This window comes from Heterodontus francisci, chromosome 32, assembly GCF_036365525.1.
Source record: "Heterodontus francisci isolate sHetFra1 chromosome 32, sHetFra1.hap1, whole genome shotgun sequence".
NCBI lineage: Eukaryota > Metazoa > Chordata > Chondrichthyes > Heterodontiformes > Heterodontidae > Heterodontus > Heterodontus francisci.
In genome coordinates this window covers 39,480,586-40,634,018 of record NC_090402.1, presented here as the reverse complement: position 1 = coordinate 40,634,018, position 1,153,433 = coordinate 39,480,586, and the positions used below count along the sequence as shown (strand labels likewise).

At 42.7% G+C, this 1,153,433-nt stretch overlaps 1 pseudogene; it reads left to right on the top strand.

Moving 5' to 3' along the window:
- Positions 1 to 269,117: 269,117 nt before the first annotated feature.
- On the top strand, positions 269,118 to 269,369 carry LOC137347447 (short coiled-coil protein B pseudogene; annotated as a pseudogene).
- Positions 269,370 to 1,153,433: the final 884,064 nt, after the last annotated feature.

Genomic DNA, 1,153,433 nt, shown 5'->3' with positions numbered 1-1,153,433 from the left:
ATGTTTTCTCAATGGACACTATCTGATCTGCTGGATGTCTCTCGTATTTTCTGTTTTTCCTTCTGATTTCCAGCATTGGCAGTATTTTGCTTTTTCTTTCTATGTTCTCTGGCTCTTAATCCCAATAATATGATAACAGGAGGTATTGAGAGGTTACTATTGATGTCTCATTTATTTCTGGTGAATTGTGCAGAAAGAGTGAGGAATTAAATAATTGAAAGTGAGATTTTGATAAACTAAATTAATATTTGCAGCTCTGGTTTCTCGGATACTTCTATCTTGTGTGTCAATTTTCAGGCTGATGTATGCAACTTGATTGATCAGGATACCTAGAATGGGATTCTTTGCAGTGCTGTGAGGTATATTTATGGTCAGACATGATGCATCTAAATCAGACAGTTTTCAAAAAAATTTAGACAGCCTAAGAATATAAAGAAAAGCTTTTGGATGCTATAAAGAAACTTTCAGAAAAATTTAATTCCATAGAATGAAATCGCAAGTGTATTACAATAGGGATATGGAAGCATGATGCTAATGTTACTAGACTAGTACTCCAGAGGCCTGGACTAATGATCTAGATACAGGCGTTCAAGTCACACCTGAGGTATTTAAATTCTGTTTATTAATTAACAATCTGGAGCTAACATCATTAATGGTGACCATAAAACTATCAGATTGTCGTATAAGCCCATCTGGTTCATTAATGTTCTTTAGGGAAGGAAATCTGCCTTCCTTACCCAGTCTGGCTTATATATGATTCTTAGCTGCCTTCTGAAAAGGACTAGCAAGCCACTCAGTTGTGTTCAAGATGGCAGCTCAGCACCTCCTTTTCAAGGGCAACTAAGGATGGGCAATAAATGCTGGCCTTACCAGCAGCACCCACATCCTGTGAATGAATTAACAATTAATTTAGTGGTGCAAGTTTTCAAGTAACATAGGAATTGCTAGATGAACAAAGATTAAGGTCGATCTAGTTTGCCTTTTACCATCCTGCTTCTCACATAATAAATAAAATGATGAGGGAGTTTTTGACTAATCATAGCAATCTATTTTGAACAATTAGTCTGCAACAGACTCAGACTTGACATAAATTGGTGGTGGAAAGTTTTGGGAACCATGGCTCCAAAATCAGCTGTTCCTCCCAAACATATACTACATCTCATGTGTCAAATTACTCACATAGTTGGAGGAGAAGAAGACAGTGACCTTGGATGGTGTAAGGGTGAGGGCTTGTTCCAGTACCCAAAAACACCTCAAGAGTTGGATGTCTTGTACAAACAAGTGATCTTTATTACGAGCATGCAAGGAGAAGTCCTACTCTCACAAATGATTGTAGGGGTTCTGCTAGTACATTGTTCCAGTAGTCATTTTATACAGTTTTACAGGAGGTTTACTTGATAAAATGTTTCTTATTTACATCATCTCCTATCTATTGCCTTCCCTGATCTCATCCTGCCTTGGTTATGTTATTCACCTCATCAACCTCTTGATGACCTTATTCATAGGATTATTAGGCTATTCATAGGATTTGGGTGTCTCCCTCCTGAGCTCGTTACCTTCCGATTAGGTATTCATATAATTCATGTGTCTGGCAGGCAAGCTTTCTCAAGTTACAGAGACCTAAGTTACGCCAAGTATCCCATGGTTCCCTCTGCCAATCTCCCCTGCAGGCATCCCTTTTGGCACTTGGCGGACATCTGGCCCATGGTAGCTATTACCCTAGGATCCTCTGCCCATCGAATAATCCAGGGATCCTACCGGTTTTGATGAGCTTCGGATCCTTCCCTAGCATCCTTTTACAACCTCACCTATGTCCTAGTCACCAGGCGTAGTCTGGGATTGATACTTGGTATTATTCTACATAAATTACAGCAATTTTAGTCAAGCCTGCAGTACTCCTGGGGTACACCACTTCACTCTTCCCTTTTGGCCCTAGGCTACTAGCAAGATGACCAACTACACTAAGTGCTCCTTGCTCCATCACTGTTGGCCAGACTAGTGATTAGATTTGCATGGTTACATTTTCTAAATTATGTCTAACATCTCAATTTAGGTGCCAGGGGACAACATTCAACCATAAGTCCGATAGCAATTAGCAACTGCACCGCTACCAGTACATGGGAATCAATTCTAATCCAGGGGTGAACGTCCACCCTAATACCCCACTCTCAAACCGTCTCCCACTGTGATGCATCCTCCAGTTCGGCTTCCACATCCTCTCCCAGCTGCTTGACCTCCTGTTGGATTCGGTGATACTGCTATATTGCTTTCTGGGCCACTTCCCTCACCTTCAGTAGATGTTCCAGCAGTTTAGGGATTCATTTCCCCTCGGGAAGCAGGTATCTCAACAATTCCTCCGGTAGATCATCGGTCATGCTCATCCACTCCCTACTGGGAGACCGGATGTGAGTTATCGGCAAATGTCTGATTGTTGTTAGGGCCCGGGGGTGGAAGCAGAAACTCGAATTGATCACTGGGCAGAGGATGTTACCGTATTGATATTAAGGTTCACTGGTGGCCACACAGTATTCCCTTTCTCCAATGTGCCACCTATGTCAGTTCATGGCAGGTGCTGGAAATTTCAAGGGTACAGTTTAGGGTGGTATTAAAACCATACGCGGCTCTCGTCCCTATCCCTATGGGATGTGGACAGACAACAATATTCGCTATACACAGAGGCAGCGAGATCCCGTAAGGAGGGATCTCTCTGGGTTGCATATTTCGGTAGGAGGTAGTACTTTGGCCAATTGCTGCCTCCAGACTTATATTTATATTTGGAAAACAAACTGGAGCTTCATCCCCAGCTGCCAATAGTTTGTGCCTGTATTTTTCAGTTTTAAAATTGCACGGAAAATCACAAATTCAAGTACACAAACATCATGTGCCCAAATAAAATAAATAAATCCACACACACCCACAGAAAAGAGTAGCACGTGCGTTTAAAGGAAGGGAAACAGAAATAATCAATTACGCCAATGATCCCAATTCTTTTATCTTCAAATGTCTTGCACCAACTATAATTGGAAACTAAAGGAAAAAGATAAACTCTCTCAAAGCAGACACAGACTCCAAGAGGTTATGCAGCAGCCTTTCACAGTCATTCTTTGATGAGTATTCTGAACTAGCTGATATGCATCGCCTTTTCTGAGGCCCATAGTCCTAGTTACCCAAGTCTTCATTTCGTCCCAGGTGCCTTGAGCCATTCTCCCTTCCTCTGGTTGGGCTGAGTAAATCCCTGAGCTTAATGTATGGTCTATCCTGGTCCCGCACTCTGACTGTAAAACCCGGTAGGTGGCCTTAACATCGTCTTGCTCCTGCTCAGCTTCATGACACCTCTGCTTCAACAATCTCTCGTCTACCTCCCTCTTTTCCCTTTCACTTGATACATCCGCACAATATGCCTTTGGGAACTCCATTTTTCCAGTCCACCAACCTGTCTCTTATATATGTCTGGGTTGTTCCTCCTCTCATTTACCCCTTTCTTTCTGTAATTGACTCTTTCTCCTGTCAACTATTGCACACCTATCTTCCTTCTTTTTCCTTAATTTAACTCTGACTGTTTACACTTTTCCTCTTGCTGCTTACACTTAGCCTGATACACCAACAGCCAGACTGCTTTAATTTATCTGTCTTTACATATGGACCCCTGCATCTACTGTTCTGCCTCACCGACAGGGTCGTCCGAAATCTGTACAACCCAGACCCACCCTATAAATTTCAAATTAGAAAGCAATGCTTTCTAATAACTTAAACACTCATCTATCGTAGCTTCTTCTAACACCAATTTAATACAACTTCGCTCAGAAGCTTCACACACATTCACATTTATCATTCAACAATTTCTGAACACATAAAGAGACAAAACACCAACATAGACTTACACACGCACACACACGCACAGAGACACACACAGACACACGCACAACTTCAGATGAAGGGTCACTGACCTGAAATGTTAACTCTGCTTCTTTCTTCACAGATGCTGACAGACCTGTTGAGTATTTCCAGCATTTCTTGTTTTTATTTCAGATTTCCAACATCTGCAGTATTTTGCTTTTATTTTACACAAGTTTTTTTTCTTTGGTTCTTTCAACAGCATTTCAGACTACTGTGGTACTTCCAATGTAATTTCAACCAATCATTTCCTGAAACTTGTTTCTATCTCTGTACTTGTTTCTGGACTGGCTGTTAATTTGTTTCTGCTTTTGGTAATGTTTGTGGACTCGCCGGCAGAGTCCCATGTAAGAATTGATTTTGATCCGAATTGCTTTATCCTTTGGACCTTTCTTTTGGCCCTTCCACCAAGTTCTTTGTACTTCTGGAGGGTCATTAGATTTCCACCCATCTTTATTTCACTTTACTGATCAAATTCTCATATTTATCTGCTATAAACTTGGTAAGGGGCCCCTCCGGTCCCCAATCTAGATCTTGTGCGCTATTGGTCATTCTGTCAGGGTGTGGTCTACTGAGTGGTATTGACCTGCAGGATGCCCTTTAAATCACCTATGCGGTATATGGACCTAAGGGATACCCTTTAAATCCCCTGCGCAGCTTGACCTCTTGTGAAGGTCTGCTTTGTCTCTCAGCACGGTCTCCTGCATGGTAATGGCCTTCAGGATACCTTTAAATCCCCTGCGTGGCTTCACTTACTATGTGGCTCTGCGTTGCGGCTTTCTCAGCGCGGCTGTCTGCCTGGGTTCTCTCAACTCACGACCTACTACCACGGCGTGTGCTTTGATTGCTCGGCACTCAACTCTCCAGGCTTTGGTTCTATGATACCCACTTAAAATACCAGTCCAGTGACTGTGAGGTAGACCTTTCCTAACTACGGGTGGTAAAATAAAAGGTACTCACCCGTTGATTGGTCTCCTCACTGTCGCTGTCCCGATGTGGTGTAGCCTGCCGGCTATGCCAAATGTAATGGTGAGGGCTTGCCGTGGTACCCAAAAATGCCTCGAGAGTTGGATATCTTGTACAAACGAGCTATTTTTATTTACAAGCATGCAAGGAGAAGTCCTACTCTCACAAATGATTATCGGGGTTCTGCTAGTACATTGTTCCAGTAGTCCAGTAGTTATTTATACAGTTTTACAGGAGGTTTACTTGATGAAATGTTTCTTAATTTCATCACCTCCCATTGCTTTCCCTGATCTCAACCTGCCTTGGTTATATTATTCACCTCGTCAACCTCTTGATTACCCTATTCATAGGATTTTTAGGCTATTCATAGAATTTGGGTGTCCCCATCTTGAGCTTGTTTCCTTCAAATTAGGCTATTCATAGGATTCGAGTGTCTCCCTCCTGAGCTCGTTACCTTCTGATTAGGTATTCATATAATTTGTGCGTCTAGCAGGCAAGCTTTCTCAAGTTACAGAGACCTAAGTTACGCCAAGTATCCCACGGTCGCCTGTGCCAGTCTCCCCTACAATGGTGATGACTCAAAGCTGACATACCCCAGAGGTGAAGCCACAGCAGCACTGAGGAAGGTTGCTCAAGGTAACAGGTTTATGATTTTATGCTCAAGCCACCTGATAAACAGTCTTTAAACTAAAAGCCTAAAGCCTACCATTGATGTGCTAAATGTAGACTGTGAACTTAAATTCAAAATACAAAATTTGGACATCGAATATAAATTCATTACACTTTATTAAGCAAATCCCAGGCAATGCTGACAAACTGTGATACTTATAGCTGAGTCACTGTTGTGCTTCTTATGGCTTAGAATTACTCGATTTAAAGTCAAGTTTCAGTTTAGTATTGTAATCAATGATACTGAACTTTGTGATGGTACAAATAGTGTTATTAGAGATTTGTTCAATAATGGTGCAGCTGCATTTCTGTGCCTGACACAGACCTTGATGCCTTTCAGCAGCAAGAGTTTATGTGCACTTCAATCAATCATGAACTATCGTCTTGCTGTTGACAGGTCTAGCTGAGTTAATCAATATTTGGGACCTGGTGATGTAGAATGATTTCGAGAGAGCTAAATTCAGCATCACATATGCAATCCTAATAAAAAAGGATAAATCCTAATCACATATACAGGTTTGCGGTCAATCTCCCACAGCATTTCACTTTGGAAGTCTATTCCAAGGGCGGTATTTAATGGAGGCGATAGGGGTCTTGCCCACTAGCTGAAGAGCTGGCGAGTGTGCCATGTCATGTGTTTTAGGGAAGGCCTGCCATATTATGTGCCAATCAGGCACTTAACTGGGCAGCAGCGGACCTTACCTGGGATTAAGGACTCTGGGGACAGAGGACCCGCCAGCTGAGAGCTGCCAGCCAGAGTCTGGCAGCTCCTTTCCTCAGCAGCGCCACCACAGAGGTGGTGGCTGCTGCTGGTAATGCACCCACTTGAGGCCCAGGATCGTTGATGGACCCAGGTCACAGGTGGTGGGTGGGGGCCACAGGGGAGGGGATTGGCAGCACGGCAAAGGGGTGGTTTTCAGTGGGCCACCCCTTCCCAATGCTGGGTTCTTCAATCAGACTAAGTGCCTTTGAGCGAGGGACACTGCCCCGTTTCCCCCTATCCCCCGGAAGCCAGCAAGCGTCCCACAGGGTTTTGCTTATCATGCTCCCCACGTGGAGACAGGTCCACCTGCCACTGGGCTAATACCAGTGGTGGCAGGAAGAAGCCCTTAATTGGGCTTTAATTACCCACTTGGCCTCAATTGGCCCGTGGACGGCCTTCCCGTCTTGGACTTAATTGGAATGGAGGTGGGAAGCTGGCGGGCTCCCCACCCACCACCCTCCTGCGCAAATAAATGTTCTTCCCACCTTTAAACCTGCCATGGGGGAGAGCATAAAGTCCAACCCCAAGTGTCTTCTTCAGGTGAAGCGAGGTAGAGGTTGGGATGCTTAGACCAGGATGCACAGATATGAGTTTTAAAAAAGATATAGCAAGATGTATAACATAAAATACATATTCAGCCTCATTTTAAAGTCACAAAGCTGGTTTTCAAGGAGGGGGAGAATCAAAATGTGGCAGGTGGGGGAGAGACGTTGGAGATCGGTGATTGCAGTGTGAGAAGTCTAATCGTGGGGCAAATGTTCAATTATGGAGTTGGTTTTGATTGCAGTGGGAGGAGGCGCATCCATCGCAGGGAGGGAAGCAGATTAGATTGGTCCTGGACTGCTCCTCCTCGAAGTACAGGTAGTGATGAAAAAGCACTTATCTCTTCCACACAATGGTCCTTGCCTCCTTTTAGCTGCCACGTTAAAGTTAAAATGAAGATATAATCTGAAGCATGCAGCATCATTAAAATATTTAGATGACTATGCCCCTCGTGGCAGCAGGTCAGTTGCCCAACCCATCTCCTGTCTCCAGTAAAATTGAAAGTGAACGAGTTTGAGGTGGGTTGTGTTTAGGCTTGAGATTTTAAAATGTTTTACATCCCACCAAACCCAAAACTACCCTTTTTTTTGGAGGGGGGGGGGAGGTGTTGGCAGTGGTGTGGTTAATAATGTCCTCATAGTGCTACTTGAAGAACAGGGGTTTCTATTCATGAGAGCCTGAGGAGTTGGGGGATGCAAAACTGGGTTGTTTTTGCACCACAACTAGTAGGACGGTGTCATTACAGAAGTCGTGCTGATTAAATTGGCTGAATCTGATTGAAACTGTTGTTCTGTTTGTTCACACTACAGTGAAATAAATGAAACAATACTGATTCATATTTAGCTTCTTCTCACCAAGTATTTGCTTGGTCCATTTTCATTCAGATTTTAAAAGTGCACATGGAAGGTAGTAAGGGGATACTAATGTATGCCTCCAGGCTGTATTATCACACAAGTCAATATAGGGTGATATGAGCCAACTCCCACAAAAGGAGAATACTGCGCCCACAGAAGGACTGACACTATTGAATCTGAGAGAGTATCTGCAGGAGGCAGAGTGGCAGTCTAGCTGGGTAGCCATCTTCTTTTGCCTTTTATTTTAATTTTATCTAGTCCGTCTGATGATCTGTGGGGGTTGTCGGAAAAGTTTCTTTTTCCAACAACAGCTTGCATTTCTAAAGTGCCTTTAACATAATAAAACATCCCAAGGTGCTTCACAGGAGTGTAATAATGCAACATGTAACATCAAATCACATAAGAGGTTATTTGGGCAGATGACCAAATGCTTGGCCAAAGAGGTCAGTTTTAAGGAGTGTTTTTTAAAGGAGGAAAGAAAGGTAGAAAGGTGGAGAGGTTTAGGGAGGAAATTCCCTCCATTTCTAAAATAAAAATAGTGATTATTAACATGAAGAATGCTTTCTTGCTCATGAAGTGCACTAAAATTGAAATAAAATGAGGCAGGTGTAACACACCATTTCCTGAGTGTTTCCAGCTTGTAACAACACACTGTTGTAGTGAAAACAAGTTGACTCTAACAGAAGCTTTTGAAATAATCTGACATTTAATTAATTTAATTTTATCAATATGAAGTTTTGTGTTTGAGATGGAATAACTGCCAATAAGCCGGATTTAAATTTTGATAATTAATCTACGTTTTGTAATGTTCAATTGACTTACTTAATCAATTAAGCATTGAAGGTCCTGCAGACTATTGATGCATTTGCCACCTATGGTTAATCCATGATGCAATTACTGAATCGCATTTGCTAATTCAATGTAAACAGGCAACAAAGAGAATACGAGAATGCAGGGAGCACTTTGATTTTCAAGAACAAGACAACTAAGTGAGGAGGTGAAGCCCCTGATGACTGCTTTAATTCCAAATTGGAAGAGGAGAAGCCACCAAAATAGAACAGGAAACTTTCAGCAATCAACCTTCGCTGAGGATTAGAGAGACAAATAAAGCAAAGTACCGTCAATTGTTGCCAAGTAAGCCACAAAAGAAAGATGCAAGCCAGACTGACATCCATTGCAGAAGGAAAAGTCAAGTTAAGAAATGTAAATCTCAAAGAAGTTAGAAGTTCAAAATCCTTAGTAACACTGTTGCAGGCTACATTGGTAACTAATTTGAAAGATATCTGACTTTTCTGAAGCCCTTATTCAGATGAGAGACAATACAAAGCAAATAAAATAAAGGTGATGTCAGACAGTTTTAATGAAAAATTGATACAGCACCTTTCATGACCACAGGACATCCTAAAGCACTTAACTTACTTTTGAAGTGTAGTCACTGTTGTAATGTAGGAAATGCAGCAACCAATTTATGCACAGCAAGCTCCCACAAACAGCGATGTGATAATGACCAGGTAATGTTTTTGGGATGTAGATTGAGGGATAATTATTGATCAGCACACCAGGGATAACTTTGCAGCTCTTCTCTGCAATAGTGCCATGGGATCTTTTACACCTGAGAGGACATTCGGTCCCTAGGTTTAACACCTCATTCAAAAAAAGCCAGACTTGAACCTCCAACCTTCTAATTCAGAGGTGAGAGTGCTATATTCATATGGTTTTCAACTTCCTTCAACAGGAAGGAAAAGATTCTCTGGCACTTCAAAACAGGATGGCCAGGCATAAAGATAAAATTCAAATTGATTCCCAGGGACTATCCTAAATTGGCATGCCATCTATCAGATTATGTTGTTTGCCATTTGATTTCTCTCCCTGTAAAGGTGTACTATGATCCATCTGTCCTGCATCAAGATGTGAAACTATGCATCTTGTGATGCAACAGGCAAAGGACAATCTTGACCCTTTCACAATTCCTGCTGAATGGAATGAAACTCCATATCTAGGAAATATTTACTTAGAGGAAAATTGAATCCTCTGTATCCAAAATAACTTGCCTTCAAAGGATATCAGAACAAGAAGATATCTTCATGGTTTTTACCTAGCAAGTGCTGTAAGTGGATAAATAGTCACCCCAACTCACAGATTGGAGAGATGTGGGGAGTTGGTCACTTGAAAGAAGTTGTGGCTAACTTAAAACTGGAGGATAAAGTTTCATGATAGGATTGTCCCACAGATTAGCATGTTGCCGTGGTATTTCTTTTTTAAATTGTTTGGTGAGACTTATTAAATATTTATCAAAATGGACTGCACGAATCAGGAAATACCTGCCCAGTCTCCTCTCGCCCCTTGTGGTTATGAGGACATTGAGGTCTTTCTGAGTGCTCCTTTCTCAAAGAACCTCTGTGGATGAACCCTGTTATCTGATCAAATTGAGATGGAATAAATTACTTTCACAGCATTTAGCATGATGAATAATGTACTGAATTAGCTGTTGGAAGCAAGCCAAAAGATTAATAGTGACTGTGCCCTAAATGAAAATAGTTCTTGTATCTATTTGGGTATGAAAATTGCAAACATTTCCTGGAGGGGTGACCTGCACTTTGCAGGTGAAATGGAAATCTTATGCTTTCTCAGTGAAATTCATTACCTCAATTGGAGTTCAAATCGTTTTCAACAGTGTGACTTTTGTCATGAAGACTCTTACCGATCAAGAATGAGGCATATTAATTTTGTCATATGAACATTAATTTTAAACTGTTGCTGGAATGAGGAGATGACTTGTGTAAAGAAATCAGCAGTGGCTGGAAAAACATTTGTATACTAAGAGACAGTTGCCTAGGAAAGGACAATGGGAACTGCTCACTGATTCAGTTAACAGAGATTGGTCTGGGCAATGGTGATCCACATCTTGTCAGTGTAAGAGACAACACTACACCACCCCCCCCCCCCCCCCCCACCACCACCACCAAGAGCTTTGAAATCCACAAAAACAGGAGTTTGTTCAAACAGTGAGTCATATGACTAACCTGCTGGCCCAGGTCTAATTTGAACTGCTCATAGGACAGCTTGGGTCAGACGGCAGATTGCAACTGAACTGGGAAGAGGAGAGCCTCTCTCTTTGCTAGCTCTCTCTCTTTCACTAATCTCCGGATCCAATGAAGTCACTCAAACCTCGAGAGAAAAGACTCCTACATCGAAACAAGGTTTCAACTATGCACTGGGCCCTGACAAAACAGCAAGACTTACGGGCAACCAAAGACTCTACATCGAACTCAAAGGACCTGTTACGACCAGGTGGGAAAGGTGTCTAGGGGTCCCTTTTAGCCTTTAGCTGGTCTTGTTGTAACACAATTTAATTTTTAAACACATTGTTTTTTAAGCTCCCCCTTGGTGAATCCTTGTTCACCGCTTTCCAATTATAAGTCAAAGAAATGAGCGCAAACAGCCCTTCTTAGGTTTAAAGAAGAAAATTGAAATTTATTAAAACTTAAACTCTAATTTGGTTAACACCTACGGGTACATGCCACACCCCACGCTAGCATGCATACGCGATACACACATGCAAATAGAGACAGAAAAGAGCAGAAGAAAAAAAAAGAGGTTTGAGGCAATATCAGAAGAGTTTTTTGTTACTGTGCTTCGAGTTCACTGTAGTCCTTTTGTAGGTAGTCTTGCTTTTCATTGGGGCACAGTATTCTTCTTAAACCTTGTTCACTGTAGGAGCCTTTTCTCCCTTGTGGTCCATGTGTCTTCAATGGGTCTTCAGTTTCGTGAGAAAAAGATGGGAGCAGACAGGAAAGAGATGTTCTCAGTTCAGGAGCAAAGAGTTTTCTAAGTTCAAATTATCTGTGGCAAGTTCAAATTCAACAAACTCCAACAGCCAATTAATCATGTGACTAAACTGGTCTGACCACGTCGGTTTGTGTATTCAGCCATCTTAGCAGTTAACTTGGAATGCTAGCCTCTCCACCTTCAACGTCTGGTAATCAAAAGTCCACTGTGGATTAAATTGGAGCAGGGAGTGGCCCCTTTGTCCTTTCCAAGTACTGTCTGTTGCTTTGCAAATGTCTTTTCAGTCAAGGGTCTGATTTTTAAAAAAAAGTTCTTTCTTCACTCCAGTAACAGTTTAAAATTCAATGTTCATGTGGTGAAATTAAGGTCTCTCATTCTTGGCAGGTGGGGGCCTGCATGACACCCGTAAATGGAAACCCAGCTATTGCCTCAAACTTTTCCCCTTTATTTTTTCTACTTTTCCTGTCTCTTTCTGCGTGTGTGTTTATCATGTATGCAAGCCAGCGTGGTTGTGCTGCATATTCATGGTCATTAACCAAATTAGAGTTTAAGATTAATAAACTTCCACCTTTTTTGCTTAAACCTAAGAAAACCTGTCTGATTTCTTTGCCTTGCAATTGGAAAGCAGTGAACAAGAATTCACTGAGGAGGAGCTAAAAACACGGTGTTTTAAAAATTAAACCCTGTTACGGTTAAACCGGGCAAAGGCTGAGAGGGAACCCCTAGACTCCTTTCTCACCTGGTTGTAACACTTTGGACAGGAAAATTCAAGAGACTTTACACTGCAGTGGAAGTTGGTGATGTTGTTGGGCGTGGGGAAGCTTAAAGAAGCCACATACTTGCAATACAAAAATGGAGATGATTAAATAGAATTTTTCACCACTTGCTGTGGCTCAGTTGGTAGCATTCTTGCCTTTGAGCCACAAGGCTGTAAGTTTAAGTCACACTCCAGAGATTTCTGTTCAGAAATCTAGGCTGATACTGCAGTGCTGTTGATCAGATGTTAAAGTTAGGCCCTGTCTGCTTTCTTAAGTGGATGTAAGAGATGGCACTATTTCAAAGAAGAAAATGGTGTTACCTCTGGTGCCCTAGCCAATGTTTACCCCTCAACCAACATCACTATCACATTGCTGTCTTGGGAAGTTTGCTGTATTCAAATTGGCTGCTGCATTTCCCACATCATAACAGTGCCCATACTTCAAATGTATTTCACTGGACTCCAATTTGTGAAAGGAACTGTATAAATGCAAGTTTTCTGCTTCAAAAAAAGAGCACACAGCTTCAAATTCTGTTCTGAAGGGATTTCTTTATGCTTAGTAAGTTAAGAATTATCACCTGGTTCAAGTAGCTCCAGAGATGCTATGTAAAGCTTGTCAGATGATTTACAGTAATTAAATTTTGCAGTTTTAAGTGCTTCAGAATGGTGCATCTAATTTACAGCAGGGTTCAGCTATGGCTGAGCAAAGAGACCTCACATGCTCAGCTGAATTATGCTTTGTTAGCCTGGTGCAGCTATCAATTGAGGATGGTACAGCTGAATGTTTGCTGGTAACCAAGGGTGTGGGCCCTGTTAAGTTGCCGTGTTCCCGGTGGCACTGCTGGGACTGAGGAGCTACCAGCTCTCTGATTGGCCAGCAGCTCTTGGAGGTGGGACTTTCTGCCTCAGAGGGCCAGAAGCCCCAAATGCAGCTAATTAAGGGCCTGACCCACACAAAAGAGCAACATGGCTTCCAGGCCCAGTGGAGGCTTTCCAGCCAGTAGGCAGGGCCACCACCTCCACGTAACATTCCGGCCAAGGTCACCATGTACTGGGACACATTCTGCAATAAAAATTGATTTCAACTATATTACTTCAAGAAATATAATCAAGCAAGGTTGAATGATCTGATTCAGCTGCTGACATAAGAGTGCATTTTAACTGTTCACCAATTATATTCAGTACTCATCAAAATAATCCTGAACAACTGAACCATAACAGCCAGTCTCTAGATGTTATCTGAGGGGAAGACAAAGCTGCTTGTGACTTACACATGACATCAATCAACCATACTTATACTTGTCTTCTCCATTTAGTACCAGAAAGATAAGGAGCTCATATTTCAAACCTAACTACTTAAAGTCAACAACTTTTTCCCCACTAATATACTTTATTCATAAAAAAAATTGTTAAAAATGCATTACAAAACCATTCAAAATGGACATTTCAGAAAGTGCAATAAGGATCAGTTTCTGTTAATATAGTTCATGAGGTGCCTCACTGCTCTCGCCGTTCCAGGTAATATTTACACTGTACATTTGCATTACCTACCAAAAAATATTCTCTGGTATATACAGCCCGAGGGGTTTTATACAGTTTCCAGGTCCTCAGTATACTATGGTGGGAGCACTTTATACAGTGGCCTTTTCCCATTGAGCCTTTGCAGTGGCTGGCCCAAGCTTTAGTGCATCCCTCAGCACATAGCCCTGAATCTTGAAATGTGCCAGTCTGCAACACTTGATCATGAACAGCTCTTTGCACTGGAAGACCAGCACGTTTTAGGCAGTCAAAAATGTACTGAGTTTCACCAAGTTGATGGTTCTCCAGCAGCAGTTGATGTTTATCTCGGTGTGCGTCCCTGGGAACAGCCCGTAGAGCACAGAGTCCTGCGTTATGGAGCTGCTCAGGATGAACTGTACAAGACTCTGGTGAGACCGCAGCTGGAGTATTGCGTGCAGTTCTGGTCACCGCATTATAGAAAGGATGTGGAAGCTATGGAAAGGGTGCAGAGGAGATTTACTAGGATGTTGCCTGGTATGGAGGGAAGGTCTTACGAGGAAAGGCTGAGGGACTTGAGGTTGTTTTCGTTGGAGAGAAGGAGGAGGAGAGGTGACTTAATAGAGACATATAAGATAATCAGAGGGTTAGATAGGGTGGATAGTGAGCGTCTTTTTCCTCGGATGGTGATGGCAAACACGAGGGGACATAGCTTCAAGTTGAGGGGTGATAGATATAGGACAGATGTGAGAGGTAGTTTCTTTACTCAGAGAGTAGTAAGGGCGTGGAATGCCCTGCCTGCAGCAGTAGTAGATTCGCCAACTTTAAGGGCATTTAAGTGGACATTGGATAGACACATGGATGAAAATGGAATCGTGTAGGTCAGATGGTTTCACAGCTCGGCGCAACATCGAGGGCCGAAGGGCCTGTACTGCGCTGTAATATTCTAATTCTAATTCTAATTCTAACTTGGACAAAACCACTGCATCTCTTTCCAGACCTGCTTTGCAAAGACACATTCCAGAAGGAGGTGGACCAATGATCTCTTCCCAACCGCAGCCACCTCGAGGGCAGTGTGCAGAGGCGGTGAGACTCCGGGCATGTAGAAAGGATCTGTTGGGGAAGGCCCTTCTCACCGCCAGCCAAGCTACGTCTTGGTGTTGTTGCCCGCCCATTGTAAAGTGCCTATGCCCAAGGGAAACAGAATTTTGAGGAATCAAATAGGAGTACATTTTTAAGTTGCTGTTGCTACTTTGGAAATGCAATGGCTTTGGCTTTGGCTTTGCTCATTGTTGCTCGACGACAGCAGAATCATTGATGAAAGGATTACTATGCCATGATGTGAAGGGAATATATGTTTGGTGTACATGCTCTACCTAATTAAATTGAATAGAATCACTTTTTAAGGACTTGAATAATTTCCAATTCTACATTAGTTGATTGAAGCTGCATTGGAACCTTTGGATCATTTCCAAGCTATTTGTTATGCAACAATCTTAATCAGCATTTGTGATGTTAAACAAACAGATTTACTCAATTTGATTTAGTAACTGATATGCTCCAATACATTTTTGGTGCATATGCGGTATTTTTCAAGCAACAGATTGAGAAGACTTTTATCTTAAGCGTGCAAGATTTGTGCATTTATTAGACAAGTGCATCGTACTTAAAATAACTGCATGGTAAATATTTGTTTGCACCTACTCGGTGCTAATCTGACGGAATGGATTGCCTACTCCTTATAGACACACCTGATGTGCATTCCACTGATTTCATGTGAGTTCTATGAAGGACAAACAGTACATTCTGTCAAATTGTTACTTCACTCGTGAAGACAAAAATTATACTGGCAAACTGTTGAATAGAGTTCATGACAGTGATGAAGGTAGTTCTTGCCTATATATTCCCCTGACTCGAGGAGATGTGGTTGTAAGCAGCATGAAGTACAAGACATAACCTTTACATGTCTTTTAAGATAATTGGCAAAAAAAAAGGCAGCAGGGAGATGACGTATTGTTTTACTCTGTGAGTTATGATGATCTGGAATGCACTGCCTGAAAAGATGGTGGAAGCAAATTCAGCAGCAACTTTCAAATGGGAAGTGGATATATAAACACCCAAACAATAACTTATATTTATTGTTATGACCAAGTGAGCAATGTGTCTAGGGGGTCTCTTGCTGTCTTCACCTGGTCTTATTGTAACAGGGTTTAATTTTTAAACACTGTGTTTTGAGCTCCCCTTTTTGTGAATCCATGTTCACAGTTTCCAATATCAGGCAAATAACTGAGCACAAACAGGCTTTCTTTGGTTTAAAGCAGAAAGATGAAATTTATTAAACCTTAAACTTAATTCTAATATGGTTCACGCCTGCGGATATACAATGCATTCACGCTAGCATGCACACGCGATACAAACATGCAAGATAGGGACAGAAGAAAAGGTAAGTAGAACAGTTTGAGGCAATATCTTGTTACTGTTTCTCGAGCTCGCTGTAGTCCTTGAGTGAAGTTATATTCTTGCATTTCGTTGGGGCTCAGTAATCTTCTCAAAACTTTGTTCATGTGACAAATCTTTCTCTCTTTGCCTTTCACGCGTCTTCAATGGTTTCAGTTCCCTGAGAGATAGACAGGCGGCAGGCAGGAGGTGTTCTGAGTTCGAGGACAGCACATGGCATTCTGCCTCAAAACTGGGAGTTCAAATTCAAAAAGCTCCCAGGGTGCTCAGCAGGTTAGTCATGTGACTAGTTCCTTACATGTAACAGTCTCTTCACATCCCTTGTTGGAGGCTCAAATTTCTGTGCCTCAGCCAGCTAGCCATGTGACTAAAACTAGTCTGACCACTTCTGTGTATTGGAGAGCAACTGCAGAGTCTCCATTGTTTCAACATGGTCTGTTGCCATGGAAATGTCTTTCCAGTCAGAGATTGCAATTTTTAAAGTTTTGATGTTCATGTGGCGAAATAATATGTGCCTCAGTCTTGGCAGGCGGTGGTTTGCCTGACATTATATAGCACCTTTTAACATAATAAAATGTCCCAAGGCACTTCACAGGAGCTTTATGACACCAAGCCACATAAGGAGATATTAGGTCAGGTGATCAAAAGCTTGGTCAAAGAGGTAGGTGTTAAGTCGTGTCTTGAAGGAGGAAAGCAATGTGGTGAGGCAGAGAGGTGCAGGGAGGGAATTCCAGAGCTTGGGGCCTTGATAACTGATGGTATGTCCACCAATGGTAGAATGAATAAAATCGGGGATACTCAAGAGGCCAGAATTAGATGAGCGCATATATCTCAGAGGTTTGTGGGGCTGGAGGAGATTACAGAGAAAAAGTGGGTTGAGGCCATGAAGGGATTTAAAAACAAGGATGACAATGTTGAAATCAAGATATTGTTTGACCGAGAGCCAATGTAGGTCAGCAAGGACAGCGGTGATAGGTGAATGGGACTTGGTGCGAGTTAGGACACAGGCAGCAGAGTTTTGGATAACCTCAAGTTTACAGATTGTAGATTGTGGGAGACCAGCCAGGAGTGTGTTGGAAAGTCAAATCTAGAGGTGACAAAGGCATGAATGAGGGTTTCAGCAGTAGATGAGCCAAGGCAGGGGCGAAGTCCGACGATATTACTGAGGTGGAAAAAGGCGGTCTTAGTGATGGGGCGGATATGTCCTCAGAAGTTCATCTGGGGGTCAAGTATGACACCCAGATTGCGAACAGCCTGGTTTAGTCTCAGGCAGGGGCCAGGGAGTGGAATGGAGTTCAGCGTGGAGACCAAAAACAATAGCTCCAGTTTTCCCGATATTTAGTTGGAGGAGATTTCTTCTCATCCAGTTCCAGATGTCAGATAAGTGGTCTGATAATTTAGCAACAGTGGAGGAGTTGAGAGAAATGGTAGTGAGGCAGAACTGGGTGTCATCAGCGTACATGTGAAAACTGACTAATATACTTAAAAAGGAAAAAAGTGAAGTGGTATGGGGAAAGTGCAGAGGAGTGGGGCTAATTGGATAGCTCTTTCAAAGAGCCAGCACAGGGACGATGGGGCAAATGGTCTCCTTCTATGCTATATGATTCCATGTTGTCGCAAGTTTAGTTTAGTTTAGTTTTAGTTTAGAGATACAGCACTGAAACAGGCCCTTCAGCCCACCGAGTCCGTGCCGACCATCAACCACCCATTTATACTAATCCTACACTAATTCCATATTCCTACCACATAAATCATAACAACAGTTTGTTATATCTAGCTGATAAGTTTCAGACATCATTATTGTTAATTATTGATGCAAAATGATCATAATTTTTGAACTGCTGCATCCAGCAATTGTATAGAGAGGACTGGAGGACCACCTTACTTTATCTTTTAATTGGAACCCAATGGTAAAACTAAGTCAAATTAAACATCTTGAACAAAATCTCAAGATTGTAGTACGCCTAAGAATGAAATTACTTAATTAATATTTATCATGCATGCATGCCTATTTAATAATTATATATCTGTTAAAAATGTTGTAGATGGATAAATATTATCATTCAGTTGTTTTATGGAGCATTTCATTTCAATCTGCAGTTCCCTGGAATGAAAACATGGCCATTTACTGGTCATGATAATGGACTATTCTCTGGAATAAATTTGTGCTTCAACCCCTCGTGCACACTTAAATAACAATCCAGGGCCTCATCTCGAAGGAGAGGAAAGAGTTCTCATTTATGTAACTAGGAACTTATTGAAATACAATTCGATTGAAAATTGATTGAAATGTAACTTGTCAACAAAGACGATACATGTTTGAGTTCACACTGTCACATACGAAGATCATTAACAAAATAGATACTTCAATAATATTTTGTATTAATCACCAAATAGAGAATCAAATCAGCTATTTATTAAAAGAAGTTGCTTCAGAGGCATTTTCAACCTCACTGGACTGGGATTGAGTTTAGCCAACCACTTTTCATTCCGATATAAATAAAATGGCATTTAAAAAAAAAATGATTTTCCGAGGGTTTCTCTTAGCAACCAGACTTTGCTGGTGATTCTCCAGTCAGATCAGTTAATAATTGCGCTGAACTTTGTGAATGACCATAGAACTGTGTTGTCATTATACAGTGTAATACTTTCAAGTACAAAATATAGACTGGACATAATGATACACAGCAGGAACTAACAGTCCTAGGAATGAACCTTGCAGTGCACGAGAAACAACACTGAATTTTACAGACCACCTCCCTCCGACATTGGGCGACTAGGCGGGGAGACCAGAAACTGCCTCCAGGAGAGGTCCGCCATGCACCCTGATGCCGGGAGGGCCCTGCCCGATATTGCTGGCAGTGGCAAGGCCTCGTGGCAGCCCCACGTTGCTCAGCGACGGGAGCCCCATTTAAATATTTACGTTAATTAAAATAAACAAATTAATTACCCTTGCGCTCCCACCGTCTGTCCCGGTGCAATCTTCGTGCCACTGGCCAGCACTCCCGCGCCTTTGGATCCCTGTCCTGGGAACTGAGGCAGAACACTGGTGGGGAGGGGGGAGGAGGTAGGTTTCTCAGTGCGGGGTGAGGGGAGTGGGGTCAAAGTAATATCATTGGTGTAGGGGATGGTGGGAAGGGTTATAGATTAAAGTTTATGTACTTTGGCGGTGGAGGGAGGGGTAGAAAGGTCAGGTGGACAAGGTAAGTGCTTTGAGTGGGGGGAGGGCAAATAATTAATTCTATGGTTATTGGGGGAGTGGGAGAAGGGCAAATTAAATGGATTTTATTTTTTTATTACCTGTTGCTTTAAATATTTAAATTGATCGGTAAGGCTCAAAGTCTTTTAAAAATGGCATCAGCTCCTGCACACAGGCAGCTGACACCATTGGTAGGGACAGATGTCATCGGTGGGGGTGGGTGGCGGTCCGCCCCGGCTATTTAAATGAGCCACCACACTTAATATCGCGATGGCTCCGCGAAGTGATGACCGAGTGGGTAGGCCGCCATTGTAAATTTCAGCCCGACGTCTTCAAGTTCTGAACCAGCTTTTCAATTTTTTTTTGCAATTCATTTAACAGTTGACAACTTTTAAGAACTTGGCAAGACCAATACTTATTGGTAATCTGGTACAAACTGATGGATGACTCACAGTTTCATATTCATGCCTCACATCAAGTAGAACTGCAGATTGTGATCGATCAATATCTATCTTTTTCCTGTGACATGCACAATGATGTTGATGAAATGTTTACAGTGAAAGTCAGACTATCAGCACTTCCTCAAATGTTCTGGAATTGACTGGTTACATATCAAGCCAATCCTTCTTTTGATGAGGTCAGGGAAGTGTGACAGAAAGGGAAGAAAATTGACTTGCTATGACCTAACAGGCCCAAAAAAAAAACTCTTAAAGAATGATTTAACAATTTGAAGACAGAATAAACCTGATCCAGAGTCTTAACATTTTCTCTTAGAAGATTATTAGAACATGAAGCAGATTACATTTGCGATTGAGGCACTCTATAATATAATCTAAAAGCAAATTAAATAATATTTGATAAGGAATAATACAAATAGATGCAGGGAAATGAGATTGGAGTAGTTAGTTTCTGTTGAAAGACTTGAACTGGAACGATTATGAAGGGTGGATTGGCCTACTGTGAAATCCAAACTGTCTTAACTATTTTAAAAGACAAGTTCAACGCTTTTGGTTCATTATTATCTACCTTTTTGACTGTTTCAGTCAGATCAAGCCTTGGTTGAATAGTAGCATTGTCATCTGAATCTAAAGGTTGTGGATTCAAGCCCCACTCCAGAGAATTAAATTTATAATCCAGGCTGACACTTCAGTGTAGCTCTGAGGGAGTGTGGCAATGTCAGAGGTGGCATTGTTTGGATGAGATGGTAAACTAAAGGTCTGTCTACCCTCTCAGGTGGATGCAAAGGATCCCATGGCACCCTTTGATGAAGAGCAGAGAGTTCACCAAATGTCCCGTACAACATTTATTTCTCAACCAACGCCATTAAAAGCAAATTATTTATTTATTTATCTTGTTCATAGCATTTTGCTGTGTGCAAATTGGCGGCCACATTTAACTGCATTACAACGTGACTGCACTTCAAAAGCAATTAATTGACTGTGAACCACTTTGGTCATCCTGAGGATTTAAAAGGTACTATGTAAATGCAAGTTCTTTCACTCAGTCATTTCTCATCAATATGGTATCACAGTACCTTTTGTTTTAAAATAGTTCCAATCTTCTTCAACATTGTTAATTAAAGAAATCAGAAGTGAGATTTGATGCTGTGATCAACAAAAGCATTTCCTGTGTCCCTAGTGTCAACCTCAAACCTCACACCAAAAGGACACCTTCTTCACCACTATTTTTTTGTTGTTGTTGCAGATTTCGATACCTGATGCACTTTTTATGATGAGTTAGCCTTGACTGATTGCTTTACACAAGAGATATTCCCATGACTGTGGCGCCATGACATTCAATATTTTCTGCAGAATATTTGATCATCTTTATCTATGCTTACCCAAATGATATTCATTCCCCTTCTTATCCAACTCTTCATAATTTAATTTTAATGATGCTTTAGTCAATGTTCTGCTCATATTGAGGAATTCTGGATGATAGTTGTTAATTGCATCCTGAAGTACTGGAGTTGTGCAATGATATCCCAAGTTGAACAGCCTCGGTTACATTCCATCACCTATAACTGTCATCATTGAATCCCCACCATCAACTTCCTGAGGATCACCATTGACCAAAAACATAACTGGATCGGTCACATCAATACAGTGATTGTAAAAACGGTCAGAAGCTGGGTATTCTGTGGCAAGTGACACACATCCTGACTCCCCAAAGCCTTCCTACCATCTGCAAGGCACAAATCAGTAATGAGATGGAATAGTCCTCACTTGCCCGGACGAGTGCAATTCCAACAGCACACAAGAAGCTCAACATCAACCAGGACAAAGTAGCACACTTGATTGCTACCCCATCCACCATCTTAAACATTCATTTCACCACCAGCACACCCTGGCTGCAATGTGTCCAATCTACAAGATGCATTGCAGTAACTCACCAGGGCTTCAACGGCACCTTCCAAACCTGCAACCTCTACCACCTAAAAGGGCAACGGCATCAGACATATGGGAACACCACCACCTGAAAATTCCCCTCTAAGTCACACAGCATCCTGACTTTGAAATCTATTGGCAATCCTTCACTGTCACTGGGCCAAAATCCTGGAACTCCCTAACTAATAGCACTGTGGATGTACCTTCACCACATAGATTGCAGTGATTCAAGAAGGTAGCTCACCACCACCTTCTCAAGGGTAATTAGGGATGGGCTATAAATGATGGATTCACCAACATTGCCCAAATTCCTTGAATGAATAGTAAAAAAAAATTGAACCCCTACCAATGAATCATCTTCCTTTTGAAGATGTCCAAAACTATACATAATGGGCCAGATCTTGTTGAAGCTGGGCATCTCACAGCATCCACCATTAGACTGTTTCTGGGAACCTTCAGCTCTAAAAGTCTTTACGCTGTAACTTGATGGAAGTGCAAGCTGATAATGGTACAGAGAGGACAATGGGGCAACTGGGAGCTGGGTGAATGATGGAATCAACAGTGTATATTTTTGGTCAATAAGGTTTAAGAATTAAGAAACAAAACAGAGCAACAATGGAGAAAGAAGGTGAATTAAAGTCAAAAGGTTCTTGGAAAGAGAAATAAAAAGAGAAAGAAAGATTGGATTAATAAAGAAAAATAAAAGCAGACAGAAAGGAAAAGTGACAACTTTTTTGAACAATGTTAATTTAATATTTTTTAAATTTCTAAAAATTCTCTTGTAGGAATGAGATGCCATGGTGGCAAATATTCACTTCCTGAGCCAGAAAGGTTGATACCTGGTTATTTTTCCAGCAATAGTCAACCAAATATTCAAAATATGGACTCACTAGTGATCTATATAAGGTTAGGATAACTTATTTTTCCTTGCAATTAAAAGCCCTTGAGATGCGATCTTATATTTGAGTGACTTTTTTTACAGCTTGGTGAGAAAAGAATCTAGGGGTTCCCTATCAGCCTTTTCCTGGTTTGACCGTAACAGGGTTTAATTTTTGAAACACCGTGTTTTTAACTTCCCCTCAGTGAATCCTTGTTCACTGCTATCCAATTGTAATGGCAAAGAAATCAACCAAACAGGTTTTCTTAGATTTAAACAAGAAAGGTGTAAGTTTATTCACCTTAAAACTTTAATTCAGTTAAAACTACTAAAAATACGCAACATGACCATGCTTGCATGCATACGCGATAAACACACACAGATGGAGACAGAAAAAGGGAAAGAACCAAGGAGAAAGGTTTGAAGCAATAGCTGGAGTTCATTTACTGTCTTTTGAGTTCAATGTAAAGTCTTTGTTTGCTGTTAAATCTTGCTGTCTCTTTGGGGCCCAGTACACACTTCCAAACTTGTTTTGATGGTTTTCTGTCTTCTTGAAATCCAATTGCTCTCTCTTCTTTTCATGAGAGAGAGAGCGAGACAGGGAGATGCTGTTTTCCTTCAAGTTCAGTTGCAGTCTGGCTTCAAACTGCTCTGTGAACACAATTCAAACCAAACCTGGGACAGCAGGCCGATAATGTGTCTAGCTCTTTTTTCAGGACAACCTGCCAGTTGAGGTTTTGTGGATTCTTTCAATCTTAGTAGACATCTTCAGTAGGGTGCTGGAATGCTGACTTTCACACATTCAATGTCTGATGATCAAAATCTATTTTGTTAATTGTATCAGAGAGCAGTTCCATTGTCTTCTTCAGGCAGCTGTCTCTTAGAATACCAATGTTTCCAGCCACTGTCCTGTCAGAATGCAGGTGCAGCCATGTTTTCAGTCCAGTAAGAGTTTAAACTTAATGTTCCATAAGATGAAATTAATCTGCCTCAGTCTTGGTAGGTGTGGTTTTCATCACACCTCCACATCCGGTGGAATGAAATGTGATTATATAAGAGCAGAAGAGAGAAGAGTAAGAACAGGAAAACACACATGCATTTCTCTCATTCATTGTTATTCATTCAGAAATCCTAAAAATTATTACCGCCTGTCTTTCATTTATAGCAGTGCTGCTTTAAACTGCTCCTTTTCCCTTGAGGTGTGTCTAGCTATGTGTTGCCCCAAAGGAGTTTGAAGTTTCTTCACTAACAGCCTGCAATGATTTGGGAATGGGCATCCCAGTAAACATGTGATTTCTGAGGAGGTTTGCAGTTTTCACATTTCCATGACTGTCTAGGGTGCCTTTGTTGCTGCTGAGGTCTGCAAGGGGAGGGTTAGATTTAACTAGCCCTAGGTTGGAATTCTGCTCATGAGAGTGAGTAGTGGGTGGATCCATTCTGAACTCTCTTTCAATGCTTTGATGAGTCATGCTAGGGCTTTTCGCCTTACGGGATGGTTGGTTCCCTTTTCTCCTGACTGTGGGGAAGGAGTCTTTGCTAATCTTCCCTTTGTCCTCTGGGATACTCCTCCTTGCAGGTGTTTGACGAGATTCTACTGCACTCCCCTCGCGGTTTCTCTGTCCTCTTGAGGACTTTCTTTTTCTCTGCAGGTTTCTGTAAATGCTGTTAGCAACTCTGGTGTGGTGCTTCTGGTGTCTGTATTTACATAAGAGGATGTGGGGTCTAGGTTTTCCAACATTTCGGGGTTGGCTGACTGGACAGTAGGGGTTTTCATCTGGGATTCTTCCCCGACTTCCTTTTACCTGCCCTCGTTGTCCCTTTTTCCCTGTTCCTCTCTAACCTTTTGCCAGCCCTGTGCCGTTCTTTCCCCTTTTGTTCTCAGCAGGGGTTACTTACAGTCCACCAGCCCTCTGCTGCAGGGTCCTCCAAACACAGATACAGGACTTAGGGGTGCTGATTTCACTGTAGGTTGGGGTTTCCCTTCAACCTGGCACATGTAGCAACTCCTACAGTACTCCACCACATCTTTGTGGAGTTTTGGCCAGTCAAACTACTGTCTTTTGCAGGCTTGGGTTTTTCGTATACCGACATGTACAGCCACTGTAATCTCATGGGCCATTCTTAATATTTCTTGCCGGTACCTCTGCGCCACCACTAACTGGTGAACTACTGTCCAGTCCTTGCTCTCAGGTCTGCAAGGAGAACTCCACTTCCTCATCAGTACCTCATTCTTTAAATAGTAGCACTCAGGGACTCCCTTTGCTTCAATTTCGGACTGGGCAACCTGTGCTAACTCTCTCGGTACTGCGTTGGCTCGCTGAGCTTCAGCTAAGGAAGTTTCATTTAATTCATTCCCTGGATCTTCTAACTTTCCAAGGAAAGTCTCAGACAGACAGATCTCATGGTCAATTGCCTGCAGTGCCAATGGAGTCTCCTCTGGGGGAGCTGTTTTGATCATGGCCCCATTCACTACACACTCAGGGAAACTGCAGGGGACCGTCATCTGCCACTGTCCTGTCTCTCTGACCTCCTGCGGTCTTTCTTTCACTACTGGGGAAGCTACCAGCTTCGTCCCGCCAGATCATTATCTAGGAGCAGGTCAACCCTGTCCACAGGCAAACTAGGGACAATCCCCACGGTCACTGGTCCCGAGACTAGGTTGCATTCCAAGGTAAAGGTATAGGCGTACACTGCCCTCCATTCACCACCATTCTGGTGTTTACTGCCCTTACGGGGGAACAGGTCAGGCCTTTTCCTAGTAAAATGGATCTAGTGGCCCCTGCGTCCCTGAGGATTACTATGGGCTTGCTTGCCCCACTTGAGGGGTGTGTGGTTACTCTCCCTTCAGACACAAAATCCTGATAGCCTTCAGGAATCCTATTAAATTTTCCTGCACTCACAACAGTATGCTTTCTGGGTCTTACTATTGCTGCAGTTAAAGTCACAGCTTGTTCAGCTATGCTTTCCATCAGGGCCCTTTCTCCTTCACTGAGTGAGTGTGCCCCAATTAACCCTACAGGTTTTCCCTGTAGTTTCCAGCAGTCAGCTCTTCGATGACCTGCTTTATTACAATGGAAGCACACAGGTCTCCGGGTCTCACTCCTACTTAGAACACCTTCCTTTTTGGTTGGAGGAGGGTCCCCTGTGTCTCCTCCTTTTCTTTCTCTCCCAGGATTGCTTGGGCTTCCATCACCTTCCCACCCTGGGTTTTCCCTGGGGAACCGACATAGATGAGAGCAAATTCATCAGCCAGAACTGTGGCTTGCCTGGCTCTATGAACTTTTTGTTCCTCTACATGTGTCTTTATGAAGAGTGGGAGAGAGTTTTTAAATTCCTCAAGCAAAATTACCTCTCTGAGATTTTCATAGCTGGGCTTCACTTTCAGAGCCCTCAACCACTGGTCAAAAGCCAGCTGCTTACTTCTCTCAAACTCCAGGTAAGTTTGATCAGCTTGCTTCTTGAGGGTTCTGAACTTTTGGCAATAGGCTTCCGGGTATTAACTCATATGCCCCGAGGATAGCATTTTTTGTCAGTTCATAATTGGAAGGACTCTCATCTGGCAACAGGGAACAAAGCTCATGGGCTTTTCCTGTTAACTTGCTTTGTAACAGAAGAGTCCAAGTCTCAGCTGACTACTTTAACTGCCTTGTAAGTTTTTTAAAAAATGCTTTCATGTCTCCCTCATTGAATTTTGGGATCAGTTGAGTAAACTTTAACAATTCAGTACCCAGCCCTGAATTACAATCCTCCATATTGACCATGCTTTCACTGGGGTTACTCTGTTGCCCCCAAGTTAATTCAAGCCACCCCAGCTCTCTCTCCTCGCACTCCTTGTTGAAGGTTCTTTCTCTTTCTTTCTCTTTCTCTCTCTTTCTCTTTTTCCTGTCTCTGTTTTTCTCTTTCCCTGTCTTCTAATTCAAGTTTCCTCTGTTCCAATTGTATCTGCTAACAATATCCTCTCGGAGTCTATTTCTAACCCTGTTTCTGCTTCTTCAGATTCAAGGGAAAACTAGCTGGCCACTAGTCTTAGGAGTTCAGACTTACTAGCCTTGCAAGGACAGTGATCCCACACTGCTCAGTCATTTTCCTCAACTCTTCCATAGTCTTCCATATTCCAAGTTACTTCACCCTGGCTTTTGGAGCTACTGGCTTCAGTCACAGACATGTTAGTATTCTCGCACACATAACCACAATAAAACCGGTATTGAAATCTTTTCTCTTTTTGATTGGGATCAATTTGACTTACCACTTCCAATTTCTCATTTGTCTGTGGACCGAATCTGGACGCAAGCCCCCAAATTTCTGTTACGACCAGGCGAGAAAGGGAACTAGGGGTTCCCTATCAGCCTTTTCCTGCTTTGATCATAATAAGGTTCAATTTTTAAAAGACCGTGTTTTTAGCTTCCCCTCAGTGATTCCTTGTTCACTGCTATCCAATTGTAAGGGCAAAAAAATCAACCAAACAGGTTTTCTTAGATTTAAACAAGAAAGTTGTAAGTTTATTCACCTTAAAACTCTAATTCGGTTAAAACTACTAAAAATACGTGATGCGACCATGTTAGCATGCACACACGATAAACATACACAGATAGAGACAGAAAGAATCAAGGGGAAAGGTTTGAAGTAATAGCTGGAGTTCATTTACTGTCTTTTGAGTTCGATGTAAAGTCTTTGGTTGCAGTTAAATCTTGCTGTCTCATTGGGGCCCAGTACACACTTTCAAATTTGTTTTGATGGTTTTCTGTCTTCTTGAAATCCAATTGCAGTCTCTTCCTTTTGCAAAAGAGAGCGCACGAGACAGTGAAATGCTATTTTCCTTCAAGTTCAGTTGCAGTCTGACTTCAAACTGTTCTGTGAAGACAATTCAAACCAAACCTGGGCCAGCAAGCCAATAATGTGACTATCTCTTTTTTTCAGGACAACCTGCCTGGCGAGGTTTTGTGGATTCTTTCAATCTTAGTAGACATCCTCAGTATGGGGCAGGAATGCTGACTTTCACACATTCAATGTCTGATGATCAAAATCCATTTAGTTAATTGAATCTGGGAGCAGTTTCAATGTCTTCTCCAGGCAACTGTCTCTTGGAATGCAAATATTTCCAGCTACTGTCCTGTTAGAATGCAGGTACAGCCATGTTTTCAGTCCAGTAAGAGTTTAAAATTAATGGTCCATCTGATGAAATTAATACGCCTCATTCTTGGCAGTTGTGGTTTTCATCACACTTTGTTGGCGTCAGTTTCACTTTAATAGGACTGATCAGTCATGCCACCCAAGTCCTTTTGCTTCTCCATCTTTACAAAGGCACTAGCTTATTTTACTCCCTACTGATGGCTTAAATTTTCATTTTACATTTGCTTTTGGGAAGTGAATGATGCCAACAAAATTGCATTATTTGCCCTGAGATTATGTTGATGAGCCTTCTCAAGCCACTGTAGCCTTTGCGGTGATGGAGCTCCTCTGGGGGTTTAGGTGTGGAATTCCAGGATATTGACCCAGTGCCAATGAAGGAATGTTGTATTTCCAACTAGAGCTGTAATTTATCCTTACCTGGTCCTCGCTACTGATTGCTACCCAGACTGTTGTCCCCCTTAGTTGAACCAGAGTAGGATCTATTTGTGTTTTGTATGGAGGTTTAAATGTGGTGCAGTTAACAGTTGCATTTTGCTTCTCACCACAATAAGCTTATAAATTGTTCTCTCCCTTTTTTCAAATTTGCATTTGAAACCAATATTCTTTCAGAAGCAAGATTTTTATTTTGATTTAGTTAATTGATTTTGTCAACTAATATTTAGGAAAGCTGTGATTTTTTACTCCATAGCAAACTGTATTTTAATTATAAAGTAATTTAAGGATTTGTAATAATTAAACGATCATGTTTTAAAAAGAAATTGGTAGACTTATTTGTTTTGAAAAATTGTGTAAAACCACCCTAATTATTTAGAATTTAATGAAATATTAAAATTCTCCAGCTATATAATCTTCCAATCATTTCCTAATTCCCTCAAAGAAGACATTCAGTTTTAAACACTACATTATTTACCTGAATTAATGAATTCACATCCATTTTAAGCAGTTCAAGTGCAGTCTAATTCAATCATAAATCTAGATACTATGCTATTCCCAGCTACCCTGCTATCCCTATGGAATGGCAACTGTGCCATTAGATGTAGTGCCACCAGTCAAATAAAGAAAAAGACTTGCATTTTTATAGCACCTCTCATAACCTCAGGATGTCCCAAAACAATTTTCAGCCCATCTTTGACTGAACACTGGTGTAATGTAAGAAATGTGGCAACCGTTTTGTGCATAGTAAGGTTTCCCAAACAACAATGTGATAATAACCATATACTTTGTTTCCGTGATTTATCTTGATCAGGATGTCATAGAGGCACCATCATTGTTCACAGCCTCCGGAAAAGGGAAATATTGGGCACTGCTCTACTCCTGATCATTCTGTGGTGCCATTTGCTGGAAATATACAGTTGAGAACATTTGGTTCAGGTATGTTACCTTTGTACAGGCCCCCCGACAAGCCAATGCTGCTCCTCGCCTCTCCTAGTGAAAAAAGACTGGAAACAGAATGAGAAACCCAATCACATTTTTGTGAAGGATGCAAGTAAATTCCTACTGTAGTGGATATGGATGGGTTGTTACTGGTTAGATGAAGTAAATAGACTGTGTGCATCATCACAGGAAGTGATGTAATGTAATCTGTACAGAACCTTGTGGAGAGTTGTAGATGAAACCTTTGATGCAAGATGTGTAGAATAAACTCCCATTATTTTACCCATCAGACTCTGATATATTTTGTATTAATCCTTTATAGTTATTGGAATATTATATGGTGGCAGTGGTAAACTAAAGAGAAAATGGAGAAACCTTTGCCTCTACCGGCGAACTTTGCAAACGTCGCTGGAGTGAACCAAGCCGAGGTGTGGCCAAGATGGTTCCAGAGGTTTGCAAGGTCCTTTACTGCGTCGGGTCTTGCACAGAAGCTAGACAAGGAGTAGTGCAGTACACTATTGTAAGCAATGGGGGAGTGTACAGGTAACATCCTTATTACTGAAGGCATAGATGAAGAGAAGGCTATATATGAAGTTATTAAGGCACTCGAGACTTACTTTAATGTAAGAAAAAATCTCATCAAGGAATGCACCAAATTTAATAAGCTTACCCAGCAGAAAGGGGAGAGCATTGATTCATTTATCAATGACTTGCACAAACCCACGAAGGATTGTGAATACGGTAGCTTAAGGGAAGAGCTGATTAGAGACAGGATTGTGGCCGGGGTATTAGAAGACGCCCTTTCAGATCATCTACAGTTGAGGATGATTTCATGTTAAGGAAAGCGATTCGTTGAGCAGACAAGCAGAGATTAGAAGGTTTAACTGATCTATTGGGAGAGTCCGATCTCAAGAGTAGCAGATTCAATTGAATTTGTTAAGCTAACGAAAGGAATAAAATGGCGGTAAAAGACAAGAAAGACAGGAAGAGCATCTCGTGGTGGCTGCAACCAATTGCAGTAGGTGTGGCTGAGAGAGGCACCAAATAAGCTGAGAGTTTCTCATGCAGATAGATGGGACACTTTCAGTCAGTGTGTCGCAGTAAAAAAAAACACTGAATACAATTAAAGGGAAATCCTGAGAGAGCAAGAAAGTTAATGAATTACATGACATTCAAAGTGTGGAATTACCTTTTTTTTAGGTGAAATCAAGGGAACAAAGTGAGAGTTGCTGGATGGCAGAAATTCTTGTGGAAGGAAACAGGACTAATTTTAAAATGGACACAGGAGCAGCAGTTTCAGTTCGATCAGAGACAGAACCGTGATTGAAAAAGAAAACTCTCAAACTAACAGGTAAAACATCATATGGACCTGGCGGCATCGAGTTGAAGGTAATGGCAGAGTTAAAGATGAAACTGAGTTACCGGGGAAAGGAAATTTCTGAGACCTTGTACATAATTAAAAATCAAGTTGTTCCCTCCTAAGTAGGAAGGCTTGCATAGACTTACAATTTATATACAGAGCTGAAGAGCTCAAATGTAAGGAAGACCAGTTTAGAAATATTAGAGCCAATTTTTTATAATTATTTGGAGGACTGAGGAAGTTAAAAATGGCATACCATATCACTCTAAGGTAGGAAGCAGAACCAGTGTGCTTGTATACACCGAGGAAAATTCCTCTTCCATTTCTAGAAAAGGTGAAAAAGGAGATTGAGTTAATGGCAAAACAAGGAGTCATTTCACCTGTCTCAAAATCTACAGAATGATGCTCAGGTATGGTCCCTGTGAAGAAACCTAATGTTTCAATTAGAATTTATGTTAACCTCATATAACTGAAGAAGGCAGTGGAAAGAGAAATACATCTAATGTCGTCAATAGATGAGAATTTGGCAAAATTAGGGAGGAACCTAATCTTTACCAAACTGGATTCAAACAGTGGGTTTTGGCAATTAACCTTAGACAAGGAAATTTAAGCTTCCAACAACATTTAAACACCATTTGGAAGATTCTGCTATAACAGATTATCATTTGAATAACATCAGTGCCTGAGATCTTTCAAAGGATGATCCTGACGATTCTGGAAGAATTGGGAAGAATTATTTGTCATATGGATGATGTCCTAATTCATAGAGCCAATCAAAGAACACAATGCTAGAGTGCGAGGAGTACTATGAAGATTGGAAGAAGCAGGTCTCACACTGAATGAAAAATGTGTTTTTTCGCAGCCAATGGTAAAGTTCATTTGACATAGATGGATGCATTAGAGCAGGTCCACAAAACACAAAGGCGATCAAGGAATTCCCAGTGCCGAAAAATGGCTTAGAGCTTCAGAGAATTATGGGAATGGTGAATCAAGTAGGAACATTTTTACCCAACTTAGCCATGATCAATGAGCCGTTATGAAACATGATGGTGTTTGGTGTTGGAAAGAAGCCCAACAGGAATTATTCGAGTAAATCAAGGAACTGTTAAGATCAATGGATGTGTTAGCTCATTATGACCCAGAGCTATTCACCATCATCACTGCAGATGCTTCATCTACAGGATTGGGAGCAGTCCTATTTTAAGTGCAGACAGATGGAAGACGCAGACAAGTATATTACGCTTCTTGTTCGCTAACTGAGACAGAACAGTGATACGCAGTAATAGAAAAAGAAGTTTTAGCAGCTACGTGGGCTTGTAAAAGATTCACAGATTACGTCCATAACCCACTGGTTACTCTTTTTTTTAATTCATTCATGGGATGTGGGCCTCGCTGGCTATGCCAGCATTTATTGCCCATCCATAATTGCCCTTGAGAAGGTAGTGGTGAGCTGTCCATGTGAGGTAGGTACACCCTCAGTGCTGTTAGGAAGGGAGTTCCAGGAATTTGACCCAGCGACAGTGAAGGAACGGCAATATAGTTCCAAGTCAGGATAGTGTGTGACTTGGACGGGAACTTGCAGATGGTGATATTCCCATGCATCTGCTGCTCTTGTCCTTTGAGGTGGTCGAGCTCGCGGGTTTGGAAGGTGCTGTCTAAGGAGCCTTGGTGCATTGCTGCAATGCATCTTGTAGATGGTACACACTGCTGCCACTGTGCGTTGGTGGTGGAGGGAGTGAATGTTTGTTTGTACATGGGGTGCCAATCAAGCGGGCTGCTTTGTCCTGGATGGTGTTGAGCTTCTTGAGTGTTGTTGGAGCTGCACCCATCCAGGCAAGTGGAGTGTATTCCATCACACTCCTGACTTGTGCCTTGTAGATGGTGGACAGGCTTTGGGCAGTCAGGAGGTGAGTTACTCACCCAAGGATTCCTAGCCTCTGACCTGCTCTTGTAACCACGGTATTTACATGGCTGCTCCAGATCAGTTTCTGGTCAATGGTAGCCCCCTAGGATGTTGATAGTGGGGGATTCAGCGATCGTAATGTCATTGAATGTCAAGGGGAGATGGTTAGATTCTCTCTTGTTGGAGATGGTCATTGCCTGGCTCTTGCGCGGCACAAATGTTACTTGCCACTTATCAGTCCAAGCCTGGATATTGTCCAGGTCTTGTTGCATTTCTACATGGACTGCTCCAGTATTTGAGGAGTCACGAATGGTGCTAAACATTGTGCAATCATTAGCGAACATCCCCACTTCTGACCTTACGATTGAAGGAAGGTCATTGATGAAGCAGCTGAAGATGGTTGGGCCTTGAACACTACCCTGAGGAACTCCTGCAGTGATGTCCTGGAGTTAGATGATTGACCTCCAATAACCACAGCCATCTTCCTTTTGTGCTAGGTATGATTCCAACCAGCAGAGAGTTTTCCCCCTGATTCCCATTGACTCCAGTTTTGCTAGGGCTCCTTGATGCCATACTTGATCAAATGCTGTCTTGATGTCAAGGGCAGTCACTCTCACCTCACCTCTTCAGTTCAGCTCTTTTGTCCATGTTTGAACCAAGGCTGTAATGAGGTCAGGTGCTGAGTGGCCCTGTCGGAACCCAAACTGAGTGTCACTGAGCAGGTTATTGCAAAGCAAGTGTTGCTTGATGGCACTGTTGATGACACCTTCCATCACTTTTCTGATGATTGAGAGTAGGCTGATGGGGTGGTACCTGACCGGGTTGGATTTGTCCTGCTTTTTGTGTACAGGACATACCTGGGCAATTTTCCACATTGCCGGGTAGATGCCAGTGTTGTAGCTATACTGGAACAGCTTGGCTAGGGGTCTGGCAAGTTCTGGAGCACAGGTCTTCAGTACTATTGCCGGAATATTGTCAGGACCCATAGCCTTTGCAGTATCCAGTGCCTTCAGTCGATTCTTGATATCACGGGGAGTGAATCGAATTGGCTGAAGTCTGGCATCTGTAATGCTGCGGACTTCAGGAGGGGGCTGAGATGAATCATGAACTCGGCACTTCTGGCTGAATATTGTTGCAAATGCTTCTGCCTTATCTTTCGCACTGATGTGCTAGGCTCCCCCATCATTGAGGATGGGGATATTTGTGGAGCCACCTCCTCCAGTTAGTTGTTTAATTGTCCACCACCATGCATGGCTGGTTGTGGCGGGCCTGCAGAGCTTAGATCTGATCTGTTGGTTATGGCATCGCTTAGCTCTGTCTATCGTATGTTACTTACGCAGTTTGGCACGCAAGTAGTCCTGGGTTGTAGCTTCACCAGATTGACCCCTCATTTTGAGATATGCCTGGTGCTGCTCCTGGCATGCCCTCCTGCACTCTTCATTGAACCAAGATTGATCCCCTGGCTTGATGGTAATGGTAGAGTGGGGGATATGCCTGGCCATGAGGTTACAGATTGTGGTTGAGTACAATTCTGCTGCTGCTGATGGCCCACAGCGCCTCATGGATGCCCAGTTTTGCATTGCTAGATCTGTTCGAAATCTATCCCATTTTGCACGGTGATAGTGTCACACAACACGCTGGACGGTATCCTCAATGTGAAGGCAGGACGTCGTCTCCACATGGACTCTGCGGTGGTCACTCCTACCAATACAGTCATGGACAGAAGCATCTGCGGCAGGCAGATTGGTGAGGACAAGGTCAAGTATGTTTTTCCCTCGTGTTGGTTCCCTCACCACCTGCCGCAGACCCAGTCTAGCAGCTATGTGCTTTAGTACTCGGCCAGCTCGGTCATTAACCTCAAAGGAGCTAATAAAAATGCCCCCATGAGTACAGAGGTTTAGGCTAATAATGTTGAGATTTGATGCGAAGACTGAGTACGTTCCAGGAAAACTACAGATCACAACCGACACTTTATCAAGTATTTCAGCAATAAGACCAGGAAGAAGAGATATTTTGTTTTTCGAAGAAGAAGAAATTTTTAATTCAACACAACCCTACGTGCAATGGCTCTGGAACTGAGCATGATCAGGAATGCACAGCCAACAGATGAATTATGTGCAAAAATCAGGGAATATTGCTTGAATGGATGGCCAGGGTACATGCCACAGTTCTATGACAGTGGCCAGAATTTTACCGCTCTTGGCGGTTCAGATGCCGATGAGGTGGAAGAGGTTGAAGAACTCAGTCGCGCTCCGCACCTCGTTGTTGACGGTATCACATGCGCGGCAGTCAATTAGCAGCCCCGCGGTGTATTCCTGAGTGAGAAGGGCACGCGCGTGCAGGAGGCTAAGCGTGGCAGGGACGGAGCGAGAGCCGGAAGTGTTTGCTGAAAGCCATTTAAAAGGACTTAAAGCAATCTCTGTGGCTCTGAGAGGCTTACCTGAAGCAAGGAGGACGTTGAGAGGGAAAAACAAGAGACTGAGGGTGAAAGCACCAAAGGAGGGCTGAAAATGCCCACCAAGGCAACACTTTGAGAAAAAACAGAAGCCCACCAGAACCTGCTTGCAGCAATAGAAGGGAGAAGTAGCCACAAGCACCCTCCCACCACCACCTCCCCCACCCCCCGCCTCTCAGAAGACTCCTTACATATCCTCCAGGCGGCTGAGGCAAGGCGGGAGGTCCTCTTCCCATCCAACAGAAGAAGAAGGCCTTCCCAAGTCACAAAGAAGGCGTGGCCTGAGGTAGCGGAAGAGTTTAGCAGCCACAGAGTAGTTCAGAGGACATGGCTCCAGTGCCGCAAGCGAGTGACTGACCTTCTGCGCTCTGCCAGGGTAAGGGGCATTCCGCAGTCAATGTCGATACTGGATGCAATGCATAACCTCACAGAGAGTGTGGCATCCATGGACCAGAGCATTAGCGATCAGACTCCAATGCTCAGGCGACAGTTTGAAGCTGCTCATCCCTCTGAGGTTAGCAGAGAGGACCAATTGAGCCTCAGGAGTGCACAGAGGCAGCAGCAGATTTCCTATGGGAGCTCTTCTCAGGCCGGGCCTGATGCATCCTGCAGCTCCTTGTCCGCTCTGCCAGTGACATCAGCGCTGCATACTCCCAAGGTGTCAGAGGGTGTTCCTGAGACTCCTCAGGGTCAACTTGAGAAGCAACGGCCCACACGGCCTTGGGCAGGCAGAGGGCACCCATCAAAGTCATCCAGAGCAACGTGACATCCTGATCAAATACCTGCCTCTGACGTGGATGGTGGCGAGGGGTCATCCACACACGTGAGCACTCACAACCGTTTCAAATATTCACACTAACAGCACTCTGATGTCACTGGTGCAATTTGTAAATATTTATTTGATATATAAACGCATCAACAGTTATTACATTTTTCACTTGGCATTTTTACATGTTGTAGGCAATATGGTTGCTCTGCATGAGAAGGATTATTTGAGTTGTGACACATTTGGGCTGGGTGGTGTTTGATGGAAAGGTGGCCCAGTTCAGATCTGAGTGCCCCCTGAAGGTGAGTGCCTTTGCCCTTCCAGCTCCTGTTAATGCCTCATCTATGACTGCCATGTCAGTTTATGGTTGATGAGACTCTGTTCAGGAGAAACATCTGAGTATTAGAGCCTCCCAGGTCTCCCTTTCACTCAACTTCACCAGACCTTCAGCTCCCTCTCCCGGCCACTCAGGTGGCTGCGGCACTCTTCCTCATCTGTATCACGATCCTCTGCTGAGGAAGCCTTGCGCTTACCTTGATCATCCTCCAGGGCCTCTTCCCTCTCCACCGCCAGGTTATGTAAGGTGCAGCAGATGACAATAATTCTAGAGACCCTTGATGGTGAGTACTGGAGGACTCCACCTCAGTGATTGAGACATCTAAATCTAATTTTGGGAAGACCTATGGTCTGTTTTGTGGTCACTCTGGTGGCCCCAAGTCTCTCACTTTAATGTTCCTCTGCAGCATTCCTTTGGTTCCTCACCGGTTTAATCAGCCATGTCTTCAGTGGATAACCCCTGTCACCAAGTATCCATCCTTGCAGGCGTTCAGGAGGGCTGAATAGTGCTTGCACCTGCAAAGTTCCAGAGAATGAAAGCATCATGGCTGCTCGCAGGATATTGTGCACACATGGGCGGCACAGTGGCACAGTGGTCAGCACCGCAGCCTCACAGCTCCAACGACCTGGGTTCAGTTATGGGTACTGCCTGTGTGGAGTTTGCAAGTTCTCCCTGTGTCTGCATGGGTTTTCGCCGGGTATTCTGGTTTCCTCCCACCACCAAAAGACTTGCAGGTTGATAGGTAAATTGGCCATTATAAATTGCCCCTAGTATAGGTAGGTGGTAGGGGAATAGAGGGACAGGTGGGGATGTGGTAGGAATATGGGATTAGTGTAGGTTAGTATAAATGGGTGGTTGATGGTCGGCACAGACTCGGTGGGCTGAAGGGCCTGTTTCAGTGCTGTATCTCTAAATAAAAAAAGAATCTGCATGATTCCCATACAATGGTCACAGACGAGCTGAATATTCATTTAGTGGAACCCTTTGCAATTAATGAAGGCCCCTGACTGACCTGCAAATGATCTAATGGCCACATGAGTACAGTCTATTATGCTGTGGACCATGGGGACCCAGCAATGGTGCTGAAGCCTCAGGCTCTCTCGGCCTGCTCGGCAGTGTCTGTCCTGAAGTTGATGAAATGGTCGGCATGCCTGAAAGTGGCATCGGTCACAACCTTTATGCAGTGATGCGCTGATGCTTGGGAGACTCCGCTTATGTCTGCTGATGAAGCCTGGAATGAGCCAGATGCATAGAAATTCAGTGCTACTGTGCGACCAGCATTGGATGGCCACCCACGCAGTTTGAAGCAACCTCCACTGCCAGCATCTCACACAGAGATGTGACAGTCTCCCGCGACAGCCGCAGTCTTCTTCGGCACTGGCGTTCTGACAGTTGCAGGAAGTTTAAACATGGGCGGTAGACCCTGCCTGCTGGGTAGGCTCGTCTCCTGACAGGTGTTTGCACCGTGGCCACTCTGCCACCTTTTCCTCCTTGCCACCTTCTCCCCGTCCCCCATTACGAGGCTGCACTGGACCAGCAGGTTGCGTGTTCCCTTGGCCAGTTGTCCTCCTGTCCCTCCTTGGGGCGTAGTCCTGCACATTAGATGATCCACCTCCAAAGTGCACAATTCCCATTGCTACTGTGTCCCACAGATACAATTCGTTCAGGTATACCAGCCTGCTATAAGGAAAGGCACACACAACCCCCTCCTTTCACCCAAGAAATCAGTAGTTCTGGGGCCCAATTAGGAGTAACACTCAGATGAACCCTGCTGAACAAGCTGAAACTACCACAAACTGTAAAGTCACACAAATAAATAACAATGAATAAAGAACCACCAAAACATTACCTCTAACTCCCACACAAATACATTGCCTGTCGCTCTATTAAACCTGCTGGGTTCCCGACAAGCCCCTTGACGCATTTTACGGCTGTAAAATCTGACAGCCAATGTAAAATGGCGCCCCAACCCGACGTCATCGTCTGCCATTTTATGTCCCGGAAGCCTCGTTGCAGTCCTGTTTTTCACAGGTGAAATTCTGGCTAGTGTTACGAACATTGGGGTTTTCTAAGCATACTTGATGATTTACTGATCCACAATGAGAGATTACTTATCCCTAGGGTCTTGAGATTAGACATCTTGGAGAGATTGCACCAAGGTCATCTGGGTATTATGTAATTTTGTGCCAGAGTATTTTGAAAGAAATTGAAGAGATGATATTGAGATGCATCACGCATGCTATCAATTGTCAGGAGACAAAAGAACCACCCATCATCTTCTTTTCCATCTAGACCATGGGAGCCTCTAGGAATGGATATTTTGAACATAGAAGTAAAATGTTTCTAATAGTCATCGATTATTATTCAAGGTGGATTGAAATTAAACAGCTACAAAGTCAAAGTTCAGAAGTTGTAATCACATCCTTGAGAGAAATTTTTGCAACGCACGGAATTCCAGATATTGTAATAGCTGACAATGGGCCGCAATTTGCAAATGAATGTTTCAGAGAGTTAACAAAAGTGTACAGATTTATCTATACTATTACTTCGCCAAAGTACCCTCAAGCTAATGGTGAAGCAGAGAGAGGAGTGCATTCTGTGACGGCATTGTTGAAAAAAAATGAAGATCTTCAACGAGCACTTCCAAATTATCGATCGACACCACTTCAGAATGGTTAATTCCCCTGCAAATTGTTAATAGGAAGAAGGTTGAAGACTCAACTTCCTATACTTACAAGTACACTCAAGGCAGAAGTATGAGCAGAAGGCTTGGGAAAAGTAAGGGAGAGGATAGAGATCAGTCAAATCAATCAGATAATTATGACAGATGTCGTAGAACAAGAAACTTATCACGTATTGAACCAGGGGAATCAGTTTGGGTTCGAGACCAAAATCAGTATGGAGAAGTGGTCAGACAATCATCACACCCATGATCATACATGGTCCAAACTGACCATTGGATGATCAGAAGAACCAGAAGGTGATGATAGCAAAGAAGCAGCAAATACAAGAGAACCAATCATCACATGGCTGACTGTTGGACAAAACTAGTGCAAAATAATCACTGTGTTTGGCTGCATAATAGCAGTCACTGTACTTTAAAAGTCAATTATTGTGTGAATTGGCTTCAATGTGATGCGATACTACATAAATGCAAGTATTATTTATTTCTATGAATCCATATTTCCGCAGCTACAAACAAAAATCTCAGAACTCTGAGATTCAAATACAATCCTCACAAATTAATGCATGATTTGGCTGCAATGTATTTTGCAATATGCTTTCAGTGAAAAAAAGTAAGAAGTTGGAATGTGTAAATGCTTTTGCTGATTCATTACAGATATTGCTAACATTCACAGTCAGGATAATAAAATGGAAGCACTGTTTGCTCACTCGATGACAGCATGTTCCTCCATGATGACAAGTTAGAAGCTACTGCTGTACAAAACCCCAAAATAACTTGCCATCTGCCATTGTGAATTTTTTCTATTAAAATGTTACTTTGCAAGTTAGCATGACAATACAAATGAGCAAAGCCTGTAGCAATACAGTATATCTTTCAATAATAGCATTCTTCATTGCTCCAGTATTCAAAATGAAAAAAAACACAAGCACAACCTGCCCCTGGGAAACAAAAGTAGGTGTCCGTGGCATTGCCAGAAGCAATTTCTTGCGCAATGTCTTTAAGGACTGAATTACTCAAAGCAAATTTACTTTGGAGTGAGGAGTTTGTGAGCATTTTTCCTCCAACAGAAAATAAGGACGGATAACTTGCTGTGGACATGTGGATGGTTGGCTGTGCTTACACAGGGGACTGCTTTCAGTTTTATGGATGTCAGGCTGTGGTTACACAGGTACATGGTTGAGCTGTAAATCCCCACAGTAACTGTTAACAGTTCCTCCTAATCCAAAAAGGACACTGGGTTGAGGATGCATCATTTGTTGACTCCACTTTCATCTTAGTGTCCATGTGACGGAGTGGGTACACCCCACCACCAGCATTGGCTTTCCTCCCAGGTTCCTTGCAGTGGTGTGGGGACATTATTTTTTAATTCCCATAGATTCCAGGATAATCCAGGATGGTTAGCAATTCTACTTTACAATATAATATGGAATTTTGAAAGCCAAATACTTCATTGCCTCAATTGATTCACATTCTATGATTTTTTTCCCCCAAGCAAAGCAGCTCTTGAGCTTAGCAAAGTTAGCTTGCTTTCTGCTCGGGAGATAAGTCTCATTGGTACTCATTGACAATGTCAGAATTTCATTTCAATATACCCATCTTACGATGCACAAGAATGCACAAACATCATGACAGAGGTTGAATGTAAGGCAAATGTTAACACCCAGTTGATTTTGATCACATATGAACAAAACAGAGTCAAGTGTAACACTTGACCCCCAGACCTCAGCAAGACAGGATTTTGCAAGTTTATTACATAGGTACAAAACCTTTACAGCACAGAAACAGGCCATTTGGCCCAAATGGTCTATTGTTTATGTTCCACACGAGCCTTCTCCCACCCCACTTCATCTAACCCTATCAGCAAATCCTGCTCTATCTTTCTTCCTCATGTGCTTATCGAGCTTCCCCTTAACAGTCATCTATGTTGTTTGCCTCAATAACTGGGTGTGGTACCAAGTTCCATATTTTTACCATTGTTCGGTTAAAGAAGTTTCTCCAGAATTCCCTATTGAATCTATTGGCCCCTAGTTTTGGTCTCTTCTGTATGTTTATCCTATTGAACCCCTTCATAGTTTTAAAGACCTTGATAATGCCCCTCTTCAGCTTTCTATTTTCTGGAGAAAAGAGCCCCTGACTGTTCAGCCTTTCCTAATAAGTATATCCCCTAATTCTTTTTTCCAAAAATATACTTTATTCACAAAAATCTGAACGATAGGTGGTATGGCATGGTACATCTGAATGGAGTGTTCCGTGGCAATGTGGCCAGACCCATCCTTTGTAACACTGGGGACAGATAAAACCTCAGCATGTAGTGACACTTGGTGTTTGCGTACTGGGGTTCTACGTACAGCTTGATGCAGCCACACATAAAAGTGGCCATCAGGATGTGGGCGACGTTGGGTACGTTTTTTCTGCCTTTATCTAGAGGTTTGAACATTGTGTTTCTGCAGACACGGTCCATTTTGGATCTCCTGATAAAGTGGAAGATGGCTTGCGCGACCGCTATAGCAGAGGACTGGAGTATGGTCCAGACCTGTGCCACTTACAGTAACAATGTGAGCGCTTTGCACCTGATGACCAGGTTCTTACCCACAACGGAGAGAAAATGCTGCTCCCACATGCCCAGTCCCATAAATATCAACAGGGGAAAGGTAACCCTCTCAGAACTGACCTTGATTCTTATGCATGTTGGCAGAGTACACTGCCGTCTGCTTCTGGGAACTGTTCCAAGTGGCAATACAAAAATCATCTGCAGAATAATTAATAAATTGAGTACAAACATATTTTAGGAAAGCACCTCACGATTCCATAAACCTTGTTCCCCAACATGCAGAGTTTGATATCCTGCACTACAAATACATAATCCATATTTGCATTGTGAATTACCATTTGGATTGGGTTTAAATGACTCCCATTAAATGCAACATTTGTAAACTGCTTTGCAAATAGTATTGGCTCAAAATGATGAATTGAGCACACCCAACATAAAGAATATTATCTATGTGGTTAAATTGAAACTTTCTGGCATGGCCTGTGTTACCGGTAAAGGAATACCATCTGCCTTTGGGCCACTTTCGCTTCACTGTCGTGCTTGATTGTGCATGTCTGAATTACACAATGACATCCAGATCTCAATGCCAGATTTACAACCTGATAGGAGACAGCTGTTTCAACGTCAAGTGGAGGAAGTCTTAATCCATAAGGGCTATTTCTGGCCGGTGTATGGTGATGAATTTACCTTAGAGATATCAGAACTGCCAAAAAGTATTTTTTTGTAGGAACCAGTCCTTTTGAAGCAAAAATTTGTTTCCACTCAGATGCAAACACTTTCTCCATCTTGGCCCAGGTTTCTGCCATGTGTTTGACACTAGGGTTCGAATACAATTCCAAGCTTAGAAACCTAAACAAATTCCTCAAGAATGAAACATTCAAAATAGATACCCTACTCATTATCATGCGGGTAACATATTTGACAGCCATTCATTCCAAGGTTATTGCTTGCATTTAGCCAACAGTGACTGCAACAGATATTATCCTGTTGTAAAGTAGAGTGCAGCTGTGAAGCAGAGGAAAATGCTAAGTCATATAGACAGCAGCCACTAAATATAAGTGAAGACCCTGTGTTGAAGCAGTTGCATTGGTGAACCTATTTATGGGTAGCATCGAGAGTAGATTAGTGTTACTAAGTCTCACATAGTGCAGACATTCACTCACCAATTCTGGGACAGCAATAAATCACAGTCACAATTTGCGACTCTTATTGGAACTAGGTTTCGAACAGAACAAGGAAATATCTAATTTCCAGAAAATGGAACCAATAAAATTGAAGCTCAGCTTGGAATATTAGGATCTGGCCACAGTAAACTATGTATGAATTCTGTGATTTAAGGGCATTTTTGAAACCTTGCTTACTTTTGGTTAACATACTGTTATTAGAAATTTCCTGGGTCACCTGTAGCTACTCTCTGATGTTTGGTGATATCATTTGCTCCCATAAGTGGACCTCAAGTTGCCCGTGATCTGGTGTGTTCTTTTAGTGCACAATACCTAATTAAATGATGGTGTGATCTGTGGCTTGTAACAATAGACTCCTTGTTTTGTGTACTGGATACCAGGATCCTGCATGTGCCACCTTCCAATCTTCCTCTTCTGCCAAGCTGCCAAGTGAGACAAAATCAATTATAAACCAACAAACTGGTTTATTTTACATGACATATATGAATGAACAGCATACAGTTTTTCAGTGAAATATATTTCCTACCATGTTTTGTGCTAATTAAAAGTATTAACACATTGTCACTCTCTAACAATACCCACTGTTCCTAAACTAGTTAGCTCCTGACTTCTTTTATTGCAGGCCATCCATGTTCATAACTCAGCCTAGAGTCAGTCTTTCCCTCCGTTCCTCATTCTCTCTCACTCCTTTCTCCCTTCTCCTCTCTCTATCTTCCTCCATCTCCCACTCTCTCTCCCTTCATCCACTCACAACTTCTCTCTCTCTACCTTACAAAGATGGGAAAGAGAGACTTACTGAAACCTTTGTCCTTCAGTGCATCAGATTGCAACTCCAGCAGAAGAGGGTGAAAAGGAACAGTCCTCTGAGCCTTCCCTCCATCTGTATGTTGAAGATTGGCTAGCTGAGCCGTCAATGAAATGTCACCATCCTGTTGTTGAACCTCAAATCACTTGCACTTTCTGTTTGGCTCCTTTGACTATCAGGGTGCGATCTACTATGAAATATACCCAATGACATGCCATTGTTTCACAAATAACATAACATGCAAAGCACACATGCTCTGTATCATTTCAATTACCATTCTGAGTAGCTTGTCTATCTGTGGGAGTTGACCCTTGTAAGTGGAACCTGGCCTTGTATGGGGAACATAACATAAATTAAAGCAAATTACCTTCCAGACTAATAGATGGAAGTCTCAAACAGCTACTTACAATTGTACACATTAGACATTAGTACTTTTGATGCAATGGTTTTTGAAAACAGTCCCCACTTCACTGGTGTGCACAGGGTTTGGCAGATGGTTCTGGAATAATTGCTACATTTTCCGTGACCACAATTCCCTCTAATTTCCCGGCATGGAAGTCATGTGGTATTCTCTGCATCCTTCAGTCTTAGATAGGTCAGCTGATTTTTCAAGGAGGCAGTACTGCTGTGGTACATTTGCAATGTATTGAAAAGAGAAACATAGATTCTTTGAAAATATATCCCACAAAAGCTCTGCACGGGTTCTATTAGCCATAAAGCAGGGAAATGTGAATGTTGCATGATGCTGTCATTCTACATCTAGGCTTCCTACATTACACCTAAGATGGCAGTTTAAAAGTACTTCATTGGCTGTAAAATGCTTTGGGACATCTTGAAGTCATAAAAGATGCTATGTAAATGCAAGTCTTTCTTTTTATGCAGATTCTTAATTCCAAGTTGTGGTTTATCTGTACCATATAAATGGCCTCTTTGAAGCAATAGTGTTATTTTTGGAGCTGTCATGCAGGTCCCCACCTGCCAAGAATGAGGCATATTAATTTTGTCATATGAACATTGATTTTAAACTGTTACTGGAGTGAAGAAAGGACTTGTTAAAAAAAATCACCAGACACTTGGCTGGAAAAAACATTTTTGCATACTAACAGCCAATGCTTGGAGGGACCAAAGGGCTATTCCCTGCTCCAATTTAACCCACAATGGACTTTGATCACCAGGTATTATGTGTAGAAGAGACATTCCAGGGTCGGCAAAGACAAGAGAATCCACAAACAGATGTGGTCAGACTAGCTAGTCGCATAACTAACCTACATGGCAACTTGGTTTTTTCTGAATTGTACAAAGAGTTTGAACTGAGAAAAGACTGTTTGCTCTTGGAGTGAGAAGACCTCTCCTGTCTGCTCCCATTTCTTTCTCAGAAACCTCTGGACCCACTGAGGACACATCAACTTCAAGAACGAAAAGTCTCCTACCTCGAAGAAAGTTTAAGAAGAATACTGGGCCCCAATGAAAAGCAAGACCTACCTACAATCAAGGACTTTACAGCAAGCTCGAAGGACAGTAACCAAAACTATCTTCAGATATTGCCTCAAACTTTTCCACTTTATTTCTTCTGCTCTTTCCTGCCTTTATCTGCATGTGTGTAACGCATATGCATGCTAGCGTGGGCGTGCCGCATATCCGTAGGCGTTAACCGAATTAGAGTTTAAGTTTAATAAAGTTCAACCTTTTTTCTTTAAACCTAAGGAAATCTGTTTGGCTACTTTATTTGCCTTATTATTGGAAGTTAGTTAACAAGGATTCACCAAGGGGGAGCTAGAAACATGGTGTGCTTAAAATTAAAATCTGTTGCAGTAAGATCAGGTGAAGGCTGAGAGGGAACCCTAGACCTCTTTCTTACCTGGTCATAACAGAATCACATAATTAGGTCAGGCTAAAAGATACATAATCTTTGTTTCCAGAAGCATTCAAGCATTTGTCTAGTTTTTGTATATGGAGGTGCCTTGCCAGGTGGGTCAAATAAGGTACTGCCTCACCTCGAACTTAATAAGGGTGAGAGCAGAAAGGCTGAGTCGCTGTTGGTGGCAGCTTGTGCCCTTGGTTTTCACAGAATGGAGATGACTGGTGGAGCCATGATGGTGATATTGAGCAAAAGGCCAACTTGGAGCCAGGTGTGGGGGTGTTAGAGAGAGATAGAGACTTGGGCTGTGATATTAGAGAGAGGGATGGAGGTTTACAATGCGCATAGCCGGAAGAATGAATTCAAGAAAAAGAGATGGTTTTACCACAGTGATTATTGACTTCTTTTCCTTCCATGCGCCCACCCCATCTGATTACTGGTTTCCCTCCTGTCGCTTTCTTTATTCTTATAATGAAAAATAGCTATGGACAAGAAAATAAATGGCACCGCAAGGCGGCAGCACCACAATTAGCATATGGTGAGGAATACTTACCTATGCTGATTATACCTCTCCACTGACACTGCTGGATTTTTCGTTGAATGGGCGGCCGTCATGTGTCGTCCCATTCACGATCTGAAAAGCCGGCGGGTCCACACTCTGGATTACGGAAGGGGGGGCGGATACACAGGAGTCTAACTCTGTATTTCTAAAGGGAGGAGGGAGGCGGGATATGCAGGGGTCTAACTCTGCATTCTTAAAGGGAGGGGGTCTGGGATTACTGGAGGGAAAGCTGTGCTGGCATGAAGGGAGGTAGCGTGTACCACCCCTCCATTAACAGTGTGCGCTATGTGTTTGTAAGGGGGCAATGGCACACAGGCACCCTGGTGTGTGGGGAGGGTGCCAGAAAGGGCAGGAGCATTAAGGATACATGGATGATGGGGGGGCAATCAATTCAGCTGATACGATCTTTATGTGGTCATGTTGTGCTACTCTGAGTGTTGGCCAAGATGGGCAATGCCATGGCACGCCACAGAGTTGATCCAGGAAAGCAGCTGATGTACCTGTCAACACCAATCCATGCCCTGTTAGGAACCTTCGACTACATGCAGGGTTCAACTTTATTTATCACATGGAAATAGGTATGGCTCACCCTACATTGTGTGATCCTCTGCACAAGAGGATCCGTATGCGCCAGAGGCAAAATCAACAGGTAGGTGTGATCCATGTAGAGGCCCCCGGTTGTGAGCAGCAGCCTCCAAGGGGAGCCCACCATTATGGTTGCCGTGCATCTACAGGCCCCACATGACATGCCATTGGATGTCAGAGCACCAGTGTCAGAGGAGATTGCGCATATAGAGTGGTCTCTGTGCCCTGCTCAAGGATGACCTGCAGCCCATGGACTCTGGTGGACATCCCATGCCTTTGTTCCTCATAGTGACAGTGGTTCTCAAGCCTGATGCCTCTGCACCTTTTTAGGGGCCCACCAGAGACCTTTGTGGGGTCACACAGTCAGCAGTGCACCGCTGCATCAGGGAGGTCACCAATGCTCTGCACCGGAGGGCCAGTGAGGATGTCCGCTTCAGGACGGACTCTCACAGCCAGGCCCAGAGGGCCATTGGTTCTGTGATGTTCATATTCTGCAGTCATGTGGCCATCAGGCCTACTGCCAGACTACCAACTGCAGACGCCACCATTAAGGGAGCCCTCTCAATCTAGGTGAAGCTGGTATGTGAACATCACAGATGCTTGCAGCGAATCTGTGACCGCTTCTCAGGCAGCTGCCATGACACTGAGCCTTGCGCCAGTCCCGGCTGCCACAACTGTTCACTGAACTAGCTCAGATGGAGGGGGGCTTCTTGGAGATTAGGGCTATCCTTTGCAGACATGGCTCCTGACACCAGTGAGAGACTCCACTACTGCTGCTCCATAGGAACCGACATGAGCTCTGCAAGCCACACATCACCCTCGCTCACCTGCTGTGCACTAGTCGACATCTGCAGCATCCCTGTGTAAACCATCAGAGGCAGCAGCTGACTGAGTCAATGTCCATGTCACTGCATCTGTGGAGACACTCATGTGTAATGGTGGCATGTCAATGACGTTATTGCATGCATTGGCTCTTCTGAAGGGCCAATGGTGCAAAGGGATGTGACATTGGCACAACATGCTGGTACACATCATTCGCACAGAGAAAAGGACACACATGTTGGTGAGGAACATTTAGTGAAAGACGTATTTACATTGCTGTGATACCCGTGCTTTCCCATTTGTGTCAGTGTGTTCTCTGTAAATCTCTGTAATACCTTTTATGGTGTATTTAAATCTGACGTCCTGGAATATGCAAAATTAAGATTATTCACCCAGGTGCAGCACGCCGACACGAAGCAATGTTACACTTGGGTGGAAGGAGAGGATCGCAACTTCACAGGACACTGGGATACAGCAGGGTAAGTATGTGGCAACAAAGCAGAAAGTGCTGGGGTAACTCAGCAAGTTCAGGCAGCATCTGTGGAGAGAGAAGCAGAGTTAACTTTCAGGTCTGTGAACTTGGACAAGTTAACTCTGCTTCTCTCTCCACAGATGCTGCCTGACCTGCTGGATTTCTGCAGCACCTTCTGTTTTAGAACATAGAACATAGAACATAGAAAATACAGCACAGAACAGGCCCTTCGGCCCACGATGTTGTGCCGATCCTTTGTCCTCTGTCAAGGACAATTTAATCTATACCCCATCATTCTCCTTTATCCATATACCTATCTAAAAGCCGTTTTGCTGTCAGATTGACAGCAGCCCCACTCTTCAGCGGTCAGGTAAGTATTCTTTGACAGCTGTCAGGAAGCAGGTGCTGGAGCGCTTAAAATAGGGCTCCAGCACCTGCTGCACAGCTGTCAAATGGTTCCTCACTACACCGGATGTCCTGCCTCTGCCTAAGTAATATCGGGAGTGGGGGGGAGGCTCGGCGCAGTGATGCTAAAGAGCCAGGTACCGTGCTGAGTGCAAAGGGTGCCGCCGTCTGAGGCGGCGCCCCAACAAAATTCAGCCCCACATTTGTGAAAGGCCCATTGCCATGGTAACAAGCTAGTTTGGTCAGCCATGTCCATCTGTACCTCACTGGCCGCCACTCTTTGCATCTTATGAAAAGCTTAGTACAGTTCAATCTGCCATTCTGCCTCTTGACAAATCCATATGGATTCACTCTGTTTCAGTTCCTCTTGTTTACCAGAGATTGTGCATAAAAGGCTTGTGGGCACAGTTTTGTGGTCAATTCAGCTGGATATTTCTGAATATGGGGGGGTAAAAGACATTTTATCTTCATGGCAGATCACTATGTAAAAAGTTATAATAAAAGCAAAATAATGCAGATGCTGGAAATCTGAAATAAATACAGGAAATGCTGGAAATACTCAGCAGGTCTGGCAGCATCTGTGGAGAGAGAAGCAGAGTTAACGTTTCAGGTCAGCGACCCTTCATCATATATTGTATATATGTAAAAGGTTGTTCTCTACGAGAACATTTGATACCAATTATTTAGCTTCCCACCTGCATGGAAATGGTTAAATTGTGTCAATGATGACTATTATTAACTCGTTTGCTGAGGTCTTATATTCACTGGTGCCAAATCTTGATGAAGTCAAAAGTAACTTGGCAAAAAATGTCCTTACATCAGGATTTTTTTAATAAACTAGGGATAAAAATAACTAATTTGTACCTCAAGCCATTTATCATTATTTTAACAATTTAAACTGAACAAAATGCATTTTCCTATGGGGCTGCTGGTAAAAACCCTGGTCAGGTATGCCCTAGGTTTGACCCCCATTCTGCTGATCTCAGCTGTGCAGCTTTAGGTGTTGGCACAATTAACCTCAGCGTGTGTGAGTTAGGGCAGAAATTATTAAAGGCAGGGCTCCTGATTTCCATTAGTACCCAATGACCTGTATTGAATGACAGCTATAGACAGGAGTCAGACTCAGCTGTCTTACACACCATTCCCACCCCAATCCCCACCCTAGGTTGAATAGGATGTCAGTATCAATCTTGCACATTGAGTACACCTCAGCACCCATAGAATTCTTACCGAGCAAATGTCAAGTTTGATTTAATGGTAGCAGCGTTGCCTCTGAGTCTGAAGAGTGTGTGCTTAAACCTCACTCAGCAACTTGAACACATAATCTTGGCTGACATTTCAGTGCAGTACTGAGTGAGTGTTCACTGTTGGAGGAGCTGTCTTTCAGATGAGATGTTAAACCAAGGCCCTTTCTACCCTCTCAGGTGGATGTAAAAGATCCCATGACACTATTCAAAGAGGAATGATAGAGTTCTCCCCAGTGTTCTGGCCTATATCCATCCCTCAACCATCCCTACTAAAAACAGATTGGTCATTATCACCATTGCTGTTTGTGGGAATTTGCTGTGCACACGTTGGCTATTATGTTTCCTACAACACAACAGTGATTACACGTCAGAAGTACTTTTTGGAGCGCTTGGGAATGCCCTGAGGCTGTGAAAGGTGCTGTATAAATCCAAATGTGTCCCTTCTTTCGAAGCAAAAGAGAAGGGTGAAGAAACAAATGAACAGGCACCCACACAAATAAAAACACAATTTTGCCTTTTTTCACTTGGATGTGTATGGTTTCTTGTGACCTTGAATAATTCCTCAGTGCCGAGAGTAAATTCTGTGTGAGCCACAAAGTGGTGTCTTCAGCACCAATTTTGTGTTGTTGATTGAGTGCAAGACCTACTTTCTGATTGAAACTGCCAAAAGCTGTGGGTTGGTCTCAAAATATAATGGACTTGAACTGATACTGTGCTTCCCATCACTTCAGAACACTCACTGCCCCGCATCCCAATCGTTCTGTTGCATCAACATGACAGAAAATCTATTTATTTTTCAAATGCTTAGGAAGCACTCCATCACCATCTTGGGTGTCTGACCCATTCAATCTCCTGCACTGAGAGAATGCACTGCTATCTGGTTACATCTCAGAGTGCTCTTAGTCTCTCATTTTGTGGCTGGACTTGAATCATCTTTCAGCAAAAAGAAAATTGGTATGGACTCTTAATTCACAGTTTTTGTAGTCTCCAACCATGATTTGAAACATTTCCTTGTACAGGAACTCTACCTCTTAAATGTGATGATATAGGTCGGTAAATGGTGAGAATATAATGAGCCTGTTATTTTGTAGTCTCTGTATTTATGCATTGTACGTTTCACATCACAGTGATGTAACGATTTACTGTGCTGATTTGAGGGTGCCTTCAACAATCCAAGACTACCTGGTCTTAAATTGCTTGGGCTTCACAATTGTTGATGAATTTACACCAGTCAACCTTTGTAAACTTCAAATATAATAACATTTCAAAAGATATCAGGAGGTCTGCTGACTCAAAGACATGTTAAACATCAGTGAAGAATGTACCGAACATGTTGACTTTTCAGCAATGTGAAAAATTTCTTCAGCATCTCGAGCAGAGAACTGTGAGTTAGTACCGATGGAGTTATGCTTTGCTCTATTGCAAAGTAGTACCAAACCAGCAGTGTCACTAGAACAGTCCTCAGTTCCAAACCCAGTACCTGTTGGTCTGAAGGGGTCATCAGTACAAAGTCCTTTTACACTCCCTCATGGATTCAAGCTGAAAAAAAATGTTGGGTCATTAACCGGTCAAGTTTCTGTTGAAGTGGAACTTTGACCTCTCCTTGAAAAAAGCCAGTGATAATTAATTTGTTTACTTCAAGACACTTCTAAGGTCGAATTAATATGCGATTTAATTTGTGCTAAGGCCACCAGTAAATGCAGTCGCTTAGATTGGGTAGGAGAGTGAATGAGTTTACATCTGCTGTAGCCAACATTTGTCTGATCTAATACTCAAAAAGTGCCAGGCTGGGAGATAGAATCATTGCATGAATCCGATGTTTGCTTTGCTTATGATGAGAATTTATTGAAAATCTTAATAACTGATGCCTTCATATTGCAGGACAGTGAGACAGAGGGAATAAAAGAACTGAAATATTTTTTAAAAATCAGAATTTTTGCTGTTCAGTGGAACTGTTCACTTACAAACCCGACTCACTGATCCAAAACTGCACATGTGGCAACCTTATTCACATCACTGAATAAACAGTTATGGAGCAATTGAAAATGTATTTTGTTATGGTTTCACTTCAGTTGTACTGGAATTCTGTCAGGGTACTGCTGAATAATGACCTCATTTGGAGTCAGAAAATCTAACAGCCCATTGCCTCGTTGGCTGTGCAACAAAACAAAAGCAAAGCATTTCTGCAAATTGGTACGGATACCAGATCAGAAGAACAATGGACTGGCCTCACTCACTTGCCGTACCTTAACAGTTGAGTCGTTTGCAGATGGCCTGCTGTTGAGGCAAACTGATAAAATATAGCCACGTGGGCAAGACATGGGAGGGACTGCTGCAATACATGTGTTAGGAATAAAGTAGGGGTGGGGTCCTAGGAAAAAAGATGTAGATTTGTAGGCCTCATTGCCTATCGTTTTGTATAGCAAGAGTGCAAGAGCAATAACTTATAATTCAGATCTCATGTTTGACTAATGAATAATAAGCAAGTTTGCCAATGTATAGTTGACTCAGTCACGTTTTGTCCTTAGTACATGTTTAAGAGATTCCCTCCATCAGTAATTGGGTCCTCGGTTTATTGGACCAATGATAATTTTCTTATGAGATGATGGGATTTAACAGGATTATATTCTGGGTCTCTATTTATCAATTAAAAACCACAAAATAGTGGTCTTGTGTGTAAAATAACATCTGCAGGAAGATTTTCATTTAAAGGAATTCGATCTGAGGTTTCTGTTCTTCTCACAGAGGGGGTCTTGTGTTTACAGTTCCCCACTTATACAACAAGGCTATTTAACATTCAGAATCTTGGACTGCGTTAGGAATTTGTGTCTTTATTAACAGCAGTTGTGAAACTATTATCCCAGTACCATTGGGAAACAGTTGGGACTGCCATCTGTCCATTATTCAACTCGACAGTCCTAAACATAAATTGGATTCCTGAAGTGTATTCTATAAGCCAATTTTTTTTTGCTGCAAAGCTTCTGTATCTTAAGATTTGCAAGCATAAATTATTTGGGTTTTCAAGAATTTTCCTATGAGACTAAATGAACACCAGCACTCCAACCATGACTCCATCTCCTCCATGTCTTTTCTGCCCTTTTTTTCAGATTTGAACTTGGGGAAAAAGTGGAAGCCCTGTCTATCATGTATTAAAATTGCAATGTTTACCCTTATTTGGAATTCACCATTTGGTGATCTGCAGTCACACCTGTAGCTGCACACTTCCACCAATAGATGGAGCTTCAGTAGTTACAGATCCCCGTACCTAGACCTGCAGCTAAAGGCCTGCTCGGGTCTGAGAAAGAAACCCGACCTGAACCCGAAAGAACCACATTGGATCCGAGCCCCACCCAGCACGAGTCCTTCTATTTTTTTCTGCGCCCGACCCAATCCAAGCCCGATCTGACCCGAGCCCGACCCGACCACCGGAATGTTCACTTTCTCCAGTTAACAGCATTCCTTTTACATCCATAGTGCACTCACTGTACTTCCCACTTTTGGATGGATGGAATGGAAGGAAGCTACAGCATGAGCGCGATGACGTCATAGAGACCCTCACTTGCTCACTGAGCAGACTCAGAGTCTGTGGAGTCCGAATGCACATTTCCCTCCTTGATGTCCCAGACTCCAAGCTCAGGCAGGCTTTTCAAATTTTGACGCTTACTTACTCAACTTCCCTTTTCCTCTCAGTAGAGCAAAAAGTAGTATTGTGTGTGTCCGACCCGGACCCAGCCCGACCCGACCCGAGCCCGAAAGTCGGACCCGGAAGAGCGACCCAACCCGAACCCGACACATATCGTCGGGTCCCGTCAGGTTCGGGTCAGGTAGCAGGCCTTTACCTAGAGCCTCACGAATGTATAGTGCCAGAAATTGGAAACGAAAACAGAAAATGCTGAAAATACTCAATAGATCAGGCAGTATCTGTGGAGAGAAAAACAGAGTTAACATTTCAGGTCTGTGTGACCTATCATCAGTTCTGATGTTTCAGATTTCTAGCAACTGCAGTATTTTGCATTTGTGCAAGAAATTGGCTCTGATCTGATCTTCCATGGGCAAGAGTCAAAGGAAATCACTCTTCTTCTCAATTCTTTCATAGGACCATGCGTTCCCCAAGGCCGTGACTCCCTCAGCAGCCTGCCAGTTAAATATAAAACTGCCCTGGACTTGCTGAGTGGCCTGCAGGATGGCCTGAAATAGGGGTCTTTCCAGCAGTTTTATATTTAACTTGCAGCTGGCTGTACAAGGCCTGAGATAAGGAAACCCAGCAACAACAGAACCGTTCTTGTATGAGACATGATTGCTTTTTGCTGGGTACTAATGCCTTTTTGTAATGATGCTACTCTGTCATTTCAACTGCTTTCCCACCTCCTTCTTCTCTCACATATTGAACAGGTTCACAAAATGGTGAGTTTACAAATGAGGCAGTTTGCCTTCATATTAAGTACTGATTGTTATTTGATAGCTTTCACAGAACCTGGTGAGAGAGAAATATGGTGGCGTGTTCTTCTGACTGTATGCATCTTTAACAATGCAAGGAAGGAATACACCATTAACTGGAACAATTTGATAATTGTTACATTCGGCTGCTGCAAGCCCAGATGATGGGTTCTACTCTATCAACATTAACAATTCTGATGGTTTAATTGCCGCTGGAATCTATTCAAATTTACAGTGCCTTACGCAAATTCCAGAAAGACAGCAGAGAGGAATCCAATTACTTGACATTTAAACCAATTTCATGTATAAACCTGTTTCTGATCCTTTGTTAATTTCCCAGGACAGAATGATTAAGTTAGCGATGGCTTCAGGTGCAAATTACAAGATACACTTGTATTTGTACCAGTTCTGGGCAGTGATGACAAAATTACTTCTACACTGTGCTCTTTCTGCATTGTGCTTTGTCCCTCATATCCTGCAATTCAATTGGAAGCTGATTCAAAAAATTGAAGTATTTCCCTCCATATTTCTCAATTGATCTCATACAGTCTTACAGAGAGCAGAGGCACAGGGCAGTGTAAAATATTCTTCTCGTAACTAAAAAAAAGATTGGAGCCATGGCCCTAGGGAAAACACTGATTCAGCTTAGTTCTCCCACCTTGAAAGTAATTCTTTATTACAATGAAAATATGTTGATGTACTGATCCAGTTTAGTGCATTTAGCAGCATAAATGATGGTCATTTCTTCTGACAGCATGAAGTAACCACTGGTCTACATTGCTGCCAAGTATTGGACAGTCGCCATGAGTCCTGTCAACTGTGGGAGACCTGTTCATAAGCAATCAAAGGCACTTATGAAGTAGCAATGTTTTTAGATACAGAGGAGGAAGACCATTCAGCTAATCTAACCTAATTGTACCAGCTTTGAGTGTAGGGCATTGGACACTGACCTCCCACCTTTGAAATTTGGGTTCATATCCAGCTCAGACTGATGGAATGGAAGTCTCTGCTATCTGCTGGCTGTAAGGGTTCCTTCAGGCCAAGTATTTGAGTTGCATTTTAAACAAACCACACCCGCTATAAGCAATGTATCCTTAGAAGGCAAGATTGATATTTTTGCCAAGCGCAATAAAAATGCAAGTTCACGTCTCACTGTGCAGTTGACAAGAGGTGGCTAATCCTTGAACCCTCATCCCACCGGTCTCCACAGATGACTAATGTACTCACCTGACTCACTTCTCCCAAGCGCTGATCAATATGCTCCCAATCATCTGATCCATTCCCACAGAAATCCTTGAAGATAAATTAGAACTTGCAAAGCGGAGTAAGAAAAAAGAAACGCTTGTGTTTATATAACGCTTTTCACCAGCTCAGGATGTCCAAAGTTTCACACCCAAAGAAGTACTTCTGAACTGTTGTAACTGCTGTTGTGTAGGAAACATGGCATTAATTTGCGCACAGCAAGCTTCCACAAATAACAATAAGATAGTCTGGGTTTAGTGATGTTGCCTCAAGGGATAAATGTTGGCCTGGGTATGAGGAGAACTCCCCTGATCATCTTCAAATATTGCCATCGGATCTTTTATGTTCACCTGCAGATGGAGCCTCTGTTTAATGTTTCATGTGAAAGGCATCTCTGACAGTGCAGCACTCCTTCTGAGGCAGCCAAGATCTTGAGCTCAAGTTTTTGGAGTGGGAATTAAACCCACAACTTTCTGACTCAGAGGTGAACATGCCACAGATGACACTATCATCAAGAATCATCAAAGTTGTACTTCATCAGACTACACTCCCATAGTCAGAACTAGATTTTATCTCATATGTGAGGAGGTCTCTGGTGGTAATGTTTCTGGTGAGTCACTGTTTTGCACAGACAGGTGCATTCTGTCATGTGATGCACCATGTGTGTCCCTTTAAGGCCAACCACAGGTGCATCATGTGGCTGGTTAAAGGCAAGGGGCTTGGTCCTGTGGTCAGTTGGTAGGTTTCGTTTTATGTTGCGGGAGAACCTTTATGAAACCTGCACAAAATGAATTATTTCTTTTTTATATATTTTTTCTGTAAAGTGATGTAGAAATGTGCAGATGTGACAGCTGAAATATATTGGACATATTTAAAAGGAAATTGTCTTTTATTTAGCTTGCGCTTGAGCTATAAGTAGGATAATAATATAGCACTTACCTGATGGCATTAAACTAATTTTTGGCCGAACTGCTGCAGTTTAATACAGTAATATTTTGAAGCTCATTACAGACAAATTATAGTCCTTAATACAGCACATGTCATGTCTGAATGTGCCCTAGAGAAATAAAATGGGACCTTTTTGCAATAAAATTGCATAAGGCATGATTGCAATCAACTGAAATATTTTTCAAATTATAAGAAGATTTTCAGTAATCAACAGAAAAAATATTTGAAGATAATTTTCTAATCAGAAGAACCGAGGATGTAGCCCCAGCCTCTGTGACATTCAGTTGGGAAGAGGGTTTAGCGTGCCGTGCAGGGCACTCATTTAATTCAAGTAGTACTCAGATTCTCATTTCTGTTAATCAGGACTTTAGGCTAAATGAAGACTGCATCTTTATGTACTTTATAATCAGAATCTAATTTCTATACCATTTACACTGTTTCTATCTTTTCCTGCAAATATTTATGAATCTCACTTCAACATTTACATTTCTCATTTTCCAGGGTTTTTCTTATTCTGTTCGCAAGTGTTCCTGTCCCCCGAGCAGTAAATCATCATTACCTGACTGAGTATTGGAACTCTCTGACAGCTTACCCGAGAAAGAAAGAACTTGCATTTATACAGGACCTTACACAACCTCAGAACACTTCGCAGCCAATGAAGTACTTTTGAAGTGTAGTCACTGTCGTATTGTGGGAACAATGGCAGCCAACTTGCACACAGCAAGCTCCCAAAAACAGCAATGAGATAATGACCAGATAATCTGATTTAGTGATGTTGGCCGAGGGATAAATATCGGCCAAAACACTGGGGAGAGTTCCCTTGCTTTTATTCAAAATGGTGCCAAGGGATCATTTGTATCCACCTGAGAGGGGAGTCAGGCCTTAATTACGCTGGTGCTGCTTTGTATTAGCTAGTGAAATGTTCCTGTGAGTGCCTCGGGGAAATTCAATCACTCTCCTTGTGAGTAAATGTCTCCCCCCGAGAGTTGCCCCATTCTGCCAAGATCAAGTTCAAATAGGGTCATCATGGCTTGAGGCGCTAATGGTTTAATTGCTGTTGATGAAATGTTGCAGAAAACTTTCAATACTTTTTAATGGATGGGAACACCATTATCTCCAATCTCCCCTCAAAGTCACACATCTGTACAACCTGGACATTTATCGCCATACCTTCATCATTGCTGGGTCAAGATAGTGGAATGCTCTTACTCAACAACGTTGTGAGCACCTTCACCACTTGGATTGCAGTGGGTCAAGAAGCCTGTCCACTACCTTCTCATGGGCAACCAGGGATGGGTAATAAATGCTGTTTTGCTCGTGACATCTATATCCCTAGAATGAATTTTTAACAACCCATTCTGAGAACAAATTAAAAGAATGCAAGTTCTGATGAAGGATCATTGACCTGAAATGTTAACTCTGTTTCTCGCTCCACAAATGCTGCCAGAACTGCTGAGTATGCCCAGCATGTTTGGTTTTTATTTCATATTTCCAGCATCCTCAGTATTCTGCTTTTCTGTCATCAGAAAAAAAAACTGTTTTTCAGAGGATTAAAAATTATCACAATGTTAGAAAATACACAGAATATTGAAGAAGGGAAAATGTAATTGTTATTTTCTGCGGGTGTAAAGTTCCAGAATTTATTTTCTCAAATGTACTGCTCTTAAAATGAATGTATTCCACATTCTATCTCAAAATTATATTTGTCACTTTGAATCAAGAGATGGTTTGACAGTTTTGACAAGGTAATTGAAAGTAAATTACTTTGTGCCCTGAAAAGCATGCCTCCAAGTCACAGCATGCAAAATGAAATTTTCTCCTCGAATTTTTATTAAAACTGATTATTCCTGTGCGTAAAGTTCAAGCATTAATCAAGAGGGGTAAGAAAATTAAGTGCTTGTGTTTCGTGGGGTTGCTAAGAAGCCCAATCATTCCACCTGAGCTGTGGTCCTTCCAGTTGCTAGCTGGTCTATGTTTTCATGAGCATAGTTACCCTGGTCCCTAATACCTCAATTCAAGTGGTCATTTATGTACTATACTGGTCAGTATGCTTTAATATTAAATGAGGATAGTAGACTTTGGGTCAAAGTAATAGAAGTTTATTTACAGGGCTCTTATCTATAAGATATCTTCATGAACACTGAGCAACATGAGGTTCAGACTTGTGACATCACATCCTGTGATGATGCTTAAGGTCTATATCCATAATCTACCCAGCAACAGCTTATCTACATTCTACTACATCTCCCTCCAAGTCTCTGACTTCATTCATCAGGTCTATAAAGCTGTGGGGTTCTCACGATTCTGCCATAGCATGTTCGTTTTTCATTTGTTTGGGGTATTGGGTCTTTCATTCTTCTTCCTCACTTTCCTGAGGGTGAGTGGAACTACTGGATAGCTCAGGTTTGCTATTTTCACTGTCGTCTGGGTGATTTGTTGTTGGCTGTATCACCAGTTCATCAGCTCTCTCTGCTGGCTGATTCTCTTGATTTTTCCCCATTTGTTTTTTCTGAGATGTCAGTACCAAAGATCTCCTATTTCTCCTTATCCCTCCCTGGTCTGTCTGGACTATGCAGGATCAAGAATATGGAGATTTCTCCATCACTTTCCCATATCGACTCTGATCTTTAATCCAAACCAAGTCTCCATGTCGTAGGTTTGTTTGATTTGTTGCTCTGTAACATCGATCATGATTCTCTGTTTGGATTGATTTCTCTTTCTCTTCTCTCACCCTTACTCTTTCCCGGTCTTCTGCACAGATTCATGGCCGAAGGGTTCTTGGGAATGTGGATAGTTGTGCCTTCAATCTCCTACCCATTAGCAACACACATGGGGCCAACCCATTTGGGAGTGGCGTTGATCGATAGTTTAATAGTGCCAGCAGAAAATCCTCATTCTTTTTCAGTAGCATTTTCATGGTTCGAATGCCTCACTCCACTTCTCCATTGTCCTGGGGGTACCTCGGTGAACTTGTGGACAAACCTATACATTTCTTTGAATCTTTGAATTGTGGACCATTATCGGAGATCACTAGGTCTAGATTGTCATGTGTGGCAAAGATTTCTTTTAGTGATTTGATTACAGCTTCCGAACTCTGGCCATGTATTGGTTTGACTTCAACCCATCTGGTGTATTAATCAACAACAATAAGGAAAATCTTCCCTTTATGTTCAAACAGGTCCATTCCTAGCTGCTCCCATGGCCTGGATGAAAACATAGATGACATCAGTGGCCCTCTAGAGTCTTGTCTGGTAGTAGTGCATGTGATGCACCTGGAAATCATGTCTTCAATCTTCTTGGAAACCCTCGGCCACCATTATTTGCTCTTTCTCTACACTTGGTGCTTCCTAAGTGCCCTTGGTTGAGTTCCTCTATGAGGTCTAACCTTAAAGCCCTTGGAATAACTAATCTTTCATCATAGACTAGTAAGGCATCCACAATTGCGTGCAATTCTGGTCGCCACACTACCAGAAGGACGTGGAGGCTTTGGAGAGGGTACAGAAGAGGTTTACCAGGATGTTGCATGGTCTGGAGGGCATTAGCTATGAGGAGAGGTTGGATAAACTCGGATTGTTTTCACTGGAATGACGGAGGTGGAGGGGTGACATGATAGAGGTTTACAAAGTTATGAGCGGCATGGACAGAGTGGATAGTCAGAAGCTTTTTCCCAGGGTGGAAGAGTCAGTTACTAGGGGGCATAGGTTTAAGGTGAGAGGGGCAAAGTTTAGAGGGGATGTGCGAGGCAAGTTCTTTACACAGAGGGTGGTGAGTGCCTGGAACTTGCTGCCAGGGGAGGTGATGGAAGCAGGTACGATAGCAACGTTTAAGAGGCATCTTGACAAATACATGAATAGGAAGGGAATAGAGGGATACGGTCCCCGTAAGTGCAGAAGGTTTTAGTTTAGGCAGGCATCAAGATCGGCGCAGGCTTGGAGGGCCGAATGGCCTGTTCCTGTGGTGTACTGTTCTTTGTTCTTTGTTCTTTGTTCTAATAGTAAGATGGCTTCGTTGCTCATGATACTTTCTTAAAACCAGGTTATTATAGGCATTTATTCTGGCCAGCCTTCTAGGCAAAACCTTTTTCACAGACTTCGTTCACTTTCTGTAAGTTTCTAATTTGACATAATATTTGAGCAGTTGCCGGCAAATCTTTGGTTACAACTAAAGCAAAGATTTCCACTTCCTCCAGAAATGAGACATCTCCCACTTCGGGTACAGCAATTGATACTCTTGATAATGTGTCAGCTGTCACTTGATGTTTCCCTGGGACATATTCAGTTGTTGTAGTCAAAGTCTCTGTACCCTTGGGGGTCACTAATGGCTTGTGGTCAGTTTCGATCTTGACCTTGAGGCCCAATAAGTAGTCCTAAATTTTTTGCATGCCCATGTTGCTGCTAATGCTTCCTTTTCAAGCACTGTAAACCTTCCTTCTGTATCTGACAATAAATGAGAGGTAAAATATATAGGTCTGCATCGTCCATCTTTTTGAATCGGGAACAGGACTGCACCTAATCCTGTTGACGATACATCTGCTGCAATAATGGTCACTAGCTCCAGTTCATAATGCACCAATATTTCTGATGAAGTTAACCTTTCCTTGATCTTCTCGAAATAATTTTTCTGACAGCCCCCCCAGCACCAGGCATTGCTGCTCTTTAGCAGTTGGCTTAAAGGCTCATTTGGTAGGAATTTCCCTACCTGGTTAATCTGTTATGTTCTTTGGATCTGGGAAATCCTTTATTGCCTTCATCTTCTGTAGATCTGTCTTGATGTCAGATCCATCAATTATGTGGCCAAGGAACCGCACTGTCGACCATGAGAATAAACACTCACTTAATGTACGATTGGCCTCTTGTAATCTTTGTAAAACAGCTCTTATCCTTGCTTCATGTTTTTAGTTTGCTCCATGAATCATAAATTAATCCATGTTGCATATAATTCCCTCTAAGCCTTGCAGGATTGTTGGCATCATCCGCTGGAATATCTCTGGTGTTGACGCAATATTGAACGGCAATCTGTTGAAGCAGAATCCACCTTACCTCCAAGGTATCTACATGAACACTGAGAAACTTGAGGTTCAGACCCGTGCCATTACATCCTGTGATGAATCTTAAGATCTATGTACGTAATCTACCTAGCAACAGCTTATGTACATTATATTGCAACACATCACGGGTGCTTCTTCAGTGTATGTGTCGGATGTCCACCAAAGCTACTAAGTATCATCACCTCATTCCATGACAATATGAAAGGCACAATTCAACATGGTGGCTCCTCATCAGAGCCCTTTCCTATCCTGAGTGGTGTGAAACAGGGCTGTGTTCTCGCACCCACACTTTTTGGGATTTTCTTCTCCCTGCTGCTTTCACATGCGTTCAAATCCTCTGAAGAAGGAATTTTCCTCCACACAAGATCAGGGGGCAGGTTGTTCAACCTTGCCCGTCTAAGAGCGAAGTCCAAAGTACGGAAAGTCCTCATCAGAGAACTCCTCTTTGCTGACGATGCTGCTTTAACATCTCACACTGAAGAATGCCTGCAGAGTCTCATCGACAGGTTTGCGTCTGCCTGCAATGAATTTGGCCTAACCATCAGCCTCAAGAAAACGAACATCATGGGGCAGGATGTCAGAAATGCTCCATCCATCAATATTGGCGACCACGCTCTGGAAGTGGTTCAAGAGTTCACCTACCTAGGCTCAACTATCACCAGTAACCTGTCTCTAGATGCAGAAATCAACAAGCGCATGGGTAAGGCTTCCACTGCTATGTTCAGACTGGCCAAGAGAGTGTGGGAAAATGGCGCACTGACACGGAACACAAAAGTCCGAGTGTATCAGGCCTGTGTCCTCAGTACCTTGCTCTACGGCAGCGAGGCCTGGACAACGTATGCCAGCCAAGAGCGACGTCTCAATTCATTCCATCTTCGCTGCCTTCGGAGAATACTTGGCATCAGGTGGCAGGACTATATCTCCAACACAGAAGTCCTTGAAGCGGCCAACATCCCCAGCTTATACACACTACTGAGTCAGCGGCGCTTGAGATGGCTTGGCCATGTGAGCCGCATGGAAGATGGCAGGATCCCCAAAGACACATTGTACAGCGAGCTCGCCACTGGTATCAGACCCACCGGCCGTCCATGTCTCCGTTATAAAGACGTCTGCAAACGCGACATGAAATCGTGTGACATTGATCACAAGTCGTGGGAGTCAGTTGCCAGCATTCGCCAGAGCTGGCGGGCAGCCATAAAGACAGGGCTAAATTGTGGCGAGTCGAAGAGACTTAGTAGTTGGCAGGAAAAAAGACAGAGGCGCAAGGGGAGAGCCAACTGTGCAACAGCCCCAACAAACAAATTTCTCTGCAGCACCTGTGGAAGAGCCTGTCACTCCAGAATTGGCCTTTATAGCCACTCCAGGCGCTGCTTCACAAACCACTGACCACCTCCAGGCGCGTATCCATTGTCTCTCGAGATAAGGAGGCCCAAAAGAAATGTACGTAATCTACCTAGCAACAGCTTATGTACATTATATTGCAACACATCACGGGTGCTTCTTCAGTGTATGTGTCCGCAGGCTGTGTGCATGTAAAAGGCATCACATATGTACCACACTGGCCTGCACAATTGCCCAAAATGCCACCGGGAGAGATCGCTGTTTGGGCGATCTTAAGAGCCAGTCAAAGGGAAAACTAAATTTCTTCATATTGTGTGGCCAGGTCTGTGCTCTGAGATATTTTGCCTTGTTTTGGTTGCGGCATGTGATGTATTGATTCTAACAGCTACTTTTTGGCTTTACTCGGAAATCCTGAGATTTGACACTTGGTGAGCTGTGTTTGTTGGCCAATCTATCAAGAGGCGATGCCAGTGCTAGGGCAGTCACTGTGCCAGCAGAAAGTCGGAGGAAGCCCTATTTGGACCATTGTTGTGAACGCCTTGCATCTGACCTGAAAACCAGCAGTGGAAGAGGCCTGGGGAGCAGACTGAAGGGGATGAGAGTGTTAACATATGAGGACAAGATACATAAACTTGGGTTGTTTTCCCATGAGCATGGAAGATTGAGGGACCACCTGGTCGAGGTTTTTAAAACGTTAAAAGGGTTTGTTAGGGTAGATAAAGGGAAAAACTATTTCCACTGGAGGAAGCATCAGGAACAAGGGGCATCATTTTAAAACTAAAGCGAAGTGCTGCGATCCTCTGGGAGGTGGCCAATTAAGAGGCCGCCTCTGTGCTGGCCATCCCATTAAGGATGGTGGGTGGGCTCCCAAGATGAGCGGTCCAGTCAGAGGGCCCAAACCTCTGGACGACTGGAACCCCACGGGGACAGGTTGATGCTGCTGATGCAGGTAGGGGACCGCGAGGACGCCTCAAAATAGAGGTGCTGTCTGATGCCTTCTGAAAATTTACAAATAAAGAATTGCCACAGCTGTCGAGCCTTCATTGTGGAAGGGGATGCCCTCTTCAGGATTGCTAGTAGCCACGGCTGTGACTTATTCATCCTAGCAGCTCTGTACTAGCGGGATTGTGAGGAGGCATTGATGGTCACTCCCCCCTGCTGCTGGGAGGCCGTCTCCAGGTACCTACCGAGCTTCAGCCTCGGGGGCGCCCGCCCAATGTCAGGAAGATCCTGGTACGGTCAGCAACTTGCCCCCACTTGGTCTCTTAGTTCGACTGATTGGCTACCCGTTGTTGCTGGGATGAGTAGCCGCTGCCTGAATGACTCTGCCTCCAACAAGATCAAGATCACTCATAGGCCGGAACATGTTGGAATTCGGACCCGACATGCTACTTTCACATTTTGCTCCAACCACACCTCCGCGGGGCTGATAAGATTCCTCCCTTTGAATGTGACGTGAAGTGATGACATCATTGAATTGTCTAAGAATTTGGCTTGGGAAATGACAGTGGTTGTGAGATAACTTTTCTGTCTTTTCAGTAATTTCAGTTCAGTCAGGTGACAGTTAGTTGGTTGAGCGAGGCAGCTTTTACTGCTGAATCCAAATGGGAATTACCTGGCAGTTGTCCGTGATTCTGAGCATCACTGTGCTTTAAGTTCATGACTCCTTCACTGGAGTGTCAGAACTTTCCTATTACCCAAAGAAACAACACAGAAGGACCAGACTTCTGTGTTTTCAGCTGTATGTAATTTCCTTAGTTAATAAAGAGTGTTTCAGTTCTCCTGGGCACAGTTTTTATTGGATGAGAGCCCATCGTCTCGATTAAAGATGTGTCGAGTAAATTGGTACATTGTTGTTCAGTGACTTCAAAAAGAAAACAGAAGGACTTGCAACACTGAGGCGTAGCTAGAGAATAAGTGGACAGTTTCACAGTTGGGTTGACTAGTATCTGTCTTGTGCAGTGAGGTGAGTTACACTGCTGGCTGCACATTTCTTTCTGCCCAGGGATAACTGAGATCTGTATGTGTTTAGGTGTGTTTTTACATCTAAAACTTCTGCTTTTGATTTAGATTTTCTAATCATTTCTTTAAATGAAGTCAGAAGCATTCTTAGATCCTTGCACCTTACGGGCCTTGCAATGTAGGATACAGTGTTACAAATTAAGTGGCCATCCTAAGCTGCCAGCAAAGTCATCCTTCATCTATTCTCTTAAATTTCTTCAAAAAATATAAATTCAGATCTCCAGTCAGTAGATTACAGAAAATTATTACTCAACGAAGCAAGTTGGCGTGGCACTATGAAGATAGCTTATGTGGGAGATGGAAATGTCACTCAACAGCAGGAGAGAATGTATTTGAGGCTTATTGTCGACACAGTTTTATTTTGTATCTAACTTGCCCTGTTCATCATATGGATATGGCTGATGCTGACTCTTGGTGGAAAAATAAAGTCCATTCTATGGTAGTGACCTCTGACAGCACGGAATCCATCACAAATGAATAAAATGCCAGACTGATTGTATTTGGCGTTTTTATTCAAGGGCAGTGAGAAGATTGCACGAAATGGAGATTGGTATGTTCGGCCTGGAGCGGCTTATGTTTATAAGTGAGGGTTCTGTGAACCTTAGGTTCACTAACACTCCTGTAACTGAAACAGTAAGAAAATAGTATAGTGTGGCTATTGTTGCTGCATTTTGGGGAAGAAATACCAAGATGAAAACGCTCCCTCTCAATTCGAAGTCTTGATGTTCCATCTTAAACTTAGGGCTTCAATGTCGGCTAAGGAAAAGCAATGCCATTGTTATTTAGGTAGATTTTAGAAATTCATTGGTAATCTAAACACAATAAATTGATTGAAAGAAGCATGGTCAGAAGCCGGGGAAGACTCAAGGTAGTCCTGTAAACACATAGAATGTTCCAGAGTTTATCAACCAATATTTCACATTGGGATGCCTTTTTTTGACAAGGTTGTAAACCAAGCATTGTATTTCAACTTTTGCATCTTCTTAAACAGTCCCTCAGGATTAAGGGTGACTTACTTAGTTCGATGGGTTCTGATATGGCTAATAAGTCCAATATGTGATCTGCAGACTCTGCCACATGGCAGGTGGTGCGTGAAGAGTCAGGTAGATGAGCAGTTTGGACGTTTGTGCGCTTCCTCTGACACCTCAAGTTAACGTCTGCATGTTCCTGATAAGGTCGCTTGAGGTGTACGATGCCTTCCTGAATGAGCTTTCTCCATCTAGGACAGTCACAAGCCAGGGACTCCCATCAGCCGCTGGAGATGTTTGATCACTTCAGAGATGCTTTGAGGATATCACTAAAGCATTTCCGTTGTCCTCCTGGGAGTTTCCTGCCGCGACTAGCTTCTGAGTAGAACAGCAGCTTTGGGAGATTGGTATGTTCTGCCTGGAGCGGCTTATGTTTATAAGTGAGGGTTCTGTGAACCTTAGGTTCACTAACACTCCCTGTAACTGAAACAGCAAGAAAACAGTAAGAAACCACTACCAAACGCATCTTCCCCCCATTCCCCTGTCAGCATTGCGAAGGGATCGTTCCCTCCGCGACACCCTGGTCCACTCCTCCATTACCCCCACCACCTCGTCCCCATCCCAAGGCACCTTCCCCTGCAATCGCAGGAGGTGTAATACCTGCCTATTTACCTCCTCTCTCCTCACTATCACAGGCCCCAAACACTCCTTTCAGGTGAAGCAGTGATTTACTTGTACTTCTTTCAATGTAGTATACTGTATTCGCTGCTCACAATGTGGTCTCCTCTATATTGAGGAGACCAAGCGCAGACTGGGTGACCGTTTTGCGGAACACCTCCGCTCGGTCCGCAAGCAGGACCCTGAGCTTCCGGTTGCTTGCCATTTCAACACTCCCTCCTGCTCTCATGCTCACATCTCTGTCCTGGGATTGCTGCAGTGTTCCATTGAACATCAATGCAAGCTCGAGGAACAGCATCTCATCTACCGATTAGGCATACTACAGCCTGCCGACTGAACATTGAGTTCAATAATTTCAGAGCATGACAGCCCCCCATTTTACTTTCATTTTTAGTTGTTTTTTCTTTTTTCTTCTTTTTTTCTTTTTTACATTTTTTACAACCTTTTTTTTTTGCATTTATTTCATGTCATCTTAGTTTGTTCAGTTTGCTTACCCATTGTTTTTTTTCATGTTTGCACTTGCTGCTGTTCAATATTCAGTCCGTTAACACCTATTCTGCACTAATGCTTTGTCTTTCAACACTCCATTAACATATTGTTTGCCTTTGCTCCATGACCTTTTGGTCAGCTATGTGGCCTTGTCCAATCTGCACCTTCTCCTTTGTTATCTCTTGCCCCACCCCCACCTCACTTGCTTATAACCTGTGACAATTTTAATATTTGTCAGTTCCGAAGAAGGGTCACTGACCCGAAACGTTAACTCTGCTTCTCTTTCCACAGATGCTGCCAGACCTGCTGAGTGGTTCCAGCATTTCTTGTTTTTATTTGGGAGTCTGGTGTCAGATATGTGAATGACATGTCACGCCCAATGGAGTTGGTTTTGAGTGATTATCACCTCAATGCAGGGCAGGTTGGCTTGAGAGAGGACACTACTGCCAGACTGCCTTTCTTGCCAGTGGATTTGGAGGATCTTGTGGAGGCATCTTGAAGTGATTTACGACTTTAACCCCTTCTAGAAATGTTGCAACCAGGTGAGAAAGGTGTCTAGGGGTCCCTCTCAGCCTTCACCTGGTCTTACCATAACAGAGTTTAATTTTAAACACACAGTGTTTTTAGCTCCCCTTGGTGAATCCTTGTTCATCGCTTTCCAATTATAGAGCAAAAAAACTAGCACAAACTAGCTTTCTTAGGTTTAAAGAAGAAAGGTGAAATTTATTAAACTTAAACTCTAATTCGGTTAACGCCTACGGATACATGACGCGCCCACGCTAACATGAATACACAATACAAACATGCAAATAGAGACAGAAAAGAGCAGAAGAAAAATAAAGTGGAAACGTTCGAGGCAATATCTGAAGAGCTGTTGTTACGGTTCTTCAAGCTCACTGTAGAGTCATTGATTATAGGTAGATCTTGTTTTTCTTTGGGGCCCAGTATTCTCCTTAAACCTTGTTCGCTGTAGGAGACTTTTCTCTCTTGGGGTTCGTGTGTCTTCAGTGGATTCGGAGGCTTGTGAGAAAGAGATTGGAGCACACAGGAGAGATCTTCTCAGTCCAGGAGCAAACAGATACTCTGCCTTCAAACTCTCTGTGGCCAATTCAAAAGAAAACCCTGGAACAGCCAGGTAGTCATGTAAACAGCTGGTCTAATCAATCCTGGCCATTGTGGATTCTATCCTCCTTAGCAGGTCCTGGAATGTGCTTCCTCACCTTCAATGTCGGTTAGTATGTAAATGTTATTTTCCAGCCATGGCTGATCTGTTTAACAAGTCATTTAACTAGTAGGGAGGTGGTGGCATAGTGGTATTGTCACTGGACTAGTAACCCAGAGACCCAGGGTATTGCTCTGGGGACATGGGTTCAAATCCCACCACAGCAGAAGGTGGAATTTGAATTCAATTAATAAATCTGGAATTAAAAAGCTAGTCTAATGATGGCCATGAAACCATTGTCAATTGTTGTAAAAACCCATCTGGTTCACGAATATCCTTTAGGGAAGGAAATCTGCTTTCCTTACCTGGTTTGGCCTACATGTGACTCCAGACCCACAGCAATGTGGTTGACTCTTACATGCCCTCTCAAATGGCCTAGCAAGCCACTCAGTTGTATCTAACAGCTACAAAGTCAATAAAAATGAATGAAACTGGACGGACCACCTGGCATCGACCTAGGCACCGGAAACGACAACGGAAAACCAAGCCCTGTCGACCCTGCAAAGTCCTCCTTACTAACATCTGGGGGCTTGTGCCCAAGTTGGGAGAGCTGTCCCACAGACTAGTCAAGCAACAGACTGACATAGTCATACTCACGGAATCATACCTTACAGACAATGTCCCAGACACTGCCATCACCATCCCCTGGTATGTCCCGTCCCACCGGTAGACCCACCAGAGGTGGCGGCACAGTAGTATACAGTAGGGAGGGAGTTGCCCTGGGAATCCTCAACATCGACTCTGGACCCCATGAAGTCACATGGACAAGGAAACCTCCTGCTGATTACCACCTACCACCCTTCCTCAGTTGATGAGTCAGTACTTGGAGGCAGCACTGAGGGTGGCGAGGGCACAGAATGTACTCTGGGTGGGGGACTTCAATGTCCATCACCAAGAGTGGCTCGATAGCACCACTACTGACCGAGCTGGCCGAGTCCTAAAGGACATAGACTGGGTATGTGGCAGGTGGTGAGGGAACCAACAAGAGGGGAAAACATATTTGACCACGTCCTCACCAATCTGCCTGCCGCAGATGCAATGACCACCGCACAGTCATTGTGGAGACAAAGTCCCGCCTTCACATTGAGGATACCCTCCATTGTGTTGTGTGTAACTACCACCGTGCTATATGGGATAGATTTTGAACAGATCTAGCAATGCAAAACTGGGCATCCATGAGGCGCTGTGGGCCATCAGCAGCAGCAGAATTGTACTCAACCACAATCTGTAACCTCATGGCCCAGCATATCCCCCACTCTACCATTACCATCAAGCCAGGAGACCAACCCTGGTTCAATGAAGAGTGCAGGAGGGCATGCCAGGAGCAGCACCAGGCATAACTCAAAATGAGTTGTCAATCTGGTGAAGCTACAACACAGGACGATCTGTGTGCCAAACTGCATAAGCAGCATGCGATAGACAGAGCTAAGCGATCCCATAACCAATGGATCAGATCTAAGCTCTGCAGTCCTGCCACATCCAGCCATTAATGGTGGTGGACAATTAAACAACTAACTGGAGGAGGTGGCTCCACAAATATCCCCATCCTCAATGATGGGGGAGCCCAGCACGTCAGTGCGAAAGATAAGGCTGAAGCATTTGCAACAATCTTCAGCCAGAAGTGCCAAGTTGAGGATCCATCTCGGCCTCCTCCTGAAGTCCCCAGCATCACAGATGCCAGACTTCAGCCAATTCGATTAACTTCGCGTGATATCAAGAAACGCCTGAAGGCACTGCATACTGCAAAAGATATGGGCCCTGACAATATTCCGGCAATAGTACTGAAAACCTGTGCTCTAGAACTTGCCGCGCCCCTAGCCAAGCTGTTCCAGTACAGCTACAACACTGGCATCTACCCTGCAATGTGGAAAATTTGCCAGGTATGTCCTGTACACAAAAATCAGGACAAATCCAACCCGGCCAATTACCGCCCCATCAGCCTACTCTCAATCATCAGTAAAGTGATGGAAGGTGTCATCAACAGTGTCATCAAGCAGCACTTGCTTCGCAAAAAACCTGCTCAGTGATGCTCAGTTTGGGTTTCGCCAGGGCCACTCAGCTCCTGCCCTCATTACAGCCTTGGTTCAAACATGGACAAAAGAGCTGAACTCAAGAGGTGAGGTGAGAGTGACTGCCCTTGACATCAAGGCAGCATTTGACCGAGTATGGCATCAAGGAGCCCGAGCAAAACTAAGGTCAATGGGAATCAGGGGGAAAACCCTCTGCTGGCTGGAGTCATACCTAGCACAAAGGAAGATGGTTGTGGAGGTCAATCATCTGAGCTCCAAGACATCACTGCAGGCGTTCCTCAGGGTAGTGTCCTCGGCCCAACCATCTTCAGCTGCTTCATCAATGACCTTCCTTCAATCATAAGATCAGAAGTGGGGATGTTTGCTGATGATTCCACAATGTTCAGCACCATTCGTGACTCCTCAGATACTGAAGCAGTCCGTATAGAAATGCAGCAAGACCTGGACAATATCCAGGCTTGGGCTGATAAGTGGCAAGTAACATTCGCGCCACACAAGTGCCAAGCAATAACCATCTCCAACAAGAGTGAATCTAACCCTCTCCCCTTGACATTCAATGGCATTACCATTGCTGAATCCCCCACTATCAACATCCTAGGGGCTACCATTTACCAGAAACTGAACTGGAGTAGCCATATAAATACTGTGGCTACAAGAGCAGGTCAGAGGCTAGGAATCCTGAGGCGAGTAACTCACCTCCTGACTCCCCAAAGCCTGTCCACCATCTACAAGGCACAAGTCAGGAGTGTGATGGAATACTCTCCACTTGCCTGGATGGGTGCAGCTCCAACAACACTCAAGCAGCTCGACATCCAGGACAAAGCAGCCCCCTTGATTGGCACCCCATCTACAAACATTCACTCCCTCCACCACCGACGCGCTGTGGCAGCAATGTGTACCATCTATAAGATGCACTGCAGCAATGCACTAAGGCTCCTTAGACAGCACCTTCCAAACCCGCGACCTCTACCAACTAGAAGGACAAGGGCAGCAAATTCATGGGAACACCACCACCTGGAAGTTCCCCTCCAAACCACACACCATCCTGACTTGGAACTATATTGCTGTTCCTTCACTGTCACTATGCCAAAATCCTGGAACTCCCTTCCTAACAGCACTGTGGGTGTACCTACCTCACATGGACTGCAGTGGTTCAAGAAAGCAGCTCACCACCACCTTCTCAAGGGCAATTAGGGATGGGCAATAAAATGCTGGCCTGGCCAGCGACGCCCACATCCCATGAATGAATAAAAAAAAAATTTCCTTACTCCAACAACAGTTAAAAATCAATGTTCATGAATAATGTGCCTTATCCTTGGGAGGTGGGGGCCTAGCATGACATGGACTAAACCAAAGCAAGCATACATCCCTATGAATCTCCTTTAATTAAGTTCCAACCAGACAAATTCTGATAAACATTTATTTTGGACTAAAGAACTGAATTACTCTTCCCTCAAAGAAGGAAAACTAACACAGAACATTACCATTTTTTGGATAGCCTTTTTAAAAATAATTATGGCTAAGTCATAAATATCCCAGATATTATAAGGGTCTGGGAAACACTCTTCAATATATATCTTCCCACTTAAGAAGACACAGTGAGGGGGTTCTTGTAGTTGTGTATAGAATGCTACATGAGATGATTTATTAATCTTTATATATTTATTAAAGAATTGAGCAGGCAATACACTTTGAGTGACTACGTATACCACAAATCAAAGATTACTAAGAGATGTAAAAATAATCTTATTTCTAAAATAGAATCCAAAAGTTTAACCTTGATAATGTTACAGCAAAATATCTTAGAATATCCATCAAAATTCAAAGTAAACTTTTACCTTAAATTCCCCGAGTAAACCATAGGTTGAGAAGCATTGATGAGGAATTCAATACTTATTGTTTCTTATTTCAAAACTCTCATGTTTATACTGTTTCTAAGCTATCATCTGACCTTTTAGCATGTAGGTGTTACTTTTTTGTGTGTGTTTGTTTTGCTTTTAAGATCCATATATGGTAATAGCATTTGCTACCATCCCCACTTAACTTATTTTCTGGAAATCCCCTTCCCTTGAAGTTGTGAGCATTTATCTGGTCAAATTATTTATAATTGGGTTTACTTGGCATATGTTTTTATAAGTACCATCTCATTTTATTATTTTATAATATGTAATTGTTTTTAAGGTACCTTGAATGCTTCTTTTGAGTCAATCTGTCTGCATCACCAACACTATCAACTGATTACATTTTTACGCTACCGCTTACTGACGTCATACAGGATGTTTCAATGTGTGTCATGTTCTAATTCCATTGCAGCAGAAACCTTGAAAGATCTTGGAATTTTTACCTCTATCTTCTTAAAGGGGAATTTCCATGAGTCTTGAAAACTGACCATTCATTCAATCTTTAATTCTAAAAGGTATAATATATAATAAATCATATCTAAATTCGACCTAATTAAGCCTATTATATCTATGTTTCATCACACCCCCAGCAAAGATAGGTTGTTTTAACTAAGTAATGTCTAAAATGTAAACATTCAATATAGTATTATTACCTATTTTTAAAACAGTGCAATAATACAAAAAGCTACATCGACAACAATCACAGCTCGTGTTCTTACATGGATAATCTACATTTTCAAAAATGAATCTTGTAATTTTATCTCAAAGTTCAGAATAATGCCATGCGAAGTGTTGATGATCTGTGGTTGCAAATAGTTTAATGAGATGATTGTATCTCAACATGTCAAACATCAATGATCAATCGATAAACCCATGTGATGAGGTAGAGAAGTCTGATGAAGCAAGGTGGACACGTCTTCGATGAGATGGAGAATAAGGCCGCTCAGCGCTGGTCCAAGATTCTATTTGCAGAGCTAAAAGAAAACTTACAGCAGTAAAAGTTAACCCCAGCATTGCCTCTACAACCACTTGACAATAGCCTGTAGCCAATCCAAAGCTTGCCATATATTAGTCAATTTAACTTGCGACAGCAAGCATTGTACCCTTTTAACAGTTTCCTTAACTAAATAATCTGTATAGGTAAAAGTCAAATCTATGTCCTGTCACTGGCTAAGTACAGTACTAAGCTTATTAAGTTTAACAGACATATAAATAACACAAGGAGCATAAGAATTTCTAGATCCAGAGGATATAACGTGTAAGAAAGTGTGAGCACAGCAAGTAACATCCTCAGAAGGTGTGTTCGCAGAGAAGGAAGGTTCAATAGCTGATGCTCGATCTTGAATCGATAAAATCTTGCTGGGATAAACTAAAATGTGCTTTACTCTACTTTTAACCACATTCCAGCCAACGTCCTCACACCAGGAATAAAATGAATGGAGCTTAACATGAGGGAATTCTGATGTTGCCTGGATAGAAGTGTTATTCAGAACTTGATTATCTTTATACTAGGTGTACATTCCATCAGAAGGTAACTTGGCAATACAAAAAAGAGCCTTTCCACCATGTTTTCCTTTGTACCATGGCACTCTTACAATGTTATAGTGAATGGGAACATCACATGCATTACCTCCCCTCCAAATGTCACGCAGGGCAAACGCAGTAAAATGTTTTATTTCTGCTTCTCTGCAGGAAATCACGTAGTGTGAGGTGTTCAGGCAGTAAGACATTTCTGGTGTGTCACATGCACTGCTTGCATACACAGAAGACCTTTAACAAAGAATTTACCAGTACCTTAATTCTTGCTTTATGCAAGAGTAAGTCCCATCACTAAGAGTCTTCGATGCTTTGTTCCTTTCCTGCAGTGCGTCCTTCTTCTGTTGTTCTGACTTGACCATCGCTTGTTGCGTCGGGTGTGGTTCCCTGTGAAACCAACCTTTGAGGTGCTGCCAGGGCCTACGTGGGGAGGAACAGTTATTGACACAGTTGATGGCAGTACGATTAGCGTCGTTTCTGATGCCATCCTCCAGGCTGGGTCCTGAAAGACAGTGTACGATTGCATCTTGTACTGTTCCTCCATTCCTGTACCCTTCAGGACACCTCTTCAGGTTGTCTCCAGACAATATTTTTAGAGATTGCTTGCCATACGGCTGGTTAGCAAATATTTTGACAGTTCTTTCATTAAGAACTGAATGTATTTGAACAGGTTTCTTCCACGTAGGGCTCAAACCAGGTTTCTGTTCAAATTGTCTTTCCTGAATCCACTCCCCATTTACAGGTTGCCAAGTTTTGTCAGTTACCTGTTTTCGACTATTCTTCTCTCTGATCCTCTGATCAATTTCGTGAATTTGATCTGTTATTTCTTGTTTCAAATCTAGTTGTTGCTGTCGGGTCAAGGAGTCAGAAAGCGTTGAGGCAATAAAAGAACTGCGAGTAAGTGGTGTCTGCATTTCAACACCATACATTAAATAATACGGTGTTCTATGTCCCTGATGCACAAGTGGGCACATTATTTAGTGATAACTGTACCTCCGGAATTATGGCGGCCCACTTATTCCCTATGATTCTCAACAGTTTGGTCAATAGCTTTTTTACTTCCTGGTTTTTCCGTTCCACCAGTCCCGCTGACTGCGGATGACGTGATGTGCTGTGCTCTAACCCAATCCCCCTTTGCATACAATAGTCTTTGAAAACCTTGAAACAAAGGCTCCGCTTTGATCAGAGTGTAGGATTTTGGGTGCACCAGCTACAATAATGATGTCAGCAGTAGCATTGACAAGTGGGGTTTCTGAAATAGTTTCTGTGGGGACCAGCCAGCAAAAAGATGTGCTGCCATCAACACAAACAAGAACATGTTTATACCCCTTTGATGGGGGAAGTGTCCAATGAAATCAACAAAAATTTCTCCATTGATTTATTGGGCTTCACAGGAGCCAACAGTAGCAGTTTAATAAGTGATGATTTGTTGATCAAGTTACATGGCTCACAATTTGCCACATATGTTTTCCAGGCTTTAAGCATGCCTGGCCACCAAATATAAAGGAGTCAATTTGCAGAATCTTGTTCGGGCACCACTATGTGCCTGACCTATACCCTCGTGAGCTTCTTTTACAAGCTGCTCTTGTTTGTGACTCGGGGCTAGTTCCCGGACATCCTTGGGCAACTTAACCAGTACAATACCAATCAGTGTCTCTGAATAGAAGTACTTTGATGGATATTCTTTTGGATTCCCTTTCATCAGGTCTAATAGCTGAATCAGTTCCTCATCCTGATTAGCTGCTCGTTCTGCCCTAGTGATTACATTAACTATGGCAGTCCCCTCTAGAGGGGGTGTCAGGTAGACTGAATGCTTTGCCTGTCCATCTGCAAGGCTGTTGCCCTTTGAGTATACTGAACCAGTGGTATTCCCGGGTACATGAATTACGTGACAATTACGTTTCTCCTTTCGTAAATGGAGAATATCTTCCCACAATGATTTGTGTTTTATGGGTTTCTCTTTGTGATTGGTAAAGCCTGTTTGCTCCCAGAACACAAGGTCTTGGTTGTAAGCCCGTTTACAATAGTCACTATCTGTACAAATTAATGTGGGCTTAACAGGGTCTACCTTTTCTGAAGCATACCATAATGCTGCAGTTACAGCATACTGTGCTGTCCATTGGCCAAGGGGTATGGACAGCAATTTTTCTGGATAGAAAGAATTAGAATCCTGAAAGATACATATTACTATCCCCATCCCAGCTGAGGAATGTTGGGATGTCCCTTTTTTAATCATCATTGATAACCCATCACAGTAAATAACCTGATGATAATCTGTAAGTGGTTTCAGAGATACTCGTTTAACTCTTTCCTTGTTATCATCATCTTCCCTAACAGGGAGGTGTTCTAAGTCCATGTCTGAGGATAGAAATTTAAAAATGAGTGTAGGATCATTCAAAAAGGAGGCCCATTTGTCGTATTGGATTTGAGTGGCTCTTCTCTCATCAGAGGACATTCGCAAACCTGATCTCAAGTCTGGTATTTCAGTATAAATTGTAAGGGGGTGTATCCCTTGAAGGGGTTGTGCTTTAATGAGACACTGAACTATCATCGTCATAACTCTTTCCTTTTTAATTGTCTGGTCTTTCCACAATGGAAAAATTCTAAGAATGAAACTGAACCGGCACAATTCGATTTTCATTGTAAAAACCTACAACTGTTACTTTAGGAGATGTTTTAACATGAAGATTAAATGGGATCTGCAAGTCCCTATGCTCCAGATCTCTAGCCTTCTATACATCACAGCACAGTTGTTGCAATTTCAAATAATCATCTGGGGAAAAGATGAATGGGCCTTTTATTATCTTGCTTACTCTAGCACACAGAGGTGCTGAGAACTGAGCAAAGGTCGGTGTAAAAGATTTAGCAAAGTTCAAGAGTTCTGAACTTGCCTGCAGATTTTTCAAATTTCGGGGAACTTGAATTGTGTCTAGTTTCTCTTAATAGGACTGAGTTAATCCCCTACCATTCCCAGTTATATGGAGGCCTAAGAAATCTACTTCCTCTTGAATGAACTGACTCTTTTTAATGTTGATCAGGTATCCAACAGTAGTGAGCCGGGTAAAATCTTATCAACAGCCTCCAAATGTTCCTGGTGATCATAATGTGAAACATAAATATCATACGTGTAAGAGTTAACATTAGGCAGGTCATGGAGTCATAGAATCATAGAGTTATACAGCACAGAAGCAGGCCCTTTGGCCCATCATGTCCATGCCAGCCATCAAGCACCGAACTATTCTAATCCCATTTTTCAGCACTTGGCCCATAGCCTTGTATGCTATGACATTTCAAGTGCTCATTTAAATACTTCTGAAATGTTGTGAGGGTTCCTGTCTCTACCACCTCTTCAGGCAGTGCGTTCCAGATTCCAACCACCTTCTGAGTGAAAAAAGTTTTCCTCAAATCCCCTCTAAACCTCCTGCCCCTTAACTTACATCTATGTCCCCTGGTTATTGACCCCTCTGCAAAGGGAAAAAAGTTTCTTCCTATCTAACCTATCAATGCCTCTCATAATTTTGTATACCTCAATGATGTCCCCCCTCAGCCTTCTCTGCTCCAAAGAAAACAACCCTAGCCTTTTCAGTCTCCATAGCTGAAATGCTCCAGCCCAGGCAACATCCTGGTGAATCTCCACTGCACCCTGTCCATTGCAATCACATCCTTCCTATAGTGTGGTGTCCAGAACTGTACACAGTCCAGCTGTGGCCTAACTAGCATTTTATACAGCTCCATCATAACCTCCCTGCTCTTACATTCTATGCCTCGGCTGATAAAGGCAAGTATCCCATATGTCTTCCTAACCACCTTATCTACCTGTGCTGCTGCCTTCAGTAATCAATGGACAAGGACACCAAGGTCCCTCTGACCCTCTGTACTTCCTAGGGTCCTACCATCAATTGTATATTCCCTTGCCTTGTTAGTCCTCCCAAAATGCATCACCTCACACTTCTCAGGATTAAATTCCATTTGCCACTGCTCTGCCCATGTTACCAGCCCATCTATGTTGTCCTGTAATCTAAGGCTTTCCTCCTCACTATTTACGACACCACCAATTTTCGTGTCATTTGCAAACTTACTGATCATACCTCCTATATACACATCTAAATCATTAATGTACACTACAAACAGCAAGGGTCCCAGCACCAATCCCTGTGGTACACCATTGGTAACAGGCTTCCACTCGCAAAAACAACCCTTGACCATCACCCGCTGCCTGCTGCCACTAAGCCAATTTTGCATCCAATTTGCCAAATTACCCTGGATCCCATGGGTTCTTACCTTCTTAACCAATCTCCCATGCGGGACCTTATCAAAAGCCTTACTGAAGTCCATGTAGACTACATCAACTGCTTTACCCTCATCTACATATCTAGTTACCGCCTCGAAAAATTCAATCAAGTTTGTTAGACACGATCTCCCCCTGACAAAGCCATGCTGACTACCCCTGATTAATTCCTGCCTCTCCAAGTGGAGATTAATCCTATCCCTCAGAGTTTTTTCCAATAGTTTCCCAACCACTGATGTTAGACTCACCGGCCTGTAATTACCTGGTTTATCCCTACTACCCTTCTTGAATAATGGTACCACATTCGCTGTCCTCCAATCCTCTGGTGCCTCTCCTGTGGCCAGAGACGATTTGAAAATTTGTGTCAGAGCCCTGGTTATCTCCTCCCTTGCCTCACATAACAGCCTGGGATACATCGCATCTGGACCTAGGGATTTATCCACTTTTAAGCCCGCTAAAGTAGCTAATATTTCCTCCACTTCCTCCCTTTCAATGCTGATATGTTCAAGTGTATCACAATCTCCCTCCTTGATCTCTACACCTACATCGCTCTTCTCCATAGTGAACACAGATTACCACTTTGGTCCCTAATGGGCCCTATTCTTTCCCTGCTTATCCTCTTTCCCTTAATATTCTTATAAAATGCCATAGGATTTTCCTTTATCTCGCCCGCCAGTGTTTTTTCATGTCCTCTCTTCGCTCTCCTAATTATTTTCTTAGGTACCCCCCTACCTTTTCTATACTCCTCTAGTGCCTCCGCTGTTTTCAGTGCTCCGAATCTGCCATAAATCTCCTTTTTTTTCCTGATCCACTCCTCTATATCCCTTGACATCCAGGGTTCCCTGGACTTGTTGGTCCTACCCTTCATCTTAATGGGTACAGGTTGGCTCTGAACTCTCACTATTTCCTCTTTGAATGACTCCCACTGGTCTGATGTAGACTTTCCTACAAGTAGCGCTCCCAGTCCACTTTGGCCAGATCCTGTTTTATCATATTGAAATCGGCCTTCCCCCAATTCAGTACTTTTATTTCCTGTCCCTCTTTGTCCTTTTCCATAACTACCTTAAATCTTAGAGAGTTATGGTCACTATCCCCGAAATGTAGCCCCACTGACACTTCTACCACTTGTCTCGCCTCATTCCATAGGATTAAGTCCAGTACTGCCCCTTCTCTTGTATGACTTTCTACGTGCTGGCTCAAAAAACTCTCCTGTATGCATTTTAAGAATTCCTCCCCCTTTAAGCCTTTTTCACTAAGACTATCCCAGTTGATATTGGGAAGTTGAAATCCCCTACTATTATTACCCCATTATTTTTACACCTCTCTGAGATTTGCCTACATATCTGCTCCTCTATCTCTCCCTGACTGTTTGGAGGCATGTAGTACACTCCCAGCCAAGTGATTGCCCCCTTTTTGTGTTTAAGTTCTACTCATATGGCTTCATTTGAGGAACCTTCGAAGATATCAGATGCTGTCAGAGACACAGATGCTGCCAGACCTGCTGAGTGGTTCCAGCATTTCTCGTTTTTATTTCAGATTTCCAGCATCCGCAGTATTTTGCTTTTATTCTTCTAAGATATCATCTCTCCTTACTGCAGTAATTGACTCCTTGAGTCAATGCCACCTCCTCTTTTACCCCCTCCCCTGTCTCGCCTGAAGATTCTATACCCTGGAATATTGAGCTGCCGGTCCTGCCCTTCCCTCAACCATGTCTCTGTGATAGCAATAATATCATAGTTCAATGTGCTGATTAACGCCCTCAGTTCATTTCCCTTACTAGTAAGACTCCTTGCATTAAAATAGATGCAATCCAACCTTGCATTTTTCACTTGTGCCTTAACAGGGCTATATTTGCTCTGCCTTCCAGACTGACTCAGTTTCTCTTCTATATTTGACTGTGCATCACCCCCTACTGTACAACCACTCTGTATCCCATCCCCCTCCCAAATTAGTTTCAACTTCCCCTAACAGCACTAGCAAACCTCCCAGCAAGGATGTTGGTCCCGTTCTCGTTCGGTTGCAACCCATCTAACTTGTACAGGTCCCACCTTTTCCAGAAACAGACCCAGTGATCCAGGAAACTAAAGCCCTCCCTCCTGCACCATCTCCTCAGCCACGCATTCATCTGCTCTATCTTCCTATTCCTACACTCACTGGCACGTGGCACCGGGCGTGATCCAGAGATTACAACCTTTGAGGTCCTGCTTTTTAATCTGCTACCTAGCTCCCTAAATTCTTGTTGCAGGACCTCATCCCTCTTTCTACCTATGTCATTGGTACCAATGTGCACCATGACCTCTGACTGTTCACCCTCCCCCTGCAGAATGTCCTGCAGCCGCTCCGTGACATCCTTGACCCTAGCACCAGGGAGGCAACATACCATCCTGGAGTCACGTTTGTGGCCACAGAAATGCCTATCTGTACCCCTTATGATCAAATCCCCTATCACTAAAGCTCTTCCACTCCTTTTCCTCCCCTGCTGTGCAGCTGAACCACCCGTGGTGCATTCCCCTGAGAAGCTATCTCCCCCAACAGTATCCAAAGTGGAAAATCTGTTAGATAGGGAGATGGACCAAGGGGACTCCTGCACAGCCTGCCTAGTTCTTCTACTCTGCCTGGCGGTCACCTATTCCCTTTCTGCCTGAGCAGTCTTTACCTGCACGTGCTATCCACGATGATCTCATCCTCGCGGATGCTCCACAGTGTCTCCAGCCGTCGCTCCAGATCCGAAACGTGGATTTCGAGTAGCTGCACCTGGAGACACTTCCTGCACATGTGTTCGCCCTGGACACTGGAAGTGTGCCTGACTTTCAAAAGATTGATAACATGTGCAGCATTCCAGCCTTGACAACAAGTGTCAAGTCTATCAAGGTTGTTTAAAATCCATCATCTTTTATCTTGGGTTGCTGAGACCAAGCTTGCCACACATGACATAAATAGAGTTAAGATTCACATTGTCTAAGGGTGTAATTTGAGACTGCACTGGCTGTCCCAAAAGCAGAGGAAAGCTGGCAGCACCATCATTTGCAAATGCCTGAAGAAGTGCCTGTTTAATTTGAAGGTGATATATCAGTAGCTGTTTATAATCCTCCCGCAAATTCTGATCATGAACCTCATTGTGAGGAAGCCATTTAATGTGAAACCCATGGCCACCTCGCACATCGGGAGACCAAGGACCTACAATTTTACCATGGATACCCCCACCCTGTCGTGCACCAGTCATTAGGCCACCCAATTGTGCAGGCATGCACTTTATCATTAAGGAATGTTGTGTGTTTGGGCTATCAATCTGATTAACCCATTGGAGACATGAATTTCCTTCCACCTGGGGGTCAGCCACAATAGTACCATGAGCTCTAACTGAACCATCGGGATCAAAATTATCTCTCTTAAAGACTACTACTCGATCTGCCTGAGGCAGCAGAATGGGACTCTGTAATCTACTAAAATAAGTAGATGGATGACCCAATGAGAAAATTAAGCCAATTCCTTCATCATTAGCCATTGTATCTGCATGGAACCTGAACGAGGAGTTAAAATGCATCAGGACCTAATCACAACTAGGAGTTAAAGTGAACTTTAAAGGAAATTTCCAAATCTCGAGTAAAATGAGGAAGTTCTGATTTAAGATCCACAAACCGTGATCAAGAGTTTGCCATCTCTAGAAACTTAAATTTGGGTCTTAGTACCACTGGCAGTAAAACACTCCTTCCGTACTTACAAATCTAAAATAAACATTAAAGGCTAATATATAGTACAGGATTCTGTTAATAACAAGACATGTTTTTGGGTGCCAACTGAAGTGATTTATGACTTTAACCCCTTATAGGGACTAAACCTAATCAAGCATAAATCCCTATGCATCTCCTTTAAGTTCAAACCAGAAAAATTCTTATAGACACTTATTTGGGTCTGAAGAACTGAACTTGTCTTCCCTCAAAGAAAGAAAACCAATCGAGAATATGCCCATCTTTCGGGTAGCATATTTTAAAATAATTATGGCTAAGTCATAAATATCCCAGATATTATAAGGGTCTGGGAAACCCTCTTCAATATATATCTTCCCACTTAAGGAGACACAGAAAGGGGGTTCTTGTAGTTGTATACAGAATGCTACATGAGACAATTTATTAACCTTTATATATTTGTTAAAGAATTGAACATGCAATACATTTTAAGTGGCTAAATATACCACAATATCAAAGATTACTAAGAGATGTAAAACATAATCTCATTTCTAAAATAGAATCCAAAAGTTTAACCTTGATAATGTTACAACAAAATATCTTAGAATATCCCATCAATATTCAAAGTAAACTTTTACCTTAAATTCCCCAAGTAAGCCAGAGGTTGAGAAGCATTGATGAGGAATTCAATACTTCTGGTTTCTTGTTACAAAACTCTCATGTTTATACTGTTTCTAAGCTATCATTTGACCTTTTAGCATGTAGGTGTCACCTTTCTGTGTGCACTTTTCCTACTTTTAAGATCCATATGTGTTGATATCATTAGCTACCATCCCCTCTTAACTTATTTGCTGGAAATTCCCTTCTCTTGAAGTTGTGAGCATTATCTGGTCAAAATGTTTATAATTGGGTTTATTTGACATCTGTTTTTATAAGTACCATTTCTTTTATTATTTTATTATCTGTAATTGTTTTTTATGGTACCTTAAATGCTTTTTTGAGTCAGTCTGTCTACATCACCAACACTATCAACTAATTAAGTTTATAGCTACCTCTTACTGATGTCACACAGGAAATTTCAATGTGTGTCATGTTCTAATTCCATTGTAGCAGAAACATTGAAAGACCTTGGAATTTTTAACTCTACCTTTTTAAAGGAGAATTTCAGTGAGTCTTGAAAATTGCCCATTTATTCAATCTTTAATTCTAAAAGGTATAATATAAAATAAATTATATCTAAATTCAACCTAATTAAGCCTGTTATACCTATGTTTCATTACAATCGCTTGTAGTGCTTTGAGGGGCCTGCTGTAGTTTGTCCAAGTCTCTGAAGCGTATGGGAGTGCAGGGATCACTTCTGCCTGGTAAACCATGCTCTTGGTCTTGGATTTGAGATCCTGATCCTCAAATACTCTCTTCCTCAGTCGGCCGAAGGCTGAGCTGGCACATTGGAGGCAATGATGAACCTCATCGTCTATGTCTGCCTTCGCTGAGGGGAGGCTCCCAAGACATGGAAAATGGTTCACATTTTCCAGGATCTCGCCATTGATGTTGATTGATGGAGGAGGTGTTGTGCTGGTTGGGGAGATGGTTGGAAGAGGACCTTCGTTTTCCATGTGTTAAGTGAAAGGTCCATTTTCTCATATACTTTGGAGAAGGAGTCAACGATGATCTGGAGCTTAGTTTCAAGGTGGGTTTCAAGTGTCATCTGCATACTGAAGCTTGACAACTGAGATTGGAGTGATTTTGGTTTTGGATTGAAGGCAGCGTAGGTTGAACAGTTTCCCGTGTGTTCCGTAGATTATCTCCATGCCTGTGGCTAGTTTGCTGGAGGTGAGGTGTAACATTACAGAGAGGAAAATGTAGAAGAGGGTTGGTGCAATGACACAGCCTTTCTTGACCCAGGTCTTGACTGAGAAAGGGTCTGTGGTGTTTCCTTTGGTGAGAATCACAGCTTACATGTCATTGTGGAGTAGATGGAGGATAGTGACAAACTTCTGAGGGGAGCCAAATTTGAGCAAGATGCTCCATCAGCCTACACAGCTGACAGTCAAAGACTTTCGTGAGATTGAAAAAGGCCATGTACAGCGGTTGGCATTGTTCCCTGCATTTCTCTTGGATTTGCCATACAGTGAAGGTCATGTCTGTGGTGCCTCTCGATGGGCGAAAGCCACACTGCAACTCCAGAAGGAGCTCTTCAGCCACAGGGAAGAGATGATTGAGGAGGATACTTGCAATGATCTAGCAATGATTTTCACATAAATACAAAGAAGTGCATCGACGTAAAAATGGCACTGATCCTATTCCAGAATGTATTAACATCACTGAAGTCCAGAAGACTGTGTCATATTGCTTGGGTTTGGCATTGTGTTAAGTGCAACCCTCACCTGCTCGAGAGTGGGGCTGTATTCTAAAAGTACTCAGGTGATCTATTGGATCTCTTGGGCACTTGATAAATTCAGTACTCGGTCTTGTTATGAGAAAGCACACACAGACATTGCTCTCCTACTATTTAGTAGCAATCTCTTTATCTATGTTGACCCATTGTTGAATTGTCACTGTCACAGCTCATCTGTGTAAACAATAAACAAAATTAAAAATCACCATGAAAAATTAAAGCATCAATAGATAACCCCCAATAAATAATTAACACAATAAATAGGATATAGAGAGTTCCAAATGATTGTCCCTGGAAACAGAATTTTCACACTTATCCAGGATGGTTAATGAGTTGATCATTTGAAATAAAATGATTGGAAAAGTCTTACTTTTACCATGTAGGAAGGAGGGATCCTGCATTCAAATGCACCTGAGCAATCACTTTTTTCAAATCATCAAAGCTTTTACATCTAGTTGAGACTTCTTGATGTAATTTTAGAAGAATGAGAGGTGATCTCATTGAAACGTACAAGATTCTGAAAGGGCTTGACAGGGTAGACTCTGAGAAGTTGTTTTCCTTGGCTGGGGAATCTAGACCATAGGGACACAGTCTCAGGATAAGGGGTCAATCAATTAGGACTGAGATGAAGAGAAATTTCTTCACTCAGAAGGTTGTGAATCTTTAGAATTCTCTACCCCAGAGGGTTGTGGATACTCGATCGTTGAGTATATTCAAGGCTGAGATAAACAGATTTTTGGTCTGTCAGGAAATCAAGGGATATGGAGAGTGGGCGGGAAAGTGGAGATGAGGCAGAAGATCAGCCATGATCGTCTTGAATGGTGGAGCAGGATCGAGGGGCTATATGGTCTACTCCTGCTCCTCTTTCTTATGTTCTTATGTAACCAGATCCTTACCTGCTCAAGTAACTCTCAAACTAAAGTAATTTAAAGTAAAGTAAGTATTTTTTTAATTTCAGGACAGTCTGAGCAAATTGTTCAAACATTAAGCATATTAGAGGAACATTTACTGCATTGATTTTAATGAGGCCAAGTATGCTTTGATGTCTGATGCACATTAACTTCCTCAAAATAAATCTACGTGAGGCTTTAACTACTGCAGTTCAAACTCCTGCTTCTGCAGTATCATTTTGACAGTGATTGAGATATTGTCCCAGAGCAGTTTGTGAACAGCACTGTGTGACACCAGCTACCATTTACAGTTCTAATAACAGTGGCTGAAGTATCTTGGGTTGATGGATCCCTGATGTTGCTGCAGTGTCTCTTAGAAGACTCAGGAAATCCACTAAATCAATTTCCCTCTTTAAAAAAAAATGCTGCTGTGCCATTAGAATGATTGAACAAGCTGGGGCTTTTTTCTACAGAACAGTAAAGGCTGAGTCCAAGACTCCATATCATAAGACAGTTATTATTAAATCCAATAAGTAATTCAGGCGAAACTTCTTTACCCAGGGAATGGTTACAGTGTGAAACTTTCTGCTACATGGAGTCTTTGAAGCAAATACCATAGATGCATTTAAAGTGAAGCTAGATAGTACACAAGGGAGAAAGGAATAGAAGAATATGTTGATAGAGTGAGATGAAGCAAGGTGAGAGGAGGCTCATATAAAGCAGAAATACTATCATGGACCAGTTTAGCTGAATGGCCTGTTCCTCTGCTGTAAATTCTATGTTAGAAAAAAAAATCCTACATTGTCCAGAGATTCACCAGTTTCAACACATAAATGTAGGAAATGACAAAAGGCTGTTTAGCCTCTTGTGGCCCTCCATTTAGTCAGCTTCGACATTTTTTTAAAATTCGTTCATGGGATGTCAGCATTGCTGGCAAGGCCAGCATTTATTGCCCATCCCTAATTTCTCTTGAGCAGGTAGTGGTGAGCAGCCTCCTTGAACACTGCAGTCCATGTGGTGTAGGTACACCCACAGTGCTGTTAGGGAGGGAGTTCCAGAATTTTGATCCAGCTATAGTGAAGGATGATGTGTGATTTGGAGGGGAACTTGCAGATGGTGTTCCCATGCGTCTACTGCCCTTGTTCTTCAAGGTGATAGAGGTTTGGAAGCTGCTGTCAAAGGAATCTTGGCAATTTGTTGCAGTGCATCTTGTAAATGATACATACTGCAGCCACTGAGCATTGGTGGTGGAGGGAGTGAATGTTTAAGGTGGTGGATGGGGTGCTGATCAAGTGGGCTGCTTTATCCTGGATGGTGTAGAGCTTCTTAAATGTTGCTGGAGCTGTACTAATCTAGGTAAGTGGGGACTATTCCATCACACTCTTGACTTGTGCCTTGTAGATGGTGGAAAGGCTTTGGGAAGTCAGGTTACTCGCCACAGAATTGCCAGCTTCTGACCTGCTCTTGTGGCCACAGTACATATATGGCTGGTCCAGTTAAGTTCCTGGTCAATGATCAGCCCTAGGATGTCGATGGCGAGTGCTTCAGCGATGGTAATGCTGTTGAAGGGGAGATGGTTAGATTCTCTCTTTTTGGAACTAGTCATTGCCCAGCGCTTGACTGCTGCATATGTTACTTGCTGCTAATCAGCCCAAGCCTGAATGTTGTCCAGTTCTTGCTGCAGGCGGACATGGACTGCTACAGTATCAAAAAACTGAACACTGTGCAATCAGAGAACATTCCCAATATTTAGTTGGAGAAAATTTCTGCTCATCTAGTTTTGGATGCTGGAGAAGCAGTGTGACAAATAGACACAGTAAATCAATTGAGAAAGTTGGTGGTGAGATAGAGCTGGGTCTTGTCAGGGTCCATGTGAAACCTGACGTGTTTTCGGATGATGTTACCAAGGGGCGGCAGGTAGATAAGAATTAGAAGGGGTCCAAGGAAAAATCCTTGGGGAACATCAGAGTTAATGGTCCGGGAGCTGGAAGAGAATCCATTGCAGGTGATTCTCTGGCTGTATCAGGATAGATAAGAATTGTACCAGTCGTGTGCAGGCCACCCAGCTTGACAACAGTGCAGAGGTGTTCGAGGAGGATGGTGGGTCAACTGTCTCAAAGGCCAGAGACAAGCTGAGAAGGACGAGGACTCAGCTCTGACATGTGACATGATGAGGGGTCAACATGGGAAGTTGACAGGAATGTGGGGCTGGAAAAGAGGGATAATCTAGGTAATACGGAGATATTCCCAGTACATCCAGATTCAGATGCGAATTCAGATCTAGATTTGGGCCTGGGTGTAATACCAACTGAAAAATAATGATGTTGGCAATGGCCAGAGCTATCACAAGAAGAAAAGGCTGGAATCTGTACTTAGCAGGCTCTTTTTCATTACTTTCTTTTACAGGATGTGATGATTTTGATTTTGCAACAATGTGAATGCTAAGGGCAATTTACTGCAGCGCGTTTAAAAATTAATCTTAAACACTGGAAATTGAAGATTTGAAGAGTCATGCAACAATGTAAACCAATTTCCTGGGCATTTGACAGCACTGTCAACCTCTTCCCACAGGAGAGGAAGAGCCACTGGGCCTATGCATCAAAATTGTATTGCAAATAACCTAAATTGAAAGGAAAATAACATGACAAAGGGCATGTTAAACATTTACTGAGACTTACATTTGTTTATCTCCATCCCTGAAGCTTTCTTCTATTCTTTTTCTCCAATTTTTCCCTTCGCTCTGCTGAAAACACTGGGTTATTTCCGCAAGCAATTTTTTAAGTAATTTGTTCTCATGATGGGTGTCACTGGCAATGTCTGTTTCTAATGAGAATTTAATGTTGGGTTGCCTTATTGAACTGTTGCAGTTCATATGGTGATGGTGTTGACATATTGGTGTTGGATAGGGACTGCCAGGATTTTGACCTAGTCATGATGCAGGAAAGTGGAAAAAGTCCAAGTCAGAAAGAGGTCGGATTTCCGGGGGTGAGAGAGCGGGAAATTGGAAGTGATATTTTGCACATGAGGTTGCAGCTTTTGTTTTTCTCAGTGGTGGAGGCCACGGGCTGGGAGTTGCTGTGGCAGTAAGCTGGGAGCATTGCTGTACTGTGTCCTATAGATAGTGCATATTTTCAGTTACACTGTTCCTGTGGTGAGTAGTTAATATTTGAGTCCAAAGGTAGGAGTACCAGTCGAGTGAACTGCCTTGTCCCAGATCCTGCTGAGCTTATTGAGTGTTGAGGAAACAGAAAGAAAAAAAGATTTCACAGAATCACAGAATTGTCACAGCACAGAAGGAGGCCATTCAGCCCATCATGTCTGCACTAGCTCTCCAAATGAGCAATTCACTTAGTGCCATTCCCCAGCCTTCTCCCCATAACCCTGCACATTCTTCCCTTTCAGATAACTATCTAATTTCTTTTTGAATGCCTTGACTGAACCTACCTCCACCACACTGTCTGGCAGTGCATTCCCGATCCTAACTCCTCACTGTGTGAAAAAAATTTTCCTCATGTCGCCATGGTTTCTTTTGCCAATTATCTTAAATCCAGGCCCTCTCATTCTCCATCCTTTCACAAGTGGGAAGAGTTTCACCCTAGCTATTCTGTCCATACCCTTGTGATGAAACTTAGGCTTAATTAGGTAGAAATTAGATATAATTAATATATTATGCCTTTTAGAATTAACAACTGAATAAATGGTCAGTTTGCAAGACACAATGAAATTCTGCTTTAAAGACAGAGTTAAAAAAATCCATTCCAAGGTCGCTGCTACAATGGAATTAGAAGATGAAATATAATGGGACATCTTATGTGAGATCAGTACTGATAACTATAAAGTTAATTAGTTGATAGGATTAGTGATATAGACAGACTGACTCAAGAGGATGCTACAAGGTACCATAAAACAACAATTACAGATGATAAATTACAAAATGAAATGGTACTTACAAAAACAGATGCCAAGTAAACCCAAATACAAACATTTTGACCAGATAAAAGCTCACAACTTCAAGAGAAGGGAATTTCCAGCAAATACATTAAGTGGGGATGGTAGCTAATGATATTACCATATATGGATATCAAAAGCAGGAAAAAACATACACAGAAAGGTAACACCTACATTCTAAAAGATGAGATGAAAGATTAGAAACTATATAAACATGAAAGGTTTGAATCAAAAAACCAGAAGTATTGAATTACTCATTGATGCTTCTCAACCTATGGCTGACTGCACAACAGAGAATTCTGCACTTAACTGAGAATGTTTTGTCTTGTTGAGCAGGAAGGCTTACTCGGGGAATTTAAGGTAAAAATTTACTTTAAATTTTGATGGATATTCTAAGATATTTTGCTGTAACATTGTCAAGGTTAAACTTTTGGATTCTATTTTAGAAATAAGATTATATTTTACATCTCTTGGTAATCTTTGATGTTGTAATATATTAAGCAACTTAAAGTGTTCAATTCTTTAATAAATATATAAAAATTAATAAACCGTCCCATGTAGCATTCTGTATACAACTCCAAGAACCCCCTCTCAGTCTCCTTAAGTGGGGAGATATGCATTGAAGAGAGTTTCCCAGACCCTTATAATATCTGGGATATTTATGACCGAGCTATAATTTTTTTTTAAATAGGCTATCCGAAAGATAGCAATATTCTCTGTTAGTTTTCTTTCTTTGAGGGAAGACTAGTTCAGTTCTTCAGACCCAAACAAGTGTTTGTAAGAATCTGTCTCATATGAAATTAATTAAAGGAGACTTATAGGGATTTACGCTTGATTTGGCTTAGTCCCTATAAGAGGTTAAAGTCATAAATTACTTCACCCTCATGGCTTTGAATACCTCTATCAAATATCCTCTCAGTCTTCTCTTCTTCAAGGAAAACAATACCAACTTTCCCAATCTATCTTCCTAAACGCAGTTCCTCATCCCTGGAACCATTCTCATGAATCTTTTCTGCATTCTCTCCATTGCCTTCACATCTAACACTTTTCACAACCTCAGGACAGCCCAAAGCACTTTACAGCTATTGAAATACTTTTGATGTTTAGTTACTGTTATAATATAGGAAACCTGGCCGTCAGTTTGTGTATAGAAACAATGAAGCAAAAATACAGCAAAATATTAATGCAATGCAATGATCATAAGCTGGGTAGCTGATTGAAATGCTTGAAAACTACAGGGTATAAAATCTTACAATATTAGTGAAAAGCCAGCCTTTGGTAAATTATATGGGATCATTCTGTTGTTGGCATCCAAAGGCAAATTAAGCAGTTGACTGAAGATTAGTAAAGGGTCTTCAGTTACAGGTGTGTCATTTCTTTGATGCATTGAAGATTTATACTTAACATGCACAGATCACAGCAAACCTTATGTTAGTGTTTCCAGAGTTGGTACACAGGTTCTTGACATTCGATAAAGAAAAAAAAAATGCAGCATTTTTCTGCTCCATCATGAGTATTTCTTGACATATCTGGCTGAATTTTATCAACCCATTGCAGGTCCCGGCCACGGCATCGGAAGCGGGTGCCATTGCTGCATGTCACATGTGTGGTCGGTGGACGGCAATCAAGCGGCAGCCGGCCAAGTAACATAACCGAGGTGCAGGGCCCATCCTATTGCAGGACGGGTGCAAGCTATGAGGCTTTGATAGTGACGTCAGCTAATGATAGCTGTTTTTCTTTCATTCTTCCATGGGATGTGGGCATTGCTGGCAAGACCAGCATTTGTCACCCATTCCTAATTGCTCTTGACAACTGGGTGGATTGCTAGGCCCGTTCAGAGGGCAGTTAAGAATTAACCATATTGCTGTGGGTCTGGAGTCACATGTTGGCTAGACCAGGTAAGGATAGCAGATTTTCTTCCCTGAAGGACATTAGTGAACCAGATGGGTTTTTATGACAATCGATGATAGCTTCATGGTACCATTACTGAGACTGACCAGCTTTCAATTCCACATTTTTATTGATAAATTGAATTCAGTTTCTACCAACTGTCATGATAGGATTTGAACCCATGTTCCCTAGGGCATTTGCCTCGGCCTCTGGATTCTAGTCCAGTGATTTTACCACGATGCAATCGTCTCCCCTTACTGGCACCATCTTTAAAGTGCTGCTAGCCCTCCTTGTATTACTGCCTTTCTCTGATGCAGTGAATCTGGAGTGCTGCTGGACCCTTCTACTGCTGTTGTTACTGCTGGACCTCCCTGTGCCCCTGCACCAGGACTGCAAGCTGAACAGATGTAGCAGGAGCCAATTGGAACCATGTCGGAGGCAAGTTTAGCGATGCCTTCCTGGAGATTCTCCTCCAGGCTGCAAGTGAAAGGCAGGAGGTCCTCTTTCCAAAAGATAGCAAAGGCTGTGGCCTGGATGTGAGGCATCAGCACAAGCTGTCAGATGCATGGCTGCATCTTGGCAACAGGCCATTGTCTTTCAGAGCTCACCCCCCACTATGCCCCCTGAGAGCGGACGTGAGAAGCAGATATTTGGGAGACCCCATCAGGGGATGAGGGCCTGCCACTAACAGAAGTGCCATTTATTTTTATTTATTTAGAGAAACAGCACTGAAACAGGCCCTTTGGCCCACCGTGTCTGTGCCGACCATCAACCACCCATTTATAATAATCCTACAATAATCCCATTACCCTCTCACATCCCCACCTTCCCTCAATTCCCCTACCACCTACCTATACTAGGGGCAATTTATAATGGCCAATTTACCTATAAACCTGCAAGTCTTTGGCTGTGGGAGGAAACCGGAGCACCCGGCGAAAACCCACTCGGTCACAGGGAGAACTTGCAAACTCCGCACAAGCAGTACCCAGAATTGAACCCGGGTCGCTGGAGATGTGAGGCTGCGGTGCTAACCACTGCACCACTGTGTCGCCATGTGTGAGGTCCAACTGTGTCCCTCTTTCCGCTTACAGGAGAAACTGGCCCATAACACGAGGCAGACATCGAGGACTGGCAGTGGGATCCTGATGTGCATCCTCTGTTGTCGGCAGAGGAGGAGGCTCTAGAGCTGGCGGGTACCCAGGGAGGCCATGTAATCACAGACAGCAAGACTGGAGTGTCTGCAGAAGAGTGTGTGGAGACAGTGTATTCCTATGTCCTCCTCCACACTTCTGGAGATCCAAATCACACATGGTTGGCATGAGGTGACCTGAACAACCTAATCCACAAATATCTGAGTTCACTTTGAGAGGCCATCATCGTGGCAGGAATCAAGGATGTATGAGATTGAGTCATGCCTCCCTTGCACTTCTCTCAATGGCCCTTGCCTCCGATGCAAGGGAGTCAATATCCAGTGGTGCTTGCTCAGTTGCGTCTTCCACATCTTCCTCACTGGCTGAGGACTGGCAATTAATCATGTCCACTTCATGCAAGGCCTCCCCCCTCTGCAGTGTTCGATTGTGCGGAGCACAGCAGACCACCACGATACTCAAGACTCTCACTGGGGCATACTGCAGGGCTCCACCAGATCAATCGAGGCACCAGAATTACATCTTCAACAGCCTGTTTGATTGTCGCTTAAGTGGAACTGTGGCAGGTGTTGTATATCTCCTCTGCTGCTGTATGAGGGTTCTCCAAATTTTGGCACAAGCCCCCAGATATTAGGAAGGAGGACTTTGCAGGGTCGACATTGTTATTTCCAGTGTCTAGATCCATGCCGGGTGGTCTGTCCGGTTTCAATCCTTTTCTTACACTTTGTTGTACTTTAATACAACTGAGTGGCTTGCTAGGCCATTTCAGCGTCAACCACATTGCTGTGGGACCTGGAGTCACATGTAGGCCAGACCAGGTAAGGGCGGCAGATGTCATTCCCTAAAGGGCATTAGTGAACCAAATGGGTTTTACAACAATTGACAATGGTTTTTATTAATTGAATTCAATTTCACCATCTACTGCGGTGGGGTTCGAACACATGTCCCCAGAGCATTAGTCTAGGCATCTGGATTTCTAGTCCCGTGCCATTGCCACGATGCCATTGCTTCCCTTGAGAATCCATCCCTGAAGACAAGTCGGGTCCTGAAAAGCTTTGGCACCTGGGACTGCCCAAGCATCTAAGCATTGTGGCTACTTCCTGAGAAGCGGGCACACACCGCCAGGATGCACTTCTGATGGTTGCAGACCAGTTGAATGTTGATGGAATGGAAGGTCTTCCTGTTGGTGAAGGCCACTGGCTGCTCTGTAAGATCTTTGATGGCCACATGCATGCAGTGGATAAGACCTTGCCCCTGGGGGAATCCAGTGGTGGTCCAGAAGCTGATAGCCCACTCTGCCTGAATGCCAGGGTTAGTTCACTATCGCACAGTCGCCGGCCCTCTTGAACATGCATTGGTCACCTCCTTGGTGCAGTGGTGGGCTGCTGCCTGGGTGACCCCATACATGTCCCTGGTGGATTCCTGGATAGAGCCAGACGTGTAGAGTTTGAGTGCCGTGGTGATCTTCTGGGCCAGGTGTATTGGGTGTCCACCGAAGCCCATGGGTCCCAGCTCATCCTGTAGCATAGTACATACGTCAGTGACTGACTCCCTGGGGTGCCATAGTATTCACTGATACCGCCGCTCGGACATTTGGAGGTAGCTGAGGCAAGTCCAATACACTCTGTAGTGCGGATAGACCATTCTTGGCGTGGCCGTCTGCTGCCACTCTCCTATTAGACCTTCATGGGCATGTCCGGCCGCATCCTGACCCTGACCCTCTGCTGCGTGGCATGAGGGTCCACAACGACTGGGTGTATGAAACCCATGCCAGCTGGTCTCTGCCCCTGCCATGCGCTGTCCTTAGAGAGATGATCTTGCCTTGGGATCTTACCATTGCTACTCCCCTCTGAAGATGCACTAAAATTCAGTCAACTATTTGCAGATAACACTTTTGCCTGTGTCGCTCACCTTGGAGTTGAAAAATACCCCTTCTCCTTAACTTAATTGATAACCTGATTAATTCTGAATTATGCTCAACAAAGATTTGAAACAGACTCCCGATGAAGCACCTGAACTATTTTCAGGCTATCACATTGAAACTGAAATATAAAATGTTAGTGGTTATCCAGAGGGCTACATTAATGATCCAGAGACAGAATGGTAGCTGGGGAATTTAAATTCAATTTAATGAAATACATCTGGAATACAAAAAGCTTCAGTAATAGTGACCATGAAACTACTGAATTTTCATGAAAAACCAATCTGGTTCACTAATGTGCTTTAGTGAAGGAAATCTGCTGTCCTTACCTGGTCTGGCCTACATGTAAATCCAGACATTCAGCAATGGGGTTGACTCTTAACTGGCCTCTGAAATGGCCTAGCAAGACTTTCAATTGAATTTGAGAAAGGCAGCTTATCATGACCTTCTCAAAGACAATTAGGGATGGGCAATAAATGCTGGCCATGCCAGTGACACCCACACCCTGTAAATGAATAAATATAATTCTCAGGACAAAACTGCTTTTTTCTCATGCTCATGCCCTCTGTTAGCTTGCCCAGGTGATAGTTAATGTTGCAGGCAGCAGATGGAGGTCAATACAGAGAAGCCTGATTCTCATTTTATATGGCATCCATGCAGGTGTCACTGGATGTCAATCAGGAGTGAAAAAGAAAGGAAAACTTACAGTTATATAGCAGCTTTCATGACCATAGGACATCCTAAAATGCTTTACAGCCAATTCAGTACTATTGAAGTGTAGTCACTGTTGTAGTGTAGGAAACACAATAGCCGATTTTCACACAGCAAGTTGCCACAAACAACAATGCGATAATGACCAGACAATCTCTTTTAGTTATGTTAGTTGACGGATAAGTATTGGCCAGGAACTCATACGAATGTACGAACTTATGAATTAGGAGTAGGCCACTTGACCCCTCAAGCCTGCTCCGCCATTCAATAAACTCATGACTGAACTGATTATTCCACATTTCCACCTACCCCGATAACCTTCTCACCCCCTGCTTATCAAGAATCTATCTACCTCTGCCTTAAAAATATTCAAAGACTCTGCTTCCACTGTCTTTTGAGGATGAGAATTCCAAAGACTCACGACCCTCTGAGAGAAAGAATTTCCCCTCATCTCTGTCATAAATGGGTGACCCCTTATTTTTAAACAGTGACCCCTAGTTTGAGATTCTCCCACAAGTGACCCCTAATTTGAGATTCTTCCATCCTTTCCATATCCACCCTGTCAAGACCCCTCAGGATCTTATATGTTTCAGTCAAGTTGTCTCTTACTCTTCTACATTCCAATGGATACAAGCTTAGCCTGTCCAATCTTTCCTCGTAAGACAGCCCACCCATTCCAGGTATTAGTCTAGTAAACCTTATCTGTACTGCCTCCAACGTATTTACATCCTTCCTTAAATAAGAAGACCAATACTGTACACAGTACTCCTGATGTGGTCTTACCAATGCTCTGTATAGCTGAAGCATACCTCCCTACTTTTGTATTCAATTCCCCTCATGATAAACAATAACATTTTAGTTTAGTTTAGAGATACAGCACTGAAACAGGCCCTTCGGCCCACCGAGTCTGTACCGACCATCAACCACCCATTTTATACTAATCCTACACTAATCCCATATTCCTACCACATCCCCACCTGTCCCTATATTTCCCTACCACCTACCTATACTAGGGGCAATTTATAATGGTCGATTAACCTATCAACCTGCAAGTCTTTGGCATGTGGGAGGAAACCGGAGCACCCGGAGGAAACCCACGCAGACACAGGGAGAACTTCCAAACTCCACACAGGCGGTACCCAGAATTGAACCCGGGTCGCTGGAGCTGTGAGGCTGCGGTGCTAACCACTGCGCCACAGTGCCGCCCCCATTCTATTAGCTTTCCTAATTATGAGCTGTGTCTGCATACTAACCTTTTGCAATTCATGCACTGGGACACCCAGATCCCTCTGCATGTCAGAGCTCTGCAATCTCTCACCATTTTGATAATATGCTTCTTTTTTATTCTTTCATTTGCCAGGCCTTTGCCCACTCACTTAACCTATTTATATCTCTTTGTAGCCTCCTTATGTCCTCTTCACTGGTTGCTTTCCTACATATCTTTGTATCATCAGCAAATTTAGCAATCATACCTTCGGTCCCTTAATCTAAGTCATTTATATAAATTGTAAAAAGTTGAGGCCCCAGCACGGATCCCTGTGGCACACCACTCGTTACGTCTTGCCAAACAGAAATTGACCCATTTATGCCTACTCTCTGTTTCCTGTTAGCCAGCTAATCTTCTATCCATGCCAAAATGTTACACCCTACACCATGAGTTTTTATTTTCTGCAATAACCTTTGATGTGGCCCCTTATCAAATGCCTTCCAGAAATCTAAGTGCAATACATCCTTTATCCTTTATCCACAGCACATGAAAGGGCAGACAGGCCTCTATTTAATGTCTCATCTGAAAGATGTCATCTCAGAAAGTGCAGCACTCCCTTGTTCCCCAGTCTATAAATGATGAAGCCTAATGCAGAACCCTTATTGGCATCCTGGATGTGATGGCCTAAATCAGCATAGTTCAATGATTGACACTGGAACCTTTTGGCTCTCTTGTACTCAGTTCCACATTAGACAGGGCACTTACCAACTGAGGCACTGGAGTCCTAAAATAACTTCATGGTCAACTTGCTCATTGCAGAAATGAGGCAGTGGGTACAAATTATAAATCATCAATTAACATTATCATGGTCGACCATGGTACTTACCTCTGGACTTTTTTATATACATACACCTGAAAGGAAAAATTTGCAGGATTAGGGAGAAAAAGCAGGATAGTAGGACTAATTCGACAGTTTTCAAAGAGCCAGCACAGGCATGATGGGCCAAATGACCTCCTTCTGTGCTGTAAGAGTAAAGGGTTATAAAAATAAGTTGTTGTTGTTGTACTGCAGCAGTATTCTGCAAGCTAAAATCTCGCCCTTAATAACCATTAGATTACTGAACCTGACAGTTAAAACAGTAATTGTTGGATTTTCATTCATATATTGCCGTTTGACTAAATAGAAGCAGTTGAAGTCTGATAGTTTCTCTCAGGTTGCAATGTTTTAAAAAGAAAATTCGAAAATTTGCATGTATAAGTCTTCTAAGCAGGTTCTAATGAAAGTTATTCTTAATGCTCTCCTGCAAAGTCTCAGGAGCTCTGAGATAGGTACTTTCAAACTGGCAATCATCCTGGAATTTGACGTAATTATAATTTGCAACATGAAATTCTAGCTGATTCTAACCAATAGCACAGGGTCAAGCAAGTTAATTGCGTAATGTTGATGATACAAAGTGTTCTTAAGAGGTTTGAAGAACACGATGGTGGCTATGAATGGTAGATTAGTGTAAATCCTACAGTTGATGGCTTCTTCTAAATGTTCTGGCTGCTGCACATTTGACTTTGATGAAATCTGTGTGCATGAAACATTTCTACCAAAGCACCATGCAGTGCCATTATGCTGCTCCATGTTATGGAGTGACGTGAGCTGGATGAGAAGTTGGGCCAGGGCCCGATTCTGCTTCTTCCGATGGTTTAAGTTGATGTTAACTAGCCCCTGGCATTAGCATTGCTGTTTCACAGTCCCACTAATTAGGGCTTGACAGCAAGTGGTTGTGGAAGAAAAACGTGAGGGGAGTAAATGCGGGGATTTTTTTTTTCTTGTAATGTTTGTCATGTATAAATTCCTGCTATGTGTCGGTAGTCCACAGTTGGTCAATTTAGAGCTGTCTGTCACATACACAAAAACAAGCAGTTGGCAATCCAAAACCAGGACTATAGTTTGAACTCTCAGGATTCTTTGCTGATTATGCAAACTCATGGAAAACCTGAATCTCTTATCTCCCTCGATTGCCACCTGATGTAATACTAGGCTGCACAGAGCGTAACATCACAAGTTTGAGAATGTATCCCTGCTAGGATAACTGATCTCAGCTAAGTTTGAGCAGAACTCCCTTAGTGGTCCTTGGCTGGAAAGCGGAATAAAAAAATAATTCAGGATTCCCATTTCTGATTGCCACTCTTCTTTCCTGCCAGAAAGTACATGTGTGTGGACTTGTGATGAGGGCATTTTTGGGCTATATTGTGATAATGCTCATAGTAGAATAGCCAGCCAATATGTCATTTTCAGGCTCACACACCAAGAATGGCCAAAGTTATGGAAAGCTACCAGTAGCTGTGGAACTGTACCTTGGCAAGAATTGGGGCCGTCAGTGGAGAAAGGGGAAGAAAATTAGGGGTGTGGTGTATTAACACATCATAACCTTAACCATCACCCTCAGCATGCTGGCTAAACAGGCAGGAATCTAAATGCGCAGAATGGAATGGCAAGGATTTCAAGGGTATATTTTTGGAAGACATTTAACCATGTGCAGAGCAGCCATTAATTTAATGTTTCCACACAGGCTTCACAGTGCGGTAGTCAATTATTAAGAAAGATCATTTTTTTAAATAAAAATTCAATCTCTCCTTAATGCTTTATGTGAGAGATTGTCAGGTAATGAGCTTTCTTTTTATGAGCTATCATCAGTGATTCAGCTTCTTGATTAGTTATTTTATATTAATTTCAGAGCTTGTATTAAATCTGTTTGTTCTAATTCCCTAGCCAGCTCACTCTTGTGTGTCATTTGACCTGTCCCAAAAAAAAACATTTTCATTACTGTGTTCTGTTGGAAAAAGTTTATAGAATATCAGCTCATCAAAACTGAGTAACTGCAAGTGAAATGGAATTTGAGCAGCCACTGAAGGAAATGAATGGTGATAAAACATATCATTAGCAATTGAATCTGGTACATTTTATTTCCACTGCTCACCAGTCAGAATTTAGTATCCATAAATGTTTAAAATATAATGGCCCTTGACTCTATGGTACAATGCTAGAGGGCTGGATAGGAACTCGAGTTGGAAGCCCAGTCACCACTGGTATGAAAGTTGATCTGCTGTCTGATGGGCTTGCTAAGCCGGCTGGAAGAGGAGAGGAATGGAACTTCCATCCTCTTCTGAATTTTCACCTAAGCGATACCAGAGAGTGTTTGATTGGAGTAGAGCAGATTAAGGAGAAATCACCAACAGTGGTTTTCACAATTCCAAAAGACTTTCAGAGGGTAAGTTTTGAAAAGTTGTTTCCATTGGTTGGCATATTCTCAGCAAAGGGACCTTGACACAGGATTATCACTGGAAGAATGAAGAGTGAAGTCATAAACATTTTCTTACCATTAGAGGAGTATTAGAACATATATTATAGTTACATAAAATATACAGCACAGAAACAGACACCTGGGATGCTTTGCCCAAGTGTCTATTGAAGCAGGTAATTATGTAATTTTAGGAGGTACGTATTTGCAAAGAATGAATAACGATAGGGGAAAGGGAATGGTTTCCTTCTGTGCTGTAAATTCCATGATTTTTATGAATAATTAAGGCTCCTCGCGGACTGAGAGTTGTAAAGATGACCATGTGATAACTCCCAATTTGGAAGGAAAGTTGATGGCTACAATCAGGGACATAGCAGTAGTTCGGTTTGACACCAATATGGTTACCGTGAGTTTTATTTATTTACGATCCAAAGATTTAGCACACTTAGGGCTGAAATTTATTCTGGCACTGCCCTGCACGCGGTGCCCCTTACACTCAGCGGGGAGCCCGCATTCAACAGCCGCCGAGGAGCCCCCATGATATTTCGTGCGGGGGCTTATTTAAATCATGGGGGCGGAGTGCCCACCCCAATGACATGTAGGGGCAGCCTCCGCGTCCCCGGCAATTGCGTCCGACACCACCACACTGGCGCTGGATGCCATTTTTAAAGGGCTTTAAGCCCTTACAATTCATTTTAATTTTTAAAGGTAAAACATAATTGATTTTTATTAAATATAAAATGAAATGAAGGAGGCCCTTCCCCAAACCCCACCATCGTCATTTCATTGCCTGAAATGACCATCCATTGATTTCCCATATACCTAAACTTTCCCCCCAACCTTCAATCTTTTGCCTTTCAACCCATTCCCACCATCCCCACATGCAATAAAAATTGATTTCCCTGCTCCTCCACCCCTCCCACGTGGAGTTCTGAAGGCGTGTGAAGGCCGAACGGAGACTGTAAAATCGGCGTGGGACAGCAGGTAAGTTATTTTGAATATATTTATTGGCAATCTGCATATGGAGATGAAGGGCCCACCGCCAGGCGGTGGGGGTGGGGCCGCATCGAGGTCTCCCCGCTGCTGGTAATATGCAGCCGACCTTTCTCGATGTCGCGGAGCGAGGCGGGCCTACCCCCGCAGAATGTTACCGGCCCCCGTGCCGCGACCTGCAGCGTTGAGGGGCCGATAAAATTCAGCCCTTAATGTCTGAGCAAGAGTATAAATGGAGACCTGAACCACATTAATTGTTCTGGTCCCAGGCAGAGCGGCTAACGTTCCTTTCCTCACTTCAATGTCCTTCACTGGTGCCTGTGCACTAAATGGCTCCTTGTGTCCATTTTTATACCCCTTCCATTCACACACGCCACGAGCTATCAAAGTGTTCATGGTCAGCACCTTACCAGTTTCTGCATTAGGCAGTGTGCATGCCACCTGCTTTCTGACTTGGCTGTTCACCAAGTGATGTGGTTGAGTTTTGAATAGTTTGCAAGTTCCAATGGTCTTTTTGACACCAGCAGTTTTTTTTAGGTTTAAACTAGGTCAATGTGAATGCACAAGGCACGATGGCAAAGTAAGCAGTAAAGATGCCAACTTCTAAATGCTTACAGTAGATACAATGTTCATCTACACTGTCCAGGTCATGGCAGGGAGGATCCATTGTGTATTTGCAGTATAACACCCAGGCATGTGGGTATTTGTACTTCAGGGCAGATCATTGGACAGCAGCCTAGAGCAAAACTCTCTGAAATTTGCTTTAAGTCACATGTCCTTCAGTCTCCATGTGAACACAATGGTGAAGTGTGCTCTCAGGAAAATTGCATGTTGAGAGCCTGTGATAAAATGGCCACCGTGAATGTGCAACATTGTGAAATTGTCAACCAGTGACTTTGTGATATTCAAAACAATGCAGGGTGGGTGTGTTTACATGATAACATAACATCGTCACGGGTGGGGTTTTCTTTACACAGCTGAGATCGATGTGCCACTTGTGCAGTGATTACCTTGGACACAATTCAGCTGCCTATTAAAAGCTTGCAACATCTTTACCTTCAACTGACCACTGCCACAGCTGGCAATTTCAGGACAATATAAAAAGAGCTTAAGACTGCCTCTTTTTGGGAAATTCAAAAACATTCAAAGAGCAAAAAAGGGGCAAGAGAAGAGTTTGAATCATGGCATGAGTTCCAAAGTTTCAAGACAATCCAAAAGCCAGTAGCTCCAATCCAAAACCAGTTGTGTATGAACTCTAAGTGCTTCCTACTGGGAGGATATTTCACTCCCTGCATTCAGCAGCTTCATACCAGTGCAGCAATAGACATAGCAGATCCTGCATAGCAACTCATGAAAACATTGAATGTTCCAGCTATCTGGAGAAAAGAAGCTCCCAATATCATGACTTTATGGTACCATACTGATGTAATCATTCCATGCTTGTGTGATTTATGTAAAAAGTTGATCTATGGCCTGTATTGGGATTGGGGTTATTCACAGTAACAGTCCTAAACTTCTGGATTATCATGCTGCGCACCCTTCCTCGTCCCTTTACCTTCACTATTGAAATCAAAGCTCCAGGCCTCCAACTCCAACTCACTCTCTCCCAGGAGTGTGATAGTGTTCCTACAAACTGTAGGGTTTCAAAGGCCAAGCTTGATGATGCCTAATCACGATTATTTAACTTGTCATCTTTCCTTATTAGTTTTGGTTATGAAATGATTGCCTTTCACCTTTTTAATAGCAACTCCAAGCTACAGGCCAAGGCCCATAGTGCAGCACCATGGTTGAAATGAGAAGCAGAAAAAAAGATAGAAAGATTTATATGACACCTTTCATAACCTCAGGAATTACCAAAATGTTCTATAGCCAACGAAGTGCTGTTTAAAGTGTTGTAATGTTCTAGCTGAGGTAATTCAAGATGTAAATTGATTTACCTGACGGAAGGGGTAAATTTCACTTTCACCATCTGGACAGTGATGTGTTGGGCTTCACGTTTTATCCCAAATCATGAGGATCCTACAATGCAAGAATGATGTGCTCTTGTCAGATTGCATCACCCGAACCTCTCCCCACCCCCGATAATGGCAGGCTTGGTTTATGAACGTCAGTGGAAGATAAGGAGCTCCAAATTTTTGGGTCTGGAACAAGGTTGAAACAAGACACAGTGCCCAGTTTACAAATGAGAAAAACATGTTAGAAACACCCTGAGGAGCTATTGGAGCTAATGTTTCACAAATGTAAAAGCAGAACTGAACCTGCGATTGCAGGTCTAATACCTGTTAATTATCTTCTGGTTTTGCATCATAATTTGGCTGTTTGCCATTCATTTCATTACCGTAAACTATATCTCATGTTATGCTTTTATAAATATATGAATTAACCAAGAATAGACACTTCAACCTTCCATTGCTAGCCTGCGTTTAATCTGCAAAAAACATAAACCTCGTAAAATTAGATGAGGTGCAATTCATCCTATTATTCCACGCCATGAATGTATTAGCTTGTGAATAGCACTAATCCACTAACTAATTGTTTAATCTCTTCATACTAATTTACAGTAATTCTATTGCTGAATTCATACCATTGGAGCAATCCTTTGATGCAAATAAGGTGTCGTTGTGACATTGGGAAGGTCAATGGCCAGAAATGTTAGAACCATTAAAGCAACCACACATGTGATATCTGTGTACCTTCAGTTGCTCAAAAATCATGATTGCATGTGCAATGAATTCAGAATACATTTACACTTCAAGATTAGCATCAGCGCAGCTAAACTTGGGGACTCTAAATCAGGAGTTAATGCCAAAACTGACTTTCAAGTGGAATAAGACTCTCTCCTCGAAGAAGACTCACTCCATTTCATTCAGCATCTAGTTGGACCCCTGACTCCAGATTCAGGCTGCATTCGTACTATAGCTGCAGCAAAAATGCAAAAGCAAGCCGGCGTGAGACTTAATATTCTAAATGTACTGTCAGTGTCGCTAGTGTTTTCACTCTAAGTGATGCATAGTGATGCAACTGTGACATGGAATGCTGTGTTTCAAGTAGTCCCAATAGGACACAACAAGCCTGAAGTTGTGTCGGTGTGGTAGGGCAGGACTGCTGGCTGCTCTGGTTGAGATATTCGTTAGTATACAGAGTGGAAGGAGCTTTCCTGAGCATCTTATTGTGCTTCATCTGATCTGGTCATTCTGATAGCAGGTGCCTGAAATGGGAATAAGTTCCATTCCCAAGCACGAGCATCTCTCGCCTGGAAGAGAAAAATAAAAACTCTGCACAACTGTGCCTCTTTCATCATTCTACAAATGCATGGTCATATTGCAAATAAACCTTAGACATTTGAGTAGAAATTCATCTTGGGGGACAGTAGCATAGTGGTTTGATTACTGGACGAGAAATCCAGAGGACTGCACTGATGATGTGATGACATGAGTTTAAATCCCACAGTGCCACTTGCAAAATTGAGATTCAGCTAATTTAATAAATCTGGAATAAAAAGCAAATATCAGTAATGGGGTCCATGTAACTCCTGGATTGTTGTAAAAACCCAACTGATTCATTAAAGTTCTTTAGGGAAGGATATCTGCTGAACTTCCTGGCCTATATGTGAATCCAGACCCACAGCAATGTGGTTAACTCTTAACTGCCCTCTGAAATGGCCTAGCAAGCCACTCAGTTGTCAAGAAAGCAGCTCACCACCACCTTCTCAAGACCAATTAGGGATTGACAATAAATGCTGGCCTTGACGGTCATGTCTGCATCCCATGAATGAACAAAAAGTCTCCAATTGGCAATCTGTTACTCACCCCACCTGATATTTAGTTCAGTTGATTTCAGTCACTTTTGAATATTCTCCCTTGGTTAATTGGTTATGTCTCTCTTTGTCTGCGACTTCTCATTCTGTCTTTTCTCTGTAGGTCTCTCATTCCCTTAAGTGGGCTTAATGGGTAAAGGAGCTGATTAAGAGCATTCAGGGCTGGTCTGTAAGTTGCATTGTATGAAATGTAACTGCATCCATTCAAGGTTTGCAGTTGAAATAAATATGATATAATCTAATGCATAAAATATGACAAATTTAACTTTGGCAGTTTAGGTCCAATTAGTGCTCAATACATAACTATTTGTCATGTTTCTAATAGAACTTTATAGCACTTTTAACAACCTCAAGATATTTCAAAGAGCTTCACAACTAATGAAATCTGTTTGAAGTGTTGTAAAAAAATGTTGATGTAAGGTGGAAATATTAATTTACTCAATGCTTAATTCAGAGGTGTTATATATGCAATATACAACTGAACCAGGGGATGCAAATATATTTACACACATAAGCACACACACCTACACATACACATATCAGTGTTTTGAACTGAGTGTTCCCTAGCTCAATTGTAAACATTATCTCTCCACACAGTCAGAAGGTTCAAACCCCACTTCAGGATTTCAGCATATAATCTACACCGACACCAATGCCACAACGATGGAGTGTTAAACCAAGGCCTTGTCTGATGGTTCAGGTGAATGCATTTGAAGAAGAGATGATGGTTCTCCTGGTATCTTTGCCAATATTCCTACTCAGCTAACATCAATGAAAGCAGATTATCTGGTCTTTTATATATTTACTGTTTTTCTGCATAACAATAATGATTGTACTTCAAAAGGAATCCATTAGCTCTGAAGTGCTTTAGGACATCTTATATATAGAATTAAATATTTTAATAATGGGATTGTTCTCCTATGAGCAGAGAGATAAAGAGATTTAATGAAGGTTTTCAAATTGAAGGGTTTTTATAGAGCAGATGGGGAGAAACTGGTTCCACTGGCAAGAGGGTTGGTGACCAAAAGACAGATTTAAGGGAATTGGCAAAACAACCGGAGAAGAAATAAGGAGAATGCATGACCTGAGAGGGTGGTGGCAGTCGATTTAATAGGAACTCTCAGAAAAGAATTGCATATGCTCTTGAAAAGGAGAAATTTGCTGGGCGATGGGGAAAGAACAGGGGAGCAGGACTAATATGATAGCTCTTTCAAAGAACTGCCACAAATACAATAAGCTAAATAGCCTCTTTCTGTATTGCATGTTTCTCTGAATCTGTAAGTATTTCTTTACAAGCTTATTCATGTTTTAAGTTGATCGCCTGTGTGGACAGAAATGAAGATGTCGCCCATGCTCTCTGAAGTCCAGTCCACTGTGAGGACCAAGATTTGGCTGAGCTGGTTAAATATGCATTGAAAGCAGTTGATGTACAGCAAAACCTGTACAAACGAACACCCCCAAAAATGGACGCTTGCAAAAATACATTAACTGACGGTCCCAAATTACTGACATTGTAATAGATACAGGCTACACCTTGAAACCATGGATACTTGCTAATTACAAACTGCAGACATGCTGCAATACACCAAGTCTATTTACAAGTTAAAACATTGGACACACAGGTAAGTGTGAGGTGGCCACTGATGAGAAAAAATTTCTATTGTGTAATGGATATTTCTTTACATAAGATGCATAGAGGTACAGAAACCATTCTATCTCTGGACCTGCATGGCTGCATCCCAGGGGGAGAGGGGTTTCTCAGCCACTATAGATACTGAGGGGTAGTAGCATTTCCAAAACACAAAAGCCAGGAACTACCAGTTGGGGGCGGCGGTGAGTTGGGAATCATGGGCCCGGAAATTGCGGGACTGAGGGTCTGAAGTTGCAGGTGACCTGAAATTGTCGGCGGGGGGGGGGGCAGGGTCAAGAGTAGGGGAGGAGAGAAACTGGGGAATGGGGGAAAGGGGGAAGACGGAGACAGGAGAGTGGGGAAGAGGGAGTCTGAGGAATGGGGAGAGGGAGACTGGGAAATGGGGGCTGTGGGGAAGAGATGGAAATTGGAGCCCTGGAGGAGAGAAATGTTTCCACTTTTCCCCGCCTTCAGTACTGCCACTTTACCTGTTCATGGGTGCTTTTGGGTTCTTTGAGCTTCTGACACAACAGTTGCTAACCTGAAATCACAAATAAAGATTCTCAGCTACGCGGACCCAATTTTTATAAGGCAAATCCAATGATCTTTGTGGAAGCCATGTGATTAACTGTCATGTGATCTAATGGCATGCACTCTCACATCATGTGATCTGATGTCAGATGGTCAAATAGCATGTGGTCAGAACATCACGTGATCAAATCTCAAGACATGCCTCCAACCAAAGTTGGCAACAATACTCCACAGTACATTAGGTATTGATGAGCTGCTGACATCTTCCTATCCATCCCCTAACATTTCAAACACTGCAACACATGGAGCGAGAGGGTTCCTGATAGGGGTCTGCTAGCATTATTCATCGCCCCTCAATTTGGCTGCAGTCTCGCAGGCACTCAGGCTCTACAGCAGCCAGCTTGCCCAGTGCAGGCTGCCAATGTAGCTGATCCCAGGATCCTCAATGGAAAAGGACCCTCAATGGCAATGAACTGGGAAACCAAACAAACAGAAAATGAACTCAAATTACATCCTGCTGGCAATCCACCAGAATTGGGCATGATTCCAGGTGAGGGTGATTAAAAAGAAGGAATGCTGCAGGAAATGTAGCAAATCCAAGGAAATTTGGATCATCTGGTTTACTGTACATACAATGACCAGTTTGAAAATAAGGGCACCTGCAAATAAAGGACATGTTCCTTCGGTTTCTCTAATGTACAGGTTTCATTTTATTCTTTTTTATGTTAAAGTCCCTTCGTTAAGATGAATTAAGCATTTGTTTCCTCAAACGAACTGGGAAAGTGATTTTATTTGTATTCATTCATGGGATGTGGGCGTCACTGGCTATGCCAGCATTTATTGCCCATCCCTAATTGCCCTTGAGAAGGTGGTGGTGAGCTGCCTTATTGAACCGCTGCAGTTCATGTGGGGTAGGTACACCCACAGTGCTATTAGGAAGGGAGTTCCAGGATTTTGACCCAGCGACAGTGAAGGAACGGCAATATAGTTCCAAGTCAGGATGGTGTGTGACTTGGAGGGGAACTTGCAGGTGGTGGTGTTCCCATGTATTTGCTGCCCTTGTCCTTCCAGTTGGTAGAGTTTGCGGGTTTAGAAGGTGTTGTCTAAGGAGCCTTGGTGCATTGCTGCAGTGCATCTTGTAGATGGTACACTCTGCTGCTACTGTGCGTCGGTGGTGGAGCGAGTGAATGTTTGTAGATCGGGTGCCACTCAAGGGGGCTGCTTTGTCCTGAATGGTGTCGAGCTTCTTGAGTGTTGTTGGAGCTGCACCCATCCAGGCAAGTGGAGAGTATTCCATCACACTCCTGTTTTGTGCCTTGTAGATGGTGAATAGGCTTTGGGGAGTCAGGAGGTGAGTTACTCGTCGCAGGATTCCTAGCCTCTGACCTGCTCTTGTAGTCACGGTATTTATATGGCTACTCCAGTTCAGTTTCTGGTCAATGGTAGCCCCTAGGATGTTGATGGTGGGGGATTCAGCGATGGTAATGCCGTTGAATGTCAAGGGGAGATGGTTAGATTCTCTCTTGTTGGAGATGGTCATTGCCTGGCACTTGTGTGGCGCGAATGTTACTTGCCACTTCTCAGCCCAAGCCTGGATATTGTCCAGGTCTTGCTGCATCTCTACACGGACTGCTTCAGTATCTGAGGAGTCACGAATGGTGCTGAACATTGTGCAATGATCAGCGAACATCCCCACTTCTGACCTTATGATTGAAGGAAGGTCATTGATGAAGCAGCTGAAGATGGTTGGGCCGAGGACACTACCCTGAGGTACTCCTGCAGTGATGTCCTGGAGCTCAGATGATTGACCTCCAACAACCACAACCATCTTCCTTTGCGCTAGGTATGACTCCAGCCAGCGGAGGGTTTTCCCCCTGATTCCCATTGACCTCAGTTTTGCTAGGGCTCCTTGATGCCATACTCGGTCAAATGCTGCCTTGATGTCAAGAGCAGTCACTCTCACCTCACCTCTTGAGTTCAGCTCTTTTGTCCATGTTTGAACCAAGGCTGTGATGAGGTCAGGAGCTGAGTGGCCCTGGCGGAACCCAAACTGAGCGTCACTGAGCAGGTTATTGCTAAGCAAGTGCCGCTTGATGGCACTGTTGATGACACTTTCCATCACTTTACTGATGATTGAGAGTAGGCTGATGGGGCAGTAATTGGCCAGGTTGGACCTGTCCTGCTTTTTGTGTACAGGACATACCTGGGCAATTTTCCACATTGCAGGGTAGATGCCAGTGTTGTAGCTGTACTGGAACAGCTTGGCTAGGGGCGCGGCTAGTACTGGAGCACAGGTCTTCAGTACTGTTGCTGAAATATTGTCAGGACCCATAGCTTTTGCAGTATCCAGTGCCTTCAATCGTTTCTTGATATCACGCGGAGTGAATCGAATTGGCTGAATTCTGGCATCTGTGATGCTGGGGACTTCAGGAGGAGGCCGAGATGGATCATCAACTCGGCACTTCTGGCTAAAGATTGTTGCAAATGCTTCAGCCTTATCTTTCGCACTGATGTGCTGGGCTCCCCCATCATGTTGAACAAGAAACTGACATCTCCTTTATATGTAAATGATGCAGCACTGCTAGTGCTTTTTAAATTAATTTGTGGGATGTTGGCATCGCTGGCAAGGCTAGCATTTATTGCCCATCCCTAATTGCCTTTGAGAAAGTGGTGGTGAGCTGTATTCTTAAACGCTGCAGTCTGTTATGTCTTCTTAAATAATTACACTTCAGGCACAGATACTGGAACTTGCATCATATTTCCTCATAACACTCCATGTGACAGAATGATACAATGTGTGTATGGTACACAGGTTATAGTGCAGTAGTGAGTGATGTGACATTGTGGATATATTTGTACATACGCTTGAACAGAGTAGTTTCTAAGTCATTTTGGTAGTATAACAATATAACACAGTCCATGTAGTGTAGGTACTCACACAGTGCTGTTAGGAAGAGAGTTCTAGGTTTTTGACCCAGTGATAGTGCAGGAATGGCGATATAGTTCCAAGTCAGGATGGTAAGTTACTTGGAGGGGAAATTGTTAGGTGGTGGTGTTCCCTTGTGTCTACTGCTCTTGTTCTTCTAGGTGGTGGAAGTTGCGGGTTTGGAAAGTGCTGTTGAAGGAGTCTTGGTGAGTTCCTGCAGTGCATCTTGTATATGGTACACACAGCTGCCACTGTGCGCCCGTGGTGGAGGAAGCAAATGTTTCAGGTGGTAGATGAGATGCAGATCAAGTGGGCTGCTTTCTCCTTGATTGTGTCGAGCTTCTTGAGTGTTGTTGGAGTTGCACTCATTGAGGCCAGTGGGGAGTATTCCATCACACTCCTGACTTGTGCCTTGTGGTGGAAAGGCTTTGGGGAGTCAGGAGGTGAGTTATGTGCTGCAGGAATCCCAGCATCAGACCTGCTTTTGTAGCCACAGTATTTAAGTTTCTAATTAATGGTGACCCCCGGGATGTTGATGGTTGGGCAGACAGCTATGGCAATGCTGTTGAACATCAAGGGGAGATGGTTAGATTCTCTCTTGTTGGAGTTCGTCATTGCCTGGCACTTGTGTGACACAAATGCTATTTGCTACTTATCAGCCGAAGCCTGAATGTTGCCCAGATTTTACTGCACATGGGCATGGACTGCTTTAGTATCTGAGGATAAAAGCAAAGTACTGCAGATGCTGGAAATCTAAAATAAAAACAAAAAGTGCTGGAAATACTCAGCAGGTCTGGCAGTATCTGTGGAGAGAGAAGCAGAGTTAACGTTTCAGGTCAGTGACCTTTCATCAAGACTCAGTTCTCACAAACCTGAAACGTTAACTCTGCTTCTCTCTCCACAGATACTGCCAGACCTGCTGAGTATTTCCAGCACTTTTTGTTTTTATTTCAGTATCTAAGGAGTTGCGAATGGTGCGGAACATTGTGAATCATCAGCAAACAACCCCACTTCTGGCCTTATGTTGGATGGAAGGGCATTGATGAAGCAACTGACGATAGTTGGGCCTGGGACACTATCCTGAGGAACTCCTGCACCGATGTCCTGGAGCTGAGATGATTGGCCTCCAACAACCACAATCATTTTCCTTCGTGTTAGCTATGAATTTTCCCCCAGATTCCCATTGACATCAGTTTTACTCAGGCTCTTTGATGCCACACATGGTCAAATGCTGTCTTGATGTCAATGGCAGTCACTCTCACCTCACCGCGGGAATTCAGCTCTTTTGTCCATGTTTGGACTAAGGTTGTAATGAGGTCAGGAGCTGAGTGGCCCTGGTAGAACTCAAACTGAGCACCAGTGAGTGCGTTGTTGCTGAGTAAGTGGCACTTGATAGCACTGCTAATGACGTCTTCCATCACTTTGCTGATGATCTAGAGTGGGCCAACGGGGCAGGAATTGGCCAGATTTGATTTATCCTGTTTTTTGTGGGAAATTTTCCATAATATCAGGTGCTGTAGCTGTACTGGAATGGTTTGGCTAAAGGCATAGCTAGTTCTGGAGCACAGGTCTTCAGTACTATAGCTGGGATGCTGTCAGGGCCCATACATAGCCTTTGCTGTATCCAGTGCCTTCAGCCTATCTTGATATCAGGTGGAGTGAGTCGAGTTGTCTGAAGACTGGAAACTATAATGGTGGGGACCACAGGAGGAGGCCAAGATGGGTCAGCCACTTGGCACTTCAGGCTGAAGATGGTTGCAAATGCTTCAGCCTTGTCTTTTGCACTGACATGCTGGGTTCTGCCATCATTGAGGATGGGGATGCTTTTGGAGGCTCTTCCTTTGGTTAGTTGTTTAATTGTCCACCACCATTCATGTCTGGATGTGGCATGACCACAGAGCTTTGATCTGATCTATTGGTTGTGGGATCATTTGCTCTGTCTAGCATGCTGCTTCTGCTGTTTAGCATGCATGTAGTCCTGTATTATAGCATCACCAGGTTGGCACTTCATTTTTTGATACACCTGTTGCTGTTCCTGGCATGCTCTCCTGCAATCTTCATTGAACCAGGGTTGGCCCTTAGCTTGATGGTAATGGTAGAATGAGGAATATGCTGGGCTATGAGATTACAGATTGTAGTTGAATACAATTCTGCTGCTTCAGATGGCTCACAATGCCTCATGGATGCCCAGTTTTGAGCTGCTAGATCTGCTCTGAGTCTATGTTATTTAGCGCAGTGTTAGTGCCACACAACATGATGGAGGGTGTCGTCAATGTGAAGACAGGATTTCATCTCCACAAGGATCATGTGGTCGTCACGCCTAACAATACTGTAATGGACAGATGCATCTGCGACAGGTAGATTGGTGATGACAAGGTTAAGCAGGTTTTTCCCTTGCGTTGGTTTCCTCACCACCTGCTGCAGGCTCAGGCTGGCAGAGATATCCTTCAGAATGCAGCCAGCTCAGTCAGTGGTGCTGCTACTGAGCCACTCTTGATGATGGACATTGAAGTCCCCCACCCAGAATACATTCTGTGCCCTTGCTACCCTCAGTCATTCTTCCAAGTAGTGCTGAATGTGGAGGAGCAGTGTTTCATCAGCTGGGTGTGTGCGGTAGGTGATAATCAGCAGGAGATTTCCTTGCCCATGCTTGACCTGTTGCCATGATACTTCATCAGGTCCAGAGTCAATGTTGAGGACTCCCAGGGCCACTCCTTCCTGACTGTATACTGCTGTGCCGTCACCTCTGGTGCGTTTGTCCTGCCGGTGGAACAGGACAAATCCAGGGATAGTGATGGAGGAGTCTGGGACATTGAGTGTAAGTATGATTTGGTAAGTATGACTATGTCAGGTTGTTGCTTGTCTAATCTATGGAACAGCTCTTCCAATTTTGGCACATGTTCCCAGAAGTTAGTGATGAGGACTTTGCAGGGTTCACTGGACAGTGTGTGCCTTTGTTGTTTCCGGTGCCGAGGTCGATGCCGGGTGGTCTGTCAGTTTTATTCTCGTTGGACTCCTCTGCAGCAGTTTCGTACAACTAAATGGCTTTCTATGTCATTTCAGAGGGCAGTTAAGAGTCAAGCACATGGCTGTGGGTCTGGAGTCACATGTAGGCCAGACGGGGTAAGAAAGGCAGATTTCCTCCCCTGAAGAGCATTAGTGAACCAGCTGGGTTTTTATGACAATCCAGTAGTTTCATGATCATTTTTAATGAGACTAGCATTTCTTTTCCAGATTTATTAAATAATTGAATTTAAATTCTTTCGGCTGCCCTGGTGGGATTTGTACGCATGTCTCCGGAGCCTTCGTCCAGGCCTTTGGATTACTAGTCCAGTTACATTACCACTATGATACCGGCCCCTCTTGCTATTGCAAATGGAGCAAAGATCCAACTTTAGGGGAGTTGCTTGTCTACTCCTTTGGTGGAAGAAATGTTGTCAACAGCAAATGTAAATTTCTGTAGCAGCTGGTAGTTTATAGCAGGTGCATTGGTGTTAACGTGATTAGCCTGCAGTAAGTATTGGATGGTAAGCCGAAAATAGATTGGTGGAAAGTACTGTATTACCAAGAACAGTTGTTGCTGCCTCCTCACTATATATAAAAGAGCTCCCGAGCAGATATAACAGTATTCCCTGTGTCTGGGTCTCTCTATCACATGGCTGATCCAAACTTTTAGAGACACTAAGAGAACAGGAATCGAGGAAACAGCTCATTGGATTCTAATTCCGCCTTCCTGTTTACTCCTTGATCAACTAAACAATTGAAGCAATCATAGTGCATCTTCTCTAAACTAGGGGGGTTTTGAGCAGACATAGAATGAACCAGGACTGTTGGCACGCTCCGTTTGCAGCACAGGAGAGGAGGCCACTCATGTGGTTCTCCTGCTTCTCAATATAAACAAACTGTCTCATAGGTGTCCATGGCATTATTGTCCCGCAAAAGTGTGGCTCTATGAATTTTCTATTGGATTCTTTTCTCCAGATGCAGAAAGTTAAGTGAGTTGAACAAGGTGCCATACGCTTGCATTCCTCTGATAGCCAGATTTCATACTTCACATCAGGAACTCAGCAGGTCTTAAAGGAATGACATCTGATGACAAAATGATATTTCGGACATTGGGAGAATTCCCCGCTCTTAGAATGGTACTGTGGGAGGGATTGTTTACCTCCACCTGAACTGTTGCATTGTTGCATTTGTATTAGTAGCATTGTTGGGCATTATGGAAAAAGTCTTAGATTCTGGTAAATGTTAACTAACAACTCTATTATTTACAGTTACTATATGCACTCTCAGCAAGCCACCTAAGCTAGTATCCTTTGTGCTGCTATACCTTTGTCTTCTCAAGCCTATCTCATGCGACTGTTACATCATCGCTTGTACAGTGGGAGGGCTCTCTCTCATTGTCTTCAGTATTAACCCTTTACATCTTTCTGCTACATGAATATGAATATAGTGCTCCTGCAGCAAGGAACTGAAGTGCCAGCCGAGATTATGTGCTCAAATCCTGGAGTGAGGCTTAAACCCACAAACGTTATGAATCAGAGGCAAGTGCTAGCAGCTGCGCTGTGCTGATCCACAGCATGAAGCATCTCATTTTATTTGCATTCATGTGTGTTTCATTGATCTTTACACCACTGCATTGAATGCTTATAAAAAACATTTTTTAAAGGTTTGCCAAACATGAAGATAGTATCCCTTTAATTTCAAATCATCTATTCGAAATCCCGAACATAACTGATAGCAATGTAGGTAGCTACTGGTGTAAAGTGCTGTTTCTCTGAAAAGGTTAATTTTAAGCATGAGTTTAACATTCACGTAGGGTTGCATAATCTTCAAGGCTAAAAAGAAATTTGCTATCTTTCCAACCCACAAAATGTTCAGTGAATCTTGCTAATGGCCCTGCAATTATCTTCTCATGGCCAAGATGAGTGAATAGAAAAGCTCTTGAGGTAGTTTTCAAATATTCATTCTCTTGAAATCTGCATAGTTGAAGCTTGTCAAAATCATACAAAAATACCCTCAGGGAAATCACTGACCATTATTTAGGGAACTCTGCGTATGCAGCCTTGCACACTCTGTGCTCAATTCTTTATTTTTAGCAACAAACAGAAGCTGTATGACTGTTATTTGACTTCCTACTGCTGCTAACGATGGCACAAATGACAGAAAGCTAGCTTTTTGGAAACCGATCTTTTTAGCTGGTTTCCAAAAGTCAGAATCACCAGAGAGGCTATGATATCCCTTTCCAAGAACAGAAACACGGTGAAAATTAAGTTAGTGGTGAGAAAGATGCGTAGTCAATGGGATTCCTTCTCCCAGCACTTTTTTCATTCTTGGTTGTCACAGCTTTCCCCAATATTTTGTGGGATTCTGCTTTTTCCATAATTGTCTTTCAACTTTTGGAATGAAAGGAACTACAATGAAAAAAAAATGCATGCATACATTGTTGGTGCTGCGTTATGGTATAGAAAAGTTTCTGAGAGCAGTACTTTGCTACAGATGTGTCAGGTAACATAAGAGGCCATATTTTTTGGCTTGCTGTTCTCACCCTTCTGCTGAAACTGTTCACATCACAAATGAAACAGTTATATCATGAAGAGGGCAAAATTCCAAAAGTACGCGTCTTTGTCTGCCTTGATGTACATAGAAATTGTTTCAAAGAGAGCAGCAGAAGACCTCACAGATCTATCAAGCAGCTGACTAACTGCATTCCTTCTCACAGGTGCACCAGAAGATTTAGTTTTTAAAAGTGACACATTAATAAAAGTTGTCATGTTGACAAATGAGTAAAATTCCTTATTATGAGAAAAGTTTATTTGCAGATCAAGAGTTATTCATCTACCTTTCTTTCTTCTTTCATCCTCTGAGAGTAATGACACTCTGCTTTTTTAAGATCTCATTTGTGCTGGCAGTTCCCTCCTAGCTCGACCAAGTGAATATTCTTCATGTACAGGGGTTATCGACCTAAAACTTTAACTCTGCTTTTGTCTCCACAGATGCTGCCTGACCTTCTGTTTTTATTCTCACTGCACAGCAATTAGGCTGATAATTTTCCTTCCTAGCCTCAGCACATTGAAGTCAATTGGAATGATAGTCTTGTCACCCGGGATGAGATCAACTAACTCAAAAAACAGTTTTTTATTATTCCTTCTTCTCAGGATGTGGAAAATGCTGGGAAAGCTGCATTTTTATTGCCCACCCTCAGTTGCCCAGAGATGGTGATGGTGTAACCTTGTCTTTGAACTGCTGTAGTCCTTGCACCGAAAATCTTCCAACAATGGGGTTAGGTAGGGAATTGCAGAAATCTGGCCCAGCGACGATGAAGGAATTCAAGTCAGGATGTAATGCAACTTGGAGGTGATGAGATGAAACTTGAAATCTTCCCAGTACTGCATTAGGTATTAGCATTTCATGGGGTGTTTACCCGCTGGGACATTAGTGAGCTGCGAGCACAGTTTGAATCCTTTGCAATCCTTCATTCTATATAAACATGCCTCACTTCAAATGTTAATATAATTCTTGTGGAAAATTCCCTGAAGATGAAGTATCAAATTCAATTGCATTTTAACTTACCTGAGACTAAAAATTAAATAGCATTTCGCAGCTGTCAATCTTAAGTTGGTCTTTATTGTTTGTGTGGAGTGGGCATTGGTCTTCATCTTTGAGATGTATCGTGGCAACGTATGGTGCCTGAGGTAAAATGTGTTCTATTTCATTTTTATTCTGAAGGGGCGGTTATTCTGAGGTGCAATTTATAAAGAAATCTGGCAAAGAAAATAGGAAACAGCTGGTGGCGAAGAAACAACATGTCTGAGTCACCCAACACAGTGTTGCCATCACTTCACCTGCAAAGCTATAATCGACAAGCATCTGGTTTTAGCATTGTAGCTCACAAGCAGATGCGAGCTGCAGGCAGATCATGTATAAAGCAGAAGCATTGTCTATAGTTTTAATGCTGTCTGAAATCACCGCAGGTTAATAATTAAAGCAGCTTGGCATTCTGTTTTCAAATACCGTTTACAATTTATCCCTTCCTGTTCAAGTCTTGGATTCAGCTCCAGCACTCAGAAACCTTTGAACATGACTGTTGGTGCTGCTATGGGTTTATCAGTGGCCTTCCTGGGGAAACCACTGACCATACTTCCCACTTGTATTTCACTTCATCTGACATGGAATGTGCTTTTATTTTCCTGGTTTTTCCTCCTCTTCTCCTGAAGATTTTGACTCTTTGCCGGGATGTAGTTCCATGGAACCAAGATCACCCTTTGGTAACCTATTATATGGTCATTATTAAACATGTGAGCTTCGGCACCAAGTGCTGGCAGGTGAATCTATCATGGGAGGTATCATAAACAAACCAAATGACACCCTTACGTGAGCAGTTGCAGCAAGGAACCTGGATCTTTGGATGACAACCAGGAATGGGAAAGTTAACCATTATTTTCCTAATCTTGCCTTTCCCACCCCCTCCCCCAGTCCCTCCCTCACCCCCAGGTGATGCTGTACTCTATACTCTCTGGCTAGGTAATTGTACCTAGGTAATTGTAACTGAGGCTTCAGGTAATTGTAGTGACTTTTAGGATGATGCCATGTGGCACATTCTGAGCCTTTGATGTTAATGTTGCATTAAACTAAGCAACTGCTAACAGAAATGGAGAAAAAATGGTTAAAAAGATCCAAATTTGAAAAATAAGAACATTTATTCACACTCAGAGCATAGAACAATTGCAACTTTAGAAATGGACAACAAAAGGTGACCTTTAGCATAAAATGTTACATAATATAAATCTATTGTAACTTTTCTTGATAAAGACAAATGTAGCACTTTGTTCTGTTTTTCTTCTTTCCATTCTGTGTCCCGAGAGAACATTAGGAAACGTTTTCTTGTGTGTTATTAAAATGCAAACCATTCAGAATTGTTTAAGCTATTCTTCAATTAGCATTTCATAGCTCAGGTGCCCTCCAATTGTGTCTGTGATGTTCTGGTCTCACCGATGAACTTTCGAGCCTGGTAAAGACTTCTTGGCAAAGGCACGTTCCCATGTACCTGCTGCCCTTGTCCTTCGAGCTGGTGGAAATTGAAGGTTTGGGAAGTGCTGTGGAAGAAGCCTTGGTGACTTACTGTAGTGCGTGCTGCAACAATGGTATATTGGTGGTGGAGGGAGAGGATGTTTAAGTTGATGGATGGGATGCCGATCAAGTGAGTTGCTTTGTCCTAGATGGAGAGAATTCCATCTACTGCTGACTTGTGCCTTGTAAGTGATGGAGAGGCTTTGGGGAGTAGGAAGTGAGTCACTTGCCACTCAATACCCAACGTCTTGTAGCTACAGTATTTATGTGGCTGGTCCAGTTGAATTTCTGGCCAATGGTGATCCCCAGTGTTATGATTCTTGTGGAGATCACAAACCAAAAGAATCTAATTCATTGACTAACTCCAATTTAGAAAAAGAAACACAAACAGACAAGATTTCACTTTTGTAAATTTTACTTCAACACTCAAAACAAAATCAACATAAATTAAACATGAAATAACAGTTAAATCACACTTATGCGTTAATTATCATATGCAACAAAAATAGATCTCACAACTCTTCTGGGCAGTCCTTTCAGCAAAGATAGCGCTGAACAATCACAAAGTTCCGCAAAACCAGGAACTTCTTCAGGTAGATGTCCAACTCCTATCCTCCAAGATGCAGAAATGGAAGTAATGTCTTCTCATCAATGGCAAGCATTGCAGTCTTCCTTTAAACGTTTTCATCTTCTTGCCTTTCAAATGACCCCCGTCCTGCTCACGACAGTTTTGATGGAATGGTTTCACCTGAAACTCTTTAGGTCACCAAAAACAGCTGTGACAAGCCATATTTGCCAATGGCCAGCTCCCAGAATCAAATCTTTGTTTTTAAAACCAACAGCTCCCAGCTGCCCTGTAAACTGAAACCTGAGCTTCAGTCACATGTCTCTGGTCACACCTCTGATCATATGACTGTTTGTTTTAACTGGTCCTAACCAGTTCTGTCTTCTCCAGAACTCTGAAGCTTTCAAGTTCCTTTTGCAGTAAATGACGTCTCAAAAAAATACAAATTTTGAATCCAAAGTCAGTGCACATAGCAGTACATTCAAAAGGGGTTCAGATTGCAGTCTGCACATGATTGCTCCATCACACCAGGATGTTGATGGTGAGGCATTCGGCAAAGGTAATGCCGTTGAATATCAAAGGGAGTGGTTGACTCTCACTTATTGAAGACAGTCCTTACCCAACACTTGTGTGTTGCAAATGTTATTTGCCCCTTATCAGCACAGTCTGGATGTTACCTAGATCTTGTTGCATGCAGTCATGGACTACTTCATTATCTGAGAAATTACAAATGTAGCTGAATACTTTTGACTTCATGATGGAGGGAAGGTCATGATAAAGCAGCTGAGGACTATTGGGCCTAGGGCACTGCGCTGGGGAACTTCTGAAGTGATCCTTGGGCCTGAAATGATTGGCCACCAATAACTACAACCACCTTCTTTTATACCAGGTATGATCCTAGCCAGTGGAGATTTGTCCCCCGATTCCCATTGACTTCAGGTTTTCTAAGGATTCTTGGTGCCACACTCAGTCAAGTGCTGCCTTGATGTCAAGGGCAGTCACTGTCACCTCTAGAATTCACCTCTTATGTCCATGTTTAAACCAAGGCTGTAATGTCTGCCATAGAGTGGTCCTGACGGAACCCAAATTGAGTGAGCGTGTTCGTGGTGAGTCAGTGCTCTTTGATAGACTGTCGATAACTTCTTCCATCACATTGCTAATGATTGAGAGTAGACTTATAGGCAGTATTTGGCTGGGTTGGATTTGTCCTGCTTATTGTTAACATTTTGTGGGCAATTGTCCATTTTGCTGGATAGTCTCTCGTGTTGTAGTTTTGCTGGAACTGCAAGGCTAGATGCATGACTAAGTCTGAAAATTGGACCTTCAGCACTACAGTTAGGATGTTGTCATGACCTGTAACCTTTACTGCATATAGTGCACTCAGTGGTTTCTTGATATCACATTGTGTGAATCAAATTGGCTGAAGACTGGCATCAGTGATGGTCAAGATCTCAGGAGGAGGCTGAAAAACCCATTGACTTAGAGGGTCAGATCAGGTCAAATCTTAGACATACCCCAACACATAGGATGCAAGTTGTGAGTGGAGGCTCAGAAAGCTGAACTTATTTTCACTGGAGAGAAGAAAATTGAGATATGAGATGGTGAATATGATTAAAAGGCTGTGAGGCAGAAGTGATGTGGATGAACATGAATAAGTTAGACTTAAACTGCAATTGCAGAACTAGAAGACACAGGTTTTAAATATGAACAGATCTCAAATGAGATTCAAACATTTTCAGAGCTGTAGATACGTGAAATTGAATTCCAGCAAAACCAGTTGATGAGATGCAGTAGAAAATTAAGTACTTACAATTTACAGGATGCAAAATACTTTAAGAATAATTTCAAGCACTCCCTTCTCTTATAATCACCTGCATTTTGTAGAAATAAATCAGGAATACCCAGTACTTCTGATCTCTGTGTTAAATGTTTGTCTCTTAGATGCTTTCAGTTGTGTTCATGTGAATCTCCTGGTGTAGTTAGTTCAATACAGAAGAACATAAAGGACAAGAAAAGGCCACTTGATCCACCAAAATTCATTTGTCTGGGACCCTAAATCTTCCATAATGGCATCTAGCTGCACTTTGATGGTCCCCAATCTTATTGCCTGGCAGGTCATTAGAAAACATTTATCACTTGTTGAGTAAAGTAGTTCTTCCTAATCTCTTTTATATTCATTTTTCATTTTATGCACTCTACCCTACTTTTCTTGCTTAATCCTAAAGGGTCATTCTCAGTTTACTTCAGTTGTACCATTTAATATTTTATATACCATAACAACTGTCTTTTTTTCTCTCCTTATGGCGCATTCCTTTTACATTTGGAATTAACCTTGTTGCTCTCTGACCTTCTCCCATGTTCACATTCCCAATATGCTAGAATTCATATTTTATACATTTTTACACTTCTTAAATATTTCATTTTGAGTTCCATTCATAGCAACAGATATAATATCACCTTGTCACCTTCTGCTCAGTTGCTTTTTACAAATCTTCAATTCTACGTTCCAGAGGACGCATAATCAACATTTTGGAGAGCTGGAAGGCTTTTTTTTATTTTCAAAATATACTTTATTCATAAAAAACTGTAAAAAAATACATTACCAAACAGTTCCAAAAAGCACAAAGTCAAAAAATACAAGGAGTGCAAAAGAGATCAGTTTTCTTCAATACAGGAGTGAGTTGCCTCACAACCCTTCCATTTCATTTTACATGCTATGCACATTTTACATCAAACCAAATATTTTCTGGATACAGTTGAGGGGTTTTTCATTGGTCCAGCCCCTCAGTTCACCTTGGTGAGGGGTACCTTACACAGTGGTCTTTCCCCATTGAGCCTTTGCCGCAGCTGCCCCAAGCTGTAATGCGTCCCTCAGAACGTAGTCTTGGACCTTGGAATGTGCCAGTCCGCAACATTCGGTCATGGACAACTCTTTGCGCTGGAAGACCAGCAAGTTTCGGGCAGACCAAAGGGCGTCTTTCACCGAGTTGATAGTCCTCCAGCAGCAGTTGATGTTTGTCTCGGTGTGTGTCCCTGGGAACAGCCCGTAGAGCACAGACTCCTGTGTTACAGAGCTACTTAGGATGAACCTCGGCAAAAACCATTGCATCTCTCCACAGTTGGAGAGCTGGAAGGCGAACTGCTGTGGTATGTGTTTAAATGAATTAAAAAGAGACCCACTTAGAATGACAAAAATGACCAAAGCAATGACACCCCCTTTATGGTGTAACCTTTGCAAATATTCTTGATTTGCATACTGTATGTTTAGCAAAACCCAAGGGTCACATAAACAGAATAAATGCATTTAGTTTTGGAATAAAAACATTTGCCTTAAGTTCTTGATCTTAATGTTAACAGAGACAGGTAAACAATCTTCCCTGAAAGATCATTAATCATCATCATGAGTAATGAGGGAAGGAAGAAGATGGTCTGGACTAAAAGTTAAAACAATTTTAATTGCGTTTTAGTGAGTGATAAATAGATGAACAGGTTGCTGGAGATGGGGCATTTCATTCTTATTTGGAAGTCCCTGTTTCAAATGCTATTCTTCACTGTCATTTGTGCTTGGTGGCACATTTGGCTTTCTCTGAATGGAAAGGCTTTACTAACCTTCTGAAGCAGTTACCTTGTAATTCAATTTAAGTTAGCTTGACAGATGCTTTGATATAAGAAATAACTGAGGAGTGAAACAGCATGAAGAGGTGATATGCTGCTACTTCTGAGGTTGTTTTTCACAGCTGTTATATTATGGAGTTACAAATAGGAAACACATAGAACAGGCCATTCAGCCCAACTAGTCAATGCTGGTGTTTATGCTCCACATGAGCTTCCTTCCAGCCTTTTCATCTAAACCTATTAGAATATCCTCCTATTCCTTTCTGCTTATCCAGCTTCTCCTTAAATACATCTTTAATATCTGCTTCAACTACTCCTTGTGGTTGCATGTTCCACATTCTTACCAGTCGTTGGTTAAAGAGGTTTTTCCTAACTTTCTTATTGGATTTATTGGTGAATATTTCATATTCATATGTCTAGTTTTTTTTCTACAAATGGAAAGCCTTCTTTACATCTACCCTATCAAACCCTTTCATTATCTTCGAGACTTCTATCAGGTCACCCCTCAGCCTTCTCTTTACTACAGAAAAGTGCCCCTGCCTTATCTTGCGACTGTAACTCCGTGTTCTTGGTTCCTCAGTCGGGGAAGCATTTTCTTAGCATCTCCCCTGTTAATCCCCTTAAGAATTTTATATGTTTCAATTAGGACACCTCTCATCCTTCTAAACTCCAGAGAATAGAGGCCTAGTCTATTCAATCTCTCCTCATAAGACAATCCCCGCATCCCAGGAAGCAGTCCAGTGAGCCTGTTTTGCACTCCGTCCAGGGCAAGTATGTTCTTTCTTAGGTAAGGAGACAAAAGCTGCATGCAGTACTCCAGGTATGTACTGAAAATCCAGGAATACAGTTTGAACTCATCAACAAATCAAGTTTTCATCCTTTTTTCTTTAAGAAAGGATCAAGTCACTTGCTTTAAGTCACCATCCAATTCCACCACTCTCCCTGCTCAGACTGAGCCTCATGGTGAGCAGCCTTGGCCTTCTCTTTGACCTTGCACTCACCTTTCAACCTCACATCCAGCCAATTTGCTATGACCGGCTTCTTCCATATTCAACACCCTACTTTAACAGGGTGCTTCTGAAACTCTTAGCCATGCTTTTATCAGCTTAAGGATTGGTTTATTAGATTTTCTCAACATCAGCATCCCTTTGCACACTTCGACCTAATCCAGAAATCTATGACATGAGCCCTCTCGCACACAACCATCACCCCAGCCTCACCAAGTCCCACTGGTTCCTTGTGTCCAAGCAAACTGATTTCAATATCCTTGTTCTTATTTTCAATTACCTCCACCCTCCATTCCACCCACTCTTGGAAAGCTTCTCCAGTGGTGCAACTCAGCTCACACTCATTGTTCCTTGGACTATAAATTACTATTTCCTTCACCATATGATTTATTCAGATTAAAGAACACCTTTTTAGGGCCTCGTTTAATGATATCCCTGCACAATGCTAATTATTTTTCTTGCCTTTTTTTCCTTCAAGTGGTCAGTGAAATCAGCAGCTCAGCAATCCCTCAGATCACACCATGAGTCCCAGTTGTTTTGGCCTGCCGCATACAGAAGGTGGATTAGCCTTGATGCTTAATCAATCTTGGAGATGGCACTACCTTCAGACTTCAATACTAAATCTATCTTATTGTACTTTGATTTTAAAATACAGTGGAAGGTGGTCATTTTTTCTATTGTGGCTGCAATCCAGATAATTAATGACAGATTCAGTCAGAACTTCACAATCACCTAAGGTTATGACTACTGTGCATTACCTACTGAATAATGCTGATTGAATATATTTGTTTTATAAGAGAATATCTTCAAAAGCAATCCTTAAATCTGACATCTTTTAGCTTTGAAGATTTGACCTTTGTCTTTGTCAGACAGTTTGAATACACAAAAGACCAACTCCCTTTTCTCCAGTGGTCATTTTGGACCATTGTTAACTCTTTAAAATAAAGGTTCATTTTTTAAAGACAAGGTCCTAACTCTTCAAAGTTACTCCTTGATTGTTGTATCATTACCTTTCCAGTGTGTGTGACACTGACTACTGAAAGAATATGCACAGAAGTAATAACCTGATGTCGAAAGACGCATTAGATTAATACTAGCTGTTTATGTTCCCAGTGTTTGCTTACTTACAGTTGCAGCTCCAGTAGTGCAGTGGTTACAAAGCTAGGTTACCAATGCAGTGATTATGAGTTCAAGTCCCACCAAAGAAAGTAGTCAAAGCACCTCAATAAATCTCATACATTCATGCTGGAGTCGGAAAAAAGATTAATGGGTGGAATTTTACCAGCCCTTGGGTGGCAAGAAGGGGCATTAGTAAAATGCTGGGGAGCCTCATCAGGACAGCTCCCCAATGCAGTTCTGCCACTGGGGAAGTTTCCCAATTCTTCTGTTCAGCGGGCAGCCAATTTGAATGATTAATGGCCCGACTAACGGCCACATTCCCATACCACTGCATGGAGAGGCTGCCAGCTGCATAGAGGCAGACTCTCAGAGGCTTCCTGGGGGGCCATTGGAGCTGGAGGCTCCATGGCACAGGGAGGGAGCTGCTAGCAGCAAATGATGCCCCTCTGGCCCGAATGCTGCTGTTGGAGGGATTTCCCCTTCATTCTTTGGGCCCTGCCAGCTTGGCCCACATAAAAATGCATTTAATGCTAACCCTTCCAAGGGCATCTCAAAGTGGAGGGTCCTTGCTGTCTCAGCAGTGGTCACCTCTCTCAGTGGCACTTCTGAGGCTTCAGAGCTGCTGGTTGTCTGATTGAGCTGGCAGTGTGGAAGGCTCGCCTGCTGTTCTTAATTGGTTGCCTCCCCTGCCTGCTGGCTCTTAATTGCCTCCTCCTGGCAATATTGACTCCATCCCAAGCGTGCCGGAAACCACCCCAATGACGGACTTCCACCTTAAGAGTAAAATCTCGCTCATCATCTCGGAAAAAAATATAATTGATTCACTGATGTCCTTCAAGGAGGGCAACTACCACCCCTACCTAATCTAGCAAACAAGTGTCTTCGAACATGCATGGTTGACTCTTATTTCCTCTGACTATCACTCCATTAGCTGGTCAAATCCATTTGTCTTGCTATGATTCTGTTCAACAGGATTGCTCAAGTATATGTGTAAAACAATAGATGGCCAGTTGTATTGTTGATTTTTACTGAAATTTTGAATTGCTTTCAGGTAAGGAACTTGTTGTGGCTGGAATACATTCTTTGTATTGTCTGATGCAACATAAATGAGATGCGTGGTGTCCAGTTATGCTGAAAATATCAAACAGGTTTATCACAGTTAAACTATTGTATACACTACAGAGCAAACTATTTACAGAACCTTCCTCTAGGTGTTACAATTACAGAGTGATGCCGGCTGTAGTCACATGACTGTATCCTGATATGTAGCTCATTGGTATACTAAGATGTTAAAGGGACATCACACTTAAAGGCAATCATACAACATCCCCTTTCTTTCCAAAGATAAGTCTCCCATGCTACAAGTAAAAACACATGTAATTATATGACATCAAAATTTGGTAGTACAGAACTTGAGTATTGCTGAAAATAGAGACATTTAGGAAGGACAGGAAGCTAGGAGAAGGTGGAGGGTGGCTCTGTTAATTAATGATGGTATTAGCGCACTAGAGAGGGATGACCCAAGTTTGGGAAACCAGGATGTAGCAGCAGTTTGGGTAGAGATGAGAAATCATAAAGGAAAGAAGTCACTTGTGGGAGTGGTGTGAAGGCTACCTAATGTTAACCACACTGTAGGACGGGGTATAAAGGAAGAAAAAATGGAAGCTTGCCAGAAAGGTACGGCGATAATCATGGGGGATTTTAGCCAACATTTAGACTGGAAAAATCAGATGGGCGGAGGTAGCCTAGATGAGGAGTACATAGAATGTTTTCGGGATAATTTCTTGGAACAGTACATTCTGGAGCCGACCAGAGAGCAGGCTATATGAGACTTGGTATTGTGCAACGAGATAGGATTAATTAATGACCTCATAGTTAAGGCACCCCTAGGTAGCAGCGATCATAATATGATTGAATTTTACTTTAGTTTGAGGGAGAGAAGAGTGAGTCCAAGACCAGTATTTTAAACTTAAATAAGGGCAATTATGAGGGCATGGAAGCAGAGCTAACTAAAGTGAACTGACAAATTAGCTTAAGGGATAGGTCAATAGAAATGCAGTGGCAGACATTTAAGAGGATATTTCAAAATACACAGAATAGATACATTTCAACGAGAAAGAAAAATTCCAAGGGGGCCTATCATCCGTGGTTACCTAAAACAGTTAATGACAGTATCAAACTTAAAGAAAAAGCATATAATTGTGCACAATGGGTGGCAGGTCAGAAGATTGGACAGAATATAAAAAGCAGCAAAGGTTGACTAAAAGATTGATAAGGAAGGAATAATTAGAGTATGAGAGAAAGCTAGTAGTCAGAAATAACAGGAAAATAATTTGTCTGCAATTTTCAGGTAGGAGAGAAACAAATGTTGTGTTACTGGATAAAGCTGCACAAAGGTGTAGAAAGGGGATTAATGGACAGTGAGCATATTAATGGAAGAATGCCCCAAAATGTTGTTTCCACTTTCTTTGAATTTGCTGAGCATTACACTTGGAAATTCTATACTGTCAGACTACAGAACATTGCCATGGTATCATTCAGTTAACAGCTGAACAAACCTCAGTTGCCTTTAATGACAGCTGTAACTCTGATTATCTATCTTCCATTCAACAAAATCACATCTGCTTTGCAATGAGCTAACAAGCAGTTAAAAGCCAGAGACCATGCAGATGATTTGAAGAAAATCTCAGTTGGGAATATAGGTTTGTGGCAGGTCTTTTGATGGATTAAGCTGCACAGATATGAACTGGACTTTGTTCGAAGCTGTTTCAACCTTGTTTCAAGATGTATTCAATGGCACAAGGAATCGAGAAAGCAGTTCTGTTTGCTGCATAAACACTTGAACAGAGTCTCAATAAAACTTTTCTTGTCAAGTTCACTGCAGTGATTAATTCTGCTTGTTTAACTACTGTCGAGCTCCCAATCTTGTGTATTTGAAGATGCTGCCATTGTTGAAACTCCTGTTTAACTGTCGGTTAAAAGATTACATTTAACCAGCCAGGGCCTTCGATTGATCTCAGCTGCTCCACTTAGTAATATCCTTCCCTTGTTGCATCTTTGTGGGTGGAGCAGTTGCTTCTTTAGCAGTTTAATGCTGTAACAACGGATCCAATGAGATTAGAAGTAAGCTGGCTTGTACAACAAAAAAAAAACAGGAAATTGAAGCATTTACACACTGACTCAGACACATTGAGTTGCATTTCACCACAAAAACAATTTATCTGCATGATTTAAAGGGGAAGATCTTGTCCTTCATGTTTATGTGCATTAAAAATTATATGATTAACAAGAATTATTATTAGAACATTTAGTCCATCTCTTATACAATCCCATTCCCATCAATATTGCCAGTTGTATTATAAATTCACCATGTATTGATACGACAGAAATAACTTAGTTAAGGAACCGCACAACTTTACTTTTCCAATGATCAGGTTGATAAAGGCACTACATAATGTAGTACTAAGCAAAACAAACCATGACATTTAAGATTCAGTTACCAATATGGACTGGAAGGATGAACAAGATGGGCCAAATTGCTTCCCTGTCTACACTTATCTATATGATCTTACCTTTGTGATCAGACGTCATTATTATCCACTGGGTCAACATCTGGGGTACTACATCATTGTCGCTGAGCTAGGGAGCAACAAAACAGCTTGGGGTTCCACTCCTGACAGCTGTCTGTTGGCCATGTGATTTAAGTGGACATTTGTTGAGAATAGGATTGAGCTGTAATGCTTTCCATTGTTAAGTTACTGCTGATACTCACCGTCTTGACACACGCATGAAGAGTGAGCATTTGGGGGGGTTGCCCATATTTATGAGAACATTTCCCCCCAAGATCTTGAGTGGGGAGATTTGTGTTCTTGGCATGAAAAATAATAAAACAGCTTTTCTAAAGTAAAGAGAGTTGAATCCTTTCAACTGAATTTAAACTCAGAGATAAAAGTATACTGTTCTGACCCACCCCTGAAAACAAGCTGAATTTAATTACTTGCAGTAGTTATTACTGTTTTGAAGGTGTCAGACACCTTGTCAGAGAAATGAATGTGCCTGTCAAGTAGATCGTTGGAGTTGTGTTATTTCATATTATGAAAATGATTAATTGCTAGAAACAGGAAAATCTGCAATAATTCCATGCCTGCCCTGGACAGTTGTGAGATAGCAAACATTGATGGCCATTAACTGCTTAGGTATAGATATTGACTGAGCCATCTGAATGGCCGTATACCCGTCAAGTTCCAGATGAACTAATTTAGGGAAAGTGAGCATAAATTCAATTTTCTATCTTTTAGGAATATAAACAATATAAGGTTATTCCTCATGGGGTACAGAATGACATCAGTGGTGAAGTGACCTGATTGGAAGTGTTCACTGGTCTGTAAGTCTTAGGGGAGGAGGAGACTGTCCCTTCCAGGCACGTAGCAAATGCACACAAGGCTCAGGGGAGTGGTGGATCCTATGTTGGATGAAGTTCTGCTGGAAACAGCAGATATTAAATCACCTCTAATGACACAACCAATAAAAATGGAATGCACAATACCTCAGTGAATTAAACAGAGGATAATAAATGGTTGGCATTGAATTACAAGGTAGTAATTAAATCCGGCACTTTGGATGTCATGAACTGTGAAGGAGATTTATGAATGTCGTCAAAGGCCCATGACTGAATTACTATCTTGAACTTGTCTCCAGACATTTATTATTGTTTACAGTATGTAGGCTGTGATTTATTTTTTAAGCTTTTTCCCCATAGATGACTTTTTCTATATTTTAAAACTGTTACTTGGTGCAGATGCTATTCCAGTGCTCTTTTGGCCAGCTTCCCAACTTCCACAACTTAATTAATGTAAGAACATCCAGAACAATGCTGCACTTTTCGTAGCTCGCACCAAGTTCCATCCACCCATGCACCACGTGCTCACTGACCTATATTGGCTTCCATTCCCCAATAGCTCAATTAAAAAAATGTCATCCTCATATACAAATATCTCCATGACCACACCACTCCCTCTCACTGTAACCTCCACAGCCCTAGATACCTCCAATGGCTCTGGGTTCCTTCAACTCTGGCCTTTTGTGCACTCCCACTTACTTTGGTCCACCATTGGTGGCAGTGCCTTTGCTGTTCAAGCCCTAATTACTGGAAGTCCCTCCTTAAACTTCCCCAACTCGCTCTCCCCCTCTTTTAAGATCCTCCTTAAAACCTACCTCTTTGAGAAAGCATTTGATCACCTGTCCAAATGCCCTTTGGCTCGGTGACAATTTTTGTACGATTACACTCCTGCGAAGTGTCTTGGGAAGGTTTACTACATTACAGATGCTGTATAAATGCAAATTGTTGTTGTTGGGGTGTGATAGAGGTGCTATAATATTTGTGAAAGGGGGAAGAGATTTATAGCAATTTGACAGCTGCAAGCACACAGTGTCATATAATTGGTATATTAATAATTCAAGTTTTCTATGTCATAAAATTCATAAAATAATACAATATGGTACTTATCATCGAACAATGGAAGTGTTCACACATTTTTTGTTGAAGTGTAAAATATTACTAGAAGAGCTTGTATATCCAATATAAATGTGACAAGTTTCTGGAATTGAGAGGCCAAAGTCCATTTTTGTTAAAATTCCCTCCACACAAGGGAATTAAACTAATCCCTAGGCTCACTGGTATCTCTTTTCTTTGGTACATAGTAAGCGTGTAACTCACTGGGCCTTGTTTTCTTCTATTACTTTGATGAGGATGGACCTGTAGTGTGATAATACAAGCCTGCAGTCTGTGAACTTGAATGCGTGTAGCATTAGTTGTGCTTGCCAATTGTTAATGCATATTCAGGGGAGGCGGTGACGTAGTAGTAATGTCACTTGACTAATAGTCCAAGGTCCAGACTAGTGCTCTGGGAGCATGGCAGATGGTGAAATTTGAATTTAATTAATAAATCTGGAATTATAAATCTAGTCTAATGGTAATCATGAAACCATTTTCGATTGTTGTGAAAACCCATCTAGTTCACTAATGCCCTTTAGGGAAGGAAATCTGCCATCCTTACCTGGTCTGGCCTACATGTGACTCCAGAGCCACAGAAATGTGGTTGACTCTTAAATGCCCTCTGCAATGGTATAACAAGCCACTCAGTTCAAGGGCAATTAGGGATGGGCAATAAATGCTGGCTTAGCCAACGACACCCACATCCCATGAGCGAATAAAAATGGGGCAGTGATAGTACCTCAGTGATGTATATTATCAAAAACAAAGTGCATTTTCTAGGATTATCAGCTTCACTATATTACGAAGATTGCTGTCAGAGAGTTGGGCATTGACTACAGGAAACAGTCTTATATTTTAGGCTGCCAAGTGCACCTAAGATGAAAGGGATTTTACTATATTTGCTCAACAATCTGGGAATGCACCTTTAAATCCTTCTGTTCTGAGACAGCTTTTCTGGGCTGTTACCACTATTATTGTCTGATTGCAAAATCCACCAACAAGCAGACTTTTATAATTGGCATTCGTTAGTCTGGTCACTGGATCCCACCTGATTTTCTTTGAGGTGATGTTGTTGACCCTGATTGATCCTCCAAGTAAAAGCCCTCAAGGAAAAAGGCAATTTATTTTCAATAGATGTGAAAAGAAACTATATATGAACATGCTATTCCTTTTAACATTGATCCTAGTAGCTGCTGAGAGCAAGCATTCCCTGGGAAATATTTACTGAAGTCTTGCAAAGCAGCCAGATTAATATACGCACAAATAACCTGGTGCAGCAAGTGATGATTGATGTGCTATTTGATAAAAATTTGTAGGCAAGGACACTGGAGAAAGTTCATAAGGTATGAGCAGCTGCTGCAACTTCAGCATCTCAGATATAAGATCTCAGATCACAAACCTGAAACGTTAACTCTGCTTCTCTCTCTCCACAGATGCTGCCAGACCTGCTGAGTATTTCCATCACTTTTTGTTTCTATCTCAGATATAAGTATGGCCGTGTTTGGCTTAAGGACCATTTATTGCGTGTTGCCTTCCCACAAATTTCCTCAGAGGTTTCACCAGACCCCTGCTGTAACTCCAGTGGGAGTAGAAACATAGGAACAACAGTAGGCCATTCAGACCTGTTCTGCCATTCAATTAGACCATGTCTGATATGTACCTTAACTCCATATAGTTTATAGTTTTGTAACCCTTAATACCCTTGCCTAACGAAAGCGTTTCAGTCTTAATTTTGAAATCTTTGATCGAATCTCAACAGCTTTTTTGGGGGAAGATATCTAGATTTTCCTTACAGTTTATGTGAAGAAATGCTTTCTGACATCACCCCTGAACATCCTAACTGTAATTTTCAGGTTATACACCCTCATTCTGAACTCCCTGGCCAAAGGAAATAATTTCTCGGTACCTACCCTGTAATATCACCTTAAACACCTCAATTACACCCCTTAATCTTCTTTACTCAAGGGAATACAAGCCTAGTCTATGGAGTCTGTCCTCATAAGTTAACCCTTTTTATCCCTGGCATCATTCTGTTAAATCTGTGCCTTATATCCTTATAAGGTGTAGTATCCAGAATTAAATATAATACTTTAAATGGGGTCTAACCAGAGCTTTATTTAACTGTAACATAACTTCTCCCCTGTTTTGTATTCCAGCCCGCTTGAGATAAAAACCAACATTCCATGAGCCATTTTCATTATATTTTGTTCCAAGCTTTTAGTGTTTTCTGTACTTCAACCCCTAAATTTCACTGTTCATCCACAGTTCTTAGTTTCTCACCATTAAGGGCAGCACAGTGGCACAGTGGTTAGCACTGCAGCCTCACAGCTCCAGCGACCCGGGTTTGGTTCTGGGTACTGCCTGTGCCGAGTTTGCAAGTTTTCCCTATGACTGTGTGGGTTTCTGTCAGGTACTCCAGTTTCCTCCCACAGCCAAAGACTTGCAGGTTGATAAGTAAATTGGCCATTGTAAATTGCCCCTAGTGTAGATAGGTGGTAGGAGAATGGTGAGGATGTGCTAGGGAATATAGGATTAGTATAAATGTGTGGTTGTTGGTCAGCACAGACTCAGTGGGCTGAAGGGCCTGTTTCAGTGCTGTATCTCTCTATGACTCTATTTACAAAATACTCTGGTCTATCTTCATTAGGTCCAAAGTGGATTACCTCTCACTTCCATCTGCCATTGTTTTGCCCATTCACTTAATCTATGAGTGTCCCTTTGCAACATTCTGCTCTCATCTACACTATTTACTCTGCCACTTAACTTGGTGTCATCAGCAAACTTGAATATACAGATCTCTGTTCCTTTATCTAATTCATTTATAAATATAGTGAAACACTGAGGGGCTTGTACCAATCCCTGGGGAAGAATAAAGATCACATCCTGCAAATCGGAGTACGCACACATTGTCCATACTCCCTGTCTCCTACCTCCTAACCAATTTCCTACCCAAGCCAAAATCTTGCCTCCAAATCTAGGTGCTCCGATTTTTATTAACAGTCTCTGATGTGAAACCCTAATAAAAGCCTTCTGGAACTCCATATAAATAACATCCATAGATACTCCTTTATCTACCAGTTAGTTAGCTCCTCAAAAAATTCAACTAAGTTTATTCGACATGACTAACTTTACAAATCCATGCTGACTCTCTCAGATCAATTCATGTTTCTCCAAGGGCTCAGTCACTCTTTCCCTAATATTAGATTCTAGCTACTTACCCACAAAGAACCGTTAAACTAATAGGCCTATAATTTCCTAGTTTATCTCTCTTACCCTACTTAAATAGTGGATTTAGTCCAATGAAACCCATTATAACTGCCTGGCTTAAGGGCCATTAATTCCCACATTAGTCCAATGGAACCCACCAGAATACGACAAGGACCTGGTTGTGCCGGAACCCTGCCATTTCTAAGATTTGCCGCTCACCTCTGTAAGGGGTGGGAACCTCCAGCCCTCAAAATCAATGACGTCAGGAAATGGAAACTTCCTTTCTAGGAGTTCCAGTCGGGACCTGACATTGGACTGTAGGCTGGTACGATGAGTGAGATGGGTTGAATTGGGACCCACTGGGACTGTCAAAACAAGGAGATGGCTCCTGAAGAAATGGTCAGAGGTTTAAAATAAGTATTGATTCCATGAATCCTCTTGAACAGGCTGGCAACAAGCAGGGGTTGGTGGTGCTGGTGGTAGACCTGGCAGGCCCTCCTCAGAGGAGGCAAGTGCCAGTTTTTCCCGCTGTATGGGTAGTCTGGTGCCAAAGATGCTCACTATCTCATGTAAATGAGATGATTTCCTGCTGATCCCACAAACTCCAGCAGGGTCATCACTGGAGAGTGCCAATGAGAGCAAAAGCAGCATAATTGCCAGAGTCATGAGCTACATATTTTCAAGGCCCATGTCTCTTAGATATGTCAAATTAATGAGATGACAGTGATCAGGCTCTGCATGTTGTGTTTTCTTCTTCTTATCCAGCTGATAGTCAGGAAAGTTTTGGATGATAGAGCCTAAAGACGAATAGACAAGTTGACCCTGAAGTCCATAAAGCATGGCTCCTTACCTGTGTGGATACTGGCTTCAGAGGACACTGGTGTCGCTTTCCACAGATGTTGCCTGACCTGCTGAATGTTTCTCGCATTTTTTGTTTTTGTCACTGAGTGTAATGTTGACCTTTTCTGAAATATTTTCTTCTTACTTTGTTGGGAACTTCTGCATCCACTATGCAATCAACCAAAATATATAGAAAATGTGGTGTTCATCTGTGTTAGCCAGTAAAAGCAATCCCATTGCACATTCAGACCAAATCATGAGCAGCAATTGCACTTCACATCTACTTTGTATGTAAAATTAATCCAACCACTTATTGTATCTGCATGATGGTCTGATCACAAATTATGTAAGAAATGAAAATCTATATATTTATACATGATACAGAATACATGCTAGAATATGTCCTGAAAACACTGCACCTTGGAACTGAATGACATTTGTTGAACTGCTCAAAAGTTGTTTTTATTGCACCATTTGTGCCAACAAACTTGCAATTATATAACATTTTTAACTTAGAAAAACATCAAAAGACACTTTACAGATGCATAATCAGACAAAAAATGGATGCTGAGAAGGTGGGATGAGGACTTGTGACCAACATATTTGTCAGAAATGCAGGTGTTAAGGAAAGCCTTGTAAGCAGGAGAAGAATGTGGAAAGGCAGAGGGGTTTAGGGAGGGTATTCCAGATCATGGAGCTGAGAAGGCTGAAGGCACAGCTGCCAATGTTGGGACAAAGTGTGGGGGTGGGGAAAAAGTGAGAAGGAAAGAGAGGAATGGAGAGTTCAGGGAGAGACGTGTTGGGGTTGAAGGAGGTTGCAGAGATGGAGGGGAGTTTTATCCTGGTGGCGAAAGTCTCGACGTCCGGAGAAACCGACGCCGAGATCGCCGCGCCGCCTCTTCTCCGGAAGTCCTGCTGAATTTAGTGCCAATCAGACACTTAAGTGGACAACGGTGGGCCTTCCACAGGATCAATGAACCTGTCGCCAGAAGTCCCGCCCTTGCAGAGCTGCCAGTCAATCAACGGAGGCTGCAGGTACACCTACCAGAAGCCGAAGACCGTCGCTGGAACCAGACCTTAGGTAGGTCAGGATGAGAAGGGTTTCGCGGGGTGGGGGTCGCAGGCGAGTGGAGGGGGTGGTGGTAGGGTTGTCAGCAATAAAGGCAGGGGGTTGGCCCTCAGTGGCCTCCCTCCTCCTCCCCCCACCCTGATGTCAGGTGCTTGGTTCAGGCACGCTGGAGTCAGGAAGCAACCTGCATGGTTTCACGTGCCATGCTTCCCATGCGGTGACAAGGCCACCCACCGCATGGCTAATTGCGGCTGTGGCAGGAAGAGGCCCTTAATTGGGGGTTAACTGCTCAGTCAAGGGCCTCAATTGGCAGCGGGGCGGGCAGGCCATTCACAGACCTTCCCACCCTGGACTAAATTTTGGTGGAGATGGGAAGGTGGTGGGAACCTCTGCCCCACCAGCCACCATCCCACTTGATTTTATGCTCTCCCGACCTCCAAACCCGCTGTGTAGGAGAGCATAAAATTCTCCCGAGAAGAGGCAAGACCATGAAGGAAGTAAAACATGAGGATGACATTTTGAACTTTGAGACCTTGGAGGACTGGGAGCCAGTTTAGGTCAGCAAAGACAGGGTGATGGATGAGCAGGAGTTGGTGCGGGAAAGGATGTGAGCAGCAGACAGAAGTAGACGGAAGGCCAGCCAGGGAAGCATTGGAATAGTGGAGTCTGGAAGTTAAAAATGCGTTAATAAAGGTTTTGGTGGCTTTCCTCAAACCTACGCTTCTGACAAATCTTTTGGTCACCTGTCCTAATATTGCCTTCTTAGCATCCATTTTTGTCTGATTATGCCTCTCTAAAGTGTCTTCTGATGTTTGTCTAAATTTAAAAAATGTTGTACAAATGCAAGCTTGTTGGCACAAATGGTGCAATAAAGTGGAAAAGAAACTTTTGAGCAGTTCAACAAATGTCATTCAGTTCCAAGGTGCAGTGTTCTCAGGACATATTATAGCATTCTGTATCTTGTATAAAAATACAGCTTGTCATTTCTTGTTTGTGACTCTTGTGTTATTCTATATTTATTGAGTTCTTGTGCGTGTTTCAGTTCAGCCATACATTTCTCGCATTATGTCTGCAAACTGAGAAAAACAAGAGGACTTCACAAGGTTCCAATGCTTTGTCTATGCTTCTATTGTAAGGATCGTGAGCCATGCTTGCTCTTGCAGTTCCAGCTCAAAGGAAACCTCTGCTGCACGCTTACTTGTTCCCTTTGTACTGACAACTCTCAATAGGCAAGATAAACATGGGTTTTGCCATTTCAGACAAGTGCTTTTATTGAAAAAGAGAGAGGATGTTGCATATTTTGTAAAAGCACTATGGGGGTCATGTTGCCATGTTGTTGCCTAGCAACAAACAAAGGAGGCAATGTGAAAAGAGAAGAGGCCTGTGTTGAAATGTATAGAGCATGATGAAAAGAGAAAATTGGATCACCTATGTTCAGTAAACCATGGAAAGCACATATTTTGTGATGGGATTGGCAGTTTTTTCCGCTCAACATTAAAACCAACAAATACCTTTTGAAGCTAAGGCAGTGCTATAGTGGCAACTGTGCTGAAGTAGATATTTTAAGATTACTAACACTCCAGGATTGTCCTGGATTTGCCAGAAATTAATAATTAATCTCCAAGACACTGCTGTGAGCAACCCAGGATAAAAATCACCAGAGCACTAAAAAAAAATTAACTGTTTATTTTTTCATTTCCTTTGATCACTTTCATTTATTAGTTAAATAAAGTATTGGAGGTAGGAAACATGGCTGTTTGACCAATAGTCAAGAGCCTACCAATCAGATAACAGAGTCTGTTCGCTTTCCAATTGACGTGGGAAGGCGGTGCACCAAAAGGATGGATGTGTCAAATGATCAAAAGCAGGAGTGTGGGGGTGGAGTGGTTGGAGGCAGTTGGTCATGTGATGAAATTTCCAGGAAAATGCCCAATCAGATTTGGTAACCCTAATTGTGAGGAACAGAGAACCATAGAACCATAGACAAATTACGACACAGAAGGAGGCCATTCAGCCCGTCGTGTCCGTGCCAGCTGAAAAATCTAGCCGCCCAATCTAATCCCACCTTCTAGCACCTGGTCCATAGCCTTGTTGGTTACAGCACTTCAGGTGCAGGTCCAGGCACCTTTGAAAAGAATTGAGGGTTTCTGCTTCCAGCACCATTTCTGGCAGTGAATTCCAGACACCCATCACCCTCTGGGTGAAAAAGTTTTTTCTCATGTCCCCTCTAATCCTTCTACCAGTCACCTTAAATCCGTGCCTCCTGGTAATTGACCTCTCTGCCAGGGGAAACAGGTCCTTCCTGTCTACTCTATCTAGGCCCCTCATAATTTTGTACACCCCTATGAAGTCACCCCTCAGCCTCCTCTCTTCTGAGGAAAACAACCCTAGCCTATCCAATCTTTCCTCATAGCTGCAACTTTCAAGCCCTGGCAACATTCTTGTAAATCTCCTCTGTACTGTCTCCAGAGCGATTATGTCCTTTCTGTAATGCGGTGACCAGAACTGTACGCAATACTCCAGCTATGGCCTAACCAGCGTTTTATACAGTTCCAGCATTACATCCCTGCTTTTGAATTCTATACCTCGGCCAATAAAAGAAAACGTTCCATATGCCTTCTTCACCTCTCTATCCACCTGTTCTACCACCTTCAGGAACCTGTGGACATGCACTCCAAGGTCTCTCACTTCTTCTACCCCTCTCAATATCCTTCCATTTATTGTGTATTCCCTCGCTTTATTTGCCCTCCCCAACTGCATTACCTCACACTTATCTAGATTGAATTCCATTTGCCACTTTTCCGTCCATTCAACCAAACCGTTGATATCTTTCTGCAGTCTATGGTTATTCTCTTCACTATCAACAACACGGCCAATTTTTGTGTCATCAGCAAATTTTCCAATCATGCCTCCCACATTTAAGTCCAAATTAATATATGCCACAAACAACAAGGGATCCAACACTGAGCTCTGTGGAATGTCACTAGAAACAGCTTTCCATTCACAAAAACATTCTACTACTATGCTTTGTTTCCTGGCCCTGAGCCAATTCTGGATCCAAGCTGCCACATTCCCCTATATCCCATGGGCTTTCATTTTACTGATCAGCCTGCCATGTGGAACCTTGTCAAATGTCTTACTAAAATCCATGTAGACCACATCCACTGCACTAGCCTCATCAATCCTTCTTGTTACTTCATCAAAAAACTCAATTAAGTTAGTAAGACATGACCTTCCCTTAACAAACTGCTGAATTCCAAACACGGCAGAGTGTGGTTCAATTTGTAATGCTTTTTCACTTATGTTTGATTTTGTTTTCACTATTTTGAACTTCTCACCCTCAACTTCCAACATTCCAGCTATCAATCCACAACTGAGAGGCTTGCTGTGCACATGGTAATTAGGCCTCTGCCAATGCCGTAGTTATGCTGTCCACTGGGAGCTAATTTGTTAAAACACACAAATGTTTTAATATATTTATAGAGTTCTTTTCAGTCATTTTAAATGCTAATGTGGCAACAGAGAAGTTCTTTAGTTCCATTGTTTGCACGACTGGCCACCCTCAGGGGTTTGGATAATATAAACTGTGACAGTATCCTGAGAGAGGATTACACAATAAGCAATTTCCCCCAGGAATGTTTCTTACACTCACTTCAGTTCAATTTATCTTTTTGCTGTTTTGCAGCTGCAGTTTTTTTATACTGTTTGCCTTCTTGCCTCACTAACCTCCCTTTGGTATTATGGAGTACTTCTTTTTGAGAGCTCTGTGTCATGCAAAAATAGAGAGGACACCTTAAAACACTATGGCACAAAAGGAGGGCATAAGGGATGGTTTCACCAAGATTTAGATTAGTCACGCTTTGGGATTTTTAACTTATTTTCCTCCACTGAAATGATTTCAGATTGAGTTATGGTTGGGGTTTTTGGTTTAAAACAAAGTGACCCTCACAAGGGTTTAAAAAAGCCATAGGTTTCAGGCTTTGGTGATGTATATTAAAGTTGGATGAGCCAGTTTGTAGACTGCCACAGCTTATAGTCTATTTCACACAGAGACAATCAAACTAGATTGTCTCATCCCGGGCACATTAAGCCAGGCATCTGTTCATTATGGAAATGCCAGGAGATGTTTTCTTTAATTCTGCATCCCAAGAGTGAGAATTGGTATCTGGTTTTATTGACAGGCTGATTGGCAAATCGTAGAATGGGAAAGAAGTCAGAAGGACCGCTCTCGCATTGGCTGTGGACAGAGACAGAAAAGGTTAAGGAGACTCAAGGGCAATCAGTCAGCCATTTAGTTATCAAGAGAAAGTCTGGCCTAGTGAAGGGAAATATGTCCATCTCAAGCACAGCAACAGTTAGAATCAGAAAAGGCTGACCAGAAAAAGCCAAGCAGGCCAGCTAATAGGAATAATGTCATGTGTCTCCTGTTTTTGAGAAGAGTTCTATAGTTATTTGAATGAGGATGGAATTTGTTTACAACTGTTACTCTGTATATTCACTTGCTAGCTGCAAGATAAAACAATTCATATCCGACCGCACCTCATTTAAATGTTTAGCCCACTTTCGAAAGGATTGGAGATGTGCATGTATAAAAGTGGTAATATCAAGTTCAGATTGCAAGAAGGTTCTATTGTTACACTAGTGTATGATAAGATATTGAGCAATGTGGATACATCCCTGAACGTAAGATATTTTCACTACTTTCACGTGACCAGCATCGCTATAGTCTGGATAATATCTGAGGCAGACCTGAAATTGGTAACAGTAATCTAATAAAAAGAGAATGGCAAGTAGATCATGGATAGCTGGGAGTTATTACAAGACAGTAAATCAGTCAAAGAGTTCCAATGATATCTTAACCACGAGAAGAAAGAATGGAGTACTTTACCTAAATCGTCTGAACTCAAAGATCAGATTATCGTTCTGAAGTAGCTACTGTAGTATCTGTTACACTTTGAGGCTTTCAGTTATGCGTGTGTTTATCTATTCTGAGGCCATTTTTGGTGTTTATTATAATAGACATTTGGCTGCCAATTTCTTTAATGAAGAATACTTCATACACAGGAAGATTCATGATAATTTCAGGCTTATTGATGAATATTTACTGGTTGATTGCCAGGAAATTCTACTCTGCATTCCATGGAGAAATACAGAAAAGATTACAGTTGCAGTATTGGGTAGTATTCCCGCATTCTGTCAGGCATAAATTAGACATTAAATATGTTTGCGGACTGAACAGAAATAAGAAATAAGAAATAAGCACTGCAGCCTCACAGCTCCAGGGACCCGGGTTCGATTCTGGGTACTGCCTGTGTGGAGTTTGCAAGTTCTCCCTGTGTCTGCATGGGTTTTCTCCGGGTGCTCCGGTTTCCACCCACAAGCCAAAAGACTTGCAGGTTGATAGGTAAATTGGCCATTATAAATTGTCACTAGTATAGGTAGGTGGTAGGGAAATATAGGAACAGGTGGGGATGTTTGGTAGGAATATGGGGTTAGTATAAATGGGTGGTTGATGTTCGGCACAGACTCGGTGGGCCGAAGGGCCTGTTTCAGTGCTGTATCTCTAATCTAAAGTGTGAAAACTATGGTTACTGATGTGACCGCTCATTGCTTTTAATACAAGCCATTAACAGAAGTAATGAAGGAAGTGATGGACCTTCCACTGGCCTGTTCACCATGGCCAGTTCAATTATGTTGCACAAAGCAACATAAAGCTTAAGCAGATTTTCTAGTGACATTTACCATTGGCTAGTTTTACATTTATTATTAATAAAAATTGCTGTTGCTTGTAACAGTTCAAATATGAACAACAGCTTTCCCTAAAGTTAATGTGTAATAGTATTGTACTGAAATTCCAGTTCTCAGTTGTCATCATCCATTTTTATTCTAGAATTTTTGAGGATTCTCAAGTTAACATGAAGAAATAGGTTAGAATTGTCGCTGCATGCATACATAATTGGATACATGTCACATTGCCAATGAGGAATCTCTGCTGATCACAACTAAATTAATGTGAGTTACCAGTAAATTATTGTAATGTACCACTATACAATGATGAAATTGTCACACAGTGCATGCATGTTAAATACCCATAAAGCACACACATGTTATAAAGTCGCACAGCACATACAAGCTAAATAGTTACATGTTGGACACAGTCGCACAATAGCACAGATATTAAATAAAAGAGTCACACAGCATTGGCACATTGAATAGTCACACAGCACAATATACGTTGTTAAAATAAGACAATCACATAGCCCAGTACACTTGTTAAATGCAATCACACAGTATAATAATTCATGTTAACTAAAATAGACATAGGTGTTAAGTAGTCACAGAACAGTGCACTTGTCAAACACTGGCACACAACACATTGTACTTGTTAAATAAATCAACAGCACAGTACACTTGTTAACTAAGCATCTAGTACAGTACATTTGCTAAGTATAGTCGCATAGCACACTTGTTAAACAAATGCCATTGTCAGGCAAACCCCCCACCTGCCAAGACTGAGGCACACATTATTTCGCCACATGAACAAAAATTTAAAATTGCAATCTCTGACTGGAAGGACATTTGCATAGTACCAGACAATGTTCAAACAAAGGGGTCCCAGCAGTTGCTTCTGCAATACACAGAAGTGGTCAGACCAGTTTTAGTCACATGACTAAGTGGTTGTTGCAGAGAATTTGAACTCCCAACAAAGGAATTGAAGCAGAGAACGCCATGTGCTCATAGACTGAGAACATCTCCTCTCCTGTCTACCTGCCTCCATCGCTTCCCATGGAATTGAATCTTGTGAAAACATGTGAAACTCAGAGAGAGAAAGGTTTCCTATGTGGACAAGGTTTTAAAAAGACTACTGGGCCCCAACAAAATGCAAGACCAAATCTTCAATCAAGGACTACAGCGAGCTCGAGAAACAGTAATAAGATATTGCCTCAAACAGTTCTACTTATCTTTTCCTTCTGCTCTTTTCTGTCCCTATCTGCATGTTTATATCATGTGTGCATGCTAGTGTGGGTGCGTCGCATATCCGTAGGCATGAACTGTATTCAAGTTTATGTTTAAGGTTTAATAAATTTCATCTTGCTTCTTTAAACCAAAGGAAGCCTGTTTGTGCTCATCTCTTTGCCTTATAATTGGAAAGTTGTGAACAAGGATTCACAAAAAGGGAGCTCAAAACACAGTTTGTTTAAAATAAAGCCCTGTTACAAGAAGACCAGGTAAAGACAGCAAAAGACCCTAGGCACCTTTCGCACCTGGTCATAACACCGTGCAGACCATACATGTATTGAATAGAGTTATGTAGCACAGTATACATGTTTAACATGGTCACACAGGACCGTTGTCATGGTCCTGTAGTTTTTTTTCTGGGAATATGCAGTTTGCCTTTAAGGCTTGCAAGGGATCAGTATTGCTTTAAGAACCAGCAAGCCTCAGGAGTTATAGGAAGGTGCATTTTCATTGCCTTAGAAACAGCCATTTGGAGACTGTGATTCAAAGGGTGCATTCTCGTTACCTTAGGTATAACCACTGAGAGTGAGTTTCATGTGATGCATTTGTTACAATTCAATTTTGAACTGGCTTTGAGTTGTTCTAACAGAACACACAGATACAGAGGACACAGCTGTGATGAGCACACCTGAAAAAGAACTTCTCAACCATTTAAACTGAAGGAAGAGGATTTTGGTCTGTGTAATTATTATCTCTCAAAATTCTGAAAAAAAGTCAAGCCAAAACAGAGATCTCTGGTAATTTAAATTGAAGAAAGGGAAGTTAGACTGTGACAATCTTTTATCCCTCAAAAACTTTAAAGTCAGATTGCTTTTGTTGAAAGTGTTTGAAAGTTGTTAATTGTTGAAATTCACTGGAGAAGGAAAGCAACATTCTGTGAGGACTTCGAGCAACATCCTGTGAGCATTTCAAGCAACATTGGACTGCAAATTTGCAAGGACTTTAATTTTTTCTATTTTAAATGTTGTTTATATCTTCATAGTGTTTAAGAATTTAGTTCTTCCAATTAAAGAGTTAATTTATTGATTTAAAAGCACATGGTTTGGTTAGCCTCATTCGGGGGTTAATAGATGGTACAATTTGGCTGGGTCTTTCTTTAATTTGGAAAGTTTAAATGATATGTTAGCCAATCTGTGGAGCGACAGGATTTAATTAACAGTGCGTTGGTCCCACCACAATCAGAATTGTATATTTTGATTGGGGGCTTTGACAGGAGGGGTTGGTCATAACACAATAAACATGGTAATATAGACTGTTCATGTGTCAAATATCACACTATTGCAAAAGTGCTCAGCTTGGCATCTTCCTTTTGTGGATTATCATTGACATTGCAAAATATTTTTTCTATATGGCGGTAGACTGCTGCACTTGTAGCTAAATGTCTGTCTGTTTCTGATTCTATTGGACACATGATTGCAGTTTACCTCATTTATAATTTTCAAGAGTAATTAACAGGCGTAGGAATTGGTAGGGTGCCATTTTACCCAAATAACCTCTTTTATGTGTAACAGAGTGTGAAAGGGGTTCTTTATAAACTATAGGCTTTGGAGACCTTAGTATCCATGATAGGAGTACCTAAGAAGTTATATAAAAGAACAGAATAACCTAGGCAAGGTGTATCACTTTAAGAAATTTTGACCTTAATTGCCTTTAATCAGGAGTGAGGCCCAGTTTGTAAAGATAAAAGCCAGGGAAATAGAAGCGTTTTGTAGTCAAGGAATTGGGAGTAAGAATTAAGCTCTGGTCTTGATGTTTTAATTGAGTGTTGGGTGCTGGGCTTGCTTCAATTTCATATATGTAAAAGGATGTGTTATCAGTGGCTCCCTCGTAAAGTCAAACCCATTTCAAAGAATTAGTGAAGCAGAAGAGCCATGCTTCAGGCTGTTCAGGTGCACTGACCAGTGGCTGGTTAGGGAGAGGTACTTGTTGAAGCCTATAATTGAACAACCTGTTTGCCAACTTGCCGACTTCCTTAACTGGGGTGGATATGTGACATTGGTGATAATGGGTAACTGTTAGGAGTGGCCTTTATGATTAATGACAGTGAGATTTGTTGCAAAACTATTTAAATACACAAAACCACATTTCCTTTTATGAGTGAGCTGCATTAAAATCAGTCTCACTTTCAAATCAAAATGACTTGAGTCTTGCTCCAAATTAATGCAACTTGCTGAATTGGGTAGTGCAAAATGCAAGAAGAACAGATTTTTTTTTTTTACATTTTCATCAGTCTTTTCTTTGCCTGTGAGGCTGTAACTGACCCCTCCATAGATCAAGAGCTACTTTGGACAAATCTTGCAAGCATTCACAGGACTATATGTTTGCAAGAAAATTCAACTTGTCTACCATCAAATGATTTAATGGTTTCCATTTGAATAACTAGAATGGGAATAAATATCAAAGATGTATTAGGGGATTAGCTCAGAGGAATGAAGAACAAATAACTTGGCTTGTTACAGGCCATCTATAATAATAGTCGGGCTCTTATCTGTCTAGGCTTTTTTTTGTCAGTTTAAGCAGTGTCTGGTGAGTTTAGTTGGTGAGTGGGGCCTAATGGATGTAAAGTGTGTGGTGAAAGTGTGGCTGCCAATGGTTGGTGGCAGTGCTGGGTTGGTGGAGAACAAAAACAGTGGAATGGATGAAGAGCCCAACAACAAAGATATCGTGCCTGGAAAGAATGTGTTTGTGAGAGATGGCATGGGAAGGAGGGAAGTAATGGAATGGGGATGACAAAGGAGGGGTGGATGAGATGATGGAATTGGTTAAGTATGGCAAAATGGTGGGGACAGTTCTTTGATACAACTTATTATTCAAAAGCTATTCTTTGTGCTTAAAAATTAGATTCATTAGATTTGAATGAAAATTTTTTAGAAAATGTGTCAGGTGAATTAAAATCAGTGATTCTATAGCCAAAGAAGGTAACAGTCTATGCCGTCCAGAGTTTCTGCACAGTCTAACTCCAATGGGCATGCTACTGCCCAAACTTGGACTCAAGGAAGGAGCCAGCATAATTGCTGCAAAACTTTAATCTGAAGTAAGGACTTTTTCTAGGAAGAAGATTGGTAATTAGGAAGCTGTTTTCTTTGATAGATGCTGAAATTATAACAGGCAGATTTCAAGGAAATGGACTGTTTATTTCTCTAATAATATTGCACGCACATCAGATGTAAACCTGCCTTTTCAAATCAGGAGAAAGCAGTGCCCAATTTGACTTCCATATTCTATGACTATAAAAAGTCACAAGGCCAGACACTTAATAAAATTTTGGGGTATATTTCTAGGCCTATTTTTACAGATGGACAGCTTTTTCCAGAGTGAGAAGTCTTGATTCTGTTAAAGCCTTTTGGTGAAAGAATAACTAGAAATTCTGTATTTCAAGTATTGTTGCAAGAAAGATAGTAACTTGACTGCAAATGTTTTATGAGTCTCTGCTATGTTAAAAAATTATTGATAAATATTTGTGGCGGGGTGGCTACTCATTTGCTACTTTTGTGAAAGAATTATGATAGTTTAATATCAAAAAGGAAACAGAAGCAACATGTACAAGCCCTTTCTCAGCATCAATATTTGTGTATTGAAGGCACAATGTTAGCTCTACTGATGAGCATCCTACTTCTGGCGATCCATGTTTGTTGTTTGAAACCCTGCCCAATTGCAAAGAGGTTTTCTTGATGATAAATCTCTATCAATGAGGGACACGGTCCAAGAACTCCTCCTTTCCACTTTACAGACTGACATAAAGATGATGATTTTAATCCTAGCTTACTGGCAGAAACTAGGTGGGCGGAGAGTGAAAAATTTGACCATTTTACACAATTCCCTATTTTTAACCTGAAGGGTGAAGCAGATGCTTAAGGTGTCTGCCCAATGCAGGTGGGGATGGGAGGGGTGCTCGGGGGACTGAGGGTGGGGGGTGAATCTGCAGTTCACTGCCAGCCTGAAGAAGGTCTGCAGACAATAGTTTTCTAACCTTTGCCAGTTCTGATGAAAGGTCACAGACCTGAAACATTAACTTTGCTTCTCTCTCTCCACAGATGCTGCCAGACCTGAGTATTTCCAGCAATTTTTGTTTTTTGAATCTGAACTTAATTTTGCGTTAAATAATGATATTTTGTGGTACACTATTTTGAGATGTGAAATCAAATGTAGTTGCTTATGTTATAAAAAGAAATCTTGCATCTGGCGTCAGATGACTGCTTTTGTACAATGTATGACTCATATCTTGCCACTGGTGTCAGCTTTGGTTCAATAATAGCACTCTTGCCTTTAAACCAGAAGATTATGGCTTCAAGCTTCACTCCAGAGAATAAAGGAAATAATCTAGGCTGACATTTCAGTGTAGAATTCTGGGACTTAGATGATATTTTAAAGCAAGGTCCCATTTGCCCTCTTGGTGGATGTATTTTTAATAAAATCTCATTGTACTATTTAAATAGCAGCAAGGGAGTTATTCCAGTGTCCCGGACAATATTTATCCCTTAATCAACATCACTGAAGAACAGATTACCTAGTCGTTATATTCTTGCTGTTTGTTGGATCTTGCAAATTGGCTGTCATTTTTTTTTAACATTACAACAGTGGACTTAAAAAAACATCATAATGTTCTTCATTGGGTTGGAAATGTTTTGGGGAACTGAGATTCTGAAAGCTGCTATTTAAATGCACATTATTCATTCTTCACGCCTCTCACTTGTCCAATACCTATTAAGAAAAATTTGCACCATTGCTTCTGCGATTTGAACATAAATTGAGCAGTTAAAAAATGTGAAATTGTGACCTTTAATTGTGTATTCATAACCTTCAATTTAAAAAAACTGGAACCAAAAGAAATAGAGGTAAAAAGAACACATTAGGGGGAATTTTATGCTGGCGGTGGGGTCTCGAGGTTGGGGGAAGCCGACGCCACAATCTCCATGTTGTGTCTTGAATGGAGGTCTACCGAATTTAGTGTCAAATCAGGCACTTAAATGGATAGCGTACAGACCTTCTGTACGATTTAGGACCCTATTGCCGTAAGTGTTGGCCTTGCAGAGCTTTTGGCCAATCAGAGGCTGCCAGCTGCAGCACCAACACTGAGGCGCTGGCTGTTGCTGTAGCTGCAGCCACCAGACACCAAAGAGGTGCTGGAACCAGGCTTAAGGTAGGTCAGGGCAGGAGCAGTCTCGTGGGGGTGGCGGGGGTGGGTGGGGTGTGAGGTGGGTTGGCAGCAAGGGCCCTCCCTTCCCAATGTTGGGTCCTTGGTCAGACACTATGTGCCTTTGAACGAGGGACTTCCCTCGCTCCCAACCCCCCAGGGATGGAAAGCAGGTTTTTGGTGCTGTGCTTCCCATATGGCGGCAGGACCACCTGCCACATGGGTAATTGTGGTTGCTGTAGGAAGAAGTCCTTAATGAGGAATTAATTGCCCAGTTAAGAGCCTCCAACTGGTGGCAGGGTGGGAAGACCACTGATGATCCCCTTTTTTCCACCACACCCCCCCTCCCCCCAGATCCCTCCACCCCCAGACTAAATTTCAGTAGATGTGAGATGGTGGCAGGTTTCCCCCTCCATCTCGCCACCACCATTCCATCCACTTTTATGCTCTCCCCACCTCCTAACCTGCTGTAGGGGTGAGTATTAAATTCCACCCATGGTGTAACATGATTGCCAATGTGACGAATTCTCAATTTCAACTATAAAGGGAGAATCAGAAGGTTGATTTCAGACTGGTGCTAGGCAGCATTGGCACAAACCTAGGAAACAGCCATCACCCAACGTTCTGGAAAGATCTAGACAACCCATTGGAGAGAATTTAAAGGCAGAAGAGTGGAGAGACGGGAATCATTGACTTAAAGGGCAAGATTTGATGACATGATGCATTGGGAATGGTGTGATCCAATGGCATGCAAGAAACCGAGAAGTAAGTGCAGCGCATGCCATTGGGTTTTAAAGCACCCCCTATATTATCACATAATTTCCATGTTTCAGGACCAATGAGCCTGAGCAGATATGGTGGCAACCCACTGGAGGCAATTTCAGCTCCAGTATTAAAGGGACACTTCAAATGTAAAATGCAATGGAGAGCACAGCAGAAGAAATTGGCAGAATGGAGTCCAGGCTGCACCATCATTTTGGTGATGCCTCCCTGGATAATCTGCGAGGGAATGATCCTACTGATGAGGGAAAGAAGTGTGGCTGGAGATTGCTCATGAGGTCATCAGCAGGAGTGTAGTGCCACGCTCATGGATTCAATGCTGAAAACAGTTTAATGATCTAATCAGGGCAAGAGAGGTACCTGCACACTTCTCCACAGGTCACAACAAATATTTAAATATTTACCCAGTTCTCAATACAATCAATTATCTACTCTACTCTTTATCCCTGAATAAAATAGACCAACCAAGTTTCTTTAATAAACAACAAAATTATCATTTTATTATAAAACAAGATATAACCAGTAACAAAGCAAAGCGTTAATACAGAGTCAAATAGGAAAGCTCCCTTTTAACCTTAGCCCCCCCTACACATACACATGTTAACCGAAAAAGGGATTTTCTTTTTAGCAATCTGTTACAAAAAAAGGAGGACAAAGCATACTTTGCACAAATACTTGCTAATTCTTGAAGAGAAAAAGAAGATATGGAAAGATGTCAGTTGTCCCTTTTTGAGTTTGGCATCCCAAATACGCATCGATGGCTGTCACTGGGATTAAAGGCCTGCTCCCCGGACCCGACGACATGTGTCGGGTTCGCGTTGGGCCCCTCTTCCGGGTCCGGCTTTCGGGCTCGGGTCAGGCCAAGTCTGGGTCGGGCCAAGTTCGGAGCAGGATGGGTCGGGCTGGACACACGCGGTAAGTGCTCTGATGGTAAGTATTGAAATTAAAACACTTACCTGAGCTGGGAGTCCGGTACAAAACTGTGTCTCTGTAGTGAACGTGTGACATCACTATGATGTCATCACACATGCGCTGCAGCTTCCTGGAGGTTCCAAGTCGGAAGGTAAGCAAAGGGATGGTTGGGTCGGGGTCGAGTGGGGGTCGGGTCGGGGTCGGGCTCGGCACAAAATCGGAGGGACTCGGGTCAGGTCAGGCTCGGGTCTGCTCTGGTTCGATTGGGTTCGGGTCGGGTTCTTTTTCCCAACCTGAGCAGGCCTTTAACTGGGATCTTTCTGGAACAGTTTTCAGGCGATATTGAAGATCTGTTTGGCAGGTATTCCAGGGGGAATGCAGCATCATTTTCTCTTTCTTACATTCTCTTCAAAGAGCTTCTCAGATGGAGAAGCTGGCAGTCTTTTCAAAGAGATGGAAAAGGTTGAGCTGGGGTGACTGTTTTCTTGGTTGGTTTTTTAAACTCCAACTGATTGTTTTTTGTTTCACTTTGGACAATCTCGAGTCAAGCCTTCTGACCCCTATAAATCTTGACAAGTCATTTCTCTGTAAACATCTCCCCTCAGTCCAAAAAGCCCCTGCTGGGTATTTATCTGAAGGCAGGTGACTTACAGTAAGGGTTGTTTACAAATCAAGTCCCTTCAGTGTCTTTTCAATCACCTCAGTGGAAAAAAAATCCATGGAATCCTTTTCTGTTTTATTTGGGAAAATTGAAAAGGATCCCAATGTTCATAATTCTAAAATACATGAGTCCTCAAAAAAAGTACTTAACAAAAAATATCGAAGCACTGTCGAAACAATTTATTCAAATCATGCCATTATTCTCTCTCATTGGGATCTTTCTTTTTCCCCTACTGGCAGAAGAGAGCAAAGAACACCAGCCATCTTGCATCTGGAAGTTGCAAAAGAGAAGGTGAACATCAGTAGAGTCTCGGTGTGCCTGGCCATGGGAGATGGAGGCTTGTCCGCGACCTGGTGTCAGAATTGAATATCAGACAGCCACCTGGACTCACTCATTGACTTGATGTCAGCAGCAAGAGAAATGTGATCATGTAAATGATGATCATTTAATACATTCTTGCCTCAGTAATTCCAATTCATACCTTTAATCCCCCACAGGGCCTTCAGGCATCCCACAGGAGGTGGTATAGGAGGACGATAATGACCCCTGAGAGGAGGTCACTCCCTCTGAGTGTGCACTGGTACAGGACTCCTGAAGATTATGCACCAGCTCGGTGCTCCCATTTTTGTGTGATGGGTAAAGCACATCATTGTTTCTCCTAATAACTCCTGCATCACTAGTGACCATGAACAGATGATGAAGATAGAGACAGCAGTGGGGAGGCTGCAGGATGCCCTATGTTCTACTCAGCAATACGTCGACACACCGGATACCTTTGAAGAAGCAGAGTGTGCATACTGGCAGCTGTCTCAGTTGCACTGTGCAAGCTTGCAGGGAGATTAGCGTAGTCCATTTCCAGGTTAACTGGCATGTTGCAGGCCTTTGCACTGATGTCTTCATCCATGAAAAGAGTGGCCACCTGCATGGAACATCAAACGTGCATTCAAACGGATGCATGCAGGCCTTCAATGGCTTTCACACTATGAATGATACCTTGAATAGGTTGACTGATACCCTCGCCTTGGTTATTCAGTACCCACTGATCTGCAGCAAAATGCTCTCCAGCTCACTGTTCGCAGGGAAGTATGGGTGGGCTATGAGAGGGCTGATGGTGAAAGGGGACATGAAAGTGGGGATTCTGCTCAAAGCACTTCCACTGCTATCCCATTACCCACTGCGCTCCGACACTCCTGTCAGTAGCCCACATGCTGTCAATGGCCAAGTCTGCCCCTGAACAGGTAAAGGTGGAGTAATTTCATGGGCTCCAAAACTTAGAGGACATTAGCTAAGAGCATCTCAGCATCAGAGCAGAGATCTGAGCAGCCTACCTCTACCTGTGTTGAAGCCATAAAGGTTGCACTACATAGAAGTGCTAGGATGAATAATGATCTGTAGTCACCACAGGAGAATGTATATTGGCGAGTCACACAATGCTGCATTGGTACGTTTCTGCTTTTTTTTGAGCCACATAAATATTATTACCACCACTTTCCCATTTTAGTTGCTGCCTGACAAGTGACATTTTCACTTGTTGGGAGCAGTAAGACATGAATTGACTTTGAGCAATGGGAACTGTGAAAGGGATGCTTGGTTGTTTGCAGGACTGCTTAGGATTAGTGTGATTGGTGAGTGGGAAAATGGCTTTTGCATGTGGTTGCCAGCTGGGTGGAACCCGTAGAGCCCCAGTAGGCAAACACCAAGTGCTACTATGTGCCGAGGTTTAATCAGTCCCCAGTGTTGCGAAGGATGGGTCTGGCCACATTGCCGCGGAATGCTGCATCCAGACCATGCCGTACCACCTATCCTTCGTGAAAATGTTTGTGCAGCAAAACAACTTTGACCACCAATCCATCAGACAGTGGTCTGCAAGGAATGTCCTCAAGGCCCTATGGGAAAAGGAGATGGTGGATATTGTCATATGGTTCCCCAAGCAGACTGCCAAAGTAGCTTGGCTGGTGGTGAGAAGGGCCCTCCCCGTCAGATCCTTCCTGTACGCCCAGAATCTCACCGCCTCCGGATGCTGCCCTCAAGGTGGCTGTGGTGGGGAACAGACTGTTGCCCACCTCCTTCTGGAATGTGCCTTTGCAAAGCAGGTGTGGAAAGAGATGCAGTGGTTTTTGTCGCGGTTCATCCCGAGCAGCTCTAACACAGGAATCTGTGCTCTATGGACTATTCCCAGGAACGCACACCGAGATAAGCATCAACTGCTGATGGAGGACTATCAATTCGGTGAAAGACACTCTTTGGTCTGCCCGAAACTTGCTGATCTTCCAGTGCAAAGTGTTTTGTCCATGACCACGTGTTGCAGACTGGCACATTCCAAGGTCCAAGACTATGTGCTGAGGGACGCACTAAAGCTTGGGGCAGCCTCTGCAAAGGCTCAATGGGGAAAGACCACTGTAAGGTCATCCTACCATAGTGAACTGAGGGGCTGGAACCCATGGAAAACCCCTCGGGCTGTATGCACCAAAATATGGTTTTGCTGTAAAATGTACATTGCATGTAAAATGGAAGGCTTATGAGGCAACTCACTCCTCTATTGAAGAAAACTGATTTCCTTTGCACTTTCTGGAATGTCAACGTGGAGCTGTTTTGAACTGTTTTGCAATTTTTTTTTTACAGATTTTTATGAATAAAGTACATTTTTGGGAAAAAAAAGTCAGAATGGTGGAATCTGAGTGAACTGCACAATAATTAGGGCAATGAGCCAATGAGTGCCACTGTTAGTGCATTGCCTGTATCATGTTCCACCACTTCCTCCTCGAATCATCTGAAGAGACTCTGCATCTTGTTCTTCCTTCAGATCCAAGCCACGTTACTGTGCAATGTCTGCCTATTGCATTTGTGGGCGGCCGACTGCGAGATCCTGCAAATGTCTCCAGCAGAGCCCTGGGAGGATCCAGAAGCAAAGAGGTTGAAGGCAGTGGTGACTTTGACAGCCACTGGTAGTTTGATCACCATTTCCAGTTGGCAGCAGGTTTGGTTTCCAGCATATAAAAACAAGAAATGCTGGAACCACTCAGCAGGTCTGGCAGCATCTGTGGAAAGAGAAGCAGAGTTAACGTTTCGGGTCAGTGACCCTTCTTCAGAACCCAGTTCCGAAGAAGGGTCACTGACCCGAAACGTTAACTCTGCTTCTCTTCCCACAGATGCTGCCAGACCTGCTGAGTGGTTCCAGCATTTCTTGTTTTTATTTTAGATTTCCAGCATCCGCAGTATTTTGCTTTTATTTTGGTTTCCAGCAGCCTGCAAACATCTGACGTAACACACTGAACTTCCTGTGACTCCAGTGTTCTGATATGCCGAGGGCAGCCTATCCTCTGTAAACCTCATGTGCTGGGTACGCCCTCCTGTGATCTTCACCTTTTTGCTGATTTCCCGCCCCCCTCCCCTCTCCTGTAGAACTGCAGGTCTGTGAGGAGTAGACTGCTGATGCTGGTCATCTTGGTCCTCAGCTGAGGTCCAAAGTAAAACTGCATAAATGGCACCAATTCTGATCTGAGCTTCAAAGTTCAGATCAGGCAAACAAACCAAAGTTGTAAAAGTAAGCTCTCAGCACAAGTACTGTGAACAAAGCCTTTCAAACAAGCAGGCAAGAATGCAGCTATGACGGTTGAGTACTTATTGGCATATTTCTCTGTCATATCTACAGCTGCCTCAATTGCCTCTGTTCTCATCTTGCTTTCACTGGAGAGTTCCAGGAACCCTGGGAAATCTGTGAATCCACAGTTAAATTGCTAAAAGTCACGTTAATATCGCTATAATTGACCGATTTAACATGTTGAAATTGACAACCCGCCTCTCCTGAGGACGTCGCACTAACCTCAGCCAATGCACTGGAGTTAAATGCAGAAGTTGGTGGTTTACAGCTGACTTCCCGACCGCGTTCACATTTTTCCATGACTTCACCCCCAGCCCACACTCACCCATGTTAAAATTCTCCCCAATTAATTGAAAATGTACAGTTCCTCAATGATACACAGCCCAGCTGAAGATTTGCCCCAGTTTTGTGCATCAGCACCCAGCTGAGCTGATATATTGACTGAAATTTTGTGCAACAGAAGTTTAATTACAAATTGGAAGCTGCTGTGCCTTCTAGCTGCGATTGATTTTGCTTTGGGTGAGCATCTTCATCCTCATTGCTCTTGTCACTTCCATATTACCCTCAACAGGAAGGAATAACTTCAGCTGTGGCTGAGGTTAGGCAGCACCCTGAGAGCTGCAATTCCAATTAGATCACTGCTGCTTTTATTTCTCAAATGTGCAGCGTAAGCTCTTAAATCTCTGATTCTCAACATGAAAACCTTTGCTGTAGCACTCCTCATATGTTTCCTGATGGAGCTGGCTACAATATACATCTCTCAGACTTTGAAGGATCTGAAATGAGCATCACCCAACATCTCTGCTCCACCAAACCTCAAATATTGATTTGAGGTTAAATATAACCTGGACTTTGACATTTGGATTCGTGCAAAGAGATCATCAGACAACCAAGAGAAAATTTCCACGTGAGGCAAAATCAGTTCCACCAACAATTAGATGATGAGCAGCACAATTAACCTTTTCCTTCACTATCTCCTGTTATTTGAAAGCATAGGCATTTCTTGGCTGCTGTGACTGAATTGGGGAATGACACAGTAGCTTAGATAGGTTGTCTCGGTGACTATACATGCAACGCAATAAAGTTTTGCCTATTCAGAACTGGACTCGTTTAGATGCTCTGTTCCAGAACAATGAATTACTTGGGGGATGAGCTATGATGAAGATAAGTGCACCATCCAATTGGCCTCATTTCCACTGACAGCAGCACAAAGTATCAAAGTGGGCATGTTGTACAGCTGATCCAACAACTTGTTGACTGGCTCAATTCCCTTCGCTGCTAACAAATTCTTGTGTTTTGGAGAGGAAGAAAAAGGTGGGTAGCCAGCCAAATTTAGTGTCACCATCAGCAGACAATTACTCTGTAGCTAAGTGTCGAGTTGGCAGGAGCAATTAGTAATGAGTGTAGCTTTCAAACTCATTGTATTTTCAGTTCTTTCCAGCGGTTTCCCGGAGGGTAACGACAATAATTGTTGCAAGAGCTCCACAAGTCAGCTTGAGATGGGCATTTCAATTTTGAGGGTGAAACACTGTTCAAACTCATTTCTGCTCCTGTTAGTGTGGGAAATGAGGCACGTGTCTGTCTTACATTATGACAAGTTTGGGTCAGTTCAATTGTCCTTAGTTTCCCATTCCCCTATTTATCTTCCCTGATATTCTATTTGCAATGTTCTCTGTTCCCATCATCCACCCACACCATTTATAACAGAGCTATTGATGTTACAGAGTATGTCTTTAAAGTACATGTTTGACACGTCATCCCATCAAATTGACTTCAATTTTATATTTTCAAAGAACAAAGAACAGTACAGCACAGGAACAGGCTATTCGGCCCTCCAAGCCTGAGCCGATCTTGATGCCTGCCTAAACTAAAACCTTCTGCACTTCCGGGGACCGTATCGCTCTATTCCCATCCTATTCATGTATTTGTCAAGATGCCTCTTAAAAGTCACTATCGTACCTGCTTCCACCACCTCCCCTGGCAGCAAGTTCCAGGCACTCACCACCCTCTGTGTAAAGAACTTGTCTCGCACATCCCCTCTAAACTTTGCCCCCTCACCTTAAACTTATGTCCCCTAGTAACTGACTCTTCCACCCTGGGAAAAAGCTTCTGACTATCCACTCTGTCCATGCCGCTAATAACTTTGTAAACCTCTATCATGTCGCCCCTCCACCTCCGTCGTTCCAGTGAAAACAATCCGAGTTTATCCAACCTCTCCTCATAGCTAATGCCCTCCAGACCAGGCAACATCCTGGTAAACCTCTTCTGTACCCTCTCCAAAGCCTCCACGTCCTTCTGGTAGTGTGCACGCAATATTCTAAGTGTGGCCTAACTAACGTTCTGCACAGCTGCAGCATGACTTGCCAATTTTTATACTCTATGCCCCGACCGATGAAGGCCAGCATGCCGTATGCCTTCTTGACTACCTTATCCACCTGCGTTGCCACTTTCAGTGATCTGTGGACCTGTACACCCAGATCTCTCTGCCTGTCAATACTCCTAAGGGTTCTGCCATTTACTGTATACTTCCCACCTGCATTAGACCTTCCAAAATGCATTACCTCACATTTGTCCGGATTAAACTCCATCTGTCATTTCTCCGCCCACGTCTCCAACCGATCTATATTCTGCTGTATCCTCTGACAATCCTCAACAGTATCCGCAACTCCACCAACCTTTGTGTCGTCCGCAAACTTACTAATCAGACCAGCTACAATTTCCTCCAAATCATTTATATATACTACAAACAGCAAAGGTCCCAGCACTGATCCCTGCGGAACACCACTAGTCACATCCCTCCATTCAGAAAAGCACCCTTCCACTGCTACCCTCTGTTTTCTATGACTGAGCCAGTTCTGTATCCATCTTGCCAGCTCACCTCTGATCCTGTGTGACTTCACCTTTTGTATCAGTCTGCCATGAGGGATCTTGTCAAAGGCTTTACTGAAGTCCATATAGATAACATCCACTGCCCTTCCTTCATCAATCATCTTTGTCACTTCCTCAAAAAACTCAATCAAATTAGTGAGACATGACCTCCCCTTCACAAAACCATGCTGCCTCTCGCTAATAAGTTTGTTTGTTTCCAAATGGGAGTAAATCCTGTCCCGAAGAATCCTCTCTAATAATTTCCCTACCACTGACATAAGGCTGACCGGCCTATAATTTCCTCCCCTGTTCAACTTGTAATCTTTATATCTGTATCTGCATGTTGCAATTTATAACAGCCTTTATTTGCGAGCCATTTGTATGAGCTGACAGATTTGCTGTTAACTGGTGCACTGACCAGATTTCTTCTTCTAATAACTCACCTCTAAATTAACATAGTCAACAAGACACAAGCCCCAGGATCACAGATGCACTTGATTGCTTCTGTATTGTGTGACATTCTTTGAACTGCTACTAAAACATTTAACCCCATTGCTCTATTGATGTTTCACATGGTTAATTAAAAAGATATAAAACTAATCAATACTTTGGGCGAGCACCAAACTAACTGAGCGTTTAAATTCAATAGTCTCTGAAAACAGGCATGGGGATCGGCATGTGCTATTAACCCACATTTTCAGTGTAACATAGGCAGCACACTAACTTCGTGTTGCCTGCTCATTTGAATGGGAGTGGTGTGCAGCCAACGTTAACCGGTTTATTGGATGCACAGAACAGCAAGGGTCCCAAAGTCATAACTTGCTTGCACCACTTAAAGCTAGCCTGCACTGCTTAAATCTAGCCTTCATCCCTTAAAGGGGAGGTGCATTGTGACTGGAGCCAGCAGTTGTGCAAGAAGTGAATCTGACCTCGGAAACATTGAAGTATAGCACAAAAGGAAAGAGCGAGTGGGCTCCAAGGTTTTCAGAAACTATACTGGTGGCCTTGGTGGAGAAGGTAAAAATGAGCGGAGATATCCTATATCTGCAGGAGGCCTCCAGATATATGCTCAAAAGGCAACAGGAGCAGATAAGTGCCGAGGACTTGAGTTGTGGAAATTTGATTTGAACTGGATGTAACTTGCCATTTTCCTTTAACTTCCAGAAAGATACTTTTGAAGCAAGAATTATTTCTGTAATGTCACAACCAATATTGCCTTCATTCACCGGACTATATGTCATTTTCTTGCACTTTGGTGTCTTATTTTTGTTCTGTTTCTGCCTATGATATTTGTTGCTCAAACCTTTCTTTTTTTATGTATTATACAAGTAGGTCATTGCCAAATACTACAAAGAACACAACAACTAATACATACTCTTAATTTTTATTTATGCACTAGCTGATCTCCTATAGTGTTGCTCTGAAACAAATGAAACAAATTCTCTCTCTCACACACTCTCTTATGCTTTCCATTTCCTGCCTATCTTCCTGCTTATATTCTACTCTTTCTATCTGCTATGTCTCTTTATGTATGCCTCTCATGCATTTTCTTTTGTCTCCTGTATCTCCCACTTTCTGCCTTTATGTAAGCCTCTCCTTGTTTCTATCTGTTCTTTTCGTGGCCTGAATGATTGCAGTAGTAGTGACGCCGAAACTGTCAGCATTTGCCATGATTATTTCTCTGAAATTGACAGCAACTTCTGGAGTCTGTACATGCGCAATTAAATGCAGAAATCTAGAAGCTGTTGTCAGTGATTCTACGCTTCTCCATGAAGTATGCTGTTGAGCTTCTCCAGAATGAAATCAATTAGAAATCATTGAACTGACAAGAACTTCTACTTTTACACTGCAATTTTCACAGTCAAAACCCTTGAAAACCATTGAATGAGGTGTAACTGGGATTTAAATGGCATAGTAAGTTCATAATTAGTGCTAAACACCCTCACTGGCCCTGAAAGAGTAACATTATATTTGAATGTTAAACTTCTCTGCACTGAGGAATTTCATTTTTTTTATTTTTTCATAAAGTTTGTTTGATATTTTAGCTTCTACTTTAATTCCATGTTTATGTCCCAATTATTTATTGCACTGTCTGTAAAATTTAAAACTGAAAAGTGAAAGGATTCAGTGGATTTTACTTCTTGATTTGCTGTCTGAGAATACTTCAATGTGATTATCCGCTTATCCTGCTTGCTGACAGCACTATTCTAGGACATAGAGAAATCCCCTTGACTTGGTGCCAGACTCAAACTGAGGTTGAGAATGGGGCAATCTACACCACAGATTCTTTGTAGACAGCTTTCTTCAAGGTCTGTGGTGAGTGCTGTCACTTTGCCATTGACTGCAAATTCAAGCCCATTGTCTCCATTCTTCACTTTGTCTTCCTCTATGTATTTCTTTCTCTTTATTCCTCTTTGCATGTTCCATGTCTGACACTCAAGTTCTCTCACACACTTTCATTTTATATTCACATAAATTACACGCTTTCCTTTTCCTCTTGCCTTTTGGGAATTGGAGACAAGCTTAGGGATCTGAACCTGTGGTATGATCCGTCTCCCTCAGGGAAGTGGAGGTGGTGGTGGAGGGGAGAGTGGGCTCAGAACATAGGTCCTCTTACCGTCTTCAAATGAAGATGTGGGTGCCTCGCCAAGGGTTGCAAGAGAACAGGTCTCATTGGTTTAACTGTGGCGAAACAGGGAATGGGAGACTTAGGTCTGAGTGTCATCACTGAGAAATGCTATTAGAGATCTGGTAGTGAGATAAAGGAGGTGTGTGTGTATATATAGACGTAGATATGAAATATATATAAAAATATAGACACATGAACACCAGGGATTCAATGGTATTTCTAGTCCAATGTTGCTATGGCCCAAATGATGGAAATGCATTGTAATATGTATTGTCATTTGTATGTGACATTATGTCTGCTCGTATTTCCAATGAGCCCAATTCAGTTGTCACCCAGTGTCCACAGATGTGTATTTACCAGCAGGAATCACTGGACAGCAATCGGATATAGAGAGTCTGTTTGGCTCTTTTTATAAGGAGCATTGAGTGCTGAGGGCAACTGAGATCAAATAACTCAACACAGACTGAGTTTAAAAGAAAATTCCTCCAATGTGGGAAATGTTGGTGGGACTATGTTTATTGCCAACCTTGACTTGCCCTAAGAAAATGGTGATGGGTCAACTTCTTGAACTGGTGGTACACAATGGTGTTAGGTAGCGAATTTCAGGACATCAATGGTGCTGAAGGAATCATGATATTGCCAAATCAACATATTGTGTCTTGGAACAGAACCTTGAAGGTAATGCTGTTCCCATGGTGGTGTCGGTTTTGTCCTCCTTTTGTAGTAGAGATTTCAGGGAAAAGAGATACTGCAGAAGCAACCTTGGTTAATCATTGTAATGCATCGTGCAGATAGGACATACTCAGTCACAGTGCTCTGTATTTGGCAGGGTAGATACTGAGTGCACTGGCAAACCACTCTGTCTAGATGGTTTTAAACCTCTTGAGAGTATTCTATTATGCTCCTGATTTTCAAGCCTTAATGATGGTGGAAAATATTTGAGGGGTCAGGGGCTGAATGGCTCAATGCAGATAGTGCCTAATCATTGCTCTAATTTAGGTGTTGATATGCCTGGTCCGTTAAGCTTCTGTTTATTGGTGGACCTCCAAATATTAATGGTTATGGGCTTGGAATGGTGGTTACCCCAAGATATTGAAGAGACTGCTGGGCTTTCTCTTGTTCATGAGAGCCATTACCTGGCATGATTGTTTATTTGTTTCCTGTCATTTGCCAGCCCAAGTCTAGATATTGTCCATTCCTTTCTAGGTTGACAAGGGTAGCTTCATAAATGGGAGGAATTGTAAATGGATTTGTACTCTGAATCAGTAGCTATTGTTGATTTTTAAGTGAGCAGCTCTGAACGCTGGGGAAAATGGCACAGTAAATGAAGACCCAAATTTGCCTGAGATTCAGCTGATAAGTTGTTGTTCAGCCAGTGAAGTGCTTATGGGCTTTAGTTCTTGTGTTGAAATCCTAACTAACAATAGTCAGATAAAATGACTGACAACCTTGAGGAAGCCAAGCTTTTGTTGTGTAAATTTCTATGCTTAACTACTGGTCACTTCAGAAGGTTACCCAAAAGCTTTGCATCATGTAAGTTAGACAATTTTTTTTACAGCTGGATCTGCACAAGAAACAAAGTGTCAATTCAGCAATTCTGATCCTAATTAAAATGTGAATTATAATAATGCTGTCTCTCCCTGTCTTTTCCTGACAGCTGTATCAGTGTCTCTCCATCACCGCACATATAAACAATCACTGTCTACATTGATGGTAACAAAAAATGAACAACCTTGTTTGATGTGATGTTTTGCATCTGAATTCATGTCACCATAAAAGTTGGTTGTGTTTCCTTTCACTGTTACCACACTCTCACTAAACAGGTCCAGTTGTTTATGTGGATTTTCACTCCTCACCGCTTCCCCACACCAGCATTTCTCCTATTGGGAAGGCATTTACTGAAATGTCAGTCACCTTTCAGTACTTCATTCAACAACCGTCTGAATGTGTGAGGTTAGACAGTGAGGGAAGGTTGTTTCAGAGCTGAGCCCAAACTACACATGCACATTATATAGGGACCTGGAGCAGGAACCCTGGCTGATTTACCTATCCCCCACCCGACCCCTACCACCATATTGAGAACAATGAGGCCATACTGTTCCCTTTAGCCGAGATTAGCTCATGCAGCTTAAACTGTAGTTGCAACCTGTGACCCCCTTGGTTTGTGTGGCTCTGTTCTATGCTGTACAATGCATTTATCAGCTACAGTGTTTAGGGGGTTCTTGCTTGTTTGTTTGAAAATGGTTGTGCTTGTCTTCCTTGGGTCTTTTTAAAATCTACCACTGCTTCCGCTCTCATGATACTCATTATTTCCTGTAACATGTTTGGCAGTGCTTTCTAAATTGTGGTATTAGAGTAATTATGAAGGATTTTTCAATGACTCATCACAATTTGTTATTGATGCTTTAATTGTAAAAGAGAAATAAAAACTTTGGAATTTTATAAGGACGCTTTTTTTCTATTTCTCAAAAGTATTCATAAAATGAAAATAAATGGTAATTTACTGTTCTGGGCTGAGATATTTTGCTGGCTAATAGTTCTACACAAGTTTTTTTGGCTTGGTCAATGTTACTGCAGCAAGGATCTGTTATTGCCAGCTTCATTTTGGAATGGCGATGTTTTTAAGTGATCAATAGAAGTTTGTTTGAAAGGAATTTTTATTTCATTTTTGTCAACAAAAAGATTAGGAAAATTAACCTAAAATTCCCAAGTACAAAACAAACTCATTTACCATTGAAAAGGTTGTATGTGGGTGTTTTACTATAATTTACTCACACACACTCTACTCCATACATTACTCTTCGTTTATTCCAGTGCAGATGATTGACATTGGCCTTAATTTTGAGCCAGACTTAATTTATCACCTCAGATAGGTAAGGGCAGGTAAAGGAACAAACCAAATGTGAAAGTTTCTAATTCGGGGAAATATTTTTCAATGTTTGTTCATTTTTGTGAAAAAGTAGCCATGCTTAAACAGTGACATAGGATCTACTGAATGATATCGAATGGGCAAATGGACTATCAATTGAGGATAGTTGATGTTTAAGAATAGGTTCAGCAAATGTGGGGGGAAAAAATTTGAAGGGTGATTTTAACCACCCACCCTTGGCCAAATGACAGTAGGGGGTTGGCGGTGGAGTTAAAATGGGGGCAGCATCCTAAATTTTGGGTTGGTGCCATACTAATACTATACTTGCATGTTTTAGGTAGGATGTGAGGCCCTCCCTGCAGACATAAATAAGCAACAATTGGAATCCAAATACATCAATAGGATGAACACAATTTCAATGTGTGGCAGTGAGACCAGTGCTAGGCTTGCCAGAGAAAGTTAAGTCAGAGCAGGTCAGAAGAGGGCCAAGAGGTTTTTTTTTTCAGTTGCCCCTTCCATGTGGGCTAGAAGAAGCAGAGGTACTCTCCCAGGCCCCGCGCTAGAATTTTGAGCCTCCCCTGCTGCAGATTTCCCCTTCACCTTCTGCTGACCACAATCACCTCCAAACATCGATCAATGCACTTCAGTTGACTGCCAGGGACAGTAAGATCCATGCCCATACGAACATATATAGGAGCAGGGCTAGGCCATTTGGCCCCTCCAGCCTGCTTCACCATTCAATAAGATCATAGCTGATCTGATCATAGTCTCAACATTACTTCCCTGCCTGTCCCCCAAAACCCTGGACTCCCTTGTAGATCCAAAATCTGTCTAACTCAGTCTTTAGTATATTCAATGACCCGGCCTCCACCACTTCTGGTGTACAGAATTCCAAAGACTAACAGCCCTCAGAAGAAATTCCTCCTCATTTCCATCTTAAATGGGAGACCCCTTATTCTGAAACCAACTCCCAATTCTAGATTTCCCCCACAAGGGGAACCATCCTCTCAACATCTACCCTTTCAATCCCCCTCAAAATCTTATTGAAGCATAAGATCACCTCTCGTTCTTCTAAACTCCAATGAGTATAGGCCCAATCTCCTCAACCTTTCCTCATAAGACAATCCTTTCATTCCAGGAATCAACCTTGTGAACCTTCTCTGAATTGCCTCGAATGCAATTATATCCCTCCTTAAATAAGGTTGCCAAAACTATACGCAATACTCTAGGCATGATCTTGACAACGCCCTGTACAATTGTAGGAAGACTTCCCTACATTTTGCTCCATGCCCCTTGCAATAACTGCCGACATTCCATTTGCCTTCCCTATTACTTGCTAGACCTGCATGCTTGATCTTGATTTTCAGTATGAATACAGACTGTGAAAGCGGGGCCTCACGATCCTTCTGACCTTTTGGGTTTTAAGCAGGAGAAGACACCCAGATCCTTCTGTACTGCAGTATCCTGCAATCTCTTTTAAACAATATTTTACTTTTCTACTCTTGCTACCAAAGTGGATAACTCACATTTTTCCACATTATACTCCGTCTGCCAAATTTTTGCCCATTCCTATCCTATCCATAGCCCTTTGCAGACTGTGTCCTCTTCACAACTTGCATTCCCACCTATCTTTGTATCATCAGCAAATCTGGCTACAATACACTGTCTCTTCACCCAAGTCATGAATGTAGATTGTAATTAATTGAGGCCCCACCATTGATCCCTGTGGCACCTCACTAGTTACAGTTTGCCAACCTGAAAATACCCATTTATCCCGACTGTTTCCTTAGGTTAGCCAATCCTCTATGCATGCCAATACATTACCCCCAATACCACGAGTTCTTATCTTGTGTCATAACCTTTTGATGTGGCACCTTTATTGAATGCCTTTTGGAAATCCAAATGCACTACATGAAGCGATTTATGACTTTAATGCCTTTAAAGGGACGAAACCAAATCAAGTGCACATCCTTATGAATCTCCTTTTAATTAAGTTCAAACTAGACAGATTCTTGTTTGGGTCCGAAGAACTGATACATCCATACAGGGAAGGCTGAGGTGGAGTTGGGAGAAGTACTTCCTGAATATCCATGTTGGTTAGGACCTTCTGTGGAGAGGCTCATGCTCCTCCGTCTGCATAGAGCTTCCCCTGTCTGCAGCCTCTGCTCCATTTGCTCATGCTGGAGACCAAAGGCACTGCAACTACAGCCCACATACCTGTTGCAGACTTGGTGTGGACTGGTGATAGTAACTAGTGATGTGCCACAGAGATCAATGGTGTGGCCTCAATTAATTACAATCTACATTAATGACTTGGGTGAAGAGACAGAGTGCATTGCCAAATTTGCTGATGATACAAAGAAAGAAAATTAACAGAGAATATTACTATCTTTTGGATAGCCTATTTTAAAATAACTATAGCTAAGTCATAAATATCCTAGATATTATAAAGGTCTGGGAAACTCTTTTCAATAAGTATTTCCCAACTTAAGGAGACAGAGGGGGTTTGTGTAGTTGCATACAGAATGCTACATGAAACGATTTATTACCTTTTATATATTTATTAAAGAGTTGAGCATGCGATACACTTTAAGTGACTAAGTATACTACAATATCAAAGATAACTAAGATATAAAACATAATCTTATTTCTAAAATAGAATCCAAAAGTTCAACTTTGACAATATTACAGCAAAATATCTTCAAATGTCCATCAAAATTTAAAGTAAGCTTTTACCTTAAATTCCCCAAGTAAGTCTTCTGCTTAACAAGACAAAACATTCTCAGATAAGAGCAGAATTCTCTTGTCATGCAGTCAGCCGTAGGTTGAGAAGAAATGATAAGGAATTCAATATTTCTGTTTTTTTTATTCAAAACTCATGTTTATACTGTTTCTAATCTATCATCTCATCTTTTAGAATATAGGTGTTACCTTTCTGTGTGTCTTTCCTGCTTTTGATATCCATATATGGTAATATCATTAGCCACCATCCCCACTTAATGTATTTGCTGGAAATTCCCATCTCTTGAAGTTGTGAGCTTTTATCTGTTCAAGATGTTTGTAATTGGGTTGACTTGGCATCTTTTTTTGTGAGTATCATTTCATTTTGTAATTTATCATCTGTAATTGTCTTTTTTATGGTACCTTGTACCATCCTCTTGAGCCAGTCTGTCCATATCACTAACACTATCAACTAATTAAGTTTATAGTTATGAGTACTGACCTCACATAGGATGTCTCAGTGTGTTTCATCTTCTAATTCCATTGTAGCAGAGACCTTGGAATGGATTTTTTTTAACTTAAAAGGTGTTTCTGGTTCACATTCTATTGTAACAGGGATGTTTATGGATTTTCAACTCTGCCCTTAAAAGGGAATTTCAGTGAGTCGTGAAAACTGACCATTTATTCACTCTTTAATTTTACAAGGTATAATGTATTAATTATATCTAAATTCTACCTATTTAAGCCTATTATACCTATGTTTCATCACATACATCTACTGGTTCCCCTTTATCCATGCTACTTGTTACATCCTCAAAGAATTATAATAAATTGGTTCAAAAACACAATTTCCTTTTCATAATACCGTGTTGACTCTGCTGACTCTAATGATTTCTAAATGTCCTGCTTCTACTTCCTTAATAATGGATTCCAACATTTTCCCAATGACATGCAAGTTATCCTACCTCTATAGTTTCCTACTTTCTGTCTCCCTCCTTTCTTGAATAGGGGTGTTACATTTGTGGTTTTCTAATCCGCTGGGACGTTTCCAGAATCTACGGAATTTTGGAATATTGCAACCAATGCATTTACTATCTCTGCAGCCACTTCATTTAAGATCCTAGAATGCAGGCCATCAGGTCGAGGGGGCTTGTCAGCCTTTAATCCCATTAGTCTTCCTTATACTTTTTCTCTTGTCATAGTGATAATTGTTTTAAGTTCCTCCCTCCTTTTTCCCCTTGATTTTCTACTATTCTTGGGATTTTTTTTTGTCTTCCATAAATACAGAAACAATATGCTTGTTCAAAGTCTCTGCCATCCCATTGTTTCCCATTATTAATTCCCTAGGCTCATCCTCTAAGGGACCAATACTTACTTGAACTACTATCTGCCTTTTTTGCAAACTTGGAGAAGATCTTGCTGTTTTTATATTTCTTGCTAATTTACCTATATTCTAATTTCTCCCTTTTTTATTTTAGTAATTTGCTGGCTTCTACAATTTCCCCAATCTTCTGGCCTACCCCTAATCTTCACAGCATTGAACACCTTTTCTTTCAATTTGATATCATCCTTAACTTCCTTATTTAGCCACAGATGGTTCGTCCTTCTTGGGAAGCCTTTCATTCTCAATGGAATATATCTTTTTTGAGAGTTATGAAATATCTCCTTAAGTATCTGCCACTGCCTATCTACCATCTTGCCTTTTATTTTTCCAGTCCAATTGGGCAATTCTGTCTTCATACCCTTTGTAGTTGTCATTATTTAGGTTTAAGACACTTGTTTCAGGTCTAAGTTTCTCATCTTAAAACTGAACAGGCTATAGGGATGGAGTGGGACTGAATGGATTGCTCTGTGGAGAGCTAGCATGGACTCAGTAGGCCAAATGACCTCTGTTGGTGCTGTAAACATCTCTGCTTTTATGAATTTGAAATTCATAATGTTATGATCACACTTCCCTAGAAGATCCTTTTATTATGAGATTGTCTCATTTCACATTACCATATCTGAAATAGCTTGTTCCCTGATTGGTTCCACAGCATATTGTTCCGAGAAACTGTCCTGAATACACTTAATGAACTCTTCCTCAAGGCTATCTCTGACAATTTGATTTGTTAATTTATAAGGATTAAAATTGCTCACAATTATTGCAGGACCTTTTTTTTACAAGCCCCCATTGTTTCTTGATTGATACTCTGTCCTACAGTGCAGCTACTGTTCGGGGCCTACAAACTACTCCCACCAGTGTGTTCTTTCCCTTGTTCATTTATGTTTCCACCCAAACTGGTTCTACATCCTGATCTTCTGAGCCAATATCATTTCTCATGACTGTACTGATGTCATCCTTTGTTAACAGAGCTCTCCACCTCATTTTCCTTTCTTCCTATTCTTTCAAAAGTCAAATACCCTTGCATATTCAGTTCCCAGCCTTGGACATTTTTCAACCATATCTCTGTAATGGCTATTGTATCACACCCGTTTATTTCTATTTGTGCCATAAATCCATCTATCTTGTTATGAATGCTATGTGCATTCAGATAAAGAGCCTTCAATTCTGATTTTTTACCATTTTTCCCTACTCTGACCCTATTCTTATGTTTGTATACTCTGTCCCTTCCTGTCACACTTCGGCCATCATTACCCATATTACTGCCCTGCACTATTGCCTTGTCCTTTCTCTTTAAATTTCTAAATTTCCCCTCACTTGAACCCTCCCTCCACTATTTAGTTTAAAGCTCTCTCTACAGCCCGAGTTATTCAATCTTCCAGGACACTGGTCTCAACACTGTTGAAGTGAAGCCTTTCCCAAGGAGCAGCTCCCTCTTTCCCCAGTACTGCTGCAAGTGCACCATGAATTGGAGCCCATTTTTCAAACACCAATCTTTGAGCTATACATTCATCTCTCTCTGATCTCATTTACCCTATATCAATTTGCTCATGGCTCAGGTAGTAATCGAGAACATATTACTTTTGTGGCTCTGCTTCTTAAATTTAGCCCATTGCTGCTCATAATCCCTGAGCAGAACCTCTTTCTTGGTACCAATGATATAGGTAGGACTTGGGTGGACCACAAGAATTGGATCCTTCCCCTCCCACTCCCCTCCAGCCCTGAGAAGACATACTTAACCCTGACACTGGGCAGGCAACACAACTCTTGGGATTCTCACTCTCGACTATCTATCCCCCTCATTATACTGTCCCCTATGATGACAACTACTACATTCCTTTTTACTTCCCAAACTTGAATGGCCCCTGTACCACGGTGCTGTGATCAGTTTGCTCATCCTCCCTGCAGCCCTCGCTCTCATCCACACAGGCTGATGCAACCTTATACCTGTTGGACAAGTGCAAGGGCTGAGGCTCCTTCAGTTCTATCTTCTGGAACCCCATTGTTGCCTCACTTGTTTTTGCACCATCCTGTCCCCGACCATGGACCAAATCTGAAATACTTAACTTAGGGAGTGTGACTGCTTCCTGGTGCAAAATGTCCAGGTAACTTCCTCCCTCCCTGATGCACTGCAGTGTCTGAAGCTCAGACTCCAGTTCATTAACTGAGTCGAATTTCCTTGAGCTGCAGAAACTTACTGCAGATGTGGTTGCTGTGGATCAAACTGGTGTCCACCAGCTCCCACATGCTACAGCTGCAACATATCACCTGCCCCGCCATCTTTATTGTATTTTATTCAACTAATTAAGTTCTGAAATGTCACTCAATGATATTAGTCATGTTTAAGTAGTTTAACTAGTAAAGCTGTAAATTTCATTCAGTAATTATATCTCCCCAATCCTAGAGTAAACTGTTGCCTTTTTAGAGGAAAAAAAATACAAAACCTACCAAGGAATCGCCTACCTGCTCACCTAATTAATGCCTCTAGCTCTCAGCTCTCAGCTCTCTTGCTCTCACACTGCTCTGTTTTTTAAAATAACAGAACACCTCTTCCCTCATGAGCTGAATTCCCAAGTACTCTGTAGTAGCAGTACTCTGTTGAAGTGGACTCTGTGACTTCACTCTATTCTTTTGGGCCTCCTTATCTCGAGAGACAATGGATACGCGCCTGGAGGTGGTCAGTGGTTTGTGAAGCAGCGCCTGGAGTGGCTATAAAGGCCAATTCTGGAGTGACAGGCTCTTCCACAGGTGCTGCAGAGAAATTTGTTTGTTGGGGCTGTTGCACAGTTGGCTCTCCCCTTGCGCCTCTGTCTTTTTTCCTGCCAACTACTAAGTCTCTTCGACTCGCCACAATTTAGCCCTGTCTTTATGGCTGCCCGCCAGCTCTGGCGAATGCTGGCAACTGACTCCCACGACTTGTGATCAATGTCACACGATTTCATGTCGCGTTTGCAGACGTCTTTATAACGGAGACATGGACGGCCGGTGGGTCTGATACCAGTGGCGAGCTCGCTGTACAATGTGTCTTTGGGGATCCTGCCATCTTCCATGCGGCTCACATGGCCAAGCCATCTCAAGCGCCGCTGACTCAGTAGTGTGTATAAGCTGGGGATGTTGGCCGCTTCAAGGACTTCTGTGTTGGAGATATAGTCCTGCCACCTGATGCCAAGTATTCTCCGAAGGCAGCGAAGATGGAATGAATTGAGACGTCGCTCTTGGCTGGCATACGTTGTCCAGGCCTCGCTGCCGTAGAGCAAGGTACTGAGGACACAGGCCTGATACACTCGGACTTTTGTGTTCCGTGTCAGTGCGCCATTTTCCCACACTCTCTTGGCCAGTCTGAACATAGCAGTGGAAGCCTTACCCATGCGCTTGTTGATTTCTGCATCTAGAGACAGGTTACTGGTGATAGTTGAGCCTAGGTAGGTGAACTCTTGAACCACTTCCAGAGCGTGGTCGCCAATATTGATGGATATACAAACATACAAATTAGGAGCAGGGGGAGGCCACTTGACACCTTGAGCCTGCTCCACCATTCAAGAAGATCATGGTTAGGAACATTGGAACATAGGAAGATAGGAACAGGAGTAGGCCATTCAGCCCCTCGAGCCTGTCCCACCATTCAATGAGATCATGGCTGATTCGTGGCCTAACTCCAAAAACCTGCCTTGGGCCCATATCCCTTAATATTGCTTAACGAAAATCTATCTATCTCAGATTCAAAATTAACAACTGTTTTAGCCTCAACTGCTCTTTGTGGGAGAGAGTTCCAAACCTCTACCATCCTTTGCGTGAAGAAATGTTTCCTAACATCTCTCCTGAACGGTCTGGTCCTAATTTTTAGACTATGCCCCCTAGTTTTAGAATCTCCAACTAGTGGAAATTGTTTATCTTTATCTAGCCTGTTAATATCTTGAAGACTTCGATCAGATCACCCCTTAACCTTCTAAATTCTAGCGAAAACAGGCCTAATTTGTGTAATCTCGCCTCATAACTTAACCCCTGTAGTCCAGGTGTCATTCTTGTAAACCTACGTTGCACTCCCTCCAAGGCCAATATATCCTTCCCAAGGTGTGGTGCCCGGAACTGCTCACAGTACACCAAGTAGGGTCTAACCAGGGTTTTGTACAGCTGCAGCATAACCTCTGTGTCTTTATACTCCAATCCTCTAGATATAAAGGTTAGCATTCCATTAGCCTTTTTGATTATTTTCTGCATTTGCTCATGGCATTTTAAAGATCTATGCACCTGAACCCCCAAGTCTCTCTGGACATCCACTGTACTTAACCTCTTCCCATTTAGAAAGTACCCTGCTCTATCCTTTTTCGGTCCAAAATGGATAATCTCACACTTGCCTGCATTGAAATCCATCTGCCACAGTTTTGCCCACTCACCTAATCTGTCAATATCTCTTTGCAATTTTATGCTATCATCTAGACTGTCTACAATGCCGCCTAACTTTGTATCATCAGCAAATTTGGATATATGACTTATTATGCCATCATCCAAGTCGTTAATGAATAAGGTGAATAATTGAGGCCCCGACACTGCGGGACACTCTAGTTACATCCTGCCAATCGGAGTACTTACCCATTATTCCCACTCTCTGTCGCCTACCACTCAACCAACTTCCTAACCATGTCACTAATTTGTCCTCAACTCCATGAGCTTCTACCTTAATTAACAGTCTCTTATGTGGGACTTTATCAAATGCCTTCTGGAAGTCCATATAAATAACATCCATAGACATTCCCCTGTCCACTACCTTAGTCACCTCTTCAAAAAATTCAATGAGATTTGTCAGGCATGAACTTCCCATGATGAATCCATGCTGGCTGTCCCTGATTAACTGAAATTTTTTGAGGTGTTCAGTCACCCTATCCTTGATTATAGACTCCAGCAACTTGCTCACCACAGATGTCAGGCTAACTGGTCTGTACTTTCTTTGGTTCCCCTTTCACCCTTCTTAAAAAGTGGAATGACATGTGCAACTTTCCAATCCAGAGGGACCACTCCTGAATCTAGGGAACTCTGAAAGACTATAGTTAGGGCATCTACAATGTGCTCCCCTACTTCCTTTAACATCCTCGGATGGAAACCGTCAGGTGCTGGGGATTTCTCACTCTTTAGTTCCATTAATTTCCTTGTTACTGATGTTTTACTTACATTAATTGTATTAAGTCCCTGTCCCCTATCCCTTATTGGCTATTAATTTTTTCGGGAATTCTGGCAAGTTATCCTCCTTTTCAACTGTAAATACTGAGGCAAAGTAATTGTTCAACATGTCTGCCATTTCCCCATTATCAATGACAGTATCTCCAGTTTCAGCTTTTAGTGGGCCTACATTGCTCTTGAACACCCACTTTCCCTTTATGCAACTATAAAATTTCTGCTTATTGATTTCGATGTCCCTTGCAAGTTTCCTTTCATAATCTCTTTTAGTAGCTCTTATAACCTGCATTGTGACCCTTTGCTGGCCTTTGTATCGATCCCATTCAGCCGGATCTGTGCTGCGTTTTGCATTTTTGTAAGCCCTTTCTTTTTGTTTTATGCTATCCCTAATCTCTTTAGTTGTCTATGGCTGTTTTTTCTGTGAAGTGGAGCTTTTTCCTCTCAGGGGTATATACTCGCTCTGTATTTTGGTAAATGTTTCTTCAAATATTCTCCACTCTTGTTCAGTTGTTTGACCCATTAACAGACCTACCCAGTTTACCGTGGACAGTCTCTGTCTCATCCCGGTAAAGTCAGCCTTCCCCAAGTCTAAAATTCTAGTAGCTGATTCATGCTTTTCACTTTCAAACGCTACTTTGAATTTGATCATGTTGTGATCACTATTTGATAAATGTTCATGCACAGTTAGGCTACTAATTAAATTTGGCTCATTACTCATAACTAAATCTAATATTGCCTGTCCCCTTGTTGCATCTAGGACATATTGCTGTAGGAAACTATCCCGGACACATTCCAGAAATTCACTACCTTTCTGACAGGTGCTAGTCTGCCTCTCCCAATCTATGTGTAAGTTAAAATCCCCCATTAATATTACTCTGCCTTTGTCACACACTTGCCTAATTTGTGCATTTATACAATCTAACACCTCAGAACTGCTACCAGGGGGTCTATACACAACACCTATTACAGTTTTAGATCCTTTTCTGTTCCTCAATTCCACCCATAAGGTCTCCACTGGATGCTTTCTCCTCATTATATCCTCCCTCACCAATGAGGTGATATTATTTCCAATCAAGAAGGCTACTCCACCCCCTCTGACATTTTCCCTGTCCCTCCTGTAAACTTTATAACCAGGTATATTTAGTTCCCAGTCCTGACCATCCTGCAGCCACGTCTCTGCAATGGCCACCACATCGTAATCTTCCATTTGAATTTGCGCTGCAGCTCATCTAGTTTATTCCTTACACTCTGTGCATTTATATATAGAACTGTTATTTGGGCTTTACCCCCTAACCTGTCCCTCATCACTGATGCTTTATTCGCCTGTTTATTATTTCTCTCTTCTGTTTTAACCAGTATACTTCTTGCAGTTTGGTAACCATCAGCCTCACCACTAACCTGCACTCCTACCTTCTCCTTTAACTTCCTGTATTTCCGTGCAACTGAACCCCACCCCCCCCCACCCCACTATTTAGTTTAAAACCCTATCTACAGCCCTAGTTATGCAATTCGCCAAGACTCTGGTCCCAGCATGATTCAGGTGGAGCCCGTCCCATCGGAACAGCTCCCTCCTTCCCCAGTACTGGTCCCCATGTCCCACGAATTCAAACCCATTTCTCCCACACCAATCTTTGAGCCATGCATTTACCTCTTTAATCTTATTGACCCTTTGCCAATTTGCTCGTGGCTCAGGTAGTAATCTGGAGATTATTACCTTTTTGGTTCTGCTTTTTAATTTAGCCCCTAGCTGCTTATATTCCCTCAGCAGAACCTCTAACCTCGTTCTACCTATATCGTTGGTACCTACATGGACCATGACAACAGGATCTTTCCCCTCCCACTCCATGTTCCTCTGCGGCCCAGATGAGATAACCCGAACCCTGCCACCAGGTAGGCAACAGAGCCTTCAGGACTGTGTCTATGCCCTGAACTATGCTAGCCCCGATTACGACTACATTTCTCTTTTCACCCCCCACTTGAATGGCTCCCTGTACCACGGTGCTGTGGTCAGTTTGCTCATCCTCCCTACAGTCCCTGCTCTCGTCCACACAGGGAGCAAGAATCTTGAACCTGTTGGACAAGGACAATGGCTGAGGCTCCTGCAACACTATCTCCTGGATCTCTCTACCTGCCTCACTCATAGTCACACCTTCCTGTCCCTGACCACTGGCTGAATTCAGGGCAGTTAATCTAAGGGGTATGACTGCCTCCTGAAACACAGCATCCAGGTAACTCTCCCCCTCCCTGATGTGTCGCAGTGTCCGAAGCTCAGACTCCAGCTCATCAACTCTGAGCCAGAGTTTCTCAAGCAGCCAACACTTGCTACAGATGTGTTTACCAGGAACCACAATGGGGTCAACCAGCTCCCACATCATGCAGGTACAACACATCGCCCGGCCCTGCATCTCTATTTTATTTAATTAGATTTTAATTTGTTTTTTAAATTTCCAACTGATCTTTAGTTTTTAATCTGTAAAATATTTCTCCTATTCACCTTTAATCTGAAATCAATTTAGAATAAGTAATTCAAATTAGCAGTTACTTACCAACCAATGAACTTACAGTTTTCCTGTGATGTCACTCTTTGTTTATTTTCACTCTGTTTTTACTCCCTTAAATTACCCAAAAATCATATTATTTACACCAGGAACCTTAATCTAATTGTAACCTTAACTCCACATTCCCGCCTACCCTGATAACCTTTCACCCCCTTGCTTATCAAGAATCTGTCTATCTCTGCCTTAAAAATATTCAAAGACTCTACTTCTGCAGTCTTTTGAGGAAGAGAGTTCCAAAGACTCACGATCTTCTGAGATAAAAAATGTTTTCCTCATCTCTGTCTTAAATGGGTGACTCCTTACTTTTAAACAGTGACCCCTAGTTCTAGATTCTCCCACAAGCGGAAACATCCTTTCAACCTCCACCCTGCCAAGACCCCTCAGGATCTTGTATGTTTCAATCATGTCATCTCTTGCTCTTCTAAATTCCAGTGGATACAAGTCTAGCCTATCCAACCTTTCCTCATAAGACAACCCACCATTCCAAGTATTAGTCTAGTAAATCTTCTCTGAACTGCTTCCAATGCACTTACATGCTTCCTTAAATAAGGAGATTAACACTGCACACAGTGCTCCAGATGTGGTCTCACCAATGCTCTCTAACTGAAGCATGACCTCCCTACTTTTGCATTCAATTCCCCTCGCAATAAACAATAACATTCTATTAGTTTTCCTAATTACTTGCTGTACCTGCATACTACCCTTTTGTGATTCATGCACTAGGCCACCCAGATCCCTCTGCATCGCGGAGCTCTGCAATCTCTCACCTTTTGGATAATATGCTGCTTTTTTATTCTTCCTGGCAAAATGAACAATTTCACATTTTCCCACATTATACTCCATTTGCCTGATCTTTGCCCAGTCACTTAACCTATCCAAATTCCTTTGTAGCCTGCTTATGTCCTCTTCATAAGTTACTTTCCTACCTATCTTTGTGCCATCAGCAAATTTAGCAACCATACCTTCAGTCCCTTCATCTAAGATATTTATGCAAGTTGTAAAAAGTTGAGGCCCCACACTGATCTCTGTGGCACACCACTCGTTACATTTTGCCAAACAAAATGGCGCATTTATGCCTTCTCTGTTTCCTGTTCTATCCATGCAAATCTGTTACCCCCTACACCATGAGCTTTTATTTTCTGCAATGACCTTTGACGAGGCATCTTATCAAATGCCTTCTGGAAATCAAAGTACATTACATCCACTGGTTTCCCTTTATCCACAGGATATATTACTTCTTCAAAGAACTCCAATAAAATTGGTTAAACATGATTTCCTTCACAAAGCCATTTTGACTCTGCCTGACTGCCTTGACTTTTTTTCTAAGTGCTCTGCTATAACATCTTTAATTGCTCCTAACATTTTCCCTCATACAGATGTGAAGCCAATTGGCCTGTAGTTTCCTCCCTCTGTCTCCCTCCCTTTTTGAATAAAGGAGTTTGTCACAATTTTCCAATCTAATGGAACGTTCCCCGAATCTATGGAATTTTGGAAAATCAAAACCAATGCATCAACTATCTCACTAGTCACCTACTTTTAAGACCCTAGGATGAAGTCTATTAGGACCCAGGGACTTGTCAGCCCCCGGCTCCAACAATTTGCTCAGTACCACTCCCTGGTGATTGTAATTTTCTTGAGTTCCTCCCTCTCTTCCATTTTCTGATTTACAGCTATTTCTGGGATGTTACTTGTGTCCTCTACAGTGAAGACTGATGCAAAATACCAGTTCAATTCATCTGCTATCTCCTTACTTTCCATTATTAATTCCCCAGACTCACTTTCTATGGGACCAACACTCACTTTGTCAACTCTTTCCTTTTTTAAATATATGTAGAAACTCTTACTATCAGTTTTTATACTTATTGCTGGCTTTCTGTCGTACTCTAATTTTTCTCTCCTTATTAATCTTTTAGTCATTCTTTGGACAGAATATTTTAAAAAAAGCAATCTTCTGGCCTACCACCCATCTTTGTGCAATTATATGCTTTTTCTTTAAGTTTGATACTATTATTAACTTTTTAATGTAACTACAGATGGTGGGTCCTCCTCCTGGAATTTTTCTTTCTTGTTGGAATGTATCTATTCTGTGTATTCTGAAATAACCCCTTGAATGTCTGCCACTGCATCACTATTTTATTACAACATGCATGTTGTGGAGGGTTCATTTATCAGAGATGAATTTCAGTGTTTTTCAAGGGTTGAGCCTCAAACTTCCTGGTCTGAGTACATATCAGCCCAGAACAGCCGATTTATCATATACTGACCACTTAATTTTTACCAATTTTTCTGTGCTATTTTTCTTTATTTCTCGTCCTCTCCGTAAGCAAATTTTGACAATGAATCTTTGCAGATTATTCAACTGTTGAGGTAGTTGCAGCTCAGCCCAGTCTTCTCCTTGCCTAGTATCCATGCATGCATACAGGATTGAGAACACAGGCCAATTTCTTCTTGTAGTATGATCTCCTGTTGGGCAATGCTAATGGATTAGTATTGTTTTGAAGTTATTAGGGGACAAACTGAGCCAAACCAATCCAAAGTCAATTCAATTGGCTGCAGTGGATACTGATGGTGTTGTGACACAAGGGCAGGACCTTCACCTATCTGAACTAGGTTTGGGACCAGATGATCGACTGGAATAACTGCAGGAATGGATGAGGTATGCACAGAGCCAGTGAGTAACCATTTACGGTTGTCCAAGGAAGTTGGGCAGTGTGAAGTATATGGGACTGGTGGAAGGTCAACACCTTGACCTTGCATGAGATAAAACAAGCCAACGGCAAGAAGTCTGGAATTGATTCCAAGCCCTTGTAGTCATACAATTGGAACGACTCACACTCTCCAGTGTGGGTAGGAACCTGGTCATCAGGTGCAAGGCGCTTTGTGTTGCTTTACAACATAAGTCTGGCCCATTCCCCACTCCTGTGCCATCGTAGTCACCCAAGCCATCTTCCACTTTATCTGGAGATCACAAATGGACAGTGTCCATAGAGACATGATGTACAAATCACTAAAAGGGGATAAAAATGTACTCAATGTCACCCTCATCCTGATGGCCAGTTTTTTGTGCGGCTGCATTAAGCTGTGCATAAAGCCTTGGTACACAAACATCAAAGTGTCACTTGTGTGCTGAGGTTCTATCTGTCCCTGATGTTGCGAAGGATGGGTCTAGTCACATTGACACAGAACAGTCCATGCAATTGGAGCATGCCGTACCACCTGTCCCTCTTGGAAAAGTTTGTGTAGAAAAACACCTTTGACCACGAGACCATCAGGCAGTGGTCCAGGTGGCCTGTGGCTGAGATACATTCATGCATTTGCCAGGATGTGATGATGCCTAACCTATTTTGCCAGCATCTTCATGTTGCCTCCTGGGGTAATCATGCTGCCTGCCACATACCCACCTGCAAGCCCCAAAAAGAGAAAGGTATGGGACACTCACCTTGGCAGACCAAAGGAGGTTGTTGACTCTCTTCCTGCATTGGACCCATGTGCGGGGTGAACCCACAGCTGCTGACCTCCTCTGTGATCTCCATCCAGGCTTGCTTGGTCAGGCGGGAGGGTCTCATTGTGCCATCCCTGGGTAAGAGGACCTCCACTTTTCCCTTGCAGCCTGGAGGAAAATCTGCAGGGAGACATTGCTAAATCATGGGGGCATCTGGTGTCTTGCCTTGGACATGGTCCCAGTTCTATCAGGTTCTGTTCCAATGGTCAAAAGTCCTGGTACAGCAGGATCCAGGAATTGCAGTCACAGGAACCAGCAGTTACAGTAGTGTTGCAAGGGGCGTCCAAAAACCAGCAGCTACAGTGGTGTTGCAGGGGGTCCAGCAGTTCAAAGTACCATCCAAGGGCTCCAAAACACTCCAAATTCATTGCCTCACTGAAAGGTAGCAATGCAAGCAGGGCTGGCAGCACTTTAAATACAGCACCAGCTATTGTTGAGGTGTCAGTTGACAATGTAATCTGTGTCTTGGAGCCCACCTCCACCATTCAATTGGAAAGACCCCACACCTTCATTATTGTTGTTGGATGTTTGCCACGTGATTGCAGTGGGCCTGCCACACATGTGACTAACTGAAATGGCACACAATTCCGGGTCCACTGCAGGGACCCGCAACAGGGTCACTAAATTCAACCCAAGCAGGAATCGGGGTGGGGTCATGCAATTGGTGCATTCCTTGATGATAGAAATTCCTACATTTAAACATTGGCTATAGAAGCTTCAGGAGAATTGGACAGCTTTCATCCACTGTTGTGCAGCAGTGTTGAGTGTGTGAAGCAATATGCCTTGAAAGCAGATACAGACAATGCAATGCCACCAAAGTAATCTCCTCATTTTATATGGTGTATGGGACCAAATAGAAGGAAATGCAGGCAGTGATACTTGCAGGAGGAACAAATCAATAAAGGAACCACCACATGTCACATAGCATCATATAGCACAGAAGGAGGCTATTCTGTCTATCATGTATATGAAAGTGATATCCAATTATTCCCACTTTAACCACTGGAAACAATTTCTCCCTGTTTACTCCACCATTTTTAATTTTAAACACCTCTATTGAACATCCTGCGGAACATTTTTAAATAGGAAGACTTGTCGGCATTGTTTGGAACATATTATTTGTGTGAGATAATGGACAGTTTCTTGCCTTTGCCAGGCAAACAAATTGAAGCTTGCAAAATCACCAGCAGAGCTCTCATAGCAGCTACCAGTGGTGAGTCAGATTATGCTGTTGCAAGGGTGTGGAAGTGGAGCTGTGCAAGCCCCCACAGAATTTGGATAAAAGTTTGTAATAAATGGAATACATGAACTGGGGTGTTTGCCTAGAGGAATTATTGAGGACGAGGGAATAAGGGACAAATGGGTAAAAGGATCATGACATTTGAAGGGGGAAGGGTGTGGAACTGTTGGGTTGCAGCCTGAGACATGGCACATTTTAGGGAAATGTTCGTACTTTTGTGAAGGGGATGAAGGAGAAAGAGGTAGTGAGCTCCTGTCACCCAGAAGTTTTATATAGTGCTTTCCTAAACTGAGCTCTTTAAATTATTTGAAGCGCTGAGTGCGTGTATGTGGTAGTTGATGACTCTTTGTTGACATTGACAGTACACATAGGGTTAGTTAGAATATACAGCACAGAAAGAGACCATTTGGTACAACCAATCCATGCCCCATTTATGTTCCACTCGAGCCTCATCCCGTCTTTCCTCATCAAACTGTATCACCATTCTCTTCTTCCTCATATGCTTGTCTAGCTTCCCCCTTATATGCAGCTGTACTAATCACTTCAAGCACTCCCTGTGGTGGCGAGTTCCACATTCTCACCACTCTCTGGGTAAAGCAGTTTCTTCTGAATTCCCTATTTGATTTCTTAGTCACTATTTTATATTGATAGTCTCCAATTTTGCTCTGCTCCACAAGTGGAAACATTCTGTTTATGTCTACTCTCAAAACTTTTCATAATTTTAAAGACCTCAGCTTTCCCTTTTTAAGAGAAAAGAGACCCAGCGTGTTCATCCTCTCCTGATAGGCATATCCCTGCATTTCCAATATTATTCTTGTAACTCTTTTGCACCCTCTCCAGTGCCTCTATTTTTTATAATATGGAAATCCGAATTGTGCGAGGTACTCCAGGTGTGGTCTGATTAACGTTCGATAGAAGTTCAGCATAACTTTTTTTTACTTTTCTAGAAATAAACTCTAGTACTTGGTTTATTTTTTTTTTCAGGGCTTGTTAACCTGCGTCGCTACTTTTAGTGATTTATGTAGCTGTATTCCCTGCTTCCTGTGCTCATTTATCCTTTTTATATTCTTATTTTCTAAGTAGTATGCAACCTCCTTATTTTTATTGACATAACATAATACCTCACATTTATCTATGCTGAAATTCATTTGTGAACTAAATGCCCATTCTGCAAGTTTGTTAATACATTCTTGTAATTTGTTGCAGACTTCCTCAGTATTGACTATCTTTCCAATTTGTTGTCCTCTGCAAATTTAGACATCGTGGGCTGGATTCTGTAGAGCCCTCGACGTCAGGATCCGTGGCAGGGGGAGGGGGCATGAAGGTGGCCCCGAATGAGGTCTGCCAGGGACCTCTACGCTGGCAGGGCCGGCCCAATATTGCCGGCGATGGCAAGGTCTCATGGCGCCCACCTGACGCCCCCCCCCCACCCCCGCCACTCAGTGAAGGGACCACCATTTAAATATTTAAATAAATTAAATCAGCTGAATTAATGAGTCTCCCATCGCCTCTTGATGTCCCGCCGTGATCTTCACCCCGGCAGCCAGCACTGCGCGCCTTCGAATCCCTGTCCGGGAAAATGAGGCGCAACACTGATGGGGAAGGAGGTAAATTTATCAGTGCGGTGGGTGGTGGATGGGGTCAAATGAACATAATGGGTGTAGGGGATGGTGGGAAGGATAATAGTTTAAAGTTTGTGCAATTTGGGGAGGTAGGGGGAGTCAGATTATGAAGGTCAGTTTTTTTGGGGGGGGGGGAAGGGCCAATAATTTAATTGATATTGGGAGGTGGTGTGTGAGAGAGGGGCAAAAGAAATATTTATTTTACTTGAATTTCACTTTAAATGCTTAAATGTTCTGGTAGGGCTGACAGCCCTTTAAAAATGATGTCAGGGCTTTCGCACGGGCAGCTGACACCATTGTCGGGGACGGACAGCCTGCCCACTCCATGTGATCGGTGGGGGGGTGGGTGGCGCACGCCCCAGCTATTTAAATGAGCTGCCAAGCTTGGAATCATGGCAGCTCTATGGCGTGTGCAGGCAGCCATTTTTTCACTGCCACTGAAATCGGTGGCAGGCTTACAGAATTCAGCCCTGTGTTTTTGATTGTGAAGTCTAGATTGTTAATATAAATTGTGAACAGCAGTGGTCCCAACACTGAGCCTTGTGGAACACTATTTCCACTCTGAATAACTACTACTTTACCCCTACTCTCTGCTTTCTGTCTTGAAGCTATCCTTTCAGCTATTTTCTGCCTGACGCTGCATTCTCTGGTCTTATGATCCACGTGAAGATCAACAAACCAAAAGAACCAAATTTACCGAATGACCACAATAAAAAAAACAAATAGACAAGATTTCACTTTTCAACTTTTATTTTAACAATCAAACCAAAATTAACATAAATTAAACATGAATTCACTGACAGATCACAGTCAATTTGTATATGAGAAATTACACATTAACTATCAGATATAACAAAAATAGATCTCACGGATTTACTGGGCAGTCCACTCAGCATGTATGTTACTTACAGCCACAAAGTTCTTCAAAGCTCTGAACTTTCTTGGGTAGATCTCCAGCTCCTGTCTTCTAAGATGCATCCACAGATTCTTATCCAAAAGTAGTTCCCATTCAACCTGAACGCTACGGATACGGTCTTCACCAAAACAGCACACTTCTCTAGAACCTCCTCAACTCTGCTCACGACAGTCTTGATGGCGTGAATCTTCCAGTATTACCTTTATCCAAGCCCTTCAGTTTCTTCAGCCTGCCTGCAGTCCACCCCTGTATAACCTAAGCTCGGATGGCTCTGTTTGCTTTTTTTTATCTCGTTCCGACCAGAATCTTTTTCCCTAGAAACCTGAAGCTTTCGTTTCCCTCTCGGGTAGGGTATGTCTTAAAAAAAAGTTTTGAAACCAGGGTCATTGCACCTTACAGAACATTCAACAAGTCATCTGTTCTGATAACAGCTCACACACATTCCCTCACTATTCATTAGTCTATTATGTAGTACCTTACCGAAGGCCTTTTGAAAATCTAGATAAATTACGTCTACTACATTACTCTTGACTACCCTGTCTGTTAACTCTTCAAAAAATTCAATGAGGTTGTTCAAGCTAGGCTTTCCCTTTTGAAATCCATACTGGCTATTCATTATTATATTTTTGGTTTATTGATGTTTTTCTATTCTCCTCCTTAGTAGGGATTCCATTATTTTTCCTACCACCGATGTTCAGCTGACTGGTCCATAGTTCCTGACATTGTTCTATCTTGTATTAAATATAGATATAACTTTAGCTATCTGCCAGTCTTCTGGCACTACACCTTTTCTAACAAGTTATTAAATATGTGTAATGCCTATGCTATCTCTTCCCTAGATTCTTTTCAAATGCATGGATGCAATCCATCTAGACCAGGGGTCTTATCCTCCATAGGTTTGCTTAACTAATTTACTATTGCACCCTTTTTTTACTTTAAATGCAGCTATCTCATTTCTTATCTCATCATTTAGTGTCATGGCCACCTGTCCTGTTTCCCTGAAAGAAAGTAATTATTTAATATTTCTACCATTTTTCTATTGTTGCCTGTGATATTATCCTGTCCATCATTAAGTGGCCCTATTCCCATTGTGACTTTCCTTTTTTATACTTAAGTGCCTGTAAAATATTTTACTATTTCGTTTTATGCTCCTTGACAAATGTGCACACACGCACACACAAAGTTAACATGCGTTTACATCTGGTTTTAAAAAAACTTCACTGTAAAAACTCAGAAGGTTCAGAAGGACGGATGTGTTGCTGCAGACTTTTCTTATTATATCTCAGTCACAGTTCAATGGCGAAAGCCTTGTTCAATTTTTCTCAGATAGGGAGTTTAAGACCAACTCCAGTCTCTGCCTACATGTAGTTTAAAGATGGTGATCTTGGGCAGGATCCTTCCTCCTCACTGGAATAGAATGGAATGCTCACTTTTGAACTAATAACTGAATTAAAACCAACCCTAATTCTGCTCCAATTGTTCCAGAATATGAAATTCCTTGGAATTTATTTTTGGTAAGGAAAAGTAAGAACACACTATAGCACACATCTACACTCATTTATTCACATGCGTTCCTCAGGGTCACTGTCGCTAAACCTTCCATAGTTTACTAGTGGCACATTGGTTAAATTCTGGACAGAGCGTCCGCAATGACAGCGGTTTTCCTAGCTATGTGTGTGCTTTTTAAGTTAAATGGCTGAAGGAGTAAGCTCCACAGGACCAGCCTGACATTGTTAACTTTGAATTTCTCTAGGAAACTTAGTAGGTTGTGGTGAGTATATATTAAAAATTCCCCGTCTCCAATATTAACATATAAATGTTGAGGGGCTAACAAAAGTTCCAAAGCCTCCTTTTCTATGGTGGAATATTTCCACTGATGTTTGTCTTTTTTTGGGGGGGCGGGGGGAGGCGGAAGAGCCAATTGGTGTCTCAATACATGAGTCATCTTCCTGGAGTAAGACAGCTCCTACTCTCACATCACTCACATCAATAGCCACCTTAAAGGATCTGTTAGTTTGTTGCTGCTAAGACGGGTTCACTTGTTAGAATAGCTTTCAATTTCTCGAAAGCCATCTGGACCAGTTCTGTCCACACTATTTTAACATTTTTCTTTAATAGATCAGTCAATGGTGCAGCTAGGGTGCTGAAATTAGGGACAAATTTTCGACAGAAACTGCACATCCCCAGGAATCGCATTACCTCTCTCTTGGTCTTGGGAATGGGGAAATCTAGCAGGGTTTGTACTTTTGCTGCCCTTGGCAATACCCAACCTTGGCTTACAATGTGTCCCAGATAGGTCACTTTTGCCTCAACGAACTCGCTTTTAACTAAATTTGCCACCAGGTTAGCTTTTTGTAGACCTTTGAATAAAGCCCTTTTAGGTGGTCTTCCCAGGTGTCACTTGTGTGTGCGTGTGTGTGAATAAAGTTAATCCCGTTCTTAACTCATGAAAAGCTGTCCGAATGTTCTTGTTATGATCATAGCACGTAAGTAACCAAACACCTACTGAATTGTCCAGTACATTTACTTTAAGAAAGAATTAAACTTGTTGTGATCAAACAAGGCAAGGGAAGCCCTTCGACCCCTCCTCACGTGGCTGTAACACTAAACTTTCTCCTACTTTTGCTGCTTTTGTCTGCTCTGGCGCATTCCCCATTACTCGATCCAGTAGCAAATCCTTCCTTTTTGGCATTCTTACATATTGGGTTAGAAAGAATTCTTGTACGCATTGTAGGAGCTCCTTTACCTACCTCTTCTGGCAAATTGATATCAGGGTAGTTGAACTCCCCCATGATTATTATTGTATGTTTTTTACTCTTTTCCCTAATTTGCATATTTCTTCCTTCACCCCCGCCCCCTTCCATTATTAGGTGGACTGTACACTACACCTGTCAATGCATTTGGATTCTATTTTTCTCTGATAGCTGCACCATTTTTTTTCTATGGCCATTGTTTTTTCTGATAAGTACAGCTACTTCACCTCCCTTTGTTCCTTCTCTATCTTTTCTAAATAAGTTATACTCTGCAATGTTTAATTCCCAGTTCTGATTTTTCTGTAGCCATGTCTCAGTATTCCCTACTATGTCTAATTCCTCACAATGCATTATTGCCTCTGGTTCCTCTGTTTAGTTACAGACACTGTGTATATTGCTGTACAGACAGTTTAATTCATTTTTAATAGCAGTTCCTCTTTATTTTTAACCATCTTTTTACACTCTTGTTCCATCATTCTATTTATCACCTGGCCATCAAAGTCCTCACATAGTTTAGACTGTCCCGTGCTCTACTTTACTGTTTCCATTTATATTTCATGTATTTTCACTTCCTGTAGATCTCTGCCCACCCTGCCCACCCCATCTTACTAGTTTAAAGCCTTTGTCACCTCCTTGTTTACCCTCTCCACTAGGACATACATACCATTTTGGTTCAGATGGATCTCTTGGTACAGTTGCTTCCTGTCTCAGTACTGGTGCCAGTGTCCCATGCAAAGAAATCTCTTTCCCACAGCAGCTCTTTAACCATGTGTTAATTCTTCTGATCTGTTTGTATGCCAATTTGCACATGGCTCAAGCAATAATCCAGAGATTATTACCCTCCAGGTCCTGCTTTTTAATTTAGCTGCTAATTCCTGATATCGCCTCAGCAGGATCTCCTCCCTGTTTCTACTTATGTCATTTCTTCCAAAATGAATCACAACAACTGGATTATCCCCCACCCTTTCCAAATTCCCCTCGAGCTACCATGCCCTGGCACCTGGTAAACAACACACTCTACGGAATTCAGGATTGCAGAGAATGTTATCTATCCCACTAATTATAGAAACCCCATTAGTAACTCATTTTGATTCTACTCTCCCCTCCCTGTTGGACAGCCTTCTGAGCCATGGTGCCTTGTTCTGCATTGTAGCTTTCTTCTCTAGTCTTTCTCCTTGTCCTCGTAGGCAGCCAGTATATCACACCAGTTGGGCATGACCAGTGGCTGAGGGACCTTCTCCTAAATCCCCACTACCCAGATCCCTAACAGTCACACACTACTTTTCCTGCAACTGTGCTTTCCTCTGGGGTGTGATTATAATCTGGTTAAAACTATCCAGAAATTTCTTCCCCTCCCTTATGTTTTCAAGTGTTTCTAACTCACACTCCAGCTCAATGACTCTGAGCCAGAATGACTGAAGGCAGGGACGTTTCCTGCAGATGTGGGGATCCAGGACACTATCCACAGAATCCCACACAGTGCAAACCCAACCCATTGCCTGCCTCGCCATCTTCAGACTTTTTCATTTATTTGCTTAATAGTCTGAATAAATTTTAATTAGTTTCTTTAAATGATTGCAGATATAGTAATTAGCTATCTAGTCAAGTTATAACATAAATCTAGTTATAATATAAATACACCAGGCTCTTTTCAAATGGGAAGAAATTTCTCAACTCAATGACTTAAAAACCCTTTTTTGGAATCCCATTCACATCCTTCAAAACAGCAGTAAGGTGTTAGCAATTTACCAAGTTGCTTTATGAGTCATGCCTTTTCTTAGAGTGGGGAAGGCATAGGCACCAAGAGAGGAAGCATTGAGAGATATCAACAGGGAGTGGGAATGGCTGTCTTTGGGTCTCGGCAGTGGGAGATATAGTGTCATCACCCACAAACAAACAATGGGGAAAGACCACAGTGTAAGGTCCCCCCACCAAGCTGAACTGAGGGGCTGGATCCATGGGAAATCCCTCGAACTGTATCGTTAATATTTACATTTGCTGTAAATGTAAAACTGTAATTGGCATGACAATTGTGAAATGGAAGGGTTGTGAAGAAACTCATGATAGTATTGAAGGAAACGGATCTCCCTTGCAATGTTTGTATTTTCTGGTGCTGTTTGAAACTGTTTGGCAATGTAATTTTTACAGATTTTTATGAATAAAGTATATTTTGGAAATAAAAAAAAACAAACAAACAAGATGGAGCTGGAGGACTCAGTTAAGGTAAATATAGCAAATAAGTCAGTTTAAGTCCGGCAGAAACAGCTGACAGAAAATAAAGATAATACAGGAAGTAAGCTTTACACTTCTTTCTATATTACAGGTGCTTTATAACTTCAAGTTGTTGTAATTGGCACGTGCCTCATTAGATCTTCTAATGATCAATCTCTTACAGTTGATGCAAAGTTGCTACTTGACCCGCTGGGGCTCGGAAAAATAGTTTGATTTCCAACTCTTCCATTTTAAACAATTCCTTCTTATCTCTACTACACTTTTTTTCATTGGAGGAAAGAGTAACATTTCAGAAATCCAGTGTAAAACTAAGAACCAGGTCTGGCCAGTAAATGTCAGCTTGCTTAGGAGCCATCAGCAATCATGCAGAATGTAAAAGTCAATCTTCAGAAGCAATTGGAGACACTCCTAATTATTTTACAGAAGTTTAATTTCCACTGAAAATATTTGCAGGAAATGGATTAAACTGATCTTTAATCCTTTAAAAAAAAAGAGCCCAAAGGACTCGATTGTAATCGATTTCTTGCTGTTCAGAGTTGACATCTCATTTTAGTTTAATTGTGTTAAACGTATTTCACACAGCTTCACATCTATTAGTGAGCCATGAATTGTAATGTTAAATGTGTTTTGTTAAATGGAAATGTGAAAGACTGATTGGATTTCAGTCAAGAATGTGAGAGACTGATGGTTCTGATGACATTACATTCAAGCAATGTAAATGTGCTGATCCTTTCATTGTCATTGACTTCATTGTGATAGGAATCATCACCAGGAATTTCCTTGCGGCCACCCCTGCTCCATTCTGGAACTTTAATGGAATTCCCATTGAAATGGAGCTTCTGCCAAAGTTAGGATGACGGAATAAGCCCTGGGGAAATTCCAGTCATATGCTGAGTGTGAATGCTGTTAGGAATATATTTTCTTTATGGTTTCACAAGAACATCAATGGCCTTTTTGAACTGGACTTCCGGAAATTTCACCTTTGTACTCTGCTCACAATCTCATCTGTCTTCCAAGAATTATTTCTACCATCTTAGGCAGCAATGGGGAGTGGGAGTGGCTGTCTTTTGGTCATGGCAGTGGGAGATATAGCCTTATCACCTACAAACCAGATGGAGCTGGAGGACTAAGTTTAGGCAAATATAACAAATATCTTGGGTGTTAAGGAGGCAGTTTAGTGTTTGTTGCAGAACTGTAAACAACTGTATAAAGAATGCATTTCCTTTATTTATGACCAGTTGATAGAGGAGATCATGTCTGCTAATGTGTTGATGGTGGAACATGAGTGGCATGAAGAAGATATCATCCATAATGTCTGCGTGTTCAAACCCCTATCTTTAGCACATTCAGTTGCCTGGTTTAATTTTTAATTCCACCTCATTCTTGTCCATTTTCTCCCCATAGAACACCTTAAGATAATTTGCAACATTCTGAGTGATTTATAAGGGCAGGTTGTTGTTATAACGGTTAAAATGCAAATCTGAAATATACATCAGAGTGATTTGTTGAAAGTGATTAAATTCAGTTGAACTACTGAGGGTAGGACAGGAGGGCAGAATTCAGGCACTGTCCCACTGGGAAGAAGGGAAAATCACCTCAGTCCACTCTTGAATTACTCTGAGTGGCCAGTTAAAAGTTTACTCCAAGTATGATTGCATTTGAAATATCCTGATTTCATCATTCAATTGGGCGTTTTTTCTAAAATGTAACAGTGTTTGGTGCTGTAGTGGTTATGCTACTAGACTCAAAACTGAACTAATCAAGGAAACGTGAATTAAAATCCTAGCATAACAGTTTGAGAATTTGAATTCAGTTTTTCAAAAATTGGAAATAAAAAGGTAGTATCTGTAAACATGACTGTGAAGCTGTCAGATTATCATTAAAAACTCAACTGGTTCATGAATGTCCTTTAGGGAAGGAAAGCTACAGTCCTTACCTGGTCAGGTTTATATGTGACTCCAGTCCCACACCAGTTTGATTGACTCGTCATTATCCTGTGAAGTGACTTATCAAGCCTGCCAATTGTATCAAATCGCTACCAGCATTTGAAGAAACAGGCCCACCACTAACTTCTTAGGGCAACTAGTGATGAGCAATAAATGCCTGTCTTACCAGGGATGCCCAAAATATACAATCATTGGAGGTGTCTTGTCCATATTTTGAGATATTGTGGCTTGAGTCTCACTAAATTTTGCCATCTGAGCTTTATTACCAATCACAAATAAGCTATGGGCAAAGGAGGAGACTATACAAAAAGCTTTGTCTGCTCTAAATTTTCCCTGGTGTTCAGGGAAAATCTGGCTCTTAAAGAGCTGTGGCCTGCCATAAGAGGGGAAGTTGTGATGGTGGCAGAAATTGGGACTAACTAGCCACCTGTCAGGAAAAGCACAGCCATCAGTTCCAAGAAGTCAATGCAGTCACTAAGCTCCTTCTGACTTAAGCTGACTTAATGGGCTGAATTTTATTAGTGTGCCGCCATGTAAGTACTGACACTGAACCCCTGCAATATTTCTCGTGGTGCCATAGCACCGGCGTCATTTTTAAAGTACTTCAAGCCCTTCAGGTTCATTAAAAATTTTAAACCTCAGTCCACTCTTGAATTACTCTGAGTGGCCAGTTAAAAGTTTACTCCAAGTATGATTGCATTTGAAATATCCTGATTTCATCATTCAATTGGGCGTTTTTTCTAAAATGTAACAGTGTTTGGTGCTGTAGTGGTTATGCTACTAGACTCAAAACTGAACTAATCAAGGAAACGTGAATTAAAATCCTAGCATAACAGTTTGAGAATTTGAATTCAGTTTTTCAAAAATTGGAAATAAAAAGGTAGTATCTGTAAACATGACTGTGAAGCTGTCAGATTATCATTAAAAACTCAACTGGTTCATGAATGTCCTTTAGGGAAGGAAAGCTACAGTCCTTACCTGGTCAGGTTTATATGTGACTCCAGTCCCACACCAGTTTGATTGACTCGTCATTATCCTGTGAAGTGACTTATCAAGCCTGCCAATTGTATCAAATCGCTACCAGCATTTGAAGAAACAGGCCCACCACTAACTTCTTAGGGCAACTAGTGATGAGCAATAAATGCCTGTCTTACCAGGGATGCCCAAAATATACAATCATTGGAGGTGTCTTGTCCATATTTTGAGATATTGTGGCTTGAGTCTCACTAAATTTTGCCATCTGAGCTTTATTACCAATCACAAATAAGCTATGGGCAAAGGAGGAGACTATACAAAAAGCTTTGTCTGCTCTAAATTTTCCCTGGTGTTCAGGGAAAATCTGGCTCTTAAAGAGCTGTGGCCTGCCATAAGAGGGGAAGTTGTGATGGTGGCAGAAATTGGGACTAACTAGCCACCTGTCAGGAAAAGCACAGCCATCAGTTCCAAGAAGTCAATGCAGTCACTAAGCTCCTTCTGACTTAAGCTGACTTAATGGGCTGAATTTTATTAGTGTGCCGCCATGTAAGTACTGACACTGAACCCCTGCAATATTTCTCGTGGTGCCATAGCACCGGCGTCATTTTTAAAGTACTTCAAGCCCTTCAGGTTCATTAAAAATTTTAGGGTGCCGGTGCCCAGATGTAACAAACAAAATGTCAAACACTGTTAATCACCTTTCCACCCACCACCCCCCGCCCTTGACTGAGTTATCAATTAATAAAAATAACCAACTCCCTCCGAAAAAGCAATTTGTAATATAATGAACTTTAAACCCCATCTTCAGAATATTTGACCCTCAACCCCTTGCCAACATCCCCAAACAATAGAAAAGTTTTTCCCACACCCCCCCCCAACCACGCCCCCGCCCTGATAATTTCACTCCTCCCCACCGCCCCCAGTTCCGAAGGCGCGCAAGTTGGGCCAGCGGCCATGAAATCAGCATGGGACAGCTGCTGGGACCAGTTAAGTGAATTAGCATTTGTTTTTAATTAATTTTAATATTTAAGTGAAGGCCCCACTGCCAAGTGGAGGGAGGGCCGCACTGATACCTCGCTGTCGCCAGTAAAATGTGGGGGGAGCCTTCTTGGCGTTGGGAGTCACAGCAGGCCGCTCCCGTAAGTATTTTATGGGCCGCCCAGCCGCGAACTCCCGATGTTGAGGGGCTGGTAAAATTCAGCCCAATATGTTAGGTATAGCCACAGAGAAACAAATGTTTAAAAATACACTGAAATGAAGGACGAAAAAAAAATTGTTAGAAGTTTGCAGCTCTTCAGTGGGAAAATGTTGGTAAAGGAAGAAGATGGCATGGTGCCAGCTGCAGATGGGGCTCCTGTTTAGTTAAGGTTCAGTTCTTGAATTTAACCTGGTACATGGCCTGTACTGTCTGTGTAAAATGAACACTGATACAAACAGGGCTTGCCAGTGAACATAATTTGTCAAAGGCGTCAGCGATGTTATAGTACCTTGCTTTCATCCAACATGTTTACAATAACTGTTATTTATCAATGAGTTTCAGAACCGTGCAGCATCCTGATGGAACTGATTACATTGTTTGCCTGTGTCTTTCATAGCTCTGCAGCATTTTATTTCGCTGTGAAATGAAGTGATGAATTTCTCAGCCAGGCTTGTTGTTTGTTTGAAATTCATCAAGTTTAATTTCACTGTTGCATTTCATGAATATGTGAACAGGGAAATTTCACCCCTTGCCAAATAAAAGTGACAAGGTTAGTGTTTTCAGCTAATTCTCAAAACACCTCAAAGTCAGTGCATTTTACTTGTTTTTTGCCTCCAATTTTCTCTCTTCTACTGAAGGTGTCGACTGATGCCACTGTACAATTCCACTGGCACCATTTTCTCTAAAGTACCTCAACCAACTTTGAGAGTCTGAATGGTGAATGTGAGAAGACTATCTGATCATAGTGGTTAACATAGCGAAGTCCCCTTTTGTCCTCAATTCGCTCTTCGTGCATTTGTAATTATAGTGGGAAATGTGGATGATTCTTTTTCCTTTCCTAGCCCAGGGCACTGAGGTCTTTAATACTGCCATGCCTACAATTAGCTCAACAAGCACAGGCCAAAGTCAAACGTGAGATTTTCTGAGTCTGTGGTTGCATGTTTCTTTGATCCAGCACTCCAAATGAGGAGTGCACACCCAGGGAGCACAGCTTAGAAAATCATAGTCTGCAAACCCAGAGTTTCCTGATCTGAGCTCCCTTTAGCATTGTTTCTCACTGGGAATGACAGATTGCAGAACCAACCCTTACATCTGGCTTCCACAGTGGTTAACATCCTCATCAATTGAAGCACTGTGGAGCACAAATCAGTGCTGAAGTGTAGACTTTTCATTTGTCTGTGTCAAAAAAAATCATACTTTACACAACTGATACAGCACCTCAAGGTAGAATTGTCCCATGTATGCTGATTTTCCATATTTTCTTCACTTCTTGGGATTTAATAGGAGTTTTTTGTGTAGCTACAAGATCTCTGATTTCTAGACACTCAATAAACTAAACCACTGGATAAAAGTCACACCCCTACATGTCATAAGGAAACCATACAAGTAAACTATTCAGCCACACTTGGCTAATCAGACCAAAAAGTAAAATCTTTATTTCCGCATCATGCCATCCAATTAACTCTTCAACGGGTTTCTAAGTTATTTGCCTCCTCTGCTGAGTCCTGATAGTTTAATCCAATTGTTGATTACTTTTGCATGAGTTAATTCTTCCTGATGTCAGTCCTAAGTTTGCCTTTCACCAAACCTATAGCTCCCTAGCCTCCTGTTGTAATTGATGTTAAAGTCGCACAGAGGGTTGTGGCTTCAAAGATATTCTATGTTAAGAGTTGCAAAATCCCTCAAGTCCTACAGAACTTGAATTTGTGATGATTCTGATCAAAGAACAGGCAGGATCTCTTCTTTCAGACTGCCACAATAAGACATATTTATAGCGACATTTAAATTTGGAGCTTTTCACAGTTGAGTTTTACCAATACTTTTCTCAGAAGTGTTATATGCATCAATTATGTGGAAGGAATTATTAGACAATGTGAAAGTCATCTTGGAGTTCTAATTGTCATGAAAACGTGCTTTGCTTTTTAATTTACAGTTGGAAACCTAAACTTTTAAAAAGAAAACAGCTAAGGTGGCCACCACAACTTGCAATAAAATACCTCACATTCCAAGTTATCGAGGTAGAGACGCATGTCTGAATAACTCTCATCCAGAACAATGGCTAGAGCAATTGAATGAGCTACTTGGTATTGCTTTCATTAGCAAGACATTCAAAGCCATCTTGGAACATTAACACTAGTGGATATGAAACTCAAGGGGTAATCATTGTAACAAAAAGACATGAGAGAATTTGGAATTCTTGGACTTGGTTCTCATTAAACTGCAAAAGAGAATAATGCTGGGGCAATCATGTGTCAGTCTGTTTGAAAACTTGGAGTTTCTTTTGACACATCAGACAAGCATCTGAGCTAATCAGTGCAGGGCCCTTGTGGGTCTCTCTCGCTCGTACTCTGTCTCTCATGCGCTCTCTCTGTCTCACATGCTCCACTCGCACCAACTTAAATAATACAGGCATGGTAAGTATCCGGTTATGGGAATGGCTGCTGTGGGAACACTGAGTAGGGAATACGGGAGACACGGTGGGGAGTAGAGACAAAGTCGGGGGGAGAGAGACAGAGAGGGGAGAGAAACGGGGGAGAGAGTGACAGACAGAGAGGGGAGAGAGCGGGGGGAGAAAGAGTCATAGCCATTTACATACGGCACGGAAGGAGGCCATTCGGCCCATCGAATCCATGCCAACTCTTAACGGAGCTATGCAGTCAGTCCCACTCCCTGGTTCAATCCCCGTAGCCTTGCAAGGCTGTTTCTCTCTCTGGTGACCATCCATCTTACTCTTGCAATCATTGATTGTCTCCACTTTCACCACCCTTGTGGGCAGCGAGTTCCAGGTCATTAACACCCATTGTGTATAAGAAGTGCTTCCTCATTTTCCAACTGCATCTTTTGCCCAAAATTTTCAATCTGTGTCTCCTAGTCCTAGGGGTGGGGGGTGGAAAGAGAGACAGAAGCACACAGAGCACGGGGAGAGGGGGGGTGGGGGGGTGCGAAATCAAGGTCTCTCCTGTTGGATGGATATCTATCCAGAATACTCTGCATCGTTACATCAAGTGTGCGTGCAGAGATTGACTACTTATGCAAGCAAAAACAATGCCAGGTATGTCACTAAATCAGTTTTCAATATAGTGACGTGAAAGTAAGTCAATAAATTAGTCTTCTCATTTAAAGCTTCTTCCCAAAAATGCACATTTGTTGCTTTTATTAGTAAAATAAATTTTTAATGCCTTTTATCTTTTGAAATTGCTCACTGGGCCCCTCAGGCTGAGCAAAAATCGTAATGCGGCACTCCACCTGAACAGGTTGGACAACCCTGTTATAACCTAATTGATAGCAGGTGAGAGATACTATCAAAGGATGTGTAAACAGCCTGGCAGTCACATAGTGCCTGTGAGAAGAATTTGATAAGGACTCACGGTTGTCAGACTCTTGTTTGAGAAAGTCTGATAGAGGCCTCGGAAAGTTGGAATAGAGTCATGGAGTGTTGGTGATGTCTTGATAAAGTATTCCAGAAAGTTTCCTGATGTGTTTCAGAAGTCCTCTTCACAGATACAGCAGCAATGATCGTGTAATGGTGAGTATCCCTCAACACCAATGCCATGTTTACTCCTGTGCAGCTGGTCACTGTTATGAGGGGTCATTAAATGAAGTATTACTCACCAAAATACTGTGCAGCCTCTCTAATGAGCACTAGCAGGCATTTTAAGTGGCAATCAGCCCCTTAACAATCCAACAGCCATTCCTCGCACTGGCTTCAATATGACCTCTTGCTCTAAATGTGGGCTAAACCAGCTTTTCATCTTAAGACGCCATGTTGACCACTGTAGGCCTGAGGCTACTACTTTTTGTACTTATGTTTTGCATTTTACTTCTGCCTTACTTTTGCTTTGCCTTTGATTTAAAAAAAAAAGCTGTACTAAAACTGTAGTGAATTTTAAAGGTTACTTTGTAGACATTGATTTTAAACTAAGTGTGATTGTACTCTGATTAAGTCAAGTAATTAATCAATTATGTAATCAATGGCAATCAGTATTAACTATTACAACAAAAACAAGAAATGCTGGATTCACTCAGCAGGTCTGGCAGCATCTGTGGAAAGAGAAGCAGAGTTAACGTTTCGGGTCAGTGACCCTTCTTAACTATTAACTTGTTTTTCCCAAGAACTCTTCCCTTTTGTTTTCATTCTGGGTCCGGGCAAGCCATGCACATCTGTTTTGTCTGAACTACTGTTCTTTTGAAAATAACGGTTGTTTTCCCATTATTTAAACAGAAGCTAGTTCTTACGGTATTCGATGACCCTTGAACGACAAGCCAGGACAATGGATAACCTTTCACATGGAGTGGTCCACTATGGTGTAAAGTCAGAAGTTGGAGTTGAACTGATGGACAGTATAATCTAATTGATGGCAGGTGAGAGATGCCATCAAAGGATTTGTAAACAGCCTGGGGACCTCGTAGTGCCTGCGAGAAGAATTTGATAAGGACTCATGGTTGTTAGACTATTGTTTGTGAGAAAGTCTGAATGGAAACCTCGGAAAGCAGGAATGGAGCCAGAAATTGGACTTAAAGGGGTACAGCATCCAATGTTTGGGGCTGCAACCGGAGTGGACTAGTCAACTAGTCATCCATTGAAGGCAACAGAGAAGGCACGTCGACGGAGTGACTGACCGAAGAGTCCACCCCTGTGCAAAGTTCTCCGGCGACTTGGTGATGTATGTACCAAGGGTGAGCAGTACCATTTTAGGGAGCTGTCATGAACAGACTAATTTGGGGTCATAGCAGTGTGCTATAAGTCTTTTTTTTTGTCTTTCTATACTCTTTTCCTTCCTTTCTTTTTAATAAAGTTATCTTTCTTTCCTTTTTATCATTAATAATTGTTTAATAATTACTTAATTACTCAATTCCTGTTTTTACACATTATTTGGTGGCGTCACTAATTCCTGTTGCATCTAGAGTACGGCTCCGAGCCCAAGTGAGACTCTGCGGGGGTCTCACGTTTTACACCAGGCAGCAGCCCATTGCAGCCTCAAAGTGGTAACAAATGCCCTGTATAAGAGGGCCGTCGACTATGTACACCCACAGACTGACAATGATAGGCAGAGTGGGCCATCAGTTTCGGGCCCATCAGTGGATTTCCCCGGGCGCAAAGTGTGATAGATTGCATGCATGTGACCATCAACGCTCCAATTGACCAGCCAGTCACCTTCAACAGGAAGGGCTTCCATTCCATCAATGTACAATTGGTCTGCAACCACCGAAAGCTTTTCCTGCAGGTGTGTGCCCGCTTCTTGGGAAACAACCACAATGTCTGCATACTTCGGCAGTCCCAAGTGCCACAGCTTTTCAGGCCTCCCCACTCACCATCAGGGATGGACTCTTGAGGACAAGGGATACCCATTGAAGGCATGGCTACTGACGCCTGTGAAGAACCCTCATACTGCAGCAGAGGAGAGGTACAACACTTGCCACAGCTCCACCCAAGCAGCCATCAAGCAGGCCATTGCGCTGCTGCAGATAAGATTTCCGTCGAGCCTTGCAGTATGCCCCAGTGAGGGTCTCGCATATTGTGGTGGTCTGCTGTGTTCTGCACAATCTAGCAGTGCAGAGGAGGGAGGCCTTGCATGAAGAGGTCATGACTGATCGCTAGTCCTCATCCGATGAGAACATGGAGGAAGCTAATGAACAGGCAGCACTGGATATTGAACTCCTTGCAACAGAGGCCAGGCACATTGAGAGATTGGCAAAAGATATACTCATACTTACCCACTTCCAGCCACCATGATGGTCTCTCAAAGTGAACTCAATAAAGACTCACCTCAATGTATTCAATCTGTCGCCTCCTTTTCTATCTTGAGTCCGTGCCTAGCGCCCAGCTGAACCACACGTTCTGGCAATTTGAGATGCTTAACAAACATGTCCTGTGCTTACAATGGCAGCCTAATGCGACAGCAAATGTGAAGGCAGCAGCTCACAATTTGGGCATGAAAAGATGAGCATTGCACAACAATTAATGTGAACTGTATTCTTTTTCTTCTTTTGGGCCTCCTTATCTCGAGAGACAATGGATACGCGCCTGGAGGTGGTCAGTGGTTTGTGAAGCAGCGCCTGGAGTGGCTATAAAGGCCAATTCTGGAGTGACAGGCTCTTCCACAGATGCTGCAGAGAAATTTGTTTGTTGGGGCTGTTGCACAGTTGGCTCTCCCCTTGCGCCTCTGTCTTTTTTTTTTTGATTAATGATGGTTAATTAAACAATATCAATGTCAACTGAAAGCACCGTGAATCCTGAAGGGTGTCTAGGTACTTTTCTGAATACGTTTGAGTTCTTCTATGAGGTGTGACCCCAGCGCTAGCAGCTGGGCTGGAGGCAGGCTGCCCCTTGGCTTGGGATGACTTTGGAGGGCGTCCTCTGGCTGACTGAGGTCTGGAGGGCTGAGGGGTTGCTACACAGGTGCAAGACCCAGATAAATTGGAATCAAAGGTTGGCAGGCAAAACAGTAACTGAACAACCGGCTGTTTTTAAAGAAGAGATAGTTTGTGTACAGTCAAGGTATATTCCCACGAAGGGGAAAGGTAGGGCAAACACATCCAGAGCTCTTTGGATGTCAAAAGAGATAGAGATTAAGATGAAGATATCAGGTGGATAACACAACCGAGAACCAGGCGGAATACAAAAGGTTCAGAGTGAAAAAACAAACAAGAGAAGCAAAGAAAGTGCATGAAGAGACAGGTAGCTGATATAAAAGGGAATCCAAAAGTCTTCTATAGGCATATTAACAATAAATGGGTAGGAAAAGAAGGAGTAGGGCCAATTAGGGACAAAAAAGGGGATTAACGCATGGAGGCAGGGGGCATGGCTGAGGTATGAAAAGAACTCTTTGCATCTGTCTTTACCAAGGAAGAAGATGCTGTGCAGGTCATAGTGAAAGAGAAGGTAATTCAGATGCTTGAAGAGTTTAAAATTGATAAGGAGGGGGTATTGGATAGGACCGGACGAGATGCATCCAAGGATGTTGAGGAAAGTGAGAGTGAAAATTGTGGGGGGCCTGACCATAATTTTCCAGTTTCCTTAGATTCAGGGATGGTACCAGGGCATTGGAGAATTGAAAACATTACACCTTTGTTCAAAAAAGGGTGTGAAGATAAGCCCAGTAACTACAGGCCAGTCAGTTTAACCTCAGTAGTAGGGAAGCTTCCCGAAACAATAATTCGGGACAAAATTAATAGTCACTTGGACAAATATGGGTTAATTGGGGAAAGCCAGCACAGATTTGTGGAGGGCAAGTCATGTTTAACTAATTTGCTGGAGATATTTGTTGAGGTAGCAGAGAAGGTTGATCAGAGCAATGATGTTGATGTGGTGAAAGTACATAGACTTCCAAAAATCATTCGATAAAGTGCCACACAGAAGACTTGTGAGCAAAGTTATAGCTCATGGAATAAAAGGCACAGTAGCAACATGGATATGAAATTGGCTGAGTGACAGGAAACAGAGTGTAATGGTTAATGGATGTTTTTTGGACTGGGGGAAGGTCTGTAGTGGCATTCCCCAAGGGTCAGTGTTAGGACCCTTGCTGTTCCTGATATTTATTGATGACCTAGACCTTGGTGTACAGGGCACAGTTTCAAAATTTGTGGATGATACAAAACTTGGAAACATTGTGAGCTGGAGGAGGATACAGTAGAACTTCAGAAGGACATAGACAGATTGGTGAAATGGGCGGAAAAATGGCAGATGGAATTTAATACAGAGAAGTTTAAAGTCATTCATTTTAATAGGAAGAACATGGAGAGACAATATAAAATAAAGGAGGTGCAGGAGCAGAGGAACCTGAGTGTATATGTGAATAAATCATTGAAGGTGGCGGGACAGGTTGAGAGAATGGTTAATAGAGCATACAGCATTCAAGGCTTCATTAACAGGGGCATAGAGTACAAAAGCAAGGAAGTTATGTTAAACTTGTATAGACACTGGCTTGGCCTAAACTGGAGAATTGTGTCCATTTCTGGGCGCCACACATTAGGAAAGATGTGAAGGCATTGGAGAGAGTGCAGAAAAGGTTTACGAGAATGGTTCCAGGGATGAGGAACCTCAGTTACGTGAATAGGTTGGAAAAGTTGGGACTGTTTTGTTTGGAGAAGCGAGGGTTAAGAAGAGATTTGATAGAGGTGTTCAAAATCATGAGGGATCTGGACAGGGTAGATAGGGAAAAACTATTCCCATTGGTGGAGGAATTGAACAAGAGGGCATAGATTTAAGGTAATTGGCAAAAGAAGCAATAGCAATATGAGGAATGCACTGCCTGAGAGTGTGGTGGAGGCAGGTTCGATTGAGCTATTCCAGAGAGAATTGGATGTTAAGTGAAAAGGAAGAATGTGTGGGAGAATATGGGGAAAAGGTGGGGGAGTGGTACGAGGTAAATTCCTCTTTTGGAAAGCCAGCGCAGATACGATAGGCCGAATGGCCTCCTTCTGTGCTGTAACAGTTCTGTGATTCTGTGATTTATATAGCTCCTTTACTGTAGTAAAATGTCCCAAGGTGCTTCACAGGAGCATTATAAAACAAAGTATGACACCGAGCCATAAAAGGAGATTAGGTCAGATGACCAAAGGTTTGGTCAAAGAGGTAGGTTTTAAGGTGTGTTTTAAAGGAGGAAAGTGAGGTAGAGAGGCAGAGAGGTGTAGAGAGGGTATTCCGAAGCTCATGACCTATGTAACTGAAGGCACAGCCACCAATGGTGGAGCAATTAAAATCAGGGATGCACAAGAGGCCCAAATTAGAGGAGCGCAGATATCTTGGAGGGTTGTGGGGATGGAGGAGATTACAGAGATAGGGAGGGGTGAGGCCATGGAGGGATTTGAAAACAAGGCTGAGAATTTTAAAAGCAAGACTTTGCTTGACCAGGAACCAATGTAGGTCAGCGAGCACAGGGTGGTAGGAGAACAGCACTTGCTGAGAGTTAAGACACGAGCAGAAACCTTTTGGATGACCTCCAGTTTACAGAGAATAGAATATGGAAGACCAGCCAGGAGTGTGTTGGAGTAGTCAAGCTTAGAGATAACAAAGGCAGGAATGACGGTTTCAGCAGCAGATGAGCTGAGACAGGGAAAAGTCGGACAATATTAGAGATGGAAATAGGCGGTCTTAGTGATGGCGGTCTTATGTGGTTGGAAGCTCATCTTGGGGTCAAATGTGACACCAAGGTCACGAACAGCCTGGCTTAATCTCAGACTGTTGCCAGGGAGAGGAATGGAGTCGGTAGCTAGGGAACAGAATTTGGAGTGGGGCCCGTAAACAATGTCTTCAGTCTTCCTGATTATTTAAGTGGAGGAAATTTCTGCTCATCCAGTACTGGATGTCAGTTAGGCAGTCTGATAATTTAGCAATAGTGGAGGAGTCAAGAGAAGTGGTGGTGAGGTAGAGCTGAGTGTTGTCAGCATTCATGTGAAAAACTAATTCCATGCTTTCAGATGATGTTGCTGAGGGGCAGCTTGTAGATGAGAATTAGGAGGGGAGGGGGGCAAGGATAAATCCTTGGGGGACACCAGAGGTAACGGTGAGGGAGCAGGAAGAGAAGACATTGCAAGTGATTCTCTGGCTACGATTAGATAGATAAAAATGGAACCAGGTGAGAACAGTTCTAACCAGCTAGACGACAGTGGCTTTGGAGGAAGATGGTACTGTCAAATGTGTTGAAGGCTGCAGACAGGTCGAGAAGGATGAGGAGGGAAAGTTTACCTTTGTCACAGTCACATAGGATGTCGCATAAGCATATTGACTGATGTGAACGTCTCTGCACTGGTGGAAGGTGCAGGAGAAATATGTGACGGTGCATCCTCTAACTGTTCCTTCTCCTCAGAGGTTGACGGCTGTTCCCTTTCTGCTGGAGCTTCCTGCAGACGAGAAACCGCATGAGAGAACACAAACATCAGTGTGTTAGGCTGAGCAGATCTTGTCATGCCAATCGTGCGTGATGCAGATCTCCAGAAATGTGTTGAATGTCGAATGAAGACAATCCTCGCTCTCTTGTGCAGAGACTTCTGTCTCACCATCTGCTATTGAGCAGCCAACTTGAGACCCCACCAGCTCCAGTGCCGCCTCCTCAGCCATGGAAAGAGGCCTGAGATCTGATACGCCTCTGTCAGACTGCAAGGTCTCCCTGGTGTTATGGCCCATTTGTCCTGGAAAGAGGGACATAGTAAGACGTTGCAGGAAGAGCAACAGAACAGTTGTGCCAGTGACAGTCCCTCATCCCCTGCTGTGGTTTCCTACAGGGCTTCTTCCCACGTCCACTCTCAGGGGATGTAACAGAGCTGAGCTGTGAAAGAATGTGGCCTGCCACCGAGATACAGTCATGCATCTGCCAGGATGTGGTGATGCCAAACAGACTTGCCACCACCTTTGTGGTCACTCCCTCCCCATCCAGCACTCCCTTCCGCATAGCCGCATGCAAGCCCCAAAGAGGGTAGAGATATGGAGGAGTCACCTTGGCAGAGCACAGCATGTCATTGACCCTCTTGTGACACTGGACCCAGTTCAGGTGGGGGAGGGGGTGGGGCAGGGGCTGTGGCTGGGGTTGACCTCACTGCTGCTGACCTCCTCTGCGATCTCCATCCAGGCTTGCTTGGTCAGGCCGGGGGGGGTGTCTCTTCTTGGAAAGAGGACCTCCTGCCTTTCCCTTGCAGCCTGGAGGAGGACCTCCAGTGAGGCATCGCTAAACTGTGGGCCATCCGGTGTCTTCACTCACACATAGTGCCCAGTCACTCCTGTGCTGTTCCAAGGGTGGTATATTCTTCTCTGGGGTTGGGGGAGGTCCAGGAGTTGCAACAGCTGTTCACTGGGTATAGCAGCACTCTAGAATCAGTGGCTCACTGAGGCAGCAATACAAGCAGGGCTGGCTAAATATGGCACCTGCATTGGAGCCATCTGAGACCGCAATGACTGCCTCGGAACCCTCCCCTCCTGCATGATTCGATGGGCCCTGTGCCTCCATGTGATCACAGGCAGTGTGTGCACAATGATTGGTCACAGGCTATCATCAGTGCCTGTTGTAATTCTCTGGCAAAAGACCATTAAGATGTAATTCTCTCCTTTGAATTTCTCTGCCCCTTAATGGGATCCTCCAATTGATACTCTGAGCAGGACTCAATTCAGAATCCGATCAGAGCAGGACTTGAACCCTGCTCATCGGCACTTATTTAGTATCAACTGTATGCCCCTTATGTATAATTCATTTTCACCTAAACAAACTAAGCTTAAGAAATAAAAATGCAAATAGCAAAAGAGAAAATCATGAAAAGTGGACAAATACTGTGGTAGAGGCGTTAATGCAAATGGAAGGCTCCTGAGCACCTGACAAAAAGATGTTTAATAGCAGATGACATTTGTTGACTATTTTAAATTATTTTTGCTCTGTGTTACTTTGTATTTTATGTCAATGTTTTGAAATAGGGAAACCATGGTCCTAACAGGCGCCTCCCAAAATGACTGCAATAATAACATAAATTCTAGCGTCTGAAGACCATGGCCGGAATTTTTCGTTGGGCAGGAGGCCCTGTCCACCGGGCTTGGGGAGCCAGACTGGGACTTTTTGCTCCCCAGGCCTTTAATTGGTCTTGGGTGGGACCTCCACCTCCTTGAGGCAGGACGTCCCACCTAATGGAGCTGCCGGCAGCTGTAAGTCCCAGCAGCGCCACTGAGAGTGCTGGCCACTGCTGGCCCTACAAACACCGATTGGAACCAACAGGAAGGATGTCCCTGGAAAAAAGGTAAGTTTTTATGGCCTTGCTGGGGACAATCAGTCAGGCCCCAACAAGGCTAGGGAGGTGGGGATGTGTTGTGCATTGGAGGCAGTTGGGGCTTCGGGGGCAGCCCTCTGTGGGGCACGGGGTGCCCAATCAGAAGAGCCCTCACTAGTACGCAAAAAGGCCACCTGGTTTCACCAGGCGGGCTTTTTGAGGTCTCAGCCGCACGCCAGCCAAGGGTAAAATACCCACAGCAGTGGGTGGAGGCCCTTAAGTGCCAGTTAATTGGCCACCGAAGGGCCTTGATTGGCCAGGGGCAGGCGAGCCATTTCTCGCCACCGCCGCCCCAATCGCAAGGGGCGGGAAGGGGTTGGGGAATGGTCCCCCCACCTCCCACTCAATTCTCGCCCCCCCCCCCACCACCAGCCCACTTGTTTGGAGTGTGGAAAAGTCTGGCCCATAATTATCAGTTTGTCAGAACTTATAGTGCTGGCCTTTCACTCATTCGTAAAGTTACAAACAGTTTGATCACTGTTTTTTTAATGAATTTGTCTATATTTCACTGATCAAATGTGCTACTTGTCCTTTCACCAGAGGAAGTTAGTTATTGAAAGAACCAAAATTCACCTCAGATACAGTCAGCAAGTTTATTACCGAGATAGGAAAAGGCTGAAAAATGCTACAAAGGGTCAGATTCAGCAAGATCGTAAATTAAGAAGTAATAAATTGATGAATCTTATAGTGGAAAACAAATTGTCAACTTCTGTTTCCCTACCCAAGAAAGCTGTAGAGTTATGTTCTTCAGATCAGTTGTGGAATTTTCGATCACAAAGTGCACTCATGTCTGTAACTAGTGTTGACTGGTGGATTAACGCACACCTATCAATAGGGTCTGACAAATTTCATGGGACTTTGGAGAGCTTCACTATTATGTAGGCCAATGGCTGTATCAGGTCAGTAATGTGTGCCCTCCCAGTCACATTGTTATTCATCAAACCAATCTGCAAGGACATTACATGGGTACTCTTCAAACTGGAAAGGAATAGTAAGAAAATATTTTGTTGTGAGTGTTATGTGCAATTTGTTGAATAAACTATGCTGTTTTTGGCTGGAGGGCCATGGAACCCATTTGCACAAAGCGCTTTTTGCTCTTGAATGAAATATAGCAAATGCTAAAGGAGGAAGTTTCTGGGTCAACAGCAGTCAATTTGAGTAATGAGTATCATTGGTGGTATGTGCACATTGATTTATTGATCTGAATCTTGTTTTAACTATGTAGCTGTCAGTTTATTTCAGCCTATTAAAAATATATATTCTGCCAATTCAGCCACCACAAACCTGTATATGGACATAATATCAGATGGATCACCAAGCTCAGGTTACGGTTAGTATTGCCTGTACTGGAAACAGCTCTAAAGTTTAAGATGACCAAGTCAGTAAATTTGGAACAGAACTAAAAACATGTCTTTATTTTCTGTTTTCCACTTCAACATTGAAGAAAGTGGCCTCTGAAGAAATAGGGAGATAATGGAATTGAGATAACAGTGTCAATACAGAAAATCTGAAATAAAAACAGTGTGATGGAATTCATGCTTGTAAAGCTTGTTTTTTTTTAGACAGACCCTAACTGAAAAGGAAGCTAGAATTGAAACTGAAAAAGAACCTAAAAACTGAAACAGATGTTGAAAAAAAACCTCACGTTTCTAGGGAAACGGACAAAGGAGACACAGTCCTCTCGAGATCAGGCAAACCAGGCAGCTCAGATAGGAGTAGAGCGTCAGCAAGCAGAAGAAAGTAAAGACTGAATCTAGGAGCTGTTTCTGTTACTTAGCGTAGCCATTTAACCAGACCTGGCCATACAGTGTACAGGTTGTCACTGAAGCACTCGGATAAAGGAAAGACGAGTAAATCTATGCTATCAAGACTGTTGTGAGCAGATCTGAGGCAGTTCTGGAGAAGTGCATCTTGTGGTGAAGACTGCAACCATGGAGTTTGGATTGAGAGGGAACTGCTGTTGGCAGAACAGCGGCTAGATCCTTGAAGAAAGGAGCTAAAAATCTACCTGAAGAGCTTTAGAGTTGGGAAGAACTGTGTGACTGAAATTTGGTGCAATATATGCTGGGTGGATTGTTCAGTGAAACTGTGAGACCCATCTCTGTTGTATCTGATAGTTAAGGTGTAATTTATAGTATATGTGGAGCCTGACATGTTTTTAAATGATGTCGCTATGTGAAGGAGCGCGTATATATGAAAATTGGGAGGAGGTCAATTGGAGGGAGGGGGTGGAGGGACTCCAGATGTAATGGAGTAGGGGCAGGAAGAGAAGCCATTGCAGGAGATTTTCTGGTAATGACTGGATAGGTAAGAGTGGAACCAGGTGGGGTCAGTCATGCTTACCTGAACAATGAGGAGAAGGTGTTGGAGAAGGATGGTGTGGTTAACCATGTCAATGGCTGCAGACAGGTTGAAAGGGGTGAGTGATGGTGGACCATGGCACAGTCACATGTCTTTTTGTGAATTTGATTTCGGGCTGTGAAAAAGGAAAATTATAAGAATAAGCTAAAAGGATAAATGACACAAAGAATTAGCTGAAAGATACATGAAACAAAGAACAAACTTTAAAAAAAACCTTGGATGTATGAAATTGCTGAGGCAGACAGGAACAGACAAGCAGGGGAGAGGTGTGGTTTTCTGATAACAAACTGGTACTCAGGAGATGTGCCTAGGTCAATTGCTAATTGGAGCTTTGTTATCAGCATATAGGTGCAGCCCCTCGGATAGGCTGACAGGATGGCCATCGAGGGGCCTCACTATCGACTAACTACTTAATTACTTTTTTCTGACCGTGTCAAATGTGGTGCGGGGATGTATGAGAAGTGATTGGCTCTTCTAAATCACTCTGTATAATCTGATTGGTGTATGTAAATGATGTCTGATAAACAATCCTATAAACATGTACGTCCATTGTATTTCGGAGAGCTTGCACGTTTCAACTTGATTCGTGTGGGCTCCCCTGCATGCTTGAATAAACTGGTGTTCAAACAAAGAAACTTGAGTCTTGAGTCTCTCCTGGTACCACTTGCACGTGGAGAGGGAGAACAAACTCTCACGGGTAGCAGAACAAGGGAGGGTGATTGAACTCCCAGAAGGGGCTACGGGAAGGTAACTGAACTCCCGCAAGTGCCAGGGATAAGGAAGGGTAATTGAACTACCGCACGGGTTGGAAATAAGGGAGGGTGATTGAACTCCCGAAAGGCAGGGAAGGGTGGTTGAACTCCCCGTAACAAGCTGTTTCAGTGCTGTGGCAGGGATGGAAACCTGATTGGAATGAAAATATTAACCAAATTGGTATTATGAGATAAACTGCAGCAGCAGGTATCTCAACGGTATCAATATTGGTATAACTACGTACATTTAAGTACAAGAAGTTCTCTGTCTATTCCCTTTTTCTGACCTGGAACTGTTTGTATGATTGACAACTTCAGTCTGGAGTACTAATCTTGATAACAAATACAAGCCACGTGTTTTGAAGCCGAGCAAACATTTCCAGGTTGTGATGAACTGAACGCATTATCAGATGCAAATTTTTCTCTGCTGTATTTCATTCATTTTGTAGTAACATTGTTACTTTTTGTGCCTCCTGAGATTGATTTAAGTTCACCTAACCCTCATTTCCTAATCCTACCGATTTTACCTCACTTGCTCTGCTGATGAGTCTCATATGCTACCTGCATCAGGGAATCGATCCCCAAGGGCTCAGTGTAGCATTTATTATATGTTATGGCCAGGCCAGAACTTCCTTGATATACATCAGATGAAGCTAACTTCAATTCTTTGTGAAATCAAAATGTTATGCAGACTGTCACACTATTTAAACTGTTCTGTGACATTGTCTGTGGAAATCTTAAACAAACTGTTTCCTGTTGAAAATCTAAACAGTGTGCGATGATACAACTGCCATGAAATAGTAAAGAATTAATCCTGTTGGAGGAGTCCTCCATGAAATGGCTTTGAGATGGTCTTATCTGGCACATTCCTTATAAAAACATACCCCTTAGCTCATTGTTTTGCATATTGTTACGACCAGGTGATAAAGGGGTTTCAGGCTCCCCTCTCGCCCCTTTACTGGTTTGGCCGTAACAGGGTTTAACTTTTAAGTGTTTTTAGCTTCACCTCAGTGTGTCCTTGCTCACTGCTCTCTGCTCTCTTATTGTAATTGTAAAGGAACCAATCAGACAGGCTTTCTCAGGTCAAAACAGGAAAAGTGTAAGTTTATTAACCTTAACACTCTACTTCAGTTAAAACTACTAAAAATACACGATGCAACCACGCTAACATGCATACACAATAAACACACACATAAATAGATACAAAGGAGGAGAAAGAATTAAAGGGGGAAGGTATGAAGTAGTGGATGGAATTCAGTTACTGGTTTTACTTTTGCTGTGAAGTCTTTGATTGAAGTTAAGTCTTGCAGTTCTTGTTGGGGTCCAGTGCACACTTTCAAACTTGTTTCACTGGTACCAGAATGCTGCAGTGGTCTTCAGTCTTGAGACTTAAGTTGCTTCCGTGGGTCCCTGGAACTTTGCATGAGAGAGTGAGGCAGAGAGAGAGACCTTGCTTCTCTTTGGTCTTCAGAATTGCAGTCTGTCCCAAAACTTTTCTGTGATGCACAATTCGATCAATTCCCAGGTTGGCCAGCAGGTTAGTCATGTGACTAGCTCTTTGTTTGAAACAGCATTGCATGCAAGGATTGTGGATTCGTCAAAGCTTACTAGACACACTCAGTGTGGTGCGGTGAGGAGTGGGGGTGGGGGTGGGGGGGTGGTTGGTGGTGGGTAGTGTGTAGAGTGCTGTCTCTTACACAGACAATGACTCTCAATGTCTTTTGACCATCACTATTGACAAAACCCATCTGGCTAATTGAATCAGGGAGCACTCCCATTGCTCTCTATGCAATTGGCTCTCAGAATGCAAATGTGCAGCCATGTTTTCAGCCACTGCTCTTTGGTCCTTTTAAACAAGTTATGTTCGATGTCCAGTAAATGTTCAAATAGTATTCCATATACCAAAATTAATATGTTTCCATTTGGCAGGTGTGATTTCCATCTCAATATTATTATTCTACATTTAATGCCATTTAAAATGTTTCACTGATTTCAAAGCATTTTTATACGCAAAAATACTCTCTTAGACAGAGACATTTAGTGCATCCTTTAATTGGCATCCAGATTCCAGATGGATTAGGATACTTCCCCGTCCTCCACACTCTACTGCTCCTGTACCGTATTCGTTTTCAACTTTATGCTAAAATGGTGTAAACTTAATATGAGGAGCATTAAGAATAAACTATTGAAAATTAAGCAGTATTTGAAAATGTTGACATCCTTAGCATAATAATGGTTAAACAGTCGCTGGGCAAAAGGTTAAATGAATAGAAAACAAAACATTTTGTCAAGAGTTAATTGGTCATTAGCTAAGTGTTTCTGCTACTAAGGGAACACAGAGCAGAATTTCAAAGGGTGGAAATAACAGAAGAAAGTCAGAAGCAATTTAGGGTGAGGCATTTTAATAATGATACAGTCCACACATTAGGAAATCAACCAACTTGAAAGGAACAGTACCTGTCAGTCATACAAATGTGTCTGGGAATTAAATATATTTTTTGAAGAGCTTGTGTAAAGTAGAAAGAGGAATTAAAACTTTGTTTGAGGTTCTTCCTTGATGAACTTGAGGTCATCCTAAAGTCTGCTGTTCTTACTTTCATTAAGTCCTGTTCACCAATTACCCCTGCGCATGTTGACCTACACTGGCTCTCGGTTAAGCAATGCCTTTTTTTTCCTTTTAAATTAAATTCTCATCCTTGTTTTCAAATCCCTTGTCATTGCTTATCCCTGTACCGCCGTCCATCCCCACAACTCTGCTAGATATTTGCATTTCTCTAATTCTGGCCTCGTGATTTTAATTGCACCCTCCCCCCATTGATGGTTGTGCCTTCAGCTGTCAAGGCCCTAGCTCTGCAATTCCCTCGCTAAAGCTCTCCACCTTTTTACCTCACTTTCCTCCTTTAAGGCTCTCCTTAAAACTTACCTCTTTGGCCAAGCTTTTGGCCAACTACCGTAATGTTGCCTTTCGTGGCTTGGTGTCAAATTTTGCTTTACAATGTTCCTGTGAAGTGCCTCGGGATGTTTTATTATGTTAAAGGTGCCATAGAAATATAAGTTGTTTAACTGTAAAACATCACACACTTTGAGCTGAACTTGTGATTTCATCGCGGGTCCCGGCAACGGCCTTGGAAGTGGGTGCTGTTGCTACAAGTGATGTGTGCGTCAGGCTGACTGCGACCATGTGGCAGCTGGCCACTTAACGTATTGGAGGCACGGGGATTGTCCTATTGCAGATGGGGGAGGGCTCCAGGGTGCTGATGGCGGTGACATATCACTGCAACCCAGGTGCTGATGCCATTATTAAAGTGCTGCCAGCCCTGTTTGTACTGCTACCTTCCATTGAGGCAGCGAACTGGGGGTGCTGCTGGATCCCTCTGATGTTCTTTCTAACTGCTGGACCCCCCCGCACAGCTACTGTTGCTGTTGCTGGAACTCCTTGCGCCACTGCACCAGGACTGTGGACTGTCCAGACAGAGCAGGAGCGAACTGAGACCACACCCGAGGCAAGACACCAGGTGACACCCACAGTTTAGTGATAGCTCCTGGAGATTCTCCTCCAGACAACAAGGGAAAGGTGGGGTGGGGGGTGGGGGTCCTTTTTCCAAGGGATGGCAAGTAGAGTTCCTCCCGTCTGACTAAGCGAGCCTGGAATGAGATTGCAGAGGTGGTCAGCAGCCATGGGATTCCCTGCCCCCAATGAACTGGGTCCAGTTCCACAAGTGAGTCAATGACATCCTTTGCTCCGCCAAGGTCAGTCCTCCATACCTCTCTTCGATTTGGGGTTTGCATGTGGCTGCACATGAGGGAGTGCTACGTGGGAGGGAGTGACCATAAAGATGGTGGCAAGGGGGTTAGGTCACCATATCCTGTCAGATGCATGGCTGCATCTTGGTGACAGGCCACCTTCTTTCACAGCCCAACCCCTTTACATCCCCTGAGAGTAGGCATGGGGCGAAGTCATGTAGGAAACCTCAGTGGGGGGGGGGGGGGTCTGGTGAGAGGCTGCTGCTACAATAACTGTTCTATTGCTCTTCCTGCAAAATCTTACTATGTCCCTCTTTCCATTTGCAGGAGGAACGGGCCTATAGCACCAGGGACACCTCGAGGACTGGTGGAGAGATTCATGATGTGCGTGCTCTGACACCGGCAGAAGAGGAGGCCCAGGAGTTAGCGGGGGCCCAGGGTGGCTGTGCAATTGTGGATTGTGAGGCTGGAGTGTCCACGCAGACAGTGAGGAAACATTGTGTTCATGCGTCCTCCAACACATTTGTGAAGATTTACATAATGCATGGTTGGCATGACGAGATCTGACCAAGCTATTTGTGTTCTCTAATGCAGGTCATACAAACATATGAATTAGGAGCAGGAGTAGGCCTCTTGGCCCCTCGTGCCTGCTAAGCCATTCAACAAAATTCTGATCTGATTGTAATCTCAACTCCACATTCCCGCCTTTCACCCCCTTGTTTATCAAGAATCTGGCTACCTCTGCCTTAAAAATATTCAAAGACTCTGATTCCACTGCCTTTTGAGGAAGAGAGTTCCAAAGACTCACAACCCTCTGAGAAAAAATTTCTCCTCATCACTGGCCTGAATTTAACGCCCTCCAAACAAGCAGGCTGGTGGTGGCGATAGGGGGAGGGTGTGCCGTTCCTGACCCCCTCCCACCCCCATTGCAATTTTACGTGGGGTGGTGGCAAGAAACAGCCCACCTGCCCCAGGCTAATCAAAGCCCTTAAATGCTGGCACAGATGGGCCTGTGCCCAGCGCTGCGGGTATTTTACCCTTGGCTGGTGGGCGGCTGCAGCCTGAAAAAGCTCACCTGGTGAAACCAAGCGGCCTTCTTGCAGGCTGGTGTAGGCCCTCCTGAGTGGGCACCCTGTGCCTCACAGAGGGCCACCCTGAAGCCCCAACCGGCCTCAACGCACAACACTTCCCCCTAACTGACCCCCATTGCCTCACTGGGGCCCGACTGATTGTCCCTGGCGAGGTCCTAAAAACTTACCTTTTTTCTGGGGCCATCCTTCCTGTTGCCTCTGATGGCTGGGTGTAGTCCCAGCAGTGGCCACCACTCCCAATGGCGCTGCTGGGGTTAAGAGCTGCTGGTTCGTTGATCGGCTGGCAGCTCCAGCAGGCGCGACTTCCTGCCTCAAAGTGTAATTAAAGGCCTGGGGAGCGAAAGATCCTGGTCTGGCTCCCCAGGCCTGGCATAGACGGGCTCGCCACCGACATTTTGGCAGATGGACGGGGCCTCCCGCCCAATGAAAAATTCCAGCCTGTGTCTTAAATTGGCAACTTCTTATTTTTAAATAAGATTCTCCCACAAGGGGAAACATCCTTTCCACATCCACCCTGTCAAGACCCCTCAGGATCTTATATGTTTCAATCACCTCTTCTAAACTCCAGCGGCTACAATCCTAGCCTGTTCAGCCTTGCCTCATAAGCCAACTTACCCATTCCAGGCATTAGTCTAGTAAACTTTCTCTGAACTGCCTCCAACACGTTTGCATCCTTCTTTAAACAAGCAGACCAATATTGTACACAGTACTCCAGATGTGGTCTTAGCAAAGCTCTGTATAGCTGAAGCATAACCTCTCTACTTTCATATTCAATTTCCTTCACAATAAACGATAACATTCTATGAGCTTTCCTAATTACTTGCTGTACCTATATACTAATCTTTTGCGATTCATGCATGAGGACACCCAGATCCCTCTGCATCTCAAAGCTCTGCAATCTCTCACCATTTAGATAATATGCTTCTTCTTTATTCTTCCTGCCAAAATAGACAATTTCACATTTTCCCACATTATACTCCATTTGCCAGATCCCAGATCTTTGCCCACTCATTTAACCTAATTTAACCTCATTTAGCCTCTTTATATCCTCTTCACAACTTACTTTCCTACCTAGTCTTGTGCCATCAGCAAAATTAGCAACCATATCTTCGGTCCCTTCATCCAAGTGATTTATATAAATTGTAAAAAGTTGAGGCCCCAGCACTGATCCCTGTGGCACATCACTCATTACATCATGCCAACCAGAAAATGACCCATTTATGCCTACTCTCTGTCTCCTGTTAGCTAGCCAATCTTCTATCAATGTCAATATGTTACCCCCCAATACCATGAGCTTTTCCTTTCCATGGTAACCTTTGATTTGGCACCTTATCAAATACCTTCTGGAAATCTAAGTACAGTACATCCACCTGTTCCCCTTTATCCACTCCAATAAATTGATTAAACATGATTTCCCTTTCACAAAACCATGTTGACTCTGTCTGATTACTTTGATTTTTCCAACTGTCCTGCTCTAACATCTTTAATAATAGCTTCTAACATTTTCCCTAAGACAGATGTTAAGCTAACTGGCCTGTAGTTTCCTGCTTTCTGTCTCCCTCCCTTTTTGAATAACGGAGTTACATTCGCTATTTTCCAATTTAATGGAGCCTTCCCCGAATCTAGGGAAATATGAAAAATTAAAACCAATTCATCCACCATCTCACTAACCATTTCTTTTAAGACCCTAAGATGAAGTCCATCAGGACCCGGGGACTTGTCAGCTCACAGCTCCAACTATTTGCTCAGTACTACTCCCCTGGTGACTGTAATTTTCTTGAGTTCCTCCCTCCCTTCCATTTTCTGATTTACAGCTATTCTGGGATATTACTTGTATCTTCTAACGTGAAGACCGATGCAAAATACCTGTTCAATTCATCTGCCATCTCCTTATTTTCCATTATTAATTTCCCAGACTCACTTTCTCTGAGACCAACACTCACTATGTTAACTCTTTTATTTTTTAAATAACTACAGAAAATCTTACTATCTAGTTTTATATTTCTAGCTAGCTGTCTCTCATATACTCTAATTTTTCCCTCCTTATTAATATTTTAGTCATTCTTAGCTGTTTTTTTATATTCTGTCCAATCTTCTGAACTGCCATCCATCTTTGCGTAATGATATGCTCTTTCTTTAAGTTTGATACTACCCTTAACTATTTTAGTTAACCATGGATGGTGGGTCCTCCTCATGGAATTTTTCTTTCTCTTTGGAATGTTTTATTCTGTGTATTCTGAAATATCCCCTTAAATGTCTGCCATTTCATCTCTATTGACCAATCCCTTAACCTAATTTGAACATTGGAGGCATGCGCAGCCGTTGCGACAGGGAGCCTGCCGTCGACCTCTGAGGAGGAAGAGGAGGAACAGTCAGAGGATACAAAGTCATACCAATCTCTTGCATCTTCCACCAGCGCAGATACGTACACCTCAGTGGGTATAAGCTAGGGCATAGATTCAAGGGCACAAGCTGCTGAGAACAGCACACACATACCTGAGCAGCTGACAGAGGCTGTGACAGCCGAGGTCACTGACAGTCGGACGATTCTGGGTGGCCAGGCCCATGCTGAGCCTCCTACGCATGACAAGTTTCTGGTGTCAACAGCACAGAACATGCTGGAGTTGAAAAGAGGTAAGGCAACATCTGGTGGAGCTCCAGAGGCAGTGCGTGGCCATGAACGGATAATGGAAGAGTCCTTCTGTGCCATGAGTGCTGCCATGTGAGCATATGGCTTCCTCCAGCGAGAGGTTGGTGACCCTGATGAAAAGCCAGATCCCACAGATGCATGCAGACCTGCATACCATCGCCTTGGCCATGAGCTCTATGCAGCAGTGACAGGTGAGAGGACAAGGCACCTGGAGTCTTCTCCCATTCCTTGTCCTTCTCTGGTCAGCAGGGATGGTCAAGTGAGCCATGAAAGGACAGAGGAGAGGCTGACCTCCACATCTGGGGGCTCCCCTCAGGACACTTTTAGTATGGGCAGCGGCTCCTCTGCCCCTCTGCCAGTGACCTCAGCTCCAGAAGCTGTGATGACTGAGGAGGCTCCTGTAATTCTGCAGGAATCCCTTAGCTAGCTGGGGTCCTCCAGGCCTCAGGCCCCCAGAGGATGCCTGCCAAATGCACCCCAGGTCAAGGGACAGTCTGATCAGCAGCCTACCTCCACCTCAGCTGCCAGTGCAGGGGAAATGCCACATATGTAGCCAGCAAGTGTAAATTCAAAGTCATGGATGAAAGGTTGGTAGATCAGCCTTTGAAGCTCTGCACACCTTGATGTACTAAAAGCTCTAATTGGAAAGAACAACCTTACAATATTGCAGGCTGTAGACACTGCCAGAGCATGTGAAGCCATGAGTAGACTGATAAAGATGCTGATTGCACAAATAGCTAGCCTTCAGTTAAGTAAAGAGAAAGGAAACAGGGTTGGTGCAGTGAAACAGCAACAAAGGAATGCACACCAGAGAGAGAAAGAAAGTTGTACAAGAGATGTGGACGACTACATGAGTTCACAGACAAAGAAATGTCCTGCATATGGATCAAACTGCTGAGCTTGTGGAAAGCTCAATAATCTGGGAAATGATGTGCAGGACAAGGAAAGTGGTTGGTAAAGGAATTTCCAAAGGCAGAGCAACAGGGCAAATGAGAAATAAAGAAACAAAAACATTTTTAGCCTGGAAGATGACAGGGAGTTTGAGGACAAAATAGACATAGGAACCACAGACCTACATGAAATGTCTAAATGCGAAAGTTCCCAGAGGAAAGACATTTTCACAACCATATGGATCAGGAAGAAGGTGAGAGGTAAGCCCACAACCATAACCTGAAGCTGAAGCTTGATACTGGAGCACAGAGTAACATCATCCCGCTCAGACCATGCTGGAAGATCTTTCCTGAAAATTTGAAAGAGAATGGTTACCCAAATAAAGATGCTCTGAAACTGAGCAACATCATGCTGACGGCATATGTTGGAACTGAGAGTCGACAGCTGGCAATGACCCAAGTCAGAGGGACGAACGAAGGAAAAGACTTATAACTGTTTATTCTACGTCACTGAAACAGATGTTCCAGCTATCCTGGGGTTGAGCAGTTGCGAAGAGCTGCAGCTGACATCAATAAACCATGAGATGAAGGAGGTATCAATGAAGGTTGAAGGTAGCACATGCATTTAAAGGCGCTGTCCAATCAGAAGCAAGGACGATCTGGTCTAAATGTATCCAGAGTGTTTTGATGAGACTGTTGGATGTTCTGAAGATTGAGTATCAATCACCACTGATTCAGAGAAGAAACCAATGATTCATCCCCATGTAAAATACCAATAGAGCTAAAAGGAAAGCTTAAAAGAGAACACAAAGAGATGGAAGAAAATGAAGTGATTACCAGGGTCACAGAGCCTACAGATTAGGTAAATTCCATCAAAAGAACACAAGAAATAGGAGCAGAAGTAGACCATATGGTCCATAGAACCTGCTCTGCCATTCAATATGATCATGGCTGACCTTGTGCTTCAATTCCACTTTCCTGTCCACTCCCCATATCCCTTGATTCCCTGCAAGACCAAAAATCTATCTATCCCAGCCTTAAATGTATTCAATGATGGAGCATCCACAACTCTCTGGGGTAGAGAATTCCAAAGGGTCACAACCCATTGAGTGTAGTAATTTCTCCTCATTTCAGTCCTGAATGATTGGCCCCTTATCCTGAGACTGTATCCTTGTGTTCTAGATTCCCTGACCAGTGGGAACAATCTCTTAGCTTCTATCGTGCTGAGAGAGAAGCCAAATGGATGGATAGGAATTAATCAAGCCATGAAGAGGAATCACTACGCTACTCCAATACTGGAAATGATCATGCCAGCACTGACAGGGGAAACGTTTTCCACAAGCTTGATGCCAGAAGCAGCTACTGGAACATGAAGCTTGATGAGGAATTTTCGCTGTTGACCACATTCAACACACCCACTGTATGGTACAAATTCCTGCGTCTACCTTTTGGCCTTAAAGTGAGCCAGGATGTTTTCCAGCAGAAAATAGATAAGATATACAGGGGATGCAAAGGAGCAATTGGCATAGCTGATGATATCCAGATCTATGGTATAGATGAGAAAGACCATAACTGCCACCTACACAAGTCCATGGAGAGAACCAAAAAGCTGGGATCAACCTAAACACAGACAATGTATTGTAAAGGTGATAGAATGCCAGTTCTTTGCAATGGTATATGAAACTGATGGAGTCAAGCCTAGTCCTGAAAAAGTCACAGCTATCTCAGAGATAGAATCTCTGACAGATAAGAAAGAGCTGAGAAGATTTCTTGGCTTGATCCAGTACATGAGTTCTTTCATACCTCAAATCAGAGCACACAGCAAACCTATGAGAGCTGATGAGAGAACATGTTGAGTACCAGTGGTCAGAGTCACATGAAAAGAGTTTCAGTAAACTCGAAATAATATGCAAGGAGCCAAGTCTGTCCTGCTACAACAGAGCAAAACCTATCACTCTGCAAGTAGATGCTTCTATGAAAGGACTGGGACTGGCCCTGGTACAAGAAGGAAAGCCAATAGCATTCGCATCCAAAGTTCTAACATCAGCAGAGACCAGAGATGCCAACATAGAGAGAGAGAGAGCGTTTGGCAGTGGTTTATGGCAAACTGTGGGAGCCGACATTCACGCACAACTACGAATGGTATCTTACAGTAGCAGACTATCATTCAAAGTTCCCAGTCACCAGAAAGGTAAAAGATTTGAGAACTACATCAAGCACCACAGCAATATGAGCTGAGCAAGGGATTCACCCCCAGAGAATTTAAGGACTTTGCTGAACAGTATGGATTCAACATCATAACCTCATTACCACAATACCCAAAGGGACATGGTTTTATAGAAAGACACGTCCAGACAGTCAAGAGGTCCTCATAAAATGCCCAGAGACAAAGGAAGACCCAAACCTTGCCTTATTGCCACTCCAAGCTACATCTCTCAAGATCAACATGATATCGCCTGCACAGCTATTGAGTGACAGAAAATGCAAGACAACTTTACCAAGCAAGATACACCCTCCAAATAACCATGAGGAAGTAAGACAACAAATCACTGATGCACAGGTAGAAGGAAGTCAACATTTCAAAAAGTGTGCCAAATCATTGACTGAGTTGTTGAGAGGACAAATTGTACATGTCCAGGAGCCAATCCAGAACACCTGGAAGACGGCAAAAGTTCTTGGTGAAGCTGAGACTCCAAGTTCATACAATATCGAGACTGAAACTGGCAAGCAGAAGAGAAGGAATATATTCGGCCTACGCCACAACTGGTAAAGCAGAGAAGGTCATCAGCAACATCACCAACCAGCGACACAACATCATCAACACCACCAGCAAGAGGAGCAACATGAGCAACATCATCAACATCAGGCAAAATTTCTACACCAGGTGCAACACGTACAACACCACCAGTACATTGTGCTAACTCATCACAGACAGGGATAACGAAAATCAAATCTATGAGATGGAGGGACAACATCTTACCACCAGAATGATATCATGAATAAAGTGTTCAAAATTACAAGTTTAATGGTAAAAGTTGATTGTAATGTTTCTTTAGTTTAGACAAAAGAAAAGGAAAAATTAATATTTGGAAAAGTCTTGTTGAAAAGAAGGCATTGCAAATTATCTTTAAAGAAAGAAGGATGTTATATTGTTAATTATCCAAAATGACTTGGGAATTACATTGTTCAAACACATGTGTGTACATATAGTACCACAATGCCACATCAGCCACTACTGCAGTACCATGTGAGAAAATATGATGCAAGCTTTAGTATGATTAGTTAAGAAGCTCTGGGAACCACAAGACATAACAGAAGGAAATAGAAAGCCAGAATTGTCACTCATGCAATGTGGAGGGAGCTGTCACTGACTGCTAACACTCTCACTCCCAGAACTACAAAGCCGTGCTACAAAATACAGATGTCGAGAGCAATGGCATGATAGTACAGTTCCCGTTCCATTGCAAGAGTGTAACTTATAACACATTTCCTGCCATGGATATTAACCTCAGGTTCATTGAGCAGGGCTTGTAGGTTAGACACATTGAAATTGTGTCATCTTCTTCCCTGCCTCTGGCTCAGGCCTTACTCCTTTGTTTGGCAACATGTGGGAGACGTTCCTGAACAACCGCACAAAGACATTCATGAGACATGCATTGACACTGTCTAATTGAACTGAACACTGTTCCTTATTTACATGCTAATTCAATCTTCAGCCCGTACTGTCTTTCTGAGGGCTGCCCTCCAATTTCCAACAGTTTATGCCTATTTTATGTGATTCACTTTTCCAATGGCGATACAATGTGCTGACCCAGGAAATTGTTGTGCATGTATCTCTCTGGACGTGCAACACTTTGTCCATTGTGTAAAAGTGGTGAAACTCTGTGTGAAAATTCATGGTGGATTTTGGGAAGGACCCAAAGCACAAGGGAATTTGGGGAGACCAGTTTTGGATCAGAAAACTTGTAAATGTCTTCTGCTCAAATTTCCTGCGACTAAAGTTACTTGCACCATTTCTGCACTGAAATTACGTCTAAAAAGACATGGAATTTCTCTCCCAGTTCCTTTATTTGTTATTCTTCCTCCTTTGCAGAATGTGCTGAACCCTTGTTTGAGTACAGTTATGTTGGCACCACAGACCCTCTGATACTTTTCTGAAGTGACCATTCTCCGTGCAGAAGCCTGAGTCAGCATCAGCATACTCATCAACTTATCTCATCCAAATCTGTCCCCATCATCGTTCAGCATTAACATGCACACAGTCTCCAGGAAGAGTCACCTGAGTCATTGTCAGAAGCTCTGAAATATTCCCTTTTTTTTCCTCTTCCATAGTCTAGGAGTTTTGAGGACAATTAGCACCCCACTACTGCCCTTTCTGAGATTTATTAACTCTTCTTAAATTCTCAATCAAATCACGAATCTTCCGGCCTGTATAGCACTCATTCTTTCCAATAAATGTTGCTTCATCCAAATCCAATTGCATAAAAATCTATTCATAAAATTGCATAGAGTTTACAGTTAAAAAACACAGGTAATTTGGTCGAGCTAGTCTATGTCAGTCTCCGCACGAGCTTACTCCCACCCTACTTCATCTAACCTTGTTCAGATAACTACACGCTAAATAGCCATGACTCAGTTGGTCGCACTCTTGCCACTGAGTCAGAAGGTTCCAGGTTCAAGTCCTACTCCAGGACTTGAGTGCAAAAATCAAAGCTGACACTCCAGTCCAGGTCTGAGGGAGTTCTGTACTATGAGAGTTCAGATGAGATGTTAAACTGAGGATCAGGTTGCCCTCTCAGGCAGATGTAAAAGATCCCATGGCACTATTTTGAAGAAGAGCAGGCGAGTTATCCCCAGTGTCCTGGCCAATTTCTTTGTGGACGACGATTTTAGGAAGGTTGTGCTCATTGGCTGCAGGCTGGTAGCTAGTCAGGCCTACCCGTGACCGGCGGATTCTCCCACAGCGGGTGCAAATGGATCTATCTTTCTCCTTTTCTCTTTCATGCTGGTTCTTCACTTAGTCTCAAAGGTGTTTGTAGCACTCCCAATGTAGCATTTCCAGGCATCACGATATTTGGCCTGTGCTTCCCACTGGTGATGGTCGACGTGGCACACAGAGAGGGACTTATTGGCCAATATTTCTCCCGCAATGAACATCACAAAAATAGCTTATCTGGTCATTATCACATTGCTGCTTGTGGGCGCTTGATGTGCAAATTGAGTGCCGATGGTTGTAAAAGGTGCGATATAAATGCAAGTCTTTCTATCACGTTCAAACTCCAACTGCTCGAAGATCATTAAAGAAGAAGTTGGAAAGTCAGATAACAGGGTTACATTTGTGTCAGATCCCTCTAAAATTAAATTTCTGACAGCAAATGCAATACTCCTTGGACTATTTATTTTATCAATTTAATCATTTTCTCTACTACATCATAGAGAAGATTTATGACTTCACTTTCTGAGGATTCAGTGAGAATTTTGGGCCTAATAATCAGGCAGCTATTTCTCTCCTTCCTGCTGTATCTAAAACGATTGAAATCTTCACAGTAAGTATGGTAACTTTCAGGAGGTTCTTTCCCAGGCCATTTATGCTCTAGTTTTAAGCATTTAATCAAAACTGTACTTATGATGGATGTGACAGCTATCTATCATGATGTATCAAGAAAGCAAGCTGCGTGCATCAGCTCTAAGGGAAAATTAACTGGATTGTAGCAAATAGACACTACTTCAATAAGTAATTTTGAACATTGCAAACAGAAGCATGTTAGATGGTGTAGCTCTTTTTAATTTGATATTTGAGTGGCATCTTTTATACAGAAAACTGATTGTTTTAATACAAAAACAAGAAATGCTGGATTCACTCAGCAGGTCTGGCAGCATCTGTGGAAAGAGAAGCAGAGTTAACGTTTCGGGTCAGTGACCCTTCTTCGGAACTGACCCGAAACGTTAACTCTGCTTCTCTTTCCACAGATGCTGCCAGACCTGCTGAGTGAATCCAGCATTTCTTGTTTTTGTTTCCGATTTCCAGCATCCGCAGTATTTTGCTTTTATTATATGATTGTTTTAATAGCTTTTTAAACATTTATTTCAGAGAGCCGGCATGGACTCGATGGGCCGAATGGCCTCCTTCTGTGACGTAATGACTCTATGGGTGAGATTTTGCCGAAGTGGTGGAGGTGCCATCATCAGGGTGGTTTTTGGGTGCCCAGCATGCTCGGGCGGAATGCGGACAACCCCACGATATTGCCAGGAGGAGGCATTTAAGAGTCGGCAGGCTAGGGAGGTGGCCAATTAAGGACAGTGAGCAGGCCTTCCTTGCTGCCGGCTCAATCAGAGGGCCGGCAGCTCTGGAGCCTCGGCACTGTCACTGAGAGATGTGGCCGCTGCTGAGGCAGCAAGGAGAAAGCAAGGGCACCTTCATTTTGAAGCTTTCTCGGAAGGGCAGGCATTAAATACATTTTTATGTGGACAAAGCAGGAAGGGCCCAGAGAGGGGAGGGAAAACCCCTACAGCAGCAGTATTGGGGGCATGGGGGCATCATTTTCTGCCAGCGGGCCCCATCCTGTGCCATCGAGCTGTCGGTCTTGTGCTTCTTTCTTCAGGGAAAAAATGCTGGCTTGTAGCAAAATAAATACCACAATTAGTGTAATTTTTTTTTTTATTCATTCATTCATGGGATGTGGGCATCGCTGGCCAGGCCAGCATTTATTGCCCATCCCTAATTGCCATTGAGAAGGTGTGGTTTAAAGATGTTTCTTATATTAAGAATTTGGGAATGCAGCTGGATAAATGCATGACTTTCAGATATCATCTCACTGTGTGACAGATGACGTGACAATGGAGAATTCAAATTGCTGGCTGAGGATTTGTTCTATGTTCACCTGTGGGCTGTCAGTTAGGGGATAAACATGAATATTTTGTATTCATGCCATCAAAAGAATTGTGGCCCAGATTATGCAGTCAGCAGTGAAACGGCGGTATTCACCACTGACTGCACTGAGGGATACGAAATGACCTGGTTCATTGGCTGCAGCAAGAATTTTCACTTCTTGCTTCAACATGGCCCGCAGGTGAAACGAGCTGCGAAGACATGCCCATGAGGTCAGTCTTCAGCTCAAAGGCAGGTGAGCGTTTTATTATGATTTAAAATATTTTAGACACTTAAATTATTTTTAAACTGTTGTAAACTTTTAAATATTGAGACAGAGGGAGAAGGGGAGAGAGACTGAAAGAGGGAGGGAGACATAGAGAGGCACGAAGGGAGACACCGAGACTGATGGAGAGGAAAGACACCGAGTAAGATACAGAAAAACTGGGGAAGAGACCCGAGACACTGACAGAAGGAGACAGACAGACACTGAGAGACAGACACCAGACCCAGTGTGAAGAAATGTTACTTTTCTCATTTGATTGATAAATATGCTAAACTTAATCCCAGAACATGCTTTTTGAAGGGCAACTCTCCTGAAAATACCCCCATGGGGCATTTGGGTTTCATATCTGGAAGAGAACTTTGAAGAATGAGAGCTGCAGTATATTAACTTGAGCAATTATTTAATTGTCACTAACTTATCCATGTTTAATGCCTGGCAGATAAAAAAGATGTGGAACACCGAAAATACTCAACTTGTGACATGATTGTCTAATTGTATGTAGAATTGTGACATGTCTTCTGTTTGGCTTGTTTTGAATGAAATTCAGGCATTCTTTTTAAAACATGTTTTTGTCAGAACAAATATTTAAAGAAAATTAATCTTTTACAGGCAGTGAGTCCTTAAAGGTATTATACACTAAAAATTACTGATAACAGGATTAGCAGACACAATTAACACTTTTGAATGGCATTCCTCTGTCTGCTGTCTTAAAATCACAGTTAGTACCTCGTGTTAAAAAGGGAACAAAAGAAATTCATAAATCTTGATAAATACTCTTTTGCCAATATCCCCAATACTCGCATTGTATTGCACGTGATTCATGCAGAGTATGTTCAGCAACTGACAGGAACAAATCTAACTATTTTCTTTTCTAAATACTAAGCTGGTATCACCCAGAAAAAAAAAACTCATAGACTGGATGGCTATTGAACCTATTGTTCTTATCTTACAAGACATATAAGTTGTCAGAGACAAAATGATTTTGGATTTTTTTTTTCGAATTTTAAGTGTTGAATTAAATTTAATTCTCTGAAAAATCTGAAGCATTGGGTACTTAAGCCGAAAGCATGCAAACCACTGAACTGTAGTCTGAGTTTTGACATGGACATATTATTAACATCTGTGCCTCTATTTCCAGAAACTTCTTTGGGGCGTGTGGGTGAGGAAGGGGGAGAGGAGATGAAAGAGTGAGATGAGGGGAAGAGAATGCATGAACACTGTGAATTAAGTTCGGCTGGGAGTTTATGTGGTCCCCTGAGCTGGAGTCAGAGGCAGTGGCCAGGGGCACACGGAGTATTGTGACATGTGACGGGGGGGGGGGCAGCGCCGAGGGCCATTCGTATCCCCGTCGCCAAGCAATCTTCCTGGAGGCAGAAAAGGCCGTCAATGTCCTTCCCGCCCAAAGGCCAATTAAGGGACTCTTCCTGCAGATGCTGGGTTCTTACCAGCGGAGGGGGTTCCTCCACCACATGGGGAGGATGCCTTGTAACACAAAGTGCCCTCCCGGCAAGCTTGGGGGGCTGCTGGGAGTCCCTCCTCCATGGGCCACAGGTTTCCCACGGAGGACCGCCTTCAGAAACTAGTTTCCCCCCTGAGACACCCCCTCCCCCTGGACTGCACGACCAGGCCCGCACCCCCACCCCCCACCCCTCACCAAGGCCGTCCAGGCTGGCCCCAGTGACTCTGCCTCACCTACCTCTGGTCTGGGGTTTCAGCGCTGGGCCTGAGTCCGAGGCCTCTGCAGTACTCTTCCGGTGGCGCTGCTGATACTGCTGAGCTGCCAGCCCTCTGATTGGCCGGCAGCTCATGGAGGCGGGATCCTATCTTTAAAGGGACGGGGCTCCAGAAACTTAGATTTAAAAAGACCAGAGGATCGCTTGGCTGCGGGGTTGTAGGGGCACGAAATGGCAGAGGCGGGGTTCCCCCGGCCTTTTCGTCCTGGCGCCGAAAGCCCTGCCTCCTAAACAAAATCCAGCCCTTTATTTCTGCCACATAAACAAATTCCAGTTAGATTTTCAATGAGTGTTACTTATTTTACTTTTTCTCAGTCACATTCTCCTAGGATTTGCTGAGATCCTACTGCTCATTGTAAAGTTAATTTGCCGATCTGCTCCCCAGCAGGCTTTATGCCTGTTAATATCAACTCTAACATAAGGCACAGTGAAAATCTGTGTTAGTTGTGGGCAATTAGTCCAAATTCATGCAGTACTGGTCCATGCCATTTTACAGAGCAGCCTGGCAGGAGCCCATGGTGGTTTTTGGCAGTTTCAGCTCTTAATGGCGGCAAACATCTCAGCGCTCGCCACCATTAGGATGGCAAAATCTGGCCTATTGAATGGAACATTAGAATTTACTCCAGCTATATTGATAGAGGTCTTTAAGATTATGAAATGGTTTGACAGGGCTGGCACAGAGAAGATGTTTCCACTTGCGACTGAGACCAGAACTAGGGCCAGAAAAATAATAATGTCACTCATAACCCCAATAGTCAATTCAACAGAAATTTATTTCCCAAGAGAGTGGTTAGAATGTGGAATTCACTACCATGAGGAACATTTGTGGTGAATACCACAGATGCATTTAAGGAAAGTTGAAAAAGCACATGAGGGAAACAGGGTATATTGATGGGGTCAAAGGAAAAAGGCTGGAAGGAGGCTTGTGTGGAGCATAAACACTAGCATGAATCAATTGGGTCAAATGGCCTGTTTATGTGCTGTAGGTACATTTGTTGGAATTGAATTTTTATAGATTATAATCCATCAGTGTAGGGTTACACAAGGTCTTGTCGTTTGCATATATGCAGAAGAATTTAATGCAACCGTATATATTTTTTTATTCATTCATGGGATGTGGGCATCGCTGGCTAGGACAGCATTTATTGCCCATCCCTAATTGCCCTTGAGAAGGTGGTGGTTAGCTGTCTTCATGAACCGCTGCAGTTATTGTGGGGTAGGTATACCCACAGTGCTGTTAGGAAGGGCATTTCAGGATTTTGAACCAGCGACAGTGAAGGAATGGCGATATAGATCCAAGTCAGGATGGTGTGTAGCTTGGAGGGGAACCTGCAGGTGGTGATATTCCTATGCATCTGCTGCCCTTGTCCTTCTAGGTGGTAGTGGTTGTGGGTTTGGAAGGTGCTGTCGAAGGAACCTTGCTGCAGTGCATCTTGTAGATGGTACACACTGCTGCCACTGTGCGTCAGTGGTGGAGGGAGTGAATGTTTGTGAATGGGGTGCCAATCAAGAGGGCTGCTTTTTCCTGGATGGTGTTGAGCCTCTTGAGTGTTGTTGGAGCTGCACTCATCCAGGCAAGTGGAGAGTATTCCATCACACTCCTGACTTGTGCCATGCAGATGGTAGACAGGCTTTGGGCAATCAGGAGGTGAGTTACTCACCACAGGATTCCTAACCTCTGACCTGGTCTTGTAGCCATGGTATTTATATGGCTACTCCAGATCAGTTTCCAGTCAATGGTGACCCCCCCAGGATGTTGCTAGCGGGGGATTCAGCAATCATAATGTCATTGAGTGTTAGATTCTCTCTTGTTTGAGATACTCATTGCCTGGCACTTGTGTAGCGCGAATGTTACTTGCCACTTATCAGCCCAAGCCTGGATATTGTCCAGGTCTTGCTGGATTTTTACATGGACTGCTTCAGTATCTGAGGAGTCATGAATGGTACTGATTATTGTGCAATCATCAGCAAACATCCCCACATCTGAACTTATGATGGAGTGAAGGTCATTGATGAAGCAGCTGAAGATGATTGGGCCTAAAACACAACCTTGAGGAACTCCTGCAGTGATGTCCTGGAGCTCAGATGATTGACCTCCAACAACGAAAACTTTGCATTAGGTAAGACTCCAACCAGCGGAGAGTTTTCCTCCTGATTTCCATTGACTTCAGTTTTGCTAGGGCTCCTTGATGCCATACTCGGTCAAATGCTGCCTTGATGTCAAGGGTAGTCACTCTCACCTCACCTCTTGAGTTCAGCTCTTTGTCCATGTTTGAACCAAGGTTGTAATGAAGTCAGGAGCTGTGTGACCCTGGCTGAACCCAAACTGAGCGTCACTGAGCAGGTTATTGCTAAGCAAGTGCTGCTTGATAGCACTATCGACGACACCTTCCATCACTTTACTGATGATCGAGAGTAGACTGATAGGGCGGTCATTGTTTGATTTGGTTGATTTGTCCTGCTTTTTGTGTACAGGACGTACCTGGGCAATTTTCCACATTGCAGGGTAGATGCCAGTGTTGTAGTTGTACTGGAACAGCTTGGCTAGAGGCGCAGCAAGTTCTGGAGCACAGGTCTTCAATACTATTGCAGGATTGTTGTCAGGGCCCGTAGATATTGCAGTATCCAGTGCTTTCAGTCGTTTCTTGATATCACGTGGAGTGAATTGAATTGGCTGAAGACTGGCATCTGTCATTCGGGGACTTCAGGAGGAGGCCGAGATGGATCATCAACTTGGCACTTCAAGCTGAAGATTGTTGCAAATGCTTCAGCCGTATCTTTTGCACTGATGTGCTGGGCTCCCCCATCATTGAGGATGGGGATATTTGTGGAGCCTCTTTCTCCTCTTAGTTGTTTAATTGTCCACCACCATTCACGACTGAATGTGGCAGGACTGCAGAGCTTAGATCTGATACGTTGGTTGTGGGATCGCTTCACTCTGTCTATTGCATGTTGCTTACGCTGTTTGGCATACAAGTAGTCCTGTGTTGTAGTTTCACCAGGTTGACACCTTATTTTGAGGTATGCCTGGTGCTGCTCCTGGCATGCCCTCTTGCACTTTTCATTGAACCAGGCTTGATGGTAATGGTAGAGTGGGGGATATGCTGGGCCATGAGGTTACAGATTTTGGTTGATTACAATTGTGCTGCTGCTGATGGCCCATAGCACCTCATGGATGCCCAGTTTTGCATTGCTGGATCTGTTCGGTCTGTCCCATTTAGCACGGTGGTAGTGCTACACAATGTGGTGGAGAGTATCCTCAATGTGAAGACTGGACTTTGTCTCGACAAAGCCTGTGCGGTGGTCACTCCTACCAATGCTATCAGGGACAGATGCATCTGTGACAGGCATATTGATGAGGTTGAGGTCAAGTATGTTTTTCCCTCTTGTTGGTTCCCTCACCACCTGCCAGAGCTCCAGTCTAGCAGCTATGTCCTTTAGGACTCGGCCAGCTCGGTCAGTGGTGGTGCTACCGAGCCACTATTGATGATGGACATTGAAGTCCCCCACCCAGAGTATATTCTGCGCCCTTGCCACCCTTAGTGCTTCCTCCAAGTGGTGTTCAACATGGAGGAGTACTGACTCGTCAGCTGAGGGGTGGGTTGGGGGATGGACAGTATGTGGTAATCAGCAAGAAGTCCTTGCCCATGTTTGACCCGATGCCATGAGGTCCAGAGTCGATGTTGAGAACTCCCAGGGCAACTCCCTCCCGACTGTATACCACTGTGCCACACCTCTGCTGGGTCTGTCCTGCCTGTGGGACAGGATGTACCCGGTGATGGTGATAGTGGTGTCTGGGACATTGTCTGTAAGGTATGATTCTATGAGTATGACTATGTCAGGCTGCCTCTTGACTAGTCTGTGGGACAGCTCTGCCAACTTTGGCATAAGCCCCCAGATGTCAGTAAGGAGGTCTTTGCAGGATTGACAGGGTCATTTCCAGTGCCTAGGTCGATGCCGGTTGTTCCATCCGGTTTCATTCCTTGATGACCCTCTAGCAGTTAGATACAATTGAGTAGTTGCTAGGCCATTTAAGAGTCAACCACATTGCTCTGAGTCTGGAGTCACATGCAGGCTAGACCAGGTAAGGACAGCAGATTTCCTTCCCTAAAGGACATTAGTGAATCAGATGGGTTTTTGCGACAATCGACAATGGCCATCATTAGACTAGCTTTTTTTAAAATTCCCAAATTATTAATTGAATTCAAATTCCACCTTCTGCCATGGTGGGATTTGAACCCATGTCCCCAGAGCAATACCCTGGGTCTCTGGGTTACTAGTCCAGTGACAATACCACTTATACCCATATAAGGCGGGTATGGGAGGGGACGGTGAATCCCGTCTGAAGCGTCTGCCCGGAAATCCTGCATCGTGATGTTAGTTTTGGATTTTGTCAGTGACAGGAAAGCACCTTGGCGATATTGATGCCCTGATGCGACGGGAAGTTATTTTAAAATTGCTGAACTGCTTTTGAAAGTTAAATATTTAAACGTAATTAATTAAAATTTAATGACAGGCCCTCGATTTTGTGAATGGCATTCGGCACTCATGAGTCTTCAGGCTCACAACCGTTAAAACTTGGTAACAAACCACATTGCCATAATGAGGAGGCAACCAGAGCATTGTTGCATAGGGGAAGGGGAGGAGTTCAGAGGCCATTGTCACACTGTGTTGCTGTGGGCCCTGCAAGGGGGTTCGGAGTCTCTGGGGATCTGCAAGTGGGTATTGGGGTCTCGGGGGCTTTACAAGGGTTTAGTGTGGATGTGGGGTGTGGGGTGCTGTATTGGGTTAACAAAATGCTGTGTGATGTGTTTGGACGCTCACACTGCTGGAGCAGAAGGTGGGTCATCTTCAAGGTTGGGTTCTGAGGTCCATCAGGGTCTGCGCCAAGAGAACTGTCAAAAGCTCAGTTGCCAAGAAGGGGACTCGGATCAGCTACCTCCAAATGTCCAAGTGCCATTGTCAGCAAAGACGACGGCTCGCCAGAGAGGCTGTCACTGACTTACGCTATGCTGCAGGATGTGTTACAATCTATGGGATTTGGAGTCGCCCTATGCCAGTGGCATTAAACTTCTTCGCATCTGGATCTTTCCAGGGATCCACTGGGAACATGTGTGGGGTCTTCCAGGCCGCAGCCCACTGCTGCATCAAGGAGGTGACCAATGCCCTGTTCAAGAGGACTGGCGACTATGTGCGCTATCGGACCGACCCTGACAGTCAGGCCAAACAGGCCCTTGGGTTCGGGGCCATCGTTGGCTTTCCCTGGGTGCAAATTGTGATAGATTGTACGCATGTGGCCATCAAGGCTCCCTCGGACCAGACAGCCGCCTTCATCAACAGGAAGGGCTTCCATTCAATCAACATTCAACTTGTCTGTGACCACCAAAAGCGTTTCCTGCAGATGTGTGTCCGCTTCCTAGGAAGCATTCATGATGCCTACGTACTTCGACAGTCCCAGGTGTCACTGCTTTTCAGACTCTCACATGCGTTCAGGGATTCTCAGGGACAAGAACTACCCATTGAAGATTTAGTTTCTTACGCTTGTGAGGAACCTTCGCAATGTAGTGGAGGAGAGAGACAACAATTGCCATGGCTTCACTCAAGCTGCCATCGAGCAAGCAATTGGGCAATTCCGCTGCCTAGATCAATCTGGTGGAGCCCTGCAGTATGTCCCAGTTAGGGTCTCGCGCATCATGGTTGTCTGCTGTGCTCTGCACAATCTAACACTGCAGAGGAGGGATAATAATGATACATCATGATGAGATGCCTGAGTAACACTCCTCCACTGATGAGGAGGATGCAAAGGAAGTAGAAGGACCAGCAGCAATGGATGGTGAAGACACAGCACTGGAGGCCAGACAGGTTGGGTGACTCACAAAGGAGGCAAGAGACAACCTCATAATTACCGATTTCCAGCCACCCTGATGTCCACTCACTGAGAATGTAGTAAAAACTGACCTTCATGCATGTAGTCGGTCGCCTCCTTTCCATTTGTGTTCCCTGACTAATGACTAGCTGCAATGCGTGCTGATCCCACGGGAAAACACATGATAATGAGGGCTGTGGTCACACTGGCATTGCACGAAAAGGGAAGGGGGAAGTCAGCAGCTCACAATTAATGCATAATAGAACATAGCCTTCAGTCAATGATGGATAATGATAGGCACAAAAGAACTTTTAATTAATCACATCACAACATATTTCCTAGACCTATGAGTCCCAAAGTGTGGCTAGGTGGTCTTCTTAGTATGTTTACCTACAAGGTGTGATCCCTGTGACAGCAGCTAGGCTGGAGTCAGGCTTCTGATCAGGCTGCCCCTTGGCCTGTGATGACTTTGGCAGGCCTAGAAGGTCCCGGCTGCCTGACGGTTTCCTGCACTGGTCCAGGACTCGTCTCAGGTGTTGTGGCTGCTGGAGATGGGTTTACTGATGGAAGGGCTAAGGAGCCGGTATCCATACTGGGAGGGCCCTGAGGGGAGCCCCCAGCTGTGGAGGGCAGCCTCTTCTCCTCCCTTTGAAGGGTCCCTTGAACCTCCCTGCTCACTAGAGAAGGATGAGGAGCCCAGGAGAAGTCTCCAGGCTCCTTCTTTCCTTCACTGCTGCGTTGAGCTCATGGCCAAGGTGATGGTGTGCACACATCTGTGGAATCTGGCTCTCAATGAGGGTTGCCAATCTGTGCTCACATGCCTGAGATAGGGAAGCATTCATGTCATAGATGGAGTCCTCCATTGTCTGCTCATGGCTGCACATGGCCTCTGACATCTCCGCCAGATGTTGCCTTACCTCTCTCTGCAACTCCAGAATGCCCTGTGCTGTCGACACCAGAGGTCCGTCATCAGCCTAGGGCTCAGCATGGGCATGGCAACCCACAGTCCTCTGACTGTCAGAGGCCTCGGCTGTCTCAGCCTCAGCCAGCTTCTTCCTTGGCGGTGGTAAGAGGATGCAGATCAGGGACTCCTCTGCCAGTCCGGGCCGTCTCCCTCCTGTTGTGGGCCCTCTTGGCCTGCAAGAAGAAGAATGGGGGTCGTAAAAATTAGGAGACAGCTCAACATGAGGGTTCTGATAATGTCAGCCCCTTGTCACCTACAGGTTGAATCTGATCTATCACATGCTGTCAGGGGAGCTAATGGGGGTGAGCAGCTATGAAGGAAGGTGGCCTGTGATTGAGATGCAGCCATGCATCTGTCTAGATGAGGTAATACCCTAGCCCCTCTGCCATCACTGTGGCAGTACCACCCTCCCAATATCGCACAACCTCCCACGTAATCACATACAATCCCCAAAAAGGAGAGTTATGGAGCACTCGCCTTGGCCAAACACAGGAGGTCGTTGCTCCTCTTTTGACACAGAACCCAGTTCTGTTGGGTGACTGCATAGTTGCTAACCTCCTCTGTGATCTGCACCCAGGCTTGGTTGGTCAGGCGGGCAGATCTCTCCTTTTCATCGCTGGGGAAGAGAACCTCCCATTTTTTCCTTGCAGCCTGGAGGAGAATCTGCAGGGAGGCATCACTAATCCATGGGGCTACCCAGTGTCTGGCCTCGGGCAACCTTTGATGTCCTCCTCGGGTTGCTGGTGGTTCCATGAATCAGCTCAGCAATGTTTTCCCCAGTCAAATATAAGCTGCCAGTGACTCTACGACAGTAGTAAATGTAAAGTTGGCAGGCCTTTAAATATGAAGCATCTGCTTCAACATCATCTGATACTGTAATGAGCAACTTACCTCCTGCCTCCTGCCCTGTGTCACAAGAGATTATTTTTAAACTAAGAGGTTTGTGTGCCTTTAAGACTGAGAATAAAGGACATTCTGTGAACACTGACACTTGGGGCTGGATTTTACCTTAGGCGGACGGGATTTCACCACCGACATAAAAGTTGGTGGTGAACCCGCTTCTGCCTAGCCTGGGGATCCGTCCTGCATTTTATGGGTCCCCATGCTTTACTTGTACCGAGGCAGAGCTTCCACCCGCTTGAGGGAGGAAGTCCCGCCTCATTGAGCTGCCGGCCAATCAGCGAGCTGGCAGCTCTTAGTCCTAGCAGCGCCACCGGGAGCAGTGGCCACTGTTGGAATGCAACCCAGCCGACGCCATGGATCCGGGAGGGAAGGTAAAGTTGGGCTTGCCTCACCAGGCAGATCGGTCCTTCCCCGGTGAGGCTAGAGTGGTTGTTTGGGGGGCCGTCTTGGGTCCCAGGGGTGGGCTGGGAGGCAGGAGCGGCCCTCTATTGGGCACCCAGTGCCCGACTGCCATGCCCTCCCGCCATGGCGCGCAGAAAGGCTGGCAGCTATCGCTGGGCAGCCTTTCACATCCCCAGCACCCCCGTTTGCCATGGGTAAAATACCCGTGGCCACTTAAGGGCCTTGATTGGCCTTGGGTGGGTGGGCTGTTCCCCCCTCACCCACCCCGCCCAACCACTGTAAAGTTGACCGGAGGCGGGAGCAGGTCAGGTAGGACTCCTGGAGCCTCCCGCTCAATTTTACGCCGCCCCCATGCCACCATCCGACCCACTGGGATGATGTAAAATTCAGCCCGTGGTGTTTGAAGTGCAGGCTGTAAATCTTGTATCCAAGTAACCGGAAAGATTTATGACTGTCTTGTGACTTGGTTGTTGAAAGTTTAGTTTCACTTTTTGGTGAAAAGCCAGTTGCTGCTGGAGACCTGTGTTTGCAGACCAGAAAAAGATCTCTTCTTGAAAGGAAGGCTTGTCTCTCTTGTAAAAAAGGAAACTTATATTTGAGTTGGGGCTGTGTTCTGCCTGGAGAGAGAAAAAAAAACGTGGAGAGGGAAAGACCCAGAAAAAGAGGAGTTGCTGCTCTCTCTGGAGAAAGGCTCCTTTGCAGAGAGGAAGCCCTGTATTGTTAAAGATAACAAAATTCCTATTGTCTCCAGTCTCTGGAAGATCTCAAGATTCCTCACGCCTTTTGTGTTTTTGGGAGATACTGAAATCTCAAGAAAGCTTCTACTGTTAGACTGCTACTTAAAAAACAAGTAGACTTGTTGCTAAACTTTTGCTGAAAGATCTGTGTGACATCTGCTGCAGACAAATTGCCTTGAACACCTACCCATCACAGACTGTTCATCAATCTCACCTGGAGAGACTTATAGTGGCATCTGGCTATTTGACTCTGGGACACCTCACTAATCCAGAAATATCCTCCCAGACTGACAACTAATTATTATTCCTCAGAAACCGTTGCAACTTAAAACAACCTTTTAAAACCGGTTAACCAATTTTTAAAATCTATGTCTGTGTGCATGAGGGTTAGGAAGAAGAAGTTATAAAATCTTTTCATACATATAGATTTATCTCATTACCACTTAAAACTTGGTTTATTAATAAATAGTTAATTTAGTTGCTTAAAGAAAACTGGTTTGGCTTGCTTTATTCTGGGAGATAAATAAAGCGTTAATTTGGCTATTTTTCGGTAGGTGGGAAATTTTACTAATATGTTGTGACCTGTGGAGTAGTGGGACTGAATTAACAGTGCATTACTCTCACCTTGGTCGTAGCACCTGCCACATGATTGGGGTGGGCCCGTGCCTCCACAGTACAAAATGGCCACCTGCCATGTGATCAGGGTGGGGTGGCTGCTCACTTGACGGAGAGGAAAGTTGCTCATTTCTGCATTTGCCGCCGGGACTGGTGTCGGTGTCATTAAATTCAGTCCATGAGGAGTCTTCATAACTTGCCTATGTTCTTTCATGTCTTTATAATCTTGTATAACAACAACAATAATTTATATTTATATCGCAATGTTAATTTTATCAAATGTCCCAAGGCACTTCATAGGAGCATTACAAAACAAAATATGACACCGAGCTACATAAGATGATATTAGGTGAGATCACCAAAACCTTGGCCAAAGAGGTAGGTTTTAAGGAATGCCTTAAAGAAGGAAAGTGAGGTAGCGAGGTGGAGAGGTATAGTGAGGAAATTCCAGAGCTTAGGGCTTATAAATATGTTGATTAAAACTTATTAAAGTCTGAAATTAGTATGCACATCAGATGACAATCCAAATTTAAATTGGCGTCTGTCTCCAGCTGAGTCATGACATTCTATGTTGCATTTACCCACAGAATAGATAATACATTTGAGTATGTAGCTCTGAGGGCTTTGAACATGCTGTGTTGATCAGAATGCTTGAAATTATAAAAGCCGTTAATAATTGGGCTTGTCCCAGAATGTTGCAGTTTTAATTGGCTCCTGTCAATTTCTAAGTGCCCATATTGATGTGGAACATCATTTTCAACCTTTAGTTCAATCTTTAATTTAGTATTTTATATTCTTGTCACGTGACGTGTGAACATACTTGAGCGTGATTAGTATTGGTTCTTCTTGTTTTGCTCTTACTGTGAATTGCTGGCTAAAGTAATAAAGGAAGAAATGAACACTCTGATCTAAACCTTTAAACTTGATCAGCCAGATGAATTGTTGTTTAGCAAGGTCTGTTAATCTTGGCCCTGTATTCCTGCTTCCCTTTCCTTCCTGTAACATTTTTTGTCATGATGTGTATGGAATGCAAGGTATTTTCTCAGTGATGGTAGAAGGAAAACTTTTTGGGAGTCACTGTTCCCAGCTTCTCCTTGGGTGTAGATTCCAATGAAGCTACCATATGTTCCATTGGTGCCTTCAACAAAGAAAAAGATTTCAACAATTGAGATGTGCTCTGACATCCCTTGGAGCAGTCACTGACAAGTCCGCTGAAAGTAAAAGGCACAGCAATCCATAAATATTTATTTGTACTCTGCAATCTGGAGAATGGTAAGAAAAGTATGACTTGCATTTCTATAGCGACTTTTATGACCTCAGGACATCCCAAAGTTCTTTACAGCCAATGAAATGCTTTTGAATTGTAGTCACTGTTGTAATATAAGAAACACACAGTCAATTTCACCACAACAACATGATAATGACCAGATCATCTGTTTTTTTTTTGAAGTGTTGGTTGAGGGATAAATATTGGCCAGAACTCTGGAGAGAGTTCACTTGCTCTTGTTCGAAAAGTACCATGGGATCTCTTACGTCCACCTGAGAGGGCAAAGGTAGCTTCAGTTTAAAGACTCACGTGAAAGACAGCATCTCCGACAGTGTAGCACTCCCTCAGTACTGCACTGGAGTGTCAGCCTAAATTAGGTGCTCAAGTGTCTGGACTGGAACTGCAACTTTCTGATCCGGAAGCGAGACTACTACCACTGAGCTACAGCTGACTAGAGAATTTCTCAAATCCGCCACCCCATCTCTTGTGAAAATAATATCAACACTGAAGAATTTCCTCCCTCCTTGTGATGGACCACTTTCGTTCTGCATCTTCGTACAATAGTGTGGATAAGGTCTTTAAGGTAGTGTAGAGAGAGATGAAATCTACGCGACATTGTTCCATAGATTCAATATATCCTACCAACATCTTGGACCAATCTGTCAAGGCATATGCTTTACTGTAGTTCTCCTCTCCTGCTATTTCAGTTACTCCAATTGGGAACAGGGGGTAGATTTTGTTGCACACAAGCTGATGTGATTTTTGTCCTTGAAGCGGTCAGGGAGGACTGAATTTCAAAGAGTGACTGCATCGTGACAACTTTTAATGTGTGGGCAGTCCTCTGCATGTTGTTCCACCCAATCTGTACACACAGTGAATGGAAACACTTTCTGTTGAGGGAACACTGTGTGGGAGCTTGCGAAGTAATGCAAGCACCATTGATTGCACCTGGGCCTTGAGTTGCCATCGACTGTGTAAAACTGAATAACCCTATCTCACTGCTGCCTTGCTGTGATTCCAAAGGTGGTGAATTTGCCAGCTCTTCTCTAAAGTGCATCAGTCATCTGTGGACTGCATGCTCAAACTACAGCCAGGATGATACTGCAGAGATCACTTAGCTGCCTGAAATGAGTCACTGACACAATAATAGGTGAGTGTGGTGGTTGCCTTGATATCCACAGAGAGTTCAATGTGGGCAGAGAAACGTGGCTTCAGATCATCATGTAGTGGGTAACAGAGCTGCCCTGTAGCCTCTTTGGTGAAGTGCACTGTCTTATACACGTCTCCTCAGTGTGCATTTGACCATGATTTAACTGATCTAAAGATGCTTGATTCTGACATTTTGCAGTCAAAAGTGGGGTAAGTGCACTATTATCCAGTGCTGTCACCTTTCTCCTCGCATTAAGTGCAAACATTCACTGAAAAAAATAGCATCTTGCTGTCTCGCCCTTACCTGAGTAATCTCATTAGAAAGAATGAACCTACTCTCTTTTCATAATGTTGACAGGCTAAGCATTTTAGCATCAGGACTTCAAGTGCATTGTTATTCCATCATGCAGTAAGCACAACACAGTGGAACTAACATATTATTTAAAGAACAGGGGAAATGGTGTTGGTTAAAATCAAAGGGAAGTTAAGTCAAAAACTTTTTCAATCAAAACAGCTTTAGGCCACATTTATAATGAGGTGCTATTTTGAAGGCATTGCTTTCCCAAATAGTTAACTACTGCCGATGATAATGAATGACTACCTTTCAAGTTTAAAAAGTAGAAATATAAAATGCTCTTTTTTATCTCTATATTATATTTCAGAAAGAAAATGTAGAAATGTATTAATTCTTTTTGTATTTCCTTTGCATGCAAGTGGACTTGAGGTTTATTTTTTGAGCTGTGTAATTTCCCACAGGACTCAGTGTTAGCAATCTTTGTCCAACATGTTGTTAGGATATATTGAAGCCATCGAGCGACAAGACACAAGCTGAATCTCCCTTGCCGCTAAATTAATGATTTTATCCACAGGTGTTCAATGAAGGCACTTCTTCAAAACAAGGGAGAAAAGTCCAAGGGTTTGTATCATTCTTTGCAGTAGCGTTCCCTAATTTTCCAACAGCTCCATTCCTTGCTGTCAGTGTATAAACACTTCATCAAACGCTGGTCATATATTTTCCAGATGCTGTTAATTAATTCTGTTTGAGATTTTTAGGATGTCTCCCACAGATCCTTCAAGCACTGTCTTATAACTACCATTGCATTATAGAGTAGAACCTGATTATAGTGATCGATTAGGCCAGTAGTACATTTTTTATTTTAACCAGCTGATTATAACCAATCCCCACTGTATAATGGCGCTCAGCACAGAGTGATGCTTTAAAGAGCTGGTCAATCAGCTACTGACCTTCTCCTCTTAAAATCAGACTTGATTTAAACCCAAACCGACATTCTTGAGTGGAATGCGGTTGTTATTGGACAACCAAGTAACACTGACTCCCAGTTTAAGCAGATGATCAGTAAATTATAAAACTGCATCATTGCCCATTTAAGAATGTTTGCTTACTATCCAGGATGAGGGCATTTTATAGTTTATCTGGTAGTGCTGCACTCCAGCTGCCCATTTGGGACTAAACCAAGGTAATCTAAACGCTAATTTTCAAAAGAGAGGCTGAGACAGCAGGTTGAGCCATTGGTTAAACCATTGTGCAAAATGCAGCTCAGCGCAATACAAATGAGAAATCGGGTTTGTGTCAAAATAAACCTTTTCACATCACTACACGTGTTTTGGAAAGCAGTTTGGGCATTTAAAGAAATGACATCCACTTGATGGCAATGAGCAAATCATGTTGCAAATTCAACACACACACAAAGGGGCATTTCTGCACAGGGAATGTGCATTTTCCTTCAGATGCCTGTTAACCCGGGGCATAACAGCACCAGGCCCAGTTGTGCGACAGGTTGGCAACAACAACTACAACTTATATTTACATTGCGCCATTAATGTAGGAAAACATCCCAAACACTTCAGAGAAGTGTAATCAGACAAAAAATTGACACCAAACCAAAGAAAGAAATACTTGGATGGGCGCATAAAAACTTGGTTAAAGAGGTAATTATTAAGGAGTGCATTAAAGGAGGAGAAAGAGGTGGTGAGCCAGAGAGATTTAGTGAGGGAATTCCTGATCTTAGGGCCTAAACAGCTGAAGGCAAAATCACCAATGGTGAGGCAAAGGAAGTGGGGGATGCAGAAGAGGCCAGAGGAACATCAAGTTATCTGAGAGTTGTAGAGCTGGTGGAGTTCACAGAGATAGGGAGGGGACGAGGCCATGGAGGGATTTTAACATGAGGATGAAAATTCGAAAACTAAGGTGTTGGTGGACTTTGTAGGTCAGCGAGCACAGGGGTAGTGGGTGATCAGGACTTGGAGTGGGTTAAGATATCGGCAGCAAACTTATGGATGAGCTCAAGTTATGGAAGGTGGAAGTTATGGGAAGCAGACCAGGAGAATATTGAACAAGTCGAGTCTGGAGGTACCAATAGTGTGGATGAGAACATTATCAGCAGGTGAACGATGGCAGGGGTTATTTATTTATTTAGTGAATGCAGATCCCTGAAGCCAAGCGATAGCCTCCTCATTTTCTGAGTTTAAGATGATTAGTTCGTCTGTAGAGGGGACACTCCTCGGTAATGTGTAGCATTGTTTGTATCTCTCCACAAATGCATAAGGGGTTTGTACTGAGGCTGCAGCAGTGGAGGTTAGCTGCGCAGGGGCCCTGGCTTGTCCTGAACCTGTTTAGCAAGGACCACTCTCGCTGTGGTAGTTCAAAGCCTGCCATTTGACAGATGGGGTTTGTCACAAGGAACTTGTTAGTTACTCCCATGTTTCCCATTCCTTGATCCAAAGGATGTCTGCTGATAGATCTTGCTCAGGAAGGTTGCTTCATTTGGGCACCGAGATGGAAGGCGGGCAGTAGATGGATTGAACATGTCATTATGGAGTGGTAAATGAGGTGCAGCACGGATGGTTTCAACCAGCTTGTGGGTTTTCGTCAGTCAGTGAATGTGTGGGGGAGTGATGTTTGTGAGAAAGGGAAGCCAGGGGAGGGCTGTTGAGCAGAGTTCCAGTTATGATGCGCATTGTTGCATTCAACTGAGTATCAACAAGATATGTGTGTGTGATGACCTCTGCCAGACTGGTGCACAGTACTCTGCTGCTGAGTATGATAGGGCAAGTGCTGAGGTCTGGATTGTTGTGGCAGTAGAGCCTCACGTACATCCAGCAAGTTTTGGTTAATAGCTTGCATCTGGTTTTGACCTTTGCTGCTGTTTTCTTCAGTTTCTCCTGGACAAAGTCCCATCCAGAGTCACTCCCAAGTATCTTGGGTTGGGATCATGCTTTAGTCTCTGAGCATCCATGTAGATACCCAATCCTTTTTTAGCACTGGCAGGGGTGGAGATGGGCAATGGAGAGGGTATGGGGTGGGAAGCTCACCTCAAGGTCAAATAGGATGACAAGATTGCAAACTATCCAGTACAGTTTCAGATCACTGATCAGGGAGGAGGAATTAAATTGGGATGGAATTTACAGCTTTTTGAACAACTTGAAGCCTACAGGTTTGTATACCAAGTCCCAGAGTTAGTAAAAATATTGATTTCTAAGCGGTTCTGGCCAACAATAACTCACTTGCCCTAACTACACTTACTGATTTAGATTGATGCAGAGCCAACAGCCTTGAATTATTCAACTGGTGCGAAGTAACTGTCTGGCTTGGGAATGCAGAGCTTTGCTCGTGGTTTAAGTACTTTCTCCACATGCCAGGCATTTAAATGCTAATGTTTCCAAAAAAGCTAGACCAGACACTGAGCTCTCTGATAATATTTGAAAAAAATTCAAAATAGAGTTTAAAAAGGTTCCCAGGTGCTTGAGTGGAATGCCTGGGAAGCTGTTAAATTTGGCTTCACAGCAGACTGCTCTTTTACTGCAGTCAGCATGAAGCTCAGACGGAGCGAGACTAACTCCAGGAGGTGGTCTTGTACCTCCTGCCTAAATCGATTCAGGTGGTTGCTTGCCGGGATTTCACTGCAGAGTTAGTGACAATGCAAAGCTGGAAAGTGATTCACATCAACATGAACTGTGAAGTCTGACTGGGCAATAACTGACTTTCCACGGTTCTTAGGTAGTCAAATGCTTGTACAAACACTCATTTCTTTCTAAAGGTTCTATTTCAGGCAGCACTTCTATTGCAGCTGCAGCACCAGTGCAAAGCATTTGTCTTTCTATGGATGTTGTAGATACAGCCAATCATATAATGTTAGCCCTTGACCTGATACCACAGTCATCCTGAAGGAGAGCAGGTAGTTTCACTCCATTTAGCATTTGAGTTCCTTTAGGCCTTGACCCTGGATTAGCACTCAAAGCTTATTGTCAGTGCACTAACAGTGAACTTGTGGAGTGTGAATGCACCTCTGTCACTAACAAGCCAAAGAACAGTTTGAGCTAGTTAAGGTGCTGTGCTTGCATTGGTTAAGCTTCAGTGAACCACTGCAAAATTTATGAATTGACATCTACAACAGCATGTGTAGTGGAATGGTACAAATAGGTGCTAAAGGGAAATCAGTCTTATATAAAAGGAAAATACTGCAGATGCTGAAAATCTGAAAGAAAAACATAAAGTGCTGGAAATACTCAGCAGGTCAGGCAGCATCTGTGGAGAGAGAAGGTCTGAACATTTCAGGTCTGTGACCTTTCATCAGAACTGGCAAAGTTTATAAAAGAATTAGGTTTTAAGCAAGTGAAGGGGTTGGGGCGGGGAGGGGGGGCGTGTGGGTGTGGGGGGATAGTGGGGAAGTAGAACAAAAGGGAAGGCGTGTGATCAGGCAGAGGGCAATAGAGATTAAATAACAAAGCTGTCCTGGAACAAAGGCAAAGAGTGTGTTAATGCTTGTGGTGAAAGTTAAAGCATTAGTCCAGAGAGAGTGTTAATAGTGGAAAAATGAGTAGCTCTGTCTTCCTGAAAAAACAGGCACATAGTTAAAAAATGAAATAAAGTAAACTAAAATGAAAATATAAAAAAGGACAGTCATGCTCTGAAGTTATTGAACTCAATGTTTAGTCCGCAAGGCTGTTCGAGTGCCTAATCGAAAGATCAGGTGCTGCCCCTTGAGTTTGCATTGATGTTCACTGAAACACTGGAGCAGGCCAAAGACAGAAATGTTGGCATGAAAGCAGGGGTGGGGTGGGGGAGTGGGGGGTGGTGTTGAAATGGCAAGCGACCGGAAGCTTGGTGTCATGCTTTCGGATTGAGCAGAGGTGTTCCGCAAAGCAGTCACCCAATCTGTGTTTGGGCTCCCCAATATAGAGGAGACCATATTGTAAACAGCAAATACAGTATACTAAGTTGAAGGAAGTACAAGTAAATTGCTGCTTCACCCAGAAGGAGTGTTTGGGGCCTTGGAGGTAAAAGGGCAGGTATTATACCTCCTGTGATTGCATGGGAAGGTCCCTTGGGAAGGGGACGAGGTATGATGGAGGAGTGGACCAGGGTGTTGTGGAAGGAACAATCCCTTCGGAATGCTAATGGGAGGGGATGGGAAGATGTTTGGTGGTGGTGGTGTGGTGGAAATAACTTGTCTCAAATCCACGGGATTAAAGTAAATAAAGGTTTATTTTAACACTGTACAGTGGGAGAAACCCTCTGATCAGTCAAACAGTCTCTCCCTGAAATCAAGTTTAAAATGTACATTTATAGAACACAATTACCATTACTCCTTTGTCCAGACTTCCCCCCCACCCTGACACATTCCAAAGCTGTAGCTTGATCAACAAACTGAAGTGTATTGTCTCACTAATCATCTCCCCGTGTCATCTCCTCCCCATTCCTGAGGCTTGGTGTTTTATCAGTTTATAATATCCTGTGCCTCCTGCAATAATGGTCTTATCTCAAGGACAACATGTTTACACAGATGTAGACTTCTGAGTTGCACAGCTTCCCATAACCATTGCCACGCATCCCATCATGCCCTGGTCTCCCACAACTACAGTGCTTCCGTCTTTCTGTTCAGACTGTTAACATATCCTAATGCTAAATAATCTACTAATGTTACCCTATTGGTCCCACTTCAGTGGCATCACGCTGGAGGTGGCAGAAATGGCGGAGGATGATCCTTTGGATGTGGAGGCCGGTGGGGTGGAAAGTGAGGACAAGGGGAACCGTGTCGCGGTTCTGGGAGGGAGGGGAAGGGGTGAGGGCAGAGTGCGGGAAATGGGTCGGACACGGTTGAGGACCCTGTCAACCACAGTTGGGGGGGAATAATTGGTTGAAAAAAAAGGAAGACATGTCAGAAGCGCTCTTGTGGATGGTTGCAAATCATTCTTAATTTGTCTATTATAAAGCTACACACTTTCAAGCTTTGTAGTGTGGTTAAACACATCTTAAAGTTATGAAACTTTTCACCTGTAATTTGTACCAAACAATCAATTTGAAGGTCTAACCAATTTAAAAAAAATCTCGTATCCAATGTACTACAAAATTTCTCGCTTCAAATTTAAAAGATACATCCATTCTTATTAGACTCAATATTCTTGCCCTTACCCAACAGATACAAGATGCTGAGTGAATATAGATGCTACATTTGACTCCAGTGTGATGATCATTATTTAGGGTCAGAGGCACAAGCTTATTAATTAATAGTTGGTAGGCTTGAAAATACAAGAAGATTATGTTGGAATCTTCCTTTCAAAAAAAACCAAGCAATTGTAAAGTGCCAAATGGGAGTCCAAACAATAAATTACAGTCAGCCTGGGTTGCTAAATGGCAGATTATCAACAGTATTAGCTCCAAGAAAACTGCAGTGACCAGAAGAGTCCCACTGGGAACCAGTACTGGGATCCATGCTGCTTTGAATATTGATGATTTTGATGAGGGTATTGTAAGTAGAACAGAGTTTCTGGAGAAAAGAATGTTATTCAACGAGATTAAAGTGATTAGTGACGTTCCTCTGTGTGATGTACTTAGTACCAGATAAGAGTCTTCCATACATTCCTGTCTCTGCTATTTTAACCTTTTGATATCAAGGAGCAGATATGGATTGGTAGATAAATGCAATGTTAATGTTCATATGACTGTAAAACCTCACAGGGTTTACTCTTGAGCCCATAATTTCCTGCAAGTGTCTTTATCTTTGACTTATATCTCCTAATGTGTACAACCTGGGGGGAGTGTCAATGCTGGGTAACCAAAAACCTCTGTCCACAAGTGTGAGGGTTTTTTAATCCGTTTCATGGGTTGTGGGCATCTCTGGCAAGGCCAACATTTGTTTCCCATCCCTAATTGCCCTTGAGAAGGTGGTGGTGAGCTGCCTTCTTGAACTGCTGCAGTCCATCTGGTGCAGGTACACCCATAGTGCTGTTAGGGAGGGAATTCCAGGATTTTGATCCAGCAGCAGTGAAGGAACGGCGATATATTTCCAAGTCAAAATGGTGTCTGTCTTGGAGATGAGTTGCTGCAATGTGTCTTGCAACACAAATGCCTTCCATGGGTGAATATTATGCCAATAAACACTGTCCAGCCTGATATAATAGGCATGTCTGTGCAGTCAGTGCCTGTGGAATAATACCCTACCAAATGTCAACATAAGAGGAAAAATGGACAAAGTCAAGTGGAACTCACCTTATCAGCTGAATTAGCATGAATGTGGAATTTAAATAATCAAGGTTTCATGTTTGGGAATTTTTGACCAATTTTTTCTGCAGAAAGGATTTGGAGTTAACAAGTAAGTTAAAGGGTGTTCTTTTTAAAAAAAATGCAAACTGCATTCACACATTTTATTTAAAAAGGGGGCTGAGGTGAGAGATTGGTTTAAGTGCTAAAGAGCTAGGCTTTGAAGCTGATTCCCCAAAGACTGTAAACAATAAGAAACACTTTAACCTGCCTCGGTAATTAAGGCTGGGAATCCTGTGGTGAGTAACCCACCTTCTGACTCCCCGAAGCCTGTCCACCATCTACAAGGCAAATGTCAGGAGTGTGAAGGAATACTCTCCACTTGCCTGGATGAGTGCGGCTCCAACAACACTCAGGAAGCTCGACACCATCCAGGACAAAGCAGCCTGCTTGATTGGCACCCCATTTACAACCTTAAACATTCACTCCCTGCACCACTGATACACAGTGGCAGCAGTGTGTACCTTTGTGTTGACCCTGATTTTGTCCGCACCAGATTTACAAACATACACCTCTCAGCAAGAGTTGCTAAGAAGCAACCTTGGCTAATTATTTCTGACTCTAGCACAGGGGGACTGAGGCCAATTACATCTCTTCAGCTGCTGGCCTGGCTGAAGTGAGTTAGATCGGTACAGACCAAGACTGAACCTGGACCATTCTGGGCTGCATAGCTCAATACCTCATTGAATGGTGTTTTCACCGACCAGCCCATCGGGGAGCTGTAAAAAATAATTAATAAGATAACTTAAGTAATGAAGCTACTTTTTCTACATGCTTTGTGATGCTCAAAAGGAATCCCTTTAAAATCAATTAGTGACATAACTACAAAAGGTACAAAAAAGACAAAATAATCTTTACATGTATGCCTACTATTTTGAAATTGGACACCACAGTGATATTCCCTTGAATGAACAAGCACTGTAAATAATATTGATGTATTCTTAATATTTCCACATTATAGTGAATGGATAATTACTCTTGGAAATTGGTTATTTTTCTGTGGGGAGCAAAAGGCTACTTTACAAAATTACTGAATAAGAAAGCTGATTAACTGTATGCCTTATTCTGTAGACTTCAATGTGTTTTGCTCTCATTCTTATTCAAAGAGAAGTATGCCTGATGCTGCATGAAGGAAAACGTATAGACTGAGGATATAAATCAAAAGCATATGATTTGGCGCAATCATACTTGATTGGGAGGCAGTTAGAAAGTCATTAAAAGGAGTTCTTCCTAATGTCCAACTCCCATTGGGAGACTGCACATGTGCAAATGAAGCTTGAATAATCAAAAATTGCTGGCTCGATTTCGAGCTAATGAATTAGAAAATATTGCAGTTCTGACAACTGCCGTACAATTTGGCAAAACAAATGCCAGAGAAACTAGCACATAATTAGAGTAACAAATGTCATGGTGGTAGAACCAAAGAAGTGATGAGGTTCCTCCTTTAATATCAGGTGGCCAGTGGCAGATTTTTGAGAGATCTCTGAAGTTGTAAGAATTTAAATGCTTCTAAAAAGTGTTGTTGTTATTTCTGCAGCTGGGAAAATCTGGATTCCATCTGCCAGAGATTCGCAACTGCATTCAGTGATGCTTACCATTCAACACTGAGTTGCACAATCTATTTTCTAACAGCCATCTGCTCAAAAGAAAATGAATATATTATTTTGGATGAGAGTAGAAAAATTATTGCAGAATGACAGATGTAGGATGAGAAATAAGGCATGTTCATGTTAACACCCCTTTTTTGGCAGCTATGGGTGCCCTTAGACTTTCAAAATGGCAACTGTGGCAAGTGTGCACACTTTGTGGGACGAATCATGCTGGACACCATATTGGTGAGGGCATTAGTGCGTGTGCAGTGAATGTGTGCAGAGCGAGCAGAACAAGATGGATTTGACACCAGCGGTGCTATTTTGGAGCTCAATGTGCCAGTTGCAGCAGCAGAAGGAACCCCATCCACCCACCCACTGCACCCCCCTCCCTCCCACCAGCTCTATTAATCGGGATCATCAACTACCTAGAGTTTAGTAAGTTAATAGTGCTTCTATACAGTGCTACCCCTGTGGCTGATACATAGCTGGTGAAAAGCTGCTGACTGCAGATGGCCTTAGAGGATGACCTCAAGCAGCTCTGAGTCTAGATGCCATTTGGGCATGGCTCCATGAAGCCATTGCCAATCCCCTGGAGTGGCATCTCAGCAATCCTAGCAATGTGCTGGAGGACAGATTGCTGGCCTGATGTGACCCTTTGAACACTATAATCCATGGCTAAGATGGCAGCAGTCTGAGCTTCCACTGCTTGTGCTGCAATAGAAGCTGAGACGTTGGATATCAGACGCTGCATCATGGTTGAGTCCACAAATGTGCAAACATAGTTGGCCACCATTTCCACACTGGAGAGGATGGGCTCCAAGTTCTGTGCAAAGCCCTGTACCAGCTTGGTGCTGGATTCCTCCATGTGCTTTGACATTGACTACAGGCTTTCTGGCAGACTTCTCTATGTACCAAACATTTTATTGTGCATAAACATTAGTGTTCTTCTGTAAGCTGCCCTATCGAATTGCTCATCTGAATCCTCTGCAGTGGAACTCCTGTGCGACCTCGCCCTCTGAGGAGCTGGGCCTGCTCAATTCATGTCTCCTGCCCTAGCTGCAAGCCAGTCACACCCAGTGTCTCACCATGCAGATCCCACCTCTAATCAGTCCTCTCAGAGATGCATAGTGCCACTTTCTGAGCTGGTGGCTCTGAGTGTGGAATCAAGTTACAGTGTTGTGTCTTCATCATCACTCTCTTCTTGATGTTCCTCTACTGCTTGGTGAAGTTGCACCTCTAGGATATCTGAAAGGAGAAAGGGTAAGGTTGTGGTGTGCTGGGAGGAGGGTGGAGAGGGGTTGATGGGGTAAAGTAAAATGAGAATGCTTACACCACATGCAACTTGTAAATCAGAAGAGAGTGTGGGATGAGGGGGAAGTGGGATGTGAGAAGGAGGATTAAGTGTTCCAGTCATCTTCTATCATTTCAGCACCACTACTGGCCACTGCCTCAGCAATGGGTGTCCCAATAATAGCTAGCACAGTCTTATCCACCATGGTTAGGGGATGCAGGCATGTCTGTCCCCCTCTGGTTAATGCCTGCTGCCTCCTGTTATGCACCACCTTGTTCCACAAGAAAGAGGCAGTTGTGTCATTGAGTGTGGTACAATCTGTTTGGCTGATGTGGCTATCAAAGTTGACTAGATGGGATTGTGTGCAAGCTGTGAAATGTAAGTGTGAGACTTGCAGCAGTGCTAAATGTGTGAGGGTGCTGTGAAGCATATGAGTGTTAGGTGTGAGGCCTGATTGATGGAGATTGTTGGTAGGTGAGTGATGGGGCTGTGGTGCATTGAGCAGTGTCTGAGGCTAGTGGTGCAGTTTTTGGATATAACGTTTGAAGTTGCATTCACTGACTTTGACCACTCATGTGAAGTCATTGAACCTTTTGTGGCACTGCATTCAGGTCCTTGAGCCTGACTCCTTGCATTGATCCCCATGGCTATCTGCTCCCGATGCCTTTAGACTGTGAATCTGGAGGGTCTCCTGGCCCCATGGGGGATACAGAGCATCGCTTCTGCTTTCTATCTCCTCCACCATAACCTCAAGTGCAGCGTCCAAGATCCTTGGAGCCCGCCCTCTCCCACATTGTGCCATTCCTCACTGTTTCCTAGGTCAGATTCACTTCTTGAATGACTGCTAGCACCTCCAGCCACAATGCAGCTCCCCTTTAAGCACTGCAGGCTAGATTTAAGCAGGACAGATTAATTTTAAGTGGTGTGAGCAAGTTAGGATTTTGAGCCCCCTGCTGATAGGTGCATCCCATGATCTGCGCAGTTAGCGCTGGCTGCACACAGCAATTATTCAAATAAGTAGACAGCATGAAGTTTGCGCACAGCCTGCATTACATTGAATGAGGTGGGGGTTAATCGTGCATCCCAATCCCTGCATCCATTTTCAAGTGCCGTCCAATTTAGCCCCAAACACACTCCGATATTTTGGCGCTCACCCAAAGTATTGATTAGTTTGATATCCTTTTAATTAACCACGTGGAACATCAATTGGGTAATGGGGTTAAACGTTTTAGTTGCAGCTCCAAGAATAGTGGCACAGTGGCGCAGTGGTTAGCGCCTCACAGCTCCAGCGACCCGGGTTCAGTCTGGGTACTGCCTGTGCGGAGTTTGCAAGTTCTCCCGGTGACCGTGTGGGTTTTTGCCAGGTGCTCTGGTTTCCTCCCACAGCCAAAAACTTGCAGGTTGATAGGTAAATTGGCCATTGTAAATTGCCTCTAGTGTAGGTAGGTGGTACGAGAATAGTAGGGAATATGGGACTAATGTAGGATTAGTATAAATGGGTGGTTGTTGGTCAGCACAGACTCGGTGGGCCGAAGGGCCTGTTTCAGTGCTGTATTTCTAAATATAAAATAAATATCATACAGTACAGAATAAATCAAGTGCATTTGTGATCCTGGGCCTTGTGTCTTGTTGACTGTATGTTAATTTAGAAGTGAATTACAAAAACGAGAAATTTGATCAGTTCTCTCGTCAACAGCAAATCTGTCAGCTCACAACAACCATGTGCAAATAGAGCCTTTGTTACAAATTGCAACATGCAGATACAGATATAAAGATTACAAGTTGAACAGGGGAGGAAAATGTAAAATTGACGTTAATTTGATGGGATGACTTGTCAGACATGTACTATAAAGACATACTCTGTAACATCAAGAGCTCTATGTTACAAATGGTGTGGGTGGATGATGAGAACAGAGAACATTGCGAATGGAGTATCAGGGAAGATAAATAGGGAAATGGGAAACTAAGGATAATTAACTGACCCAAACTTGGAGAAATGTAAGTTAGACGTGCACTTCATTTCTTCATGACAGGCTAGCTCTTTTGTTTTGCTCCTCATTGTAACTGAAATAATTGGTAGCTAATAAGCTGAACAAGATTTTCGCCCGATTGAGTATGTTCGAAAATTTAGACCATAATGACCATTTTGTAAGAAACGCACAACACCATTTAAGTTTGCTGGTTGGAATCAAGGGAAAGTGACAGAGCAGGAATTTATAAATAACTCTGATCACAGCTAATATATTAAGTTTGATATATATGTGGCATAGCCTACTTTTTATCATCACACTTCCTGTGTCATGCCACTTGATAATAAAGACATTTATTCCAACCAAAGCACTTGAAGCTGATCAGTTCTTCTACAAATTTGGTGCATCTTCTTGGTTCATGAACAAACATTGCTTCTATATTTTGAGCTAGCGAGGAAAATACAGAAGCTGTGCAATTGCTATAAAGATGAGCGCAATTTTTAACAGCATCCTTTTTTATATTGAACATCAAAGCACAGAGAAAAACTGTACATCAGATCCACAGTGTAAATAAAAACTGGATCACCTGACTGATATCTATTAACCTTGTGGCAGTTGCAGGATCTTGAGTCTATGTTTATCTGAATACTCACCCTGCCCCATTCCACAGGAATTCTCTCAGCCCAATGTTGCATAAAATGTACAGCACAGAAGGAGGCCATTCGGCTCGATGAGTCTGTGCCGGCTTGCTCCAAGATCAATTCAGATAGTTTCACTCCCCCACCCTTTACCCCATAGCCCTGCAATTTTTTTCCCTTTAGGTACTTATCCAATTCCCTCTTGAAAGCCACGATTGAATCTGCTTCCACCACTCACTCAGGCAGTGCATTCCAGATCCTAATCACTTGTAGCTTAAAAAATGTTCTCTTGGTTCTTTTGCCAATCACCTTAAATCTGTGTCCTCTGGTACTCGACCCTTCCGTCAATGGGAACAATTTATCTCCATTTACTCTGCCTAGACCCTTCTTGATCCTAAATACCTCTATCAAATCCCCTCTCACACTTTTCAGGCTGCTTTTTTATAGCCTACATTTTTAAAGTGAAATGGAGGGAACAGTAGCATTTATAAATTTAATAAAACATCGAAGCCCCTATCCCACCGCCCACCCCCCCATGACCAAACACTTCATTTATTGTCTTGTCAACACCAAAAAAAATTCTCTTCCCATCCCAAACTTTTCTCCCCGAACTTTCTTACCTTTGCCCTTTAACTCCTTCCCACCATCACCTCAGCCAATAGTAGGAGTTTTCCCTGCATCCACCCCACCCCGAAAATTTAACTCCTCCCCCCCAGTGGATCTCCGAACAGTGATCCGAAGGTACGGGACTTCCGGAAACCGGCCGGAATATGGGCATGCCATCGTGATGAGGTAATTATTAGTCTTTAATTATCATTTATTTGCATATGTTAATAACTTTTTTCACTGAGCGGTGGGAGGGCTGCCATGAGGCCTTGCCGCCGCTACTAAAATGGGGTGGGGCCTTCCCGGCGTCAAGACCCGTGGCGGGCCTCTCCTGGAAGTATTTTCCAGGCCTCACCGCCACGACCCCCAACGTCAGGGGGTTCGTAAAATTCAGCCCATCTTCTCAAAGGAGAACCACCCCAGCTTCTCCAATCTATCCATGTAATTGAAGTTCCTTATCCCTGGAACCATTCCCATAAATCTTTTCTGTACTGTCTCTAAAGCCTTCACAGCCTTCCTAGAGTGTGGTGCCTGGAATTGGACACAATTCTCCAGTTGAGGCCGAACCATTGTTTCATAAAGGTTCATCATAACTTCCTTGCTTTTGTACTCTTTGCCCCTATTTATTAACTCCAAGATCCTGTATGCCTTCTTGACCATTTTCTCAACCTCCCCTGCCACCTTCAACAATTTGTGCACATATACCACCTGGTCTCTCTGTTCCTGCAGCTCCTTTAGAATTGTACCATTTAGTTTATATTGTGTCTCCTCGTTCTTCCTACCAAAATGTATCGCTTCACATTTCACTGCATTTAATTTTATTTGCCATGTGCCCATCCGTTCCATCAGCCTTTGTATGTCCTCTTGAAGTCTATCACTATCCTCTTCACAGTTCATAATACTTCCAAGTTTTGTGTCATCTGCAAATTTTTAAATTGTGCCCTGTACACCCAAGTCTAAGTCATTAATATACATCAAGAAAAGCAGTCATTATACGAACATACGTAGGATCATATGTATGAACATACAAACATATGAATTAGGAGCAGGAGTGGGAACTTGGCCCTTCAGCCTGCTCCGCCATTCAATAAGATTATGGCTGATCTGATAGTAACCTTGACTCCACATTCTCGCCTACCCCCGATAACCTTTCACTCCCTTGCTTATCAAGAATCTGTCTACCTCTGCTTTAAAAATATTCAAAGACTCTGCTTCCACTGCCTTTTCAGGAAAAGAGTTCCAAAGAGTCATGACCATCCGAGAGAAAAAAAATCTCCTCATCTCTGTCTTAAATGGGTGACCCCCATATTGTTAAATTGTGACCCCTAGTTCTAGTTTCTCCCACAAGGGGAAACATCCTTTCCACATCCACCCTGTCAAGAACCCTCAGAATCTTTTATGTTTCAATCAAGTCACCTCTTAATCTTCTAAACTCCAGCAGATACAAGCATAGCCTGTCCAACCTTTCCTCATAAGACAACCCACCCATTCCAGGCATTAGTCTAGTAAATCTTCTTTGAACTGGTTCCAACGCATTTCTGTCCTTCCTTAAACAAGGAGACCAATACTGTACACAAATACTCCAGATGTGGTCTCACCAATGCCCCATATAACTGAAGCATAACCTCCCTAATTATTTATTCAATTCCTCTTGTAATAAACAAAAACATTCTATTAGTTTTCCTAATTACGTGTTGTACCTGAATACTAACCTTTTGTGATTCATGCACTAGGACACCCAGATCCCTCTGCATCTCAGAGATCTGCAATCTCTCACCATTTAGATAATGTGCTTCATTTTTATTCTTCCTGCAAAAATGGACATTTCACATTTTCCAATATTATACTCCATTTGCCAGATCTTGCCCACTCACTTAACCTATCTATATCCCTTTATAGCCTTCTTTTATCATCTTCACAACATAGTGGGTCCTCGTACCAACCCCTGGGGAACCCAGCTTTATACCTTCCTCTAGTCTGATTAACAACCGTTCATCATTATTTTCTGGGCTGAATTTTACGCCACCCTGATGAGCGGGATAGTGCCGGGGGTGGCGTGAGATGGAGCAGGAGGCTACGGGAGACCTTCCCGACCTGCTCCCGCCTCCGACTCCACTTTACGTAGGTGAGAAACTGCCCACCCGCCCCAGGCCAATCAAAGCCCTTAAGTGGCCACTTAACGGCCTCTTAAGTGCCTTCGCCCACCTCCACGCAGATTTTACACATGGCAAGCAGGTGTTCTGGACCCGAGAGAAGCTGCCTGACAAAACTAGGTGGCTCTTGAACATCCCAGGGGGTGCCCTCATGATCGGGTACCCTGTGCCCGATGGAGGGCCGCTCTCACTACCCCAACCACCCCCAACACACCCACCCCACCCCCCAACCGACCTTGCCTCGCCGGGGGCCGACGGTTACCTCCAGCGAGGCAACCAAAACTTACCTGCCGTCCAGTCTCCACGGCATCTTGACTTATAGCTGGGCTGTAGTCCCAGCAGTGGCCACTGCTCCCAGTGGTACTGCTGGGTCTCGGAGCTGCTGGCCCACTGATTGGCCAGCAGCTCCACTAAGTGGGACTTCCTACCTCAAGCGGGTGGAAGTCCTGCCTCAGAACAATTGAAGCCTGGCGACCCGCAAAATATGGGTCGGATCCCCAGGCGAGGAGGAAACAGGTTCGCCACTGACTTTTCAGTCCGTGGCCAGCTCCCGTCCGCATAGGGTAAAATACTGGCTTCTGTTTTCTGTCACTCAGGCAACTTCATATCCATACTGCCACTGTCCCTTTTATTCCATGGGCTTCAACTTTGCTGTTGTGACACTTTATCAAATGACTTTTGGAACTGCATGTACATGAGGAGGTGGTGGCATAGTGGAAATGTCACTGGACTAGTAATCCAGAGCCTAGATTAATGCTCTGGGAACATGGGTCACATCCCACCACAGCAGGTGATGAAATTTGAATTTAATTAATACATTTGGAATTTAAACAGCTAATCTAATGGTGACCATGAAACTACTGTTGATTGTTGTGAAAACCCATCTGGTTCACTAATGTCCTTGAGGAAAAGAAATCTGCCATCCTTACCTAGTCTGGCCTACATGTGACTCCAGACCCACAGCAATGTGGTTGACTCTTAAATGCACTCTGAAATAGTCAAGCAAGCCATTCAGTTCAAGGGCAATTAGGGATGGGCAACAAATGCTGTCCTAGCCAGTGACACCCACATCCCACAAACAAATATAAAAAAAAATCAACCACATTACCCTCATCAATCCTCTCTGTTAGCTTCAAAAACATTGTACTGGAAGTCAGCTCCATGCACAAAAACCAGTTCCATCCCCAGATCAGATTAATTAGCATTGTGAGTTTCTTCTAATTGCACCCATTTGTGAGTCTTTGAGGACACTTAAAATTAAGCCTTTTTTTAAGTGCAAGGGCTTTATTAGGCATTTTTTAAAAAGTTTTTGAATATAACTCTAGCTAAGAAACTGGAAATTAAAAAAAAAAATAGGTTACTCACAGGTGGTGGATTAATGAAATTTGTTTTTGAGATAACCCAATTATCAGCTGTAGTAACCAAACTGCACCAAATTACCAGACTTAAATGTGTCAAGGAATATTTTGAAAGCATTTTTTTTGTTTAAATTAGATTCTAAAACACTGCTGGTACATGGCAGCTTTTACATTTGGCAATATGCAAATTAGTTTGAGTGAAAACGTAAAGGAATTCTCAAAACAAATTTTGGGCATAATTTGTGGCTGGATTGCCAATTGTGCCTAAAGTGGAAACTCCAGGCTAACATATCCTTCTATTCCTTTCTCCTTTATGCTTTAGTTTAATGTACAGAACTCCTTCCCCATACCTTTTCCCTCTATCTTCTTCCCCGCTGCACTTTTAACAATCTTCATCCATTTTCTCCATGCATTCAGCCCTGCTTTCCAACAGCATATTGTCTATCTCTCAATCAGTAATGCCGCAGTGACTTTAAATGAAGGCTAATTGAGAGGGAGAATGACAGATGCAGATGATTATGATGCATGGTTTAGATCCTTTATATTGTGAATTTGGAAACATTGATTGTTTCGAGGAAGTTTAAACTATCCATCTGCATTGGCTACTTACTTATCCAGTTGAAGTGGGCAAGGTAAAAAGTAGAAAAAAATAAAAAACAAGATGAACAATTACTTTTTACACAGAAACCAATCAAAATACTCTGTCTGTGGCGACATTGCTTTCCAAATTGTTTCATTCGAGAGTCACATTCGTCACGTATTTTCACATCCCAGAACCCCTCTTTGCAGTAGTATAACCATCAACTCATCACTGGCAATGTTATGGAAGGTTCATATGTCTGTTGATTGACCTTTCCAATCACATTTTGAATAAAGCCGTGGTTCTGAACTGCAGCCTGAATAGCAACTAAATGCTGCTCAGCCAGTTTTTATGTAACAGCAATTAGGTTTTGTAGACTTGAAGAAAGACAGCGTCATTTGAGCAGTGGAATTATATCAAAAACAAAATACTACGGATTCTGGAAATCTGAAATAAAAACAGAAAGTTCTGGTCAAACAACAAATTGAAGAGAGAAACAACTAACATTTCAGGTCAATCACCTATTGTAATTGGAAGAAGTTAGAGATGTACAGTTTTTCAGCAAGTAAAGGGGTAGGGAAACAAGGGGAGTGGGAAAAGAACAAAAGGAAGGCCTTTGATAGGGTGAAAGGCAGGAGAGATTAAATGACAAAAGGGATGATGCTGCAAGGCAAAAGGATGTGGTAATGCGACATGTAAAGAAATAAGAGATGGGTGTGAAGAAGCTGTAAATGACAACAGCAGAGCCATTACAGCACATGCTCTTTGAAAAAATGGGAGCAGTGGTTATGATCTGAAATTGCTGAACAAAGTGTTGGGTCCAGAAAGTTGTAAAGTATGAATTTATATGTTGTACATTACATGGAAAAATGCTCTTGTCCTAAGATATACAATTTTGTATATTCACTGCTGCTCGATCACCTTCTGTTCAGTTCTGATGAAGGGTCACTGACCTGAAATGTTAACTCTGCTTCTGTCTCCACAGATGCTGCCAGACCTGCTGAGTATTTCCAGCATTTCTTGTTTTTACTACAAGATCACCTGTAGTGCTGCTCATGGGTGGGTCTGGAACATAAATCTGATGTTCAGCTGCTAAACTTAGCTGTGCAGGTTAGTTGCTACTATATGTAAAAGTCTTGTGTCTAGTGTATACCCATCACTTACTAGACATCATGCTTAATCTAACCAGTCATTGAACTGAAGCCTGAAACCTGTAAGCAGTTACAACTGTCCTATGATAACTTAGCAACTTCTGGGTCACCATAATGATTTGGGTTTCCTTGTTTAAACCTTATTGCCTTAGAAACATAGGCAATGTTAGCAGCCAAACTTTGGGTTTCTGTTCCAGACTACCCATGTGCAGAGCTATTGATGATTTACCAGTATCTGTGTAAAAGCTTGGAGCCTGATGACTTTGTTAGCAGCTTAAGATGATCACCTAATTTGCAACACTGTATCTTACATTGCAAGGCCTGTGAGGTGGAGATGACATGTCTGCTCAACCCAGCAAGAACCAAGATCCAGGAAGTTTAAGGGAATTGCCTGTTTGTTTTAGCAAGAAGAAATACACTGCTAACTATCATGTTTGAATCACTGATTGACTATCATGTGACAAGCCCCCCCCCCCATTCCCCCCAAATCTGTGGTTTTAAGCTGGTGTTTCTCTGTAGCACCTAGGAGAAGCAGAGAAGCATCTGGACTCGGACATGTGCATACCCAAGTGGAGGTCCCTCCTCTCTCTCTGTCTCCCTCTCTCTCCATTCCAGCTTGCAAGCTTCGAATTCTGCCTGCTGACTGGCCATCTCTGCATATTCTGGCTACAATCAGAAACCCCGTTGGAGGAAATCATCCGCATCGCTGTCTCCAAGAGACTCACCAAATCAGTCATCTATCAATTCAAATTAAAAGCCTCAGGACCACCGAATTCAGCTACAAGCCAGCCAAATCACCAAACTCCACAGACTGTATACTCTTTTTTTTTTCTATGTACTTTAACACGGCCAATCTATCCTTTCTCACTCTGTAACCTATTTGTGAGTTTGTGAACCTCTAATGTGTGTCTGTGTGTGTGTGAAAGTTGGCGCATATTTTATTATTTTTACTTAAGAAAACCTGTCAGATCGGTTCTTGTTATGATCAGAGCAAATAAGTAATCAAACACCTACTGAATTGGCCAGTACATCCACTTTGAAAAAGAATTAAACTTGCTGTGGTCAAGCAAGGAGAGGGAAAAGAGGGAAGCCCTTTGACCCTCCTGACCTGACTGTAACATGTTACAAATATGGACTGTTCAATGTATGTTTGAAGAAATTGCAGTCCACTCCTACTTAAATCTACTGTCAGACTAGTCTTGCATCTGAGTCAGAAGGATGTGGGTTCAGGCCCCACTACAGAGAAGAGCATATAATCTAGGCTGAGATTCCAGTGCAGTACTGAGGAAGCACTGCACCGTCGGAGATGCTATCTTTTGGATGAAATGTTCAGCCAAGATCCCATCTCCCTTCTCTGGTGGATGTAAAAGATTCCATGGTATTATTTGAAGAAGAGCAAATGAGTTCTCCCCTGGTGTCCTAATACCACTTACAAACAGATGATCTGGTCATTTATCTCATTACTGTTTGTGGGAGTTTGCTGTAGGAAAACTGACTGCTGTATTTCTCCATTACAGGAATGATTATGTCTCAAAAGTACTTCATTGGTTGTAAAATGCCAATGGGATGTCCTGAGCTCGAAAAAGGTAGTAGCCCAAAAATTAGTGTCAAAAGAACAGTGAGGCTAATAGCACTCCTTGTTATTTTTGTGCAAAACTATAGCAACTTTAGGCAAGGGCAGATGAACAATTAAATACAGAAATCCAGAAGTTACTCTCAAAGTTGTTTCACAAAAAACAGCATCTTTCTGTCTGACTCACCACTGAAATGCATGGAGTGGCCTGCAGTTTGCTATATTTGTGCAGTAGATACAAACTAAACTTGCCATTGTTATATATTTGCTTCTTTATGCTGCCAACGTATAGAGCTTAGACAGAGAGGTTCTTAGACTGTACTGTTTAAACATTAATCATTATGGCATAGTAACTGTTGTGTGATTGCCCTTAAGAGTATTGTACCTTTAAGATCTTAGTATGTTAATGAGCCAAGTTCCCAGGATGTAGTAATATGACTACATGCCAGTCCGACTCTGTAACTGTAACGCCAAGAGGCAAGACCCCGCAAATAGATAGCTCTGTCCTGTGTATAGTTTTTTGCTGTTTAATAAACCTGTTTGAGCTCTTCAATCAACCTGTACTCCACGTATCTCATTTATGTTGCATCAGACAACAGAAAGAAACTTCTCATTTCATGGTGGCAGTGGTGGTTGGAAAAGAATCTAAGTCTGAAGACCACAGGAAAACAGCTTTAAAAATCCCTACAGCTGGAAGAGAGAAAGTTAAAAGAAAGACTGGCCCGAACATTGTAAAGAAAAAAAACTTACCTCGAGCTGCAGAACAAAGACCGCGGAACGACAGGCTGCAGATCAATCACTGAGATCGGATGAGTCAGTAGAGGAATCTCCTTATTAAAAAAAAGAGAAGCTTTGAAGTCCTTAAAAGATTGATTTATTTTTCTCTCAAAGGCTCCTTGGAAGAGTAAAATATACAGAGAAGACCCAGTCCCTTTCTTAGGCTGATTAAGTCCGCTCCATTACAGGAGGTGTCCGACATTGAAAAGTATGGGAATCCTCTATTCATGCAGCTTGGCTGAAAGCTATAAAAAGAAGCCATTAAATCATCTGAATGCTGCAGAGCCTTCCATCACTCAGCCAGAGTTTTAAAAAAAACTCATAAAACCACTCCACTGTGAAAAATTGCCTCTTGAAAGGCTGTATAAGCAAACGAGCAGAGAAAAAAAAAAGCACTTGAAACACCTATTGGACATCTACGTAAACAGAACAGGCTTAGTCCTGGAAGCTACACAAACAGACAAGATGCTGCTGTCAATTAAATCAGCCAAGAGAGGTTCTTAAAAGGGAAACCTGTACAGAGTCACAGAACCAGATCTTAAAGCAAGGTCTTAAAGTTCTTAAGCTCAAAACAGCAGAAAAATGGATACCAAACTTCCCAGCATGAGCTAGAAATCCATTGATATCCTATCCGAGTTCAAATTGTTCCAATAGAGAATGCAATTATGCTTTACATACCAAGTAATTACAGAACCAGAAAAGCAAGTTGTAAAAATAATGATTGCAATTGGAAATGACAGATTGTACAGAATCAATACCTCTGGATTATCTGAACAGGACCAAAAAGATCCCGCTAAGATATGGAAAGTGCTGGAAGATCAGCTTCCATTACGAGTGAATTTCAGAATTCACCACCTAGAATTGATGTTCTACAGGCAACAGCCACAGGAATCAATAGACCAGTTCATCACCAGATTCCACAGTAAGGGCAATGAATGTGTTTTCTCAGAAGCTGAGCTGTTAGACCGAATAATGAAGTTGGTGATTTTATCGACACCTATTGAAGCATTCCAGTAAGACCTCTTCGGGAAAAAGAAAGGTCACAGCATTGATGCACTGCTGGAAAATGGCAGGAACTACAAAGTCATTGTAGCTGGACAACAGCAGCTGCAAGCACTAGATGCAACCATAAGTATTGGCACCATAATCAGGTCGAAAAGAGCAAGCAAGCTGTGTGGTAAGTGCGGTCTCTCCCACTCATGGCGAAATTGCTCTGCATTTCGAGACCTGTGCAAGGCATGCAGTGTAAAAGGTCACTGGACCCACCTATGCAGGAATTCTGGCTCCAAAGAAGCAGCCAGAAGTAACGGTCAGGCAGGAGCTAACAGAAGATAGGTTCAGCCACACTGCAACAGCAGCAAGGAAAGCGCCAGAGACCTGCATAAATGAATGCCGATACATGGAGTCCACAGCAAAACAGACCTGAGGCAAGACTCAGAGAGAAGTAATTCTCAGCAAGAGGACAAGCAAGCATTTCACATTGTGAACCTGACACATGTTGGTGAAGTCCAACAACTTGAAGCTTCCATCACTATCAACATGACATGCCCAAAGAAAGGTGGCAAACACACACTCAAGATCAAGATTGACAGCGGCACTAGTACAAATATCCTACCAGTCCGAATCCTCAAAGATATGTACCGGAGTCATTGCAGATCGATGATACAACTGACAACACACAAACTATCCGCATACAACGGTCACCCATCCCGTGCAGTAGCACATTAACAATGCAATGCAGATATGGCAAGTTGCCATGGAAACCACAAATGTTCTACCAAATAAACATGGGTGGACCAGCAGTGACAGGACTGCCTGTGTGTAAGGATCTCAGCATCATACCTATTCTTGAGAGCATTGCCAAGGGAAAATCTCCAAGAACCGAACCTGTTCGCAGACTTCGACCAGCATCAAACTGGAAACCCAGTAACAGCACAATTATGCCATGCCTTCACTTCTGCTATCCAGAGAACTGCCAGCCCCACAATGAGCCATAATGGATAGGTATCTCCATGACACCAAGTACTCTTCCCCTAACATAACGGATAGGTATCTCCATGACACCAAGTCCTCAACCTTGAGCCCCAAGCCATCAGCCATGGAGGATGAGGAGTGGCGAAGGACACGCAATGATCTGAAGAGTCAGAAACAGGGGAATTTATTATGAGGAACAAAGAAATGGCTGACCAACTAAACGCATACTTTGGTTCTGTCTTCACAAAGGAGGACACAAATATCATACCAGAAGTGTTGGAGAACACAGGGTTTAGTGAGAGAGAGGAACTGAAGGAAATCAGTATGAGTGGTGAAATGGTGTTGGGGAAATTGATGGGATTGAAAGCCGATAAATCCCCAGGGCCTGATGGTATGCATCCCAGAGTACGTAAGGAAGTGGCCCTAGAAATAGTGGGTGCATTGATGGCCATCTTCCAAGATTCTATAGACTTTGGAACAGTTCCTACAGATTGGAGGGTAGCTAATGTAACCCCACTATTTAAAAAGGGAGGTAGAGAGAAAGCAGGTAATTATAGACCAGTCAGCCTGACGTCGGTAGTGGGGAAAATTCTAGAGTCCATTATCATAGAGCAGAGCACTTGGAGAACAGTGGTAGAATCAGACAGAGTCAGTATGGAAATCATGCTTGACAAATCTACTAGAATTCTTCGAGGATGTAACTAGTAGAGTTGATGAGGAGGAGCCAGTGGATGTGATTTATTTGGACTTTCAGAAGGCTTTCGACAAAGTTCCAATTAAGAGATTAGCATGTTAAATTAAAGCACATGGGATTGGGGGTAGTGTATTGCGATGGATAGAAAATTGGTTGGCAGACAGGAAACAAAGAGCAGGGATAAATGGGTCTTTTTCTGAATGGCAGGCAGTGACTAGTGGGGTACCGCAGGGATTGGTGCTAGGACCGCAGCTATATACAATATATATCAATGATTTAGATGAGGGAACTAAATGTAATATCTCTAAATTTGCAGATGACACAAAACTGGGTGGAAGAGTGAGTTGTGAAGAGGATGCAGAAAGGCTTCAGGGTGATTTAGATAAGTTGAGTGAGTGGGCAAATGAATGGCAGATGCAATATAACGTGGATAAATGTGAGGTTATCCACTTGGGTAGCAAAAACAGGAAAGCAGATTATTATCTGGACTATATAAACTGGGAGAGGGGCATATGCAATGAGACCTGGGTGTTCTCGTACACCAGTCGCTGAAGGTAAGCATTCAGGTGCAACAGGCGGTAGAAAAGGCATTTGACCTTCATAGCGAGAGGATTCGAGTACAGGAGCAGGGATGTCTTGCTGCAAATATATAGGGCCTTGGTGAGGCCACACCTGGAATATTGTGTGCAGTTTTGGTCTCCTTATCTGAGGAAGGATGTTCTTGCTATAGAGGGAGTGCAGCGAAGGTTTACCAGACTGATTCCTAGAATGACGGGATTGACGTATGAGGAAAGATTGAGTCGGTTAGGATTATACTCGCTGGATTTCAGAAGAGTGAGGGGGGATCTCATAGAAACCTATAAAATTCTAACAGGACTTGACAGGGTAGATGCAGGAAGGATGTTCCCGATGGTGGGGGAGTCCAGAACCAGGGGTCCTGGTATAAGGATGTGGGGTAAACCATTCAGGACTGAGATGAGGAGAAATTTCTTCACCCAGAGAGTGGTGAACCTGTGGAATTTGCTACCACAGAAAGCAGTTGAGGCCAAAACATTGTATGCTTTTAAGAAGGAGTTCGATATTGCTCTTGGTTTTAAAGGGATCAAAGGGTATAGGGGGAAAGCGGGAACAGGTTACAGAGTTGGATGATTACCCATGATCACAATGAATGGCAGAGCAGGCTCGAAGGGCCGAATGGCCTACTCATGATCCTATTTTCTATGTTTCTATGCTTCTATGTAAGAGGCAGAGGAGGAATGAGTTGAAACATTGTCTATTGGCTCTTTGGGATGAGGTGCCAGAACGTTCCGAGAATGACAAGGCCCCAAAAGTGGTCATCTTCAGAAAAGCAACAGAGTATACTAGCAGGATGAAGGCAGATCAACAGAAACTGATTGCAAAGAGGGAGAAACTTCAGAAAGAACAGCAACAGATGAGACGAAAAGTCTCCGAGCTAGAGTTGTCAAAACACCAAGATGACCTATGGACTTTAGAGCCTCTATTCTTGTAAAGTTCATAATCTCTAGCTATGTGTAAAATAATTTTGATGTTCTCTAATGTTGTACGTTTTTGTTTTTTAGCATACAAGACTTAGCTTTGGTAAAAAAGGAGATGTGTGATTGCCTTTAAGAATAATGTACCTTTAAGATCTTAGTATTGTTACGACCGAGGTGGAAATAATGCACTGTCAATTCAGTTCCATTATTCCACAGGTCATAGCATATTATTAAAGTTTTCCCACCTACCGGAAATTAGCCAAATTAAACACCTTATTAACCCTCCCCCTGCTGCTCCCCCTCCCTCCCAGAATAACACAGGCCAAACCATGTATGGTTAAACAATAACAAATTAACGATTTATTAATAAACTAAATCTTAAACAATATTGAGATAAATCTATGTCTAAAGACTTTATAACTTCTTATTTATCCTAACCTTCAATCACACACACATACTTTCAAAAAATAATGGTTAACCTGTTTCAGTAAAATTAGAGTTGTTTCTTAGGAATAAATAAATCACTGGGTTGTAGGTTTTTGTGGGTTATGTTCCCAGTTTAGTGATGTGTCCCACAGCCGAACAGTCAGATGCCACTCAAAGTCTCCAGGCGACTTCAACGATAGGTCTTTAATGGATGGGCATTCAAAGCACTTTGTTCGTAGCAGGTATCACACAGTTCTTTCAACAAGGAGTATAGCAACAGGTCTAATTGTATTTTTAAATTGGTAGCTTTTCAGTAGAAACTTTACTGAGAATTCCAGCAAACATAAACAGGCAACTGAGAGTGACTCCTGAAGCAGAGACTTCTTGGAGTTTGGAAGTAAAAATGAATTTACTACCTCCAACAATACAAATGTTCTCTTCCAGGTTTTTTCTTCCTCCTTAGGCAATAACACAGCCTGAAGGGATGTAGATTTTTCTGCTGCGAGAGTTAGAGAATTCCTTTCTTCATGGATCACACTTCATTGGTCTTCAGATCAAATTAGTTCCTGTCAGTCTTTACACACAAAGTTAACTGATACATTACAGCAGGTGGCCTCCTCTCTCTTGCTGTTGCCTAGGAAACAGGCTTGCTACTGGCACACTGTACCCAGGGAGAGACAGAACAACTCTCAATCTTAAAGGTACACTGCTCCCCCACCCACCCCGCTTAGCTTTTAAAACAGAGGAAAAAAAACTACATTTCCATGACAGTATGCTAATGATCCAAGTACCAGGATATAGTCATATGACTACATGCCTGTCTGACTCTGTAACTGTAACATCAAGAGGCAAGATCTACAAATAGATAGCTCTGTACTGAATCTAGTTTTTAGCTGCTTAATAAACCTGTTTGAGATCTTCAATCAACCTGAACTCCACGCATCTCATTTATGTTGAATCAGACAACATAAAGAAGCTGAAATAAAAACAAGAAATGCTGGAATCACTCAGCAGGTCTGGCAGCATCTGTGGAAAGAGAAGCAGAGTTAACGTTTCGGGTCAGTGACCCTTCTTCGGAACTCCTTTTGCTTTTATTAACATAAAGAAGCTTCTCATTTCAGTAACTATATACACTCCACATTAACTTGCTTGTCTCCTTCCAAAGCCATGTTGTAACTGTTCTTGAGTCTCTCCCACATGATCTCTTACTTCATCCTGGTGGGCAGTAATATTTATATTCTCTCAAGAATAACCCCTTGATACCCTTATACTACAGCCACAGAGAGTTACGGCTTGTCCATTTACATCTCAGCACCCTTCCTATGGCACGATAATTTCACTGGCGCTGAAAATTAACTTTAACAAGTGCGGAATCTCTTTTTTGCTTTTAATTATTGTTGGAAACTTGTTTAAAAAGTAAAATAAAAAAACGCTTACTTTTTCTTTCTGTCTCTTTTATCACGCTCTTTAGTTTTAGTTCAGAGATACAGCACTGAAACAGGCCCTTCGGCCCACCGAGTCTGTGCCGACCATCAACCACCCATTTATACTAATCCTACACTATTTCCATATTCCTACCACATCCCCACGTGTCCCTATATTTCCCTACCACCTACCTATACTAGGGGCAATTTATAATGGCCAATTAACCTATCAACCAGCAAGTCTTTGGCATGTGGGAGGAAACCGGAGCACCCGGAAGAAACCCACGCAGACACAGGGAGAACTTGCAAACTCCACACAGGCAGTACCCGGAATTGAACCCAGGTCACTGGAGCTGTGAGGCTGCAGTGCTAACCACTGCGCCACTGTGCCGCCCTCTAATCCAATGTTTAATTCCCTCTCTTTTTGTGCTTGATCTGGCATTGAATTCACCTACTCTAACTTACACTCCCTTATTCAGACCCTATGCTGTTCATTTCACAATATTTTCATCTGATTGGTTGAGGAGATACATTGTTGCTTTCTCAGTTCAGTCAAATCCTAGATGCTCTGTAGTGGGTGCCCTGTTGTTTTCATCTCACACTTTCAACACAAAACATCATGGACATTAAATGGGTGAGGCAAGTCTAACTAATGGCAGGAGCTCTTTGTTGGCCTGCCACAGTAATTTTTGGACCGTAATATATATGCAAGTCTTTTTTTGATAGCTCCGCTGCTAATTGGTAATTATTTGATTAATTAGTTCATTATTTAAACTTTCAAATGTATATTGAGACTAACAGAATATGAATGTGGAAGTCAAGCAAGCTAGTCTGTTTAATATATTTGGAGAAGTTGCTATTGATCATTATTTTTTTCTAAAAATGAGTAATTGGGCTGAGGTGAATACAATGAACTCTATTTTTATCCTTGCGTCTTGTGAAATTTTCTTCCGTATTGATAGCAACATTTAAGTTGTACCTCAAGAAGTCAATAGATTTATGTTTGTATTGGTCTTTCTCAACTGTCACGACATTTCTTCTGAATCACAAGGTCATCATCATTATTTGATGTGCCCAGCAGTGACAGTAATAGACTCTGTGTGATACCAGCTGACAATCAAACACAGTTGACTTTCTGTCAGTACATTCAGTTGCGTTGCACATGTCTGGCCTTTTGTGTCTCTCAGTTGAAGCATCATTCACATCTCTGACTTATCTGGTGAGTTGATCTCTGTCTCTTCTATAATGCAGAGGCAGGAAGTCTCCTTTCAGTGACATATTTTTCAGCTGGCCTTGCGCTTGTCATGTTTCGCTGTCACTTGGTGTTTTAACTGAAATGGCAGTCTGTCCTTTCCTGCGTGCAAATTGAGCTTAATTTACTCCAGCTTTTACTGTGAATGATGATGTTGCTGGGCATTTTTTGGCAAATAGTTGTGTTCCTTTCACACTGGTGTCATCTAATGTGCTTGAGTCTGTCAAAATCACACCCATCAATGTAATTTACTATTCAGTCTCATGTCATCGACACAAGCCACAGTTTAAATCCCTCCAAGATAAAGTCCTAAGTTTTAGTATTACGCTAGTCAGTGTGCTACTTTCACATTCTACTTATAACTTATTTTTGAAGAATTTCAGTTACAAATTAACAAACATATGAAATTAATGGGCAAAAAAAGACCAACTAATCCATCAACACCTGTGAGAGACAAAAAAAAACAAGAAAAAGCCGAGTGCCAGGAGGGAAAAAAATACTTGAAAAAATTCCTCTCTGACCCCCTCAAGAAATTGAAATCTGTCCAAGAGATGACGTGGACCAAGTATTATCTAGCAAGACACTTACCTTTTATATGATGCGATCTCTGTCTCAATGAAGAGCTGGTCCAGCTCCTTCGTGAAGGCATGCACCATTCAAAGTACTGGAGTTTGAAGATTCTGCTACCATTCAAACTCAGCTAACTTCTTCTAGGCAAGTTTCACAAGTCATTGTCCAGGCTACTCAAATGTCTACCTGAGTCAATCATCATTTGACCAATACAGAGTTGGATGAATGGTGATGTGCAGGCTTCCAACGTCAATGACCATCCTCTTGTTCAGACTGAGCACATGCAGCATGAAAGTTGAAAGGTTGATTGTAGGAAGATGACAAATAACAAAAGCAGAACAGAATTCAAAGTAAGACAGTTGGGAAAGCTAACATTATGTCTAAATTCACAAATGACGTCTTTCTCACAAGTGTGTTCCCTCCAGAAGCATTTGGTAACCTCACCCTTTAAATTTTTTCACTGTCCACAGCCTGTTCATTTGAATGTGCAATACCTTTAAAATTTTTGGCGCAGCTGCGCATACAGGGTATCTTAAAGAGGACATCTTGTGAGCAGCCTCTGCAGTACCTTCCAGGTTGCTGCACAGTCACGTGCAGTTTACAGTGAACATTTCTCACCAATCTAATCTCTGAAGTGGTGGGAGATGCAACTGAGAGAAGTCAGCAAACAAATAGTATTTGGATTTTAGATAGAATCAGGAAAAGAACATAAGAGCATAAGAAACAGGAGCAGGAGTCGGCCATTCAGACCTTCAAGCCTGCCCTGCCATTTAATAAGATCATGGCTAATCTGTCCCAGGCCTCAACTCTTCTTCCGGGCCTGCTCTGCATACCCCTCGACTCCCCGAGATTTCAAAAATCTATGTACCTCCTGCTTAAATACATTTAGTGACCTAGCCTCCACAACTCTGAGGTAGAGAATTCCAGAGATTCACCACCCACTGAGAGAAGAAATTCCTTTGCATCTCAGTGTTAAATGTGTGCCCCTTTATTCTGTAACTATGTCCCCTAGTTCGAGATTCCCCCACCAGTGGAAACACCTTCTCAACATCTACCCTATCAAGCCCCCTTAAAATCTTATATGTTTCAATCAGATTACCTTTTATTCTTCTAAACTCCAATGAATAAAGGGCTAACCTGTTTAGTCGTTCTTGATAAGACAACACCTTCATCCCAGGAATCAGCCGAGTGAACCTTTTCTGAACTACCTCCAATGCTAGTATATCCTTCTTTAAATACGGGGACCAAAATTGTACACAATACTCCAGGTGTGGCCTCACCAACACCCTGTACAGTTGTTATAAGACTTCCCTATTTTTAAACTCTAACACCCTAGCAATAAAGGCTAAAATTCCATTTGCCTTCCTAATTACTTGCTGCACCTGCAGGCTAACTTTTTGTGCTTCATGTACAAGAACACCCAGATCCCTCTGTTCTGCAGTATTTTGTAGTCTTTCTCCATCTAAATAATAATCAACCTTTTTATTCTTCCTACCAAAGAGACTGGGAAATAAGGATGCAATGCTGGATTTTTTTTATGTCCAATTTACAACAGGAAAAACATAAACTAATATTTCTCAATTTTATTTTTCAGAAAATGCCCAGACGTCCAATCATGAAAATTAGATTCTGTTAGCTTGACACCTGTTGTGGGAAAATATTGAAGTTTATTAGAAAGGAAACAATTGAAAAGCATTTGGCAAGACTACAGAGAGTAAGTCAAAACCTGCATTTAGATAATGAAAGACAGCTGATGTCTATCAAATATCTTTTCTTTCTTTCTTTCTTTTGGGCCTCCTTATCTCGAGAGACAATGGATACGCGCCTGGAGGTGGTCAGTGGTTTGTGAAGCAGCGCCTGGAGTGGCTATAAAGGCCAATTCTGGAGTGACAGGCTCTTCCACAGGTGCTGCAGAGAAATTTGTTTGTTGGGGCTGTTGCACAGTTGGCTCTCCCCTTGCGCCTCTGTCTTTTTTCCTGCCAACTACTAAGTCTCTTCGACTCGCCACAATTTAGCCCTGTCTTTATGGCTGCCCGCCAGCTCTGGCGAATGCTGGCAACTGACTCCCACGACTTGTGATCAATGTCACACGATTTCATGTCGCGTTTGCAGACGTCTTTATAACGGAGACATGGACGGCCGGTGGGTCTGATACCAGTGGCGAGCTCGCTGTACAATGTGTCTTTGGGGATCCTGCCATCTTCCATGCGGCTCACATGGCCAAGCCATCTCAAGCGCCGCTGACTCAGTAGTGTGTATAAGCTGGGGATGTTGGCCGCTTCAAGGACTTCTGTGTTGGAGATATAGTCCTGCCACCTGATGCCAAGTATTCTCCGAAGGCAGCGAAGATGGAATGAATTGAGACGTCGCTCTTGGCTGGCATACGTTGTCCAGGCCTCGCTGCCGTAGAGCAAGGTACTGAGGACACAGGCCTGATACACTCGGACTTTTGTGTTCCGTGTCAGTGCGCCATTTTCCCACACTCTCTTGGCCAGTCTGAACATAGCAGTGGAAGCCTTACCCATGCGCTTGTTGATTTCTGCATCTAGAGACAGGTTACTGGTGATAGTTGAGCCTAGGTAGGTGAACTCTTGAACCACTTCCAGAGCGTGGTCGCCAATATTGATGGATGGAGCATTTCTGACATCCTGCCCCATGATGTTCGTTTTCTTGAGGCTGATGGTTAGGCCAAATTCATTGCAGGCAGACGCAAACCTGTCGATGAGACTCTGCAGGCATTCTTCAGTGTGAGATGTTAAAGCAGCATCGTCAGCAAAGAGGAGTTCTCTGATGAGGACTTTCCGTACTTTGGACTTCGCTCTTAGACGGGCAAGGTTGAACAACCTGCCCCCTGATCTTGTGTGGAGGAAAATTCCTTCTTCAGAGGATTTGAACGCATGTGAAAGCAGCAGGGAGAAGAAAATCCCAAAAAGTGTGGGTGCGAGAACACAGCCCTGTTTCACACCACTCAGGATAGGAAAGGGCTCTGATGAGGAGCCACCATGTTGAATTGTGCCTTTCATATTGTCATGGAATGAGGTGATGATACTTAGTAGCTTTGGTGGACATCCGATCTTTTCTAGTAGTCTGAAGAGACCACGTCTGCTGACGAGGTCAAAGGCTTTGGTGAGATCAATGAAAGCAATGTAGAGGGGCATCTGTTGTTCACGGCATTTCTCCTGTATCTGACGAAGGGAGAACAGCATGTCAATAGTCGATCTCTCTGCACGAAAGCCACACTGTGCCTCAGGGTAGACGCGCTCGGCCAGCTTCTGGAGCCTGTTCAGAGCGACTCGAGCAAAGACTTTCCCCACTATGCTGAGCAGGGAGATTCCACGGTAGTTGTTGCAGTCACCGCGGTCACCTTTGTTTTTATAGAGGGTGATGATGTTGGCATCGCGCATGTCCTGGGGTACTGCTCCCTCGTCCCAGCACAGGCATAGCAGTTCATGTAGTGCTGAGAGTATAGCAGGCTTGGCACTCTTGATTATTTCAGGGGTAATGCTGTCCTTCCCAGGGGCTTTTCCGCTGGCTAGGGAATCAATGCCATCACTGATGGCATCATGTAACTATAATATGAGGATTTAATATTGCCAGATTTAACTGGTATCTTTGATATCTCAATTTTCAAAACAACATTTAATAAGACACTTGAGGCTCAAGTGAACTTTTATTGGATCTTACAGAACAACATAAGAACAGGAGAAGGCCATTCAGCCCTTTGAGTCTGTTCCGTCATTCAGTTAGATCATTGCTGATATGTACCTCAACTACAGTTACCTGCCTTAGCTCCATATCCCTTGGTACCCTTATCTACTTACCTAACAAACATCTATCGATCTCAATCTTGACCAATTTCCTGTACAATTAAAAACTTAAAGGAATTTGTAAATCGAATAACGATTTGATTGTAAAATAAGACCTAGGTTAATTAAAATAATTAGACTTCTAATTGGCATTACTGATTGAAATGTCCTCAAGAATTGTTCCAGGGAACCTTTTGTCAATGATATTTATTAATGAACCCAATGAGAAACTGGGAAATTATACCCTTACTGCTGTCTGCCAAACATTTAGAATTCCATATGCAATTGCTTCAAATCCTACAGCTGCTTGTTTTCTGATTGTTGCTATCAGAGTTGCAATGTTCTCATTCAGTCAGCTGACATGAGGTTCTTTCTGGCAATGACCATCCTGATACAAGCCCACGACTCTCATTGTCAACGATTCTCTAAGTCCCTCGTCTTGAACTTCCCACCTTTCAGTATGAATATAAACAGCAAAGGAGAAAAACTCTTCTCCTTAGCGCAAAGGAGATTGAAGGGAAAATTAATAGAAATGTAGAAGATTATGACAGGCTTAGATAAGTTAGGCAAGGAAAAGCTGTTCCTATTAACTAATGGCGCGAGGACTAGCCGACACAGAATGAAGGTTTTGGGCAAGGGATGCAGGGGAATATGAGGAAGAACTTTTTTACGCAGCAGGTGGTAATGACCTGGAAGTTGCTGCCCACAAGGGTGGTGGAAGCAGAGACAATCAATGACTTCAAAAGGAAACAGACTTGCAGGCCGACGGGGATCGAGCTGGGGGAGTGGGACTGACTGAATAGCTCCACAGAAAGTCAGTTTGGACTCGATGGGCCAAGTGGCCTTCTTCTGTGCCGACGTAAAGGTCGGTGGCGAACCCGCTTCCACCTAGCCCTAGGATCCATCCCACATTTTATGGGTCCCCAGGCTTTAATTGTCCTGAGGCGGGACTTTCACCCGCTTGAGGGAGGAGGTACCACCTCAGTGAGCTGCCAGCAGCTCTTAATCCCAGCAGCACCACTGGGAGTGGTGGCCACTGCTGGGACTGCAGCCCAGCCGACCAGATGGATCCATGAGTGAAGGTAAGCTGGGTATGCCTCACCAGGGGGATCAGTCCTTCCCTGGTGAGGCTGGAGTGGTCGTTTGGGGGGAGGGAGTTGTCTTGGGTCCTGGGGGTGGATTGGGAGACGGGGGCAGCCCTCAATCGGGCACTCTTTGCCCAGCTGCCATGGACCCCCTATCGAGGTGCGGAAAGGCTGGCAGCTATTGTTGGGTGACCTTTCACATCCCCAGCACGCCCGCTTGCAGGTAAAATACCCATGGAGGTGGGTGAGAGCCCTTAAGTGGCTGTTAAGTGGCAACTTAAGGGTCTTGATTGGCCTCGGGTGGGCGAGCTGTTTCCCCCCCCCTCCGCCCGACCACCGTAAAGTTGACCGGAGGCGACAGCAGGGCGGATAGGTCTCCTGGAGCCTCCTGCTCAATTTCACGCTGCTCCCATGCCACCATCTGACCCGCTGGGGCGGCGTAAAATTCATCCCCCAGACTCTACAAAAGTATTGGTTTTACAAATGCAATACATATTTTTATGCTCAGGGTTAAGTGGACAGATTTGGTTTATCAAGAATGAAGATAAATAGAGATCAAATTTGTTTTTAATTCACTTGAACAGAAATTTCTCTCCATTGCAAAAAAAACTTGTTAAAAACTTTTATGAAGTATAAACAAAACATATTCTGCACATTCAAGGCCTGCTGAATTTGATATTCATCCGATGGATCTTTGAAAATTACACCGGATCTATTAGATAAATGGCACATTCAGCGGGAATCCAACGCATTTTCTGGATATACAATGGTTTCTTTAAAATCAGAGGTAGTTTTGCACAGCATTTTCATTTCAACTTGCATATCCTTGAATCCAATAGTCAGGGACTTACATTAATAATAAATTTCCAGTAGCCTAGCTTGAAGAGTTCTTTGCATTGGAATTAATGTTACTTGCCCTGTTCAGCTCATCTAGGTTGCATTGTATTGTTCCGTGCACTCATGGAACGATGAGTAATAGGGTTTTCATTTACTTATTGTAAACCTTACACCGACCGTCTATTTCTACGTTCCTACAGAAGTGCAGCGAAGGATGTGTTTTTAGTGTTCTCCAGTACTGCCCGTGCCTTGGGTGACAAGAACATTGACATTCTCATTCACATTATCTCTTGATACTATACCCATAGCAGGGTCAGCAAAACTTTTATCTATCCTTTCAACCATTGCATCTACAAATCTGGGCCACGGTACAAAAATAAACTATGCACTGTATAATTTAGAGAACTAGTTAACAGCAGTGCACATAACATGCAGCTATCAAGTTCAGCTTTGTTACTATTTCTTAAAGCTAGATGTTTAAAAAGTCTGTAGCCACTTAATGAGAGCGAGAAAATGGGATTTACACGAAGCTGACTTCCCATAGCTTAACTGCTGGACAAATGTATGAGTTCATTCAAGCCTGCGAACTTCCCTGGGTCACAGTGATCATTATACACAAATATTTATGTGAGCTACCTTTTTTCTTCTGTAAAGGAGTCAAGCCATGTTACGAAAGTTCTGTAAAACAGAACAATCATTTCATCAAATATTTGAATGCTTCCAATTTCACTGTTTTTTTTACTGCATTTTATATCAAAACAGTCATTTTTTGTAAAGGATTTTTGTTACAGTTAAGTTGTACTTAGAGTGTAAAAATAAAGTACTTCAGTGGAGTCTGCTACACCTAATGGTTTCAATTTGAATTTAGCTGCAAATCAGGATAATAGTGCATCAAATGGCATTTCAGTTGTAGCTATGAACGTTTAATATTACTGGAAAGACTGGTATAGCTTGAAACCTATAACAGCTGATTTCCCCAACTCTGTAAAAGTAAGTTTCTTTTGTCTTGAATCTTAAGCATTTTGCACTAAATTCAGACAGAAAAAAGCAGTCTGTTCCTACTGATGCTGTGAGTTTCTCAGAAACTTTTACCACTGATGTCTTTGTAAGTTCGACCAGTTCAAATGTCAACTCCATAAGGGGTCACTTTAATTTTTGGCAATAGTGTAAGATGGACTATATAGGATTGCCTGCCTGTTATACACCTATCTCAACTTTTCATTTCCACTATAGAAAAAATATGTAGATTACTGTCATGCTATGCCCCCACCTGCCAAGAATGAGGCACATCAATTTTGTTATGAACATTGATTTTTACCTGTTGTTGGAGCGAGGAAATAACTTGTTAAACAGATCAGCCGTGGCCGAAAAAAAATCATTTACATACTAACAGACATTGAAGGTGGGGAAGTGCTTTCCAGGGCCTGCTAAGGAGGATACAATCCACAAGGGCCAGGACTGGTTAGACCAGCTGGTCACATGACTACCTGGCTGTTCCAGGGTTTTCTTTTGAACTAGCCACTTAGAGCTTGCACACAGAGTGTCTGTTTGCTCCTGGACTGAGAAGATCTCTCCTGCGTGCTCCCAACTGTTTCTCACAAACCTCTGAATCCAATGAAAACACATGAACCCCAAGAGAGAGAATTCTCCTACAGTGAACAAGGTTTAAGAAGAATACTGGCCCCCAACGAAAAGCAAAATCTACCTACAATCAAGGACTCTCCAGTGAGCTTGAAGAACCATAACAAAAACTCTTCAGATATTACCTCAAACTTTTCCACTTTATTTTTCTTCTGCTCTTTTCTGTCTCTATTTGCATGTGTGTATCACATATGCATGCTAGCATGGGCACATCATGTGTCCATAGGTGTCAATGGAATTAGAGTTTAATAAATTTCAACCTTCTTTAAACCTAAGAAAACCTGATGTGCTGGTTTCTTTGCCTTATAATTGGAAAGTGGTGAATAAGGATTCACCAAGGGGGAGCTAAAAATAGTGTGTTTAAAATTAAACCCTGTTATGGCAAGACCAGGTGAAGGCTGAAAGGGACCCCTGGACAACTTTCTCACCTGGTTATAATAATTACCTGTCCATGGCTGTTAATGTTATAGAACGGCTGTTGTGTTTACCTACTGTCATGCACAGAAGGAACCGTGATGAAATAAACAAAAAAGTGGAAGCACTATGAATTAAATGTCACCTGTTAAATAAAACCACCAGAACATGGACACTTGTATCCCAGTCAAAAAGGAGTAGTGGTCACGTGACCCCTCCTGCACTGGTTATCATCTGCACAGATGGAACTGTTCACGATGAATACAGAAATGGAAGTAATTTACCCCGAAAACCAAGTAGAATTGGAAGAGAAGACACGGCTGATTAAACAAGTGTTGGAACTTCAACACAATTTAGAAGAGCTGTTTGCACGTGTGGATGCTGTAAAAGAAGAGAATCTGAAACTAAAGTCTGAAAATCAAGTTCTTGGACAGTACATAGAAAATCTCACGTCCGCCTCTAGTGTTTTCCAGACAACAGACACAAAAAGCAAACAAAAATAAGGGCATTTACCTGAAATAGCTCTGGAGATTTGAAATTGAAAAGAGCATATTGCATATTGATGACCCCTATCGACATACATGAACTAACAAAGGGTTCCAGAGACAGACAGACACACAGCCCAAACCAAAATGAATAGGTGTGAAGTAGCACCATGTTAACAGGACGATCTCCATTCAAACATCAATCAATAGCCATAGTTATCATATCCTTGTACATTGTGTGGTCACACCAAAGGAGAGGGCCATGTGTCCTCTAATGTGATGGAATTTTACCTTAATAGGGTAGTCATCTGGAGAGAGAGGGGAGTTCAAGCCAACACCTCAGAAAGCCAGTCCAGCCAGAGGCTGTGCTAGAGATCTAACCAAGCAAGAAGAGCCCTGCTGAACAACAACTGAACAGCCACTACAGCAGGAACATCACAAAGTGACTTTAAGACTCTCTAGATGTGAAGGTAATAAAATCCACACCACCAGCTTTGTGCTGAGTTATAACCACTAGAATGTGACAACACTTCAACAAGTTCAAGACTACAAACACCCAGGCCTGTACCTTTAAAAAAATTCCTTTTGGGAAGATTCAACAGGTTTACTGTAAGCCATGAACACTTAACTTACTTTGGGCTTCAAGCTACATCCTACCCTTTTCTCTCTATCTATCGATACCTGTGTTTGTGTGGGTGGGTGAATGTGTGTGTGGGTAAGGTTGTGACCATTTTGAGAACTGTGTAAAAAATAAATAGGTTTTCTTGTACGTTAAGAAAGGTAACTATCGTTTGTCTGTTTATTTGACCTGAAAAACACTCAGGGACTAACTCACCACTTTTAATAAAACATGATTGCGGTCAGTTAGGAGGTGAACAGTGGGAACCATCCACACCTCTTTTCACCTGCCCTTAGCACTACAAAATAATCGCAAAACTTCAATAGTAATTCATTATGTGAAGCATTTTCTGACTTTCAGCTTGATGAGACACTATATAATTACAGCTATTATATTGTAAATATGTTTGCCATAGCATGTATACAGTGAAATTATAGAGTAATTTGACATATTAGGTTAGTTTCATAAACAAACCTGCACAAGATTTTTCATCAATTTAATATAGGATCAGTCGTGTGTGCTTTGTGATGTTTTCTAATTAACAAATCAAGTCAACACAGTTTTATGTATGACAGTTACAGCTCATAGATTGCTAGAAAAAGCTAATAATATTCTCAAGGTGCCCTTGCTTCATTGAAATAATATGTGTCCTCATATATAATTGTACAATAATTAGTTTAGTTGAATGAAAATATTGCTGTGTTGTTGTGGATGGCCATGTGCATCCATTGGTATTTGGTAGAGCAGCATACATTGAACAATGAGCAGTTGCATGCATAAACTCAGGTAGAGATGCAGATATCTCGTCTGTATTCCATTAAAACTGTAACTATTTAATTATTATTTACTTTGCCACAAAGGTCAATTTACACAGTCTTCATGGCACAAATAGAAATTATAACCCCCACTAGCCCTTGTTTATTACAATTGGTTATATTGGTGCACTCAATTATGAAGGCCATTGGGGGTACAAAGAACAAAGAACAAAGAAAATTACAGCACAGGAACAAGCCCTTCGGCCCTCCAAGCCTGCGCCGATCCAGATCCTCTATCTAAACATGACGCCTATTTTCTAAGGGTCTGTATCTCTTTACTTCCTGCCCATTCATGTATCTGTCTAGATACATCTTAAAAGACGCTATCGTGCCCACGTCTACCACCTCCGCTGGCAACGCGTTCCAGGCACCCACCACCCTCTGCGAAAAGAACTTTCCATGCATATCCCCCCTAAACTTTTCCCCTTTCACTTTGAACTCGTGACCCCTAGTAATTGAATCCCCCACTCTGGGAAATATACCTCTCATGATTTTGTACACCTCAGTCAGATCCCCCCTCAACCTCCGTCTTTCTAATGAAAATAATCCTAATCTACTCAACCTCTCTTCATAGCTAGCGCCCTCCATACCAGGCAACATCCTGGTGAACCTCCTCTGCACCCTCTCCAAAGCATCCACATCCTTTTGGTAATGTGGCGACCAGAACTGCACGCAGTATTCCAAATGTGGCCGAACCAAAGTCATATACAACTGTAACATGACCTGCCAACTCTTGTACTCAATACCCCGTCCTATGAAGGAAAGCATGCCGTATGCCTTCTTGACCACTCTATTGACCTGCGTTGCCACCTTCAGGGAACAATGGACCTGAACACCCAAATCTCTCTGTACATCAATTTTCCCCAGGACTTTTACATTTACTGTATTCCATTCTTGAATTGGATCTTCCAAAATGCATCACCTCGCATTTGCCCTGATTGAACTCCATCTGCCATTTCTCTGCCCAACTCTCCAGTCTATCTATATTCTGCTGTATTCTCTGATAGTCCCCTTCACTATCTGCTACTCCACCAATCTTAGTGTCGTCTGCAAACTTGCTAATCAGACCACCTATACTTTCCTCCAAATCATTTAAGTATATCACAAACAACAGTGGTCCCAGCACGGATCCCTGTGGAACACCACTGGTCACACGTCTCCATTTTGAGAAACTCCCTTCCACTGCTACTCTCTGTCTCCTGTTGCCCAGCCAGTTCTTTATCCAATTAGCTAGTACATCCTGGACCCCATGCGACTTCACTTTCTCCATCAGCCTACCTAATTTTAACATTGAAGAATTTGTGGTTTTAGGTGCAGGTGAGGAGTTAAATTTGGTGCTCACATGCGCAAGGAGTTGCCAACGTGCTAACTTACAGGTTTAACTCAGGCATGTTAGCTGAGTGCGTGTAACTCCCCTCTGGAGAAACAAGTTTGCAATTTGAATATTTAAATCAGCATATTCTAATGATATTTCAAATGGCATTTACATTTATCCTAAAACTCGCCATTGAAACCAAGACGAGAAGACTAAACAGCAATTCATGGAACTCGTTAAAAGTCAGGCATTCAACAGCAATAAATGCTCACAGCTGCCTTCTTACCTCCCACTGGGAAAGGATTTGGTTCAGAGGATAATTTGTGCACTTTGAACAAATTGAGATTCAAGATTAGCGTGGGTGGGGTCATGGGTGCCTTATATAGAAATGTGGACAAGGAGTAAGATGACCTTCAGCAGCAGCAACAGCCTGCCGTGGAGGGACCTGCAGGTGGTCAGCAGAGAAGGGTGCAGCAGAGGTGGGAACAGAAGAGGGGTGGAGCTCGCAGAATGCAGTATCCATCTAACAGGGCATACAGGCAGAGGCTCAACTTTCTTGGTGTCTCAGAAGAGCAGTGCTTTCAGAGGCCCAGATTGTCCCATCAGGTGATGGCAGTCATATGCCTTCTCCTAGATGAAGAACATGCTCTCTGTTGGACCTGGAAGACATGCATTACCAATGGCTATGAAAGTAATCACCACCCTCAACTTATTTGCCTTCAGGTGCTCCCAGGGCTCTGCCAGAGATATATCCAGCATCTCTCAGTCAGTTGCACATAAATGCTTAAGGCAGGTTACTGATAGATTGTTTGCCAGGGTCAGCAACTAATGTTAACATGATGATGCCCGTCGGAATGAATAGGTGCTTCTCTGACACGCTTCCCACATGTGTACAGGCTGTCATCGACTGCATACACAAGGTGACACGCAGCATGGTCAAGGTTCACATGATTGCCGAAATTATTATTCCGCAGACTTAGCCACTCTGTCCATGGAAGAAGACATCCTCACAATGCCCTGCACCGCCAATCTGTTCGTGCTTGAAGTGGACTCCTCCATTCTCTCTGTAATCACGGGTAGCATATTTGGAAGGCCGACCAGATCATCACAGTTTTTCTGCTGCCTATAAATGTTTATCCTGTTTATTGATAGCCCCCGGGATACGTACAGCATCTATGTCCAGTTGGGCAGAGATCGGAGAGATCTGTGCTCTCCGATACGGACTCTCCACAGCTGTCTCTGCCAACTTGAATCCTCTTGCTGACTTGTGAACTATGAGTCACCAAGTGAAAACCCAACTATCTGTCCAACTGGTCCCAACAAAGTGAGAATGTCTGCACTGGTGCATGGTAAGCATGAGTCCTGTGACAGTGCACCCTCTGAATGAACCAACTCCTCTGAAGATTTGTCATCCGGGAGGCCCACTGGCTGCTGCTGCACAGGTGCAGGATCTAACAGAGAGAAAAGGTATGAATTAATACTGGCAAGTTAAAAATTGTTGCAACTTAGCATTGTGAAGATGATATTTCACTCACTGTTGGAATCAAGTCAAGATGACTGACTGTTGTATGACATGTAGGTCACTGATATTTAAATCTGTCATCAAGTAGCTGAGAGGTTCCAATCCCTCCATCTCCAATAGTCAGAGACACCAAAATGCCACTAGTCTCCAGTACTTCCTCTACTGCAGCTATTAACTGTGCAATCTGTGAAAGACCATGCCTGGTTCTCTCTATCTCCTTTGTGTTTTGCACTCTCTTCTTCTGCAACAAGGGAAAGAACAAACCTATGAGTGAGCATAATGGCATGTGTTGAACCAATGGATGCACTGAATTTGGAGAGGGTGACTATCAGGGAGAGACTATCAAATTGCATAAAGATCAGGGTGAATGGCAGTGGGGATGGATAGATACAGATGTGAGGTAGTGCAAAGAACGAGAAGGATGGGTGCACTGTTAACATAAGTGGGTGTGAGGAGTGATGTGATGAAGTAGGCTTGACAAGGCAGACTGAGGGGGTGGCATGACGTGCACAGCAGGATGTAGATCCGTTACCTCTGGTGTCCACCAAGGGTCTATCCTTGCCCCCTCCTATTTCTCGTCGACATGCTGCACCTCGGCGACATCATCTGAAAGCACAGCATTTGTTTTCACATGCATGCTGATGACACTCAGCTCTACCTCACCACCACCTCTCTCCACTCCTCCACTGTTGCTGAATTAAGACTTCTTATCTGACATCCAGTACTGGATCAGCAGAAATTTCCATCAATTATATTGGGAAGACTGAAGCCATTGTTGTCGGTTTCTGCTCCAAACTCGGCTCCCTAGCTACTGATTCCATACCCCGCAACTGGCTGAGATTAAGCCAATCTATTCACAACGTTGGTGACACATTTGACCCCGAGATGAGTTTCCGACCTCATATAATGATGATTAAGACCACCTATTTCCAGCTCCGTAACATTGGCTGACTTTGCCCCTGCCTTAGCTCATCTGCTGCTGAAACTCTCATTTATGCCTTTGTTACCTCCAGCATGACTATTACAACACACACCTGACTGGTCTCCCACATTCTAGTCTCTGTAAACTTGAGGTCATCCAAACCTCTGCTGCCCATGTTTTAACTAGCATCAAGTCCCATTCCACTATCACCCGCCTGCTCGCTAACCTGCATTGGCTCCTGGTCAAGCAATGTTTTGATTTTAAAATTCTCATCCTTGTTTTCAAATCCCACCATAGCATCGCCCCTCCCTATCTCTGTAATCTCCTCCAGACCACAACTCTCCAAGATATCTGCACTCCTCTAATTCTGGCCTCTTGTGCATCCCTGATTTTAATCACTCCACCATTGCTGGCCGTGCCATGAGTTGCCTAGGCTCCAAGCTCTGGAATACTCTCCCCGCACCTTTCTGCCTCTCCATCTTGCTTTCCTCCTTTACTTCTTAAAAGCTACCTCTTTGACCAAGCTTTGGGTCACCTAATATCTCCTTTTGTGGCTTGGTGTCATAGTTTGTTCTATAATGTTCCTATAAAGCACCTTGGGATGATTTATTACATTAAAGATACTATACAAATAAAGATTGTTGTTATAGATGAATGGACAGCTGTACGCACCATTCCTGACCTCTTTCGGTCTTTAGAACAATTCCTGTACTGAATCCAGGAACGTGGCACAATGCTGCTGCTGCTCACCTCCTGGGACACCTCCATTCATGCCTTGTTTTGTGGCAGCAGCAAGGTTCTTCCTTGCATTGCTGGGGAAGAGTATCTGTCTTTGATTTCTCACTGCACTCAGCAGTGCAGCAAGTGATATATCGTTAAATTGAGGTGCAGCTCTTGACTATCCTGAATCTATTGAGATTAAACACACTCTCAATTCAAACTGCTAAACTTCTAGAAATTCCATGCTTGGATTACTCCTTTAAATGCCGGAGTTGAGATTGTGTCCACTTTATATTCAAAGTATCAGCCGAGAATACATGCTCAAGCCCTGTAGGGGGCACTTGAACAACCTTTGGACTCTTGGGTAAGACTTCTAACTAATGGAGCCAAATTGGCCCTTGTGCTAATAATGCAAGGTGGATTTGCTTCTTATTTTTTTTTAATGACAGCTTTTACCAAGTTAATAAACATGGGATTGTTTGCATTGTAACAAAAAACATTCACCAATCAAAGCATACAACTGCATTCCAAAGAATTAATCATTGGTTAACTGGGATAGATCTGTATTTTCTGTCTGGTTTGCTTTCAAAATGCACCCGAGTATTGGAACATTACTGGAAATCTCATCCATTTTAGACCAACAGAGCAGGGAGACCTAATAGGAATTTAATTGTTTATTACATTACCAGTCTTAACCATGCACCTGGCATCTTTCTGTAAGGCATTCATACAAGTGGGGAGTAATAAAGCATTCCAGCGCAGTGACTGTGCACATAGTGTGGTTAGTGTAAATTGTCCTGCAGGAAGCAGCCCAGGTATGATGTGTGCAAACAATTTGGTCTTCGAGCCAACAGATCTGACCTTTGTGGTTTCAAGTCTCAAAGGATTCTATTCAGAACAAATGCAGGGGGCTAGCTCGTTTATCCAGCCTTTGATGTGCATTGAACACCTGGATGTGGGTTGATATATTCAAGGAAGTTCCCAGTATGAGCTTCACCACAAGAAATGCAGTCTGGCAGCAGTCAGTTCCTGAGTGACATTGGCCAAAACCTAGGAGAAGGTCACTGTGATGAAAGAGGAGCTTTTGTTTTGAGATGTGTACATTTTTATATAGCTGTATCTATAATAAATATATAGCTGCGTAGAGTGTGTCATTCTTGTGAATTTAATAATTGCGGCCAGCAACACTTTCTTATTGTGCTATTTACACTACTCTGGACTCATTCATGATCTGGGGCTTTCTCTCCACAATTGGTGGCACCTCAAAGCTACACACTAGACTTCTCATACAATTCTGCATTTGTCTTTCTCTCCCTTCTGTGCTACCACGTCATGCAGCCTGCCACCCCCTCCCCCTTTCTCTTATGGTGTGCTTGTGCATTTCCCCTCTACCCCTGACCTCACCTGCAGCCTCTCCCACTTTCCCTCGATGTTCCTGGCCCCCAGTTGGCTTGTCAGCATTTTCTGCATGCAACCTTGTCTAGGTTTCAGGTTTAGTTTGAAATGCAAAACATACTGTTACTGTATTTGCCAATTGCATACAGCGCCAGCCTGCTGGACTTGTGGGCAAAACCTTCCTGCCAGACTTATCATTCTGTGGTAGTCATCCCCACTCACCTGCCCCCCCACTTCCTAATGCTCTCAAACAGTGAACTCCCTCCTTGTATCACTACATTCAAATCCCACTCCATTTCTAGCTCGAAAAATTTTTTAAAAAGAGATTCAAAAACTGAAATGTGTGTGATTGCAAACACTAACATCACTAATCTCAATGCATCAAAATCTCCTCTATAACAAAAAAACTGCACAAACCATTCCTTCAAGTATTTTATAACACAGTGCTTGTATTTTGGAAATGTTCCTTTCTGGATATATAGGGTCGGCATCAATATTTTTCACCTTATCACCTTTTGTTCTTTCCTCTTCTCCCTGTAGCCTTATGAAAATTGCATTGTACATATTGTTCACTTGTGGCTATCATGCACACATGAACCAGCAGAGGGAGCTGAAAGAGAAAGTGACTCTGGCAGTTAACTAACTGGCACCAGGGTCCCTGTCCCTTTTAAGACTGGGAGTGGTACCAACTGCTGGTAATGCAGTAGGCCCAGGTCCAGGAGCAGCCATGGAGGCTGGAGTGCAGGTAAGTGGGGCAGACTCGCTGGGGGTGGTTGTTGAGGGTGGTGGTTGGGGTTATTGGAGCAGGGCAGCCTTTCTGCCAGGGGCCTTCTGTGGGCCACAGATTGCCTAAGCTGGAGGGCCCACATGGCTCCAGCCCACAGGAAGGCCACCTGGTTTTACTGGATGTTCTCCCCACACGACGGGGCTCCCACCAGCCGCTGAGGTGGGAGGAAGAGGCCCTTAAGTGGACATTATTTGGCCACTTAAGGGCCTCAATTGGCCTCTGGCCAGCAAGGCTGTTCTAGGCCTTCCCCACCCCTGACAAAATTGAATGGCGAGGGAAGGTGATGGGCATTCCAACTCTGCATTCCTTCACTATGTTATGCCCTCCCCCCTACCTCCCAGCCTGTCCCTAGAGGGCTGATAAATGTTCAATGATGCAACACAGTGCATCTCGAACATGACTTTGCAATCATGATTCCCTCCATCTGAAGTGCCTTATTATAGCACAATGAGCTTCACAGAAGCACAATCGGATAAAGGTGGATGCCAGCTAAAGAAGGGGCCATTGTGTGTGACCAAACTCTTGGTCAAAGGGATAGGTTTTAAGGAGGGTATTAAAGAGATGGAGGGAGGTTAAGGCATATTGTTGGGAAGGAGTCATGGGAGTTTCACTTTGCATAAACAACAACAACGTAGATCTATATATCGCCTTTAACATAGTAAATGTCCCAAGATGCTTCACAGGAGTGTTATGAAGCCAGACAAAATATCTACCTCAGCTGTCCTGACAGAGAAGTGGATGATGGTGACAATGACTGTCCAAAATGGGAGATTGTTGTATTAGCCAGTGTGGTTGCCAACCACCATAATGCCACAATAATTCACAATTCTTTTTGAGCAACAAGGTGATAGAATTACAGTGTGGTGAACAAGACAACTATTAAAGGTATTAAAAAAAGTATCGGGATGAACCCCTCATAGGAAAGTAAGAATGGGACATTAGTTTCAGAATCGGGGGTGGGGGGTGGTGGTGGTGGAGGAAATGGACTGGAGATTTGAAATGATTGATTGACAGAGCAATGGTCTTTCTCTTCCCCAAAGCATTACTCTACCTTTGTAATTTAAAAAGGAAAATTATCCATAATGTAACTTTCACCAACTCTGTAATCACTGAAACAAGCCGTTCGTTTTCTAAAATGTGGAATCTTTTTTTTGGCAATTCTAGGTAAATATGACAGAACTAATCGGACACATTAAAAGTAGGTGTCGCACTGGTTGCCTTCTGACAGTTACAGATCACCATTTGCTTTTTGACCCTGCTTCAGATCATTGTTTCAACAGCCTTTATACTAATCGGTTGATCCTCTGCCTTTATTCCAGCAGTTTACCAAGTCAATGACATTATTACTCCAGGAAAACATGCCCTCTGTTGGATACATTGGTAATTACGTAATATAGTCAGGAACACGACAACAGCTGAAAATCTGATTTAAGGCATCGGGGAGAACTACGAGCATTAAATTCTCTTTTCCTGCTCTCAACTCTTCAGTACTTTCTGATAAATGTAAGCACCACTTTTTTTTGTTCCTGCAGTTAGTGACAAATGAGAGTGGTAGCTCAGTGGTAGCACTCTCACCTCTGAGTCAGAGGTTGTGGGGGTTCAAGTCCCACTCCAAAGACTTGAATACAAATTCTAGGCTGGCACTTGGTGCCATACTGAGGGACGGCTGCATTGTCAGAGATGGCATCTTTCAAATGAGACATCAAACTGAGGACCCCATCTGCTTGCTCAGGTGAGCATAAAAGATTCCATGATATGGTTTCAAGGAAGTGTTGGGGAGTTTTCCCAATATTCTGGTCAATAGCTATCCCTCAACTAACACTAAAAGCTGATTAATTGCTCATCAGCTCACTGATGCTTCTAAGAGCCTTTTTGTCCAATCTGACTGCTGTGTTTCCTACATTTTAATAGTGACTACTTTTCAAAATACCTCATTGGGTGTAAAGCATGAGATCATTAAAGCTGCTAGATAAATAAAGTTATTTCACTGATTGGACATCAATTTTCCCAGAAACCCATTGGTGGGTATGTTATTGAAGTTGCAAACATCAAATTATAACTGACAACAGCCATGAAGGTTTAGTCCCAGAACTTTAAGGAATGTTGCCCCATAATATATTTGTTCTGTAATTAATAGGTCAATGTGTGAAGCAGGGGACAAATCTGAAATGATGTAGCTGATACTGTTGGTCAAAAGATTTCCAAACTTAAATAATTTAAAAACACTTCTGTCCATTTGGAAGTTAAATAGTATATGTGTTAAGCCAACAGATACTGAATCCTACTGATTCAAGATGAAAGGACCTTAAATGATGGAAATTGAAATAAAATTATAAGTTGTCAGAAAAACATAACAACTGAAGCGGGAAAAGAAACGTTATGATCAAGAGTGTCCGCTCAGAAGGGAGAGAGCAAGCGTGCCTGAGGGAAAACAGTGCTGGAAACCAACAGGTAAAAGTAGCAGTGTGGAATCAGAGAGAGCGAACCTGAGGGGAAACAGTACCAGAGAGGCAGAGATAAAAGTGGGGAGTCAGTGGGAGACAGAAAGAGAGAAGCAGCCTGAGGGGAAACAGTGTTGTAGTCCCGCAGATAAAAGCAGCATTGGGGAGTCAGTGGGAGACAGAGAGAGAGAGAGAGAGAGAGAGAGAGAAAGCCTGAGGGGAAACAGTGCCAGAGACCTACAGATAAAAGCAGGAAGTCAGAGAGAGCACTGTGAGAATATATCAACAAAAAAAAGGATAGGATAGGAGTGGCCTAAGAACGATAATGAGGAATACAAAAACAGGTTTAGAATGCATGTATGTGAATGCACAAAGTGTGCTGAATAAGGTTGGTGAACTACAAGCACAAACAGCCACGTGGGAATAAAATGGAGTGGCAATAACAGAAATGTGGCTTAAAAATGTGTGGACTGGTGGCTTAATATTCAAGGATACAAAGTGTTCAGAAAAGATAGGAAAGGAAAAAAGGGGTGGCAGTAGTGATTATGAAAGACACTGCAGTGTTGGAAAGAGGGCATGTCCTTGAGAACATAAGAACATATGAAATGGGAGCAAGAGTAGACCATTTGGCCCCTCGAGCCTGCTCCACTGTTCAATAAGATCATGGCTGATCTGATTCTGGCCTTAACTCCATTTTCCTGCCTGCCTTTCCATAACCCTTGACTCCCTTGTAGATCAAAAATCTGTCTAACTCAGCCTTGTATATATTCAATGACTCAGCTGCCACTGCTCTCTGGGGTAGAGAATTCCAAAGATTTATGACCCTCTGAGAGAAGAAATTCCTCCTTATTTCTGTCTTAAATGGGAGACCCCTTATTTAGAAACCTAGTTCTAGATTCCCCTACTCAGGGAAACATCATCTCAGCATCTGTCCTGTCAAGCCCCCTTAGAAGATTATGCGTTTCTATAAGTATAGGCCCAACTAGCTCAACCTTTCCTCTGAAGATAAATCCCTCATCCCAGGAATCAGCCCAGTGAACCTTCTCTGAACTGTTTCCAATGCAAGTATATCCCTCCTTAAGTAAGGAAACCAAAACTGAATGCAGTACTCTGGGTGTGGTCTCACCAAGGTAGCAAGAGGGGGCAAAGACAGAATTTATTTGGTTAGAGTTGAGAAGCAAAAATGTTACATTCACACTACTCAGGGTATTCTGTAGTCCACCAAACAGTGAGAGAGAGATAGAGGAGCAAATCTGCAAATAAATCATAGAGATGTGAAAAAATTATAGATTAGTGATATAGGGGGTCTTTAATTACCCAAATATCAATTGGACTAATGTTAAAGTAAAGTGAAAGGAATGGGAGGGATTTCTGAAACATGTTCAGGAGAACTTCCTTGACCAGTATGTTCTCGGTCCAACTAGGAGGGCGGCAATGCTGGATCTGGCGCTGGGGAATGAGGTGGGCCAAATGGACTAAGTGTATGGCCGGGGTGCATTTTGGTAAGAGTGATCATCATATTATAAGGTTTAGATTAGTAATGGAGAAAAACAAGAAACAATCCAAAATAGAACTTCTAAATTGGAAGAGGGCTAAATACAATGGGATGAGAGGGGATCTAGCTAGAGTAAAATGGAAACACAGATTGACAGGAAAAACTGTAAGGGATCAATGGGTGATCTTTAAGGAAGAGATGTTTCAGTTACAGTCTAGATACATTCCAATAAGCGGGAAAGGCAGAGGAACCAAAGCCAGGGCTCCTTTGGTGATGAGGGAGATAAAGAATATGATGAAATAAAATTGGGTCTATCATGCATGCCAGTTGAATTTTTCAAGCGAGGACCAGGGCAAATATAATAATTTGAGAGGGGAAGTGAAGAGGAAAATAAGACTGGCAAAGAGAGAATATGAGAATAGGATGGCAGTTAACATAAAAAGGAACCCAAAAATCTTCTACTGTGCGCAACTAGTAAGCAGGTAGTAAGAGACAGGGTGGGTCCTATGAGGGATAAAGAGGGTGATATAAGCTTAAAGGTGCAGGGCAAGGATAGAATACTTAATGAGTACTTTGCATCAACGTTTACTAAGGAAGTGGATGCTGACAAAATATCAATAGAAGCAGAGATGATAGAGGTAATAGATCGGGTGAAAATTGATGAGAAAGATGTACTGGAAAGTCTGGCTCTACTTAGGGTGGATAATTCACCTGATCCAGATGTCTTGCATCCCAGGTTACTAAAGGAAGTGGGGGTGGAGATAGCAGAAGGGCTTGCTATAATCTACCAATTTCTCTAGATAGGGGGGAGATGCCAAAGAATTGGAGAGTGGCAAATGTGACACCCTTGTTCAAGAAAGGGTGTAAGGACTGTTACGATTGAGGCAGGAGGAGTGCACTGTCTTTTCTAGTTCCACTTCTCCACAGGTCACAACATATATTTAAATGTTTACCCAGTTACTGGTATAGCCAATCATACAGTCTATTTTCTATCCCAGAATAAAAAACAACAACCCAGTTTCTTTAATAAACAACAAAGTTATCAATTTATTATAATTTTGATGAAGAAAAGAGAAAATTGGAAAGATGTCAGTTGTTCCATTTTTGGGCTGGTGTCCAGGTATATGGAGATGGGTTGCTGGGATTGTTTCAGAAGCAGTCCATTCTGGAGATGTCGAGAATTATTCTTGTAGACTTTCTAGGAGAAATGTGGCATCAAGGTTTTCCATCAGCACGCACTTGAATCACAATAATTTTTTCCAGTTTCTCGGGAGCTATTCAGCACCAGGGATTTGAGTTCTCCCACATGGGATCTTTGTAGCATTTCTTCATAGAGGTAGAGAAGGAGGTGAGCTAGGTGGTTTCTTTTTTCCTTGGCAGGAAAACACCAACTGTCTTCAAACAGTTCACACCCCAACTAAACTGAAAACAATGTCAAATCCCCAAACAGAGAGTCAACCACCTGACCTCCATAAACCTTGACATGTGGCTTCTCTGTAACCATTTTTCCCCAAGTCACCAAGGGTTCTGTTGTTTACTGAGCCCAAAGCACATGAGTTTCAGCACAGGTGGCTTTCAAACAGCATCTCAAGTGTCACGCCCCCACCCCCCACCGCCCCCAGGTAAATCTGGTAAAACAAAACACATCCATGGAATCCTTTCACTTTTAACACAAGTCCTCAAAAAATAAAATATTCAAAAAATAGAAGCACTTTCATAACAGGACATTCTAGTAACTACAGGCCAGTCCGTTTAACATCAGTGGTGGGTAAGGTTTTAGAAACAATAATCAGGGAAAAAAAATCAACAGGCACTTGGAGAGGTTTGAGCTAATTAAGGATGGATTGATAAAAGGCAGATAGTGTTTGACAAATATAATTGAATTTTTGATGATGTAATAGAGCAGGTTGATGAAGGGAATGCAATGGATCTTGTCCATATGGTATTTAAGAAAGCATTTGACAAAGTACCACATAAAAGGCTAGTTACCAAAATTGAGGCTCATGGAAATGGAGATCAGTGTCCAATTGGATAAAATATTGGCTTAAGGACAGAAAACAGCAAGTTATGGTAACTGGTTGTTTCTCAGACTGAAGGATTGTAAGTAGTGTCATTCCTCAAGGTTCAGTGGCAGGACCACTGTTTTATATATATATATATATATATATATAAATGACTAGGATATTGGAATATAGATTAAAATTTCAAAATTTGTCAATGATACCACATTTGGAGGTGAGGCAGACAGTGAGGATGATACCAACCCACTACAACAGGACATAGATAGGCTAGAAGAATGGGCAGACAAGCAGTAGGTAGAATTTAATACAGACAAGTGTGATATGATGTATTTTGGCAGATGTAATAGGGAGAGACAATATAGATTTAATGGCATAGTTCTAAAGAGAGTGCAGGAACAGAGGGACATGGATATTCATGTGAATTGATCTTTGAAGGTAGCAGGACATACTGAGAGAAATGGAAGTACTGAACACAAAAACAGGAAAACTATGCTGAAACTTTATAAAGCTCTGGGTAGGGCACAACTAGAGTATTGTGTCCAGTGCTGATCACCACACTTCAGGAAGGATGAAAGGGTCCTTGAGAGGGTGCAGAAGAGATTTACCAGACTGGTTCCAGGAATAAGGGATTTTAGCCACCAGGTTTGTTTGGAGAAACTGGTGTTCTCCTTGGAGCAAAGAAGATTGTGGGGAGATATGATAGAGGTGTACAAGATTCTGACAGGTTTAGATAAGGTAGACAGAAAAAAGGCTGATCGTACAAGGACTAGGGGACACAGATTTAAGGTTTTGGGCAATGAGATAGGGGAGATGTGAAGAAGAACAAGTGGTAATGACCTGGAAATCGCTGCCTATGAGGATGGTGGAGATAATCAATGATTGCAAAAGGAAATTGGAAGGGGATTTGAGGGAAATAAACTTGCAGGGCTATAAGGATATGGTGGGGGAATGGGACTGACTGGATTATTCAACTTAGTGATCCAGATGGCTTTCTTCTGTGCTGTTATGACTCTCTGACTTTTTTCTCTTCAGTATTGTTAATGAGTCTTTGTAAGTTCTTGTGTTTATATATCCTTCACAACAAAAGTTGGGCAGAGAAATGGCAGATGGAGTTCAATCCGGGCAAATGCGAGGTGATGCATTTTGGAAGATCCAATTCAAGAGTGAACTATACAATAAATGGAAAAGTCCTGGGGAAAATTGATGTACAGAGAGATTTGGGTGTTCAGGTCCATTGTTCCCTGAAGGTGGCAACGCAGGTCAATAGAGTGGTCAAGAAGGCATACGGCATGCTTTCCTTCATCGGACGGGGTATTGAGTACAAGAGTTGGCAGGTCATGTTACAGTTGTATAAGACTTTGGTTCGGCCACATTTGGAATACTGCCTGCAGTTCTGGTCGCCACATTACCAAAAGGATGTAGATGCTTTGGAGAGGTGCAGAGGAGGTTCACCAGGATGTTGCCTGGTATGGAGGGCGCTAGCTATGAAGAGAGGTTGAGTAGATTAGGATTATTTTCATTAGAAAGAGGTTGAGGGGGGACCTGATTGAGGTGTACAAAATCATGAGAGGTATAGACAGGGTGGATAGCAAGAAGCTTTTTCCCAGAGTGGGGGATTCAATTACTAGGGGTCACGAGTTCAAAGTGAGAGGGGAAAAGTTTAGTGGGGATATGCGTGGGAAGTTCTTTACGCAGAGGGTGGTGGGTGCCTGGAACGCGTTGCCAGCGGAGGTGGTAGACGCGGGCACGATAGCGTCTTTTAAGATGTATCTAGACAGATACATGAATGGGCAGGAAGCAAAGAGATACAGACCCTTAGAAAATAGGCGACAGGTTTAGATAGAGGATCTGGATCGGCGCAGGCTTGGAGGGCCGAAGGGCCTGTTCCTGTGCTGTAATTTTCTTTGTTCTTTAATACTCACTATTACATCCATCAAAGACACTTCTCTGGTATCATAAATCTCTGGGTCAAACATCTAACTACCTTTTCACTGGTGTGTGACTCCATACCTTTACCACCATTCAGGTTTGCTTGTGCTCACCCCAGTGCACTTGGGACCAAATTGGGCAGTTCTTTACCTATTTCAGTGTGTTTGTGACCATTTTGTGACACGCTTGCTCACTAGATCACAGTGCCAATAGTGTGGTTGCTCCAAAAGGATTGCCTGAGCTCCCAGCATTCATGAATGTACCCATGCTGTTTGAATGGTGGTCCAGACACACAAATGTGAGGTTCACTAATTCGAATGATTTGCTATGTTCTCTGTATCTTTTTAAGGTGCACCAGGATGTGCTGGGCAGTCGTAATTTTGAAAGCAAAAATTCTCTTTGCAAGAGGGCAAGCACAAGGGCAGAGTCTGTTGCTGTGGCATATAATGCAGACTGATCTACTCAAAGGGAGAGACTTGCACTCATCTCTACCAATTGAGTCACTGTCAATCTCAATATTTTGCAGTGAGCAAATATGCAGTATTATTCAATAATGCTGTCATAACATTATGATTATTAATAATTAGTACTGATATGGTGCATCAACTTGGTGAAATGCTTTGGGTTTACCATGACGCCAACATAAAAACTGACCCAAAACAATGCCAGCTCCACAATTCCAAACTATATATTTAAAAAACAAATCAGATTTTTTTTTTCAAAAAACGCTGTCCTGTTTTGCTCTTTTAATGGGTGCTGGCTTTTGCTTGAATTCCTTGATCTATTTAAGATCCTGTGGTTAATTATAGGTGTCCAATGTACTATGTGTAAAAAAAATGGATCCTCCTTAACCAGGTTCAGTATTAGTAATATTGCCCTGTAGGACACTAACTGGAGTGTTACCAGGCTAGGATGGCCTTGATCCACTGAGCTCCTGCTGGGAAGTGCTTTCCTGTGGATGTCAGATGAGGACAGGGATCAGGCCCAGTTGCAATTTTTCCCTGCAGGTGAACAGCCTGCTATTATTGACCACTCAGGCTCGCAAATAAAGTTTGGTCATTTGGGCAAGGTACCAGGGGTCTGCACGGAGTCACAGAATTTCGCCGTAGCAATGGTCAATACCAGCGTAATGGAAAGAACAACGCCCAGGGGAGCTATTAGCTCTGCTTTGAAAAAATATCTAAAAATATCTCCAGCATATTTAAGGGTAGAGGCTAAATACTTACCCCCTAAAGCCTCAATCTGACGCTTTTATTTAAATATTTCTTTTATCAGAGCCTGTTTGTGGAATGAAGCCAAAACACAAAGTCAAAGTAAAAGGTCGCTGTTCACTGCACTCTTTAGAAGTCAACACAGTTTGGCCTTTTTCCCCTCATACTCCACTGAGCATTAGGAGACATTCAACAAACAACCGGCCTATGCCAATATAATATTTCCATTCCCCATGCCAGCTGATCCCTTGGCCTCTTACACTGACAGAGCCAATTTAGTATCCAGTATGGTCTCTTTCTGATCTCTGGGACCTGAATCTGAATGCAAACCAGACTGATGAAGCAAAAGTCTCTTTGCTTTGAAGGATTTAAGAGTCTCAAGTGAAATGAGTCTGGGCAGTTGGTTCTTAACAGCTTTAAAATTGGTAATGTAGCTTGTGAGACCCACAAGAATGACTGGTGTAGCAAATGGAAATGTCAGGCACACCAAATGACATTCTTCTGAAGTTAAAGCATAGTGTGGAGGCAAACGGAAAGAACGTCATGCTGCATTATTGGGGAATCCAATGCTAGAGGACATAAATACAAGATAGTCACTAATAAATCCAATAAGGAATTCAGGGGAAATGTCTTTACACAGAAGGAACTTAGAATGTGGAACTTGTTACCTCATAGAGTAGTTAAGATGAATAGCATGGATGCATTTAAGGGGAAGCTGGATACGTACATAAGGGAGAAAGTAATGTAAGGATATGCAGATAAGGTGAGATGAAGTAAGTCAAAAGGAGGCTCGCGTGGAGCATAAACACTGGCATAGACCAGTTTATCTGAATGGCCTGTTTTTGTGTTGTAATTTATATGTAATTCAATATAATCTGCATCAAACACTTCAGCAGTTCTAGGCAAATGGGTGTATAGGTTCTTTCCCTCAGGAGACTCTATTGATAAGGGAGGAGGTGCCTGGAATGTGTAACCAGAAACCTTATGGAACCGCCACACCCCTACAGTGTTCCTGATGAGCATGAACATGAACAAATATGAGCATTTATGACATATTTCAGATAAACCTAATAAAAAAGCAAAATACTGCAGATGCTGGAAATCTGAAACAAAAACAGAAAATGTTGGAACTACTCAGCAGGTCAGGCAGCGTCTGGGGAGAGAAATACAGAGTTAACATTTCAGGTCGGACCTTTCATCAGACCTGAGAAAAGTTAAAAATGTAATGCTCATGGAATAGGAGGGTCAGTGTCCAATTGGATGAAGAATTAGCTCAAGGACAGAAATCAGCGAGTCATTTTAAATGGTTATTTTTCAGACTGGAGGATGGTAGATAGTGATGTTCCCCAAGGGTCAGTGCTAGGACCACTGCTTTTTTTTTGCTACAGATAAATGACTTGGATCTTAGAATACAGTGTAGAATTTCAAAATTTGCCAATGATACCAAATTTGGAGGAGTAGTAAATAGTGAGGATGATACAAACCACCTGCAATGGAACATGAATAGACTAGCAGAATGTGCAGACAAGTGGCAGGTGGAATTTAATACAGATAAGTGTGAAGTAATGTATTTTGGCAGAAGGGATAGGGTGAGGCAATATAGGCTTAATGGTACAGTTCTACAGAGTGCACAGGAACAGAGGGACCTGGGAGTGCATGTGCATTGATCTTTGAAGGTGGCAGGACATATTGAGAGAGTGGTTAGCAAAGTATATGGGATCTTGGTCTTCATAAATAGAGGCATAGAGTACAAAAGCAGGAAAATTATAAAGCTCTAGTTAGGCCCCAACTGGAGTATTGCGTCCCATTCTGCTCACCACACTAGTAAAGATGTGAGGGTCCTTGAGACGGTGCAAAGGAGATTTACCAGAATGGTTCCAGGGATGGGGGATTTTAGGTACAAGGTTAGGTTGGAGAAGCTGCAGTTGTTCTCCCTGGAGCAAAGGAGATTGAAGGGAGATTTGATAGAGGTGTAAAAGATTATAAGACACTTAGATAAGTTAGACAAGGAAACATTCTTACCATTAACTGATGGTACAAGCATGAGGGGGCACAGATTTCAGGTTTTGGGCAAGAGGTGCAGGGGAATGTGAGGAAGAACCTTTTTACGTAGTGAGTGGTAATGACCTGGAACTCACTGCCCATGAGGATGGTGGAAGCAGAGACAATTAAAGATTTCAAAAGGAAGTTGGATGGGTATGAGAAGGAAATAAACTTTCAGGGTTATGGAGATTGAACAGGGGAGTGGGGCTGACTGGATTGTTCTGTAGAGAGCCGATATGGACTCAATGGGCCGAATGGCCTCCTTCTATGCTGTAAATGACATTATGACTCTAGCCTTTGAGCAAGTGAAAGGGGGCGGGTGGGAAGAAGATCAAAGGGGAAGATCTGTGATAGGGTGGAGGCACGTCAGATTAAATAGCAAAAGGTTTCATGGTACAAAGTCAAAGGGAGTGGTAATGGGACAAGTTAAGAAACAAAACATGTGTCAAGATGAAGTGTGAATGGCAGGGTAGCAACGTCTGAATGCGAAGTAAATGGATAAAGAAAGAAACAAGATCGAAAAAAAGAGAACCAGCAACAAAACATGAAATAAAATGCGGGCAGAGGTTATGATCCAAAATTGTTGAACTCAATGTGCCCAGTTGAAAGATAAGGTTCTGTTCCTTAAGCTTGCATTCATTGGAATTAATTGGAACACTGCAGCAGGCCAAGGAAAGAAAGGTCAGATTGGGAGCAAGGTAGAGAATAGAAACGAAACGTGGCAGGAATCTCAGGGTCATACCAGCAGACTGAATGGCGGTGTTCCGCAAAGCAGTCATCCAGTCTGTATTTGATCTTCCCAATGTAGAGGGGACCACATCGTGAGCAGTGAATACAGTACATTAAATTGGAAGAAGTACAGGTAAATCGCTGTTTCACTTGGAAAGAATGTTTGGGGCCTTGGATGGTGAGAAGGGATGAGGTAAAAGGGCAGGTGTTACATCTCGTACACTTGCATGGAAAGGTACCTTAGGAAAGGGTGGAGGTGTTGGGGGTGATTGAGGAGTGGATCAGGATGTCGTGGATCAGGATGTCGTGGAGGGAATGGTCCGTTCCAAATGTTGAAAGGGGAGGAGAGGGGAAGGCGTATTTTGTGGTGGCATCACACTTAAGGTGGTGGGAAACTACAATCGTGGACTGGCCCCCACTGCCTCTTTATTGGCCTGTTTTGAAATCCTGTAAAAGTATATCAGAACAAAACACGACTAACAAAAAAGCATCTTGATTACTTAAGGTTGGGCTGCTATTCTTTGACAGTGGCATAAAGTGGCATTCCACAGCATAATCATAAAATGCTGGAAATAGTCAACAGGTCAGTCAGTACCGGTGCAATGAACAGAAAGTTAACTTTTCAGGTACATTTCCAGCATTTTCTGTTTTCGTTTCACAATTCCAGCATCAGCAGTTTGTCTTCTTGATATGACTTTTTGCATTTTCGTTTTACAGTCAGCATACCTGTGGCAATGGAACTACATTCCCCTTCCAACCAGACATTGAACAAATCTAATCGCTGCCTCAGGGTTCAATCTACATTCACACATTAAAACACCTTGGTTCTACAGAAGACACTGCCCTGACACACATCATTTCACCATTGACTGGAATAATTACTTGCAGAACCAGATCACAAAAAAAGCATGATCTGTGTTGCACACCCTGGTTCTAATAATAAGAGATTCAAATCAATAAACTAATACAGACAAAAAAAATGCATGCATGTTACAGACAGAAAGATGACAGAACATTGCAATCTTCTAGCATTAAACCAGAATTTCTCTGCTGAATTCATCGGAAACAAAAAATTTATTATTTGATCAAGCATGCTGAAGGAACTTAAAATAGCTTTCCACAGAATTTAATAACAGAATTAAAGGATGCTATCTGCTACAGAGTGCTTGCTGAAACAGGAAACCCCATTATTGTGCACAGTTTTAGTCCCCACTCATGACATGGACTATCAATCACCTACAGAAGGTAAGGAGGAAGACAAGACCTAGTCCTTGAGCTTATAATTATTAGGATGAGCTATTCACAATCGAGGAACTAGGCTTTTAAGAGATAAAGTTGAAGCTTTAAAAATGAAGGGATTAGATTCTGTCCAGGTGGGTAGGTTATTTCCAGACGGATTGGGATAGGAGATCTATGCAACATCTATATAAAATACAGATTGTGGTTAGAATGTGGAATTCAGTACCACAAGGAGCAGATGAGACGACTAACAGAGATGCATTTAATCAGAAGCCAGATAATCACATGAAGGAGAATGGAACAGAGGATATGTTGATGGGTTTAGATGAAGTATGGAGGGAGGAGGCTCGCGTGGAGGGTAAACACTGGCACAGAACTGGTCGGCTGAATGCCCATTTCTATAATGCCATACATAGGCCAAATAACTCAGTTTGATGTTAGCTTGTATTTCTTATGAGCGATTCATTGTCCTCTCAAACTGATGACCACAATGTGAGGTAACTGCAGATTCCCTGCAACCATTCAGAAAAGAGCTGGAAAATGTTCCTCAGAGAAGTTAAGATATCATATTACAAAATTCAAGGTGTCGGGTAACTGGGAATAAGCTTACTTAATTGCTGTAAAGAATTAAAGAATTATTTCTCAGAGTTTTTCTTAAATTGGCCACGGATGTTTTTCTGTGTAGATTGCAAGGTGGGATACCAAGATTCAAGCTTTCAACAAACAGGTGGTTTACGAGGATGCAGCATTACTGGATTGGTGGATCTTCTCCTGTGGTTGTATGTATCAAAGCTTCATTGGCTAGTGTCATTCTCAAGCCCAACAACTAGAGCTATAGTACAATGAATCAGGTCGGTGTTTTTCCTTTGCATCTGCAGATGCAAGCCATCTTTGCCACCACGTTTTAGCAATGCTTTCTCTTATAGAAAACTACAGCAATGTTGCCAGAAGGTTCAGCTGTTTTGTCTTTCGCAGTGTAAGTAAGATAGCTTTGTTAGCCTACAGCATTCCCTTGCTTGTTCCCCAAAATTAGCAAATCACAATGACATGGTACATACAGGTGACATGGTGCACAGAGGCACAGAAACACATGGGGTGAGTCAACTGGGACAGAAGCATGCAACCAAAAAGAGATGGGAACCAGTGGCAAATGTATGGAGCAGACAGTGGTAGGGAGATTGAAGGCTGAGGTTGGAGGGGGAAATTAGGTAACACGATTGCATATGAGTTTATTTCTGTTCAATAAATTGAATCTCAGAAAAACACCTACCTGATTCATTGTACTATAGCTCTAGTTGTTGGGATTGAGCATGACACTAGCCAATGAAGCTTTGATACATACAACCACAGGAGAAGATCCAACAATCCCGTAATGCTGCATCCTCGTAAACCATCTGTTTGTTGAAAGCTTGAATCTTGGTCTCCCACCTTGCAATCTAAGCAGAAAAACATTCATAGCCAATTTAGGAAAAACGCTGAGAAATAATTCTCTAATTCTTTACAGCAATTAAGTAAGCTTATGAGTTCCATTATTCCCAGTTACCCCACACCTTGAATTTTGTAATATAAAATCTCAACTTCTCTGAGGAACAAATGTTTCCTGTTGCAGAGTAATCCACATTCTCTGTAGACTTGTACGTCATATACATACCTACAATCATACAATCTTACAGTACGAAGGAGGCCATTCAGCCCATCATTCCTCTGCCAACTTTTTGAAAGAGCCAACCAATTAATTCCACTGTCCTGCACTTTCCCCATAGCCCTGCAAAGTTTTCCTTTTCAAGTATATAGCTAATTCCATTTCGAAAGATGCTATTGAATGTGTTTTCACCGCCCTCAGGCAATGCATTGCAGTCGTGACAACTTGCTGCGTAAAAATAATTCTCCTCAATTTCCTCTGTGTCATCTTGCAAAATATCTGAAGGAATACTTACTTTTGACAAATTCTGGATTTGAATTTAGGCAGTGAGACTTCATAGAGCTTTAACTGGAGATAATGTAAGTGCTTCGGCATATTTTGGGGAAAATGATAAATGATTTTGACTCATTCATTCAACTAACAACAGACAATAACTTGTATTTCTATAGCGCCTTTAACATAATAAAATGTCCCAAGGCGCTTCACTGGTGCATTATCAAACAAAGTATGACACAGAAGCACATAAGGAGATATTAGGTCAGATGATCAAAAGCATGGTCAAAGAGATGGGTTTTAAGGTGTCATAAAGGAAGAAAGTGAGGTGGAGAGGTGGAGAGATCTAGGGAGGATATTCCAGAGCTTGGAGCCTCGGCAATTGAAAGCGTGTCCACCAATTGTGGAGAGATCAAATCCGGGATGCTCAAGAGGCCAGAATTAGAGAAGCACAGATATCTTGGAGGGTTCTAGAGGAAGTTACAGAGATAGGGAGGGATGAGGCCATGGAGGGATATGAAAACAAATGAGAATTTTAAAATCAAGATGTAGGTCAGTGAGCAGAGGGGTGATAGGTGAACGGGACTTGGTGTGAGTTAAAACAGGGGCAGCAGAGATTTAGAAGACCTCAGGTTTACAGAGGGTAAAATGTGGGAGACCAGCTAGGAGTGCATTGGAGTGGTCACGTTTAGAGGTAATGATTGCAGGAATGAGGGTTTCAGCAGCGGATGAGCTGAGATAGGGGCGAAGTTGGGCAATGTTACAGAGGTGGAGATAGGTAGTCTTAGTGATAGTGTTGTCATGCTGGGCCCCCAACTGCCAAGAATGAGGCACATTAATTTTGTCATGAACATTGATTTTAAACTGTTACTGGAGTGAAGGACTTGTTAAACAGATCAGCCGTGACTGGAAAAGACATTTGTATATTTACAGATAGTGCTTGGAAGGACAAAGGACGATTCCTTGGCACATTCAACCCACAATGGACCTTGATCACCAGGTACTGTATGTAAGAGGAGCAGTCCAGAGACAGCAAAAGTGATACAATCCAAGGCATGGTCAGACCAGTTAGTCATATGACTAACCTGCCTGGCAACCTGAGTTTTTCTGAATTGTACAAACAATTTGAACGGAGAAAGTCTGTTTGCTGCTGAACTGAGAAGATCTCTCCTGTCTGCTCCCATCTCTTTCTCACAAGCCTTTGAATCCACTGAAGACACATGAACCCAGGAGAGAAAATTCTCCTACAGCGAACAAGGTTTAAGAAGAATACTGGGCCCCAACGAAAAGCAAGATCTACCTACAATCAAAGACTCTACAGTGAGCTCGAAGAACCATAACGAAAACTCTTCAGATATTGCCTCAAACTTTTCCACTTTATTTTTTCTTCTGCTCTTTTCTGCCTCTATTTGCATGTGTGTATCGTGTATGCCTGCTAGCATGGGCGCGTCTTGTATCCGTAGGCATCAAACAAGTTAGAGTTTAAGTTCAAGTTTAATAAATTTCAACTTTTCTTCTTTAAAGCTAAGAAAACCTGTTTGTGCTGGTTTCTTTGCCTTATAATTGGAAAACAGTGAACAACGATTCACCAAAGGGGAGCTAAAAACACAGTGCATTAAAAATTAAACCCTGTTACGGTAAGACTATGTGAAGGCTGAAAGGGAACCATAGACCTCTTTCTCACCTGGTTGTAACAGTGTAAGTATGTTGTTACGACCAGGTGAGAAAGGGGTCTAGGGGTTCCCTCTCAGCCTTTGCTTGTTTTTTCCGTAACAGTGTTTAATTTTAGAAACACAGGGTTTTTAGTTTTTCCTTCAGTGAATCCTTATTCATTGCTCCAATTGTAAGGCTAAGAAATCAGTCTGGTTTCCTTAGATTTAAACAAGAAAGGTGGAAGTTTATTAAACTCTAATCCGGTTAACGACTACGAATATGAGACGCGACCACACTAGCATGCATACTCGATAAACACACACGCAGGTAGAGACAGAAAAAGTAGAAAAAATAAAGGGGAAAAGTTTGAGGCATATCTGTTAGTTATGGACTGTCGTTTGAGTTCAGTATGGAGTCTTTGGTTGCCGGTAAGTCCTGCTATTCACGGGGCCCAGTTCACACTTCAATTTGTTTTGATGTCGGAGTCTTCTCTCTTGAGGTGTAAGTGTCTTCCGTAGGTCCAGTAGCTCGGGAGAAGGCAAGAGAGAGACAGCCTGGAGAGCAGATTTCTTGTTCCAGCTTCAGTTGCAAAACTGCCGTCTGTTCCTTTCTGTGTGTCACAAATAAAAAAACAAATTGACCAGCAGGTCAGTCATGTGACTAACTGGCTTAACCACTCCCATGTTTGTGGATTGTATTATCTTAGCAGGCCCTGGAATGTGCTTCCTTATACCTTCAATGTCTGGTGATCAAAGTCCCCCATTTGGGTTAATTGGATCAGGGAATAGTTCTTTGTCTCCACAAGCAGAGTCTCTTAGTATGCAGATGTACTTCCAGCCCAAATGTCTGGTAACATTTCACTTCTTCACTCCAGCAACAGTGTAAAATTGATGATCATATGACATAATTAATATGCCTCATTCTTGGCAGGTGGGGATCTGCATGACATTGTAGTCAGGTGCTCATCTGGGGTCAATTGTCGCACCAAGGCTGCGAACAGACTGGCTTAATCTCAGACTGTTTCCAAGGAGAGGAACATAGGAGCAGGAGTAGGCCATTCAGCCCATCAAGCCTGCTCCACCATTCAACATGATCATGGCTGATTATCCACTTCAATACCTTTTTCCCAACATATCCCCCTATCTCCTTATGTCATTGGCATTGAGAAATCTTTCTATCTCTACTTTAAACATACCCGATGACTGAGCTTCCACAGCCCTCTGGGGTAGAGAATTCCAAAGATTCACAGCCCTCTGAGTGAACAAATTTCTCCTAATCTCTGTTCTAAGTGGCTTCACCTTTATTTTGAAATTGTGTCCCCACTAGTCACAGCCTGCCAATGCGAGAATAACCTGTTTATTCCTCCTCTCTGTTTTCTGCCTGTTAACCAATCCTTAATCCATGCCAATATTTTACCTCCTAACCCATGTGCTTTAATTTTGCAAACCAACCTCCTGTGGGGGACTTTATCAAAAGCCTTCTGAAAATCCAAGTATACTACGTCCACCGACTCCCCTTTATCAATTCTGTTAGTAACATCCTCATAAAACTCCAACAGGTTCATCAAACATGATTTCCCATTCATAAATCCAGGTTGACTATGCCCAATAAGATCATTATTATCCAAGTGTCCATTTATCACATCCTTTTGAACAGATTCTTGCATTTTCCCGATTCTGACGTAAGGCTAACAGGTCTGTAGTTCTCTGTTTTCTCTCTCCTTCCTTTCTTAAATAGTGGGGTAACATTTGCTACCTTCTCATCTACAGGAACTGTTCCAGAATCTATAGAATTTTGGAAGATGATCACCAATGTATCCACTACCTCCATAGCAACCTCTTTCAATACTCTGGGATGTGGAATATCAGGCCCTGGGGACTTAACAACCTTCTTACTAATACTAATTTCCTTCAATTCCTCATTCTCCCTAGTCCCTTGAATCTCTAATTTTGGGAGATTTCTGGGATGGAGTCAGTAGTTAGGGAATGGAGATTGGAGCGGGGACCAAAAACAACGGCTTCAGTCTTTCCAATATTTAATCAGAGGAAATTTCTGCTCATCCAGTACTGGATGTCAGATAAGCAGTCTAATAATTTAGCAACAATGGAAGAGTTGAGAGAGGTGATGGTGAGGTAGAGCTGGGTGTCGTCAGTGTACATGGCCTTTGGATGATATCGCCGAGGGGCAGCACCTAGATGAGAAATAGAAGGGGGGCAAGGATAGATCCTTGGCGGACACCAGAGGTAACAGTGTGGGAGCAGGAAGAGAAACCATTGCAAGTGATAATCTGGATACGATTAAATAGATAAGAATGAAACCAGATGAAAGCAATCCTAACTCAGCTGGACAAGAGTGGAGAGGCATTGGAGGAGGATGGTATGGTTAAACGTGTCAAAGGCTGCAGACAGGACGAGGAGGGAAAGTTTACCTTTGTCAGAGTCTCATAAGATGTAATTTGTGACTTTGTTAAGAGCTGTTTTATTACTGTGGCAAGGCTGGATATCGGATTGGAGGGATTCAAATATTCAGTTCCAGGAAATAGAAGTGGATTTAGGAAGCGACAACGCGTTCAAGAACTTTGGAAATGAAAGAGACGTTGGAGATGGGATGGTAGTTTTTTCATTCTTTCATAGGATGTTGTGTGTTGCTGACCAGGCCAGCATTTGTTGCCCATCCCTAATTGCCCTTGAGAAGATGGTGGTGAGCTGCCTGCTTGAACTGCTGCGGTCCATCTGGTGTAAGCACACTCACAGAGCTGTTAAGGAGGGTGTTGCTGGATTTTGAACCAGCAACAGTCATGAAACAGTGATATAGTTCCAAGGCAGGATGGTGTGTGACTTGGAGGGGAACTTGCAGGTGGTGGTGATCTCATGCATCATCTACCCTTGTTCTTCTAGGTGGAAGAGGTCGTAGGTTTGGAAGGTGCTGTCAGATAAAGTGTGGCGAGTTGCTGCAGTGCATCTTATCGATGGTACACACTGCTGCCACTGGGCATCAGTGGTGAAGGAAGTGAATATTTACTGTAGTGGATGGGGTGTCAGTCAAATGGGCTGCTTTGTCCAGGATGGTGATTAACTTCCTGAGTGTTGGAGCTGCAATCATCCAGGCAAGTGGAAAGTATTCCATCACACTCCTGACTTGCGCCTTGTAGATGGTGGACAGGCTTTGGGGAATTATGAGGTGGGTTACTCGCTGCAGAATTCCCAGCCTATGACCTGCTTTTGCAGTCACAGCATTTATGTGGCTGTTCCTGTTCAGTTTCTGGTCAATGGTAACTCCTAGAATGTTAATAGTGGGGGATTCAGCGATAGTAATGCCGCTGAATGTCAGGGGGAGATGGTTAGATTCTCTCATATTAGAGATTTTCATTGCCTGGCACTTGAGTGGCGTGAATTTTACTTCCCACTTATCAGCCAAAGCCTGAATGTTGTCCAGGTCTTGCTTCAGATGAACACGGGCTGCTTCAGTGTCTGAGGAGTTGCGAGTGGTGCTGAATATCGTACAATCATCAGCGAACATCACCACTTCTGACCTTATGTTGGAGGGAAGGTAATTGTTAAAGCAGTTTAAGATGGTTGGGCCTAGAACACTACCCTGAGGATTTCCTGCAGTGATGTCCTGGGGCTTAGACAATTGACCTCTAATAACCACAACTATCTTCCTTTGTGCTAGGTATGACTTCAACCAGTGGAGAGTTTTTCCCTTGATTCCCATTGACTTCACTTTGACGAAGGCCCCTTGATCCCACACTTGGTCAAATGCTGCCTTGATATCCAGGTTAATCATTCTCACCTCAGCTTTTCAGTTCAGCTCTTTTGTCCATATTTGCAAGGACGGTCGGGTCAAGGATTGTTTTTTGAGGAGAGGGGTGATGACGGCAGATTTAAACGAGAAAGGGACAACACTTGAAGAGAGAGAAATATCAACAATATTGGCTGAAATGGGGACCAGGAGGAAAAGTTGGATGATCAGCAGTTTAGTGGGAATAAGGGTTGAGGGAGCAGGAGGTGGGTCTTATGCACAAGATGAGCTCAGAGAGGACTTGAGGGGAATAGGGAGAAACTAGAAAAAGATGTGAGTTCAGGTCTAGGGCAGGGGGGAGCATTAAAGGAAGTTTGGCTAGGTGGGCTGGTGGGCTAGAGGAAGGGAGGGACTCGGCAGAGGCAGCTGATTGGATGGTCTCAATCTTAGTGACAAAGAAGTCCATGAGCTCCTCATACTTATTGTTGGAGGTGAGGGTGGTGGGAAAGGGGAAAGGGGTTTAAGAAGACGGTTTGCAGTAGAGAAAAGAGACTAAGGGTTATCTTTGTATTCCAGGATGATCCTAGAGTAGTGAAAAGTTTCAGCAGATGACAGCAGGACCCAATAGTGTTTTAAGTGGTTCAGCCAGATGTGGCAGTGAATGGCTAAACCAGTTGTCCATCATATCCTTTTAAGCCTGTGTCCCTTGGACTTAAGGGGGTGGAGATGAGGGCAGTACTGGGGAAATGGCCAATGTGAGAGAGAGTAATGGTTTTTTGAGACTGGGGCATCAAAGGTGGAGGTGAGGGTGTGGTTGAGTGAATCAATAGCTGCAGAAATGTTGTGGCGAACAGAGAGCCAAAGTCTCGACAGGTGGTATTTTGAATGCACAGTTTTAAGTCAGACAGGAATTCAGCACTTAAACATCTTTTGATCACGTGTTCAAACAATGTCTAAAAATTAATGCTGATTCTTGCAATTTCTACTGCAACTGGAGAGCTAAAATGTTACTGAAACCCTCTCTCCACTTCCCTGAACATTGACTCCTTGAAATGAGAAAGAGACTCCCACTGACTAGGCCATGTTTTCTTAATGCTGAACCCCCCACCAAACTTTAGATCCTTGTATTTATCACTTGTAACGATTTGCGTTTTCCATGCAAAATGTCACAGTGAATGCACTCATTGTGGAATCATATTTCACTAAGGCGACAATGTCTGTAACAGAAGATAATTAAATATTGGCCAAAAAGAGGGGGGGGGGGGGGGAGGCTAGGGAAGAAAGCAAAAAAGAATTATTTATTAATTATTTATTCTGCTAGGTTAAACAACTTTAATATTCATTCTTCTTTGGCACGTTATTATGCAAGTGCATACACAGAAGATCATCAAGTAAGCACAAGGTAAATACAGGAAAAATAATGTTATATAGTGTTTGATGCAAGAAGTGGAATAGTGGCTTCAATTCCTAAAGCATTGCAAGAATATTTTCTGCACTATTTGCAGAAATCTGCATTAACTGTAATACTTTTCTTCTTTCAGTCAGTTGTCACTTGCCCATCTTTTATTCTTCACAAACACCGGGGAGGTGATGGCCTCGTGGTAATGTCAGTAGACTAGTAATCTAGAGCCCAAGCTAATGCTCTGGGGACAAGGGTTTGAATCCCACCGTGGCAGATGGTGAAACTTGAATTCAATTAATAAATTTGGAATTAAAAGCTAGTCTAATGATGACCATGAAACCATTGTCGATTTTTGCAAAAACCCATCTGGTTTACTAATGTCCTTGAGCAAAGGAAATCTGCTGTCCTTACCTGATCTGGCCTACATGTGATTCCAGACCCACAGCAATGTGGTTGACTCTCAAAACAAAAAACCCTCTGAAATGGCCGAGCAAGCCACTCAGTTCAAGGGCAATTAGGGATGGGCAATAAATGCTGGCCTACCAGCGACGCCCACATCCCACAGACATGGTGGTCGCAATATGAAGTTTGAGGTATGTGGGATCACTGTGGAGGAGGGGCAGTGGGCAGGGCAGGGTGGGGTAGTCCAGCATCCCATGGGGAACAAGGAAGTAATGTCAGCCTGTTTGTCTGTGCCATTTAATGCACCTTCTTATCGTTTTATTTCCAGGTTTGGTATCGGTTGTGTGACAGCATGGTTGGTATGAACATGAATAATGCAAATTCCATTCCTATATTTAATGGGCCAATCCAAAGAGAGAATTTGGAGGTGTTGGGAGATTTGGCACAGTGGCAGCAATTTCAAAATATGGACACAGGACGCACAACGATTGCGCACTGCTTTAATGATGCCTCGCTTGAAGTACTGGTGAGGTCAGTGAGGAGCAGGAGAGAGAAATTATTCCCCAGCAATGGGAGGAAGAAATCCAAAGCTACTACAAAGAATGTGGAGCTGAAGGTAGCCCGGGAAGTCAGCAGCAGGAACATTGTGCAATGCTCCTGGATTCAGTGCAGGAAGCGCTTCAATAACCTATCGTCAGGGAAGATGTGTACAGCTGCACATTCACCTACATCCTACTGTGCACACTGCCCCACACACCACCCCCACTTGCTCTGCCTTGTCAATCCTATTCCATCACATCACTCCTCACACTCACTTAGCTTATAAGTGCATCCATGATTCTTTTTCTATGCATTGCCTCTCATCCTCATCTATTCATCCATCACTACCACTCACCTGCACCATAATGCAATTTACTGCCTCTTCTTCATAGTCATCCTCACCAAATACATTGGAAACAGTGGGTTGAATTCTATGAGCCCCCTAGGGATGGGAACGGAGCTGGGTGGAGGGGCATAAAATTGTGTGGGAAGGTGGGGGGTAGAGTGTCCGTCACTTTCCCAATGCCTTCCAATTTAGTCCAGGGCGGGGAAGGCCGAGGACAGCCTTCCCGTCTCAGTCCAATTGAGGCCTTTAAGTGGCCAATTAATGGCCACTTAAGGTCCTCTTCCCACCTCCACCTCTATTTAATGGAGGATGGAGGGGCCTGTTGCCATGTGGAGACAATGCCAGATAAAGCCTGGTGGCCTCCTCGGGGGTCAGAGGTCCCTCCTTTGGAGGCAATCCATTACCTCCGGATAGCAACCCGCCGGCGACGGCCGGATCCCCAGGAAGAAGCCTCCCCCCACCCTCACTGACACTGCTTCCCAGCCCGTCACTGAGGCCTGCCTGAATGGCCCTAGTGATCCGCACCCCACTCACCTCTCCCTGGCTTTTCATCGCTGTTCTCCTCTGCAGTACCAGCAGTGGCCACCACTCCTAGGGGTGTTGCCGGTCTGGCAGAGCTGCCAGCTCCCCAGTTGGCTGGCAGCTCTGGAGGCAGGAGCTCATCCCTTAAAGGGGCAGCATCCCGACCATGGGCAATTAATTGCCTGCCTGCCTGCCATGGAATTACAACAGGGGTCCAACGGAGGGCTGAGGCAGGGTCTCCCCTCACCTCCCAGCCTGTCGCCGGGACCCCTGTCACCAGAATAAAATTCAGCCCATTGTGTGAACACATACCATTGCAGTTACTCATTTTTCTGTTCTTTTCACGATTGTCGGGGAAAAGAGCACAGAACACCAGCGAGAGAACCAGAGATGGTCCTGCACAGATCTCATAGTTGACAGCTGCAGAGAAGGTAGCATAGGAGAACAGTGGAGTTTCAGCATTCCTAGCTGTTGGGGAGATGGTGATCTCCCAGCTACCTGAATACAGAATTAAATATCGTCCACTCAAATGTCATACAGCACTCAGTAGCCTTGCTTTGATTTCAGCAGCGAGTGATATATAATCATCTTCATAATGCTAAGTTGCAGCATTCTTGCCTTGCCAGTGCTAATCATACCCTTTCTCTCCACCAGAGCTTTCAAGGGTACACCAACATTCACTGGATGTCACCAATGATGAGTCCTTAGAAGAGCTGATTCCTTCAGAGAGTGCACCATCACAGGACTCATGCTTAAGATGCACCAGGGCAGATACTTGCATTTAGTGGGGCCACTTAGACAGATAGTTTGGTTTTCCACATGGTGACTCACATTTGACAAGTGAACAAGAGCAGACAGTGGTGGCAGGGACTGCTGTGGCGAGACCATATTGAAGGGCACAGACTAAACTCTGCTCAAGTGGATGCAGATGCCATAACCCAGGGGCCGTCAATGAACAAAATAATCATTGAGGGACGGCAGAGAATGTGCAACCTATTGACAGGCCTTCCATGCACCACTATCATTGATTGCAGAAAGATTGTAGGAGTCCACCTCAAGCATGAGTGGATTGATGTCTTCTTCCATGGATAGCATGGTCAACTCTATGGAACATCCCTCCCTAACAGCATTGTTGGTGTACCTACATCAGAAGGACAGCAGTGGTTCAAGAAGGTGGCTCAGCACCACCTGAGTTTCTCAGTGCAGTGTCCTAGGCACAACACCTTCAGCTGCTTCAACAATAATCTTCTCTACGTCATATGGACAGAAGTGGCAATGTTTGCTGACAAATGCATAATGTTCAGTGGGGAACACCAGCAATAAAAAGTTCCCCTCCAAGTCACACACCATCCTGACTTGGAACTATATCTTTGTTCCTTCATCACTGCTAGGTCAAAACTCCCTACCTAACAGCACTGTTGGAGGCCCAATCATCTTCAGCTGCTTCATCAATCACCATCCCTCCAATGTAAGGTCAGAAGTAGGGAGGTTTGCTGATGATTGCACAATGTTCAGTACCATTCGCAACTACTCAGATACTGAAGCAGTCTGTACCTGCACACATCAAGACCTGGACAACATTCAGACTTGGGCTGATAAGTAGTAAGTAACATTCTCGCCACATAAGTGCCAGGTAATGACCATCTCCAAAAGAGAGAATCTAACTATCTCCCCTTGACATTCAATGGCATTACCATCACTGAGACCCCCAACATTAACTTCCTCGGGGTTACCATTGACCAGAAACTTAACTGGAGCAGCCATATAAGTACTGTGGCTACAAGAGCAGGTCAGAGGCTGGGAATTGTGTGGTGAGTAACTCAACTCCTGACTCCCCAAAGACTGTCCACCATCTACAAGATACCAGTGAAAAATCTGATGGAATACTCTCCACTCGCCTGGATGAATGAAGCTCCAACAACACTCAAGAAGTTTGACACCATATAGGAGAAAGCAGTCCACTCCATCCACCATCTTAAACATTCACTCCCTTCACCACTGGTGCACAGTGTGTACTACCGACAAGTTCCTTCGACAGCACCTTCCAACATGCAAACTCTCCCAGCTAGAAGGACAAGGACAGCAGATACACAGGAGCACTACTACCTGCAAGGTCCCCTTCAAGTCATGCACCATTCTGATTTGGAACTATATTTCCATTCCTTCACAGTTGCAGGTACAAAATCCTGGAACTCCCTTCCTAACAGCACTGTGGGTACCACATGACAGCAGAAGTTCAAAAAGGAGGCTCACCACCACTACTTACTCAAGGGCAATTAGGGATCGGCAACAAATGCTGGCACATCCCATGAATGAATAAACAAACCTACACCACATGGCCTGCTGTGATGGAGTTCATGTGCGGATTGCATTTTTTGCAGATAACCTGTTGAATGGAATATTAGGTACTATGACCTAGGATTCAAAGATTGTGCTTTTTTCCTGAGACAGTCTTTTACTGGAAATGAAACTGAAATCTCCAGAGAATTCTGGGAAAGACATAACTGGTCCTACCCAGTTTGAAACACACAGTCTTATGATCAGAGGTGTGACCAGAGACATGTGACTGGAGCTCAGGTTTCAGTTTAGAAGAATACTGTGGAGCAGGTGGAAGCAAAAACAGCCAGCTGTTGTTTTAAAGAGATAAATTGGGAACTGTTGGCAATTGTTTTTAGACAGGTTGCAGGCTGAGGAAATTGGACTCGGAGAGCTGACCATTGGCGATACCACTTACAACAGCTCTCTTTGGTGACTTAAAGAATTATCACCACACCATCAGGACAGTTGTGGGCAAGACCAAGGTTGTTTGAGAGGTAACAAGACTAAATTGTAAAGAGAAGATTGCATCGCTTGCTATCATTACTGGAAGACAGGACCTGGAAATCTATCTGAGGAAGTTCCTGACTTTGATGTACTTTGGGACTGTTCTGCGCCCTCTGGCTGATAGATCTTACAAATCCTCTAAGCAGTCCTATCTTGATTGCATCTGGTAATTAACCTGTAACCTTTAGATATATATATATATATCGACCGTGATTTGACTGATAGTTCATGTTTAATTTATGCAGTGTTAAAGTAAAATTTATCAAAGGGAAATCATAGAAACATAGAAAATAGGAGCAGGAGTAGGCCATTCAGCCCTTCGAGCCTACTCCGCCATTCATTATGATCATGGCTGATCATCCAACTCAGTCGCCTGTTCCCGCTTTCGTCCCATACCCTTTGATCCCTTTAGAACCAAGAGCTATATCTAACTCCTTCTTGAAAACATACAATGTTTTGGCCTCAACTGCTTTCTGTAGTAGCGAATTCCACAGGCTCACCACTCTCTGGGTGAAGAAATGTCTCCTCATTTCAGTCCTGAAAGGTTTACTCCGTATCCTTAGACTATGACCCCTGGTTCTGGACTCCCCCACCATCAGGAACATCCTTCCTGCATCTACCCTGTCAAGTCTTGTTAGAATTTTATAGGTTTCTATGAGATCCCCCCTCACACTTCTGAACTCCAGCGAATATAATCCTAACTGACTCAATCTCTCCTCATACGTCAGTCCCACCATCCCAGGAATCAGTCTGGTAAACCTTCGCTGCACTCCCTCTATAGTAAGAACATCCTTCCTCAGATAAGGAGACCAAAACTGCACACAATATTCTAGGTGTGGCCTCACCAAGGCCCTATATATTTGCAGCAAGACATCCCAGCTCCTGTACTCGAATTCTCTAGCTATGAAGGCCAACATACCATTTGCCTTTTTTATCGCCTGTTGCACCTGCATGCTTATCTTCAGCGACTGGTGTACGAGAACACCCAGGTCTCGCTGCATAGTCCCCTCTCCCAGTTTATAGCCATTCAGATAATAATCTATCTTCCTGTTTTTGCTCCCAAAGTGGATAACCTCACATTTATCCACATTATACTGCATCTGCCATGCATTAGCCCACTCACTCAACTTGTCCAAATCACCCTGAAGCCTCTCTGCATCCTCCTCACAACTCACCCTCCCATCCAGTTTTGTGTCATCTGCAAATTTGGAGATCTTACATTTAGTTCCCTCATCTAAATCATTAATGTATATTGTGAATAGCTGGGGTCCTAGCACCGATCCCTGCGGTACCCCACAGTCACTGCCTGCCATTCAGAAAAAGACCCATTTATCCCTACTCATGTCCATTTGGTTTTTGGTTCCTAAATTGGGGTCACTCGGTAGATTTGATTCTTTTTGTTGGTCGGTGATCTCCATGGGGATCATAACACTGCAGCAGCTCAAGAAGGTGGCTCACCACCACCTTCTCAAGGGCTATTAGGGATAGGTAATAAATGCTGGCTTTCACATCCCATTAATTATTTTCTTTTAAAAAAACATGCTGCTCTCCAGCAGAATGATAGCAGTGAAGTGCAGCTAGCCCATGATAGGGATGATGGAAGTGGGATCTCCACTCAAAGCATTGCTCTCCCCTCAGTCAGTACCCAACATGCTGCTTCCTATCCCAACGGTCGGCCACTGTATAGGTGCAGGTGGAGCAGGCTTTGTTGGGACCCTCATAGGCTCCAAAACTCAGAGGTCATCAGCAATCTTTCTAAGCTGTGCAGTCACATAGCAACCTGGAAGTCACAGCACAGACTGAACGCACAGCTGTTTCCTTGAAGGTACCGCGCATGCGCAGCTGTGCTAAAAATTTAAAGATACTGCTCATTTAAATGAATAGGCCATGTACAACAAAAAAATTAGAGGGTACATTGGTCATCAGTCAAGTACATCTCAGCAGTTAGAGCAGTGATCTGAACAGCCTGCCTGTACCTCTGCTGAAGCCCAGCAATTGCACCATGTAAAACTGGTAGGAACGGAAGAGTAAAGCTTTGTATTGTACAAGAGTATGCACATGAGTGTGTAAGAAAATGTTGTGTTGCTGAGTTTCCATTATTTAGTACAACCACATAAAATATAATACTTTGTCCCACTTTCCCATATTAGCCATTCTGGGTAACCAGGTGGCAATGTGACTTTTCAGTTGTTTGTTGATTAATAGAAAATCATGAATTGATGGGCTCCAATGGGGAGGAGAGGTGTGTGTGCCTTGGGTGGATGGTTGGTTATAGTACTGCTTTGTTTCAGTGGATGGTATGGGGGGTGGGGACTGATGAGATTTGCCATTAGATATGATTGCTACATGGGTCCATTGCTGGTAACTAACTGAACATTACAACTAGAAGGGAATTTTAGGCAACAATGTGAATGGCTGGTTCTGTGGTGGGTTTGACATCTTCCTCTTCCTTCTGCTCAGATTCATCCACAGACAATATGTGGTCAATGCCCTGTTCCTCCTGAAACTCCAATCCTTGTCGTGCAGAGTGCAGCACATCACAATCATTCTGGATATCTTAGCTGGTGAGTACTGAAGAGCACCTCCAGATCTGTCCAGACACCTGAAATGCATCGAACAAGCATGTTCAACGTCACATCTGGTTGTCACATGGCTGTTGTTGTACTGCTCTTAGGCTTCATTGGTTGGGTTCCTTATGGGTGTCATAGCCAAGTTTGAAGGATGTATATTTTGTCTCCTAGCAGCTGCCCCTTAAGTCTGATTGCCAAGTACTTGAGGGAGTTTACACCGGTGCAGGACAAAAGCTTCATGGCAGCTGTTCTATTTGGCACACACCAGCATAAACCTTTTCTTGTGGTTGCACACCAACTACACATTGATGGAGTGGAAACTTTTGCAGTCTGTGAATACTCCTGGTTGATCTGGGAGTGCGCATAGTTGATGACACCCTGTACCCTTGGGAAGCCAGCCAGAGACGCAACCCCCAGTATTTGGTTGTTCTAGCTGGTGTCATCCCAAGTGACGTTAACATATTTGCCAGCTCGGCAAATAATCCATCCGTGAACTGCCTGATGCATTTGTGTGCAGATGACTGGAAGATCCTGGCTATGCCTCTGGCAAAGTCCTGGAAGGATCTGGATGCAAAAATGTTGCAAGTAGTGTACAATTTCATAGCCATTGGTGATGCATGGCCTCCAGGTCCAGAAGGGAGCAGTTTTTCCTTCTCAGAGGCTGAAGACGTCTGCCACTGCCTGACATGACAAGCTCATTGTCTTTTTTATTATTCTTTCATGGGACGTGGGTGTCGCTGGCAAGGTCAGCATTTGTTGCCCATCCCTAATTGCCCTTGACAACTAAATAGCCAGCTAGGCTATTTCAGAGGGCAGTTAAGCGTCAATCTCATTGCTGTGGGTCTGGAGCACATGCAAGCGAGACCAGGTAAGGACGGCAGATTTCCTTCCATAAAGGATATCAGTGAACCAGATGGGCTTTTACAACAATTGATGAGACTAGCCTTCAATTCCAGATTGTTTTAATTAATTATTTGAATTTATTAATTGAATTTAAATTCCACGAGTTGCCATGTTGGGAATTGAACCTCTGTCCCCAGGGCATCAGCTCTGGATTAGACTCTGGATTACTATTCCAGTGACAGTACCACTGTCTGGAATCACTACTCTTCCAAATGGTCAAGGAAGCTAAGCCTCTCCCTGTACCCTATTAATCGGGTAATACCTCCTGCAAACTTGACGCGACTGCTGATCCCATCTGTGCTCATAACCTGCAGGTCTCTCCACGGCACAGTGCTGCTGCTAATGATGCTCATCTTAATCCTCATCCACTGTCTAGTCTGAGGATGCTAAGGTGCCACCCATCCTGATCTGAGTCTCAAGAAATTCAAACTATAAAAACTAACCTCTCACCAAAAGTACTGCAAACAAATCCTTTCCCATTGGTAGGTCCCAAAGTAGCTGTGAGCACTGATTATTTATTGCACAATCTGGCTGATTTTTAATGAGCTCGATGAATTTGCTTTTGTGTTCGTGCTGTGGTTTCAATGGTGAATTTCAGGAAGTCCAGGAAACCCATGGATGTGTCATTAAACCTGAAAGTAGATTGGAATATTGCTGCAACCCAGAAATTTTCATATTCAAATTGCTAGCCGTCTCTCCAGGAAGGGGTTATGCGCAAACATTCGAATGCGTCAGAGTTAAACACAGAAGTCAACATACTTCTGAACATGCTAATATTTCCCACAAACTTAAACCCCCACACCCGCACCTCAACCCATGCACAGATCTATGTCAGAATCCCCCCACTTTATTTTGATGGACCAAATCTTAAGTTATCTTCCAATGTTCGGTTTGCACAGTTCTCAAACCTCCAGTTCCACCATCCTGACTCAGCAGGAGCTGTCTCCTCCATTCTGTCATCAATGTCCTGATCTTTACAACTCTAAAGGCTTCCTTGTGCTGTCTTCATATAAGAGAGAAAACTATACACTTCAGTGACAGAGTACATACATCTACTAATCAATATAATGATTTAGAGTAAATGCCTGCTTAGATTTTGTAGAGTACAGAAATTCTTACTGAGCAAGCATTTTTGTGATTTAATAACCTCAGTGAACCACAAAAATACGGTCACAATTCAGACAACAGTGCATTTTTTGTAGCTCTAAATTTTCCCTTTTCACTATTGACTTTTGCACAGATTCTGTCCTTTCTTCAGTGTGGTGTAGCTGCCGCCGTCCCCCACCTGCATTCCCCACCCATTCTCCCTAAGCTTCAAACTGAAGTTCATGATCTTTTTTTTTCAGTCCTTTGACTTTCTCAGATTTATTTTTTCTTATTAGCCCAAATGTCCCTTAGGCACTTGAGTTCTTAAAGACACCTTCTGAAGAGGCAACTGCTCCTCCTGATCAATTATTTCAACCAATCCCCTGTTAACTAGTATCACCCTAGCAGTGGGTGAAGCAGCAGTTATAGCTGCCACCAAAATTCAAACAAAGGCCACAACCTAGGAACAGAGTCAACAGCATGAAAAAAAAAATTATAACTCAGAACTTGCTGTTCATCTCAATCTCAACAATTGCCAGAATTGGCTTTGCAAACTGCTCAACATGCCATGTTCTCCATCTCACAATGCGGAGAACTGATTGTCTTGATGTCTGGTGTGGCAGCTGAGCTGATGCTCTCAACCTATTTAGAGCACATGTTTGTCTCCCCACAGCTCAGTGAATTTGTTCAGGAGAGATCTCGGCTTCCATCACTGGAATGTGATGAACTAGCTGATTTCCACCACACTGGCAGTGTATTTGTTAGGATTCGCCTCTGTGCGTCATCCCTCTTTAATATGATCAGTCAGGGTTACTATCCTTAATTGCTGTCCAGCAACCACTTTTGGAAGTGTGCATGAGCACTAGCACAGTGTAATGACACCAATATGGAATGCCCCACCTCTCAGCAAAACCAGATCAAACATTCAACAAAAACTAGCATTTCAATGGCACCTTTAACATGAAGAACCATCCCAAGACACTTAGCAAAGAGGCATAAAAATGCAAAAACAGGAATAGGCCATTCAGCCCCTTGAGCCTGTTCTACCATTCAATAAGTTCAGGGATGATCTGTGTCTCAACTCAATTTACTCGCCTTTAATATAACCTAACAAAAATCTATTGATTTCATTCTTGAAAATTTCAGTTGACTCACTTTCTACAGCTGTTTGGGGAAGGGAATTCAACATTTCTTGTACCTTTTTTGTGCAAAAGTCCTTCCTGATTTCACTTCTGAATAGCTTTACTCCAATTTGAAGATTGTGTCCCCTTGTTCTGGATTCCCTCAGCAGAAGAAATAGTTTCTCTGTAAGTGTTCTATTTAATCCCTTTACCATTTCAAAAGCCTCAATTAGAGTACTCATCAAAAGTTTAAACATGAGGGAATACAAGCCAAGTTTATCCAACCTGTACTCATAATTTAACCCTTTAATCCCTGGTATGATTTTGGTGAATCTGTGTTTTACCCCCTCCAAGGCCAATATATCCTTCTTCAGGTGTGGTCTCCAAACCTGAACACAATACTCCAGATGGGGTTTGAGAAAAGACTCTATGGGGATAATTGTATGCTCTCCCCCATGGCGAGTTTGGCGGTGGGGCAAGCATTTAATCAGGCGGGATGGTGGCAGATGGGGACACAGCCACTTTCCTGCCTCCACTCCAATTAAGCCCAAGGCGGGAAGGCCCACCCCACTGCCAATTGAGATCCTTCAGTGGGTAATTAATGCCCAATTAAGCACCTCATCCCTCCTCTGTTGGTATTGGCCCATTGGTAGGCGGGCTTGTCACCACAGGGTGTGCACGGAAAGCAATCTGCTTGCTGGCTCCGGTGGGGGGTGTGGGGGGGCAGGAGTCCTTGTTAAAGGTCCTTGTTAAGTGCCTGATCGAGGGACCCAGCATTGGGAAGGGGTTCCAGCTGAGAGCCACCCTTCTGCCCTTGCTGCCAACCCCCCTTGCGACTCGACAAGCGTGGTGGTGCTGCTCAGTGAAAGAACTGTTGGCTGCTGATTGGCCAGCAGCTCTCAGCGGGTGAGACTTCCGTCACCGGGGTCCTTAATCCCAGGGAAGGCCCGTCGCTGTCCACCTAAGTGCCTAATTGCCACATAATGTGGCAGGTCTTCCCCAGAGGAGATGATGGAGGGCACTCACCAGCGCTTCAGCCAGTGGCCGAGATCCCCATCGTGCACATAAAATCCCCCCATGTAACTGAGGCATAACTTCCTCCCCTTTGTTTTCCATCCTTATTGAGGTAAAGGCCAACATTCCATGAGCCTTTTTGATTCCTTATATCTGTCGACTAATTTTTAGTGATTTGTGTACCTGTATGTCAAAATCCCTTTGTTCTTTCATAGTTCCTAATCTTTGCCATTAAAGAAAATAGTTTGATTTGTTTTTCTTGGATTCAAAGTGCATAACGTTGCATTTCCCCACACTGAACTCCTTCTTCCACGGTCCTGCTCACTCTCTTAATCTGTCCATGACCCTTTAGAGCATCTTGCTCCCATCTATACAATTTACTGTGCCTCCTAACTTAGTAACATCTGCAAAGTTGGCTATGCATACAACTCTCTATTCCTGCATTGCAAATCATTGATACATATTTGGTGAAAAGTTGACCCTAGTTTAGATATCTGGGGAGCTCAATATCCTGCCAACTAGAGTGCATTCCTTTTGTCTCTCTGTCTCCTATCTCCCAATTAATTATCACTCTATTACACAAGATACCTCTAATTCCATGCACCCTAACTTTTGTTAATAATTCCAGTTAAAAGTTCCCAGCTTACTCCATTAGCAACTCATTCTGTTCCCAGCTCTTACCATTCCCAGCTTCCTCTCGAGCTCTCATGGAAATGAACAATCAAGCCAGGAAAGGAGAGATTACAAAAGGTGACTGAAAACTTGATCAAATAGATTGGGAAGGTTGACAGAGAAGTGGAAAGACACAGATGTGTAGGAAAGTAGGAAAGAAGTTTCAGAGAGAAGGATAGAGGAGAACAGAGTGGTCAACTGTATTGAAACTTAGAAAAGATCGATGGCTGAAGTAGATTAATATTCACTGTCAAGACTCGCACATGAAAAATGCCAATTTGAGCAAAGCACCCCAGAGGTGACAACCACTCATGGAACCTTACCTAAACAATGAAACAACGTCAGAAAAAATTGGTAAAAGATAAAGTTCAGATCATTTGATAGTGACAAAGCTGGACCTTTTATGGATTTGCTGGAGATTTATTAATTTGCATGCATGACTTTCTCAGGGCACAAACACCAAATTATGATGTCCACCTGCTTAGTGCAACACAGAAGCCGAACCAAGCTTCCTCTTTCACTGACGTTATTCCGTTTAATCATAGAATCATAGAAAGTGTACGGCACAGAAAGAGGCCACTTGGCCCATCATGTCTGTTTAATTATCTTCATACTTAATTTTAAACTGGTGGGAACATACCAAAACAAATAATGTTCTTGAAGCTGACATTAAACTGCAGAGTGGTTAATTCCCACTTAAAAGATTGTTTTGGGATGTTTCATTTAATTATTGAATTGAGCTTTTACTATCCAGGAAAATTAAGGGAGGGAGGTCTCTTAAAAATGTCTGACTTCTTTGACACTAAGTATTGGAATCATGCTGTAAAGACCAAAAACCCAGACTAAATATAATAGAATGTCAGACGAGAGCATGCAAGACATCTCAACAGTGTAACTGTGCAAGTTGTTAAAAGTCTTGAAGCTAAAATTACTATGAATCTGACCTGTCAGATGTTAAGAAAACAATTTTCCTTGTAGGCCTCTGAGATAGAAACTAGAATATAAAAATATGATTTGTCTGCCACATTTTACCCGAATCTACAGCTATCAACATACCCTATTTAACCATCTGAATGCTTGATCTTCCTTTATATGCTTCAAAGGATCCATCTTCAATTTGCAAGAAATTTTTATTACAATGCCATGCAAAAGATTGTGTTAAAATGATGAGGTGGTGAGAGCATATTAATGAGGCAATTAATAAACTAAGATATCAATTTTCACTTAATCTCATGAATGAAAGGAAAGTTAATTTTTAAAACTTCCAAAAATCTGTGTTCATTCATTCATCTGGAGACCTACCACAAATGGATAGGCAAACAACACTCGTTAATCTGCTAAATAGCTCAAACACAAGGTAATTTACATATTAATCAACCTTTGTCGACGTTTGTAAGCAAGCCCTTTCTGAACATCAGTGTTTAACATGTAAATTCATTCAGTAATCTCCAGGCTTACATGAGTTCCCAATTATTAAAGCTATAACAATGACTGAATGTCTTTCCTTTGAAGAATCATGCCGTGAGTAGAAGCTATATTTGGTGATTTTAATGTATCTTTATTAATGGGAAGTGAATCATGGTTTCAAACCTTTATGTTAAATTTTACATGTCACACCACAAATGCATTTATTTAGATATATTTAGGCTGACGATCCCAGTGAAGTACTGAGGGAGATGCTGTCTTTCGGATGATATGTTTAAACCAAGGCTCCATCTGCCCTCACAGGTGGATGTAAAAGATCCTACGGCACTACTTCAAAGAAGAACAAGGGAGTTATCCCCAGTGTCCTAGCCAATATATATCACTCAATCAACATCACAAGAACAGATTATCTGGTCATTATCACACTGCTGTTTGTGGAAGCTTGCTGTACATAAATTGGCTGCTGCATTTCCTACCTAACAACAGTGACTACTCTTCAACAGTATTTCATTGGCTATGAAGTGCTTTGGGATTCTGTGGTTTTAAGAGGTGCTATATAAATGCAAGGCTTTTTTTTGTTTTGTATCACCACTCTTCTTTAAAAGCTAATGACCTGTGCACAATTCCAAATTTGCATTCACTCCCCTAAGTCATTGCTTGAACCAAAGCCCTGTCTCTCTGGCTGAACGACGTGTAAGATGTGCACTTGTTTGTAATAGTCTGCTGCAAGTGACCACTGCATTTTAGAGGCAATAAAAACTTGCCTTTGTTCCTGGCTCCCCGACATCTTCATCTTGAAGTTGGGCTGCAGTCCCAGAAGTGCCCACCTCTCCCATTGGCGCTGCTGGGACTAAGAGCTGCAGGCCTGCTGATTGGCTGGCAGCTCTATTAGGCAGGACTTCCTGCCTCAAGCAGGTGGAAGTCCCGCCTCAGAAAAATTAAAGGCCGCGGACCCGCAAAATGCGGGTTGGATCCCCAGGCCAGGCGGAAGCGGGTTCGCCACCGACTTTTCAGTTGGTGGACGGCTCCCATCCGCCAAGGGAATACTCCTGCCAATGTTACCTTATTTATTTTAAGTAGGTTAATGCCTCAATAAGATGGCAAACAGTGGATCATGGTGTGAATCTGTTAAGCATTCATTTGTCAATATCATCAAATGCAATAATCAGCTTTGCGTTACAGGATTTTAAAAACAAAAAGTGCTTGAGTGCAACAGCAGTATGTATAAGAGGAAAAGCATGTTTATGTTCATCTGTGATCTTTCATCAGAACTCAGTTCTAAGGAAGTGATTCAACAACATTGACCCACCCTTATCCATCCTAAAGCTACTGAAAAATGAAAATACATTTATTTATAATTGCCCAGCCTCAAATTCACAATTACTGCCATGGAGGGCTTGGACAGTTGATCAATGATTTCCACTCATCAGCTTTGTATTTTTAAACTGGACAGTTTTGGTAGCGCTTCTTTAAAAGCTAATGACCTGTGCACAATTCCAAATTTGCATTCACTATCCGAAGTCATTGCTTAAGCCAAAGCCCTGTCTCTCTGGCTGAACGATGTGCAAGATGTGCATTTGTTTGTAATAGTCTGCCGTAAGTGACCACTGCATTTTAGAGGTTGACCTTGATTTAATTCTAATTAGAATGCTAATGCAAGGGCCTAATAAATTGGACATAAAACTCCCTGGTAAAAAATGTTAGATTATTTTACTATAAACTTGAAATGATTACAGAGTGATTATTAAACACGACCATCTGTGGCATCACTGACACACCTGGCCAGCACAAGAACTGAACCAGAACAAAATAGCTACCAAAAATAATATTGGAATGAGTAAGTCTTTAAAACCCTCAGATTTTATGGGTGTTAATTAATCCTCAGTGTCAGAAATTGCTTCAGGATCCCCCAGATGTTTCAAGCGAAGCCACACAGTGATCCCAAGTTCGATGTTGAATTTGTTGACTTCAGCGGGCGGTCAGTAGGGCTCTTAAAGTTCACCTCAGTGCCCCTCAGGTAGCGGGAGAGAAATCTGCAAGGTTCCTACTGGAAAATGCACATGCGGACATCAGGTGACAACAGGATTGACTGTGCTGCCTCTGAGGGTCTAACAGTCTGCCAACATCAATTATCAAGGCTAACAGATGAAGTAAGGTCACACAGTTGATTGTTCCAGAATATTGCTACTTCCACCATGACTACATTTGACGATTTTGGTCATCAGTCTTCGTTTGAAACTATGTCAAAAGTGGCCAATAAGCCAAATATAAGAAAAAGTATTGTTTAGAACTGTATTATGATTAATAAAGTTGTCACGCTGATTTTTCAGTTACGATAAAACTCAGACTGAGAGATGAACATCGTACTTCTACACCTCAGGAAAAAACAAAATCAAAGAAAAAATATGAATAGTATATACTTCTTGACCTTCATAAAAGGAAGATTTCTATTCATGTCGTACTTCATCACATCTCTCCGAGATGTCTCAAGTGCTTTACAATGAATTAATTGAAAGTCACTGACTCATGCTATCTGGATAAACAATGAATTTTTTGGAGTCTTGGCAGAAGGCACTGATTTCATAATGTCTTGAAATACAAGGTGTGATTTTTGCTTAGACTATTTGGAGAGAAATGACCTTTCCCAGCAATTATTTTCTTCTTGCTCCAACATTCAACGAACAGTCCAAAATCCTTCTATTTCATAAATCCCGTACCAAATTATCCAACAAATTAGTTTCACAACCGATATTTAAGAGACTCTGATGGACAAGCAGAATGATTAGAATCTATGGCAGTGTAAAGAGCCTTGTTAAACAAACCAGCTCTTGAGTCCTGAACTATTTCATCTTGATAACATGATTTAAGATTGATTATTAAGGAACTCATGAGCCATGTATGGGATTGACAGAAAAGCAAGTCCCCATCAAGAACTCGACAAACAGATTTAATCATCTTACATCTGGACAAGCATGATAGGTCGAATGGCCTCCTTCTGTGCTGCATCATTCTATGATTCTATCTCAACTAACACTCAGTTGTTCACTCACTGCACTTCTGAGATCGTAAATGTAGCATCACATGGCTCGTCATGTCTTTGAAAAAGCCGTCCAATGTAGTCACACACTCCAAGATTTGCCCCATAAATCTGCAAATTAGTCCTCGCCAAGTACATGTCCAACTGACGTTCAGAAGTTCCCATCTTAACAAGCACTTGTGTGAACAAATTTCTCCTTATTTCCCCTCCAGTTCTTTTGCCAATTATTTTAAATCTATGACCTCTAGTTACTGACCCACTGCCAGAGGAAATATTTACTCCCTACTTGCTCTATCAAAATCACTCCTAATTTTGAACAACTTGACTAGGTTTCCCTTTAACCTTCTCGGGTCGAAGGAGAACAATCCCATCTTCACTAATTTTACGCATAACTGAACTCCCTCAGCCCTGCTATCATCCTGATAAACCTTCTCTGTAGCCTCTCCAAGGACAGCTTTCCTAAAGTGTGGTTCCCAGAATTGTACATAATAAATATTCCAGTGATTTGTAAAGCATTAGCATGACTTCCTTGTTTTTGTATTCAATGTGCCTATTTACAAAGCCAAGTATCCGATATGCATTCTTAACCACCTTCTTAACTGTTCTGTCACCTTCAAAGATTTGTGAATATGCCCGCCCAGATCCCCCTGTTCTTGCACCTCTGTGCGGTAGGCCCTTCATCTGAATATTGTAATTAACAACAAACATTTTCAGGGTGGGAGGGGTGGAGGAGCAGGGAAATCACTTTTTATTGGATGTGGGGATGGTGGGAAGGGGTTGAAGGGTAAAAGTTAGAAGGTGGGGGGGAAGTTCGGGCCGGAAAAAAGGCAAGTGTTGCTCATGTCAGGCAATTAAATGACCATTGGCGGGGGGGGGGGGGGGGAGGTGGGGGTGGTTGGGGAAGGGCCTCCATATCTTTATTAATTGTTAAATAACAATTCCGAGTACTTTAGCTTTAAATATTAAAATGACCTCTAAGGACTTAAAGCCCTTAAAAGTGACACTAGCGCCAGCGCGGTGACACCGGACGCCATTGCCAGTGACGCGACACCTGCCCCCTCTACATCATCGGGGGTGGCCACTCCTCTCCCTCTATTTAAATCAGCCCCTGAGCGTAATATCGCGGGGGCTGTGTGGTAGCCCTTCCATGTTCAAAGCGCACCGTCGCGGAGAGCGACACGCGATTAAAATCCAGCCCTTTGAATGGGGTAGAGCATTTGCAAACCTCCAATCCTCTGGTACTACGCCCATATCCAAGGAGGATTGAAAGGTTATGAGCAGAGCTTCTGCTATTTCCACCCTAGCTATCTACAGAAACCTGGGATGTATTGCATCTAGATTGGGTGACTTGTTAACTTTGAGTGATACATAGTTGGCATCCTATCCAATATCTTTACTCCCCCTCCTCTATTGCAATATTAACTTTATCTCTTATTTTGTGAAGACAGATGCAAAATACTCATTTAATACCTCTGTCATGTCTTCTGCCTCCACAAGATTTCCTTTTCTGTTCCCAATTGGTCTCACTATTCCTTTAACTACTTTTTCACTTTGTAAATGTTTATAAAAGATTTTCGGATTCCATTTATGTTACTGCTAATCTTTTCTCATACTCTCTCTCTTTGCCCTTCCTATTTTCTTTTTCAATTCTCCCCTACATTCTCTGTACTTTGCATGGTTTTTGATTGTATCTTGTATGCCGCAAGATTGACCTAATTTGCCTTGAAGAAGCTCACATTGCAATAGATGGAGCTGGTCAGTTTGCCATTGATGAACTTGTTACACCATCAACCATGCAAAGAATAGCAGAGCAAACATGTCTGCAAAAACATCTTAAGAAGCAGCTCACATCTTACTCACTAATCATTGTGGTGCTGTACAGGTTGGTAGTTTCAAGGGTGGCACAGTAGCGCAGTGGTTAGCACCACAGCCTCACAGCTCCAGCGACCCGGGTTCAATTCTGGGTACTGCCTGTGTGGAGTTTGCAAGTTCTCCCTGTGTCTGTGTAGGTTTCCTCCGGGTGCTCCGGTTTCCTCCCACATGCCAAAAGACTTGCAGGTTGATAGGTAAATTGGCCATTATAAATTGCCCCTACTATAGGTAGGTGGTAGGGAAATATAGGGACAGGTGGGGATGTGGTAGGAATATGGGATTAGTGTAGGATTAGTATAAATGGGTGGTTGATGGTCGGCACAGACTCGGTGGGCCGAAGGGCCTGTTTCAGTGCTGTATCTCTTAACTAAAAATAAGTCATCAAGTAAAACATGAGCTTTGGGAGATAATAATATTGTTATGACCTCAGTTGAGATTGCTAATTTTAAAACAAGAGATATGAAATCCCCAGACCTATTAAAGAATTACACAACAAGATTTCACATTTTAAGACTTTTACGATAACAACTAAACTAAAAATCAACATTAACTAAACAGTCATATAAGCAGAAAGTGCTGGAAATACTAAACAGGTCCAGCAGCATCTGTGGAGAGAGAAGCAGAGTTAACGTTTCAGGTCTGTGACCTTTCATCAGAACTGGCAAAGGTCAGAAATGTAATAGGTTTTAAGCAAGTGAAGTGGGGGTGGGGGTGTTTGTTGGGGTGGGTGGGCGAGAACAAATGGGGAGGTATGTGATAGGCAGAGGGCAGGAGAGATTAGCTGACAAGGAGTATTTTTCTTTTATTGACTAAACAGTACTTAGTAAGTAGCTAATATACTAAATTACAGAGAAAGGTATCTTTTATTGGCTTATTAATACATCCGAAAACCCCACACCACATTTATACGTTACACAATGTTCTCACTGAAAACGTATCCTTGCAGTTAAAATTCCCAAACTCCTCCCAGTTGCAGTGGGTTGGATTACCCAGTGTTTTTCTCAAAGACAACATCTTCTTCAGTCACTTCTTCCGAGCACTTCAGCCTGGACTTCAGTTAAAAGGCATTCTTTGGTGACCCCTTTGGTCATTTCTCCTCTGCAAAACTCGAACCTTCCAGCTGCGTTCAAATCATAGCAGCCTTTTGCTGTATTGGTGATCTGAGAGCAGCTGTTACCCTAGAAAACAATTCACTGACCTCTCTCTCTATCTCTTTAGGCTGTGCAGCTGATTGCTGGCCCTCCTTTCTTCCTTTCAGCTCCAGACCTAGTAAAGACTCTCGAATTTAACCGGAGCAAAAATCAACAGTCATTGGCCTTTTACAATTCTTACAGACCATGGGCTGAATTTTACTAGCCCTCTGACATTGGGGGACGTGGCGGTGGGGCCCCGGAAAATTCTTCCGGGAGAGGCCTGCCACATCCTCGCGCCGGGGAGGCCCCACGGCATTTTACGTGTGGCGGTGAGGCCTCAGTGTGGCCCCGCCACTACTCGGTGGCAGAGCCTTCATCTAAATATGCTAATCGTATTACAATTAATTAATAAACACTTACCTGGTAGCGATGGTCATCCCATGCCGATATTCCGGCCGCTAGCCAGAACTCCTGCGCCTTCAGATCTGAGGTGTGACACTGATGGGGAGGAGGGAGGAGTGAAATTTTCAGGGCGGGGAGTGGGGTGGGGGACGTGGGGAGTGTAGAAAACCTCTCCGATTAGTTGTGAGGATGGTGGGAAGGTGTTGAGGGCGAAAGGTGCTGCAGTTGGTGGGGATGAATGTTCGGCATATTAAAAAGTGGTTTTCTTGGGGGATAGGCCATTTTATTTATTGAGAACTTAGTGGAGGTGGGTGGGGGAATGTGGTGGGAGAAGGGATTAAAAGTTTAAATAAAATTTTATTTCCCATTTTCATGCAGCGACACCTTTAACAATGTAAATTGACCAAAGGGCTTAAAGCCCTTTAAAAATGGTGCCGGTGCCAGCAGGATGGCGCTGGACGCTACTGCCAGGGATGGAGCACCCTCCCCCGTTACATCATCGGGGGCAGGTGCTCTATGCCCCTCCATGCTAATGAGCCACTGCACTCAATATAGTGGGGACTCAGCGCTGGGCAGACCACCATCTACAAAGCCTGCCACCGCGATCGGTGGTGCTCTCATAAAATTCAGCCTCATAAGTCTGACCCGAGCAAAACCACCTGGGCCTTCCTTTGTTTCCAGGTGTTAAAGATTGCAAATTAAATCTGCATTTAGGAGCCTCTGGATCCCTGTTTACAATCTGAGAGTCTGGGAAAGCGAAACCCATTGCCTTTTAGGTGTTACAACCTTGCACCCTGTTTTCAAAAGCATCTTTGACGTGGGTTCCTTGTTCTCATGGTAACTGAGACCCTTAGCTTGTCTCCTCACAAATTTTGGTGAGGTAACATGTTTCCTCTGAATGTCCATTTAACACTGCATTAAAGATCATAGTTTAAAACATAACTACACTACAAAGTCCAGCATTCATAACAATGCGCATATATAATGATATACACTCTGCCTTCATCATCCCCTTCCTCCAACTGGTCCTCCAAGATATATCATCAGTAGTTGATGACTATTGTGTCCTGAATAACTGCAACAAGGTTAATATTTCAGAGTACATAAGACTGACCACATCAGCTCATGAAGGTACTAAATCAATGGCCTCCCTCAGGGATAATTTTAGCAACAATTTTTAATTTGCACCGAAACAACTTGCTTGCAACTAGGTCAAGGAAATTCACCTTTGTCGATGACAGTGTCTTTGCTACTCAAACTAGTGACTTTTACATCCTGGTAACCACATTCACTAATGATATGAAACTTATGACAGAGTACTGCCAAAAGTGACAACTAAGTATCACCAAGACTTGGTTTTTCACTTGCACAGTGCTGGTGCCTCTTGTGAACTCACTAATCGTCCTAAATATTCAGCTACTTAAATATTTTGATCAGTCTGTTTACTCAGGGACCACCTTTGACCAGTCACTAATATTCAAAAACTATCTACTGAAAACTGCTGTGAAATTTAAAACCAGAAGTAATCTGATCGGCAAACTTGCCAGCGCTGCTTGGGGAGCATAAGCCTCCACTTTACTCTCATCTGCTCTCGCACCGTGCCATTTAGTTGTGGAACATTGCACTCCCATTTTGGCTCACTGACTGCACACTATTTGGCAGATACTTATACTATATGGGCGGCACAGTGGCGCAGTGGTTAGCACCACAGCCTCACTGCTCCAGGGACCCAGGTTCGATTTTGGGTAATGCTAGGTAAATTGGCCATTGTAAATTGCCCCTAGTGTAGGGAGGTGATAGGGAATATGGCATTACTGTAGGGTTAGTATAGATGGACGGTTGTTGGTCGGCACAGACCAAAGGGCCTGTTTCAATGCTGTATCTCTAAATAATAATATACACTACTTTCACCTCGTGTCAGGCACATTGTGCCCAACTCTTCCCTCGTGCTTACCAGTCTTCTACAACCTATTTTCCACACATCTTCATCATTCACATGCAGTAGTAATATAGATGAAAAGACTCCTTGACAAAATGATATTGCCAATGCACTCTGATTTGCTCCATCCACCAACAGCACGGGTCTCTTTGAGATACCCAATATGGTCAGCCTTTTCTGATTCCTTTCACTTTTCCTCCTCAACTCACTACTGTGAAGACTGGAAAACAGATTTTTCCTATAAGTCATCATATTTTATTTGGATCCTACAGGCTGCAAACCAGGATTCAACTGACTGTGCCGAATTGGGCAATTCTCAACCACTTTCAAACTGGGCAGCATCATCCACAGGGGCCTTTATGATGACAATAAATGTCCTTGTGGGCAAATACAAAGCATGGCCCACAATGCTGAATCCTGCCCACTAACTAAACTATCTGGTCGCTCACATGCTTTGTAGGCTGGTGATGTCAAAGCTTCAAGGTGGCTGGAATGAAATGCCGAGTCTGCACATGCTGAATAAATAAGAATCAACACCCAATTTCCTTTGCCAAACCAACTCTGTGCTGCTGAAACATGGACAAGTTTGTTCAGGCATGAAGTCCTGGCGATTAAATATTTCATCTGATCTTATCAAAGCAACAATATAATCCTCTTCATTAATGAAGCTATTTCATTCAGATTGCTACGGATATATTTTTGTCATTATCAAATAGACAATTAAAATTTCATTTAATATTCAATGAATTCAGATCTTTGAAATTATGGGTGCAGTTAAATTACTCTTTCTTGTACTTCATTAATTTTTGATCCAATTAATTGGCTTCTTACACATGTCATATTCTTATTTTATCAATGCAGTTCATTACATGAAAAGGAAGAATCACAGTTTATTGTAACAAGCTTTGTGGTATGTCTATAATTGAAAACTTTTCTTTGATATAAAAGGGTGTGATCCTTTACAATTTGGACATATTCTCTAAGTTATTCTCTTTCCCTGCATTATGAATGGAAGCTGGAGCACAACAAGCAGAATTATTAAGTCATAACACAATGACCAGCGACGATTCACGATTGACAATTTTCAGGTGAAGATTGTGCCTTGTCATCATTTAAAGAGGTTAAATTTCTTCTTAGGTGCTGGAACAAGACAGTAGATATCAAATTGGCAGCTGTCTTATACTCCACCCAGTTCTCTGCTCCATTCAAGTCAATGAGCTGCCTTTTACTGTCAACCATTTTATGCTATTGTTCAAGAATTCCACCCACATTGGATTCAATAACTTCAGATTTCAGCTGTATCTTCATTTTCAAACTTGCTTTACTTTCATACTTCAGCCCCAGGTTCAGTACTGCTCTCAGTTTCTTGCATTTTCCTCACTTCCTAGGAGCATAGAAACAGGAGGAGGCTATTTAGCCCCTCGAGCCTGTTCCACCATTTAATAAGATCTTGGCTGATCTGTTACCTAACTCCATACACCTGCCTTTGCCCCATATCCCTTAGTACCTTTGGATAATTAAAATCTAGCAACTGCAGTTTGAGAATGAACACTTGATCTACCATCAATTGTCATTTGCAGAAGAGAGTTCCAAACTTCTACCACCCTTTGCATGAACAAGTGTTTCCTAATTTCACTCCTGAAAGGTCTGGCTCTAAGCTTTAATCAAGGCCCACTAGTCTTAGACTTCCCAACTAGCAGATGTTAGCAATGTACAGAGATCCTTTGTTCGTCTCATGTCACTCATTTCTTCCAAGCTTCTGTCCATTATTTGGCTCAGATGATCTGCTACATCATTTCACTGATGTCTCCTGTCTCTGTTTGGATTTTCTGATCATGTTAATATGTCCGTTTGTCTACTGTTTTTAGGGTTATGATAAAAATTACACATCTGAAACCTAGACTATTTTACTCTCTCCACAGATGCTAACGAACTTGATTCCAGCTTTTTCTGCTTTTGTCTCAGATTTCAGTATTTTCCTTTATTCGCATTTAAAGTTCCCCACTGTTTTATGGTTAGCATTTAATCGCTTTGCATAAAAAACGATACAGTTGTTGTGCATGATTTTTTTTAGATTTTTAGAGATACAGCACTGAAACAGGCCATGAGTGCAGTATGAATTATTTGCTGTTGAGTGGAAAATAATAGAAACTCTATAAAAGGTAATATTTTTTGCATATCAATCTGATAATTACTTAAGCCATTTTGATACACTTGATTTTCTATTCAAAAAAATCAACAGATAAATAGTGATCTTGAATTTCCTGGATTGTACTTTGAAGTTATGCAGAAATTACGCTGAAAGTTATGCCAGGGCTGATCTTGCTGATGGGAACTTAAACCAAAATTTCCTGCCAAGTTTATTTGCCTGCATTGGAATGTCAAACAAATGCAAATACAGTGTGACTAATTGTTGTCCATTTACGTTGCAACTGGAGATAGAAACAACAACAACTTGCATTTATATAGTGTCCTTAATGTAGCAAGACATTCCAAGATACTTCATAAGAGTCTCATTAGACAAAATTTGACACCAAGTGACGTAAGAAGTTATAAGCACAGGTAATCAAAATCGTGGTCAAAGATGTAGGTTTCTAAACCTCATTTAAAGTGTTTGCTAAGTTATTTCTAAAAAGGTGCATTCCCCTCAGAAAATAAAAACGTAGGCCAAGAATTTCCAATACTTTTACCAATGAATTCCAGGTGAAATTGGCTGAACCAGTGCAAAAGCCTGAAGAAAATCAAGCCTAAAACAATTTTTTTTCGCAATTTTTAATGCTGGTCTGTCTGTATTATAAGAATACAAGACCTAGGAGCAAAAGTAGACCATATGGCCCATCGAGCCTGCTCCGCCATTTAATATGATCATGGCTGATCTTGGGCTTCAATTCCACTTTCCTGTCCACTCACCATACCCCTTGATTCCCTGCGAGACCAAAACTCTGTCTAGCCCAGCCTTAAATGTATTCAGCGATGGAGCATCACAATCATCTGGGGTAGAGAATTCCAAAGATTCACAACCCTTTTAGTGCAGTAATTTCTCCTCATCTCAGTCCTCCATTGTTGTTTAGCAGACTTTTTTTAAATTAAATCAGGAAACTTGCATGAAACGGAGCTTACCACATCACTTGGTATCTAGCAAAATACAATCTGTGTTGTCCAGTTGAGATCCCTACACTTCACCACCAGCTCATCTGGAAAAGAACTTGGGCAGGATTTTTAAACCCCACTAGGTATGGGAGCAGGTCTTGCCGCCTCCAGAACGCAACGTCATTTTAACAGGGACACAAGGAGGGAGGTAACAGTAACCTCGCACACCTCTGATTAATCACCTGTTAAGTTCAATGTGGAGCTCATTAACAGGCTTGTCAGCTGGAGTTTTCAAATTTTAATGGAAGCAAACGTGGAAAATGCCATGTCTGGAACACGGAAGGGTGTACAAGTCGTGAACACTGTGGGGATCATGAGGATTATGGGAAGGGCTGATTAACAGAGGCCCAAAATAAAGCTCAGCTGCTCCAAAACCGTCACAGAGTGGCCATTGCTGCAGCTGTAAGATTTGCTTTTCACAGTGGTGAATGACAGGAATCCGCAGAGGGATGTGAAGTCGCTGACATCACATGGGTAGTTGGAGATGGTAGGGGAAGGCCTGGTGAATGCACAAAGCCCACCTGAGGGAGTTCAGATGGGAACAGGCCACTCTGACATTGGACAGTGTAGCTAGGATGACCTTTAGCAGATGCAACCTCCTGGACAAGAGGACACCAGAGGAGCACAGCAGGGGGCTGCAAGGGGAAGAAAATGCTAACCAAGATATCAGGTATACCACCCAAGAGTCAGCTATCTGCAAATGACAGAGGCACCGTGCCGTAGGAGGCTTTGCCTATCCAGGAAGATGGTCTCCGACCTGTGTGCGCTGATCTACAGTTACCTGAGGCCTCATAACCCCCATGGCAGTCCCTTGCCTGCAGCTGCTAAGGTCACTGTCATCCTGAATTTCTATGCAACTGGGTGATTCCAGGGATCAGCTGTGGACCTCAGTGGCATATCACAGTTGACAGCTCATCTCATCATCAGGTAGGTCACATATACCACATTCAGGAGGGCAGGGGGAACTACATCCACTTTGACACAGATGGACCAGCATAGGCACAGAGGGCTTGGGGCTTTGCCGCCATTGATGGATTCCCTCATATCCTGTGGATCATCAATTGCGCTATGTAGCCATGAAGGCACCAACAAACCAGCCAGTCAGATTCCTGAACTGGAAGGGCCTCTACTCCATCAACATTTAACTAGTCTGCGATCACAACAAGAGCTTCTTCCATGTGTGCTCGCTTTCCTGGCAGCTGCCATGACTCCTTCATCCTTTGCCAGTCTAGGCTGCCTCAGATCTTCACTCCATCTCTCAAATGCATGGATGGATCCAAGAGGACAAGAGATATCCCTTGAAGAGATGGCTACTCATCCCTCTGCAGGAGCTCCAGACAGAGGCACAGATGCATACAACCAACGTCACCATCTCAGCAGGCCAACCATTGAGCAGGCCATTGTGTTTCTCAAGATGCGATTCCAGTGACTGGACCAGTCAGGTGGCCCCTCCAATACCCTCCTGCGAGGGTCTCTCCCATTGTGGTCTGCTGCGCTCTCCATAACATGGCGCTCCAGAGACATGTGGACCTTGAGGACCGCGAGACCCTGAAGAGAGGCAGCTCATTGGGTGAGGTGCCGGAGGTAAGAGAGGAGGAGGAAGAGAGGGCACAGGGGGATATCACTGAATGGAGAGGTGCCCCTGTTGCACGATGAGGTGGCCTTCTCCTGCCAGCCTCTGGGAAGCAGGTCTCTCTCCTCAGGATTGTTGGTCTTTTAAATGGGGGCTGAACTATGTAAATAAGTTGTAGAGAGTTTCAACAGATACATCTCAGAAGTGTCACACACTATTAAAGACCTTTGTACATGGCACTGTTTCAGTGTAAATCTAGCATAAATAAGTTCTATGTGGATTTCCTTGGGAAAAGTGGCGCAGACCTTCTCTTGTGACATAATTACACAAACACTTTCCAAACCACCCTGAGGTAAGTTATGGAAGTATTTATGAGTGACAGAAAGTAGATAGAAATGCTAAGGAAATAAATATTGTGTGAAATAATCCATTTCATGTTGAGCACTCTATTTTGTGGTTAGACAACAGTTTTTGCGGAATCTGTTGAAGCAGGTAACATCTGTAGAATGTTAACAAGACAGCTCAAATCGCCAAGCCTGTAGTTTTGCATAGTTCCCAGCTTCGAAGAGATACGCATTCATTTTATGATCATACTTTTACGTATTTTTGTACATGTAGCACAACAAGAAGGTTTTGTTATGTCTGAAGACCCATTATGGAACTTTCACCTTCTGATACAAAATCTTTGAAATGATGAGCTGATCTAAGGTAATGTAAACTAATGATAAAGCTGAGTATAATTAGGGTAAGCAAGGTTATTGCTTTCAGTATCAGAAAACACAAATATAGCTATCGAAGAAAACAGAACTTGAAGTACAATTTTGTGACATTATGCCTTGCAAGTGTTAACTCCAGCTAAATATTGTGCCCCAAAACTCTTGAGAGATTTAAGATAGTCCTGCATTATCTCATTCAATTTGGTCTATTTTTAGAGAAACTACAACAATTAATTCAACCTGGGTTTAATAATGAATAGCTGTCAGGAAGTTAGGAGCACCCTTCGAGTTTTTTGATTGACTACAGTCAAAAGGACCTGAGTCCATTTTAAAATGTAGAAGTTTTTAAATCTCTTGACACATTGAAGCAGGTGATTAACACAGGATAGTATGGTCAGTTGCACTCAGCTTGACTAGTTTAGATCAAATAATTCAGCAAACAATTTTCAGTGAGTCAGAAATGGATGCAATCATGGCATTGAAATATAATTATTGCGCAATACTAGTTTGCTCTTTAAGGAAAAACTCAGGCGTTAAATTTCCTGAGGGTACTGCATACTTTCAAAGTTCATCTTTGGTGTAATATTTAATGGTTTGACATTTAAAATTCTTGTGTTTAATGGATACATAATGGTGGCTATGTACAACTTTTACAAGGTACGTAAGAGTAATTGCAGTGTCTGTGTTGACTGTTAAACATTGATTGCTGCTGTCTGCAATTATATTGGCGGTAGTGTGAAGAATAAGTACGTTATGATTCATAGTCTGTAAACTTTAATTTGTTTAATATACAGCGTGACTTTGTTTCAATAAACTGATCTGGGCAGTGTGCATGGTTGGTTGTTTTAAAACCTGGGAGCATTCCAAAAGTTAATTTTCCTTCGCAAGAAAATAATTCACATAATTAATCCAGATTTAAGCATCTTGCGCATCTCCTATCGTGGTCCTCTTTCATCACACTCACAGCATATTAGAACTCCCAAGTGCTGCCTCTAGAATGTTCCCTTCAAGTACCAAATGCTGATGATAATCAGAGTGCTAACTTGAAAGGGTTACTAAATGCTAAATGCAGTAAATACACAGTCGCATGTGCATCAGTGATCTCTCCATATAAATTGCACAATGAATTCAACACTCCGATCAAGCACAATAACATCACTTTGCCTGTTGACATCACCAGCATTCGTGGCTCAAATTTTGTAAAGCCTTAGAAGAAAGGGAATGGCCCACTTTTACAAATACCTTTGAATCTCTGAGACCAAGGTTTGAGTCCAATTCAAGCTAATTGCAGGAAATTCTGCTCACTCTGCAGATTGGGTCTCCAGAGAGATCCTTTCAAAAACGTGAGCTTGGTAATCTCAGCCTGGTTCCTCATGGCTCTGGTCCTTAGTACAAAACTATCCACCTATCTCACTCTGAGGCCGGAAGGATTATTGTTGTAGGAAAGTGAAATGCCACATTGATGCACTGCAGTGTTGCTTTGAGGTTAGTGCTGGAATGGAGGAATGATTTAATCTGGAAGCACAACATGCACAACAGTAGAAAAATGCTCCGGTCTCTAGCATCGACATTCCTTACCTTTGTGAGCAGAAAATACAAAAATCAAAGAGGTTGAGTTCACCATAATTGTTGTTTTGGTGTGGTACTTTTGGCATCTCCATCTTTAATCAGTAATTTGTGCAGTCTAATCTCTTGGGTACTTTAGCTGATTATATTTCACTCAAACTTCCATCCAACGGAGGTTCATTTTCTGGTCCCTATTGCCCAATATAGCTTTAATCACTTAACTCCAACCTTCTGCGACTAAAAATCTCAACCTCATCTTATTAAATACACCTGGTGTCTCTACGACACTCATAACCTTGATAACTCTACTGAACTTTTCAACTATTGTGAAGCAAAATCAAATTTATCAACTTCAACGTTCAAAATCAACAATCGCTTCTCCTCTTCAACTGATGAATGCTGCTCTAAAGGAAAGATACGGGATCGCATATTTACTTCAAGGGGCATTGTCATCTGGTGAAGTGTCCTTGCAATATGCACAATTAGTCTTTGCAGTATGATGTTATACTTCAATAATAATTTATTTAGCTCCCCCAAAGTTTCAGTGTATAAATGCTGCAGAAAGATGAGGAAGATCTCAGGTACTTGTTTGTCAAGTTAGCTGATATTAATTAGGGTTTTAGTGAAGGGCACTGCTATGACCCTCAGTATACCTGGGACTAAAAGAAGGAGAAATAGGAAAATAAAACAAAATCAAGGGTTCCTGCTCCTGACTGCTGTCTAGAGACTAATCTGGAGTGGTTCCCGACGTGGCAAATGGGGTTTAGCTGTAAAGTTCAACTGCCCACTGCCACTCACTGCCTAAGCTTGCAAGACATAGAATGAAGAGCTGGGAAAGAGGGGTCTTCAGAGTGAAGATCTACTTTTGGGACTGTATCATACTTTGTGCCATCACCTTCAGGAGATGCCAAAAAAGGTTAATATAACTAATTGACACAAATCTCAAGCTGCAGCACATGACACATCTCAACACCCATCAGCCATTGGGGTGAACAACAGGGCAGACATCAGACATCTTGCACCAAGTTGCTCCTAGATGTTTCATAGAATGAACCAATGAGAAGACTTCCTCATGAGCTGTCACAGGCACAAATTTCAATTTAACAAGGCTATGTAAAAGCTAAAATGCACTCTGTCAATTGTCAGCTCTCTGCTGAATGATGATAGAGCTTTAATTTTGTATTCCTCTTAAATGAATATGAGATTTTCCTGTCAAGTATGAAAAGTGCATTAAAGTCACTGAGAACATCCATCATACCAAGAAATGTAATTTTCCATTCATACTTTGGCCTAGTGTGGTTCCAATTAGAGAATACTAACTCCCTTATTTTTCTACTTAGGTTTTTTTAACATGAATATTTTACATTGTGCTTTGTGTGACATTGGCCTAACTTCATTGGCATTCAAGTGACCTGGAAATTTTACAATCATGTTTTGCAATGTGAGGATTTTTTAATGAGACACAAGCTAGACTGGTACCCAAAGGTCAGTTATTTTTTTCTCTCTCTTCCATTATCACACTTCCTTTTCCTTTATTCTAACCAGTCTAAATTTTGCAGCTATTAGTTGCTTTCTTCAGTGATAACCTACAAGGTCCATAGTTTTCAATGTAGATAATCAAAATATCTCTGGTTACAGAAAATTTCAGCTGCACAAAAGCATAAATGCACCTGAATGTTATAAGCAGAGTCAAATAAATGACAACTCATCAAGCACTGACAGACCTCCATACCATGACAATCATTTTGCGGACTCAAAGGCCAGAATTTTATCCCGGAGATGAGTTCCTGGCAGTGGGCTGGGACATGGTGGCGGGGGGGTGGGGTGGAAAAGAGACCCCAACTCCGCCCTCTGTTGGCCGCCCGGTGGAATTCCATGGCGGGCAGCCAATTAACTGCCCACCGTTGGGGACACCGCCCCTTCAAGGGACAAGTTCCCATCTCCTGAGCTACTGGCCAATCGGAGGGCCCGCAGCTCAGCAGTACCAGCTGTGTCGCCAGGAGCCCACTTGCAGTACTGCAGGAGGCTTGCAGTGCTGAAGATGGAGGAAATCCCCCGGATGCAAGTATGTGGGGTTGGGGACGCCGGGGCCAGTCAAGCAGGCCCTGGCGAAATGGGAGGATTGGTTGGTGAGTGCAGGGTTGTGTCTCACCGCAGGGGTGGCCAGGTCCTCTGGGGTGCCCTTGGTGAGCCATGGATTAGTCCCAGAGGAGGGACACACCTCCCAAGCTTGCTCGGGGGCCACCAGGTCTCACCTGGCAGTATCTCCATGTGGCAGCTGGCCCCTTTGATGTTTGTGCAATGGGAGCGGAGGTGGAAAGCTGCCCTTAATTTGCCTCTGGGTGGGAAGGCTGTCCTTGGCCTTCCCCATCCCAAACTAAATTCCATGGCATCGGAAGGGTGACAGACACGCTGCCTGATGCCACCCCATGTCATTTTGTGTGGCTCCCCCCTCACCTCCATTCCCAACTCCAAGGGAAAAATAAAATCCAACCCCATGTTAAGTTTACCAGGAATTAATCCTGATAATCAGAATCTTCTGGGCTGTACGTTAGTAAAATTGGATATCTGGAATACTGTAGTGAGCTTGTAACATTTTGGATTGGTCCATGCGAGCCAGGTCGCACCGTGGATCTGTTAGATACTTTTGAGGAAAAGAAAATCTAACCAATTTCAGTCCCATTCCTCCATTCATTAATTCGTCAAGAATTATGCCAACTTAACCTGACTTCTTATAGCCCTCCGGCTTGCACCTAGACCTCTGTTATGTTCTCTCACAGGTCCACCCCAACAGCATCGCCCCTTATTCCTCCAGTCCCACCAATACCTGACCCTCTCTCCTCATCTGACTTCCCTCTTCTGCCAGCAAGTATTTCAACACTGCCCTTTTCCAGATTTGCTCACAATAGGTTTAAGGGTAGCTGCATTACCTTCCAAGGTGCTTGGCTCCAAGCCTTATTTACACAATTGGGTGAATGAGGTGGTGGATCTTCAGACTAGGGATCAGAGTTTTAACCAGGCTGGGACCCTTGCTCAATCTCCATACCTGTATTGAGTGGACATTTAGTAATGTAGCTGTTGCATTGTGGGAGGAATACAGGTTGTGTGCATTCAGAGCATGAGATTGGAAAGAAGGAGATGTTTGTAGTGTATTATGTAAGGGATATTTCGTGGTGTTGGGTTGTGGATGCAGTTGGCGAAAGAAGAATTTTTCTGTTAGTTAAAGAAAGTACATTGGATGGCTTACACGATGGTAGAAAAATGTTACATTGGGCTGAATTTTATAAGCCGGTGGCGGGCGTAAAAAATGGCGGACGGGCCACAGGCCAAACAGCCACCACGATTTCAAGCGCGCCGTCCATCACCATCCTCCCCCTCCCGATCACATGGAGGGACGGGCTGTCCGTCCCCAGCAATGGCATCAGCTACCAGTGTGCAGGCACTGACACCATTTTTAAAGGGCTGTTGACCCTACCGGCATATTCAAATATTTAAAGAAAGATTAAATGAAAATAAATAAATACATCTCTTTTTCCCCTCTCCAAGCCCCCAATAACAATTAAATTATTTGCCTTTCCCCTCACACAAAACATCTTTACCATCTGACCTTTGGCCCCAAACTTCACAAATTTTAAACTACAACCCTTCCCACCATCACCTACATGCATGATGTTAATATGACCCCGTCTCCCCACATCCCATACTGAGAAACTTACCTCCTCCCCCCTCCCCACCAGTATTGCACCTCCTTTCCCCGGACGGGGATCCGAAGGCGCGGGATTGCTGGCCACCATCCAGAGATCACAACGGGCCATCAAGTTTAATGGTAAGTACATGCAAATCTATTAATTGACTTTATTTGCATATGGTGATTGTGCTCCAATCGCCGAGCAGTGTTGGGGGGGGTGGGGTGGTGGTGGGGGGGGGTGCTGCCATGGTGCCCTGCCCCCACCCCCAGGAGGATTGGGCTGGGCCCTGCCAGCGTCAATGTCCGTGGAGGGCCTCATCCGGGGCCATCTTCAGGACCCCTCGCCACGGATCCCGATGTTGAGGGCTCCTTAAAATCCAGTCTGTTGTGTGCATTCAGAGCATGAGATTGGAAAGAAGGAAATGTTTGTACTGTATTACGTAGGGGATATTTCTTGGTGTTGTGCTGTGGGTGCAGTAGGCGAAAGAAGATTTTTTCTGTTAGTTAAAGAAAGTACATTGGATGGCTTCCACTATGATAGAAAAATGTTACTATGTGTGGGACTAGTCCCAACAAAGGCAGTGTTCACTGATTTCATGAGTTGTATAAATGTCATCATAAACAGGGACTAGTGCAGTGATGTATTTCTTCAATGGCTACGTGACTTAACTATAAAAATGTTCACACTTCCAAAAACAAAAAGAATATGAAGCTGAACCTATGTTAAAGAAAGTATCCTGGAGACAAACTGTATGTGCTGGAAAAGACTGATGGTGACCTGGCTGTTAGATTGGGACCATTTAGTTTGTAGTTATTCAATTGGCTGTCAATGAGCTTGAGACTTTTTCAGGTAATCTGTTGCTCACAATTAATTCCAATACTGTGAGAGACCTCAATCTTCCCATTGCTGGGCTGCACAAATGATTCCCTTTGTAGAAAAACATGACTAATTGTTGATTTTCTTTGAATTATTAGACTGTGACATTATATCCGTTATTATTGATACTTCTCACATAATACATCCACGTCAATTAATTCAGGTGCTTCTGGGGTAGCGCTGTTTTTCTTAGCTTGACATCTTTTTCTGCATGTATTTTTTTTTCTAATATGCATTCACATAAATGGACGTCAGATTCCGATGTTGATAACAACAGTGTGAAGCTTGGCTGCATAATGGAAATACTCACAACAGTAAATATTTAATTGATAAATTGTTCATGACACTGGGACTATCTACAGGTGGGATTTTGGTCAAACTATAAGCATTTAGTGGAAGTTATGCAGGGGTGCACACTGCACAAAAGCAGCTTGCTCCCTCTCCCTGGTACTAAGTGACTTTGTTGTGTTCCTCCCCCACATTAGAGTAAGAAGATTCTATAAACCCAAGGCTAAAGGAGTACAGAAATCAGAATTCCTGCAATACAAAACACCTGGGTATGGTAGGATACTCGTTGTGTTGCTGGGCTGATAATCCAGAGAGCGTAAGTTCAAAGCCCGCGATAACAAGTTTGTTATAATCCCTGTGGAGAGCACCAACAAAGGAAAAGAATCAAATCTCCTGATTGACCCCAATTTAGGAAACCAAACAGATAAGACATTTTATAAATTTTACTTTAATACTCAAACCAAAAACAATATAAATTAAATATGAAGCAACAGACAAATCAAGTCAGTATATATTACAAATTACAGCTTAATTATCAGATACAGTAAAGATGGGTCTCATGGTTTCACTGGGCAGTCCACCCAGCATCTCGGGTAGCAATTACAGACACACAGTTCTTCACAACTCTGAAGTTCCTCAGGTAGATTTTCAGCTCCTTTCTTCAAGGATTTAGCTTCTGTTCTTCTTCTGACAGCAGCTCCCTCTCAATCCAAACTCCATGGGTACGGACTTCACCACAAAGTGCACTTCTCCAGAACCTCCTCAGCTCTGCTCACGACAGTCTTGATGGAGTGGATTTACCCGTCTTCCCTTAATCTGAGTCCTTCGGTGACAACCTGTGCACTGTATGGCCTGGTCTGGTTCGTCGGCTACTTTAAGTAACAGAAACAGCTCCTGGATCCAGCCTTTACTTTCGTCTGCTTGCTGGCGCTCCACTCCTGCCTGATCTGCCTAGTCTGGGGAGGACTTTGTCCTCTTTTATCTGGTTCTAACCAGTGGCAGTTTTCCTGGAAATGTGAAGTTTTATTTCCAGCTTCTGTTTTGGTTCCCTTTTCTGTTTCTGTTCTAGTTTCTGTTTCAATTCGAATTTCCCTCTCAGGTAGGGTCTATTAAAAACAAGCTGTTCAACCACGGATTCCATCACACAGTTCAAGATTTGAAGACAGTTGTATCACCACCTCTGTAGGATAGCTAGGGATGGGCAATCATTACAAGCAATACCCACATCACAAAGAAATGATTACATCCTATCATATTGAATGATAAGTGGACTTGCTGCAGTCCATCTTGCCATTCTGTCTGATGACAGGACTGTACAGGATGTCTTTTCTGCCTGTTAAGATCACTAAGTACTATTGATTTTTCTGTGCAAAATTAGTTTTTTTTAATTTGCATGCATTTTCAGACTGCTATTTCTGATCATTGATCATAGAGCTGGGAATAGCTGCTCTCTGGACACATGCTTGTTTGCTTGTTGCTTCAACCTCTCTGCCCACTTGCCATTCTGTATATCTGGGTGGAAAGTGCAGCCAGCAATTAATCCAGAGTCAGAACCAAGAAAAAAGCCTTGGATAGTCTTGTGTACTCACACAATTAAACGTGTGAGGGACTCTGTATTTCACACTTCTGAAAATAAATGGGATAATACAAAAACTGAGTGTAAAGTCCTGTCTACTGACAATGTGTTGCAAACTGAGTAAATGTACACACCAGAGCAGATGAAGTAATATTTATTCATCCAGCACCACAAGTACAACCATAAAATAGTGATCTCGTTCGGGAATAGTAGAAATTTCCATTTCAAATTATCTTCACCAGCATCCACTTACACAATACTACATAGTTTGTAATCCTTCCCTTCCAGTTTATAAAATAAAAACTTGTTGTTTGCCCTCTCTGTGGTACTTTCACTGGGCCAATCCCACACTATCTGTCTTCATCTCCAATGTAATAAAGGAATAGCAAAAGTGGCTTGGTGAATATGTTTCCTGTGTCAATGTCGAAGAGGCCATGGGTTCATACCATAGTTTGACACACACCAAAATAGTGACTGTGATCATGGAGCACTATCCTTCCTTGCTCCCTCACTTTTTCCATGGTATTTGGCATGGATGACCATGCCATCCTCCTCCATCACATCTCATCTGTTGTTCAGCTAATTTTAACTTCCGCCTTGTCGTTCCACACCTATTTGTCCAAATGGAGCCACTATGTCTCCAGCAATTCTTCTGTTCCCATTCTTTGCTTTTCCTCAGTGATATCATCCAATGGTAAGGCGTCAGTTTCCTTGTGAATGCTGAAGAGATTGTTACAACTGAGGTGGGAGGAGTGCACTGTCTTTTTAGTTCTACTTCTCCATAGGTTACAACATCTATTTAAATGTTTACCCTGTATCATGAATGGATGAGAACCAACTGTTAGTTGTGCTTCTCACATTGAACAACTTCTCCTTCAACTCCACTCACTTCTTCAAGTAAAAGGTGTTGCTATGGGTACCCGCATGGGTCCTAGTTAGGCCTGTCTTTTTGTGGGATATGTCGAGCATTCTTTGTTCCAGTCCTACTCAGGCCGCCTCTCCCAACTCTTTTTCCGATACATTGATGACTGTATCAGTGCTGTTTACTGCTCCCGCCCTGAACTGGAAAACTTTATCAACTTTGCTTCCAATTTCGACCCTTCTCTCACCTTTACATGGTCCATCTCTGACACTTCCCTTCCCTTCCTCGACTTCTCTGTCTCCATCTCTGGGGATAGGTTGTCTACTAATATTCATTATAAGCCCACCCACTCCCACAGCTACCTCCACTACACTTCTTCACACCCTGCCTCCTGTAAGGACTCCATTCCATTCTCCCAGTTTCTCCGTCTTCGACGCATCTGCTTTGACGATGCTACCTTCCATGACAGCGCTTCTGATATGTCTTCCTTTTTCGTCAACCGAGGATTTCCCCCCCACTGTTGTTGACAGGGCCCTCAATCGTGTCTGGCCCATTTCCCGCACCTCTACCCTCACCCCTTCCCCTCCCTCCCAGAACCGTGACAGGGTTCCCCTTGTCTTCACTTTCCACCCTATCAGCCGCCATATCAAAAGGATCATCCTCCGCCATTTCCGCCAACTCCAGCGTGATGCCACTACCAGAGGCATCTTCCCCTCCCTTCCCCTGTCAGCATTCCGAAGGGATCATTCCCTCCGCGACACCCTGGTCCACTCCTCCATTACCTCCACGACCTCGTCCCCTTCCCATGGCACCTTCCCCTGCAATTGCAGGAGGTGTAATACCTGCCCATTTACCTCCTCTCTCTTCACTATCCCAGTCCCCAAACACTCCTTTCAGGTGAAGTAACGATTTACTTGTACTTCTTTCAATTTAGTATACTGTATTGGTTGTTCACATTGTGGTCTCCACTACATTGGGGAGACCAAATGCAGACTGGGTGATCACTCTGCGGAATACCTCTGCTCAGTTCACAAGCAGGACCCTGAGCCTCCGGTTGCTTGCCATTTCAACACTCCCCACTGCTCTCATGCTCACATCTCTATCCTGGGCTTGCTGCAGTGTTCCAGGGAACATCAACGCAAGCTCGAGGAACAGCATCTCATTAACTGATTAGGCACACTACAGCCTGCCGGACTGAACATTGAGTTCAATAATTTCAGAGCATGACGGGCCCCCCATTTTACTTTTATTTTTAGTTATTTTTTCTTTTTTACATTTTTTTTGTATGTATATTTAATTTAATCTTAGTTTGTTCAGTTTGCTTACCCACTGTTTTTTTTTCATGTTTGTACTTGCTGCTGTTCAATCTTCAGTCCGTTAACACCCTGTCTGTACTAATGCTTTGTCTTTCAACACACCATTAACATATTGTTTGCCTTTGCTCCACGACCTTTGGGTCAGCTACTCTGTGGTCTTGTCCAATCTACACCTTCTCCTTTGTTATCTCTTGCTTTATTTGCTTATAACCTTTGACATTTCTAATATTTGCCAGTTCCGAAGAAGGTTCACTGACCCGAAACGTTAACTCTGCTTCTCTCTCCACAGATGCTTCCAGACCTGCTGAGTATTTTCAGCATTTCTTGTTTTTATTTTTTGTTAATTGTGCTTTGTGCACTTGGGTATTATTGTCAACCACTATTTTATACAGCATGCTTAAGTTTTTTTTTTACTTCTGTGTTCCACTTGTTAAAATGGAGGAAGGAGATCAAGTGGGGCAGCTACTTGAAGGGGTCCAGTCACAGGACCCAGAAGCCACCCTTTTCAACCTGCCTGGATCTGAAACTAGCAGCTGAGGGTACGCCTTGTTCAAAAACCACAGCTGCCCTGCAAGCTGCATTGATTTCTCTCTGCGGCCTTCCTGCAAAGAAGACAGTCTGCAAACAGCAAGAACATTTAAAAGACACAGGGCTGAATTTAATCCGGGCACCGCGTTCCATGGCAGCATCCTTTAAACATCTGCAGGGTGCCTGCATTTAGCAGCCGCCGCAGAGTCCCCGCAATATTATGCGCAGGGGCTCATTAGCATCACTGCGCCGACCCTCCCCACCCCCCCCACCCTCCCATATTACATGGGGAGAGGTGGGACATTCGGCACAGTGAGGAACCGTTTGACAGCTGTGCAGCAGGTGCTAAGGCCCTATTTTAAGCGCCTCAGCACCTGCTTCCTGATAGCTGTCAAAGAATACTTACCTGACTGCTGAAGAGTGGGGCTGCTGTTAATCTGGCAGCAAAGCAGAAAGTGCTGCAGAAATCCAGCAGGTCAGGCAGCATCTGTGGAGAGAGAAGCAGAGTTAACTAAGTTCACAGACCTGAAAGTTAACTCTGCTTCTCTCTTCACAGATGCTGCCTGACCTGCTGAGTTACTCCAGCACTTTCTGCTTTGCTGCCACATACTTAACCTGCTGTGTCCCAGTGTACTGTGAAGTTGTGATCCTCTTCTTCCACTCAAGTGTAACATTCCTTCTTGTAGGCGTGCCGCACCTGGGTGAATAATCTTAATTTTGCACATTCCAGGATGTGGGACTGAAATATACCATAAAAGGTATTACGGAGGTTTACAGAGAACACACTGAAACAAATGGGAATGCACAGGTGTCACAGCAATGTAATTATGTCTTTCACTAAATGTTCCTCATCAACATGTCTGTCCTTTACTGTGTGCAAATGATGTGTGCCAGCATGTAGCGCCAATGTCGCATCCCTTTGCAACATTGGCCCTCAGGGAGCAATAACATTATTGCCATGCCACCATTACTCATGAGCGTCTCCACGGACTCAGTGACATGGCCATTGGCTCAGTCAGCAGCTGCCTCTAATGGTTTACACAGGGATGCTGCAGATGTGGACTGGTGTACAGCAGGTGAGCAAGGGCGAAGTGAGGCTTGCAGAGCTCATGTCGGTTCCTATGGTGCAGACAGCCTTTGTCTGATAAGCCACTTCTGGACATCCCTAGCTCACTGCTAGCCCTGCGTGCAGAGCCCAGGTGCCATCTGCCCTTCCTCAGCGTCCTCATAGTCCGAGGAGGAATCCTGTTGACGTCTCTCCTCATCATGCCAGCCTGGCCCCTATTGGGTGCGCAGTTGTGCAGGGGAGCAAAGAAAGGAGCTGGCCTTTTTGGCCCATAGTACAGGGCATCACCCTGACCATCCAGGCATTGGAAGCGCTTTTACAGCATGCCGATCTCCTGCTCAATGGTGAGTCATGTAGCTCAGTGGCTGGCGTTGTATCTCTCCTCTGCAGTAGTGGTGGAGTCTCTCGCTGATGTCGGGAGCCATGTCTGTAAAGGATAGCCCTTATCTCCAAGAAACCACCCCTCCATCTGTGCTAGTGCAGTGAACAGCAGTGGCAGCTGGGACTGGCCCAAGACCCAGGTGTCATGGCAGCTGCCTGAGAAGCGGTCACACATTCACTGTGAGCATCTGCAGTGATCACATACTAGCTTCACCTAGATTGAGAGGGCTCCTTTAATGGTGATGTCTGCAGGTGGTAGCCTGGCAGTAGGCCTGATGGCCACATGAGTGCAGTCTATGAACATTACAACCTATGGTTCTCCAGCAATGGTGCCAGAACCAATGGCCCTCTGGGCCTGGCTGTGAGAGTCCATCCAGAACCAATGGCCCTCCGGTGCAGGGCACTGGTGACCTCCCTGATGCAGCGGTGCAGTACTGACTGTGTGACCCCACAAAGGTCTCTGGTGGGCCCCTGAAAGGCTGCAGAGACGTCACGCTTGAGAACCCCTGTCACTATGAGGAATAAAGACATGGAATGTCCACCAGAGCCCATGGGCTGCAGGTCATCCTTCAGCAGGGCACAGAGATGTGTCACCACCCTCTCTATATGTGCAATCGCCTCTGACACTGGTGCTCTGACATCCGATGGCATGTCATGTGGGGCCTGTAGATGCACGGCAATCATAATGGCGGGGTCCCCTGGGGGGCTGCTGCTCACAACCGGGGGCCTCTCCGTGGATCACACCTGCCTGTTGATATTGCCTTTGGCACATACGGATCCTCACGTGCAGAGGATCACACAATGTAGGATGAGCCAGACCTATTTCCATGCAATAAATAAAGTTGAACCCTTCATGTATTCGAAGGCTCCCAACAGGGCAGGTATTGGTGTTAACGGGTACATCAGCTTCTTTCCTGGATCAACTATGTGGCGTGCCATGGCATTGCCCATCTTGGCCAACATTCAGAGTGGCACAGCATGTTCACATTAGGATCCTACCAGCTGAATTGATCGCCCTGCCATCCATATAACCTTAATGCTCCTGCCCTTTCTGGCACCCTTTTCACACACAGGGTGCCTAGTGTGTCATTGCTCCTTCACAAACACAAACAAACACAGAGTGTACACTGTTAACGGAGGGAGGGTACACAGTACCACCCGTCATGCCAGCAGAGCTTTCCCTCCAGTAATCCCAGACCCCCCTCCCTTTAAGAAAGCAGAGTGAGATCCCTGCGTATCCCCCCCTCCTTCCTTATAGTATGCAGAGTGGGACATCTGTAATCCCCCTCCTCCCTTTAATAATGCAGAGTGAGACCCCTGAAAATAAACTTACCTTCTGCCGTGAAACCTTCTGCCTCTGTGGACCCGCTGGCTTTTCAAATCATGAACAGGATGTACATGACGGCCGCCCATTCAGCAGAAAATCAGGAAGTGTCAATGGAAAGGGGGCGGGCTGCATAATCTGCAGAGGTAAGTACCGTTTAACATATTGTAATTGGGGTGCTGCCGCCGTGTAGTGGGGGGGCCGCACCGAGGTCCCCCCACTGCCGGTAATTTGCGCCGGGCCCTTCTTGACATTGCGGGTCGTGGCGGGCCACTCCCCGCAGGATTTTACCGGCCCCCATACCGCGACCCGCGGCGTCGAGGGGCCAGTAAAATTCAGCCCACAGTCTACAAAAACTGTAATTAAAGCTGCTTTCAGCCACGTTTTCTCCTTCAAAAAGGTGACTTCAGCAATTAGGCTACCTCCATTTACCTCCGAGAGTGCAAGAAGGTGCTCCTTCCCCATTCGGCATTTCCAGTCGGTGATCTCCAGTATTGGACTTTCTATTAATTAAAATGGACTCTAGTTTCAACTGAAATTCATGTTAGTTTATAGTTAAGCCAATTTTCTATTTAAAGCCTTTTTTATATCTTTAACCTTTCCTTGTATGTTGGTATGCATTGTGAAGTAAACCCCTTCCTGAGTTTAAGAATATGTGTTAATAAACCCTACTTCTTTGCTTTAACTTTAACAATTGTGTTGCTGTTCTGTTCTTTTCTAAGTCAGGAGTTAAGAGAGGGAAAAATTCAGTCACTAACTTGTTTACGGACAGGTGGTTGCAAGTATAGAGAAATTTGTTTTGTTTTAAAGAAGCTAAATTAATTAACAACTTTTTGTAACAAGAAATTGGGGGCTCGTCCGGGATAAACCCATGAAATAGACCAAATATATGAAGCGAGCTGAATCAGAAATTAAAATAAACTGATTGGAAGCCAAAAGGGGAAAATCTAGTAGCCAAAAAGACTGTTAAGACAGATAAATGACTGCAGCAAAACTCTCTTACTTTAACGTTTGAAAATGGCACATTTTGATTGCAAGATGTTTTTGGAGCAAGGTGGTGTAACTGCTGAAACTTTGGCAAACTGAGTGCAGACCAGTTCAAAGCTATAGCTAGGGAGATATAAGTGAAACTGCCCAGCAAGGTGAAATGAACTGAGGTCCTTAAAATGCTGGCTGAGCACCTTGGACACAGTTCCATTTTGGAACAGGTAGATGAAGAATGAACTCCTGAATCTGACACATCTCCCATGGCCAGAATGGAACTGGCAAAATTCAGGATGCAACTGGAGTTTTAAGAGAGAGAAAAGGAGGTAGAACGAGAGGAGAGGAGAGAGAAAGGGTTTTCCATTTTTAAAAAAATGTAAATGGAGCTGAAGACTCAGCAGAGAGAGATGTGAGACAGTTGGAGGCTGCTAGGGAGAATTTCTTTTCACCTGGTAACTGCCCAAATCTCCGTAACCCAGAATCAGGCTTTGAGGCTCTTAAGTATGCTAGGTTCATACCAAAATTTGAAGAGGTGAGGTGAAATCCTCTTTTGCCACTTTTGAGAAGGTAGCAGGACAGCTATGATGGCCACGAGAAATGTGGACCCTCATAATTCAGGGTCAGCTAACAGGGAAGGCTCAAGAGGTCTACTCTATGCTGACCCCTGGAATGTCTGCTAATTATGAGCAGACCAATGCTGCCGTCCTTAGTGCTTATAAGTTGGTCCCAGAGGCATATTGCCAGCAATTCAGGAATGCTCGAAAGAAACCCACGCAGAGTTATCTGGAATTAGAAAGGCGAAAGCAAATCACTTTCGACCAGTGGGTCCGATCTGTAAAAATACAGTGCACCTAAGAGGAATTATGCGAGCTAATATTGCTGGAGGAATTTAAAAATTGCCTTCCCCCTGCAACCTGAGAATGTACTAAGAGGAGCAGAGAGTCCGCACAGCGAGAGAGGCCGTGGTCACTGCCGACAGCTATGACCTCACGCATAGGTCTGGCAACTCAGGCAGATCCTTCCAAAGCCACCCTCAAAAACAATGGGAGAATAAGAAGGGAGAATGGGATAGAAAGGGAGCCACACCTGGAAAGGGGAGTACAAACGAGGGTGCAAAGAGTCCACCCCAAGCCCACAAAGGGAAACCCCGGAGACCAGTGTGCTCCCGCTGCAACAAAGTGGGTCATTCCAGGCTTGAATGCTGGAGACTAAAAGGAAAGCCAGTGGATCTAATACGTCTCTGCAAGGGCAATCCCAAGGAGGATCCCCTAGTAGAATGTAGCAGGACTGGCAGAGGCCCTCACGGTAGAGCCTAGACCCTCTGAGGTTACGCTATGCATTGCTGGACCAAACAAAATCCCCGAGATTTAACAGAGTTTTGTCCTCGAAGGAACCCATGTCCCCCTACCCGTCCCAGGAGGTGAGCAAGTCCATTGTACATCTCAGGGATACAAGGGCGACTCAGTCCTTAATGTTAGAGAACAGCCTGAGCATTCCCCCCGAAACTTCCATGAAAGCCAATGCCCTGATCAGCGGTGTGGGAGGAGGTTACCTGTCTATTCTCCTCCATCGGGTCCACCTACAGTGCGCCCTAGTCTCAGGCCCCATAACTGTAGGAATTGTTTCAGAGTTACCGGTAGCAGGGATAGGCTTCCAACTGGGGAATGATTTGGCTGGCAGCAAGATAATAGCAACCCCTATAATCTTAGACCAGCCCAGCGAAACTAGGGAAATCGAACAACTGCAGGAGAAAATACCAGGGATCTTTCCTGATTGCACAGTGACTTGGTCCCAAGCCAGAAAGGCCAGATTTATTGAAAGGGAATCAGTGCCCCAGCTGGATGAGCCAGAGGCCTGGTTAGCTGAAACTTTCTTCAAGGACCGATCTGAAGGGGAGGAGGTGCTCAGCCGAGATTCTCTGATTACCGAACAGTTGGCAGGTCCTGAAATAAAGTGCATAATGCAGACTGCTTGTTCTGAGGCAGAGGCCACCCTGATCCCTAAGTGTCACTACATACGAGATGGGGCAGTAATGCGGAAGTGGAGACCTCTCGGGAGACCTGTGGAGGAGAAGTGGACCACCAGATTGTAGTGCCCCCAAATACCAGCAAGAGATTTTAAGGATAGCCCATGCTATCCTGATGGCTGGACATGTGGGTACGCAGAAAACTTTAGCCCGAATAAGCAAGGAATTTTGAAATAAAAACAAGAAATGCTGGAACCACTCAGCAGGTCTGGCAGCATCTGTGGAAAGAGAAGCAGAGTTAACGTTTCGGGTCAGTGACCCTTCATCGGAACTCTTTTATTGCTTTTATTTAAGCAAGGAATTTTTCTGGCCTTGCCTCTGCTCCAACTTGGCCAATTATTGCAAAACCTGCCATGTTTGCCAGGTTGCCAATTAAACCGCATCCCCCCCCCCCCCCACCAAACCCATTCCGGAATTTGGTGAACCCTTTGACCCAAAACCAAGACCAGCTATCAATACCTCCTTACCATGATGGACTTAGTCACCTAATTCCCCAAAGTCATACCATTCAGGAAAATCACAGCCAAGGCCGTGATCGAAGGACTAACCCAGTTCTTCACCCGGTACAGTCTGCCGAGGGAGATCCAATCAGACCAGGGATCCAACTTCATGCCCCGAGTGTTTCAGGAGGTTGTACACTGCTTCGGAATCATCCTGTTGAAGTCCTCGGCGTATCTCCCTCGGTCCCAGGGAACGCTCGAGAGGTATCAACAGACCCTGAAAACCATGATAAGGATCTATTGCTCTGAGTATCCACATGACTGTGACAAAGGTTTAGGGTTCCTGCTGTTTGTCACCAGGGACTCCCCAAATGAGTCCACGGGCTTCAGCCCCTTCGAATTAATTTACGGGCATGACATGCGGGGCCCCCTGAAGTACCTGAAAGAGAAATTCCTGGAACACCAGAAGGACATCTCCATGTGGGAGTATGTTTCCACCTTCCGGGAACGTCTCTTCAATGCCTGCGCGGTGGCGAAAGGGCATTTAAAGACCTCTCAGAGTCAAGAAACAACAAGCAGACAGGCATGCCCAGGCCCGGACCCTTCAGCCAGGAGACCAGGTCCTAGTGCTACTACCCCTACCTTCTGCCCCTTTCCGAGCCAAATTCAGTGGCCAGTATCAAGTGGCTAAACAGGTCAACACAGTTAATTACTTGATCCACACCCCTGACAGTAGGAAGAAGCACCGGTTATGCCACATTAACATGCTTTAGAAATATTATAGCTGAGAGCCCAGTCAACTGGTGGGTGTTTGCCAGAGGGTGGTAATATCTGAGGGCAGCCAGGAGGAGTCAGCCGAGGAGGAGGAGACCCCGGTTGAACCCCCGGGTACCAGACTGGCAAGCACGGAAGTCTTGAAAGAGTTAAGCACTGAGATGACACACCTGACCCAAAAGCAGCAGGAGGAGGTGTCCACCATGCTGGGAAAGAGATCTGTAAAGATCAGCCGGGACGTACCACCTTAGCAGTTTATGACGTGGATGTGGGGGGACACACCACTAATCAAACAAATCCCCTGCTGGCTGAGCCCCGACAAGCTGACACAGGTTAAGCAGGAAATCCATTACATGCTGGATAATGATATAATTGAGCCAACCCAAAGTAGTTGGAGCTCCCCTATTGTACTGGTCCCGAAGCTGGATGGATCCACACTGCTCTGTGTTGATTACTGAAATGTAAAGAGGCACAGTGTGGCTTTCGTGCAGAGAGATCGACCGTTGACATGCTGTTCTCCCTTCGCCAGATACAGGAGAAATGCCACGAACAACAGATGCCCCTCTACATTGCTTTCATTGATCTCACCAAAGCCTTTGACCTCGTCAGCAGACGTGGTCTCTTCAGACTACTAGAAAAGATTGGATGTCCACCAAAGCTACTAAGTATCATCACCTCATTTCATAACAATATGAAAGGCACAATTCAACATGTTGGCTCCTCATCAGAGCCCTTTCCTATCCTGAGTGGCGTGAAACAGGGCTGTGTTCTCGCACCCACACTTTTTGGGATTTTCTTCTCCCTGCTGCTTTCACATGCGTTCAAGTCCTCTGAAGAAGGAATTTTCCTCCACACAAGATCAGGGGGCAGGTTGTTCAACCTTGCCCATCTAAGAGCGAAGTCCAAAGTACGGAAAGTCCTCATCAGGGAGCTCCTCTTTGCTGACGATGCTGCTTTAACATCTCACACTGAAGAGTGCCTGCAGAGTCTCATCGACAGGTTTGCGGCTGCCTGCAATGAATTTGGCCTAACCATCAGCCTCAAGAAAGTGAACATCATGGGGCAGGATGTCAGAAATGCTCCATCCATCAATATTGGCGACCACGCTCTGGAAGTGGTTCAAGAGTTCACCTACCTAGGCTCAACTATCACCAGTAACCTGTCTCTAGATGCAGAAATCAACAAGCGCGTGGCAAAGGCTTCCACTGCTATGTCCAGACTGGTCAAGAGAGTGTGGGAAAATGGCGCACTGACACGGAACACAAAAGTCCGAGTGTATCAAGCCTGTGTCCTCAGTACCTTGCTCTATGGCAGCGAAGCCTGGACAACGTATGTCAGCCAAGAGCGACGTCTCAATTCATTCCATCTTCGCTGCCTCCGGAGAATACTTGGCATCAGGTGGCAGGACCGTATCTCCAACAAAGAAGTCCTCGAGGCGGCCAACATCCCCAGCTTATACACACTACTGAGTCAGCGGCGCTTGAGATGGCTTGGCCATGTGAGCCGCATGGAAGATGGCAGGATCCCCAAAGAAACATTGTACAGCGAGCTCGCCACTGGTATCAGACCCACCGGCCGTCCATGTCTCCACTTTAAAGACGTCTGCAAACGCGACATGAAGTCCTGTGACATTGATCACAAGTCGTGGGAGTCAGTTGCCAGTGTTCGCCAGAGCTGGCGGGCAGCCATAAAGGTGGGGCTAAAGTGTGGCGAGTCGAAGAGACTTAGCAGTTGGCAGGAAAAAAGACAGAGGCGCAAGGGGAGAGCCAACTGTGTAACAGCCCCGACAAAAAAAAATTTCTGCAGCACCTGTGGAAGAGCCTGTCACTCTAGAATTGGCCTTTATAGCCACTCCAGGCACTGCTCCACACACCACTGACCACCTCCAGGCGCTTACCCATTGTCTCTCGAGATAAGGAGGCCAAAGAAGAAGAAGAAGAAAGGCTGTAACCAGAGCAGATTCCTATCCAATCTCATGCCTTGAGGATTGTATAGACAAGGCGGGCCACACGGCCTACCTCAGCAAAATTGACCTTTTAAAAACGTACTGGCAACTCCCCATGACCCCCAGAGCGAGAGCAATCTCAGTCTTTGTCACCCCAGATGGCCTATATCAATGTAAAGTTATGCTCTTTGGTTCTAAAAATGCCCCAGCAACATTTCTGAGGTTGACAAACCAGGCAGTAGCTGGACTTAGCAATTGTGTTGTGTACTTGGACAACTTGATTATTTACAGTAACACCTGGGATGAGCTTTTAAAGCAGATGGAGGCTGTTCCAGGTTCTGAAAAGGGCAAATCTTGGGCTGAACTTAGAAAAAAGCAAGTTCGCTCAGGCCAGGGTGACTTATCTGGGTCATGTAGTGGGACAAGGAACTGTGCTACCCCACAAAGCCAAAGTACATGCCCCAGTCGAATTCCTTACTCCGAAGAACCAGCGGAAAATCAGATGATTCCTGGGGAGGTGTGGGTTTTACAGAAAGTGTGTCCAAAACTTTAGCACCCTAGTGCCTAGTGACATGGACAGAGGCGTGCCAGGAGGCCTTTACAAAATTGAAAGCCATTCTAGTGAATGAGCCCATATTAGCTGCCCCAGGCTTCAGCAAACCTTTTAGAGTGGCCAGCGATTTAGGAGTGGGAGCGATCCTACTCCATGAGGATGATTCTGGAATCAAGCGTCCAATTGCATATTTCTCAAAACAGCTAAACAGACTCCAAGGTCGAGAAAAAAGCCTTGGGTCTCCTAATACCTCTGCAACATTTTGAGAACTACGTTTTCTATGGGCACTGAGAGACCCTTGTATATACAGACCATTTTTCTTTCTTTCTTCTTTTCTTCTTTTGGGCCTCCTTATCTCGAGAGACAATGGATACGCGCCTGGAGGTGGTCAGTGGTTTGTGAAGCAGCGCCTGGAGTGGCTATAAAGGCCAATTCTGGAGTGACAGGCTCTTCCACAGGTGCTGCAGAGAAATTTGTTTGTTGGGGCTGTTGCACAGTTGGCTCTCCCCTTGCGCCTCTGTCTTTTTTCCTGCCAACTACTAAGTCTCTTCGACTCGCCACAATTTAGCCCTGTCTTTATGGCTGCCCGCCAGCTCTGGCGAATGCTGGCAACTGACTCCCACGACTTGTGATCAATGTCACACGATTTCATGTCGCGTTTGCAGACGTCTTTATAACGGAGACATGGACGGCCGGTGGGTCTGATACCAGTGGCGAGCTCACTGTACAATGTGTCTTTGGGGATCCTGCCATCTTCCATGCGGCTCACATGGCCAAGCCATCTCAAGCGCCGCTGACTCAGTAGTGTGTATAAGCTGGGGATGTTGGCCGCTTCAAGGACTTCTGTGTTGGAGATATAGTCCTGCCACCTGATGCCAAGTATTCTCCGAAGGCAGCGAAGATGGAATGAATTGAGACGTCGCTCTTGGCTGGCATACGTTGTCCAGGCCTCGCTGCCGTAGAGCAAGGTACTGAGGACACAGGCCTGATACACTCGGACTTTTGTGTTCCGTGTCAGTGCGCCATTTTCCCATACTCTCTTGGCCAGTCTGGACATAGCAGTGGAAGCCTTACCCATGCGCTTGTTGATTTCTGCATCTAGAGACAGGTTACTGGTGATAGTTGAGCCTAGGTAGGTGAACTCTTGAACCACTTCCAGAGCGTGGTCGCCAATATTGATGGATGGAGCATTTCTGACATCCTGCCCCATGATGTTCGTTTTCTTGAGGCTGATGGTTAGGCCAAATTCATTGCAGGCAGACGCAAACCTGTCGATGAGACTCTGCAGGCATTCTTCAGTGTGAGATGTTAAAGCAGCATCGTCAGCAAAGAGGAGTTCTCTGATGAGGACTTTCCGTACTTTGGACTTCGCTCTTAGACGGGCAAGGTTGAACAACCTGCCCCCTGATCTTGTGTGGAGGAAAATTCCTTCTTCAGAGGATTTGAACGCATGTGAAAGCAGCAGGGAGAAGAAAATCCCAAAAAGTGTGGGTGCGAGAACACAGCCCTGTTTCACACCACTCAGGATAGGAAAGGGCTCTGATGAGGAGCCACCATGTTGAATTGTGCCTTTCATATTGTCATGGAATGAGGTGATGATACTTAGTAGCTTTGGTGGACATCCGATCTTTTCTAGTAGTCTGAAGAGACCACGTCTGCTGACGAGGTCAAAGGCTTTGGTGAGATCAATGAAAGCAATGTAGAGGGGCATCTGTTGTTCACGGCATTTCTCCTGTATCTGACGAAGGGAAAACAGACCATAACCCTCTGAAATTCATACAGAAGTTCAAAGCCACAAATGCCTGGTTATTCTGCTGGAGTTTGCTCCTGCAGCCACTTAATCTAAGAATCATTCACATGCAGGAAAGAACAACATCATCGCTGACGCCTTGTCCCGAGTGTAAACCCCCTTTACGATACGGCCGGGAACTGAGGTTGCAACTGACAACCCAATATATATAACCTTTAAGTGTGAACTTCTATATTTCTTTTTAATGAAAAACATGCAAAGAAAAAATGAAGTAGAATTCATTTTTTTCTCTGAGGGGGAAAGGTGTCATGAACAGATGAGAACCAACTGTAAATTGTGTTTTGTGCACTTGGATATTATTGTCAACCACCATTTTGTACAACATGTTTAAGTTTTTTTTTAACTTCTGTGTTCCACCTGTTAAAATGGAGAAGGGAGTTCAGGTGGGACAGCTACTTGAAGGGGTCCAGTCACAGGACCCAGAAGCCACCCTTTTCAGCCTGCCTGGATTTGAAACTGTAGCAGCTGCCCTTCAAGCTGCATTGATTTCTCTCTGCGTCCTTCCTCAAAGAAGACAGTCTGGAAACAACAAGAAAATTAAAAAGACAAAGTCTGCAAAAACAACAAGAAATCCTGCTTTCTGCCAGCTTTCTCTCTGTCAAAAAAAGTGACTTCAGCTATTAAGCTACCTCCGAGAGTGCAAGAAGAAGAAAGTATAAAAGAAGAGTTATTTCCAACAGCTCCTTCCCTACTCAGCATTTCCAGTCAGTGATCTCCAGTCTTGGACTTTCTATTAATTAAAATGGATTCTAGTTTCAAGTGAAATTCATGTTAGTTTATTGTTAAGCCAATTTTCTATTTAGTAAATGTCCTTGCCTTTTTTATGCCTTTAACCTTTTCTCGTTTGCTTGTGTGCATTGTGAAGTTAAACTGCTTCCTGATTTTAAGAGTGTGTGTTAATAAACCTGATGTTTTTGTTTTAACTTTAAGAACCGTCTTGTTGTTGTGGTCATTTATAAGTCAGGGTTTAGGGAGGGAAAAATTCAGTCACTAATCTGTTTACAGACAGGTGGTTGGAAGCAGAGAGAAATTGTTTTATTTAAAAGTTAAATTAATTAACAACCTGTTTGTAACACCAGGTACCGACCGATATGGTCAATCTCTTTATATCCAAGTAAAATACACCAACCAAGTTTCTTTAATAAACAACAAAATTACCAGTTTATTATAAAACAAGACTTATCCAGGAATGAAGCAAAGCATGAACACACAGATTGAAATATGAAAGTACCCTTTTTATCTTAGCCCCTCACACATGTACACCCCCACACACGCGCACACCCACACACATACACACAAACCCTAGTTAACTGAAAAATAAAAAGATTTTCTCTGCAGAGCACTTTTACAAAATAAAACAACAACAAAAAAAGAATACTTTGGCCAAATACTTCTAACTCTTGAAGATAAAAAGAGAAGATATGGAAGAATGTCAGTTGTCCCTTTTGGTGTGGCATCCGGGTATAGAGAAATGGATCAATGGGATCTTTTCTGAACCAGTTCATTCTGGAGATGTCAAAAAGTAGTCTGGTAGGCTTTCCAGGAGAAATGTGGCATCGGGGATTTCAGTGATGCCACTCTGGATTTGCAGGTTTTTCAAAGAGGGAGAGAAAGATGAGCTGGTGTCTTATCTTATTTACTCCGGACCCTGTGAAGTCTCATAGCATCAGGTCAAACAAAGCCTCATGCTGATTACCACCTACCGTACCCCCTCAGCTGATGAATCAGTACTCCTCCAACACTTGGAGGAAGCCCTGAGGTTGGAAAGGGTGCAGAATGTACTCAGAGTGTGGGACTTTGATGTCCATTACAAGAGTGGCTTGGAGCACCAACCAAGCTGGCTGAGACCTAAAGTACATAGCTGCTAGACTGGGTCTGCAGCAGGTGGTGAGGAAACCAACAAGAGGGAACAACAGACTTGACCTCATCCTCACCAATCTGCCTGTCGCAGGTGCAGCTGTCTATAACAGTATTGGTAGGAGTGACCATCGCACAGTCCTTGTGGGGACTAAGTCCCATCTTCACATTGAGGATACCCTCCATCATGTTGTGTGGCACTACCAAGTGCTAAATGGGATAGATTTTGAACAGATCTAGCAACGCAAAACTGGGCATCCATGAGGTGCTGTTGGCCATCAGCAGCACCAGAATTGCACTCAACCACAATCTGTAAGCTCATGGCCCCGCACTACCTTTACCATCAAGCCAGGGGATCAACCCTGGTTCAATGAATAGGGTAGGAGGGCATGCCAGGAGCAGCAACAAGCATACCTCAAAATGAGGTGTCAGCCTGGTGAAGCAATAACACAGGACTACTTGCGTGCCAAACAGCGTAAGCAGTATGCGATAGAGCTAACCAATCCCACAACCAATGGATCAGATCTAAGTTCTGCAGTCCTGCCACATCCAGTCGTAAATGGTGGTGGATAATTAAACAACTAACTGGAGGAGGAGGCTCCACAAATATCCCCATCCTCAATGATGGGGAAGCCCAGCACATCAGAGCAAAAGATAAGGCTGAAGCATTTGCGACAATCTTCAGCCAGAACTGCTGAGTGGATGATACATCTCGGCATCCGCTTGTAGTCCCCAGCATCACAGATACCAGTCTTCAGCCAATTCGATTCACTCCACGTGATATCAAGAAATGACTGAAGGCATTGGATACTGCAAAAGCTATGGGCCCTGACAACATTTTGGCAATAATACTGAAGACCTGTGCTCCAAAACCTTCTGTGCCCCTGGCCAAGCTGTTCCAGTACAGTTACAACGCTGGCATCAACCCAGCAATGTGGAAAACTGCCCAGTTATATCCTGTGCACAAAAAGCAGGACAAATCCAATCCGCCCATCAGTGTATTCTCAATCATCAGTAAAGTGATGGAAGGTATAGTCTACAGTGCTATCAAGCGGCACTTGCTTAGCAATAACCTGCTCAATGACGCTCAGTTTGGGTTCTACCAGAGCCACTCAGCTCCTGACCTCATTACAGCCTTAGTTCAAACATGGACAACAGAGCTGAACTCAAGAGATGAGCTGAGAGTAGCTGCTCTTGACATCAAGGCAGCATTTGACCGAGAATGGCATCAAGGAGCCCTAGCAAAACTGGAATCAATGAGAATCAGGAGGAAAGCTCTCCGCTAGTTGGAGTCATACCTAGAGCAAAGGAAGATGGTTGTGGTTGTTGGAGATCAATCATCTGAGTTCCAGGACATCACTGCAGGAGTTCCTCAGGATAGTGTCCTAGGCCCAACCATCTTCAATTTTTTTTTTATTCATTCACGGGATGTGGGCATCGCAGGCTAGGCCAGCATTTATTGCCCATCTCTAATTGCCCTCGAGAAGGTGGTGGTGAGCTGCCTTCTTGAAACACTGCAGTCCATGTGAGGTAGGGACCCCCGCTGTGCTGTTAGGAATAACCTGCTAGGAAGGGAGTTTCAGGATTTTGACCCAGCGACAGTGAAGGAATGGCGATACAGTTCCAAGTGAGAATGGTGTGTGACTTGGAGGGGAACTTGCAGGTGGTGGTGTTCCCATGCATTTGATGCCCTTGTCCTTCTAGGTGGTAGAGGTCACAGGTTTGGAAGGTGCTGTCTAAGGAGCCTTGGTGCATTGCTGCAGTGCATCTTGTAGATGGTACACACTGCTGCCACTGTGCGTCGGTGGTGGAGGGAGTGAATGTTTGTGGATGGGGTGTCAATCAAGTGGGCTGCTTTGACCTGGATGGTGTCGAGCTTCTTGAGTGTTGGAGCTGCACTCATCCAGGCAAGTGGAGAGTATTCTATCAAACTCCTGACTAGTGCCTTGTAGATGTTGGAAGGCTTTGGGGAAGAGGAGGTGAGTTACTCACTGCAGAATTCTTAGCCTCTGACCTGCTCTTGTAACCACGGTATTTATATGGCTACTCCAGTTCAGTTTCTGGTCAATAGTAACCCCTAGGATATTGATAGTGGGGGATTCAGCGATGGTAATGCCGTTGAATGTCAAGGGGAAATGGTTAGATGTTGTCTTGTTGGAGATGGTCATTGCCTGGCACTTGTGTGGCGCAAATGTTACTTGCCACTTATCAGCCCAAGCCTGGATATTGTCCAGGTCTTGCTGAATTTCTACACGGACTGCTTCAGTATCTGAGGAGTCACGAATGGTGCTGAACATTGTGCATTCATCAGCGAACATCCCCTCTTCTGACCTTATGATTGAAGGAAGGTCATTGATGAAGCAGCTGAAGATGGTTGGGCCTAGGACAGTACCTTGAGGAACTCCTGCAATGATGCCCTGAAGCTGAAATGATTGACCTCCAACAACCACAACCATCTTCCTTTGTGCTAGGTATGACTCCAACCAGCGGAGATTCCCCCCCCCCCCCCCGATTCTCATTGACTTCAGTTTTGCTAGGGCCTCTTGATGCCATTCTCTGTCAAATGCTGCTTTGATGTCAAGGGCAGTCACTCTCACCTCACCTCTTGAGTTCAGCTCTTTTGTCCATGTTTGAACCAAGGCTGTAATGAGGTCAGGAGCTGAATGGCCCTGGCGGAACCCAAACTAGGTGTCACTGAGCAGGTTATTGCTAAGCAAGTACCGCTTGATAGCACTGTTGATGACACCTTCCATCATTTTACTGATGATTGAGAATACACTGTTGGGGCGGTAATTGGTTAGGTTGGACTTGTCCTGCTTTTTATGTACAGGACATACCTGGGCAATTTTCCATATTGCAAGTTAGATGCCAGTGTTGTTGCTGTACTGGAACAGCATGGCTAGGGGCGCGGCAAGTTCTGGAGCACAGGTCTTCAGTACTATTGCCAGAATGTTGTCAGGGCCCATCGCCTTTGCAGTATCCAGTGCCTTCAGTCGTTGCTTGATATCATGTGGAGTGAATCGAATTGGCTGAAGTCTGGCATCTGTGATGCTGGGGACATCAGGAGGAGGCCGAGATGGATCATCAAGTTGGCACTTCTGGCTGAAGATTGTCACAAATGCTTCAGCCTTATCTTTTGCACTGATGTGCTGGGCTCCCCCATCATTAAGGATGAGGATATTTGTGGAGCCACCTCCTCTAACTACCATGCTGAATTACTAGATAACTGTCATGTGACAAGCCCCCCCCACCCCCCACCCCCGTGGTTTTAAGCTGGTGTTTCTCTGCAGCAAGTAGAGAAGCATCTGAACTCTGACACGTACAGACCTAAGTGTGGGTCCCTCTCTCTCTCCATCTATTCCAGCTTGCAACCCTGCCTGTTGACTGACCACCTCTGCATACTCTGGCTACAATCAAAAACCCTGTTCGAGGAAATCATCCGCATCGCTGTCTCCAAAAGACCCACCGCATCTGTCATCCATCTCTTCAAAATAAAAGCCTCAGAACCACCGAATTCATCTAGAAGCCAGCCGAAACACCAAACTCCACAGACTGTATACCCTTTTTTTCTATGGCCTCTAACTCGACCAATCTACCCTTCCCCACTCTGTAACCTATATGTGTGTGTGTGAACCTCTAGTGTGTGTGCGTGTATGTGTGTGTGCGCGCGCGCGCGTGCGCATGTGGGCATGTGAAAGTTGACGCGTAGTTTATTATTTTAATTAATTCGGTTTAAGTATAAGAAGGTTAACCTATTTCTTTGTTAAACTCAAAATCTGTCCGATTGGTTCTTTTTATCATTTTATCATCATAGCAAGTAAGTAATCAAACACCTACTGAATTGGCCAGTACACCTACTTTAAGAAAGTCTTAAACCTGTTATAGAGGGAAAAAAAGGAAGCCCTTTGACCCCTCCTCACCTGACCAGAACAAGTGGCACTGCTTGCTCAAAGGGGCAAATGCATGGCATCATGCAGCAGAGGGGCTCAGGTCCACTTTGCAGAGTGCCCAATCCCAGTTGAGCTGCTGTGAACAAGTTCAAAGCAAGAGTTCCATGGTTGACTATTTACAAAGTGCTCAGTCTATCCTTCTCAAGAATGGGCCTTTTGATGCATCAAAAACAACAATGGAGAAAAGCAGGGTTTAATAAAAGTGCAGCCGGCCTTTCTGAAGGGACAGAGACAGAATACAGCCATCAAAAATAAATTTAAAGCAGTTTGCTGATTAAATAAATAAATGCCATTCTCTTTGATGAAATCACTGACAGTCGACAGGCCCCCTGATACCTGTATTCTTGAACTGGAGGCAAAATGCAAAAATTATTTGTTAACTTTGAAAACTCTCATTGTAAGTGTTAACCTTGACAAGAAAACCTTTGTAATAAACAGAGCCATATCAAAGACAGAGTATTTTTCAATTTATAAGACAATTTTCAAATTGACACTATCACCAATCTCATTATTGTCATTGGGCTTGATACATGCACCTGTCAGATACATCTGTACTGCATTACTTCAACTTCAGTATAGTGCAGTAGATTACAATTCACAAATTTGTTCAACCCTTCAACAGCATTAAAGTAGAACACTGTATCATGTAACAAAATTACATTTTACAAGCACTACAAAATGAAGAACTGTTAAAGAACTATAGATATAATTTCCAGATTTACTGCTGATTACAAGATAAACAAAGGAGGAAAGGTCAATGTAGATCAAGCCAGTTTATTTTTTTTTAAATAGGATTTTGCGTGCTGAAGCATATTATTTTGCTAATTGTGTGGCTATAGAGAGGGAGGATGGTGGTTGATGGTGATGATTGCTGTAGGGTGAGGTTCTGAACTTGGCTGGGGATGAAAGCATTAGAAACACTCATGTCTGAAGGACTTTGTACAGGGAAGAATAATAATAAAGAAGCTACTGAGTCTAGCCACTCTGGAGAATCTTAGCGAGCAGGAATCATGCTTTATTTACTCTCTAAGCAATGGATGATATGGAAGTGAGCCCAAAGTGACCCATGATAAGAAAAATGAGACATAGTCCATAGTGGTTATCTGATGTTTCTGAGATGGATATGGTAAAGGGAAAAATTGCAAGTCTATGGGGAAATAGGAGGGGTGTGTGTCTAATAGGATAGTTCTTTCAAAGAGCCAGCACAGGCACGATGAGCTAAATGGTCCCTTTCTGAGCTGTAAAAATCTATGAAACCTAACTATAATGGCTAAAGTAGCATTCAGAAGGTCCCAGAGACAAAGGGTTGGATTTTATGTCGCTGGCAGGAGGACATTCAGCAGCATTTTACAGCACTCGGGCAATTAACTCCAAAAGCTGCTGGCCAATCAGAAGACCGGCAGCTCAGCGGTCCCAGCAGGGCTGGTACTGCAGCAGTCACCAGACCAGGAGCATCCATGAAGCCCTGGACTTCAGATAGGTGTGGGCAGGCTCACTGGGGCCTGTCTGACTGGGTGGGGGCATGGGTAGTTGAGGGAAGTGTGGTGGGTGGTGTTACAGGGGTAGCGTTTTTTGCCAGGAGCCTTCTGTGGGCCGTAGATTATCCATGAGGTGGGCCCCCCACCAGGCCACACGAAGGCTGCCTGGAGTTACTGAGCGGCTTCCTCAAGTGGTAGAGGGTCCTCCCGCTGCTGGTAAAATGCTCATGTTTTCTACCTGTATCCACTTTGAAATGTGGGAATTACGCTCACGAAATGAAATTGAGTGAGGCTGACTTGTACCTACAGATAGAGGTGAATACAGCACCTGGAGATGGTATGATGTCAATGATGCAGTAACACATTTTCAAAGGATTGAAAAGGTTAATCATTGTTGTGGTAGTTGTCATGCCACATGAGCACATTGACCATTTTAATTGGTTTATTGCAATCTCTTGTTCATTGGTGGTTGTGTTGTTTCAAGGGAACATCGGTTGTGTAGATCATGATTTTGCACATTGCAGAAAAGAATGTCTCTGTGTGTCTTGTGGCTGAACAACAATACCCTTGGCAATAATGCAGCTAATTTTCTGATGTTATGCTCTTGGCAAGAAAACACTAATTTAAACAGTTGGAAAATCGTGTGCAGTGCTCTCCCAAATTTCTAATATGTTCTCTTAACTAATGAGATTCCCTGCCAGCAACACAAGTCAGGAATTACCCATAATATCAGTTAACAAAAAGTTTAGAGAGTCTTGGCATTTGGTTCTTCCATCACACAAGCCACTAGCAACATTTTGAAAGGACAGCTAACAACAAAAGCTCTTATCCATACAATATTCTAGTTTCATCTTAATGACTGGTTTTGTTTTGACTATAAAATCAGCTTTTGTCCGGTGTGAGGAAGAAATTAAATAGAATTACATAGGATTTACAGCATAGGATGCTTCACTCTGTTTACATCATCTTACCCTATCAATGTATAATCTACAGCCTCTAAGTTTTTCTGTCTTTTATTAATGTTTAAGCTCTAAAGACAAAAAAGGCATAAACTGTTTGCAGTGTTGGACTAAGTGTTGTTGGACCCACACAATGTAAAAAGTTGGAAAAGCATTAATGAAAAGCAAGAGTTCGCTACAAAAAGCTGGCATGATTAACGAAAGCCACAAGCCATGGCTTGGAAAGTCAAGATTGCAGAAATGAAAAGCCTGCTTCATCCCAACATTGGTTCTGGAAAGGACGAGTGGTTTTCGGGACAGTACATAAAAGCAACTGAAAATGCAACATACTTGATAGAAATTGAGATATGTCTCATATGTTTTGCAGTCCAAAAACGGGTGACACAAAGTTGAATTCAGGGGTGTGACATTACATTAAGTGAAACCAGCATAAAATAATGGTAATGATGGTGAGGGCCATTTGCAAAAGGGAAGCAGGCTGCATGACATCTGCCACAAGCCTTCAATGAATCTCAGTTTGAATTCATTACTAATTTGGTCCTGATTGGAATAAAATGATGGACTTTTGCGTGTTTTTGTTACAAAACAGTTATAATTTAATTAAGACTTCAGTTTGCTAATTATACTCATCGCATATGCAATTTTATTTTTAAACAGCCTTTTAAAAAAAATAATCTTACATATCTGTGAGACCTCTGAGGTAAGATAAATAGAAGATTCAGGTGGGATCTGATTGGTAACCATGGTAATAAATATTATCTTCACCATAAAAGCATAGCAGCAAAAAAGTAGCAGTTCACAATTCACCCCTCTCCTGCCTACCTTCTTTCACAAAGGCAATATTTTTGCACATTTTTTACAAAAAAATGGTGTATATGGAAGATTTATTACTGAAAGTACTGAGCTCAGAGTAATTTTGTTCAAACACTGCCAAATATCATTATTTGATTTTTCAGCATTGTATTCTGATCCATTACCCTGGTCACAATTTTGGATTTATACATTTGTAAGTGGACCTTGGATCCTTTACAATCTGGAGTGTACTCTTTTTCCTGCTCAGTGTCTACAGAAACAATTGTGACAATGGAATCATAAAGGCATCCTTACTGTATACACCAACTATTCGAATGTATCATGTCATTCCATTCAATTCTCTCTCTTCAACAGGAAGTACACTCTTCTCAAAATTGAGGTACAGGTGTTTGAACATCAAATAGTTTTCGAGTCATAGAGTCATTTAAATATGACAGATTAATGAACATTACCAGTCCAACATATTGAAAAATACATGTCTCTGCACTCCTCAAATACATAAAAATAATGATGCAATACACTTTCTCTCTTGACATGGGGCTCAAACTGAAGTCTACTAACCAAAAACTCACTATAGCCTAACTTCCCTGGAAAAGCTAGCACTCACATTTCAAGACACAGACCCCTGTCTGCCTGTTGACTGTGAGATTCACTCACTGACTGCTCAAACAGGACTGGCTGTGATCTGCTAGTGTCATTTTGCAAGAGCAAGTTTCTAATTCCCAAAAGCTATTTGTCACAGAGGGCTCCAGCAAATAAGCAGTCCTGCCTTCTTCCGAAAAGGTCTCAATCAGTCAAAAGCATTATCCTAGGCTGGAGTCCACACTTTGACATGTGACCAGATGGCAGTGTACACCCTCGCAGAGGCTAGAACAAAGCAGCAGATGACTGAATTTTTCATAATTACTTCACAACAACAGTTATTCACAGATTACCAATTGCTTGCAAAATTTTACCAAACATAGATATTTCTCATTGCCTGACAATGTCATGCTGTGCAAATTGGATAGGTTAACACCTTAAGCAGGAAGATTTTAATTTTCTCTGTAGCATTGTTATGCACAACCTTGTCCAAAGTTGGATATTTCACATGTTTGCTCTGTCTCGCTATCAATTTTCATGTTATATTTGTGCCTAAGGAAGGCATAATTTCTTTGCAAAAGACTGGCTCATTTACTGATTAGTCTGACTTATAATGACATAACAGTCAGAGAATAATCATTTAATTTCATACAGTGGAAAATATACCCTTAGTTTGTGTATCCTGTTTCTAATCAACAGAGGGTATAGTGCATGAAATACATATCTTTTTATCATCACGATCACAGGACCATTAACTTTTGTACAAATCTGGCCAATTAATATTTCTCAGAAAAGAGGAAACTTCTTCCAAGGAAATCAACACAAGATAGACCATATCCAAAAGGAGTCTTCTCTTTGCAGTAATTTGTCTGCACATCTAATTCTGCATGGCCTATTTTGAGCTATTTTATAGTTCAGTTGTCAAAATAACTAGGAGTCCTGACTAAAATGGTCACCCATTTCTGGTTGCTCTAAAAACCAAAACTGTACTGAATCACAATACATGGTACATTACATAAACTTAGTGACAAATGCAAACAGGTACAAGATGCAGAACAGCTTAGGCCACACCACAGGGTTAAGTGCATTTTCTTTTACATACTCAACTGCACAACTCAATTTTGTCCTTATTCTCCTTTGGTGAATTCACCATCTCTAACAATATCTGAATTTTGAGAATTTACTAAACTGGCTTCCTTGCTATAACCTAAATCAAATTAATGAAAGCTTCGGATATGCTTGAACTAGGTCATGTTGATTCAGAATTTTGCACCCAAGATGAAGAGAGCAGATCAGCATAAATAACATTTAAAATGCAAACACACTTGATAGAAAATCAAAAGTAATTCACATATGGTTAAACAGCGGGACTATTAAAGTCAATCGGTTTCATAAAACCTGACTGGTTATCACCTGAAAAGACAGCAGAGAATATATAATTTGTCTGAACACAGGAAGATATGAACAGGAGTAGGCCATTTAGCCCCTCAAGCCTAAATTAACTGCCATTGTATTAGTTCATGGCTGCTGTACCTCAACCTCATTAACCTGTCTTTGCTCCATATCCCTACATACCTTTAGTTAACAAAAATTTATGAACCTCAGCCTTGAAAACTTTAATTGGCCCAGCATTCTTTTGGAGTTAGAGAGCTCCAGGTTAAGCCTTGCTCAGATCTAAAAATATGCCCATTGAGATTCATAACATAAAAATTATGAACAGGAAAAGGGCCATTAGGCCTAACAAATTGCAGAGATACAGATGTTCCAATGATTTGTAGACTGGGACAGTGGACAGCCAAAGAAAGTCACACTGCTCTGTATGTTAATTAATCAGTTACCTTTAATGATTTAATATTCCACACAGAATCAAAAACATTTACACAAGCATAAATACAGCCTCAAGCAATGCATACAACCTTTAAACCAAGGAATCAATGTTTAGGCAGCAAAGTGATCAGCCTTTGAGGGGCACTGCACTCTTCAGGCTGGATTTTGTGCTCATCCCGATGGCGGGTTTTGTGGCGGGAGGCGCTGCAGAATCAGGGCAGAATCACCCGCCACGAAACTCAATGCTAGGAATCCCGGTTGCGATTCTCCCGGGGACAGGATAGGCCTACAATGGCCTGGCCACCAGGAGGCCAAATAAGAGCCTCAACACTGGGACCTTACCAGTGGCAGTGGAGGCCTCTGTAACACAGGGAGGATGCTTTTGAAAACGAGGTGCCCTCCTTGTGGGCTTTTGGGGGGGTTTCCCTCCTTCATGGGCAATTTGTGGCCCACAGAGGAACCCCACTGGGAACAAATGTAACCCTCAAGACCCCCTTCCCCCTGGGCAGAATACCACCACTCCCATCCTCACTAGTGCTAGTCTGGAAAGCCCCAGTGATTCCGCCTCACCTACCTCTTCTCCAGGGTTCCAGCACTCGGCCTGAGTTTGAGACCTCTGCAGTACCAGTAGTGGCCACTGCTCCTGGTGGCGCTGCTGATACTGCTGAGCTGCTGGCTCTCTGAGTGGCCAGCAGCTCTTGAGGGCGGGATCCCCGTCCCTATTAAGTGTTTAAAGGGACAGGGATCCTGCCTTCTTAAACTTTGACCCGAAAAGACCGGAGGATCGCTTTGGGGTCAGAAAAAATGCAGAGGCAGCACCCCCCCCACAACTTTTCGGCCCCGCACTAGGAGCCCCGCCACCTGCACAAAATCCAATCCTTCTTCTAGTGGAGCCTCCTCCTCTAGGTGGAGCTTCATGCGAGCTCTTGTTGACTGCAATGGGCGTGAATTTTACCATGGGTGCTGGGACACTAACTTCACAATGAAAGGCAGATCCTAAGCCGGCACTTGCTGGCAGCAGGACCGGCTCAGCAATTTTACCAGGCGGCCTCATAATTGGCCACCCGTGGGTCTGAAGGATGGTGGTGGGGGTGGGGGGTGGGGGGGGTCGGGTCCTGATGCTGCCTGTCTGAAGCATCAGCAGTGCCACTGGGAGAGGTGGTCACTGCTGAGGCAGTTCGGAGACCTCAACTTACCCCGACCAGGTAAGTTCATAAAAATAAAATATTCAGGGGGCCAAGGTGGTTGGAGGGGAACATTAAGCTGGCAGCCTCCCCATGCGGCTGGCGGGTTGGGGTGGGGGTGGCAGGTGTCACCCGCTGTCAGCAAAATGCAGCAGCCCCATAAAATGGCCCTTAATTGTGTCTTTAATTAAGCTAATTGGCCGCCTGCCTTCTCAGAGCAGACAGCTGATCCACATCAGGTACTCTCTGCTATTTTACCGTGCCCTCACCTCTGTTCTCGCCACCCGCAGATCAGTAAAATTGAGGCCTATGTCTTTTTATTTTGTTTCTGCCAGTTGGTAGTTAAGAGAACATCTATTTTGCCCAATCACCCAGGGTTGCTAGGCATTAATGATGGACAGTTGGCTGTTTGGTGCGTGCTACCAAATTTCTTGAGAGGTTAAACGAGATGCAAAACTTCATTCACAGCTTGTCCTTCTATTTCCCTTGTTCAGACTATGAAATGCATAGGCCTCTATTATCAATGTCCAAATACTCTACAAGCCTTACTTCCCACAGACATGTCCTGTGAACAGCTAAAAGGATGACTTTACTGGCAGCTTAGGATGGCCACCTAAGTTGTAACTCTGTTTCCTACATTGCAAGGCTTGTGAGGTGGAGACAAAATGTCTGCTCATATTCCAGCAAGAACTAAGATCCAGGAAGTTTCAGGGAACTGCTTAATCTTTTTAGCAAGAAGAAATACTGCTAACTGCTATGTTTGAATGACTGAATGACTGTCATGTGATAGCTCCTCCTATTCTGTGGTTTTAAGCAGGTGTTTTCTCAGCAGCAAAGGAGAAGCTTCTGGACTCTGACGCATACAGACCCAAGTGGGGGTCTCTCTCTCTCTCCATTTCAGTTTACAAGCTTCAAACTCTGCCTGTTAGCTTGCCACCTTTGCATACTCCAGCTACAATCAGAAACCCCATTGGAGGAAATCATCTGCATCACTGTTTCCAACAGACCCACTAAACCAGTCATCTACCTCTTCAACTAAAAGCCTCAGGATCACCGAATTCAGCTAGAAGCCAGCTGAATCACCAAACTGCACAGGCTGTAAACCCCTTTTTTCTATGGACTCTAACTCAACTAATCTACCTTCCCCACTCTGTAACCTATTTATGTGTGTGTGTGTGTGTGAATGAAAGTTAGCACGAAGTTTATTATTTTCATTAGTTTGGTTTAGGTACAATAAAGTCAACTTCTTTCTTTGTTCACTCAATAAAGCCTGTCCAATTGGTTCTTGTTATGATAATTGCAAGTTAGTAATCAAACATCTACTGAATTGGCCAGTACATCCACTTTAAGAAAGAAGTAAACCCATTGTGGGACAAGGAGAGGGAAATGAGGGAAGTCCCTTGACCCCTCCTCACCTGACCATAACATTGTTGTTAAAAGTGTTTATATGTGGTTTACACTTTTATAAGAGATGTCAGCATTAGTTCAGTAGTTGCACTATTGCCTCTGAGTCAGAAGGTCATGGGTTAAAACCTCAATCCAGGATTTGAAGACATAACAACACTACAATGTCAGAGGTGCCAATTTTCAGATGTGACATTAAACTAAAACCCTGTCTGCCTCATCGATGGACAGAAAAGCTCCCATGATACCAATCAAACAAAAGGTTGTGCACAAATTAATTGCGACATTTGCCTACCTTACAATACTGACGTTGTTGTCTATGAAGGGCTTGGGGACATCTTGAGGATGTGAATGGCATTATATAAGTGCAAGGTCATTCTATGTAATGAGGGAATGCCAACTGTTCTCATCTTTGTATCAAAGCACAGCAACTGGTTTTCATGGGTAATTTACTGTTATATTTAATTCTCAGTTCAACATTGTTCTTTGACCCCATTAACATACCACTCTGACACTTCACATTTCTAACCAGCTATATGGGCAGCTCTATGGCACTACTGCCAATTTGTGTCAAATGATGGGAATTTTATGCTATGATCTCACACTGGTTTGTAAATTAGATTAAAACTGTCAAAATTAATTTTAAGTTTTCGATATAAATATCTCATCATTGTGAAATGAACACAAATCAATATTCCAGAGATGAATGGGAGATTTTCCTAACACACTGCACTGACTTGTTGGCATCATTAAAATAGAAACTCATCTCCAATTATTTTTCTAAGTCCTTAGATCCAGTGCCCTTTACAGTAAGTTATTTTCAAATTATCTGTTCACCTCCTGACACATCTTCCTATAATTTCCTTCAGACATTGCAGCATGATCAGAGAGTGTAATTATATTTGAGCCTTTGTAAAATTTGGAACAAGGGTTGTCAAGACAGAGATCCCATTGCTCTTTGACGAAGCATCATGCAGAGCTCAATTGTAGGAAAAGAATGTTGAATATTATGTCATGTGATAATAAGGTGCACTGAACTTCAAGGACAGATGGGGGAGGAACTGGGCGCTGTAATGCTCAACTTTTTTTAGGCACCATGCAGCTTCTGAATGCTTGAAAATAGTGTCCGAAATGTGGACCTACACTTCCACTGGAAAGTGCACAGGATGCCTTCATGATAAAGATGTTTGTGTGCATACACCTAATGACTACCAGCAGCATGCAAAGCAGGTAGATTATGGCGTCAGTTCATGTACACACTGGTTTGACGCCAGTGCTGCCATTTTCAAACTGCAGCCAATGCCATGTCTTAACCTTGCATAACTCAACAGCATTATTTAAAGTGATCATGAATTACTTACAGGTTAGTTGCTGGATTATCTCATTCTGCAGCAGCCCTCTGTGCCACCTGTATTTAATGAGACATCATGGCAAGTCAAGGGTTGGCTAGTGGGCGACAAGGGTCATCCATTCATAACGTGGTGCATGACTTTGATCCGGAACCCACAGATACGTGCACAGCAAGCCTACAATGAGAGCCATGCTGCCATAAGTAACATTATAGAGTACACCATCAGTGTCCTCAAGCAATGTTTCCATAGCCTGGCGTACTCTGGAGGAGCACTGCAGTACTCAGTTGAGTGCATATTAAGATTTTCAAGATGCTGCATAAAATGGCCATTATGAGGGAATAGTTCTTGCCACTACCTTTCAGGCAACAACTGAGGACCTGGAGAACAAGGAGGAGGAGGAGGATGTGCCTCAGGAAGTGAATGAACAGGAAGGGAAAGGGAGGCTACAATGTAGACAGCCCCTGTTACGAGGATTCCAAGTTTTTTGTATTAAAACTTGGGATTCTATATTTTTAAAAACTGAAAAGGATTTCAGTGGACATTGAGACATCTGGAAATAACTGAATTTTATGGATGTTTTGAAAGGAAGTTCAACAAAAGTTGAATGAAAGTTGAACTGGTAAAGGTAAATAAGGACTGGAAAGCAGGTAATTTCAAAGAAACCAGTAAGGGGTTTGACCTCAAAGCTACCCTCTGTTGTGGCAAGAGAGATTTATGACTTGGCATGTGACTTGTTTCCGGAAGGTTTTGGTTTCATTTTTGTACTTTAAAAACCAGTGAGTTTGAACAAAAGCAGGCAATCGGAATTAGATTTTAACCTGCCTGGAGATCAGAAGAAGAACCAGAAAAAGTATTACTTCCCTGTAAAGAAAAGCATTAGCTCTCTTAAAAAGCAAAAGCTTGTATGAAGTGGTACTGTTGCCTCCTGCATTTTCGAAGAAACCCTGAATTTTCAGAGATCTTGCATCTTTGAAAAAAAAAGACCTTTGCATCGAATGTGAGAACTGACACCTTCTGGAATACCCCTGATGGAAGACCTATGTGAAGCCTTCTACAATTGAAGTTCTTTGAATGCCTACCCATCACAGACTGTTCATCAACTTCACCTGGAAAGACTTTGAGTGGCATCCAACTATTCGACTTTGGGACACCTCACCAAACCAAAGATCTTCCTTCCAGATCATGACAGTCTAAGTTTTTTATTGTTCCTTTCATTCTTTTGAAACAGCTGTAACCCCAAATCCCTTTTTTCCCAGTTGACAGGTTTTTGGATATATGTGCGTGTGTGTGAGGGCTAGGAAAAAATAAAGATTTTTAATATCTCAATTCGTTTGTAGATTTACTTCATTATTGGTTAAGACTTGGTTTTATAATAAATGTTTTTTTTTTGTTGATTAAAGAAACCTGGTTTGTGTGCTTCATTCTGGGGACAAATAGAATATCTAATTAGCTGTTTCGGTAAATGGGAAAATTTATTGATATGCTATAACCTGTGGAGAAGTGGGACTGAATTAACAGTGCACTCCTCCTGCCACAGTCACCAGCTTCTACGTGATGAAATAATTAATGAATGATACCAGTAACATCAACCACACCTCCCCATTAACCAACAGTCCCACACTCCTTAACTTTCCTTTATCACTGACCATCACATTGTTCTCTTTCCCACACAAAAATAAAAACCACCAGAAAATGCAAAGTCTAATCCAAATTTATAAATTCAATCATTACAGATGCAGATAAAAATAAATTAATCTCCCATGTGCATTCGCTTGGTGTGTGTTCTGTATGCTATTGCCTCTCCTAGTGCTCCTAAAAGGTGTTTTCCCGATGGCTATGGTATGGGTCGTGGAAGGCTGCTGACCTCCAACTGAGGACACTGTAGATGGCCTTGGAGGGAGACGTGGACCTAGAAGGTCCGGATACAGACTGCACCATTTCAGCCTGGGCTGCAGCAGTCTGAGCTGGATGGCTGACAGGCAATAGCAAGGGTGTTGGTGCAATGGAAAGGGTTGGAACAGAAATGCTGTCATCCTGAGAGACGACAGCAGGTTTGTGCTCCATGGAGCCAGTGCCATTCAAATGGGGCAGCACCTCAACAATCCTACTGATCTGTCGGAGACCAGATTGCTGGGCGCCTGTAATATCCTGGAAGCCCCTTTGAACACTGGTATCCAGAGCCATGATGGTAACAGTTTAAGCTTTCACTGGTGTAGTATTGCAGTGTTTTGAAATTGCAATTGCATTGTGCATTGTATACTCTCAAGGCTGCTTTAGAACAAACAGACTAGCAAAGAGAAAATGAAATGAAACAGAAGAATAAGAGAGAAGCCTTTGTGTTCGGCTGCTGCAGTCCTTATCTCTCTGTCTTTGCCTCATACCTGGGCTACACCTCACTCAAATCCCAAGGACATTGCAATGATGACTGGGTAAAAAGCAAAGGATGAAACAAAAGGAAACATTGCTTTCAGGTATGAAAATTTTGGAAGGTTTTGTCTACTTTCACAGAATTTTAACTCGGAGACTGTGTTAGGCATACATAGTACACTCTATACTCACACACTGATCTCTTCAAAATAACAATCCAATAAAAAACATATAATCTTGGATCACTGCAGAGAAGTTTCCTCTGAAAGGAACACAATCCCAGATCCTTTGTCTCTGCATTGCTGATCAATATGGCATTGTCTATGCATGATCTACCACCTTTTGATGTACATTCAGAGCCATCATCCATATGCCCATGTTGGCAAAAGTACTGCGACATTTTGTTGGCAAAAGTACTGCGACATGTTCAGTACCATTCCCGATTCCTCAGATACTGATGCAGCCCATGTCCAGATGCAGCAAGACCTGGAAAACATCCAGGTTTTGACGGATAAGTGGCAAGTATTATTCGCACCACAAACAAGAGAGACTCTAACCATCTCCCCTTGACGTTCAATGGTATTACCATCGCTGATTTCCCCACTATCAGCATCCAGGGGGTCACCATTGACCTGTACTGAACTGGACCGACCACACAAATACTATGGCTATAAGAGCAGGTCAGAGGCTGGGAATTCTGCAGCGAGTAATTCAACTCCTGTCTCTTCAATGCCTGTTCACCATCTACAAGGCACAAGTCAGGAGTGCGATGGAATACTGTCCACTTGCCTGGATGGGTGCAGCTCCAACAACACTCAAGAAGCTCAACACCATCCAGGACTAAGCAGCCTGCTTGATTGGCACCTCATCCACCACCTTCAATATTCACTCCCTCCATCACCGATGCACAGTGCCAGCAGTGTGTTCCATTTACAAGATGCACTGCACCAACCCACCGAGACTCCTTCGACAGCACTTTTCAAACTCACAACCTCTACCACCTAGAAGGAAAAGGGCAGCAGATGCATGGGAACACCACCACCTGCAAGTGCCCCTCCAAGCCACACACTACCCTGATTTGCAACTATATTGTGTTACTTCACTGTGGCTGGGTCAAAATCCTGGAACTCGCTTCCTAACAGCACTACTGGTACACCTACACCATAGCCGTTCAAGAAGGCAGCTCACCACCACCTTGTCAAGGGCAATTAGGGATGGGCAATTAGGGATGACCCAGCCAGAGATGTCCACATCCCACAAACTAATAAAAAAACACACATGCTAGCAAAGAGAAAGTGAAACTAATTCAGAAGAATAAAGGAGAAGCTTTTGTGTTCAGCTGCTACAGTTGTTATCTCTCTGTCTTTGCCTCATATCTTATATTAAACTCAGCTGAAGCTCACTCAAGTCCCGAAGACATCACAACCACAGCACTCAGGCCTTTGATGGAAGCTGTTTGTGTTGCAATGGAAGCTGTGACATTGGCCATCAGATGCTGCACCATGGTGGGTTCCATAGGTGTGCAGATCAAGAAGACCACCTGTTCCATGTTGGAAAGGATGGGTTCCAAACTCTGGGTAAAGCCATAGGTCAAGTTGGTGCTGAACTCTTCCATTCGCCTCGACATTAGATGATGGCTTGCTGGCAGGCTTTCCAGTGTACTGAGTATTTGTGTATGTGCAGCCATCAGACTTTTTTCTGTAGCCTGGCCCATTGAAATCCATATCTGAGTCCTCTGCAGCAGTACTAGTGTGTAACCTTGCCTCAGGCATATGTGCTATCCTTGTGCTCCACCCTGCCCCTGAGCACTTGTGCATGGTGTCTTAGTACATGCAGATCCCTCCATTGCCATAGTCTCTAAAATACGTGCAGTCTCATTCTTTGAGTCGGTGGCTGCAAGATTGATTGATGGTGTCTCATTATCTTCCCTATCATCTTCCACTACCTCCATTGACTGGGAAGGTTCCAGGTCTTACATATATGAAATGACCGGGACAACCGTTGAGCTGTGGTGAGAAAAGAGGAGAAAGTAAGAAGTGCATTCTTACACTATGTACAGCTTCTGAGTCAGAATAAATAGATTGTGGGATGAAGGAGAAGTGAGATGAGAGAAGGAGCATTAGGAATGCAGATACCCTCATCATTGATCTCTCAACACCTTCAGTGGCTACATCTCAGCGATGCCTCTTCACATGATGGCCAGCACTGTTTCCTTCATGGGAATTAAAAAATGCAGGTGCACTTGTCCTCCACTAATTCTTTCCTACTGCCTCCTGTTATGCCCCACATTCTCCTGCAGGAAAGAGGGAGCTGTGTCAGTGAGTGACCTGCAATATGTCTGGGTGATGTGGCTGTCATGGTTAAATATCTGCTAGTGCGCGTGAGCTTTGAGTTGTGGGTGAGGTAAGGCATATGAATTTTAGGGTTGTGCCCTGATTGATAGAGATTGTTGGTACGTGGGTGATGCGGTTGTAGTGAATTGAGCAGTGGAGAAGGTTAGTGGTGCAATTGGTAGGATATGTCATTTGAACATGAACTCACTCACCTTGTCAGATCATTAAGTTTCTTCCTGCACTGCATCCATCTTTTTGGAAAAAACACTTCTGGCATTGACCTCCGCCGCTATTGCTCCTATTTCTTCTTCAGCTTCTTTCTGGAGAGCCTCCTGCCCCTCGCTATCGGCCCCCCGCCCCTACCCCGAGGATATAGGATGTCTCTCCTTCTGGATACCTCGTCCACCCAGACCTCCAGTGCATTGTCTGAAAACCTTAGTAATCAGTCTCTCACATGTTCATCCATTGTTCAAAGTATCATAGTTCAGAGTGAAATAAAAACAAGAAATGCTGGAACTACTCAGCAGGTCTGGCAGCATCTGTGGAGAGAGAAGCAGAGTTAACGTTTCAGGTCAGTGACCTTTCATCAGAACTCAGTCCAGAGTGACTTTGAAAACCTTGCATCACTTTTTGCACACAGAATATATTTCTCCTTCAAGAGGTGCAAGCTGCCTTTAAGTACCACTAACCACTCATGATATTGCCCCCCCGGCCCGCCCCGCCCCGCCCCCACTGATGCTTGTAACTAATGAACAATGTAGGAATGCCAGCTGCACACAGCAATCATTTAAAACAGTAGGCAGCATCAGTTGAATGTGAACAATGAATGGGCATGAGTTAAATGCAAACTCTGCACCCATATTCAGGGTTTAACCAATTTCTCAACAAACACACCCTTGATTTGTAAGAGCACAGAATGATAATCATGCAAATATATTACACACTGTCTTGCAAAAAGCATGTCACTGACCCATTTACACATCTACAACCATATTTCAGTGAATGTTTGTTATGCTAGGCCTCCACCCTGCCAAGAATGAGGCACATTAATTTTGTCAGGAGCATTGATTTTAAACTGTTACTGGAGTGAAGAAAGGACTTGTTAAACAGATCAGCCGTGGCTGGAAAAGACATTTGCATATTAACAGACGGTTTGGAAGGACAAAGGACGATTCCCTGACACATTCAACCCACAATGGACCTTGATCACCAGCTATTGTGTGTAAGAGAAGCATTCCGGAGACTGCTAAGGTGGTACAACCCAAGGCGTGGTCAGACCAGTTAGTCATATGACTAACCTACTTGGCAACCTGGCTTTTTCTGAATTGTACAAACAGTTTGAATGGAGAAAGCCTGTTTGCTCCTGAACTGAGAACATCTCTCCTGTCTGCTCCCATCCCTTTCTCACAAGCCTCTGAATCCACTGAAGACACATGAACCCAAGAGAGAAAGTCTCCTACAGTGAACAAGGTTTAAGAAGAATACTGGGCCCCAACGAAAAGCAAGATCTACCTACAATCAAGGACTCTACAGTGAGCTCGAAGATCGTAACAAAATCTCTTCACATATTGCCTCAAACTTTTCCACTTTATTTTTCTTCTGCTCTTTTCTGTCTCTATTTTCATGTGTGTATCGCGTATGCATGCTAGCATGGGTGCATCCTGTATCCGTAGGCATTAACCGAGTTAGAGTTTAAGTTCAAGTTTAATAAATTTCAACTTTCAAGCTAAGAAAGCCTGTTTGTGCTGGTTTCTTTGCCTTACAATTGAAAAGCAGTGAACAAGGATTCACCAAAGGGGAGATAAAAACTGTGTGTTTAAAATTAAACCCTGTTACGATAAGACCAGGTGAAGGCTGAAAGGGAACCCTAGATCTCTTTCTCACCAGGTCATGATACCACGTTTGCAAGAATAACTTGTAGGTCTATCATGGCCCTCACATGCAGGAGGGTGTTTTAAATAGGTAACATTGAAAACAACCAAATAATGCTTGTGAGAAGAGGGAGGTAAGAGAAGGAAAGAACTATGGGTGCATGCAGGGGAAGGGCTGAAATATGGCTGAACAGAAGGGCTCTGAGCAGGTTGCTGGAAGCAAGATGGGAAATGATGAGGCAGAAGGATTCAGGATGTGAGCTCCAGAGTACAGAAGTACAATGGCTGAAAAGGCAGTAGTCAACTGTAGTATTAGTAGAGTAACTAGTATCTCACAATAAAACCATTTGAGTAGAAACTCAAAGTAAACATCTAAAAATAAATTCAAAAATTTTGCAACAGCAGAAATCTTTAGCTGGACGTTCCTGAACCCCAGTCTCTATGGGAACATGTAATACCCACAACTCCGCTTCTCTTTCCCAATATCTGAAGCAGGTTTAATTCAAAATAAATATCTTATTCCCTTTGATCATAAAAAGATGAGGAGAAAGGAAAAAATACACACAACATACAAAGCCTCAAATTCCAGTCAGGTCTAAATGTAATTACATTTCTAATATCTCTCAGCCAGCACAACAGCCTCAAAGTGTGTGAAGAATACGTGCGATAAGACCTATCCATCCCAGCATAAATCCCAGGTTTATCCTTTCATATCCATTCTTTTGATAATAAATCCACTGCCTCTTGAAGAAAATTAAAAAAGGAAATTGTTTCATTGGTGTCTAATATAGAGTCTTATTGAATACCGAGATCCAAAACACACCACCAGTTTTGGCTCAATTTATTCTGACTTCATTAAAAAGTCTTTTTTTTTTAAGTTCAGGTGCTAAATCTTGAAACAAGTTAATCAAGCTCTTCTTACACACTCATTCACAGTACATTTATACTGTAACTACCCATTTGAGATTCAAAGCTGCAGCATTGGCTCCAGCCGGGCAGAACTTCATTCATGCTGCCGAGAGATGCAATTCCCTTGCCAAGAAGGGAGAAAGAGCTGTTCACATGCATGCTTACATGTGTGCGCAAAGATCCTTTCTGAGCAATTCAAGTTTAATTGTTTGGAGATGGATTGAAGGGCATACTTTCAACATTTATATTACCTCCTGGTAAAATTATGAAGTGCTCAGCAGGCCCATCTTAAAACCATGTTTGACACTGCATGTGCATAGCGTCCAACTCAAATGAGCTGAGATCCTTCCCAAATGGTTTCATGCTGTATGGCCTCCAGAATCTGACTCCAGAATTACACTGCAACCTACCTTTGCGACAAACAGACTTCCAATTTAATACAAGACTGAAGTTGCAGTATGACCACAGTCTTAAAGGTGCAACTTTCTCCTTTCCCCTTTACCTTGAATGAAATGCTGAAATGGTGGAATTTACATTTCTTTTTGTCATATTCTAACCTATTGAATTGTTTGTGCAGAAATTTAAACATTTTTAAAGAAGACATTTTTTTTATAATTTAGTCCTAAGAAGACCAATCAATTTTTGTACATACCTTTATATTTCTCCCTTCTTCGACAGCACCTTCCAAAATTACAACCTCGACTGCCTAGAATGACAAGGGCAGCAGGTGCGTGGGAACATCACCACCTGCAAGTTTCCTTTCCAAGCCATACATCAACTTAACTTGGAAATATATTGCCATGCCTTCATCATCACTGGGTCAAAATCCTGGAACTCTCTACCTAACAGCATTGTGGATGTACCTACACCACACAGGCTGCAGCGGTTCAAGAAGGTGGCTCACCACCGCTTTCTCAAGGGCAATTAGGGATGGACAGTAAGTGCTGGCCTTGTCAATGACGTCCTGTGAAAGAATTTGTTTTTTAATGCTGCTTGCCACAAAACACAAAAATATTTACCCAACAATGAGGCAACATTAATAATGGCCCTTTTCCAAACCCGAAAGCCGACAAAAGTCAAAGAGGAAAAAGCAGAAAATAGCACTGCTGTTAATGAGCTAAAAATGAACTCAGTGAAGGCCCAAAGAGATTATGGTTGCAGCTTCAAAATTTTATGCTGGATGGATATATTGGGGACAGAAGTGGGAGGAAAGAAATGAAGTTTAATAATGCAACATCATTGCTCATTTTTTCCCCTTATGATTCAAAATAGTGTCAGAGACTGGTAGAAATGGGAAAAGGAATTAATTTACATCAGAACACCCATGAGAGAAAGGGTTATCATTGATAAAGGAAAAAGCTTAACAAGACTTCTGTTTTCACTGGAAAATCCTTTAAGAACCTACTGAGAAAATAATGAATTGAGCCATCTGACAGTCTAGGATGACAATAATACAAGGTGAATCATCCATAAAATTTAAGCACAAATCTCTAATTTTGTCTGGGGAGAGCAGTGATGTTGTACTTGCAGTTCTGCATCTTGCATGAGTGCAAGGTTCCTCTGAATCCCCCAAACTGCTTTGTTGCAGCAGATACCTAAAGCATGATAGACTTAAGATTTCAAGGGCAGACACTTAACATAATTGATTTTAATTCAAGTGAAGTAACTAGCTTGAATCTCAAATTAAATCAGTGGATAAAAATCTGTTGATGTTCTAACCTTGAAGCAACCAGAAATTAGGGCAAGTGTTTGCTGGTCGGCAAAAGCATGGAACTGATTTTATTTTTAAAAAATCTTTTACGTCATTCATGACTCCAACAGTCAAGCTGACTCCTTGGAAAATGTCCAATGTGTTCACCTCTTGTATTGAATTTTGCCTTTTAACTTCAGTTGCTGGCTACAAATTGTTCTGTGCATGTAGGTAAATTGCAATTGTCCATTTCTATTGTGAGATTTACTGGATCTGATCACTGCATGTCGGCTGTAGCAGGTAATGGTTCCTAGTTCAAACTGTGCAATTAGGTTAGTTAAGAATTGATCAGTGAAGACTGTATTTTTGTTCCTTCTCAGTACTTTCACCTCACCTCTACCTTGTTATTAGGTAGACCCTTTTGTTTGTTTAAAGAATTATTTTCCATCTGTTCTTTATGTGTTATTACATGATTATGAACATTTAAATGACAATCAGGAAAACACCAGCTGGTCCATCAAGCCTGTTCCACACTCATGATGGCTGGAACATCAAGACTAGACCCGTTCAAAATACACTCCAAACACACTCTCCATCAAGTGTATCTGATTTTTTTTTCGAAAAGCGCTGAAGTTGAAGAATGGTAGTTATGTTGCCAAAAACACTTGTGTGCATCCTGTGGTGCCAGGTCAAGTATAACACATTAAATCTTAAGTGAAAAAAGTTGCAATACAAAACACTTTGTAAGTTGAATCTAGCCTTTAGAGTAATATTATAATACAAATTATAATAACATACCTTCCAGACCATAGTCAAAAGGCCCAAATGATTACATCATGCCATCTCTGCACTCCATTTTGCATCTGTTCCAATTGGTTGATTTACCATGATTAGCTGCTATACATTTTCCATGGGTTGTACAGGCTGTTTGATACCCATGAAGCTTTGTGGGTCTATCATTCCCTGATGAATTCCTCCCCCTGCCGGACTTGATGGACACCGCACCCTGTGCAGCTGGTGGAGAGAGATCATGGTTACTGAATAGCTGGCACTATCAAAGTTGTTCTGTGCTTGCTGGGTGCTTTAACAAGCAATTGTGGACCAAAGTGTGCGAACTGTGGATTAGACTGGACAGTTACCTTTTAAAATAGGCCTCCCACAAACATTTTCAGGATAATTGATATATTTCAAAAGTGGGAAAACAGCATCTTGTTTAACCCCAAGTCCACATTTATAGCCTGTCAGGGGCCGGTAAACTATTCCTGGACAAATGATTCAATTGCTTTAGTGATGCAAGGTTGGTTTCTACAATTACCTGAACATGGTTAAATTCAGCTCTCTTGTTCCCAAACCCCCTCCCGCACCCAAAATGTAACAGATATTATCAGGGAACAAGAGATATTGCTACCTCCTAAAATTCCATTCTCCCCCTCAACAGCTTCTTAAATTCAATAACTTCCCTACTGCAAGTTTGTTTTCCATGTAACCTTTAATCTCACTTTCTCATTTCCATTTGAAGTCATATTTATTTGGCAGAGAATATCTGTCAAGAATGTCATCCAAAAATGAAATATAGACATCACACTCTGTTTAAATATGGGTGACAAAATTTACAAATATTTAGTACCATAAATAACAGAGGCCTTGAAACATCAATACTGCCTCCATTATATGACAGATTTCAAAGTAACAAGTGATCACTTTGAAAGGTAATGGGGACATTACTCACTCCAGAATCTGAGCATCATTTGTTTATATGACAATGCAATTTGTTATTGCTCACTCTTTGTTTGCTATTGGACAAGGGAAATGTTTTCACAAAAATTCTTATTAGAGTAATTGCAAATTAAGAGCCAAGGCAATATTGGAACACTGAGCAAATATTCTAATTGGGAAGATGTGAACTTGGATTCAACAATCCTCACAGTGACAGATTCAGGCCACAAACAAAAATGGTATTCCGGTCTTTAATCATCAGTGTGAATGCATGATGAAAAATAGGCCTTCAACTTTCTTGTGTCATCATCTACCAATTCCTAACAGCTCATCTGATTTACTTCCTACAAAACAATGCAAGTCAATAGAATACTTTGCATTTGTTGCAGATATACTCTTGCATCCTTTTCCCTTACAAAAAAAGAAATATGCTTTAAAGACTGATCAACTCATTCTAATACAGAAGGAGAGCAGGTCCACTTTCCTTCAGATGTCAAAAGACAACAGATTCAGACTTTATGCCAAATCCATCAACTGTGGAACTACCTTTAAAATTGCCATTTGCCTTCAAGTAACACAGTAAACAGCCAGATGTAGGAACATAGAAAACTCTAGGAAAAAAAAAATCCTTCTCGTTTGCTATCTATCATCCTGGTGGTCACATGATACGACGATAGTGGAGTTGTTCACTGATCGTCGCAATCAATCTCTATTAATTAGTCTACAACAGAGCCAGAAATGACACAAGGAAAACTGCAGTACTGCTTTGGGAATCGTAGGGGCAAAGTCACCTGTCCCTCTCAAATATGCTACACTTAGCTCATGTCATGTCTCAAATTAATCATATACTATATCCCAAAAAGCTATTTTCTGCTTGAAGAGTCAAACTCTCATGTTAAAATGAGAGCATGCAAGCATTTTCTCTCACAAAACAGATCTAAGCATTGCATCATTCTAGTATTCAAAAATACTCCTAAGTGGCTCAAATAGCAGCTTGCTGTGAATCTTCAGACCACTCCTACTAGTGACGAGGTACTGCATTTATTTGCCATTTTCTTTGCTATGTGGCTATTATTTCCTTCCTCACAACCTTTTCAGATTCCCCAGTTGACAGCTGTTTGATAGCCAAGAAGTGTTTTTCATGGGTAGAGGAGTTTTCCTGAGTTTTTACAATGCTTCTGAAGCACTTTAACACCGATCAACTTGTCACAATCTGAGATAGATCCTGAGAGATATGTTCTCTTCCTGAAAAAAAGTACATTCCTTGCACCTTCACCATTTTATCTCCAGACACTTCTGCCCTTCCTCGTCCAGGGCCTGGAGCCAGCAAATTTAAAATCTACATATTCCTTCCAAATGCTCTCTCTCCAGCAGTACTGTGGCCACATAACTGATGAGGTTCGGGGTATGTTGCCTGAGAAAAGTTTTAGATTTTCATTCAAAATGATGTTATTTCACTTCAAAGTTGATACATTTTTAGTCCCAAAAAATGGCATGGAAACAAATAACTTGCTCTCCTGATATTCAACAGGTCAACCAGACTATTGCATCCCCAAAAGCCACCCACAGTCACTCTTAATCCCCGTCACCTCTATTTCAGTTCACAAAGATATTCTTGCCCTCGTAAACCTCATCTCCTGACTTACAGGTGGGAATACTTGATCTGTCATGACACTGGGGGCAGGATTCTTAGGCCCTCCTGGGGATTGGAATAGAGATGGGCGGGTGCTAAAAGTGGCGCTGCTGGCCGGCGTGCCAGTTTTCCGTTGCCGATCCTGGCGCCAATGAGCTTCACCAGGATCTGGGAAGGCAGGCCTCGGCAACCCACCCAATTCCATCATGAAACCAATTAAAGTTGTAACCGAGCTCACTGAGAGCTCGTTCAGGGCCAGTTTTGGATCTTGTTGGGGGCGCATGGGTTGTAAGCTGGGTCAGGACAAACCAGATGTATGGAAGTGGAAACACAGTGGGGAGCCAGTCATGACCGCACAATCAACTTTAGTGGGCCTATAAAAGGGAGTACGGCTGAGAGAGGCACACGGCCATTGGAACATAGGTACCATCAGGTGTGCAGAGGTTGCGGGGAGAGTAGTCTGTTTGCACTCTGGCAGTGCAAGGAATCATCACCCTCCTGACACTAGGAGGGCATATGAGAAGGGGGTAAGGCTTCCAGACATAATCAGGAGTACAGCTGAGCGCAAGGAAGGTAATAGCTGACAATGGGAGCACAATTCTCAAATTTTGGGTTGAATGGCGATGAGGAATGACATCCTCAACAAGAGAGGCAGTGCCCCGGGCATGAAGTGGGCAGTGGAGAGGGAGGAGGGGCAGGAAGGCATCAGAGGCCACACCTTCAACGTAGGATCTACTGAAGACGGAGCTACTTGGATATGTCTGAGAATTAGTTCTGCAGAAGACGGCACTTATCCAAGCAGATAATCACTGAAATTTGTGCCTTCATCGCGGAAGACCTCACAGCCTGCAGCACTGCTCGACTTGCCCTGCCAATAGCCATCAAAATCACTGCTGCCTTGAACCTCTTCACCTCTGGCTCCTTCCAAGGATCAACTGCAGACATTGGTGGTGTCTCGCAAACGGGTGCACACCATTGCATCTTGCAGGTCACTGATGCCCTATTTGTGAGAGCTGGGCAGTACATTCAATTCCAGACAGATAGGCCTGGCAGGTTTCGCCTCCATCGCTAGATTCTTCCAGTTGCAGGCCATCATCGATTGCACTCATGAGACCATTAAGGCAACAAGTGACCACTCTGTGAGATTCATCAACAGGAAGGGCTTCCACTCCCCCAATGTTCAGATGGTCTGCGACCACAACAAGAGCTTCCTCCATGTGTGTGCTTGCTTTCCTGACAGCTGCCATTACTTCTTCATCCTTCGGCAGCCCAGGTGCTGAAGCTCTTCATTCCATCCCCAAACTTCATGGATGGATTCTAGGAGACAAGGATTATCCCTTGAAGAGAAGGCTACTCAACTGTCTATGATACCCCAAGACAGAGACACAGAGGTGCTGCAACTGAAACTGCTCACTAGGACAACCATCGAGCAGGCCATCAGGCTTCTGAAGATGCAGTTCCTGTGCCTAGACAAGTCAGGTGGCACCCTGCAGTACATTCCTTCAAGGGTTTCGCTCATTGTGATGGTTTGCTGCGCTCTCCATAACATGGCCCTCCAGAGAAGTGTACACCTTGAAGAGCGTGAGGCTCTGGAATGACATAGCTCATCATAGAAGAGGAGGAGCAGGATGTGAAAGAGGAGGAGGAAGCAGAGAAGGAGGAGAAAGAGAAAGATGCAGAACACAGAGATGCCCCGGCTTCACAGGGAGGTGGCCAGGGACAGCGCATGACTCATCAGGATGCTGTCAATGTCACGGAACATGTGATCCAAGCAGGTTTCAGCTAAGCCCCTGGAACCCAGGAGGACAGCATGGTCTGGAACTTAAATTCACCTGCCTGTGAGGACACTTCCATTTGAAGACACAGCCTTGAATAGATCAACTCTTACTGCCAAGATGATCCATGCCTGTCCATTGGTTTCACTGTCCCCCCGTCAAGGATAGTTGCTTCCATTGACCACCACTTCCCTCTTTTCCAATGTCGCCATTAAATAATGTAAGCTCACATGTCTGGCGCATGTGTCAATATTTACATTGTGTTGAATAAGAGAAAGAGTGCACATTTAGAAGTAAAATAAATCCCAGTGAACCATTCAGTGCTCTGCCCAATGCTGTTGGCTCCACTCTTGACAATTCTGTGCGATTATCCCCTTGTGGCCTCAGATGAGGTGGAGGCAACCTGGTCGCTTTTCTCTGTTAGCAGCTGAGATGCACGTGATAGATGTCCTTGTTTAGGCATGCCAGTGGGGGAAAATCCAGAGGCTGCTACACCAGCTTCATTGCAGAGGCGGCGCGCATCACTGGACCCTGCTGCACAGACATTCCCTCAGTCAGAGTGGCCAAGAAAGCTGCTGATGATGATGATAATGATGATGATGAGACCCCATGAGGGGTGGCACCCTCATACTCTTCAGTGACTGCCTCAGCCATTGGATGACCCTCTGGATGGCTGTATGGGAGAACCTTCTGGGGTGAAACTGGCATCCAAGCCATGCATCTCTGCGCCACCAGCGCCACTGAACAGTCCATGTTATGGCGTGTGGCATGCATTCTGTGCATGTCAATGTACTAGTCCTGCATTCACTCAGAGCGCAGCCTTATATGGTTCTTCATGTGGTTGGCCACTCTTTCAATGAGGGAACTCATGTATTCAAAGCCCTGATTGGTGGTGGTGCACATAAGCTGAATGGACTCCTCCCATGACTCTGCACTGCCTCAGGGAGCTCTGACATTGGGTACACATCCGTTGCTGCTGATCTAAGTAGAGCCTCCTTTCTCCAAGGGGGACTGTCCACAGTTGCTTTTGCCTCTCTCACTTCCTCCTGCACAGTAGTGATATGCTGTTCACCCAGTGTCACTTGATCTAATTGCATGCAAGAGTCTATGCCAAGGGCTCATTGTCATACAAGCTGTATGTATCAGTGCTGGCAAGTCCTCAACAGCGCTATGGCTCTGAGTCTTGCTGAGGGGTCAGTAAGTATCCTGGGCACACATTCCTCCCATGTTCAGGAGTAGCATGCATCCTCAGGCTCCTCAGCTGGCGTGTCTGCTGGCAGTTGACTACTCAGAGGCCTGTCATGAGGGTCTGATGTTGCACACACCTTGCCAGAGTGAATAAGTTCGTTGAAATTTTTCCAGCGCTGAACCAAGTTCCTCCTGACCACACCTCTGCTACTAACATTCTTAGTAACCGCAATCCATGCCTGCTTGGTTTTGGAAGGTTCTCTTCTCCTGCCACCCTCCGGAAAGAGGACCTCCAGGTCAGTGTCGACAAAGTGACTGCCTGCCCCACCCTGAGTCTTTCTTCTCTTATTATTGCTGCATCCATTCCTTCAGTCAAACGGCAGTCACAATAATTGCTGTTGTGTTGTGTTTAAGTCAGGCCCTCACTTGCACAGTTCCCGCCCCCATGGCCGCTCATTGACCACCAACCCACCTTCCAGCCAGTTAGCAGCCCACCTTCGTGAAAATTACTATTTCCCCCTGGGGTGGGCTTGGGACATGGAAATGACCCCGGTGTCGGTTTTCCAACCACAGAAGGAAAATCAGGCTCCACAATATCTGCTCCTGAAGAGATGCAACAGTGACAGTGACAGTAATAAAGAGCTCGTCAGGAAGCAACACATCAGTGATCTACTGGCTAGGTTCCTTTGTGCAGCAAATAAGCCGTTGTGGTGCAGACCTGAAGCTAGTTGGCCATTTCATGGGCTAAGAGGCGAAGGCACTGAGTATTTTAGTCCTTTTTCCCTCTTGATTTCATCCAACCTGTGACATGAAAAGCAAGGTAATTGGATAGTCTTTGACATGGCTTTTATGACTGTAATGAACAGCGTACACTGAGATCTTGTTTACTGCTTTAAGTTGATCTGCTAATTACCCTTTGTTAGACCAAATAGAAATGTACACATTTTTGCAGATTGACATTCAATTGGATTTTTAATTGACATATTTAATATATCCATGCTAGTATGATAAAAAAGGAGAAAGAGTGTCTTCAAACTGTAACAATTATCTCAGTTATCTTAGTCTGGCCTTGCCAGCAATTAGGTAAACACTGACATGCCAAACTGCTTTTATCATTACTATCATACTTCAAAGAAAATATCAGTCTTGACTGAAAGGTGGTAGAGCAGTGCAGAGAAATGAGAAGACCTCTTTCACTAGGGTCACTATTCATTTTGTTATGGTCAAGTGAGGAGGGGTCGAAGGACTTCCCTCTTTTCCCTTTCCTTACTTGACCACAACAGGTTTATTCTTTCTGAAAGTGGATGTACTGGTAATTCAGTCGAAGTTTGATAACTTACTTGCTATGATCATAACAAGAACCAATTGGGCATGTTTTCTTGACATTAACAAAGAAAGTGGTTAACTTTATTGTACCTAAACTGAACCAATAAAATAATAAACAGCATGTCAACTTACACTCTCTCACACACACAAGAGGTTTACACACATACAATAAGTTACAGAGTGGGGAAAGATAGATTGGTTGAGTTACAGTCCATAAAAAAGGTACACAGTCTGTGGAGATTGGTAATTTGGCTGGCTTCTAACTGAAGTCAGTGGTCCTGAGGCTTTTGGTTTGAAGAGGTAGATGACTGGTTCGGCGGGTCTCTTGGAGATAGAGATGTGGATGATTTCCTCCACCGGGGTTTCTGATTGTAGCCGTAGCCAGAGTATGCTAAGGTGGTCAGTCAGCAGCAGGATTCAAAAGCTTTCAAGCTGGAACGGAGAGAGAGAGAGAGACCCCCACTTAGGGTCTGCTGATGTCAGAGTCCAGTTGCTTCTCCTCTGCTGCAGAGAAAACAGCAGCTTAAAACTGCAGATGGGGAGGAGCTTGTCACATGACAGTCACTCAGTCAGTCAAACACAGCAGTTAGATGTATTTCTTCTTCTTGAGCGAACAGGTAGTTCCTTTAAACTTCCTAGGGCTTAGCTCTTGTTGGGAAATGCATAGACATTTCCTCTCCCTTCTGACAGTTCTTTGCAATGTAGGATACAGTGTTGCAAACCAGGTGCTCATCTTTAGCTGAAAGGATGACTTTGTGGCAGCTTGTCTTTTAAAAATGCCTTAAAAAAAAAAACACAAATTCAGAACTCTAGCCAGGGGACCAAAGAAAATTATCATTCAACAAAACACATTGCCGTAACAATTTCTTAATCAGATACTGCTGGATATTGCCAGCCGCACACAGCCTGGCATCTATTCCATATGTTTTGATTGATGCATCACACTTAAGTCTTGTTCAGGGCATTGACTGCCTTACCCATAGATGGGGAAGGAATGAATCAGTGCCCAAATGAGAGATGAAGTTACAGATGGAATGCAACTCCCAAATTACACACCAAGACCACCAATAAAATTGGTTTATTATTTAGCTTCCTGATTTCAGACTGGTATATCATCAGCACTTACTAATTAAATAATTGTCTTAAAAAAGCAGAACCCTCTTAAATGATGACAGTTTGCTGTGCAATACTAGGAATGAATGCATGACGCAATTTGTATGAGATCCTTCATCTGTTGTAAAGGCCACTTACTTTCAACAGGTAAATGCTTTTGCTGAAATCATGGCCAGAAGAATATCACATGGACACTGTGATGGAATGAAGATCAGTCTTGTTGTGAATCATGAAGAACTCTGATATTATTACAATTTTTCATGGGAATTTGTAAGTTGGCAGCAAGTTTTAAATATTTCCCTTGCATTCTGAAGATAGTGCCTCTTTCTGCATGGGTTGGGATGTGGGAGGGTGGGTAGTGGTTGGCAGTTGGAGGGAAAGTAACATCTGAACTAAATCATTAATTTCAATTTGGGAAGCAGCGGTGGGGATGGGGGAGGTGGGAGAAGGTTTTAACTGACCCCAGCAAGGTAGATTGATCGACAAGTATCACAGATGATTGGCTATAACCTGTTCAGTGTCGCTCAGTTTGGGTCCCGCCAGGGCCACTCAGCTCCTGACCTCATTACAGCCTTGGTTCAAACATGAACAAAAAAGCAGAACTCAAGAGTTGAGGTGAGAGTGACTGCCCTTGACATCAAGGCAGCATCTGACTGAGTATGGCATCAAGGAACCCTAGCAAAACTGGAGTCAATGGGAATTGGGGGAAAACTCTCCGCTGGTTGGAGTTATACCCAGCACAAAGGAAGATGGTTGTGGTTGTTGGAGGTCATCATCTCAGTCCCAGGACATCACTGCAGGAGTTCCTCAGGGTAGCGTCCTAGGCCCAACCATCTTCAGCTGCTTCATCAATGACCTTCCCTCCATGATAAGGTCAGAAATGGGGATGTTCCCTGATGATTGCTCAATGTTCAGCACAATTCACGACTCCTCAGATACTGAAGCAGTCGGTGGAGAAATGCAGCAAGACCTGTACAATATCCATGCTTGGGCTGATAAGTGGCAAGTAACATTCGCACCACACAAATGCCAGGCAATGACCATCTCTCACAAGAGAGAATCTAATCATCTCCCCTTGACATTCAATGGCATTACAATCACTGAATCCCCCACTATCAACATTCTGGGGGTTACCATTGACCAGAAGTAGAACTGGCATAGCCATATAAATACCATGGCTACAAGAGTAGGTCAGCGGCTAGGAATCCTGTGGAGAGTAACTTACCTCCTGACTCCCCAAAGCCTGTCCATCATCTACAAGGCACAAGTCAGGAGTGTAATGGAATACTCTCCACTTGCCTGGATGGGTGCAGCTCCAACAACATTCAAGAAGCTCGACACCATCCAGGCCAAAGCAGCCCGCTTGATTGTCATCTCATGCACAAACATTCACTCCCTCCATCACCGATGCACAGTGGTAGCAGTGTGTACCATCTATAAGATGCACTGCAGCAATGCACCAAGGCTCCTTCGACGGCACCTTCCAAACCCGTGACCTCTACCACCTAGAATAAGGGCAGCAGTTGCATGGGAACACCACCACCTGCAAGTTCCCCTGCATGCCACACACCATCCTGACTTGGAATTATATTACCGTTCCTACACTGTCATTGGGTCAAAATCCTGGAACTCCCTACCTAACAGCATTGTGGGTACCCGACATGGACTGCAGCGGTTCAAGGTGACGGCTCACCGCCACCTTTTCAAGGGCAATTAGGGATGGGCAATAAATGCTGTCATAGCCCACATCCGACGAACGAATAGAAAAAGATGATTTGTACTATCCAGTCTACACTGGGGGAAATGGGAAGCGATTAGAGAAGCAAAGGAGAAAACCCATTGATTGTCTGTAGATGTACACCTTATTTACAGAAATTCTCAGGCAGTTTCTGCACCTGTGAGCACCTCCTTGTTTGGCAATTTGGCATAATTTGAAGGTTTTCTTCATGCATCCTCCCACTCTGCATTGCAACATCAGGAGGAGCTATAATTGAAACCCATTATTCAGTTTTTCTAAGTGCATCTTTGCCAGGCAACTAACAATCTCTTGCTATTGGAACATTGCTTTTTAATGTACAAATTGTGTATCACTAATGTTGGTCCAATCTGAAAGCCTTATATCACACTGATTGCCAGAAGGTTTGATTGTTTTGTAGCAGATTTCATACATTAAGTGAAACACTGAGAATTACCTTTTTTCTATTGTTTTCACTTTCTGCTACTTCTAATTCTTATTAAAACACAATTCATTGTTTGTTCCCTGGCATGCATTTTTTCAGTGTTATTTGCCCTGTCAATGGATGAATCAGGTATGTATGGCGGTAATCCTTACTATTTCCAGTGGGAACTCACTGAGAAAAAGGTTCGTTGTTGACACTGTGGCCTGTTTTCCAAGTTTACCTCATGAATAAGGTCACGAGGAATGTGAACTTCCTGTGAGAGCAGATCTTTGCATGAGGCATGAGAATGTCTACCTAGAGTATACACAGATCGTAAAAACATTTTAATCAACTTGTCACCAATATTGTAGAGTGAATTTAACCTTCTTTCCTTTAGTCCAACTCTGGGCAATGACATAGAGCAACATTTTATAAATCGTCTCTCCACTCAAGTCAACATCAAGCCTAGAATTACTTCCAAACATAAAACAGAATACTGTTTGGGAAGCTGCAGTTTCAGAGATAAGCTACAGCAACAGTAGCCATGCGATTCAATAGAGTAGTGTGCAGAATTCAATAGTGCAAATGAAAGAGTAAATACATGGGACATGTATCATCTTTAGAGTCACTGAGCCCTAGAATTGTTGTTACATTGACTGCATTTTGGGAAGTTAGTCATGTTAACTTTGATAGTGCTGCCTGATTTGCAGTACTATTGCAGTATAAAATTCATCAAAATTTAAATAAAGTGTATTTATTTGCCATATACATATCTCACATATATATTTTATTTCCCTTGGCCAAAATTACTTGTCCTTGAGGACTACTATTTCTCAATCATCCAAATAAATAACCATCTAAAGATCAATTTAAACAGTTTAGAAATCTCAGGAGAAATGAGGTAGTTCAACCAGGTCTCTCAACTGCTCACACCTTTCTTCAAATGGGCAGTTAAGTAAATGGTGAAAGAATTGATTGCAAAATCAAATACGGATTGAAAAATTATCTCACCAGCTGAGGCATCTTGGGCTAAGGGGACTTCACTTGCTGATTGAATTTAACATCAGCTGTCAACTATTGCAATCTGTGAAAATAACCATTCAACCCTTCACCATCTACTTAAATATTGGAGGAGTGTTTCTGAAATGTAAGTTTAGACGTGGTTCTATGTTTGTTAAAATACTTTTGAACTCTGATCACTGAATTTAGTCAAGCAAAGGTAATTCTTACCTGTAAGTATTGTGCTTAATGCTGCATTTATATTGCAGTTCTAGAATATATTTTTGTATCTGAAACTCTGAATTCGGCCCCGTCAAGATTGAGGGATAGTTTTCAAGGCACCAGCAGCAATAGCAGGAAAGCTGATGTTACAGTCACAAACCCTTCCCTGATATCTCAAAGAGATCCATACGGGCCAACAATGTGAGTAAAGACAGAGAGTTAAATCCATCCAGGACCTGAAGAAAACGGCAACCCATGGCTTCCAGAGATTTTTCTGCTCCATGCCAGTGGTGCCGGAAAGTAAAATATGATGTTGTCAGGTAGGTCACAATGCCGCTAGTACCAGCTTGATCATATTGCAGCATTGCCCTGCAACAAGCTAAGCTACAAAGTAAAGCACAATTTGATCGTGAAGAGCTTGGGGTCAATTCACCTGATGCTTACAAAAGAATCAGTAAGCTTACAGGCTCCTAAAGACAACATAAGTCAAATTCTGTTGGTAAACTTTTTTTTACATTCAATCAATGGATGTGGTCATCACTTGCAAGGCAAGCATTTATTGCCCATTTTTATTTGCCCTTGAGAAGTTGGTGGTGAGCTACCTTCTTGAACACAACTGAGTGATTTGCCCCATTTCAGGGGGCAATTAAGAGTCAAGCACATTGTTGTGGGTCTGGAGTCACATATAGGCCAGACTGGGTAAGGACGGCAGATTTCCTTCCTAAAGGACATTAGTGAACTAGATGGGTTCTAAGGACAATCCGGTAATTTCAATTCGCCATTACTGATACTAGCTTTTTATTTCAGATTTATTAATTAATTACATTTAAATTCCACCAGCTGGACTTATCTCTCCAGATCAATAGGCCAGGTCAATGATTTACTAATCCAGTAACATAACCATTACACTACTGTACCTGTGCTGCATGATTTATACTGATGTTTTGTGAATCAAGTTCCATCCACTGGTTTATAGTGACTGAATAAATGAGATTGAGTATTTATTACTTTGGATTCTCCAGGATTTTGATTGCTTACTTCAGAAATCCCACACCAAATTGCTAGCCATATTTGCTATGAAACTTTTCCTTATTCATTTGTGAGGTTTGAGTGTCACTTCCAAGGCCAGCATTTATTTCTCATCTGTAATTGCCCTTAATTAGAGATGAGCAATAAATGTTGGCCTTACTGGCAATGCTCAAATCTCACGAAAATGAATTAAAAAAAGTTTCACAGCAAACTACAAATCATTGGCCTTGGGAATGATGCTTGTTCTAGCAAAGTCTGAGGGAGATGGGCTCAGAAAAGGGACAGTGGATATGGTAGGGTGCTGAGATAAAAGGGAGATACATTCAATGCTAATAAAACACTGCTTCTGATTCCAAACAGAGTCAGTGATGAAAGTTGGACTCATTCATCTGGTCAAATCACAAATATATTCCGAGCTTTCATTCCAAATGTTATCTATATGCTGAAAATGCTGTCACGCACACAAAAGACACAAGCTTTCTCTTAATTATTCGTCTATTTGGGAACCGAACAGAGTTGTTGAATAAAGCATTGATCCTGTTAGGCATAACTTTCAAACCAGGCCCAACAATATAAAGTAAATTAAAGAAGGAACACTCAAAAGCTTAGAAAGGAAATCAGATTAAAAATGGATTCTGTATTCAAAGGGAATATATTGAAATCATTGAAGGAAAAAAATCTTCAACCCCTTACAGTGTGCAATAAATCATACCACAAAAAGAAAAAAAAAATCCTAAAAGGTTGTGCTGATTTTACAACAGCAGTAATGTACAATTTCAGGAGGCATCTTCATTAGCACAACAGTAGGGTCTCCTCTCTGCTTCAGCCCATTCACAATTAAGAAGTTAACCAACATTGGTTTGGTATATTTAGTTTGTACTGGGTGCAATCCATTGAAGTTAAAAGTAAAGCCAAATTACAAAAGAAACAACAAAGTCAGATGGAAAAGAGGGGACATGTTAGTTCACAGGATTACCAATCATTGCCCAAGCACATTGCCATCCTCCCCAAAGCAGCACTTTATCTGCCATCGCCTCCTCTGCTAACAGTAAGTAAACAGGAAAAAAATATTGAAAATAGTTTCTCCAGAAATAATAGCTACTGTCATATTACTGGTTGCTGATAATTACTGTATGTGGAAATCCATCCTTTGAGTTGAAGGATGCCAGACCATTAGCCTCTTATTACAAGTAACATCCACTGCCTCTGCTCACAGCACTGGTTCACATATTATTATTATTATTATTAAGAGTAGAAATCATTCCTTTGAACTAAAGAACAGCAGTCCATTAGCTCATCACTAATTGCCCCACACCCATGTATGCTGAAAGATAAAATTTCAACATCGGCTCAACGTGAGTTGTCATTGCTGTGGAAAACTACCAGAGTGCAGTTATTTCAGTTTTTATTACCAGTCACTTCAGCTTCAAGTAGACTCATATTAGTCAGCCAGCCATTCGATTGACTTAGAAACTGGATGATTATTAAAAACAACCTTCTTTCCCATGAAGGACATTGGAGAGATGAATTGTATGTTACTTAAAGCACTGAAACCTGAATGAACTTCCACCTCAGTGTCACAGTCTGAATTGAGCAAAGGGACTTCAATGTTTAATATCCTTGTGCTCTGAGTCCAATATCGATCTCCAAGACAGCCCTATCTACTCCATTGGAATAGTTTTCTGGCAAGCACAGTGTTAGATAGAGGGAGATAGAGAGAGAGAGAGAGAGAGAAAGAGATAGTCCCACTGGGGTTCTGCCTGGTTAGCACATGAAGCCTCTGCTTTTCAAGGTCTCAGTAGCCTGTCTGCTGCGCGTAACAAAACTCACAGTTATACATAGCCTGAGGAGACAGTCACATGGTTCTCTCAATCCCTCTTTGTTTTTCATGAGGTCCAAAGCCTAAAACCCAAAACCTCTCTTAGGTTGTATTGTCAGTGTTTATCTCCTGGAGGGACGTCTCCACTTGTGAACGCCTCAAGATGGCTTTGAATGTCCCGTTAACGAGACTGATATAGATAATCTACTTAGTTAGACAAAGCATTGTTCTGGATGGCCTTCTTGTTACATATGCATCTCCAATTTGATGTTCCGGAATGTGAGGTATTTCAGGTGCAAATTGTGGTTGTCATCTTGGCTGGCAGTTATTTTAAAAAAAGGTAACAGTAGGATCCCAGCTCCTTTTTTTAAATTAAAAGTTTAATGTAAGTTTCCAACTCATGAATTTTAAAAATCCTCCTTCGGCATAGCGGCTTTTCTTGACACTGCACACCTGACCGAGGAGGAAAAAGCAGATGCAGTGGATACTGAAACAAGTAGACTTGAGAAGGACTTTGATTCTGAAAGGCTGCACAAATGTGATGAACAGTATTTACAAAAATAGGATGGAAGAACTGGCCTTTGGAGAAACAGTACAAGGAACCTCCTGACTGTCAATACCCACAGCAGGAAGACAGGTAGTGGTGTTTCTTGTTCTGTTTCTGCATTTTCCAACTACCACAATAAAGAATATGGTCGTTGCCCTTTTCACAGTGGAAGTTGCTGTTGAAATGGTAGTGATAAATTATAGTTGAGCTTGAAGATGACATTTATGAGAAGTAAAATTGGCAGTGGCAGGATAGTTGTACATGATGCACTTTCAGTAATGCCAAAAGGTCAGACTAGTGCTGTCGTGATTTGGTTTGGGGATAACAAGGTGTGTGCCACTGCTGCTATTAGAGTCACCTTTTGCTCAGTCTGTGTGTTGTGATAGCGCAAGCCTACATGCCCCAGATTTTCCTCATACCTCTCCACTTTCTACCACTCCCCAGTGAGTCTTGAGCCCATTCCCCAAATACTGCACTTCAAAATGCCAGTTGTGATGTAATGAAGGCTTATATTCAAATTGAGGTTGTAGATGAGGAAAGCATCAAAGCCCTGAACCTCATCCAAGGTATGTCTTTCTCTCTTACCAATGGCGCCCATCTGATTGCACATTTTACCACATCCCCTGCCTAAATCGCTACACTTAGCACTCATTATATATCCTCCAATATCCTTTCCTCAGTTTAATGTTGCACTTTCCACTATCCTTCCCACCTCTGCTTCACAATCATCACATATTACCACAGGCCATCCTTATAAAAGGCTCCTCACTTCTGTTTTTATTCAGCTTTTGGACTGAGCAACTACAACCTGTGCTGAACTCTAAATGCCCCATCTCTTCTGAATTATCTGCCCTCTGATCCTCCCTCAACCTCATCCCTTTATCTGTGCAAACTCTTCCAATTTTATACATGGAAACCAATCATGAGGAACAATTTCACCTCGCTGCTCCTCAATCCTTCCAAACCCCATACTCAAATCACTCAATCATCTCCCAAATCTCTCTCCAACAAACACCAATCCCTCAGCAGACTAATGTATTTCTTCAAAGAATTGCACCAGCGGCTGCCTTGGAATGCAGTTCCTCAGCATCCAATTTTCCTTTTCAATTCCATATCATTAATGCTATCAAGTTCTTTCTTCTTTCAATAATGCTTCCTAGTCTTTTTGGAGTCACTATCAACTTACACAAAAAAAAGATCACCCTTGAACCTTCTACCCTTACAACTTGCTACTCTATCCTATCCTTGCTTTTATCATTTCCACCTAAGCATAAGCCTACCTGTATGATCATTCCATATTTTGAGTCCCACCAAACCAGTTTTTCCCCAATGAGCCCAAAGGCTATACTATTCCTATTCAATTAACCAATGGTATCTTTCAACTTTGTAGCTTACTGCCCCTCATTTCCCCCCTGCATTTGGCACTGTTGACTAATCTCCTTTTACCACCTCTCCTCCATGGTAAACTTCAATGATTCCATTCCCTTCAATCCTACCCATTGGGACTGGATTGGGGCACCTTCCCCCACAGTTTCATGCACCTTGTTTCTCCTCTCATGTTCACAATTATCCTCGGTGAGCTTTACAGTTCTACTCTTGCTTCTCTCCAATTTGTGTTTGCCTGAAATCAGTTTCCATATATATACCAATGGAACACAACTGTATTTCTGCACCATCACCCTGGTTTTGGCATACAATTTAACTGCCTGTTAGACATCAAGTCCAGGCTGAGGTATCCTTTTCCAACTCATCAACAAAACTGAATCTATCTTGTTCTGCTCTTCCCAGTGTCAATAGACCTCAAGTGCCAATCGCTTCAACCTCAGTGGCTGCTTCCTCTTCCTGGGCTTGTTACTGTTCAATCTCTATATTGTCTTTAAGAGTGAGCTGAGATTCCTATTCCACATCCAGTTTATTGCCAAGATCATGATTCCACCTCCAAAACATTGCTAACTTATGACCTCACCTCTCCACTGCTGAAAACTTTCACCACATTCTTAGAATAAATTTTCTTCTACGGACTCCCTAGCTTCACCGATTTTGTCTTTCACAAACCTTGGCCAACCTGTAATTGCATGGCTTGAGTCCTCTCTCACAAAGTCCAACACTCCTTTGATTTCAGACCTTAACATCTCCACTCTCTCTTTATATGCTTGATGATCCTGGTTCTTGTTTGGAAAAAAATACCTCCACCCTCTTTGGGAAATCTTCAACCATATATAACAGCTTGCACTATTTGTTCTGCTTAATTCATATTGCTAATTGTACCCTCTCCTGTCTACTGTTGAAGCTGCCTTTCTTTTCTCTCGTAAGTTCCTGATTGCCTGCGCATACAATAACATTCAGTGACATTTGAATACGCAAGAAATGCTTATTAACATCTGAGCTTTCGATGTAGTTGGTATAAACCATTTATTCCATCATAGATTAAACCTGCAGTGGTGAATGGTCTTTTATGGAATTACACCAATTTTCATGATGTATGCAAGAGAGTGCATCTCTCAGATTTGAATCTGCGACTAATGGGACTCTGAACTTTGTAATTGAAGTCTGCGTCGCAGATAGATTAGCCTCACAGAGATGAAGCACTGCTTAATAATCAACTACATTGATTGGATTGATAAATCAAATCTGCTGTACTGTGAAAAATTTCTGCTCTGGGTGATGATACCAGACACTTATAGCAAGTCCCCTAATATGCACTAACAGTATTCTACTTCTCATTAAAACTGGCACTAAATGCAGTGCAATTGTACAGCAGGTCCGTGCACTGACTTCCTGTCCTTTGGATTAATTAAACAATACCACAGAGGCATCACACATCGAAAAGACAAGGAAAAGGACAACTTCCATTCCCCTAAGTAATGAACTTAATATAAAATATATATATATATTAATTGTGCCCACTGTTCACAGTTAGCAGTCAGGAGCACCCCAATCTCATGCTTCTGTATTTGACATTTCACAAGATTCTACCATAAATCTTCCAGTTTTATACATACACACACAGGCAGACACACAGACACAAGTACACACAATGGGGACCACTCTCGTTTTTTTTACCTGTGAGCTGGTCCAGATTTTATTCAAAACACAGAGTGAATGAGACAGATACCTTTACCCTATCTGTAGGGACCTTAGAGGTCTTAACATGTCTGGATTTGGACCCTTACTCTAAGCGACTATGAATCAGGCGAGACAAAATATTCTAGTGAAATACAGGTACCCTTTTATTGATTACCAAATATAATAGTGATACAACAATATTCTCAATCAAGCCTTTTGACTTTGCCTTTGCATGGGAGTGAAATCTGTCGGTTAGTCACTCCACCATTGTCCAAACTCTTCACCTCTTCTGATGGTTGACTAGACCACCTGTTCCTGACTGCAATGCCGATCTCCAGGGAATCCTCTTATGTCGATATTCCCACCTTTCGTAGGCCCCTTCTGACACCTGCTCGTTTGATGAGACCATGTTCTTTTCTCACTTGATTAAGTTATCTGATTTTCCTCACTGAGCACTGAGGTGCAGATGCATGGGATAACTCCTTTTCCTATGTTCCTGTAGTTCGTTGGAACAATCAGTTCTGAAATGCCTGCATGTCTAGCAGAGCACTCTTTACCTTGGTCTCTGTCTTCCTGGTCTATGGCTGGTGATACACCTCTCCCGGCTCAGGCTGGATTTGTGGTTGTATTGTTGTAAATAAATAAGACAATGTTTCTGTGACCACCTTATTCCGGTTACCCATTAATAACTGAAAAATCTAATCAATTCAACATTCACCCCCTCCCAATTATCCCACCAACACTTGCAAAATTGCAGTCATTCTAAAATCTGATAAATTACGATTAGGCCATTAACTTAGAATCATAGAATCATAGAAAGTTTAAGGCACAGAAAGAGGCCCCTTGGCCCATTGTGTCTGTGCTGGCCAAAAAACGATCCATCTATTCTAATCCCACCTTCCAGTATTTGGTCCATAGCCCTGCAGATGATGGCACTTGAGGTGCATATCCAGACTCCTTTTGAATGAGTTGAGGGTCTCTGCCTCAACGACCCTTTCAGGCAATGAGTTCCAGACCCCCCACCACCCTCTGGGTTAAAAAGTTTTTCCTCATCTCCCCTCTAATTTTTCTACCAATCACTTTAAATCCCTTCGTCACTGACCTCTCTGCTAAGGTGTATAGACCCTTCACCTCCACTCTATCCAGGCCCCTCAAAATTTCATACATTTCAATCAGATCTCCCCTCAGCCTTCTCTGTTCTAAGGAGAACAACCCCAGCCTATCCAATCTTTCCCCATGGCTGCATTTTTCCAGTCCTGGCAACATCCTCGTAAATCTCCTCTGTACCCTCTCTAGTGCAATTACATCCTTTCCGTAATGAGGTGACCAGAACTGCACACAGTACTCAAGTTGTGGCCTAACCAATGAGTTATACAGTTCCAGCATAACCTCCCTGCTCTTGTATTCTATACCTCGGCTAATAAAGGAAAGTATTCCATATGCCTTCTTAACCACCTTATCAACCTGTCCTGCTACCTTCAGGGATCTGTGAACATTCACTCCAAGGTCCCTCACTTCCTCTACGCTTCTCAGTATTTTCCCATTAATCGTGTATTCCTTTGCCTTGTTTGACCTCCCCAAGTGCATCACCTCACACTTCTCCAGGTTGAATTCCATTTGCCACTTTTCTGCCCATCTGACCCGACCATCAATATTTTCCTGCAGCATACAGCTATCCTCCTCGCTATCTACCACACGGCCAATCTTTGTGCCGTCTACAAACTTCATCATGCCCCCTACATTTACGTCCAAATCGTTAATATATACCACAAAAAACTTATGCCATGCACAATTGTAAAATATTAACGTCCTGACAATTGCAAAAACCTGAAAAAATATGGTAACATTCTAGGCTCTGGCCTACAACCAAGTCTCCCCACAAATGAAAAGATTCAGGTGCTCGGAAGTTACAGGTCTTGTACCAGTCATTGGTATTGTCACCAAGTAATGAATTAGAAGTGTCTTTTCTGCCTTTCACTGAACAAAGAAATGAGTTACTGCCCAACCGTGGTCAACTCATAATGCCCTTGGGGCAACTAGGGATGGGCAATAAATGCACCTTGCCATCCTTACCCACTTCTGAGAACAAATATCAAAGCAAATGTGACACACCATCTATATCTTCAACCAACTTGGTTCCATCTAGTCAGACAAGAATAACTCCAACAACTGAGGCATTGCAAGTTGGTTTACTTCTCCTTTGCACTCTCATGTTCAAAGGAGAGACATAATCTCAGATCAATCCCCCCTCCCTCATTTCTTCATGGCATTTCTTTGAGATAAACAAAATCCTGTTGCAAGTTCCGTTAGAACTGGCTCCACCCTCCTTACTGATTTATCTCATGTTCTCTTTCACTCTTGCTATTTCATTCACCATGTTTCTTTTTTGGGGAGGGAGAGAGGGGCCGAACACCTACTGGCTATTACAGGTAACCAAGCAAAAACAGAGTCAGCCGAAGTCTGGCCTAATGCCATTATTTAGTGCATAAAACTAACTTAACATGAAATTAAAGACTGCAGCAGTATTATTGAAAGACTCTGAAGTAATTCAGTGCATCTCTGGTGTATTCAATTGGATTGGACTTGCACAATTTGATTACTATAGATAGAACAGGAGGGAAATGATAAAATGACCTATTCCTGAATGACGTTTGTACAATTGTTATTGAATTTTCATTTTAGAGTATCTATTTACTAAATGACCTCTGAGGTAGTCAATGCTTAAGCAATTTGTATAATTTGTTGCTTTTGTAAATAAAGAACCCAGTTTACATTATAAAATGCTCTAACTTTTGGCAAGTGCATCTTTTTATAATCACTTACCTCCCACATGCTGCACAACTGAATAGGCTCAATTTTCCTGCCTAACCTCGAGACACTAATTCGGAATTTAAATTTTGAAAGTTAATTACCCTATGGATTCAAAAAGATACTGAACTCATGTGCAGTCGATGTATGAGTGTCTACCTGGCTAAATGTCTTTTTTCTCGATTATTACTTAGCTGTTTCACTGCAAAGGTTAGTCACCAGCCTCACAGAGAATTAAAAGCAGATTAAAATCTTCAAGGTTGAAGCAAAGTGGGTTTTTCTGAAGGATCGGTCTAACAATAATAGTCAGTTCACTTTGCATGAATAACCTAAGAGTGAAGTCAGTAGTGAGACATATCAGTAATGAGGTAGGAAAAATATATATCCTGTAGTGCACCCTGATACCTGAAACAAATAGTTTTTGCACTGTAGGATAAACACACTGTCTTTCCTAATATATTATACGCTGTTACGACCAGGTGAGCAATGTGTCTAGTGGTCGCTTGCTGTCTTCACCTGGTCTTACTGTAACAGGGTTTAACTTCAAACACACTGTGCTTTGAGCTCTCCCCTTGTGAATCCTTGTTCACAACTTTCCAATTATAAGGCAAATAAATGAGCCTAAACAGGCTTTCTTTGGTTTAAAGCAGAAAGATTACATTTATTAAACCTTAAACTTAACTTTAATATGGTTCACGCCTATGGATATACAACGCGCTCACGCTAACATGCACACGCAATTTAAACATGCAAAATAGGGACAGAAAAGAGCAGAAGAAAAGATAAGTAAAACAGTTTGAGGCAATATCTTGTTACTGTTTCTTGAGCTCGCTGTGATCCTTGATTGAAGTTATAGGCTTGCATTTTGTTGGGGCCCAATAATCTTCTTAAAACTTTGTACACATGGCAAAACTTTCTCTCTTTGAATTTCAAGTGTCTTCAATGGTTTCAGTTCCCTGAGAGATGAGCAGGCAGGCAGGCAGATCTTCTTGCTTTAGTTCCAGGAGAACATGGTGTTCTACCTCAAATCCCTTTGTCTGAAGTTCAAATTTAAAAAAAACACCCAAGTGGCCCAGCAGGCTAGTCATGTGACTAGCTCCTTATATGGAACAGTCTCTTCAAAAATCCTTTGTGGGAAGTGCAAATTCTCTGCAACAGCCATAGTCATGTGACTAAAACTGGTCTGACCACTTCTGTGTACTGAGAAGCAACTGCTGGGCCCCCATTGTTCCAACATTGAATGGTATTATAGCAAATGTCCTTTCACCCAGGGCTTGCTATTTTAAGTTTCTGTTCATATGGCGAAATAATGCGTGCCTCAGTCTTGGCAGGTGGGGGTTCGCCTGACAACTCATACTGCAATTCTATAAATTTGAATGAGAGGTATAGACAGGGTGGATAGCAAGAGGCTCTTTCCCAGAGTGGGGGATTCAATTACTAGAGGACACGAGTTCAAAGTGAAAGGGGAAAAGTTTAGGGGGGATATGTGTGGAAAGTTCTTTACGCAGAGGGTGGTGGGTGCCTGGAACGCGTTGCCAGCGGAGGTGGTAGATGCGGGCACGATGGCGTCTTTTAAGATGTATCTAGACAGATACATGAATGGGCAGGAAGAAAAGAGATACAGCCCCTTAGAAAATAGGCGACATGTTTAGATAGAGGATCTGGATCGGCGCAGGCTTGGAGGGCCGAAGGGCCTGTTCCTGTGCTGTAATTTTCTTTGTTCTTTGTTTGTTCTTTGTTCTTTGACATTACCTAGGTTTTAAGGCTGTTTGATTTGCCCTTTATTTGTGACACTTTAAATTTGCTCCCGTCAACAACCCTGTCATTATATGTTAAATTAGCAATATGAACACAACATGGTCCACCAAAGAGCTGACATTCACAAGAATCTCCAGAGGCAGTGTCACCCGTTTAATGGACATGTCTTCAACGGATGGTAAAACAACTCTCTGTACTTTTTGACTTATCCCCTGTTATTTGCTAAATTACAGTAGTCAGCTACCTAGTTGCAAATTAGAGTCATAGAGTTTCAGAGTTATACAACACAGAAACAGGCCCTTCAACCCATCATGTCTGTGCTGGCAATCAAACACCTAACTATTCTAATCCCATTTTCCAGCATTTGGCCCGTAACCTTGTATACTATGGCGTTTCAAGTAATCATCTAAATACTTCTTAAATGTTGTGACGGTTCCTGCCTCTACCACCCCTTCAGGCAGTGCATTCCAGATTCCAACCACCCTCAGTGAAAAGATTTTCCTCAAATTCCCTCCAAACCTCCTGCCCCTTGCCTTATGTTTATGCCCCCTGGTTATTGACTGCTCCGCTAAGAGAAAACGTTTCTTCCTATCTAACCTATCAATGCCCCTCATAATTTTGTATACCTCAATCATGTTCCCCCTCATCCTTCTCTGCTCTAAGGACAACAACCCTAGCCTTTTCAGTCTCTCTTCATAGCTGAAATGCTCCAGCCCAGGCAACATCCTGGTGAATCTCCTCTGCATCCTCTCCAGTGCAATTACATCCTTCCTATAGTGTGGTGCCCAGAACTGTACACAGTACTCCAGCTATGGCCTAACTAGCATTTTATACAGCTCAATCATAACCTCCCTGCTCTTATATTCTATGCCTCATCTAATAAAAGCAAATATCCCATATGCCTTTGTAACCACCTTATCTACTTGTGCTGCTGCCTTCAGTGATCTATGGACAAGTACACCAAGGTCCCTCTGACCCTTTGTACTTCCTAGGCTCCTACCATTCATTGTATATTCCCTTGCCTTGTTAGTCCTCCCAAAATGCATCAACTCACACTTCCCAGGATTAAATTCCATTTGCCACTGCTCTGCCCATCTTATCAGCCCATCGATATCATCCTGTAATCTAAAGCTTTCCTCCTCACTATTTATGACACCACCAATTTTCATGTCATCTGCGAAATTACTGATCATACCTCCTATATTCGCGTCTAAATTATTAATGTACACTACAAACAGCAAGGGTCCCAGTACCAATCCCTGTGGTACACCACTTGTCACAGGCTTTCACTCACAAAAACAACCCTCGACCATCACCCTCTGCCTCCTGCCACTAAGCCAATTTTGGATCCAAATTGCCCAGGATCACATGGGCTCTTACCTTCTTAATCAATCTCCCATGTGGGACCTTACCAAAAGCCTTACTGAAGTCCATGAAAGACATCAACTGCTTTACCCTCATCTACACATCTAGTCACCTCCTCGAAAAATTTAATCAAGCTAGTTAGACATGATCTCCAGCTGACAAAGCCATGCTGACTATCCCTGATTAATCCCTGCCTCTCCAAGTGGAGATTAATACTGTCCCTCAGATTCTTTTCCAATAGTTTCCCAACCACTGATTTTAGATTCACCGGCCTGTAATTACCTGGTTTATCCCTGCTACCCTTCTTGAATAATGGCACCACATTTGCTGTCCTCCAATCCTCTGGTACCTCTCCTCTGGCCAGAGAGGATTTGAAAATTTGTGTCAGAGGCCCTGCTATCTCCTCCCTTGCCTCACATAACAGCCTGGGATACATCTCATCTGGGCCTGGCGATTTATCCACTTTTAAGCCCACTAAAACAGTTAATACTTCCTCCCTTTCAATGCTAATATGTTGAAGTATATCACAATCCCCCTCCCTGATCTCTAAACTTATATCATCCTTCTCCATAGTGAACACTGATGAAAAGTAATCATTTAAAACTTCACCTTGTCCTCTGGCTCCAGATTGCCACTTTGGTCCCTAATGGGCCCTACTCTTTCCCTGGTTATCCTCTTGCCCTTAATATACTTATAAAACACCTTAGGATTTTCCTTTCTCTTGCCCACCAGTGCTTTGTCATGTCCCCTCTTCGCTCTCCTAATTACTTTTTTAAGTACCCCCCTACACTTTCTATACTCCTCTAGTGCCTCCGCTGTTTTCAGTGCACTGAATCTGGCATAAGCCTCCTTTTTTTTCCTGATCCAACCTGATCCAATCCTCTATATCCCTTGACATCCAGGGTTCCCTGGACTTGTTGGTCCTATGCTTTATCTTAATGGGTACATGTTGGCTCTGAACTCTCACTATTTCCTCTTTGAACGATTCCCACTGGTCTGATGTAGACTCTCGTACAAGTAGCTTCTCTCAGTCCACTTTGGCCAGACCCTGTTTTATCATATTGAAATCGGCCTTCCCCCAATTCAGTACCTTTATTTCCGGTCCATCTTTGTCCTTTTCCATAGCTACCTTAAATCTTACAGAGTTATGGTCACTATCCCCAAAATGCTCCCCCACTGACAATTCCACCACTTGACTGTCTTCCTTCCCTAGGATTAGGTCCATTACTGTCCCTTCTCTTGTAGGACTTTCCATGTGCTGACTCAAAAAGCTCTCCTGTATGTATTTTAATAATTCTGCCCCCTTTAAGCCTTTTACACTAAGACTGTCCCAGTTGATCATGGGGAAGTTGAAATTCCCTACTATTATTACCCTATTATTTTTACACCTCTCTGAGATTTGCCTACATATCTGCTCCTCTATCTCTCTCTGACTTTGGAGGCCTGTAGTACACTCCCAGCCAAGTGATTACCCCCTTTTTGTTTTTAATTTCTACCCATATGGCCTAATTTGAGGAACCTTCTAAGATATCATCCCTCCTTACTGCAGTAATTGACTCCTTGGTCAACAGTGCAATGCCACCTCCTCTTTTACCCCCTCCCCTGTCTCGCCTGAAGATTCTATACCCTGGAATATTGAGCTGCCAGTCTTGCCCCTCCCTCAACCATGTCTCTGTGAAAGCAATAATATCATAATCCCATGTGCTAATCAACACTCTCGCTTCATCTGCCTTACTAGTAAGACTCCTTGCATTGAAATAGATGCAATCCAGCCTTGCATTATTCACTTGTGCCTTAACAGGTCTACATTTGCTCTGCCTTCCAGACTGACTCAGTTTCTCTTCTATATTTGACTGTGCATCACCCCCTACTGTACCTCCACTCTGTATCCCATCCCCCTGCCAAATTAATTTAAATCCACCTCCCCAACAGCACTAGCAAACCTCCTGTGATTTTACAACCAGCCACTTGCAAACAATTGATTTATGCAATTCTCCTAACTGCAAAAAACACTGAAAAACATTCAAAGTTATTTCTATGATCCTTAGAAATCAGAACAAGAACCACTTCAGGAAATGGCTATGCAAAAAAAAATGCACTATTAAGCAAGGCATCTCTTATTATTTCCTGTACATACATTATGGGTCGAAAATCACTAGATATAATGAATCCTTGGATGTTATGATACATTATATGATGAGAATATTGAGACCTTCCCTTACCACTAGTTAACTCCATGTCAACATTGCAAGTGACTAACCAGATCTATCCAAATTAAAGTATTGAGTATCACAGAATTATACAGTGCAGAAGAGGCCCTTTGGCCCATCGAGTCTGCACCGATGCATTAAAACACCTGACCTGTCTAACTAATCCCATTTGCCAGCACTTGGCCCATAGCCTTGAATGTTATGACGTGCCAAGTGCTCATCGAGGTACTTTTTAAAGGATGTGAGGCAACTTGCCTCTACCACCCTCCCAGGCAGGGCACTCCAGACTGTCACCACCCTCTGGGTAAAAAAGCTCTTCCTCAAATCCCCCTTAAACCTCCCGTCCCTCACCTTAAACTTGTGACCCCTTGTAACTGACCCTTCAACTAAGGGGAACAGCTACTCCCTATCCACCCTGTCCATGCCCCTCATAATCTTGTACACCTCGATCAGGTCACCCCTCAGTCTTCTCTGCTCCAGTGAAAACAACCCAAGCCTATCCAACCTCTCTTCATTGGTTAAATGTTCCATCCCAGGCAACATCCTGGTGAATCGCCTCTGCACCCCATCCAGTGCAATCACATCCTTCCTATAATGTGGCGACCAGAATTGCACACAGTACTCCAGCTGTGGCCTTACCAAAGTTCTGTACGACTCCAACATGACCTCTCTGCTTTTGTAATCTATGCCTCGATTGATAAAGGCAAGTGTCCCATATGCCTTTTTCACTACCCTAATAACCTGCCCTTCTGCCTTCAGAGATCTATGGACAAACACGCCAAGGTCCCTTTGTTCCTCGGAACTTCCCAGTGTCAGGCCATTCATTGAATAATTCCGTGTCACATTACTCCTTCCAAAGTGTATCACCTCACACATTTCAGGGTTAAATTCCATCTGTGACCTTTCTGCCCATTTGACCATCCCGTCTGTATCTTCCTGTAACCCAAGACAATCAACCTCACTGTTAACCACTCAGCCAATCAAGTAGGTGTGCAGAGATTGCAATCTCCAAGACAGCTGTGATGATCATGTTCATTGAAACCATAATAAATTTAGTTGGATAAATGTATTGATTCAGCATTTGATAATTTAGTCATTGGAATACAAGGGAACCCTTAAATAGGCAACCCAAGAATAACCCAATTAATAGTTAAATATATGAATAGAGGTAGCAGTACTTGCTTTTTTGTTCAACCAACTAATTACATTATTAACATTTATCTGAACTCTGACAATCCTTACGCTATTTAAGGTCTATTCTCAATTATGCACTTCACAAAAATCTGATCATCCTACTGAAATAGCTGCAAAAACTTTTTAAAATTGCAGAACAATAGCAGTCCCAAGTCGATTCATTTACAGAACTTGTCCCAAAGGAAAACTTCTAAGTTTCCTGCAGCTTTATTCAGGGGACTTATTTAAAAACTTGTCTTTAGATCAAGTTCCCCCCCATCCTCCTTTCTGCCATCGCCCTTTCCAGCTTCTGTTTATACCTTCTTTTTCATTTCCATAAATCAGCTCATATCAAGCTTTCTACAAGGACTAGTGTCTTGTGAGTCTTATCAAGTTACATCTTTCAGCCGTATTTTAAAATTGTGCATTCTCATTTTTTTCACTGAAGCTCCTCCTTTTTCATTAGCAGGCCCCAATTCTCCGTTGAATTGAAGAACTGCTCCAAGCTATCGTCAAACACTCTAAACCAGGAACTTACCTCAAACTGAACTGTATCAATCATCCACATTTTTTACTCCTTTAGATTAAAAAGTATTATGGCTATACAAATCCAGCACATCAAATCAGAGTTTACAAGTTTTGAATACACCACACCTGAGTGATTGTGCACAGCATGGCCTCTGATGATAGACTGGTGTTTTGCAATTAGTTCTCGGCCAATGTGAGGTACAAGGATATTACCATGAGTTGGCAGATGTTCATTCTGAGGATGATGAAGCTGGTAACCTACCCCAAGCATCGAAGGCACTTTGTTTAGCTCCATGTTTTTTTTAACCATAAGAAGCTTGGTTCATAGTCCTTTAAACTCATTTTATGCAGGCAAATTTTGTTTCTGAATGAGATTGCCATTGAGTGCTGAGTTAGGCATAGTTCTGCATATCACATCCACCAGCAACTAAATTGAGACATCGTCAACATAATTTCATGGGGCCTTTAAAGCCAGTGGGATGAGGCTTTCTTTACATCAGTCTGGGTTGGATTTAAGCACTTGTCAAAGGCTAGTGCCTAAACCATTGCATCACTCAGTAATCCCATTGCAAGTTTAATAAATGCAAGTTGATCATCAAGAAAACTCTAACCATTTGAACTCTTTGGCCAGAATTTTATATCCCCCAAAAGAGTGAGCTGATGGCGCGGAGAGGGAGCAGTGTAAAATGGAATGGGAGGCTGGGGGTGCCCTTCCCGAACTGCTCCTGCCTCCACTGCCAACTTAAGCGGGGCAGCGGCACGAGAAACGGCCCACCCACCCCAGGTCAATCAAGGCACTTAGGTGGCCAATTAACAGTTACTTAAGGGGCTTCCGCCCACTGCCATGGGGATTTTACAGTTGGCTGGCGGCAGCTGAGGCCTCAGAAAAGCCGCTTGATAAAACTAGTGTTGGCCAGGGGCTGCAAGAAGTACAGAAACTGTTACAAACTGCTGGATAGTTCATGAACATAAAGTAACTTGAGCTCAGACACTGGCCTGTGCTGGTAAAAACCAGTTTGAACTAATTAATTTATGTGACAAGGCAAGGGAGAGATCACAGGAATAGAGCCATATTTGGACATGGTGTGATCCTGGGGTCTTTGGGCCTGGGCCAATAAGGAGAAGATACGAACGAGGTGAGCAGGCCTAAACCAATCAGAAAGAAGCAGCACAGTTTGAAGAGATAAGAAAGAGAATAAGTATAGAGAATCTTGGGTATAGAACCAGCGAGAAACTCCGAAGGCCAGCCATCGCGGAAGTGGAAGACCCTGCATGAGCAACACGGCGACGACGTAAAAGAGAGAGAGAAAGGAACGGCTGGCCAGCCTCAGCTCTCCCCTTTTTCGGGTATTATCCTTTGTTTTCTGTGACTAGGTCAGGAAAAGGGCGGAGGAACCTAGTGGGTGTGCTTATCAATTCTAGCTAGATTTGTTATTAACTGTATAACCCAGTTTGAGTTGCATGCTTTTGTCCAACCAAGTGTATAAGTCTTATTCTTACATTGTACAACAACGTGAATAAAGTAAATTGATAGTTAAAGAAAGGACTGAGTTTCCTCCTCTTTGTACTAAGCCATTAACTGCAGCCGGTGGATTAGGTTGAGGGTGGCTCTCCTGTAACTCTAATATCCCAAACACCCAGCCGGAGCCTGAATTAAGAGGACTTAGTCCCACGTGACGGCCAGGATCAAGTGGGTGAAGGGAATAAAGGGGTCAAGGGGGAGTTGACTCCGCGACACGGTTTACACTAGGTGGCCTTCTGCCATTCTGGGAGGGGGGGCCCTCCTGATCAGGCACCTTGTGCCCCACAGAGGGCCACCCCTGAAGCCCCAATTGCCGCCAACGCTCAACATGCCTCTTGCCCCCGTAACCGACCACCCCCCCCACCTTGCCTCGCTGGGGCCTGATCGATTGCCCTCAACAAGGCTCCAAAAATTTACCTCTTCTCCGGGGCTGTCTGTCATCTTCATCTTGAAGTTGGGTTGCAGTCCCAGTAGCACTGCTGGGACTAAGAGCTGCAGGCCCACTGATTGGTCTGCAGCTCCATTAGGTGGGACTTACTGCCTCAATGAGGTAAAAGTCCTGTCCAAGACCAATTAAGGGCCTGGGGACCGTAAAATCCTCTCTGGATCCCCAGGCCCGGCGGAGGTGGGATCGCCACCGACTTTTCGGCCAGTGGACAGCTCCCCCCCGCCCAGCGTAAAACCCAGCCTTTTGTGTCAGTTATTCAGAAGCTTATCCAAATGATTCTATAAAACTATCACATCCTATTTACTATCCAGTAAAGTCAAATAGACCCAACTTAGAGCAGGGAGACCTTTTCAGAGCATGTAAACAAAATAAAGGCCTCCACAAGAAGCCAAGTTTGCAGTCCAGTAATGTTTTAGAAATAGTTTGAGTGTCACTTCAAAATAGTCTGGAGAAAATGTCATTAAATGGAGAGTTTTAAGTACGCTCCCCTCTGATGTGTTTTGTTGAATGACAATTTTCTTTGGTCCATTGACAGGAAATCTGAATTTACATATTTTTTTGAAAAGACATTTAAAAAGACAAGCTGCCAGCAAAGTCATCCTTTCAGCTTAAGATGATCACCTAGTTTTCTACACTGTATCCTCCATTGCAAAGGACAGCGAGGAGAGAGACAAAATGCCTGCTCAGTCACCGGCAAGAACCAGGACCTAGGAAGTTTAAAGGAACTACCTGTTCTCTCAGCAAGCAAAGAAATATTGCTAAATGCTATATTTGAATGATTGAGTGACTGTCATGTGACAAGCCCCGCCCCATCTGTAGTTTTAAGCTGGTGTTTTCTCTGCAGCAGAGGAGAGACAACCGGACTCTGACATGAGCAGGCCTTAACTGGGGGTCCCTCTCTCTCTTGCTACTCATTCCAGCTTGAAAGCTTTGAAATCCTACTTGTTGACTGACCACCTTTGCATACTCCGACTACAATCAGAAACCGCGTTGGAGGAAATCATCTGCATTGCTATCTCCAAGCGATTCAACAAACCAGTCATCTTCCTCTTCAAACTAAAAGCCTCAGGACCACTGAATTCAGCCAGAAGCCAACCAAATTACCAAACTCCATGCATTGTATACCTTTTTTATGGACTGTAACTCAACCAATCTACCTTTTCCCACTCTGTAACCTATTTGTGTGTGTGTAAACCGCTTGTGTGTGTGAAAGTGAATGTTGGCATGTTGTTTATTATTTTATTAATTCGGTTTAGGTAAAATAAAGTTAACCTCTTTCTTTGTTAACTCAAGAAAACCTGTCCGATTGGTTCTTGTTATGATCATAGCAAGTAAGTAATCAAACACATACTGAATTGGCCCATACATCCACTTTAAGAAAGAATTAAACCCGTTGTAGTCAAACAAGGAGAGGGAAAAGGGGGAAGTCCTTCGACCTCTCATCGCTTGACCATAACAAGCAGCATTGCTATCTACCAGTCAGAATTTTCCCTTTTCCAGGCCCTTAATTATGTGCACTGTCTCTCCTGCTTTAGAGATATTACACCTCTTTCACGGTTATGGTCTGCATTGTCATTATTTAGCCTAGAAGAAAAAGCAGAATTTGTTCAAGTCAATTGACATAGATTGTTGCTGGACTGTTATTAACAGTGGGAGTTGAGGAATGGTTTTATTTTGTCACAGACATGGTTCTTTAAAGAAGGATCCACTGTATATAACAGAACAATGAAAAGATTGCTTAATATTTGCAAGGAAAATTTACAACATCTTCCATGCTCGGAGCAATGAGGTTAATGGCTAATTATACATATGTATACTGCGATAATTAAATGCAATAAAATACCTTGAATATATTTCAAGCATGTCGAGAAACAAAAAGCAGAAAAAAAGATAGGTTAACTATCGCCAGTACTGTTGAATTAATGTAATCCCTGAAAATGTAACACATGGCAAGATTGTACTTTTTTTTATCTTTGTGGCAATCAGTATTAATTCTGATGAAAGTTTGCCTGTCCTGTCTCTTTCAGGGACTGAACATGCTGTGCATTTTAATATTTTATTTTGGATTTCCAGCATGCAGCTTTCTTTTCTCAGACAACTGTTCAGTGTAAGTGATTATGGCTCAGCAACTAGGTTATAATAGGAATGACTATATCAAACACATACTGTGCCTTCAGAGACAAGGATCACAATATCGAGACCAATGCCACTAATTTTATTCAATGCCAGATTAAATGCAGACTGCAGAAAATGCCATCTGTGCCAATTATCACATTACTATTCCTCACTCAGTTACTGCAATTGTGCAGCCATTTAATGATGAATGTTTTCAACCTAATATTAGTCCAGGACTTCTACGAAGTCACACTCCTTACCAGATGATTGTTTAACTGTTTAACTTGCTGCACAGCACTCAAAACTTAGCTGAGGCATACAATGTATAAGCATTCAACTGCTGCTGGGAAAAAGGTAGTGCCTAAAAGGGCTCTCATTAATCAAATGCTTCTGTGAAGATGGAAGCTCACTGTGAACTGTTATTTCATCACACCATCATCAGAAAACAAGCAATTTTGCATGGGTAAAACTGAGTTTGAATCCAGTGGTTCTTGCAGTTTAGCACCTGAGAAGGAAAGAACTTGCATTTATATAGCACCTTGGCAAGGCTTCAGGACATCCCAAAACTGGTTGCAATCAACGGGTTACTGTTGCCAAGCAGTCACTGTTGTTGCTTGGGCAAACACACCAGCCAATGTGAGCACAACAAATCTCACAACCAGCAAACAAGTGACTAGAAAATAGGAGAAAAATTGTTCGCATAGCATCGCTTCTAGCAGCGCTGCACAGACTACATTGATTCGCTAGCGGTAGGTAGCACCATGGGCTGCTACTTGTGCAGTCCGTGCGAGTTTCCTCAATGATACCAATGAAGAATGCCACACGGGTCATGCAAGTAGCAGCCCGCAGTGCTCCTGCCCCCAGGGAATTGATGTAAGTTTGTGTAGCGCCACTCAAAGCGGCACGACATGAACAAATTTCTCCCCCAGTCTGCTTTTTTGGCATTGGCTGAGGAAGAAATGTGATCTGAGAGACCAAGAGAACTGACTGCAAATTCTTCAAATAAAGCTATGGGTTTTTTTTTAACATCCATCTAAGAAGCTGATGAGGCCTCAATTTAATGGTTCATCCTCAGGCAGTGCAGCACTCCTTCAATATTAAAGCATCAGCCATGATTATATGCTCAAGTCTGTAGTTGAGCTTGAAATGATAACCTTCTACCTCAAATTCAAGAGTGCTACCAACTGAGCAAAGCTGACGCAGAATTTTGTCAAGTCTAGTGATATCTTATATATTTAGTGGGAAACCAAAGTAATGAACCAAATCCATGATGCAGGATACCACCAAAATTTAAAACAGTAAGAAATGAAATAAATACTTCCCTAGTACTGTTGGATAACACCATTGTTGGGTTTTTAAATACCTGTAGATTGTAGGAAAAAGTGACATAAGGAGTTCCATAGTTTTAAGACATGAGAAAAGAGAAGTCAAGAGTGGAAGACAGTGTAATAGTCTTCATTTCAACACAATGAAGATGTAAGGACAATGGTTGTGAATGACAATATTGGGAATTGAATCAGAACTGTTTCTAATCTACAACAATAACTTGAGTCAGAAACTCAGGAGGGGAGCAATCAGGCGTGAGAAAGCAACCATAGACCTGCAAAAGGAGAAAGGGAAAATCTGTAAATGGGCGACACAGTTACAGATAAAACTTAAATAAATCAGAGTAAAGTACTGGGTGTTAGAAGGAAAATGGGTGGCATGGGCACACTATATATGTTATTGAATGAGCGCAAGGTGATTTAGAAAATGATTTGGGTTGATGGCACTAAAGACATCAAACCAATGTGGGGCAGCAATAAACTAAAGAATGTTGAACAGTGTTGCAAGTATAAATAAGGACATGCCATGCTCAAATTATACAGTCATGTTCAGACCACACCTTCAGGCTCAGAGGATCATGTTAGGAACACTGGAGAAACTAAGAATCTTACTCTTGAAGGAGATGATTGAGAGGATCCATTATACAGATGGTTCAAAATTAGATAGCAAAAAGAAATCTGGATAACTATTTTAAGGAAAGCCACAGCATTAAATCAAATGTCCTTAGGCTCAAACTAGATAAAGAAACAGGAAGAAAGAACTTGCATTTATATAGCACCTTTCACATCCACAGGAAATTCCAATGAATTACTTTTGAAATGTAATGACTGGTGTTATGTAGGCAAACATGACAGATGATTTGTGCATAGTAAGATCTCATAAACAGGAATCGGTTGAATGACTAATTAATCTGTTTTGGTAGTACTGGCTAAAGGGTGAATGTTGGCCAGGGCACCAGCAGAGCTTTCTGCTCTTCTTTGAAAAAGCATCCTGTGATTACATCCACCGGAACTGAGAGATAGGACCTTGGTTTAACAACTCATCAAAAGACATCACCTCCAAACAATACAGCACTGTGTCAGTATTGCACTGAAGTGTCTGTCTCAATTTATGTAGAACAGTTGAACCAACAAGCTTATGACTTAGAGGTGAGAGTACTACCACTGAGCCAAGAAAGGACAATCTGAGAGTGACCAAAATGGGAAATTGTCTTCTGAGAATGAAAATGCAGGCTAAATCTATAGTTTCTATCAAGATTCAAATGAGTGGCATGATAGACAGGTTTTTTTCTTCCTAGGTAGTTGATTTTTGGCTTCCTTCATCTGTTTTTATCTTGTGATTTACCCACTCAGCCACCAGGGGAGGTTGTGAACTTTACATTGAAATCAGTAATGGGGCAATTGAATCCCTGAGCACTGTGCAAAATGGATTATGCTGTGAAATATAGCATCGGTGGCACTGCAAATAGACAACTCCGACTGCGATGAGCTGACAGAAGGCAAGATGAAGTTTCTCCCAAAACAAAACTGTTCTTTTAAGCTATTAAATTAATTCTTTTTATTGATTGAGCAGATGCTAATCTCTGTTTCTGAGGCCCTATTAGTCTGCAAGGTATAATTGTGAAAGATCTTAACCACAACTGTCCACACAAACCATTGCCTAATGATCTGTGATGAGCATCACGACATTATGGAAATATAAGTGCCATTACAGAGACAATTATCGATGAAACATGACATTGCATATATTTCCAGAGAGGGATTCAGAGGGGAGAAAAGAGATCTCAGTTCTATTTTCCTCTCCAGAAAGAAAGCTGTTTCTTTCCTTATATATTCAAAATACCACTAACACCATATTATAAATTAAGTCATTCTGCATTACCAATGACCTCAGTGCCCAACATTCTTGCCAGGATGAAAATATTAAAATTAAGGCACTGCCGGCAGAGGAACCAATGTATGTCAGTGAGCAAAGGGGTGATGGGTGAATGAGACCCATAAAGTTAAAACTAAAGTTCCATTTTCAAGTAAAAGAATACACGTTACATTTAATGTAGCAGAAAGAAAACCTGGCAGCCTTCCAGTGGGTTCCCAGGTGCTCTATAGGCACTCCATGGCCCACAGAAAGGCCCCCCAGCGGTAGTAGCCACCCCTGTGCCCAAAGCGCCGCTGTCATAGCAACCTCCCCACTCACCACCATGATCACCGGGGCCTGCCTGCTAGGCCCTGGCTTCCTGAAAGACACTTACCAATCTGCGAGGGCGCCTCGCCATTGAGGTTCTCTCATCCTGGCACTGCAGCCTTAACACTGGCCAGCCTCTCATTGAACTGGAAGCTCTTGGGGGTAGGGCACCATCCTCAATTGGACAACGGCCCTGGCAGCAGCCTGTTAATTGGCCACCAGTGGCAAAATGTCTTCCCAGGGTCCCGCTGTCCACCAGAGCGTGGTGAGCTCCCGCTTTCACCATAGGCAGTGGAACTTCAACATCCCCCCAAAAATTCAGCCCATAGGGTCAGTACCTGAGCTGGTGATGAGTGTGAAATCAAGTGATGGTGCTGTGTCTTTATCATTGCTTTGTTCTTGCTATTCCTCCACTGCCTGGCCAGGCTTCAGCTATGGCCATCCCAATAATGGCCAGCACTGTCTCCTCAATGGGAATCAGGACATGCAGGAACATCTGTCCCCATCCAGTTAACTTCTTCTGCCTCCCTATTCCACAAGAGAAGAGAAGTGGGTCAATGAATGTCATGCAATCTGTTTGGCTGACGCGCCTGTCATGGTTCAATAGCTGGCAATGTGTGTAAGCTGTGAGAATTAGGTGTGAGGCTTGCAGTGTGCTAAGTTTGTGAGGGTGAGGTGAAGCATATGAATGTTAGGTATAGATCCTGATTGATAGAGATTATTGGTAGGTGAGTGATGGAGGTGTGGTAATTTAAGTAGTGGTGCAGTTGAAAGGATATGGCATTTGAAGATTCATTCACTGACCTTGACCACTCTGGTCAGGTCATTGAACTTCTTGCAGCACTGCATCCAGGTCATTGGGGCTAGGTTGCAGCTTGACCTCCATATTTATCTCTTTCCACAGCCTTTTGACATGTCTGGAGCACCTCCCTGCCCCCTAGTGATGCAGGATATCTCTCCTCCTTTCCACCTCTTCCGCCAAGACCTTCAGTCCAGCACCTGAAAAATTTGGAGCCCCCTCGCTCCCCTGTTTTGTTATTCCTCACAGTTTCCCAGGACAGATTAACTTTCTGCATGACTCCCAGCACCTGCTCCAGCCACAACACACCTCCCCTTTAAGACGTGTAGGCTAGCTTTAAGCAGGACAATCTAGCTTTCAGTGTTGCTCGGAAGTTATGACTTTGGGCCCCCTATTGGTGCATGCAGTCATTGAACTGGCTGCACTCAGCAATCCTCCTAATGAGCTGGCACTACAAAAATGCCTTGCTGCCTGCATTTCAATCAATGGGTGTGGCTTAATAGTGGATCATGATCTTTGTGCCCATTTTCAGGGGCGATCCAAATTAGCTCCCAATATCTGCAGAGCACTCTGAGGTAGTCAACAGTCTGTCCTCTTGATCAGGAATGCTACATGTCATGGCAATAGGGAAATAAAGGAGAAACATATAAATTAATGCATTAAAAAGTCACTGTCTCTTACCACTATTTCTTCCACATTCATTTCTGATAAACAATTGTAATTAGCAGCCTTGATGGTCAAGTAAGGAAACTCTATAGATCCAAATTTAATTTGTAATGATGAGGAGATGAGTCATTTCTTCGTAAGCACCATGATATCAATAAATGCATCAATATACTAAATCTCTCGAGAACCCGGAAGAAATGTTGATGACAGATGACCTGAGCAATTAGTTCTAATCACCGAAGGAAAATTCAATCCCTTCGAGACAGAAATTATTTCTTTGTTGGAGAAACATGTTATGCTGCTACAACTGTGGGGTCTTGTCGAACTAAGCAGCGTGTTGTGCATAAACGTACGATTTTATTTTTCTAAATTATGAAATGTCAGGGTGCATTCGAAAGTATGCAGTAGCTTGTGCAAATAAACAGTTTGATTCGGGCCGTGTCACCTAGTTTCTACCCTACAGACTCAACATTCTATATTATCCATTTTTGTCCAAGTGCAGATAGATGATGTCAGTGCTAAAGAATGGAATGCGTGTCCACCTTTCAGTTCAGCATCGAGCTTCCCTGATCATATTAAAGTGCAGATGGTGGCCATTCAGCCCATCAAGTCTGTGCCAGCTCTTTAAAACAGCCATCCAATTAGTCGCACTTCCCTACTTTTTCCCCATAGCCTGACATTTTTTTTTCAAGTATATATCCAATTCCCTTTATAAAGTTACTGTTGAATCTGCTTCAACAACCTTTTCAGGCAGCGCATTCCAAATCCTAACAACTTACCGTGTGGAAAACATTCTAATTATCTTCCCTCTGGTTTGTTGAACAAGCCAGTTTTAGCATGGACTAGGTGGAGGGGAAGATTAATTTTACATTACCCCAAGTGTGCCGAAAATGGGTACAGCATGAGTTAATTACAGGTGAGCGTCCCTCCATACAATCCCCATCAGGCGTTCCAGGTTAAATATAGCATTGTCCCTTTGCACTGACTACCAATGTACCTCAATGTTCTTAAATTTTCTGCTGGCTCTCCTCTCTATTTCCATAACATGTACTGTGCAAATTTAGCTGCCTGGCTATCATTCAATATTTGCTTACTAGTAGCAAGAGCAGCCCAGGATTACCGTCAGTTGAATTGTTTTCTGCTTTCCTAAGGTGGACTAATTGAGGTACCTTGCTGCCATTAGGTGCTTCTCATTGACAATGAGCATGAATTGAGCAAGTGGCCATGTGAAGGACACTTGTCAAAAATCACAGCCAAACCCTAAATCATTTCATTATGCTTCCACATGGCAAATAAGGGAAGACTAATGCTCCCTCTCTACAACACCACAAAAATTAGACCAGTATCCTACAATGTATCTGAATTCAATCAAATAACATGCAGAAAAGTAATTTCAGTATATTTTTAGGAATTACTTTGAAGAAGCAATATTAAAGCAAAGAGAAAGAACACAATTGAATGATCTAAAATATTTATATTTCCTGACCTAACCAATAAGAAGCATCTTGTAAACAATTAATATTCTGCTATAGAAATCATTCTTCAGTGTTCAAAGTATCATTGAATGAACAATCTCTCTCTCAAGGATATAATGAAACTGGAATGAAATCTGACAACTCAATTATTTAGTGTTGCTAGGAAATTGTGAACTTCTGATCACAAAATGATATATGAAAAGAACACACCTGTTGCATAGTCACCTTCAAGAACTCAGTATACTAATGAGCTAGGTACCAGGATGTAGTCTAAAAGCCATGGTCACTCTGCACTGTAACACCCTGGACAAAGGTTCTGTATATAGTTTGCTCTGTATTGCATGTATTACCATAGCTGTTAATAAACCATCTAGAGATCTTCAAGGATCTGGAATCTATGTAAATCAAGACAACACCAACCTAATTATACAAAGTATGTTACTCCTAAGTGAGGCAGCTGATACAATGAGCATTCACAATAATTTCTATTGTACTTCGGCATAAAAACCCATCTCACAAAGTGGTGCTGATTCAATGAGCAGGATTTTGGCTCTGATATGGGGTTAGGAACTGAGGTGGACGGGCATGTAACTTTGTGCTGCCAGCTAGCGTGGTAATTTGCCAGCAACATCCCAATCTGGAGCCATTTTCAGGAGGCCGGATTGGGGGCAGAATGGCTACCTACCCAGACTGCAGAGGGTAGCTTGTTAAGGTAATTTAAAGGCCAATTATGGCCATTGTTCAGAGGCCGACTGGATTTTGCAGTGATGCCCTCGCGGTGTCGGGAGCATGGCAACTGCCTGGAGGCAGTCTCCAGGTGGCAGACCAGGATGCCAATGTCTAGAATGACTCAGAGGCATTTCCCCCACCCGCCTACCTTGCCACAGCTGCGGCCAGAGGCAGGTTTCTGCTCCACAGTGGCGGCCTGGCAGCTGTGGTCATTTTCTAATTCAAATCTTTTACAAATGCTGAAAGGGTGCCTCAAGTTGGAGGCGCCCTCTCTCTCCCTTACCTGCAAGACAGACTGCAACTCTTTTCATGTTGAAGGGCCTCATATTGGCCCTCTAGCTTCGAAAGCACAATTGTCATCCTTAATTGGACAGTGAGCATGTCATCCTTAATTGGACAGTGAGCATGCCCTCTGGCTACTAATTGGCCAATCCAGGCAAAATTAATGTCGGGTGACTGTTCCTGACACAGTGCCGAGTGGGGACCCGCATTTGAACATGACGTCGGGGTCCCAACCCAAAAATCTTGTCTTATGTTTAGAATATGATTTGCAATCTGACTGTTTGCAAGGACCAAGGAAAAGGGTTGCATCGTGCAGCCAATTGCCCACTCACTGCCCATTACTCTGTAACGTGTTTTTCAAAGGATTACCTAGAAAGTACAGCACAGAAACAGACCATTCAATCCAACTAGTCTATGCCAGTGCTACAAGAGCCTTCTCCCATCTTACTTCATCTTATCCTATCAAAATATCTTGCTCTTTCTCCCTCATGTACTTAACTAATTTCCTCTTAAATGCATCTATGCTATACACCTCCATCACTCCTTGTGGTAGTGAGTTCCACATTCTAACCATTCTCTGGAAAGAGTTTTTTCCTGAATTCCTTATTTGATTTGAAAATGACTCTCTTATATTTAGGGCCACTAGTTTTGGATTCCCCAGAATTGGAAACATTTTCTACATGTCTACTCCTATCAAACCCCTTTGTAACTTTAAAGTCCTCTATTAGATCACTCCTCAGCCTTCTTTTTTCTAGAGATAAGAGCCTCGGTCTGTTCAGTTTTTCCTGACAAGTATAACTCACCGTCCTGGTATCATTCTTGTAAATTTTGTTTGAATCTTCTTCAGTGCCTTGATATCCTTTTTCGGTGATTTGGAGACAGGAACTGTCCAACCAAGGTTCGATACAAGTTTTCTTTTGTACATAATGGGCACTATTTAAGCTGTTGTTCCAACCCTAGGTGATGAGGAGGAGGGGGTGAGATACACAGCAGCAGTGAGCAGGAGCAGTTGGTGGTAAAATCAGGATGAGGACATAGCTGACCGAAAGGTCAAATGGAGTTGTCGCTCTGCGGAAGGGGCTGAGCATTTGCAGCTCACGGGCCCTGTGTTTGAAAGAATGATGCTTGCAGAGCATCAGATGTTGATGCAGACATAAGAAGCCGTGTCAGACAAGGTGCCGTGGATGGTAGCTCAGGTGGAGCAAATGTCTTCTGGTTTTAATAACAGCCAAGTCAGGTAGAGGCAAAACCTGCCATGCAAACAACCTGTGGGATTCTCCCAGAGTGCAAAATGTCACCTCAGACAAGTGCCCACTCTTCATGAGTGAGCCCGTTTTCCTCTTGTCCCATTTGTGCTGAAAAATAGAACAATACTGGGCCAAAAATAACAAGGGAATGTTGACTGTCGGCTTTAATGTTTAGGCACGTTTTATCCAGGTGCCCAGAGCTGCTGCTGAAAACAGGCAGGAACCTCATTAATATACAGTAATTAGTGTCAGCTGACATAGTTTAGTTTAGTTCAGTTTAGATTTAGAGATACAGCACTGAAACAGGCCCTTCGGCCCACCGAGTCTGTGCCGACCATCAACCACCCATTTATACTTTCTTTTGGGCCTCCTTATCTCGAGAGACAATGGATACGCGCCTGGAGGTGGTCAGTGGTTTGTGAAGCAGCGCCTGGAGTGGCTATAAAGGCCAATTCTGGAGTGACAGGCTCTTCCACAGGTGCTGCAGAGAAATTTGTTTGTTGGGGCTGTTGCACAGTTGGCTCTCCCCTTGCGCCTCTGTCTTTTTTCCTGCCAACTACTAAGTCTCTTCGACTCGCCACAATTTAGCCCTGTCTTTATGGCTGCCCGCCAGCTCTGGCGAATGCTGGCAACTGACTCCCACGACTTGTGATCAATGTCACACGATTTCATGTCGCGTTTGCAGATGTCTTTATAACGGAGACATGGACGGCCGGTGGGTCTGATACCAGTGGCGAGCTCGCTGTACAATGTGTCTTTGGGGATCCTGCCATCTTCCATGCGGCTCACATGGCCAAGCCATCTCAAGCGCCGCTGACTCAGTAGTGTGTATAAGCTGGGGATGTTGGCCGCTTCAAGGACTTCTGTGTTGGAGATATAGTCCTGCCACCTGATGCCAAGTATTCTCCGAAGGCAGCGAAGATGGAATGAATTGAGACGTCGCTCTTGGCTGGCATACGTTGTCCAGGCCTCGCTGCCGTAGAGCAAGGTACTGAGGACACAGGCCTGATACACTCGGACTTTTGTGTTCCGTGTCAGTGCGCCATTTTCCCACACTCTCTTGGCCAGTCTGAACATAGCAGTGGAAGCCTTACCCATGCGCTTGTTGATTTCTGCATCTAGAGACAGGTTACTGGTGATAGTTGAGCCTAGGTAGGTGAACTCTTGAACCACTTCCAGAGCGTGGTCGCCAATATTGATGGATGGAGCATTTCTGACATCCTGCCCCATGATGTTCGTTTTCTTGATTTATACTAATCCTACACTAATCCTACACTAATCCCATATTCCTACCACATCCTCACCTGTCCCCATATTTCCCTACCACCTACCTATACTAGGGGCAATTTATAATGGCCAATTTACCTACCAACCTGCAAGTCTTTTGGCTTGTGGGAGGAAACCGGAGCACCTGGAGAAAACCCACGCAGACACAGGGAGAACTTGCAAACTCCACACAGGCAGTACCCAGAATTGAACCCGGATCACTGGAGCGGTGCTAACCACTGCGCCACTGTGCCGCCCATAGTTACAATCATAGTTACAATCCAACACCATTTGGATCTTTGGCCGTGCATTACCACAAGCTCCTGCTTCCATGGGCCAAACATGACCAGTAGAAGTCAGGTAGTGGCCATTTTGAGCACCCATTAAAGGGATTGTCAGCTACAATCAGTGAAAGTTAGAAGTAGAGTTGGCACACTTATGTTTTGAATCTACTTGTGAGTTTTGAGCCTCAAAGGCTTCCACATTGAATGTCCTTCCAGCTAAAGGTTTGCCTGCTGCTCTAAACTATAGTGCTTCCTTTTGCTCCCGAATGTTCAACCCTTCCCCTTTAAGGGGCTGCTGCAGGTCCTTCAAATTCAGCTCATGCATAAGATTTCCCACTCTCCTGATCAGGGAGCATATTTTGTGCTTGCAATTGTCCAAATGCATTTAACTTCAGTCCAATCACAAAAATAGCACAACCCCAACACCAACTCTTTTGGGCACACAAAATGCCCTTCTCAACCACCTGCCCAACATATTTCCCACTCCAACATCATCCCTCTGTGCATTTTAACAGGCTATTCACATATGGGAAGCATCACAACCAGGTCCCACTCTGTCCTCAACCAGCATTCATGCACATGCACTTTCCAGTGCTGGTTACTGGGTAGCAATTAGTTGATTTCTATTTTCTCCCTAGCTCAGGGAACAAACAAATCTGGCTGACATCAATTCACTCAGCAGAGACTGACAGGCAGATTTCCCCTGTGTGCTATGTGTGGCAACTTCATCAGCACATCCTTTCTAATCATATTTTGACCAGGGAAAATCTGCACCCAGGAATCAAAGGCTGGGACACCCATTTCATAAACAAGAAGTCAGCAGGGTGTAGGGAAATCATTAATCGCCAACTTGTACACAGTATGAGTGTCAAATACTCCCAAATCAATGACAATATCAAGCAGTTGTAGAGCAAGAAGATCTTCAAAACTTTTCCAGTCATGTGCCTTAACCTTCAATGTGAGAAGACCCCCATCCCATCCACCTCCTCCCACCCTGGTGCATTAGTATTATGTTTCAATTTCTTACATCACTACATTTAATTGCCCAGTCACTACCACTTAATGTTCAATATGGCAAATGGCTATCATTTTGGCATCAGGCCTCAGTGGGTATCTTGTCAATACTTTTAAATCAATTTCCCTTCCAATCTTAAACTGCCAGGAAGCTTCCATGACTCGATGTCAAACCCAACTCCCAGAAGCAAAATAAGAGCACTCCATTGCAAAGAGTGAACTGCAAATGTTTCCCTTTAGACAGTCTCCAGTCATGTACCAAGGTGACACCACCATCTTTCTTGCATAAGCTCAAAACACACAACCAGACACCAACCAACATGATCAATGCCGATTCAGGATAATGACCCTGCAGCAAGGAAAATGTCCCTTTATCTCAGTATTCCTTTGAAGAAAGCACTGTAAAGTGGCCTGAACGAGTGTTGTCTTTTGAATGAAAGATTTCATTAACTGGAATACAGGATATAACTGACTCTGAAACATTCACTGTTTGAAGGGAAAAGAAAGACTTTTAGTCTGTTTCTGAAGACAGCATAAGATAGAAAACATAATTGGCTGGAATTTGCTGAGAAAAGTAACAGCGTGTGAACAGTGTAAGCTGTTACCCATGTACAAATTGGCCAGCAACGTGTGGTAAGGAAATCATGAATTGCGAATTGCCACAAATTGCTGGCCGATTTCTGCCATTCCATCGTTTCCTTTGTGAAAACAGCATCACACCCTTAACCTCATCATTTCCATGATGCTGCCTTTGCACATTGATTGCCAAGTACATGTGCCACAGAAAGTTACATCCACTAATTAATAGCATTAGTACCCTTTTAGCAATGTGATAATTGTCCTCAGTACCTTGCTCTACGGCAGCGAGGCCTGGACAACGTATGCCAGCCAAGAGCGACGTCTCAATTCATTCCATCTTCGCTGCCTTCGGAGAATACTTGGCATCAGGTGGCAGGACTATATCTCCAACACAGAAGTCCTTGAAGCGGCCAACACCCCCAGCTTATACACACTACTGAGTCAGCGGCGCTTGAGATGGCTTGGCCATGTGAGCCGCATGGAAGATGGCAGGATCCCCAAAGACACATTGTACAGCGAGCTCGCCACTGGTATCAGACCCACCGGCCGTCCATGTCTCCGTTATAAAGACGTCTGCAAACGCGACATGAAATCGTGTGACATTGATCACAAGTCGTGGGAGTCAGTTGCCAGCATTCGCCAGAGCTGGCGGGCAGCCATAAAGACAGGGCTAAATTGTGGCGAGTCGAAGAGACTTAGTAGTTGGCAGGAAAAAAGACAGAGGCGCAAGGGGAGAGCCAACTGTGCAACAGCCCCAACAAACAAATTTCTCTGCAGCACCTGTGGAAGAGCCTGTCACTCCAGAATTGGCCTTTATAGCCACTCCAGGCGCTGCTTCACAAACCACTGACCACCTCCAGGCGCGTATCCATTGTCTCTCGAGATAAGGAGGCCCAAAAGAAAATTGTTAATGATGACCAAATAACCTCTCTGGTCCAGAAAGTGAGCGCTTCAAAATATGGAATCTCATTTTGTCAAGTAGTGAATTGTTACTGGAGATTTTTTTTAAAGAAGTCAAATTTTACATTTCACATTTTTTCTTACTTTTCATTTCTGTCTCATCTCTCTTTCTCTTAAATCAATCTTTCTTCCCTCTCTTTAGTTCTCTTTCTGTAACTGACTTGACATTGAATTTACCCTTCTGATGAAACCTCCTTCTCAGTCCTTCCTCTGTTTATTTCTCTATCCTTACATTTCATCATTGGCTAAGGAGATCCTGTTGGTGCTATCGCTCACTGATGCCCAGATGCCCCATTACCCTCGCTGCGCTGTTATCAACACGCACCTTAGCAAGTCATGGCACAAAAACAATTGGCGAACAGGGTGCAGGAAGAAGTCTAGCTAATGATATACACCATGAGATGGCCTGCTCCAGTAAATTATGGCCCATGTATGTGTTTGTCCAGCTGCATTCTAAATGACATTTTCTAACTTAAATGAAATATTCAGACTTGATTTGTATTAAATCAATGTGCCTTAACCATTGAAAAGGTTATGGAAAAAATCTCTCGCTTGTTTTATCCACAAATGTCCTCTAGCGAGATTCAACAAAATGGTCATTTTTTTTCCTTAAGGACCAGCGGCAATATGTAAACTTTCTTTGGAATGGATTTTTAAAATAGCAGAATCTTTTGCAATGCTTTAAGTCAGAATCTGCCAAGTTGCAAGCCCATGAGCAGTGAATCAATAGATCTGCTTGCTCATTCCTATCCATTAAAAATTGCCTCTTCAGATGGCCTGAGCTTTTGCAAATTCTCCCTGAACCTACATTTCCCTGAAACAATTACCGGTGATTCAGAGTCATTTGCAGACACCAGTGTGCACAGGTACTTAGAATAGCTGCTCAGGAGTAGAAACTCGTAGTCAACCTCTTCAAAAAATGTGCCATTGGATTATATCTGCGACTAATAATTTACTACACAGTCATTGCACTGAGAATTAGGGAGACAGGATCCTAGAACATTTCTTAACTAACAAGATTTGTATTAACTGCTGTAATAACTTGGAATTCTTATTTAGGTTTCATACCTCGGTAGCCTCTTCCAACAATGACAGTGCAGTCATTAATAATTGGGTGAAATTAATTTTTTGTGTAAATGTTAACACAGCATTCGCTCATTTTTGTCTTATTTTAACAGTCTTAAGATTCCTCCGAGGATTAATCAGTCCAATGATGTTAACCAACACACACAGTGCCAACTGCTTTTTGGCTTGTTTGGGCTAATTACTAGATACTGTGTAAATTTACTCACTCTTGTCTTCCAGAATTTGTTATTTTATTGATAGCTACGATAAGATAAAGGTCCAATTGGGAGCTGAACGGAAGATATGGAATGATGCGACTCATCTGTTTGAGTCTGCACAGCAACAAGCATGTATCAACGAAGAGGAAAAGAGGGAGGAAGATCAGAGATAATAACTGGAGGATAAGTAAGACTCACTTCTACACTGAACAGTGTTCCTTCTTCATGTTGTAGTTGGACAGACAATAAAGAGCGCATTTTGTGAAACACCACTGGTTTATACCTACGAAAACACATTTACACAGTGAGTGTCGCAGTTACAGAAAAATGAAACATGTTCCTATCTTCCACCAATGCTCTGTATGGTTATCCAGCCAATTCCTTCAGCATTTAAAAGAATAAATGTTGCTCTCAGGATGCACACGTTGCTGAAAGGCTACATTTATTTCCCAAACCATAGCCGGAGTTTTATGTTGGGTGGGAAGCCCCGCCCACCAGCCAAAAAGTCAGGGCCTAGCCCACCTCCGCTGGGCCTGGGGAGCCATGCCAGGATTTTACGCTCCGGCGAGAAGTGGCTTCTGCGGGGACTGTATCCAGCCAACAGCAGGATCGTGGATGTCGACCCCGGAGGATAGGTAAGTTTTGGGCCCTAGCCGAGGACAATCAGCCAGGCCCCGACAAATCAAGGGAGGGTTAGGTGGTGAGGTGGGTTTCGTTGGAAGGGGGGAGCAGGGTGCCCAATCAGAAGGGGCCCCTTCCCCAGCCTGCAAGGAGTCCGCCAGGTTTTAACTGGCAGCTTTCTGTCAGGCCTAAGGCGCCTGCTGACCGCTGGTAAAATACCAGCGGCGGCAGAAGGTGGTACTTAAGTGGCAATTAATTGGCCTTGATTGGCCTGGGGCAGGTGAGCTATTTCTCACTGCCACCGTTCCTGGTAAAATTACAATGCAGGTGGGAAGGCATCGGGAATGGCACCCCCCACCTCCCACTCAATTTTACAACCGTCTCCGCCCCCCCGCCCCACCCGGCCACCTGTCCACTCCTGTGGGGGGGCCGTAAAGTTCTAGTTTTCTATTATGATCTCCTCAATCGGTTCATCTGCTGCATCGTTGGTCTTTCTGCAGCTTTCTTCTGCAAAGAGAACAATATGTGTTGAGCTAATGTATATCTTGCTTTAAAGATACAATCTAGGTACACCACGGTTTTTGCCTTGATGTGTATCTTACCCTTAGCAACAGCCTTACAGGCCTGGAATTGGCAGCTGTACTTGTGAATAATGACTTCAATGTTTCTCACCTGGATTTTCCTTTATTGGCCTGCTGTGTTGATTCTCAATAATATTCATTATTTCCTTTGTGTTGAAATTCCCAGGTAGAGGGTGCATTGCATTCTAGCATACAATGCTGGAAACACGTCTGAGTGTATTTGGAGTACAGGTATAATTTTGATGTAAACCGCTTTGGCTTCAAACTAACACTGCTATTATTGTATAAATCCAGCTTGAGTTGGAATCAAGTTGAGGGCAAGATTCCCTGGTGGAGGAACCCCTGCTTCAATTCACTTTGACATCAGTTTAGATCTTCATGCCCGATTTACACTTCACAGGACCAGTGACACTTTTAATTGACTTGATTGGTATAAGTGGTTTTCCATACATAAATGGTAGACTTGTTTACTTATGGCCAACCATGCTGCTCACCTGGCCTTTTGGCACCACATGCAATAGCCTCCCACACTTGTTTTATCCCCCGGCACGCCATATACTGTAGTGCCTTCCTGCCATTTGCTATCAGCTGTAGATCATCCCCAGTAAATCTGGGTTTATGCTGCCTACACTGTCCCCCACCTCACATCGAACTTGTGCTTCTTGCTGCAGGATTGATCCAACAATGCAATACCTATTCATGTTAAATGGTTGTTTCATTAGTTTCATTCAGAAGATTTGAGCTCACCCAAAACCCTGTTGTCCACACCAAATCCCATTCACCTCTTACCGCTGTGGTCACTGATGTATCTTAGCTCCCAGTTTGGCAACATCATGATTTTAAAATTCTCATCATTTTTTTCAAATCCTACCCTGGCCTCGCCCCACCCTTTCTATATAACCTCCTCCAGCTGTTCAATGATCCAAGATCTCTGCGCTTCTCTAGCCTTCTGCTCATCCCAATTTTTCATCGCTCCACCATTGGTGACCCCTTCAGCTGTCTAGGTCCCAAGCAGGGAATCCCTTCCCTATAGCTCTCTACCTCTCTATCTCCCTCTCCTCCTTTAAGGAGTTCCTTAAAACCTATTTCTTACAACAAGCTTTAGGTGACCTGTTCTTATGGACTGGATTTTATTCCGGGACATGTGCTCCTGGCAGCAGGCCGGAAGGCAGGGCAGAACCCACCTCAGCCCTCCATCAAACCCCCCTGCAAAATTCTACAACAGGCAGCCAATTAATTGCCAGTCATAGGGGACACTGTCCCTTTAAGGGATAAGATCACGCCTCCAGTGCTGCAGGGAGCAGTGGCCACTGTCGGTGCTGCAGGAGGCAGTAGCAAGGACATCAGAGATCCCCAGGACAGGTGAGTGGGATCAGGGTAACCAGGGCATGTCAGGAATTCCCCCACGACAGGATTTGGGGGGTGGTTAGTGAGCGTGGTGGTAGGGGGGGGTCTTCACGGGGAGGCACCCATCATAGCTGGGGAGTCCTCTGGGCACTATGGATTGCCCCAAAAGAGGGACCCTGACGCCGACCCACTAGGGGCCTGCAGGGCCTCACCTGGTGTTGTCTTCATGTGATGGCAGGCCCTCTGTCCTCCACAAAATTGAAGTGAGGGGGCAAGAGGCCCTTAAATGACCATTAATTAGTCACTTAAGGGTATCAATTACCGTTCTTGGCCTTTCCCACCCCATACAAAATGGCAGTGGGCCCAGGCAACACTGGGAACCGTACGTTTTGCCATTTTGTTTGCACCCCCTCACCCGCCGCCACACCCTGCCTTCATTCTCGTCACCAAGCTGTGGTGCAGTGTTAATTTTTGTTTAATAATGCTTCTATGAAGCACCTAGAGACATCTCACTATATAAATGGATACTGCTATTATTGTGAGGTAGTATTTGAGGTGATTTACTATTGACTACTCAGCTCTGTGGCACTTCTGGAGCCTCTGAACTTCTATAAATCACAAAGTAATGTAGTAATCTGTTGACAGGAGACTTACATAGACAGGCCAAAGTTTCATTAATGTCCAGTTTTTGGATAATCTGGTTTTGGGTTTAATCCTAGCCCTCACCTCCATAACATTAATGGGAAACCAGGAATTGTTGAAAAGGAATGAAGGTTAATGTAGTTATAGTTTAATTATCAAGAAGTATTTCTGTTCATTTTTGTTCTTCAACATGTCAAAGAACACTACAGCACAGGAACAGGCCATTTGGCCCTCCAAGCCTGCGCCGATCTTGATGCCTGCCTAAACTAAAACCTTCTGCACTTCCGGGGACTGTATACCTCTATTCCCATCCTATTCATGTATTTGTCAAGATGCTTCTTAAACGTCGCTATCGTACCTGCTTCCACCACCTCCACCGGCAGCAAGTTCCAGGCACTCACCACCCTCTGTGTAAAGATCTTGCCTCGCACATCCCCTCTAAACTTTGCTCCTCTCACCTTAAACCTATGTCCCCTAGTAACTGACTCTACCACCCTGGGAAAAAGCTTCTGACTATCCACTCTGTCCATGCCGCTCATCACTTTGCAAACCTCTATCATGTCACCCCTCCACCTCTGTCGTTCCAGTGAAAACAATCCGAGTTTATCCAACCTCTCTTCATAGCTAATGCCCTCCAGACCAGGCAACATCCTGGTAAACCTCTTCTGTACCCTCTCAAAAGCCTCCACGTCTTTCTGGTAGTGTGGCGACCAGAATTGCACGCAATATTCTAAGTGTGGCCTAACTAAAGTTCTGTACAGCTGCAGCATGACTTGTCAATTTTAATACTCTATGTTTCGACTGATGAAGGCAAGCATGCCGTATGCCTTCTTGACTACCTTATCCACCTGCGTTGCCACTTTCAGTGACCTGTGGACATGTACGCCCAGATCTCTCTGCCTGTCAATACTCCTCAGGGTTCTGCCAATTAGTGTATACTTCCCACCTGCATTAGACCTTCCAAAATGCATTACCTCACATTTGTCCGGATTAAACTCCATCTGCCATTTCTCCGCCCAAGTCTCCAACCGATCTATATCCTCTGACAATCCTCATCACTATCCGCAACTCCACCAACCTTTGTGTCGTCCGCAAACTTACTAATCAGACCAGCTACATTTTCCTTCAAATCATTTATATATATTACAAAGAGCAAAGGTCCCAGCACTGATCCCAGCGGAACATCACTTGTCACATCCCTCCATTCAGAAAAGCACCCTTCCACTGTTACCCTCTGTCTTCTATGACTGAGCCAGTTCTGTATCCATCTTGCCAGCTCACCTCTGATCCCGTGTGACTTCACCTTTTGTACCAGTCTGCCATGAGAGACCTTGGCTTTACTGAAGCCCATATAGATAACATCCACTGCCCTTCCTTCATCAATCATCTTCGTCACTTCCTCAAAAAACTCAATCAAATTAGTGAGACACGACCTCCCCTTCACAAAACCATGCTGTTTCTCGCTAATAAGTTCGTTTGTTTCCAAATGGGAGTAAATCCTGTCTCGAAGAATCCTCTCTAATAGTTTCCCTACCACTGACGTAAGGCTCACCGACCTATAATTTCCTGCATTATCCTTACTACCCTTCTTAAACAAAGGAACAACATTGGCTATTCTCCAGTCCTCTGGGACCTCACCTGTAGCCAATGAGGATGCAAAGATTTCTGTCAAGGCCCCAGCAATTTCTTCCCTTGCCTCCCTCAGTATTCTGGGGTAGATCCTATCAGGCCCTGGGGATGTATCTACCTTAATGCTTTGCAAGACACCCAACACCTCCTCCTTTTTGATAATGGGATGACTGAGACTATCCACACTCCCTTCCCTAGGCTCATCATCCACCAAGTCCTTCTCTTTGGTGAATACTGATGCAAAGTACTCATTTAGTACCTCGCCCATTTCCTCTGGCTCCACACATAGATTCCCTTCTCTGTCCTTGAGTGGGCCAACCCTTTCCCTGGTTACCCTCTTGCTCTTCATCTACGTATAAAAAGTCATGGGATTTTCCTTAATCCTGTTTGCCAATGACTTTTCATGACCCCTTTTAGCCCTCCTGACTCCTTGCTTAAGTTCCTTCCTACTGTCTTTATATTCCTCAAGGGATTCGTCTGTTCCTAGCCTTCCAGCCCTTACGAATGCTTCCTTTTACTTTTTGACTAGCCTCACAATATCCCGCGTTATCCAAGGTTCCCGAAACTTGCTAAACCTATCCTTCTTCTTCACAGGAACATGCCGGTCCTGGATTCTAATCAACTGACGTTTGAAATACTCCCACATGTCAGATGTTGATTTACCCTCAAACAGCCGCCCCCAATCTAAATTCTTCAGTTCCTGCCTAATATTGTGATAATTAGCCTTCCCCCAATTTAGCACCTTCACCCGAGGACTACTCTTATCCTTATCCACAAGTACCTTAAAACTTATGGAATTATGGTCACTGTTCCCGAAATGCTCCCCTACTGAAACTTCCACCACCTGGCCAGGCTCATTCCCCAATACCAGGTCCAGTATGGCCCCATCCCTAGTTGGACTATCTACATATTATTTCAAGAAGCCCTCCTGGATGCTCCTTACAAATTCTGCCCCATCCAAACTCCAAGCACTAAGTGAGTCCCAGTCAATATCGGGGAAGTTAAAATCACCCACCACTACAACCCTGTTACCTTTACATCTTTCCAAAATCTGTCTACATATCTGCTCCTCTACCTCCCGCTGGCTGTTGGGAGGCCTGTAGAAAACCCCCAACATCGTGACTGCACCCTTCCTATCCTGAGCACCACCCAAATTGCCTCGCTGCATGACCCCTCCGAGGTGTCCTCCCACAGTACAGCTGTGATATTCTCCTTAACCAGTAATGCAACTCCCCCACCCCTTTTACATCCCCCTCTATCCCACCTGAAGCTTCTAAATCCTGGAACATTTAGCTGCCAATCCTGTCCTTCCCTCAATCAAGTCTCTGTAATAGCAACAACATCATAGTTCCAAGTACTAATCCAAGCTCTAAGTTCATCTGCCTTACCTGTTATACTTCTCGCATTGAAACAAATGCACTTCAGACCACCAGTCCCGCTGTGCTCTGCAACATCTCCCTGCCTGCTCTTCCTCTTAGTCTCACTGGCCTTATTTACTAGTTCCCCCTCATTTATTTCACTTGCTGTCCTACTGCTCTGGTTTCCACTCCCCTGCCACACTAGTTTAAACCCTCCCGAGTGACGCTAGCAAACTCGCAGCCAGGATATTTGTGCCCCTCCAGCTTAGATGCAACCCGTCCTTCTTGTACAGGTCCCATCTGTCCCTGAAGAGATCCCAATGATCCAGATAACTGAAACCCTCCCTTCTATACCAGCTGTTCAGCCACGATAGCTGCACTATCTTCCTATTTCTAGCCTCACTGGCACGTGGCACAGGGAGTAATCCTGAGATTACAACCCTAGAGGTCCTGTCTTTTAACATTCTACCTAACTCCCTAAACTCCCCATGCAGGACCTCGTCACTCTTCCTGCCTATGTCATTGGTACTGATGTGTACCACAACCTCTGGCTGTTCACCCTCCCCCTTCAGAATGCCCCCTGTCCGTGCAGAGACATCCTTGCCCCTGGCATCAGGGAGGCAACATACCATCCTGGAGTCTCTTTCACGTCCACAGAAGTGCCTATCTGTGCCCCTGACTATAGCGTCCCCTATAACTATTGCTCTTCTGCGCTTTGTCCCTCCCTACTGAACAACAGTGCCAGCTGTGGTGCCACTGCTCTGGCTGCTGCTGTTTTCCCCTGATAGGCCATCCCCCCCAACAGTATCCAAAATGGTATACTTGTTGGAGAGTTGGATAGCCACAGGGGATTCCTGCACTGACTGCCTGCCCCTTCTAGCAGTCACCCATCTATCTGCCTGCACCTTGGGTGGAACCACTTCTCTAAAACTCCTGTCTATGATGCTTTCTGCCACCTGCATGCTCCTAAGTGCATCCAGTTGCCGCTCCAACTGATCCATGCAGTCTGTGAGGAGCTGCAACTGGGTACACTTCCTGCAGATGTAGTCGTCCGGAACGCTGGAAGCCTCACGGACCTCCCACATCTCACAGGTGAAGTACTTCATCCCTCTAACTGACATTTCTAGCACTAATTAATAAATTAATTTAAAATAAATAAATACTTATTAAATCCTTACTAAATTGTTAGAATTAACTATATGGCCCCTAGTGCTAGATTCCTACTATAAATATTAAATGCGAACTCAATACAGTAATCTCCTCCCTCTGGTTTAGTTACTCTACTTATTAATTAGTTAATGAGGGTTTTAATCAATTTTTATCAATGTTTTATTTTCAAATTCAGTAAAAATTCCCTACCAGCCAATCAAGTCACAGCTTTCCTGTGACGTCACTTACAGTTTTTTTTTACCAGAGGTAAGTTTTTATACTTACCGGTCCGGAACTCCGCCCTTCGAGACTTCTCCCAGTCAGCTGTGCTCTTTGGAAGCTCTCGGCTCCCCTCACTCTGAGGACAGGTAGGAAATGAAAGGAGCTCCTCACTCCCTCCTCACTGAACTACCTCAGTTAACAAACATCCACTATAGCACTCTAATGCAACCCAAGTCAGCACTTCAGTGTCATTGGTAAATTTATAAGAGCTTTGAAGGTGTTTAACTTGCTGAGAGTTAAGTATAATTTATATATTTTTAAATTAAACCACAAACTACAAAAACCAGTACAAACATAAAGACTAATATTCAACACAGCATCAGTGTCAAAAAACACAGTACAAATAGTTGGATAAATTCACTCCCCCTTCTAAACAAAGCATGAAATTAAAGCAAAAAATGGAAGAGCAAAAATAGAAACGGAAGGGCAAACAACTTAATGAAAGGCACTGTGCTCCAATCCTATGACTTGCAGATGATGGACAACACCTGTTCAAAACGGCATCCAGATCATTGACCCAGTACAGGTACTGAATAAAGGAATTCAAAGCATTGGAAAGAGTGCAGAGGAGATTTACTTGAATGATATCAGGGATGAGGAACTTCAGTACTATGGAGAAACTAGAGAAGCTGGGATTGTTCTCCTTAGAGCAGCGAAGGTTAAGGAGAGATTTAATACAGGTGTTCAAAATGATTTGTTTTGCTAGAGTAATTAAGAAGAATTTGTTCCCACTGACACGAGGGTGGGTAATTAGAGGGTATAGATTTAATAAAATTGACAAACGAACCTGAGGGGAGAGAAGGAAAACTTTTTTTTATATATACGCAGCAAGTTATGGTGATCTGGAATGCACTGTCAGAAAGGGTGGTGGAAGTAGATTCAAAAGTAACTTTCAATAGGTTGTTGGATAAATACTTGAAAAGGAAACATTTGCAGGACTATGGGGAACAGAGCAGGGGAGCAGGACTAATCGGACAGATTGTTCAAAGAGCTGGCACAGGCATGATGGAATGAATGGCTTGCTTCTGTGCTTTAAGAATCTATGAAGTTGATGCAGCATGCCAATAGGCAACTTGTCACAGGAGGCAATTAGCCTTTGCACCATACTTCTCAACAATATAATAAAAGCAAAATACTGTGGATGCTGGAAATCTGAAATAAAAACAAGAAATGCTGGAACCACTCAGCAGGTCTGGCAGCATCTGTGGAAAGAGAAGCGGAGTTAACGTTTTGGGTCAGTGACCCTTCTTCTCAACAATACCTGCATTGATGGTGATGGGGATATTTGCTGATGATTACACAGTGTTCAGTACCATTCACGACTCCTCAGATACTGAAGCAGTCTGTGTCCACATGCAGCAAGACAACATTTAGGCTTCGGCTGTTCTGAAGACGGGTCACTGACCTGAAACGTTAACTCTGCTTCTCTCTCCACAGATGCTGCCAGACCTGCTGAGTATTTCCAGCATTTCTTGTTTTTAGCTCAGATTTCCAGCATCTGCAGTATTTTGCTTTTATTATATAACATTTAAGCTTGAGCTGATAAGTGGCAAGTAACATTCACACCACACAAGTTGCAGGCAATGGCCATCTCCAACAAAAGAGAATCTAACCATCTCCCCTTGACATTCAATGGCATTACCATTACTGATTCCCCCACCATCACCATCCTGCGGAGTTACCATTGACCAGAAACTTGACTGAGCCAGGCATATAAATAATGTGGATACAAGAGGATGGGAAATCTGTGGTAAATAAGTAACCTCCTGACTAAACAAAGCCTGCCCACCATATACATGGCACAAGTCAGGAGTGTGATGGAATACTGTTCACTTGCTTGGATGGGTGCAGATCCAACAACACTCAAGAAGCTTGACACCATCCAGGACAAAGCAGCCTGCTTGATCGGCACCCCATCCAACACCTGAAACATTCATTCTCTCCACCACTGCTGCGGCTTGATGGGCACTCTGCTAAGATTTAGCTGGTCTAGTTGTGTCAATTATTGACTGGGGATAGGAGGGCTGCATAAAGAGTTCAAGCCATCCTTGCATTTCTGTGCCTGTGGGTATCGCTTCTTGTCAAAAACTAAATTTGAAGCTCCTTGCCTTGAAACAAATTGTGCAAATAATGACTTCACCATTTTATTTGCAAATGTTGACATTTAGGATTTTTTTTCAGTCTCTGACACAGCAGTTTTCTTCTTTTGCTAAAACCTCAGAGTTAAAAATTAATGATAGGGCAGACAGCTGGACACAGCTGAAACTCTCCATTATGGGCCCAGCAGGTTTTTTGACAGTTTTGATTATTAATATAATGGGATGCTGCATTATTTAAATTTCCTCTCCTGGGTTCTTGTACTGTTAAAATACTCTGCATACTTCATGTATTTTAATAGGACCCTGTTTCAAAAATCAAATCAAATTATTAACAAGGTTTTTTCAGTATTGATGGAATATTAACCTTGATATCTTTTTTAGTTGGTAAATATAATCATTTGAACAATGAAATGCTATGACGTCACATTACAGACTTTTGGGGTTGATTGTTTTCAATGGTGACAGGGCATCTAAATCATCAATTGAGGATTAACTCTAGGGCTTTGATGCATTGCCTCATATCAAGCTACTCCATTGCAATATTTTCTGCTTCTCTCTCCACAGATGCTGCTGAGTATTTCCAGCATTTCTTGTTTCTATTTCAGATTTCCAGCATCTGTAGTATTTTGCTTTTATTTTTATATTAGAAACAGATTATTCGCACTGGATGCCCCAACCCCATTTTTTTCATTTCACAGTGCACCGAGACATGGAGAATGGCTACAGAAACTTAGTTGCTATTCAGTGTCTTGCAGTGTCCTTTTAGCCCACACAAACTGAATTGTAACACTCTGGGAAAGTTTGTGCTTAAATCTTGCACATCTTTCTTTATTTGCCTATGCTATTCTCCTAAGAGTTAGGCTTCCGAATTATCATAAAATTATACTTCAAAGAAGCAAATACACTTACATAATTTTTGTGACCACATTAATATTGAAATAAAAGCAGAAAATGCTGGAAATACTCAACAGATCAGGCAGCATCAGTGGACAGAGAAACAGAGTTAAAGTTTCGGGTCAGTGACCTTCCATCAGTACTGGAAAAAGTGCGAGATATAATAGGTTTTAAGCAAGTACAGAGGCAGGAAAAATGGGGTGTGTGATGTTCTCAGGATTGGAGTGAAGTTTAGGTGAGTTTAACAAGAAATATGAGGCAAAGACTGAGACAGAGGCAGCATTATGTTGAACATGATGGAGTCTTCTTTATTTTGTTTTACTTTGCCGTAAAATGCAGCTGGGGGTCCCCCAGACAACCGAAGCGGGGTTCCCCTTGCCTTTCTGGCCCGGTGTCACGACCCCTGCTGCTTGCATAAAATTCAGAACAACCAGTGGACAATTAAAAACCAGCTTAAAATGTTTGTGGAACAACAAGGGTGATTTGTGTGACAAAGATTTGATACAGTTCATAATGTAAATAATTTTTATTGGAACACTGTAGCTGGGGTAAGAAAAAACTGGCCACCATCACTTGACACTTGAGTAGAATAATAAAATTCTGGCTCATCTTTTCAGACAAAAGAATTACATTTGAAGGGCAGTCACTGTTGTAATGTAGGAAACATGGCAGCCAATTTGCACACAGTAAGGCCCCACAAAAATGCATTAAGATAATGATCAGATAATCTGTTTTAAGAACAAAGAACAAAGATAATTACAGCACAGGAACAGGCCCTTCGGCCCTCCAAGCCTGCGCCGATCCAGATCCTCTCTCTAAACATGTCGCCTATTTTCTAAGGTTCTGTATCTCTTTTCTTCCTGCCCATTCATGTATCTGTCTAGATACATCTTAAAAGACTCCATCGTGCCCGCGTCTACCACCTCCGCTGGCAACGCGTTCCAGGTGCCCATCACCCTCTGCGTAAAGAACTTTCCACGCATATCCCCCCTAAACTTTCCCCCTTTCACTTTGAACTCGTGTCCTCTAGTAATTGAAACCCCCACTCTGGGAAAAAGCCTCTTGCTGTCCACCCTGTCTATACCTCTCATGATTTTGTACACCTCAATCAGGTCCCCCCTCAACCTCCGTCTTTCTAATGAAAATAATCCTAATCTACTCAACCTCTCTTCATAGCTAGCGCCCTCCATACCAGGCAACATCCTGGTGAACCTCCTCTGCACCCTCTCCAAAGCATCCACATCCTTTTGATAATGTGGCGACCAGAACTGTACACAGTATTCCAAATGTGGCCGAACCAAAGTCCTATACAACTGTAACATGACCTGCCAACTCTTGTACTCAATGCCCCGTCCGATGAAGGAAAGCATGCCGTATGCCTTCTTGACCACTCTTTTTACCTGCGTTGCCACCTTCAGGGAACAGTGGACCTGAACACCCAAATCTCTATGGACATCAATTTTCCCCAGGACTTTTCCATTTACTGTATAGTTCACTCTTGAATTGGATCTTCCAAAATGCATCACCTCGCATTTGCCCTGATTGAATTCCATCTGCCATTTCTCTGCCCAACTCTCTAATCTATCTATATTCTGCTGTATTCTCTGACAGTCCCCTTCACTATCTGCTACTCCACCAATCTTAGTGTCGTCTGCAAACTTGCTAATCAGTCCACCTATCTTTTCTTTTGGGCCTCCTTATCTCGAGAGACAATGGATACGCGCCTGGAGGTGGTCAGTGGTTTGTGAAGCAGCGCCTGGAGTGGCTATAAAGGCCAATTCTGGAGTGACAGGCTCTTCCACAGGTGCTGCAGAGAAATTTGTTTGTTGGGGCTGTTGCACAGTTGGCTCTCCCCTTGCGCCTCTGTCTTTTTTCCTGCCAACTACTAAGTCTCTTCGACTCGCCACAATTTAGCCCTGTCTTTATGGCTGCCCGCCAGCTCTGGCGAATGCTGGCAACTGACTCCCACGACTTGTGATCAATGTCACACGATTTCATGTCGCGTTTGCAGACGTCTTTATAACGGAGACATGGACGGCCGGTGGGTCTGATACCAGTGGCGAGCTCGCTGTACAATGTGTCTTTGGGGATCCTGCCATCTTCCATGCGGCTCACATGGCCAAGCCATCTCAAGCGCCGCTGACTCAGTAGTGTGTATAAGCTGGGGGTGTTGGCCGCTTCAAGGACTTCTGTGTTGGAGATATAGTCCTGCCACCTGATGCCAAGTATTCTCCGAAGGCAGCGAAGATGGAATGAATTGAGACGTCGCTCTTGGCTGGCATACGTTGTCCAGGCCTCGCTGCCGTAGAGCAAGGTACTGAGGACACAGGCCTGATACACTCGGACTTTTGTGTTCCGTGTCAGTGCGCCATTTTCCCACACTCTCTTGGCCAGTCTGAACATAGCAGTGGAAGCCTTACCCATGCGCTTGTTGATTTCTGCATCTAGAGACAGGTTACTGGTGATAGTTGAGCCTAGGTAGGTGAACTCTTGAACCACTTCCAGAGCGTGGTCGCCAATATTGATGGATGGAGCATTTCTGACATCCTGCCCCATGATGTTCGTTTTCTTGAGGCTGATGGTTAGGCCAAATTCATTGCAGGCAGACGCAAACCTGTCGATGAGACTCTGCAGGCATTCTTCAGTGTGAGATGTTAAAGCAGCATCGTCAGCAAAGAGGAGTTCTCTGATGAGGACTTTCCGTACTTTGGACTTCGCTCTTAGACGGGCAAGGTTGAACAACCTGCCCCCTGATCTTGTGTGGAGGAAAATTCCTTCTTCAGAGGATTTGAACGCATGTGAAAGCAGCAGGGAGAAGAAAATCCCAAAAAGTGTGGGTGCGAGAACACAGCCCTGTTTCACACCACTCAGGATAGGAAAGGGCTCTGATGAGGAGCCACCATGTTGAATTGTGCCTTTCATATTGTCATGGAATGAGGTGATGATACTTAGTAGCTTTGGTGGACATCCGATCTTTTCTAGTAGTCTGAAGAGACCACGTCTGCTGACGAGGTCAAAGGCTTTGGTGAGATCAATGAAAGCAATGTAGAGGGGCATCTGTTGTTCACGGCATTTCTCCTGTATCTGACGAAGGGAGAACAGCATGTCAATAGTCGATCTCTCTGCACGAAAGCCACACTGTGCCTCAGGGTAGACGCGCTCGGCCAGCTTCTGGAGCCTGTTCAGAGCGACTCGAGCAAAGACTTTCCCCACTATGCTGAGCAGGGAGATTCCACGGTAGTTGTTGCAGTCACCGCGGTCACCTTTGTTTTTATAGAGGGTGATGATGTTGGCATCGCGCATGTCCTGGGGTACTGCTCCCTCGTCCCAGCACAGGCATAGCAGTTCATGTAGTGCTGAGAGTATAGCCGGCTTGGCACTCTTGATTATTTCAGGGGTAATGCTGTCCTTCCCAGGGGCTTTTCCGCTGGCTAGGGAATCAATGGCATCACTGAGTTCCGATTTGGTTGGCTGTATATCCAGCTCATCCATGACTGGTAGAGGCTGGGCTGCATTGAGGGCAGTCTCAGTGACAGCATTCTCCCTGGAGTACAGTTCTAGGTAGTGCTCAACCCAGCGGTCCATCTGTTTGCGTTGGTCAGTGATTATGTCCCCCGATTTAGATTTGAGAGGGGTGATCTTCTTGATGGTTGGCCCAAGAGCTCTCTTCATGCCATCATACATTCCTCTGATGTTTCCGGTGTCTGAGGCCAGCTGAATATGACTGCATAGGTGTTGCCAGTAGTCGTTTGCGCAACGCCTAGCTGTTCTTTGTGCAGTACTTCTGGCTGCTTTAAGTGCTGCGGATGTTAAATCGCTGGGGGCTTTCTTGTAGTTCAAAAGTGCAATGCGCTTAGCGGCTATGACAGGTTCCAGCTCTTCATTATGAGATTGAAACCAGTCTGCATTTCTCTTCGCACTTTTGCCGTAGGTGGTCAAAGCTGACTCATAGATGGCGTCTCTGATGTGGGCCCACTTGGTCTCAGCATCCCCTGTGGGAGTGTTTTGAAGGGCTGTTACAAGTGAATTTAGAAATTTTTGTAACAGCTGTGGATGAGAGATTCTGCTCGTGTTGATGCGCGGGTGGCCCTTCTGCTTGGAATGATGCAACTTCTTTGGTCTGAGTCTAACCTTGCTGCACACCAGGGAGTGGTCGGTGTCGCAGTCCGCACTGTGGAAGCTGCGTGTGATTTGAACACTGTTTAAGGCGGCTCGCCTTGTGACAATGAGGTCTAGCTGGTGCCAACGACGTGATCTTGGGTGCCTCCATGAAACCTGGTGACAGGGTTTAGTGTGAAAGAACGAGTTGGTGATGCAGAGGTTATGATAGGTACACAACTCAAGCAGTCTCTGCCCGTTCTCATTCATCCTTCCAACGCCATAGCGCCCAAGGCAGGAGGGCCATGAGTCATGGTCGGCCCCAACCCTGGCATTAAAGTCCCCCAGCAGGAATAGGTGTTCGGTGTTGGGGATGCTGCTAATGATGTTATGGAGTTGTTCATAGAACTGGTCTTTAGCTTCAGGTGCGGAGCAGAGTGTTGGAGCATAGATGCTGAGTAGGTGTACTGGACCAGAGGTGGTGAGCAGTCGGATGGACAGTATGCGTTCCGAGCCATTTGAGGGAGGCTCTATCATGCTGAGCAAGGAGTTTCTGATGGCGAAGCCCACTCCATGCTGTCTTGGTTCTTCAGGATCCCTGCCCTGCCAGAAGAAGGTGTAGTCTTGCTCTGCTAGAGAGCCACTCGCGGGGAGGCGAGTCTCCTGAAGTGCTGCAATGTCCACATTGAATCTACTGAGCTCGTTGTTAATGATGGCGGTCTTCCGAGAATCGTTGATTTGTGTAAGGTCTTCCGACAGGCCAGGACACATAGTTCTGACGTTCCAGCTTGCAAAGCGAAGGGCTGGTACCTTCTTTCCTTTTTTCATGTTGTTTGGTGCGGTGTATCAGTCCACCTTTCGGGCAATGACCCTGAGCTCCAAGCACCCATCATTGAAGCAGGCAGACTGTGGCGGGACAGAACCTTATTGACCGGGGGCTGCCCGGTTTGAGGCGGGCGGTAGCTGTCCAGTGAGGTGCAATGACCTCTCCCACCGACAAAGGCAACCCGTGGCGCCCAGTTTCTACGCCAATTTATCTGGACTTATAACCCGTAACTGCTGCCTTCCGTGTTGTTTTAGTCGCTGTGAGGCAACTATGGAGTGACCTCTCCATGGCGCATGCCTGGGCAAATTTATGGGGGTTGAGAGTTGCCCAGTCGTCAAAACCCCCCTCTCGGCCTTTCTGGTGGGGTCCAAAGGAGTGCAGGACACGACGTTTGGCACCAGTATGGCTGCAGGAACTGCCGGAAACATGCCAAAGGTGACACATGACCGCCTACGGGGTTCCGCTCCGGATTTTCTGTTAGGGTTTACTCCCTTAGCCTTGGTCTCTCCCGAGACGCCCACAAGGCAGTGGGGTTGTTGGGGCCCCTACACAGGTGTAGGATGGTGCTGGTGGGAGGAGGGGATGCAAGGGGGAGGGGTAGAGGGAGGGGGTGGGGGTGGGGGGTGCAGGGGAAGGGGGTGCGGGGTGAAGATGGTGCGAGGGGGGGGCGGGCTGGGACGGGGTTGTGAGGGGGTGAGCTGAGAGGGTGGAGCAGGGAAGGGGACGGGGGTGGGGGGGGGTGGAAGGGGGGTAAAGGGGGGGGGAGGGGGGGTGGAATCTGGTGCAGGTAATAAGCCATTTCCTCAGTGCCCACCATCGACGTCGGGAAAGCTCATCCACGTCCTTCGGGAGGTGAAGCATCATTTGGCAGACTTAGAGGTGATTACATTTGCTAAGGGTTTTTTTTTGCAGTGGTTTAAATAAAGGCATGCAGCATTGCCGACAGTGCGCTGCAGATGCTCTCCGAGCCATCTCCCGAGGGCGCTTTGAAGTTGCGGCCGGGGGGGCCGTTCGTGGATGTTTTGGGTGTTCGGGGCACCTTTTCACAGGACTTCTCTCGGGTCCCGCAGCTCCTTCTTCACCTCAATGGACTTACCGCATGCCGTGGCTGCAGACACTCTGGACTGTGAAGACAGCAGGATCGGAGATTGAAGTATCGGCAGCTGTGCTCGTCAGTTTCATCCGGATCAATTTCATTGAGAAAACAAAGAGCAGGTGTGGCTGGGGGAGGACAGTGGGCCCAGGTAACATACACTAAACTAACTGTTAACTTTTAGATAGGGCTAAAATGAACTGATTTAAAGAGCCAGGGGAATTTAAACAGTTTAAGAGGGCAGATTGGGGGAGAAAACGTTAGGGATGGGAGCAGATGGCCATGGATAGAGTTGAACAGCAAGGGAGCTTCCTAGGGAGCTTCCAGCCCAGGAGCCATCTTGGGAACAGTCCACCTATACTTTCCTCCAAATCATTAATGTATATCACAAACAACAGTGGTCCCAGCACGGATCCCTGTGGAACACCACTGGTCACACGTCTCCATTTTGAGAAACTCCCCTCTCCTGCTACTCTCTGTCTCCTGTTGCCCAGCCAGTTCTTTATCCATCTAGCTAGTACACCTTGGACCCCAAGCGCCTTCACTTTCTCCATCAGCCTGCCATGGGGAACCTTATCAAACGCCTTACTGAAGTCCATGTATATGACATCGACAGCCCTTCCCTCATCAATCAACTTTGTCACTTCCTCAAAGAATTCTATTAAGTTGGTAAGACATGACCTTCCCTGCACAAAACCATGTTGCCTATCACTGATGAGCCCATTTTCTTCCAAATGGGAATAGATCCTATCCCTCAGTATCTTCTCCAGCAGCTTCCCTACCACTGACGTCAGGCTCACCGGTCTATAATTTCCTGGATTATCCCTGCTACCCTTCTTAAACAAGGGGACAACATTAGCAATTCTCCAGTCCTCCGGGACCTCACCCGTGTTTAAGGATGCTGCAAAGATATCTGTTAAGGCCCCAGCTATTTCCTCTCTCGCTTCCCTCAGTAACCTGGGATAGATCCCATCCGGACCTGGGGACTTGTCCACCTTAATGCCCTTTAGAATACCCAACACTTCCTCCCTCCTTATGCCGACTTGACCTAGAGTAATCAAACATCTGTTCCTAACCTCAACATCCGTCATGTCCCTCTCCTCGGTGAATACCGATGCAAAGTACTCATTTAGAATCTCACCCATTTTCTCTGAGTCCAAGCATAACATTCCTCCTTTGTCCTTTAGTGGGCCAATTCTTTCTCTAGTTACCCTCTTTCTCCTTATATATGAATAAAAGGCTTTGGGATTTTCCTTAACCCTGTTTGCTAAAGATATTTCATGACCCCTTTTAGCCCTCTTAATTCCTCGTTTCAGATTGGTCCTACATTCCCGATATTCTTTCAAAGCTTCGTCTTTCATCAGCCGCCTACACCTTATGTATGCTTCCTTTTTCCTCTTAGCTAGTCTCACAATTTCACCTGTCATCCATGGTTCCCTAATCTTGCCATTTCTATCCCTCATTTTCACAGGAACATGTCTCTCCTGAACGCTAATCAACCTCTCTTTAAAAGCCTCCCACATATCACATGTGGATTTACCTTCAAACAGCTGCTCCCAATCTACATTTCCCAGCTCCTGCCGAATTTTGGTATAGTTGGCCTTCCCCCAATTTAGCACTCTTCCTTTAGGACCACTCTCGTCTTTGTCCATGAGTATTTTAAAGCTTACGGATTTGTGATCACTATTCCCAAAGTAGTCCCCTACTGAAACTTCAACAACCTGGCCGGGCTCATTCCCCAACACCAGGTCCAGTATGGCCCCTTCCCGAGTTGGACTATTTACATACTGCTCTAGAAAACCTTCCTGGATGCTCCTTACAAATTCTGCTCCATCTGGACCTCTAACACTCAGCGAATCCCAGTCAATGTTGGGAAAATTAAAATCTCCTATCACCACCACCATGTTGCTCCTACATCTTTCCATAATCTGTTTACATATTTGTACCTCTATCTCACGCTCGCTGTTGGGAGGCCTGTAGTACAGCCCCAACATTGTTACCGCACCCTTCCTATTTCTGAGTTCTGTCCATATTGCCTCACTGCTCGAGTCCTCCATAGTGCCCTCCTTCAGCACAGCTGTGATATCCTCTTTGACCAGTAATGCAACTCCTCCACCCCTTTTACCTCCCTCTCTATCCCGCCTGAAGCATCGATATCCTGGGATATTTAGTTGCCAATCATGCCCTTCCCTCAACCAAGTCTCAGTAATAGCAATAACATCATACTCCCAGGTACTAATCCAAGCCCTAAGTTCATCTGCCTTACCTACTACACTTCTTGCATTAAAACAAATGCACCTCAGACCACCAGTCCCTTTATATTCATCATCTGCTCCCTGCCTGTTCTTCCCCTTAGTCACACTGACTTCATTATCTAGTTCCTTACAGGCTTTTGTTACTACCTCCTTACTGTCAACTGACCTCAATTGGTTCCCATCCCCCTGCCACCTTAGTTTAAACCCTCCCCAACAGCGTTAGCAAAAGCACCTCCAAGGACATTGGTTCCAGTCCGGCCCAGGTGTAGACCGTCCAATTTGTAATAGTCCCACCTCCCCCAGAACCGGTCCCAATGTCCCAAAAATCTGAACCCCTCCTTCCTGCACCATCTCTCAAGCCACGCATTCATCCTGACTATTCTTTCATTTTTACTCTGACTATCACGTGGCACTGGTAGTAATCCTGAGATTACTACCTCTGAGGTCCTACTTTTTAACTTGGCTCCTAACTCCCTAAACTCTGCTTGTAGGACCTCATCCCGTTTTTTACCTATATCATTAGTGCCTATGTGCACAATGACAACTGGCTGTTCACCCTCCCCCTTTAGAATGTTCTGCAGCCGATCTGAGACATCCCTGACCCGTGCACCTGGGAGGCAACATACCATTCGGGAGCCTCGTTTTCGACCACAGAACCGCCTATCTACTCCCCTTACAATCGAATCCCCTACGACTATAGCCCTTCCACTCTTTTTCCCGCCCTTCTGAACAGCAGAGCCAGCCACGGTGCCATGGACCTGGCTACTGCTGCCTTCCCCTGGTGAGCCATCTCCCCCAACAGTATCCAAAACGGTATACTTGTTTTGGAGGGAGATGACCGCAGGGGACTCCTGCGCTGCCTTCCTGCTCTTTCTCTGCCTTTTGGTCACCCATTCCCTTTCTCCCTCAGCAATCCTAATCTGCGGTGTGACCAATTCACTAAACGTGCTATCCACGACCTCCTCAGCATCGCGCATGCTCCAAAGTGAGTCCATCCGCAGCTCGAGAGCCGTCATGCGGTCTAACAAGAGCTGCAGTTGGACACACTTCCTGCACGTGAAGGAGTCAGGGACATCAGCCGTGTCCCTGAGCTCCCACATTGAGCAAGAGGAGCATGACACGGGTCTGAGATCTCCTGCCATTTTTAATCTTAAGCTTAACTTAGTTAAATGAAAAAGGAACGAAAAGTTTTTACCAATCACAATAAAACCAGAGAAATCGAAAAAGCCTTACCTTATAAACACCCCACCGAGTCCTTTTTTTTTGGGTTCGAGGAGGAGGGCGGGTGGGAGACACGACAAGTGTGGTGTCTCGGGTTCAGAAACCGCCCAAATATATAGTGTTTTACTTACCCAGCAGCCCCCTGGCCTCCGCCGAAAAACAAAAGGAAATTAAATTTACTTTCAAACTGACCTTCCCAGCTGCTCACTCGCTCACTCTCTGCTCCCGAAAAAGCTGCTGCAATGAAAGGAAAGTTATTTTAAACCGCCCAAATATATAGTGTTTTACTTACCCAGCAGCCCCCTGGCCTCCGCCGAAAAACAAAAGGAAATTAAATTTACTTTCAAACTGACCTTCCCAGCTGTTCACTCGCTCACTCTCTGCTCCCGAAAAAGCTGCTGCAATGAAAGGAAAGTTATTTTAAACCGCCCAAATATATAGTGTTTTACTTACCCAGCAGCCCCCTGGCCTCCGCCGAAAAACAAAAGGAAATTAAATTTACTTTCAAACTGACCTTCCCAGCTGCTCACTCGCTCACTCTCTGCTCCCGAAAAAGCTGCTGCAATGAAAGGAAAGTTATTTTAAACCGCCCAAATATATAGTGTTTTACTTACCCAGCAGACCCCTGGCCTCCGCCGAAAAACAAAAGGAAATTAAATTTACTTTCAAACTGACCTTCCCAGCTGCTCACTCGCTCACTCTCTGCTCCCGAAAAAGCTGCTGCAATGAAAGGAAAGTTATTTTAAACCGCCCAAATATATAGTGTTTTACTTACCCAGCAGCCCCCTGGCCTCCGCCGAAAAACAAAAGGAAATTAAATTTACTTTCAAACTGACCTTCCCAGCTGCTCACTCGCTCACTCTCTGCTCCCGAAAAAGCTGCTGCAATGAAAGGAAAGTTATTTTAAACCGCCCAAATATATAGTGTTTTACTTACCCAGCAGCCCCCTGGCGTTGTTTGAGAGATAAATATTGTCCAGAATACCAGGGAGAATTCCATTGTTCTTCATCAAAATAATGCCTAGGGATCTATTATATCGACCTGAGAGGGGCGTCAGGACCTTGGTTTAACATTTCTTGCCAAAGGATGACACCTCTGACAGTGCAGCACTCCCTTAGCACCCCACTGGAGCATCCGCCTAGATTACATGCTCAAGTCCCTGGAGAGGGACTTGAACTCTCAAACTTCTGACACGTTGATGAGAGTGCTACCCGCAAGCCATTGGGAAGAACCATGGAATAAAAAAGCCAAGAGGCAAAGATGAGTGTATATGAAACTTTAATAACACCTTAGTTAGAATACTATGTGAAGTGCTAGTGGCAGAAACTTTATCAATAGTCAAGATTAATTGGCTAGGTCCATTAAGGGATCGGGAAACCAGGTAGATAAAAGTGGTTAGGGCTATTTGGAATGGAATAGAATATTCACGTGGAATGTAAAGACCGACACGGACGGGTAAAGCTGAATGGCTGTTTCCCTGTGGTAACTTCTCTGTATTTCTATGCACCTGAAACTAACAAAGACTGTATTAAAATGATTTTCTTTGCTCAGAAAAGTATTTTTGAGCCTCTAATTTTGCTGCAGACCTGGCAATAGCTGGACACTATTTTTATCCTATGCACACTGCACACGTGCAAGCCAATCTACACCATTGTTGCACCATTTTTTTTGTTAAATGCTTTTCCATGAGTGTGTGATTGCTCCTTTCAAATTGCTTTTTGAAAATCCAATTCCTGATAACCTACTGATTTACAATTGAGTACAACAAATTCTGAAGATCCAGGTTATTCACTGCTGCAAAAGCGAATACTGAACAGTTCCAGGATTTCACAGGTCATGTTGGGACAGATCAGTAGAAATGCTTATTAGATTGGGAGACATCCAACAAGTTTCAGAGGTTCTAAATCAGTATAGAATTTATTGAAGCCCAATATGCAGGTTTGATAGTGACCTAAGTTCTATTCCAGGGCAACAGCCAATTTCAGTCTCCAAATACAATCGTAATAGAATTGTCATTTCACATATTCTGATCCTATTTGAAGAAAAATATTACCTGAATCGGGCAACATGGACAGATTTTTCTGATTTTTGGAGTGTAGTAGGGTGATTGAGGGCTGATATGTCAGGCTGATAAGGTCTCTGATCCCCAATAAGAGTACAGTCCCTTTAAGAACCTTCTCTTTATAGATAATTGTATCTGGAGTGGGGGGAGGGGGAAGGGGGACGGAGAAGGGGAGTCCTCAGCCAGGTGAACATAAAAGGGGAGGCTCAAGGGTAGTAAGAGTTGAGGGAAGCTGGGTATTGGAGAGTGTAAGGATGGGTTGAGAGTATTAAAAGGGGTTTAGAACTTAGATTGATCAAGGACTACTATTTGTAAAAGAAGTCTCCATGATAGTAGGATCTTATAATGGGTGAAAAAGCTGATTAGAGGTGCAGCTGATTCATTATTATTTCATATACTCACTTGCTAGGGTTCAGGTGGGGGATTGGAGTCACCCATTATTTAACAATGGATGACTGTTACTGTTGTCCTTCTTCCCTGTGATTACACATTGCCTGACAACTGCATGAATAAGTCTTCTCCTGCCTTTGGGTGAAAAAGATGAGAAACTTTGAATTTTAAACAAATACTCCAATAGATTGTTTTGCATTGAATTTCATGTTCTTGTCTGGTAGAAGGATATTAAGTAAATGTATAGAACTAAAGTCAAAAACAAGGACAGTCAGCCCACCATAGATTACCCCTTTAGAATATTGTATCTGTCCTGGTTAAGTATTTAGTGTACGTTGTTACGACTACGGTGGGAGCAACACACTGTTAATTCAGTCCTGTCACTTCACAGGTCACAGCATATTTATTAATTGTTTTTACCAAAATTGGAAAAACAGCCAAATTAAACACTCTAGTACCCCCAGAATGAAATCGACCAAACCAGATATCTTTAGACAACAACAAATTAAGTACTAAAATATTTTCAAGAGCGGGTAAGAGGCCAAGGGGAGGGGTCCAGGTAGAGGGAGAATGCTGGAGGCGGGTGAATGGGTCAACAAATTAACTATTTATTTAAAAAATCTTAAACACTATTAAGATAAACCTATGTCTAAAGACCTTATAATTTAATTTAATCTATCTCCCACATTCACACATATGCATTCAAAAATATCAATTAATTTTTAAAACGGTAGTTTTTAAGATTAGCTGTCTGTTACAAATAAATAAAAATGAGAGTCTGAGTTTTATGTTCCTGGTGAATGAAGTCTTCTAAGGTAAAGATAATCAAAGTTCATGAAGTCTTTAGCTGAATTTGATGAAAATGCTCTGTTCTTGATAGGCAAACAGTTTCGCTCCAGTAGCATTAAACAGTTCTTTCCACAATGAGCACAGCAATAAAAATAAGTTGTTGAAAAAGAAAAGCTTTTCTTCCTTACAGAGGGAATTAACTTAGCTTGTAGCTTTGTAGAATTTTTCTTGAGAGAATAAAACAGCTCCTTTTTCTTCAATTCCTCGCTGATAAGTCTCTCAGAACAAAACTTCAAACTGGTTTCTGCCAGCTCCACACACAGTCAAAATGGACACATCAAACCGTGTCACCTACTGTTGCTCAGGGTAACAAAAATGCAGCTGTGGTACACTGTGTCTCCATGTTTCTAGAATATTCTCTCCCTTAAAGGTGCATTTTTAACCGTCTTAAAGGCACACAGTTTTTTTTAATCCGAGGAGAAAAAATAATACAAGTCCGTGACAATGTAAAAGATCCTTAAAGTCTACAGTTTGTAGATTACTGACACATTTATTACCCTTTGCTTGAAGAAACTTCTGCTATTTCTGCTAAATCTGTTATTCATACTTGTACATCACACTGGTAGTCTTTTTGGACTCAAAGACAAGATTTAAAACTAACAGGTTTAAATATCTGACCCTGAGGCTCTGAGTATCCATGCCAGGCACAGAGTCTCAAGGACATTATAGCTCCCATAAAGTGCAAAGAACTTGCAAAGAACATCATTGCCTGGTTGCACTGTCTTCTATTTTCAACGCAATTTATCTGACAGTCGAATCAAATGTGAAAGATTGAGGAATCTAAAGTATAAATTGCCTCTAGTGCAACTGAGTTTCTGTGATCTTTCGCACTTTAAAAAAAAACTTGGAAACTGGCCCTGCCCACAAAACTGGCCATGTCCCGGATTGAATTAACTGCTGTGTGTCTGCTAATTGTGCCCAATTACAGGCCTGTGAGGAGGCTATGAAAAATGACTTTTTTTTCGCTGTTAGGAAACTAATGGATACCTTTTAAAGCTTTTACACATTAGATAGTTAACTAAAATTGACTAATCTATACTAATGAAAACTAGTAAATGATGTGAATGAAACTGCATGAGGTTACCACTTTTAATACCACTTTTGACGCAAGAAAAAATTTAAACAGTGTTCTAAAATGCTGCCTATGCCAGTTTGTGGAAGATTTTGTGTTGGGTAATTTGCAAATAAATTTGAGTGGGACTGAAGCAGGCAATTCAATTCAGAAAACTAGATTAATTTCCTGGGTTGCTGCTTGCCCCTACACATTTTGCATCTTCAGGGTGTTACTAATTGCTTCACAAGCAAGGAATTACTTTTTGAAGTGTAATCACTGGCCTTGTAGAAGCCAACACAGCAGTGAGATCTCTCAGTGATGTGCTGAATGATCAGGTGATCGTGTCATGGTGTGTCGATTTGAGGGATTAATATTGGCCAGGACATTGAGAGAATTCCTCCTTCTCTTGCTTGTACTTGAGGACAGACTGGACATCCATTTAATCTCTAATCTGAAAGATGGCACTTCAACAATACAGTTATCTCTGCTAGCCTAGATTGTGTGTCTAGTCCGTGACTGGAACTTGCACTAATGACCTTCTGTCACAAAAAAGCAAGAATATGACTAGGGAGCCAAGGCTAATAAATTTGTTGTTTTAACTATTATTGGTAAGTCCTTTTTCAACAAAATGTGATGCCTTTGATGGTTTGAATGGAATTTTGATCACTCTTCAAAGTTTGTCACTGATGTCTGTGGCAGTAAACATGATGTTAAACATGCTGCTCAATGTTGAAGCAAGAGCTGAGTTTTTGAGAACATCACAGTCACGCCTGTGCAGTGTTTGTAGATGGCAAGAAGTATGATTTGGGTTCTCGGTCATAAACTCTAGTCAATGTGTCTTTCAACAGTCCACTCCAGGATCAGATGTTCTGACCTATAAGGTGAGAATATGCTGTCAGACACTCCTGCATTCTGTGAACATGTTATAAATGGCACTTGGCTTACTACTGCTTGATTGTTTTCCCAGTATGTTGCCTTTTCGTTTACTTCTATGCTGTTATTTATCAGTTTGACAAATACTTGGTTTTCTGCATTGTCTGGCTTGTGTTTTGGCTCTTGCTTTCTGTGTCCTAGTCACTGACCCTGACTCCAGTCCCTTTCCCATTTTACTCTGATGCTACTTCACATTGAACATGTCAGCTGATACTAGTAGTGAGGTAAAGAAGGCAGCACTGTTGTCTCCTAGGCCCTGAAGATAAGGTTTCCACCAATCTTTCCTAAGAGACAGCCTTGGTGGCATTATTGATCTCTTTCTCCAGGTTTTTATTTGCTGGCTTTCCTAGCCATCAGGGAAGGTATAGTGTGGTGCCAAAAACTCTATCAAGAATAGTGAAATTGAATTAATGTAAGCACAGCTGTTCTACTGGTGCACTGGGATTGGATCTACCAATATTGGTCAGCTGCAATGAAGTGTTTTAAGAATAACACATGGGACTCATATTAAAAAAAAAAGTCCTTGCAGCTGGATAGGGAGCATAATTAGTTGTATCTATGAATCCAATATGCAAGCAAGTTACACTTTTATAGCCAAGTGATACCGAAAAACAATAACCCATCATACCTATGCTAGCTCTTTAAAAGAGCTTTCCTATTAATTCCAGTCCCTTGCTCATTCCTCAGAGCCATGCACTTTTTTTCCTTCTGAGTATATATCCAATTCCCCTTGGGGAAAATGTACTATTGAGTCTGCTTCCACCACCCTTTCAATCAGATCAGAACAACACGCAGGTTCTCCAAGAATGTGCCCACTGAAAAAAAGACACACTCGTTTTCTTCTTTTCTGAAAGACTCGGCATGCCTGTAATACTTTTCCAGCAGACGCCACTACTAGTGCTGGGACAATATCAGCGGATTCATGAGCCCGGCTGAAGGCTGTTCCAACAGGTGCCATCTGCAGCCTTCCTCTCTATGGAGATAAGCTGAAGCTTAACAAAATATTTATATTGTCATGAAACCTGCAGGACCCATGGGGAGTATATGCAACCTGTCTTCTGAACAGATAACTTGTTCTGTTAGGTGCACTGGTCCTGATTGTAATGTTTCTTTTTTTGTGGACAGACTAAGGTCATAAGGACACAAGAAATGAGAGCAGGAGTAGGCCATTCACCCCTTCTAGCATTCTCTGCCTTCAATAGGATCATGGTTGATCTGATTATTGCCACTTTTCTGCTGTCCCCATAACCCTTGACTCTCGTAGATTAAAAATCTGCCGAACTCAGCCTTGAATATAGTCAATGACCCAGCTTCTAGTGCTTTCTGGGGAAAGGAATTCCAAAGATTAATGACCTCTGAGAAGAAATTCATCCTCATTTCCATCATGAATGGGAGACCCCTTATTTTTAAACTGTGCGCCCTAGTTCTAGATTCCCCATGAGGGGGCATCTACTGTCGAGCCCCCTCAGAATCTTGTATGTTTCAATTAAATCACCTGTCATTCTTAACTCTAATGAACATAGACTCAACCTTTGCTCATAAGACAACCCCTTCATCCCAGGAATCAGCCTAGTGAAATTTCTCTGAACTGCTTTAAATGCAAGTATATGTGCACAGTACTCTAGGTGAAGTCTCACCAATGCCCTGTATGGCTGTAGCAAGACTTGCCGCTTTTATATTCCATTCCCCTTGCAATAATTGCCAACATTCCATTTGCCTTACTTGCTGTATCTGCATGCCAACTTTTAGTGATTTTTGTATGAGAACATCCAAATCCCTCTGTACTGCAGCATTCTGCAGCCTCCCTACATTTAGATAATCTGCTTTTCTATTCTGTCCCGCAATGGACAACCTCACATTTTTCCACGTTATACTCCATCTGCCAAATTTTTGCCCACCCGCTTAACCTATCTATATCTCTTTGGAGACACTCTGTGTCCTCCCTGCAGCTTGCCCTCCACAGGACTGGGACTGACTGTCCTAACAGAAACTGAAGCCAGGTGGAACCAGATAAAAAGGAGACTGAACCATCCAAGCTCAGTTAGCAGGAAGGTGCATTGTAGGCAGGTTGAAGAAAGTGAAGGCTAGATTCAGGAGTTGTTTCACTTACTTAGAGTTACTGATTAACCAGACCTGGCCGAACAGTGCACATGGTTGGCACTGAAGGACACATAGAAAAGTAATAAGCTTGATGACATGGGTCCACTTATGAGCAGGGCTGAGAAGGTTCTGGAGAAGTGCTCTGTTTTGGGTGAAAACCGTACCCATGAAGTTCGGGATTGAAGGGGAACTAATGTCGGGGGAGAATCGGTGGCTGCGTCTTGGAAGACGAGCTGGAGGTCTACCCGAGGAAGTTAATCTTTGAAGAACTTTGTGGCTGCAATCAATATGCTGAGTGGACTGCCCAGTAAATCCATGAGATCATCTTGGTATGCAAATTACACATTAACTATTGGAATGTGTAGTGACCATGATTTGTCTGATGAGTAATTTGTTTTTGGTTTGATAAAGTAAAAGTTATAAAAGTGAAATCTTGTTCATTTGTTTTTTTTATTGGGGTCATTCAGTAAATTTGGTTCTTTTGGTTTGTTGATCACCCGCAGGGATCTTAGCAATATGGTGCCTTTAATGTAATAAAACATCACAAGGCGCTTCACAGGAGCTTTATAAAACAAAGTATGACACCAAACCACAAAAGGAGATATTGGACTGGATTTTAACAAGCCCTCGACGTTGTGATCCGTATCTGGGGGTGGCGGGGGGGCCTGATCATGGCTCCTGATTAGGCCTGCCACAGACCTCGACGCCTGCAGGGCCTGGCCCGATCCTCCCAGTGGCGGTGAGGCTCTGGGGCAGGCCCCCTACCACTGGATGATGGGACCACAATTTAAATATGAAAATCAATAAAATTAATAAATTTAAATCCACTTACCTCCAACCTTGAGGGCCCTCCGTGATCTTCAGTGTGACAGCCAACACTCCCGTGCCTTCAGATCGCCGTGCAAGGAAATGTAGCACCACACTAGTGGGGAGTGGGGAGGAGGTAAGTTTTTCGTTGTGGTGTAGGAGGGGAGGTGGAAAACAGGGTCAAATATACATAATGGGTGTAGGGGATGGTGGACAAGGTGGAACCTTAAACTTTGTGCAGTTTGTGGGGAAGTAAGTGTTTTGGAGTGGGGGGGAGAGAAGGGCAAAGAGTAGTTGTAATTGCTTTTGGGCGGGTGGGAAAGGGGCATAAGAAATTTATTTAATTTTGGGGGCTCTTTCTTTAAAAATGTAAATATGCCAGTGGGGCTGGCTGTCCTTTAAAATGGCACCAGCGCCATTGCCGGGGACGGACAGCACCCCAACCCATCCCATGTAATTGGGGGGTGGAGCGGGCTGCCCCGGCTATTTAAATGAGTCGCTGTGCTTAAGATCACGCCGACTCTTTAGCATGCAGCCTGCGCGGGCAGGCGCCATTTTTTGAGATCGGCGGTGGGCTGTTAAAATCCATTTGATTGGGTCAGGTGACCAAAAGCTTGGTCAGAGGTATCTTTTTTTAAGGAGGAAAGTGAGGCAGAGATGTGTAGGGAGGGAATTCCAGATCTTAGGACCCGGGCAACTGAAGGCACAGCAAGAAATGATGGAGTGATAAAAATCAGATGCTCAAGAAGCCAGAATTAGAGCGCAGATATCTGAGGGTTGTGGGGCTGGAGGAGATTCAAGATAGAGAGGGACGAGGCCATTGATGGATTTGAAAACAAGGATGAAGATTTTAAAATCAAGACATTGCTTGACTAGAACCCAATGCAGATCAGTGACCATAGGGTTGATAGGGGAACATGATTTGGTGCAAGTTAAGACACGGGCAGCAGAGTTTTGACTGACAAAGTTTATGGAGAGTAGAATATGGGAGTGTGTTGGAATAGGTAAGCCTAGAGGTAACAAAGCCATGAGCAAGAGTTTCAGCTGCAAATGAGCTGAGAGAGGGGCAAAGTTGGGCAATGTTAGAGGTGGAAATGACAGTCTTGGTGATGGCGCAAACATGAGGTCAGAAGCCCATCTTGGGGTTAAATAGGATACGAAGCAAGGAATGAAAACAAAGACTTCAGTGTTCCCAATATTTAACTGGAGGAAATTTCTGTTCATCCAGTACTGCATGTTGGGTAGGCTGTCTGAATTTCTCAACAGTGGAAGAGTTGAGAGGTGGTGAAGTAGAGTTGGGATTTTGCCATGTATAGTATATACCTGCACACTTATTTTAGTGATATAAATTTATCATTGTTTGTACTGATCACCAAACTTCTCATAGAAGTACATAGAATGTATAGCACAGAAACAGGCCAATCAGACCAACTTGTCTATGCTCCATATGAACTTTCTCCCACCTATCTCATCTAACCGTATCAGCATAACCTATTCCTTTCTCCTTCATGTTTATCTAGCTTTCCCCTTTTTTCTATACTTTCTCATCATGCTCAGCAATATTTCTAATTTTCCTGTCAGCAAGTACTCCATTCATTGGGTGCTTTCTTCCAACATTTGACATCCAGGTATCTGTTATTTCTTCAGCATTTTAGGTGGCTCTTCACAGGCTATGCAATTTTATTGCTACATCTAACATGCTCTCCCTTTTCATTTGTTTGATCCGTCTAATTTCTTGATCAGTTTGTAATGAACCAGACCATTATTGTTTCAGGTATAATTCAGGCATATACCGCTGTCTTGTCATTTTGCTTTGAAACAGTTTGAAAGATGTAATCTACACCAGGTGTGGGAGCTCTCTGAAAATGCTGTAAATGTTGTAAAAGCTGGAGCAATGTTGATTTCCATGCCACAGACCCACCCCCTACTTTTACTAATAGAAATTGATGTTGGTTTCTCAACTTCATCATGACTACTTTGACTACTTTTTTGCGGGGTTGTGGGGTGGGGGAGGGGGAGTTGTGAGACGTAGGGAGAGGATATCATTTAAAGGTTTTAATGAATTTTTGTCAGAAGGAAAGAAAAAATCAGATGAGCTACCACAAGGAGTATTTGAGGTGAATCGTGTAGATATTAAAGGGAACACGTAAGGGAGAAAGGGATAGAATGTTTTGCTAAAAGGATTAGATGAAATGGGATGGGGAGGAAGCTTGTGTGGAACACAAGTACCAGCATAGACCAAATGGCCTGTTCCTCTGCTGTACATTCTATATAATTAATGATTCCACCCCGACTCTTTCCCATCCTGGCCTTGGCAAGAGGTGACAAGCCTTCTCTGGAAAGAAAATGCTTGCATGGCCCGTTCTGATGAAAGGTCACTGACCTGAAACGTTACTTTACTTCTCTCTCCACATATGCTGCCAGACCTGCTGAGTATTTCCAGCACTTTTTGTTTTTATCACATCACCAGTATTTGTGCATGTAAAATTCTCAGGACCATGCAAGATGCTTAAACATGCGAGCAGGGCTAATTTAAAGTGACTAGTTTACAAGGGTAAGAAGACCATTGTAAATGGATTTCTAATAGTGCATCATTTCCAGGTTAATGCAAGACCATGAACTACTGTACTCCACAGCAAGACATCAAATCAGAGAGAATCATTTCAACACCAAAAGAACAACACTCCTGGAAGAAGCAGAAACACGGCAGGTTTTCAAGCTACCCAATTCTGACCATCTATGATTAAAATGTCAGCTACAAAATGAACTGTAAACCAAGCACACCTGAGCATTTCTCTTTTTTTTAATGCATCTTTATGGTCTGTGACTGTTGCATGTAATTGTAATTTGACTAACATTTACAAGGCACTATAGTTAAAGATCTTATTATTGCACTGTTACTTTTGTTGACCATTATGCAGATCAATCTCCTTACATTCAGCCAGCTCAAATAAACCACCATTTTCAATCAGAAATGAATTATCTAAAACACTACGAGTGTTGCTATAGTTAAAGCTGTCACTGTCAGATTATAAGAGCTCTTTCAGGCACTTCTTTTTTGCCATAGTGCATTGACGGACATTTAATAAGCTCAATGAAGCACAACAGCACATTCAGTGGCATGAAGCAAGCTTTAATGGTCCTCTAAGTCATTGTCTATTATCATAAAGTTGAGCTTTAACATGGTTTTTAATAGTAGTCTGTGAGGTGTTCTAATCATCCTCAATTGTTAACTTTGTGCATGAATATTTACAGAAAGCTCTTTGGGGTGTCCGTGTCTATTGGCCATTAAGGCTTGTGCCACTGAAGGATGCCAAGGATACGACTGTTGTAGTAGACCAGCAGTCACCATTCAGTTTCTGGTGATCATTCTCATTGCATGACCTGGTGCAGAGTTGTGATTTAACTAGGATTCACAGGCTATCGTGATTTCTCACATATGTGAAAATGGCTTCTGATCATTTTTTTTTCAGATCCTTCAAAGAAAAAGATGCCTTTCTGTTACATGTAGTCATTCAGTGCAAGCTAAAATAGGTGCAAAAAAAGGTTGCGCATGTTAAATATGCAAAGACTGATGGCGTTGACTGAAGGGCAATAAATAGCTAGAGTTTGTAATATGGAGAGAATAACAAATATTGGTGGAGGCTAGGGAGGAGATTAATGGATACCTGGTAGTGAGTGTCATGAAGAATAGCAAATTGAGTGAATATCATGTCAGCTAATGGATACTTAGCAATGGCTAATGTGCAAGTTAATAATTGGTGTTGTGTAACATACGGGTTAATGGATACCTGGCAGTGAGTAGTACCATGCTCCGTTAATGGACATTTGGCAATGGCTAATGTGCCAGTTAATTATACTTGGCAGTAGGTAATGCGCAGGCTAATGGGCAATTTGCAGTGAATACCATGAATGTTAATGGTTGCCTGCAGGTAAATGTATACCTAACAGTGAATGGTAATTGGTAAGGTGAGATTCTCCTCCTGTGCTGTAAATTTCCTCCTCCTATCTATCCTATCGCGCTATCATAGAGGTTTCTAGAATTATGAAGGATTTTGTTAGAGTTAATAGGAAAATATTTACCTCTGGTTGGTTATTGAGAAGGCGTCATTAATGTAAAATTGCTCTTAAGCAGCGAGTTGCTGAAGCATGGAATGGATCGCCACATAAGATAGGGTAAATTGCATAAATATTTAAAACAGATATAAAGTTATGGCCTTTCATCAGAACTTGAAACATTAATTCTGCTTCTCTCTTCCCCAGATGTTGCCAGACCTGATAAGTACTTCCAGTATTTTCTGCTTTTATTTCAGATTTCCAGCATCTGCAGTATTTTGCTTTTATAAAGCTATGGGGTCGTTGCAGGGCAATGGCATTAATTTTAGATTGGTCTACCATACAGCTGCAGTGGGCTGAATGTCCTCCTTCTTCTGTGCTGTAACTTTCCATGGTCCTATCTTAAATTGTGCCAACCATGATGTAAAAATGCCAGACCCCCAGATTGGATTATTGATTTTTGTACTCTTGTAGTAATGAGACATTAAGGGCTTTGTGCTGTACATCTTATCCCTTTTGTGGATGTACATCACTGTCCTAAGGCATGTGACATAGCATGACAAATATTAGGAAGTAGGATATTTTTAGGAGGTTCCTGGCCAATCAAACACATTGTAAAATTAATACAGGCATTTCCCAGCTGGCAAGTATTGGTTAACAACCTTTAAAACCTGTTCATGCTGGCAGACAAATGAAATACAACAGAAGCTTTTTAGTTGCTGAGAATCACATAATTGAGCTTATTAGAGAGAAAATATGACCTGGGTCTTTGTAATGAATAAAGAGATGAGTTCATAATGTAACTTGGACTATAATTATACAATAAGTGCAACATAAAGACAAATATGATGAGCTACTACAAAGACTGAAGCTGAAGATTTCCTCCGCACACAGAATAGATGATAGTTGGAACAGTCTCCCAGCAACAGCAGTAAATCCTGTGTCAATTAACACTGCTATAGAAGGAGCTGAATAAATATCTGGTTAGGAATAAGTTTGAAAGAAACAAATAAGGATGGACAATGATGGCCATACAATCTACAGAAACATGTTGGTATCTCTGTGCTGAGACTGTGCTCAAGTTTCCTATGAATGCAACTGGTTTCTATTCTAAGCGTGAATGGTAAAGCTGGGTTGTTTGTGCTGCATTTGGACCTGAAGAGAAATTTCAGAGCTTTCTCTTGGCCTTTTTCAGTGCTATGAAATTCGATGGTCTGCTGTGTGAAGCAGATGTCCAATTCTCTTCCCACATCCATTTTGCATCTTTTGCTTCAAATATTTATCCACTTCCTAAATGTTATTGTAGATTGTGCTTATGCATCTCCGAACAACCTTCTGCATAGAAAGACAACTTCTTGGAAGGCACTTTACCTGCCTCACACTTTACTTACTTTCAGCTGCACTTTCCAGCAGCCAGCCTGCATCAGGGCATGGGAGCAGCTTATGCTCCAGAAGGAGCAGCACTAGCTACCTTCTACTCAGCTGGATGCCCCTCCCTTCACAGCTCAGAGGGGATGGACAGAGATCCAGCTTGAAGGAGGTGAGACCCCCAACTCATGGTCTACAGGAAGAGCATCAGCTCACTCGACATGTCTGTGCACCAGTGCCTCAGGCTCTCATGGCAGGTTACTGCTGGCCAGTGCAACCTTTTCAATGGTGCAGGTGGCCAAGCATTGCCAGTGGCCAATAGGTGCCTGTCACTGGAGGGTCAACCCACACCCGGATGGGGATCAGGGGTGCCTAGGGAGAGAATGAGTGGAGCTGCAAAGTGTGTTGCTGTGGAGGAGAATGCTGGGCAAGTCAAAATATGGGGCTTGGCAACTGAAAGTGTCGCCACTCGCCTTTCCTGCCCTTTTTTATAATTCATTCTTGGGACATGAGCATCATAGAGTCATAGAGAGATACAGCACTGAAACAGGCCCTTCGGCCCACCGAGTCTGTGCTGACCATCAACCACCCATTTATACTAATCCTACATTAAACTCATATTCCCTACCACATCCCCACAATTCTCCTACCACCTACCTACACTAGGGGAAATTTACAATGGTCAAGTTACCTATCAACCTGCAAGTCTTTGGCTGTGGGAGGAAACCGGAGCAACCAGCGAAAACCCACACGGTCACAGGGAGAACTTGCAATCTCCACACAGGCAGTACCCAGAACTGAACCCGGGTTGCTGGAGCTGTGAGGCTGCGGTGCTAACCACTGCGCCACTGTGCCGCCTGCAACATTGACATTTATTGCCCTTGAGCAGGTGGTGGTGAGCTGCCTACAACTGAATGGCTTTCGAGGCCACTTCTATCCATGCCTGCTTGATAGGAGAGGTTGTCATCTTCCTCCCGTCCTTGGGAGAGCTCACCTCACTGCAGTCCCTCAGATCCCTCAGCAGGACCTCTAGGTAAGAGACCCAGGGAGCAGCCTTCCCAGCTCTCCTCTCTATTCCTGTGGTTGCCGCAGCTTCAAAAATCCCAGTGCGGGTAACCCATGCTGTGGTCCCTTTCATTAGAAATCCTTCCTTTGACTTAGAGGTGCCATCCTGCTCACCCTCTCTAATTGGTTGGGGAACCCAGAGGTGGGACACTAATGTTGTGGCTCTGGGAAAGGGCCAAAGCCAAGCCTGCCAATTAACAAAAAAGGTTCCCCATCCACAAATGGTCCCGCTGTTCCAGCAGGAACAAAGTGTAGAAGATTCCACCCCAAGTGTCTGATCTTCAAAACAAAATTACATTTGTCATGATTTGTTTAGGTAATTAAGATTTCTGATAAAGTTTCATAATCAAAATAGAATATTGTGCCCAGATAAATGCGCACACTGGCTTGTACTCTTGCTGCATATTATTCTATTTTGAACTTAACAGAATGGTGACCTCCAGCTCAGAGGCAGATGATTCAGTCTTGTAGTAACTTCCTGTTTTGCTTTTGCTTCCTCTGGCCAGAAATGACCACTTCTCAGCCTGGATCTCAATGTTCTCTGTTACATTGTTAGTTGTCATTTGATCCTGCTTAAGCAAATATACCAATTCAATGGATCTTTCCATTAAGAGTGCCAAGTACTTAATTTGTCAAGTGGCTGCTTGACTGGGAACTGTGTGTGACTAAACTAGAGTTTGATTGTTTTATTTAGTACTATTTAGGTTTTCTAATGATTTTAATAATGCTTATTCTGAGATCTTGCAATGTGTCTTGCGCAATGACAAAGCAGCAATGGCTCAAATGGAGATTGAGCAATTGATAATGCCCATTATCAATGAAAAATTACTCGTTTGAATCTCCGAACCACAGTCCTTGAAATAATTAATTGGTTTTGATTGAAATGGTTAGGCGAAGTGGAATTAAATAGGCATTTATAAGTATTCAATACTTATGAGCTTTTCCCTGATGAATTAGCTGAAAGAGATTTTGTAAAACTTTGATCATCTACTCAATGCCTTTTTACCTTTGAAATTATCCACACAATTTTGCCTACAAATAGAACTATAAAGCTATGGGCCCTGACAATATTCCGGCAATAGTACTGAAGACCTGTGCTCCAGAACTTGCCATTTCCCTAACCAAGCTGTTCCAGTACAGCTACAACACTGGCAATTACCCTGCAATGTGGAAAATTGCCCAGGTATGTCCTGTACACAAAAAGCAGGACAAGTCCAACCCAGCCAATTACCGCCCCATCAGCCTACTCTCAATCATCAGTAAAGTGATGGAAGGTGTCATCAACAGTGCCGTCAAGCGGCACTTGCTTAGCAATAACCTGCTCAGTGACGCTCAATTTGGGTTCAGCCAGAGCCACTCAGCTCCTGACCTCATTACAGCCTTGGTTCAAACATGGACAAAATAGCTGAACTCAAGAGGTGAGGTGAGAGTGATTGCCCTTGACATCAAGGCAGCATTTGACCGAGTATGGCATCAAGGAGCCCTAGCAAAACTGAGGTCAATGGGAATCAGGGAGAAAACACTTCGCTGACTGGATTCATATCTAGCTGAAAGGAAGATGATTGTGGTTGTTAGAGGTCAATCATCTGAGCTCCAGGACATCACTGCAGGAGTTCCTCAGGGTAATGTCCTCGGCCCAACCAGCTTCAGCTGCTTCATCGATGACCTTCCTTCAATCATAAGGTGAGAAGTGGGGATGTTGGCTGATGATTGCACAATGTTCAGCACCATTCGTGACCCTTCAAATACTGAAGCAGTCCGTGTAGAAATGCAGCAAGACCTGGACAATATCCAGGCTTATAAGTGGCAAGTAACATTCGCGCCACGCAAGTGCCAGGCAATGACCATCTCCAACAAGAGAGAATCTAACCATCTCCCCTTGACATTCAACGGCATTACCATCGCTGAATCCCCGACAATCAACATCCTAGGGGCTACCATTGACCAGAAACTGAACTGGAGTAGCCATATAAATACTGTGGCTACAAGAGCAGGTCAGAGGCCAGGAATCCTGTGGCGAGTAACTCACCTCCTGACTCCCCAAAGTCTGTCCACCATCCACAAGGCACAAGTCAGGAGTGTGATGGAATACTCTCCACTTGCCTGGATGGGTGCAGCTCCAACAACACTCAAGAAGCTCGACACCATCCAGGACAAAGCAGCCCGCTTGATTGGCACCCCATCTACAAACATTCACTCCCTCCACTACCGACGCACAGTGGCAGCAGTGTGTACCATCTACAAGATGCACTGCAGCAATGCACCAAGGCTCCTTAGACAGCACCTTCCAAACCCGCGACCTCTACCGACTAGAAGGACAAGGGCAGCAAATACATGGGAACACCACCACCTGCAAGTTCCCCTCCAAGTCACACAACATCTGACTTGGAACTATATCACCATTCCTTCACTGTCGCTGGGTCAAAATCCTGGAACTCCCTCCCTAACAGCACTGTGGGTGTACCTACCCCAAATGGACTGCAGCGGTTCAAGAAGGCAGCTCACCACCACCTTCTCAAGGGCAATTAGGGATGGGCAATAAATGCTGGCCTGGCCAGTGACGCCCACATCCCATGAATGAATAAAAAAAAACTCTCTCACTCTGTATCTTAATGAAGTTTTCTATCATGTTATGGTCGCTCTACCCCAAGGGACCCCGCACAACAAGATTGTTAATTAATCCTTTCTCATTACATGATAGCCAGTCTAGGATGGCCTGTTCTCTAGTTGGTTCCTCAACATATTGCTACAAAAAAACGCACTCCAGGAATTCCTCCTCGACAGTATTATTGCTAATTTGGTTTCCCCAATCTATATGTAGATTAGCGTTACACCCTTATTGCATGCATCTCTAATTTCCTGTTTAATGCCATCCTCTACATCACCACTGCTGTTTGGGGGTCTTTATACAACCCCCACCAACATTTTCTGCCCCTTGGTGTTTCTTAGCTCCACCCGTACAGATTCCACATCAGGATTCTCTGAGCTAATATCCTTCCTCACTCTTGTATTGATTTCCTCTTTTACTAACAATGCCACTCCACCTCCTTTCCCTTTTTGCCTCTCCTTCCTAAATATTGATTACCCCTGGATGTTCAGTTCCCATCCTTGGTCAGCCTGCAGCCAAATCTCCGTAATCGTAACTGTATCGTATCCATTTACATTTATTTGCGCAGTTAATTCATCTACCTTATTGAGAATACTCCGCGCATTGAGACACAATGCCTTTAGGCTTGTCTTTTTCACATTATTAGTCATCTTAGCATTATTTCAAACTGTGGCCCTATTTGATTCTTGCCCTTGATTTCTATGCCTTCCACTTTTGCCTTTTTGTTTCCTGTCTTTCGTTTCCATCCTTGATTCCTCCTCCTCAGTCTCCCCAATCAGGTTCCCATCCCCCTGCCATTCTAGTTTAAATCCTCCCCAACAGCACTAGCAAACCCCCCTGCGAGGACTTCGGTTCTGGTCTTGCCTCGGTGTAACCCATCCTGCTTGCACAGGTCCCACCTTCCCCAGAACCGGTTCCGATATCCCAGGAATCTAAATTCCTCCCTCCTGCACCATTTCTCCAGCCGCGCGTTCATCTGGTCTATTCTCCTGTTCCTATACTCACTTAAATATGGCACAGGAAGTCATAGAGTCATAGAGTTTTACAGCACAGAAACAGGCCCTTCGGCCCAACGAGCCAATGCTGACCATCAAGCACCTGTCCTAACTAATCCCATTTCCCCGCACTTGGCCCATAGCCTTCCTTGTATGTTATGGAGTTTCAAGTGCTCATCTAAATATTTCTTCAATGTCGTAAGTTTTCCTGCCTCTATCACTCCTTCAGGCAGTGTATTCCAGATTCCAGCCACCCTCTGGGTGAAAAAATTCCTCCTCAACTCCCCTCTAAACCTCCTGCCCCTTACATTAAATCTATGGCCCCTAGTTATTGACCTCTCCGCAAAGGGAAAAAGTTTCTTCCTATCTGTCCTATCAATGCCCCTCATAATTTTGTACACCTCAATCAGGTCCCCCCTCAGCCTTCTCTGCTCCAAGGAAAACAACCCCAGTCTATCTGGTCTGTCTTTATAACTGAAATGCTCCAGCCCAGGCAACATCCTGGTGAATCTCATCTGCACCCTCTCCATTGCAATCACATCCTTCCTATAGTGTAGCGACCAGAACTGTACACAGTATTCCAACTGTGGCCTAACCAGTAATCCTGAGGTTACTATCTTTGAGGTCCTACTTTTTAATTTGGTTCCTAACTCCTTAGATTCATCATGCAGGACCTCATCCCTTTTTCTACCTATGTCGCCAGTACCAACATGTACCACAACCACTGGCTGTTCACCCTCCCCCTTCAGAATATCTTGCAGCCGCTCCAAGACATCCTTGACCCTAGCACCAGGGAGGCAACTACCACCTTGAAGTCACATTTGCGGCCACAGAAACGCTTGTCTGTTCCTCTTACAATTGAATCTCCTATCACTATGGCTTTCCTAGCATTTTTCCTCCCATCCTGTGCAGCAGAGCCATCCATGGTGCCACAAACTTGGCTGTTACTGCTTTTCCCTGGGAGGCCATCCCCTCAACTGTATTCAAAGTGATATATCTGTTTGAGAGGGGGTTGGCCACAGGGGACTCCTGCACTATCTGCCAGTGCCTATTATTCCGTCTGGTGGTCACCCATCACTTTGCTGCCTGTGCAGCTGTTACTTGCGGTGTGACCATCACGCTAAATGTGCTATTCACGATATCCTCAGCATCACAGATGCTCCACAGTGAATCCACCTGCAGCTCCAGCTCCGTAATGCGGGTAGCCGGTAGCTACAGATGGATACACTTCCTGCACACATGGTTGTCAGGGACACTGGAAGCGTCCCTGATTTCCCACATAGCGCAGGAGGACCATATCATGGATGCGAGCTCTCCTGCCATGACTTACCTTTAGATTACTTAGTTACTCCCTTTAAAAAATACTAATTACAGTAGGGACCTTGTTCTACTCCAAACACTATCGACTACAATCTAAGGTCCTGAATAAATTACACCAATTTAAAAAAACAGACTTTAGTAGTACTCACCTTATCAATTATAGGATAGTTTTTGAGGTTTTTTTTAAAAAAAAAGAACTTTCCCCTTATTTTTTAAGCTATTTAAATGCACCAACAGCTGTTACTTACCCAACCAATCAGCTTACAGGGGAGTATGGGGTCATTCTTTTCCTAACATTTCAGGGTTGGCTACCCAGACAGTGGGGAAGTTCAATTTGGGAATCCTCTAACATGTCCTCACTGTCCTTTTTGTCCCCTTCCTTCCTGACTGTCTGACTGACCTGTGATTGATTGTCCCTTTCTCTGCTGTGATATTGTTTTAACATATTGATGTGGCACAGACTTTGTTTTTTCCCTTCGGTCTGGAGTGTCAATCAAATAATTTACCTGGCTAATCCTATTTGCCACTCGGTATGGGCCACTGAACTGGGCTTTCAGGGGTTCACCCTGAATTGGGAGTAGTACCAATACATGGTTTCCAGGCCGAAATGTTCTGGCCTTGGCATGTTTGTCTACCTGTCTTTTCATCGCTGTCTGGGAGGTTTTTAGATGCTCCTAAGCCACTGCACAGGCTCTTGTGAGTCTCCCAGAACATGGAAATATAATCTGACATCGAAGTCTCATCCCGGCATCCCAAAAACCTCTCCTTGATTAGTTTAAGTGGACCTCTCACCTCGTGTCCATAGACTAATTCAAAGGGACTAAAGCCGGTGGACTCATTGGGTGAGTCCCTGATGGCAAACAGAAGAAATCCCAGCCCTTTGTTGCAGTCATGGGGGTACTCATAGCAGTATGCCCTGATCATTGTCTTTAGGGTCTGGTGCTATCGTTCCAAAGCCCCTTGTGACTGTAGGTGGTAGGCTGAACACTTTCACTGGGTTATGCCCAGATTACCCAAGACTTTTGGAACGATCCCAGACATGAAATTCATGCCCTGATCCATTTAGATCTCAGCAGGCAGCCCATATCTGGTAAAGAATTGAGTTAGCCCTGCCATCACTATGTTGTCAGAGATAGTTCTTAAGGGAATGGCCTCTGGGAATTGGGTAGTCACATCCGTAATGGTGAGAAGATACTGGTAGCCCCCTTTTTTCCAGCAGGGTTCCCACAGAGTCCACTACTCTGCTGAAGGGTTTCCCAAAAGCCGATATGAGAATTAGGGGCGTAGGTTTTATTGTAAGTTGGGGCTTCCCCACAACATGGCACATATGGCAAGTTCTACAGAACTTCACCACATCTTTGTGGAGTTTTGGCCAGTCAAAATGCTTTTTTATGTGGGCTTGGGTTTTTCGTATACGCACATGTCCAGCCATGGGAAGTTTGTGGCCCATTCTTAGTATTTCCTTGCAGAACCTCGACGTCACCACTATCTGGTGAACCACTGTCCACTCTTTATCTGTAAGTCTGTGAGGAGGTCTCCACTTCCTCATGTCACAGAACCATATTTATTTTCTACTCAGATTAAAGAAAGTGTGTGCCTTTAAGACTCTGTTTGATAACCGTGTGCCTTTAAGACTGAGCACAGGGTGCCAGCTGCACCTGTCCTTAAGCCACAGCAGGAGACAGAGGTCACATGGTATAATGTTTTAATTTGACTGTGTGTAAAATTGGCAAAACTGGTCTGAACCAGTTAGTTTTGAGAGACTCCAGCGAGGCATGCTGAAGGAAAGAACTGTATATTGTCTCTCAGCAGAAATTCTGCAAGGAGCTACAAGCTGAGTTTATTGCCTAAGAAAAAAAGGAATCCCTTTTGAAGAGAACATTCATATTGCTGAAGAGAGCAAAACTCCTTTTCTTTACTTCCAAGCCAGGAAGTATTTGTTTCAAGATTGCCTTTCTCTTGACTGGTTGTGTTTTCTGCAATTCGCAGAAAGTTTTGACTGAAACCTACAACTTTAAAAGCCAAATAATAGACCTGTTGTTATACTCCGTGTTTAGAGAACTGTGTGGTGCCTGCTGCAGCCAAAGAAATGGCGGAGGACATCACCGCCATTTCCGCCACCTCCAGCGTGATGCCACTACCAAACGCATCTTCCCCTCCCTTCCCCTCTCAACATTCCGAAGGGATCATTCCCTCCATGACACCCTGGTCCACTCCTCCATTACCCCCACCACCTCGTCCCCTTTCCATGGCACCTTCCCCTGCAATCGCAGGAGGGAAATACCTGCCCATTTACCTCCTCTCTCCTCACTATCCCAGGCCCCAAACACTCCTTTCAGGTGAAGCAGTGATTTACTTGTACTTCTTTCAATGTAGTATACTGCATTCACTGCTCACAATGTGGTCTCCTCTACATTGGGGAGACTAAACGCAGACTGGGTGACCGCTTTGCAGAACACATCCGCTCAGTCCGCAAGCAGGATCCCGAGCTTCCGGTTGCTTGCCATTTCAACACTCCCCCCTGCTCTCATGCTGACATCTCTGTCCTGGGATTGCTGCAGTGTTCCAGTGAACATCAATGCAAGCTCGAGGAATGGCATCTCATTTACCGGACTGAACATTGAGTTCAATAATTTCAGAGCATGATGGTTCCCCCCATTTCACTTTTATTTTTGGTTATTTTTTTCTTTTTCCTTTTTTTATTTTTTTTTGTGTTTATTTTATTTTATTTCATCTTAGTTTATTCAGTTTGCTTACCCATTGTTTTTTTCATGTTTGTACTTGCGGCTGTTCAATTTTCAGTCCATTAACACCCTATCTGTACTAATGCTTTGTCTTTAAACATACCATTAACATATTGTTTGCCTTTGCTCCACGACCTTCTGGTCAGTTATTCTGTGACCTTGTCCTATTTGCACCTTCTCCTTTGTTATCTCTTGCCCCACCCCACTTTATTTGCTTATAACCTTTTACATTTCTAATATTTGCTAGTTCTGAAGAAGGGTCACTGACCTGAAATGTTAACTCTGCTTCTCTCTCCACAGATGCTGCCAGACCTGCTGAGTATTTCCAGCATTTCTTGTTTTTATGCCTCCAGTACTAGCGCATTTGAGCCCAGGATAGCATTATTGGTCATCTGATAATCTGATGAACTCTCATCTGGCAACAGTAAATAAATCCCATGGGCTTTTCCTGTTAGTTTGCTTTGTCGTAACAGCTGTTTTGTGAGCTTTTCAAAAGTGATAAAAAATGCTTCCACGTCCCTCATATTGAACTTTGGTGTCAGCTGTCAGAACTTTAAGAGCTCAGCACTCGGTCCTGAGCTAGGGGAGGTTCCCTCACTAGTGGTGCCTTTACTGGATGTATTGGGTCTTCCCCTAGTTAGTTCGAGCCACCTTAACTCCTGTTCTTCCTTCTCCTTCTGGAAAGCTCTTTCTTTTTCCCTTTCTTGAAACTCTCTCTGCTCTTTCTCCTTCTGGAATTCTAATTCTAGTCTCCTCTGTTCTAGTTGTACCTTAGCAAATGTTACTTTGTCTGCTTCAGATTCTAAGCCTATCTCCTGTTCTTCAGTTTCAAGTGCAAAATGGTTGGCCACAAATTTTAGGTTTTCTAGCCTTTGGGTGGATAGTGATTCCTAACTGCCCAGCTACATTCCTCAACTCTTCAATAGACAGGGCATTTAACCTTGGTTTTTTGGCCAGCACAGACACGATGGGCTGAATGGCCTTCTTCTGTGCAGTAATTTTTCTATGGTTCTATGTTCTATGTTATTTCACTCTGGCTTATTAAGGTTCTGGCCGTGAATGTGGACATGTTAGTACTCTAACAGTGAAAACCACAAGAAAATCCTGTATTGAAGCTTTTAAAATTTTGGTCAAGATCAATTTGGTTTCACAATTCCAATTTCTCATTTGTCATTGGGTTACAACTATGGACTTGAGCCCCCAAATTTCTGTTCTGACCAGACGGGGAGGGGTCACAATACTCCCTTCTTGTCCTTCCTCTTGTTTGACAACAACGGGGTTTACTCATTTTTAGACAGTGGATGTGCTTACCACTTCAGTGAGTGCTTTACCTTTTACCCTTTGTTCTGATTGTAAAAGAACAAATCGGACAGGTTTTTGTGAGTTTAAACAAGAAAAAGGTGAGTTTATTATACTTAGCAATCTAAACCCAATCTAAATAAAATAATAAAATTGCAATGAACATTCATGCACACACTCACACGAGAATCTCACATACACAAATAGATTACAGAGTGATGAAGAGCAGATTTGTGTTTGGATTTTTTTTTATTCATTCAGGGATGTGGGCATCGCTGGCTAGGCCAGCATTTATTGCCCATCCCTAATTGCCCTTGAGAAGGTGGTGGTGAGCTGCCTTCTTGAACCGCTGCAGTCCATTTGAGGTAGGTATACCCACAGTGCTGTTAGGAAGGGAGTTCCAGGATTTTGACCCAGCGACAGTGAAGGAACGGCGATATAGTTCCAAGTCAGGATGTTGTGTGACTTGGAGGGGAACTTGCAGGTGGTGGTGTTCCCATGCATTTGCTGCCCTTGTCCTTCTAGTTGGTAGAGGTCTCAGGTTTGGAAGGTGCTGTCTAAGGAGCCTTGGTGCATTGCTGCAGTGCATCTTGTAGATGGTACACACTGCTGCCACTGTGCGTCGGTGGTGGAGGGAGTGAATGTTTGTAGATGGGGTGCCAATTAAGCGGGCTGCTTTGTCCTGGATGGTGTCGAGCTTCTTGAGTGTTGTTGGAGCTGCACCCATCCAGGCAAGTGGAGAGTATTCCATCACACTCCTGACTTGGATTAGAGTCCAGAACAAATGAAAATAAATATTCAGTCAGTGAGGTTGGTTGATTCCATTGCCTTCCAGCTGAGGTTGTGTTCTTGAAGTGTTTGGCTAGTAGAAGTGCACTTTGTGGCTGGCCCACCTGGTTCAGGGTTTTCATGGAGGCAGAATTGTAGGTGGCTTTCTTCCCCTGGTGTCTTTGTCTTGGATCCAACAACTGGCAGCTAGGCTTTGCATGCCCCACCAGGCCTTCTGGAGAGAGAGAGAGAGAGAGACAGCCCTTCTGGCTTCTGCCCAGTCTGAGTCACTGGCTTGTCTGCTTTTTCCAAGGGAAACTCCCAGCTTTCACAGCGGTGGGCAGACAGTCACATGACTTCCTCAGTGTATTCCTTGGTACTTTCCAATGGGATTTAAGTTTAGGAATTTCTTAGCAACCTCTTCAACCTTTTAATGTTAATACCCCAGGATGGCTTTGTATGTCTTGCTAATGAAACCAGTCTCAGGTAGTTCAATCAATAAAGAAAGCCATTGTTTTGGGAACAAGCTCAACAGACATATGTCTCCTCTTGGATGCCTTGGAATGTGCAAGGTGTTCAAATGCAAATTGTGGCGGACATCTTAGCTGCCAGCTTTTTAAAAAAAGTTATCTGTAGGATTCCAGCTCTTTTTGTTTCATTAACAGTTTAATGTAGGTTTTCAATCGATGAATTAAAAAAATTTCCTTTGGCATAGCAGGTTTTCTTGTCAACTTACTTGCTTCTGCAAGTAAGAATTAATTTTGTCCTTGACAGGGTCTCCAGTAAGTTTCCCACAGTTGATGTCAGACTGGCCAGCAGTTACCAGGTTTATTCCTCTCCTTTTTTTAACTGCAGTGTAACATTTTTACAATCTTCCAGTCCTCTGCTGCCATTCCCATATCTAAGGAGTATTGAAAGATTAAGGTCAGAGCTGCTTCTATCTCCATCCTAACCTCCCACAGTCATCTCATCTGGATCAGGTGACTTGTTAACTTGGTATGATGTATGTCATGCAGTGCAGTAGCGACCTCCCCTTTAAGAAACCATGCCTTTAAGAGATCAGGCCACTGATGCAACATTGACATCATCAGGCATATATAAGGAGGAGACCTTTTCGCAGCACGAGAGATTTTATTTGCTCGCAACCACAAGTACTGACACCTGTCCATGTGTGATGTGTGCATAGGCAATTTGGCAGACTCAGGAGCAACAGTCAGTATAATGGACGCCCCAACATTTCATGAGTTCAAGAAAACAGAAACTGCAAGTGAACAAGCCAATATCTAAAATCTTCTTGTACAGATCAGATACCACTCTACTGATCCTAGGGATGATCCAAGTTACACTCAAACCCGCCCATGGGTCTACATGTCAGACTGAGTTCCATGTTGTAGACTCAAGCAAGGGAAATCCTGAAGTTTTGAATCTGCCAGCGAATGAAGCTGATCACTATCAACACTGTTAGAGGACAGAACTAGCTGACGTCGAGGGAAGACATCTTGAAGAAATATTCATAACTATTCGAAGGCATTGGTAAAGTGAAAAACAAGAAAAATCAAGCTCCATGTAGATGAGTCGGTCCAACCCAAACAACAAACACAGGAGGATTCCATTCCATACCAGAAAAGATATAGAGAGAATTGAACAGACTGAAGCAGTTGGACATCATTAAAAATATAGAAGGGCCCACACTATGGATCAGCTTAATTGTTGTAGTCCCCAAACCCACAGGACAAGAATTTGCGTCGACATGAGTCAGGCCAACAAAGCGATTAAAACAAGAAAGGCACCCAATGCCAACATTAGATGAGGTAATTGAAGACATGAATGGGTCAACAATCTTAAGTACCCTAAACCTGAGCACTGGATATCACCAATCTGAGTTAGACAAATCCAGTCGATACATAACAGTGTGTATATCTTTTTTAATAGGTGTGGTTCTGATGTAACACACTATGTGACTTCTGCATTGGGGCAGTCTTAAGTAAGTATCTGTACAGTGAGGAGCTGTCTGTACAAGAAGAAACATCCTTAAATAAAGAGTCCACATTACTGCATTACTGTTCCCATTTTGAGTGGTCTCAATCTGTACCTAATTTGACTTTAACTCATCCTAATTTCTTCAGTCATTTCCATTTCTTTCTCAACCTTTAAATCTGATTGGTTGAGTAGAAACACTATTGGTCCAATCATTCACCAAGGCCCCAAATGCCCTCGCTGTGCTGTAATTGGTTCAGACTTCCAGCAACTTACAGGGCAAAAAATTGCAACCTGAAGGCAGAGGGAAAAAGTAACGATTGCAGAATGTAGCAAGATACCCCACTCTCTAGCAAAGTCTGGGCCATTGTTCCTGAAGTTTGCATTGAGTTTCATTGGAGCAATATAGGAGGTCAAAGATGCAGTCATGAAATGGGAATGAGCAGACATTTTTGAGCCAATAGCTTATCACTCTCCTGAATTTGGACCATATCTTCCCCATTTAATCACTATGTACCAGACACTTAATTGCTTTCTTTGTAACCTTTCAATCCATTTCCAGATCTTACTTAATCATTTTCATGCATTTTTTCCTTTTATACATTTTTCACTGACTCGTTGAAAAATTTGTATCAGCTGCCAAATTCTCCTTCTTTCTCATTCAATTCACCAAAAAGGAGACACTGAGTTGCTCCAATGTCATCAACACAATTTTTAAAAAAATCTAAAAGATGCCCCTTTTGAAAGAAGCACAACTAATAGAAAACTAAATCATAACCAAAGTGTAAGATTAGATAAGATAGGGGTGTTTTATGTCCCCTTCTAAGGTGGGAACAGACTTGGCAGCACAAAGCTTGTTATGAATCGACTTTGTTGAGATAAAGATAAGGACATGTCTATTAAGTTTTCAGATAAACTTAGTCACAAACTCAGGCAGTGATCAACAGTCTAACACAGATATTGCCCATATTAGAGACTGGACAGCAGAGCACACGACTCTTACTCTTGCAGTTTTTGATCTGTCTCTCTCTTGTCTCTTGTTGTTCGCAAATTCTCTGCCGTACAGTGTCAAAGACAAGACTTCTTTTATCCTGGCAGCTTTGCAATTAATCCTCCCTTCTCCCAATCAGTGATTAGTCTTGTATTAAAGCATATCTTCCTTAACCAACTAAGGATCATTCTCTGATGGTAGCTAACCTTTCAGATTTACCTAAATAATATCCCTTTGTGTTGACTTCTTTATCTCAATGCTTTTATAGTTAACTGTCAGTCACTGTAAACTGGTTAATTCTCCATGGCAACGCCTCTACCAATCAGAGTTCAATTGCTAACCAATCAGCACTCTCTTCTCATGCAGTATAAGTTGATTTTTGTCTTTACGTTGGTTATTCTTGCGCATTGTCCTGATGAATGCAAGACGAAAAGCTTCGACCACATGTCCTTATTTTCAGCAATTCTGTTTCAAACTAATTAAATCACTGATGCAAAATGTGCTAACCAAATCAGAAGGTCATTTTACATCTCCAATTTTTATTTTATGGAAATTAAGATCAGGAGATATGTAAAACAGGCTGCCGACTTTGTGCAATCTTGTAGACCGTATGATAAAATTGAAGTGTATTCCATTGTGTTTTGTGCCATGGAATAATGGTGTTGCATTGCAGGATTTCTTCAATCATTGTCAATGCATTTAAACAGATGAGTAAGGCTCAATGCATTTAAACAGAGAAGTCTGGGCTTCCTTAGGTGCCTTGTATCGCCTGTAGGTAGTGCACTTTGAGAAATAGGGTATCAGAATAAGCAGCTTATACCAGTTAGGTGCGTGATGAAACTTGGAAGAGGTTTTTGACGTCCATGTACAATCAACAGTCTCTTTACAGAGCTTCAAATAACATTTTACTCTGTTATAAAAGTCAGCAGACCAATCATGATGGAAATCTTACCAAAATGACAGAGAATAACCCAATGATGCTATTTAAAACTTGAATCTCACAGCATTGTGTAGGGAACTCAATAGATGTTACGACCAGCTTCAATCAAATCTCTTAAATTGCAATAACCATTGAAATTCTCATTCAAGCTGTTTAATTTCACTTAAAGCATCCAGGTTTTAAAAATAGATTCAATTCAGAGCTACCAAGTCATAACTATTTCTACTTGTGAAGGGACTGAAAATGCTGTCATCTGCACTGATTTTGTTTTGGCAATTTAGCTTTTAAAGTTATGAGTTGTGCATCATGTACTGTGGGTGGTCAGAATAGAATATTTGGATATAGCCACGATGGTGAATCACCAGTTTGAAATGTTGCTCTTAAAATCTTATCGCCATTTATTGAAGTAAATTTAGTTCCAGCAGATGTGATCAGTAACTTAATGGTATGGGTGAGTCAGTAACTGTACATTTGTGCCCTGTTCTCTGGTTATCTCCCACAGCAGTTTTAAATATAAAACTGATATGTGCAGATACATCTTGCACATAATATCTAATTAAAGCTCTTCTGTTTTATGTATGTAATGCACTTGTATAAATTTCTCATTTTGCACTCTGTGCACACAATGCATACTTCACCAGCTGCCAAATGATGCCCATTCGCACCCCTACAAGTGCTGATCTGTTAATTGTTCATCTAATTATTTATTTGCAGCTGGAGTCTAATCAGTGTAAATTAACTTTAATTCATTTACATTGTAGCAAATATAAACCTATATTTTTTTTTCCCAAGGAAGTACCCTTTACTGTTGATGCATAATACAGAGACGCCAGTGGTATGCATGTGTGAAATACTTGTAAAAAGTGCATTTGACAAGAGTATACCATACTCCACTGTCAAGTTAATGGAGACATTATTGCACTTCAATTCACACCTTGTCAAATTCTTAGAGTTAGAGTTCCCATGATAAGTCTGTGTGCAATAACATTACATATCTGATACAGAGCCAGACAGACATGAAAGCTCCCTGGTTAGATCTTTGCCATGACTAGGCCATGACATTTGAGTACCAATGTTCTCAATTTAGGAAGAGGAAAAAAATCAGTAAGAGCCCCAACTATTCCTAATTGAGGTGTTTTAAGATGGCAAAAGTATTTGACAGGATATAGAGAGAGACTGTGGCTAAATTGGGGCACGTAAGTGCCTGTTGTTTATGAACTATGCAGCCCTATAAGGATCAAAATTGGGGTCCAAGATAGGAAGTGAGCAGGCCACCATCTTGGTCGAGGGGTTTGTGTGTGCACATCCAATGACCACCAGCAGCATGTAGAGCAGTGGGATAATGATGCAAATCAGTGTGCAATGCTGACTTGATGCCAGTGCTGCCATTTTCAAATTCCCCACTCTAGCCAACACCCTTTCTCAACCGCACAGCTGAATGTTGTGTTTTGTGTCCCAAACATGAAGAAACTAAACTCTCAATTTTTGTGTGTGCGAGGGCTTCATTCAAATCGGCTGTCTGGAGTCTGTTTGGACTTGTCTTAGTTTCACTTTTGGAACCATGCCCCTTCAAGGGTTGTCTAACAGCATAGTGAGCAGTATTACAATACCGTGAGCATAGAGCAATCGATCGCTGAACAATCAAACATATTTTCCCCCTTGTAAACTAAGGAGCTTATTTTGAATTAAACCTTAATAAGCATCAAACAAGTATATGTTTGGTCATTTCTTAGAGTCTGTTCCTCTAAGTACATAATATTCAAAAAATGGTGATCTCCTATGATGGCATTGAGATCAATGAAGGTGTGGTTGTGGTTCAGAGTGATCATCTTGAGGTAGATGATGAACAGAATGATCACTAATCAGAAAAGGAAGTGTATCCTCATGATCACAATTGTTGAAATCTCCAGGTCTGATCAATCAAGTGTCTCGTGTTCCATTCAATGTCATCCAAGAGATGCAAACCCAATTTCCGACTGCAAATTATGATTTCCTTGCGCACGTTCGCTTATTGGAGTATGCTTTTACTTTGCCTTGTCACTTCGCAATTTCTTCTTCTTTTGCTGTGATATTCAGGTTGGATGGAAGTGATGGCTGAAGAATGGTCAGCAGCGTGCGAATGTTGCGACCAATCGTAAGTTTGGCCGGTGTCTTTCCTGTCAGATAGTGTGGGGTGGATTGGTATGCACAAAGTAGGATACAAATAGATTGTTCAGACGTTTTCCCCTCCAACATGTTAGCTGTCAAACTGTCCTTGATCACCCTGTTGAAACACTGAACACCACCATTTGATTGTGGGTTGTATCGCAATGTCAAATGATGGAGAATTCTGTAGCTTGCTAGGAACTCTGTGAATTAACCAGAAACAAACTGTGGTCCGTTGTCCATAATAATAGTCTCTGGCAAACCCCTCATCTAAACAACTTGTCTAGAATGTCAATGACTGAAGTGATGGTTATTGAACTTTTGTAGCAACTTCCAGCCACTTGCTATGTAGATCATGAACAACAAGCAAAAAAAAGTTAATTGCTAGAGACTGCATGCGCTTCTCCAAAAATATCTACTTGAGGCTGTTGCATTGGTTTTGTTGGCATGGGGTCAGTTGTAGAGCTAAGGGATAAGGTTTAGCAGATTTTTCGCTAAGTGTATATGCTAGGTGGTTTCTGATGAACTCTTCTATGTGGCGATCTATTGCTGGCCACCAGACTGCTTCACAGGATCATTGCTTCATTTAACAACACCTGGATGTCCTTCATGGGTAAAATGTAACACCTGTTGCTGTAACACTTTCGGGATAGCCACGCAAGCTCTGCATACAATACAGTTGTCAGCAAACAATGTGAGCTCATTGCGTACCCTATAGTACGAGATCAGTTCTTCCTCCAGTTCATGAGGCCAATCCGTTTTTAGGTACTGGCTTACTTTGTGCAGTATACTGTCTGCCGCCAACTCTGCCTTCAACTCCTCTTGTGTCACAAAATTCGTGGTCGCATGCAAAATCACCACGACTATGTAGTCCTCGCTGTCACAAGTTGCTTTGCTAAGACTAAGCCTGTCTGCGATAATGCAGCTAAGCATGTCAGCTGCTCAGTTGCGTGAACCTGGGAGATATTCAACCTCAAAGTTGTACTGATCAGACCATCAGTAGATGCATAGAGATCAATGACCAGATCCTGACGTGACTAACAATGTAGTCAGCGCTTGATCAGTGCGCAGGGTGAACTTCCTACCATAGAGGTACATGTGCCAATATTCACAAGCGTAGATGCAGGCTAGTGCTTCCCACTCTCCAGTGGAGTATTCGCATTCAGTTTCCAACAACAGGCGTAGTCTGCACACAATTGGTTGTTTGTTTCTGCAATGTACTGTGTACTAACGCATTTTTTGACGCATCTGTTGTGATATACGTTTTCATATGTGAGTTGAAATGCGTGAGGACTGGCGGAGATGCTATCTTTGCCTTTAACATGTCAAGTGCTGTTTCTGTGATTGTGCATTCCCATTATGTATCTTTGTGCAGTAGCTTTCAAAGAGGCTCCGTGATCTTCGCGTATTGGGGCACAAATTTGTGATAAAAGTTGGTACTGCCAAGGAACGATGCCAACTTTTTCATGTTAGGCAGGTTCAGAAGCACATGAATGGCCTTGACGTTGTTATACATAGAGTCATGCAAGCTGACACCCGCCAAGAATGGGGCATATTAATTTTGTCATATGAACATTGATTTTAAACTTGCTGAGAAGAGAAGGCCTGTTACAAGGGCTGCCAGACACTTAGCTGAAAAACATTTGCATACTAACAGACAGTGTTTGTGAAGACAAAAGGACCATTCCCTGACAAATTAAACCCACAATGGATTTTGATCAAGTTTAAAGACATTGAAGATGTAAGGAAGAACATTCTGGAGGCTGCTAAGGTGATACAATCCACAAAAGACAGGACTTTTTAAACCAGCTGGTCACATGACTAACAGGCTGATCCAGGGTTTTTTGAACTAGCCACGGACTTTTTGAACTGAGAAAAAGACTGTTTGCTCCTGGAGTGAGAAGACTTCTCCTGTCTGCTCCCATCTCTTTCTCACAAACCTCTGCACCCACTGAGGACACATGAACCACAAGAGAGAAAAGTCTCCTACATCGAACAAGGTTTAAGAAGAATACTGGACTCCAATGAAAAGCAAGACCTACCTCCAATCAAGGACTCTTACAGCGAGCTCAAAGAACAGTAACCAAAACTATCTTCAGATATTGCCTCAAACTTTTCCACTTTATTTCTTCTGCTCTTTTCTGCCTCTATCTGCATGTGTATATCGTGTATGTATGCTAGCGTATCCATAGGCGTTAACCGAATTAGAGTTTAAGTTTAATGAAGTTCAGCCTTTTTTTTCTTTAAATCTAGGAAAACCTGTTTGGCTAGTTTCTTTGCCTTGTAATTGGAAGTTAGTGAACAAGGATTCACTAAGGGGGAGCTAAAAAAATGGTGTGTTTACAATTAAACCCTGTTATGGTAAGGGGGAACCCGAGACCCCTTTCTCACCTGGATGTAAAAATAGGCTATACTCCATCTGCTATCACTTTGTACCCAAGAAAGTCATTCTCGGATGCTGCAAATGTGCATTTATCCTCCTGGAGCGTCAAATTCTGCTGTCCGACTTGAGCAAGCACCGTGGATAATCGCAGAGCATGTTCTACTTTGTCCCTTCCATACAAAACGATGCCGTTGAGAAGATTGAGCATTTCCTCAATCTCACATGGCAGATTCGATTTGGATGGACAAGGTTGTGGCCTTTTCCAAAGTCAAACCATCATCCTCCATGAATAAGCATTCCCTAATTTGTGGGATTGAAGTCTTTTCAATTAGTTTGTCATGAATTAGTTCATTAGTGTGCCAAATTTGCATGTAGAAGCCAACTCTCACAACATTGCCACATATTGTTTTACGGGCTTACTATTTCCCTGGCATTTCTGGTGAAAGGTGGATCGTTCAATAATGATACTTTTTCTTCAGGCCAAAGTATTTCTTGAGAGCACTTACCACTTTATCGAAAGTAGACGTGTCATCCGTTACCTGCTCGACTATGTGCTGGCCCTCTACTCTGAGACAATGTGTGAGTATTGCCTTCTTGAAGGTCGCTGCTATATCTGTACCATCCATACCCGGACCAAGCAAGTAGGTTTCAAACCCAGAAATCCATCTGTCCCTTAGAATGGGAGGAACCCCCGGTGATGGTAGGAAAGGAGCTGGAGCCAATAAATTTTAAATTACTCACCATCTTTGTCGCTAGATGTTATGTTTTGTACACCAAATGTGAAGAAACTAGATTCTCAATTTCTGTGTGCGTGAAGGCTTTATTCAAGCAGGCTGTCTGGAATCTGTCTTGTCTTAGGTTCACTTTTGGAACCACACCCCTTCCTAGGTTGATTAACAGCATAGTGAGCAGTGTTACATAGCACAATCAATCATTGAACAATCAAACACAACAATGACCATGACATTAAACAAAATGAAGGACAGCCCCCACCACTATTTAAAAGGAGCATGAACCACTTGCATGTTAGTAGTTGGATTTTTTTTTGGCTGATCCAATTCTACATGGTTTTTGAGCTTTTGTATACTTGGCCAAGGTTTCATTAGTCTACAGGGAGTGATCTGGCTGATGCTGAAGTATTTTGGCCATTTAATTTCTTGTGCCAAAACAAGTAGCTTCCAGACATGGGTGGCCTAGTAAGGATTCTTCTGTGAATTTATCAATGTTGGGAGAATGAAGCAAGGCCACACAGAGAAAGACTAGTTGCTAGCAAAGCAAGGAGGGAGTAGTGGCCCCAGTAAGAGGCCATATCTGCTGAAGATCTTCATGGAGAAATTATCGTACCTCATCTTCAGCAAGGACCAATACATGAGACATCTTGGCTTCGCAAAAGAGCTCGTGACTTAAAACTGCCAACTGTGACAGCCACACCTGAAGTCTCAAAGCAGAGCAAGCACAGAAGTCCCTGTGGCTATCAAGGTGACTGTAGTTCTTTACGTCTATGCATGCTACTGCTGGATATATAACAATGTTTTATAGTTTGCAGTGCACTAATGTAAAAGGGAGGTCACCCTATACACAGAAACACTTTTGCATCTCATTCCCTCTTGCCAGAGCTGAGCAGGCAGAGTGAGCACAAGGATTTTCACAAATTGCAGGCTTCCCCATGGTACAGAGTGTCATTGACTTGCCTGCACCTCATATGAACTCGACCATTTTCATGAACCGAAAGGGATTTTATTCCTTCAGTATGCAGCTGGCATGTGACCACAGGCAGCGCATTATGCACATGAATGTCTATTCTCCTGGCATTATTCACAATTCCTTCATTCTGCAACCATTCTTTGTTCCACCTGCATTGGACCCAACATGGCAAATCTAAGGCTGGCTGCTCGATGATGTGGCTAGTGGTGCAGTTGGTAGGACATGCCATTTGAAGGCTGAACTCAGTCACCTTGATAACTTGTCAGTTCATTCAACTTTTCCTGCACTATATCCATGTTCTTGGAGCAACACTCCTGACATTGATCTCTCCGCTACTGCTACACACTGCCTCCTGAGCAGAGGTCTGGAAGGCCTCCTGCCCCCTATGGACACAGGATATCTTTCCTTCTCTCCAGATCTTGCACATAGACCTCCAGTGTGTGCTATGAAATCCTTGACACTCGTGTTCTCATGTTGAGCCATTCCACAAAGTATCATAGTGCAGATGCACTTTTCAAAGAATTCCCACCATTTCTTGCAGCCATAATGTACACGTTGCAGGCTTCCTTTAAGTAGTGCTAGCCGCTCATAATATCAGGTTCCCTGCTGACGCATGCAGCAAATGAATAATGCAAATAGTGCTGATTGCCTGCAGCAATCATTTAAAACAGCAGACAGCTCAAATTTAGCATGTTGCCTGTAACACAATGAACAGGTACAAGTTAATCAAGGAAGATGGTCCCATTGCCTGTTATCCTGGGTTAACACCCTTTGTTTCCCCGGTGGGGGAGTTCAAAACAAGAGGCGTAACCTTGAAAATTAGAACTGTGCCATTCAGAGGTGATGTCAGAAAGCACATCATTATGCACAGGGTAGTGAAGATCTGGAACTCTTTCCTACCAAAAAGCTGTTGAGGCAAGGGGTCAATTGAAAATTTCAAAACTGAGAATGTTAGATTTTTGTTCGGTAAGGGTATTCAGAGTTAAGTCAGGTAGATACAGTTAAGATGCAGATCAGCCATGATCTAACTAAATTGTCAGGGCTTACACATAAAGCAAGATCATTGGACGAGGCACCTTTGCAGTTTTTAACGTTTAAACAAAAAATTGTGGGGAAAAGGGGAGTTTTTTAAAGCATTAATTAGATGGCGTTGTTATCAACCTTAACAATGAAGTGAGCTGACTGGTGGCAGCTCAGTAAGAGTACTGGGGAGAATTCCTGTGGCATTCACTCTCTTTTCCCCTCCACTGTACCTTTTTGGCTGAAAGTTGGTGAAGCCAGTGGAAAAATAGCTTAGTTGGGTGTTTTTAGACATTTGCGCCTTTCTCTGGGGTATTCTGATAATCTTCCACCAAAGCTCTAGCAGCAGATAGGGAGAACCCTCCACGGAAATTCCAGATGTATGAGTTTTGTTAGTGCTTAGTGCAAGTCCCAGAAAGTCCAGTTAACATGTTATGACTATCACAATTATTTGAGCAAGTTTTACAGGGTACTATGTTATCACTACGGTTCTTATCAACAGTCCAGGAAAGGTCATACTTAACCTCTTGGAAGTCAGATTGATATTAGTTAAGAAGATGAGGAGGAATTTCTGCTCTCAGAGTGTCATTAATCTTTGGAATACTCTTCCCCAGAGAGCAGTGGAGACTGAGTCATTGAATAGATTCAAAGACAGATTTTTGACCTACAAGGGAGTCAAGGGTTATGGGGGACAGGCAGGAAAGTGGAGTTGAGGCCACAATCAGATCAGCCATGTTCTTATTGAATGGTGGAGCAGGCTCGAGGGGCCGTATGGTCTATACCTGCTCCTATGTCTTTTGTTTTTATGTTAAATTTCTGATCATATTTTCTTCATTAGCAATCAATTTTACATAGAAACATTGGTCACCGGGGAGCGGAGGAAGAGCGGACCCGGAGGGGCGGAGCATCGGAGCTGTGAGTATAAATAACGTACCTTGGGGATTTCGCTGCCTAGTCACCAGGAAGCGGAGGTACAGTGGACCCGGAAGGGCGGAGCATCGGAGCTGTGAGTATAAATAACTTACCTCGGGGATTTCGCGGCCTAGTCACCGGGGAGCGGAGGAAGAGTGGACCCGGAGGGGCTGACCTGCTTTCACTGCTTCGGTGTCCCAACTGAAACTGAGAAAAATCTGATAAAAGTGATGTCACAGGAAAACTGGTAGGGAATCTGCACTAAATTTGAAAAACTAATTTGAAAATTTGAAAAACTTATTAACTAAGGTAGAGATGGCAGGGCAGGCGATATGCCATAGCAGCATGATGTGGGAGCTGGTAGATCCCATTGCGAGCCACAGTGACCACATCTGCAGGAAGTGCTTGCAGCTCGAAGAACTTCAGCTCAGAGTTGATGGGCTGGAGTCTGAGCTTCAGACACTGCGGCACATCAGGGAGGGGGAGAGGTTCCTGGACACTGTGCTTAAGGCAGTCACACCCCGTAGATTAAGTATCCCAAATTCGGCCAATGGTCAGGGATAGGAGGATGTGACTGCAAGTGAGGCAGGTAGAGGGATCCTGAATTCAGCAATGGAGGAGGTACGAGGTACTTGCTCCCTGTGAGGAAATGGACTGTAGGGAGGATGAGCAAAATGACCACTGCACCGTGGTATAGGAGGCCATTCAAGCCGGGGGAGCAAAAAGAAAAATGGTCCTGGTAGGTGATTCCATAATTAGGGGTACTGATAGCATCCTTTGTAAGCAGGACTGAGAGTCCCGCATGGTATGTTGCCTACCCGGTGCCAGGGTGAGGGACATCTCTAACTGGCTTGAAAGGATATTGGAGTGGGAGGGGGAGGATCCAGTTGTTGTGGTTCACGTTGGGCCAAACAACATAGGCAAGACTAGGCAAGAGGACCTGTTTGGGGATTATCAGGAACTAGGAACAAAATTTAAAAAACAGGTCCTCAAGGGTTATAATCTCTGGATTAATACCTGAACCACGTGCAAATTGATGGAGGGATAAGAAAATTAGGGAAGTAAACATGTGGCTACAGGAATGGTGTGGGAAAGAGGGGTTCCATTTCATGGGGCACTGGCATTGGGACAGGAGGGAACTGTACCGTTGGGACGGGCTCCACCTGAACTGGTCTGGAACCAGTGTCCTAGTGGAAAGGATAAATAGGGTGGTCACAAGGACTTTAAACTAGTAAATGGGGGGGAGGGGAGGCGGAGGCCTCAAGGGAAGTCAATACAGTTTCAAAAACAAGTAACAGGGCAGAGAGTAAAGAAACAGTCAGGAACCCTACTTCAAGAACTACAGGTAATGGCAAAACTGTAAGAAGTAGATTGGTTAAACCAGAAGAGAGAAATAATAAACAGGCAAATAAAGCATCAGTGCTGAGGAACACGTTAGGGAGTATAGCCCAAATAAAGATCTATATACAAAAGCATGGAGTGTAAGGAATAAACTAGATGAGCTGCAGCACAAATTCAAATGGAAGATTATGATGCGGTGGCCATTGCGGAGACGTGGCTGCAGGATGGTCGGGACTGGGAACTAAATATACCTGGTTACAAAGTTTACAGGAGGGACAAGGAAAATGGCAGAGGGGGTGGAGTAGCCTTGCTGATTAGAAATAATATCACCTCATTAGTGAGGGAGGATATAATGAGGGGAAAGCATCCAGTGGAGACCTTATGGGTGGAATTGAGGAACAGAAAAGGATCTAAAACTGTAATAGGTGTTGTGTATAAACCCCCGGTAGCAGTTCTGAGGTGTTAGATTGTATAAATGCACAAATTAGGCAAGTATGTAACAAAGGCAGAGTAGTATTAATGGAGGATTTTAACTTACACATAGATTGGGAGAGGCAGATTAGCACCTGTCAGAAAGGTAGTGAATTTCTGGAATGTGTCCGGGATAGTTTCCTACAGCAATATGTCCTAGATGTAATAAGGGGACTTCTGTATCTCCAACACAGAAGTCCTCGAGGCGGCCAACATCCCCAGCTTATATACACTACTGGGTCAGCGGCGCTTGAGATGGCTTGGCCATGTGAGCCGCATGGAAGATGGCAGGATCCCCAAAGACACATTGTACAGCGAGCTCGCCACTGGTATCAGACCCATCGGCCGTCCATGTCTCCGCTTTAAAGACGTCTGCAAACGCGACATGAAATCCTGTGACATTGATCACAAGTCGTGGGAGTCAGTTGCCAGTGTTCGCCAGAGCTGGTGGACAGCCATAAAGGCGGGGCTAAAGTGTGGCGAGTCGAAGAGACTTAGCAGTTGGCAGGAAAAAAGAGAGAGGCGCAAGGGAAGAGCCAACTGTGTAACAGCCCCGACAATCACATTTTTCTGCAGCACCTGTGGAAGAGCCCGTCACTCTAGAATTGGCCTTTATAGCCACTCCAGGTGCTGCTCCACACACCACTGACCACCTCCAGGCGCTTACCCATTGTCTCTCGAGATAAGGAGGCCAAAGAAGATTTTGCTGAAGAGTCATTGCATGTGCCAAGGTATCGGTTCCTGCCAATTGGTGTTAGTGAGCCAACTTTTAACTGAGCATTACCATTTGGCAATGAAAGAATGGCAATTGCAGAGATCAGTAAAGTTTTTAGTCAATGTAAAAAGTAATGAAAACTTTCCCAGTGTTTAGTAAGTTGGTCATTTGGGGAATTCAAATTTATTCTTTGGGGAATTTTAATTTGTCTTTCTTTCTGCTGTTGTACAGGATCTTCCTCGGCTCTGTAACCCCAAGTGTGATTATTGGTTGGTGCTGAGATCTCTTTTGCACAGTCGAGAGAATTTCATCAGGGCGCTGGCAAAGCAGAAATAAGATAATTTCAACCTTTTGGCTGGAGAAGCGGCATGAAGCTGCTTGTGGCTATGTATCACTTATACTTCACATCAGGATTGAAATAATGTGAGGCCTGAGGCATCAATAACTTCTCAGCGCAGCCAGGGTGCTCTTGGGGCACTCTGGTTTACTTTAGTGCTGCTGCACTGGGGATGGGAAAAAAAAAAATCAGACTATGTTCCTTTCCCAATTGCTATTGTTTAACAGTCGCTGGAAATGTGTGATAGCATAGGATCAGGCACAATTCTAATGTCCCTCATGATTGAATAGTTTGCTGACACTGACTGACATATATGAAGAATGGCCATTTTAGCAGGGCAACTGCTGGCTGGCATCTGCGGAACAATTTAGCAACACGGGTCATTACCTTTCGGAGAAAATGAGGGGAAAAGCCCTCCGATGTTCCTGGGACACTGTATTAATACTGTCTCCCATCATCCTTTTATCCCAAGCTTTCTGTGCAATAGAAAATGAAGGCTGAGAACAGAATATGATCTTTGGTGCCCTGTGAGGGTGCAGCAAATGTACAGTTGAAGGTTTTAAGTACAGATTGAGCTGGTTGAATGCCATGTAGGATATCATGGTTCATCAACTGAGCTATGGACATGCCATAGCAGGAAAGCGAGTCAAACAATGATTTATAATGGAGGAACAAAGATTTAATTGGTGCTTCTGTGTTATTTGATTCACCTTTTGGAGGGCAGGGATACACACTGCAGAAACTTCCCTCAGAAGATTAAGTGATCCAGAAACATCAACTAAATGTGGGCTAAAATTAGAAAGGATAACTTGTGGCATGGAAACCACAATTAAAGAGAAGGCTATCAAAACAGTGAGGATAGCGAAAAGATGAAGGGAGCTGAGTGGAGAGCTCCATGGTGTAACAATTGTGGACATAGTTACATGGTGGAGTGGAAGGAGGGGTGAGAAGAAGTCTGGTGTTAGAGAGCAGAGCAAGCTTGTGAGAATACAAAGCAGGAGGTCATGGATGTAAAGTGAGGCAAAGGCCATGAGGAGATTTGAAAACCAGGGCAAGAACTATGAAATTGATGTGCTGTGGCACAGGACAATGTGATAAGAGCTGGCACAGTGCAGATGAGGCTAGAGTCAAAAACTGGTTTGATGTACCTTTTCCATTTGATACTTTATCCCCAATTCTCTCCTGCACTGGAAAGTGGACGTCCAATGCTACTCTGCAATTGGTTGTCAGGCGGTGCACAAAAATTAGCTAGGCATAATTCACCAGCCTTTTCTCCTCTCACGTAGCAATTTCAAGGGTTATGCCATATTGCACGTGAGGGAGGATACAATTCCTACTATTGCGCCCCAAGGCAGTGCAGCATGCACATTCAAGAAAAACTTCAAGTGGAGCTAGATGAGATGAAGCGCTATGGAGTCATCAGCTGAGTGCACCAGCATTCCAATTGGTGTAGCTCCATTACCTGCCTGCTGAAGAAAGATAGCAATCTCAGGATTTCCTTCGACCCACAATGACTGAATTTATCCCCCAAGAGATGCCTGCATAAAATCCTGACCTTGAAGGAGCTGAATCCTAAGTTTACTTGTGCTAAGTATTTTTCAAAGATTAACACAAAGCATGGCTACTGGTCTAACCAAGAAGTCCCAGCTGCTCACAACTTTTAGAACGCAATTCGGGAGATACCTTTTCAGATGGCTACTATTTGGTCCGTGCGCCAGCCAGGACACTTTCCAACAATATATGGACAGGATATCAGAAAATGTCCTGGGCTGTATCTATATAGCCAACAATATTGCAATGATGGGGTGAATCAAGGCAGAGCGTGACCAAAACTTGCATTTGCAAATGCTGGCTGCCCGTCGTGAGGGCCTTGTGATTAATTGCAAGAAGTGCCAGGTCAATATTGAGCACATCAACGTCTTTGGGTCAATATATTCTGCCACAGGAATACTCCCAGACCCAGATTGATCGAAGATGTCAGAGCCTTATCAACTCATCAGGACTTGGAAAATCTACAACGGTATCTAGGGCTGTTCAACCTTTTGGCCGCATAAATCCTCAATCGCTTAGGGAACTGCCATGTAAAGATACCCCTTACTTGTGGCAGGAAGACCACCAGCAGGTGTTTGGGTCCTTAAAGTTAGCTCTGTCAAGTCAAGACCGCATGCTTGACTCTGTCAAGTCAAGACAGTATTACAGCTCGACCAAAGAAACCACACATGAAGTCGTTGGGTCCTAGAAGGGATTAGGCACCTGCAACATGCAGGAAGGGAAACCAATCACTTTTGCATCGAAGAGTTCATTGCAAACCCAATCCAATTACTCTAAAATCAAACGTGAAAACTTAGCTCTGTTTGTTGGCATTGCTAGGTTACACACCTACTTGTTCTGAAAACATTTTACAGTGGAGACTGACCACAAGCCACCTGAAACCATATGGTGCAAACCAATTATGAGTGCTCCTCCAGCATGGCTGAGGCTTTTGGTGAAGGTCCAGGGCTATGATTGTGACATCTGATATAAACTGGGCAGCAAAATGGTCACAACAGACATCCTGAACAAGTTGCCTAACCTGAATAAAGATACAGATGTCTCGCTAGATTTGCATATCCACAGTGTGGATACTGAGATTGAGGATGTCTTGAAGATCAGTCTCATGTGTTTTGCACCCCATGAATGTGAGAAATTAAGAGGTAAGATAGCACATGACCCTACCCTATCATTGTTGTGGAAGGTGATTGTGGAAGGATGGCCTGACACCATACAGGAAGTAATTGAATGTCTATGCTGTTTCTGGCTGTATCGAGATGACTTCAGTATATCATAAGTAATTTTAAAAAGGAAGCAAGTCCTGACACCCAAAGCTTTGCATTCTGATATTTTAACCCAACTGGGGCAATAGAACATACCAGACACCTTGCCAAAGAGACAGTCGACTGGCCAGGAATCAACAGTGGCATTAAGACGGTGGTGAAATCCTATGATGCATGTCCAATTTGTCAGCCGAATCAACAGAAGGAGCCCCTGATTCCACATGAAACACCTTCACATCCAAGATTGGCACAGATTTATTTCAAGTACAAGCTGATGATTTCCTCCTTGTTACGGATTATTTCAAGTTTCCCATCATCAGGCAGCTACAAGGTATATCAAGTGCAGTGGTTGCTGATACAGTCAGTGCTCTATTGCTGTGAATCTTACAATAGTTCACACATCAAAGGAATGAGTAATATTACACAGATGATTCATTTGGAACCTTTTGGTTGTGAGATCCTCACTGTTCCTGCTGGCTTTGTTCAATGTACCTCATGTTTCACAGTCTCCTGTGGAATCTTCCCTCATATGGCTTACAGTGGAAATTGTGATGCAGTTTTACTTTGACTTCAGGCCCTTACTTTATGGTTTTTTTTATTAAATTGTTCTGTGGTTTAGTTCAGGTCAGTCAGTTAATGATTTTGCCTTATGTTTTCATAGTGCTTGTTTGCCTTGTCTTTTTGCTTAGCCGTCATTTTTGATATCAGTGCCTGTTGAAAGCAAACATTTCATCTGGTGTACAATTCTTTGCAATTTCAAGGGTCAAGTTCTGTTTGGAAAAACTCCGTTGACTTCCAATTTAAAGCGCCAACACTCTTGATGGAATAGACTAGATTTTACTGAGCTGAATATCTGCTCGGTCAAGTTACTAAAGCTGCCTGTCTTGTTGAACCTTTCAGTTGAATTATTATTTACAAGATCCCTGACTGAACTGATTGTTATTTGAAGTGTGTGTGTGTGTTTGTGTGTATATGTCCACATGCCTAATCAAAGCACTCAACTTTGTCATATCAGAAGGATCAGACGATGGAATACAATGCAAAGGCAATACACACTGCGCACAAGCTGACACTGGTACTGGTATTGTAAATCATAGTTATTGCACAGCATAATTCCTCAGGCAGCTGTCATTTATCACAGATGCTGGACAAGACTAGCTCCTTCATTTCCAGCATAGTTTGACCTGCTTTGAAATATTAGTCACTGTGTAGTACTAGGTTTGCAGAAAGCCCACACTCTCTTCTGTGTGTCCTATTGAGAGGCTCATTTGATTTGTCACCAAAACTGCTTGTACTTACATCTCCAATATGTCCTGTGTCTGCCCTCCCTCTGACCTTCAACTGTTAAAATCCGGCTGCACACTTATCACCTCACAGCTGCATTTCTCCAACAGTAGCCCAGCTGGCCTTTTTACCTCCATCGTTTACATTAGGAACAGTAACAGTAGTTGTTATGTAACTGAGCTGGTAATCCAGAGGCCTAGACTAATGATACAGAATTAGGAGTTCAAATCCCATCATGGAAGCTGGGGAATTTAAATTCAATTATATAAGTAAATCTGGAATTTAAAAAAGTAGTATCAGTAATAATGACTGTGATGTTAACAAGGCAGATATTCATTCACCAAAATCAGGAAGCTGGCGACAGTCTCTGATTCACAACTGTTTTATTCTCAATTCACAGTGCAGTCCAAATATCAGTTTCCACTCTTCCCTTATGAACTAACTTTCTGTCCAGAAGTAATTTCCTGACTGGGGAAAAACTCAGTCCTTAAATGCAAACTGCAATGAGCATCACCTGCTCTCTATTAACACTAAATTAAGTCCTGGTTAATTAAAGGGACCAACATGTTCAATATATTCATGTGAAACTACTGGATTGTCGGAAAAACCCATGTGATTCATTAATGTCGTTAGGGAAGGAAATCTGCCATCCTTACCTGGTCTGGTATATATGTGAATGTAGCCGAACAGCAATATGGTTGATTCTTAACTGATCTCTGAAAAGGCCTGGAAAGCCATTCATTATAGGGATGGGCAATAAATGCTGGCCTTGCCACTGATGCCCAAATCCCATGAATGAATTTAAAAGAAGCTATAAATCATCTGGAATGCCATGGCCTTATCATCCCTATTCTTGCCAAGCTCCCTTGTATTTCTGTGGGCTTTCCTCTACAAAGTCCTTGCATGTGTTGTCGCCTCCCAAATCCATGCCCATTTTTTCCTCAACTCCGTGTTTGAACCCCTCCAATCATGTTGCCACCCCTGGCACAGTACTGAAATGGCCATTATAGTCATAAATGGCATTCACTGTTGTTGTAACCATGGTAATCTATCCCTCCTCATCCTTCTTGAATTATCTACAGCCTTTGACGAGGTTGACCACACCGTCCTACTTCTCTGTTGTCCACATGGGTGGGGCCACCCTTCCCTGGCTCAATTCCTATATACCTAGCCATAGCCAGAGATTCACCTGCAATGGTTTCTCTTCCCACTTCAGTACTGTTACTTCTAGAGTCCGCCAAGGATAGACCCTGGGCCTGCTCACCACCACCTCATTAAGCCCCTCCACCACTTCTGATTCACCACACTGCTTGTATGATATCCAGTATAGGATAAGCAGAAATTTCTTCCAACTAAATATTGGGAAGACCAAGGCATTGTCTTTGGTTTCTCCTTCAACAAACTCCAGTGCCAGCCACCAACTCCATCCCTCTCCCTAGCCACTGGCTGAAGTGTAACAATGGTGTCCTATTTGACACTGAGCTCAGCCTCCAATCCATATCCTCTCCATTACTAAGACCTCTACTATCACCTCCATAACTTTGCCCAGTGCCAACAGGCCTCAGCTCATCTACTGCTGAAACCCTCATCTGTGCCTTTGTTACCTCTAAATCTACTGCTGAAACCCTCATCTGTGCCTTTGTTACCTCTAAACTTGACTATTCCAATGCTCTCCTAGGTGGCCTCCCACTTTATACCCTCTGTAAACTTAAGCTCATCCAAACCCTTGCTCTCTGTATCATCACTCACACCAAGTCCCATTCACACGTCACCTCTGTGCTTGCTGACCTGTGTTGTCCCATGGTTTGGCAATAGCTCAATTTTAAAATTCTCATGCTTGTTTTAGTCTATATGGAAAAATGACAACACTAAGGTTATTGATTAGGGATAAAGTAAGAAGGACATTAAAATTCACCTTATATGGATGTTCTTTTTCTTTCCTTTTGGGCCTCCTTATCTCGAGAGACAATGGATGCGCGCCTGGAGGTGGTCAGTGGTTTGTGAAGCAGCGCCTGGAGTGGCTATAAAGGCCAATTCTAGAGTGACAGGCTTTTCCACAGGTGCTGCAGAGAAATGTGTTTGTCGGGGCTGTTGCACAGTTGGCTCTGGATGTAATGCTGAAATATGTCTATTGTCATGTCGGAATGGTAAGAAAAAGATATAAAAAGTGGGTATTGGAATAAATACTTTGGATTTGATTTCAAGCTCAGAGCTCTGATGCATGGCATTCAAGGTTTGGTTGTAAGTATTGCCTCTTTAAGTATATGCTCACTGAATATTTAATATATCCGTGACATTTGACATTCAATGCTGCCATCTCTATTATTTGAGGAGTAAATTGTAAGTAAGAACATCCCACGCATAAAATGCAAGAGATCAGCTCTTCTTAATCCATCAGTGACTGAGGAAGTTTGGTGCTTGGCCAGATTCACTTCACAGTGTGAGATGCCACTTTTAATACTTTGGACTGAACTGAGACACTAATAGTAGTTGTACTAGTTCTTTTCTTTATTAAAAAAAAGGTTGTCAGCTAATTGATACTGCAAACTGGGCAATGAAGTGGTTATTTCTCCTTGTTTCATTCCCTGTATTTTGTCTGTAGTTCTGATAGACATGCTCTAGCCATTTTGTAATTGAATGCTTGTCCATTTATTGCACCTCTGCCCACTAGTGTTTAGGGTGTGAGTGGGTGTGCTTGTTCCTCGCAGTCGCGGTTTCCATTTTATGATCAAGCACCTGTTTCCATTTTATGATCGAGCACCTGTTTATCTGGTGGTCTCTGCTGATTTTGCCTCTCAGTGCTTGTCTGGCTTGTTTCTCGGGGTCTTTGCTGGTTGTCTCACTCTTCCCGGGCTAACAATACAGCTACAAAATATAATTTCTACATAAGTCAAAGTCATTCCAAACAAATTTGGTGATATCAATCCGTATTCACTAAACAAGCAATTAAAATAATGAACAACAAGACAGATGTGAATGGTACAATTAAGAATTATCAATCATGGTTGATTTTAGAAAGAGAGCTCACATCAGGTGTTCTTAGCCTGAGAAAAAATGTTATTCTTGATAATTAAGCACATTTTAAAACAAAAATGAAGAATACTTTGGCAACTCAACTGATAAATTTACTAAGGAAGTTAGAGTATTTTACAAGATTTTATTCCATGCCAGACACCAGACTGATATGACAGTTCTTTTGATAATTATGAGACCAAGCCTCAATGACATTGACTTTTGTCTGCTTTAACTTGTGTATTGATCATTAATTGAGGCTCATTTCAGTAATTCTTCTAGTTGGCAAAGATCTAACATGCTTCAGGTCTCTCCTGATGGACCAGCCCAAACTTGGTGAATTCCACTCTTGCCAGCTTCAGGCTATACTATTTATTATAACTTAAATGTCACAGTAAAATGTCATTATCAAAGGCCTGGCGGAAGACAACCTGTCTTCCTCTCAACTGGACAGCTGCATGTCATATAAGTGAGAAAGGGGAGAAAGATGCATTCAAAATAGGGGAAGGAGGGGTAAACTGCCTCGTACATAGTACACAGAATATTCTCTTTACCAATACCCAAAACAGGATCAAGATTTCATTCAATGCACTGTGAATATTATCAGAATGTGTGAAGCCATGAAAGTAATTGTGTTTGCATTGTTGCAGGAAAGGACTCTGGTTAGTGGCATTTCCCACTACACAGTAGGCCAATCTCTTTTACGCAGTTGCTCATGACTAAATAGTGAAACAGAGATTGGATCAGTGGCTGAGCAAATTCTCCCTTTAAAGAAAGGGTTCTATTTGCCGGGATATCATTAATGATCATATCCTGTACGAGACTGCATTTATATGCTTGTAAATGTGAGTAATGACATAGTATTTGAAGGAATGGAGGAGAGTTTATGTTGTGTGCCTCGCTTTTGTATCCGAAATAACTCTTCACCCAGGTTGAAAAGGAGTATAGAAAGCAGTGCTGGAGTCCAGTACAATTTATTAACACTAGGACACGTTCTACTGAGTATATTAATGACTGCATCACATGTTACTCCAGCAGACAATTTATCTGATATATAATGCTACCGGTAACTCATTAGGAGATGACAGCCTTAGGCTTGGTTTCGTTACACTAATTTAGTAACTCATGTATGATTGGGAGAGGAAAAGAACAGAGACAGAAAAATAATACCTGTTTCAGGAAATACAAAGGAAAGTTTACCAAATTACAAGCTTATGCTAGCGTTCCTACTTGTGAGTAGGAGTGACCACATCTTAATATGTATTATTCTTTTACTTCTTGGGAAGGGTTCATTTCACTATAATATTCATTGATAAGTGTCTCTTATATTAACAGTTGCCTTGTGTATTCCCCCCCGTTCCACTGATAATGAGAATGTTAATTAAATGTTTTAGCTTGTCTACTGCTGTTCCAGTGAATTCAAAGTTGTGGCTTCCAATTTTATTTCTAGCTGTTAGAGTTGTCCTGCTGGTTGGGGATGAATGTAGTGACCAGTGTCACTTTTTTGAGGTTCTTGCATTAGATATTTCCTTGGAATCAGGGTTAAGAGACACTCTTGTTATCAGGATTCACATCCCTTGTGATCCAAAGTTTAGCTTTTCCTGATCAATGTTTAGAGAAACATTAATGAGACCTAGTGATTGTTACTGGCTACTGGAATGTATTGTGTGGTCCTCCTCTATTTGCAAAGAACATTGGATATACAGTCTTATCATGCCAAGACTCAAGCACTGAGCCAACAAATGGTTATACTCAAATGAAACTGGTGTATAAATGGTACAATACAGACTATGATACCCACAACATAAAAGATGCCACTCACTGTAAAAACATACATTAAAATGGAGACACACTTGCTGCATTGTAGAATGTATCGCAGTTTCTGTCTGGCACAAAACATTATAAACAGAACACCTGAGACAACTGAAACTTGCATTGTAGACTCTTCTCATTCAAGCTCACTCAGTGGATTATGATAGGGAAACTATGAAATTATACTGAAGCAAAAGGCACTAGGGGAAGGCATCTGTCAAATTCACAGGCTTCACTGCAGTAATGCCTGACTTCAATAATAACCCACCTGACCCCTGCAAACCTCTCCAGTGCATTCACATCCTTACAATAGTATGGTGCCTAGAACTGTACACTGTACTCCAACTGTGGCCTAACTAGCGTTTTATACAGCTCCATCATAACCTCCCTGCTCTTATATTCTATGCCTCAGCTAATACAGACAAGTATCCCATTTGCCTCCTAACCACTTTATCTACCTGTGCTACTGCCTTCAGTGATCTACTGCCTAGGGTCCTACCATCCATTGTATATTCCCTTGCCTTGTTAGTCCTCCCAAAATGCATCACCTCACACTTCTCAGGATTAAATTTCATTTGCCACAGCTCCACCCATCTTACCAGCCCATCTATATCGTCCTGTAATCTAAGGCGTTCCTCCTCACTATTTACGACACCAACAATTTTCGTGTCATCTGCGAACTTACTTAACATACCTCCTATATTCAAGTCTAAATTATTGATGTACACTACAAACAGCAAGGGTCCCAGCACTGATCCCTGTGGTACACCATTGATCACAGGCTTCCACTCGCAAAAACAGCTCTCAACCATTACTCTCTGTTTCCTGCCACTAAGCCAATTTTGGATCCAATTTGCCAAATTGCCCTGGATCCCATGGGCACTTACCTTCTTAACCAATTTCCCATGCGGGACCTTATCAAAAGCCTTACTGATGTCCATGTAGACTACATCAAATGCTTTACCCTCATCTACACATCTAGTCACCTCCTCGAAAAATTCAATCAAGGTAGTTGGACACGATCTCCCCCGACAAAGCCGTGCTAACTATCCCTGATTATTCCCTCCCTCTGCAAGTGGAGTTTAATCCTGTCCCTCAGAATTTTTTCCAATAATTTTCCAACCACTGATGTTAGACTCACCGGCCTATAATTACCTGGTCTATCCCTGCTACCCTTCTTGAATAATGGTACCATATTCACTGTCCTCCAGTTCTCTGGCACCACTTCCGTGGCCATATAGGATCTGAAAATTTGTGTTAGAGCTTCTGCTATCACCTCCCTTGCCTCATATAACAGCCTGGGATACATCTCATCAGGGCCTGGGGATTTATCCATTTTTAAGCCCATTAAAATATCTAATACTTCCTCCCTTTCAATGTTAATATGTTCAAGTATATCGCAATCCCCCTCCCTGGTCTCTACACCTACATCGTCATTCTCCACAGTGAAAACAGATGAAAAGTAATCATTTAAAACCTCACATATGTTTTCCGGCTCCACACACAGATTGCCACTTTGGTCCCTAATGGGCCCTACTCTTTCCCTGGTTATTCTCTTGCCCTTAATATACTTATAAAACACCTTAGGATTTTCCTTTATTTTGCCCGCCAATGTTTTTTCATGTCCCCTCTTCCTCTCCTAATTACTTTTTTAAGTACCCTCCTACACTTGCTATACTCCTCTAATGCCTCCGCTGTTTTCAGCGCTCCGAATCTGCCATAAGCCTCCTTTTTTTTCCTGATCCAATCCTCTATATCCCTTGACATCCAGGGTTCCCTGGACTTGTTGGTCCTACCCTTCACCTTAACGGATACATGTTGGCTCTGAACTCTCACTATTTCCTCTTTGAATGACTCCCACTGGCCTGATGCAGACTTTCCTATAAGTAGCTTGCTCCCAGTCCACTTTGGCCAGATCCTGTTTTATTAAATTGAAATTGGCCTTCCCCCAATTCAATACCTTTATTTCTGGCCCATCTTTATCCTTTTCCATTCTACCTTAAATCTTACAGAGTTATGGTCACTATCCCCGAAATGCAGCCCCACTGCCACTTCTACCACTTGTCCAGCTTCATTCCCTCGGATTAGGTACAGTACTGCCCCTTCTCGTGTAGGACTTTCTATGTACTGGCTCAAAAAACTCTCCTGTATGCATTTTAATAATTCCTCCCCCGTTAAGCCTTTTGCACTAAGACTATCCCAGTTGATATTAGGTAAGTTGAAATCCCCTACTATTATTACCCTATTATTTTTACACCTTTCTGAGATTTGCCTACATAATCTGCTCCTCTATTTTTCCCTGACTGTTTGGAGGCCTGCAGTACACACCCAGCCAAGTGATAGTCCCCCTTTTGTTCTTAAGTTCTACCCATATGGCCTCATTTGAGGAACCTTCTAAGATATCGTCCCTCCTTACTGCAGTAATTGACTTCTTGATCAACAGTGCAATGACACCTCCTCTTTTATCCCTTTCCCTATCATGCCTGAAGATTCTATACCCTGGAATATTGAGTTGCCAGTCCTGCCCCTCCCTCAGCCATATCTCTGTGATAACGATAATATCATAATTCCATGTGTTAATCAATGCCTTCAATTCATCTGCCTTATTAGTAAGACTCCTTGCATTAAAGTAAATGCAATCCAGCCTTACATTTTGCACTTGTGCCTTAACAGGTCTATATTTGCTCTGCCTTCCAGACTGACTCAGTTTCTCTGATATATTTGGCTGTGACTCACCCCTTACTGTACCTCCACTCTGTATCCCAATCCCCTGCCAAATTAGTTTAAATCCCCCCCCCCCCCAACAGCACGAGCAAACTTCCCAGCAAGGATGTTGGTCCCATTCTGGTTCAGATGCAACCCGTTCAACTTGTACAGGTCCCACCTTTGCCAGATCCAGGAAAAAAAGAAACAGGTCTGCACCGTTTAAATTTTCCTCCTGGGAAAACAAAAAATGTTTCACAACAAACTCTTCTTAGAAATACCAAACCTAAATGCATGTTAACTTTTATTCTCTATCTTTTCTTGTGTGTTGGCATGTGTGAGTGGATGAAGTTGCGAAATTTCAGGTTTTGGTTACTAAATATTTCGCTTTCTTTGAACCTACGGGAAAACCTACCTCATGTCAGTGTATTGACCATTAAAATGTTAAAAGTTTAAACACAATTGTAATCAAAACACTGTCTACGGTCAGTTGAGAGGTGAAATAAGGGAAACCACTCCTATCATTTCACACCTGTCGGTAACACCTTCAACATTGCTGGGTCAACGCCTTGGACTTCCCTATCTAGCACCATCCTCACAAAGACTGCAGTAGTTAGAGAGGAAATATCACCACTACTGCAGAGCAATAAGAGATGAGCAATTAATACATTGCCAGGATTGTCCACATTCCAAGAACAAATAAAAACAATTGGATCAAAAGCATCCACAAAAGACTTTCTGTTATCAACATGAAATGGATTACTAATCTTTGACAATAGCTGGGGTTTTTTCACCCCTCCCCATCTATCTGTGATAACTGGAAATAAATGCCTCTTCCAATCATCTATGGAGACAACTCTTCAATTCTTGTTACTGAAGAGCCAAACTAAGTGTATTGGAGTTTCCCCTTTGAGTAAATTGCGCTCAAAATTGCATTAGTTTTGAGAAGTGTTTTTTCCCCCGAGTTTCTTTTTTTTTCTTTTTTTTTGCGAGGAGCAGCCTTGATAGAACGGGGTGCGGAGCGGACTTTCAGCTGAGCGGTCAATTTCAGTAAGTTACAAGTTAATCCCTTTTTTGTTTCGGAGGACCGGGGACTGCTGGGTAGGGGAAAACTATTTATTTGGGCAGTTTTAAAATCTTTGTCTTTTGCGAGGAGCAGCCTTGATAGAACGGGGTGCGGAGCGGACTTTCAGCTGAGCGGTCAATTTCAGTAAGTTACAAGTTAATCCCTTTTTTGTTTCGGAGGACCGGGGACTGCTGGGTAGGGGAAAACTATTTATTTGGGCAGTTTTAAAATCTTTGTCTTTTGCGAGGAGCAGCCTTGATAGAACGGGGTGCGGAGCGGACTTTCAGCTGAGCGGTCAATTTCAGTAAGTTACAAGTTAATCCCTTTTTTGTTTCGGAGGACCGGGGACTGCTGGGTAGGGGAAAACTATTTATTTGGGCAGTTTTAAAATCTTTGTCTTTTGCGAGGAGCAGCCTTGATAGAACGGGGTGCGGAGCGGACTTTCAGCTGAGCGGTCAATTTCAGTAAGTTACAAGTTAATCCCTTTTTTGTTTCGGAGGACCGGGGACTGCTGGGTAGGGGAAAACTATTTATTTGGGCAGTTTTAAAATCTTTGTCTTTTGCGAGGAGCAGCCTTGATAGAACGGGGTGCGGAGCGGACTTTCAGCTGAGCGGTCAATTTCAGTAAGTTACAAGTTAATCCCTTTTTTGTTTCGGAGGACCGGGGACTGCTGGGTAGGGGAAAACTATTCATTTGGGCAGTGGCAGTACCCGAGACACTACACGTGTAGTGTCTCCCACCCACCCTCCTCCTCTAACCAAAAAAAAAGGACTCTAGGGTGTTGATAAGGTAAGCTTTTTATTTAAAACTTCAGTCCGTCGGATTGCTAAGCGAACAAGTTTTGACTTTTTTTTCGTTTGGTTTTTCAGTAGATTTATTGGGAATCTAGAATAGTGGGAATGGAGGTAAAGGCAGTTGTATGTTCCTCCTGCAGAATGTGGGAGGTAGGGGTCGCCAAGAGTGTCCCTGCTGACTGCATCTGCGGGAAGTGCACCCAACTCCAGCTCCTCGCAGACCGCGTTAGGGAACTGGAGCTGGAGCTGGATGAACTTCAGATCATTCGGGAGGCGGAGGGGATTATTGACAGGAGTTATAGGGAGGCAGTCATACCTCAGGTAAAAGAAGTAGGTAGATGGGTTACCGTCAGGGGAAGGAAAGGGAACCAGCAGGCAGTGCAGGGATCCCCTGTGGCCGTTTCCCTCAACAACAGGTATACCGTTTTGGATACTGTTGGGGGGGACGACTTACCAGGGGTAAGCAATGGGGTGCAGGTCTCTGGCACAGAGTCTGTCCCTGTTGCTCAGAAGGGAAAAGGGAAGAGGAGCAGAGCATTAGTCATTGGGGACTCCATAGTTAGGGGAACAGATAGGAGGTTCTGTGGGAACGAGAGAGACTCACGGTTGGTGTGTTGCCTCCCAGGTGCCAGGGTACGTGATGTCTCCGATCGTGTTTTTGGGATCCTTAAGGGGGAGGGGGAGCACCCCCAAGTCGTGGTCCACATAGGCACCAACGACATAGGTAGGAAGAGAGATGGGGATTTAAGGCAGAAATTCAGGGAGCTAGGGTGGAAGCTTAGAGCGAGAACAACCAGAGTTGTTATCTCTGGGTTGTTGCCTGTGCCACGTGCTAGCGAAGAGAGGAATAGGGAGAGAGAGGAGTTGAACACGTGGCTGCAGGGATGGTGTAGGAGGGAGGGTTTTGGTTTCCTGGATAATTGGGGCTCTTTCTGGGGTAGGTGGGACCTCTACAAACAGGATGGTCTTCACCTGAACCAGAGGGGTACCAATATCCTGGGGGGGAGATTTGTTAGTGCTCTTCGGGGGGGTTTAAACTAAATCAGCAGGGGAATGGGAACCTAAATTGCAGTGCCAGTGTACAGGCTGTGGGGTAGGGGATAAGGTTACAGGGACGCAAGAGGGCACTGGCAAGCAAGAACTTGGTTTAAAGTGTGTCTACTTCAACGCCAGGAGCATCCGGAATAAGGTGGGTGAGCTTGCAGCATGGGTTGGTACCTGGGATCCTGATGTTGTGGCCATTTCGGAGACATGGGTAGAGCAGGGGCAGGAATGGATGTTGCAGGTTCCGGGATTTAGATGTTTCAGAAAGAACAGAGAAGAGGGTAAAAGAGGGGGGGGTGTGGCATTGTTAATCAAGGAAAGTATTACAGCGGCAGAAAGGACGTTTGAGGACTCGTCTACTGAGGTAGTCTGGGCCGAGGTTAGAAACAGGAGAGGAGAGGTCACCCTGTTGGGAGTTTTCTATAGACCTCCGAATAGTTCCAGAGATGTAGAGGAAAGGATAGCGAAGATGATTCTCGACAGGAGCGAGAGTAACAGGGTAGTGGTTATGGGGGACTTTAACTTTCCAAATATTGACTGGAAATACTATAGTTCGAGTACTTTAGATGGGTCTGTTTTTGTCCAGTGTGTGCAGGAGGGTTTTCTGACACAGTATGTGGACAGGCCAACCAGGGGCGATGCCACATTGGATTTGGTACTGGGTAATGAACCCGGCCAGGTGTTTGATTTAGATGTAGGTGAGCACTTTGGCGATAGTGATCACAATTCGGTTAGGTTTACCTTAGCGATGGGCAGGGACAGGTATATACCGCAGGGCAAGAATTATAGCTGGGGGAAAGGAAATTATGACGCGATTAGGCAAGATTTAGGATGTGTAGGATGGGGAAGGAAACTGCAGGGGATGGGCACAAACGAAATGTGGAGCTTATTCAAGGAGCAGCTAATGCGTGTCCTTGATAAGTATGTACCTGTCAGGCAGGGAGGAAGTTGTCGAGCAAGGGAGCCGTGGTTTACTCAAGAAGTTGAAGCGCTTGTCAAGAGGAAGAGGGCGGCTTATGTTAGGATGAGACGTGAAGGCTCAGTTAGGGCGCTTGAGAGTTACAAGCTAGCCAGGAAGGATCTAAAGGGAGGGCTAAGAAGAGCAAGGAGAGGACACGAGAAGTCATTGGCGGATAGGATCAAAGAAAACCCTAAGGCTTTCTATAGGTATATCAGGAATAAACGAATGATAAGAGTTAGAACAGGGCCAATCAAGGATAGTAGTGGGAAGTTGTGTGCGGAATCAGAGGAGATAGGGGAAGCGTTAAATGAATATTTTTCGTCAGTATTTACAGTAGAGAAAGAAAATGTTGCCGAGGAGATTACTGAGATACAGCCTACTAGGCTAGATGGGATTGAGATTCACAAGGAGGAGGTGTTAGCAATTTTGGAAAGAGTGAAAATAGATAAGTCCCCTGGGCCAGATGGGATTTATCCTAGGATTCTCTGGGAAGCCAGGGAGGAGATTGCAGAGCCGTTGTTGTTGATCTTTAAGTCGTCATTGTCGACAGGAGTAGTGCCGGAGGACTGGAGGATAGCAAATGTTGTCCCCTTGTTCAAGAAGGGGAGTAGAGACAGCCCTGGTAATTATAGACCTGTGAGCCTTACTTCGGTTGTGGGTAAAATGTTGGAAAAGGTTATAAGAGACAGGATTTATAATCATCTTGAAAAGAATAAGTTCATTTGCGATAGTCAGCACGGTTTTGTGAAAGGTAGGTCGTGCCTCACAAACCTTATTGAGTTTTTCGAGAAGGTGACCAAACAGGTGGATGAGGGTAAAGCCGTGGATGTGGTGTATATGGATTTCAGTAAGGCGTTTGATAAGGTTCCCCACGGTAGGCTATTGCAGAAAATACGCAAGTATGGGGTTGAAGGTGATTTAGAGCTTTGGATCAGAAATTGGCTAGCTGAAAGAAGACAGAGGGTGGTGGTTGATGGCAAATGTTCATCCTGGAGTTTAGTTACTAGTGGTGTACCGCAAGGTTCTGTTTTGGGGCCACTGCTGTTTGTCATTTTTATAAACGACCTGGATGAGGGTGTAGAAGGGTGGGTTAGTAAATTTGCGGATGACACGAAGGTCGGTGGAGTTGTGGATAGTGTCGAAGGGTGTTGTAGGGTACAGAGGGACATAGATAGGCTGCAGAGCTGGGCTGAGAGATGGCAAATGGAGTTTAATGCGGAGAAGTGTGAGGTGATTCACTTTGGAAGGAGTAACAGCAATGCAGAGTACTGGGCTAATGGGAAGATTCTTGGTAGTGTAGATGGGCAGAGAGATCTTGGTATCCAGGTACATAAATCCCTGAAAGTTGCTACCCAGGTTAATAGGGCTGTTAAGAAGGCATATGGTGTGTTAGCCTTTATTAGTAGGGGGATCGAGTTTCAGAGCCACGGGGTCATGATGCAGCTGTACAAAACTCTGGTGAGGCCGCACCTGGAGTATTGCGTGCAGTTCTGGTCACCGCATTATAGGAAGGATGTCGAAGCTTTGGAAAGGGTGCAGAGGAGATTTACTAGGATGTTGCCTGGTATGGAAGGAAGGTCTTACGAGGAAAGGCTGAGGGACTTGGGGTTGTTTTCGTTAGAGAGAAGGAGGAGGAGAGGTGACTTAATAGAGACATACAAGATAATCAGAGGGTTAGATAGGGTGGATAGTGAGAGTCTTTTTCCTCGGATGAGGATGGCAAACACGAGGGGACATAGCTTTAAGTTGAGGGGTGAAAGATATAGGACAGATGTCAGAGGTAGTTTCTTTACGCAGAGAGTAGTAGGGGCGTGGAACGCCCTGCCTGCAACAGTAGTAGACTCGCCAACTTTAAGGGCATTTAAGTGGTCATTGGATAGACATATGGATGTAAATGGAATAGTGTAGGTCAGATGATCGGCGCAACATCGAGGGCCGAAGGGCCTGTACTGCGCTGTAATATTCTAATTCTAATTCTAATTCTAAAAGTCATTGCATATCACCAAACATAAACTCTTCCATGAACCAGCACATTAGGGCAGGGTAATTTTAAAGTTTCTGCTTAATGAAATATTCCTTGATATATTTAAGAGTGGTAATTTGAAATTTGATGAATATAGTTGGAAATGTGTTATCACAAAAAATTGCCTTTTTATTCAAAGTGTCCAATCCACCATCTGTGTGTAACCTGATTTTAAATAATTTAAAATTATTTTTAAGAAACTATACAGAATCATCTTCTGGTTATATTGCTATACATAGTCAGTTGCTTTAACCTTTAAAAAAAAAATTATGGCTGGGATTTTTCCCTCAGCGGACGGGACCTGTCCACCGACTTTTCAGTCGGTGGTGAACCCACCTCCGCCTGACCTGGGAATCCAACCTGTATTTTTCCGTTCCCTTGCCTTTAACTGTTCTGAGGTGGGACTTCTACCCGCTTGAAGCAGCAAGTCCCGCCTAATGGAGCTGCTGGCTAGTCAGCGGGCTGGAAGCTCTTAGTCCCAGCAGCGCCATTGGGAGCGGTGACGACTGCTGGGACTGCAGTCCAGCTTGAAGAGGAAGATGTCAGGGAGCCCCGGAACCAAGGTAAGTTTTTGTTGCCTTGACAGGGGTGATCGGTCGAGCCCCGGCAAGGCAAGGGTGGTCGATAGGGGGAACGGGGGAACATGTTGGGGGTGGTTAGGACAGCAAGGGCAGTTCTCCGTTGGGCACAGGGTGGCCACTTCAGGGCCTTGATTGGCCTTGGGTGGGCAGGCCGTTTTTCGCTGCCACCGCTCTGCGTAAAGTAGCAGCAGAGGCGGGAACAGGTTGGTAAGGGCCCCCCCGAGCCTCCTGCTCCATTTTATCCGCGCCCCCCCACCCCCTGCCACCACCACCTTCCCGCTTTTTGTGTGTGGGGGTGGGGGTGGACGTAAAATTCTGGCCTATATTTATAAACTTCTAAAAGGTACCTATTGGTGTCCTTGCACATTAAAAAAAACATAATGTTGAACACCTGCAAATGGGCACAATTAGTGCAAACAGGCCACACTGATTAATTCGACCGGGGCATGGCCAGTGTTGTGGGCAGGGCCTGCTTCTAGTGCAAAGGATCACAGAAACTTGATTTGCACTGGATGTTAATGTGTGCTTGAAATTCCATGATCTTTTGTGTTGGTTTGGCCAATTTCAGGAAAATTGTGCTTGAAAAAAATAATAGCACAACCTAGCAGAAACTCCAGGAATAGGACAACACCTAAACAGTAAATTATTACAAACGTTTCGAGGAGCAATATATCTGAAGTGACCATTTCTATGTGCTAAACTGTGATCTTATAGAAAGTAGCTCACCATCGTTGATCCTTTCACATGCTGTTTCGAGGTGTGGAGAATCCTAATCAAAAATGTAATGCAGGCAAAAATTACACTTTGTGCACTCAACTGGGAAAAATGGTGGCTTCTAATTTCAAAAGCAGCATTTAAACTTGATGTTAAAGCTTTGCTACATCTGGAGATGTTAACAAATATTGTCTCTTTTTTAGGTGTGTTTTATTACCTGTACAGATAGCAGAGCTCTGTTGTTTATCTTACAGTATGGTTCCAAGCCAGGGCTTTCAGCACTAAACATGCCTATAAGGAATGCATGACATTGGCTCAGGTGACATGACTAATTTGCCCTCTTTCATGATTGACTGGACGAGATTAGAAGCCTTGTGTAAAATTGATGGCCAGAACCTACTTTGGATAATCTCTTATCATGTGACACCTACACCAGATCCACTGTCGGTTGTGCTGCTCAGTTGAATGTAACTCTTAGATTTAACTGCTACTTTCTATCCATCACAGTTAATCAAGATTAAAACACTTTCAGAAAGGTTAGCAAAGCATTACATTTCACAGCTGTCACACATTAAAATTTCTTAATTGTACAAAATATAAATTAAAATGGAGCCTTCTGGCTCTTGGTGCCACTGCTAAAAATATTCTGTCACTCCTGACTGTGTCTTTTGATGGCACAATTATTTGCTGTTTACACCTTCATGAACAACACTGACTGCATAAATGCAAGGCAAGCCCACTTAATACTAATTGCCATTTTCACTTCCCATTTACACAATGTCTAGCAATAACGTATAACACTATTTTGTAAGAGCAAAGCCAGCTTTCCAAATATCAGATCAAATAGTTAAAGTGTTAGTTAAAACTCGATTCTCATGAAAAATAATTTTGTTGAAAAATAATTCTGCTCAACAATGCAATGACAAGCCTAAGACACTGGAAAATAGATTCTGATTCATGACACTTGAAAAGGCACAGGAGAAGACTTGTTCCTGGGATGGCGGGACGGTACTATGAAGAGAGATTGGGGAAACTGGGCCTGTATTCTCTAGAGTTTCGAAGAATGAGTGGTGATCTCAGTAAAACCTACAAAATACTTAAAGCGATAGACAGGGTAGATGCAGCCTAAGATGTTTCCCCTGGATGTCTAGAACTAGGGGAAACAATTTCAAAATAAGGCAGAAGCCACTTATGACAGAGATTAGGACAAATTTCATTACTCAGAGGGTTGTGAATCTTTGGAATTCTCTACCCTAGAGGGCGATGGAAGTTCAGTCATTGAGTATGTTTAAAGTAGAGATTGACAGATTTCTAAATACAAATAATGTAAGAGATATGAGGATAGTATGGGAAAAAAGCATTGAAGTGGATGATCATCCATGATCATACTGAGTGGTGGGGCAGGCTCGATGGGCTGAATGGCCTTCTCCTGCTCGTCTGTTCCTGTGTTCTTGTGATTTGTTTCGTTCAGATGAGCTCCCAGTTACTGTCCTAAGCTTTTAAAAAACAGTCTCTATTGCTTAAATGACTCCTTTGTTTTCAAGGCAAGGCTGCTTTGTTTCATCAGGTGGGAAGTAGCGAGGGAAAGTTATTGATAGACTTACTGGATGAATGATAACTGAAGTACTACATACCATCGGCTTTGGATGTGCCTCAAGCTGATCACCCCCACTTCACTCGAAGGGAAGCATTGCATATTGGTTATGTTACCGGATGAGTAATCCAGAGGACTGAACGAATGACCTGGTAGGTCTAAGTTCAAATCCCACCATGGCAGCTGGCAAATTTAAATTCAGTTAATAAAGAAATCTGGAATTAAAAAGCTAGTATTAGTAATGTTGACCATGTGGTTATTGTTGTAAAAACCTATCTGCATCAACAATGTCCTTTAGGAAAGGAAATCTGCCACCCTCACCCAGTCTGGCCTATATGTGGCTCTAGGCTCAGAGTAATGTGGTTGACTCTTAACTGCCCTCTGAAATGAAGAGCAATTGGGGATGGGCAATAAAAGCAGGCCTTACCAGTGGTGCCCACATCTTGTGAATAAAAACAAAAACTTCAACCTCTTTACAATGAATGTAAAGATCCATGTTACATTGGATCTTGTTTGGGCATTCTGGATGCTTTGAATTTGGCTTGTTCTGAATGGGGGCGTTGGATGGGGCAGAAAAAAAGCATTCATGTCATGAGCAATGTCTGCCTGCTACATGGCAATTTGACAAGAGAAATGCTGAAGGTTAACTGGACACCAGCTCCAGCTGTTCCATGAAAGTTAAAGGGCTCAATGTGAATTTGATAAAGCTAGAGCTTGATCCAATTTTTACTTTGTTCTAAATCATTTTTTTTCCCAATTTGTGAATTCTTCCAAGTAAACATTTTGTCCAATTTCCTGTGTCAAATCATAACTCTACTCCCACATCCTTTCATTTTAAGTCTACATTTCATTGCTACAGTAATCATCAAGCAGCCTGCAAGGCATTTCAACAGGAAAAAGAATAATCTGTGAGTCCATACTTTTTTGTTGGCAGTTTTATTATTTTGAATATAGCATCATGGCGCCCGTGTGCTAACTTGACAAAGAAATCCATAGGGAGCTCCATTTTTCAAAGAGTTCATGTATTATGTGGTAGATGACTGATTGATTAAATTAATAGATTCATAATTTCATCAGTGTTGTTAAGTATGGCATGCTGATTATCCAGATATTAAAAATCTGATGTACATCATGCTCTTCATATCGGGGTCACAATTACTTTCTGTAAAATCTTTCCATCACATTTTGTTCAAATTTATTGTTGCAAGACAATGGACAGAATCTTATCAGCTGCACGGAGGCAGGAGGGTGTGGAATTTCCGAAAGTCGTGCATCGGGTTATCAACCCGACGTGTTCCCGCCTTCCAGCAATCTTGCCAAAGGCAGGGTCAGACTGCCACTGGCTACCCACCCGGCAGCTGCAGAGAGCCAATTAGGATCAATTACAAAGGCCCACTTGGAGGCAAATTGGTGATGTTGCCAGGATTTTCCCGATGGCGGATGGGCCTTCCACTGAGGCCGAAGCCTGCTAAGTGCCTGGAGGTGGCCACCGGGCAGTAGGCCGGGGACCATCAACGCGTCCTTTAAATCTCCCCCATGCTGGTGCCACACGGATCAGTGGACCACAGCCTTGGCCACAGTCCATCCTGTGGGAGGGGATCCCCCCTGCACAATGTTGGCCTGGCAGCTGATGCCACACCTTGTTTTTAAAAATTCGCAAGTGTCCAGACAGCCCCTCCATCTTGAGGCACCTTCGCAGTCTCCCACCTACCTCGCCAGTGCCCAACTCTCCCAGGGGGGCTGCTGGCTGCCCAAAGCTGTGGCCTCTCTGATTGGAATTCCCCACTGCACAGTCCTCCCCACTGTCCATTTTTGGATTAGGCTTCTGGGAGGTGGCCAGTTAATTGGCTGTCTCTGGGAAGATAATGCAGATGATCCAAGACTTGGACACCATCAGGGTCAGTAGTTAATTGAAACACATTAAGGATGGCAGGACAGGTGATGCGTCATGACTGCAGCATGTGGGAGCTCCTGGATGCCAGTGTGATCCAGGGCAAACACATCTGCAGTGCGTTTTCAGCTCGAGAAGCTTCGGCTCAGATTCATTGAGCTGGAGGCCATGCTGCAGACACTGCGACTCATCAGGGAGGGAGAAAGTTACCTGGACACTTTGTACCAGGTGGCGGTCAGACCTCTTAGGATAGGGTTTTTGGATTTGGTCAGGGACAAGAGAGTGTGGCTGCAGCTGAGGCAGGTAAGGGGACCCAGAGGGCAGGAGCACAGGAGCCTCAGCCTTTGTGATTGTCCAACAGGTGTGAGGTTCTTTCAGCTTGTTTGGATGAGAGTAGGGGCTGCAGGGTGGATGAGCTAACTGACCATGGCACTGTGATACAGGAAGCCTTTCAAGTAGGGGGAGCAAAAAGGAATGTAGTGGTAGTAGAGGACTGTATAGGAAGGGGGATTGATATTGTTCTCTGCAGCAAAGAGTGAGAGTCCAGAAGTCTATGATGCCTGCCCAGTGCCATCTGCTCAGGGCTGGAGAGGAACTTACAGTGGGTGGGAAACGATCCAGTCGTCGTGGTTCATGTAGGTACCAATGACATAGACAGGACAAGGAAGGAGGTTCTGCATAGTCAGTATGAGGAGCTTTGTACCAAATTAAGAAGCAGAATCTCAAAGGTAATAATCTCTGGATTATTACTTGAGCCATGAGCAAATTGGCATAGGGCAAATAAGATTAGAGAAATTAATGTATGACTCAAAGACTGGTGTGGTAGATGTGGGTTCCGGTTTGTGTGGCACTGGCATCAGTACTGGGGAAAGTGAGGGCTAGACCGTTGGGACAGTCTACACCTGAAACATGCTGGAGCTGGTGTTCTAGTGAGCCACATAATTCGGGAAGTAGAGATGATTTAAAACTAAATAGTGGGGGGCAAGGGATCAAATTTGGGAAGATGTGGTAAATCAAAGAGTAGAGACAAGACAAGAGAGAGAGGTAGTAATATGGGAAATGATAAACGGACCATGACAGGAAGTGATAGAGAGTGCAAATCTAAGAGTAAATCAGCAGTCCAGGCTAGATGTTACAAAATTAATAAAAGGACAAAACTAAAGGCTTTGTATCTGAATGCATCTAACATTTGAAACAAAACAGATAAACTGATTACACAAAAGGCAAGAAGTCTTATGTTCTTATGAGTTGAGGTCAGGGGCAGATCAGCCATGATCTTATTGAATGGCGGGGCAGGCTTGAGGGGCAGAATGGCCTACTCCTGCTCCTATTTCTTATGTTCAAATAGAAATAAATAAGTACAACCTGATAGCCATTGCAAAGACATGGCTGCAGGATGACATAGATTGGGACCTGAATGTAGAAGGGTACATGACATTTAGGAAGGACGGTAAGTCAGGAAAAAGTGGAGGGGTGGCTCTGTTAAAGAGAGATGACCTAAGTTCAGGAAATATGGATGTAGAAGCCACTTGGGTAGAGATGAGAAATGATAAAGGTAAGAAGTCACTCATGGGAGTGGCGTACAGGCTCCCTAACAGTAACCACATGATGGAAAGGAATATAACAGAAGAAATAATGGGAGCTTGTCAGAAAGGTACGGCGATAATCATGGGGGATTTTAGTCTACATATAGACTGGAAGAATCAGATTGGCAAAGCGAGCCTAGATGAGGAGTTCATAGATGTTTTTGGGATAGCTTCCAGAAAGCAGGCTATGTTAGATCTGGTATTGTACAACGAGATAGGATTAATTGATGACCTCATAATGAGGGTGCCCGCAGGTTGCAGCGATCAGAATATGACTGAATTTTACATTCAGTTTGAGGGAGAGAAGAATGGGTCTAAGACTAGTATTTTAAACTTAAACAAGGGCAAATATGAGCGCATGAAAGCAGAGCTAGCTAAAGTGAACTGGCAAATTAGGTCAAGGGATAGGTCAATAGAGATGCAGTGGCAGACAATTAAAGGGATATTTCAGAATACACAGAATAGATACATTCCAATGAGAAAAAAAAATTCCAAAGAGAGTACCCACCATCCGTGGTTAACTAAAGAGTTAAAGATAGTATCAAACTTTTTTTTAAAAAAGCATATAACTGCACAAAGATGCATGGCAGGTCAGAAGATTGGACGAATATTTTTAAAAAGCAAAGAATGACTAAAAGATTGATAAGGGGGGGAAAAATTTGAGTACGAGAAAAAACTAGCCAGAAATATAAAAACATATAGTAAGAGTTTCTAAAGATATTTAAAAAAGAAAAGTTAACAAAGTGAGCGTTGGTCCTATAGAAAGTGAGTCTGGGGAATTAATAAGGGAAAATAAGAAGATGGCAGATGTATTGAACAGGTATTTTGCATCGGTCTTCACTATACAGGATACAGGTAACATCCCAGAAATAGCTGTAAATCAGGAAATGGAAGGGAGTGAGGAACTCAAGGAAATTACAATCACAAGGGAAGTGATGCTGAGAAATCTGTTGGAGCTGCAGGCTGACAAGTCCTTGGGTCCTGATGGACTTCATCCTAGGGTTTTAAAAGAAGTGACCAGTGAGATAGTTGATGTGTTGGTTTTAATTTTCCAAAATTCCCTAGATTTGGGGAAGGTTCCATTAGATTGGAAAATAGCAAATGTAACTCCTTTATTCAAAAAGGGAGGGAGACAGAAAGCAAGAAACTACAGGTCAGTTAGGATAACATCTGTCTTAGAGAAAATGTTAGAATCTATTATTAAAGACATTATTGCAGGGCACTTAGAAAAATTCAAGGTAATCAGGCAGAGTCAACATGGTTTTGTGAAAGGGAAGTCATGATTAACCAATTTTTTGGAGCTCTTTGAAGAAGTAACACGTGCTGTGGATAAAGGGGAGCCAGTAGAAGTACTGTACTTATATTTCCAGAAGACATTTGATAAGGTGCCACATCAAAGGCTATTGTGGAAAATAAAAGCTCATGGTGCAGGGAGGTAGCATATTGACATGGATAGAAGATTGGTTAGCTAACAGGAAATGGAGAGTAGGCATAAATGGGTCATTTTCTGGTTGGCAAGATATAATGAATGGTGATGACACAAAGATAGGTCGGAAAGTAAGTTGTGAAGAGGACATAAGGAGGCTACAAAGGGATATAGATATGTTAAGTGAGTGGGCAAAGATCTGGCGAATGGAGTATAATGTAGGAAAATGTGAAATTGTCCATTTTGGCAGGAAATAAATAAACGGAAGCATTTTATCTAAATGGTGAGAGATTGCCGAGCTCTGAGATGCAGAGGGATCTGGGTGTCCTAATACATGAATCACAAAAGGTTAGTATGCAGGTTCAGCAAGTAATTAGTAAAGCTATTAGAATGCTATCGTTTATTGTGAGGGGAATTGAATACAAAAGTAGGGAGGTTATGCTTCAGTTATATAGGGCATTAGTGAAAACACATCTGGAATGCTGTGTACAGTATTGGTCTCCTTATTTAAGAAAGAATGTAAATGCATTGGAAGCAGTTCTGGGAAGGTTTACTAGACTGTTACCTAGAATGGGCAGGTTGTCGTATGAGGAAAGGTTGGACAGGCTAGGCTTGTAGCTGCTGGAGTTTCGAAGAGTAAGAGGTGACTTGATTGAAACATGTAAGATGCTGAGGGATCTTGACAGGGTGGATGTGGGAGGATCTAGAACTAGAGGTCACTGTTTAAAAATAAGGGGTCGCCCATTTAAGACAGAGAGGAGGAGAATTCTTTTCTCTTAGAGGGTCATGAGTCATTGGAACTCTCCTCCTCAAAAGGCAGTGGAAACAGAGTCTTTGAATATTTTTAAGGCAGAAATAGACAGATTCTTGATAATGAAGGGGGTGAAAGATTATTGGGGGTAGGCGGGAATGTGGAATCCAGGTAACAATGAGATCAGCCATGATCTTATTGAATGGCAAAGCAGGCTTAAGGGGACAAGTGGCCTACTCCTGCTCCTAATTCGTATGTTCGTATGTATGTTCATCATGGGACACGACGTCAGAAATGCTCCATGCATCAATATCAGTGACCACGCTCTGGAAGTGGTTCAAGAGTTCACCTACCTAGGCTCAACTATCACCAGTAAGCTGTCTCTTGACGTAGAAATCAACAAGCGCATGTGAAAGGCTTCCACTGCTATGTCCAGACTGGCCAAGAGAGTGTGGGAAAATGGCGCACTGACATGGAACACAAAAGTCCGAGTGTATCAAGCCTGTGTCCTCAGTACCTTGCTCTATGGTAGCGAGGCCTAGACAACATATGTCAGCCAAGAGCGACGTCTCAATTCATTCCATCTTCGCTGCCTCCGGAGAATCCTTGGCATCAGGTGGCAGGACCGCATCTCCAACACAGAAGTCCTCGAGGCGGCCAACATCCCCAGCTTATACACCCTACTGAGTCAGCGGCGCTTGTGATGGCTTGGCCATGTGAGCTGCATGGAAGATGGCAGGATCCCCAAGGACACATTGTACAGCGAGCTCGCCACTAGTATCAGACCTACCGGCCGTCCATGTCTCCGCTTTAAAGACGTCTGCAAACGCAACATGAAGTCCTGTAACATTGATCACAAGTCGTGGGAGTCAGTTGCCAGCGATCGCCAGAGCTGGCGGGCAGCCATAAAGGCGGGGCTAAAGTGTGGCGAGTCGAAGAGACTTAGCAGTTGGCAGGAAAAAAGACAGAAGCGCAAGGGGAGAGCCAAATGTGTAACAGCCCCGACAACCAATTTTTTCTGCAGCACCTGTGCAAGAGTCTGTAACTCTAGAATTGGCCTTTATAGCCACTCTAGGCGCTGCTCCACAAACCACTGACCACCTCCAGGTGCTTACCATTGTCTCCCGAGACAAGGAGACCAAAGAAGAATGTATGTTCATATGTGTGTTTGTATGAGTTAGTAATGATCCCAGTCCACAGTTAAAAACAATGTTACTAAGATTCCAACCAATATATCCTAGGTGTGACATTGGTGGCAATATTTGTTCAAGGTCCTTGATATCTCAGGTCCATGAGAAAAAATAAATCTCCTACAATATGTTGTATAAAGATCTAAGGTGACACTCCAGTGCAGCAGCAAGAGACTTCAGCACTGTTGGAGGTGCGATCTTTCAAATGAGATGTTCAGCCGAGGCCCCATCTGTCTTCTCAGTATCCTGGCCAATAATTATCCCTCGACCAATATCACTAAAAACAGATTATCTGTCTCGTCGTTCTAATTGCTGCTTGTAGGACCTTGCTGTGCACAAATTAGCTGTTGTGTTTCACATAGTGCAACAGTGACTCCACTTCAAAGGCATCAAATTGGCTTGAAAGTATTTAAAGCACTCTGGGAGGGCCTGAGGTTCTGAAAGGTGCTATATAAATGCAAGTCTTTCTTTGACGTTTAAAGAGATTCAATTATTTTAATGTTACTTGAGTTTGAAGAAATCTCTAAGATTAATATTTACAATTAACATTTTCTTAATTTCATAATCAATATTTTTTAATTTCCCTTGTCAAAAAAGAAATATTGCCTCACAGTTCTATATTGTAAAATAAACTAATTTCAAATAACAAATTGTACCATGAATGTGCTCAGATAATCATTTTTTTAAATCATTTCAACTCTGCCAAAGATCACACAATATTGACAATTAAAAAATAATGGTGTCTGAAATAATATTGGAGTTTATCACTCCTTTGAGAAGCTATTTTAATAATTTGGTATAATCACTGGTATTATTGGTATTAGCTTGCCCGGAGTGATGAGATGATGTTGGGGGTTTTAAACAATCATTTCACAGAGGGTCAGCACTGTTCGGGTAAGCGGGGTTACTATGAGGGGGAATTAAAAATCGTTACACAGGATGACGAGAGCCACCACTCCCCCATTTCTGGAGGTTGGATTCCCTTAAACAAAAAGTATTTCGTCCTGAACCGTCCTCATCACTTTTTAATTCCAGGTGTAAGCTTGAAAAGCTGAAGCACAATTGACATTTTTGAAGAGAACTAATTTACAGGTTTATGGGGAAAAAGCTAAAGTGTGAGACTCAAAGAGCTGAAACAGGCAGGATGGGTCAAATGGCCCCCTTCTGTGCTGTAAGATTCTATGGCTCTAAGTATGTGTCAATAGAAGTAGGGAAGGAGGATGCTTGTGTGGAGCATACACACTGGCATCGACCAGTTGGGCTGTATGGTCTGTTTCTGTGCTGTACATTCTATGTAATTATTTTGTGCTTGTTTTATCAGGTTCAAACACAGTGTTGCTGTGACGAACATTTACCAGTTGTCAGCCAGTATGTTTGACATTCATCACTGTGTGCTGAGCTCACCACTACACACACGGGAGCTGACGGGAGTGCTGGAATACCTGTCATCTGTGCTGTGCTGTAATTTCCTAATTGTCTGATTTCTCATTAGAATGGTGGTTATCACTGCATTCAGTCATGTTGTACTTGTCGTACACCTTCAGATGTTTTCTAAAACCTTGAAAATAATTGAGTGGGAATGGGAATTGTGGGTTTACTGGAATCCTTGGCCTTTAATGAAGCATTGCAGAATAGCAATTTCATTTGCAGTGAGCAAATCATTCCTGCAGCCTTTTGAATGAGGGATTGGGGAAATGCAGATTCAATTTAGGGTTAGATGAATTACATTCTGGAAATTTAAGGTAATTTATAGCAGCATTGTTGCATAATGAAGGAGATTTGGTTGATGAAGGAAGGAATGATAATATACCTCCATCTGTCTATTAGCCTTCACACAATTTGTTTTTCTAACCCGTTTAGGTGTAATATCAACAAGACAGACATCATTAAAGCCAAAGTAGATTACAGGTGTTGATATGATGACATTTTCCATTTTCTCTAATTGGTGTTCTGTATAAAGATTGATGCCTTTATTGAAGAAGACAAGTTTTTCATTCTGTTCTCCAAGCGTCAGTTGAACATTCCCAGTTCAGATTAAAACATGGGTCCAATGTTGAGTTAGGCTTCCTGTATCCTGGTCAATGCCAGCTCACTTCTATAGTTTTTTTCCCCGTTTCTCACATCCTCATGACTTCTCTGAGTTAAAGTTCTGATTTTGTGTTGGTTCATAGCTGATTCTGAATGTTTGTGGGCTGTGGCCTCAAAAGCAGTAAGATTCGTATGAAGTCTGTCTAATCTCATTTTCCAATAAACCCTTACACACCACGGAAACTTGCATCCCATCAATTTGAAACCAGGTCTACAGGATGAAAGTACAGTTTGCCATCAAACTGTACCATCAAACCGCACCATCAAACTGCATTCACCTGACTTGTAATGTTTGCCCTAAGGCTAGCCAGTTGGTTTCAGGGGTACAGCTCTGGACACCTAGGTCTGTGATGTCTTATTTTTGATTGCTTTTTGATTTACGATCACCAGTGAGGCCCAGCAACCTCCTCATGTACCCTTCCTAACCCCATTTTGCAACTTGAAGTCAACTGATGCATGCCAGTGGCCCAGGGTGACTTTCTGCTGATTTTCTAGGTCTTTTCTTCCAGAAGCAAGTACCTGACCTTCATGTAGTAAGTCCTCCACTGACACATCAGATGAATGAATTTACATCATATTGTTCCACGCTAAAGCTGCTGGGAGCACTACCACCATGCTCGCTACAGGTTTCTTGCTTAACCTCCCTATTTGTGCTTTGAAGTTAGCTACACACTGTTTTTGCACTTATTTTTGAGCAACGAAAAATCAATGTGACCTTTGCCTTCAATCTTCAAATTCCACGATAAGGCCTAATTTTTCTATGCCTTGCCTGATACCCTTCATGAGTTGGAGGTGGACTCCATCATACGGCCAACATTGTATGCAGGCTCGCTGATAGATTGTCCAATTCACTGAGAAGCTCAGTGGGGCAAACCATTAAACTTCGATAGGTTGGATTATTGAAGTCAACATCAGAACCTGGTTCCTGGGCCATCCTATCTCCTCCTTGAACAGGCGCTTGGTTATTAACCCTGTGTATACTGCTCTAAAAAAAAAAACGCAATGGCAATTTCTGAGCTGGTGCCTGCAATGGTAAGATTGAGTGACTGTGTGTGCTCCGGAGGGCTGTTCTCTCCTTCTGCTGAAACTGGGCCATCATTTCTGCTGGACCTGTAGTTATTGGCAAAGATCAGCATAGTCTTTGTCCTGCACAGTGTGTGAGAGAGAGAGTTCAGTGAGAAGTGAAAAGGAGGGTAAGATGACCAAATACCCCGTGGACCATATCCCATGATGCTCCTGACACACCTCCACCCACTAGTTCCGGTGCAGTCTTTTTCAATCGACAGAGAATTTGAAGGGATGGTGGTCCTCCTTCTGTTCTGTTTCCTGGTATCATGTGCCAACTTGTACTGCAAGAAGAAAGGGAACGGATTATTGTGTGACCTGCTGAAAGGTTGGCATGTCAGGGGATAAGTGTGAGTGGCCTGTGCTCAATGACACAGATATGGACAAGTGAGGGAAATAATTGTGAGTTGCAGAATGTGTAAGTAGCAGCAGTGGGAGATTCAGTGAAGTGTGCTGCTGTGAGTAGAGGTGAGTTTTGAGAAGGAAGGAGAGAAGATTTCTGAGTACAAAAGCAAAAAGAATGAGGATGCTGGAAATCTGAAATAAAAAGAGAAAACACTGGAAATACTCAGCAGGTCTATGACAGACCTGAAACATCGGGCTGAATTTAATGCCGCCCCAGCGGGTCGGATGGTGGCGTGGAGGAGGATGGAGGCGGTGTAAAGTTGAGCGGGAGGCTTCGGGAGGCCTACCCGCCCTACTCCTGCCTTCGGTCAACTTTACAGCGGTCGGGCGGGAGGGGAAAACGGCCCACCTGCCCGCCCAAGGCCTATCAAGGCCCTTAAGTGGCCACTTAACAGCCACTTAAGGGCCCTCGCCCGCCTCCACGGATATTTTAGCCATGGCAAGCGGGCGTGCTGGAGACGTGAAAGGCCACCCAGCAATAGCTGCCGGCCTTTCCGCGCACCGGGGGGGGCGGGGCGGACCATGGCAGTTGGGCATAGAGTTCCCGATTGAGGGACATCCCCATCTCCCAACCCACCCCTGGGAACCAAGATGCACTCTCCCGACCGAAACGACCACTCTAGCCTCACCAGAGCATGACCAATCTCACTGGTGAGGCATGCCCAACTTACCTTGACTCCTGAATCCATGGCATAGGCTGGGCTGCAGTCCCAGCATAGGCCACCGCTCCTGGTGGCATTGCTGGGACTAAGAGTTGCCAGCCCGCTGATTGGCCAGCAGCTCACTGAGGTGGAACTTCTTCCCTCAAGTGGGTGGAAGTCCCGCCTCAGGACAATTAAAGCCCGGGGACCCGTAAAATATGGGACGGATCCCCAGGCTAGGCGGAGGCGGGTTCGCCACCGACTTTTACGTCGGTGGCAAATTCCCATCCGCCTAAGGTAAAATCCAGCCCATTAACTCTGTTTCTTTCTCCATAGATGCTGCCTTACTTGCTGGAACTTTGAGGACTGGGACTGCAACTCATACAGAACTAAGAAGAGAGAAAGAGAGATACGCATAAGAGTCTTACCCTAACAGCTTGCTGCGTTTAAAAACAAAAGAAAATTCTCCTCTTCTCACCTCTGGTTGCAAGGAGAATAATGATTTTGATATACTGGACAAGCAAAATGAACTAGTTAGCTAAAAATGAATCCCTCGTGAATTAGAACCATGGGAGTGAGTGAATAAAGAAAGAATGGTCATTTGGTTGAGATGCTGAAAGAGTGCCCACAGTAAGACAACATATACCAGCATAAGTCACTGTCTACAGAAGGAGAGAAAAAAATACTGGACCAGGCAATTGGTACACAATTTGTTTCCAAAGGTCTTAACAATTTGTTCAACTGTTTCACTGACTGTGAAATGTAAATAAATGCAGGCAACACCTGCAGCTCTGACAAGGGTATTGAGAACAGTGGGGCTGTGAGGACAGTAACTCTTTCCAATGGTGAGTACCCTTTTATGCCAAAAAATAAACCAACAATGACTCCTGGCTTGAAAGCAAATTTTAGGGTACTGTCTTCAGGAAGCATGAATGACTTATTTTGGTTAGGTTTATAGAGGGATGTCCATATAGAAAATTCAGTGTGATTCAGTTGACTGGTGTTTTTTTTTACTCACCTAGTCATACTCTGAAGCAAAAAAATAATAATTAAGACCACAGATGAATTAGCAACAAGGCGCCTTATCTGCAACACCGGAACCTGACATAATCGGTGAGATTTGCTTGAAGGGATGTCTTACTTCATTTGGAAAAATAAAAGATGCTGGTAATGCAGCAGACACTGCCTGAAAATGCATGCCTAGAATTTATAATATAGTCTGACTCACTACTGGGTTAACCAATAAAGTATTACAATTGTATTCCCATAACCAGATTGAATTGTAGTTGCTGATGGGCTGAAAGCACACACATGTAACCATATTTTGTGTGTCAAGGTGAAATATGTTTGTGCTGCGAAAGGTACAATTTTTCTTCTTCGGGCACCAAGGTCACCACCAATGAAATGGTTCTATAATGGACAGTTTGGTCTCTTCCCCAAATTGTCTCCCATATGGTGAAAACAAACATCTGCTCCCAAATATCCACGTCCTATGATATGAATACATTGTGGATCAAATGCAGTTTAATGCTTCTTTGACTGGTCCAGCTTTGGATCTTATGTCTGTAATAATAAAAAAACACCAGTCAACTGACCCACTCTGAATTTTCTACATCCCTAACCAAAATAAGTCATTCATATTTACTGAAGAGCCTATCCTAAAATTTGTTTTCCAGCCAGGGGTCATTGTTATTTTATTTTTCGGTATAAAAAGGTACTCACCATTGGAAAAGGTTAATGTCATCATTGTTCTCAACGCCCTTGTCAGAGATGGAGGTATTGCCTGCATTTATTTACACCACACAGTCAGTGAAACAGTTGAATAAATTGAAAAGAACTGTTGAAACAAAATGTGTAGCAATTTCTGTCACATTGCCTGGTCCAGTATTTTTTTCTCTCTCTCCCCTTGTAGACAGTGACTCATGCTGGTGTATGTTGCCTTATTGCAGGCAGTCTTTCAGCATCTCAACAAATGACCATTCTTTCTTTATTGGCTTGATAGTAAATGTTGCTGCAAATGAGGAATATGAAATAATGGGCTGGGTATGCCCAGCAGGGGTCCCAATGGTGGGCCAAAAAGGCGAGGTGAATCCCACCTTGGCCCTTTTAAGACCACCCTCCACCCTCACCCGCACAATTTAACAGTGCTCAGGCACTTAACTGCCCGGTGCCAAGTTCCCTGTTGCTTTAAGGATGTGGATCCCGCCTGCCAGAGCAGCCAGCCAACCAGAGGGCCAGCAGATGAGTAGTATCAGTAGCTCCACCAGGAGCAGTGGCCACTGCTGGTACCATCACTGGAGCCCCGGACCCTGGTAAGTATGGTGGGGTTGCCAAGGCCAATCCAGTAGGCTCTGGTTGGGGACGGGAGAAGAGTAATCATTGAGGGTGGGAAGGCGTCCAGCTGGGGCCCTCAGTGGGCCACAGATTGCCTCTGAAGAAAGCAGTACCCCCAAGCCCACAGGGAGGCTGCCTTGTTTTAGTGGCTGACCTCCCCAAGGGCAGAGGCCCCTCTGGCACTGTTGTAATTCCAGAGGCGAGCCTTAAGTGGCTATTAATTGGCCACTCAAGGGCCTCAATTTGTCTCTGGGCAGGAAGGCTGTCTTCAGTCTTTCCCACCCCTGACTTAATTGCAAGGCAACGGAAAGCCAAAAGGCACTCCCTCCCACCCCCTCCCCCGCCCCCAGCCCTACCTTCCATTGTTATTTTATGTGTGACCCATCTCTCATCCATTCTCACGGGGGCCCATAAAATTGCATCCAATATCTGGAATGAGCAGGAGAGTGGGGTTACTGTTTTGTCTTTATGTTGTTTCTGGTTCCCAGATGTTGGAAAGAATCAGACTTTAATCTTGGAAAAAGCTGGAGTCAGTCTAGTTTGCTACAGCACTATGCTTTGTACTGTAGAACCTGATTCTTGTGTTACATATAACCTGACTCCCCAGTGCAGCCATGAATGAGGCCCCCCCACTGGAACACTTAAACATAACAACTAGTTCCTAGCTAATTAGTTCCTAACACTTTACAGATAGCATAACAATATATACATATATAACATCCCTCTTTTTTTGCAACACAATGCCCCTATATCAGTGCTGTTGTGATGTCTTCCAATGTTGGAATAGGGTAGTGATCCCTCTTTATTGCTTGGTTAAGATCTTTGGGATCTAGGAAAATTCTTAACCATCCATTTGGCTTCTCTCTCACCACGATGGAATTTACCCAATCTGTAGGCTCTGTGACTCTGGCGATCACCTTCTTTACTTCCATGTCTCAGAGCTCTGTTTCAAGCTTTCCTTTTAGTTCTCTTGGTACTTTACATCGGGGATGAATCACTGGTTGCATCGCTGGGTCAATAATGATGTGATACTCAAAATCTTCGAAGCATCCAACTGTCTCATCAAAACACTTTGGGTACATTTGTACCGGATCTTCTTTGCTTCTTATCGGAGGGCACTTTTCAACAGGTGTACTATCTTCAACCCTCAGTGTTGCCTCCTTCACCTCATGGTTTACTGAGATAATCTGCAGCTCTTCACAATTGCTCAACCCCCGGATAGCTGGACCATCAGTTTCTGTGATGTACAACATGCAGTTAACATCTTTTCCTTTGTGTGTCCCTCTGATTTGGGTTGTTCCTAGCTGTTGAATCTCAGTTCCCCCTTATGCTGTTAGCATAATGTTGTTTGGTTTCAGAGCACCTTCCCTTGGATAACCATTTTTCTCCAAATTTTCAGGAAAGATCTGCTGGTATAGTCTGAGCGGGATGATGCTACTCTGGGCTCCAGTATCAATCTTCACCTTCAGATTTATCACTGTGGGCTTATTTCTCAGCCTCTTCCTGATCTGAATTATTGTGTGAATTTCTTTCCTCTGGGAACTGTCACATCCAGACATTTCATGCAATTCTATGGTTCCTATGTCTATTATGTTCTCAAGCCCATGACCATCTTCCAGAGTATGAATGTTTTGGTTTCTTTCACTATTCCTTCACCCTGTTGCTCTGGCTCGGATGACTCATCTACTATCTTCTTGCCTTGTTCTGCACATCTTTTCACAGTGATTGGCTTTTCCGCAAGCTCTGCAGATTGATCCATATGTAGGACATTTCCTTCTATCTGTCAAGTCATGTGGTTGTCCATAGCTCCTGCATGTCTTTCTCTCTGTTTGGTGTACATTCCTTAGTTGTTGTTTCACTGCATCGACCCTGCTGCCTGTTTCTTGGCTTAACTGAATGCTGCCATTTGGGAGATCAGAGTCTTCATCTGTCTGCTCATGGCTTCATGTGCTCTGGCAATGTCTTCAGCCTGCAATATTGTGAGCTTGCCCTGTCCGTTTAGAGCTTTCTGTACTTCAGAATGTGCAGAACTCCAAATGGGCTGATTTATCAGCCGTTTATCTGTGTCCTTAAATTTACGTTTTCTGGCTGCATTTTTTAATCTTGTTACAAAATTGTCAATAGGCTTACCTAATTCCTGTCTGAGGCCTTGAAATTCATATCGGTGTATCCGATTTTTTGATTTTGGCTGGAGATGGGTGCTGAACCTTTCAAAAATTTTGTCTGGGTTTCTGCTGACCTCTTTTCTTTAGGTCCCAGTTGTTAAATACATTTAGTCCTTTGTCTCCAGCCAACAGAAGGATATAGCTGACCCTCTCCTCTTCACTAGTGACTTTTAGGAACTATTGAATGCCAAATTGCACTTTTGTTTAAACTTCTCAAATGCCTCAATGACATCATCAGCTTCCCAATTCATGATGAGCTGTTGTAGTGCATTCATTTCTGTCCCAGCAGACATTTCAATCATTTTTTTTTAGAGTTTTCGCATGCGTCACTCAGTTTTTCTGTCTCTCTCTGACATTAATTTGGGTCACTTTCTCAATCTCATGCTTTTTAAAATACTGTAGATTGACTCACAGACACTTGCTGCCACCCTGTTTCATCTTTATGTTGTTTCTGGTTCCCAGATGTTGGAAAGAATCAGACTTTAATCTTGCAAAAAGCTGGAGTCAGTCTGGTTTATTACAGCACCATGCTTTGTACTGTAGAACCTGATTCTTGTGTTACATATAACATGACTCCCCAGTGCAGCCATGAATGAGGCCTCCCACTGGAACACTTAAACATAACAACCAGTTCCTAGCTAATTAGTTCCTAACACTTTACAGATAGTATAACAATATCTGCATATATAACAGTTACATTATGTAGCTTGTGGGGAAAAACACTGGTACAGACTTGATGGACCAAATGGCCTATTTCTGTGCTGTAGCATTGTATGATTCTGTGTTGCCAGGCGATTAAGCCATAGATGCAACACGGTAAAGTTGGATTCTGTCCTTAATTTATGTCTACTCTTACACTATCCAGCATTTGAGTGAGAGACCTAGATATGTATTTTTTTCTTCTTCTCTCAACCCATCTCTTTTTCATTGCCCCCACAACCCCCTCCCCGAAACCCACCCAAATCAAACCTGAGGCTTTATCACTTACTAGTCAACTTAAAACATTGCCAGAGGCTTGAGCACTAAAAAACTGGACTTTCTTTTCAAAAAATATGCTTTATACATTAAATTTGTAAAAAATACATTACATAACAGTTCAACATTGACATTATATAAAATGCAATACAGATCTGTTTCTTTCAATGCAGTACATGAGGTGCCTCACTGCTCATGCAATTTAAGGTTGCACTAACAATGTACATTTATATTTCATGTCGAACATTCTGTGGTGCATAAAGAGCGAGAGCAATATTTATCCCTCAATTAACATCACTAAAAATGCAGGTAATATGGTCATTATCGCATGGCTGTTTTTGAGAGCTTGCTGGGCACAAACTAGCTGCTACATTTCCTACTTTACAACAGGGACTACATTTAATAAGTACTTCACTGATTGTAAAGTGCTTTGGCACATCCTGAGATTGTGAAAGTTCCATGTAAATTCAAATCTTTTTTTTCTTTCATTCTTTATAACTGCTAAACTCTTTCATTGATATGTTAAACAGTCTTCTCCCCTGCAGGATATCAACACAAATTAAGTCATCGAATTCAATGAAGAGAACTGAGGAACTTTGGAGTGCTCCCAAGATGGCTAGTATAAGGTATTTTGGCACTGCTGTTTTATTAATAAATATCCAGCTGTTATTTGATCACAGATGTGTTTTAAGAGAGGCAAATGGTGTATGGTAGAAGAGTCTTGCAGGTGAAATTCTGCATTGTACTCAAATTGGTCTCATGCATCGTGCTTGGACAAATGTGTAGCACTTAACATCAGCCACAGATCCTGGACTATTGCATTTTATTTCGAGGGTGTTGATGATAATCTCATAAGGCCTGATAGGGATAATTTACAACAGTACGAATCAAGACAGAACTACAGATGTGTGAGTTACTACCTAATGATCCATTGCTATTGAACGCATAGAACCCTACAATGATACAGCAGAGAAGGAGGCCATTTGGCCTGTTGTATGTGTGTGTATGTGTCTGTGGCAGACTTTGGTAAAGCTTTCAAATTAATCTCACTCCCCTGCTATTTCCCTGTAGCCCTGTATTTTTTTTTTACTCTTCAAGTATTCATCAAATTCCCTTTTGAATGTTACCATTAAATCTGCTTCCATCACTCTTTCAGGCTGTACATTTCAAATCCTAACCAATTGTGTTGCTTCTGGTTCTTTTACCAATCACATTAAATCTGTGTCCTCTGGTTACCAACACTTTCGCCACTAGAAGCAATTTCTCCTTATTTAATCTATCAAACCATTCATGATCTTGAACACCTGTACAAAATTCTCCCTTTACTTTCTCTGCTCTAAGGAGAATAAGCCTATTCTCTGGCCTTTCCACATAACTGAAATCACTCCTCCCTGGTAACATTCTTGTGACCCTCTTCAGCACTCACTTCAAGGCCTTGACATCCTTGCTAAAATGTCGTGCCCAGAATTGATCACAATACATCAGCTTGGGCCTAACCAGTGTTTTATAAAGGTTTAGCATAACTTTCTTGCTTTTGTACTATTAATAAAGCCAAGGATCACATGTTTTTTGGAATAGCCTTCTCAAATTGTCCTTCAAAGTACCTTCATCCCCAGGCCTCTCTGCTCCAGCAATCCATTTAAAATTGCATCATTTAGTTCATTTTGTCACTCCACATTCTTTCTATCAAAATATATTACTTCACACTTCCCTGTGCTAAATTTCACCTACCATGTGTCTGCCTATTTTACCATTCTGCCTATATTTTCCTGAAATCTGTTACTATCCTTCTCATTGGTTACTACTTTTTCAAGTTTTGCATTATCAGCATACTTTGAAGTTATGCCCTGTATATACAAATCCAGGTTGTTAATATACATCAAAAAGAACAGTGGTCCGAAAACTGATCACTAGGTAATAACACTGTATTGTTCCCTCCAATCTGAAAATTAACTATTTAATGGGTTGCAGGAGCAGAGAGGCCTGGGGATGTATGTACTTTGAAGGACAAGTTGAGAAGGCTGTTAAAAAACATATGTGATCCTTGGCTTTATTAACTCATCAGTACTATCTGCTTTCTATCCCTTAGCCAATTTTGTATCCATGCTGCTACGGGCCTTTGGGCTTTAATTTTATTAACAATTCTATTATGTGGATCTTTGTCAAAAAGTCTTTTACAACTCAAGATACATATTCACCACATTACCCTCATCAACCCTCTCTGTTACTTCATCAAAAGCTTGAGCAAGTTAGTCAAACACAATTTACCTTTAACAAATCTGTTTTCCAAATGCCAATTAATTTTGTCTTAATTATTATCTCTCAAAGTTTCTTCACCACCAACATTAGACTGGTTGGCCTCTAGTTTCTGCATTTTCCCTCGACCCCATTTTTAAACGGCTGCTGACAACACTACCACTAGGTGGCGTTGCAGTGGCACATGCGCAAATGCAGCATGTGCCACTAAAACGTCACAGTCTGCGACTTTAGGCAGCTGCCAGGACTAAAGGTGGAGCTGCTCAAATAATCACACGAAGGCAACCTAACCTAAACACATGGCAGCACACAATGGCGGGAGGGAGAGAGCGAGCGAGCGGAGTGGGCCGGTGGCGGGGGGGAGACGAGCGGGCCGGGGATGGAGCAGAGCGGGCCAGGGACGAGGGGGGGGCGACGGAGAGGCCGAAAGAGTGGAGTGGCCAGAGAGAGCAGCGAGGGGGGAGGGGGAAGCGGAGCGGCCGGAGAGAGCAGCGAGCATGGGGGAGTGGAGCGGCCGGAGAGAGCAGCGAGGGGGGGAGCGGAGCGGCCGGAGACAGCAGCGAGGGGGGCAGCGGAGCGGCCGAAAGAGCGGAGGGGGAGGAGCGGAGCTTGACGCATGCGTGAATTTCTGTTGGATTTGCATTGCTGTATGCGTAAAGCACATGCGCAGAGGCCGACCAAGCGTGTTGCCCAAAGATGCACACGTCACGCGATGACATCATCGGCGTATGCGCTAACCAGTCCTGGCAAGCCGGAACGCAGCGCATGTGTAGAGAGCAGGAGCCCGTCTGCGCATGTGTGCACCTTGGCGCAGCCTGATGATGTCAGCGGCCTGCTGAGTTGTCAGGAATCACTTTGTTTTTAAACAGGGCAACATTTCCAATCCACTCCCATATCTAACGAGGATCAGAAGATTGAGACGAGAGCCTCCATAATTTCTTTCTTACTTCTCTTGGTAACCTAGGATGCATCCCATCCAGACTAGGTGACTTTTCTGCTATGAGGACTGCAAACTTTTAAGTACATCCTCTTTATTTTTATCTCACCCAATATCACTACTTACCTTTCCTTTACTGGTATATTGGCAGCATCCTCCTCTCTAGTGAAGGCAGGTGCAAAGAACTTATTTAGCACCCTAGCCAAGCCCCCTGCCACCACACAATGATGTCTTGTTTGGTTCCTAATCATCCCCACCCTTCCTTTGACTACCCTTTTACTATCTGTGATTATAAAAGACCTTAGGGTTCCTTTTTATGTTAGCCATTAACCTATGTTACATTCTCTTTGTCCCTCTTATTCCTTTCTTTGGAATCTACTGTGTACATTTTATATTCAGCTTTGTTTGTTGCTCTATTATGAACCTTACAAGTGTCATAAGCCTTTTTCTCTCTCACTTTAACCTCTGTCCTTTTAGTCATCCAGGCAGCTCTCGCTTGGGATGCTCTTCCTTCCCCCTCACAGAATGTGTCTACTCTGTACCTGAACATCTCCGCTTTGAAGGCCGTACGTTGTTCATTTACTGTTTTGCTTACCAATTTTTGATTCCACTCCACCTAGCCAGAACCCTTTTCATCTCAATGAATTTAGCCCCATTCCAGTTAAGTATTTTTATGCTTGATCGGACCTTGACTTTTTCGATAACTACTGTAAGCCTAATAATATTATGATCACTGTTCCCCAAATGCATTTCTATTGAAACATGGTCCACTTGCCCCACTTCACCCCCAGATCTAGATCCAACATTACTTCCTTCCTCATTGGGCTGGATCAAGAATATTCTCTTGTACACTTTTCAGGAATTTCTCCCCATCTTTGCCTTTTACACAGTTACTATCCCAGTCTATATTAGGATAATTGATGCCCTTCTTTATCACTACTCTATAGTTCTTACATTTTCTGAAATTTGCTCCTCTGTCTCCTTCCCACTATTTGATGGCATTTTGCAGAAACGTTTAGGGGGTGAAACTTGTCGGTATACTTACGGTATGCTCAATTCCTCAGGGCAGGCAGTGCCACAGGCTGCCACCTGCCTGACCCATGTGGCTTTGGTCAATGATATCAATGAAGAAAGCCACGTAGGTCATGCACGTTCAAAAAATTCCACTGAACCCTCTGTAAAAATAAAAGTTGTACAATTAAACATATTTTTTTTATTTAGTGAGTGGAAGACCAAACACATAATTTTCAGTGCAGTACTGAGAGACTGCTACATTGAGAGAGATTAAGAAGTGAATGACTAGCTATTGTGTCCTGTCAACAGGTTGAAGGTCTTAAAAGAAGTCTTCCTTAATCCGCGGTATCAGGCACACAGGTGTTATAGAATTAAAAGATGTTCCCCTTTATGGATAATCACTTTGGTGGATTTTGATGCACTGCTGTTTGCGGCTTGAGTAACTTAAGGTAGCAGGAAACTCGGTAAACAATTTTGAGATAATGCATCAGTGTTGGGCATTCAACAAGTTCTTTCATGAGTGTAAAAGAATCCCACAATGTATGTGGTATTTAGAGTTGGAAGTGTGAGTTAGGCAAAGATTGCTGGTCAGGAGGGTGGCGAATTGAGACAACGAATGAAATGAAAGTTTCTATTGATTATTCTTGTCAGCCCCTTCAAACTCATCAGGGGCCATGGTCACCCTGTTGAGAACCCCTGGCTCCTTAGATACACCAAGTAGTCTAATGGCTCTAACCAAATAGATTCTGCCTTTGGCCGCTCAACTATACCATCCCTCTCTAGCACTATAATAGTTCCTTTGATGAATACTACCACCATTTCAATTTTTTCTTTCCCTATCTTTCCTGAATATCTTGTAGCCAAAAAATATCAAATTTCCAATCTTAACCTTCTTTCAGCCAAGAATCTGTTATTGCCACAATATCATAATCCCATGTGGCGACTTGAGCCTGCAGTTCATCAACTTACCAGCCTAATTGCATTCACATACATGCACTCCAAGCCCATTTTAGACTGATTCACATTTGGCTCATTTCTGCTCTGTCTGATTTCTGAGCTATTCTTTGGTCTGTAAAGATGCAGCCACAGTCAATTTTGGTTAGTCAAAGCTTCTAAGTGCTACCTGACCAATCAAAACTGGTCATGATTTGACCAAAAGGATCCAGCAGGCTTTGCTAGAAGGCCTGATGTCAGAACTAAAGGCATCCTGTGATCAGCACAGTATGCATTCTGTGGAGGAAGGAAGTCAAATAACCTGATGATCAGCACAGGGTGTTGCTCGCAGGATCAAACTGTTGAGGTGCAACCTGCCTCCATGAACAGGCCCGTCCTATCTCGGAATTGATCCCAATGCCCCAAGAATCTGAAGCCCTTCCTCCTGTACATTTTGCCAGCAACACATAACCTCTTTTATCCTGCAATTCCTATAATCATTAACATGTTGCAATGGAAGTAATCCAGAGATCACTACTTTTGAGGTTCTGCTTTTTAACTGCCTCACTAACTCCTGAAAATCTGACTGCAGGACCTCTACCCTTTTCCTTCAGATGTTATTAGTTTCCGATGGATCACGACTTCTGTCTGTTCTCCATGCCCACTTAAAATGTTCTGCACCCTCTCAGCACTGTCATTTGCCCTAGAATCAGAGATGCAACCCACCTGTGGTATTCACATCGATAGTTGCAGAAAATCCATATACCCTTAGCTATCAAATCGCCAATGCCCACCACATTTATGCACTTTGCTGTGCCTCTCTGTGCCATGAATATGCTCGAGTCTGTATTCTGACAAGATGTCATGTAAGCTGTAATCTGTGAACTATAAAGAGTTAACCCCTTACAACGGGTTCAAACGTGAAAAAAAGTTCAGTTGTGAAACCACTTTACTGAGACAAAGTCGGAACAAGTTTATTAAGTTTTATTCAAACTGAAGCAATAAACTTGGGCAGTGATTTACAGTCTAATGCGGGCTATATACTTCCCGTATTAGTCCTGGACAAAGGGCATACATCTTTTCCTTGCAGGTTTTGGTCTTCAGTCTTCAGACTTCTCCTTCTCTCTTTTTCTCTCTCTCCTTAGCTTCTTGTTTCTTGTATTTTCCGCTGCACAGACTCGACTGGGAGGGTACCTTTCATCCTGGTTGTTATCCAATTAACCCCTCCCCGTGTCCAGTCATGCTCATCCCTATGGTGATTCACCAGAGCAGAAGGACACATACCCTATTATGGCATCATCATTCATCATCCAAGTATCGGTACATTTCTTTAGTTACTTATCTCTAGCAGCCTCCAGACATTCTGTGTTTTCAGCCAACACACGTCGTTAAAATCTGCAAGCTATTTGTCTGACACACATGGTTTGAAGCTTGGCATTACTTCCGGTAATTCCCCTACCTTGACTAGTTTATAGCCTGTCCTACTTATACATTTTAACCTAATAAACTAAAAAACTTTATAAAACACCCTTCCCACCCCACTCCCACCTCCAGCCAACTTTACGGCAATCGGGCGGTGGGTGGGGAGGGAAACGCCCACCCACCCGAGGCCAATCAAGGTCCTTAAGTGGCTACTTAATGGCCAGTTAAGGGCCCTTGCCTGCCTCCCTTTACCCATGGCAAGTGGGTGTGCTGGGAACGTGAAAGGCCGCCTAGTGATAGCTGTCGGCTTTTCCAGGGGTGGGGGGTGCTATGGCAGTCGGGCACAGGGTGCCAGATTGAGGGCTGCCTCCGCCTCCCAACCCACCCCCGGGACCCACGACATCCCCACTCCCCCCAAATGACTACCCTTGCCTCATAGCCATGACCGGTCAGCACCCCCAGCGAGGCCAGCCCAACTTACCTTAAGTACTGGCTCCATGGCTCGGCTGGGCTTCAGTCCCAGCAGTGGCCACCGCTCCTGGTGGCCCTGCTGGGACTAAGAGCTGCCGGTTTGCTGATTGGCCGGCAACTCACTAAGGCAGGACCTCCTTCCTCAAGCAGGTGGAAGTCCTGCCTGGGGACCCATAAAATGGGGATCGGATCCCCGGGCTAGGTGGAAGTGGTTCGTCGCTGACGTAAACTTCAGTGGCGAAGTCCCGTCTGCCTAAAGTAAAATCCAGCCTTCTAATTTGGTTGATGTCTACGGATACACGACACACCCACGCTAGTATGCATATGTGATATGCACATGCAAATAGAGACAGAAAAGAGCAGAAGAAAAATAAAGAGGAAAGGTTTGAGACAATATCTGAAGAGTTTGTTGCGGTTCTTCAAGCTCACTGTAGAGTCCTTTTGTAGGTTGATCTTGCTTTTCGTTGGGGCCCAGTATTCTTCTTAAACCTTGTTCACTGCAGCAGACTTTTCTCTCTTGGGGTTCATGTGCCTTCAGTGGATTTCGGTTCCATGAGAAAGAGATGGAAGCAGAGAGGAGCACAAAGCTTTCTCTCTTCAAACACTGTTTCTACAATTCAAAACTCTCAGTTTAAATTCTGCAACAGCCAGTTAGTCATGTGGCTAAACTGGTCTGACCATGTCTGTTCTGTGTATGGGGAGCAGGGAATAGCTCCTTTGTTCCAACACAGTCTGCTAGTAATGTGCAAAAATGTCCTTCCAGCCAGGGGCTTGGCAACTCCTTGTAAGAGGCCTTCTCTTCTTCCCAGCAACAATTTGAAATTTAATGTCCATGTGGCAAAATTAATGTGCCTCATTCTTGACAGGTGGAGGCCTGCATGACACCCACCTTAATTCAATATTCCTTAATAACCTTACCCAACATAAATCTATCTAACTGTCTTGAAGGCTCCACTTGTTCTAGAATCCATAGCCTTTTGGCGGAGAGATTTTTATTGTTTAGATCTGCTAAGAATCCAGCAATTTCACTAATTCTATGCAAAATTGTGATGATCTGGCAACAAATAACACTGCAAATAAATGGAAACATTTATGGAATCTGTTGTGGGATGCCAAATTACCTTCCACAGCTATAGCCCCACTTCACCTTTACAAATTAAATGCTTATAATTCATAAGAGAATAGAGACAAATAAGGTACACAAGTGAGAGAAACCAAAGCAGCTTTCAGAGCATCAAGAGATTAATGAAGAGGAAAATAATAGCACTTGCAATGGCTATGTTGGGCATCAGAGGGTCATTAAGAATCGTAAAGGGCCATTGAAAGGCAACTGAGCACATTCAAATGGACACCGAAGGTGTGGCAATGCAATTAAATGAGTACTTCACATCAGCCTTCACTCCTGTGAACAATACTCAATACCAGCTATGGGCTGCACAGTAGATAGGAAAATTGTAAATATTAAAATAGACAAAGATATCATATAGCACAGAATAAGGAACCTGAGGCTGGTTAAAGGGATGAGATATGTGCTTTGCAAGGTTTGAGTCTGTATCTTTCACAGCTCATGGAAGTCCATAATTGTTTCTTTAAATTGGAAGAATGCACATGTGGGTCTGGTTTTCAAAAGGACAGACAGATAAGATCCAGGGAACTACAAGCCCATTAGACAAATGTCAGTTAAAGAAAGATGCTTGGAGGGATTATAAGCGATGCTCTTTATAAACACCTAGACAGAGAAGGAGTCATCAGAAACACTGACCTGCCTTCCAGAATCAAAGGCTGTATCTTCTTAATTTGCTAGAATTCTTTGACGAAGTCACTACGATATTGGATGAGGATATCCCAATAGATATTGTCTATGTGGGTTTTTGGAAAGCCTTTGATCATAACTCACAATAGGTTAGTCCACAAGTCAGAACCTTATGGGCCCAGTGTGAAGTTGCTACAATGTTTTAAGAGTTAGCTGTGTTGCATAGACAGAAAGCAGTTATTAATAGATGTGAAGCTGCTTGGAGATTTCTTACCAATGGTGTACCCCATGTGCCAGTGATCGAGCCATTGCTTTTCTACTTGCTTCGCAAATGACTTAGATGTAAGTGTTTAATGAATAGTCCATGGTTTTACAGATCATATAAAAAGTTGATATAGTGCTAGGGCATTGAAGAAGAATACATTTCTGCATGCAATTTTTGATATATTGGAGGAATGGGTCAAACTCTGGCAAATAGTATTTAATCTACATAAGTACAACAGTATGCATTTGGGAAGGACCATCTCCGAGGATACATAAACTTTATATGGAGCAGAACTGAAATATGTAGAAAGAAAAAAGGCTCTTGGTGTTATAGTTCATAATTCACTAAAGGTATGTGATCCATGATGAGAAGCCAAAGCTGCAATGAGTAGAGTATTAACAGGACCATTTAGTATAATACAAAGCGCACCATTTTGTTCTTGTACAAGATCTTGATAAATTAAAGAAATCTAATACACAACTGTACAGAGCTCTGCATAAGGAAAACAAAGGCTTCGATTAGATTAGCAAAAAGGCTAATGAAAAAGAGGATCAAAGACAATTGTGGAAATAATGCAAACATTTTCATTTATGTGAAGAGACAGGGAACTGTCAAAGAGTGTATTGGGCCATTAAAGGATGTTAAAGGACAGGTTATAAAGTACTCATTGGGTATGGCGGAAATATTAATTGAGTAGTTTACAATGGACTTCACTCATGAAGATGACAGTGACTAGGAATAAAAGAGATCAGTTTCCTGCCTGCCCGCTAGACCTCATTCACACTTCCACTTCTCACCCAGAATGGGTGAGGCTTCTAGGTGGTTTTGTCAGAGGAAGGAGAGGGGGATTCCGGGCCAAAGGAAACCATAAAATTTCCTTCAGGTGAAGTATTTCCTCCTTAAATCTGATGCCTCTTCATCTTTCTTTCAGACATAGACCACTTCCTTAAATCCAGTCAGAGCCATTAGGAAATAGTGACCACAATATGAGAGTTGTATATTAAGTTTGAAAAAGATATAGTTTATTCTGAAACTAGGGTCTTAAATCTGAACAAAGGAAACTATGAAGGTATGAGGGGCAAGTTGGCTATGGTGGAGTGGGAAAATGCATTAAAAGATTTGATGGTAGACAGGCGATGGCTAATATTTAAAGATGTATTAAGTGGCTTGTAACAAATATACATCCCTCTAAGACACAAAAACCCAACAGAAAAGGTGAATCAGCCGTGACTGACAATGAAGTTAAGGATTACATTAGATAAAAGGAAGTGGCTTGTAAGAAAAAGTGTAAGCCTGAGGATTGGGAGCAATTGAGCATCCAACAAAGGAGGATCAAGAAACTGATAAAGGAAAGGAAAATAGATTATGAATGTAAGCTAGGTAGGAACATAAAGGCAGACTGTAAAAGCTTCTTTGGGTATGTGAAAAAGAAACGATTAGCAAGGACAAATATGGGTCTATTGCAGGCAGAGACAGGAGAGTTTGTGGTGGAGAATGAGGAAATGGTGAAGAGACTAATTAATTACATTGTGTCTGCCTTCATTTAGGAAGACACAGAAAACCTCGCCGAAATACTAGGGTACCAAAGGACTTGTAAAAATGAGGAACTGAAAGTAATTACTATCAATAAAGAGCGAGTACTTGAAAAATTAATTGGATTGAAAGTTGATAATTCCCCTGGACCATATGAGCTACATCCTGGAGTATTGAAGGAGGTGGCTATCGAGATCGTGGATGCAATGGTGGTTATCTTTCAAAATTTTATAAATTCTGGAAGGGTTCCTGAAGATTGGACAGTAGCAAATGTAACCCCACTATTTAAGAAGGGAGTGAGAGAAAAAAACAGAGAACTACTGACTTGTTTGATGTCAGTAGTAGAGAAAATGTTAGAATCTATTATAAAGAATGAGATAATTAGACACTTGGAAAATAATAGTAAGATTAGGCAGAATCAACATGGATTTAGGAAAGGGAAATCATGTTTGACAGACCTGTTGGAGTTTTTTGAGGATGTTACTTGTAGTGCAGGTAAAGGAGAATCAGTGGATGTGATGTATTTGGATTTTCAGCAGGCTTTTGATAAGGTCCCACACAGGAAGTTGTTAAACTAAATTAGAGCACATAGGATTGGGGTAATATACTGCAATGTTTTGAGAATTGGTTAACAGACATAAAGCAGAGAGTAGGAATAAATGGGTCATTCTCAGGATGGCAGGCTGTTGCTAGTGAGGTACTGCAAGGATCAGTGCTTGCTCCACTGCTGTTCACGATCTATATATATGATTTGGATGTAGGGACCAATTGCAAGATTTCCAAATTTGAACATGACACAAAACTTGGAGGGAATGTAAGTTGTGAGGAAGATGCAAGGAAGCTTCAAGGGGTTTTGGACAGGTAAAGTGAATAGGCAAGAACATGGCAGATGGAATATAATGTGAATAAGTGTGAAGTGATCCACATTGGTACAAAAAACAGAAAGGCAGTGTATTTCTTAAATGGAGAGAGGTTGGGAAGTGTTGATATCCAAAGAGACTTGGGGGTCCTTGTTCATGATGCAGGTGCAGCAAGCAATTAAGAAGGCAAATGGTATGTTGGCCTTCAGTGCAAGGAGATTTGAGTACAGGAGTAAAGATATCTTGCTGCAATTTTATAAAGCCTTGGTGAGACCGCACCTGGAGTATTGCGTACAGTTTTGGTCTCCTTATCTAAGGAAGGATATACTTGCCATAGAAGGAGTAGAACAGTATTCACCGCACTAATCCCTGGGATGGCAGGATTGTCTTATGAGGAGAGATTGCAGAAATCGGGCCTGTATTCTCTCCAGTTTTGAAGAATGAGAGGTGATCTCATTGAAACTTACAAAATTCTTGCAGGGTGTGACAGGGTAGATGTGGATAAGATTTTCATCAGTCTGGTGACACTAGAACATGGGGACACAGTCTCCGAGTAAGGGGGAGGTCATTTAAAACTGAGATGAGGAGGAATTTCTTTACTCAGAGGTTGGTGAATCGGTGAATCTGTGGAATTATCCAGCCTAGAGGGCTGTGGAAGCTCAATCATTGAGCATGTTCAAGACAGAAATCAATAGATTTCTGAATATTAACAGCATCAAGGAATATGGGGATAGTGGGGAAAAATGGAGTAGAGTTAGATGATCAGCCACGATCTGTTTGAATGGCGGAGCAGTCTTGACGGGCCAAATGGCCTACTCCTGTATCCGATGATCCTATAATCCTATACCTTTTGATCAAGTATTTGGTCACCCCTCTTAATTGTTACTCTCCAGAAAGCCTAGTTCCGAAGAAGGGTCACAGCCCTGAAACGTTAACTCTGCTCTCTCCACAGATGCTGCCAGACCTGCTGAGTATTTCCAGCATTTCTTGTTTTTATATATAATAACTTCTTAGTCTCAGGTAAGGGTGAATCAGGGTAAGTACACGAGGAAGAAAGGAATAGGATATGTTTATTGGGCTTGATGAACTAGGGTGGGAGGTGTAACATGTGCGTAAACATTACCATAGACCAGTTGAGCTGAACGGTCTGTTTTTATGCTGTAACGGCTATGTAATCTTGTTTTAGATAGAACTAAGAACTTGAAAATAGATTCAGCAGCCAGGCTGAATGATGTCCACCCGTGCAGCCTCAGGAAAATAGGACATGTGCTGTGTAAGGCCCAAACCTGTATTTTTAAATAGCTCACTTCACTCTGGATGGTTTCCGAAGACTGAAAGGAGGCTAATGGATTTCCCATCTTTAAAAAAAATGTGACAAGGCAACAAAAAGACCATTAGCTTGCCGTCAGTAATAAGAAATACGTTTGAGGGAGCAGAGTAGGACCACACAACATGGCTTTCTAAAAAGGTCATGTCTCACAAATTTATTGTATTTTTGAAGACGTTACGAAGATGGTAGATACAGAAAACATTGTCTACTTAGATTTCTCAAAACCTTTTGATAAGGCACTGCACAAGTGCCTTCTCTGCAAGATTAAAGTCTCTGGTATTAGTGGTAATATATTAAACTGGATTGAGAACTGGTTGTAAGAATGTGGGCAGAAATCTGGATGAATTTGGATTTTTCTGGAGACCAATCACCAGTGGTGTTCTGCAGGAACTGGTGCTGGGATCGTTGCTCTTTACTATTTTTATATGAGCTGGATATATGTGTTGGGGGCATGATCTGAAGATTTGCAGATGGTAAGATATGTGCAAGTGCTAGTACTGTGGATGATGCTCAACTGCTTCGTCAGATATTAATGTTTTGGGAGGTTGAGTTCATGAATTGAATGTGATGTTTGATTTGCTTTAGTACAGTGTTATAGATGTGTGCAGGGCAAATGCTCAACATTTATACACCCTTCAGGGAAATCCATTAAACAAGGTGGAGAAAGATGATGATATGGGTGTTCTAGATCATAAATCTCTCAACTTACAGGCACAATGCTGTGAAGCATTAGCTAGAACAAATAGGACGTTGGGGTTGTTATGACCAAGGCAGGAGGAGTGCACTATTTCTTCTAACCCCACTTCTCCACAGGTCATAGCATATTAGTAAAGTTTCCCACCTACCAGAAAAATAGCCATATTAATCAATTTATTTATCCCCAGAATAAAGCACGCCAAACCAGGTTTCTTTAAACATCAACAAAATTAACTATTTATTAATAAACTAAGTTTTAAATGATAATGAGATGAATCTATGTGTATGAAAAGATTTCATAACTCCTTAATCTTTCTAAACCTCATGCACACACATACGTTCAATTACCAACAGTTAACCAGAGAAAACAAAAATATTAATTTTACAACAGTTTCTTAGGAATAATAAAACAACTGGGTTGTAACTTCCGGTAGTATTTTCCTGGATCATGAGGTGTCCCATAGTTGAATAGTCAGATGTCACTCAATGTCTCTCCAGGTGAAATTAATGAACAGCCTATGGTGGGTAGGCATTCAATGTAGTTTGTCTGCAGCAGGCATCACACAGATCTTTCAGCAACAGGTTGTATCAACAGGTCTATTTAAATTTTAAAGTAGCAGTCTAATAGTGGAAACCTTTATAAGAGTTCAGGAACTTTTATAACACAAAGGTTAACAGGACTTACTCTCAGCAAAGGAGACTGCTCCACAGAGCACAGCAACTATAGAACTCACTCTTCAGGCATGGCTTCCTGACTGGAGGCAACAGCAACCTGCCACACCTGAAACAGGAGGCTTCCTTTCTCCAAAGCAGTGTTTCTCCACAGAGTGTAGCAATTCCTCTTTTCTCTGGGTCTCTTCCTCTCTTCAGGCATGTCAAAACCTCACATTAAATGGAGCACTTTTTTCCTTGAAATGCAAAGCTCATTTTCAGAGACAATAGGTCTTTTTCTCTGGTCTATCAGCAAATCACAGTTCCAGCCACTGCTCGCTTTTCTGTTTCCCTCTGCAGAACTGAAACAAAAATATTTCCACAGAAGTCATAAGATTTTTATAAAATCTTCCTGTTGCTTTGATACAAATTGCCTTGCAGCCTACACTCCAAATACCAATGTCAACATTCAGTCACTGTTCACAGAAAATAGCAACAGGTCTCAAAGGCACACAGACCTCTTAGCTTTTAAAGAAAACAAAACACTTATGATATATCTAAATTTTCCCACTTATCAATACGGTCAGTCATATACTTTATGTTTCTGCAATAAACTATAAAATTATTAGGTAATTATAAAACAAGTCTTAACCAGTAATGGAGTAAAGCATAAACACACAGATTGAAATATAAAAGTTCCCTTTTAACTTAGACCACACACACACACACACACACACACACACACACACACACACACACACACACACACACACACACACACACACACACACACACACACACACACACACCGGTTAACCGGAAAAATAAAAGGGATTTTTGTTTGAGCTCTGTTCTAAAAAAAAAAGACCAAAAAAACCCTTTGGCTGAATATTTGCTCATTCTTGAAGACAAAAAAGAAGATATGGACAGATGTCTTTTGTTTTGGTTTGGCATCCCAAATGCGTATTGTCACTGGGATCTTCCGAGAAAAGTACTTTCCAGGGAATGTTGAAGATCAGTTTGGGTAGGCTTTCCAAGAAATACAGCAACAGAGGTTTCAGACAAGCTTTACAGCAGAAATGCGGCAACAGGGGTTTCAGTTCCCACACATTCGATTTTAATACAGGAGGAAAGAGGAGATTGACACACTGTACATTTCGGGCTTCTTTCAAAGGGAGTGAAAGAGACGAGCTGGGTTTCCTTGGCAGGCAAAAACCAACCGTATTCCAAGCAATTTACACTTCAATGCATTGTCCAAAGCGAAACCAAGGCTGAAATTTTATGCCCGCCCCCTCCTCAAAGAGTGGGATGGTGATGGGGGAGAGGGGTGGGGTGTAAAATGGAGTAGGAGGCTCTGGGGGCCCTTCCTGACCTGTTTCCGCTGCCACTTCACACAAGGTGGCGGTGGTGAAAAACGGCCTGCCCGCCCCAGGCCAATCAGGCCCTTAAGTGGCCAGTTAATAGCCACTTAAGGGCCTCCGCCGGCCACCACGGGAATTTTACCCCTGGCTGGCAGTGGCCCAGGCCTCAGAAAAGCCACTTGTTAAAAGTTGCTGGCTTTCTGACGGCCTGGGAGGGGGCCCCTCCTGATCAGGCACCCTTTGCTCGACGGAGGGCTGACTGATGCCCCAACCACCCCCAATGCCCAACACACCCCCCATACCCCCAATCGACCTTCCTTGCCTTTCTGGGGCCTGACCAAATGTCCCCGGTGAAGCCCCCAAAACTTAGTGGTTCTCCAGGGCTCCTGACATCTTTCTTCAGCTGTGTTGCAGCCCAGTAGTGGCCACCGCTCCTGCTGATTAGCCGGTAGCTCTATTAGGTGGGACATCCTGCCTCAAAGAGGTGGAACTCCCGCCTCAGACCAATTAAAGGCCTGGGAACTGCAAGATGTGGTCCAGATCCCCAGGCCAGGGGGAGGCGGGTTCGCCACCGACTTTTCAGTCAGTGGATGGCTCCTGTCCGACGGGGGTAAAATTCAGCCCAAAACAATGTCACAAGAATCAAGCCTCCTGACTCCTATAAACCTTGACCTGTCACTTCTCTGTAAACATCTTCTCCAAGTCAAAGCAACAAGCTCCATGCTGGTATTTTATCTGAAAACAGGTGCCTTCCAGTAAGGGCTTGTTTACAAGCCAAGTCCATAATTCAACTATAAGTCCTTAAAAACATCTATTTTATGTAAAATAGAAGTACTCTTGTAACAGGGTACAATCATAGAGATACAGCTCTGAAACAGGCCCTTCAGCCCATCAAGTCTGTGCCAACCAACAACCACCCATTTATACTAATCCTACATTAATCCCATATTCCCTACCATGTCCCCATCATTCTCCTACAACCTACCTACACTGGGGGCAATTTACAATGGCCAATTTACCTACCAACCTGCAAGTCTTTGGCTGTGGGAGGGAACCAGAGCACCTGGTGGAAACCAACACAGTCACAGGGAAAACTTGCAAACTCTGCACAGGCAGTACCCAGAATCAAACCCAGGTTATTAGAGCTGTGAGGCTGCAGTGCTAACCACTGCATCACTATGCCACCCCAATTCTACCATTGATTGTAAAGCCAAAGGATACCATTTTCTCAGTGTACAAAACCTTGGTCAGGGCTGGCTTGGAATACTGTGTCCAGTGTTAGTCTCCTCGCATGGTGAATAATATTGAGATTTTGGAAAAGGTGCAGAGGAGGGCCATGAATAATTCCCAGTATAAAGCACCTTAGCTATCAAGATAGACTAAAAGAGTTGGGACTCGACACTTTAGAGAAACATAGGTTTTGGGATGATCTGGATGAGGTTGACAAGATCATGAACCTGCATTTTAGCTGACTATTCCAGTTAAATACATTAGGGAGCATCAGGGGCCACAATTTGAAATTGCATAAGGCCAGATCTAGGTTAGATGAGGGGAGGTGATTCTTTTCCCAGAAAATAGTCGACCTTTGGACAGGCTGCCGACTTGCCAATTCACTGAATTCCTTCAAGCAAGAACTGGACCGGTTTGTGGCTGGGGTGAACATTATCTCTTACAAAAGGAAGGTACATCAGGGAATTCAAGGCCAGAGTGATCTCTGGACTAGTTTTGATTGTCTAGCTAGGGCGGAGAGGAAGTCCCAGATTTTTTCCCCTTAAATAGGCCTGGGTTTTTATATTCTTTTTGCCTCTCCCAGGAGATAACATAGTTTTGGGTGGGTGGAGAGCATGTATATTATGATATACAAAGTATTACTATTGTTTGGGACAGAATGGATGGACCAGAGGGTCTTTACCTGTCCATTAGACCACATGTAGAAAACTCTTCAGTTTTGGTCCCCTGATACGCTAGGTGATTCAGAGGCATTAGAAAAGCTTCATAGGATTTGCAGCTTATAACATTGTAGTTACACTTGTAGGATACAAAAGCTGAATCTACTCACTTTCAAGATTGTATTCCTATTGATTGTTTACTTCAGTTTGTTAGATTTATCAGTTTATGCAAAGATTTGGGCTACTTTAGATGTTAGACATTTATTCATTTTTCAGATGGTAATAGACCTATAGGACAAGTTGCCAGTCCAGGCAATGAGTATTGACTCTCTGTGAACCTTCAAAAGAGAGCTGCATCAGTTCCAAGTGTTTCCTTATGTCACCCCAGTTTTTTTGCCAATCACCTCAAATCTGTGTTCTCTGGTTCCTGACCCTTCTATCAATGGGAACAGAGCAAGCAAAGAGAAACTATGGAAACCTTTCATGATTTTCAATGCATCTATTAAGTCTTCCGTCAATCTAATCTGCTCGAAGGAGAATAATCCCAGCTTCTCCAGTCTCTCCACTTCCCGTAACCCTGGTATCATTCGAGTAAATCTTTCCTGCAACCCTCTCCCTGGGCTTAACAGCCTTCCTAAAGTGTGTTACCCAGCATTGGACACAGTACTGAAGCTGAGGCATAATCAATGATTTATAAAGGTTTAACTTAACTTCCCAGTAACTGTCCCAGTAACAGGAAAAAAAATGAACCCTCTGCAAATTCGCATTGTCTTTTTATTGCAGCACTGCAATGCATTTCCTCTGTCATCAAATCTAACTGATGGTTGCTTGATTATTCACTTAGCATTTTGAAGAAAATGTTATTATATCCTCATGTTCTTAGCTAAAAAGAATATCAGTTTGCATGATAGTCTGTATCAGATTCCTTTGCTACTCACTGTTAGATATGCCGGTGTGCTTGCCAGTAGTACAGTGGAGAATTTCATTCTTTGACTTGTCCATTGGACTATGCAAATTTGGGTCAAAATTTCATTTCCCATACATTAAAATTTCACATATGTGGACCTAAATTCAATGCAAAGGGAAACCAAATCCAGGGAAGAGAGGACATTGTAATGAGGAGAGACTTGGAAAATCTCAGGCAGCAATCATTCATTTTGAGAAGGTTAAGGAGAAGCTAATAGAAATGTCATGAATGATGAGAAGAGTAAGAAAGTAAATAGTAGAAGACAATTTCCTCTAGACAATGAACTGGTAACAAGAGACTATAAATTTAGTATTAGTATGAAAATAGGAAAATGTTTATTCAGGCACATGGTTATTACAATATGAAACTCATTACCACAAGTGACTATTAAAGCCAATTCACTTATGATTTTTATGAAGGAATTAGATGAATACTTGAAAAAGCAAAATATCAAAGGGTTTGGTGAAAAGGGAACCAAATAGACAGAGATCAAGTTGACATTTTTTATTTGTTCAGAAGATGGGGCCAATGCTGGCAAGCCCAGCATTTATTGCCCATCCCTAGTTGCCCTTGAGAAGGTGGTGGTCAGTCACCTTCTTGAACTGCTGCAATCTGTATGGTGTAGGTACTCTCACACTGCTGTTAGGGAGGGAGTTCCAGGATTTTGACCCAGTGACAGTGAAGGAACGGTGATATGTTCAAGTCAGAATGGTGTGTGATTTATAGAGCCCCAGCTGGAGGTAGAAACCGAGGTGGGCAGGGAATTTTGCACGTATGGTCTATGTGCCAGTTTCCCGGCCCCATTTTCCCAGAGGAGGGTTGGGTGGCAGTGGGGTGGGGCACGGTTACCCATCTGCAATGACAGGTAGGCAATTGAACTAATTAAAGGCCTATTGAGGCCTATTGTCAGAGGCCAACTGGAATTTTCCAGGACCCCACAGGGGCCAGCACTCCAGGCAAGCTTCAAAGCCCTGCTTGCCTGTCTGGGTTCAGCAGCAGTCACAGATTACCCAGTGGAGGGGTTCCCCCGCCCCCCCCATACCCTTCTCAATCCCACTCCCACACAATGGTGGCCAGGCTGCAAAGGCTGTTTTTTTTATATGTTGGAAACATTTGAAGAGAGGGCCTCTCCATGTTGGAGTGTCCTCTCCCTCACTTATCCATCAAGGCATTCTGCTGCTGGGTGGCCTCCTTTTGGCCCTCCAGCTTCAAAAATCCACTCCCCCCCATTCTTAATTGGATGGCGAGCTCTTCCTTTGGCCACTAATTGGCAAAATCACAGGTGAGTAACTGTTTCCCACACACTGCGGGTTTCTGTTTGAGTGTGGCGGTGGGGTCCTGAAGGCTACTGGAGAATCTTGGAGGGGAGCTTGCAGGTGGTGGGTTCCCATGTACCTGCTGCCCTTGTTCCTCTAGGTGGTATAATTTGTGTGTTTGGAAGGTGCAGTCAAATGAGCAATGCAATGCATCTTGTAGTTGTGTGACGACCGACCTCTCCAGTCAAAGCCTCCAATCAAAATATATGATTCTGATTGTGGTGGGAGAGACGCACTGTTAATTCAATCCCGTCCATCCACAGATCACCTGACATATTATGTTAAACTTTCCAAATAAAAGAAAGACCCAGCCAAATTGTACCATCTATTAACCCCCCTGAATGAGGCTGACCAAACCAGGTGTCTTTAAATCAACAAATTAACTGTTTAATTAAAAAACTAAATTCTTAAACACTACTAAGCTATAAACAACATTTAAAATAGAAAAATATAGAGTCCTTGCATATTTACGCTCCTTCCAAAGTGAAATCTTCCAATGTGGAACAGTCCACGGTTGTTTGAAGTCCTCACAGCTATCCGATGGGGGAATAAAAAAGTTCTTCAACAATAGAACAGTCCGTAGTCTAATTCAGCAGTTGAATTGATGCTCTTCTTTTCCAGCGATGAATTTCAACAATTACAATTCAGTAGTTAAAGAAATCGGTTATTTTCTTTCAAGAAATTAATCTTGCTTGACAACAGAATTCTGAGAGTATAATAAATAGGGTTTAAATAAACTGAGAGAGACCTCTCTTTTCCTTCAGTATATGCTGGTTGACAGTCTGTGCCTGTCTCTGTTCACTGTGTCTAAAAAGCCAGTTTTTCAACTAGTTTCAAATGTCAATCAGCAGCAAAGTATCTCTTGATCCTCAGTCTCTGAGTGGCTGTATCCTGGCGCAACCAAAATGCATTCTTTGAATCACAGTCTCTGAGTGGCTGTATCCCATGGTAACCAAAATGCATTCTTTGACTTAGTCTCTGGAGCTTGCCTTAATGCAGTACTGCTCCTTTTCCAGCCTTAAAGGCACACTGCATTCTTGCTGAAAAAAAAGCTACAGGATCATAATAATGGTAACCCTCAGGATCTTGATGTTGGGGATTCAGCAATGATAATGCCGTTGAATGTCAAGGGGACATGTTTAGATTCTCTTGTTGTAGATGGTCAATGCCTGGCACTTGTGATGTATGAATGTAAAATGCCACTTAGCTGCGCAGCCGGAATGTTGTCCAGGTCTTGTTGCATGCAGACATGGACTGTTTCATTATCTGAGGAGTTGCGAATGGAACTGAACATTGTGTAATCATCAGCGCAAATCCCCACTTCTGACCTTATGATGGAGGGAAGGTGATTGATGAAGCAGCTGAAGATTGTTGGGCTCTGAGGAACCCCTGCAGCAATATCTTGCAGCTGAGATGTTTGACCTCCAACAAGCATAACAATCTTCCTTTGTGTTAGGTGTGACTCCAATCAATGGAGGGTTTTCCCCCGATTCTCAATTTTACAAGGGCTCCTTGATGTCACACTTGGTTAAATGCTGCCTTGATGTCACTGTCACCTCACCTCTGGAATTCAGCTCTTTTGTCCATGTTTGGACCAAGGCTACAAATAGGTCTGGAGCTGAGTGGTCCTGGCAGATCCCAAACTGAGCATCAGTAAGCAGGTTATTGGTAAGTAAGTGCAGCTTGATAGTACTGTTAATAATACCTTGCATTGCCTTGCTGATGTTTGAGAATAGACTGATGGCAGATTGGATTTGTCCTGTTTCTTTGTGGCCAGGGCATACCTGGGCAATTTTCCACAACGTTGGGTAGATGCCTGTGCTGTGGCTGTAGTGGTAGAGCTTAGCAAGGGGCAAGTTCTGGAGCACAAGGCTTCAGCAGTACGGCTGGGATGTTGTTGGGGGCCCATAGCCTTTGCTGTATCCAGTGCGCTCAGCCATTTCTTGATTTCACATGGAATGAATCAAATAGTCTGAAAACTGGCATTTGTGAGGCTGGACATTTCAGGAAGAAGCCGAGGTGGATCATTCACTTGGCATTTCTGGCTGAAGATGGTTGTAAATGTTCCAGCCTTGTCTTTTGAACTGATGTGCTGGGCTCCTCCATCATTGAGGATGGGAATGTTCATACAGCCTCATTCTCCCAATAATTGTTTAATTGTCCACCACCATAGATTGGATGTGGCAGCACTGCAGAGAGTCGATCAGATCCATTGGTTGTGGGATTGCTTAGCTCTGTCTGTAACATGCTGCTTCTGCTGCTAGTATTGTTATGAGCAAGGTGGGAGGAGTGCACTTTCTTTTCTAGTTTCACTTCTCCACAGGTCACAAAGTATATTAAAACATTTACTCAGTTACCCATGTGGTCAATCATATATTCTACGCATTATCCCAGAATAAAATACACCAATCTGGTTTCTTTAATAAACAACACAATTGTCAGTTTATTACCAAACAAGACTTATCCAGTAATGAAACAAAGCATTAACACACAGATTATTTATGAAAGTTTCCTTTTAAAATTCCCCCCACACACGCTCACACACTGAAAAAAGTACAGAAATTCTCCCTGTAGAGATCTGTTACAAAAAAAAACCCAAAAATACTTTGACAAAATACTTGGTAATTCTTGAAGAAAAAAGAGACTATGTGGAAGGAAGTCAGTTGTCCCTTTTGGTCTGGCATCAGGGTATACAGAGACAAGTCACTGGGATCTAAAACAGTTCTTTTCAGGTGCCGTTGAGAATTAATCTGGCAGGTTTTTCCACCTTCTCAGGAGAGATGCAGCACCAGGGATTTTAGCTTTCCCACACTGGATCTTTGTAAGGTTTCTTCAAAGAGATAGAGAAAGAGGTGAGATGGGTGGTTTCTTTTTCCTTGACATGCAAAACACCAACTGTCTTCAAAACTGATTACACCTCAATGGAACTGAAAACAATATCCAAACCCAAAACAGAAAGTCAACCTCTTGATTTCTATAAACATTGACATGTGGCTTCTCTGTATACATCTTCCCCAGGTCACCAAGGTTTCTGTTGTTTACCGAGCTTAAAGTACATGATTTCCAGTAAAGGTTGTTTTGAAACAACATCTCAGTGTCCTTTCAGTGAACTGTCAACAACAAAGCAAAGTCCAACATTTATGAAATCTTCAGCTTTTCAATGAATCCATCTCCACAATTTAAATATAAGTCCTCAAAAAATTACTTAACAAAAAATATAGTGGCATCTTCATAACAGTAAGCATGTAGTCCTGTGTTGTAACTTCACCAGGTTGGCATCTCATTTTTAGGTATGCCTTGTGCCAATCCAGCCATACTCTTCTACACTCCTCATTGAACCAAGGTTGGTTCCCTGGCTTCATGGTAATGAAAGAATGAAGGAGATGCTGTGAAGGAATCCAGCTCTAATAAAGGGTTATAAGATTAAAAGTGTTATTTTCCTATGAATTAGGGATTAAAAAATTAAAAGCAGGATTGATCTGTCTGGAAGGTAGAAAAAAAATGTCATAAGCATGCCTGTAACATGTTCCTACAGTCAAGGCACCTCGCGTTCTGAGGTCAAGGACACAGCATAATTGCCTCTTCCTAAGAACACAATGGCAGATTCTGAAAAAAACTAACTCAAGTCTGAAAAGCATAAACATAGTTACTTCAGAAAAGTACTGACAGGTCTTACAAATAATCATTGAAACTTACCATAACCTAATAATGGATGACATTATTTTCTACCGATGCAGTTAACTTACCTGTCAAATGAATCCAGGAAACTGAGTTATAGTCTTAAAACACTATTATGTAATTAGGAAGTGCATCATTATGGGCAGCCTTCACTATCGTGTCAACATTTGGGGTATTGACCAACATTTGTGCTCACAGCTTCCGGCTGGCTCAGCCTTTCCTTAGAAATTAAATAATGTGGATTTCAACTAGAAATTGACAGTTATACAGTCTTATTTGGGAAATAGAAGGGAATGAACCTACTTGCAAGGGAAGTAACACACCCATATGTAAAAAAAACTCGGATGCAGCTTAGAAACAGTATTAATATTGGAACCACACAGTGGATCTTTAGAATCGTTGGATTCATTCCAGCCTTTCTCATGGTAAAGGTACAAGCTACCTGGTGCAGCGACCATAGATTTCACTTTACTTGGGATAGAGGTACCTCTCTAAACTCTATAGCTTTCTACTCGAGGATTTAAGGTAAATGCTGCTTTAAATATTGATGGTTATATTAAATATTTTACTGTAACATTATTTAGACGTAAAACTTGGATTCTCTACTAGGAATAAGAATGTCCTTTCTTTTCCTAGAACTATTAACGTTGCAATTTTTTTATTCATCAGAGTGTGAATTGCATGTTCAGTTCTTTAATAAACATTTATATGATTTAGAAAATGTATTGTCTCATATAGTCTTCTGTATCTCAACTCAAGAACCCATTTCTGTACACACTTTAGTGGAGAGGTACATTATTGAGGAGCATTGACCCATACAATATCCAGGTTGTTATAATCTGGTTAAAACTTGTAAAAAAAAGGCTACCTGGAGGACACTAGTATCCTCTCCTGGTTCCTTTCCTTCGGGGAGAGATCAGATCTTCAGACTCAATCAAGTGTCCGTGGGATCTGTCGTTCTCAACCTGAAGTGAGACTGATCATCTGGGGAGCACATCTGATCTGTGATGGTCTTAAAAAGGGGCTAGGATTATAATCCATTTTAATAATGAAATTACAGATTATGGTGGAATACAATTCTGCTACTGCTGATGGCCCAGTTTTGAGCTGCTAGATCTGTTCTGAATCTATCCCATTTAACACAGTGGTAGTGCTAACATGATGGAGGGTATCCTCAATGTGAAGATGGACTTCTTCTCCACAAGAACTCTGTGTGAGGAAGAACTTTTTTACGCAGCGAGTGGTAATGACCTGGAACTCACTGCCCACGAGGGTGGTGGAAGTGGAAACAATCAATGATTTCAAAAGGAAATTGGATGGGAATTTGAAGGAAATTAACTTGCAGGGCTGCAGGGATCAAGCAGGAGAATGGAGCAGACTGGATTGCTCTGTATAGAGCCGGCATAGACTCGATGGCTGAATGGCCTCCTTCTATGCCATAAATCACTCTATGACTCCTACCAATATTGTCATGCAATGATGATCTGATACAGGTAGATTGATGAGGATGAGGTCAAGTAGGTTTTTCCCTCTTGTTGGTTCTTTCACCACCTGCTGGAGGACCAGACTGGCAGGTAAGTCCTTCAGGGCTCGACCTGCTTGGCCATTGCTGGTGCTATCAAGCCACTTTTGTTGATGGACATTGAAATACCACACCCAGTGTACAAACATGAGACTAGGAAGGTAAAGAGGGAAATGGGACTTCCTGTGCCGAAATTTCCATGATTCCATAAACCATCTTTCCCAGAAAAGGTAATACTCCTTCCCATCATCTGTCCGCATAAAAATGTTTCAAGGTACACATTCTAATTTCATGAGTATCATGTGGATGTCTGTTCAACACAATTCACTGACTACTTTTGCTCCACCAATAGCATCTCAGAGGAATATCTGTCATCCTAAGATGTGCAGCTGAGAACAAACACAACTTGTCATATGATTTACTGGCAGATTTAAGTGTAATGAACCACATGCTCTAACTAATGTTTTGCTGCACAGTTGTTTCACAACGGTCTACATATTCCACATTAACGAACATTGGGGGCAACATCGCATTAGCATGAATTATATACACAACTACCTATGTTCATTCAAATATAGCGAGGATAGTTTACTGATATCCCTAAGTATTAGACAAATCAAACAAATGCATTTCATCAAACGGTTGTCTGCAGGCTGTTACGAACGTGTTTATCTCCCCTGGCTTACTAAAATGGTGTTGTATCGTTTCGCTCTTGGTAGAAGTGCTGAAGTTGAGCTCTTCAGAGCAATTCAATCAAGCTTTGAACAAGTTAAAGGTCATAACAAACTATGTTTTGTCAAGAAAATAAAGGTCAATACAATAAAACTACTTTCAACAATGAGTCTGACTGAAATGTAAGATAAATCGAGCAGAACTATTCTGAAAACCTGTTTGGTGTTTATCTTAGTTGTGAGAAAGTGCAGTAAAGCAGTTGAATTTTTTTTTTGATTTATCCACACATTTGTGATGCCTAAGTCTTATTTGTTGCAGCAGTGATGAGATGGAGAGATCCAGTTATCATCTCCATTTCTCTTTGTTGTAACCCGATTAGAGATTTTTCTCATGAAGTAATTCTGTACCCTTGGGGCTAATGGGGTTTTATGATGGAGAAGCTGTCATTTACCAAAGAAAAGACATATTGAGGATTCAAAAATAAATGTCAGTGGCTCATGGGCAAAGAACGAAGTCTTTAAACAAAGAATTCCATCATGCTGCATTGAAGCTCTCTGTTTAATGAAGGAAATAGAATATGATTCTTCAAGACTCTTGTGATCTGGCACGTTACAGTCACAACAAGAGCTTAGAAAATTCAAAGATATGAGAATTCTCAACTGAAATATTTGGACTAAGTCTTGAACAATGTGATGTACAGAAAAGCAAAAAACATCTTTTTTAAGTCCAACAAGGCCTGTCTGATTTGGATTGATTTCAACCCCATTATCAACTTTTGCACTGTATAGGAACTTTCAGAACAGGAGTAGGTCATTCAGTCTTTTTAACCTGCTCCCCCATCAATGTCCCATCATTCTTTTGGGAAAGACATCTCTTGTCCCTACCCAGTATGGCCTACATGTGACTCCAGACCCACAGCAATGTGGTTGACTCTTAACTGCCCTCTAAAATGACCTAGCAAACCACTCAGCTGTCAAGGGCAATTAGGCATGGGCAACAAACGCTGGCCTTACCAGCAATGGCGACATCGCATGAAAGAATTAGAAAACATTATATTATAGCTGATTTGTATCTCGACTCCTGCCTTTATTCAATATCCCTTGATACACTTACCCAACAAACATACATTCACCTCAGTCTTGAAAATCCAATTTGCACAGCATCCACAGCCTTTTGGGTTTCAGAAACAGAATCCGCTGTAACTTGAACCAATTTTTGATATTCACAAGAAGGATTTCCCTTTAATTCACTGTTTCGCAACTCAATTATCCTATCAGTGCAAAAACAAATCTGCCTGACATCCCTTATTACTCTTGACTTGTTCAAATTTAATTTGTTTCTTTTGATTAGATTAGATTAGATTAGAGATACAGCACTGAAACAGGCCCTTCAGCCCACCGAGTCTGTGCCGACCATCAACCACCAATTTATACTAATCCTACACTAATCCCATATTCCTACCAAACATCCCCACCTGTCCCTATATTTCCCTACCACCTACCTATACTAGTGACAATTTATAATGGCCAATTTACCTATCAACCTGCAAGTCTTTAACCGGAGCACCCGGAGAAAACCCACGCAGACACAAGGAGAACTTGCAAACTCCACACAGGCAGTACCCAGAATCGAACCCGGGTCCCTGGAGCTGTGAGGCTGCAGTGCTAACTACTGGCGCCACTGTGCCGCCCAAACACTTCACTGAAGTCAGCAATTTTTAAAGATTAGCTTTGCCACTTCCCTTTAGAAATGTGAAAACTTCAATTAGGTCATCTCGAAGCTTGGCTTTCATGATCGGGGCTTTTCCTACTGCGGCACCGTGACTTTGGCGAACTTTCAGGGAAAGCCACGTTTGCACTACTAAGTGAGGGTTCTGCCAAAGTTATGAAGATGCAGTGGACGAGGCCCCGAGCAAAGACCTGCTCGGGTCTGCAAATGAAACCCGACCCAAGCCCAACAGAACTACATCCGACCCGATACTGACCCGACCTGAGTCCTTTCATTTTTTCCCCATGCCCGACCTGACCTGACCCGACCCGACCACCGGAATAAAGTTGATTATATTAAAGAGGTTGTGCGCTACCTTGGATGGAATCGCTCACTGCAGACTGGTGCAGAGTGTTTCCCACCTTGATGTCCTGGCTGTCACTGTGTCCAATCCAACCCGAGCCCGAATGCCAGACCTGGAAGAGTGACCCGACCCGAACCCAACACATGTCATTGGGTCCCGTTGGGTACGGGTCGGGTAGCCATGCTCTATCCCTGAGGACAATGATACTCTTTATCTTAAGTGAACTACAGATTAGAGGGTTAATTTCCTTAGGGTTTTTCCAGCTATGCCATCACCAGGGGCAAGTAACTCACCTCCTGACTCCCCAAAGCCTGACCACGATCTACAAGGCACAAATCTGGAGTGTGATGGAATATTGTCCACTTGCTTGGATGAGTGCAGCAGCAACACCATTCAATAAGCTCAACACCACAAAGCAGTCTGTTTGATCAGCAGCCCATCTGCCACCTTAAGCAGCCACTCCCTCCACGACTGTTGCATCATAGTTACAGTGTATGTTTTCTTTAGAATACATTGTAGCAATCGCCAAGGCTTCTTCAACAGCACCTCCCAAACCAGTGAGGTCCACCACCTCGAAAGGCAAAGGCAGCAGGCGCATGGGAATACCATCGCTCTCGGGTTCTCCTCCAAGCCACATGCCATCTCAAATTGGACATATATCACTGTTCCTTCAACACCACTTAACTGCAACATAGAAGTACCTTCCCCACACGGGCTGCAGCGGCTCAGGAAGTCGGCCTCCCACAACCTTCTCAAGGGCAAATAAGGATGAGCAATAAATTCTGGCCTGGCTTGCAACAGCCATATCTTGAGAACAAATAAAATAAACCTTAAGCAGACCTTACATGTGCAAAAGTAATTTCTCCCAAACTGCCACCATAGTTAGGATGTTGCAGTGAAAGGAGTCTTCAGGAAATTTACTCCCTTGGACTAGCCAACTCCTTTTACAGCAGCAAAGTCTCTTGTAAAAGTTCAAAGCCCTATAAATTTAATAGAAGCACTATACTGACTGAGTGGAAAGGGCATAAGCTGTTCTTCTACAGGAAGTGAGATAAAGTGAATTAAAATAGTTTCTCGCTAGCAAAAAAAAACTTCTGAAGTACAACTGAGCTTGGATCTCAATCTCCAAGAAAACTAAAGGTATTACAAAGGCAACATCAGACGAAGAGACTGCAGTTTAATTCCCCAAAGGACAAGGATTTTTCCTAAATCTTACTCCTCTGGGGAATCAAACTTGGGGATTATGATCCTCACAGAAGAAACTACTCTCACTTAATGGGGATAATTCAGTCAGTTTGACTTTAAGTGAAACTGAAGTGACTGCAGAAACAAACAACCTCAATATTTGCCACTCGAAAATCACAGAAATTCTAATCTTTTAGCACCATTTTCACTAGCATAAATACGAGGCAATGAAAAGGTTGTCATCTGATAAGTGATCCTTCTCTTGCCCCCTACCTTCAATGCTTCTGTCTGTCACCATCTTTCCAGTCGCTCTATCTTTTTATCAGCACTGCTGTGGGAAGTGCTCCTCAGCTTTCCTCTTTTCTTCTCCTTACCTTCAGAAATGCCATCTCCCCTGTGTACTTATTTGAAAACTACGATTCTATTATCTCCTACTCCATCAAATCCTTTAGGACTTAAAACTTCTTACCCCTTTAGATCTTCGACTTCCCCTTACAATTAATAGTCATAAGAACATATGAACTAGGAGCAGGAGTAGGCCATTTGGCACCTACAAGCCTGCTCTGCCATTCTATAAGATCATGGCTGATCTGTTTGTGGACTCAACTCCACTTTCTTGCCAACCCCCAATACCCTTTGGCTCCCTTGTTTGTCAAGAATCTGTCTACCACTGCCTTAAAAATATTCAATCACCCTGCCTCCACTGCTCTCCGGGGAAGACAGTTCCACAAACTCACGAACCTCCAAGAGAAAAAATTTCTTTTCATCTCTGTCTTAAATGGGAGTTTACTTATTTTTAAACTGTGTCCCCTAATTTTAGTCTCTCCCACAAGGGGAAACATCCTTTCAACATCCACCTGTCAAGTCCCCTCAGGATCTTATATGTTTCAATAAGATCACCTCTCATCCTTCTAAACTCCAATGAATACAGACCCAAACTGTCCAACCCTTCCTCATAAGATAACCCTCTCATCGCAGGAATCAGTTGAGTGAACCTTCTCTGAACTGTTTCCAATGCAATTATATCCTTTCTTAAGTAAGGAGACCAAAACTGTACACACTACTCTAGATGTGGTCTCACCAAAGCCCTGTAAAACTGTAGCAAAACATCTTTACTTTTATATTCCATTCCCCTTGCAATAAACGACAACACTGCATTTGCCTTCTTAATCACTTGCTGTACCTGCATACTAATGCTTTGTGTACATCTACATCTCAGAGTTCTGCAAACTCTCTCCATTTAAATAATATGTTTATTTTCTATTTTCCTGGCCAAAGTGAACAAGTTCACACTTTCCCACATTATACTCCATCTGCCAAATCTTTCACACTCACTTTATCTATATCCCTTTATAGACTCCTTATGTTCTCTTTCACAACTTACTCTACTTCCTATCTTTGTGTCATCAGCAAATTTAACAACCATAGATTCTGTCCCTTCATCCAAGTCATTGATATAGATTATAAATAGTTAAGGCCCCAGTACTGATCCTTGTGGCATTCCACTAGTTACAGCTTGCCAACCCAAAAATGACCCCTTTATGCCTACTCTCTGTTTCCTGTTAGCTATACAATCCTCTATCCATGCTAATATGTTACCTCCTACACCATTTGTTCTTATTTTGTTTAGTAACCTTTGATGTGGCACCTTGTCAAATGCCTTCTGGAAATCTAAGACACCACATCCACAGGTTCCCCTTTATCCACATTGTTGGTTATTTCCTCAAAGAACTCTAATAAGTTAGTCAAATACAATTTCCCTTTCTCAAAACCATGTTGACTTTGCCTGATTGCATTGAGATTTTGTAAATGACCTGCTTTAACCTCCTTAATAATAGATTCCAGCATTTTCCCTATGACAGATGCTAAGCTAAGCTAACTGGCCTGTAGTTTTGTGCTTTCTGTCTCTATCCTTTCTTGAACAGCAGAGTTACATTCGCTGTTTTCCAATCTGATGGAACCTTTCCAGAATCTAAGGAATTTTGGAAAATTAAAACCTTTTGAATCCCAAGAGTTTTGAATCCCAAGCTTGACATCACCGAAAACATGTCCAAGATGTCAGCCACAGAGGTAGCCTTCTCAACTCTGAGTCAGAAAGTTGTGGGTTCAAGCTCCACTCCAAAGACTTGAACACATAATCCAGCTGACACTTCAATGCAGTACTGAGGGAGTGCTGCACTGTCAGAGGTGCTGTCTTTCAGATGGGTCTTTAAACTCAGGCGAATGTAAAATATCCTGTGGAACTTTTCGAAGACGAATTGAGGAGTTTTGCTAGTTTCCTGCCCAACATGAATCTTGCAACCAACCATCACTGAGATATGCAGGAGTTCTCATCACTGAAATAGTTAGTTTTTGCACCAAGGCAGGAATGCAGCCAATTCTAATGGCAAAGCCTCGTTAGCAGGCCGCTGTCCACTCGCCAGCCAAAATGGCCAGGAAATTGGCGGGCAGTGGCTATCGGCTGTAAAATCGAGTGGCTCTGAGGTGACCTCCAGGTATCTGCTGGAAGGGTCCCTGGCACAAGATAAGTGGATTAGAGTAGCTTAGCTGGGGAACTGCAGTCAGATGAGGGGTATGGTGGGGGGAATGGCCAGGGACAGGAGATTCCTTGGATTCCTTGAGAGATATGCAGGAGTTCTCATGTTCAGCAAAGAAATTATGTTACTGGCTCTTCTGGTCTTCAATACAGCTCCTGGCAGCTTTGATCACTGTTCCTTCTCTCAGGCCTCAGATAAACATAGCAATCAGGACACTTTTAATATCATCAAAGTCCCATCTGCATAATGAATAAAGGACATCATTGGTTCCAGCAGGTGTCCTTGCTGCCTGCAATTTAAAATTTCCATCGGCTAGATGGGTGCAAGAATGGATTGTGTAATTTCCCTTGCTCCATTTTAACACCAACCCCCCTACCCAGTTTCTGCTGGATGGGTTGGTGGGTGGGTAGGGGGAGGGAGTTAAATCAATCCCATTATTTGGTCAATTCTGATTGCTATTTGTGGGACCTGGCAATGTGCAAATTGACTGCTGTGTTTCCTTATTTTGAAGCAGTGACTACAACTTCAAAAAGGGACTTATTTGGCCGTATGAGGCACTTTGAAACATCCTGTGATCCTGAAAGGTGCTATGTAAATGCAAGCTTTTTTTTCTTTACTTCTTCATTTCTCTCATCCGCTCCCACACATCTCGATCACCTGACAGGTGATGCCCTGGTCAGTTGGCCCAGGCCCTGCTTCTTGGTTTTTCAAAGAACATAGCAGTTAGATAATGTTTGTGTTTTAATTCCACTCAATTATAACTTTCTGAGTTTTGAAAGTGCATATAATGAAAAGACAACTGCTCCCAAGGTAGACTATGTTGCAATGTGTATCTCCTGCTAAGTTGAAGTTTGTAATCTATCTTGAAACTGTCATGTGGTCAATTGTGATGCATCCTATGGTCAAACAATCCTTCTGATAACTTGTTATCCCTACTTTCATATGAAGGTCACCCAGTGGCCAAGTAATCATGTGCCCATGAGAAGTCACTGCCTTCCAAATTTAAGCAAATTTTCCAAATCTGCATCCTAGCAATCCTGTCTGTCGCATCCATGCTATTGATTTCAGTGTAGCTGTAAGACATAACCTTCTACCCCTTGACAGGTTACTCTACTGTTTGGATACGAGAATTACGAGAAATAATGAGACAATACTCAAAGTCCAAATTAAATACTAATGTCTTTACTAGGTTTGGTAGGAATACCAGTTAGCAATACTACACCTGTTAGTCACAAATACATTACAAGGAGCTATACATAACCATCACGCAGTGAGTGGTCACCTCCCTGCAATCGCTCTCTTCAGTAGCTCACCAAGCTACCCGACTTAAGCACCAAATCACTCTTTGCAATGACTTTTATACCCTTCGTTCCAAGGTAGGCAGGATGTTTCATTGACAAGATCGTACTGTCCTATCAAAATCCACCTTAAGATACAATAGTCCAATGAGGCACCTAATTCTTTGTTCAAGCCACGATATAAGAGATTGCCCTTACGATCAGTGTACGTTTACATTTCCTTCTGTACTTCCATCACTCCTGGTGGATGTTGCAGCTGCCTTCAAGATCTTTATCAGTAAACACAATAGCAGCTTCCTTTCCTGGTCATACACACATTTTAAAACCACAGGACAATTAAACAATCAGAGTCCCTTAAATTACTGACTTCTTACACACTGGGGAATTAAAGACAGAGTTTATCTGTTAAAGCATATAAAAAGAAAATAGCCTTTTTGTGGAGTTAATTTCTCTGCATTTCAAAAGAAGACAAACTCTGACATCATCAATCAATGACAGTTTGTGTCATTTTCTTGCTGCTTTTCAGAACACTTTGAACCACTCAGGTGAGCTAAATTTGCATTTCTAAAACATGTTCAATACCTTATCTTTGTGTTTTCAGACACCATGACTCCATGGTTTTGTGCAAGAGAAGCTTTTCCAAAGCTCTAACTTGGCATCAAAGTGAAACATAACTTTGAAGTATGTCTGTTTATTGATTTCAATTCAATTTTTAATACATTTCTCCTTTTTGCTAAACGTTCCATAGCCTTAAAGTGGTTTTTCACCAGTGATTCAGTTTATCTTTAATGAAGGCAGTTTGCAGCTGTTAGCAGGTGTCTTTAGCTCAAAACCCTTTTGGCATTCACAATGCATGCTGGTCAAATTCGGTCAGTTTTCTGTTCACCTGTATACAGCATAGCTTCCTGTATTTCATTTAAACTATTGATGGTCCTGAGTTGGATAGCCTCGTAAGTCTCAACCACAAGTTCCAATTATAGTAATATTACCATCTCTTAAAGAGCTGCCAACAGGAGAGGCCTCATCAAAGGTGAGTGTTGCTCTCTTTAAAGCTAACCACCATCATGTGGTGCATGGAAGGTTGGCTAGACCTATGGCACCCTCTCTCAGGTCAGAATCAAGTCCAGCAACTGGAGTCATGGGTGAGTGATGGAGGAGCTGAGAGCTGCTGAGTCACCAGATAGATCAGCTGTTGCAGTCCCAATGAAGGTACTAGCAAAAGCAGTGGAGGTTTGTGAATTAGAATGCTGGCATTTCTAGTTCCTGCTTGTCTCCTCATTGACCTTGAAAATTTGAATTATCAAGGTTCTGCCGCCTCATCCCTGAGTAACTCCAGTGAAACCACAGTGGCCTATTTCAACCAGACCAGCTTGGTTACTAGTTTCCTGAATTTATTCAAGATTAATAATTTGGTAAACAAGATCCTTTTGATCATATTATAGGCCTGTTCTTTCAAAGAAACAATGCTGTCTGTTTCTGCTTCCACATTGTGTTCTCAGAATTATGATTTTTTAAATTAATTTCTTTTTTTTATTCATTGATGGGATGTGGGCGTCACTGGCCAGCCCAGCATTTATTGCCCATCCCTGATTGCCCTTGAGAAGGTGGTGGTGAGCTGCCTTCTTGAACCACTGCAGTCCATGTGAGGTAGGTACACCCACAGTGCTGTTAGGAAGGGAGTTCCAGGATTTTGACCCAGCGACAGTGAAGGAATGGCGATATAGTTCCAAATCCGGATGGTGTGTGACTTGGAGGGGAGCTTGCAGGTGGTGGTGTTCCCATTCTTTCCAAAATAATGATAGAAATAACGCTATATATTATTTGTCTGATTCAATAAAGGCACTGACTGCAAAAGCAGGACAGTTTCCAATGTGCAAACTGCATCCTTACAAGACAGTGTGACTTATGTTAACTGTTACGACCGAGACAGGAGGACTGCACTGTCCTTTCTAGTTCCACTTCTGTACAGAACACAACATACCAGTCACTGATACGGTCAATCATATACTCTACTCTTTATCTCTGAATAAAATACACCAACCAGGTTTCTTTAATAAACAGCAACACTATCAGTTTATTATAAAACAAGATTTATCCAGTAATGAAGCAAAGCATTTACACACAGATTGAAATATGAAAGTTCCCTTTTTAAATACCACCACCACCCCCACCCCACCCTCCACACCACCACTCCCCCCCTCCCACACACAAACACACACACAGGAAAAAAATTCTCTCTGCAGAGATCTTTCACAATAAAAGGAATACTTTGGCCAAATACATGCTAATCCTTGAAGGAAAAAAGAGAAGCTATGGAAGGATGTCATTTGTATCTTATGGTCTGGCGTCTGGGTATATGGAGACAGATCACTGGGATCTGTTTGGAAGCAGTTTGTTCTGGAGTTGTCAAGAAATAGTCTGGCAGGCTTTCCAGGAGAAATGTGGCATAGGGGTTTCAGTTATCACACTCTGGATTCGCAGGGTTTTTTCAAAGAGGTAGAGAAAGAGGAGCTGACTCACTGGATTTCTCAGGCTCTCTTAGAGAGGTGCAGGAAAGATGAGCTGGGGTTTCTTTTCAGCAGGCTACAAAACCAACTGCTTTTCAACACTGCCCACACCCCAACTGAACCAACACACTATCTCAGAAGCAAAACCACTTCCTGGCCCTCATAAATCTTGACATGCCACTTCTCCGTAAACATCTCCCAAAGTTTCTGTTGTTTATTGAGCTTAAGGTATGTGATATCCAGTAAATGTTGTTTTTAAACAAAACCTCTCAATGTCCTTTCAGTGAACTTTTAACAAAATAAAACAATGTCGAGCATCAATGAAATCTTCAGTCTTCCAAAATGAATCCATTTCCACACTTTAAATAAGAGTCCTCAAAAATAGTTAATAAAAATGGAAGCACTTTCATAACATAAGTATTGAACATGGGAGCCATTTAAACGGATAGGTCATGCAACCAGGATTAAATTAGCAGTCTATGTTAAAAAAATTATTAATGCAATGTATGAAATGCTTGTTGGATATGACTGCAGCACCTCCTTGTATGTTTGTATGCAAGAAAGATAGTTGGACATTTTTGGAAATAATAGACCTTAAACCAACAGCACTCACTGGTTCCAGACAAGTAATCTTAGATCCTTGAATGGGCTATAATTAAAATAATATTGGAGTGAGTGTTTTAATAAACATCTTGGAAGGGTTTGAGTTGATAATTGGGCTGTTGAATGAAAATTTCCAATGTGTCATGCAAAGGAACGTTTGTTTTAAGAAAACGATTGACCAACATGGATTAATAGACTCGTAGAATGATACAGAGCAGAACAAAGATATTCGGTCCATTGTGCCACTCCCCTGCCCTTTCTCCATTGTCCTACAAAATTTTCCTTTTCAGGTATTTATCCAATTTCCTTTGAAAAGTTATTATTGAATCTGCTTCCACCACCCATTCAGACAGTGCATTCAATATCATCATTACACGTTGCGTAAATAGAAAAAAAAACTCTTCATCTCGCCCCTAGTCCTTTAGCTTAAATCTGTGTCCTCTAGTTACTGATAGTTCTGCCACTGGAAACAGTTTCTCCTTGTTCACGCTTTGAAAATGTTTTGTGATTTTTGTACGCCTCTATTCCATCTCCCTTTACCTTCTCGGCTCTATGGAAAACAAATCCAGCTTCTTTCATTTCCCCACATAACTGAAATCTTACATCACCTGCACCGTTTTAGTTAATCCCCTCTGCACCTTTTCTAAGTCCTTAACATACTTCCTAAAGTGTAATGCCCAGAATTGGACAATACTCCACCTGGGGCCTTACTAGCAATTTTTAAAGATTTAGCATAATTTCTTTGCTTTTATACTCTATGAGCTGAATTTTTAGCCCCCAATGGGAGTGGACATGGAGCTGGGCGGGCACGGAATTTTGTACCAGTGTCCAGAGTGCCAGTTTCCTGACTCTATCCCACCTCCAGGCCATTTTCCTGGAGATGGGATGGGGAGGCAGCAGGGCTACCCACCTGCAAGCGGCAGGTAGCCAATTCAGATAGTTAATGGCCTAGTAAGGTCTATTGTCGGAGGCCAACTGAGATTTTCCTGTCAACCTCTAGTTCCCGCAGGCGACGGGGTCAGTGCAGCTGTCTGGAACTGGCAGCAGACTGGGGACCAGCACTCCAGGCAGGTTTAGTGGCCCTCACTGCCTGCCTGGGTTCATCTGCATCCATAGCCACCTTGTGGAGCGTATTGCCCCAACAATGGTGGCCTGGCTGCAAAGGCCTTTTCTTATTTTAAATTTTAAAAAAGTTGGAGAAAGAGTGGCTCCATCTTGGACCACCCTCTCCCTCATATACCTACCATGGCATCCTGCTGCTGTTTCTAAGCTACAGGGTCTCCTACTGGCCCTCCGACTTTGTCCGCCATTCTTAATTGGACAGTGAGTCTGCCCTCTGTCCACTAATTGGCCAATTCGAGGAAAATCATAAGTGAGTGACTGTTTTCCACATAGTGCGGGCTTCTCAAACCCATTTGAGCTTGTCAGTAGGGTCCTGGAGTGCACAGGGAAATCCTACCTTGTGTCCCTGTTTATAAAGCCAAAGATCCCATATGCTTGTTTAACAGCCTTCTCAACTTGTCCTGTCACCTTCAAAGATTTGTGTGCATACACCCCCTTTAAAATTGTATAATTTAGTTCATATTGCCACTGTTCATTCTTCCGTCCAAAATATATGACTTCACACTTATCTGAATTAAATTGCATCTTCTGTGTATCTGCCCATTTCATCAGTTTGTCCATGTTTTTTGAAGCCTATCATTATCCTCCTCACTGTTTATTATAGTTTTATGGCATCTGGAAACTGTGAAATTATGTCCTGTATACCCAAGACAAGATCTTTAATATAAGTTGAAAAAAGCAGTGGTCCTAATTCTAGTCCTGGGGGACATCACTGTATACTTTCAGTCTGAAAAACAACCATTCACCACTACTCTCCACTTTCTGCCTGTTAACCAATTTCATATCTCTGCCTTCACTGTCCCTTTAATTCCACAGACTTCAATTTTATCAGCAAGTCTATTATGTGGTAATTAAAGCATCTTTTGAAAGTCTATATACACAACATCAATCACATTACCTTCATCAACCCTCTCCATTACTTCATCAAAGAACGCAATCAAGTTAGTCAAACATAATTTGCCTTTACAAATCATGCTGGCTTTCATTTATCAACTCATACATTTCAAAGTAATAATTAATTTTGTCTCAGATTATTGTCTCTAAACATTTCCCCATCACTGATGTTAGACTGATTGGTGGGTTTACCCCTCTCTCCTTTTTTGAACAATGGTGTAAAATTTGCAATGCTCCAGTCTTCTCGCACTTCTCCCATATCTAAGGAGGATTGGATGATTGGGGCCAGACCATCTGCTATCTCCCGCCTTACTTCTTTCAGCAATCTAGACTGCATCCCATCTGGATGATGATTCTACTTTAAGCACTGCCAACATTATTAAGTACCTCCTCTGTATTTTTATCTTATCCAGCTTCTCTACTACTTCCCCCTTCACTGTAACATATGCAGCATCCTCTTCTCTAGTGCAGACAGATACAAAGTACCCATTTAATACCTCTATTTCCACAAGATCTTTTTGATCCAGAATTGACCTCATCCTTCCTTTGACTGCCCTTTTATATCTTTATGTTTATAAAAGACTTTGGTATTCTCTTTTATGCTACCTGTTAATCTATTCTAATAAACCCTTTGCCCCTCTTATTCCTTTCTTCAGTTCTCCACTGTGCTTTCTTTATTCAGATTGTTTCTCTGCTAAACTGTGAGCCAGCCATTTATCATTAGCCTCCTTTTCCTGTTTCCTTTTAATCGTTCTATCTTTAGCCACCTAGGAGCTGGAGCTTTGGATACCCTCCCTTTTCCCCCTTGTGGAAATGTGTCTACTCTGTACCAAGACTATCTCCTCTTTGAAGGCATCACATTGCTTATTTACTGTTTTACCTGCCAATCTTTGATTCCAATCCACCTGGGCCAGATTCCCTTTTAACTCACTGAAATTAGCCCTTCTCCAATTGAGTATTTTCTTCTGTTATTGTTCCTTGTCTTTTTCCATGACTACTCCAAACTTAATGGTATTATGATAATTGTTTCCTAAATACTGCTTGACTGAAACATAAACTATTTGCCGCACTTCATTCCCCGAACCATATTCAGGACTCCATCCCTCGTCTTTGGGCTGGTGACACACTGATCAAGAAAATTCTCTTTTACACATTTCAGGAATTCCCTCTTTGCCCTTTACACTGTTATTTTTCCAATTTGTATTAGGTTGATTGATGTCCTCCATTATCGCTACCCTAGATCTCTTCTCTAGTTTTGAAAACTTGATGTGAATTTGTCTCTGTATCTCTTTCCCACTATTTGGTGGCCTGTGGTATACACACAACAGCATAATAATTCCTGATGAATGATGAAAGGTCACAGACCTGAAACGTTAACTCTGCTTCTCTCCCCGCAGATGCCAGACCTGCTGAATATTTCCAGCACTTTCTGTTTTTATGATAATAATTCCTAAATTGTTCTTTCTTTTGAACCAAATATATTCTGTTTTTTTTTCTCTTTTCAGTGCTGTAACAGTATCTTTGATCAATATTGCCACTCCCTTCTTTTTTCCTATCCTTTGTAGCCAGGAATATTAAGTTCTTACTCCTCAATTTGTTTGAGCCAGCTCCCCATTATTGCCATTATATCATAATCCTATATGCAACTTGTGCCTGCAAATCACCAACCTTATTTACCACCATCCATGTATTTACACATATGCACTCTAAATCCATCCTAGTTGGCTTTGCATTACTCCCTGCTTCATCTTTCCTAATTCTGAACTATTTTTTATTCTAATACTGTTTGTCTCTCCCAGTCCTCTGTGCACTTTGTATTTCCACTCTCATGTTTCATTCGGGTGCCCCGTCACTGCCAAATTATTTTAAACCCTGCCACACAGTACTAGTTAGCCTTCATCCAAGGGAACATTGGTCCCAGTTTATTGAAATGCAAACCATTCATCTTGTACAGGTCCCTCCTGCCCCAAAATGTGTCCAATACCCCAGCAATCTGAAGCCCACCCTATTGCACCATTTCTTCAGCCATGTATTAACCTGTCTTACCCTACTGCTCCTATATTCACTAGCATGTGGCACTGAGAGTAATCCAGAAATTATGACTGTTAAGATCCTGCTCTTTACCTTCTTCCCTAGCCCTTAAAATACTGACTGCAGGGCCTCAACACTTTTCCTTCCTATTTTGTTGGTTCCAACATGGATCACAACTTCTGGCTGTTCCCCTTCCTCCCAAAAAATATTCTTCACCCATTCTGTTATATCGCTCACCCTGGCACCAGGTAGGCAACACACTTTTGTGGTTGCAGAAATGTCAGTCTATCTGCCTGATTATCCTATGGCCACTGTATTTAAACACTTTTCTGTGTCCCCTGTGCAGCCCCATGGTGCTGTAGATGTGCTCTATACTACACTCTCCTGAGTGTCATCACTCTGACTTCATTCAGCATTGAAAACTAATTTGTTTGTAGCTGTGGGGTGACCACCACCTGCAAAGTGTGATCCAGGAAATGCTCAGCCTCCCATATTCCCTGCAGTGTCTCAGAAACCCTGAACTCGGGCTCAAGAAGCCAGAGGCACTTCCTGCATATGCGGTTATTCAGGACACATGAAACATCCTGGAGTTCCCACATAGTGCAGGAATTGGAGCAGTGGTTCTCATCATTTACTTAAAATTCTAACTACTTATGTTTTATATGTATATGCTTTAGTTCAGTATCTTTTTAGCTCCTATCTATTATTTACATACATCATATTTTTATTTAATGCAATTCAGAGCCCTTTAATGTTGATATCCTCTACTTAGTTAATTTTAATTCCCTCAGATATAATTAATTACTTTATCACTTTATATATTTACTTATTTACTGTTGTCCCTTGGTTTGGATCACTTAGATTACTTCCTTCCCATTAATATTAATCCCCACTTTCACCAAGCACCCATTTAAGGTTTCACTCTGTTTTGCATTTCACTCCGTTTATAAGTTCACTCGCTCTGTACTTCAAGCTCTCTAAAGTTAAAGTTCTTAATGCTGGTGTCATCACTGCAGAAATGCCATGTGGGAATTCAATTCAAAATTTTATTGAGAGTTTGTGTATTATTACTATGTGTGTTTTTTTGTGAATTTGAGAAGGATTTTGACCCACCCTGGCTAGATGATTTGGGATGTATTGCCTTTTTATATAGGGACAGAAAGAGGTCAGAAATCTCATGAGTTTGTGTTGTATATAAGTTAGCGATAGTGATTGGGTAAGTAATTTTTACAGACAGTGGCTATTGATTTGAAACACCAAATCAGTTGTTATTTTCTGTAACACAGCAGGAAGACATTTGTAGAAATTATATTGGGAGCTTTTTATAAGAGGTGACAGGCTCAAAGATAGAATTGGGAATCACCTTGAGATGACATTTGCATGGCTGCTTTTTGCATGGTACAATATCTTTATAAATTGTTCAGTCTTTCAGTTTCACTCTCTATCTCTCTCAGAAATAGATGAAAGAGGTCAGGAGCTTGGTAAGACAAACCTTAAAGGTGCATGCAGAAGATAGTGAAAAGAAAGAGAGATTACTTACTATCTTTATTCTTTGAACTGCAATCTCTGCACAAAATGCTGTCTGCCTCGACAGTTAGACTGAGGGGTTATGTATTTGGAAGATTTCAGTCAGTATAAGGTTTAAACAAAGATGAGCTTAAAAGAAACAGACACTTAGATGTGACACGACAAGCAGAAGACGTATGAAGCTACTTCCATGGTTAAAAGAATAAAACAAGTGAACTATTTGGACATGTGTGCACATTCCTCTACATTGTAGATGTTATTGTTTTTCATTTCTGTTAGAATTCAGTTACATTAGCCGGGATTTTACCCTTGGCGGACAGGAACCATCCACTGGCCTGGGGATCCGATCCATATTTTGTGGGTCCCTGGCCTTTAATTGTTCAGCAGCGGCTCTTCCACCCGCTTGAGGCAGGAAGTCCTGCCTAATAGAGCTGCCAACCAATCTGTGGGCTGGCTGCTCTTAATCTCAGCAGCGCCACCGGGAGTGGTGGCCACTGTTGGGACTGTAGCCCAGGTGACAGAAGAAGATGTTTGGGAGCTCCGGAACTAAAGTAAGTCTTTGTTGCCTCGTGGGGGGTGATCGGTCGGGCCTCGGCTAGGCAAGGGTGGATGACTGGGGGGACGCGGGGCATGTTGGATGTTGGGGGTGGTTGGAGCAGTGGGGTTGGCCCCTCACCGTGCAAAGGGTGCCTGATCAGGACGGGGCCCCCTACCACCCCCTTCCAGGCCATCAGAGAGTTGCCTGCTTTTGTCAGGCAGCTTTTCTCGAGCCTGGAATGTCCGCCTGCCAAGGGTAAAACCCCCGTGGGGGCAGGCGGAGGCCCTTAAGTGGCGGAGGCAGGTGTGAGTTAGAAAGGGCCCCTCGAGCCTCCCACTCCATTTTACGCCTCCCCCTCCCCCCGGCACCTTCCTGCTCTTTGTGGGGGGGGGGGGTGGAAAATTCAAAAATTCAGCCCATTGTCTTTTTTTCCATGAATAGGAAGCAGTTTCTCATATGCACCTGGTTCCCAAGCACATTATCAGGAAGCGTTGTTTGGTTCTTGCTCGTCCTGTATCAATTTGATATTGTATCGTCTGCAGTATATCTCCACCTTGGTGAAAAACCACATTTCAAAACTACGCTGACAGCTCTGGGAACTTTTCAGACATTGTATGAAATCTTTACAATGTTAGCAGAAAGGGGATGCACGAGCCACCACTCTCCCGCCCAATAAGACACCTGGTAGGTGAAGCTCTGCATACCTTCTCAAATGCATATGCACATAGCTGCTTATTATTAACCTCAGTGGATCCTGTAGAGAGGGACAGTGGGCAGTGTAATTCCAGTGTCTAATGTTTTATAATGCTCCTATGAAGTGCCTTGGAATGTTTTATTACCGCCAAGGTGCTCTTTAAATATAACTAGTTGTTTTTGTTTCAATTGTGTATCCCTGCACAGATACTGATCCAATAATTAGTAGAAACAAAGGTTTCACCTAACAAGCATGTTCTCCTATTTCTGCATTGCTGGAACCTGTTTGGCATTCCTGTTATGTGTGTTCTTATTTGATCATGACCGAACCATTTTATATAGTTGAAACAGTTAACACTAATGCACTCCTCACCGAAGTATTGTTTGGAACATTCTATTCCAATATCCCTCTAGACCTTGTGCAGATAGAATTCTGTAGAATCATTCTGATTGGATATTTGTTTTGTGATCAAATGTTAGTGAATTCAGAGCATTGTCCTGGGAATTTAATGCTTTTCCACATTGTACTCAGTGACAGTGTTGAACACTCTTGGGTCAAATAAGTTTCATCAAAGACATTGCAATCAGACAATCCTTTCTGTCTGGAGTGAATTTGAACCCAGGTCCCAAAGGAAGCCACAGTATTTTTAAACATCACAGCATTCAATCCTTTCCTGATGGAGTTTTGCAGTGTTTGATGTGACCCTGCAGGACAATTTAATTTTCTTTTTGGTAAAAGGCCTGTGATTCCATTGGATATATCTTATTTGAAAAAGTATTCTTGGTGAAAAACACCTATTATAACAATGGCTATATAACCCCTATAATGTAGTAGATTTCCCAAGGCAGGTAACAGAAGAGACAAAAGACAAGCAGCAGTAAGAGGAGAATGGGGTAAGTGACTTACAGGAATGAAAGAACAGAGAGCCCTGGGAGTGTTTGTGCACAAATCTTTGAAAGTGGTAGGACAGGTTAATAATGCAGTTAACAAAGCATATGAGATCCTGGGGCTTTATAAGTAGAGGTATAGAGAACAAAAGCCAGGAAGTTACGCTAAGCCTATATAAAACACCAGTTTGATCCCAGCTGAAGTATTGTGTTCAATTCTGGGCCCCACACTTTAGGGAGGACAGGACGATTTTAGAGAGGGTACTGAAGAGATTTACCAGAATGATTCCAGGAAAGAGGGATTACAATTACATGGATAGACTGGAGAACCTAAGGTTGTTCTCCTTACAGCAGAGTCTAAAAGGAGATTTGATAGAGGAGTTTAGATAGAGTAAATAAAGAGAAAATATTTCTAAGTGCTGAGGGTTGATAACCAGAGGGCACAAATGAAAGATAATTGGCAAAGGAACCAGAGGCGACATGAAGAAAAGATTTTTTATGCAACGTATGGTAAGGATTTGGAATGCATTGCCTGAAAGGGTGGTGAATACAAATTCAGTAGTAACTTTCAAAAGGGAATTGGATAAATACTTGAAGAAGACAAAATTGCAGGAATGGGGGATAAAGTGGGGGAGTGGGTTTAACTGGATTACTGAATGGCCCCCTTCAGTGCTGTATTGTTCTATGTTTTGGAAAAGACTCTTGAAGGTGGATAGAGAGGTAGAAAGCTGGACAGATTTAGGGAGAGTGAAGCAAAGGGTAAGCCGTGACAGCCGAAAGCTGTAGCACTATAAGTGGAACAAAAGGAAAGAGAGCTGTAAAACAGGCCAGAATCTGTGCAGGGTGAGCACACAGGGTGAGAGAAGTTTGCAGCAGTTGGGTGGAGCAAAACTATGGAAGGATTTTCAAAGAAACATACAATGATGCAGTACAGAAAGAGGTCATTCATCCCATCATGCCTGTGCTGGAACACAATTTTGAATTCTGTTGGGCAACAGAAAGCTAGTAATGGTCAATGAAACAGGGGTGATGGCAGAGTGGACTTGTGGAATGAGATTTAGATAGAAAAGAATCTGGTTTAGTTAGAATTTATATCACATGGAGTTCATGAGTGACCAGATTGCTGAAAAAGCTGAGTTTGGAGCTAATAAAGACATGGATAAATGTTTCAGCTGGACTGAGGTGATCCAAGGGTGAAAGTGGGCAATGTTGTAGAGGTGGAAATAAATAGATATGATCATGAGTTGGACTTGAACTCAAAGTTCTGCTTAGAGTTAAAAAGGAAGGGACTAAAACTGAAGTTTATGTCTTTATTTCATGGAGTTTTTTGTCAAAAGGAAAATCTACTAGTGTAAAAGTGACAGTTGTCTTCCCTTCATTAAGATTCAAAATGAAGGACTAGAGTCAGGCTGCCTGGAAACAAGGCAGGTTTGATTCATCTGGAAATTTGTTACAGTCAAGTAGCTTTGTTCTAGATGGAAATGAATTCTATGCTTTCGGAGCAGGTACTCGGATCCCAGATGATGTGAATAAAGGTTGATTTGCATGTTGTTGAATAGCTGCTATGTACTATGCCTTTAATCAATGGTTGACAACACTAACTTCAGCAGTCCTTAGAATGTATAAGAATTGGAGTTCTCCTGCCTGTTTTAGTTCTGGAAAACCTGATGGATGAACTAGAAGTTACATTGCCCAGATACAATGGCCTAGATTTTACATTGCCGCCACTGAAAACTGTGGCGGCTATAAAATATGGCGGTCCTCATGTGTGGACCATTCGTCGGGGAGCTACTGCGATATGAAACGCGGTGGCTCATTTAAATGGCCCGGACAGACCCCGATGATGTGGAAGGAGAGGGCATCCATCCCTGGAAATGGTGTCTGGTGCCACTGCACAGATGCCGATGCCATTTTTAAAGTGTTTCGAGCCCCATCATTGCATTTTAAAGTTTTAAAGCGATAGTCCGTTAAAATTTATTTTGAAGAAGTTAAATACACGTTTCAAGCACCTCTCCCACCTACCAATAACCATGTGTACCTGACCTTCCAACTTCCAAAGTTCACAGACTTTTAACTTCAACCCTTTCCCACCATCCCCTCCACCAATCAGATTAGATTGACCCTGCTCCCCCCCGAATGGAGATCCAAAGGCACGGGAGTGCCGGCTGCTGCTATCAATTCGGCACCGGAACAGACAGCAGAAGTGGCTAAGTATTTAATTCATTAATTTAATAAAATGTAAATATTTAAATTTTGGCCCCATCGCCAAGCGGCAGGGGGTCCACCACGACGCCTCGCTGCCACCAGCTATGTCAGACTGGGCCTTCTCTCTTGCTACAGGCAAGTCACGCAAAGATTTCAAATGCCTGCTCTTTGTCCAATTCATAGGCTTTCAAAGTGGCGAGCCTCTCCCAGAGGCATTTTCTGCCCCCCCACCAACCCAATGACCCCTGACGTTGGTGAGGTGGGTGGGGGGGGGGGGGGGGGGTGTGTAAAATGCAGCCCAGCATTGCAAATTGAAATTTCAGAAAAGACAATCCTACATGTTTCCTTCAAAGTATTGTTGTCTCTGTGGAAACTACCATTCTGAAATATCAACCCCTTGAGGATTGATTCTAGTTCCAATTTTTCCAGTGTTTTGCATGTATGTAATTCTTTACTTATGAACATGGGAAAAAGATGGAGAGCAGAAGCCCAGCTGCGCAATCCAGTCAGTCTCATTCAACTGTGGAGCATCAAGGTAGCACTAGCCCCTAGACTGCTCCTCCACATTTAACCAGGGAGAGGCCAAATAAGAGATAAAAGTAAACCCTAAGCCAATTCAGGGGAAAAGAATACTGGGAAATTTTTCTCCAAAATTTTCATTTTTTTTGTAAATGCTGACTCTTCCTGTGCTACAGTGCCATAAGAACATAAGAAATAGGAGCAGGTGTAGGCCATTTGGCCCCTCGAGCCTGCTCTGCCATTCAATAAGATCATGGCTGATCTGATTGTGGCCTTAACTCCACTTCTCTGCCTGCCCCCCATAAAGCTTTAACTACCTTGTCAATCAAAAATCTATCTAACTCAACCTTGAATATATTCATTGACTCAGCCTCCACTGTTTGTTGGGGAAGAGAATTCCAAAGATTAATGACCCTCTGAGGGAAGAAATTCCTCCTTATCTCCATGCTAAATGGGAGACAACTGAATTAGAAACTGTGCCCCTTATTTCTAGACTTCTCCACAAGGGGAAACATTGTCTCAGCATCTACCCTGCCAAGCCCCCTCAGAATCTTATACGTTTTGTTCTGACCAAGGTGGGAATAATTCATTGTTAATTCAGTCCCACTACTCCACAGGTCATAGCATATCTAATAAAGTTGAAGACTAACCAAATTAAACACTGCATTTTTCTCCCAGAATAAAGCACACCAAACCAGGTTTATTTAAATAACAGCATTAACTATTTATTAGAAAAGAAATAATAGGTCTTAACTACTGACGAGATAAATCTATGCATGAAAAATCTCCTTAATCCCCTAACCCTCAAGCACACATGCATACATTCAAAAAGAAATGGTTAACTGGGTTCAAAGAGTGTTTTGCAATACAACTATCTCTTAGAAATAGAAGGAATAATAAAAAAAGTTGAGGTTCACGTTCTGGTAGGATGTTTTTGGTATAATGAGGTGTCCCAGAATCAAATAGTTGGATGCCACTCAAAGTCTCTGCAGGCGACGTTGATGAACACTCGGTGACGGGTAGGTGCTCAGAGCAATTTAACAGCAGCAAGTGTCACATTGGTCTTTCATCAGGGGTGTAGCAAAAGGTCTGCTTGGGCTTTGAAGCAACAGTCTAGCAGCAGAAGAATTCTTTAGATTTCAGTATTTTTTTAGGACACAGGAGGCAGCAGGAATCTCACTGGATGCAGAAATTCTTCAGAGACCGGAGACAACAGGAATTTGCTACCTTTCAAAAGCAGGATTCCTTTTCAAGAGATGTGGGTCTCCTTTACAGAGAGAGAGGTAGCACTTTTCTGTGTCTTTTCTCTCTTGCTACCGGCAAGTCAAGCAAAGATTTCAAATGCCTGCTCTTTGTCCAATTCATAGGCTTTCAAAGGGTCCAAAGTGAAAAAAGCACCCTCCTGAACATGGTCACATGTCCAGACACAGTGTCTCCCCCTTGTCACTCAAGCTGCTCTGAAGAAAGGTCAAACCCCCGTGATTTCCATGAAACTGCTGACCTTCCTGTCTTTTTACAAGTTTAACTTCCTTTCAAAACACTCATAAAGTTCAACTATTTGTTCTGAACTTCCTTTTAAAACATTGCTGGAATTCCAATTATTTTTGCAGGTGTCTTTCACTGAGCAAAATCCTTCTTTCATTTTTTGGAAACACATAGCAGTCCAAGATTTTAGTGCAAACAAAAACCTCCTGTGACAGTTTCAATAAGATCCCCTGTTAATCTTCTAAACTCCAATGAGTATAGGCCCAACCTGCTCAACCTTTCCTCATAAGACAGAACTCTCATCCCAGGAATCAGCCTAATGAACCTTCTCTGAACTGCCTCCAATGCCAGTATTTCCCTCCTTAAAATAAGGTGACCAAAACTGTACACAGTATTCAAGGTGTGATCTCACCAATGCCCTGTACAGTTGCAGTAAGTCTTCCTTACATTAATACTACATCACCCTTGCAATAAAGCCCAACATTCCATTTGCCTTCTTAATTACTTGCTGTCCCAGCTTGCTGACTTTTTGTGCTTCCATGAGCACTTTGTGGGGGTAGGGGCAGTGTTGGTATAATACTACCTGACCTCAACTGATTCCCACTTTCCATCTTTCCAGAAGAAGTCACTAGGAAGCAATCAAGAGCAGGAGGGAAGGCTAAAATCAATGTTCTACCATCCCTAGCCCAGGAGCGACAAAACCAATCACAGTGCCGTGATTGTTGTCCTAGCTGAGATCAGCTAAACCAGTACATTCTGGAGATCTAGTCTGTCTATCTCAGTATCATGCCACAGAGAATATTTACCCTGTGTAGACACTGAGAGAGGGGAAGTGACCTTCATGTGTTTAATATTCTGAGAGGTACCCAAACAGGTAGTTTGCTCTGATGCTACATTGAATGATCACAATTCCTGAATTGCACTTGTTCGTTCTCCCTGCAGTGCATGATAATGGAAGATTCACACATAGAATTGCAAAACTAATTTGACAGGAAGGAGGTAATCACTTTCAGTGAGCTCAGTCTCGCCTCTTTCTTTTAAGCCAATTGCCACTCCAAAAATGTTTTCTAGGGATGCGTTCTATTCATCCCTGTCTGTTGTTACCACAGTAGCATGATGGGTTCCTTGTCATCAGCTAAGATTGTCACCTAAGGGTCATGTTGGAAAGCTAGGTACTTCTAGCCACTGACAAAGCAGAAGAGGAAGTGCCACAATAGGCTGCTGAATTGGAGAATTTCCTTGTCCCAATGTCGCTGTTTAAAATTGCATGTCTACAAAGGGCTGCTTACAGAACGTGCCGAAAACATGCAGGCATTTCTCATTTTCTTTTCCGTTGAACACAACCTTTGTGTTGTTGGCTTGAAAAGCATGTGCTTTATCCATGAGAGAAAGATGGATTGCATTTTGGGATCAGAGATGTCAACTAAAATGGATAAAAGCTGCATTATTTTTATCACAAAAATGTTTACATTCATAAAAATATTTTTTCAAAATTTGTGCAGTTTATGAAATAAGGCTGGTTTGACTAGCCTATTGGATCAACAGGTACTGAAGATCCAGTATGTTCTCCTAATGAGTTTGTTCATTGTTGTCAAGTATATTTTCCACACTTTGAATCGACAGCTCAAGCTTTCTCCGGTCAAGAATATTCCGACTAAACAGTTTATGGGGTTTATCTTTGAAAGAATCAGGAAAATTTAGGGAGGAGTTCAACTCTCCGGGTAAACTTTAATAACTGAAAGAGGGGCTTTGTGTGTAAGTACAGAAGTGGGAGGAGGACTCTGTGGGCTAGATTTTAAGCTGGGCGAACAGGAGCTGGCCACCGACGTAAAAGTCTGGGGATCTGACCCGCATTTTATGGGTCCCCAGGCTTTAATTTTTCCGCTCGAGGGAGGAAGTCCCGCCTCATTGAGCTGCCGGCCAATCAGCGGGCCGGCAGCTCTTAGTCCCAGCAGCGCCACCGGGAGTGGTGGCCACTGCTGGGACTGCAGCCCAGTCAACCGAAGAGGATGCCTGGGAGCCGGGATCCAAGGTGTGTTTTGGTTGCCTCGCCAGGGATAATCGGTCAGGCCCCGGTGAGGCAAGGATGTTCGTTTGGGGGGAAGGGGGGTGTTTTGGTTCCTGGAGGTGGTTGGGGAAGCAGCGGAGGCCCTCAATCTGGCACCCTGTGCCCGATTGTCAGGCCCACCCCCAGGGCGCTGAGAGGCCGCCAGCTTTTACCGGGCGACCTTTCCCAGCTCCAGGACACCCACTAGCCACGTGTAAAATCTGTGTGGAGGCGAGCGAAGGCCCTTAAGTGGCCGTTAATTGGCAACTTAAGGGCCTTAATTGGCCTGGAGCGGTAGGCCTGTTTCTCGCCCCCACTGCCCTACGTAAAGTCGGGCGGAGCAGGACCAAGTCGGGACGGCCTTCCGGAGCCTCCCACCCCATTTTACACCACCCCCTGGCTAGCTGCGGTGGCATAAAATTCTGGCCTATGTGTCTATAAGACTTTAGAAAATAGTTATTAAGTTGGTTCTGCTTGAAACTGAATTTTTGAGTGGAACAATTTCTGGTGATCTTTTTGCAAACTGCAATGGCAACCACCCAGAAGGATACTCATACCAGTCGTTCAAATTTATAACAATCTATCAAACTACTTCAATTCTGATTCTTATTCATTTGGACCAAGGCAACCAGCATGAAATCATTAAAACAAAGACTTGCATTTCAATGCATCTGTGGGGTAACAGCTTTGTTTTTTTTTTCAGAAAGCTCAATAAAAGTACGAATTATTGGCATGAAGTCAGGCTGTGATTGAAATAAAAATCTCACATAGCTACTACAGTTGGACTAGGGACAGAGCATTAAAAAATTGCTGCATAGTGTTAAATGGATAAGTGGCACAGTGGTTAGCACCGCAGCCTCACAGCTCCAGCGACCCGGGTTCAATTCTGGGTACTGCCTGTGTGGAGTTTGCAAGTTCTCCCTGTGTCTGCGTGGGTTTCCTCCGGGTGCTCCGGTTTCCTCCCACATGCCAAAAGACTTGCAGGTTGATAGGTAAATTGGCCTTTATAAATTGCCCCTAGCATAGGTAGGTGGTAGGGAAATATAGGGACAGGTGGTGATGTGGTAGGAATATGGAATTAGTGTAGGATTAGTATAAATGGGTGGTTGATGGTCGGCACAGACTCGGTGGGCCGAAGGGCCTGTTTCAGTGCTGTATCTCTAAAACTAAATAGACTGGAGGCCATGCCAATGTTTTTAAAATATTGTTGAAAAGGTATTTATTTTTGTTATGAAACCTTGTTCACTCTCTTTTTATTTTAATTGAAGTTTAGTCATGAGTACTTGTCTAAAAGAGGCAGTTCAGTAACTGGCACAGGTCTGGAATGTGATATAATAATGTTACGGTTTATGGATGGAACAATCATCTGCAGAATTTGAAGCTTTATGCATGGAGATTGCTGTTTTATTATGTTGTGTGTGTGAAATATAAGCAGAACACTCTTTGGAGAAGCAGCACTGTCAAATATTTTGTTAAAGATGTGATCACGACCCTAATATGCTGGTAACAATGTCTCAGCCTGCATAATTGTGAATTGGAACTTGCATGTTGTTGCTTTCCTTTGCCTCAGTTTTTTTTTTACATACCAGAAGATCCTCTATAGCAGTGGTTTTAGTATTCGGACTAGTAACAAACGTACTTTGAACAGGGTGAAAGGATCATCCATATCCTTGGCCTTGCTTGCACTGTGGAAAGCTTTGCCCTTTTTAGTGGGCCACATATGGAGCATCCTGTGTTTCAACTTTGCAGAAGTTTTCACAGAGAACATGCAGCACAGAAACAGGCCAACCAGTGCATGCCAGCATTTATGCTCCGTTCAAGCTTTCGAGCAACTATAAAACTGGCAAAAGGTTTACACCTGTCAACTGACTGTAAAGTAGTTTTGACTATAGTTTCACTAGAATTTCACAGCCAAGAACATGTGGGAGCATTGGATTTTTGCTCTTCATGCCCGTCTTTGAGTGTAGCTCAAACCAATCGATGTTTGCTTGTTGTGTGTAGGTATCCTACACAAAAAGGGGGGAATTTTATGCTCTCTCCCACGTTGGGTTTGGAGTCGGGGCTCCCCGTCACCTTCCCACCAACACCCAAATTAAGTTTGGCCGGGAAGGCCTGTGAATGGCCTTCCCACCCTCTGCCAATTGAGGCCCTTAAGTGGGCAATTAATGCCCACTTAAGGGCCTCATCCAATTGCCACCAGAATTAGCCCAGTGACGGGATGGCCTGTCGTCGCATAGGGAGCACACTAAGCAAACCCATGTGGGTTTGCTTGCCAGCTCCAGGGTCGGGGAGGGGATGGATTCCCTCGTAAAAAAGACACAATGCCTGAATGAGGGACCTGGCATCGGGAAGGGGGAGGCCTGTTGAGAGCCAACCTCCTGCTCTTGCTGCCAACCCCCTACATCCCACTCCCATAACCCCCACCCAACAAGCCCCGCAAAACCCCTCCCACTGTGACTTACCAGTGGCTTGGGTCCAGGGCCTCAGGCGAGACCAGTACTGGCAGCTGCCAACCTCTGATTGATCCTGGGGAAGGCCTGCCACTGTCCACTTAGGTGCCTAACTGGCACTTGATTTAGCGGGCCTTCCCCAGAGGAGGCAAGACAGGGTTCTTGCTGGCACATTTGCCAGTGGTCGGACCATCGTCGCCAAGACAAAATCCTGGCCAATAAGCTTTTGGCAGGATCACAAGAACATATGTCTACAGCATGGCTCTAACAAAATACTGCAAATTGGCGGTATTTAATTGACAATCCCACTGAGAGAGCAGAGAGTCCATTGCTCTGCAATATGCATTGGTTTAATGTTAATACCAGGGGCACAGAATGACAGTCCAACCCACTGGCATCCCTCACCTTGACGGGCAAAAGCAAATTCACTGCAAAATCCCTAGGTACACAATAGGGAAACAATAAAATCTGAACCACCCGAGATCCACATCACTAAGAGTCTAATTTGTTATTGAGTGACCTTTGGTGATTTATGATGCAGGAGTCTGCAGGCTTTAATTTGTGCTTGGAGATCAGAAGCAAATTCATTAATCTTTATCAACCGGGTGTCTTGAAAAGAAAAATAAATGTGAAAGAATCTCCACACAGTTTTGCTGTGTGTTCTAAATGTCAGACATATTTACTGCTGTTTGCAAGTTTGAGACAATCAGCAGGAGGTTAATGCACGTTAAATAGAACTGTGCTGATGTTGATGGATGTACATGGACTTTGCAGCCCTATCAGTCTGCAAGGCCCACTGTTCTTATTTTTAGACTTGTTTTCCTCCCAGTTTCGTCTGGTCAGTTGTTTGAAGGGGACAGATTTACAAACACATTCTTGTGATGAAACAAGAGAATGAAAGGAAAGAGGCGCAAATGATCTCAAATCACTCTACTTGTGTTTGATGAGATGTAACCAAGGGTTATAGTCTGTGAAAAGCTGATAGCACAAGGCAGAGTTTAATTATGCTGGAAATAACAGCAGGTCAGTCAGCAGCTGAAAAAGAAAGTTTGGTCTTACTGGAAGCGTTAACATTGCATGAAAACCCATGTGAGTGGTTCCAGTTCACTGTTAAAGAAGGATCAACTGACACATTTAGGGTTTATTCAGCTATTTTGCGAGCGACTTAACCTCCACCAATGTTTATTCATTAGAACCAAGATGAACAAATTGTAGATGGTGATCTGACAATGTGCAAATTTTTGACTTCACATTCTGAATGCAAATTTAATCATGTATTTTATATGCACATTTTAAAAGTTCTAACCTTTTATTATTCTTTGAGGTTCCAATTTTATTTTATGCTATACCCACAGTGCAATAGCATTTCATAAAGTGACACATAGAGTCATAGAGTTATGAAGTCATTTATGGCACAGAAGGAGGCCATTCGGCCCATCAAATCCATGCTGGCTCTCCGCGGAGCAATCTAATCAATCCCACTGCCCAGCTTGTCAGCAAAGTTAAAGCCCATGGAATAAAAGGGACAATATCAGCATAGATACAGAGTTGACTGAATGACAGGGGACAGAGACTAGTGGTGAACTGTTGTTTTTCGGACTGGAGGAAGGGATATAGCGGGGTTCCCCAGAGGTTGGTGTTAGTTCCTCTGCTTTTCTTGATATATATTAATGACCTAGACTTCGGTGTACAGGGCCCAATTTCAAAATTTGTGGATGGTACAAAACTTGGAAGTATTGTGAACTGTGAGAAGAATAGTGATAAACGTCAAGAGGACATAGACAGGCTGGTCGACAGATGAAATTTCATGAAAAGAAGTGTGAAATGATTAATTTTGGCAGGAAGAATGAGAAGAGTCAATAAAAAATAAAGGAGACAATTCTAAAGGGGGTTCAGGAGCAGAGAGACTGGGGGTATATATGCAGAAATTACTGAAGGTAGCAGGGCAGATTTAGAAAATGGTTAAGACGGATAAGGGATCCTGGGCTTTATAAATAGGGGCACAGCATACAAAAGCAAGGAAGTTATGATGAACCTGTATCAAACAGTCTCAACTGGAGTGTTGTGTCTAATTCTAGGCCCTTTAGGAAGGAAGTGAAGTAATTAGAGAGGGTGCAGAAAAGATTCATGAGAAAGGTTCTGGGAATGTTTCATGAACAGATTGGAGAAGATTGTTCTCCTTAGAGAAGAGAAAATTAAGAGATTTGATAGAGGTGTCCAAAATTATGAGGGGTATGGACAGAGTATATAGGGAGAAACTGTTCCCATTTCCTGGTCCAAATCCCAAATGGTTCCTTGACCTCAGTGCTGTTCCCAACAACCTCAACGTACTAGGTGAGGAAAGTGAGCACATCCACAGCTGGAACATGGTAGTTGTAGAGATGGATGGTCACAACCCAGTTCCGATGCGATGGCAGCATTAACTGCTGCTCTGCCAGATTCCCATGGCACCTGCACCCTGAATATAATAATGGGGCACCTTCCCAGTGATTGCTGATAGGACAATCAATTCCCCACCCCCTCTTAGAAATCTCTTCCGATGGCCCTGCCAGAAAGACCACTTGCCCAAGTGGTCCTTAGTGAGCCAACGATTTCTGCCCTTCAGCTTTCACTCCACTTTAATTTGAAGCCTCAACTTCACTATCCCAAGTCCTTCAGGCTCCTTCATCAGCCGTCCCATTGCCGTTCATTTAAAGCTGTCGAGGCTCTGACACCAACCCCCCCGCCATCCCCCATGCACATCCCGTAAAATGCAGTGGGGCACATAAAATGGAAGTCTATTGGCTTTCCAATAACTTTAATTGGCCTTTAATTGACTTTTATTGGATGGTGAGCAGAGTCCCCATCTTGCTTGCCGTCTGCCACACGCATGCAAAATGGTGATCATGATGAAGTCAGGGTCCAAACTGACAGCATTACTCACCATTTTTCGTTCCCCCCCCCCCCCCCTCCATCTCCAACAACATCTGCATTTCTCTGGTAAAATTCTGGCAAGGAAAGCTAAAGCTAAATGGAATAAAACACAAAATCAGGTGCAAAACTGGTTTTCCACGCTACCTGATTTTACTGGCTACTCTCTTATCTGAGATGTTTTCTAATGAGCAGTTCTTAGTGTGCGGCATCAATCACACTAAAGAGGTTGCCTGACATTAATCCTGGGAAAGGGAAAGAAAGCCCTGCTACTGGAGGAGGATATGGGGTGACATAAATAATGATGGTGCTTTCTTCCACCTCCTCACTTGCACCATCAAACGGCACCTCGAGCAGTAATAAGCTCACATTTCAGGAATCACTAATTGACCAATTACAAAAGGCACAAGATAAAACAGCAGCCAGAAGTTCTCTGCTCCATGCATCTCTCTGCCGTGTTGTAAAATTCCCAGCTTCAAATGAGAATTTTCAGCAGCACCAGCTGACATTTCCCATGTCGTATCCAATGTGCATGTGTGAGAGCTCAGGCTGTTAAATCACAGAGATGTCCTGCGGACTCACATCCATTGGGAACTCAACAGAAATTGTCAGAACTCATTTCACCAGTGACATGCAACAACCATCACTGATAGCAGCCTCAATTACTTACCCTGAGTCTACGCCTCACTGTGAGCATTGGAAATAACATTGTTTCAGGCAAGTGATTGGTCTACTGTGCCATTAAGTTAATGGAAATCATTAAAAATTAACCGTGACATTTGAAAGAGAGTCTTTTACAGAAGAACAAAAAGATTGGGCTGCAACTTGAAAGTATTTTTCTAAACAAGAACACGATGATGTAATCTTCTTAAATTCAAAGTCATATCAATACATGGATAATGCCTTGCACTTTAGCACTTAACTGTAAAAGGCTCAATGATGCAAAACCTAGCTAGAAATTCACATTGCAACTTTTGTTTAAAGGAAGATGTACTGAGTTAATTGTGTGTGTCACTATTTTGTGCAAAGAAATGGCTTGTGCTTCTAACTGCGAGGTCAGAATCATTATGAATGTGGAGAGTATGATTTTCACAAATGATGTTGGACAGTCCAAATGAATGTTTCATATGTAAGCTAACCTTATGAAATTGCCTTTGAGGATGATTGTGTAGTTTAAATTGTTTCAGTAGCACAAAAGCACAGACCACAATCTCTCAAAGTAGATTATCTTCCTGTGTGTCGCACTCTGAGCCAATAGGGAGACGTAGGGCATGAGCTCTCTGAAACTAATTTCGCAGCAAGTGCCGTTGTCCCCCGGAGGAGGGTGCTGCTAAAACCAGGCAAGTCACTTCGTCAAGTGAGTAGCTAAGCAAATACTAAAGAGTAATTCCATTCTCATCATTGATGAGACAGACAATGTACATCAGGTATGGAAAGGTTCAAATGCCAAAATGACCAGGACATCTTGCCCAGAACAGTAGAGCCAGTGGACATGGCCTGAAATTGAAGGGGGTAAATTCAAAATAAGCTGCAGAAACATCAGGTGCATGTTTAACCTAAATACAAAAAATCAGGTGCAAAACTGGTTTTCCACGCCACCTGATTTTACTCGCCATTGAAGTCAATGTAGAGTAATATTAGGTAGGATGTAAAACCAGTGTTTCCCACCCCTGCCCCTCAATCCCATGGGTTACCCACCTGGTGGGTTAGGTGAAAATTACCCCTGTTAATTCAGTGAGTGAGTCGTAAATCTATGGAGCAGGCTCCCTAGAGAGACAGTGATTCATTCAAATGGAAATTAGATAGATTTCATGACATGCTAAAGTGTAAGGCATTATCCGTGTGCAGATATGACTTTGAATTTAAGAAGTGGTAAGTGTAGCACACTTGAGAGGGACAGGTGACTTTGGCCCTAAGGTTCCCAAAGCTCCCCATCACTGGAGTTTCCTTACCTTAAGTTTGGGTCTATTGTAGACTAATAGACAGTTATTGATTGCCATGATTAGTCAGTAACCATTATTAGTGTAACATGTGACTGTTGGTGTAAGGCGAAATAAATGGGGCCTGGTTTATTTTTACTTTGCAATTTCTATGTTGCCATCATCAAGCCAGAAACTGGGAGTTACTCAATGAGTCATTAATGGGCTGAATTTTCATTACGCTGCAGAGGCAGGAGCAGATATGACCGAGGCCACAATTTCACGTCCCCGAGCAATGGGCCTATTACGGCCACTCTGACAATGTTGATTGGAATTTTCCAGTTGGCACACAGGCCCCCCACTATGGCCAAAACACGGCCGAGGAATGGAGGTGGTGCCCTGGCAGCAGACTGGGAGTCCAGCACTCCATCCTGAAAAGTAATCATTCCCCCACCCAACCTCTGTTTCCACCACAGACATATGGCCACAGATGCAGCCACTAGCCGTCCACTGAAGAGGTTGTTCCTTCTTGATGACATCCTGGCAGCTATGGCCTCTTTGTATTTATAAATTTGTGAAGGATCTTCAGGAGGCACCTCCATCTTGTGGCACCCTCTCTCCTATCTCCGTCAGCATCTCCCACCTCTGAGAGTGAGACTGCTGATCTTTCAGTGCTGAAGAGCCTCCTATTGTCCCTCCAGCCTTGGGAGCCTGCCTGCCATCCTTAATTGGACATGGCTCCCAGAGGTGGTCCCTTATTAATTCACTGTCTCATCCAAAATCGCTTCCAGGGTCCCGCTGGCAGCATCTCTGGGTTCCAGTCCCAGAATTCATCCCAGTGTCTATAATATTCTTGGTATCATTAGACTAATACGGAATACTTAATGCGTCTGCAGGGATATGTGAAACAGGAGCCTTATTGGAACATATCTTACTGCTCTGGCTTACATCTTCCACGAGGCTGTACAAGAGACCAAATCGTGTGATGTTGCATCACTTCCTGTGATGATGTACACAGTATATGATTAGCATATTAAACAATTGAAATTAATCCATCAACAACCTAATATCAATATAACATATTCTACTACAGTGTCGTGATTGAGACCCTGGAACGTAAATCCAGCTCAATGATGCTGCCATTAGGCAATAATTTCTTTTTTGCCCATGTAAGTTGATGACCTCTCAATCCATCCCTACAAGGTAGAATTTGCTTATGTCCTCTTAACATCAGGGAATGTCTGTCTGCCAGAATTTTGAAGAACTGCCTTCATCTTTGCTTCAGCCTTGCTGCTGGGACTCTATCCTTCGCTGCAATGAAAATGAGGTAGATTCCAGTGCACCACAGGCCAAAGCTTTACAGAGCTGCTTCAAATTCAGTGGTGTGGATGAGGAGTTGAATGGCCTGCAATATCCATAGTTCACAAAGAGGCCAGTTCACAGAAAATAACCTTAAAAAAGCTACCAAAAAGTATTAAGATTGAGTTTGCTGTCTCTTTTTCTTCCAATGTCTAGTTTTTTTTTAAGTAACACTATTTGGGGCAAACAAATGAGGATCATTCTTGAACTTAACATAAATTAAAATTGGTAGAAATTATTTAAATAAATATGGTAACATTAATCACAATGTTTTTGGAACTGACTTACTAAGGATATCGATGATAGTACACCCTCTTGAAATTCACTTTTCTTTCCTGCTGTTGTTTGTTTGTAGCTGTCGCACATTCCACAACTGAGAAAAAGAAATGCTTAATTATGTGTTTGCTTCACCTCAATTACAGCTCTTCCTCATTTGCTGAAGAAAATGGATATGTAGCAATCAATGAATAAAGCATGACTGATTCCCATTGGTGCTCATGGTTGGGGATGCAATTCATATTTAATATTGATTCTTTACAAACAAATCCTGTCACTATGTGTCCAAACACCCCTCCCCCACCACCCCCATACACACACACACTACCCCCAACCATGTATAAATCTCAGGATGTTGGAGCAAGATCGGAGTTCAATGAGATTTCCCTCAGGTTTTTGCCTGAAATGCAGTCACTTCAGATCCTTGAAAAGGAAGAAAATGTCCTGACCCAACGCTAAATGAGTAAATCCACTGCTAAGTGTGATATAGAAGGCCTGAGTTTTGATACCTGGTCTATCGATAATTAGCTGATCTGGGAGCAGCAGCAGTGTAACCATTAACATCAGTACTTTTTGGGGTAGGAAGTAGAAAAAAGTTTGTCAAGTTTCCAGTCCTGATGATTTGATGACCTCTGCTGGGAAGTGCACATGTACATATCATAGGAACTTAGTAATTACTAGACAAAAATACACCAAGGTCCATCTAAGTTATCTTTTATCGTCCCACGAGTCTCATGATACCATGCTAATGGAATTCTTCACCCATTGTTCTGGAAAAGGTGGAGCAACTTGTCATGGTCAACATTATGTGGACCCTTTAGTATCCAAAAACATATCGCCTCTCAACCCTCTCTTTTCCAGTGGGGAGATGCCCAATTTACATAGTTAATCTTCATAAGTCAATTCTTCCATCCCCTCAACCATTTTGATTGCTATCTTCTTCTGTATCTTTTCAGTAGCTGTAATTTTTTTTTGTATTGTGGCTGCCAGAACTACACACAAGTGCAGTTCCACCAATGATTCATAAAGGGCCAGAATTGCTTCAATATTTTGGTTTAATATGGCTGATAATTAAGTGACCTTCTAACACTTCATGTCTAGACTCAAAGATGATCGATGAACATCTGGGCAGGATGCTGGAGGGATGCTGGTGCCTGTGGATACTTTTCCATGCAAAGCCTCTTCAAGAGCGGAGGGGAGAAAGCAAGTCAAAACTCACAAAAAAGTAACAAACAGCAGTACCAGCTGGGAAGACCCTGGCTCAAAAAATATTAGTAGTCTTAATATGGTGCTATATCACTTGGAAATGTCTCAAAACAGTTTACATATTGAACAACATACTCCCTATCAAAAGCTTTAGTGCATTATGGCACTAGTGTGCAGTTAAATAGAAAGGACATGCATTTGAAGATACGGCTGAAGCATTTGCAGCAATCTTCAGCCAGAAGTGCCGAGTTGATGATCCCTCTCTGCCTCCTCCTGAAGTCTCCAGCATTACAGATGCCAGACTTCAGCCAATTCGATTCACATCATGTGATATCAAGAAATGACTGAAGGCACTGGATACTGTAAAGGCTATGGGCCCTGACAATATTCTGGCAATCGTACTGAAGACCTGTGCTCCAGAACTTGCCAAGCTGTTCCAGTACAGCTACAACACTGGCATCTACCCAGCAATGTGGAAATTTGCCTAGGTATGTCCTGTACACAAAAAGCAGGACAAGTCCAACCCGGCCAATTACCGCCCTATCAGTCTATTCTCAATCATCAGTGGAAGGTGTCATCAACAGTGCTATCAAGCAGCACTTGCTTAGCAAGAACCTGCTCAGTGACGCTCAGTTTGGGTTCCGCCAGGGCCCGACCTCATTACAGCCTTGGTTCAAACATGGACAAAGGGGCTGAACTCAAGAGGTGATTTGTGAGTAACTGCCCTTGATATCATGCCCTTGATATCAAGGCAGCATTTGACCAAGTATGGCATCAAGGAGCCCTAGCAAAACTGGAGTTAATGGGAATCAGGGGAAAACTCTCCACTGGCTGGAGTCATACCTTGCACAAAGGAAGATGGTTGTGGTTGTTGGAGGTCACTCATCTGAGCTCCAGGACATGACTGCAGGAGTTCCTCAGGGTAATGTCCTAGGCCCAACCATCTTCAGCTGCTTCATCAATGACCTTCCTTCAATCATAAGGTCAGAAGTGGGGATGTTCATTGATGATTGCACAATATTCAGCACCATTCGCGATTCCTCAGATACTGAAGCAGTCTGTGTAGAAATGCAGCAAGACCTGGACAATATCCAGGCTTGGGCTGATATGTGGCAAGTAATATTCGCACCACACAAGTGACAGGCAATGACCATCTCCAACAAGAGAGAATCTAACCATCTCCCCTTGACATTCAATGGCATTACCATCGCTGAATCCCCAACTATCAATATTCAGGGGGTTACCATTGACCAGAAACTGAACTGGAGTAACCATATAAATACCGTGGCTACAAAACCAGGTCAGAGGCTAGGAATCCTGCGGTGAGTAACTCACCTCCTGACTCCCCAAAGTCTGTCTACCATCTACAAGCCACAAGTCAGGGTGTGATGGAATACTCTCCACTTGCCTGGATGGGTGCAGCTCCAACAACACTCAATAAGCTCAACAGCATCCAAGACAAAGCAGTCCACTTGATTGGCACCCCATCCACAAACATTTACTCCCTTTACCACGGACGTACTGTGGCAGCAGTATGTACCATCTACAAGATACGCTGCAGCAACTGCACCAAGGTTCCTTGGACAGCACCAAGGTTCCTTTGACAGCACCTTCCAAGCCCGCGACCTCTACCATCTAGAAGGACAAGGGCAGTAAATGCATGGGAACATCACCACTTGCAAGTTCCCTTCCAAGCAACACACCATTCTGACTTGGAACTATATCGCCGTTCTTTCACTGTCGCTGGGTCAAAATCCTGGAACTCCATAACAGCACCGTGGGCGTACCTACCCCACATCAACAGCAATGTTTCAAGAAGGAAGCTCACCACCACCCTCTCAAGGGCAATTAGGTATGGGCAATAAATGCTATCCTAGCCAGCGACACCCACATACTATGAATGAATAAAAAAAATTTAAAAATTATGTAGCACTGCGATGGAAATCACACCTGCCAAATGGAAACATATTAATTTTTGCATATGGGACACTACTTGAACTTTTTTTTTTTTACTGGGCATTGAACATAACTTGTTTAAAAGGACCACAGATTTGAACAGCTGAAACATGGTTGCACATTTGCATTCTGAGAGACAGTTGAATAGAGTGACAATGGAAATGCTCACTGATTCAATTAACAAGATTATTCTGGCAACAGTGATGATCCACGTCTTGTCTGTGTAAGAGCCAGCACTCCATTCCCCTACCGATTGTCTGGGAGACTCTGAAGTCCAGCAACTGTCTAATAGGTTGTTATTTCAAACAAAGAAATGGTCACATGACTTAACTGCTGGCCAAACTGGGAATTGTTTGAATTGTGCCACACAGAAAGGTAACAGACTGCAATCTGAAGACCAAAGAGAAGGAAGCTCACTCGCCCTGTCTTTCTCTCTCCAACAAAGTGCCAGCGAGCCACAGTAGCAGCTTCAGCCTCAAGACAGAGCACTTCTTCAGCCTTCTGGTACCAGAGAAGCAAGTTGGAAATTGTGCACTGGGCCCCAGTGAAAACTCTAAGACTTCAACTTTTATCAAGGACATTTCCACCCAGTAACTGAATCCCCCTTATTACAAATTCTGTTTTCACCACCCACCCCCCTAATTCTTTCCTCCTCTCTGCATCTATTTGTGTGTGCGTTTCTCTTGTATGCATGCTAGTGTGGCTGCATCGCGAATTTTAGTAATTTTAACTGAGTTAGAGTGATAAGGCTAATAAACTTACATCTTTCTTGTTTAAACCTAAGTAAACCTGTCTGATTGGTTCTTTTGCAATTACAATTGGAGTGCAGTGAACAAAGCGCTCACTGAGCGGGTAAGCTAAAATCACTGTGTTTTTAAAAGATAAACCCTGTTATGGCCAAACCAGGAAAGAAGCAAGAGGGGAGCCTGAGACCCCTTCGTCACCCAGTCGTAACAGCACCTTTCTTGACCTCAGGAAGTGAAAAAGGACTTTACAATCAACAATTGAAGTGTAGTCACTGTTGTAATGTAGGAAACATGACAGCCAAATTTATGCACAGCAAGGCCCCATAAGCAGCAATATGATAACGACTAGATCATCTGTTGAAGGATAAATATTGTCCAGGACACGGGGAAGAACTTTTTCAAAAAGTGCCATGGAATCATTTACATCCAACTGAGAGGGCTGACAGGATCTCGGTTTAACATCTCATCTGAAAGACAGTACCTCTGACAGCAGAGCACTCCCTCAGTGCTGTATGAACGTGTCAGCCTAGATTTTATGCTCAAATCTCTGGAGTGGAACTTAAACTCAAAACCTTCAGAACTCAGAGACAAGAGTGCCAGCAACCGATCCATAGCTGTATCTTTTCTGTACCACACGTAGTGGTGTTGAGTGTTGAAAGGGCTCTGTTTATATTTTGTCCATGGCAGCCTGATGAAGGACCTAAGCTGACTTTCTAATTCAAGCAAACATTGAGGGAAATTTTACTGTGACTAATGTTGTGTCGACAAGTCTGACATCCATCCTGCACTGGCAATGCCCGAGAAGCAGCAGTGTGATGAAGGATGGACTAATCTGGTATTAATTGGATAAGGAATTTTGGCCATGGGAGAGAAACACTTTCTTCTTCTTCATCACATGTTGGCTTAGTCATGTAGAGTGAGAAAGAGAAACTTCTTTTGCTTGTAAATAGTACATTTATCAACAGTTTGGTTAAGGTTAGTGCATCCCCAAATCTCTTTGCCCCACCAGTCATGGCTGTGCCTTCACCTGGCTAAACCTTAAGCTCTGGAATTCCATGTCTAAACCACTCTGCCTCTCTCTCTTCCTTTAGGATGCTCCTTAAAACCTACCTCACTTGTCTTAATATATCCTTATATGGCCCAATGTCAATTTTAGTTTAGTTTCGCTCCCCTTGTTAAAGGTGGTATATAAATGCAAGTGGTATATATATCAAAATTCAGAATACTCACTTCTTGTGATTGTTAGTCAGCAGACTCTCGAGTATGATAGCCTTAAAGCTGACTACCAAGACAGGACTGGCATGCAGTACTGGACTGAAAGAGAGAGTAGTAGGATTAACTACATCAGCTTTATGACTTGACGCATTGTGATAGAGGATACGAAACATCTCTGGAATCTGATGTAGAACATAATCTGGCTACACTAAAGTGCTCACGTTGTAAATGACTGTGTTACTGTTTATAAATATCAACAGGATTTACTCTCACTGTTTCTCAGAGCACATCAATAAGAAGAAATTTCCTTCTATGTTTATCATCAGCTTTCACTGTGTTTTTTGGGCAGAGAGAGAGTTATAATTCAGTTTGTTTCTTGCTAAAACACAAATGTTGTTCAGGAAAAGGCTTAATGACCCCAAGAAACTTAAGAGTCCTGCCTTGTGCAGATATTTCAGTTTGTAACAGCAATTTGAAAAATGTGTGAGAATGCTGTGAAAATCTTGTTGGATGAAATTGGTCAGAATGGGTAAAGAGATCTTTCTGAGTAAGTCTGCAAAAACAGGAATGCTAGGCTGTTACTGTCAAAAGAAAAAGAAAAAGAAAACTCAGGCTTCGTAAACACTTTGAGAATTTCAGAATATTGCTGAGAATTCTGTTCTGTCAGGGCCCTTTAACTGTAAGATTCGATTTTGGCTTATAGTTAGTCAGCATTAAATGTGCGGCATGTAGATCAGATGATTCATTCAACACATCACATGGCACCCCAAAACATCCACCAGCCCTGGAACACTGGAAGAAATGGCTTTATATTTGAATAAAGATAGAGGAATGTAATTTTATTCATGGAACATTATTCATGAATGAAGAAGAGCTTTTGGCCTTATCCTTTGAGAACACCAACCTCCCTATGAGGGTAATTTTGACTTTAGATGAGAGTGTAAAATGTCTGATGTCAGCTTGGGGATGAAGTGAGACAACAGGCAGGTGACGAATCCATTAGCAGGAGGTGGTTAATCATTGAAACCTATTAAGAAGACTCTTAGCCTTCATTTTAACGGTGATTCAATTTTTAACCACAGTCAGCCAGCTTTCCCTGGCTTTGGGAAAGAGGGCAGGTAAAAGGAGGCGAGAAGGGCTGGATCCCTTTGGTAAGTGTCTTTCTAGCACTGCTTGTGGGTCAAGAGGAGCAGGAATGTTTCCTCAAGACCCAACAAGCTAACCTCTACACTGATCCCTCCCCCTTCCCACCTCTCTGTCATCTGATGCTCCCTACAACCATCTGCTCCCCACCCAATGATTGGACCGTACCACCACCATCTCCTCCCCTCCCCCCATAGCCCACAATCAGACCGTCCCTCCTGACCACCATCCTGGCCTGCAATCTCTGCCACACCCCCACTAAACCTCCCTGCTCTCAGCTCAGCTGCAGCCTTGTGCTGCAGGTTTTCCCACCCATCTGTCAAACAGCCTTTGAATCAGACTGGCTGTCTAGCAGGAAACTTACAAAACAAAATTAAAAGACATCTGCAGTTGAAGAATGCAGGATGTTCAGGAAACTCATACTTTCAGGTTTCCCGTCCATTTCTCCACCACTCACCCTCCCACCCCTTCACTGAATGTGCTCCGAAGATACGAGTGGCACCAATAGGTATGCATTCCAATTGGCAGGATAGGACTCGTGGGCTGGAATTTTGTGACTCTGAAACGGACGGCTCATGGGGGACACAGGGCGTTGGAGTTCGGCAGTTGTTGTCGTCGCTGCATTCAGCAGCCATGGAGTGAGGTAAGTAGGAAGGAATTGGGAAGTCATTGATTTGGGTTTGAGCCCCCCTTGATGCCATTGTGGTCCTGGCAGGGGGGTCGCTTGAGAGGGTCCTGAGAGGGTTGGAGGCAGTGGGGCGGGTTGCATTGCAGCAGAACTGGCAGAGTGGCTCAAACAGACTGGTGATGCCCAAGTGCCATGGACATCATTTATTCAGGGGGAGGGTCAACCAGCAAGGAGGAGAACCAGAGAGGGAGGGAGGTGTGGATTTCTTCCGAGGATGCTGGAGGGTTCGATGTTCAGAGGATGCTTGCAGGCCTGATTGTTCAGAGGATAGTTGAAGAGATGAGTGCTGCAGCAAAGGGCATTTGTTTCGGGGTTCAGGTGCTGACACCTCTTTAAACATGGCATCAGCACTTCCTTCCACATCAGGTGACAACATGGCTCCCACCTCAATGCCTGCCTCCAGCTGTTCAGTGGTTGGCCACCCCGCCTGCCGGCAGGAACGCGAGTCAGAGTGGGAAGGCCTTTGCTACCTGCTTCAAGTTCCGCCTTCCTTTTCCCACTGGGTCCTGTACAATCCCAGCCTTGGCATCCCCAGGGTTCTGTATTGAGGTTTAAGATTTGCACTATATTTGTTAATGACTTAGATGAAGGAATAGAGAGCTGTGTATCCAAGTTTGCTGATGACACCCAGTTAGGTGGCAGAGTAAATCGTGTAGATGGAAGCAGAAAGTTGAAAAGGGACATTGAAAGATTAAGTGAATGGGCAGAACTGTGGCAAACAGTGTTCAATTGGGCAAATGTGAGGTCATCCACTTTGGACCTAAGTAAGATAGATCAGCGTATTTTCTAAATGGTGGGAGGCTAAGAACTGTGGAGGAGCAGAAAAATTTAGAACCCCAATGCAGAAATCACAAAAAAGCTACTGGACATGTAGAACAAAAATTAAAAAGGAATCAAAGAATCATAGAATGATCATAGCACAGAAAGATAGGCCATTTGGCCCATCATGCCGATGCTGGTTCTTTGCAAGAGCAACTCAGCCAATCCCACTTCCCTGTCCTTTCTCTGCAGCCCTGCAAATTGTCATTTATTCCAAGAAGGTTGTAATACAAAGGAGTAGAAGTAATGTCACAGCTGCATAGAACTCTTTTTCAGATCCCACTTAAAGTATTACCTTTAGTTCTGTGCACCACACCTCAGGAAGGACATATTGACCTTGAATGGGGTGCAGCACAGAATGATATCAATGTTAAAAGAGGTTAATTTATGAGGAAAGATTGTATAAACTAGGCTAGTACTCCCTTTAGTATAGAAGAGTAAGGGGTAAACTAATTGAGGCATTTAAATGATTAAAATAGTAGATAGAAATTATTTCCTCTGGTGGAAGATACCTAAGCAAGGTCACATAACCTTTAAATTAGAGTTAGGCCATTCAGGGGTGGTGTCAAGACGTAGTTCTTCACACAAAGGGTTGTGGAAATCTGGGACTCTGTCCTCCAAACCTGCTTCAATTGAAACTTTCAAAACTTTGATAGATTTTTGTTAGCAAGAGTATTAAGAGTTACAGAACCAAGGTGGGTGGATGGAGTTAAGATACAAATTATCCATCATCTAACTTAATGGTGCAACAGAATTGAGGGGCTGAATGGCCTACTTCTGTTCCTATATAAGGAAATGCATTTCCTATTGAAAGGACAACTGTCAGTTTTCCAGGGATGATTTGGTGCTGAGCAATGTCTCGGAACAGGACAATTTCTCTCAGTACCAACAATGCAATCCAAAAATGGCTGAGGTTTATTCTATATGAACAGATAAAAAAGGCAGAAAAAGATCAGCTGGTCCATCAAGTCTGTCCCATTCGGGCTGGTTGTAACTCGGCAACACGACCCTCAAAGGACTATCTAGCAGATTGGGCAATATGTTGATGTACAACAATTAATGGAGTGCAAGCCCAGCTTCCATAATGACAGTACATCTTTAAGCGTCTGTTGTTATATAATGAGATATTATAAACTATTCCAAATGTGGATATTTGCAGGGGGATTTGTTTTAGCTGTGCATTTAACTAAAGCTTGAGTAAGTCCACCAAATTTAAGAGTTTGTGTGGGGAGGAGGAAAAAAGTTTTTTCATCAGTGCACACTTTGGAATGATGAATTATTCTGGCAATTTCGCGGTGGTTAATTGTGAAAGGAAACTAGCATCAAACCCTCTACAGGCGCAGATGCTTGTGTATCCTCTTATGCACAATTAATAAAATCCAGTGGATGACAGATGGAATTTTGTAATGATTTGTGAAGGAAACAAGAGGCAAAAGATATTTATGCGAATTGCAATTGAGATGGAGGGGTGTCAATTCTGTTTTGATTGGAGAGATCGACAGCTGCAATGTGCTGTTTAGTCCAAAGCACGACTCATGGAGCAGCTGTGTTGATGCTTTGCTATATATGTGCTTAAGCATATTAAATGCCAAGTCAGTGATTACTGAACACTCTTTCAATATAATGTAGATTTTTTTTATCAGAATTGAAGTTTTACCCTTTTAGTTACTTATATATGGCTGTTAAATCATTTGTTTTTGCTGACTCTGAGGGCCAACATAAGCACATTTAGATTGGACTCTTATATAGCTGTTAAAGTACACAAACTATGGCAATAAAGTAGATTCATACATGAAATGTATCTCATTTTAATGAGAGTTACCATCGCATTGTTGTCCTTATATCTCACTCGATAAAAGAGCACTCGCAAAAGAGGCTTACTTATGAATTATAAATATGTTGTTTAGTAAACTGGTGAATGCCAATGCTGGAGAACAGAATGTTCATTATTAAGTTTTTGCATAAAATGCATTCTCAAGTCCAGTGTATTCTCAAAGTGTAGGCTCCACACTGAATTGAGGTCCTTCTGCTCTGCCCTAGCAATCTGCCTATGTCCAAGTTGAACAGTACTTCTACTCAGAGGTACTTTCTTGTGCAACTTTTGAGCACGACTCCCCATTCTGCCACTGATCACCTCAATCACCAAGCCAAAGATGGAGATATTAGAAGGGGTGATCAAAACCTGGTGAAAGAGGTGGGTTTAAAGGAGAGTCTTAAAGGAGGAGAGGGAGGTGGGGAGGCAGAGAGGTTTAAGGTGGAAATACCAGTGTGAAGGCCCTAGATAGCTGATAGTGAAGCTGCCAATGGTGGAATGAAGGGATGCAGGGAAGGCCAGAGTCAGAAGAACAGAAGGTTCTGGGAGAGATATAGGGTTGTTGGTGGGTGCAGAGATAGGGAAGGAGAAATGCCATGAAGGGTTTTAAACTTCATGTTGAGACTTTTATGTTAGAGGTGCTGGGGGACTGTAAACAAGTGAAAGTCAGTGAGGCCAGGAATGATGGGTGAGTGGGACTTCGTATAACATAGGATATGTGCAACAGAGTTTTGGATGAGCTGAAGTTTAAGGAGGCCAGAGAGGGAACACAACAAGTCAGGGTATTTTCTACAATCACAATGTTGAGTGGTTACAAAGCACACCGATGCATTAATGGTACATAATGTTTCCAAATCAATCTGTGAATGGCTGAGGGTTTTTGCCTCCACTTCCATAAAACGATACCTGCTTTCTCTTCAGAGAATGAATGCTCACCAACAATTTTCTTGATACATCTCACAGTTGATGGAGATTCAGGCCAAACACACAGGCCTGATTTTCATGGTATGACCTGTTCATAGATTGTTGCATTTGATGTGAATAATATTCATAACAACCTATCTATTGCAAAGTTCTATTTACATTTAGTCTTATAGTGCCATTGAGAAATGCTGCTATATTTGCTTTTAATGAAACCAAAAAAAGTAATCCTGAATTTGAATTATAAATTCAAGCCACCAATGGCTTTGGTACAATTACTAAAAGTTGCAAAGCACACAGCAGCAATAGTAGTCATGTCATTATTGTCTCAGTCAGGCCAACAAATGTCATTCAGAGTGTCATGCTAGGAACCCACCTGCCAAGAACGAGTCACATCAATTTTGTCATGAACATTGATTTTTAACTGTTGTTGGAGCGAGGAAATGACTTGTTAAACAGATCAGCTGTGTTTGAAAAAAAGTATTTACATACTAACAGACATTGAAGATGAGGAAGTGCATTCCAGGGCCTGCTAAGGAGGATACAATCCACAAGGGCCAGGACTGGTTAGACCAGCTGGTCGCATAACTACCTGGCTGTTCCAGGATTTTCTTTTGAACTGGCCCCACAGAGAGTTTAAGGCAGAGTGCCTGTTTGCTCCTGGACTGAGAAGATCTCGCCTGTCCGCTCCCATCTCTTTCTCACAAGCCTCTGAATCCACTGAAGACACATAACCCCAAAAGGGAAAAGTCTCCTCTAGCCAACAAGGTTTAAGAACTGTGCCCTAACGAAAAGTAAGATCTACCTACAATCAAGGACTCTACAGTGAGCTGAAAGAACTGTAACAGCAACTCTTCAAATATTGCCTCAGACTTTTCCACTTTATTTTTTCTTCTGCTCTTTTCTGTCTCTATTTGCACGTGTGTATTTGCTAGCGTGGGCATGTCATATATCAGTAGGCATTAACCGATTTAGAGTTTAAGTTTAATAAATTTCAACTTTTCTTCTTTAAACCTAAAGCCTGTTTGCGTTGGTTTCTTCGCCTTATAATTGGAAAATGGTGAACAAGGATTCACCAAGGGGGAGCTAAAAACATGGTGTCTTTAAAATTAAACCCTGCTACGGTAAGACCAAGTGAAGGCTGAAAGGGAACCCTAGACCTCTTTCTCACCTGGTCGTAACACAGAGCAATGTTTATGAAAAATGTTTCAGCAAGTTGACAAGGGAAAGGCTGCCTGTAGTGTGCATTCTTGGATTTTAAAAGGAACGTAAGTATAAGAATGGATTTTAAAATTCGGCACTTTGAAAATATTTCTGTATGCAAATGATTTAAGAGAAGTGTGAACAGTATGTGTATTTGTGTATTGAAGCTTAAATAGTTCAGGAAGGATTATCTAGGATTATTTCAATTTGGGCATTTTGGACTCCAGTCCAATTCAGATAAACTTGTCATTCGAATAAAATGGCAGCTGCATGGAGAAGCATGAACATTGTGCAGTGTCATTCTGAACTGAATGCAAAGTTTTCAACCTTGTGATGAAGAAACGTGCATGTGTGAGATTGGTGTTCCACTCCATCTTGGCCGATATTTGTAGCTTTGATTCACAGTTCCAAAGGCCAAATACATTTATCTGGTCTCTGCTGATTGGCAATAGTTAGTTTTATAGTAAGTGTTAATAAGGGGTAGTGACAGATAATCATTTCAGATGGTTGCCTGTTAAATGCATGCACTGCTCTCTGACCATTGGGTAATGGACCTGTGACCTAGCAGTCTTGTTTCCTGCCAATCTTTTTGAAGCTGAAATTCTACATCAAATTTATCAGCTGTGGTCTCACCAGTATGTGTGCTTCGTGCCATGAGTTCATTAAAATGCTTGTCGTTGTCCTAACAGATACAGACACAGCATTCAAATCTCGACCATTTATTATTAAACCTTGGCTTACGACAGAACTGTTTTTGGAATTCATTCCAATTTATTTCACACATTTCTGAAAATAATGTGTTGGGGATATCTCAAATGGCATTTTTTCAGATTTAGCATTTTTAATAAATTAAGCATTTATACCAAGCTTCAAACAGCATTCTTGGAAACAAAAGACTGATGGTGTCAAAGGGTTAAGAAACAAAGGGTTTATCCACATTTTTCTTGCACTAGAATTACAAATTTGAACATTTTCTTTAAAATATAGGCTGAAAAAATGACACTTCTCAAAATCAGTATTCAGAAATAAACAAATGAACATATTTAAATGAAAGGATGCTGTCGTACTGAAGTTAAGATATGTGTTCCTGAAGTAATTGTGAACAGAGTGAGAGATGTAGCTATGGTAAATTTTTAAACTTTACTATTTATTAATGAATATTCTGTGTAAAAAACGTAATGGGCTAAGAAAGGGCTGAATTCTGTAAACATTGAGCATAAATCAAGCCTACCCATTACCATTGATTTACTGCCATTTGTTTCAATATTTTATAACATTGCACAGGTGTCTGATGTACCTTCACAGTCTCCATCTAAGTACAATTTAGAAAACTGATTTCCATCATCTTTGAAAGAAGCTTTTAAAAATCAATCATCATAAACACAGCTGTCATTATGCAATGCAAAAGACCAGACGCTGGCAGACAAGCTGGGAAGCCTCTCCCTTAGTAACGCTGATGGTGTACTACCCATGTGTGCTCCATCACAGCTGCTGGTAGAGAGGAGGCATTATTGAAAAGAAGATGACGTTTTAAACTAAATGAAGTGTATCGACTGAAAGATATAGAGCATTACAGATTCAACAGTCTCTGGCTATTTAAAACTGCAACAAAATATGTTTATAGATTTTATTTCTTCATACAAGACATTATTCCACAGCTGGCTTGAGTTTATCCAGTGACTACGGACAAGGAAGGCCTCCAATCTCTGCTGAATTACTTGAACTCAACTTGGAAGTCCCATCAATTGGTTTCACTACCACTGTTTTCTTTTTGGAGGGGGCACAGTGGGGCCGGGGAGGGAAATGAAATTCACCTGAGTTCTGATTCTTAATAGTTAGCCTGATAGAAGTTGATGTTGAATGAGAGCAGGATTAGTCTTCATTGTGATGCTGCCTCCTGACGTTCAAGGTTCATAACTAATGATCGCCACTTGGTTGAGGTGTTGGGGAGTGTTTGATGTCTTTGGAATTGTGCAACAGCCCTTCAGGAAAAGGCAGGAGGGGAAAGAAAATAAGTGAAGAAGACAAACACAGGAGCTGAGTTGTTTTACTTTGACCACATAGTGACTATTTAAATAAAGCAGAATTTATAAGAAAAGAAACAGAAACAGCACCAATGAAAGTAGGCTCAAAAGGACCAGGATCTGTTCAATATAGGTTCATTTTAAACCTGTGCCTTTATTTTTTTAAGTGGCACACTGTTTTAAAAAATTTTGCTGAGGGGACAAGTGCAGGAATAGTATTAGAGTCATAGATGAGCATTTGTGATCGGCTGGATGTCAATGGCTCAATATGTGGATATTTGCAAAAGACAAGCCCCGAATAATAGCAGGTCCAACCCCAGACAAGAAAAGACTGCAGATTTATATTCTCACTGCACTCAAGGAATTGTTGACAGACTCCAGAACAGGAGGATGAATAGGTACCCACTCACAACAAGGTTACCAAGGTATCACATGAGTCATAAGGCAGCTACACTCAGTAGCTACAGGTCCACCAACTGCTGTGATGTTTCAGAGTGTTGTTTTTGTTTAAATTGCTAACAGTTCTGAACTCCAAAATGGATTTTCAGTTTGGTCCGGGGTTCACCCCATCATACAGAGAGGCAGCATTAACTTGAGTAGAATGGTACAAGGTAGCATTTCAAAACAAGGAGACAAAGATTTCAAATTCTAATATAAAATAATTAATGAATCACAGAAACAAAAGAAATCTTGGAACTAGGAAAGTCCATCTGGTCATCAAGTCTTCTATTCCATATTCCATCTTAATTACAAGATGCCCTCTACTCCACCCATTCAACAACTCTATCTTCTCTTCCTATCCCTTCCCACGTGAATTTAACAGATGTATTAATAGCCCTATAGGCCCCCTCCCTGCCCCTGTCAGCCCTTTCTCAACAGGTATTGATCCAGTTCCTCTTTAACGATGCAAATTGACTCAAATTAAGTACTTTCTTCTGATTGTGTCCCACAGATCCATATCACTGAGAACTGAACAGATGCATAATTCTAGCCATGTTTTTCCTCACACATGACTTGCAACAACCTTTGCAAACAAATTACATTCATTGGTGAAATCAGGTTATATGAAGTAGTGTTACGACATTTCCTACGATACAACAGTGACTACACTCCAAAAGTATTTCATTAGCTGTAAAGTGGACATCCAAAAATTGTGAAAGGCGCAATATAAATGCAAGTCTTTCTCTTTACTAATTTAGCTATATACTCACAACAGACCTATAAAAGGCCAATTGGAATGAATTTTCTTATATCTGTATGATGATGCAACTATAGGCAGGCTCCTGATGCTTTCAGTGGGCTTTGTCTGCCTGGCACCTGAGCACAAATATCACTGGAAAATTGTCCCTATAAACCATCGACCGAGGCACAAGAAACGGCAACGGCAAACCCAGCCCTGTCGACCCCGCAAAGTCCTCCTTACTAACATCTGGGGGCTTGTTACAAAGTTGGGAGAGCTGTCCCACGGACTAGTCAAGCAACAACCTGACATAGTCATACTCACAGAATCATACCTTACAGACAATGTCCCAGACACTGCCATCACGATCCCCGGGTATGTCTTGTCCCACCAGCAGGACAGACCCACCAGAGGTGGTGGCACAGTGGTATACAGTAGGGAGGGAGTTGCCCTGGGAGTCCTCAACATCGACTCCGGACCCCATGACGTCTCATGGCATCAGGTAAAACATGGGCAAGGTAACCTCCTACTAATGACCACCTACCACCCTCCCTCAGCTGATGACTCAGTACTCCACCATGTTGAACACCACTGAGAGGAAGAACTGAGGGTGGCAAGGGCACAAAATGTACTCTGGGTGGGGGACTTCAATGTCCATTACCAAGAGTGGCTCGGTAGCACCACTACTGACTGAGCTGGCTGAGTCCTAAAGGACATAGCTGCTAGACTGGGTCTGCGGCAGGTGGTGGGGGAACCAACACGAGGGAAAAACATACTCGACCTCGTCCTCACCAATCTGCCTGCCGCAGATGCTTCTGTCCATGACTGTAGTGGTAGGAGTGACCACTGCACAGTCCTTGTGGAGACGATATCCTGCCTTCACATTGAGGATACCGTCCATCGTGTTGTGTGGCACTATCACCGTGCTATATGGGATAGATTTCGAACAGATCTAGTAATGCAAAACTGGGCATCTATGAGGCGCTGTGGGCCATCAGCAGCAGCAGAATTGTACTCAACCACAATCTGTAACCACATGGCCCAGCATATCCCCACTCTACCATTGCCATCAAGCCAGGAGACCAACCATGGTTCAATGAAGAGTGCAAGAGGGAATGCCAGGAGCAGCACCAGGCATACATCAAAATGAGGTGCCAACCTGGAGAAGCAACAACACAGGACTATCTGCGTGCCAAACTGTGTAAGCAGCATGCGATAGACAGAGCTAAGCGATCCCATAACCAACGGATCAGATCTAAGCTCTGCAGTCCTGCCACATGAATGGTGGTGGACAATTAAACAACTAACTGGAGGAGGTGGATCCACAAATATCCCCATCCCAAATGATGGGGGAGCCCAGCACACCAGTGTGAAAGATAAAGCTGAAGCATTTGCAACAATCTTCAGCCAGAAGTGCCGAGTTGATGATCCAACTCGGCCTCCTCCTGAAGTCCCCAGCATCACAGATGTCAGACTTCAGCCAATTCGATTCACTCCGCGTGATATCAAAAAACGACTGAAGGCACTGGATACTGCAAAAGCTATGGGCCCTGACAATATTCCGGCAACAGTACTGAAAACCTGTGCTCCAGAACTTGCTGCGCCCCTAGCCAAGCTGTTCCAGCACAGCTACAACAATGGCATCTACCTTGCAATGTGGAAAATTGCCCAGGTATGTCCTGTACACAAAAAGCAGGACAAATCCAACCCGGCCAATTACCGCCCCATCAGCCTACTCTCAATCATCAGTAAAGTGATGGAAGGTGTCATCAACAGTGTCATCAAGCGGCACTTGCTCAGCAATAACCTGCTCAGTGATGCTCAGTTTGGGTTCCACCAGGGCCACTCAGCTCCTGATCTCATTACAGCCTTGGTTCAAACATGGACAAAAGAGCTGAACTCAAAAGGTGAGGTGAGAGTCACTGCCCTTGACATCAAGGCAGCATTTGACCGAGTATGGCATCAAGGAGCCCTAGCAAAACTGAGGTCAATGGGAATCAGGGGAAAACGCTCCGCTGGTTGGAGTCATACCTAGCGCAAAGGAAGATGGTTGTGGTTGTTGGAGGTCAATCATCTGAGCTCCAGGACATCACTGCAGGAGTTCCTCAGGGTAGTATCCTAGGCCCAACCATCGTCACCTGCTTCATCAATGACCTTCCTTCAATCATAAGGTTAGAAGTGGGGATGTTCACTGATGATTGCACAATGTTCAGCACCATTCGTGACTCCTCAGATACTGAAGCAGTCCGTGTAAAAATGCAGCAAGACCTGGACAATATCCTGGCTTGGGCAGATAAGTGGCAAGTAACATTCGCGCCACACAAGTGCCAGGCAATGACCATCTCCAACAAGAGAGAATCTAACCATCTCCCCTTGACATTCAACGGCATTATCATCGCTGAATCCCCAACTATCAACATCCTAGGTGCTACCATTGACCAGAAACTGAACTGGAGTAGCCATATAAATACTGTGGCTACAAGAGCAGGTCAGAAGCTAGGAATCCTGAGGCGAGTAACTCACCTCCTGACTCCCCAAAGCCTGTCCACCATCTACAAGGCACAAGTCAGGAGTGTGATGGAATACTCTCCACTTGCCTGGATGGGTGCAGCTCCAACAACACTCAAGAAGCTCGACACCATCCAGGACAAAGCAGCCAGCTTGATTGGCACCCCATCTACAAACATTCACTCCCTCCACCACCGACGCACAGTGGCAGCAGTGTGTACCATCTACAAGATGCACTGTAGCAATGCACCTAGGCTCCTTAGACAGCACCTTCCAAACCCGTGACCTCTACCAACAAGAAGGACAAGAGCAGCAAATACATGGGAGCACCACCACCAAGTCACACACCATCCTGATTTGGAACTAGATCGCCGTTCCTTCACTGTCACTGGGTCAAAATCCTGGAACTCCCTTCCTAACAGCACTGTGGGTCTACCTGCCCCAAATGGACTGCAGCAGTTCAAGAAGGCGGCTCACCCCCACCTTCTCAAGGGCAATTAAGGATGGGCAATAAATGCTGGCCTGGCCAGTGATGCCCACATCCCATGAATGAATAAAAAAAACGTTACTCTCCCTTTGTTATCAATTTGCTGATTTTGCTGTTTTGGTGTCAATGTCAATAAATTTTAATATTTACAACAACTTATACCTTGTCCTTAACATGGAAGAAATTTTGCAAGGTGCTTCGCAGGGTATAACCAGACAAAAGTCCTAAGAAGGAGACATTAGCAGATTAGAAGCTTAGTCAAAGATATGTGTATCAAGGCAAAGAGGGAAGTGGAGAGAGTGTGATTTGGGAACAAAATTCCAGAGTATGGGGCCGAGAGGGCTGAAATCACAGCCAGCAATAGTTAAGGCAAAGGAAATGAATGCTACATATAAGGCCAGAGACTGATGAACAGAGTTTTAGGACTGGAGGTGGTTGCAGAAGTAGGGAGGAGTGAGTGATTTAAACATGAGGATGAGAATTTTAAATTGGAGGCATTAGGGGATCAGGAGCCAATGTAGATTGCAAAGGCAAGGCTGATAGGTGAGTGGGATCTGGTACAGGATAGGATATGGGCATTAGAAGATGTGTATTCCGGGCTAGGACAGGGGAGATTTTATTTGGTGGTCAAACTTGGGGAGAAGCAGCTGAATGGATGGTCTCAATTCCAGTCACAAAGAAGTCCTTGAGATCCTTATTTTTGGAGGTGAGGGTGGTGCTGGCAGGGGCAGATGGTTGGTCACGGAGAAAACAAGCTGGTGGTTAATTTTGTTCTCCAGGAGGATCTGTGAACTGGGATAGTTTTGCCAGAGAAGAGTAATACCTGATAGCACTTGATGTGATCCAGTCAGGTACCTTCAAACCAGTGGCCAGGATCAAGAAGAATTTAAGTAACTATTTAATTCAAAAAGAACTGCCAATCAGACACATACTTGTACTTGCCATCTGCAATGTCTGTATTTGAATTGAATCACTTCTGTTCCCACGCACCCGCACCTCCCTCATCACCACTGGCATCTGACAAAATGCTACAAGATTAGTTGCAACATTCTCTTCAGAGTGAAGCCGGTTTTTAACTAGATATGCATTGTGACAGAATAGCAGATGCCCATTTTATACAAAAATGGTTCAATTTTTCACGTGCTTTCAAGAAAATGTTACAAAAACTGAAGTGCAAAGTTTTTATTTAGCTCTTGATGAAAATGCGATGTTTGCTCTAATCTGATGGCAGCGGTTCAAGAAGGCAGCTCACCACCACCTTCTCAAGGGCTATTAGGTATGGGCAACAAATTCTGGCTTTGCCAGAAATGTCCACATCCCAAGAAGGAATAAGAATAAAATCTATGCTATTTGTGTCCACAGCTCTTTTTGGTAGCGAGTTCCATATTTTAATCACTCTCTGGGTAAAGGAGTTTCTCCTGAATTCCCTATTGGCATTATTTGTAATTTATTAGTAATATATCACCCCTAGTTCTGCTCTCGCCTGCAAATGGAGCATCTTGTTTATGTCTAGCCTGTGAAAACTTTTCAGAATTTTAAAGACCTCACCAGGCTACCTTCCTCAGCTTTTGCTTTTCTAGAGGAAAGAGGCGCAGCCTGTTCAATCTTTCCTGACAAGTATAACCTCTCAGTTCTGGTATCGTTCTGGTAAATCTTTCTTGTACTTTCTCCCATGCCTTTCTATCAATGTCATAACATGGAGACCAAAACACTACCAATCACCACAAAGGGTGATGTCTATTGGGAGCATCATGGAATTGCACATTTAAGGGGGTGCCCAAAGATTAAATCAGTTCATGGCCTCCCATAGCTGAAGATGGTGAATGATTAATGAATGGCAAGGAGTGAATTACAGTGAGACTTGTAGTCTGAGGGCTCCTACATGTCTCTATTCATCTGATAATCTGTTAATTTATGATTTTTTAAAATTCAGTCTCTAGATTTGGGCATTGCTGACAAGAACAGCATTTATTGTCCACCCCTAATTTCCCTTGAGAAGGTGATGCTGAGCTGCCTTCTTGAACTGCTGCTAGCAGTTTGATGCAATTCACTTGCTTTCTCGGCCACTTTAGAGGGCAGTTAAGAAAGTCAACCACAATGGTGTGAACTGGAGTCATAGATAGAACAGACAAGGTTAATACAGTAGGTATCCTTCCCTAAAGGACATTAGTGGGGTTTTTTGCCACAATTCAACAGCTTCACTTTTACTGATGCTGGCTTGTTTTTCAAACAAATTCAAATTCTCAAACTGGTATGGTGGAACTTGAACTCACGTTCTGGCCTCTTGATTGTTAGTGCAATAACATATTACACTACCACACACATGACACATAGAAGGTCAAATTTATTCAACTTACCACCACAGGATATGCCTGATAGTTTGATTTTTCTTTATCTGTTCATGGGACATGAGCGTCACTGGCAAGGCCAGCATTTATTAACCATTCCTAATTGCCCTTGAGAAGGTGCTGATGAGCCACCTTCTTGAACAGCTGCAATCTATGTTGTGTAGGTATACCCACAGTGCTGTTAGGGAGGGAGTTGCAGAATTTTGAACCAGCTAAGGAATGCTGATATGTTTCCAAGTCTGGAGAGTGCGTTACTTGCAGGGGAGCTTGCAGGTGGTGGTATTCCCATGTGTCTGCTGTCCTTGTTCCTCTAGGTGGTCGAGGTCACGGGTTTGGAAGGTGTTATTAAAGAAGCCTTGGCAAGTTGTTGAGCACATCTTGTAGATGGTGTACACTTCAGCCACGGTGTGATGGTGATGAAGGGAGTGAATATTTAAGCTGTGAATGGGGTGTGAATCAAGTGGACTGGTTTGTTCTGGGTGGTATTGAGCTTCTTGAGTGTTTTTGGAGCTCCACTCATTCAGGCAAGTAGAGAATTCCATCACACTCCTGACTTGTGTCTTGTCGATGGTAAAAAGACTTTTGAGGAGTCAGGAGGTGAGTTATTCGCCACAGAATTCCCAGCCTCTGACCAGCTCTTGTAGCCACTGTATATGGATGGACCAGTTAAGTTTCTGGTCAATGGTAACCTCCCCAGGATTTGATGGTGGGGGATTTGATGATGGCAATGCCATTGAATGTCAATAGGAGTTGTTGGAATGGTCATTGTTTGGCAGTTGTATGGCACAAATGTTCGTTGCCAACTATCAATCCAAGGTGGAATGTTGTCAAGAGAGAAACAGAGTTAATGCTTCAGATCTGTGACCTTTCATCAGAATTAGAAAGGTCACGGACCTGAAATGTTAATTGCGTTTCTCTCCCCACAGTTGCTGCCAGACCTGACCTGCTGAGTATTTCCAACGCTTTTTGTTTTTATTTCAGATTTCCAGCATCTATAGTATTTTGCTTTTATGAATGTTGTCAAGGTCTTGCTACATGTGGGTATGGACTAATTCATTGGACTAATAAGGCTACTGAAAAAGCTGCAGAATGAATATGATATGGCATAGCTGAAAATAAATAATAAATGTCTGCCACAAGGTGCTCAAGCCAAGATGTATCAAAGATTAGAGCATTCCCTCTGATACTGCCCTGAATAATTACCCTACATGGTGTGTCACTGAGCCATGAACTGCACCAATAGGATCCCAAGTTTGATCTCAGATTTGTTTTGAATCAGCCAATCCTAGTTGGGTGAAGAATGAAGGAATTGCAGTTGGCCTCAGTGTCACTGGACTGGGACAGATAAGCCAGCCGAGCTGTTCACTCCTCTCCCGTGAGCCCTACTGGAATCGCATACCAGTGAAGATGGAGTCAGCAGAGGTATGGGTTCAGCCTCCACATTGAAAATGCCTACCAACTAACTCATGAAGAATGATCGCCTGATCAAAACTCCTGAGTATTTCCACTGGCTGTGAAAGCATATCTCAGCAAGACTCTAGTTTCAGAAGAAAATATGCTAAATATGTAATTCTTAAATAAAACTGGAGGAGGGAGGTAAAGGCAGCCAAAATATGTCTGTTTACTTTGACATATAAGCATGTGATTTATAGGATTAGAATTTCCAGTTATTTTCCAGGATATTTCAAAATTACAGATTTTAAATGCTAGCCCAATTTCATTTGTAAACTTAGGTAGTTTATGAACTAATAAAGCAGATCAAATGCTAATTCAGCAGGAGCACCAGGTATTCTGCTACATTGGAATGGGTTTTAATCTTAAATTTCTCTAACAGAATCTTTAAAGATTCTATATCATTACTTTCAGAACTGGCCTAAACCTCCAGCAAGCCAGTTTGGCTTTCCTTTGAAAGTTTAATCTTTTACTCTGCTTTGATATTTTATTGGTCAATTTTATTTTATGGACATGAAATGGTCCACATTCTGATTCATGTGATATCTTAATACAACCAGGGATAAAGCCAAATGGAATCTAACCTTTTAAGTTTTAAAGAAAATGTCATTGAGTTTGTGAGGCTCTACACCATCCCAGTGGATTCAATGTTTATTGCCCGCACAGATTTAGAATGTTACTGCTTCTGAGTTGAGGTCTCCCAAAGTTATCTTCCCTTTTATTTAGCAAGGAAACACATATATATGCAAACACATTTAAATGGGCCCAAGGTGGAAAGCTGTTAGAATCATCTAAAAGAATCTTTTTTGGATCCAACACAGCAATGTCAACCCCACTGTTTCATAAATCAAGAGACAAGTTCTCAGAAACCAAGAAATTTGGGATACAAATCATGAGTTGCTTTGTTTTATTCAAACATAAAACAATGTAGATTGACAACTGGTTTATAAACAACCTTAGTGGCTTATTTAACTTACATAGGAACATAGGAAATAGGAGCAGGAGTAGGCCTTTCAGCCCCTCGAGCCTGCTCCACCATTCAACTAGATCATGGCTGATCTTCTAACTCGACACTATTTTCCCAAACTATCCCCCTATCCCTTGATATCTTTACTATCTAGAAATCTGTTGCTGTCTGTTTTAAATATACTCAATGACTGAGCTTCCAGTATTCATCAGTATCAGTATTCACCAAAGAGAAGATGGTGGATGATGAGCCTAGGGAAGGGAGTGCAGATAGTCTCAGTCATCTCATTATCAAAAAGGAGGATGTGTTGGGTGTCTTGCAAAGCATTAAGGTAGATAAGTCCCCAGGGCCTGATGGGATCAACCCCAGAATACTGAGGGATGCAAGGGAAGAAATTGCTGAGGCCTTGACAGAAATCTTTGCATCCTCATTGGCTACAGGTGAGGTCCCAGAGGACTGGAGAATAGCCAATGTTGTGCCTTTGTTTAAGAAGGGTGGCAAGGATAATCCAGGAAATTATAGGCCGGTGAGCCTTGCGTCAGTGGTAGGGAAACTATTAGAGAGGATTATTCGGGACAGGATTTACTCCCATTTGGAAACAAACAAACTTATTAGCGAGAGACAGCATGGTTTTGTGAAGGGGAGGTCGTGTCTTACTAATTTGATTGAGTTTTTTGAGGAAGTGACAAAGATGATTGATGAAGGAAGGGCAGTGGATGTTGTCTATATGGACTTTAGTAAAGCCTTTGATAAGGTCCCGCATGGCAGACTGGTACAAAAGGTGAAGTCACACGGGATCAGAGGTGAGCTGGCAAGGTGGACACAGAACTGGCTAGGTCATAGAAGACAGAGGGTATCAGTGGATGGGTGTTTTTCTGAATGGAGGGATGTGACTAGTGGTGTTCCGCAGGGATCAGTGCTGGGACTTTTGCTGTTTGTAGTATATATAAATGATTTGGAGGAAAATGGAGCTGGTCTGATTAGTAAGTTTGCGGATGACACAAAGGTTGGTGGAGTTGCGGATAATGATGAGGATTGTCAGAGGACACAGCAGGATATAGATCGGTTGGAGACTTGGGCAGAGAAATGGCAGATGGAGTTTAATCCGGACAAATATGAGGTAATGCATTTTGGAAGGTCTAATGCAGGTGGGAGGTATATAGTAAATGGCAGAACCCTTAGGAGTATTGACAGGCAGAGAGATCTGGGCGTACAGGTCCACAGGTCACTGAAAGTGGCAACGCAGGTGGATAAGGTAGTCAAGAAGGCATACGGCATGCTTGCCTTCATCGGTCCGGGCATAGAGTATAAACATTGGCAAGTCATGTTGTACAGAACCTTAGTTAAGCCACACTTAGAATATTGAGTGCAATTCTGGTTGCCACACTACCAGAAGGACGTGGAGGCTTTGGAGAAGGTACAGAGGAGGTTTACCAGGATGTTGCCTGGTCTGGAGGGCATTAGCTATGAGGAGAGGTTGGAAAAACTCGGATTGTTTTCACTGGAATGACGGAGGTGGAGGGGCGACATGATAGAGGTTTACAAAGTTATGAGCGGCATGGACAGAGTGGATAGTCAGAAGCTTTTTCCCAGGGTGGAAGAGTCAGTTACTAGGGGACATAGGTTTAAGGTGCAAGGGGCAAAGTTTAGAGGGGATGTGCGAGGCAAGTTTTTTACACAGAGGGTGGTGAGTGCCTGGAACATGCTGCCAGGGGAGGTGGTGGAAGCAGATGCAATAGCGACATTTAAGAGACATCCTGACAAATACATGAATAGGAAGGGAATAGAGGGATATGGGCCCCGGAAGTGCAGAAGGTGTTAGTTTAGGCAGGCATCAAGATCGGCGCAGGCTTGCAGCCCGAATGGCCTGTTCCTGCGCTGTACTGCTCTTTGTTCTTTGTTCCACTGCCCTCTGGGGTAGAGAATGATTCACCACCCTCTGAGTGATGAAATCCCTCCTCAGCTCAGTCTTAAATGGCCTATCTCTTATTCTGAGACTGTATCCCCTGCTTCTGGATGCCCCCCGCCCCTCAGCCAGGGGAAACATCCTTCCTGCATCAACCCTGTCAAGCCCTGTAAGAATTTTGTATGTTTCAATAAGATCACCTCTCATTCTTCAAAACTCTAGAGAATACAGGTCCAGTCTCCTCAATCACTCCTCATAGGGGAATCCCTCCATCCCAGGAATCATTTGTTGCACTGCCTCTGTGTCAAGTATATCCTTCTTAGATAAGGAAACCAAAACTGTATACAATACCCCAGGTGTGGTCTCAGCAAGGCTCTATACAATTGCAGCAAGACATCTTTACTCCTGTACTCAAATCCTCTTGCAATAAAGGCCAACATACTATTTGCCTTCTTAATTGCTTGTTGCACTTGCATGTTAGCTTACAGTGACTTATGAACAAAGACACCCAGGTCCCTTTGGAGATCAACACTTTCCAAACACTCACCATTTAAGAAATATTCTGCATTTCTGTTGTTCCTACCGAAGTGAATAACTTCACATTTTTCCACAGTATATTCCATCTGCCATGTTCTTGCCCACACACTTACCCTGTCTAAATCCCCTTGAAGCTTCTTTGCATCCTCCTCGCAACTCACATTCCCACCTAGTTTTGTGTCATCAGCAAACATGGAAACATTACTTTTGGTCCCCACATCCAAATCAGTGAAATTCATTGTGAATAGTTGGCCCAAGCACTGATCCTGTGGTACCCCACTGGTCACAGCCTGCCAACCTGAGAATGACCCGTTATTCCTACTCGCTGTTTTCTGTCCATCAACCAATTCTCAATCCATGCTAGTATATTACGCCCAATCCCATGTGCTCTAATTTTGCTTACTAACCTCTTGTGTGGGACCTTATCGAGAGCCTTCTGAAAATCCAAATACACCACATTCACTGTTTCCCCCTTATCTATTCTGCTAGTTACATCCTCAAAAAACTCCAACAAGTTTGTCAAACATGATTTCCCTTTCATAAATCGATGTTAACTCTGTCCATTCCTACCATTATTATCTATGTGTCCAGTTATCACATCCTTTATAATAGATTCTCGCACATCGCCTACTCCTGATGTCAGACTAACAGGTCTGTAGTTCCCCGTTTTCTGTCTCCCTCCTTTCTTAAATCATGGGGTTACATTTACTACCTTCCAATCTTCAGGAACCGCTCCAGAATATATAGAATTTTGTAAGATGTTCACCAATGTGTCTATTATCTCTACAGCCATCTTTTTCAACACTCTGAGATGTAGATCATCAGGTCCAGGAGATTTATTAACTTTCAGTCCCAACTAACAAGTCAGAGATTTTTACAAAAATTATATTACTGCATCTTAAAATGCTTTAAAGAAAACTTCTAAAAAAATTCTCCCTGTAATCACCACGTTGCTATGCATCTCAGTTTAAGGTTACAATGACCGTGATTGGATGACAGATGGACAAGAGAAATAATAGTTAATTTTATAAGTTTCTTTCTGCTTTATGGTTTAGTTCTTTATTAGTTGTGTCCCTGTAAAAAAAAAAAGAGGGCACTTTTGTTTGATAGCAAGACCCCAATGTCTCCTCATTGGTTTATTCAAAAAAGCAACAAAAAGATTTTATGCAGCCAACAACTGCAGTTACATTCTGATCATTGCATTCGATGTATTGCCCCTTTAAGAATTGCAAACTTGGTAGGGATGTGGAAGAATAAACAAAGCCTGGTCCCGCCTTCTTTTGGACGACCATCACTGATTGGTGTAGACGTCTGTTGAGGCATTATGGTTTTGGGATGTCAGCAATGGTGAACACAACTTCACAACTTCCAGTGAGGGAGCAAGGCTTGTGGATAAACAGTCACCATGTTTGATTGTGGACTGTAATCATTTTTTTTACTTGACTGCCAGATGCCCTCTCTCCCTGAGCTTCATTTTATTTATTTGTTTCAATTCCTTGTTGAGGTGGGAGGTGGTTGGCGTGGGGCGGGGATGCGGTGTGTGTGCAATGAGAGGAGAAACTCCTGATTACCTATTAGTGCAGAGAGAGAGAGAAAGACACCATGCCAGATATGTCAAGTGAATCACGCAAGTATAAAAAATCCCAGGGATTTCAGAGATCTATCGCAAGATCATGAACAAGGCCTAATTTTACTTAGAAATTTTGTCTCTGCCAATTAGATTTGTGAGAGTCGGCACGTCTGCCAACATACAGCTTCATTTGGACTGAAACTCACTGCAACAAAGTTCTGGGTGTAGAAATTGAACCATGTGGGTCTATTTATCTGAATTGGGAGATTATTAGACTACTAAAAAGTTACTAACCAGAATATTAATTGTTAAATTCCAGCTATTATAAACTAACAACTAACTTCTTATCATAAACTAACATTTAGCTTTATTAGAACCCTTCCAGGGTACCTGTCCCTTGCATAGATGCGTGTGTGGTCTTTGAGCCTTAGTCTCTAATTTCCTTTTTGGATGCATTTGGTGGACACTTCAGCTCGATTCACTCACTCCCCACATATTTCTGGATTATTCTACTTCTTGATATTTGGAATCTCTTCTGTTCTTGTTATGACACTGTTCAATAATACAAAGAGGATTTGGACAGGGGATGGTTCAGAAAAGTGAGTCAGTACCAGTAAAACAATCTGTAATGCTGGTATTAATGCACCTGAATTGATAGCATTCAGGCAAAAATCACTGTTTTTTTAATGTCAGTCAAAAGTTATTTCCTGCGTGCGCTAGGAATAAAACATTTCATTCATCTTGATAATGTCGGCATTGAAGCTAATCCAGATCATGTAACAGTCTGAGAAAAATGAAGAGTAAATCTCTTTTTATATTCCATAACAATACAACTTTAAATCAAATTGAGAATGGCATTACACATTGCACTGGTAGCATTTCCCACTGCCTCTACGAGAGGGAGTGTCATTAGCCTCGCCGAGTGGGAGTTCTGACTTTCTGCCTTTACAGCTGGCAAGAAAGAAGATAATTTTTTTTTTTGCCTTTTTCCAATTCTCTCCTGTCTCTGGCCATGATTACTGCTTGAGGTATTGTTCCTCAGGTGCTGACTACTCGCCAGTACCTCAGCCTAGTGGCCTTGCTGAGAGTAAACACAGAAAAGCTGCCCCATGATAGCAGATTGCAAACTTGCTCCCCTATCCTAATCTTGAATCATGGACCATCTGTTGAAAAAAGGCACCCTTCTTTACACAGTGAAATGCAGCAGTTTACCATCAGCTAGACTTTTACATCATATAAAAATGCCTTTAGAATGTGAGATGGTTATTAGTATTCATGAGAAATTTGTCTTCTTTAACTGCTGGTGAAACCTATTTTCTGTGGAAACTCCAAATGAAAGTTGCTATCTCTGCATTCAAACATATTGATGGTTGCAGGTTGCTCTGGACCTGATTGTCTGGTGATGAAAGTTATTTTTTAATTATCTCTCCAAAAGCAATTAATGGCTGTCTCTATTTTAACATTTATTTCCACTGCAGAAGAATTGATAGGAGCTGAAACTGGTCATATGTTTGAAATAGTTAGCCATTGTTCAGAGAGTGATGACTGCAGGAATTCTGGATCATAATCTGATGTTATTGTGATGGAAACCAAGAAAAGAAAATATATTTGAGGCAGTATCCAATGTAACGAGGGATTGTCCAATTCCACTCATTATCTTCTTAGTGCTGTTGGTGCTCATAACATTTACTACTGCTGAAATCTGCTGTTACTTTTAAAACCCTGATGATTCCAACTTTGTCCTTTAAGATGCATGCCCACCAGAATAATCTACCCTTTCAGATTTCCCCTGCCTCCCGAACAGTGAGCTGCCTATAAGCACTGTGACTTGTTCTGGCATGTCGCCTGTTCCGTTCAAATGAGGCCCAGCCACCAAATCAATCAAGCCTTCTGTGAACATCATTGGGCAGGTGAGGCAGGCAGCCTGCCTGCTTACCCTGTGATCCTCATTAAAGCATGGCTACAAGATCAATAGATGGTTAATGAAATTGTGAACAATGATAACACTTAACATTGAAATGTGATCATTCAACATGCATTGTTTAAAAAGTGCACAATTCCATGGGAAAATGTCATATAAGAGGCAACATAAAATATTGGATATGATTCGAAAAGGGGTGTAGGAGCAGAGGGATCTGGGGCATTTGTGCACAAAGCATTGAAGATGACAGCACAGGTTAAGTGGTTAATAAGGTACATGGGATCCTGGGCTTTAGAAATAGAGGCTTAGAGTACAAAAGCAGGGAAGTGATGAAGAACCTTTATAAAACAACGATTCAGCATCAATTGGTGTATTGTCTCCAATTCTGGACACCACACTTTAGAAAGGATGTGAAGACATTCGAGAGGGTAGAGAAAAAATTCACAAGAAGGGTTCCAGAGATGAGGGACTTCAATTATGTGGATAGACTGAAGAAGCTGACAGTTGTTCTTCTTAGAGAAGAGAAGGTGGAGAGGATATTTGATAGAGCTGTTCAAAATATATGTGGGGTCTGGATAGAGTACTTAGGAATTTTTGGAAGGCTCGAGAACCAGAGGATGCTGATTTAAAGTGAATGGCAAAAGAACCAAAGGCGACATGAGGGAAATTTTTTGTGCAGTGTGTGGTTAGGATCTAGAATACACTGCCTGGGTGTGTGGAGGAGGCAGATTCAATTGTGGCCTTCAAAAGGGAATTGGATAATTATCTGAAGAGAAAAAGTTTGCAGGGCTACGGGAAAAGGTGGGGAAGTGGAACTAGCTGAGTTGCAGAGAGCTGGCACAGACATGATAGGCCAAATAACCTTCTTCTGTGACGTAACCATTGTATGATTCTATTCTATGATAGTTATATACTTGTGTTTTGATCTTATCTCTCTTTGCCACACTCTTTACTCACCGCCTCTCTTGGTAGTACTGTCTCCAACTGGGCTACATTTTCTTTCAGTACTACGCTCAAATTTTAATCTGGGCAGTGATTCATGGTAGGTTGTTTGCTGTAGTGGGCAACACATACAAGCCTGGTCCTGTTCTCAGGGGGCGAGTACATCCTATCTTTTTGGAGCAAAGTGCTGAAGCCCTGAAGCAAATTGATTGCATTTATCTCTTTTGTAAGGCTACAGTACAGGACTGAAGCCACCAATGCAATACTCCATATCAATTTCAAAGAAAAACATTCCTTGAAATGAGATGTCTTAATGATTGTTCTGTTCTTGCAGTTCCTATTCTCTCTGTCCTTTCAGACATCTACATTAATTGATTTGCACATTGAATCTCCTTTAATGTCACATTGCTGACTGATCTCTTTAATTGCCTTTCGCCTTCGTTACCTGTTCCTTCTTCAAAGCTATTGAAAGAATGCAATAAAGTAAGAATTTCTTTCAGTTGCAGTCACTGAGTAGTGAGGGTAATGGAACCACATAGGATTACATAGAATTGTCAGCACAGAAATAGGCCATTTGACCCAACTGGTCTGTGCCGGGGTTAATGTTCCACATGAGCTCCCTCAAACCTTACTTCAACTAACCTTATTAGCATATTTTCTATTCCCTTCTCCCTCATGTACCTATCTAGCTTCCCTTAAACACATCTATTTCCTTACCTCAACTACCCCTTGTGCTAGTAAGTTCCACATTCTAACCACTCTTTGAGAAGCGAGGTTTCTCCTGAATTCTTTATTGAATTTATTAGTGATGATCTTATATATATGGCCCCTAGTTTTGGACTCCCCCATCAGTGGATGCATCTTCTCTGCATCTACTGAATCAAATCCCTTCATAATTTTAAAGACCTCTATCAGGTCACCCCGCAGCCTCCTTTTTCCTAAAGAAAAGATCCCCAATCTGTTCAATCAGAATATCATGGCAAATTTTAGAGAAAGGACTGAATTAATTCTCTTGATAATTGGCTGTTAGTTCTTCAATCACAATCAGGATCCCAATGAGAGGTTTGATTGGATGAACCAGTGATTTTCTCCATCAATGAAATGTGGTTGACTCTTAACTGCCCTCTGAAGTGGTCAAGCGAGCCACTCGGTTGTTTCACAAACTGCTGTGACAGTCTAAGAAGAAGGCCCACCACCATCTTCTCAGGGTAACCAGGAAATACTGGCCTTGCCAATGACACCCATATCCTGGGAAAAAAAGAAAAAGAAAAAAATCATCTCATCATAGGTCATCTATCCAAAAGGAAAGTTCTACACTACTTCCTTCATAGAATCCAGTTGGCTTTTGAAAGACTCGAAGCTTTTTGTGTCTATACAATAAGCACATGATAAGTAAGTATACAGCATGTTGCTGGAACCAAATTGAGACTGGGAGCTGATTCGAGCAATGCAGAGCTGCAGCAGTAAGTTAGTTCCTTTTATGAGCTCAAGACAACTCAAATTGCCTCATAGCCAGTGCTTGTGATTGGTTACCAGATACACCTTTAATGTCAGCTAACAGGTTTTTGTTGAAGAGGAAATTACTGAAATTCACATTGCTCTGGTTACAGATATACTGAAAAAGACTTCCTCTAGACGTTGTAAATTTGGCCCATTTGGCACACGGTCACAAAGATTGCCTTGGTGAGGTGGTTTTGCAACTCTGACCAAATGAAGGTTAATGGAATGCTATCCTTTATTATGAGAGGAATTGAAAATAAAAGTAACAATGTTATGCTTCAGTTATACAAGGTATTGGTGAGACCAAATACTGTGTATTTTGGTCTCCTTATTTAAGAAAGTATGTTAATGCGTTGGAGGTGTTTCAGAGGAGGTTTACTAGATTGCTACCTGGAATGAGCAGCTTGTCTGATGAAGAAAGGTTGGACAGATTGGGCTTGTTTTCACTGAAGTTTAGAAGAGTGAGGGGAGACTTGATTGAATTTTATACAGTCTTGATAAGGTGGATGTGGAAAGGATGTTTCCTCTTTTGGGTGAGTCCAGAACAAGCGGGCACTGTTTTAAAATTAGGGGTCGCCCTTTTAGGACGGAGATGAGGAGAAATTTTTTCTCTGAGGGTTATGCGACTTTGGAACTCTGCCTCAGAAGGTGGTGGAGGTGGGGTCATTGAGGTAGATAGATTTCTGTTTGCCAAGGGAATCAAATGTTATGGGGGGTAGATGAGAGTATGGAATTCAAGACACAAACAGATCAGCCATAATCTTATTGAATGGTGGAACAGGCTAGAGGGGCTGAATGGCCTACTTCTGCTCCTAATTCATGTGTTTGTATGTTTGTCTGAACTACCAGCAACTTGCATGTACTTCTGATGTAAAATGAAAGAATGTCAAAAGACAATAAGCTTGTGGAAACCAGAAGCTACGCAGGGAGAGGTGAGATTAGGAAGGGTGAGCAAAACCTTGGTTGAAGAGTAGAACCCAATGGCTGACGTTTTCATCAGGAATTAAGGGTTGAGGAAGAGGGGAAAGTAAAAATGGGTCAGTGTTGGTGGAATAGTGCTTGGGGCGGGAATATAGGGTGAGAGAATTAGGACGGAGCAAGGCCATGGAGGACAAGGATGTTAAACTTTTCAGGCACTGAGAGATGGGGAGCCAATATGGTCAGCAAGGACTGGAGTGATAAGTAAGTAGCAGTCAGTGGGGAGGGGATACCTTTGGCAGAGCTTTTAACAGTCGGTCTCCCCTCCTGAGCCATAGATCAATATTTACAACAATGTTCTATTGACACTGCAACAACAATATAAATGGGCCTTTAAAATAATTGAGAGAATTATGTTAAAATATTCTCTTTTTTTTTAGATTTTTCTCCCATTTTGGGTCAGTGGGGTAAATCTAGCCTATTTTTACAAATACAAGCATGTTGGAATAACGGAAAACATCATGACAGGAGACACAATAAAATCGATTATTTCACTGCAGGGAATAGCCCAGATAACCAGTGAAGGATGGTGACACTTGTGAATTATCAGGTGAATCCTCCCTTGTGAATGCCTACAATTTGATATCACATTTCATGATGTATCCTCTATCTAATCCACACTGCTTGGTCAACCAAAGTCATAAAGAGAGCTTCTGTGCACTGAATGTGATCTCTTTCATTCAGTTAAGTGTTCCACTGGCTCTTGGAAATACAGAGAAACCTTTACGACCTCAGGGATGTTGAAAAGGGAGAATTGTTATTTTAAACTATGGTTACATCAGTTCTGGAATACTCACATGGCTAGTGAATCTAAACTAAAGTTTATAAAGAAGCTGCTGTACCATAACTCTACAGCCGATGACAGGCCTCACTGCTATTCTTATTTATTAGTAATTCTAAATTTTGATTGACAGCTTCAGTTTCCAAACAGTAATCACATGGAGACATGATTTGTTTCTGCAGTGTGTAGGAAGATTTTGTTTTCTTTCTGTGATAGTGTGCAACATAAAGCTGCCATCAAATAGCTACACTTTTATTGTCTTTACATAACAAGATATAGTGAGATGATTCTGTGTGTTGGCAATCTCTGCATAATTTATACATCCTGTTTCTAGAGCTAGGTGCTGGTGATCCTAAAGCGAAGAAAAACAACCATGAGGAGATCAGGAATACGCATTCTAAATGACATCACATACAAAGCAATCACTCAACAACAAGAATAGATGTGGTGACAAGTTATTCGACGGACAGAATTTATTTTTGTTATTTGTGAGATTATGAAGTTGCTATAATATAAACTAGTTCACTGATTGTTGAGATTGGAAGTGATTTATCGCAACAGCCTTTCACCACAATGCTAATTCTGAAGGAGTGCAACAGACTTGATGGGACAGGGGCAGTATATGCATTAGTTTTTTGACTTTACCCTCTCTCTAATTTATCAGGCTTTCCCTTTCCATTGTATAATCAGAGCTGCTGTATAATCATAGCCAAGGGCTTTTGTGTTGACCCTGGGCTGGGAATGTGAGTGATAATCCAATCACCTCTATTCTGGCTGGAATCAAATTGTGTTACTATATGCAACCAAAATGGAGAGTCTTCAGTTGAAAACTGATACTACAAACTTGAACAGAGAGTTGACAAAGAGAAGAAATTATCAGTCCATCAAGCAGATTGGATTCAAATCCAGATCATAAGGATGGAAGAACAATGTGAAACCCCACTCCATCCCTCCTGAATTACCTTTACAAGTGCCATTAGGGTAATCTACTAGTCTGCCAAACTTCATCAATCTATCATTGTGTATGAATGGAGACTAAGGCCAGAAATTTGAGGTAAAATTGAGATTATACAAATTTTCTTGCAGAGTTCGTGATGGTTGGAATTGTCTCGCCTGCAAAATTTGTGTGAAAATAAGTTGAGGGTGGAAGTGGGGCTTGATTCTGCTAGAAAGTGTAATTTCGCATGTCCTTAATTAAAATCAGCACTTGGAAATGTTTGCAGCACTTGGCAGCCGTTCAATTCTATTTCTATCTCCAGTGTCCTTTAGCCTGAGTGACAAGGAAAAAGACAAAGGGAAAACAAGTTGCCAGGCCCTCTGCTTGATATTGGGAAGTGCAGGGATCTGGAGTACAGAAGAATTATTGTTTGAAATTCAGCCTGTGGACTTGTTTGCTTCTTAGAGCACATCCATCGAACTCGCCAATGTGTGCTTTGAATGTTTTCTTTTGCAGCAACAGAGGTATGCAGGACTAAGTGAATAATTAAAAAGATTCAGTACGGTGGAAGAATAACTTGGTTCAGTATTTGATTAGAAGGCACACACAATGGTGTGATTGAAGTAATTTGTTCTCCCATTCACAGACTGGGACCTGGGGAGTGGGACTGGTGAAAGACAAAATTTAGTATTATACGGTGACGTGTGGCAAAGGACTCGCTTCAATATTACATGTGAATTGAAGTGTAATAATGACATTTGAGGCCACAAAGATATTGGACACACAGCTTCGACAAGTAGATTGTAAATCAGTGCGGTGACCGCGCACCAATTTCTCCAACACTTATCATTACGATATTTGTTCGTACCAAAAAAAAAGTTCAGGGCTCCCTGTGATTATGAACAAGGGTCTGTAGATGTAATGATGCAGTGTGATCATTTGCATTTCACAGAACAAACTGATAAATGGAATGGAAAAGCTTAATCCCAATAGCACAACACGGAGGCACTGTTCGTAAACAGTCTAAACTGAAAAAAAGGAATTACGTAGGACTAGATGTAAATCTATCAAGATAACCATTCTCCCCTCATCCACTTATCAAGCTCCCCCTTAAATGCATCTTCATTATTTGCCTCAACTGCTCTATGTGATAGTGAGATCCATATTTAATCACTGTCTGGGTCAAGATGTTTCTCCTGAATTTCTTATTGGATTTATTGGAGACTATCTTATATTTATGACCCCTAGTTTTGGTCTCCCCCACAAGTGGAAACACCTTATCTATGTCGACTCTATGAAACCCCTTCATAATTTTAAAGAACTTTAGTAGGTCACCCTTCAACCTTCCCTTCTCTAGAGAAAAGAACAGCAGTCTGTTCAGCCTTTCCTGATACTTATTAACACTCACTTCTGGAATCTAATTTGCACCTTCTCCAGTGCCTCTATATCTTTTTTGCAATGTAACCAGAATGTGTATACTATTCTAAGTGTGGTCTAACAAGGTTCTATTCAAGTTTAACATAAATGCTTGGATTTTTCTGTGGTAATGACAGCAAAACTGTTAGCGTCTGCTGCCATTGGTCCACTGAAACTGACAGCAACTTCAGGAGTTCGGATATACGCAGAAGTATGCAGAAATCCAGAAGTTGCTGTCAGTGAGTGTACACTCCTCCGTAAGGTGCATTGTAGAGGTTCCCACAAATTGCAATCTCCTTTGCAATCACGATTTGGTGAGAACTTCCACTTCTACACATAGTCTCACTGTAAAAATCCTCCAATTCAAGTTGTGAATGAGGTGTAACTGGGTTTTTAGCATCGTACTAACTTCATAATTACTGCTAAACACCCTCACTGGCCTTGAAAAGCTAATTTTGTATTCGTGGAATGTCTAATTTTTCCATAATAAAACAAAATCCCCATATTTTTGAAAACATAATTTTTTTTTAAAAGTGTGTTTATCTTTATTTTCGCTTTGATCTCAGTACAGTCATACATCTATTTCACTACCTGAAATTTTAAAATTAAAATGAAGGGTTTTAAATGTTTTTAACTGTCTGCTTTGCTGTGAGTGAATACTTAAACTTGATTGGTTGCCTACTTGCTTGCTGACATCATTGCTGCAGCTGCACGGCAAGACATCCCTTGACTTGACGCCAGATTTAAATTGGTATTGGGAAAGGGAAAATTCCTACCAGAGAGATCGCTAGATCTTTGTGGGCAGTTTTCTTTAGGTCAGTGACAAGCACCCTTGCTTTGCGACTGACAATAAAATCTGGGCCGATTTCTCTACTTTTCAGTTCTATGCCTCGTGTAATGAGTCCTGGTACTTTGTGTGCATTTCTATGACCTTGTTAGCAAGCATTGTTACTTTTAATGATTTATGCATTTATACCCCTAGATCCCTTTGCCCCTGTACCCCATTTAGACTCTTACTTTATTCCTCCTACTTACCTATAGTGAAATTCATTGCTATTTACACACTCATTCTTCAAGTTTAACATCTACTTGTCTCCTGTCGCAGTGTTCCTCAATGTCAGCTATACCCCAGAATTGGTGTCATCTACAAATTTTGAAATTGTATTTCTGATTCCTGAGTCCACATCGTTACTATAAATTGTGAACAACAGTGGTACCAATCCCTGTGGAACACCACTTCCCAACTTCTGCTAGTCTGAGTTAATACCTTTAACCTCTACTCTCTCTGTTCTGTTTTACAGCCAGCCTACTGTCCATTCTACTACTTGTCCCTCGACTCCACATGCTCTGACCTTAGTCATGAGGCTGCTAAGTAAGGCCTTTTGGGGGAAAAAAGGCCCAGAATTTCCTAGAAAGTATCATTCTGTTTTGGCCAAAGGAGAACAGCTGATTCTTCCATCAGCTCTTGATCAGAAAGATCCCACAGTCTGTTGAACAGAAACCATCTCAGTTTTCGTGCACTTTATCACCCTTCCTCCATTCGTCAGTGCTGAAAGCAGGTGTGTAATTCTGGCTCCCTACTTACAGTGCAGCTCAGATGCAGTCACTAGGTGCTGCAAATGTCATTTAATGGAAGCATTATTCTGTTGTTGACTTAGCCAAAGAACTGAGGCAGAATATTTTAAAAAAGTAATTATATATTTATTGCCAGCAAATACAGCAGTAAGAACTGTTTAGTTGTTTGTTGATGAAGCAAGGAGACAAGGAAGTCATTTGATAAGTTGCTAGCTTTCAAATCCAGGTTCCAGAAAAGGTAGAACTTATGTTAAGTTGCTGTGTGAGAGAATTTTTTAAAATATAATTTATTTAGGGTTTGACCCATGATTTATAAACTTATGTTGCTGGAAATACATTTTAATACACAATAGAAATCTGTTTTCAGTAGACTAAACATTAATAATTCATCCACTCTTCAGTAAAATTTCCCTGCACAATAATTTAGAATATGTGCAAAGTCACTGTTACTTACTTCAGATGGAGGAGAATGAGAAACCTCCTGTGTACAACTTAGTGGGAGTGGGGAGGAAGCAAGATAACCTTGCCCCAATTCTTTCTTGATATTTCTAAGTTACCACCAAGAGCAGGGCAGGGGCTATCACCAGAGCAGGAACCAGGGTGGGTATTACCATCCAACAATGAATGATGATCCCAGTTGAAACTATATACTGTAACAACATGATGAAAGGAATATATTTCACAGTTGATAGGTATATGGATTGGAACAATCCAAGAGGATTGTGGTATTAATTGTGCATTCATATTGTCATAAGAGTTTTTTGTTAAAGAACTGGGAGGTCTGTGTGCCTGTAAGACTGAGAAAAGGACTTTCTGTGAACAGTGACAGCAAAGGTTTGGTGTTTGAAGAGTGCAGACTGTAAAACCAGTTTCTAAGCAACCAGAAAGATTTACAATAGTCTTGTGCCTTGGATTGTTGGAGAGTTTCAGTTTCAGTTCTACAGTGAAAGAGACTAGGGCGCTGGACAAGCAGCTAGCAGTGAACTGTAGCTGTGTTTTGCTGACGGACCAGATAAAAGACTTATTCTCTCTTTAACAGAAGCTTTTTAATCTCTCATAAATAAACACTACATTTGAGGTGTGGTTTTGATCTGCCTGAAGACTGCGAGAAAAGACCCAGGAAAAGAGGAGTGGCTACACTCTGTGGAGAACACTGTTTTGAGAAAGGAAGTTTTGTGTTTCGGGTGTGGTAGGTTTCTGGTACCTCCAGTCTCAAAAATCACTGCCTCAAAAGTGAGTCCTGTTGTTTTGTGTGTTTTTGGAAGATCCTGAAATCTCAAAGTTTCTACTGTTAGACTGTTACTTTAAAATGTAAGCAGACCTGCTGCTACAACTTTTTGCTGAAAGATCTGTGTGACGTCTGCTGCACACGAAATGCCTTGAATGCCTACCATCACAGAATGTTCATTAATTTCATCTGGAGACATCGAGTGGCATCTGACTATTCGGCTCTGGGATACCTCACTGATCTGGAAATATCCTACCAGAAGTTACAACCCAGTTATTTTATTATTCCTAAGAAACTGTTGTAAAATCAATTTATCCATTTTCCCTGGTTAACCATTGGTTTTTGAATCTATGTGTGTGCATGAGGGTTAGGAAGAATAAGAAGTTATAAAACCTTTTCATACATGTATATTTATCAGTATCATTTAAAACTTGGTTTATTAATAAAAAATTAATTTTGTTATTGTTTAAAGAAAGCTGGTTTGGCATGCTTTATTCTAGAGGTAAATAAAGTGTTTAATTTGGCTGTTTTCCAGTATGTAGGAAACTTTACTAATATGCTGTGACCTGTGGAGTAGTGGGACTGAATTAACAGTGCATTACTCTCACCTTAGTCGGAACAATGTGTAGTGTATTTCGTAAGTTTTCATAACAATCTAACATTGAATTACAAAGCATTTCACCCATGTCTACTATCCATAGCATACATGGCAGCAAGTTGCCAAGGCTGCTTCTTCAGCAGCACCTCCCAAACTCGGGGCAACTGTCCAAGAAGTATAACAACATCAGGCGCATGAGAACACCATCACCTCAAAGGCACCCTCCAAGTAACACACCATCTCGACGTGGACATAATCACTGATCATTTGTTGCCGCTTGGTAAAAGTCCTGGAACTGCCCATGTAACTAGACTATGGGAGCACCTTCACCACATTGACAGCAATGGTTCCAGAGATGACCCACCACCACCTTTTCAAGGGCAACGTGAAATGGTCAATCAATTCCAGCCTTGCCAGAGATGCCCACATCCCCTGTCCTGGGATTCTCCCCCTACTGCAATTGACTCTGGACCATCTCCACTATTACTCCTATCTCATTGCTGTGTAACTTTCCCTTCAGTCTCCTGTAGCAGCCTCATGTCAGCTGAATTCCCATTACCATCCGCCAGTTGGGTATTTATTCCTGCTGGGTTTGTGTGGGATTCCGATCTTCTGTACAAAAATGATGCCCAGAAGCTAAAACTGCTCCTGGCCTCCTGTGTCGCTCTAGTGTGAGTTTACCACTTGCCCTTTCCCCCTCCCCACTCACCCCCACCCTCAATTAAAATCAATACCCCCAATTAAAATAAATCTTAATATTAGAATACCTGGGACCTGGAGAGTTGGACCTATCACGTGTAGCTGGAATTCTTCGCACTTACATTGGTTATTCCTGGTGAACAACAGGAAGCTTGCCATGCTCTAGTTTGCAGCTTTGTAACTGGATGAACTCCAGAATTTTCCTTGCGCACACTTGGCATCACTGGTATTTCACTCTTGCCAACCTATGCCAAAGCTCTTGGACCTGGGTAAGTCAGGTATGTCAGGCAGAGAGAGATTATGTAGTGTATATCAGAAAACAAAACTGAAAATGTACCTGTGGATATTTCTCAGTTGCTTGGATTGGAAATTTTTAGGTCCATTAATGGGTTCCCACATATAACACTCACCAACTTATCAAAAAGAAAACTCCCTTTGGTGTTGCTGTTTTCTTTTTCTGTTGATTTCTCCTGCTCCCCCTTTTTTTGGTGAGAAATTCAGGTGAAGGGCATCACCAGGGTTGATGCGGACAGAAGAGAAATCAAGAAATGTTTTGGATTCTTCGCTGACTGTGACTCAGATAAAACTAATCCAGAGACTCCATTACTGCAAGCATTGGTAATTACCCAACCCCCTTTGAAAATCCCAAAATAATGCTACAAGATCACATAAGCCTTGGTTTAATCGTATCAGTGTTACATTGCCTCATCTTATTGTGCTTGATTGTGTTGTAATGGGTCAGTGAAGGTTTAAAATATCAACTGAAATCATTTTAAGTGGTAATGAAAGCGGACATTAATGCACATTGGATGATTTTAGGTGCTCATTGTATTTTAAATTATATAGGTTTAAAATGGGGATGCTCTTCATTCTCTAATTTGCATCATTTTTGAATTATATTAAATCATCGTGATTTTAGGTCAGTGGCTCAAATAACATTGCAGGGTTCATGGCCTTGTGTTAAGCTGTTAGCACTGTGATTTAGCATCAAATAGGCATCCATTTACTTCTAGCTATCTTATGGAATCCCAATGAGCCTGGAAGTCAAAATCAAGGCACCAGCACATCAGTTTCTATAATGAATGTATGGCTCTTAAAAAAAAATTGTTAGTATCCAAAATAATTTTTCATCGTTTGTTCATTCATTGGTGTCATCTTCTTCCCAGAAGGTTGATTGCCATGGATCTCCACCTCCATCATCCATTTTCTCCTCTGCTTCCCTCTCCTACATTTTCCGTCAATCTTTCTTTCTAATAATTGTCTCTGACTACCTTCTGCTCTAATGATGTGACCAAAATATTGTGTCTTTCTCTCTTTGTTATGCACCAATTTCCTCTTTTGTCCAGCCATTTTCTGCACTTCCTCATTAGTCTTTCTGTCTGTGTAGGATATGTGGAACATCCTCCTCTAAGTCTACATCTCAAATGCATTCAGTTTATCAATCATCTCTATGTTTGTTGTCCATATCTCTGAGGCATATAACATAGAGGACATTCTTTCCTAGAGCTTTATTATTAACTCCTGTCTGGTCTTGTCATTATGAGATGACCATTTGTGGTGATGAAGACTGCTGAAATCCCAACCCCAAATCGCCTACTTACAGTTTTAACAGAGGTTGGATGGGGGCAGGCAGGCAATCCACTCCCAGGAGCCAGGTTGGAAATCTAAATATAATATGGCTGCATGCCTCATTTTTACACACAATTTTAAATTTAACTCTGGAGGGTCGGGTTTCCTAAGCCTCAGAAAACCTGGCAGTTACAGGAAGACGAGGATTGTTGGATCTAGGAGCTAAGTGCCTATCCGCTTACCTGTGGATGCAGTTTACCTGCCTCCCCAATATCCTGCAATTGGCACACTGCCCCTCTTTCCCCACCCCCCCCCCCCCGCCCCACGATACTCTCCCCCGAGGCCTTCGATACCCCACTTGAGACGTCAGACCTTCCACACCAATACCTCTGATTCCCTAGGCCACTAGGCCACTGACCAAGGGAATGTACCACCATCCTTCAGGATTGGACATCCTGCCCCCTCACCCCCGCCCCCCCAAACCCCAAATCAGGTACCAAACCTAACTAGTCCAATGGCTTCTTGTCCAGCATTCTCTGTCCAACTAAAAGCCAAGCCTGTCAATCAAGCTGATTTCTGGGCATGAAACCTGTCAGTGTCACCACACACCCACTGTGGAGTTAAAAATCCACAACCTGTCCGGGTCCCCAGCTCCTGGCATGTCAAAAAGTTAAAATCCCCACCCCCCCCCCGTTGTTGAAACCCAATGGCATTTTAATTATCTGGAACATGCAAGATGGGTGTAGTAATGGCAATGGATTTGAATGAGCACAAGCAAAGTGGTCGTTGAAGACCTGTTAATGCTTCATAAACCCAAGTGGTAATCTTGTATCTAAGCAATAAATTTAGTAAGAGCTTGTGTTCCTTTGTTCTTTTTAGCCTTTCCATGTCCTTTTTTGCTCCTTATTTCAGCCCATTTCCTTACTGAAGAAGACATTAAAACTGGGAGTTCAGCCATTCCTCTGTGGCTTCTCATTTCAAATTCTTTCCAAACAATTACATAAATTATTGAAATGTCAGGATGACTTAACCACTAACGTTATGGTTGCATTCCTGCCTCAGAATAGGAAGGTGCAGGGTTCCAAAATCTGATCCGGACACTTCTGGCAAATGGAGACTGGAGCTGTGGCCCTGAATTCTGGGTTGACATCTAACAGGACACACGTGGGTTTGGGTGGCCACCTCCTCTTTGTAAGGGCTATGGGAGAGTAAAGGGCTAAACATCATTTGGCTGGTATAATGAGGCCACCGTAAAGGGATAACCACCTTAACAGATGTACATTGTAAAAAAAGATTAATCAGACTGCCTTGTAGTCTGCCAGTGTGGTCCTGCAATAAAAACAGAAAATGCTGGAAACACTCAGCAGCTCTGGCAGCATCTATGGAGAAAAAATCAGAGTTAACATTTTAGGTCAATGATCCTTCACTGCCACTTCTCTTCCAGGAATGCCTACCTTGAAGTTCAGCTCTTCTCTCCAACAGGATTTTCATTTGTCAGCTCTGATGAAGGGTGACGACCTGAAACGATGGCCAAAGTTTTACACCCTACAAACAAGCAGGCTGGTGACAGGAGGCGGGGAAGGGGTGGGGGGGGCATAAAATGGAGTGGGAGGCTGGGAGGACCCTTCCTGACCCCCTCCCATCCCCATTGCAAATTTACGGGGTGCAGCGGCAGTAAGAAACAGCCCACCTGCCCCAGATCAATCAAGGCCCTTATGTGGCCAAATAACTGCCACTTAAGGGCCTGCGCCCGCCACTGTGAGTATTTTATGCTTGGATGTTGGGCAGCTAGGTCTCAAAAAGCCTGCCTGGTGAAACTAGGCAACCTTCTTGCGGGCTGAGGGGAATCCCTCCTGATTGGGCACCCTTTGCCTCACCGAGGGCCGCTCCCAAAGCCCCAACCGCTCCCAACACACAACACTTCCCAACTCCCCCCTAACCACCCTCCCCTTGCCTAGCTGGAGCCTGACTAATTGTCCCCAGCGAGGCCTTAAAAACTTACCTTCATTCCGGGGCCGTCCTTCATCTTCGTTCTGTTGGCTGGGTGTATTCCCAGCAGTGGCCACCGCTCCTGGTGGCGCTGCTGGGATAAAGAGCTCCCTACCTGCTGATTGGTCGGCAGCTCCATTAGGCGGGACTTCCTGCCTCAAGTTGGTGAAGTCACCACCGACTTTTCGGCCAGTGGACGGGGCCCCCCATGCCCAACAGAAATTTTTCCTTTAACTCTGTTTCTCTCTTCTTCACAGATACTTCCAGACTTGCTGAGCATATCCAGCATTTTCTGTTTTTATTTCAAATTTCCAGCATCTGAAGTATTTTGCTTTTGCATTAGTATGGTACTGTTTTTGATTTCTCCTGATATTAACTTTCAGCTCTTTCTTGTTCAGTGAATCCCTGTTAGAATGGAAGTGCGATCATAAGAAAGGTTTGCTTTATTTTAGATAAATGTATGTTTAACATAGAAATAGTGAAAAGTCATTTGGACATAAAACTTAATTAAAAGGCATTCCAGCCAGAGACAGTCAGGGAAGTTTAGTGAATAACAAATTCTGTACCAGAAAGAGGAGCTTTCCTTCTTCATTCAAGTTTTGAAGATAAACACCTGCCTGAGAGACCATGGATTGGATTTTCAAAAGCCCGTAAGGGTGAGGTTGCATGAAGCGCGCTTTGAAAATTGTGATCTTGATGGCGTCACTGGAACCTAACTCCTAGATGCAATGTGATTTTCAAAGGGAGGATGGGTTTGGGGTGGGGGGGGATGTTGCCAGTAACCTGTAGACCTGCAAGGCTCTACAACCAAAGCCATCGACGAAAATGGACCTGCATTGAACAGACTATTGGCATCTAGACAATGCGCTTCTGTTCCCTTAACCAGTTGGGTGGTACCCTCCAGTATGAGCCAGCCAGGGTGTCTTGTAATCTGGTCATTTGTTGCATGTCACACAACATGACAATTCAGAGATCTGGAGTTGGCTTAAGAGGAGGAGCTGGAATGCCACTCTTCCTGGGAAGAGGGCAAAGAGGGTGCTCTAGAGGAGCCCATGTCCAGGCATTGGAGGAAGCCCGCCAAGGCCATTCCAGGGCTCATGGCGATTGGCAGGCTGGCATAGCCACACAAATTCAGCAACATTTCACTTGAGCGGATCCCAGCCCTTGTGACAGATGACTGTCACTCATCTTCTATCAGAGAGGGAAGTTATCCAGCAAGCACACCGATCTGAATAATCCCTTCGCCACCCACTTTGGGGTCTTCATGCATTGCATGAACCCCAGTCCCCCACTCCTGCCACAGCCCTTAACTCTATGTCCCTTCTGACATCATGCAAGTCCGCTCATAGGCATAATGAACACAATAATAAAGGAGAATTCAATGGACACACAAACTGAGCAAACATCACTCAAGTGACCAATAGAGTACATAGAATCATAGAAAATTTAAGGCATAGAAAGAGGACACTTGGCCCATCGTGTCTGTGCCGGGCGAAAAATGATCCACCTATTCTAATCCCACCTTCTAGCATTTGGTCCATAGCCCTGTAGATTATGGCACTTGAGATGCAGACTCCTTTTGAATGAGTTAAGTGTTTCTGCCTCAACTACCCTTTTTCAGGCAGTGCGTTCCAGACTCCCACCACCCTCTGGCTGAAAACGTTTTTCCTCATCTACCCTCTAATTTTTCGACCAATCACTTTAAATCTATGTCCCCTCATCACTGACCTCTCTGCTAAGGTGAATAGACCCTTCATCTCCACTCTATCCAGGCCCCTCAAAATGTTGTACATTTCAATCAGATCTCCCCTCAGCCTTCTCTGTTCCAAGGAGAACAACCCCAGCATATCCAAGGTTTCATCATAGCTGCATATTTTCAGTCCTGGCAACATCCTCGTAAATCTCCTCTGTACCCTCTCGAGTGCATTTACATCCTTTCTGTAATGAGGTGACCAGAACTGCACACAGTACTCAGTTAGCACCGCAGCCTCACAGCTCCAGCGACCCGGGTTCAATTCTGGGTACTGCCTGTGTGGAGTTTGCAAGTTCTTCCTGTGTCTGCGTGGGTTTTCTCCGGGAGCTCCGGTTTCCTCCCACATGCCAAAGACTTGCAGGTTGATAGGTAAATTGGCCATTATAAATTGCCCCTAGTATAGGTAGGTGGTACAGGTGGGACAGGTGGGGATGTGGCAGGAATATGGAATTAGTGTAGGATTAGTATAAATGGGTGGTTGATGGTCGGCACAGACTCGGTGGGCTGAAGGGCCTGTTTCAGTGCTGTATCTCTAAACTAAACATCTACAGTTCCAGCATAACCTCCCTGCTCGTATTCTATACCTCGGCTAATAAAGGAAAGGATTCCATGTGCCTTCTTAAGAAAAGGATTCCATATGCCTTCTTGGGTATCTAATGACATGGTGCCTTCTATTCCCGTCTGCATCAATGGGGTACTCCCCCTCTGGCTGAGCATGAGGTGGAGGCAGCCTGTTCCCTTGTCTCTGCTCACAGCTGAGATGCCTGTGGCTTCCATCCTCATCATAGAGGTGCCCTTGGGGGCTCCTATACAGGCTGCTGTATCTGCATCTTTGCAGGGGCAGCCTATGTCACAGGGCTGCATGGATGGTTCCTCAGTTGGAGGGACCAAGGTGGTGAGGGATGATGGTGGTGCCCTCTGAGGGTGGACCCCTCATCAGCCACTTTGCCTCAGCCCTTTAAAGGTACCCTTGCATGCTGGATGAGCCCGCCGGCTGGGAGGCAGCTGGCATCCACTCCGAGCATCTCTGCTCCATCAGTGACACTGAGCGGTCAATGTTACAGAGTCTCCCTCTTCCTGTGTACGTCAGTGTGCTGCTCCTGCTTCGACTCAGAGTGGTGCTGCATATGGCTCTCCAAGAGGTTGGCCAGTCTCTCAATGGAGGAGCACATGCGCTGCAAACCCTGAGTCATCCTGGAGCACAAGCACTGCATGGACTCCTCCATTGTCTGCCCATTGCTCTGCAATGCCTCAGGGATCTCTGACGCACAGGAACTCATCTGCCTCTGATGCTCCAGGAAGAACCTCCTTGTGTGTGACACCCGAGGCCCAGCATCTCTGCCCAGTGGAGCATTGCTGTGTCCATTCTACGTCATCTGAGGGGTCTGCTCACAGATAACTCTACCTCAGCCTCCTCCGCCTGCTCACTCGTGAGCTGCAGTTCACCCTGTGCTGCCTGTTCTAAGCTTGATTGAGTCCCAAGCAAGGTGAGTGTGCCTGTGTTCATGGAGGGTGCAGAGGAAAGATGTGACTGTTCTGCTTCAGGGGCCTCTCTCTCTGCCGAGAAGCCGGCGCTGACTGGGCTGTTGCATTCTGCCCCCCTCAGTGAATGGCTCTGTGGGAAACACAAGAAGGATAAGAAGGTTGTAATGAACTCAAGCTACTCAGCAGGTGCATGAGCACAACCAACTCAATGGATGACAGCAGTTGTACAGCCACAGTACTCACTGGGCAGGAGTAACCTCCAATCCAATCCCCCTTAGATTGAGCTATCAAATGACCCTGTTCTGGAAGAGCTCCCATCTTGCCATTGCCCACATCTTGCTGCAATGGCACCCTCACCATCTCCAGCACTGTCTCCTCCATGGGGGTCAATGTGTGTACCTACGGCAAATTGTCACCAGTCCAAGACATCTCTCTGGAATTATAGGCTCTCTTCTCCTACAGCATGAAGAGAGACAGATATATGAGAAGGCTGCTCTCCTTCACCCATTCCAGCATGACCTACGCATGAGATGTTATGCTCCTCAGTGATGCCCCCTATGGGCACTCAATCTGCTCAGCACGTGCATATGCTGGTTTATACAGAGATAGAGGCTTGTCACCTGGGTGTCACTTGACACTCACCTTTCCAGAACTTATCAGATCATTGAAGCATTTTCTGCACATCACCCACGTCCTCCTTATGACTCCCTGGCTGCTCACCTCCATGACCACCTCCATCCATGCCCTCTTGGTCTCTCTTGGAGGATTTCTTCTTTTGGACTGGTGGAACAGCACATCCTCCTCTCAGAGCCTGCGTCCGACAAAGCCTTAAGGGGGGCATCTGAAAAGCATGGGTCCACCCAGGGACCCCCGCCCAGGCCAACGCTAGCTCTCTGAGCTCCCTGCTACTCCATACTTTCAGGCAACAGAAAGCCCAGTCATGGCTGCTGTTCGCCTTTTAAAGTCGCTTTCCATTATTAGGTCCTGCCTTCACACCCTATAATTGGGCCTCAAACTCACCTCTGGGCCAATTAGGGGATTTGCATATGAAAGTAGCATTGGGTCAACGACAGTACGGTACAGGGTCGGGATCCAGAAATGATCCGGGTGTCGGATTCCTGACCCCATAGATCTTTAAAGTTAGAGGGTGTAGCAAGCTAAGGGAGTTACGGGTCTCTGTACCACAATGACAGGACAATCAAATCAGTGTTGAATTATAAATATGAGTGAGGTAATACTCTGGAACATACAAATGATCACATAGCAAGGTTAAAGAAAATCTATAAAAAAGTAGGTGTTAGAGCATGTAGTTTGAAATTTGATTCAGGTCTGACTAACCACATACACAGAGTTAGGAACTGCATGATGTTTTGAATTTCCCACCTAAAACTTGCAAGATTTTGCCATTCGTGCTGCTGTTAAGTGTATATTTAATTATTGTGAATAATAATTACTACTATATGTTTAATAAATCTGTGAGCATCTACTTTCAATGCTATGAATCCATTATTTTGAGGAGCAACTTATCAATTAAAACACCCATCCTCCCAATGGGATAAAAGGTGATGTGTTCCAATTCAAATAGTCAGGCAGTGAAGGATAGAACTGGAGCCTAGTCTTTATACACTTCCAAGCATTTATTTACAGAGACACACATTACATATTGTTGTGGGACAAAAGCACTAGGAGTCTGGAGTAAGCTGAAGTTAGAAAGTCTTTATTGCAAGCATCATGCAGAGAAGAGCCTTCACCAAACATAAGTCTCTTGAATTTTTTTCAATTATAGCAGATTAATTTATACAGCAGTTTCAGGAGGCAGTGCTCCCCTGTTTGATCATATTTGTGTCTTTTCCTATAATCACATTTGTGTCCCTTGTATAATCACATTTGTCCCGTACACATTCAGAAAGAGAGAAACAATTTGAACTCTGGTAATCCTTTACTTGCCACATCACGCCCTCCTGTTGTATTTGATCCAGGTGGGCACAACCTACTAGTAGATTTCTCAGCCACAGTGTTGCCCAATGGGCACCAAATCCTTAACAATTTGGAATTCTCTTACATCGTTGTCTGTCATCCTAGTGATGTCCGGCTAGGCTCGGAATGTGGTGAATTGAATTATATATTATAAATGTTGTCTTGGTTCCCCTTCTCTGGAGCTGGTTTTGGGAAGGTGGGAAGAGGCATATCCCTGGCTGTACATCATTACCATCTGCACAGCTTGTGAAATCATTAATTTTTGGTAACAGCAAATACACATACTGATGATCAGGATGAGTACTGAAGCAACAGAGGCAGCCATTCTGCCTATTTCCTACCAATTATATTGCATACGGCCGGCCACGGTGCTGGCTGAGTTCCCCAATACCTTAGTGGTTCCCTTGGTTAAGTTCACCTGCACCCTTCCCAGTGTGATGGCCTGCCGACTCCGATCAACATGATCTATGACTGTAGCCAGAGCCGTTTTGACTGCTTCTTAGGCCAACTTTCCAGGTGCATCATCTACATTCAGCTTATCATCCCACCAAGGGCTGAGGACCATACCTGTCAGGATCCTTCCTGTCAGATGAAAGCCTCCCAAGTCTGCAACTTGGAGACAGAACGTGTGATTATTTGCACATACCAATCCTCCACAGAGGTAACTCTTCTCATCGGTCAAGAAACACCACTGGGCTGGGGATGCCTGAACTGCCTTGAGAGCTCCCTGCATGGGCTCAACCGTAACCACTACCGCAGAATTGCCATCGATAAGTCTTAATGTGTTACATGTGCACATTATGTAATGTTATTATTTGGTACACACTTGACTGTGGTCATGAGTAAGGTGTCATCAGTCAGTCCCATTCACCACGTATCCATATGATCCTACTCTATGCATTCATTCATCTTGGACCACCCCCAGAGATTCAGCTTTATATACTCCCAAATATGTACCATTCTTAGTGCCTTTTGGCATTATCAATAAAATTTGTGCGTACCATTCTCCCCGTCGCCCATTGGCCGAGTCACCAATCGTTCCCTCTTTCCTGGTTCCAGATTAATCAAACTCAGGCCACTAACCTCCCTGTGCATATGTCTGGGCACAGTTCTGAATCAAATATTCTCAACATCCAATTCTATGTCGTCATTTAAGTCTCGAGCCAGTATATAGAGTTAACCCTCTTGCTAGCCCTAGTCCTTGTCAGTTGTGAGTGCATATTCTGTCCCTCGGGCCAGCTTTAGTGCATCCTCGCACCAGCCATGAAGCATAATCATTTATATTTGAAATTTGCCATGAATTTAGGACCAAATGAGTGCGACTGAAACATACTCAATTTCTTTCTGTTTTTAGGGCTCCCTGCTCCAGGAGCTATACGATTCTTATAGTTACCAAACAGCTGATGCCATTTGTGCTCTGCCCAGCCAATTGATGCAGGGTGGTTACTGCAGTTGGCCTTTAGTTATTTAGGTTATAGGTCACTCCTAATGTATTCATGGTAACATCATCTTTAGATTCAAGAACCTTATGATGCCATTCTCAGGAGGCAACAGAACACTGCGACGGCTTGTTAGATTAAAGCATCTTACATCAGTACATCCTAAATGGTTAATAATATCAATGCACAATCCTTGACAGTATTGTCCTTCAGGTCCTGTTTCCCATATAAATGGTGGTAAATTGGTCTATCCTGGTGAAATCTTAATCATTCCTACAACATCCCTCGTACGAGTCGGGGCCTTTAGCAGTTGTCTTCTTTCCCTCCTTTGGGCAGTTGCACGTGCTCTTGCTGATATGCACGGTGGGCGCCTCTCATGCCGCCACGGTTTCCAGGAGGGTGATCACCATTAACGCTACCCATTGGGCTGCCATTGCTCTAGTGGTATACCAGACACAAAATAATTAAGAGATCTGCTGCTGGCCCTCCTATTAGCAGAAGCAGAATGTGAGTCATATAGCTTGACCTGAGACCATTGGGAGTGGTGTCACCCCGTGCAGCATTCCTGGAAAGCAAAGCACCAATTCCATCACTTTAAGATTTCTCCTTTCACAATCTAACTGTACAGGTATACCTGTAACACACCTCTGAGCTGACACACAGTGATGTTGTTTTCATAGTTAGTCCAATATTTACTGTTATCCAAATATTTTCTGTTTCCAAACAGAAACCACTGAGTCCGTGTGTGTGGTTTTATTGTTTCCTAGAATCTCTTTAAATTTCAGGCTAGAATACAACTCAAATTAATTTAATTTAATTCATCATCTTCAATTCATTGGAGATGTCTGATCAAATTCCTGAAGCTGGCGGCAATCTTGTTGCACTTGCAGTTACATATACAAAAAGCACAAAGATCCATTCTGCTTGAGGCAGGATGGGTTAATGCATCCAGACATACTTGACAATTCACAAACTTAAAAAATTTCTTATAATGGCCAATATAAATACATTTTGGAAGTTGGATGGTCAGCTTAAACTGCTAGCGAAAAGGGTTAACTTTCTGCTAGTCTGAATGGGGGTGAGGTGAACGTTCTCGATGGATTAGTGATGATGTCACTATCCCTTTTCCTATAAAAACAGAACAAACCACATGCTATGGAACAGTCTAAACAGGTACTTTTCAAACAAATGAGAAATTTGTATTTCAGAACACTTTCTTCCAACAATGTTTCAAAATTCCAAGTTCTTTTTTTTAGATCCCTTTGTCAAATTCTCTTTCTTTTAACAATTTGAACTTAAAACACCCAGACCGTTTCAGACCCAAACTAATTTTCCAAGTTCCAATTAGCAGTATCTAACATTAAAAATTACCCTCTTCTCACGTGTAAATTCATATCTGGATTAGAATTCCCATGTGTTTATCAAAATACACTCAGCTTGTGATTCTTGGCCAGAAATCCCAACTCGAATCTTATAACTTTAAACATTTATTTTGCTTAATTACACCTTTGTTTTAATCCAACTTATATTCCTCATTGTGAAATTCCTTTTTTAATGTGCTGACACCCCTATTGCATAATCGTACTTTAGGGAAGAAAGCATATGAAAACTTACACACATCCATTATCCACACAAAAGTCTCTAATTGGATCTTGGAAAATTCTCTATTATCGGAAACTCCTCCATACTTACACACAATTTCTGCAGCAATCATTCAACTTAACAACTTAAGATGTAAGAAAGAAAACAAAGGAAATAAAGTGAGTCAGTGGTCTTTGTCCTCAGTTTAAATGTGCTAAACTTCAAACAGCAGCCTCTCACAGGCATGGGGGTGGGGGCAGGGGAGACAGAAAGGGGGAGGGTCTTCCAGTTTTTCATCCACATGAACAAGTAAATTGACAGTGTCGAGTGTCATTACCCATCGTCCCCCTTAACGAAGCCCTTCAAACTTTTCCCTTGCCAAAACAAAGCAAGTGATTTAACAGCTTCTCATCCATTTTACACAGCTATCAAAACTTTAAAACATCATGCAGGACCAGGCCACTGAGGGTTAATAAACCTTTAGTTCAGTGATACAGACAGACAAAGAAATCAAGGACACTAACATAATATACAAACAGAAATTTATGCACACAAAAGTTTTCTTTTTTTAATCTTTTCCAGCAACATTTTATTTTCCTGTGGTGCTTCCAAATTAATTCCTCCTAACCCTTCTCTGACTCCTGTCTAAGTCTGTTCAGCACAGTTCTCTAAAGTAGTAAAACCCCAATTTATTTGATAACACTGGCATAAGATAATTATTCCCTTTTCCTCCTTTCCTTCCATCTGTATTTCCCACCATTCTTTATACTTGTCCGGGCTACATGAAGGATATCAGCCTTCCTTAGTAATTTTACTTAAAATCTTCTTGTTTTTATTCACCAGAAATTCAGTGAATAACTCCTTGGGTCTCCACTCCAAATCCTTGTCTGCCATGGCTGGTACTTTAGTCTGACTCCTGTCACTTTCCTATGGGAAAAGAATCTCTCCTGTTTTACCCTATGATCGTTCTTATTCCCTGTGTGAAATGGACCTCACCTATTTTGCCCTAGGATCGTTCCTTAATTCTCTCGGTCAAGTCCATCTGACCCTTACTGTTTGGACATCCTTCCTCTCCCCGCTGTATGCCCGGCGGTCCTTACGCATTTACTCAAGGAACAGCACTCTCCGTTTACCCCAGGAATACCAGTGTTTACCCAAGGAATGGCACCCACCTCCATTTACTCCAGGACCACCTTTTCTTTCCTCCTTCTGTCACTCCGACTCTGTGCCATAGCTCGTGATCCCTGAGGTTCCGAAGAGGCCCCAGCGGTCAGTCGGACCTAACTAAACATGGGGTGGTATAAAACAAAACATACTCACCTTCTGGTGTCCGCTGTCCGCAAGGACTCTCCTTCAGCCAGGACCACCAGTGGATCCTGCCGACTTCGCCAAGTTGTGGGACAAAACCACTAGTAAACTGAAGTCAGAAAGTCTTTATTACAAGCATCATACAGAGAAGAGCCTTCACCAAACAGAAGTCTCTTGAATTTTTTCAGTTATAGCAGATTAATTTAGACAGCAGTTTCAGGAGGCAGTGCCCCCCTGTTTGATCACATTTGTGTATTTTCCAATAATCACATTTCTGTCCCTTGTATGATCACATTTGTCCCATACACACAGATAACTCATTCAGAGAGAAAAACAATTTTAACACTATGAATTCTGGTAACCCTTTACTTCCCACATCACATATTATGCACCACAAGATCCAACAACCACAGTTTTCAACCTGCCCCTATATATATTATTGCAGGTGAATTGCTAAGTAATGCCCACCACCTGCAAACAATTAAAGACCCAATTAGTATAGAATTAGCAGATTCCCTTCTCCCTCTTTAGTAAAAATGAAAATTATACTTTATAAATGCAGCCAAGATGTCATAAAAAATATAGACCTCTGTAAGCTGTAAAAACATTACATTGTGTGATGCCCCCTCCTCTAGGACCCCTAACAATTTCTTTGTACATACATTTCTTTTAGTAAAACAGTTGATGGCTTGCATCTACCTATTTAATTTTTTGAGATTTTCTTTCTGTCTCACATTTATTCCAATCCAGGAAGATCAGTTCATAATCTTTTCTCTTTCACACTTTTCATAGAATGTACATTATCCCACAATGAACGATTGTCTACATAATATTCAATGAGTATATTACCTTCAGTACTCTTATTGTGCAGGATGTCACTTAAAATATTTGTTAAGTAGAATCCCATATCCACTCCCTCAATAAGAGCCAGTATTTCAGCAGCCAGAGTACTTTTAACAAACCTTTACCTTTCGGCAATCATTCTCTGCTATCATATTACAACATGGATAATCAGGTGATGAAGGATAGAACTGGAGCCTAGTCTTCATACACCTACAAGCATTTATTTACAGAGACACATATTACACATCGTGCATGTCAAGATCCAACAACCACAGTTTTATATATATATATATATATAATATATATATGTATATATATAGGTGAATTCTCAGTTAATTCCCACCAACTGAATATAATTAAGCACCTAGTTACTGTACAATTAAGGTAATGGCTATGGATGGAGCATTCATGTCACAGTTTGTCAGACTGTTAATCAGCCTGCAAATCCTTCCAGTATTTCATGCTTTTCTCCAACGGAAAGAAGAAAAATGAAAGACTTGTATTTATATAGTGCCATTCATGACTTCACAATGTTCAAAAATCTTTACAATCCAATAAGCATTTTTGAAATGTAGTCACTGTTGTAATGTAGAAAATACAACAAGTAATTTGAGCACAGCAAGCTCCCACCAACAGAAATGAAATTGCTCCCCTTCTGCTTTAGATGTTGGCTGAAGAATAAATGTTGAGCAGGACACTGGGAGAATTCCCCCACTCTTCTTCAAAATAGTGGCATGGGACTTTTTACGTCGACCTGATAAGGCAGACGGGGCCTTGGTTTAATGTCTTTTCCACAAGGAAGAGTGTGAAGTTACAAAATCAAAAATTTCCAGCTATTAGATATTAGATAGTCACAGATTTCATTTTTTAATATCCAGTTGTCCCTGGTTTTAACAAGTGAAGTGAGTTCACTGTGTTACACCAATATGTTTTGTTGAATGAGAATTTTCTTTAATACATGACCAGAGAATTGAACTTATACTTTTTTAAAAGACATCTTTAAAAAGACAAGCTGCTGGCAAAGTCATCCTTTCAGCTTAAGATGATCACCTAATTTGCAACATTGTGTCCTTCACTGCAATTCTTGTGAGGAGAAATACAAAATGTCTGCTCAGCCCCCAGCAAGAGCCAAGACCCAGGAAGTTTAAAGGAACTACCTCTTCTCCCAGCAAGAAGAAGAAACACTGCTAACTGCTATGTTTGAATCACTAAGTGACTGTCATGTGACAAGCCCCTCCCTATCTGTTTTTTAAGCTAGTGTTTTTCTCTGCAGCAGAGGAGAAGCAACTGGACTCTGACATGAGCAGACCCTAAGTGGGGGTCCCTCTCTCTCTCTCTTTCTCTTCTCTCTCTCTCTATTCCAGATAGAAATCTTTCAAATCCTCCTTGTTGACTGACCATCTCTGCATACTCCAGCTACAATCAGAAACCCCATTCGAGGAAACCATCCGCATCATTGTCTCTAAAGAGATCCACTAAACCCAGTCATCTACCTCTTCAAACTAAAAGCCTCAGCTAGAATCACCAAATCCCACAGATTTTATAACCTTTTGTTTTATGGACTCTAACTCAAACAATCTATCTTTCTGCACTCTGTAACCTGCTTGTGTGTGTGTGTAAACCTAGTGTGTGTGTGAGAGAGTGAAAGTTGACATGTTGCTTATTATTTTATTAATTCGGTGTAGGTACAATAAAGTTAACCTCTTTCTATGTTAACTCAAGAAAACCTGTCTGATTGGTTCTTGTTATGATCATAGCAAGTAAGTAATCAAACACCTACTGAATTGTCCAGTACATCCACTTTAAGAAAGAATTAAACCTGTTGTGGTCAAACAAGGTTCAAAAAGTGAAGTTCTTCAACTCCTCCTCACTTGACCGTAACAACTGGGAAAGGTAGCAGGATGAACTATGTCACAGAATATTTGTGCTTTCAATACATATGTGCCACTGGGTCATCTTTCAGCCTTGACTAATGTGCTACTGGAGTAATAAATAACCAATATATGAACACACATTTTGAATGACTTTTATACTGCCCATGTGAGGCAGAAGTGGTTATGAAAATTAAACTAAATAAAGCATATGGAGCTTTGATAAAAGAACTCCTCGGATGGTGTGACTGTGGGAATAACCAAAGGTGACAGGTTTCTAGACACTCGTGTTACTTTTCTTGAGATCTGTATGTAACACCTTGCCTACAAAACCATCTTGATTAAATAGGCTTGCTGACCATTCATATTGCCCCAATGTCTAGAAGGAAAGCATGCCTGCTTCACTGTGAAAAAACTATGTAAAGGAATGTTAACTAAAGGCATTACATTGAAAATAAATGACAGGCAATGATAAAAAAATCTTGGATTTTTTTTTAATGCTTGACAAACAGCTCATATTTCTGCAGTATCCTTAATGTGTCTGCATTGGCTCAATGGCAGAACTTTCACCTCTGAGTCAATTTAAGCGTTACTCCAGAGACTTGCGTACATAATCCAGGCTGAAGGCATGCTGCATTGTGGAGGTGTCAACTCTCAGAAGAAATGTTAAACCAAGACTCGATCTGCTCTGTCAGTTGGATATAGAGAATTCCATGGCATTCTTTGAAGAAGAGGCAATGGGTTCTTCCTGACCAATATTTATCCCTCAAATAACATCAGGAAAATAGATTATTTGATCATTTTTCTCAGTGGTGGAAGAGGTCGTTAACAGTGTTATCAAGTGGCACTTGCTCAGCAATAACCTGCTCACTGACGCTCAGTTTGGGTTCCACCAGGGCCACTCAACTCCTGATCTCATTACAACCTTGGTTCAAACATGGAAAAAAGAGCTGAACTCCAGAGATGAGATGCGAGTGACTTCCCTTGACATCAAGGCAGCATTTGACCGAGTAGGACATCAAGGAGCCCTAGCAAAACTGGAGTCAATGGGAATCAGGGGAAAACTCTCTGTCGGTTGAAGTCATACCTAGCACAAAGGAAGATGGCTGTGGTTGTTGGAGGTCAATCATCTCAGGCCCAGGACATCATTGCAGGAATTCCTCAGGGTAATGGCCTAGGCCGAACCATGTTCAGATGCTTCATCAATGACCTTCCCTCCATCGTAAGGTCAGAAGTGGGGATGTTTGCTGATGATTGCGCAATGTTCAGCACCATTCATGACCGCTCAGATACTGAAGCAGCATTTGTCCATATGCAGCAACATCTGGACTTGGGCTGGTAAGTGGCAAGCAACATTTGCACCACACAAGTGCCAGGCAATGACCATCTCCAACAAGAGAGAATCTAACCATCTCCCCATGACGTTCAATGGCATTACCATTGCTGATTCCAACACTATCAACATCCTGGGGGTCACCATTGACCAGAAACTGAACTGGACCAGCCACATAAATGTTGTGGTTCCAAGAGCAGGTCAGAGGCTGGGAATTCTGTGATGAGTAATTCACCTCTTATCTCCCCAATGCCTGTCCACCATCTACAAGACATAAGTAAGGAATACTCTCCACTTGCCTGGATGGGTGCAGCTCCAACAACACTTAAGAAGCTTGACACCATCCAGGACAAAGCAACCCGCTTGATTGGCACCCGATCCACCACCTTCAACATTCACTCCCTCCACCACCGACGGACAGTGGCAGGAGTGTGTACCATCTACAAGATGCACTGCAGCAACTCACCAGGGCTCCTTCGACAGCACCTTCCAAACCCATGACCTCTATCACCTAGAAGGACAAGGGCAGCAGCAACATGGGAATACAACCACCTGCAAGCTCCCCTCCAAGTCACACATCATCCTGACTTGGAACTATATCGCCATTCCTTCACTGTCACTGGGTCAAAATCCTGGAACTCCCTTCCTAACAGCACCATTGTTGTACCAACACCCCAAGGACTGCAGCGGTTCAAGAAGGCATCTCACCACTACCTTCTCCGGGGCAATTAGGGATGGGCAATAAATGCTGTCCTATCCAGCGAAGCCCACATCCCTTGAACGAATAAAACAAAAGTGATTTTCAACCTCTTTTGCTTGGAGGACCCATTTTTTAAATGGATCAGTAATCACAGACCTCTCTCCCCCACCCCCCACCCACCACCACCACAACCCCCCGAACCCCGGCCACCTAAATTACAAGAATTCTAATATGAAAGTGTTGCAAAAAGAGTGTTTTACGCATGGTTTTACGAAAACAGCTTTTTACTTATAGATATCCGTGATATAGGTGTGCCTGTGTCTCAGTGCACAGTCTATCCCTCCTTGGCAGGAGCAGAGTGAGGGCAGGAGCATGAAGATAGCAGGAGCCCAGAGAAAGAAGAACACAGAGACAGCAGGAGCATGGGAAGAGCAGGAACACTGAGGAAGCAGGAGCTTAGGGATGGCAAAGCATGGAGAGAGGACCGGGGAAGCAGGAGCACAGGGGAGCAGAGCACATCTTCGACAATAGCTTGTTCGCTTACTCTTGCCCATGGTGCCCTGGGCACTCACCCACGTTGCCTGCCCATAAGGCCGACCCTGTTTCATCGACCCCAGGAAAGTCTCCAATGACCCCAGTATGAGAACCATTGATTTATATCTCATTGCTGTTTGTAGGACCTTGGTTTGCCCAAATTAGCTTCTATGTTTGACTATTTTACACCAGTAACTACACTTCCGAAGTACTTAATTGGCTGTGAAGCGCTTGGGGGCATCATGTTATTTTGATAGATGCTCTATAAATGCAAATTGTTTCTTAATTCACTGCTTTGTATGTAATTGTGGATTTTCCATTTCTCTCAAGCCCATCTTTCCTTCCTGTAATTTGTTTTTGTGTCATTGTAAACAGCTTGTCACTATCTTGTTCTCGGTACCATTATTTGCATTGGTTTGATTTGAAATGAGCATCTTTTCTGTTCTGATGGATTTGAGTCCTAGCTGATGCCAGCACTTAAATTACACACAGCCTGGTGTCAACAGTTCTCCTTCAGCATTCAATAAAATGTTTTGCCTTAAGGAGGAAGAAAAGATAGGAAGTTTGCCTGCTGCTGCCAAGTTAAAGAGGGGAATAAAAATTAGCTGGAATGAAAATCAAAAGACTATTTTCCCATTGTGCTGCCATGATTAGTATCATGCTATTCTTAGCTGTGGGTACTGTCAATTGTGGGAATAAATCTAAATAACAAGAAAACTTGCAAGAACTTTAAAAGTGCCTCATTCCTGATGATTCAAATGTATTTCTCAGAAGTTCCGATTTTGGCTCATGGTCAGGTCTTCTTAACCAACTGTTATGAAAGTGCTTCTGTTTCTGTTAAAAATATTTTTTGAGGAATTCATAGTCAAACTGAAGAAATGTTGGAACAGTTTTTTTTCAAGAAAGTCATCACGAGGACACTGAAAGAACTGGTTTGGCACCAACTTTTACTGGTTGTCAAATGATTCGAGTTAAAAATAGAACAGAAATCCTGGTAACTAGGGAAGATGTGGGCAGAGAAGTGACAGTCAAGCATCCCTTGACAGGACAAGCTCGGGAGTAGCAGCATGCATCTGAGAGAACAGAAAACTCGCAAGCTTTTGGTTGTAGTGTCAGAGTTTACCTTCTGGAAAGAGATAAAGATGTTCAACGGAGGAAGAGACCAGATTCTTGCTGCATGTTTAAAGATTCAAGTCTGCAGAAGGAGAAGAGAATTCCCAAGGGAGAGAAGACCACAACCCAGCTCAGCTTTCCAACGACCTCTCTAAAAAACCCTGAGAAGTCCACTGTGTCAGCTTATCTCATCTCCTGTCTTTGAAGAAAAGCCTGCTAAATTAATTCTCAACACTGCCTGAAAAGAAGTGTTCTTACAGATCCCAGTAACCCATCTATGTGTACTCAGAGGCCAGACTCTATGCCAGTTTTGGAAGACAATATATCTCATCTGCTGTTTTCTTCAGGAATGAGCAAGTATTCAGTCCAAGTGTTTTTTTTTGTCTGTAGTAAAGCTCTGTACAAATTTTTCTGGTTAACTGGTGTATGTATGTGTATGTGTGTGAGGTCCTAAGGTAAAAAGGGAACTTTAAAATGTCAGTTTTTGTGTTTATGCTTTAATTCATTACTGGTTAAGACTTGTTTTATAATAAACTGATAATTTTGCTGTTTATTAAAGAAATCTGGTTAGTGTGTTTTATTCTTGGAAATATAGAGTATATGATTGACCGTAGCAGTAAGTGGGAAATTTAAATATATGTTGTGACCTGTGGAGAAGTGGGACTAGAATAAGCAATGAATTCTTCCCACCTCAGTCGTAAAAAAAGCTAAAAGTGATGCTTCAGCAGTCAGCCTTGGCAAAAAATTTACTCCAAGTGAGTCATTTATTTTACAGTCGCAGTTTAGATTTGAAAAGCTCCCAAAACCAATGTTCATTTTCATTTCCAATAATAATGAACTTTTACTTAATATATGGATTGCTGTTTCTGTTGTGACTGGTTGAATTGTTGATATGGTCAATTATGTAAAAGAAAACAAAACAAGGAATTATTTCTAGTTTTTAATCAATTGCTTCTGCTGTTATGCCCCCAGTTGGGAAAAAAAAACTTGTGTTTTCAAACTTGCAATCAATTTTGATGGATACTTTTTAATTTTGGAGACTCAACAGACAAAATAAGTGCCCAAGGACATTAGTGGGACTTTAATGAAATTCCTGTCACAGCAATACATGATTAGGTAACCAGATCCAATTGGAAAAAGATTAAGCTGCAAAATAGCTCACAGGTCCAAAATATATGTATGCATTCCGAATTAATTTCTATTCTACTGAAAGCTAAAATATAATTAATGATGCTTGCTGAAGGTTTGTTTATGCCAACCCCTTAGATAAAATATTTAGTTGAGGCAGATGTACTTAGTCTAGGCAAACTGCCCATTTAGATACCAAGCTCCAGGAATATAAATAACAGCTCCTGCATAATTTACAGCAAGAACATAAGTTTTCCCAACTGCTAAAGAAATGTTAAGTAAATTAACTCTTGATTGATGGCTCACTTCACCTCAATAAAAATTGTTTAAGAAATGTAGAAAAGACAGCAAAGGACTGATGTATTTTAGTTACTGAGGCATTTTCCATCCCATGTGAGCAAATGAAGCATGCTAATACCTCTTTGGGGAAGCGTCATAATGTTTACAATGCTTATTTAAGTGTTGCCATATGTTAATTAGCTGAGGACTTGTTCAAGTTTTCAAAACAAAATTAAATTTATTGTGGGAAAAATAAGTACAATGCCAACAACATGAATGTATAGAGTATCTCTCATGTACAAGCCACATAAGGAACCCTTTACAAGGGGAGAAAGAAAACAGCAAGCAGGAGATGAGCCAAGAGCACAGTGCAAGTGCACTGTTCTTAAAGAGGCATTTAAAGGAAAAGAGAGATATAGCAAGGTGAAGTTACTTCGATAGGGAAGATCCAAAGCATGTATTGATGGTGGAAAGAAAGAAAAGCAAGACTTTATATATATATATATATATATATATATATAATGATTTACATATACAGTGTGTACCATCTACAAGATACACTTCGGCAGCTCATTAAGGCTCCTTTGACAACACCTTCCAAACCCAGTAAACTCTACCACCTAGAGAAACAGGGGCGGCAAACACGTGGGAGCATCACCACCTGAAAATTCCCCTCCAAGTCACAAACCGTCCTGACTTGGAACTATATTGCCATTTCTTCACTGTTACTGGATCTAAATCCTGGAATTTCCTACCCAAAAGGTCTGTGGGTCTGCCTGCACCACACAGACTGCAGCAGTTCTGGAAGGCAGCTCAACACCACCTTCAATTAGACAATTAGGGATGGGCAATAAATGCTGGATTTGACAGTGATGCCCGCATCCCATGAATGAATTAAAAAAAAATGCCTTTCACAACTTCAAGATGTCCCAAAGTGCTGTTCAGCCCATTAAGTACTTTTGAAGTATAGTCACTATTATAGTATAGAAAACACGGCACAGCAAGGTCCCGCAAACAGAAATATGATAACAACCAGATAGTCTGTATTTTAGAACTGTTGTATTTTTCTTCAAATAGCACCTTTGGGATCTTTTAAGTCCATCTGAGAGGACAGTTTCTCATATCATCTGGAAAATGGCACCTTCGACAGTGCAGCACTCCTTCTGTGATGCACTAAAGTGTTAGCTTTTGTGCTCATGTCTCAGGAGTGGAATTTGAATCCACAACCTTCTAACTCAGAGATGGGAAGTACTACCACTGAGCCACAAAGTTATTGAGGATTAAGTAGTAGCCCAGGACAGCAGCGATTCAGCACAGAGCCTGCAGGTGAGGATATGTTGCTGGGAAATGTGGAGAAATTTGAAAGTGAGAGTGAAGATCCAGTGCTCAATATGCTGGGAAGACAAGAGGCCACTGTAGGTCACAGAGAATAGAAGTCATGGATGTGTGGCCCAAGAATTCTTTAAAAGGAGCTGCTTAAAAAAGCACTTTCACTTCAAGAGAAAACATCCTTTTAGAAAGTCTCAGGGTTTGATCTGCAGAGTTATTTGACCTCAAACACGCTGACAATAAGGATGCTCTGAATGGACTCAGCACCCCAGAGGTTGTGGGAAAGGACAAGATGGAATCAGCCAGGGATCCTGCTCCTAGTGAATAGCAAGTGACTCTCGACAAAAATATAAATACTAGTCGTTCTCATGGTGAGTACATTAGCTTTAAATTATTGGTGTTATTAGTTATTACACTACATATATTAGTCATTGGTACAGTTATTATTGGTAATTATTAATTTAACTCAATCAATAAAAGGATTCAGTGCATAAAAAATGTAATGCACCAGTGCTCCATGCTCATTTTAATCAATTATATCGGGAAGACTTAAGCTCATAGCTATTTTTGCATGTGTCCATTGTTAGGGGTTGGCGGGCCAGGGAACTGCATCTGTGTCCGGTATTTCTGGCCTCTGATAGTGGCCACCCTACTCTTGCCCCCAGCTATATGGTGAGGAGCATTAGGAGGAGGGGTGGAGGCAGACGCAACAGCTCCTTTCTGCCCAGGCTGTCCATGATGAACTCATCCGAGTGGGATACGAGTAAATGCAGCCCCAATTTCCCAGTCACCAAAAGCCCCACACTTTACCTTCCCTTTTCACTGACCATCACAGCATCTGCTTGGCCACAATGCAAAAATAGAAGGCACCACAAATAATCATTTCAAACCAAATTAAATCATGCCATATTGCATACAAAAGTCAAGAATCACCCTTGTGCATTCCCTTAGTGCCTATCTTCCATGTGTCTTTGCCTGTCCAAATGCTCTTATACAGTGCTAACCCAGTGGCTGCAGCATGGCTAGTGGAAGGCTGCTGACTATCAGTGGAGGAGACTGCATATGGCCTTGGAGGTGCCCTTCAGCAGCTCTCAGCCTAGAAATTCCAGCTGCAGACTGCACCATCTTGGCATGGGCAGCAGCAGTCTGGGCTGGCTGCCTGACAACAGCATGGGCATTGCTGGAGTGAAAGGGTTGTGGGGGCCGAATGCTATCTTCCCGACAGACAGCAGGCTCGAGGTCCATGCTTCTCCCCCAGGGTGGTGCCTTAGCAAAACTCATAATCTGTTGGAGGACAGATTGTTGGACTGCAGCGACACCCTGCAAGACCCTTTGACACTATAATGCACAGCCATGATGGCAGCAGTATGTGGTTATGTGAAAGCAAGCTGACCTTGCATGGCAGAAATCTGAGCTTCCACTATAGCAATCAGACTTTGGGTGGCTGCTACTTGTGCTGCAACGGAAGCTGTGCTATTGGCCATCAGATGCTGCATCATGGTTCAGTCCACAAATGTGCGAATGAAGTTGGCCACTATGTCCATGCTGGAAAGCATGGGTTCCAAGCTTTGCACAAAGCCCTGTACTAAGTTAATGCTGGATTCCTCCATGCTCCTTGCCATTGACCACAGTCTTTCTGGTATGCTTCCCAATGCACCAAGCATTTCATTGTTCCCACCCATCAGTGTCCTCATCTGAGTCCTCTGCAGTAGAACCCATGTGCGACCTCACGCTCCAGTGACCTGGCATCTTGGTTATCCCTGCCCCCTGTTGTGACTGCAGACCATTTGTACCTAGTGCCTCACCATGTGCAGATCCTGCTTCTAATCCATCCTTTAAGATACGCAGAGTGTCAGTATCTGTGTCTTCATCATCACTGTTTTGGTGTTCCCCCATTACCTTGTCATTGCACCTCTTGGGTATCTGAAAGGTGAAAGATACCAGGGTAAAGTTGTAGTGCAAGTTGGGATGTTGGTGTGGTGGGTGAGGGTTACGGGGAAGTAAGAGGTGAATACTTACACCATCTGCAGCTTGGAAATCAGAAGAGAGCATGGGATGAGCAGGAGGTGGGATGTGAGAAGGAGGATTAAATTTGAAGATACAGTCATCTTCAATGGCTACAGCCCCACAGCCTCAGCATTGACCATCCCAGTAATGGTGGGCACAATCTGCTCCATAGGCATTGGGATATGCAGGCGTGCCGGTCCCCCTCCAGGTAGCTCCTGATGCCTCTGGTTTTGTACCACCTTGTCCTTCAAGCGAGAGGGACATATGTCATGTAGTGTCATGCAATGTGTTTGGCTGATGTGGCTGTCATGATTGAATAGCTGACAATGTGTGCAACCTTTGAGATGTGGGTTTGAGACTTGCAGCACTGCTAAGTGTGTGAGGGTGAGGTGAAGCATATGACTGTTAGTTATAAATCCAGATTGACAGAGATTGGTAGTGAGGAATGGAGGTATGGTGATTTTGGCAGTGGCTGAGGCAACTGGTACAGTTGATAGGATAGGACAGTTGAAGATGCATTCACTGACCTTGACCACTCATGAGAGGTTATTTAACTTCTGGCGCACTACATCCAGGTCCTCAGATCTTGACTCTTGGCATTGACTCCAAGGTTATCTGCTCCCACCGCCTTCTTAGCATTTATCTGGATGATCTCCTGGCCCCTTGCAGATACAGGACATTTCTCCTCCTCTCCACCGCCTCCACCAAGACCTCCAGTGCAGCATTTAAAAATCTTGGAGATCACTCTCTCCCCTGCTGTGTCATTCCTCAGTTATGCCCCAGGTCAGATTCTCTTCAACCACAGCTCCCATCACATGCTCCAACCACAATGCACCTCCCCTTTAACAAGTTCAGGCTAGTTTTAAGCTAGCTTTACAATATTGGCTTCCTGCTGATGTGTGCACCCAATGAACACGGCAATTATAATTGGCTGAATACAGAGATCATTGAAATGAGGAGGCATCATGAAGTTGGTATGCTGACAGCACTGCAATCAATAGACATGGGTTAATCGTGCATCACAATTTCCGCACTTGTTTTCAGGGACTATATAATTCAGCCCCCCAATCAGTTGGACTGTGATGCAACTCCTTCCCAATTCCTTCATGGTTGAGTACCCTGAGGACATACACTGTCTATGATTACAGATAAAGAAAGACGACTCAAATGAGCTGCAAGTCGATAACTAGAGCTTTTAGAGCCCCATAGCTCAGCAAGTGTGAAGACTTTAGGAGATGAGGGGAAAAAATGGACTTAAGAAAAACAATTTTGTTTTATATGTCGTGTTTGAATCCCTGGTGTAACTTCTTTTCTATTTCTGAAGAGTTCAGAATGGTAGTTGTTGGGATGGAAAGCTGTATTACCTTGCTGAAATAAAAATAATATTCTGTGTTATGAAGGCATCTTCAGTAGGCAATATGCCATTGAACTGCTTTCTGTTGGTTACATGAGGGAAGCAAATGGTTAACAAAATCCCTGTTTTATATTTGCTATGTTTTTGAGAGTAGCTGCTTACTGAGTAGGCCATGGGTATCTCCTTATTTATACTCGGTGGATTGCTAATAAATTAGTGGCAGTTATTATTTCAAGCTGAGCACTCAGCATACTTGAAGAAGCATGTATTTAATAGGTTTGTGTAAAAACAGAGTTCTTTGGCAGTAGGTACCTTGCGTATCCATTTAAGACAACTAGATTTGGCATAATGTGCAGTCTTGAGCTATTGTGGGTCAAAACATGCACAGACTGGTGAAATGTACAGACGATGGCAGATGTAATTTGGCATAGTGATGCATTTTGGTAGGAAGAATGAGGAAAGGCAATATAAATTAAATGGTGAAAATTTAAAGGGAGTGCAGGAACAGGGAGACAAATTTTTGAAGGTGGCAGGCCAGGTGGAGAAGGCTGATAAAAAGCAAATGGAATCCTTTGATTAATGAACAGATGCATAGAGTACAAAAATAAGGGAGTTATTCTAAACCTTTAGAAATCACCAGCTGGAGTATTGTGTCCAATTCTGGGCATATATTTTACGAAGAATGTCAAGAGGATTTAATAGAATGGTACTAAGGATGTGGGACTTCAGTTACATGGAGAAACTAGAGAAGCTGGGGTTGTTCTTCTTAGAGCAAAGAAGATTTAACGGAGGTGCTCAAAATTATGAGGGATTTTGATAAAATATATTAGGAGAAATCATATCTATTAGCAGAAGGGTCATTAACCAAAGGGCAAAGGTAATTAGCAAAGGAAGCAGAAATAAGATGAGAAGCTTTACTGGGCAAATTGATGGAGCTGAGGGCTGACAAGTCCCTAGATCCTGATGGACTTCATCGTAGGTCTTAAAAGAGATGGCTAATGAGGGAGTAGATGCATTGGTGTTAATTTTTCAAAATTCGCTAGGTTCTGAAAAAGTTCCATTAGACTGGAAAGTAGCAAATATAATTTCTCTATTCAAGAAGTGGGGGAATGGAGAAAACAGATAACTACAGGCCAGTTAGCTTGATGTCTATCGTGGGGAAGGTGTTAGAATTGATCATTAAGGAGGTTACAGCTGGGCACTTAGAAAAACACAAGGTAATCGGGAATAGTCAGCATGGTTTTGTGAAAGAGAAATTAAGTTTAATCAACTTATTGAAGTTCTTTGAAGGAGTAACATGCGCTGTGGATAAAGGAGAGTCCGTTGACGTACTGGACTTGGATTTCCAGAAGGCATTTGACAAGGTGCCACATAAAAGGTTATTGAGCAAAGTAGAAGTTCATGGTATAGGGGGTAACATATTTACATGGATAGAAGATTGGCTGGCTGGCAGAAAACAGAGAGTATGCATACATGGGTCCTTTTCTGAGTGGCAGGATGTGATGAGTGGAGTCCCGCAGGGGTCTGTGCTGGGGCCTTAACTTTTTACAATTTATATCAATGACTTAGATGAGAGGAGTGATGGCATGGTAGCTAAGTTCGTAGATGACACAAAGATAGGTAGGAAAATATGTTGTGAAGAGGACATAAAGAGGTTGCAGACTGATGTAGATAGGTTGAGTGAGTGGGCAAAAATCTGGCAGATGAAGTATAATATGGGAAAATGTGAAGTTGTTCATTTTGGCAGGAAGAATAAAAAAGCAGAGTATCACTTAAATGGAAAATGATTGCCAAATTCCAGGGTGTAGAGGGATCTAGGTTTTCTAGTGCATGAGTCACAAAATGTTAGTACGCAGGTACAGAAAGTAATGAAGAAGGCAAATGGAATGCTGTCATTTATTACGAGTTGAATTGAAAATAAAAGTAAGTATGTTATGCTTCAGTTATACAGGGCATTGGAGAGACCACATTTCAAATACTGTGTGCAGCTTTGGTCTCCTTATTTAAGGAAGGATGTAAATGCATTGGAGGCAGTTCAGAGGAGGTTTACTAGATTGATCCCTGGAATGAGCGAGTTATCTTGTGAGGAAAGATTGGACAGACTGGGTTTGTTTTCACTGGAGTTTAGAAAAGTGAGGGAGACTTGTTTGAAGTATATAAGATCCTGAATGGTCTTGACTAGGTGGATGTGGAAAAGATTGTAGGTGAGACCAGAAATAGACGGCACTATTTTAAAATTAGGGGTCGCCCTTTTAGGACAGAGATGAGGAGAATTTTTTTTTCTCAGAGGGTTTTGCGACTTTAGAATTCTCTGCCTCAGAAGGTGGTGGAGTCGGGCTTGTTGAATATTTTTAAGGCGGACGTAGATAGATTCTTGTTAGGCAAGGGAATCCAGGGATTATCAGGGGTAGATGGGAGTGTGGAATTCGAAACACAAACTGATCAGTCATGATCTTATTGAATGGCGGAGCAGGCTCGAGGGGCCGAATGGCCCAACTCTGCTCCTAATTCGTATGTTCATATTTCTTTTTTACTCAGCAAGGTGTTACGATCCGGAATGCACTGCCTAAAAGGATGGTGGGAGTAGATTTAATAGTAACTTTCAAAATGGAATGAATTGGACAAATACTTGAAGGGGAAAAATTTGCAGGAAAACAGGGAAAGGACAGGGGACTGGGATGAATTGCTCTTTCCAAAAGCTGCCACAGGCACAATGGGCTGAATAGCCTTTTCCTGTGCTGTGTCATTCTATGATTGTTTAATGGTAAAATTGTACATGTTCAGCAATTCAACATTTGAACCATATTTCTGATGTACATTCAATGTCAGATTCATTTCATTTTTTCTGTACTGGTTCAAGTATATTTAATGAGATCTGGTTATTTTAACTTGAATTGTATTCTATATATATGGTGAACTAACATTTTAATGGTTTTATTGCTATTATATTTGAACTCTTTAAATACAAGTGTTCAGACATGACCAAATGCCATGAGTATGCTGCCAAATAGCTGAAAAGTTGCTTCGGGCAAAAGTAGGGACTAGCACAGCTTTGCAAATCCAAGAGAACATTTACAGTCTCCATAAATCTACGGCAGTTGCTCACAAGGACCGTTGGTTCCCTTTGATCTCCCACAAGTGTGCATTAAAACAATTCCTCCAAGTTTGTCAACAGTGGCTATATAGATGCAACCAATGCAAGTTAATCAGAGTTTTCATTAGTCTCTCCGAGGTGTATATTTAATGATTACCAGATTATATGAGCGTTGGATCTCTCTTTGAAGGATTATTGATGAGACAGTTTGAAACTTTAAAAATCTCTCAATGCAAAGAGTGTCATATGAGATGGAGCATGAAAAGCAATGCTATAATTTCCTTCACAGGGCATATCATTTCACAGGAAAGGCAGCATCCACCTTATTCATTAACATTAATTCATCTCTATGCAAGAAAACAGTACAACTACAGCTTGAAGTGTTGTCAGCACCTTCACAAAATCCCACAGCCTAGATATGCTTCTCTCAAGGCCAGCCTTGGAAAATGCAGCATTATTATTGATTACAACCTTTGAACATCTGAAGGTATAAGTTAAATGTGATACACCCATCAACTAAGAGATTACTTTGGGGCTGGAGATGTATGTGTCATCCACCTAGATTAATAGAAATTCAGTTACTTGGAAATTTGTTGCTCAGAATGATTATGTCTTTTCTTTTAAGTCTTCCTGAATTAGTCTTTGTTTGGATGCTTTCACTTGGTAAGGCAAGGTTTGGGAAGAGATGAAGTAACTGCTGCCAATAATACTCATAAAGAATGCCAAATTAGTAAAAGCTGAATTGAATTTTATGTATAAAATAATATGTAGCTGGGGGTGTGGTGAGGTTCAGAATCACGTACATGCTATGCATCAGCACTGTGGTGCACTGGGCTACACAAATCTAACATTTCATAGCATTGGTCATTGGTTTTGTCAACTGTCGAAGGGACCCTCAGCGATAAGAGAAAGCCTTTCAGAGGACAAATACCATGCGGTATGATTCACCAAACAGTAAGTCAAAATTGCACTCATTTGGACAAGTTGCAAAATTAAAAATTAAGTCAGAATCAGATCTTATATAAATCTGAATTGAATAACAAACAAAATCATGGAGTATATTCCTCTAATACACTGCTGTCCTGAAGGAATACTCTGCATCCGGGTTGGAATGTTTCTGCTCAATTGCAATAGACCAAGGTCAACATTTGAAGATTTATTGTGTAATCTGGTGCAATGAAGAATACCCATTGTGGTTTGGGACCGAGGCTACATTGTATTAATGCCAAATTTTAATGATCCATGAAATCAAGTGCATAGGAGATGCCATTATTAGCTCAACTAAACTCTGAAAACAAGCAAAATTATTAGAAAGGAAGAAAATTAGAAAACATAATGGTATTGTTGATGATATGTAATAAACAATAGAAAAAGAAAGATAATAATGTAGAAAATCTAGAAATAAACATGAGCAAAATGAGAACATTTGTTCTCAATTTCAGGCAACTTACTAAAAGAATTGTCGGTCTTGATTGATTCTGTTGGCCTGAAAATGCACTTACTGAGATACAGGTGCATTAACCAGTGTTGCTATCCTTCCAGTGATCAGTGTTAGATAGCTGTTTTGGTATGAAAATAAATTTTGTGAATTGTTCTTCATGTAGACTGAAATAAGGATAACCAATCACCTAAGGAAGGAGAGGTTATTGGATAGGTTCAGCTTTTCAGAGCAAGGTCACTTTATGCGGAAGGAAAAATCAGTAAGGTCAGTTCTCAGCAAAACTCTTTAAATACAACATTTTGCCATTGCATTTTTAAATCATTCCATTGTTGCCATTTTTCATTGCTGCTTTATCTGAAGGAGTAATTCTTTTCAACAAATCTCCATTAGTGTTTTGTCTGATGCTACATTCACATTGTTATTTCTTGCCTACTGTGCTTTTTAGCATACAATTGTGGCCACATACATTTTATTATTAATCTGATTTGTTCGACACAAATGCTTCACTTTCGCCTGAGTGGGCAATCTGATCAAGATTTCAACAAAATTGCAGGAGGAACGAATGCAAAAAATAAATAAATGCAGCTATGGTCTAATAGGGGTGAGATACACTTCTTGGCATTTTCATTACCTGTGCACATCATTTATTTCAAGAATGTGTTTACTTGCTTTTTAATTCTTGGAAAACCAGTGGCAAGTACATCAATGTTTCATTGTTTACAAAAATCTAATCATGCTCTGATATCAAAATAAGCTTGGATGTGATTTTATGATAAAACTGTATGCTGGAGAAAGTGCCACCCTCATTGATCTTTCAAAATGTATCCTGTAGTTCTGATGGATATTCCAGGGAATTGCTTTGTCTCAGAAATGTCCAACCTTTATTTGTGAGGGGCCACATTATAATTTTTGTCCTACCTAGGGGGACAATGAGCAAATTTCAGAAAGATAAAGATATTAGAAATTTATTTGACCATTCATCAAAACAACAAAAAATGTGCATTTTTGTGAACAAGTTTTAAATGAGAAGACTAATTTATTAAATTACTTTCTCATCACTAAGTTGAACACTGATTTAGTGAGATATCATTTTTTCAAGGGTTGTGCGACTTTGGAACAAGTAGTCATTGTCTGCCCGCACACTTGATATGATGTGGAGTATTCTGGATAGATGTCGATCTGTCAGGAGTGGTCGTGACCTTGCTCTCTCCTCCCTCTCTCTCTAAGTGTCCGTCTCTCCCTCTCTCTTTGTGTCTCTCTCCCTCCTCTCTCTCTTCCTTCCTCTGTGTGTGTGTCCCTCTCTCCCCCCACTCTCCTGCTCTATGTCTGCTTCTCCCTCTCTCTCTCAGTCTCTCTCTCTCTATCTCTCTCCCTGTCTGTCTCTTTCTCTCTGTGTGTGTCTCTGTCTCTCCCCCTCTCTCGCTCTGTGTCTGTCTCTCTCTCACTCTGTGTCTGTCTTTCTCTCTCTTGCCCCGTGTCTCTATCTTTCCCTCCCCTTGCTCTATCGCTCTCTCCCTCTCTCTTCGTTTGTCTCTCTCTACCCCCCTCTCTCTCTCCTCTCTCTTTCTCTCTCTTCCTCTCTGTATGTGTCTCTGTCTTCCACCCACCCCCCCCCCCCCACCACGCCCACCCCCCGCCCCCTCTCTCTGTCTTTCTCTCCCTCTCTGGATGGAATTTTATGCTCTCCCCACTGCAGGTTTGGAAGTGGCAGTGAGGGAAGCCCTACCACCACCCCCACCCACCAAAATTTAGTCTGGGGCAGGAAGGCCTGTGAATAGCCCTGAATTGGGTAATTAATCCCTAATTAAAATCCCCATCCTGCCAATTACCCATGCGGCAGGCAGCCCTGTCACTGCACGGGAAGCATGACAACAAAAACTGTGCAGACTGCTTCCTGGCTCCATGAGGGTCGGGGTGTGGGTGGGGTTGGTCCCTCGTTCAAAGGCACTTAGTGGATGAATGAGGGACACAGCATCGGGAAGGGGGGGCCCATTGAGGTCCAACCTCCCTATCTTGCTGCCAACCCTCCTTCCCCCTCCTCATGACCTCCACACCATGAGATCCCTAGCGCCTTGATGTACCTTAAGCCTGGTTCCAACTCTGCTCCTTGGCGTTTGGTCACTGCAGCTAAGACAGCAGCCACTGTCTCTGTGGTGGCACTGCAGCTGCCGGCCTCTGATTGGTTGGCACTCTGCAAGGGCAGAACATACGATAAGAGACTCCTAAATCTGATGGAAGGCCTTCCACTGTCCAGTTAAGTGCCTGATTGGCACGAAGTGCGGTAGGCCTTTTTTACAAGATTTGACGATGGGATCTCAGTATCGGTTTCCCCTGACATCGAGATGCCCACCACCAACATAAAATTCATACCCTCTCCCCAACCCCGCTCCCCCGCGAATTTTATTCTCCCACCGTCGGGAGTGGCAGCGGACAAAAGAAATGGTGGCCCGCACATGTGGGCTGCGCGCCGCCATGCCGCTGCGATCTAGCACGCAGTAGTACATTTCCATACGCAGGGTGGTCTGCACCCACCCCCACCCCCAATCATGCGGTGGGGGCGGGCTCTATGACGCCGTCAACGTTGTCAGCTGTCTCTGCGCAGGTGCTGCCGCCATTTTGAAAGGGCTGGCAGACCTGCACAGAGAGGAAAAAGGCCAACCCCGGAACCTCCGCCCCACACTCCTGCCACTACACTGCACATAAATGTGTGGGCCGTCACTCCTCCCCGACCACAATACACAGAAAATAAATACTAGCCCTGTTCTCCCCACTGCAACACTTAAATATGCAGAGTTGACCCCCGCTCCACCCCATCACTGCACTAAAAATGCTAAGATCCCCCCCATCCCCACCTCAGTGGCGCCAGCTTTCCCAGAACGGGAAAGCGAAGGCTATGTGAGTGTCAGCCGTTGCACCAAAGATCGTGGACAGCCAATAAGATCGCAGGGAATTGTATGTAAAAATATTCATGCCCTTTATTTCAATATTTAAAGTTGGGTCCCTTTGCCTCGTTGCCGCTGCGATGATCGGGCCTGGCTTTCTCAGTGTCTGGCTGAGAAATTCACCCCTTTCTGTTTGTCTCTCTCTCCCTCTCTGTGTCTGTCTCTGTCACTCTCTCACCCTTCTCTCTGTGTCTGTGTGTCTCTCTCTCCCTTCTCTGGACTGAATTTTGTTGAGCTCCGGACGTCAGACTCCGTGGCAATGGGGGCCGAAGGATTGTACCGGCAGTGGCCCACCACGGAGCCAGACGCTGAGAAAGCCAGGCCCGATCATCACAGCGGCAACGAGGCTCCATGGCGGCCCCCCAACACCCTCGGAGAGAGGACCTGACTTTAAATATTTAAATTAAGAAAATGGTGGCGGGAACATTAACTCCAGCTCTGGTTTAAAGAGCTGCCTAACTCTCTCGGTTGTGCTCCCTCTGCACCGCTCTGCCCCACGCCTCTGTCTGTATGCTGGCCTGTTTCCTGCTCTCCCCTCTACCTTGCAGATGTCATTTCTATTGACTCACTCACTCACTGAACCGCCTGAAAACAGCAGGGATGGCCGATTCCAGCGCGGCTGCACTGCAAACAGCCAATCAGCACTCATCCCTCCCAGACAGCCCACTATCAGTCACAGACAGTGACTAATCACAGACATGCGTTTACTGTCCGTCAGTCGCAAGTCCCGCATACCCCCTCCACCTGACATACACCCCTCCTCCAGCAGCTATTGGCCAGTTCCAGAGATCCTGCCATCAATCAAAGCCATGCCATAGGCAGCTACTGTCAGTTACGCAGGATGAGCTGGATTAAAACCTTTGGTGGGCCAGATTCAGGCCCTTAGACCATATGTTGGACAACCATGCTCTATATTCTGTTGTTTTCTGTTATATTTTGACCTTGTCAATATTTATCCATCAACCAATATCACTATTAAAAGATTATCTGGTAATTATCACATTGCTGTTTATGGAATCTGTAAATTGTCTGTCGCATTCCTTACTTTACAACAGTGAGTACATTTCAAAAGTACTTTGCAGCATCCTGAAATTGTAAAAAGTACTATATAAATACAAGACATTCTTTGTTCCATTTTCTTGGGATTGGGGCGATATTGTTTTTGTAGATCCTTTCCTCATAAGATAAAATGTACCAAGTAGAGCACGACAAAGTAAATTTTATATGGTCAGTGCTAACAGTGTCTGTTTCTTTGAATAGCCTTTCCTTAGTATATGTCAAAACACCTCAGTAACTGCTTCTATATTATCCTTAGAAATGCTGCTTACAATGCCGGCTCCTGACAGGCGAGTCTCGTACATCTGGTGGCAACCTCAATATAAACTTACCAGATATGCTAAGATCGGTTACTTTTTAATCAGGTTTTCTTGACAGTCAACGTTAGCACATCCATCAAGTTTATATTCAGATTGCTGGTGGTGCAAGAGTCCAGTGATACAAGCATTTTATTATTATTCATTCTTTCATGGGATGTGGGCATCACTGACAAGACCAGGATTTGTTGCCCATCCCTAATTGCTATTGACAACTGTGTGGCTTGCTAGACCATTTCAGAGGGCAGTTAAGAGTCAACCACATTGCTGTGGGTCTGAAGTCACATATCGGCCAGACCAGGTAAGGATGACAGATTTCCTTCCCTAAAGGACATTATTGAACAAGATGCGTTTTCACGACAATCAATGATAGTTTCATGGCACCATTACTGAGACTAGCTTTCAATTCCAGATTTTCTTTTCTATTAATGAATTGAATTTATTAATGAATTGAATTTAAATTCCACCAGCTGCCATGGTGGGATTTAGACCCATGTCCCTGGGGCATTAGCCTGGGCCTCTGGAGTACTAGTTCAGTGACATTACCACTACGCCACCATCTCCCCTTAAAGTATCCTCTGAAGCCAGTTTTAAATGAATATGAATACTTTATGAATACTGTCCTCACCACTTAAAACATCCACATATAACATTTTAAGTGCTCCATTTAATTTGGGCAGAACCAACTGCACTTACTCACTTGTTCACACCTCATTACACCGGGCTATTCTTTTACTACATTTCTCTCATGTTTTTATTGATATCTCATCCATAGGTATCTTTAGCACATGCTGCAGTGTAAATTGTGACTGTTTTTCTGGCTGCTAGTACACAACCTCCTTCACTGTGCACTTGTACGTGGAGCAAGCCAGCGTGCGTGTTCTGGGTTATGGTCTCTCGACAAAAAGATCCACTCCGTGGTTCCATGTATTAGCATATGAAACCTACTGTGCCACTGGGAATTTTCCAAAAAATGTATGTCACAGCAGCTGAAATGATTTTTAATTTTATGAAGGCTACCACATTTTACCTGCCATCTCGTTTAGTGGGCAAATCACAATCGCATGAACATGTCCACTATTAGTGGTGGGGATACTGTCTATTTTGCATTGTGTTCTGCATGTAAGTAGTCAGTATCAGCAGTAAAATAGACTTGAATAACCATAACAGGTTTGTGCATAGATATCCTACTTGGGCATCCCTGTTAAGAATAAACCTTGCTTCGAGGTATTGATTTCCTCCCTAATTTAATGCTGTGTGAACCTATTCTGTTTGATGAGCGAGAATGGTATTGTCATTTAAACAAACAGTAATGCAGCATTTGAGAAATACATTAAGTGATGCTCCCATCTATTCTTAGTGTGTAAATGCTGATTGGGCAATTTGTACATCTCAATAGATCACTGCAACTCCTCATTAATCACCAATGATAGCAACTGCAGCTGGAAGTTGATGAGGCCAAGATTGTTAGTGTTGGGGAGTGAAAGGCAAGAGGAAGACTTTCTATGCACCCTTATCAGCATCCAACTCCTTTAGGTCAGCTATCACCCATTGTTAGCAACCAGGCCTGAAGATGTATATCTGCACAACAAATTAAGTCGCAACAATAGGTGAAGAAGAGAAAAGGAATGGTGAAGTAGAATAATGTAATCAGAGAGAGAGGTATGTAATGAGCTGAGAGAGGAAGAGGAAAGGCTTAGAGCCAGAGTGCGGAAGTTCAGAGTTTAGCAAGGAGTCCACTTGAGTTCATGACATGCTAAATATGCTCAGCAGCATCATTGAACTTACAAAATTAATGGGCAGTAAGAGACCAACTGATATGTCAAGCCTGCCCCACACTGTGATGGCCAAAGCATCATGATTATCCCCCGTCCCGCAGCCATGTAATCTCCTGGGAGAGGAAAACAATTGAGAAGAGATAAGACTCAATAACCAGAGGTCACACATTTAAAATAATTAGCAAAAGAATGAAGGAGAATTGAGGAGCATTTTTTTTTCACGCAGAGGGTTGTTAAAATCTGGAATCTGGAAAATGTGGTGGCAGCAGATGCCATGGGAACTTTCAAAAGGCAGTTGGACATGTACTTGAAGAGGACTAATTTACAGGTTTATGGGAAAATTCTTGGGTATGGGATTAAACTGGACAAATTTCAAAAAGTCAACATAGGCAGGATGGGCTGAATGGCCTCCTTCTTTACTGTAAGATTCTATAATTCTGTGATTCTGTAAGAGTCTGCTTCATATTTTCAAGCAAACTTGACATTTAAAACACTCACAGGTTTAAATGGATCGCTAGCTATCGATCAGAAATGATGTAACTTTACATTTAAATTATCCTTTTATCCATTGACAGCAATCACATACTGCATTACTTGCAGCCACTGGTCATTGCTGTGACATCAAAGACTGACATTCACTCCACAGTGCACCCATTAGTTTGGCTCCATCTACAAATTTTTGGATAATACAGACTATCGTTTCTGAGTGAAATGCTTTCAAAGATAAACTACAGTTCAATATAATGAAAACCAGGAACAACTTCTTAATCAAATTAATGACACCAGTTAGCATGACAGATGTGGTGAATAATGAAATAAGGAATATTTCACACCCTGATATCTGTGTTTCAAATTGAACTGAACTAAATATGAGAGAAATTCACTTAGAACATAATTAATACAAAAAAGAGCCTCCATCTCTCACTGTTACAGAAATTAATTACAGTCAATCTGCTACAAAAGCTGCTGTCTTGGCAGGAGGTAGTTTGCATATCACTTCATCAGTTCCCATGGCAGCAGTTGAATCCTTGGATGAATGATCATCAAAAGCAGACAAATTAATAAGATTGTTATGTTGTCCTCTTTGAGACAGCATTGATATTGTTTCTGGCCTGAAGTGGGCTTCACCATTCCAGATTTGAATCTTGCACTAAGTGGATTATTCTTAGTGGAAACAGAATGATATTATGGAAGAGCTGGGAACTGTGTTCATTGTCCATCAATAACCTGACTTTATGATCTGTCTTTCAATGCAATAGCTTGACAGAGGCTTTTTTATTAGCAATCTCTATTGTGTTTAAACCTACTTGTTGAGTGAAGACTAGCTCATTGCTGGAAATTGGAATATGTTTTACAGAATGCAGGTGGATGAAAGAATTCGATGAAGCAACAGTGGCGTCAGAAAATATCGACCAGTTTTCTTGGGTTATAAAAATACTTCTATCTTTAACTAGAGATCTCATCATTAAAACTTATCAAAAATTCAAATCATATCTGCACCCGTTAAAGGCTACTTTAGAGATTGCTGTGCACAGTATTAGCACTGGAACAATGAACCTGTTCATATTGCATTACTTTGTCCTTTACTTTAAAACAGCGAACTCATTAAAAGAAAGAAAAGACAGGCTTGCATTTCTGTAGTGCCTTTCATGAGCTCAGGACATCTTCAAGTGCTTTACAGCCAATTAAGCACTTTTTTGAACTGTAGACTTATTTACAATGTAGGAAATGCAGGACTGAATTTGCCTACAGCAAGGTCTTACAAACAGCAATGTGAGAATGACTAGATAATCTATTTTTAGGTGTTGGATGATAGATAAATATTGGCCAGGACACTGAACAGAATTCCCCTGCTCTTCTTCGAATTGTGCTGCGGGATCTATTGCATCCACCTGAAGGGGCATACCGAGCCTTGGCTTAACATCCCACTCGAAAGGTGGAACCTCCGACAGTGCAGCACTCCCTCAGTACTGCACTGGAGTGTCAGCATAAATTTTGTACTCAAGTTCCTGGAGTGGGACTTCAACCTTCAACGTCATTTGTTTTGAGATGGGTTAATATCACCATTAAAATAGAAAGCAAGAGGGGTAATTTCAATTTTTATAATAGGTCAAAAGCACAGGTAATAGCGAATCAGATATCTAGGGAGGCAGGGGGTGCCCAGAAATTAGGAGGGGATGCGCTCGCCCAAAACCCTAACGTCGTGATGTCAGTTCTGCATTTTACCAGTGGCAGGAAATATCTGAGGCGGCGTTGCTGCTACAACGCGGCAGGACTGCAATTAATCTCCTTGACAAGGTAGTTAAGAATAACTTGCATGCACTTAACTGGGATTTTACATAGAGTTTGGTATTTTACGATCACGGGCCTTCAGATCCTCAACTGGCTAAAGCTAGTGGCACCAAGGCATATCAAGAAAACATATGGGATATTTGACTTTATTAGCCAAGGTATAGAATGTAAGAGCTGGGTTATTATGCTGGAACTGTATAAAACACTAGTTAGGCCACAGCTGGATAGTTCGGCCACAGCTGGAGTTCTGCGTGCAGTTCTGGTCACCACATTACAGGAAAGATGTGATTGTACTAGAGAGGATACAGAGGAGATTTGCAAGGATGTTGCCTGGACTGGAAAATGTTAGTTATAAGGAAAGATTGGATAGGCTAGAGTTATTTTCTTTGGAAAGAGGAGGCTGAGGAGAGACCTAACTGAAGTGTATAAAATTATGAGGGGTCTATATAGAGTGGATAGGAAGGCCCCATTTCCCTTGGTTGAGTTGTCAGGGGGCATAGATTTAGAGTAAAAGGTAGGAGTTATAGAGGGGATTCGAGGGGAGCTTTTTTACTTAGAGGGTGGTGGAGATCTGGAACTCAATTGCCTGAAAGGGTGGTAGAGGCAGAAACCCTCATAACATTTAAAAAGTACTTAGATGTGCACTTGAAATACCATAACCTACAATGCTACGGACCAAGAACTGGAAAGTGGGATTAGGCTGGAGGGCTCCTTGTCGGCTGACACAGACATGATGGGCTGAATGGCCTCCTTCCATGCTGTAAATTTCTATGATTCAATGATTCTGTGAGCTGTGACCTATGGACGTTGGTGAGCATTCAATGCCCATGGTCCTGAAGATCACCGTGGCACAGAATATTTACACATCCGGCTCTTTCCAAGATCCACTGGGTGTTAATCGTGTTTAATCATACATGGTGGAGGGTGTTAATTAGGGTCTTACTTGAGTATATATAAGGAGACAATTACTGAAACTATGTGAAGGTTTGAATAAGGAGCTGCATGTTTGTAATCTTTTTTCTTTGTAAAATAAATGAAAGACTGAGTAAAGATTGGCTCCAGCATAATCCTTCAATAACAAGCTTTCTGGAGTATTACTAGTGACATGAGTGGGGTCTCTCAGGCAGCAGCCTATCGCTGCATCAAAGAGGTGACCAATGCCTTGTTCAAAAGGGCAACTGTAATATGCAAGGCTGGACTGAATGCAGGACTGACAGGCCTTTAAAAATGGTGCCAGCACCTGCCCTGCAACAAGTGGCCTTGCCCGCTCCCAGTATTGGAGGGGCCACACACCACCAGGCCATTAATTGGCCGGCCACTGCATGATTGCGGTCAGCTGCCACACTTGTTTTATTCTTTTGTTGGATGTGGGTGTCGCTGGCAAGGCCACCATTTGCTGCCCATCCCTAAATGCCCTTGAGAAGGTGGTGGTGAGCAGCCTTCCTGAACCATTGTAGGCCATCTGGTGTCGGTACACACACAGTGCTGTTAGGGAGGGAGTTCCAGGATTTTGACCCAGTGAAGGAACGGCAATATAGTTCCAAGTCAGGATGTTGGGTGACTTGGATGGGAACTTGCATCTACTGTCCGTGTTCCCATGCATCTACTGACCATGTCCTTCTAGGTGGTAGAGGTCGCCGGCTTGGAAGTTGCTGTCGCTGGAGACATGGTGAGTTTCTGCAGTGCATCTTATATATGGTACACACTGCTGCCACTGTGCGTCAATGGTGGAGGGAGTGAATGTTTAAGAGGGTGATGGGGTGCCAATCAAGGGGGCTGATTTTTCCTGAATGGTGTCAAGCTTCTTGAGTGTTGTTGTATTCTTCTCGTGTTGGAAATGGGTATTGTCTGGCACATGTGTAGTGTGAATATTATCTGCAACTTATCAGCCCAACCTGGATGTTGTCCAGGTCTTGCTGCATATGGACAAAGACTGCTTGAGTATCTAAGGAGTCATGAATGGCGCTGAACACTGTGCAATCATCAGCAAACATTCCCACTTCTGAACTTATAATAGAGGGAAGGTCATTGATAAAGCAGCTGAAGATGTTTGGGCCTAGGACACTACCTTGAGGGACTCCTGCAGCAATGTCCCGGAGCTTAGATGTTTGGCCTCCAACAAGAAAGAATCTAATCATCTCCCTTGACATTCAATGGCATTACCATCGCTGAATCCCCCACAATCAACATCCTGAGGGTTACCATTGACCAGAAACTGACTGGACCAGCCACATAAATGCTGTGGCTACAAGAGCAGGTCAGAGGCTGGGAATTCTGTGGTGAATAACTCACCTCCTGACTCCCCAGTGCCTGTCCACCATCTACAAGGCACAAGTCAGGAGTGTGATGGAATACTCTCCACTTGCCTGGATGGGTGCAGCTCCACAACATTCAAGAAGCTTGACACTATCCAAGACAAAGCAGCCTGCTTGATTGGCAACCCATCCACCACCTTCAACATGCACTCCCTCTGCCACCGATGCACAGTGGCAGCATATACAAGATATTCTATAGCAACTCACCAAGGCTCCTTCGACAACACCTTCCAAACCCGCAACCTCTAACACCTAGAAGGACAAGGGAAGCAGATCCATGGGAACACCACCACCTGCAAGCTCCCCTCCAAGCCACACACTATCCTGACTTGAAACTATATTGCCGTTCCTTCACTGTCGCTCGGTCAAAATCCTGGAACTCCCTTCCTAACAGCACTGTGGGTGCACCAGCACACAAAGACTGCAGCAGTTCAAGAAAGCATTGCACCACCACCTTCTCAAGGACAATTAGAAATGGGCAATAAATGCTAGCCTAGCCAGTGATGCCCACATCCCCCGAACAAATAAACAAAAACACAAAAATCTTCCTTTGTGCTCGGTATGACTCCAACCAGTGCAGAGTTTTCATTCTGATTCCCATTGACTTTAATTTGGCTAGCAAGGGCTCCTTGAGGTCAAAATTTGTCAAATGCTGCCTTGATGTCAAGGGCAATCACTCTCACCTCAAGTCTTGAATTCAGCTCTTTTGTCCATGTTTGGACCAAGGCTGTAATGAGGTTTGGAGCTGAGAGCCCCTGGTGGAACCCACACTGAACATTGGTGAGCAGGTTGTTGCTGTGTAAGTGCCGCTTGATAGCACTGTCGATGATACCTTCGATCACTATCCTAATGTTTGGGAGTAGACTGATAGGGCTGTAATTGGCCGGGTTGGATTTGTCCTGTTTTTTGTGGAAAGGACATACCTGGACAATTTTCCACATTGTCGAGTAGATGCCAGTGTTGTAGCTGTATTGGAACAGCTTGGCTAGGGAAATGGCTAGTCCTGGAGCACAAGTCTCAGTACTACAGCCAGGATGTTGTCAGGAGCGATAGCCTTTGCTGCAGCCAGTGCCTTCAGCCTGTTCTTGTAACACGTGGAGTGAATTGAATTGGCTGAAGACTGGCATCTATGATGCTGGGGACTTCAGGAGGAGGCTGAGATAGATCATTCATTTGGTACTTCCAGCTGAAGATGGTTACAAATGCTTCAGCCTTGTCTTTTGCACTGATGTGCTGGACTCCACAGTTGTTCAGGATGGGTATGTTTGTGGAGGCGCCTCCTCCTGTCAGTCGTTTAATTGTCCACCACCATTCACGACTGGATGCGGCAGGACTTGAGAGCTTAGATCTAATCCGTTGGTTGCGGGATCGCTTAGCTCTTTTTCTCCCGTGCGGCAATGGCACCTGCTTCTGGGGCCGCCGTTGAGTCCCGTGGTGTATGCGCACCAAATTCAGCCCCCAACGTGAATCTGACATGATATAAAATAGGCAGCTGATTTGCTATTACCCATTTTGTGGCAATAAAATTTAAAATTACCCTCAAAGTAATCTGACACAAATGCATTCATTAGTTGTATATGAATGTCACTCGCTATAATGTTTAGGCTCATGTATATTGCTGTGTGGCAGGTAGGTTGCCTGTTTGAAGCTGACAGCATCATTGGATATGAAATGATGTCAATTGATTTAATGGAAAAGACAATCGGGAGGAGTGTAAATCAGGCTGCTGATTCGCAAACGGTCACTCTGCATTTGTCAAGAGGAATTTTACCTATAAAAGACTGCAAAATTTCACACAGAATGGTGCTAGATATTTATTAAGTAAATATATACATTTACCTGCATTGTGTGTAAGGTTTTTTAAAAATAATATTTGTACACATGGCCAACTCGTGTCACCCTAGCCAGTCAGCGATTTCAAATAGATAATGTCCATTTTAATCTTTCTTGCCACTTTTGGCCGGTCTATTTCAGAGCATCTGCTGCCTCCATTTTCAGTTTTGCACATGTGCATTTTTCCAGTGTCTACCCTTTAGAGAAGCACATCATGTGGGGAGAGCAACTTCACTCTCTCCAGTGTTAAATAGAGCAGTTGCACCAAATTATTTGTTTTATCCTTTAATGTCATTCGGTGTTTTATGTGGAAGACAATGTCAAACTTCAATGGAACAAAGCACCAGAAACTCAATTTGAAACAAATGGCAACAACTTGCACTGGTTGACTTCAGAGAATGTCATGTTGCATTCAACTGCTGAAGTAAGATCACAGAGCTGTGGAACTGGAGATGAGCGAGGCAAGCAAAGAAAGCAAAACACAACCTTTCCAACAACGAAAATCAATTTTTAATTCATGAAATATTAGATGCCACTCAGCAAATTTGAGGTTGTTGCATAAAATGTAACATGGACTAGGAAAATCACCAAACCTGCAGTCATCAACCCAATATCTGTGTAACTGTCTGATTATCCATTCCTTGTTATCCATTACTGTATAACAACGTATACAGAGCAGTTCATTTACCAGCAACTAGCTGTCAAAGAAATAACACCAGACATATTATGTTACATACCTTCAGGTCCTACAAGCTTTTTTACCCTCTTACTTGTCACGTGCTATTCTGCAACTCTGTTTGACATGTAACTTTGTAACAGTAAGGAAAGTTGATAAAAATACAGGCCTGCAGTTCTCCTGATTGTGCTTTTTTCCAGGGCAATTCTCCTGATACTGGCATAATAGGTGCGAAAGATTGCAGAATTTTGAAAGTCTTTTCTGACAATTAAAATCAGTTTGCTCACAGGTGTTAAATTGCAACTGTGATTTAAAATGCTTATATTTTGTGATAAACCAGTTTCCAGCTGTATTAATCAAACTTTACCAAGCTACCACTCTGAAACGTTTTTGAAATATCCAAAATGCTGCCTGATTGCAGTGGTTCATGGCAGATTTTGCATTCAATGATATGCAAATGACTTTAAGCAGAAATTCAGATGGGGAAAACACTTCTCAAAACGGGTGCAATTCTCAGCATAATTTGTGCTGGAATTGCCAATTGTGTCCAAAGCAGAAACTACCCCGCAATATTCAAATATGGAATCCTAAAGCACAGAAGGAGGCCATTTGCACATTATGCCTGTACTGGCTCTTTGAAAGAGCTATTCAATTAGTCCCACTCCCCTGCTCTCTCTACCTTGTAGTCCAGCAATTTGTTTCATTTTAACACCAACAACAACTTGAATTTATAGAGCACCTTTAATGTAGCAGAAAATTCAAAGGCATTTTAAGTATAAATCCAATTACCTTTTGAAAGCTACTATTGAATCTGCTTCCACCACCTTTTCAGACGATGCATATCTTCAACTAAAATTAAATGCCACTGACTTCATGGGTTTAGTTCAGTTTTAAGGTTCTCCTGGATCTTGGTTTGATTGACTCAGCCTTGTAACTCATTGATAGGGTAACTATGAACAAAAGTTCTGGATATTTGTTCTGTACCAGCAGCCAGCCGTGGTATATCTCCAGTATGAAGCTGATAATTCTGTGACACTTGCCAAAATTCAAATTGCCCACGAATGGTGACTTCACAACATATAATTTTGTGCACTGTGCACCTAGGCTGCACAAAGGCCATGTCACAGCAGTAGAGCAAATTACAACTTTATGATGAAGGGATATATTTTACAGATCTCCCTGCAAAAAATGTATATGTCCCTTCACCATAAGGAGATTACCACTTCATATCGGCTGTACTGGGATTTCGGGTGACATTAAAAAAAATCCTTGACATCCTGATGTGAGTTCGCAGAGCACTGTCCACAAGGGGCTAAATATGCATCCACAGAACTCCAGTTTGCCTGCGTGCAAAGTGGCATAAGACGGTTATATAGATTACTATTGTTTGCTTACACCACTCCAGAGTAGCTATTGATATCAAACCAGTAATTGTGGAATAATGGGGCCTTAAATTGACTGCATCCAGTTAAAAGGCTAGAGTTCAAAGAATCCCTTTTCATATTAGATTTAATGCTACTTTCCGGGATATTCACTAGAGCAGTTTCCCTCATTAGAACATGAAAATGGTTAGTTCTGAAGTGTCTCTCAAAATCCTAATTTTTTGTAAGTTGCAGCTTCTAATTTAAAGGCTTTGCACAGTATTCAGGACTCAGTTAGGAGTAATACATGACCTTCCAGTTATGTCAACGGTGCTATATAAATGCAAGTTTTGATATTAAAGATCCCATGGCATGATTCAAAGAAGAGCAAGGGAGTTCTTCCCAGTATCCTGGACAAAATGTATCCTTCAACCAACATCTAAAACTGATGACCTGGTAATTTATTTTATTGCTGTCTGTAGGACCTGACTGTGTGAAAATTGGCAGCCGCATTTCCATACGTTACAAAAGTGACTACCTTTCAAAAGTACTTGATAAGCTGTAAAGTGCTTTGGGACATCCTGAGGTCTGAAAAGGCTCAATATTAAAGCAAGTTATTTGTTGCTTAGTTTATAGCACATGATTCCAGCTAATTGATTTTTTGTGAGTATTTAGACCCTTGAATTAGTTCAAAAAGGATTAGGAAACACCTTTCACCATTTGTTACTGTAACAAATCTGTGATAAAATCAAAATGACAAGATTACATTTTTATTAGTATATTGTAAAAGTAAGTGCTCTACAGTTGCAAATCCCTCTTTAATTCCAAGGTTATGATATTCAGCATTATATACCAGCATCAGGTTCATTTTTAAAGATGTAGTATGAAAGGTAAATGTCTGGAGAAATGTTAAAGGCATCACTTGCTCAAAGTGCTCACTCAGTGTTGAGTGCAATATTGTCATTCTGAAGGCTATTATGGAAAAGATGTCATTGAAGAGAGTTATGCAATGGAATTTAGAAAGAACAGAGATTAGGACTTCACTCAGTGATATGAGCACCACTGTAAGTTTTATTAATTATAGACTGTTAGCTGGCTCTGAATTGATAGTTGCTGAATTTGAATTCAGTTTAAAAAATCTGGAAATAAAAGCTGGTATCAGTAAAATGTAACAACGAATCTGTTGGATTGTCATATAAACCCTACGCATGTCCTCTAGGGAGGGAAACCTGCCCTCGTTATCTAGTCTAGCTGATATCTGACTCCAGTCCCATACCAAAGAGGTTGACTTGCCCTCTGAAGTGTCTTAGCAAGGCACTCAGTTATATCAAACTGCTAACTATCAGCATTATGGGATCAACCTCACCACATGAGCTGCAGCAGTTCAAGAACAAAATCCACCACCACATCTCAAAATCAGCTTGGGAAATAAATGCTGGCCTTGTCACTGATGCCCACATACTGAGAATGAATTACAAAAAGGAGGTAGGGGTGACCGTGACAGAAGTTTTTAATTATGAAAAGATGTAATAATTAGAAACAGACAAGTTTTTCTGCTACCAACAGAATTCCAGAATTAGAAAATATATTTTCAAAAACAGAGAAATTAAAATAAATGGGAAATTCAGACAGAACTCCTTCAACAAAGACAGTGATCGATATTAAGAGCAAACTGTTAGTGCTGAAGCTTAAAGATGAAGCTCTAAGAGATTTCAGGAAGGAACTAAGCAATTGCTTGTACCTGAAGGATTTCATGGTTCTTGCATTTCCCAATAATGTTAGCATCCAAACTGATCTTCCTCCTGCAGTCTGTGGGGTCAGTTAGAGTGCACTTTATTTGTAAGAAGCCATTGCATCTCTGGGACCTGCCTGTCCTAAATACTGAGGCAATCTAGTGCCTGTTCACCTTTTAGGTGGGGGAGAGGATGGGGGGAAGGGTGTGGTCCAGACCCCAGCCCTATTTTGCACTTTCCTGATCCCTTCCATGAGGGGCCAGTTCATGTTATTTATTTTTAATTTGTGATCCTATCTGAAACCAACGTTTCTGTCAGCCTATCAGTCTCCAGTAATAAATCAGGTAAGGTAGCATACTGGTTATACTGCTGGATGAGTAATCCAGAGGCCTGATCCGGAGAATTGCATTTAAATCTCATCACAGCAGCTGAGGACTTGTGCCAAAATTGGGAGAGCTGTCCCAAAGACTAGTCAAGCAACGAGCCTGATATAGTCATGCTCACAGAATGTACTCTGGGTGGATATTTCAATGTCCATCACCAAGAGTGGCTCAGCAGCACCACTACTGACCGAGTCGTGAAGGACATATCTGTCAGATGGGCCTGTGACAGGTGGTAAGGGAATCAACAAGAGGGAAAATCCTGTTTGACCTCATTCATACCAATCCACCTGTCAGAGATGCATCTGTCCATGACAGTGTTGGAAGGAGTGACCACTGCACAGTCCTTGTGGAGACCAAGTTCCATTTTCACACTGAGGACACCCTCCGCCATGTTGTGTAGCACTACTACTATGCTAAATGGAATAGATTCAGAACAGATCTAGTACGCATTCATGAAGTGCTTTAGGCCATCAGCAACAGCAGAATTGTATTCCACCACAATCTGTAAACTCATGGTCCTGTATATCACTCACTCTACAATTGCAATCAAGCCAGGGTACCAACCCTGGTTCAATGAGCAGTGTAGGAAAGCATTCCAGGAGGACCACCAGCCATACCTAAAAATGAGGGGCCAACCTAGTGAAGCTACAACACAGGACTTCATACATGCTAAACAGTGGAAACAGCATGCCACAGACAGAGCTAAGCGATCCCACTGTAGTATAAGGGTGTAAAGGGTTAATGCTGAAGACATTGACAGCAACCCCTCCCACTGTAAGAGTGATGATGTAACAGTCACATGACGTTAGGCTGGAGAGAAAAGAGAGCAGCACGAAGGAAGCTAGCTTAGGAGGCTTGATGAGAGTGTATATAGTATTATGTAAATAATAGAGTTCTTAGTTGACCTTACCCTGAGTCTTTCTCCAGAATGCCCCAGCAACACTACTACATACAACAACAACAACAACAACACGCAACACCCACAACCAATGCATCGGATCGAAGCTCTGCAGTTCTGTCACATCCAATCACGAATGGTGGTGGACAAGTAAACAGTTAATGAGAAGATGAGACTCCACGAACATTCCCATCCTCAATGATGGGGGAGCCCAGCAAATGAGTGCAAAAGTCTAGGCTGAAGCGTTTGCAAACATTTTCAGCTAGAAATGCCAAGTGGATGATCCATCTCGGCCTTCTCCTGAGGTCCTCAGCATCACAGAAGCCAATCTTCAGCCAATTCGATTCACTCCATTTGATATCAAGAAATCGCAGAGCACTCTGGATATAATAAAGGCTATGGGACTCGCCAACATGCCGGCGGTAGTTCTGAACACCTATGCTCTAGAACTAGCTATGGCTCTAACCAAGCTGTTCCAATAGAGCTACAACACTAGAAGATACTCAACAAAGTGGAAAAGTACCCAGGCACATCCTTCGACACAAAGCAGGACAAATCCAATCCAACCAATTACCGCCCATCATCTACTCTCAATCATCAGTAAATGATTGAAGTGCTGTCGACAGTGCAATTAATTAGCACTTATTCACCAATAACCTGCTTGCAAATGCTCAGTTTGGGTTCTACCAGGACCACTTGGCTCCAGACATTACATCCTTGGTCCAAACATGGATAACGGAGCTGAATTCCAGAGTTGAGGTAAGAGTGAATGCCTTTGACATCAAGGCACCTCGTGACTAAATGTGGCATCAAGGAATCCTAGTCGAACTGAAGTCAATAGGAATCAGGCATATAAATCTCGAATGGTTGAAGTCACACCTAGCACAAAGGAAAATGGTTGTGGTAGTTGAAGGCCGATCACCTCAGCTCAAGGACATTGCAGGACTGCCTCAGAGTAGTATCCTAGGCCCAACCATCTTCAGCTGCTTCATCAATGACCTTCTCTCCATCATAAGGTCAGAAGTGGTTATGTTCACTGATGATTGCACTGTGTTCACCATTTGCAACTCTTCAGATAACAAAGCTGTCTGTGCCTGCATGCGGAAAGACCTGGATAGTATTCAGGTTTGGGCCAATAAATGGCAAGTAAGATTCATGCCACACAGGCATTGACGATCTCCAACAAGAGAGACTTTAACCCTGCCGCATTGACATTCAATGACATTATCAGCTCTGGTTTCTCCACATACTGGTGATCACCATTGACCAGAGACTTAACTGGACCAGCCACATGAACACAATGGCTACAGAAGCTGGGTATTCCGCAACAAGTAACTCAACCCTTGACTCCCCAGAGGCTTTCGACCAGGCACAAGTCAGGAGCATGATGGAATATTTTCCACTTGCCTGCATGGGAGTAGCTCCAACAATACTGAAGAGGCATGACAGCATCTGGGACAAAGCAGCCCGCTTGATTGGCACCCTATCCACCATCTTAATCATTCACTCTTTCCACCACCAGTGCACACAGGCTGCAGTGTGTACCATCTACAAGATGCACTTTAGCAACTCCAAGGCTTCCTTGACAGCACCTTCCAACCCGCCTCGAAGAACAACACCACCTGCAAGCTTCTGTCCAAGTCATACATCCTGCTGACTTGGATATTGAAGGGACATGACAGGGTACACACTGAAAGGTTGTTTCCCCTAGCTGGGGAATCTAGAACAAGGGGGCACAGTCTCAGGATATGGGGTGATCATTTAGGACTGAGATAAGGAGAAATTACTTCACTCAGAGGATAGTGAATCTTTGGAATTGTCTACCCCAAAGGATTGTGGAAGCTTCATCATTGAATATATGTAAGGCTGAGATAGACAGATTTTTTGTCTCTCAGGGAATCAAGGGATATAGGGAGCAGGTGAGATTGTGGAGTTGACGCAGAAGATCATATTGAATGGCAGAGCAGGCTTGAGAGTCTACTCCTGCTCCTATATCTTATGTTCTTATATATCACCATTCCGTCATTGGCACTGGGTCAAATTCCTGGAACTCCCTCCTTAACAACACTGTGGGAGTACATGCAACACCCAGACAGCAGCAGTTCAAGAAGGTGGCGTACCACTACCATCTTATGGGCAGTTAGGAATGGGCAACAAATGCTGGCCTTGCCAGCGATGCCTACATCCCATGGACAATTAAAGCAAAGGGTTCTGCCTGAACCTTGATGGCAGGCATAAATCCCAGCCTCTGCTCCACCCATCAAGCTGCCTCCTGACATCACTGGCCTTTAAAACGATGGATAAAGTCTACTACTTTCTTATTTCACTTTGTCAGCTTCTCCTGTTTCCATTTCAGATCTACCTTGCCATTTCTCTCTCCCAACCTTGCCATCTCAGCTATTCACACTGTTTTGATCCCCATGGAGGTCACAAACTCAAATCAAAATCAGCATAAACTAAACATGAACTAACAGTTAAATCATAGTCGATATACTTATATATATAAATGTTAATTATCAGATATAACAAAGATATATCTCTCAACTCTTTTAGGCAGTCCTCTCAGCAAAGATAGCACCAAATAGTCACTAAGTTTTGCAAAAACATGAACTTCATCAGGTAGATGCCCATCTCCTATCCTCCAAGATGCCGAGATGGAAGTAAATTCTTATTATCGATAGTGAGCATTGCAGTCCTCCCTTAAATGTTTTGGTCTTGTCACATTTCAAACGACCATGGTCCTGCTCACAACAGTCTTGATAGATTGGTTTCACCTGTAACTCTTTAGGTCACTGAAAACAGATGTAGCAACTTGTATTTGCCAAGGGCCAGCTCCCAGAAAAACACATCCCAATCACAGCAGCTTGTCTTGTTTAAAACAACCGCTGTTTGTTGTTTGCTTCAACACACTGCAGTCTGTAATCCTGTAAACTGAAACCTGAGCTCTGGTCACATGTCTCTGGTCACACCTCTGATCATCTGACTGTTTGTTTTACCTGGTTCCATCCAGTTCTGATTCCCCAGAACTTTTAATCTTTCAGTTTCCTTTTTCTGTCAATGACTGTCTCAGTGAAAAATACAAGCTTTGAATCCAAAGTCAGTGCACCTAGCAGTACATTCAACTGGCCAACTGTTCAGATAGCAGTCCACCACACGCAGACTCCATCACAATACATACTCGCCTCAGGCTCTTTAATTCTTTTATTCTGCCTCCTGTTATTTTCTTCGTGTTCATATCTTTTCAACTTGCCATGTCTGGTTGGACCGTGTCTGGGAAGTTTCATCACATGACCTTTTGCCCCTGTAGTCCTGCCATTGATTGCCTGATACATCAATTGGCCAATGGTGGCCACAAAATATCCACAAACATTAGCATCCAAAAATTGCTCTATCCATCGTATGGTTTTACAAGATCAAATGAGAAGGAAAATGTGTCGATTTTTTTTCTGGATTTCTCACAAGGGTCCTCAGGAGATGAACTTATAAATCTAGGTGACTCCAGGGAAATCTGGAAGATTTGGCAATACCAATTTTTCAGTCATTTACCCATCTCCTGTTCTCTTCTGAAGCGCTTCACAGCTCAGTCCACTTCCTCTCCTGTATGTGTGTCTTTGTAAATGCAGTTTGTCTGTAATTACTTTTCCAGTTTGGATAAAGGGTTTACTTTACCTCACCTGCTCTCTCCAGAGATGATTGAGCAGCTCAGTGCTTCCAGCATTTTTGTTTTTGCTCCAGATTTCCAGTATTTGCAGTTTTGTGCTTTCGAGTTATCTTCTCTCCTGTACTGTTCCATTATGCCAAACCATAATAATCCTTCAAAGTGAACATAGAGTGATAGTTTATGAACATAAGAGGATGAGAATAGGTGATTTGACCCATCAAAACACAGCCCTATAATATCTTCTTTCAGCATCTAACTGAATTTTGAAATATTCAAAGCTTTTGACTTCACTTTCTAACTGGCAGATGATTCCAAGGATTTATCACCATTTGAAAAAGCAATTCTTTCCTGATTACCATTCATAATTATAAATGTATACCCTTGTCCTATTGTCCTAGATTGTTTTGAAATAATATCATTAATGTTTTATACCCTCCGAGCTTGAGTTTCTCTAATCTTTACTTATAGCTTGCCTCCGTTACAGTTGGTCACATTGCTCTTCTTCACACCCTGTCCAATATACGTGTTATTTTTTGTGCTCTGGTGATTCTTATCTCAGTAACCTCCTCCAGTCCTACAATCCTCTGAACAACGCACCTTGGGACATTTTGCAAGGTTAAAGGTGATGTATAAATGTAAGTTGTTTTGTTGTAGAATTGAATACTACCAAACATGGGCAGGCTGATCAACACACTGGCCCGAATTTTGCAGTGAGTAGAGAACGAACGGTGCTCGCCGTTCACTACACGTACAGCTGCCAACAGAGTTTTCTTGGCCTTTTGAACACATCTTGGAGTCATGAGAAGTCTGATACTGTGTGACACTCTGTACAGGAGATCTGGGACCTGTGCGAACAAGTCAAGCAAGAGTGCGCCTCTTCAAACCAATCAAATTGAAGAATTCTCACTCAGATATGCAGGGCAGAAATTCTGATCCCTGGACGAGGCGGGGCTAAAGGTGGGCGATGGTGCAAAATCAGATATAGGGTGCGGCATCCCGCCTCCAATTGATTTTTGAGGAAGCATCGGGTCCTGGACACTGACATGGCACCCAAAAGTGGCAGCTCAACACTTGAGGATGGAAATGAGGCGATTCATAGACACTTAAAGGGCTGAAAACAATGTTTGGTTGCAGGCATGGGGATCACAAAGGGTCGTGACCAGATCCCCAAGTAGGAGGCTGCATTGCAGCAGGAAGCGGAGGCAGGTCCATTTAACATCAATGCTTTAAAGGGTACTGGCTCAAAGAGTAGCTCAGGCAGAGGTACACAGTGCAAAGGTAGCATAGAGGTAACTCTGTAGGCACTGCAACACTTGGGGGGAGAGGGACCCTACAGGGGCATAGCGGGGGTCCAGGGAGCCATGAGGCAATGAAGTCCAAATGAGGCGATGGGGCTGAGCTACTGTGATATGGGGGCGATCAGCATACAGCAGCAGCCACTTACATAGCAAGTATAGGCCAGTGGCACTGAGGCACACAGAGGTGTTGGGCGAGGGATTGAAAGGGAATGAAGGTGATACACTCCACATGCTTGTATCAACAACAAATTAGCTTCCTGACTCTCACAGAGTATTAGTGTCACCGAAGGATGCGCCTATCAAGGCAGATAGTAGCAGAGTTGTGTGCCCTGCTGGAGGGTCACCTCCATCATTGCCAATCATGTCATCAAAGTGACTGTGGCACTAAACATCTTTGCCGCTGGATCCTTCCAAAGGGCAGCAGCTGACCTCACTGTCATCTCGCAGTCAGCTGCCCATCAAGGCATACGGGAGGTGGCAGTTAGCCTGTTTGAGAGGGCATTGGATTACATTGAGTCCAGCACCGTTGGGGCCACAGAGCTGCAGAGGGCAGTGGAATTTACCTCCATTGCTGGACTCCCTCAGATGCAGGGGGTTGTTGACTGCACCCTTGCAGCCATCAAGGCACTGGCAGAGTAGCCCGGGGCATTCATGGACAGGAAAGGATTCCACTCTCTCAATATTCAACTGGTGTGCAACCACCACAAGCATTTCCTCCAGATTTACGCATGGTCATCCTTAGGCAGTCGCTAGTGCCACAGCTGTTCATGCCACCGGAGACACTGGGCTGGATTCTGCGCAGAAAGCGGGGCTCCTGGCGCCAGACCGAAAAGGCAGGGGAAACACTGCCTCTGCATCTTTCAGCCACCCGGAGTGATCCTCCAGCCTTTTGGGATGAATGTTTAAGGAAACGGGATCCCCATTCCTTTAAAGATTTTATAGAGACCGGATTCTGCTCCCAAGAGCTGTCGACCAATCACAGGGCTGGAAGCTCAGCAGTATTGGCAGCGCGGCTGGGAGCTGTGGCCACTGCCAGTACTGCAGAGGCCTCTGATCCAGGCCCAGCGGTGGAACCCCGGACAAGAGGTGGTTGAGGCAATGTTGCTGGGGCGAGTCTGGAAGGCCCTGGTAAGGGGGGGGTGGAATTGTATGTTTGGTCCAGGTGGAGGAGGATCCCTGGGGATGAATTGGTTCCCGGTGGGGGTTCTCCATGGGCCACAAATTGCCCACGAAGGAGGGACACCCCTAAGCCCACAGGGAAGGTGCCTCATTGTCCAAAGCTTCTTCCGTGCATGGCGGAGGCCCCCCCCCCCCTACCGCTGGTAAGATTCCAGCAATGGCAGGAAGAGGCCCTTAAGTTGCTATTAATAGGCCCCTCAGGGCCTCAACTGAACTCTGAGTGGGAAGGCTGTCATTAGCCTATCCCGCCCCCAGGAGAATCAGAACTGGCAATCCCAGCATGGGTTCTGTGGCGGCCGCTGCCCCACCCACCACCCGCAAGGAAACCTGGTGTTGGGGGGAGGACAAGATTTAGCCCACTATGCTCGGGGCCAAGGGTTATCAATTGAAGAGAAAGCTGCTGACAACTACACACAACCCTTTGACGGAGGCATAGAGGTGCTACAACTGATACCCCTCTTAGCACAAGGGCCAGATTGAGCAGGCCATTGAACTGCTCAGATGTGGTTCAGGCGCCTTGACTGGTTGTGTAGGGGAGGTGTCCTCCAGTATGCTCTCTCAAAGACCTCTCAGAGTGCAGTGGTCTGCTGCTCTTCACAACATGGCCCTCCAGACAGGTGTGGACCTAATGAAGGAGAAGTGAAGGAATGCACACGTCCTTGGAGGAAGAGGGTGGCCCAGCTTCGCAAAGTCCTCCCGAGGTTCGGTTGAGGTCTGAAGGCATGTATCAGGATGGAAGGGATTTTTGGGTCACTGTGATTGAGGTACGTTTCTCCTGAGGGCTCCTCATCCTCAAAGATAATTGGCTCATGACCTCACCTCTCTGTGGGGGAGGGTGCGAATCCACCATGTAAAAGAATCACAGAGACTCCTCTGGTCCTACATTGCCTTGAAGACAGGTCTCCAACTGCAACATTTTGTCAATTAACCCACCTTCATAATTCATCTTCCTTCAACCCATCAATCATGAGATTCACACAAGTCTGGGTGCATTCATGATCATGTTCATTTCAATATATTAATTCATTTTAACATATCAAAAGTATTACTAGTGTCATCAAAGTGAGCCAAACTGTGAGATTACTGACATGGAGGGCTCCAATCTCAGTCACTCCTATGGGGTGCGTCTCCCTGTGGAAGATGCTGAGATGGAAGCAGGCTTCTCATTTGTGTGCCACGTGTGTGTGGATGAGGCTGAGATGCCTTTGACAGTCATCCTTAGTGCTGCGGTCACAATGTGGGCACCACAACAGACTGCCCCACCTGTAACAATGCAGGGGCAGCCACTGCCACAGGGCCTTCCTGCATTGATGGTGCTTCACTCTGAGGAGTTAGGGGGCATTAGTTGATGAAGCTGCCCCTTGTGGGGTGGCCCCCTCACACTCATCACCATCTGCCTCAGCCTTTTCATGGGCCACGAACATCAGAGTGGACGACCAGCTGGAGTGCACCTGGCATCCACTCGATACAAATTTGCGCCATCAGTGCCACTGACCAGTCAATGCTAAGTAAAATATTCAGTACACTGATCCTGCATCCACTCAGTGTGATGCTGCCTATGGCTCTCCAAGAGGTTGGCCACTCTCTCAATGGATGAACTCATGTGCTCATATGCCTGAGACATGGCAGTGCAAATGTCATTGATGGACACCTCCAATTTCTGCTCATGATTCTGCTCAGTCTCAGGCAACTCCAACAATTGGGCACCTGTCTCCTGCTGCTGCTGTAAGAGACTCCTAGTGTGTGACAACCGAGGCTCTACATCGCCGCCCAGCTGAGCATGGTTGTGTCTGTCCTCCATCCTCCAAGGGGGTCTACCCACAGCTGCCTCTGCCTCCCTCACCTCCTCAGCAATGTGTCGCTCACCCTGTACCACCTGTTCTATAATCACTAGAGGGCCTACCTAACTGAGGTGAGCGTGTCTTTGCTGGTGGAGGGTGCGCTTGATTGGTGTGGCGGTGCAACCTCGCTGGATTCTTCCTTCTCTGCAGATGACGCCGACGCTGTCACTTTGGTCTGCGTTGCCTCGCCCTCCACGTCTGACCCTGTAAAAGACATAAGGAGGTGGTTATGCTAAATCAGTTCTATCATTATCTGCTTCTGCAGTGCTGAAGCAGGTCCTTAGGGCTACTGCTTTGGCATATAGGAAACCGGGGAGGAGGGAGCTCCATTCCTGTCACCTCAAGATGATCAGATCTTTCTGCCCTGTCTTGGATAAACTCACCTCTCGCCATTGCTAACTCCATCATGTGCTGCCTCCCTGGCCACGTCAAGGGCCGCCTCCTCCATTGTCGTCAGTGTGGCCAGATGTGTTCCACCACCCAGCCGAGCCCTTTCTCTGCCATTATGCACTCTCTTCCCTTGCAAGGTCATGAGGGTGAGAGTTGAGACTAATGTGCACTCCCTCACTACATCCAGCTACACCAACACACATGAAGACGCTGGCCACAGTGTTGCCTCCTGCACTTCTAATGGAGAGGTGACCTTTGCCCACAGCTCAGTGATGTTCCAGGGCACCCATGTATTGACTGTTCTGGGTGGGCGATACGCCCTCAGGCTGCTCAACTCATGTGGTTGCTTGTGACTACAGACCTAGAAGGCCTGTCATCTGGGTGCAGCGCTGCATTCACCTTGCCAATCCACTGAAGGCAATTAAAGCATTTGTAGCACTGAATCCAGGTCTTCCTCACCAAGCTACACCCACTCAAGTCCTCTGCCACCTCCAACCATAACTTTTTGGTTTGGCTGGCTGCCTTGCCTTCTCCTGCCGCACGCTGACAGGACACCACCTGCTAAATCTGGGGCTGCCCTGGCATGAGTGCCAGTCCTTCCATGGGCCCACTGTTCCTCTCCTTCTGCCATCTCCCCTTAAACTGGCAACCACAATAATAGCTGCCAGCTCCGTTCTAAATCCCACTCATCTTGCTGCTATCCCGCTTACTCCCTGCTTCACTGCCCCTAATTGGGTATCCAATGCACCCCCGAACAGTAATTGGCCTTGTCGTCTACAATTGGGTCACACAAAGACGCAACACGGGGTCGGGACCCTGAAATGCTCTGACTTCGGGGTCCTGACCCCAGAACAAAAATTCTGCCCGCAGAGTCTAACCCAGGAAGTGTCAGTTAGAATATTTAATTCAATGCAAAATCATGCACTGAAAGCAAAATAAAGAAAGAGGAAGAAAGAGAGAGAAAGCTAAAACAGACAGAAAGAAAACTTTAAAAAAATAATTTTTATGAAATCTCCAACAATAATTAAAAGCTGAAGGAATAAAATCCTGCACTTGTAAAAGGTAATTTTCAATGCTAGAGAAGTTGGCAGTAATTAAGACTTCGCACGCTGATAAAAATTAACCTACACTTGAATGGACAACCCTAAATTTTCTGGCATATTTAGTAGGAAACTAATGGAGACAGTAACTTCACGCCCACCATGTATTTTAGTGCCGAGCCTCTCGATGAGGCATTAGCATAGTGAAGTTTGTAGAGGAGCAGGGCAAATTGGATAGCAAATTCCTGAACTCTAAATTTTACTCTTCATGTGTGGACACCTGAAGTTGTTGTCTGATTTATTCCATAACAATGGTGAGCACTGATAGTCTTACTCATTATTATTACCGCAAAATCCTAAAGCTTTAACGCCATCTCTGGAGACTTGTACTCTGCCGTTCTATACTACGCAGTTACCTATATTTGAAACATAATATTGAATTATAACCCAGAAAATGAAGTGATTCCTTTAGTCGTCTTTGTTCACTCTCTGTGATTGCTTCTCAGCTTTGCCTCACTCATCTGGTCAGAACACACCATGGGGGCTCATTTATCTCACCTGTGTTGATATGACATCTTGGCTCCTTGCAAGGGATTGAGAGCAAGAGGAGTCAAAAGTGAGTAATATGAAAAAGTAGTCCACTGCTGGGATTTGCTTTCATTCCAATGGCTGTACATTTGATTGCTTACTGCACGGTAATTGCATTCTCTTTGTGCCTGCTCATGTGCCTTGCAAATAAAGCATTGCCACTTATTCTATTCGCACCATCCTTCAAACATTATAATGTCAAATGATCTCTTTGCGCTGGCCCGTCTTCTCAAAGAGCCATCTGGGAATCTGGACTGGTCGGGAATATAATTACCAAATGACCTTCGAAAAGCTGTGGTCTGGTGTAATCGATTTCAGTGTTTCTGACCCTTTGGGGCCTGTCTTCTTGTTGTCACTTCTTGTTCTAATATAGCAGCTGTATTAGACAGTGACAATTAATAGCTGGAGCATTTGCAATTTACTGAAAGGGAGCTAACAAGGGACTTGAAGGAAACTTGGCAATGAGTCACAGCTGAGGACTGCGCCAACCTTTTTTCAGATTTCTCTGCTCAGATATAATCATGCATTCATGTATTCTTCATGTATTGCGGCAGGAGGTAACGGAGGGTGATACTAAAATAAATCTGGCTGTTTTTCTGCCGCCTGTATAATGATGAAGAGGGTCATTAAGCATTCACAATAGAGGCTCACTCATGAGCAAATGTATGTACCTGACAGAATGCACCATTGAAATATTTACACAGAAACTGCTTATAAATGCTGCCTAACCGAATGTTCGTTAAAGATATAATACATAGTTGATTTAGTGTTTCATGAAGTCATGACCTCCTGACTCCCAAAATCCTTTTCTTCATAGCAAGTATTTCCTCAATTCCTCTCAATTCCTTTAATCTCTACAGTTATTCTAGATTTATGTCAATTGCTCTTTGACTCTGAAAGCTGCAGTGATGTATCTGGGGATGTCAAGAACGCCATTGTTAAAGCAAATCAGTCCAAATGTTGATCGCTTTAGATTAGGAATGTAAAATGTTTGTCCTATCCGCTGTTGTAAGACTGTAAATTATAACTGTGATAAATGCAAACAAAATCTTACAGATCCGAACTTGTCTAAACAAATGCCACAATTCTTAAGTAGCCTTTACAGTAAAACCAATGTTCCTTTCGGTACACATCCCTAAAGCAATGGTATGTTTTGAACTGATGATGGTGTAGTACAAAAATGAAAGGATGCTCTTGACTTTAGTTTTTTAGCCAAACTACAATAATTTACACCTGGAGGAGGCTTTCATTTCATCAATGTATTGAATCAATTATTTCATCAATAATTGAACCAAGCCAATTTGCTAAGCTGTCCTTTTTTGTTGCTGTTATCACTGTAAAAATTGTCAGCACTCTGATATTTTTGCACACTACAGATTACTATGAAGGTGGTCATCTGCCGACCCCAATTTTACTCCAGGGACCAGAAGAACTAGACTTGTAAGAATAAAATTAGCACGATACCTACAATTGCTTCATAATATTGAGAAGAATTTGTCTTCATTTGTCTGCAGCACATTTATGTTCAAGATGGTAAGTGGAAAGAAAAGTTGAAAGCAATTCCAGATGGTCTTGACATTTGTATGAACACTTAAACTGATTGTCTATAAGATCAATCTTCTTTACAATCCATCCATACTATTGATTTGGAGTAGTTTTATACTACCTATCATCCTGTCACTAATTATACATAGATATTTTGAAGACTTTTGGACTATTCATCATAGACTTTTATTATCTGTTTTAACAGAAGACTAAACGAATGGACTTGAAATCCTGAAATAAAAACAGAAAGTGTTGGAAATACTCAGCAGGTAAGGCAGCATCTGTGGAGAGACAAGCAGAGTTAACGTTTCAGGTCTGTGACCTTTCATCAGAACCTGAAACGTTAATTCTGCTTCTCTCTCCACATATGCTGCCCGACCTGCTGAGTATTTCCAGCACTTTCTGTTCTTATTTCAGATTTCCAGCATCTGCAGTATTTTGCTTTAATTGTAGACTTGAAACTCTGGTTTTGGACCTTTTGATTTCTGCTCTTAAGTAAGGCCTATGGACCAGGAACTGTCAGGGCAATACTCACCTGGGAACCGTGAGACAGACAAAGGGATAGATTTGTAAAAGAGCATGATGGAATAAAGTATGAACAACAAATGGGGGGTAATGCGTGTGTAGTCAAGCATAATCGACAAAATTGCAAGTAGACTGATTTAGGATCGATAGCTGAGCAAGAAAAGGATTGTTTGTATTGAGTGACCAATAGAAATAGAGGAGTTTGGGAAAGTTGACCAGGTTTTAAAGATATCATGCACATTATTGTTGCTTCATGCTGTTCTGAGAGAGAAAGACTTGCTGTACTTCTGAAGAGATAAGCAAAGAATATACAAAAAAACCCTGGTGTTTTGCATTAGCAAATGTTTCAATGCTATTGTTAGTATAACTACGTTGAATTGGTATATCAGCTGTTGCAAATCCTCAATTAAATACTTGTGGTGATCAGGTAGTTTTGGTCGTTCTATTTAGTCGCTTTGGGACAGTTTATTCCATTAAAGGTGCTATATAAATACAAGTTGTTGATGTAAATATGGCACTGGTCTTATTTAAACATATTGCAGTATTACTTCGGAGAAAAGTTCCTTGTGCAGGCATGATTATAGTTGATTACATTAAGATATTGACTACTTGTTAACAATGTCAATGTGCTTAGAAATAAATGGATTGAAAGTGCACTGTGTGATATTTGCAACTAAGGTTCATGCACCTGCAGGGAATTTCTTGTGTGCTAAGTTAAAGATGTCAATGCATCTATAATAAATGAAGAAATTTATAAGCCGTGTCATTGCTAATATCACAAACAGCATTCAAAATCCAAATATGTTTGGTTCAAAAATCCTGTTTCTTATATGCAATATTATATGATAAATTCAAAACAAAATAATGTTGTTAACCGATTTGTATATTCAGAAACTTCAACGCAATTTAATAAAATGTTGCTCATACCAACTGTTAGCAGAAACCTTTCTCATGCCACCTTCATTCAATTATTTTATTACAACAGCAATTTTCATTTATATAGCAACTCCCATGAAGGAAAATTCCCCAAAGTAGTTTACTGAGCCAAAAAGAAAGAATTGCATTTATAGAGCAGCTTTTTATGTCCTTAGACCATCTCAAAGCACCTTATAACCAATTAGATACCTTTTGAAGTGTTGTCACTGTTGGAGCAAGGAAGGAGATATTTGGAGGGGTGACAAAAACTTGGCCCAAGAGATGGGTTTTAATGGAGTTGTCACGCCAACTCGCTTTGTTGAATGATAATTTTCCTTAATCCACTAAGTGGAGACCTGACCTTATATTTTTTTAAACAAATTAAAAAGAAACAGATAAAAGATAACTTTGCTAGCAGATTAAGATGGCCACCTAATTTGCAACACTGTATCCTACATTGCTAGGCCTGTGAGGTGGAGACAAAATGTCTGCTCATCCCAGCAAGAACCAAGACCCAGGAAGTTTAAGGTAACTGCCTGTTACTTTTAGCAAGAAGAAATAGACTGCTAACTACCATGCTTGAATCACTGGGTGACTGTCATGTGACAAGATCTGTGGTTTCAAGGTGGGGTTTCTCTGCAGCAGGTTGAGAAGCATCTTGATTCTAACACGTGCAGACCAAGTTGGGAGGGTTCCCCTCTCTCTCTCTCCTTTTCAGCTTGCAAGCTTCAAAACCTGCCTGCTGACTGACCACGTCTGCATACTGCAGCTACAATTAGAAACCCCATTGGAGGAAATCATCCGCATCGCTGTCTTCAAGAGACCCACCAAATCAGTCATCTATCTCTTCAACCTAAAAGCCTCAGGACCACCGAATTCAGCTAGAAGCCAGCCAGAACACTAAACTCCACAGACTGTATACCTTTTTTAAGGACTCTAAATCGACCAATCTACCTTCCCTACTCTGTAACCTATTTGTGTGTGTGAACCTCTGGTGTGTATGCGTGTGAAAGTTTGTACATATTTTATTTTTTTTACTTAGTTTGGTTTAAGTACAATAAAGTTAAACTCTTTCTTTGTTAAACTCAAGACAATCTGTCCGATTGGCTCTTGTTCTGATCATAGCAAATATGTAATCAAACACCTAGTGAATTGGCCAGTACTTGCACTTTAAAAAAGAATTAAACTTGTTGTGGTCAAACAAGGAGAGGGAACAGAGAAAAGCCCTTCGACCCCTTCTCACCTGACCGTAATAGTGATCTTAAAGAAGGAGAGGGAGGTGGAGAGACAGAGGAGGTATGGAGGGAATTGCAGAATGTAGGGTCTAGTTGTGGGCCAGGTGGAAGGTGTGGTTGACAATGATGGGGTTAAGGAGAGGGGGGAGCTGCACAAGGGGCCAGAGTTGAAGGAACAGAGATTTTTTTCTGATAGGGGGTGGGGTTGTAGGAGTGCAGGAGGTTACAAAGATAGGAAGGTAGCAGGTTGTGACACAATTTAGATCGAAGAATGAACGTTTTACATTGAAGGCAGTCTGGCAGCACAGAGGCAGTAGAGGGTTTGACAGAGGTGGTGGTGAGGTAGAACTGAGTGTCAATAGTGTAAATCATTTAATCACAGCAAGAAAGTTATTATCCCCTTTTGATAAACAAAGCTTACTGTGTCCTATCTACTTTATGCAGATTCTCATGGGATTGCTGAATTTATCCTGAAATGTCTACGAGTAGCTTTTTTTGTGTTGAATTTCCCCTCGCTCCCCAAGAGTGTTAATTCTTACAATGCATGTTTTCGGTCAACCCTGTACCTCATTTAAACAGTCATCTTTATATGTGAGTCCAGACAGTGAGGGATCATTGGCCATTCACCCATTGGTGATATCAGAGCCAAACCCAGTCAATAATCGCACCCAATCTCCCCACATGTTGAATTTAATGACCGGCGGACAGCCTGGAAAAGGGCGCCGTTTGCGTTCATCAAATGGGCAGCTGCCCCACATTGATTATGCAGCAGGCACAATTTTACATAAGGGAGGCATGGGTCTCCCCCAATGAAGTGTCGGGGGCGGGAGGCGTGTTGTCGATTGCGGCCTCAGATTACTCCGGAGCAGGTGCTGGCACCATATTTAAAGGCCTGCCAGCCCTGCCTTCATGCCTGCCTTGGATTCAGTGTCAGCTTAGTGCAGCCTACAACTCTATGTGACTGATTCCTGTACCACTACCCTTCCCCCGCACCCACCCCCTCCACCCTGAGGAGACGATGGCTGAGGCAAAACATGGGGTGGCCCCATGGTTCAATGATGCCTCCCTACAGATTCTCCTCCAGGCTGCAAGGGAAAGGTGGGAGGTTCACTTACCCCGTGATGGCAAGAAGAGGTCTTCCTGCCTGACCAAATAAGCCTCAGTAGAGTTTGTAAAGGAGGTCAGCTGCCATGGGGACATCCAGCGCAACTGGGTCCAGTGCAGGAAGAGGGTCAATGACAATGCTCACAATGAATCCAAGGCAGGAGTGAATGCAGGGCTGGCAGGCCTTTAAATATGGTGCTAGCACCTGCTCCGGAGTTATCTGCCAAGGTGAGTGCTCCATACCAATCGTCTTTCTGAGCATTGCATGTGACTATGCGGGAGGTTGCACAACATGGGGAGGGTAGCAACGTGACAGCATTGGCTGAGTGGCAAGGATTTTAATCTCTTCATGACTGATGCATTGCAGCCTCTTGGCCACAGGCCACCTTCCTTCATAGCTTGCCACCCTTAAATTCCCTGATCGCAAATGTCGGCATTAGATACAGCAGATCCCCCAGTAGGGCTGACAATAACAGAAGTGTCATGTTGATCTCTGTACCATTCTCTGCTATCTCCGTCCTTCCTCTTGCAGGAAAAGGGGGCCCATAATAGGAGGGAGAAGGCCTGGACTGGCAGAGGACTTGCAGATAGACATCCACTCACCTCCGCCAAGGAAGAGGCGTTGGAGCTGGCAGGCACCCAGGACGGCCGCCCAATATTGGATGGGAAGATTGGAGTCCCTGCGCAAAAGAGTGAGGATTGCCTCCTGTTGGCATGCGTATCAATGTTGGAGATCCACATCATACATGCAGATAGCAATTCATAGGGGTCTGCAGCCACTGGGGGACAGTCGACCACCTCTGAGGAGGAGGACCAATCAGAGGATGCACCATTCCATGAGTCTCGCACCCTCCATCAGTGCAGAAACTTTCACCTTGGTGGGTATCTGGTCGGCATTAGAATCAGGGTCACAAGCTAGTGAGAGGACCACACACACAGCTGGTTGAGGCTGAGTCAGACGAGGCCTCCGACAGTCAGAGGACTATGGGTAGTCAGGTCCATGCTGAGCCCCAGGGTGCTGATGAGCCTCTGATGTCAACAGCACAGGGCATGCTGGAGTTATAGAGCGATGTAAAGCAACATTTGGCGGAGATGCCAGAGGCCGTGCACAGCCATGAGCAGACGATGGAGGAGTCCATCCATGCCATCAGTGCTGCCATGTTTCAGGCCTATGAGCACATGACTTCCTCCATCGAGAGGTTGACGACCCTTATGAAGAGCCACATCCCACAGATCCACACTGACCTGCAAATCATCGCCTTGGCCAAGAGCTCAATGCAGCAGTAGCAAGGCAAGAGAAGGAACGGGAACCTGGAGGCTTCTGCAGTTCCCAGCCCTTCTCTGGTGAACAAGGAGGCTCAAAAGAGCCTTCAAAGAGAAGAGAGGCTGCCCTCCATATCTGGGATCTCCCCTCAGGGCGGTCCGAGTGTGGCATCCGGCTCCTCAGGCCATTGCCAGTGAGCTCAGCTCCAGCAGCCGTGACACTTGAACAGAGTCCTGCACCAGTCCAGGACACACCCAGGCAGCTGGGACCTTCCAGGCCTCAGGAAGCCAGAGGATGGCCACCAATGTCATCACAGGCCAAGGGATGTTCATTAACATGCCAATGTGTTGAGAGCCCTCAATAACATATGTTCTCCCATGGGCACGAGCGCACATTGCAACTGCTCTCAAATCAAGGAACACAAATGGAAAGGAGGCGACAGACTACATGCATTAAGGTGAGTCTTTATTGCAGTCTCAGTGAGTGGACATCAGGGTGGCTGGAAACGAGTAAGTATGGGGTTGTCTCTTACCTCCTTTGCAGATCTCTCAACCTGTCTGGCCTCCAGTGCCGTGTCTTCACCATTCTTTGCTGCCGGTCCCTCTCTCTTCTCTAACCCTGAAGAAGTACCAAGGTCAATATTGAGTTCTTATTCTGCTGCACTGGCTAAGATCTGCAGATTCAGAGAAAAGCAGGACCCTTTTATTCTGATAGCTGAGTCACATGCAAATTTTATCAGCTGATTTATCTTTTGCTTTCTCTGAATCCTATGTCTCTAATTACACACATCATATCACAAATAAAATATTTCTAATTCTGTAACATGACATTAATCTGTCATTGCATGAAATGTTAGGAAGTAAATCAAGTAGCATTGATGATGCTAGCAAGACATTACCTCATATGCAAAGCTAAAATGTAATACTAATGCCAGATGCAATGCCATAAATCATAAAACGTTCAGTAGTCACAGGTAAAGCAATGAAAATGGTTAACAGTTACACTTTTCTTGTTCATAGTTTTGTCCCGCCCCTCCTGAAGCTTGCAGCATTTGCTGGGGTTGGGCTTGATCAGTGCCGAAAACCTGTTCGGACTCACCTGGCCACCCTTCAGTAGGCTATCAACCAAGAGAGAGAGTGCACAGCGTAGCACAAAAAACACCGAACAAGGCAGATTTACTTTTGAGCCTGAAGGATCACCAGGGCCTAGTGCATTGAAAAAACTCAGGCAAGGTGGAGCCCATTTGATTTTCCATCTATTAATTTAAACAGAAGGATAATCAGCTATGTTGTGTTCATGCAATCCCCTCTTCTACTACACACGCGCACCCCAGCAATCCTTTATGCCAAACACAGGATGAGCAAAATCTGTTGTTACATCAGGTCATCTTAAAATGAATACCTGCCAAGTGGCGCAGTGGTTAGCACCGCAGCCTCACAGTTCCAGCGACCTGGGTTTGATTCTGGGTACTGCCTGTGTGGAGTTTGCAAGTTCTCCCTATGACTGTGTGGGTTTTCACTGGGTGCTCTGGTTTCCTCCCACAGCCAAAGATTAGCAGGTTGATAGGTAAATTGGCCTTTGTAAAATGCCCCTCGTGAGGATGTGGTAGGGAATATGGGATTAATGCAGGATTAGTATAAATGGGTGGTTGTTGGTTGGCACAGACTTGGTGGGCCGAAGAGCCTGTGTCAGTGCTGTATCTCTCTAGGTCTCTGAAATGTCAATACAGGCCTTTCGGAGCAGACATTAAACTGAGGCTCTGTCTGCCTGCTCAAGTCGACATGAAAGCATGGCACTATTCAAGAAGCTTACCCCATTGTCTTGGCTAATATTTATCTCTCAACTAAGGTCACTAAAATAGATTATCTGGTCATTATCGCTTTGCTGTTTATGGGAGCTTGATGTGCACATGCCGACTGCAGCATTTCCTACATTACAATGACTTTACTTCAAAAGTAATTCATTGGTTGTAAAACATTTCAGGATGTACTGAAGTCATGAAATACACTATAGAAATGCAAGCCTTTCTTTCTACTTAACAAGCTGATCAACAGGATGAATTTACTTTTTCTCAGGAATGTTTTTATGTGACCAGGTTCCTTTCTTTGCACCTTTAAAACGTGTGATCCAAAGGCAGTGTTTTGAGGACTTAGTTTGACAAGTTGCATTTGCAGAATTAATGGTCAGTCAAAACTTTGGGGTGTTGTAGTAATCATAATTCATTCTGCCTGTGTCAGCATCATAAAACAATGCTGAGCGGGCACATTCAGTAAATTAGCTAGCTGCAGGAGTCCCGAGCAGATGAATTAGTTTAGAATAATGCTTTTATAATAGGATTCACTGATGTGTAAGTAAGAGATTCTATTATTGTGGCTTAGCGGATTTCTTTCACTCATGCTACTATAAAAAGTAATCATGATAAGCTACAAATTAAGGCAACTGGTTTCATCGAAAGTCACAGGCTGGCTTTGTGCTGCTTCTCTTGATTATGACTTGTGATTCATTGCATCAAGCTGTTAAGGAATTTGTTTCAGTTAATGTGAAAGGAAAACTTGCGCACAGCAAGGTTTCAGAAAACAGCATTGTATTCATACCAGATTTTTTTTTAAATTAATGTTGGTTGAGGTGTAACTATTGGCCACATTGTAGGGAGAACTCTTCAAAATAGTGTCATGGGATCTAGTATGTCCACATGAAATGGTAGACAGGACCTCTGTTTTATACATAATTTGAAAGACGGCACCTCTGACAGTACAGTGCTCGCTCAGTACTGTATTGGAGTATCAACCTAGAATATATGCTCAAGTCACAGGAGTGTGACTTGAAGCCACAACCTTCTGACTCATAGGAACATAGAAAGTAGGAGCAGGAGTAGGCCATTTGGCCCATCGAGCCTGCTCCACCATTCAAACAGATCATGGCTGATCATCTACATCTACATCATTTTTCCCCACCATCCCCATGTCCCTTGATGTCATTAGTATCCAGAAATCTATTGATTTCTGTCTTGAACATGCTTAATGATTGAGCTTCCACAGCTCTCTGGGGTAGAGAATTTCAAAAGATTCACCTGCCTCTGAGTAAAGAAATTCCTCCTCATCTCAGTCTTAAATGGCCTACCCTTTATTCTGAGACTATGTTCCCTGGTTCTAGACTCACCAGCCAGGGAAAACATCCTATCCACATCTACCCTGTTGAGCCCTGTAAGAATTTTGTAACTTTCAATGAGATCACCACTCATTCTTCAAAACTGTAGAGAATAGAGGCCCAGTTTCCACATCTCTCCTCAGAAGACAATCCCGCCATCCCAAGGATTAGTCTGGTGAACCTCCCTCTAAGGTAAGTTTATCCTTCCTTAGATAAGGAGACCGAAACTGGACACAATACTCCAGGTGCAGTCTCACCAAGGCTCTATACAATTGCAGCAAGTCATCTTTGCTCATGTACTCAAATCTCCCTGCAATGAAGGCCAACATACCATTTGCCTTCCTAATAGCATGTTGCACCTGCATACTAGCTTTTACTGACTCATGAACAAGGACACCTAAGTCCCTTTGGACATCAATACTTCCCATCCTCTCAGAAAAGAGAGAGCCACCAACAGAGCCAAGACTGACATCTAAATGATTAATTATGATTGATGATGTGTGGAAGCCATTTTATATTCAAATGTCTGAGTTCCTTTCTTATCCTTCTTCCAATCTTCTCCTCTTGCTCTGCTGAAGGTCTCTGGCTGAGTTATGGTTCCACAGGCACTGCTACTCCACTAGTATTTCACCCAACTAGTTCTTTGTATGTGAGCTTGGACAACCAGTACTAGGACACTTGACAAATTACAATGGCAATCAGTCTGGATTCAATCGGCTTATTGTTGAGGCAAACTGCTGAATTTAACTTTACAAAAATATTATGTTTTAAAAAATCCATCTTAGGCATCTGTGTGAACATCATCTGAAGAAGGGTCACTGACCTGAAACGCTAACTCGGCTTCTCTCTCCACAGATGCTGCCAGACCTGCTGAGTATTTCCAGCATTTCTTTTTTTTTTATTTCAGATTTCCAGAATCCGCAGTATTTTGCTTTTATATATATATATATGTGTGAACATCATGTTGAGGACAAGATTAGAGAGCTTTCACACAGATGCACATTCCAGATATAAGAATATTTGATGAATTGAGTTAACTCTTAGAGAAGTGCCTTTAAACTTAGCTGTTCTACTATTAGGGTGCCCATTGAAATGCTTTTGCATGAAATTTGTTGTTTTAAGAGGGATTGAATGGGTTAATGGCTCCACTAAAGTAGCACACAGAAGAATTTCATATGAGTTAGTAGCTCATATTGGAAGAGTCCAATTTCAAGGCAAAAGCCAATACTTAGTCCTCTTTTTGTAGGCTGCAGTGTGAAATAATTATTAGTCCATAATTCACTGTGTAGGAACAACAGGGAGTCCACTGCTCATGACAGTTATGTCACTCATAACATGTAGAATTCATTATTATCTTTTAAAATCGTAACAGGTCAGTGCGTGTTCGTAGCACTGCAACTGAACATTCTGCATTTGCTGATAAAATTATTTTATAATGCCAGCAACTGTGAATTTGTTCTAATTTGTAAGCAATGATTACAAATAGATGGCCGATCAGCTTCTGAACACCAGAGAACAAGCTGGGCCACTTTGACTCTTGTCCGAAAAGGCCTGAAATTAAACCATAATGTAATGGTGAGAAATGTATTTTCCTTTTGCAATGTCATCTGATCAGTCTTGGTGGGCGGGGTATCTGAAGCACTCTCCATACCAACAACCACTTTATCTCTGTGATCTTTGCAAAGTAATTAATTGTATAATTTCCCAGGTGCAATATGAAAATACTATTCTATTTTGCTATGATCCTGCTTACTCAGCCATTGATTTAAAAGGTAAAATAAATCTGTTTGATAGTGCGGTACTTCAGTTGTAATGGATGGTTTAACAAGAACTATTTTGCGGTGGTAAGAGTTGTTCATTAAATTGTGATTTGATTGGTGGGTGGGTGTGTGGGAATATAGCCCTGCCTGAGGCCCTGAAAGAATTCAATCAGGAACGTCCGGCATTGTTTGTAGTCAAGAGGACCTTGAGTTATTATATTGCAAAACCACTTCTTTCTGACCACCCAACTTGAGGAAGATATTCTGAGGGGAAGCCTCGAGCAAGTGTTGCAGGTGTAAGGTGCAGCTCAGTTTGCTGGGGATTGACAGCTGTTTAGATTCCCAGAAGCTTTAGATTGTCAGAAACCTTCGCTTTTACAGAATATATGTCACTGCAATAAGATAAGTTGAGAGGGTGTGCTTCAATTTGCCCCAGGCTTTGGGTTCTCAGACATCTATTATTTTTATATTGTGGGGTTGATTTTATAGCATTAAAATATATTTTCAAAAACTAACACTTGTTCCACAGATGCTGGGATACCATCTTCTCCCAATTCAATACCCTTACTTGAAGTGTTAGCCTTGGCTCAATGTTGAGCACTCTCACTCCTGAGTCAGATGTTTGTGGGTTCAGAGTCCCACTAAGGAGACTGCGTACATAATCTCGGCTGGCACGCCAGTGTCATATTGAGGGAGTGCTACACTGTCGGAGGTGCCACCTTTGAGATGAGATGTTAAATCATGGCCTTGCCATCCTCTCAGGTGGATCTAAAGATTCCATGGCACTATTTCAAAGAAGAGTGGGAAAATTCTCCCCAGTGTGCTGGTCAACATTTATCCATCAACCAACATCGTTAAATCAGATTATTTAATGATTACCATATACTGTTTGTGGGACCTTGCTGTACCACGTTTCTGACATTACAACAGTGATTATACTTCATCACAGTACTTCATTGACTGTAAAACACTTGGGGATGTCCTGAGGTTGTGAAAGGCACTATAGAAAAGCAAGTTCTTTCTTTTCTGTCACTGGACAGGGAGAGGATAGAATAGCTTTGAATTCCAGCCCTGCTGACATTGTATGCTTTGTTGAACTGAGATTGGAGGCTTAGAAAAAAACGGAGCAACACATCTGACATGGTCTACAGATGAAGGGGGAATTCACCCACAAGTGGCACAAGGCTGAATTGCAAGTGTCACTGCCTTGAGATCTAACTTGCCTCATCAATAGGTTAAAAATGCAATATGCTCCTTGTGTTTGTAAAGTACTTTATTCACTAAACTTCATTTCCAGTGAGACATCAGCAGGCGCATAATATTAACTGCTAAATAATGCAATTTTTTTCTGCAGAGAATGGATACATGGTCATACTCTCCTGTTAGTAGGGCAGACAACTAATGCTTCCACTATGTAAAGTGGAAATGGTGCTTTCAAATCACAAGAGAAATGACTTTAGTAGAATGGAACACTTAAACTGGAGACATATGTTAGGAAAAATGCAAAAGTCAAACTTTAATAGGTTATTTGGAAAAGCTGAAGTGCACTATAATTTGAAATATTCAGATGGTTTAGCCAGAGATGAGACAGTTCAGCTGCAAAAGAAACATTGCATTATGAATGAGAATAATTGTTAAGGTGCAATGTTTTTAGTTGGAGAGCTTAAGAAACAAGAATGCACAATTTGTCATACTTCTAAAATTTTTACTCTTAATTTTACCCTTAACTCCCAACCTGACCCAATTCATCAGGAATTGGGCTGCAAGATCTAGGTCCATGTCTTTCTTATTGAGAAAGTTAGTTGAAGGGCCAAGGCCCATAATTGGGATAATACCAAGGTTGACAAGAGGAAAGATGAGATTAATCAATAAGTAGTCATCTGAAGCTAACTTTAGGTATTTGAAATCTATGGACTGTAACTAAAAGCGAGGAAGAAGGAATTCCACAGTTTTGACTTTCTGGGATCATATGCATTAATTTTTGAGATGGTACAATTTTAACAGAGTAAAGCTGCAGGGGAGAGGAAAAACATATAAAACAGCATTTCAAGCTTAGTGGGAGCAGGAAAAGAAAGTTTAAAGAAAACATGATCATAGGCATGTTAAAAAAGTTAGAGAAAGGTGAGAAAAATTGACATCTAGAGATAATTAAAAGCTTGTCGATCAGACAAGATTTTTTTGTTACAGTCCAATTTTCAATGTCAGAATCCCCAAAAAACACCCTCAAAACTAATGGGATCAGATCTGTGATTTTTCCTCACACCCTCCTCACTTTTGCTCAACAGAAAGATAAGTCATAATAGAGTGAAAATTTCCTCCAAATCGCCTGCAATCCACAGCTGATTCAGTCATTTCAAGCAGTCACTTAAATTAAATACATCCACTGAGGCCATCCACTCCAGTGGGTTGCCAGGAGTTCAGCTGTTGTCCAGTGGTAGCATCTTCACGTTTGAGTCAGAAGGTGTGGGTTCAATTCTCACTCGTAGGCTGACACTCCAGTGAAGTATTGAGGGAGGACTGCACTGTTAGAGGTGCTATGCTTTGGATGAGATGTTGAAGCAAGGCTCCATCTGCCCTCTCAGATGGATGGTTAGGATCCTATAGCACTATTTGAGGAAGAGCGGGGAAAGTGTCCTGGCCAACATTCATTATTCAAACAACACCTAAAACAGATTATCTGGTCATTTACTTAATTGCTGTTTGAGGGAGCTTGATGTGCACAATTTGGCTGCCACAGTGATAAACTTCAAAGTACTTAATTGACTGTAAAGAATTTTTGGGACATCTTGAGATTGTGGAAGACATTGTATAAAAGAAAATCTTCCTTTCTTTCTTCTATAAAGCTGACCTTATGTGCAACTCTTCCACTGTAGGCTCAATACTGGTGATACTTACTGATGACCTAGGTTCCAACAACAAGCCAGCCCCAAATGATAGAAAGGTGATAATCTCAGAGTGGGATGTAGCTCTTGCCCCAGTTCTCCACTAAATCAACATCAATGACTATGGGGCACTGCAGTGGTCAGACTAACAGATTGCATATTAACAGAAGGTAGACAACTTAGAAAATTTGTTCATTCAGTGTCCAACACAGAGGCTTTAAATACATTGACATCTGTACAAAAGGGGTCATTCCTCACCTGGGAGTTTCTACATTTGGACTTCACAAACTCCTTCGGTTTCAGTTAAAGAGAAAAGAAAACACCTGGCAACTGTATGAGAAATAGTTTGTCAGTCTTTGTAGTAGCAGACTGCTGGTGGAAGCAGTTATTTTGCTACGGATTGCATTATACATTTGATGCACCATTGTCTGTGGTACATTACACATTTGCAGCAAACCTTTCAGCTTTCACAATAAGGAATTTGTGCCTTTTGAAATGTAGCCGTCTTGTCATAGAAAAGTAATTCTAAGTATTATTGGGCATTGAGCACTGCCACATTGAATTGAGATGGAGTCAGTGCCACTGAATGCTGCTCTGGGTTAAGCATCCTTTGGTGTAATGTTGATAAATTGTCAGCTAAATGTGTAATCTGTTGTGAATGAGAAAGGTAATTTGTAGGGCTTGAGAAATGGATACAAGGTTTATGATGTGTTGTTGATTGTTGTTTATCCATCTTCCATGAAATTCATTTAACTTAGCAATTAGCACCCTAAATTTGTGGCAAATAACAGTCCATGAAATCAGGTCTTGCGTTATCAGTACTTTGTGTAATACTTTTTATATCAATAAGATTTATATATTTTATTAATTCATTAATACTAGCTGTCATCCGCAGCTCAGCGATAGCACCTTCACCTCTGAGTCAGAAGGTTGAGGATGCAAATCCTACTCCAGAGATTTGAGCACAAAATCTAGGCTAACACTCCAGTGCAGTAGTGAGGGGTACTTTGGGACATCATGAGATTGTGAGAGTTATTATATAAATGTAAATCCTTATTTTTACTTTAAATACTGTTATGCCCATTGCTCCTCTGAATGTGTCTCTTCTTTGGTGCCAGAATTCCAAATTTGCCTCTTAACAGGCTCTTCATTCTCACTGATCAAGAATTCATCAATGTGCTGCTCTAGCTCATTCCATCCATTGACTTCACAACTATTTAATTGTGAATTGAATGTCCCCTTCCTGACATTTAAAACATAAGCATGGTGTCACCTAACCAATGCCGCTTGATTTACCTTAATCTCTTTCTAACTCTTTGACTGTGGTTGTATTCTGATAAAAGGTCATCAATTTGAAACTTTATTAATTCTGTTTCTCTCTCAACAGATTCTTCCTGACCTGCTGAGTATTTCCAGCATTTTCAGTTTTTATTTGTATTTATCCAGGTGAGTTTTGACTCTCCATTCATTTTGTTGATTTTATAAAAGAAATAATTCACCTGTCATCTTTTCTGACCAAGTGAAAAATTAGAAACTCAAAATGGATCTGCTCCCTACATTCATAATTTTGTTTTTTTTCTCCTCTGAGTACTGAAATCTAACAACAAAACCCTAAACATCTGAAGCAGATACATATTGGACGTACTAGGCCCCAAATCACATTTTCAACATTTAAGTTAATTACGAAAGAAGGGGTGTGTGGATAAAGAAACAATGGTTCATGTTTGAAAACACACAACATCTTAAAGACTTATAAGGGACATCCATGAACAATGGGCTCAAAACAACTACACAAGCCTTTTATTTGTCAGTAAACCTGGGCATCAATCTCAACAGAAACTGATAGGGGGGGTCAGCTGAAGTAGTGTAGGAAGAGGCTTATGTGAAGCATAAGCAGTTGGACCAAATAGCTTGTGTCTGTGCTCTAAATTCTGTATGTAAAAACTGTAGAAAAGAACTTTAGGAAATTTAATGACCGAGATAGTAGTTTAAAGCACAGAAGGCAGCCATTTGGCCCAGCATATCTACACCAACTCTTTGCTACAGCAAGCCAAAACAAAGACTTCTAAGCTTTGTGTCAATGTTAGTAGCCCCACGCTCCCTCCCCTTAGCCCTGTATCTTTATTGGCTTCAAATATGTATCCACTTTTTACTTTAAAAAAAAAGACAGTGGTCTCAGTCACAACCATACCATTTGGCAAGCATTCCTTGCTCCAGCAACCTTTCATGTGAAGAAAGTTTTTGTAACCTCCCTTCTAACCTAGTGGCACATTTTAATTGTTAACTTTTCGTTACTGACCCCCAAACAGAAGGAATTGTCTTTCTCTTTTAATGTTATCAAACGCCTGTATAATTAAAAAAAAAACTATTACACCTCCTCTTAGCCTCTCTGCTCCAATGAACGTAGACCAAGTATCTCAAAATTCTAGTTCTGAGGAAGGGTCACTGACCTGAAACGTTAACTCTGCTTCTCTCTCCACAGAGTCTGCCAGACCTGCTGAGTATTTCCAGCATTTCTTGTTTTTATTTCAGATTTCCAGCATCGCAGTATTTTGCTTTTATCTCAACATTCTTATCAGATTTATAATTTCCTAACTGTGCCATCATCCTGATGAATCTTTGCTGTATGGCTTTAATGTCCTTTCTCTAATAGGTTACTCAAAACGGCCCACAGTACTAACAATAGTCTGAGTATTGTCTTATACAAATTTGGTACAAACCCTTTTTATTGTTTTATCTACCTGCAGTTGCACTTCTAGTGCTCATAGACTTAAAGATCTCAGATTTGAAAAGAATGCATCAGAAAGAAACACCCCATCACACAGGGATATCAGTCCATAGTGGGCAGGCTTTTGTACCTCATTTAACTCATAGTGTTGCCTTTGACAGCAAGTAAGCTGCCACTCATAATGCTGTAACAAATAAAGCAACAGCTGCGACTTTGACAGAACCAGCATTCCCTAAAGGAGCGTTTTCAAGATGCCTCCCATCACTGGATGGTGCCAGTGGAAAATATAAACACAGGCTGCAATCAGCAGTTAGATCACATCTTCCGATTTGGCTTCAGCACTGCTGGCCTATTATGACCTATACAGTAGTGGTGAAAAGCAAATAAATGTATTAATACTGAAAATCTGAAAAAAAAATCCAAAAAGCTAAAATGACAAAGCATGTCTTTCAACATATGAAAAACACATTGAGACATCTCTTTTTGTGAACGAGTTCCACCACATAGAAAGTCCCAGCTTCATTCCCTGGTTTTCGAAGAGTTTACGGATCTCAGTAATAATGTTACAATTGGCTATAGTGCTAGGGAACTGGAAAGCAAGCCACTTGCATCACTGGAAAGTGCCTGTATGTGGATGTTGGGTGCTAATACTGCTCTAGTTCAATTGTGAATCCAACACCCAAGGTGTACACACAAACTGGGCTACAGCATGAGTCAGTACCTTCGGGGGAAAAAAAAGAAACTATTTTTCTCCAATTGAGCTTTGACCTGTACAGGAAAGCAACTTGAATTCCATATAAAGAGGCATTTTGTACACACATGACTTGTATCTCAGCATAGTTCTATCAGTCCTCGAATCATCCAATGGTGTTGAATTTTGTAAAGATGATCTCAAGTTTTCTTCATATGTAGAGTTCAAATGTTTGATTGCTCTGGGCTTGCTTGTATTAGTCTGTCCATTGATCAGACTTCACTGTGCTTGATTACTTAAACCGAGTTTTGAAACTGAAACTAAAGAGAGGCTGGAATGTTCTAGTAAAACAGAGACTGTGTTCTGAAAGGTATTGCACTGAAATCTTGTAAGTGCTGAGATATTTTAAAGTACTGTAAATAAACCCACTGTTGATTTAGAACTAGTATCATATCTGCATTGCTCTGAGATACATCAGATATATAAAATATCCAACAAAACTAGCCAAAACATAACGCCATACATCTTCTCATCATTTATATACTTCTGTAAATTTAGCAAAGTTTATTTTCAGGCTATAATTATTGGCATGTACTGTCTAGGCACAGATGTTTGGACAATTATACTTATCCCTTGTTCTCTGTATGCCTGACAATCTAGTAATGGAAACATCTGCTTGCAATCATTTTTGATCTTTCATGTCATAATCTGTTAAATGGCTAGAAGGAATCAGTTGTAACTTGTGAAGAAGAGATTTATTTTTGTGCAAGTTATTATCAGAATGAATGGTTTAGAGGTTTCTTTTGCTTAGGTTAATTGATGTATTTCAGTGTCATATTTAACGACACTGCAATGGATTTTTAGACAAAGGTTTTGACAAGGAGGTGAAAGCAGATATTTTTTTAAAAGGCAGCCATTTTCTTCCAGAAAGCACATTGAGTGATTTATGAGGAAAAGATACCAGAATACCAACCAGTGGTAAACGTGTCCTCAGTACCTTGCTCTATGGCAGCGAGGCCTGGACAACGTATGTCAGCCAAGAGCGACATCTCAATTCATTCCATCTTCGCTGCCTCCGGCGAATACTTGGCATCAGGTGGCAGGACCGTATCTCCCCAACGCAGAAGTCCTCGAGGCGGCCAACATCCCCGGCATATACACCCTACTAAGCCAGCGGCGTCTGAGATGGCTTGGCCATGTGAGCCGCATGGAAGATGGCAGGATCCCCAAAGACACATTGTACAGCGAGCTCGCCACTGGTATCAGACCCACCGGCCGTCCATGTCTCCGCTTTAAAGACGTCTGCAAACGCGACATGAAATCCTGTGACATTGATCACAAGTCGTGGGAGTCAGTTGCCAGCATTCGCCAGAGCTGGCAGGCAGCCATAAAGACGAGGTTAAAGTGTGGCGAGTCGAAGAGACTTAGTAGTTGGCAGGAAAAAAGACAGAGGCGCAAGGGGAGAGCCAACTGTGTAACAGCCCCGACAAACAAATTTCTCTGCAGCACCTGTGGAAGAGCCTGTCACTCTAGAATTGGCCTTTATAGCCACTCCAGGCGCTGCTTCACAAACCACTGACCACCTCCAGGCGCTTATCCATTGTCTCTCGAGATAAGGAGGCCAAAGAAGGTAAACGACTGTACATACACTGTGATGGGTGTTGGTTGATACAGAAAAACTGAATGGGAAATGCTGGCACAGATATTAATCAAAAATCATATCAAGGAGTAGTGATGGTCCAGCTGTATAGTTTGGTCCTGAACAATAAAGAAATATTCTTTGAAAAAATGAAATTCAGTTTACCTCAAAGCACGAGTTACAACTAATTTTCCTGCATTTCAATCCTTTTCTCTTCTGAATGTTCTCTTTTAAACTAGATATTTTTCCATGGCTGTTAGCAACTTCCCAGTAACACAGTGGCCATTCACATGTAAGGTTAGTCAATGAGCATCACAATGCTGGGTACCACACCTGAGCCCTATACTGAGTTCATTTCATATCAGTGCGCACATCCCAGCACACATCACTGAATAATGATCAGAAGCACAAACTTTGGCTGTTAATATATCTCCCCTCCCTAGTTCAGAGGGTCTGAGGCTTATTGCAGTGACTGTAACTACACCCAGCTGAAGAGTACATTGATGATTAAAGGATTTGCTAGGGTCGATAGAAATCATTTCCTCTCGTGGAGGAGTCCAAAACAAGGGGGCATAACCTTAAAATTAGAGCTAGGTTGTTCAGGGGTCATGTCAGGAAGCGCTTCTTCATGCAAAAGATAGTAGGAATTTGGAGATCTTTCCTTTATAAGGCTGTTGAGGCTAGGTCAATTTTAAAATGTCAAAACTTAGTTTGAGAGCTTTTAGTTAGGTAAGGGTATTAGGGACCTGGAACAAAGGCAGTAAATGAAGTTAAGATACAGATCAGCTATGCTATAATTGAATGGCAGGGCAAGCTCGAGGGGCTGAATGGCTTGCTCCTATTCCTGTGTTGAGTACCATGCCGCATGCTGCAGTTTCTAGTTCAGGCAAGTATTTGGAAGTGTGACCTGTCAACCACATCGTGACAGTTTGTGATAACTAATTAAGAAATTGGCAAGTATGATGGTTGACATTCTAATTACTAAACAGTGGCATGTGCGACAAAGATGTCTTTGATTTGTAGCTCTATGGTTGTATGAAGTTCAGTCTAGGGCCTTACAGTTGCAAACTGAAGAGCTGCAATCCAGCTGATCAAATGAACTGAATTTGCTTTCTACCTGCCATATGTAATAACACTGATATCTATGATGAAATAAAAATTATGGTTGTGGGGGGGGGGGGTGTAGTTACAGAAATATTATTATAAGTTCAATATGACTCTGATTAACCTTATTCATGTTATAAAATGCATACACTTCTGGTATTTATTGCCAGTTTTTCAGCGAAGCGCCATCATCGAGAAAGTAATTGGATGCCTCAAGAACTTTGTTAGCAAATTGGGTGATAAAAATTGCCTTTCTATGAATTTTAAATGGCACATTACATCTTCCCATGAATAAAATAAGATCAAAGTCATGGGATATTTATTTGAAAGTCATAAAATGAATTTGTAGCCAGGCAGAGAATGCAATTGACTTGACATGGAGATGAAATTTGTAAGCGAGAACTTATTGATTATCCCCATCACTGTTCTGCTAGTAATTTTGCCATCCGTTTGAACCTGTATTTCACTTCATTATTTATGCTGTAAAAATGCTAGTCCAATGATAATAACATGCTCATTTACAACAAGACACATACAGCATCAGTGCGAAATATAATGCAACAGCATTTTAAAGGGCTGCCAAAAACTGCTGACCTTGTATATTAAAGCTGTTCTAAATGCTTCATGTAGAGTTTTCTTGTTTGATTTGGTGATACACGGATTAAAGGAGAACAAATTAGTGGGAGTTCTTTGCTTAAAATAATTCTTTCTTTTAAAATGTTAAAGATGTGATGGCCCATAATTTGCTGCCAATATAACACAGAGGCTAAATAGCATGTCTTTCTATTTATGCACTAATGCTGCACCAACTTCAAGTGATGGCAGATGGGGGATTAAAAGTGGAAATCCAAAGGCTGCTGTATGAGATGTGCCACTCCGCTGTTAATTTTGTGAAAATTACACCTTGCTGCCTGGCTCATCATCGAATTGCATTGAGCAACGTGAAGTTGCTGTACTTGCGCTGTATATACAAACTAAACTCGCTGGTCTGAAATAATGCAAGCAGCCTGTTTTGGAGCTATTTAAGGTCCATGCATATTTAATTAAACCTGAGTTAGGTGTCAGATTCTTTTAACAATGTTCTAACTGTTAATTACTGCCAATGAACCATTCTGGCACCAAACAATAATAATTCCAAGTGTGGAGTCTCATTCCTTTAGGTTTTAATTATTGTTGACTTTTTAAAAATGTGAAATTTGAATTTTTAAAAATATTTTCCGATGTTTCTTTTTTTCCCTTATAATTCAATTTTTCTTTCCCTCTCTTTATTTGCTGTTGTGTACTGATTCGGCATATAATTCACCCATTCGAATTTACACTTCCTTCTTGTGCTTTTTTTTTCACAATCTTTAGATCCGATTGCTTAAGGAGACACACAGTTTTTTGCTCTGTTCAGTCAGATCCCAGATGCCAGGTTTCCCTCGCTAAGGCATTATCAACTCACACTTTCAGTAACTTGCAACACAAAATATTGTTGAATTTAAATGGGCAATGGCAAGTCTAACTAATAGCAGATGCCAATAGCAAATTACGGCCCAATAAGTTGGACCCATGAGTGTCCAAACGGGACAGTAGTCTAATTTGGTTAATGAGTATCAGTATCAAGTGTGCACAAGTCATCCATTTGTCATCTGGTGAACAAAAGCGAGCACAGTTTGCCACTGAGATTTTCATCCAGTCAATTAGGGCTGAATTAATGACTTTGATATGCAAAATATTAAGATATACATTTTTATCTTTTGTTAAAGCTCATTTTTTCTGACAGTTGACAGTTAGAAAAGAAGCATTCCTAAGGGTGGATGTCATGTCAGCTGAGGTATGTCCCTCATTAGGAGTAACAATTCCCCCCCCCTACTTTGGTTAAAAATTGTAACTATTTTGATGTACATTATTCTTGAACACAGCCAAACACAGAGAATGGCTTGGAATGCATGTTACTCTCATAAGTTGTTATAGTTCCTTTCTCATTGACAGCTCTGTCATGGTTTCGCAATGGTACAGGGTAGCATTGACTCCACATATATTGCTTTGTGGGCACTGCATGTAAACGCTGAGATGTACTGCAAGCAAAAAGTCCAGCTGGCAGGTGACCATACTCAGCTTATCATGGAGGTCAATGTCCGGTATCCTGGCAGCAGTTATGATGTCTTCAGTCTGGCAGTCCGCTGTGCCATCTGCACTTGAGCTACCACAAGAAACCAGGGGGTGGCTACTTCCACTGTCTGGAACATTCTGCAGGAGCTCTGCAATACTCATTAGAGTGCGTACCATGATTTGTTGTGAGTATATGGCGAGCAGCTGAGGAGGAGGAAAAGTGGGAAGAGGAAGGGGAAGGGAGGAGGCAACCAACACATCCCCTTTCTAGCTGGGCTGTCTGTGATCAACTCATCCAACTGCAGTGCCTGAACGCAATCCCAATTCCCCATTCACCAATAGTCCCACATCTTATCTTCCCTCTGTTACTGACCATCACAGTGTCCTCTTACCTTTTATTTCAGCACTGTGGCCATCACAAAACAAACACGTGGGCTGGTTGGTGAGCATTTTTTTTTTGCAGAACCACACCTTTTTGCTGGCAGTGCAGTTGTTCCGATGCATTTACATATACTAGAACTGCAATCAATCCATGCATCTGAGTTTACTGATAGTCTTGGAAGTCTCCTCCTGTTTGCATACCCTCTCTTTTAATGAACTCTAGCTTTGGACATCAGAATTTCTTCAGAAATGGGGAGGTGAATCAAAACTCAGAATAGCTCAGTGAATGCTTGACTCCCACCGCAAATAAAACCTCTTGAAACTGCACTTTTTACTATGCATTTGATGTGGTTCATCCAGTGGAGCACAGCTAGAAGGACTTAGCAAACCAATTCATTAGGAGGGAGTAAATCATCTAGATAAAGAAACATGCATGGATAGTTTTCATGCTGAATTTTTGAAAACAGTTACAGATGAGAGAGCAGTGTCACTGCTTATGATCTCAGTGCCAAGATCCACTGACTTAACTTGAACTGGCCTGAGATAGAGTATTAAGATTCTGTCTCAGATATGAACACTTGGTGTTCATCCAGACAGTTGTGTTTTCTATCCACAACAAGGTAGATCCTAGTGAAACTGAAAACTACAAAGGAATCTTAGGATCATGGAATGGTTACAGCATAGAAGGGGGCCATTTGACCCATTGTGTCTTGATGATATTGATGGCTATTAATTTGATTGTTTGTGTCAATGTGACTGTTATGGACAGAATTGAAGGAGAACTGAAACACCTTCCATTTACTGTCCGTAATCAATGTATCTTTGACAAGGAAGATGTGTGTGTTTCTTAAGTCCTGTGTGTATGGCTAATTTGAATAACCAGCAGCATGCTTTTCATGGGTTTAAATAAAGAGGATTATTTTTATTCACACGTTCAACCCAGAAGTCTAATGCTACATTATCACTCACCACTCACACACACATTCAAGAAAGAAAGCCTTTAAATGGATCATGCACTTCTGCAATTGCAAACAAAGGAATAGTTCATAAGTCACATGATTTGGCTTGTCTTGTGGAAAAGGCATGCATTGCGGACCTGGCAAAGAAGATTTTTTTACTCCTGAAATGTAGTTAGGTGGATTCAATAGCTGGAGTTGTATATCTAAGTTGTTGCAGGATTCTCTCGAAGAGGTGGATTTTCAGGATGTCACAAAGTTAGTTCCTTGCAGTCTCATCACCAGGAGGTCAGTTTTCTGTATTAGTGGACTTGAAAAGGAACAGGCTTGGAGACCTTAAAATGTTACAACCTCCATTCTTTGAAGGCACAGATAAGTCTTCCTTGTCTACTTTCTCTGTAGCTGGCACTTTGTAGGCTGGCCCATTTTCTCCCTGGTACTTGGAGTAATAAGATCTGTTAACTGTGTTTAGTTTTGATCATGTGACCACCCTGATCAATACTCCTATTGTCCACCCAGAATGATTTGAAGTTCAAAGCTATGGCTACACAATGGGGGATGGATGGTGGCCATTCACACCTACTTATGATGTAACTGGTTTCTTACAGTTCTCTTTGTTAAATTTTGAGCTACGGGACAGTGAGTCTAGTAGTCCATAGATAGTGAGTTTTGGGTAGGACCACAAACAATAGGAGGTGTGGATTTCATAAATGGCTCTGTCCTGGTATGCCCATTCAAGGGAGGCATGCCATCCATGGGTCGTTCAATTTCAAAAGTCATCTGGCCCTCAGCAGCCATCTTGTTGCAACATTTTAGTGGTCATTGTGGTTTATTTAAAAAAAAAAGAAAATTCAGCTCCAGAAGATTCTATGCTGAATACAGTCCATGTTAAAAGTTATGACTAGGACATGCCTTTACTGGGCATGACAGTGACTCTTATGCCATATATGTTGAAGGCTCACAATGCAAAATCAAAAAACAAACAAACAGGCTGGACTTCGTTTTCACAGGGAATCTTTGAAGCAGATAGTGTCTTTATACAAGATTGCAGAACATTGATGCTCACTTCCAATATTCTCATTGACCTTTGCTTAGCTGTCAAACAGATATCTTATGTAGCTATGGAAGTCATAGCTGAATCTTTGATTTTATCCAGTGTGGAGTAGCAATTCACTGAGCCACCTCTTGAAAGAGGAACAAATATTTACTATTTCCCATTCAGTTGATTTCTTCATTAATAATGTCTTGGTTAGCATTTTAAAGGACTACCTTTAAATATCACTTGCAGATATTTCTGAAGGTCATGTAGCACCTCTTTTTGCTGGTTATGTTGTTGTGAGAAGTTTGAGTATCTTGTGTATTCTACATCCAATGATGAACATTGGACTGACCAATGGCACTCCTTTCTGTACATTATTATGGCTGTTGTGATGAAATCTGTGGTTGCAAAGCTTGTTTTTTTTCAGACCCTAACTGAGAGGGAAACTAGAATTGAAACAGAAATTAGAACTGAAACAGAAACCAAAACTGAAATAGAAGCTGGAAAAACAACTTCAGGTTTCATGGGAAACTGACACTGGTTAGAAACAGATAAAAGGAGACAGAGTCCTCCCCAGATCAAGCAGACTAGGCAGACCAGGCAGGAGTGGAGCGCCGGCAAGCAGAAGAAGGTGCAGATTGAATCCAGGATCTGTTTCAGTTACTTAAAGTAGCCAACTAACCAGACCCGGTATACAGTGCACAGGTTGTCACTGAAGGACTCAGATAAAGGGACAACTGGTAAATCCATGGCATCAAGACTATCATGAGCACAGCTGAGGAGGTTCTGGAGAAGTGCACCTTGTAATGAAGACCACACCGTGGAGTTTGGATTGAGAGGGAACTGCTGTCTGAAGAAGAACAGCAACTAATTCCTTTGAGAAAAGAGCTGAAAATCTACCTGAGTAACTTTAGAGCTGTGAGGAACATTTGTGACTGCAATTGTTGCCATATATGCTGGGTGGACTGCTCAGTGACACCGTGAGACCCATCTCTATTGTATCTGATAGTTAAGGTAATTTGTAATATATACATTGACCTTGATCTGTCTGCTTCATGTTTAATTTTATATTGGTTTTTGCTTGTGTGTTAAAGGAAAATTTATAGACGAGAAATACTGTTCCCTTTGGTTTGATTTCCTAAATTGGGGTCAGTCGGTGAATTTGATTCTTTTCATTTGTTGGTGGTCTCCACGGGAATCATAACACTATGGACAGGTTAACAATAGACAAAGAAGTATTTATTAGTAGATACAAAGTAGTATCTGAGCCAATTATTGATTCATATTGGTACCTGGGAGTTTTAGTACAAGTGAACTTTAGCTTGGGCCGCGCTGAGAGAGATGGAGCATGTTTTATCATCACTTTCAGTGAAAATCAACACATGTTAAACTTGTAAGTTGTTAAGAAGGATGTCAAAATAGTGATCCTCCATGATTCAGAGTTCCCTAGCATACATTGGAAGGGTTCCCATGAGTACATCGCAGGAAGATGAACAAGTTGTGAAGTGGATTTGTGATAATATGGCGAAGTGGTTCCAGGGAAAGAGGGCTCCAATCTGTCAGTCAATCTTCTAGACAGGGAGTCAGCCTTATGGTGGGTAGGTCTCTTTGACAAAGCATCTTGCATCAGGATCTGCATTGAATAATGATTGGTGAGTAAGCCTGCTATATAGCATTGGATTTGGCTGTCCAGAAAATCAAGGCACCAGTACTTCACAAGTTGTCAAGCTTTAAATCTTTTTTTTACCAATTGTCTGTCACACAGCTGATGTGGAAATTCTGAGATTGAGTTGACATCTCCTGGAACCACTGTGCTCAAATTTGGACACAATTTTATATCAGGTATATAATAGGCTTATTCTACCAAGGTATTTTGTGTGCAGAAGAGCAGAGATAGAAACACACTTGCTTGTCACTTATCCTTTCTGAATCAGAGAAGTGGTTGTCCAGTGCTGTGGCTCTCCTGTGGCTTTAGGTCCACCATTGTTACAGGTGCTGGGCCTTTTCTCAGCTGCTCAGCCCTCTTTCACAGTTGCTAAAATTTAGCACCTTCTAACAGCATTGACAACTCCTCAAACAAAAACAAGAAATGCTGGAATCACTCAGCAGGTCTGGCAGCATCTGTGGAAAGAGAAGCAGAGTTAAAGTTTCGGGTCAGTGACCCTTCTTCGTTAACTCTGCTTCTCTTTCCACAGATGCTGCCAGACCTGCTGAGTGATTCCAGCATTTCTTGTTTTTGTTTCAGATTTCCAGCATCCGCAGTATTTTGCTTTTATTGACAACTCCTCAGTCAGGCATAGCACATTCAGCTTCGGAATAAAGTTTCCTCCACTTGACTCCTGTATAAAAATTCACATTTTCCACACTAACAGGCCTCGGGACCTCTTCAGTTGAGACTGCCAATTCGCATTGAATTTGGATTTTTTTTTTTAATGTGGACTGTTTGGCATGGGTCCTTTCCTCGCAATGAACAGTCATTGAAGAATACTCCAGCCAATGAGGTTTAAGTACCTTGTTTCCAACAGCAAAGATTTAATACAATCTTCCTTTAGGAGATGTTAGGATTGCATGCAATTCAACATGTATTTCAGTTGTCTTCCACTTGTGGAATTATATTGGATGTTCAAATAGATCAGGATCTTGCCCTGATAATTGACTGGCAATGTCAAAACCAGTTATTGTAAGCAATTCTTTTGCCTCGGTATTTCTGGTCAGATGGCGTGAGATTTTGTTTCCTTGTGTAAAGTACTGACAAGGAATAATAAGCCATTATATGAAGCTTCATGTCACTGTTATTTCTTTAATGTTGTAGTTAAGGAAGCTTGCTATTTCATAAGACCTCAAGCTATTGATAATGCAGAGTTGGGCTCTTGCAAGTTTAACAGGCTTAAAGATAATGTGAGGAAAACAGCAACATTCATAAGCATCTGTTTCAGGGTATTTGAATGAAGATTTCAAACCAATTTTATTTATGACCCTTGGGTCTTTAGTGCAAATTGCCTAATACTTCAAGGCAGCAAATCTGTTTGATACTGTTCCAGAAATTACAAATACTGAACTGAAATGGACTTTTAAGTGAACCACAAAAAGACCATTACAAAGTCAAAGTCTTTATTTTGGGTTGTCACTAAAGGACAGAACATGTTTTGCAGCATGTTTAATATAGTAAGTCGTCCTAAGGCGTTTCACTAGAGCGTAATCAGACAAAAAGAATTGACACCGAGCCAGAGAAGAAGACGCTCGAACAGGAGACCAAAAGTTTGGTCAAAGAATTATGCTATAAGAAGTATCTTAAAGGAGGAGGGAGAGGTAGAGAGGCTGAGAGGGTTAGGGAGGGAATTCTAGAGCTGAGGGCCTAGACAGCTGATTGGATGGCCACCGATGGTGGGGCAAAGGAAGTCAGTGATGTGCAAAGGCAACATTTTCACCACTACTGACCTTATTAGAAAACTTGCATCAAAGATTCCTGACACAGCTTAGGATTCAGTGACCATGTCCTAAAATTCAATTTGCACAGAAACCTGCCTATCGGTGGTTATCTGCTCCAGACGGTCCAATATTGTGTTGTCAATTCAGTGGCAGTCAAGAGATGTTTTAAATGCTGGATGAAGAGTTCCCAAACAATGGTCTAATCGTTAGCAAAATCTGGTCATTCAGGCGACATCTAAATTTATTTGATCAGTGCTAGTCTTTGAAAAGAGGCTTCTTAAAAATAAATGCAGATACCAGAATTCAGTAAAGCAGCACAGAGGCTGAGAAGGGGAGCAAAGCAGCAGAAAGGCCGTAAGGTAGAAATGACTTCTGCACTGTCGGCAGATTGAATCTATCTTGCTACGTGAGGGAGGATTCTTCCCAGATTTGCATGTTCTTCATTTTGTTGAACTGATTGTACCAAGTATTTTTCATTACACTCAACATTCTGTTTATTACCACCTTGGAATATGAACCGATGTAAATGACACCTCACCAAGTGTTAATTTGGTCTGCCTTCAGCGAGCTTAAAAGATTATGCATGCTTAAGATAGAGAGAACTGAGCTAGATCACAAAGGAGTTTTAGTGTTACACTTCCAGGGCCCATTCCTGCACCATCGGTTGCAGGGCAGTGGGAGTTGACCTCTGTCGAAATAAATGAGACCAGACTATTTAAAGGAGTGCCAGATATCACTGATCCTGAGTCGATTACTGCTGCATACCCAAATTTGTAACAGTATTAGATAGTGTTTTCTCTTAACATTATCCTAATGTGAAGTTCACATATACAAAGAATTTTGGACAAGTGTACATGTTCAATGTGTCTAGGGCTTTCAGAAAAAGTAACAAGGATTTGGTCGTTCATAGTCAAAGAACAAAGTGTAATGATGGATTTCTCTGCACAGAAGAGTCTAGCACATTATCAGATCGGACTTCTGAGATGCCCAGACCATTAAATTTTCACTCAAAGCAAAATTGAGAGAAAAGAGGAGAGAAAGGAAGAGAAGAATGAAATGAATTGCATATATGTAGTGTTTTTCATGATCTCAAGAGTTCACAAAATATTTCACAGCAACTGAGAATATTTTTGCAGTATAGTCACTGTCATGTAGGGAAAAATATTAATTTCCTGCAGCTTTTGTGCGTATTCCAGGTGGGGAAAAGTGCAATTACCATTGGGATGTGACCGAATATAAATATATATAATTTTTAACTATAAATAAGTTATTGGAAGAAGCTTTGAATAAAGCATCGGGAAAAGAACTGTTAAGAGATCTAATTGTAGGTGGCATCTGTGGATAGGCTGAACATTCAACTTTGTTGGAATAGAGTTGAAGAGATGGGAAGCAGATGAAGTTGTAAGAAACTGCAGTCAACAGGCTCAGTTCCTTTGGGCCAGAAATTCCTTGTAATTTTTGGTGCAACAATGGTGTTTGCATCATGTTGCACCATTTTCTTCTTATGAAATTTGCATGTAAGGGACCCTGATGTTTGATGCTGGAACCTTTCATCGTGCAAAGTTTCTTGATTAATATGTCGCACTGTGGATAATGGGTCCTGTTCCTTTTTTAAAAACTGTTCTTCAGAGCTTCACAGAATTAAAACTATCATAATACAAATGACAAACTTCAATCGTTGCAAGTAAGCAATTTGCAAACTAAAAGTGAAAAGCAATTTATAATTTATCACTCAGCAATAAGTTTTCAAACTACAAGTATTTGAAATTCAGTTTATCAAGATATCCTTCTGGTCAATCTGGAACAACCTGGGAAAATAAGGAATACCATGAAGTGCAGAAGGTGCAAGGGAAATCATAGGCAACTAACTGAAGGATCTGAGGGCAAAAGAAGAAACACAGCAGCTGCAGAACAAAATGGACAAGACCCGTACAAGGAAAAGGAGAATAAAATCATAAACAAATGATGATGGCCTAGATTTTCCTGTCACATTATCAGTGTGGCTAATGGTGCTCATTGTTATTTATGTGCAACATGCACAGCAATCTACACAGCCAATGTGAGGTTAAACGCATCGGAAGTTGCTGTCTGAGGTATGCGATTCTGTATTAGCTTCTGGAAATGGTATCTCATTGTTTGACTTACCACTGAAAGGCATTGAACAGCATGAAGTTACTGTATCTGTGAAGTGGGTATGAATTAAACCACTTAGTTAGTTCTTAGTTAGCCCATACTTAGGGTATTGGCTTTGATTTTCATATTAGAAAAAGATTATTTGGGCAGTAGAGAAGGTGCAAAAAAAAGATTGACAAGGATGATAACAGAACTAAGTGTGTATAACCAACAGGAAAAAACTGAACAGGCAGGGCTCTTTTTTTCTAGAAAAGGGAACACTGATTGGTGACCTGATGAGGGTCTTTCAAATTGTGAAGGGGTTCGATAGGGTACATGTCAACAATGATTCTACTTGTGAGGCATCCAAAACTAGAGATCATAAATATATGATAATCACTAATAAATTCAATAGGAACACAGAGAAACTTTTTTACCCAGAGAATAGTTTTAATGTAGAACTCGCTACCACAAGGAATAGTTGAGGCGAATAGTATAATTGCATTTATGGAGAAGTTGGATAAACACATGAGGGAGAAAGAAATGGAAGAATATACTGGAGTTAGATAAAATAGGATGGGAGGAAACTCATGCAAACACTAGAATAGACCAGTTGACCCTAATGGTCTGTTTCTGTGCTGTAAATTCTAGGTAAAAGTTCGGCAGGCTAGATAAACTGTTTCATTCTTCAAGTTTCCAAACTCATCAGTGTTGTAACCTAGAAAGAAACTCCCAGACGGCTGATACTATCCTTATGTTACCGTGCACACTGCAGGAGCACAAACTGGGACTGGAGAAATAGTGAGTTTACTGTCATAAGTGATTATGCCCATTCTCCTGTGTCATTAATCTTCCCCATGCTGCCACTGAAACAGTCAATGTGGTTGCCCTCTGGGTTGCTTTTATTACACTTTATAGAGTCTTCTATCTCCTCAAGGCAATTCCTTTCTAATTTCTACAGTCTCCTTGTATTCTCTTGGGTTATTTCTGAAAGGTTTTGCCGGCTCCCTAGGCCAGCTACTGCCATCTGTTTTCATCAAACTACACCAGCTCCATGGGCAACTAATTGGTCATCTTTGTTCTGCACATTAAAGGTTTATATCCTCTACAACACACAGCATATAAAATAAAAACCTCAGAGGGCTCCAAGTCTGGTGTTCAATCCTAAGAGTTCTCTTGACTGTACAAACCATTTGACTTCACTTACGTGTTCAGGTTATGATGCTACTGGAGTCTTTCCTTGAAAGTAAAACTGCATAAAGAAAGACTTGCAATTTTATTGTGCCTTTCAGGTCCTCCAGACATCCCAAAGAACTTTACAGCCATGAAATACTTTTAAAGTACGGTCACTGTTGTTAGATAGGAAACAGCACAATCCTACTGTAATAATGGCCAGGTAATCTATTTTAGTGATGTTGATTGAACCAACATCATTTTACATCCATCTGAGAGGGAAGATGAGGTTTTGGTTTAATGGCAACTCGAACAGTGCAGTACTACACTGAAGCATCAGCCTAGATTATGTGTTCAAGTTTCTGGAGTGGGACTTGTGTTATATGTTGGTTCTGTACACTGCCACCTTAGTTAGTCTAGCCAGAGAGATTCTTAGTCTGTAGTAGTTAAATATTAATCTTTATTTCATTATAACTATTTACGCTCCACTCTAGCCTGTGTGACTCCTCCAAAAGTCACGTTGTATCTGTTCTCGAGTCTCTCTCACACACCTCTTACATCATTAGTGTGGGGGGGGGGGGGGTGGTATTCTTTACACTCTCTCAGGAATAACCCTTTCAGACCCTTATACTACAATTTGAAACCAGAACTTTCTGACTCGAAGGCAAGTGTGCTACCAACTGAGCTGCAATTGACAATTTCAATCTTCCTGATATTATTTAATTGTCTTTATTTTTGAGATCATCATATTGTGGGATGTCAGTGTCAGGAGCGGAACACTCCACTCAGGCACCAAATGCTAGAATCAAACAGTCCCCAAGTCGCATAAAGCCTGGGCTAATAGAGTTTAAATCTCCCTTTTTTGCACTCTGATAATATGCCTTAGGTGCTGTGAGTGTTATTTGGATTACATAAAAGTAAAAGGAAAGTAATCATCGACCAAAATTGTTTTTTTTTATCAGCTACATTGAAATTAAGATGACATTTATTAGGGTGAACATATTAAAATAATCTTGATCCATTGGTTGGCTTGATCATTAAGTCCTCCCCCTCTTCTTCATTATCCGCCTTGACATTATCGTCCTCATAATCCACGAGGAAGAATTTCTTTCTCTCCTGATCCTTGTCTTTTCATTGTTGATGCAAAGTGAAAGCTATGAATGGGTGAGCACAACCCTTTGGAATTAAGGAGACAGAGAAATGTAATGGTGTGTGCAGTTGTGCTCCTGCTAACCTTTTGCCAGCACTGTGCCACTAACCTCATCATGTCCACGACTATAAATAGAGTGTCTGTCCAGTAGGTCCATGGCCTACTCCATGAAGGGATGAGGTCTTTGTTGTTGGGGATTCCTTATGTCTCTCACAGGCATTGTGCACGAGTTTCTCCTCCAACAGGACCGACTGAGTTCGGTGAGAATTAACAATTGAGAAGTGTCCCACAGCTCACATAATAGCACTGACATAAGAGATCTGGTGATATCATCTTATTAAAGTGGATAAAGAGATTTTATGGTTCTGCAGACGAGTAGGCATTATTGCGGGAGATGAGGGCACATACTATAAGATGCCAAGTTATGCACTGTAAAGAGTTAATTCAACAGCTTTTAATTTAAGAGTGGAGAGCATATTGGGTACCCAGGGAGAAAAAGGGGCACTGGTTGTTATGTTACCTTGTCTGTCCTGCTCATTTTGTACCATATCCATTCAATCTTAAAATGTATTTGCTGATAAAATATTTGAACTTCTTGTAGCACCTCCCTGCATTTCTGGAGGGTGGTATATTTGCTACTGCCATCTCCGTCCGCATGGCACGAGCAACATTTTTTTTCGCAGCTTCCTCCAATGGGGACCCAGCAGTCTGTTTGTCATCTGCATAATCTGCTTGAGAAGAGGTTTGGAGATCCATCTCACTGACATTATGAGCTCTCACTTTGTTCTTCCTTGCAATACTGTTGTCCCTTTTTTGTCTGCACTGAATCCTCCAGTGGAAGGCATTCTTGAAAAGAGGCACAAAATCACTGAGCATCCCAGTGCACCTACTTGATAGTGAACTCAGTGATCCAAAACTTCCCTACTTATTTGCTATTGCAAACTTTATCTATATGTGGCTTGGTAAAGGCCACGCTCTCATTTCCCAGAAAATCTTTGTTGGCAAATGGCCAATAGATATTTAAATGAGGTGGCCCAGCAAACCTTGGTAAATGCAGATCAACAGGGCATCAGTGGGCACATGTGAAAATTCATTGGCGCAAAGCTGGTGCATTTTACCATGTGGGAGTTGTGGGTCTTGTGCTGTTTTACTGACTTAGCTCATCTGGTGCAATTGTTCCTGCAAACTTGATTAGAAGTCTCTTCATTGTTGAAAATCGTGCCTTTTTGTACTATGTCAATTCAACCCTAAAATGTGTTTGCTGATAAAATATTTTATATTTAGTCATGTGGCAGATCATCATTTAGAACACTAGCACATGCATATTCATGATGAAATGCATTTGGGCATTTTGTGGTGGAACTCACTGTCACACATATTTTATTTACCAAAGTGAGTCCGTCAATAACTCTTCAAAAGTCAGCATTGCCTTTCCGCTCCTTCCTCTTATTATTGTAGAATATTTATGACCATGTCAGAATGCAGCCCCCAAGAGCCTTGTGGCTCATTTTGAATTCTGTGCATTCCAAAATTTGTACAGGAAGTAATGTGAAAAATCATCTCAGCTTTTTAAAACTGACACCCAGTTACTTCTATTTCTTGTGTGCTTGTGTGCCTCTGCATTTTAGTACGTTTGGGAAACAGGATCTCCATTATTCAAGAATCTTTAACATATTTGTTGCAACTGCTTTGTGCTATTAAATCTTTACACTGTGTCTTTATTAAGACCTCAGTGTCATGGTTGGTAAATGCCCTGCCTAGTATGGAATTGGATAGACCAATGAAACCTGCCATCATTCCCAGTCTGTGCTGAGTTAAAAGTTCTCAGTTGGAATAGTGCTGTGCACCTTACCACTCAAGGTGAGGGAGAGGAACTATCAGCCAGGGTTACAATCCAGTTAGCTTTCCCCAAGTACCTTATACCTGTCCTTACCTGAAATCTTTCTCACTCTCTCGCCCTCCGTTCCCTTCTCTTTAAGGTCTATTTCTAAGTTTGTTTATCTCTCTCTCTGTCTATTTTACTCCCCGCACCACTTTAGCAGTGTTTTCTCTCTCCTCCCTTCAACTGGGCCTCTAGGAGGATCCCGCTCATTCTCCCGTAATCAAAGTTTCTCTCATCCTGCACTTCTTCATTCCCCAAGTCGCAGCATAGATGAAATAAATAAAGTCAGAAGTCATTTCATTGGGCATGGAATCATAAGCATATCACAGCGGTTGTTGGTTATATGAATAGAAAAATATATTGCTTTTCACATGTTTGCTTATTTTGGGGTTGTTGCATGGGCCTCCTATTGTGAAGTCATCGGCGGGTATCATAATTTATGGTCGAGAAGATGTACTCAGAGGCTAGGATGTTGAGAGGCCTGTAATGATGCATTGTGGCGTTTTTGGGAATGTGGGAAGAAAGTTGTTGCTGATGACTTTGTAAATTTTGTGTGTTATATCATCATAAAATCACACAGCACAGAAGGAGGCCTTTCATCCATCGTACCTGTGCTAACTCTTTGAAAGAGCTATCCAAATATTCCTACTCTGCTGTTTCCCCATAGCCCTGTAAACGTTTCCTTTTTTAAAGTATTCATCCAATGATGTGATAAATTTAATGGCAGAAACTTGAGTTGAATTATTACAATGTCAGTATCTCAGAGAATAATTTTTGTCAGGAAATGATTGGGTAGAATTTTGAGGGGCAAAGTGCTGTAGTATGAATTTATTATTTGCCGGATTGTGATTGGATAGAAAGGTTTTACACAATATAATTGGTGAACAAATGTAGGGTGATGCAGTGGTTAGCACCGCAGCCTCGCGGCTCCAGCGACCCGGGTTCAGTTCTGGGTACTGCCTGGGCGGAGTTTGCAAGTCCTCCCTGTGACAGCGTGGGTTTCCGCCGGGTGCAAAGACTTGCAGGTTGATAGGTAAATTGGCCATTGTAAATTGCCCCTAGTGTAGGTGGGTGGTAGGAGAATGGGATTAATGTAGGATTAGTATAAATGGGTGGTTGTTGGTCAGCACAGACTCAATGGGCTGAAGGGCCTGTTTCTGTGCTGTATCTCTAAATAAATAAAATAATCAACTGATAAGGAGAAAAACAGAAATTCAAAGAGAAAGAAGAACAATAAACTGGAATGCACAACATGGATGACAGATATCTGGGATTTTATTCTAAAACACACATAATTGTAACTACGGGCTAAATGAACTCTTGATTTCAAAAATGCCTAAACAAAAACATGTGTTTTAGCCTGTAATATGGTTGGTGAGATGAAAGGCAACATAATCCACTAATTAACTGCTTGTTTTAGTGACACTGGAGACAACCAAGCTTTGAGGTGAATTTATTTTGGTCTCTGACAGAAGCTGAATAAAAAATTGCCATATTTGAACCCATTTAGACCAAAACCATTCTGTCCTATTTTTTGAAAGCTTTGCAGGTCTGAGATAATTGGAAAGCTAGATTGTCTGTCAGCAGTTAATAGCTGAATAGGTAACTTTTGATCTGCAACATATGGCTCTTATTTTGAATATTGAACATGAGTTTTATTATTATCTGAAAGGAGGTGCCTATTGCAGCATACAGTCCATCCCCTAACGGTACACCTATGTAAGATAAAGAATCGATAGTGTTATGATCCCCGTGGAGACCACTAACAAATGAAAAGAATCAAATTCACCGATTGACCCCAATTTAGGAAACCAAACCAAATGGACAAGATTTTACTTTTATAAGTTTTACTTTAACACTCAAACCAAAACCAATATCAATTAAACATGAAATAACAGACAGATCATGGTCAATTTTATTTTTTATATATATATTACAAATTACAACCTTAACTATCAGATACAACAGAGATGGGTCTTAAGGTTTCACTGGGCAGTCCACCCAGCATATATGGTAACAATTACAGTCACACAGTTCTTCACAACTCTGAAGTCTTCAGGAAGATTTTCAGCTCCTTTCTTCAATGATTTAGCTGCTCTTCTTCTTCCAACAGCAATTCCTTCTCAATCTGAACTCCACAGCTACAGTCTTCACCATAAGGTGCACTTCTCCAGAAGCTCCTCAGCTCTGCTCACAATAGTCATGATGGCATGGATTTACCCGTCTTCCCTTTATCCGAGTGCTTCCATGACAACCTGTGCACTGGTTAGTCGGCTTCTTTAAGTAACAGAAACAACTCCTGGATTCAGTCTCCACTTCTGCCTGGTCTGCCCAGTCTGCCTGATCTGGGGAGGACGCTGTCTCCTTTTATCTGGTTCTAATCAGTTTCAGTTTCCCCTGAAACTTGAAGTTGTTTTTCCAGTTTCTGTTTCTGTTTTGGCTTCCATTTCGGTTTCAGTTCCAGTTTCCCTCTCAGTTAGGGTCTTAAAAAAACAAGCTTTGCAACCACTGATTCTATCACAACAGCATAAATAGCTAATTTAATAAATTAATCTTTACACAGAAGAAGTTCAACAGTACTAATCAGACTTAAGGTTTGATTAAAATCACAGAATGTTAAGCAATGGCAGCCAGGTGACTCTAATTTGTAATGAAGAAAGAAAATCGACTGAAATAACTGAAAGCTTTTAGACCAACCAAATAGTTTAAATGAAATTATATAGGCTTGGACGGCAGAGATAAATCAACTTGTTGATTTTATTGATATCGACAAAGTATAAGCAAGTCTGCACACTTATTATAGTAGGATATCCATTAGGATTTGTGAACTATGAATAATTCAGGTGAGTTCTCAATGCAGACTAGCAAAGGATTACTTAAAGTAAACCTATTCATAGACCTAGATGGACAATATCAAATGATTCGTATGATTTCCTCTAAACTGATCATTTCTGAGATTATTGTCTTGTGATCTTTATATGTCATGTCCTACAACACCAGTAGATGGCAATGTCACATGGCATACATTCCATTCTCACTGGAATGTGGGTGGTGGTCATTTCTCATCAGTGGAAGATAAGACAATTTTGCACTGTTATAAACATTACATTTTAACAGAATGATAACAGCTGAAAGGTCGACATGTTGGCTCCAAACCACCTATAATCCTTGCATCAATGCTGTGATGCTTCTTAAATTTCATTTGCCTGACACCTCCTGCTTACTTTGCATTCACCTCACAGAATATTAACAATCTAAACAATGTGTTTGCATCCATGGCACGGACTATATTCTCGTAACACAAAGATAATAATACTGACTTCAGTATTGTTAAGCTACTTCCCAATTATATTTCACAGTATCCTACATTTTCCTTTTTTATGTCTTGAGTGTTTTAAAATGGTGTAGTTCTCATAGATCCCATTTTATTGGTAGCTGGACTAAGCACAGACATCTTCAGAACTCTTAGCTTGTCATCTTTCATTTCATTACATTGTATTCCCCGAGTTATATTGTGATGTTGTAATACGATCTGGCTCCTTTTGTCATGCTAATTGGACAACAGACAGCTAAGTAGGATCCTCAATGCACTGTATTTGAAATCATATCTGTCTTATGCAGCAATTTTCAAGCCCATTCAATTAAAGAGGGGGGAGCAGGGTCAAAAAATCCATCAGCACTCGGCCAAATATGCTTTCAATGCTGAGTTATGTATAGATGACATAAATGCATTAATATCAGAATGTCATGTTCTGGAAAAAAAAGTAAATCTTTTACTAGGAAACTGCACGTTCCATCAGGTCTGCATGTGCCAATCTTTGGAAAAATTGGAATGGAACACCTCCTTTTCACATGCTCGCCTTGAAAGGAACTATTTCCATTTGTAAAGAGTTTCTGCAGAAACCTGAGTTTTCCATTCAAATTTGACACTTTAGAAATTGGCTCAATACTGTACAAGACTGAAGTTTAGTACAGACAGGAATATACACAATAGGAGCCTGATTAAAACAAGCCTACAGAGATCCATGCATAACTTCAGACTCTGGTGTAATTGTGGGTATATTACAGCATCAATAGAGCATAAGGAATCAGTTCGCAACGAATGGAATAATTACAAAGTGAAGTGATGTGAAACTGATTTGTCTCATTTAAAAAAAAATCTGGTATCCACAGATGTAGGAAAAATGAAAATGAATTTAAAATGGAAAATGTGATATTTCAAAATATATTCCTGTTAAGCTGCCCTATGTTTCAATTTAAACTGAGCTCCATATTATATATAAGGAAGGAGCCAGCTGGAAAAAGTGAATAATGATGCAGAGATAATATTTACTGTTTCTGGATATAAATCCTGACAGATTTATTCCAGGAATTAGCTTTCTAGTGCACTTGCTGAAAGATGGAAAATTCATTAAAAAGGTCACTGTGGAAGTAGGAAGCAATGTACAATATAAAATGCTGCATAAAGTTTGTTACAGCTGAATGGAATGTTTTCCTTGGGGCAGAAAATAGTGTTGTCAAGTTTGTTCGGCTTTGTGTTCAAGTGCAATCATTCATGCAATTCAAATCTTGTGTTCTCTTTTAAAGTGCATCTCCAAGAACACTCAGACAGAAGGAAGTAGCAGAAGATCACTTTAATAGCCTGTAAACCTTCATCCTCTGGTGTCAAATTGGAGCAGCTTCAGCTGATTAGACTTTTCAGTGAGGAGCATAGTACAAGAGCCCTATTAAAATAAGCACACTATGAAATAGAAGGGAAAATGCAGATTGCTGGGGGCATGAAAGATCCAATTCCTCAAAACAATTAGCCTTTCACTCTCTAACATCAACTCTGTCAGACTTCCACAAGTTTGCTACAATGGGGCATAGATTTTTCTTTATTTTATAGATTGCCTTGAATTTGACCATATTAATATAAAGAGCAGAAGCCACATGTGTCACAGACAGGTGACAAAGGGTATGGGCGGCTTCCACTTTTCATCGCTCAACTGACTGCAGATACACAAGTCACTGAGTGTTTAAGGGTCAAATAAATGGACAAACAACAGGTTTTCTCATAGGTTTAAAAAGAAAGATAACTATTTATTAAAACAATGCCTTTAGATGTTCGCAACCTCACCCAATCACGCAATTCCACACATTCACACATAAAAGAAAATATATAGAGTAGAGGGTAGCATGCAATTAGAGTTCAATTGTTGTGAAGAAAGTTCACTTTGAAACCTTCTGGATTTTCCAGGAGGAATTTTTAACAGTGTTGCAGGCCTGAATGTTACTTGTTTTGGAATTGATGAAGTGTTGAAGACTCCTTTGGTTAAATCTCAGTTCGAAGTTGATGGTGGAAGTCCTCATTCAATTACTCAGATGGGGATTTTTCAAGGTCACTTTGCAACCTGTCTGCCTCAGTAGTTTAAAGATGGTGCTGGCAGGGTGTATTGCTTAGCTGGATCAATCTAACAGCTTCTCTGGCTGGAATTGCATTCTGTATCTCTCTCCCAGAGCAGTTACTTCTTTAAAGGTAAAAAACTTATCAGGTTTTGGTTTTAGTCAGGTGACTCAAGATGCTCTCCCCTGGGGTGTTCATACAATATCCCAGGATGTAGGGACCATTGTTACATAATGGCATCTGAATGTGGTCCATTTTGATAAATAGGTGATGTTTCACATCTATTATTTTGGTATTGGCTTTGGAGTCAGTCTGTCTACAAAAGTCTTTGCTCGCCCAATTTTTGATGATAGGAGTTATTATCATAGAATGGTCTGTTTTACATGTCAATGTGTCCCCTCAAGGCAATTCCAGACGTTAATAATGGTTCCATCTTCAACAGACAAATATGTCGATTGGCAGTACAGGAGGGGATCACCTGAACTCTCCCTCCATGTTGTTGGGAAGCAAAGTGTCCATTTTCTTGTAGCTTAGTTCAACAATTTACTTTTATTCCATAATTCCACCAGTTCATTTCATATTTCATCACTGTTTCCCTCCATGAGCATGCCACATGCAAAATGTAAAGGAACTTTCAAAATGATGACCTGATTCAACAAGGGAAACTCAAAAACTACAACAGTCAAAAAAGAAGTAAAAACAGGAAATGCTGGAAATGCTCTGCATGTCTGGCAGCATCTGAGGAGAAAGAAACAAAGTTAACATTTTAGGACTGCAACCTTTCATCAGAACTGGAAAAGGTTAGAAATGTAATAGTTTTTGACTAAGTCAAATGGAGGAGGGTGGGAACAAGAACAAAAGGGAATGTCTGTAATAGTGTGGAGGGCAGGAGGGATTAAATGACAAAATGTTTCACGGTGCAAGGTCAAATGGAGTGTTAATGGGACAAGTAAAGAAACAAAGGCTGGGATTTTCAATTGCCAGTGGTGTCGGGAAAGGGTGCGGGCACGATTTGAAAATTGAGCTCCCAGTGGGCAGTAATGGATACTGCTGCCTCCGGAATGCAAGGCAATTTTCAAAGTGGGTGGGGGAAGGGGTACCCACTCACCTCCAATTATCGGCCCATTAAGCTCCTTGAAGAGCATGTTAATGGGCCAGGGAGAGTGAGAAGGCAAGTTTTAAAGGTGAGATTGCCAAACTCAAATAGTCTGGCACACGTTAGTGTACAGCTGTCGGGTTCAAAGCAAGCAGAGGTTGACATTTTTTTTTTGATGATGAAAAATTTCAGGAGCTGGGGGATCTTGTGCTGGATTGTGCGTTTTACCTTCTATTTGGCTGTTTGGCCACTCTTGTGCTCATTGAGGTTGCTGACTATTCGAGGTGCTGCCTGCTCCCTTCTGCAAGGCAGTGGCAGGCCCTATCATGGTTGCCATCTGCCTCTGACGCTCCTGCTCTGTAGGCAGCTCCCACCTCCTGGTGATCACTAATTGGTCACCAAGCTCGCCTTCAGCCCAATTAGGCCATTTACAATTAAAGATAGCAGTGTGAGTGACATAGTAGCAGCGCGGGATTGGGGCCCAGAAAATATTCGGGTGTTGTGTTCCTGAGCCCGATTTGAAAAATAAAAGTGTCTGGAGGAGGTGTAAATGATAGGATCCTGAATAGCTGCCGTCCAAATGTAAAGACAAAAGAGAAACAAGAGAGAGAAATAAAAAAAAAGAAACAATAAAGGAAAACAAAATGGAACCAGAGGTCATGATCTAAATCACAGAATCACAGAATAATACATTGCAGAAGAGGCCCTTTGGCCCATCGAGTCTGCACCGATGCATTAAAGACACCTGACCTGTCTACCTCATCCCATTTGCCAGCACTTGGCCCACAGCCTTGAATGTTATGACGTGCCAAGTGCTCATCCAGGTACTTTTTAAAGGATGTGAGGCAACCTGCCTGTACCACCCTCCCAGGCAGGGCATTCCAGACTATCACCACCCTCTGGATAAAAAAGTTCTTCCTCAAATCCCCCTTAAACCTCCTGCCCCTCACCTTAAACCTGTGTCCCCTTGTAACTGACCCTTCAACTAAGGGGAACAGCTGCTCCCTATCCACCCTGTCCATGCCCCTCATAATCTTGTACACCTCGATCAGGGCACCCCCTTGGTCTTCTCTGCTCCAATGAAAACAACCCAAGCCTATCCAACCTCTCTTCATAGCTTAAATGTTCCATCCCAGGCAACATCCTGGTGAATCACCTCTGCATGCCCTCTAGTGCAATCACATCCTTCCGACATTGTGACGACCAGAATTGCACACAGTACTCCAGCTGTGGCCTTACCAAAGTTCTATACAACTCCAACATGACCTCCCTGCTTTCGTAATCAATGCCTCGATTGATAAAGGCAAGTGTCCCATATGCCTTTTTCACCACCCTATTAACCTGCCCTTCTGCCTTCAGAGATCTATGGATAAACTCACCAAGGTCCCTTTGTTCCTCGGAACTTTCCAGTGTCAGGCCATTCATTGAATATTTCCGTGTCACATTACTCCTTCCAAAGTGTATCACCTCACACTTTTCAGGGTTAAATTCCATCTGCCACTCTTCTGCCCATTTGACCATCCCATCTATATCTTCCTGTAACCCAAGACTTCTCAACCTCACTGTTAACCACTCGGCCAATCTTTGTGTCATCCGTGAACTTACTGATCCTACCCCCCACATAGTCATCTATGTCGTTTATATAAATGACAAATAGGGGACCCAGCACAGATCCCTGTGGTACGCCACTGGACACTGGCTTCCAGTCACTAAAACAGCCATCTGTCATCACTCTTTGTCTCCTATAGCTAAGCCAATTTTGAATCCACCTTTTCAAGCTACCCTGTATCCTATGCGCATTTGCTTTCTTGATAAGTCTCCATTGTGGGACCTTGTCAAAGGCTTTGCTGAAATCCATGTAAACTACATCAACTGCACTACCTTCATCTACACACCTGGTCACATGCTCAAAAAATTCAATCAAATTTGTTAGGCATGACCTCCCTCTGACAAAGCCATGCTAACTATTCTTAATCAAATTTTGCCTCTCCAAGAGGAGATAGATTCTCTTTTTCAGAATTTTCTCCAATAGTTTCCCTCACTGGTCTGTAGTTACCTGGCTTATCTCTACAACCTTTCTTAAATAGTGGGACAACATTAGCTGTTCTCCAGTCCTCTAAAATGGAACTCAATGTTGAGTCCAGATGGCTGTAAAGTGCCCAGTCGAAAGATAAGGTGTTCCTCGAGCTTGTGTTGAACTTCATTGGAACACTGCATGAAGCCAAGGACTGAAAGTTCAGAGTGGGAGCAAGGTGGAGAATTAAAATCACAGGAGACTGGGAGCTTGGGGTCATGCTTGTGGTGTTCTGCAAAGCAATCACTAATTTGTGTTTGGTCTCTCCAGTGTAGAGGAGACTACATCGTGAGCAACCAATGGAGGATACTACATTGAAAGAAGTACAAGTAAATCACTGGTTCACCTGGAAGGAGCATTTGGGGCCCTGGATGGTGAGAAGGCAAGAGGTAAAATGTGATTGCATCTCCTGCACTTGCATGGAAATGTGCTGTGGGAAGGGGAGGGTGTGTTGGATATGATTCAAGAGTGGACCAGGGTGCTGAGGAGGAAACAGTCCCTTTGGAATGCTGGAAAGAGAGGGGAGTGGATGGGAATGTGTGTTTGGTGGTGGCATCACACTGGAAGTGGTGGAAATGTTGGAAGAAGATACGTTGAACATGGAGGCTGGTGGAGTGGAAGGTGAGGACAAGGGGATCCCTATCTTGGTTCTGGGAGAGAGGGAAAGGAATGACAGCAGAAGTGCTTGAAATAGGAAGGGCACAGTCATGGGTCCTGTCACCTATGGGGAAGAGGGAGTCCTTGGTTGAGGAAAAAAGGAAAACATATCCGAAGGTCGCATCAACAGAGACAGAGAAACTGGAAGAATGGAATAAAGATCTTAGAGGAAGGACGGTGTGAGGAAGTGTAGTCAAGGTAGCCGTGGAAGTCTGTGGGCTAATAGTGAATATTGGTTGATAGTCTATTCCCAGAAATGGAGTCAGAGAAGTCGAGGAAGGCAAGGGAAGAGTTGGAAATGGACCATGTGAAGGTGAGCAAAAGGCGGAAATTGGAAGCAAAGTTTATGAAATTTTCCAGTTCGGGGTTGGAGCAGGAAACAGCAGCCATACAATTATCAATGTACCAGAAGAGGTGAAGGAGGAAGCCTGAGAAGGACTGGAACAGGGAATGTTCCACATATCCCACAAAAAGGTAAGCATAGCTCGGACCCATGCGGTTCCTTTTTTCCGAGGAAGTGTGTGGAGTTGAAGGAGAAATTGTTAGTCAAAAAAGAAGGCTCCCTTCAGCCTAAAACATGACTGAAGACAAGACTAATAGTTAATGTTTATAATCCACACATTTCAACTCCTATTGTATCATGCATATAAGTGATAAATTGCAACTTTTTGAACTTCCTAGTGCCTCAAAGGAACTTGTGAGAAAGTTGTAGATTTTCATCAAGTCGCGATTATTCAGAAGTGGAAAACATGGATCAGAACAGATATAAAATCTCTGGTTGAATTTTTGTCTCTGATGTGAGAGTCTTGAAGGAAGAGAGTGATATTCTGTTGAAGGGAAAGCATCAAACATGCTGTGTAGCAAAATGCAAAGATGAAGCCGCCTTTGGCAGCTATGTATACATGTTTAGTGGGGATAGATCGGGGGTATGTAATTGATTCGTGTAATTGATTGTGGTGCTATTGTGAAGGAGTTTTAGGCAATGGATATTATTATATCTGGTGCAATTGTCGAGTAATTTTAGAATGAACTAGCTGCAAAGATCAAACATTTTTGACTGCATAAAAGAACCAATTCTGTCCCTTTCAAATATTTGTTATGCATTGCTAGCAGAGAAGGTAACATTTGTCAACAGTAAATAAGAACTCACAAGAAGAATGGGATCACATTAACAGATCCTTCACTGAAACAGTTGATGCCGTTGAATGGCTCAAGGTTGTCTATTGCCTCTGATGTCAGAACAGTTGCTTGATTCAGTGTTAGAATTCTGATCAGATTACTTTTTATAGATTACATTTTGAGTTTAATGTTTCAATCTTTTTGTTTCATCAATATTGTTGGCATTTAACAGTCTCTCCAGGTGTAACACACATTAACAGACGATGCAATGTTTCCAGGATGGATCGGCATTATTTCCTAGATACGGATGCAAATCCAAAATGGCAGACACTGCATCATAATGCTGATGCACAAACTCTTTTCCTATTTATAATTTTGAAACTTTCTTCTTTGGATTTCCATGTTCAAGAGCTCAGTTTGTGTCAGGTGATGCCTGCATGGTCTATATTTGAATGTTGCTTCATATAATCATATGAAGAATGGCATGAAACCTCTTCTTTTCAGATTATGAAAAAATAATTATTTTTTGTATATTCTTTATCAATATAAACCTTTAGGTTATAATCTATGCAATAAATGTAGCTTATGTGTTATAGGACTAGTCTTATCAAAATTGCCTAAAAAAACCTTCTCATTTTAACTTGAATTTTTAAGTGTGTATCAGTACCTGAACACATTCAACTCATGCACTTCAGCTAACTGCAAGAGAGGCAACATTGTGAACACATGCATGACTAGTGTCAAATGGTGGACATAGTCTGAGAAAGGTAGCAGAAGCAATTTAAAAGTTATAATCATGAAGTAATAGAATGTTATGAATGTTTCACAACGAATGACATATTAATCTTTTCTGACCTGAGCTTAGATGCAAATAAGGGTTCAATCTTTCGGATTTGTTGCTGTGGAGCTATGCCTGCTGGGAACATGTATCAGGAATTTGAGATCCGAGGGGCCCCACAGTGATTTCTGTCTACTATGTGGGAAATCCTGCAAAATTGTTGACCCGTGCACCTAAATTTCCAGTGTGCAGTCCCAGCATTACACAAACTCTGCACTGAAATCATAAATTGATACAATGTACCACATCATGTCTCATATTTACAGTTTGTGATTGAGTCGATAGCACAGCAACAAAATTTGCTTACCTCTTTGAATCAAAGTGATTGGTAGAATGAGGTCACATGTATGTGACAAATGCATTCATGTGATCCTTCTCAGACGCAGTGGATAAGCAATTGCTGTTGATTGCCCAGAAAACAAGAAGGTAATTAATTGCTTTCACAAGAGAGTCTGCAATGAATCAATATGTGACAATCGCAGGGGATTTCAGCATCCCATAAGTTAAGCCAACTCATTAAAGACATGCAAGAGGGATGGGCAAAAGCAACAATTTCATAGAGTAATAAGTAAGTGCATTCTAAGAAGGATGTCATCTGATAGCACAAAGACATATTCAAAGTGTTCAAATGCAGAATATTCTAAGGAGCGATATTGTTCAAGGAAATGGGCAACAATTTCTTTACTTTTGTCCTCTGCCAAAATTGATAAACCTTTCTGGGAAAAGGTGAATGCCACAAGTAGCAAAGAAGTAAAGGGACTGGAGCAAATTAAAAATTAATGAATTAAATAAATCCTAAAAAAAAAAGTAATGTCATATGGATGGTAAAGCTGGACTAGAGAAAATTGAGAATTAAGAAATAATATAGCAGCTGCCGGAGAAGTGGACTCCTTAGGTAGCAGGGATTAAATGGTGGCAACCTGGGCGCATGAAATAATGCAAACAGCAAAGTAAATGAGTGTGGGAAACAAATGAAATAGATTTCAACAAGTACTTTAGTAGTGAATGGTATAATGGCAAAGCAGGAATCAGGAATAACAAATTAAGTGAAAGCCATTTTTTCATGGGTTGCAGAAAGTAGAATATGGGACATGATGTGGTACATTATATCAATTTATTATTTCAGTGCGGAGTTTGTGTAATGCTGGGACTGCACATTGGAAAGTAGAAAGGGGATTAGGCAGAAGAAAAGTTTAGATGAAATTGAAATGAAAGGGAAAAAAAATCAAGACTATTTGCAGTCTCGCAACGTTTGACTTGTTCAGTTGGTCATGAGTTCATTTGAGCAGAGTTGGAAGGGGAACATGTCAAAACACTGCAATGACCTGTGACAACGAGGGCTGATCAATTATGATGCAAGTGCATGTGACAAAGAGCAAATGCATGCAAAATGCAAGCCTTTTAATTTAATCTCTCATGGTGCTGAACATGGAGAGGGAGGACCAAGTGCCGTCTTGAGGTGAATTGGAACAGGCCTTTCAGGTTTAAATCAGTCATATATTCTGTTCTTATTTTTCTATAATATTTTTATTTTATATTACTTACAGCTGAATAGGAAAACAGACAGCAAATTGGAAAGCATAGAAGCACAGTTAATAGGAGCATCAAAGTTTCTCTGCCATACAAACTGAGGAGCTGGGAGATGATACATTGAGGTGCTACAATGCCACCACTGGCTAGAGGATGTAATTACAGGTTGACAAGCTTATACCAGTAGATCCCATGATACATGTAGACCCAGGAATTTATAACATTAAAAAAAACTGACAGGGCGTGTTTGCAGACAAATTCCACATATGTTCTATACGTCTACCATTATTACAAGAATAGACCAGTGAAATTCCCAAGGAAGTGGTTGAGATAGGTGACACAGTGGCACAGTGGTTAGCACTGCAGCCTCACAGCTCCAGGGACCCGGGTTTGATTCTGGGTACTGCCCGTGTGGAGTTTGCAATTTCTCCCTGTGACCGCGTGGGTTTTCGCCGGGTGCTCCGGTTTCCTCCCACCGCCAAAGACTTGCAGGTGATAGGTAAATTGGCTGTTGTAAATTGCCCCTAGTGTAGGTAGGTGGTAGGGAATATGGGATTACTGTAGGGTTAGTATAAATGGGTGGTTGTTGGTCAGCACAGACTCGGTGGGCCGAACGGCCTGTTTCAGTGCTGTATCTCTAAATAAATAAATAAATGTGTGAAACCCCCTGGAATTTTAGGGAGAATGCTTTTCTGTAACGGATTTATTATATAGATGGATTGGTGCAGTAAATGACCAAGTATTGAAATGATGCCCTTGCTAATGTTTTATTTGACTCTGAAGCTAATGCTCTGGATCATGATAACACTTTCATTGTTTTGACTAAGCCAACTCTGCTCATTATTCTGGAATGATTCAAGTGGGTGTATGAACTTAATCATGTCATAATAATTGTGATAGAATGATTAATGTCTTGGAAAACATTATCTTAACTTTAAAAATCTCTATTTTAAATAAAATATGGAACAATATCAACCATTTTGTTGTGCATTATCTCTGCAATAACGTTTAATGGGCAGCATAGAATATAATTTTTTATTTTGCTTTGATGTTTTCAACATCTCACTTTATTTTTGATAGCATACTCATGCTTGCAGTTGTTTTCTACAGTATTTTAGAGCTCAGCCTGAGGGAAATAAGGCACATGTCCCACTTGAATTAATTTGTTAAATTAAAATTAAATCATTATGGTAGTTTTAAGGATTGAATACATCACCGTAAGTCATAGAGTCATAGATTTTATGTAGTCCTGCCTCTCTCCTCCCAATTCCATTCGCTGCCAATTTTTTTTTATTCTTTCCTGGGATGTGGGCATCAGTGCTAAGACCAGCATTTGTTGCGCATCCCTAATTGCCCTTGACAACTGAGTGCCTTGTTCGGCCATTTCAGAGGGCAGTTTAGAGTCATTGATGTGGGTCTGGAGTCACATGTAGGCCAGACCAGGTAAGGACAGCGGATTTTCTTCCCAAATAACATTAGTGAACCGGATGGGCTTTTGCAACAAATTGATAATAGTTTCATGGCACCATTACTGAGACTAGCTTTCAATTCCAGATTTTTAAATTAATTTAAACGCTATCAGCTGTGTGGTGGGATTTGAACCCCTGTGCCCATGGCATGAGCCTGGGCCTCAGGATTACTAGTGCAGTGACATTAACACTATGCCACTGTTTCCTGTTAGAATAGGGCAGGTAACTGCTCTTCATGTATGAGCCCAGAACATAAGTGTTAGCAAGTTATTTGACTGTTGGGACATCAAAGCTGAAACAAATCCCATTCACAACTGATGTCTACACAGGAGCACCTACCAGTTAAGGTCTTTGGGCAGCAAACAGGAGTGAGAAACCTTGTTGATTTTTCTCCTCTCTGACCCATGGAATACTGAGACTAATTGCAGCTCTCCAACTGATGCTTTGGCTGCGATTGTCTGTCTTAGTTTGAATCTGGGACCATCTTCTCTCTATGGCTGAGTATTATATGGGCATTCATTAACACACTAAGCCATCAAGGTTATCATATTTTGATTCTTCAACAGCATTTTCCAAACCTGTAACCTCTACCACCTAAAAGGACAAGGCCAGCAGGTGCATGGGAACATCACCATCTGCAAATTCCCCTCCAAGTCAGATACCATCCTGACTTGGGAATACATCGCCATTCATTCATCATTACTGGGTCCAAATCCTGGAACTCCCTCCCGAACAGCACTGTGGGAGTAATTTCACCATGTGAACTACAGCGGTTCAAGAATGTGGCTCGCCACCACCTTTTCAAGAGAAATTAGGGATGCTGGCCTTGTCTGCGATACCCACATCACATGAATGAATTAAAAAAAAAATTGTGTTTTTATATATTGGAAATGAAAAGGCGATCATGTACCTTCAACTACTGTGAGGCCACAGTAAGAATATTTATTTCTCATTATTCTTTGGAATGTGAAAATGTTGTGTGATCATCTAGTGACTTGATCCCCCATTGCTGACCTCCTGAGTGATTGCTGTAATAGTGAGGTAATGGCACCTTCCTCCTACACAATGCACTGCCAAGGCAATACAGTCAGACATATGACGGTGATGGAAGTACACAGCTGAAGAGCAGCTGGATGCAGCTTAGACTATGCTATATTTTAAAAGTGTCTTGTTTCTTTTAATCAGTGATCTACAATTTTGACTTCACTGGTGGTAAAATTGATTCCTCACTGAAGACTAATCCTGAGATAGTTTGAGACGACAAGAGAATTTAATGGAACAAGTAATCTAAGAATTTTACATAAAATGCTCTGAACATTAATCAGAACCTTGCATTTAAAAAAGGAAATTTAAAATATTTCCACTGTTAACTTTGAACTCATAATTTAGTTTAGTTTAGAGATACAGCACTAAACAGGCCCTTTGGCCCACCAAGTCTGTGCCGACCATCAACCACCCATTTATACTAATCCTACACTAATCCCATATTCCTATCACATCCCCACCTGTCCCTATATATTTCCCTACCACCTACCTATACTAGGGGCAATTTATAATGGCCAATTAACCTATCAACCTGCAAGTCTTTGGCACGTGGGAGGAAACCGGAGCACCCGGAGGAAACCCACGCAGACACAGGGAGAACTTGCAAACTCCGCACAGGCAGTACCCAGAATCGAACCCGGGTCCCTGGAGCTGTGAGGCTGCGGTGCGAACCACTGCGCCACTGTGCCGCCCCTTTAAAAAGGCTTTAGGTGCAGCACCTTCCAGAAAAGTCACTTCTCTTTCTTTTTCCCTTTCCGGTTCACTAGTTTAATGGATCAAATCTCTGCTCTTTATCTCAAAGTTTAATTACAGAATGGATAATGGAATAATGATGACAGTTACTGAGAGTTTGAAATGTCACAGTACACCTCCTAGCTGTTAATTCTTTGTTTAAAAATACTCTATTATTATTGCATTCCAGGTAAGAGAGGTGCATTGTTTAATATATGAATTGTACTTTAATTAAGAGCTTGATGAACACTTCCACTGTAGCAGTTTGGACTGGGATTTAAAGTGTCCAATTCTTCTGTTTTCTATGGTACAGGTGCTTCTTGTTATCACCTGCCACAATGTTCTGTCTTAAGAGCACATAAATAAAACTACATCATACAGAGGGTAAAATTTTTCTATGCCAGCAACTCAAAACAGATTCATAGTAAATTGGCAGCCAATTTTTCACCATTTTCCACTGAAGTTCACAGAATGATGGTTCAACCTCTTTTTGGAGACTTGTTTCCGAGTTTTGCTGTTGCTTTTATTTGGTTTGAAATTAAAAATCTTAGCAATATTTTCCAAGTCAATGGAGAAGAGAAACTGATGTGGTGAAAAGTCAGCTGCCTATTCACTACGAGACCATTTCATGCTGCTGGCATTGCCCAATTTCATCCCCAGAATGTCTTAAACACACACTGACAAGTCCAGTGATGAACCCTGTCAGCTTTATGGATGTTTCAACCAGAGAAAAGAATTTTGGCCTGGAAGTCAATGATGGGAAAGAAGCGGGTGAACACTTTGCATGTTTATCTGAAATTCCTCTTATTGTAGCATTCACATCATACCTATTTCAAACAGATTGATACCTCATCTAAAACAGAGAATAGAGACGTTCAAGACAAATGCTTTAAGGGATCTTCTGCTAATATCCAATGATGTCATTCCAGGGCCTTCCATCTTTCCATTTTAAAACAAAAGCTCTTCAAATGGTTATGTTCTATGCAGAGTTGTACTGCTTACTATCCTGTTTATTCCTATATGGATGCCAGAAAAGTTAGGACAGTAGTCTTCTGGTGGAATGTAGGTATAATAGGCTAATAGAAATAGTTAAAAGATTATACCTTTCAGAATTAAAGATTGAATAAATGGTCAGTTTTTAGAACTCATTGGTATTCCCCTTTAAGAAGGTAGAGTTAGAACATTTCAAGGTCCCTGATATGAACCAGAAACAAGCTGGGAAATCCATTTGTGTCTCTGTTGTCAGGGGTTTGGAAGATAAACACACATTTAAATATTCTGTCAGTAAGAGTTAGCAATAAACTTAATAGCTCTGGAGGTTGCTTTGGGGTGCCAATGAAAGGGCAATTAACAATAAATGGAATGGACTAACAGGAACAAGAAAGGTTAAGTAAACACAATTATAAAGATTTTGACCGGATAAATGCTCACAACTTTAACAGCAAAGGAAGTTCAGTAAAACATTAAGTAGAAATGGTAAATAAAGATATGGATTTTAAACACACACAAGAAGGTCACCTCTAAATGCTGGAAGTCAGATGACACTTCAGGAACAGTATAAACATGAGAGGCTTTGAAGCAATGATTAGAAGCGTTGAATTCTCAAACAATGCTTCTCAACTAAGGGGAATTTAAGATAAAAAGTTTACTTTAAATGTTGATGGATATTCTGAGATATTTTGCTGTAACATTAGCAAGGTTAAACTTTTGGATTCTATGTTAGAAATAAGATTATGTGTTACATCTTTTAGAAATATTTGATATTGATATACTTATCCACGTAGAAGTGTATTGCATGTTAAATTCTTTAATAAATCTATAAAAATTAATAAATCGTCTCATGTAGCATTCTGTATACAACTACAAAGGACCCTCTCTCTATGTCTCTTTAAGTGGAGAGATACGTATTGAAAAGAGTTTCCAGACCCTTATAATATCTGGGATATTTATGACTTAGCCATAATTATTAAAATAGGCTATCTGAAAGATGGTAATATTCTCTGTTAGTTTTCTTTCTTTGAGGGAAAGCTAGTACAATTCTTTGGACCCAAATAAGTGTCGATAAAAATTTGTCTGGTTTGAACTTGATTAAAGGAGGTTCATAGGGATGTACTCCTGATTTGGTTTAGTCCCTATAAGGGGTTAAAGTCATAAATAACTTTGGGCTTTTCCTCCAAATGTCACCAATAGCACCCCCTAGGACTGGTGAAAACAAGATATGCTCCTGTATGCACGGCTAGCTTGCTCATTTTTACACTGCCTCAAAAGGGAAAGAAACCTCCAGGTACAGCGACCAGGGTTAGTAAACTTCTAAAGCTCAGTCATTGTGAGGAAAGTGAAGCTGGATTGAAAGTAATCATGTAGAATTCAAAGTTTGACATAGTAATTTAGCATCCTAACTCAAGGCCACCCTCAAAAGAATGTTCAATCAGAGAAAGTTAATATTGCATTTGAAATTATGGAAGCAGCAAAGTTATAATTAATCACAAGATTCAGATGCCGTAAAACAAGAAATTGAAATTTGGATGGTTTATGGACATCATTTGAACATGAAGTGAAAGGCCATAATTTAATCATTATTTTTCTAATGTATGTATTATAATCTCAAATGAGAGGAATGCTAATGTTAGTTAACTGAAACAATAATATTCTAGAAATGGCAGAAACTATTCTGTAGCAGCAATCATGGCATTTGATGCAGTGCTGCACAACAGACTTAGGTGCAAACTTATAGCTCATGGAATAAAAAGTACAGTAGCAACATGCTTACGAAATAGGCTGAGTGACAGGAAACAGAGTAGTGGCTAATGGATGTTTTTCGGGCTGGAGGAAGGTTTGTAGTGGAGTTCCCCAGGAGTCAGTGTTGGGACCCTTGCTCAGCCTAATATATACTAGTGACTTAGGCCTTGGTGTACAGGGCACAATTTCAAAATTTATGGATGGTATGGAACTTGGAAACATTGTAAACTGTGAAAAGGATGGTGTAGAACTTCAAAAGGACATATACTAGTTGGTGGAATGGGTGGACAAGTGGCAGCTGAAGTTCAATGTGGAGAAATGTGAAGTCATTCATTTTGGTAGGAAGAATGAAGAGAGGTGGTATAAACTCTAAAAGCAGTGCAGGAACTGAGAGACCTAGGGGTATATGTGCAAAAGTAATTGAAGGTGGCAGTACAGGTTGAGGAGCAGTTAATAAAGCATACAGTATCGCAGCATCATTACAGTGCAGAAGGAGGCCATTCGGCCCATCATGTCTGCACCGGCTCTCTGAAAGAGCAACTCCCTCAGTTCCATTCCCCTGCATTCTCCCCATAACCCTGCACATTCTTCTTTGTTATATAACTGTCTAATTCCCTTTTGAATGCTTCAGTTGAACCTACCTCCACCACACTCTCAGGCAGTGCGTTCCAGGCCTTAACCACACATGAAAATGTTTTTCCTCATGTTACTTTTGCTTCTCTTACCAAATACTTTAATTCTATCCCCTCTCGTTCTCGATCCTTTCATGAGTGGGAACAATTTCTCTCTATCAATCTGTCCAGACCCCTCATGATTTTGAATACCTCTATCAAATCACCTCTCTGCCTTCTCTTCTCCAAGGAAAACAGCTCTAACTTCTCCAATCTATTTTCATAACTGAAATTCCTCATCCCTGGAGACATTCTCGTGAATCTTTTCTGTACTCTCTCCAATGCCCTCACGTCTTTCCTAAACTGTGGTGCCCAGAATTAGGCGCAATACTCCAGCTGAGGCCGAACTAGTGTCTTATACAAGTTCACCATAACTTCCTTGCTCTTGTACTCTATGCCCCTATTAATAAAGCCCAGGATATTGTATGCTTTATTAACCGCGCTCTCAACCTGTCCTGCTACCTTCACATATACACCTAGGTGCCTCTGCTCCTGCACCCCCTTTAGAATTGTACCCTTTATTCTATATTGACTCACCATGTTCTTCCTACCAAAATGAATCACTTCACATTTCTCTGCGTTGAACTTCATTTGCCACTTGTCTGCCCATTCCACCTACCTATCTATGTCCTTTTGAAGTTCTACACTATCCTTCTCATAGTTCACAATGTTTCCAAGTTTTGTATCATCTGCAAAATTTGAAATTGTGCCCTGTACACCAAGGTCTAGGTCATTAATATACATCAGGAAAAGCAAGGGTCCCAACACTGATCCCTGGGGAACTCCACTACAAACCATCCTCCAGCCCGAAAAACATCCATTAACCACTACTCTGTTTCATGTCACTCAGCCAATTTTGTAATCATGTTGCTGCCGTCCCTTTTATTCCATGAGCTACAAGTTTGCTCCCAAGTCTGTTGTGTCGCACTGTATCAAACGTCTTTTGAAAGTCCATGTACACCACACCTCCTCAAAAAACTCCAGCAAGTTAGTCAAACATGATTTTCCCTCAAGAAATCCATGTTGGCTTTCCTATATTAACTCACATTTGTCCATGTGACTATTGATTTTGTCCCGAATTATTTTTTCTAGAAGTTTTCCCATCACCGAAGTTAAATAGACTGGCCTGTAGTTGTTGGGCTTATCTTTACACCCTTTCTTGAACAAGGGTGCAACGTTTGCAATCCTCCAGTCCTCTGGCACCACCCCCCGAGTCTAAGGAAGACTGAACAATTATGGCCAGTGCCTCTGCGATTTCCACCCTCACTTCCCTCAGTGTTCTTGGATGCTTCTCATCTGGCCCTGATGCTTTATCCACTTTAAGTGCAGACAGCCTATCTAATACTACTTCTTTATCAATTTTAAACCCCTATAGTGTCTGACTTACCTCCTCTTTCAACATCGCCTGGGTTGCATCTTCTTCCTTGGTAAAGACAGATGCAAAATATTCATTTAAAACCTCAACTATGCCCACTGCCTCCATGTGTAAATCCCATTTCTGGTTGTTAATTGGCCCCACTCCTCCTTTTACCACCCTTTTACTATTTATATGCCTGTAGAAAGCTTTGAGAGTTTCTTTAATGCTAGATGCCAGTCTCTTTTCATGCTATCTCTTTGCTTCTGTTATTTGCTTTTTCACCTCCCCTCTGGATTTTCTATATTCAGCCTGGTTCTCAGTAGTATTTTCTACCTGGTATCTGTCATACCACATTTTTACTTTCTCTAATCACTATCTCTTTTGTCATTCAAAGAGCTTTGGATTTGTTTGCCTTACTTTTTCCCTTCGAGGGAACATACCTTGACTGTGCCCAAACTATCTCTTCTTTGAAGGTAGCCCGTTGTTCATCTATCAGTTTTCCTGCCAGTTTTTGACTCCAAGTTATTCATTCCAGCTCCATTCTTACCCCATTGAAGTTGGCCTTCACCCAGTTAATTATTCTCACCATGGATTGCTCTTTGTCCTTTTCCATAGTCAGCCTGAACCTTATGATGCAATGATAACAATCCCCTAAATAATCTCCTACTGATACTTAATCCACTTGACCCCCTCATTCCCAAGAACCAGATCGAACAGTGCCTCCTTTCTTATTGGACTAGCAACATACTGTTATAGCAAATTTTCTTGAACACCCTCTAGGAGCTCTTGCCCCTCACTGCCCTTTACACTACTAGTATCCCAGTCTATGTTTGAATAATTAAAGCACCCCCCACCTATAATTTTTGCACCTTTCTGTAATTTCCTTGCAAATTTGTTCCTCCATGTCCTTCCCACTAGTTGGTGGCCTATAGATAACACTGAGCAATGTAACGGCACCATTTTTGTTCCTTAGCTCTAGCCAAATTGTTTCTGTCCTCGACCCCTCTGGGACATCTGTTTTCTCCAGCACAGCAATTCTCTCCTTAATCAATACTGCCCCCCTCCCTCTTTTTTCCCTTTCCTATCTTTCCTGAACACCTTGTATCCAGGAATATTTCTTCTTTGAGCCAGGTATCTATTTTAGCCACAGCATCATATTTCAACATGGCAATCTGCACCTGTACCTCACCAGTCTTATTAACCATACTCCATGCATTCACATACATGCACATTAACCCTGATTCAGACTTTACTTTCTCCATTACTTTGACCCCACCTAATAACATACTATTTCCTACTCTTGTGCTATCTATCTCCCCCAATATTCTGTGCATCTTGGTATTCCTCTCTAATACTTGCTCCTGGTTCCCACACCCCAGACAAGTTACCAGTTTTGCTTCCTTCCAATCTGAGCTCCCTCTCAGGTTCCCATCCCCCTGTCAATTTAGTTTAAACCCTTCCCAACAGCACTAGCAATTCTCCCCATGAGCATATTCGTCCTAGTCCTGCTAAGATGCAATCCATCTATCTTGTACAGTTCCCACCTGTCCCAGAATCAGTCACAATATCTCAGAAATCTGATGCCTCCCCTCCTACACCAGTTCTCCAGCCATGTGTTCAATTGCTCAATTCTCCTTATGTTCACTTACACGTGGCACTGGGAGTAATCCTGAATTACTACTTTTGAGGTCCTGCTTTTTAATCTTCTTCCTAGCTCCCTAAAATCTGCCTTCAGGACCTCATTCCCTCTTCTTATCTATGTCATTGGTACCAATGTGGACCACGACCTCTGGCTGTTCACCCTCCCCCAGAAGAATGTCCTACAGCTGCTCCGTGACATCCTTGACCCTGGCACCAGGGAGGCAACACACCATCCTGGAGTCACGTTTACTGCCACAGAAATGCCAGTCTGTTCCCTAACTAACGAATCCCCCATCGCTACTGCTCTTCCAATCATTATTCCTCCCCTCCTGTGCAGTTAAGCCTCCTGTGGTGCCACAAACTTAGCTCTGACTGCACTCCTCTGAGGAACCATCACCCTCACCAGTATCCAAAATGGAAAACCGATTAGCAAGTGAGATTGTCTCAGGGGACTCCTGCACTATCTGTCTGGTTCTCTTAGACTGCCTGGCGGTCACTCATTCCCTATCTGCCTGCATATTTCTAACCTGCAGTGTGACCACCTCCCTAAACGTGTTATCCATGTAGTCCTCCGCCTCGCAGATGCACAACAGTGAATCTAGCCGCTGCACGTGTTCCGAAACCCGGAGCTCAAGCTTCTGAAGCCGGTGACACTTCCTGCAGATTTGTTCATCTCGGACACGTGGTGCATCCGTAACTTCCCACATACTGCAGTGTCCTTGGCTTTATTAATAGGAGCAAGAGTACAAGAGCAAGGAGGTTATGTTGAACTTGTATAAGACACTAGTACAGCCTCAGCTGGATTATTGCATTCAGTTCCAGGAAAAAATGTGAAGGTTTTGGAGAGAATGCATTAAAAAAAATCATGAGAATGGTTCTGGGGATGAGGAACTTATAAAGATAGATTGGAAAAGTTGGATTAACTGTTCCCATTCATTAAAGGGTCGAGAACGAGAAGGCACAGATTTAAAGTAATTGGCAAAAGAAGCAAAAGCGACATGAGGAAAAACTTTTTCACGCAGCAAATGGTTAAAGTCTGGAATGCACTGCCTGAGAGTGTGGTGGAGGCAGGTTCAATCGAGGCATTGAAAAGGGAATTAGACTAATGTCTGAAAAGGAAAAATGTGCAGGGTTATGGAGAGAAGGCGGGGGGGTGGGTGAAGAATGGCATTAGGTAGATTGCTCATTCAGAGAGCCGGTGCGGACACGATAGGCCGATTGGCCTCCTCCTGTACTATAACAATTCTGATTCTGTGATTTATGAGTGTATAATTTGAGAAATATTTTGCAACTGGAAAGAAAGTCAGAATAATTGATCTGGTACTTTATCTGACATTCTCAGTTTCCCCGTGTAATCAAGTTTAAAAAAAAATAGTAAAGCAGCCACAAAATGCAGTTATGAGCTTTAACGTATCTATCATCTTAATCTTATAACATTCTGAGTTTGCACAACAAGCAGAAAATACAAACTATCTTCATTACTCACATTTTTGTGCATTTAAATGCAGATCTGTCTTCACTTTTTCACCCAAATTCAAAGAAGGAAGGGTTATTTCATGCAGGGCAGTTTCATTATCTAGAATTTTGAGCAATATTGATTAAACATTTTTTAGCATGACAATGATTTATGGTACTAAATGCAAATTAGAAAAGCTATTGAGTTGTTTTCTTTTGGAACATTTCCGTGAATTCGTGGCGCACTTTAATCTTGTGGGAGTGGAAGGTAACAATTTAAAACAATATTGGAAATATAAAGAATTTGAAAAGTTTCACTTCTTCTATTAACAGTTTACATAGGATCCAAGTGTGAAAGTTAATTGAATACAATATGAAGAGGTCTAAATTCGATATTCCCCCCAAACAGGTGCAGTGATGGCAATGTTTGATTAAATCTGATGAATGCAAAGAAGGCTGCTTGCTCATTTCAATAGTTTCAGCATCTAGCCAGTGCAAACCATGTTGTTGATTGGCTGAATGCATCAACCAGAGACAGGCCAATAGCATGAGTTGCGAGCACCACTTACAGCTTGCCTGCATCTCTTAAAGGGAGGTGAAAAGTGGCTTGAGCAGGTGCTGGCAGTCATACAAGAAGTGAACCCGACCTATGAAACATTGAAAAATGGTGCAACATGGGAGATAGCGGGCTCCAAGATTTTCTGGCGCTGCACAAAAGGCCATGGTGGAGGAGGTGGAAATGAGGAGAGATATCCTGTATCCACAAGTGACCAGAAGGCAGTGGGAGTAGATAGCCGTGGAGGTCAGTGCTCAGTCAAGCCCAAGAACCTGGATGCGGTGCAGTGCCACATGAAGTTAATTGATCTCACACACGTAGTCAATAAATGCACCTTCGAAGGCCATTTCCTTCCAACTGCACCAGTAGCCTGAGATACTGCTTGATTCACCACCCCCCTAACTCACCTACCAACAATCTCTATCAATCAGGAGTCATATCTGACATTCACATACTCCACCGCACTCTCACACACTGCCAGCCATTCAATTGTGACAGCCACATCAGCGAAAGAGATTGGACAACACTCATCGATACACTTTCCTCTCTCTTGCAGGACAAGGTAGTGCACAAATGGAGGCAGCAGGAGCTAACTGGAGAGGGACAGGCATGCCTGCATATGCTGACCCCCTTGGAGGAAACAGTGCTGTCTATTATTGGGACAGCCGTTGCTGAGGTCATGGAAAGCAGAGCTGAAAACATCGAAGGTACCCTAACACCTAAGCCTCCTTCTCACTACCCACCTCCCCTGCCTCATCCTATTATCACTTCCGATTTAGAAGCTACAGATGGTACAAACATGCACCTTTACTTTCACCCCACCTCACCTCATCACAAATTTACCCTCATGCCTTTCACCTTTCAGATATCCAAAAAGTGCAACCTGGTCAGGCAATGAGGGAACAGCAAGAAGACAGTGATGATGATGTGGGGAAACGTCTGGAAAGAATAATTTGGGATAAAATTAATAGTCACTTGGACAAATCCGCATTAATTAAAGAAAGCCAGCATGGATTTCTTAAGGGAAAAGTCATGTTTTCCCAACTTGCTGGAGTTTTTTGAGGAGGTAATACTGGATTGGGAGTGAGGGATACCGGATGGTCAGTGAATGATACTGGATAGTAAGTTAGTGATACCGGATGGTCAGTGAGTGATACTGGAAGATCAGTGAGTGATACTGGATGGTCAGTGAGTGGTACTGGAAGATCAGTGAGTGATACCGGATGGACTGTTTTCCTTGAAGAGAAGGCTGAGAGGTGATTTGATAGAGGTATTCAAAATCATGAGGGATCGGGACAGAGTAGATAGAGATAAACTTTTCCCACTTTAGAGAGGATCGAGAATGGGAGGGCACAGATTTAAAGCATTTAGTAATGAAGCAAAAGTGACATGAGGAAAAACTTTTTCGCGTAGCGAGTGGTTAAGGTCTGGAATGCATTGCCTGAGTGCGGTGGAGGCAGGTTCAATTCAAGCATTCAAAAGGGAATTAGACTGTTCTATCAAAAGGAGGAATGTGCAGGGTTACGGGAAGAAAGCGGGGGAATGGCAATGAGTGAATTGCTCTTTTGGGGAGCAGGTGCGGACACAATGGGCTGAAGGGCCTCCTTTTGCACTGTAACAATTCTGTGCTTCTGTAACAGAGAGGATTGATGACGGCAATGCCGTTAATGAGGTGTACATGGACTTTCAAAAGGCCTGTGATACAGTGCCACACAACAGATTTGTGAGCAAATTTATAGCTCATGGAATAAAAGGGATAGTCGCAATGTGGACACGGAATTGGCTGAGTGACAGGAAACAAAGAGTAGTGGTTAATGGATGTTTTTTGGGCTGGAGGAAGGTTTATAGTGGAGTTCCCCAGGGATCAGTGCTGCGACCCTTGCTTTTCCTGATATATATTAATGACATAGAGTTTGGTGTCCAGGGCACAATTTCAAAGTTTGCATATGTTACGAAACAGGGAAGCATTGTGAACTGTGTGGAGAATAGTGTAGAACTTCAAAAGGACATAAACAAATAGGTGGAATGGGCAGACAGGTGGCAGATGAAGTTCAATGCAGAGAAATATGAAGTGATTCATTTTGGTAGGATGAACATAGAAAGACAGTATGAAATCAAGGGTACAATTCTCAAGGGGGTACAGGAGCAGAGGGACCTAGGTGTATATGTGAAAAAGTCATTGAAGGTGACAGGACAGGTTGAGAGAGCAGTTAAAGCATACAGTATCCTGGGCTTTATTAATAGTGGCATAGAGTACAAGAGCAAGGAAATCATGTTGAACTTGTATAAGACACTAGTTCGGCCTCAGCTGGAATATTGCGTCCAGTTCTGGGCACCATACTTTAGGAAAGACATGAGGGCATTGGAGAGAGTACAGAAAAGATTCATGAGAATGGTTTCAGGGATGAGGAATTTCAGTTATGAAGGTAGATTGGAGAATTTAGGGCTGTTTTCCTTGGAGAAGAGAAGGCTGAGATGTGATTTGATAGAGGTATTCAAAGTCAGGAGGGGTCTGGACAGAGTAGATAGAGAGAAATTGTTTCCAGTCATGAAAGGATCGAGAACAAAGGCACAGATTTAAAGTATTCAGTAAGAGAAACAAAAGCGACATGAGGAAAAAGTTTTCACACAGCGAGTGGTTAAAGTCTGGAATGCACTTGCAGAGGCAGGTTCAATTGAAGCATTCAAATGGAATTAAAATGTTATATGAAAAGGAAGCCCGATTACACACCTTCCCTTTTAGTCTCTTCCCCACCAAACACCAGCATCCCCTTCACTTGCTTAAAAACTAATTCTTTTCTCACCTTTGCCAGTTCTGATGAAAAGTCACAGACCTGAAACGTTAACTCTGTTTCTCTCTTCACAGATGCTGCCTGACTTTCTGTGTATTTCCAGCACTTTCTGCTTTAATTTCAGATTTCCAGCATCTGCACTATTTTGCTTTTATTATATGAAAAGGCAGAATGTACAGGGTTATGGGGAGAAGCCGGCGGAATGGCACTAAGTGAATTTTCGGAGAGTGGGCGTGGACATGATGGGCCAAATAGCCTCCTTTTGCACTGTAACAATTTTATAACACAGCATTGTCACTTGATTTTACACTTGAAACCACCATCTCAGATACAGACACTGAAGTGATTTATGACTTTCACCCCTTATAGGGACTAAACCAAATCAAGCATACATCCCTATAAGTCTTCTTTACTTAAGTTCAAACCAGACATATTCTTGCAGACATGTGTTTGGGTCTGAAGAACTGAACTAGTCTTCCCTCAAAGAAAGAAAATTAACAGAGAATATTGCTATCTTTCCGATAGCCTATTTTAAAAAAATAATTATAGTTAAGTCATAAATATCCCAGATATTATAAGGGTCTGGGAAACTCTCTTCAAAAAGTATCTCCCCACTTAAGGAGACACAGAGAGAGGGTTCTTGTAGTTGTCTACAGAATGCTACATGAGATGATTTATTAACTTCTACATATTTATTAAAGAATTGAACATGCAATACACTTTAAGTGGCTAAGTATAATACAATATCAAAGATTACTAAGAGATATAAAACATAATCTTACTTTTAAAATAGAACCCAAAGTTCTTGACAATGTTACAGCAAAATATCTTAGAATATCCATCAACATTTAAAGTAAACTTTTACCTTAAATTCCCCGAGTAAGCCTTCCTGCTTAACAAGACAAAACCTTCTCAGTTAAGAACAGAATTCTCTTGACGTGCAGTCAGCCATAGGTTGAGAAGCATTGATGAGGAATTCAATACTTCTGTTTTTTTGATCCAAAACTCTCATGTTTATACTGTTACTAATCTTTCATCTCATCTTATAGGATGTAGATTTTGCCTTTCTGTGTGAGTTTTTCCTGCTTTTGATATCATACATGGTAATATAATTAGCTATCATTCCCACTTAGTTTATTTGCTGGAAATTCCCTTCTCTTGAAGTTGTGAGCTTTTATCTGGTCAAAATGTTTGTAATTGGGTTTACTTGGCATCTGTTTTTGTAAGTACCATTTCATTTTGTAATTTATCATCTGTAATTGTCTTTTTATGGTACCCTGTAGCATTCTCTTGAGCCAGTCTGTCTATATCACTAACACTATCAACTAATTAAGTTTATAGTTATCAGTACTGACCTCACATAGGTTGTCTCAGTGTGTTTCATCTTCTAATTCCATTGTAGCAGAGACCTTGGAAGTCCTGGGAATGGATTTTTTAAACTTAAAGGTGTTTCTGGTTCACAATCTATTGTAACAGGGATGCTTATGGATTTTTAAACTCTGCCCTTAAAAGGGAATTTCAGTGAGTCTTGAAAACTGACCATTTATTCAATCTTTAATTCTAAAAGGTATAATGTATTAATTATATCTAAATTCTACCTAATTAAGCCTATTATACCTATGTTTCATCATACTCCCTCTTGACCAGTATAAAGGCGAACAGTGAAGATAGGTTGTTTTAACTAAGTAATGTCTAAAATTTAAACATGCAATAAAGTGTTACTACCTGATTTTTTAAAAACAATGCAATAATACAAAAGACTACATCCACAACAATCATAGTTCACATTCTTACATGGATAATCTAAATTTTCCAAAAATGAATCTTTTAATTTTATCACAAAGTTCAGAATAATACTATGTGGTGTCGGTGATCTGAGGTCGCAAAATGTTTAATGAAATTATTGTATCTCGACATGTTGAACGTCAATGATCAATCGATGAAACCATGTGATGAGGTAGAGAAGTCTGATGAAGCGAGGTGGACACGTCTTCGATGAGATGGACAATAAAGCCGCTCAGCACTGGTCCGAGATTCTATTTGCAGAGCTAAAAGAACTTACAACAGCAAAAGAGAAAAAAAAGAAAAAACCCAGCAAAGACTACAGCACTGAACATAATTTGAAAAGGAGGAGAAAGAAAAAAATCAATTAAGAACTAGAATGAGGATAACAATCTCTACAATCTCAATTACAGTGAGCACTGGAACGAGATATGAGAATATACCAAAAGTGCATCCAAACACTCCAGTGACAGCATCAGTAAGCCATTCAATGGCAGATTTAGCATCAGAAGTTAACCCTGGCATTGACTCTACAACCCCTTGACCAATAGCCTGTAGCCAATCTAGAGCTTGCCAAATATTAATCAATTTAACCTGCGACAGCAAGTGTTGTGCCCTTTTAATAGTTTCCTCAACTGAAAAATTGGTATAGGTAAGAATGAAATCTATGCCCTGTAACTGGCTAAGTACAGTACTGAGTTTAACAGGCATATAAATAACATGAGGAGCAGAGGAATTTCTAAATCTAGAGGATTTAATATGTTGGAAAATGTGAGCACAGCAAGTAACATCGTGTTCGTAGAGAAGTAAGGTTCCGTAGCTGCCGCTTGATCTTGAATCGATAAAGTCCTGTTGGCATAAACTAAAATGTGCTTTAGTCTATTTTTAGTCACATTCCAGCCAACGACCTTACACCAGGAATAAAGTGAATAGACCTTAACATCAGGGAATTCTGATGCTTCCTGGATGGAAGTGTTATTCAGAACTTGATTATCTTTTAGCAAGTGTACGTTCCATCAGAAGCTAACTTGATGATAGTAGAGCCTTTCCGCCATGTTTTCATTTGTGCCATCGCACTCTTCCAGTGTTATTATGAATGGGACCATCACATGCATTACCTCCCCTCCAAATGTCACTTGGGTCAAATGCAATAAAATGTTTGATTTCTGCTTCTCTGCAGGAAATCGCATAGTGTGAGGTGTTCAAGTAGTAAGACATTGCTGGCATTTCACATGCACTGTTTTCATCTGTAAGACCCTAACAAAGAATTTACCAGTACCTTAATCTTTACGCAAGAGCAAGTCCCATCACTGAGAGTCTTCAGTGCTTTGTTCCTTTCCCACAGTGTTTCTGTCATCACAACACTGCACATAATTTAAAGTATAGCATAGATGCAAGATCTGCATATTTTGAGACACGAGGCATGAGTGGCCTGCAGCCAATGAAGGGGGCAAGGATAGCGTAGGTGTCAGCTTATTAAAGGGTGAGATTGCACATAAGTTTTACTGCAGAGTACTCAGATGAGCACTTTGATGGGACCACCTACAGAAGAACACTGATCGGTATGTACAACAAATTGCTATCAGAGAGCCTGCAGTCAATGGCAAGGAGCATGGAGTTCAGCATTAACATGCACAAGGCTTTGCACAGAGGTTGGAGCCCATCCATTCTGGTATGCAAGTAGTGGCCAACTTCATCAGTAGACTTATGGAGCTAACCATGATGCAATGTCTGATGACCGATACCACAGCTTCCAATATAGCACTGCATTGTTGGAGGTGCCGTCTTTCGGATGAGACTTTTAATCAAGGTCCATTGTGCCCCTTCATGTGACCACAAAGGATTCCATGACATTATTTCAAAGAAGAGCAAGGGAATTCTCCTATCGCCCCGAACGATATTTATCCCTCAACCAACACTACGAAAACATATTGTCTGGTCATTATCACATTTACTGTTTGTGGGAGCCTACTAAGTATTCAGGGGTGTCCTGAGGTTGTGAAAGGTGCTATAGAAATGCAAGTTCTTTCTCCCTCTCCTTCGTTTACTTGGACTATTCACTTAGCTTCTGCCTTCCTCTTGGAACCTATGGGATTATTCTAGTTTCTTCAGCGAGAGAACAAAATCTCACAAAATATTTTTAACATCTCATAAAACAACAGCTAATGCATTGCTGCTAATAGTATCATCAAAATGAATTCATGCCTGAACTTCCCGCACAAGAGGCAATATGATGCACTTCTTGGAAGATGCAAGAACTGCTGGTTAAAGGAAAGACTGTCTGTCTTGAGTAAAGCCAGAGATTTAGCAAGCAACATCTTGTATATAAAAACCATGGCCTAAAGAAGCCTGGAGGCCATCAACAGGGAAAACAGGTACAGAAATTTCTTGAAAGAGATAAGGCTTTGGGTTATGTTGAACACCTGCCAACTTCAGTTGCATTGAACATTATCTGGGATATTGAAGTTTCACGGGACCTGTAATGCAAATTCGGTGGCTGAAAAGAAATCAAAAGTACACAGTAAACAATATATGTTTCCATTCATTTTAGTGCATTTTTTATCTTCAAGAAGAACTCAGAATATTTAAAAGATATTAAATGGTGCTCATTCTTTCAAAATGTCACAATGGGAAAGGGAGATAGCTGTCCTGTCACAGATATCCAAAAAGAACAGCAAAGAATTTCCTCAAATTTAGGATTGATTGAAAACTCAGCATTTCAACATTTTTTTCAATTCAGCCACAACAAATAAAGTGGTGAGTAACTCTCCACCTGACTCCCCAGAGCCTGTCCACCATTCACAAGCACTAGTCAGGAGCATGATGGAATACTTTGCATATGCCAGGATGAGTGCAACTCCAACAACACTCAGGAAGCTTAACACCCATGCAACCCACTTGATTGGCATCCGATCCACCACCTTAAAAAATTACTTCCTCCACCACTGGGTCAACATGGCTGCAGTGTGTACCATTTACAAGATGCACAGCAGCACCTCACCAAGGCTGCTTCTATAGCACCTTCCAAACCCGTGATCTTCACCACCTAGAAGAACAAGGGCAGCAAGCGCATGGGAACACCACCACCTGCAATTTCCCCTCCAAGTCACACACCATCCTGATTTGGAAATATATCGCCATTTCTTCATCATCATTAGGTCTCTCTTCCTAACAGCACTGTTGATGTATTGACACCATACGGACTGCAACGGTTCAAGAACGCGATTGACCTTCTCGAGGGCAATTAGGGATAAATGCTGGCCTTGCCAATGACACCCACATCCCGTGAATGAATAAAAAAAGTGGACTGCCCACAAAGCTGTCAACACAAGGAATGTGATATATTTGAGCAATAATTTGCAGCTTGCAATGCTGCCAAAAGATGGAAGAAATAACTTCACAAAGCTGTTCTGCAAGTACAGAGCTTCATAAATGTGGAGTTTGGGGTAGCAAATCAAAGCTGTAGTGCACCCTCCCTGACTTCAACTCATGCTTGTCTGTGGCAAGGCTTTGTATTAGCAATGGGGCCTTGCTAAATTATTCTCTGCAACTCTTAATAGTGTGGGAGAAAAAGAAAGAAAAGCCGGGATTTTAGCCTAGCGACAGGGGTCATGGCAACAGGCAGGAAGGCAAGGGGGTAGAACCCCCTTCGTCCCTTTGTCGGACCCGGGTGCAATTTCATGGCAGGCAGCCAATTAAATGTCTGCTGTCAGAGATGCTGTCTCTTTAAGGGACTAGCTTGCCCCCTCCAGAGCTGCTTCAGTAAATTCTGAGCAGGGGCGGGAGGGTGCCCTTAAGTGGCCTTTAATAGGCCACTTAAAAGCTTCAATTCACCTGGGGCAAGAAGGCTATCCTTGACCTTCCCAGCATGAAAAAATGGCAAGGGGCCAGGACAACAACGGGCACACTGCCCAAGGCACCCCTTGCCATTTTGTGTCCCTCCGCCTCCATTCCAATCGCCAAGAGCAGGATAAAATCCTACCCAAAGTCTTCTCTCATGCTTTTCTTGGGCAGACAAGAGTTATCTATCTTATCATGCATGCTGTCATACCTTACTCCTCTCCATCTCCTTTTGTCTCCATCTCCTCTCCTTTTCTTTTCTCTCTCTGCTTTGTCTCCTCTCCATCTCTTCTTTTCTTCTCTCCCTCTCCTCTGCTCTGCATGGGTAGAATCTTATTAGGCCAGCATAAGCAGCTTTGGAGGTGGGGGTGTGGTGGATTTTTGAAAGCTGCACAACAGGTCAACACATGACGCATTCCTGCCTCTGTTCAATCTTGCTACAGGTGGGCTGCCATGGGAACCAGCAACCCGCTCCACGGAGGCACGCAGCCAATTAAGACAATTAAGGCCCTACTTACGGGCCATTTCCAGAACTTGCCGGTTTCTTCCCGACGTTGGACGGGACCTCCGCTGAGCCTGGCAGCTACCTGGAGACAGCCTCCGGGCAGTAGACCAGAGGCCCATCAATACCTCCTCTCAATCCCCCAAGTCAAAAGCTGCTGGGATGAGAAGATCGCAGTATCAGTCACAAGCAATGCTTGTGATACCCCCTCCACACTGATGACCTTATCAGCTGTGGGCATTTTTACTTTTAAATTTTCAGCAAGATTCAGAGAGCACCTCCATTTTGAGGCACCCTCACAGTCCACTACCTGCCCCAGCAGCGCCCATGTCTCACGGTGTGGCTGCTGGCCGTCCAGTGTTGTGGGTCCTCTGACTGGGCCTCCTGCCTTGGGAACCCACGCGCTATCCTTAATTGAGCAGTATACTCGAAGGCGGCCTGTTAATTGGCCACCTCTGAGAAGATTCCATCTGTCACATACCTCTGACTCATATGGAGTTGGGCCACAGAAATGGTCCGCAACACCTGAAATTTTTCAAAGGCCATAAGATGCCACCCCATCATTCCATCGACGACATCTAGGGTGTTTTGGGAAATATTTCAAACAAGGTTAGAGGAGCAGCAACCATTCCATAACATGAGTGACAGAGGAAAGATGAAGTTAGGAAGCTTGTACTTGAACTTTTTATATCCAAAAATGAATGGTTTCCAAACATAAAGTTACATACAGGGAGAAATTTGCACAAAGTCTCCAAAAAATGACATGGTTGGAAGTGCATTAGCTAGGGTGCTTTTCTGACGTCAAGCTTTTCTTTATATCATTTCAACAATTCCTATTCAAGTATTTGACATTGTCAGATGTTCATGACACAAATGAACTGATGATGCCAACAATGACTTATGTTGTGATTTAAAATTAACCAAAAACAGAGTAGTCATTTGTTTTTGGTGTTGATTGATCACAAATTTTAGCCCAGTAAAGGATTATTGGGTACAGTCGAGAGTATTGTAAGGAACCTTGGCATGATATCCATCTTGCCTCTAAGTACACCAGTCACTATTGACTGAGAAAAACAAAAAAAGCAACTAAAGCCCACAATATGGGAAAACCTAGCTATTCAATCCTACTTCTGAGCAGGATTACAGAAACTAATAGGATTTGGAAATCATTAGAGAATAGATCTAACAACTTATAACTAGATGAAGTTAGATAAACCTGCCTTGCTGAGGTAACAGCCAGACTGTGATAGATGAGATAGTGCTGGGAACAGAGTTATAAATAATTTATTTCTTGCTAAACAACACACATTGCCACTTCTATCTGATTTATTGTCAAAACAGCCTCCCTTGAAACAAAGAAATTAACGCACCATTACTTAATTCATATAATCTTTCTGTAGGAAAAACACAAAAGGTGTAACTGTTGAGTACAGGTGCTGCAAGTTATTTGCAACTTTGTTAAGTGATCAATAATGGCAAAAATGAATTATAGAGGTGCATCAGTGAGTTTAATGGCGATAGTTGTGTGTGTAGAGTTTATCACTCAGTTTGACTGAAGCTGAAGAACATTTGTGATACTGCATTGAATATGGTTTGATGACATCAGGGTTAACAGACTAACAAATGTAACTCCCCCGTTTGCTTGATGGATGAAATGCAGCTTGTGGCATGCTCCTGCACCAAACGGAGCAGAAGGTCACTGCTTCCTCTCCTAGTTTGCGTTGAGTTAGCAGCTCTCAGTTGGGCAACAGCCAACAATCAACAATGTGCTTCATCGGCTCTGGGCTAGGGACAGTAAAAGCCAATTTGGGCTTGTGGTCCGACATATCATTCCATGCTCAGTGCTGAAAAACAGCTATGTTTGGGCACCAGCTGTGGGCAACATTGGGCTTGTTACATCTGATGCCCTATACAGAAATGCAGACTGGTTTCAATCTCATATTGAAGAGCTGGAACCTGTCATAGCCGCTAAGCGCATTGCACTGTTGAACTACAAGAAAGCCCCCAGCGAGTTAACATCCATAGCACTTAAAGCAGCAGAAGCACTGCATAAAGAACAGCCAGGCGCTGTGCAAATGACTACTGGCAACACCTATGCAGTCATATTCAGCTGGCCTCTGACACCGTAAACATCAGAGGAATGTATGATGGCATTAAGAGAGCTTTTGGGCCAACCATCAAGATCGCCCCCCTCAAATCTAAATCAGGGGACACAATCACTGACCAACGCAAGCAAATTTTTTTTTAAGCGATACAGCACTGAAACAGGCCCTTCGGCCCACCGAGTCTGTGCCGACCATCAACCACCCATTTATACTAATCCTACACTAATTCCATATTCCTACCACATCCCCACCAGTCCCTATATTTCCCTACCACCTACCTATCCTAGGAGTAATTTATAATGGCCAATTAACCTATCAACCTGCAAGTCTTTGGCATGTGGGAGGAAACCAGAGCACCCGGAGGGAACCCACGCAGACACAGGGAGGACTTGCAAACTCCACACAGGCAGTACCCAGAATTGAACCCGGGTCGCTGGAGCTGTGAGGCTGCGGTGCTAACCACGACGCCACTGTGCCGCCGGGTTGAGCACTACCTAGAACTGTACTCCAGGGAGAATGTTGTCACTGAGACGACCCTCAATGCAGCCCAGCCTCTACCAGTCATGGATGAGCTGGACGTACAGCCAACAAAATCGGAACTCAGTGATGCCATTGATTGTCTAGCCAGCGGAAAAGCCCCTGGGAAGGACGGCATTACCCCTGAAATAATCAAGAGTGCCAAGCCTGCTATACTCTCAGCACTCCATGAACTTCTTTGCCTGTGCTGGGACGAGGGAGCAGTACCTCAGGACATGCGCGATGCCAATATCATCACCCTCTATAAAAACAAAGGTGACCGCGGTGACTGCAACAGCTACCGTGGAATCTCCCTGCTCAGCATAGTGGGGAAAGTCTTTGCTCGAGTCGCTTTAAACAGGTTCCAGAAGCTGGGTCGAGCGCGTCTAACCTGAGGCACAGTGTGGCTTTCGTGCAGAGAGATCGACCATTGACATGCTGTTCTCCCTTCGTCAGATACAGGAGAAATGCCGCGAACAACAGATGCCCCTCTACGTTGCTTTCATTGATCTCATCAAAGCTTTTGACCTCGTCAGCAGACGTGGTCTCTTCAGACTACTAGAAAAGATCGGATGTCCACCAAAGCTACTAAGTATCATCACCTCATTCCATGACAATATGAAAGGCACAATTCAGCATAGCAGCACCTCATTAGACCCCTTTCCTATCCTGAGTTGCGTGAAACAGGGCTGTGTTCTCACACCCACACTGTTTGGGATTTTCTTCTCCCTGCTGCTCTCACATGCGTTCAAGTCTTCAGAAGAAGGAATTTTCCTCCACATAAGATCAGGGGGCAGGTTGTTCAAACTTGCCCGTCTAAGAGCGAAGACCAAAGTACGGAAATTCCTCATCAGGGAACTCCTCATTGCTGACGATGCTGCTTTAACATCTCACACTGAAGAGTGCCTGCAGAGTCTCATCGACAGGTTTGCGGCTGCCTGCAACGAATTTGGCCTAACCATCAGCCTCAAGAAAACGAACAGCATGGGAAAGGATGTCAGAAATGCTCCATCCATCAATATCGGCGACCACGCTCTGGAAGTGGTTCAAGAGTTCACCTACCTCGGCTCAACTATCACCAGTAACCTGTCTCTCGATGCAGAAATCAACAAGCGCATGGGAAAGGCTTCCTCTGCTATGTCCAGACTGGCCAAGAGAGTGTGGGAAAATGGCGCACTGACACGGAACACAAAAGTCTGCATGTATCAAGCCTGTGTCCTCAGTACCTTGCTCTACGGCAGCGAGGCCTGGACAACGTATGTCAGCCAAGAGCGACGTCTCAATTCATTCCATCTTCGCTGCCTCCGGAGAATCCTTGGCATCAGAACACAGAAGTCCTCGAGGCGGCTAACATCCCCAGCTTACACACACCACTGAGTCAGCGGCGCTTGAGATGGCTTGGCCATGTGAGCCGCATGGAAGATGGCATGATCCCCAAAGACACTTTGTACAGCGAGCTCGCCACTGGTATCAGACCCACCGGCCATCCATGGCTCCGCTTTAAAGACGTCTGCAAACGCGACATGAAGTCCTGTGACATTGATCACAAGTTGTGGGAGTCAGTTGCCAGCGATCGCCAGAGCTGGCGGGCAGCCATAAAGGCGGGGCTAAAGTGTGGCGAGTCGAAGAGACTTAGCAGTTGTCAGGAAAAAAAGATAGAAGTGCAAGGGGAGAGCCAACTGTGTAACAGCCCCGAAAAACAATGTTTTCTGCAGCACCTGTGGAAGAATCTGTCACTCTAATATTGGCCTTTATAGCCACTCCAGGCGCTGCTCCACAAACCACTGACCACCTCCAGGCGCTTACCCATTGTCTCTCGAGACAAAGAGGCCAAAGAAGAAGAAGAGAAGCACCTTTCAGTTGGGCAACAGCCGACAATCTACAATGTGCTTCATCGGCTCTGGGCGAGGGAGAGTAAAAGCCAATTTGGACTTGTGGTCCGACATATTATTCCATGCTCGGTGCTGAAAAACAGCTATGTTTGGGCTTGTTACATCTGATGCCCTATACAGTCAAATAACCCGAAATTCAATGTGTAAATACCCAGAAAACAAAGACATTAGGTGATTTGTTCATCTAGAAATGCACATTTAATAATTGTTAGACTCCATTCTGGAGACCTTTTCATTGATGATTCAGGTCACTGAGGTAGGAGACTCAAATGATCTAAATGAACCACACCACACCTTCCCCCTGTTTATGTTATGATTTTTATTCCTGTGATGCCCCTCTCCCTTTAAGCCCTGTCCGAGGCTGATTCACAATACAATTGTGTGTCACAGCATGATGCCCAGGAAAGGTGGGTCTCCAACTATTGCAGAGTTAGTCTCGTGTGCTTTCACCTTGAGGCTGTATGAATGTATAGATGTGCAGTTCTGCACATTTAGCAGCTCACATCAAAGAGTTTGGGATCATTTTCGAGATCAAAATTGGGCTCTAGGCATACACTAAAAGGCCTTACTTTGTATTAATTATCCTTAAATATAAAATCAAAGGGCTAGAGTTGTTCTTGACTGGCTTCTCCTACTTCCCAATTCTTTATGTCCTGCAAGTAAGGCTCAACATAATAACCAAATTGGATCACTAACAATATTTCCTGTACTTCAAAGTCATTCCTTGTATGTGAGATGTTTCTGAGATATGCAGGTATTTCTCATATATATCCTGCCAGGTTGTTGCCCACATTTCCTCCCATCCTCACCCTCACTGGGCTCATCAGTGACATAGTTGCCATCTTGCTTTGCTGCGGTCCTGGGCGGCACAGTGGCACAGTGACGAGCACCGCAGCCTCGCAGCTCCAGAGACCCAGGTTCAATTCTGGGTACTGCCTGTGCGGAGTTTGCAAGTTCTCCCTGTGACCGTGTGGGTTTTTGCCGGGTGCTCCGGTTTCCTCCCACTGCCAAAGACTTGCAGGTGATAGATAAATTGGCCATTGTAAATTGCCCCTAGTGTAGGTAGGTGGTAGGGATTATGGGATTACTGTCGGGTTAGTATAAATGGGTGGTTCTTGGTCGGCACAGACTCGGTGGGCTGAAGGGCCTGTTTCATTGCTGTATCTCTAAATAAATGAACCTTGAACTGTAAGATACCAACCCGTGGTACAATACCTTAATTCTAAGAATTATAGAGGATTCTATTTGTTTCTATCTCTTCGAATTTGGAACTTGCTACAATATGGAGTAGTTACGGCAAATAGCAAAGATGCATTTAAGGGGAGATCAGATAACTGCACAGGGGCGAAAAAAAATAGAAGAACATGTTGATCAGATTAGATGAGGTAAGGTGAGAGGAGGCTCACACAGAGCTGGCATTGACTTGTTGGGCTGAATGGCCTGCTTAATCTATTCATTCATGGGGTGTCCACAATGCTGGCCTAGTCAGCATTTATTGTCCACTTCTAATTTGAGAAAGTGGTGGTCATCTGTCTTCTTGAGCCATTATATCCGTGTGGTGTTCCTACACCCACAGTGCTGTTAGGGAGGGAGTTTGTGGATTTGGGCCCAGTGACAATGAAGGAACAATGATATATCTCCAAGTTGGGATGGAGGCAAACTTGCAGGCGATGGTATTCCCCATGCATCTGTTGTCCTTGCCCTCTAGTTGGAAGAGGTCACTGACTTGGAAGATGCTATCGAAGGAGCCTTAGTGAGTTGCTGCAGTGCATCTTGTATATGGTATACGCTGCTGCCACTGTGCAGTGGTGGAGGGAGTGAATGTTTAAGATGATGGATAGGGTGCCAGTCAAGTGGGCTGTTTTGTCCTGGATGGTGTCCAGCTTCTTGATTGTTGATGGAGCTGCACTCATCCAGGCAAGTGGAGAATATTCCAACATAGTCCTGACTTGTGTCTTGTAGATGGTGAACAGGCTTTGGGGAGTCAGGAGGTGAGTTACTTGTTGCAGAATATCTAGCCTCTAACCTGTTCTTGTAGCCACTGTATTTCTGTTGCTGGTCTTGTAGCCACAGTATTAATGTGACTAGTCCAATTAAGTTTCTGGTCGATGGTGACTCCCAGGATGTTGATAGTGGGGGATTCTGCATTGGTAATGCTAGTGAATGTGAAGGGGAGGTGCTTAGATGCTGTCTTGTTGGTACTTTGTTGCATGAATGTTACTTGCTACTTATCAGCACAAGCCTGAATGTCGTCCAGTTCTTACTTCATGCGGACACAGACTGCTTCATTATTTGAGGAGTTGCGAATGTTACTGAACTCTGTGCAATCATCAGCCAACATCCCCACTTCTGACCTTAGGATGGAAGGAAGATTATTGTTGAAGCAGCTGAAGATGGTTGGGCCTAGGACACTACCCTGAAGAACTCCTGCAGCAACATCTTGGGACCATAGTGATTTGCCTTCAAGAACCACAATCATCTTCCATTCTGCTAGGTATGACTCCAGCCAGTGGAGAATTTTCTCCCTGATTCCAATAGACTTCAATTTTTCTAGGGCTCCTTGATGCCACACTGAATCAGATGCTGCCACCTCACTTCTGGAATTCAGCCCTTTTGTCCATGTTTGGACTAAGGCCTTACTAAGGTTGGGAGTTAAGTGGTCCTAGTGAAACCCAAACTGAGCATCGATGAGCAGGTTATTGGGGAATAAGTGCAGTTTGATCGCACTGTTGGCAACATGTTCTATCACTTTGCTGATGATTGAAAGAAGACTGGTTGGCTGGGTTGGAATTGTTCTGCTTTTTGTGGGCAAGACATACCTGGGCAATTTTCCACTTTGTCAGGTAGATACCAGTGATGTAGCTGTACTGGAATATCTTGGCTAGTGGTGTGGCTAGTTCTGGAACACAAGTCTTCAGCACTACAGCTGGGACATTGTCAGCACCCATAGCCTTTGCTGTATTCAGTACACTTAGTCATTTCTTGATATCATGTGGAGTGAATCAAATTGGATGAAGACTGGGATCTGTGATGGTGGGAGCCTCAGGAGCAGACCGAGAAGAATCATCCACTCATCACTTCCAGCTGAAGATGGCTTCAAATGCTTAAGTCTTGTCTTTTGCACTGATGTGCTGGGTTCTGCCATCATTGAGGGTTGGGATGTTTATGGAGCCTCCTCCTCCCATTAGTTGTTTAATTGTCCACCACCATTCATGACTGGATGTGGTAGGACTGCAAAGCTTTGATCTGATCCATTGGTTGCAGGATCACTTAGCTGTGTCTGAAGCATGCTGTTTTCGCGGTTTAGCATGCATGTAGTCCTATGTTGTAGCTCCACCAGATTGGGGCTTCATTTCAGCCTAGTGCTGCTCTTGGCATGCTCTCCTACACTCCTCATTGAACAAGTGTTGGTCCCCTGGCTTGATGATAATGGTAGAGTTGTGTGTTATAGAAATATAAGTTGTTGTTGTTGGATATGCCAGGCCATGAGGTTGCAGTTTGTAATGGAATACATTTCTGCTGTTGCTGATGGCCCACAGCACCTCATGAATGTCCAGCTTTGAACTGATAGCTTTGTAACTATATACTTGGCTGTAATCTGTTGCAGTGGTATAAATACGATAGTATTTCCTAATACAAGGACAAATATTTTATTGGTTTTAGTCTGATGTAAACAGTACTACAGTTCTTAACAGGTTAAGGCGTTAGTACATTAATTCTTCATAGAACACAAAATTGCCTTTTTACTTAACGTTTAAGAATTAGGTTTACATGACTCCTGTCTCCATGAGAGAACATAAAGCTCGCAATGGTCTGTTAAGAGCAAAGTCCCATTTGGGCAATAACACTGCCACAACTAATGCACTTTATTCATCAGCAACTGTAATTACAGCCTAATTGCAGCCCTTATATCATGGACTGAGTAGGCTTTACACAGTGGATTGTTAAATAACAATTTGACTTGTTGAATTTTGTCTTAAAATAATTTCTGGCTCAATTTAATAATGAAAAACGATTCACTTATAATCTCAGATGAAAGTGTAACACCTTAATCACCAGCTTCTCAAAGGGTTTTATGTTTTGTATCTGTTTATTAGAACTATATTCTAACAATGGGGAGAATTATTCCAACATTGTGACTGCTTTTGAAAAGAACTTGGGTAGAATTTTCTTTCAAATAAGAGCAGGGTAGATTTTGACTTTGTACAATAGTGTAAAATGAGTGATAGAGAATTGGCAGCTTGTTTTATATCTCTCCTAATGTTTTATTTCATTTGAAATCATTGACTTTAAAATAGAGTGAAGTCATGCTCTGCTGGCTGGACCCCGATCTCTCACCCACCATAAATCTGACCTCATCCAAAACTCTGCTTCCTGTATCCTAACTCGCATCACCCATCACCCCTGACATTCATTGGCTGCCATTCCAGCAATGCCTTGATTTTAAAGTTCTCATCCTTGTTTTCAAATCACCTCCATGGGCTTGCCCCTCCCTATCTCCGAGTCTCTGCATTCCTCCAATTCTGGCCTCTCGTACATCCCCAATTTTAAACACTGCAGCTTTGGCAACCATGCCTTCAGCTGCCTGGACCCTAAACTCTGGGATTCCCTACTTTAAAACCTACCTCTTTTACAAAGCTTTTGGTCATCTGTCCTGGTATCTCCTCACGTGGCTTGGTGTCAAATTTTGTTTGATAATCGTCCATATGAAGCATCTTGTGACATGTTACTATGGGAGCTATATAAATGCAAGTTGTCGTATAATTGGCAGCTGATCCAATATGGCCAGTTTTTTTGCACTCAAAGAAGTTTAAAGTTACCCCCAAATAAAATAGCTGGGTGGTTCCAGGTGTTAAAAGTATCAGGGGGAGAAATTTGTTCACCTAGCACCACTTGTAGCAGTGCTATGCAGACTACTCGATTGCCCAGGGGCAGGCAGTGTTGCGGGCCACTTCCTGCATGGCCCCCCTCATTGATACCATTGAGGAAATCCACATGGGCTGCGTAGGTAGCGGCCCACGGTGTTGCCTACCTCCAGGGAATCGTTACAGTCCGCATAAGCAGCAGCACTGCCTGTCTCCGGGGAATCAATGTAGTCTGAGTAGCATCTCTATAAGTGGTGCTACGTGAACAAATTTCTCCCTCAAAGGCTTTGGGGTAGTTGGGATGTTCCCCCCGACACTCCCCCTCCCCCAGTGTGCCACCCCCACCCCCTCCCAACCCAAACACACAATGGGCAGGTTAGGGGGCTTAAATTAGTAAAAATGTGAAACCTGGCACCAACCCACCGTTAATGTGTCTACTTCCGATTTCACTGTGGTAAATGGAGGTTGGTCAAGTAACCCACTCTTGATGTTAATGAGGCTCCATTCCTCAGATTTTGGCAGCCATTTTTAAGGGCTGCAGCCAGGTTTTCTCAGGAAACACAGATACTAAAGGGAAGTGGGAACTGCCATATCCAACACTTAAGACCTTTATCAGCACTGCTTGTGGGCCAGGAAGAGCAGGACTGCTGCCCTCAACTCTTCAAGTAAACCTCCAGTGATGTGTTCCCCACCCCTGCAATATGAAATCTTCCTTCCATGATCTCTCCTAGTGACCTCTTCCCCCCTTGCAATCTATTCTCTCACCACTGTGACTCATCCCTCCCCAAAATCTCTTCCCCCTCGTGATCTCTCCCCATGATCTCCTCTCATGATCTCTGCCTCTCTGATATCCCCTTGTGATTTCTCCCAATGATCTTTCCTCCCTGTGATCCCCCTTGTGATCACCCATATGATCTCCCCTCATGATCTTCATCCTTGTGCTCTCCCCTCATGATCTTCGTCCTTGTGATCTCCCCTTGTGATCTCCCCCCACGTGGTTTCCCTTTGTGATCTCCCCCTCCATGAACTCCCTTCGCCATCTCTCCCCCCGTTATCTCCCCACAATCTCCCTCTGCAATCTCTCTCCTGAGATGTCCCCTTGTGATCTCTCCCCAGTGTGATCTCCCCCATGATCTGACCTCCTGTAATCGCCCCATGATCTCTCCCTCCCTCCCATACTGCTGCCACACTCTGAGCTAAACCCCATTGCCCCTGATCTTATCAGTTGCTGGGGACTATCCCCAGGTGCTTCCTTGTATTGTAGGCTTTCCCACCTGTCAATCAACCAGTCTCTCAATCAGGCCAAATGTCAGGCAGGAGTAAAATAATGCATTTCTGGCATTTTTAAGTTTCCTGTCCGCAGACATGCACCCCAGCTCTCTCTCCATCACCCCATAAATATCAGAGAGTTTGTGTCAGCTTTCAGTTTTGCTTTGAACTTCTGTTTCTCAAACAAACAGATGAAAGTATATTAGCCATTCTAACCACAAAAACCCCCTGAAAATTAACTAATGCTGCAATTCCAAAGTGCAAAGTTTCATCTCTGCCATGTATTACATGCTGGGTTTAGTAAATATGCACCTTCTTGAAATTACTAACTTAAATCAAATTCCTGGGCAATTTACCTCAGATTATGTTCAGATTTCATGCTTTATATTGCTTTGATAGTCTTAAAAAAAAAGCCCAAATTAAATTAGCTGAGCTACTTCTAATGATGGCTTCCCTGGGCCTTCTCAGTTAATGGACTGCCGATGAACAGAGGTGAGTTTACAAACAGCAGGTATGTTGTATGAGTGGCAGATTTTGCTGTCAGCCAGAACAAAGATTCCGGTGGTTGTAGGCACAAGTGGATTCTAGGAGATATGGCCTGATGACATTATTGGCGCTGTGACTTAAATTTAACTAGAAGTGAGCAGGAGGCCCGAGCTGTCAGCTGCCCAACAGCTGATCCAAGGCAGGAGCTTTGGACACCCAAATGTGGGAACAAATGATTTACTCATTTAGTATTCCTTGTTGGCCAGTAAGAACAGGAGTGCTGCCCCCTCCCCAGGTCTCACGAGGAAGCTTTCAGCCTCCCCCAGCCTCGATCATGACCTGGATTCTCTCCATTCCTCCCGGTCCCGATCTCCACCTTTCTCCCCCCTCCCCCCCACCAATTGCAAGTCTCCCCCACCCCTTTCTTCCTTCTCCACCCGTCCCCCTCTCAATCGCAAGCCTTCCCTCACCCTTTTCCCGATTTCCAGCCTCCCCCACCCCACTCACTCATCATCGTGGCCCAGAACTGGTGTTCACTTCTGAGTGTTGGGACAGTTCCCAGGTTCCTATTGCTAGTTTTCTCTCCCTTTGGCCAGACTGTCAATTCAACCAGCTGCTGGGCAAGAGGAAGCTCAACAATATCCTATTGAGGTCCTGTTGTTAAGATTGGCAGGACCTCCAGGTCACCACCTTGCACGATTCTTCAACTGATTATACCTTCACCCCCTTCCCCGACCCTCCCCCTCCCCATCTCCCCAGGAACCACAATGAACTCAATGTTAATGCTCCTCAGACAGGCAAAAGCCCTCAGTGAGAAACAGTGCCAGCATCATTTCAAACAAAGCAAGTCTGGTCATACATAGAAGTTCAGTCTTTTGCCTTTTGTCTCCTGTAATTATGTTATGCCTGTGTTATACTATAAACCTTATTTGCAGTGATTCGATATCAACTTAGGGAAAAAACAGGACTTTACTAGCTGATCATTCTTGATTTGTTGTTTATTTGTCCCTAACAGTGTCTCATTGGAATATTTTGTTCCTGCTTTGTCAGATTTAATTAATAAGTTGACGATCAATTCAATCGCGATTTCTTGCTGTTTAACACATATGAAATTTGAGTCAGTCAAGTTCAAGTGTGACAAAGAAATTTGCACAAATCTTCATGTGGCATCCAAGGCATAATGAGCAAAATATACACTAGATGTGATCCATATGTCTAAATCGCTGCTGCAAAAGATTTAAAGACAGTCATGGTATGGAAATGTCTCTTCGAGTGAATGCTGCCTGCTGATGATGAAAATGGAACCCCAATTTAAAATATTGGTGAGTCACAGGGCTGTTAACTATGTAGAATAAGTTTATGAGATAGTGCCATCAAACAATGCTCTTGACCATTTATGTTATTTAATTATATGATGTCCTATTGATATTATTCGCCAATAGAGTAAAGAAAATCAGAATCAGTTCTCATGAGCAATATCACTTATCTTTCAGGGTTGTATTTCTCTCAGAAACTGTACAAATTAGTTCATCTTTTCTCATGGCACATCCTGAACTGGCTGCTTTTGCACTGTGGGAACATAGCCACTAAGTACTGGCTTGATGCCGCCCAGCATTCCTTCCAATTCAACATTCTCCCTCTCGCAGCTGCCGATGATAAAGAATGTAGAAAATTAGCAATGCCAAGCTGGTTCATTAAACCTTTAAACAACCACTAAACAACCCTGAGGTTGTTGGGATCCATCAGCGTGCCATAGTGAATGTCGATACTGCTGAAAGTTAATGCCGCACCTGATGTGGGAGTGGTGAATGTTTATACCAGATTGCCAGTGAAGGAATCTCCATTCCAGTTGCAGGAAGCGAGACTCCTCACTAATGTAGTTTGACTTGCACATTGCAAAAGTAGAAACCAAGGACAGCAAGAAATTATTGCTGTTACATCACAATGCTGATCCAAACTGACAGCTCTTGCAATATCCAAATGTAAACAGGATTGAAAACCCGATATTTTTGGATAAGTCATCATAAATACCTTGCTTTGGCCCTTTTTACACTAGGGAGTTCTACCTGCATAAATCTGGCGGAGCATTATTATTTGTCTCCAGTGTAAACCCTCAAGATTCATATTGCAAGATATTTATGTTGCGCAAAAGCAGGACAACATCTCACCCTTCTAAATGAGAGTTCTGATTTCTTCTATTTTAAGCCCTTGGCATATACAGACAAGCTCATCAGTAGTGTTATAAATGTCCCAGAGGACTAACATATGGGCACTATTTGGAATTCTGTACTATTATTGAAGCAGAGTCCAAAAATTCTGGTACTAGGGATTTAATTGAAAAAGCGGAATGTTAAAGGGAGCACGAGCAATAGAGTTATCTTAGAGTAGGTGCCTCTCTGGCACAAACCTGATGGGCTGATTGGCCTATTTCAGAGCTACAACATTCTATGAATCTACAATGAATATGCAAATGTTTCTGTTGTGGAGATTTTCTCCCTAGCTGTCCTGTGAATTGAGTTTACTCTGTCTGGTTCCCAGCACATCTTTTTAACTGAGCTGCCAGAAGTGCTATCAACAAGCATTCTTATTACAGCACAGACATGATGAGCTGAATGGCCTCCTTCTGTGCTGTAACCATTCTATGATTCTATAACAGAACCTAAAAGACAAACAGGCCAGTCTTTGTGTGTTGATTCTTAGTTTCTGACAGACTTTACCATGACAACTTCATTTTGTCACTATATTTTTTTAATGTACACCGCGTATATAAAGATGAGAGAAGAAAACCGAAACAAGGAAGAAAGAACTTAAATTTTTATAGCACGTTGCATGAATTGAGGATGGTTCAAAGCGCATCAGTCAATGAAGTCCTTTTGAAGTATAGTCACTGATGTAATAGAGGATGAAGAAGACAGTATAAGAGAAGCAAAAGAAGTCAGTTTTTTTTCAATACAGAAACCTGGAAAATTGTCACAGAGATGCAAAAAGAAATTCTTTGAGATGTTGCTTTTATCTAGCAATAAAACAACTTTTTGCAGCAAATTCCCTCGGCATTAAAAATTGTTATACATCTCCTACTAGTATTTGTACAAGATCATAAAATCATAGAACGTGTACGGCTCAGAAAGAGGCCACTTGGCCCATCGTGTCTGTGCCGGCCGACAAACAAGCCACCCAGCCTAATCCCATCTTCCAGCATTTGGTCCGTAGCCCTGCAGTTTATGGACCTTGGGATGCATATTCAGACACCTTTTAAATGAGTTGAGGGTTTCTGCCTCTACGACCCTTTCAGGCAGTGAATTCCAGACTCCCACCACCCTCTGGGTGAAAACAAAATCCTCATCTCTCCTCGAATCTTTCCACCAATCACTTTAAATCTATGCCCCCAGTCATTGACCTCTCTGCTAAAGTAAATAGGCCCTTCACATCCACTCTATCCAGGCCCCTCACAATTTTGTACATTTCAATCAGATTTCCCGTCAGCCTTCTCTGTTCCAAGGAGAACAACCCCAGCCTATCCAATCTTTCCTCATAGCTGCATTTTTCTAGTCCCAGCAACTTCCTCATAAATCTCCTCTGTACTGTCTCTCGTGCAATTACATCCTTTTTGTATTTAGGTGACCACAACTGCACACTGCACCCGGGTTGTGGCTTCATAAGCACTTTCCATTATTTATGTGCAAAGGGCACAGCAAATTCAAGTGAAGGGTAGATGTGTGGTTAAACGCAGGCATTCAAAAGTTGCTGTCCAAATTGCCTTGCTTCACCATTAGCTTTGCATCTCACTGTCTGTTTCATCATTGAAAGGCATTGAATGGTGTGACATTCCTGTCTTGCACATATGTCTCTACGAACTGAACTCACCAATGGAAGTAAAATCTTGTCATTTCAAGTTTTAAGTACATTTTAACAATGTGGTAAGTATTAACTACTGCCAATCAACATTTTTGGCACTGAAATTTAATGATTATAAGTGTGGATTCGCAGTCCTTCAGGTTGCAGTGTTGTTTATTTAAAAAGTGTAATTTTTATAAATTTTTCTTTTTTCTATTTCTCCCTCTTAGTTCAATCTTTCTTTCCCTTTCTTTATTTCTCTTTCTGTACCTGATTTGGCATCAAATTTGCCCACTCTAATTTATACTTCCTTCTCAGTCCTTGTGCTCTTTGTTTCACAATCTTTCAATTAGGTGAAGGAGGTGCAGAGTGTGCAAGGACAACTCTAACTAATGCAGAGTGTGAGATGCCCTGCCACAACAAATTATGGCCCATTAAGTTTACCTTATATTAACTTGTTTATCTGCAAACAGAGTGGAAGCTGGGTTGAAAGAGGAGCAGAGAAAATTTTATTCTACATCCAAACTGCATTATGCATGAGCTGTGAGTGACTGAAACTGAAAAATATTCCATTCCCCAAAATAGCAACCTCTTTACCTCAAAATACACAGAAACAAAAAAAAAAATCAGCAAATTAATCTTAGTATCTGGCAGGAGCTCTTTTTCCTTATTCATTCATGGGAAGTTGGTGTTACTGGGTCGGCCAACATTTATTGCCCATTCTTAATTGTCCTTGAGAAGGTGGTGGTGAGCCGCTTTCTTGAACCACTGCAGTCCATGTGTTTCAAATACTCCCGCAGTGTTGTTAGGGAGGGAGTTCCAAGATTTTGGCTCAGTGACAATGAAGGAATGGCAATATATTTCCATGTCAGGATGGTGCATAACTTGGAGGGGAAATTGGGAGTGTTTTTTATTCCATTCTGCCCTTGTTTTTGTAGTTAGTAGAGATTGCAGGTTTGGCAGGTACTGTCAAAGAAACCTTGGCGAGTTGCTGCAGTGCATCTTGTAGATGGTACACACTGTTGCCACTGTGTGGGCTGGATTTTATAGGCCCACCTGAGGTGGAGTCAGAGGTGGGGGCCCATAGAATTGCAACAGGTTGTGGGGGGAACAGGGGGCAGAGGGCCCGTCACTGCCCCTTTGCCAAGTGATTTGCCGCCCAGAGGCCAATCAAGGCCCTTAAGTGGCACCTCATCCCCCTGCCGCTGGGATTTCTCCAGCGGTGGTGGGGGGGTGGGGTGGGGGAGGGGCTCCACCACGTTGGGAGGACACCTTGTAAAATGGGGTGCCCTCCCTGCAGGCTTGTGGGGGATGCAGGCTCCCCCCACCGTGGACAATCTTTGGCCCATGGAGGGCCCCAGCCGGGAAATGATGCACCTCCTAGGAGCCCCCTCCTCTGGACTTTACGACCACACCCCCAACTCCCCTTGCTAAGGCCTTCCGGCCTGGACCAAGTGACCCCACCTCACTTACCTGAGGTCCAGGGTTCCTGCGCTGGACCTAAGACCAAGGCCTCTGCAGTACCGGCCATGCTCACTGCTTCCAGTGGTGCTGCCGAAACTGCTGAGCTGCCGGCCCTGTGATTTCCTGGCAGCCCTTTGAGGCGGGATCCCCGTCTCAAAAGGGACGGGATCCCGCTGCTGGAAACCTCACCTCCGGAACAACAGAGGATCGCGTTGGGGGCTGGGGGCGGTGGTGCGAAAATGACAAGGCGAGGATCCCCCTGCACTTTCGGCCCGGTGCCAGGAGCTCTGCCTCCTGCACAAAATCTAGGTGTAGGTCTAAATCTAGGTGGAGGGAGTGAATGTTTAAGGTGGTGGATGAGGTGCCGATCAAGTAGTCTGCTTTGTTCTGGATGGTGTCGAGCTTCTTCAGTGTTGTTGGAGCTGCACTCATCCAGGCACATGGAGAGTATTTCATCACACTCCTGACTTGTGCCTTGTAGATGTGTTGTGAAAAGGCTTTGAGGAGTCAGGAGGTGAATCACCTGCCGCAGAATATCGAATCTCCGATATAATCATTTTTACAGACAGGTGTGAAATGATAGGGCTGGTTTCCCTTTTTCATCTCCAATTGACCGAAGACTGCTTTTTTATTAGAAATATATTTTATCCCTCGAGCATTTTAATGGTCAATAAACAGACAAATGACAGGTTTTCTCATAGTTTTAAAGAAAGATAAATGTTTATTCAACAATACCTGAAAATATTCTCAACGTCTCTCACAGACACACACAAACACACAAGAAAAGATAGAAATTAAAAGATAGGATTTATTTAGGTCTGATGGTTTAAAAAAAAATGTTGTGAAACCTTGCTTATTTCCCCAGAAGGAAGATTTAAAAGTGATGCAAGTTAGTTTCTCCTTTTTCCTGGTTCACTGACGCCAGACTTTGTAACGTTTCAGGTGGACGGATGCTTTCCTGCAGACTTCTTTGGTTAAATCTCAGTTACAGTTCAATGGCAAAATCCTGTTACCATTTCTCAGTCAGGGAGTTTCAAGGTCACCTTTCATCTCTGCCTCTAGGTAGTTTAAAGATGATATTTTGATGGGATCCTTCTTCATGCTGGGATGGGTCTCTATTCCTTCTGGTTTCTGGCTTTCTGCAGAGAAAGTGTTGTTGGCCAGGGGCTGCAGGAAATACAGAGTCTGTTACAAACTGTTGCATAGCTCATGAACTAAAGTAACCGGCGCTCAGACACTGTTGGATTGTTTGTGAACAATAGTAACCTGTGCTCAGACACTGGCCTGTGCTGGTAAAAACCAGTTTGAACAAATTAATTTATGTGACAAGACAAAGGAGAGATCACAAGAATAGAGCCTTATTTGGACACGGTGTGATACCGGGGTCTTTGGGCCTGGGCCTATAAGGAGAAGATACGAACGAGGTGAGCAGGCTTAAACCAACCGGAAAGAGACAGCACAGTTTTGAAGAGATAAGAAAGAGAATAAGTATAGAGATTCTCGGGCATAGAGCCAGCGAGAAACTCCGGAGACCAACCATCGCGGAAGTGAAAGATCCTGCGTGAGCAACGCGGCGATGACGTAAAAGAGAGAGAGAACGGAACGCCTGGCCAGCGCCAGCTCTCCTTTTTATTGGGTATTATCCTTTGTTTTCTGTGACTAGGTCAGGGAAAGGTCAGAGGAACCTAGTGGGTGTGCTTATTGATTCTAGCTAGCTTTGTTATTAACTGTATAACCCAGTTTGAGTTGCATGCTTTTGTCTAACTAAGTGTATAAGCCTTATTCTTACATTGTACAACAACGTGAATAAAGTAAATTGATAGTTAAAGAAAGGACTGAATTTCCTCCTCTTTGTACTAAGCCATTAACCATAGCCATTGGATTAGGTGGAGGGTGGCTCTCCTGTAACCCGATATCCCAAACACCCAGCCTGAGCCTGAATTAAGAGGACTTAGTCCCAAGTGACGGCCAGTATCAAGTGGGTGAAGGGAATAAAGGGGCCAAGGGGGAGTTGACTCCGCGCCACGGTTTACAATATCTCTTATTAAAAACTCCTTATCAGAGACTCGGCTTCTGTCAGGTGACCCACATTTCTCTCCCGTTGAGTTTTCATAAATGGTGTTTGCTGGTATGGCCATTGTTAGACAATGGATTTGGATGTTGCTCATCTCTATGACATCTTGATAAAGTGATGTTTTTCCACACCCATTGTCTTGAGTTTGAGTCTGGATTCTCTATGTCTTCAAAGTCGTTGTCAGCCTAACGTTTTGAAGAGGGGTAGCCATTAACATTGAATGGGCCGTTCCCATTTCTAATGCTTTCTTCAACACTTGACCAGACATGACAATTTGTTCAGGGTTCCAGCAGTTACCATGTGTATTTGCTGTACCGGAGAGGTCACCTGATCTCTTGCACCATCTTGTTTTGCAGCTAAAGGTGTCTGATTTGAGTTCAATTCATCCGTTCATTTTATAGTTCATAATTTCTCCTTGCATGAGCATTCCATCATGTAGCCACAGTATTTATGTGGCTGGTCTAATTAAGTTTGTTGTCAATAGTGACCCACAGGATGTTGATGGTGGGGGATTCAATGATAGTAATGTCATTGAATGTCGAGGGGAGATGTTTGGACTCTCTTTTGTTGGAGATCGTCATTGTCTGGCACTTGTCTGGCATGAATGTTATCAGCTACTTATCAGCTTAAGCCTGAACATTGGCTAGATCAAAGACTGCTTCATTATCTGAGGAGTTGTGAATGAAACAGAACACAGTGGAGTGGCGCAGTGGTTAGCACTGCAGCCTCACAGCTCCAGCGACCCGGGTTCAATTCTGGGTACTGCCTGTGTGGAGTTTGCAAGTTCTCCCTGTGTCTGCGTGGGTTTTCTCCGGGTGCTCCGGTTTCCTCCCACATACCAAAGATTTGCAGGTTGATAGGTAAATTGGCCATTATGAATTGCCCCTAGGTCGGTAGGTGGTAGGGAAATATAGGGACAGGTGGGGATGTGGTAGGAATATGGAATTAGTGTAGGATTAGTATAAAATGGGTGGTTGATGGTCGGCACAGACTTGGTGGGCCGAAGGGCCTGTTTCAGTGCTGTATCTCTAAACTAAACTAAACTATGCAATCATCAGCGATCATCCCCACTTCTGACCTTATGATGGAGGGCCACTGCAATTATTTTCCCATTCCTCTCCTCATCATCTGGTTAATGGCAATGGTAATGACAAAAAGGTGCAACATAACAATAAATATTGAGTTTCAAATGGACAAACATTTTGTCATGTCATACAGAAATATGTTAATTCTAAAATAATGATGGGTAAATTCAAACTCCAATGTCCAAATTTCAGGGACACAGTTTTGGAATTTCAATTACAAAATAGTCAATGATGTTCTCCATGGAATGCTTTACATATCTGAGAGTAAGAAGTATTTAATCACAGAAAATGTGACACAATAATTATACTGCAGCAACCCCTTTTCTCATTTACATTTGTTTCAGGCTGCTCAACTATTCACTTGAGGGCTTGAAGACATACCGAAGCTAATTTCCAGCTTTTATGATCAAACATAATGGGCAGAACTTGCTGAGAAATAACGGCATGTTAACTACATATGCCGTTATTGATGCACAAATTGGACACCAGTTTCAGGGGTTTAAGACATGCATCACGAATTGCGAATCTCCAGAACTTGTTGGTCGATTTACACCACTCTGCCATTTGACTATTTGTCTTGCACAAACACCATCTCACCTTTAACCTCCCCGTTATTTTTAAGAACTTGCTGGATTTTCACATTAACTTTCCATTAAACTTGCCACAGAAAGTTAAGTCTAACAATTAATAATATAAATATCCCTTTAAAGATGTGATAATTGTTATTGACTACCAATCAGTATCACTGACCCAGAAAGTGAACAATTCAAAATCTGGAGTCTCATTCTTTCAGGTGGTGAATTGTTGTTTGAGATGTTTCTTCTTTTCCTTTCTGTCTCTTTTTTTTACTCTGTCTTATTCCAATCTTTTTCTTTCCCTCTCTTTATTTCTCTTTCTGTGCTTGATTTGATATTGAATTCACCTTCCTCTAATTCACCCTCATGTTAAATCCTTCCTCTATTCATTTTTCATTCCTTAAATCTGATTAATTAAGGTGATACACTGTTGGTCCTGACATTCATCCAGGTCCCAGATGCCTGGTTCCCTTGCCATGCTGTTACCAGTTCGCACTTGAAGCAACTTAAAGGGTAAAATTTTTTTGAGCTTGAAGGGTGCAGGAAAAAGACTAACTAACAGCATACACCACGAGATGCTCTGCTTCAGTAAGATCATGCTTAGTGTAGTTCCAGCACAAGCTTCTGTTTTCTTTACCAGTCTGACTCCTTAAATATATTCTAATTAATTGGTGCCTTATGACTTCAAAATTCCTACAATTAAATATAGAATTGTCTATATCTGGACTATATGATTTATCATTTTGAAATGTTCTTCCCACTGTTATTGTCACTTTTCCATCAATGAATCATCCTGATCTAGTTAAAATCTGTTCTTTAAATTGGATGCCCAATCCACAGCCTTTGTCAATAGGGCACGTTACTTTTATATTGCTTCTGACTACAGCATTCTGTTGATGCCAGCTTTGCTGTTCCTTTACCATTTCTTTGGTATTTGGTATTCCAACTCCAATTTCAGACTATTGCCTTTGAATATTGCTTTCATTTCCTCAGCCTCCACATCTCTGTCTGACTCTTGGGAAGGGGGTTGCAGTATATTGATGTTGTAGCCACTTCTCAGTCATCATGCAGCATAGCATCTACTAAGCTGGCTAACGTCATTTATCATAGATTTATCAAAACAGAAAGGTGTTGTTTGCTTCATTATACTTCTGCAGTGCTAGCTCCAACATAAGTGATCTAGTCTAAGTGGATTCTCCATTTTTTCCCTGTATCTGTGAATATTTTTCTGCTTCAGTTGTTTACCTAAGACTCTCTTAAATACCATGATTGAATCTACTTCAATCGCCATTTATGATCATGAATTCTATATTTTAACAACTCTTTGCTTGAAAAAAATTGAAATTCCACTTTTTTTAAAACTCATGATTCTGATTCAAAATATATGACCCAATGGTGCTGATTCACTGAATAATCTTTCAGTAACTGCCCTCCTCAAAACCTTTCATAACTTGAACACTAATATTAGATTCTTCCTTTAACCTTTTCTGCTCCAGTGAACATAGCCTTATTTCCTCATCTCTCATTATGACTATCTTCTCACCTCTATTCACTTGGGAAAGGTAAAATTGAATACAATGAGATAATTTAGGAATTATTAAAACACACAGGGGATTGATAGCTTCAGGCACATCGTGAAACAGGGAAATCCAGAACAGGTCTGTGTAAGAACAAAATTACTGTTAAAGGAAGCCAAAACAATGAGCATTTCTTCGTTGCTTACAATGACACCAATATGTTTATTTATTTAGAGATACAGCACTGAAACAGGCCCTTCGGCCCACTGAGTCTGTGCCGACCAACAACCACCCATTTATACTAACCCTACAGTAATCCCATATTCCCTACTACCTACCAACACTAGGGGCAATTTATAATGGCCAATTTACCTATCACCTGCAAGTCTTTGGCTGTGGGAGGAAACCGGAGCACCCGACGAAAACCCACGCAGTCACAGGGAGAACTTGCAAACTCCACACAGGCAGTACCCAGAATCGAACCCAGGTCCCTGGAGCTGTGAGGCTGCGGTGCTAACCACTGCGCCGCCCAAAAAGCTGGCCCTTTCCACCCTTGGAAACACTCACACCTCTCCATCAGGGAATTGAACCCTGGTCCCCCACATGATAGGCAGGAATTCTAACCACTACACTAACAAGGAAGCATTAAAATGCAAGGAAAAAATGCAACTGAGGTGTTACACTCTAAAAATTAAAACCCCAATTTAACTAACCAGTTGAGGGTTTTTCATTCAGGAGTTGAAATGGATGGCAGATTTTAAAAGTCCATCTCCTGCACAAAGTGGAAACAATTGATAGACAATGGGTGGGAGTGGGATTTTGGAAGGTAGGAGGTCACTGCCAAGGTCCCAAAAAAACAATTGCCAGGTCTCTGGTAAGTAAAGCATAGTGAGGAGAGAATCATTAGTTGGGGGACGGAAAGGGGAATAAAATCAAGGGTAGGAGAGGCTCAAGTTTCCCCAACAAGCCAGATTGTGTCCAGTCTCATGGTACAAGAAATATAGGCCGGAATTTTACACACCCCAAACAAGTTAGCTGGTGGAGGCGAGGGGGGCATAAAATTCAGTGGGAGACGGGGGTGCTGTTCTTGACCTCCTCCTGCCACCATTGCCAATTTACGGAGGCAGCGGCGGCCAGAAACAGCATGCTCAGCCCAGGCCAATCAAGGCCCCTAAGTGGCGAATTAATTGGCACTTTAAGGGCCTCTGCCTACCGCCACGGGTATTTTACCCTTGGCTGGCAGGTGGCTGAGGCCTCAAAAAGCCCGCCTGATGAAACCAGGCGGTTTTCTTGCGAGTTGGGGGGGGGGCCCTCCTGATTGGGCACCCTGTGCCCCATGGAGGGCTGCCCCCAAAGGCCCAATCACCCCCAATGCACAACACGCCCCCACCCCCTCTAACCGACGCCCACCCCCCCCCACCACTTGCCTCGCTGGGGCCCAAACGATTGCCCCCGTCGAGGCCCTAAAAACTTACCTTTTGTCCAGGGCCAGCCTTCATCATCTTCTGATGGCTGGGTGCATTCCTAGCAGTGGCCACCACTCCCAGTGGTGGGACTTCATACCTCAAGGAGGTGGAAGTCTCGCCCAAGACCAATTAAGGGCCTGGGGAGCGTAAAATCTGGTCTGACTCCCCAGGCCTGGCGGAGGCAAGCTCGCCACTGACCTTTTGGCTGGTGGACGGGGCTTCTCCGCCCAACAACAAATTCCAGCCAGAGAGTTAGAAATGCAAAAGATAAGCCGTCATATTTGCCTACTTTACAAGGACTACACTTCAAAACTACTTCATTGGCTGTGAAGGGCTTTGGGAAGTGCTGTGGATGTGAAAGGCACTATAGAAAATGCAAGTTTTTTCTTCAAAGAAACATAAAATGCCTGACAAACCGAAAATTAAAGATGTGTTTATTTCATTATTCTCAGGATATAGGTCATAACAGCAAGGTCACATTTCTTGCACCCTCCGAGTGAGGACACACTGAAAGCATATTAAATGGAGAGACAGAATCAAATCATGGCCAAAGAAGATAGATTGTGGACACAATGCCATTTGTAGCCAGAAATGTTTTGTTATTTTATTAATACCATTAGATTTAAAGCAAATGTATAACTGCAATTGGTATCATTATGGAGTTAGGACTGAAACTGAGGGGGCAAAATTGGAATGCCCCTGAAAAAGGCACAGGAATTGTGATGAAGGCAACACAATGTGCTGCCTGCTCATTTAAATGATTGTACTGTGCAGCCCAGTGCTAAACATGCTATTGAGTGGCTGCACGCCTCAGTAGGGGATCCAAGTTCGTGCAAGGCGAACACCACTTAAAGCGAGCTCTTAAAGGGGAGGTGCAAGCTGGCGGGAGCAGGTGCTTGACGTGGCTGGAGAAGAGAATCTGGCCTGCAAGAAGTGTGGTTAATAGTGCAGAAATGGAGAGAGCATGGTCCAAGGTACTCAGACACTGAACTGGAAACCTTGCTGCAGGATGTGGAGAGGAGAAAAGATGTCCTCTATCCACAAGGGACCAGAAGGTCCTCAGATAGACATTGTGAAGGCAATGGGACCAGACAGCTATCAGGTCAATGTCAGCAGACTAGTCCCAAGGACCTAGATGTAGTGCTGCTGGAATGTTTAATGACCTCACACGAGTGGTCAAGATCAGTGAATGCCTCTTCAAATGCTATATTCTACCAAATGAACCATTATCCTCAGACACTGCTCAATTCACCACACTCCAGCACTGATCTACCAACAATCTCCATCAATCATGACTCTCATAGCCTTGCCTCATCCTCACAGACTTAGCACTGCTGCAAGCCTCACATTCATCTCAAAGTTTGCACACACTGCCAGCTATTCAACCATGACAGCCACATCACCAAAGCACTTTGCCCAAACATGTTGACACATGTCCCTTTCTCTTGCATGACAAGGTGCTGCATAACTAGATGTTGTAGCACAGAACCGGTGGGGGACGGATATGGTTGCATGTCCTTACCTCCATGGAGGAAATGTTGATTGCCAATACTGGAGTGGCCATGACAGAGGCTATAGCCAGCAGTGGGGCTGAAACCATCGGAGATGACAGTGTGTTCCTATCTAATCCTCCTTCTCACATCCCACTTCCCCCCAATCATGCAATCTTCTCTACTTTACAAGCTGGAGATGGTGTAAGCATGCACCTCTTGCTTTCCGTGCCTCCCTCCAACATAACCTTCCCTTGCGCCTTTCTCTTTTCAGAAACCCAAGATTGTCACCTGGCCCGGCAGTGGTGCAAGAGTAAGAGGAGGAATCCAATGATGATGAAGAAACACTGTCACTTGCTCTCACACTCGAAGCCACTCGAAGACAATGGTTCTCAGGGATCTACATGTGGTAAAACACTGGGCATGAGTGCCCTGCAGCCAATACAGGAGAGAAGGATAGCACAGGTGCCAGCTCACCAAAGGGTGAGATCACACATGAGTTTTACTACAGAGGACTCAGATAAGGACTTAAATGGTGCAAGCTACAGAAGAAGGCTGATGGGAATGCACAATGAACTGCTTGGTGCATTGGCAGGCCTGTCAGAAAGCCTGGCGTCACTGTCTAGGAACATGGAGGAATCCAGCACCCACTTTGCACAGGTCTTTGGGCACCTTGGACCTGATCTTTTCCATTGTGAACTCAATTAGCACACTTGCAGACCCAACCTGATGCAGCGCCTAATGACCAATGTCTCAGTTTCCATTGCAACAAAAGCAGAAGCCACACAACAGAGTGCTACAGTGCAAGCTCAGCTGGCTGCCACAAAAGCTCAGACTACTGCCATCATGGCTGGAGATACCAGTATTCAAGGGGTTGCTGGGTTTCACAGCTGTCCTGCAATCTGTTCTCTAAAAGAGCTCTGGGATTGCTGAGGCACTAAGCTGTGTCTCCATGGAGCGTGAACCTGCTGTCCTCTCTCAAGATGACAGCATTTGTCCTCCCACCACTGCCACTCCACCAATGCCCCTGCTGTTGCCTGTCAGCCAGCCAGCCCAGTCTGCTGCTGCCTTTGCCGCGATGGTGCAGTCTGAAGCGGGGCCTTCTAGAGTCCGAGCTGGCTGAGGTTGTCCTGTAAGGCCATCAGCAGTTTTCCCCATTAAAAGTCAGCAGTCTTCCACCAGATATACTGGAGCCACTGGGTTAGCACTGCGTAGGGGCATTAGGACAGATGCACAATGGTGATTAAATGACTTATGTTTGGAATATTGAATGGTTTGATTTATAAATTTGGCTTGGAATATTAGTTTTGTAGTGGCTTTTATTCAGAATTGTGGTCAAAACGGATGCTGTGATAGTCAGTAACAGAGGGAAGGTAAGGCATGGGATCATTGGTGATTGGGGAATTGAGGTCAAAAAAAGACTTGCATTTACATAGGGCTTTTCATGAACTCAGGACATGCTTTACAGCCAAAGAAGCACTTTTGAGGTGTTGTCACTGTTGTTATGTAGAAAATGAGGCAACCAATTTTCACACAGCAAGCTCCCAAACACAGCAATGTGATAATAACTAGATAATCTATTTGATTGAGGGATAAATATGAGCCCCAGGACACCAGGGATAACTCTCCTGCTCGTCTTCAAAATAATAGCATAGGATCTTCTACATCCACCTGAGGGGCCAAAGAGGACCTTTGAGTAACAGCTCATCTGAAAGACAGCACCTCCAACAGTGCAGCACTCCCTTCAGTACTGCACTGGAGTGTCAGCATTCACCGATATCGTAGTTGGATGAATCAATCACAGACAGCCTGGCCATAAAAGAGATGTGTTGATTGCCTCTTCCCTTCCTCCTCTTCATCCTCCCTGGCTGTTTGCTGTACACCTGGTGCCAAGGGCTGTGCCCTCATGATGGCAAGGTTGTGCAGCATGCAACAGACCACAATGAATCGTGACACACATTCTGCTGAATGCTGTTGGGCTCCTCCAGTATGGTCCAGGCAGCAGAAGCATTGTTTAAACTTAGTCGAATTTCATGTTGCAACATAGCTTTTGTTATATGCATGCTGCCCACGTCTGCATGGCGTCTGCACTGGAGTCATGAACCATGTGGTCAGCGGATAGCCCTTGCTGCCCAGCTGCCTATGTCTTGGTGGCCAAAATACAGATGGTATAGTGGACTACTGTGGAATAAAGGCATCATGACTGCTGCCAGGATACCAGGCATTGACCTGCATGATGCACAAAGTACAGTTGCACACCAGCGTGATGTACAGGGAGTGGAATCCCTTCCGGTTGCGGTACATCTCAGAATTGACATGTGCCATCTATATACATGCAGTCAATGGTACCCTTCCCTAGTTGGAAGCCTGAAATCCTTAAAAGCTGCATATTCGTTCCACCTGCTGGCAAGCAAGAACAACATTTATTCAGTTTTCTTTGCATACAGAGCTTCAGTGCTATATGCAATAGCGTAAAGGAAACTGGGAGATGTTGAAAATATCGCCTGTTCCAGCCTGGAAGGAGTCGAACACATAAGTGTTCATGGCCATGAACACCTCCACAGCCAATGGAGATGCCACCCTCGCCCTGCTCTGAGGTTGCAGTTGTAGCTGCATCAGGTGGCAAATTTCAGTAAGCACCTCCTTAGTGAAATAGAGATGTCTGGCATATTGTTCCTGACTTAGCTTCAGGTAGGAAAATTGCCCTCTGAACACTCTATGTGTCTATGGCCTCCTGCTGAGAGCCCTTCTCCTCCTCGTTCTCCCCCACCCCTACACCTCTGCCAGAAGCTTGCCCTGCTTTGTGTCACCTCAGCTGATTCTCCCTAACATGCTATATTCCAAGGGTAATGCCTACTACTGCATCCATGCCTGGGAGCAAGTGGTTAGTGCAGAATCAGCATCTGACACATCACTCCCTGTAGGCTTCAGCAACTTTAAATAACAGTACAAACTATCAAATGCTTCTACAAACTCAACAATGGTCAGTAAAAATCAATCAGCAACTAACCTGTAAGCAGTTGTTGATCGCTTTAACTAGTGCTGTGGGGGGATTCTTCCTGCTGCTGAACGCATGTTCAGATGTGCAAGGTTAAGAGAAGGCATCAGCCGAAGTGCTGAGCTCCAAAATGGCAGCCCTGGTGTCAAATCAGAAATATACACTGATTGACGCCATGATTTGTCGACTCTGCATACTTCCGGCACACCATCACTGTGCCCATGCTGACACCCTACTGAAGATGGCGCTGGAGTTGCCCACACCAGGGGCTGAATTTTACAAGTCCCTCAAAGCCATTGATTGCTGGCGGGACCCATAACATTCTGCAGGGAGAGGCCCGACTCGACCCCTGACATCAAAAAGGGCCCGCCGCATATTACCAGCGGTGGGGAGGGAGCTTGGTGGGGTCCCATGGGGCCTTTATCTACATATTCAAATTATCCTAAATTAGATGCAAATTCATTTACCTGCTGGCGGCAGCCGTCTGACACCAATTTTACGGCCGCCGTTTGTCCTTAGTGCTCCTATGGAGTTCTGAGGCGAGAACCTGATGGAGAGGAGGGAGGAATAACATTTTCAGGGTGGGAGGATTGAGGGAGTGGGGAAAACACTTTTGATTGGATGTGAGGATGGTGGAAAGGGGTTGAGGGCAAAAGTTAGAAGGTTGAGGGGTAAAGTTTAGGTAGGGTAAAAGGCATGTTTTGGTTACCTCAGGCAATGAAATGACCATTGGGGGAAGGGGGGGGTTTGGGGAAGGACCTCCATATCATTATTATTTGCATTCAAAAAATAAATGCTTACTTTGCCTTTTAAAGATTAAAAATACTTCTAAGGGCTTAAAGCCCTTTAAAAATGGTGCCTGCGTGGTGGCGTCAGACGGCATAGCCAGGGACCGCGGCGGCCGCCCCCTCTACATCATCCCCCCTCTACGTCATCGGAGGCGGCCGCTCCTCCCCCTCTATTTAAATCAGCCCCCACACGTAATATCTTAGAGGCTGTGCGGTGGCTCTTCCATGCCGGAAGGCCGCCGAGTTCAAAGCACACCATCGCGGCGCGCGATTAAAATTCAGCCGCAGATGTGTACACGTGTGCCGCATATGCCATTTTGGAAACAAAGCGCTACGCATAGCATTGAATTTTGAGGCCTTCGAGTACTGATGTGAGCCCAGCCATTATTGCTTTGATTTGTCTCTGAGATCAAGTTATTATCATTGTTGTCCAAAATATTTTGATAACAATGTGATCTGTTCAGGTTATAGAGTTAGGAAAATGAAGTATCTTTTAAGATACAACTCTCTGATCGTATTTATTTCTTTATCTCTGATATGGTAAGTTTTAAATAGTTTTCAACCAATGCCACACTTTACGCAAACTATTGGCAGATTTCAAAATAAAACTTATCATTTAGTTTGGAGTAATGTAGAACACTTCGAATGAGCTCAATTCAGCATAGATGTTAAACGGTCGACATACAGAGATTAATTTTGACATCCTTTCATTAATTTTGGGGCATTGTAATGACAAGATTTTCCAATTAATCATTCTTACATTAAAAGCTGCTTGGAACGGAGGCACGCATTAATGATTCAGACAGTGTCGTCACAGTGGATCTATATTGTAGTTTTCCCAAGGTACAAGCTTTCTTTCTATAATGGGAACCCTAGAACTGTACCCAATATTTCAACCAACAGCCTAACCAATGTATTTTACAGATTTATTATCAGCTCCCTGATTTTGTATTCACTGTCCCCATAACATTAGATCCAGAATACCATTTGCTTGTAGGATTGATGAATGCTAGATGCCTCACAGTATAGATTAGTGTAACTTGATTCCTATGTGCAAGAATCATCAAAGAGAAAATCATACCAAACAGATGCAGCAACTCATGCTATTTTACTTAACATCTATGTTAACTCTGCTGATTAAGTGTTAATAATTGCAGTAAAGTAAACAGATATTTAATACCAGTGAACAAAATCTAACTCATCTTGGGAGCAACGGTAGTTTAAATGTATCACAATACCTCAGCAACTGCTGAGTTTTGCTTAGCAACAGCAGAACAAAGTTACTTTCATGTTCAAGAATACAGTATAATTTAACAGGGTTAAGGTCACTGTCTGCATTCAATATATCTGCTAAGTTTCTGGTATTGAAACTGTCTGTTTTTGACATGAGCATAAGATGTAAGTTCACTGCTGTGGCATTGGGTAATTTTGCTTTCTTCTGGAATGCTCAAGTTTCATTTCTGGGGTCAGCTGTAATGACTCATCATCCGTGACCGTTGTCTCTTTTCTTAAATTGTCTTCTTTGCCTCGTGACTTTCGCCAATCTTGCACGTGACAAATCCCTTCGCTGTCACACTGTACTTCCTCTCTGTATTCAGAAACTTTCAAGGACATGACGATTATTGACCTTTCTTCTTTCTTTGGCCTCCTTATCTCGAGAGACAATGGGTAAGCGCCTGGAGGTGGTCAATGATTGACCTAACAAGCTGGTTAATTCAATGTCAATGATCATGGAACTGAACAGACATGTGTCAAAAATTATCATTGCCAAATTTAATCAGCTTGACAAAGAACAGAACTCCAATTAGGCATGATGCTACTTTTCACTTCCCAGTACTTAAAACGAAAAAATAGGAAGACATGTTTTGGATATCAGAGTCAATAAAGTTCTTGGTTATTAACCTGATCATTCTGTTGGTCTTATATTTAAATGAAAGCCAGTTCTGTTAAAAGGACATCCCATAAGTAAAGATTAACCCTTCTAACTAAAAGCATCCCAGAATGTCTGCAGCATGATTGGAATGCACATACTATTCCCGTGTGTCTTTATTAAATGACTTTATGCACTTGAAGTCCCCCCCGCAAGATCTAAGATTCTACATCGTCAGATCCCTGGCTCTCTACTGCAGTGTGAATTTTACCACTTGGAGTGTATTTCAGATTCTGTTCTTCTTTCCCAATGATTTACTTCACATTTTCTTTTGGAACTGTCTTTACCACATGTTTGCCCACTCCCTTAAGCTGTCTCTGCTGCCCTATAATGACCTACACTCTTTCTGACATTTCCATTCCACAGAGTGTGCTTTGCCAATTAATTATTCCTGCTCTTGTTTTCAATCCTTTAGTCATCGCTCTATCAATGTCCCCATTTTAACTTTGATAGCTTAATTTTTGCAACATGTTTCCTATATGGCTTTGTCAAAAGTTTTTTTCCAAGTCCAAATGTATCACAATCATTGCACTCCTTTTGTTTTAATTTCCTGAAGTGTTCAATTAAATTACTCAAGTGTGACCTATATTTGGCACATTTGTTTGCTTTGCAGCTAATCAGACCACGCCTTTCCAACTATTCACCATTATCCTTTATAATATTTTCTAATACTTGTCCGACTGCTGACACGAGGATAAATTTCTAGTTACTTGTCTTGTCTCGTTCCTTTTTTATTTTTGAACAATGGTGCAATATTTGCCATGGCATTTCAAAGCTACAGGAATTAGATGTGTTACAGGAAATAGCTTGTCCACTCACATTCATAACACTTCACTCAGACCTATGAGGCTCAGATCATAGTTCATTTTAGATCATACTTCATTTTTTGACTAAGTCGAAAGCTTCTTAAACAGCCTCCAGATTGCATGTCTCAAGTCTTTTGAAAGGCAATGGGCTGTCATAGTCTGACACATCAAGTTTCAGTTTCCCTTCATCTTTGCCCAGCAATCATCAATCTTCAAATGGGGGAGAAAGTGCTAGTTAAACTCTAGCATATCTTGGTTCAATAAACGATAATAGTGTTCAATGTGATCAAAGAGGCAATCTTGTATGTAAAAAAAAGCCTCTGGGTTGAAATAGTGCTATGCGATATCATAATGTTGTGACAGAAAAACCCACATGCCAAATGGAAAATATTAATTTTGTTATATGAAACTTTGATTGAGCACGTTTTACTGGACCTGATTACAAATAACTTTTAAAAAGCAGAACAGAACAGCTAAAGATGGCCACATACAATTTGCATGTAGGAAGATAAAGGCTGGCTGGGAGACAGAGGTAATTACCTATTCTAGCAAGAACAATAGGGGTGAGCTCTGATTCAATTACCTGGAATGGATTTTGTCAATAGTAGTGATCAAAAGCCATTGACACCCCTGGACTTTGAAGGAGCCAACATCACTTCCCCCACCCCGACTAAGTATGTGTGAAGAACTTCGAATTACAAAAAAACCTTCCAGAAACTTCTGCTTTCAAACAAAGAGGTGGTCACATGACATACCTGTCTGTAACTCTCAGTTTGTGAATTGTGGTTTTTGAAGTAACTGAATTCCAAGAAAAAAGCTCTTTCTATCTCCGTTTCCCTCTCCAGCAAAGTCCCAGGAGAGCCTCAACTGCAGCTGAACCCCAAATCTACAGACCGTCACAGGCAACAACCCCGAGGACAGATGAAGCCTCTCTTCTGCCTTCTGGAACCAGAGAAGTAAGCCCGAATTATGCATAGCCCAGCAAGGACTTCAAGACTTTAACTTCAACTAAAGACACTGAAATTTGAATTCCATTTATTATGGAGTTTACTTCAACCTCCCAACTCTTTCTTCCACTCTGTATCTATTTCTGTATGTGCCTCTCATATGAATGTCAGTGTGGACACGTCATATATTTTAGTAATTTCAACTGGTTTAGAGTTGTAAGGTTAATAAACTTACATCTTTCTTATTTAAACTCAAGAAAACCTGTCTGATTGGTTCATTTGCAAGTATATATTAGAGTAACAGGAGAAAGTGCTCACTGAGTTGTAAGGTGTTATGTTAAAAGGATAAATCCTGTTGCGGTCAAACCAGAGAAGGAGCGAAAGGGGAGCCTGAGACCCCCTCATCACCTGGTCGTAACAATGTGTATTTCAATACAGCAAGGCTTTGCATTACTATATGAGGAAATTATATTGGCATATTAGTAGCTAATGTCTTAATTCATTTGTATGAAACTCCTTTGTTTGCTACTTTGATGCATGCAATAACATTTAAAATTTTAGATTTGATAACTACAACATTTATTTGTCCATTAATGTGTTAATCTATTTGTTATTAATATTGTACAGCATTATTTCACTACCATGTTCTGAATGTTTGGAACAAAGTAGCCAACATCTATTTAGTTCCAAAACCAATTTGTCTTTTGTATTCTACATATATTTATTATTAGTATCTTGCTGATTGTCAAATAGCTGGACAGAAATGTTTTGACACAGAAACTTAAAAGTTGGTTTATTTTATTAACGCCACAATCATTGAGATGGAACAGATTTTCTCTTGCTGTGCCAAAATGGTATTATTATCTACTTGAGTTCTTACTGTGCTTAAAAAGAAGTCTGCTTCAGCTCTTCTGTTTCCAGAATCTCAGCTCTATATAGGACAGCCTGCCTCCTTAGTCTTTCCATTGTCCTACAACCTACACACTTTCGCAGTACAAGCTTGGTCTCATACAAGCAATGTAAATTGTTTTACCTCCTATACTTTTTAACCTTAGTGGCCTCCTGCATTAAGTACCTTGATCATTCATATCCCCATTTCTCAGTAACAACAGCCATTTCATCATACTTTGCAGAGTTCTGCAGGGTCCAAGGTTCCAGAGACTGTACTCATTAAACTAATAAAGGGGAGCGAGGATGCAGGTAAGGGTAGATTTAGAAGCCTGAAGAGAAAAGTTAAGACTTGTGTTATTGGCTCTTAACACAAATGTACCAAATACTGTAACAATGATTGGTAAACTAAACAAAGGGTTCTTTATTGAAGAATAACAGGATTCTAGGGGAGCTCTTCAATACAAACGCTACTTGCTCATTAACACTGCTCCAACCACTGTATCAAATGTTAATTTGCATCACTTCATGTGAGGATGTATTTTAACAATTTACATATTCAGTAGTATGTTAATCAGTATTAAAGCCATATCACAACATCCCCTTTTCCATAAATAGAAACATTACATACGTTGTAAGCTAAGTACATAATGAAATAGGATAATTGTGAACAATATTTACACATGTATGAACTCTCACATTAATTATTCAAGTGTTTCTGAAATGTAACAGGTGGTCTGCTGATTCAAACTGAGCTGGTAGCAGTGAAACTTTGCTGAGATCTGGAATTGTCAATTCTTTTCTCTTAATTTGTAGGTCTAGACTGACAATTATTTGATACTTAAGTATTTTTAGTGTCATCTTCCTTAACACCACTCTCAGAACCAAAATGTGAACGTGTTCTTGATACTACAAGAGTGTCAGGTATGATGCTGTTGGATAACTCTCTCAGCTGACATCTATTCCTCCTCAATGTTGCTCTACTCAGGTGGTTTCCTTATATAACTGTGGCTCATTACAGATCTTGGACACTTCCCCAGGGAACCATGTCTTCTCTTGTGGGTGGCTAACTCTAACCTTCTGTCCTACATGCAGAGGAAGCAACTCCATGCCTTCATGTTTGTCATGTGTGATTTTAATTTTCCCTTGTCTTAACCAATAATTTATCTTGGACTGACAGCAACCTGATCAAATGATGACGCGGAAGAGTTGTCCTGACTTGCCTTCCAAACATGATCTCTGCTGGAGATAGTAATCCCATATCTAGTGGTGTTGCTCATAGGTGCAATATTGCTATTTGGATGTCTGATTGGTCTCCTTACATTTCAAGATTAGTGACTTTATGTCCACACAATCCTTTGCGCTAGTCCATTTGACCTTGGATCGTGTGGAGACGACGTAATGTGATTTACAGCCTGCTTTGTGCACATGATTCGAAATGGCTCACCGATGTACTGTGGACCATTACCTGACACTATCTCCCCCGGGGAACCAAAAAGACTGAAAACTGCGCTCATCGGGCTGAATTTTATGGGCCCCCGAGACGGGTTTGCAGGTGGGGGGGGCCCATAGAATGGTAACAGGAGGCAGCGGGGGAGGGCCCATTGCCTCCCCATCCCAATGCAATTTTGATGGGGGCGGGATAGGCTGAAGGTGGCCCTCTGTCCCAAAGGCCAATTGAGGCCATTAAGTGGCCTATTAACTGCTGCTGGGATTTAACCAGCACCGGGGGAGGTGGGGTGGCCTCTGCCACATGGACAGATCACCCAGTAAAATGAGGTGACCTCCCTGCAGGCTTCGGGGGTGCAGGGGAGGGGGGGTGGTGGGTGTGGGTGGTGGTGGTGGAGGGGCCTTCTCCGTGGGCAATCTGTGGCTCACAGAAGGCCCCTGTTAGCAGACAAAACATCTCTCTAAATCCCTGTCCCCCTGTACTCAATGCCCACCCTCCCCTCTCCCCCCATCTTTGGGGCCTGCCAGACTGGCCCCGGTGACCCCGCCTCACTTATTTGAGGTCCGGGTCTCAGCACTGGGCCTGGGTCCAAGGCCTCTGCCGTCCCAGCAGTGGTCATGGCTCCCGCTGGAGCTGCAGGTCCTGTGATTGGTCAGCAGCTCTTGGAGGTGGAATTCCCATCCTTAAAGGTGTTAACTGGCCCATAGAAGTGCTCTGGGGGAGAGGGGTGCTCCAGCTGGCTGAGGAAGGAATCCCCCTGCCTTTTCGGCCCAGTGCCAGGAGCCCCGCTGTGGGCACAAAATTCAGCCCCTCGTGTTTGCTACTGATGCACTTGATGTATTCCTCAGTTGATAGAAAATCTGGAGAAGCAATCGATAATAAGGAAGAAGTCATCGCCTCTGACAGTAGATAAATCAGTAGCTATTCTTGACCATGAATGTGATGGAACATCATGAGGGTAGAATGGCTCTTTGTGTTGACTTGGCTGATGCTCCTGACATGTATCCTCACTGCTTGCTCTATGTCGTTATTGATTCCTGGTCAATAAACTCTCTCACGTGCAAGTTGTCTTGATCTTTCAATGCCCGTGTGCCCTTTATGGAATTGGGGAAGGATATCTTGATGAGCGCTTTTGATATAAATACTTGTCTGCCCTTAAAAATGACTCCACTTGATATCTCTAATTTGTTCTGAGGTTTGTGGGAACATTTTTCAGTGTATCTGGCCATCCACTGATGATGAGCTACCATAATGCCCTGTGGACAGGATCTCTGGAAGTGTCTCTCTGGAGCTCTTCATGTTTTTTCTATCCAATGTTGTATACATCTTCTGGTTCCACATCTATTTCGCCCACTTGGACATCCAACGGTTTATCTTCTGTCTTGTCAGGATTTGGTAGACTGCCCGATGTGTCATACATAGCAATGAGGTTTCCAGGTTTGTGCCAGACTTCGCAATCATACCCCATACTTTGAGTAGAAATCTTTGGAGTTGAGATAACGTGCTGCTGAGTGGCTTTTGCCAAATCATTTCTAGCGGCTTGTGATCAGTCTCGACAACAAAAGGTGTGCTAAATAGGTACATATGGAATCTGTTGATACCGATCACGAATGTCAATGTTTCTTGTTCTATGTTTGAATAATTTGCCTGAGCAAAGAACAAACTTTTAGAACCGAACGCAATTGGTCTACCTTCCTGTAACAGACATGTTCTGAGACCCTTTTGTGAAACATCTACTTTGAGTGTCGTTTCTTTCCTTGGGTTGTAGTATTGGTAAACATGCTTCAGCAGAAAGTGACTGTTTTAATGAATCAAACAGATGCTGATGATCTTCATGCCAGAAGAATATTTTTCTCCAGAAGTTCACGCAGCTACGATGCTTTCTCAGAGAAATTCGAGATATATGGTGCTAAGAAGTTAAGCAGGCCCAAACACCTCTGTAAGTCTTCATTGTCTTGAGGAGTAGGCATTAATCATACATCCTCAACTTTATTGGAATCTGGTGATATTCCAGTGTCAGAATAGATTGAACCAAAGAAATTGACATTGCTCACATTTTTTTGCTATTAAACACAAAACCTTCTCTTTCAGCCATCTCCATTAAAATGTGAAGATTTTTGTCAAGCTCTTCCTTGGAACTTCCCAGGACTGCTATCTCATCCACAATGCAAACACAGTCAGGAACACTCTCAGTGATGCGATCCATATGCTATTGGAATGGGTCTTGACTCACTGACAGACCGAATGGTAACCAAAGAAATGGTGTTCTGAATGTTGTAAGTTCCTGTAAATCCTCGGAAAGGTGCATTGACCAATATCCATGTTTCGCGTCCAACTGTGAAAAGAACGTGGCTGTAGCAAACCTTGGGTTGAGCTCCTCCAGAGTAGAATTCTTGTGAGGATACATTTTGAGTGCTTAATTTAATCTTCTGGGATCTAAGCATACTCTAATGGTGCCAACTTTCTTAATTACAGTGGTTATAGAGCTACACCAATCTGTGTGTTGATGAACACAGCGAATAATCCCTTGTCATTCCATCCTGCCAAGCTTAGCCTTTAGCTTGTCCATTATACAGACACTGCACTTCCGTGATGGATCCAGGAAGGGAACTGCGTTGTCTTTCAGTGAAGAATAGCATTTCCTATAAAACTGTCCATCGTGTCAAATCTATCTTGGTATTTCTGTTGCAGATTTTGAATAGACTCTAGGGTCACACTTGCTTTTATTATCTAGCATTGGCATTTTACTGATCTCATGCATCATCCTGATCCAGAGTTCACTGCATGCTGACACTCCTGCTACCGCTGCACCATTGGTGTCAACAACATAGAAGACTTATGCAACCATGCAGAACTTCCGTAGCTACACTTCAATGTCAATAGTCTCATGCAGTAGATTGGTAAACTTACATATGCAGTGAGTCTATCTCTTGTTGGCTGTAACATAGACTTCCACTTCGCTAGTTACATGCCTTTGAGTATCCACAGGAGTAAAATGTTGCCGTTTGCCCCAGTAACTATCTTCAGGCACAGCTTGTGCTTGCCAGTTTTGTTAGGACATGTAATTTCAACTGTGGTGAAAGCCTCCTGTTGTGCAATTACATCCACATGCTGTGTGACTGTCACTGTATGGAAAGCTTGTTCACTTTCTTGCTTGAATTTGCCTCTTTCAATGTTTTAATTGCTGTCCAGGTCTCTGCCTACCTCATGGATATGCTTGTGTTTGAAATGGTACTTGGTGAACTCTTTTTTTTATTCTTGCCATTAGGTGGCATTTGTTTTTTATTAAACTGTGGCTTCTGACCGCTTCTTCGCTGCCAGATTCCCCACACAGTCTTGCCCAGTGTCTCTTTAGATTACACACCTTGCGGGTTTCTCTGAATGTAGGACAGTTACATGGCTGATGCATTAGACTGCACTTGCTGCATGCCTTGTCCTGTTGAGGTGCCTTGGCTACCTTACCTATGGTTGTTGCTGCTCCAAGCACTTATATATATCGCCTGCTCACAGCTATGGCTTCATATTTTCTGTTATTTTTGAGTAGATTGTCGATGTCGTATCCTTTTTTCTTGTCAAGCAGATCATTTTGGAATACCTCTATTGGAGTCGATGTGATTTGCAGCTCCACTATTCTCTTGAAAAGTTCTGTGTCTGAGAAAGCACAATCTTTGCCTTTGTCTCAACATCTACTGATGATGGGCGGCACAGTGGCGCAGTGGTTAGCACCGCAGCCTCACAGCTCCAGCGACCCGGGTTCAGTTCTGTGTACGGCCCGTGTGGAGTTTGCAAGTTCTCCCTGTGTCTGCGTGGGTTTCCGCTGAGTGCTCCGGTTTCCTCCCACCTCCAAAGACTTGCAGGTTGATATGTAAATTGGCCATTGTAAATTGCCCCTAGTGTAGGTAGGTAGTAGGAGAATGGTGGGGATGTGGTAGGGAATATGGAGTTAATGTAGGATTAGTATAAATGGGTGGTTGTTGGTCGGCACAGACTCGGTGGGCCGAAGGGCCTGTTTCAGTGCTGTATCTCTAAATAAATAAATAAACTGGTCAACAGTTTCTTTGGGCTGTTGTCTATGGGCCATCAGCTTGAGTTGTTGGATTCCAAAATTGACCTTGACCCTTAGCTGATCTTCCAGCATTGTCCAGAGTTTTGATGGATCTTTCTGGTCTGCTTCTGACAGTCCAGAAATGTTGATGCAATGGAGAGCTTTGTTGCCAATCGTAATCTTTATTTTTATTGCTCGCTTGTCGGGTTCTGTGACTGCAAGGTCTGAAAAGCACAGCTCCATATGCTGTTGAAATAGCTGGAATTCATGAAGGATGTCCGGAACCTTCCAATTCATAGCTGGATATTTTGTTGTCATGGCGTCAAAATTTCTTGCTTCACAAGAATTCTTTTCGTCAGGGCTTTCCCCTTAAACTACTTTTCCTTTAATGGTTTTTCTTCAAAGAAAAACAATGCAGGTCTACTGTGCCTGCAGCACTGGGCCTCTGTTGCACTCTGATCTCTGTAGGTGCAGAGCGGGCTTTCAGCCTCTGCACGGGGAGACTCTGTCAGCATTCTTTTCGGTGGGAAACGTCACAATGCTTAATGGTGGTGCAGTCTCACTGCCTCGATTCGGATTGCTTTTTTTTTTAACCTGATTCCACCAGAATACTGCCTTTCTGGTTGACTACCTTTCTGATAAAATTCCCTTTCAATTACTCACTCTCTTAGAGTACTGATTCTCAAGGATGATTCTCAAATCTGGTCCTAAATCTCGCTGTTACTGCTTCTTCCAGCTGTTTTTAGTGTCGTCCAGGCTTTTATGGCTTCTCCCATTGTCCATGACATCTTACTTGTGATCACTGTCATTATGTCAAACACTGTACGTTGTGCACATCTGCATCGCTGCCACCATATTGTGTTATTAACTCTTAACACAAATGTACCAAACATTATAACAATGATTGGTAAACTAAACAAAGGATTCATAACAACAGGATTCTGGGAGAGCTCTTCAATACACATACTACCCACTGACTAACACTGCTCCAACTACTGTATGACATGTTAACTTGCATCACTTCCTGTGACGATATATACTAAGCTATTTACATATTCGCTACTATGTTAATCAGTATTAAAGCAATATCACAACAAAGACCATAGAGTAGAACAGTGATTTGGATAAAATCAAGCAGATAGTGTCAGAAAGGGACAAAGTTTAATAATGCTAGCAGGGCATGAACTGTGAAAAATAGAAAAGGTTCAAATTAAAGATGATACATCCAAATGCATGAAATATTTGTAACAGGGTGGGTGAATTAATGCACAAATAGAGTTAAATGGGTTTGATCTAATAGCCATTATTGAGTTGTGGTTGCAGGGTGATCAAGGTTGGAAACTAAATATTCCAAGGTACTTGACTTTTATGGGTGGAACTAAAATATAACAATGGCAAAAAGCACTGGTGGCAGCAGTTTATAGGCCCCCTAACAGCAATCATAGTGTTGGATTGTCAGGAAATTAGATAGCATGCAACAAGTGTAATGCAATAATCCTGGGGAGACTTTAATCTTCACAGAGATTTAGCAAATCAAATTGCAAAAGTAGCTAGAAGGACGAGCTCATGGAATGCAGTCAAGACAGATTTAAAAAAAAATAGGGAAAAGGCTATTTTAGACCAAATATTATGTAATAAAACAGGATTAATTAGTAACCCTAATAGTAAATGATTCTCTGTGGAAGAATGATCATAATGTGATAGAATTTCATATTATGTTTGAGAGTGATATGGTTAAGTTCAAAACTAAGGTCTTAACTTTCAGAAAAGCCAATTATGGAGGTGTGAGGGGTGACTTGGCAGAGGGAGATTAAGAAATTAGATCAAAAGATATGGCAGTAGAGAAGCAATGGCAAACATTTAAAGAAATAATTCATAATTCTCACAAATATACATTATCTGAAAGAATAAAAGCTCCAGTGGATAAGTGGTTCAGTCAACTAGAGAAATTAAGGATGTATTAGATTAAAAGACGAGGCATTGTAAAATGTTGTCAAAAAGAGCAGCAAACCTGACTTTAAAAATCAATAAAGGATGATCAAGAAGTTGATAAAGAGGGAGAAAATAAAGTAGGAGAATAAACTAACAAGAAATATATAAACAGATTCTAAGAGCTTTTATAAGTATGTAAATATGAAGAGATTACAAAAGTAATGTGGGTCCCTTGACAATTTATGAAAGAGAAATTGCGTTTGATAAACCAATTAGAGTTTGACAGTGTGCAACTTGCAGGGCAAAGAATGGGAAAGCAGTGGATGTAGTATTTTTGAATTTCCAAAAGGCATTCCATAAGGTCTTAAGCAAGAGATTGTTATACAAGATTAGGGCTCATGGCATTGGGGGTAATCTATTAGCATGGGATAAGGATTGATTCATAGACAGAAAACAGAGAAACAATAAATGGGTCATTTTCAGGACGAAAGGGTGTAAGTAGTGGAGTACCTCAAGATTCATAGTTGAGGCCGCAACTATTTTCAAACAATATCAATGATATAGTAATTGGGCAGAAGGTGGCAGATGGAGTATGCCATGAAGACCCCACCTGCCAAGAATGAGGCATATTAATTTTGTCATATGAACATTAATTTTAAACTGTCGCTGGAATGAAAAGATAACTTATTTCAAGAAATCACAGCAGTGGCTGGCAACATTTTTGCATACTAAGAGCCAGTTGCCTGGAGAGACAACAGAACTGCTCCCTGATCCAATCAACCCCAAATGGATTTTGATCACCAGACATTGAATGTGGAACAAGCCAGTATTCTATTTCCCCTCCCCCCCCCCCCCCCCCCCCCCCACTGTGGGTATCTACTAAGATGAAAGGAACCACAAAATTGCAGGAGAGTTTCCTAGTCAACCGAACCTGCTGGCCCAGGTTTGGTTTTGAACTGCTCACAGAACAGTTTGGGTCAGACTACAATGAACTTGAAGCCTCCTCCTGACTGGTTCTCTCTCTGTGTCATGAATTTCCAGATCCACTGAAGTTACTTAAACCTCAAGAGAGAAGACTCGTACATCAAAACAAGTTTGAAAGCGTGCACTAGGCCCCAACAAAACGGCAAGATTTAACTGCAATCAAAGACTCTACATTGAACCCAAAGGACATTAAATGATCTCCAGCTATTGCTTCAAACTTTTCCCCTTTATTCTTGCTCCTTTTCTGCCACTACTTGCATGTGTGTTTATCGTGCATGCATGCTAGAGTGGTTGCATCGTGTATTCGTAGTAATTTGAACCAAATTAGAGTTTTAAGGTTATTAAACTTATACCTTTCCTGTTTAAATCTAAGAAAACCTGTCTGGTTGATTTCTTTGCCTCACAATTGGAGAGCAGTGAACAAGGAGTCACGGGGTGGGGGGGGGGGGGGGAGTGGGGTAGTGTTGAGGGGGCTAAAAACACAGTGTTTTAAAAAGTAAACCCTGTTATGGTCAAACCAGGCAAAGGCTGTGAAGGAAATAGGCGACATGTTTAGGTAGAGGATCTGGATCGGCGCAGGCTTGGAGGGCCGAAGGGCCTGTTCCTGTGCTGTAATTTTCTTTGTTCTTTGTTCTTTGAACCCCTAGACCCCTTTCTCACCTGGTCATAACAGAGTATAATGTGCGAGGTGTGAAATTATCCACTTTGGTCGAGAGAATAGAAAATAATTTTTTTAAACGTAAGATACTCGTAAATATTGGTATGTAAAGGATTTAGGGGGTCCTTGTATCAGAATCATGGAAAGTTAACATGCAGGTACAACAAACAATTAGGAAGGCAAATAGTGTGTTAGCCTTCATTGCAAGTGGGTTGGAGTATAAGAGTAAGGAAGTCTTGCTGTAATTATCGAGGACTTTGGTGAGACATCAAATGGGGTATTGTGTAGAGTTTTGGTCTAAGGAAGGATCTACTTGCCTTAGCTGGGGTGGGGTGGGGTGGGATGAGAGGGCAGTCCTATGAGGAGTGCTGAATAGAATAGGCCTATATTCTCTGGAGTCTAGAAGAATGAGAAGTGATCGCAATGTAACGTACACGATTCTTGGACGGTTTTACAGGGTATATGCTAAGTTTCTCCTCACTGTTGAGTCTAGGACTAGATGTCATAGTCTCAGATAAGGGGCTGACTATTTAGGACAGAGATGAGGAGAAATTTCTTCATTCAGAGGGTTGCAAATCTTCGAAATTCTCTATCCCAGAAGGCTGTGAATGCTCAGTCAATGATAATACTCAAGACTGAGATCAATAGGTTTTTGGGCAATGTGGGATTCGAGGGATATGAGAATCGGGCGGAAAAGTGGAGTTGATGCAAAACTTTCAGCCATAATCCATTGAAAGGAGCAGCGGGCTTAAGGGGCTGTGTGGGATACTCCTTCTCCCATTCCTTATGTTCTCGCATTGCCTTGCATGCTCCCCATTATGAGCCAGGCAAGATTGTCAATAAAGATGGATTCCATTCCCTCAACATCCAGCTAGTTTGCGACCACAGGCAGTGCATCATGCAAGTCTGTGCTTGGCTTTCTGGCAGCAATCTTGATTCCGTTATCCTGCACCAACTGGTAACGTTTTGCTCTCTCATAACCTGTGGGCATCATATATGGTTAGCTGTAATGGAAATTATATAATCTCATATGATAGACAGCCTGTACAGTCTAGAATGAAAGTAAATGTCTTGGCAATAGAAAATATTTAGAGCGAATGGCTTGTAATGCCTGTTAGTGACAGTGACTGACAGGATTGCTATTTTCAAAAGCTTCAGTGTAATTACCTTTTAGAGAGCTGTTGGTGTATAAATATGCCACATTTGATGGAATTCCATTTTGTCTGGACATGGAAAGTCTCACCTGATAGACTTAGCTTGGAACTAAGAAAACTGGTTTTGCAGTACCCGGTAATTGAATTTGTCATCTACACGGGCCAGGTTTCAATGTTTCTAATAGCCTGAAACCAGTGTCAGCACCTGCTTGTTCAAAATTATTATTTTTATTATTTGTGATGAAGGTGATTGATGAAATGTGAAGATATATTAGATTAATTTAGTTTGTGAATATTGTTAATCATAGTAAATGGCACCTTGCCACTTCGGCATTTGGCTATAGTGATGAATTTAGAGCTCTCATACAATTAATGATCTTCAATCCTCTGCTCATCCACAACGTGAACTGACATTCAGATACTTAGGGACTCCAGAAAGAGCTTCACATTATACCACCAAGCATTTGCCCTCTCTTTAGGATAAGACGTTAAACCAAGGTCCCATCTGCCCTCTCAGGCAGACATAAAAGATCCCATGGCACAATCTGAAGAAGAACTGTGGAGTTCTCCCCAGTGTCCTGGCCACCACTTACCCTTAAATCAATACCTGAAACAGGTAATTTGATCATTTCTTGCATTGCTGTTTGTGGGACCTGGCCATGCTCTATGCTCAAATTGGCTGTCAGGTTTCCTGCACAACAACAGTGACTGCACTTCAAAAGCAATTTTGGAACATTCTGAGCTTGAGGAAGGCATTACATAAATGCAAGTTATTTCCTCTTAGTTTCTTATTGTCAGTTGCAGTATTTCTTTTCTCCAATTTTCTTCCTCATTCTAGTCTTGAAGGTGTTGACTTCTGTTGGTGTGTGGCTCTCTTCTACCTCAGTTAAGTCACCATTCTACTTTTATCATGTTTAGAAGGGTATTTGACCACAGGCTGCATCAGATGGCTCCTATCCTTACCTACAATACAACACGTGCCAGCAGGATTGCAATCAGTAGCAAAATAAAGGTGCTTTCCTCCTCATGAACCATGAGGTAACTGTGGTCAATTGTAGTGCTCCAACCACTGGACTAGCAAAAGAAAAAAAAGGAAAGGTTTATGATGAGGTGGAGGGCAGGGTGATTAAATGACATAAGGGACAATGGTGCAAGGCAAAAGGCAGTGATAATGGGACAAACATGGGGCAGAATTTCTGTTCCCAGGTGACGATCCTGCCGTCGGGTTGAAATGCGGCGGGATCCCGAGGGAGATTTTGGAGGAGGCGGTTCTGGGAGCACAGTGCAGTTAAAGATGACAGGTGGGCTCCCAGAAATGGAAGGCCAATGGAAGGCTTTCCAGCAAAGACAGATTGGCAGCCCCACCGTCAGAGGTGGGCGCTGCTGAAGTATGTAGAGAAGTCTGAGGGTGTCTCCATTCCTACTTGTCGGTTACAAATAGGGGAAATAAGGAGGGTCGAAAGGGTTAGGGCAGGAAGATAAAGCCCTCGCAAAACCCCCCACCCCCACCACCCCTCAGTATTGGGCACTGCAGTGGTTGCGGCTATTTATTACCACAGCGCCTTCCCCATTGAATGGAGCGTCCACTCCGATGGCTACATGGCGTGCCGCTGGGAGCCCCCAACATTTCACTGACAAATTTCTGGCTCAACAGGTTCTCCACACACCAGTTGGAAAATCCAGATGGTGTCGGGAGAGTGCCACAATTAAACCTTTAAAGGGGCTTCATTGGCTACTCTCCATGGCTGGTCGGATAACCAGTCCCAACATCACCCGCCTCCTGCAGAACCCCCTGTAGGCGGGAAAGTGTGGTGAAGCTGGTCTGTCAGGATTTCCCTCCTGCTTGTGGGCCACCCCCTCCACCTCCAGACCCATCTCCATTGGCCTTTGAAAATTCTACCCATAGAAACTGAAAGTAATGAAGGTGAACAGGATAAAAACACAACTGAAAATCCTATTGGAGAGAAGAGTAGAACAACTTCAAGGTGGGCATTCCTGGAAGAGAAGTGTCAGCGAATTTAACAATTTTGCTTTTGCATGCAGCATTCTTGCATGATTATTTTCTATGGGGACTTTCCCCTCCCGACAGAGCACCTATTAGAACATAGAACATAGAACAGTACAGCACAGTACAGGCCCTTCGGCCCACGATGTTGTGCCGAACCTTTTACCTACTCTAAGATCAAACTAACTACCTACCCTTCATTCTACTATCATCCATGTACCTATCCAAGAGTCGCTTAAATGCCCCTAACGTATCTGCTTCTACTACCACCGCTGGCAGCGCATTCCACAGACCCACCACTCTCTGTGTAAAGAACCTACCTCTGACATCTCCCCGAAACCTTCCTCCAATCACCCTAAAATTATGCCCCCTGGTGATAGCCCTTCCCACCCTGGGAAAAAGTCTCTGGCTATCCACTCTATCTATGCCTCTCATCATCATGTACCCCTCTATCAAGTCACCTCTCATCCTTCTTTGCTCCAATGATAAAGACCTAACTCCCTCAATCTTTCTTCATAGGACATGCCCTCCAGTCCAGGCAGCATCCTGGTAAATCTCCTCTGCACCCTCTCTAAAGCTTCCACATCCTTCCTGTAATGAGGCGACCAGAACTGAACACAATATTCCAAGTGTGGTCGAACCAGGGCCTTATAGAGCTGCAGCATAACCTCGCGGCTCTTAAACTCAATCCCCCTGTTAATGAAAGCCAACACACCATACGCCTTCTTAACAACCCGATCAACTTGGGTGGCAACTTTGAGCGATCTATGGACATGGACCCCAAGATCCCTCTGTTCCTCCACACTACCAAGAATCCTGTCTTTAAGCCTGTATTCCGCATTCAAATTCGACCTTACAAAATGAATCACTTCACACTTTTCCAGGTTGAACTCCATCTGCCACTTCTCAGCCCAGCTCTGCATCCTGTCAATGTCCCGTTGCAACCTACAACAGCCTTCCACACTATCCACAACTCCAGCAACCTTCGTGTCATCGGCAAACTTGCTAACCCAGCCTTCCACTTCCTCATCCAAGTCATTTATAAAAATCACAAAGAGCAGAGGTCCCAGAACAGATCCTTGTGGAACACCACTGGTCACCGAGCTCCATGCTGAATACTTTCCATCTACTACCACCCTCTGACTTCTATGGGCCAGCCAATTTTGTATCCAGACAGCCAACTTTCCCTGAATCCCATGCCTCCTTACTTTCTGAATGAGCCTACCATGGGGAACCTTATCAAATGCCTTGCTAAAATCCATATACACCACATCCACTGCTCTTCCTTCATCAATGTGTTTTGTCACACCTTCAAAGGATTCAATAAGGCTTGTGAGGCATGACCTGCCCCTCACAAAGCCATGCTGACTGTCTCTAATCAAACCATGCTTTTCCAAATAATCATAAATCCTGTCTCTCAGAATCCTCTCCAATAATTTGCCCACTACCGATGTAAGACTGACTGGTCTATAATTCCCAGGGTTATCCCTATTCCCTTTCTTGAACAAGGGAACAACATTTGCCACCCTCCAATCATCCAGTACTACTCCAGTGGACAGTGAAGACGCAAAGATCATCGCCAGAGGCGCAGCAATCTCTTCCCTCGCTTCCCGTAATATCCTTGGGTATATCCCGTCTGGCCCCGGGGACTTATCTGTCCTCATATCATTCAAAGTTTCCAGCACATCCTCCCTCTTAACCTCAACCTGTTGGAGCATATCAGTCTGTTCCACGCTGTCCTCACAAACAACCAGGTCCCTCTCATTAGTGAATACTGAAGCAAAGTATTCATTTAGGACCTCCCCTACCTCCTCCGACTCCAGGCACAAGTTCCCTCCACTATCCCTGATCGGCCCTACCCTCACTCTGGCCATCCTCTTGTTCCTCACATAAGTGTCTATATTTTAAGGAACACTAACTTCCTTCCCGGTCCTATTAATGAAAAAAATATCAATAGGAACATAGGAGCAGGAGAAGGCCATACAGCCCATCGAGCCTGCTCCACCATTCAATATGATCATGGCTGATCACTTCAATGCCTTTTTCCCACACTATCCCCACATCCCATATCAAGTGGTGTTATTAATTTCAGTAGAACTCTCAATCCCTTTTCTCAACCCTTTTAAAGGTCTTAGTTAACCTTGAATGGGTGGCACAGTGGCGCAGTGGTTAGTACTGCAGCCTCACATCTCCAGCGACCCTGGGTTCAGTTCTGGGTACTGTCTGTGTGGAGTTTGCAAGTTCTCCCATGTGGGTTTCCTCCGGGTGCTCCAGTTTCCTCCCCAGCCAAAGACTTACAGGTTGATAGGTAAATTGGCCATTGTAAATTGCCCCAAGTGTAGGTAGGTGGTAGGAGAATGGTGGGAATGTGGTAGGGAATATGGGATTCATGTAGGATTAGTTTAAATAGGTGGTTGTTGGTCTGCACATACTCGGTGGGCTGAAGGGCCTGTTTCAGTGCTGTGTCCATATATAAATAAGAAATAAATGAATTAACACCTTTGTAAAGGAGAAGGCCCATCACTACCACCCCTTTCCCAGGGCAACTCAGGATGGGAATAAATGCAGCCTTTCCTTTACTGGTCAAATCCTGGGAACAAACGGTAATTTAAAAAATATCTTGGAATCTCTTTCACATTGTCCATGCTCATGTGTGAAAAAACTTTTTCTAATCTTGGACCTTGCTGGAGGCTTTGGAATTTGGACTTGTGCCATCTACTCCTACGTTCCATAATTCTGAGTTTCATCATTGAGCATTGAAGCTAAAGTTTAAGAATTTCAAATATTATTTTAACTTGTGTACTAGTGTATAAAAACACCATGAAATATTGATGAAAAGGATAATGTAGAATCTTCGTTTAAAAAATAATCCTTAGTAGGGAGGATTGTGGACTTGAAATGTGTTTCTATCTTGTGGTGTTTTCAGTACTGAAAATGCATCATAATGCTTCACACATGATCAAAGTGGTCTTTTGGGCTGGTTTTAGTCTCAAGAATTTTCCATAGTGATTTTTTACAGTAGCCCTGGATTTTTCCGGAGTTTCCTTCCTCTCCCAAAAGATTAAATGGCTGCGGGGATGGTGGGGTGTCTTGTTGCTCTCGTCATGAGTGTGGGGAAAGCTGATGGATCATCACGTCTTTGCCTGCCCATTATTTTCATATGTTTGTATCTTTAAAGTCAATCAGAGGTGTCAGGCTGCTCACTTGTGCTTTTCAAATGGATTTTTGCTCCTCATAATTTTTTTTGTTGACTACAGCTGCTTATTTTTTTTTATTTCCCTCTTAAAATTCTTACAGTTTCACTTGTTAGCCATTGGGATTTCCTCCAAAAGGCACATGGGATCCAAAAATAACTGGCACCATTTCAAATGCCTTCTTCCTGTCCACTCAAATGAGCACAGCATTCATTTTAAATTACATAGGGATTTTAAAAATTATTCTAACTGCGGTTTGAAGATTTGTAGCAGCAAGGAAAAAATTTAAAACCACTATTTAACTTGATGTTTATTCATCCCCAACCTTTGCACACAGGAAATTGATTAAAAATAACATTTGTATTCTGCACTTAAAATCTCTAAGGACAGTGTCATGCTAGGCCCCCACCTGGCAAGAATGAGGCACATTAATTTTGTCATGAACATTGATTTTAAACTGTTACTGGAGTGAAGAAAGGACCTGCTCAACACATCCGCCGTGGCTGAAAAAGACATTTTCATATTAACATATGGAGATTGGAAGGAGAAAGGACCATTCCCTGACACATTCAACCCACAATGGACCTTGTTCACCAGCTATTGTGTGTGAGGAGCATTCCAGGCTCTGCTAAGATGATACAATCCGCAGAGCCAAGACGTGGTCAGACCAGTTAGTCACATGACTATCCTGCTTGGCAACCTGGGGGTTTTCTGAATTATACAAACAGTTTGAACTGAGAGTGTTTGTTTTCTCCTGGATTGAGAAGATCTCTCCTGTCTGTTACCATTTCTTTCTCACAAGCCTCTGAATCCACTGAAGACACATGAACCCGAAGAGACAAAAGTCTCCTACAGCAAACAAGGTTTAAGAAGAATACTGGGCCCTAATGAAAAGCAAGATCTACCGACAATCAAAGACTCTACAGTGAGCTCGAAGAACCGTAATAAAAACTCTTCAGATATTGACTCAAATCTTTCCACTTTATTTTTCTTCTGCTCTTCTCTGTTTCTATTTGCATGTGTGTATCACATATGCATGCTAGTGTGGGGCACGGCGTGTATCCGTAGGCGTTAACCGAATTAGAGTTTAAGGTTACTAAATTTCAACTTTTCTTCTTTAAACCTAAGAAAGCCTGTTTGTGCTGGTTGATATATATATATATCCAATGGAATATATTTCTTTTCTGTTAAGATTCAATGTTTTGTTCCAATCTGAGGCCTCAAAGAAGCATAGCATTCTTTATTCAGAATAAATCAATATCTTTGCATTGAGGTTCTGTATTTAACAGTTTTAATTCAAAAGAGATGGGTTGGACAGGGTTGATTCCATATTTTTTTTTCCAAATTTTTGAAATTGAGAATCTTGGTCGGAGAATTTTTAATGGGGAAAGATGATCGAAAGTAAAATGAGTGTGACACAAAAGGGCCACACGTAGAGCAATAATGAATGACAAGTCAAATGCTTAATGGTGTTTTATTGCACTTTCTGACGCATGACAGGCTCAGTCTACTGCCTGATTGATTGCTTCTACTATGAAGCGCCACATTACACCAAAAGACATGAAGAGGCGTAGCATGGACATCTAAATTAATGTTACATTTGCTTTTCCCAAGTCTCTATTCCCTCCCACCACCAACCTCCTATCCTGAAGATGCTGGTTACTTTCTGGGATACTAATCCACAAGCACCAACCTTCTTCCAGTTCTTCACCACACAGCTATTCTTAATGCATTCTTCCTAACAATGCGTGTTGCAGACAGTTTGACTATAGAATGTGCCACGGTTGAACCATCTGATTATTATTGCTGGATAGTAATCAGGAGCAAGGTCCCTTGCTCATTCCTCCCCCCTCCCTATTTTCTCCCCCAATGGCACTTAGGCCAATAGTAGCATCCTACCAAAGCCCTGGGTAAGATCAGCTAACCTAGCACAACCTGCAGCCTTCCTGATAAATTACTTACTTCCACAATAGGAAGTGCACTGAGCAATTAGGCATTGGAGAGCTTCTTTATAAATTAAGCAAATTAATTGATTAGTTTGATGATGGAAAATAATCTGTGCCTTAAAAAAAGGTAAAGATCATGACCTCTCTTTGTGAACAATGTATATTGATTGCAATTCCCCCAAAACAGCTAAAAACTGACATGCAGCATCTCTTGCATATCCCTGCTTTCCTTCAAACGACATTTGGTGCCATGCCTTCAGCTGTTTAGGCTCTAATCTCTGGAATTCCCTCCCTGAACTTCATTTTCTCCCTCCTCCTTTAAGATTGCTCCTTAAAACCTACCTTTGACCAAGCTTTTATTCATCTTTCCAAATATCTCAGGACATTGCCCCATGTCAAATGTCTGTTAACACTCCTCTGAAGCACCTTGGGATGTTTCACTACTTTAAGTGTGCTATATAAACTGTTGTAAATGGTTGTAAAACAGTCCTTCATTCATTAAAAATTGCATCGATGGTCAAAAACTTTGTAAGTAGCACTCCTCGAGTATCAATGGGCCCTACCTTCCCCAGTTTTGCTTAGAATGATGACTTGGTGCCATCTTGGGTCTGAATAAATATACAGTCCTGCGCCGTGCTTGATTGAGTATTAGCAGTGGCAGTATTTGATGCTTTCATTAGTGAAATCTGCTCAGAGCCAGTGGCTTCCAGTAGTGACTAGGCCGGAAAGTAGTCCCAACTTGAGGTTGGAAGATTTAAAGATATGCCTGCCAGATGTCTAGGCACTTACAACAAATCTGCAACACAGCCGAATCATATGTTAAGATATAACAGGAAGAAGCAGCATTGTCATCAGGAAGTCAGGGATATGATGCATAAAGAAAGACAATAGGTCAGACTGAGATATTGAGAAGCTTAGGCATTGTGTATCACGGTAATATCTAGTAAATCCTGTCATATATTTTGCCTCAATCCCTGTATAAGGGGCTCGATTTTAAGAATCCACCGCCAATCTCGGCGTTAAGCTAAAAAAAATGGCGGCCCACACGTGCAGCCAAGGAGCCGCTGTGATCTCCCCCATGGCAGCTCATTTAAACAGCCAGAGTGGCCTGCCCCCCAAATCATGTGGAGGGGGCAGGCTGTCTATCGCCAGCAATGGCGTCAGCTGCCTGTGTGCAGGCGCTGGCACCATTTTTAAAGGGCAGCATGCCCTGCCGGCATATTTAAGTTTTTAAAGAGACAACCCCCCCAAAATTTATCAAATACATTTCTAATGCCCCTTTCCCGCCACCCAATAACAATTAGGTTAACTATTTGCCCTTTTCCCCCCCGAAACGCTTACCTTTTAAATCTGAGCATCGCCTCTCCGGCTGCACAAAGTTTAAATTTCACCCTGTCCCACCATCCCCTACACCCATTACGTTTACTTGACCCCGCTCCTCCACCATCCCGCATGGAAAATCTTAACTTCTCCCCCTCCCCATCAGTGTCACATTGGCTTTCCCCAGACGGGGAATTGAAGGCGCGGGAGTGCCGGTCGCCATACTGAGGATCGCAGTGGGCCCAGAAGATTAAAGATAAGTTTATTTAAATTTATTCATCCTGTTCATTTAAGTATTGTAATTCAGTTCCTGTCGCCCAGCAGCTGGAGGGCTGCCACGGAACCTCACCACCGCCGGAAAGATCGGGCCAGTCCCTCACAGCGTCAGCCCATTGGCTTCTGGATTGGCTACCACCCCTTCTGGAATGATCTTCTGGCACCACCCCACCCTCGCCACGGAACCCAACATCATGGGTTTGGTAAAATCCAGCTGATGGTCTCACTTCTCCACGTAGTGAAGCTAGTATTTTGTGCTTTGCCTGACTTATCATTCCCAAAGATGTGTAGTTCCTTAACTCCCTCAACCTTCCCATCCCCCTACAATGTCCAGGCTTCAACAACTTCTTGATTCACCTCCTGTCTCGTACTCTTTCCACTGCAGTTGTCTCACATTGTGAAGCTTTTCCCTTCACCTAGCTTTCTAAATAGACATATTTTAAAACTATGACATACTGAATATGGGGCCTGAACATCTTTTAACAGTAACATTTCTCACTGTATTGTTGGCATATTTAACGCTGAAGGTTTGGTGTTATGAATTCAACAGTGCAACTATTATATTTAATGGATTTGTGACTGCTGCTACTGTTGTTTAGGAGAAAATATGAAGCCATTCACTTTACTCTGACACTGCATTAGCTGAAGTTAAGCTAAATGCTTCAGTACAAATAACATTTGTCAGTTAAACTCTTCAAAATTCAGTGCATAAGGCGTTCCAAAAAATCCTCTCTGTTGATTTTTTGTACATTATACTGATAGAATACCTTTGGGTGAAGTCATTGTCATTAGAATTAAGCCTGGTCTAATTGAAATGATTGTCATGAAAAAAGACCTGCTCATTACTCAAACACCTTATTTTGCATTTTGCTAATTATGAAATGTGTATTTTCCAATGTTATTGCTCATAAAGGGAGAGAATTTAACATAAATACATGAAGTTGTCCAGAATGCTACATATTTGATTCAGCAGCAAGTTTTCTCTGCATATTTTATCAAATTAATGCCAGGCAAGCCCCCTCCCCTCCCCCACCACCTGCCAAGACTGAAGCACACATTATTTCGCCACATGAACATGATTAACTGGCTGTTGCAGAGGTTTGAACTGAGAGTTTTAAATTGGAGAAAACAGTGTTTGAAATCTGAAAGCTCTTGGTTTGAGAACATCTCTCTCCTGTCTGCTCTCCTCTCACTCACACCAGCTTTGGAAATCATTGAGGACATGAGAACCTTAAAGAGAGAACAGTCTCCTATGTTGAACAAGATTTAAGAAGAATACTGGGCCCCAACAAAAAGTAAGAGCTGCCTACAATCAAAGACTGTACAGAAAGCTGGAACCACAGAAACAGTAACCAGAAACCCCCTTCAGAGGCTGCCTCAAACCTTTCACTTGATATTTTTCTTCTGCTCTTTTCTGTCCCTATTTGCATGTGTGTATCGCATGTGCATGCTAGCATGGGTGCATTGTATATCTGTAGGCATTAACCAAATTAGAGTTTAAATTTAATGTTTAATAAATTTCACTTTTTTCCTTTAAACTGAAGAAAGCCTGCTTATGTTCATTTCTTTGCCTTATAATTGGAAATTTGGGAACAAGATTCCAAGGGGGAGCTCAAAACACAGTGTGTTTAAAAATAAAACCCTGTTACAATAAGACCAGGTGAAGACAGTAAAAGACCCCTTGATACCTTTCTCACCTGGTCATAACATTAATAAGATCAATTAAAATGCAGAAGATAATAGATGGCATCAGGTGTGTTACAAGGCTACAGATTTTTTGAAGCCTGTTATGTTATTTGTAATTAAAGCCATTTTTACCACTTTTGTTTTGTTATGTGAGTTAATATTTCATTGTTCTGATTTAATTGAAGTTGTAATAACCCTCTCTGAATCATACTGCAATCATTGTATGCTCATAAAGCAGCAAAGCATGAAGATACCAACTCCAAATTTCCATAGACAGTAATACTGGCTCTTGTACCTGCTGTTGTGGGATGATCTTATGAGAGGACCAGCCTAAGAAGATGTAAAGTGAAGATCACCAGAGGAAGTGATGTCGTGTCACACATGATGAGGGAGTTGTGGGTGTAGCCTGACAGAGTGAGGTGTGTGTTTATGTGGCTCCTGCAGTAGCTGTATGGACATATGTGTTCTAGTTAAGTTATAATAAAAACCCAAGTTTTCTTTGGATATTTCTTGGAGTTCTGTAAATCTTACAATAGTTCACATAAGAAAGGAACAAGTAATATTACACCTGCCAGTGACCTCTGACCCCCACTAGAGTTTATGGCATTGGCGAGTGAGCATCTCGTTTATATGGGACCAAAGTCACATTTGAGGCCTGCCTGCCCTATTCCATTGTGATTGTAACTGACTGCTTGTCTGTGAGGATGCATGGGCTTTCCTCTTCTTCCTGACCTTAACACTGCTCCGATCATCCCCAAGTAAGAAAATAAAATATAAAATCCATTTTCAGGGGGTTTGAGCCACTTGCCAGCTCTGGACCTCATTGGTGAGGTCCACTTGTGGCCTTGGTAATATCAATATACCTCATCTCACTTGGTCTACCAGCTGTCGGATATGTCTGTCCCCATTCAGGGCTAGGAACAGGAACTCATGGCTTAAACAGCCCCTCCTCTTGCCTTGTAAGGGATACATACTAGATATTAGATACAAGGCAACCTGAAGGAAATGGTGTACACCTGATCTAACCAGATCCTCCCCATATCCTTTTAGTCCTACTGGTCTCCCATGGAAATTATAGAGGAAGACTGGTAGAGCCCCAGTGGAACTTTGTCCTTTTTTAAGATGAAATTGTTTCAAACTCTTCTGTAATTTGCCCAGTACCAGCATTAACTGAAGATTAAGCAATAAGAAAAAATATTAAGTATCAACTTGGTTCAGTTGGTGGCATTCATATCATAGTTGGAATGTTTTGAGTTGAAACCCTGTTATCGGTTCATGCACATAATCCAGCTGACACTTCAGTGCAGCGCTGAGGGAGTGGGTGCATTTTCAGTGGTACCGTACTTCAGCAGGGGCATAAAAAGGAGGCACTTATTGTAAGGAAGAAAGAAACATCAATCGGAGGTGCTTCCATCCCTCTCCTAACTGCTGTTATTGAACAACATTGGCAAAGTCTGGGAATCAACGTGCTTATGTTCTACCTTAAACACACAATGAAAAATTCATCATAGCCCCACAAAAAATAGTATTTAGTAATAGATACTATGATAAGTGCACTATGAAAACATCTATTTGTAATACAGACAACAGCAGCAACTTTAATTTATATAGCGCCTTTAACATAGTCAAATATTCTCAGCCACTTCCCAGAAGTGATTATCAAACAAAATTTGACACCGAGTCACATAGGGAGATATATGGTCAAAGAGGTAAGTTTTAAGAAGCATCTTAAAGGGGAAGAGAGATGTAAAAATGCAGAGGGGTTTAGGAAGGGAATTCCAAAGCTGCCCGTGGTGGAGTCAAGAAAATTAGGGATGCAGTAAAGGATAGAATTGGAGGAACACAGACATCTCAGAAGGCTGTAGAGCTGGAGAGGTAACAGCGATAGGAAGAAATGAGGCCAGGGAAGGATTTGAAACCAAGGATGAGAATTTTAAAATTGAGCTTTGGCAACATGGGAGTCAATGCGTGTCCGTAAGCACAGGAGGAATGGGACTTGGTGTGAGTTTGGATATGGCATCAGAGTTTTGGATTAGCTCAAATTTACAGAGGGTGCAAGGTGGTTGACGGGCTCATAAAGCATCAGTGGTAATGTCATGCTCAATGATGAATCTGCCATAACCTAAGTTATAAAAGCAATAAGATTTGTTTTCCAGTATCTGCATAAAAGCTATTATTTCACGCTCAAAAATATTATTAAAGTACATTTTGGGAAAGATGTATCTTCAGCGTGTGATTTTCTGTCCACTAATTTTAATGGATGAAAAATCACAGGCAGAGGGTGAGATGTTTCTTGCACTCCCAAAGTATGCTTAGAGTGACCGGGCAAAAAAATTCTTTTCCTGAACCTTCTGACCTGCACTTCCATTTTGGAATCAGACTTTAAGGCATTATTGGCACAGATTTTCCTGCAACAGTGAGAGTCGCAATACACACTGCAAACTTAGCCAGCTAATACACAAATCCTGCCATTGAGTAACACATTGAATTGAATTTGTTTTAGTTTGAGTCATCAAGATTAAGAGCGACCAGGTTTGAGGCTTCTAAAAGGCTGAGAAGAATAGGCAATGCACCTGCATTTAACTTTAACCAGTATTTTGAAGCTGACTAAGGATTAGAGAGCCTGAAGTAAGGCTCAAGATTAACAATCATGTTTCTCCCCAAGGGATAGTACATAATGTGGAATGGACTCCCTAGAAAAGCAATTAAAACTCCGTTGACTAACACCTCCAAAAAAAAACAAATGGTTTGAGACTGGGACTGAGGGTTTTAAGGCAGAGATTGCCAAATAATTGATGGAACAGCTTGGATTCTAGAACCATGGACATGTCATGTGTACAAAGACATTCGTCACAAATATTTCCCCCCAAAAATTGCTGTAATATTTTACATTTTAAACAGTATATAATAGGGGTGCTAACTTTCTTATGTAAACAATAGCTTGTGAGTTCCTCTTGTGCTTTACTAACAAGTTTTAATTTTGTGAATGAACTGGATAACACTGTAGGGAAAAGCATCTCTGAGCTTTGGATCCAAATCTAGATAAAACTAATGGTTTAATCCGTGCTCTCTATAATGCCTGTAAAGTCCAAAATTAAATTAATTTGGACTGTCAAGACCATGTTTGTTGCAGCAGCAACAGAAAGGGACTTTTAATGTGGTTTCATAGTCAACACCATACCGGAATAATTGACTTTCGTATTCAGAAAAGACTTACGGACGTCTGGGATGCAAAATGGAATTGTTTCACAGGCTCGAGTTGCAGATGTTTTGCTTTTGGGTTCATTAAAGACCAATGAGGGAGTCATAGAATCCTACAGAATCTTACAGCACAAAAGGAGGTTATTCTGCCCGTTATGCCTGTGCTGGTTGTCTTACGAAAGAGAAAGATGGAATCAACATTCACCCAGAATGTTAACTTTGTTTCTCTTTCAGATGCTGGATACTTACAAGCTGCTTTTATTTCACATTTCTTGAATTTGTTTTCTTTTCTTTTTATCTCTGGCAAAAATAAACCTAGAGGGAGATGAAGTGTTTTTTTTACACATCGAGTTGTTATGATACGGAATGCAATCCCTGAAAGGATGGTGGAAGCAGATTCAATCTTAACTTTCAAAAGAGAATTAGCTATTTACATGAAAAGAAAACCATGCTAGGCTATGGAGAAGGAGCGAGGGAGGGGGATTAATTGGGGAGGTTGACCATTGAAACGAGGTGACCTCCCTGATGACTTGGTAGGAGCGGTCTCCCCACCAGCAAAAAAAACTCTCCTTAATACCCCCACCCCCCTCTCTCATCGCCCCCCCCCCCCCTCACTCCACCCCCCACATCACCGGGACCTGCCAGACTGGCCCTGGCAACCCCACGTCACTTATCTGAAGTCTGGGTCTCCAGCGCTGGGCTTGGCTCCAAGGCCTCCTGTAGTACTGGTAGTGGCCACTGCTTCTGGTGGCGCTGCTGATACTACTGATTTGCCACCCCTCTGATTAGCCAGAAGCTCACGGAGGCAGGATCCCCATTTTTAAAGGGATGGAGATCCCAACACTGGGCAGTTAATTGCCCGAGCACCGTTGAATCATGCTGGTGATGTGGGGTGGGGGGTGGGGTGCGGCGGGGTGCGTGGGGTTAATTGTCTCCAAATGGCTGAGGCGGGATTCCCACCACCTTTTCGGTCCATTCCTGGGAGCCCTGCCGGAAAGACTAAATTCAGCCCAGTTTTCCAGGTGTGCTCTCACCAAAGCCCTGTACAATCGTTAAAAGGCTTCTTTATTCTTGTACTTCAAACCCCTTGCAATAAAGGCCAACAGGCCATTTGCCGTCCTAATTGCTTGCTATACCTTGTATGCCAACTGCTGTGTTTCTTGTATGAACACACCCAAATCTCTCTGAGCATCAACATTTACAAGTTTGATGCCTTTTAAAACATATTCTGCTCTTCTAATCTTACAACCAAAGTGAATAAACTCACACCTCCCTACATTATACTCAATCTGCCACCATGTTGCCCATTCACTTAACCTGTCCATATGTTTTTGCAGCATCTCTGTTTCTTCCTCACAGCTTGCATTTCCACCTACCTTTGTATCATCAGCAAACTTAGATACATTACTCTCTGTCTCTGTCTAAATTATTAACATAGATTGTAAATAGCTGAGGCTGTTAGATTACCAAAAGCTTGATCAAAGGAGCCTCTTAAAGCAGGAAAGGGAGGTGAAGAGGTTTAGGGAGGGAACTCAAGTGCTTAGAGCCTTGGCAGCTGAAGGCAAGGCTGCCAATGGTGGAGCGATTAAAACTGGGGTTGTTCAAGTGACCAGAATTAAAGAAATGCAAATATCTGAGAGTGCTGTAGGGCTGGAAGAGATTACAGATAGAGGGAAGGGTGCGGCCATGGAGGGATTTGAAAACAAGGATGAGAATTTTAAAACAGAGGTGTTGCTTAGCCAGGAGGCACTGGAGGTCAGCAAGCACAGGTCAATGGCTGATTAGGAATTGGTGCAAGTTAGGACACAGGTAGTGGAGACTTGGATGACCTCAAGTGTTCGGAGGGTAGAATGGGGGAGGCTGGCCAGAAATGCTTTGCAATAGTCAAGTCTGGAAGCATGGATGAAGGTTTCAGCAGTAGATGAGCTGAAGCCGGGGCAGAGTTGGGCGGTATTATGGAGGTAGAAATAGGTGGTCTTAGTGAACATGCAGATATCTGGTCTGAAGTTCATTTTGACGTCAAAAATGACACCAATATTGCGAACAGTCGAGTACAGCCTCACACAGTTATCAGGGAGAGAGATGGATAGAGAACAGAGTTTTTGGCGGGGCCTGAAGCCAATGGCCGGAATTTTACACCGCCCCAGTGGGTCAGATAGTGGCGTGGGGGCAGCATAAAATTAAACGGCAGGCTCTGGGAGGCCTACGCGCCCCGATTCCGCCTCCGGACAGGTTTACGGAGGTCAGGTGGTGAGGCAGGGGTGGGATACGGCTCACCCACCCAAGGCCAATCAAGACCCTTAAGTGACCCGCCTCCATTTACCCGTGGCAAGCGGGAATGCTGGGGACGTGAAAGGCCGCCCAGCAATAGCTGCCGGCCTTTCCGCGCCTTGGGAGGGTGGGGGGGGTCATGGTAGTCGGGCACAGGGTGCCTGATTGAGGCCTGCCCCTGCCTCCCAATCCACCCCCGGGATCCAAGACGTCCCCCCCACCCCCAAACGACCACCCTAACCTCACCAGGGCACGACCGATCCCCCTGGTGAGGCAACCCACTCTCGGGTCCACGGCGTCGGCTGGGCTGCAGTCCCAGCAGTGGCCACCGCTCCCGGTGGCGCTGCCGAGACTGAGGCGGGACTTCCTCCCTCAAGTGGGTGGAAGTCCCGCCTCGGGACAATTAAAGCCTGGGGATCTGTAAAATACGGGACAGATCCCCGGGCTAGGCGGAAGCGGGTTCGTCACCGACATTTACGTCGGAGTGCGGCTCCCATCTGCCCACTGTAAAATTATGGCCAATGACTTCAGTCTTCCCAACATTTAGTTGGGTGAAATTTCTGCTCATTCAGTACTGGATGTCGAACCAACAGTCTGATAATTTAGAGACAGTGGAGGGGTTGAGAGAGGTGGTGGTGAGGTAGAGCTGGGTGTCATCAGCATACATGTGGAAACTGACACTGTGTTTTTGGACGATGTCACCAGGGGCAGCATGTAAATCAAAAATAGGAGGGGGCCAAGGATAGATTCTTGCAGGATACCGGAGGTAACTGTACAGGAGTGGGAAGAGAAACCATTTGGTTTTGTGGTTTTGTGGCTGCAACTGTTTAGATAAGAATGGAACCAGGTGAAAGAAGTCCCACCCAGCTGGATGAGAGTGCAGATTTGTTACAGGAGGATGGTGTGGTCAGCTATGTCAAAGGCTGCAGACAGGTCGAGAAGAACAAGGTGGGATAGCTTAGTTTTGTCACAATCATATAGGATGTCATTTGTGACTTTGATAAAAGCTGTTTAGGGCGGCACAGTGGCGCAGTGGTTAGCACCGCAGCCTCACAACTCCAGCGACCCGGGTTCAATTCTGGGTACTGCCTGTGTGGAGTTTGCAAGTTCTCCCTGTGTCTGCGTGTGTTTTCTCTGGGTGCTCCGGTTTCCTCCCACAAGCCAAAAGACCTGCAGGTTGTTAGGTAAATTGACCATTATAAAATTGCCCCTAGTATAGGTAGGTGGTAGGGAAATATAGGGACAGGTGGGGATGTGGTAGGAATATGGTATTAGTGTAGGATTAGTATAAATGGGTGTTTGATGGTCGGCACAGACTCGGTGGGCCAAAGGGCCTGTTTCAGTGCTGTATCTCGAAACTAAACTAAACTATTATGGACAGGTGGTAAGTGGTGTGGGTGGCTTCCACTTTTCACCTCCCAACTGACCACAGAGAGTGTTTTGTTACAAAGGGTGTGTTAGTTCCTGAGTGTCTTTAGGGTCATATAAACAGTCAAACAACAGGTTTTCTCATAGGTTTAAAATAAGGAAAGTTAAATTATTATTTAACCGCAAAACCCGAATTGTTCTCAAACCTTCACCCTCTCCTGCCTTCAGAGACACATGCACATAAAGGGCTGGATTTTGTATTGGAGGCAGGGCTCCCAGCGCCGGGTCAAAAAGGTGGGGTGAACCCCGCCTATGCCTCTTCGTGCCCCCCCCCCCACCTCCCCCCCACCCCTCCACCTCCCTCAGGAATGATCCTCTGGTCTTTTTGAGTCAAAGGTTTTAGGAGGCGAGATCCCTGTCGCTTTAAAGACAGCACCACTGGGCGCAGAGGCATCGGACCCAGGTCCAGCATTGGAACCCTGGAACAGAGGTAGGTGAGATGGGGTTGCCAGGGCCAGCCTGGAAGCCTTTGGCTGGAACTCACTTTCTGTGGTCTTTGCTTGATCTCCCCTCTCCCCTATATCTCCATAGGATGACCATTTATGGTAATAATCCATCACATTTGAGTCTGTCAGGTAACACAGGACCCTCTCCCCTGCTGTGACCACACACTGGTCCAGGCTATGGAAGCCATTGCTAACTGTTGGCATCTGGATGGGGACCATTCTGTTACAATGGTGCTATGTGACACCTATTCATCTTGGTTTGAGCTGTAGAGTCAGTCTGTCCATAGAACCTTTATTAGTTCATTCCTATAAATAGGAGTCATCAAAATGGAACGGACTTCTTTCCATGTCAATGGGTTCTCCCCAGAGCTCGTTCAGATGCAGTTAATGAGTTTTGTCATTGCAGACATTCAATGGCATTACGATCGCTGAATCCCCCACTATCAACATCCTAGGGGCTCCCATTGAGCAGAAACTGAACTGGAGCAGTCAGATAAATACTGTGGCTACAAGAGCAGGTCAGAGGCTAGGAATCCTGTGGAGAGTAACTCACCTCCTCACTCCCCAAATCCTGTCCACTACCTACAATGCACAAGTCAGGATTGTGATGGAATACTCTCCACTTGCCTGGATCGGTGCAGCTCCAACAACACTCAAGAAGCTCCACAGCATTCAGGACAAAGCAGCCTGCTTGATTGGCTCCCCATACACAAACATACACTCCCTTCACTACCGACGCACAGTGGCAGCAGTGTGTACCATCTACGAGATGCACTGCAGCACTACACCAAGGCTCCTTGGACAGCACCTTCCAAACCCGCGACCTCTACCAACTAGAAGGACAAGGGCAACAAATGCATGGGAACACCACCACCTGTAAGTTCCCCTCCAAGTTACACACCATCCTGATTTGGAACTATATCGCAGTTCCTTCACTGTCGCTGGGTCAAAATTCTGGAACTCCCTTCCTAACAACACTGTGGGTGTACCTATCTCACATGGACTGCAGCGGTTCAAGAAGGCAGCTCACCACCACCTTCTCAAGGGCAATTAGGGATGGGCAATAAATGCTGGCCTAGCCAGCGACGCCCACATTCCATGAATGAATAAAAAAAAAGACTGGCTTGTTTATTGACAGTACAAGAGGAGTCAGCTGACCTCTACTCCATTTTGTGTGCGTACAAATGTGCCCTTTTTGCATGGTTCTGTTCAAAATTTGACTTTTATTTCATAACTCTTCCATTTCATTGTTCATTTCACCATGGCTCCTTCCAAACATGACAGTACTCTGACAGGGCAGAAACTTAATTGGAGGGATTCAAACATCGAGTTCTGGAAAAGATAGACACAGATTTGGGAGGTAGTAGCACATCAAAGGACCTTGGAGAGGAATGGAGTGTGGTGATGGGGTGGTAATTTGCAAAGATAATTGGGTCAAATGTGGATTTTTTGAGGAGGGGGATAATGACAGCAGATTTAAAGGACGGGGACAGTACCAGAGCAGAGAGAACCATTAACAATATCAGCTAACATTGGAGCCAGGAAGGGAATTTGGGTGATCAGCAGTTGAGTGGGAATAGGGCTGAGGGAACAGGACGTGGGTCTCATGGATGAGATGAGCTTGGAGAGATGAGGGGAGATAGGAGGGAAACTAAAGAAAGATGCAAGTTCAGGGATAGGCCAGGGAGGAATCTCGGAGGAATTATGGCTTAGTGGGCTATGGGAGGGGAGGAAAACAGCAGAGGCAACTGATTGGATGGTCTCAATCTTAATGACGAAGAAGCCCATGAGCTGTTCACACTTGTTGTTGGAGGTGAGGGTGGAGGAGACAGGGGGAAGAAGTTTAAGAAGATGGTTTGCTCTCAAGAAAAAAAGCCAGTTGTTGTCTTTGCATTCTAGGATCATCCTGGATTAAGGAACAGTTTTGGCAAATGACAGCTGAACCCATTAGTACCTTATGTGTTCCAGCTGGATCTAGCAGTGAATAGCTAAACTAGTTGTTCGCCATATCCTTTGAAATCTGCATTTCTTGGACATAAGGGAGTAGAGATGAGGACTGCACCAGGGTGAGAGAGAGTAATAGTTATACTGGGCATCAAAGGTGGAAGTGAGGATGTGGCTGCAAACATGTCCTGGTGAATGGAGGGCCAAAAGCTATTTGCTATTTCTGAAGAAGGGTCACTGACCTGAAACGTTAACTCTGCTTCTCTCTCCACAGATGCTGCCAGACCTGCTGAGTTTTTCCAGCACTTTCTGTTTTTATTTCAAAAGCTTGATAGTTGTGCTTTTGAAAGTGCAGCTGTTAGTGAGTTGGGAGAGATTTTTTTTCTAAGGGTGGCTACAGTAGGTATACCCACAGTGCTGTTAGGAAAGGAGTTCCAAGATTTTGACCCATTTGAAAGAATGGCAATATAGTTCCAAGTCAGGATGGTGCGTGGCTTGGAGAGGAACTTGCAGGTGGTGGTGTTCCCATGCATCTGCTGCCCTGTCCTTCTAGGTGGTAGAGATCATGGGATTGGAAGGTGCTGTCTAAGTGCTGCAGTGCATCTTGTAGATGGTACACACTGTTGCCACTGTGTATCGATGGTGGAGGGAGTGAATGTTTGTTGATGGGGTGCCAGTCAAGTGGGCTGCTTTGTCCTGGATGGTGTTGAGTTTCTTGAGTGTTGTTTGTGCTGCACCGATCCAGGCAAGTGGAGAGTATTCCATCACACTCCTGATTTGTACCTTGCAGGTGGAGGACAGGCTTTGGGAGTCAGAAGGTGAGTTACTCACTGCAGGATTCCTAGCCTTTGACCTGTTCTTGCAGCTATGGTATTTATATGGCTACTCCAGTTCAGTTTCTGGTCAATAGTAAACCCCAAGATGTTGATAGTGGGGGATTCAGTGATGGAAATGACATTGAATGTCAAGTGGAAATGGTTAGATTCTCTCTTGTTTGAGATAGTCATTGCCTGACACTTGTGTGGCACGAATGTTACTTGCCACTTAACAGCCCAAGTCTGGATATTGTCCAGGTCTAGCTGCAATTCTACACGGACTGCTTCAGTATCTGAGAAGTCACAAATAGTGCTGAACATTGTGCAATCATCAGCGATTCTGACCTTATGATTGAGGGAAGGTCATTGATGAAGCAGCTGAAGATGATTGGGGATAGGACACTACCCTGAAAAACTCCTGCAATGATGTCCTAGAGCTGAGATGATTGACCTCCAACAACCACAACCATCTTCCTTTGTGCTATGTGTGACTCCAACCAGCGGAAAGTTTTCCCACTGATTCCCATTAACTCCAGTTTTCTTTGGGCTCCTTGATGCCATACTCGGTCAAATGCTGCCTTCATGTCAAGGGCAGTCACTCTCACCTCACCTCTTGAGTTCAGCTCTTTTGTCCATGTTTGGGCCAAAGCTATAATGAGTTCAGGAGCTGAGTGAACCTGGCAGAACTCAAATTGAGTGTCACTGAGCAGGTTATTGCTGAGCAAGTGCCGCTTGATAGCACTGTCGATGACACCTTCCATCAATTTACTGATGATTGAGAGTAGACTGATAGGGAGGTAATTGGCTGGGTTGTATTTGTTCTGCTTCTTGTGTACAGGAAATAGCTGGGCAATTTTCCACATTGCCGGGTAGATGCCAGTTTTGTAGCTGTACTGGAACAGCTTGGCTAGGGGCACGGCAAGTTCTGGAGCACAGATCTTCAGTACTATTGCCAGAATGTTGTCAGGGCCCATAGCCTTTGCAGTATCCAGTGCCTTTTGTCGTTTCTTGATATCACGTGGTGCCAAAGTCATCACCCCTCAACCAGGTTTCCATCAAGGCCATGATGATGATGCAATCATCCACAATGTGATGCTCATGGGTGGCAAGAGCCTTGTTCATAAATGAATGGACCTTCTAGAGGGAGATGCGGAGAAGGGTGGTGATAGCTGATCAACTGGCTGAGTCCAGAGGATCAGCAGTAGGAAGGATTAGTTGGATGGGGAGGAGATTGGCATGATTAGCCCCCAGCAGTCTCCCTGGTTGGGAAAGTTCGCCAGAGAGTAGGATGAGGCAGTTGGTCTTGCTGCTTGTCGGGAACCAGCACTGAATGCCTCCATGGGCCCTTCAGAGGGTGCCAAGAGAGACACAGAGGGAAGCTGTAGGCTTATCAAAGAAGGAGACAAACCTGTGATGGTGGCAGGTGACTAGGAAGGTTGAGGAGTGCTGAGGGGTTGGTATAGGGATTTGAGAGGGACTTCCCGAGAGGGGAGAAATGAAAAAAGGCATAATGACAGGAGAAAAGGATCTAGGAGGGGTAAAGAGAAAAGAAATAAAAATGCATAAAGAGAAAAGAAGTAAAAAGGGGTAAAGAGAAAAGAAGTAAACAGGGGTGGACAAAAAGGTGGAAAAAGCAGTGATAGACTCGGGTCTAATGACTAAGGGTGTGGATTTATGGTGGCATTGGGTGATGACACAGCCTTTTATGAATATTTTTAATCATAGAAATATGTAATTTGCTAATGACCAGGGTGGGAGTGGGGTGGGGATCATTTTAATTTTGGGCATTGGAGTAAAAGGGCAATATCAGACAGGCCGCACATTTTATACATTTCGTTTGATTTTCCTTTTCATTGACTTTAATGCAAAGGAATATCAGGCAGGTTACCTAATAGGTAGCCTATCTGCTGTCATCCATTTCACACTGTCATCAAAATTTTAAAATATCCCTCCTTGCTGAAATTTGCATTTTAAATGAAGGGAAAACTGATCTGGTGTGCAGTTTTTTGGAACTAACAAATATATAAACAGCCAAGAGATCATTCTGTATTTTTTTTCTAAAATTGACACACATTTCCTCCCAATTCTTACAGCTCAATTGTCTCCCTATCCTTAACAGTTAAACTGGAACTTTGTTCTCCCCTTGTCATTGCCAGTGTCCAGGTACACTGTAGCTGCAGCTTTTATGGTTCAGTTGCTTCAAGCAATTAAGGTAGATTGACTGAGCTTTCTCCAACCTTTACTAAAAACAGAGGCTGTTTATCATTGTGTCAGAACATTGGCAGAATGAAAAAAAATATAAATTTGCTAGATGACTGAGCTTCATATGCTTGAGTGGAGTCTATGGATTTTAACTGTGTGGAACGTGAGGCATAAGGTTTAAAGCAAAGCCCCAGCCAAAGAAATTGGCAGTTTGGAGAAAGTTACTAAATCAAATCAATTTTGCTTGCAATACCCTTGCATCTGTGTTTAAGAATTTAATCCTTTGAAAGGCCAATTTCATTTCCAGCACCTGGCAGTGCTGATTTTCTTCTGCAGTCCAACAGTTCTGATCACAAAGTGAGTGGCCTCTTTGACTTTTGAAACACATTGTCATGAATATTAAGTTATGACTTCTATTCCGTTTGTAATAGTGCTCGTTGGGTAGAGTTGAGAAAAAAAAAACACTGACCTTCTCACTTTCTATTGGCAGCGTACAGGCATTTGACTGCAATTGGCTCTACCAATTCAGACTTGCTGCAGGAATTCCAAATGAAAAGGCCTGAACATTTTTTTTTCTACGTTTTGCATAAGATCAGTTTTCTGTTTCCCTGTCTTATTAATAATCTTGGGGATAAAATTAGATCTCGTTCTGCCTGTTTTTTGGGAGTGAAGCAGGTCTAGAGACTGCCAGGTTCTATTGCAAGAGAACATAATAGGAGCAGGAGTAGGCCATTTGGCCCCTTGAGCCTGCTCCACCATTCAATTAGAACATAGCTGATTTTCTACACCAGCGACACCTTCCTATACTATCCCCATATTCCTTAAATTCCTTAGTACATTATAATATATTGATCTCTGATTTGAATATACTCAATGACTGAGCATCCGCAGCTCTCTGCACAATCCTGCACAGTTGCTTCTCTCATGGTTGTTCTGCTGGGCCTGCCATTAAAGCTGGAGGATGGGGAGCAAAGCTTTAATCTGCCACTTACAAGGCCAATGATGCCAAGCACGTAAGAAAGAAGTGTGCAACCATTTTCAAGACACTATTTCTCACACTCACCTTGCATCAGTTTCATGTAATACCACGTATACTATAAAAACAGTCCAGCACAAAGTCAAACTCTGAAAAGATCCCAGTGGTTCTCTTTTTAAAACTTAGGCTGTGGGCAAAGTTTGGGCAAAGTTCCTGTATAAATGCTTCATTCATTCCTCTATGCAGTAATTTTGCACAGGAGTGCACACATTTATTTTGAAAGGGTTCACATTGACATTAAATAACCCAGACAGGAATGTAGCGGAGCTTGGAAATGTTCATGGGTGAATTTCACCAAATTTCTACCCTAAAATGTTCAATGTTTCCAGACATGAAATGGAAGCCAGCAAAATAACTTAGGTCTCAGTTAATGGTACTTTAAAAGAGAAAGTGGTGCTGCTTTAAAACATCAGCACTGCTGCAGTCGTCTACTTTTCTGCAAGTTAGTTTGCCTACTGGATGAAAACTTTCTTAGGTGAGGCTGCATTGAAAATTAAATTCATAATTTTCATTTCTTCATGCTAATGTCAGCAGAAGCCAGTATTGTCTTTCTTCTGACAGAATTTTAAAGTACCTTGGTCATGGTTGTGCAATTATCCAGGTGTCATGCTCTGTAGATGCCAAGACATTGATGCATTGGGCCCTTAGTTATTGAACTATTAAGAGCTGATAGTGTCTGGCTAGGGCCATGAGAATAGAACGGAAATCAAGCGTTGCAGGTGAAAAGGTTTTGCAAGACAGTTTGGATGTTGAAAAACAAATTGCATTTTCTAAACCTGAGTTTAAAAAAAAGTATTCTTGAGATATGGGCATCGCCAACAAGGCCAGCATTCCTCCTCATCTCTATTTGTCCTTGAGAAGGTGATAGTGAGCCTTCTTCTTGAACCATGCAGTCCATGAGATGAAGGTTTTCCGATAGTGATGTTTGCTAGTAACTTCCAGAATTTTGACCCAGAAATAATCAAGGAACAGCCTTATATGTCCAAGTCGGGATGACGTGTGACTTGTCAAATTGTCAAGTTTTGTCAGATAGTGTGGTGGTGTTCCCATGCACCTGCTACCCTTGTCTTTCTAGGTGGTGAAGGTCACAGATTTACAATTTTAAACCATGTTGCTGAAAATGGTGTTTTCACATTGATATGGAGGCTAGAAAGATATAATATAGATTCCTCCTTTTATATCACAGACTGATGCTAACAGCACCTGACATTTGGGGAAAACTAGAAATGCCTGAGGAAAATTTTCATGGGGTCTTTCCAAAGAAGCAACAGCCCTTGCAAGGATGTAAATTGCCATCATCGATTGTCATTTCTCATGCCCTGAGTGGGCTGCTTAGCCTACCTGTACAGGCCAGAAACACATTGTTTGGATTGTAGGTCTGTTTAGACATTGCTTAACATGCAAAGTTGTTTGTTTGTTTGCCACTGGTGGTGTGGTGTCAGTACCACCAAGTAAAATGGGATGGATTCTAAGCACATTACAGAAGCACTTTAAACGGAAGCTATTGAGCCACATAATGGTGGCAGTTTACTGTGCTTGAATTTTACAGGGAGTTGGAATGGAGAGCCATTTATTTCCTGTAATTCTTTGTTTAGATTGGGACTTATTTCAATGTAATGTAGTTTTATCTCCTAAAAATCCGAAGGAACGTGAACTGTACAGGATGTTACTGATGATATGTCAGTTTAATATTTGTCAGTTACAGATAAATGTGGCAAAGGTAAAAATTAGGGAACTGAAGTATTGGTAACATTGACAGAAATTGAATACAAATATTTAAACAGTAGAACTACCAATTATTGGTGACCGTTGTACCAAGATGTTCATGCGTGCCTTTAAGCATTTACTAGGGTACTTTTTCTGTCAAAAACTATTGTGATACTAACAAAGTATATAACCGTGGTGACTGAAATACCATCTTCTTAAATCTGTTTTTTAAAATATCTTTCTGTGTCATTGCATCCAGTACCAGATAAAGGTTTTAAAGTTGTTAATCCTGACACTGAGATTTTCTATATTGTAGGATGTTGGAGAGCAGCTCTTAGGACTATCGAGTTTACTGCAGTGTGGCTGCACAGGTTGCTAATGGTGAAATAAAAGTTGTTGGAATTGCCTTCATTATACTTTGTTGCCCTAATACAATGCAAGACTAAAGGAGCACCACTGATGAACTAACTGTCAGTTAGGTTACAATGTGTATTCACTGAAATTGATACCATTATATGTATTAAGCTATGGATGAGAAATTAATGCATGTACTATTGGCCTTGGTGTATTTAGGTGAGGGAGAGGGATATCAATCCTGTTCTTGATTACTATCCAGTGAGGACTGGTTGCAAGTGTGACTGTGCAGAGTTTTGTAAGACAAACACAGATGAAAATGGCTGTTTTGCACATCTTAACTCATCTGCCCAGAAAGAAAGAGTTATCGGCCTATTAAGTGGAATCTTATTGTAGAATCATTGAATAACACCCCCATTTGGCCCATCAAGTCTGTGCCAATCTTTCGAAGAGTAATCCAGTTACTCCCACTGCCCAGCTTTTACCCCATATCACTGCAATTTTATTTCCTTTGAGTATTTATCCAATCTCCTTTTGAAAGCCACCATTGAATCTGCTTCCACCATCCTATCAGCCAGTGCATTCCAAATCCTAACCATTTGTTGTGCCTCTGGTTCTTTTGCCAATCAATTTAAATCTGTGCCATTTGGTTACTGATCTTTCAACCATTGGAAATGGTTTCTCTTTATTTACAATGTCTAAACCATTCATGATTTTTAAGTCTCCTCTTAGCCTTCTCTTCTGCAATGAAAACAACCTGAGCTTCTCCATTCTATCCACATAACTACAATGCATCATCCCTGGAACCATTCTAATAAATCTCTTATTACTCTCCAAATCCTTCATGTCCTTCCTAAAGTTTGGTGCCCAGAATTGGATGCCATACTCCAGCTGGGTCTGAACGAATGTTTTATGTAGGGTTCACATAATATCCTGGCTTTTGTACTCTATGATTTTATATTTAAAGGCCAGGATCCCAAATGCTTTATTAACTGCTTTGCTAAGCTTTCCTGCCACCTTCTATGATTTGTGAACAATCACCTCCCACAACTCTCTCTGTTCTTACTTCCCCTTTAAAATTGTACATTTTAGCTTGTATTGTCTCTCCTCGTTCTTCCTACCAAACACAGGGGTAGTGGGTGAGATGGACTCGATGCAAGTTAGAATATGGGCAACATTGTTCTGGATGAACTCAGGTTTATACAGGGTGGACGATGCAAGACCAACACTGAAATAATATGGAGATAACAAAAACATAGATGAGTCTTTGAGTAGCAACTCATTGGAGGAAGGGGCACAGTGGCATACTTGTAATTTTACTGGACTAGTAATCCAGAGGCCCAAACTAATGCTCTGGAGACATGAGTTCAAATTCCACTATGGAAGCTGGTGGAATTCAATTAATTAATAAATCTGGCATAAAATGTGAGTCTCTCGGATTGTCGTAAAAAATCAATTGGTTCATAAATGATCTTTAGGGTAGGAAATCTGCCATCCTTATCCGGTCTGGTCTACATGTGACTCCACACCCTCTGAAATAGCCTAGCAAGCCACTCAGTTGTATTAAACCACTACAGAAAAGTTTACAAAAACAACTGGGTGGACCACCCAGCATCGGCCTAGGTATTGGAAATGTCAATTGCATACCCTACCCAGTCGACCCTGAAAAGTCCTCCTTACTAACATTTGGGGATTTTGCCAAAATTGGGAAAGCTGTCCCACAGACCGGTCAAGTAACAGCCTTACGCAATCATACTCACCAAATCATAACTTGCAGCCAATGTCCCAGACACCTACATCATAAGCCCTGGGTATGTCCTGTCCCAAAGGCAAGACAGGCCACCAGAAGTGATGGCACAGTAGCTTACAGTCAGGAGGGAGTGGCCCTGAGGGTCCTCAAAATTGCCTCTGGATCCCATGAAGTCTCGTAGCAGCTGGACAAACATGGGCAAGGAAACCTGCTGATTACCACCTATCACCCTCCCTCACCTGATGAATTAGTACTCCTTCAAATTGAACACCACTTGGATGAAACACTGAGAGTAGTAAGGGCACAAAATGTGTGGGGGACTTCAAAGTCCATCACCAAGAATGGCTTGGTAGCACAATAACTGACTGAGCTGGCTGAGTCCTAGAGGATAAATGTGCCAGACTAGGACTGTGGCAGGTGATGAGAGAACCAACAAGAGGGAAAAACCTACTTGACGTAACCCTCATCAATTTACCTGTCGCAGATGCATCTGTCTATGACAGTATTGGTACGAGTGACCTGAAGATGCCCTCCATTGTGTTGTGTGGCACAACCATCGTGCTAAATGGGATAGATTCAGAATAGATCCAGTCGCTCAAAATCGGGCATCTGTGAGGCATGGTGGGCCATCAGTAGCAGCAGAATTGTATTCCATCACCATTTGTAACCTCATGGCCCAGCATATCCCTCACTTTACCATTGTTTGGGGCCTAAGGCTATGGCTTCAGCTTGCCAACAGAGCAGTGTGTCTAATTTGGTTACTGCACATGGCGAGGCATATTGATGCTCATGAAAAGATGACAGGAATGATACCCAACTTAAAACTCTTATTATGACAATAGACTCCACAAGCTTGTCTATTTACCTTGGAGAAACGCGGGTGTAGCGGGGATATGACTGATGTCTTAAAATGCGGATGAGACTGGGCTCAGTTTAGTTGATTTATTGGAGTTGTGTAGTTATAGTAGGACTGGAACACAAGCCTTTTAGGCAATAAAGTTGTCTTTATAAAGCTTTGGTTAGTCCCCAAATGGAATATTGCATCTAGATCTGGTCACCATGCTTAAGGAAGGATGCCAGGGTCCTTGAGAGGGTGCAGAGGAGATTTACCAGGATGGTTCCAGGAATGGAAGACTTCAGTTACAAGGTTAGGTTGGAAAAGCTGTTTTTTTTCTCCTCAGAACAAAGGAGATTGAGGAGAGATTTAATAGAGGTGCACAAGATGTTGATAGGCTTAGATAAGTTAGACAAGGAAAAACTGTTTGCATTATCTAATGGTACAAGGACTGGGGAACACAGATTAAAAGTTTTGGGCAAAAGATGCAGGGGGGATATGAGGAAGCACTATTTTAGGCAGCTGGTGGTAATGACCTGGAACTTACTCCCCACAAGGGTGGTGGAAGCAAAGACAATCACTGACTTCAAGAGGAAGTTGGATGGCCACCTGAGAGAAATAGACTTGCAGGTCTACGGGGATCGAGCCGGGGAGTGGGACTGACTGGATAGCTCCGTGGACTTGATGGGCCGGATAGCCTCCTTCTTTGCCGTAAATGACTCTATGACTCTATGCCAGGATACAATTCTTATCACAGAAAGGCACCCCCCTTGGAATAGATTATCTGAGGGTGTGATGGATATGGATTTGCTCCAGTCCTTTAAAAGGAAACTTGAACGCTGCTGAAGGAGGAGGGGATATTCCCAATTAGAGAGGATAAATTGCAACCTAACTGTGATTATGAGAAGTTATTGGCTGCTGCAGTCTCTTCAAAACTTAACTAAATTGCCTTAGAGAGTCAGAGAATAATTTCTAAGAGTTTGTACAAAATTGGATGTGGGGCTTTTACTCCATGTTAGTTTAATCCCTCCCAGAATATTTCTGGTGATGAAACTGGAGTGCATGGTTGCACTATTGCCTGGTTGGACTGGCTTGAATGGCTTGTTGCACTTCGTCATTTGTCCTTTCATATGTTGACATGCAGTAACCAATGCAATGTGAGAGGAAATGAAATCCCTTCTTGTATGAGAAGTTATTTCATGAAAGAAAATACATTGTCCCCATGAGAACAATCCCTTTCACACTTTACTGGTATGGCTCCAACTTTGATATTACACCAAAGAAGGCTAAGAAGGCAACTGGGATACTTTCCTTTATTAGCTGAGGCCTAAAGTATAAAACAGGGAGGTTATACTTGAATGGTATATTCTTTTGGGCCTCCTTATCTCGAGAGACAATGGATACGCGCCTGGAGGTGGTCAGTGGTTTGTGAAGCAGCGCCTGGAGTGGCTATAAAGGCCAATTCTGGAGTGACAGGCTCTTCCACAGGTGCTGCAGAGAAATTTGTTTGTTGGGGCTTGAATGGTATAGAACAATAGGTAAGCCACAGCTCGTGTACTGCACTGCATTTTATGAAGGATGTGATTGCACTAGAGAGGATACAGAAGAGATTTATGAGGATGTTGCCTGGAATGGAGAATTTTAGCTATGAGGAAAAATTGGATAGGCTGAGTTTGTTTTCTTTGGAACAGAGGAGGCTGAAGAGAGATTTAATTGAGGTGTATAAAGTTATGAGGGATCTCGATAGAGTGGATAGGACGGACCTGTTTTCCTTAGCTGACAGGTCAGTAACCAAGGGGCATAGTTTTAAAATAATTGGTGGAAGGATTAGAGGGGAGTTGCAGAGAAATTCTTTTCACTCGTAGGAGTCTGGAAATCAGTGCCTGAAAAAGCAGTAGAGACAGAAATCTTTATTGTATTTAAAAAATACTTGGACATGCACTTGAAGTACTGTAACCTACAAGGCTACAGACCAAACTCTGGAAAGTGGGATTAGGCAAGGTAGCTCTTTTTTGGCCACACGGACACGATGGGCAAAAGAACTTCCTCCTGAGCTGCAAATTTTTATGATTCCATAATTCAAAAGGATGCAAATAACATCATTATAAAATACTCAGTAAAATAAACCATTCTGTCACAATTCATCTCAGACATTATGTATCCGACCCTTTGAAAATCAATTCATAAATTGGCTGCAGTTCAGCATTTATAACATACAATGGCAGCATCATAATCAACATAAAATTCAATTCAATGCCAACGATTTCAAGGTACAGAGGTGATCTTTTGCCAACTGGAGAAAATTGGCTCTGAGTTTTGCAACAAGGTTTTTTTCCTTGAAGTTTTGCACTCGCATTTAGAATTTTTTTTAAAACTAGAAAATTAGTTTGCGCATACTGAAGTCAGATAAAATAGCTTTGAGCTGAGGGTCAGACAGATACTATGCACAGGTATACAACAAGTGTGCCACTGAACATAGGCACAGGCCAGAAGATACTTCATTATGAATGGCCCAAGGATAATCTAAATTTCATTGTGTGCAGTCTGAAAATATGCTAGTGTGCAGAGGCATAACAGACTACAAAGGAGCCCATTGCCACAAGACATAGAAATGAATGGGTGAAACCACCAGGGATAGGCAAAATGTCATGTCCCCTGTGCCTAAATTGAACTGAACTGGGTAAACATTTACATTTTCTACACATGCAAACTGGCCCGATTCAAATCAATTTGATGTTTTATTCAATCCAGACACTATTAAGTCTGAGTTCTGAAGAAAGGTCACTGACCTGAAACGTTAACTCTGCTTCTCTCTCCACAGATGCTGCCAGATCTGCTGAGTTTTTCTAGCACTTGCTGTTTTTTATTACACTGTTAAGCCATCCTTGCTGAAAACAGGTGGAAGCATTCAATGCTACAGAATACTCTGTTTCCATGGAAATAATCAATAATTCCTTTTAAGGCTATTGGTGGAGCACTTAGACAATATAAAAGTTCTTGCCAAAAGGACAATCATTATAGAACCACAAAATTGTTGTCAACTGACAGATGACAAGTGAATACCTAAAAAAAAGTCCTTTGTAAATGATCTGGGAGTCAGATGCCTGTTGCCTACTTCTTCCTGTGTGAAAATTACATCGAATTACACAGAATATGCAGCACAGAAACAGATCATTCAGTCTAACTAGTCTATGCTGGTGTTTATTATACTCCATACAAGTCTACTTTGTTTTCTTGCTACCTGATCTCAGCCTTTCAGTATATCTTTCTATCTCTTTTTCTCTTACTCGTCTAGTTTCCTTTTCAAAGCATCTAAGTACTTGTCTCAACCACTTCCTGTGGTAGTGAGTTTCACATTCTAACCAGTAAAGAAATTTCTCCTTATTTCCCTATTGGATTTATTAGTAACTATCTTGAATTTATGGCCCCTAGTTTTGGATTTACCCACAAATGGAAATATTCTCTCTACCTGTACCCTTTCCAATCCATTCATCATTTTAAAGACCCCCATCAGGTCACCTCCAGCCTTCTCTTTGTAAAGAAAATTGCTCCAACCTATTCAATGTTTCCTGAAAGCGCTAAACTCTCAGCTTTGGTTTCATGCTTGTAGATCTTTTTTTGCACTTTATCCAGTGCTTCTATGTCCTTTTCATAATATGGACACCAGAACTCTGCACAGTACTCTATGGGCTGAATTTTATTTGGGCACTGTTTTGTGTGGCAGCGCCCTTTTAACTCAGCGCAGTGCCCGCATTTAGCAGCCGCCACAGAGCCCCCGCAATATTACGCGCAGGGGCTCATTAGAATCACAGCGCCAAGCTGCCCTCCCCACATTACGTGGGGAGAGGCGGGACATTCGGCGCAGTGAGAGAGCTTTTGACAGTTGTGCAGCAGGTGCTGGGGCCCTATTTTAAGTGCCCTAGCACCTGCTTCCTGACAGCTGTCAAAGAATACTTACCTGACCGCTGAAGAGTGGGGCTGCTGTCAATCTGGCAGTAAAGCAGTAATTGCTGCAGAAATCCAGCAGGTCAGGCAGCATCTGTGGAGAGAGAAGCAGAGTTAACTTTCAGGTCTGTAACATTCCTTCTTGTAGGCATGCTGCACCTGGGTGAATAATCTTAACTTTGCATATTCCAGGACGTGAGACTTAAATAGACCATAAAAGGTATTACAGAGGTTTACACAAATGGGAATGCACAGGTGTCACAGCAATGTAAATACATAAGAACATAAAAACATAAGAACTAGGAGCAGGAGTAGGCAATTCAGTCCCTCGAGCCTGCTCCGCCATTCAATACAATTATGGCTGATCTCATCTCGGCCTCAACTCCACTTTCCTGCCTGTTCTCCATAACCCTTCAACCCATTACTAATTAAAAATCAGTCTATCTCCTCCTTAAATTTACTCAATGTCCCAGCATCCACCGCACTCTGGGGTAGTGAATTCCACAGACTCACGACCCTTTGAGAGAAGAAATTTCTCCTCATCGCTGTTTTAAATCTGCTACTCCTTATCTTAAAACTATGACCTCTCATTCTAGATTGCCCCACAAGAGGAAACATCCTCTCTAAGTCTACTTTGTCAATCCCCGTAATGATCTCCTCTCATTCTTCTAAACTTTAGAGAAAAAAGGCCTAAACTGCTCAATCTCTCTTCATAAGACAAACCCCTCATCTCTGGAATCAATCTCGTGAATTTCCTCTGAACTGCCTCCAATACAACTACATCCCTCCTCAAGTGAGGGGACCAAAACTGTGCGCAATTCTCCAGGTACGGTCTCACTAATTACTTGTACAGTTGCAGCAACACTTCCCTACTTTTATACTCTATTGCTTTAGCAATAAATACCAAAATTCCATTTGCCTTTCTTATTACCTGCTGTACCTGCATACTAGTTTTCTGTGATTCATGCACGAGGACACCCAGATCCCTCTGCACCAAAGCACTCTGAAGTATTTCTCCATTTAGATAATTAGCCTTTCTATGCTTCCGACCAATTCCGACTTATCCATGTTCAACTCCATCTGCCAGATTTTGGCCCATTCACCTAACCTATCCATATCCATTTGTAAATTTCTTATTTCTTTATTGCAACTTACTATCCCACCTATTTTAGTGTCATCTGAAAATTTGGCTATTGTACCTTCTATCCCTGCATCCAAGTCATTAATATAGATTGTAAATAGTTGGGGCCCGAGGACCAAACCTTGTGGCACCCCACTAGTTACATCTTGCCAACCAGAAAAAGACCCATTTATCCTGACGCTCTGTTTTCTGTTGGTTAGCCAATCCTCCATCCAAGCTAATAAATTGCCCCGAACCCCATGTGATCTTACCTTGTGTATTAACCTTTTGTGCGGCACCTTATCAAATGCCTTCTGGAAGTCCAGATATACAACATCTACAGGATCCCCATTATCCACTTTACTTGTTACAGCTTCGAAGAACTCTAGCAAATCAGTCAAACACGATTTACCCTTCATAAAACCATGCTGACTCTGATGGATTGCGTTTTGATTTTCTAAATGTCCTGTTATTACTTCTTTAATAATGGGTTCTAACAATTTCCCAACGACAGATGTTAAACTATTTGGTCTTTCACTAAATGTTCCTCACCAACATATGTGTCCTTTTCTCTGTGGGAATGATGTGTGCCAGCATGTAGCACCAATGTCACATCCCTTTGCACCATTGGCCTTTCAGGAGAGCCAACATATGCAATAACATCATTGCCATGTCACCGTTACGCATTAGCTTCTTCACGGATTCAGTGACATGGACATTGGCTCAGTCGACTGCTGCATCTAAAGGTTTACACAGGGATGCTGCAGATGTGGACTGGTGCACAGCAGGTGGGCGAGGGTGATGTGTGGCTTGCAGAGCTCACATCGGTTCCTATGGAGCAGACAGCCTTTGTCTGATAAGCCACTTCTGAACATCCCTAGCTCACTGCAAGCCCTGCGTGCAGAGCCTGGGTGCCACCTGCCCTCCCATGCGTCTTTCATGTTGTAGGTCCTCAGCGCCCTCATAGTGTGAGGAGAAATCCTGTTGACATCTCTCCTCATCATGCCAGACCTGGCCCCTATTGGGTGCGTAGTTGTGCAGAGGAGCAAAGAAAGGAGCTGGCCTTTTCAGCCCGTAGTACAGGCATTGGAGGCACTCTTTCAGCATGCTGATCTCCTGTTCAATGGTGAGTCATGTAGCTCAGTGACTGGTGTTGTATCGCTCCTGTGCAGCAGTGGTGGAGTCTCTCACTGGTGGCGGGAGCCATGTCTGCAAAGGATAGCCCTTATCTCCAAGAAGCCACCCCTCCATCTGAGCCAGTTCAGTGAACAGTGGTGGCAGCCGGGACTGGCGCAAGACCCAGGTGTCATGGCAGCTGCCTGAGAAGCGATCAGGCATTCGCTGCAAGCATCTGTGGTGTTCGCATAGCAGCTTCACCTAGTTTGAGAGGACTCCTTTAATGGTGACATCTGCAGGTGGTAGCCTGGCAGTAGGCCTGATGGCCACATGAGTGCAGTAAATGAACATTACAACCGATGGTTCTCTGGCAATGGCGCCAGAACCAGTGGCCCTCTTGGCCTGGCTGTGAGAGTCCGTCCTGAAGTGGACATCCTCACTGGCCCTCCCGTGCAGGGCATTGGTGACCTCTCTGATGCAGCAGTGCACTGCTGACTGTGTGACCCCACAAAGGTCTCTGGTGGGCCCCTAAAAGGCTACAGAGGCATCTGGCTTGAGAACCGATGCCACTATAAGGAACAAAGGCATGGGATGTCGACTTGAGCCCATGGGCTGCAGGTCATCCTAGAGCAGGGCACAGAGATGTGTCACCACCCTCTCTGTCTGCGCAATCTCCTCTGATATTGGTGCTCTGACATCCGATTGCATGTCATGTGGGGCCTGTAGATGCATGGCAAATGTAATGGCGGCCTCCCTTTGGGGGCTGCTGCTCATGACCGGGGACCTCTACGTGGATCGCACCTGCCTGTCGGTATTGCGTCTGGCGCATACGAATCCTCATGTGCAGAGGATCACACATTGTAGGATGAGCCATAATTATTTCCACGTGATAAATAAAGTTGAACCCTGCATGTATTTGAAGGTTCCTAACAGGGCATGGATTGGTATTGACAGGTACATCAGCTGCTTTCCTGGATCAACTATGTGGTGTGCCAAGGCATTGCCCATCTTGGCCAACACTCAGAGCGACACAGCAAGACCACATCAAGATCCTACCAGCTGAATCGATTTCCCCCACCATCCATATAACCTTAATGTTCCTGCCCTTTCTGGCACCCTCCCCACACACAGGGCGCCTAGTGTGCCATTGCCCCCTCACAAACACAGAGCGTACACTGATAACAGAGGGATGGCACATGGTACCTCCCTTCATGCCAGCACAGCTTTCCCTCCAGTAATCCCAGACCCCCTCCCCTTCAGAATGCAGAGTTAGACCCCTGAATATCTCCCCTCCCTCCTCCCTTCCGTAATGCAGAGTGAGATCCCTGAATAACAGAAGTTACCTTCGCTGGCGACAACTTCTGCCTCTGAGGACCCGCCGGCTTTTCAATTCGTGAACGGGACGGCACGTGACGGTCACCCGTTCAGCGGCGAGCTGCATAATCAGCAAAGGTAGGTACTCTTTACCACATGTTAATTGTGGTGCCGCCGCCATGCGGCGGGGGTGGCCGCACCGAGGTCCCACCACTGCCGGTCATATACGGTGGGCCCTTCTTGAAATCCCAGGTTGAGGCAGGCCTCTCCCCGCAGCATTTTACCAGCCTTCGCGCCATGACCCGTGGCGTTGAGGGGCTGGTAAAATTCAGCCCTATGTGTGACCTGACCAGTATCCTATACAAATTTAGCATAACTTAACTACTTTTGAATTCTATACCCCTAGAAATAAAGCCCAGTTCTCTATTCGCATTTTTAATTGCTTTGCTAACCTGTAATGCTGTTTTTAATGACTTGTTCACCTGTATCCTTAGATCTCTTTGCTCTTCTACTCCATTCTTTTAAGATGTAGGTCATGTTTCCATTTTCATTTTCAAAGTGCATCACCTCACATTTATCTATGTTAAAGTTCATATACCACTTAACTTCTCAGTCTACAAGATATCTGATGTCTTCTTCTGCTGTGTTGCTTTCTTCTTCTGTGTTAGCTACATCAACTGCAAATTTTGAAATTGTCATGCCTGTTCCTAAGTCCACATTGTTAATGCAAATTATGAATATCAGTGGTCCCAGCACTGTTCCTTGTGGAACATCACTTTCTCCCTTCCTCCAATCTGAATAACTGCCCTTTACCCCTACTCTCTGTTTTCTTTTTCTTAGCCAAATTGTTACCCACTCAGCTATTTGACCCGACTCCACATGCCTTAGCCTTTGTCATGAATCTGTGGTGTGTTACCTTATCGCAGGACTACTGACAATCCAAGTACATGACACCTACTGTGAATCCTTTGTCTACTTGGGTGCTGTATTTGCATACAAGACAACAGTATGCTGCAAACATGATGTATTGGCTGCAAAGCAGTTTGGGAAATCCTGAATGTATGATAAAAGGGCAAGTTCTTTTTTCTTTCTTCTCTGAAAGTGATTGTATTTTTATTCATATTTGCATCTGTCTGATCCCTATATTGACCTAAGGTGCATTACTAAACTGTGGACATTAAACAGCCAGTGGACAGGAATGTGATTTATTGATTGATCACAGAGAGGGCAACATATTTCATGACCATTTGACGTACAGTGGCGTTCAGGACCCATTTTTCATCAATGCATTTATTTGGAATGACCAAAGACGAACAAGTAATCGATTCAGGAAATGTCTTTGATTCATATGTTAATTTCTTTATCATTGCTGATATATATTACTGATGGGAGATTTGAAAACTTAAAACTGCAGGTCGGGTGATGGCTTTGCAGAACACCTCCGCTCAGTTCGAAAATATGACATTTCTGTCTTTGGCCTGCTCCCGTGTTCCAGTAAACGTCAACGTAAGCTCGAGGAGCAGCACCTGATCTTTTGATTAGGCACTCTACAGCCTTGCGGACTGAATATTGAGTTCAATAACTTCAGAGCATGACTGGCCTTTTTAAAAATATTTTTATATTTTCATTTTACTTTATTTTAGTTTTTAACCATGTGCCTGTTTTTCATGCTATTATTCCACTATTAACACTCTCTCTGGACTAATGCTTTGTCTTTCACCACAAGCATTAACACACTCTTTGCCTTTGTCCCAGGACAGCTTTGTTATTTAATCTCCCCTGCCCTCTGCCCTATCACACACTTTCCCTTTTGTTCTCTTCCCCACCAATCCCCATGCTCCCCCACTACTTCACTTGCTTAAAACCTAATTCTTTTCCAACCTTTGCCAGTTCTGATGAAAGCTCATAGACCTGAAACGTTAACTCTGCTTCTCTCTCCACAGATGCTGCCTGACCTGCTGAGTATTTCCAGCACTTACTGTTTTTAATCAACATTTATATCCTGCAGAAAATGCTAACACTGATTCAACAAGTAAGACATTGATTAATATTATTAATTTTTCATAATTATATTAGTGTTAATGTGTTCAACTGACACACTCCTGAACTGTAAACTAAGAAGTAGCTCATTCGCCTTTGACCTGCCGTCATATGAATATAAGCAATATAATATATATAATGTGTGTTGATAACGAAATCCTTTAGATAACATTTACATTACAAAAACAAACACTTCAAGATTTAAAAAGCATGGACCAGCAATAAAACTATTAATTATTCTTTGTGAAACAGATGTTATTTTTAACATGAACTCTTTCAGATGAGACTTTTAACTTTGCCCTCTCAGGTGGACATAAAAAATTCCATGGGACTATTCAAAGATGGGAGTTCTCCCATCATCTTGGCCAATAGTTATCCTTCAACCAGCATCAATAAAACAGATCATCTGGCCATTTATCATATTGCTGTTTGTGGGTCCTAGCTATACACAAATTAGCTGCCATGTTTTCCAACATTAAAACAGTGATTACATTTCATAAGTAATTCATCAGTTGTAAAGCCCTGTGAAACATCCTGAAGTTATGAAAGGCACTATGCATATGCAAGTTCTTTACTTCTTTATTTCTTTCTTTCTTATCTCCTGACTCCACAGCCAGCATCTGCAGCCAAAGAGGTAGTCTGGGTAAAACTCTGCATTACGATTATCAGTGCTCCTCTGTTTTATCTGACTTGGGAAAAGTTTTCAGTGTCGGGTACATCTCTCTACAGCTTTGTCCTTCTCCACAAAACTATGGGCCAGAATTTTCTGGAAAAATAATAGCATGTTTACGACACACGCTGTTATTCATGTGCAAATCGGCCAGCTACTTGAAGTGATGAAGAGATACCCGTATATTGTAAATTGTCACTGGTTGCTGACTGATTTGTGTCCCTCCATCATTAGCTTCACGAAAAAGGCATCGCGCTCTTAACTACCCTGTGAGTTTCAGGTACTTGCTGCATTTACACATCAGTTGCCCAATCAACCCGCTACAAAATGCTAATCTATTAATAGCGTTAAGTACCCTTTGAACGACATGATTACTGTTGATGTATGTCAATCAAGCTCTCTGGCTCAGAAAGCTAATAAGTGTGGAGTCTCATTCAGCCAGGTAGTGAAGTGTTGGTGATTCTAAAAATGTCAAATTGTAAATTTTAAAATCAAACTCTTACTTTTCCTTTCTCACTCTCTTAATCCAACCTGTTTTCCTATTCTTTATTCTCTTTTTGCATCGGATTTGGTATTGAATTGACCCATTTTAATTCATTCTCCTCAGTCCTTCCTCTGTTTATTTCTCAATCTTTAAATCTCAATGGTTAAGGAGATGCACAGTCGGTACTGCCGTTTAGCAGGTCCAAGACACTTCATTGCCTGTTATCAGCTCACACTTCCAGCAGCTTGCAGAGCAAACAAGTTTTGAACTGAAGAATGCAGGAAAAAGTCTAACTAATTAGGCATGCTATGAGATGCCCTGCTAAGCAAATTCCAGTCCATTATGATCTCACCCACTACTGAGCTGGCACCGTGGCATCCTATTATCCTGCCCTGATTCCTGTATACTGTGCCCAGCAATTCACCACGTGAAGGGTCTTCCTCTAGCCTGCTAGCTAAAATTCTCACAGTGCCAGTCTCTGAGCTGGTGATTGCAAGGAAGAGACCAAGTATCTTCAGGAAAGCTGCCCTATTCTCCCTCCACTGGCAGAGGGTCATACACATTTTCAGCACCTGAAATGGAAGAGATGAAAAAGGCTTTGCTTTTAGTGGAAAGGGACAGCAGAGAGAGAAATGGCTGGTGAAAGCATCTGCAGCTTGTCATGCAGAATTATAGAGTGAGATAGAGGGTAAGTGAAGAAAAAGAGGGTAAGCGAAGAAACCCTGTGTGATGTCTCCTCTGGCATTGACAGTCACCACAGCTATGATTTTGACCTTAGCAGTAATGGCCATCAATGTTTTGTCGAAGGGGGAGGGTCTAGCGGACAAGCTCGGCCTCTTCAACTCGCAGCCTCCTTTCTGGGGATGTCGATGACCATCTCCGGTAAGAAAGAAGGATGTGTGTTAGTGAAAGTCTATGAGATATTTAGAGAATGTGCCTATCATGGTAGAATAGCTGACATGCAGTGTTCAGGATATGAGGGTCGCATCGTGGTGAGTCTGTGAGCGTGAGAAGGATGTGTAATGATGTGCAGTGCAGTTGTTGTGAAGGGAAGCCAGGAATGGGAGCATATTGCAGCTGGAGGTGGTGGATGTGCAAGCAGAGAGTAAGAGAGAAAGGTTCTTACTGTGACAACTTTGGCGAGGTGACTGAACTTTTTGTAACATTGCAGCTATATCCTGGGAGCTAAGCTCCTGGCATTGACCTCCTGTGACCTCCTCCCACTGGCAATGGAGGTGTTGCCTGAAGGACTTTCTGCTCCCTGGGAAGAAGAGGGTCTCCCTCCTCCTGTCCACTCCCTGAACCAAGTCCTTCAAAGCAGCCTCAGTGAACTTCTCACTGTTTGCTGTCATTTTTATGTTGAGAAGTGTTTCCTTCCTTTTGCAGTCAGTGGTGCAACCTACATTTAAGAGGTTCTGAATGCCTTTAAGCGTGTCAATGAATAGCGCGAGGAGCCCTGGCTGCACGCCTGAAACAACACTAACAGGCGCATGCAATACGTTTCCCACTCCCTGTCCACCCATTTTTGAGTGCAGTTGAATTTCTAGGTTCAAAGGCCTCAAGCTATAGAAAGAGTTAAGCAATCCCACAGTGGAGAGTTCTGTTGTTCCACCATATCCAGACAAGAATGGTGATGGATAACCAAGCAACTAACAGGAAGTGGTGGCTCCATGAATATTTCCATCCTTGAATCATGGTGGAGCCCAACATATGAGTGTCAGAGACAAAGTTGAACTATTTGCAAACAACATCAGGCAAAAGTGCAGAGTGAATGATCCTACTTGACTTCCTCCTGAGGTCCTCACCATCATACTTACCAGTGCTTGCCTAATTCAGTTCACTCCATGTAACATTAAGAAGCAGCGGAGAGTACTGGACATGGCAAAAGTTACAAGACCTGACAGTATCCCGGAGGCACAGCTGAAGACTTATGCACGAGAGCCAGTGTTCCAGTGACACTGGCATCGACCCGACAAAGCAGAAGAATGCCCAGGATGTTCTATCCACAAGATGCAGGATAAATCTCGTGTAACCAATAAGCTTTGTTCCAAGTACTAGTAAAGTGAAGGGAAGAGTCACAAATAGAGTCATCAAGCAACTTCAACTCACCAACACTCTGCTCACCAACACTTAATTCAGCTTCTGGAAGAACTACTGAGCTCCAGACCTCATTACTGCTTTGATCCAGACACAAAAGCTGAATGTCAAAGGAGAAATGTCAGAGGTGCCATAGAATGGAACCACACTGCTGAAAAAAGGAATGGGAGTCTTTGTGGAGTCTGAGATGGGGGGTTTTGTGGATGATGAGTGGTGGGACTTGCTGGCTCAAGGAGGATCTTAAATTAGGAGGTTGGGTAGGAGAACTCATAATAGATAATTTTGCGATGCTGTGCTCCAGGTGTGGAGCCTCTCCAGGCAGGTGGGCGGGATACGATAGGGCTAAGTCTACAACCAGCAAGACTCCACACTGGGAGCAGAGCTTATGAAAATGAGCCTGTAATATCTTGAGTGGGAGTGGCCTGACTGCTTTGTGACACATAACCTGGTTGCTATGTGATTGGCTCCTGGCCCGATTGTGATGCCACGTGGAGACAGATGTTGCCGTGGTTGCCCATCCTGTAATGAATGTATCTTGAGCAGGAGCTGGACATGGCAGCTGAGATTGGGAGTGAAATTGTCTTGAGAACCAAGGCAGAGGGAAGTATAAGAACAACCTGATATTAAAGTATGGAAATAATTCAACCAAATTCTCATATCATTAGACATTCAACTTAAATATAGACATAAAATAGTCCTCTTGTATTCTAGGTATAGATTCCAAATATTACAGTTGTCATATTCTGATCATGCTATAAGTATATGGGATGAACAGTGTCTTGGGAAGGGAAATTGAAAGAAGTTTCATCCACGTTTGATCAGCTACAAATGGAGAAACATCATTCACCAAATAATGCAGATCCAAACGGGGCTGAAAACCCATGTAAAAGAAAGAATAAAACAGGAAAAGTCCGGAATGAGAGAACATTAGAAAAGGTAAGGAATCTACCAGTAGTCTGACCCGTGCCAAGTGAACTTAACTAGCTGTTAGGTGTTAGCCTTTGATGTTCCCTCCCTCGGAGAAGATTGCTAATAGAGCCGTTTGAAATTCCTGCTTTCCAGAATGATCTGAGAGGATTATAAGATCTTGACCATGGAAAGGAAGTCGTGGTCGTGTTTAATGTGATTGACCAATATTGGGTGACATATGACGATCTGGTAATTTGTACATTGTGGTTTTACAGCATGCAGATTTGATGCTACAGAGATGAGTGTCATACTTAAAGAAGGGAATAAGTTGGAAGACCATCCATAATGGCAAGAGGATGGGACAAGATGAGGTAAGACCATTATGGGGATCGACAGATGGTCAATATCATCAGGTGTGGTTGGCAAGGTATTGGGGAGTTTGGAGCGCGAGGGTACAATTGTGAGATGATTGGGATGTAGTTTCTCTGAACGTCAAAGGAGAAATAGAGGCAATAAGAATCGTGCAGTACAGAAGGAAGCCATTCGATGACTGAAGTGGAAGGATGAGTTAAAGTGGAGTCTGAAATCAAGGATAAGGAGCTGCTCAGTGCAGAGACTGAGGGCAGCCGATAGGGTCAAGAATTTGATGAGAAAGACATAAAGAGGGTCTTAGATGAGGAGAGTGTTGTGGAATAATACCCAAATGCAACCAAGAAACTAAAGGAATAGAAACAAGATATCCAAATGGAAATTGGAAATAAGTACAGCAGTGACACCAGGGTCTGGATTTTCAATCCGTGGTTGAGAACCCAATGGCTGGATTATTTTCAGGTCATGACACCACTCTATGTCAGCGTTAGTGACGCAATGCAATTTTCAAATGTAAAGCCCCTAATTGGCCCGAGGGCGTGTTCGGCACCCAATTAGAGGCATTGGGAGCTGCCTGGAGGCGGGACCTATTAACAGAGGCTGATTTTAAAAAGTAAACAGCAGCCATGCTTGCAATTGCCTGAACGTATGGAGCAGCAGGGAGCTCAGAGGGCCAGCACTGGCCTGGGCAGGCATCCTGGGTGGACCCACGCTTCTCAGATGCCTCCGTTGAGGGCTTTGATGGAAGCAATCTCCGAGAGGAGAGATGTACTCTTCCCTCACTTCGAATAAAGAAATCCTCCATGAGAGACCAAGATGGAGGTGGCCACGGAGATTAACATCCGGGAGTCACAAGGAGGACACGGGTGTAGTGCAGAAAGTGTTTCAATGATCTGATATGGTCTGGAAAGGTGAGTGGCAAACTACACCCAGGTGACAGGCCTCTATGTCTCTATAAACCAGCATACAAATGAGCTGAGCAGACTTAGTGCCCTTAGATATCCCTACATTGTCAGATCAAGTCCAGAGGTCAGCAACCCTCACATATGGAGTGCATTGATCAAGGGGCATCACTGAAGAATGCAACATCTCATGTGTAGGTCAAGTTGGAATGGGTGAGGGAGGGCAGCCTCCTCATAAATCGCTCTCTCTTCATCCTGTAGGTGAGGAGAGCACATAATTCCAGAGAGATGTCTTGAACTGGTGACGGTGTGCCGCAGCTCCACACATTGATCCTCATGGAGGAGGCAGCATTGGAGATGGCAAGGGTGCCCTTGTGTCAAATTGTGGGCGATGGCAAGACAGGAGGTCATCCTGAGCAGGGCCATTTGATAGCTCAATCTATAGGTGAAGGGCATGGAGGTCACTCCTGGCCAATGCGTGCTGTGGCTATACAATCGCTATCATCTTTTGAGTTGATTGTGCACAGTGGGCCAAGTTCTCATTACCACCTTCTTCTGCCACAGGGCCAATCGGGAAGGGGGAGCGAATGTACCAGCCCAGGCGTCGCCAGCCTCCTCGGCCGGGAGAGATGTCTTTGAGGCAGCACCGTCACATCATTCCCTCAAACACTTACCTCGGTTGGGTCTCAATCTAGCTTAGAACGGGCAGCACTGGGTGAACTACACCTCACAAGTGGGCAGGAAGAGGGAGGTGAGGCAGAGTCAGCTGTGGGCAGTCCCTTTTGGAGGACGGAGGACAGACAAAGCCATGCTCTGCTAGGTAGAGATGCTGGGCCTCAGGTGTCTCACACACAAGGAGGGTCCTCCTGGAGCATCAGAGGCAGATGAGCTCCTGTATGTCAGAGATCCCCAAGGCATTGCGGAGCCACGAACAGACACTGGAGTAGTCTGTGCAGTGCTTGTGCTCTGTGATGACTCAGGGGGCTGAATTTTACAGCCAACCCCCCCACAACGTCTGGGGTCGTGGCGGGTGGGGCCGGAAAATGCCTCTGGCAGAGGTCCACCATGGGCCTTGATGCCGGGAAGGCCCGGCCCGATATTGCCGGCGGCGGCAAGGCCTCATGGCGGCCCTCCCACTGCTTGGCAAGGCCTCATGGCGGCCCTCCCACTGCTTGGCAAGGGGAGCAAAATTTACATATGTAAATAAATTTAAATAAAGGAATGAATTACCTTCTCGCCTCCGCCTTCCATCCTGCTGTGATATTGGCGCCGATGGCTGGCACTCCCACACCTTTAGATCCCTATCCGGGGATTTGAGGCCGAACACTGGTGGGGAGGGAGGAGCAGATAAGTATTTCACTGAGGGGGGGAGTGGGGTCAAACTAATCTCATTTGTTTAGAGGATTCTGGGAAGGGTTAGAGTTTAAAGTTTATGTACTTGGGCGGGGGGGAGGGGCGGGAAGGTCAAGTGGGCAGGGGAAGTGTTTTGGTGGGAGAGAGGGCAAGTAACGCATTGCATGGTTATTGGGGGTGTGGGAGAGGGACAAATTAAATGCTTTTAAAATGTTTTGCAGCCAATCTATTTAAATAATGAAATTAAATGGAAGGGCCCAAAGGCCTGTAAAAATGGCATCAGTGCCTGCACAAAGCCTGCTTACGCCATTGCCAGGGATGGACTGCCTGCCCCCTCCATTACATCGGGGTGGACAGTCTGCCCCGGCCATTTAAATGAACTGCCACGCTGAATACGGCGGTGGCTCCATGACGTGCGGTCAGCGCGGGCGGACGGCCATTTGAAATGTAAAATGCAGCCCAAGGTTTTCAGCACATGAGCTCCTCCATTGAGAGAGTAGCCAACCTCTTGGAGAGCCAAATGCAGCACCACTCTGAGTGGATGCAGGAGCAGTGCAGTATAGAAAGAGTGAGACTTTTTGTAGTATTGACTGCTCGGTGTCGCTGATGGAGCAGAGGTGCTTGGAATGGATGCCAGCAGTGTCCCAGCCGGTGACTTCATCCAGCATGCAAGGGCACCTTGAAAGGGCTGAGGAAGTCAAAGAGACCAATGAGTTTTCCACTCCTCTGACTGAGGAACCATCCATGCAGCAAGGCCCTGTGACAGAGGCTGTCTCTGCAATGACACAGGCACTGCAGCCTGTGTAAGAGCCTCCAAGGCCACCTCAATGACGAGGACGAAAGCCACAGGCATCTCAGCCATGAGCAGAGACAAGGGAACAGCTGCCTCCACCTCATCTTTGGCATCCTAAAAAATTCTCCTTTATTATGCTGTTCACTATGCCTACGAGCAGACAGTGTTATCATTGCTTGATGTCAAAAGGGGCATGGAGTTAAGGGCCGGGGTGGGATTGCGGGGCTGGGGTTCAAGAGATGCTATGATGTGTGTTGGGGTAGACTGTTGGCAGTGGAGACCCCAGTCTCAATCAATGTTGGTGGCGAAGGGATTATTCAGATAGCTGTGCTTGCTGGATAATTTCCCTCTCTGATAGTAGTTGTCTGTCATTAGGACTGGGAGCTGCTCAAGTGAAACGTTGCCGAATTAGCATGGCCCTTGCGGCCATGCCAGCCTACTTTTTGCCGTGAGCCCTGGGATGACCTCAACAGACCTCCTCCAATGCCTGGACGCTGAGCTCCTCTGGAGTGCACCCTTCATCCTCCTCTTCCTCCTCCTCTTCCTTGTCCCCCTCCTCCTCTGAGGTAGAGTGACTTTCCAGTTTCTCCTTGTCATTTGTTCGGCGGAGAGTTTCATCTGTTGACTTTTTTTTATTAAAATAAAACCACCAGAGCTCCAGACCTCTTTGAATTATCATGTTGTGCAGCGCACAGCAAACAGCAAGAATACGAGACACCCTGGCTGGCTCGTACTGGAGGGAACTGCCTCAATGTTCAAGGCAACGGAAGCACATCTTCCAGATACCAGTGGTCTGTTCAATGCAGGTTTATGTTATTAGATGGCTTTGGTTGTAGACCATCTCAGCTCCTGTGGCTGGGTACCAGACAAGCATCAAGAGCCACCTCTTCAGGGATTAACCCTTATCCTCCATCAGCGACCCATGGAGTCCGAATGTTTGTCTGAAGAGATGCAGCACCTGGGACTCTCCAAGGATAAAGGTATCATGATAGCTGCCCAGGAACTGAGCACAGACCTGCAAGATGTGCTTCCTGTGGTTATAGACCAGCTGGTCATTCAATGAGTGGAAGTTTTTCTGTTCAGGCATCAGGCTGGCTGGTCTGTTGGTGCCTTGATGCCTACATGGGTACAATTGATGACACCCTGGACCTGAGGGAAACCATTGATGGTGGCAAAGCCCAATGCCCTCTCTGCCTGTGCTGGCCCATCTGTCTCAAAATGAATGTAGTTCCCCCACCCTCTGAAGTTAGGTCATTTTGGACCAGAGCACAGATGTCCGAGACCAATTGTCTGGATAGGTGCAGTCTCCTACTGGCGCTCATTTCCAGGTAGATAACTCTTGGGTGGTACATCTAATGTCTTAGGTAGCACCTTCTGCTCCTTGCAGCCCCTCGCTGTGCTCCTCTGGCCTCGTCTGGACCAGGTGGATACATCTTCTGAAGCTCCTCCTCTCTACTCTGTCCAATGTCAGGGTAGCCTACTCGCATCCCAACTCCCTCACCTGCTGCTCGTTGGTTCACCAGGGATTCCTCTACCCACCTCTGATGCCCAATGATGCCAGCAGTTACACGTCCCTCTCGAGTCCAACGACTCACCTCTCACAACTACAAGCCTCTCAGAACTAGTGATGGCAACCCTGTGAGACTGGTTGAGCAGCTGAGTTTATCTCCAGTCCCTCAGAATTGTTGACCATTAGCATTCATAGCTCCCCGATGTGTTCCATTCTTTCATTGGATGTGGGCCTCACTGGCAAGGCCAGCATTTGTTGCCCATCCCCAATTGCCCTTTACAACTGAGTGGTTTGCTAGGCCATTTCAGAGGGCTGTTAAGAGTCAACTATCTGGGAGTCTGGAGTCACACATAGGTCAAACCAGGTAAGGACAGCAGATTCCCTTCCCTCAAGGACATTAGTAAACCCTAACATGTCCCAGACTCTCCATTTTCCGTGTGCCTCCGGATTGAAAATACAAAACTGCTGCTCCAATGACTATTAATGAGCTCCAAAATGAGCTCAACAATTTGTTAATTGAAGGAGTGTGGTTTGCCGGCTCCCCCTCTCCTGTACGTCCTTTGAAAATGGCATCATGTTCCAGAGGCGTCGGGATCCAGGGATAATGCCCCATGGGCTTTTGAAAATTCAGCCCCAGGTCGGCTTGTGCAGGGGATATGATGGAACATAAAACCAGCCATGGACAACATTGATGAGGGGGAAGGACTCTTCAATCAATGCCCATTATCTTCCTATGGATTGGGATGGTTTTGTTTGTTAAAAACACATTTTTTAGGTTAAGCGGGAGTAGGGTTTCTCAAGGCTCATTGGGAGTTGGGGAAACAGGAAGAGTTTCTGAGGGCACAGACTGTCCAGGTTCCAGAAACTAATTCCAGGATGGCATGTTGGGGGGTGGGGGGGGTGGGGTGTGGGGGCAGGGTTGTGGGGTCAGGGATGGAAATTAGGTTGTCTGGGTGACTGCTGAGGCACAGCCATTAAGTGTGCCACAACTGGTATGGAATGACATTGCTACTGATGGATTAGACAGTGAGGAAAAGTTGATTGTCTCTGACATGTGAAGCTGGGAGAGGTTTGTGAGTTTTGGAGACATGTGAATTTAGGCTTAAGTTCAAGTGAGAACGCAAGAACATAAGAAATAAGAGCAGGCGTAGGACACATGGGTCCATGAGGCTGCTCCACCAGTCAATAAGATCCTGGCTGATTTTTATTTCAACACCACTTTCCCACCCTATCCCCATATCACTTGATTCATTTAGTGTCTAAAAATCTATCAGTCCTGAATATACTTAATGAGTGAGCATCCACAGCTCTCTGGGGTACAGAATTACAAAGATTCACAAACGTCTGAGTGAAGATATTTTTCCTGATCTCAGTCAATGATCTCAATGGCTTGTAGTTTGTTGAAGGTGGAACTTGGAAGGCTGCTAAGATGGTATTGGAGAAGTTCTGCCTCAAGGGCTGGATTAGAATTTTGCCTGCAGAGGGGTGAAGGTAGACACAGAGGCAGATGATGTTACAGAGGTGGTAAGTGTTGGGCATCCTGGACAGTTGTATGATAAACATCTTGGGGGGTTAAGGGCTAATAAGCAGACGTCCTTGTATCTTTCAGCATCAGACTTTCCAATATAAACAGGATGGCCTTGAAATATCATGAGAAGAAAGCATAGATTGTCATTTGCTTTTAACACCTTATGTGTTATATACAAAAAGTGCTTGTGCAAGGAAATAAGTGAGATTAACAACACCAGCCATGAGTAATTAAGATATAACTATAATGGCTAGGTTAATATACATAGGTAGAGGGATCCATTAACTATAGGATGGAATGGTTAGTAAGGCCTACTCGTCAAAGGATTAGAGATCAGCTAAGTCAGGATGTCTTGTTTAAGAAAAGTATCTTTGAAGTAAACAACTACAACGGTTGATGTCAGTGGACTGTTTTCTAAGGATTCGGGAGCCGATACATAATGAGGTCTAATTTGTGACATATATCTTTGATGTAGGCAAAATAGAGTGTATAAAGATGCATAGTTTTCAACAGTTCTTAGAGAAACCAAAACCGAATACTGTGTACAGTAGTAGATTGATCACCTATGCTGAATATGAATAAAGTTTGTTTCATATACTGCACCGTCAAACATCTCATGCTTACTCAAAGCAAGTCATTGTGAACCTTGGAAAGAAGCAGGTTGATTAACAGTTGAATCTTAACAGTAAGAAAGCTGCCTTGGTGACAGATCACGTGGGAGAGGAAGCTGAGCTTGAGGTTGAGGAACACACTAAGGTTTACAGGAGCATTAAACATCCCAAACTGAGGAGCACAGCCTGGAAGAAGGCAGTATTGACTCTGCATATGCATGAGTAACTTTTGCAGATCAGCTACTTTCTGCTTCCAAACTCATTCAGGACTTTCTTGCAACTGTCTTATTGTACATGGGTGATATTAAATTGAAAGAATTTTCCAACTTTCACATGGTGTCAATAGATTTATTTACAGCCTAGAAGGAGGCCATTCAGCCCATCGAGTCCATGCTGGCTCTCCATGAAGCAATCCAGTCCCCACTCCCCAGTTCGGTCCCCTATAGCTCTGCAAGTTCATTTCGTTCAAGTGCCCATTCAATTTCCTTTTGAAATCATTGATTGTCTCTGCTTCCAACATCCAAGTCATTACCACTTGCTGCCTGAAAAAGTGCTTCCTCACACTTCCCCTGCATCTCTTGCCCAAAATCTTAAATCTGTGTCTCCATGTTCACATACATAACATCTCCACATTTTTTTTAATGTTGGCTCACCTTTGATGACCAGGATTGTCCTTCAGGTGTCTCACATTGTCATTTCAATATTTCCAGAACTGTATGAAGGACAACAAAGTAGTGCAGACAGGTCAAGTCACATGCAGCACCTATATTAGTCGTATTTGTTGCTGTGCTGTGGCAAATTGAGGAATGCTGGGAGTCCCCCTGCTATGGTATTGAACTGTAGCTCTGGTATAAAAGACACTCAACACCAAAAGTGATAAAGGAAGGATTCACAAACTGTAAGGCTTTGAAAAATTGAGTTCTTAAATAAAAACAGTTCCTCAAATCCCGATATGCCCACATTAGATACATCCACAGTCCAGGATTAATCCAGAATAAATGCAGGCCAACAGAAGTCCAAGACAATTCCAGATTAACATGTATTAACCATGGTGCAGAGGTACTGAAAACAAAAAAGGGAAACTATAAATAGTACTAAGTGTTGATCAGTGGGTGGATTGAAATTTCAGCCATGGGATAATAGTTAAACATACAGTTAGAAGGTCAGACTCTATATTAATTGGGACATGTTAGCAGTAATGGACAGTGTCAGGGCTGAATTAGAGTAATGGACAGTGTCAGGGCTGAATTAGATGGTCAACCCAGACCACTGTCATGCACTTCATGCTGCTGATTCTGAAATGGAAGTATCATTGATACTGGCCCCATTGGACTTATAGTGAATCTCACCATTTATTTCTAAGAGCCAGTGGGCTAGAATTTCCTCCATGTGCAACAAATTAAAAAGTGTGAGGAAACTTGAAATGTGAACCATTTCAAAGGCACATAAATGATTTCCTCCTGAAATTTCTCAATGCACTACATCATTCCTGCACCATTAATGCACCAAAAGTATTGAGGAAACTCACCCCAATTTGTTTCTGCTCAGTATATTGTTATGTTCTCTGTTCTGTTTCTCAAAGGCTGATGGTGCAAGTGCCAGTGACGAAACCAACCAATATACAGAGGCTGTCCAAAGTTGAATAAGAGAGGAGATCAATGGACCTCTTCTTCTCCATCTCTTCTACTCTCAGCTCTTTAGAGACCTGTGTTCAAGTGCAGCTGATACCTATGGTCATCATTTACCTTTAACGGTGGGACAGAATAGGCACCAAGGGCCAGTGAATCTGAAACACATGAAACATGGTTTGGCGCCATCTTGACAGTCATGGAAGGCCTTACAGTGCAGGACTGATGCAGAATTCAATCACTGGCGCTTCATGAATGGGTGAAGGATCCGTTCTAATACTGCTGACAGTGACCTTGGTTGTTTTTGCTGTCATCAGCCATGGTACATCTTCTGCATCAAAAAAATCAGGTTGGCATTTCCTCTATTCCTTTGGTTTAATTTCTTGGTTACCTTAGACTTTCTAGTGCTCTTTTTTAAAACATTATGACATAGGTACAAGATCCAGACCCAGTAGCAGCAGTGTGTGATGCAGCATGAAGGCAATTTGCATGTACAGGTCCTTGGTCATTATAGCTGGAACATGAGTAATAAGCCTCTACCTATAATGTTCAGCACTGGGCCAGGCTCAGCCAGTGTGATAATGGGAACGTATACAGTAAAACTGGGCTTCAGGGACATGGCTTGGTTAGCTGTGGCCTAACTATTGATGTCTTACCCATTAGTGAATGCTTCTGTGAACTCTCTATTGAGTCAGCTGGAGGAAACTGTAAAGGTTTAGATGAGTCTTCAGGTGTCCTTCTGGCTATTGCTGCTGTGGTGTGTATCTGTTTTCCATGGGATTTATGAAAGGATTTATAAGTGGCAGGTGTGGTAGAGACCTTAGGGTGGCAATTTTCATTTCCAAGTATCGACGTCTATTGACAGCACAGACCCTGACCTATGGGGCATCAACACCAACAGCTTTTATATAGTGTCATGCTATGCCCCACCTGCCAAGAATGAGGCACATTAATTTTGTCTTGAACATTGATTTTAAACTGTTACTAGAGTGAGAGGAAGACTTATTGAACAGATTGGCTGTGACTGGAAGGGACAAAGCAGCCATTTCCTGACATTCAACCCACAATGGACTTTTGATCACCAGACGTTGAAGGTGGGGGAGCTCACATTCCAGGTTGGCTGCTAAGATAGCCGATTACACAAAAGGACATGGTCAAACCAGCTAGTCACATGACTAACCTGCTGGGCAACCTGAGTTTTTTGAACTTGTACAAAGAGTTTGGGTGGGAAGTCTGTTTGCTCCTGGATTGAGAAGATCTCTCTCTTGTCTGCTCCCATCTGTTTCTCACAAGCCTCTGTATCCACTGAAGACACATGAACCCCAAGAAAGAAAAGTCTCCTACAGCGAACAAGGTTTAAGAAGAATACTGAGCCCCAACAAAAAGCAAGATCTACCTAAAATTAAGGGCTCTACAGTGAGCTCAAAGAATCGTAACAACAACTCTTCAGATATTGCCTCAAACCTTTCCATTTTATTTTCCTTCTGCTCTTTTCTGTCTCTATTTGCACGTGTGTATCGCTTATGCATGCTAGCATGGGACACAGTGTGTATCCGTAGGTGTTAACCAAATTAGAGTTTAAGTTTAAGTTTAATAAATTTCAAACAAGCCCATAGTGATTCTCAGGGACACAGGGCCACTAGATCCCTTTTACGGGGAAAAAGGTCTGACCTTTCCCCCAGAGAGTGCAGTGAACACCAAAATGGTGGTGAATAGTATTGGAGGGCATTGTATGCCTGTACCTGTACACAGGGTGCACCTGGAGTGTGACCTAGTGTGTGTATAACAGGTCTGAGTGTCCCAGCACTGACTGTGTGTGTATAACAGGACTGAGTGTCCCAGCACTGACTGTGTGACAAACCCTAGTTTGCCTGTGGACGGGATTTCCCTGCTCCTAGGAATGATCTGGTGGGGTGAAGTTGGTAGCCCCCCCGTAGTGAAAGAAAGACTGAAGGAGGTCAGAGAGACAGGGCAGTGGCGGGAGACAGACCCCTGCAGTTTCCCTGAATGTGTAGTGGATCAGGCCATGATCAAACCAGCTCCCCCAGAGGAGACTGCTTTGGTACTGCAGGCAGATAATTATGAGATCTGCCTGTCTGAGACTTTCTTTGGACAGTCAGGAGATCCAGGGAATTAATTAAATGGATTTTCCCTAACTGAGACTCAGTGAGATGACTCAGTATTGCAAGAGTTAGCACAAGCTGCCCAGTCTGAAAGTGAAGCACAAGGAATCCCTGATTGATACTATTTAAAGAATGAGATATTGATGAAGAAATGGAGTTCACCTCCCAGACCTGAGAGCAAGGAGTGGACAGTAGTTCACCAGTTAGTGGTGCCACAGAGGTACCGGAGAGAAATATTAAGAAGGGCCCACGAGACTACAGTGGATATACATGCCAGTACACGAAAGACCAAAGCCCGCATAAGACAGCAGTTTGACTGGCCATAACTCCACAAAGATGTGGTGGAGTACTGCAGGAGTTGCCACTTGTGCCAGGTTGAGGGGAAACCCCAACCTACAGTGAAATCTGCACCCCAAGTCTTGTACAGGAGTTAGGAGGACCCTCCAGCAGAGGGCTGGTAAACTGTAGGGAATCCCCGCCAAGAACAAAATGGTACAGGCAGGCACAAGGCTGGCAAAAGGTTAGACAGAGAAGGGGAAAAAGTGACCAAGAGGGCAGGTTAAAGGAAGTCCGGGAGGAATCCCAGATGAAAACCCCTACTGTCCAGTCAGCCAATCCCAAAAAATGTGAAAAATTAAACCCCACATCATCCTACATAATTGCAGACACTAACAGCACACCACCTGAGCTGCTAACAGCATTTACAGGAACCTGCAGAGACAAAGAAAGACCTCTACTGGGCAGAGAAACCAAGAGGGTGATGCCTCACCTAGTCAAAGTGCCACAGGCGCGTGCATTAAACTTTGCACCAATACTTGCAGGCAGGACTATCCTCTGGGACAAAAGGGAGATCAGCAAAGAATCCTCCCCCACAGTCAGAAAAAAGTGAACCACCCATCCCCTGAAGTCAAAAGTCTTTACATGACTCAGCAAAGCACTGAAAGAGAGTTCAGGATAGACCCGCCCACTACTGACTCTATTTAAAACAAAATTACCTCAACAGGAACAAAGACTCTAGGCAGCCATGGAAATGGGCAAACAGAAAATAAACTTCCCAAATAAAAAGAACCGCATGTTTATTGGGATGCCAAATAGGGGGCAATTAAAGCAGCACTCGCACTAAGAGAAGACAGGTTGTAATACGTTTTCGGATTTATGAATGAATGGAAATGAACGAGAGAAATGCATGTTTTTTTCTGTATCTTACATTTTTTCTCGACCCTTTTAATGAAATGCGCCTTTTCTCAAGTTGAATTTCATTCTGCTGGGTGTGGAGGTGTCATGCTAGGCCCTCATCTGCCAAGAATGAGGCACATTAATTTTGTCATGAACATTGATTTTAAACTGCTACCAGAGTGAGGGGAGGACTTGTTGAACAGCTCGACTAGAAGGGACATTTGCATATTGGCAGACGGTGTTTGGAAGGATAAAGCAGCCATTCCCTGACATTCAATCCACAATGGACTTTTGATTACCAGACATTGAAGGTGGGGGTGCTCTTATTTCAGATTGACTGCTAAGATGGCCGAATACACAAACGGACATGGTCAAACCAGCTAGTCACATTATTAACCTGCTGGGCAACCTGAGTATTTTGAATTTCTACAAACAGTTTGGGCAGGAAGTCTGTTTGCTCCTGGACTGAGAAGATCACTCTCTTGTCTGCTCCCATCTCTTTCTCAGAAGTCTCTGAATCCATTGAAGACACATGAACTCCAAGAAAGAAAAGTCTCACACGGCGAGCAAGGTTTAAGAAGAATATTGGGCCCCAACGAAAAGCAAGATCTACCTACAATCAATCAAGGACTCGACAGTGAGCTCAAAGAACCGTAACAACAACTCTTTAGATATTGCCTCAGAACTTTCCACTTTATTTTTCTTCTCCTCTTTTCTGTCCCTATTTGCATGTATGAATCACGTATGCATGCTAGCAAGGGGCATGACATGTATCAGTAGGCATTAACCGAATTAGAGTTTAAGTTTAATAAATTTCAACCTTTCTTCTTTAAACCTAAGAAAGCCTGTTTGTGCTGCTTTCTTTGCCTTATAATTGGATAAGGTGAACAAGGATTCATCAAAGGGGAGCTAAAAACACGTGTGTTTAAAATTAAACCCTGTTACAGCAAGACCCGGTGAAGGTTGAAACGGAACCTCTAGACCTCTTTCTCACCTGGTGAGATGTCCCAATGGACTTTACAGGAACATTCTCAAACAAAACTTGACGTTGAGCCACATGCAGAGATGTTAGAACAGTTGACCAAAAGCTTGGTCAAGGAGATATGGTTTAAGGAGCACCTTAAAGGAGGAGAAACAGGAGAGAAGCGGAAAGGTTTAGACAGGCAATTTCAGAGTTAGTGCCAAGGCAATTGAAGCCAGGACCACTAATTTTGGAGCAATGAAGATCATGGATGATGTGCAAGATGAGCAGAGACATCTTGATTTCAGAGAGTACAGCAATGGTCATGGATGAGGCCATAGACGCCAGGATAAGAATTTTAAAATTGAGACTTTTCTGGGCCAGGAGCCAATGTAGCTCAGCAAGCACAGGGGTGATGGGTGGATGGGTTTGGTGCAAATTAAGAATTGGGTCTCTGCTAATGAATGAACGTGAATATTTACATTTATATAGTGTCTTATCATACCCGAGAGAACATCCCAAAGTGCGTCACACCATTGAATTATTTTCAGTACATCAGCCAGTGTGGGGAAATATGGCAGTCAATTTGTGTGTGGCAGGGTCATAATTGAGGTGAGTGACTGTTTTTAGTGCTGATATTTGAGGGGGAATATTAGCCAGACCACTAGAACTCTGATCTAAATCTATTTTAGGATAATATCTTCATAAATGATATTAAACTAGGAGTCACAAGCAAAGCGTCTAAATGTACAGATGATACAAAGCTAATGAAGGTGCTAGACCTCAAAACTGAGCAGGTTATGCTACAAGAGAATTTGAAAATACTTGGAAGTTTGTCAGTGGCAGATGAAATTCAATGTAGAGAAATGCAAAGTGCTTCACATAGAGAACGGGAATATTCCTTAAATGGAAAGAAAATAATGTACATGGAAGGTGAAGGAGATTTACGGGTCATAAGTGACAATAAATTGAAGCTATTGTAACAATGCTCAGCAGCAGTAAGTAAAGCAAATCAGATGTTGGGATGTATTAAAAAATCAATATTGAATGAAATAAATGATTAATCTGACCAATTTATAAATCATTGATGTAACCACATTTAGAAAATTTTGTACAGTTCTGGTCATCATAATGCATCAAGGATATTGCAGCTATTGAAAGGATACAGAAAAGCGCAATCAGAATAATTGAGAGAATGGAGGAATTGGACTATGATGAGCAATTAGGTAAATTGGGCACAGTCTAACAGGGAGATGCTGAGAGGTGATTATGATTGCTATTTTTTAGGACTGTTTTCTAGACGAGACTAGATAACATAGAACATGATAATTTATTTCACTTTTTCCAGAACACTAGAACCAGAGGACATGGCCTGCACTCAAAAGGGGATAAATTTAAAACTAATATGTGGAGAGAGAAACAAGGTTAACATTTCAAGTTGATGATCTTTCATCAGAACTGGAAAAGTTAGAGATGAACAATTTTTAAGCAAGTACAGAAGCAGGAGAAATGAGGGAGGGATGGAAAGAACAAAAGGGAAGGTCTGTGACAGAGTGGAAAAATCAAAAGGTTAAAGAGATGATAGTGCATGGCAAAAAGGGATGGTAATGGGACAAATAAAGAAACAAAATATGGGTCTAGAGGAGGTGTAAATGGAAATAGCAGAAGCATTGCCAATAGCTGCTGTCTGAAAAACTGGCAGCAGGGGTTATGATCTGAAATTGTTCAACTCAAGTGTTGAGTCTGGAAGACTGCAAAGTGCCGAATCACAAGATGAGGTTCTGTAACTCAAACTCATGTTGAGCTTCATTGGAACATTGCAAGAGGCTGAGGACAGAGAGGTCAGGGTGGGAATAGAGCAAAGAATTAAAATAACAGGCAACCAGAAGCTTGACAGACTGAATGGAGACGTTCAACAAAATGGTCATACAATCTGCGTTTGGTCTCCCTAATATAGTGGAGACTGCATCGTGAGCAGTGAATACAGTATACTAAGTTGAAAGTAGTATGTGTAAATCACTGTTTCACCTGGAAGGAGTGTTTGTGGCCTTGGACAGTGGGAATGGAGAAAGTAAAGGAGCAGATGTTGCATCTCCTGCACTTGCATGGGAAGGTGCCATGTGAATGGGGGGGGACATTATTGAAGAGTGGACCAGTGCATCACGGAGGGAACAGTTCCTTCAGAATGCTGAAAGGGAAATGGAGGGGAAGATGTGTTTGGTGTTTGGTGGTGGCATCGTGCTGGAAGTGACAGAAATAACAGAGGATGATCCGTTCAAATTGAAGACTAGTGGGGTAGAAGATGAGGACGTTTTAATTGTTAATGACTGCCAATTACCTCTCTAGCTCAGAAAGTGAAAAAAATTGCAGTGTAGATTATCAGTCTGTTAGTTGGTGAATTATTGCTGAAGAATTTAAAAATACCAAATTCTATTTCTTTTTGTTACTTTTCCTCACTGTCTCTTTTTTTCTCCCTCTTAATCAATCTTTCTCTCCTTTATTGCTCTTTCTGTAATGGATTTGAGATTGAATTCACCCACTTTAGTCCACCTTCCTTCTCAGTCCTCCATTTGTTCCTCAAATCTTATAATCTATTTGGCTAAGGAGCTACACTGTTGATTCTCACATTCACTGAGGTCTCTGATGCCCCATTGCTCTTGCTATGCCATTATCAGCTTGCACTTTCAGAAATTACAGGGCAAAGAAATTTCCAGCTGAAGGGGGCAGAAAAGTCTATTCAGAGGGCACATCATGAAATCCACTTCTCTAGCACATTTCTTGCCCAATGTATTTCCTCACAAGGTCCTTGGTCTGCAGCATGGACTAGACATGTCCCAACTTGCCCGCAGAGAGCAGATGTATTGAAATGCCAGTGAAATTTTGCATGCTTGCTTTTCAGGATTTTCAGGATTGTCCTGTGCTTGACCTTTAACACTTGTGAGTGTATTCTCCAGAAATATAGCTTCCTACCAAAAATATTTATCTCACTGAAAATCACATTAACACAGTCCAACTTAATCAAGTTGTTGGGCACTCATCAGATGTGAATAAACAGAAGATTAGTTTTGCTTAAAACAGTTCAAGTGAATATTGTGAATTGTGTATTGTATGATTATGTGTTTCTGCTTAATTCCCTTTCTAAATGTTTTCTGTGTCATTCATTTGCATGATTAGATGCATTAAAATATGTAATATGTGAATATAACTGCACTGTATCCCTATTTCCTCTGAGGTTTTAAACATTTGCTTCTGTTTTGCTGTCACTGGCGTTAAGCTTTTCTTTTAACGATAAATGACAGAATATCGGTTTAATGCCAGATGTTTCAAAGCTTTGTATTGCTGCAAATTCATTAGTGTGTTATTATTATGGATTAAAAAAAACAGTATTCTCCTGTTTATTCATGAAAAAAGGAATCTGACCCTATGTATGTTTGCCAATGCTTTCCAAGATTATGTCCTTCACCTTGGAGATTTGCATCTTCTCATTCAGGTATTACTGTTTTTGTTTTACCACATGGGGTGATATCAGAGGCCTGTGGTGGATTCTCACAGAATTGGTGATGCCCCAGCTTATTCACATTAAAATCATATTTCTTGTCAGATACAAAGATCTCAAGTAGTAGTTTTAAATTATAATGATGGTTTGGTTTTTGTTGAAAAGAAATTGCAAAATTTTTGATATTAATCATTCCAGAAGGATTCAAATTGAATGCAGTGGATAATTTCCCTTCTCTTAATGTATGAAACTTGTTTATTCTTGAGTGCCTTTGCTCCTTGTTTTCCTCTTCTCCTCTTGAATTCTTTTGAAAACAAGATACTGATCAAAGTATCTTTGGGATAGAAATGCAGTTCTGTACCAATGTGCCTCCTGGCTTGCCATAGTCATGTGACCTCAACTATGAGGTGCACTGACTGGGGGCAGCCATTACAGCAGTTTCATTAAGGACAGAGCCCACACCAGACTGGTGTCCTGTGAACTCGTAGCAAAGTATTTCAGTTCATTGCCATTCCACAGTGGGCCACTGTTGGATTTCACTTCTCGCCCCACTGTGGACTAACTATGGATGCTGATATAGCTCCAGTTATCAATTGTGTTTCAAGCCTGGTTGGAAGAGGTTCACTGAAATTTGCACTGAGAATTTGGCACAGTTTTCAGGCAATTTTAAAATTAATTCTCATAATCTGGACATCCCTGGCAAGTCCTACATTTATTGCCCATCCCTGTGATATAACTGAAGGGCTTGCTGGGTCAATTCAGAGGGCAGTTAAGAGTCAACCATACTGGTATGAGATTGATGTCATATATAAGTCAGATCGGGCAAAGGGTGGCAGACCTCATTTCCTAAAGAACATCAGTGAACCAGTTGAGCTTTTATTTCAATCCAACAGCTCCTGACAACTGTGGTAACTGATACTTATTTCAGTAGGATTGCTTCCTGCACAATTGACTTTTTCCAATGTTGGTATCCAGTGATAACTAGGGACAGTCCTTGTTAAAGTCCTATATGATAGCTCAGTGGAAATCCAATGTTTTCCCTTCATAAAATGTTGTATATATTACATATGTTTCCAAAAGACCTTGTGGCATAGAATGGTTGTGATAACCAGCAAAGCTGGTTAATCCATACAGAAAGATCTGAATGTTCATCTTTTGCAGTTACTTCAGCTTGTTACAGAATTTTGCCCTTTGGGGACTATCATTAATTTCATAGGAGAGTTCAGCATGGATACATCAGTTGTTATGTATCATAAGCATATGCACTTTCTGTCCTGGATGAATTATGATCTGCTTGGCTTGACTAATCAGCAAGTCCTTTGTCTGTACATTATTCTCAACAAATGCATCTGAAGGTTATAGGGATAACAGTAGACATAGAAGGGTAAATATTCCATTGAACAGAATAAGCTGTAAGGTGCTGAGACTGTGGATATGTTATCTGTGAAAAGCTACTGTCCTGTTTTGAATAACTAAGATAAAGCGTAGATATATATCGCAAGTTTTACAGTTGTGTTTTTGGGGGATTGGGGAGGGGTGTCAGGAAGAAATTCTGTTGAATTTTCTATCCAGCAATTAAATGCAGAGCAAAAATCTGTACGCATGCAGATTTCCATAATGCAATAGGCAGTCTTAATTGATAAAATGGCCACTCAATAAATGGTCTCTCGTGTTCCTACTGCATGGTATAACTTAAGCCTCAAATGTCCTTTTTCACTTTATTCTTTCCAAATGGCACTGAAGCTTATAAACACAAATATACTCCAACCACATCATTTACCACACTAGCTGATCTTGTGGCCTCTATAAGTGAGATTACCAATATTGTGATGAAATCAATAGTTTGCAGGACCCATGGGGAATGTGTGTGAGCTGTGGTCCAAACAGATGACTTGTCAAATATTCTGATGGGGCATTGACCCTGGTTTGCACTATTTGTTTTTTTTTGGAACAGACTATATCAGCAGCCTTAAACAAAGCTTTGGGTTGCTGGGGTAACTAATAAAACTGGTTGGAGTCAGATAGAACACAGAAAAGCCCATCAGGGCAGATGACTGGAGGGTGTATTGCAGGCAGGTTGGAAAAAGTAAAGACTATATCCGGGGCCTAGTGTTGTTACTTAGAGTAACTGGTTAACCAGACCCGACCATACCAGACACAGGGTGGTCAGTGAAGGGCTAGATAAAGGAAAGTATTGGTGCATGCCGTCAAGCCGTTGTGAGAGGAGAATCAGAAAGGTTCTGGAGAAGTGCGTATTGATTTTGAACTGAGAAATTTCTGGAAAAATCAACTGCTGTCAGCAGACCTTAACTGTGGGGTTTGTGTTGAAAGGAAGCTGCTAAATCACTGAAGATAGGAGCTGAAAATCTACCTGATAAAGTTCAGAGCTTTGAAGGACTGTGCGGCTGAGTAGACTGACCAGTAAACTTGTAAGTTTTATCTTTGTTGTATTTATAGTTAATATGTAATTTGTAAAATTACTTTGATTTGTCTGTTAATTCATGTTTAATTTATACTAATTTTAGTTTGATTGTTAAAGTAAAATTTATAAGAGTGAAATCATGTCCATTTGCTTCTTTTATTGAGATAATTCAGTAAATTCAATTCTTTTGTTGGTCTCCACGGAGATCACAACAAACTACATTCACTAGTGCCAAATTACAGGCACCTCATGCTGTTGTCCAAAGTTGAGGTTGCTCAAACCAGTTTTATATATAATCTTTTCAGTCATGAAATCAATCAATGTTGGGTTCCAATTCTGCTTTTCCTTACATAATATTTTAAAAATATCTGTCATATGTATCTTTTTTTTTAATTGATGATATGATTGGCAAGCCATTAGTTTGATTGTTTTGTTGTTCTTGTATTGTGGCAAGACTGCATTTATTACCCATTTCTAGTTGACCTTCAAAGATGGAGGTAGATCTTCTTCTTAGGAGTGACTTACTAGACTACTTTGGAGGGCATGAAGAGTGAACCACATAGGGTGGACGAGAGTCACAAGTAGGCCAGACCAGGTAATGGTGGCAGATTCCCAGCTAGCTTTTGACAACATTCCAGCATCTTTCCTATTCTTGTTTTCCTGCTACTAGCTAGTATCATAGCCACTATAATACACTTAAGTTTCTTTGTTTCCCCTTTTTTTAATTCACATAGGATGTAGGCATCACTGGTAAGGCCAGCATTTATTGCTCATCTCTAACTGCCTTCTTGAATACAACTAAATGGCTTGCATTTCAGATGGCAGTTCAGAGTCAACTACATTGCTGTGGGTCTGGAGTCGCACATACGCTAGACTGGGTAAGGACAGTAGATTTCCTTCCCTAAAGGACATTAGTGAACCAGATGGATTTTTATGACAATCCAATAGTTTCATGGTCACCATTACTGAGACCAGCTTTTTATTTCAGATTTTATTTTAACTAATTGAATTTAAATTCCCAACTGCCATGTTGGGATTTGAACCTATGTCTCCAGATCAATAGTCCAGGCCTCTGGATTACTAGCGCAGTAACATAACCACTTTGCTACTGTACCTTCTCTTTTGTGATTCACTTTGTGTAAAACCTTACTTGCCAATTTAAATTTTCTCCTCAATCATTATCCATCAATTCAACCCAAAATAAAACACCATACATTACAGTTGACCACATGACCAGCATATGGAAAATAATCCTTCCCAAAAATTCAAAAACTTGGCTATGCGCTTAGCGCTTACTGATTCTCCTCACAAACAGCACAACGCACTCCATCGTGCCTCTGGACATTCTGAGCTATATGTATACTCTTCCTCCCATATTTCATATTCTCACCTCACTAGGTAACTCCTGGAAACTTCTTGGCATCCCATTCCAGTGCCTACCAACCCCTATCTCCCATACACGTTGTTGTTCTGTTCTTGACCAGTTCAAACCGGGAGTGGGCTCAGCACCCAAACTCGGCCCAAGTCCCTGCTTCTTCCGCCCCCTCACAGAGACAGAGCTACAGATCTTACTCCTTGGTCCAGAGTGGCTGCAAAACCCACACCAAAATTCATTAACAGCCTCAAGTGCAGCAATGGCTAAAAAAAAAGAACTTTTGATGCTTTGCTCTTAATTTTCAGAAGTCTGCGGCACAGTGGCGCAGTGGTTAGCACCGCAGCCTCACAGCTCCAGCGACCCGGGTTCAATTCTGGGTACTGCCTGTGTGGAGTTTGCAAGTTCTCCCTGTGTCTGCGTGGGTTTCCTCCGGGTGCTCTGGTTTCCTCCCACAGCCAAAGACTTGCAGGTTGGTAGGTAAATTGGCCATTATAAATTGCCCCTAGTATAGGTAGGTGGTAGGGGAATATAGGGACAGGTGGGGATGTGGTAGGAATGTGGGATTAGTGTAGGATTAGTATAAATGGGTGGTTGATGGTCGGCACAGACTCGGTGGGCCGAAGGGCCTGTTTCAGTGCTGTATCTCTAAACTAAACTAAACTAAACAATTCACAGTGCATGTAACATGTCTTAATTATTCAAAATGTTCTCTGTACTTTATTTCCTTCTCCTCAGATTTGTCCTTCAGTATTTTCAAATCTCTGCTCAACACCTGGTCAGCACATATAAATTATAATGCATATAATATTGTAGGAATAGATTGTATATTGTGTTACAAAAAATGACACCAGTATTATTTTTGTAAATGTGATATGTTGCAGCAAGACCTGGATAACATCCAGACTTGGGTTCATAGGTGGCAGATACCATCCATGCTACACTAGTGTCGGGCAATGACTATATCAAACTCGACAGAACTGTCTCTCAAAATTCAATGGGATTACCACTGAATTCCCCACAATTGACCAGAAACACAACTGGACCAGCAACATAAATGCCACAGATACTAGACCAGGTCAGAGACTGATCATTCTTAATTCGCCAGAGTTTCTTCATCACCTACAACACACAGGTCAGGAGTGTGATGGAATACTCTCCACTTGCCTGGATAGGTGCAGCTCGAACAACACACAACAAGCTCAACACTATCCAGGACAAAGCAGTCAACTTGATCAGTACTCTATTCACCAACTTAAACATCCACTCCTTCCACGGTATACCATGACTGGAATGTGTGCTATTTACAGGATGCACGACAGCAAATCAACAAAGCTGCTTCTGCAGCACCTGTGAAATTCTTTGTGACCTCCACCACCTGGAAAGCCAAGAGCAGCAGATGCAAGAGAATATCATCACCTCCAAGTTCCCCTGCAAGTCACACACCTATTGCCATTCCTTCATTCTTCCAAATCCTGGAACTCCCTCCCTAATATTATTATCGGGAGCACCTTCACCGTACAGAAGAAAGTTCACCAGCACCTTTTCAAGGGAATAAATGTTGGTCTTACCAGTGATGGCAAAATCCTGATAGTTAATAAAACAAAATTCTTATTAATTCCCACATGCACTATTGACAGGATTTATCACATTGTCCTAGTACTTGTTGATATCTATTTCTGGCTCTGCTGACAAGCTTCTCTTGGCAATGTACATTACAAGCTACATGGTCCACTTTATAAGCATGTCTATATACAAGACGTATCTTCTTGTATCTTTGCTCTGAAAATCAATATCAATCCAAATTGGAAAAAGAAAGGAAAAATTTATGACACCATGCAACAGTAAGACCTTTGAAAATGAAGGTTCAGATTTAATCAGATTTTATTTTTTCTTAGGCAAAAGTAACAGCACAGGAGAAAAATAAACCTTTACACAATTGTGTATTAGGAGGATTTCTTTTGGAACATTCTAATGGGAATTGAGACAGAGACTAATTTGGTTGAACTTCAGAATTCATTAGAGTCCTATTTAAAGATAACTTGGATTCCCCATAATACCTCGTCAAGCAGCAACGGCAGGCTGATCCATTGAAGAGACAGATGTAATGCTGTTTGACCTTGCCTCATGCCAAAAGCTTTCCGTAAAACTGAGAACTCATTTGTATGAATAAACAGAGGCTGGCTCCGGCATTGCCTTAAACCCCTCATTTAGATTTGTGAAGTATTTGAGTTCAATATTTCAAAAGTAAATGCAATTTGTTCAGAAGCTAAAGGAATCCCGTCCCTAAGGAAGCAGCATTGACTTGCATGCAAATGAAATGTGATGGCTATCGTATATAATAATGTCAGCCCCTCCAGAGCAATATATGACAAATGAAGTTAAATCAATGTACTTAACCTAGTTGGTACTTTAACTTTTTCCCAGAGTGTTCTGAATGTTGTTGCATTTTTTTTGCCAAATCCAGATTGTTTTTTCTACTACTGATTCTAGATGGAAACATCCTCAGAAACAGACGGTTGTGGGTACAATCCCCACTCCAGGACTTGAACATGTTGCCTAGGCAGACTCTAAAGGGAGCACATCTGAGGTATCATCCTTTCAATGAGATGTCAAACCAAGTCCCCATCTGCCTGTTGAAAACACAAAACAGGAGAGAATTTCTGGATAGCTAAACTCGACATGAAACGAAATAGATTACGAAGGAAAAGAATATCCATCTTCTGACAGAATGGGATTTAATAACAGCAAGTGGGGGGAATTCTTGGTTGTGGGAAAAGGAAGACATCTCGGAGGAGCTGATATGGAAGGTGGCATCATCAAAACAAATGCGACGCAGCAGGAGAAACTGGAAGAATGGAATAGTGTCCTTACAGGAAGCGGGGTGTGGGGAATTATAGTCAAGGTTTCCACTTGTCCACTGTGGATAAAACTATCATTAAGAAACTGGTCCAATCTAGACCTCCTTTGTTATCTCTTGCCCCACCCCCACCTCACTTTCTTATAACCTGTGACTTTTCTAATATTTGTCAGTTCTGAAGAGGGGTCACTGACTCGAAACGTTAACTCTGCTTCTCTTTTCACAGATGCTGCCAGACCTGCTGAGTGGTTCCAGCATTTCTTGTTTTTATTTCAGATTTCCAGCATCCGCAGTATTTTGCTTTTATTAAGAAACAGTCACCCCTTATAGAAATAGCCTCATTTGCACTTGCATTAAAATTAGAATTTGCACCCTGACCAAATTGCTAATAAATGTTTAGAAATCCATTATATCACCATGTCAGTATGTTAAGAAACTGCTCTCATCTTTCTCACAGTATAAGAATAGAGTCGTAGAATCAGACAGCACTCAAGGAGGCCATTCAGCCTATAGTGTCTGTGCCAGCTCTTTGAAAGAGCTATCCAAATAGTCCCAGGTCCCTGCTCCTTCCCCATAGCCTTGTAATTTTATTTTCCCTTCAAATACTTATCTAATTCTCTTTTGAAAGTTATTACTTAATCTGTTTCCACCATACTTTCAGGCAGTGCATTCCAGGTTATAACAGCTCACTGCACAGAAAAAAATGTCCTCATCTTCCCTTTGCTTCTTTTCCCAATTATCTTAAATCTGTGTTCTCTGGTTACTGACCCATCTGCCAGTCAAATTTCCCCCGGCCATTACTCCTCATAATTTTAAACACTTCTATTAAATCTCTCTTTAACCTTCTCTGTTCTAAGGACAACAAACCCAGTTTCTGTAGTCTCTCCACATAATCAAATATACAGAAGTCTGGTGATGTTGCAATTGAAGTCCAAGTAGAATTGCCTACAGGGATTCTTCCGATCTGCCAGCTTAACTTCAAGGGAAGATTGACAGAAAACCCAGAGAAGCAGCTTTTACATTGTTTTGGTGGAACCTCCACTGATCTTCTGTCAAAGTTACAGCAGGAAATCAGAAAGCCTGTGGAAATTCTACCCCATGATCTGTAGCTATCTTTTCATGCAGGGAAAGGGGAAGAGGAGTTTGTTTCCCATCTGTGGTCTGTGCCCTGTGAATGGTCTGCAATCTGTGTGACCAGATCCAATGAAAGAAAAAGCTGCTTTTACACATTTCAAATTTTATGAAATTGTTATGCCTTGTTGATTTAACTGTTATGACTCTAATTTCTGAAAGCTCTGATCATATTTCAATATCTTCCTTCAATATCTTCTGATGACTTCTACTTTTAAACTGGATCATTTTACAACTCAATTTTAAACCTCAGAATGGTGGCTTGCTTTTCGGACATGATTGCACATTGTAGGTCTCCACATTGACACTGAGATGAGCTCTAGTACAGCAAAGAAGAAGAACCTACAAATGACCTCACGAAAGCTCCCCTTATGGGATGGGTCTATACACTGGAGGGGAAAAAGACTCAGGCCTTGACTCCCAGCCAGTAAATATATCAGGCCTACTAAATTATGGTAACTAAATAAGTCAAACTGAGATTTCATTACATAGAATTTTAGTATTTTCCAAGAGAGGGCACAGAGTTGATCAGAGTGTAGCGCAGGTGGTGTGTTTCAGCAGGGATGTCCTGTTCTGCTGGGGAGTCCCACCATGGGATACAGGGTGCCGATCAGGCTGGCCCCACCACCCAGCCCGCAAGGAGGCTGCTGGGTATTACTAGGCAGCCTCCTCAGGTGTCCAAGTGCCCATCTGCTGCTAGTACGATACCAGTGGCAGCGGGAAGAAGCATGCAAGTGGCCAGTAATTTGCCACTTAAGGGCCTCAATTGGCTTAAGGGTGGGCCGCCTACCACCTCCCCTGCCGCTGGTAAAATAGCAGTGGGGGTGGACGTGGCACCCCCTACCTCCCACCCGATTTTACGTCCACCCCCGCCTCTTTGCCCGCTCTGGGGGGGCGGGGGTGGGTGCCAGGGGGCTGGTGTAAAATTCCGGCCGATAGCTCAGAAGTTTCTTTATTAGTGCCACATTATTGAAATTAAAAATCTATTTTAGCATGTAATGCTCAAACAATATTAACAGTCTACAATAATAAAAACAAGAAATGCTGGAAATACTCAGCAGGTCTGGCAGCATCTGTGGAGAGAGAAGCAGAGTTAATGTTTCAACCTGAAACGTTAACTCTACTTCTATCTCCACAGATGCTGAGTATTTCCAGCATTTCGTGTTTTATTTCAGATTTCCAGCATCTGCAGTATTTTGCTTTTATTAACAGTTTACAAAATGGTCAAATCAAGCTGTACTCTCTTAAAAGCAACCTGCAGGTGACATGATCTGAATCTGCTCATACATCCCCTACAGGTAACAGTGCTGTGTATAGATTCTGTTTTTGCACTGACCATTGGAAATGAAAATTGAGCTTGAAGATATGTACAGCAGCTTTTAGCATATTGATCCATTGGATGCACCTGTGCTTTGAAAGTTTCTCCTGTGTGAGTGTTTTTTCTCCATTAAATAGGTTGAAGCCAAATATTAATTGGAGAAATAAAAACAAGAAATGCTGGAACCACTCAGCAGGTCTGGCAGCATCTGTGGAGAGAGAAGCAGAGTTAATGTTTCAACCTGAAACGTTAACTCTACTTCTCTCTCCACAGATGCTGAGTATTTCCAGCATTTCGTGTTTTATTTCAGATTTCCAGCATCTGCAGTATTTTGCTTTTATTAACAGTTTACAAAATGGTCAAATCAAGCTGTACTCTCTTAAAAGCAACCTGCAGGTGACATGATCTGAATCTGCTCATACATCCCCTACAGGTAACAGTGCTGTGTATAGATTCTGTTTTTGCACTGACCATTGGAAATGAAAATTGAGCTTGAAGATATGTACAGCAGCTTTTAGCATATTGATCCATTGGATGCACCTGTGCTTTGAAAGTTTCTCCTGTGTGAGTGTTTTTTCTCCATTAAATAGGTTGAAGCCAAATATTAATTGGAGAAATAAAAACAAGAAATGCTGGAACCACTCAGCAGGTCTGGCAGCATCTGTAGAAAAAGAAGCAGAGTTAACGTTTCGGGTCAGTGACCCTTCTTCGGAACTCCAAATATTAATTGCAGAATATGTTGTTGCATCTTGCAGAGTGAATTACAAGCTATTAAATGTGAAATGGTGTGATATAAGCTTGAAAAATACTGCTGTTGAAGATATTGTGATTATGACATGCCGGGTGGAATCTTATTGTCTTCTCTGAATGGTGCACCCGGCAGTTGTTTTTTTTACCAAAGTAAACCAACTGTCATCCCGCCTCCAGGCTCCCTGACCAGTTGGGAAGGACGGAGGGGATGATGCATTCATTCTGTTAAAGGAAGGATTTCTAATTAAAAGGACCACGGCGTGGGTTACAAGGGATCACCAACACTTGGATTTTTGAGGCTGCAGCAACCATGAGAATGGAGAGAAGACTGGGAAGGCTGTCCCCGGGTTTCTCACTCTTACTTGGAGGCCCTGTTGCGGGATCTGAGAGGTCTCGGCTCTCCAGTGACAGGCACCTTGTTGGCGATTGCCAATGTATGCCCACCTGCTCCACTGGGAAGGAAGTCTTGTTTCAGGAGACTGCAGATGTCAGCAAAGACCTGCCATAAGAGCCTGAACCTCCTGAGGCACTTGTGCTCAGACGTGTTGATCGAGCTGATCCTCTGCCTGTAAACCCTGTGTTGAGGGACTCTTGCCACCTTCTAGCTGGATATCACTATCCATCCCCCCTGCCCTGCAGAGAGGCATTCAGCTGAGGAGAAGACTGCTGGTGCCGGTGCTGCTGCTGGAGCAGTTGGCAGTAGTGTGGCCTCTGCTCATGACCCTCAACTGCTCCCATGCTGTGGTGAAGGCTGGCAGCAGGGAAGTGCAGCCAAAGGTGGGTGAAGTGCTAGACAGGTGAAGTTCCTTCCATGCAGTTAGCAACCACCTATCGAGCAGTGAAAGCACGCTCTGAGAGAAGTGCTTTGAACAGCAGTCAGTCAATGGCTATGGCTGGAGCTTTTCAGTTTCACAGTTTGTCAGATTCACTGAAGAAGCTCTTCCCACTCTCCACTTGCCTCAGTCACCCTGGTGAGTTGCTGACAGGTAGGGAAACAGGTATTGTGGCTGGGAAATCCAGTGTTATGCCTTGTGGCTCCCAGAGCTTCTTAAATAATCATAGTTTAGATAGAGATACTGGAGCTTGCATCATACTTTCACACATCTCTCCATTTCTGGGGAAATGACAAAATATGTGTTTGGTACACAGGTGGTAGTGCAGCAGTAAGTCATGTGGCGTTGTGGAGATATATATACATATGCTGAACAATGTAGTTCCTAAGTTATTTTGGATAATATAACAATATAACATGCCTCTTTCTTTAAAGAAAATTGCAATGCTTTTTTGTTACTATTAACATAACTTTTCCAAACATTTTTAAAATTTTCTTTTGGCTAAACTAAAGAAAATTTATGATCAACTTTTACAATTAAACTTATAATTCGGAACACTTTGTTCATGATATCATTCTCATGGTAAGATATTGTGTCTCCATCTCGTGGATATGTTTTAATTATCCCTGTCTAGCATGAGTTTGTGTGCTGTACTGGCAGTGATATACGTGTTGCTGCTGATGTTGTAGAAATTGTGCTTGATGTTTCTGACATTGTTGATGTGGTGTCGCTTGCCGTTGATCTTGCTGATGACCTCCTGTGCTTTACCAGTTCTGGTGCAGGCCGAATATGGACTCTGTTCCTTCTCATCTGCTTACCGGTATCAGTCTTGATGATGTGTGTGATCTTGAAGTCTCAGCTTCACCAACAACTTTTTCTGGGTTCCAGGTTTTCTAGATTGGATCCAATTCATGCACAATTTATCGGCTCTCCACAACTCAGACAATGATTTACCAGGTTTGTTGAAGTGCTAACTTCCTTCTACCTGTGCATCAGTGATTTGTCATCTTACTTTCTCATTCTCGTTTGTGTTACGAACAGATAGTTAATCTTTTTTTTGCTCTGAACAAATTTCCCTGTTTTTCCAACCACCTATCCGTAAATAGATTAGTGATTGAATTTTTTTCCCTCCCTTAAACCCTGATAATAAATGGCTGCAACAACAACACTGACGTCAGAGTTAAAATAAATAATTAGGGTTTATTTACACACTCTAAAACTCGAGAAGGGGTTTAACTTCACCATGCATACATACAAACATTCAGGGAAAGGTTAAAGCCATAATAAGGCAAGGACATTTACGAAATAGAATTATAAATTAACATGAATTTTAGTCAAAACGAGTGTCCGTTAAAATTATCAAAAAGAGTCCAAGAATTGGAGATCACCGATCAGAAATGCCAAATAGGGAGAGGAGCTGTTAGAAATATCTCTTCTGTTACAAATCTCTTCTTCTTTGCACTCTCAGATATAAATGGAGGTAGCTTGATTTTGCTGAAGTCACCTCTTTTTTAGGTGGAGAGGAAGCTAGCAGAAAGCAGGGTATTTTGCTATTTTTGTAGACTGTGTTTTTAATTTTCTTTGCTGTTTGCAGTCTGTGTCTTCTTTAATTTTCTGGCTTTCTGCAGACTGTGTCTTAGAGAGAGGTGTGCAGGTTCAGGCAGCTGGGCTAATCTGAATCAAAGGCAACTGTGGATTGAAAACAGGCTGTACCATCAAAATGTTACAATTTCAAGTCCAGGCAGTTGGATAGGGGTTTCCTGGGTCCTAAAATTAGGCCCTTTTCAAGTTGCAGTCCCACTTGATCTTTCGCCTCCATTTTGACAATCGGAATATAGAAGTAAAAACTTAAATTTGATGTATAAAATGGTGGTTGACATTAATACACAAATGCTGGGTCAAACACAATTTACAGGGGGTTTTCATCTATTTGTGACGTTTGGAAGATGTATCTTGCTTGGTAGAGTTGTCTTATATTTTCTGCCATTCAATAGCTCAGCAGGTGATTTCATGTTGGCCTTGAAAGGTATAGTTTGGAGTGACAATCAGGCAAGGTTTGGGTCTTCCTTTGTCTCTCAACATTTTATGAGGGTCCTTTTGACCCTTTGTGGTGTCCCCTTGGGTATTGTGGTGATGGGGGTTATGACATTGAATCCATACTGTTCAGAAAACTCCTTGAAGTCTCTGGAGATGAGTTGGGTTCCATTATCACATATCACCCTATCTGGAATGCCTTGCTCAGTAAACAGAACTTGCACTGCTGTGGTGACTGATGTAGCTCTCAAATCTTTTACTTGTTATGACCAGGTGAGAAAGGGGTCTAGGTCTCCCTTCTCAGCCTTTTCCTGGTTTGGCCGGAACAGGGTTTAACTTTTAAAAACAAGTTTTAAGTTTCCCCTCAGTGAGTCCTTGTTCACTGTTCTCTAATTGTGATTGCAAAGAAATCAAGCAGACAGGTTTTCTCAGATTGAAACAAGAAAGTTGTAAGTTTATTAACCTTTAAATTCTAACTCAGTTAAAACTATATGACGTGATCATGCTCACATGCATACACGATAAGCATACATGTAAATAGAGACACAGGTGGAAAAATAATTAAAAGTGGGCGGGGGGGGGGAGGTTTGAAGTAGTAGATGGAAATTCAGTTACTGGTTTTGTGTTGGATGTAAAGTCTTTGATTGAAGTTAAGTCTTGAACTTCTTGTTGGGGCCCAGTGCATACTTTCCAACTTGTTTTGCTGGTCTTCTATATTGAGGTTTAAGTTACATACGTGGGTGCTTGGAACTTTGCGTGAGAGAGAGAGAGAGAGAGAGAGAGAAAGAGCGAGATGTGCTCTCTTCTTGAAGTTCACTTGCAATCTCTTCCAAAACCTGCTCTTGGCACAATTCAATTAACTCCAGGTTGGCCAGCAGGTTAGTCATGTGACTAGCTCTCTGTTTGAAACAGCCTCTCCTGCGATATTTGTGGATTCCTCCAAGTTTACCAGGCACTGTCACTGGGGAGGGGGGGGGGGGGGGGGGGGTGGTGGGGAGCGGTGGGGAGGGTGGAATGGTGGCTCTTGCACAGTGACTGGCAATGTCTTTTGATCCTCACTATTGACAAAACCCATCTGGCTAATTGGATCAGAGAGTACTCCCATTGTCTCTCCATGCAATTGTCTTTTAGAATGCAGCCATGTTTTCAGCCACTGTTCTGTGGTCTTTTTAAAACAAGTTACTTTCAATGACCAGTAAGCGTTCAAACAATGTTCCATATGACAAAATTAATATTTTTCCATCTGGCAGGTGTGGTTTTCATCACATACTTTTCTGTTGAATGGGAACTTTGAGTAATAGTCTGCTATTATAAGATACCATTCTGGGTTGTGCGTGAATAAGTCGGCTCCTACAGTTTACCATGGTCTGAGTGGTACCTCACTAGCCATCATCTCTTTCTGCTGTGCGTTTCTATACTTTTGGTATACACTCATATAGATACCATATTATCAATGTCTTTATAGATGCCTATCCAGTACACATCTGATCTGGCTCTAAGATTAGCCTTTTCTAGCATCAAGCTTGCTGAAAACATTTGCCCCTGTCACTGCTGGCATGAGCTCTTTCAGTGTTGGTGTAGGGTCAGGATTCCTCTTTGATGCTTGGTTAAAATCTTTGGGACCCATGGAAATTGCTAGCCATCCATTTGGCTTCTTTCTCACCATGATGGAATTGACTCTGGCAATCATTTTACTTTCTTCTAGCTTTTTGAGTTCTCTTTCAAGCATTCCTCTTTTAGCTCTATTAGTACATTACATGGGGGATGAATCACTGGTTTCTCCTCTGGGTCAATGATGATGTGATATGCAAAATCTTCAAAGCATCCAACCGTCTCATCAAAGCATTCTGGATACATTTGGACCAGAACTTCTTTGCTTCTGATTGGAGGGCACTTTTCAATGCATGTGCTACCTTCAACCTTCATTGATGCCTCCTTCATCTCATGGTTTACCGAGATCAGCTGCAGCCCTTCACAACTGCTCAACCCCAAGATAGCTGGAACATCTGTTTCAAGGACGTAGAACATGCAGTTAACAGCTTTTCCTTTGTGTGTCCCTCTGATGTGGCTCATTCCCAGCTGTTGAATCTCAGTTCTACCATGTCCCGTCAGCATGACGTTGCTTAGTTTCAGAGCATCTTCTTTGGTTAACCACTCTGTTTCAAATTTTCAGGAAAGATCTTCTGGTATTGTCTGAGCAGGTTGATGATACCCTGCGCTCCAGTATCAAGCTTCAGCTTCAAGTTTATGGTTGTGGGTTTACCTTGCACCTTCTTCCTGATCTGTATGGTTGTGTAAATTTATTTTCTTTGAGAAACTTCGCATCCAGACATTTTGTGTAGGTCTATGGCTCCTATGTCTGTTGTGTTCTCAAACTCCCAGTCATCTTCTAGGGCATGGATGTTTTGGTTTCTTTTATTTCTCATTTTCCCTGTTGCTCTGCCTCTGTTAATTCCTTTACTCATGGCTTCATGTGCTCTGGCAGTGTCTACACCCTGAGATATTGTAAGCTTGACCTTCCCACTTAAAGTTCTTTGTACATCAGGATGTGCAAATCCCAAAATGAGCTGATCTACCAGCCTTTCATCTGCGTCCTTGCATTTACACTTGCTGGCTACACTTCTCATTCTCATGAAGAAATTCATAATGGTGGATCCGATGGTTTGGCTTTGGCTGAAGATTTGTGCTGACTTTCTCAAAAATCTTGTCTGGGTTTTACTATCATCCTCAGTCAACTATTGAAAAGATCTAATCATTTCTCTCCTGTCCACAAAAGGATGTCATTGACCTTTTCCTCTTCACTAGTGCCTTTCAGAAAACTACTGAATGTCAATTTGCATTTAGCTTAAACTTTTCAAATGCCTCCAAGATATTGTCAGCCTCCCGAATTCATCATGGGCTGGAACTGCGCTTTCATTGCTGTGGCGGCGGCCATCCTGTTTTTCCCACAATTCACACTGGCTTTTTTTCTGGCACTAATTTGGGTTGTTTTTCATAATCAAATTCAGCACTTACATCGCTCATGTGGTTTGAATTCCCCACTCACCTTCAATTCCAGGCGGGGAAAGCCGGAAGAGGGCGGGATCACATCAGGATCCTGTCTGAAGCTCAATTTCCAGGACTTTCCCACCCCACTCACCCTCGAACCCACCTCCTCCGGGCCTGTGATTACAGACTTGTGACCGAATGAATTTTAGAATCTGAAACATGGAAAGATTTTGATTGTTCATCAACAAAGCAAAGTTGCATTGCATGTACATGTACCATGATACAGTCAGATGGGGATTTCTGTTCACAAATCCTTTCCCCTCCAACAGCAGGTTCCTGCAGCCTACATGATTGACACTCGCCTGCACACTTTTAGATTGTCACCTTGTGCAGTTAACTGTCTCTTGGAATCCAATATTTAATACCTATAATGGGATTATGAGCAAAAGCTGTTTGATTTGTCAGATTCACTATTTTAAGTCTGAACTTTTGTTCTTGGTTTAAAAAAAAAATTAGACTGAAATGGGTTGAAATTTATAGTCCTGCTGCTAAAAGTGGCTGCGAGTGAAAACAATGGCGATCTGCCGTCACCGAGCGGTGGGTGGGGGTCGCCACGAGGCCTTGCTGCCACCGGCAATATCGAGCAGGGCCTTCCCGGTGCCGGGGTGCATGGCAACCCTCTCCCGGAGGGCATTTTCCGGCCCTCCCCTGCCATGTCCCCTGACATTAGTGGAGGGGGGGGGGGGGGGGGTCTGTAAAATTCAGCCCATTTAACTGACTTATAACCTATTTATCGGAGTCTGCAGCTGACCTGGACAATGTTGTTAATAAAAGATTGTCTCTGAGCTTTACTTCTTATCTTTGCTGTTTAAAGACTCCATTAGATTTCTGCTCTTCTATTACAGGTTTACTATAAAAGCCACCAAAGACACCAATTTAAGAGCTCTGAACGGTAGTCAGCAAAAGTCTCCCAGACATCCTGTCTCAAACCTGCAGTACAAGCACTTCTGCTTTCTGAGCTTGCAATAAGATATGATTGCTTTCTCAAGAGGCAGCTGACACCACACTCACCCACTTAACAATAATCATCAGTGTTGGATTATTGAACCTTTTTGCTGGTGTGGCCTGTTCCTTGAAGTTTGAAGGTGCATTACAAGAGCATTTGAGGCTGTTGTCAACTTTGTCTCTCAATGTTCTTTTTAAACCATAGTTTATCCATTTTGGTTGCCTGTTTCGGGGAGAAGGAGGCTGGAGGGAGTGTCTGCTAATGCCAGTCACACTAACTGGCAAATGGAAGCAATCGAGCAATGGAATAGATTTAACTTGGCATCTCCTCATCATTCCCTGGGAAAACTTAATGGAACTCCATTCTCCATCTCTAATAGCATGGCTAAGATTAGTATGTCATGCCTTATGCAGAACTATGAAAGAAAGAAAAATCTTGCTCATGTTATTGCATGAACATGCTATGGAAGCCATTGCATCATGAATTGTAGAATTTTAATAGTTAATTACAGAGTAGGGATAGGTGTGGAGCTGCAGTCCCTGATACTTCAAAAAAATAACTATCTAAAAATTTGAAATGAAAAGACTTTTCTGAGCAGATGAAATAGTGTTGCAATGTCGTCAAGCATCAGTGGACTACATCACAGAGTTGTAAGACATGTTTGGTCCTCGGACCCCGCTCCCCCCCCCCCACCCCACCCCATCATGTATTGAGACCAGATAATCCAGCAGTCACTAGCTTGGTTCATAGCAGTCAGTGACACAGAAGTAGAAAAAGGGGCCAAAGAAGTGAAAACATACCTGGTGAAGGTAACTTTCACCCACAAAATAACTAAAACAAATATGTCTGGAACAGGCATGCTGGGCTAATTGGTCTCTTTCAATGTTGTATCATTTTATTAACCTCTGTAATTGTGTAACATTATTGCAAAGATTGATAAATAGTCCAAGTTTTAAATTAATTGTCTGGGCGCAATTAGGCTTACACTCTATAACTGAGCGGTTGAGGAAATTAGGAGTAGTTTCCTTCACTGCCAAACCCCCAAGGCATTGCCCCGCCCCCCCCACCCCCGCCACAAAATTAGGGTTTCGGAACAGACTGAAACTGTGGTGTTTGAGTTATCAGGTGCATGGTTATAATGTACATCTCTGTAAATAAAAGCCTATAAAAGTGTGCAAAGATTGGCTTCAGTTCTATCCTTAATGACCATGCTTTCTGGATTATAGATAGTGACCAATGACAAACCAGTGTGGCAAAAAGCAAAGATCAGTTGCTCAGAGATTACAAATCTCTATTTGAATGATTGTCATTTAGAAAAAGTGTCTTAAGTTGCAATGTCAGTAAAGGACCAGAAAATTGTCATGGTTGTTTCATTGGGCATGTTTTTTGAATGAGATATGTATGTTGTAAAATCAGGAAATGATTTTGACTTCATAGAGCAAGTTTTCCGGGGGTGGGGCGGGGCAGGCAGTATGAATGGCACTATCTTCTTGTTAATCTCAATGTTTGTTTGTCATTTAGTTGCCACTGCTTTAACTTTTTTTTGAAACTGAAGATGAACGGCATCAATTTTACCCTCAAAAGTGCAGAATTGTGGCGTTTTACTGAATAGTGATCTGTAGCCAGCAGCACAAACAGAAAGGAAGCTTCATACTATCTAGAGAGCACTTGATTCAAGCTTGATCAAGTTCTGAGTTTGCTAATGGTTAACAGACCTTTTGCTTTGCTGCTGGCAAATCCGACGAACATGGAGGGAGGTGAAGCCATATATTTTTCATTCAAACTTGATTAATTTAAACTCCTTAACAAAGGCCTTTGGTATTATTCAAATAACTGCAGAACTCCTGTATTATAAGTGCAGGAATCATGGCATTTTACAATATCTGTGGAATGACATGACCAGAATGGATCAAAAGGAAGTGTCCTTGAAGGCAGTGGTGCTGAACTCCATTTGAAAGGTGCAGAGCATTTTCTCAGTCCCTAATCCAGATCCAGACTTTTAACTAGGAAGCTTTGGAAAAGCTTTTAAAGCTTTGCTGGTTGTGAAAGACGCAGCCTTTAATAAAACATTTCTGGGTACAACTTCAGTGAGAAATAAAAGGGGGAAAAAAAATTCCTGTTTTCCAGGCAAGCATGCAACAGATTGCTTACTGCATTTTGTTTTTGCCAATAAGGTACCATTGTCTTTGGCAGTATGAACAAAGAACAAAGAACAGTACAGCACAGGAACAGGCCATTCGGACCTCCAAGCCTGCACCGATCTTGATGCCTGCCTAAACTAAAACCTTCTGCACTTCCGGGGTTCGTATCCCTCTATTCCCATCCTATTCATGTATTTGTCAAGATGCCTCTTAAACGTCTCTATGGTACCTGCTTTCACCACCTCCCCCGGCAACAAGTTCCAGGCACTCACCACCCTCTGTGTAAAGAACTTGCCTCACACATCCCCTCTAAACTTTGCCCCTCTCACCTTAAACCTATGTCCCCTAGTAACTGACTCTTACACCCTGGGAAAAAGCTTCTGACGATCCACTCTGTCCATGCTGCTTATAACTTTGTAAACCTCTATCATGTCACCCCTCCACCTCCTTCGTTCCAGTGAAAAAAATCCGAGTTTATCCAACCTCTCCGCACAGCTAATGCCCTCCAGACCAGGCAACATCCTGGTAAACCTCTTCTGTACCCTCTCCAAAGCCTCCACGTCCTTCTGGTAGTGTGGCGACCAGCATTGCACGCAATATTCTAAGTGTGGCCTAACTAAAGTTCTGTACAGCTGCAGCATGACTTGCCTATTTTTATACTCTATGCCCCGACCAATGAAGGCAAGGATGCCGTATGCCTTCTTGACTACCTTATCCACCTGCGTTGCCACTTTCAGTGACCTGTGGACATGTACGCCCAGATCTCTCTGCCTGTCAATACCCCTATAGGTTCTGCCATTTACTGTATACATCCCACCTGCATTAGACCTTCCAAAATGCATTACCTCACATTTGTCCAGATTAAACTCCATCTGCCATTTCTCCGCCCAAGTCTCTAACCGATCTATATCCTGCTGTATCCTCTGACAATCCTCATCACTGTCCGCAACTCCACCAACCTTTGTGTCGTCCACAAACTTACTAAACAGACCAGCTACATTTTCCTCCAAATCATTTATATATACTACAAACAGCAAAGGTCCCAGCACTGATCCCTGCAGAACACCACTAGTCACATCCCTCCATTCAGAAAAGCACCCTTCCACTGCTACCCTCTGTCTCCTATGACCGAGCCAGTTCTGTATCCATCTTGCCAGCTCCCCTCTGATCCCATGTAATTTCACCTTTTGTATCAGTCTGCCATGAGGGACCTTGTCAAAGGCTTTACTGAAGTCCATATAGATAACATCCACTGCCCTTCCTTCATCAATCATCTTTGTTACTTCCTCAAAAAACTAAATCAAATTAGTGAGACACGACCTCCCGTTCACAAAACCATGCTGCCTCTCGCTAATAAGTCCATTTGTTTCCAAATGGGAGTAAATCCTGTCCCGAAGAATCCTCTCTAATAATTTCCCTACCACTGACGTAGGGCTCACCGGCCGATAATTTCCTGGATTATCCTTGCTACCCTTCTTAAACAAAGGAACAACATTGGCTATTCTCCAGTCCTCTGGGACCTCACCTGTAGCCAATGAGGATGCAAAGATTTCTGTCAAGGCCTCAGCAATTTCTTCCCTTGCATCTCTCAGTATTCTGGGGTAGATCCCATCAGGCCCTGGGGACTTATCTACCTTAATGCTTTGCAAGACACCCAACACCTCCTCCTTTTTGATAATGAGATGACTGAGACCATCTACACTCCCTTCCCTATGCTCATCATCCACCAAGTCCTTCTCCTTGGTGAATACTGATGCAAAGTACTCATTTAGTACCTCGCCCATTTCCTGTGGCTCCACACATAGATTCCCTTCTCTGTCCTTGAGTGGGCCAACCCTTTCCCTGGTTACCCTCTTGCTCTATATATAAGTATAAAAAGCCTTGGGATTTTCCTTAATCCTGTTTGCCAATGACTTTTCATGACCCTTTTAGCCCTCCTGACTCCTTGCTTAAGTTCCTTCCTACTGTCTTTATATTCCTCAAGTGCTTCATCTGTTCCTAGTCTTCCAGGCCTTACGAATGCTTCCTTTTTCTTCTTGACACAATATCCCGCGTTATCCAAGGTTCCCGAAACTTGCCAAACGTATCCTTCTTCCTCGCAGGAACATGCTAGTCCTGGATTCTAATCAACTGACGTTTGAAAGACTCCCACATGTCAGATGTTGCTTTACCCTCAAACAGCCACCTCCAATCTAAATTCTTCAGTTCCTGCCAAATATTGTTGTAAGTAGACTTCCCCCATTTTAGCACCTTCACCCGAGGACTACTTTTATCCTTATTCACAAGTACCTTAAAACTTATGGAATTATGGTCACTGTTCCTGAAATGCTCCTCCACTGAAACTTCGACCACCTGGCCGGGCTCATTCCCTAATATCAGGTCCAGTATGGCCCCATCCCTAGTTGGACTCTATACGTATTGTTTCAAGAAGCCCTCCTGGATGCTCCTTACAAATTCTGCCCCATCCAAGCCCCTAGCACTAAGTGAGTCCCAGTCAATATAGGGGAAGTTAAAATCACCCACCACTACAACCCTGTTACCTTTACATCTTTCCAAAAGCTATCTACATATCTGCTGCTATACCTCCCGCTGGCTGTTGGGAGGCCTGTAGTAAACCCCCAACATCGTGACTGCACCCTTCCTATTCCTGAGCTCCACCCATATTGCCTCGCTGCATGACCCCTCTGAGGTGTCCTCCCACAGTACAGCAGTGATATTCTCCTTCACCAGTAATGCAACTCCCCCACCCCTTTTACATCCCTCTTTATCCTGCCTGAAGCTTCTAAATCCTGGAACATTCAGCTGCCAATCCTGTCCTTCTCTCAACCAAGTCTCTGTAATAGCAACAACATCATAGTTCCAAGTACTAATCCAAGCTCTAAGTTCATCTGCCTTAACTGTTATACTTCTTGCATTGAAACAAATGCACTTCAGACCACCAGTCCCGCTGTTCTCCGCAACATCTCCCTGCCTGCTCTTCCTCTTAGTCTCACTGGCTTTATTTACTAGTTCCCCTTCATTTATTTCACTTGCTGTCCTACTGCTCTGGTTCCTATCCCCCTGTCACACTAGTTAAACCCCCCGAGTGACTCTCGCAAACCTCGCAGCCAGGATATTTGTGCCCCTCCAGTTTCGATGCAACCCATCCTTCTTGTACAGGTCCCATCTGTCCCTGAAGAGATCCCAAGGATCCAGATATCTGAAACCCTCCATTCTACACCAGCTGTTCAGCCACGTGTTTCGCTGCACTATCTTCCTATTCGTCTGCAACGAATTTGGCCTAACCATCAGCCTCAAGAAAATGAACAGCATGGGACAGGATGTCAGAAATGCTCCGTCCATCAATATTGGTGACCACGCTCTGGAAGTGGTTCAAGAGTTCACCTACCTAGGCTCAACTATCACCAGTAACCTGTCTCTAGATGCTGAAATCTACAAGCGCATGGGAAAGGCTTCCACTGCTATGCCCAGACTGGCCAAGAGAGTGTGGGAAAATGGCGCACTGACACGGAACACAAAAGTCCGAGTCTATCAAGCCTGTGTCCTCAGTACCTTGCTCTATGACAGCGAGGCCTGGACAACGTATGTCAGCCAAGAGCGACGTCTCAATTCATTCCAGCTTCGCTGCCTCCGGAGAATACTTGGCATCAGGTGGCAGGACCGTATCTCCAACACAGAAGTCCTCGAGGTGGCCAACATCCCCAGCTTATACACACTACTGAGTCAGCGGCGCTTGAGATGGCTGGGCCAGGTGAGCCGCATGGAAGATGGCAGGATCCCCAAAGAAACATTGTACAGCGAGCTCGCCACTGGTATCAGACCCACCAGCCATCCATGTCTCCGCTTTAAAGACGTCTGCAAACGCGACATGAAGTCCTGTGACATTGATCACAAGTCGTGGGAGTCAGTTTCCAGCGTTCGCCAGAGCTAACGGGCAGCCATAAAGGCGGGGCTAAAGTGTGGCGAGTTGAAGAGACTTAACAGTTGGCAGGAAAAAAGACAGAGGCGCAAGGGGAGAGCCAACTGTGTAACAGCCCCGACAAACAAATTTTTCTGCAGCACCTGTGGAAGAGCCTGTCACTCTAGAATTGGCCTTTATAGCCACTCCAGGCGCTGCTCCACACACCACTGACCACCTCCAGGCGCTTACCCATAGTCTCTCGAGATAAGGAGGTCAAAGAAGAAGAAGTGTTCAGCCACGTGTTTAGCTGCACTATCTTCCTAGTTCTCGCCTCACTGGCACATGGCACAGGGAGTAATCCCGAGATTACAACCCTGGAGGTCCTGTTTTTTAATTTTCTTCCTAACTCCCTAAACTCCCCCTGCAGAACCTCATCACTCTTCCTGCCTATGTTGTTGGTACCGATGTGTACCACAACCTCTGGCTGTTCACCCTCCCCCTTCAGAATGCCCCCTGTCCGTTCAGAGACATCCTTTCAGGTTATGCGTTGGTATGATTTCAGGTTATGCGTTGGTATGATTTCAGGTTATGCATTGGTGACGTTCTCTATTCATTAAAATGGTGGGTTGTCGGTTCGTGTCCGTGGTCATTCTTCCTTCTCCACATGATGTATTCCTCATCTCAGTCAAGGGTAGCAATGGCAGATACAGGATATTTTGTGGGTATAGACATTCTGGGATATGAACTTGCCAGAGTAAACAAAACTACTTTGAAAGTTCAATTTTTCAAATAAGGACTTCACTAAGGTTCAAACTGTAACATTATTATTTCCATCAATCTAACAATTCAAATGAAAAGAGAAAACAGTACTGTTGGAAAGAAACCCTGAAGCACAAAGGCCAAATCACTGGTCTATCAATTGCTTTGCTATTCAGTATATTTGGACATAGAGCTAATCAGTTTTTGGTGGTGGAACTGTGGAGCCACCTAGCTATTGAAGAACATCTGTTGTTTCTGTGCTCCATCAAGTGATGAAAGTCATGTTCTTTTGAAAGAAGGAGTAGTTCGTTTTTTTTAAAAAAAAAGAAAGCTTGGAGTGTGCTTTGACACTCTGAACACCCTCTGTCTGCGCCACTGATGCAATTACATAGCATACACCAGAAGGAGTCCAGTGGTAATGTTGATCATCTGGTAACTGTCGTTGAAAGGTAGAGGATCAATAAATTAGAACCTGGATGCTGAAATAAGATTGCAGCAGAAATAAACAGATATAGACAGAACACAGAAGAGCGCGGACAGTCCGAGAGCACAGCGGGGATGAAGCAGCTGCACAGAGAGATAGAGAAGGAGGGAGCACTGCGGGAACAGTGAAAGGGAGAGAGGGAGCACTGTGAGAGGAAACCAAGGACAAAAAAAATCAAGAAGTGACATCACAGGAAAGTGGGTGATTGATTGATTGGTTGCTGAGTATTTTGCCTCTTCTCTCTCTGAACTGGGGCATTTTGTCAAATTAGAAGCTGGGAAATTAATAACCTCAATCAGAGTCAGTATAACAGTGAGTGAATTAATAAAGTAGTAGCACAGAGCAGGTCTAGAGCCATTAATTAAACAAGGTACCAAATAGATTCTAAAAGAGGGAATGGAGACTTTTTTAGATCATGGATGGGCAACTGCAACCTGTTGCTTGCAATTCTTGCGACATGTAGGAACTCCAGGACACTTCACTGTCTTGGGCGACCACGTGTGTTGGAAGTGTCTTCAGCTGCTTCAGCTCGATCTCAGGATTTCCAAGTTTGAGGAGAAGCTGGAGTCACTGCGGAGCATCAGGGAGCAGGAGAGTTTTCTGGATCATACATTCCAGGAGATGGTCACCCCACAGGCAGTAAGAGTTCAGGATACTCATTAGATGGCCATCCGGAAGACTTGGAAGAGGCAGGAGGTACAGGAATTTTCGGTGTGTGCCACATTCTCAAACAGGCAAGCAGTATTGGAGACTGCTGGGAGTGACAATACCCTAAAGGAGTGCAGTCCAGACCATGGCACCAATGGGCAAGGGACTGTACAGGAGGAAGCAGCAAATGTTGAAATGTAGGTGTTATAGGAGATTCCATAGTTACGGGAACAGACAAGCATTTCTGTAAAAGTCATCATGAGTCCTGCATGATGTGTTGCTTCCCTCGTACTAGAGTAAAGAATATCACGGAAAGGGTGCAGGATATTTTGTAATGGGGAAGGGAGTGAGACAAAAGCTGTGGTACACGTTGGTACCGACAGCATAGCAAGGGCAGGTATTGAGGTCCTGTGGTCAGATTTTCAGGTGCTAGGTAGGAAGTTAAAGAGGAGGACCTTGAAGGGAGTAATCCTTGGATTACACCCAGTGCCACATGCCAGTGAGAGTAGAAATAGGAAGATAGAGATGATCAATGTATGGTTTGAAGCATGGTGCAGGAGGGAGGGCTTCAGATCTTGGGACTGTGGGACCAGTTCTGGGACAGAAGGCACTATTGAAAAGGGACAGGTTGCACACCGACTGGGATCAATGCCCATGCAGAGAGGTTCACTGGTGTGGTTGGGGAGAGTTTAAACTAAATTGGCAGGGGGATGGGCAACAGCATATAGAAGTAGAAAATAGGGATAAAGTGCATAATATCAGAGTGTTCAACAGTTCCATATTAGATAGTGGAAACAGGAAATAGTTCCATATTAGATAGTGGACTGAGAAGGGATATGATAAATGCAAAGACAGGATTACAATGCATGTATGTAAACACACAAAGTGTAGTGAATAAGATTGGTGAGCTACAAGCACAAATAGCAGTATTGGAATATGATGTAGTGGCAATAACAGAAACGTGGCTTAAACATGGTGAGGATTAGGTGCTTACTATACAAGGATATAAAGTATTCAGAAAAGATAAAGAAGGAAAAAAGGGAGGTAGGGTAGCAGTACTGATTAGGGAAGAATTTGTAGTGTTGGAAAGAGGGGATGTCCTTGAGGGGGCAAGGACAGAATCCATTTGGTTAGAGTTGAGAAGCAAAAAGGGTATGATCACGCTACTAGGCGTATTCTATAAACCTCCAAATAGTGAGAGAGAGAGACAGGAGCAAATTTGCAGGAAAATCACAGAGATGTGCAAGAGCCATAGAGTGGTGATACTGTGGGACTTTCATTACCCAAATATCGATTGGGATAATTTTAGAATAAAAGGAAAGGAGGTGGAGGAATTTCTGGATTGTGTTCAGGGGAACTTCCTTGATCAGTATGTTCTTGACCCAACTAGAAAGGAGGCATTGCTGGATCTGGTGCTGGGTAATGAGGTGGGCCAAGTGGACCAAGTGTCTGTGGGGGAGCACTTGGGTAAGAGTGAACATCGTATTATAAGGATTAGACTCGTAATGCAAAAAAGCAAGGAATGATACAAGGTAGAATTGCTAGATTGGAAGAGGGCTAAGTTGAATGTGATGAGAAGGGATCTAGCCAGGATAAAATGGAACCAAAGACTGACTGGCAAAACTGTAATGAAACAATGGATAATCCTTAAGGAAGAGATGCTTCAGGTAAAGGCTAGATACATTGCAACAAGGGCGAAAGGTAGGGGAACCAAAAACAGGGCTCCTTGGAATGCAAGGGAGATAGAGATTATGATGAAACAAAAAAAAGAGGGTGTATGATGCATGCCATGTGAATTCTTCAAGTGGCAAACAGGCCAAATACAATAAGTTGAGAGGGGAGGTAAAGAGGAAAATGAGACTGGCAAAGAGAAAATATGAGAATAGAACTGCAGTCAACATGAAAGGAAACCCAAAAATCTTCTATCGGCACACAAATAGTAAGCATTAGTAAGAGGTGGAGTGAGGTCTATTAGGGACAAAGAGGGTACTATTTGCTGAGGGGCACAGGCAAGGATAGAATACTTAATGAGAACTTTGCATCAGTATTTATTAAGGAAGAGGATCTGACAAACTATTGGTAGAAGCAGAGAGAGTAGAGGCAATGGATAGGGTAAAGATTGAGACTGAAGAGTTACTGGAAAGGCTGACTATGCTTCAGTATTCGATAAGTCACCTGGTCCAGATGGCTTGCATCCAGGTTGCTGAAGAAAGTGAGGTGGAGATAGCAGAAGGGCTTGCCATAACCTTCCAAAATTCCCTGGATATGGGGAGGTGCCAGTGGATTGGAGAGTAGCAAATGTGACACCCTATTCAAGGAAGGGTGTAAGGACAGTTCAAGCAACTACAGACCAGTTAGTTTATGATCAGTGGTGGGTAAGGTTTTGGAAACAATAATCAGGGAAAAAATCAGCAGGAACTGGGAGAGGTTTGAGTTAATTAAGGAGAGCCAGCATGGATTTGTGAAAGGCAGATCATGCTTAACTGATCTAATTGAATTTTTTGATGAAGTATGTTACAACTATGTGTGAAAGGTGTCTAGGGGTCTCTTACTGATTTCACCTGGTCTTATTGTAACAGGGTTCTTGTTCACAGCTTTCCAATTATAAGAAATTAGCGTACCGGGTTTTCTTTAGGTTTAAAGAAGGAAAGCGAAGTTTATTAAACTTTAAACTTAAACTCTAATATAGTTGAAGGCTATGGATATATGACGTGCCCATGCTAGCATGCACATGCGATACACACATGCAAATAGGAACAGAAAAGAGCAGAAGAAAAATAAAATGGATAGGTTTGAGGCAGTCTCTAAAAGGGGGTTTCTTGTTACTGTTTCTGTGTTTCCAGCTCGCCGTAGAGTCCTTGATTGTAGACAGCTCTTACTTTTCATTGAGGCCCAGTATTCTTCTTAAATCTTCTTCACTGCAGGAAACTTTTCTCTTTTGGGGTTCATGTGTCTTCAATAGTTTCCGTAGTTGGTGAGAACAAGATGAGAGCAGACAGGAGAGAGATGTTCTCAGTCCAGTAGCTAACAGCCTTCTGAGTTCAAATTCCCTGTTTGCAGTTCAAATTCAAAAAACGCCAACAGTCAGTCATGTGACTAAACTGGCCTGACCATGTCTGTTTGTGTATTCGGCCATCTTAGCGGTCAACCTGGAATGCTTCAACATCTGCTAATCAAAAGTCCATTGTAGATTTAATTGGAGCAGCGAATAGCTCCTTTGTCCTTTGGAGTACTTGTTTGTTGATATGCTGATGTCTCTCTCCAGCCAAAGTCTCCAACTGTTTTTTTAAAGCAAGTTGTTTCTTCACCATCAATAGTTTAAAATCAGTGTTTATGTGGCAAAATTAATTTTCCTCATTGTTGGCAGGTAGGGGGCTTGCGTGGCAAGTAACAGAGAAGGTTGATGAAGGGAATGCAGTAGATATTGTCTGTATGAATTTTAAGAAAGCATTTGATAAACTACCACATAAAAGGCTAGTTAACATAAGAGAGGCTCATGGAATAGGAAGGCCAGTGTTGAATAAAAAATTGGCTCAGGGACCGAAAACAGCGAGTCATGGTAAATGTTTGCTTTTCAGACTGGAGGATGGTACACAGAGGTGTTCCTCAAGGTTCAGCCATAGGAGTACTGCTTTTTTTGATAGACATAAATGACTTGGATCTGTGAATACAGAGTTGAATTTCAAAATTTGTCGATGATGCCAATCTTGAAGGTATGGCATGAACCACCAGCAACAGAACAGAAATAGGCTAGCAGAATGGGCAGACAAGAGGCAGATAGAATTTAATACAGACAAGTGTGAGTTGATGCATTTTGGCAGAAGGGAAAGGGTGAGGCAATATAGGCTTAATGATCCAGTTCTAAAGAGTGTGTAGGAACAGGGGGATCTGGGTGTTGTCATGCAGACCCCACCTGCCAAGAATGAGGCATATTCATTTTGTGATATGAACATTGATTTTAAACTGTTGCTGGAGTGAAGAAATGACTTGTTAAAGAGATCACCAGACCTTTGACTGGAGGACATTTGCAAACTAAGAGACAGTGCTTGTGAAGACAAAGGATTACTTCCTGGTCCAGTTGACCCAAATTAATTTTGATCATCAGACATTGAAGCATTCCAGGGACTGCTAAGATGATACAATCCTCAAAGCCAAGACTGGTTAAACCAGCTGCTCAGATGACGAACTGGCTGGTTCAGTTTTTTGAACTAGCCACAGTTTGAATTCAGAAGGCAGTTTTCAACTGAAGCTGGAACAAGAAAGCCTCTCTCCTGGCTGTCTCTTTCTCTCGCTTTCTCCCAAGCCACCAGACCCACGGAAGACACGTAAATCTCAACAGAGAAAAGACTTCAACATCGAAACAAGTTGAAGCATGAACAGGGCCCCAGTGAACAGCAGGACTGACCGGCAACCAAAAACTCCACATTGAACTCAAACGACTGTAATTATAATCCTGATATTGCCTCAAACTTCTCCCCTTTACTCTTTTCTACTTTTTCTGTCTCTATCTGCATGTGTGTTTATTGCGTGTGCATGCTAGCTTGGTCGTGTCACATATTTGTAGTTGTTAACCGGATTAGAGTTTAAGATGAATAAACTTCCACCTTTCTTGTTTAAGTCTAAGCAAACCTGTCTGATTGATTTCTTTACCTTACAATTGGAGCAGTCAACAAGGATTCACTGAGGGGGAGCTAAAAACACAGTGTGTCCAAAATTAAACCCTGTTCGGGTTAAACCAGGCAAAGGCTGAGAGGGAACCCCTTGATCCTTTCTCACCTGGGCGTAACAGAAATTTGGGGGCTAACGTCCGGGATTTGACCCACAGACACATGAGGAAATTGGAAGTCGGAAGTAAAATTGCTCCCAAACAAAGAGAGAAAAGATTTCAATACAGGTTTTCTTGTGTGCTAGAATACTAATGTGTCTGTGACTGAAGCTAGTAACTCCCCAAGCCAGGGTGAAATAACTTGGGATAAGTTAAAAGCACTGTCTATGAAGGAGTTGAGGAAAATGGCTGAGCAGTGTGGGATCACTGTACGTGGTAAGGCTAGGAAGTCTGAACTCCTAAGACTAGTGGCCTACCATTTTTTCCTTGAATCTGAAAAAGCAGAAGCAGGGTTAGAAGTAGGCTCCGACAGGGTATTACTAGCAAAGCTACAATTGAAACAGAGGAAACTTGAATTAGAGGAGAAAGAAAGAGAGAGACATGAGAGAAAGAAAGACCCTTCCAGAAGGAACGTGACGACGAAGAGAGGGAGAAGAGAGAAAGAGAAAGAACCTTCCAGAAAGAATGCAAGGAGAAAGTGCTAAGGAGGCTTGAGTTAACTGGGGGGCAACAGAGTAATCCCAGTGAAAGCATGGCCAATATGGAGGAGCATATTTCAGGGCTGGGTACAGAGTTGTTACAACCCTCTCAACTGATCCCAAAATTCAATGAGGGAGATGTGGAAGAATTTTTTGAGTCTTTTGAAAAACTGGCAAGGCAGTTAAAGTGGCCTGCTTAGTCTTGGACTCTGATGATACAGAGCAAATTAGTAGGAAAAACTCATGAGGTTTATTCCATGTTGCCAGATGAGAGTTCATCAGATTATGAACTGACAAGAAATGCTGTCCTTGGGGCATATTAGTTAGAAGGCTATCGCCAAAAGTTTAGAACCATCAAGAAGCAAGCTGATCAAACTTCCCTGAAGTTTGAGAGAAATAAGCAGCTGGCTTTTGACCAGTGGCTGAGGGCTCTTAAAGTACAGCTCAGCTGTAATTTTGCAAGAGGAATTTAAAAACACTCTCTCACTCTCCATAAAGACAAATGTGGAGGAACAGAAGGCTCGTGGAGCCCGGTAAGCCGCAGTTCTGGCTGATGAATTTGCTCTCATTTATAAGTCAGTTCCCCAGGGGAAAACATTTCCTAATCATCCCCACAAATCCGAAAAGGACAAAGGGTGGGAAGGTGATAGAAGTCCAAGCAGTCCTAGGAGAGAAAGAAAAGCAGGGGACACAGAGGGCCCTCCTCCAGCCAAAAAGGAAGGTGCTGTAAGTAGAAGTGAGACCTGGAGACCTGTATGCTTCCATTGTAATACAGCAGGGCATTTAAGAGCTGAAGGGTTAATCAGGGCACATCCACTCAGTGAAGTACGGGACCCTGATAGAAAGCACAGCAGAACAAGCTGTGGCTTTAACTGCAGTAAGAGTGAGACCCAGGAAGTCTATCGCTGCAAGTGCAGGAAAATGTAATAGGATTCCTGAAGGTTATCAGGGTTTTGTGTCTGAAAGGAGAATAACCCCATATCCCTTGAATAGGGCAAGCAAGCCCATAGTAATTCTCAGGGACACGGGGCCAATAGATCCCTTTTTACTGGGAAAAGGCCTGACCTTTCCCCCAGAGAGTGCAGTGAACACCAGAATGGTGGTGAATGGTATTGGAGGGCAGTGTATGCCTTTACCTTTACACCGAGTGCACTTGGAGTGTGACCTAGTTTTGGAAACGGTGACTGTAGGGATTGACCCTAGTTTGCCTGTGGATGGGGTTGACCTGCTCCTAGGTAATGATCTGGCATGGCTGAAGGTGGTAGCTTCCCCAGTCATGAATGACAGACCACAGGAAGTCAGAGACAGGGCAGTGGCAGGAGATGGTCCCCTGCTGTTTCCCTGAATGTATAGTGAATCAGGCCATGATCAAACCAGCTCCCTCAGAGGAGACTGAATTGGCACTGCAGGCAGATGACCATGAGATCTGTCTGTCCAAGACATTCTTTGGAAAGTTAGAAGACCCAGGGAATGAATTAAATTAATTTTCCCTAGCTGAGACTCAGCAAGCTGATTTTATATTGTGAGAGTTAGCACAGGCTGCCCAGTCTGAAATTGAAGCAGAGAGAGTCCCTGATTGCTACTATTTAAAGAATGAGATACTGATGAGGAAATGGAGTTCTCCTCCCAGACCTCAGAGCAAAGAGTGGACAGTGGTTCATCAGTTAGTGGTGGCGCAGAGGTTCTTTTGGGCCTCCTTATCTCGAGAGACAATGGATACGCGCCTGGAGGTGGTCAGTGGTTTGTGAAGCAGCGCCTGGAGTGGCTATAAAGGCCAATTCTGGAGTGACAGGCTCTTCCACAGGTGCTGCAGAGAAATTTGTTTGTTGGGGCTGTTGCACAGTTGGCTCTCCCCTTGCGCCTCTGTCTTTTTTCCTGCCAACTACTAAGTCTCTTCGACTCGCCACAATTTAGCCCTGTCTTTATGGCTGCCCGCCAGCTCTGGCGAATGCTGGCAACTGACTCCCACGACTTGTGATCAATGTCACACGATTTCATGTCGCGTTTGCAGACGTCTTTATAACGGAGACATGGACGGCCGGTGGGTCTGATACCAGTGGCGAGCTCGCTGTACAATGTGTCTTTGGGGATCCTGCAGAGGTACCGGACAGAAATAGTAAGAATGGCGCATGAGATTACAGTGGCTGTACAAATGAAAAACCAAAGACCGCATAAGACAGCAGTTTGACTGGCCAAAACTCCACAAAGATGTGTTAGCGTACCATAGGAGGGGAAACCCCAACCTTCAATGAAATCTGTACCCCTAGATCCTGTACTGGTGTTCGGAGGCTCCTCCAACAGAGGGCTGGTGAACTATAAGGGACCCTGCGGAGAACAAAAGAGGACAGGCAGGCACAAGGCTGGAAACAGGTTGGAAAGGAATGGGGAAAAAGGGACCAAGAGGGCCAATTTAAGGAAGTCTGGGAAAAATCCCAGATGAAAACCTCTACTGTCTGGTCAGCCAACCCTGAAATACTTAAAAAATTAGACCCCACATCCTCCTGGATTTTGATCATCAGACATTGAAGGTGGAAGGAAGAGCATTCCAGGGACCGCTAAGATGATACAATTCACAAAGTCAGGACTGGTTAAACCAGCTGCTCCCATTACGAACTGGCTGGTTCAGGTTTTTTGAACTAGCCACAGGACAGTTTGAATTCAGAAGGCAATTTGTAACTGAAGCTGAAACAAGGAAACCTCTCTTCTGGCTGTTCCTCTCTCTCTCACTTTCTCTTAAGCCACCAGATGCACGGAAGACACATAAACCTCAAGAGAGAAAAGACTCCAACATCGAAACATGTTGAAGCATGAATTGGGCCCCAACAAACAGCAGGGCTTACCGGCAACCAAAGATTCCACATTGAACTCAAAGGACTGTGATTATAATCCTGATATTGCCTCAAACTTTTCTGCTTTATTCTTTTCTGCTTTTTCTGTCTCTATCAGCACGTGTGTTTATCGCGTATGCATGCTGGCATGGTCAGGTCACATATTTGTAGTCGTTAACCGGATTACAGTATAAGATGAATAAACTTCCACCTTTCTTGTTTAAATCTAAGGAAACCTGTCTGATTTCTTTGCCTTACAATTGGAGCGGTGAACAAGGATTCACTGAGGGGGAGCTAAAAACAAGGTGTCTCTAAAATTAGGCCCTGTTCGGGTTAAACCAGGCAAAGGCTGAGAGGGAACCCGAGACACATGATCACCTGGTCATAACAGTATGCATGTGCATTGATCTTTGAAGGTGCCAGGACATATTGAGAGAGTGGTTAATAAAGCTTATGTGATCTTGGGCTCCATAAATAGGGGCGTTGAGTACAGAAGTAGGTAAGTTATGCTGAACCTTTAGAAAGCTCTGGTAAGCCCCAACTAGAGTATTGCGTCCAGTTCTGGTCACCTCACTTTAGGAAGGATGTAGGGGTCCTTGAGAGAGTTTAGAGAAGATTAACCAGAATAGCTCCAGGGATGGGGGATTTCAGTTACAAGGTTGGGTTGGAGAATCTGGGATTGTTCTCCCTGGAGCAAAGGAGATTGAGGGGAGACTTGATGAAGATGTACAAGATTATGACAGGCTTAGATAAGTTAGACAATGAAAAACTGCTCCTATTAACTAATAGTACAAGGACAAGGCTACACACATTGAAGGTTTTGGGCAAGAGATGCAGGAGAATGTGAGGAAAAACTTTTTTACACAGCAAGTGGGTATGACTTGAACTTACTGCTCATGACAGTGGTGGAAGCGGAGACAATCAATGATTTCAAAAGGAAATTGAATGGACATTTGAAGGAAAGAAACTTGCAGGGCTCCGGGAATCGAGCGGGGGAGTGGGACTGACTGGATTGCTCCACGGAGAGTTGACATGGACTTGATGGGCCAAATGGCCTCCTTCTATGTCGTAAATGACTCTATGGGTGTATATATCTTGTAAAATCAATGGAGTCTCTTCAATTACATTCAAACACAGATCCCCAACTGCCCCCACACAAGAACACAGTGGCCCAGTATTTGCTACAAAATTGATGGCGAGTTCATGGCACATGCATAAGAAAACAACAAATTGTGGTGAGGAAGAGAGATGATGAGTTGCGAAGTGCTACAAATTGTTGGATGATTTGCATCGCTCTGCGTTGGCCTCATAAAGATCGGAGCTGCAGTCAACTTCCCTGAGAATGTTTAGAAATTGCTGCATTTGCGCTGTCAAAACGAATCAAACTCAGCACAGAAAGTTAGTGCTGCTATTTCATTGCGTAAGGACCCTGGTAATGGGATAATTTATGTTTCTAATGGCCGTCCATTTGGAATCCAGTTGGTAATTAATCATTCTGCACATGCCATATTAAACATGCAACCAAGATGTAGGTTAAACAGGGGAATTTGTAAAAGGAACTAAATCTTTCATGGAGAACACAATTGCATTAGGGAATATAACCAAATAATGGAACTGAAAGGAAATGGAGAGCACAGATTGGAAAAGCTTTACTGGACACGAATATTGCTGATTGAGAATACGCTAGCTAATAACTGACTGGCAAAGCACAATATGTTCTACCCAGCAGAGAGGAAGAACATCAAATGTGATTTATTATGAATTGTTTTATAATATCTAGCTTTCATGTGTTGACAACAACTGCCTTTGAATCCTGGATTTTATGAATGAGGGAACAATCTGAACCCTGGGTAGGATGCTGTCTCATTCATATGTTTACATGCCTATGTAACCTGACACATAATTCAGTGATATTTTAATAAACTTTGTTTAAGTATTCAGATGTCCAAGCTCCCATTTCAGCACCAACCATTCAAATCCTTCAGTCTCAATGAGTTCTAACATTCACCAAAGTCACAGATCCCCATTGTCCTGGGCCGTACTAATATCAGCTCACACTTCCAGCAATTTGTGGTGCAAAATTAGTTGAAGCTGAAGGGTGAGGAGAAATAAAACTCATGGCGCTCATGGTGAGGCGCCCAGCTCCAGCAAATTCTGGGACAATGTTAGAAAGATTTTCTGTGTTTCCATGGAGATTTGATTGTAATGCCAAATATAACCACTTCAAAAGAATTTTATTCTTGAAGTCAGTTCTTTTTTTCTGAAGGATTTGAGAAAATAAATTTTGAATTTATAAATGAGAGATTCGTCAAAGATGAAGATAGTTATTTGTACTTTTTTCCGTTTTTGAAAGAAAGTTCAAAATTACACTGCAAAATAGTCCTTCTAATTTACTATCACTCAAAAGCCAAATGTAAAAGATTTCAACAACTAAAAAAATGTTTTGAGCCTGGTATTAGGAATGAGCTGGAAAAGAATATCAATGTGAGATAGAATTTTTGTTTTGTTATTCATTCATGGAATGTGGACTTCGCTGGCTAGGCCAGCATTTATTGCCCATCCCTAATTGCCCTTGAGAAGGTGGTGGTGAGCTGCCTTCTTGAACCGTTGCAGTCCATGTAGAGTTCCAGGATTTTGACCCAGCGACAGTAAAGGAACAGTGATATAGTTCCAAGTCAGGATGGTGTGTGGTTTGGAGGGGAACTTGCAGATGGTGATGCTCCCATGCATTTGCTGCCCTTGTCCTTCCAGATGGTAGAGGTCACAGGTTTGGAAGGTGCTGTTGGAGGAGCCTTAGTGCGTTGCTGCAGTGCATCTTGTAGATAGTATACACTGCTGCCACTCTGCGTTAGTCGTGAAGGGAGTGAATGTTGAAGGTGGTGGATGGGGTGCCCATCAAGCGGCCTGCTTTGTCCTGGATGGTGTCGAGCTTCTTGAATGTTGTTGGAGCTGCACCCATCCAGGCAAGTAGAGAGAGTTCCATCACACTCTTGACTTGTGCCTTGTAGATGATGGACAGGCATTAGGGAGTCAGGAGGTGAGTTACTTGCTGCAGGATTCCTAGCCTCTGACCTGCTCTTGTAGCCACAGTAATATATGGCTACACTAGTTCAGTTTCTGGTCAATGGTAAGCCCCAGGATGTTAATATTGGGGGATTCAGTGATGGTAATGCCATTGAACATCAAGGGGAGATGATTAGTTTCTCTCTTGTTTGAGATGGTCATTGCTTGGCACTTGTGTGGTGCGAATGTTACTTGCTACTTATCAGCCCAAGCCTGGCTGTTGTCACCACCACCTTCTCCAGAGCAATTAGTGATAGGCAATAAATGCTGGTCTTGTCAGTGATGCCCATATCCCATGAACAAATACAAAAAAGGTCTCGCTGCATCTGGACACGGGCTACTTCAGTATTAAAGGAATCGCGAATGGTGTTGAACATTGTGTAGTCATCAGCGATCAACCCCAGTTCTGACCTTATGATGGAGAGAATATCATTGATGAAGCAGCTGAAGATGGTTGGGCCTAGAACGCTCCCCTGCGGAACTCCTACAGTGATGTCCTGGGACTGAGCTGATTGACCTCCAACAACCACAACCATCTTCCTTTGCACTAGGTACAACAACAACCAGCGGAGAGCTTTCCCTCTGATTCCCATTGACTCCAGTTTGGCTCTTTGATGCTATGTTTGGTCAAATGCTGCCTTGATGTCAAGGGCAGCCACTCTCACCTCACCTCTGGAATTCATCTCTTTTGTCCATTTTTGAACCAAGGCTGTAATGAGGTCAGGAGCTGAGTGGCCCTGGCAGAACCCAAACTGAGTGTCAGTGAACAGGTTATTGCTGAGTAAGTGCCGCATAATAGCACTGTTGACAACCCCTTCCATCACTTTGCTGATGATCGAGAGTAGACTGACGGGGCGGTAATTGGCTAGGTTGGATTTGTCCTGCTTTTTGTGGACAGGACATACACGGGCAATTTTCCACATGCCAGATATATGCCAGTGTTGTAGCTGTACTTGAACAGCTTGGCTAGGGTTGTAGCTAGTTCTGGAGCACATGTCTTCAGTGTTACAGCCAGAATGTTTGTCAGGGCCCATAGCCTTTGCAGTATCCAGCACCTTCAGTTGTTTCTTGATATCACATGGAGTGAATTGGATTGGCTGAAGACTGGCATCTGTGATGCTGAGGACCTCAGGAGGAAGCCAAGACGGATCATCCACTTGGCACTTCAGCCTTGTCTTCTGCACTGACGTGCTGGGCTCCCCCATCATTGAGGATGGGGATATTTGTGGAGCCTCTTCCTCCTGTTAGTTGTTTAATTGTCCGCCAGCATACATGACTGGATGTGGCAGGACTGCAGAGCTTAGATCTGATCTGTTAGTTGTGGGATTACTTAACTCTGTCTATCGCAATCTGTTTCCGCTGTTTGGCATGCAACTAGTCCTGTGTTGTAGCTTCACCAGGATAACACCTCATTCTTAGGCATGCCTGGTGCTGCTTCTGGCATGCCCTTCTGCACTCTTTATTGAACCAGGGTTGGTCCCCCAGCTTGATGGTAATGGGAGAGTGGGGGATATGGTGGGCCATGAGGTCACAGATTATGGGTGAGTACAATTATGCTGCTTCTGATGGCCCACAACACTTCACTGATGCCTAGTTTTGAGTTGCTAGATCTGTTCAAAATCTATCCCATTAAGCACGGTGGTAGTGCCACACAATAGGATTGTGGGTATCCTCAATGTGAAGATGTGACTTTGTCTCCAGAAGGACTGTGCGGTGGTCACTCCTACCAATACTGTCATGGACAGATGCATCTGTGACGGATAGATTGGTGAGAATGAAGTCAAGTCAGTTTTTCCCTCTTGTTGGTTCTCTCTCCACCTGCCGCAGACCTAGTCTAGCAGCTATGTCCTTTAGGACTCGACCAGTTCGGTCAGTAGTGGTGCTACTGAGCCACTCTTGGTGATGGACATTGAAGTCCCCTGGTGCTGCTTCTGGCATGCCCTTCTGCACTCTTTATTGAACCAGGGTTGGTCCCCCAGCTTGATGGTAATGGGAGAGTGGGGGATATGGTGGGCCATGAGGTCACAGATTATGGGTGAGTACAATTATGCTGCTTCTGATGGCCCACAACACTTCACTGATGCCTAGTTTTGAGTTGCTAGATCTGTTCAAAATCTATCCCATTAAGCACGGTGGTAGTGCCACACAATAGGATTGTGGGTATCCTCAATGTGAAGATGTGACTTTGTCTCCAGAAGGACTGTGCGGTGGTCACTCCTACCAATACTGTCATGGACAGATGCATCTGTGACGGATAGATTGGTGAGAATGAAGTCAAGTCAGTTTTTCCCTCTTGTTGGTTCTCTCTCCACCTGCCGCAGACCTAGTCTAGCAGCTATGTCCTTTAGGACTCGACCAGTTCGGTCAGTAGTGGTGCTACTGAGCCACTCTTGGTGATGGACATTGAAGTCCCCCATCCAGAGTACATTCTATCCCCATATTACCCTCAGTGCTTCTTCCAATTGGTCTTCAAAATGAAGAAGCAGGATGTAGAAGCAGTTTAGTTAGAGATGAGAAATCATAATGGCCAGAAGTCACTTGTGGGAGTGGTTTACAGGTCACCTAACATTAACCACACTGTAGGATGGGGTATAAAGGAAGAAATGATGGCAGTTTGTCAGAAAGGTACGGTGATAATCATGGGGGATTTTAACCTACATATAGATTGGTAAAATCAGATGGGCAGAGGTAGCCTAGATGAGGAGTACATAGAATGTTTTCAGGATAATTTCTTGGAACAGTATGTTCTGGAGCCAACCAGAGAGAAGGCTATTCTAGACCTGGTATTGTGCAACTAGATAGGATTAATCAATGACCTCATACTTAAGGCGCCCCTAGGTAGCAGCGATCATAATATACTGGAATTTTACATTCAGTTTGAGGGAGAGAATAGTGGGTCCAAGACCGGTACTTTAAACTTAAATAAGGGCAATTATGAGGGCATGAAAGCAGAGCTAGCTAAAGTGAACTGGCAAATTAGGTTAAGGAATAGGTCAATAGAGATGCAGTGGCAGACATTTAAGAGGATATTTCAAAATACACAGAATAGATACATTCCAACAAGAAAGAAAAATTCCAAGGGGAGGACCTGCCATCTGTGGTTAACTAAAAAAGTTAAAGATAGTATCAAATTTAAAAAAAAAACATATATTTATGCAAAGATGGAAGGTTGGTCAGAAGATGTTTTATAATATAAAATATAAAAAAAGCAAAGAATGACTAAAAGATCGATAAGTTTAGTTTAGTTTAGATATACAGCACTGAAACAGGCCCTTCGGCCCACCGAGTCTGTGCCGACCATCAACCACCCATTTATACTAATCCTACACTAATCCCATATTCCTGCCATATCCTCACCTGTCCCTCTATTTCCCTACCACCTACCTATCCTAGTGACAATTTATAATGGCCAATTTACCTACCAACCTGCAAGTCTTTTGGCTTGTGGGAGGAAACCGGAGCACCAAGAGAAAACCCACGCAAACACAGGGAGAACTTGCAAACTCCACACAGGCAGTACCCAGAATCAAACCCGGGTCCCTGGAGCTGTGAGGCTGCGGTGCTAGCCACTGCGCCACTGCGCCGCCCGTAGGGAAGGAAAAATTAGAGTGCGAGAGAAAGCTAGCAATAAATACAAAGACAGTAAGAGTTTCTATAGATATTTTACAAAGAAAAGAGTTAACGAAGTGAGCATTGGTCCTATAGAAAGTGAGTCTGGGGAATTACTAATGGATAATAAACAGACAGCAGATGAATTGAACAGGTATTTTGCATCGGTCTTCAATATAGAGGATACAAGTAACATCCCAGAATTAGCTGTAAGTCAGGAATTGGAAGACAGGGAGGAAATTCAAGAAAATTACAATCACCAGGGAAGTGATACTGAACAAATTGCTGGAGCTGCGGTCTGACAAGTCCCTAGGTCCTGATGGACTTCATCCCAGGGTCTTAAAAGAAGTGGCGAGTGAGATAGTTGATGCGTTGGTCTTAATTTTCCAAAATTCCCCAGATTCGGGGAAGGTTCCATGACATTGGAAAATAGCGAATGTAACTCCTTTATTCAAAAAAGGAGGGAGACAGAAAGCAGGAAACTACAGGCCAGTTAGCTTAACATCTGTCTTAGGGAAAACCTTAGAAGCTATTATTAAAGACATTATAGCAGGGCACTTTGAAAAATTCATGGTAATCAGGCAGAGTCAACATGGTTTTGTGAAAAGGAAATTATGTTTAACCAATTTATTGAAGTTCTTTGAGGGAGTTATATGTGCTGTGGATGAAGGTGAACCTGTGGATGTATTGTACTTAGATTTCCAGAAGGCATTTGATAAGGTGCCACATCAAAGGTTATTGCAAAAAATAAAAGCCCATGGTATAGGGGGTAACATATTGGCACGCATAGAAGATTGGCTAGCTAACAGGAACCAGAGAGTAGGCATAAATGGGTCATTTTCTGGTTATAGATGTAATGAGTGGTGTGCCACAGGGATCTGTGCTGGGGCCTCAACTTTTTACAATGTATATAAATGACTTAGATGGAGGGACTGAAGGTATGGTTGCTAACTTTGCTGATGACACAAAGATAGGTAGGAAAGTAAGTTGTGGAGAGGATATAAGGAAGCTACAAAGGGATATAGATAGGTTAAGTGGGTGGGCAAAGATCTGGCAAATGGAGTATCATGTGTGAAAATGTGAAATTGTCCATTTTGGCAGGAAGAATAAAAAAGAAGCATATTATCTATATAGTGAGAGATTGCAGAGCTCTGCGATGCAGAGGGATCTGGGTGTCCTAGTGCATGAATCACAAAAGGTTAGTCTGCAGGTACAGCACGTAATTAGGAAAGCTAATAGAATGTTATCGTTTATCACGAGGGGAATTGAATACAAAAGCAGGGAGGTTATGCTTCAGCTATACAGGGCATTGGTGAGATCACATCTGGAATAATGTGTGCAATACTGGTCTCCTTATTTAAGGAAGAATGTAAATACGTTGGAAGCAGTTCACAGAAGGTTTACTAGACCAATACCTGGAATGGGTGGGCTGTCTTATGAGGAAAGATTGAACAGGCTAGGCTTGTATCTGCTGGAATTTAGAAGAGTAAGAGACACCTTGATTGAAACATATAAGATCCTGAGGGGTCTTGACAGGGTGGATGTGGAAAGGATGTTACCCCTTGTGGGAGAATCTAGAACCGGGATCACTGTTTAAAAATAAGGGGGTCACCTATTTAAGACAGAGATGAGAACTTTTTTCTCTCGGAGGGTCGTGAGTCTTTGGGACTCTCTTCCTCAAAATGTAGTGGAAGAAGAGACTTTGAATATTTTTAAGGCAGAGGTAGATAGATTCTTGATAAGCAAGAGAGTGGAAGGTTATCGGGGTAGGCGAAAATGTGGAGTAATCAGTTCAGCCATGAACTTATTGAATGGCAGAGCAGGCTCGAGGGGTCGAGTGGCCTACTTCTCTCCTAATTCGAATGTTCGCACTGATTCATCAACTGGGGTGGGGATGGGGGTGGTGCAGTTGGCGGTTATCAGCGGGAGATTTGACCTGACGCCATGAGACTTCATGGGGTCCAGAGTCAATGTTGAGGACTCCCAGAGTATCTCCCTGCTGACTGTATACCATTGTGCCGCCACCTCAGGGATGGTGATGGTGGTGTCTGGAACATTGTCTGCAAGGTGTGATTCCATGATTATGACTATGTCAGACTGTTGCTTGACTAGTCTGTGGGACAGCTCATCCAATTTCGGCACAAGCCCCCAGATATTAGTTCGGAGGACTTTGTAGGGTCAACAGGGCTGGATTTGCCATTGTCATTTCCAGTGCCTCAGTCTATGCCAGGTGGTCTGTCCAGTTTCATTCCTTTTCTCAGAGGGCGTTTAAGAGTCAACCACATTGCTGTGAGTCTGGAGTCACATGTAGTGCAGACTAGGTAAGGACAACCGATTTCCTTCCCTAAAGGACTTTAATGAACCAGATGGGTTTTTACAACAATCGACAATGGTTTCATTGTCACCATTAGACTAGCTTTTAATTCCAGATTTATTTATTGAATTCCAATTTCACCATCTGCTGTGATGGGATTCAAAACCATGTCCCCACAGCAATAGCCTGGGCCTCTGGATTATTAGTCTAGTGACATTACCACTACGCCACCACCTACCCTTTAAATTTTCTCAGCAGGCTCTGTTTACCAGGCTCTGGTACTTCGAAGAATTGTAAATTTAGGCATGTATTTCAATTCATTGAAAAACTCAAATTTGTGATGTCTACTTTGTGCAGAAAAGTTGCAAATAATTATATTACATTGGTTTAGGCTTACATTCTTGACCATAAGTTAGTGTTCCATGACTTCAGTTTATTCTATAAATGACAATTAAACATGATTTACCCAGCAGGCAAGCAGATTCAAATGATAATGTTCAGATTAAAAACGTCTCTGTGAAATGTTTTCTTACATTCAAAGTGTTGTTGGTGTAAAATGGTTCAGCATAAAGTGTAGAAAATCAACAGAGTGCCGTGATTTCAATTCTAGCCCAGCCTGCTGAGATGACACTCTCGATTCTCAGCCTGGTTTTGTGCCAAATGAGTGAAATGGTTTCAATCCCTTCCCTGGTAGCCATGGGTGCAGTCACCTTTGGACCACAAGGATAGCTGGTGAGGGAAATGGACATGTCCTTTTATAGCAGTAAATGGTGTTTTTCTGATGTTGGTGTTCTTTTTTTTTCTAGAGATACAGCACTGAAACAGGCCCTTCGGCCCACCGAGTCTGTGCCGACAAACAACCACCCATTTATACTAACCCTACATTAATCCCATATTCTCTACCACATCGCCGCCATTCTCCTACCACTTACTTACACTAGGGGCAATTTACAATGGCCAATTTACCTATCAACCTGCAAGTCTTTGGCTGTGGGAGGAAACCGGATCACCTGGCAGAAACCCACGCAGACACAGGGAGAACTTGCAAACTCCACACAGGCAGTACCCAGAACTGAACCCAGGTCACTGGAGCTGTGAGGCTGCAGTGCTAACCACTGCGCCACTGTGCCGCCATTCAGTTATGTTGTTCAGACAAAGGAGAACCGTCAGTTTGCATTTTACTGTGCTGTACCTGATACAGCTCTATATGAACAATGGTGCTTCGAAATGGGAAACATTTTTGTTCTCTGACAGTGATGCAACTTTCCTTATGACATTTAAAAGAACACACAACCCTTCACCTTCCCAAACACAGGACTGAGAACCACAAGAGCTGTGACCATTCCACAGTTGCATCATATATATATCGAAAGCCATTTCATCTCTGATGATGTCCCTTTAAATATCTAGGGCATAAGATTTGTATGATATTTGTATTTCACGTTGAATGCAATCTTCAATTTCCTAAATGTGGAAGATTAGTCAGTGGATAAGGAAGAGTTTTCTGCTCTTTCAAAGAGTCACAGGCTTTATTGCCCCACTGGGGTAATATTAAGTACGGGTGAGGAATGGGTAATGTTGAATTGGCTGCTCATTATAAAACATGCCTGATTTTCCCTTCAATTGAATAAATGCTGTGCCTTCACCACATGGGTTCTAGTGATTCAAGAAGCAGGCCAATCACCACCTTGAGGGCAACGAGGGATGGACAATGACTTGGACAAGCCTTGCCATTGACACCCCATCCTGAGCAAGACTATAAATATAAATATCATATGTGTATATGTATATTTGTTCTCTTGCATTGAATTCCATGGGATTATATTGGTTCCAGCTATTAGACTGGAGATAAGGAGCCATTAATCCACACATAAGAAGATTATGATGTTGTGACTCTACAGGATGATTTATGCCACCACAGGTGTAAAATTGCTGCAAGAACCTCTCCCTGGAGTTTGTCTTGCCTACATTTGAAGGCCATTTTGTTGAAAACTTAACAGCAACCTATCTCAATCTTTATTTACTGAAAAAAGGCAGCTCAACACCACCTGGTAATGCGTTTTGAAGCCTCAATGTGCTCCATCATGAAATGGCAGGATAATAGTTCCTGCTGTGTATTCCTGAACGGTGAATTCATCAACTGGTGTATGCCATGAGTTGTGCCTGTCATTATCACACTGCGATATTCAGCACCTAATATCATATTTGACATTGGAGTCTAGAGTTTTCACTCAGCTGCACAATTTCTTTCGGTGTGACTGGCGCAATTGATCATGAATTTAAATGCAAATTGCATTCAGAGCATATTCAATTTCCATGATCTTTTGCGCTAGTTTAAAAAACGTGTTGCTGGAAGCAGGTGCCGCTTGCAAACTTGCTACACGCAATACGATTTATTCACTATTTGAAGTTTCCTTTAATTGTGCTCGTTTGCAGACCTTTGATCAGGCTCTAAAACTTAAGCTGTTTTCTTGGGTGCAAGGACACTCAGGCACATTTTAACAGCTTTTAAATGCTTTTTATTTAATTTACTAAGAAATTGACTACTGTAACTCAATATAACTAACAAATGGCTGTGTAAATTTTTAAAGTCATTTAAAATTAACTTATTCAGGTGGTTAAAACTGCTTAAAGTTTTGCTGAAAAATGTTTTTTGTGATAAACCCATTTTCAACTGTATTAACCAAACTTTCTTTTTATTTGTTCATGGGATGTGGGTGGCGCTGGCTAGGCCAGCATTTGTTGCCCATCCCTAATTATCCTTGAGAAGGTGGTGGTGAGCTGCCTTCATGAACCACTGCAGCCCTTGGGGTGCAGGTACACCCACAGTGCTGTTAGGAAGGGATTTACAGGATTTTGACCCAGTGACAGTGAAGGAACAGTGATATAGTTCCAAGTCAGGATGGTGTGTGGCTTGGAGGGGAACTTGCAGGTGGTGGTGTTCCCATGCATCTGCTACGCTTGTCCTTCTAGGTGGAAGAGGCCGTAGGTTTGGAAGGTGCTGTTGAAGGAGCCTTGGTGAGTTGCTGCAGTGCATCTTGTAGATGGTACACACTGCTGCCATTGCACCAAGTTACCACTCTTAAATATATCAAGCAATAAATGCTGTCCGATTGCACTGGTTCATGGCAGATTTTGCATATGGTGATTATGCAAATGAGTTTGAGTTGAAAATTAAGGGGGAAAGATAACAATTTTCAAAACGGGTGCAATTGTGTCCAAAGCAGAAACTCTACCCTTTGGAATGTGTAACCCCAAATTCCTTGCACACCCCACCACCAAACTCCTAGCCACCAACATGCCCTGCCTCTTTTCCGCTCCTCAGGTTAATCGCTCCAATCACATTCCCATTAACACTGTAACTGCACAAGGAGAGCCTACAGCACCACCATAGAACCATAGAACCATAGAAAAATTACAGCACAGAAGGAGGCCATTCAGCCCATCGTATCTGTGCCAGCTGAAAGAAACTAGCTGCCCAATCTAATCCCACCTTCCAGCACCTTATCCATAGCCTTGCTGGTTACAGCACTTCAGGTGCATGTCCAGGTACCTTTTGAAAGAATTGAGCATTTCTGCCTTCACCACCATTCCTGGCAGTGAATTCCAGACATCCAACACCCTCTGGGTGAAAAGGTTTTTCCTCATGTCCCCTCTAATCCTTCTACCAATCACCTTAAATCTGTGCCCCCTGGTAATTGACCTCTCCGCGAGGGGAAACAGATCCTTCCTGTCTATACTATCTAGGCCTCTCATCATTTTGTCCTCTGTTCATAGGAAAACAACCCTAGCCTATCCAATCTTTCCTCATAGCTGCAACTTTCGAGCCCTGGCAACATTCTTGGAAATCTCCTCTGTACTCTCTCCAGAGCAATTATGTCCTTTCTGTGATGTGGTGACCAGAACTGTAAGCAATATTCCAACTGTGGCCTGACCAGCATTTTATACATTACATCCCTGCTTTTGAATTCTATACCTCGCCCAATAAAGGAAAGCATTGGCTGGAGGGTGTAATTACAGTGTGACAAGTTAACTTCGGTAGTTCTCATTATCAATGTACACACAAATTTACAATGCCAATATAAAAATAAGGACAAAATGTACAAGTTGGAAATGGGTCAGAACTATGTCTTCATGGCCAGGTCTACTATGTCCCATGCTCAAACCCCATTTCACCTGCAGACTACAACTGGTTTGATCTCTCCATTGCCACATCACTGGAGATTGACGAGTTCTCATGTAAAAACACCAGCTCCACAGTCACTAAAATAAAAGCAAAATACTGCAGATGCTGGAAATCTGAAATAAAAATAAGAAATGCTGGAAATATTCAGCAGGTCTGGCAGCATCTGTGGAGAGAGAAGCAAAGTTAATGTTTCAGGTCTGTGACCTATCATCAGAACTGCCAAAGGTTAGAAAAGAATTAGGTTTTAAGCAAGTGAAGGGGAGTGAGGTGGGGGAGAGAACAAAGGGCAGGAGAGATTAAATAACAAAGCTGTACTGGGATAAAGGCAAAGAGTGTGTTAATGCTTGTGGTGAAAGACAAAGCATTAGTCCAGAAAGAGTGTTAATAGCAGAATAATGAGCAGCTGTGACTACATGAAAAGTAGGCACATGATCAAAAAATAAAAAAAGGCCAGTCATGCTCTGAAGTTATTGAACTCAATGTTCAGTGCACAAGGCTGTAGAGTGTCTAATCGAAAGATCAGGTGCTGCTCCTTGAGCTTGTGTTGATGGTCACTGGAACTGTGGAGCAGACCAAAGACAGAAATGTTGGCATGAGAACAGGGTGGAGTGTTGAAATGGCAAGCAACCGGAAACTCAGGGTCCTGCTTTCGGACAGAGCAGAGGTGTTCCACAAAGTGGTCACCAAATCTGCGTTTGGTCTCCCCAAAGTCAAGGCAACTGCATTGTGAGCAGCGAATACAGTATACTAAATTGAAAGAAGTACAAGTAAATTGCTGCTTCACCTGAAAGGGCCTTGGATAGTGAGGAGAGAAGAGATTAAAGGGCAGGTATTACACCTCCTGCGATTTCATGGGAAGGTGACGTGGAAAGGAGACAAGGTGTCAGGGTAATGGAGAAGTGGACCAGAGTGTTGTGGGGGGAATGATCCCTTCGGAAAGCAGCGTCCACTCAGAACACCTCTGCTCAGTCCGAAAGCATGACCCCGAGTTTCCGGTTGCTTGTCATTTCAACACACCCCCGTTCTCATGTCAACATTTCTGTCTGTGGCCAGCTTCAGTGTTCCGGTGAACATCAACGCAAGCTCGAGGAGCAGCACCTGATCTTTCGATTAGGCACTGAACATTGAGTTCAATAACTTCAGAGCATGACTGGCCTTTTATATTTTATTTTTTAACCATGAGCCTGTTTTTCATGTAGTTAAAGCTGCTCATTATTCTGCTATTAACACTCTATCTGGACTAATGCTTTGTCTTTCACCACAAGCATTAACACACTCTTTGCCTTTGTCCCAGGACACCTTTGTTATTTAATCTCTCCATCTCTCCTGCCCTATCAAACACCTTCCCCTTTTTCTTCCCCCCCCCCCCTTCATTTGTTTAAATCTTAATTCTTTTCTAACCCTTGCCAGTTCTGATGGAAGGTCACTGACCTGAAACATTAACTTTGCTTCTCTCTCCACAGATGCTGCCAGACCTGCTGAGTATTTCCAGCACACTTTGTTTTTATCAGCTACACTGTCACATTTGGTGTAATTAACAGACCTTCAGTTTTGAAACTGAGCACGAGCACAGTTGTGGGTCATCACTACCCTGTGGACAGTTGTACTCATGTGCATGCACTGATTTGAACTATCCTTTTCCATCACTTTTATCAGTTCATCGCATTTGTACCTCTCTGTGAAGACCTACACTGATGCTAAGGTGCTATAAAAAAGTTCACATAAGATGCAAAAAAAGTAAAGCGTTTGCAGTTTTACCAATAAATACTGATTCTAAATGTATCACATCAGATTAGTAGAACAGACAATGTAGATTCCTATGTTGCTATTTACAGCTGGTACTGCTGCAGAACCACTCATGAAAAATTGAATGTTTGTGTACAGGTTGGAAGTGAGCAGAGCATGACTGATTTTAAAAGTAATACAGAATGAAAAAACGATTTTGCAACTCTTGTCTTTCATTTGTAGATGAAAACTGTGTCCACTTATCTTTACATTGATGTGAAGATAAATACTTAAAGGTGCTTTTGAATTTAAATTTTGAAGAAAAAGGGCAGTTGAGAATTTGGTGTAAATCAATGGGACATTGCCATTTGAGTTTTGGAGCCTAAGTTTCAATCTAGTGCTGACTGATAGGATGAAAGTCACCACTTATTGACAGCGTTTAAGTGTCATTGTTATCTAATTTTGGACAGCCCAAACCCTGTTGTAAGTGGGCATCGGTCCCCTGCACCAGATTCTATCACTACAGGGCAGATTGACATGAAATTGGCAGTATCACTGAAAGGGTTGAAATGAGAATTTATGAAAAGATCTACACTGGCGAAGTAGAGGATCTGGTTGAAAGTTCTGTTGCAATATACATAGAGCCGAGAGAATACTCACTGCATATGGTTATAATCTATTTGACCTGACTAGATGCTGACAACAAATGGGGGAATTTTAACTTCACCTGCCCTATCCCCACCCCCACCCCCACCAAGTCCAGTGGTAACCAGCTGCACGGCAGTTGCAATGAAGTGGAGGACCTTATACACTGTTTTCCCAGTTTTATTTGGTCAACTAAAATTTCAAATTGCAGGCAGCAAGTGTCCCTGTCTGAAGCTGGCAGGGTTCTTCTTTAAATATACAGATTAGGCTCGAATAACATCATCAGGGCCTGACTATAATATTGACCTTTTGCCTGTGGCCTTCTCCACCAGGCCAAACCTAGAAGAGGATCAAGGCTCATTTTTTTTTTTAAGGATTCCTTAAAATCTTGGCCCTACATTTAGCATTGTCTCATTCCCCAGTAATGCCCTGCTACCACACAACCCTTGATCCATTTACCTGACAGCTGAGCTCCTTAACATTAAGTTCCCAATGGTGGTGGCTATGGAGCTGAGTCCCGGAAGCTAAATTTGAAATTGGGCCTCAGGCTTGCTGTCCAATCCAAGAACCATTCCTGCCCAACCACCCCGACCCCCCCCCCCCCCCCCCCACCCCCACAATTATCCTGACTCACACTGATCTTGCCTCCCAATAACATTCCTTTCCCAGGTGTCAGATGTGGAAGCAAATTCCATTTTCCAGCCACAACATCCAGTGGCACTGTCCTTAAACTTGGCAAGGACAAAAATGCCATCTGGAGCAAAGATTTCGGCACATTAGATGGGTGGGGTGATCAAGGAACAACCCAGCTGATGCCTTTCCTGAAGAAAATCAGAAGGAAGTGTGTAAGAAATTATTTTAAGAAAAATATATTGGACATCTGTGGTTGCCAGGGAACAGAAGCAACAGGGCGATAAATTTTAGAAATCAGTAGTTATTAATGAGTAAATAAGGATTATTTCAGATACACAGTACATTTTAACAGACTGTTTGCTCATGGAATTTAAACTCATCAAGCTACCCATTACCTCTTGCTGAAATTGTTGTCTGGTATTCCAGGCAATGTTCTGGATTTAAATAATTTACCTTGCTTAACAGATTGCCTTTAAAAGACAACTTTTCATCACAAATCCTTTTTTTAGAATTTGAACTGTTAGCACAATTATGAAGACCTTTAATGCTGCTTTCTGTTTGATTATGCCTTTGTTTTGTTTTGCCCTCAAAGTTTTATGTTTAAACAAATGCTGATGCCATCATATGGCAACTGGCTAACAGGATTAACTGAACCCTTGTATCATTTCCTTTTCTCAATACAATTTACAGCCAGGTAAGGTTGCCAACCCTTCAGGTTTGTCCTCAAGTCTCCAGGAATTAATGATTGATCTCTTGAAAGCAACACTTGAGAAAAAAATCACAGGCAGATTGAAAATAATTGTTTTAGTTTCATTTTCTTCAACCACTTTTTTAAATCGGTTATGAAAATATTGGAGATGGGGGTGTCAAAGGACTTGGTTTGACTGACCAAATGAGGTGGTTGGCAGTCGGAGGTGATGCAATGAAACCCCCGAAGCTACATCCAACTAGAGTTGGCAACCATACAGCCAGGGTTTGTTGGAAAAGCATTGTCAGTGCTCCATGTGTCACAACAGGTACTTGCAGACTATGTTTCCCCAACTTCTCTTTGCTGTGCACAGCTGCTTGTTGCATTGAGCAGTCTCTTAAAGATTGGCACATGGCTGTGCATCCACGCATCTTAAAGGAAATATTGGAATGTTGTTTGGCCGCAGTTCTCTGCACAGACACTATATTTGATCAACCTTTCAGTACAAATCTCAAAGGTTTTCCTTAGTTTTCAACAATCTACTATGATGGAAACCACACTTGCCAAATGGAAACATATTAGCTGGAAGACTACTTGAGCCATTTTGTTGGACATTACACAGAACCTCTTTAAAAAAGACCATGGAGCCGGACAGCTAAAACAAAGCTGCACATGTGTATTCTGAGAGACAGTTGAATAGAGTCAATGGGAGTGCTCACTGATTCAACGAACAAGATTGTTCTGGGCAATCATAATAATCAGCCTTCTTTGTCTGTATAAGAGCCAGAGCTCCGCATCCCACTGAGTGTGACTGGAGAACTTTGAGAATCAACAACCCTCGCAGACGATGCTCTTTCAAACAAGCAGCTGGTCACATGACTTACGTGCTGGCCAGACTGGAAACTGTTTGAATTGTGCCTCACAGAAAGGTTTGAGCAGACTGCAATTTGCAAACAAAAGAGAAGGAAGGTCTCTCCCTGACTCACTCTCCAGCAAAGTCCCAGGAACCCACAGCAGCAGCTTGAGCCTCAAGACCGAGCACCTCTTTAGCCTTCTGGTGCCAGAGAAGCAAGTTTGAAAGTGTATATTGAGCCCCAGCAAGAACTACAAGACCGCAATTCCAACCAAGAACTTTACAGCAAAACTAAATACAGTAACTGAATTCCATTTACTACTCCAAACTAACCCCTCACTTAATTCTTTCTCCCCCTCTGTATCTATTTGTGTGTGTGTTTATCTTGTTTACATGCTCGCGTGGTTGCATCACATATTTTCGTAATTTTAACTGGGTTAGATTGATAAGGTTAATAAACTTACATCTTTCCTGTTTAAACCTGAGAAGACCTGTCTGATTGGTTCATTTACAATTACAACTAGAGAACAGTGAGCAAGGACTCTCTGATCTGTTAAGCTGAAAACATTGTTTTAAGCGTTAAACCCTGTTACAGCCAAACCAGGAAAGGGGCAGGAGGGGAGCCTGAGACCCCTTCCTCACCCGATCATAACACTACTATCATAGATGCAATTAGAAATGCAGTCGTCACATTAATTGTTGCTTATTACCTCACAGAATCATTACAGTGCAGTAGGAGGCCATTCGGCCCATCATGTCCACACTTACTCTCTGAAAGAGCAATTCCCTCAGTTCCATTCCCCTGCCTTCTCCCCCATAACCCTGTACATTCTTCCTTTTCAAATAACTGTCTAATTCCCTTTTGAATGCTTCAATTGAACCAGCCTCCACCAAGTTCTCAGGCAGCGCATTCCAGACCTCAACCACTCACTGCCTGAAAAGTTTTTCCTCATGTCACTTTTGCTTCTTTTACCAAATACCTTAAATCTGTGCCCTCTTGTTCTCGATCCTTTCATGAGTGGGAACAGTTTCTCTCTATCTACTTTGTCCAGACCCCTCATCATTTTGAATACCTGTATAAAATGACCTCTCAGCCTTCTCTTCTCCAAGGAAAACAGTCCTAACTTCTCCAATCTATCTTCATAACTGAAGTTCCTCATCCCTGGAATCGTCCTCATGACTCTTTTCTGTACTCTCTCCAATGCCCTCACGTCTTTCCTAAAGTATGACACTCAGAACTGGATGCAATACTCCAGCTGAGGCCAAACTAGTGTCTTATACAAGTTCAACATAACTTCCTTGCTTTTGTACTCTATGCCCCTATTAATAAAGGCCAGGGTACTGTATGTTTTATTAACCTCTCTCTCAACCTGCCCTGCCCCCATCAATGACTTATGCACATATATATACCTAGGTCCCTCTGCTCCTGAACCCACTTTAGAATTGTACCCTTTATTTTATATTGTCTCTCCATGCTCTCACTTTGCTTCTCTTATTTTCTTTTTCACTTCACTTCCTCTGTCATAAACAAGGTGGAAGTGTGACGTAGGACTGTTGGCTTTAACAAGGTAGTCCATTTTCACATCATCAGGTGAAATAATGCTTGTCCCTCTGACCCTTAACACCAGAAACCCATGTGATGTAAATTGGATTCTGCAGACTCCACAGGCCTCCATAGTTCCTTCTGAGCCAGATGTCCTGTAGAGATCACCTAAACATTTGAATAAAAATTTACAGAATTGGAATGGAATGAAGGCCGTTGAGCTAAAATTACAATGCTTTTTTATGTTGAATTTGGAAATATAAAATTGGTAAACAAAGGTGTTTTGCTCTTCTTTACTTTACAAGATTGTGCGAGGAGGCAGATGGAAGTTCTAAGGTTATTGCCCAGACAGTTTACAAATTAATGTTTGTGGTAACTATTGCAATTGGTTTCATACCTAGTTGGGGGACAGGGTTAGAACTGTTGTTCAGTCAGTTCTCCACTATAGTAAAATGAAGGACACTGTTGTCTTACAGTGAAGTGACATAAATTGGGAATGATAGGAATGGAGGAAACTGTGTCTGGCTTCCAGCTCAGGAAGTCCACAGTCTGAATGGTGTCTCCAGGGACAGAGAAAAGTAGAAAATAGACATGATTTAAAAACTAATGATTCAGATTTTATATTGTGTAAACTGTCACTGCATTGTTCTCCTGTTGGTTTTGGATATTTATAATTTCTAACCTGAGGCACAGTGGAACCGTCTTAGGATTGACGAGCAAGGTGACTTGGTGTTACTAAGGAGAACTAGAACTGCATAAATTTCTTTGCTACTGGAATCCCACCAGACATATTCCCAAAAGCTCACACAAATTGGGAATTGTATATATTTGACAGTGATTTGATTTGTAAGATTTCTACCACATAAGTAAACAATGGATCATTTGATTCAAGTATTTGAATATTTTTTCCTCATTTATTTGGAATGCATTACCATTAATGTGTGGTGGAAGTAGATTCGATAGTAACTTTCAAAAGGAAATTAGATAGATACATGAAAAGGAAATATTTGCAGAGCTTTTGGGAAACAGCAAGTGAGTCAGACTAATTGGCTAGCTCTTTCAAGGAACCCATGCAATCAGGATAGGCTGAAGAGCCTCCTTTTGTGCTGCAAGATTCTACAATCAATGATATTGGCACTCTTTTTTACAGCATCTTCCTTCCTGTTCCTTGCTGATCCAGGCATTTGGCTTTCAGATTATAGAGGGGTGAAGTCAGCACCTTTATTCTGAATACTGAAAATGTTTGATATGTTGCTCATCTACTGTTGAACTCCACTCTATGAAAGTAAAGGACTAGGACTGTTGTGCAAAGGGAGCATAATTATCCCTTATTCCAGTGCACATACAACCTTATACCAAATAGGCCAGTTTAGTTTGAGTTTAGGATTTAAGACATGTATAATTCATATGAAGTGAACTGTCAAATATTAATGGATATAGATTATGAAAATGTAAACTGGTTGACAAATGGGTTCTAATCCCTGTCGGAGCTATGTATTTTATGGCACAGTATAAGCTTCAGAAGATGTACTAATACAAATCTCACAATCTTAAATATCTCAGGATCCTAGGATCCATGTCTGGTGAATTGTGAAATGCTGGCAATTTGCCCTTTCATTATCTGCAAGATCCCTTTCTAGCAATCTATGCTCATGGCCTGCATGAATTTTCCATTACATTAACATAGAATAGACAGCACAGAAATAGGCCATTCAGACCAACTGATCTATGCCAGTGTTTACGTTCCACATAAGCCTCCTCCCACTCATCTTCATCTAACTGTATCAGCATTTCTTTCTATCTCTTTCCATTCATGTGTTTATATAGATTCCCTTTAAATTTGCATCAACTACACCCTGTGTTAGCAAGTTCCATATTCTAACCATTCTGAGTTAAGAAGTTCCTTTTGTATTCCCTATTGGATTTATTGGTCTCGTTCTTATATAGATAGTCCCTATTTTTGGTCTGCCTCACAAGTGCAAACATCTTCCCTACATTAACCTTATCAAACCCTTTCATAATCTTACAGACCTCTATCAGCTCACCTTTCAGCACTCTCTTCTTGAGACCGCTCATTTCACACACTTTGATCTTAGTCATGAGTCTACTAGGCTTCTTGGCATTTCTTCACGGACGAAGATTTTGGGAAGGTTGCACTCATCGGTTGCAGGCCCGCTGGTGGCTAGTCAGGCCTATCTGTGACCAGCAGATTCTTCCACAGTGGGTACAAGTGAAGGTGTAGTCGCTACTGGGGACAATTGGATTTATCCTTTTTTTCTCTTTCATGCCGGTTCTTCGCTCATTCCCAAAGGTATCTGTAGCTCTCCTGATGTAGCATCTCCAGGCATCACGGTCTATGCCCTGCGCTTCCCATTGGCAATGGTCGATGTGGCACACAGAGACGGACATCTTCAGGGAGTCCTTGAAACGTTTGCATGGGGCACCTCTGTTCCTTTTACCCATGGTCAGTTCTCCATACAACAAGATCTTAGGCAGGCGACTGTTGTCCATCCAGGCAACATGACCTGCCCAATGCAGTGTGCTTTGCAGGAGTATGGCCTCGATGCTGGTGATGTTTGCTGTTTCCAGGACTTTGATGTCTGTGATGCGGTCTTGCCAGTGGATCTTGAGGATGTTGCTGAGGTAGTACTGATGGAAGCACTCTAGAAGGCATACATGATGATGTTATAGGACCCATGACTTGGCGCCATACAGAAGGGTGGTGAGGACTATGGCTTTGTACACTTTGAGTTTGGTCTGGGCCCAGAGGCTGTGGTTGCTCCAAACATTTGTATAGTCTGCCGAATGTTCTGTTTGCTTTTGAGAGCCTATTGTCCACTTCCTTATCTATGGTGGCATCAAACGAGATGACGCTCCCCAAATAAGTAAATTGCTTGACGGCGTTCAGCTCGGTTCCCTCAATGACAACGCTTGGTGGTCTATATTCTTCTTGGGGTGCAGGCTGATGCAGCACTTCAGTTTTCTCTAAACTGATTTTTAGTTCGAAGAGTTGGGCCACCTCAGAAAAATGTGTTGTTATATGTTGCAGGTCTGATTAACTGTGGGCCAGGAGAGCACAGTCATCAATGAAAAAAAGTTCACGAATGAGTTTTTCTTGTGTCTTTGTGTGAGCAAGATGCCTGAGGTTGAAAAGGTCTCCTTTCTATTGCTGGGAAGATCCTGGCTGGAATACTTCTGAACAGGCTCATGCCTACCATTGTGGAAGAAAACCTCCCAGAGAGCCTGTGTGGTTTCAGAGCAAACAGATGCACCACAGACATGGTATTTGCAATTAGACAATTATAAGAAAAGTATTGTGAGCAAAGCAAAGGCCTGTACGCCACTTTCATACACCTCACCAAGGCATTCGACACTGTGAGCAGAGATGGACTTTGGAAAATCCTTGAAAAACTTGGAAATGTACATAAACTCCCTCCTTAAGGTTTCCCATTGCATCTGCAGCATCATGCTGAAAAATACAGTGAATAGGGTCGGGCCAGCACATATTCCTGCTTCATGCCATTGGAGATACAGAAGGGACTCGAGAGATCGCTGTTTTGTTTGACTTGTCCGTACTGATTTTCACGAAACTGCTTCACCATGGCCAGGAACCTGGGTAGGCATCCAGGTTTTTCAAGGATTTTCCAAAGTGTTTTGCTCAAGACAGTTTTCTTGTAATTGTCTGAGTGCAAATACCATGTCTGTGGTGCCTCTGTTTGCTCTGAAACTGTATTGGCTCTCTGGGAGATTTTCTTCTGCAATGGTAGGAACAAGCCTGTTCAGAAGTATTCTAGCCAGGATCTTCCCAGCAATAGAAAGGCAGGTGATCCCACGGTAGTTGGAGCAGTCTGATTTTTCTCCTTTTTTTAGTACAAGGTGATGATAATGACATCACGAAGATCCCGTGGAATCCTGCCCTGTTCCCAGCAGGCCCTGAAAAACTCATGGAGCTTGATGTATAAGGCACGACCACCATGCTTCAAGGCTTCGGGTGGAATTCCATCGCTCCGGGGGCTTTGTTGTTCTTCATCTGATTGATGGCAGTCACAGTTTCCTCCAGAGTTGGGCTCTCATCCAGTTCTTCTTTGACAGGCTGTTGTTGGATGCAATTGATGGCAGCATCATGCACTGTGCACTTGGTACTGAAGAGAGTTTCAAAGTGCTCCGACCAGCGATCCAGGACTGACTCTTGTCGGTGTGTAGGGCCTTGCCATTGGTGCTCCTCAGGGGGTTTTGGGTTTGATGTGCTGGTCCGTAGACAGATTTTAATGCTTCATAGAAACTTCTTATGTCACCAGTATCAGCGTACCGTTGAGTTTTTTCAGCAAGTGCGATCCACCAGTCATTTTGGATGTCCCTCAGTTTACATTGAAGGGTGCTGCATGCTTGATGGTAGGATGTCTTTTTCTCTAAGGTACTAAACAGTACCTTATCAAAGGTATTTTGAAAATCTAAACATATTACATCTACTACATTACCCTTATCTAGTCTTTCTTTTGCTTCTTCAAAGAATTCAATAATGTTGGTAAAGCATGACCATCCCTTTTGAAATCTGTGGTGAGTATTCTTTATTATGTTTTTGGCTGCCAGATATTTTTCTATTACAACTTTGAGTGAAGATTCCATTATCTTTCCTACCACTGATAAACTAACTGGTTTATTGTTTTTTGGATTTGTTCTGTTCCTTTTGAATATAGAAATGACATTAGCTGCCCACCAGTCCTCTGGTACTGTTTCTATTTTGAATGAATTTTTATTTATATGTAATAGTGCATCAGCTATCTCTTCCCTAATTCAGTTTAATAGATGCAGATGCAATCCACCCAGACTAGTTGGATTAGTTTATCAATTATCTCTCTCCTTTTTCATGTTAAGAGACCAACAATTATATAAAGTCTTTTAATGTCTCTCTGATAAATACTGAGGCAAAGTAACTATTCAATACTTTTGCCACTTTGCTGTCATTACCTGAGTTCATTATTCATATCTCTCTTGTGGCTCTATCCCTACCTTATTTTAATTCTATTATTTGTGCCTGTTGAATACTTTACTTTTTTATATATATTCTTTGATAATGTAATTTTGTAGTTCCTCTTTGGTTCCTACTTGCTTTTTTTTTTACTTCTTTCCTGCCCTCTTCGTATTCTCTTTTGTCATCCTTTCCTTTGTTGTTTGCATACTTAGTCTTTGCCGTTTTCTTTAGTTTCTATTCTGCCCTTATCTCTTTATTCAGTCATGGTGTTTCATTATTGGCTGGTCTTTCCTTGGATTTTTGTGGAAAGTATTTCTCCTGCACTCTAGCATTGTTTTAAACATTTCCCACTGCTATTCTATCTCCTCCTTTGTCATTTTTTCCCCAGTTTACTGGCCCTAGTTTCATTGCCGTCTCCTCAAAATTTGCTTTGGTCTTTACTTTATTTATATCTTCCTGATCGTTATTTCAAACTTTATTATGTTATTGCTATTGTTTCCCTACATTTATGTCTCTTATCTGCTCAGGTTCATTTTCCATTTACTCAATCCAGCAGTGAATTCCTCACTTTTGTTGGGCTTCTTAAGTACTGGGTGAGAAAGAAGTCCTGAATACATTGTAAAAACTCCATTCCGTGCACCCCTTTCCCTACCTCTTTCCAGATTGTTTGGGTGAAGTTGAAATCTCTCATGATTATTCTATGTCTTTTACTCATTTTATAGATTTGCCTGCATATATCTTCCTCTGCTTCCCTCCTGCTATTAGGCACCCTGTCCTTCCTTATCCTTTGTCTCAATCCATTTAGATTGTTAATATCTAATGTTAGCTAAGTCCCTTTTCTCTACTGTAATTAAGTTGTCTCTAATTAGTTTAGTTACCCCCTCCCCTTCCTTCTAAATATGTTATATTCTGACATGATATTTGAAGCCCATCATTCCTGCCTATCAGCAGTGTTCTAGTTAAATCATTGAGTGATCAAGCTTTTCGTTTTCATAAGCCACACAATTGTATATATCATAGAATCTTGTCTGACACAAATGAAGATTGAATTGCATATACCTCAAGCTGCTGCCATAAATAGGTCTTGGTACTCTGATTTAGGGTTTATGCAACCAAGAGGCAAGAGTGCTAATAAAAAACCCTGTGGAAACCTCCAAGTCCATGAAATCCAAAAACGACAATTGAGCAAGTAAAATTATGTTTCGGTTTCCATGGTTACAGTTGTTACCACCGGATAAGGAAGGGGTCTCAGGCTCCCCTCTGGCCCCTTTCCTGGCTTGGCCATAACAGGGTTTAACTTACAAAACACAGTGCTTTAGTTTCACCTCAGTGAGTCCTTGCTCACTGCTCTCTAATTGTATTTGTAAATGAACCAATCAGATAGGTTTCCTTAGGTGTAAGCAAGAAAGATGTAAGTTTATTAGCCTTAACACTCTAACTCAGTTAAAAGGAGGCAGTGGCATAGTGGTATTGTCACTGGACTTGTAACCCAGAGACCAAGGGTATTGCTCTGGGGACATGGGTTTGAATCCCACGACAGAAGAAGGTGGAATTTGAATTCAACTAATAAATCTGGAATTAAAAGCCAGTCTAATGATGGCCATGAAACCATTGTTGATTGTTGTAAAAACCCATCTGGTTCACTAATGTCCTTTAGGGAAGGAAATCTTCTGGCCTTACATGGTCAGGTCCAGCATTACCATTGCTGAATCCCCCCATGGATGAGATCTGAGCTCTGTAGTCCTGCCACATCCAGCCATGAATGGTGGTGGACAATTAAACAACTAACTGGAGGAGGTGGCTCCACAAATATCCCCATTCCCAATGATGGGGGAGCCCAGCATATCAGTGCGAAAGATAAGGCTGAAGCATTTGCAACAATTGTCAGGCAGAAGTCCATCTCAGCCTCCTCCTGAAGTCCCAGCATCACAGATGCCAGATTTCAGCAAATTCAATTCAGTCTGCATGATATCAAGAAATGACTGAAGGAACTGGACACTGCAAAGGCTATGGATCCTGACAATATTCTGGCAATAGTACTGAAGACCTGTGCTCCAGAACTTGCCGCGCCCCTAGCCAAGCTGTTTCAGTACAGCTACAACAATGGCATCTACCCGGCAATGTGGAAAATTGCCCAGGTATGTCCTGTACACAAAAAGCAGGACAAGTCCAACCTGGCCAATTACCACCCCAGCAGTCTACTCTCAATCATCAGTAAAGCGATGGAAGGTGTCATCAACAGTGCCATCAACCGGCACTTGCTTAGCAATAACCTGCTCAGTGATGCTCAGTTTGGGTTCCGCCGGGGCCACTCAGCTTCTGACCTTATTACAGCCTTGATTCAAACATGGAGAAAAGAGCTGAACTCAAGAGGTGAGTTGAGAGTAACTGCTCTTGACATCAAGGCAGCATTTGACCGAGTATGGCATCAAGGAGCCCTAGTAAAACTGAAGTCAATGGAAATCAGGGGGAAAACTCTTCGCTGGTTGGAGTCATACCTAGCGCAAAGGAAGATGGTTGTGGTTATTGGAGATCAATATTCTGAGCTCCAGGACATCACTGCAGGAGTTCCTCAGGGTAGTGTCCTAGGCCCAACCATCTTCAGCTGCTTCATCAATGACCTTCCTTCAATCATAAGGTCAGAAGTGGGGATGTTCGCTGATGATTGCACAATGTTCAGCATCATTCGTGACTCCTCAGATAGTGAAGCAGTCAATGTAGAAATGCAGCAAGACCGGGACAATATCCAGACTTGGGCTGATAAGTGGCAAGTAACATTTGCGCCACACAAGTGCCAGGCAATGACCATCTCCAACAAGCGAGAATCTAACCATCTTCCCTTGACATTCAATGGCATTACCATCGCTGAATCCCCCACTATCAACATCCTAGGGGCTACCATTGATCAGAAACTGAACTGGAGTAGCCATATAAATATTGTGGTCACAACAGCAGGTCAGAGGCTAGGAATCCTGCGGCGATTGACTCACCTCCTGACTCCCCATTGCTTGTCCACCATCTACAAGGAACAAGTCAGGAGTGTGATAGAATACTCTCCACATGCCTGGATGGGTGCAGCTCCAATAACACTCAAGAAGCTCAACACAATCCAGGACAGTGCAGCCTGCTTGATTGGCACGCCATGCACCTTAGACAGCACCTTCCAAACCCACAACCTCTACCAATTAGAAGGACAAGGGCAGCAAGTGCATGGGAACACCACCACCTGCAAGTTCCCCTCCAAATCACACACCATCCTGACTTGCAACTAAATCACCATTCCTTCACTGTCGCTGGGTCAAAATCCTGCAACTCCCTTCCTAACAGCACTGTGGGTGTACCTACCTCACATGGACTGCAGCAGTTCAAGAAGGCAGCTCACCACCACCTTCTCAAGGGCAATTAGGGATGAGCAATAAATGCTGGCCTAGCCAGCGTTGCCCACATCCCATGACTGAATAAAAAAAAATAGGCAACACAACCACGCTAGCATGCATATGAGATAAACACACACACAAATAGATACAGAGGAGCAGAAAGAATTAAAGGTGGAGGGTTTTAGAGTAGTAGATGGATTTCAGTTCCTGTCTCTGGTTTGGATATAAAGTCCTTGATTGGAGTTAAGTCTTGCAGTTCTTGCTGGGGCCCAGTGCACACTTTCAAACTTGTTTCACTGGTACCAGAAGGCTGAAGAAGTCCTCTGTCTGCTTAAGCTGCTTCCGTGGGTCCCTGGAACTTTGCTAGAGAGAGAGACAGGGAGAGAGCGGTGCTTTCTTCTTGAAGTTTAATTGTAGTCTGCCTTTTTGGTCTGGCACCATTCAAACAGCTCCCAGGTTGGCTAGCAGGTTAGTCATGTGACCAGCTCTTTGTTTGAAACCACATCTTCTGCAAGGATTGTTGATTTCACCCTCAGTGGCGGGTGGGGGAGGGGTGGGGTGTTGGTGGAGTGTTGGCTCTTACACAAACAATGGCTTTCAATGACTTTTCATCATCATTATTGACAAAACTCATCTCGCTAATTGAATCAGGGAGCACTCCCATTCTTTCTCTATGCAACTGTATCTCAGAATGCAAATGTGCAGCCATGTTTTCAGGCGTTCAGCTCTGTGGTCTTTTTAAACAAGTTGGGCTGAATTTTACTGGCCCCTCGATGCCATGGGTTGCGGCGCGGGGGCTGGTAAAATTTTACAGGGAGAAGCCCGCCTCGACCCACAACATCGAGAAGGGCCCACCGCTTATTACCAGCAGCGGGGGGATCTTAGTGTAGCCCCCACAACCCGCCGCCTGGCGGCAGGCCCTTCATCTCCATATTAAAATGAACCCTAATGATGTTTAAATTAACTTACCTGAGGTTGGAGGCCGTCCCACACTGATTTTACGGACTCCGTTCGGCCTTCGCGTGCCCGTACGGAGTTCCGAGGTGAGAACCTGGTGAGGAGGGGGGTGGAATGACATTTTCAGGGCAGGAGTGGTGGAGGAACGGGGAAAACAATTGTGATTGGATGTGGGGATGGTGGGAAGGGGTTGAAGGGCAATAGATTGAAGGTAGGGGGGAAAGTTCAGGTATTTGAAAAAGCCAACTTCATTGCCTGAAATGACCATTGGGGAGGTTGAGGAAGGGCATCCATCACTTAATTTTATATTTAATAAAAATACTATTGATGTACCTTTAAAAATTAAAATGAATTGTAAGGGCTTAAAGCCCTTTAAAAATGGCTCCTGTACGGTAGCGCCGGATGCCATCTCCGGGAACGTAGCGGCCGTCTCCTCTATGTCATCGGGGGCAGCCGCTCCATCCCCTCTATTTAAATGAGCACTTGCGCGTAATATCGCAGGGGCTCAGGGACGGCGCATCAGCGCAGGATGCACGTCGCCATTAGAGTGAGCCGCCACGCACTTGGCGCACTCGTAAAATTCAGCCCATTATGTTCAATGTCCAGTAAAAGTTCAAGTAGTGTTCCATATGACAAAATCAACATGTTTCTATTTGGCCGGTGTGGTTTCCATCACACAGTGCTCAGACACAAGTGGCCTAAGGACTGTAGTTTGGCCATTCTTGATTTAAACTGTGTCCTAAATGGCCTAGTGTGTGACATGATTGTAAAGTCTTTAGTTAGGAACTCATCCATCACACTTTCATGTTAGACTTTGAATTACAACTATTAAATACAAATAAATTTGGTACAATTTATGAAAGAGTACACAAAAATGAAGAAGGATGGATCTATTCTGTGAGTAAGAAACAAGGGTGTTATGCAAGCTTCCTTCATGAGTGGAATATTATTCAACTTTTTACAGAAAAATAGGCAACAGGAAGGCTTTGACACCTTGTTGGGGAACAGTCACATGGGTACCTGTGTACCCTCTGGTACCACAACAAAGTAGCAAATGTTGATGTATATGTTTGGATAATAAGGCCTAGGTTTTCTGATTGTGTTACTTTTGATATATCCATTTTAATGGGTTATCATAGAATGGTTAAAGCACAGAAGGAGGCCATTCAGCCAGTTGTGTGTGTGTCAGCTCTCTGGAAGAGTAACTTATCTAGTCCCTCTCCTCCACTTTTTCGCCATAGCCCTGCAAATGTTTTCACTTCAGAGAATTATCCAATTTCCTTTTGAAAGTCATGATTGAATCTGCCTCCACCACACTCTCAGGCAGTGCATTCCAGATCCTAACTATGCACTACATAAAAAAAAAAGTTTTTTCCTCATTTCCATTGCTTTTTTGCCATTTACCTTAAATAAGTGTTCTCTGGTTCTTAACTCTTCCGCCAACGGGAACAGTTTCTCCCTGTCTATTCTGTTCAGACCCATCATGATTTTGAAGACCTCTATCAAATCTCCACTTAATCTTCTCTTCTCCAAAGAGTGAGCCCCAATTTTTCCAATCTATCCAGGTAACTGGAGTTCCTCATACTCGGAAGCATTCTCAAATCTTTTCTGCATCTTCTCGAATGCCTTTACATCCTTCCTAAAGCATAGTGCTTAGAATTGGACGCAATACTCTGGTTGAGGCCAAACCAGGGTTTTATATAGTTTCAACATATGCTACCATTCGCATTATGATTGGAATAAATGTTAGTCGATTCAGTTGTAAAGGGCATACAGCTGTACAATATCCTTTCCGCACCTGACACCCATACATCTGCAGTACTCGCGTGCATTGCGAGTCAATCATTATGGTTTAACCATAGCTTTTTTTTCCCTTTCCTTAACTGAGGAAAAATTTATATTCCTACCCACCATTAGGTAACAGACACTAACCAGGATTGTACCTGTGACCTTTCCAGTCTTTATGCCAGATGTGCTCACTGCCTAAGCCTAGAGAATCTACAGCTAGTACAAATGTGCAATCCCTAAGAACAGTAAGGTTAAGCATAACATTTTCTTCCTTCTTTTTCACTTTACTTAGAAAGTTCATGAATGTTTTAGGACAGCTGTCAGTGGAGTTCGTGACATGAACAATTGCATTATGTCACAGAGGGAATGCATTGAAAGGTATCCAAGGTGCTTATTTAGACTAGACCTGGTGGATTGTCTGACTGCGTTATATTGAGGTGTGTGTTGTTTAAGCTTCATGTGGCATAAGTTATCAGTTATTTGTGAGTCAATTCCTTGACTGCTAAGGTATATGAGACAGTTGCCACGGTTACACTTGCACTTCATGGTAACTGAACTGCTGTGAGATAACTGCCATGTAAACAAATACGGCTGTTGACTGCATACACGGTTCAGATGTTTTACATGTTTGGATTGGAATTTTTGTTCTGGACTATGTTGCAAGCAACTTTCAACTTTGAATTGCCTGGCAGCAGGTTTTGACAGTTTCGATGCCCAATTTCTACAATCAGATGTTGTCATCATGCCTGTTTACTATTCGAGCACTAAGATTCAAACTTTGTTGAAGACAAAACTTTTGTAATGTGCTCAAGGAACATCAACAGATGCCACTCGAGGCTTCACAATTTATGATGTTGAATTCTTTCAATCATTTTTTCACAGATGCACCATGTTGGGATCCTGCCAATATCATTCTAGTCCTGGCACAGATTCGCTGTTGACTAAAAAATTAATGAGCTACTTAGCAAACCCAAAGTTTACTTGTGTTGACCAGACCATGTCAGTTGCAAAATTTATGTATATTAATGGCTTCACATTTCAAGCCTTGTTGAGTGCAATTTTGATCTTTCACTGTAAGAGATCCGAAGTATTATTACTGTTGCAGAATCAAAATTATGAACTGACTAGTATCTCCTTGCTTCCACCATTGACAAGCTTTGGTTAATGCAGAACATTGGTGCTCATGTCATTTCTTGCACATCTATTGCCCTTGCCCTAGTCAACTATTCTGGCTGCCTGGGGACTTGTGAGTTGGTTTCCAAGTTTTTTTCTCATTAAAATCTCTTAACATTTGTACTCTCATCATATCTAAATGTTCTTCTCCAGACTAGCACCCTCCTCTCCTCTGGTTCCAAATTACTACTCCATCCATTTCACCATCAGAAGAGGTTATGTGTTTATTTTACTGGACTAGTAATCCATAGAGTATAAATTCTAATCCCACAGGGGCAGTTTGAGAATTTGTATTGTTTAAAAGTTCTGGAAATATAAAAATGTATAAGTTAAGGTGACCACCAAAGTTTTTGGACTGTCGTAAGAGCTGGATCATTAAATGTCCTTTTGGGAAGGGACCTGGTCTGGCCTGTACTAATGTGATTGAATGTTATCTAACCTCTGAAATGGCCTAGTAGGCCACTCAGTAGTACTCGACTGCTCAGAATGGACACTAAATGACCACATCCCTAGAATAAAATTTAAAAAGTACCATTCTTTCCGATTTTGTCGAAAGATGACATGGCATTGTTTCATTATCAGCCTTAAACTAAAAATAAAATCTTTATTATTACTAATTTCCTCCCCACACGTCTGAATCTCCTTTGTTTCTCGCTCAGTGCCCACCTCATTATGTTGGCCTGAATTTCAGGATGAGGCAGTGGCCCTGCCCATTGACTGGGAAGCTGTGGGCGAGCTGATCTCTGCCAGCCCTGGAAGCCATGCTGCTATTTTGCGTGGCTCAGGCAATTAATGGATGTTGGCTCAGAGCAGTAAGTGGGTTTGGGGCTTGCCGGGGCCAATTGGCCAGGCACTGATGAGGCGGAAGGGGTGTTTCAGCGGGGGTGGCCCATGCCACTGGTGGGGGGGGAGCCATCCGTGAGGCACAGGGTGTGCCTGAGCAGGAGGCCCCGCACCCAGCCCGCAAGGAGGCTGCCAGGTATTACTGGGCAGCCTACATAGGTAGCGAAGTGCCCATCTGCCACTGGTAAAATACCAACTTAACTTAAGGGCCTCAATTGGCCTCAGGGCAGGTGGGCCGCCTTTCATCAACCCCGCCGCTGGTTAGATAGGGGTGGGTGAGGGGCATGACGCTCCCACCATCTTACCCGAGTTCACCAAGGCCACAGTTTAAGATACATCTCTGGTTAAAAGGAAGGACTGATGTATAAGGTATCCATCTAGGCTTGCCAGGAGTGGCCATCCAGATTAATATCTCTCATACCAGAGTGATTTTTAAGTTTTCAGGCAGTGTTACGGCCAGCTGGATGATGGCGTGGCTTGTTCCTATTTTTACCTCCCAACTGCCCACAGAAAGTGTTTTTGTTACTTATGTTTTAACCCCTTGTGTTTTATTTGTCAAATAAACAGACAGTGGCACTCCAAAAGCATGACCCTGAGCTTCCGTTTGCTTGCCATTTCAACACCTACCCCCTGCAAACTCCCCCCAACCCGCCCCCCCAACCTGCTCTCATGCCCACATTTCTGTCCTTGGCCTACTGCAGTGTTCCAGTGAACATCAACACAAGCTCAAGGAACAGCACCTCATTTTCCGATTAGCCACTCTACAGCCTGCCAGACTGAACATTGAGTTCAATAACTTAAGAGCATGACTGGCCCTTTTTCGTTATTATTTTATTTTATTTTGTTTCTCATTTATTTTAACCATGTGCTTGCCTTAAACTGGGTTGTTCATGTTTGTGCTTTTGGCTATGGCTGTTCATTATTCTGTCATTAACACTCTCTCTGCACTAATGCTTTGTCTTTCATCACACCATTAGCACACTCTCTTTGTCTTTGACCAATGACCTCCTTGTCAGTTAATCTCTCTGGTCTTCTGTCCTATCACACACCTTCCCTTTTGTTCTCTTCCCACTCTCGCTTTACTTGCTTAAAACGTATTACATTTCTAACCTTTGCCAGTTTTGATAAAAGGTCATAGACCTGAAACATTAACTCTGCTTCTCTCTCCACAGATGCTGCTAGACCTGCTGAGTATTTCCAGCACTTTCAGTTTTTATTTCAGACTTCCAGCATCTGCAGTATTTTGCTTTTAAAGTTAACCTCTTTTTTTGTAAACTCAAGAAAACCTGTCCAATTTGGTTTTTGTTATGATCATAGCAAGTAAGTAAGCGACATACTACAGGCATAATGTAGGCATGTCCCCACAAAGACAGAGGATGGTACTGCCAAATCTAGAGCCTCCTGGTTATGTAGAAGCTTTGTGGTTAAAGCAGAAAAAGAAAGCTTATGACGATCACAAAAATCTTAATACTTTAGAAAGCCTAGAGGAGTATAGAAAGTGCAGGGGTGAAGTAAAAAAGGAAATTAGAAAAGCAAAGGGAGGACATGAAAAATTATTGGCAGGTAAAATCACAGAAAACTCAAAGATGTTTTATCAGTACATTAAGAGCAAGAGGATAACTTAGGAAAGGGTAGGGTCAATCAGAGATGTACAAGGGAACTTATGGGTGGATGCAGAAGTTGTGGGCAGGGTTCTTAATGAGTTTTTTTGTCTCTGTCTTCACAAAGGAGAGGGTTGATGTAGATATTGTAGTTAAAGAGGAGGAGTGTGAAATATTAGGTACGATAAGCATAATGAGAGAGGAAGTACTAGAGGGTCTGACATCCTTGAAAGTGGATAAATCGCCAGGACCAGATTGCATCCCAGGTTGTTAAAGGAAGCTACGGTGGAAATAGTGGATGTGCTGAGGATCATCTTCAAATCCTCACTAGATACAGGAGAGGTGCCAGGCGATTGGAGGTCTGCGAATGTTGTACAATTGTTTACAAAGGGTGTGATGGATAGGCCAAATAATTATTGGCCGGTCAGTCTGCCCTCAGTGGTGGGTAAATTGTTAAAATCAATTCTGAGGAACAGGATAAACTGCCACTTAGAAAGTTACGGATTAGTCAGGGATAGTCAGCATGGATTTGTTAAGGGAAGGTCATGTCTTTCTAACTTAATTGAGATTTTTGAGGAAGTAACAAGAAGGATTGATGAGGGTAGTGCAGTGGATGTGGTCTACATGGACTTTAGTAAGGCATTTGACAAGGTCCCACATGGCAGACTGTCAGTAGAATGAAAGCTCATGGGATACAGGGGAATATGGCAGGTTGGATCCAGAATTGTCTCAGGGACAGGAAACAAAGGGTAGTAGTTGACGGATATTTTTGTGAATGGAAAGCTGCTTCCAGTAGCATTCCACAGGGTTCAGTGTTGGGTCCCTTTCTGTTTGTGGTATATATTAATGATTTGGACATAAATGTGGGAAGCATGATTGGGAAATTTGCTGATGACACAAAAATGGGCTGTGTAGTTAATAGTGAGGAGGAAAACCGTGGTCTCCAGAATGATATCAATGGTTTGGTTGAGTGGGCGGAAAAGTGGCAAATGGAATTCAATCCAGAAAAGTGTGGCGTATTGATTTTAGGGAGGGCAACTAAAGCCAGGGAATACACAATAAATAGGAGGATATTCAGAGGGGTAAAAGAATTGAGAGACCTTGGACTGCATGTCCACAGGTCCCTGACGGTGGCAGGACAGGTAAGTAGAGTAGTAAAGAAGGCATATGGAATGCTTTCCTTTATTGGCCGAGGTAGAGAATTCAAAAACAGGGATGTAATGCTGTAACTGTATACAATGCTGGTTAGGCCACAGTTGGAGTATTGTGTACAGTTCTGGTCACCACATCACAGAAAGGACATAATTGTTCTGGAGCGAGTGCAGAGGAGATTTACAAGAATGTTGCCAGGGCTTAAAAGTTGCAGCTATGAGGAAAGATTGGATAGGCTAGGGTTGTTTTCTTTAGAACAGAACAGGCTATGGGGTGACTTACTAGATGTGTACAAAATGATGAGTGGCCGAGAGGGAGTAGAAGGAAGCACCTGTTTCCCCTAGCAGAGAGGTCAATTACCAGGGGGCACAGATTTAAGGTGATTGGTCGAAGGATTAGAGGAGACATGAGGAAATGCTTTTCACCCAGAGGGTGGTTGGTGTCTGGAATTCACTGCCAGGAATGCTGGTGGAGGCAGAAACGCTCAATTCTTTTAAAAGGTGCCTGAACATGCACCTGAAGTGTTGTAACCGGCAAGGCTATGGACCAGGTGCTGGAAGGTGGGATGAGATTGGGCGGCTAGTATTTTTCAGCAGGCACAGACACAACGGGCTGAATGGCCTCCTTCTGAGCCATAATTTTTTAATGGTTCTATAGTTCTATAGTAATCAAACACCTACTGAATCAGCCAGTACATCCACTTTAAGAAAGAATTAAATCTGTTGTGCTCAAACAAGGAGAAGGAAAAGAGGGAAGCCCTTCAACCCTTTCTCACTTGACCATAATGCAATCTATTAAATATATATTTTAAAAATCCCCCTCAACATTAAGTATTAAAATATTGAAACTATAAATGCCAGGAAATACCTCTTGTATTGATATCTTCCTTGCTTACACACCAGGATTTTAATACTCATTGCATGTTATTAAGATCAAGTGAGGGTGGTGGAAGTGGAGACAGCGAATTATTTCAAAATAAAATTGGACAAGCACTTGATGGACATAAACTTGCAGGGATACAGGGATTGATTGGGGGAGTGGGATTGATTGAATTGCTCTACAGTGAGTTAGCATGGACTTGATGGGCCGAATGTTGTCCTTCTGTGCCGTAATGACTCTGATTCAGGTTGACTTGATCTTGCACAACTTCTAATGGTAAGTGATAAAGTTGTTGGAATTTGTTGTCTACTTATTGCAGCTGTCCGAAGTCGATAGGAATGATAGTTTGACTGAATTTGAAACAGCAAATGTCTTGATTTCAAAAATGTGAACATTTCAATGCTGATTATAATGGACCTGAGTTTTCATGGGATTGTTTCTGTGACATTTTATCCCAAGCTCCTTGATTCTTAAGTTCACTAACTAGCTGCATTTGTCACACACATCTCCAGCATACTGAGAATTCATTCTCATTTTCATTATGGAAATAGAAATGACAGCATTTAAAATCATACAATATTGCAAGGGCGAGAATCACTTAAAACTAGGGGAAAAAGTTTATCGATTTAAAAAACAATTTATATCAAAGCCTGTTTTTTTTCAAACTTGATTTTCATTATGCTATGAGAAATGAATTCTCGCATATCTGAAAAAATTACTGATCAGATATACACTATGTACAGAGCCTTTCTATTTGTATCTTAAGATTCTCATTGCTTTGCCCACACAGCTGTCATTTTCAGAATGCCTGGCTTGCCATATAAACAATTAGTTGCAAATTCATGTGCTGAATGTATTTGTTACTCATGCAACCTTGTGCAAATGAATTCAATTTAGTTATATTAAAATTGGATTCTGTTTTTTGAAAAAAAAATGTTTGCTTTCTATTCCACTTGTCTAAAAGGATTTTTTCCTTGATTTTAAAAGGAAACAAAAGCATTTCTTTTTTCAAACTTCAATTGGTGAAATTTATTAAATGCATTCTATTACCAAACCCTGCCAACACACTTGACTGTGTGCATTGTTTGACTAGAATGCATTATGTGTGAGTAGATGAAAACTATATGAATAGCTGATCCTATTTGGGTTAGTTTGCCTATCTACTTTTGTTGGCATTAAAATATCAACAAAAAAACAATATTATTACTCATTTTCAAAACATATTTACATTGTGATAGTTCTTATTGTTCCTGTTCCTGTTCCTGTTGAATTACCTACTTCTGTGTAGATCTTGAGAAGGATTTAATGGCCCAGAGTTTGTGGTTAGTGATGAAGAACGGACGCTCACCGCTGGTCTTGAAGTAAGTCTTTGTATGACCAAGGCAGTAGCAATGCATCACCAGTTCAGTCCCATCATTCCACAGGTCGCAACATATTATCAAAGTTTTCCCACCCAACCGGAAAACAGCCAAATTAAACACTCAGGTATCTTTAGACAACAACAAATTAACTATTTATTTTTTTTAAATCAAATCTTAACCACTATGAAGATAAACCTATGTCTAAAGACTATATAACTTCTTATTTTAACCTAACGTCCCCATTTACACACATACATTCAAAGCTAACAGTTAACCGGTTTCAAAAGTTTTTAAAAATTAGCTGTTTCTTAAGAATAAATAAATAAGTAAGTCTTTGTGGTTACGTTCCTGATGGATGAGGTATTCTAATGTCAAAATAATCATTTTGATGAAATAGTTTGTTCTTAATTGACACTCAAAAAGACTTCGGCTGTAGCAGGCATCAAGACCACCGGCAAATTCCAGAAAATACAATCAGTCAAGAGAGATTCAATCTTGAAGCAAATACTTCCTGACTTGGAAGTAAAGAAAAGGAGTTTTGCTACCTTCAGCAATACAAATGATCTCTTAAAAAGGGCTTTTTTTTTCTCCTTAGGCAATTAACTTGGCCTATAGCTCATTGTAGAATTTCTGCTGAGAGAGAGAATAGACAGCTTTTCTTCAGTAGCACGCTTCGCTGAAGAGTCTCTCAAAACTAACTGGTTCAGACTGTTTTTTGCCAGTTTTAAACACAGTCAAATCGACACATTATTACCATGTGACCTCTCTCTCCTGCTGTGGCCTAAGTAACAAGTCAAGCTGGCACACTGTGCCTCACAAATCCAAAAGCTTCTCAGAAAGGCACACTGTTTCAAACAGAGTCTTAAAGGCACACTGTTCTAATCCAAGGATAAAATAAATACGGTTCTGTGACAGTCTTAAGGAGAGATGGAGTGATTTCTCTGGTGAGAATTTCACCCTTCTCGCCATGCAGTGGTAGTACAACTGATTGCAGTGTTCTTTACTGCGCTTTCCCAGCATGGAGCTGGACTGCTGTCATCACACTGTCCAAGCAGCCATTCACATTAAAGGATTCTCACAGAACCCCTCCAACCTGGAAACCAAAAGCACTAAAATAAAATTACTTACATTTTTTTACACAGAGCAAATTAGAAATTGCGGCATACACATGGAGTGAAGGTAGAAGCTAAAATATTCTGGAAAAAACTTTTAAAAACTATTTAAAAAATCTAACTTAAAAAATAATTATTAATCATTTAACAGCACTCCATGGTTATAAAATGATTTTTTTTCAGGGTCAGCTTTTTTTTTAATCGTTTAAGGGTTGTGGGCGTAGCTAGCTAGGAGAATTTAATTGAACAAGATGTAACTTTTGAAGGGGTTTCAAACAACAATGTGGGAGGGGTTGATATTCTCATTGATTTCAGTAATTGCCAGCTCTGGGGGGAGTGGGAGGCACAGTGCAGCTTGTGTTGTGACCCTCAGCAACAGATTGCAACGTCAGGATTTCTATGCTAATCTAATGCCATCCATTGTCAACCCTGCACCCCACTGCCCCCTGCAAAATCCTGTCCATTTGATTTTCTGTGACCAAATTAGGCTTGCATGGAGGAATAATATCTGCTGAATAGCTGATAATACACCAACGGGATGGGGAGTGCTTTTGTAATTGTCACATGATGTCAAGTGCTTTTAGACCATATATTACCGAGAGGTTCATTATGGAATCACTTCTCGCATTACCCATTTTCTGTGTAGTTGGTGCGCAAATTGTCAAGTTCTCACTACAGTGTGTTGATGCCAAGCTGTAAAAATAATTATGAAAATCATGAGAACTGCTTGATTAAATTTCACTCACTCCCAGCTCCCTATCATATTTTATTTGGGTTATTGGGAGTTATGGTACATCTACAATTGAGATACATGGGTCTCTGTTGACAGCAGTAGATTTTATACCAATACAAATCAATCTCTTGAAACATGATGATGGCAGAGAGAAAACTTAACATTTCATCAGGATCCAAAAAAGTTTGAAAATAATTTTTACAATTGATTCGATCACTTGTGACACGACGACCACTGCTGTCGTCAGCATCACTATTCCAACAAATGGCAGTTCTTCAATAAGGGTGCAGCAAAGATGAGTTGTTTCAGGCTTGCTGTTGGTCTAAAGACACAGGAAGACAGAAATGGTTTTACTAAAATGTAACTCCATTTTGGAGATTGACTATATTCACCATCACACTGGTGAACTGTGCTAAGAGAAGAATTTCTTGTTTTTTAAAGTAAACTGGGTGCTCTGTGGCAGGAGTGGCAAGGAACTGGATAATATTATCAGGAAGGAACAAAGAAGTTCCAATTAAAGGAGATATCTGTTCAAATTAATGAGCAACAGGACCTTGAGAAGTCCTATAAGAGTGAGATAACACAGAACTTAATGATCTTTGACGTCTTCTGCAAACCACCTTTACCTGGAAGTTGGCCAGCTCAACGAATGAGTCTTGCAACCAATCCACAGCCCTCAACTGTTGCAGCTGTTCTTCACATGATGGAAAATTACTGAAGCAGGCACAATTTAGATTTAGATTTAGAGATACAGCACTGAAACAGGCCCTTCGGCCCACCGAGTCTGTGCCGACCATTAACCACCCATTTATACTACTCCTACACGAATCCCATATTCCTACCACATCCTCACCTGTCACTATATTCCCCTACCACCTACCTATACTAGGGGCAATTTATAATGGCCAATTTACCTATCAACCTGCAAGTCTTTTGGTTGTGGGAGGAAACCGGAGCACCTGGGGAAAACCCACGCAGACACAGGGAGAACTTGCAAACTCCACACAGGCAGTATCCAGAATTGAACCCGGGTCGCTGGAGCTGTGAGGCTGCGGTGCTAACCACTGCGCCACTGTGCCGCCCACAAATAAGATGGATGGCACCAGGCTGGACTTTCTCAAAGGGGTCAGCATATAGTTGGACATTTTGGTCAAAGACAAATACCAGTTGGACAATAAGCCCCTGTAGGTATGATGTCTCGTCCCTCCCTAAAATTGAGGGATAAAAGAAACATTTAGGGAAACTTTGGTTTTGCAACTAGAGGAGAAGAAGTGGCTTGGTCAGTCTCCAGGAAGCTACAATCAATGCAAAGAAGTGACCACTCTTGGATGATTGTACGTAATTTGCTTGCTTCATATTGTGGGAATAAATAATTGTGTGTTAAGTAGTCCATAGTAGGGAACAGCAGTGTATTGCATGATTTTTAGATATTGCATGATTTTTAGATATCTAGAGTAACTCAATAAATTTTGATATCGGACTGTTTGTTGAGAGTAATCCATTATTCCTGTAATTCTCGTGTCTGAACCAGGTTAAGTAGACTAAAAAGTTTGATAACATAACACAAACCAAACCCATGTATAGAGCCTTTAACATAGTAAAACGTCCAAAGGCACTTCACAGAATTGTAGTCGGGGCAAAAATTGGCACCGAGCCAAGAGACAAATCTACAGGCTGAAGATTCATTTCAACCCCAAATTCTGGGACGCTGTGACAACATCTCACTGTGGCATTGCCTACTTTATTCATAATATTGAGGCCATTCGAGAATAAAATATAATCCCTATATATATGTTATGTAGTTATTCTGGATACTGCTCTTTATTTTTTTTTAAATTCCAATGTGCTTTTGCTTTATTTATAAAACATGAGCACATTGGACATTTTTTTAAAGAGCAGCATCTGGACTAACTGCATTTCAGTTTTGGTTTTACTCCATTCACTTCAAGAATGTGGAAATCTATTTTTTATAATTTTTCAGCTTCACCAAGAAATAGTTTTCTTTGTATTCAATTTTCAAGCTGCTATTTCCTCACATACACCAGCAAATGTACTCAATTCTCATTTTACCTGTTGCTGCTACAGGAGAATTAAAGCATTTGTCTTTGGACATCACACTGTCTATTTTGAATAAAAGCTGACACTGGTACATGAACCATCGTAATTCTATTCACATCGCTACATGACGTTGGATAAAAGCGGACAGTTCATACATACTGATACTTATGGCTCAGCGTTAACTTATACGTGAATTGTACAATTGAGGAGTCACACAAAGTGTAATAATATGAGCTGAGCCATTACATCCTTCACAGAAAAAGGACAGGAGATTTGTGCTAGAATTACATAGAATATACGGCATAGAAACAGACCATTTGGCCCAACCAGTCCACTTTATGGTTTATGATCCACTCGAGCTCCCTCCCATTCTTTCTCATCTAACTTTATCACCATAATCCTCTATTCCCTTCTCTCTCATGTGCTTGTTCAGCTTCCCCTTAAATGCATCGAGGCTATTCACCTCAACTACTCCCTGTGGTAGTGAGTTCCACATTGTCACAACTCTCTGAATAAAAAAGTTTCTTCTGAATTCCCTATTTGATTTCTTGGTCACTATCTTACATTTCTGGCTTCTAGGTTTTCTCTTCCTCACATGTCGAAACACTTTCTGTATTCACTCCATCAAACCCTTCCATAATTTTAAAGACCTCTATTAGGCCATCCCTCAGCCTTCTCTTTTCAACCAAAAAGAAACCCAGCCTGTTCAACCTCTCCTGCTAGGTATAAACTTGCAGTTCTGATATCATCCTTGGAAATCTTTCTTGCAACCTTTCCAGTGCCTCTATATCCTTTTTATAATATGTGACTAGGACTGCACACAGTGCTCCAAGTGTGATCCAACCAAGGATCAATATATGTTTCGTATAACTTCCCTACTTTTCAATTTTATCCCTCTGGAAATAAACCCAAGTGATTTTTTTTTTGTTATGGTCTTATTGACCAGCACCATAACGTTTAGTGATTTGTGTATTTGTACTCACTAATCCCTTTGCTCCTCGACCCTGTTTAGATTCTTATGTAATATGTGACCTCTTTATATTTCTTACCAAATTGTTCTTGATTTATGCAGAGCGTGTACCTCTGAGATGATAGTAACATGAGCTTTTCCATCTATAATAACATTTATCATCTGTTATATTGAGTATAGTGTCTGTATATAAATATTGTCGCCAAAAATATAATTGAGCCATATAATACCATTGCACATGAATTGAGCGCTTGTACACTGTGTAATCTGTAGATGTAGAAAAAGCAATTATTGTCAGACCTCCCAGGAGTTTGCGTGTCTTTGATTTGTGATGAGAACTACAGTCGTGTGAGCCATTTATTATATTTGTTCAGCATGAACATTTATTTTTAATGATCTTGATGAGGGATCTCTGACCACACTCTTCCTGTTTGTGTTTGCTGTGATTTGACGCCTCCTTTTAAGTGTGGGCATTATGCTTAATTGGCTGGTAAGAGTAATGAAAATCAAATGCTGCCTGAGTTGAGCTGGACAGGGGGTCCAGCCCTACACAAATTGGGTGCTTTGATTTCTGATAGCAGTACATGAAGATATTTATAATATGAATTTTCCAGGCTACACAAGTATTGAATCCATTTTAAGGCCACAAATCTACAGCACAGGTGGGTGTCCAAATTCATGCAAGTATGTAGTATGGTTTCAATGTTTTCAAAACTGATTAACACACAGTGTACTCTGAGGAGTAGTTGTGGGTTCATTTGGACGTGTGTTGGAATAGCCCATTGCTAAGCCATTAGGCCATGTGAATGAATAAATGTGAGAATCAGATGTTTGTGTTATGATTTAATTATCAAATTTATGCCAACATGATAAGCGATGAAAATCAAAGGCATAAGAAAGTAATTCAGATACTCCTCAAATATAATACCACATCTTTGGGTTATTACTATGACTATCTGAATAATATAGTAAAAATGCAGAATTCAGTGATCTTCCCAGGTGTCCAGCTTCCTTTGAATACATCTGTATTCAATTGTTTTCCTTAAGTAAGCCTCATTCACTTCTAACTCTGTACTTTGTTGCCCTGTTCAGTGGTGGTTTCCAAGAAAATGCACAATCACAACATTGATTGCATGTATATACTGTACGTGCACAAATTTTGATCACATTTTAAGCTTTCATTACAGATCACTCTGCCTAATACACCATAATACCCTACTTTATGTATGACCATCTCAATGATTTTATGTGGCTTTTTCAGTGCCAACTTTGTTTTCCCCAAGCTGCAATATTTAAAATTCTTTGCAGTAATAATGGGCAGAGATTCACTTGACTGTTCTGCATGTTAATGCATTGACTGCTTATTGCTTAACTTTAATAACAAATAGTTTTGAACTGCATGTAATACTTATGACCAACTTGTGTGAGACAAGTCCAGTTTCTTTCGAGAGAACTAAAGAATTATTGGGAGGGAGGGGTATGAGAGAGAAAGGCGGATTTCTTTTTTTCTTGTGACCAAAATGAACTGAAGGCATTTGAGATTCTAGGAATCATTTTCTGATACAGTTCGTTCATAAATGTTTTTGATTCTTCAAAGAAAATCATTTGAATAGAGTGTGTCAAGCATGTGGCAAAGTCCTTAGCTGTGACTGCTGATGATGCAGAAAATCTTCAATTCAAGGTGACAGACAAGCCTTGGTTGGTGGGTTATTTTTGATTTTTCAAAGGAATGGCTTTCCTAAACATTCAACGGTGTTACTGTTATCAAGTGCTGAAATCATAATGAGATGGTCAGATTTGAAATCGAATGCGAAAAATGAATAAACATTTTTTTCTGTAGCAGTGTGTTCTCATCTCCAGCTTTTTTTTGGTCTGGGGTCAAGTGGAAGAGAAGGCAAAACAATTGGAGGCAAGTTTGGTAAGGTGATTCCAACGTTCACCCAACTGCTGCTTTCCCATTCCAGGCATCGTACTTTCCAGGCATTGTCCATACCTTCTGCTTTCACTGCTGCAGGCCAACTCCCCAGCAGGAAACACATAAAATGTTTTTGAATTGTGTAAATGTTCTTTACTGCTCCTCCTTGAGCTGCTTTCTTTGGCCTCACCTACAAACCTGTGCTCTGTTAAGCTTCGCATTCTGTAGCTGACATTATGAAGTAGATTGCAGTGATGAAATTTCTCTTTAAACAAAATGGAATTTGTTTGTTAATTGCAGAACAAAAATGAGTATGCTCCTGTTTTTGTTTGTTTCATTCCATAGAACATCATATAGCTATTTGTTGTTACATAATTATGGTAAAATAACTTACAAATTGATGCCATTTTCCCTCAATCACAATCTAACTTTTGTTTTTTTTCTTCAAATTGGCATCATACAATTGTTTCAACATCTGTCACAATTTTGAGAGAAGAAATGAACCAGGTCTGTTAACCGTGGCACGGAGTCAACTCCCCCTTGTCCACAGCTACAGTTACTGGCTTAGTACAAAGAGGGGGAACTCAGTCCTTTCTTTAACTATCAATTTACTTTATTCATGTTGTTGTACAATGTAAGAATAAGGCTTATACACTTAGTTAGACAAAAACCTACAACTTTCCCTGAGTTATACAGTTAATAACAAAACTAGCTAGAATTCATAAGCACACCCACTAGGTTCCTCTGACCTTTCCCTGACCTAGTCACAGAATACAAAGGATATTACCCGAAAAAGGGAGAGTTAACGCTGGCCAGGCGTTCCGTTCTCTCTCTCTCTTCTACGTCGTCGCCGCGTCGCTCACGCAGGGTCTTCCGCTTCCACGATGGTTGATCTCCGGAGTTTTCGCTGGCTCTATGCCCAAAAAGCTCTATTCTTATCCTGTTGCTTATCTCTCCAAATCTGAGCTGTCTCTTTCCAGTTGGCTTAAACTTGCTCACCTCGTTCACAGCTTCTCTTAATTGGCCCAGGCCCAAAGACCCCGGTATCACACCATGTCCAAATAAGGCCCTTTTCCTGTGTCTTGTTCTTTGTCTTGTCCCATAAAGCAATTAGTTCAAACTGGTTTTTACCAGCACAGGCCAGTGTCCGAGCTCCAGGTTACTACAGGTCAAACAATCCCAGCAGTTTGTAACTGATTCTGTGTTTCTTGCAGCCCCTGGCCAACAGGTCCTATGTCAATCTCTGATACCCTTCTTCCATATTAACAAATAGGACTTGCCTATCCTTCTTAGAATAAATTAAACTGCTCTGCAGCAGGTAATTCTCACCAACTGGTGAAATAAACCTAATTCTGTTTTACTGGGAAAATGAGGACAGTGTCCATAGGTAAAGAATAGGAATCCATCAACTTCTGTGTGCATTTCTTTGAACATCTGGATGTAATTTGGAAATTCGCAGCCTCAACCTCACTTTGGTTTTCAGTAGCATTGTAACAGGACTTAGTGAATGCATGCGAATGATTTAACCTCTTTAAATCTTTTTTAATGCTCATCTCATCACAGTTGAAGAAATAAAATTGCAGAGAAATTTAACAAGTTGCCTTGAAGCCAGAGTAGAAAAAGTAGATGAGTATTTAAAGTGATTTGCCACAGGAAATAAATGCATGCACTTGAATCGTGAATCACTTACAATCTTCGTTCTCTCGAGTTAATTTATTCCAAGCACCTTTTTTAATCTAGTTATTGAGTGATGGGGAAGGGGTTGAGGAATCTTAAAACTGTTTATTGTGAGATGTGAATGGAGTTCATGTATTGATACCACCAATGTTGCAATATAATTAAAGCCTCAGGATCCAAAAGAAAAGTAATATTCAACTGTGGAAATAAACTACAAGTATTGGCTTGTATCTTTATCTAGCATAGTCACAGTAGCTGACAAAAGTTTGGCCTACTCCTGCTCTTATGATCCTTTCAATCCCTCAAGCCTGTTCAGCTATTCAATCAAATCATAGCTGATTTGAATCTTAACTCAGTCTATCTTCCTTGCAATCGTAACTCTTCGTACCATTGCCTATCAACCTCAGTTTTGAAATTTTCAAGTGATGTAGCCTCAATAGCTTTTTTGGGATTCCAGATTTCCACTACTCTTTATGTGAAAAAGTACTTCCTGATATCACACCTGAATGGGGCCTTACCCTAATTTTAAGGCCCTCTTGTTCTGGACTCCCCGGCCGGGGGATTTAGTTTGTTGCAAGGTAACTTTATGCCCAGTTTTTTTTTACAAGTTCTTTTACTATCAGATTTCAAAATTCACCACGACTTCAGATAGTTTCTAAATTCAATTTATTGTTTGAATTTTAGTATTTAGACATAGGATAAAAGTAGCTTACAATATTGTGGCTGAACATTCCTTTTACTTACAATCACACTACAGGTGATCAGTCCGTAGCTCTATGTGTCAGTCAGTTGATTAAACTGCTGCTTCTTGTTCCTCTTCCTATTGACTGTAACAGCTAGCACCGATTGTTCTTGTACTCCAAGTTTTATGTCCTACAGTGTGGTGTACTGAAATGTTCCTTTCAAGCGAGATAGGTGCTAATTAGTCAGATACACATTGTCAATTTGCCTCGAGACACTGCCGACTTCATCCTCCAATTTCCACAGTTCTTTTGCTATGGCGGTGCTGAGTATTCTTTGCAGTTTTGAGCCCCCGCAGTTCTCAATTCCTTTTTGTTTATCTCACCATGGGAATGCCCTCAAGTCTCAACCACGTATAATGTGCTGACAGACATAACACCTTTGCTTATCGGTAATTTCATCCTGTGGGCGAACACAATGTGCTGATAACAGGGTTGATTGACCTACAAGCCGGAGATAGCAATTTTGCTTATCAGCAATTTCATCTTGCAGGCAATACCTTATACTGATCAATGGTGGATTGACTTCTTGGGCTGGATTTTTGGAATGGTTCACTGACCCAATTGAAGGCACTGGAAACCTCCTAAAGGCGGGAACTTGTCATTGACAGTAATCTTAAAAGGCAAGCTGAAGCTATGACTGGCCTTACCATTGCCTTCAATGATGCAGCACCAGGGAGATCGAAGTGCCTCTGTGGGCATGGGCACATGTCTCTGGGCAGCACCCCATTTCTCTGATGCCTCCCTGGAGGCACTCATTGATGTAGTGTCATAGAGGAGAGAGCTTTCCTTCCCAGCCTCAGGAAGCAGATATCACCCCGGTGAGACCAAGAAGGCATGGATGGAGGTGGCCACGGAGGTCAGCAACCAAGGACCCACAAGAGTGACCTGGGTCCAGTGCAGGAAAAGGTTCAATGTCCTCTTGCAGTTTCGTAAGGTGAGTGGCCAGTGGCACCCAAGTTCTTGGGCACCAACTAAGTACCAGAATGCAAGCGGCCTAATCTCACAGAATGTCCATAGTTCCTACTCACATTGTCAGAGTAAGTCAATATTTGCTATACTGAGATGCTGCCACCCTCACAAATGGGGTGGCATTCAGATGGAGCCATCAATGAGGGGAACATCAGCTCATGTGCATGTCATGCTGGAAGAGATGAGGGAGGGCAACCTACATGTGAATCTCTCACCTCTCATCCTGCAGGAGAAAAGAGCCCATAATATGTGGAGATGGCCAGAATGGGTGGTGGAGTGGCCCAGTTCCACACACTGACAGTAATGAAGGAGGTGGTGCTGGACTCCACCAGGGTGCCCTCAAGGCACACAGTGGGGGATGGCGAGACAGAAGAAGCAACAGGGTCATTGAATAGCTCTCAGCACAGGACGTGGCTGAATTCCAATGCTGTAGACACAGCATTCCTGCAATGTTTCTTGCCTTCAGGGAAGGTCTCAAGAAAATAAAAGAAAGCAGGAGCCATTTAAAGGGGAAAGTTCCAGCTAAGGATTATTGCAGTAAAGATTTGGTACCATGACAACCAAATACCATCAATAAATTGGAAAACCCAAGCGCTCCTCCATGAGTTCCAACTCTTCAAACAACACATGCAATTTTGCTTTTTGCATCTGGCTCTCAGAGATCTTGGCAAGCAAGCAATCAAAATAAAAATTGTAATCTGCAATGAAGGGACCCACCAGATCAACACCTCAGGACTATCTGCAATGGACCAGAAGGATCCAGCGAGACACTGGACTACATGAGAGGACCAACTGAACGTCAATTTTAATTTTAGAATCCATCATCTGGAACTGATGGCATACAAACTGTAGTGTTTGATTGATCTGGGTTTGATTGCATTAGTCTGTCCACTTATCTGTGTTCACTGTGTTAGATTGCTTAAGCCTATGGGTGGAGCTTAGGAGTTAAAAATGAACCTAAAAAAAACACAGCTTGGATCTTTGACAGAAGACACACTGGCAGCAATGAGAAGACATTGGCCTGAAATTGTGTAAGAATTGTTCAAGTTTAATGTGCTGTAAATAAACCAGTTAGTGATTTAATACAAGCATGATATCTACATTGCTCTGAGATAAATCAGATATACATACCATATCCAGCAACCTGGTGTAAACATATACATACAACACTCCAAGAATGCCATCGATCAATTTGTAAGCAGATGCCGTGAGAAAAAAGTCTGTGATTCCTCAGGAGTGGAGTTATCTGAAAGGATCAAGGCATTGGTCATTGCGTCTACCCCAATAAAAGCTTTTCAGAAACAGCTACTGGACAAAGAAAAAGGTTATGACATTGAAAGTCTCCTGAAAGAAGGCAGGAAATTTGAAGCCATAGCTGCAAGCAGACAGTGCATATGAGCGTAGGTGAGGTAGCCAGGTCACCTCAGCACAGCAAGATATATGTGACAATTGTAGTCTGATGCACCAATCAAGAAATTGCCCCACTTACATAGATAACTGCAGGTTGTGTGGTAAGAAAGGGAACTGGGCAAGCTGTGCAGGAGCTCTGGTGATGGAAAATTGGCCAGAGGTCACAGCAGGCCAGGACCTGACCAGAAACAAACACCACCTTCTGGGAGAAACAGGGATGCATTCATAAGAGGTCAATCTAAACATAGACATGTCCACAATATAGACAAGGACGTGAGTAACAAAGAGGGCACTGATGGTGAACAAGCTTTTCACACAATAACAATTGAACACCAGATGGATGTGGTTACATAGCAGGAAGCATTCACTACCATTTACATTATATGCCCAGAGAAGAGTGGCCAGCACGAACTGCATTGCTGCAGTGCATCTTGTAGAGGGTACACACTGCTGCCACTGTGCTTTGGTGATGGAGGGAGTGTATGCTTGTGGATGGGGAGCCAATCAAGCGAGTTGCTTTGTCCTGAATGCTGTGAAGCTTCTTGAGTGTTGTTGGAGCTGCACCCATCCAGGCAAGTGGAGAGTATTTCATTACACTCCTGACTTGTGCCTTGTAGATGGTGGACAGGCTTTGGGGAGTTGGGAGGTGGCTTACTTGCTGCAGAATTCCCAGCCTCTGACCTGTTCTTGTAGCCACAGTATTTATATGGCTGCTCCAGTTCAGTTTCTGGTCAATGGTAACCCCCAGGTTAGTAGGGGATTCAGCGATGGTAATGCCATTGAATTTCAAAGGAAGATGATTTGATTCTGTCTTTTTGGAGATCGTTAATGCCTGGTACTTGTGAGGTGCAAATGCTACTTGCCACTTATCAGCCCAAGCCTGAATATTGTCCAGGGGAGGTGGTGGCATAGTGATATTGTTATTGGACTAGTAACCCAGAGACCCATTGTATTGCTCTGGGGACATGGGTTCGAATCCCACCACGGAAGAAGGAGGAATTTGAATTCAATAAATTCAATTCAATTGAATTCAATTCATAAATCTGAAATGAAAAGCTAGTCTAACGATGTCCATGAAACCATTGTAGATTGCCATACAAATCCGTCTAGTTCACTAATTCCCTTTAGGAAAGGAAATCTGCTGTCCTTACCTGGTCTGGCCTACATGTGATTCCAGACTCACAGCAATGTGGTTGACTCTTAATGCCCTCTGAAATGGCCTAGCAAGCCACTCAGTTGTATCAAACCACTACAAAGTCAATAAGGAATGAAACCAGACGGACCACCTGGCATCGACCTAAGCACCGGAAACGACAACAGCAAACCCAGCCCTGTCGACCCTGCAAAGTCCTCCTTACTAACATCTGGGGGCTTGTGCCAAAGTTGGGAGAGCTGTCCCACAGACCAGTCAAGCAACAGCCTGACAGAGTCAAAATTATGGAATCGTCCCTTACAGACAATATCGCAGACACCGCCATCACCATCTCCGGGTATCTCCTGTCTCACCGGCAGGACAGACCGAGCAAAGGTGGCAGCACAGTGGCATACAGTCGAGAGGGGATTGCCCTGGGAGTCCTCAAGATTGACTCCAGACCCCATGAAGTCTCATGGCATCAGGTCAAACATGGGCAAGGGAGCCTACTGATGATTACCACCTACTACCTCCCCCTCAGCTGATGAATCAGTACTCCTCCATGTTGAACACCACTTGGAGAAGCACTGAGGGTGGCAAGGGTGCAGAATGTACTCTGGATGGGGGACTTCAATGTCCATCACCAAGAGTGGCTCGGTAGCACCACTATTGACCAAGCTGGCCAAGTCCTAAAGAACCATAGCCTCTAGAAGTGGTCTGCGGCAGGTGGTGAGGGAAACAACAAGAGGGAAAAACATACTTGACCTCATCTTCACCAATCTGCCTGCCACAGATGCATCTGTCCATGACAGGATTGGTAGGAGTGACCACTGCACATTCTTCTGGAGACAAAGTCCCGACTTCACATTAAGCATACCCTCCATCCTGTTGTGTGGCATTACCACTGTGCTAAATGGGGTAGATTTCAAACAGATCTAGCAATGCAAAACTGGACATCCATGAGGCATTGTGGATCATCAACAGCAGCAGAATTGTACTCAACCACAATCTGTAACCTCATGGCCTGGCATATCCCCCACTATACCATTACCATCAAGCCAGGGGATCAACTCTGGTTCAATGAAGAGTGAAGGAGGACATGCCAGGAGCAGCACCAGGCATACCTGAAAATGAGGTGTCAACCTGGTGAGGCTACAACCCGGGACAACCTGTGTGCCAAACTGTGAGAGCAGCATACGATAGATAGAGCTAAGCGATCCCATAATCAACGACTCAGATCCAAGCTCTGCAGTCCTGCCCCATCCAGTCGTGAATGGTGGTGGACAACTAAACAACTAATAGGAGGAGGTGGCTCCACAAATATCCCCATCCTCAATGATGGGGGAGCCCAGCACATCAGTGCAAAAGATAAGGCTGAAACATTTGCAACAATCTTCAGCCAGAAGTGCAGAGTAAGTGATCGATCTCAACCTCCTCCTGAAGTCCCCAGCATCACAGATGCCAGACTTCAACCAATTCGATTCATTCTGCATGATATCAAGAAATGACTGAAGGCACTGAATAGTTATGGGCCCAGGTTATGGGCCCTGACAACATTCTGGCAATAGTACTGAAGACCTGTGCTCCGGAACTAGCCACACCCCTACCCAAGCTGTTCCAGCACAGCTACAACACTGGCATCTACCCGGCAATGTGGAAGGTTGCCCAGTTATGTCCTGCAGGACAAGTCCAACACGGCCAATTATCGTCCCATCAGTCTACTCTCAAACATCAGTAAAGTGATGGAAGGTGTCATCGACAGTGCTATCAAGCAGCACTTTCTTAGCAATAACCTGCTCAGTGATGCTCAGTTTGGGTTCCATCAGGGCCACTCAGCTCCTGACCTTATTGCAGCATTGGTTCAAATATGGGCAAAAGAGCTGAACTCAAAATGTGAGGTGAGAGTGAATACCCTTGACATCAAGGCAGCATTTGACCGAGTATGGCATCAAGAAGCCCTAGCCAAACTGGAGTCATTGGGAATCATGGAGAAAACTCTCTGCTGGTTGGAGTCATACCTGGCGCAAAGGAAGATGGTTGTGGTTGTTGGAGGTCAATTATCTCAGTCCCAGGACATCACTGCAGGAGTTCCTCAGGGTAGTGTCCCAGACCCAACCATCTTCAGCTGCTTCATCAATGACCTTCATTCAATCGTAAGGTCAGAAGTGGGGATGCTCGCTGATGATTGCACAATGTTCAGCACCATTTGCGACTTCTCAGATACTGAAACAGTCAGTGTAGAAATGCAGCAAGACCTGGACAATATCCAGACTTGGGCTGATACATGGCAAGTAACAAAGCCACACAAATGCCAAGCAATGACCTCCTCAAACAAGAGATAATCTAACCATCTCCTCTTGACAGTCAATGGCATATGATCACTGAATCCCCCACTATCTACAGCCTGTTACCATTGACAGGAAACTGAACTGGAGTAGTCATATGGCTACAAGAGGAGGTCAGAGGCTCGAAATCCTGCGGCGAGTAACTCACCTCCTGGCTCCCCAAAGCCTGTGCACCATTTACAAGGCACTGGTCAGGAGTGGGATAGGATGTCCGCCACTTGCCTGGATGGGTGCAGCTCCAACAACATTCAAGAAGCTCAACACCTTTCAGGATAAAGCAGCCCTCTTGATTGGCACTCCATCCACAAACATTCACTCCCTTCATCACCAACGCACAGTGGCAGTAGTGTGCACCATCTACAAGATGCACTGCAGCAACGCACCAAGGCTCCTTCGACAGCAGTTTCTAAACCCGCGACCTCTACCATTTAGAAGGAGAAGGGTAGCAGTTGCATGGGAACACCACCACCTGCAAGTTCCCCTCCAAGCCACACACCATCCTGTCTTGGAACTGTATTGCCGTTCCTTCACTGTTGCTGGGTCAAAATCCTGGAAGTCCCTTCCTAACAGCACTGTGGGTGTACCCACCCCACATGGACTGCAACAGTTCAAGAAGGCAGCTCACCACCAACCTCTCAAGGGCAATTAGGGATGGGCAATAAATACTAACCTTGCCGGTGACACCCATATCCCATGAACGAATAAAAATAAAGATCTTGCTGCATATGGACATGGACTGCTTCAGAATCTGAGGGGTTGTGAATGGTGCTGAACATCGCACAACTATCAGTGAGCATCCTCACTTCTGACCTTATGATGGATGTAAGGTCATTGATGAAGCAGTTGAAGATGGTTGGGCCTGGGACACTACCCTGAGGAACTCCTGCAGTGATCTCCTGGGACTGAGATGATTGCCCTCCAACAAAAACCATCTTCCTTTATGCTAGGTATGACTCTAATCAGTGGAGCGCTTTCCCCTTGATTCCCACGACTTCAGTTTGGCTCGGGCTCCTTGATGCCACATTCGGTCAAATGCTACCTTGATATCCAGGGCAATCACTCGCCTCTCACCTGAGTTTAACTTTTTTCCATGTTTGGACCAAGGCTGTAATGAGGTCAGGAGCAGAGTGGTCCTGGCAGAACCAAAACTGAGCATCGGTGAGCAGGTTATTACCATTTAAGTGGCATTTGAATGCATAGTCGACGACACCTTTCATCACATTGCTGATGATCAAGAGTAGACTGATGGGGCAATTGTTGGCTGGGTTGGATTTGTTCTGCTTTTAGTTTAGTTTAGTTTAGAGATACAGCACTGAAACAGGCCCTTCAGCCCACCGAGTCTGTGCCGACCATCAACCACCCATTTATACTAATCCTACACTAATTCCATATTCCTACCACATCCCCACCTGTCCCTATATTTCCCTACCACCTACCTATACTAGGGGCAATTGTTATTGGCCAATTTACCTATCAACCTGCAAGTCTTTGGCATGTGGGAGGAAACCGGAGCACCCGGAGGAAACCCACGCAGGCACATGTTAAACTTGCAAACTCCACACAGGCAGTACCCAGAATTGAACCCGGGTCGCTGGAGCTGTGAGGCTGCGGTGCTAACCACTGCGCCACTGTGCCGCCCATTTTTGTGGATAGGACATACCTGAGCAGTTTTCCACATTGTTGGGTAGATGTCCATGTAGCTGTACTGACACAACTTATGGGCACCATTAAATAGGAGCACAACAGGAATCTGCACATCCTAATCCAGACAGCCAGAAAGGAAGGCCGGGTATTCAACAGCAAGAAGTGTGTCACTAACATGAACCACATCAACTTTTTTGGCTCAATCTACTCAATCCCAGCATGGTAAAGGATTTCCAGTCCATGCCCAGTCCATAAGATAAGGAAGACTTATGGAGATATCTTGGTCTATTTAATTTCCTAGCACCCTCCATCTCAAATTTTTCAGAGAAGTCTTCATCTCTATGGGAACGCCTTAAAAATGATATGCCATACCTGTGGCACGAGACCCACCAGCGTGCATTTGATTTGCTGAAGGAATCACTGTCAACAGAGGCATGTTTATAGTATTATGACCCAAATAAAAATGACATTCTTGAAGTAGATACTTTATTAAAAGGTCTCGGAGCATGGCTTATTGCAAGAAGTTTATCATCCACACAGGCCAGCTATTCCAACATTGAAAGAAACACTCGCACTAGTATTTGGAATCACCAGGTTTCACAGTTAGATCTTTGGCAAGCATTTCATAGTCGAGACGGATCACAAACCATTGGCGATGATATGGCAGAAACCACTGGCCAGCGCACCACCTCGACTACAACAGCTATTAATGAAGGTTCAAGGGTACGACTATGAGGTCAGATATAAGCCTGGGAATCTTATGGTGCCCTCTAACACCCTTAGCAGACTACCCAATCCCAGAAAGTGTGAAGACATTCCATTAAACAATCAGGTTGATGAATTCGACATAGAGCTGCAAGATATATACCAGATAGATTTGATGCAATTCGGACAAAGGACTAGTGAAGAACTACAGGAAGAAGCTTCCAAAGACTCAGTCTTAAAGAAGATATGACAACTCATTGTCAAATGATAGCCTGACACAACACAAGAAGTTCCTGAAGAAGTCAGAATCCTTTGGCCATACCGAGATGAGTTGGGGGTTTCTAGGGAAGGCAGGTGTTAATTCCACAATTGCTTCACCATGATATTCTTTCACAGTTGCACCAAGGTCATATGGGTGTTACAAAGTCCAGACGACTTGCACATGAAAGAGTCTACTGGCCAGAAATTAACGAATATCGAGCGAGCGGCACAATTATGTGATGCATGCCAAGAGTATCAACAAAGCCAACATCAAGAGCTGCTCCATCTGCGCAAAATTCTGCCATATCCTTAGTTAAGGATAGCCACTGACCTCTTTATTAATGGCGATGATTTTCTGTTGCTTACTAATGACTTCTCCAGTTTCCCCATAATCCAACAATTGAGGGACACGACAAGCACATCAGTTGCCAACACTATCAGTTTATTTGGTCCCCCAGAGGAAATAGTATGGGACAATGGCCCACAATACAGCGCCAAATCATTCAAAGACATGTGTAAGAAATGGGCAGGGAACCATGTCAAATCTTCACCACATTACACTAGATTGAATGGCCTATCTAAGAATGAATGGTACGTATAGTCAAGTCATTGATTGTGTAGTGTTGAGAAACCAAACAAGATCTGCACGTGACCATGTTACACTTGAGGGCAACACCAATTGGCACAGGATTACCATCACCTGCAGAAATTATAGTTGGGAAGCAAGTAAAGATAACTCTTCCAACTCATCATTTCATGAAATCTTTGTCAAGCCAGGACAAACTGTTGATGAAACAAGAACGGATGATAGCTGTGCACCTAAGTATGCAGGCGTGGAACTACAATTGTTAGAGAATGGACAGAAGTTCAGAGTGATCCATCCACAAGAGAAGACGTGGTTCCCTGTGGAAATGTCCAAAATCTGCAACGAGCCAAGGTTGTATGACGTAATTACCCCTAATGGAGCTATATTCAGAAGAAACAGATGTCAGCCGAGGGAACTAGCTAACAACATTGTGACTGACAACCCCATCACTTGAGAACATCGCATTGTGGACTACAAATCCACAGAACGTAGTGAAGAAAAGTAACAAGTGCAATGCTCAAGCACAGGATGACTGTCAGAACACATAGTTGACAAGTCTAGTTCTCAATCAAGCTGCACAGTGACAAGATCAGGTTGAGTCAGTAGACCACCTGTATGCTTCAGGTGCACTTAACTAAAAGACATGAGTCAGTACGTATGTAAATACTGTTCAAAACTGTTCTGCTAAATTATGTAAATAGTTTATCTTTTGTGTATTTCCATTTAAGGAAAGGGGGATGTTGTGATGACACTAACAGTTTGAGTACTGCATTCCTCATCATAGGAAGTGATGTCAACCAACACGTGATCGGACAGTTGAATTCGCTTTAGTCTCCTAGTTGCACGTGTATGATAGAGCTGTCTTGTAAACTTGCACTTCCTAATAAAGAACCTACTATGTAATTACACCTCAACTGAAGATTTTATCATATCCTATTGCTGAAGAAAACAATAACATATCACAAGAGGTTGAATCTGTAATAGCTCATCCTGGCTGGTCTGTCAAATGTCAGAGTAGCCTGTTCCCATTTGGCCTCTCTCAGTTGGGCTTTGTGCATTCACCAGGCCTTCCCCTGCTGACCCCAGGTGCCCAAGTGATGCCAGCAGCCTTACTTCTCTCTCTGGATTCTTGCCACTCACCACTGAGAAAATCAAGTCTGCCAGCTCCAGCTATGGCTACCCTGTGCCACTTTTGGAGCAGCAGTGTTTTATTTTGTTCCTCTGCATTATTTTAATCAGCCCTGCCCATCATCCTCATGGCTCCCCCATAGTGTTCAAGTCTAGTACACCCTGCCATGTTCCAGACATGGCATGCTCCCCATCCCCTTCTCCTTCCTTTAAAAATTGAAAACTGCTGCTGACAAGCTTGTTAATGAGCTCAACAAGCATTTAATTGGAGGCGTGCAGGGTTGCTGTTTCCTTCCTTCAGCATCTCTTTAAAAATGGCTTTGCCTTCTGAAGGCAGAAGGCCGCAATGCCAACCTCCGAGGACACAACCTTTAAATCATGCTGGTGCCCGCTCCCGCACCCAGCAGCCTTTAAAAATCCAGTCCCTTGTCTCTGCAGAATACACACTGTGTTGATCACAGAATGTCTTCGCCTCTGGCGTCAGGCTTCCTTGCAAGGCCTGCTGGATCTTTTTGGTCAAAGCATGCCCAGTTTTGATTGGTCAGGGAGCACTTCTCAGCATTAACTGACTGAATTTGATTGCAGCTGCATCTTTTACATTGTCTCCACCTACATTAACAAATTCTTTAATCATCATAAACACCTTAGTTAGATCACCCCTTAATCTTCTATACTCAAGGCAATGCAAGCCTCGTCAATGCAACCTACTATCAGAATTTAACTCTTTATGCCCAGGTATCATTCCGGAAAATCTGCCCGGCATACCTCTGACACTAATGTCTCCTTCCTGAGACGCAATGCCTAGAGCTGAACTCAGAACTCTAAATTGGATCTAGCCGCTTCTTAACAGTGTCCCATATTGGCGTAAACCACAGCAACATGTATCCAGGAAGCATAAGTCCCAACTCTGATTGAAAATACCTTGTTAATTTCGACAATGAGCAACAGTGATACCAGCAAAAAAACAAGCACCGTTACTGGAAAGCCATCTTGAACCAATTATTTCACAGAACAGTTGTTATGCTATTTTCCCAAAAGTGATGTGCTAAGTGTAATGGAAGATACCATAACTGTAATAGCATGATGAACCAAGCTTCACCATGAGACCACATTGAAGAACTGAAAACATAATTTAAATCGCTCTTTCCATTTCATGACCAGATGGAGACAGACTTGAGTTATGTTGCCTCCAGTAAAATTAGGAAAATGCAGTGGGTTTTTTTTGATTATACTATAGTATGTTGTCTTCAGCAGTGAAGTAAAGCTCCTAGGTTATATATTCCTGCTTTTCTATTTCTCTTTCAAACAGAATTAAAGGTGTCAGGACCAACTCGAATCTGAAAACAAAATAATTTGCAACTATGTTGAGGGAGAAAGAAGTATTATAAAATTGGTGACTAGGGTCTTTAATGAAGTCCCAACTGGATATTAAACAACTAAACCCAAGATATTGTCTTGGGTGCAGAAGTGCTCATCATTCCCATAAGACAGGAAAATGTGGGGGAGGGAAGAACAAAACCGTAGGTCTGTGATAGTATGGAAGGCAGGAGAGATTAAATGGCAAAAGGGATAATGGTACAAGGCAAAAGGACATGGTAATGAGACAAGTAAAGAAAAAAGAGATGGGTCTAGAAGAGGTATAAATGGGAAAAGCAGAATCAATACCAAAAACCATTACTTTTGTTTTACAGTTTTAAAATGTTCCCAGATATTTCTGTATTGGTGAAAGGAGATACAAGGAAAATGCTTCTGGTAAACTAGAATACTTCATATGATGAAACATGGACAAAACTGGTCAGCAAATCATTAAGAGCACAAATGATATTTAATGACTGTTTAATCTAAAATATTTTCTTTTAACTTTACTCAGAAGTATATATAGTTTGGAGAGCCATTTTAATACACCCTGCCTTTTCATTTGATTCAAAAACTGTTTCTATATCGCTGTCTCATACTAACTAGAATGGCATGTACTTTGATATGTTCACACATGTACGCACACACTTCTATTGGGTTATTTATTTTGCGTGTTGTTTGCCCAAAAAGTTAGCTTTTTTAATTTTACAAAAAACTGAGAAACATCACCCAAATGCTTGAAATTAAAGTGAATCTAACTTTTTCAACAGAAATTTAGTCCAATGGGAGTTTATTGAAGATATAAAGCATTTAATAAGTCTTAATTTATCAAGCCACTGCATAGTCAACTGTTAGCTATTATAGTGCACTTAATGGCACCCAGAAGATTGAGAATTATGCAACATGTTTCTGCTACTGATGGCTACATGAGATTGTGACAAAACTTGGTAGTAGAAACTCCCAAGTCTTATACAGAATGCTCTAATGTTGTAATGATAGCAGGATTAAGAACCTGAGTATACACCTTTCCCAGGCATTCTGGATGTTGTAGATAACGCAACCTTAAAGTTCCCCTAAATCTGGTATTTGAAATGCTTTATCAAAAATATCAGAGTGAGTTAGCAATAGCTTCCAGATGGTCCAAGAGGCCTATGAGGAATCCATTGTTGGAGTTTGTGGGAGAACATATAGGAACAAAATATAGATGCAACAAATAAGCATAAATCAAAGCAATAATGACATTTTATTGTCACTTTTTGCACTAGATGTTTTCCATACATAGTAAAGGAATTGTGACAGGGTTCCTGCCAAAGTTCATTGTGTAGTACCTATAGTAGTAGGCTGTGTACAGGTTTACATAGTAAGGTTTGTAAATCATCAAATGTATAAGCAGCATAATAAGCAGCAATTATGTATTTTTGTGCATGACAATGATGTATTTGGTTTGATTGATGTATTTGGGGATCTCGTTCAACATTTTTCTGTGGATTTGTCAACAAAACTATGAACTTGGTTATTATTTCTGTCATCAATCCTGAAAATTAAAAAAACAATGCCCTTCAAAACCCTTTCCCTGCAAAAGGTTGTCATGACTGTGAGCCACAATTCATACTGTAATACAAGATTGACCATGGGCTTGCCTAACGCACCTTTTAAAACTGCCTGCTCCTTACAGTTTACGGGACCACAATGAATGATCCATTAATTTGGTGTTTAAAATTCATTTGGTTGGCAATTATGGATTATATATGCTCACATTTTGAGAGAAAGTTTCATATGCACAACTGCCTGATTCACTGATTGCCAATACTTAGCAAAGGCTATTGAAGCTTAAACCTCAGTTTCCCTTAAAGTCAATGTACGTGGTCCTCTGAATGAACTGTATTACATCGAGTCGTGGTAGCATTTGTTGTTGAACTTTATTGAGTTCCTGGTCAATACTGTAAATATCAGCATGCTGAACTTTGATTTATTTGTTATTTACATAGCAGATGGATTGCAGCCAGTTTTTTAATAACATGGCAAATAGCTGTGCCTAATATTGCTTCTGTTAGGGACATTTTAGGGGCATTAGTAGAATCACTTCCTAGAAAGGGAAAACATCCTCCTAACATCTATCTTGTGAAGCCCATTAAAAATGTTATGTTTCAATGAGATCACTCAAATCACTATGGGCAGACATAGCTTCCACCTTTTCATGATGCCCTGTTAAGTCAACATAATTGAGGTTAAAGTGTCATATCCTGTGTTAGCTAAGATTTTAGCAATAAAAACATTTAGAATCAATGTGATTTGAAAATTTTGTACCAAATTTATCATTTGGTTAATGATTACCGATGTGCAGCTTCATTCTCTTATTGTAGAATATTGCTATATTGTTTCACTGATGTTATATTATAAACAGCTCTAAATGTGTCATTCCTTAATTACTGCAATCTTGGAATTTGACAAGAGTAACTTTAACTCTGGGCCAGGTTTAGAATTGTTTTGATAACTTACACTGATCCTTGATCAGATTTAGAGCTGTTTTGTTGGCCAGAATTCAATGTGGAGGCAGTGGCCCTGCCCACCGGCTGGAAAGCCAGGGCAAGACAGCTTCCATCAGCCCTGGAAGCCATGCTGCTATTTTGCGTGGCTCGGGCACTTAAGTGTCTGCAGTCGTGGCTTCTGCCCCTCTGAAGCAGAATGTCCCGCCTCCAAAAACTGCCAGTCAATCAGAGGGCCGGCAGCTCTTCAGTCCCAGCAGCGCCATTGGAAGCAGTGGCCACTGTTGGGACTGCACCCAGAAAGAGGAGCCACAATGGCGTCGGCCTCGGAAAAGGTAAGCAGGGTCAGGCGTCACCGGGGACAATCGGCCAGGCCTCAAAAAGGGAGGGGGGCTTGAACAATAAGGTGGGTGCTTCAGTGGGAGCGACCCGTGCTGCTGGGGTGTCCCTCCATGGGGCACAGGGTGCCCAATCAGGATGGCGCCCTCCCCCAACTGCCCCCACCCCAGCCCACAAGAAGGTAACCGGGTTTTACTGGGCGGCCACCTCAGGTGCCGAAGTGCCCATCCGCTACTGGTAAAATAACAGCGGTGGTACGAAGAGGCCACTTACGAGCCTCAATTAGCCTATTGGGGGGCAGGCCACCTGCCACCTCCCCCGCCGCTGGTGGGTAGCAGTGGAGGTGGGTAGGTGACAGGCACAGCACCCCCGCCATCCCATACGATTTTACACCCCACCCCCACTTCACCTCTTCGCCCACTTTCAGGGGTGGGGGGGTGGGGGGAATTAAAATTCTGGTCATTGTATCTGGTAGAGTATATGTACAGGAGGTAAATGGCTTGGTTGTTGTGGGAACAGCACAGAATAAGTAGAACGTTAGTTTGACAAAATAGAGTTTTTTGCCTATGGTGTTGTTGTCCTGTTGTCTCTACTGTACTTGCAATGTTAAAACCACGTTTGTTTTAAAAACTAACCAGGTTTAAGACTTGCATCTCATGATGCCAGTCTATCATTCTGTGATCTAGATAACCACAGAAAAAGCACAAAACTTTAACTGCTTATTTCGTCTTGCACGAGATCCATCAAATCAAAAATGGCTTGCAGAAGGTTGAAGATGGACTTCTGTCTACAACCCTTTAAATGGAATCTGCAGACGCTCCAGGGATAGGCTTCAATTCTATGCATGAGTGACAGTTTTATTTGATTTTAAAAGTTACATATTTCATTTCCTTGGTCTCTAGGTGTACTTCAGAGGCTATGTGGCAATTTTTATGAGACCATTGGGATGGGAGCTAGTGTTTCTGTGGGCTTCCTAACCCTCTTGCCCCCACCTAGACCCCTTTGCTGTAAGTTTTGTTACAGTAACAAAATGTGCCATTGTTTGTTATTATATTGAGGAGGTTAGGTCAAGTTCTGTAAAATGTTCTATATTGTATTGCTGCTTATCCTTCAGTAAACTCATTACATAATTTATATCCCTAGCCATGCTCTAACAGTGCGTTTATTCAACCACCTTGTGAAATCCAGGAGATTTCATATTCAGTAAGCTAAATGCAGTAATGAGGATTTCTGTTTGATTTACAGTAATACACATTGTGTTTAAGATCACATTTCAATTCATAGCAAGTGACAGCTCGATTGCAGGAATGGTTCTTAACTTGGAGCACAAGAAAAATGAGTAAAACCCCACAATGTAACACAACCCTTCACAGTACTCCACTAATCATGAAAAAGTTCTATTTGTAGTGAATACTTTCTCAGGACTCATTCAAATCACCTACACAATTATGCAATATCATTTGAATGTAAATTCCAGCTTAAAAAATAATGCTATGCATTAACAAAGTCTGCATAACCCAAAAAGAGAAGGCAAATTGGAATTGATTTCCTTTTAGCAAATTGTTTTACAGATATATGATGAAGCAGCTTGAAAGAGTCTGCTTTGGATGGAAGGAGTTTTCAGATGTTTTTATGAGGAGGTGGGATTGCTGAGAGAGAAGCAATTGCTTATGGGAAATGAACCGACATTGTTATGCTCAGGAACATTATCAAGGAAACCACCTCAACTCTGAACTATTCCAGTAACTGTAACCTGGACATTTTCACGCAGTGATTTGGAATTATCCTGGGGCTTCATTACTTTGTGTACATCATACATTGGGTTTCCACATTACACTGAGTCAAAACTGGCCAGAGGGCAGGAGATAGGCCAAGTCATCAGGGTGGAATCACAGTTTGAGTTCTGATGTCTGCTTCACTGTTGTTCAATATTGATTGAAAACCTAATCCTTCCACATGAAAAGGTACAGATATCTGAAGGGCATACACAGCTTTTGTATTGTACAGCTCTCCCAATAGGGTGAACCTAAGGTTGTGCTACTCTGAAGGGGCAGGATTACAAAACTGTGCTGGGAGAAGGTGAGCAATTCAAGTGAAAGAATTCAGAAAGTAGTTTTTAAAGAGTTGGGCATGGAGTGAATGTCGAAAAAATAACAAAATACAACTGGATAAATAAATACCCTGTTATCTGTGAATTGTCAGTATTGATTAAAAATAAACAAAAGGCTGATGCTGTTATCTATATGATGTGTACTTGGTTAGAGGAGCATAATATCAAAATGTGCAGCTGACAAAACTAAATATCCAACATCCTTCCATTGCTGCATCTAGTTACTCCTTCAAACTTTCCAGGATTTTTTGCCACTAACAAAGCCCATTGTAAGTGTTGATCATTCGATAATCGGGTATTTAAACTTATATTGTCTTGCTGGATATTCAATGTGCAGTCTGACCAGTGTCAGTCACAATTACTTTCTTTTGTATTTCACTCTTTTTTTTGGTCATATAGTTCATCATTCGGTTTGCCTTGTTATTTCCAGCTCTGCATTGCTTGGACATAATGGGTGTCAAGCACAGTAAGACTCTTGAAATTTCTTGCGTATTTCAACACTATTTATAAAGTACACGTGTCATCCATTTTCCATTCTTAAATGCAGTGCTTGCACTTGCATGCTTTAAATTTCATCTGCCATTCTCACATATTTTCTATAATTTCACGCTTAATTCATAGCCTTTTAAGTGGAACTTCATGAAATGCCTTCAAAGTTTATAGGGTTCATTACAGTCCATTTAAATTGTTCGTTCCTCAAAGAAATCAAGGAGATTGGTCAGACTGACTTGGTTGGTGTTGGACAGATGATCCTCATGTTTACTTCTGATCAATTCCATTCTTTTTCATGGAGTTAAAGTAAGTCTAAAGTATATAGGTTTCATGTGTCTATTATGTTTAATGTGGTCTTTCTAAAGTTGCCTCAAGTACTCCTCTAGCCTGCAACCTCATTATTCTATACTCCAAATATGCTGTTCTACATGCTCTTCATCCCCACTGCATTGAGATGACAACTAATCGTGTGGACTGTATTGTGGTTTCAAAACCGGAGAACTCCTTACTTCCCCCAATTTTTCTTGCTACAATCTTTGTGCTCTTATAACCAAGATTGGTATAATCTTCAGAAAATGCTGAAAATACTAGGGCAGGTCAGGCATGAAAGGTCATCGACCTGAAACGTTAACTCTGTTTCTCTCTGCACAGATGTTGCCAGACCTGCTCAGGATTTCCAGCAGTTTCTGTTTTTATTTCCGGTTTCTAGCATCCATAGTATTTTGCTTTGGTATAATCTAACCTACCTTGCTGATATACCTCAACTGTCTCACTCTCTTCAATCTTATTGACGCCCTTAGCTATTGAACTGAACTCTTCACCTCAGTTTTTGAATAATTTTTGGGGAAAAAAATCGGTTTGCAAAATGTCTTACATTCTGTTCTACAGCAGGACTTCAGGCTAGGAAATTCTATTCTTCAGCAATGGGGAACTGTTTAATTCATCGTTATTTGGAAAATATGGTGTGGTGGGGGGGGGTGTGCAATTTCATTACGGTTCTTGAGTACCTTCGTGTCTTTTATCCACACAGCATAATTTAAGTCACATTATGTCTTAACAAGAATGCCCCCCCCCAAAAAAATCCGATGATGATTATGTGTAGGATTTTAGTCAATTAAAAATGAATGTATCAAATCAGGAAGATGCCCATGTGATTCAGACTCACAGCAAAAAAAAACACTCATCGTCCAGCCAATAGTTGTGAAATCTAGTTAATTGGAAATCCAAATATCAGTCCCATTCTAGGCTGAGGTCCAGGGGCACATTGTGAAAAATAATATTTTTAAAGTTCTCTTTCAAGAAGTCTCTAATTTTCCTTTTAAATGAATCAATCGAGTTTGCTGCTACTTTGCTAGTTTTGCTTCTAAGGCTAAAATAATGTCCATATAACAATATTTCCTGATATTTTCTATACAGATCATTGCATCTGTGCTCAGTGACTGAAGGGTTTCTCTGTAAAGCCGACAAGAGGTGGTGCTGTTGGACTGTGTACCTGTGGAATCCTTGACAAGTGTGGTGCTGATATTCCCGGAAGCAGGTACGTGGAGTTTATTAAGTATTAATGTGTTAGTGGCCGATGTCATCAGTAGGACCCCGACTCAAATTTAGCTCAGATTTGCAGTTTGCGCAGTAAAAACTGCCTGAAAACAGCGTCGGATCAGAAGAGGCCCAGGTAAGTTATAAGTTATAACATTTTAAAATTTGATTTTTTTTTGTGGACCAAGAGCAGCAGGAATGACCTTCATGGTGCCACAATTCAAGTTTGGACCTCCTGTACCCTGCACAATTTAAGAATTGGCAGTGACTAGGTATAGGCTTCAAGACAATGCTTTTGTTTAAGAAAAGCATTATATCTGCACAGCAGATGAAACCTTAAGAGTCTGCAGAAATCGGCAAAAACTATGAAAGAAAGAAGTAAAACAGACTTACATTTATATAGCACCTTTCACGACTTCAAGATGCCCCAAAACATTTTATAGCCATTGAAGTACTTTTGAAGTGAGTCACTGATGAAATGTAGGAAATGCGGCAACCGACTTGCGCACAGCAAGATCCCACAACCAGCATTGTGATAATGATCACATAATCTGTTTTGAGGAGTTGGTTGAAGAATAAATATTGGTCAGGGCACTTGGGACAACTCCCCCGCTCTTCTTTGAAATAGTGCCATGAGTCTTTTACATCCATCTGAGAAGGCAGTTGGGGCTTTGGTTTAACTCTTCATTGGAAGCTGATTAAAGAATCTTTACCAGAATTAGGAAACTGAACCTTACAAAATAAGATTGATAGATACCGTTGAATTTTTAATTTTTTAATTTTATCCTCTGAATTGCTAGCTACCACTTAAAATGTCATGTTTTTCTATGGTGGTTTGTATATTGGGAGAGGAAAAAGGAATATTGTTCAATATTATGACAATGACTAGCATTAATATAGGATAAGTAGATAGGAAGAGAGGGTTTTACAGAGAATCATGCATTCTGCTACAGAGGCAGGACACACCTGTATATATTATCACAGAACACATACAGAATAATTGATCACAATGGGTGATTACAGGACTTAGCTAATGCACAAATTGTGGTGCATTCCTCAGAGTGAAGCCTAAATGGTTTGAATCCTTGATTAAATTACAGTTTTAGAAACTTTGCCTAATGTCAGTTTTTATTTCCAGTTAGTGCATTTTGATTCTTATTGTCAGCTGATATCTGGGAGTTGTCAAAAGTGGAGAATCTGTGATCATGTTCTCTTACACCTGTTGGCTCATTAAGCTGCTTGTTTTGATGGCTTAAATGTTCCTACTCAAACATCACTAAAAATGACAATTTAAGGATGATTGTTTTTGTTTTCCATTTTGTATTTTCAAAGCCATTATATCTTGCTCAATTCAAATTTCTGCGGTAATTTGTTTGCTGAGAGTAGTGGGGTACAACTTGGCTTTTGGCAAGCTAATGGTTAATCTTCTACAATTAGAGGATAGCTTTTGTGCACATTATGTAGAATACATTGGCTGGCATGTGATACAAGGCAATACTAAGGGGGGCAGTCATAAAACATGTAAAGCCCAAGTGTTTCATGAGCATAATGCAACCCTGGAATTCATTGAGCCTGAATTGGACTCCGGATAGATATATTTGGTGATTTCCATAAAATAGGTTTTCTTCCCCTCTCCACCCCAGAAGAAGCTACTTTGGAAGGCGCTGGCAGACTGTACTAAACAGAACACAAATTAGAGGGGAAAATTTTTATTGTAAATAAAAGGGTGGGTTTGTGTCAGGTTGGTGAGGGGGCAGGGGGTTGGGAGTGTAAAGTCAGAAAAATCTGTCTCCTGACCCAAACCCGCCCATTTCTAGCTTTAAGTGAGGCTGGAAGTTGGGCAGGCGACAAACCAGATCCAAGGAGGCGCGATTTGGATTTTAAATATGATAATGAGGCTGTGAGCCTCATTGTCATTCAGGTTTTCAACTTCTGCTGTTGTCAGCGGGGAAACCTGAACTGAGGACTTGGTGAATTCAAGAATGAAGTGCCTCTACACCTCCCTCCCTCCTGGATCCAGGTGCCTGACTGTTACATATTGTTATACTATCTGCAAAATGCTAAGAACTAAATAGCTAGGGACTAGTTGTTATGTGTAAGTGTTCCACTGGGGTCACATACACAGCTGCACTGGAGAGTCATGTGATATATAATAGAAAAACAGTCCTACAGCAGCCAGCATGGTGGCTGAACAAATAAGTGCGCCAAGGTGTGCACTTGCGCAGACGGGCTCCTGCTCTCTGCGCATGTGCTGCGTTCCGACTTGCCAGGACTGGTTAGCACATGCGCCGATGATGTCATCGCGTGACGTGTGCATCTTTGGGCAACGCACCTGGTCAGCCTCTGCTAACGCATTCACCCATGCGTCAAGCTCCGTACCCCCCCTCGCTGCTCTCGCCGGCCGCTCCGCTCCCGGCCTCACTGCTCTCGCCAGCCGCTCCGCTCCCGGCCTCACTGCTCTCGCCGGCCGCTCCACTCCCCGCCTCACTGCTCTCGCCGCCCGCTCCGCTCCCCGCCTCACTGCTCTCGCCGCCCGCTCTGCTCCCCCCCTCGCTGTTCTCTCCAGCTGCTCCATTCTTTCGGCCGCTCCACTTCCCCCCTCACTGCTCTCGCCGGCCGCTCCGCTACCCCCCCCTCACTTCTCTTGCCGGCCGCTCCGCTCCCCCCCCTCACTGCTCTTGCCGGCCGCTCCGCTCCCCCCCCTCACTGCTCTCGCCGGCCGCTCCGCTCCCCACTTGCTGCTCTCGCCAGCCGCTCCGCTCCCCCACTCACTGTTCTCGCCGGCCGCTCCGCTCCCCCACTCACTGTTCTCGCCAGCCACTCCGCTCTTCCGCCCGCTCTGCTCCCCCCCTCGCTGTTCTCTCTGGCTGCTCCGCTCTTTCAGCCGCTCCGCTCCCCACCTCGCTACTCTCTCCGGCTGCTCCATTCTTTCGGCCGCTCCATTTCCCCCCTCACTGCTCTCTCCGGCCGGTCCGCTCTTTCGGCCGCTCCACTCCCCCGCCCCCCTCATCCCCGGCTCGCTCGCTCGCCCCCTCCCCGGCCTGTTCCACGCTCCGCTCCCCCTCCATCCCCGGCCCACTCCGCTCCCCCCCTGTCCCCGACCTGCCTGCTCACTTTCTCCCTCCTGCCATTGTGTGCTGCCATGTGTTTAGGTCAGGTTGCCTTCGTGTGATTATTTGAGCAGCGCCATCTTTAGTCCTGGCAGCTGCCTGAAGTCGTAGATTGTGACGTTTCAGTGGCACATGCTGCATTTGCGCATGTGCCACTGCAGCGCCACCTAGTGGTAGCGTTGTCAGCAAACGCAGCCTTAAAAGAATTAGATAGGTAAAAATTGACCCAAATTAGTGCGAGAGAGAAAAAAAAACTGAGTGACTCATACGAAAAACGAAATGTCAGCCAGGACAGGAATGAATGCACAGCTACAGCCCATAATGAATTGGGAAGCTGATGATGTCATAGAGGCATTTGAGAAGTTTAAACAAAAGTGCAGATTGACATTCAGTAGTTTCCTAAAAGGCATTAGTGCAGAGGAGAGGGTCAGCTATATCCTTCTGTGGGCTGGAGATAAAGGATTAGATTTATTTAACAGGTGGGAGCTAAGTGAAGAGAACAGCAGAAACCCAGACAAAATTTTTGAAAGATTCAGCACCCATCTCCAGCCAAAATCAAATCATTGGATATACTGATATGAATTTCAAGGCCTCAGACGGGAACTAGGTGAGCCTATTGACAATTTTGTAACAAGATTGAAAAATGCAGCTAGAAAATGTAAATTTAAGGACACAGATGAAAGACTGATAGATCAGCCCATTTGGGGTTCTGCACATCGTGAAGTACAGAAAGCTCCAATCGGAAAGGACAAGCTCTCAATATCGCAGGCTGTAGACACTGCCAGAGCACATGAAACCACGAGCAGACAGATGAAGACACTGACTATCCAAACGGCTAGCCTTCAGTTAAGCCAAGAGAAAGGCAGCAGGGTTGATGCAGTGAAACAACAACAAAAGAATGTACACCAGCCGGAGAGAAAGATGTGCAGGAGTTGTGGATGACCACATGAATTGACAGACAGAAGGAAATGTCCCACAGATGGATCAATCTGCAGAGCTTGCGGAAAGACCAATCACTGGGAAAAGATTGCAGAACAAGGCGAGAAGGTGGTGGACGAGTCACCAGAGCCAGAGTAACAGGGTGAATGAGTAGTGAAAGAAACCAAAACATCCATACCCTGGAAGATGACGATGGGTTTGAGAACATGATAGACATAGGAACCATACAATTGAATGAAATGTCTGGATGTGACAGGTCCCAGAGAAAATAAATTCACGAACCATTCAGATCAGGAAGAGGGTGAGAAACAAGCCCACACTGATAAATCTGAAGGTGAAGATTGAAACTGGAGTGCAGAGTAACATCATCCCGCTCAGACTATACCAGAAGGTCTTTCCTGGAAATTTGGAGGAAAATGGTTATCCGAGGAAAGGTGCTCTGAAGTCAAACCACATCATGCAAACAGCATACAGGGGAACTGAGATTCGACAGCTAGGAACAACCCAGATCAGAGGGACACACAAAGGAAAAGATGTTAACGGTATGTTCTATGTCACAGAAACAGATGGTCCAGCTATCCTGGGGTTGAGCAGTTGCGAAGAACTGCAGATTATCTCAGTAAACCATGAGGTGAAAGAGGTGAACTGAGGGTTGAAAATAGTACACCCATTGAAAAGCGCCCTCCGATCAGAAGCAAAGAAGATCTGGTACAAATGTACCCAGAGTGTTTTGATGAGACGGTTGGATGCTTTGAAGATTTTGAGTATCACATCACTATTGACCCAGCGATGAAACCAGTGATTCATCCCCCATGTAAAGTACCAGTAGAACTAAAAGGAAAGCTTGAAAGAGAGCTCCAAGAAATGGAAGAAAAGAAAGTGAGTCACTGACCCTACAAATTGGGTAAATTCTATCGTGGTGAGAGAGAAGCCAAATGGACGGCTAAGAATTTGCCTAGATCCCAAAGATCTTAACCAAGCAATAAAGAGGGATCACTACCCTATTCCAACATTGGAACAAATCACACCAGCACTGGCAAGGACAAAAGCTTTCAGCAAGCTTGATGCCAGAAAAAAATGCCGACTGGAATGCGAAGCTAGATGCAGAATCTTCATTGCTGACAACATTCAACACACCCTTTGGACGGTACAAATTCCTGCGTCTACCTTTTGGCCTCAAAGTGAGCCAGGATGTGTTCCAACAGAAAGTAGACAAGACATACAAGGGATGCAAAGGAGCAGTCGGCATAGCTGATGATATCCAGATATATGGTGTAGATGGAAAAGCTCATGACAACCATCTACATGAAGCCATGGAGAGAACCAGGAAAGCTGGGATTAAGCTAAACGCAGACAAATGCATTGTGAAAGAATGCCAGTTCTTCGGAACGGTGTACATACCTGACAGTGTCAAGCCGAGTCCTGAAAGAATCTCAGCCACCTCTGGGATGGAAGCCCTAAGAGGTAAAAGAGGTTGGGAAGTTTCCTTGCTTTGATACAATACATAAGCTCTTTTATTCCGCACATGTCGGAACACACAGCAAACCTGCGGGAGCTGATGAAAGAAGATGTAGAGTACCAGTGGTCAGAGTCACGTGACCGGAGTTTCAACAAACTCAAAAATATAGTATGTAAGGAGACAAGTCTGACATACTATGACAGAAAGAAATCTGTCACTCTGCAAGTAAATGCTTTCATAAAAGGACTGGGAGCAGCCCTGGTACAAGAGGGAAAGCCAATAGCATTTGCACCCAAAGCTCTAACGTTCAGCTGAGACAAGATATGCCAACATAGAAAGAGAGCTTTTGGCAGTCATGTATAGATGTGAGAAGATCCACACATACCGCTATGGGCGAAAGTTCATAGTGGAGAGTGATCATCGTCCACTGGAGCAGATCTACAAAAAAAAAATCTATGTAAAACACCTGCAAAACTGCAGAGGTTACTTTTGAGGCTTCAGAGTTACGATTTCACTCTGAAATATAAGCCAGGAAGAGAAATGGTGCTGGTAGACACCCTATCTCGGTTTTCACCACAGGAGAAACACGAGATAGAAGATCAAGGTATAAAGATTCATCACCTAGTGAATATAACACCACCGAAACTTAGTCAAATTAGAAATGAGATCAGCAAAGGTGAGGAGTTACAGACGCTATCTCAGCAAGTGATCCAGGGATGGCCTGATAAGATACAATACACACAGCCAGCAATACGGCAGTACTGGTCTATCAGAGATGACATCTCACTAGAAGATGGTGTTCTGCTGACCGGATCCAGAATAATCATACCCAAAACAATGCAGGAAGAACTTCTCCAAACGATACACCAAGGCCACATGGGAATGAAGAAGTGTAAGCTCAGAGCCAGATCAGCTGTGCACTGGATAGGCATATACAAAAATATCAAAAATATGATGTCTACATGCAGTGTATGCCAGAAGTAAAGAAACACACAGCAAAAAGAGATGATAGTACTGAAGTATCACCCAGACCGTGGTATACTGTAGGAGTGGACTTATTCACACATAATCAAGAATGGTATCTCATAGTCACAGACTACGACTCAAAGTTCCCCTTTTATCCGGAAGGTGAAAGACTTGAGAGCCACAACAATAATCTCAGCAGTACGAGTTCTGTTTGCTGAGCAAGGGATTCCTGAAAGGTTAATATGTGACAATGGCACCCAGTTTACATCCAGAGAATTTAAGGAATTCACTGACCAGTATGGGTTCACCACTATCGCCTCATCAACACACTACCCACGGGGACACGGATTTATAGAAAGACATGGCCAGACGGTCAAAAGAACGCTTGTGAAATGCCAAGAGACAAAGCAAGACCCAAAACTGACCTTATTGTCACTCCGATCCACACCTCTCAAGGCTGACATGAAATCACCTGCAGAGCTGTTGAATGGAAGAAAATATAAGACAACTCTGCCAACAAAATACATCCTTCAAGTGACCAGGAGGAAGTGAGACAACAACTCACTGAAGCACAGGTAAGAAGAGAGCAACACTTCGACAAGTATGCTAAATCCATACCCAAGCTGTTGAAAGGACAAACTGTACATGTACAGGATCCAATCATGAAAACCTGGAGCCCAGCAAAAGTTGTTATTGAAGCTGAGACCCCGAGGTCATATATCATTGAGACCGAAACCAGTAACCAAATGAGAAGGAACAGAATCCATATTCGACCTACACCAGAGCTGGAACAACAGAAAAGACCATCAACAACAGCGGAAATATCACTATCCAGCAAGACAACATTAACAACATCACCAGCAAGTGGCACAACATCGCCTGTACAGCGTGCCAACTCAACACTGAGAGCAACAAATGCCAAATCTACAAGATGGAGGCACAACATCTTACCACCCAAGCGATACTGTGAATAATATTTTTTAGAAAAAGAATACATGCAATAAAAGTCTCTAAATAGGGGTTCAGATTATTTCCAAAAGTCAGTTGATAATCTTCTTTAGTTATATTGACAATTATATTGATATAGGGGCATTATGTTTTAAAGAAAGAGGGATGTTATATATTGTCATACTATCTGTAAAGTGCTAGGAACTCATTGTTATGTGTAAGTGTTCCAGTGGAGCCACATTCACGGCTACACTGGAGAGTCATATGATATGTAACAGAAAAGCAGTCCTACAGCAGACAGCATGGTGGCTGAACAAATAAATGAAAAGCTCAAGCCTTTCCAAGTTTAAAGTGTGATTATTTCCAACATCTGGGAACCAGAAAATACCAAGAAGACATAGCATTGACTGAAGAAGCTCTGCAATCGAGCACACCCCCAACAATTTTCCCCTCGAGGCCTCAGGCCTCAGACTTTCAACCCTCCCCCACCACCCCCCAACCCTACTGGGTCCCTAATTTCACCCCACCAACCCTAAGGTCGCCTATTCACCCCTTAGGCCTCTATATGCACCTGACCCCCGCGATTGACAGCCTAGCTAATCGACACCGCCCCTCCTCTCACCCTTCCCCTGATAGATCCCGTAACCTAATCGACCGCCCCCCCTCCCCGCCACAATTGATTGATTTTCCTCTGATCAACTCTCCTTCCCTCACCCCTGATCAATCCTCCCACCTTTGATGTGGAGTTACCTGCTGCTGAGGCCTTCATTGACCGGCTCCCCTCCCAACTGGAGGTCCAGCCTGTTAAAACTCAGCATGTGGGGGAATCCCGAATTGTGGGTTTCTCACTACTCTCTGACTGGCCGATGGACTGTGGGTCAGGTAAGTAAAAATTCCCCCATGACTTTAATGCATGCTGTTGTCTGCCATTTTGTTTTAAGTAAGAAGAGAATATTCAAAATAAGTACTCACTCCCCCAGCCAGACGAAAGTCAACTGTCTTATTTTCCTTGGTTTAAAGTCATAACTGTGTGTCATCTGATTTTTAAAAAAAGTCTTGCTTTCATGTGACCATGACCCCACAAATACAAATCCTTCAGTTTGTACTTTTGGCGGTGAAAGCAAGATGCGAAACACAGCAGTAAAGCCCAATTACACAGGAGGAGCACACTGTGGACCAAGAGAGAATAAAAGACATCATGAAGGGTGCAAAACATAGCCTCCTGGATCTGGAGAATCATTCAAAACTCACTCAAGCTTCCCTCTCGAACCATAGAAATGAAAGTCAGATGTAAGTCCTCTCAACAGCCCCAACTGGCTCGTTGGGTTTGAGTTGGTTTGTATTTTATATTGGCTTGCAAAACAAAGGAGGGTGGGATGGGTCCCATATACCAAAGATATAAAATGTACCTCTGCAGATGTGACTTTGACTACTTTCTAGATTCAGTTAATGTGGTGAATTTGAGCACCTCTTGCATGTGGGTGCAGCTGAATAATGATTCTTGTTAGAATTTTTATCTGACATCAGTGTTAATTTTGAAAACATTTGTTCTGTTGATAAGGCCATCCTGAAATGTTTGTCCCCTGTGATTTGTCACTTAGGTGGGGGAAAATGTCTGTTTTATGTACACAAAGATGCACATGAAATGTACTTTAGGCTTGTGTTATGATTATATGAACAAAGGAACTGGATTACACCATTCAGCTCTCTAACATGTTTCCCCATTCAAATGAATCATGGCTGGTCTGTATCTCAATTCCATTACCTGCCTTTGTTCCATATCCCTTAATACTCTTACCTAACAAATATCTGTTAAACTCAGGTTTGAAATTTTCAAGTGACCTAACCTCAGTTGCTTTTTGGGGGAAGAAAGTTCCAGATTTCCACGAGTTTTTGTGTGAAGAAGTGCTTTCACCCCAATAATAAAAGTAAAATACTGCAGATTCTGGAAATCTGAAATAAAAACCAGAAACAGAGGAAGAATTTTACTTTTGTCAGACGGAAGCCGTCCACCGACTGAAAAGTGATTGATCGGGCCCCAGCGAGGCAAGGGTGGTTGATTGGGAGTTGTGGGGGGAGGGGTGCATGTTGGGTGGTGAGGGTGGTGGGACATCGGGGGTGGCCCTCCGTCGAGCACAGGGTGCCTGATCATGAGGCGCTCCACCCTGGATCGGCCAAGGGTAAAATCCCTGTGGCGGCGGGTGGAGGCCCTTAAATGGCCGCTAACTGACCACTTAAGGGCCTTGATTGGCCTGGGATGGGCGGGCTGGTTTTCGCCGCCGCCACCCTGCGGAAAATGGTAGCGGAGGCAGGAACGGATCAGGAAGAACCCCAAGAGCCTCCCACTCCATTTTACGCTTCTCCCCCACCCGCCACCAACCCACTCTTTGTGGGGGGGGGGGGGGGGGGCACATAAAACTCCGGCCATAGTTAACGTTTCAGGTCTGTAACACACCTGAAATATTAACTCTGCTTCTCTCTCCACAGATGTTGCCAGACCTGCTGAGTATTTCCAGCACTTTCAGTTTTTATTTGCTATCACCCCTGAACAGTCCAGCTCAATTTTGAGTGTATGCCTCCTTGTTCTGAATTTTCCCTGCCAGAGGTAATAGTTTCTCTCTTATTTATCCTATCAACTCCTTTAATTATCTTCAACACCTCAATTAGATTACCCTTTTAATCTTCTGTACTCCAGGGAATACAAGCCAAATTTATGAAACCTGTCCTCATAATTTGACCTTTTTAGCCCTGGTATCATTCTGGTGCATCTGCACTGAGACTAGGTTTGTCCCGAGTGGTCTGCTCCCAATAACATACCCATTCATTGCAGTGTCATTGCAGAATCAGAAGTTCCAGTCCAGTCTGAATCAATGTAAATGAACCATGTATGGATTCTCCTAAATGATGGATTCAGCTCAGTCGGTTGTTCTGTGACTAATACTGTCACAAAGCCCCTTCTTAGTGACATCAATCTGCTAAAATTAATGTACTAGTATAGTACATTTATGTGTGGGTTTTAAAGACAATTTTAGTGGGATCGGTTACCTTTCTGGCACTATCTGCTGTCTCTCTCACTTACATTATATTTGATAGAATATCAGAGCCCACCTGCTCTGCTGCCCACTGTTTAAACAGACATTGATCATTCTTGACATATCGAGAGTGCTACTACCTGTTCCAGGTTTTAATTCATGCCAAGACAATGAAAGTGACAAAATGAAGTGTTTTCCTCTTCTTGCCACTCAGCTGTTGAGTTGGGATGCTGAATAGAACTGACAAAAACTCTTACCCACTTATTATATTTTACTTAGTATGGAGTAGTTGCTAGCTGAAGCTTACTTGCGAGTGCTCTTGCCTCTGAGTGAGGAAAGTCATGAGTTCAAGTCCCTGTCCAGACACTTAATGACAAAACCTAGGCTGTCACTCCAGCACAGTGCTGAACGAAAGCTGCACTATTGGCAGTGCTGGCTCACAGATGAAATCTTAAACCGAGGCTCAATCTGGCCTCTCTTCTGGGTGTAAACTATCCCATAGCACTACTCAAAAAAGAGCTGGGAATTCTCTGCAGTGTCCTGGCCAATATTTATCCCTCAACCAGCATCACTCAAACAGATTTTCTGTTCATTTTCTCATTGTTGTTTATGGGCCCAGGCTGTCCACAAATGACTGCTGCATTTCCTACATTGCAACATTAGCTACAATTTTAAAAGGGTTTAATAGGCTATAAAGCGCTGTGGGACATTCTGAGGTGGTGAATAGCGCTATTTTAATGCGAGTTGATTTCTATCAGATTTTGGCAAATTTATGGATTCAGAGCATATATGTGTGATAATTTATTCTTTCTTTCTTCTCTGCATTACTGTCGAAGCCAGTAGACCGCATATGGATTCTCAACTGTTTACTCAAGTGCAGAATTGAGCCCATTCCAGTCTGGTACTATGCAGTACTTATAATGGCAAGCACAGGATTCTAAAAGGAATGGGAAGGGACTCAACAGAGATAAAAATTCAGCTAAGATAAAGTTAGAAAGGAGTTAGAAATGGGTAAGACTTTAATACATTCCTCAAATTGTTGCTTAGATGTGCAAAGATGAAAATTGATGGGCTATCCTCACCTGGTTGGGCTTTAGGGAGTGAATTATGCCAGGCACAGGCCAATAAAAGGAGCTCTTAACTGTTGTAAAACATCCTGTTAACAGTTACTGCTGGAACAAAAACAATTCCCTGGTCTTAAGCCAAGTTTGATTGGAGCCAGTACAGGAGCTTCAATTTGATGAATTTGGAGTTTAGGCATTGTTACAAAACCTATAAAATATGTACTTGGCTTGTTCAGATTTTTGTTTTATCCAAGTAAAGATTTATTTCAGCCACAATTGTAGGATTACAAATTTTATGTACTTTTTATTACTGTTGCATTGAATAATTGCAATTTATTTCCAAGTATAAAATCGCTAAAAACTGTGCAGAAGCCTTAGAACATGAAAAGCTTAGTGAAGCACAAAGATCAACAGATCTGGGCATCACTGAGGTTCAAAATGTTGCTTCATGGGTTGCCAATCATTAATATTGGTGTGCTTTTGTAATCAGATTTTTAGGAAGTTATGCCAAATCTTTGCAACTTGACTCTTTCTCCTAGTTTTGATGAGATGAAAAATACATTTGTGGCAATCAAATATTTACTTGCAACAAACAAACTTGCAAACAAAGGCTCAGTGATACAGATGGATAATGTCAGGACTTGGTTGCATATAGTTAGTATCTTCCCAAAGCTTGCTACGTCATTCATGGTACCTCTAAAGGTAAGAAAGGAAAACACTCTTAAATATTGCAAGTATATCTGTCCTGGTTTCCTATAATCCCATACTTTGTTCAGTGGCTGTGAACTTTGGATATCATGTCTGATCCATCGCCTCCCTTTTTTATCCTTCACCAGAGTAGCCATCATACATTTGAAGCTTTGAACATACTCTACGCCATCATCTCCACAGTAAGGAAGACCAGTTTCTTAGTGAAGTAATTATTTCTACAGAAATTGCAAACCCATTTCAAATGCGGGGTTCTGGTCTTCACGATCCAAATCATTTGCATTCCAGTTCAGGTGACATTCTAAAGCTTTCAGATGTTGGAAAAAAATCCCAAATATTGATTCTGATCCTAATAGCCTAGTTTTTGCTGGAGTAGTATATCTTACAGCATGACCCATTAGTTAGACTTGTTGGTGTACATTTAGGTTTTAAAAATAGTTGCCCACAAGGTTGTTGGAATGCATTCTGATAATAACAGAGCATCTGGAACCTTGGTAAACAACAGGACAAACTGTTTATCTCCTTAACCAATGAGAGTTAAGATTGGAGGAATGAATTAGAGTGGATGAATTCAATGTGGTGCTGAAAAAAATGTGTTTTCTTTAAGCTCCTTGGGCTGGATCTTGTGAAGGCGGCGGGACCCTCGGTGCCGACTGAAAAAGCAGGGGAAGCCCTGCCTCGGCCTTTTTGTGCACCCCGGCGCGATCCTCTGTCGCTCCAGAGGCAAAGTATCCGTCCCTGGGATCCTCGTCCTTTTAAAGACGGGGATTCCACCCTCAAGAGTTGCTGGACAATCACAAGGCCAGCAACTCAGCAGTATTGGCAGCGTACTGGGCGCGGTGGCCACCGCCAGTATTACAGAGGCCTTGGACCCAGGCCCAGCGCTGGAACCCTGGACCTCAGGTAAGTGAGGCAGGGTCGCGGGGTCAGTCCGATGAGTGGGGTTGGGGGGCTTGGTGGCCATAAAGCCTAGGGGAAGGGGGGTCCTTGGAGATGCATTGTTTCCTGGCTGGGGACCTCTGTGGGCCACAGATTGCCCACAGAGAAGGGACCTCCCCTCTATCCCATCAAGCCTGCAGGGAGGGTACATTGTTTTATACCTTGTTAGATCCTAGCGGCTGGAAGAGACCCTTTAACTGGCTGTTAATAGGCCACTTTAGGGCTTTTATTGGCCTCTGGACAGGAAGGCTGTTGTCGGGTCGTAGGCTTATCCTGCCCCTGGCAAGATTGCTTGGTGAGGGGCAGCGATGGGCCTGCAACCACGCTGCCCTCCCCACCACCTCCCACACCACCACCCCCATCCCTGGTCACCCGTCACGATTCAATGGGTGCCCCGCCTCTGAACTCGCCTTGGGAGACCCATAAAAACCAGCCCCTTATCTCCTATTTGCATACTTTGGATGAAAATGTTGTGAAAACAATATATCATTCTGTTCCTTCCTATTCAGATTTGATGAGAGCAAAAAAAAATTCACACATCTTCAGTCCGCTTAGGAAAATAATTTCATCTTTCATTTATCACTATATTGATTTTACACCAATATCACTGTGAAGTTATCTGGTATTACTCAGTAATATTTCTAAGTGAAAATGGTGAGAAAATACAGAAATAAAGAAGTAAAACATTATAACTGTCAAATTATCAGGCCACTGGAGTGTGAGCATTTAGAAGGTGGAGCATTTTATGATGGAGTGCACTCGTGACATGGTTGACTATATCATGCAGTAGTATTGTGTTGTTCACATTCCTGATTACATTGCAGTCTCAGATTGCGATGCAACACTTCTCTGAGAGAGTGAGAAAATCGCAGAGCGATCTAACTTCCTGATCCTTATGGACAGTTTAGGTTGTCTTCAACAGAAGAGCCAAAAGACAGACGAAAGAAGCTTACAAGATGAGGGATTACCAAATACAAGGCAGATTCAGGGGTATATCTTGGAACTTTTAACAATGAGGTCAACATGAAAATTCAAGTTTCCCTTAATATTCATAATCTATTTTCATTCTTCTGCAGTGATCTTCAACCTCTTGTAGTGAGTCACTCACTGGATAGGATATTTTGCAGTGACAGATGATATCCTGTCACTGTCATGCAAAATTCGAAGGACTCTTTATACCTTTACACCCTGTTGTAGGGTAAGGATGATCAATCAAAAGCAGACAAATTTGTGGGCCTCACAGCCTTTACTTATTTCAGAAATCTTTTTAGACTATTGATTACCATTAGGGAAATTGGAATGCTATGATCTAAACAATCCTCTCTAAAGAAAGAAGTATGCCATTAAAGAAGACAGCAATATGGAACTAAAGGCAGGGAGAATTAAAAAGATCTATGATAAGCTAACTGACCCATCACTGTTTGAATCTGGACCAGGTCTATATTTCAGAAACTTAGACATGACTAACGCATCCTCAATTTTTTTTTTGTAGTGCACAGCTGACTCGTTTAAGTGTGCAGGCACGTTTTTTTGTGCAGCAGCACAGCTTAGAGGGAACATTGGGCATGAGATGGACTTAAAAAGGAAATGTTCATACACATCTGATCAAAAATGGTAGATCTATTTAAAACTGAACTAACAAAGTAAAAGCATATATATACTAGTGCAACAGTCTATTTGCTCCAAGAAGTCCACGTTTAGACATTTTCATCATCTGATCGTTATCTCAGCACTGCAACTGCATTTCATGAGAAGGTTTATATAGAAATAACAAAGTAAGGATATCTCCTATTGCCATCATAGAACAGAATTTCACTTCGAGATTGTGGTGTCTCAGTCAAATAGAACTGTTGACATTTTGAGTTGGCCAGTTCCTGATGCATTCCCTACACCCACAGTTGCCAACCAGCTTGCAGATGTGAAAGAAAGGGAAATAGATATTGTAACAGCTGGGCAGATTCATCCTATTTGTCACTGCTGAGAGTGATTTTGAGAAGTTTGCCATAATGCCACAAAAAGTTTTTCTTTCCCCCCACTGGAACAACTGTGAGAAATAGTCTCAAGTGAGTAATGCTATTTCCATAAAACACTTTCTGAATATCAAAATTGGGCTTCCTGCCTATTTCCTTTGATCCACTGATGGTGTTTGCTTTGTTTTATTGAAAAATTATGATTGTATTTTTATTATGATTGTAGTTTTCAAATTATATTTTTGGTTGCCGAAGCGCCATGACACTAAAAAATATAATTCTTCTCACTCATTTCCTCTTGCTTTTAATGTTTCTACCTATATTTGCTGCACTCTACAATGTTCACTTAGTAATGACTTTGCACAGGCTGAATACAAAATAGCAGCGTGCTGAGAAAATTAACTGCTGACTTCCATAAACTACATGGTGATATCAATTTAATTTTGAATCATTTAAAAATATTGTTCACTAAAATTCTGAGCAGAATTCACACAGTATAAGAATGCGATTTGTGAAGCATGATTTCTCTCCCACTTATGTCTCAGCTCTTAAGCTAACAGGATTACCTATCTATGGGATATAAATCACATACCATGGCTTCTGACGAGCTTGCCACGTGTTCAGTGCTCTTTAAATCCACCAAAGGCTAATGCCAGATATCAGGACTTTGACTGATGTTGAGCATCTTTGAATCATTGGCTCTCCTCTTGAAACTCCACAAAAGTCCCTCAAAAAAGGGATGTCATCAGTTATGTAAAACAGATGAAAAGTTGGATCCTGTATCGTGACAAAGGAGGATTGTAAGTCACTAGAACATAAGCCAGTTGATCAGTTCATGCTACTGGAGTGGTCTAGCAGTGAGGGTGATCTGACTCAAAAGTAGACAACATTAATATTGATGTATTGTCACCTTTGCTAAATTGTCAGACATTTCTGATATGTGGATTAATTACATTTTGTTAGGCAAGGGTTAAAAAAGCAAGGTGGGGAGTTGGAATTGAGATGCAGATCAACCAAGATCTAATTTAATAGTAGAATAGTTTTGAAGGGCTGAATAGCCTACTCCTGTTCCCATGTAGAAAATTGAGGGAGTAATTTCAGCAAAAATTGCTAGTTATTTGTTAACAGAAGACTGACAATCTTGACCCATTCAGGGCAGAATTCCTGTTGTATTGAATCAGAGACAACTGCAGTTGCATAGAAACTAAGGAAGATGGGCCACAGCTAAATAAACCTCTCAGCTTTGCTATCTCTCCTTTTCTCTAGGTGGTACTGTATTAACACATTAGTGCAACAATGAAATACGTGTCATTAAGATAATGATTTCATAAAATAACAACAACTTGCGTTTATGTAGAGTCAGCAATATAGGGAAATGTTTCAAGGTGCTCCATAGGAGCATGATCAGACAAAAGTGGACCTCAAGTCAGTGGAGGAGATAATAGGAGGGGTGCCTTTACCCACAGGAAAACTTTTTCCTCTCCCAGTGAACAATCTAATCAGGCATGGTCTCTCATCAGTTGCTATTATAGCCCATTCTCAGTCAAACTTTGCCTGAAAAAAAATTGCTGGTCCAGATATGTAACAAAACCATGAATTGAAATGATATAAATTGAAATGGTCTATATCAACCATCAGGTATGAAAAGTTATGTGACTATTCCTGCTCGATCATGGAAGGCTGAGAAGAAATTTTAAATTGTTAGGGTGAGAATTGAAAGACTTTTTGCTCTGGTTGTGGATTCAGTGGTGGGGGGGCCATTAATCTACAATGATCATGGAGATTGAGAAATTGGGAGAAATGTCATCAAGCAGAGAATTAACAGCATTTAGCACAGGGTATAGTTAAGGCAGAGGCCATTGCCTCTTTGAAGGGAGAATTGGATGCACACACAGACAATTGTTAAGATTTGAAGTGAATGACCGAAAAGGATAAAGGAATCAGATTCCACAGGAACTTTTAAAGGGGAGATGGACACAAACTTGAAGAGGGCTAATTTGAGGGATTATGGGGGAGTATCTGGGGTGACGGACCAAAATTGGACAGCTCTTTCAATTAGCTGGTACAAGCATGACAGGCCAAAAGGCCTCATCCAGTGCTGCAATATTCTATGAGTTTGTAAATAGTTGGAAGCTGGAGAAGGATCAAGTGGTATGGGTAAAGAGCAGGGCAGTTGGATTAGTTTTGGATTTCTGCAGCAAAGATCTGGCACAGACTTCATGGGCTGAATCTCCAAAATGTCCACGCAATTATTGATTTTCATTGGAGAAAATTAGATGATTGTAGAATGATTGCCATTTTCCTGATTCACCAATCACCTGGATTTGTATTGCAGTAACCTGAAGTGTGGATGCACAATGCTTTGCCTTTTGTGTCGGGATCACTGAAGGGACCGATGAAATAAATGGGAAATATTGACCCAGGCAAAAAAAAAAGAGAAAGTTTTGTGATAGGGGTGATGGTGCAAGGCAAAAAGAGGTGATAATGAAACATGTCTAGAAACAAAATATGGTTCCAGAGGAGGTGTAAATAGTTACAGCAGAATAGTGGGGGGGATTCATGGAAAATCTGAGAGCTGAATAAGTTGCCGTGTCCAGGAATGTGGTGTAAGAAAGGCAGGTACCCGCCAAGGGCACGGATCACCCCGCAGGGTCTTTATCGATAGAGAATTCTGACCCCAAGCAACAGCGCACATCCTCCTCCACTCTCAGTGGCTCTAGTGCAACCAAAGACATATTGGAATGCTACCAGGAATGAGTTGTTACCATTATCATTACCATGATGACAGAATGTAGGAACTGCTTAATCAATAGGCGGAGGAACTTGAAACATGTAGATGGGTTAAGTGAGAGGGCAAAAATTTGGCAGATGTAGTACAATATTGGAAAATGTGAGGTTGTCCACTTTGGCAGAAAGAATAGAAAAACAGAATATTATTCAAATGGAGAGAGATTGCAGAATGCTGCGGTGCAAAGGGACCTGGGTGTCCTTGTCCATGAATCACAAAAAATCAGCATGCAGATACAGCAAGTAATTAGGAAGTCAAATGAAAGGTTGACCTTCATTGCAAGGGGATGAAGTATACAAGTAGGGAAGTTTTGCTACAATTGTACAGGGCATTAATGAGACTGAAGAATATTGTGTACAGTTTTGCTCACTTTATTTAAGGAGGGACAAACAGTTCAGAGAAGGTTCAGTAGGCTGATTCCTGGGATGAGGGTTTGTGAAGAAAGATTGAGCAGGTTGTGCCTATACTTACTGAAGTTTAGAAGATTGAGTGGTGATCTTATAGAAATTTATAAGATTCTGAGAGGGCTTGACAGGATAGATACTGACAGGATGTTTCCCCTCATGGAGCAATCGAGAACTAGGGGGCACAGTTTCAAATTAAGGGGTCTCCCATTTAAGATGGAGATGAGGAGGAATTTAGTCTGAGTGTTGGTAGTGTTTGGAATTTTCTTCCTTCCCCAGAGAGCAGTGGAGGCTGAGTCATTGAATATATTCAAGACTGAGTTAGCCAGATTTTTGATTGATAAGGAAATCAAAGGTTATGAGGGGCAAGCAGGAAAGTGGAGTTAAGACCTCAATCAGATCAGCCATGATCTTATTGAATAGCAGAGCAGACTCAAGGGGCTGAATGGCCTACTCCTGCTCTTATTTCTTATGTTCTAAAAGGTAGTGGGAGTAAGCTCATGTGCAGCATAAACACAGGCATAGAACAGCTGGGCCTAATGGGCATGTTCCTGTGCTGTATATTCCATGTAATTCTAAGTAATCTTGCATTAACAGCAGTTGCTATTTGAGAGAAAATGTAAATAGTGCTTAAGATCTAAAGTTGTAAAACTCAAAGTTAGGGCCAGGAGGCTGTAAAGTACCACTGGAAAGTACTAATAATGTGTAGTACCTTATTAGAAATAAGATGCTGGTAATACAGCATGTCAGTCAGCATCTACAAAGAGAAGCTAGATACCATTTCAGGTGGTGACCCTTTGTTAAAACTGGAACCTGAGAGATGTGCAAGCTTTTGTTATAGGACTGAATAAAATCTGATGTGCTTTCTGTTTATCTCAAGCAAAATCTGTTCCTTTTCATACAGTACCAGGCTGCTTAATTTTTTAATGCGGTGTTCATTTTGTCGTGCATCATAGCCCCAAGCATAGATTTATTTTATTGGAGTACTATAAAAGGATGATGGGATGGTGTTTTGTACATACTTGTAATTTCTCACAAAGTCAGCTCCAGATTTTAGTTGTGCCACAGTGGGCAATTACTGAGTGTCCTTTTCACTGGTGCTGTGGATGCTGGGGTAGTCTGCAATTCCTCAATAACATTCTATAGGCTTCTCAAACTGGAGAAGAGGGATAATGGGAAACAACACTGAGCTGCAGCTTAAAGGCAGCTAGAGATGGACAATAAATGCTGGCCTTGCTAGCGATGCTCACATCCCATGAACAAATAAAAAAAAGGAAGGATCTCTCAGACTGATTGGCAAAGGGAGTTACAAAGCAGAATGCCAAGAGTCATTTACCAAGGCTCCTTCAACAGCACCTTCCGAACTTGCATTATCTACAACCTAGAAGAACAAGGGCAGCAGGTGTATGGGAGTACTACCACCGGCCAGTTCCCCTCCAAGTCACACAGCATCCTGACTTGGAAATATATCACAGTTCCTTAATAGTTGTTGGGTTAAAATCCTGGAACTCCCTCCCTCACAGTATACTCACATGAACTGCAATGGTTTAAGAAGGTGGCTCACCACCACCTTCTCAAGCAATTATGGATGGGCAATAAATATTGGCCTTACCAGCGACATCCACATCCCATGTTCAAATAAAAATAAATTCTGGAGGTGAGCTGCAACTGGTCCTCATACTATAATGACTCACCCATTTTATGTTTTGCCTCCAGATTTAGTTGTGCTTAACACTGATTTATGTAACGCAATAAAATATATATTTTTTATTCCGTCTTGTTGATTTTCTAATTTGACTTTGTGTTTACAAGTACAGAGGGGAAAATGCACCCAAAGCCAAATCATATTTTACCTTTGTTATGAACCAAATTACATTCTGCTACAATGCACTTTCTTGTATATTGAATTGCGATTGTGCCAAATTAGTGTCTACTCCAGCAGGCTGCTGATAAATAACCATCCATATGCTTCTGTTTTGACTCAAATTTCCACTTTCTACTGGAGTTGAGCAATATTCCCAAGGTGCAGGTAAGTATATTGTTTTTCCATTACTAGTGAAAACGAGGAAATCAAATTTACCAGTAAAATGCGATAAATCTATATTTCGTTTTCTGTAGAAGTTTGGAGGTTGTGCTTATTTACTTTCCATTTCTGTACCCATCAGTTTATTAAAAAAAAAATCTGTTACTCAGACCTACAGCTTGATTGTTGAAATTTGTATTAACAGGTGCTGCATCACTTTAAACCTTATTAAATATATCCACCAAAGCCACAGAAATTTAGTGTGGAGAATTTTATACACTGCTTTGCACTTATGGTGAATATCAGCATCAAGCGTAATTTAAGCTGATTCAGTTGACTATAAACTTTGGGGTAAAAGTCACAAAGTACTATTTATTCATACAGTTACTAAGTTATAGAATGGAGTTCCGTGAATGCGAGTTTCATGTTCACATTCAGAAAGAGAATGAGAGAGTGGACCTATTGGCTGACTGAGACCTGTAGATGGACCAAAACTGCAGACACAAACTAGATAAGGTGGCAGGCCTTTTGCTTTTCCATCATTCTCACTTGTTTTTCAAGAATATATTGCTATTTTTATTAATGGTATTCAAAGGAATGCATGTATGTGTTATGGAGACACATATGCTCTCCCGCATGCTCTCTCTAGAAGCTACTGATCTGATTTGATCAAAAGTACTTGGCAATCCAGAACCTTGCTTGTGATAATGGTTTTAAATTGGTAAACATTAAAGGAAATTAGTCTTGTGGGGTTTCTGTAAATTTCCAGAGTACTTCACATTTCCAGTGACTGAGTAGTTTACCACCTTCTTTGCTCCGTATGACTGCATTAGCACCTCTTCTTTCGTGGTTACAGGTTTGCCAACTGCCAGACTGATTTCACATGTAATCTGTTAGAAACAGTAAGCAGGCCAAAGATTTGATTAAAATTTGGGTCATGCAGGTGAAAGGTGATAGCTTTAAGCAAGGAGTAATGCAAAGCAATGAGTCTTCATTGCATTGTCTGTACACTGATAAAGCTTATAAGAAGCAGCTGTGACCTCAGGATATTCACTGGTATGATCACTTGCTGAGTATTGGAAGGAAATAGAAGATGAGTGATGCAAGTGAGTTGTAAATTATTACTAATACCTCTAGACTTCTTGGGCAGAATGTCAGAGTAAAATTAGACTGAGACAGAAATGTTTGTCAAGGTGACTGTTTTGCTATTATTCCTTTTGAGCATATCTAAAGTATCTCAAGATTTTTGACAGGTTCTAAATTTTAGAAAGTGTTTGACTATGGTTGGCCTCATGCATTGCATTGCACAGGCATTTCAATGTAGTTTGTTAAATTCATTGCATATATTTTCTTCTGTTGCATCTGTTCTAAGGTTCATTAAAATTCAGCTTTGTATAATAAAAGAATATTATGAATTAAACCTTACCAGCAGCAATAACCAGCAACTCTCTTGTAGCTTGCTGCCTTCATCTTGAAGATTGACTCCTCAACCATTCTGGATCTAAGCAATTATCTGTTTGCACAGCCATTATAAATAATAAGGAAATATTTTAAAATTCTCACACTCAAACTGATGCATTATGACATACTCTTGAATACTGGGTCCTCCAATCCTGTGCTTTGATTTCTATAACTTTTGTTTGAATCCTAGCCAGACTGATATGATGCAAATCTTCCTTCACTGGCAGCTCCAAGTAACCAAAGAAAGAATCAATTTTGAACCTTTGCAACCAATTGATTCAAGCCCATGGCACAAAACTGACTTCACTTCCATACAAATGTGACATTTTAACTCGGAAGAAGAATCTTCCATGGGTTTGTATTTGCACTAACATTGTAAATGCATGTATAAAAATGTCTACAATTTCAGTACAAATAACAAAATGAGAAAGAGAAGAAAAAGATTTATTTCAAATTTTGAAGTGTCATTGGTCTCCGTAAAATGATAAAGCACAGGAGGGGGCCACTCAACCCATTGTACCTGTGCTGGCTCTCTGATCGAGCTATTCAATTAATCCCATGCCCTGCTCTTTTTCCAGAGCCCTGTAAATTTTATCCCTTCAAGTACTTATCCAATTCATCTTTGAATATTTCTATTGAATCTGCTTCCACATTTTCAGGCAATGCATTCCAGCTAACAACAACTCATTGTGTTTTAAAAAAATGTTTCCTCATGTCATCTCTGTTTCCATTGCCGATCACCTTACATCTGTGTCCTTCGGCTAATGACTCTTCAGGCATTCGAAACAGTGTCAAAAACATCAATAATGGAAAATTAACAAAGTAAGTAGATAAATGCCACACTGTGGAGTGTTGGCATATTGTCCCCTAATGGCAATAAGCACATTATGAACTTTTACTGCAAATGATAGTCCATCAAAATCCTTCATGATTTTGAACACCTCTATCAAATCTCCTCTAAACCTTCTCTGTTCTAAGGAGAACGACCCCAACTTCTCCAGTCTCACCACATAATTGAAGTCCCTCATCCCTGGTACCATTCTAATAAAAATATTCTGCACCCTCTCCAAGGCCTTGACATGCTTCCTAAGGTGTGCTGCCCAGAATTGGACAGCCTAACCAGTGTTTTGTAAAGATTTAGCATAATTTCCTTGCTTTTGTACGTGATTAAAGCCAAGGATCCCACATACTTTTTTAATATCCTTTAATATCAACTTATCTTGTCACCTTCAAAATTTGTGTACATACGCCTCCAGCTTTCTGTGTTTTTGCACCCACTTTAAAATTGGACCATTTAATTCATATTACTTCTCCTCATTCTTCCTACCAAAATATATCACTTCATAATTCTCAGCACTAAATTTCATCTGCCATGTGTCTGCCAGTTTCGTCAGTCTGTTTATGTCCTCCTGAAGTCTGTTACTATCTCTTCATTGTTTACTACAGGCCGCCTCATCAAGACAGTTACACAGCAAGTGGGAGAAGTATTTTTTAACTTTCACAGCAGTGTTTGCCAACTTTGACTTTAAGTTATGATTCATTCATCTGATGTGTTACATGGCAAAAGTTAGCTGGAACTGATTTATAAATTCTTGTAGCTGAGAATCTAATTTATATCAATGAAAGTAGCACCATTGGATAAATCCTGAATAATAGTATAAAGTAAGGAATGCTTAAGTATTCATTATTAAATTGTAGTTTTCATAATATTAGCAATATGAATCATTTAATGTGGTTGCAGCAGCAGTAATAAATTCTGCATGTTTTTAATCACAGTTTTATTAGATACTAATTCTTTTTTTATCCTTTTTGCTATTTTTGTAGAACATATTATGTTAATCAATTCTTTAAAATAAGATAATTATACATTAATAATTATTGAAAACTGTCATAATACAGCAGTTGACTTGGGTTATAACAAGCTATTATTGATCTTTAGTTTTTTAAATCATTATTCTTACCCTTTCATTCGATGCATTGTTGAATTAAATGACCTACTTTAATATTGTATGCTGATCTGCAGTAGTTAATGGCTGTATTTTGTGCCATTTCTTAACACTGAAAAAGCTGACATGAACCTAAATAATCTCATGTTGCACATTTAGTCATCACCATACTAAAGTCTACGATTGAAGCTGTTGTAAAATCTACAGCTGTGTGTAGGATTTCTCTTTGGCCAATATAAAGTGTGCATCATCTTCACTCAAAGGGACACATTCTTCTCACATGGCCCATCTGAATCTTCCATTCAGCTTCTTTCTGCCCTCATCTCTGTGGATTGGTTTTCCATTTAAATTTATTGCAAGCCCACCCAATTACATAACCACCTGAATGATGCTGCTTTCAAGCCTGCTGCACCTGAGGATTCCATTATTTTATCCCAGTTTCTCTCTCCTGCTTGCATCTACTCTGATAATGCCATCTACCACAACAGACCTTTCGAACGTCTTCCTTTTGTCTGAGCCAAAACTTCCCCACCACCGCTGTGTCCAGGACTGTTGGCTGAATCTGTTCCCAATCCTGTGTTATTGCCCTCATTTTCCCTACCTCTCAGACTCCCTTGGCTCTCAACTTCCACCTCAGCAGTCTCTGAATTCAACAAATCATCTTCTCCCACCTCTGACACCATCCAACCTCCACCATTTTCCCCTACCCTTCCCTCTCAGCTTTCTGAAAGGTAACGCCCTCTATGACACCCCTGGTTTGCTATTCTATCACTTGTACCGCTTGCTCCCCTTCCCCTATAAGCACGGAAGATGCAATACCACCTGCCTCTAAATGTAAGAATACTGTGTTTTGGAACAGAATGATTTGAGCTTAAAAATTGCTTCCTGCAATATATTTTTCAATTATAGTATGTATAATATATTTGCATAGCCTTACTATTCTACTGTGTTTCTTGATGCATCCTTGCTAACCTTTCTCCATACTGTTCTGCTACTAATACAGTCAGATTCATGCCTTGCATTTGTGTTAGTTCGGTGAGTATTCTTCGTGTGAAATTCTGATACATTTTTGACCTTTACCTAGTTGGCAGCCATCATCCCCCATCGTAAATCTCTTTTTTTTTATTATTGAGCAACTTGTACAGTAATAAAATTTGGACTGTAACTTTGGACTGTCAGGACACAAACCAAAAATTCTGGATGAGATGAGAAAACCTATCTTTGATGGTTTATTTTGATCCACTGGGAATAATCAAGAGAGTATCTCCATCGCAGGCATGTTGTACCATTTTGGCTAAGGAAGCTTGCAAGAATGTAAAAGCTATGGCAGATGATAATGGAGAAGAATTGGATATTCAGCACATCTTAATTCCTTGTAGTTTGTTTCAAGCTGAAAGAATTTGCATTTATATAATGCCTTTCATGTCCAAAGGACATTCCAAAGTACTTCCCAGCCAATAGAGATAAACAATGGGAAGGTGATGGGCAGAAAATGGTATCAAAGATAAGATGGCTTTATTTCAATTATTTCCAATGACAGATTAATGAACCGGTATAAATCACATGCGCTGTTGCTTTAGTTTCAAAGAAGGAACAGGTCTGCTTGTTACATTTTGGATTGCATGAACTTTGGACATGAATTCATTGAACTTCTTTTTCCCCCTTAGATATATGCGATTAATATTGCACTCATTAACTTGAATTGAAATATTAGACCTATTTTGCAATGACCTTTATATATCAGTACCAAGGAACTGTCCTCACTCCTATAATTTTGTACAATAATTTAGTCCATTATTTTCCATAAGTAATTTAAAGAAAGAATTTAGAGATGCTTGAAATTGAACGGAAATTGTATCTATTCTAGAAAATGAAAAATGATTGATGTTTGGAAACCTTGGACATGGTGTGCAGAATCAATATTCAATCGAATGATCATCTAATCTCTTCAGAGTTGTTATTAGATTACTTTATATTAATGAGGTGTTCATGTATTCTCAAGCTCTTGATTGTTGAAAATGAAATGACAGGAGCTGCAATACTTCAGCTTGTCAAAAGCTTTGCCTGTTGTTGAAGATTAGATTGGCTTTGCATTTTGTAGCCAAAATCTCGTGCTGTGTTTGTTCATCAAACATTCGGTGGTGAGGTAAGTTTAAATAAAACATCTCTCAAACATTATGAAAGGGTATTGCATCTAAGTGCAGGATGTTTCAGCGGAATACCCAAGTGGAGGTGACAGAAAGAACTGACCAGTTACTCACTATTTACAACACAGTGTGAACTATTAGCTTGGCTCAATGAAGGTATTATTGCCAGTCTGGGTTCAAGCATTACACCTCTTGGACTGATGTATGTAATCTAGGTTGGCAGTCCAGTATAGTACTGAGGGAGAGCTGTAGTAGTGGAAGTGTCATCCTTCTGATAAGGCTTTAAACTGAGGCTCCATCTGCCTGCTCAGATGTAAAAGATCCTTTGGCACTATTGGAAGAAGGGAAGAGAATTCTACTGGTGGATTATATCTATCCTTCAAGCAATACCAACAAAAATGGAAAATCTGTTCAGTCGTTCATTTAGTTTCAACTGTGGCTCAGTTGGTAGTACTTTTGCCTCTGAATCACAAGATTCCAAATTCAAATCACACTCCACTAGTTGAATTTTACCCTCGTCAGACAGGAGCTACCCACCTCCGCATTTTACAGTCCCCAGGCCTTTAATTGGTCTGAGGCGGGACTTCCACCTCATTGAGGCAGGAAGTCCTGCCGAATGGAGCTGCCGGCTGCTCATAGTCCCAGCAGCACCACTGGGAACGGTGGCCACTGCTGGGACTGCAACCCAGCTTCGAGAAGCAGAGGAAGGATGTCCCCGGGTAAAGGTAATTTTTTGGGACCTCATCACGGGTGATCAGTCAGGCCCCGGTGAGGCAAAGATCGTTGACTGGGGGGACGGGAGCATGATGGTTGTTGGGGCATTGGGGCGGCTCTCCGTCAGCCACAAGCTGCCTGATCATGAGGGCCCTCCCCACCCACCCCCCACAGGCCGTCAGAAGGCTGCCTGGTTTTGTCAGGCGGCTTTTCTCAGACCTCAGCTGTCTGACCGGCGAAGGGGAAAATCCCCATGTCGGCGGGCGGAGGCCCTTAAGTGGCCACTTATGGGCCTTGATTGACCTTTTTTGCTGCCGTCGCTGCCCCATGTAAAATGGTGACGGAGGCGGGAGCGGGTCACAAAGGGCCCCCTGAGCCTCCCAATCCATTTTACGCCCCCCCCCGCCCCCCACCACCAACTCGCTATTTGGGGGGGTGGTGGTGGTTGCATACAATGCCAGCCTACGACGAGCACAGAAATCAAGACTGACACTTTGGTGCAGTACAGATGGAGTGCTGCACTCAGATGACACATTAGACCAAGGCTCCATCTGCCTTCTCAGGTTGGCATAAAAGGTCCCATGTTACAGCTTTGAAGAAGAGCAGGGGAGTTATTCCCATTGTCCTGGCCAATATTTATTCCGCATTCATAGAAACATAGAAAATAGGAGCAGGAGTAGGCCATTCAGCCCTTTGAGCCTGCTCCGCCATTCATCATGATTATGGCTGATCATCCAACTCAGTAACCTGTTCCTGCTTTCACCCCAGACCCTTTGATCCCTTTAGAGCCAAGAGCTATATCTAACTCTTTCTTGAAAACATACAATATTTTGGCCTCAACTGCTTTCTGAGGTTGCGAATTCCACAGGCTAACCAGTCTCTGGGTGAAGCAATTTCTCCTCATTTCAGTCCTGAAAGGTTTACCCCGTATCCTTAGACTATGACCCCTGGTTCTGGACTCCCCCACCATCGGGAACATCCTTCCTGCATCTACCCTGTCAAGTCCTGTTAGAATTTTATAGGTTTCTATGAGATCCCTCCTCACTCTTCTGAACTCCAGCGAATATAATCCTAACCGACTCAATCTCTCCTCATACGTCAGTCTCGCCAACCCAGGATTCAATCTGGCAAACCTTCGATGCACTTCCTCTATAGCAAGAACATCCTTCCTCAGATAAGGAGACCAAAACTGCACACAATATTCCAGGTGTGGCCTCACCAAGGCCCTGTTTAATTGCAGCAAGACATCCCTGCTTCTGTACTCGAATCCTGTCACTGTGATGACCAACATACCATTTGCCTTTTTTACCACCTGTTGCATGATCATGCTTACCTTCGGCGACTGGTATACGAGAACACCCAGGTCTCGCTGCATATTTCCCTCTCTCAGTTTATAGTCATTCAGATAATAATCTGCCTTCCTGTTTTTGCTACCAAAGTGGATAACCTCACATTTATCCACATTATACTGCATCTGCCATGCATTAGCCCACTCACTCAACTTGTCCAAATCACCCTAAAGCCTCTCTGCATCCACCTCACAACTCACCCTCCCACCCAGTTTTGTGTCATCTACAAATTTGGAGATATTACATTTAGTTCCCTCATCTAAATCATTAATGTATATTGTGAATAGCTGGGGTCCGAGCACCGATCCCTGCGGTACCCCACTAGTCACTGCCTGCCATTCGGAAAAAGACCCATTTATCCCTACTCTTTGTTTCCTGTCCGCCAACCAATTTTCTATCCATCGCAATACACTACCCCCAATCCCATGCGCTTTAATTTTACATGCTAATCTCATATGTAGGACTTTGTCGAAAGCCTTCTGAAAGTCCAAATAAACCACATCCACTGGCTCCCCGTCATCAACTCTACTAGTTACATCCTTGAAGAATTCCAGTAGATTTGTCAAGCATGATGTCCCTTTTGTAAATCCATGCTGACTCTGCCCGATTCTACCACTGTTCTCTCAGTGTTCTGCTATAAAATCTTTGAAAATGGACTCTGGAATTTTCCCCACTACCGACGTCAGGCTGGCTGGTCTATAATTGCCTGCCTTCTCTCTACCTCCCTTTTTAAATAGTGGGTTTACATTAGCTACCCTCCAATCTGTAGGAACTGTTTCAGAGTCTATAGAATCTTGGAAGATGACCACCAATGCATCCACTATTTCTAGGGCCACTTCTTTAAGTACTCTGGAATGCAGACCATCAGGCCCTGGGGATTTATCGACCTTCAATCCCATCAATTTCCCCAACACCAGTTCTCTACTAATACTGATTTCTTTCAGTTCCTCTCTCTCACTATGCCCTGTGTTCCCCAACATTTCTGGTATGATATTTGTGTCCTCCTTTGTGAAGGCAGAATCAAAGTATGCATTTAGTTGGTCAGCCATTTCTTTATTCCCCATAATAAATTCCCCTGTTTCTGACTGTAAGGGACCTACATTTGTCTTCACCAATCATTTTCTCTTCACATACCTATAGAAACTTTTGCAATCAGTTTTTATGTTCCCTGCAAGCTTGCTCTCGTACTCTATTTTCCCCTTCTTAATCAATCCCTTGGTCCTCCTTTGCTGAATTTGCTGAATCAACATCACAAAATCAGATAATCTGGACATTATTGCATTGCTGTTTTGTGGGAGCTTGCTGTGAGCAATTGGCATAGTTCTTCCATCTATCCTTCCTTCCTCCCTCCTTCCCTCCCAGAAATGGACTCCGGTCTGCTTTTTAGCTGTGATCACACACTTCAAAAGTACTTCACTGATTGAACTATGTTGGGACATCTTGAAGGTGCAAAAGACCTATCTTAAATACAAGTTCTATCTATCCAAGGAGAATGTTGCAATTTAGGATCAGTTTTGTTTCATTCCAAGCTCATTGTACACATTTAGATTGACTTGTGGTAATAGAAATGTTCAGGTTACATTGAGATGGTAAAAATGAGCAGTATTTTATCAAATGTGCAATGTCTTTGAGATGAAGGCTTTTAAAGTGGAATTTGTAAAATATATCCGTCATCTCTCTATACTTTCATATCCGTGATATCTATTGTAGATTAAAAATCTTAAAGCTGTACACACTTTGGGCTGAATTTTATGGAGCCTACAAGAGCAGGTAGTGGGGGGTGGGGCGGTGGTGTGGTGCCAGAAAAAAGCTCAGGAAAGTGGAGGGGTGGCCTGTGACCAGTGGCTAGTGGCAGGGAAGGTAGAGGTCGGCCCTCCTACCCAGAGGCCAACTTAAATGGCCAATTAAGGACCTCTGCCCACAGCCACTGATATTTTACCAGAAGCGGGTGGGCTCTCCGCCATGTGGGAAGACTGTCTTTCTGGTGGAACCTGATGGCCTCCCTGTGGGCTCTGTGGCCGACAGAGGGACACTTGGTAGCAATGGCTGCACCTGAGGCAACAACCACCTTCCCCCCACCCCCCACCCCGCCTTTACGAACCACACACTCCCACCCATTGTCGGGGCCTGTCAGATTGGCCCCGGTGACCCTGAATCCCACTTACCTTGCTGCGAGGCCGGTGATCATCGATGAGTCTTGTAGCAGGGTGCTCCCTGAAGCACTACTGAGAATGAAGGGATGCGAGCCCCGACAGCAGCTCCTTGGCTGCTGGAGTGGCAGAAAATGCCATCTTGCCATTTTAATTTGCCATTTTAGTTTTTCTATAAAATCAGAACAGCCATTTTGGGAGGAATTCAATGCAATTTGCAGCATTCTCTGTCATCCCTCACATAAAATATTTTATACTTAAACGCAAAACAATGCCATCTTGCCATTTTCATTTGCCATTTTCGTTTTTTTTATGAATACACTCTTCCAGATAACTTCTTAACCACATTACCCTTAATTCCCATGTCATGATTTTTGAGCAACATTGTTTATAATGGGGAATAAAACCATGCCTGAAGATCTTATGCCAACATTTATTATGTGCAAACATTTCACCATCACTTTGTTGAATGGAATCACAGAAGGGAAAATAAGGAGATGGCAGATGAATTGAACAGGTATTTTGCATCTGTCTTCACCATGGAGGATACAAGTAACATCCCAGAAATAGCTGTAAATGAGGAAATGGAAGGGAGGGAGGAACTCAAGAAAATTACAATCACCAGGGAAGTGGTACTGAGCAAATTGCTGGAGCTGCAGGCTGACAAGTCCCCGGGTTCTGATGGACATCATCCTGGGGTTTTAAAGGAAGTGGATAGTAGGATAGTTGATGCATTGGTTTAAATATTCCAAAATTCACTAGATTCGGGGAAAGTATGTTAACAAATACACACAGACTGTCTGGCAGCATATACTGAAGGAAAAGAGAGCTCTCTCTCAGTTTATTTAAACCCTATTTATTATAGTCTCAGAATTCTGATGTCAAGCCAGATCAATTTCTTAAAAGAAAATAACCAAATTCCTTTAACTACTGAACTGTAATTGCTGAAATTCATCGCTGGGAAAAAAAGAGCATCAATTCAACTGCTGAATTAGACTAAGGATGTTCTACTGTTGAAGAACCTTTTTTTTCCCCATTGGACGGCTGTGAGGACTTCAAGCAACCTTAGACCGTTCCATGTTGGAAGAGTCCACTTCGGCAGGAGCATAAATCTTCAAGGACACTTTTCTTTTTCTATTTTAAATGTTGTTTATATCTTAGTAGTATTTAAGGATTTTGTTTTTTGAATTAAGCTGTCAATTTGTTGATCTAGTGACATCTGGTTTGGTTCGCCTTATTCGGGGGTTAATAGATGGTCAATTTGACTGTGATTTTCTTTAATTAGGGAAGTTTAAAATGATATGATAGGTGATCTGTGGAGGGGTGGGACTGAATCAACAGTGCATTTCTCCCACCACAATCAGAATCATATATTTTGATTGAGGGCTTTGTCTTGAGCAGTCAATCTTAACAGCATGGATAGAAGATTGGCTAGCAAACAGGAAACAGAGAGTCGGCATAAATGGATCATTTTCTGGTTGGCAAGATGTAATGAGTGGTGTGCCACAGGGATCAGTGCTTGGGCCTCAAGTTTTTACAATTTATATAAATGACTTGGATGAAGGGACAGAAGGTATGGTTGCTAAATTTACTGATGACACAAAGATAGGTAGGAAAGTAAGGTGTGAAGAGGACATAAGGAGGCTACAAAGGGATATAGCTAGGTTGAATGAGTGGGCAAAGATCTGACAAATGGAGTATCATGTGGGAAAATGTGAAATTATTCATTTTGGCAGGAAGAATAAAAAAGATGCATATTATCTAAATGGTGAAAGATTGCAGAGCTCTGAGATGCAAAGGGATCCGGGTGTTCTAGTGCATGAATAGCAAAAGGTTAGTATGCAGGTACAGAATGTAATTAGGAAAGCTAATAGAATGATATCATTTATTGCAAGGGAAAATGAATACAAAAGTAGGGGGGTTATGCTTCAGTTACCCAGAGCATTGGTGAAACCACATGTGGAGTTCTGTGTACAGTATTGGTCTCCTTATTTAAGGAAAGATGTAAATGCGTTGGAAGCAGTTCAGAGAAGGTTTACTAGACTAATACCTGGAATAGGCAGTTGTCTTACGAGGTAAGGTTGGACAGACTAGGCTTGTATCTACTGGAGTTTAGGAGAATAAGAGGCGACTTGATTGAAACATATAAGATCCTGAGGAGTCTTGACAGGGTGAATGTGGAAAGGATGTTTCCTCTTGTGGAAGAATCTAGAACCAGGGGTCACGATTTAAAATAAGGGGTTGCCCATTTAATACAGAGATGAGGAGAATATTTTTTCTCTCAGAAGGTAGTGAGTATTTGAAACTCTCTCCCTCAAAAGGCATTGGAAGCAGAGTCTTTGAATATTTTTAAGGTAGAGGTAGATAGATTCTTGATAAGCATGGGAGTGAAAGGTTATTGGGAGTAGGCGGGAATGTGGAGTTGAGGTTACAATCAGATCAACCATGATCTTGTTGAATGGCAGAGTAGGCTCAAGGGGCCGAGTGGCCTACTCCTGCTCCAACTTCTTATGTTCATACAGAAAATGCTTTTTGATTTTAAAAAAGGTCATCTCAGTAACTGAAATTTCTAAAGTCCAAAATAAGAAAAATGAAAAAGAAAAAAATCGAATGACATGTTTTAAAATTGCATATTGAATTATATTTTATATCTTTTAATGCCTTCCTTTAAGTTTTTTTTTCCTTGAAAACCTCAGCAGGCTTCAAAATCCTGTGCTGTGACTTTTACTTGTCTTGATCATTCAGTTTTCTGAAAGCAGCTAAGAAACTCCTGAAACCCTCACAGGTTAAGGGGACGTATCCCTCTACCCTTCAACGCCTGTTGAAACACAGAATGCCTGCTGGAAATTTTTGTAGGTTGCACATGGTCAGAATGCACATTTGTGCTTGAACACTTTCTCCAACTTTCAGAAGGTAAAAACATGCAATTTAAGCCAAAGCTTTTGAGATGGGCTAATGCCTGAATTGATGGTATTAAAGGACATAAAAGACAAATCAATGGAGACCTGTAATATATACATAACTTTTTTAAAAAATCACAGTAGCATGATTGCATTTAGGGGTCACAAGATCATCCTATTCCGAATTGTCTGAACACTTGAAAAACATGGTCATGGGTCGCTGATGTGGGAAATAGAAATGGCAAGACGATCGAATATGTTTTTGAGCTTTATTACAAAGTGTTTTATTGGGAAAGCCAGAGGAAGCACTATACTTCATTGTCGTGGCATTGTGGGAGTACTTATTGTCATTTCAAGCTGTTGGATGCAAAAAAAAAGTATCTATAAACATAGTGAAACCCAGAAACTGAACCAAGATCCCTCTTCATTGGATTCTGGTTGGCTAGATGAATTAGCTGGTCTTTTCCTGCCCATTAGTTTTGTATGTTCGTATGTCAGGTGCTGTCTCATGACTGCCTCCTCTTAGGTGCGCAAAGTAAATGCGCATTTAATCAGGCTGAGGTTCAGGCAATATAAAGCAAATGGTGAATTACTTAACATTAGACAAGAAAAGGATACTCAGGGTAAACAGTATATTTATAGCAGCTGCAAACTTTACTATTCATCATGAAAAGCCAAAGGAGCAGAACTTAATCCTGCATTGCTTCTCATATTTATACCAGCAACTCAATCACTCACATTTGAAGTGGTGAAATGTGATGAAGGAGTCTTTGCCTAGCTCAGTACCTCTGCTTGCATCCGACTAACTCATTTGCTGAAATCCTCCAGCTAAAGATAGGCCCATAACTGAAAGCTCATGGCTACAGAGCTGTCCAGTAAAGAGACCAGAAAGAATCATTGGTCCTCTCCTGCCTATATAGGCTTGACCTCTACCTTCACCCTATAAATAACTTTCAATCAAAGCTACTGTCCCAAAATGCCAATCACTTTGGATGTTTTGAATTGAAGAAGATAGGCTGATTTCATTGATATGCGCTCTATATTTTGAATTATCAGCTGTATGCATCCCCAACTAGGTATGGTATGCACAATCAAGCTATACATACCAAGATCTTTGAGAACTGTGCAAGTCTCTGAGGTGCAAACAATAGTCAGACTATAATATAAATACTACCCAACTTGCAGAAAATAGCGAACAATGAACAATTGTAGCCTTGTGCTTCAATAAAGAAGCCAATAGATAATCTAACAAAGACAGAAATGCCTTATTTTTCTCAGTCATGTGTTCCCTTGGTAACCCAGAAATTGTCCCCTTCCCTGTGAAAATAGTTGATCTAATTAACGTCAGTTTTAACGTTCAATTTGATCAGAATTTAAGATTTCTGTAGTTTTTTTTAATTTAGGCACCTGTCACCTGTTCATTTCATTTTGGTAATAAAAATTAACGTTCATCTTAAGAGCATACATATTGATTTAATAACTTAGATGTGTTATCAGTCACCCTGAGTCATTTCCTAAATATGGAAATTCCAATCTGTCCATTCGGAATAGAGCTGTGATGGAAATCACACCTGTCAAATGGAAACATATTAATTTTGTCAGATGAGACACTACTTGAATTTTTTTTTTCCTGGACATTGCACAGAACTTGTTTAAAAAAACTGGAACTGAGTGGCTGAAAACATGGTTGCACATTTGCATTCTGAGAGCCAGTTGAATAGAGAGACAATGGAAATTTTCACTGATTCAATTAACAAGATTGGTCTGGGCAACAGTGATAATCCATATCTTGTCTGTGTAAAAGTCATCAGTCCAACCGCCCCCCCCCCCCCCCCCCCACCACACACACACACCCACTGAATGTCTGGGAGCATCTGAAGTCCAGCAACCCTCTAAGAAGTTGCTATTTCAAACAAAGAGATGGTCACGTGAATTACCCTTTGGCCAAACTGGGGACTATTTGAATTGTGACACACAGAAAGGTAACAGACTGCAATTTGAAGACAAAAGAGAAGGAAGGTCTCTCCCTGTCTCTCTCTCTGACAAAGTCCCAGGAACCCATGGTTGCAGTTTTAGCCTCAAGACACAGAACTTCTTCAGCCTTCTAGTGCCAGAGAAATAAGTTGGAAATTGTGCACTGGTCCACAGTGAGAACTCCAAGTGTCATGATCCTGTCTTTTTTTTTCTCTCCGGGAAATATGTGGTGTGTCTTTAAGACAGCAAAGGATCAATACTGCTTTAAGAACCAGCAGGCCTCAGGAGTTAGATACAGGCATATGGAGAGGGAACCAATCAGCTTCAAAGAATGCATCCTAGTTACCTGGCAACAGTCATTCAGGGACCAAGGACCGGATATACAATGTTGCAATTATCTTTTAGACTGGCTTTTTAGTTGAAAACAGACTGTTCTATCTGGAGAAACAGAGAGACAGCTGTGTGTTAGCACCTGAAAGGAGAAACAGACCATTTAAACTGAAGTAAGAGAATTTAGTCTCTTTATTTATTATCTCTCAAAATTCTAAAAAAGTCAGGCCAGAACAGAGATTGCTAATAATTTAAACTGAGGGAAGGGATGTTAGACTGTGATAATCTTTTATCCCTCAAAAACTCTAAACTCAGATTGATTCTATTGAAAGTGTTTGCAAGTTGTTAATTGTTGAAATTCATCGCTGGAGAAGGAAAGCATCACTTACTGCTGGAATTAGACTACGGACTGTACTACTGTTGAAGAACCTTTCTTCCCCATCAGACGGCTGTGAGGACTTCAAGCAACCTTGGACTTTTTCACCTGCAGCAGGAGCATCATTTTGCAAGGACTCTAATTTTTTTCTACTTTAAATGTTGTTTATGTCTTGGTAGTGTTTAAGAATTTAGTTTTCCTAATTAAACAGTTAATTTGTTGATTTAAAGACATCTGGTCTGGTTAGCCTCATTCAGGGATTAATAGATGGTACAATTTGACTGGGTCTTTCTTTAATTTGGAAAGTTTAAATGATACGTTAGGCGATCTGTGGAGGGAAAGGATTGAATTAACAGTGCGTTTCTCTCACCACAATCAGAATCGTATATCTTAATCGGGGGCTTTGACTGGAGCAGTCGGCCATAACACAAGACTCCAACTTTTAGCAAGGCCATTTCCACCCAGTAACTGAATTCCCTTTATTACAAATTCTACTTCAATCCTGCCCCCCCCCACCCCCTCATTCTTTGCTCCCTTCTGTATCTATTTGTGTGTGTTTCTCTCATATGCATGCTCGAGAGGTTACGTCGCGTATTTTAGTAATTTTAACAGTGTTAGACTAATAAGGCTAATAAACTTGCATCTTTCTCGTTTAAACCTAAGAAAACCTGTCTGAGTGTTTCATTCACTAGTGGGAGTGGTCGACAGGGCCCCTAACAGTAATCATAATTTAGAACAAAATATACAAGAAGAAATATTGGGTGCTTGTGATAAAGGGACAGCAATAATCATGGGTGATTTTAATCTACATATAAACTGGAAAAATCATATTGGCAATAGTAGCCTGGATGAGGAGTTCATAGAATGCTTTCGAGATAGTTTCTTCGAGCAGCACATTCTGGAACCAACCAGAGAGCAGGTTATATTAGACTTGGTATTGTGTAATGTGACAGGATTAATTGATGACCTCAGAGTAAAGGCATCTCCAGGTAGCAGCGACCACAATATGATTGAATTTTACATTCAGTTTGAAAGAGAGAAGAGTGGGCCTAAGACTTGTATTTTAAACTTAAATAAGGGCAACAATGTGGGCATGAAGCTGAGCTAGCTGAAGTGAACTGGGTTACTAGGCTAGGAGGTATATCAATCTAGAAGCGGTGGAAGACATTTAAGGGGATGTTTCAGAATACTCAGAGTTCATATATTCCCACTATAAAGAAAAATTCTAAGGCAAGGATCCACCATCCGTGGTTAACTAAAGAAGTTCATCAAATTTAACGAAGAAGCATATCATTGCACAAATATGAGTGGCAGGTGAGATGATTGGGCAGAATATAAAGAACAGCAGAGAATGACTAAAAGGTTAATCAGGAGAAAGAAATTAGAGTATAATAGGAAGCTAGTTAGAGATGTAAAAAGATAGCAAGAGTTTCTATAGGTATTTAAAAGGAAAAGAGTAAATAAAGAGAGTGTTGATCCTCTAGAGAGTGAGAATGCGTAGTTAGTAGTAGATAATAAGGAAATGGCAAATGAAATGAACAAATATTTTGCTTCTGTCTTCACTGTAGAGGATACAAAAAACAATCCAGTCATAGCTGTAAATCAGGAGGTGGAAGGAAGAGAGGAACTTGGTGAAATTACAATCACCAGGCAAGCAGTACTGAGCAAACTGATGGAGCTTCAGGATGGCAAGTCCCTGGGTCCTAAAGGGCTTCATCCTAGGGGCTTAAAAGAGGGGGCTAATGAGGTAGTAGATGCGTTGGGGTTAATTTTTCAAAATTCGCTCGATTCTGGAAAAGTTCCATCAGATTGGAAAGTAACAAATGTAACCCCTTTATTCAAGAAGAGGGGAGGCAGAAAACAGGTAATTATAGGACAGTTAGCTTGATGTCTGTCATGGGTAAAGTGTTAGAATCGATCATTAAGAAGGCTATAGCTGGGCACTTAGAAAAACTCAAGGTAATCGGGAACAGTCAGCATGTTTTGTGAAAGGAAAATCATGTTTAACCAATTTATTGGAGTTCTCTGAAGGAGTAACATGCACTTTGGATAAAGGGAAGCCTGTTGGCGTATTGTACTTTGATTTCCAGAAGGCATTTGACAAGGTGCCACATGAAAGGTCATTGAGCAAAATAGGAGCTCATGGTGGAGGGAGTAACACATTAGCATGGATAGAAGATTGACTGGCTGGCAGAAAATAGAGAGTATACATAAATCAGTCCTTTTCTGATTGGCAGGATGTGAGAGTGGAGTCCTGCAGTGGTCTGCGCTGGGGCCTCAACTTTTTACAATTTATATCAATGACTTAGATGAGGGGAATGATGGCATGGTAGCTAAATTGACAGATGACACAAAGATAGATAGGAAAGTATGTTGTGAAGAGAACGTAAGGAGGTTGCAGACCGAGAGAGATAGGTTGAGTGAGTGGGCAGAAATCTGGCAGTATAATGAGGAAAATGTGAAGTTGTTTGCTTTGGCAGGAGGAATGAAAAAGCAGAGTATTACTTAAATGGAGAACGACTGCAGAATTCTGAGGTGCAGCGGGATCCAGGTGTTCTAATGCATGAGTCACAAAAAGTTAGTATGCAGGTACAGCAGGTAATAAAGAAGACTAATGGAATGCTATCCTTTATTATGAGAGGAATTGAAATTAAAAGTAAGGATGTTATGCTTCAGTTATACAGGGCATTGGTAAAACCACATCTCGAATACCGTGTGCAGTTTTGGTCTCCTTATTTAAGGAAGGATGTAAATGCGTTGGAGGTGGTTTAGAGGAGGTTTACTAGAGTGATACCTGGTATGAACGGGTTGTCTTATGAGGAAAGGCTGGACAGACTGGGCTTGTTTCCACTGGAGTTTAGAAGAGTGAGGGGAGATTTGATTGAAGTTTATAAGATCCTGAGCAGTCTTGACAAGGTGGATGTGGAATGGATGTTTCCTCTTGTGGGTGAGTCCAGAAATAGGGGGCGCTGTTTTAAAATTAGGAGATGCCCTTTTTGGAAAGAGATGAGGAGACACTTTTTCTCTGAGGGTTGTGCGACTTTGGAACTCTCTGCCTCAGAAGGTGTTGGAGATGGGGTCATTGAATACTTTTAAGACGGAGGTAAATGGATTCTTGTTCGGCAAGGGAATCAAAGATTATCGGGGTTGGCTGCGAGTGTGGAATTCGTCACAATCAGATCAGCCGTGATCTTATTGAATAGCGGAGCAGGCTCAAGGAGCCGAAGGCCTACTTCTCCTTCTAATTCGTATGTTCGTATATTCGTATTTGTAATTACAATTAGAGTGCAGTGAGCAAGGATTCGCTAAGGCAGAAAGCTAAAAATACTGTGTTTTAAAAGATAAACCCTGTTATGGTCAAACCAGGAAAGGGGCAAGAGGGGATCCTGAGACCCCTTCCTCACCCAGTTGTATCAGGCTAAAAAGGAGAAATGTAGCCACAACAGGGAAGAGAAAAGGGAGAAGCTCAGTACTTACTGAAGGGATAGTAGTTGTGCAACAGCACACATTTCCTCTGTGCTGTTATGTTAATGAAGCCTGAAGGGGAAAAGTATGAGTCACTGCTTTTGGCTGCTGTCAGGCTTGTTGTTAGAAAACTACTTAGTCTTGCTTCATGATATTTCCCATTGGCTCATATCCCAGCATTATTGTCATCCTTGGATTATGTGGCTGACATTCTCATCTCTTGAAAATGTTAAGAATAAGGAACATGTGCACCTTAAATGTTAAAGCTGCAAAAATTATGCACTTAATGTTGATATTTATAGAGCCACTATTTCTCTTCACTTCTGGTATTCCATTAAGGCAGCAACTAACTGCCTCATTGGGAGCCCTCTAGAGATTTTTTGTTTTTTTTCTGGAGCCACTCATTAACAGTTTCAGTATTTAAATGCTTCTTGATCTTTTGCTCTCATCCACAAATAACCCTGTGCTCAGTGCAGGTAATTTATCCTATGCAAATCAAAATAAGGTTAAATGTTTCCCTGCTTAAAAACCTAGAAACAGTTTTAACACGGTCCCTCTAGAGTGGCATTATTGTTTATGTAGGTTTGTACTGGTGTTATCTAGTTTGTGCGAAATTAATAAAACTTTGTTCTACTGCCATCCAGCGACCACTCATGAGATTTGTTAAATTCAACCGTTTACAAAATACTGCTTTGCTCATTTTTAATACATCAAATTTAAATGGTGAGAACTCAACCCAAGCAACATGATCAGGTATATGCTGTCGCCATTAGGTTGTTGCATTTTCTGGATAGGCTCAGCTCCTTGCACATCATGTCCTGTGGAAAGTCATTATGATGATCACTGGCAAGTAGATATATCAGCAAATGTGAATTATTAATGCAGGGAATATCCGCTGAGCTGCCCTGAGCTGCTGTAATGGGAAGCCCAGTTGATGCATATTAATGATTTTGCTGAACTTTCAATGAGTTTGCAACAACAGAATGGGACAATCTCTGAGGAAGCATGCTCCAAAGCAATCTGTGGAAGTGGAATTCACTGTACTTAGAGATTACATAAAGAGGAAGTGACAGTTTCATGCTCAGTTTGGTAGACTCCTTCCGTTCAAAATGCATACAAACCAACAAATTAGGAGCGGGAGTAGGGCACTCGATCATCTGACAAGATGATGGCTGATCTGATTGTAACCTCAACTCACATTTCCCACCTACCTAAATAACCTTTCACATAACCTTGCTTATTAATACTACTTCTGCCTTAAAAGTATTCAAAGACTCTGCTTCCATCGCATTTTGAGGAAGAGAGTTCCAAAGACTCATGACCCTCTGAGAGAAAAAAATTATCCTCCTCCTGGTCTTGCATCAGTATTAGGGAAAATGCTAGAATCTATTCTAAAGGATGTGATAAATGGACAGTTGGATAATAATGATCTGATTGGGCATAGTCAACATGGATTTATGAATGGAAAATCATGTTTGACGAATCTGTTGGAGTTTTTTGAGGATGTTACGAACAGAATTCATAAAGGGGATTGGTGGACATAGTATATTTGGACTTTTAGAAGGCTTTTGATATAGCCTCCCACAGGAGGTTGGTTAGCAAGATTAAAGTTCAAGGGATAAGAGGTACTGGCATGGATTAAGGATTGGTTAACAGGCAGTAAACAGAGAATAGGAATAAATGGGTCATTCTCATGTTGGCAGGCTGTGAGTAGTGGGGTACTACAAGGATCAGTACTTGGTCCCCAGCTATTCACAATATATGTCAATAATTTGCATGTGTGGACCAAACATAATATTTCCAAGTTCGCAGATGACATAAAACTAGGTGGGAATGTGTGTTGTGAGGAAGATGCAAAGTCTCTTCAAGGGGATTTGGACAGACTTAGTGAGTGGGCAAGAATGTGGCAGATGGAATATAATGTGGAAAAATGTGAGGTTATCCACATTGGTAGGAGGGATAGATGTACAGAGTATTTCTTAAATGGTAAGAGATTTGAAAATGTAGATGTACAAAGGGACCTGGGTGTCCTTGTCAGATGTACTCTGTACACCTATTCCTCCTACCAATATGGATAACCTCACATTTTTCCACATTATATTCCATCTGCCACATTCTTGCCCACTCATGAAGTCTGTCCAAATTCCCTTGAAGAGACTTTGCATCTTCCTCACAACACACATTCCCACCTAGTTTTATGTCATCTGCGAACTTGGAAATATTATGTTTATATCACTGAAAGCTAACATGCAGGTGCAGCAAGCAATTAAGAAGGCTAATGGTATGTTAGCCTTTATTGCAAAATGATTTGAGTACAGGAGTAGTGAAGCCTTGCTTCAATTGTATCAAACCTTGGTTAGACCGCACCTGGAGTATTATGTGCAGTTTTGGTCCTCTTAATTTAGGAAGGATGTTATTGCCATAAAGGGAGTACAACAAAGGCTCACCAGCCTTGTTCCTGGGATGGCAGGACTGTCAAATGAAGAGAGATTGGGGAAACTGGATCTGTATTGTCTGGAGTTTCAAAGAATGAGAGGTAATCTCATTGAAATCTCCAAAATACTCAAAGGGATCTTTTGGGCCTCCTTATCTCGAGAGACAATGGATACGCGCCTGGAGGTGGTCAGTGGTTTGTGAAGCAGCGCCTGGAGTGGCTATAGATGTAGGTAAGATATTCTTCTGGCTGGGGAGTCTAGAACCAGGGGACACAATATTAAAATAAGGGGGAAGCCACTTAGGATAGAGATGAGGAGAAATTTCTGAGTTTCAACTTATATAAACTTACCTTTTTGTTTCGGCAGTTTCTTTTTGCAGCGGCAACAGGGAGAGCGAGGTGGCAGCTGGGTAAGTGAGTTTCAACTTATATAAACTTACCTTTTTGTTTCGGCAGTTTCTTTTTGCAGCAGCGACAGGGAGAGCGAGGTGGCAGCTGGGTAAGTGAGTTTCAACTTATATAAACTTACCTTTTTGTTTCGGCAGTTTCTTTTTGCAGCAGTGACAGGGAGAGCGAGGTGACAGCTGGGTAAGTAAGTCCTATATATTTAGGCAGCGGCAGAACCCGAGATACTACACCTGTAGTGTCTCCCACCTGCCCTCCTCCTCTAACCAAAAAAAGGACTTGGTGGTGTGTAGATAAGGGAAGGCTTTTTCTATTTCTTTTTTTTTCCGTGTGATTGGTAAAAACTTTTTGTTCCTTTTTCATTTATCTAAGTTAAGACTAAGTTAAGCTGAAGATTAAAAATGGCAGGAGATCTCACACCTGTGTTATGCTCCTCTTGCTCAATGTGGGAGCTCAGGGACATGGCTGATGTCCCTGACTCCTTCACGTGCTGGAAGTGTGTCCAGCTGCAGCTTTTGTTAGACTGCATGACGGCTCTGGAGCTGTGGATGGACTCACTTTGGAGCATCCGCGATGCTGAGGAAGTCGTGGATAGCACGTTTAGCGAATTGGTCACACCGCAGATTAGGATTGCTGAGGGAGAAAGGAAATGGGTGACCAAAAGGCAGAGAAAGAGCAGGAAGGCAGCGCAGGTGTCCCCTGCGGTCATCTCCCTCCAAAACAGGTATACCGTTTTGGATACTGTTGGGGGAGATGGCTCACCAGGGGAAGGCAGCAGTAGCCAGGTTCATGGCACTGTGGCTGGCTCTGCTGTTCAGAAGGGCGGGAAAAGAGTGGAAGGGCTATAGTCATAGGGGATTCGACTGTAAGGGGAGTAGATAGGCAGTTCTGTGGTCGAAAACGAGATTCCCGAATGGTATGTTGCCTCCCAGGTGCACGGGTCAGGGATGTTTCAGATCGGCTGCAGAACATTTTGAAGGGGGAGGGTGAACAGCCAGTTGTCGTTGTGCACATAGGCACCAATGATATAGGTAAAAAACGGGATGAGGTCCAACAAGCAGAATTTAGGGAGTTAGGAGCCAAGTTAAAAAGTAGGACCTCAGAGGTAGTAATCTCAGGATTGCTACCAGTGCCACGTGCTAGTCAGAGTAGAAATGAAAAAATAGTCAGGATGAATGCGTGGCTTGAGAGATGGTGCAGGAGGGAGGGGTTCAGATTTTTGGGACATTGGGACCGGTTCTGGGGGAGGTGGGACTATTACAAATTGGACGGTCTACACCTGGGCCGGACTGGAAGCAATGTCCTTGGGGGTGCTTTTGCTAACGCTGTTGGGGAGGGTTTAAACTAATGTGGCAGGGGGATGGGAACCAAATGAGGAGGACAGTGGACAGTAAGGAGTTAGTAACTAAAGCCTGTAAGGAACTAGATAATGAAGTCAGTGTGACTAAGGGGAAGAGTAGGCAGGGAGCAGATGATGAACGCAAAGGGACTGGTGGTCTGAGGTGCATTTGTTTTAATGCAAGAAGTGTAGTAGGTAAGGCCGATGAACTTAGGGCTTGGATTGGTACCTGGGAGTATGATGTTGTTGCTATTACTGAGACTTGGTTGAAGGAAGGGCACGATTGGCAACTAAATATCCCAGGATATCGATGCTTCAGGCGGGATAGAGAGGGATGTAAAAGGGGTGGAGGAGTTGCATTACTGGTCAAAGAGGATATCACAGCTGTGCTGAAGGAGGGCACTATGGAGGACTCGAGCAGTGAGGCAATATGGGCAGAACTCAGAAATAGGAAGGGTGCAGTAACAATGTTGGGGCTGTACTACAGGCCTCCCAACAGCGAGCATGAGATAGAGGTACAAATATGTAAACAGATTATGGAAAGATGTAGGAGCAACAGGGTGGTGGTGATAGGAGATTTTAATTTTCCCAACATTGACTGGGATTCACTTAGCGTTAGAGGTCCAGATGGAGCAGAATTTGTAAGGAGCATCCAGGAGGGTTTTCTAGAGCAGTATGTAAATAGTCCAACTCGGGAAGGGGCCATACTGGACCTGGTGTTGGGGAATGAGCCCGGCCAGGTGGTTGAAGTTTCAGTAGGGGACTACTTTGGGAATAGTGATCACAATTCCGTAAGTTTTAGAATACTCATGGACAAAGACGAGAGTGGTCCTAAAGGAAGAGTGCTAAATTGGGGGAAGGCCAACTATACCAAAATTCGGCAGGAGCTGGGGAATGTAGATTGGGAGCAGCTGTTTGAAGATAAATCCACATTTGATATGTGGGAGGCTTTTAAAGAGAGGTTGATTAGCGTGCAGGAGAGACATGTTCCTGTGAAAATGAGGGATAGAAATAGCAAGATTAGGGAACCATGGATGACAGGTGAAATTGTGAAACTAGCTAAGAGGAAAAAAGAAGCATACATAAGGTCTAGGCGGCTGAAGAAAGACGAAGCTTTGGAAGAATATCGGGAATGTAGGACCAATCTGAAACGAGGAATTAAGAGGGCTAAAAGGGGTCATGAAATATCTTTAGCAAACAGGGTTAAGGAAAATCCCAAAGCCTTTTATTCATATATAAGGAGCAAGAGGGTAACGATAGAAAGGATTGGCCCACTCAAGGACAAAGGAGGAAAATTATGCGTAGAGTCAGAGAAAATGGGTGAGATTCTAAACGAGTACTTTGCATCGGTATTCACCGAGGAGAGGGACATGACGGATGTTGAGGTTAGGGATAGATGTTTGATTACTCTAGGTCAAGTCGGCATAAGGAGGGAGGAAGTGTTGGGTATTCTAAAAGGCATTAAGGTGGACAAGTCCCCAGGTCTGGATGGGATCTATCCCAGGTTACTGAGGGAAGCGAGAGAGGAAATAGCTGGGACCTTAACAGATATCTTTACAGCATCCTTAAACACGGGTGAGGTCCCGGAGGACTGGAGAATTGCTAATGTTGTCCCCTTGTTTAAGAAGGGTAGCAGGGATAATCCAGGTAATTATAGCCTGTTTATTGAGCCTGACGTCAGTGGTAGGGAAGCTGCTGGAGAAGATACTGGGGGATAGGATCTATTCCCATTTGGAAGAAAATGGGCTTATCAGTGATAGGCAACATGGTTTTGTGCAGGGAAGGTCATGTCTTACCAACTTAATAGAATTCTTTGAGGAAGTCACAAAGTTGATTGATGAGGGAAGGGCTGTAGATGTCATAGACATGGACTTCAGTAAGGCGTTTGATAAGGTTCCCCATGGTAGGTTGATGGAGAAAGTGAAGTCGCATGGGGTCCAGGGTGTACTAGCTAGATGGATAAAGAACTGGCTGGGCAACAGGAGACAGAGAGTAGCAGTGGAAGGGAGTTTCTCAAAATGGAGTCGTGTGACCAGTGATGTTCCTCAGGGATCCGTGCTGGGACCACTGTTGTTTGTGATATACATAAATGATTTTTAGGAAAGTATAGGTGGTCTGATTAGCAAGTTTGCAGACGACACAAAGATTGGTGGAGTAGCGGATAGTGAAGGGGACTGTCAGAGAATACAGCAGAATATAGATAGATTGGAGAGTTGGGCAGAGAAATGGCAGATGGAGTTCAATCAGGGCAAATGCGAGGTGATGCATTTTGGAAGATCCAATTCAAGAGTGAACTATACAATAAATGGAAAAGTCCTGGGGAAAATTGATGTACAGAGAGATTTGGGTGTTCAGGTCCATTGTTCCCTGAAGGTGGCAACGCAGGTCAATAGAGTGGTCAAGAAGGCATACAGCATGCTTTCCTTCATCGGACGGGGTATTGAGTACAAGGGTTGGCAGGTCATGTTACAGTTGTATAAGACTTTGGTTCGGCCACATTTGGAATACTGCGTGCAGTTCTGGTCGCCACATTACTAAAAGGATGTAGATGCTTTGGAGAGGGTGCAGAGGAGGTTCACCAGGATGTTGCCTGGTATGGAGGGCGCTAGCTGTGAAGAGAGGTTGAGTAGATTAGGATTATTTTCATTCGAAAGACGGAGGTTGAGGGGGGACCTGATAGAGGTGTACAAAATCATGAGAGGTATAGACAGGGTGGATAGCAAGAAGCTTTTCCCCAGAGTGGGGGATTCAATTACTAGGGGTCACGAGTTCAAAGTGAGAGGGGAAAAGTTTAGGGGGGATATGCGTGGAAAGTTCTTTACGCAGAGGGTGGTGGATGCCTGGAACGCGTTGCCAGCAGAGGTGGTAGACGCGGGGTGATAGTGTCTTTTCAGATGTATCTAGACAGATACATGAATGGGCATGAAGCAAAGAGATAAAGACCCTTAGAAAATAGGCGACAGGTTTAGATAGAGGATCTGGATCGGCGCAGGCTTGGAGGGCCGAAGGGCCTGTTCCTGTGCTGTAATTTTTTTTGTTCTTTGTTCTACTCAGAGGGTTGTGAATCTTTGGAATTCTCTACACCAGAGGGCTGTGGAAGCTCAGTCATTGAGTATGTTTAAAGTGGCGATTGACAGATTTCTAAATACCAATGACATAAAGGGATATGGGGATAATGTGGGAAAAAGGCATTGAAGTGAATGATCAGCCATGATGGTATTGAATGGCGGGGCAGGCTCGATGGGCTGAATGGCCTATTCCTGCTCCTATGTTCCTATGTCTTAAATGGGCGATCCTTATTTTTAAACAGTGACCCCTAGTTCTAGATTCTCCCACAAGAGTAAACATACTTCCCACATCCATTACTTTGATCAATTGTGTATTTAATGTTCAAATTCGGACATCACTGCTGCTGTAGAAGCTTTGCATTCCGGATGAATTTCAGTCTTAAGTATGCTTTCATTTTCCTTGACTCGTGTCCCCAATGATTCCAATCATTGCTGCCCGACAAATATTGACTTGCAATCTCAAATTTTTGAAGTGGTTTGAGGTTATAGTTATGCCTTTTTTGGGATAAAATATTTGAGGTCAAGTTGGACTTTCTTAAATTCAAACAGGACAGGTTAGAAATTATAATGATAAGATCTAAATGTTCATTGCAGTGACTGTGCTCCCGCTACAATATGACAGGAGGTATACAAAGCGCAATGAAATACAATCAGTCTTCATAGTATACCTTGTTGACATGACTATTTGCTGATGTTTTTAATGACTTTGTCCATATTATAATTAACCGGCACAATGCAATCTCTTATATACTCTGAAAGATGAGTGGTTGTGACAGTCTAATATAATTGCACCTGTAGGTGGTGCTGTGAACGTTATTTTATGCCAGTTCAGGTTACGTGACCATCAATCAGCTGAACTTGTGCTTTTTATGTCAATTGTAACAGCAGTACTTAACATTCACTATAATGCATTTCCTACAGAATGACAGACATCATGCTAGCAACAAGATATATGCTTACCTCAGGACTGACAAATGCATGTTTTTGCCCCATTCCTGATCTTACCAAGTTATTTAGGTTCCACTCCTGGGCCCCACTCCGTTTGCCAGTTCTTTTGTAATGGCAGTATTGCCACTTGCTGCTGTGTTTCTCTTCTACCATTAGTTGAATGGCTGTCAGACCATCTTGCCCTCACTTGATTGCCTGCCCACCTGGTCCTGTGACACTGATGCTTGTTGCCGCCATTCTCAACAGGTCTCTGGTATCCAAAAGGGAATATCTGGTTCATGGTTTTATTTCCATTCCTGCCAATCAGCCTCTCAATAGCGTTATACTTAATGAATTTGCCCAGTGGAATCCCATTTTAAAGTAATATTCCCAGTTGAGCCCTCATTTTTAATTATGAATATTCAGTTATTTATTCTGATCAAAGCAGGGCCTTTATTTAATTTCTTTTACTGATATGTAAGGACTCTTTCAATTTATTAGCACCCCATCCTTATTTTGTTACGTTTGTCAATTCCTCCTCCAATTAAATTCAATTCACATATCCCTCACCTTAGCCAACTTTTTTTTGTTTTATTTAGTGCGTTTTCTCCCCATTCTGTATAGGTCTGCTCCTCTTCTCAGTTGCCTCCTCGATCTCTCCTCCAGTCCACTTGCACCTTTATTCCGTCCTCTTCCTCTACTTATTTCGCCATGTCCCCCCATTTGCTTTCCCTTCCCCCCATTTGCTTTCCCTTCCTCTCCTTCTTTACAGTACTTGTGCCACTTGTTACAACTTCCTTTAGCTTCCAACACAGCTCTGATATGCCTTAGCAACCTTTGAATTCCTCTCTGCCTTCACCCACTACCACAGACCTGTAACTCTTCTCTTCTGGCCTCTCAGTATATTCTACCCTTCTCACCCCCACTCTGCTGTACCATTCTCATGCACAGTTCTCTCACCTAACTCTACATGCACCAAATAACCCACTCTGCTGTATTTCCCTCTACCTTATTCTCACCCCTATCGTTGCAGTGTTAACCAATGGGGTAACTGGCCTTTCACCTCTATGCACACGGAGCCGTTGAACGGATGACTTGGCATGTTTGATGTGTGAACGTGTAAACTTGATTGCGCAGTGGTAAAGAATTCTTAAAACGTGTTAATAAATTCAGTGTTTATTGGTTCAATTGTTTTCTACCCTCTGCCCCTTATTACATTTAACCTTGATTCCCTGTATGCAATGCCATTGTAGATGTAGTTTTGTTGAAAGATATAGTAAAATTAAAATTTAGATAAATTATTTTACTGCTTAAATTTATCCAGGGACCCTCCACAATCTACATAACTCCTCACACCATATAATTTCCCCCAACTCTGAATTTCTTTGACTCCAGCTTCTTGTACATCTCATGACATCACCTCACCATTGATGGTCATGCCTTCAGCTGCCTTGATCCCACTCTCTGGAATTCATTCTCTTGAACTCCACTTCCCTCTCCTCTTTTAATCCAAGCTTTTTGTTGTCTTTTCTTGGACACTCCTACTTCTGTTCAGTATCAGCTTTGCTTATGCTTCAGTGAAGTACCAAGGGATGTTTTTGTATGTTCAAGGTGCAACAATACAGGTTGTTGTCACCATTGTCATTCAATACACAACATAAAAATTGGTCAAATATACATGCCTGTACTGCACCTGTAGGTCCACTTAGAGATTAGATGTTCCTCTTTTTGCATCTTATTGCACTGACATGGAACACAAAAGTCCGAGTGTATCAGGCCTGTGTCCTCAGTACCTTGCTCTATGGCAGCGAGGCCTGGACAACGTATGCCAGCCAAGAGCGACGTCTCAATTCATTCCATCTTCGCTGCCTCCGGAGAATACTTGGCATCAGGTGGCAGGACCATATCTCCAACACAGAAGTCCTCGAAGCAGCCAACATCCCCAGCTTGTACACACTACTGAGTCAGCGGCGCTTGAGATGGCTTGGCCATGTGAGCTGCATGGAAGATGGCAGGATCCCCAAAGACACATTGTACAGCGAGCTCGCCACTGGTATCAGACCCACCAGCCGTCCATGTCTCCGCTATAAAGACGTCTGCAAACGCGACATGAAATCCTGTGACATTGATCACAAGTCGTGGGAGTCAGTTGCCAGCGTTCGCCAGAGCTGGCGGGCAGCCATAAAGACAGGGCTAAAATGTGGCGAGTCGAAGAGACTTAGTAGTTGGCAGGAAAAAAGACAGAGGCGCAAGGGGAGAGCCAACTGTGCAACAGCCCTGACAAACAAATTTCTCTGCAGCACCTGTGGAAGAGCCTGTCACTCTAGAATTGGCCTTTATAGCCACTCCAGGCGCTGCTTCACAAACCACTGACCACCTCCAGGCGCGTATCCATTGTCTCTTGAGATAAGGAGGCCCAAAAGAATTTTATTCCTCTATTATTATGTGACATCAGTGGTTTTTGTTAATTGAGCTAGCACAAGCTTAACTTAACTTAGTAACCAAAAAATGCAAGTTACTGTCAAGCGGACAGATTTCTTTCGATGCTGATGTCATGTTTTTTTTTTGACCGGCTGCACTAAGTAAGCTCGCATGATAAGCCTGATGTGTTGCAAGAAACAGTTGGAAGTCGTTTTACGCACAGATAGTTCTGTCATGATGGACGTTTTTGAAGGTATAAATTTAGGTGTCACTTGGAGTCATTTGGCTTTGTGAACTTTAATTCTATTAATCTGTCACTTCGACAATGAAGATCCCTTATTCTCAGCATTTAAAGGTGACAGTAACAAGCAGTTGCTGCTAATAGGAATATCCACCCTTGTTCTTGCATTATTCAGAGGCCTTACTGTTAAAAGTTGCCATCTGTTTGCGGGCTTTGAAGTGTCGATCTAACAATTGCATTGTAAAGACTGACGAGCCTCCTGAATGTAACAGCTTAGAAATAAAAGTTCCTTTGGGCCTGATTCATTAAGCAGCTGGTTTTGTTCCACTTGAGTAAAGTATAATATGTAAAATTAGGTAAACCTTTTAGTTTTGAGATCTGCTAAAAAAAACTTCAGCTGTTCATCCTTGATTGTGACATACAGCAGTGGCACTCCTAGGTACTGCCCAGAACTACTTACAGCTCACTACCACATCCCTTGTTGCCTTTAGCTGGTTAGTTGTTCTCTGGATGGCTATGCCTGCTGCCTGTTGGATTTGGACAGAGCAGACATTCCCTTTTTTTGCATGTGAGACAAAGGAGGAAATAAATGCTGTTGTGTGGATGGACCAACTCTGCACCCAAAGAGCAAGTGAAAGAGCCTGAATAATGTATATCTATCAAACAGAATAATTAGCCCTATACATTTTTCCCTTCAGTGCTCACACAGTGATCCAGTATTCATCAGAGAGGCCTTTGAGCAAGATTTACATTGGATTAGTGTCCAACAATAAGGTAGGCTCGCTAGTGTGCAGCACAATTAGTACGGTAGAGTTTCAGCTAGTTTGTGCTTGTTTTAGCACAGTCTAGGAGAAATCGGCTCAACCAGTATAACAGATCACAGAAACTAAAGCGTAAGTTACATGAAGTGTAAATTGGGTTTCCGCAATCTTTAAAGCTGGTTTAAACATCATTTTGCTTGAAGCTGGCTCTACCTATGAAATTGGCCATGCCCCCAGATCAAAATAATGAGCATGCTGAGTTTCTACTGATTACGCCTGTTCAGAAGGGCTGTTCAAATTCAGCTCATTTTCTTGAGCGCACGGGCACTAGTAAGCCCATTTTTACCAGTTTTATATGTCAAAAACATTTAACTTAGCAAGAAGCTGACAAGTGTATACCAATGAAACCAGTAAATGGTTCAGTATAGGTTTTTATAAGTAATTTTCGGTGATTTACGTCTGGCTACTCATAGATGGAAGACAAGATACCCTTGCTAAAAATGTTAATTTTCTACGATGAACCCATTTTCAATTGTATTAATAAAACTGTTCAGGTTACCACTCTTAAGTACAACAATGAATGTTTTTCTCCTTGCATCAAAAAATAATTATGTTCTATGACACTGACTGCACTGGTTCATGGAAGAATTTATGTTTGTGATTATATAAACGTACTTTAGCAGAAACTTGAACTGTACCTTAACCAGTGTAATGTGTGCCCAATTTCCCGATTCCTCCCAAAGTGGACACTCTATCCCAGAGGGTTTAAGGAGCGATAAATTCATTGAAGTGTTGGGTATTAAAGTAAGCAAGCATTTTTCTTTTTGAAAGTGACAGTTTATCAAAAGAATGCTCATCAGCCTTTTGAAAATATGCAATCTATATATTGGCAACCTTCTCACGATCAATTAGGGATTGATAATAAATGCTGGCCTTGTCAGTGATACCCATATCCCATGAGCAAATAAAATGAAAAGGTTTGCATCCTGGCAACAATGACAAACAGATTGCCTTCCTTTTATGCCAGTGAAATTTTAGTATTTTACTATTTTTGGTGTTTGAGGAGGCCTTAATTCTTCAGGATGACAGTGTTCATACCCCAGTTACTCTGCATGCTTGATGTTGGTGTGAGATAGTCCTTGACAGTGCAGGGTAATGCAAAAAGTAGCAGTTTGATAGTGCCAGATAATCCTGAATAAATTGACTTGCACCACGCACAGTGCCGCTAACAGCAGCCCCATGTGAAGCTCACATTCTTGAAGTCCAGGATTTAAATTTGCAAGAAGGATTTTAGCTTGTTTGCTACATTACCATTTTATAACAAATATTTTTTTCTCTTTTGTGACCAATGTTGGAGGTATTTGAATACACAACAACAGCCTTGAATGAATAAACAAGGAGTTAAATACTCAAATAACTATCTAATTAGTCCTACTCCACTGCTCTTTCCCTATAGCCCTGCAAACCTTTTCCATTCAAGTATTTATTTTACTCTTCAACTATTTGGGGCTGAATTTTACACAGCTCCCCAACATTGGGGGTCATGGCAGGGTGGGGGCAGAAAATGCCTCCATGGAGGGCCACCATGCACCCCAATGCCGAGAGAGCCTGGCCCAATATTGCCGGCGGTGGTGAGGTCTCATGGCCTCATGGAGCCCCATTTAAATATTTAAATAAATTAAAATCTGTGAATTAATTACCTTTACGCTCCCTCCGTCTGCTCTGGTGTGATATTAGTGCCAGTAGCCGGCACTCCTGCGTCTTTGGATCCCTGTCTGGGGAACCGATGCGTAACACTGGTGGGAAGGGGGGAGCAGGTAAGTTTCTCAGTGCGGGGTGCTGGGCTAATGGGGTTAGAGTCATATCATTGGTGTAAAGGATGGTGGGAAGGGTTATAGTGTAAAGTTTATGTACTTTGTGGGGGGGCGGGGAAGGTCAGGTGTACAAGGTACGTGTTTTGGGGGGAACGGGCAAGTAATTATTTTAGTTGTTGCTGGGGGGTTGGGAGGGGGAAAACTTAATGTATTTAATTTATTTATTAAGTCTTTCTTTAAATATGTAAAATGAACAGTAGGCCTCGTAGCCCTTTATAAATGGTATCATTACTTGTGCAAAGGCAGCTGACGCTATTGCCGGGGACGGACAGCGCACCCCTTCCATGTCATAGGGGTGGGCGGTCCGCCCTGACTATTTAAATGAGCTGCCGCACTGAATATCGTGACAGCTCCGCGACGTTGGGCCGCCATTGTTTTTGCCCGCCATCGATTTCAGCGGCGGAAGTATAAAATACAGCCCTTCGAGTAAGAAATATGTCCCTGGTTGCCCTCCAGCAAAAATCTTTAAATACTCTGTCACTTGCTGTGGTATATCCAGAGCAAAACCTGATGTGCAAACAAGGAGTTAAATATACAGATAACATACTTGTTTTTTTGGGAATCACATAAACTAAACAGAGCATGTATTTTGAGCATGCATTTCAGGATGATGCTAATTTGTGAAAATAATTGAATTGTTACAAGCCCCGCAGCAAAGTTATTAACTGATGACTGGAACGACAATTAATTTCTTCCCAGTGTATTTGGGGCTTGCGTGCACTGATGGCCGCAGCTTTATTTTTGAACACAGTGATGTGTACAACACATTTATTCCAATTGTGAATCTGGTTGTCAGACTAATTCATTTCATTCCATTGCTCCTTTTTTCCCTTTTTTTTGCTGAGTTTAGCTTGGTATAATAGGATTAGAGTATGGCACAGCTCACGTCATTCATTGAACATTGGGGATGGTAGATGTGGAAGCGCTTTTGCTCCAAGTCAGAAGATCAGGGGTTCAGTCCCCACTCCAGACACTTAAGCACATAATCAATACTGCTATCTTTTGGATGAGATGTTAAACCAAGGCCATGTCTCTGCTCTCAGGTAGATTCCACGGCTCTTTTTGAAGAAGAGCAGGGGAGGTCTCCCTGGTGTGCTGGCCAATATTTATTCCACAAACGTCACTCAAACAGAAAACTTCATTTCATTGCTGTTTATGAGTCCTTGCCGTGCACAAATTGGCCATCATATTTCCAAGATTACAACAGTCACTGCACTTCACCAGAGTACTGGCTGTAGAGTGTTTTAGGATGTCTTGAGATTAGGAAAAGAGCACTATAAATGAAAGTTCTTCTTTCTTTATGTACATATTGTTCAAGGTTGTAACTTTAGAAGAGTCAGTGTCTTCATTTCAGTCAAGTTCTGCTTCAGATATTATGCAGATTTCCTCCTCCCCCCTCCATTTTTTCTTCAAGGTGTTGCTTCACGGCAGGCAAAGGTTAACTGGGCAATGACAGTCCTTGAAACCTCATCCAGGTAGCTATACTTCATGTGCTATCCAAGATCATCAATTTTGGAGATTGAAATGAAATAGTGAAGGGTAGCCAGAGCCTCTGGAACCATACCTGAATGAGTCGGAATCTTTAGTGTGGGGGTGGGGGGGAGTACCCAAGTTTCAGCAAGTTTGTAGCCTTCATTATATTAGATCTGTAAGGGGAATCAAGAGTCTGCTAATAACATGGGTATAGACAATGGTAGCAGTTAAGGTAACAGGGTTCCGAAGAAGGGTCACTGACCCGAAACGTTAACTCAGCTTCTCTCTCCACAGATGCTGCCAGACCTGCTGAGTATTTCCAGCATTTCTTGTTTTTATTTAAGGTAACAGGGTACATGCTTTGAATTATCAACAATAAAGGAGGAAATGGATTTTGTTGTAGATACTTACCTGGGGTCTTTAAAATCTGCAATCTTTAAACAAAGCAAGTTTGATTGAAGACTGCAGGACAGCAAGATACACTACCCACTTAGATAGAAATTTTTATGGAGTATGAATCATGTGGGATGTGATGTATTATGTTTTATTCACTTCAATAGAAAATCTAATGTAAGGAGGAGGAAGAGAACAATATTTTGTTATTGACAAGTAAAATTGCCTTCAAACAAGGCACTCCATTGTCAGTAAAAGACAGTCATGCCATGATGTACATCGTAAGACTAATGGACCTTAACTCCTGACTCTTCACTGTTGTATTTTAGATCATGTTATCCGACAGTTATCTAGTTCGTGTGCAAAATACTTGTGCCTGGTGGTCCGTAAGTACAGAGCATGCTGCTAGATTTACAATTGCAAATGCAGTTTTTAAAACCTAGCCTATTGTGTTCTGCAAAAATAAATAAATGGATAACTCCTCTGTTAAGTAGCAGTCAGAGAAGTATCCTCAAATGTGCAACATTTGTGCCCGAGGGCAGAATTTTTACCCCCGTATGGGAACAGAGGTGGGCAGGTGCGTAGATTTGTCCCACCGGCCTGAATGCTTTTTCACTGGCATCATCCCATGCCATCCACCCCAGGCCATTTTCCCAGATGTGAGATTGAGGGCAGAGAGCTACCTGCCGCTTTAAAGGTTAATGTCTAATTAAAGTCAATTATCAGAGTCCGACTGGAATTTTCCAGGCCTTGCCATAGATGCAGCCACAGACTGCCCTCTGGAGGGGTTTCACCTCGACAATGGTGGCCCAGCCGCTGTATCATTTTTTAATTGAAAAGTGCTGAGATGGAGCTGGTCTCTCTCTCTCTCTCTCTCACCTGAAATAGTAGGCTTAATCTCCTTCCATGCTGGAGGGTCTCCTATTGTCCCTCCAGCTTTGAGAGCCTGATGGCAAGCACAGCATCTGGCTACTAATTGGTTAATTCAGGGAAAATCACTGCCAGGTGACTGTTCCCCATACAGTGCAGGGTTAGGACCTCCGTTTCTCCCTGATGTTGGGGTCTTGACTCAAAATCCTGCTCCTACTCTTGCAAACAGGAACTTCTAGGATATTAACTGTTTACAGTGAACTGCACAATACTTATTATAATAAATTATCCTTCTCTGCTTTAATGCTTCCTATTGGTTTTGTTCACCTCCCAACTGACTACAATCATGTTATGTTTAAAATGATGAGTAAGCCCATGAGTGTTTTACATGCCAAATAAACAGGCAGTGACAGATTTTCTCATAGGTTAAACAGAAGATAACTATTTTTACACGATTCCAGAAATGGTTGCAACTGCACATGCACACGCATGCAATAGCACACGCACACACACACACACACACGAGAATAGATAGAAGATAGAAAAAGGGTAAGTGGTGTGAAGTGAGTTAGGTATTCGGGGTTCACGGTAAACCTGCTGAATCTTCTCGGAGGACAGTTTCTCTTTCAAAGTTGCAGCCCTGGGTGTTTGTAGTTTTCTGGTGGTTAAGAATTCAGTCTGGAGGTGGTGGTCACCTTCAGTTCTCTGCTGCACCAAGTTGAAGTGTAGAATTTGCAGCAGGGCTCCTTCTTTGTTTATTTTTTCCTGGATTTCTTTTCACAGCTCTTGGCTGGATTGCTTTTCTGTGATGTTTTTGTGATCTCTCTCCTCCGTCTCTCCAGAGAGCAACCTTTTAAGGTAAAAGTCTCTCATATTAGCCTGTGATAGGAGATACATGGCCCCTCCTCCATTGTGACCACACATTGGACGAGGATGTGGCTACTTCACACCTTCTTTGTTTCAGAAGAACCCATTTAATTCAGGAATGTCTCTTGATGTTGCGAGGATGGGTATAATTGACACCTCTTAGCCTGGAATGCATCCTTTTGTCCTTAACAGACAGTGAGACAGTTTGTATATATTGGCCAAGTCAGCCGAACTTCGGTGGTCATTTTGCAGCATATTGTCCACTTTTTAAAAGAAAGGTCATTTCAAACTCTTCAGTTTGGTTCTGTTTTTTCATTGCTGCACTTCTTGTGAGTGTGACATTTACATAAACAATGAGAGTTTCTGACATTTATTAAAATTTGACATTTGACTCCGAAATAATAAAGGGGTTAAAGTAAAGAAAAATGAAACATAGTTTCAAGTTGTGATGATAATCCAAGTTAATGCCAATCAGTGTGTGACAATAACAAGATATAATTATATTCACATTCCTTTTGATTAAAAACTGTAACTGGGAAGGTTTATCAGAAGTAAGTTTAATTGAGATAAGCAGGTATAAAACGTTACATGAGGATCTCCTCTTAGACTGGATTTAATTTTGTTTTCCTGGGCAGAAGTACTTTAGGTCAAGTGAGCAATATAGTTGATTCTGTAAAAGTAGACACTGTAAGAGTTTGAGATTGGGGTCACTAAAAAGGTTGACATTCAGTCTCTGTGAAAAGCTGTGTGTTTAGTGTAAAAGATTTGTTTTGATACCATAAGATGATAGTTTCTTGGATCTGACATTGTGTTCGTAAAATTTTCAAAATGCTTTAACCTTCATGACAACCTTGGCTCAGTGATAATCTTGCCACGGAGTCAGAAGTCCATGAGTTAAAACGCTATTGTACACACTTCAGCATGCAGTCTATGCTGACACTTTATTAAAACACTGAAGGAGTGCTACATTGTCAGGGGTGACATTTTTTGGATGAGATGTTGCTGTGAAGCCTTGTGTGCTTGCTCAGGTGGGTGTAGACGATCTCATGGCACTATTGGAAGAGCAGAGGAGATTTCTTCAAGTTTTGGCCAACATTTTTTCTTTCAACATCACAAAAAGCAGCTGGTCATAGGCCTCATTGCTGTTTGTGAAACCTTACTGTGTGCAAATTAGCTGTCATGTTTGCCTTCATTACCCACAAGATTACACTCTAATAGTAATTGGCTGTAAAGCATTTCAGGGCAGGCTGGGGATGTGAAAGGTGTCACATAAATGCAAGTTCTCTCTTTATCTCTCAAGATTATAATACTGTACAGTAAAGTACATTATGTTCCATCACAATTCTGCTGGAAAAACTGAGAAGAGTAAAGAAATGTGGGTGAGCGAATGGTGAATGTTTGTGCGAGGGAGCTGCAGAAACGAAAGCAACAGGAGAAAACCAAAAGGGAGAATCCAGACTTGGGAAAAATTTGAATCCCAGAAACTTTAGGCCATTCAGCAGTTAAGGAAATCATTTTGGACATTGAAATAAAACAAAAATCTCAGTCAGTGGTTCATGAAAATTTTCAATTTTAGCAGCTGGTGTTGTTTTCCTTTGAACAGAAAAGTTTAAGGGGAGATTTAATAGAGGTGTTCAAAATTGAGGGGCTCTTATAGAGTAGATATAGAGAAACTGTTTCTGCTAAAATGAGTCTGTAATCAGAAAATACAGATTAGAGACAATTAGCAAAATAATCAGACGGGAGATAAGAACTTTTTCTGGAGCACCGAGTTATGATTATCTGAAATGCACTGCCTGAAAGGGTGGTGGAAGCAGATCCAATAGTACATTTCAAAAGAGAATTGGATAAACACTTGAAGGGGGAAAATGTTGCAGGGCTATGGGAAGACAACAGGGGAGTAGGACTAATTGGATAGCTATTTCATAGAGCCAATATAGGCTTCTGAGCTGTATGATTGTAACCCAAGTTTAATAACCAAAAATGAATCCAATAGTTGTAATGGAGTCCGTGGTACAGGACCAGTGGAGGAGAATCTCCAAAAAGTTATCTGACTTGCTGAATGTACTGCGAGGTGCAAAGACTTTGGGATTCAAAGCTTGTGTTTTTTCTAAGACAGTCATTTATTGGAAAAGGAAACTGAAAGCGAAAACAAAGTCCTATGATCAGAGGTGTGTCCAGAGACACGTGACTGGAGCTCAGGTTTCAGTTTAGAAGAATACTCAGCAGTGGGTGGAAGCAAAAACAGCCAGCAGTTGTTTTAAAGAGACAAGCTTGGAGCTGTTGATTTTAAAAACAAAGACTTGATTCTGGGAGCGGGACTCAGCGAATACAAGTTCCTGCAGCTGTTTTTGGTGAGGTAAAGAGTTTCTTAAGTGACACTGGTGGAGTTACACCATCAAGACTTTTTTGAGAATCCATGGAATTTCCAGAAGGGTGCACAGTTTTGGTGGAAACAGTCTACACCCTATTTGTGGAATGTGGAATTTTCCTATTCCATACTTAAAATTCCATAGATTTTCAAATTATTTAAAAAGTTTGCTAATATTATTTCAGCTCCTACCTTCATCCTATGTGTATGTCTCAATCTTTATTTCACTTTCTGTAAAATTAGAAAAACTGAACAATACAATCTGCTCATTACTTCCCAGTTTTCTGTCTATGTGAATATTTCAATGTAATTGGCTACTTAGTCTACTTGGTGGCATCTCTGTTGGATGCCAGAGATCCCCTATAGCTGGCACCAGAATGGAATTAACATCAGGAAAGTTAAATCCATGCCACATAGCTCAATAGATCTTTATGGACAGCTTTCATGAAGGTCAGTAGCATGTCTGTGTGTCTGCATGAAAGGTGGTTTTGTTTTCAATGTCACACTAACTGAGATTGGTTCACATCCAGTTTTCAAATCAGTTTGGTTACTTGTGCCAAAATGACAATGCTTGCCCTCCTTTTCTCTTAAAGTGCATTTCCAGTCAGGGCAATATAGGGAGAAACAATTTTCTGGTTGAATTATGGCAATAGTCAGTCACAGTGAGAAAATATATCAATGATAACATTCTGAAGATATACTTTCTCAGGTAGAAAATTAAACTTCATGTTTGGAATAATACTGACATCACCTGTTTGCCACAATTAAAGGAGGAGCTTGTAGAAGGTATAAATTTTTGTCAAGAAATTGTATACTAATGATTCTTCTCAATGCATGATACGTTAAGCATGGATTGACACCACTAAAATAAATATTTAAGTTTTGTGGAAGCTGTTCAATATGTTAGGGGACTGGAAAGCAAGCTAATGTCCCCAGCACTGGCAATTGCCATCAAAGCATATGCTTGGCTCAATTGCCTGTTTATAGGAAGCATATGGTTTGGCAGGCACTCAGTGTTTGAAATATCCTGGGTTGTCACTATCCTTATTGAACTGAGTTGGTAAAAGTTATGTTCTCTAAACTAGATCAGTTCATGAACTGAATGAATTTCTTTTTCTATTTTTGAAATTTATTTAAAGTCGCCTGGAGAAATCATCCATTGCAGATGGAGACATTTTTATTGCGTTAGATTTGAGCAAAGACGCTTGAAGAGTTTGCTGATCAGTTGCAGGCTATAAATGATACTGCAGTCAGTGGTCTGCTCCTAATTCGTATGTTCATATGTAAGTGTGTTTTAAATGGTGTTTACTGCTTGGAAAATGCACTTTTGAAATACAGCTAACTTTTCACTCACTGAAAAGGATTATCTCACTTTTCAACTACTATAAGTAAATAAATAGAACACCTTTTAGTTATAAGTATTCGTCACTGATGTAGAGGACAGCTGTAACAAGCGGTATTGTCTTTGAGATTTCATTACGAGTACCCAACAAGTCGGGAATTACTTTCAATGTATTCAAATAATTGTTTCTTGTTTCCATGAAATGACTTTAAAAACTAAAAGCTTCAGCCTCTTTCTCACTACACAAAATGGGCAATTATTATAATTTCATAAAAAAAGAAAAGTCAGTTCTGGATAAAATATTAAGGTAGTATTAATTTGTAAAGATATTTATTCAGGTTATAAATTTGGTGACAAAGAATTACTTCTGATCATTTCATATGTTTGTATTAGGGGAAGATATTGAGAGGAAAAAAGATCAAACACCACTTTGGGGTAAAGTTATGGTCCTTTTCATATAGTTTCATTCAACTGGATAGATGAGTGAAGATGGAAAGGGCTTGGACCTTAAATATGACCAAATTTCAAATTGCTCCTCCCAAGAATGCAAATTTTATTTTGACGAACAAAGTTAGTGACCTCATTCTTCAGCTAGAGGTTTGCTGGTGATCACTTCCCTATAGAAACCTAGGATTGCCGACCTTGCCAGATTGACCTGGAGTCTCAAGGAATGAAAGAGTAATTTCTATGACTCTGCTAAGAGCAACCTGCAAGATAAATCAGGGGGTGGCATTACTTTTATTATTTTATTTAAATGCTTTTGTTTACTTGTTTTCAAAACTATTGGCCATAGGGGCAGAAAATATTGTTTGACTGGAGCACAGAATGCTGGACTGCGGTGAGCAAGCCACTTTGATCACTGGTATCTGCAGCCATGATGGCAGCAGTATGAGCCGGCATGGCACCAAGCTCGTCTTGCATGGCATCAAGCATGGATCTCATTACTCAAGTCTAAGCTTCCACTGCAGCATTGAGACATTGGCTGGAATTTTATGCCACTAAAGAGCAGGGTGGCAGCTGGGATTGGGGAGGGGGGGTGGTTGGGATGGCATAAAATGGAGCGGGAGTCTCGGGGGGCCCTTCCTGACCCACTCGCGCCTCCGCCGCCACTTTACGCAGGACGGTGGCAGCTTCTGCCCCAGGCCAATCAAGGCCCTTAAGTGGCCAGTTAATGGGGATTTTACCCATGGCCGGTTAGGCGGCCCAGGCCCGAGAGAAGCTGCCTGACAAAAGCAGGTGGCTTTCTGATGGCCTAGGGGGGTGCCCTCATGATCAGGCACCCTGTGCCCGATGGAGGGCTGCCCCCCCCCCCCAACTTTCCTAACCACCCCCAACACCCAATACGCACACCCCCCCCCCCCATCCCCCTAATTGACCACCCTTGCCTCGCCAGGGCCTGTCCGATCAACCCCAGTGAGGCCTTAAAAACTTACCTTCATTCCGAGGCTCCCTGACATCTTCCTTCTGAAGGCTGGGTTGCAGTCCCAGCAGTGGCCACTGCTCCCAATTAGCCAGAAGCTCCATTAAGTGGGACTTCCTGCCTCAATGAGGTGGAAGTCCTGCCTCAGACCAATTAAAAGCCTGGGGACCACAAAATGTGAATTGGATCCCCAGGCCAGGTGGAGGCAGATTCGCCATCAACTTTTCAGTCGGTGGATGGCTCCCGTCCGCCGAGGGTAACATTCCGGGTATTGGATGGTTTCTGCCTGTGCTGCGATGAAAGATGACTCAGCAAGGTCCACAAGTGCTGCCATGGAGTTGGCCACCACTTTCACATTGGAAAATATAGACTTCAAGATCTGTGCAGATCCCTGTGTCAGATTGGAGCTGAAATCCTTTCTGCTCCTTGACAGTGACAACGGGCTTTGTAGCAATCCTGCCAACACACCAAGCGTCTCTGTGTGAATGCCATCACTGTTCTCCTATACTGCACCCCTTTATTAGTCCTCATCTGAGTCCACTGTAGAAGAACCCGTCTGTGACCTCGACCTCTGGTGAGCTGGCCTGCGCGCAACCTTTTTCCCCATCATGGCTGCAGCTCACTCATGCCCAAAGACTGACGACCAACTCATCCTACATCTATACTGGCCTCTAACATATGCAGAGTGCCAGTATCTGAGCTGGTGGCTGCGAGCATCAGATAAACGATGGCACTTCTTCATCAGAGGTTTGCAGTTGTTCACAGCCTTCAGGGTGAGGCTGCAGTAGTGGTCAGGTGGCAAATTGTGGGTATCTGAAAGCAAAAATGCAGAGAGTGAGATTTGGGGTGTGGGAAAGGGGCAGCTTACACTCATGTCAGATAGCAAGATGAGGGTGAAGCGGGATTTAAGAAGGTACATAAAGCAGGAACATTCCATCATGGCATGTAAGAAGCCTGTAGGAAGAATTTGACAAAGAGTTATGATTGTCAGACTACTGCTTTGAGAAAGACTGATAGAGGCCTCAGAAAGCTGGAATGGAGCCAGAAATTGGACTTAAAGGGGCACAGCATCCAATATTCAGGGCGGCAGCTGGAGTGGACTAGTAAACCACTGAAGACTACAGAGGAAGGGACGTCGATGGAGTAGTTGACTGGAGAGTCCACCCCCTGCAAGATTCTCTGGAGACTTGGTGGTGTATGTACTAAGAGGAACACTGTACCATTTTAGGGAGCTGTCGTGAACAGACTAATTTGGGATTATAGCAGTTGTGCTTTTTTTTGTTTTTATACTCTTATCCTTCCTTTCTTTTTAATAGTATCTATCTTTTCTATTTTTATCATAAATAATTATTTACTCTACTTACTCAATAAAATTACTGTTTAAAAAAAAAGTGGGACTAAAGGGATCAAAGGGTATGGGGCGAAAGCAGGAACAGGCTACTGAGTCGGATGATCAGCCATGGTCACAATGAATGGCGGAGCAGGCTCAAAGGGCCGAATGGCCTACTCCTGCTCCTATTTTCTTTGTTTCCATGTTTCTATCATTCGGAATGTTCTCAACAATGCCGGATGCTATAACCTCAGTGATTGCCAGCCCCATAATGCAGTGCAGCGAGTCCTCCAAAGGACTCAGGGGTTGCAAGTGTGCCTATCTCCCACTGGTTTTCTGCTGCTCCCTGCTGTGAGAAAGAGGATTTATATTACTTCTATACTGTGATGTACTGGGCTGGGTGTGAGATCAGCACACGATGAGTTAAAATAGCTTTCTGCTAAACGTGGGATGTATTGTAAAAGTGGGCCAGAGGCAAGGATGAGGAGCTGATGGAATGTATGAACTGCTCTCATCCATGTCTGTCATGATCTGGGGGATGTTGTTCTGATCACTGGTGTTTTGGGTAATAAAATGCAGTGGGCCATTAAGTATGGTAACAGAATAATTAGAAGAGATTGAGAGGATCTAAGTGCATCGTGTTATCTTCATGTTTTTATTCTGATGTCACTTTTATGTATCTCTGATGTACTGTGATTTAGCTGTAGTATGCATGGAGTGTAGAGATTAAAGGTAGAATTACTATGAGTTGTGAGTGAACCACTGTATGATTAACCCGACTGGAATCATAAAGTGAGTATCATAAATGAGTACCAGTCCTCATGCTGGATTGTGGAGTATGGTGTTCCTGAGTAGTCATGTTGGATCGTGTAATGTGAGTTTAATAAAGACCCATATATTTAAACTGGAATCGTGAAGTGTGATATCTCAAAGAAGACCCATTTCTGTATTGTTACAACTGATGCCTGTATACTCCGGTGTTTAAAGGAACAGAACGAATTAGAACAAGAAAGCAGTCCAACAGCTGCAGTTATGTTCGACTTTGTTCTGCAAGAATCACAGAATCGTTACAGCACAGAAGGAGGCCATTCGGCCTATCATGTCTGCACCAGCTCTCTGAAAGAGCAACTCCCTCAGTTCCATTCCCCTGCCTTCTCCCTGTAACCCTGCACAATCTTTTCTGTACTCTCTCCATTGCCCTCATGTCTTTCCTCAAGTGAGGTGCCCAGAACTGGACGCAATACTCCAGCTGAGGACAAACTATTGTCTTCTACAAGTTCAACATCATTTCCTTGCTGTTGTAATCTACGCCCTGTTAATAAAGCCTAGGGTACTGTATGCTTTATTAACCCGCTCTCTCAACCTGTCCTGCCACCTTCAATGACTTATGCACATATACATCTGGGTCCCTCTGCTCCTGCACCCCCTTTATTCTATATTGTCTCTCCATGTTCTTCCTACCTACCAAAATGAATCACTTCACATTTCTTTGCATTGAACTTCATCTGCCACCTGCCCATTCCACACTTGTTTATGTCCTTTTGAAGTTTTACACTATCCTCCTCACATTTCACAATGCTTCCAAGTTTCGTATCATCGGCAAACTTTGGGATTATGTCCTGTACACCAAGGTCTAGGTCATTAATATGTATCAGGAAAAGCAAGGGTCCCAACATTGACCCTTGGGCAACTCCACTACATACCTTCCCCCAGCCCAAAAAACACCTATTAACCACTACTCTTTGTTCCCTGTCATTCAGCCAATTTCATATCCATGTTGCTAGCATTCCTTTTATTCCATGAGCTGCAAGCTTTCTCACAAGTCTATTGTGTGGCACTGTATCAAATGCCTTTTGAAAGTCCATGTACACCACATCAACAGCATTGCCCTCATCAACCCTCTCTGTTACCTCCTCAAAAAACCCCAGCAAGTTAGTTAAACATGATTTTCCCTTAAGAAATCCATGCTGGCTTTCCTTAATTAACTCGCATTTGTCCACGTGACTATTGATTTTGTCCCAAATTATTTTTTCTAGAAGTGTTCCCACCACTGAAGTTAAACTGACTAGCCTATAGTTGCTGGGCTTATCTGTACACATTTTTTGAACAAGAGGATAATGTTTGAAATTCTCCAGTCCTCTGGCACCACCCCCGAGTTTAAGGAAGACTGAAAAATTATGACCTGTGCCTCTACGATTTCCACCCTCACTTCCCTCAGTATACTTGGATGCACCTCATCTGGCCCCGGGGCTTTATTCACTTTATGTACAGACCGCCGATCTAATATTTCATCTTTATCAGTTTTAAACCCCTCTAGTGTCTGACTTACCTCCTCTTTCAACATTGCCTGTATTGCATCTTCTTCCGTGGTAAAGACAGATGCAAAGTATTCATTTAATACCTCAGCTATGCCCTCTGCCTCCAAGTGCAAATCCCCTTTCTGGTCCCTAATCAGCCCCACTCCTCCTTTTACCACCCTTTTACTATTTACATACCTATAGAAAACTTTTGGATTTCCTTTAATGCTCGCTGCCAGTCTCTTTTCATGCTCTCTCTTTGCTTCTCTTATTTGCTTTTTCACTTCCCCTCCGGACCTTCTAAATTCAGCCTGGTTCTCAATAGTATTTTCTACCTGGCATCTGTCATAAGCACACTTTTTTTTCTTTATCTTAATCTCTACCTCTTTTGTCATCCAGGGAGCTCTGTATGTGTTTACCCTCATGGAACATACCTTGACTGTGCCTGAACTATCTCTTCTTTGAAGGTTGTCCATTGGTCATCTATCGGTTTTCCTGCCAGCTTTGGAGCCCTAGCTCCAATCTTACCCCATTGAAGTTGGCCTTCCCCCAATTAGTTATTCTTACCCTGGAATGCTCTCTGTCCTTTTCCATAGTCAGCCTAAAACTTATGATAAAATGATCACTATCCCTTAAATGCTCTCCTACTGATACTTGGTGCACTTGGCCCACCTCATTCCCAAGAACCAAGTCTAGCAGTGCCACCTTTCTTGTTGGACTAGCAACAAACTGTTGTAGAAAATTTTCCTGAACACACTTTAGGAACTCTTGCTCCTCACTGCCCTTTACAACTCTATTATCTCAGTCTATTGGAACATAGGAACAGGAGTAGGCCATTCAGCCTATTGAGCCTTCCCCAGCATTCAATATGATCATGGCTGACCATCCACTCAATGCCTTTCCCCACACTATCCTCATATCGCCTTATGTCATTTCTATTTAGAAATCTGTCAATCTCTGATGTAAACATACTCAATGACTGAGCTTCCATGGCCCTGTGGGGTAGAGAATTCCAAAGATTCACAACCCTCAGAGTAAAGAAATTTCTCCTTATCTCTGTCCTAAGTGGCTTCCCACTTATTTTGAAAATGTGTCCCCTGGTTCTAGACTCCCCTACCAGGGGAAACATCTGAGCTGCATCAACCCTGTCAATCCCTTTAAATATTTTGGAGGTTTCAATGAGATCACCTCTCATTCTTCGAAACTCTAGAAAATACAGACCTAGTTTCCCCAATCTCTCTTTATAGGACAGTCCTGCCATCCCGGGAACAAGGCTGGTGAATCTTCATTGCACTCCCTCTATGGCAATAATATCCTTCCTAATGTAAGGGGACCAAAACTGCACACAGTACTCCAAGTGCAGTCTGACCAAGGTTCTATACAATTGAAGCAAGACTTCACTACTCCTCTACTCAAATCCTCTTGCAATAAAGGCTAACATACCAGTAGCCATCCTATTTGCTTGCTGCACCTGCATGTTAGCTTTCAGTTAATTATTGACAAGAACATCAGGTTCCTTTTTTACATCTACATGTTCTAATCTCTTACCATTTAAGAAATACTTGCACATCTATTCCTCCTACCAAAGTGGTAACCTCACATTTTTCCACATTATATTCTATGTGCCACATTCTTGCCGACTCACTAAGACTTTCCAAATCCCCTTGAAGCCATTTTGCATCTTCCTCACAGCACACATTCCCACCTAGTTTTGTGTCATCTGCAAACTTGGAAATAACACATATGATCCGCACATCCAAATCATTGATATATACTGTGCACAGCTGGGGCCCAAGCACGGATCGCTGCGGTTCCCCACTAGTCACAGCCTGCCAATGCGAGAATGACCCGTTTATTCCTACTCTCTGTTTTCTGCCTGTTAACCAATCCTTAATCCATGCCAGTATATTACCTCCTATACCATGTGCTTTAATTTTGCTAACCAATCTCCTGTGGGGGACTTTATCAAGGGCCTTCTGAAAATCCAAGTATGCCACGTCCACCGACTCCCCTTTATCAATTCTTTCAATAGCATCCTCAGAAAACACCAACAGGTTCGTCAAACATGATTTCCCGTTCATATATCCATGTTGACTATGCCCAATCAAATCATTATTATCCAAGTGTCCATTTATCACATCCTTTAGAATAGATTCTAGCATTTTTCCAAAGACTGATGTAAGGCTTATAGGTCCCTGTTTTCCCTCTTTTCGCTCTCCCTCCCTTCTTCAATAGTGGGGTGACATTTGCAACCTTCCAATCTGCAGGAACCGCTCCAGAATCTATAGAATTTTGGAAGATGATCACCAACACATCCAGTATTTCCATAGCTACCTCTTTCAACACTCTGGGGTGTAGAATATCAGGTCCTGAGGACTTTGCAACCTTCAGCCCCATTAATTTTTCCAATACAACCTTCTTACTAATACTAATTTCCTTCAATTCCTCAGTCCTCCTAATCCCTTGGATCTCTAATTCTGGGAGATTTCTTATATCGTCCTCAGTGAAGACAGACACAAAGTAATTATTTAGCTTTTCTGCCATTTCTCTATTACCCATTATAAATTCTCCTGACTGCCTGTAATAGACTCACATTTGTCTTAGCTAAACGTTTCCTTTTTACGTACCTATAGAAGCTTTTAGTCTGTTTTTATATTTTTTGCCAGCTTACATTCATATTCTATTTTCCCTTTCTTGATCAGTTTCTTCATCCTCCTTTGCTGTATTCTAAAATCCTCCTAATCCTCAGGTTTACTACTATTTATGGCAACTTTATAGGCCTTTTCTTTCAATCTTGTACAATCCTTAACTTCCTTTGTTATCCACGGTTGACAGCCTTTACTTTTGGGGTTTTTGTGCCTTGATGGAATGTATAGTTGCTGTAAACTATGTATTATTTTTTTAAAGGTTATCCATTGCCTATGTACTGTCATACCTTTTAATGTATTTTCCCAATCCACCTCTGCTAATTTGCCCCTCATAGCTTCATAATTTCCTTCATTCAAATTTAACATCCTGGCTTCAGATTGAACTACTTCAGTTTCAAACATAATGTAAAATTCTATCATATTATGTTCACTCATCCTTAAAGGTTCTTTTACAACAAGATTATTAATTAGCCCTTTCTCATTCCATCATCCGAGATCTAAAATAGCCTGTTCTCTATCGGGTCCTCAACATACTGCTCTAGAAAACCATCGCTAACACACTCCAGAAACTCGTCCTCCGCAGCATTAGTGCTCATTAGGTTTACCCAGTCTATATGCAGATTGAGATCACCCATGATTACTGTATTACCCATGCCACATGCTTCTCTAATCTCCTGATTAATACCTTGCCCCACACTACTACTACTGTTTGGTGGCCTGTAAACAACTCTTACCAATGTTTGCTGCCCCTTGCTGTTTCTTAGCTCCACTCAAACAGATTCCACATTTTATTCTTCTGATCTGAGATCCTCCCTTACTAATGTACTTATCCAATCCCTTATTATCAATTCAACACCACCTTCTTTTCCTTTTTGCCTGTCCGTCCTAAATGTCGAATATGCTTGAATATTCAGTTCCCAGTCTTGGTCATCCTGTAGCCACGTTTCCGTTATGGCAAATTAGGTCATATTCATTTACCTCTATCTGGGCCTTTAAATCAACTACCTTGTTGCGAATGCTGTGTGCATTCAGGTAGAGTACCCATAACCTTGTCTTCTTGACATTCTGGATTCAAAGCCAGTTGATGCTCGCCTTTGTTTCGCCTGCCTTCTAATGTCACTTGCTACTTTTCTACCTCCTGTTAGCAGCTTTAATCCCTTCCAATTTGAGCTATCCCTCAGGTTCCCATCCCCCTGACAAGCCAGTTTAAACCCTCCCCAACAGCACTAGCGAATCTCCCTGCGAGCATATTAGATCCAGTCCTGTTAAGGTATAGCCTGTCCATCTTGTACAGGTCCGACCTGCTCCAGAACTGGTCCCAATGCTTCAAAAATCTGATGCCCTTCCGCCTACACCAATTATCCAGCCATGTGTTCAATTGATCCATTTTCCTATTCCTATGCTCACTAGCACGTGGCACTGGGAGTAATCCTGAGGTTACTGATTTTGAGATCCTTCTTTTAATTTCCTTCCTAGCTCCCTAAAATCTGCTTTCAGGACCTCATCCCTCTTCCTACCTAAGTCATTGGTAACAATGTGGACCATGACCTCTGGCTGTTCACCCTCCCCCGGAAGGGTGTCCTGCAACCGCTCCATGACATTCTTGAACCTGGCACCAGGGAGGCAACACATCATCCTGGAGTCACGTTTACTGCCGCAGAAATGCCTGTCTGATCCCCTGACTATTGAATCCCCTATTGCTATTGCTCTTCCACTCTTCTTCCTCCATTCCTGTGCAGCTGAGCCATCCATGCTGCCACAGACTTTGCTCTAGCTGCACTCCCCCGAGGAATCATCGCTCTCATCACTATCCAAAATGGAAAACCGATTAGCAAGCAAGATAGACTCAGGGGACTCCTGCACTACCTGCCTGGTTCTCTTAGACTACCTGGCAGTCACCCATTTCTTCTCTGCCTGCATGCTCCTAACCTGCAGTGTGACGACCTCCCTAAACATGCTATCCACGTAGTCCTCTGCCTGGTGGATGCACAACAGTGCCTCCAGCCACCACTTGAGTTCCAAAACCTGGAGCTCAAGCTTCTACAGCCAGTGACACTTCCTGCAGATGTGTTCATCCAAGACACATGGTGCATTCATGACCTCCCACATACCACAGGACGTACATTCCACTTAGCCAAGCTGACCTGCCATAACATAACTTTAAAAACATTTTATTACAATGAGAAGTAAAATAGCTTACCAGTTACTCACCAATCAACTTCTTCCCCTGTACCGAAGAGAGAGGCAGCTAGTGGAGGCTGAAAAAAGGTAGATGAAAGAAAGAAAGGAGGCCCTCCCTCAAGCACCAAACTCCCACTTTACAATCTGTGCACTCAAATTTATTTTCTTCTTAATTTATAGTTCCCCTCCTTACCGAACTCCTTCAATTACCAAACTCCCTTCTTAACACTCTGTGCCCTCCAGCAGCACTCAATGCAAACAAGCAGCACTTTGAGTCCCCTGAATTTATATTCGGAAAACAATGCTGTGTCAGCTCTGCTACAGCTCAGAAATGAATTTAAGCCAGCTACCTAATTAATTAACTACAGCTATTCTCAGAGTGTTAGTATACCTCTGTTTAAAACTGGAAGAAACCTAACTAACCTCTTAACTGAAACAGGAAATTCAATTAATTGCTAGATGTAAACAAAACAAAAACGAGTCTTGAGAGATTAACTCTTAAGATTCACTCACTCACCAAACTCCCTTCTTGACACTCAGTGCAGATAAGCAGCACTGAGAGTCCCCTCAATTTATACTCTGAAAACAATGTTGTGTCAGTTCTGCTAGAGCTCTGCTACAGCTCAGAAATCAGTTTAAGCTAGCTACCTAACTAACTAGCTACAGCTATTCTCAGAATGTTCGTATACCCCTGTTCGCTGTAATGTTCTATGTTCTATGTTCTATGTTCTAACTTACCTGTTAACTGAAACAGGAATTTCAATTAGATGTGAATAAAACAAAAACTAGTCTTGGGAGATTAATCCTTAAAATTCACTCACTTACCAAACTCCCTTCTTCACACTCAGTGCAGACTGGCTATGTTTGGATAATTAAAGTCCCCCATTATAACTACCCTATAATTTTTGCACCTCTCTGTAATTTCCTTGTAAATTTGTTCCTCCATGTCCTTCCCACTAGCTGGTGGCCTATAGACAACACCGAGCAATGTAACTGCACCTTTTTGTTCCTTCGCTCTAGCCAAAGTGATTCTGTCCTTGACTCCTCTGGGATATCCTTTTTTTCCAGCACTTCAATGCTCTCCTTAATCAACACCACCACCCCTCCCCCCTTTTCCCTTTCCTATCTTTCTTGAATACCTTGTATCCAGGAATATTTAACACCAGTCTTGCCCTTCATTGAGCCAGGTCTCTGTTATAGCCACAATATGATATTACCACATGGCAATCTATGCCTATACCTCACCAGCTGTATTAACCACACTCTGTGCATTCACATACAATGCACATTAACCCTGATTCAGATTTTATTACTTTCTCCCTTACTCTGACTTCACCTAATAACATACTATTCCCTACTCTCATGCTACCTATCTCCCCCAGTATTCTGTGCATCTTGGTATTCTTCTCTGATACTTACTCCTGTTTCCCACACATCTGACAAGATACCAGTTTTGCTTCCCTCCAATCTGAGCTCCCTCTCAGGTTCCCTTCCCCCTGACAATTTAGTTTAAACCCTCCCCAACAGCACTAGCAAATCTCCCTGCGAGGATATTTATCCCAGTCCTGCTAAGATGCAACCCGTCCATCTTGTACAGGTCCCACCTGCCCCAGAATTGGTCCCAATGTCTCAGAAATATGATGCCCTTCCTCCTACACTAGTTCTCCAGCCACGTCTTCAATCACTCTATTCTCCTATTCCTATGCTCACTTGCATGTGGGACTGAGAGTAATCCTGAGATTACTGCTTTTGAGGTCCTGCTTTTTAATCTCCTTCCTAGCTCCCTAAAATCTGCTTTCAGGACCTCATCCCCCTTCTTACCTATGTCATTTGTACCAACGTGGACCACGACCTCTGGCCGGTCACTCTCCCCCCAGAGGAAAGTCCTGCAGTCTCTCCTTGACCCTGGCACCAGGGAGGCAACACACCATCCTGGAGTCACGTTTACTGACGCAGAAACGCCTGTCCGTACCCCTAACTAATGAGTCCCCCATCTCTACTACTCTTCCACTCTTCTTCCTGCCCTCCTGTGCAACTGAGCCACCTATGGTGTCACAAACTTGGCTGTGACTGCACTCCTTTGAGGAACCATCACCCTCATCAGTATTCAAAATCAAAAACCGATTAGCAAGTGAGATCATATCAGGGGACTCCTGCACGACCTGCCTGGTTCTCTTAGACTGCCTGGCAGTCACCCATTACCTATCTGCCTGCATGCTCCTAACCTGTGGTGTGACCATCTCCTTAAATGTGCTATCCATGTAGTCCTCCACCTTGCTGATGCACAACAGTGACTGCAGCCGCTGCTCGAGTTCTGAAGCTCAAGCGTCTTCAGCTGGTGTTACTTCCTGCAGATGTGTTGGTCTAGGACACATGGTGCATTCATGACTTCCCACATGCCACAGGCTGTACATTTCACTCGGAGATAAAGAGAAGAATGCTAGTGAGTATGTTGCAATGTACTTGGATAATGTGTCTGACATAGCTAAATAGCTGGAGGTATGTGGAAGCTGCAGGAGACGGATGTGACGCTGGCAAGATTGGAAAGTCTGTGAGGGTGAGGTGGATCATCTGAATGTTAGGCGTGAGTCGTAATTGCTGATGGATGAGTGGGGCGGTGGTGCATTAAGCAGCATGATAGGTTGGTGCAGTGGGTGGGAGTTGCCATTTGAAGAATTAATTCACTCTCTTTGACCACACATGTAAGTCATTGAATTCTTTGCAGTACCTCAGCCTAGTCCTTAGGGCCAGACTCCAGGAATTGACCTCTGTGGCCATGTGCTTCCATTCACTTTGGAGGGTCCATGCCAGGATTTTATGCTCCCCAGGCCCTTAATTGGCCTCGGGTGGGACTTCCACCTAATGGTGCTGCCAGCCACTCAGCAGAAAAATGGTAAGTCTCTGGGACCTTGTCGGAGACAATTGGCCGGGATCCAGTGAAGCAAGGAGGCTCGGTTAGGTGTGGGGAGATTGGGGGGGAGTGTTGTGCAGTGGGGAGGCCCTCTGTGTGGCAGAGGGTGCTCAATCAGGAGGGCCCACCCATCCCGCAAGGAGTAAAACTTGTCGGCCTCCTGGAGGGCCTGAGCCCTGAGTAAAATACCAGCGGCGGCGGGAGAAGACCCTCTTGTGGCAGTTAAATGGCCACTTAAGGGCCTTGATTGGCCTGGGGCGGGTGGGCCGTTTCTTGCTGCCGCCACCCCTCATAAAATTGCAGCGGTGGCAGGAAGGTTTGGGCACACCACACCACCACCACTCCCCGCCTCCCACTCAATTTTACAGCCCTTCCTGCCAATAGCCCACTCCTGCAGAGGGTGTTAAATTCTAGCCCATGTCTGTGCTAACTCTAAATGATCTGACTTTCTTAATTTTTATAGCAAAAGCCGAGTAAAAATAATTCTGATCAATAGCTAAGTATAAGCACAAGTGTTTTGAAGGTTCACTTTGAATAAGCTCCATGTGGCAAATTAACTCTATTCCAAACTAAAATGCTTATCTCCAATATTTTCAGGTTACCAGACATGCAATAATATGCTTGAAAGGGAAAGATTTGCAGGGCTATAAAGAGTGGGAGGTGGGATTAACTGGGCATATGCTTTGAAGAGCCAGCCATGATGGACTGAATGGCCTCTGTCTGTGCTAAAAGATTCTGTGATCCATTTATTCACAGAGAAACTTCACCAAAAGTGCCGTGCATTTCTCTTTCTCTGCAATCCCCACCCCCACCTCCACCACGCCCAACATCCCGGTAATATTACTGGCTGACTATGCCAATGTTGTTTTTCAAGAACTGTGATTGATTACAGTAGTCAAAATAAGACAATGGTCATATTAGCCTTGCAGAACAAGCTATTGCCTGACCAGTGAAGTGCAGCTATTTCAGTGGATTATTCTTCAGTGATCAATAAATCTGTTAACAGACTTCATTTTAAAATTGATCAGGAATAAAGCTGAAGCATAGTTTGCTGGCAGCTCTTAGTAAGTGTAATTTGTCTGCTGAACAGTTGGTTGATGATTGCCCAAGAATCTCGTAGTGGTAAACACATATATTGAGAGAAATGAAATGATTAATCAATCAATGGAGCAAATTTGTGAAAACTGCTGAAGGAAGATTTTCTGAAGGCAAAGTTTAATTACAATTATTACTTGCTACACTAAAGGAAAGATAAGGTTTGAGCTAACTTTAAAGGGCTTCATCCACCTGAAGTTGTGGTATTTTGGTGCTTCTTTCCTACTGTCCCCCAACCCTGGATTTTATTCCTTTGAGTAAACGTGCATACTTACATTCTGCAGTTAATGTCGTCTGACAGATCACTGAAAGCTCAAGTAAAAAAAAAGCTCAAGTAATGGGAAACCTTAACCATTGTCAGGGAGATGAGATTATGCGACTGAAAGGTAGATTGCCACAATTTGCATAAGGTTGTAACCTGCAATGCAATCACACCCATGTATGAAGCAGAACATGGGTGGGTGGGATGTTTTCCAGAAACAGGTAGCTCCGTACAGTTTTCATTGCAACACAAATGAACTGATGCTACCCTCTTCACACTTCACACAGATAACTAATCAGTTGTGTCAATGTGTCTGAATGCACTCAAGCCTTCAATGTAGACATTTGGCAGCTGAACCTGATACGGCAATCAACAATGGCTGAAGTTTGAGCTTCAAGACTCAAACACATGAACTATTCATCATGCAAGCTCTTGTACGCTTTATTTATTTGGCAGCTCTCGTCTGACACAATGAGGATACAGCAGTTACCTGGCTATTTAAATAAGACATTGGCCCGAATTGTGTGCTAGAAATAACAGAGAGGTGATTGGCGCTCACCATTAGTATGGAGTAAATCAGACAGCAACTTCTGGCATAGGCATAAGTGCCTCCTTTTATAGCATTGTTTGTAAATTTGGACACCAATTCCAAAGCCTCATATTAAAATCCTTGACATACATGGTGAATGGAAGCAATCCCAGAACAGAATCCGTAAAAAACCCTGCTACCCACTTCCAAATACTGAGAAACTGCCCATTATGCTGTTAACTCCCTTTTAATATGTTTTCAATCCAGTTTGCTATCTTAATTCTTACTTTCTTAATCTTCTCCAGTAGCCTTCTATGTGGGTACCTTGTCAAGGTCTTTCTGAAAATCCATGTACAGCACATCCACTGCAGTTCACCATCCCATATTTGACATCACCTGCAAGAACTGCATCAGGTTAGTCCAGCATGATCTCTCTGAAATCCATGTTGGCTATTGCTAATTCTTTATTTCATCTAGAAGGATAATTAATTGCCCACAATTTCCTAAAGGGATAATTAATAATCTTGTTGTAAAAGAACCTTTAGGGATGAGTGATTATAATATGATAGAATTTTACATTATGTTTGAAACTGAGATAGTTCAATCTGAAGCTGGGGTGTTAAATGTGAACGAAGGAAATTATGAAGGTATGAGGGGCAAATTGGCAGAGGTGGATTGGGAAAATACATTAAAAGGTATGACATACATAGGCACATAGGCAATGGATAGTCTTTAGAGAAATATTACATCGTTTACAGCAACTATACATTCCATCAAGGCACAAAAAACCCTAAAATAAAGGCTGTCAACCTTGGATAACAAAGGAAGTTAAGGGCTGTATAAGATTAAAATAATAGGCCTATAAAGTTGCCAGAAATAGTAGTAAACCTGAGGATTATGAGGATTTTAGAATACAGCAAAGGAGGATGAAGAAACTGATAAAGAAAGGGAGAATAAAATATGAATGTAAGCTCGCAAAAAACATGAAAACGGACTGTAAAAGCTTCAATAAGTGCGTAAAAAGTAAACGTTTGGCTAAGACAAATGTGGGTCCATTACAGGCAGCATCAGGAGAATTTATAATGGGGAGTAGAGCAATGGCAGAGAAGCTAAATGATTATGTTGTGTCTGTCTTCACTAAGGAAGATACAAGAAATATCCCAGAATTAGAGATCCAAGGGATTAGGGGGAATGAGGAATTGAAGGAAATTAGTCTTCGTAAGAAGGTTGTATTGGAGAAATTAATGAGGCTGAAGGTTGATAAGTCCCCAGGACCTGATATTCTACATCCCAGAGTGTTGAAAGAGTTAACTATGGACATAGTGGATGCATTAGTGATCATTTTCCAAAATTCTATAGATTCTGGAGCGGTTCCTGCAGATTAGAAGGTTGCAAGTATCACGCCTCTATTTAAGGGAGGGAGAGAGAAAACAGGGAATTACAGACCAGTTAGCCTTACATCAGTCATTAGGAAAATGCCAGAATCTATTTTAAAGGATGTGATAAATGGACACTTGGATAATAATGATCTGATTGGGCATAGTCAACATGGATTTATGAATGGGAAATCATATTTGACAAATCTGTTGGAGTTTTTTGAGGATGTTACTAAAAGAATTGTTAAAAGGGGAGTTGGTGGATGTGGCATACTTGGAATTTCAGAAGGCTTTTGATAAAGTTCCCCACAGGAGGTTGGTTAGCAAAATTAAAGCACATGGGATAGGAGGTAATATACTGGCATGGATTAAGGATTGGTTAACAGTCAGAAAACAGAGAGTACGAATAAGCAGGTCATTCTCACGTTGGCAGGCTGTGACTAGTGGGGCACCGCAAGGATCAGTCCTTGGGTCCCAGCTGTGCACAATATATATCAATGATTTGGATGTGGGAACCAAATGTAATATTTCCAAGTTAGCGGATGACACAAAACTAGGTGGGAATGTGTGTTGTGAGGAAGATGAAAAGCAGCTTCAAGTGGATTTGGATAGACTTAGTGAGTGGGCAAGAATGTGCCAGATGGAACATAATGTGGAAAACTGTGAGGTTATCCACTTTGGTAGGAGGAACAGATGTGCAGAATATTTCTTAAATGGTAAGAGGTTAGAAAGTGTAGATGTACAAAGGGACCTGGGTGTTCTTGTCAATAAGTCACTGAAAGTTAACATACAGGTGCAGCAAGGAATTAAGAAGGCTAATGCTATATTAGCCTTTATCACAAGAGGATTTGAGTACAGGTGTAATGAAGTCTTGCTTCAATTGTATAGAACCTTGGTTAGACCGCACCTGGAGTACTGTGCAGTTTTGGTCCCCTTACCTTTTAGGAAGGATATTGTGGCCATAGAGGGAGTGCAACGTAGCTTCACCAGACTTGTTCCCGGGATGGTGGAACTGTCCTATGAACAGAGATTGGGGAAACTGGGCCTGTATTCTCTAGAGTTTTGAAGAATGAGAGGTAATCTCATTGAAACCTCCAAAATACTTAAAGGGATAGACAAGGTAGATGCAGCTAAGATGTTTCTCCTGGTTGGGGAGCCGAGAACCAGGGGACACAATTTCAAAATAAGGGCGAAGCCATTTAGGACAGAGATGAGGAGAAATGTCTTTACTCAGAGGGTTGTGAATCTTTGGAATTCTCCACCCCAGAGGAATGTAGAAGCTCAGTCATTAAATATGTTTAAAGCAGAGATTGACAGATTTCTAAATACAATTGATATAAGGGGATCTGAGGATAGTGTGGGAAAAAGGCATTGCAGTGGATGATCAGCCATGATCGTATTGAATGGCAGGGCAGGCTCGATGGGTTGAATGCCCTACTCCTGCTCCTATGTTCCTATGTTCTGAAGACGGGTTTCTTGTGAGAACTGGGTCACAGCATCACCCTGATATTATGAGGAATATAGATGCCAGTGACGTTTTTTAGTAGTCTACAGCTGAAGGGTCAACATGTTTAATTGGAGGCAGGAATAATTTGACCATTTTATGCATCTTTAAAAACAAATCCAAATTATGTCCCATTATTGTAGAAGGTTTCATTGCCCTCTCAGTGGAGATTTGTTGTATTTGCCTTGCAGGAATTTCATGCACCAGTTGATCAGCCTAGAATCTTTCTTCTAGGTTGTGTAGAAGAGAATGGATATTGTACCACTGGGCTGACCTATCGATGCAGCTTCATGGGTGAATGATGTAAACATTTGCATACCCCAAATTTTCCTTATTGGAAGTCCTCGAAGAAAATGACACAATGACAGCCACAATACAATGAGAATGACACATGGCAGCACAAATATTAGAAGAATGCACAGTGCACAGCAGGACGAGCAGAATTTTACATCTCTTAAGCTACAAGATATTTGATAAATTTAAGAAGCATTATGTAGGGCTATCTGATAGGCTCATTGTTCATGTGCCTGCATGCTAACCAATCCCAGGTTGCAGAAATTACATTATTGGAGAAGCATGTTCTCTAATTTTATCACCGCCAAAGAAAATGGCATTGATTCCTTTTTGCTGCCCAAGTGTAATAACCTTCGAGCATGTACCATGCTGCATTTGAATGTGAACCCTACCATAGCACTGTCAGATCCAACTACAATGACGGCATAACCATGGTTATTGGCATTTTCCAGTTTAACCTCGTATCCAGTACAATAAATAACAGGAAGAAACCAGTCTGGCAGTTACACTGAATTACCCCATTGCTTATTACCTCATTCAGCGCCATGCATAGTGACTGACAGCAGTACTGAATCCAGGCCAAATCGCTTTATGCACTGGTATAAAGCAAGGCTTACAAATCAAAGATCTTAATGTGAGGCACAGTGCAGTCAATTGCACTGATGTACATTATAAGTCAACCCCTCCAAATGTATGAGTGCAACAATTACTACAAATAGCCTTTGGAGTAAGAGTAGCTGAAGATGTGAGATACTTAATCCTCCCGCATTTCCAAAAGGCAATAATTTATTTTCATTTCTCAAGCATTTATGCCATCAGAATTTATAACGCCTTTTTAGAGTTTTTTTTTTGTTTTAAGAGTTTCTTGCAGTGGAAGACGGAGGAAGAAATTGTGGTGTTCAAAATGTTAACTGTGTTCTGCATGTGTAATTTTGAATCCTTGTAATAGGTTTTTGAAAGCTCCTTTGTTGTATAACATTTCCTCTGGTTACACATTGTCATTCAGAACAAATTATATGTGACTGTATTTTCAAGGTACAAAGATCCAATTTTCTTTGTTGCCACCAACAGATACATAATGTCACTGCTATTCATTGTGGGTGTTACATAAAGATGTAAAATGCATTAAATGTGAAGGGAAGTCCCGGGCACTTTTTTTCCATGTCTCCTGAGGGCTGAAGAATCATCACTAATAAGGAGAATCACATTCATGCAAACACAGCATTGTTCATCTATTTTCTTGGAGGGGTGAATGATTTAGACTGGCCCTGAAGCCAAATTGGAGTCATTTGGCTCCCGAGAAATTACCAATTGGTTAGTATTTGTCACATTGATTTTCCAGTGATATGTTTGCCTTAGTATTGGAAGCCCTGAATTGGCTCCCAGGTCAGCCCAAAGCTTTTACCTCTGTTAGAGTGGAACCACACTATGATTGATAGTGATCATCTCCATTTGTGCCATATCAAGAGCAGCCAAAAAGTAAGGATTCCTGAAATACCTGCTCTCTGTTGGGAAGAAGAATTTTGACTTATTTCTTTGAAACATCAAAAACAAAGGAACATGCATAGGCTATTGTGCCTGTTCCACCATTTTATATTCCAGAAAATCAGTTGGTGAAGGATAGAACTGGAGCCAACATTTACATACATATATGAGCATTCATTTAAAGAGTTACACATTACAAGCATGCACCTCCTAACCCACTGACCACAGTTTCAGTCTGTGTCTATTTATAGGGACACAAATGAATCCCCCGTTAATGCCTACCACATGCATACAATTAAACACAATTAATATACAACTAACAGATTCCCTTCTCTGTCTTTAAATACATATTTGAGTTTATATGTACAACCAAAATTTCAAAACAATTGAAAACCTCCATATTCTGTACGAAGCATTACATTGTGAGATGCTCCTCCTCTAGGACCCCCAACAATTTCTCTGTACATGCATTTCCTTTTATAAAACAATCAGACAGTTGATGACCTGCACCCACCCATTTAATTTTAGATAGTTCCTTTCCCTCCAGCATTTGTTTCAAGCCAGCAAGATCAATCTGTCACCTTTTCTCATTCTCACTTTTCATAAAGTGTACATTATCCCACAATGAACGACTATCTACATAACATTCAATAGTTGTTCTATCTTCAGTATGTACATTGTACTTTAACAACTCTTTTTATTTTCTTAGCTTTCCAAGCTAAAGGACATTTTCCATATTCACCTATAAGAAATATAAGGGCGGCACAGTGGCGCAGTGGTTAGCACGCAGCCTCACAGCTCCAGCGACCCGGGTTCAATTCTGGGTGCTGCCTGTGTGGAGTTTGCAAGTTCTCCCTGTGTCTGCGTGGGTTTCCTCCGAGTGCTCCGGTTTCCTCCCACATGCCAAAGACTTGCAGGTTGGTAGGTAAATTGGCCATTAGAAATTGCCCCTAGTATAGGTAGGTGGTAGGGAAATATAGGGACAGGTGGGGATGTGGTAGGAATATGGAATTAGTGTGGGATTAGTATAAAATGGGTGGTTGATGGTCGGCACAGACTCGGTGGGCCGAAGGGCCTGTTTCAGTGCTGTATCTCTAAACTAAACTAAATTATGAAACCGGCTGCACAAGAAAAATCAGGAAGATTAGCACGTGAAGCATTACTAAAAATGACTGGCTTCATGTCCTTTAGGATGGGAACTTAACTATGCATTTCTCGAGATTTAATTTTTTTCCTGATTTATTTGCCCTTAAAACATTCCTGACTTTAGGGCGTTTCATTGTAGTACTGAATTCCAACAGATCAAAACTAGCATCTGGTCTAGTCTGAGTGCCCAGCAAGCTCAAATGATCAATCGAGCTTTGCAATTTCTCTGTTTCTTCTTTAGATATAACATCATCTTTCTATGAGGACCTGGTATGATTAACCGGGACGTGAGTCACAATCTCTAAATAGGATTGTTGAATTAAAGTTATACTTGACCTACTTTGCTTAATATCTAAACCAATCTATTTAAAATCCCTACAAGCCTGAATCTAAATTTTAAATTCTACTCTAATCTTATGAATAACACATTTCTCAAATTCCACAATACCACCTCTTAAAAAGTCATAACATGTATCGTGAAGATGCTTGAATGTTTTCCTTTATGATACCAATACAACATTGTGGGATCTGCTTTTAGTTGAACATAACCTATTTTCAGCAAAAAAGATCTCAATGAAAAATACGACACCCTGGAAGCATTAGTCAGACTAGAGACACATTTGTTTAGTTTCCATAGTTTTTCTTTTGCCTCTTTGGACAGTTTCAGAAACAGTTCTCTCTGAAAAATATCCCTACAGAAATGTGGCTTTTCTGTCGACTGGTCTACACTCCTGTGAATATGTGGTCAAAAGAGCTAAAGGATTTTCAAGATTACTTTTCCAACTGTGGGAGAGTCTTCTCCAACATATGAATTATCCAGTCACTCTTCAAAATCCCTAGCAACTAGCAACTAGCCTCACTTTCCTCACTTTAGCCTTCTAAATCCCATCTGCAAAGACTTTTCAGTACAAATCCACTGATGTGACAAAGCTGGTTGTTCCTTATCTGTACCTCAGAATGAACTTCAAACTCTCTCCAATTGTCTGATTCCCTTTATTTTCCCTTGCATTAGTTTATCCTCAAATTTATTGGCAGCCACCAAAATTTCACGATCAAGAGGTTTTCTGCTTCTAGGTCTGTTCTGAGACACTTCTGTAGCCTTTATTTCATTGTCTAATCGATTCAATCACGGCTGCTACTTGCATTTTGATGTCTGTCGAGGCAACTACTGTGAGATTTCCCTGACACACTTTCTCCGATATGGCACCATTTTCTGACACAAAAGTCACCTCCAGACACATTATCAGTACTTGCTCTGCACTTTCTTTCACCCCATTCTGCCAGTCCATGGATCTCACTTCTTATTCATCATCCTGAACGTTCAACAAATACTTAAACTTGCCAGTAGCTTTTCCTGCACATCCCACATTGTTGCATCCTTCCATTCAGTAGACCACTCTGGAATATATATCACTTGAGTACCCATTTTGGGCAATTGGCCTTGGGATGTGATAGCTCTGTCATGTGTGTCATGATCATTCCCATTACCAGCCCTTGATCTACCATATTCTATTCCTCAGGACCTTCATCACAAAACACATGAAGATTTGAGGTACAAAGTGCCTTGTTTACTTCTATCAGTTCTCAGATTAATTCCGATTACTCATGAAGAATGATCCGTAACAATTTGATTGCCATGTTTGAAAGGCATTGTCTTACCATCATGACCTATTACCTAAGCAGGGCCTTTCCATTCCCTATGACCCTTTCTCTTATAATATACCTAGACGGTCTTACACAATGCCTCAGAGCTCTCTGAATTTTCTCCAAGGCCTCAGCCTTGATGAAAGCCCATTTCCCACATGTAAGGCTTTCAAGTATGTAGAAAAATTGAACTAATTGTATGAACTTCTAGAGCAGGACGACTAACGCATGGCACAGCAGGTAATTTAGGATTTCGCCCATAGACTAATTGATAGGGACTATACCCATTAACCATCTAGAGCAAATACTTCGCATAAACCTCCCATGGCAAAGGTGGTTGTCAACTTGCAGTTTGGTTGATCAGCTAAAATTTTATGCAGCATTTCATTGATCATCACCTGTTGACCCGCTAATTTTCCTGTAAAACTTTTTAGTCTACTTATTTTGGTTCATAAATGAGGATTAATGGAATAATGGAATAATTCTGGATTAATTATCCAACTTTATTAGGTTCACTCAAAATATATCAAACATGCAATATAAAGTTTACTGAGAGTAGGCAACTTCACGTTGATTGTAGTTCTCTGGTGACTAAGACACTCCTTCCCTACAGTTTCAACACCAAAGTTTCTTTAATAGTTTCTTTTAGACTAAAGTTCAAGGGAGGGACAAGGTCATACAGTGACAGTGGCTTTTAGTCCAATTAGTATTTGTTTTCGGACAAAATAACCTAACACATGCTGAGTCTTTTGTTTGAAAAAGCCTGCCCTGGCAGTGTCAATCTTTTTAAAATTTCCTTCAGTCAGTCTCCATCAGTTGAGAGGTGCTTGGGGGTGGTTCCTTACCCTCCGATATTCAGCTGGACTCCGCTGTATTGACATTTTTCCAAACAAGTTTGTATCTTAGTCCAACAGCTCTTGTTAGTTGTTAGTGTCTCATCGAAACTTGTTAATTCTCAAGGCCAGTTCCCACATTTCAAACACAGATGTTTCATCTCTGAACACAATGGCTTTGTTCAATTTTTTTGTATTCATTCATGGGATGTGGGCATTGCTGACTTGGCCAGCATTTATTGCCCATCCCTAATTGCCCTTGAGAAGGTTTGGTGAGCTGCCTTCATGAACCGCTGCAGTCCTTGTGAGGTAGGTACACCCACAGTGCTGTTAGGAAGGGAATTCCAGGATTTTGAACCAGCAACAGTGAAGGAATGGCAATATAGCTCCAAGTCAGGATGGTGTGTGACTTGGAGGGGAACTTGCAGGTGGTGGTGTTCCCATGCATTTGCTGACCTTGTCCTTCTAGTTGGTAGAGGTCGTGGGTTTGGAAGGTGCTGTCTAAGGAGCCTTGGTGCATTGCTGCTGTGCATCTTGTAGATGGTACACACTGCTGCCACTGTGCGTCGCTGATTGAAGGAATGAATGTTTGTGGATGGGGTTCCATTCAAGCGGGCTGCTTTGTCCTGGATGGTGTCGAGCATCTTGAGTGTTGTTGGAGCTGTACCCATCCAGGCAAGTGGAGAATATTCCATCACACTCCTGACTTGTGCCTTGTAGATGGTTGAAAGGCTTTGGGGAGTCAGGAGGTGAGTTATTGCCACAGGATTCCTAGCCTCTGACCTGCTCTTGTAGCCATGGTGTTTATATGGCTAGTCCAGTTCAGTTTCTGGTCAATGGTCGCCACTAGGTTGTTGATAGTGGGGGATTCAGCGATGGTAATGCCATTGAATGTCAAGGGGAGATGGTTAGATTCTCTCTTGTTGGAAATGGTCATTGTCTGGCTCTTGTGTGGCATGAATATTACTTGCCACTTATCAACCCAAGACTGGATATTGCCCAGGTCATGCTGCAGTTCGACACAGACTGCTTCAGTATCTGAGGAGTCGTGAATGGTGCTGAACATTGTGCAATCATTTGATAGCACTGTTTGGGAAAACACGATTAGTACAGAATACTATAGTTCAGAAAGTTTTAAAAGAAACTGAACTGTCCTCAGCTCTCAAGGCAGGATGGTAATTTGGTCAAACTTGAGCATGAAGTTAATTTTTCTAAAGCCATTACTATGTTACATAAGGGCTTTACTTTCCAAAAATAATTGCATTTTCAAGCTCCATGTCAAGTTTCATTCATACCTTTACCATAGAAGGTTTACTCACCAACAGATATATCTCATTAGAGACTGCATCAGTACTTCGAAAATGTCTTATTCCAGCTATTTTACATGGAATTACAACTCTCTTTAGTGGCCTCAACGTGCTGCCCTAAAGCAAGTGTTACGCCAATGTGCTTTGTTGAATAATAATTTTCTTTAATCCACTGACTGGAGATCTGAATTTATAATTTTTTAAAAGACCAGCTAAAAGGATGACTTTGCTGGGAGCTTAAAATGGCTACCTAATTTGTAACATCGTATCCTACACTGCAATGCTTGTGAGGAGGGAGACAAAATGTTTGTGCATTTCCCAGCAAGAAACAAGACCCAGGAAGTTTAAAGGAACGACCCGTTATTTTCAGCAACCAGAGAAATACTTCTAACTACTATGTTTGAATCATTTGAATTATCATGTGACAAGCCCCTCCCCTTCTGTGTTTTTAAAGCTGTTTTTTTTTCTCTGCAGCCGAGGAGAAGCAACTGGACTCTGACATTGTGCAGACCTTATGTGGAGATCCCTCTCTCGCTATGTCCATTCCAGCTCGAAAGCTTTCAAATCCTTCCTGTTGACTGACCACTTTTGCATACCCCGGCTACAATTAGTAACCCCGTTGGAGGAAATCACCTGCATCGCTGTCTCCAAAGAGACCCACTGAAGCAGTCATCTACCTCTTTAAACTGAATTCAGCTAGAAGCCAGCCGAATCACCAAATGCCAAAGAATGTATACCCCATTTTTATATAGACTCGAAATCAACCATTCTACCTTTCCCTACTCTGTAACCTATTAATGTGGCCAGGATTTTAATGAGCTCCCGACATTGGGCTCCATGGCGGAGGGAATGGAAGATGGTTCCAGCAATAGCCTAGAATGGAGCCTGATGCCAAGAGTCCCGGGTCCGATCTTCCCGGTGCTGACGAGGCACCGTGATGCCCCCCACATCCCCCCCAACCCTCCACCACTGCTTTGCGACGGGACCTGGATTAGCATATTTAAATTAATGAAAAAAATACATTTATATAAAATCAACAGCAATCTTACCTTCGGACCGTGATCTTCCGAGCGGTGGCCGGCAATCATGTGCCTTCACTTTCCCCTCCAGGGAAAGCAGGCGCCACTGTAGTGGGGAAGGGGTATCTTATGTTTTTTTATGCAGTGGGAGGGGGGAACAGGCACTAATGTAAATTACTAGTGTATGGGTAGAGTGGGAAGCGGAGGCCACTGCACTTAGATTGGTTTGGGGGGGGAAAGGTCAAGTGGTGAAGATAAGTGTTTTTTTGGTGGGAAGGAGCGAAAATGTTAAATTTAATTGTTATTGGAAGGGGCGATAGATTTATCGGCGGTACTATGGGGACGGGGGGTGGTAGGCCTTTAAAAATTTAAATGACCTGGCAGGACAGGGTGTCCTTTAAAAATGGTATCAGTGCATGTGTACAGGCAGCTGATGCCATTGCCAGCGTCGGAGAGCCCGCCTCCTCCACATGATTGGGGGAGGCGGCTCGACCGGCTCACTATCCTGGGATGCGCTAAGGAAGATCACATCAGCATGGTGACAGGCTGCCATTTTTTTCACCCGCCATCGTTCTCGGTGGCAAGAGAAGAAAATCCAGCCCTGTGTGTGTAAACCTCTGGAGTGTGTGTGAGTGAAAGCTGGCATGTTGTTACATTGAGTTTGAAAGGGGTAAGCAACTCACTTTCGACCGATGGATACAGGCATTTAAGAGTCCACTTATGAAAACCTCAGGGAGCTGATCTTCCTCGAGGAGTTCAAAAACTCGATTCCCCTTTCCATTAGAAACCACATGGAGAATAAAGAGCCAGGCAGGCAGCACAGACTGTATCCCCAATTTTTCTATGGACTCTAACTCAACTAATCTACCTTTCCCCACTCTATAACCTATTTGTGTGCAGGTAAACCTCCAGAGTGTGTGTGTGAGTGAAAGTTGGCACGTTGTTTATTATTTTTATTAGTTCGGTTTAGGTACAATAAAGTTAAGCTCTTTCTTTGCTAAAACCTGCATGATTGGTTCTTGTTATGATCAAAGCCAGTAAGTAATCAAGAACCTACTGAATTGGCCAGTACATCCACGTTAAGGAAGACTTAAATCTGTTGTGGTCGAACAAGGAGAGGGAAAAGAGGAAAGCCCTTCGACCCCTCCTCACTTGACCGTTACACAAATAGTACTTTTAAATTCCTCAAACTTGCATCAATCCTCATTACTTAGTGAATCAAAATAACATTTTAACAAATCTGTCCGACGTGGTGTTGAAGTACATGCACTGTCTAGTACTGCATATTTAAATTTCTGTTGTGACCAGGAGAGAAAGAGGTCTAGGGTTCCCTTTCAGCCTTCACCTTGTCAAACTGTAACAGGGTTTAATTTTGAACACACTGTTTTTTAGCTCCCTCTTGGTGAATCCTTGTTCACCGCTTTCCAATTATAAGGCAAATAAACCAGAACAAACAGGCATGTTTAGGTTAAAAAAGAAGAAAAGTTGAAATTTATTCAACTTAAACGCTAATTCGGTTGATGCCTATGGATACACAACACGTCCATGGTAGCATGCATACGTGATACACACATGCAAATAGAGACAGAAAAGAGCAGTAGAAAAATAAAGTGGAAAATCTTGAGGCAATATCTGAAAAGTTTTTGTTACTGTTCTTTGATCTCACTGCAGAGTCCTTGATTATAGGTAGATATTGCTTTTCATTGGGGCCCAGTATCCTTCTTAAACCTTGTTCGCTGTAGGAGACTTTTCTCTCTTGGAGTTCATGTTTCTTCAGTGGATTCAGAGGCTTTTAAAAAAGAGATGGAAGTAGGCAGGACAGGAGAGGCTGTAGCGAGCCAGCCAGGAGAGATTATCTCAGTCCAGAAGAATTCTGCTTTCTGTCCAAACTGTTTGTACAAATTCAAAAACTCAGGTTGCCCAGCAGGTTAGTCATGTGGCTAGCTGGTTTGACCATGTTCTTTTGTGTATTTGGCCATCTTAGCAGTCAACCTGGAATACGAGCTCCCCCACCTTCAACGTCTGGTGGTCAAAAGTCAATTGTGGGTTGAATGTGTCAGGGAATGGTCCTTTATCATTTCCAAGCACTGTCTGTTAATATGCAAATTTCTTTCCAGCCAAGATCTGGCAATTTTTAAAAGCAAGTCCTTTCTTCACAACAGTTTGAAATTTAATGTCTCTGTGGCAAAATGAATATGCCTCATGCTTGACAGGTGGGGGCCTGCATGACATATGGTTCCAACTCTGAGAATATCAGAGGGTAAGCATACCCCAACAATTTACACTTGCTTTCTGTCATTTTCCATAATGGCCACTAAGATTGTAGTTTTCTGTCTGTTTTTTTTTTCCTTGGTTTCCAAACTTCACCTTCAGGAAACTATTCTCTGCTGCTATGTTATTTTTCCAGAAAGCCAGTTAGTGAAGGATATAGCTGGAGCCAATCTTTACACACTTTCATAAACATTTATTTACAGAGTTGCACATTACAAGCATTGACTTCCTAACCCGAAAAACACAGTTTCAGTTTGTGTCTATTTATAGGGGCACAAGTGAAGCCCCAGTTAGTGCCCACCAATAGAACAAAGAACAAAGAACAGCACAGGAACAGGCCATTCGGCCCTCCAAGCCTGTGCCGATCTTGATGCCTGCCTAAACTAACACCTTCTGCACTTCCGGGGCCCATATCCCTCTATTCCCTTCCTATTCATATATTTGTCAAGATGTCTCTTCAACGTCACCATCGTATCTGCTTCCACCACCTCCCCTGGCATCAAGTTCCAGGCACTCACCACCCTCTGTGTAAAAAACTTGCCTCGCACATCCCTTCTAAACTTTGCCCCTCGCACCTTAAACCTATGTCCCCTCGTAACTGACTCTTCCACCCTGGGAAAAAGCTTCTGACTATCCACTCTGTCCATGCCGCTCATAACTTTGTAAACAATGGTATACAATTAAACACAATTAATATACAATCAACACACCATCCTATTGGATCATAGCCGACCTCTTTAACAGTTTCTAGTTTCTTAGCTCTCACCGTCTCCTTTTCACTGTAGATGTCCAATTTCTCTATACCTCCATGCTCCACCAGGATAGTCTGAGACTCCCTGCTTCTTCCTTGAACCAATCCCCATCCACCATCCCTTTTCTCTGCCAGGCTAAACATGTTTCCACGTTAAACAACTTCTCCTTTAACTCCATTCACTTCCTCCAAATAAAAGATGTTGCTATGGGAACCTACATGGGTCCTAGCTATGCCTGCTGTTTTGTGGAATATTTTATTAGATTACCTCTTTTTCTGGTACATTGATGACTGTATTGGTGCTGTTTCCTGCTCGTGCCCTGAATTGGAAAATTTAATTAACTTTGCTTCCCATTTCCACCCTTCTCTCGCCATCACATGGTCCATCCCTTCCCTTTATTTCTCTGTTTCATTTCTGGGGATAGCCTATCAACCATTATTCACTATAAGCCCATAGATCACCACGGTGACCTTGACTACACTTTCTTACACCCTGCTTCCTGCAATGACTCCATTCCATTCTCCCAGTTTTTCCATTTCTGTCGCATCTGATATGTCTGCCTTATACCTGACCCGAAAATTCCCTCCCATTGTGGTTGACAGAGCCCTCAACTGTGTCTGCTCCATTTCCTGCAGTTCTACTTGCATCCCTTCTGCTTCCTCCCAGAACCACGATAGGGTTCCCCTTGTCCTCACCTTCCATCCCACCAGCCTCCCTATTCAACAGATCATGCCACTACCAAATGCATCTTCCCCTTCCTTTTCAGCATTCTGAAAGGATTATTTGCTGCATGGTACCCTAGTCCACTCCTCAATGACTTCCTCCCTTCCCACAGCACCTTTCCATGCAAGTGCAGGAGATGCAACACATGCCCTTCCTCACCCCACCCACCCACTTTTCACCATGCAAGGTCCCAAATACTCCTTCCAGGTGAAACAGTACTTGCACTTCTTTCGACCTAGTTTACTGTATTCGCTGCTCATGATGTGATCTCCTCTATTTTTGAGAAACCAAATGCAGATTGGGAGTACTCTTTGCAGAACACCCATTCAGACTGCAAGAGTGACCGCACGCTTCCAGTTGCCTATCATTTTAATTCTCCACCTTACGCTCATGCTGACCTCTCTGTTCTCAGCCTACTGTAGTCTTCTAATGAAGCTCAACATAAGATCGAGGAACAGCACCTCATCTTTCCATTAGGCACTTTACAGCCTTCCAGACTCAACCTTGAGTTCAACAATTTCAGATTGTAAGCTCTGGCCCCATTTTGTTTCCTATTTCTTTACCAGAAATCATGATTCTGCCATTCACACCTTCTCTAGACACAGCTTTTATTTCTTTAATTGTCCCGTTACCACTCCCTTTGGCCCTACACCATGAATCCTTTTGTCCACAGACCTTTCCTTTTTCTGCATTTTTTCCCCCCACACTCCACTCTTTCACTTGCTCCAAACTCACATCTCTAACTTTTCCGAGCTCTGAGTACCCTTTCTTAGTAACCTGAAACATTAATTAATATTCTCTCTCCGCAGATGCAGCCAGACCTACTGAGTGTTTCCAGCATTTTTTGTTTTTAATTTCAGATTTCCAACATCTGCATTATTTTGCTTTTGTATGGCTGATCTGTAATGACTCCATTTAGTAGCCCTTTTTCTATATCCCTTGATATCCTTACCTAACAAAAATTACAGTTTTGAAAATTTCAGAGCCCTTTGAAGGCGATAGTTCCAGATTTTCACTATCCTTTGTGTGAAAAAATACTTCCTGACTCCACTCTTAATTATCCCACCTTATGCTTTAAGACTTGCTCCCTTGTTCAGGATTTCCCCACCAGAGGCAATAGTTTCTCTGCATCGAGAAAATTATTTTATCATTTCTACACCTTGATTACCTCACTCTTAACCTTCTAAGCTGAGGGAGAATAAAAACCAAGTATATAATTTGGTCCTTTATGCCATGGTATCATTCTGGTGAATCTGCACTTGTACCCACTCCAAGAATAATATAGCTTTCCTGAGTCGTACTCCAGATTAATTAAAGATAGGTGCATTGGGTCATTCAAAGAGGCTCAACTGCATCGCCATAACAAACTCTTTTAAAGGAATAAGCTCTCCTCAGTATGAAGTCATGTATCCTGTGAAATTTAACAATTTTGTCTGTCAGATGTTTTATTTCAATAAAATAAATTTGTCCGTCTTTCTCTCGGAAATTTCACTCTGTTCCATTTATTTTCATGTTGAGAATTCTACTTAAGTCTAAAATGGTGGCTCAGAGATTTGAGGTAAATTTTGAACTTGCCGCCCATGCAGTGAACTGGTGTTGCACATCAGCTACCTGTTATAGAAACTGTCGGATTCAATTTTTATTGATTGATCCGCAATTCTAGTTCTAAAGCATGAGGCAGCAAGTTTAATACCTGTCTTGCTTAATCTATTCATCTGAATGTGTTTTATATGGTTCAGTGATAACCCAAGCAACGCCCTGTTTAAGTGTGTACATCTCACCCTATCAGCAATGAGCCCAATGTAAAAGTCTTGGAATGTGCTAAGGTGATTGTGGGGAAACACTGTTTTAGTGGCTCTTCTAAGCTGCTCTTCTGGGTGATTCCTGGCAGTTTGCATTTAGCTTTCAATCAGCTGCATGAGATGCACTTTTGAGACTCTGTGGAGACACTAGTGAAGTACGAAAAGCACCCATGAAAATGAATTGGATTGTACTTCATTTAATTATTGTGCATAAGCCAGGTAAGATTTCAGACAACACTTTGCCTCGCTTCTCATTGACGTCCCATAAGGTCCTCTTTGAGATTTTAACCTAATCACAAGGGAAGTTTTAAGAAAATATCTGCCACATGTCAAAATGTATTGTTGCTTCAATTCTGATTGGGTGGACACCAGTGGACCTTTGGGTGATTTGGAGTTCTTGCATTTCTATAGAATGCTCAGACTGAAGAATTTGTGTATTTCATGTGAAACGTTGTTCTTGAGGTAAGAAACTCTATTACCCCAAGAGACCGGCAGAAAGAACTGACAAAGCAACCGGTTACTTAAATAGACATTCTGGTTGCAGGTAGTATAAACTAATACTTCGATAGTGGAACATTTGTTCCCATGGTAGGCTATTGCAGAAAATACGGAAGTATGGGGTTGAAGGTGATTTAGAGCTTTGGATCAGAAATTGGCTAGCTGAAAGAAGACAGAGGGTGGTGGTTGATGGCAAATGCTCATCCTGGAGTTTAGTTACTAGTGGTGTACCGCAAGGATCTGTTTTGGGGCCACTGCTGTTTGTCATTTTTATAAATGACCTGGAAGAGGGTGTAGAAGGGTGGGTTAGTAAATTTGCAGATGACACTAAGGTCGGTGGAGTTGTGGATAGTGCCGAAGGATGTTGTAGGGTACAGAGGGACATAGATAGGCTGCAGAGCTGGGCTGAGAGATGGCAAATGGAGTTTAATGCGGAAAAGTGCGAGGTGATTCACTTTGGAAGGAGTAACAGGAATGCAGAGTACTGGGCTAATGGGAAGATTCTTGGTAGTGTAGATGAACAGAGAGATCTTGGTGTCCAGGTGCATAAATCCCTGAAGGTTGCTACCCAGGTTAATAGGGCTGTTAAGAAGGCATATGGTGTGTTAGCTTTTATGAGTAGGGGGATCGAGTTTCGGAGCCACGATGTCATGCTGCAGCTGTACAAAACTCTGGTGAGACCGCACCTGGAGTATTGCGTGCAGTTCTGGTCACCGCATTATAGGAAGGATGTGGAAGCTATGGAAAGGGTGCAGAGGAGATTTACTAGGATGTTGCCTGGTATGGAGGGAAGGTCTTACGAGGAAAGGCTGAGGGACTTGAGGTTGTTTTCGTTGGAGAGAAGGAGGAGGAGAGGTGACTTAATAGAGACATATAAGATAATCAGAGGGTTAGATAGGGTGGATAGTGAGAGTCTTTTTCCTCGGATGGTGATGGCAAACACGAGGGGACATAGCTTTAAGTTGAGGGGTGATAGATATAGGACAGATGTCAGAGGTAGTTTCTTTACTCAGAGAGTAGTAGGGGCGTGGAACGCCCTGCCTGCAACAGTAGTAGACTCGCCAACTTTAAGGGCATTTAAGTGGTCATTGGATAGACATATGGATGAAAATGGAATAGTGTAGGTCAGATGGTTTCACAGGTCGGCGCAACATCGAGGGCCGAAGGGCCTGTACTGCGCTGTAATGTTCTAATTCTAATTAATTCTAATTTGTTTATGACTCATTCTTTATATGAAGTGTAAATTTTCTGCATTTTAATAAGCTGAAGATATAATGCGAATCTGACCTCAATTCATTAAGAACGTTGCCGCCAATAGGTTGGTTGGAAACACAGGCAGATGTATCCCTGCAGTAAAGGTTTCAAATCCAAAGGGATGTCACCTGTTTACAAAAGCTACCAGCCCTCTGGGGACATGCTGGCAGGCGGTGGGGGGAGGAGGAGGGCATGGCAGGGTTGTGCCTGTAAAATGGCAAGGGAAGGCAGTGATGGAGTGCGCATTGCTTTTCGGCCGCCATATCATTCTACCAGTGGCGGGGAAAGTGGAGGACGACCCTCCCACCCAGAGGCCAATTGAGCCACTTAAGTGGCCAATTAAGGGCTACTTCTTGCTGTTGCAGGCATTTTATCAATGGCGTGTGGGCTCTCCGGCGCATGCTAAACCCTGGCAGCATTCTTGCAGGAACATTGTGGGGGGGGAGATGGGAGATATTACCCTTTGATTCGGGCACTCTGTGGCCCATGGCAGGGACACCCCAGCAGCAATGGTTAAACCCGCCCACACCGCACCACCCTCACAAATCTCCCTCCCCTCAACCTTGCCAGAACCTGCCCAACTGGCCCCAATGCCCCAAGACCCAACTTACCTGGTTGGGAGGCCTCTCTTCCTGGTGCAGCCCCAGTAGTGGCCACTGCTCCCAGTGGCGCTGCTGAGCTTTTAGCCCTCTGATTGGCCGACAGCTCCTGGGGGCCCTGACGGCAACTAATTAGATGCCGGACGGTTGAAAAATGCCGTCGAGTGGGTCCCACAAATGCCCTTGGTGGGGCTGTCCCTGGCTTTCAGCACCATCGTCAGGGCCCCCGCCAGGCCAATAAAATTCCAGCTTGGAATTTGGTTGATTCTGAAAATTTGGTCATTTTTAAAGCTGGAACTGTACCAATTTAGCTTTAAATCCTGGTTTACTTTAACATGGAGACTACAAGCTGACTTAAAATTCAGATCAGACTGCCATAGCTCAATTCACGCAGGCACCCAACAGCTGTTGAGAGTGTAATAGAAACAAAAAATGTTGGAAATGCTCAGCAGATCTGGCAGTATCTGTGGAGAGAGAAGCAAAGTTAACATTTCAAGTTTGTGACCTTTCATCAGAACTGGCAAAGGTTAGAAAATAATTAGGTTATAAGCAAGTGAAAGGGAGGTAAGTGGGGGAGAGAACAAAGGGGAATGTGTTTGATAGGGCAAAGGGCAGGAGAGATTAAATAACAAAGGTGTTCTGGGACAAAGGCAAAGAGTGTGTTATACTTGTGGTGAAAGACAAAGCGTTAGTTCAGAGAGTTTCCAGCATCTGCAGTATTTTGCTTTTATTTAGCTGTTGAGAATGATTGCATTTTTATCCTGGTGTTTTGATATGGATTCAAACCTACATTACACGGACTACGGCTAATGTTTATGGCCCTGCTGAGACAGGTTCAGAGGCGGGGTGGAGGGGCCCATAGTTTTGCGAAGGGAGGCGGGCTGCGGAGGGCCCGTTGTCTCCTCATCGCAATGCAGTTTTGTCTAAGGCGTGATAGGCTGAAGACAGCCTTCCCACCCAGAGGCCAATTGAGGTCCTTAAGCAGCCTATTTACTACCACTTAAGGGCCTCTTCCTGTGATTTAACCAGCAGCAGGGGGCCTCTGCCACATGGGGAGGTCACCCAGTAAAACAAATATACCTCCCTGCAGGCTAGGAAGGGGGTGCCCTCCTCCATGGGCAATCTGTGGCCCAAAGAGGGCCCCCACTGAGAAAACCTGCGCCCCCCTGAACCACTCTCGACCTGCACTAAATGTCCATCTTCTTCCCCCACTTGCTGGGACCTGCCAGTCTGGCCCTGGCAACAATGCCTTACTCACCTTGGATTCAGGCTCCAGCGCTGGCCCTGGATCAAAGGCCTCTTGCAGTACTGGCAGAGGCCACCACTCCCTGTGATGCTGCTGATACAGCTGAGCTGCCGGGACTCTGAATGGCCGGAAGCTCGGAGGTGGGATCCCCATTTTTAAAGGGACCGTGGATCCCGGCACTGGGCTGTTCATTGGCCAGGCACTATAGAACCATGCCTGGGTGGTTTTCACTGGCCGAGGTGGGATTCCTGATTCCTGCTGCCTTTTTGACCCGCTGCCAGGAGCCCACCATGGACACAAAATTCAGCCCAACACTTCAAAAGTATTTCATTGGCTGTAAGGGACATCCTCAGACCATGAAAGGGACTATATAAATAAAAGTCTTTGTTTCTTTCTGTTTACCACGAGGTTTTAACCCATTATCCTACACAGCACACCGAAGAAAATTTCCAACTTTAAGCATCAAACCTCCAAAAACTCGAACAATTTTAAAGATCGTTCATACATAGTTCTCATTTTAATGTATCAAAAGTAGAAACTATTCCAAAATAATTTTCATTTGACAAATTTCTCTGACCCAGGTATCCTGCTTCATTATAACCATTTAATTATTTAAAAAGGCAAAGCTCATTAAGTATTATTCTGGTTTTAAACAGGACTCATTTTAGATTCTATTTGTCATCATTAAAAAAAGGTACAAAGAAACCTTCTTTGCAGAGGTTAGGTAAAGAAGGTGAACTATTTTAAAACTGCAAAGGTCTTTCATTACTCTCAGGGCTCAATTAATTAGTTTGGGAATTAGAAAATGAATATGAATACGATCTACCGATTAGGCACACTACAGCCTGCCGGACTGAACATTGAGTTCAATAATTTCAGAGCATGACAGCCCCCCATTTTACTTTCATTTTTAGTTATTTTTTTCTTCTTTTTTTAGCATTCTTTTTTACATTTTTTACAATCTTTTTTTTTTGCATTTTTTTCGTTTCATCTTAGTTTGTTCAGTTTGCTTACCCACTGTTTTTTTTCAGGTTTGCGCTTGCTGCTGTTCAATATTCAGTGTATTAACAGCTAATCTTTACTAATGCTTTGTCTTTCAACACACCATTAACACATTGTTTGCCTTTGCTCCGTGACCTTTTGGTCAGCTATGTGGCCTGGTCTAATCTAGACCTCCTTTGTTATCTCTTGCCCCACCCCCACCTCACTTGCTTATAACCTGTGACTTTTCTAATATTTGTCAGTTCCGATGAAGGGTCACTGACCCGAAACGTTAACTCTGCTTCTCTTTCCACAGATGCTGCCAGACCTGCTGAGTGGTTCCAGCATTTCTTGTTTTTATTTCAGATTTCCAGCATCCGCAGTATCTTGTTTTTATTATATGAATAAGATCAAGGTCTGTTTTGTGAGTTCATTTCTCCCTTCCCATTCTTCTGAATCAAACAGCACAATTCAGCAAGCTAGAAATACACAGAAGTCACAAGTTAGATCGAGGCCATTCAGTCCATCCAGCCTATGTTGCAATTTTTTCCTCCGTACTATATATATTAAAATTCTGACATCACTTCTCATGGTTTCAGGGTGTCTCTTTGAATGTGTTTTGATAGTCTGACATGTAATACTTGTATCAGTCATGCCAGTGAGCTTCTCCTCAGATTTTTATTGCAAAGTTCAACATTAATCAGAGATCAGTAATGAACAACCTGACCTTTATTATGCTTTATATCTTGTAAAGTTGTATTGGAATGCAATTGCATAGATATTATAAGGTTGAAGTTATGAGTAGCACAACTGAGAAGAGTTGAATCACAGAATTGTTACGAGATCTGTAGCGGAGTTGGGGTGGGGGGGGCCGGTGGCATGAAGTTTGCCCAGGACGAGGCCTGCCACGGACTTTGATGCCAGCAGGGCCTGTCCTGATATTGCGGGCGGCGAGGCCTTGTGGCAGCCCCACCCCCACTACTTGGCGTTGGGACAGTAATTTAAATATTCAAATAAATATACTTAATTGTATTATTGACTTTCCCATCACCTCCCTAAGTGCTGCCGCAATCTTCATCCCGGCAGCCGGAACTGCAGCGCCTTCGGATCCCCATCCGGGGAAATGAGACTTGTGGGGAAGTGGGAGGAGGTAAGTTTATCAGTGCAGGAAGGGGGGAATGGGGTAAAATGAACCTCACGGGTGGAGGGGATGATGGGAAGGATTACAGCTGAAAGTTTGTGCTGTTTGTGGGGGAAGGTCAGATTGTGAAGGCAAGTGTTTTTGGGGGGAAAGTGCAAATAATTAATTTAATTGATAATGGAGGGGTGGGAGAGGGGCAAAGGAAATGTATTTATTTTCTTACATTTAATGTTTCTTTAAATATATAAATTTCCCCATAGGGCCATCTGCCACTGTTTTCACCTGCTGTGATCTTGGCGGCGGGCTTATAAAATTCAGCCCACACCGTGGAAAAGGAACTTTTACCTGTTTCGTCCATCATTCCTCGATTCCCTTCATCTGCTGGGTTTCCTGAGATCATGAAAACCTGGCGGGCCAGTGTCAAAGCTGGACCATGGATAAAATCTTAGGCGCACAGCCTTCTTAAAATATTTCAATTAGGGACCTACCTCCTGACAGCAGGATAGCCATCCAACCCCTCCCCCTCACCATCCCACCTCCATTCAAATGGAAGTGGGTGGCTTTGAGATGAGTTGGGTTTGAATTTTTTTTACATTTTAACTTTTCACCCTTTTTTGGATGGTTAACGTTCCTCCCAGTGTCACAGCTGAGAATAGACAGCACATTGAAAGGAGATATCATCTCTCTATGCTGTCACTGCATCAGTCAAAAAAAATCTTGCAGCCAATTAATTGGTGCTCAAGTATTTATATTCACCAGCAATCATTTTAATATGACTTAGAATATTGCGTGCAATTCTGGTCGCCACACTACCAGAAGGACGTGGAGGCTTTGGAGAGGGTACAGAGGAGGTTTACCAGGATGTTGCCTGGTCTGGAGGGCATTAGCTATGAGGAGAGGTTGGAAAAACTCGGATTGTTTTCACTGGAATGACGGAGGTGGAGGGGCGACATGGTAGAGGTTTACAAAGTTATGAGCGGCATGGACAGAGTGGATAGTCAGAAGCTTTTTCCCAGGGTGGAAGAGTCAGTTACTAGGGGACATAGGTTTAAGGTGCGAGGGGCAAAGTTTAGAGGGGATGTGCGAGGCAAGTTTTTTACACAGAGGGTGGTGAGTGCCTGGAACTTGATGCCAGGGTCGGTGGTGGAAGCAGATACGATAGTGACGTTTAAGAGACATCTTGACAAATACATGAATAGGAAGGGAATAGAGGGATATGGGCCCCGGAAGTGCAGAAGGTGTTAGTTTAGGCAGGCATCAAGATCGGCACAGGCTTGGAGGGCCGAATGGCCTGTTCCTGTACTGTACTGTTCTTTGTTCTTTGTTGTTCTTTGCTGGGCAAAATGCATGAAGAGGTCAAAGAGTATAATCTATTTCCCAGTTATGCTACTAACCACATTGTACAGTCTGTGCAGATGCATATGGTTGTCTGGTCAGCTCACTGGTGTTATGTGAATGAACACAAGAACACAAGAAATAGGAGCAGAAGTAGACCATATGGCCCATCGAGCCTGCTCCTGCCATTCAATACAATCATGGCTGATCTTGGGCTCCAATTCCACTTTCCTCCCTGCTCCCCATCTCCCTTGATTCCCTGTGAGACCAAAAATCTCTCTATCCCAGCCTTAAATGTATTCAATGATGGAGCATCCACAACCCTCTGGGGTAGAGAATTCCAAAGATTCACAACCCTTTGAGTGTAGTAATTTCTCCTCATCTCAGTCCTGAACGATTGGCCCCTTATCCTGAGACTGTGTCCCTGTGTTCTAGATTCTCTGACCAGTGAGAACAATCTCTCAGCTTCTACCCTATCAAGCCCTTTCAGAATCTTGCCTGTCTCAATTAGATAGCCTCTCATTCTTCTAAGCTCCAGAAGTTTGGAGTCCAGGGCTTCTCTTATGCACAGATGAAAGGCTTAGTCTTCCAAAATTAAAAATGTAATATTGTAATATTACATGCAGCAAAAAAAGTTGTAAGGCACATAATTTTAAGATGGGAGGAGGTATTTTAATATTTCTTGTACAATGTATAGTTGATTAGCGAGCTCAAAAAGAGAAGGAAGCTGCAAATGCTCCCTTTTTTTGACAATGAAGATTCCAATTGATCGGAAAAGATAGTATTAACAAAACAGAAACAGGTGTCCAAACTATTTCTGATGTATTTGAAACAACGAACAACAAAGAAATTGATATATTTATGATAGATCTATTTAAGAGACCGAAGGAACAGTCCACAATTTCAATGATGGGCTGTAACAAAGAACATCTTTCAGAGTCGCCACACTTGATACATTTGAGCAGCAACATGACATCCATCCTTTTTGAACTTTTTTTCCCGAGTGACATATTGGAAAAAATACACTAGCACACAAAGGAAGGAGCTAAATATCATTCTGAATTTAATTGTTATTTCGAGTCTCTGGGATTCACAGTAACTACTTTCATTGATCTAGATTTTTTTCAAAGGGAAGAACACATCAAAACATAAAAATGTAGGATCAAAAAAAGCCATTCAACATAGTGGAAATACAAAGACCCTTTCATTTATTTGACCATAAAGCAATACTTCTCCACTCTGTCATTCCTAAATGCTTCCAAATGAATCAACATTTACTCTGTTAGGCGACAGCACATTTTGCAAGTCAACAGCTTGGATTTTGTGTGCAGTGGTGAAGCAAGCACACTCGTCACTGACTGAGAAAAAAGCTGCCCACAAAGACCTAACATCTCTATGGCATGGTTTTGCCCTTTCTCGGCAGCAGTTCAAATCTGTCGCCAGGTTTAGGGGATGTCTTGGCGTGCAGCAGCAACTGTTGTTGACAAAGGGTAATCAGTCAATCACATTGAAGTATTCACTCACAGCAAACCAGGAAGTTAAAAGCACTTAATATTCTTCACTTTTAATTTTAATTTTCAGATAGTGAAATAATTGGATTAAGATATCAGTTAAAATAGAGAAAGAAACTTTAAAAGACATTGTTTTAAATGTGGAAATTTTTATCATTGTGAGAAATTTGACATTTCACAAATATAAGATTAGCTTCTCAGGACTAATAAGGGTATTTAGGTTACTCAACAAAGTGTAACTTTTTCAGTGGTTTTACAGTGAGTAACAGCTTAAGAATAGATGTTCTCATCAATTCAATTGATTTCCCTTTGAACGCAGTCTGGGTTGCCTCAATAGGTTAACCTCTGGGGAAGCATAGAATCACTCACAGCAAATTCTGAATTTTCGTGTTATTCTGCACATGTGCAAACTCTTGAATTTGTTGTCCGTTTCAGTGGAATAATAGTGACGAGCGATCACAGTTTCACCATTATTACCACCACAAAGTTGGCCAAAAACTTGTTATGGTGAAATTGTTATCATTTCCTCAGCTTTTATCAGGCATTTGGTTTAACTTTTTCTGCTTCCTTACAAAATACACCAATTTCTCTCATGGTCCTTTTACAATCAGTAATATTTTCCTCTAATCCTATTTTCCTTTAATAAGTATGGAGATCTCTAGTCCTTTCCAGTGTTGGAAACAAAAGATGTATATTTTACTTTCAAATAAATAAATATTTCACATTGCTTTAGTAGGACACAATGAATAGAGCTTGTTCCCTTGCTTGGAGATGCTGGGCTTGATTCCTTGGGTTCCCCGTCCCTTGTATCCTTCCAACTCAGTTGAGTGAGTCTTATTGGATTTGATCCATTTTATTGAATGGATAGTAATGCAGAATGAGGCAATCCTAAGGAAGATCAATGTCAATATTGATTTCATTGCTATTTATCCTTAGTCATCTTCAGCAGGGAAATGAGACTGGATTCCTTTGTTGCTGAGAAGCGGGTGGCCCAGACATTGAAAATGCAGATCTTAAAAGCAGGATGTTTTGTGACAAGCAGGCCACAGCTGGAGAAAAGAAAACCTTTTAAAAAGATTGTGTGTCAGTCCCACAACATGTAAATGCAGCAGAATGAAAGCTATATTTTTAATATATAGCATGGTCATGGCTCCCTATGCAACACCTTTGTTATCATTAGTTTTCATACAGTTGAATCCTCCCTCTGCCAATCACTTGCAGTGGCTCAGCAAGTTGATGGTGGGCTCAGACTTCAAAAATACAATGCACAATTCATTACATATGTCCCTCAATCAATTTTCCTGCCAAATGTCTGTTCCAACTCTCTCTTAACATTAGATTGTTTTCTGCATTGATTGCTTTTTTGGGCAAGTCCAGAAAATCTCATGATATAAACCCAAGCAGAGTAACAAGTATCTAAGCAACTTGATCAACCTCTTCAATAGCATTGTGGTAATGATGGAAATTTGACATTTAGAAGGAGATTTTTTTATTTTAAATCATGTCAAAATGAGTTTATTTCAGCATTGGACATGGTTGTGATACTAGTGTAGCAACTTCACAGAATCACAGAATTGTTACAGTGCAGAAGGAGGCCATTTGGCCCATTGTGTCCGCACCCGCTCTCTGAATGGGCAATTCACCTAGTGCCACTCCTCGGCCTTCTCCCCGTAATCCTGCACATTCTTCCATTTCATATAAAGGTCTAATTCCCTTTCGAATGCTTCAATTGAACCTGCCTCCACCAGTCTCATGCAGTGCATTCCAGACCTTAACCACTCACTGTGTGAAAAAGGCTTTCCTCATGTCATTTTTGCTTCTTTTAACAATTACTTTAAATCTGTGCCCTCTCATTCTCAATCCTTTCATGAGTGGAAACAGTTTTTCCCTATCTACTCTGTCCAGGCCCCTCATGATTTTGAATACCTCTTTCAAATCCCGCCCCCCAGCCTTCTCTTCTCCAAGGAATTCAGCACCAACTTCTCCAATCTATCTTCATAATTGAAGTTCCTAATCCCTGGAATCATTCTTGTGAATCTTTTCTGTACCTTTTCTAATGCCTTCACATCCTTCCTAAAGTGCAGCATCCAGAACTGAACGCAATACTCCAGCTGAGGCCAAACTAGTGTCTTATATAAGTTCAACATAACTTTCTTGCTCTTGTACTCTATGCCCCTATTAATAAAGCCCAGGATACTGTATGCTTTATTAACCGCACTCTCAGCCTGTCCTGCCATCTTCAATGACTTACGCACATATACACCCAGGTCCCTCTGCTCCTGCACCCCATATAGAACTGTACCCTTTATTTTATATTGGTATGATGAAAAATTCTAAATGGAAAAGTTTCAATTTTTTTAATGTATTTTCTTTTTCAAAAACCATGAGGTGATTCCCAAGACACATTAATATTCATGAATTGCTGCAATTCATGATGAAGGAGAGAGAACATTCTTTTCAACACTCATGGGCTGGTTCGAATTTGAAGAGCCTTGACACTTGCACCAGTGACCATCCCTTTGGGTGCTTTGCATCAGTTGTGTCACAGTATTATTCAATGTAAATATTGATACAACGGTTTGAGTAACTATATGTTTACTTTTTCATTAATTTCTCTGCATCAAAATACTCTGTGGTTCTGCTTTGTCGGTATTCAATATGTTTCAGGCAGGTTGTATTGAGTTTAGCCTCAAAATCTGGGACGCTTCATTGATCCTAATTCAATGGGCTTGTTACACCTTTCTCAAATCTCTCTGACCACAGTACAGTATTAGGAAGCATTGCCTCTAGCTACTATCCTCCCTCCTTTGTGATTTCACCTTATCCATTCATTATATGTATTTTCAAGCACTGAAATGTTTTCAAATTCAGAGCTCATATTATGGTTCATTAGCTTCTGTCATTTTTTGATATGTTTAATTTATGACATACCAACTGCTGTAGGACACAGACTAAGTCATAACCTATTCATGAAAATGAGCTAAATCCTTTTGTTCCAGGCTGCTGCAGCAAGTGAAGCAGGGACTCTTAACAATTAATCATTCACTGCAGCAAAGCATACACTACTTGGCTGTGCAGGAGAGGGCAGGATGGGGGACCGGTGGCGGAGGGAGTTTTGTAAACAGAAGAGACAGCAGCAGGATAAGATGCTGCTGCAGCAAAATAGAATTCTATAAATCTTCAGCGGTAAATTATTTGAAAATAAAACCTCACTATGATGTATATTGACAATTGTGAAGCCCATTCTTCTCTTAGAAATTGTTTTATCTGCAACATTTGAAAATCTTCATGATGTTGGAGCAAAGGAATAAATTGCACTTAAACAAGGTTGCTCCTTACCAATTTAAATGCAGGCATTCCATTTTATTTGAGAGAATTAAGGTCTGTGGGTTGTAAATGAATTGGACTCTTTTTGTTTTGTCAGCTTGATGTAGGTTGGCAGTGTATTTAATGTGAAAAATAGTTTTCTTAGTGTAGGGACTTTTTTAAGCCAGTAAGCATATTTTCCAATCCAACTCTTCTGAAAAGGTGATTGTTTCATAAATCCATTGTTTTATGTGCTTATTGCATATTATTGAAAACTTTGGACTGCAATCTTTCCTCAGTGCAATTCCAACAGGCTTTTTTAATAAGAAAAAAAATCCTGTTCACCCCTAGAAACGTATATTTCATCACTTGATTTAATTCCAGGCTTATATTACATACAACAAATGGATTCATGAGGGCAGAATATGGCAATTTATACAGTATTAGAATATTGTCAACATTAAATATTGATCTTATTTCATTTTCTACGTTGATTAACCATGAACCTTATTGAATTGATTTACAATAACAATGCAAATGCTTCATCCACGTAGAGCTGGTAATATAATCTGACAGCAATACATTTACAACTTGATGTTATGAATTCGGATATTATATGGTAAAAGTGTAAAGTAGTGATGCATTTAAACCAATCCTAATAAGTAGATTCTAATTATGAACTGTTGAATTTCCTGTAATCGGAGCCACACAGATGGGGATCTTACAAGCCATTTCTCCTTGTAATTCCAGTGAGAAGAATGTCTCTAAGACTCCTGGGGCTGAAATTTATCAGGCCCTCGATGCGGAGGTCGTGGTGGGGGACGGGGGCTCGTAAAATACTCGTGAGAGCAACCCGCTAGGACTCCCGATGTCGAGTAGGCCCCACCGAAGCCTAGGTGCGGCCCCCCAGCCGCTCGGTGGCGGGGCCTTCAATAGCATATTGTAATGAATGCAAATACATGGTAAACAACTTACTTAGATAGGACGGCCGTCCCACGGTGATATTCCGGCCTGTGGCTGAAATTCCTGCGCCTTCCTATCCTCGTTTGGGGATTCAAGGCGAGACACTGATGGGGAGGGGGAAGGTGTTTAATTTTCAGGTTGGGAGGAGGAGGGAACGGGAAAAAACACTTTTTATTGGCTGTGGGGATGGTGGGAAGGGGTTGAAGGGCAAAAGTGACGAGCTTGGGGGTAAAGTTCGGTTAGTAATAAAGTCTACATATTCGCCAATAAAAATAACACGGGCAGTGGGGGGGGGGGCGCTGGGAAAGGGCCTCCAGCTTTTAATTATTTTTTAAAAATGAAAATGCATGATAATATAACTTTAAAAGTTTAATTTGTTCCTAAGGGCTTGAAGCTCTTTAAAAATGGCGCCTGCGCCTGCACTGGACGCCATTACTGGGGATGGAGCGGGTGCCCCCTCCATTTAAATGAGCCCCCATGTGAAATATCGCGGGGGCTCAGTGGTGGCGCTTCCATGTCTGAAGGCCGCCGACTTCAAAGCGCGCCTCCACGATGTGTGGCATGCTAATAAAATTCAGCCCATTATATCTATAGAACAATACTGCTCTATGCACATCTTGCTGCAAGTAACTGTTCTTCCTATCACCTACTGTACATTGTTTTTATTTTAATCCTTTATTTCTACTGCCAAATAATTACATCCATTTTGAACAATTGTCAGTGAATACTGTGGTATGAAATAATTAATTGACGTTCCTCATTTTCACTTACTCACAAGATGAATGGCTTCTTAAGCAACATCAGTCAAAAATTGATTCTACTGTTCAAACGAGGCTAATTTTATAAACACAATCTTAACTCTGGCTGAATCCCATTAGACCTTTTAAATGGTCAGAATCTTTTGAATTATTGACTCATGAATCGCTGGCAAAAAAAAGAGTGAATAGTTTTGGATCAGAACTAAAGCTGTGTTCTTTTATCTGTTATCCTCCAGGCCTCCTTCTAACTCATCTTCACTGTCTCTTCTTTCTTGACTGCCTGACAGACCTTTACTTGATTATCCCCTTCCTGTCTGTGATACCATTTTAACATGTTGATGTGGCACAACGTTTGCTTTTTCATCTGGGGTGTTGGTTATATAATTCACCTTGCTAATTCCCATTATTGCTCTGTACAGGCCACTGAATCAGCCTTTCAAATGGTTCTCCCTGTCGTGATAATAGCACTAACACATGGAGTTGAATTTTATGAGTGCGCCACACATAGTGACGGCGCACTTTTAAGTTGGCGGCCCACCCGCGCGGAGCGGCCGCCACTGAGCCCCGCGATATTTCGCACAGGGGCTAGTTTAAATGGAGGGGGCAGAACTGCCGCCCCCAGTGACGTAGAGGGGGCGGCTGCTCCGTCCCCTGCAATGGCATCCGGCACCCCCGCGCAGACACCATTTTTAAAGAGCTTCAAGCCCTTCAGGTGAATTTACATTTTTAAAGGCAAAGAATGTGGAAAACTGCAGTTACAGACGTGCGGCGCGCTCATAGAATTCAGCTCCATGTGCTAGTGCTATGATCAATACAGGAAGAACCATTGAAAGCCTGGTTCGGTGGGACGTACAGAGTAATAAAGGGAATTAGCAAAGTGAATTATATAATCAACACCACAGTTACAGATCGAATTGCATTTTCACTCCCCTCACCCACACCCCAAAGGAAGATTTGATTCATTACTTGCCCATTACCCCCCAAAAAAACTGTTATCAGATCCCGATCTTTTCCTCCCAACCTTTAATAACTTTAAACCTTAACCTCTTCACAGCATACCCTCCCACCACCAATTAAAAGAGTTTTCCTTGCTCCCCCCCGCCCCCTCCTGAGAAGTGCACTCCTCTCCCCTCCCCACCAGTGTCTTGCCTTGGATCCCCAAATGGGAATTGGAAGGCACAGGACCTCCGGCCACCGGTTGGAATATGAGCATGGGATGGCTGCCCGGTCAGGTAAGTTCATTTATATTTATTTGAATTAATTTCATTACACAATTGAAGACTCCACAACCGTGCACAGGGGTGGGGGGGGGCGCACTGAGGCCTCGCTGCCGCCGGTAAAATGCGGCAGGGCCTTATTGGCATTGGGGCTCTCCTGGAAGAATTTTCCTGGCCCCCTCGCCCTGGCCCCCTCGCCATGGCCCCAGTGTCTTCAGGCTGAAATGTTCTGGCCTTGACATGTTTATCCACCTGCCTTTTCATAGCTGTCTGTGAGGGTGTTCCTGAGTGACTGCCCAGGCTTTTGTGAGCCATTCAGAGAAGATAGAGATGTAGTCCAACATGAAAGATTTGTCCCTGGGTCCCAAAAACTCTCCTTGATTAGTTTTAGAGGACTTCTCACCTCGTGTCAATAAACTAATTCAAAGGGACTAAAGCCATTGGGTGAGTCCCTAGTAACAAACAAACAAAGTAAGAAATCCCAGACCTTTGTCCCAGTTATGGGGGTACTCATAGCAGTATGCAATGATCTTTGCCTTTAGGGTCTGTTGGTACTGCTCCAAAGCCCCTTGTGACTGTGGGTGGTAGGCTGAGGACTTTAGCTGGGTTATGTCCAGATTACTCATGACCTTTTGAAAAATACTGGACATAAAGTTTATGCCCTGATCCGACTGGATCTCAGCAGGCAGCCCAAATCGGAGGAAGCACTGAGGGTGGCAAGGGCGCAGAATGTACTCTGGGTGGGGGACTTCAATGTCCATCACCGAGTGGCTTGGTAGCACCACTACTGACCGGGCTGGCCGAGTCCTAAAGGACATAGCTGCTAGACAGGGGTATGTGGCAGGTGGTGAGGGAACCAACAAGAGGGAAAAACATGCTTGACCTCGTCCTCACCAATCTGCCTGTCGCAGATGCATCTGTCCCTGACAGTATTGGTAGGCGTGACCACCGCACAATCCTTGTGGAGATGAAGTCCCGCCTTCATATTGAGGATACCCCCCCATTGTGTTGTGTGGCACTACCATCGTGCTAAATGGGATAGATTTTGAACAGATCTAGCAATGCAAAACTGGGAATCCATGAGGTGCTGTGGGCCATTAGCAGCCACAGAATTGGACACAACCACAATCTGTAACCTCATGGCCCGGCATATCCTCCACTTTACCATTACCATCAAGCCAGGAGATCAACCTTGGTTCAATGAAGAGTGCAGGAGTGCTAGGAGCAGCACCAGGCATACCTCAAAATGAGGTGTCAACCTGGTGAAGCTACAACACAGGACTACATGCTTGCCAAACTTCGTAAACAGCATCCAATAGACAGAGCTAAGTGATCCCATAACCAACGGATCAGATCTAAACTCTGCAGTCCTGCCACATCCAGCCATGCATGGTGGTGGACAATTAGACAACTAACTGGAGCAAGCGGCTCCACAAATATCCCCATCCTCAATGATGGGGGAGCCCAGCACATCAGTGCAAAAGATAAGGCTGAAGCATTTCCAACAATCTTCAGCCAGATGTGCCAACTTGATGATCCATCTCAGCCTCCTCCTGAGGTCCCCAGCATCACAGATGCCAGACTTCAGCCAATTCGATTCACTCTGCGTGATATCTGAAGACAGGAACGGTGGTGGCTGGCGGACCTGGGCAGAAGCTGATCTGGAGCGGGAGCTGTAAAAGAGAGCGTGAGGCTCGAGACCCTCACTTACCTGAAGACAGGAGCGGCAGCAGCTGGCAGACCTGCTCTCTCCCTCGGCGCGCGCTGAGACTTGAAAAAAAAACTTACAGTGACATCACGGGAAATCTGCAAGGTGATTGGTTAGCAGCTGTTAGTTCATTTAAATTGCTTAAAAAAGGGGAATTTTTTTTGTTGGAAAAAAAACCTCTAGTGATATGGTGAGTACTACTAAAGTGTTTTTTTAAAATTCAGTGTAACTTATTAAGGACTTTAGATTGTAGTGGGTAGAACAAGACTCCTAGTGTAATTAGTATTTTTTAATTAAGGGAGTAACTAATTAATCTAAGGGTAAGTCATGGCAGGAGAGCTCAGCCCCGTGATATGCTCCTCCTGCACTATGTGGGAAATCAGAGACGCTTCCAGTGTCCCTGACGACCATGTGTGCAGGAAGTGTATCCATCTGCAGCTACTGGCTACCCATATTATCGAGCTGGAGCTGCGGGTGGATTCACCGTGGAGCATCTGTGATGCTGAGAACATCGTGGATAGCACGTTTAGCGAGGTGGTCACACTGCAGGTAATGGCTGCACAGGCAGAAAAGGGATGGGTGACCACCAGGCGGAGTAATAGGTGCAGGCAGGTAGTGGAGGAGTCCCCTGTGGCCATCCCCCTCTCAGCTATACCACTTTGGATACTGTTGGGAGGGATAACCTCCAAGGGGACAGCAACAACAGCCAAGTCCGTGGCACCACGGAGGGCCCTGCTGCACAGCAGGGGAGGAAAAGGGATGGAAGAGCTATAGTGATAGGGGATTCTATCGTAAGGGGTGCAGATAGGCGTTTCTGTGGCCGCAAACGAGACTCCAGGATGGTATGTTGCCTCCCTGGTGCTAGGGTCAAGGATGTCATGGAACGGCTGCAGGACATTCTGAAGGGGGAGGGTGAATAGTCAGAGGTCGTGATACTCATTGGTACCAACGACATAGGTAGAAAGAGGGATTACGTCCTGCAACAAGAAAGTAGGGAGCTAGGTAGCAGATTAAAAAGCAGGCCCTCAAAGGTTGTAATCTCTGGATTATTCCCTGTGCCACGTGCTAGTGCGTGGAGGATCGAGCAGATGAATGCGTGGCTGAGGAGATGGTGCAGGAAGGAGGGCTTTAGTTTTCTGGATCACTGGGTCTGTTTCTGGCAAAGGTGGGACCTGTACAAGTTGGACGGGTTGCACCTGAACTGGAACAGAACCAACATCCTTGCTGGGAGGTTTGCTAGTGCTATTGGGAAGGTTTAAACTAATTTGGCATGGGGATGGGATACAGAGTGGAGATACAGTAGGGGGTGAGGCACAGCCAAATATGGAAGAGAAACTGAGACAGTCTGGAAGTCAGAGTAAATATAGACCTGCTAAGGCACATGTGAAAAATGCAACGCTGGATTGCATTTACTTTAATGCAAGGAGTCTTACTAATAAGGCAAATGAATTGAGGGCATTGATTAGCACATGGGTTTATGATATTATTGCTATCACAGAGACATGGCTGAGAGAGGGGCAGGACTGACAACTCAATATTCCAGAGTATAGAATCTTCAAGCATGACGGGGGTGGGGGGCGTGTAAAAGAGGAAGTGGCATTGCACTGTTGATCTAGGAGTCAATTACTGCAGTAAGGAGGGATGATATTTTAGAAGGTTCCTCAAATGAGGCCATATGGGTAGAACTTAAGAAGGGGGCTTATGGCTGGGCATGTACTACAGGCCTCCAAACAGTCAGGGAGAGATAGAAGAGCAGATATGTAGGCAAGTCTCAGCGAGGTGTAAAAATAATAGGGTAGTAATAGTAGGGGATTTCAACTTACCTAATATCAACTGAGATAGTCTTAGTGCAAAAGGCTTAAAGGGGGAGGAATTCTTAAAATGCATACAGGAGAGCTTTTTGAGCCAGTACGTAGAAAGTCCGACAAGAGAAAGGGCGGTACTGGACCTCATCCTAGGGAATAAAGCTGGACAAGTGGTAGAAGTATCAGTGGGGGAGCATTTCGGGGATAATGAGGAGATGGTGCAGGATGCACCAATGGATAACTCTGTAAGATTTAAGGTAGTTATGGAAAAGGACAAAGACGGGCCAGAAATAAAGGTACTGAATTGGGGAAAGGCCGATTTCAATTTGATAAAACAGGATCTGGCCAAAGTGGACTGGGAGCAGCTACTTGTAGGAAAGTCTACATCAGACCAGTGGGAGTCATTCAAAGAGGAAATAGTGAGGGTTCAGAGCCGACATGCACCCATTAAGGTGAAGGGTAGGACCATCAAGTCCAGGGAGCCCTGAACGTCAAGGGATATAGAGTATTGGATCAGGAAAAAAAAGGAGGCTTATGGCAGATTCGGAGCGCTGAAAACAGCGGAGGCATTTGAGGAGTATTGAAAGTACTTAAGGGTACTTAAAAAAGTAATTAGGAGAGTGAAAAGGGGACATGAAAAAACATTGGCGGGCAAGATAAAGGAAAATCCTAAGGCTTTTTATAAGTATTTTAAGGGCAAGAGGATAACAAGGGAAAGATTAAGGCCCATTAGGGATCAAAGTGGCAAGGTGTGTGTGGAGCCGAAGGACATAGGCGAGGTTTTAAATGATTACTTTTCATCTGTTTTCACTGTGGAGAACGACAATGTAGGTGTAGAGATCAGGGAGGGGGATTGCGATATACTTGAACATATTAACATTGAAAGGGAGGAAGTATTAGATGTTTTAGCAGGCTTAAAAGTGGATAAATCCCCAGGCCCAGATGAGAAGTATCCTAGGCTGTTATATGAGGCAAGGGAGGTGATAGCAGGGGCTCTAACACAAATTTTCAAATCTCTTTCTGGCCATGGGAGAGGTGCCAGAGGACTGGAGGAAAGCGAATGTGGTACCATTATTCAAGAAGGGTAGCAGGGATAGACCAGGTAATTATACGCCGGTGAGTCTAGCATCAGTGGTAGAGAAACTATTGGAAAAAATTCTGAGGAACAGGAGAGGCAAGGAATAATCAGGGATAGTCAGCATGGCTTTGTCGGGGGCGATTGTATCGAACTAACTTGATTGAATTTTTAGAGGAAGTGACTAGATGTGTAAATGAGGGTAAAGCAGTTGATGTAGTCTACATAGACTTCAGTAAGGCTTTTGATAAGGTCCCGCATGGGAGATTGGTTAAGAAAGTAAGACCCCATGGGATCCAGGGCAATTTGCCAAATTGGATCCAAAATTGGCTTAGTGGCAGGAAACAGAGGGTGATGGTCGAGGGTTGTTTTTGCGAGTGGAAGCCTGTGACCAGTGGTGTACCACAGGGATCGGTGCTGGAACCCTTGCTGCTTGTAGTGTACATTAATGACTTAGACGTGATTATAGGAGATAGGATAAGTAAGTTCGCAGATAACACGAAAATTGGTGGTGTCGTAAATAGTGAGGAGGAAAGCCTTAGATTACAGGACGATATAGATGGGCTGGTAAGATGGGTGGAGCTGTGGCAAATGGCATTTAATCCTGATAAGTGTGAGGTGATGCATTTTGGGAGGACTAACAAGACAAGAGAATATACAATAGATAGTAGAACCCTATGAAGTACAGAATGTCAGTACACCTTGGTGTACTTGTCCATAGATCACTGAAGGCAGCAGCACAGGTAGATAAGGTGGTTAGGAAGGCATATGGGATACTGGCCTTTATTAGCCAAGGCATAGAATATAAGAGCAGGGAGGTTATGATGGAGCTGTATAAAGCACTAGTTAGGCCACAGCTGGAGTACTGTGTACAGTTCTGGACACCACACAATAGGAAGGATGTGATTCCTCTGGAGAGGGTGCAGAAGAGATTCACCAGGATGGAGCATTTCAGCTATGAAGAGAGACTGAAAAGGCTAGGGTTGTTTTCCTTAGAACAGAGAAGGCTCAGGGGGGACATGATTGAGGTATACAAAATTATGAGGGGCATTGATAGGTTAGATAGGAAGAGACTTTTTCCTTTAGCGGAGGGGTCAATAACCAGGGGGCATTGATTTAAGATAAGGGACAGGAGGTTCAGAGGGGATTCGAGGAAAAACTTTTTCACCCAGAGGAGGGTGGTTGGAATCTGGAACGCACTGCCTGAAGAGGTGGTAGAGGCAGGAGCCCTCACAACATTTAAGAAGTATTTCGATGAGCACTTGAAACACCATAGCATACAAGGCTACGGGCCAAGTGCTGGAAAATGGGACTAGAATAGTTAGGTGCTTGATGGCCGGCACAGACATGATGGGCTGAAGGGCCTGTTTCTGTGCTGTATTAGTCTAGGACTCTCTGACTCTATATCAAGAAACAACTGAAGGCACTGGATACTGCAAAGTCTTTGGGCCCTGACAGTATTCTGGCAACAGTACTGAAGACCTTTGCTAACCTTTTTAAACCCTGACATCTTTCAGTCTCTCTAAAACCACTGGGGCAGCTACCACCTTCGCCCCTGCTAGATTGACACCATCCAAAAGTAAAGTAGGGACAATCCCCACAGTTATCGGTCCTGGAACAAGGTCGCAGTCCAGATGCATCCGATATAAAGGTATGGGCATATACTTTCCTCTAATTCTGTTTACTAGCACTCTAGCATTTGATGCCTTTTCCATGCCTTTTCCCAGCAGAAGGGATTGGGTGGCTCCTGTATCGCTGAGTATGACTATGGGCTGACTCGCCTCACTCAAGGGGTATGAGGTCACTTTTCCTCTGGACACAAAATCTTGGTAGCTCACAGGGATTTTGTTAAGTTTTCCTGCACTCTCAGTGGTAGGTTGACTGGGTTTTACTGTCGCAGTTAAAGCCACAGCCTGGTCTGTTGTGCTTTCCATCACCTTTTCCTGCACTGGTCTGATGCACCCTGAATAAACCTATGGGTTTTCCCCATAACCTCCAGCATGAACGTGACCCACCTTGTTACAATGGAAACATACAGGCTTTCAGGCATCACTCCTGCTCTCAGCACCTTCCTTTTTGGTCTAAGGAGGGCCCATGTGTGTCCAGTACCCCTTTTTGCCCATGGTTATTCATCCTCCTACCTTCTATCCTTTTCAGATTTTTGCAGGAGACTAGGGAAGGGTTTCCCTTGGGGCAAGGGCTTGTGAATATGTGTATATTCATCAGCCAGGATTGCTGTCTGCCTGGCTCTTGGAATCTTTTGTTCCTCCACATGTTTTTTTTATGGAAAGGGAAGTGTGTTTTTGAACTCCTCAAGGAGAATCACCTCTCAGAGGTTTACATAGGTAGTCTTTATCTTAAGTGCCCATATCCACTGGTCAAAAGCGAGTTGCTTAACTCTTTTGAACACAATGTAAGCTTCCCCGCCTCCTGCACTGAACTACTGCACCCCCTCCCCACCAGTGTCCTGCATCAGAAACAGAGAGATACAGCAATGAAACAGTCCCTTCCACCCACCGAGTCTGTGCCGACCAACAACCACCCCTTTATACTAATCCTACATTAATCCCACATCCCCCCCATTCTCCTACCACCTACCTACACTAGGGGCAATTGACAATGGTCAATTTACCTATCAACCTGCAAGTCTTTGGCCGTGGGAGGAAACCAGAGCACCTAATGGAAACCCACGCGGTCACAGTGAGAACTTGCAAACTCCGCACAGGCAGTACCCAGAACCGAACCCAGGTTGCTGGAGCTGTGAGGCTGCGGTGCTAACCACTGCGCCACCCCAGAGATCTGAACGGAGATGGTATACTGGCTACAATATCGGAGTGGGACAGATGGTGGGAGCAGTTAAGTACTTAATTCATTTATTTTAATAAATTTACATATTTAGATTGGCCTCCCATCACCGAGCTGCGGGGGTGGGGGCACCACGAGGCCTCGCTGCCGGCGGCAATATGGGTCCAGGCCTTCCTGGTGTCGAGGCCCATGACAGGGCTCTCCTGGAGGCATTTTCCAGGTCCCTCCGCCATGGCCCCCGATGTTGGGAGGCCTGTAAAATCCATCCCATCTAGGACACAGTGTTGCAAATTAGGTGATCATCCTAAGCTGCCAGCAAAGTCATTTTTTTTATCTGTTCTTTTTAAATTTATTCACAAAATATAAATTCAAATCTCCAGTCAGTGGATTAAATAAAATTATAATTCAACAAAGCAAGTTGGCATGTTGACATATCTCTGTTCTGAATCATTGGTCTATCTTTTTAATTCTCTGGGTAATGTCACAAAAAATTGAGCAAGTTTTGTTCTCCACATTCCATCTGGTGTTTTCATTTGATTGGCCCAATTCTTTTGCACCTTGTGCCATAGGTAAGGTGAGCTACTCAGTCAGATTAGGCAAGCTCATCAATGAACCAGAGACCTAGCGGCGACAGAGACATTTATAACATTGCACTTTGAATATGCAACAATTCAAATTGAGTACATTTTTTTTTAACTAGAATACATTCATGAGGCTTTGTTGAGACTGATAAATCAGAGATGTATTTGACATTTTTGATGTGATTTCATTTTGAATTTGCAAGATCTATTTTGGAAGTGTTATTTTCCTTTGTGCACAGCTTTCTTTTATAGAATTTAAAACAGAGATGGAGCTGAATTTTCTTTGAAAAAAACAACTGCAAATTCACAATAAAGCTTTTACAACCTTTATTTGGTGTTACAAAATTGTAGCTAAAATGCCTATAAATATTTGCTTGTACCGTGCCATAAACTGCATTAAAAGAGAGAAATTATATCAGAATAATATACTCTGGATTGAAGGGGTAAACATGGTCAGCTTAGAAGGAGTTGAATAAAATGAATAAAATGTTACTTTGTTTTTAAAATAGAATCACTTTTATAAAGAAAATCAGTCGTATGACTGCTGCTGTCTTGCCCGCCATGTACATCAACAACACAAAATGTAGTGCAAGTGCTCTTGTAAGATGCTAGTTATAACCGTGCCTGTCCCTTTAAGTAACACAGTAAATAGGCAAAGAAAAAGTAGTATTCTGCTTCTAGCACAGGTCTGTTTTGTTCCCTGGCTTTGGGAGATTATCAGTGGGGGTGGTTGTTGGTGTTCAGTGAGGGTCTTAAGAAGGCAAAAGAGTAGGAACATTTGGTTTTCCTATAAACAAAAAGCTTCAGCTACACAGAAGTGCAAAAGGAGTTGACTCATTTTTAAAGAAGATGTGAGGCCATAGATATTATAAAGCAAATATCAACACCAGATTTTAGTTTATAAGATGAACCGTTCACCCATGGTTCATGGAGGCACCCTTGAATGTGCAATAATGTCCTTGGCATTTGAATATTACAGCCCACTCCTTGCGATTTCTATAAAACCCTCATGTCACTACCTTCCAGCTATAGCTTTCAGCTGCAGATCATTATTTATATCATCCTTCATTTGATAGTCCCTGTATTGATGTGTGCCTTCCAAAAGTGATCAGCAACAGTTTGGTTGAATAATGGACTCTTAGTGGTAGAAAGTTCAGCTTTTCAAATCACCACAGGTTTCAGAGATAAAACAATGTTTTCAAGCTTGCTGCTTTGTGCACTGCCCCAGTTTTCTTGCGCATCCTTTATGTAATGGACTATTTATCCCAAATAGCTCTCCAGTATAATGTATTCCCCTGTCTGTATGTTCAAGTGTATACCATTCAGTAACTAGCTCTGCAGTTACCAAAAGCACTCTACATTTTGTATCTTGGCTGCTAATACTTGATTTTAACCCAGCGGCCAAACTCCAACTGTAAGGACTCCTTAGAATATTTCCAAAAATATTTTCAGTGTTATCATGCCTTTATGATGAATTGTTCATTAAATTGTATGAACACAAAGATAATTTACATATGTTTGGTGGCTGCATGATGTATTCTGAATTTGCATTAATTTCTTGGGTCACGCATTTCTTCGCCATTCTCACGATATGAGCTAAACCTTACACTCTGACGAAGAAGTGGGTGTTGATGGATTTTAGCAAAGAATCAAAAAAAAATCAAGAAAGAGTAGAAATTTTCACCAGTTACATTGAAGCCATGAATTTCAATCCTTTCAGCTAAGCCATTATGTTTCAGTCAAAGTGACAGCAGCAAGAAATCTAGCGTAAATCCAGGAATCTTGCAATCACCATTGACTTAACCAGGGTGGGTGAAGAATTGATGATCAATTGTGCATGGATTCAACGAGACTATTTGTGGAGCAGTACAAAAGTGACATAGAATTATAGCATAACTCACCTCCCATGACCTTTTGGACTGGAAACCAAAGCCAATGTCGTAGATGGTCCCAAAGTCTCCAGGAAATTCTGAGTCATTTTGTATTTGCTGATTGTGATTTGTGATGGGAGAAAGGATTTCAACCAGAATTGTTGGGTACTGTGCCACATCCAGAGTCAAACATACAGCAAGTGCCAGCCACAACATTATTCTTCATAAATTTTCATTTCAACCAGTATATATTTCTCACCTCAAATATATGAATATATATCAAATATATATATATCAAATATATATGAATATATATTTGATACTTGTTTCACTTGACAGATTATAGTAGAATGCCATATAATCTAAAACTATACATTGTAAAACAGAAGTATGTGACCAGACTTGTCAAATTAGATGGCTTTTTGCAAAAATAGATAATGGAATTTGCCTGCAGCAATACGCAAATATATTTTTAAACTGTTTAAAATGATTAACTGGCATCTGAAAATGTTCATTGCGTACTATTTATAATCTCATCAAATGTCAGACAAATTTAACTTACATGTGGGTTTGAAGTACTAGTATCAGATTCCAGTCTTGCAAATCTATTTATCTATAATGATATTAAGTCTTGAATTTGCACACACTTGCACTTACTCCAGATGACGCACTTACTGCAAGACTTTTCCAGTCACACTGATATTTCAGCAGATTTTCCTTCATTCTCTTTCCAGCATATGTTTTTATCACACTTTCCTGTTCTAATTATGTATACCTGTTATAATTCTTTACTTACTGAGGCCTCCACAATTTATCATAAGGCAAGTCTAATTGTGGACCATGCCAATTATGACCTTCAGTCTTCTTATTGATTTTAAAATCATTTTAAAGTAAAAAGTACTCTTTTAATGGTGCTGATATTATCTATTGTGATCCAATTCCATACAGCAGCACACGGCAAGAGTCCATGCCTCCACTTGCCTTATCATCTCACCCATCCATATCTCTCCTTCTACTCCTGGTGTTGTCACAACCCTACCCCACATGCCTACTGCTCCCCAGTACTAGCTGTCTCCATCTAGTGTGGAGCTGCCATCAGCCAGCAAGCTCAGGATGTTCGAAGGAAATAAGAACGGTACCAGCAATGGAGAGGAAGAGGAAGACGGGGAAACCTGCTGTTTGCAAGTAGGCTCTAGATATAGATGGGCACAGGACCTCAAGGGGAGCAGTGATACCCAGTGTTGGCTGTCAACCTTGGACAGGCCATCAAAACCTTAACCCACAGTCAATGCTGTCAAGTCCTCTGCAGTGAACCATGCAGCAAGACCTGTGCAACATCTAGGCTTGGGCTGATAAATGGCAAGTAACATTCGCGCCACACAAGTGTCAGGCAATGACCATCTCAAACAAGAAAGAATCTAACCATCTCCCCTGATGTTCAATGGCATTACCATCACTGAATCTCCCACCATCAACATCCTGGGGAGGTTACCATTGACCAGAAACTGAACTGGACAAGCCACATAAATACTGTGGCTACAAGAGCAGGTCAGAGGCTTGGGGGTCTGTGGCGAAGTAATATATCTCCTGTCTTTCAATGTCTGTCCACCATCGCCAAGGCACAAGTCAGGAGTGTAATGGAATATTCTCCACTTTCCTGGATGGGTGCAGCTCCAACAACACTCAAGAAGCTCAACACCATCCAGGACAAAGCAGCCCACTTGATTGGCACCCCATCCATCACCTTAAACATTCAATCCCTTCACCACCAATGCGCAATGCCAGCTGTGTGTACCAGCTTCAAGATGCACTGCAGTAACGCACCAAGGTTCCTTAGAAAGCACCTTCCAAACCCACGACCTCTACCATCTAGAAGGACAAGGGTAGCAAATGCATGGAAACACCACCACCTGCACGTCCCCCTCCAAGCCAATCACATCTTGACTTGGAACTATATCGCCGTTCCCTCGCTGTCAGTGGGTCAAAATCCTGGAACTCCCTTCTTAACAGCACCGTGGGTGTACCTACACCGAAGGACTGCAGCTGTTTAAGAAGGCAGCTCACCACCACCTTCTCAAGGGAAATTAGGGATGGGCAAGAAATGCTGGCATAGCCAGCGACACCCACATCTCACAACCAAATAAAGAAAAATGCCCACATTCGAATCTCCAGGCTATCCTGAATTTTTTTGACAGTTTTCTCCTCCTTGTTCTTCCCTAAGAATGTCCTTGAACGTCAGGATCAGGAACCTAAACATCAGTTAGTTTTTTACCTGAGCTCCTGCTCATGCTATCTGCACTGAGTGCTGCTGGAGTCCACAGAGTGTGAATAAGGGAGTTTGGTAAGTGAGTGAATTTTAAGGGTTAATCTCTCAAGACTAGTTTTTGTTTTGTTTACATCTAGCAATTAATTGAAATTCCTGTTTCAGTTAAGAGGTAAGTTAGGTTACTTGCAGTTTTAAACAGGGGTGTACTAACACTCAGAGGGTAGCTGAAACTAGTTATTAGGTAGCCAGCTTAAACTGGTTTCTGAACTTTAGCAGAGCTCTAGCAGAGCTGACACAGCATTGTTTTCAGAGTATAATATGAGGGGACTCTCAGTGCTGCGTCTCTGCATTGAGTGCACAGCGTGTGAAGAAGGGAGTTTGGTAAGTGAGGGAGTTCGATAAGGAGGTAAATTATAAATTAAGAAGAAAATAAATTTGAGTGCACAGTGTGTAAAATGGGAATTTGGTGCACAAGGGAGGTTCTTCCTTTCTCCTTTCTTTCTTTCTTTTACCTTTTTCAGCCTCCAGTAGCTATCTCTTTCTTCGGTACAGGGGAAGAAGTTGATTGGTGAGTAACTGGTACGTTATTTTACTTCTCATTATGCCACATTTTGGCAGTCCAGATCAGCCAAGTGGGATGTACATCCTGCGGTATGTGGGAAGTCATGGACGCACCACGAGTCCTAGACCAACACATCTATAGGAAGTGTCACCAGCTGCCAGGCAGTCTAAGAGAACCAGGCAGGCAGTGCAGGAGTCCCCTGAGTCTATCTTGCTTGCTAATCAGTTTTCCATTTTGAATACTGGTGAGAGTGATGGTTCCTCGAGAGGTGCAGCAAGAGCAAGTCCATGGCACCACAGGTGGCTCAGCTGCACAGAAGGAGAGGAAGAAGAGTGGAAGATCAATAGCGATCGGGGATTCGATAGTCAGGGGATCAGACAGGCATTTCTGAGGCAGTAAATGTGACTCCCGGATGGTGTGTTGCCTCCTTGGTGCCAGGGTCAAAAATGTCACCGAGCGGCTGCAGGACATCCTTTTGGGGGAGGGTGAACAGCCAGAAATCATGTTCCATATTGGTACCAATGAGATAGGTAGGAAGAGGGATGAGGTCCTGAAAGCAGATTTTAGGGAGTTAGGAAGGAAATTAAAAAGCAGGACCTCCAAAGCAGTAATCACAGGATTACTCCCAGTGCTAGCGAGCATAGGAATAGGAGGATTGATCGATTGAACACGTGGCTAGAAAATTGGTGTAGGAGGGAGGGCAACAGGCTTCTGAGGCATTTGGACCAGTTCTGGGGCAAGTGGGACCTGTACGAGATGGACGGGCTCCACCTTAACAGGACCGGAACTAACATCCTCACGGAGAGATTTGCTAGTGCTGTTGGGGAGGGTTTAAACTTGCTTGTCAGGAGGATAGGAACCTGAGATGTAGCTCAAATTGGAAGGAAGTGAAGCTGGTAACAAGAAGTAGTAAAGTAGCAAATTACATTAGAAGGCAAACGAAACAAAGGCGATCATCAACTAGGCTTAGAATGCAGAATGTCAAGAAGACAGTAGGCCACTGTACCTGAATGCATGCAGCATTCACAACAAGATAGATGACTTAAAGGCCCAAATAGAGGTAAATGGGTATGATTTAATTGCTGTAACAGAAACGTGGCTACAGGGTGACCAAGACTGGGAACTGAATATTCAAGGATATTCGACGTTTAGGAAGAACAGGCAAAATGGAAAATGAGGTGGTTTTGCACTGATAATAAGGGATGGGATCAGTACATTAGTAAGAGAGGATCTCTGATCAGAAGGACAAAATGTGGAATTTGTTTGAGTGGAGCTAAGAAACAGAAAGAGGCAGGAAAGAGATAGGAATTGTTTACAGGCCACTAAACAGTAGTGGTAGTGTGGGGCATGACATTGATCAGGAGATTAGAGAAGCATGTAGCATGGGTAATACAGCAATCATGGGGTGACTTCAATCTGCATATAGACTGGGTAAACCTAATGAGCACTAATGCTGTGGAGGACAAGTTTCTGGAGTGTGTTAGGGATCGTTTTCTTGAGCAGTATGTTGAGGAACAGACTAGAGAACAGGTTATTTTAGATTTAATATTATGTAATGAGAAAGGGCTAATTAATATTTTTTGTTGTAAATAAAAACCTTTAGGGATGAGTGACAATAATATGATAGAATTTTACATTATGTTTGAAAGTGAGGTAATTCAATCTGAAGCCAGGGTGTTAAATTTGAACAAAGGAAATTATAGAGGTATGAGGGTCAAATTGGCTGAGGTGGATTAGGAAAATACATTAAAAGGTATGACAGTACATAGGCAATGGATAGTCTTTAAAGAAATATTACATAGTTTACAGCAACTATACATTCCATCAAAGCACAAAAACTCCAAAAGTAAAGGCTGTCAACTGTGGATAACAAAGGAAGTTAAGGATTGTGTAAGATTAAAAGAAAAGGCCTATAAAGTTGCCAGATATAGTAGTAAACCTGAGGATTAGGAGGATTTTATAACACAGCAAAGGAGGACTAAGAAACTGATCAAGAAAGGGAAAATAGAATATGAATGTAAGCTAGCAAAAAAATATAAAAACACACTGTAAAACTTTCTATAGTTATGTAAAAAGGAAACATTTAGCTAAGACAAATGTGAATCCATTACAGGCAGAGTCAGGAGAATTTATAATGGGGAATAGAGAAATGGCAGAGAAGCTAAATGATTACTTTGTGTCTGTCTTCAATGAGGAAGATATAAGAAATCTCCCAGAATTAGAGATCCAAGGGATTAGAGGGAATGAGGCATTGAAGGAAAGTAGTATTAGTAAGAAGGTTGTATTGGAAAAATTAATGGAGCTGAAGGTTGATAAGTTCCCAGGACCTGATATTCTGCATCCCAGAGTGTTGAAAGAGGTAGCTATGGAGATAGTGGATGCATTGGTGATCTGATCATCTTCCAAAATTCTATAGATTCTGGAGCGGTTCCTGCAGATTGGAAGGTTGCAAATGTCACCTCACTATTTAAGAAGGGAAGGAGAGAGAAAACAGGGAAAACAGGGACCTGTTACCCTTACACCAGTCATTGGGAAAATGCTAGAATCTATTCTAAAGGATGTGATAAATGGACACTTGGATAATAATGATCTGATCGGGCATAGTCAACATGGATTTATGAATGGGAAATCATGTTTGATGAACCTGCTTGCGTTTTTGAGGAAGTTACTAACAGAATTGATAAAGGGGAGTCAGTGGACGTAGTATACTTGGATTTTCAAAAGGCCTTTGATAAAGTCCCCCACAGGAGGTTGGTTAGCAAAATTAAAGCACATGGGATAGGAGGTAATATACTGGCATGGATTAAGGATTGGTTAACAGGCAGATAACAGAGAGTAGGAATAAACAGGTCATTCTCACATTGGCAGGCTGTGACTATTGGGGTACCGCAAGGATCAGTACTTGGGTCCCAGCTGTTCACAATGTTTATCAATGTGGGGATCAAATGTAGTATTTCCATGTTTGTGGATGACACAAAACTAGGTGAGAATGTGTGTTGTGAGGAAGATGCAAAGTGGCTTCAAGGGAATTTGGACAGATTTAGGGAGTGGGCAAGAACGTGGCAGATGGAATATAATGTGGAAAAATGTGAGGTTATCCACTTTGTCAGGAGGAATAGACGTGCAGAGTATTTCTTAAATCGTAAGATATTAGCAAGTGTAGATGTACAAAGGGACCTGGGTGTCCTTGTCAATTATTCACTGAAAGCTCACATGCCGGCGCAGCAAGCAATTAAGAAGGCTAATGGTATGTTAGCCTTTATTGCAAGAGGATTTGAGTGCAGGAGTAGTGAAGTCTTACTTCAATTGTATAGAACCTTGGTTAGATCACACCTGGAGTACTATGTGCAGTTTTGGTCCCCTTACGTTTGGAAGGATATTATTGCCATAGAGGGAGTGCAACGAAGGTTCACCAGCCTTGTTCCCGGGATGGTGGGACTGTCCTATGAAGAGAGATTGTGGAAAATGAGCCTGTATTCTCTAGAGTTTCGAGGAATGAGAGGTGATCTCATTGAAACCTCCAAAATACTTAAAGGGATAGACAGTGAAAATGCAGCTAAGATGTTTACCCTGGTTGGGGAGCCGAGAACCAGGAGACACAAATAAGGGGTAAGCCATTTGGGACAGAGATGAGGAGAAATTTCTTTACTCAGAGGGTTGTGAATCTTTGGAATTCTCCCCCAGAGGACTGTGAAAGCTCAGTCATTGAGTATGTTTAAAACAGAGATTGACAGATTTCTAAATACAAATGGCATAAAGAGATATGAGGATAGTGTGGGAAAAGGCATTGAAGTGGATGATCAGCCATGATCGTATTGAATGGCGGAGCAGGCTTGATGTGCTGAGTGGCCTACTCCTGCTCCTATGTTCATCACTCATTGATGCACAGCACTGGTAATCCAACTGTTGTCATAATGTTTCAGGTATTATATCATGTAATAAGGCATATGGTTTGAAATCATTTAATAGTGAATGGTATAGTGCAGTAACCATTTATCACAGTTAGTCACGTTGCAGATCAGTAACACAGTTTAGCTCACTACAAATCACTGTTGTTTCTCAAATTTAGTCTCAACAACAAATAGGATTCAAAACAGGATTTGCTGTCCATGTTGACATTTTTAAAGGTTCAAGTTATGAGCACAATGCAACTCTAATTAACATGTCAGTTTGCATTTTGTTTTCACTCATTACAAGTTTTCTAAACTTAGAATTAAAGATGTGGTCAAATCATTTCTTTGCCTTCTGCCTTTTTTATTGGCTTTGATAATTTTTCTTGTACAAGCTGGATGTGATCCAAAAGGAGGGAGTTCCACCTGTTATCTGGTTATTTATCACACGTTCTCACACACTAAGGTATTACTTCATTTATACATTCATTAATTATCTGATCATCATTTTCTACTTGAAAATTATTTGTAATATCCATCAATTTTCACACTGGCATTTTTAGCTACAAATAAAGTGATGACGTACTGGCAAGATTTCTGTGAGCACTAATTGTTTTGCTTTTATTTACCATTGTGCCAACTTATTGTTATAATTACTTGCAATGATAACTGCATAATCCATTAAGAATATAATATCAACTGGAATGCAGCCTTTACGCTTAGTTAGATTCAGTCTAAATTTCTTTTAGGATTAAAGTTAAATGGCTCTGCACCCACTAATGTTCCACAGTGTGCTGAAAAATTTCAATGCAAGTGATATGCTGGACAATTGAACTATCAGAAAATTCTTCAAAACAGAGGGGGAGAATTACGTTTGCATAATACCATTTCTAGCGGTGCTATGCAGACTTGCATTGATTCAAATTTCAATGCAAGTGATATGCTGGACAATTGAACTATCAGAAAATTCTTCAAAACAGAGGGGGAGAATTACGTTTGCATAATACCATTTCTAGCGGTGCTATGCAGACTTGCATTGATTCCCCGTGGTCAGGCAGTGCTGTGGGCCACTATATGCTGTGGCCCACACGGCATATCTCATCAATATAATTGTAAAAAGCAATGTGGGTTGTGCACTGCCTGCCTCCGGGAAATCGGCATAAAGTGGCACTATGCAAACAAATGTTTCCCCAGACAGTTTTGGACTCAAAGAATCTGGAAGTTCCTGAAACTTACAACCTTCTACTTGTGGTTTTCCCAGCCAAGTTCTCATGGAAAGTTAAGAGGATAAAAAATTATCTTGGGTGCAAGGGCAACAATGAGCAGCATCACATTGGTCATCTGTTACGTACCCTGTCTAATATTGAATAATAATAGTGACAGAAAATGCTGGAAATACTCAGTCGGTCAGGCAAGAGAAACAGAGTTAACATTTGAGTTTGATGCCCTTCAGTTCTATTGACCTCAGTGGACCTGAATATCTGGCATAGTGAATAGACAGCTGACTTAATATACCATCCTGTGCACAGCTGTCCAAAGTGAATTTCTACTCAAAGGGTTGTTTTTTAACACAAATACGTTGGTCCAGAGGAAAGACTGATAGAAGAAAGCTTTTTTAAATATTAAAAATTGAAAGAAGCAGTTAAAATGCTATTACTTAGGGAACAGGATTTGATTCATTCTGCTAATAAAAGAAAACAACAAGTCCATAGATATTACTGGGTGTCATTTACAGTTGATGCTAAATAAATATTTGAAGGATTAATCATTGTATGTGAAACCTAGACTCCCACAACTCTTAATGACAACACTTGTCAGTTCCTTTGTAAACCAGGTGGGTCATGTTCTAGGAACATCGGAAGGTAGGAACAGGAGTAGGCCATTCAGCCCCTCGTGCCTGTCCCGCCATTCAATGAGATCATGGCTGATCTGCGGCCTAACTCCATATACCTGCCTTTGGCCCATATCCCTTAATATCTTTGCTTAACAAAAATCTATCTCAGATTTAAAATCAACAACGGTTCTACCTTCAACTGCTGTTTGTGGGAGAGAGTTCCAAACCTCTACCACCCTTTGCGTGATGAAGTGCTTCCTAACATCTCTCCTGAATGGTCTGGTCCTAATTTTTAGACTATGCCCCCTAGTTTTAGAATCTCCAACCAGTGGAAATAGTTTATCTTTATCTAGCCTGTCTTTTCCTGTTAACATCTTGAAGACTTTGATCAGATCACGCCTTAACCTTCTAAATTCTAGCGAAAACAGGCCTAATCTGTGTAATCTCTCCTCGTAACTTAACCCCTGTAGTCCAGGTATCATTCTTGTAAAGCTACATTGCACTCCCTCCAAGGCCAATATATCCTTCCTAAGGTGTGGTGCCCAGAACTGCTCACAGTACTCCAAGTGGGGTCTAACCAGGGTTTTGTACAGCTGCAGCATAACCTCTGTGTCTTTATACTCCAATCCTCTAGATATAAAGGCTAGCACTCCATTAGCCTTTTTGATTATTTTCTGCACTTGCTCGTGGCATTTTAAAGATCTATGCACCTGAACCCCCAAGTCTCTTTGGACATCCACTGTACTTAACCTCTTCCCATTTAGAAAGTACCCTGCTCGATTCTTTTTTGCTCCAAAATGGATAATCTCACACTTGGCCGCGTTGAAATCCATCTGCCACAGTTTTGCCCACTCACCTAGTCTGTCAATATCTCTTTGCAATTTCATGCTATCATCTAGACTGTCTACAATGCCACCTAACTTTGTATCATCAGAAAATTTGGATATATGACTTACTATGCTGTCATCCAAGTCATTAATGAATAATGTGAATAATTGAGGCCCCAACACAGATCCCTGCAGGACAGCACTAGTCACATCCTGCCAATCAGAGTACTTACCCATTATCCCCACTCTCTGTCACCTGCCACTCAACCAACTTCCTAATCATGTCAATAATTTGCCCTCTACTCCATGGGCTTCTACCTTAGTTAACAGTCTCTTATGTGGGACTTCATCAAATGCCTTCTGGAAGTCCATATAAATACATCCTTAGACATTCCCCTGTTCACTACTTTAGTTGCCTTTCCAAAAAATTCTAAAAATGTGTCTCATTTATCTCGAGGTGCAGGGTCAAGAGTTGCATTGCCAATTATAAGCTATCATTTATGTTTTCTAATTGTTAAATCAGTTAATAATTCAATAAAAAAAATCCTGTGGAAAATGGGCACTTAACGGAATACTGTTCAACCTAGTGGGTTAGCAACAAGCCTGTTTGTACCACATATGCCGAGTGGACATTAGAAATATATCACTGATTTACAGATTCTGAAAACACAGCTGATATATGTATCTGTAACCTAATAAAGCATACCACTCATAACTGACTTGTCTGATTCACTTGAGAATGATGTAGTTTGATATCAATCAGACATGAACTATTGGATACCCCACTTTTCTGTGTTTTTGATTGAAGCCCTTGCAAAAGTTTCAAATGTCCATTTCTATTTTATTAGTTGTGTAGATTAAACAAAAAAAAAGCAGCAAATATTATCCATGATCCTTTCATTTCTGGGCCAATAGGCATGGGCTCAACATGTCTCCAATACATTATCTCAAAGGTAAATCAGAAGATGTTAAATTTAATGGATTTGTGACTGTGTAATTCAGATGTTTTACAAATTCTTGGGCATATTTCTGTTTCACAGTCTTGATAATGCTCCCCAGGTACTTGCTAAAATGTTTAAATGTACGTTGTTATTTTAGCCCAGAGCCCTTTCCTATCCTGAGTGGTGTGAAACAGGGCTGTGTTCTCGCACCCACACTTTTTGGGATTTTCTTCTCCCTGCTGCTTTCACATGCGTTCAAATCCTCTGAAGAAGGAATTTTCCTCCACACAAGATCAGGGGGCAGGTTGTTCAACCTTGCCCGTCTAAGAGCGAAGTCCAAAGTACGGAAAGTCCTCATCAGAGAACTCCTCTTTGCTGACGATGCTGCTTTAACATCTCACACTGAAGAATGCCTGCAGAGTCTCATCGACAGGTTTGCGTCTGCCTGCAATGAATTTGGCCTAACCATCAGCCTCAAGAAAACGAACATCATGGGGCAGGATGTCAGAAATGCTCCATCCATCAATATTGGCGACCACGCTCTGGAAGTGGTTCAAGAGTTCACCTACCTAGGCTCAACTATCACCAGTAACCTGTCTCTAGATGCAGAAATCAACAAGCGCATGGGTAAGGCTTCCACTGCTATGTCCAGACTGGCCAAGAGAGTGTGGGAAAATGGCGCACTGACACGGAACACAAAAGTCCGAGTGTATCAGGCCTGTGTCCTCAGTACCTTGCTCTACGGCAGCGAGGCCTGGACAACGTATGCCAGCCAAGAGCGACGTCTCAATTCATTCCATCTTCGCTGCCTTCGGAGAATACTTGGCATCAGGTGGCAGGACTATATCTCCAACACAGAAGTCCTTGAAGCGGCCAACACCCCCAGCTTATACACACTACTGAGTCAGCGGCGCTTGAGATGGCTTGGCCATGTGAGCCGCATGGAAGATGGCAGGATCCCCAAAGACACATTGTACAGCGAGCTCGCCACTGGTATCAGACCCACCGGCCGTCCATGTCTCCGTTATAAAGACGTCTGCAAACGCGACATGAAATCGTGTGACATTGATCACAAGTCGTGGGAGTCAGTTGCCAGCATTCGCCAGAGCTGGCGGGCAGCCATAAAGACAGGGCTAAATTGTGGCGAGTCGAAGAGACTTAGTAGTTGGCAGGAAAAAAGACAGAGGCGCAAGGGGAGAGCCAACTGTGCAACAGCCCCAACAAACAAATTTCTCTGCAGCACCTGTGGAAGAGCCTGTCGCTCCAGAATTGGCCTTTATAGCCACTCCAGGCGCTGCTTCACAAACCACTGACCACCTCCAGGCGTGTATCCATTGTCTCTCGAGATAAGGAGGCCCAAAAGAAAATAATTTTAGTATATATGTTTTTGATATGCTTTAGCAGCTGGGAGAATTGGTAATTCTCTCGGATAGGCATTTTTGTTTTCACCATGTCGTTTGATCCATTTTTGTTAATTCAAGCCCTCGATGGCAGTCTCACTACAGCTATTGGTCTCTGACCAGTCATCATGGAGTGTAATGTGTGATCGCATTAATGGGCCTTTGCTCAGGAGGTAGCATTTTAGCCTCTGGATCAGATGGTTCTGGGTTTAGGTCAAACTCCAGAGACTTGAGCACAAAATAGGTTGAAAGTCCAATGCAGAACCAAGAGAGTGCTGCACTGTTGGAGGTTCAATCTTTTGGATGAGAAATTAAACCAAGGCCACGTCTACCTGCTTAGATGGATGTAGACAATTCCATGGCACTATGTGGTAGTTTGCTGTGTGCAAATTGGCTGCTGTGTTTTTTACATTACAACAGTGACTATGCTTTGAAAGTACTTAATTGATTATCAAGCACTTTAGGATGCCCTGAGGTTATGAAAAGTGTTAAATAAATGCAAGTCTATTTTTCCTTACTGGTGAGGCACCTTACTGCAGGTCACACTGAGGTCGGCCACAAAGGAATTCTGAACATGAGCAGAGGTCTCTTCCAAGCAGCTAATTTGTGAAGTTCTCTTTAAAGTTTTAAAGTTTTTAAAGCAAGCATGAATTTCTGTTCTTTCAAAACACAAGTTATTAAAAATTTCTTAATCTTCCCCATGGATCCAGTTGAAGTGAAATTAAAGCAGGCATTCAAAAGGGAATTAGACAGTGACATGAAATTGAAGAATGTGCAGGATTATGGGGAGAAGGCGGGGGAATGGAATTGAGGGAATTGCTCTTTCAGAGAGCCAGTGCGGACACGATGGGTCGAATGGCCTCCTTCTGCACTGTAACGATTCTGTGATATGGCCTCATGTATAAAGTTCAGCAAAAACAATCTTAAAATTCCTGCAGCAACACCAATGATTCAAGCTCCAGAATCCTGAGTCCTGTGATCAACTGTTTCAAGTGCATTCGCGTGGGATTTCCAGTCATCCAACGTCCCTGATGTTGATCCTACCAGAAATTCCAGGGATTAGCTAATTTTTAATATTGTTGTGCAGAACTCAGCCATCACTTCTACCAGCTATTTATGCAGTGCGATTGGTTGGGATGTGGTGTGGTGGGAAAGGAGGTGAAGGAGCCTCTTGATGGCACAGCGGCAGAAATTAATGGTGAGCTGCACTTACAGCAGAAACATCAGATCAAAAAATGGCTCCAATTGGAATAAACAAGAGCAACAAACTTCTCCGTTTCAATACACTTTGGACTGAAATTAGGTACAGGAAGGAAGGCTATAGTGATTGTGGGTGGCATGAAACCTGTCAAGGTGGCAGCCTCCGACCATGTAGTAGGAAGTGGCACAGGTAGAGAGTGTCAAGTCCGAGGAACTTCCTCCAATGCAGAATCACTTCACAAGTTCTGCAAAGGTGCAAAGATGAATGAATTGTGGCAGCTCCCTGTATTCTGGGCACTAACATGCAGAAACCTTTCTGGAGAAAAATCCCTTTCAATTTGTTTAATGTTGTGGCATTGTGGCGAGATGAGTGTGATCTTTAGCTCCAAACACTCACAGAAACTGCAATCTGATTAAAAATGAGTCATCTGCTGATCCATCCGTCTTGATTGTGCAGATGTTATGAGCTAAGCTGCCAGGGAAAACAGACCACTGATTAATTGCCTGATGTAAGAATAAACCGCAAATTGCAGGAGTCACTTGTTGCCTGTCAGCATAATCTGATAACCAGGAAATTAAGCACTGTACTGACTATCCGAAGCAAAACGAGCATTGTTTCTGTTTCATGATGAAGTTTATAGATTTTTTAAAAGTAGAATGAACCAAAGCAATTCCACACTTCGGTGCTGAGCCATAGGGCTGGATTTTAAGAGCCCACTGCTGTATTTTGGCAGCGAGCTCAAAAAAGGGTGGCCCTCCCATGCGGGTCACATAAGCTCAATTAAATAGCCGAGGCGGGCCGAACCCCCAATCATGTGGAGGGGGCGGGCTGTCTGTCACTGGCAATGGCATCAGCTGCCTGCGTGCAGGCGCTGCCGCCATTTCTAGAGGACAGTCAGTCCCCTGCTGGCAGATTTAAATAAACTAAATAAATACATTTCTTATGCCCCTTTCCCTCCTTCCCATAACAGTTACAGTAATAATTTGCCCTCCCCCACCCCCCCCCCCCAAACACCTCCATTTACTTCTGACCTTCTCCCCCACAAGCTGCACAAAGCTTAAGGTGCAACCCTTCCCACCATCCCCTACACACATTACGTATACTTGACCCCATTCCCCCACACTGATAAGCTTACCTTTTCCCCCCTCCCCACCAGTGTTGCACCTCGTTTCCCTGCACAGGGATCTGAAGGCGTGGGAGTGCTGGCCATCGGGCCGAAGATCGCGGCGGGGCATCAAGATTTCAGGTAAGTGTATTTAAATTTATTAATTTTATTGATTTGCATTAAATTGTGGTCCTGTCGGCCAGTGGCGCCGGGGGTGGGGTGCCACGGAGCCTCGCCACCCCTGGGAGAACCGGGCCGGGGCCTGCCGGTGTTGAGGTCCGTGGTGGGCCTCATCTGGAGCCATCTTCAGGCCCCCCCGCGATGAATCACGATGTCGAGGCCTTGTTAAAATCCAGCCCACAATGTCTATCTGACTTGCACCAGGGGTATGTTCAAATCAGATCTTCAGGGTCTATACATACTAGTGATTTGGTATCTGCAAGAGGATCTGGATTTTCTACTGTGCTGCCATGTGAGTTTAGCCTTCTGGCTTCTTTCCCTGTCTCCTCCTCCTTCTCCAACATTTAAAATGTAAAGAGGAGAATCCCCTTTGGGATACTACAGGCTGACTATGTATTTTAGGGAAAATTCTCAAATGAAAAGCATTCTCAAGGGAGACTTCCAAATGAAGCTAGGAGCCTTAAAAATGAAGAGCCAAAAGAAATTAACAGAAGGCCAGTTAAAAGTGAAGTTAGAAGTCTATATATAACACAGCAAAGCGCAGGAATTCACCTTTAAGATCCCAGCATCAATCTTCCTCAATTGCTGATCTAATATCACTGTGACTTCAATGGAAAATAATATCAGATCGGGTGTAAAACGTATGTCTGATTAAATCTCATTAGTTCTCCAGTGAGTGCGTGAGGTTAAAATTATCATTGTATTCTTATCATTGTAAAATCATTGCTTGTATTCTGTTCTGTTGGTAAAAGATTTAGCCACCATTTTTAAAACTCTAGATATAGCAGTTGTTCAGATTTAATTTATTGATACTTATGAAAGGTGAAAGGTGGAAAGGCTTCAAGTTTTCCTATTATAGGGAGGAATTTTCACAAGCAAGGGGAGACTTGTTTTGTTATGTGTGGGGAGTTAAATCCCCTAAAATTAACATCAGGTCAGGATTTCGACATCATCCCACCATCTTCCAGGTTTCACGGTGAGTGGGGAGCACTGTGCAGGTGTTGGGTAAGGTATGTAAATATTCTAATAAGCAAATAAGTTCTATTTTAACAAAGGTTTCTGGATTTAAACAGGCAGTGGGTCTATTTCCTAAGCTTTGGGGAACTTGCTAGGGTCACTGTTTAGTTTAGTTTAGTTTAGAGATACAGCACTGAAACAGGCCCTTCGGCCCACCGAGTCTTTGCCGACCATGAACCACCCAATTATTCTAATCCTACACTAATCCTATATTCCTACCAAACATCCCCACCTGTCCCTATATTTCCCTACCACCTACCTATACTAGTGGCAATTTATAATGGCCAATTTACCTACCAACCTGCAAGTCTTTTGGCTTGTGGGAGGAAACCGGAGCACCCGGAGGAAACCCACGCAGACACAGGGAGAACTTGCAAACTCCACACAGGCAGTACCCAGAATTGAACCCGGGTCACTGTGATGAGTGCACAGCAAGGAATGCTTCCTAGTGAAATTGACAGGCTGGGAAGCCTTTGACCAGTGAAACTGAAGGGCTCCCGACATGGCCAGTTGAGAGGCTGCTCACAGCACTCCTTCTCAGAGAGTGTTTTCAGTGCTGAACAGATGATTGCCAACTTCTTGGAAGTCACTTCACCAGCTTCGCACTTCACTCACCGTCAACTGCACTTCCCTGCTACCAACATTCACCACAGCATGGCAGCAGCTTATGCAGCTCCACCTTCCACCTCTGACAAAGAGCAAGAGAAGCAGCAACAACGGCACCAGCCGCCTTCTCCTCAGCTATATTCCACTCCACAGGGCAAAGGGGATGGACACAGAAATCCAACTGAAAGGAAGTGAGACTCTCAACACAGGATCTACAGGCAGAGAATCAGTTCTCTTGATATGTCTGGGCACCAGTGCCTCAGGAGGTGCAGGTTTTTATGCTGACATCTTCAACCTACTGGAACAAGATTTCCTTCGCAGTGTGCCAGCTGGTCCCTGTATCTCTGCCTCTCCCCTAGGACCTGCAAGGAGGTAAAGCAGACAGTAATGGGCGTTCATAATAGCTTCAGTGCAGAGGAGGGAAGGACAACATTTATGGAGGTGACTGTGAGGCAAGGGTGTGAGAGGGCAATAGGATGAGAGTGAGTGTGAGTGTGAGTGTCAGCTGCTCAGATGGGGATGTGAGGTACCTGGAGAGGGAGGAATGAGTGCAGCTGCAAAGTGTGTTATTCTGAGGGGCGCTGTGCAAGAGAATGCTGGGAAAGTCAGAGTGTGGAGCTTGACCTGAATGTTTTATGCCACTCACCTTTCTCACCCTCCTGACGTTCTAGATTCTCTTGGTTCACTGTCTCCATGTTGGAGGGACCACGCTTCTCCCGCTAACTTCCTTGGTCACTTCCGTCCATGCTTGCTTGGTTGGTTGGAGAGGTTGTCCTCTTCCTCCAGTCCTTGGGAGAGCTCACCTCACTGCAACCCCTCAGATCCCACAGCAACACCTCCAGGCAAGAGCTTCAAAAATCCATGTACAAGTGAGCCATTGTATAGGGTTCCTTTAATTATTTTAATTAACCCTTCAGTTGACAGTACTTCATTCTGCCTCCTGATTGGTCAGGGGCCCCGGAAACAAGACACGAATGCCGTGGCTCTGGTAAAGAGCCACAGCAAAACCTGCTAGAGTGTCCAGTGGGTTCCCGACCTGCTAATGGTTCCATTCCTTTCAGCAGGAACTAAATTGAAAAAATTGCCTCCATAGGCCGGAATTTTATGTTGGGGCGGAGGCCCCGCCCACCGGCTTAAAGGTCGGGGACAAGATTTTACGTGGCCCAGGCCCTTAATTGGCCTCGGGTGGGACTTCTGCCCTCTGAAGCAGGAAGTCCTGGCTGCAGGATCTGCCAGCCAATCAGGGGGCAGGTAGCTCCTCAGTCCTAGCAGCGCCACTGGGCGCAGTGGTCAATGCTGAGACTGTACCCAGCTTCAGGAGGATCTTGGACACCAGCACCAAAAGAGGGAAGTGGGGTTTTGGGCATCATCAGGGACATTCAGCCAGACCCCGGCGAGACGGGTGGGGGTCAATGAGGAGGGCGACGGGAGGTACACCAGTGGGGGCAGCAGGAGCTGCTTGGGGGCCCTCCACGGGGCTTAGAGTGGCCAATCAGAAGGGCATCTCCCTCCGCCCCCATCTTGGGTCTGCAAGGAGGCCACCTAGTATTGCTTGATGGCCTCCACAGCTGACAAAGTGCTCATCCACCAGCAGCAGTGGGAAAAGACCCTTAAGCTATTTAAGGACCTCAATTGGCCTGGGACAGATGGGTCATTTGTCTTCTCTCCCACCACTTATAAAATAGAGTGGGGCGGGAAGGCGACGGGAATGGTGTAAAATTCCATCCATAGTGTAGCATAGGGTTTACCAAACACATTTCCTAAAATTGCAAAGATGATCCTCTAGAGGTGCAACAAAGAGGAGAGAGAGTGGAGCAGAATGGAATCGTTGACCCTGCTTTGGAGAAGACAAAAAAGAACAATGCACCACGCTTATTATCGCAAAGCATGTCTGTGGTTATTTTGACTCAGGCAGCCTGAGTGCTGTGGGAGGGTGGAAGCCAGAATCAAGGGATTTGCAAAGGGAATTTGGTTAATGATAAGCAAAGAGTTAGCTGGTGATGGCACTTTCAAGGAGAGAAAGGGGAAGTTCGAGATGGAATGCTAGTTGGAGCGATTAGCATGTGACAAATCAATATAAAAGATAATGTTTCAGTAATCCAGACCGCTTGAGCCTACTAGTTGTTGACTTCAGAGATGTGGAGCAGTATTTCTGCACTTTCTTGAACAAATACCAAATCAAGACTTTAGTTAACAAGCAATATCCCTGTGTTATCGCTGTATTGTTTTTTTTTGCGAAAGAAAGGCAAATGCTAGTTTTGAAGTTAAAAGGAATAGTGCCTATGATACAGAAATTGTCTGCAATACCAGCTAGCACAATGACATGTCAGGATAGTTCAGTGATCAGGAATTAGATGGCAAGGAAACTGATGGTGTCGGAGATGAATCTCATGGAGACAAACCTAGTAAGGGTTGGGGGAAATGAAGGTTGTTATGACCAATATGGGAGTAATGCACTGTTAATTCAATCCCACTACTCCACAGGTCATAGCATATCAAATAATTTTTCCCACCAACCGAAGACTAGCCAAATTAAACACGGTATTTCCCCCCAGAATAAAGCACACCAAACCAGATTTCTTGAAACAATAACAACATTAACTATTTATTAGAAAATAGATAATAGGTCTTAACTACTAACGAGATAAATCTATACATGAAAAAACCCTTATTCCCTTCACCCTCATGCACACACGCTGACATTCAAAAAGAAACGGTTAACCGCTTTCAAAAGGAGGGTTTTGGATTATAACTGTTTCTTAGGAATAGAAAGAATAATAAAAAATAATTGAGGTTCACGTTCTGGTAGGATGTTTTCGGTACAGTGAGGTGTCCCAGAGTCGAATAGTCAGATGGCACTCAAAGTCTCTCCAGGTGAGGTTGATGAACAGTTGTTCATGGAAGTAGGTGTTCACAGCAATTTAACTGCAGCAGGTGTCACATAGTTCTTCCATCAGGGGTGTAACAACGGGTCTGCTTGGGTTTTGAAGCAGCAGTCCAGCAGTAGAAGAATTCTTCAGATTTCAGGATTTTCTTAGAAAACAGGAGGCAGCAGGAATCTCACTGGATGCAGAAATACTTCAGAGATGGGAGGCAACAGGAATCTGCTACCTTTCAAATGCAGGAATCTTTTTCAAGAGATGCGAGTCTCCTTTACAGAGAGAGAGGTAGTACTTTTCTGGGTCTTGTTTCTCTGGCTACAGGCAGGTCAAGCAAAGATTTCAAATGCCTGCTCTTTGTCCAATTCACATGCTTTTAAAGGGTCCAAAGTGCAAAAGCACCTTCCTGAACATGGTCACCTGTCCAGACACTGTGTCTCCCACTTGTTATTCAAGCTGCTCTGAAGAAAGGTCAAACCCCTGTGATTTCCTTGAAACTGTTGGCCTTCCTGTCCTTTTACAAGTTTAACTTCCTTTCAAAACATCCATAAAGTCCAATTCTTTGTTCTGAACGTCCTTTCAAAACATTGCTGGAATTCCAATTATTTTTGCAGTTTTCTTTCACTGAGTAACATCCTTTTCTCATTTTTTGAAACACATAGAAGTCCAAGATTTTAGTACAAAATAAAATCTTTTGTCACAAGGTTACGTTGTAAAGTGATTCAGGTCTGTAGCACAGGTCAGGGAAAGGCTTTGTGGGGAATAGGGGAAGGAAGAGTTGGAAAATGTAGCTGTGTGGAGAGTCTCAATTTTTGAGACAAAGTTGTCCATGACCTCCTCATACTTAGGGTTTATAGGTAAGGATGTTGGTAGGAGGTTGGAGAATGTGGTCATCCATTGAGGAAAAAAGAATTTGTGATTATCCTTGCCTTCCTGTATGATCCAGAAGTGTTAGTGTTTGGTCATTGAAAAGGAGACCTAGTACTGCTCAGCAAAGCCAAACCAGATCTGGCAATAGACAATGAGCAAAGATATTTTCAAGACACATTACTTTATATTTCTCCAGTGAATGCTATAACAATTCAACTGGTTCTAGGTCATACAATCCACTTTGCCAGATTAGGGCCAAGGCAGCGAAGACGAACGTCTATCCTCACATTTCTTAATGTTATTAATCTCTTTGTGCACATTCCATGGAATACCCTGATCCACTTAACCTGTCTGCCCATTAACTCAGTTTTCCTTCCACTGTAGAATTTCTGTCCACATTTGATAAGTTCATATATGTACAATGGAAACCCAGATTATAACAAAATATTGTCAAATGGAATTAATTATAATGAGGCAAAAAATATATGGGCAATGGGAACTTTAGGATTTAAAGGGGGAAAGCTGTGACTTAGGTAAATTGATTGTCAACTAAAGACAGAGTGGCTCAACTCTTTATTCATTCAATTCTTCAAAAGGTACAAAATGCTGCAATAGGTTTTTGACATTATCAGTTTGCGTTTGAGAGCTCCAAATTACTGAATCATTATTTTTTTGAACCAACGATCTCCATATCTTTGGAAGAAAGTCCTGCCAAGCATCCTCCAAAGAAGGATCATTGAAAACAGAGCTTATATTTAACTTGGTGTAAATTATATGTTTTTATTTGTTAATAAAGCTAGTTTAATTCCTAGATGGGCTCTTAGATGTTGCCATGCTGGGCCCCCACCTGCCAAGAATGAAGCAAATTAATTTTGTCATATGATTTTAAACTGTTGCTGCAGTGAGGAAATGACTAGTTAAACAGATCAGCCGTGGCTGGAAAAAAATATTTACATACTAACAGACTGTGCTTGTGGAGACAAAGGACCATTCCCTGACACATTCAACACCCAATGGATTTTGATCACCAGACATTGAAGGTGAGGAAGCTCACATTCCAGGATGACTGCAAAGATGGCCAAATCTTCTGCTCCTTTCTGCCTCTATCTTTATGTGTGTATCGCGTATGCATGCTCACCTGGGAACGTCGCGTATCCATAGGCATTAACCGAATTAGAGTTTAAGTTTAATAAAATTCAACCTTTTTTCTTCTTTAAACCTAAGGAAACCTGTTTGGCTGGTTTCTTTGCCTTACAATTGGAAAGCAGTAAACAAGGATTCACGAAGGTGGAGCTAAAAAAAATGGTGTTCAAAATGAAACCCTGTTATGGTAAGACCAGGTGAAGGCTGAGAGGGAACCCTAGACCCCTTTATCACCTGGTCATAACAATGTGATACACCATCATGAATACTGTCAAAGCAAAAGCAATTTTACGTTTTTAGTGAAAGCCTTAATGGAATGTCAAACCAGTCAATGCAACACAGGGAATACACTGAATAGTTGAATTCATTAATCAGTACAAATTAATGTTGAGAAATTAAATGATCCAACTCATGTCAATGAAAATTCATGTTAAAACACAAAAGAAGTAAATATTGAAACCTATTCTTTACTAATCTATTATAAATGTCATCAGTGCTAATTTGCTTAGTTTATACTCAGTTATCGCAATGACTGAGAATGCGATTTGCTGAAACAGGGGAAAGTTGACAACTTGGAATGGTCCAGAGTGTTTAACAATTATTGCAACTATGCAGCTGATTTCTTGTTTGTCTAAAGCTATTCAGACACTAAAATCACATACTATAATAATGATGAATGACAATGAATGATTGGTTCTTCAATTCACTTGAGATCCAGTAAGCATTTCTTGAATAAATAAATTAATTGCTCCGAGGGGAGCAGCAAGATTTTTGGACAAATCACACTGGGCAAAAGATTGCCTCAAAAAGCCTGAAGTCGAAACAGAGCAACCTGAAGTAAATTAATCAATATGCAATTTTCTTTTCTACTGGGGAGGCTGATCCAATTCACCACACTAGTGGAATGCAGTTAGAACATTGGCCTGTAAGTAGGGCTCAGGTTACTGGTTTCTTTATGATTCATGTTGCTATAGAGTAGCTACTTTCTTCTCATTTATGCAGCAATATCTGTTCTCAAAAGCTTATGATGAACTATTGCTTCAATTTAACATAAAATAATGTTTGTGTCTGACCAGTCTTCATTTTAGAACAATAATCAATTTTAAAAAAATTATTCCCAGGATATTGTTATTGATATCAAGGACAGCATTTGTTGCCCATCCCTATTTGCCCTTAAGATGGTGGTGAGCCACCTTCTTGAACCACTACAGTCCATCTGGCATAGGTGCATTCACAAGGAAGCTCCAGGATGTTGACTCCACGGTGATGAAGGAATGGCAATGTCCACATTAAAACAGTGTGTGACTGGAGGAGAACTTGGGGGTGGGGGGAGGGGTACCGGGGGTGGGTGAGGGGGCATTTGACAGTGTTCCCATGCACCTGCTGCCATGCCCTTTTTGATGGTGGTTGCGGGTTTGGGATGTGCTGTCAAAGAGTTACTGCAGTGCATCTTGTGGATGGTACACATTACGACCAAATGTGGTGCAGGGAGCGGATGTTTAATGTGGCGGGGATGGACTGCCAGTTATGCGGACTGTTATTTCCTGGGTTGTGTCGAGCTTATTAGTGTTGCAGCTGCACCCTTCCAGGCAGGTGGAGGGTATTTTGTACCACTCCTGACTTGTGCCTTTTAGGTGGTGGAGAGGTTTTGGGGAGTCAGGAGGTGAGTCACTTGCTGCAGAATACAAAGCCTTTGACTTGCTCTGGTAACCATGGCATTTACGTGGCTGGTCCATGTGAGTTTTTGATCAATGGTGACTCCTGCTCTTTTGACAAAGTTAATGAATTGTACAATTTCCTATATGCCCCGAGGATAGCAATTTTTGTCAGTTTTTAATTTGAAGAACTCTCATTTGGCAACAGGGAATAAACCTCATGGTCATTTCTGGTTAGATTGCTTTGTAAAAAAAGAGGCCAGGTCTCAGCTGACCATTTTAGCTGCCTTGCCAGTTTCTCAAAGGATACAAAAATTCTTCCACATCTTCCTCATTGAAATTTGGAATTAGTTGAGCTAGTTTTAACTATTTTGTACCATCCCTGAATTACGCTCCTCCATATTGGCTACGTTTTCACTGGGGTTACTCTTGTCACCCCCTAGGTAACTCAAGCTGCTTCAGCTGTCTTTCTTTGCATTCTTTCTGGAAGGTTCTCTCTCTTTCCTGCCTCTCTTTGTCTTCATGTTCCTTCTGTAAGGCCCTTTCTTTCTCTCTCTCCTGTCTCTCTCTTTCTCTTTCCGTCTTCTAATTCAAGTTTCTTCTGTTCCAATTGTATAACACCCTGTAACAGTCTATTTCTAACCTTGTTTCTGCTTTTTCAGATTCAAGGGAAAAATGATTGACCTCTAGCTTTAGGAGTTCAGACTTCCCAGCCTTGCTACGTACAGTGATCCCACACTGCTCAGCCATTTTCCTCAACTCCTTCATAGACAGTGCTTGTAACTTATCCCAAGTTACTTCACCCTGGTTTGGGAAGCTACTAGCTTCAGTTGCAGACATGTTAGTATTCAAGCACACATGACCACAAGAAAACCTGTTTTGAAATCTTTTCTCTTTTTTTTTGATTGAGTACAATCTGGCTTCCCACTTCCAATTTCTCTTGTTTGTCTGCGGGTAAGGTCCCGGACGCTAGCAACCAAATTTCTGTTACGACCAGGTGAGAAAGGGTTATAGGGTTCCCTCTCAGCCTTCACCTGGTCTTCATGTAACAGGGTTTAATTTTAAACACCATGTTTTTATCTCCCTCTTGGTGAATCCTTGTTTACTAACTTCCAATTATATGGCAATGAAACTCGCCAAACAAGTTTTCTTAGGTTTAAAGAAATAAGGTTGAACTTTATTAAACTTAAACTCTAATTCGGTTAATGCCTACAGATACGTCATATGCCCACACTAGCATGCATACGTGATACAGACATGCAGGTAGAGGCAGAAAAGAGCAGAAGAAATAAAGTGGAAGTGTTTGAGGCAATTACTGAAGATAGTTTTGGTTATTGTTCTTCGAGCTCGCTGTAAAGGTCTTGATTGTAGGTTGGTCTTGCTTTTTGTTGGGGCCCAGAATTCTTCTTAAACCTTGTTCGATGTAGGAGACTTTTCTCTCTTGAAGTTCATGTGACCTCAGTGGGTCCAGAGGCTTGTGAGAAAGAGATGGGAGCAGGCAGGAGAGGTCTTCTCACTCCAGGAGCAAACAGTCTTTTCTGAGGTCAAACTCTCTGTGGGTAGTTCAAAAAACCCTGGACCAGCCAGTTAGTCATGTGACTAGCTGGTTTAACCTGTCCTGGCTTTCGTGGTTTGTATCACCTTAGCAGTCTTGGAATGCTCTTCCTTACACTTTCAATGTCTGGTGATCAAAATCCATTGTGGGTTGAATATGTCAGGGAATGGTCCTTTTGCCTCCACAAGCACTGTCTGTTAGTATGCAATTGCTTTTCAGCTAAGAGTCTTCTTCCCAGCAAGTTTAAAATCAATGTTCATATGACAAAATTAATATGCCTCATTCTTGGCAGGTGGGGGGCAGGGGTGGGGGTGGGCCTGCATGACACTTATAAAATTCTCAGAGGGCTTGAAATGTTTGATTCTGAAAGGCTGTTTCCCCTGGCTAGAGAGTCTACAACCAGGCGTCACAGTCTCAGGATAATAGGTCAGCCATTTAGAACTGAGATGAGGAGAAATCTCTTCACTCAGAGGGTTGTGAAACTTTGGAATTCTCTACTCCAGAGGGGTGTAGATGCTCCATCTGGGCACCAATAGAATCGATGCATAAGGAAACAGGACAGGAAAGTGGACTTGATGTAAAAGTTCAGCAATGATCTGATTAAATGGCAGAGCAGGCTCGATAAGCCAGATGGCCTACTCCTGCTTCTAGTTCTTAGGCAACCCTGTTCAATGTCACAAATATTCAGAGGTAACTTATTCAGTGATTTGGAAGAAACATCTAAGACTTTCCCCAAATAAATTGCAATTATGATTCAGGTAGCGTCTTCAAGTAAAATATATACATTTTCTCAATTGATTATCATTCCAACCTTATGTTAGGATGCAAGTTACTCTCGATTCCCAACCTCACCCAAAGGAATTTCTTGAACCAACTAAATTTGAGAACCTAGAAGGTCAGTGCAAAGTGATACTTGAATGCTTCTTAGTGCTTACTGCATATGTTATGCTGCATTAAATCAGTTAAGTGTTTTTAGTCAGGATAATGATGGAAGATTATGGTTGATACTGCTTTATGACCAAATAAAATGTTTTTTTAATGAGCTGTAAAAATCAGCTTGGTAGCACAGTTTACAATCCAACTGTGGCAGATTACATTGTTCTAAGTTTGACTTTAAGGCTACATTCATTTAAAAAAGCTATATTTTGAAAAATGCACAAAGTAATGATTAATGTTTTGCAGCACATTTATGTGCACAGCCTTTAACTGCAAATATTTAATTTAAGAATTATAACCATTTGTTTTGATCCCAAGCATCTGTGTATAACAAATACACTATGTGTAATGGAAAAACTAAATAAACACATAATTTAAAAGCAAAATACTGCAGATATTGGAAATCTGAAATAAAAAAAAACATGCATTTGAGGCTGCAATACAGCATCAAAGTTCTAACACTGGTACAAGTCATTTCTAAAAGCTTTGCTTTTGTGCTTTATAGTATCATTAATGCCTCACTGTTGAGTCACAGGTTTGATCTATCATTCTTGTCACCTATTATTCTTGGGAGAGATGCAAGATTCACAACCTGCTATTGTACAAAATTGCTGGGCCTTAAACATCAAGTTAACACAAGAATACTACATCAATGGACCTGAGGGAAGTACCACACCTAAACTTACAGTGACATGTCCCTGGATGCATCGTGCTATTTTATGCTATGACAAACATACATTTGCACCTCAGTTATGCTTGGAAGAGTCTACTGTTCCACGCAATGTTGGAGCAGTAAAAATGGGCACTTATACCTCGATTATAATTGATCAAATACTGCATTGAATAGAAGTTTAATTGAAACATCAAAGGTGACAGATTGCCCAACAGTTAATACTGATCTGTGAGCATGGCATTAATTTAAGCAGATTGTCCACACGCTAGTACACGTATTTATTGCAGCCACTGCTGCCCACCCACACAGATGTGGTTCCCCCATCCAAGTGCACCACAATTCCAGTGGCAGAAGTAGAAACATTTGCAAGATTTTGTTGACGGCAAATGCAGCATATGGCTATTACAGAAAGAAAACTGCATCTGTGATCAGAGATGATGGCTTCGTATGAAGTGAGTGACTGTGATGGTCTGAATCGTGGTTAAGTTTCATCTGGTTTTCATTTTTGGAACTTCACATTAAGATGCTGCCACTTTCATATCAATTCAAAGCAATATTCCACAAACTAACCTGGGAATTTGATCAGTGATCTAATGTGTAAGATAAGACCCCTGTCACAGTCCTTCAGGCTTATCCTCAGAACAGTGTGACTCCACTATATCTCCAGAGAGCTTTACAAACATAATTTACAATAATTTTAATACCAGTAGAAAGTGAAGATTTGCTCACACCAACTACAGATGAACTATCTGAGGAGCACTACTCTGCAGCTGTATCAAGCATGCAGGTGCAGGACTCTGTTGTCACTGAACTCAGTACAAGGCTAAACTTGGATTTGCCATTAGAACATGGAAGTTTATAGCTACTTGTGAGTGATAGCTAAGGTATAAGTGTAATATTGGTGCAACAAAACCTTGATCTTGTCTAACTTCATCATCTTCTATTGTGCAGCATACATGCCTATTCTGCTTATTATTTACCTTTATAATTATTAATTATTAAATTATTATTATAATTAAAAAGTTTTTTGTCTGACTGTAGCCATGTTGTCTCACCTTTCAATTGTATTCATTGTGGAAGTGTCACCTTTCCTTAAGCAGGAAAGAAACAACTGAGATCACAATTTATCCGTTAATTTACAAATCAAGCCTCCAATTAACAAGTTGTGAACATATCAAAAGTCCCAATGAAAAATGAGTAATTAACAGCAAAATTAGTGATCATATCTTCTTCAGCAATGGACCAATCAAATTTCTCAAATAACTTATTGACAGTATTTTCAGGTGAGGTGGATGGTTGCTTTCATTAGTTATATAGACAGAAATAACATTCATACATTGCAAAACACACAAAATTCACTGAACACACCAATGTTTCTCACTTCATGTTTGAAATGCCTGTAAGATGTTCCCCTGCTTTGTCTTGTCAGAACCTATAGTGTGAGTTGGATATTTCAGCTCATCTTTGGGTACTGTGGAAAGATACCAGCCCCTCAATGTTGTGAGTCGTGGCAGGAGGGGGCCATAAAATACTTGCGGAAGAGGCCCGCCATGACCCACAAGGCCGAGAAGGCCATGTCACATTCTACCGGTGGTGGCGAGGCCTCGATGCAGCCCCAGACCCACACCCCCACTGCTGCACAGCGGCGGAGCCTACATTTTCCTAATAAAATGAATGCAAATGAATATGAATGGGCGTACCTGGACCAGGCGGCCATCCCACATCGATATTGCAGCCTGTGGCCGGAAGTCCCGCGCCTACCGATCCCCATTTGGGGATTCAAGGCAAGACACAGGTGGGAGGGGGGAGGAGTTTAATTTTCAGGTCAGAGTGGGGGAAATGGAGAAAACTTAATCCATTGGCTGAGGGACTGGTGGGAAGGGGTTGAAAGGCAAAGAGTGCAAATTTTGGGGTTGAAAGGCCGGGGCTGTCAAAAATGTTTTTTCGGGAGGCAGAGGGAAATAAATATATTGCTTGATCATTGGGGGGTGGGGTGGGGGTTGAGTGTTGGGAGAAGGGCTTTGATGTTCAATTTAATGTTTTTATTGAAATTTAATGTGCTGGTCTCTTTAAAATTTTACATCAGCTGTCAGGGCTTGAAACCCTTTAAAAATGGCGCTGGCGCCTGCGCAGTGGTGCTGGACATTGTTGCCGGTGCGCAGCGGCTGCCCCCTCTACATCATCGGGTGTGGCAGTTCCGCCTCCTCCATTTAAATGAGCCCCGCTTGTAATATCTCTGGGGCTCAGTGGTGGGGGAGTAGCGCATGGTGTGTATCTTTTGTCAAGGTTGCCGCCGAGAATGCCGGCGGGCAGGTAAAATTCAGCCAGTAATATGGGAGTCTCACCGCTCCTTCTTTCCTGTAGAGTTACAATACGAGGAATGTACCACAGAGATCCACATCACAAGAGCAACATGAAATACATCTTCAAAGTGCAACAGTAAGATCCGCATGGAAGAAAATGCATCCAAAATAAATTCTCAGCACTTTGCACAGTTCTCTATTAAATAGAAATATTTGAGTCCTAGCGTCCTAGTATGAATGTCCTAATATTGCTTTAATAAATTTGTTATATTCTAGGGATGACTGAGAAATTGTTATGCAGTAAGAGGTTATTAACCCTCACCACACTTTAGGAAGGTTGTGAAGGCCCTTGAGAGAGCACTGAGGAGATGTGCTAGAATGGTTCAATGGATGAGGGAAGTTAGCTGCAAGGTTACGTTAAAGAAGCTGGGTTTGTCCTCCTTGGAGCAAAGGAGGTTGAGGGGAGATCTGATAGAGGTGTACAAGATTATGATAGGTTTCGATAAGGTAGACAAAGAATAGCTGTAACCATTAGCTGATGGTACAAGGACTAGGGGATACAGATTTAAGGTTTTGGGCAAGAGATACAGTGGGGATGTGAAGAAGAACTTATTTTAGACAGTGAGTTGTGATGACCTGGAACTCATTGCCCACGAGGATGGTGGAACCGGAGATGATCAATGATTTCAAAAGGAAATTAGATGGGCATAAGGGAAATAAACTTGCATGCTTAGAGGGATAAAGCTCGAGAATGGCACTGACAGGATTGCTCTACAGTGAGCTGGCATAGACATGATGGGCTGACTGGCCTCCTTCTGTGCCATATCACTATATGACTTTATGACTCTAAACCACAATCAAGTTTTGCAGAGTATCCATTTGTTGGGATCTACGAGTATTTTTTTATTCATTAAAAATTGTTAAATCTACAATTCTTATGCAGTCTGTCAGGATCGAGGATGATTTGCTTCCACTCCATTCTGTACATTTTAATTTGGTTAACAAGTCTGATGCATGATCAGCAGATTCTACCATATGTGGGGCAGGTGGTGTTTGAAGGGACAGGTAAATTAATTCCTTGGTGCGGGGGGGACGGAGCTGTGTGCTCCCTCTGCTGCTTGGATTTGGCTTCCACATGATCCCACAGAAATCCCTTGGGGTGCCCAGTGCCTTCCCGAATGCTCCTTCTCCATTTTGGGCAGTCAAGGGCCAGGGATTCCCATGAATCATTTGGGATTTTGGATCTTTTTGAGATGGTTTGAGAACATCCCTAAAACATTTCCTCTGTTCTCCTGGGAGTCTGTTGCCACAACAAAGTGCGGAGTGGAGCAATTGTTTCAAGAGCCTTGTGCCTGGCATGAGAGTGATGTGACCCACCCAGCGAACCTGGTTTTGGGTGATTAGCGCTTTGATGTCTAAGGCATGGTTGTCCTCAGAAACGTGTCACCATCCTTCGCCTACTTCATGATGACTTGCAAGCTGTGATCCTTACCAATGGGACGACCCCAGACCCTATCTCAGTGAAGACTGGGGTCAAACAAGAGTGTGTCATCGCACCAACCCCCTTTTCCATCTTTTTTGCCACAATTCTATGCCTCGCCTCCAGCAAGCTCCCTACAGGAATGGAGATAACCTACAGGACAGACGGGAAATTATTCAAGCTTCGTCTCCTCCACTCCAAACCCAAGGTCACTCCAATGTCAGTTATTGAACTTGGGAGAGGATGCTGACATTAGACCGCCTATCCTGCTAATAAATTTGAAGAATTGTGCGGAGACAATGTCTGTGGTATTTCTCCAATGCCTTGAGGTGCTTGCTGTAGGAGAGGGAAGATCACTACTGGGCTGGTAAGCCATGTCTTTAGTCCCAGGTTTGAGGTCCTGGCCTTTGAATACTGTTTTCTTTGAATGGCCAAAGGCTGACCTGGCACATTGGAGGCAGTGGTGGATTTCGTCATCTATGTCTGTTTTTGTTGAGAGGAGACTCCCAAGATATTTGAAGTGGTTTATGTCTTCCAGGGTCTCGCTGTGGATCTTGATCAATGTGGCGGGAATGGGTTGGAACAGAACCTTAGTATTATGGGTTTATAAAGTAAGACCCATCGTCTCGTATGCTTCAGCGAAGGAGTCAACAATGACTTGGAGCTCAGCCTCCAAGTGAGCACATACACAAGCGTCACCTGCATATGAAGTTCAATGACTGACGTTGGAGTGACCTTGGTTTTGGAGTGGTGGTGACAAAGGTTGAATAATTTCCCGTCTGTCCTGAAGGTTATTTCCATTTCCGTGGGGAGCTCGCTGGAGGTGAGTTGTAGAATTGTGGCAAGAAAGATAGTGAAGGGGGTTGGTGCGATGATGCACTCTTGTTTGGCACCAGTCTTCACTGAGATAGGGTCTGTGGTGGTCCCATTGGTAAGGATCACAGCTTGCATATCATCATGAAGTAGACAATGAATGTTAACAAATTTCTGAGGGCAGCCAAATTTGAGGAGGCCTCTTCATAAACCCGCAAGATTGATGGAGTCAAAAAGCTTTTATGAGGTCGAGCAAGGACGGGTACAGTGGTTGGTGCTGCTCAGTGAATTTTTCTTGGATTTGCCATGCAGTGAAGATTATATCTGTAGTACCTCTGAGTGGGCAAAATCGACATTGCGACTCTGGGAGGAGATCTGGCCACTGGGAGGAGGCAGTTGAGGAGGATCCTTACAATGATCTTCTGTGTAGCAGACAGCAGGGTGACTCACCTGTAATTACCGCTATTGGACTTGTCTCCTTTCTTCAAGATGGTCATGATTACAGCATTTCTGAGAACTCTTGGCATGTGCTCCTCCTCCCAGATGAGGGATATGAGGTTGTGCAATCAAGCAAGGAGCCAGTGGGCGCACCAGCAGCTTTCTCCTCACAGACCTGCTGCTCCAGGAGGGGATGAGCAGAGAGTTGCAGCTTGCAGGAGGAGAAACCTGCAACACAGCATTTACAGCAGAGGATCAGCTTCCTGAACATGTTGCAATATTAGTGTCTTATAAGGCTCAGTGTCTCATGTCAGGTGGTGGCTGACATTTGCAGCCTGCTGAAAGAAGACCAGCTGCCAAGTGGCCCTGGTGGCCATGCTTTACCATTGGTGGTCAAAGTCACCACCACCCTCAACTTCTTTGATTCTGGCTCCTTCGAAGGATTTGCTGGCGACATTAGCAGTCAGCCACCCACAAATATGCATGTGTCTGATGCCATATATACCAGGACAGGCAATTCTGCACGCTTTGCATCAATGATGACAGTCACAATGAGCAGGCGCTCGGATTTGCAGTCCTGCCTGGCATCCCACAGGTGCAGGGCATCATCAAAAGCACGCATGTGGCAATTAAGGCACCCCCAGAACAACCAGGAATATTTATTAATCGCAAGAGCTTCCAGTCCATCAGTGCAGCCTGCATGCACCCACAAAAAGATGATTATGGAGGTATGTGCAAGATTCCTGGGCAGCTGCCATAATGCTTTTGTCCTGTGCCAGTCCAAGCTCACTGATCTCTTCATAACTTGAGGCAGACTTACCAGCTGGTGGCGTGAAAACAAGGGGTAAAACTTGGCTGATGACACCTGTGAGGAACCCAACCTATGAGGCCCAGAAGTGGTACAATGAAAGCAAGATGTATCATTGAGCAAGCAATCAGCAGGCTGAAGATGGGCTTCAGATGCCTCAACAGATCTGGAAATGCCCTTCAATATGTGCCTGTTAGGATCTCCAGAATAGTCGTGGTGTGCTGCACTCCACACATTGCACAGCGGTGATACTTGGATCTTCGGGGGGAGCAAGGTAAGAGCCTCTTGGAGGAGGAGGAGGAGGAGGAACATGATTCAGCCAATGCATTGGCAGCAGCACACATTGTTGCCCGGGATACCCTATGATGGTAAGGTTCAGTTAGGTTCCACTAGTATACCCATCTAGCAGACACATACTAAATCTAATTCCTACCCCGACTCTTCGCCAAACACCCCGCTCCCAGTTCATCTTCAAGTTAAAATTCCCCCTGTTTGAGTAGTGCGAAATGTCTTGATATGAAGTCGGATCCTATAATGAGTATTGGCTTCAGCACAGTAGACATGTAGGGTAAGCGTCTTTCGCACACTGAGCATGAATATGAAGAATGTTATCAAATTGATAGAACCTTATTTTAGAAAAATATATAAAATTACTCATATGGTTTTGGGTTCAAATTTTTGCTCATAAATTTCAAAAGAAGTGTTAGCTGGGCCTCAGAGGTAGCATTCTCTTGCCTTTGAGTCAGAAGGTTGTGGGTTCAACTCCCACTCCAGGACTTGAGCACAAAAATCAAGGCTGACACTCCAGAGCAGTGCCGAGGGAGTGCTGCACTGTCAGAGGTGCTTTCTCTCTGAGGAGATGGCAAACGAGGGCTTGGTCTGCCTTCACAGGTGGATGTAAAAGATCCTGAGTCCCTATTTCAAGGAAGAACAGTTTTCTGGAGTTCTCCCTGGTGTGCTGGCCAATATTTATCCCTCAACCAGCATTACTAAAGCAAATTATCTGTCGTGAAAGGTGCTATATAAATGAAAGTCTGTCTTTTTCATTCCTTTTGAATATAAAAATCATCCTTTATTGAAATCCCGAATGGAGAAAACTTGTGTAAAGTATTTCGGCATCATGTGCAATTCCTTCATGGTGGAACAATTCACTTAAATTTTCTTCTGGCAACGGATGAATAACTTGAATCCAAATTGTGTCTGAAGCAGAATATATGGGGGCCAATTGTCATTTGTGATTCAGACACAACGGCTGGAATTTAACTGGTCCTCCGAGGTTTTGGGGGGTGGTGGGGGGCCCGTAAAATACCTCCAGGAGAGGCCTGCCACGGGCCTCGATGCTGGGAAGGCCCTGCCCCATATTACTGGCGGCAGCAAGGCCTCGTGGTGGCCCCCCACCCCCTGCCGGTGCGCCGTGCCGTTTTGGAAGCTGGCAGCGAGCTGGAAAAATTCAGCCCAATGGAGCTGAAAATTGCAAGGAGAAAGAAAAGCTGTCTCAATGCTACGGTTCCACCTGTTCCCTTTTTGCTGTCCACCTCGATTTAGGTGTCCATTGCTCTTGCCCGAAACTGGCAGGGATCTAATGAATATGTTAAAATAGGGGTCTAATGGCCCCAACGTAATCTCCATGTCAATCAACACTGCTGCTGCCATTTCCAACACTATTTAAAGGGATTCCCGCCTGCTCTCATTTAAAATGCCGCTAAGATTTGGTGGTTTTATATTTGCTTGGGTCAAATTATTCAATTTCAAAGTGCATTTTGTGGCTGAATAATTTTCTGAAGTGTTAAGGGGCTACCACCAATGCACTTCTTGCAGAATGGGCATTCCTTGCAGCAATTCCAGTCTGGCTCGAGGAAGAACAACAGCAATAACAAGTGGCAGACCAGCCAGAAGAGGGTGAACTTGTAGGAATCCGTACCCTCCCAATAGAGCCAATAAGCTCAGCATAACATAAAGGATGCAGTGATCTCCAGAACAGGGCATAAGCAGATTGCACTCCTCTCAGGAGACTGTGACAGATTTGTATCGCCTTCTGCAACATGATGTCAAAGTCACTGCAGCCCTGAACTTCTTTGGCTAAAGCTCAATCCAGGCTGCAAGAGAGGCTATCAGCAATATCTTGGACCCTTATTTCATGGCTGCCCCTGCCCTCAGGATAGGGGTCAGTACTCAAACTGGTCTGGTAAGTGTTGTATGATCACTTTAAGAACTCAGTATGCCAATGAGCTAAGCACCAGGATGTAGTCATGTGACTAGAAGCCATTCTCAGTTTGCACTGGAACACCCGAAATAAGGGTTCTGCATATAGTTTGCTAGTACATACTAGTTTAACTGTTAATAAACCCTTCAGAGATCTTCAAGGAACTGGAAACCATCTACTTCATTGTGCGCTTAAGATAACACAAAGAAACTCATGACAGTATGGAGCCAACTGTAGGACATTTATGATCCAATGGAAAGGCTTGTGAAGTGAGGAAAGAAATGATCGTTTGTGCTGAGGCCAAAGTCAGATGTCGCAGAGCTGCGTAGAGAGTAAGAGAGATGTGAAGAGAAACCTATCTTAACAATCCAGGTACAAAATCCAGGTACAATCCAAAATTAAATTATTTCCTGTAATGCAGCCAGTTACTAGCAACTATGCTTCTGGCATTGGTCCTCCAGCAAATTAGACAGCAGTAGTGCAGAGAGGTGGTGGGAGGATCAGTTGCCATTTGAACAAAAAAGAAGACCTCTTCCTATTTCTTTCTTGTTCCATGGAGAGCTCCATGGTAGTATATGAAAATTGGGGTGCACTGCCTCAGTAATGCGCTATCCACTCACTGCCACTGGTAACTCCAGGAATTCTGTAGGAGCTATAACTTGGCTGCAAGAAATGGCAGGCCACTGGTTCTCCTGCCCTGCAAATAGTGAGCAATTAGCGCTGGAAGTTTATCTGCCTCCTGTATTTAAATGCATCGCAGTCAATCACCAAAAAGCAATCAAGTGTCCCACCAGCGCTATTGAGCAAGCAGATCTGACTCCTTGCCCATTGCCTGTTTGCTCTGCGCCATGCCAGAAACAAAAATTAGCCTCAGTGCTTCTAAAGTTTAAAGGTTATTGAGAAAATTATGCTTCTCTGTGACCATGTTACTTATATTTTATATGAATTAACATGCTTCTAGTTCAGTTTCAGGTTCTCCATATATTAATAAGTATAATGAATGAATATTTTGTAACAGACCCAGTTAATATTTAATTAGGAGCAGATGGTGGCTTGGTAAACCTGGAGATTTAATACTTCAGTAGATTTTTACATGTGGAGTTTGAAGGTCGGGAAAACTTGATTTAGAAATGTAGAACTGCCTTCGGGGCAATCTGAAATTGAAAACCATCTATTCAATCAAGGTTAAAGTAAAGGCTCTATTTGTTTTTGTGTAAGAGTAGAAATGAACTCCATAGTCATACTTTGAGTTCTGTCTATATGTCATATTATGAGGCTTCTTCTGAAAAATATTGGGGTTTGTGTAATGATTTATTTCTAAAGGAATAATTCCAAGTGTTGGTAATTAAATTTGAGATGGAACACCATCAGCGGTGTGGGAAGTGGGAACAATGAAAGTTTGCATTATTACTTTTGCAGGTCTGCTGTACAGTGTTAATAGCTTCGCATTACAGAGGGCATTGTACCTGCTTGTGATATTGCAGCAGTACTGAGATGTTAATGAGCTTTGTAAAAATGTAATTCTGTTTTACAATAGTTTATCAATTCACTCAGTTTGGAGTGTTGTATTAAACTATATATTTGAGGTTGCAGTGTAGGTAGGCCAGACTATGCTGGGTATCTACTAAATTACTATGATTATCTGAATAAGTGGGTGAACAAGATGATTTGTGATTAATGTGGTCAAGCCATCTCCTACCTCTGGTTGGAGTGATGGTGCTGGATCTGACACAGTCATGCATGACCCCTCTTTGAACTGCTGGACAGTTTTGGGCAGGGAACAGCAGTGTGGATTAGGAACTCATCCCTTGCTCAGAAATGAGGCCCAAGTCATTTTAACCCCAGGACTCATTTAAATCCTGCTGGCTAACTTCTCACCCATTCCAGATGAGAAGCTGTAGAAAATCATATTTTTAAAACATTACACGTGAAAATCACAAGCTGTCCAGAGGACATTTTGATACTATGGTTTTGTATTAGCTTCTGCACAAATGCAACACAACCAATTCACACTCAACATTCGAGATGACTTTACAACTTTGGTTCATAGAGAGCAAGAGTGCTTCCCTATGGGACTGAACTTTAGTGTTTTGCATTCAAAGGCTTCATGGTTAGAACTCACTGAGTAGATGGTGTGGCATGGTAAAGCTGGATACCTCATCCACATTGATTGTGTGAACTATTACCTGAGGTTTGGGAGCCATTCTGAGGAGGAAAAGGAGAAGAGCAATTTTATGAGCTACCTTGAGAGTTTGACTGACAGGTCACTGGGTATTTTACAGACTCAGGGCAATTATCTTCCCCTTCTAACATTCTTTTCATTCCCTTCATTGCGTTCAATCTGTCAGTGACCATCTCTATCACCAGTCTGCGCTTTTTAATTTCTGTCTCATTCTTTCTCTGTCTCTCTTTCTCCCTTTTCATTCTCCAGCCTATACAAGTAGCAGCTGAATATAAGAACTTATTATGCAGGTTACAACAGTCACATTAAAGATCTGTGAGCTCTGCATTTAAAGTAAACCAACCCTACAGAATGCAGGGTGCAGCTTTTCTGTTTGCTTGCTAATTGGACAATCTGTTTCCATCAATTATTCTGTCATTAGATCCTGATCAGCATTCCATCCAAGCATGGATGGAAAAACAATGGTGGGCCCAGTAATATCCCAGTAGAGAGAAAATCAGTCCAGGCTCCCATTCCACATATATTGAATCTCCAGTGCCTTACTGCAGGTGTGTACAGAACCACTGATAACATTTCACACTGTTTTGCTCTCCTGTGAATCAGAGTGAGTCTGGGATACAGCTATTCATCCATCATTATTGGCATTTTCTCTCTCCACACTCAAGACTATTAGAATGTCAGTTCATCCTTGAAATCGGGTGGCTGTAATGGAGCATCCATCAATGTTAATACAGCAATCATGGTCAAATACTGGCATACCTTGGAGGCTATGTGTTTCAGTGGAATGAGACTAAGTCTGTGAGACTGTTGCGATTGTCTTTCATAAGAGTTTAACTGCTAGTTCCGTCCAGTCAAATTTGTATGTATGTTAAGCGATGTCATATACACGAACAATGATCTATTTTGATTCAGTACAAAGTTTTCATATGTGCAACTGTTTTAAATAATATGGTCATTAATGGCTAGATTAGAAAAAAATGAATAATATAGTTGAACTCTTGTAACAGATTTACCAGGCAGCTTAAAACTTGATTTGATACTTCCATAACCTCGAAGTTTGAGACTGACGGAATCCTGCTTGGATTGATGATATGTGCATTAATTTGCTCTTTGTCATTTTACATCATGGATTTTGCCCCATCATGTTTCATCCTATTTTCAGAGTGAATAATTAATGATAGATAAGAGTCTTCTGACCTTAAATTGCCATCATTCAATTTGGGTGGTTTAGATCCCTTTTGTTCAGGGCATTCTGTGAAAGTGCTTTGGCCTTTTTACAGAACTCTTAAATATTCCCCACCTATCAATAGTACTTGATAAAATGCAGCCCATTCAAAACTCCGATTCAATCGAGTCTCCTTGCATGGAGCTGCAGCGTGATGCCAGGAAATATTCACACAAGCAATATGTGCAATCTCATTCTCTGTTCATTCGATTTCCTTTGCACATTTTATCAGCTTTATGCTGCTCCATCATGAAAGGTGTAGCAGCTCACCAGTTCATTATGGCACTGAACTGCAGTTTCATGATGCACCCTCAGGGCCAGAGTGCATGATTCCAAATAACACCAATTGTTAGTTTATAATATTTTTCAAAACATGATTGTATATATACATGGTCAACTCCAGTAAGATACTAATTCTACTTTTTTGTAAACTTGAAAAATTTCATAGAATATACTTCCCCATTAATCTATTTGCAGAATCTGAGTCATAATTAGTCATAGTGATAGTTCCCATATTTTCTGAGATGAAGGAGTAGAACTCTCACAGAACATGGAGGATCTTAGATCATTGCTCCTAGAAGTGACGACTTATATCATCATCTTTCCATTAGCACGTCCATTTTCCATCCAGTCGGATTCTATCCCATCAATTCTGTAGCATCCATCTGTCTTCTTTATAAATCTGAGATGTGGAATTTGATCAAATACTTTCTGAATATATAAGGACATTATGCATCCATTGAAGCTCACACAGCTACTAATTTAATTTACTACTTATGGAGTTTGAAAAGGTTTCTGAAACATGATTGATTATTTCTAAAAAAACAGACTGACTTCTCCTGTAGGGCTTCTATGCTGCATTTGTTCTGCAGTTACCAGACTGACAATGTAGGCGGGTTGTTTTTGAGCTCTACTATTTTGCACTGCCTGACTGAAACTCTTGCTCACGAGAAAGCTCTGTGCACATGCACACCTGTCTGTGAGAAGAATTAAGGGTGTTTATAATGAGTTATTGGCCTCATGTCAGATCTATGTTGACACTCCAGTGCAGTACTGATGGCGTGTGAGACTATGCCATCTTTTAGAAAAAACAATAGACAGGGCCCCATCTGCCCCCATGTGGATGTAAAAGAACACTTTTGAGTGTTTAATTTTGAGGCTTAATTTTGAATAAGAGCAGAGAGTTCTACCCAATGTTGTGGCCAATATCTATCCCTCAACCAATATCGCTTTAATCAAAATCTAGCGATTATCACATTGCTGTTCATGGGACCTTGACCAGGGGGGACCTTCAAAAGTACTTCATTGGCTGTAAAGAGCTTTTTAATATCATGAGCTCATGCAAGGTGCATATAAGTCATTTGTTTCTTTCTATTTTTTTCTTTTTCTTTTTTTCCAAACTAGGTTCATACCCAGAAAATGGCCCAAATTGTTTAGATACCCATTAGTCCCAGAACAGACATTATGGGTCAATGTTGATACTCAGCAGTCATGTGGCAAAGAAAGTAGAGTGCCTGGGCAGGAGTGGCAGCAGGCAGGTTCAGCTGATATTAACATCCAGGCTTCATTAGCATACTACTTCCTGACCAGAAGGACTGGGGAGTTGAGGGGAAGTAACTGCCTGACTGTTGAAACCAAGCTGTGGGAGGCTGCCAGCTGGGTCAGACTCCAAAACAAGGTAGTCCAGAGCAGGAGAGGCCCAAGGTTTCCCCCTGGGGTATGGAGGAGCACCTTTGCTCCTTTTGACCCACAATTAAACTTGTATTTGAATTTAAAGAAAAAAACAATCTTACTCTGATATTGGTCCCAAAGGGTTTCATTCCGCCGCTCAGGCCTCAGGTTTAAAAAAAAACTGTGACAACTTGCATTTATATAGCATCTTTAATGTAGGAAAACATCCCAAGCCACTTCATAATGAGCACAGCTAGACAATAATTGACATCGTGCCAAAGAAGGAGATATTGGGAGAATGACTCTAAAAGCTTGGTCAAAGAGATGGGTTTTAAGGAGTATCTTAAAGGACTACAGAGGGGTGGAGAGACAGAGATTTACAGATGGAATTCCAGAGCTTAGGGCCTAGACAGCTGAAGGCACTCACACCAATGGTGAGACAAAAGGAGTGACGGGTGCACAAGAGTCCAGAATTGGAGGAATGCAGAATTTTTGAAAGTTGGAGGACATTAGAGATGGGGAGGATTAGGGCAATGGAGAAATTTGAGCAAAAGGATGTGAATTTGAAAATTGGCTACGAGCCAATGTAGGTCAACAAGCTACCATTGGTAATGGGAGTTGGCAGGGGTTAGAATGTTGGCGGAAGAGATTTTGGATGAGTTCAAATTTATGGAAGATGAAACATGGGAAGCTGCCCAGGAGAGCATTGGATTTGTCAAGTCTGGAGATAACAAATATATAGATGAAGGTTTCACCAGCAGAAAAGCCGAGGTGGGGTGGAGATCTGTGATGTGAGGTAGAGACAGGAGGTGTTTGTGATCTTTGGAGAGGCTATGAAATTGGAAGCTCAGCTTCAGTTCAACGTGGATGCTGAGGTGGTGATCAGTCTGGTTCAGTCTGAGACAGTGGGCAAAATGGGATGGAATTGGTCTGGGTTTGGTCTTCCCAGTGCTGAATTGAAGGAAATTGTGTCTCATTCCAGGACTGGATGTCAGATACCCAGTTTGGCAACACAGAGGCAGTGGAGATGAGAGGTGGTGGTTTGATAGGTCTGGGTGGTTTCAGCATACATCTGACACCTGACCTGCCTTGGGATCATATAATTAAGGGGCAGGATTTAGTTGAGAAATAGGCCTGAATGAAGTCTGGTTCTCTTGAGACAGATCTGCATATTTGTCGGCTTCAGGTTCCCTTTGCCACCTGCAATTTAAAATTGTCGGATTGGAGTGAGAAAGAAGTGAGAAAGTCCTTGGCTTCATTTTTTAATTTTAAAAAATACTTACTTGAATGAGGAGCCAGGAGGTTCAAGACACTTTCACCTGGCTTGACTATAGGCTGCTGCCAATCGCCACTCATTGGTCTTGGATAGTGTCAAGTTTATTAAATGCTGTTAGAGCGGTGCTCATCCAGGCAAGTGGACAGTATTTCCTCATGCTCTTGACTTGTGCCTAGTAGATGGTGGAAAGGCCGTGTGGTGACAGGAGATTAATTACTCGCTGCAAAACTCCCAACCTCTGACCTGCCCTTGTTGTGACATTATTTATGTGGCTGGTCCACTGATGTTTCTGGTCAATGGTGATCTCCCATGATGTTGATAATGGGGGATTTGGTAATAGTAATTCTGTTAAATGTTAAGGGAGGTGGTTAGATTCTCTCTTGATGGAGATGGTCATTGCCTAACACAAATGGTACTTGCCTGAATGCTGTCCGCGACTGGCTGCATGTTGACACGGACTGCTTCAGTGTTTAAGGAGTTGCAAATGGTACGGAACACAATGCAATCATCAGCGAACATTCCCACTTCTGACCTTATGATGAAGAGAAGGTCATTGAAGAAGCAGCTGAAGATGGTTAGATATAGGACACTGCCCTGAGGAACTCGGGCAGCGATGTCCTTGGGTTGAGATGATTCTTTTGTGCTAGGTATAATCCCAACCAGTAGAGAATTTTCCCCCATGATTCCCATTGACTTCAATTTTACTAGGGCTTCTTGATGCCACAGTCGGTCAAATGCTGCCTTAATGTCAAAGGCATTCACTGTCACCTTATCTTTGGCATTTAACTCTTTTGTCCATGTTTGGAACAAGGCTTTAATAAGGTTGGATCTAAGTGGCCCTGGCAGAGCCCAAACTGAGCATTAGTATGCAGATTATTGAGGAGTAAATGCGACTTTTTGCATGATCGGCAGCACCTTCCATCACTTTGCTGATGATTGAGAATAGACTGATTGGGCGGTAATTGGCCGGATTGAATTTGTCCTCCCTTTTGTGGACAGAGCGTACCAGAGCAATTTTGTACTTTGTAGCACAGGTGCCAGTGTTGCAACTGTATTAGAAGAGCTTGGCTAGAGGTATGGCTAGTTCTAGAGCACAAGTCTTCAGCATGACAGCCAGGATGATGTCAGGGCCCATTGTCTTTGCTGCATCTAGTGCGCTCAACTGTGTCTTAATATCCTGTGGAGTAAATTGAATTGGCTGAAGACTAGCTTCTGTGAAGCTGGGGACTCCAGGAGGAGGCTGAGATGAATCATTCACTTGCCATTTCTGACTGAAGAGGTTTTCAAATGCTTCAGCCTGGTCTTTTGCACTCAAGTGCTGGGCACCACCATCATTGAGGATGGGTTGTTCATGGAGCCTCCTCCTCCTGTTAGTTGATTCATTGTCCACCACCATTCAAGAATGGTCGTGGCAGAACTACAGAGCTATGATCTGATCCGTTGGTTGTGGGATCGCCTAGCTCTATCTATAGCATGCTGTTTCCGCTGTTTAGCATGCATGTCATCCTGTATTATAGCTTCACTAGTTGACTCATTATTAGTTGCACCTGGTGCTGTTCCTGGCATGCTCTTCTAACACTCCTCATTGAAACTAGGTTGGTCCCCTAGCTTGATGGTAATGGTATGCTGAACCATGAGGTTACAGATTGTGGTAGGATACAATTCTGCTGCTGCTGCTGGCCCACAGCGCCTCACGGATGCCCAGTTTTGAGCTGCTAGACCTATCCTGAATCAATCCAATTTAACACGGTGGTAGTACTACATAACACGACTTTGTCTCTACAAGGATTGTGCGATTGTCATTCCTACAAATGCATCAGTCGATGACAGCATCTACAACTGGTAGATTGGTGAGGATGACGTCAAGTAAATTTTCCCCTTTTGTTGGTTCTCTCACTACAGGCCCTGTCTGGCAGATATGTCCTTCAGGATTTGACCAGCTCGGTCAGTAATAGTGTTACCAAGTAACTCTTGGTGATAGAGGGAGGGCAGTAGGCAGCAATCAGCAGGAGGTTTCCTTACCCATGTTTGACCTGATGCCATGAGACTTTCTCATGAGACCTACATAAGGTCCACTGTAGCATTGTCAGCAGTAAAGCAGCCTCAAATTTAAATCATCATTGCTGGTGAGCGGGCTTAAGCAGTTTTTCTGTCTGAAGTAAATGAGACCCAAGACCCACTATAAGCAAACCGGCACCAAGCAATAACTTAACCTATATCTAGTGTCACAGTGAGATACTTAGACACACCATCCTTACAATATTCAATACATTTATGATGATATTTGAGATTTATAAAATGATCTCAATATAGCACTGGCTCCATCTGAAACACATTATTTTCTAACCTTTCACACTGTGGAGCTCTTTGCTTCATTTAGTTTTAATTCTCTCAAAATCTACAGGCTTTTAAAAGTCAGGAATCAAGCGAGTACTATTTTCTAATTTACCTGATCTCTCCTACTCTTTTTTTCAACATAGTTGGTGTTCTGCATGGTTGACCACATTCTTTCACCAATGGGGGAAGAAAAATACCTGTCTTTCGTCAGCTTATGAAATTTGTTCAAATTGAGTTATTTCTTTCTGTGCATTTTTATTCCATGGCAAGAAATGAGATTGAAAACTACAGTCTATTTATTGTAACAAAATGAGGAAAATTCTGCTGTCAATCAGAGCTTTACGTTATATTTTATTTGCTTAACAGCATCAATGCCAGCTGATGGGTTAGATGAAGAGGGGTTGGAGGAGTCTCTTGGCGATCATAATTGTTAGCATAGGTTAGTTGGGCCAAATGGCTTGATTCTGTGCTGTTATTTGTATGTGATTGTATTTAATTTAAGGCAGAAACATGCAAACTCAATTGTGGATAGACAGCTAGGAAATGTGTTTTTTTAAATTCATTCGTGGGATGTGGGCATTGCTGGCTAGGCCGGCATTTAATGCCCATCCCTAATTGCCCTTGAGAAGGTGTTGGTGAGTTGCCTTCTTGAACTGCTGTGGTCCATGTGGCGTAGGTACACCCACAGCGCTCTTAGGGAGCGAGTTCCAGGATTTTGATCCAGCGACAGTGAAGGAACGGCAATATATTTCCAATTCAGGAAGATGTGTGACTTGGCAGAGAGCCTGCAGCTGGCGGTGTTCCCATGTGCAGGATTTTCCCCGTGGGCTTCGGAACCCCGCCATCATTGTCAAATGGGAGGTAGAAGCCGGCACTGTGGGGGAACAATCAGCCGGCTGTGACTTTTCCCCAAATTGGCCAATTAATGGCCAGAGGGTGGGTTCGCTGTCCAACTAAAGACGGTAGATGTGTTTTGAAGCTGGAGGGCAAATAAGAGGCATGCTCTCTCCATCTTTTTTTAACTTTAACTTAAAAAATGGCCTCAGCAGTGGGCCACCGTTTTGGAGGTGGAACCCCTCCATGGGACAGTCTGAGGCTGCAGCTGAAGCAAGGCAGGCAAGGAGAGCTTCTAAACCTGCCTGGAGCATTGGCCCCTTGCTCTGTGACTGGGATGCTCCCTCCAGGCTGCTACACTGGTTCCTGAGTGCTATATTGAGATCATTTTATAAATCTCAAATATCATCATAAATGTATTGAATATTGTAAGATGGTGTGTCTAAGTGTCTCACTGTGACACTAGATATAAGTTAAGTTATTGCTTGGTGCTGGCTTGCTTGCATTTGGGACCTAGAGGCCAACTGGAAAATTTTGAGTCTGCCTCCGACAATTGGCCTTAATAGGCCCTTAACGAGCTGAATTGGCTGTCCCCACATCCCGCCTCTGGGAAAATGGCCCAGGCGTGGGATGGAGCCGAGGAATCCGCCCACCTTCATGCCCGGCCCATCGGGTCCTATTTTGCCCCATAAGTCTACTGCTCTTGTTCTTCTAGGTGGTAGATGTTGCGGGTTTGGAAAGTGCTGTCGAAGATGCAGAGTTTATTCACTACGCAAGCATTGAGCAACTTGAATCATTGTTTTGTTTTAACCCTGTCTAGCTGTAAACCTAAGTCCTTTGCAGAGAAAGGAGAGGAGATGCTAACATGTCAGATTAAAGCTGCACTTTTGGTGAAAGTCTGATGAATAACAGCACCAACTTGATGTGCATCTTGTCAGGTAGTATACTGAAGGATTAAACATGATCATTCTCGAGAGAACTGAGGGAAAATGAGCTGCCCTTTCCATCTGGCTCATGTGAGAGTCCGAGTGACATTCCGACTGAAATGCACGAAAGTTGGGAGATAAAAGCAGCTTGGATCAAAGTGATACACTTTTCCAGAATGTTTGCAGGAGGGTTGGGTAAAATATTGCATTTATTTTTAAAGGTGTGGTCGACTTTGTGTAGTTTGCTGTCATCCACGTTCTGCTATGTATATTGATCACTGTGTTGCTATGATACAGAGACATTCAGCTTGTAATCTCAGAATTTTTTGCCCTTGGGCCATTTCTCTCTATTTTCTGAATGCATTATGGGTCAGATGACATTCTAGTCTGAACTTCATCAATTTTCTCCTGGAGTTGCAAGACAGACATCTCCAAGGAATTTAATTCAAGAATACAGCTGCATTTATTGATATTCACAATACCTCAACAATGTAAAGAATATTCCTCCCTTTGAGTTTAACTTCTTTCCCTTTGTCTTATTTATTTTGCTGTGTTTCTGCAACAGTTGAGCTTTCAGTCATTTCCAAAATTGCAATTTGACCAGTTTGGATTTTTCCAAATAAATATGTACTTTGATGCTGTCAGCAAGTTGCAAAATTCCATCTTTCATGAGCATCTGGTGTATGCTGGCTGCAAGACAACCCTCATCTGCACCTTAGCTATTTCAGTGCTGTTCTTGTCAGCAACTCATCCTCCGCCATAAACTTGAGCTCATCCAAAACTCTGCTGCCTGTATCCAATCCTGCACCATGCTCACCCATCACTCCTGTCCTACATTAACTCTCTTCATGGCCTCGCCCTCACCTCCTCTAACATTGTCCTCTCTGTATGCCCACTGCCTTCCCCACCCCAAAATTTCCATTCATCTAATTCTGCCTCTTGTGCTGCCCCCAACTGCACCCCATCATTGATAGCTGTGCCTTCAGCATCCTTGGCCCCATCATCTGCACTTTCCTCTTAAAAGCCCTCCACCTCCCTCACCTCATTGAATGCTCCCTCACACTCATCTTTTTGGCCAAGCTTTTGGCCACCCTGCCTAATATCTTGTTCTTTGGCATGGCATTCAGGCTTTTTGATGATGCCTCTGTGAGGCATCTTGCGATGTATTTCTCTGTTAAAGGTGCTATACAAATACACGTTTCTGGGGTTTCACATTGACACTTTGCAGTAGCAAAACAATCAAAACCGGGAAATGGTTGTTGCTAACTTCACTTCAGAGTATTGATGATGTGTGTTATGATCAGGTGAGGAGGGGTCAAAAGGCTCTCCTCTTGTCCCTCTCCTTGTTTGACCACAACAGGGTTTATTTCTTTTAAACAGTGGATGTGCTTATCAATTCAGTGAGTATTTAACTCTTTATGATATGATCACAAAAGAACCAATCAGACATGTTTTCTTGAGTTGAAACAAGAGGTTTATTTTTTGTACTTAATTTCAAAACCCAACTTTCTCTCTCACAAACACACAAGAATCACAAACACACAAATAGGTAACAGAGTGATGAAGAATAGATTGGTTGGAACAAATAAAAGAATATGCAGTCTGTGGAGTCTGGTAATTCAGTTGCCTTCTGGCTGAATTTGTGGTCCTGAAGTTTCTGGCTGGTAGAGGTGGTCACCTGGTTCAGGGTTTTCTTGGAGACAGTGACGTAGATGGCTTTTTCCCTGGAAGCTCTGTCTGAAACAATGATAGACTTGGGTGTTTTCCAGCCCACAGACAGGGTTCAAAACTTAGTGTTACCTGGAGAAAGAGAGCCTGACCACTGGGGTCCTGCACTGGTTAGCTCAGATGATTGATTGATGTGACTAAAAGAAACTCCAAGGTTTCACACATTGTGGAGACTGTCACATGATTTCCCAGTGTATTCTCCTTTGCACGTTAATGAACTTCCAAGTCTAAGAATTCCAACATCTTTCAGGTCTTATTGTTTCAATGTTTACCCTTTACTGCTCTACTAGTTCCAAGATTATTAATGAAAGCAAAAGTAGGTAGCTTATTCAACTGTTCAAGCCATTGTTCTGGATGAGGGCTATTCAGACATGCATCTCCACCTCGATACCTTGGAATGTGGTATTTCAATGCAAATTGCGGTGGCCACCTTAGCTGCTTTCTTTTTAAAAGTTGAATTTAGGTTTCCAACCGGCAAATTAAAAATCATTCAGTATGGCACGTTTTCATGACGTGGTTTGTTTCAGTATCATAGATGACTACCACTATAACTACTGACAAGCTGACTGTTGAGCTAAGGAGAGAGGGGAAGAGAGTAGAGGCTGTCACCCATCATATCAGAAATGCAGTGCTGGAGATACAAACATTGCATCAGGGAAACATATCAGGCACTGTCTATGCTTCTGAACACCTCGCTGATTATCTGCAATGCATATTCAGATATATTATCTTTATGATCTTTCTTTGTTCCTGTTCAAAGCAAAGATGAGGTATCTTAATGTCAAGGTTCCTAAAGTGAATCAGTGCTTCACCAGACTACCAACGAATTGGTGTCTGTCAAACAATCCATGAATATCTGCTCAACTTCACGCCTTACTGCAAGCTACAAGTGTATTATCAAAAAGAATGATCAAACCTTCAAGACAGTTTATACCTTTGTAACTGGGGGTAAAGCACTGAGATTTTTCTGTTAGTTGTTTTTTTTTACTTTTCTTTCTGGTAATCGAGTCTCGCGAGTTTTCCAATAAACTGATGGACGTTGCTCACACATGCTCTAAGATAACACATACGCCAATCAAAGGACCAAGCAGCCCATGCACTCCCACAGTTACCTGGTCTACACTTCCTCACACCCCAGTTCCGATAAGGACTCAATTCCATTCTCCCAGTTTCTCTCTCTCCATTGCATCTGTATGAACAATGCAACCTTGCATATTAGCGCTTCTGATATGTCTTCCTTTTTCCTCAACCGAGGCATTCCCACCCCCCGCGCCCCCCACCCCCCCACCGTGGTGGACAGGGCCCTCAACCATGTCCAATCAATTTCCCGCACTTGTGCTCTCGCCCCTTCCCTACCCTCCCAGATAGGGTTCCCCTTGTCCTCACCTTCCACCCCACCAGCCTCCCTATTCAACAGATCATCCTCTGCCATTTCTGCCACCTCCAGTGTGATGCCACCACCAAACACATCTTCTGCTGTCCTCCCCGTTCAGCATTCTGAAGGGACTGTTCCATCCATGACACCTTAGTCCACTCCCAACACTTCCCTACCACCTCCCCCCCTTTCCTACAGCACCTTTCCATGCAAGTGCAGGAGATGCAACACCTGCCCTTTTGCCACCTCCTTTTTCACTGTCCAGGGCCCCAAACACCCCTTCCAAGAGAAACAGCCATTTGCTTATACTTTTTCAATTTAGTATCGTGTATTCACTGCTCAAAATGTGGTTTCCTCTACATTGGGGACTGGGTGACCGCTTTGCAGAACATCTCTGTTCAGTCCACAAAGGCAAACCCGAGCTTTGTGTCGCTTATCATTTCAATTCTCTACCTTGCTCCCACTCTGACTTTTCTGCCCTTGGCCTGTTAACGGTGTTCCAATGAAGCTCAATGCAAGCTCAAGGAACAGCAGCTTATCTTTTGACTGGGTGTTTCGCAGCCTTCAGGACTCAACATCAAGTTCAAAAAATTTAGATCATGATCTCTGTTCCCATTTTTTTTTCTTTTTTGTGTTTTTTTTCCCCCCGCCCCTCATTTCTTTCTTAATCCCTTTACTTTGTGTTTGGACAGCTGCTATCCTGCCATTTACACAGCATCCAGATACATCTTTTGTCTCTTTACTTGTCCCATTAGCACTCCCTGTGGCTTTGTACCATGAAACCTTTTGTCATTTAATCTCTTCTGCCCTCCACCATATCACAGATCTTCCCTTTAGTTCTTCTTCCCCCTCCCCCCTTTTGTTTTCTCAAAACCTATTGCATTTCTAACTTTTGCCATTTCTGATTAAAGGTCACACCGACCTGAAACACTAACTCTGTTTTCTGGTCCAAAGATGTTGCCTGACCTGACCACCTGAGTATTTCCAGCGTGTTCTCTTTTTCTCCCCTTATGCCATATGGTCACCAACCCTCGTCCACCAAGAATGGCGAAGGATCAGTTTCACAATCTTGAATGACAGCTGTCTCTGGTACAGATTCCAACTATTCTTGAAGAAAACTTACTCAGTGCTATTGAAAAACATAGCTCTGTGAAAAAAAAGCTATTTGCTGGGGGAATAAATCTACATTTATTGCACGATCCAAAATACATCAATTATGCAGAATACAGCTACAAGCATAGATAATCAAAAATTAAAATATGATTTCTTAACTGAGAGGGATTTCAAATATGAGAAGCTATGGTCCTGATTTTACACTGGTAATGACAAAACTCAGTGTTTAGCGTCATTACTCTACTGAAACTGATAGCATCCTCTGGAGTCCACACGTGTGCAGAATAAGGTGAAAATATAGAGGTTGCTGAGGGTGTGCCACTGAGAACCCCCAAGTGCAATCACTAAGCAAATTGATGGAACCTCCAACTTTTATGCTGTTAGTTTCATTGTAAAAACCTTGAAAAAGTTACACCTTGTTGAATGAGGTGTTACTGGGTTTTTAATGGCGTAGTAAATTCATAATTACTGCTAAACACCTTCACTGGCCCTGAAACGCTAATTTTATATTTGTGGAATGTCAAATTTCTTGATTATGATCCACATATTTTTTTTTTAAAGTTTAAAGTTTGTTATTTTATTTTCTATTTTAATCCAATTAATTATTTATCACGCCATCTGAAAATTTAAGTTGAAAGGGAAAGATAATCAGTGTTTTAAACTTACCAGTTTACTGTCTGTGAATACATCAGTGTGATTGGCTGTTTACTCTGCATGCTGTTATCACTTCTGTTGGACAAGCACCTGGAGATTGCCTCGACGGTGTCTGATTTAAGCTTCCACGAGGATAGGGGAAATCCACACCACAGAGATTGCTGGATTCTTGTGGAGGGCTTGCTTCAAGGTCAGTGGCGAATGCCATTGCTTCACTACAGATTGCAAAATCCATCCCGTTGAAATTATTTTCTTAAATGTGAGGGTGTTAGTCCGTAATTTTATTTTTTTCAGTTTGCCCCAAAAGCTTGCTTTATTGATATTTGCTATTAATGCTTGACCTGAAATTTTCTTCATCCGAAAGAAATGCTAACCAAGAAATGCCTTTCCTTTCCCCAAGCTTCATGGATTGGGAAGAGAATGTTAGGTTGTGAGGTAGAAGAAGCTAAAAAATGAACCCTCAATTATCTAACCACTTGGGAAGGGTGAATGAAACTATCAACAACGAACAAAACTAAAGAAAATTATTTAACATTCTTACAACAAAAGACTCAAAAGCAGCCTTTCGAGCAAACTCCAGACAGAATTTCTCCCACAACTCCTTTATTGATCCTCTTTCTCCCTTAAACCAATCTCCAATTCCTGAACTTTGCTACTTAAAAAAAAAAGGCAATAAGACATATCTTTAATTTAAACTGCAAAAAGGCAATAACAGATTTAAAGCAAAGTGTTTTAAAACTTCAAATCGGATTTCTGCCAGGCATTGTCAAGCCTTCAAGGCTGAAGCTTATCTCTTACGAAATTGTTCATTGCCTTTTCACAGTTGTAAAACCAACCTTTAAAATAAAAATAAAACATTACACCAGCATCTTTAATTTACAAGGTAATTCAGTTTTTATACCCTTTTTTTTTATCCATTCCTGAGATGTAGGCATCGCTGGCTAGGACAGCATTTATTGCCCATCCCTAATTAGCCTTGAGAAGGTGGTGGTCAGCTGCCTTCTTGAACCGCTGCTGTCCACATGGGGTAGGTACACCTACAGTGCTGTTGGGAAGGGAGTTCCAGGATTTTGACCCAGTGACAGTGAAGGAACGGCGATATAGTTCCAAGTCAGGATGGTATGTGGCTTGGAGAGGAACTTGCAGGTGGTGGTGTTCCCATGCAGCTTCTGCCCTTGTCCTTCTAGGTGGTAGAGGTCGTGGGTTTGGAAGGTGCTGTCTAAGGAGCCTTGGTGCATTGATGCAGCGCATCTTGTAGATGGTACACACTGCTGCCACTATGCATCGGTGGTGGAGGGAGTGAATGTTTGTTGGTGAGGTGCCAGTCAATCGGGCTACTTTGTCCTGGATGCTGTCGAGCTTCTTGAGTAGTGTTGGAGCTGCACCCATCCAGGCAAGTGGAGAGCATTCCATCACACTCCTGACTTGTGCCTTGTATATGGTGGACAGGCATTGGGGAGTCAGGAGGTGAGTTACCCACCGCAGGATTCATAGCCTCTGACCTACTCTGTAGCCACAGTATTTATATGGCTACTCCAGTTCAGTTTCTGGTCAATGGTAACCCCCAGGATGTTGATAGTGAGGGAGTCAGCCACCGTAATGCTGTTGAATGTTATGAGGAGATGGTTAGATCCACTTTTGTTGGAGATGGTCATTACCTGGCACTTGTGTGGTGTGAATGTAACTTGCCACTTATCAGCCCAAATCTGGATATTGTCCAAGTCTTGCTGCATTTCTGCACAGTCTGCTTCAGTATCTGAGGAGTCACGAATGGTGCTGAACATTGGGCAATTATCAGCAAACATCCCCACTTCTGACCTTATGATTGAAGGAAGGTCATTGATGAAGCAGCTGAAGATGGTTGGGCTTACGACACTACGCTGAGGAACTCCTGCAGTGATATCCTGGAGCTGAGATGATTGACCTCCAACAATCATGACCATTGTCTTTTGCGCTAGGTATGACTCCAACCAGCAGAGAGTTTTCCCCCGATTCCTAATCACTCCAATTTTGCTCGGACTCCTTGATGCCATACTCTGTCAAATGCTGCCTTGATGTCAAGGGCAGTCACTCTCACCTTACCTCTTGAATTCAGCTCTTTTGTCCATGTTTCAGCCAAGGCTGTAATGAGGTCAGGAGCTGAGCATCACTGAGCAGCTAATTGCTAAGCAAGTGCCACTTGATGGCACTGTCAATGACGCCTTCCAGTGCTTTACTGATCATCGAAAGTCAACTGATGCAGCGGTAATTTGCCAGGTTGGACTTGTCCTGCTTTTTGTGTACAGGACATACCTGGGCAATGTTCCACATTACCGGGAAGATGACAGTGTTGTAGCTGTATTGGAACAGCTTGGCTAGGGGTGCGGCAACTTCTGGAGCACAGGTCTTCAGTACTATTGCCGGAATGTTGTCAGGGCCCAGAGCCTTTGCAGTGTCCATTGCCTTCAGCCGTTTCTTGACATCACGTGGAGTGAACCTAATTGGCTGAAGGCTGGCATCTGTGATGCTCAGGACTTCAGGAGGAGGCCGAGATGGATCATCCACTCGGCGCTTCTGGCTGAAGATTGTTGCAAATGCCTCAGCCTTATCTTTTGCACTGATGTGCTGGGCTCCCCCATCATTGAGGATTGGGATATTTGTGGAGCCACTTCCTCCTGTTCGTTATTAACATATTAACATATTAACCATTAACATATTGTTTGCCTTTGCTCCATGACCTTCTGGTCAGCTATTCTGTGGCCTTGTCCTATCAACACCTTCTCTTTTGTTATCTCTTGCCCCACCCCGCTTTACTTGCTTAAAATCTTTTACATTTCTTATCTGCCAGTTCTGAAGAAGGGTCACTGAAGTGAAATGTTAACTCTGCTTCTCTCTCCACAGATGCTGCAAGACCTGAGTATTTCCAGCGTTTCTTGTTTTTATTATCCTCCTGTTGGGTGTGTGTTTGTCCGCCATCATTCACGGCTGGATGTGGCAGGACTGCAGAGTTTAGATCTGATCCATTGGTCATGGGATCGCTTAGCTCTGTCTATCGCCTGCTGCTTACACTTCAAGGTATACAAGTCGTCTTGGGTTGTAGCTTCACCAGGTTGACACCTCATTTTGAGATATGCCTGGTACTGCTCCTGATATACCCTCCTGCACTCTTCATTGAACCAGGGTTGGTCCCCCAGCTTGATGGGGTAATGGTCAAGTGGGGGATATGCTGGGCCATGAGGTTACAGATTGTGGTTGAATAGAATTCTGCTGCTGCTGATGGCCCACAGTGCCTCACGGATGCCCAGTTTTGCATTGCTAGATCTGTTTGAAATGTATCCCATTTAGCACGGTGGTAGTGCCACACAACACGATGGAGGGTATCCTTAATGTGAAGACGGGACTTTGTCTCCACAAGGACCGTGCGATGATCACTCCAACCAATACTGTCATGGACAGATGCATCTGTGGCAGGCAGATTGGTGAGGACGAGGTTAAGTATATTTTCCCTCTTGTTGCTTCCCTCACCACCTGCCGCTGACCCAGTCTAGCAGCTATGTCCTTTAGGACTTGGCCAGCTTGGTAAGTAGTGGCGCTACGGAGCCACTCTTGGTGATGGACATTGAAGTCCCCCAACCTGAGTACATTCTGCGCCTTTGCCACCCTCCATGCTTCCTCCAAGTGCTGTTCAACATGGAGTACTGATTCATCAACTGAGGAGGGAGGAGGGGAGTGGGGTACGATATGTAGTAGTCAGCAGGTTTCCTTACCAATGTTTGACTTGTTGCCATGAGAGTTCATGGGGTCTGGGATTGATGCTGAGGACTCACAGGGCAACCCCCTCCCGACTGTATACCAATGTGCCACCACGTCTGCTGGGTTTGTCCTGCTGGTGGGACAAGACATTCCCGGGGGTGGTGATGGCGGAGTCTGGGACATTGCCTGTCAGGTATGATTTGGTGAATATGACTACATCGAGCTGTTGCCTTACTAGTGTGTGGGACAGCTCTCCCAACTTTGGCACAAGCCCCCAGATGTTAGTTAGGAGGACTTTGCACGATCGTCAGGGCTGGGTTTGCCGTAGTCATTTCCAATGCCTAAGTCGATGCCGGGTGGTCCGTCTGGTTTCTGGGTGCACAATCTTGAATTGAAATGAGCACACATAGCAATCACGTTTACACTTTCATAATTCCAAACAACTTAGAAGTATTGATTCCTGTAATGGGTTATGAATTCAAAGTACCAAAAAGCTGCATTAAATTCCCAGTCCCAAGCGCAAGGAAAACACAGGCTCAACTAATTCACAACCAAAACATGACTCAAGGTTCCCACAGAAATATGCATGTGCAAGAATAGAACAAGTAACCGACTCATACTTTCAACATTAAAGCCAGACCACAAAGGGTTAATGACTGTTAGCTCGACAGAACACAAGCTACACAGACCAGGATTAATTTGTGGAAGTTTCCATACAGACTCGAAAAAAGACACAGTAGCTTGCTTTTACTCACTTTGGATTTCACTAACATTTTCTTATTTAAGTTGTCCCTCTTTCCTCAACCTGATACCTCTCACTTTCCTACTCTGGCTGTTGTCCTTCTAACATTTGTATCCTGTCTCTTTTCCTGAGTTAGCCTAACGAATTCAGAACTTCCAGGCTGATGCATGGTAAGATAGTACTTGCATAATATTATTCCCTTTGTTTTTTCCACCATTCTTTATGTTTATCTGGAGTCCACAAGGGATCCCAACCTTCCTTGATCATTTTATCTCAGACCTCCTTGTTTTGGCGACCAAAAATTGTGAGTGACCCTTTGGGTCCCCACTCTGGATCCTTATTTGCCTTGAGCTGATGTTTTTTAGTCTGACTGTTGTTACTATTTGTGTGGGTACAGACATCTCGTTACCCTATGATCGTTCCTACGTGGGAAACTGACTCCTCATTTCTTCTACAGCCATTTGTTACTTCGCCTGGTTTACCCCGAAAACAATATTATCTCCTCATTTCCCAAGGAACCACGATCCTGGTGCTGCACCATTTTTAGTTACTCCACCCACAGACCCATTCTGTGGTTCTGATCCTAAAGTTGGCTCACCAGCTTCCCCTCTCGAGCACCGACCTCAGTATCTAATGGGTGGTAAAGTAAACGTACTCACCCATTCTTTGGCGTTCGATCTGGCACCAGTGACCGAGCTTCGAGGATCCTGCTAACTATGCAAACAGTTGTGGGAAATTTAACCACTCTCGAGTCTATGGGATTCAACAAGTAAAGATTTTATTTGAGCATATGCAAGGAAGAAGACCTCAGTTAGCCCAAGAGCCTTCTCAATTCTAGAGTTTACAGTATACATTTATAGGTCACAATAGCCATTGATCACACTATCCCCCATATTTTTCAGACCCAGCAGATGTTTCCTGGTATCTTAGCTTTCAACCTTGAGTCTGTTCATTTCTGTGGTACATTGTTGTCTGTCTGGCCTCCAGTTCCCCTTATCCTCTCTCCTTTCTATGGCAAGGACTATTCACAGAGCAGTGGTCAAGTATCCCATCGTCCAAAGGGTTCCTCACAACTACAGCATTTATTCCAAGATTATTAATGCATTCTAATGTTAACTCTATTAATGCTGATCCCTGAATGTTGACCCATTGGTCGCACTTCACTTGTCTAATTGGAAATTGTCTGTATATTTAAAAGCTGCTTCTAAATCTTAAGCAAAAATGAGCATTTCAAAGAGAATTGTGCAAATTTAACAAAATCCCTAGAGCAACATGGTTGAAATGTGTTATTGTTCATTCAATTTGGCATTTTCAGTGTCTTTAATGGAAGTCTGTTATACACAGAAAACAGGACGTGCTTGACATATTCCTTGGGGGAGACTGGAGATTGAAAATTGAAGGCATTAGACAAGATGTAATCAAGATAAAATTAACAATGTTGCATGAAATTTGACATTGTAAGCAGGCGGAGGAATACTGATGGAAATTTCAAGGCCAGCTTCTTTGAGAAACAAACTGAACCAAATTTGTCTCACCATTTCAAAGAACTTCTCAAAACTGTTGCGACATATTTGTTCTTCTACCTCCCTCTGACTGTTCGGGGGTCTATAGTACACTCCCAGCAGTGTGATTGCCCCTTCTTTGTTCCTTCGCTCAATCCATACGACCTCATTTGATGATCCTTCTAACATATCAACCGTCCTCACAGCCGTAATTGTTTCTTTGACCAAAATTGCCACTCCCCCTCCTTTTTTATACTCTTCTGTATCGCATCTGAAAACCCTGTAACCGAGAAGGTAGAGCTGCCATTCCTGTCCCTCCTTAAGCAATGTTTCTGTAATAGCTATGATAGCATACTGCCGTGTATCTATCTGTGCCCTCTCTTTATTCTCTTTATGATAAAGTTACAATTTATCTTTGACAACATGGAAGGAATATAATGAAGAAATTACTCATTAATCAAACCATGTTTTGTTCAGTCCTTGACACTTTGGGGTGAGTCAAGTGTTTAAATGACTCGTTATAATTGAATTGGTTTCCATAGGTTCAGAGGTATAATTACATGTCTTAGGCCGATATTCAGAGTTGCTTTTCTGGTCAGCTTTTTAAAATTCTTTTCATGGGATGTGGATGTCGCTGGAAAGGCCAGCATTTGTTGCCCATCCCTAATTGCCCTTGAGAAGGTGGTGGTGAGCTGCCTTCTTGAACTGCTGCAGTCAATTTGGTGTAGGTATGCCCAAAGTGCTGTTAAGGAGGGAGCTCGAGGATTTTGATCTAGTGACAGTGAAGGAACGACGATATCTTTCCAAGTCAGGATGGTTTGTGGCTTGGAGGGGAACTTGCAAGTGGTGGTGTTCCCATGCATCAGCTGCCCTTGTCCTTCTAGATGGAAGAGGTCACCGGTTTGGAAGGTGCTGTCGAAAGAAGCATGGTGAGTTGCTGCAGTGTATCTTGTATATGGTTCACACTGCTGCAAATGTGCATCAGTGATGGAGGGAGTGAATGTTTGTGGATGGTGTACCGATCAAGTGGCTGCTTTGTTCTGGACGATGTTGAGCTTCTTGAGTGTTGTTGGAGCTGCACTCATCCAGGCAAGTGGAGAGTATTCCATCACGCTCCTGACTTGTGCCTTGTAGATGTTGGGCAAGCTCTGGGGAGTCAGGAGGTGAGTTACTCGCCCATAATTCCCAGCCTCTGCCCTGCTCTTGTATCCACAGTACTTATGTGCTGCTCCAGTTCTGTTACTGGTCTTTGATAACCCCTAGGATGTTGGTAGTGGGGGATTCAGTGATGATGATGCCATTGAACATCAAGGGGAGATGGTAGATTCTCTCTTGTTGGAGATCGTCATTGCCCGCCACTTTTGTGGCGTGAATGTTACTTGCCGCTTATCAGCCCAAGCCTGAATGTTGTCCAGGTCTTGCTGCATATGGATACAGACTGCTTCAGTATCTGAGGAGTTGCGAATGGTGCTGAACATTGTGCAATCATCAACAAACATCCCCACTTCTGATCTTATGATGGAGGGAAGGTGATTGATGAAGCAGTTGAAGATGGTTGGGCCTAGGACTCTAACCTGAGGAACTCCTGTAGCAATCTCCTTGATCTGAGATGATTGGCCTCCAACGGCCACAACCATCTTCCTTTGTGCTATCTATGGCTCCAACCAGTGAAGAGTTTTCCCCCCGATTCCCATTGACTCCAGTTGTGCTTGGGCTCCTTGATGTCAAATGCTGCCTTTATGTCAAGGGCAGTTACTCTCACCCCACCTCTGGAGTTCAGCTCTTTTGTTCATGTTTGGACCAAGGCTGTAATGAGTAGCTCTAGCAGAACCCAAACTGAGCATTGGTGAGCAGGTTGTTGCTGTTTACGTCGTGCTTGATAGCACTGTCGCTGACATCTTCCATCACTTTGCTGATGATGCAGAGTAGACCGCTGGGGCAGTATTTGGCCAGATTGGATTTGTCCTGATTTTTGTAGACAGGACATACCTGGGCAATTTTCCACATTGTCGGGTAAATGTCAGTGTTGTAGCTGTAGTGGAACAATTTGGCTAGGGGCACGGTTAGTTCTGCAGCACATGCTGTACTTCAGCTTTTGTCAGGTCCCACAGCCTTTTCAGTATCCAGTGCCTTCAGCTGTTTCTTGATATCAAGTAGAGTGAATCGGATTGGCTGAAGACTGGCATCTGTGATGCTGGGAACCTCAGGAGGAGGCTGAGATGGATCATCCACGCTGTACTTTTCACTGAAGATGGTTGCAAATGTTCAGCCTTATCTTTTGCCCTGATGTGCTGGGCTACTCCGTCATTGAGGATTGGGCTATTTGTGGAGCCGCCTCCTCCAGTTAGTCGTTTCATTGTCCCCCACCATTCACGACTGGATGTACCAGGACTTTGATCTGATCTGCTGGTTGTGGGATCACTTAACACTGTCTGTTGCATGCTGTTTCCACAGTTTGGCATGCAAGTAGTCCTGTGTTGTAGCTATACTCAGGGCCAGTAGAAAGGCGCACATTGAGGTGGGGTGTCTCAATGAATGGAAAGTTATGGTTTGTAAGGGAGATTGGGATTGCAAGGGAAGATTGATTTTCTGAGCTGGGGGGCAAGTGGCTAGATGAAGAGACTGCCTCTTTGTAGACATTGGAGTGATTGTTGAGATACCCATCAGAGGTTTATCTGTTGAATATGGATAAATTGAAATGGTTCTTCATTTTCTGACAATTTTTATACAAATAACTATCAATTGATACATATAAAAGGAGTGTTTGAAATAAATTGGAAATCACTACTTTATATGAGAATTGAACATTTCCCAGGAAATCTTGCCCTATATTCCCCTGAAAATGGCTGCAGCAATGCACTTTTAGGGTGCAAGAGGGACCATCATTTGGAAGCAGTAGATTTGTTGCCTTTAATCCCCTTTTACATTGACTTGAGACCAAATTAAATTTCATACACAAAAACACAAGAAACAAAGCTAAATCCCCTACAATTTCCCTAGTGATAAATTCTTCAAACTCAACGTAGCTCCGAGCAACTGAATGTAGTTGAAGTACTTCACTTCAGAGAAGATGGAGGGAAATGAGAAGTCAGCCTTGTATTCTTTTCATGCTGAGGCCTGGAAACAAGGGTAGCTTCTTCATATAGTCAGGGGAGAAAGACCATAGAAAATAGGGATTATATTTTCCAGTATCACTAGCAAACATTAATTTTCAACCTTCAATCTATACTGGGGAAAGATATCTCCAATTTAAGAGCTGTAAATTTGAATTTCTTCTGCAGTTTTACAGTTTGTTCATTGACCAAATGAAGATATCCTTTTAATTGTGCCCAATAGCTTATAATGGCTACTTGGTTGCAGCAGATATGCTGTCCCTTCATTAATGCATTCCCTGCACTTGGGCTAATGTGCATATTATAATCACTTAAATTGTCTGAACTCTCAAACTTGTATGAGGTCAGCTTTGTGCTGGTGATGCACAGGTACCTGAAAAGCATTGATTCCACTGTGAATAGGACATGACACCTAAAACTGAGATGCATGTTTTGTTTAAAGGGTAAACTAACATGATGTAAATAATAACACGCTATAAATTTTTAATTTACTTTTGGAAAAATTTCAATTTTATTAGCCCCGGCAATTTCAAGTTAGGTTCAACCCGTCCTAGGTCACTCAGGTGAAGTCGATAAAGAACATTCCTACATCTCCTGTAGTGGAACCATAGGAAGAGCAACTTCCAACCATCCTGGTACTATCTCCAGGGTTACGCGTCCCTGCAAAGCCACAATACAGGATGCAGTAAACAAGCCAGCTTCAGGCTTGATCATGCGGCTGGTAGGCTGAGGACTTTAGCTGGGTTATGCCTAGATTACTGTCGAACTTTAATCATCTTGATTCATCTAAAGCTCAGCTTATCTTGGTTCAGGCTACATTATTTGCTTAATCCTTCCCTTTAGCGCCAGGATTTCACTTGTTCCCTCAAACTTTTTACCCATGACAATAGAAAAATCTGCTTCCAAAGGCATGGGCTCAATCACGCATCAACCTTTTAGATTTGAATTATACTCTTGGACTTTAAAGGTAAAAAGCTCAATAGACTTTTTGTTAGGCAAACGTATCAAGGGATAGAAGTTGAGGTAGTGATCAGCCATGATCTAATTGAATGGCAGCGGAACAGGCTTGAGGGGCTGAATGGCCAGAGGCTATCCCTCTAAGAACTATCTCTGCTAAGGTTGTGGTCGAGGGGTGAACCCATTTCTTCACCCGATATGGGCTGCCTGCTCCGATCCAGTTGGATCAGGGCAGAAATTTTATGTCCAGTATTTTTCAAAAGGTCATGGGTAATCCGGGCATAATCCAGCTAAAGTCCTCAGCCTACTAGCCACAGTCGCAAGGGGCTTTGCAGCGGTGCCACCAGACCCTAAAGACAATGATCAGGGCATACTGCTATGAATACCCGCATGACTGGGACAAAGGGATTTCTGCTGTTTGCTACCAGGCGCTCACCCAATGAGTCCACTGGCTTTAGTTCCTATGAATTAGTTTACGGGCACAAGGTGAGAGGTCCTCTAAAACTAATGAAGGAGAGGTTTTTGGGACACACGGATGAATCTTCCCTGTTAGACCATGGGCTGAATTTTACGTTGCCGCTGCCGTAAAAAATGCCGGCCCACACGTGTGGGCTTTAATCTGCGGAGCCGCTACGATATTAAATACGGCGGCTCATTTACAAGGCTGGGGCGGATCACACCGGCACCCCCCCCTGCCCACCATGATTATGTGGAGGGGGCAGCCGGTCCGTCCTCGGAAACAGCGTCCGGCACCACTGCACCAGCACCAGCGCCATTTTTAAAGGACTTCCAACCCTTAAGTTTAATTTAAATTTTGAAAGGAATTTGCACTTCAGATTTAATTTAAAAAAATTAAAGAAATATTTCTATTCCCTCTCCCCACCGCACACCCCCCCCATCCCCAATATGCATTTCGTTCATTCCTTGCCCTCGCAACCCCCAAAATACTTACCTTGTATGCCTGACCTTCCCCCACCCACCACCACCCACGCCTCCCCCCCCCCCCGCAAAATTCATTAACTTTTACCTTCAACCCGTTTCCACCATCCCCTCCACTAATCAGAATTGCGTTTCCCCGCTCACCACTGCCCCGCAGCACTGAAATACTTACCTGCTCCCCCCTCCCCACCAGTGTCCCACATCGGATCTCGAAATGGAGGTCCGAAGGCACGGGAATGCCGGCCGCTGCCACCAATATGGCAATGGAACGGACGGCGGGAGGAGGGAATTATTTAATTCATACATTTGCATTTTTTGACTATGGTAATGCTGTTCCCATCACCATGGTGGGCCTCTCTTGGAAGCATTTCCCAGGCCCCCCCGCCACAACCCCTAACGGAGGCAAAATCCAGCCCTACATCTCCGTGTTCCGAGAATGGCTCATGACAGCCTGTGCTGTGCGGTGGCTCAGGAACATCTTAAAAACCTCCCAGACAGCTATTAAAACGCAGGCGGATAAAAATGCCAAGGCCAAAGCATTTCAGTACGGGGATCATGTGTTAGTGCTATTACCAATACAGGGAGAACCATTGAAAGCCTGGTTCAGTGGCCCGTACAGAATAGTAAAGAGAATTAGTTGGTGAATTATATAATTGACACCCCAGATTGTAGGAAAAATCAAATGCTGTGCCACATCAATATGTTAAAACGGTATCACGGTCAGGAGGGGGACCACAAGCACAGGTCTGTCATGCAGTCAGGAAAGAGGAGGGCAAAAACGGCAGTGAGGATGAGTTAAGGGGAGGCCTGGAGGATTCCCAAATCAAAGCCCCTACCGTCCGGTTAGGGAAATTAGACTCCGTACTCTCATATTTAAAAGCAGAACAGAAAGGAGACCTAAAAAGGCTGCTCACAGCGTTTAAAGGGATCTGCAGGGACAAACCAGGGTGCACAATCCGAACCCTACACAATGTAGATGTAGGAGAGACCCTTTCCTTTTTTTTTTAATTCCCTATCATCGAGGTCCCTGGAAACTGAGGAAATTCGGTATATGCTGAAGCACAATCTGATTGAGCTCAGTCAGAGCAGTTGGAGATTACAGAAAGATTAATGCAGTGACCAGAGCTGATTCCTACCCAATTCCTCGCCTGGAAGACTGTATAAATAGAGGGAGAAACACCAACTACATAACCAAAATTGACATGTTAAAAGGGTGCTGGCAGGTTCCCTTAACCAACCAAGCTGAAGCGATCTCAGCTTTTGTCACTCCAGATGGCTATTCCAGTGCCGGGTGATGCCCTTTGGATTAAAAAATGCCCCAGACACCTTCCAAAGGCTGATGAGCCTGGTAATAGCTGGTCTGCCCAACTGTGTAGTGTACCTGGATGATCTATTCGTGTACAGTGACACCTGGGGGAATCAATTAGACCAGTCAGAAGTTCTGGAGGTTACAGTCAGCTGACCTCATGGTAAATCTTGCAAAGAGCAGGTTCACTAAAGTTCAAGTAACCAACCTAGGGCACATTGTGGGTCACGGATGGATGCCGCCCAGAGAAGCAAAGGTACAGGTGCTGATAGATTTTCCCGCCCTACGACCAAATGGGAGATAATGCGATTTTTGGGGATATGTGGGATTTACCGCAAGTTTCTCCCAAACTTCAGCACTGTAGCCGTCCCATTGACAGACTTATTACAGAAAAAGCAATGGTAATGTCATCAGGGAGGTACCAAACAGCTTTCGAGAACTGGTGCTGGCAGCTCCAAGCTTTAACAAACTATTTCAAGCGGCAATTGATGTTCGTGGCCTTGGGGTAGGTACCATCCTGCTCCAAGATGATGAGTTGCAAAACCAATTATGTATTTCTTCAAAAAAAAACATAAAAGGAGATACTCTACTGTGGAGAAGGAACCACTGGCATTATTGCTGGCTCTTAAACATTTTTGAGGTATAAGTCCAAAATGGATATAGAGAGACTGTAGCTTATACCAACCACAATCCTTTGACCTTTGTAGAGAAATTCAAAACACACAATGCTTTGGAGCCTGCTTCTGCAACCTCACCACCTAAAGATTGTCCACATTGCAGGGAAAAATAATGTGATAGTAGTGTCTTTATCTCCGGTTTAGCTCGGCACTGAACCATTTCGGATATAAAATAAAACTGAACCAGAGCATAGCTACGACCATGAGACTGATGAGTGCATATGTACAGTTTCTTTTTAATTTGCAACCTCATAATGAAATGCTCCTGTCGTTACATTTCATTTTGCGTGGTGGGGAGGTGTCACGCCAACTTGCTTTATTGAATGATTTTCTTTAATCCACTGACTGGAGATCTGATATTTTTTTTAAAAAGAACAGATAAAAGATGACTTTGCTAGCAGCTTAAGATGACCACCTAATTTGCAACACTGTATCCTACATTGTGAGGAGGGAGACGAAATGTCTGCTCATCTCAGCAAGAATCAAGACCCATACTTTTTTTTTTAGCAAGAAGAAATACTGCTAACTGCTATGCTTGAATCACTGAGTGACTGTCATGTGACAAGCCCCTCCCCATCTGTGGTTTTTAAGCTTGTATTTCTCTACAGCAGCAAAGGAGAAGCATCTGGACTCTGACATGTACAGACCCACGTGAAAGTCCCTTGCTCTCTCTCCATTCCAGCTTGCAAGCTTTCAAATCCTGCCTGTTGACTGACCAGCTTTGCATACTCCAGCGACAGTCAAAATCCCCGTTGGAGGAAATCATCCCCATTGCTGTCTCCAAGAGCTCCCAAATTTATCTCTTCAAATTAAAAACCTCAGGACCGCTGAATTCAGCTAGAAGCCAGCCAAATCACCAAATGCCACAGACTGTATACTTTTTTGTTCTATGGACTCAAACTCAACCAAGCTACCCTTCCCCACTCTGTAACCTATTTGTGTGTGTGAAAACCTCTAGTGCGTGTGTGTGAGTGAAAGTTGGCGTATCGTTTATTATTTTCATTAGTTTGGTTTAGGTACAACAAGGGTAACCTCTTTCTTTGTTAAACTCAAGAAAACTTGTCTGATTGGTTTTTGTTATGATCATAGCAAGTAAGTAATCAAACACCTACTGAATTGGCCCGTACATCCACTTTAAGAAAGAATTAAAAGTGTTGTGGTCAAATAAGGAGAAGAAAAAGAGGGCAGCCTTTTGACCCCTCTTCACTTGACTGTAACATTCTATTTGCATTTCTTTCGGTTTTAGAATTTCTTCATGATTGTCTAGCAGAATTTTGACAGAAGATCTATGGAAACACTGATGAAATGGTATAAATGGGCATTGGGGAGAACCATTGTGGTAATTCAACTCCTTCAACTGCAAGGTGAAATTCAATGCCATTTGACCCAGAATGCTTGCGCAGTGCCAACCTTTCTAGTGGCACTATCCATCCAAATCCCGTTATTCTTTAATATTCTCAGTACCCTTTTTAAAAAATTTTCATATACAAATATTTAAACAACTCCATTTTCTTGACTTTACAGCTTCTGCTTTAATAGCCACAAAAGATGAAGCATTCCAATAGCACTCAAGAAAAAAAAAATCCTTCTAACTTTGCTGCTTTGTTCCTGTCATGATAATCCTCATTTTCTATTCCTTATTTCCAATGCTTGGCAAAGCAGTAACAGATCTTTCACTCTATTCTCAAAGCCTTTTATAATTTTCAAAACCGCTATTAAATTAAATTAACCTTCTCTGTTCCAGTGAAAGAAGCCCCAATTTGTCAAGCTGATCTTGATAGCTCTCTCATTCCTGGCTTCAGTCAAGTGAATCTTTACTGTACTCATTCCACAGATCTATTAAATTTCCTTTAATATACCCAGACTGAATGTAATATTTCAACTTTAATGCACCCAATGGCTTGTACAAATTAGCATAATTTCCTTCCTTTTTAAATTCTATGTCCTAAAGTATGATATTTCTTCTTAGAACCTCTTCTACCTGCATTCCCATCGTGATAAATATGGTGATATTTAAGTGCTCGCTGATCAACAAGGAAGGAGCAGTGGCTCTATTTCCACTTTGTTCATGCTGATTCCCCATTCTAACTCCATTGGTTAATTGGATTCCATTATATTCATGAGACCCAAATGACATTTTAACCCATTCCATGTTACTAATGGGAAAAGCTTTTTCAGATGTGCGAAGAGGACAATCAAGGACTATATTTAGCCACTGAAAGATGCAGGTTAGAAATGACTGGTTTGTCAGTGACACTAAACGAGTACTTTGCATCAGACTTCTAATCTTGATGACACTGCTCATCTAATAACATTAAGTGCTGCTGTTAATAGTAAAATTGTTGATATTAAAATAGTTGAGGATATCGCCTTAAATCGAATGAAGCACCTAAAAATATTTTGCATTACCAGCCCAGGTGATATCAATCAAGAGTCGGGAATTTTTCTTTCAGATTGGAAGGATGCTAACGTAGTTCTACTTAAAATGGATGATAAGGCAGTACTGGGTAACTATAGGCCCACTAGTTTGACTTCAGGAATAGATAACACACTTGAAGGAGTCATTAAGTATGTCCTATCTGATGACACCCAACACAGCTTCCAGACATGAAGGTCATACCTTGCAAATTTGATTGAATGTTTTGATGAAGTCACCAGGTTAATGGATGAGGGTAATCCAGTAGACATTGTCTACCTGAACTTGAAAAATGCCTTACAAGAGGTTTCTCTGCAAGAGATAATCTTGTGGAATTTGTGGTAATCTGCTGCAGTGGATTGAGAAGTCTCTGTATGCCCACAGGCAGAAATTTTTGTCAATGAATTTGGTTCTGCTTGGAGATTGACTACCATTAGTGTGCCATTAGGATTAGTGTAAGAACCTTTGCTCTTTATTATTTTCATTAATGACATAGACATAGATGTTGGATGAATGATATGCTAATTTGAGGATGATAAATTATGTGCAAGTGTTGGGATTGTACAGTATGCTCAAGTACTGCAAGCAGGTTTCAGTTGTTGTCGGGGGGTGCGGGGTGGTGTTGGAAGTGGGCTCATGTTGAGCAAATTATGTTTAGCTTAGAAAAATGCAGTCTTATACACAGAGGCAGATCTAATGCTAATTGTATATACACTTTACAGGGAACATAATTGAAGCCAATGGTGAAAGTAAAAAGATCTAGATGATTATAAAGGTTAATGAACGATGCCATGATGCTATAGCTGAAGTAAACCATGATGTAGGTTGTATACCGATTATTTATTACAAACAAAGAATGCTATTTTGTCCTTGTTCAAAACCTTGGTTAGGCCTTACTTAGAATACTGAGGCAAGTTTTGGTCGTCTCACATGATGGAGATATTGATGCTTTCGAAGGAATTTAGAAGCAGTCGCAAGATTAATTCCCAGATTAAAACGCAGATGGGTTTAAAGAGCTGGATCGGTGTACTTCAGAGAAATGCAAATTTGAGCTATTAATCAAGGTGTATGAAATAATGAAGGGACTAATTGTGTTTATGTGGACCAATTCTTTCAACTGAATAGGTTAGAGCAGACCAGGGATTACAACTGCAAGTCATTTAAGGACAAAAGCAGGTTGGAAGTAAGAAAGCTCTTTTCTTTGATGAAGACCATGCTGTCTGATGGCTGTCTGTGCCCTTTGGCTTCCTGCCAGGAGGGGGTGTGTGTGGTGGTGGTTGCTGGGGGTGGCGGTGGTGGGATAGAGTTTCCACTCAGTTGCGTTAGACTTTTCAGCATCATTCATCCGATCACAATACAACCAAAGCAAAAGAGCATGGAATTTCAAACTCAAATTATGCCCAACACAAACAAACGTTACTGCAATCTTTTGTGCTAGTTCAAAAAACATTGCACTAGAAGCAGCCCCTGCCTACAAAACTGGCCATGCTCCAGATCAAATTAATCCCCACTGGCAGTTTTCACTAATTGTGCTCATTTGCAAGTCTTTGCCAAATCTCTAAAAGTTAAGCTGGTTGTTATGGGCACATGGACTTAATAGGCACTAAAAGATAATGTAAATATATAATAAATTCTAAAACTGATCACTGTACCCCAATATAACTAGAAAATAGTTTTGTTTATTTTTTAAAAGCCATTTTCAGTAATTAGAGATTACTCCCTGTACCACATGCTAGTGAGTATAGAAAAAGGAGGATTCTTTTGGGCCTCCTTATCTCGAGAGACAATGGATACGCGCCTGGAGGTGGTCAGTGGTTTGTGAAGCAGCGCCTGGAGTGGCTATAAAGGCCAATTCTGGAGTGACAGGCTCTTCCACAGGTGCTGCAGAGAAATTTGTTTGTTGGGGCTGTTGCACAGTTGGCTCTCCCCTTGCGCCTCTGTCTTTTTTCCTGCCAACTACTAAGTCTCTTCGACTCGCCACAATTTAGCCCTGTCTTTATGGCTGCCCGCCAGCTCTGGCGAATGCTGGCAACTGACTCCCACGACTTGTGATCAATGTCACACGATTTCATGTCGCGTTTGCAGACGTCTTTATAACGGAGACATGGACGGCCGGTGGGTCTGATACCAGTGGCGAGCTCGCTGTACAATGTGTCTTTGGGGATCCTGCCATCTTCCATGCGGCTCACATGGCCAAGCCATCTCAAGCGCCGCTGACTCAGTAGTGTGTATAAGCTGGGGATGTTGGCCGCTTCAAGGACTTCTGTGTTGGAGATATAGTCCTGCCACCTGATGCCAAGTATTCTCCGAAGGCAGCGAAGATGGAATGAATTGAGACGTCGCTCTTGGCTGGCATACGTTGTCCAGGCCTCGCTGCCGTAGAGCAAGGTACTGAGAACAGATGAATGTGTGACTGGAGATTTTGTGCAGAAGGGAGGGCTTTAGATTCCTGGAACATTGGGGCTGATTCTGGGGGAGACCTGGACAGGCTGAACAGGTAGCACCTGAACAGAATTGGGATCAATGTCCTTGCGGGCCAATTTACTAATGCTATTGGGGAGGGTTTAAACTGAATTGGCAGGGGTGTGGGAATATTAGAGGAAAAACAAGGTGCACAGAGAAGCTGAAAACCAGCCAGATTAATTTTCAATGCCGCTTGAAAAGAATTTCTCCGGAAAAGATCCCAGTGACCCATCTACATGTTCTTGGATGCCAGACTGTTTGCTATTTTTGGACACAACCTATCTCATCTGTTTTCTTCAAAGAATGAACAAGTATTTGGCCAAAGTATTTTTTTTTTTGTATTTTTTTGTAGCAGAGCTCTGCAGAGAAATTTTTTTTTTCTCTTCAACCGGAGTTTTCATATTTCAATCTGTGTGTTAATCTTTGCTTCTTTATTAGATAAGTCTTGTTTTATAAGAAACTGAGAATTTTGTTATTTATTAAAGAAACTTGGTTGGTGTATTTTATTCTGGGCGGCACAGTGGCGCAGTGGTTAGCACCGCAGCCTCACGGCTCCAGGGACCCGGGTTCGATTCTGGGTACTGCCTGTGCAGAGTTTGCAAGTTCTCCCTGTGTCTGCGTGGGTTTCCTCCGGGTGCTCCGGTTTCCTCCCACATGCCAAAGACTTGCAGGTTGATAGGTTAATTGGCCATTATAAATTGTCCCTAGTATAGGTAGGTGGTAGGGAAATATATAGGGATAGGTGGGGATGTGATAGGAATATGGGATTAGTGTAGGATTAGTATAAATGGGTGGTTGATGGTCGGCACAGACTTGGTGGGCCAAAGGGCCTGTTTCAGTGCTGTATCTCTAAAACTAAAAAAAAACGAAAAACTAAATTAAGAGGAGAGTATGTGATTGACAGTAACTGGGTAAACATTTAAATATATGTGACCTGTGAAGAAGTGGAACTGGAAAAGACAGTGCACTCCTCCTGCCTCGGTCATAACATAGGAAGAATGAGGGGAGGAAATATTAAATAAAGTCTACAATTCTAAAGGAGGTGCAGCAGCAGAGGTACCTGGGGTTATATGTGCACAAATCATTGAAGGTGGCAGTTGAGAAAGTGGTTAAAAATGCATACGGGATCCTGGGTTTTATAATTGGGGCATGGAGTACAAATGCAGGGAAATTATGATGAACCTGTAGAAACCACTGGTTTGACCTCATCTGGAGAATTGTTTACAATTCTGGGCACCACACTTTAGGAAGGATGTGAAGTCATTAGAGAACCATTCACGAGAATGGTTCCAGGTATGAGGAACTTCAGTTACATGGATAGATTGGAGAAGCTGATGCTGTTTTCTTTGTAGAAGAGAAGATTAAGAGGTGATTTGAAAGAGGTGCTCAAAATCATGAAGGGACTGGACAGAGTAGATAGGGAGAAACTCTTCTCATTGGCAGAAGGATTGAGAACCAGAGGACACCGATTTAAGGTGATTGGCAAAAGAAGCAACAGCGATAAAAGGAAAAACTTTTTTTTTCATGTAGATGAGGATCTGGAATGCACTGCCTGAGAGTGTGGTGGAAGCAGATTCAATGATGGGCTTTAAAAGAGAACTAGATAATTGCTTTCATTGATCTCACCAAAGCCTTTGACCTCGTCAGCAGACGTGGTCTCTTCAGACTACTAGAAAAGATCGGATGTCCACCAAAGCTACTAAGTATCATCACCTCATTCCATGACAATATGAAAGGCACAATTCAACATGGTGGCTCCTCATCAGAGCCCTTTCCTATCCTGAGTGGTGTGAAACAGGGCTGTGTTCTCGCACCCACACTTTTTGGGATTTTCTTCTCCCTGCTGCTTTCACATGCGTTCAAATCCTCTGAAGAAGGAATTTTCCTCCACACAAGATCAGGGGGCAGGTTGTTCAACCTTGCCCGTCTAAGAGCGAAGTCCAAAGTACAGAAAGTCCTCATCAGAGAACTCCTCTTTGCTGACGATGCTGCTTTAACATCTCACACTGAAGAATGCCTGCAGAGTCTCATCGACAGGTTTGCGTCTGCCTGCAATGAATTTGGCCTAACCATCAGCCTCAAGAAAACGAACGTCATGGGGCAGGATGTCAGAAATGCTCCATCCATCAATATTGGCGACCACGCTCTGGAAGTGGTTCAAGAGTTCACCTACCTAGGCTCAACTATCACCAGTAACCTGTCTCTAGATGCAGAAATCAACAAGCGCATGGGTAAGGCTTCCACTGCTATGTCCAGACTGGCCAAGAGAGTGTGGGAAAATGGCGCACTGACACGGAACACAAAAGTCCGAGTGTATCAGGCCTGTGTCCTCAGTACCTTGCTCTACGGCAGCGAGGCCTGGACAACGTATGCCAGCCAAGAGCGACGTCTCAATTCATTCCATCTTCGCTGCCTTCGGAGAATACTTGGCATCAGGTGGCAGGACTATATCTCCAACACAGAAGTCCTTGAAGCGGCCAACACCCCCAGCTTATACACACTACTGAGTCAGCGGCGCTTGAGATGGCTTGGCCATGTGAGCCGCATGGAAGATGGCAGGATCCCCAAAGACACATTGTACAGCGAGCTCGCCACTGGTATCAGACCCACCGGCCGTCCATGTCTCCGTTATAAAGACGTCTGCAAACGCGACATGAAATCGTGTGACATTGATCACAAGTCGTGGGAGTCAGTTGCCAGCATTCGCCAGAGCTGGCGGGCAGCCATAAAGACAGGGCTAAATTGTGGCGAGTCGAAGAGACTTAGTAGTTGGCAGGAAAAAAGACAGAGGCGCAAGGGGAGAGCCAACTGTGCAACAGCCCCAACAAACAAATTTCTCTGCAACACCTGTGGAAGAGCCTGTCACTCCAGAATTGGCCTTTATAGCCACTCCAGGCGCTGCTTCACAAACCACTGACCACCTCCAGGCGCGTATCCATTGTCTCTCGAGATAAGGAGGCCCAAAAGAAAGAAAAGAAAAGATAATTATCTAAAAAGAAAAGATTTGCAGGGCGAGTGGGAAAAGGCGGGGGAGTGGGACTAGTTGAGTTGTTCTTGCAGAGACCCAGCACGGACACAATGGCCAAATGGCCTCCTTCTGTGCTATAGCCATTCTATGATTGTAATCTATTGTAATTTAAAAACTGGTTACTCCCAGATGGTGAGATTGACACTCTGATTGAAAATGCTTGTTTTTTGTGATAAACTCATTTTTCGCTGTATTAATCAAACTTAAATTTACCACTCTTTAGTATATCACGGAATCTTTCTTAACTTGAATTTAAAGAAAAAATGTTTTAAAATGCTGTCTGATTGCACTGGTTCATGGTGGATTTTGCACTGGAAACATGAAAGAGTTTTAGCAAAAACGGGGGTGAAAGAAAACTTTTCAAAATGGGCGTGACCATTGATTGAGCTCAAAGCAAAAACTCTTGGCCTAGATCTCTGTTCTTTCACTCTGTAAGAATCTTAATATTTAGGATATATAGTTTTTTCACTGTTCTTTTCCACAACATTTACTACTTCCCACTTCTCTGCATTGAAAAGCATTCCTTGCCTGTCTGCCCGCTCTGCTAACCAGTCTAAATTTGTTCAATCCCCCGCATTTTTCCTTACATCTTGCTACTCCCCTATTTGGTGTCATGTATAAACTTTGATATTGCTCCTCTTGTGCCTATGTCCAAATCATTGATATAATTTTTGATACATTCATGGGATGTGAGCGTCACTGGCTAGGCCAGCATTTATTGCCCATCCCTAATTGCCCTTGAGAAGGTGGTGGTGAGCTGCTTTCTTGAGCTGCTCCAGTCCTTGGAGTGTAGGTACACCAACAGTGCTGTTTGGAAGGGAGTTCCAGGATTTTGGCCCAGCAATGGTGATATAGTTCCAAGTCAGGATGGTGTGTGGCTTGGAGGGCAACTTGCAGGTGGTGGTGTTCCCATGCAATTCCTGCCTTGGTCCTTCTATGTGATGAGGGTCATGGGTTTGGAAGGTGCTATTGAAGGAGCCTTGGTGAGTTGCTGCAGTGCATCTTATAGATGGTACACACTGCTGTGCATCGGTGATAAAGGGAGTGGTGGATGGGGTGCCAATCAAGCAGGCTGCTTTGTCTTGGATGGTGTCAAGCTTCTTGAGTGTTGTTGGAGCTGCACGCATCCAGACAAGTAGAGAGTATTCCATCACACTCCTGACTTGTGCCTTGTAGATGGTGGACAGGCTTTGGGGAGTCAGGAGGTCAGTTAGTCGCAGAAGAACTCCTAGCCTCTGACCTGCTCTTGTAGCCACAGTATTTATGTGGCTGGTCCAGTTAAGTTTCTGGTCAATGGTAACCCCAAAGATGTTGTTTGTAGGAGAAAAAAAGTTTGTACACTGAGGACTGACCATTATCCACTCTTCCAATCCAAGAACAAAATCCCTTCTTCTCTTCTCTGTTCTTTGCCACCTATTCATCCTTCTATCCATGCAACTAAAAACACATTGTGCTCCGATTTTCGTAAAGTCTTTTATGAATCTTTTATCACATACCTCCTGAAAATTTATATCTACAATCTCCACCGCATTCTCTTGATCTACCAATTTGCAATTTCTTTGGAAATTCAATCAATTAGCAAGTGCCTTCCACACAGCCATCCTGACTAACCCTTGTTTTTTAAAAAACATTTGCTGTCCCTTAATATGAACTCCTGAAGTTAATCAATGGCAGAGGTAAGACCAGTTAGCCTATAATTTTATAACACCCTTTTCCCCTTTTTGGAGTAGGAATGTGACATTTGCAGTACTCTAATCCTTTTGCACAATTATCATTCCCAAAGATTATTGACAAAATATGGTTATTGTCTCTGTCTCCTCACTGATCCCTTTGGTATTCTGGGATGCATTCTAACTGTGCCTGGTGACTTTGTATTTTTAGTCCTATTACCTTTTATTCATCAGCAGTAGTACATATCTTTAAAAAATATGTTTATGATTTTAATTACAATTTTGATGAGCAGTACATTATTATTGAATATGCAAGATCTTAAGGACATCTTCACAAAATATCTAATTTTAATCTAACACTCTAGGCAGGAATGGGGCAGGTTTGTGTTGAATGTCTTTTTACACCTCACCTGATTTTATGCTCTGTTGAAGTCAGTAGGACGGTAAATCAGGCAGGTATAAAGTTAGCATCTGACGCAAAAGTACAGCAAGCAATTTGGGAGGCAAATAGTATATTAGCGTTTATTATAAAGTGTGGGGGGAAGGGGGGTGGGGAGGCATGGCGTGGAAGAGTAAGCAAGTTTTGCTGCAATTACATAGATCTTTGAGAGTACAGCTGGAGTACTGTGTATGGTTTTGGTCATCTTACCTAATGAAGGATTAGGTAAGATGACCAAAACCTTGGAGGCAGTGCAACAAATGTTCACTAGATTGATTCATGGATGAGATGTCCTATGTGTAGAGATTAAGTAGAATTTGCCTACATTCTCTGGAGAAGTGATCTCATTGAAAATATAAAATTCTGAAGGAGCTTGGCAGGGTAGATGCTGAGATGCTGTTTCCCTTGTCTGTAGAGTCTAGATCTAGAGGTCATAGTCTCAGGATAAGGGGTTGATCATTAAGGACTGAGATGAGAGAAATGTCTTCATTCGAGGGTTGCAAGTCTTTGTAATTCTCTAAAACAGAGGGGTGTGGATGCTCAGTCATTGATTATATTCGGACAAGAATCAATAATCTTTTGGGCACTAAGTGAATCAAGGGATATGGGGATAGTGTGGAAAGATGGAGTTGATGTAGAGGATTAGCCATGCTCTTATTGAATGGCAGAGCATGCTCAAGGGGCTGTGTGGCCTACTCCGGCTCCTATTTTGTATGTTCGTGTGAACCCGCCCATTTCCTGCTGGGCAGATTAGGTTGAAATTATCCTCGAGGTGTCTCTTAAAAGCTCTTGAATGCCAATAATAGACAAGAATACCAGTAACTATTCAAAGTTTAATAATAGCTGAATTATTTATTTTGTCTGGAAGTTCATCGCCCAGTGTTTGACATTATCAATGATATGAGTAAATTATTAATGAAGAAGGTAGGTACTTATGTCTCTGAATTAGGGCACCCAGAGACACACCGAACACAGTTCACAGAAGGAAAGTGATCTTTTGACTTTGCAGACTGAATGAGGTGATATTGTTGCTTCTAATTAAGAGATTAACAAAATATAATTAAGCTAGGAATGTTTACACTGGAGAGAAAAGGGCTGAATGGAGCCCTTAGAATTCTGAAAGATTTGCTAAGGAGGTAGTTGAGCAGAATCCAAATAAAATGTTTGACAAGGGCACAAATTTTTCAAACCAGAGGCCCAAAATTATGGTTGGAGTCCAAGAAAAAGGACAGTTCAGATTTCTTTGCTTCAAAAAGGCAGTGGAAAATGTGCAGAACAGACTGCTCAGGGAAACAGGGAGATGGGGAGTGTTTTGGGAAATTTAAGAGATAGTATAGTGTATCATATTTTCTAATTTTTTGAATGAATCAATGGACCCCAACAGTTTCATGGAATCTGTTAAACTATTTTAAAGTGGTGTAAATGGTCAAGTATTCCAGCATGCTTTGCTTTAGTCTTTTAGCCAGAGACTGACTATGGAGTTGAGGGTGAACGGTGGGGGGTGGACAGTGAGCAGTGCTGGAGGGAAATTTTTCATCTGAGTGAACAAACTGAGCTGAGCCATGATAATCAAGCACCAATATAAGGGGTGCAGTTACTAAGACAACAATATGTCACAGTACCTGGTAGCATTGAAATACTGCTTAAGAGAGTCAGAACTTTGGAAGCCTGCAAGGCCATACGTCGATAAGAACACATTTCTAAGTACAATAAATACATCTTGTAAAACAGAGTTGGACTCAGAAGAAATTAGGATGTTGCATAAATACCTCAACACCATATCTACTTAGTATGTGTAGCCCAAGGTACCTGAATAGTATAAGCTTAGAGCCTGTTCCCTGCTAAAATTACAGTGCACATGGACATTCAAAAGTCCTTTTGCCTTAACCATAGCCTATGGAGTTTACAAGTCTGATCACCTTGGATTTTGTGGCAGTGACAGATTGTATTAATTGCTTGTCATTGAATGTAATAGAAAATAGGAGCAGGAGTAGGCTATTTGGCCCTTCGAGCCTGCTCCGCCATTCATTATGATCATGGGTGATCATCCAACTGAGTAACCTGTTCCCGCTTTCACCCCATACCCTTTGATCCCTTTAGACCCAAGAGTAAGATTTAACTCTTTCTTGAAAACATACAATCTTTTGGCCTCAACTGCTTTCTGTGGTCGCGAATTCCACAGGCTCACCACTCTCTGGGTGAAGAAATTTCTCCTCATCTCAGTCCTGAAAGGTTTACCCCATATCCTTAGACTATGACCCCTGGTTCGGGACTCCCCCACCATCGGGAACATCCTTCCTGCACATATCCTGTCAACTCCTGTTAGAATTTCATAGGTCTCTATGAGATCCCCCCTCACTCTTCTGAACTCCAGCAAATATAATCCTAACCGCCTCAATCTCTCCTCATACGTCAGTCCTGCCATCCAAGGAATCAGTCTGGTAAACCTTCGCTGCACTCCCTCTATAACAGGAACATCCTTCCTCAGATAAGGAGACCAAAACTGCACACAATATTCCAGGTGTGGCCTCACCAAGGCCCTGTATAATTGCAGCAAGACATCCCTGCTCCTGTACTCGAATCGTCTCGCTATGAAAGTCAACATACCATTTGCCCTTTTTACCGCCTGTTGCACCTGCATGCTTACCTTCAGCGACTGGTGTATGAGAACACCCATATTCCCCTCTCTCAGTTTGTAGCCGTTCAGATAATCTGCCTTCCTGTTTTTGCTACCAAAGTGGATAACCTCACATTTATCCGCATTATACTGCATCTGCCATGCATTAGCCCACTCACTCAACTTGTCCAAATCACCCTGAAGCCTCTCTGTACCCTCCTCACAACTCACCCACCCACCCAGTTTTGTGTCATCTACAAATTTGGAGATATTACATTTAGTTCCCTCATCTAAATCATTAATATATATTGTGAATAGCTGAGGTCCTAACACCGATCCCTGCGGTACCCCACTAGTCAAGGCCTGCCATTCAGAAAAAGACCCATTTATCCCTGCTCTTTGTTTCCTCTCTGCCAACCAATTTTCTATCCATCACAATACACTACCCCCAATCCCATGCGCTTTAATTTTACACACTGATCTCTTATGTGGCACTTTGTCGAAAGCCTTCTGAAAGTCCAAATAAACCACATCCGCTGGCTCCCCCTCATCAACTCTACTAGTTACATCCTCGAAGAATTCTAGTAGATTTGTCGAGCATGATTACCGTTTTGTAAATCCATGCTGACTCTGCCCGATTCTACCACTCCTCCAAGTGCTGTGCTATAAAATCTTTGATAATGGACTCTGGAATTTTCCCCACTACCGACGTCAGGCTGACTGGTCAATAATTCCCTGCTTTCTCTCTACCTCCCTTTTTTAAATAGTGGGGTTACATTAGCTACCCTCCAATCTGCAGGAACTGTTCTAGAGTCTATATAATCTTGGAAGATGGCCACCAATGCATCCACTATTTCTAGGGCCAATTCTTTAAGTACTCTGGGATGCATTCCATCAGGCCCTGGGGATTTATCGGCCTTCAATCCCATCAATTTCCACAATGCCATTTCTCTACTAATACTGATTTCCTTCAGTTCCTCTCTCTCACTAAGCCCTTTGTTCCCCAACATTTCTGGTATGATATTTGTGTCCTCCTTTGTGAAGACAGTAATACTGTTGAGCAGTTGTATAAGAGCAATCCTGTTCGTCAATGCACATAAAAGCTTGTTGTTTAAAACCTATCAGGCCTGATTTATGTCGAAATTATTGTTGCAGGATTAACAGCCCCCTGGGGTGACCATGGGGAATCTGGTAACAGAAATATAGAAATGATGCATGTTACGACTGGGCAGGAAGAGTGCACTCCCATTCCAGTCCCATTTCTCCACAGGTCACAACACATATTTTAAGTTTTCCTGCTTACAATTCCAGTCAATTATATGCTCTATTTTTCCCAGAATAAAACAAAATTATCAGTTTATTATAGAACAAGTTTTAAACTAGTAATGAAGTAAAGCATAAACACATAGATTTTAAATTTAAATGTCCCCCTTTTACCTTAGCCCCTCACACTCTCCCACATACACTGGTTAACTGGAAAAATAAAAGGCATTTTTAAAAAATTCAGAGCTCTATTACAGACAAAAAAACTTGGGCTGATTACTTGCTCCTTTTTAAAGAGGCAGCAGATGAAATATGTTGCTCCAAAACTGGCATACAATCTAACCTCCGAGTACATGTGGACAGGTCACTGGGATCTTTTAGAATAGTTCTTTTCCGGCAGCGTTGAGAACTAATTTAGCAGGCTTTTTTCAAAGACTGGAGACAAGATGAATTGACATGGTGGACTTCTCGGGGTCTTTCAGAGATGCTGGAAAACAAGCTGGGTTGTGGTCTTCTCTCCTTCCTTCTCTTCTTCAGCAGCAGGCTAACTTTATCAGCTGCTCACTCCAGAAGGTAAAACACACTGACTCTACAACCAAAAGCCTAAGACGTTTTCTCTCTCAGCTGCACGCTGCTGACCCTGGGTTTGTCCTATCAGTGTGATTGGCTTCTCTGCCCACATCTTCTCCTGTTATTTGGGTTTCTGTTCTATTTTTAACTTCAGTCATGTGCCATCCAGTATACATTGTTGCCAAACTAGTTCTTTCTTGGGGCAAAAAAACTGGTCCCACATTTATTCAGTCTGACTATGTTGTTTTTTTTTGTTAAAATATTTTTTGAAGAATTCAATTACTTCCATAACATGCAACACAGATGAAGGTTGTTCTGCCCATCTTTGAAAGAAATATCCAATTAGTCCCTCTCCCCTTCCATTTCTCCAAGTATTTATCCAATTCCCTTTTGAAAGTTATTGTTGAATCTGCTTTCACCACCCTTTCCAACACCAATTTTGTTTTGCTTTCATGCTTAAAATAACTCTCCCTCAAAGTCACTTGAAACTGCACTTTCAAACTCCCAAACTTCTTGCCTCACCATTTGCCAGAATAATTATGCAGCTGTTGATTTGCAGAATCACTCTCTCACCTCCACCATTGATGCCCCTGTCCACAGTAAAATGGTTGAGTAAAAAGTTTCTTATATTGACTAACTTAGCTTGCGGCTAATAAATGCCATATAACATACTTCACTACAGCCAGCTGCGATTGTGTGCGATGGTGACAACATCCAGTTCACTAGGTTGTAGGAATACCCCCAGTGACTTGATGTTAAAATTCTCATCCTTGTTTTCAAATCCCACCATGGCCCTGTCCCGACAACCCTCTGAGATCTCTGTGCACCTCCAATTTTGCTCTCTTGCACGTCCCTGATTTCATTGGCAGCTTTGCCTTCAGCTGCTTAGGCCCTAAGTTCTGGAATTGTTTCTCTAAAACTTCTGTTCACTGAAACCTCTCCCTTCCTCTTTTAAACACTCCATAAAGTCTATTGCTTTGACCAAGCTTTTGGTCACCTTTCTTAATATCTACTTGTGTAGCTCAAATTTTATTTGATAACAATCCTGTGAAGCCCCTTGGGATATTATACTTTGTTAAAGATGCTACATCATTAAAATTGCTGTTCACAATAACACAGAGCTGCACATCTGATGACCCCGTTCCAGGCAGCCGATATTCTCTATGTGACTAACGGAGACAGACAATGGATCACCATTTTTATGCAGGCAATGCAACCACTGGGATTCAATCCCTCCAACCCCTTGGACTGGGCCACACCTGAATGCTCTCTATGGCTGGCAATGCACCTCTGTTGACCGAGTACCAGGTGTCTTTATGCCTCAAGAGATCCTTGGATAGTTTTGCCATTTCAAGCACTACTATTCACTTGACGGTTACTGTGCAAAAAAACTCCAGGGGTATATCTTTTATTATGAAAGTGCTTCTATTTTTAAAGTATTTTTTTAAGGACTTATATTAAATTGTGGAGGTGGATTCATCGGAAGACTGAAGATTTTATAAATGCTGGACTTTGGTTTGTTATTGACAGTTGGTTTGTTATTGACAGTTCACTGAAAGGACACTGAGATGTTATTTGAAAATGACCTTTTCTGGAAATCATGTGCTTTAAACTCAATAAATAACAGAAACCTTGGCGACTTGGGGAAGATGTTTACAGAGATGCCACATGTCAAGGTTTATGGAAATCAGGAGGTTGAGTTTCTGTCTGGGTGTGAACTGTTTTGATGACAGTTGGAGATCAACTTGCCAAAGGACGTTGATCCTCTACCTCTTTGAAGAAACCATGCAAAGATCCAGTGTGGGAGAGCTAAAATCCTTGGTGCTACATCTCTCCTTAGAAGCTGGAGAAACCTGCCAGATTAATTCTCAACCCCACCTGACGAGAACTGCTTTCGAACAGATCCCAGTGACCCATTTTTGTATACCCAGATGCCAGACCAAAGGGACAACTTACTTCCTTCCATAACTTCTCTTTTTTCTTCATGAATTAGCATGTATTTGGCCAAAGTATTCTTTTGTTGTCTTTCTATTGTAACATATCTCTGCAGAAAGAATTTCTGTATATTTTCTTTGAGTGCGTGTGTGGGGAATTTAAAAAGGAAACTTTCATATTTCAATCTGTGTGTTAATACTTTGCTTCATTGCTGGATAAGTCTTGTTTGTTAATAAACTGATAATATTGTTGTTTATTAAAGAAACCTGGTCGGAGTATTTTATTCTGGGGGGAAAAAGAGTAGAATATATCATTGACCGCATCAGTAACTGGGTAAATATTTAAATATATGTTGTGACCTGTGGGGAAGTGGAACTAGAAAAGACAGTGCACCCCTCCCACCTTGGTCGTAACACTTTGTATTTTAGGTTCACTCACTGTCGACTCTATTTGGGATGAAGTCTAAGTATAGTTTGTGTGTGGAATCAAATACTCAAGTGAGCTAACACCTGAGCTGTGGGGGCACCGGGAGTTAGAGTGAAGCAGGGAGCACGGTCGTCCTCTTGTAACCAGTCCCACATGGGGAGTACAGTAGTTACAGGCAGTCCTCCTCACAACACTACACTCCCACCTGAGGAAATGGGTTAGGTGACAAGTGAGTGCTTTGGCTTACAAACACCCATATAGTCCAGGTACCTCCTCTTCTCTAGAATAGTTGGGCTGCTCTTGGAAAGTACTTTGAGATAATATGAGATTTTGGCAGAGACTTAGATGTTTGACTAGTTAGCTGGTGCTAAGCCATTTTAAGTGCTCCAACTGGGTTAAAGATGAGGGACCTGATCTTGATCACACTCTGATGAGGACCACAGTGTGGTGCTGTCATATAACACTAGGATTTAAACCAATTGCTTTAAAATCTAGTTTCAGAAGGTTGGAAACGTGCATGCTCAATGCCCTTAAAATCATTAGCTATAGGTTGGGCTAGTATATACAATCATCCGTGTGTAGTATTGGGAACATCTCCACTGGTCTCAAAGATCGCAGATGCACAAGGATTTGTCTCAGAAGATCAACTTGGGTAAATTTGTCTGGACAAAAATATTACTTAAAGATCCCTAGACTTGTGGGATCTAAATGCCTTCATCAGAAGCTGTATGGAAGTCAACAGTGGAGGACCCTCCAGAATCTAGGTACATCTCCGGACAGTTTTACTGAAGAGTTTCCTGACTAGCCATTCCTCCAAACTGCTGATTAGAATATGTCAGGTGTAGACCTTAAGGTGATGCACATTCCTTGTGCTTTTGTGGCTGATCACTTTGAGTGCTTCCTTTTAGATGTTGTATGCCATTGACCTGAGGACTTTGGCAAACAGTAATTAATCAATTCTAGATAATTATCGCTATAACTTGGAGGGACAAATATCTTAGCATATCATCTGTTTTGCAATTGCATTATTGATATCATTGGGTAACTTTAGGCCCTTAGCCAGTTTCCTTCTTCATCAAGGGGACAGTTCTTGGCCTGGGTGATACGTTGGTCTCAAGACAGAGCGTGACTTCCAAGATGGACTGGCTAATGACTATGCAATAAGCAATCATGCCAAGATGCTCAGCTATAGGGCATTGTCTACCTTGAAATTTGGGTCAGGATGAGTGTCTCGTAAACAATTTGAAACCAGAGCCTGCTAGCTTTACATTTAGTCAAGTGCACCCTATTAAAACAGTTGCAAAGGGAAGGCAAGCAGATAGATGAAAACGTTGAGGACACTCTGTAACAATTGAGGGTTTCATTTGGAAAATAAAGTGGTTTGCATTAAGCCACAAGATTGAGAAATTACTCAAATATATGCCAATTTTTATTGATGAAAGTCTATCATCCATCATGGTCAGTTTGGCTCCATTTGGGCTACTGTTGACTCTCAGATGATGTGTACAACAATCCAAGTTCAGCTGAAGCCAGTGCCCTGTGGCACACTTAACTCAGGATTTTGGCAAATCTGTAGTACTCCATGATTATGCAGTACAGTATGATTGATGAACCAGCTGTGCTCACTGTTGGAATTGGAGGTATTGGCCTGTCTGGGATGCCTACCATTTGATTCGGGTCTGTAACAGGCTAAATTCCTAAGAGGTAGACTGATCCTGAGTGAGCAAGCAAAAATAAACTCACCTGTGGCCTGCTTTGATAAGCTGTGTGGCTTTAGCTGGTTAATCTCCCAACAGTATTTCCTGTACACATTTGGAGGCTCCAAACCTGACTCCATCAAGCTACACTCAGACTTTTTGGAATTAGGTTGAGGTCTGCCATCTTGTGGGGGGGGGGGGGAGGGGGGGATATCAATTTGTGTACTCCACATTTACTCAAATGAAACCCGAGACATGGGTGTTGGTTTGTATTTGGCTTGAATTGGAGATTCTTGAGTAACTTGCATTCGTCTATGTTTCAGAAGTTCAGTTGACCATAAACCAAATCAATTTTTTTTCTACGTCCTCGAGTCTTCTGATAATTCTCCAAGTTGTAAAGCTTTCTTGATTTTCCTCTTCCTATCAGGAAGTCTTCGCCTTTGATCAACAATTGCCCAGCTTGACATGTATGAGATCAGAAATTCACTGAGAACAACAGACAGAGACCCATGCTGTGCTGCAAGGGGTTGTTTGGGATTCTGCTCCTGAATGAAATGATATTGAGTAACATTACTCTACATTAACATTATCATTTGGACAATGTTTATGTGCTCAACAATATTAAAGAGCTGTAAACAGGAGCACAGTTGGGTTTGAAGATATCAACTGGACAAATCTGAAAATGGTTCCTCAGGATGTATTTATGTTCAAGGCCTACTGGTGCTACTGTACCTTTCAATGTTTGAAATAGGAAAAGCAGCTAATCACAAATACATGCTTACACTAGGCTTGCCTACTTATTATGATTTCAGTTTATTCATTTGAAAATGATAATCTAAATCAACTTGGGAACTTTTCTGTGTTTTACTGAAACATATTGCAGCCTTAAGGTCAACATTTCCTCCATCCAAGGATTTCACAAGATGAGGTCAAATTTGATTGCTGCGCTATGGCGATGAGTATGACAGGATCCTTAATTAAAGTTTTAAGGTTGATCAGAGAAAGGAAAGTTGACCTTTTCAAACTGTACGTATTCATTCAGTGCAGACAGAGGAGGAGAGATTAGCAAAGTAACCATGTATTAATATGCAGTGAAAATGTAACAACCCAGAGCCTCCTGCTTTGGCTTGGGAATGTAGATTTAAGCTATCAAGAAATAAAATCTCCTCAACAGACCTCATTAACATGGTTAAGCTTAAAGGATCAAGTTCTTTGTCTGCACTGCTTTTGGGGACATCCAGAAAGATTGCATTAGTCTACCTTTTTGGTGGGGAAAGCTACATAAATACAAGACAGTAAGACTGTGTGACGTGATTCCTTTTTTATATTTTTGTCATGGCATATTACTTTTGAAGTGTAGTCATTGATGTACTTTATTGGCTGTAAGGTGCTTTGTTACGTCCTGAGGTTGTCGATGGTGCTATATTAATCCAAGTCATGTCTTATTTACTCCAAGTCTGATTGTAGCCTTTCAGTGTCCTGCATAAGAACATGTGGACCTGTGAACTATTCCACAGTCATAATGTGTTGAAAGTTCCAGGGCAAGTCCACCAATTATATTACCAGTATCTTGTGCTCTGTTTGTTTTAAGGGCTGGGTCCTGCAAATCAGAATCCCTTTCCTCCACTCTCCACCTGGGTGCTTCCTGCCCCGCATCGGACACCTCCTACTGACTTCTGTTCTAATCTCCCCCATCTCTTGCCCACAAACTGACCCTCTAAATCTAGGTTGTCCAAGCTCTGTGTGAGGTGGGGGGGCATATTATAATTTTTGTCTTATTTAGGGGGCCAGTGAGACAATTTTGGAAAGATAAAGACATAAAAAATTTACCTTACTGTTAATCAAAACAACAAGAAATGTACATTTTTGTGAAGAAGCTTTAAATGAGAAGGCTAATTTATTGACTTAACTTCTCTTCATTATGTTGGGCGCTGATTTAGTGAGATACCTGGCATTTTTTTGCTTGCATAAATAGTCAATGTTGGCCTGCTTACACTGATTTTAGTGATATGGATTATTCTGGATAGATGTCACTCCATCAGAAGTGATCTTGATCTCTTTCTCTCCTTCTCTCTTTCTCTCTTTCTCTTCCCCACTACCCCCCCCCCCCCCACCCCTCACCCCGACAGTTGCAGGGAGTGGGAACGCTCAGCAGATGGTTGGTCAATTTTCTTAAAAATAGTCATGCTGACAGGTGCTGACATTGGAAGCAGCCGTTTCCCAACTTCTGACAGATTCAGGGTTTTCCGCCGGGTTCCGACTTTTTTTAAAAAGCTGAATACAGACATGCTGTTAAAGCTTTTAATCTTGCACTCATTGGGACAGACACAAGAATGCCAAATTTCAAAGGGAGCAACAGTTTACACAGCATGAGATTTGCCTGGAGAATAGACCCAAGAATGCCAAATTTCAAAGAGAGCATACTGCAGGTTCACTTCCCTATCTGGTTTCATGGCACTGTCATGCAGTATAAACTGTTGCTCCCTTTGAAATTTTGCATTCTTGGGTCTATTCTCCAGGCAAATCTCCAAAATGGCGTTCGGCTCCCACCTAAGCAGGTTTTCCAAATCAGTACTGTCAACAACTGCAGATGAATGTCAATGTCCACACAAAAGGTAGGTATCCCAAAACAAACTGACAGCTTCACTAACCAACAAAAATTCTGATAGTTTTCCTTCAAATGTAATTGACGAAGAGGAAAATCTCCACCACAGCCTCTGAGTACTATTAGGACATCAACTGAACTTTGAGAGAGGTCCTTGCCTTTTTAAAAAATATTGTGATCTTTATTGCAATATTAAAGTACCAGATGTTTCAGATGTAACCATTTTCATCTATCCGACACAAGGCATCAGAAGTAAAGTGGAGGATCTGTAATTACAACCAGAACATGCCTCTTCTAATCTCTTTTATACCTATTGAAACCAAATTCTCTGTGTGTGCAGTCACTTATGCATTGACTGTAATATTACTTGCCCCTTGGTGTATCATCTATTGTTAAGAGTCACGGGATTACAAGTAATATTTGAAATAAATGTGGGGTTGTATTATAATAGAACTGGAACATAGTGACACATAATAGTCACTGCAGGAGAGATACTTGGACACGTCTTACTCTTTCGAGCTCCACCCACAAATAACTGGTCACCTGTGACTCAACATTGCTTCCTCTGTTGATGTTCACTCGCAGTTCTTAAGGTGGTCTTCCCTTAAGGTCATCCCACAACCTTGACGACATTGCTTTGTAGCATACTAACAATATGAACTTTCATCACATCAGATAGATGCAGAAAGGTTGTTTCCCCTGGCTGGAGAGTCTAGAACTAGGGGCCATAGTCTCAGGATAAGGGGCCGGCCATTTAGAACTGAGGTGAGGAGAAACTTCTTCACTCAAAGAATTATAAATCTTTGGAATTCTGTACTGCAGAGGGCTCTGGGCGCTCAGTTATTCAGGACTGAGATCGCTAGATTTTATTTTGATACAAAGGGAATCAAGGGACAGTGCGGGAAGGTGGAGTTGTGGTAGAAGATTAGCCGCATTTATATTGAACGGCAGAGCAGGCTTGAAGGGCCGAATGACCATCTCCTGCTCCTATTAGGTTATAATAACCTTCTATTCCTTTTCCCCTTATGCATTTATTGATCGTTTCCCTAAGTGCATCTATTCTATTCACCTCAACTATTTCATGTGGTAGCAGATTCCACAATCTCCCCACTTTCTGAGTAAAGCATTTCACTTAAATTTTTTACTGGATTTATTAGCAGCTGTCATGAACACGTCTATGCCGAATGGTGAATTTTTTTTTAATACATCAGTTGGAAACCTGAGTTAAACTTTAAAAAGAAAGCAGGAGACAAAGAACTTGAATTAAACTTTCAAGAAGAAATCAGCTAAAATGGCCACCACAATTTGCATTGAAATACCTCACATACCAAGGTCTTGAGGTGGAGACGAATGTCTGGCTAATCTCCCACCAGAACAATGGTTTTTGAATTTTGAATAAGCTACCTGCTTTACCTTCATTAACAAGACATTGAAAGCCATCTTGGAACATTCACACTGGTGGAGCCGAACCTCAAAGGATAAACACTGAAACAATAAAGAGAGATTGGAATTCTTAGACTTGAACTAATTAAGATGCAAAAGAGAGCATACACTGGACAATCATGTGACAGTCTCTCCATCTGTGAAAACTTGCAGTTTCTTTTCACTACAGCAGACAAGCAATTGAGTTTGACCAGTGCAGGACCCTAGTGGGGGTCTGCCTTTCTCTCTCTCTAGGCAACACTAAGTTTGAATGCTGCCTGCAGGCTGTAAAACATCCAAGTCTATCTTTGCATACAGAGACCCTGGGGAGAAAACCATCTACATCACCGTCTCCAAACTACCGTCTGAACCAGGTGACCACTTCTACCAGCCAGAAACCTCAGGACTATGAGTTCAGCTGGAAGACAACTGAATTACCAGATTCCACAGACTGTATATTTTATTTGTTCATGACTCTAATCCAACCAATCTATTCTTCTTCACTCTGTAACCTATTTGTGTGTGTGATTCTCGTGTTTGTGTGTGAGAGAGAGAAAGTTGGAGCGTAATTTATTATTTTACTTAGATTGGGTTTTGCTTTTAAGTACAATAAGCTGACCTCTTTCTTTCCTGTTTAAGATCAAGAAAACCTGTCCGATTGGTTCTTTTATGATCATGGCACCTAAAAGAGTTAAACACTCACTGAATTGTTGAGCATATCCACGGCTTAAAAGAAATAAACTCTGTTAAGACCACACAAGGAGAGGGACAAGAGGGGAGCCTTTCGACGACTCCTCACCTGATCGTAACAACTGCCTAATAATTAGGGTCCCTAGCTGTGGTCTCCTGCAAGTAGATAGACCTTCTATACACCTACCCTATTAAACCCTTCCATAATTTTAATACCTATACTGTGCAAATGTGTCTGCTAAATTAAACAGGGAAAAGGCCTGGGCCTATTAGTTTATCAATGTTAGATGTGCACAAGCATTGTGAGGTTGCTATAGGGAAAGGGAACTGGGCTTTATGTTGAATTGATAGGACCACTGAAGTCAAATGAACAAAGCTTTCATTAGACTTTGACACATCCACATTTGAAGTATTGCAACCAGTTTTAGACCCCATACTGAAGCATATCAGAGTTAGAGAGGATGCAGAAAGGGTAACGGGATGATACTAAATCTTCAAGTTTAATCATGAGAGTTGAGATTATTTACTTTAAAGCATAGGCAGAGAGGGGATCTTATTAATTTTTTTAAATGATGAAAGGATTCAATGGAATGTCAATATTTTAAAATGGAAGGAATGTTAGGATTGGACACTATAGATATCAGATAGTACTAGTTATCACAGAACCATCACCCTCTGGAACAAACTTACACAGCTGTGGTGAATACCACATTACAGTACTTTGGAAAGGAACTGGACTAGTTATTGTGAGAAAATTGCCAGTTACAGGGAGTTAGTGGCTAGTTTAGATTCTGATGTGTGTCTCCTGAAGCCTCGGGTATGAAAAAGAAATCCCCAGAGCTTTTTCCTGAATTGGCCACATTTCCATGTTTGTTCCAAGAGACAGTATTACTAGGTGGTGGGATAGCAGCATATGAGGTTATACTGTCCACTAGATGAGACAAGCTTAATGGGCCTAATGCTTTTTACTTCCCCTTTTTCTTGTACATTTGTATCTGCAAACTGAGGATTGTCTGGTAAATGGCTCAGAACGTCCATCTAGTCAGTATCTGAGCCCAGGGACAATCCCAATCTAGGATCCCACCCTCAAAGAACTCCTCCCTTCCCCTTTTCATCCTTACTATGATCCATGCACAAATTAGAAAACACTGTTAGTAAGTTTTCCTTCCACATATATTTCCAGGTGTCATTCAAATAAAGCAGCTTTTAAAACATGTGGAAAATAACAAACAAGAAAGGACCCAAAAAATTGTGATATATAGCGCATCACAATATATAGACTCCCCACCCCATCCAGACTCTGTAATTTTGTGGGAGAAGTGAAAAACTAGTTTAAAGACCCAGGCCAATTTCAAGGGGAAAAAATTGGGAAATTCCTCTATGAGCTGATTAGGCAATCAAAGCTGGTCCAGGAGATCACTTTAGCAATGATAAGGCTGTGCAATACAAGGTGATTGCATTTCCATTTCTGCTCACCAAACACCATCTGAACACAGGCCTCAAATCTTAATCTCCAGCAATCTCCAGTTCAGCTCTGTACCAGCTCCTAGAACATTCAGCAATGGTTTGAAACCTGTCAGTGGATTGTGCAGAGATCCCATGTCTGTGTCATAGAGATATACAGCACAAAAACATGCCATTCAGCCCATCGTATCTGTGCCTATTGACTAATATTTCTCTTGTACAACTGTTCTATGGTATTACATTAAATGACATATAATTAATACAACCTGGTTTCCCTGCAGACTTAAAGGTCATCAGGCTTGACTTTACTGGCAAAGGACACTCATGACAGTAGAAGTCCAAGCACCCAATAAGCCTGGGTCTAATTACTTTCATTCTAGCCTGGTCACTAACCATATCTTGTTATTAACCATCCGTTATCTGTAAAATTCTGGTTCTTGCAGCTATATAATCAATCTGTTCCCAAACAATAAACAGCTTATCTAGTATATCACAAGCCAGCACATCAGAACATCATTTTAACTTCTTGTACACAGGCAGGATCTGGTGGAAAAATGATCAACTAGTAATGGTCGATATTCAAACATTGCCCTCTTTTGCATCTGAATGGAACCACTCTGGATCAATTTTCACTTTACTTTTCAACTATATTTCTGTCTTCACCTTAGATTAACTTGAAATTACAATTGGTAATATTATATTTACATAAACACTCATAGCATATCTGCAATTCTCCAATGGTCCCCTTAGCCTTATTTCCCTTGTTAATAATCATCCATGAGCTCTCCTGTACTCCTCACTTAGAAAAGCTGGCTGCTGACCTGACTCCTTGATCTTGTCTTTAACTTTATAAGGGCTAATGCAAGCAATGCATACATGATAATCACAAGTAACGATATACAGCACAACAATGACATCTAAGCAAATTATAATCATGAGAATACATTTTGTGTACGTATTAAAGCCATTCAAATTCTTCTAGTGGGTGTTGTCCAATATTATAAAACATCTCCTACCCTGCATGATCTCCAGGTATAGATGTCACCCATTTAAATATCAGTATTAATTTGTTTCATATACATATCAGTACATCAGTATTGGAGTATTTAACTGCAGAAGTAAGGCAAGAAAATGGTTTCACTTCTTAGTCTTCATCTTTAGCAGCCCCTGGCTACCCTGCATGGTCTTATCCAAGGTTCCCATCATGTAAGTATCACATAGCTTTCAAGCCATTTGCTCTTCTAATCTAAGTTTAATTTGGACAATAAGACACATCATCATACAAAGAAAATCATAATACATTGCACATATTATCAGGAAATTATGGACATAATAGATTATGCAGCTAACTTATTACCCTTATCTATCTTGTGGATAATTCTTGCTAAGGGTAATTTCTCCCAAGCCCTCAATTATCCTAATTTCATAACTCAAAGGAACCCAACCCTGAATTTTGTAAATCCAAATTCTATGTCCTCCTTTACTTTAATTTCAATCCCTCTGACAGGTAGCAGTTTGTTTAACTCTATCTTATTGTTTGTGTTAGGACCAGGTGAGAAAGGTGTCTAGGGGTCCCTCTCAGCCTTCACCTGGTCTTACTGGAATAGGGATTTATTTTAAAACACACCATGTTTTGAGCTCCCCCTTGGTGAATCCTTGTTCACCGCTTTCCAATTATAAGGCAAAGAAACAAGCACAAACAGGCTTTCTTAGGTTTAAAGAAGAAAAGTGAAATTTATTAAACTTAAACTCAAATTCGGCTAACACCTACAGATACATGACCCACCCACACGAGCATGCACACATGATACATGCATGCAAATAGGGACAGAAAAGAGCAGAAGAAAAATAAAGTGAAAAAGTAGGAGGCAATCTCTGATGGGGGTTTGTTACTGTGCTGCGAGCTTGCTGTAGAGTCCTTGATAGTAGGTAGTCTTGCTTTTCATTGGGGCCCAGTATTATTCTTTTACCTTTTTCAATGTAGGAGACTTTTCTCTCATGGGGTTCATGTGTCTTCAGTGGGTTTTAGAGTTCCATGAGAAAGAAGTGAGAGCAGGCAGAAGAGAGGTCTTCTCAGTTCAGGAGCAAACAGCTTTCTACCAGTTCAAAAACTGTCTCTCCAATTTAAAACTCCCAAGTTGGCCAGCAGGTGGTCACATGACCGACTGGCTTGACCAGGTCTCTTCTGTGCGGGGGCGGGGGCGGTGGGTGGTGGGGGAGGTAGGAAACAGGGTTCATGGCAATTCCTTGTAACAGGTCTTCTCTTCTTCCCAGCGACAATTTGAAGTTTAATGTCCATGTGGTGAAATTAATGTTGGCAGGTGGGGGCCTGCATGACACCTCCACCTTTCATTAAAAGGGTTGAGAGAAAAATATATAATACAGAAAACCATGCATTTCTCTCATTGATTCCCATTCATTCATGAATCCTGAAACATATTAAAATTGCCTCACTTGGTGCCAGTGCTGCTTTAATTAACCCTTTTTGGCATCCCAGTAACAATGTGGTTCTTCAGGGAAGTTTTTTTTTAGTTTGCCCATTTCCATGAGGTCATTTTTTTTTCCAGGAGAGTTTGTAGTGGATGGATGAATCCTGAACTCTTTTTCAGTGCTTTGCTGAGTCATGCAAAGGCTTTTGACTTCAGGGGATGGGTGGTTCCCTTTTTTCTGACTGTAGGGGTGGATTCTTTGTTAATCGCCCCTTTGTTCTCTGAGACACTCCTGCCTGCAGGTATTGGTGCAGACTCTACTGCACTCCCTTGTGGTACTTCGACTAGGTGAGGCATCACCCGCACAGTTTCTGTGACCCCTAGAGTTCTTCCTTTGTCTCTGCAAGTTCCTGTAAATGCTGTTAGAAACTCTGGGGTGTTTCTAGAGTCTGCATTTATGTAGGAGGATGTGGGATCTAACCTTTCAAATTTTTCAGGGTTGGTTAACTGGACAATATGGGTTTTCATCTGGGATTCCTCCCTGAGTTCCTTTAACCTGCCCTCTTGGTAACCTTTTCCCTTTCCTTGTCTAACCTTTTGCAAGCTGTGTGCCTGCCTATCCCCTTTTATTCTTGATGGAGGTCCCTTACAGTTCACCAGCCCTCTGCTGGAGGTTCCTCCTAACACTGGTACAGGACTTGGGGGTGCAGGTTTCACTGTATGTTGGAGTTTCTCCTCAACCTGGCACCTGTGGCAACTCCTACAGTACTCCACCACATCTTTGTGGAGTTTTTGCCAGTGAAACTGCTGTCTTATGCTGGCTTTGGTCTTTTGTATACCAGCATGTACAGTCACTGTAGTCTCGTGGGCCCTTCTTAATATTTCTCCTCGGTATCTCTGTGGCACCACCAACTGGTGAACCACTGTCCCTTGCTTTCAGGTCTGTGAGAACTCCATTGCTCATCAGTACTGCATTCTTTAAATAGTAACAATCAGGGACTCCCTCTGCTTTACTTTCAGACTGGGCAGCCTGTGCTAACTCTCGCAATACTGGGTCAGCTCACTGAGCCTCAGCTAGGGAAAATCCATTGAATTCATTCGCTGGGACTCCTAACTTTCCAAAGAAAGTCTCAGACAGGCAGACCTCATGGTCATCTGCCTGCAGTGCCAATGCAGTCTCCTCTGGAGGAGCTGGTTTGATCATGGCCTGATCCACTACACATTCCTGGAAACTGCAGGGGACCATCTCCTGCCATTGCTCTGTCTTTCTGATCTCCTGAAGTCTTTCTTTCACTACTGAGGGGGCTACCACCTTCACCCCCACCAGATCATTACCTAGGAGCAGATCAACCCTGTCCACAGGCAAACTAGGGACAATCCATATGGTCACCGGTCCCGAAACTAGGTTGCACTCCAGGTGCACTCAGCGTACAGGTACTGGCATGCACTGTCCTCCAATACTATTCACCACCATTTTGGTGTTCACTATACTCTCTGGGGGAAAGGTCAGGCCTTTTCCCAGTAAAAGGGATCGAGTGGCCCCTGTGTCCCTGAGGATTACTACGGGCTTGCTTGGCGTACTCAAAGGATATGGGGTTACTTTCCCTTCAGACACAAAACCCTGATAACCCTCAGGAATCCTATTAAATTTTCATGAATTTGCAGCTGTAAGTTTCCTGGATCTCACTCTTACTGCAGTTAAAGCCACAGCTTGCTCTGCTGTGCTTTCCATCAGGTTCCCTTCTTCACTGAGCGTGTGTGCCCTGATTAACCCAACCAGTTTTCCCTTTAGTTTCCAGGAGTCAACAATTAAATGCCCCACTTTATTACAATGGAAGCACACAGGTCTCCGGGTCTCACTCTTGCTCGTAGCACCTTCCCTCTTGGCTGGAGGAGGGCTCCCTGTGTCTCCTGCTTTCTTTTCTCTCCCAGGACTGCCTGGGCTTCTATCACCTTCCCACCCTTTGTCCTTTTTGGATTTGTGGGGGTGATTAGGAAAGGTTCTCCCCTGGGAGAATGACTTATAAATTAAAGCAAACTCATCGGCCAGAACGGCCACTTGCCGGGCTCTCTAAACTTGCTGCTCCTCTACAAGGGTCATTATTGAGAGTGGGAGAGAGTTTTTAAATTCCTCTATCTAACCTGTACTTTGAGCCCTCAGTCACTGGTCAAAAGCCAACTGCTTACTTCTTTCAAACTCCAGATAAGTTTGATTAGCTTGCTTTTTGAGGGTTCTAAACTTTTGGTGATAAGCTTCGGATCCTAATTCATATGCCCCAAGGATAGCATTTTTGGGCCGTTCATAATGGACTCTCATCTGGCAATAAGGAATAAACCTTTCCAGTTAGCTTGCTTTGTAGTAAAAGAGACCAGGTCTCAGCTGGCCATTTTAGCTGCCTTGCCAGTTTCTCAAAAGACACACAAAATTCCTCCACATCTTACTCATAGAATTTTGGAATTATTTGGGCGGGTTTTTAGCAATTTTGTACCCAGCCCTGAATTATGCTCCTCCATATTGGTCATGCTTTCATTGAGGTTACTCTGTCGCACCCCCCCCCCCCCCCACCCCCCCAAGTTAACTCAAGCCACTTCAACTCTCTTTCTTCGCATTCTTTATGGAAGCTTCATTTGCTGTCTCTCTGGCCTTTCATTTTTTTCCTGTTCCTTCTGGAAGACTCTCTCTTTCTCCCTCTCCTGCCTCTTACTCTTTTTTCCTGTCTCTCCCTTTCTGTTTCCTCTAATTCAAGTTTCCTCTGTTCCAATTGTTGTATCTTTGCTAACAATACCCTGTCTGGGTCTACTTCTGACACTGCTTCTGCTTCTTCAGATTCAAGGGAAAAATGGTTGGCCACTAGCCTTAAGAGTTCAGACTTCTTAGCCTTGCCATGCACAGTGATCCCACTGCTCAGCCATTTTCCTCAGCTCCTCCATAGACAGTGCTTTTCACTTATCCCAAGTTACTTCACCCTGGCTTGGAGATCTGCTAGCATCAGTTGCAAGACATGTTAGTTCAATCACACACAACCACAAGAAAACCTCTTTTTTGATTGGCAACAATTTGGCTTCCTACTTCCAATTTTTTCTCATTTGCCTGTGGGTACAATTCCAGATGCTAGCACCCAAATTTCTGTTACGACCAGGTGAGAAAGGTGTCCAGGGTTCTCTTTCAGCCTTCACCTGGTCTTACAATACAGGATTTTATTTTTAAACAGGTGTTTGAGCTCCCCCTTGGTGAATCCTTGTTCACCGCTTTCCAATTATAAGGCAAAGAAATGAGCACAAACAGGCTTTCTTAGGTTTAAAGAAGAAAAGTGAAATTTATTAAACTCTATTTCGGTTAACACCTACGGATACATGACCTGCCCAGGCTAGCATGCACACGCAATACACACATGTAAACAGGGACAGAAAAGAGCAGAAGAAAAATAAAGTGATAAAGTAGGAGGCAATCTCTGATGTGGGTTTAATCAAAAAAGAGCAAGATTAATACAGGTTTTCTTATGGTTGTGTGTGATTGAATACTAACATGTCTGGCAACTGAAGCTAGCAGCTCTCCAAGTCAGGGTGAAGTAACTTGGGTTAAGTTAAAAGCATTGTCTATGGAAGGGCTGAGGAAAATGGCTGAGCAATGTGGGATCACCGTGGCAAGGCTAGGACGTCTGAACTCCTAAGGCTAGTGGCCAGCCATTTTCCCTTGAATCTGAAGAAGTAGAAGTCGAAGTAGACCCAGACAGGGTACTGTTAGCAAAGATTCTTCAGAAGAAGGGTCACTGACCTGAAATGTTAACTCTGCTTCTCTCTCCACAGATGCTGCCAGACCTGCTGAGTATTTCCAGCGTTTCTTATTTTTATTTCTGAAGGGGGTTTGTTGTTGTGCTTCGAGCTCGCTGTAGAGTCCTTGATTGTAGGTATCTTTTCATTGGGGCCCAGTATTCTTCTTAAACTTTGTTCAAGGTAGGAGAATGTTCTCTCTTGGGGTTCATCTGTCTTCAGTGGGTTTTGGAGTTCCGTGAGAGATGAGAGCAGGCAGAAGGGAGGTCTTCTCAGTTCAGGAGCAAACAGCTTTCTACCAGTTCAAAAACTGTCTCTACAATTTAAAACTCCCCAAGTTGGCCAGCAGGCGGTCAAGTGACCGATTGGTTTGACCTGGTCTCTTTGTATTGTATGGGAGCAAAGGATAGCTTCTTTGTTCCAACACCATCTGCTAATATGCAAAAATGTCTTTCCGGCCTTAGTGGGGGGGGGGGTGGGGTTTGCTGGTAATTCCTTGTAACAGGCTTTCTCTTGTCCCCAGCAACAATTTGAAGTTTAATGTCCATGTGATGGAATTAATGTGCCTCATTCTTGGCAGGTGGGGGCCTGCATGACAATTTGATTTTAAAAAGAAGTTGCCTTCTCTATGGAACATGTGTCAGCTGCCTAGATTTAAATAAGTTCTCATTCTCCTGAGCCACATTAACCATTTCATGTTGTGCTGTCGTTAAGTAAATGAACATGTCCGAGACACATTCTTTAGTGCATCACCATACATTTCCCTATGCTAGTTGCCTCACACTCAACATATATTTGCCCACACACATTCCCAATATCATTGCCATACATGACATCTGATAAAAGCCATTCTTGGACTTTCAGGTTATCTTATCAACAGATCAGTGGAGGAGGGGTCTGGAGATATTTGCTCATCTTTCCCTGCATGATCTTGATTGTTTTGGATAATGGTCAGGCTGTCAAATGCTGTTTCTTCTTGTAAAAGCAAAATACTGCAGATGCTGGAAATCTGAATTAAAAACAAGAAATGCTGGAAATACTCAGCAGGTCTGGCAGCATCTGTGCAGAGAGAAGCAGAGTTAACTTTTCAGGTTAGTGACCCTTCATCAGAACTGTTTCTTATTGTTCAGTATACACAAGGTCATAAATATCTCCTGGAGAATGCTATCAATTAACGATCCTCAACTACACCTTCCTGACTTTCACTAGAATGTACATGGACACGAGATTGATTTTAGAATATATTTCATCTGGTTGTGTAATTTTTCTGTTTCTATTCTATACCTTCAGTCACTTCCTCTCATTCAATTTTATGCATCACAGTAATTACCATCACATTCATGAGCCCTGGAAATACTTTACTGCCAAATACAATATTATCATATATTTAAAATGTGGATCTATTGTTCCCACTTGGTCCAAGTTACGAGCACATTTTGTTTATTTAACTTAACCAAATCTCTCCGGACTTATTTTTCCCCAAAATAACCCACTTTTTTGTGCTCGAGTCCATTTTATCACTTCAAAATTATCCAAATCCAAAGGGCAGTGTTGTTCGACTGATGAGACTTGTTCAATTTTATTTGCCCAGAATCTATCTTCCTTGATACACAGCACTGGGTAGGAACCATCTGGAGTGCACTCATCTATATTTTTTTAAATGACTATCCCCTTAAACTTCAGCAAAATGTTCTCTTCTTGAGTACGCGAAACAGCAATGCACATTGAATTATCTTTATTAATTCCAATTTCAGAAACCATTAATTCTTAGGCTTGTTGGTTTTACAGAAGAGACAGAAGTGCTCGCAATTATTTTAGGAGTTAACTCCCAAATCTCTCCCTCCTTGACCTCTCTGTCTGGAAGGTAACAAATGGCACTGAATAAGTTAAGGCAAAGCCTTTAGTCCAAGTCCTCATCATACTGTGACATTTGAAGTCTGCAGATCAGGTCTTAAATTCTTCAGACTGTTGGATCTTTTGCTGCACCAACATTTTTCCAAAGGTCGCTTCATAAGTCTGTGATGCCAGTTTTATGTCAAAAAAAACTACTTTATGGAACCATGCACGTCATATGGTTCTGCAAATCATAGTCCTCTGTTTAAAGAAAAGAACAGAGAATCCATGGTGGCTCTTCTTGAGAGCCCGGGGGGTCAATTTGTCCAGTCATGATTTCCTTCTGTTGCTGTAGGGAAACATCCACTCAAATTAAGAAACTTTAAATTGTTTACATTCAGCAATGGAAAGTTGTTGCTGACATATTAAAAACAGTTGTCAGTGGAAAAGGTCAACTTCTTTCCACGCATATATGACATGGTCAGATGCAGGGACTTACATCACTTCACACAATTTTTTAAAATTTGCCAAACAAAGAAGAACCAACCTTCACTTAACTTTTCTTTTCAATGTCTTTGTACCTGTAAAACTTGCACAAAGATCCTACCAAACATTTTTTCAACCTTAGGAATTGAAAATCCATTGACATTATTTGTAACATCGCAATTAACTTGTAAAAATAAACATTCTCAGGGAAGACAGCATTTTTTTCCAAATTAAACTCCAATTATTTCTAAGCATTTAGCAATGATGTAAGAAGTTTCCAAAACCCCATTTTATAAACTTTTTATTTAGTTAGTACAGTCCAATTACAAGATGTCTCCAGATTATTAGCATTAAGATAGCAATAGGTCCTCAGATCATTTCTTCCTGTCACTTTGCTGACCACAATCCATCACAAAGTCTAAGGTTGCTGTCAGTTTACTAACAGGTTTCACATTCCAGCACAAGCAAGATGGTTAAACACGTAGAATCCCTCAAATGTCCAAACTTTCAGAGTCACCGAACTGTGTTAATTACATTTAACATTAATGTTTTATCCAGTTCAAATCATTAACATTTTAAGAAATGCAAAACTGCCAATTTTTATATCTGATGATCCTGTGTCTGGAATTAGAGAGCTCCACATAAATTATAATAACCAGAAGTTCACTGTGACCACAATGAAAGTCTAATTTTCACAATTTAATAGTTTGGTTAACCTCAATAATTCCAATTTATTCCAGACCAATATGGTGGGAAATTTGTCAGTTATAGAACAGTGGGTAAATGGAGTTAACTTGCAGATCAGTCATCATGTAACTAAGTGTAGAATGGACTTGAGAGGCTGAAAGGCCTCCAGCTGTTGCTATAAATGTACACAACTACTTATCACTAGTCGGAGGCATTCAGTCCCATCACTGCCAATCCCCCGGTTCTCTGGTCAATCACGTGGAAACCTATTATTGCATTCTAGCATATCAAGCCATTGTAACTTAAATGAAGGCCAAGGGTTTTCCAAACACTTTCATTAATGGACGAGTCAAAACATGACATCACAGGGCAAGCCTCACCCTCATGTTGCACATCACAGTGAAATCAGACATCACAATAACTTTGTAAATTGGTAATGTTTGAAGCAGGAGGTGACAGAACCAGTCTAAGTAAAGGAATTGAAGCTGCATTGGCTGTTACTAACTGGCTGATCCATCTAGGAGTGAATGTGGTCAGGTAGAAGATTTGAATGGGTTTCTGTTGTGAAGGGAGCATGAACAATGGAAAGGTCATCAACCAGCTGATTAGAGAGAAGGTTGTAAACAATGAAAGGTTTGTCTCAACATGCTTATCTTGCATTAGTACTTGTGAAAATCACAAGCAATATGACCAGTTTAACAGAGTCAGTAATATTGATGCACTGTCAGGTGGAATAGTTCATTTTAATGTCATTAATAGATCTTCCATAATATTGCTAGTAGTTAGTCTGTGGCCTGAAGCTTGGTTACTGATGGTTAGTGGACACCACTCTCAGTGCTCTGACTGTTGTCCCTCAGTGTCCACCTATTTTCAGCCTTTGAGTTTGCTTCTCACTCCTTGTTCTGTAAATGAATACAATTACTTATCAATAGATCTTTGATGGCATTGCTCATAGGTAGTTACAGAGAGTCAGCATGGGACTTGTGAAGGGTATTAGTCATGTCCGACTAACGTCATAAAAGGTTAGAAGAGGTTACTAATGTGCTAGACAGGGACTGTCTACAGATGTTGTTCATATGGATTTCCAGAGGCATTTGTTCAGATTCCAGACAAGAGATTATTTGCAAAAATGAGAGTGCATGGAATTCGAGGTAACTTTGTGATGTGGGTTGATAATTGGTTGCGAGATAGGAGATAGAGAAAAGGGATAAAGAGAATGTTCTATGATTGGCAGGATGTGACAAGTGTTGTTCCCCATGGATCTGTACTGGGGTCTTAGCTTTTCACTATATTTATCACTGACTTGGATGAAGGAATAGAACAAAGAACAAAGAAAATTACAGCACAGGAACAGGCCCTTCGGCCTTCCAAGCCTACGCCGATCCAAATCCTCTATCTAAACATGTCGCCTATTTTCTAAGGGTCTGTATCTCTTTACTTCCTGCCCATTCATGTATCTGTCTAGATACATCTTAAAAGACGCTATCGTGCCCGCGTCTACCACCTCCGCTGGCAATGCGTTCCATGCACCCACCACCCTCTGCGTAAAGAAATTTCCACGCATATCCCCCCTAAACTTTTCCCCTTTCACTTTGAACTCGTGTCCCCTTGTAATTGAATCCCCCACTCTGGGAAAAAGCTTCTTGCTATCCACTCTGTCTATACCTCTCATGATTTTGTACACAGAGAATAGAGAGCCAAGTTTTCTAATGACACAAAGTTAAGTGACATGGCAAGTGGTGCAGATTGGAGCAGACAGTTGTAAAGGGACATTGATAGATTGCGTTCGTGGGCAAAACTGTAGCAGATGGAAATCAATGTGGAAAAATGCAAAGTCACTCACATTTGACCCAAGAAAGTTGGATGAGAATATTTTCTAAATGGTGAGAAATTAGGAACTGGTGGACATATCCCAAAACTTTGATGGAATGTGAGCCTTCATCTCAAGGGGGCTGAAATACAATTAGGTGAAAGTAATGCTACAGTTGTACAAACTCTTGTTAGACCGTATCTTAAATATTGTGTTCAGTTCTGGGCATTGCACCTCAGCAAGAATATATTGACCTTTTAAGGGTGGAGCAGCACAGATTTGCCAGAATACCAGGGCTTAGAATATTAAGTTATGAGGACAATTAGAATAGGCTTGCATTCCCATGTGTATAAAATATTAAAGGTGATCCAACCAAAGCATTTCAGATGATTAAAGGATCTGATTGAATAGACAGACAGAAACTATTTCCTCTGGTGGAGAGTCCAGTGGTGAGTCCAGTGGTGAGGGACACATAAACTTTAGGCCATCCAGAGATGATGTCAGGAAGCACTACCTTACACACAGGGTAGTGGAAATCTAACCCCTCAAAAAGATATTGAGGCAAGGTCAATTGAAAATGTTCAAAAATAACATTGGTTGGTGTTAAATTAGGGTATTGAGAGTTCCAGAACCAAGGCAGGTAAATGGAGTTAAGATACAGATCAGCTAAGGTCTAATTGAATGATGGAACAGACTCAAGAGGCTGAATGGCTTACTCCTGTTCTATATTGCTGTAAATGTATACAGCTGCTTTACATCATTGTTAGGAGGCAAACAATCCCATCCTGGCCCATCCCCACACACTCTCTTTTCTGGGTTTCAACCACAGCGAATCCTATTATTGCATCCTGGTGCTTCAGGTAATTGTAACCTAAATGAAGGACAAAGGTTTGTCAAACACTGTTTCATCAAGGTCAAGTCCCTTTAACTGGATAGATAAAACTGTGACATTGCAAGACCTTACCCTCAAACTGCGCATCACAGTGAGATCAGATGTCACAATAGGTTTGTAAAGTGGATAAGTCTGAGACAAGAGATGGCACAAAAAGTTTAATTAAAGGAAAGGCAGCTGCACTGACTGTGACGAACCATCTGATCGATCTAGTATTGACTG